Source organism: Hyperolius riggenbachi, chromosome 9 (genome assembly GCF_040937935.1).
Source record: "Hyperolius riggenbachi isolate aHypRig1 chromosome 9, aHypRig1.pri, whole genome shotgun sequence".
NCBI classification, from domain to species: domain Eukaryota; kingdom Metazoa; phylum Chordata; class Amphibia; order Anura; family Hyperoliidae; genus Hyperolius; species Hyperolius riggenbachi.
The window spans coordinates 211,682,437-212,835,869 of record NC_090654.1 but is presented as its reverse complement, the minus strand read 5'-3'; the positions used below and the strand labels follow the sequence as shown (position 1 = coordinate 212,835,869).

General features: G+C 43.7%; 4 protein-coding genes and 1 non-coding gene across 21 annotated transcripts; 3 read left to right on the top strand and 2 right to left on the bottom strand.

Moving 5' to 3' along the window:
• Positions 1 to 62,489: 62,489 nt before the first annotated feature.
• Positions 62,490 to 174,623, bottom strand: LOC137532938 (D-threitol dehydrogenase-like). Of its 2 annotated transcripts, XM_068253970.1 has the most exons (9): positions 174,327 to 174,623; positions 172,577 to 172,791; positions 149,819 to 150,046; positions 139,958 to 140,029; positions 138,111 to 138,327; positions 130,166 to 130,374; positions 108,017 to 108,089; positions 84,160 to 84,277; positions 62,490 to 63,296 (listed from the first exon to the last, which is right to left on the bottom strand). In XM_068253970.1, exons 1-9 carry the CDS (start codon positions 174,340 to 174,342, stop codon positions 63,101 to 63,103), a joined length of 1,344 nt encoding a protein of 447 aa, XP_068110071.1. In that variant the 5' UTR covers positions 174,343 to 174,623; the 3' UTR covers positions 62,490 to 63,100. The 2 variants fall into 2 exon arrangements, with proteins under 2 accessions (XP_068110071.1, XP_068110072.1); XM_068253971.1 differs by lacking the exon at positions 149,819 to 150,046.
• Positions 174,624 to 182,083: 7,460 nt separating this feature from the next.
• Positions 182,084 to 202,423, top strand: LOC137532937 (2-epi-5-epi-valiolone synthase-like). The gene is made up of 5 exons (XM_068253969.1): positions 182,084 to 182,366; positions 189,229 to 189,856; positions 193,536 to 193,769; positions 195,435 to 195,687; positions 199,558 to 202,423. Exons 1-5 carry the CDS (start codon positions 182,173 to 182,175, stop codon positions 199,629 to 199,631), a joined length of 1,383 nt encoding a protein of 460 aa, XP_068110070.1. The 5' UTR covers positions 182,084 to 182,172; the 3' UTR covers positions 199,632 to 202,423.
• A 21,017-nt stretch (positions 202,424 to 223,440) lies between these two features.
• Positions 223,441 to 869,112, bottom strand: MITF (melanocyte inducing transcription factor). Of its 13 annotated transcripts, none has more exons than XM_068253961.1 (16): positions 869,046 to 869,112; positions 863,860 to 863,962; positions 828,889 to 828,971; positions 769,087 to 769,111; positions 741,250 to 741,623; positions 642,658 to 642,748; positions 628,409 to 628,536; positions 584,189 to 584,326; positions 370,130 to 370,379; positions 257,879 to 258,100; positions 253,364 to 253,456; positions 250,124 to 250,241; positions 242,616 to 242,672; positions 233,297 to 233,372; positions 230,598 to 230,745; positions 223,441 to 225,650 (listed from the first exon to the last, which is right to left on the bottom strand). In XM_068253961.1, exons 9-16 carry the CDS (start codon positions 370,325 to 370,327, stop codon positions 225,255 to 225,257), a joined length of 1,308 nt encoding a protein of 435 aa, XP_068110062.1. In that variant the 5' UTR covers positions 370,328 to 370,379; positions 584,189 to 584,326; positions 628,409 to 628,536; positions 642,658 to 642,748; positions 741,250 to 741,623; positions 769,087 to 769,111; positions 828,889 to 828,971; positions 863,860 to 863,962; positions 869,046 to 869,112; the 3' UTR covers positions 223,441 to 225,254. The 13 variants fall into 13 exon arrangements, with proteins under 13 accessions (XP_068110062.1, XP_068110061.1, XP_068110063.1 ...); XM_068253960.1 differs by lacking the exon at positions 741,250 to 741,623 and adding an exon at positions 691,008 to 691,494; XM_068253962.1 differs by lacking the exon at positions 741,250 to 741,623 and adding an exon at positions 691,008 to 691,494 and having other exon boundaries at positions 868,912 to 869,073.
• FRMD4B (FERM domain containing 4B) lies at positions 763,364 to 1,124,988 on the top strand. Of its 4 annotated transcripts, none has more exons than XM_068253954.1 (23): positions 763,364 to 763,586; positions 888,892 to 888,957; positions 891,907 to 892,001; positions 897,777 to 897,869; positions 944,264 to 944,348; positions 965,726 to 965,782; positions 976,120 to 976,142; positions 1,016,528 to 1,016,611; positions 1,022,896 to 1,022,961; positions 1,026,367 to 1,026,424; positions 1,040,187 to 1,040,273; positions 1,097,030 to 1,097,106; positions 1,099,802 to 1,099,940; positions 1,102,870 to 1,103,005; positions 1,103,911 to 1,104,044; positions 1,104,526 to 1,104,645; positions 1,105,617 to 1,105,845; positions 1,106,497 to 1,106,553; positions 1,107,289 to 1,107,430; positions 1,110,172 to 1,110,297; positions 1,111,376 to 1,112,172; positions 1,119,475 to 1,119,607; positions 1,121,893 to 1,124,988. In XM_068253954.1, the coding sequence occupies exons 2-23, from the start codon at positions 888,892 to 888,894 to the stop codon at positions 1,122,017 to 1,122,019; spliced, it is 2,931 nt and encodes a 976-aa protein (XP_068110055.1). In that variant the 5' UTR covers positions 763,364 to 763,586; the 3' UTR covers positions 1,122,020 to 1,124,988. The 4 variants fall into 4 exon arrangements, with proteins under 4 accessions (XP_068110055.1, XP_068110053.1, XP_068110054.1 ...); XM_068253952.1 differs by lacking the exon at positions 763,364 to 763,586 and adding an exon at positions 860,573 to 861,033; XM_068253953.1 differs by lacking the exon at positions 763,364 to 763,586 and adding an exon at positions 869,137 to 869,205.
• TRNAR-CCG (transfer RNA arginine (anticodon CCG)) lies at positions 845,196 to 845,268 on the top strand. The gene has a single exon. It is a non-coding gene; the product is annotated as a tRNA-Arg (tRNA).
• Positions 1,124,989 to 1,153,433: the final 28,445 nt, after the last annotated feature.

Below are 1,153,433 nucleotides of genomic sequence, written 5' to 3'. Positions count from 1 at the left end.
CTACCTGCCTCCTTTGATGACTGGCAGTATAAAGAGCTATGTTTCCCAGAGTCCTTTGCTGGTCATTCCTTCAGGGTATGTTGAAACACTCCTCGAGTGTCAGCCATGCTATATCTTGTCAAAGTTATCTTAAAGTAATTCCTGGGACTGCACTAGGCAGCTTCCCTAGTGCAGTTAGAGTGTATATCTGTTTTGTTTGTCTGTTGCGATTGTCCTGTCCCAGCGGTGGTCGACAGGAAATCGTTCTGTTCGTCTGGGTGCTAACCGGGGCAGCGGTTGCTACCGGTAGCCCCTTCTGATCTGTCTTGCTTGGATCGCACTAGTCTTGCGCTAGTGCTGTGGATCCTTCTGTTCTGTTTTCTTGGAGTATAGCTGGAGCAGCGGTTGCTACCAGCTATCTCATTTTAGATCGCACTAGCCGCTAGCGTTAGCGGCTGTGGATCTTTCTGATCTGTGTTCCTGCTTGGATCACACTTGCTCTGGCGGAAGAGCGGTGGATCCTTTCTGCCTAGTTCCTGTTTCTCGTTTGTCTGTCTTGTCTGATACGGGCGCTTGCTGTAGGCTCGGTGAGGTAACCGTTAAGCAAGCGTTCACGTTCTTTGTTTCGTGTTTGTCTGTCGGTGGTTAGTTAGGCGTGCTTGTCTCTGTTGTGCTTAACACGCGGAGACCGCGCTATAAACGCGTTCGCTGTTGCAAATGACTGCGGTGTTCGCGTTTAGTTAGCGTTTGTTATTTTCTTTATCATTCTCATTGTATTATTTGCTGTGCCTTTGCTCCTCTTGTGTTCTGTTCTAGTCTGTCTTGTGTCACTTCTGGCGATCGCCTTTCTCGCGATCGCGTTCCTACTTTTGTTTCTGCTGATGTGTGTTCACCGTCGCAGGGTCGCTACTAGATTGGTGAACACACATTCGTCCTGTCCCTGTGCTCTTTCTCTTTATGGGCTGTTCAGCCCCGCACTGTCTTGATCTGTACAATCCCCATCTGGCATCTGTGGCTGTGCAGCGATTGTACTCGTCTGCACCCCACAGCGCCATCTGCCGGTGGGAATTGCCCTCTGCTGGTGCATTGCACCTAGCCTGGGTTCAACCAATTATACGCTTGTGGAAGGTTTTCGCTGTGTCAGTGCGCATCTCGTGAGCTGACTACGAAAACGATTCCACAAACGTTTCATAAATAATTTTAACATTGTTTTTTTGCCACAAATTAGGCTTTCTTTGAGTGGTACATTTTGCTAAGAATTATTTTATTTTAAACTAGCTGATGACCCGGCGTTGCCCGGGTAGGTATTTGGCTGGTGTTGGCTCCACCCACTTTTCCCAACCCTAACACACAATTACTCAATGACCAAGTTTGTAAACTTTGGCATCAATAATTTGTATATTCCCATAGAACTTAAACAAACCAGATTGGCTGTTTGTGACTCCACCCCTCTCCAGCATTTGAACCCGAGTCACCCAATGACCAACTGTGGCAGGTTTGAGGCATCTGCTATTAACAGTGTAAAAATGGCAGCAATTTTAATATTCCCCTTCAAAATCAACAGGTGAATTTTGATTGGCTATTATAGGCTCCACCCACTTCCCTGAATATTAATCTCAGCCACCCAGTGACCATCTGGGAAAAGTTTGAGAACCCTGCCATTAACAGTGTAAGAAGGCCTGCAGTTTATATTTTCGCAGTGAAATTTGTTTTTGGCTCTGCCCACTTTTTTTTAACCTTGACACACAGTAACTCAATGACCAAATTTGTGAGTTTTGTGGTTCTTGGCATCAATAATTTGTATTTTCCCAGTAAAAAAACAAAACAAATATGGGGCTTGATTCACAAAGCGGTGCTAACTGTTAGCACGCCTGTGAAAACCCCCTTAGCACGTCTAAACAAGCTTTTCACGCATAAAACTTTACGCGCGCAAAACTTTATGCGCGTACTGCACAGAGCACAGGGCGCACCGCGCGAAGTGCCCATTAAAGCCTATGGGACTTAGCGCGCATAAAACTTTGCGCGCGTAAAACTTTACGCGCGCAAAGTTAGCGCACGATCTGATTGAGAAATCCGGTGCTAACCTACTTAGCACCCTGGTTAGCGCGTCTAAAGACTTTAGACGCGCTAAGTAGGTTAGCACCGCTTTGTGAATCAAGCCCATGACTGGCTGTTTGTAGCTCTGCTCCATTTTCTGAATTTGAACCCCAGTGACGCAATAACCAACTGTACCAAGTGTGAGGCTTGTGCCAGTAGCAGTGCAAGAATGGCAGCAAATTAAATATTCCTCTTGAAAATCAACAGGCAAATTTTGATTGGCTTTTTAGGCTCCCCCCACTTTTCTGAATATTATTCCCGGTCACCCAGTGACCAACTGTGCAAAGTTTGAGAACCATGCCATTAACAGTGAAGAAGGGCTGCAGTTTACATTTTCCCAGGGAAATCTGTTTTTGATTCCACTCAGTTTTTGTAACCTTAACACAGTCACTCAACGACAAAGTTTGAAAGCTTTTGGGTTCCTGGCATCAAAATTATGTGAATGGAAGCAGTTTATCCAGCAAAGAAAACGTATTGGCTGTTTGTGGCTCCGCCCCTTTAGTGAATTTGAACCTCAGTCACTTAATGACCGACTGTAGCAGGTTTGAGGCCTCTGCCATTAACAGTGTAAAAATGGCAGCAGTTTCAATATTCGTCTTGAAAATCAATAGGTGAATTTTGATTGGCTGTTGTATGCTCCACCTGCTTTTATGAATTTTAATCCCAGGCAGTCACCCAGTGACCAACTGTGTCAAGTTTGAGAACCATGCCATTAATAGTGTAAGAATGGCTGCAGTTTATATTTTCTAAAAAGTTAGTTGTTTTTGGCTCCGCCCACTGTTTGTAACCTTGACATACAGTCACACAATGACCAAGTTTATAAGCTTTGGGGTCCTTGGCATCAATACGTTTTTTTTTTCATTTAAATTAAACTAATCTGATTGGCTATTTGTGGCCTGCCCCCTTTACAGAATGTAAACCCCAGTCTCCCAGTGACTGACTGTACCAGATTTGAGGCATCTGCCATTAAGAGTGTAAGAATGGCAGCAATGTAAATATTCCCCTTGAAAATCAATAGTTGAATTTTGATTGGCTGTTGTAGGCTCCACCCAGTTTCCTGAATATGAATCCCAGTCATCCAGTGTCCAACTGTGTCAAGTTTGAGAACTCTGCCAATAACAGAATGGCTGAAATCAATCTAACAAATCTGATTGGCTGTTTGTGGCCCGCCCTCTTTACAGAATGTAAACCCAAGTCTCCCAGTGACTGACTGTACCAGATTTGTGGCATCTGCCATTAACAGTGTAAGTATGATAGCAATGTAAATATTCCCTTTGAAAAATCAATAGGTGAATTTTGATTGGCTGGTGTAGGCTCCTCCCACTTTCTAAGTATTAATCACAGTCAGCCAGTGGCCAGCTGTGTAACATTTGGGAACCCTGCCTTTAACAGTGTAAGATAGGTTGCAGTTTATATTTTCCCATGTAAAAAAATGTAGTTGTTGGCGCCGCCCACTTTTTCTAACCTTGACATACAGTCACTCAATTATCAAGTTTATGAGCTTTGGGGTCCTTGATATCGATAATTTGTATATTCCCATTGAAATTAAGCAAATTTGATTGGCTGTTTGTGGCTCTGCCCCTTTCTGAATTTGAACCCCAGTCACCCAGTGACCAACTGTAGCAGGTTTGAGTCATCTGCTTTTAAAAGTGTAAGAATGGCAGCAAATTAAATATTCGCCATAAAAATCAACAGGTGCATTTTGATTGGCTTTTTAGGCTCCAACCATTTCCTGAATATTAATACCAGTCACCCAGTGACCAACTGTGCAAAGTTTTAGAACCCTGCCAATAACAGTGTAAGAATAGCTGCAGTTTATATTTGACCAGTGACATTTGGTTCTGGCTCTGCCCACTTTTTGTAACCTTGACACACAATCACTCAATGACCAAGTTTTTGAGCTTTCAGGTTCCTGGCATCAAAAATGTGTGAATGGAAGCAGTTTATCCAGCAAGGAAATCTGATTGTCTGTTTGTAGCCCGCCCCTTTTGGTGAATTTGAACCCCAGTCACCCAATGATTGACTGGTGCAAGTTTGAAGCCTCTGCCATAAACAGTGTAAGAATGACAGCAGTTTCAATATTCCCCTTGAAAATCAATAGGTGAATTTTGATTGGCTGTTGTAAGCTCCACCCACTTTTCTGAACCTTAATCTCATTCATCCAGTGACTAAGTGTGCCAAGTTTGAGACCCCTGCGATTAACAGTGTTAGAATGGCTGCAGTTTACATTTTCCCATTTATAGTGAATGGCTGAAATTTGATTGGCTGTTTTCTGCTCAACCCAATTTTCCTGGATGTGTAACCTCTGTCATCAAGTGACCAACTGTGCCAAGTGTGGGGACTCTGGCTTGATTACTGTGAGAATGGCAGCCTGGCCCTTTTACATTTTTTCCATAGACATGAATGTGTGGAATCTGATTGGCTGTTTTTAGCTCCATCCAGATGTGCAGGGGGGACACGAGACCCCCAGAACTTATCATCCCAGGTAGTAAGGGATCTGTATACCAAGTTTCGTTCAAATCGGTCAAACCGTTTTCGAGTGATCGCAGCACATACACACATACATACACACATACACACAATACATACATATATCCGATTTTATATATATAGATGCATTTTAAAATAAAGAAGAAGAAAAAAATCTGAAAAATTAAGAATTTCTTATGTTTCAGCTATTATAGTTTTTAAATATAACATACTACGATGGATAAAACCCAAACATTATATTTACCCATTTGTCCCAGTCATTACAGCATTTACGTTCTGTCCCTAGTACTATGTATAGCGACAATATTTTATTTGAAAGTAAAGGATTTTTTTTTGTTTTGTGCTATTTTATACCATATAAATGATTATAAACCCTTATTTGCAAAAATAATAGTAATATACCCTATTGAAATACATATTAAAAAAAAGCTGATTCCCTAAGGTAACTATTTATGTATTTTTAATAAATGATGTCACTTTTTTAATATTTTTTTAAATTATTTTGATAATAATGGGGAGGGGGGAATAAAGGGTTAAATAGTAATGGGGAATTTATTTATTTATGTAATTTACATGCAGTTTGTATATATTCTGTTTGTTTATTTTTTGTTAACTGTACTGAATAGAGCACAGGAAGTAATGTGTTTGATGTTTACTTTGATCACTGGCATCTCGCTGATGCTGGTGATTATTTGCCACAGGCACTTTGATCGGTGAATGGAAACACATGTTCCCATTTACCGATCGGTACCCTGCCATGGGGAGGGAAAAGGGGGGCTGCGGGCACAAGCGGGGGCTGCTTGTAAACAGAAGTTGCATGTATCTACCTCTGGGTTTTATGATAAAGTCCAGAGGAGCATAGATACACGATGTGGCGATGCAGAACTCAGGATGCAATTTTGCATTGGCTAGCGGGAATTCAGCCATCAATGGGAACGCACAATCATTTCCGATTGATTACTACTTTGATCACAAAAGATTGATCGCTGCAAACTTGTACCGTTAATGGCCACCCTGAAAGACTGGAAATACATTTTGGCACAATGTAACCACTTTTTTTTACTAAACAAATACATTTATTTAAAGTGTAAATGTCGCGGGCATAAAATCAAAAATCAATTCTTTATTTTTGTCTGGTAAACAAGTAATAAGGATGCTAACCAAGCAATCCAAAAGTTAAAATCACTATTACTTTTCTTGTTGATAAATGATCATTCCCCAGTTTACCCGACTCTCATTTTGTACACACAAAATTTGGTACACAAAAAGTAAGTTGCAGGGCATGTTGGGTTGTCCTTTTTTTCTTCTCTACATCCCTTCAGACTTAACCAATGCAGCCTGATTGGCTGAAGCGTCTTTTCCTCCTGTTTTCCCCTCACACTGTTCCTCTCTGATTGGCCAATATTTCTCATGCTAAGACAATGCACTTTATATAGTGAAGGGCAGACAAATCAGGCAGAGGAGAGTAAGGTAGGAAATTACATCAGGATTGGCTTCAAAATAGTAACAGTTAAAATGAGAAATGCTAAGAAGGATTTTCTCTTTTTTTACTGTAGAAAAATCACTAAAATCAAAATGTGGACAGTGCAATGCATATGTTATGTAAGTAGAGCAAGTATTTAACTACTTATATATATGTGGGGGGGGGGGGGGGGGGTTATGAGATAGTATGGCTGACAGCTCCTATTTAAAGAAGCTGTTAAGAGGAACACTGGAAGAAGAAAGAGAGACAATGACATTTGATTCCACAAGAAGGAGTGACTTTCCAAAACAGGGACAGTTGTGAGGTAGCAAGAACAAGAATTCAGTTACAAGCAGAAGAGTTCAGGCAGTAGAGTGGACATTTTAGCCAGTCAGGAACTGATGATGGGGAAAAATAACATATTCCAAGGGTTAAAGCAGCTCCAGGATAGTAAAGGTTGCATTATTTCTGGAGTGGAGGTTCATGTATTTACAGATGCATTCGGGGGTGACAGGTTTGCTTTAATGTCCCTCAGCATTGGTACTGTACAATCAATATGGAGCTAATGAATTACAAGTGCCCGTTTTGAAGACAGATGTTTCAGGTCACAAGTTCCTGCTTAAGTATTTATATAAAGTTTAACAGCCCAGACATAAATATGTCCCGGGAGTTTACATACAGTTTTCCACCAAAAAAAAGGTATTTTAATGTAAGACTTAAATTTTACCTTATAAGACAAGTCTCAGATCGATGTTGTTTATTTTACATTCACTTGATACTTTTAAGGAATGGCGAGCTTAGAGGTAGTCTGCGAATAATATAAATTGAAGTCAGGTGCTTATGTAAACTGGCGTTTGTTGAAAAGATAGGACATGTTTGGACATGTCAATAGCGACTAATGGACTCGAGGGGGTCAGGATCAGGAAGGAAAATTCTATCCAGATTTTTTTTTACCCTTTTCAGATTTATAGCAATTTCACATTTTACTATTTAAAGGAAAACTCTGGTCAAATCTTACATTGCAGCTATATTTTGTTTCTCATTTTAAGATGCGTTATAAACAGACTGGGACTGCTCTGGACCTGATTATGTGTTCCACTGCAGAAGTCTTCCTGACAGGAGGAACTGGAGAGTTGTAGAATTCAGTCATAATGGAAACATATGCATCCCCATACGTGTGTATTCTTATGCCCTGCAGAATAAATGGGCAGTACAACAAGAGACAAAATGGTGATGCATGGAACTTTATTCTTGCTTCTGGCTAAAGCAAAATCAAACACAGACAGATAGGAACGTTTAGGAAACCCTGAACACCAAACTGTATATGTTGCTATGGTTTCCCAAAAGTTTCCTCTAAATTTGTAACAGGTACTTCCATAGCTCCAGTCCTAAGTTTTGCTTCATTATATGCAATATAAGTTATGTGTGAAACTTTAGTTAGGTAAACCTGAACTAGACACAAACAAATACACACATTTGGTTCAGCTGCAATGACATTGGGACAGGGATACAGGTTGTATATGAAAGATGACTGCTTATCCGAGAAAGTTTGGAGAAGCCTATGGTTGATGTGTAAGTCTCTGATTGGTTGGTACCTACCCCTACTTGTTTTTGCCAGCAAATTAACCAAATGTAATCAAGTGACCACAAAGAGTTAAGAAGAAGCTTACAAATCTGTCATATAGTCACATGGACCACCAATTCTGTGGTTTATTTTACACTTTATCACTACATTCAACGCATGTTTCTGTGAGGCGGGAGTGAGCTCTGCTCCTGGACCAGGCATGCAGTGCTTTCCATACATGTTTATGGGTATATCCGTTTGATCACTTTACGTGTTTTTTATGTATGGTAATCTTTGGTATAACAATCATATACGGTAAGTCTTGTATCCTTGTGGAGCCACAGAAGAATGAGCCACAGAACAAGTGTACAGCAGTATACAAGAGTGCAGGATGAGACTGCACTCTCACAGAACATTGCTTTCATAATGATGGTAATCTGCTAATTACGATTATGTGAGTTTTGTGTACATTTTCACATAGTGATGCTCAAATACCCCTTTTCAAAATTCGAGTTAGGTCGAATTCGAATAGTAAATTATTCGAGGTCAGTCGAATATTCGAGTCGAATAATTTTTACTATTCGATTCGACCTCGGACTTCGAGCTCACTATTCGAGTCGGTATTCGAGCTCACTATTCGAGCTGACTATTCGAATTGGCCTTAAATAGCTTCCAACACTTGTTTTGAGGGTGAATGATGCAAGAAACATCTTTTTTTCCAAGTAACAACAGCAAGTGATTATGTGGGGATGTTCCTTTAAAAAAAAATGTGGAAAGAGAAGTTGTGTCCTTAATTTTGTTCAGTAGTGTTACTGTATATACTTGTTCTTCTTCTTCTTTATCTTTCTTCTTCTTCTTCTAGATCTCCTTCTTCTATATCTTCTTCTTCTTCTTCTATATTGTCTTCTTCTTCTTCTTCTTCTTCATCATCTTCTTCTTCTTCTTCATCATCTTCTTCTTCTTCTTCTTCATCATCTTCTTCTTCTTCTTCATCATCTTCTTCTTCATCTTCATCTTCTTCATCTTCTTCTTCATCTTCATCTTCTTCATCTTCTTCTTCTTCATCTTCTTCTTCTTCTTCATCTTCTTCTTCTTCTTCTTCATCTTCTTCTTCTTCTTCTTCATCTTCTTCTTCTTCTTCTTCTTCTTCTTCATCTTCTTCATCATCTTCTATATCTTCTTCTTCTTCTTCTTCATCTTCTTCTTCTTCATCTTCTTCTTCTTCATCTTCTTCATCTTCTTCATCTTCTTCTTCTTTTTCATCTTCTTCTTCATCATCTTCTTCATCTTCTTCTTCATCTTCTTCTTCATCTTCATCTTCTCCTTCTTTTTCAATATCGTCTTCTTCTTCTTCACGTATTTCTCTTTTCAATTTTTTTTTTAAAGAAATGCAGCTATTTTTGAGCGTAACAAATAGCTGGTGGGCGCACGCATGTTGGAAGCGCCATTGTATGTGCTCCCTGGCAGTGGAAACACAAAGACAGCAGGAGGTAAATTCAGCAGCAGGAGGAGGAGGATGAGTGTGTGGCAGCAGGCAGTCAATGAGGCAGGCAGCTCGCCGTGACATAATAGCCCTGGTACCTAGCGGTGATACCAGGGCTGTAAATAAACACAACAGGAGGTCCCAGACAGCGGTCGTGCAGCCCACATTGTGTCCAATACACAACTGGGACAACACAGTTTTCAACCCGGGCACCGCAGAAAAATTAAACCTTTTTTTTTTTTTAATGGTTTGTTTGGTTTTGGTTTTGCAACCAATATAGCTATTGTTTGACGTAATAGCTGGTGGCAGAGTGGCAGCAGAAGGTAATTCTGTGTACCCTGGCAGTGGGAAACACAGACAGACAGCAACAGCAGCAGGAGGAATGGAGGAGTAATGTGAGCAGCTATTGTTTGACGTAATAGCTGGTGGCAGAGTGGCAGCAGAAGGTAAATCATCTGTGTAGTGTACCCTGGCAGTGGGAAACACAGACAGACAGCAGCAGCAGCAGCAGGAGGAGGTATGGAGGAGTAGTGTGAGTGTGGCAGCAGGTAGGCAGCGTGACATAATAGCCCTGGTACCTAGCGGTGATACCAGGGCTGTAAATAAACACAACAGGAGGTCCCAGACAGCGGTCGTGCAGCCCACATTGTGTCCAATACACAACTGGGACAACACAGTTTTCAACCCGGGCACCTCAGAAAAATTAAACCTTTTTTTTTTTTAATGGTTTGTTTGGTTTTGGTTTTGCAACCAATATAGCTATTGTTTGACGTAATAGCTGGTGGCAGAGTGGCAGCAGAAGAAGGTAATTCTGTGTACCCTGGCAGTGGGAAACACAGACAGACAGCAGAAGGGCAGTACACAGCAGCCCACTGTAGGTGTAAAATGTGTGGCTGCAGGCGACGTAATAGTCAAAGTGAACCAGGCTGGCTTAGTGAGCAGGAGCCAGGAGGTGGTAAAGGGTGGTAAGGCACATTAACGATGGTTCCGGCAGCCAGTTCATGTCCCCCTCTCGCCGACAACAGGGGCCAGGAACTCGCCTTCCACCCACGCCTGGTTCATCTTGAGAAACGTCAGTCTGTCCACAGACTTGTGAGACAGACGTGAGCGTTTCTCGGTGACCACGCCACCAGCTGCACTGAAGCAGCGCTCGGACAGCACGCTGGAAGGGGGGCAGGACAGCACTTCCAGGGCGTACTGCGCCAGCTCGCTCCAGATCTCCATGCGCTTGACCCAATACTCCATGGGATCAACAGGGGCATCGCTGTCAAGCCCGCTGTACGACCCCATGTAGTCAGCCACCATGCGGGTCAGGCGCTGGCTGTGACCGGAGGAGGATGCTGCTGCATGCATCTCCTCTCTAGTCACTGCTGCCGGAGCCTCTACAGTCCTGTAGAGCTCGTGGCTGAGAGACAGCAGGTCTGTGGGGCGCTTGCTGCTGCTGGATGCAGGCACCTGCTGCTGCCTCTGTGCTGGCTGCTGGACAGTGGGGGTGGAAGGCTGGGGGAAGGCTTCCTCCAAGCGCTCAACAAGGGCCTGCTGCAAGCTCCTTATTTGTTGCGCTGGGTCTCCTCCTGCAGGCGGCAGGAACTGGCTCAACTTCCCCTTGAGGCGTGGGTCCAACATCATGCTGATCCAGATGTCCTCCCTCTGCTTCATCTGGATCACCCTGGGGTCCCTGCGCAGGCACGTCAGCATGTGCGCTGCCATTGGGAAGAGGCGGGCCACGTCTGCTGGCACATCGACGTCAGTGCTGTCCTCATCCTCCTCCTCTGCCGCCTCATCCTCTCTCCACCCCCGCACCAACTCAGCTGCGCTGTGCTGATCCCCCTCATCAGCAGCCAGGTCAGGGACCTCGACCAAGTCCTCCTCCTCCTCCCCCTCAGAGGTGGACTGCGCAGCTGGTTGCCGCTCCTGCTGGTCCAAGGCTGCCGCTCCCTGTTCCAGCAAAGCATCGAGGGCCCTGTTCAGCAGAGAAACCAGGGGCACCCACTCGCAGACCATAGCATGGTCCCTGCTCACCATGTTTGTGGCCTGCAGGAAGGGAGCCAGCACAAAGCACACCTGCTGCATGTGCCTCCAGTCATCATCGGGGACGATGGACGGGATGTTGCTGGTCTTGTCCCTTCTCTGAGCGGCGGAAACAGTGGCCAGGGCAAGGTACTGGTTGACAGCGTGCTTCTGTTCAACCAGACGCTCCAACATCGCCAGGGTGGAGTTCCAGCGAGTCGGAACGTCAAGGATCAGCCGATGGCGTGGCAGATCCAGCTCCTTTTGCACGTCTTCCAGGCTCGCACAGGCTGCAGCCGAGCGCCGGAAGTGACGCACAACATTCCTTGCCGTTTCCAGCAGTTCGCCCATCCCCTGGTAGGTGCGCAGGAACTTCTGCACCACCAGGTTCAGCACGTGGGCAAGACAGGGGATGTGGGTCAGGTTTCCCCTGTCTATTGCGGCAACCAGATTGGCCCCATTGTCGGCCACCACCTCTCCGACTCTGAGGCCTCTGGGGGTCAGCCAAATCCTCTCCTGCTCCTGGAGTTTGGCCAACACATGGGTTGCTGTCAGCTTGGTCTTCCCAAGGCTGACCAAGTGCAGCAGCGCTTGGCAGTGGCGGGCCTTCACGCTGCTGCTGAGGCGGGGGGTTTGGCCAGGTGTGCCGGAGGATGGCAGAGGATCGGAGGAACCTGCTGCAGTTCCCCTGACCCTGCGGGGTGGCACCACCCACTGTGTTGCTGCTGCTGCTGTGCCCGCTGCTGCTCTCCCATCCTCACCCCCTTCCACCAAGCTGACCCAGTGGACAGTGAAGGACAGGTAGCGGCCTGTCCCGAAGCGGCTGCTCCAGGAGTCCATGGTGACGTGGACCCTTTCACCAACTGCGTGCTCCAGCCCTCGCTCCACATTGGCCATCACAAAGCGGTGCAGTGCAGGAATGGCCTTGCGGGCAAAGAAGTGTCTGCTGGGGAGCTGCCAGTCTGGGGCTGCGCAAGCAAGCAGCGCACAAATGTCGCTCCCCTCCTGCACGAGCGTGTACGGCAGGAGTTGGGAGCACATGGCCCGTGCCAGCAAGCCGTTCAGCTGCCGCACGCGACGGCTGCTGGGAGGCAGAGCCCTAACCACCCCCTGGAAGGACTCGCTCAAAAGGCTCTGGCGTGGCCTTTTGCTGACACGGGAATCAGCAGACACAGCAGAGGAGGCCACTGAGGACTGGCTGCCAGAACAGGCCTCAGTGTCGGCGGCAGGAGTTGCAGAGGGGGGAGGAGCAGTGCGTTTCCGCACTCCTGCTGGTGCTGCTGGAGGAGCAGGAGGGCGGGTGGCTGCTGTTGCTGCTGCTGCTGCTGAAGGCTGTGCAGTGATGGGTGTGGTGCCACTGCCAGCACCAGATGCCTTCAGCCTCTGGAACTCCTCATGCTGGTGGAAATGTTTAGCCGCAAGGTGGTTGATGAGCGAGCTGGTGCAGAACTTTAAGGGGTCTGCACCTCTGCTCAACTTCCGCTGACAGTGGTTGCAAGTGGCGTACTTGCTGTACACAGTGGGCATGGTGAAATATCGCCAGATTGGTGACTTAAACATCCCCCTACGGCATGGAAGCGCTGCTGCCTGTCTCCCTGTGGTGGTTGGGGGGGGGCTTGGGGGGCTTGGGTGCGGCTGGTGGTGGTACTGGCAGATGCTGCTGCTGCTGCTGCTGAGCCTGAGACACCAGCAGGCTGTGGGACCTGCCTACTGCTGCTGCCAATGCTTGCAATGATGCGCCTCCTTGCAAGGCCCACAAGAGCATCCTCCTCCTCCTCCTCAGAGCTGCTGAGGACGACATCCCCTGGAGGTGGTGGCACCCAGTCTCTGTCTGTCACCGGGTCATCATCATCCTCCCCCTCCTGAAACATGTCCTGCTGGGATGAGGACCCCCCAAACTCCTCTCCTGATGCATGGATGGGCTGCTTGACTGTCGCCACAGTCTTGCTGTCCAATCCCTCATCCCCCAAAGTGCCCATCAGCATCTCCTCCTCAAAATCGCCAACAACAGCAGACAATTGACTCATGATGCCTGGGGTCAAAAGACTGCTGAATGACAGGTCGCCAACTGACGGTGAACTGGCCTCCTCCCCAGACCCTGCTGGGCGGCTGCTGCGAACAGGGGTGGTGGTGGTGGTGGTGGTGAGGGTGGAGGCCTCGGATGCAGAGCTGATGGCGGGCTGCTCATCCTCCATCATGAGTTGCACCACAGTGTCTGCATCCTTTTCCTCAATGGGACGTTTCCGACCCGGCTGGAGGAAAATGGGAGCAGGTGCTACACGCTGCTGCTGCTGTGTCTCTGCAGCGTGAGTTGCAGATGCTCCTGCTGGGCGGCGCCCAAGGCGTCCACGGCCAGTGGCTATGGGAGGAATGTTAGCCACTGACGCTGCTGCTGCTGCGGAACTGTGCATGGTGGCGCGCCCGCGGCCGCGGCTTGCCACAATGCTGCTCCCTCTCCTCCTGATTCCCTTGCTGCCCTTGCCCTTGCCCAAACCGCGCTGGCTGCCACTTCCAGACATCTTCAATGTTTTGGGCGTATAGACAAAAGTTTTTTAAAAGGGCGGGTGAAAAGTGGGGTACTTTAATGAGGTGAGTTGGTTGGTTGGTGAGGTGACTGAGTGAGTGTCCCCTAGTACAGTAAGTAAGTAGTAACAGTCAGGAAGTACAACTAGCAGTTACAATAATCAGTAGTAATCACAAGTAAATTTAGTGTGTGTACACTCAGACAGTGAGTGCACGCACGCAGGAGCTAGTAGCCTATGAACACAGTGACTGAGTGTCCTAGACTCCTAGTACAGTAAGAGTAAGTAGTAACAGTAAGTAGAACTAACTAATTACAATAATCAATCAGCGATCAGAAGGAAATGGAGTGTGGGTGTGTGTACACTCAGACAGTGAGTGAACGCACGCAGGAGCTAGTAGCCTATGAACACAGTGACTGAGTGTCCTAGACTCCTAGTACAGTAAGAGTAAGTAGTAACAGTAAGTAGAACTAACTAATTACGATAATCAATCAGCGATCAGAAGGAAATAGAGTGTGGGTGGTGTGTGTACACTCAGACAGTGAGTGCACGCACGCAGGAGCTAGTAGCCTATGGACAGTGACTGAGTGTCCTAGACTCCTAGTACAGTAAGAGTAAGTAGTAACAGTAAGTACAACTAACTAATTACGATAATCAATCAGCGATCAGAAGGAAATGGAGTGTGGGTGTGTGTACACTCAGACAGTGAGTGCACGCACGCAGGAGCTAGTAGCCTATGAACACAGTGACTGAGTGTCCTAGACTCCTAGTACAGTAAGAGTAAGTAGTAACACTAAGTAGAACTAACTAATTACAATAATCAATCAGCGATCAGAAGGAAATGGAGTGTGGGTGTGTGTACACTCAGACAGTGAGTGCACGCACGCAGGAGCTAGTAGCCTATGAACACAGTGACTGAGTGTCCTAGACTCCTAGTACAGTAAGAGTAATTAGTAACAGTAAGTAGAACTAACTAATTACAATAATCAATCAGCGATCAGAAGGAAATGGAGTGTGGGTGTGTGTACACTCAGACAGTGAGTGCACGCACGCAGGAGCTAGTAGCCTATGAACACAGTGACTGAGTGTCCTAGACTCCTAGTACAGTAAGAGTAAGTAGTAACAGTAAGTAGAACTAACTAATTACGATAATCAATCAGCGATCAGAAGGAAATAGAGTGTGGGTGGTGTGTGTACACTCAGACAGTGAGTGCACGCACGCAGGAGCTAGTAGCCTATGGACAGTGACTGAGTGTCCTAGACTCCTAGTACAGTAAGAGTAAGTAGTAACAGTAAGTACAACTAACTAATTACGATAATCAATCAGCGATCAGAAGGAAATGGAGTGTGGGTGTGTGTACACTCAGACAGTGAGTGCACGCACGCAGGAGCTAGTAGCCTATGAACACAGTGACTGAGTGCCCTAGACTCCTAGTACAGTAAGAGTAAGTAGTAACACTAAGTAGAACTAACTAATTACAATAATCAATCAGCGATCAGAAGGAAATGGAGTGTGGGTGTGTGTACACTCAGACAGTGAGTGCACGCACGCAGGAGCTAGTAGCCTATGAACACAGTGACTGAGTGTCCTAGACTCCTAGTACAGTAAGAGTAAGTAGTAACAGTAAGTAGAACTAACTAATTACGATAATCAATCAGCGATCAGAAGGAAATAGAGTGTGGGTGGTGTGTGTACACTCAGACAGTGAGTGCACGCACGCAGGAGCTAGTAGCCTATGGACAGTGACTGAGTGTCCTAGACTCCTAGTACAGTAAGAGTAAGTAGTAACAGTAAGTACAACTAACTAATTACGATAATCAATCAGCGATCAGAAGGAAATGGAGTGTGGGTGTGTGTACACTCAGACAGTGAGTGCACGCACGCAGGAGCTAGTAGCCTATGAACACAGTGACTGAGTGTCCTAGACTCCTAGTACAGTAAGAGTAAGTAGTAACACTAAGTAGAACTAACTAATTACAATAATCAATCAGCGATCAGAAGGAAATGGAGTGTGGGTGTGTGTACACTCAGACAGTGAGTGCACGCACGCAGGAGCTAGTAGCCTATGAACACAGTGACTGAGTGTCCTAGACTCCTAGTACAGTAAGAGTAAGTAGTAACAGTAAGTACAACTAACTAATTACGATAATCAATCAGCGATCAGAAGGAAATAGAGTGTGTGTTGTGTGTGTACACTCAGACAGTGAGTGCACGCACGCAGGAGCTAGTAGCCTATGAACAGTGACTGAGTGTCCTAGACTCCTAGTACAGCAAGAGTAATTAGTAACAGTAAGTAGAACTAACTAATTACAATAATCAATCAGCGATCAGAAGGAAATAGAGTGTGTGTTGTGTGTGTACACTCAGACAGTGAGTGCACGCACGCAGGAGCTAGTAGCCTATGAACACAGTGACTGAGTGTCCTAGACTCCTAGTACAGTAAGAGTAAGTAGTAACAGTAAGTAAGTAGAACTAACTAATTACGATAATCAATCAGCGATCAGAAGGAAATAGAGTGTGTGTTGTGTGTGTACACTCAGACAGTGAGTGCACGCACGCAGGAGCTAGTAGCCTATGGACAGTGACTGAGTGTCCTAGACTCCTAGTACAGTAAGAGTAAGTAGTAACAGTAAGTACAACTAACTAATTACGATAATCAATCAGCGATCAGAAGGAAATAGAGTGTGTGTTGTGTGTGTACACTCAGACAGTGAGTGCAGTGCGCACACGCAGGAGCTAGTAGCCTATATGAACAGTGACAGTGAGTGTCCCTACGGGTACAGTAAGAGTAAGTAGTAAGTAAGTACAACTAACTAACAATAATCTATCAGTAATCAGAAGGAAATAGAGTGTGTGTACACACAGACAGTGAGTGAGTGCACACACGCAGGAGCTAGCTAGTAGCCTATAAACAGTGACAGTCAGTGAGTGTCCTACTCCTAGTACAGTATAACTACAATACTATTAGTAAAGGACAGCAGAAATACTGGTATAGATGAGAGAAATAAACAGAGGACAGCTGCCCACAGAGGCAAGGCCCCCCTGAGGCCTAAACCTGTAAGCTTGCAGCAGCTGCCTGTCTCTAATGTAACACACAAGCTACTAACTAAAATACAATGTCTAAATAACTAACAACAATATAGGTGTGTATAGGAGGTGTATGTGAGCAAAAACGCTAGGTAAATGACCACAATAGAGCTCTTGCTAAGCCAAAGCACAAAGGAGCAACTCTCTCTCTGTACAAGTCTCAGGCAAGCACGGAGAAACGTAACATGGCGGCCGCTATTTATAGGGTAGGGGCTGGCCAGGGTCCCCCTCTGTGATTGGCTGCCGTCAGAGGGCCTGGGAGCCCTCTGATTGGCTCTAAGGACATCAATCTGGGCTATGACGCTATTCGAGCTCGGTACCGAGCTCGAATAGCGCCGGGTTGCTCGAATAGCTCGAATAGTGAATGGGCTATTCGAGTGTACTCGGATAGCCCATTCGAATAGCTCCAGCTATTCGGAGCTCGAATACCGAGCTCGAATAGCTGAAAAAGAGCTCGAATATTCGAGCTACTCGAATATTCGAGCTCTGCTGAGCACCACTGTTTTCACAATTACGGACATATTTAAAGGGGCACTATGGCGAAAATTATGCTATTTCATTATTCCATTCCATTCCAGCTAAGTAAATAAATAAATATGCGGGTAAGTAACTAATTAGAAGCCTGTTTATTTAGTTAGCTAGTTACATAGCGCAACTTTGTCTGTAGCATCTGAGCTGCCTGTGTTGTAAATCAGCTGTAGAGTGCCAGCAGCAGTTGAAGAGGAACTCCAGTGACAATAATGTAATAAAAAGTGCTTAACTTTTACAATAATTGTGTATAAATGATTTAATCAGTGTTTGCTCATTATAAAATCTTTCCTCTCCCTTATTTACATTCTGACATGGTGACGTTTTTACTGCTGACAAATTATGTCACTGAAAGAAGATGCTGCTTGCTTTTTTGGCAGTGGGGAAACAGGTGTTATTTCCCACAATGCAACAAGGTTCCCACAGTGTGATGTCAGGACCTCAAAGCTGTGAGGCGCTGACATCACACTGTGGGAGGGGTTTAACCACAAAATCAGCCATACAGAGCGCCCTGATGACCTGTTTGTGAAAAGGAATAGATTTCTCATGGGAAAGGGGGTATCAGCTACTGATTGGGATGAAGTTCAATTCTTGGTTATGGTTTCTCTTTAAGCAAAGAGCCAGTCCATCAGATTCTTATCACTGATGACACAGCTCAGATGTGTAGGGAGGTAGAGATGTAAAAATAAGAAAAAAAACACACATTTTATTTGCCCATTTGTCCTGGTTATTGCAACATTTATTTTTTTTCCCTAGTACAATGTATAGCACCAATAGTTTATTTGGAAATAAAGGTGCATTTTTTCAATTTTGCATCCATCCTTAATTACAAGCCCATAATTTATAAAGTAATGGTAATATACCTTCTTTACATAGATATTAAAAAAGTTCAGGGGGTATCAGCTACTGATTGGGATGAAGTTCAATTCTTGGTTATGGTTTCTCTTTAAGCTAAGAGCCCATCCATCAGATTCATATCACTAATGACACAGCTTAGATGTGTAGGGAGGTAGAGATGTGTTCAAAGTTGTTTTTTTTTTTAATACAAACTGTATGGTGAAAGTTATGCTGTCCATTTTAAATAAATTATGTGGGGATAATGGAGCAGCATAATTTCACCATAGTTCTCCTTTAATTACGATTTGGACGTTCAACTGATTTCATGTAAGCCATTCGTAATTTTGTTTAATTTTTACGTAATTTTGTGCTGAATTTAGAGCCTAATAGCAAAGCCTCCATACGTGATATTGTCACCAAAATTGCTACACGTCTTAAGAAGAAGGGTGGCACAGAACAAGGCAAAAAAAAAGACCTTATAGTTTTTTAAGAAAATCTGTTTTAAAAATGCAAAGGAAAAATGTTTTTAAACTCAGAAAAATGACAGTTTAAAAAATATTTTTCCTTTGCATTTTCAAAATCGATTTTCTCAAAAACCACAAGGTATTTTTAAGAAATTATTTTGTTTTGCTTTGTTCCCACTATCCCTTAATATACATAGCCATTTTGGTGATTGAATCATGTACGGGGGGTTTGCTATTAACTGTTACATTCTGCACAAAATTACACGAAAATTACGCTAAACTGCAAAATTACAGTTCCTGCTTACGTTTACATTTGAAAAAAATTACAATTTTAACCAAAATTTCACAATACGATTTTTCATCACAATTGCGAAACAATGCAAAATTACCATTGTGTGAAATTTGTGCTCATCACTACTCATAATATAGTGCAGTCTCAGTGAGTGGAAGCACAGGTTGCTACCAAATAAAACTGGCACAATAAATGCCCTGGAAAGCATGGCGCACCCCAGCAAAACTCTGATGCCCCCCCTTCTTGTTCACACCCTTTACCTTGCCACTTTCCTCACCCCTGAAGACCCTCACAGCCTGTGGGCCCATCTTGCAAGGGTCTTAAAACAAGTGTGGACATCATAATCCTCACACACATGACAAGTGTTGCCACAAAAACACCTGATCTGAATGATAGACGGTGGGAATTAAGTAATAGTTGGGACCCTCTTACTGATCTGGGTCCCCTGCAGTAACAGGGGTTGCTCCCCTGTAACTATGCCCCTGCTGGACAGTCACTGTTAAATGTTGTTTCACTTAACCACTTAACGACCAGCTAATGCTGATAGGCGGCGGCTGGTCATTTGTGTTTTCACATGGAAACGGCCCCATGTCAGTTCACGGAGGGTGTCTCCGATCATGGCTCGCAGGCGAAATGTAAACACGCGGGGAAGAAATCCCTACTGTTTACATCAATACAGCGCTGCTGCGTAGCAGCGCCGTAAAGGAGATCGGCGATCCCCGGCCTCTGATTGGCCGGGGATCGCCGGCATTTGATAGGCTGAAGCCTATCCTAGGCGGCGCAGGACGGATTTCCGTCCTGTGCAGCCCATAGGGAAAGGGAGAGTGCGGAAGAGGAAGGGAGGGCGGAAATCGCTGCGGAAGGGGGCTTTGAGGAACCCCCCCCGCTCGGCCACACGGAGCGGCGGCAATCGGACCCCCCTAGCAGGTCATCCCCCTAGTGGGGTAAAAAAGGGAGGAAGTCTGGTCACCCTGCGTGGTTCCCGATTTGTGCTGTGGGCTGGAGAGCCCACGCAGCACAGAATCAGCCACAATAGCCCCCCCCCCCGAGAACCAGAGATGAAGCACCCTCATATATTTAATTACATTTATCAAAGGGAACATGACAGTAAACACTTACCCTGCTTTTAGTTTCATTCTTCTCTGCTAAATCTGCCTGTAATCAGCTGTGATAAAAATCCCCGACTGAGCATTCAGTCTAGGTTTGACCTGGAATCATTATGGCTGAGTCAGTCTTCTGTGATGTCTTTTCAAGCCCAAGCCAGCCACCTCCTGGCTCAGCTTTCCTGATTTACATACTCAGAGACATCTGATGACTGGGAGGAGCTGCTGCTGCCGAGAAAGAATCTCTCAAACAACAGACAAGTGTGGCTGTGTGATCTGTATGCACTGACTGTGCAGTCATCATGCAGTTTCATTTTTATGATATGAGAGACACTTCCTACAGGCAGCTGCACAGCATACCAGAATAATAAAAGCACACAGATAAAATCCCGCAGCAGCCCTGCTTGTTTATAGTCTCATAGAGCCTAGACAGCACATCCAGAACAGCTCATAACCTGGAAGCAGAATGGGCATGAGCCGGCAGCCATATTGGATTTTTCCTGGAGCAATAATGGATAAAAAACACTCAAAAAGGCACACCAGAGCGGTGAAATTATCAGGAAGAGCATTTGTTCTTTACAAGCTATCGACTGATATGTTTATTTTGTGTGAAACATTCATCTCTGGTTCCCTTTAAAGGAACACTATCAATTTTTTAATACTCTATATTAGGGTACACACTAGTGTTGGGCGAACACCTAGATGTTCGGGTTCGCGAACGTTCGCCGAACATCGCCGCAATGTTCGGGTGTTCGCGCCGAACTCCGAACATAATGGAAGTCAATGGGGACCCGAACTTTCGTGCTTTTTAAAGCTTCCTTACATGCTACATACCCCAAATTAGCAGGGTATGTGCACATTGGGAGTGGGTACAAGAGGAAAAGAAATATTTGAAAAAGAGCTTATAGTTTTTGAGAAAATTGATTGTAAAGTTTCAAAGGAAAAACTGTCTTTTAAATGTGCAAAATGTCATGTTTCTTTGCATAGGTAACATGCTTTTTGTCGCCATGCAGTCATAAATGTAATACAGAGAAGAGGTTCCAGGAAAAGGGACCGGTAACGCTAACCCAGCAGCAGCAGCACACGTGATGGAACAGGAGCAGGAGGAGAAGGCCATGCTTTTTGAGACACAACAACCCAGGCCTTGCATGAGGACAAGAAGCGTGCGGATAGCATGCTTTTTACCGCCATGCAGTCATAAATGTAATAAAGATAAGAGGTTCAATAAACAGGGACCGGGCGTCAACGCTAACCCAGCAGCAGCAGACGTGATGGAACAGGAGGAGGCGCAGGAGGAGAAGGCCACGCTTTCAGGTGCAACTCAGGCCTTGCATGAGGACAAAAAAATGTGTGCGCAAAGCAATGCAATGAGTAGTTTTCAGGACACAATGGGCTATTCGGAGGAGCTATTCCCACCCCCACAATCTTCTACCTGGGAAAGGTCAATGGAACAGCCACAAATGTTGTGCCCGGATTCACAACCTTTTTCTGTGGAAAATGCACCTCGCACTGAAATGCAAGGCGAGGCCGAGGATGAACATGACGTCAACAACTCAACATGACGCAAAATGGGGGCGGAACAGAAAGCTGCTTTCAATGTTTTGAAGGCCTTAATTGCCTCCGGTGGCCAGTTAGATGCATCATTCATCACACCCAAATCCCAGAGCAATGTGTGCAGGAATTTGAATCTCAGGAGGTGTACCGAGATCATCTGGACAAGTGACCAAGTGACAAGTGACAAAGTGACCAGTGACAAAGTGACAAAGTGACAAAATGACAAAGTGACAAAATGACAGTGACAAGTGACAAAGTGACAAGTGACAAAATGACAAAGTGACAAAGTGAGAAGTGACAAGTGACAAAGTGACAAGTGACAAAGTGAGAAGTGACAAGTGACAAAGTGACAAGTGACAAAATGACAAAGTGACAAGTGACAAAGTGACCAGTGACAAAGTGACAACTGACAAAGTGACAAAATGACAAAGTGACAAAGTGACAAAGTGACTAGTGACAAAGTGACAACTGAGAGGTTGTTCTGGGGAGCTCCACTGCACTCAGTCGCATATGAGGAGAGGTCTCGTCGGGACTGCTGATCCTCCTCAGCTTGCTCAAAGCCTTGAGGGTTCCTGAAGATCCTCTGCTTGGAGTTCGCCGGGGTTCAGCTTGGTGTCGGGGTCGGCGGCGTCCTCCTCACTCCAACGTGGCAGATCTTCTGTTGAAGGAAAAAAAAAAAAAACATTGTTAAAAGTCCAGTACCGCTTCTGAAGGACTCACCAAGAGATGCAGGAGCGCTTCAATCTAGCGCACCATCGCTCGCTGGGTGATGTCCCTGCCTACGCGTTGGAATTCTACGCTGCACATGCTAGCACGCTTTTGCGCAGTGCCGAGGCGCATTCCAGCAGCTAGTAGCTACCAAGCTTCTGTGGATCTGATTGGGCCACCATGTTGGATCTCTGCCAAGTCCTCCAAAATTTTGAGCAATCCACGTTGCGTGACTGAGCAGTGACAACTCTACAGTCAGCATTACAATACCACTGCTGTGTTTACTGAAGAAATCAATGTTGAAGATGGAAACCGCTGGCATGATGCAAGTGGGGGATTCTGAAGATGAAAACGATCAGCGTGATGATACCAACATCAGGCAACCTGCCTCAGGAAACGCTGGTCCCAGCTATGACAAAGAACAGGACGAGGAACAGCTGGAGTTGGAGCAGGAATTGGATGCCCCCACTGCCGAGGGACAGAGCGGTGCACGTTGGACTTCCACAATTTAGCGGGAAAGGACAGCAGAAGAGGAAGAAAGTGATGCTGGTGACGAATATGGTGCATCACAACAATCACAATGCTTACAAGAACATGAAGACAGAGGAGTCTGGCAGGACTCTCTGGCACACATGGCTCAATTCATGCTAGACTGCATTGAACACGGCCCGCGCATTATTCACTATTCATTATTATTCATTATTCTGGAATCTGGACAACACAAATTACTGGGTTTATACCCAGTTTATACAAACACAATGTTAAAAAACTGATTGAAGAAAGTGTCAGACAGGTCAAAAATGGAACAATTCCAGCAGGCCCTTGAGGATGGAGACTTTAGAGAGGAGATTGACATCCTCCTCCTTCTCTAGCCAGTTGTACGCCGACAGACTGACTTCAGCAAACCCAGGAGGACCAGGAGGGCAGCAAAGAACACAAGCTGCTGCTAGTGCCGAAAAGGGAATGGTATTGGCAGTGTCCTTGGAGTGGGAACATTTTCTGACACCCATGCAGCAGCCCACAGAACAGCAATCGGGCAGTTCCACGTCCTCCAACACCAATCGCCTGGAGAAGATGGTCAAGGTCCAGGACTACATGTCAGATGGCGTAGCTGTGTTGAACAATCCATCTGCAGACAGACGGTGAGTGTGACAGGCAGCACCGAAGGACCATGGCAACTCACTCATAGTACCACAGTTTGATAGTGCTGCCCAAAAAATTATATGGATCCGTGGACCCGGGCACTGCGGGCAGTACTGGGAAGTGGGAACGCAGATTTTAGTACCTAAACACACGATACAACATGTTTTCCGGGGTCGGACTCTGAGGCACATACAGATGGTCCCGATCATCATCCTCATCATACAACTCTTCTCCTGAGTCTGACCCACCCACCACCTCTGCCACCCCAACATCCCCAGACACAGACCCCTCATCGTCCTCAACATTAACTTGGGATGCTGGCCTGAGCCAGACCTCCTCCTCCACATCAGGCCCCATCATCTCCTCAATGGCAGCCCTCATTAATCGTTCTGGCGACGGACCGATGGACACAACATTCTCCTCCGGAGAGGGCTGCTGCTGACCACTGGCTGCTGGGGTGGATGTTATAGCTTGCGTGGGGCGTTGGCTGTTGCTGTTGTTGGGAGTGCTGCTCACAGCGGAGGTCTCTGAGGAACTCATGGTGAGTCCAATCGCAATCTGTATTATATCTGCCCGCCTCTGGATTAACTGGTATATGTTTTTTTATATATATGGGGAGTCCTCTCCAGGTTAGAGGTCCATCACGCCTCAGCTGTCTGATCCAATGAAGAAAAAATTCCCGGCAGGACTCGACCCTTTAAAGTGCATATCAGTATTTATTGCATTATAATGGCAGCCGTACAACAGCAATGCAACAGCATGACGTTTCGGGCAAGAGCCCTTTATCAAATGCTGAAGTTCACATCCTTTTCACAAGCTTATATTACCATTCTAAATGACACACTCCCCTCTTGGGGGTGGGCACAATCCTTAAAGTTACACCCTATACAACATTCAAAATAACACACTCCCCTCTTGGGGGTGGGCTCAATCCTTAAAGTTACAAGTCCCTAATTTGGGTAACAAGAAGAAAGCGCAGCAACCCTATTGAATAAAATTACAAAAAACATCTGAGGCTAAAATCCTCGTTCAACCCCCCTGGTGTCTGAGTCCCCAGCCTGTCCATCCAGCAAGCCTCCCTTCTTAAAAGGGTATTCCTATGATCCATCCCTTCACGATTCTGCACCACCTCCAGCACCTGCCATCTTAACTGTGTCACTCTATGGCGCAATTCTATAAAATGGCGCGCCAGTGGGGATTCTTTTTTCGTTTGTAAATCACCTTTTTTCTCCTTGGGGGGGTTTTGTATGTTACTTTTATTTTATCACTACTTATGGGAGTGGATCTAGGTTTCTCCGGGAAGCAGTCCACAAGTTTTGGCCAGTTATAGAGAGTGACCCCCAGCTTGTCCATATCTGTAAGACTCCACCGAGATTCGTGTATAGACGTGGTAAATCAATAAAGGACCATCTAGTGCGGGCAGATATAGGCCGCACGGGTGGTAAAAAACAAAGATTTTTAGGACCAGAAAAAACAGGGACATATCCTTGTTTAGGATGCCAACATTGTAATAGTATCATAAAAGGTCCCGTTGTACACCATCCTAGCTCAGGGATTTCTATCCCACTTAAACATTATGCCACATGTGATACCAAGGGGGTGGTGTACCTTATTAAATGTCCATGTGGCCTGGCCTATGTGGGCCAGACCACACGTGAGATAAAAACTAGGCTCAATGAGCATAAAAGTAACATACAAAACCCCCCCAAGGAGAAAAAAGGTGATTTACAAACGAAAAAAGAATCCCCACTGGCGCGCCATTTTATAGAATTGCGCCATAGAGTGACACAGTTAAGATGGCAGGTGCTGGAGGTGGTGCAGAATCGTGAAGGGATGGATCATAGGAATACCCTTTTAAGAAGGGAGGCTTGCTGGATGGACAGGCTGGGGACTCAGACACCAGGGGGGTTGAACGAGGATTTTAGCCTCAGATGTTTTTTGTAATTTTATTCAATAGGGTTGCTGCGCTTTCTTCTTGTTACCCAAATTAGGGACTTGTAACTTTAAGGATTGAGCCCACCCCCAAGAGGGGAGTGTGTTATTTTGAATGTTGTATAGGGTGTAACTTTAAGGATTGTGCCCACCCCCAAGAGGGGAGTGTGTCATTTAGAATGGTAATATAAGCTTGTGAAAAGGATGTGAACTTCAGCATTTGATAAAGGGCTCTTGCCCGAAACGTCATGCTGTTGCATTGCTGTTGTACGGCTGCCATTATAATGCAATAAATACTGATATGCACTTTAAAGGGTCGAGTCCTGCCGGGAATTTTTTCTTCATTGAACTCATGGTGAGCTCATATAGTGGTTGGCGGTGAGTGGAGTATTACTGATCCCAGCAATATACACACTGACTGGCAGAGTACGCAATGCTATATAGTCTGGCTGAGCGGTGTACACAGAGTGGCAGTACACACAATGCTATATAGTCTGGCTGAGCGGTGTACACAGAGTGGCAGTACACACAATGCTATATAGTCTGGCTGAGCCGTGTACACAGAGTGGCAGTACACACAATGCTATATAGTCTGGCTGAGCCGTGTACACAGAGTGGCAGTACACACAATGCTATATAGTCTGGCTGAGCGGTGTACACAGAGTGGCAGTACACACAATGCTATATAGTCTGGCTGAGCCGTGTACACAGAGTGGCAGTACACACAATGCTATATAGTCTGGCTGAGCCGTGTACACAGAGTGTCAGTAAAAAATGCTATATATAGCGTGGCTGAGCGAGGTACACAGTGGCAGTACACACAATGCTATATAGTCTGGCTGAGCGGTGTACACAGAGTGGAAGTACACACAATGCTATATAGTCTGGCTGAGCGGTGTACACAGAGTGTCAGTAAACAATGCTATATATAGCGTGGCTGAGCGAGTTACACAGTGGCAGTACACACAATGCTATATAGTCAGGCTGAGCCGTGTACACAGAGTGTCAGTAAACAATGGTATATAGTCTGGCTGAGCGGTGTACACAGAGTGTCAGTAAACAATGGTATATAGTCTGGCTGAGCGGTGTACACAGAGTGGCAGTAAACACAATGCTATATATAGCGTGGCTGAGCGGGGTGCACAGTGGCAGTACACACAATGCTATATAGTCAGGCTAAGCCGTGTACACAGAGTGTCAGAAAACACAATGCTATATATAGCGTGGCTGAGCGAGGTGCACAGTGGCAGTACACACAATGCTATATAGTCTGGCTGAGCCGTGTACACAGAGTGGCAGTAAACACAATGCTATATATAGCGTGGCTGAGCGAGGTACACAGTGGCAGTACACACAATGCTATATAGTCAGGCTAAGCCGTGTACACAGAGTGTCAGAAAACACAATGCTATATATAGCGTGGCTGAGCGAGGTGCACAGTGGCAGTACACACAATGCTATATAGCCAGGCTAAGCCGTGTACACAGAGTGTCAGAAAACACAATGCTACATATAGCGTGGCTGAGCGAGGTACACAGTGGCAGTAAACAATGCTATATATAGTGTGGCTGAGCGAGCGGTGTACTACTGTTCCCAGCAGCGACACACAATGACTGGGGGGGACCCTGGCTAGCGTGGCTGGAGAGCGAACTACCCTGCCTGCCTACCCAAAGCTAAACCCACAGACAAATGGCGGAGATATGACGTGGTTCGGGTATTTATTTACCCGAACCACGTGACCGTTCGGCCAATCAGAGCGCGTTCGGGCCCGAACCACGTGACCCGTTCGGCCAATCACAGCGCTAGCCGAACGTTCGGGGAACGTTCGGCCATGCGCTCTTAGTTCGGCCATGTGGCCGAACGGTTTGGCCGAGCACCGTCAGGTGTTCGGCCGAACTCGAACATCACCCGAACAGGGTGATGTTCTGCAGAACCCGAACAGTGGCGAACACTGTTCGCCCAACACTAGTACACACCACTAGTGCTAGGGGAACTTTATTCACCCAGTTCTCTCTCCCTGCTTAAAAATCATCCTTCATTCTTCACACAGCTCACAAATATACTTCACTGTGTCACAGCATGCAGGAGACATGAGGAGGAGGCTGATCTGAAAAGGTAACCTGTAGCTAGATCTGCTGTAATATTGCTGTAACATAACTAGCAGGGTATACACTATTCCTGACTGACTGACTGACTGGTGACTGACTGACTGGCTTGCTTGTGACTCATCACTCCAGGCTGCATCTACTTTGTAGGCTGCTATGTGGTGCATTGCTGAGAGGGAGAGATGCTGTTTACAAAGGCATTCTTAGGATTTTTCAGTCTGAGAAGCAAAGATAATAAACACACATTGCTGGAATCTTTAAAGGGACTCCGAGCTCATCTAAGAAATAAAAGTTGTACTCACCCGGGGCTTTTTCCAGCCCAGTGCTGGTCGGGAGGTCCCACGACGGCGTCCTGGCTCCTCTCCTACTCCCCGCTCCGGAACGGTTGACCGGCCGCAGCCCGGGCGACACTCAGGCCGAGTGTCGGGCTGCTCTTTCCGCGTATGACGCGGCTGACGTCACACGCCGGCCGCCTCGCGTCATTATGGCGGCCGGCGTGAAAGTACTGCGCATACAACTAAAATATTTTTTAGATGAGCTCGGAGTCTCTTTAACCCCTTACCAACATCTGAATAAGATTCTTTCAGCAAGGTGATTATTAAAGAGCCCCACACCTTTGTATCTAAAACTGGTGGAGGATTTTACAGCAGAGAGGTAGAGCTGTGTGAGGAAGGAAATTGCTCCTTGTACTTGTTGTAATGTATGCCCTAGCATACTGCATTAAAAGAAGTTGTTTTAATTGATAGTATTCCTTTAAAGCTGGCAATAAACAGATCAGCTGCTTGGATCAGTAGAACAGGCAGATATAATCATCTTGATCTAATTTGCCTACACTCTTCTACTGGGACATTGCAGGAAAAAAAACATTTAGGGTCTAGCAATGGTTTCAATCTGCAACAGGCAGTACAATGTCATTGAAGTGTTGTTATCAAATCCTATACGACATTTCATAGGAATCAATAGAATCTGGTGGTTTGGGTCATCTACTCATATCCCCAAATCTGCATTAACTATGGTGTAACACCAGGGAAATGCATTGGATTTTTTTGACCCATCTATAACTAACTTGACATTTAAAACCTGATAGGTAGCTCTGACCAACTGCTCCTCTTTTATTCCAGATTATTATTATTTTTATTTTATTTTTTTGGGATCTGCCTTTATAAATCAGTTTTTGCCCATTGTAAAATCTTTCCTCACCCTGATTGACATTCTGATAAGTATAACAGGCGGCAACATCTTTAGTTCTGGCAGGTGCAGCGCTGTGGAGCGTTTGTTTACTGAGAATTCCAAATCCAGTTAAAATAATGCTTGGTGTCCCAGGATTATCTGAGAGAATTCTGCATAGATAAAAAGCCTAGGCTAAGCATCATTGGAAAGGCAGGGCTACATACTAATCTACTGCAATATTTAGATCACTATGAACGCTGCATCTGAGTAGCCATTCTGTTAATCCCTTCTGCCTACCCCAAATAAACTCCTTCAGGGGTCTCTGCAACCTTTCTCTTCACCCACGCATCTCCCTCTGTGCATGGCACACTACAACCCTTCAAGGCACCAATCACGGTGGGTGGGCGTGGCATTGTGTGGAGGGAGGGGCTGGAAAAGCTGTCAGCTGAGGTGATCAAGCACAGCACATTAGTCCAGCTGCTTTCTGTAACATCAGCACTGAAAGGAAGGGATGCCACTTCAAAATATTCAACTATTAAGTATTGTTTTTTTCTAGGTTTTATGTTTATTACCTATAGACACCATATTTACTTACATTTATTGGTGTACTATCTCTAAATTCTTCTTTCTTGCATAAAATGTTATGAGTTTATGTAACTAATCCTGGTTTGGTCTCTTCTCCCCCAGTTAAAGGATCTCTATCAAGAAAAATGGTAAAATGAATGTATACACGTACATATAATACATTTCTTCCAGAGTCAAATGCTCTATAAATTGATTTTACCCAATGTTATAGTAGGTAGCACAAATCTGACAGATCTGACATGACTTGAACTAGTCCATCTGCTCATGGGGGTTGCTCAGTATCGCCTTTATTCTTAACAAAATCACTCCCAGGAAAGGATCTATACAAGAATTTCAACCAGTCTCCCTACTGACTGCACACTATTTTGGCAGCTGGACTGAGCAACTGCCATTCAGTGAGTTCTTGTGCAAATAAAGACAATCCTGATATCTATGAAAAGTTGGACTAGTCCAAGACCAGTCAGATTTCTACTATCTGCTGTGACTGATAGCAACATAGGAGAAAATAAGTAATTTATAGTGCTTTTTACTCTGAGAAAAATGTACATCTTTTAGGTATATATTTAAAATTTTAGAATGTTTTGTGTTTTAAGAGACTGGTGAATAACACATAGAAAACATAGTCACTGAAATAAAACTTCCTGGTTACCACATTTATCTTATTGACCTACTTTACATGACCTGTAGAAAGTGAGATAAAGGTTATATACAGTAGACATTAGACTAAAACCATGAATACTGTTCCTTGTTGTGGTCAGGCTATTTTTGTACATACATAATGGGGTTACATTAATTATTTGTAACCACTCCACAATTTTTGAGAGTTTTTGAGAAAGGATGCAAACTAGGGCACTATTTCCAAATACAGGTGTATCTAGTATGTGTTAGCTTTCCCCAGGCATAACAGCATAAAACGAGGCTGGAAATTTGGGCGCCACTGTGAATTATGCCTATAGCACCGCTCATACAGTAATTACTTTAAAAAGAGCATAATTCGGCCTTAGTAGCTTCCCCTAGGTCCATGGCGGACTGCAGGGGGAATAGTAATTAAGCCATTTTTCGGCTTCACCCTGCGCCCAAATTTCCTGGCGCCATTTTTGTACGTACAACACCCTAGTTAGTAAAACAGGAGTAGTCCCATTCCTAAATTAAATCAATATGTGCCAAAATTATTAGGAGATGTAAATGCTCAACCTTATTCATTTCACTACACACTGGTTGGCTTTAGGACTACCGTATTTTTAGGCATATATGACGCAGTTTTTCTTCCCCCAAACAGGGGGGGGGGAAAGTGGGTGCGTCTTATTTGCCAAAGATACGGAAAAAATGTGTGCAAAGTGCGCAGGGAAGCTCTTACCCGTCCTGCCGCGGCGCTCCTTTCCCCCTTCTCTCCAGCTGCGATCCTCTTCTCCCTCTGGAAGTCAAGTTCGGTGAAGCTGCTGCCGCCGCTGGGTCCTCTGTTCCTCCTGTGATGAAAATAAAGATAGGTACATCAGCGGCACGTTCCCGATAGTTTATGCGCATCCGAAATCCCCTTCCATGCACCTCACGGAAAGCCCCCCCCTGCCGCTACAAGCTGGGTTCTTCTCACTGGCTGCCTCCTTCCCCGTCTTCACTGCACATGTGCCGCGTCATGCATGACGTCACGCATGACGCGGCGCACGTGCAGTGAAGACGGGGAAGGAAGTGGCCAGCGAGAAGGACCCAGCGTGTAGAGGCAGGGGGCGGCTTTCTGTGAGGTGCATGGAAGGGGATTGCGATGCGCATAAACTATCGGTAACGTGTCGCTGATGTACCTATCTTTATTTTCATCACAGGAGGAACAGAGGACCCAGAAGCGGCAGCAGCTTTACCGAACTTGACTTCCAGAGGGAGAAGAGGATCGCAGCTGGAGAGAAGGGGGAAAGGAGCGCCGTAGTGTTAGTATAGTGTAGTGAAGTGAATTGAAGTGGTGTGTTATGTTAGTGCAGGATAGTGTTGTGAAGTGTATTGAAGTGGTGTGTTGTGTTAGTGCAGGATAGTGTAGTGAAGTGTATTGAAGTGGTGTGTTGTTAGTGCAGGATAGTGTAGTGAAGTGTATTGAAGTGGTGTGTTGTGTTAGTGCAGGATAGTATAGTGAAGTGTGTTGAAGTGGTGTGTTGTGTTAGTACAGTAATAGTGTAGTGAAGCGTATTAAAGTGGTGTGGTGTGTTAGTGCAGGATAGTATAGTGAAGTGTACTGAAGTGGTGCGTTAGTGCAGTGTTGTGTAGTGAATTGCTATGTAGCTTAGTTTGGTAGGGCAGCAGGGGATAGTGTAGTGTAGATAGAGTAGGTTAGAGACAGTTTTAGGAGGTGAAAGGTCCATAAGATGCCCCTGCATTGCAGACGCACCTAGGTTTAGTTATTATTTTTTTCCTAATTTTTGCCCTCCAAACTTAGGTGCGTCTTATATGCCGGAGTGTCTTATATGCCGAAAAGTACGGTACTTTTCCTATTTTACTGATGTAATAGGGTTGCTAATGCCTAGTTGGCAGGTCTTTCTCAAAAATGTGGAGTGCATACAAAGAATTCATGTAATAACCACCTTATGTATGTAAAAAAATAGCTTGACTATAGCAAGAAACTTGCAATATTAAGGGTTTTGATGCAATGTCTACAGTGTTGTATGTGCTTATGGATTGTGACAAACTAATGAACTATCTTCTGGATTTTCTCCTACAAATATATAGCCACATACACCTTTATTAGAGAGAGAACCGTTGGACCCTATCAATCTATTAATATTCATTAATATTGTTTGCTTTATTGTTATGTATGAAAACCAGAGAGTGGGCCCCATCCACTTCACATTTTCTCCTACAAGTTTTCACCTACATGATATTTTCGCAACTTATAAATAAAGTGCCTTTTAAACCACCAGCAATCAAGAAAATACTCACAATAATTTTGACAGTTCTTTTTCACTTACATCTTGCTACTGTTTTCAGTTGTAGAGTGCTAAAACGTTATTTTAAACAGAATATGAAAAAATATATCTTAGGAGAAAACTTAGGAAAAAAAAGTGAATTGGATCGAGTCTAGTATCTCAAAAAATGTAGTGACAAAATGTAATGCCTGGTACTCACCATACAATTTTCTGTCAGATATACAAGTTGAATTGATTATTTCCGGCCTGTCCAGTCTGATTTCCGATCATTTTTATGATTGATTTTCCAATCACTTCTATAAAAACACAATTGGAAATCAAATCGGACCTGATGGAAATCATCGATTTGATCCATTTATCTGACAGGAAATTGCATGGTGTGTACCTACTAGACATAAGAAAAACATGTTGTAGCCATACTGTTTACTGTATGTGTAAAGTTAAGTTTAAGCTATTGAATTGATGTTATCTGATGATATTGGTGAAGCTCATTTAAAAAAAAGTCACACTTTGAAAACACAATTGATTGGTCCCCACTTTTCTAATCCTGATCTGAGGACAGATTTTGTTCTCTGGTACTCAGGTTTTCAAAATAGGTACCATAGGTAGTAATCTAAAGCTCTTGTTACTTTAAAGAAAACCTAAACCCACTGAAAAAAATGAGTTTAACTTACCTGGGGCTTTTAACAGCCCCCTGCAGCCATGCTGTGCCCTCGACGTCACTCCTGGATGGTCTGGCCCCCCGACGCCAGCTAGTTTCATTTTTGCCGACTATGCTGAAACACCTCATCTGCTGCATGCTTGTTCAGGGTCTATGGCTAAAAATATTAGAAGCAGTGGATCAGCAGGACAGGCAGGCAATATGCATTATTTAAAAGTAAATAAATATGCCAGCCTCCATATCCCACTCACCTCAGGTTCCCAGGTTGAGATAAATTTTTTTCAAAGTGTTACAGTGGACCAAATTAAATTAAGTAAAAAAAAAACCAGTGACTATTTAGGAATGAAAGAGTTATTTAATTATGCACGTGTAATGCATGCATTGCTATAATTGTCATAAACATGACTTTTAACAAATGTTTATTTTAAAATTGAATGGCAATTGTGTATTTGGAGGGGGTGTATGTAAAGGGCACAGATTGTAGGTTAATAACAAGTCTGCATAAGCTATAAAGGTCTGGAAGAAGGGAACAGATGCAGTAAGTAGGAACAGTCTATGGTACAGGCTGTGTTACATGTTATGCCAAGAGCTAGGGTGCCATGATCTCTATTACCATTGTAGCATTACCACTATGAAAAACATATTATATTACCAATGTATTCACTTTTCTCTTCTTTTTACAGTTAAAGGAAGACTGAACAATTAAGAATGCTGAAGCTCCCATGTTTATTACGTATTAGTTGTCTGGCTTACAATGCTGACCATTTGACTTGGGTAGTATCTGAGCCACATACCTGGAACAAACTCCAATATTATGCTGGGTTCAATGTTTTTCTTTCTTTCTTTTTTATCTTTTTTTTCAATATCGTTAAAGGTGGCCACACACCATACAATTTTTGAAATATCTGTTCAATTGAAGAATTGCATTCAATTTTTCTGACTGATTGTAACATTTAAAAAAAATCTGACCAATGTACCACACACATATGTTAAATTTTCCCCCAATTATGATAAAAATGATTGGAAACTATGACAACATTGCTAGGGTGTGTATATTAATAAATTGACAATCTACCACACACCATACAATCTTTAGAAAGATTGAAGAAAAATATCTGGCATTCCGAATCGATAAAAATCAAAGAAAACGGGAAATCCAATTTGATTTTTCAGTTGAATGAAAAAAAAAGGTTTCGATTTTTTCGGGAGAACTGATTGTTTTTATCGAATTGCCGTAAAATCGGATCATTTTATTGTATCGTGTATGGCCACCTTTACCTTTTGAGAACAATTTCATAAACAGAAAGACATACCAACTACAAGAAAAGAGCATTTGGTACTCCTAATGCGGGAATGAAATAGAGACGCAATGAAAAAAGGGTGCAGCATAAGGCCAAAATCATTGTTTTTCAGCAATGATGACATAAAATATTGTTTTACAAGTAAATATAGGTAAGGCCTCGTTCCCATTGCGTTGCGTTCGCGTTAGCGTTTTGTTATTTTTGACGCGATTCCTGATTATTTTTCTTTTTTAATTCACTCCCTTACGCAAGTCAGGAAGTGAACTCTTTGACCTGGAAAATAATAAATACAATAAGCTTGATTCAAAAAGCCGTGTTAACTCATAGCACGGCCACGCTATGCTTCGCAAAAAACTTTATGCGCGCTATAAAAAATGTTTGCGCACGTTCACAATGCGTACTTTTGCATTCGCTGTGCCACGTGAACGCGTACAATCATTTGTTATAGCGCGCATAAAGTTTTATGCGAAGCATAGCACGGCCATGCTATGAGTTAACATGGCTTTGTGAATCAAGCCCAATGTATTCTTTCTTAAAAAAATGTGGACATCAACGCACAAAGTAATTTTGTGAGCGTTTTGCGTTTTTCCTATACCCTCCAATGAGGCGTAATTGCCTCAAAAAAGGTACAGGCAGCGCTTTGCTGAGCACATTGTAAATGAACTGCTCAGATGTGAACTCTCTCATAAAGAATCATTGCACAAATTTTGAAAATCGCCAACGCTTAAAAAAAAAAATCACAAAAACGCCTCCAGTGTGAACAAGCCCTTAAAGTTAGCAATTGTTTCTGAAGTCATTTTTAATGGTTTTAAGTATTGCAAAGCCAAATATTTTAGGTTATTTTTATTGTTTCTTCATCTTTATCTGATATAAAATAATAAATATATTAAAATGACGGTGATAAAAAGGGGTGCCGGGTAAAACAGAAATCGCTAAATATAATATATAACATTAAAAATGAAAATATATTTACAGTCTTAATAAGCATAGTAAAACATTGGCAAATATTACTGATATAATAATAATATTGTTTTGAGGGGTGATCCGAAAAGGAAAAAGCAACCTTCTGTATGACATGGGGAAAGGAATGGGGTGGGTGGAAAGTGATGGATGAAGGAGGGAAGAGATTGTCCAACCAAGACTTGGTGTGACGGATTGCGGGGAAACCGCTGCGCGTTCTGACAGTGAGGCGGCGGAATCCGCGCACAGAGGGGCGGTTTTCCCGCAGCAACATGTTTCTGGTTTTTCTGGACCTAGTAGTGCACACAGATGGAGAGCTACGCGCACGCGCGCCGCAAGACAGGCTCTTTATGCCAATAGGAGAAGGGTCAGCTGATCGAGGCGGTCAGCTGATCCCAGCTCAGCAGTTGAGTGGTTGATGGGTGCTGGGCGGCGCTGTGGAGCGCTTTACTGTATATATCTCTTGCTGTTCAGATGCTAGTTGTCTGGCGTTTGAGAATACCTATGTGTTAGCACTCAGACCTTAGTCAGATCCTTCAGTGTGGTTGAACCAGGTGGACCTGGGAATCCACACTTAGCCAGTTTACTGTGTATCATCTGTGTTATTCTTTAGACCAGTTCCAGGGTGTAGAGACCACGGACCTCACACCCCAGACTAGGAATACTGTGTATCATCTGTGTTATTACTTAGACCAGTTCCAGGGTGTAGAGACCACGGACCTCACACCCAGACTAGGGAACCTGTGTTATCATTCTGTTATACATCAGACTAGTTCCAGGGTGTAGAGACCACGGACTTTACACCCAGACTAGGGAACTTGTGTTATCATTCTGTTATACATCAGACTAGTTCCAGGGTGTAGAGACCACGGACCTCATATCAAGACTAGGCATTGTTTGATATCTGTTATGACTTATTGCTTTCCTGACTTTCCCTCTGCTTTCTGATTCGGTACCTTGCATTTCTGATTACCTGTTGCCAAACCCTGCTTGCCTTGGATACCGAATCAGCTTCCTGTCTTTGTACTTTATCTGTCTGTGTGTTGCCGACCCGGCCTGCCCGACCTTTCTGGCTGTCACCCACCCCTTGGGTGCTCAGCCCTCCTGCAGGGGCCCCCTGCTCCTCAGAGGGGGAACTGCTGCAAAATCAGTCAGGGTCTCCTTCTCCTAGAGTCCTTGACTGCAGTAGAGTCTGTCTCTACTCATTGGACCACCTGCTACCCCGGTGGTCCAATTACTACTGTTACACCAAACACTTACACGCTTCTGGTGTCCAGAGGTTAGCAATATATCTGTATTATCGGTGATTCTGCAGATCATCAATAATCGGGTATATATCTGTATTCTTGGTGATACTGCAGATCACCAATAATCAGATTCTCTCTGCGTGCTAACACCAATCGTTACACTTGGCATCCTAGAGGTACAGCATAAGCTAATCCCTTTTTCTTATTTTTTTTAAGGGAAGGGAATGTACAAAAACTGTCTTCTTTAAATCCAGTTTTCCTCGAAATCAAACAAAAACAACATCACAGTGCAGACTGTTGTAACACGGATGCCCAACACACTTTCCAAAAATTACTAGCACACTCACCCTATAAAAGCTGCCCAGACTAACATACAGGAACTGCTTATAATCACCACCTGAACTCTCTCATGGCCATTTCTGACTTCATTTCCACCATGGATACCAAGGGCGTTCCTAGAGTCCTTGGAGATCGGGGATACCTGTGGGCACTAGGTGGGGGGTATACGCGCCGCAGCAAAAATGGGCATGGCCATGTGGTGAGTGGGCGTGGTCATGGGTGGGGCCAAATGTACATGAATTTAGCAGCGGTGTAAGCTACAGATAATGGGCCTGCCCATCGAAATATTGGATGGAGCCCCCTGTCCTTTATTTAGATAATTTACAATCAGTATAGGCATAGATCAAAGATGTATACGTACATACAATTTTGATTGGTCAATCACTGACAAATTTTACCACCCCCATGCAGTAAGTGGGCCAACAGACAACGAATTTGATGAACAGAGCTAAAATTGGCTAATCAAAATTGTATGTGTGTACCAGGCTTTACAGCTAATACTGTACATACTGAAACTAGCAGGGATCAGCATACAATACAGCTGGTTTATAATCAGTAAAGGCACAGAGTAACACCTTATACTGTACACACTGGAGGTAGATCAGCACACAGTGCAGGCACTATAGAACAGCTTATACTTTACATACTGTAGGCAGTAGAATTCATCACACTGCAGCTAGCGCGCCGAAAAATATGAGGGTTACGTTGTGCGGCACGTGTAGCCGAAAAATGGGTGGGCCATGAACCAGAATGTGGGTGTGGTAACGGGTGGAGACAAATTTGCATGAACTTAGCAATATTGGGATATTAGATTAGGACAGTGGTGGCGAACCTTTTGGAGGCCGAGTGCCCAAACCGCAACCCAAAAGTCACTTATCTATCGCAAAGTGGCAACAGCAATTTAAACTAAATACTGTACAAACGTTTTAACTCATACATGAACATTATGGAAAATCCAAGTTGAAAATAAACTGTGAAGATAAACAATTTCATCCAACCTACTACTGAAAAATGTATTCATTTTTTTAGAACCTCCCAGTTTTATTTTCTGTTTTAAAAAGATAAAAAAAGTAGGTTTAATGTAGTCTCGCAGTGAGCAAGCATGTGACCCCCAACAAGACAAATTCAGCAATCATGAGGCCCCCCATCAAGACAAATTCAGCAATCGTGAGGCCCCTATCAAGACACATTCGGCAATCATGAGGCAATCATGAGGCCCCCAACAAGACAAATTCAGCAATCATGAGGCCCCCAACATGACAAATTCAGCAATCGTGAGGCTCCCAATAAGACAAATTCCGCAATCATGAGGCCCCCAACAAATCATGAGGCGCGCATCAAATCATGAGGCTCCCAACAAGACAAATTCAGCAATCTTGAGGCCCCCAACAAATCGTGAGCCCCCCAACAAGACACATTCAGCAATCTTGAGGCTCCCAACAAATCATTAGGCCCCCAACAAGACAAATTCAGCAATCATGAGGCCCCCAACAAGACAAATTCAGCAGTCATGAGGCACATAAATAGACAGCATTTCACATAAATAGGCAGAATGCCCCCTTAATTTGGTAGACACCTCTCACCTGGCTTCTGAATTCTCCTCTACTGGCTGCTGTGCCTGGCAATACTGTTTTTGGCTGGATTGGGGATGATGTGTGGGCTGAAAGGCCTGGCAGTGATGCTGTGGCCTGGCTGGCGGTGATGCTGTGGCCGGGTTGGCTGGCGGTGATGCTGTGGCCGATGCTGTGGCTGGGTTGGCTGGCGGTGATGCTGTGACCTGACTGGCGGTAATGCTGGGCTGTGCTTGGCTGGTTGAAGTAAATGCTGGCCTGACTGGTGGTGATGCTGTGGTCTTTTTGACAGTGATTCTGGGCTGGTTGGCTGGTGGTGATGCTGGGATGGCTGGCTGGCCTGGATAGTTTAGGTAGTGACAGGTGCCCCCTAGTTAAGGTAGCACCAGGAGTCCCCCAGTTTAGGTAGTGACAGGCGCCCCCCAGGTTAGGTAGTGAATGACAGGGACCCCCCCAGGTTAGGTAGTGAGTGACAGGCGCCCCCCAGGTTAGGTAGTGAGTGACAGGCACCCCCCCCCAGGTTAGGTAGTGAGTGACAGGCACCCCCCAGGTTAGGTAGTGAGTGACAGGTGCCCCCCAGGTTAGGTAGTGACAGGGACCCCCAGTTAGGTAATGAGTGACAGGGACCCCCAGGTTAGGTAGTGAGTGACAGGGACCCCCAGGTTAGGTAGTGAGTGACAGGCGCCCCCCAGGTTAGGTAGTGAGTGACAGAGACCCCCAGGTTAGGTAGTGAGTGGCAGGTGCACCCCCAGGTTAGGTAGTGAGTGACAGGTGCCCCCTAGTTTAGGTAGTGAGTGACAGGCGCCCCCCAGGTAAGGTAATGAGTGACAGGCACCCCCCGGGTTAAGTAGTGAGTGACAGGAACTCCCAGGTTAGGTAGTGAGTGACAGGCACCCCCCAGGTTAGGTAGAGACAGGGACCCCCGTTAGGTAGAGACAGGTCCCCCTTACCTCCCAGCAGCAGAAGGCCAGCGTCAGACCTCAGTATCAGCCGGCGATTTAAGCAGTTAGAGCGGGCGCACAGACGAACCACGCTCTATATGCGGAAGTGATGTCCCTTCCGCATATCAGTGCGGTGTCCGCTAGGTCCTAGTGCCCACACTAGTGGTCGCCGGCTGATCGAGGTCTGATGCTGGCACTAACGGCTAGTGGGGGAGGCAGCGGCGGCCGGGGAGACAGCAGGGCACCCCAGTAAATAGATTGGCGGCACCCGCGGACATGTTAGGGGCATAGGCCGCCCTAAAATAGGGCTAGCGACGCCCATGATGCAAACCCTGAAAGCAGTTCAGAGATCATTGCGCAACATACCACCATCGGTATTGAGCAGACATGCATGGCCAGAGCAACACGCAGCATTTGCCGCCATCAAACAATAATGCCTGTCTGCTCACCCTTAGACACTGCTGTCCACTCTGACAGACAGATGTATGCTCTTTGGCACCTTCGTGCTTCTTCTTCGTCCTGGCTATGCACTTCCTGGATCAGCACGCCACTGTGCCACACTCCAGACTTTCACAACAGCCCCTCAGTTCTCCCCTCTGCTGACAACTCCAGGTTAACGCCTGCTGGTTTCCAACACACCTCTTAGCAGCAGCAAGTACACCCAGTAGGGACTAAGAAGCCTCAAATAGTGTAAAAACTTTCTTTATTTGCTAGAAAAAAACTACTGCTCACAAATGTAAAATGGTAAAAAGGACTTAGTAAAATCAAAGGATGCCTCCTCAGCACATCACACTGGTAACATCCTGTCTAGGCTCCACCCAATGCATTTTGTCACAGACTCACCAGCGGCCCCAGTGGACAGCAGTGTCTAAGGGTGAGTGGACAGGCACCTGTATTGTTTGATGGTGGCAGAATGCTGCATGTGTTAGTGTCGCTCTGGCCATGCATGTTTGCTCAATACCGATTGTGGTGTGTTACTCAATAATCTCTCTCTAAACTGCTTTGAGGGTATCCATGGTTTACATGGAGTGGGAGGAAGTTGTGAGCAGATGATGTCTGGGAGTCTGAGCAGCTATTATAAAAGGTGAGTGTGCAAGCGATTTTTGGAGAGTGTGTTTGGCTCTTTTTGCTAGATGAAGGCAGGGGACCCAATAACAATCAGTGGTGGTTAGTGGTTACACTGGGCAGTGGACATATCCTATGGGTTTTTGAGACTCACTGAGACTATCCTGTCCTTTGAGACCGATAGACAGGAAGAGTGCAGTCTTGCTTAGTCTTCTAGTACCTTAGGGCAATTTTTCTTACTTACAAGTTTAGAAATGCACTTCTAGTAACACCTCCTACAGATCATTGGATGCGTCATCGCCTCTCACCGTAATTACATATTTATTCAACATTAGGGGCTTTCTGTTAACTATTAAACTCCATGCTGTCAATATTTCCAATATTGTTAGGTAAATAACACTGCACTTAAAATTATGGAACTGATAAGTAAAAAAAAATCTAGATTATGCAAATGTCTGAAAATGACTGAATCTGGTAATCATTTAATTTTTTTCTTTTTGTTTAATTTAAAGCAATTTGGCTTGAAAAGATTATTACTTTAATTGACAATAAAAGCTGCTCTTTTAGAGTAAATGTACATCAAGCCCTGGGGTATGGGGCTATTATCTTTTTTTTTTTGGCATTGTGAGGAATTCGACATTAATGTTTGAAAAACTTATGGAAAAAGAATAAAATATCCTCCTAGTGACTTAGATACAATATCACCAAACTTCAGAAACTAAAACACAAAGCCCGGCAGTGACAGTACATTTACGGAGTGGGCAAAGGTCTCCCCCTAGAGGACATGTATAGAATTTCATCTTTTGTAAAACACATTTTAAAATGCAATGGAAATATACAGTGTTTTGTATCATATTTAATGTATTGTTTATCATTAACAATAAAATTTGAAAAACATATTTTTTTAGTTGGCAAGAAATGTTTCAGCTGTTCTGATGCTCTGCACCTCTGGTAATGTTTGGTCAGCAGAAGAGAGTGTCACTTCACAGTTATAGTAAAAAAAAAAACATCACAAGAGCAAAGGGTCCAGGCTTGGTGACATAACTAGCAACTATGTGGAGCAATGTGGAGGCTTTTCTTCTTGCAAAGATTGACAGTTTTGCCAACAGGCGGAGCCCTGAACAAGTATATCTATATCTATATATCTATATCTATATATATATATATATATATATATATATATATATATATATATATATATATATATATATATACATATATCTTTAGAAGTAAACCTAAAACATAAAACAAAAATGGTGAAGAAAACACTGAGCATCGATTTTAATCTGATGCACTGTTTCCAAACTTTTGCTAAATAATATTGCCGATCAGTTAATTTTCCAATGCACATATTTTGCTTTATTTTGAGGATTATTTGCGATCCACAAAACACAAGGGAGCTAGCAACAAATGTAAATTTCGTTTTTATAAGTGACTTAAATTTAGGACCGAGCAGAATTGTTCGTCTTGCAGCAATTTTCCAGCATTTGTACTTGTTTTACAAGGCCTCGAGAAAATCTCTAGCTAAGCATGGTGCTTTGTCATTTTCTTGAGATTATCGTGTTTATTAAAACAAATTTTTTACTAAAGAATCATAAAATAAAAACACTTTGGTGTAAGGAGAAAGAAATCACAATCACATTGCGCTTTAATAAATTAGCTATTCAATAAAATACTGAATAAATAAATTAACTCTATCACAGACTAGGGCCTCTCAATTGGTTTTTGAGTAAAATATTAATCTAACCTCAATCAGGAAAGGCTGTTCTTTTATTGACTGAACACAGGCCACAGGGTAGAGGAGCACATGGGTGAGTGATACTCAACTGATGGCTGCAAAAAATTGACTTTGTTTGTAAGATTGGCATCAAGTGAAATCCACTAAAACATGGATCAGATCTACCCTAATGATGTAGTGTGGGCCCCAAAGACAAAACAAAAAAAAACTTTATAAGGACTATTAAAGTTTGATGAGTGGTAGAAGAATAGATAGGTTGGAATAGTGGGCCCCTGGATCTGAGGTGCTCTATGGGGCCCTTAACCACTCGCTACAATGGCTCTTTATTGGTGTTGTAGTGGTAATAATTGCCTCTCTATGTACTTTGAATAGTGGTAATCATTAACAAACCATTCCTTTTCCAAATGGTTGTAATTGGACAAACATTTTCACTACTGACCATGGTTTTGTAGCTAAGACACTGGATGCAACTAAGTTTCAGATGCCTGGATTCTGGAAAACAGATGAAATACCCTTAATCAAAACTGACTTCAAAGTGTTAATAAGCTGAAATATGAAATATGCTGAGTTTCATTTTCTGGTGACTTAGGGCCCATTTCCACTTGTTGCTGCACGCGTCAGTGAGACGGGCGGCGGCACTTCCGGGTGTGCGGGATCGCAGGCGAATCCCAGAAACTGTGCCATGCATGGCTATGGGATTCGCAGCCTCCCACGCAAAATCTGTGGCCAGTGTCGGCCAAATTGCTAGGGTAAGCGATTCGGCCGGCGGCGCCATAGTTTCCTATGGCGGAGTTTCCCCGCGCTATTTGCCTGCGGGGAAACTCTGCGAATTCGGAGCGGTTCCTAAAGGTTAGAAAGTCACATGCTTACCTTGGTAATAGCAATCATACCTCCAGAGGCTTCCCACATCTTCCTCGAGACCACCAATCCAATGCTTTGCTTTGCGCCTGCCAGTAGCATGGTAAAGGCTGAGCCAAAGCGGCTTCATGCTACTGCACAAGCACAAGGCATCCCGCACCTTAACAGTGCGGCTGCGCTCATTCAAGGATGGGAGCATGGCTGCGTGCACCTCTCGACATGCCCTTGATTATTCAGAGGCTTCCTTTTACTGAGGTAAGTATCTAAATGGGGCCCTCGTTTTCCTTACCAGTACACTTTAAACATGACCAGTATGGGAAGTATTATATCAAATGAGCATTATGAATTCAAAGACTATGCAATATTAATAATACAATATAAATATTTTAACTATATTTCAGGATTTGGGACAGTTATTAGGTGATTATGATTATATTATGAGCTATTTGTGCTGCTGAAGCCTTAATCATCTCACAGTATGTATTATGTTTTTGTTACATTCTGAGCAAACCATAGAGAATATTGTGCATGAAAATACCCAGACATCAGCTGAAACTAAAATACACAAACAAGACTGCCTGACATTAAAAACCACGCATCAGTTGCCATAATGGAGATCGCAGCTTTCTTCTTTCTGATATGGGGCAACCTGCCACCCCAGATCTCCAGCATCTTAGCAAGGAAGAACATAGTGATGAGCGAATGACCTAATTACGATTATGCAAAATCTCACGTTATTCTCAAAATTACTATTAAGGCATTAATTGGAAACTTGGAATTTCTTGGAATTACGTGATATTTCACATAAACGCGAAATTTTGGAATTCCGATAGTTTTTCATGATTACGATTATTTCTGTAACAGAAACAAATCAGAATTTCGTGTTTAACAAGGAAATTCGTCCGTCCTCAAAATTGTGTTCCAGTCCTGAGCCTCCTGATACATTTAAATCAGTAATTGCAAATGAGTGACTTTCCTGAGTTAAGTAATTACTTAAAGGGAACTGTGGTTTGCTACTGAGAGATATTTACAAGTGACTGTACTCTAAAGACCATAGGGCCTGGCTATTCATTTTCTTTTGGTTGTATTTCTTTGGTCTGTAATGAATGGTGCCTTATTTTTTTCACCTTCTTACAAACCAACTGACATCCATTTGTGTTTCACAATATTCAAGACTAGGGTCGGTTTTCCATTTTTCACAGTCACATCAAAGACCCACCAGAACTTGGTTGTATTCTGTATCTTTAACCCAAGAGGCCAGTCATGCAAGTGTGACCTGTGCTGGCCTAGTTCAGTGATAGGCAAACTTGGCTCTTCAGTTGTAAAGGAACTACAAGTCCCACAATGCCTTTGTGAACCATGACTGTGGCTGTCCTGCAATGCATTGTGGGACTTATAGTTCCTTAAAGTCAATGGAAACCGTTTATATAAAAAAGGTAGATAGTTACCTATGGAGAGGGAAGACTCTGGGTCCTATAGAGCTTTCCCGCTCCTCTCCCGGTGCCCTTGGTGCATCACTGTCCCCGGGAGCAGTATTTAACTAATTTAGTCAAATACTGCTCTCTCCGCTGCTGAAGGAGGCTTTGGAAAGTCGTCGGGAGCCCGAGTGCATCCGAAGACAGTCCACTCCATACTGAGTGCGAGCGCCCTTGCTCCCGCACTCACGCGTGCACAGTATGGAGCCGTATGGAGCAGTAAGACTTACGAAGTTCCCCGCGGCGGCGGATTTGAACGGAGGAGCTGCCACCCAATGAGGTCACTGGGAGAGGAAAGGGAAGGCTCATTAGGACCCAGAGCGCATTCCTCCTCCTTAGGTGAGTAACTGTTTTTTTTTCTTTTACAATACAACTCCCATTAGCTTTAACAGCCGGAGAGCCAAGTTTGCCTATTACTGACAGTTTTGCCTATTTAATGACAGTGAAGTCGATCTAGCTAACAATTTACCTGTAAACAACCTCACAATTATGTATTTACTCCTCCTATGGTGTTAATAAGGAAAAGTGAAAGTTTTTTTTATCACTCTTAAACATTATCACATATTTACCATGAATGTGTTTTATATTGTTTTTAAGCATTTAAGCTCCCCTTCATAAACTGATCAGCATTGGCAGGGCTTACTTTGCATTCATAATCTCATATTAGTTAATGATATTCTGTCAAGGAATTAAATTCATACTGTATATTATTATATGACATGTATCACTCACTTTAGCATTATTACAATTTTAAGTCATCCTGGACTGGTGTTACCGTAATAATGACTACCACAGCAAATTAAAAAAAAACACACATAGCAATAACCATAGCATAAATCACATGTATTTAAAGTGACCCTTTCCCTGTTGCACAACTACTCTATTAACCACTTGCCGACCGCCCGCAGCCGATGGGCGGCGGCAAAGCCTGGGCCTAAACGACCGCAATACGCCCATCGGCGGAGGCGGCGGCAGGCGTGGTTAGGCAAAGATCGTGTCAGCAATGACGCGATCTACCTCCGGCATCTGGCCCCGCCCACTCTGCGCCGTAACCCACCGGCCAATTAGCAGCGCCGGCGGGTTTCAAACAGCGCGATCGGGCCAATAGGAGAGGTATAATACACTTTGTTATTGTAACAAAGTGTATCATACTGGCTGCCTCCTCCACTGATGGTCACTCGTCGTGCGACCATCAGAGAGGACAGGCAGCCCATAGATAAGTAAAAAAAACACACTTTGCCACACACAGACCTCCCGATCGCCCACCCCAGCCCTCAGAACCACACCCCCCCCCCCCCCCCGCTCACCCCAGCACACCACATTTTTCACCCAAGCACCCCCATAAAACCCATCAATCAACGCTATCCCCTTGGTTAGGTCCATAACTGCCCCCTTGGGTCCCCTGATCACCCCCCCCCACCCTCAGATCCACCCCAGACCCCCCCCCCCCTGTATACTGTATACAGCTGTATAGCTGCCTTACCCACTGATCACCTGTCTATCACCCATCTATCACCTGTCTATCACCCCTTGTCACCACCACCAATCAGAGCAGACCCTAAACTGTCCCTTGGGGGTACCTGATCACCCACCCAGACCCTCAGATTGCCCTCAGACCCCCCCTCCTGATAACCTCCCCAGTGCATTGTTTACATCTATTCTCCCTTGTAATCCCTCACTGATCTCCTATCATCACCCCCTGTGTCTGCCACCCACCAGATCAGGACCCAGTCTGCCCCATGTGGGCACCTAATAAACCCCCCAACCCCTTAGATCGCCCTCAGACCCCCCCATCCCCTTCCCGGTGCATTGTATTTGATTGTGCTGTAATTGTATTTGTGCTGACATTGTATTTGATTGTGCTGACATCATATTTGATTGTCCCGTGATCGGCTTTGATTGTCCCGTGATTGGCTGTGATTGTGCTGTGATTGCCCTGTGATTGCCCTGTGATTGCCCTTTGATTGCCCTGTGATTGCCATTTGATTGCTCTGTGATTGGCTTTGATTGGTCTGTGATTATCCCATGATCGACTTTGATTGTCCCGTGATCGGCTTTGATTTTCCCGTGATTGCCCTGTGATTGGCCTGTGATTGGCTTTGATTGTCCCGTGATCGGCTTTGATTGTCCCGTGATCGGCTTTGATTGTCCTGTGATTGGCTTTGATTGGCCTGTGATTGGCTTTGATTGTCCCGTGATTGGTTTTGATTGTCCCGTGAATTTAGTGCCCTGTGATTGGCCTGCGATTGCCCTGTGATTGCTTCTGATTGCCTCTGATTCCCCACTCGCCACCACCCCCCTGTCACTATCCTAGTGATCTAAAAACAGTGATCAGTGAAAACTGTCACTTTTTTAGTATCACTAGTGTTAGCCAGTTAGGCCAGTTAGCTAGGCCCCTTTGTAAGTGTCAGTTAGTGCTCAGCCCACTGCACCACAGTCACTAATTAGCGTCATCACTGTCGCTAATCAACATTGGTACTATATAGTATCTGTAAGTGATCATTACTGATCGCAGTCAGATCTATTAGGGTCACTAGGATCCACAAAAAAACGCAGTGTTTGCCCGATCAGGCCTGATCGTTCGCCTGCACTTGCGTTCAGCCCACCCCACCGCAGTGACAGAATTTTTTTTCTGATCATTGCAAAAAACACTGTACAATAGCTGTGGCACTGTAAACCTCAGTTTTGATTTTTGTTTTATCAAAACTCAGTGACCACAGCTTTCTACCTCTCAAATACTCCTTTGCTAGGTAGGTGCTCTTTTTTTCTGGGTAGTCTCAGAGGAATACCCCCTAAATTTAGCAGTCCACCATGGCAAGAAAGGGGTATTCCGATGATGAGGTTCTCAGGTACATGGCCCAGTCGGATGAGGACGATTGGGATGCCTCGTTTGACGAATCTTCCGGGTCAGAGTTTGAACCTGAATTGAGCAGTGGCTCACTGTCCAATAGTGATGACAAGGTTGAGGTCCCGGCTAGAGCCAGGCGTACCCCACCCCATGTTGTTGGACCGCAGGTGGCTCAGGATCGGCCTCAAGGGCAGCAGAGCGGTGTTCGTGCTGGTCTGAGATTTCATGGTGGGGCAGGCACCAGCAGCACAACATCTTCTGGACCTAGAACCAGTACTTCCGTAGACCCTGGTGAAGTGGCGAGCACCAGCATGGAAGTTGAAACTGGTTCGGTGGCACGTGCAGTAAGATCCCAGTCGCAGCCACCAAGAAGACGGGCTCGTACTACCCCTAGTTTACCAGAGGTGCTGGCAAACCCAAATTGGCAATCCCCTGATTCTGCCGCACCCATACTTCCCCCTTTCACCGCCCAGTCTGGAGTCCAGGTGGAGACAGATAATCTAGGATCGGCCCTAGACTTTTTCGATCTGTTCTTCACCCAGGATCTCTTAGACTTAATTGTGGCAGAGACCAACCGTAAGGCCACACAATATATAACCGCCAATCCGGAAACGTTCCTTGCCCAGCCTTTTCGGTGGAACCCAGTCCAAGTTTCCGAAATTAAATTTTTTTTGGGCCTTCTCCTTGACACGGGACTAGTAAAGTAGAATGTGTTGCGGTCTTATTGGTCTACGGACCCAGCATATCATGTTCCCCTGTACCCTGCTGCCATGTCCAGGACACGATTTGAGAACATCCTGCTCTTCCTGCACTTCAATAACAACGAAACCTGTCATCGAAGTGACCACCCTGCTTTTGACCGACCGACTCCACAAAATTCGACCCCTTATAGACCACCTGTCATCTAGATTTGCAGATGCTTATACCCCTGACCAGGACATCTGCGTAGACGAGTCCCTCATACGTTTTACCGGGCGCCTTCGCATCAAACAGTACATCCCAAGCAAGCACACCCGGTATGGGGTGAAACTGTATAAGCTCTGTGAAAGGGCCACAGGCTATACATCTTATTTTAGGGTCTATGAGGGAAAACACTCAAAATTGAAGCTGGTCGGATGCCCTGACTACCTGGGAAGCAGTGGAAAGGTTGTGTGGGACTTGGTGTCACCCTTGTTCCAGAAGGGGTACCATCTTTTTGTGGACAATTATTACACAAGTGTGGCCCTCTTTCAGCACTTAAAAAGAGAAAAAATCCGATGCTGTGGCACCGTGCGGCCTAGTCGCCGGGTCTTCCCCCAACGGCTCATTACCACCAGACTTGAACGGGGGCAGAGGGCCGCCTTGTGTGCTGATGACCTGCTCGCGGGGAAATGGATGGACAAGAGGGAGGTTTACTTCCTGCCCACCATTCACACAGACACGACAGTTGAAATTCAACGGCGAACTGAGGTCATTGAAAAACCCCTTGTCATCCACGAGTATAATAGTAACATGGGAGGGGTGGACTTCAATGACCAGAGGTTAGCGCCCTATTTAGTTGCCTGAAAAACCAGACGCTGGTATAAAATAGTGTCTTTTTACCTCATTCAATTGGCAATTTACAACAGCTTTGTTCTCTACAGTAAGGCTAGGAGAACTGGATCGTTTATTCAATTTCATAAACAGATCGTGATGGAACTCCTGTATCCAGGAGGTGCCGTGGCCCAACCCCAAGATGCAACTAGCCGGCTGCATGGAAGGCATTACGCCTATCCAATTCCGAGTACCCCAGGTCACAGAATCCGAAGAAAACGTTGTCGTGTCTGCAGCAGGGCTGGAATAAGGTGTGACACCACTGTTTATTGTCCCACCTGTCCTGACCAGCCTGGCCTATGCCTAGGGGAGTGTTTTGAGAGGTACCACGAGCAGGTACACTATTAGAGAGTAGGGAACTGCAGACACAGCGGTAGGCACACAAGGGTCTCTCAATGCTATTTCACACTGCTGCGATGCGTTAGGGCAAAATGCCTAGCGAAAGTCACACTTTGCGGTCCCCCCCTACGCCGGAAGTGCTTGACTTAACGCTAGTGCATGCCTACGTGGCTTCTGTGGCAATATCGATCGGCCCGGAAGTCATGTTAGTCTATGGCGACGCAGTTCATTACTAGGCCGAATGCTACTCTTGTGGTATTGCCTGAAGTTCTGTTTTGGACCCACCGGATATGTTAATATGCAGTGTGAAACCAAACATCGGGTTTCCAGAGACCCTAATACACAGGGCTGCCAGAAACCTCTCCTTTCACTTGGAACAAATTGCGTAATGTACTTCGCCACAACTCTGTGCGATTTGCATTTCGCACATTGTCCCATGGGGGAGGAGAGGTTTGTCCTTGGGAGGTAAGTTAAAAAAAAACAACAAAAAAAACAAAAAACAGGTAAGCAAAAAAGTTAATGTTTGGTTCGCAATGTTAAGGTTTTGATTACAAAAAGTTCAACGTTTATTAAATGATAATGAAGTAATTGCTTTGCTGCTTGCTTGTTTTTTGTTTTGTTTTTTGCATTTTTTTTTCTCTTTTTCCATCCATTAACCTTCCAGGTGGACCGAGCGAACGACTAACCAGCTGCAGCACTGATGGTGCATCCTGACAGAACATTGCGCGTCTGTCAGGTTACACAAAATCGTGCATGCAGCGCTGCAGGGCGAGATTTCTCCTCCGCAGTCAAAAAGATACGTTTGCCGAGGCATATGGGCCGAGGAGTGGTGTTGGTGTTCATACACTTTGGCAAGCACTTTGTATCAAAAAAGAACTCTGGCAATGATTTGTTCATCCACATCGATCGGTGTGAATGGATAAATCAGGTTTGCCAGGGCATACGAGCTGGTGGGTTTGGATTTTTGGGGCGGCAGCTCCTATGTCCTGGCAGACGCCTTCCCCTCCTTTTTGTATTGTTTTGTCTTTTTACTTCTCTCTTTTTTCTATCCAGACCGACCAATCAGCTGCAGCACTGATGGTGCATCCTGACAGACCATTGTGCGTCTGTCAGGTTACACAAAATCGATGCATGCAGTGCTGCAGGACGAGATTTCTCCTCCGCAGTTAAAAAGATACGTTTGCCGAGGCATATGGGCCGAGGAGTGGTGTTGGGGTTCATACGCTTTGGCAAGCACTTTGTATCAAAAAAGAACTCTGGCAATGATTTGTTCATCCACATCGATCGGTGTGAATGGATAAATCGGGTTTGCCAGGGCATACGAGCTGGTGGGTTTGGATTTTTGGGGCGGCAGCTCCTATGTCCTGGCAGACGCCTTCCCCTCTTTTTTTTTTTCAAATTTTTTTGACAGATATTTTTTCATCCACATTGATTGATTGTTTGATGTTCATTTTTCCTTTCAGCCCAGAGTGCATTACCCTTATGCCCAATATAAGGAGTATAGCAGAAACTCCTAATACTGGCCATACATGTAATGATTGCAGAGACCCTAAAATGCCAGGACAGACCCCACGAATGATGCCATTTTGGAAAGAGGACACCCCAAAGTATTCTGTTAGGTGCATGGTGAGTTCATAGAATATTTTATTTTTTGTCACAAGTTAGCAGAAATTGTGGTTTTGTTTTTGTTTTTTTTCACAAAATGTCATTTTCCGCTAACTTGTGACAAAAAATAAAATTTTCTATGAACTCACCATGGCCCTCATGGAATACCTTAGCGTGTATTCTTTCCAAAATGGGGTAATTTGTGGGGTTTGTTAACTGTCCTGGCAAGTGGGGGGGGGGTGCTAAATTGTAAGCACCCCTGTAAAGCCTGAAGGTGCTCATTGGACATTGGGCCCCTTAGCACAGTTAGGGTGCAAAAAAGTGCCACACATGTGGTATTGCTGTACTCAGTAGAAGTAGTATAATGTGTTTTGTGGTGCATTTTTACATATACCCATGCTGGGTGGGAGAAATATCTCTGTAAATGACAATTTTTTGTTTTTTTTACACACAATTGTCCATTTACAGAGATATTTCTCCCACCCAGCATGGGTATGTGTAAAAATACACCACAAAACACATTAAACTACTTCTCCCGAGTGCGGCGATACCACATGTGTGGCACTTTTTTGCACCCTAACTGCGCTAAGGGGCCCAAAGTCCAATGAGTACCTTTAGGATTTCACAGGTCATTTTGAGAAATTTCGTTTCAAGACTACTCCTCACGGTTTAGGGCCCCTAAAATGCCAGGACAGTATAGGAACCCCACAAATGACCCTATTTTAGAAAGAAGACACCCCAAGGTATTCCGTTAGGAGTACTGTGAGTTCATAGAAAATTTTATTTTTTTGTCACAAGTTAGCGGAAATTGATTTTTATTGTTTTTTTTCACACAATTGTGTGTAAAAGAAAACAAAAAATTTCATTTGCAGAGAGATTTCTCCCATCCAGCATGGGTATGTGTAAAAATACACCCCAAAACACATTATACTACTTCTCCCGAGTGCGGCGATACCCCATGTGTGGCACTTTTTTGCACCCTAACTGCGCTAAGGGGCCCAAAGTCCAATGAGTACCTTTAGAATTTCAATGGTCATTTTGAGACATTTGTTTTCAAGACTACTCCTCACGGTTTAGGGCCCCTAAAATGCCAGAACAGTATAGGAACCCCACAAATGACCCCATTTTAAAAAGAAGACACCCAAAGGTATTCCGTTAGGAGTACGGTGAGTTCATAGAAGATTTAATTTTGTGTCACAAGTTAGCGGAAATTGATTTGTATTGTTTTTTTTTTCACAAAGTGTCATTTTCTGCTAACTTGTGACAAAAAATAAAATCTTCTATGAACTCCCCATACTACTAATGGAATACCTTGGGGTGTCTTCTTTCTAAAATGGGGTCATTTGTTGGGTTCCTATACTGTCCTGGCATTTTAGGGGCCCTAAACCATGAGGAGTAGTCTTGAAACGAAATTTCTCAAAATGACCTGTGAAATCCTAAAGGTACTCATTGGACTTTGGGCCCCTTAGCGCAGTTAGGGTGCAAAAAAGTGCCACACATGTGGTATCGCCGTACTCAGGAGAAGTACTATAATGTGTTTTGGGGTGTATTTTTACACATACCCATGCTGGGTGGGAAAAATATCTCTGTAAATGGACAATTGTGTGTAAAAAAAACAAAAAATTGTCATTTGCAGAGAGATTTCTTCCACCCAGCATGGGTATGTGTAAAAATACACCCCAAAACACATTAAACTACTTCTCCCGAGTGCGGCGATACCACATGTGTGGCACTTTTTTGCACCCTAACTGCGCTAAGGGGCCCAAAGTCCAATGAGTACCTTTAGGATTTCACAGGTCATTTTGAGAAATTTCGTTTCAAGACTACTCCTCACGGTTTAGGGCCCCTAAAATGCCAGGACAGTATAGGAACCCCACAAATGACCCTATTTTAGAAAGAAGACACCCCAAGGTATTCCGTTAGGAGTACGGTGAGTTCATAGAAAATTTTATTTATTGTCACAAGTTAGTGGAAATTGATTTTTTATTGTTTTTTTTCACACAATTGTGTGTAAAAGAAAACAAAAAAATTCATTTGCAGAGAGATTTCTCCCATCCAGCATGGGTATGTGTAAAAATACACCCCAAAACACATTATACTACTTCTCCCGAGTGCGGCGATACCACATGTGTGGCACTTTTTTGCACCCTAACTGCGCTAAGGGGCCCAAAGTCCAATGAGTACCTTTAGAATTTCAATGGTCATTTTGAGACATTTGTTTTCAAGACTACTCCTCACGGTTTAGGGCCCCTAAAATGCCAGAACAGTATAGGAACCCCACAAATGACCCCATTTTAAAAAGAAGACACCCAAAGGTATTCCGTTAGGAGTACGGTGAGTTCATAGAAGATTTAAAGGGGAACTTCAGCCTAAACAAACATACTGTCATCTAGTTACATTAGTTATGTTAATTAGAATAGATAGGTAATATAATCTCTTACCCACCCTGTTTTAAAAGAACAGGCAAATGTTTGTGACTCATGGGGGCTGCCATCTTTGTCATGGGGGCAGCCATCTTTTTGGTTGAAAGGAGGTGACAAAGAGCAGGAGACACAGTTCCAACTGTCCTGTGTCCTGATCACCCCTCCCAGCTGCACACGCTAGGCTTCAAATTTTAAATTCAAAATGTAAAAAAAAAAAAATTGCCCAAAAACAGCAGAACGAAAACAACAAAATCAGAAATCCCATCATGCTTTGCACAGCATCAGGGGAAAAAAGCCCGGGCAGTTTACTTCTGTGCAGCTAAAAAGGAGGCTTGTATAAGAGAAACAAAGTTCTGATGCTGTGAAACTGTTAAAGAAACACCAAGCCTCTTCAGTGCTGCTGAGTAGATTTTTAGTCCGGAGGTTCACTTTAATTTTGTGTCACAAGTTAGCGGAAATTGATTTGTATTGTTTTTTTTTCACAAAGTGTCATTTTCTGCTAACTTGTGACAAAAAATAAAATCTTCTATGAACTCCCCATACTACTAATGGAATACCTTGGGGTGTCTTCTTTCTAAAATGGGGTCATTTGTTGGGTTCCTATACTGTCCTGGCATTTTAGGGGCCCTAAACCGTGAGGAGTAGTCTTGAAACGAAATTTCTCAAAATGACCTGTGAAATCCTAAAGGTACTCATTGGACTTTGGGCCCCTTAGCGCAGTTAGGGTGCAAAAAAGTGCCACACATGTGGTATCGCCGTACTCAGGAGAAGTACTATAATGTGTTTTGGGGTGTATTTTTACACATACCCATGCTGGGTGGGAAAAATATCTCTGTAAATGGACAATTGTGTGTAAAAAAAACAAAAAATTGTCATTTGCAGAGAGATTTCTTCCACCCAGCATGGGTATGTGTAAAAATACACCCCAGAACACATTAAACTACTTCTCCCGAGTGCGGCGATACCACATGTGTGGCACTTTTTTGCACCCTAACTGCGCTAAGGGGCCCAAAGTTTAATGAGTACCTTTAGGATTTCACAGGTCATTTTGAGAAATTTCGTTTCAAGACTACTCCTCACGGTTTAGGGCCCCTAAAATGCCAGGACAGTATAGGAACCCCACAAATGACCCCATTTTAGAAAGAAGTCACCCCAAGGTATTCCGTTAGGAGTACGGTGAGTTCATAGAAGATTTTATTTTTTGTCACAAGTTAGCGGAAATTGATTTTTATTGTTTTTTTTCACACAATTGTGTGTAAAAGAAAACAAAAAATTTCATTTGCAGAGAGATTTCTCCCATCCAGCATGGGTATGTGTAAAAATACACCCCAAAACACATTATACTACTTCTCCCGAGTGCGGCGATACCCCATGTGTGGCACTTTTTTGCACCCTAACTGCGCTACGGGGCCCAAAGTCCAATGAGTACCTTTAGAATTTCAATGGTCATTTTGAGACATTTGTTTTCAAGACTACTCCTCACGGTTTAGGGCCCCTAAAATGCCAGAACAGTATAGGAACCCCACAAATGACCCCATTTTAAAAAGAAGACACCCCAAGGTATTCCGTTAGGAGTACGGTGAGTTCATAGAAGATTTTATTTTTTCTCACAAGTTAGCGGAAAATGACACTTTGTGAAAAAAAAACAATAAAAATCAATTTCCGCTAACTTGTGACAAAAAATAAAATCTTCTATGAACTCACCGTACTCCTAACGGAATACCTTTGGGTGTCTCCTTTCTAAAATGGGGTCATTTGTGGGGTTCCTATACTGTCCTGGCATTTTAGGGGCCCTAAACCGTGAGGAGTAGTCTTGAAAACAAATGTCTCAAAATGACCGTTGAAATCCTAAAGGTACTCATTGGACTTTGGGCCCCTTAGCGCAGTTAGGGTGCAAAAAAGTGCCACACATGTGGTATTGCCGTACTCAGGGGAAGTAGTATAATGTGTTTTGGGGTGTATTTTTACACATACCCATGCTGGGTGGGAGAAATCTCTCTGTAAATGGACAATTTTGTGTAAAAAAAAAATCAAAAGATTGTCATTTACAGAGATATTTCTCCCACCCAGCATGGGTATGTGTAAAAATACACCCCAAAACACATTATACTACTTCTCCTGAGTAAGGCAATACCACATGTGTGACCACTTTTTGCAGCCTAGGTGCGCTAAGGGGCCCAACGTCCAATGAGCACCTTTAGGCTTTACAGGGGTGCTTACAATTTAGCACCCCCCAAAATGCCAGGACAGTAAATACACCCCACAAATGACACCATTTTGGAAAGTAGACACTTCAAGGTATTCAGAGAGGGCTATGGTGAGTCCGTGGCAGATTTCCTTTTTTTGTCACAAGTTAGCAGAAATGGATTTTTTTTTTGTCACAAAGTGTCATTTTCCGCTAACTTGTGACAAAAAATAAAATCTTCTATGAACTCACTGTGCCTCTCAGTGAATACTTTGGGATGTCTTCTTTCCAAAATGGGGTCATTTGGGGGGTATTTATACTATCCTGGAATTTTAGCACCTCATGAAACCTGACAGGTTTAGTGTAATGGTTAAGGGCTCTGCCTCTGGATAGTGTAATGGTTAAGGGCTCTGCCTCTGACACAGGAGACCTGGGTTCGAATCTCGGCTCTGCCTGTTCAGTAAGCCAGCACCTATTCAGTAGAAGACCTTGGGCAAGACTCCCTAACACCGCTACAGCCTATAGAGCGCATCCTAGTGGCTGCAGCTCTGGCGCTTTGAGTCCGCCAGGAGAAAAGCGCGATATAAATGTTCTGTGTTTGTCTGTGTTTGTTTGACAGGTGGTCAGAAAAGTCTGAGATGCTTTAAAATGGGAAAATTCACTTTTGGCACCATAGTTTGTAAACGCTATAACTTTTACCCAATCCAATAAATATACACTGAATGGGTTTTTTTTATCAAAGACATGTAGCAGAATAACTTTTGCGCTCAAATGTATAGGAAATTTTACTTTATTTGAAAAATGTCAGCACAGAAAGTTAAAAAAGTCATTTTTTTGACAAAATTCATGTCTTTTTTGATGAATATAATAAAAACTAAAACTCGCAGCAGCAATCAAATAGCACCAAAAGAAAGCTGTATTAGTGCCAAGAAAAGGAGGTAAAATTCATTTTGGTGGTAGGTTGTATGACCGAGCAACGAACCGTGAAAGCTGCAGTGGTCTGAATGGAAAAAAAGGCTCTGGTCCTTAAGGGGCGAAAAGACTGTGGTCCTCAAGTGGTTAAAGAGACACTGAAGCGAAAAACAAAATTATGATATAATTAATTGGTTGCGTAATACAGATAATTACTAGAACATTAGTAGCAAAGAAAATATTCTCATATTTTTATTCTTAGTTATATCGTTTTTTTGAGTTTTTTATAACATCGCATAATTCTCTAATATTTGCAGTTTACATACTACTCAGCATTCTAAATGATTTTATAGAGCAGGCTAGTGAACTTTTGAACTGTCCTCTGCAGAAACAAAAACAATACAGTGCCAGACACTGGAGATAATAAGCTTCAGAAGACAGAGCTCTCTGAGACTTTAAAAGTCGTGGAGCCCAATGGCTCTTTTGCATAGATAACAACTGGAATTTCTTAACCCTTCCTGTACTGGAAACAATATTAGACTTATGTCTCTGCTCCTGATGTTTTATTTCTTAGCTGTACTACACATACAAATCATTATAACATAATTTGTTTCCGCTTCAGTGTCTCTTTAAACTGAGATTAATCAGTCAGGACATTAGCTTGGTTTTGCCACACTACTAGCTGAAAAGCAATGTGTCACTGTTGGGGTATGGGCATTCTTTGATAAGCCAGAGCTAGACCTCCCAGTATTCACAGTGAAGGGACCCCAGCAAAACTTTGATGGGGCCCCCAAATGTTTACACTGCTTCCCTTGCCTCTCTTTGCCTGGGAACACATTTTGCAAGGTTCATAAAACAAGTGAGGCCATCATGAGCTTCACATCCATAAGTATAGCCCAAAAACCACATGATCGGGAGAATGGGTCCCTGTATCGGGAGTTGTTGGGGGCCACCACTGCTCTGGGCTCCCCTGTGGTCACAAGACCTGCTATCCCTGACCCTGGCAGCAGTCACATGTTTCTATTTACTGACAGGCAAAGGATAGGCAGTCAGGCCCTAAGAAGGCATTATTGCTACAGGAATCACATGATATGCAGGGACCACATGACTTCTGAGTAAACAGATTTAGGCAGCCAGTGGAAAGGAAGGAAGGTGAACAGGAAAAAGGCTGCGTACAAAGAGGAGCTGGCATCCTATGATTTGCTGCAGGAAATAATTTCAGTTTTAAAACTGCAAAAAATAAAACATCTCTAAATGTATTTAATGCCCATCCTCTATAATAAAACCCAAGTGTCTCTGCGTCCCATGTCCCTGTGTGTGTGTTTTGTTGTACTGCGCATGTACAGGAAGGGACGCAGAGACACTGAAGGGGAGGAAGGGGCGGACGTGTGTGTGAGTGCGTGGTGGACGTGCGTGCGACCGGCAGGTGTGCGCATGCGCGGGGCAAGCGCCCGGTGACAGACCTAGACCGTTTTTTAAACGGGCTAAGGTCAGTAGTTTCTTAATAATTGTACTTATATGAAATGCAAGTATTAAAACCAAAGGTTACTACAGTGTTAAGAAGTCCTCCTGACTTTTTTTTCATTCAACCTACTCCATTCAATAGCAATTGTCGAAGGTTCACAGCAGCAAATCGACAAGATGTCTTCTGGAGTGCTATTTCTCCCTCTCTGGGCTGACACCATGAAGGAGCAGCATGCTGAATATATGCCTGCCACATGCTGGTCCACACAGCAGAAGAGATGGCTTTAATGGAGGTGTGATTTTATTGGGCCTCTGCAACTGTTATCACAAACACAAAGAAGGAAAGAGGCCAATAGCTTCATCAGGCCAATAGCAGTGCCAAATAAAAAAATCCTTTTGCAGAGACTCCCTATGCTAAAGGATTTTTTCTATTTGGCACTGCTATTGGCCTGATGAAGTGGGCTGAGACCCGCGAAACGCGTTGCCTGTGCTAAATAAAAATCTTTTGTACAAATTACAGAGATTTTGTCATTGAGGTAGGATACCTCATATTATTTATCGTTTTAAGCTGATTTTAGATGATTTTATTATACCAGGGCGCCTCTTTCCTTCGTTGTGCTAAGTTTACCCCTGTGCAGACCCTGTCCAAGGGGTGGTGACATACCACTAGTGGAGCCACCACTAGAGGAGTCTCAATTCCTTTTTTTTACTAAGAGAGCGACCATTCCTCTGGTTCTGGATAGGACCGCCACGAGTGGAGTCGGGTTCATTGTCTCCACCTGCTTCCTGTGGTTGGTTGCTCCCAGCAGCCCCCCCTTGTGAGTAGTGCCTTTTACTTACTTACATCAATTGTATGTTTTTTGACATATTGCACTGCTGGGCTCCCGTTTTCTGTGTCCTGTGCCTTTTCCTACAGGGTGCTGAACCACCCCTACTATTACCGTTATCACAAACAGGCAGGAATTATAATTATACCACTGCCCAACCTCATTTCCAAGATTTATAAAGTGGCCCAGAAGTTAAACTAAGTAGAAAACTAGTTAAAAATGTGCAATACTTATCATTTGGATATAATTTAGCCTCTTGTTTATTAACATTCTTGTTTCAAAGCAGAGCTTTTTAGCACCTGCCGTGAAGCCACAAAGTGCTTAATCTTGGCACAGCTATAGCAGGAATGCCATAGTCTGTGCATGGTTAATTAGGGGATCAGGCGATTGCCGAACTCTGAATTACTTCTCCTTTCGAGTTGCGAGGACTAAGAGAGGGAATAATATTTAACAACTCCCCTGTGAGGATCCGCTCGGCTGCCTGCGCAGGCAGGCAGTTTTTTTACCACTGTTCAGGTCTGCATTCTGCAGGTCTCTGGAAGAGAGACCTTTTGTCAGTTTTGCAGCTTGCTGCTGAGGAATTTGCATACGTTTGTCATGCAGATTGCCTAGCCACATCCTTTGTAGGCTTGCTCTATATATACCATGTGATATCACAGACCTGGGCTGGTCATAAGGGTTAGTCCTGTGAAACACTCCTGGAGTGTCAGCCTTGCTCTTTGTTTGAAGATTAGCTTAGAGTATTTCCTGGGACTGCACTAGGCAGGTTCCCTAGTGCAGTTAGGATTGCATATCTGTTTTGTTTGTCTGTTGCGATTGTCCTGTCCCTGCGGGGGTCGACAGGAGATCGTTCTGATCTTTGTTCTTGGAGTATAGCTGGAGCAGTGGTTGCTACCAGCTATCTCATCTGCCTGTCTAGCTTGGATCGCACTCGCCTTGCGCTAGTGCTGTGGATACTTCTGTTCTGTCTTCCTGGATCGCACTAACCTCTTGCGCTGGTGCTGTGGATCCTATCTCTCACTTATCCCTGTTTTCGTGTATCTGTCTTGTCTGCTACGAACGCTTGCTGGAGGCTCGGTGAGGTAACCGTTAAGCAAGCGCTCACGTCCTCTGTTTCATGTTTGTCTGTCGGTGGTTAGTTAGGTGTGCTTGTCTCTGTTGTGCTTAACACGCGGAGACCGCGCATAAACGCGTGCACTGTTGCGAATGAGTGCGGTGTTTGCGTTTAGTTAGCGTTTGTTATTTTCCTTATCTCCTCATTGTAATTTTTGCTGTGCCTTTGCTACTCTCGTGCTCTTTCTTGCTGTAGCCTTGTGTCACCTCTGGCAATCGCCTTTCTCACGATTGTGTTCCTGCTTCGTATCTGCTGTTGTGTGTGCACTGTCACGGGTTGGCGACTAGATTGGTGCACACACATACCCTCTGTCGCTTTGCTCTCTCTCTTTCAGGGCTATCTTGCCCTGCGTTTCTTCCCTTCGTACAATTCCTGTCTTGCGTCTGTGGCAGGGCAGAGGAGCTGTTCCTCTGCACTCCACAGCTCCACCTGCCGACAGGAATTTCCCTCTACAGGTGCATTGCACCTTTTGCTGGGTTCCCGCAAATTATACGCTTGTGGAGGATTTCCGCCGTGTCAGCGCACGCCTTGTGTGCTCATCACGGAGAGAATTCCACAATCGTTACATCCCCCTTTCCTGAATTTGTGCGGCAGCAGGGTGAGCCGTCATTCAGCTCACCCTGCGCCTAAAAGCCCCACTGCCAAAATGCCATGTATGCTCTTATTCAGATAGACATACAATATATAAACTTGTGTCCACAAACAACTGATATACTGTAGATTGCCAAGAGAGCTGTTCTGGGCACAGGCCATCCAGGCAAAGGCCTAGGGTGCCCTCTAGTGTGTAAGGCACAACACTGCATGTTTCAGCTTTTCAGTTCACCAAAAATGTATTTCAGATTTTAAAGGTTCTCTGTAGTGTATTCCACCAAATTATTGTCTCCAGTGGTGTACTACTTGGATTATGCTGTTGTATTGTCCTCAACAGGGGGACTTCTGCTTGACCTCCCCTCTCCACACCACAAAATAAAAACCATGCCCTTGATCAATAGAAAAAACTGCCTTTCTCAATTTCAGTTTCAATGAGTATTTTATAAAGAAAAGTCAATCACTAGGGTCCAAGTTTTTGAATGATTTTTGATGATTTATACTGAATCAAACACCTGATTAAGAAAAACGTTATATAGTGTAGGGCTGCCTTTACTTTTCTAGACTGGATAAAATAAGGCATTATATTATTTGCAAATGCATTGCAATGAAACAAAAAACTAATGACAAACTTTGATAAGACAAAAATGAAAAAAATGCAATGCAAACATGCACGCCTTTATTAACATACAAAATTGAGTGCCCTCCTCAGCATTAGTGCGGTGATGCACAGCGGGTGCCCTGCCTGGCACAAGCATTGTGATACACAGCGGTGAACGTCTTCTCTCTGGCCCGTGCTGACTGGATTTAGACTACTTCTCCCTCGCAGTCTGGTTTCCATGGCGCCCTGTTATTACGTCATAGATAAGAGACTGTGGGGTAGAAGCAGGCTGAATCCTGTCAGCACGGGCCAGAGAGAAGCCGCGCACTGCTGTGTATCACGAAGCTAATGCCGGGAAGGGCACCCGCTTGATCAAAGGAAGCACAGACCACCGTGCATTGACCATGGGGGCATTCGGGTCAGGTAAAAAAAAATGTGGTTACCGTATGCTGTACATGGCTCTGCAATTCCTGGGGCACTTAGGCAGTGTTTGTGTAAGGGGAGGGCTATTTGATGTCATACTCAGGGCTGGCGCTACCATTAAGGCAAAGGAGGCAGCTGCCCCAGGGCCACAGAGCTTGTAGGGGCCCCCAGTGGCTACAAGAGGGAAAAAAAATTTCAAATCGGCCTTATAGTTTTTGAGAAAATCGATTTTAAAGTTTCAAAGGAAAAAAAAATACACATTTAAAAACCTGCCAACTTTAATGGTTAATAGCAAATCCACCTTAAATGCTAGAAACCCTAAATTTGCAGGATATGTTAAGGAGATCATTAGAAATAAGAGGAAAAAACAATTTTTCAAAAAGACCTTATAGTTTTTGAGAAAATCGATTTTAAAGTTTTGAAGGAAAAAAGTATACTTTTAAATGCGGTAAATGTCACTTTCAGTAGCAAACCTAACGGTAGTGTAATTTTACATGCATCAAACGAAAGCGCAATCAATTTCCTGACGGGGTTTCCAGGGGGTCTATACGCAGCCGCAGTGCTTTGGCCAGGGATCGCTATACAGCCGCAATATGGCTGTATGAAGATCCCTGGCATTTTTTCCTATTTTACAAATTTTTTTTTTATGTTTAGAGTGTGGGAATTAAAAAAAAAAAAAAAATGTGGGGCCCCCCTCCTGAAACTTTTTAACCCCTTGTCCCCCATGCAGGCTGGGATGGCCAGAATGTGGAGCTCCGACCGATTGGGACTTCACACCCTGACAATACCAGCTGCAAAAAAGGTCCCCTAATGCCGATTTTTGTTCCAGGGTATATGTTGGGGGGGGGGGGGGGGCAGGTTTATTTTGCCCTGGGGCCCCATTGTTGCTTAAACCGGCCCTGGTCATACTTGTATTATACATTTGGTGGGGGGCACAACATTTTGGTGACTCTCATAGAAGCCGACACCCACACTTTAAGTCCACTTTTCTGGATCCAAAAATTTGGCTTCTATGCGAGTAATATATTCTTCCTAAGAAGATTGCAGCCTAGTTGTGTAGCTAAGGAGCTACTATGGGCCCAGTGTGAGTTTTACATGGGGCCCCCCAGCTCAAGCACCCTCAAGAACAATTGATATTGAGCACCAAGGCCTGCCAAGGACAGCTGCAGTGTCAGAGACATGTAATCAGGGGAGAAGAACAGTTTGTTAATGATTACCACTAATCAAAGCACATGTAGAGGTGATAATTACAAATATAACACCAATGAAAGTCTAATACAGTAGCTGAAGAAGGGCCCCTCTGGTCCAGGGGCCCTAGTGCAGTCACAATCTCTGCACCCCCTTTTGCTATGCCACTGGCACAGATAGCCTCTGGTGCAGGAAGTGCCCAGTGTGTGAGTTAAGACCAGGTTCTTTTACAAGTGATTTATTTTATAACAGCTAAGCAAGGGGATGATATAAATGCCTACACAGATTTAAGAAAACATTTGAGCATGGAATGGGGCTGTGATTGGCATGCTTAATGATATCTTTATTTGTTTAAAATACTGGCTTTACTGTATGTAGGAATCAAGTTTAACAAAAACACATTTAAATGCCCAGTTTCTGCACAGGATTTAAGTTTACTAAGTGAGAAGTTTCTAACCAGTTCTGTTCAGTTTTTGGGGACAGCAGTGAACCAACAGACATGTTTAAAGGACCCTTGCTATCTCATGGGCCCATTTAAACATATCCACTTTAACATGTCTGACTTTGTTGGCCAGCGTTCAGCCAAGTCAACCCACCAAGCTGATCAGCTACAGAGGCACTGGGGAAAATCGGGGGTTGCTGTACATATGTTAGATTCTAGGCAGAGGTGGCCCCAACAGGCCACCTCAGTCGAGAACTGCCTGACGTGTGTACAAGGCTGTACAAATCTAGATCAATACATCCACATTTTATCCTGTTATGGTTGGTAGTGCTTGCCGTCCATTTCTGCTTCCCACAGTGAACATTATCCTTGCTTCTGCCTTTGCTGCCTTCTACCAAAGACTCTGGCCTCCATCAATAACTAAATTGTGGCCTGTCATGTAGTCGGATGCCTCAGATGCCAAGTATACCACGGCTGCTTGTAGATCTGTCACCTGAGCCAGACGCCCAGCTGGAATATCAGCCAACCAGCTTGTAACAAGGGGCTTCAGCGCATCCGAATGGATTAGAGGAGTGTCCACTATACCACTGCAAAGAGAGAACAATGCACGTTTATTTCACCTACTGTGAAAATTAGCTGAGAAACCATAGTTAAAAAAAAGAGAAATAACATGTCATGCTGTGAAACTGTTTTATGGACAAATAAAGATAATTCTTACTTTTCAGTGTTAATACAGGGCTAATGTGTTATGCAGCGAAGTGGATAGATCAGTTCAGTTCTGTGCCCTGCTTTGAAGGAGCTCACAATCTAATGTGTAGCTTTGGCTTTACAGTTTGGCACCCTTAGTCCTGGCACTGAAGCTAGCAGCACATTGCAGTGCTGTCAGTGGGGTAGTGTATCACTATAACAGCCATAGCAGCTACTATGGTGCATGTCTCCAAGGGGGGGGGGGTTGTCTTTGCCAGCAATAAGAGGGTCCAATGTGGCCCTCACAGGCCTCCTGTGGTCCAGGGTAAGTGAGCAGAGTGCTGGGCAGAAGTTACATACCTCTCTGGGCTCCACCAATGATCTACCTTCCTACTAGCATCCTCGTATCCACCATGACTACAGTGCCCTCTTTCATCAAGTGGGTTATGTGACTAGAGAGTGCACTGCAATCATAGACCTATGGGTGCAGGAAGAAGGTATACACATAAGTGGAGTCCAGAGAGGTATGTCACTTCTCTTTAGTGCTCTGCTCACAGCATAAGGGGGAGGGGAGATCCTGTACATAACTGTAGAGTTCCGGGCTACCTATACTGTGGGGCTAGTCTGGCTATATATACTGAATGGTATCTCTAGCTATCTATTCTGGGGGGATACCTGGGGCACAAAGGTAGCTTGTAATTGTTTTGTTTAGGGGGATGTCACTATAAAAATTTTGCTAGGGGGTTACACGATTTCTAGCTATTCTCCTGAGTACTGTGTATTATAGACAAAAGCTGACAAGAAGCATTGCCACCCAAACCCAGGCTATATCCCTCTCCTAACATAAAACACCATTTCCCTTTCATGGCCTAAACATCCGCTGCACAGCATTACCTTTCTCCACCCCTCCCCCCTTCCTAATGTGAAATACAATTACTACCACTTAATGTTCTAGCAACCTCCCAAACGTAACTCCACCCCAAATTCAAAGATCTATTTCTTCTATACAGTATGCCTCATTAAAGGTTGGTTGGTTTGCAGTAAAGGGTCTTGGAGCCTAGCAGATTACTGTCCATCTAGTGAGGTCATCACTGTGACTTGACAGAACTTGACGAAAAAAAAGCCGTGTTGACAACTCCTTCTCTGTCATCAAAATCTGTCTTCACCCATTGCTGTCAAGACCAGAGTGAGAACAAAACTGCTACACTCCTTTGCGCACGGAGAACAAAATCAATAAATAAAATAAAGTTACATGTGTGACCAGAACTTCCCCAGTGCTCACATGCTGCTTGTACTTTTGAGAGATAAGAGATAAGGATTGACAAATGAGCTAATAAAGAAATGTTCGCTATTGCTTAAAGGAAACCCGAGGTGAGAGTGACATGAAGGCTGCCATATTTATTGCCTTTTAGAAAATATCAGTTGCCCAACAGTCCTGTTGATCTCCTGGCTTCGGTAGTGTCTGAGTCACAACCCTGAAACAAGCATGCAACTAATCTAGTCAGACGAGTCAGAGCACATGATCTGCTGCGTGCTTGTTCAGGGTCTATGGTGAAAAGTATTAAGGTGGCCACTAACAATCCAATTTCTAGCGAAAAATCGTTCGAGCGATCAGATAATTCTGATCGGAAGAAAAATTGTTCGCTACACCATCAACCAACCAAAACCAATCTTTGCTTTCTATCTATCACAACCAACAATCCAATCGGAGGACTATATTTATAATCATTCGTAATCGATTGTGCCCATCAATAGAGATTATTTACAACCGATCCGATCAGAATTTCTGATCGCTCTAATGATTTTTCGCTAGAAATTGGATAGTTAGTGGCCAACTTAAGAGACACAGGATCAGGAGGACAGCCAGGCAATCTGCATTGTTTAACCCTCCTGGCGGTATAAAAAATTCCGCCAGGAGGCAGCGCAGCAGTTTTTTTTTTGTTTTTGTTTTTTTAAATCATGTAGCGAGCCCAGGGCTCGCTACATGATAGCCGCTCTCTTCCCTTCGGCGATCTCCGATCAGGAAATCCCGTTCAAAGAAAGGGATTTCCTAGAGGGCTTCCCCCGTCGCCATGGCGACGGGGCGGGATGACGTCACCGACGTCAGCGACGCCGTGACGTCATTGGGAGTCCCGGCCCACCCCTCAGCGCTGCCTGCCACTGATTGGCCAGGCAGCGCACGGGGTCTGGAGGGGGGGGTGGCACGGTTCGACGGATAGTGGCGATCGAGCGCGGGGCGGCGGCGATCGGTATGCTGACGCAGCTAGCAAAGTGCTAGCTGCGTCTAGCAAAAAAAAAATTACGCGAATCGGCCCAGCAGGGCCTGAGAAAACCTCCTGCGCGGCTTTACCGCCAGGAAGGTTAAAATGAGATAAATATGGCAGCCCCCATACCCTCTCAGCTCGGGTTCACTTAGGTGCTGGCTTATTGTATAGGTGCTGGCTTACTGAACAGGAAGAAGCCAAGATTTGAACCCTGGTCTCCTGTGTAAGAGGCAGGGCTCTTAACCATTACACTATTCAGCCTTGATAATGTGTGGACGCTGGAGGACTGATATAAGAGAGCAGTTGGTTAATCTTGCTGCCCGCCACCTGCTGCCCCTAATTCTTGCTGGAGGGGAGCGCTGAGGGGAAAGCCCGAGGTGAGGAGGGGGGACTGTCCCCCTTCCCTAACCATATAGGTGGCTAATGCTCTCCCCTCATGCTGCGACCCCTCCGGCTCCCCAAAACGGCCCTGAGCGAGCCCTAGAGGGCTGCATCCTCTATTGTTACGTCCCTACATAAAGCGCATCCTAGTGACTGCATCTCTTGTGCTTTGAGTCTCCCAGTAGTAAAGCGCAATATAAATGTTATTTGTCTTGTCATATGGCACAAGGGGCACCAATGTTCTATTGCAAATTGTATCCAGTAAAGTGGAGCAGAAAAAGAGAAACCATCTTGTACTGACCCGACAAGTGGGAGGAGCTTAGAAAAAAGGTAGTATCTGACTAGTAGGGATGGTCAATGAGATGCAAATAAATTCGAGTTGATGCAGCATTATGCAACTTTTGTATGCAAATGTATGCAGCTTGAAAATGAACCAATCAAATCCTGCTAAGGTAAAATCTGATTGGTCCATTTTCAAGCTGCATAAATTCACATAAAATTTGCATAATCCTGCGTCACCATTCCTACTACTAGCTGACTGCATGGCTTAGTGAGGAATAGTGACATGACTAACTGTGCAGCCACTAGGAAAATGTAATAAGGAATGGGGCAGGACCTTTACATATGGATGTCAGCTGCTGATATTAAAGATGTGCATCTACAGTATGTTGTAAGTGCATGCTAAGAAGGGCAGAGTTTTCTTTTTCTTTATTTGGGTGATGGTGAGTGGAGAAAGTGGCAGGCTCACAGTATTAATCCAAAATGGAATTACAGTACTTGTTCGATGCGGACTGGTCTTTGATGGGGAAAAAAAACTGTAATGACGTCCTTCCATCCAGACTTTACTCAACACCTAAAGAGCCTATGCCAAGCTCTATTTGCCCATTGACCAGAGATGCAGCCTGTAAGCCTTTCCCCTGCAGCCATCAGAAACTAATAATACGCAACCTCCTCCATCCATAGGAATTCACATCACATCTCTGAGCCACCAACCCCTGCAGCCTCGACAACCTCGATTAAAACAATGATTTTCCCATTAAAATGTACAAACAGCATTAGCATGCCGCCTTATTAATGAGCTCTGGACACAATAAACTCGAGCCTGTCCATTTTGTGATCACGCCTGGGATTTAACTGACAATGATTGGCGCTATCTCTCCTCCACGTCTTCTATTTTTTTTGTTGTTGTGTGTGACACATAATTTTTTTTTGTAGCCCCGGAACAAATACATTTACATATCGCCACTGCCGAAGAAATTACATTTAACTTCCTCATAGATGACAGTAGCTAAAATTCAAACTGCCAATTGTAGTTCATTAGCGTGGCAAGGACGCTCTCCAAATGTTAATAAAAATTCTAACATGCTGATGAATTAACGCTTCTAAGGAGCTTGTGACACCCCGGTTAACATATTCAACCTCAATTATAATTCCCTTCAGCACCCTGTTATCTGAAACTTTTGCTGGCAATCAGAGGTGCTGTTTTTCCCCGGCCAATTTTCCAGATAATGTAGCTTATCAACACAGTGGGTAAACTTGCCAATGAAATCAGGCACAAGCCTACCACACACTCGCTAATTGCAAGGCTTTTTTTATGCATATTTACAGCCTGTCATTTCAAAGAAATCAGTGGCCCATTGAGGCGCCCGGTTCGCTAGGAGACGTAACGCTTGCAAATGAAAATTAGCAAACAAACTGGCGACAAGTATGAAATGAACAAGTATATGGGGAGGGGGTCTCTCTCTCTCTCTCTCTCTCCTTTTCACTCTCTCTAGAAAATTATCTTCGAATTAATTTAGACCATCACCGTGGGGCTCTCAAACAAGACCCAGACAGTTCTTATGTATTTCAGCAGGCTGACAGATTTCACCTTGAAATTGCAAAAAGAGGGAGAGCATATAATGCACAGCTGGATGTGACGGCAGCCATTTTGTATGCTGCAGCTATAGATGAGGGAAGCCTATAAATAATATCAACATCACTAAAGATGGGGGCCTCGTGTGACAAAGCATTTGCTTTTTGGCCTGGACATTTGTTGTTTTAATGGACACCTGATGTGAGAATACTGAAGGCTGTCATATTTATTTCCTTTTAAACAATACCAGAGGAATGATCTTCATTAGTGTCTGAATCACACCAAGCATGCAGCTAATCTTTTTGTAAGAAACATCTAATCTGCATGCTTGTTCATGGTCTATGGCTTAGAAATTAGAGGTAGAGGATCACCAGGATCACCTGAAACAAGCATGGGTCTAATCTTGTTAGACTTCCGTCAGAAACATCTGATCTGTTTGCTTGTTCAGGGTCCGTGGCTAAAAGTATTAGAGGCAGAGGATCATCAGAACAGCCAGGCAATGTGCATTGTTTAAAAGGAAATACATATGGAAGCCTCCATATACCTCTCACTTCAGTTATTCTTTAATACCCAAATCCCAGACACTGTTCTAAAGAAACCATTGATCATTTAGAAGGCAGAGACTAGTGCCAAATTCTTACCCTTTTTGTGTGAGACAAGCAGGCCCAGATTCACTTCACTGGAGCCTGTAGGCACAGAAGTCCTGGCACTCAAGACTTCGCCCTCCATGAACCTACAAACCCCCACTGCAAGTGTGCTGGCTGGCCGAGCTGCCACTTCTCCCTTACTCCCCTTGCCCATCATAGGTAGCTACAGGTGTCCCTTTGCATTAGGTAGCCAGAGGTACATGCAGTATTAAGTAACTAGAAGTGCTGAAGACAGATCTAGTCAGTGGAATGACGAGAGTCGGATGAGTAACCTTTCAGTTACACTCTGTTTGGGACTCTGCATAGGGAAGGGGGGAGGCTCTTGGGGGGAGGGGAGTGAGCCACCTCTCTATCAACAGATGCCTATAGGCACGTGCCTACAGTGCCTTATGGTAAATCTAGCCCTGAAGACAACGCTGTTATAGCTAAAAATCCTAATTCAAAATTTAGTGAGGTAATCTAAAATGGCCTTGCTGCAAGAGTTAACAGCTGGCTGTGTGATGGGGTGGGGCAGTTGCTGTTGCATGGTTGTGTATGATCTTGCTAGTCAGGCTGCAAACTAGAGGAATACAGACAGAGCTGTCTGATATAATCACAGCCTTAAGCTCTGGATGCCTGTGCTATAGCAAATGGCTGATGAAAAGGCTTCCGACTTGGTACTTTAAAAGGGATTTATTTCATATTAGCTAACCAAGTCTGGCTCTAAATGCCCAAACAGAGCTAAAAGAAAATATTTCTACTAGGAGGTGGGAGTTAAATTCTGTACAATAGTAAATGCGTCTTTGTTGTTGCCAGAGCATCTTTATATATTACCTTATTCTTCGCCAACTCCTCTTTTAAAGCTCATGCTGCTCTCTTGTAATTTCGACAACATCCGTAAACAACATAGTGCTCTTTTAATCCTAAAATTGCCCTTTCGTAATTTGGCCTTCATCAGTAAACATCAATTTTTTCCATTTCTGTCCAAAAGTGCTAAGTAGGGCTGCTGCTGTTGCCTCGCAGGCACTGAATAATGCATCGTTCTGGCCAGGTAATGCCAGATAATTGCTTAGATGTGTTTCCTAGTAAAATGTGCTGAATGTAGTGTTGGCATGATCTAATGGTTTGCGATGTCCAAACAGTCTGCTTGATCAGTGAGCTTGAAATCTAAGGACGCCGGTGAAATACAGAAGTGCTTGACTCAAATTTAAAGTAAATCTGAAGTGAAAAGAAAATGGAGGCTGCCAATGATGATAATAATAATAACAATAATGCTAACATTTGTATAGCATTTTCTCTTGTCTAACTCAAAGTGCTTGAGAGCTGCAACCACTAAGAGCGAGCTCAATAGGCCACCCTGCAGACATACATGCAAAAACAGCAGTGGGAAATTGCAGGAGCAGGATGAAGCCGAGAAACAGCTCACCCTGCTCCTGCAATGGTCCCGGCGGCGTTAATTACTATTCCCCCTCCAGACCACCATGGACTAAGGAGGAAAGAATAATTTGGTTGCCAGCTATTTCCCGTGGCTGAATTACACTGTTTTTATAGTTATTTGGGCTTCATTTTTTGACGGTGTCCAAATTACTGCCTGAGCAACGCTATAACCGTAATTCACATTACGATCTATGGCGGCACACGATGCACTTAAATTTCCCCTGCACCATTTTGCGCTGTCTGGACCCTGCAGTGCTATGGACTATTGGGCATTTAAAAACAGTCTGGTCAATTGAAAGTAAATTGACTAGTGGTCCGCACACTGCAAGCAAGGTCCTGGAGATTCTCCTCCACTAATTGATCTAAACGATGTTTTGCCTCCATGCTCTGGAACTAAAAATCGATTCTGTGTGAGTCAAAATCATACGAACATCAGTCGATTCCCTTACAATCGACCGATATTTTCCATCCCTGTCGATCAAGTAAATTTGTTGATTCAGGCAGATATTGGTCAATTTTCATTTATCAAACAGAAAGGAACATATTGATACTCTGCTGATCCGATAATGTGATCAAATCAAACAGTCGATCGAACAGGTAAATCAAGTAATATATGGGCATCTTTAGGGAGTTTTGGCCAAGGACTGCTGAGTCCTTACTGAAGGTACTGACCACCTCAGCCAGTATTCGTACCCTGGTCTCCTATGTCAGAGGCAGTGCCCTTAAACAGTATATTATGCAGCCCATTAGGGATGGTCGGAAATGCCAATTTCCGACTCCGCGGTAAATCCGCATTCCGCCATTGCCAATTACTGATTCCGTTTTCCGCTACCAATTTCCGCATTCCAATGCAGAATTTCCGCCGGAAATCGCGGAAATTCTGCCCGACTTTAACATCGATTTTCTCAAAAACTATAAGGTCTTTTTGAAAACTTTTTTTTGCATCTTGTTCACAAGATTCAGTTTAATAAACCCTGAATGAATTTGGTGTTTCTAGGACTTACGGGGGCTTTGCTATTAACCGCTAAAGTTGGTGTATTTTTACTGTTATGTAAATGCAAAAAATAGGCAGATGCAGATTTCTGCATTTTACATTACAGTAAAAACGTCGACTTAAGTGGTTAATAGCAAAGCCCCCGTAAGTCCTAGAAACATCACATTTTCAGGGTTTATTAAAACAAGAGGCAAAAAAAATTTCAAAAAGACCTTATAGTTTTTGAGAAAATCAATGTTAAAGTCGGGCGGAATTTCCGCGATTTCCGGCGGAAATCCGCCTAACGCACTTGCATTACCAATTTCCGCATTCCGATGTGGAAATGCAATTTCCGATCGGAATTTCGGAAATTGCATTTCCGTTCAATCCGAATGAGCATCTCTACAGCCCATGTCTTTGTTTTAATTTTGCCAGTTGCCTGGCTGTTACACTATTGCTCCACTAATACTTTCTGCCACTGACACAGACAAGTATGCAGGTCAGGTGTTCTCTATGCTCCAACTCCATTGGCTGCATTCTTGTTCTAGGTGAGTGATTAATGCTGAAAACACTATAAGTCCTATTTAACTTTAAATAAAACAAATAACTGGGGTAATCATGACTAGTTAATCACTGCCCTCCTCTCTGGCCATTCCCCCTCCTCCACTCCCCTTGCCACCACCCTTACTTCCTATGTCCTATAGGAAGTAGGGGTGGTGGCAGGGGGAGTGGAGGAGGGGGAGTCCGCTGTATGCAGAATTCACCCTCTGACAGACACCTGATCCTCCTTCCCACTAGGATAACAGTATTTATGTTAGCTACATAGGCTAATGCTATATGCTGTGTATGCATGCATGCATGCATGCAGAGCTTGCTTGATAGCAAAAAGCTGAAATTAGAAAGTTCACAATCCTGGCAGTCATTCTCAATGGCGTAGCAATAGGGGTTGCAGAGGTTGTCACTGCATCAGGGCACTTGGACCATAGGGGCCCTGTGAGGCTCTCCCTCAACTGCAGCATTAGCTCTTTGTGCTTGTAATAATCACTTCTACAGATGCTTTGAATGGTAGTAATTATTCATAAACTGTTCCCAATCCCCTTCTTGCACCTCTGACACTGTGGTTGTCTTTGGTGTGCCGTATCAATTTTTATGTATAGAGTGCTTCAAAGGGCCCCATGTAAAACTTGCACTGGGGCCCAGAGCTCCACTGGTCATTCTTGATAAGTAACAAATAATCATATCTCCAGTATCATGTGATTATTCTCAAACCAATTCACACTTTAAGGACACCTGATGTAAGAGGGATATAAGGGAAGACATATTTATTTCCTTGCTAACAATGCACATTTCCTGGCCATTCTGCTGATCATCTGCTTCCAATACTATTTATAGGCCCTGAACAAGCATGAAGATCAGATGTTTGAATTTAGCTGGATTTGCACGTTTGTTTCAGTTTTCAGATAATACTAATGCATGAAAGATAAGCAGGGTGACAGGTAACTGGTATTGTTTAAAAGGAAATAAATGTGGCAGCCTACATATCTGAGAACCAAACTAAAAACAGAGTTTTTCTCAACAGGGCCAAGACATTCTGGAATGATATATGCCTTTACTAACAGCACAACTGCTAGTTCTCCACCTTTTCAGCAAATTCACTATCTTGTGATATGCATGACCTACGTGAGAATTGCAGACTTTCTCACCCAGCATATTTTGTCCAGTCTGAGTTTCTTGGATTGCTTCTGTTTTTTGGCATTTTCCAACCTGCTTAAGTGAAAAGGAAATTCCACAATTTCATTGTAGCAATGTACCCTTCAGAAGGCCTCCACAGTAGCTGTGAGAGCACCATCTACCCAAACACCTTCCTGATAAACTTTAGTGTAAGGCAAACCAAGTGGCCTAGGGATGGTCGGAAATGCCAATTTCCGTTTCTGCCGAAAATCCGCATTCTGCCATTGCCAATTGCCGCTACAGCGACCGATTCCACTTTCTGCATTCAGATGCGGATTTTCGCGGTCATTAATGCCGAATTTAACATCGATTTTCTCAAAAACTACAAAGTCTTTTTGAAATATTTTTTTCCTCTTGTTTGCATTTGTCTGCTTAACATTCTCTGAAAACTTGGTGCTTCTAGCTCTTATGGCGGCTTTGCTATTAACCTCTAAAGTCGGCATAATACCGCATATCGGTAATGAGAATTTTCTGCATTTTACATTACAGTCAACAGCGTCCAACTTTGCCGGTTAATAGCAAAGCCCCCAAATTTTCAGGGTATGTTAAAGGGGAACTCCAGCCTAAACAAACATACTGTCATTAGGTTACGTTAGTTATGTTAATTAAAATAGATAGATAGGTAATATAATCTCTTACCCACCCTGTTTTAAAAGAACAGGCAAATGTTTGATTTCATGATGGCAGCCATCTTTTTGGTTGAAAGGAGGTGACCGGGAGCATGAGACACAGTTCCAGCTTTCCTGTGTGCTGATCACCCCTCCCAGTTGCTAGGCAACGTGAATAACAACATAGGAAATCCCATCATGCTTTGCACAGCATCAGGGAAAAAAAGCCCAGGTTTTCTTTCTTTGATGGGTGGAGCTTAGCTAAAAATGCAGCTAAAAATGATGCTATGGTAAGAAAAACAAAGTTCTGATGCTGTGAAACTGTTAAAGAAACACCAAGCCTTTTCAGTTCTGCTGAGTAGATTTTTAGTCCCGAGGTTCACTTTAAGCAGAAAAGTGAAGACAAGAGGAAAAAAATATTTCAAAAAGACCTTGTGGTTTATGAGAAAATCCATGTTAAAATCGGCAGAAATTACAGAGAAAATCCACATTGGAACCGCTATGCGGTATGATGCTGACTTTAGAGGTTAGTAGCAAATCCCCGATAGGTGCTAGAAACACCAAATTTTCAGGGAATGTTAAGCAGAAAAGTAGGAACAAGAGGAAAAAAAAGTTTAAAAAATACCTTGTTCTTGAGAAAATTGATGTTAAAGTCGGCGGAAATTTCTGCGATTTCTGCGAAATTCCGCCTACCGCACTTCCATTACCGATTTCTGAATTTCGATCGGAAATTGCATTTCCACGGAATCCGAACGAGCATCAATAAAATGACTTAGCACCCACGCACCTGCATCGTTCTTCTGGCAATGGGGTGGGTGCAATGTGCACCACTTCTTAGGGCTGGATCTCTATGCTTAGTCATTTACATATAGATCTGTCCCCAGGGAGACAGTGGGATAAGGATGTAGGCCCAGTGCACACCGAGCGGTTTTTGGAGCGATCCGCCGGCCGCATCCGCCTCTAAAAACGCTTGTCTAATGTATTGCAATAGGATGGTGCACACCGGCGGTTTGCGTTTTTTGCCAAGCCGCAAACGCGCCTCCTGCTGCGCGTTTGCGGTTTTCGGAAGCGTTTCGTCCTCAATGTAAAGTATAGGAAAACCGCAAACCGCTCTGAAAAACGCTAGTTCAGAGCGGTTTGCCAGGCATTTTTGTTACAGTAGCTGTTCTGTAACAGCTTTTACTGTAACAATATGTGTAATCTGCTACACAAAAACGCACGCAAAACCGCTAGGTATGTTTAGAAAACCTCTCTAAACATACCTAGAATCGCTCTGAAATCTGCTCCCAAAACCGCTAGCGTATTGCGGATCTGCTAGCGGTTTTGGTGTGCACTGGGCCATACTGTGGTGTCTCTATTGCCGAGACTGCTGCAGGAACAAAGGTCTGGCTACATGAGTGTCTGGTCACTGGGAAGGCCTTGTGCCAAGCTTTTAGCAGCAGGACGACCAAGTAGTTCATGTTTTATAACTACCATGGAGGCTTTTAAGGGATCATTGTGTGTGCAAAGCAGTATTGCCATCACAGGCTTCCACTGGTGGTGGGTAGCGGAACGGCATCTACAAAAGGTTAGCTGCAATATAAGCAGGTTTCATCACTGGCGAATAAGCAGTCATGGACCAACAGCAGTAAGGCTACCAGGGCATAAAGTAGGATGTGGGTGGTGCCACACCTACAGTTAAAAGCGGCATATGCCCAATTACTGTCTTGCAATACGGCAGCTGGATCCAGGTTGTCATCCAATAAATCTGTTGGCTCCCTGCCTTGTGAGTTGGTGTTTGCACCAAAGGCTAGGCTTACATCCGGCAACTGTGGTAACATCAGGAAGGGCATCCGGTCATTTAAAACTTGTTACATATTCTTCAACATTGTTGCCAGTGAGATTTCCACTGAGAGTGGAAATTAACAGATGCTGACATAAAACTGTATCTTTAACCTGAGAACCCAGAGATCCTCTTTAACCTCCCTGGCGGTACACAGTTTCAGAGACTGCGTCCGCGGGAGGATTTTTTTCAATAAAATGTAATTTAAATGCTTTAGCTAGCACTTCGCTAGCTAACTATGCCTGCCAAGCCCCGCCACACCTCTCTCATCCCCCCGATCGCCGCCGGCAATATTTACCCCTCCGCGATCCCGCGAGAGCCGCAGCTTCAGCAATCAGCTTCACTCGTCGCTATGGTGACGATCGGACATGATGTCATGACATCATGTGCAGTCCCGATCCTCCCTATAGCAAAGCCTGGACGTAGGTCGGGCTTACCGCCAGGGAGGTTAAACAGGAACTGCTATGATCAATAGGGATGGCTCGAACCTCCGATTTTAGGTTCGCGAACCTCGAACGCAAACTTTCGCAAAAGTTCGGGCTCGCGCAAACTTTGCGAACCGCAATAGACTTTAATGGGGAGGCGAACTTTGTAAGTTACTAACATTTATTCTGGCCACAAAAGTGATGGAAAAGATGTTTCAAGGGGTCTAACACCTGGAGGGGGGCATGGTGAAGTGGGATACACGCCAAAAGTCCCAGGAAAAAATCCGGATTTGACGCACAGGAGCGTTTTAAGGGCAGAAATCACATTGCATGCTAAATTGGAGGCCTAAAGTGCTTTAAAACATCTTGCATGTGTATACATCAATCAGGTAGTGTAATTAGTGTACTGCTTCACACTGACAGACCAAACTCACTGTGTAACGCACCACAAACAGCTGTTTGTGTAGTGATGGCCTTGCTGGACTGGTGTGCACCATGGCCAGAGTGCAGGCGATATCGTTTTTCAAGCCCATATGGTTGCCGGGCTGAGGTAGCTCAATGACAGAACAACAGTTACATAGTTACATAGTTACATAGTTATTTTGGCTGAAAAAAGACATACGTCCATCGAGTTCAACCAGTACAAAGTACAACTCCAGCCCGTCCCCCACATACCCCTGTTGATCCAGAGGAAGGCGAAAAAACCCCCACCAGGCATGGTCCAATTAGCCCCAAATGGGAAAAATTCCTGCTTGACTCCAGATGGCAATCAGATAAAATCCCTGGATCAACATCATTAGGCATAACCTAGTAATTGTAGCCATGGATGTCTTTCAACGCAAGGAAAGCATCTAAGCCCCCTTTAAATGCAGGTATAGAGTTTGCCATAACGACTTCCTGTGGCAATGCATTCCACATCTTAACCACTCTTACTGTAAAGAACCCTTTCCTAAATAAATGGCTAAAACCTTTTTCCTCCATGCGCAGCTCATGTCCTCTAGTCCTTTGAGAAGGCCTAGGGACAAAAAGCTCATCCGCCAAGCTATTATATTGCCCTCTAATGTATTTATACATGTTAATTAGATCTCCTCTAAGGCGTCTTTTCTCTAGACTAAATAAACCCAGTTTATCTAACCTTTCTTGGTAAGCGAGACCTTCCATCCCACGTATCAATTTTGTAGCTCGTCTCTGCACCTGCTCTAAAACTGCAATATCTTTTTTGTAATGTGGTGCCCAGAACTGAATTCCATATTCCAGATGTGGCCTTACTAGAGAGTTAAACAGGGGCAATATTATGCTAGCATCTCGAGTTTTTATTTCCCTTTTAATGCATCCCAAAATTTTATTCGCTTTAGCTGCAGTGGCTTGGCATTGAGTACGATTATTTAACTTGTTGTCGATGAGTACTCCTAAGTCCTTAGTGACTGTCCAGCTGATCGAATTTGGTCTGTCCACAATGAAGCACCGACCTTATTATCTTGGGTTGCCCCCCCCCCCCCCCCCGCCCCCGCCCCCCTGAGACACTCATATAGCCGGTAGTCATTGCTTCATTGTGATACGCAAGCCCCTTCACCGCGGCAAGGTAATGATCATGAAGGGGAATTGGCACATGTACATGCCTTTTGTTTTGTTGTTGCAGCCGCAGTGCAGCCAGAAACATTAGGCAGGCATGTACACACACCAGAAAAATAACTATAGCAGCCGCTGCTAGCAGCGGCCCAAAAAATTCAAGAATCCGCCTGGAGTCCTGAACCCTGTTGGTGGTGGCAGAGAAGGCAGTCAAGCAGCCTTTAGGCAGAGATGCTGTGTGGGGACTGGGGACCAACTTAGTCTTGGGGCAGGCAGTCACACGGCGTGCAGGCAGAGATGCTGTGTGTGGGGCCTGACAGTCTTCGGACAGGCCTGACCGTGCTTTGCAGACAACGTGGACAGATGGACCCTTGACCCAACGTTGTGTGCCAGAGATGACACCACTTGCCTTTCAACATCACGCTGCAGTTTGGGTATCACCTTTTTTGAGAAATAATTGCGGCCTGGTATCTTCCACTGCGGTGTTTGGCTTTGCTTTTGTGTGCTGCTTTCCCTCAGGTGGTCATCCCATTGCAGTTTGTGCTTTGTCATCATGTGCCTTCGTAAGGAAGTTGTCCCTACGCGGGTCTTGGTCTTTCCACGGCTCAATTTTTGGTGGCAGAGATTACAGATGGCATTGCTCTCATCTAATGCAGACACACAAAAAAATTTCCACACCACTGAGCCCTGGGGTGATGGCACTTTGGTGGTGGCGGCCAACTGAGTGTTAAGTGGGGTGCCAGAATCAGAGCAGGAGGAGGAAGATATGTCACGGTTCCGTGCGGAAGATGAGAAAGATGAGGTGTTCTGTGTTAAATAGTCAACTACGTCCTGACAATCTTGGGGGTTGATGGCACACGCCTTCTGAACACTGTACTTTGGTCCAGGGCCGCACAAAATCACGATAGCATTACCTCGAACAGACCTGCTGGGTGGCCTGCCTCTGCCTGTTTTGCCCATATTGGGGGGATGGAGTGAAAGGTATACACTGACTTGACTAATACAATGTGCAGTCACACAGGTGCAGTGAACAGGTATGCAGTGACTGGTATCAATACAATGTGCAGCTGTAACACACACAGGTACCATGAACAGGTATGCAGTGACTGATATATAATATAACACTGCATGTGGTCACGTAGGTGCACTGAACAGGTATGCAGTGACTGGTATCAATACAATGTGCAGCTGTCACACACACAGGTACCGTGAACAGGTGCAGTGACTAGTATATAACACTGCATGCTTCTGTCAGGCAGGTGCAGTAAACATGAATAGGTATGCAGTGACTGGTATTACAAATGTGCAGCTGTCACACACACAGGTCCCGTGAACAGGTGCAGTGACTGGTATATAACACTGCGTGCTTCTGTCACGCAGGTGCAGTAAACATGAACAGGTATGCAGTGACTGATATTACAAATGTGCAGCTGTCACACACACACAGGTACCGTGAACATGTGCAGTGACTGGTATATAACACTGCGTCCTTCTGTCACGCAGGTGTAGTAAACATGAACAGGTATGCAGTGATTGGTATTACAAATGTGCAGCTGTCACACACGTGCAGTGAAAAGGTAGGCACTGAATGTGCTGGGCCTGGCGGTGGCACAGTAGGAATTAGCAAGGGGCCAAGGGCCAGTTGCGACTGACTGACAGGACTGTATATGCAAGTGTCAGTGGGACACACACAAATAAAAAAATAAATCACAAGAACAACATTAGCCCTCAAAACAGCTGTTGAGGGGTGCTTTTTAGCAATAAGTATCAGCAAGGACCAAGCTAACAAGCCTAACAAAAGCCTAACTAAGCTTTCCCTAATGTCTCTGCAGCAACCTCTCCCTTCTCTAAATACTGCAGACACAGGAGTGAGGGAAATGGACGACGCTGCCTGCCCTTTATAAGGGGGGGCGGGCTCCAGGAGGGAGTGTAGCCTGATTGGCTACAATGTGTCTGCTGACTGTGATGTAGAGGGTCAAAGTTGAGCCTAATTATGTAGTATAGGGGGCGGGTCAAACTCGCATATAGTTCACGGTTCACCGCAAACGCGACCCACCGAAGTTCACGCATTCGCTTTCGAATGCGAACACCGTTCGGGCCATCTCTAATGATCAATCAGCTCTTCCTCTTTCAAACTCGTACTAGACATTGCATCACATATATGAAATATAATGATTGCATTTAAATATTCTTAATTTTCCCTTTTTTTCCCTCTTTTCTGAACCTGAATCTTGCCAAATGTCAGTTTGAAAAATTCACATTCATTTTAATTTGCAAACCAATTTGAAGCTTAATAGGCCAAGGAGAATTTGGGGTCTCATCTGTAAATCATTTCAGCGGACCGGTAAGGAGTCGAAATACATTTCCCTTGTCAGCGATCATGCCTGCAATGTCGTGTGGCGGTAGTCAATGTCAATGGCAAGTAGGTGGAAAACTTTATTTTTGTGGTATAAGCAGTGGCCTGCAATGCCAACCATTGCACTGAAGCATTTGTTTTGGTGCACAAGATCTGGTGCTGTTACTTTTAGGAGCAGAGCTCCTAAACAGCAAAAACTAAAGAACCTCTCAGCTTCAGTGCCTTTGGGCTTGCATCAGAAGAGTAGTGCTAGGGTGCACACAGAAGAGCTTTATACATTCCCTTTTACACTTAAATCCATGCATGCTAACCATTGCACAGAATGTTGCATGCCAAAAACTAAATAACTGTGTTCCATGGGCTACACAAAAGTATCTACCAGCCAGGGACAACCCTATCTAACACATTTGCAAAAGCTCCCCCACCCGAGGAACATGGAAGGTGTACATTTAAATGCACTGCTTGTTGAATAAGTTGTGCTAAGTTGTTGTTGCTGATAGTAGAACATTGTATCACCTGTTCCCAATAGTAGTCCGTAATTTTACAGATATATTATACTTCCTATGCTCAGGCTAACCCACTTTAATCTATACTTAAAGGGAGACTTCAGTCCCTGAAAAAAATGACTTTAACTTACCTGGGGCCAAGTCCCTCTGGCCTGCAGCAGCGACCCCCACAAAGCTGGCCGGACACCGCCAGTCGGCGGCTACTGCGTATCACGTACCCTGATCATACTCCTGCAGCTAGGAGCACTGTGCACATGCGCAGTGGTGCAGAATACTTCCAACTACTGGAGCGCGATGAGGAGGCGCATGGACTGCCAGCTTTGCAGGGGTCACCACTGCTAGCCAGAGGGACTTGGACTGGCATTATGGGCACAGGAGGACTCCAGGGGGCTGCAAGTTAAAATCGTTTTTTTTGCATTTGGCTATAGATTTCCTTTAACACAAACCTACCTCTTATCTACTCCTAATACTTACCACCCCCTACCTATGCCTAATAGTAACCTACGTCCTACCGCCATTATCCACCGCCATTTACTGTAGTCACCACCGTTACACAGAGATCATCTGCAGAGTAGACTAGCTCCATTACTATATTCACCATTGGTACAGCTGCTATATAGAGTTCAGCTACACTGTACCCAATCTCCAGAGTTTCCTCCAAATTCACCGCCGCTACTTGGAGCTCGACTACAAACTAGTCAATCCACGGCGCTACTACCACATTCACCCCCTTCAGCGCCCTAATTATTTGACACAGCCACTGTTACAATGCTCTTACATTGGCGTCTATGAAAGAACCCATTTTATGTGGTGAGCATTGTGCCCAAATTAAATGTTTCAACGTTGCAGTCCTATGGCTACCTGCTGCTGTATTGCCATACCATAGACTGTAATGCATGGTCTGGCAATCTGGTAATGTGGGCCATGCTCCTTACAAAAATAAATTATACATACAAAATATATAAATTTAGTAAATATAATGAGATGAAAAAGAACTCTGACAAGCTAGCTTATGGTTAAAAAAATAAGAGTGTCCCAAGAAAAGATTTCAGCATGTTGGCAATTGTACGGCATTTTGACATTCGCAACTAGGAAGCAATAATAAGAAAGATATAATTGGCCAGTGAATCCGTGAAGAAATTCCTTGGTTGTATATTCTCCTCTTTGGAAAGACGCCATTGTGCATCTTTGTAAGCTAGACTCATTTGAACTCTTTCCAGGTTATCTTCTACGATTGCCAACGTACTAATGTGCTGGTGTATTGACTGTGCTGCGCTAACAACCTATTAGCGATGTCTTTCCCGTGCCAGAATTTCATTTAGAAAAAAAGGCCTTTCTTAGAAAAAAAATGAGGAACAACACACATTGCAATTCATTAGATTTATCTTGGGTTTTATCTACAGCAGTGGTTTGCAAAATGGAGTTCTCAGACCACTGAATGAAGCTGAGCAAGGAGTTTCACAGTATTACCTACAAGACGGGGTTTGGTTGATCTGCTATTCAGGTTTCAGTTTCAATGAGCTAGTAGGCCCCAGTGTAAGTTTTACTTTGGGCCCCCTGACTCTCTATTAAACAATTGAGATGGTGCACCAAAATTTGCCAGGGCCGGAGGCAGCATCAGAGAGGTGTACGAAGTGAAGGGAAATAGTTTGTTAATGACTGCTACTATTTAAGGCACAAATAGAGATGATTATTACCAGCATAGCACCAATGAAAACCGAATGTAGTGGTGAATTAGTGCCCCAGGTTGGCCCCTCTTGTCCAGGGGCCCTGGTGCAGTTGACACCTCTGCATCCCCTATTGTTTCACTCCTTGCTAAACCACCTTCTTCAGTTAAGGGTTAATGGGTTGGGTGCTCCACTCTGACCCTTTAGCTTTGCAGTTGAACTTTCAGGAAGATTACGGTAGATGAGCAGTGGATTGGGCACTAGAGCTTAGGTTGAAAGAATAAATGAGGATGACAAAATTTGATTGGCTATGTTAGATGTCCATTAGGAGGGATAAAGGATTCGGTATGGGATGTAAACTTTATTAGTTAAAGCGAAAGTCCACTTCTTCCAGGAAAAAGGCAATAATCCCTTAAATTCATCTCTATGATGGCAGTTGCCAAACTTTACTGCAGCTTGCTTACCTGTGAAACATGTGCGTGGAAAACAGAGTTATCCGCACATTTCATATCAGAGACTGTTTGTTGCCAGCCAATGGTTTGCTCCAGGCATGGAAAAGAAACTCCTACTCATTCAGCAAGATGAGAGATCCCCTGGCCCGTGGCAGAAAACTTGCAGCCTTCGCACTACAAGCTGACTTTCAGAGCCTGCTAAGCAACCCAGAATATACAGTATGTATATGTACACCGCTGGTGAGCTAGGCGCAGGGTGAGCCGAATGACAGCTCACCCTGCTGCCGTTCAAATCCCCAACAGTGTAAAAATACTATTCCCCCTCCGAGTCACCACAACTCAGAGGGAGATGTAATTTGGGGTCTAGCGATTGCCGGAACCCTGAATTACCATTACACTTCCCATTACTGCTACGGCGGTACCTAGTTTCAGCACTCAACGCTGAGGCCCGTGCACCGAAACCACGTGCTTCAAATATTTTACCCAGGAAAAAGAATTTCAGCATCAACACAGAATTTTTTTTTTTATTATTATTTTTACTATTTTTGGGAACATGCTGCTCTCCATCTTATAATTATGTGCTGCTCTTATTTCTTATAATGTTAAGTTATGTACATTTATTCATTCTGTAATATATGCAATATGTATTTTAAAAAAACAATGGGAAATGCATATTCTCCTTGCATCTGCCAGTTTTCTAAATGTTGTTGTTGTAGAGTTGTTGTTCAAATTTGGAACATTGTTCCGAATTCTATCAAACTCTACGCTTCAGCACCATTCAGCACTCAACCAGCAGATAGAGGCAGGAAGAGTTCACTTACTTGCGCCTCACAGTGCGTTTCCTGTGACTCAGACACTTCCTCCTTTCAGCTTTGGAAGGAGGAATTTTGGAATGTTCAAATGGCTGAGGAAACTGATAGAAACTGAAAGCAAAGTTTTGATGGTCGATTTTCCATGGAAATGGTCACATGATAGAATTAAAGGAAACTTCCACACAAATTCCTCCTTGATGTGAACATGCTTGTAATCTTCTTTGACAGATTGCCAAATGAAGCCCTTTTAGGCTTTGCACTGTGACCTGTCTTTGAAAGATGGTTTAGTACATGTGTCCTGCTACCACCCCAATTCTAAGAGCGGTAGCCAATATCCCCGAGCAAAAACCCACACATTCTTTTATCTCTAGTGTAATTTCTGTTATCTCTGTAACTGTCTTTATCGACATAATCTGTAAATAAAGAAATTGAATATACCAGTCTAGAGCAGTGTCGGACTGGGAGCTGGAAAAGCTGAGGAAATCCACTTGCTAGCCAAGCAGCAGTAATCAGCTGTTGCTGATCACAATGTAGATTTGCTGCAGGTTTCTATTGGGAGGAGGGGGATTTCCTGTTTTTCCACCTCCTAGTCTGACACTGGTCTAGAGCCTGGTAAAGCGCTTTACAAATGTTATTGTATTGTATTGTATTGTACACACTTTAAATTATGATTAGCCAATCACTGAACAATGTTACCTCCATGTAGTATGAGGGTTTGCTTATACAATCTGCTCATAGTATTCAATATCTGTTGACCCTCATACTACATGGAGGTGGTAAAATTGGTCAGTTTGCACCCAGTCATAATTGAAAGCGTGTACCATGCTTTATTCTAAGGGAACTAGACAGAGAGCTAATAGTTAAGCCTGGTACACACATTCAATTTTGATTGGCTAATGACTGACTGGTCAATTTTATCACTTCCATGTAGTATAAGGGCCAACAGATATTGAATTCTATGAACAGATTGTGCAGATAAGCTCTGATACTTCATGGTAGTGGTAACATTGGTCAATGACTGACCAGTTAAAATGTATGGTGTGTATCAGGCTTTAGACAGTATAGGGATGTTGCAGCTGTTAACATTTGAAGGAACAAACATTTCAAGAGGGTATGTATTCCATGCCTAGTCCAATGACATTTCACAGACTTTTTTAAGCCTCAGATAAGAGCTTACTGTGTCATTTTATAATCACAATTCTTGCTTCACAATATCGAAAACTGTCATTTACATAATAGTGAAATGAACCAGGACAGTGTAATCACGTCAGGCACTTACGGGGAGATACAGTTGACCCTCACTCCTCTATCAATCCATTCTGTTCCCAGCGTTTGCGTTAATTTTACCACACCAGCTTTTGTGGTGTTGTAGGCTAGCTGCTTCTGAGGATGGGGCACTGCAAGAAAATAGCAAGATATCTTATAAACAAGCTACAATACCTCCATTTGCACATTTTTGACTCAACAACAATCATAAAAGACACAAGTAAAGGCTGCCCCACATTTACCACTGGTGTTTGGGACTCAGCGTTGAACGCTCCCATTCAAGTGAATGTGAGCATTTGTACCAGGCTTTTACCAGCGTTTGCCCGAATGCGGCGCTCCAGCCCTTATTCTAGCTAAAAGATACCTGTGGGGGGGGGGGGGGGGGGAGTAGGGTGTAGCTAATTTGTGTCTTTCCACAATCATCTGACCATTTATACTAGGGTTGGTCAGAAGGGATGATCAGAGAGATGTAAATACTTCCACGTTTATGCACATTTTTATGCAAATATATGCAGTTTGAAAATGGACCAATTAATTTAAATCCAGATTTGAAGTGTCTGGTCCATTTTGAAGCTGCATATATTTGCATAAAAATGTCCATACATTTGTATCAACTTGGAAGTATTTGCATTATCATTATCATTATCATTGATCATCCTTATCGGTCAGAAATACCAAATTCAGATTCTGCAGAAATTCTGAATACTGATTCTGCTTATTCGGAATTTCAAATTACCGATTTCTGAGAAAAGGGTTTTTTGGGCATTTTTCTTAATAAAGTTATACAACTTTTTTTAAAAGTTGTTTTTGCGGAATATGCTATAATTTGCGGATGTTTGCTTTTATGCAGACATCCTCCATACGATAATGCTATGATTGGCCAAATACTTGGAAAGCATTGGACTAATTCCAGGATGCAGAATTTTTCCCTGGAAATCATAATACCATGGAAATTTTAGACCAATCACAAGACTCAGATACTACCGGTATGTGACTGGCCTAAAATGTCTGTGGTATTCCAATTGCCGTGTTAAACCTCCTCAAACACTGACTGGTCCAATACTACGTATTTCCGAATTCTGAGTCTTGTGATTGGCTTACAATCGGAAATGTCCTTAGGCCAATCACAAGACTCGGTAAAACTTGGCAAACTCTGTAATAGTTTCATTCGCACGCGTAAGAAGATTTAACTTGCACTGTTTCAGTGCAATATGGATAATGAATCAACCCCATAGTTACATAGTTTGGTTGAAAAAAGACATAGAGTGCAACCATAAAAACAATGATAATAAAAAACAAGCGAATAATAAAAAAAAAAAAAAAAAAAGACAATTGTAGTACACAACCGGTGGGCGGTGTGAGTGGAACACTGGTGCACTCAGGAATCACTCGGCGTCAGACATCACTAAAGAATCAGCATCCTGTTATGGAGGCTTCCATACACACGTGATAGATTCTAACCCAAGGCGATCTTTATCGGCCACCCCAGCTGCACTCCTGTCCATGTATGCGCGTGGCCACACTGCGCAGGTGCAAGTATGTCCCATGCCTAAGCACTAGCACAAAGCCATTTGTGCATGGAGGAAAAAGCAGTGTACGAGCAGCTCTGAGCGTTAGCCGTACTTGCACCTTTGTAGTGCAGCCGCGCTGGTACACTGACAGGAGCTCGGCCACGTGAACATATTCTACAAGTGTTGGACACTTTCAGAGGGTTTCAGCACTGGATCAGTGCATTGGAGGAGGGCGGTGGAAGGCTCTAGATTATCCAGACACTTCTACCTCATAAGAATAATTATAATTTTTTTTAATAATATATACTGTATTTGCAATGCATATTATGCAGCCACATTGGATGCATACTATAGCGACTATGCATTTCGGTAGTTGTCTTTGCCAAAAGCTGCCTTGAAAAAGTCAAAGTGATCAAGGGTGTCCTCCCCTGAAGAGTTTGAGAATCTCTCTATTAAGCCCCTTACACACGCTATGTGAAAAGCAAGCGAGCCAGCCACAAACAACCATCTCGGCTGATAATCTAGCATGTATATACTGACCAGAGAGAGCATTGTTTTCCTTGCTCACCCTTCCAGCATGACGTTACTCTCGCACCAATTCATTGCCCCCTAGCCGCATAGCAACAGAACACGTTGCTAGCCTAGTGGCTAATGATGTGTTTATTCAATGTCAGTCCTGCAATTTCATCCAATCTCTTGATAGCTTCCTTGGTAATAAACACTCATGCACTAAGTGCACTACTTATGCTCTATTTTGCAACAGTAACACTCCCTTGCTGTGACAAGTGAGAGATACACAAAATAAATTGCTTTTAACCTGGATGACCTATGTGACTACAAATACAGTATATGATAAACTAACTTGTGTAGTTTAATTCTTCCAAGGAAAAATCCATTTATCTAATTGTATTGGTTAGCAGTTTTCCCTCCGCTAATGGTCCAAGAGATTGTTTCCGATCCATCATAGCGATTGAATCGGACAATCGTTCATCCAGGTCGTTGTATTATTAATACCCACCTTTACTTGTGTGACAAGTGAAATTCTGTTGGGGGGAGCCAAAGGAAAATTTACACTGAAGCCTATGGCTTTATGGCTGTGCCACTAACAACAAACAACAACTGTACACACACAAAGTTATGTACTTTCATTTTTTTGTAACAGTAACAAAAAGTTGTATTGCAAATAGTAGTAAAATAAGCCCTACAGCTCAATGCAATGTTGATGTTGCTGATAAACAGTAAATGTAGTTTAGAAATATGATGTGCAGACAAGAAGCAGTGCTGCTTAATTCATGGCCTAAGGAAATGCACTAGGAAATATAGCAGTAAGCATACTGCATCTGTACAAATCAGTTAGCCCCCATTACTGATCAGTGCCGGATTTAGGCCAAGGCCACCTAGGGCACCACAGGAGCAAGGGCACCAAAGCAGCAAGCTAAACTTATAGAGCATTTGCAAGCTTGCAAATGCTGCAATGCAGGGAGATTAGGCAAGTGCCTGACCACGGTACTCTGCTGCCAGTGGCTTGGGCAGCGGCCGCCTTGCTCTCTGCGCACGTTTGCTTTGTGGTGGCTATGGACTTGGGCGGCATTGGAGACAGAGGGAAAGAGGAAGCTTCTGCACTGGAGACAAACAGAGAAATGAGTGACACTGATGGCTGCTGCGGTGTGAAGGTGAGCTGGCTACCTATACTGAAAGGAGGAGGAGTGGGAAAAGGAGGGATTAAGGGAGTCATCTGGCTACATATACTGGAGGGAAAGGGGGAGCAGTCATCTGGCTACATACAGTGGTTTGCAAAAGTATTCGGCCCCCTTGAAGTTTTCCACATTTTGTCATATTACTGCCACAAACATGAATACATTTTTATTGGAATTCCACGTGAAAGACCAATACAAAGTGGTGTACACGTGAGAAGTGGAAAGAAAATCATACATGATTCCAAATTTAAAAAAAAGCAAAAAACTGCAAAGTGGAGTGTGCGTGAAATATTCAGCCCCCTGAGTCAATACTTTGTAGAACCACCTTTTGCTGCAATTACAGCTGCCAGTCTTTTAGGGTATGTCTCTACCAGCTTTGCACATCTAGAGACTGAAATTCTTGCCTATTCTTCTTTGCAAAACAGCTCCAGCTCAGTCAGGTTAGGTGGACAGCGTTTGTGAACAGCAGTTTTCAGATCTTGCCACAGATTCTCGATTGGATTTAGATCTGGGCTTTGACTGGGCCATTCTAACACATAGATATGTTTTGTTTTAAACCATTCCATTGTTGCCCTGGCTTTATGTTTAGTGTCGTTGTCCTGCTGGAAGGTGAACCAGGCTACCTATACTAGAGGTAAGGGGGGAGGGGTCACCTGGCTACCTATACTGGAAGGGGGGGTCATCAGGTTACCTATACTAGAGGGAAGAGGTCATCTGGCTATCTATACTGAAGGGGGGCAGCTGGTGACCAGTGGTGCTCAGCAGAGCTCGAATATTCGAGTAGCTCGAATATTCGAGCTCTTTTCCAGCTATTCGAGCTCGGTATTCGAGCTCCGAATAGCTGTAGCTATTCGAATGGGCTATTCGAGTACACTCGAATAGCCCATTCACTATTCGAGCTATTCGAGCAAAACGGCGCTATTCGAGCTCGGTACCGAGCTCGAAAAGCGTCATAGCCCAGATTGATGTCCTTAGAGCCAATCAGAGGGCTCCCAGGCCCTCTGACGGCAGCCAATCACAGAGGGGGACCCTGGCCAGCCCCTACCCTATAAATAGCGGCCGCCATGTTAGGTTTCTCCGTGCTTGCCTGAGACTTGTACAGAGAGAGAGTTGCTCCTTTGTGCTTTGGCTTAGCAAGAGCTCTATTGTGGTCATTTACCTAGCGTTTTTGCTCACATACACCTCCTATACACACCTATATTGTTGTTAGTTAGTTAGTTAGACATTGTATTTTAGTTAGTAGCTTTTGTGTTACATAGAGACAGGCCAGCTGCTGCAGGCTTACAGCTTTAGGCCTCAGGGCCTTGCCTGTGTGGGCAGCTGTCCTCCTGTCCTCTGTTTATTTCTCTCTATTCTATACCAGTATTTCTGCTGTCCTTTACTACTGATTGTATTAGTATTGTAGTTATATACTGTAACTGTACTAGGACACTCACTGTCACTGTTCATAGGCTACTAGCTGCTCCTGCGTGTGTGCACTCACTTTCTGTGTACACACTACACACACTCTATTTCCTTCTGATAACTGATTGATTATTGTAATTGATTATTGTAATTAGTTAGTTGTACTTACTGTTACTACTTACTGTACTAGGAGTCTAGGACACTCAGTCACTGTTCATAGGCTACTAGCTCCTGCGTGTGTGCACTCACTGTCTGTGTACACACTACACACACTCTATTTCCTTCTGATAACTGATTGATTATTGTAATTAGTTAGTTGTACTTACTGTTACTACTTACTGTACTAGGAGTCTAGGACACTCAGTCACTGTTCATAGGCTACTAGCTCCTGCGTGTGTGCACTCACTGTCTGTGTACACACACTACACACACTCTATTTCCTTCTGATAACTGATTGATTATTGTAATTAGTTAGTTGTTTGTACTTACTGTTACTACTTACTCTTACTGTACTAGGAGTCTAGGACACTCAGTCACTGTTCATAGGCTACTAGCTCCTGCGTGTGTGCACTCACTGTCTGTGTACACACACTACACACACTCTATTTCCTTCTGATAACTGATTGATTATTGTAATTAGTTAGTTGTTTGTACTTACTGTTACTACTTACTCTTACTGTACTAGGAGTCTAGGACACTCAGTCACTGTTCATAGGCTACTAGCTCCTGCGTGTGTGCACTCACTGTCTGTGTACACACACTACACACACTCTATTTCCTTCTGATAACTGATTGATTATTGTAATTAGTTAGTTGTACTTACTGTTACTACTTACTCTTACTGTACTAGGAGTCTAGGACACTCAGTCACTGTTTATAGGCTACTAGCTCCTGCGTGTGTGCACTCACTGTCTGTGTACACACACTACACACACTCTATTTCCTTCTGATAACTGATTGCTTATTGTAATTCGTTAGTTGTACTTACTGTTACTACTTACTCTTACTGTACTAGGAGTCTAGGACACTCAGTCACTGTTCATAGGCTACTAGCTCCTGCGTGTGTGCACTCACTGTCTGTGTACACACACTACACACACTCTATTTCCTTCTGATAACTGATTGCTTATTGTAATTAGTTAGTTGTACTTACTGTTACTACTTACTCTTACTGTACTAGGAGTCTAGGACACTCAGTCACTGTTCATAGGCTACTAGCTCCTGCGTGTGTGCACTCACTGTCTGTGTACACACACTACACACACTCTATTTCCTTCTGATAACTGATTGCTTATTGTAATTAGTTAGTTGTACTTACTGTTACTACTTACTCTTACTGTACTAGGAGTCTAGGACACTCAGTCACTGTTCATAGGCTACTAGCTCCTGCGTGTGTGCACTCACTGTCTGTGTACACACACTACACACACTCTATTTCCTTCTGATAACTGATTGCTTATTGTAATTAGTTAGTTGTACTTACTGTTACTACTTACTCTTACTGTACTAGGAGTCTAGGACACTTAGTCACTGTTCATAGGCTACTAGCTCCTGCGTGTGTGCACTCACTGTCTGTGTACACACACTACACACACTCTATTTCCTTCTGATAACTGATTGATTATTGTAATTAGTTAGTTGTACTTACTGTTACTACTTACTCTTACTGTACTAGGAGTCTAGGACACTCAGTCACTGTTCATAGGCTACTAGCTCCTGCGTGTGTGCACTCACTGTCTGTGTACACACACTACACACACTCTATTTCCTTCTGATTACTGATTGATTATTGTAATTAGTTAGTTGTACTTACTGACTGTTACTACTTACTTACTTACTGTACTAGGGACACTCACTCAGTCACTGTTCATAGGCTAGCTCCTGCGCGTGTTTGCGCGTGCGTGCACTCACTGTCTGTAGTGTACACACACTAAATTTACTTGTGATTACTACTGATTATTGTAACTGCTAGTTGTACTTCCTGACTGTTACTACTTACTTACTGTACTAGGGACACTCACTCAGTCACCTCACCCACCAACCCACTCCATTAAAGTACCCCACTTTTCACCGGCCCTTTTAAAAAACTTTTGTCTATACGCCCAAAACATCGAAGATGTCTGGAAGTGGCAGCCAGCGCGGTTTGGGCAAGGGGAAGGGCAGCAAGGGAATCAGGAGGAGAGGGAGCAGCATTGTGGCAGGCCGCGGCCGCGCCACCATGCACAGTTCCGCAGCAGCAGCAGCAGCGTCAGTGGCTAACATTCCTCCCATAGCCACTGGCCGTGGACGCCTTGGGCGCCGCCCAGCAGGAGCATCTGCAACTCACGCTGCAGAGACACAGCAGCAGCAGCGTGTAGCACCTGCTCCGATTTTCCTCCAGCCGGGTCGGAAACGTCCCATTGAGGAAAAGCATGCAGACACTGTGGTGCAACTCATGACGGAGGATGAGCAGCCCGCCATCAGCTCTGCATCCGAGGCCTCCACCCTCACCACCACCACCACCACCCCTGTTCGCAGCAGCCGCCCAGCAGGGTCTGGGGAGGAGGCCAGTTCACCGTCACTCGCCGACCTGTCATTCAGCAGTCTTTTGACCCCAGGCATCATGAGTAAATTGTCTGCTGTTGTTGGCGATCTTGAGGAGGAGATGCTGATGGGCACTTTGGGGGATGAGGGATTGGACAGCAAGACTGTGGTGACAGTCAAGCAGCCCATCCATGCATCAGGAGAGGAGTTTGGGGGGGTCATCATCCCAGCAGGACATGTTTCAGGAGGGGGAGGATGATGATGACCCGGTGACAGACAGAGACTGGGTGCCACCACCTCCAGTGGATGTCGTCCTCAGCAGCTCTGAGGAGGAGGAGGAGGATGCGCTTGTGGGCCTTGCAAGGAGGCGCATCATTGCAAGCATTGGCAGCAGTAGGCAGGTCCCACAGCCTGCTGGTGTCTCAGGCTCAGCAGCAGCAGCAGCAGCAGCATCTGCCAGTACCACCACCAGCCGCACCCAAGCCCCCCCCCCAACCACCACAGGGAGACAGGCAGCAGCGCTTCCATGCCGTAGGGGGATGTTTCTGTCACCAATCTGGCGATATTTCACCATGCCCACTGTGTACAGCAAGTACGCCACTTGCAACCACTGTCAGCGGAAGTTGAGCAGAGGTGCAGACCCCTTAAAGTTCAGCACCAGCTCGCTCATCAACCACCTTGCTGCGAAACATTTCCACCAGCATGAGGAGTTCCAGAGGCTGAAGGCATCTGGTGCTGGCAGTGGCACCACACCCATCACTGCACAGCCTTCAGCAGCAGCAGCAGCAGCAACAGCAGCCACCCGCCCTCCTGCTCCTCCAGCAGCACCAGCAGGAGTGCGGAAACGCACTGCTCCTCCCCCCTCTGCAACTCCTGCCGCCGACACTGAGGCCTGTTCTGGCAGCCAGTCCTCAGTGGCCTCCTCCGCTGTGTCTGCTGATTCCCGTGCCAGCAAAAGGCCACGCCAGAGCCTTTTGAGCGAGTCCTTCCAGTGGGTGGTTAGGGCTCTGCCTCCCAGCAGCCGTCGCGTGCGGCAGCTGAACGGCTTGCTGGCACGGGCCATGTGCTCCCAACTCCTGCCGTACACGCTCGTGCAGGAGGGGAGCGACATTCGTGCGCTGCTTGCTTGCGCAGCCCCAGACTGGCAGCTCCCCAGCAGACACTTTTTCTCCCGCAAGGCCATTCCTGCACTGCACCGCTTTGTGATGGCCAATGTGGAGCGAGGGCTAGAGCACGCGGTTGGTGAAAGGGTCCACGTCACCATGGACTCCTGGAGCAGCCGCTTCGGGACAGGCCGCTACCTGTCCTTCACTGTCCACTGGGTCAGCTTGGTGGAAGGGGGTGAGGATGGGAGAGCAGCAGCGGGCACAGCAGCAGCAGCAACACAGTGGGTGGTGCCACCCCGCAGGGTCAGGGGAACTGCAGCAGGTTCCTCCGATCCTCTGCCATCCTCCGGCACACCTGGCCAAACCCCCCGCCTCAGCAGCAGCGTGAAGGCCCGCCACTGCCAAGCGCTGCTGCACTTGGTCAGCCTTGGGAAGACCAAGCTGACGGCAACCCATGTGTTGGCCAAACTCCAGGAGCAGGAGAGGATTTGGCTGACCCCCAGAGGCCTCAGAGTCGGAGAGGTGGTGGCCGACAATGGGGCCAATCTGGTTGCCGCAATAGACAGGGGAAACCTGACCCACATCCCCTGTCTTGCCCACGTGCTGAACCTGGTGGTGCAGAAGTTCTTGCGCACCTACCAGGGGATGGGCGAACTGCTGGAAATGGCAAGGAACGTTGTGCGTCACTTCCGGCGCTCGGCTGCAGCCTGTGCGAGCCTGGAAGACGTGCAAAAGGAGCTGGATCTGCCACGCCATCGGCTGATCCTTGACGTTCCGACTCGCTGGAACTCCACCCTGGCGATGTTGGAGCGTCTGGTTGAACAGAAGCGCGCTGTCAAACAGTACCTTGCCCTGGCCACTGTTTCCGCCGCTCAGAGAAGGGACAAGACCAGCAACATCCCGTCCATCGTCCCCGATGATGACTGGAGGCACATGCAGCAGGTGTGCTTAGTGCTGGCTCCCTTTCTGCAGGCCACTAACATGGTGAGCAGGGACCATGCTATGGTCTGCGAGTGGGTGCCCCTGGTTTGTCTGCTGAACAGGGCCCTCGATGCTTTGCTGGAACAGGGAGCGGCAGCCTTGGACCAGCAGGAGCGGCAAGCAGCTGCACAGTCCACCTCTGAGGGGGAGGAGGAGGAGGACTTGGTGGAGGTCCCTGACCTTGCTGGTGATGAGGGGGAGCAGCACAGTGCAGCTGAGTTGGTGCGGGGGTGGAGAGAGGATGAGGCTGACGAGGCAGAGGAGGAGGATGAGGACAGCAGCACTGCCGTCGATGTGCCAGCAGACGTGGCCCGCCTCTTCCCAATGGCAGCGCACATGCTGACGTGCCTGCGCAGAGACCCCAGGGTGATCCAGATGAAGCAGAGGGAGGACATCTGGATCAGCATGATGTTGGACCCACGCCTCAAGGGGAAGTTGAGCCAGTTCCTGCCGCCTGCAGGAGGAGACCCAGCGCAACAAATAAGGAGCTTGCAGCAGGCCCTTGTTGAGCGCTTGGAGGAAGCCTTCCCCCAGCCTTCCACCCCCACTGTCCAGCAGCCAGCACAGAGGCAGCAGCAGGTGCCTGCATCCAGCAGCAAGCGCCCCACAGACCTGCTGTCTCTCAGCCACGAGCTCTACAGGACTGTAGAGGCTCCGGCAGCAGTGACTAGAGAGGAGGTGCATGCAGCAGCATCCTCCACCAGTCACAGCCAGCGCCTGACCCGCATGGTGGCTGACTACATGGGGTCCTACAGCGGGCTTGACAGCGATGCCCCTGTTGATCCCATGGAGTATTGGGTCAAGCGCCTGGAGATCTGGAGCGAGCTGGCGCAGTACGCCCTGGAAGTGCTGTCCTGCCCCCCTTCCAGCGTGCTGTCCGAGCGCTGCTTCAGTGCAGCTGGTGGTGTGGTCACCGAGAAACGCTCACGTCTGTCTCACAAGTCTGTGGACAGACTGACGTTTCTCAAGATGAACCAGGCGTGGGTGGAAGGCGAGTTCCTGGCCCCTGTTGTCGGCGAGAGGGGGACATGAACTGGCTAAGAACCATCGTTAATGTGCCTTACAGAGCAGGGACAAGGTCCTCCAGCACCCAAGGCTGAGACACCAAAGTGCGCCCCTCCATCCCTCCCACCCCAGCCGTCACACACTGATTGCTATTACACTAAGAGGCGCCACAGGGCCCACAACCTCCCCAACACCTTAATATCTAGTTATATGGCTTGCAATCACTGCTATGTATCCCCTTTTCTTATTTATTTTTGCTTCATACACAATTAGGAATGACAACTGAATGAATTGTGCACCCCCTTCTACACTGCGCCCTGAGGCTGGAGCCTCTCCAGCCTATGCCTCGGCCCGGCCCTGGTGCCTTACCACCCTTTACCACCTCCTGGCTCCTGCTCACTAAGCCAGCCTGGTTCACTTTGACTATTACGTCGCCTGCAGCCACACATTTTACACCTACAGTGGGCTGCTGTGTACTGCCCTTCTGCTGTCTGTCTGTGTTTCCCACTGCCAGGGTACACAGATTTACCTTCTGCTGCCACTCTGCCACCAGCTATTACGTCAAAAAATAGCTATATCTGTGTAATTGGTTGTAAAACCAAAACTACAAAACCATTACAAAAAAAAAGGTTTAATTTTTCTGAGGTGCCCGGGTTGAAAACTGTGTTGTCCCAGTTGTGTATTGGACACGATGTGGGCTGCACGACCGCTGTCTGGGACCTCCTGTTGTGTTCATTTACGGCCTGGTATCACCGCTAGGTACCAGGGCTATTATGTCACGCTGCCTGCCTGCTGCCACACTCACACTACTCCTCCATTCCTCCTGCTGCTGCTGTCTGTCTGTGTTTCCCACTGCCAGGGTACACAGAATTACCTTCTGCTGCCAGTCTGCCACCAGCTATTACGTCAAACAATAGCTGCACACATAATTACTCCTCCATTCCTCCTGCTGCTGCTGCTGTCTGTCTGTCTGTGTTTCCCAACGCCAGGGTACACAGATTTACCTTCTGCTGCCACTCTGCCACCAGCTATTACGTCAAAAAATAGCTATATCTGTGTAATTGGTTGTAAAACCAAAACTACAAAACCATTACAAAAAAAAAGGTTTAATTTTTCTGAGGTGCCCGGGTTGAAAACTGTGTTGTCCCAGTTGTGTATTGGACACGATGTGGGCTGCACGACCGCTGTCTGGGACCTCCTGTTGTGTTCATTTACGGCCTGGTATCACCGCTAGGTACCAGGGCTATTATGTCACGCTGCCTACCTGCTGCCACACTCACACTACTCCTCCATTCCTCCTGCTGCTGCTGCTGTCTGTCTGTTTCCCACTGCCAGGGTACACAGAATTAGCTTCTGCTGCCACTCTGCCACCAGCTATTACGTCAAACAATAGCTGCTCACATTACTCCTCCATTCCTCCTCCTGCTGCTGCTGCTGTCTGTCTGTGATTCCCACTGCCAGGGTACACAGATTTACCTTCTGCTGCCACTCTGCCACCAGCTATTACGTCAAACAATAGCTGCACACATAATTACTCCTCCATTCCTCCTGCTGCTGCTGCTGTCTGTCTGTGTTTCCCACTGCCAGGGTACACAGATTTACCTTCTGCTGCCACTCTGCCACCAGCTATTACGTCAAAAAATAGCTATATCTGTGTAATTTGTTGTAAAAACAAAACAAACCCCCCCCCCCCCAAAAAAAAGGTTTAATTTTTCTGAGGTGCCCGGGTTGAAAACTGTGTTGTCCCAGTTGTGTATTGGACACAATGTGGGCTGCACGACCGCTGTCTGGGACCTCCTGCCTGCTGTGTTTATTTACAGCCCTGGTATCACCGCTAGGTACCAGGGCTATTATGTCACGCTGCCTGCCTCATTGACTGCCTGCTGCCACACACTCATCCTCCTCCTCCTGCTGCTGAATTTACCTCCTGCTGTCTGTGTGTTTCCACTGCCAGGGAGCACATACAATGGCGCTTCCAACATGCGTGCGCCACCAGCTATTTGTTACGCTCAAAAATAGCTGCATTTCTTTAAAAAAAAAATTTGAAAAGAGAAATAAGTGAAGAAGAAGACGATATAGAAGAAGATGAAGAAGATGAAGAAGAAGAAGATGAAGAAGAAGAAGAAGAAGAAGAAGAAGAAGAAGAAGAAGAAGAAGAAGATGAAGATGAAGAAGATGAAGAAGATGAAGAAGATGAAGATGAAGAAGATGAAGAAGATGAAGAAGAAGAAGATGAAGAAGAAGAAGATGAAGAAGAAGAAGATGAAGATGAAGAAGAAGAAGAAGATGAAGAAGATGAAGAAGATGAAGATGAAGAAGATGAAGAAGAAGAAGAAGAAGAAGAAGATGAAGAAGAAGAAGATGAAGATGAAGAAGAAGAAGAAGATGAAGAAGATGAAGAAGATGAAGAAGAAGATGAAGAAGATGAAGAAGAAGATGAAGAAGATGAAGAAGATGAAGAAGAAGATGAAGAAGATGAAGATGAAGAAGATGAAGAAGATGAAGAAGAAGAAGATGAAGAAGATGAAGAAGAAGAAGATGAAGAAGATGAAGAAGAAGATGAAGAAGATGAAGAAAAAGAAAATGAAGAAAAAGAAGATGATGATGAAGAAGATGAAGAAGAAGAAGAAGACAATATAAAAGAAGAAGAAGATATAGAAGAAGATATAGAAGAAGAAGATATAGAAGAAGAAGATATAGAAGAAGAAGAAGAAGAAGATATAGAAGATAAAGAAGAAGAAGAAGAAGTATATACAGTACTGAACAAATTTCTGGACACAACTTCTCTTTTCAACTTTTTTTTTTAAAGGAACATCCCCACATAATCACTTGCTGTTGTTACTTGGAAAAAAAGAGGTTTCTTGCATCATTCACCCTCAAAACAAGTGTTGGAAGCTATTTAAGGCCATTTCGAATAGTCAGCTCGAATAATGAGCTCGAATACCGACTCGAATAGTGAGCTCGAATTCCGAGGTCGAATCGAATAGTAAAAATTATTCGACTCGAATATTCGACTGACCTCGAATAATTTACTATTCGAATTCGACCTAACTCGAATTTTGAAAAGGGGTATTTGAGCACCACTACTGGTGACAGTGGCCTTGGGCGGTAAAGAGTACAAATCCAGCCCTATTACTGATCTAACAAGCTAGAACAGTTGAATCCAATTATCTCTTTCTAGAGAATTGAAGGTATAGTTATACTCATACTCCAGGAGTCTCAAAGCATTGAATAGGATGTTTGCCACCACAAACCTGGTTTCCAGAGCTCCCTGCAGCTCCGGCCCAGGGTGTTATAGTGTAGTTTACTGTAATTTCCCATGAGCATCGCTGTTGTTGCGTTTAAACATTCATGTGTCATCCAAACGCAGACAGCAGCACTACCAGAATCAGAATAATATTTATTTTGCCAAGCACAAAGGGGGGTTGTACCAGGAATTGGTTTTGGCTCATACAGGTCCTGGAAGGAGGTGGGAATAATGTCTGAAAGCCAAGGGCCAAGGCTGACATGCTACGGTGCCACCAGTCGCACTTTGCATCACCTATTATCCCTAAAGAGACATCGGGGGGGGGGGGGGGGGGGCAGGTACAGGGAAAGAGAGAGGTGAAGGTTCAGCAGTGATGACACGACCTGCACCAACGTCCCAGGCTACACAATGGACCACACTGTACACCTTCAGGTGGGAAAACAAGGTGAATTGGTAGGAAAAAGGGAAGAAAAACTAGAAAAGGCCAGAATCCTGTGGCCATGGCTGCCAATTAAGGTGCCATCTTCCTGAACAACAACATGTATAGCATACATACTCAAAGGAACACTATGCAGTAGAACAACTTTGCAGGGTCCTCCCTGACACTGAGCTTTCAGTTTCCTGTGCTTGTCATGTGACCTTTATCGCTCCTGCAAACTGCACAAAAGGAGCTCAGCCTAGCTAGGTTGGTATCCACTTGTTGCCCTACTTCATAGTTCTGAACGCAACATCCGGTATACAATATGAATCATGCACCAATAGCAGCTGTTATGGCTGAGAGAGCGATTGATGTGTTTTTTATTTTTGACCAGATTGACCAGAGAAAGTACAATAACAGTCTGTAGATCCTGCAGCAGCAAGTTGCCTTGCAAAAGACATTTTTTTTCAGATGAATATTCTGTAGTAAATTCATCCTTCCAATTCCTCCCTGTGGCAGTGAGCCGCTAAACACACATTTTATTAAGCGCAGAGCAGGCAGGAGCTCCCATGTAGCTCTTTCAGAAAACTCATTCAGTATTTCACGGGGCTCGTTTCATCCCTCGCAGAAGCTGTTATTGTGAACGATGGTTTAAAGAATAAAGTGAAAGCCTCTAGAGTAGAGTACAGAGAGGCTGCCAGCCTGTTAAAGGATTTTTACAAGGATGTGAGAAAAGCAGCGTATGTGTTGAAAGTGTATTCAGAAACTAACACTTCCTAAAGGTCAACTCCACCCTAAACTGATACAGTATATCACTGTATGCAGGCAGTATCTTCAGGGTGAATTAACCCCCTCTTTGAGAACAACATCCCTTTTTTTTCTTATTTGACAATCTCTTAAAACTGCTGTACAGATCTACAGTCATGACCGAAATTGTTGGCCATGAAAATCAAGTATTTTTCACAGAAATGTTTTGCAGTAACATATGTTTTGCTATATAAACATTTATTCCCTTTGTGTGTATTGAAACAAAACAAAAAAGGGAGCAAAAAAGCAAATTGGACATAATGTCACATAAAATTCCAAAAATGATCCGGACAAAATGATTTGCTTCCTATAACCATCAATAAGCTTCTCACACCTTTCACCCAGAATTTTGGACCACTCTTCCTTTGCAGACTGCTCCAGGTCTCTGTTATTGGAAGGGCACCTTTTCCCAAAAGCAATTTTAAAATCTCTCCACAGGTGTTCAATGGGATTTAGATCTGCTCTCATTGCTAGCCACTTGTGAACTCTCCAGTGCTTTGTTGCCATCCATTTCTGGGTGTTTTTTGACGTATGTTTGGGATCATTGTCCTGCTGGAAGACCCAAGATCTCAGATGCAAACCCATCTTTCTTAAACTGGGCTCTACAGTGTGACCTAAAATCCTTTGTTGATCCTCGGATTTCATGATGCCTTGCACACATTCAAGGCACCCAGTGCCAGAGGCAGCAAAACAACACCAAAACATCATTGAACCTCCCCCATATTTCACTGAAGGTACTGTGTTCTTTTCTTTGTAGACCTCATACTGTTTTCGGTAAACAGTAGAATGATTTGTCAAAAAGCTCTATCTTGGTCTCACCTATCCACAAGACGATTTCCCAGAAAGATTTTGGCTTACTCAAGTACATTTTGGCAAACTGTCGTCTTGCTTTTTTTATGTCTCCTGCCATAGTATTTCATTTCAAATGTCGACAGATAGTTTGCGTTGACAATGATGCTCCCTGAGCCTGTAGGACAGCTTAAATTTCTTTGGAACTTATTTGGGGCTGCTTATCCACAATCCCGACTATCCTGTGTTGCGACCTTTCATCAATTTTTCTCTTCCATCCATCCATTGCCCCAGGTGAGTTTAAAGGAGCACCACATGCTTGAAACAATCGTATTCACCCACAATTTTGAAAGGATGCCAATCATTTGGTCCAGCCAGTTTTGGGAGTTTTGTGTGGCATTATGTCCAATTTGCTTTTTTTCCTCTTTTTTTTTTTTTGTTCCAATACACACAAAGAGAATAAACATGTGTATAGCAAAACATGTGTTACTGTAATACTTTTCTGTGAGAATTACTTGATTTTCTGGAAAAATTTCTGGGATGCCAACAATTTCGTCAATGACTGTAGGTGACTTGAGGGATTTTTCTATAGAAATATGTTTCCTTGAAACTAAATTTTATTCCTATTTATTAAATGGATTTATTTCTTGTTTTCCAATATAAATATGAAGCAAAACGTATGAAAAAAAGGGCCGGCATGGTTTCAATAAGAAATTAAAAAAGTCTTTTTCTTATGAATTCTTTGTAGTATGTGTAAATAGGGGTGTGATTTGAGGTGTGGCGGGGGTGTATCTTAAAGTTAGCTTAAAGGACACCTGAACTAAGAGGAATATGCAGGCTGCCATGTTTCCTAGTGTCCTGCTAATCTTTCATGCATCGGTAGTGTCTGAATCAAACACCCGAAACAAGCACGCAGCAAATCCAGTCAAATTTCAGTCAAACAACTGATTCTTAAAATTCTGCCACTATTTAGTGGGAAAACTAGGACCAAACAAGTCCATTTTTGGTTGATTTCATTCTTCATGAATGGTGAAATTTACAGTAAGTGGACATCTTGACTGTTGATTTTGCAAGAACCTCTCAAAATAGAGATTATGTCGGATTTACGGGGAGAGTGAATGTGTAAATTTCACTTGCTCATCCCTAAACAGAAGTATGGAGGCTGCTATCTTCATTCCCTTAAAATAATCCCCTTGATTAATGGTCATGCTAATCTTTCAGCTTCAGTAAGTTGCAGGCAGCCAGAGGAGTCAGAGTGGAGGAATGCCAGAAAAAGCTTGGGGCCATTTAGCTTAGGGTTCTCAAAGGAAGGTGTTGGAGGGGGAACGGGGCTCAAGAGAAGCCAAGTGCTTTCTCAAGTGCTAGGGTCACCATAGCTGGAGAGGAGGAAGGGAGAACCCTTGTGGGGCCATTGCAAGGTCTGGGGCCCTATAGCAAATGTCCCCTTTACCTCTATGACAGCTCCAGCCATGCCCACATGTAACAGACAGCCCTGAAGCCAGACAATATTAAGTGGCCTAGACAAACTATTAAGTGGCCTAGGGACAGATGACCCTGCCCAGTTCTCCATGGGTTAGCAAATCTCCATGTCTTGGAGGCACAGGGCCAGGACAACAGTCTGCTAGGGAAGTAGCACATGGAAAGATACAAAGATGGCAGCCTCTCTTTATTTCTACCTACAAAAATGTCTCCAAAGCCATCTAGCCATCAAAGCCATCTAGAAAATTATGTATCTGTCAGTACAGGAAGTGAATAGATCCCTCCAACACAAACAGGAATATAAATAAAACCTTATCTTGCAAAGAGGGGAAGTGAGCAATGTTTTATTTCTTTTCCCTGTAACGATTGGTGTAGCAACACAGATGTCTGATTACGTGTGATCTGCAGAATCACCAATAATACAGACGTTATACCTGATTATGTGGTGATCTGCAGTATCACCAATAATACAAGTATAGCTGGCAGAATACAAAGTATGTAGTGCTTGGTGCAACAGTAACAGAATAGTTTAGCTAGACCTCCCCAGAGGAGCTGGTGGGTATTATTAGAACACCGTAACTGATTAGTTTGGCTTAACCTCACCGGAGGAGCTGGTGGGTACTATTAGAACACAGTAACTCATAGTTTGGCTTAACCTCACCAGAGAAGCTGGTGGGTACTATTAGAAGAGCACCTCACCAGTGACAAGGGCTCACTGGTGAGTAGAGAGGTCAGACAGGCTAGGATCAGTAATGAGCGAGCAGGTACAGTACAGGATCGGCAGGCAAGAGAGTAGTAAGATGTCAGGCAGGATACAGCAACAGAGTCAGATGGGCAAAAGTACAGGAACGATAAGCAAGAGCAGAGTCAGAGGGTAGCAAGAGTCATACACAGAATATCAATAACAGTATACAATATCCAAGTCTTGTGTGAAATCCCTGGTTTCCTCTCAGATCAAAGCACACCGGATACTATCTAAGGTCTGAGTGCTAGCACATAAGTATTCGCAACAGCAGACAAGTTGCGAGTGACCAGTGAAGGCTTGTGAAGCAGAGGAGACCTCACAGCCGCACCCACAACAATCAACCAATCTGGAGCACCGTGAGTCTCCTCTGACGTCAGCCGACCGGCTGGTCAGCTGACGCACCTCATCCCCGCATAAAGGTCCTGTCTCCGCGCGCGCCCGCACGATACGGCAACCCTATGTGCAAAAGGCAAACTCGTCCTCGGCGTACTAGATGCCAGAGGCACGGGTGAAGTCCCTGAACAGGAAGGCAAGGTGGCTGTCCGCAGACGCCATTACTGCGGATGTTACATTCCCCTTTTTTTCTCACATGGATAACCATGACTCATATTTAGCTACATGCAGGACCAGTCCCAAGGATCAGAGGTGAGGAAGAGTTTCACTAATGGGGACACCGAAAGTAGTAAGAATCCAAGAAGTTCTAAAAGCCTTCCATGATATCCAAAACTAAAATACATTTTTTCCCCTGGAATTGGTATTTAGCCTAACTCAATGGTGGATTTGTTTGAGTTAATTAATAACCAGCTTTTGTTTTACTAACCCTCCAAACCACATAATTATTTCCCCCTATAAATCTACCACAGGCCCTCTTAAATCATTAGCGCACACTTTCGCAAGAGTTCCGTCACCGCAGCTCATTTTACAGTCTTTGTCCTTAACCAAAGAGAGGAGGTATTAAACAAAAAAAAAGAAAAGAAAAAAATTCTGGTTTTAATTACAAATAGGACAGGTGGCGCAGACACTTAACCAAGGACTCGTAAGGCAATTATAAATGCATTTCTGAAGAAACATTTATAGTGGCAGCGCAATAAACAGGCAGTGAATGGCTCAGAATGTCACACTGGGCACTGTAAAAATAAATGGTATTCCCAAGGAAAAATAAAAAAAAAGGGCTGCATATTTATATAACATTCAGCAGATGGATGTAATATTAACTTAGTGGTTTTGTGTTGTCGTTTTATGGCTACTCTATTTTCTTCCCCTAACTTGGCAGCTTAGAGCGTCGTTTGAGTTTTGGATGTGGACAATACTGAAACAGATGTCCAGACCAATAAAATAAATTCCTGAAGGGCCTGGCTTAATTTGTGTAATTGATCAATTTTTGTTCCGTGGTCCTCGGATCACCAGAAAGTAACTGCCTTCCAGATTAGCTCAGCGGCCGGGATTTTTCACCATATGTTACGATGGTTTATTGGCTGGCGGACCCTCGCTGCTGATACAGCAGCCCTGGTCCAGGCACCTGTTGGCGACCGTAAAGAGGTTTAACAACTGGCGTTGCAGTCTGGAGACAGAGGGGAGGAGAGGGAGGGGCTAGACAAATATTACACATAATTCTCACTTATTGTGCCAGGACTATGAGTCGCTGGGACAGAGAGCCCGATAGGAGACCTTAGAGAAATGAGAAGTTTTGTCAATTATTAATCAGAGTTGTGCAGGTCATTATGACATTGAGGTGATCAATTTAAAACTAAAGTTCTTTTTTTCTTTTTTTCTTTCTTTCTTTCTTTCTTTCTTTCTTTCTTTCTTTCTTTCTTTCTTTCTTTCTTTCTTTCTTTCTTTCTTTCTTTCTTTCTTTCTTTCTCTTTCTCTTTGTGCTCTCTCTCTATCTCTCATTCATACATCTTTCTGGTTGTCTTCTGTGACGAGCACACATTCCATTAAACAAGTGATATCTCCCTAATTGGAAATCAATCAGGGATTGTTTTTCCTATTTGCACCACACCAGTTCAATCTGAGGAAATATGTTTCCAAAGCCAACTGAACTGCCCTGCTAGCTTAAGTTTAGAAAAAAAGCTATGTTGCCGTCTCTACCTTCTATACACGTCTGATATGAATGACCTCCTTTTATGATTGAGTTTTAATTAGTAGCACAATAATAAAAATCATGATCATCTGAGGCCCTAGTTTTTTGGTTGATACACTGTATTTATTTGATTTAACAGGTTCTACAGTTCCCGTAGAACTTATCACTCATGCCAGGGCAGTTTTTAGGCATAGGCAGACCGAAGCCTGTGGGTGATAACTGTAGGAAGGGGCACTACAGAGCAATTCTTCATGAACTGTGCTTTGAGCAAAACTTATTCACAACTCTGATACCATAAGGCCTCTTTTCCACGGACTGTTGATAGGCAGTGAAATGCCTCTCAAACTTTCAGAACTGCTTACTGCTGCCTGGTAACTTCTTGTTGCTGCCTGGTAACTGCTCACTGCTACCTGGTAACTGCTTGCTGAGTACACAGCTCAACAGTCTGTGTCAAAAAAGCGATCTAGTGGGTTCCAGGCCTTACAATTATATGGCAGGTGTTATTTCTGTGCAAATTAGACCATAATTGTCATAGATGTGGTCTGTATTGATTGGTGCAACTCTTCTGGATTCATGGTGCTACTATAGTCTGTCATGTAAAAACCGAGGCTTTACATAAACAATATAATGTTTTTAACATAGTGGTTACATCCCCCTCTTGACAATTATAAAAAGAGTTTATTATGTGGGTTCAGTGAGTTTGGGCTGGTGATGTTGTATATCTGGCCTGGTAATAATTTGTGTATTCATTATACAGTAGATTTATTTTGAGAAGGAACATCATTCCTCTATACAACCAATACATCACTTTATGTAAGCGGTGTTCTTCCTATTCTCAAGATTTGGGGAGTCAAAAGAAGCCTTGCAAGGAGCAGTATAGGGATGATCGTAATCAGCTACCGTAATTACGATTACACAAATTTTAGACAGAGGCGCCAGGCTATATACCGGACCGCATTGGTGATATGCTTCCATTTATTGCCTGAGGAAGTGGGATGTACCCGCGAAACGCGTTGCACCTTGTTCGGAGTATGTAAATAAACTGATTTTTGCTTAAAACAGCAATTTTTGTGTCTGTTTTGGAGGGGTAAGTCCACCGCTACCTACTTAATTTTATCCATTTTAAAGAAATATTGTTTTTACCCTGTTGGCGCCTCTGTACTACTTTTGCAGTTGTTTCCTCACCTGCCTTCATAGTGGTTACCTGGACGGTAACCCTTTTTTGTGAGTATAACCTACCTATACTTACCTTCCATACCCAATTTACAGTACATACTACACTATACTGGGCTCTCGGCGTCTTCCCTTATATTTTGACAAATTTTTGCGTACACTTTTGCAAGTTCGCCTATACGTAATTACGATTTATACATTTAATTGCTTTCGTATAGTCATTTATAATCTCTCATAAAATTTTGCATACTTCCACGTAATTTTGTGCCGACATGCTATTGACACCAAAATTGCTAGATATATTAAGGAGAATACTGGGTACAAGCAAAAAAAAGAATTTTACAAAAAGACCTTGTAGATTTTGAGAAAATCGATTTTAAAAATGCAAAGAAAAAATGGGTTTTAAACTCAGAAAAATGACAATTTAAAAACAATTTTTCTTTGCATTTTAATATCGATTTTCTCAAAAACTACAAAATCTTTTTTAAAAATGCTTTTTTTGACTTGTACCCACTATTCTCCTTAACCTATGTAGAAATTTTGTGTCAATAGCATGTATGAGTGCTTTGCTATTAACCACTAAAGTCGGCACAAAATTATGCAAAATTTCAACATTTAGGAAATATTACTATTAGATACGAAACTTATTACGATTTTACCTGAAATTTTGCATTACTATTACGATGTGTAATTGCGAATGTCGATGCAAAATTTCGGCCCACCACTGGCCAGGAATAGGGGTGATCAATGATGCAAATACTTCCAAATTGATGCAGGATTATGCAAATTATGTATGTACATTTGTGGCTTGAAAATGACCCAATCATATCCCACCAAGGCTCAATTTGGTCCATTGTCAAGCTGCATACACGTACATGCAGAATTTGCATAATCCTGCATCAGCTCGGAATGAATTGCTCTCACTGACCATGCCTAGCCAGCAGCACCAAAATGTCCAGAAATGGCCCTGACTCATACTCACCACTAACTTCAAGAAAGATAACATTTCTGCATTACTTGACATGCCTCAGAGCAGTTACAGGTGTTTCTATAATACAGCTTGTTAAAATACTTGCCGTGCATATAGAGGATTTTAATATTGTTTTTGTTTCCTTGGAGAATGTGGTTACAATTTAAAGAGAGGTCCACACACAGTCTTGATCAGGAACAGAACAAATCCTTTATTGTTCCAGTACACACTTTATGGCATCTGACTGTCCCAGCCGATGATCGTTTTGGGGCCATCTGGGTCCCCTTTGTCTGCCTTTTTGTCTGCCTTTGCCTTGACAAAGGGGACCCTGGTGGTCTCAGATGCCATAACCAGGCATGGGCTTTCGAGTAGTAATCTACTCTAATTCAAAATTCAAATGAAGTCTAATGACTTCACCAGTGACCGAGGGATAGAGGGTTAACTTATCCAGAAGTCCTCGGTTCCACCACTCACTTCTGCGCTTCCTCCTTCCGGCTTGAAAGAGGAATCCAGTGAGTAATGCAACGCGGCTTTCATTACACCTATCACGCATAATGGAATGCAGATGACCCGAAGACTTCTGGGCAAGTTAACCCCCTATTCCTTGCTCACAGGTGAAGTCATTAGACTTCATTGGAATTTTTATTTTGAGTAGATAACTACTCGAAAACCCATGCCTAGCCATAACGTGAATGCCTCCACTGGCTTCCTATCCAGTCTAGAATCAGATTCAAGGTACTGTGTCTGACTTACAAATCTGTCCACAAAACCTGTCCAACCTACATTTCCGATCTCACTCAGAGGTACACACCTAGCCGCTCACTCCGCTCCTCCAATGAACTTCGCCTAACCGCCCTCCGCATCACCCAGTCCCATGCAAGCCTCCAGGACTTCTCAAGAGCTGCACCAACACTATGAAACTTCCTACCTCCACCCATTAGGGCAGCCCCCTCCTTCAACATCTTCAAGAAGGCCCTCAAAACTCACCTTTTTACTCTGGCCTGCCACCCCTCACAAGTGCTCTAAACCCGCAGCTGAACTCTGGTCCGTACCTTTCATGTCCCTACCTCTCCCTCTAGATTGTAAGCCTTTGAGCAGGGTCCTGCTCCTTTTGTGTCCAACCTGATCATGCACCTCCAATACTGTGCACCCATGCTATGCATTTGAGTGAACTCAACTTGCCTAATCTCCATGCTCCCATCCAGTGACTGACTAAGCATTATCTTGTACTCATACTGTGCTGCGTGATCTGGTTTCTTGTTTTCCTGTATTGTCATATTGCTGTATGTCACCCTAAATATTGTCTGTAACCTAAACTAATGTCCAACGCTGCGTAATATGTTTGCAATTTATAAATACAATAAATAAATAGCGTGTGTGCTGGAATAATAAAGGATTTGTTCTGTTCCTGATCAAGACTGTGACCGGACCCCTCCTTTGATTGTCTGGATTACGTTGTTGTTGGGATCCTTCCCCAACATCCACTGCATACAGGTGTAGGATGCTTTTGATTGGACAAGTTAAAGAGAGACAGCTAAGGTAGTGAGAGGGGCAGGAGTAATTTGCTTTCCATAATAGGGTCTTTCGTAACAGACAGTTGAGAGCTATGGTTGCAAGGAATCAAACAACTGTACATAACCCCACAACCTATACGTTTACTGTAATCATAAGGGTGTAATAAAACCTTAACTTATGGAAACAAGGCATAATATTAATGAGCTCCTTCCTTCTCTGACTTGCGCACAGGTGTGCCACTCAGCGACAGGTTAAAGAGGCTGTTACTGTTCACTAATATGTCTCGTGACCTGATACACAGTGTCACGGATGTACTAGTTTCTGAATTCTGGTACATGCTTAATTAAATCAGATGGCATGATTACTACTAATTAAACGATGAATGTTAAATCCCGCCTGTCAGCTCTCATCACTCACCTATTAAACTCGCCATGGACGCCGTGTTAATTATCTTGCCGTAGCCTTGACTCAGCATTACGCGGCCTGCAGCCTACAGAAAGAATTAAAGACAAACTCGTGACCTCTCGTTAGTAGCGTAGCAATGGCTCAAATGATTGTTTTTTTTCATTCTTTCTTTTTTTTCTTCTTATTCTTCATTAACATTACAATATTTGCTGCTCCCTGCATACAAATAAAATAAAAAGCTAAGCAAGCCAAACCAGCACTTTTCTTTTTATAACAATTTCATGTTTATATATACAGTATACATACATATATATGTAGATATATATATACTTGTGGTTTCATTTGCAATGAGCAGTGGCAGTCATGTGACTTCTTCAGGGCACCTCCTCCCAGTCCTGCAGTTCTGAGGAAGGGTTTTGCATCACAGGATAGATGCTCCAATAAGCTCTGAGCCAGCTGGTTCACACGGACATCTGCCGAGCTCGGCGCCGCGTTCAAACGCTGGTGTTTAAACTGTTTAACCGCTAGGTTTTGAAGGCTTTTTGGAAGCCTTCAAGGCTAGCGGTTAGGGTCCCTAGCTTGGTTTGCGACATTAAACACCTTCCAGGAGCAACATGTTGCTTCTGAAACAAGACACGTCGCCGATATCTACCGGCAGGCTTTCAAAATAGCCTGCAAAAGCTGGATGTGAGCGCTTCCATTTACTTGAATGAGACATCACTCATTCCCAAAGTAACAAGAAGTAATCATCATATAACCTCTGAAATCAAACCCAGTGATCAATTAGTTGGCATCTGGTTAATCTGACCTGCATCTAGCTACTTTAATTGGCTGGATTTAAAGTGACACTGAAGCTAAAAAAAAAAAAAAATATAATGAATTGTATGTGTAGTACGGATAATTAATAAAACATTAGTAGCAAGGAAAATAGTCTCATAGTTTTATTTTCAGTTATATTGCCTTTTTTATCACATTGCATCATTCTTTCATATTTGCAATTACAAACCACATGCAGAGCTAATGACCCTTTGAACTTCCCTGCAGTTAAACCGTATCTGAAGCTGTCTTTCACTGTTTCAAAATAGGACTGTCTCAGACAGGGTCGGAGATCTGAGAAGCTCTTTTGCATAGTGCCGGAGCAGAATATAGAATTGCATTATGGACATTGGCCCCCGCTTTGTTCCAGCACATTACACATTTGGAATTTTACTTAACCTGATTTATGTGTATTCATAGAATCCCTAAAATAAGATTGCAAAAAGTCTCTAAAACCAGAAAAGTGATATCACACTTTTAAAGCATATAATCCAGAGAGTCCGCACACTCCAGTATAAACAGTTCCTTGCTTATTCAGCAGTCGTGAAAAAGATCCATTCACATAACCAACAAATCATTTTGGGTCCCCAAGGGGTAACAGCACAGAATGGTAACGTGTACGGACCCTCTGGACTATACGTTTGACTTATTTGGTCCTGCAGCTCAGGAATGGTGTGCAAGCAAGGAGCGGTAATCCCGAGCTACACACAGAGGGCATTTTAACTCACCTCCCGGGGGATCCCGACATCGGCCACCATTCCTTTCCTCTCCTCCGAGGCTCTGCAACCCCTAGTGAGATCGCCATCTGTCGTCATGATGACAGCCGGCAATCTCACTATAGGGTTACAGTGTCACCCATAGGACGGAGGGAAAACCGCTGGATCCCAGGGAGGTGAGTGAGTGCTGGGCTGCTGCAGAACTTCCTAGCAACATGATTTTTTTTTACAGGTTTTAGGATCTAAAAGCATGCGAAAAAAATTGCACTGCTTTTAGACCCTAAAATCCGGAAAGAATCATCACGTCAAGGGGGTTAACCCTCCTGGCGGTATAAAAAATTCCGCCAGGAGGCAGCGCAGCAGTTTTTTTTTGTTTGTTTTTTTCTTATATCATGTAGCGAGCCCAGGGCTCGCTACATGATAGCCGCTGCTCAGCGGCATCCCCCTGCCCACTTCGATCGCCTTCCTCGATCTCCAATCAGGAAATCCCGTTCAAAGAACGGGATTTCCTGGAGGGCTTCCCCTGTCGCCATGGCGACGGGGCGGGATGACGTCACCGACGTCATTGGGAGTCCCAAACCACCCCTCAGCGCTGCCTGGCACTGATTGGCCAGGCAGCGCACAGGATCTGGGGGGGGGGGGGGCGCGTGGCGCGACGGATAGTGGCGATCGAGCGCGGGGCGGCGGTGATCGGTGTGCTGACGCAGCCAGCAAAAAAAAAAATTAAACTAATCGGCCCAGCAGGGCCGGAGAAAACCTCCTGCGCGGCTTACCCCGAACTACGTTTGGGGTTACCGCCAAGGAGGTTCAAGAATACCTAAGGTGACATGTTGAGATTACATGAGTGACATATTTAAATGAGTGACATGTTACATGGCATGATGAGATAAACATACGGTATACCTAAACATTAACTATGACATCAACTATGACTGTCTGGTTTGGCTCATGCTCCATATGAAAAAAGGTAAGACTTCAGCGCATCAGCAGAAAGAATAATTGGCTGCAGGTTACCATCTCTGCAGGATCTTTACGCTAGCAGATGCAGGAAGGGAACAACCAAGATTGCCTCTGACCCCTCTCACCCTGCTCACTCCATCTTCCAGCTCATGCCTTCAGGAGTAAGATACCGTTCAGTGGCAAAAAAACTTCCAGGCATAGAAAGCTCCTTTCCTCAGGCGGTAGCCATGCTTAATGCGGCGGAACCAGGGCCGGATTTCTGGCAAGGCCACATAGGCCATGGCCTAGGGCACCAGAAATTTAGGGGCGGCTTGGTGAGGGGCAGTAAAGCTGTTCTATACAGCCATCCCTATCTACAAGGACAGCTTAAACCTTTGAACTCTCTGTCCTGTACTTGTGTCATCCCTGCAAGTCCAGTAAGCTCTATCCTGCAGGTACACATCAGCCTAACTCACGTGGAGACACAATGGGTCCATCATTAGTAACGAGCTGGCAAACATAACATAAAAGCTCTTAAGGAAAACATAACTTTTAATCTATACGCGTATTACTGAAATGGTTATTATCTGTAACATTCAATGAAAGTAAGTAAAATTCTCATTGGGGCACACAGAGATAACAACCATACAGACGGTATAGTTGGCCTTGGGCGGTAAAAAGTACAAATCCGGCCCTGGGCGGAACCACACTAAAACTGTTAGGACTGGAGAGCATTACAGCACAGAACCGAAAATGAACACTTCTCACCCTGCTTACAGCCCCTTATATACTGTCCTTGACTTGTAATATCTACGCTGCATGTCCTTGTATGTTTTTTGTCTGCGTCCGTTAAGCAACTGCCATGTCAACACATATAGTACTAGCCCTACTAAGAATTTATTTGAAGGCCCTTTCATTTTTCCAGTACTGTACAACAAGAGTTTAAAAAAAAAACTTGAGTTGTTATCTAGGCAAAATAGTTGTCGAACAGCTTGTCAAATTCAACCTCGTTTCCTGAAAAGTAAATAGCATCTAAATGTGTAATATGTTGGCACTTTATAAATACAATAAATAAATAATAAATCTAAAACAGATGAGAAGCAGTGAGACACAGCTTGAGATAAGGTTTTAGTGCTGAAAGGGTCAAAGCGTCATTATTTCTTCTTCTTTATCAGCTATAAAGGCAGAGTGAGGATTCTAAGCAGTAACTGTGACAGTCTGATGCAATTGTAAAAATAAAGCTATAAAACTGAAAATAAATATATAAGACTTTTAATCAATCATCTGTACTACACATACAATTCATTAACTCATAAGTTTATTTTCACTTCAGGTGCACTTTAAGGCTAAATCAGCAATGTAGCAAATAGTATCAGCAGTGGTGCTCAGCAGAGCTCGAATATTCGAGTAGCTCGAATATTCGAGCTCTTTTTCAGCTATTCGAGCTCGGTATTCGAGCTCCGAATAGCTGTAGCTATTCGAATGGGCTATTCGAGTACACTCGAATAGCCCATTCACTATTCGAGCTATTCGAGCAACCCGGCGCTATTCGAGCTCGGTACCGAGCTCGAATAGCGTCATAGCCCAGATTGATGTCCTTAGAGCCAATCAGAGGGCTTCCAGGCCCTCTGACGGCAGCCAATCACAGAGGGGGACCCTGGCCAGCCCCTACCCTATAAATAGCGGCCGCCATGTTCCGTTTCTCCATGCTTGCCTGAGACTTGTACAGAGAGAGAGTTGCTCCTTTGTGCTTTGGCTTAGCAAGTGCTCTATTGTGATCATTTACCTAGCGTTTTTGCTCACCTACACCTGCCATATACACCTATATTGTTGTTAGTTAGATAGACATTGTATTTTAGTTAGTAGCTTGTGTGTTACATTAGAGACAGGCAGCTGCTGCAAGCTTACAGGTTTAGGCCTCAGGGGGCCTTGCCTCTGTGGGCAGCTGTCCTCTGTTTATTTCTCTCATCTATACCAGTATTTCTGCTGTCCTTTACTAATAGTATTGTAGTTATACTGTACTAGGACTAGGACACTCACTGACTGTCACTGTTTATAGGCTACTAGCTAGCTCCTGCGTGTGTGCACTCACTCACTGTCTGTGTGTACACACACTCTATTTCCTTCTGATTACTGATAGATTATTGTTAGTTAGTTGTACTTACTTACTACTTACTCTTACTGTACCCGTAGGGACACTCACTGTCACTGTTCATATAGGCTACTAGCTCCTGCGTGTGCGCACTGCACTCACTGTCTGAGTGTACACACACAACACACACTCTATTTCCTTCTGATCGCTGATTGATTATCGTAATTAGTTAGTTCTACTTACTGTTACTACTTACTCTTACTGTACTAGGAGTCTAGGACACTCAGTCACTGTCCATAGGCTACTAGCTCCTGCGTGCGTGCACTCACTGTCTGAGTGTACACACACCCACACTCCATTTCCTTCTGATCGCTGATTGATTATCGTAATTAGTTAGTTCTACTTACTGTTACTACTTACTCTTACTGTACTAGGAGTCTAGGACACTCAGTCACTGTCCATAGGCTACTAGCTCCTGCGTGCGGTCACTCACTGTCTGAGTGTACACACACCACCCACACTCCATTTCCTTCTGATCGCTGATTGATTATTGTAATTAGTTAGTTCTACTTACTGTTACTACTTACTCTTACTGTACTAGGAGTCTAGGACACTCAGTCACTGTCCATAGGCTACTAGCTCCTGCGTGCGGTCACTCACTGTCTGAGTGTGCACACACCACCCATACTCCATTTCCTTCTGGTCGCTGATTGATTATTGTAATTAGTTAGTTCTACTTACTGTTACTACTTACTCTTACTGTACTAGGAGTCTACGACACTCAGTCACTGTCCATAGGCTACTAGCTCCTGCGTGCGGTCACTCACTGTCTGAGTGTACACACACCACCCACACTCCATTTCCTTCTGATCGCTGATTGATTATTGTAATTAGTTAGTTCTACTTACTGTTACTACTTACTCTTACTGTACTAGGAGTCTAGGACACTCAGTCACTGTGTTCATAGGCTACTAGCTCCTGCGTGCGTGCACTCACTGTCTGAGTGTACACACACCCACACTCCATTTCCTTCTGATCGCTGATTGATTATCGTAATTAGTTAGTTCTACTTACTGTTACTACTTACTCTTACTGTACTAGGAGTCTAGGACACTCAGTCACTGTGTTCATAGGCTACTAGCTCCTGCGTGCGGTCACTCACTGTCTGAGTGTACACACACCACCCACACTCCATTTCCTTCTGATCGCTGATTGATTATTGTAATTAGTTAGTTCTACTTACTGTTACTACTTACTCTTACTGTACTAGGAGTCTAGGACACTCAGTCACTGTCCATAGGCTACTAGCTCCTGCGTGCGGTCACTCACTGTCTGAGTGTACACACACCACCCACACTCCATTTCCTTCTGATCGCTGATTGATTATTGTAATTAGTTAGTTCTACTTACTGTTACTACTTACTCTTACTGTACTAGGAGTCTAGGACACTCAGTCACTGTGTTCATAGGCTACTAGCTCCTGCGTGCGTGCACTCACTGTCTGAGTGTACACACACCCACACTCCATTTCCTTCTGATCGCTGATTGATTATTGTAATTAGTTAGTTCTACTTACTGTTACTACTTACTCTTACTGTACTAGGAGTCTAGGACACTCAGTCACTGTGTTCATAGGCTACTAGCTCCTGCGTGCGTGCACTCACTGTCTGAGTGTACACACACCCACACTCCATTTCCTTCTGATCGCTGATTGATTATTGTAATTAGTTAGTTCTACTTACTGTTACTACTTACTCTTACTGTACTAGGAGTCTAGGACACTCAGTCACTGTGTTCATAGGCTACTAGCTCCTGCGTGCGTGCACTCACTGTCTGAGTGTACACACACCCACACTCCATTTCCTTCTGATCGCTGATTGATTATCGTAATTAGTTAGTTGTACTTACTGTTACTACTTACTCTTACTGTACTAGGAGTCTAGGACACTCAGTCACTGTGTTCATAGGCTACTAGCTCCTGCGTGCGGTCACTCACTGTCTGAGTGTACACACACCACCCACACTCTATTTCCTTCTGATCGCTGATTGATTATTGTAATTAGTTAGTTCTACTTACTGTTACTACTTACTCTTACTGTACTAGGAGTCTAGGACACTCAGTCACTGTGTTCATAGGCTACTAGCTCCTGCGTGCGTGCACTCACTGTCTGAGTGTACACACACCCACACTCCATTTCCTTCTGATCGCTGATTGATTATTGTAATTAGTTAGTTCTACTTACTGTTACTACTTACTCTTACTGTACTAGGAGTCTAGGACACTCAGTCACTGTGTTCATAGGCTACTAGCTCCTGCGTGCGTGCACTCACTGTCTGAGTGTACACACACCCACACTCCATTTCCTTCTGATCGCTGATTGATTATTGTAATTAGTTAGTTCTACTTACTGTTACTACTTACTCTTACTGTACTAGGAGTCTAGGACACTCAGTCACTGTGTTCATAGGCTACTAGCTCCTGCGTGCGTGCACTCACTGTCTGAGTGTACACACACCCACACTCCATTTCCTTCTGATCGCTGATTGATTATTGTAATTAGTTAGTTCTACTTACTGTTACTACTTACTCTTACTGTACTAGGAGTCTAGGACACTCAGTCACTGTGTTCATAGGCTACTAGCTCCTGCGTGCGTGCACTCACTGTCTGAGTGTACACACACTAAATTTACTTGTGATTACTACTGATTATTGTAACTGCTAGTTGTACTTCCTGACTGTTACTACTTACTTACTGTACTAGGGGACACTCACTCAGTCACCTCACCAACCAACCCACTCCATTAAAGTACCCCACTTTTAACCCGCCCTTTTACAAAACTTTTGTCTATACGCCCAAAACATTTAAGATGTCTGGAAGTGGCAGCCAGCGCGGTTTGGGCAAGGGGAAGGGCAGCAAGGGAATCAGGAGGAGAGGGAGCAGCATTGTGGCAAGCCGCGGCCGCGCCACCATGCACAGTTCCGCAGCAGCAGCAGCAGCGTCAGTGGCTAACATTCCTCCCATAGCCACTGGCCGTGGACGCCTTGGGCGCCGCCCAGCAGGAGCATCTGCAACTCACGCTGCAGAGACACAGCAGCAGCAGCGTGTAGCACCTGCTCCCATTTTCCTCCAGCCGGGTCGGAAACGTCCCATTGAGGAAAAGGATGCAGACACTGTGGTGCAACTCATGACGGAGGATGAGCAGCCCGCCATCAGCTCTGCATCCGAGGCCTCCACCCTCACCACCACCACCACCCCTGTTCGCAGCAGCCGCCCAGCAGGGTCTGGGGAGGAGGCCAGTTCACCGTCACTCGCCGACCTGTCATTCAGCAGTCTTTTGACCCCAGGCATCATGAGTAAATTGTCTGCTGTTGTTGGCGATCTTGATGAGGAGATGCTGATGGGCACTTTGGGGGATGAGGGATTGGACAGCAAGACTGTGGCGACAGTCAAGCAGCCCATCCATGCATCAGGAGAGGAGTTTGGGGGGTCCTCATCCCAGCAGGACATGTTTCAGGAGGGGGAGGATGATGATGACCCGGTGACAGACAGAGACTGGGTGCCACCACCTCCAGGGGATGTCGTCCTCAGCAGCTCTGAGGAGGAGGAGGAGGATGCGCTTGTGGGCCTTGCAAGGAGGCGCATCATTGCAAGCATTGGCAGCGTCCCACAGCCTGCTGGTGTCTCAGGCTCAGCAGCAGCAGCAGCAGCAGCAGCCAGTACCACCCCCAGCCGCACCCAAGCCCCCCCCCCAACCACCACAGGGAGACAGGCAGCAGCGCTTCCATGCCGTAGGGGGAAGTTTCTGTCACCAATCTGGCCGTTTTTCACCATGCCCACTGTGTACAGCAAGTACGCCACTTGCAACCACTGTCAGCGGAAGTTGAGCAGAGGTGCAGACCCCTTAAAGTTCAGCACCAGCTCGCTCATCAACCACCTTGCGGCTAAACATTTCCACCAGCATGAGGAGTTCCAGAGGCTGAAGGCATCTGCTGCTGGCAGTGGCACCACACCCATCACTGCACAGCCTTCAGCAGCAGCAGCAGCAACAGCAGCCACCCGCCCTCCTGCTCCTCCAGCAGCACCAGCAGGAGTGCGGAAACGCACTGCTCCTCCCCCCTCTGCAACTCCTGCCGCCGACACTGAGGCCTTTTCTGGCAGCCAGTCCTCAGTGGCCTCCTCTGCTGTGTCTGCTGATTCCCGTGTCAGCAAAAGGCCACGCCAGAGCCTTTTGAGCGAGTCCTTCCAGGGGGTGGTTAGGGCTCTGCCTCCCAGCAGCCGTCGCGTGCGGCAGCTGAACGGCTTGCTGGCACGGGCCATGTGCTCCCAACTCCTGCCGTACACGCTCGTGCAGGAGGGGAGCGACATTCGTGCGCTGCTTGCTTGCGCAGCCCCAGACTGGCAGCTCCCCAGCAGACACTTTTTCTCCCGCAAGGCCATTCCTGCACTGCACCGCTTTGTGATGGCCAATGTGGAGCGAGGGCTGGAGCACGCGGTTGGTGAAAGGGTCCACGTCACCATGGACTCCTGGAGCAGCCGCTTCGGGACAGGCCGCTACCTGTCCTTCACTGTCCACTGGGTCAGCTTGGTGGAAGGGGGTGAGGATGGGAGAGCAGCAGCGGGCACAGCAGCAGCAGCAACACAGTGGGTGGTGCCACCCCGCAGGCTCAGGGGAACTGCAGCAGGTTCCTCCGATCCTCTGCCATCCTCCGGCACACCTGGCCAAACCCCCCGCCTCAGCAGCAGCGTGAAGGCCCGCCACTGCCAAGCGCTGCTGCACTTGGTCAGCCTTGGGAAGACCAAGCTGACGGCAACCCATGTGTTGGCCAAACTCCAGGAGCAGGAGAGGATTTGGCTGACCCCCAGAGGCCTCAGAGTCGGAGAGGTGGTGGCCGACAATGGGGCCAATCTGGTTGCCGCAATACACAGGGGAAACCTGACCCACATCCCCTGTCTTGCCCACGTGCTGAACCTGGTGGTGCAGAAGTTCCTGCGCACCTACCAGGGGATGGGCGAACTGCTGGAAACGGCAAGGAATGTTGTGCGTCACTTCCGGCGCTCGGCTGCAGCCTGTGCGAGCCTGGAAGACGTGCAAAAGGAGCTGGATCTGCCACGCCATCGGCTGATCCTTGACGTTCCGACTCGCTGGAACTCCACCCTGGCGATGTTGGAGCGTCTGGTTGAACAGAGGCGCGCTGTCAAACAGTACCTTGCCCTGGCCACTGTTTCCGCAGCTCTGAGAAGGGACAAGACCAGCAACATCCCGTCCATCGTCCCCGATGATGACTGGAGGCACATGCAGCAGGTGTGCTTAGTGCTGGCTCCCTTCCTGCAGGCCACAAACATGGTGAGCAGGGACCATGCTATGGTCTGCGAGTGGGTGCCCCTGGTTTCTCTGCTGAACAGGGCCCTCGATGCTTTGCTGGAACAGGGAGCGGCAGCCTTGGACCAGCAGGAGCGGCAACCAGCTGCGCAGTCCACCTCTGAGGGGGAGGAGGAGGAGGACTTGGTGGAGGTCCCTGACCTGGCTGCTGATGAGGGGGATCAGCACAGCGCAGCTGAGTTGGTGCGGGGGTGGAGAGAGGATGAGGCGGCAGAGGAGGAGGATGAGGACAGCACTGACGTCGATGTGCCAGCAGACGTGGCCCGCCTCTTCCCAATGGCAGCGCACATGCTGACGTGCCTGCGCAGGGACCCCAGGGTGATCCAGATGAAGCAGAGGGAGGACATCTGGATCAGCATGATGTTGGACCCACGCCTCAAGGGGAAGTTGAGCCAGTTCCTGCCGCCTGCAGGAGGAGACCCAGCGCAACAAATAAGGAGCTTGCAGCAGGCCCTTGTTGAGCGCTTGGAGGAAGCCTTCCCCCAGCCTTCCACCCCCACTGTCCAGCAGCCAGCACAGAGGCAGCAGCAGGTGCCTGCATCCAGCAGCAGCAAGCGCCCCACAGACCTGCTGTCTCTCAGCCACGAGCTCTACAGGACTGTAGAGGCTCCGGCAGCAGTGACTAGAGAGGAGATGCATGCAGCAGCATCCTCCTCCGGTCACAGCCAGCGCCTGACCCGCATGGTGGCTGACTACATGGGGTCGTACAGCGGGCTTGACAGCGATGCCCCTGTTGATCCCATGGAGTATTGGGTCAAGCGCATGGAGATCTGGAGCGAGCTGGCGCAGTACGCCCTGGAAGTGCTGTCCTGCCCCCCTTCCAGCGTGCTGTCCGAGCGCTGCTTCAGTGCAGCTGGTGGCGTGGTCACCGAGAAACGCTCACGTCTGTCTCACAAGTCTGTGGACAGACTGACGTTTCTCAAGATGAACCAGGCGTGGGTGGAAGGCGAGTTCCTGGCCCCTGTTGTCGGCGAGAGGGGGACATGAACTGGCTGCCGGAACCATCGTTAATGTGCCTTACCACCCTTTACCACCTCCTGGCTCCTGCTCACTAAGCCAGCCTGGTTCACTTTGACTATTACGTCGCCTGCAGCCACACATTTTACACCTACAGTGGGCTGCTGTGTACTGCCCTTCTGCTGTCTGTCTGTGTTTCCCACTGCCAGCGTACACAGAATTACCTTCTTCTGCTGCCACTCTGCCACCAGCTATTACGTCAAACAATAGCTATATTGGTTGCAAAACCAAAAACCAAACAAACCATTAAAAAAAAAAAAAAGGTTTAATTTTTCTGAGGTGCCCGGGTTGAAAACTGTGTTGTCCCAGTTGTGTATTGGACACAATGTGGGCTGCACGACCGCTGTCTGGGACCTCCTGTTGTGTTTATTTACAGCCCTGGTATCACCGCTAGGTACCAGGGCTATTATGTCACGCTGCCTACCTGCTGCCACACTCACACTGCTCCTCCATACCTCCTCCTGCTGCTGCTGCTGCTGTCTGTCTGTGTTTCCCACTGCCAGGGTACACAGATGATTTACCTTCTGCTGCCACTCTGCCACCAGCTATTACGTCAAACAATAGCTGCTCGCCTACTCCTCCATTCCTCCTCCTGCTGCTGCTGTCTGTCTGTGTTTCCCACTGCCAGGGTACACAGAATTACCTTCTTCTGCTGCCACTCTGCCACCAGCTATTACGTCAAACAATAGCTATATTGGTTGCAAAACCAAAAACCAAAAAACCATAAAAAAAAAAAAAAGGTTTAATTTTTCTGAGGTGCCCGGGTTGAAAACTGTGTTGTCCCAGTTGTGTATTGGACACAATGTGGGCTGCACGACCGCTGTCTGGGACCTCCTGTTGTGTTTATTTACAGCCCTGGTATCACCGCTAGGTACCAGGGCTATTATGTCACGCTGCCTACCTGCTGCCACACTCACACTGCTCCTCCATACCTCCTCCTGCTGCTGCTGCTGCTGTCTGTCTGTGTTTCCCACTGCCAGGGTACACAGATGATTTACCTTCTGCTGCCACTCTGCCACCAGCTATTACGTCAAACAATAGCTATATTGGTTGCAAAACCTAAAAACCAAACAAACCATTAAAAAAAAAAAAAAAGGTTTAATTTTTCTGAGGTGCCCGGGTTGAAAACTGTGTTGTCCCAGTTGTGTATTGGACACAATGTGGGCTGCACGACCGCTGTCTGGGACCTCCTGTTGTGTTTATTTACAGCCCTGGTATCACCGCTAGGTACCAGGGCTATTATGTCACGCTGCCTACCTGCTGCCACACTCACACTGCTCCTCCATACCTCCTCCTGCTGCTGCTGCTGCTGTCTGTCTGTGTTTCCCACTGCCAGGGTACACAGATGATTTACCTTCTGCTGCCACTCTGCCACCAGCTATTACGTCAAACAGTAGCTGCTCGCCTACTCCTCCATTCCTCCTCCTGCTGCTGCTGTCTGTCTGTGTTTCCCACTGCCAGGGTACACAGATGATTTACCTTCTGCTGCCACTTTGCCACCAGCTATTACGTCAAACAATAGCTATATTGGTTGCTAAACCTAAAAACCAAACAAACCATTAAAAAAAAAAAAGGTTTAATTTTTCTGAGGTGCCCGGGTTGAAAACTGTGTTGTCCCAGTTGTGTATTGGACACAATGTGGGCTGCACGACCGCTGTCTGGGACCTCCTGTTGTGTTTATTTACAGCCCTGGTATCACCGCTAGGTACCAGGGCTATTATGTCACGCTGCCTACCTGCTGCCACACTCACACTGCTCCTCCATACCTCCTCCTGCTGCTGCTGCTGCTGTCTGTCTGTGTTTCCCACTGCCAGGGTACACAGATGATTTACCTTCTGCTGCCACTCTGCCACCAGCTATTACGTCAAACAGTAGCTGCTCGCCTACTCCTCCATTCCTCCTCCTGCTGCTGCTGTCTGTCTGTGTTTCCCACTGCCAGGGTACACAGATGATTTACCTTCTGCTGCCACTCTGCCACCAGCTATTACGTCAAACAATAGCTATATTGGTTGCAAAACCAAAAACCAAACAAACCATTAAAAAAAAAAAAAAGGTTTAATTTTTCTGAGGTGCCCGGGTTGAAAACTGTGTTGTCCCAGTTGTGTATTGGACACAATGTGGGCTGCACGACCGCTGTCTGGGACCTCCTGTTGTGTTTATTTACAGCCCTGGTATCACCGCTAGGTACCAGGGCTATTATGTCACGGCGAGCTGCCTGCCTCATTGACTGCCTGCTGCCACACACTCATCCTCCTCCTCCTGCTGCTGAATTTACCTCCTGCTGTCTTTGTGTTTCCACTGCCAGGGAGCACATACAATGGCGCTTCCAACATGCGTGCGCCCACCAGCTATTTGTTACGCTCAAAAATAGCTGCATTTCTTTAAAAAAAAAATTGAAAAGAGAAATACGTGAAGAAGAAGAAGACGATATTGAAAAGGAAGGAGAAGATGAAGATGAAGAAGAAGAAGAAGATGAAGAAGAAGATGAAGAAGATGATGAAGAAGAAGATGAAAAAGAAGAAGAAGATGAAGAAGATGAAGAAGAAGAAGATGAAGAAGAAGAAGAAGAAGATGAAGAAGATGATGAAGAAGATGAAGAAGATGAAGAAGAAGAAGAAGAAGAAGAAGATGATGATGATGATGAAGAAGAAGAAGAAGAAGAAGAAGAAGAAGAAGAAGAAGAAGATGAAGAAGAAGAAGAAGATGAAGAAGAAGAAGAAGAAGAAGAAGAAGAAGAAGAAGAAGAAGAAGAAGAAGAAGATGAAGAAGAAGAAGAAGAAGAAGAAGAAGACAATATAGAAGAAGAAGAAGAAGATATAGAAGAAGAAGAAGAAGATATAGAAGAAGAAGATCGAGAAGAAGAAGAAGAAAGATAAAGAAGAAGAAGAACAAGTATATACAGTAACACTACTGAACAAAATTAAGGACACAACTTCTCTTTCCACATTTTTTTTTAAAGGAACATCCCCACATAATCACTTGCTGTTGTTACTTGGAAAAAAAGAGGTTTCTTGCATCATTCACCCTCAAAACAAGTGTTGGAAGGCTATTTAAGGCCAATTCGAATAGTCAGCTCGAATAGTTAGCTCGAATACCGACTCGAATAGTGAGCTCGAAGTCCGAGGTCGAATCGAATAGTAAAAATTATTCGACTCGAATATTCGACTGACCTCGAATAATTTACTATTCGAATTCGACCAAACTCGAATTTTAAAAAGGGGTATTTGAGCATCACTAAGTATCAGTGCTTATCAGAGTTTGAAAGATGCTTTGAGGTCTTGTTCCATTTTAGAGCTCAAGTTTAAGCTTTGATCTTCTCAGATAGCCAGAACAGTACAGCAGCAGCCCAGCCTGCTGCTGACTCCTTCAGCAAGACTGTTTCAGGCCACATGGCTGTTTTTTAATACAAGATTTTTTAGCGGTAGAGGCTTTGAGTGACAAAAAAGGTAATATTTGGGTATTCTGCTCTCTAAGCTATCTCATCTGCTGCTATATGTAGGTCTGTGCTTGGAGTTAGGATTTAACATATATTAACAGCATAGTAAATTGCAACTTAGCTAATAAGAGCATCTCAAGTTCCTTTGAAATTGGTGGCAACCAATCCAGCACTATATATTTATCAATGAAAAAAAAAAACCTAAATCTTCAAATTAATTAGCAGTTTCAGTTGTTAATCCTTATTAATGATTAGACAACGGCACAGACGGGCCACACTTCAAAGTGTAGTTAAAGTATTAATTTACTTAGCGTTGGAGAGGCAATGAATTAGACCATTAATACTTCAGATGTGTGGCTTTTTCAAAGTGGACCCCACCCGATAACACTTAAAAGTTCAGTTATCAGTGCTACATTAATTAACTGAAGCCTTTCAGCAAATTATTCATTATTCATCGTGCCAATTATGCTGAGCACTGGATGCTTGAGGAAAACAAACCAATACTTCTCTCTGCATTAAAAACTATTGCCAAGCCTTGGCTGTGACAAGCACTTCTCCCAGAATCCTCTGCTGCACAATCAAGGCATAATAGATATGATTAGGCCATGCTGCAAGAAGGATACTAGAACGTAAGAGTACTTAAGCCCCATTTTTGGCAGCAATGTATTCCTGGTCCTGTGTTGATACTCAGTGTCAGAGCTTGCGTTTATCGAAGCAGCAGGTTCCGTATTATGTAGTGTATTTTCAAAAAAAAAACTAATGAGAATATTGTACAATTACATTGAGTTCACATTCAGTCTGACATAAGTTTGTATTCTTGCTATACTAGTGAAAGGGAAAAAAAGGTTGAAGGTGCCAACATGAATTGGAATTGTAGACACAATGATAAACTGACAACATGGAGCCACAGTTCATCCTCTTCTGAACTGCAGTCAAAATAATGATATACTGACATAATACTGAAGTCAAAGTTCTGTTTAAACTTTCCCTAAGTCCAAGTTCACACTTCAAACCGCAAGTGCTAAGCGCTTTTGTGACTGATTTTATTAAGCGTTTCCTGGCATTTTTACAGCCATTCACGCTTTTTGCAAGTGATTTTGTATGGATTCTCATTTTGTGATTTGCGATTTTGTGTGTGCAGACAAATAGGAAGTGCACTCTGACCCGGATCTTAATGTCTTTGAAAGCAAATTTACTTGAAAAACGCTCACCACATCGCTATTCAAAGCTCTTTTAAAGCGATCTGCGCTTTTTCCTTTACCTTGCAATGAAGCGCAATCGCCTACAAAATGGTGCAGCATTTGCAAATGGAAAGCTCATCGCTCACGTGAGAACACTAACACTGGATTTCATTCCACAAGTGCTTTTACAGTGCTTTTAAAAACGCTAGTAATTAAAAAAAAAAGCTCAAAATGCTCATAGTGTGGACCAGCCCTACAAGGACTTTGTTCAGGGGACATTACAAAAAGTAACACTTGGACATACTGATGGCTATATTTTTAGATAATGGGGTGTATTTGTTAAATATTTCATAAAAGTTTTGTACACAGTGCATGTAAATTTTACTGGACATTACACAAAATACTTAACATGTTTGCATGTTTTACATTATACTCAACGTACATACATATCTTGTATAATGAGTGCTACACTATTAGTATAATGCATGTTACACATGTAACTTATGTATTGAGTGTATAAATTGCATCTCATAATTTACCGCCTGGCAAAATTTAAATGCGCTGTGTGGGCAATGTACATTTTACCAACATTTAGTGAAAACACCTCATTGTGTTTACTGTAGATCTGTGCTGATGTTGGCCTATACATTTTTGAATAAGTATACTAATTTGTTCCCAGGATTAATTCCCACCCGAGGGATTAATCCTGATCTATTAATCCTGATCTCTGTCTGAGAATAGAGATGGCCCAGCCTTGGGGAACTCATGGAGAAGCACATGATCAGTTTGATCAGCTGATAGATTTGTAAGCCTCTGATTTGCTGTGATGACTTCCTGGTTAACACATGATTATGACCAGCAAATCAGAGCCTTACAAATCTATCAGCTGATCAAACTGATCATGTGCTTCTCCATGAGTTCCCCAAGGCTGGGCCATCTCTATCTGAGAATAGGAGTTGAAGGTATGTACCGTGTTTAGTGTGGGGCTTTTGGGTCAATTATCCAAAAACGGTGTAAAATTATGCAATATAACCTTTCTGTAGACACAAACTATATTTTAAATTCTTTAAAATATTTCCTGCACTTTCTAAGAAAAACATTGTATAAGTAAGGTTTTAATGATTTGGAGCATTTGAATGTGGGGGTTTTCCAGAAGGTCTATGGGAGGTAGCAATAATGTGAGATCATTACACTACTAGTGACTTAGCCCGTTTAAAAACGGGCTAGGTCTGTTGCTAATGCGCTGCACGCATTCGCGCCCCCACCGCGCACCCGTCACGCACGACGCACACATGCCCGCCCCTTCTGGCCCTGTCCTCCTCCGGCTCTCGCCAGTGTCTCTGCATCCCTGCACATACGCAGTGGGACGCAGCAACACTTGCCTTTTATTAGGTAGGATGCTCATCTCCACAACCTTGCAAGGGGTGGGATGTGACTTTAGTTAGGGTACATACAGTAACAGTTCTGAAATTAAAGTCTCCACGCTGATAGCAGCTCTGCTGACAACAGATCAATTTTCATAAATCCACAGCTACTGTGTGGTGGTAAAAATGCCAATTTTTTATGTTACAAATGACATTAAAAAGGTCAAAAGCATTTTTACCTGGAGTTTGCCTTTTTAGAAAGCCCTGCATGTCTCATTTTGCTGATAAGTATGTTTCTGTGATGATAATCTCGTTTCACTGATAAATGGCTTTTTTTCTTAATTTTGAATTAGTTTTAAAGTCATTTAAAAATCTAGTGGGACTGGCAGAACCAAATTCTGAACAACTTTTCAGCTATTTTCCTTCAAGTGGATAGGAGATAAACTTTTATATATTTCATAATTGTGCCCCTTGCATATATTTTATAGGGCATTCCTCAAGCCAAATACTTTTTGTTTGTTTTAATGCCCTAATTCCCTATAAACTAAACAAGCCGTGCTCACAGCTCCTGCAGTGCCAAGGCATTAGGAGTCCCATGTAGCAAGTGCTCATGGGAGCTCAGTCTGGATAAGATTTCCCGAAGGAGGAGGCATTACCAGCAGGGAACTGCTGAGATTTCAGAGGCAAGGGGGCGGAGAGGGAAGGAGAGAGGGGGGAGGGGAAAGGAGTTTTCACAGGCTGAGGGGTGGAGATACAGAGAAGCTTGCCTGTGTAATGATAACAAGCAGAATATGGCTGCTCTCATTTGATCACAGAAAGAAATAACCATATACTGTTGAAGCTGTTTGCAGCTAGATTTACTGTGTAAACCATCTAAACTTTAGATAAGATATATAGACAAGTCACTTGCTATAGTTAGTTTTTTTATCTCGGATCTGTGTTAAAAACATAAAGAATGCCAGTAAACTATGCCCTCCGTTGCCACACATATCTATGCCCCATAAAACTTCAGTTTACCTCACAGGACGTAGTGATGCAGGCTTCACATTGTGTGGAAGTGCAATAGAGAGTGTCGAGGATGATTGTTTGTCCAGGGCATACAGATGTGTTCACTGTTTTAAATCATTGCTGCTCACAATTGCGCATGTGCACATGCTCCCGTGTGTCCCATGCGCATGCACGCAAGCTCCCGTGCACATCAGATGTAACAGCATTTATTGGTGCAATAACAATGATTATTCTCCACTTAGGGCTCTGTCACAATGAAAATTGTCAAAAACATTTGCAATCGCTGGCGATTAGTGATTGCGATTTTTCAGCAAAATCACCAGGAAAAAAAATTGCACTAGGAGCTTAGCAATTGCAATTTTTCTGCAAAATCTCCAGAAAAATTTGCTGAAAAAATACAATCATTAAGCATTTAGCTAAATCAATCCCTCCAGTATGAAACAGCCCTTACAGCAATTGAAAGTGAGACTCATGTCCTCTTTTCTAACCTCTGGCCACACAAGGACACGAGTCTCGCATGTAGCTACGCCAGTGTGCACAATAGTGCAGGCATGTGTGCGCAATTGCATGTGCGATCCTTCACATGCACGTACTCTTGCGGGTGCTCATGTGTGCACATATGTCCTTGTCCACGTGTGCATGCTCACTCCGGATGACGCACAAGGCAGCACTGATTGGGGCAAGGGAACAGGTGTTCCCTGTGCAAATCTGTACCTGTTTTTGGCAAATAATCACTGTTACAGCCAATACAGTGATCATTCATAGGCTGGGACCACAATTGCATCATGGAAATCAGGTGCAGTTTTCTGTGGTTGATTTTGGGTATGTAGTGCACACTTTAAGGAGTACTTCAACCACCTTAGCCCTTCAGCATTTGCTGGCAGTCTATGATAATCACATGCGCTTTGGGATTTAATGCAGGGTGGGGGAGTTTTTAAATGTGTGAGTAACGCAAACAAAAATTGCATGGTTCGAAATAGAATGTGCACATTACTACTATAAATTTGTTCAGGTGGTACCTGCGCTGGAACAGCGATGCAAACAAGGGATTGTGCTGTAACAATTAGTGCAAAGAAATGGACATAAAAAAAGCCAAAGTCGCACCTTGAGAATAATGGAATGCTGTACATCTATTTTGTAATCACATAAGGAGTATGTGGCCTCTTTTTAATCATAAGGAGCTGTAAAAGAAATTTTAATGCGTATTACAGCTTGAACTCATGTCACATAACAAATTGGAAGGGGCAAACGCAATCCAACATAAAAATGTCATTTTCAAATTTATAATCAAATTTGAGGAAGTTTCAGCAAAACTACATGAGTTGGTAGCATTTAAAAAAAAATCAAAAATCAAAGAACCGTATATACTCGACTATATGTCTAGAAATTTAGATCTGACTTACTAAATAAAAGTATAAGGGTCAACTTCTAGACTACTCAGAACTAAATGTCTGACTCATAGCCAGGTGGGTGGGAGGTGCATCCCTCTCTCTCAAACTTTGCAGAGTTAGCCGTAGCAGACAGCTTGCTTTATAACCCCCTCCTACCACCACTGTTTGCTTTGAAAAACAATACTTTGTATAGCTTACTTTTGATATGAGAAGGCTTTAGAGGAATCCATTGCCTGTGACACACTGACATTTTTACCAACCAATGCCTGCAACACTGAGCACACTGAGTAATGTGTGTACTATTAACCTTTTGATTATATAATTTTCACTGTTTGAACATGCTTCACTATTTGATATGCTTCACTGTTAGACTAGTGGTTAGGTTCTCTCCCCTGGGGGCCCGTCCACCGCCATGGGAGAGTCTAGTAGGGATAATTTGTGCACAACTTAAGCTGAAACTAATGCACTCCTTTACTGTACCTGTTTTGAATGCAAGGTGTGTAATCTGCCTGTTATTCAAGCTCTGCATACTTGTGCAGGTAGTCAATTCAGGTGCAGCGTCTGTTTGGAAGCGCAGCCATTTCCTTCTGCTGTACAAAACTTAAGTATACTTCAGGCTAGCTGCCTCCATGGATGTCAGCTTGCATTCAAATTTTAGAATTTAAATTAGTGTTAGCACATAATTTGCATTTGATTTGTATACAAGGTGTGTATTTAGCCTCAAGGGGCTGGGCATATCTCTGGAGCTTTCACTTCACTTGCAGCCTGTAAGCGCTGCCCATTGCTTGCGTGTACTATTAGTGACACACCCATTTGCACCAATTTACTCAGTGGTAGGTGAAACTTTTTTGATAAAAGAAATGCCAAGAAAACACAGGTCTGAAAGTCCTGGCCACAACAATTAACAAGGAAAGGGCATGGGAAAAGATACTGGACCGCAGTGCTCACTAAGAAGGGGGTTAATTGCTGCACTTGGGGACGTGGAGGAGTTATTGTCTGCACCTAAGGCTGCAATACTTTATGCAATGCAGTCATTAACCCCTCCTGGTCCCCAAGTGCAGATGCAAATTCCTCCTGGTCCCCTAGTGCAGCCATTAACTTTGTTGGGTAGACTTATACTTGAATCAATTAAAAATTCCAGCTTAAAAAGGCCAAAAATTAGAGTCATCTTATACATAAAATCGACTTATATTTGATGATATATGGGTGGCTGGATAGTGTACTGGTTAAGGGCTCTGCCTCTGACACAGGCGACCAGGGTTCGAATCTCGGCTCTGCCTGTTCAGTAAGCAAGCACCTATTCAGCAGGAGACCTTAGGCAAGTCTCCCTAACACTGCTACTGCCTATAGAGCGCGTCCTAGTGGCTGCAGCTCTGGCGCTTTGAGTCTGCCAGGAGAAAAGCGCTATATAAGTGTGTGTCTTTGTCTTTAAAGAGAACCCGTGGTGGGTTTGAAGAATATTATCTGCATACAGAGGCTGGATCTGCCTATACAGCCCAGCCTCTGTTGCTATCCCAAACCCCCCTAAGGTCCCCCTGCACTCTGCAATCCCTCATAAATCACAGCCATGCTGCTGACAAACAGCTTGTCAGAGCTGGCTGTGTTTATCTCTATAGTGTCAGTCTGCTGCTCTCCCCGCCTCCTGCAGAACTCCAGTCCCCGCCTGCATCCCTTCCCTCCCTGCTGATTGGAGGTAAGGGACGGGGCAGGGACCGGAGCTATGCAGGAGGCGGGGGAGCAGCTGAGACTGACACTACAGATGTAAACACAGCCTCACAGCACGGCTGTGATTTATGAGGGATTGCAGAGTGCAGGGGGACCTTAGTGGGGTTTGGAATAGCAACAGAGGCTGGGCTGTATAGGCAGATCCAGCCTCTGTATGCAGATAACATTTTTTAAATACACCTCGGGTTCTCTTTAAGTTGTTTCTGATCAACTTTAACATTACTTTGCTACCCCTTTTTGTAGTATGTTTTTGCTTGCAGGATGCTTAAAAGGGGGATTTATGCAGTTACCAAATGTAAATGCAATTGCCATGTACTATTTTTACTGTGCAACTTGCCAACAAATTTAGCAAATGACGAACAAAACCATGAACACATATGTTATAGTACGCTACTCCATGCATTATTTCATTTGTTCATGAATTACCTAAGTAAATGCTTGCAGAACTAAAATTACATATGAGCATGATTCAGGCAGTACTGACCAAAAAGATAAGTAGGACTGCCAGGCAACTAGCATTGTTTAAGAGTAAATAAATATGGCAGCCTCCATAACATGCATTATGGATAGCGATGGGCAAGTAACACCGTGCATTACAATGGGCACGTTAACATGGTCACACCTGTGGCGCTAACCGGTCAAGGAGCAAGGCTCCAAAGGCTGTAGTACCAGTAAAATTGCTGTGTGCTCCCTGCACTTACTGCATTTGACCCATATACACGTAATAGGTGGAAAGTTAGAGTCCACATATCACCTACTATTATTAATGTACTGCTGAGACTTTGAACTTATTGGAAATAAGTTGCTAGGAGTTTATGTTTCATTGACGGCTGTTGTCCCGTACAATGTCCCAACACCTGAAAAGGAGTTTGACGGCTAATTCTTTTTTAAGACCACCTTAAACCAGAAAGGTACACTTTGGACGTACTTAAAAATTGTTTTCCCCTCGAACAAGGCAAAAGAACAAGATTTAAAAAAAAAAAAAAAATCAGTCCCCAAATCATATATTACTTTGATACCCTCTGGAAACAGTCTAATTGGGTCTGCAGATCCCATTTTACTATGTCTTAATAGGCATAGATACCATCACACACCTGACAACACATGAACAGGCCACGCAGGTTCACATTAAATGTTTTGTCCCATTCCTCCAGGGTGGTATCTTCACTCGCTGAATTCATGTTAATTCCCGCGTTATTACACGCAATGTCAATTCTCCCCCAATTAGCCACAATCTCGTCCACCACTCTCTTCACGTCTTTTTCTTGGCTAATGTCGGCTGCCATAGCAACAGTATTTATGCCTGCAAAATAATTCCACAAAGTAAATTAGTTGAGTTGGGGAAGTAAAAAAAATAGAAAGGTAATTAATAACAATAATTTATAAATATATAAGCCAAACCTTTTAGATTGGAACAGTTTCAATGCTACCACAATGAACATTTTGAGGACTGGGTCATATTTTGCTTGTTACAGACGGTTTAAGACGTACTCTTGGTAAGTGAGGATAGGGTGCCATCTAGTGTTTGTTTTAGAGACTACAAGCACTAAGATTTTCCTTTAAAGGAAAACCTTAGAAATTGCCATTAGTATGGGCATTCAATAGGAATTAATTTGTAATTTACACATTAAAAAAAAAAGAAGAACAATAACAACAAAAGGGTTACCTTTAAACATAAAAAGGTTCAGTTACAAATTATTTTCATAGACATATGAAGGAACATAGCTACATAGCTTTTTTTTGTTTGTGTAGATGGTCCTGTGGGTAGCTGATGCCAAACAAATCACTTTTTAAAGGGCAAATGAGGTGACATGTGACATGATGAGATAGACATGTGTATGTATAGTGCCAAGCACACAAATAACTAGGCAGTGTTCCTTTTTTTTCTTTCTCTGCCTTAAAGAGTTAAACATTAGTTATGCAAGTGACAGTTTCTGTCTGGGTCGGACTGGGTCAGACTAGAGCAGGGGTAAGGAACCTATGGCTCGGGAGCCAGATGTGGCTCTTTTGATGGCTACATCTGGCTCACAGACAAATCAGTAGGGGTTGATTCATTAAGCTACACTGCACAAGCAGCTTAGTGTGGCAGCGCAGTGAAGTGAAATGAAAGAAGCTACCCCCAAAACTAACGTCTACTCCATTTGCCTCACCCTGGATCCTGCCAGTTCAGTGACTTTGTTGGTCGAGATCCCCGCACTTTGATTGGCCCAATAGGCTGTCTCACTTGACAGGCAGCCTATTGGGCCAAAATGCGGGGATCTCATTCTACAAAGTGAATCAACCCCCAAGTCAGCAAGCTAATTGTACAAGCTGTTAGTCAGTATTTCTCCTGTCTGGCTCTCTGGGAAATTGCCGATGTTGCTGAAACCAAGAGAAGCTGAAGAAGTGTCTGACACTTCCGCTGCCCGATGGATCAACTGTATGCACATCACCATGGCAACAGGGAGGTGAGCCCTCTGCTGCACATGCACACTGTGCCAGTTTGAAACATATTGTATGGCTCTCACGGAAATACATTTTAAAATATGTGGCGTTTATGGCTCTCTCAGCCAACAAGGTTCCTGACTCCTGGACTATAGCATAACCCTCACTGATAAGTAATTACAGCCATAAAACACTTTCCTGTCAATAAATGGCTTCTGAGAGTCAGAATAGGGTTGAGAGATAAAAGGGTCAATAATTCACAATAATTAAGGCATCTTAATGACGTATTTATGCTTGAAAAAAATATCTGTTTTCCCTTTTGATGTTGCATGTATATAAGCTGTCTGTACCACCAGCTTGCAAACTAACAGGATGTAAACCTGACGAAGGCTGCAAGGCCGAAAGCTTGTTTATTCTTATTCATTTGTAGTTAGCCAATAAATGGTATCATCCTGATTTAAAACTTCTTGTATTCCAATCAATCATAGAATCGTTTCACATAGACTTCCTCCATACACTGTGTGGTTTTCTGTACAATGTGATTTTAAAAACCTAATCGAATGATCACATCTGAGAAAAATATTGTATCATTAATGGGCACCTTAAGAATATTTGAGGGGTTAGCCAATCAATGTTTTGTACATTTTGGAAATGTGGGAGGAAACTAGAGAGCCAGAGGAGACCCACGCAGGCACAAAGGGAAACATACAAACTCTGCGCAGTTAGTGTCCTGGACCAGATTCCAACTAATCAAGGTGAGAGCGCTATCTAGGAAGCCAACATGCAATCTAGACACAGGAGCAACTACACCCTCTGAGGCTAAATGTCGCTCGTTCCAGCCTGTTGCTTCTAGTCATGTGATCCAAATTTCAACTGGGCATTTTAGTTGCATAAACTTATTTTCACACTAAAAGTTATTAATGTAACATTTGATTGCTAAATCATGAAATTGTGCATTTAGATCAGTGCCTGCAGATGGTCTTTGACACGAAAGAAGGTGTAAAAAGTCAGATTTCACACTTCACTCTCAGGTTCCGCAGTGTTTTTAACAGTAGAAATACAGTTTTTAGCGGTCTTTCAAAGCACATTACAAACAAGAGGGGAAAGGCATTTAAAATGATAACAAGAAATTATGGAACTATAGGAATGATTTATTTAACACATCTTGAAATTCTCCTTTAAAGTGTAGCTCAAACCTCAAAAATAGGCCATTAATGATTCCCTTCGGCCAGAATAAAATTGAAGTCCTCTATAATTAGAATTGGTTTTTTTTATTATAACCTCAAATTGTGATGTACAGATATTGTATTAGTACTCTCTGTCTCTGTCCTACTTCCTACCTGATCTGCATTCTGAAACTGCCCCTCCTCCCCCACTGGGGGATCAGGTCATTTGGGCACAGTGATTAGCAGACATCTAATTAAACATCAATGCAAAGTATCAGTGATCAGGAACCCAGATGGTGAGTTGGGGGCCTGGTGCGGTACTAGTAGATGATCGGTTACAGTAGTAGTTGATCGGCTACTACATAGGGATGATTTAGAAGAGTTAATCCTCTATTTTGCAAACTATCAGCTACAAGTAGTGGTCATTTGGGCGCCGGTGGAAGAGGTTACTGTTAGGCACTAGGAGGGTTGTTTTAAGTGTTAGTGTGAAAATTAGGGCCAGGTAAGTTTATAGTAAAATATCAGTAATGCAGAGTACAGGTATTTTTACTACCCAGCGCCCAACTAACACTTTTGCGCCACAATATGTGCTCTCCACTAGCCCCTCAACTGCTGTTTTCCCTCATCAATTCACAAGTTCACAACAGCTGCTAGATTGGGATTAAAATAGCTAGCTCGCCTGGTTAAAACTGTGAGATCTCCTCTTTGGCTTTGCTGATGGAGAGTAGGACCCAGAGTGAGCAATACTGGAAATCGATGACACAAAAAGAAGACATGGTGGATATGTGGGGAACCAACAATTGGAACCAGGAGAGGTGACATCCTTCTCTAACATGCTAGACACACTGCATGCATACTCTGCATTATGGGGGGACTAGAGATGTCGCGAACCTCCGATTTTCGGTTCACGAACCGGGTTCGCGAACTTCCGCGGAAGGTTCGGTTCGCGGAAAAGTTCGCGAACCGCAATAGACTTCAATGAGGAGGCGAACTTTGAAAAATAGAAAAAATTATGCTGGCCACAAAAGTGATGGAAAAGATGTTTCAAGGGGTCTAACGCCTGGACAGGGGCATGGCGGAGTGGGATACATGCCAAAAGTCCCGGGGAAAAATCTGGTGTGACGCAAAGCAGCGTTTTAAGGGCAGAAATCACATTGAATGCTAAATTGCAGGCCTAACGTGCTTTAAAACATCTTGCATGTGTATACATCAATCAGGGAGTGTAATTAGAGTACTGCTTCACACTGACACACCAAACTCACTGTGTAACGCACCGCAAACAGCTGTTTGTGTAGTGACGGCCATGCTGGACTACTGCGCAACATGGCGAGATTGCTCTTCCTCACTCAGTGATTTAAGGTAATGTGTGACTTCCTTCTCAACTTTCCATGGCATTGTTAAAAAGCTTACGTTTTGTTTTTAAATTACATTTTCTACTTGCTGTGTACTTGTTCAGTACCGCTACAATGGGAATCCTGTGGAGGCGGGCAAGTCTGCCATTGTGACCCCGGGTAATGGCCGGGGAATGAGGGGTTTGAATCCGGTGTGGAGCCTGAGCAACGGCTACCACTACACATCCAAGGAGGGCAGCGGGCAGGCATGCACGCCCGCCTGCCCGGAGGTAGTGACCAAAAATAACAATACAGGAGGCGGACTTTCGAGGCCCTGCTGTGTATTTGAAATGAATGTACTTTAAATCCTTGAACGAGAACCAGTTATGGCGGGCAAAGACGACACCACATTCCTTTCATGAGAATCATATGGAGGTGGGCAAGTCTGCCATTTGTGACCCCGGGTAATGGCCGGGGAATGAGGGATGGAATCCGGTGTGGAGCCTGAGAAACGGCTACCACTACACATCCAAGGAGGGCAGCAGGCAGGCATGCACGCCCGCCCCGAGGTAGTGACCAAAAATAACAATACAGGAAGCGGACTTTCGAGGCCCTGCTGTGTATTTGAAATGAATTAACTTTAAATCCTTTAACGGGAATCCGTTATGGAGGGCAAGTCTGCCATTGTCACTGCGGGGAATGAAGGTTGGATTCCGGCCCGAAGTGGGAGCCTGCTGAGACCCATGCTGTAGCTGCCCTGACCGTGCTTTGCAGACCAGGCATCTGTGGTCAGATGGACCCTTGAGCCAGCGGAAGACAAACCAAGTCGAAAGCATTTGCCAAAAATGTTTTACGGAGGGCAAGTTTTGTTGGCATTTTTGTAAATTGTTTAAAAATGATAGATGGTTGTATTTTTAAATTGTTTGAAAGTTTAGATGGTTGTATTTTTAAATTGGTTGAAAGTTTAGATGGTTGTATTTTTAAATTGTTTAAGTGTAGCTATTCTTCCTCCCCCCAGCCACGAACAATACCATGGGAACGTGGAGCAGCAGAAGCCCCCTGTGACGGCTGCCGCGGTTATTCTCCGCGGCTTGTCTTTTGAGGGGTGCTGCTTTTCCTCAGGTGTTCTTGCCATAGCTGTTTGTGCCTTCTCTCCAGGTGCCTTCGTAAAGCACTTGTTACTACATGACAGTTGGCCTTTCCACGGCTCAATTTTTGCTGGCAGAGACACTAGATGGCTTTGCTCCGATCTGAGACACACGCGTTAAAAAATTTCAGGATGAGCTCTGACAAAAGCTAGGGTGCTATAAAGCAATAACAATCAGCCAAGGAGCAAACTAAGCAGCCAAGAACCTAACGAATCTGTCCCTAGAAGAACAAGTCTGCAGCAGCTGTCCCTTTCCTCTCACAAGCAGGCACAGGAGTGAGTGTAATGGCCGCCGGAGCCTGCCTTATATAAGGGGGGGTGGGGCTCCAGGGCTTACTGTAGCCTGAATGGCTACAATGTGCCTGCTGACTGTGATGCAGAGGGTCAAAGTTGACCCTCATAGTGCATTATGGGGCGAATCGAACTTCCGTAAAAGTTCGCCTGGCGCAGGCGAATGCGAACCACCAATGTTCGCCTGGAACCGTTCGCCGGCGAACCGTTCGCTACACCTCTAGGGGGGACCAGTGTAATGCACCCTGCCGCTTATTACAAAGGGAGATCATCAGCTTCGGAACTGGCAGTGAGGGGTCACTGCGATATACTCGGGATCTACACTGATGTCAACTGCGATTTTATCTAAAGCCATTTTTTATTTTTATATTTAATGGAATACTTAAGACAAAAAAAAGAATGATATTTACTCACCCGGGGTATCCCTCAGCCCCCTGAAGCTGGATGGTGCCCTAGCAGCCCCGCTCCGATCGTTCTGTCCCCGCTGGCGGCTACTTCCGGGTTCGGCGACAGCCACCGACAGGCTGGGAATGCGGCTGATTCTCCGCGTTCCCAGCCGCTATATCACCCTCTATGCTGCTATAGCGTATATATATATATACGCTATAGCAGCATAGAGGGTGATATAGTGGCTGGGAATGCGGAGAATCAGCCGCGCTCCCAGCCTGTCGGCGGCTGTTGCCGAACCCGGAAGTAGCCGCTGGCAGGGACAGGACGATCGGAGCGGGGCTGCGAGGGCACCATCCAGCTTCAGGGGGCTGAGGGATGCCCTGGGTGAGTAAATATAATTTATCATCTATTCCCTGTCTAAATTATACAGGCTCTTCTCAAAAAATTAGCATATTGTGATAAAGTTCATTATTTTCTGTAATGTACTGATAATGTACTGATAAACATTAGACTTTCATATATTTTAGATTCAAATACACACAACTGAAGTAGTTCAAGCCTTTTATTGTTTTAATATTGATGATTTTGGCATACAGCTCATGAAATCCCAAATTTCCTATCTCAAACAATTAGCATATTTCATCCGACCAATAAAAGAAAAGTGTTTTTAAAACAAAAAAAGTCAACCTTCAAATAATTATGTTCAGTTATGCACTCAATACTTAGTCGGGTATCCTTTTGCAGAAATGACTGCTTCAATGCGGCGTGGCATGGAGGCAATCAGCCTGTGGCACTGCTCAGGTGTTATGGAGGCCCAGGATTCTTCGATAGCGGCCTTAAGCTCATCCAGAGTGTTGGGTCTTGCGTCTCTCAACTTTCTCTTCACAATATCCCACAGATTCTCTATGGGGTTCAGGTCAGGAGAGTTGGCAGGCCAACTGAGGCAGTAATACCATGGTCAGTAAATCATGCTTTCATCTGCTGAAAAGCTTTATGGAGATGAAGATTTCATTTTTCAGCACAACCTGGCACCTGCTCACAGTGCCAAAACCACTGGTAAATGGTTTACTGACCATGGTATTACTGTGCTCAATTGGCCTGCCAACTCTCCTGACCTGAACCCCATAGAGAATCTGTGGGATATTGTGAAGAGAAAGTTTAGAGACGCAAGACCCAACACTCTGGATGAGCTTAAGGCCGCTATCGAAGCATCCTGGGCCTCCATAACACCTGAGCAGTGCCACAGGCTGATTGCCTCCATGCCACGCTGCACTGAAGCAGTCATTTCTGCAAAAGGATTCCCGACCAAGAATTGAGTGCATAACTGAACATAATTATTTGAAGGTTGACTTTTTTTGTTTTAAAAACACTTTTCTTTTATTGGTCGGATGAAATATGCTAATTTTTTGAGATAGGAAATTTGAGTTTTCATGAGCTGTATGCCAAAATCATCAATATTAAAACAATAAAAGGCTTGAACTACTTCAGTTGTGTGTATTTGAATCTAAAATATATGAAAGTCTAATGGTTACCAGTACATTACAGAAAATAATGAACTTTATCACAATATGCTAATTTTTTGAGAAGAGCCTGTATAATTAAGACAGGGAATAGATCTGTGATGAACCACAATAAAAATAGGGAGTAGGGGGAAAACTGGACTGAGCTCAGTATACTCCCAGTTTCAATTTAATTGAGTTGGGCTGGTTTTCATTGAGGTCATGAAAACATTTTTATTTTAGACTTGTTATATGCATTATTTTCCTAATACAGAGGGAGAGTGAATTAGAGATAGGAAAAATAGAAAACCCTCAGTACAGGTGGTGTAAATCCACTTTGTTAAAATGAATAAGATGTTACGTATAGCCATCGTGTAAATTAATGTTCTTGAAAATCCTCTTAAATTTCAGTTTGCTGCCAGCTATAATTATATAGACTTGCCAGAAAACAAATTATATTGCCTTCCAACAATCATTTCCATTTGATGGATAGAATTACCTTCAATGGTCACTGCTTGTGTGATTGGCTCAGGAAACAGGAAGTAAACGCATCACTTCCTGGGCCGAGAAGAGAAAGTGTTTGTAGACAATAGACAGTCTAGAGTCTCTTCGGAGGATACAAATCCAAAGGCAATTACAAAAACAGTCAGAAAAGAAGGCATATTTAAACAGCAGTGTTAAAGGCCATATTATAACTTCATGCAATCAATGTTTGTTTATCATCACATTTTTAAATCAGCGAAAAACATATTGTATTAAAAGCATTAAAGCTATTAAAGTGTCACTAATACCTTTCAGGTACAGTTCATGGGCTACTGCCTCCGCTTTTTCAAGCACCAGATCTATGATGGCAACTTTAGCACCAGCTTCTCCCAGAGCATGAGCGAAAGCACGTCCGATACCCTGACCTCCTCCCGTCACATAGGCAATCTTGCCGTCCAGTTGTAGGCGGTCCAATATGCCATGTCCTTTCAGTCCTTGGAAAACCCCATCTTCTACAACTCCTTTCTAAATAAAAAAAAATGTAAATGATAAAAATATTAGCACATTTCTACAGTATATTAACATATTAGTTTTTTTTCTATTTTTGATTTTTTTATGCAATATTATAAACTACACATTTAGACTACAAATCCCACAATCAAAGCTCTATGTCCCAACTTTTTGATAAAAGACAAAGGGACACCCCTTTGCCACACCCCCTCCACGCCTCTATATATGTATACTACAAAGCAAAAAAAAAAAGCATAAGCCAAATTTTGACTCAAAGCACAATTGCCCTTTCTATCTTCACTACTCTTCCTTGATTTTAGCACCTTGTTACTTATTTGTGCTATAACGGCTTTTCTTCAGATCCATTTTTTCTCCATTTGTCTTAACCGCTTCCGCACCACGATAATTGATATCTATGCCATGTTTGGAACCTATTATCCCTGCCAGGGCATAAATTTCAATTACCATGCCACATTCGACCCATCTCTCTTGTTGTTCACGCTACTCTCCCGCCGCTGCAGCCTACTCACTCTGCTGTAAATATGACAGCGGAGCTCCATGAGCCGGTCAGGAATTGATTTCATGGGCTCTGTCTTTGTGATCACTGTGATTGCCTTGGATTGGCTCACTGTGATAACTTGGTCAGTAGCCAATGAAATTGGCTCCTGACTAGCTAACTGAGCTCTGCTGTTATACCGACAGCAGAGCAAGTGGGCTGCAGCCACGGGAGAGCGGTGCAAACGATGAGAGAGATGGGTTCTGTGCGGCATGACGTCGGTAAGACCCAGGCTTTTTTTACCAAGAAGTCTCTGGTCCTAAAGGTGCGTGAAAGTTACCCACTGGAGTGGGTAACCGCTCTACTACTCTGTAGTATATAGAGGGAGTGTTGGGATGGTCATTTGCTGGGAGGGAGGGCTGGTACACTTTCCACACTTGCTAGGGAAGGGAGAAAGAAGAGGTATTTATGTTGAGCACACATTATTAGAGGGTGGAGTTTTACAGCCCACACTTGCTTTGGCAGGAGGGTGGGGGGGGGGGGGTTATGTTGGCCACACTTGCTATCGGTGATGGAATGGTCGCAGCAATTGTTTGTTACTCTGAGAGGGGAATAGTGGCTGTCTGTATGTGCTGTTTTGAGGGTTGAGCAGAGGCGGGAGTTGAGATGGTGACATATTTTGGGTGGGTAGGGTTTTGACCAAACATGTTTCAGGAAGGGGGCTTATGGGAGGGGCTGGATCAGGTTTTGCCTGTTAAAAAAAAAAATTAAAATATTCACACGCTTTATTCTCATTTATGTTACAGAGAATCAAATCAGATGAGGTCAGAAAAGTGTGTGGGAGATTGTCTTTGAAGACTCTTTGAAAAGAGATCTCCCCTCTTCAGAGGATAGTGCCTCCAGCTCACGCAAGCATCAAGCATGCTGGCCGAAATGATCAAAATGAATGTTTTGCCTGGCTAAATGAGGTTTCTTGGGACAATTTTTTTTGTTTTTTGTTTTTAGGTTTTTTTGTCCCTGAAAATTAAAACAAAAATGTATTTTAAACATATGTAAACAGTTTCTGTATATTTTCTCTTCTTGTACATTATATTTCACCTCAGTAACAACAAATATCTGGATATTGTAGGGAGCTTAGCAAAACCTTACTGTGCGGTCAGTAATCTGAGAGAGAGGTATCCGTCTTGCAACCAAAATTCCACAATCAATTGCCAATTCCACCTTTAAAATATAAGGGATGATATTGATTATCAAAACACAGTAACAAAGTCTAGAAGTCAAAAGAGTGTCAAAAATCCAATGCAAATACAGATAAAAAGTTCTAAATGCTTTGAAATACAGGTCAACAAGCAGTTATTCAGTGTCTCCAAAGTAGAACAACCAACTTTCAGCTAGAGATAGCGTGCTGAACTTAAGGGCTATTTGCATTCCATGGGCCACATCCATTAACCTCCCACTGTGGAAAATAGGTCCTTCACCATGTTCGATGGGTCAGATAAGATTTATGAGATGAGCCCCCAGGTCGTTTGTAGTTTCAGTAGGCCTCTAATATTATATGGTCCCCACTGCCTAAAAGTCCATACCCACCATACAGAGAATACCCATCTGACCATAGTGTATAGATAATAATATAATAATAATAATGGCAGTATTTGTATAGCGCCTTTCTCCTGTCGGACTCAAAGCGCTTGCGAGGCAGCCACTAGAGCGCACTCAGTAGGCAGTAGCAGTGTTAGGGAGTCTTGCCTAATGAACTCTTTACTGAATTACTGGCTTACTGAACAGGCAGAGCCGAGATTCGAACCCAGGTCTCCCATGTCAGAGGCAGAGCCCTTAACCAGTACACCATCCAGCCACAAAAGCATAGAAAACTGCAAGGATATCACTTTGCATATTTCTTACCTATGCATTTCATCATGAAATTACTCTTCAAGTGTTTTCACTAAGTACCCCATTAGGGACACTTTTGGAATGCTGACCGGGTGTGCAAGGTGTGGTCATTAGCTTGTGATCTTATCCCACACACGGATGTAAGTGCAACATTCTATCTAGCAATCTAGGGCTTTACGTTATCAGAGGTGCATGGATGTTTCTGAGGTGGCCAAATAACAATACAGTAGAGTTTCAGTTATGTAGAACTCAACTAACCAGCAGTCTCAACCAACCAGCACAAATGATTAACAGCTGCAGACACGCCCCCCATGACAAAAGGAAAAGACTACATTTCTGACTTTTATCTATACTATAAGGCTTGAGGCTGTGGGAGTGTAACACGACAATATATGTAAAGAACACTGTTCACAAAATTAATATTCTGAACTATTGCAAAAGAGTAGCATGGTGTGTTACAAACAAGCTATTTCAGAGGCACCTGATTAATAATTAGTTGGACGCCTCTGAAATAGCTTATTAGTGATCGTTACACCTCAGTTGGGAGGTTAAGGTATTTTAGCTTGCCCTAGATTACCTTTTAGGAGTGCAACCATCCAGTTCCCGTCTCACAATACCTGGAAAGTGCAAGCAGGGATGGGCATCTCCCTGCAAACGTACTTCACCACGGGCTCCTTGTTTTTAATTTTCCTTGTGAATCCTAGATCCATTGGAAACACAGGGAAAAAAAACTCCCTTACACTAGTATGGTAAGTGCACATAACCAAGCAGCACCTGACTTGTAATTGCTGCAGAAAAGCATTTCTGCAAATTTACATAGCATGTGCAAATTGCGCTCACAGTATCAGAATGTGCAAGAATGAAACCAGTTACACTGCCTTTTCCTCTCACTAAGAGGAGTTGGTCAATATAAGGGTGGCCACTAATGATCCAATCTTTTTCATCCAATCTTACCATTTCTATGTAATATAAGGTAACTGCCTGAAGTATCCACTCAGTATATTCACTCAATAATTTACCCTTATACTACATAGATTTGGTAAGATTGGATGAAAAATATTGGATCATTAGTGGCTACCATAAAAGTGTTTGCATATTAATGCCATGTGTAGGCCTCCTCATGCCCCCAGGAAAGGGGAGCAGCATAAGTAGTGCCCCAAGTACACTGGTTGCCCAAAAGGGCCACAACTGAACCCCGGGGGAAGAGCAGCTCAGACAGCCACCCATCTTGTGCATGGCCACCACCCAGGAGAGCTGTCCGAAATTGTCCCCCAAAGGAAAGAATCCCTACCTCTTGCGAACATTGTCCAGCTGCCAGGTGGTGGCAGCACTTGGAGGAGCATGATTTCCCTCCCCCCACCATGGTAAATTTTCGAGGGTGCCCTCGGGTAACAATGTGGTTTGGATGCTCCCTGCTATGTTCCCCTTTCCTGGTAGTGTCAAGTCACTTAGTTTGCATTTTTTGCAAGTTATTTTCCGTTCTGCTGGGAGAAAAATGAAATGTGTTCAGGCAGCAGTAACATCACCTGATTTTAGAACTCACCAGGGCTTATTGCTGGTGAGTTCTGCAATTGGATAAGGCCCACTTAGTAACAGTAAATGGTTTGGCGCATAACAAAGGAATAAATTGTTGTGCCAATGTTTGGGCAGCAGTGTTGTTTTAGAAAAACTGGCAAGCTTGAAAAACAATATTAAATATCCCACTTTGGCTATCATTCATAAAGCATGCGGAAATGCTAAAAACAGTTGAATTTACCGAGCACTTAGCGAAGTGTCTATTTATAAAAGCTGTTTCCGCACGAAAAGCTACAATTACCGAGCAGTGCGATAAATTACCACCATATGTCAATTCATAAAGATTAGAGCAAGCGGTGTCAGCACGGAAATTACCAATTCCTTGGCAGAGCCGATAAGCATGCGGAGAACAGCTAAGCTAATGAGACAGACCTCCTAGGCAGCAGCAGCAGTGAGAGTAGAGCAAAAAAAGGCATTCCGGAATACCAAGGCTGTGTTTTTTAACCCCTTGGGCACCTGTTCTCAGATTTATTTCACATCACAAAGCCTGCATGTGTAACATTTTTTTTGAAGTTCTTCTAAGCTGTGGCAATTAGATTGTTTAGAAAGACTAATAGACAGATTCAGCTCAGATTCAGGGCAAACAGAAGCAGTTTTAAAAAAATGCACATGTAAAGGGATGCCGGGGCTGCCTCTTCTATAGTAACGCTGTCTTTGGAGGAGAAAATGTATTAACTCGGCAGCTTCTAGTGTTTTTCGCAAGCCTACCGCCTGCCTAGAGCCAGCCTAGTTTGGGAAAATACCGCAGTGCTATCGAAACTGTAAACATTTTTATGAATGAGCACACAGAAGTCTAACAATACCGAATGCGGTATTTTCCCGCACAGATGCATACTACTGTTAGTTTAATATGGTTATCTCTGCACACACTTGTTTTCAGATGGTGGGAAATAGAGGCTGGATAGTGCTTTGGTTAAGGTCTCTGCCTCTGACACAGGAGAACAGGGTTCCAAACTCAGCTCTTCAGTAAGCCAGCACCTATTCACACAGCCGGATTTAGGCCAAGGCCACCTAGGCCATGGCCTAGGGCATCACAGGAGGAAGGGCACCGAAGCAGCAGGCTAAACTGGTGCAGCATTTGCAAGCTTGCAAATGCTGTAATGCAGGGAGATCACACTTAACCGTTGTACTCTGCTGCTAGCTCCCTGTGCAGCAGCCACCTTGCTCTATGTGCACATTTACATTGTGGCCGGCGGCTATGGACTTGGGCAGCATTGGAGACGAAAAGGAAGAGGAAGCTTCTGCACTGGAGACGAGCGGAGAAATGAGTGACACAGATGGCTGCTACGGTGTGAAGGCAAGCTTGCTACCTATACTGAAAGGGGGCAGTGGGAAAAGGAGGGATTAAGGGCGTCATCTGGCTACCTATACTGGAGGGAAAGGGGGTAGGAGTCATCTGGCTACATATACTAGAGGGAAGAGGGAAGGCGGATGGGGTCATCTGGCTACCTATACTGGACTATACTGGAGAGTAAGGGGGTGGAGTCATCTGGCTACCTATACGGGGAGTGGGGGTCATCAGACTACCTATACCACAGGAAAGGGGGGAGGGTTCATCTCGCTACCTATACTGAATGGGGGCGGCTGGTGACAGTGGCCTAGGGCGGTAAAGAGTACAAATCCGGCCCTGCCTATTCAGGGATGAGACCTTGGGCAAGATTACCTAACACTGCTACCGCATCTTGAAGGCACCCTAGTGGCTGCAGTTCTGACAGGAGAAAAGCATGATATAAATGTTATTTGTCTTGTCTTGAAAACAAGTGTGGATAGAGATGGCCATATTAAACTAAACTCAACTCAAAAAATTGAGTGGTGATATACGGTACATGACACACTCAGCAAGGCATAGGGGACAGCCAAATATTTAAAACTTTGAGGCCCCTTTTACACTTGCGTCACCTCGGGTTAACCTTCCCTGCCACATTCCATGCTAGTCAATGGGAACTTGCACACTTCCATATCCCTCAAAAACGCACATAATGAAAGTCAATGGAAATGCAATGGTATGCGTTTTTCATGCGTTTTACATGCATTTTGGAAAAAAAATTGTTTTGTGCTGTATTTCCACTTCCTGTTGCCTTCCTAGTTATTTGCATAAAATGTAATTGAAAAACGCAAGAAAAACGCATACAAAACACAGGGGCAGGCCACTGTACTGCCCCTGCTCAAGAAACCCTCCCTCGACCCCTCATTACCCTCCAACTACCGCCCGATCTCCCTCCTCCCCTTCGCCTCAAAACTCCTTGAGCGTCTGGCTCACAAACGCCTGACCCAGTACCTCAATGCCAACTCACTACTAGACCCACTGCAATCTGGATTTCAGCCTGCCCACTCAACCGAAATGGCTCTCACCAAAGTGGTCAATGACCTTGCCTTAGCTAAAGCTGAAGGTAAATACTCCATTCTCCTCCTCCTTGACCTTTCAGCAGCTTTTGGTACAGTAGATCATTACCTACTCCTCCAGTCCATCCAATCCATGGGCATTCACGATCTTGCCCTGACCTGGCTTTCATCCTAACTCTCCAACCGCTCCTTCACGACCTCCTTCAATGAGTCCTCGTCCACCCCCACTCCTTGGCCAACTACTGTTCTCACTATACACATCCTCCATTGGCAAGGTTATCTCCTCCATGGGTTTTAACTATCATCTGTATGCAGATGACACCCTAATCTACCTCCACACCCCTGATATATCCAGGCCACCACTACCATGGACAAGGTCTCCGCCTGCCTATCTGTCATCTCCTCCTGGATGTCCACTAGGTTCCTGAAACTAAATCTAGACAAAACAAAATTTATGATCTTCCCACCCCGGTCATCCCTGGACCTCCCAGATGTGCAGGTCACTGTTAACCACACTACCATTCGCCCTACCTCTCAAGCCCGCTGTCTGGGTGTCACCCTGGACTCCGCACTCTCCTTCACTCCCCACATCCAAAACCTCACAAAGTCCTGCAACTTCCACCTTCGTAACATCTGTAAGATTCGCCCTTTCCTGACCTCTGCCACCACCAAACTCCTCATCCATGCCCTCATAATTTCCCGCCTCAACTACTGCAATGCCCTTCTGTCTGGTCTCCCTATGACCCGAATAGCCCCACTGCAGTCCATCATGAATGCGGCAGCCAGAATAATTCACTACTCCCATCGCTCCACCAGGAAGGCTCCCCTCCGTGAATCCCTCCACTGGCTTCCTATCCAGTCCAGAATTAGATTCAAGATATTGTGTCTGACCTACAAATCCGTCCACAAAACCTGTCCAACCTACATTTCTGATCTTGCTCAGAGATACACACCAAGTCGCTCACTCCGTTCCTCCAATGAACTTCGCCTGACCGTCACCCGCATCACCCAGTCCCATGCACGCCTCCAAGACTTCTCAAGAGCCGCTCCAAAACTATGGAACTCCCTACCTCCACCCATTAGGGCAGCCCCCTCCTTCAACACCTTCAATAAGGCCCTCAAAACTCACCTTTTCACTCTGGCCTACCACCCCTCACAATTGCTCTAAACCCACAGCTGTACTCTGGTCCCCTACCTCTCGTGTCCCTACCCCACCCTCTAGATTGTAAGCCTTTGGGCAGGGTCCTCCTCCTTTTGTGTCCTACCTGATCATGCACCTCCATTACTGTGCACCCATGCTATGCATTTGAGTGAACCTAACTTGCCTAATCTCCATGCTCCCATCCAGTGACTGACTAAGCATTACCTGGTACTCATATTGTGCTGTGTGATCTGGTTTTCTTGTATTCCTGTATTGTCATATTGCTGTTTGTCATCCCTAAATATTGTCTGTAACCTAAATTAATGTTCAGTGCTGCGTAATATGTTGGCACTTTATAAATACAATAAATAATAATCATAATATATGCGAACCACAAATGCAATAAAACGCATGCTAAACACTTTAAAAGCGGTAAAAAAAAAAAACACGCCAAAAACGCACACACAACAAAAATCTGCACATGACTTAAAATGCAGCCTTTCATGTTGTGTTATGTGTGCACCCAGCCTCAATGGAATTTAAATTGTAAATTGAGATTAGGGTTTAGCACTAGATTTAAAAGATCTTCATTTTCTTCCTCAGTGTTGAGATCCTGCATCACAATGCTATAGTATTAAATCACATGTGCCAAGAGGCAGCGAGCCGCTTTAATCCTAGGCAACATTCACACTATGTGCATTGCACTGTGGTGGTAAATCAACATTTGTAACCTCATGGCAATGTTCTGCAATGACTCCGGGATTCAGCACATTCTCATTGTCGCTTAGGCTCTACATTACATTCCGTCATATTAACTTGCACTGAGTGTGTTACTGGACACTAGGGATGGCTCTGTTAAGAAGAACTCATGGAGGAGCATGTGATCAGGTTGATCAGCTGATAGATTTGTAAGGTCCTGATTTGCTGTGATGACTTCCTGGTTTAACACATGATCAGGACCAGCAAATCAGAACCTTACAAATCTATCAGCTGATCAAGCTGACCACATCCTTCTCCATGAGTTCTCCGAAGCAGGGCTATCCCTACTGCATACCACGCATGTTTTTCCCAGTTTAAATGGCTGGCGATGAGGTACCAGGTGCTGCAAGCAGCCAGTTTTGATATCTGTTGCATTGGATTCAGTGTGATACAGTGTGAAGCCTGAGGCCTCTTTCACAGTGGAACGTTGCGTTTGACGTTGCGTTTGACACGATGTTAAAGTCGCACAATGTGCCCCTAACGCACCGCATGTAGGTTATGAAATTGGATGTTATTTTGCACTGCGTTATGTGTCTCTTGGTGCGTTGTTTTCGTCGCATACTCATGGAACGAAAACGGCGCATGCGTTACATTAAAAAAAAAAACATTGATGAGCATATGCAACACACATAACGCAGCAGATACATTGCTAAACGCACAGCATGCAGCACTTTTTAATAACACTACACGTTACACACTACCGCAACTTGTGCACTGTGAATGTGGAACAGACTTTTCATTGCTGTGCGTTACTCTGCGTTAAAGTATTTTCTAACGTGCGACTTTAGCGTCGCACTGTGAAAGAGGCCTAAGTGGGGATGGGCTTCTGTAAATCTCACTCCACAATACAGTGCAGTATACAGTTAATGAAAAGTACTGTATACTGCACTGCTACTGCTAACGTGCATTTCGCTGTAAAGCACTGCGCACAGTACGTTACAATGACACGCACTGTTATACCACAATGCACTCACTGCACCAGGGGAGGACTGGAACCTTTTGGCCTGGGGGGACAACACAAACTAGAGGCCCGTTTCACGGCATCCCCAGCCCAAAGCCATATCTTTCTTGTGTGCAAATCTTCAAATTGTGATGACTAACAGCCCCAGCCACACACACACACACTATGTACCTGATGCCTAACCTTATTTCGCCGCACAATCTACCTGTCTGTGTCTGATGCCTAACCTTAAAGGAGTTATCAGGCTTTTTTTTTTATGAAAATAAGTGCTACTTACCCAGGGCTCGTCCAGCCCCAAGCTCCCAGCACGTCCCTTGCCGCAGCTCTGCAGTCAGCTGTTCGCTGCCTCCCAGCCCCCGGCGATGACGTCAGGCCGACTGCGCCTGTGCGAGCGGCGCTGTCAATCACTGCCACATGGACCAGAGCGTACTGTGCAGACGCAGAACTACTGCGCCTGCGCAGTACACTCCGGTCCACGTGGCGGTGATTGACAGTGCTGCTCGAACAGGCGCAGTACAGGCCGACATCCAGGTCGGACTGGTGCCATCGCCAGGGACTGGGAGGCAGCGGCAGCGAATGGCTGACTGCAGAGCTGCGGCGAGGGACATGCTGGGAGCTTGGGGCTGAACAAGCCCTGGGTAAGTAGCACTTATTTTCATTAAAAATGCCTGATAACTCCTTTAAACAACCCCCCCCCCCCACACACACACACACACACACAAACCTACCTACCTGGTGATGCCTAACCCCACTCCTGCCCATCCACCATACAAACTACTTGTCTGACACCCTCCAACTACCTGTTTGACAGTGCCTAACTGCCTGCCTCCCCCCTCCCCTGCCGCCAATCACACCACAAGAAGAAAAAACGTTCCCCCCCAGGCCAGGGTCAGAATGGGGATGATTATCACACAAAAAAAACAGAGGGCACTGGCCTGGGCAGAGAATTGAATTTGACAGCAGTAGCAGGCAGGCAGCAAAGTGTGAGTAACTCAGTGACAAGAAGGGAGAAGGAGTACAGAAACAAAATTTATAAAAACCACCTTCTCCTCTGGCAACCTGGACCCGTCCTCCTCTATCCTCCTGTCTCCTCAGTCCTACACCTCCTCCTCCACAGCAGCAAGCAGCTATAGGTGGCATCTCCGACTCCCAGCCCCCAGAATGTCCGACTCCTCCAGCCAGGACAGCCAGGCAGCCACTCGTAGCCGCAGCTCCAGGCCCCCAGCCCCCCAGCACAGAAAGCTGAAGAGTGAGACAGCTCACTCCGATGACACCTCAGGCACAGCAGCACAGGGGAGGACTGTGTCTGACTCCTCCAGCCAGCCACTCGTAGCCACAGCTCCAGGCCCCCAGCCCCCCCAGGACAGAAAGCTGAAGAGTGAGACAGCTCACTCCGATGACACCTCAGGCACAGCAGCACAGGGGAGGACTGTGTCTGACTCCTCCAGCCAGCCACTCGTAGCCACAGCTCCAGGCCCCCAGCCCCCCCCAGGACAGAAAGCTGAAGAGTGAGACAGCTCACTCCGATGACACCGCAGGCACAGCAGCACGTTGCGGGCGGCAATGGCTCCAGGCGGGGGGTGGAGTCAAGCAGGGTCAACCCACCGGGCCGGAGAGGACCTAAGCTATTTGTGTCCTTGTGCCGCTCACATCCACCGCAGGCGCAGCCACGCACAAGGGCACACCACAGCCTCAGCCCCTTCTCTGATTGGATACTTCAACTTGCCTGGTAATATTGCGCAAGGTTGCGATCCCCACTGCGAACCTGTCACCTGTGGTATGTCTGCGGCCGCTGCGTATAGCAGCGGCCGGCCCTAATTACTTAAGATTCGGGCAGCCCGGGGGGCAATTGCCCCCTGTCCCCCTGGGCCAGTCCTCCCCTGCACTGCACTGTGAATGTCACTACCAGTAGTGCCTTGACATGCGGCAAGCTGTGTTACATAATGGCCGTTCTGCTGCAACGCACCACTGTGAACGAAGCCTAAGGATCATTACTCTCTGTATCATCTTTAAAGCGATTTGTACACACATCATGTTCTAGTAAGGGGTGTCACCAGGTAAAGGTAGCGGAAGTAATTCAGAGGCACAGAGATAGATTCAGACACAGGTCTATGGTACTATCAAAAACCTAATGTAGAAGGTTTTGGGTAGAATATGACTTTAAATCCCAGAGCGTAATCTCACTGCAGAACATCCTGCTGTGCCCTAATACCAAAAGCAATAAAAGCTGACTGTCTGATCTAAGCTGAATTGGTAACGTTAAATATTCCCTACTGTTTGTTCAATTACCTAGCCAGACACCAACCCCCGAGATTGTGTATTCCGGCCTGACAGCACTAACCTGCTGCATTCTGGCGTCCGCCTTAATTACATCTGTCACTTTCCTGGACGTAAATCCCATCTCATCATCGATGCCTTCCTGACCGCTCGTAGAAGCATTTTGTAGGCAAATCACACCATTCATTCTTAGCATATTGCCGCTCATAATCAGGTTGTAATAGTTTATAGGATTCTCCTCCGTGGCGTCTATAAACACCATGTCGTATTGCTCGCCCAGAGCGGATAACTCCTACAAGACAACAAACAGAGGCAGAATACAGATGTACTCTGATTAAGTGTGAAAATGGAAACAGCCTGGTAGTAATAGAGAACACAGGGGCAGAAGGCAAAGCAGAACCAAAGCAAGGAAATTTACTTATCTCCTCTAGGAAAAGCATACATCATTTCTTTGCTGGCCTAAAGTGGCGTTAAATTATAGAATAGTGGAGACGCCATCAGGATAAAGAAGGTCACAGGGGTGAAATGCATATATGCAGTGGTTATTTATCGTTGGCAATTAACGGCAAAAATAATTACTTGCAGGACCATAATCATGTAATTGGAAGGCAGAGAGATTGTTCACCTGGTGAATAGAAAATAAAATAGATGTCCGTGGCCAGGAACTTTGTGACTGCAGGCAAATGTAATTAAAGGAGATAGAAACTCATAAATCCATGTCCTCCAAGTGGAAATAAGATAATAATTCATAATTTAGACTTACATTAAGCAGTTGTTCTGCAGTAAGCAGTTCACATATTTACATTAACCTCCCCAGCGGTATGGACAGAAATGTCCATCCATAAAAACATGTTATGAACAGTATAAACGTGCATACACATCAAAACTCTCCTGCACTGTATACTAGACCCTTGCTTGACACATTTTGGCAAGTTACAGGAAAAAAAAGTTTTAAAAATACATTTTATCACTTTTTGCAAAGAAATCCTGGGAAAATTGAACGCCGGGGAGGTTAAAAACTGTGGGCAATAGGTGGCCCCTTTCTAGTGAAGCGGTGAAGGGCGTCTTGATTCTGTTTTGACTTATAGGGGTTTAGTATTTTAATCTGGTCATATATGACCTCTGCAATAGTTATTTCAATGTTATAAAATAGTCCAGACAATAGTGGGTAACGTTTTTAAGACTGAAAAATAATGTCCTACGGCTGCCTTTATTAGAAGAATTAACTTGAGAGTTTAAAAAAATTGAAAATGTGATCTCCAAAACAAGTAATATTTTCATGCAATGCAACGACCAAAAGGTAACCAGAAGCACCAACAAGGAGGCTCCGAGCTTGTATATCAGGATTTACAGATACTTCCACATTTTTGCCTTATGAAACAGGTGTGTCCTACGAAACCTATCGCAAGTGGTGTTTTAATCAGGTTAAAGCTATTTTTTGAAATGGACTATCTGTGTCTTCTAACAAGAAGTAAGTCCAACACTACCTTCCTTTTTTATAATTTTTAGTGTATTTTTATTTTGTCATTGCATCTGGTTACATTTTGATCAATGCATTGTTTATCATCTGCTTTTAGTGTAGTGGTGCTTCCCCCGTTTTTCCCAAGTCTACAGAGAGTGACTTCTTGACCCGAGTGGGATCAGGTTTATTCTCCCGATATTCCTCCAAGACACTGCGCTCTCCCCTTCAGGAACTCCTTCCTCCAAATTTGTTGCTCAAAGAGAAAAGAAGAAAAAACGCACCATAGCATAATACTGTTTCAAATATATTGCCTCTTCCCACAACACCCAGTGCTGTAAATGGTACCCGTGTACATCCACCACTATACAGGGTCTCACAGGTCCTCACCATATACAGTGGCTGCCAAAACACAAACAGCTATAAACGCCTCCACACACAGCAAAAAGTGCACAGCTCCTTAGTGTATCCAGGTATCCCAGCAAGCATACGTGGCCTCCCACCTTCTCCGCTGCCGTCCAAATTATAAGACAGCAAATGCACTTGTTTGTCCCATCAGCATCATTTTCCCAGCAGATAGACCGTCCTAAGAGCAGCTTCCTCGTTTTGCCTAGTAACTGAAGAGCCTCTTATATGTAAAACCATAGGTTTATTTAAAATATATAATAAAATAGTGCACTCACATATTCCAAAGATAAACAAGCGTAATATAAAATCAACTGCTTCCACGCCAACTCTCCACGCCCGTAGCTCCTCCCTACGCGTTTCGTGCATGCGCACTCATCAGCCCCTCCACGCCTAACTTTAACTGCCCCCCCCCCCCCCACACACACACACACGACAACTGCCACCAATCTGCCGCTATTACGATCATGTTGGGCTGCCACTATAGATGCAATTGTAAATAGCAGCTGTAGTGTGAAATTTGCTATTTATCAGTCACCCTTAGTGTGAAATTTGCTATTTATCGGATGCCCAATTTTCACACTATAGCCGCTATTTATAATGGCACCCATGGCAGCGCACAAGTTTCTTACAATAGTGGGCACCTACATTTCTCACTTCTACTGGGACCAGGTGAAATGAATAGAAAAGCTAGCAAAGCAGAAGAGTGCAAGGACAATTAGGGCTATCTAAACACTATGGGGTCTATTCACTGACAGATGGTTACATTTATGTGCAAGGTCTATGCAAGTACATTTTATTGGCCATTAATAAATATGCCATGTCCACTGCTCTGCATTTTAATGCTCAGATAACTAATGCAGAATGGAAATGCAGAGATTTTTATAGGCTTACCTACAGGGCCGGAGCTACCATAGGAAAAAATGGGCAATTGCCCCAGGGCCCCAGAGCCTGTAGGGGCCCCCAAGGTGTCCCTCCCTCATCTTAACTGTTGCTCCCCAGGGACTCTGCAGAGTCTGTTAAGTTGGGAGGTGATTGGGGGAGGGTCAGCAGCCAGCTCAGGGGCCCAGAAGGGAAAATGTGGCTGTAACAAAGTGCCTCTAATGATGCTTTTCGGTTGGGGGGTGTCTGTTGGGGGGCCTCCAGGCTAATTTTGTCTTAGGGCCCAATTGTTACTTGAACCTGCCCTGCTTACCTATAATGCTAAATAAAAAAAATCAGTAATAGCTTTTAAGCTTATTATTGTTAATCTGCTATTGTTTTCTGACACATGGCACAACTAGGGTGTATATTTACTACATTGGATTTACCCCTAAAAGAAATATTTTTGTAATTATGCAAGTAAGAGGTTCCACAGGAGAACGCGTTAAGCCCACTTACAGCACTTTTGCAGCGCTTTGGAAGCACTGGTGATTACAAAAGGGTTAGGCTAATTTTAGCCAATGCAGGTGGTTCCACTGCTGCAATCACCTTTTCCTCAAATCACAATCTCGGATCATGCCACATGTTTGCAATTTTCCCAGAGCAATCCATAGCCGGTATTTAACGGCAAATAACAATGGCTTCAGGAAATCATGCTGAAAAACGTGGTACTTTGTGCTTTTAGAAATTGTGGTCATTTCTGAAAGCTCAATTGGGGGGTCCAGGTGCTCATTAACTTTATCATTTTTTGTGAACCATCAGATTTTGTGAAATTGTATTATATAAAAATAGAGAAGCTTGTGGGCATTCTATCCTGAATGATCACATTATCAATAGTTTCCCATAAAATAACTAGTTGAGCGCCGTAGTGGATCTTTTTCATAGCTACTATCACAACTGGCTTAGATACGATTGCAAGTTTGATTATTTAACCTCTTGAAGACTGTAGGCTTACACCCCCCTAGTGACCAGGCTATCTTTTACAATTCAGGTCACTGCAGCTTTAAGCGCTCACTGCAGGGCCATACAATTGGGCACACAAGCGATTCCCCCTCACTTTTCTGCCCACCAACAGAGCTTTCTGTTGTTGGGCTCTAATCGCTGCTGCCCTGTTTGTTTTTATTTTTTTATTTTTTAATAAATTCACATTTTTTTAAATGTATTTTTTATCCCACTTTCCGACTGTCGTCTGTCATAGGCATCAGCCTATGAGAGCTGATCACTCTTGCGCCTCCCCAGGGGACAGCCGATGAATCGCGACTCGGCCACAGTACCGGCTCGTCTAGCAGAAGACAGGAGCAGCCCAGGAGATGGCAAAGAAGTGAGTGACCTCAATGGGGCTGAACGAAGCCCTAGGTAAGTATAAAACCTGAGACCACTTTGGTCTCAGGTTTTGTTTAATGCTGTGGATTAATAATGTGATCTTTTCCTTTGATCTTAATGATCTTAAAAATATGATTGTTTTGCTAAAAATCACACTGTTAATGGGCACCTTCAGACTTCACTGAAGCAGAGTATAAAGCCAAAAGCTCCTGTGGGGAGATGTTGATACTCGTGATTCTGAGAAACAGTAGCCAGTGCACAATTTAACTCATCTGTGTCTGCTATGACCAAAATGATCAGCTTTTGATAAACTGCCCCTTTAAAGCCCGAAAGATGGAATACGAAGATGAAAAGGGAAAGCGCGACTATTATATTGTCCCCGGCATTGGCACTGATCTCAACTGACAAATCACAATCAACAGAACAGGAGACAATTTCTACACCCAGGAGAGAGATAATGGGAAGAATAATTATGTGGATAAAAGGTTCGTAACTAACGGCATTAGGGAAAGTGACACCATCATTTAATATCCTCTGAACGCAATTGATTCATTTTCTTGCTGTCGGAGACGGCCGAGCGGTTTCAGTGAGGTGCCTGGCACGGATGACTAATCACGGGGGAAAACACAGCATTCTGGTCCTGAGACAGAAGCTGATTTTAAGCTGTCAGCAGAGATGAACAAATATTAAAAATCCTCACTAGGAGGCGACGATCCTCTTGATGTGTTTTGCAATGCAAACCAGCGGCTTCATATCAGCCAATCTGCCCACGAACACCTCCATCTTGTTCTCAAGCTCCCGGTACGCAGTAGATACTGCCAGTGGCGTAACTAAAAAGACATGGGGCCCATAGCAACATTTTGGCTGGCCCCACCTAAAAACTGCTGCGCTGCCCCCTGGCGGAATTTTTCATACCGCCAGGGGGGTTAATATCTGGTTCTGTTTAAATATAAACATACATTTCGACAAACGTACCCTTCCAGTAATATTTTAGTATTTGACACAAACCGATTGACACACATAGAGTTAATAGTTGTGGTTTATATGAATAACTGTATTGGCACCTAGCACTTTGACATGTTTATTCTCCAAAAATGGCACTGTGATATACTTATCCTCTGCAAATGGCACTTTAATCACTGGCACTTTATAGGTATGTACATGTATATGTATTGTTGTGATAAAGGATCATGGTCACTCACCCTATAGCACTGAATACTTTTGATTGAGCAAACTATTGTAAATGGCACTTTTATATGCGATTGTGTGCACACATATTTGCGGTATGTGGATATGGTACAATTAAGGCCACGTTCACATCAGGGCCGTTTCTGTGTGCTTTTCACAGCGCACTGCCCTGTGCGTTTTGCAGGGTATTGATTTTCCCATGTAATTAAATGTAGCTGGTTCACATCTATGCGCTGCGCTGAGCAGCATTACAAAAATGTAGGGTTTCATGCATTTCTGTGCATTAAACTGTAAAGCGCACATCAATGCAAGTAAATGGGTGCGCTTTTTAAGCGCATAGAAACGTGTACAAGCGCATAAAAGCGCATGCGGTTTTTACCCCTATTTGGAAAAAAAATACATTTACATAGAAAAACAAAGCTTTATTGACAACTGCTACTGCTACATTAAGCAAAACGTGCCTTAAAGAAGCGCAGTGCAATGCACAGAAACGCGCACTAAAGCGCGCACAAGCACATGCGTTTTTTACCTTGCGCTTTCATACGTTTCTCAGCGCAGCAGATGTGAACGAGGCCTTATCTGTCCACATTTCCACAAACACTTGTGAGGACTATTATGTATAAAGCTTTATTTAAGGATTATTCACGTATACATTTCAGTCAATTCTTTTGGCTCCTTGACTGTTTTGGCAAGATAATATGTTTTATTCTCGTATTTTATGATTATGGGCTATTTATTACTTACCTGAATATAGACAGTCCTTGTTATGTAAATTGATTGTTAAACATTGTTTTACTATTTTATTTACAAAAAGCACAGAGCAATCTATGTTATATTTTTGTGGGCTAGCAGAACATATATTTATTATGTTTTTGTTAAAGGCACTTTATATTGATCTGAGGAAGCGGGCCAGTACCCATGAAACATGTTGTCTTATGTGCATCAATAAATAATATATCTACCTCATGTAGTTTGTTCCTTGAAGGAGGTAAAACCAAACTACTCCTATTTTTAAGTTGTAATTAGACTATACGTATCTTAGGGTGCCTACTACAGTTTTTCCTTAGACTAAGCACGTGGATAACTGGAATCATGCCCTGTGGTCTGATGAGACCGACATAAACTTATTTGGTTCAGATGGTGTCAAGCATGTGTGGTGGCAACCAGGGGAGGTGTACAAAGACAATGGCAGTATTCCAACATGATAACAACCCCAAACACACCGCCAAGATGACCACTGCTTTTCTAAATAAACTAAGGGGTAAAGGTATTGGGTTTGCCAAGCATTTCTCCAGACCTAAACCCTATTGAGCATCTGTGGGGCATCCTCAAACAGGAGGTGGAGGAGAACAAGTTCTCTAACATCCACCAGCTTTGTGATGTCGTTATGGAAGAGGATTCTAGCGGCAACCTCTGATGCCTATATACATAAGTGTCCCATCCCAAGCTTCTATATATAAGCTTGGCACCCCAAGCTTATATATATAAGCTTGGGGTTGAACATACTCATATTTCTGAGCTGAGCCTGAAGCATCGCTGTTATCAGTCTTAGTTCCTTTGTGTAAGATTTGATAACGTATGCTGATAGAAGAGGAGGGAACAGTGGAATCAGCAGGTTAGGGCTTGCAGGCACATAGCAGACATGCTATCTGCGGTCGAGACATTCTTCGGCCTGTTGCTGCAAGGTACAAACTGTCGTGAGTCAGGAAGTCAGAGCCGCACCTGCCTTCTGAGGTGAACTTCACTTCTAACATACAATTGAGATCAAAATGATTAGCCCACCAGGAATTATGGCACATTTTCCTAAACTTATTTTGAATATTTGCAGCATTGATGAAATATGATATAATCAAACATTCGCCAGTGCTGATTGGTAGCTTTTGGTACATGTTTTTTAATAGACAGTAAAATACATTTTTAGGCTTGCTTTATATCAAATATAATAAAAATGGGGTGGACAAAAAAATTAGCCATATGTGAATATTTGCTTTCAAAACAAACCTACAGTAATTAACCAATCAGCTTTGAAACCACACCTGTGCCAGAACAGTTTGCAATGGAACAATGGGCCAAAATCCCTCAGGCGACCTGTGCCAACCTAGTAAAGAACTACTCTAAGAGATTAAATAATAAAAAATGTACACTAACACTCGTAGACCACAAATTGTACATAAAAGTACACATATAAGTGCAATATGTATAGGTGAGCTGAGCAAACACCACTTCATATAGGTGGAGCGCTTTATTGCTAGTTGTGATTAGCTCAAAGAATTGTAGTAGAGTAGGATTCAAGCTTTTAACTTGCACTTCAGCATATGTACGGGTAAATGGCAAATCACAGTATCCCCCCCCCCCCCAATATGAAAAGACTAAACAGATGAATAGAGTTGGGCCGAACAGTTCGCCTGCGAACGGTTCCATGCGAACTTCAGTGGTTCGCGTTCGCGTCCCGCAGGCGAACCTTTGCGGAAGTTCGGTTCGCCCCATAATGCACATGGAGGGTCAACTTTGACCCTCTACATCACAGTCAGCAGGCCCAGTGTAGCCAATTAGGCTACACTAGCCCCTGGAGCCCCACCCCCCCTTATATAAGGCAGGCAGCGGCGGCCATTACGGCCACTCGTGTGCCTGCATTAGTCAGAGTAGGGCGAGCTGCTGCAGACTGTCTCTCAGGGAAAGATTAGTTAGGCTTAGCTTGTTCCTGTCTGGCTGCATACCTGTTCTGTGAACCCACCACTGCATACCTGTGCTGTGAACCCACCACTGCATACCTGTGCTGTGAACCCACCACTGCATACCTGTTCTGTTCAGTGGACCCGCCACTGTATACCTGTTCATTGAACCCACCACTGCATACCTGTGCTGTGAACCCACCACTGCATACCTGTGCTGTGAACCCACCACTGCATACCTGTGCTGTGAACCCACCACTGCATACCTGTTCTGTTCAGTGGACCCGCCACTGCATACCTGTTCTGTTTAGTGAACCGCCACTGTATACCTGTTCTGTTTAGTGAACCCGCCACTGCATACCTGTTCTGTTCAGTGAACCCACCGCATCAGTGCGCATACCTGTTCTGTTCAGTGGACCCGCCACTGCATACCTGTTCTGTTTAGTGAACCGCCACTGTATACCTGTTCTGTTTAGTGAACCGCCACTGTATACCTGTTCTGTTTAGTGAACCCGCCACTGCATACCTGTTCTGTTCAGTGGACCCGCCACTGCATACCTGTTCTGTTTAGTGAACCCGCCACTGCATACCTGTTCTGTTCAGTGGACCCGCCACTGTATACCTGTTCTGTTTAGTGAACCCGCCACTGCATACCTGTTCTGTTCAGTGGACCCACCGCATCAGTGCGCATACCTGTGCAGTTAAGTGAACCCGCCACTGCATACCTGTTCTGTTCAGTGGACCCGCCACTGCTTACCTGTTCTGTTTAGTGAACCGCCACTGTATACCTGTTCTGTTTAGTGAACCCGCCACTGCATACCTGTTCTGTTCAGTGAACCCACCGCATCAGTGCGCATACCTGTGCAGTTAAGTGAACCCGCCACTGCATACCTGTTCTGTTCAGTGAACCCACCGCATCAGTGCGCATACCTGTGCAGTTAAGTGAACCCGCCACTGCATACCTGTTCTGTTCAGTGAACCCACCGCATCAGTGCGCATACCTGTGCAGTTGTTCTGTTTAGTGAACCCGCCACTGCATACCTGTTCTGTTCAGTGAACCCACCGCATCAGTGCGCATACCTGTGCAGTTAAGTGAACCCGCCACTGCATACCTGTTCTGTTCAGTGGACCCGCCACTGCATACCTGTTCTGTTTAGTGAACCGCCACTGTATACCTGTTCTGTTTAGTGAACCCGCCACTGCATACCTGTTCTGTTCAGTGAACCCACCGCATCAGTGCGCATACCTGTGCAGTTAAGTGAACCCGCCACTGCATACCTGTTCTGTTCAGTGAACCCACCGCATCAGTGCGCATACCTGTGCAGTTAAGTGAACCCGCCACTGCATACCTGTTCTGTTCAGTGAACCCACCGCATCAGTGCGCATACCTGTTCTGTTTAGTGAACCCGCCACTGCATACCTGTTCTGTTCAGTGGACCCGCCACTGCATACCTGTTCTGTTTAGTGAACCGCCACTGTATACCTGTTCTGTTTAGTGAACCCGCCACTGCATACCTGTTCTGTTTAGTGAACCCGCCACTGCATACCTGTTCTGTTCAGTGGACCCGCCACTGCTTACCTGTTCTGTTTAGTGAACCGCCACTGTATACCTGTTCTGTTTAGTGAACCCGCCACTGCATACCTGTTCTGTTCAGTGAGCCCACCGCATCAGTGCGCATACCTGTGCAGTTAAGTGAACCCGCCACTGCATACCTGTTCTGTTCAGTGGACCCGCCACTGCATACCTGTTCTGTTTAGTGAACCGCCACTGTATACCTGTTCTGTTTAGTGAACCCGCCACTGCATACCTGTTCTGTTCAGTGGACCCGCCACTGCATACCTGTTCTGTGAACCCGCCACTGTATACCTGTTCTGTTCAGTGAACCCACCGCATCAGTGCGCATACCTGTGCAGTTAAGTGAACCCACCTACCTACGTGAGTGCACGCAGTGTGATATACCACTCCGTGCATACCCGATATGGACAAAACAGGTAGAGGAAGAGGTAGTGGCAGAGCCAGAGGAAGGCCACCCGGCAGGTCTGCGCGAGGTCGTGTAAATGTAATTTCGTGTGGACCTGGCCCACAGTACAGTGCTCGGAAGAAGGCACGTCCCATCACCTCCCAAGATTGTCAGGACGTGGTTGAGTATTTAGCGACACAGAACACCTCATCTTGCTCAGCCACCAGTGCTACTACTAGCACCACTTCCGCTGCATTTGACACTTCGCAAGAATTATTTAGTGGTGAAAACACTGATGCACAGCCATTGTTGTTACAGCCAGATGAATTTTCACCAGCTCATATGTCTGAGTTACGCGGCAACATTATGGATGTAACGTGTAAGGAGGATGAAGGACCTACTGATGTTGGTGCATGTTTGGATTTGTCTGAGGCAAGCGAAGCTGGGCAGGATGATTACGATGATGACGATGATAGGGATCCTCTGTATGCACCCAATAGAGGAGATGAAGAGGGGGACAGTTCAGAGGGGGAGTCAGAGAGTAGGAGGAGGAGAGAAGTTGCTGAAAGAAGCTGGGGCAGCTCTTCGTCAGAAACAGCTGGTGGCAGTGTCCGGCACCATGTATTGCCACCTATGTACAGCCAGCCAACTTGCCCTTCAGCATCAGCTGCTGAGGTCCCCATAGTGCCCACATCCCAGGGTGGCTCAGCGGTGTGGAAATTTTTTAATGTGTGTGCCTCAGATCGGACCAAAGCCATCTGCTCGCTCTGCCAACAAAAATTGAGCCGTGGAAAGGCCAACACTCACGTAGGGACAAGTGCCTTACGAAGGCACCTGGAGAAAAGGCACAAACAGCAATGGGATGGCCACCTGAGCAAAAGCAGCAGCAGCACACAAAAGCAAAGCCACCCTCCTTCTCCTCTTCCTCCTCCATCAGGTGCATTATCTGCTTCTGCCGCTTTCTCCCTTCCACCTTCACAGGCACCCTCCTCCACTCCGCCTCTGCCCTTGAGCGCTTCCTGCTCCTCTGCCCACAGCAGCAGTCAGGTGTCCGTGAAGGAAATGTTTGAGCGGAAGAAGCCAATTTCGGCCAGTCACCCCCTTGCCCGCCGTCTGACAGCTGGCGTGGCGGAACTGTTAGCTCGGCAGCTGTTACCATACCGGCTGGTGGACTCTGAGGCCTTCCGTAAATTTGTGGCCATCGGAACACCGCAGTGGAAGATGCCAGGCCGCACTTATTTTTCGAGAAAGGCCATACCCCAACTGCACCGTGAAGTTGAGAGGCAAGTGGTGTCATCTCTTGCGAAGAGCGTTGGGTCAAGGGTACACCTGACCACGGATGCCTGGTCTGCCAAGCACGGGCAGGGCCGCTACATTACCTACACAGCCCATTGGGTGAACCTGGTGGTGAACGATGGCAAGCAGGGCGCAGCGGACCAAATTGTGACACCTCCACGGCTTGCAGGCAGGCCTCCTGCCACCTCCTCTCCTCCTGCTACATGCTCTTCGCTGTCCTCCTCCTCCTTGGCTGAGTGGCAGTTCTCCTCTCCAGCTACACAGCCCCAGCTCCGCAGGGCCTATGCTGCATGCCAGGTACGACGGTGTCACGCCATCTTAGACATGGCTTGTCTCAAAGCGGAGAGTCACACTGGAGCAGCTCTCCTGGCTGCTCTTAAGAAACAGGTGGATGAGTGGCTGACCCCGCACCACCTGGAGATAGGCAACGTGGTGTGTGACAACGGCAGCAATCTGCTTGCCGCTTTGCATATGGGGAAGCTGACACACATACCCTGCATGGCACATGTCATGAATCTAGTGGTTCAAAGATTTGTGGCAAAGTACCCTGGCTTAGCGAATGTCCTGAAGCAGGCCAGGAAGTTCTGTGGGCATTTGAGGCGGTCTTACACAGCCATGGCACGCTTTGCGGAAATTCAGCGCAAAAACAACATGCCGGTGAGACGCCTCATTTGCGATAGCCCGACTCGCTGGAACTCGACCCTGCTCATGTTCTCCCGCCTGCTAGAACAGAAGAAAGCCGTGACCCACTACCTCTACACAGGCCCGCCATCAGGGGGGGACATCCGTGACTCCCGTCACGGGCCCGGGGCCTGCAGGGGGGCCCCATCCCCGCCGCGGCGCTGCGGGTGCCGCCCGGCCGCCGCTCAACCCCTCTGGCCGCTGCTCCCTCCCTCCATCCCTATAGCCGCCGCCGCCGCCTCCGCCGCGTCAGACCTCGATCAGGCGGCGACAATAGTGCGGGCGCTAGGACCCAGCGCCCGCACTGATATGCGGAAGTGACATCACTTCCGCATATAGAGCGGGTGCGTCCGGTGCCCGCTCTTACTGGTCGGGTCGCCGCTGATCTTGAGGTCTGACGCTGGGCTGCTGGCTGCAAGGTAGGGGAAGCGGCGGCGGCGGCGGGCGGCAGGGGGGGTTGCTCCCTGTCACTCACTCACTTGCTAAAGGGGCTCCCTGTCACTCACTCACTTGCTAAAGGGGCTCCCTGTCACTCACTCACTTGCTAAAGGGGCTCCCTGTCACTCACTCACTTGCTAAAGGGGCTCCCTGTCACTCACTCACTTGCTAAAGGGCCTCCCTGTCACTCACTCACTTGCTAAAGGGCCTCCCTGTCACTCACTCACTTGCTAAAGGGCCTCCCTGTCACTCACTCACTTGCTAAAGGGCCTCCCTGTCACTCACTCACTTGCTAAAGGGCCTCCCTGTCACTCACTCACTTGCTAAAGGTCCTCCCTGTCACTCACTCACTAGCTAAAGGGCCTCCCTGTCACTCACTCACTTGCTAAAGGGCCTCCCTGTCACTCACTCACTTGCTAAAGGGCCTCCCTGTCACTCACTCACTTGCTAAAGGGGCTCCCTGTCACTCACTCACTTGCTAAAGGGGCTCCCTGTCACTCACTCACTTGCTAAAGGGGCTCCCTGTCACTCACTCACTTGCTAAAGGGGCTCCCTGTCACTCACTCACTTGCTAAAGGGGCTCCCTGTCACTCACTCACTTGCTAAAGGGGCTCCCTGTCACTCACTCACTTGCTAAAGGGCCTCCCTGTCACTCACTCACTTGCTAAAGGGCCTCCCTGTCACTCACTCACTTGCTAAAGGGCCTCCCTGTCACTCACTCACTTGCTAAAGGTCCTCCCTGTCACTCACTCACTAGCTAAAGGGCCTCCCTGTCACTCACTCACTTGCTAAAGGGCCTCCCTGTCACTCACTCACTTGCTAAAGGGCCTCCCTGTCACTCACTCACTTGCTAAAGGGCCTCCCTGTCACTCACTCACTTGCTAAAGGGGCTCCCTGTCACTCACTCACTTGCTAAAGGGGCTCCCTGTCACTCACTCACTTGCTAAAGGGGCTCCCTGTCACTCACTCACTTGCTAAAGGGGCTCCCTGTCATCACTCACTTGCTAAAGGGCCTCCCTGTCACTCACTCACTTGCTAAAGGGGCTCCCTGTCACTCACTCACTTGCTAAAGGGGCTCCCTGTCACTCACTCACTTGCTAAAGGGGCTCCCTGTCACTCACTCACTTGCTAAAGGGGCTCCCTGTCATCACTCACTTGCTAAAGGGGCTCCCTGTCATCACTCACTTGCTAAAGGGGCTCCCTGGCACTCACTCACTACCTAAAGGGCCTCCCTGGCACTCACTCACTACCTAAAGGGGCTCCCTGGCACTCACTCACTACCTAAAGGGGCTCCCTGGCACTCACTCACTACCTAAAGGGGCTCCCTGGCACTCACTCACTACCTAAAGGGGCTCCCTGGCACTCACTCACTACCTAAAGGGGCTCCCTGGCACTCACTCACTACCTAAAGGGGCTCCCTGGCACTCACTCACTACCTAAAGGGGCTCCCTGGCACTCACTCACTACCTAAAGGGGCTCCCTGGCACTCACTCACTACCTAAAGGGGCTCCCTGGCACTCACTCACTACCTAAAGGGGCTCCCTGGCACTCACTCACTACCTAAAGGGGCTCCCTGTCACTCACTCACTACCTAAAAGGGCTCCCTGTCACTCACTGCCTAAAGGGCTCCATGTCACTCACTACCTAACCTGGGGGTCCCTGTCAGAATCCAGGTGAGAGGTGTCTACCATAAGGGGTCATTCTGCCTATTTATGTGAAATGCTGTCTATTTATGTGCCTCATGACTGCTGAATTTGTCTTGCTGGGGGCCTAATGATTGAATTTTTACTTGTTGGGGGCCTCATGATTTGTTGGGAGCCTCAAGATTACTGAATTTGTCTTGTTGGAGGCCTCATGATTTGTTGGGGGCCTCATGATTGCTGAATTTGTCTTGTTGGGGGCCTCATGATTGCTGAATTTGTCTTGTTGGGGGCCTCATGGTTTGTTGGGGGCCTCATGATTGCTGAATTTGTCTTGTTGGGGGTCACATGATTGCTAACTGCGAGACTATGGGAAAAGCTGAATCATTACCATATGAGACAATAGCATTAAACCTACTTTTTTTTAGCTTTTTTAAACAGAAAAGAAAACTGGGAGGTTCTAAAAAAATGATGGAGCACTTCCTCCTTCCGGCTTGAAGGAGGAAGTGCTCGATATCGAGGCTTGCAACGCGTCCATTCGGACACTTGCACCTCGTTGAAACGCTGGGCGGAGAGTGGCGTTCTGGGTAATTAACCCCGCCGCATCTAGCCGCTCAGCTGTGGCAATTGGAGCTAACTTGAATCACGAGTATCCACCGTGGTTATTCGTGATTAATTTGTGGACAGCAAGCCTCCAACTAGCTCTGCCAACATGTAATGGCTACGCACATTTCTCAGTTTGGGGGGGGGGGGGCCCGGACTGATGATTTGTGAGGGGCCCCAAAATTTCTGATGGCGGCCCTGCCTCTACAACTGGAGTAGAATGAAACAGTCTGGGAAGATGGGGATGTTCTGGCCCGACAACTGGACACTGATGGAGAATGCATGCAGGCTCATGCGGCCGTTTGAGGAGGTGACCAACCTGGTGAGCCGCAGTGAGGGCACCATCAGCGACTTAATTCCCTACGCTTACTTCTTGGAGCGTGCTGTGCGTAGAGTGGCGGATGAAGCTGCGAATGAGCGTGACCAGGAACCGTTACGGCAGGAACAGGCATGGGACCAATTTTCATCAGACCCAGCTGTTTCCTCAACACCTGCGGCAGCACAGAGGGGGGAGGAGGAGGAAGAAGAGAAGTCGTGTGCAGAAGACGAATCAGACTCAGAGGATGATGAGCAAGGTGTTTCTTTGGGGGAGGAGGAGGAGGAGGAGGGGACAGCGGCAGGAGAACAACCTCAGCAGGCATCGCAAGGGGCTTGTGCTGCTCAACCTTCCCGTGGTATTGTTCGCGGCTGGGGGGAGGAGGTTGACTTACCTGACGTCACTGAGGAAGAGCAAGAGGAGATGGAGGGTACTGGATCCGACTTTGTGCAGATGTCGTCTTTTATGCTGTCCTGCCTGTTGAGGGACCCCCGTATAAAAAACCTCAAGGGGAATGAGCTGTACTGGGTGGCCACACTACTAGACCCTCGGTACAGGCACAAAGTGGCGGACCTGTTACCAACTCACCGGAAGGTGGAAAGGATGCAGCACATGCAGAACCAGCTGTCAACTATGCTTTACAATGCCTTTAAGGGTGATGTGACGGCACAACGCCAGCAAGGTACCACTGCCACTAATCCTCCTCCCGTGTCCACGCAGTCAAAGACAGGACGCTCCAGCGATCTCATGGTGATGTCGGACATGCGGACGTTCTTTAGTCCAACGCCTCGCCGTAGCCCTTCCGGATCCACCCTCCACCAACGCCTGGAACGGCAGGTAGCCGACTACCTGGCCTTAAGTGTGGATGTAGACACTGCTGTGAACAGCGATGAGGAACCCTTGAACTACTGGGTGCGCAGGCTTGACCTGTGGCCAGAGCTGTCCCAATTTGCCATCCAACTTCTCTCCTGCCCTGCCGCAAGCGTCCTCTCAGAAAGGACCTTCAGCGCAGCTGGAGGCATTGTCACAGAGAAGAGAAGTCGCCTAAGTCACAAAAGTGTTAAGTACCTCACCTTTATCAAAATGAATGAGGCATGGATCCCGGAGGGCTGCTGCCCGCCCCAAGACTAAGTCAGTCCCCGCACATACAGCATCTCTGCCTGCACGCCGTGTGACTGGCTGCCTGGCCTGCCCCAAGAAGACTAAGTCGCTCCCAGTCCCTCCACACAGCATGTCTGCCTGCAGGCCGCTTGACTACCTTCTCCGCCACCACCAACAGGGTCCGGGACTCCAGGCGGATTGCTGAATTTTTTAGGCCGCTGCTAGCAGCGGCCGCTGTAATAATTTTTCGGGTGCGTGTACATGACTGCCTAATTTTTCTGGCTGCACTGCGGGCAGCTGCAACAACAAAAGAAAAGGCATGTACATGCGCCCATTCCCCTTCGTGATCATTACCTTGCCGTGGTGAAGGGGCTTGCGTATCACAATGGAGCAATGACCGGCGCCTAGATGAGTGTCTCGGGGGGCACACCCACGATAATAAGGTCGTTGCCTCATTGTGGTCAGACCAAATTTGATCAGCTGGACAGTCACTGTTCTGTCATTCAGCTACATCAGCCAGGTGACCATATGGGCTGTAAAGCCACCAAAACCTGCACTCTCGCCATGGTGCGCACCAGTAAAGCACGGCCGTCACTACACAAACAGCTGTTTGCGGTGCGTTACACGATGAGTTTGGTGTGTCAGTGTGAAGCAGTACCTTAATTACACTACCTGATTGATGTATACACATGCAAGATGTTTGAAAGCACTTTAGGCCTGTCATTTAGCATTCAATGTGATTTCTGCCCTTAAAACGCTGCTTTGCGTCAAATCCAGATTTTTCCCGGGGACTTTTGGCATGTATCCCAGTCCGCCATCCCCCCCTCCAGGTGTTAGACCCCTTGAAACATCTTTTCCATCACTTTTGTGGCCAGCATAATTATTTTTTTTTTTCAAAGTTCGCATCCCCATTGAAGTCTATTGCGGATCGCGAACTTTAACGCGAACCGAACCTTTCGCGAAAGTTCGCGAACCCGGTTCGCGAACCGAAAATCGGAGGTTCGGCCCAACTCTACAGATGAAACGGCCAAACGGGAACGACAATACCTCAGGGGTAGAGACCACCCCTCAGCCACACTGGTAACCTCTGCTCTGCTCTTGTTAATCCGGTCCAGGGAGGTCACCTCCAAAAAAGACGCTTCACATAGTGTAAAAGTGCAAGGGATAGCTCCTGCATTTATTAAATAAAAGTTCAAGTAAAAACAGTGTTTCTGCCTCTGAATCAGGGGCGTAACTAGAAATCACTGGGCCACCCTGTGAAACTTTGGATGGGGCCCCCTCACGCCAAACCCCCCAGGACACAGCACGCTGGGAGGGGTATAGAGGCTGGGAGTAGAGCAGTGCTGTACACAAGAGCCTGCTGAACACTGAATAGGGACTGTCTACAAATCTTTGTCTGCAAAACTTTGTATTTATCAGTGTCTGAGCAGATGCAGTCAATAGAACAACTGTACATAGAGCAGAAAGTTTTTTTCTCTCCTTGCCCTTGTCAGTCTCTCAGGACGGGCCCTCTGTGGCTTCTGGGCCCCCCCTGCAGCTGCATCCCTTGCAGGGTCTATTGTTACGCCCCTGCTCTGAATTTACCAGTATCACTTGCGCACCGGCTGTGAACAAGCACACTTGAACTGGGTATGCACACGTTTAAAACCCTGCATGCACAGGAAAGAAATCCCTTGTGCACATCTTTCTTTTGCTCTTTGGTGCGCAAGTCATACTCTTGAATTCAGAGGCGAAAACGCTGTTTTTTACTTGAACTTTTATTTAATAAATGCAGGAGCTATCCCTTGCACTTTTACGCTATGTGAAGCGTCTTTTTTGGAGGTGACGTCCCTGGACCAGATTAACAAGAGCCCAGCAGAGGTTGCCGGTGTGGCTGAGGGGTGGCCTATACCCCTGAGGCGTTGTCGGGCCCGTTTGGCCGTTTCTTCCGGTGAGTCTTTTCATATGGGGGGGGGGGATACTGTGGTTTCACCTCTCCACATGCTGAAGTGCAAGTTAAAAGCTTGGCTGCAGGAGGGACTGAACTTGAGCGCTGAATCCTACTCTACTTTAAGAGATTACATTATTAGAAGTACATTATTGACTAGGAGCTAATCATTTTCAATGTCTCCTGTTTGCCCTATTTTGTTTCAACTTAGTGTATCAATAAAATATCTTAATTAAATTAAAGGGGCACTACAGTGAAAAACTGTAAAATGTAAAATATGTGCAAACATATACAAATAAGAAGTACATTTTTTCCAGAGTAAAATGAGCCATAAATTACTTTTCTCTTATGTTGCTCTGTCGCTTACAGTAGGTTGTAGAAATCTGACAGAAGTGACAGGTTTTGGACTAGTCCATCTCTTTATAGGGGTTTCCCCTTTATAGGGGATTCTCAGGGATGTATTTATTTTCAAAAGCACTTAGTGAATGGCAGTTGCTCTGTCCAACTGCCAAAAAACTGTGTAATGAGCAGGGAAGCTGGCCAGCATCATTGTTTAAATCCTTTTTAGGGAATATCTTTATAAAGAATAAAAGCCTTGCAGAGAATCCCCTATGAAGAGATGGACTAGTCCAAAACCTATCACTTCTGTCAGATTTCTACTACCTACTGTAAGTGACAGCAACACAAGAGAAAATAAATGTATGGCTCATTTTACTCTGGAAGAAACATACTTCTTATTTGTATATGTTTGCAGATATTTTAAATTTTACAGTTTTTCGCTGTAGTGCCCCTTTAAGTGGACATTATTTTTTATAGTGTATTTGTTTTCAAAATAGTAATGGAAAATCAAGGGTGTTGTTTAATTTCATAAGGGAGCTAATAATGTTGGCCTAACTGTAGTGTTCACTTTGTAACTGTGTGAAATGGGTGTTGGGGCATCTGATCTCTTTTTCTGGACCAGCCCCAAGCAGACAGAACATGAGGGTTGTGTCTGTAGCTTTAGGAACTCTGGGCTTGATTTGTTTGGGATCACCCAGGGTAAAGACTGCTGGAGAACATGAGTGGTCTGGTAAACCTGGCCTGGATTTATAAAGAAAAATGATCGCTATTAAGTGCTGAAAACTTAAATTATGAGCCCTGCTTTCGGAAATGTGGAAGTAATTTGCTGTAGTTTCTATCTAATCCCTTTTGGAACTTCTAACTAACCTGATAAATATATACCATCTTAACCCCTCATACACACACACACAATCCCCTCCTGCTCACCTATGAGATTGAGGTGTCATGTGACCCCACCCTTCAAAGGTACCACCTAGGTTTTCCTAAACCAATGTACCAGCCTCCCCCACTTTGTAAGGTGCTTTAGCCATCTCCATCACCCACCTCTCATTGATTTGTAGACAGTTTTTAGCATACATGTAATAAGCATTAAAGCCCTTCCTAGAAGAAACAGCAGAAGGCCAGGCTTGAATGAAAAGGAAGACCTACTAACGGCAATTGTAGTTTTTCACCGGAGCACGGCGCTAAATGACCCTGGAAGCAACCTGTTGGTCATGAAGGTCGCTGCACTCGTTTTTTAAACACTGCTCATTCAAATGAATGTAGTATGGATACAGAGGCGCCAAAAGAATAAAACAATCTAAAACATTTAAAAATCAGAAGGTAGTGCAAAATTCTGTTCAATAAACATCTTTTTGTTTAAAAAAAAAAAAAAAATCAGAAGGTAGTGGTGGACTTACAGTACCTCCTCCGGGCAGACGCAAGAAAATGCAGATCAGTTTTCAGCAAAACAATTTATTTACATACTCCAGTAAAATACAACGGGTTTTGCGGGAGTGACCCGCTTCCTTAGGTAATAAGATGAAGCATATGCAAAACAGGTCTGATACTATGCCAAGTGTCTCTGTGTCGGCCCGGAGGAGGTAAGTCCACCACTACCTCCCCATTTTTAAACGTTTTAGATCTTTTTATCCTTCTAGCGCCTGCTGGAGTGCTGCGACCTTGTGAAAGCAACTGTGTGAACCAGCCCTTGAACACATCTCTGGAGAGGAAGGAACAAACAGACCTTGCAAGCAACCTAAGGAGGGAGACAAAACAATTTCTTGCAGCATTATGAATAGAGACTCCAATAGTTCTGTAATAATATCTTCACTATTACCAATAATAAAAGTTAATAAATTAGTAAACTTGTTAATAGTGGCAATTGTGTACTGATGTGCAACATTACCTGTGCATAACAAAATGAGAATACCTGTTTGAAATATCTCCCTCTCCTGATACTGTGGAGGAAAAGCCTGGCGGTGGGGGAACTGGGTGCTTAGTCTGCAGTGCTTTTCACATGCTCACCCCGCCCCACCCCCACTACAGACCCAACATTGGGGATGATTCACAAAGCTTTTCTGTTGAATTATCTCACTTTAATTATTAGCTCACAATATATATCTCCTTAAATGAATATGATTTATCTTTCTTTATCTAAGTTAAAGGGACACTGTAGGGGGGGGAAGGGGGTCTGGGAAAATGAGTTGAACTTACCCGGGGCTTCTAATGGTCCCCCGCAGACATCATGTGCCCGCGCAGCCACTCACTGATGTTCCGGCCCCGCCTCCGGTTCACTTCTGGAATTTCAGACTTTAAAGTCAGAAAACCACTGCGCCTGCGTTGCCGTGTCCTCGATCCCGCTGATGTCACCAGGAGCGTACTGCACAGGCCCAGTGTAGTCTGCGACTGCACAGTACGCTCCTGGTGACATCAGTGGGAGTGAGGACATGGCAACGCAGGCGCAGTGGTTTTCAGACTTTAAAGTCTGAAATTCCAGAAGTGAACCGGAGGCGGGACCGGAGCATCGGTGAGTGGCTGCGCGGGCACAGGATGTCTGCAGGGGACCATTAGAAGCCCCGGGTAAATTCAACTCATTTTTCCCCGGCCCCCTACAGTATTCCTTTAACTCATGATTTATCTCTCCTTAAAGAGGAACTCAGGTGAAAATAACATAATGAAAAAAGTGCTTGATTTTTATAATAATTATAAATCATTTAGTCTGTGTTTGCCCATTGTAAAATCTTTCCTCTCCCTGATTTACATTCTGAAATTTATCACATGGTGACATCTTTACTGCTGGCAGGTGATGTCTGTGGAAAGAGATGATGCATTTTTGGCAGTAGGAAACAGCTGTTATTTCTCACAATGCAACAAGGCTCCCACAGTGTGATGTGAGGGGTTTCACCACAATATCAGCCATACAGAGCCCCCTGATAATTTGTTTGAGAAAAAATCAAGATGTCTCATGGGGTATCAGCTACTGATTGGGATGAAGTTCAATCCTTGGTTACGGTTTCTCTTTAAGAGCCTGAGCCCACTAACGCAGCTGTGTCCGCTTCTGTCCACTTTTCAGCATCTGTAACATTGATGTGCAACTGAAAAGGAGACACAACTGCGTTAGTGGGCTCAGGCCCTAAATGACTTAACTCTTAGTTTATCTCTTCTTATTTGTCTTAACTCATGATTTATCTCTTCTTATCTGTTTATCTCCTGAATTATCTCTCCTTATTTGTTTATCTCATTAGCTCTCCTTACAGTTAAAGTGAAAAACAATTAAGCTTTGTGAATCAACCCCATTGTGCCATATAACTTCCTAATCAAGGGTCGCATAACACAGACGAAAAGGGCCTTAAAGGGTACCAGAGATGTACCCCAGCTAAAAAAATGAAAAAGAAGTTATACATACCTGGGGCTTCCTCCAGCCCCATACGCACTGATCGATCCCACGCCGCCATCCACCGCTGCCCTCACCTCCGAGGACCGGCTCCTGTCGCTGACGTCATCGGAGCCGGCCTACGCAGGAGAAGTGCGCCCTCTACGTATCTCTCCATACACTACTGCAGAGATACGCAAAGTGCGCACCTCTGCTACGCTTAGACTGGCTCCGACAGACGGATCAGCGCGGAGCCGGTTCTCGTAGCTGCGGGCAGAGGAGGAAGGTGGCGTGGGATCGATCAGCCCATACGGGGCTGGACGAAGCCTCAGGTATGTATAACTTCTTTTTTATTTCTGCTCTGGTTCCCTTTAATTATTATGAGCTTTTTATGAGATTTTGTGTTTTTTAAGCCTATCGTTTAATTCATGAGATAGGGCGTATAGTGTATGCCTACCTTTAGAAACATCTCTCCTTAGGTTAGATTTGGTTTCAAATCTTCGGCTTCATTTTTATATTTGCCCAGACATAATGTGGGCTTCCTTCCTGGGGTTTTCAATGTATAACACAGCTAAAACTCATTGGCCTCAATTCACTATGCTTATATCCTGTCTTTAATAACGTTTCTAGAGTTATCACCGTGTGGATAAGGCATGTAGTATTCAGGAAACATTTTACCTCAGGCAAACCTAAAGTTAACTCTACAATCCTTAAAATAACTCCAGAATTCTAAAGTTAAAGACAGGCTGTCAATTAACTGTGTGTGAAAATAACTACAGAGGAGGTAACTTAACTATAGAGGAGGTAACTTAACTACAGAGGAGGTAACTTAAGGAATGAAGAGATAAGATAACTCTCTCACTGTGTGGTGGGAAGTTTTATCTTGCCTTATTAGCTCCAGCATGATCTTAGTGAATTGAGGCCATTGTAATTCATTTCAGTGTACTTTGCCTTCTTAAACAGAAGGTATTTGCGATAATTCAGCTTTAAGTGAGAGACTGTGGTCTCCCACAATGCATCACTACTGAATATGCAAATTATCTCTCTGTGCCCTGAAGCCAGGCTTGCATCCAGAACTGCTGGTGTATAGCAAGCCTATAGCTAATACATTTTACAGAGCCACATCAACCCAACATGCAGACAGCGTGTTTTGGACTGTTGATCCTCATCAATGCATTTCAGATTTCTGATGATTACCTTCAGAATATCCTCTCTCCTTCCAGTCCGTGTATGTAATTTTGGGGTAGAATGTTCACATGGAGGATGTCTGTCAATGGGGTTACATACAAGTATGTGTCCACCATCAGGTAAGTAGTCACACAAGGCATGAACATTGTCAGTGCAGTGGTTGAAAAGTTGAAGAATGTTTTTAGGTCTTGTGAGCTGAACCACCATCCTGTAGACTTGGTTCTCTATTTAAGAAAATAAGAATGGAAGAACTGTACAGTATAAATGCAATAACAAACCCTTACATGATTAATTTCATATTTCATGGCTTGAGCAGGAAAATTTTTGGCCTTTTTTTGTACCTTAGACGAGACACATTAATTAGTTTAACTTTAATGACTCTAAAACAAATCTGAAACAAGTAGAAGCGGCGGTAGGTGGCATGAGGAAGTGCGGCGGCTCTATTTAAGAATAAACACTGTTTTTAAACAAAAATTATTCTCGGCGGACAAGAACGGATTGGCTTAGGGGACGTTTGTCCCCGGCAGTCAATCCCCCCTGTTGCCAGTAGCATCGCGATTGCGGGCATTTGCTCGCACGATCACGTGCACAGCACTGCAGGGACGTGACTAGCGCAGCTGCCGCTCCAGACGTGAGGCTCACGTCCCAGCGGCAGAAATAGTTAATAATAATGTTCATTACAGTGCTGGCAGGGGTTAAGGTGCCCAAGACAACACAGTGCTTCCAGAAAACACCCTCTTATACCCCACTGTTGGCAGACTTGCCTTTCCCCTTCTAAATAAATCCTGTAATTTCTCTAAATTATTTTTGTAGCTGAAGTTGAAGGGATCAACATCTGCTTATACAACAGAGAGAAGTGTGTGAACTGTCATTACTAACAGTTCATTCAAGCCAATTCAATGTCAGTTGGTGCCTTAGTGCTACAGCAGTTCCCACAGCTTATTTCTTTATAGGGAACCCGAAGTGAGAAGGAGATGGGGGCTGCCACATTAATTTTCTTGTAAACAATGCCAGTTGCTGGCAGTCCTGTTGATCTTCTGGCATCCGTAGTGTCTGCGTCAAAACCCCGGAACAAGCACATGGCTTATCCAGTAAAACCTGAGTCAGCTGAGTCAGAGTACCTGATCTGCATATGCTTGTTCAGGGTCCTTGGCTAAAAGCATTATAGACAAAGGATCAGGAGGACTGCCAGGCAACTGGTATTCTTAAAAAGGAAATAAATATGGCATCCTCCATATCACTCTCACCTCGGGTTTCCTTTAAAGTAAACCTGAACTCTTGCACAGGAAGGAACACATAAAGACATGCCCCTGTATGTATTTAGAGAGTTTAACTTTCTAATTCCCCCTTAATTGTGTCTAATCACCACAGTAAGTTGATCTCTCAGCTGTGTCAGCTGACTGCCAAGGCAGAGCAGCTAATTTGTAAACACAGGATGTTAACAATATGTCTGTTTCCATGAAAGCAAGAACTAGACTTGCTTCAGATTTATTGCTGGATTTGTAGCAGCTGTAACAAAGAAATGTTTTCCTTTAAAGGTTATAATGTTGTTGTGTATCTTTTAGAGCAGAGAGGAAGTTCTGAGTTCAGATCTGCTTTAGACAAAACAAGACAAATAACATTTATATTGCGGTTTTCTCCAGGCGGGCTTAAAGCGCTTGAGCTGGAGCCACTAGGGTGTACGCTCAGTAGCGTTAGGGAGGCTAGCCCAAGGACTCCTTACCACTTTAAGCATTTATGACACCGTTTCAAACCATACCTTTGCTTTGTTCCATTGTAGAACCACAGTCCGTCTTACTTGATTGCTAGAGAGTCGCACCTCGAGTAGGATGCTGAGAAAATTGAATCTGGGTTGAAACGTGCTGATACAAGCCTCAATCTCGCTTTCTCCTTTTGTGAATGTCTATTAATATATAGAATGATATGTATCTAAAGCTACAGCATAGAGAGTTGTGTGCGCAGGCACCCTTATATCCCTTGTTATGTAAAATCATGCAGCTTATGAAAGTCTGCAGACTGTCCCACCCAACTCTGCGTTACATATCATCTTTTTTCTACAGGGCAAATTTTCATAACGCAGCTGTAAATCTGAAAAAAGTGAATAAACACATCTGTGTGATCTTATGTAAAGAAGTTGCATAACCCCTGACATACAGGCAAATTCCAAACTTGTCTTTCAAATTAATTTCGTCAGCTTTAAAGAATCGTGTGAAATTAGATAAAGGAGTCATTTAATCGGTTGTGCAACACATTTTCTCCCTAATTTCAATTACAAAAAAAAAACCTTACTAAACTTTTTTTTTGACATTTCTATCCCTTAAAGGGTCTTCCCTTTTTTGGATGTGCTATGGTAACAAATGTATGAATTAATAATTTTATATCAAAATACTAGCTGAAGACCTGGCATTGCTCGAGTATGTGTTTGGTGGCAGTTGGGTCCGGCCACTTTTTCTAACCATGACGCACAGTCGGTCAATGACCAGGTTTGTGAGCTTTGGGGTCTTTGGCATCAATAATGTGAGAATAGAATCAGTTAAAATTTTTCGGATGCACAATTTTTACAGTAATTTTCCTTGTTTCAGCATCAGAATCACTGCCTATATTTATATATTGCTGTATATCTTCCTCCCAGATAATTCTGGGACAACAGGTATATTTTGTACTGGCTTCATAACTCTCAGTAGCCAAATATTCCGCAGAGATCACCTGACAGGACTAAAGACATTGCCACCAGTCAGGGCCGGCACTTCCATAAAGGCAAAGGGGGCAATTGCCCCAGGGCCCTAGAGCCTGTGGGGGCCCTCCAAGGTGCCCCTCTTCCCCTCCAGCTATGATGCTATGGTGACCCTGATGCTGTGTGTTTACTTTGTATAGGAAAAGGAGGATGTGAATAACGAGAACCCCAAAAATGTTTTTTAGGGGACATATAATGGACACCTAATGATATTGGGGACTTGTTTACTTTAGGGGACCCAGCAGGAAACCTCATAAGGAAATTCAGCTAATGCAAGTGGGTGGACAACACCATCTCTAAACTCCTAGGTTTCAGATAGGTTGTAGTAATCTACGCCCGCACTATGTGGCCAATCACAGTGCTTTGTGCTGTAGATTGTGCTGTCATTGGAGAACTAACTGTTCTCTACATGGTTTCCTACTGGTCCCCTAAAGTAGACTAGCGCCTGATATTGTGTGGTGGGGGGAGGGGCAGATTGGATCGGGCCTGGGGGTAATTGGTTGGAAGGGGAGAGTTAGGGGGCCCACAAGTTACTTATGCCCTGGGGCCCCATTGTAGCTAGAACCGGCCCTGCCACCAGTGATAAATGAATGTAAATCAGGGAGAGGAAAGACTTAGGGCCCGTTTCCACCACTGTGTAAATCGGGCCGAATCTGCAGAGTTTCCCTGCAGGCAAATCGCGTGGGGAAACTCTGCTATAGGGGATAATGCTGTCACCGTTTGCTTGCCATAGCGTTTTGGCCGACATTGCAGCATTTTTCCATGCGAGAGGCAGCGACTCCCATAGTTGTGCATGGCACGGCTTCCGGGATTCATCTGCGTATTCGCACACAAGGGCCGCGTGTCTCGTAGGATGCACAGTGGCTAGTGGAAACAGGCCCTTAACAAAGGGTAAACACTGACTAAATAATTTATAAATGAATATTGTAAACAAATAAGCAATCAGATGTTATTTTCACTATAGTTCCTCTTTAAAGTTCAACATACATTCCTGCATCCACATCTATGTAACTATTGCCTATGTAAACTTTTTTTTTTTGCTGACAATCAGATTTAAACATGTTTAATAACATGAACAAAGTTTTGTATTAAATTAGCAGATAATTGTGCACATAAATTAACACATTTCCATAATTAACATACACATTTACATTCTTTGAACTATTCTGTAATTTATGAAACTTTTACAGCTACTGCTAATGTTGTGCTAAAGGTGGCTATGTACTATTTAAAGTACAACTTAAGTGAGAGGCTGCCATATTTATTTCCTTTTAAACAATCCCAGTTGCCTGGAAGCCCAGCTGATCTATTTGGCTGCAGAAGTGTCTGAATAACACCAGAAACAAGCATGCAGCTAATCTTGTCAATCTTGACAGAAACACCTGATCTGCTGCATGCTTGTTCAGGGTCTGTGGCTAAAAATAATAGAGGCAGAGGATCAACAGGATAGCCAGACAGCCTCCATATCCTTCTCGCTACAGTTGTCCTTTAATTAGTGGTAGATCAGGTAATCTACCAGTGGGCGGGGCAAGGGGAGTGCGAGAAGATGTGGAGATGGATTTGAGTGGTGTAGTGAGTGGTAAATGTTCCGGTTTCCCTGCTGTTCTACCCCATGCTACACTGGGGACATGCCTACACTGGGGGTAGCACTCACTACCTAGACGGGTGGCTGCCTATGCTGCACCTCTCACTACCTAAACTGGGGAGCCGCCTATACTGGGTGCATCACTCACTATATAAACTGGGGTGTGCATACACTGGGGGTACCACTCACTGCCTAGACTATGGGTCTGCCTATGCTGGGGACACCTTTCACTACCTAAACTGGGGGGATTGCCTATACTGGGGGCATCACTCACTATATAAATTGGGGTGGCGTACACTGGGGGTACCACTCACTGCATAGACTGGGGGTCTGCCTATGCTGGGGACACCTTTCAATACCTAAACTGGGGGGGGGGCTTCCTACACTGGGGGGCACCACTCACTATTTAAACTGGGGGGGGAGGTGCCTACAATAGGGGCACCACTCACTACCTAGACTGGGTGGACTTCCTATGCTGGGGTCGGGTCACCTCTCACTACCTAAACTGGGAGTGGGGGTACTTATACTGGGGACATCTCTTGTTACTTAAACTGGGGGGGGGGGCAGGCTGCTTGTACTAGGGGACATCTCTCACTTCCTATATCGGGGGCTACTTATATGGGGGAAAACCTATTACATTCTATATGGGGGCTATTAATACTGGGGTACACCTTTTACCACCTCTGTTGAAGGGCCTAGGGCTATTATACTGGGTGGACACCTCTCAATACCTATGCTTGGGGAGGGAAGCAATCTAAACTGGGGGCAACCTTCTATATTGAGAAAGCTACTTTTGGATACTTATACTGGCTACCTATTAGTATTGGTGGGCCTGTATACCTAATACTTTTGTGCATACTTTTTTTTTTGTCAATCAAAAGTGTTTATTGGGATTTGCAAAACAGTACAATAATACGTATTCGAACGATTTCCACAGTGTACAATAAGTATTCAAGTATTAGCATATAGCATGTAATAACCTCAAGTATAGCCTAACACATCATATTGGAAAGGGTAAGAGGGAAATCAAGGAAAGAACAAATGGGTAAAGTGACATATCCATACAGATTAGGAGATACATCTGTCTATCCAGTGATCCCAGACTTTATTAAATATGCCCGGGCAGTTTCGATGAGCGTATATTAATTTTTTATAAGGAAGAACTTGTTTGACCTTGGTTTTCCAGGTTTCTATAGAAGGAGGAATGGGAGACAGCCATCTAAAGGTATCACATTGCTTGGCCACAAATAAGGTTTCAGTTAGTAACACTTTATCGAATTTGGGTGTATCTTCATCTAAGAGATTTAATAGGCAGGATTTTATGTCTAGAGAAACAGGGGATCCCATCAAATCATGCAAAAAATCAGTAACTTGTTTCCAAAAGTCAGCAACTGGGGGACATTGCCAGATTAGGTGTAAGAAGGATGGATTGAGAGCTAAACATTTAGGGCAAGATTTAGAAGCAGAGGGGGCGTACTTGGTTATGCGGGCTGGAGTAAGATAACTCTGATGTAGGGTGTATAATTGTGTTAGCCTGTCTTTCAGGCAGGGAGAAACACGTTTAGGGGATGATACACAGTCATCCCATTCCTCCTCGTCAAGTCGTACTCCAAGGTCTGTCCATTTTGCCATAGCTTTTTCAATTATAGGTGTGGTGTTTGGTTCTAACAAAATCTGATATATCAGACCTATGTGGTGTTTGCGAGGGCCATCCTTTAATTCTTCCATAATTGGAGAAATTCTGGTTAGGGGTAAACCATTTGGAAATTGAGCCTGCAAAGCGTGATACAGTTGAATATACATGAAGTGATGAATAGGTAACAATGAAAATTGATTTTTCAAAATGGAGAAAGGAAGGACACTGCAGTTGCGTAGAATTTGACCCAAATATATAATGCCTTTGTCAGACCACATATTAGTATTCTCAAGTTTTGCTAATTCAGGGAGAGAAGGATTATTCCAGAGAGGGGTGTGATATTCCAGAGAGGATTTAGGAAAGATCTTATTAATTGCTCGCCAAATCAAAGTGCCGGTTTTAAAATGGTATTGTTGTATAACTTAGAGAGTAGAGTACCTTTAAGAAGAGCAAAGGGCAAGTTATTTGACTTATCAAGCTCAGAGTGGCCTAGTAATTCTGGGGATTGGGAAGAGTTGGTAATGAACCAATGGGAGAGGTGTTCAAGCTGGGCAGCGAAATAGTAAAGACGTATAGCAGGAAGAGCTAGACCACCTGAGGCAGAGGGACATTGCAGTGTCTTATAATTAAGTTTGGAGCGTGATTTGGCCCATATAAGTGATATTAGCAAAGATTTAAGTTTCCTAAAGAAGTTCATCATGATATAGACAGGGGAATTGTGTATGATATATAGAATTTTGGGGAATAGAACCATCTTAATGAGGTTAACACGTCCGACTACTGATAGGGGCAACTTGGTCCATGAGGAAATTTTAGTTTGGACCATAGGTAATAACGGAAGCACATTATTAATATAGTACTGTGCCGGGTTAGCTGTAATAAAGACACCAAAATATTTAAATTTAGTCACAATTTGCAGAGGACAGGGTAAACTGGCAGAAGTAACTACAGGGTTGTCTAGTCCCATAATGGTCGACTTCCCCCAGTTCACAGAGAGACCTGAGTAACGGCCCATCTTACTAATGAGGTCAAAGGGTCTAGCAAGGGAAGTGTGTGGGTCAGCTAGGTATAATATAGTGTCATCAGCATATTGGCTGATTTTTTTCTCAATACCACCGACACAGAGGCCCATGATCTGAGGATCGGATCTAATTGTGCATGCTAGCGGTTCAGCTGAGAGAGCATAGAGTAGCGGGGAAAGTGGACACCCCTGCCTAGTACCCCGGTTGATTGAAAAGGAGGGTGACAGGGAGGAGTTTGTGCAGACTTTTGCCATTGGTTTGGTGTATAGTATTTGGACCCATTTGATGAAGTTGTCGCCAAATCCAAATCCGGCTAGTGTAGCTAATAAGAAGGGCCAACTTTTGTGCATACTTTTAGCTACCTAATACTATTTGAGAGGCACATCTGTCTACATAATAATGCTATATAGGGGACAACTTAAGGACAACTTAATACTGTTAATTGGGGGGACAGCTATGGCTACCTAATATCTAGGGGCAGTTTTGGCTACATAATAATGTTAAATAGGGGTACATTGCCACTTCATTCTGTAATCTGGGGAGCATGGCTAGTTAATTTCTGTATATAGGGCACACTTGGCTGCTTAATTATTTTATCTTGATGCACCTGGCTATTTCATTTGTTTCTCATGAGGCACCTGGCTACTTAAATATTTTATCTGGAGTTGTGTGACTACTTCATTTTATCTGGATGCTTGTGACTACCTACTGTGCGGCATGTGACTTGATTCTTTGATCTGGAGGCATGCAACTATTTGATTTTTTTTACCTGGAAGCATGTGGCTGTGTATTTCTTTAATTTTGAAGCACATGGCAACATCGCACAAAAAACAGAACAAATGATAACAAATGTACATGAGAAACTATGCTGTTTTTACAGGGGAAGAGGGCTATGACCGGGAAGCTGCTCCCCCTTACTGGCTGCTACCCCCTTTAGGCTACCTATACTGGGGGCAATTATACTACCTATGGGGGGGGGCGCCATCCTCACAAGTTTGCCTCAGGCAGCAAAAAGTCTAGAACTGGCCTTGGGAATTACCATATTTTTCAGACCATAAGACACACTTTTTCTTCCCCAAAAGTGTGTGTGTGTGGGTAGGGGGGACTGGTACGTCATATGATCCAAATAATACAATTCAGACTGCAGTACAGCGAAACTCTGCAGCGAACCTGGCATCAGCCACATGTCCCCCTCTGTTCTGCTGTGTCTGCCTCTGTAACCCGGTGTGTTCTCCTCAATTCCCCTGTGCCTGTGTCCCCATGTCCACCTCTGTCCTGCTGCATCTGTGTCCCCGTGTCCTCCACTGTCCCACTGTGCCTGTGTCCTCATGTCCGCCTGTGTCCCTGTCCACCTCTGTCATGCTGTGCCTGTGTCCCTGTATCTGCCTCTGTCCCGCTGTGTCTGTGTCCCCGTGTCTGCCTCTGTGCCGCTGTCCCTGTGTCCCTGTGCCTGTGTCCCCAAGTCCACCTCTGTCCTGCTGTGCCTGTGTCTCTGACTGTATCTGACACTGTCCCGTTGTGCCTGTGTCCCTGACTGTATCTGCCTCTGTCCTGCTGTGCCTGTGTCCCCGTGTCTGTTTCTGTGCCGCTGTGCCTGTGTCCCCGTGTTTGTGCATGGTTAGAGTGGAACTCACCGAATGAGGGGCACTTTGGTGCAGTTAGAGATGCTGAAGCGCATTCACTAAAGCTATGCTGTAAAGTTTGACTGCAGCCCCTTGTATGTGTATATTTTCTTATATAGAGATTGGGGAACTCCACTGCTGCATGCATACATTTTTTATAATTGTATGGTTTGTGTTGCTTACCCCCTTGCCTTTTTTATTACAATCCCCTGTGAGCATGCATAACCTCACCTGCCCCTAGCACAGTCACAGAATATAATTACGTATATCCAGATATACCAGTCAGTAACTTGTTGGAAGGTGAGAACTTTTTAATTTCAATTTCATTCACATTTTTTTGGCTCTTGGGCTTTTGGCACTGTGCCCATGAAAAAGATGCGAAGAGAAGTAGTATTTCTTGCATGGTTAGAGTAGGACTCACCTTAATGGTGGCCACTTTGGTGCAGTCGGAGGCATAAACACATTGCTATTTCTGAAAATCGTGACCAAGACCCCCTTCTATACTTTTTTTCAGTTGTGTACTGCAGCTTTTTGTGTATATACAGTATATAAATATGCATATTGTTTTGAAATAAAACAAAAATGATACATCATATGTAAACAAACCAGAATAAGTACCTAGTCAATTAAAATCTGAAAACATTTTTTGGAAAAGCATTTATTACACAATTATAGAGTACTTCAAGCAAATGTATATGTGTCACAGAGTTCGTGAAATGAGGTTAACCACAATAGGTATGTGTCTTAGATCAGTAACTTATTCTGATTTGTGAATAAATTGAATGATGCAGCTTAAATCCCTTACACAACCTGTCGCTTTGATTAAACTCTGTGTTTCACACCCTCTGAAAATTATACAACACAGATTGTATAAACTGCAAGCAGGTGAATGTCTGGCTGATGACCTCACCCTTCCAAATCCACTATAAGATGAGGCAAACTCTGCAGAAACTTGCAGAACTTTCAAAGTCTCTTTTGAAAGCCTGATCAACTTGATTCAGCCAAGATGTCAGCTAGTGAATTCTTCAAATTTACTCCAATCCGAGGTGGCACTAAATTGGAGGCTGCAGGAGGCAGGAGCAAGCTAAAGGAATACCAACTTGTGCAGGTGAAGAACACCTGGTGCAGGGTTGAAAGTGGTCATGACATTCCAAAAACCTGGGAAGAGGAGGACCAGGTTGTTATTTCCGAGGCTAAAATGTAAGTAGTTATGCCTCCAATACAAGGCCCCTGCTTTGTTGGATCTAAAGGCCATTTCCCAACAATTTTATTGATGCCGAATGTGAATATTGTACTGGTTTCCAATATTAGTTGAAGCTGGCAAGGTCCTCCAGAAAGCTGTCTCTCCATCCAATCACACAATACAATAGTCTTAGTGGTATATTTCATAGTCAAATTTCAAATACAAAATACTTGCATGAAAGTTGGACATTTTGAGGTTGAGTTACTAATTTAAAATGTAGCACAGCACTAAGTACACTAAAGGTGGCCATGCCCAATTCAACCAAAATTCGGATCGAAATGTCCTTATTTTTCAATCTATTACCCGCAGTGGAAAATTCTGTGTGCATTGAAAAATGTATGGTGGACTGATAATGATGTAAAGGAAAAAGTATATGGGGTATGGCCTCCTTTGCTCACTAGAAACTCTCATTCCTCTGCAGAAAAGTTCCCATTTCATTTGATCCCTTGATTGGATATTTGTTCTGACTGAGTATATTGTATGTCACTGAACATTTCTTTTTGTAATACACCAATCAAATCACGTTGTGGAGCTGACATATTTTTAGTGTTATAGTTTGAATAAGCTGCATACCCCAGTTCTGGGTTGCTGCTGATCTGCAGTCTTCAAAGGACTATAGTCACGTGAAGGTGACTGCCAGAGAAAGGAGCATAGAACTCAAGTACAGAAATGTTCATGGTGGAGTCCTAGAGAGCATTAACATTTTTTATGAGTGATTTCATTTGTTATTATCCTATACTAAGCCAAAATAGCAGATACCGTATATACTCGCATATAGGCCGAATTTTTCAGCACAAAAAACATGCTGAAAAGTTACCCCCTCGGCCTATATGCGAGACACCAACTTGATCTGACCTGATTCACATCGGATGCCTGCGGGGAGAGAACTGCGGGAGCGATGGGAAGCCTGCATAGAGAAGACCAGTAGCCGTCACATGCCTGGGGGGAGAGCAGAGCAGGAGAGATGGATGGCCAGATCACAGCAGGAGCGCTTCTCCGTGCACAATGATCTCGTGCTTTCTGCTGTGTCTGCAGCTTGTGAACCCATTGGCTATTTACCCTGCCTGCTCATACAGCCAGCCAATAAGAGATCTGACAGGCACAGCTCCTCCAGCGCGTCATTTGAAATGGCAGAAGGCATCCGAGATCTGTGTTTCTGCCTCTACCTGTTCAGCGCTGAGTTCTCTCTCCCAACTGTCTGCCTGTAGAAGATATACAGGGACACTGCGCAGATAACAGGCTACTCTGCTGGGTAAGACGACACCTCCTCCCCTCTCTTCATTTATCACTTCTGCCTTTTGCACTGGCCAGGAATGTTTACACTAGCCTGCATCTCTTCGCATCTCCAGTGTAACCCTTTCACTGCTGTTCTCTGATTCAGCTTGGCTTGCAGCACTGGGACTTTGTGGATAATATGCATATATGCACATTTTGCTTCCTCTTGTTGCTGCACAGTACTATGTTGACTACCCCTTGGATGTAACCCTTTCACTGCTGGTGTACACAGCTGGTACACAGCTGGTGTTAGCTGATTTAGCTTAGCTTGCAGCACTGGCGCTTTATGAGTAATATGCACAGTAATATGTTCCCTACACCCTGGATGCAACCCTTCCACTGCTGGTGTTAGCTGATTTAACTTGGCTTGCAGCACTGGCACTTTGTAGGTAACTGTCATGCATATATGCACATTTTTGCTTCCACTTTGTGCTGCACTCTTATTTGTTGACTACCTTTCTGAGACAAGCTTATGCACTTTGGATCCTATGTGAGAAAGGCTCTTTACAAATGTTCTGTTATTTGTTGTAATGATTACTGGTTAAATGGTGCAATCTGTTCAATATAGGGGTGATTTTTGATGCATTTCATATGGGGGTTATTGCTGGTGGGAGGGGAAGCCTCAGGAGCCGCTGCATCCCCTACCCTCGGCCTATATGCGAGTCAATCATTTTCCCCTAGTTTCTGAGGTAAATGTTGGGGGGTCGGCTTATATGCGAGTAAATACGGTACCTATGAAACCTGCATTTGTAAGCAACTCACTCTCCACTCTGAAACGGGTACCAGGGAGATTTATTAACCCAAAACTGGCCCATATGCAATTTATTTTTTTCTCCTAAATTATCTTTTAGGAGATCATTTTCATATTTTCTTCACAATAACTTTTAAACATTTTACAATTGAAAAAGTACCTAAGAGGTGATGAAAAAGTACTACTCAAATTATTTTAAGTATTTTCACACTTTTTGGCATTTTATGACAATGTGTAAAAATATCGCCTAGGAGAAAACTCAGGAGAAGACACGAATTGCACTGCCCCACTGGGAGTTTTCTCCTAGGAGATAATTTTCATATTCTATTTAAAATTACCTTTAAGCATTTTGCAATTACAAAAAGTACCCAAAAGTTGGTGAAAAAGTACTATCAAAATTATTTTGAGTATTTTCTTGCTTGCTGGTGGTATAAAGGGCCTTTTATGACGAGTTGTGAAAATATTACATAGGAGAAAACTCGGGAGAAAAATATATTGCATATGGCCCTTTGTTTTTAAGTATTTAGCTATTGTCAGACTCAGTGGCCCATATGCAATTTACTTTTTCTCCTGAGTTTTCTCCTAGGAGATAATTTTTCATCTTCTGTTTATAATAATTTTCATCACTTTGCAATTGAAAAGGTATTAAAAAAAAGTTGGTTAAAAAACACAGTTAAAATCGTTTTGTGTACTTTCTTGATTTCTGGTGGCTTAAAAGGCATTATATTGGCAAGGTGTGAAAATATCACCCAGGAGGAAACTTAGGAGAAAAAGTGTATTGTATATGGGCTGGCTTTTTGAAAATAAATTCTCTCCCTACTCACAATTGCCAGTCAGGAAAACCTTTAGCTTGTTTTTACCGACATGTCACATTTGAAATGTACTAACTTTATCAACTAACATGTTCAGGTAGATGATTAGGACTCCTCTGTACATGACACCCAGGGCCATATGCAATTCATGTTTTCACTTGCGTTTTCTTCTAGGAGATCATTTTTCATCCTCTATTTAGAATAACTTTTCAGCACTTTGCAATTGAAAAAGTACCAACAATTATGTGAAAAGGTACTATAAAAACTATTTTAAAGAGACACTGAAGCAAAAAAAAAATTATGATATTATTATTTGTATGTGTAGTACAGCTAAGAAATAAAACATTAAGATCAGATACATCAGTCTAATTGTTTCCAGTACAGGAAGAGTTAAGAAACTCCAGTTGTTATCTCTATGCAAACAAGCCATTAAGCTCTCCGACTAAGTTAGTCGTGGAGAGGGCTGTTATCTGACTTTTATTATCTCAACTGTAAGTGAACTGTTTACTTTTTCTCTGTCAGAGGAGAGGTCATTACTTCACAGACTGCTCTGAAAGACTCATTTTGAATGCTGAGTGTTGTGTAATCTGCACATATTATAGAATGATGCAATGTTAGAAAAAACACTATATACCTGAAAATAAAAGTATGAGAATATTTTCTTTGCTGCTCATCTTCTAGTAATTATTCATAGTACACAACCAATTCACTATATCATAATTTTTTTTTCGCTTCAGTGTCTCTTTAAGTATTTTCTTGCTTGATGGTTATTTAAAAGGCATTTTATTGACAAATTTGAAAACATCACTTAGGAGAAAACTCAGGAGAAAAAAGTTAATTGCATATGAGCCCCAGTGCCTTATCATGGTCCAAAAAAAAAAAGAAAGCAGTGGAAATTCAGATTCTTATAAATGTTATATGGTATTATACATTTTTAAGATACCCAATTCTTTTACAAGCCACACTTAAGCTACAGTGTTTAGAGTTTGTACAGCTGTCCCCTCATTGGCCTTTCTTGCAGTGATTTCCCTAGTTATTTTTTTATCTCTAAAGCATAATGTTCCCTGCTGAAGCATTAACGGAAGGTGCCGCTCACATATCTTCCCACTACCTCCCCTTGATTCATATGTGCTTCTCAGTTAGGATCAATCTAAAACCACTTTTCAGGCATCAGATCTTTATGTAGGTAGCACTAGGATGACTGAGTTTCTAGAAGCTAGTCCCAGCAACAAAATACTGATAAGAGCAGCTGGTTGTTGCAACTAGTTGTCAGTACTAGCTAGTAATTACCGTCCCATTAAAGGAATACTATCAATTAAAGTACTTTTTTACTCTATATTAGGGTACGCATTACCACTAGTGCTAGGGGCACTTTATTTTTTCACCCAGTTCTCTCTCCCTCTCTCCCTGCTTGAAAAATCATCCTTCATCCCTCACACATCTCACAAATATACTTCACTGTGTCACAGCATGCAGGAGAGCCTGTGGAGAAGGCTGATCTGAAGAGGTAACAGGTAGCTATATTGCTGTAAGATAACTAGCAGTCAGGGAGATATATATACACTCCTCCTGACTGGCTGTTTGTGATGTTACACTCCTGGCTGCATCTACTTCCTAGGCTGCTCTGTCTATGCTGGGAGGGAGAGACATGTTGATAAAAATCCTGATAATGCCTTTCTGAACCGTCATAGTAGTGAAGACAATAAACACACATTGCTCTAATCTTAAACCCTTACCACCATCTGAATTAGATTCTTTCAGCAATGTGATCACTAAACAATACACTAAGGAGTTGATAGCAACCCCCCTTTGCAGGAACATGATCTGTCTTTCAGAGCCCGATGGTTTTTGTATCTAAGACTGATGGAGAATATTACAGTAGAGAGGCAGAGCTGTGTAAAGAAAGAAATTGCTCCTAGTACTTGTGGTAATGTGTGCCCTCACATACAGCATTATAAAAAAGTAGTTTTAATTGATAGTGTTCCTTTAAACGTACTGACATCTAGTCACAGCTACTAGTTGTGGTGACTGAGCACAGTGTTGTCAACTCATCCCTTGAACTGCTGAAACTTATGAATGATAGAGGTCTTGAGGCTAGGTAGATGTAGTTTAGGAATTGATCATGTGTAAGAGTACAGAACCAGCATAATGTAGGTGTGTCAGTATTTAAAGGGATGATTTGGTCATCCTGACTGAGTCTCCTGTGTGACAACCTGATTGCACATGTTCTTTAATCAAGCTAAACATTTAAGGAAAACTGGAGTTAGGAAAAATGGCCAGAAACTTACCTACATAAAGAGAAGGCTCTGGATCCTATAAAGCCTACCCTGTCCCCTCCGTTGTTCTGGGTCCAGCACTGTCCCCCATTCGATTCTGCCACCTCTGAGGGTCGTTGGAAGGCTTTTAGAGCACTCGTGTCCCCAAATGCTCCCGAAAACGGGCGGCTCTGTACTGCGCATATATGGAGCCGCCCGTCTTCAGGAGCATTTGGGGACATGAGTGCTCTAAAAGCCTTCCAACGACTTTCAGTTCAGGTTGCAAATTTGAACGTGGGACAGTGCTGGAACCAGGACACTGGAGGGGAAAGGAAAGGCTTTATCGGATCCAGAGCCTTCCCTTTCCATAGATAAGTATCTAACTTTTTCCCATAGATTTAGTTTTGCTAAAAGAAGTCAATACAAGAGAAAAATCATTGTATACATAGGAAAAGAAAAATCATTTCATCACTATAGATAGTAACACAGATGTGCAAGTCTCACCTAAAGTATATGCATATGTGTATGAATGACATATAGAGTATTACATTATTATTATTATTATCACATACATGAGCTGTTGCTCATTAACACCCCTGCTCTATGTAAATTAATGTTCAGCGTTAGCTTCATGTCCTAAAGCCTTCTATGCCCTTTTTGTTCTAGTGCCAAGGAAGGAAACATGGTTGGGAAATGTGTGATTTTTAAAAGGCTCATAGTACTTCTGTATTTTTGCCGTTAAATCAAGAACAAACCTCAGTCAAGGGGCGAATGTTTTCCTATCCTTGGATAGGCACAGGTGTACATGAAGGGCGTTGCGTTAATTTGGGTGCCATAAATAACTGCTAGTAGAATATCGGTAAAATGACTGACATTCTGCTTTTATTTTGTATGTAATTATGATACTAAAGTATCAATAATTGTACTAATATTTTACTATCCCCTAACCTGACCTTATTCTTACTTGAACTCTCCCTCTATAGATGGCTAACAATAACTGCCTCCCCCAACAAATGCCTAACTCTAACCAATTCCTCAAACCTATGGTCCTAACAGACCCCCCAATCTATGCCTAACATTTAACAACCCTCTAACCTATAACCCTAACTGACCCTCTCCAAACTGATTCCTGGTAAACTGTGGCTACAAATAGGTAGCTTGGGCACTGCTTTGGGCCCACTATAAGTATAGTAGGTTTAAATAGTGGGCAGCCCAGGCGCCCACTGTTTTACCGGGGCAAATTAAAATGTATTTACTGTAATTGTGGTTATTTACATTAGCACCCATGCCACACCCAAATTACCTTGGCACCTTTAACGCCCAGATTAACTGCTTTGAGGCACAGAGCTTGCTTATCTTTGTGTAAAAGCTCCATGATTAGCTGATGCCAAGCTTCTTCCACAGCCTCCTCAACCAATGGAGTCAAATCTGAGCCCACCCGCAGCCCATGTCACAATTGTCTACTGTCGGGTAATGCCATAGCTTGTCAACCGATTATATGCATAGTGTTACAAATACTGTTATTCGGCTGCATTTTAATTGGACTCGAATGGCACTTGTGGGTGGCAGACGGGATGCTGAATGCCCAACAAGCGAGCAGTTCAGCCATCCATCTAAAAGAGGTCTAACTGATTTCCACTGCATCCAAAATTACACATGAACTTTAGTTGGAGTAATTATTATTACATTACCATTATTATTACTAACAACATTTCTCTTTGAACAGAGCTGAACAATTCACAGAGTCTGGCATTTCCTGGACCGTGAGGACCCCAATTTACTTCTGCTACAAAGTCATAGAATGTCAAAATCTTCTAGACCCCAGTAACATGACTTTTCTCTATGGTCACTTGTCTGACCCACAAGAATTAGAGACTTGCCAGAAGAAAATACAAAAACGCTTCGTTGTAATGGACAAAACTGTTGAGAAATTATACGGGTTCAAAGTCAGAAAGTATTTTGAAGCCCATAATGTAATTTACAAGATCCTCGCCCTGGATACCACAGAAGAAACAAAATCAATGGACCTAGTTCTGCACATTCTGGAGGAAGTCCACAGGTTTGGCCTTGATAGACGGACTGAGCCAATCATAGCCATTGGAGGAGGAGTATGTTTGGACACAGTGGGCCTGGCAGCCTCGCTCTACAGGCGCCGTACCCCATACATCCGTGTACCTACCACTCTTTTGTCCTATGTGGATGCCAGCGTAGGTGCAAAAAATGGAGTCAACTTCTCCAACTGTAAAAACAAATTAGGAAGCTACACTCCACCTGTGGCCACGTTCCTGGACAGGTCTTTTATTCAGACTATTCCACGACGCCAGATTTCCAATGGCCTTGGAGAAATTCTAAAGGTAATTTCTTGGAAGATAAATAAAAAATATAGTAGGGTTTCTGTTTTTGTCTTTACTTACTCATGATATGCATGTATTAAAATGTACAGTCATGAATTTAAGTACTGCTGTCAGTTCAGAACATACCCTGAAAATAAAAGTCCAGGCAAATTAAGGAAAACTCTAAGGCTAAGTACGTTGTGGTACGGTTTAACAGCCACATTGGGATGCATCACCTATGCAATGCATCACCTATGCAACATTCACAGTCAGTTTAACAATGTAAGGCATCCCAACACACTACATTCAGTGCATTGCCGCAAAATGCGCATGTTAACAGTGACAGTGAAGCATATGTTTCATTGACTGTATGATAAGCAACATGTTGAAAATGTGCGGCACAAGTTTACCATTACATTGAGTTTCCAAGGAACGCAACTGTGAACGTAGCCTTAACCTCCTTGCCGGTTTTCCCGACCTGAGCTCGGGGTAGAAAAAAGAAGCTGTTAGCGGTGATCCCGAGCTCAGGTCGGGGTAGGCATTGCAGAGCTTTACCTGTAGTTTTGGAGTCCCGCGCGCGATCTCGCTGCGCAGCGGGACTCCAGCCTCTCTCCCCGGCAGTGTGGGGTCTTTCCCTGGCCGCCGGGATCCCCTATTCTTCCGGGGACCCAGCAGCCAGTTGGAGCAGCGCAGCCGTGGTGGCAGCAGCAGAGCGGTGGTGGCAGCGTGACGTCATCGGGGGCGGGGCTAATATTGAAAACGAACTTCTCTATATTAGAGAAATATAGAGAAGTTCATTTATATGTATATTAGCGCCATCTTGTGGGCAAAGAGAAAACTGCAGCACAGGAGCCCAGGAAGGTACTTTTTTTTTTTGCTGCAGATCTCCCTGCCAGAATGATTTTTTTCAGGTTTTAGGGTCTGAAAGAGTGGAAAAAAAATTGCACCGCTTTTAGACCCTAAAATCTGGAAAGAATCAGACCGCCAAGGAGGTTAATGGAAGTGGAAGCAAGGGGTGCTCATCCATTGTCACACAGCCTCTCACCGGATGTTGTGTTATTGTGCAACACTTAAGTAGTGTGCCACAGCAGCAGGGCTGGCCTTTTGCCCTGAGCAGTTGCTCAGGGTGCACCTATATTCCTCTGGAATGGGGCACTGGGGAGGGTCACACAGTTCCATCCCCAAAACGCTGTGAAGGTCCACTCCAGACTCAGTGAAGCATTGCCCCAAACCCTGTAAAGTTTTGCCCCCACAGGCATTTGCCTGTGTGTAGTCTGTGAATCTCTCCCCAGCACAACAGGGAAGCAAGGGGAGAGGATAAAGATTCTGCACCAGATGAAGAACCATTCCAACAGACAAGCAGAGAGGAGGATCTGAGGGGAAAGTTACTGTTGCCACACTGTCTTCATTTATTCTGCCCCTTATTCTGCCAAACAACTGGCGGAAGCAACAGCAAAATTGCTGTGGGATTCCTAAACATGACAATGTTACAGCTATTTAGTGAATATCCCTATAGCTCATTTTTCATTCATTATTATTATTTCCAAGATTTGAGGGTCTTTTCAGCATGTTTCAGACCCTAAAATCAGGAAAAAACCATGCCACCAGAAAGCCAGCAGCAGCCCCTGCTCTCACTCACCTCCCTGGGCTCCAGCGCTGCAATTTTCCCTATGTCCTCTGGGTGGCACTGTAACTCTGTAGAGAGATCACTGATGGCGATCTCACCAGAGTGATTCAGAGCCTCCGAGGACAGGAAGGAGAACAGCTACCGACATCTGGATCCCCCAGGAGGTGAGTAAAAACACCCACTGCGCGCTACACTCTGCATTGAGCTCCTGGCAGCTACCCCGAGCGTAGCTTGGGATTACCGCCAGGGAGGTCAATGACCCAGTGTGAGAGTCATAATCGTGAGGGAGGGCACCAAAGTTTAGTTTCACTCAGGGTGTTGTGAAACCTAAGGCTGGCCCTGCACCCCAGCAAGGCCTTGTTCCCACTTACATAAAAAAAAATTAGCGTCCTTATAATCAGCAAAACGTGTGCACTCGTAAAGTTAGATTGCGTTTTGTGCAGAGGGGAAAAGGCAGAGAATAAAGACAATAAATAGCAAAGGAGAGGGAGTATTTAGCTGCAAAGGCGGCACTGATATTGGCGGAAATTGCAACCGGGGGTAAGTTAGTGTCAGACATCTGTAGAGGGAGGGTTAGTGTGAGAATAAGGTTCAGTTTTGATATTGGTGTTTTTTGGAAGTGGGAGGGGTTGGTTAGGGTTAGGCATCAGTGAGAGGGAGGGCATGTGTGAGAATAGGGTTAGGTTTATCGCAATTACCACTGCCCAATAGTAAAATATCAGTAATTGTATCCATATTTCACTAGCCGCTTTATCAGGCACTCAGATTACCACTGCACCCTTTTTAGATACATGCTCTTCCAGAACCAACTGAGGTTACAATTTTTCTCACCTAGTTTTATATATTTTTGTCCTCTTTACTAGTGAGGTTCCAATAAGATGAGTGAACCTGCCATCTTCCTTTGACTCCTGGAGCCCTGTGTGATCTGATCTTCAGTAGTTCCAGATACACCTCTTTTACCGACTTTTTATAACCAGACAGCATTATTCTCAGAGCTGTACAATCATGAATATTAGTTTAAGTGCATATAGCAGTCAAGGCCGGATTTATACTTTTTCTACCTAGGCCAAGTATGTTGTGCAGCAGCGCCCCTCCCATTCCATATTTAGCCCCCACTTCCGTGTGTATGATCCACGTACAGCAGCTCCTTTCTTTAAAGAAAACTTGTAATGAGAAAAAGTTCCTCTGGGAGGTACTCACCTCGGGTGGGGGAAGCCTCCAGGTTCCTATCGAGGCTTCCCCCTTCCTCCTGTGTCCCACAGCGGCAGCGAAAAAGCTCACGGAATGGCGAGGATGTACATATTTACCTTCCTGGCTCCAGCACAGGCGCAGTATCAGCTCTCCGCTTGGAGATAGGCGGAAATAGCTGATCGGGCTGCTCTACTGCACAGGCGCAAGTCTCCTGCACCTGCGTAGTAGAGCGGACCCGACAGAGATCGGTTATTTCCACCTATCTCCATGCTGAGTGCCTCAACATCACCCCCACTGGAGCCAGGGAAGGTAAATATATTAGCCTTCTCAGGCTTGTCGAGCCCGGATTGCGGGACACTTCGGGAGAGCCAGCTCTGGATTGCCTGCAGCTACAGCAGATGGAGAAGCCTCATTGGGACTCTGAGGCTTCGCCCTGCCGAGGTGAGGACCCCCCAGGGGGCGTTTTTTTTGTTACAAGTTCTCTTTAATGAACAGTTCCCTTGAGCATCAGTTTCCTTTTTCCATGTGTTTCTCCCCATTTTCAGCTTCCTCATTCATATGTAGAAGCGCTCTTTCATGTCCAGGTGCCCTGCTCTAGTTCTGCAGCCGCCCAAGGCCCGGCCTTTGTGGCCTTTCCAGAAATCCAGCTCTGACAGCACCATGCCATCCTATCCAAGTGATTTTTTTTTCATACCAGTTGATCAAGTTATGTATACACAGATAAAAACAAGCTCAGACACTGAGTTGTCACACAGGACTATGAAACAGTGATGCCTGCAGACAAGCTTTAGTATATTTGTAGCTTTAATTGGAGTTAAATATTAATTTGTTATCAACAATCTCTCGCTATTATCTTAAGTCTGTATTATTATACATTTTCAGATGGCTCTAATGAAGCACAAGGGGCTGTTTGAACTGTTGGAGCATCATGGAAAATACTTGTTAGACACAAAGTTCCAATCAAGACACAGCTATGCCTGCTGCAATGATGCTGCCATAATGACCATGAGGTTGGCAATCCAAACCATGCTTGAGGAGCTTGCACCAAATCTGTGGGAAGATGACTTGGACCGATTGGTAGACTTTGGACACATCCTAAGCCCAGAACTAGAAATGGTACACACATTCAAAACAATAATATTCAGTCCTTCTGAAAAACCAGTTTCAGCCATTGTTTGATTCCAATTAGCCATAGAGTTTGGGATGGCTTCTTATACTGCAATCAGTGCAGGTGCTTAAAGGACAACCGAAGCAAGTTTAAGCAATACTAGTTACTTGGCTATCCTGCTGATCCTCTGCATCTAATACTTTTAGCCATGGACCCTGAACAAGCATGCAGCAGATCAGGTGTTTCTGAGATTATTGTCAGATCTGACAAAATTAGCTGCATGCTTATTTCTGGTGTTACTCAGACACTACTGCAGCCAAATCGATCAGCAGAACTGCCAGGCAACTGGTAGTGTTTAAAAGGAAATAAAAATGGCATCCTCCATATTCTTCTCACTAGAGCTGTCCTTTAAAGCGGATCCAAGATGAAAAACTAACTATAACAAGTAACTTGTCTATATATCTTATCTAAAGTTTAGATAATTTACCCAGCAAATCTAGCTGCAAACAGCTTCAACAGTTTATGATTATTTATTCCTGTGATACAATGAGAGTGCCCATGTTCTATTTGTCACATTACACACAGGCAAGCTGATCTGTATCTCCAGCCCTCAGCCTGTGAAAACTTCACTCTCCTCCTCCCTCCTTCCCTCTGCCTCTGAAATCTCTGGCTAGTAACCTCCTCCTCCTCCTGCCCAGACTGAGCTCCCATGAGCCCTTGCTACTAAGGCTCAGAGTGCCAAGGTTCTCTGGAGAAGCTGTGGGCAAGGCTTGTTTAGTTTATAGGGAATTAGAGTATTAAAACAAAAAAAAGAGTATTTGGCTTAAGGAATGCCCTATAAACTATATGAAAGGAACATAATTATGCAATAAGTAAAAGTTTATCTCGGATCCACTTTAAGTGCCTCACAGAACTTCCGTTCCATGTCACACCTGAAGTGAATATACATTGTTGAGATAAAAAACAATTGTATCTACAGTATAGTCGTACTCCTGTATAGAACTTTCCAGGAAACCCAGAGCCCTTATTGTGTACTTCAAGTTTTGACAGTGTCAGGTACATGAGGGTAGATTTTAATTAATATTGTTATTATTTAGTATGTATATAACGCCAACATCTTCCGCAGCGTTGTACAGAGTATATATTGTCTTGTCACTAACTGTCCCTCGGAGGAGCTCACAATCTAATCCCTACCATAGTTATATGTCTATGTATGTATTGGGTAGTGTACCACGTGACCACTCCACAGTCCAAGTAGATCATTTAGTTGAGGGTGATCTGTGAACCCTGTTTTGGCTAAAACCTATTGTTCATCGTGATGGAGTAGAGTGGTGTGTGCACCCAGATAGACACCCAGCATAACAAGTTACAACTCTTTACTGAACATGCAGAGATAAATCATACACCACCATCAGGTAATGCAACTTACTTAGAACAGAGAAGAACACAGAGTGAATACAGGAAATCACAATGCCATAGAGATCATTGCATCATTTTACAGACAGTGACATCTTGTGGTTGTTTTGCTATACTGCAGCTTAGGTAATTCTGTTGATGCTGCCAACACATTGCTAGTTATTGCGCTACCCACAGTGATGTAGCAAGGAAGTGAAGCAAGGAAGTTGGAATAGCTTTTATAATCATATATTACATCTTGGTGTTTTATCCTGCAGAAAGTGCTGCCAGCTCTCATGCATGGAGAAGCAGTAAATATAGACATGGCGTTCATGACGTACCTTTCACATGAAATGGGCCTGATCACAGAGGAGGAGAAGAATCGGATAATTCTGTGTATGTGGAATCTGGAACTCCCAGTCTGGCACAGTGATTGCTCCTTCCAGCTTATAAAGAAAGCCATGGCAGAGAGATTTAAGCATTGTGGTGGCAAACTGCGACTGCCGCTCCCCACTGGCCTGGGAAATGCAGGTACGTAATAGTATAAGAGGCAGTAGAATTCATCATAAATTATAGCTAAGATAACTATATTACCTAACAATAAATAACACAGCTTTACATATAACTAAACAAAGCATCTCATAAAACATATAGCAAACCATAATGCCATAAAGTAAATCATAAAACACTGATACATAAAGTTGTGTGGTATTACCATCTTAAAACCGCTTCCAGACCGCGGTAATTGAAATCTATGCCCTGTTTAGGGCCTCTTATCCTTGCCAGAGTGTAGATTTCAATTACCGTGACGCACGCTCCCACCGATATCACTGATCACACGTTCTCCTGCTACTGCAGTTCACTAACCCTGCTGTCGATATGACAGAGCCACGTGATCACTGTGAGCCAATCTCATTGGCTTACATTGATTACAGGTGTCAGGAACCGGCCCGCGGCACGCCTGCCTATACGGTTCCCGACTGCGGGTTTGACCAGATCAAGCGGGGAGCAGCCTTATTTGAGCTACAAACAAGGCTGTGACCCCTCAAAAGCTCCTTACTGCCACCACTAGCAGTTTGCTAGACGCGTCCACTCGGCTGTAGGGTGCTCAGCACGCAATCCGCGTTTTCATATTCGGGTCAGCTTTGCGCTTTAGGCCGAATACGGGAACGCCACGCACACACACGCACAGTTGCAATCTTACACTGTAGTGAAGCAAAACCACTAACAGTCATTCCGAACGATACTGTTAGACTTTCCACTCGGCTGTCGAGCGCAGAAGTGCCCCATACACACAATGCAATTACAATTTCATATGGTAGTGTTGCTCAAGCATACAATTAGGCATGGATTTATGCACAGTTACACTGCAGTCTCTTCTAGGCTATGAGTGTTAGTTTAGTACAGCAGAAGTCAAGCTTATTAAATAATAATTTAATATTCCAGGGAAAAAAGTGGAACAATGCAGAACAGAATATATACAAAAGATTACAAAAAACAAAATAAAAAGTTACAAAATTAAGAGTTTACAAAGATACACACAAGGATATTTGCATAAAATAAAAATGGGATATAAACGTACCAGCGTATCGATCTGGGCGTTGTTGCGGGAGTACGCACGTTCTGGTCAGGAACCAGGTTAGTTCTAACCGTGTGCTATCTCCAAGAACTACAAGTTGTGGTTATCCTAGCTGCTGTTTTATACTGTGAGATACGCCTGGAGGCTGCAACTTCCTTGGGGAGGGGAGGAACTAGTTTTAATTAAATCTCAGACATAATTCAATTTCCAGAGATCTAACTTCCATGTATGAAAACTGTATTATAGCACATACATGAAAAGACTCCCCTAACCTCCCATTTCCCCAGGTAAAACTCTATACATCAAAAGATTGCATTTTGGTTACAGGTAGCAGTTTGCCTGTACACAGACACAGACAATCACATCCGAGATTGTCTGCTATTGTTTTCCCCTTGAGATGGCTGCTAATTAGCAGTACCCTGCTACCCCAGGAATACAAAGCAAACTTAGTTTCACAGACAACAACACCTGGGACAGCAGATCAAAGGGGGCTGCTGAGCGAGAGAATGGTGCGATTGTCGGTAGCGGCAGGTACGTGCAGCGTGACGTCAGTGAGCCCTGTTTTCGGACCAAGAATTCTCTGGTCCTTAAAGGGCTTGAGACTTTTGGTCTGGAAACGGTTCATATACAACAACTGCAGATTACCTCTTTCATATGTCCAAGCATGGGTCCACCCATTGTCCTGAAGAGATGTATTACTGTTCCACTTCTTGAACATGTGGAAGTGATAAACAGCTATTATTTTCGGTTTTAAGAAGTAAATACTCTACTTCATAGTGCTTTTTAAAGTACAGGGCTTTTAGATTCCTAGTGATCCATTCATTAAAAAAATGATGATTCGGGTTCTCCATAACATGACTGGAGCCAATAGTGCAAACTGTTAAAAATACGCATAGGATGTTTTGTGGGTTGCACTTGCAACAGATGGCAACCACTTTCAATGGGTAAGATTCCCACTTCCACTCGAGTTGGGGTTTCCACCCCTGGTGGTTGACCTCTAGATGATTATGTTCCTAAATGTTGGGAATACTTACAGTCAGACTCTCAAACAGGGGAGAAACAAAAAAATACAACCTTAAGGCTAAGATGTAAATTACAAAAGCTACTGGGAGAACTCACCCAAAATATTAAAATTGAGAGTGATAGGTTGGCCTACCTCTCTTAAAGGTGGCCACTAATGATCCAATAGTTTTATCCAATTTTACCAAATCTATGTAGTATAAGGGTAAACTGATTGAATATATTGAATGGCTAATGTAGGCAATTCCCTTATATTACTTAGAAATTGTAAGATTGGATGAAAAAGATTGGATCATTAGTAGCCACCATAAGAATGAGCCAATCGTACAATATATTAATTGCTCAATGATTACGTGTTTTGCAGGTTGGCACTGCTTCCTTAGGTCAGTAACGAGTTGTGTCGGCCGGGTGGCATAGATAAGACAGGAACAAGCTTCTCTATCATCATACAGCAAAAATGCAATACGAAAGCATTAAACACCAATGATGTTTAAATGGTATTCTCTCAAACATACCCTCTACAGTGTACCAAGCAAAGGCACAGCTTCATTTTCCCAATATGTCAAGAAAACTACAAACAGTACTTATATTGCAGACCTTATTCTTGCTATCTAAAAAGGTGCCCATACATGATACAATAACAATGTTCAATTTTCTTGTTTAATTGACCAAAACAATTGAATGAAAGTTTAAAATAATCTTTTTTTTCCGATCAAGAAAAAATAATTAATTCTCTTGTTTTTTCAATAAAAATCCGATTGAACATGTTGGAAAAATCTTTATATTTGATCTAATGGAGTAACCCCAAAAAATGATCTACTCAAACAAAAAATGAAAAAATTGTACCATTTATGGGCACCATTAGAAGCTTATTTTTCTATTGTTATTCGGGAAACCAGATTATTGAGTGAAGGAAACTAATAGCCTTCAATGGCCCAGTTTTCCACAAAGTTTTTGGCTTTTAAGATGAGCTATCCTAGTCACTATGCTAAATGACTTCTCCATCACTTCAGGGGAAATTTCAGTAGTGTGCAGTGCATGACAAAGCAGTATAATGTGTTCTTGGATTTTCCGGACAAAATGGTGGACTACCTATTTATTGCTTCACACAGGCAGCTGTGGGTGGTGCATTCGCTGCCTGTCAGCTGCACCCCGGCTCCAGACGGGTTCTTGCTAGCACTCAGCACAGGCAGTTTAGAGTTTTCTGTCACATGTAATCACATCTGAGCACGACCGCAACATGATTTGGCTTCTTGCTGCCAGGCAACCATACCTACTGCGCATGGCCTGACTTTGCTGGGAGCATTCTGTGCATGTATAGTTGCAAAAATGGGTGCCGAATCAGTAAGGAGAGCGAAATGGCAGCGCATGCCCAGTACTCAGCTGAGCCACATACTTTACCGGGCCAGACAGGGGTTCAACAAAGGGGACTGGGAGGACAACGAGGGACCTTCAAGATTATGGGGGGCTTGAAGAGGCCTCAGATAAATACAATCAAGCTGTCTTATTCCGCTTTATATATTATTTACGCTGCAGCAGGAGGGTCTCACGAATTCCAAAGTGTTAATATAAAATAAGTAAAATGTCTGTTGAGGCAAAATGCTTTAAAAATGGTGGTTTCAGACGGATGGAAAACTTTGGTGCAGATATCTCACCACTAGTTACCAAAGAAAAACGTTAGGAGAGAATTAACATTTGATTCAACTCTTTAGTCGGTGATGATTTGAGTGTTATTGCAATATGAACCATAATGCTCAGGGTTGTGGGCATCTAGTCTAAGCATCTGACCTTTTCTTTTTCAGAAATCTTCAATGAAGTGAGTGAAGAAACAGTTCAAAGAGCTTTTGCAATATGGCGTGAAGAATGCTCAACCTAGTAGCAGAACTGCCAAGGATCTGTCTTCTATTAACAGTTTTTAAAACAGGGATGTGTTGGGATGATTTTCAGAAGACTTTCCATCTTTTATCATAGTCACAGGGTGAGCAGAACTAGAGCCGGAAAAAAGGGTGCTCTGTGCGTATACAATGTGCAGTATAGGTATCTGCATGTCATTTTTTTACCCGCAAGCCTATGCAGAAAAAAAATGTCCCCTCTTGCTGCTAATCGGGCACCCAAATTGACATTTAAAGCTGCATATCACAGCTTTGCGGAAGAGGAGGGGTTAAGTTAAGGTGGGTGGGTTGAGCTTAGGTACAACCAGGGTGGTCTTAGGGTTAGGCTCCAACAGGGGGGGGGGGATATTAGGGCTAGCGGAGGATTCTGTGTGAGAGTTGGATTAGGTTTAGCGACAGTAAAATATTGGTACTTAATACCGATATTCTACTATGGAAATTTAGTAGTAGAATATCACTAATTTTTGCAAGATTTTACTACTGGCAAACCCGGCGCCCTTTTTTCTGCACGTCATTTTTTTCATGTATGCGAGCAGAACAAGCTGTTTGTGGAAGCAGTCATTTGGACTCTGGAACCTCAGATTAATGCATAATGGGCAATACATCAACATGCCAGCAAGCTTTTACCTGGAGCTACCTTATGCAATTCTGCATAGCAATGCATAAACGTGTGCAAAGAGCAGTGAGGCTAGGAACCCAATTAGACAGTAGCTTACCAAAGTCATTTCATAAATGACAATGCATGAATGAGATAGGCAAGTTCTCTACTAAGCCATCTCCAAGCATCTCCTGATGTACTAAGGCATCTCCAAGCATCTCTTGATTTAAGGTTCAAAGAAATAAGAGAACTGTAATTGTACATATTATTCACCTATCTAACCACTTCACCACTAAGGGGGTTTTGCCCTTTTCTCCTTATGGACCAGAGCAATTTTTACATTTTAGCTCTCTTCCCTTTCATTCGTCAATAACATTTTGCTAAGAATTATTTTATTCTAAATGCATTTAACAGGAATAATAAGAAAAAAATGGAAAAAAAATTTTTCTCAGTTTTTGACCATTATCATTTTAAAATAAAAGATGCTACTGTGAATATAATCCACACATTTTATTTGCGCATTTGTCCAGGTCATTACAACATTTAAAATATGTTTCTAGTACAATGTATGGCGCAAATATTTTATTTGGAAATAAAAGTGTGTTTTTTTGCGTTTTGCATCCGTTACTAATGAAAAGCCCATATTTGCAAAAATAAGAGTAATATACCCTAATGATATACATATTAAAAAAGTTGAGTCCCTAACAGGGGAGGACTGGCCCAGGGGACGGGGGGCAATTGCCCCCCGGGCCGCCCGAATCTTAAATAATTAGGGCCAGCCGCTGCTATACGCAGCGGCCGCAGACATACCACAGGTGACAGGTTCGCAGTGGGGATCGCAACCTCGCGCGATATTTCCCGGCAAGTTGAAGTATCCAATCAGAGAAGGGGCTGAGGCGGCCGGCCGTGGTGTGCCCTTGTCAGGGCCGGATTTCAGCAAAGGCCACCTAGGCCATGGCCTAGGGCACCACAGGAGGAAGGGCACCAAAGCAGCAGGCTAAACTGGTGCAGCGTTTGCAAGCTTGCAAATGCTGCAATATAAGGAGATCAGGCAAGAGCCTGACTTCGGTACTGTGCTGCTAGCTGTCTGTGCAGCAGCGACCTTGCTCTATGTGCACGTTTGCATTGTGGCCAGTGGCTATGGACTTGGGCAGCATTGGAGACTGAGTTATACAAAGGGCTGCTGCGGTGTGAAGGCGAGCTGGCTACCTATACTGAAGGGGGGGGGGAGGCATTAAGGGAGTCATCTGGCTACCTATAATGGAGGGAAAGGTGGGAGGAGTCATCTGGCTTCCTGTACTGTAGGGAAAGGGAAAGGAGTCATCTGGCTACCTATACTAGAGGGAAGGGGGGAGGTGTCATCTCACTACCTATACTGAAGGGGGGCGGCTGGTGACAGTGGCCTAGGGCTGTAAAGAGTACAAATCCGGCCCTGGCCCTTGTGCGTGGCTGCGCCTGCGGTGGATGTGAGCGGCACAAGGACACAAATAGCTTAGGTCCTCTCCGGCCCGGTGGGTTGACCCTGCTTGACTCCGCCCCCCGCCTGGAGCCATTGCCGCCCGCAACGTGCTGCTGTGCCTGCGGTGTCATCGGAGTGAGCTGTCTCACTCTTCAGCTTTCTGTGCTGGGGGGGCTGGGGGCCTGGAGCTGTGGCTACGAGTGGCTGGCTGGAGGAGTCGGACACAGTCCTCCCCTGTGCTGCTGTGCCTGAGGTGTCGTCGGAGTGAGCTGTCTCACTCTTCAGCTTTCTGTGCTGGGGGGGCTGGGGGCCTGGAGCTGCGGCTACGAGTGGCTGGCTGGCTGGAGGAGTCGGACACTCTGGGGGCTGGGAGTCGGAGATGCCACCTATAGCTGCTTGCTGCTGTGGAGGAGGAGGAGGTGTAGGACTGAGGAGACAGGAGGATAGAGGAGGTCGGGTCCAGGTTGCCAGAGGAAAAGGTGTTTTTTATAAATTTTGTTTCTGTAATTCTTCTCCCTTCTTGTCACTGAGTTACTCACACTTTGCTGACTACCTGCTACTGCTGTCAAATTCAATTCTCTGCCCAGGCTAGTGCCCTCTGAGTTTTTTTTTTGTGTGATGATCATCCCCATTCTGACCCTGGCCCTAGGGGGAACGTTTTTTTTTTCTTGTGGTGTGATTGGCGGCAGGGGAGGGGGGAGGCAGGCAGTTAGGCACTGTCAAACAGGTAGTTGGGGGGGGGGGGGGAGGTGGGTAGGTGTCAGACAAGCAGTTTGTATGGTGGGTGGGCAGGAGTGGGGTTAGGCATCACCAGGTAGGTAGGTTTGTGTGTGTGTGTGTGTGTGTGGGGGGGGGGGTTGTTTAAAGGAGTTATCAGGCATTTTTAATGAAATAAGTGCTACTTACCCGGGGCTTCCTCCAGCCCCACGCTCCCAGCATGTCCCTCGCCGCAGCTCTGTAGTCAGCCATTCGCTGCCGCTGCCTCCCAGTCCCCGGCGATGGCACCAGCCCAAACTGAATGTCGGCCTGTACTGCGCCTGTGCGAGCAGCACTATCAATCACCGCCACGTGGACCGGAGTGTACTGCGCAGGCGCAGTTCTGCATGCACAGTACGCTCTGGTCCATGTGGCGATGATTGACAGCGCCGCTCGCACAGGCGCAGTCGGCCTGATGTCATCGCCAGGGGCTGGGAGGCAGCGGCAGCGAACAGCTGACTGCAGAGCTGCGGCAAGGGACATGCTGGGAGCTTGGGGCTGGATGAGCCCTGGGTAAGTAGCACTTATTTTCATTAAAAAAAAAAAAGCCTGATTACTCCTTTAAGGTTAGGCATCAGACACAGACAGGTAGATTGTGCAGAGAAATGGGGTTAGGCATCAGGTACATAGTGTGTGTGTGTGTGTGTGTGTGTGTGTGTGTGTGTGTGTGTGTGTGTGTGTGTGTCTGGGGCTGTTAGTCATTAGTCATCACAATTTGAAGATTTGCACACAAGAAAGATATGGCTTTGGGCTGGGGATGCCGTGAAACGGGCCTCTAGTTTGTGTTGTCCCCCCAGGACAAAAGGTCCCAGTCCTCCCCTGGTCCCTAAGGTAACTATTTATATATATTTTTTCAAATGTCACTTTTTAATTTTTTTTTAAAAGTGTTTTATTTTGTTAACTATGGGAGGGGCGGTAAAGGGTGAATTAATGGGATATTGTATGTTTTTTTTATTGTAATGTATACATGTGTAATTTTACTATCTGGCCACCAGATGTCTCCCTACTTAAGTTTATTACACACTTTGCGGTATTCTTATGTACGCATGAGATTAGCTAGTTATGAGGGGCGTAACTAGAAGTAACCGGGCCCCCCTGCAAGAATTTGAGCACCCCCCACCCTGGGGCCCGCTCATGGCCGTTTTAGGGGGGCAGGAGGGGTCGCAGCATGAGGGAGAGCTTGGTAGCACGTCAGGCTCTCCCCTCTGCGCTCCCCCTCCTGCATCTATGTAAGTGTTAGCAGCGGAGGCGGCAGAAACTATAATTACCTCCATTCACCACCGGAGGTCGGCGATCTGCAAGGGCTTCACATTACTTTCACTAACAGGAAGTAATGTGAAGCCCTTGCAGATTGGCAACCTCCGTGGTGGATGGAGGTAATTATAGCTGCCGCCGCTGCTGCTGACGCTTACATAGAGGCTGGAGGGGAGCGCAGAGGGGAGAGCCCGAGGTGAGGAGGGGGGGGGGGGGGGGACCGTCCCAATGGAAGAGGAACTGTAATAAAAATAACTTAATGAATAAACTTGCTTATTTTTTACAAAATTCATTTATAAATTATTTAGTCAGTGTTTGCCTATTGTAAAAGCTTTCCCTCTCCTAATTTACATTTTGAACTGTTAAAAAATGGCGACATCTTTAGTTCTGCCAGGTGATCTGTATGGAATGTTAGTTACTGAGAGTTCTATGCACAGAGGGAGATATTTATTTGCTTGGCAGTTGGAAAAAGCCATATTTTCCCACAATGCAACAAGGTTCACAGACAGCAAACTGGCAGGACCATGGTCATGATATCACACTGCGGGAGGGGTTTCATCACAATATCAGCCATACAGATCCCCCCCCCCACATCCCCCCACCCCTCCCGATGATCCGTTTGAGGAAAGATAAAGATTTCTCATAGGAAAGGGGGTATCAGCTACTGACAGGACTGAAGTTCAATCCTTGGGTTTATATGAAAAGGGCGCCTGTAAAAAAGGGAGCCTGGTGGAGCCCATATATACCAATTTTGGCTACAAAAAAGGTGCCTGGTGTAGCCCATATAAACTTCGGCTACAAAAAAGGCGCCTGGTGTAGCCCATATAAACTTCGGCTACAAAAAAGGCGCCTGGTGTAGCCCATATAAACTTCGGCTACAAAAAAGGCGCCTGGTGTAGCCCATATAAACTTCGGCTACAGAAAAGGCGTCTGGTGTAGCCCATATAAACTTCGGCTACAAAAAAGCGTCTGGTGTAGTCCATATAAAAACTTCGGCTACAAATAAACTCCGGGATGTGTTAATTACTATTCCCCCTCCATGTCGCCATGGATAGTGGGGGAATGAAATAATTCGGCTTCCAGCGCTTGTAGCCCATATAAAAACTTCGGCTACAAAAAAACTCCGGGATGTGTTGATTACTATTCCCCCTCCATGCCGCCATGGATAGTGGGGGAATGAAATAATTCGGCTTCCATCACTTATAGCTCATATAAAAACTTCGGCTACAAAAAAAGGCGCCTGGTGTAGCCCATATAAACTTCGGCTACAAAAAAGGCGCCTGGTGTAGCCCATATAAACTTCGGCTACAAAAAAGGGGCCTGGTGTAACCCATATCAAAACTCGGGCGCCCTTTTCTACACCTTGTAACTCATATTTCCAGAAATAACATTGATATCTATGGCGGCGCCCTTTTCATACAGGCAGCTCAGGCGCCCTTTTCAACCGATACCTAATCCTTGGTTAAAGTTCCTCTTTAAGTTAGGCAGTTTTGGGTTTTATTTTATGGTTTAGAAATGTATACCTTTCATATTGATAAGACTTTGCTAAGACTTTGCAAAGTGGCACAGAGCAAGAGGCTTTGTTACAATTTTCAATACCTGAAAAGATTTCAACCCTCATATCTGTGCTACGAACACAGTGGAGACTGTCAAAAGGTAAGTTAACTACCAGTTTTGTGATTTCAGTGTCAAGAATGGTCACAGAAAGATGGTTGCATTGTTTTATCACTTAGCAAAAGATTTTTTTTATCTGGTCTACGTTTGCTCAAGCATTTTGAGCTGACATCCTAAATGGAGATGTTTGAAGATGTCCCGGTAAAACAGGCCCACAGTGAACTTGCCTATGTAAACCAGTCATATTTTTTTACTGAAATTACTTTAATAAGCTCAAGTCTGTTTGAGTTCCTAGCATCACTGCTCTTTACACATCTCTATGCGTTTCTGCACTTGGAGATGCCTTGGTCTTCAGAAGATGTTTGGAGTCTTCGTAACTCAGACCTAGTGTGTACTGCTATTTTCCTTAACGAGTAGACTTTTGCAGTATCGTGGTATATCCATAGAGTTAATTCTATGGAGATATCCATAAAACAGGTGGAAGATTGGTGTATTTTGATCCGATTTGAGTGGTGAGCATTTGTCTGTATTGGGCTGCTTAGCTCAATACTTATATGTGACATGAATGTTGAACCTCGGGTAGGTCAATAAGCACATAAACTTATTGCTAACACTAGTATTTGCAACAATTTCAGCTATATATATATATATTTATATATTTCAGCTAAAAGTACAGTATATATATATATATATATATATATATATATATATATATATATATATATATATATATATATATATATATATATATATGTATATACATACACCTACATACTGTATATCATAAAAGGATAACTTTTTTCACTGTGGTTTTGAAGGTGTAGTTGTATTATATTAAAAAGTATACATTTTATTTTCACATATAAACTAGTACAATTACAGGAAAGTCCATAAAACATGTAAAACATTGCATGAATCCTAAGGGCCTGTTACAATTAAGGCAAATTTGCTGCGTTTTCCCACATGCAAATTTGGATGGGTGAACGCAGCCTATTGAAATCAATTGCGTTTCGCATGCCAGCACACATTATAAATAGGTCCTATTACATAATGTCCTTGCCTACTGGGAATTACCTATATTAAGATTTTTAAAGACAGAGAGAACCAGTTCAACGTAAAACTGGGCAAAGCAAGATTTCACTTCCCACCAAGTAAGGTTTTTGGGAAAGGACAGTCTCAGTAAAAGAAAAACCAGGCCTATATCACTGTTAATTGCGTAAAAATTGTTACTAAAATACTGATGACATGAAATGAAGCAAACTTGATTACTGTGATAAGGATATAACATTCATGCATTTCTGTTTTGTGACATGTTGCAGTGTATGTGTGAATAAAGTTTTGTCTTTATAAAAACTGTATTCATTTTATAGTGTGTTTATTATTTACAGAGTTTAACTACCTTAATGAGTACTGGTACTATCATACCTTCATAATAATATTTTTTGTTTTGTTTTGGCTCCTCCCCCTGGTCTCTGAGTGCCAGTGCCATGGAAGTGCTGAGCCTGAAGTGCCTATACCTGCCTACTTATCTCCCATGACCATGCACTCACCCTATACATTGATGCAGATGTAGAGACAGAACTATACACTGCCTTCCAGTATGCTGGGTGATAAAGTCATATTGCAGTGAACATGCTAGAAGTCAGAGGGGCTTTTACAGTGCTATTAATACTGACGTTGTGTCATAGACTTTGTGATGGTGCTTTCATCTTTACTTCATTGATTTGCTGTAACTTAGCACTATCTAGGCCCGATTTTATTCACTGTTCTCCTAAGTGATAATGTTTTATCTTCTGTTTAATCTCTTGAGGACCAGAGGTTTATACCCCCCTAGTGATCAGGCAATTTTTTACAATTCCGCACTTCCCAGCTTTACTAGTTTATTGCTTAGCCATCCAAATGAATTCTACTTCCTATTCTTTCCACTAAAAGAGCTTTGTTTTGGTGGGCTCTGATTACAGCTTCAATTTTTTTTTATAATTATTAAAATAGTGTTTTGTTTTTTAAAAATAAGATCTATTTTTTATTTTATCCCCCCCCCCCCCCCAAATTAGCCCTGTACTACTTACATACACTACTCTGTACATACATAGGCATATGCCTATGATAGGGATTAGATTGTGAGCCTCTCTGAAGGACAGTTACACGACAGAACAGTTTCACCAGAAAATCGCAATGTGGGCAGCACTCACCAGAAAATCGCAATGTGGGCAGCTTTCAACAGAAAATCGTACAGTGGGCAGCAGTCACCAGAAAATTGTACAGCGGGCAGTAGTCACTAGACAATCATACAGTGGGCAGCAGTCACCAGAAAATCATACAGTGGGCAGCAGTTATTAAAATAAAATGCACCTGTAAAAAAAAACAAAAACAATGAACTCACCTGGCAGAAGTCTCCTCTCCCGGCATCTGGTGCGCAACTCCCCCAACGATCCTCCTGCAGCACATCTCCCGCGCTGACAGGCAGAGAGCAGGGCTATGGCAAGATGGCGCCCGAAGCCCTGTACTGGAGACACAAATAGTCTCCAGTGCGGGGCTTCGGCAGCCATCTTCCCGTAGCTCTGCTCTGCCTCCCGGGAGACTGCGGGCTGCGGGGAATGAACTGGCGCTGCATCTATTAGATGCCGTGGCCAGTTCAACACCTGGCTGGGGGGTCCCAGAATCAGGCGGGCAGCAGCGCTCCCCCCGCACACGGCTGGCGGGCCCTAGAGGGGCCCCGGGCCCCCCTGCGGCTGATGGGGTCGCATCCTGGTAGTTACGCTGGTGGTGATAACTCTTATCACGGTCGCGCTAGTGTTATAGCGCACGAAACATTTTTCACGCTCCAATCGAATTTGCAATATTATGTCTGGACCAGTAATTAAATGTGACATTTTGATGTCAGTCAAAGCTGTATCTCTAACATATTGTCATCCTTGAGGCCATTGGGAAAGCCATCAAACCCACAGTAATCATAATGCTTCTGGGATATGGCAGAAAGCAAATAAACGGTAATCTGAATTATTGTTGTCAAATATGCTCGTAGTATTTAGGAAAACAGCCATTGGGCTGCCAGAACACTTGAAGAACTACTCAGATACATGAAAATTAATGCAGTTGAAACCAGTGGCGCACCTAGGGAATTTGACACACGGTGCTGATTATTTACTGACCCCCCCCCCACCAAAAAAAAAGGGTTTATGGTTGGGGCGCTGAGCATGTCGCTGCAAAATTTGGGGATTTGGGGGGAAAAGGAGCTGTCAGGATGTGGACGGAGATAACTGTTATGAAACTTTGTACTCTATGCAGTGGTGCAGAAGATGTCAGTGCTATATAATTACACAATAATAATATGGTAGGACATTAGACTATGACTATTGTACAATTAGATTGTTAGCTCCTCTGAGGACAGTCAGAAAAGGTGACATACGAAAGAGGGGGGTGCATAGGAGGAGGGAGGATAAAGAGGTAGAGGCCCAGAGAGCCTGGGGGGAGAGGAGAAATGGAAGAAAGACCTCTCACCAGGACTGCAGACATCATCAGTGCTGTTTGGCAGGGACATGCTGTTAAAAGAAGCCACTAAAATCTAAAAAGAGGAAAGGCTCATGGGGAAGACAACACGGTGGGAGGGGGAACTGGGAAAAAGAGATAAGATTACCTGCAATCAAGCTAATCTAAATTGCCTGGAGCTTGCTTCTCTGCTCACTACAGAAGTCGACTGTATCACTGGCTTCTGCAACAGCAGACTGCCCTGCACTATTGATTAATTACTCTGATATGGATAAATAATCAACAGTCCTAGGCACTCTGGTATTACAGCAGCCAGTGCACATGGCTACTAATGAAATTAAACTTCTGAAGCACTAAACACATCCTGCCACCTCTCCCTGCTAATGTCCCAGCTGCAGCACAGTAATCATTCTCTCTACTCACCCTGTTGCCCTGCACAATTACTCACAGCAGGCGGTGTGTAGTGAGCGAGGAGACACATTGCCCACAGGACAGGAAGAGGTAGGGGTGCTACATCTAGTGCAGGAAGTAGTACAGTCCCCTGAACTGCCTGTAGCTATTTTCCACAATGTTGCCCAAACTATGAGAAAAGGTCCCAGGTGGAAGAACACAATGGCTAAGCACCACAGTAGCAGCCCTAGCCAAGGCTACACTCGGTGCTGTGAGCACCTGCAGCCCTATGGTCGGTATGCCACCGGTTAAAACAAAATGTACATTTATGCACCACCTGAAAGGCTTCAAAATTCCAAAATCAAGAAAGTAAATATGTGTATACCGGTATATCTCTGAGCTATAAGAGGTAGAACTGGGAGTATTGAAGGAATTAAATGAGAAAATAAAACAAGCAGGGCTGGTTACTGTAGAAAAGGTGCCTGGTATGCGTACATTTAAAAAGTTGCGGTCAAATTTGGGCGCGATTTATCGGCAAAATAAAAATATTGGTAATTTAGAATTATCGCTAAATGACAGTATTTGTAATGTAAAATCATTCATTCCGATTATTATTATTACCATTTTAAAACAGATGGGAGTTGAAAACGAAAATATAATAACGTTAAATATCGTAATGTAATTCAACAATACAGCTTAACCCAACCCTACTCTCACACAGAACCTTCCCTTGGTGGTGCCTAACCCTAACCACTCCCCTGGTGGTGCCTAACCCTAACCCCCCATGTTGGTGCCTAACCCTAACTATACCTAACCCTACTCTGACACAGAACCCTCCCTGTACCTAGTCCTAACCCCTAGACCCTCCCTGTACCTAGTCCTAACCCCTAGACCCCCCCTGGTGGTGCCTAACCCTAATACTGCCCTGGTGGTGCCTAACCCTAACCACTTCCCCTGCATGAACACCCTTTTACAAATAGAAAGGATAATTTTGTAATAACACATATTATCGTAAATAACTCATTACATATAATTCATATAACATATAATTATTACACTTTTTTTTAATCGTAATGTCACATACATCGATAAAATCCACATACATCAATATATTCGTGGCATTACATAATAAGTTCTAGATTACATAAAAATGACCTATTATCGTCATTACATCATTACATATATTTTTTTATTGTAATGTCACATATATCGATATAATCCACATATATCGATATATTAGTGAAATATCGTAAGAAACATACACAATATCAAAGAATGAAAGTCTAGATTTAGTTTCACAAACCTTTATTTATCAATCATACTTTATCATTGTAGATAAAATTTTGATATTTTGCAACGGCGCCCAAACATGTGCAAAGTTGAATGAAAAATTACAAAACCGATATTTAACATTGAAAAGATACCCGTGCCCAAATCTTTTAGTGCTATAATTAGCTGCTCCGCCTGGTATGTATGCTAGGTATACTGTAAAGTAGATCTACAGTATATCACTATACACTAAATACTTCTATATATATGGTATAAAGAGGTAACGGCTTACCTCTCTGGAAGATATGTCACCAGTGAGCAGGAAAAAATATTTTTTCACCACAAAAGATAAGACAATGCGTTTCATGGGTACTCGTCCGCTCCCGCAGGTCAATTAAAGAATTTGTGCCTGAGCGTATGTGAGCAGTGAGCGTGAGCGCCTCTAAAAACAAGCAGGGGTTTCTTCAAAACCATTAAAGTTGACTTTTGGGGTGAAAAATTAGATGCACAATTCAAGACTTTGAGATGCGGTTCTTGAGATAGGTCAATGGAAATACAAAAGAGGCTGGCTATGGAACTAGAGAATCGGGTGGAAATTAATAGTTGATGAGGAACACCAAGAATGGACAACTGTGCTGTTTGGGACATAAAGAATTGATGACATCTAAAAAGGGATGTGTACATTTCCAAAGGTTCCATTATTTTTGAAAGCACACCCTAAAAGTCAGAAAAACAGGTACACTGCCAGAATAGTGCTATGCAAGTAGGCAGGCTGGTTAGCATCCTTGTTTAGGTCTTTGCCAGGGAGTGTTTATAAAAGAAAAAAGCAAACCTTAAAGAGAACCCGAGGTGGGTTCTAAGAATCCAATTAGCATACAGAGGCTGGGTCTGCATATAATACCCAGCCTCTTTTGCTATACAGTTCCCCCCAGTCTCCCCCCTGCGCTCTGCTATGCCCCCATAAATCAATTGCCGTGCTGGTGACACGCAGCGTGTCGCAGCCGGCTGTTTACATGTGAAGTGTCAGTCTCTGCCGCTCCCCCACCTCCTCCATAGCGCCGGTCCTAGCCTGCGTCCCTTCCCTCCAATCAGTGGCGAGGGAAGGGACGCAGGCGGGGACCTGCGCTATGGAGGAGGCGGGGGAGCGGCAGAGACTGACACTTACAATTGCATAGTATAGGGTATATAACGTAGCAGGTGTAAGAAAATATAACAATAGATCCTCAGAATGTGAAAAACCAAAGTCTTTATTCAATCTATCAATAACATTAGTTTATCCGATACAATAACATTGCTCCATACCGTACAGAGATATGGATCACATACACATGTATGCTGCCAAAAGCAGCCAAGTGTGTACATCAATTACATGGTATAGTACAAAGCAAGAGGCATCCTGTCCACGTTGCCAAAACATTTCAATGTGTACATGCTAACAATTATTGTCTTCGTTCCAGTGCAGTTTGTGTGTAGAAATTGTAGTCTCTTTTTTGTGCTTCATATACATTATACATCATATACATTCTCAACATGTTCAGTGCCAAAGGAATAGCAAAACACGTCAGCTCCAAGGGGATGTCAAAATGCGTCAGAGCATTTCTTTCTTGGCAGTGGAAGGTGCAAAGAAAAAACCCCACTCAAATGCAGAAGCAAGGGTAATAGCTGGAGTTTGACTAGTTAAATAAAGCAGCTAAACCACATTTATTCAGATGACCCCATTCTGCATAAAATGACCTAAAAGAAACTGCAATTGCTATCGATCTCTTTAAAATAAAGAGAAACAACAAAATCTAACATTTCTTTAAGTCAGTTTCTGTCATTGTTAAATGTCTATCTTTTAGTGCTCCATTCCAAAGCTATGGAGGGAACACATCCAAGTCCAGCATGGGCAATCCTAGCAGAAGAACCAATAAAAAGGGTATTGTTAAGGTATCTTATTTAACTGCTTAAATTCCAGCTACAATTAAGAGTTCAGTTTGGGTGGAGCCATCTTTAAAAACTGCCATACCAGGCATCCAACCTTGATGGAGTCTTCTTAAAGGCACAATACAGAAAATAACTCTCAGTGGAATTATTGCTTAGTTACAGAGAAAAACACATGTAAATACATTCTTTATTATTTGTACAGATATAGATTTGGCAAAATGAGAAAAAATATTGGCATTTTAGATCATCACACTATCCTAGTCATTAAACAAAGACTCTATGTTTACAGTTCCTATCACCTGCTAAAAATCTTTATAATGTAATATTGCTAGTCTACTTTTATCTACCAGGATGAATAAACAACCATAGCACAAATTTAAATTCTGTTCGTTAGATTTGGGAGGTAATCTACCTTGGAATAGACAACAAATTACAATCCACTTGTTGCAAAACTAATTTGATATAGTTATTTAGATATGTCTGGCTATGCATATTTCAGTTATTACATTACAAAGTGCTGACAAAGGTATACAATCAAGATATATGAATTTGTATGAAACTAGAGCATAAAAGTATTTGGCTAAGTGTGCTTAGTATATGGATAGAATCCATATATTCATTTGATGTATACAATGGCTACAATCTAAAGTTGTACCTTACTTCCATGAGCCTGATCCACCCTTCATCCTGTCTATTGTGGCCTCATACCAAATTTTAAACTACCGTAACCACCAGCCACGTTTTCATCTTGTCAATTTTAGGTTGAAATTCAACCTAAAATTGACAAGAAGAAAACGTTTTCATAATTATGGGGTAATAATGAAAAAAGTTATCATTGTTTACATTATATGAGGGTCGATAGAGTTAAATCTGATTATTTTTTATTGCTGTCTGCACCCTTACTGGAGAGATTACATATTTTCAATTATAAAAACTAATAAAAATATATGGCTGAAATTCTACCTATTTTTCACCTAGAGTAAAGTTAAAAAAAAATAAATGATGTATGGTGTGAATTTAAACCCACTAAATTGCTTGAAAAATATTACTAGAATGTTCTTTTTACATTCAATGTGTGCAGGTGGAGAACAGCTTTTACAGATCATGTTAATATTGTCTTTTTCTATGATGTCTCGTAAAATGAATAGTTTTATATTGTTAATTTTAATTATTTAATTATGCTAAATATGTACTTTCTCATTTAGTCTAAAAACCTAGCTCACCGTAGTTTTTTAACTCGGATAAATGATAAGACTAAAATATGCGAACTCACTTTCAAATTGTAAACAAACTGGAGGGTACTTTTACTGTTATAGTGATTATAGGGAATTATGTATTCAAATATACTAAGAAAGAATCTAAAAACATATCACACCAACTTGAGTCAAACACTAATGGGATAGTCATACTAGGATTCCCTACTAAACTCAAAATGCCATTTTGAGGTGTCAATCTCCTCTACTTTTTAGGGGCAAAAAAAAATGTAATATATGTGTTACATAATTTCTAACAAAAGATGAACAGTGAATATCAATTTATTATACTACATCTCTATTTCATAATTATATAATAATTATTATTTAGATCTAAATGTTAAAATCTGTACAAGCATTTAGAAAAAAACACTTAGCTTAAGGTCTCCAAAATTGTTAAAAATAATTATATGTACATATAGTTACATGGTTAGTTGGATTGAAAAAGACACCCGTGCATCGAATTCAACCATAAAAACAGGAATTGCAACTGTGAAAGCAACACATGACTTTATGGGTGTGTACTATTAAGCATTTAGAAATCATCCCAATTATTTTAAATCTCAATTCTATATTTTCCCGTTTTTTTTTTTTTTACAGTGAAAATGAAGCCCAGGGCAGATATTTTATAAAATTTTGAGCATCCACACATGTAGGATAATTTGACATGATTGGACATTTAAAATAATACTTTACTGCTCTGTAATGAACATATTCTTTAGTAAATCACCCCTAAAGCACAACAGTAAACTAAGAGGAGCAAAGGCTCTGGATCCCTTAGAGTCTGCCTAATCCTCTCTGCCGCCCCTCGTCCACCACCGAGCCTCCATTTAAATCTCCCACCGGCTGTGTCTTTGGGTCTCGAGTACTTACAAAGACAAGCCCCTGGGCAGTATGGAGCCACTTGTCTTCAGAATTATTCTGAGACCTGAGCACTTCAATGAGGATACCTGAAGACTTCTTCCACATTAAAGTCAGTGGCTGGAACAGGGGGCTCAATGGTGGAACAAGGGGATGCAGAGAGGAACAGGAAGCCTCTAAAGGATCCAGAGCCTATCCTTTTAGGTGAGTATCTAACTTTTTTTTTCAAAGGTTACAGTTGACTTTTCAAGCGAAAATCACATGTTTAGTTCAGATCTATATATTTTAAGATTGAAGGTGCACAACATTTCAGTTAGCATTCTTTATTTTTACATACAGATAGCCATTTCACATTCTAACAGTAACTGGTAGATGGGAATGTCAAAGTTTGCTGCCAGTTAATGGATAAATGTAGTTGGTGAAAAGGAGTAACAACGGCTTTTGCTGTTTGCAGCTAATTATTCACGCAGCAATATGACAATCCATACTTCAAGACAAGTACCACTGCCATCGTTGCTAAGAAGTGTAATTTGAGCCGTCGTGAAAATTGAGAGTCTTGGAAATTTTTAGCTGGTTGCAAACTGAAATGGAGTGATAAACACCAATCACCCGGAGAAATTCTGTTATGTTAACCGAAATGGCAAGAAATATTTTTCATAACAGTGGATTATTTTGCGATTTTAAAGGAGAACTTGAGATAATGTAGCTATTTAACAATGCACGTCTAAGCTTTACACAGAAACCTGCATCTGCCCCCCCCCCCCCCCCCAGATTATGCCTAAAGACCATTTATTCATTTATTATAAAAGGGAGAAACAAACTACTGAAGGTTGGGACTGAATGTTATGGGTAAGTAATTGTGTAAATATAATTCATTGAATCAAGAAAGTGTTTGCTTTTCTCATTTTCAATTACATTTTGTAGATACCATCATTTACTGAATTATTAGTTTAAAACTGTCTACATTACCATGAATTGGCACAACATGCGTGTGCTTTAGGCATGAGAAACGACCCCGTCTGTTTTGCACACCCCAGTGTGTTGTAAGATTTAAGCATGAGAAGGTTTTCAAAAATATCTAGCACAAAAAAAAAATATGGAAGCACTAGTAACAAGTACATCTAAGTCACACCCAGCTTCCTGATTTTTTTTAACTACAAATTCCATAACGTATACTTCAGTCAGTGCTAGTCCAAACAATAAAGACTATCATTTAAGGCACTTCATTCTGAATGAGAGAATCTTTTTTTTTTCACTACAAGACAAGAGCTTGTTGTTACAGCAAACTATGATAATCTCATAACACACAACAGTCCTCTCTGACTGTTCATTTCATCAAATCACACTTGTGACTACTGTTATTGCATAGATCTACATAAATAATTAAAACATCAAATCTACCATGACAACTTTTCCGAATTATATATATATTAAAGTCAAATGTATCATTAAGCAACATTTATCTAAGGCTATACAAGTGTCTTTTAGAACACCCTATGATGAGACAGCAGTAAATTGCAAAAAATGCATTTAATATTTACATTTCCAAAAACTTAAACACAGGATTATTATAGACACCAAAATATCTTCAGATTTCATCCTCTAAAAATAAATAGTTCCATATTTTTTTTGCCATAAGATCTGAAAGTACTACTTCTGAGTATTCTCTCCAGTATTTCCATTCACTACTATACAAAATATTCCCTAATGCACCTGTCATTATTTTTAAAAACCCTTTCTTATGTACAGAACAAGAAAGCAAACTGAAAAAAATATAAATACTGCACTTTTAAAATGCATTATTTTCAACTGTATAGTATGAAAAGTGCATTTGGAGCCCCCAAAATTTGTCTAAGAAAAATCCTGGATATAATGTAAAAATATATATAACTTACAACATTTTCCCATCACTATGGTCGTCTGTATCATGGTTTATTTTCCTTCATAGGTAAAACATTAAATAGGATGCTTCATGACAAAATGACCTTCCTTAAAAAAAAATGTACTGAATAGTTTTTAAGCTGTCACTCTAAAAAGTAAAATATATTTTTTTAAGGATAGCTAATGCTTTCTTAAGATAGGTATTTATAAACGTTTTGCTTCACTAAGCAAGATGAAGTTAAGCTATGTACACGTTGCAAGAGAGACTCATGTGATACAACCAATAAATGACCGTTCCATGATATATCACTGAAGATATCTGCAGGATGTGATGTGGACAGTAGAAGACCACAAACAAAATGCTCAAAAGATCAGATCATTGAACGATGCTGGATCTAGCCGAATTGCCTTAGGTTTCATGGCCATATTGTTTAATAATTGTTCATAGCTCTGTATACATGGTTGACTATGAATGATTATCTGCTGAAGTGATCCATCATAAGGGTCATTTAAAATGCCCGAACATTGTCATGGATCGTTCGTTTAAGATTATTTTTGTGTCCTGAATTTTGAAAGGACATCTGAATGAGGGGTTGTTCCTTTCACATGATTGTTTTCTCCCCATGCGTACAAGCCTTAATGAATAGATTCTCATGAAAGTAATATTTTCTTAATTTCCTGGATTGTTACTAATCTATCATCATCTCGGTTATCTTTTTTAAACCCACCCAAGACTTTGAAACCTGCAGTTTTTTGTTGGTAACAGTCTCTTTTTATGCCTGGTACACACCAAGCAATTTGTCATCAGATAGACAGGTCAAATTGATTATTTTCGACAGGTCCGATCTGATTTCTGATCGATTTTCTGCTCAATTTAATACAAAATTGATCAGAAAAATTATCAGAAAGCAGATCAGACCTGTCAGAAAAAAAAAGTATTCGACCCATCTATCTGATGGGAAATTGCATGGTGTGTACCAGGAATTATACATTAAGGAGAATAGAGGTGCTGGGAGTCAGACTTCCTATTCTAGATAGCAGAAAACATTTAACATTTTCCAACAGTATCATCTGGTGGTTGGAGGGAACAGGAGTAGACTTCAGTTATCAAGGCTGCCAGCTGCAGCAGGCTCTTGAAGCTGAAAGTTATACACAGGTTTAGAAACAGTATACTAATAATTTACTTTTTACTACTGCAACCAAAAGCTACATCAAATCCATGTAGTGTACTTATTGTTCACTATATGCATTTGTCTTGTCTGTCTAGGATATAGAAAAAAAGTCAATTCAATACATCTTTACAAGGTAATTTTGAGAGAACCAGCCACCAACTTTGCAGTTTTTGATTTTTTTTAGTTTAAAAAACATTTTTCCTTTGCATATTTTAAAAGCAATTTTCTCAAAAACTTCACGGTCTTTTTGAAAAAATGTTTTTGACTAGTTCCCACTCTTTCTCCTTAACATACAGAGCAATTTTGGTGACAATGGCATGCTATTAACTGCTAAAGTCAGCACTAAATTACACAAAAATTACGGTTCCTGATTACGTTTTTAAACAAAATGAATTGCAATTTTTCCTGAAATGTTGTGTCATAATTGCAAATTATGATGTGAAATTACAATTATGCGAAATTTGTGCTCATCACTGCAGAGTACCTTAAATATAAATTCAGTCAGGAAAAGGTTTCTGCCCAAGATAACTAGCATTGCAAACTCTCATTGCAAAAATTAGTACATACACAGAGGGTGTCTGTAGGTTCTAGTTGTAATCACCCTTTTCCAATGATTTCTAAAATTTATGCCATAATTGTCTTTATATCTATTATAGTAAAGTTGGCTTTAAAGTAACCATATCTAAACCATACCTATAGTTAAAAAAATCTATGGCAACATTTAGAAAATGGCCCTTTGGCATTTTAAGTATCTATCATATCTAGGAATATCAAGTATCTATCATATCTAGGAATTAGTAAAATCTTACTTATGCTCACATACAAGAGAGTTCGGTTTGGTCAACATTCTTACAACCTTGGCTTCTTGCTAAGGGCTGTGTTTGGGGTTTAGGGGAATGGTACAATCAGTTTTCAGTACCAGGCCCTAGATGAGAGGCACAGCATCTAATCTTGTATGGAAGCCCAAAGGGGCTTGCATGGGGCCCACTGCATTTTTTTACATTCTGATGGTAGCTCTGTTCCCACTGTCCAGATGCCACCCCTATACCCCAAACCACACCTTCCTACATAGGAGAGGTTGAGTGGCAAGCCTAATTCTCCCACAACCCTTTAGTATAGCATCCCACAACTGATCACACTGCATCTCACAAGATCATGACATAGTCACATGTCCCGTACTTAGCTACAACACTCGAAAAACCATTGAACATGAGGGTGGCCAATGTAAAGATTTGTAAGGGGTGGAGGCAAGTGGGATATTCCCCAAATCCCCTTCAGTATGGTACTGAAAGATGTCTCACCCCATGTGACAACACTGATGGATTATCACTAGCAATTTGGTTGCTTTTAGGAGGAGAGAGACTCTCTACTGAATAGGAAGGGGGACTTTGGGGAAATGGCTAGGGGATCACATCTTGGAATCTACATAAAATGACTCAATCCAGTTGAATTTACGGTAATTGGCATTACTAAGCAATGAATGTGTCTACAAACAACCCAATGATTACATCTGGGTTGCACTGAATAAGCAGCTATTGGTTTCTGACAGGTTTACCAAAAATAGTAAGAAGTATTTCAAACGACTGAAAATGTTTTTAAAGGCAAAGTCGTATTTTGTAGCTTTTTGCCAATATTGTATGCTAGCAGGTGCAATCTTTCCTTTTACTTTTGAGAATAATGGAAAATCATTGTCACCAGGTACATTGCAATATCTAGTAGTTAGGCACCTATCGATACAAAATTAAGATATGTAGAACTTCCTGTGAGCAGATTGCGGGCTTGTAATTGCTCAACACATACTCCCTGCAAATTACAAATCTGCATCCTCATGCAAAGGACACATGAATTCTAAGTAAATCAGGGATTCTGGAAAATGTATCAATTGTTCTTACTACGTTGGGAGTCACTTGTTCACACCTCATTGACCTGGATATTCATTTAGATATGAAGTGAAGAAGAAAATAGCTGCAATAAACCTTGTGAAACTCATTTGGCTCATATACCAGGTATTCTGTCCACCACAATGAATCATTACACTACAGGTAGTCCCCGGTTAACGCACAAGAAAGGGACTGTAGGTTCGTTCTTAACCTGAATTTGTTCTAAAGTCAGAAAATTGTGCCATCTCTGCCCCCTGTACCTCCTCTGTGCCCCCCTGTGCCTGCAGTCCCCCTCTGTGTCACCTCCGCCCTCTGTACCTGCTTATACAAGTTTAAAAAAACCATTTTTTCTTAGAATTTTTTAAAATTGACTTTTTCAAAAACTACAAGTCCAATTGGAAATTATTTTTTTTACTTGTTCCCATGGAAAACACAGAAATCCATGCCATTCGTATCAGCGGGTCGTTCGTAAGTCGGGCGTTCGTAAGTCGGGGACCACCTGTATTTATAGTTATTTGTCAACCTGATTCCCTTTAGAATGTGTATTATACTGTTTTGAGTTTAGCCGAGCACTAACTTTTTGTTCTTTCACCATCAGGAGAAAAAACAAACTATAAAAAAATGTATTGTTACCTATCATTTTCTATACAATGCCACAAGAAACCTGACCTGTTTAATATGGGCAAAGAATTCTAGCATTATGGTAAATTAGGTTCACTGAATCTTGGCATGATATGATTCATTGGCAAGTTAAATGGGTAATCATGGCCCAGTGTTTATATAAACCAGACAAACATTGGGTGGAAACTGAGTGTCAGCTTAAGAAGTTAATGGCTGTCTTATTTGGTAAGTTTTCAGAGAATTCCTCTATTAGCAAGCGTACAGCCACACTGCACTGATATATATATATACATATATATATATATATATATATATATATATATATATATATATATATATATATATATATATATAGTCTCCTCCCAGAAGTTGTAAAATTATACTGCACAGTATACAATAGACACGGAATAAGAATTTCAGGTAATAGAAGATATATGGTGTCCTCCCAACAGTAATTCAAAGTACATAATCAGTGTGTACCAAGACTTGAATTTGGATAGAGTATGCAAAGTAACAATTTGGCACTATTGTCATTAATAGGGAATGTTAAATAAATACACAGCAACTTCACACTAAACTTCACCTAGAGTAAATCCCAGGAAACTACTGGTGGAGACACAACTGGAACATGACCATTTATAATTTTTAATCAAACTTTTTCCATATTACATTAAGGCAGTCATTTTGGCACTGATAAACTTGGACGAGCATTGATGTTGAAGAAAGTTCATTTAAGATGACTTTCAAAAGCTCAAGAAGAAATGCTGTCCAGAAAAGAACCCAATATTCTTGCTAGTTACTGCTTTCAAGAACTAAATATATTAAAAAATTCAGGCACTTCCAACTTCTCAACCTTTCATCAGTCGTAATTGTTTCAAATACCGTAAGGTGGCCATAAACTGGTCGATTTTTTACTTCATTCAATTATAACTAATAAATGAATCAAAAATCTAGTTGTCATTTTTATGTAGAATCGACTCTTTTCGGCCGATATTCAATCAAATGTTTCAATAGGTGGAATCAAGAATCAAGAGCTTTTTATTATGTATCAACCCTAGTATATGGGCAGAAAAATCAATTCATATTTGATCAATTCGTTTATTTTCGTTTATCTAAAAATTGATAGGTCAATCGACCTTTCTATAATCGACCAGTGTATGGCCAGCATTAGCCTTTCTGTATGTCCCATTTATATAGGAAACCATTAAGATTCAATGTTTAATTTGTTAAGAAAAAACAGTAATTAGGCTATATGCATAATAAAAAAAAACACGAAAACATTACTCATTTAAAAAGCATAAATAAATACAGCAAAGATTTAAAAACACACACACAAAAAACACAAAACTGTAGTGTGAATGGCAACAGCCAGATCAAAGTTCCCATAATATGCCACTATCCTTTTTAACAAGGCCTGCTATTCATTTTAGAGATCATTAGTTACATTTAAAAATTTTAAAAACCAAATTGGAGTTTGAGAAGGCCTTACTTTAGCCAAAATAGTATTTTAGTTCATCATGCGGTAGAAAAGGGCTAAAACCTCTATTCGATTTTAAAACTGTCTGTGACCAATCTAGGAGAATTTTCTTCCTTGTCCTGACATAAACCGGATTATATTCCTGACACCAATCAGGGACGGATCTAGACCAAGTTGCGCCTGGGGCAAGGTCAGGTTTTGGCACCTAAAGGTCAGGTTTTGGCGACTAAGCTGCCATTCCCCATCCAGTTTTGGCGCCTAAAGGGCAGGTTTTGGTGCCTAAAGATCAGGTTTTGGCGCCTAAACTGCCATTCCCCATCCAAATTTTGCCGCCTTTTTAAGAATTCAACAAACTGCGCCTGGGGCAAGAGACCCATCTGCCCCCCCCCCCTAGATCCGTCCCTGACACCAATTAAGTATGGTAACCCCCCTTTTTTTTGCAAAAGAGTTTGAACTTACTGTATCTAAAGTATTCATCCCTGTTCTGTCTCCAGGAATGCCAGGACCCACTTTAATGCCATGGTTGGTAGAGGAACAGGAAGAGAGGGAACATTTCTCTAATGGGTGCACAGACAGCAGGGGCAATGCAGAATTCAGAAGACACAAGGAGCCTGGTTTACAAACATTTAGTAGAATGTATGTGTGCACTCAATGCACATACATTTTATCAGTGTTTACCAAGCAATGTTGCACACAATTTACCAGTAGTGTGTGAATCAGACTCAATACCTGGAAGAAATATTAGGTTGAGTTATGGTGATGGGATATTGATGCTGCTCCCAATTTCACCCAAGATGAAGTAGTAATGCAAAGAGACAAGAAGAGAAGGAGCATATCTGAGGAAAATAACTAGAAGCAGAAAGCAAGTGCTTACCCTGTTCATTGACCGGTGAACTATACAGTGCTGACCCATCGGTTGCTGACTTTTGTTTCCCTCTTATGGGTTCCAAACCATTAGGTTTCCTATGCTGAAAGTTGTGTGGATCATCATTAGGTTCTTTCTACACTGTGAAATTCTCTCTGTTGACCTCCTCACACTTAAGATCATTCTCATGGGATGGATGTCAGATATTCACAATGCCAGTAGTACCAAATGGAGGATGTTGGTTACTACTGCCCAATCCCTGGTTATGCAAGCCTAATGGTCCTAGCACACTTTTGAAGATCTAACATCCATCCCAGCAGAGTGATCCAAGTGGTGTGGAGGCCAATGAGAAAAATGTCACAGAAGGTTATCTACATGCAATCCAGTGCTTGGTTCAGAAATCCTAATGGTCTAGAGCAGTGTTTCTCAACATTTTATTGGAATGTACCCCTGTTAAAACCCTGTACTCACCAAGTACCCCCTAGCATAGTAAACATTATCACAAGTACCCCTTGACAAATATATATTTAATCGTAGTACATGATGGTGGTTCTAAACAATTTCCAAGCATTGAGGGCTTGTTCACACCTAGGGGTGTTTTTGCTTTTTTTAAAGGATACCCGAGGTGACATGTGACATGATGAGATAGACATGTGTATGTACAGTGCCTAGCACACAAATAACTAGGCTGTGTTCCTTTTTTTCTTTCTCTGCCTAAAAGAGTTAAATATCAGGTATGTAAGTGGCTGACTCAGTCCTGACTCAGACAGGAAGAGACTACAGTGTGACCCTCACTGATAAGAAATTCCAACTATAAAACACTTTCCTAGCAGAAAATGGCTTCCGAGAGCAAGAAAGAGATAAAAAGGGGAATTTCTTATCAGTGAGGGTTACACTGTAGTCACTTCCTGTCTGAGTCAGGACTGAGTCAGCCACTTACATACCTGATATTTAACTCTTTCAGACAGAGTAAGAAAAAAAAGGAACACATCACATTTGTTTGTGTGCTAGGCACTGTACATACACAGGTCTGTCTCATCATGTCACATGTCACTTCGAGTATCCTTTAAAGGGGAACTGAAGTAAGAGGTATACAGAGGCTGCCATATTTATTTCCTTTTAATCAATACCAGTTGCCTGGCAGCCCTGCTGGTCTATTTCTCTGCAGTAGTATCTGAATAACACCAGAAACAAGCATGCAGCTAGTCTTGTCAGATCTGTATGAATACTAATTTGCTGTTGTTTAAATAAGATTTATAATTTTCTAAAAATCTAATATTGTTATTCTTGGTTAAGTATATCAAGCCCGAGTACCCCCTGGAATCATCAGAAGTACCACCTGGGGTACGCGTACCACACGTTGAGAACCTAGGGTCTAGAGATCAGAGAAGAAAAACTCTTCAGAAACATTCTTGATTTTCAACAGAATAGAAATTTGGCATTATATAGGTCACCAGCCAACAGAGCACCTCATTTTAGTTTCTACACCTAGTCATTTTCTTAAGAAGTTACCCATAGATACACAAATTTTTATCTCCTTGTGCATTCGAGACAACATAATAGAAGTTATAACCCTTAAGCTAGGTTTGCACTGGGGTGCCACGTCTGTTTCTGGGATGCATGCAGCACCTGTGATGATGTGAAATTGCATCTGAATCCAATAGCCATGCCAATGCACGGCTATGGGGATGTGAATGCAATGGCTGAAAAAATGCAGCAGACACTATTTTGTGCCCTGTATGTAAATCAGAAGCAGCCCATTGATTTCAATAGGCTGCAATTCAGCATCTGAATTTGCATGTGGGGAAATGCTGCAAATCAGCTACAGTGGAAACGTAGTCTTATCCATCCCATTCAATGCTCAACAAAAAGGTTTGATTTGACTTGGACTGCAGGAGAAATTACATTCCCTTCAGTATTAAGTGAAATTGTGATGTAGGTAAATTACTTTTGCCTGGTTTTAATTATTTGCCAATGCTCAAGGAGATACAGTAGGAAAAACAGCGACTAAGGTTTCACCAGTGACCTGCCAGGAAGCTTCCTTGGAACTTTCAAAAATGGTATGAGCTCTGATGAATAATCCTGTTAAAAGTTGAACCTGAATAAAATATTAAATCCTGAGATATTTCCATTGAGGAAGGAGGCTATCTGGAAAAAAATACCGGAGAAAATACGGCTACTGTTGTCAGAACTCTATAACATTGCCTAATTCCTTGTTACACTACTTTTTATGGATCCATTATAACACATGCCATACTTTGCCTTTCATGATCTCTCACAATCATATACACAGATTTCTAAACGATTCCTCTTGATGAATCTTTTCTTATGCAAACAAATATTTGGTTTCTTTACATTCATTGCCATATTATTTTACTTACATGGTGCATTGCAAAACATACAGGTACATTGCCTCTGAAACAGTTAGTGGTTAAAATGGAAAATTTTTTAGCTCTTGATCTCTTGATAAAAACCCAACTGCCAGCATGCTCTACCAGACTTTGTCCGGCAAAGCACAGTAGATCTTGGAGAACCCCAACACCTGCAGGTTTGTAAGATGCCCCATGTTTGTTTGAAATAGCGATGTCTTTACAATCCATTTTGTCCAAAATGTATGAAACTGTATTAATCGTGCACAATACTTTGGAGGCAAAGCAAGTAATGGTATAAACAACAACAACAACAAAAAACCTTTACAAAAATCAAAATAAAAACAAAGCATAAGTGCTGGTCTAAGGATGAAATGCAGCAGCACTTCTATGAAAATGAGCTATCTAGAAATCAATTGCTCAAAAATAGTACAGAGTATAAAAGTCAACAAGAAAGCTCAATTGAAGCACTGCTAACAGTGGTGGTCATTTTCTTCCATGCTGATGCTGCTTCTTCTGCTGTTTGTTTTGGAGGCCGCCGGAGATAACGAGTGAAGTGTGTCGTGTACTCTTGGGGAAAGGGTATCGTCCATGAATATGTCTTCCAGTTTGGAGCCCATCTTTGTGGGCATGCTATAGGCAGTGGGGGAATTAGTAATGTTTCTGATGTTGTTGCTAAAAGTGATAGTGCCATCTGTGAGATCTAGTGTGCTAGTTCCAGAGAGGTCGTGATGGTTCTGCATAACCTCTTGGTTGCAGCTGTCCAGCATTGGCTCCTGTTTAATGACGCGGTTGACCAAGTCAGAAGAACAGAGGCCTGAGGAAGGCATGATGGAAAGTCCATGGGCTCTGGCTTGCATCTCCAACTCCTGAAAGAAAAAAGGCATTCATTTAACAAATATCGCCCTTGTAAAACTTTTTATCTATTACTGTTAAAATGTAGTCACTGATATAGAACATCCAATTATAAATAAGAATGGTACAATATATAAAATCACATGCAAGTACCAACCCTGCAGAATTCATTAATAATAATAATAATTACAATATTTGTATAGTGCCTTTCTCCTGCTGGACTCAAAGCGCATGTGAGACAGTCCCTAGAGTGGACTCAGTAAGCAGTAGCAGTGTTAGTGAATAGGTGCTGGCTTACTGAATAGGAATAGTCAAGATTTAAACCCAGGTCTCATATGTCAGAGGCAGAGCCCTTAATCATTCTCAAATAACCGTTGCCGCTAGAGGGCTCATGGCAGCATCCTTACTAATCTTGGTAAGAAAGTGTGCTACAGGTAAATCCACCCTAAAAATGCATTGTTTTCTGTTATATAGTTTTTTTTTCAGGGGCCTAGCAACTGCTTTCATTGTATCTATCAATGGTAGACTCGCATCTATTTTTAGAATTAATTCACATAAATATGTAGCTACTAGTAAGCTCATAGTATAAGGAATGTACCTCGGCGACATTACAGTGAAAGTGTCGCCGAGACCAGGGCAGAATCAGTCACTTCCGGGTCTCGGTGCTTGTTGCCCGCTGCCGGCCCTGCCAGTGACTCACAGTCCACACATGCTGATAGGCGGAGGGCGCATTCGCAGTATGCCCTCCGCAAGAGTAAACAATAGTCAGCTAAACCACTCATCTGATAGGAGCGGGGTCAGCTGATCTCTTCCTGACAGGGCCTTGCTGTGTGATTGGTTGCATGGAAGGTGGCCGTAACTGATTGGAGAATGATTGATATTTAAATGTGCAGAGTGCTCCCAGTCATTGCCCGTGATAAGCATAGCTTTATTTGACTACCCTGTTGTGTTTAACCTCGGCTTGATTCCTGGATAACCCTTTGCTTGCTGCCTGGACCGACCTCTGCTAGTTACTGGACTTCCCTTGTTTGCTGCCTGGACCGACCTCTGCTAAGTTACTGGACATTGCTTTCTTGCCGCCTGGACCGACCTTGGACTGTTATTGGATAATCCCTGTATGCCACTAACTCTGGACGATAAGTATAAGGTCTACTCTCCTCATCAATTAGTTAACAGTGCGCATATACTCTCGCATAACTTGTCATATATCATCTGGGACTTCTGTTAACTGTTCACATAATCATCACATAATCTTGCATGCAGACTTAAGGAACTGTGCCATACTTACATCCATTATCATCCGTTGCTATCCTGCATGCAAGTCTGCTGGAACTGTTTCATAACTCTGATCAAATTGCTATTGCTGTTAAATAGTTTTACATGAAGATTATATACTTGGATTGCTCTGCCTGAACTGTGTATGTGATACTGCGGAACTGTGTTACTAGCCTCAGTAGTGGCCTCTGGTGGAATATCTGCCTTCTCCGTCAGCTTGTATGCCTTACTCGCTTAAGTCCTAATTGTGGGCCAGCTAGTGGTGTGCCAGGCAGGGATAGCTAGGTGAAGAGCAAGACCTATAGCCTAGGCATACACGCTTACTCCTCAAATTATATCACCAAGCCTTATACATAGTTATTCCTGTCCTGGCCAATTATCCTACTTTTGAATGCATTTTCCATCTATTTTTTGTTAACACTTTAATTAAAGCTGGCCATAAGCTATTCAATTATCACTGCATTTTGTATTTTCTATAGATAATACGATCACAATTACAAATTATATTATGATCAATTAATTTAAAAATGACTAAAGACTAGCATTGCAGATCTATCTTTTAATAATTTTTCTTCCTTCTTCCACCTAAGAAATATAGCGAAAATCAAACACCTTATCCCAGCTGAAGACCTACCTACCCTGGTTCAGAGGCACTTAACTTGAATCCTTGTGTAGTACTCCTCCCTATGTTGCCTGATGAAGCGGGGTTGAACCTGCGAAACGCGTTTGGAGTTCCTAATAATGTGTTTGACTGTCTGAATCGCAGTCATTGTCGTGTCTGCTTGAGGGAGGTAAGACCACCACTTCCTCCTTCAATTTTGCCATTTAAGTTGGTTTTTAAGCTAATTTCATCTAATCTTATACTTTTGGCGCCTCTGTTCATTGTATACAATTTTGAGTCCACCCTTGGTGGAGGGTTGCTACCCTTTCTTCCTGTCTACAGAGAGCGACTTCTTAATCCTGAGTGGGGTCAGGACAATCTCCCCACCTGCCTTTACAGTGGTTGCCTGCTGGTGACCCTGACTTGTGAGTATTTAGCAAAACAAACTTATTGCCACCTTGTCCAGTATGAATTACACTATTGGGGCTCTTGATGTTCCCTGTTTTTATCTACCCTGGTTCATGCATTTGTATCCTCCTGCCTAGACTACTGCAACGCCCTGTTCATCGGATCTACAGATAAGGTTCTGCGCCCGTTACAACTAGTACAGAATGCTGCAGCCAGACTCCTAGCCAATGCCCCCCGCAGCTCACACATCACCCAATACTGCAAACTATTCACTGGTTGCCAGAAAAATGGAGAATCAATTTTAAGATCTGCCTGCTGACATTCAAGGCTCTAAACCACATGGGACCCAAATACATCGCGGATCTATTGGAACTTTATGCCCCTCCCCGCACCCTCCACTCTGCCAACAAGATGAAGCTGGTTATTCCCAGGATACACTAAACGTTTGGTGCTTGGGCCTTTTCCTATGCAGCCCTTACTCTATGGAACTCACTTCCACAATCAGCATGAGAGACTCCTTCTCTGGACAGCTTTAAAAAAAGACTAAAAACTCACCTCTTTTCCCGAGCCTTTGAGTCTGCATAATGCAGGGTCACGGCGCTTTGAGTCCCCAGGGAGAAAAGCGCTATAAAAAGATTATTATTATAGTTGTTATTGTTAAAAAGCAAGAGAGGAGATTAGGCCTGTCCCCACTCAGGCTAAGAAGTCGCTCTCCGTAGAACAAGAAAGAAGGGTGTTCACACTCATCCACCAGGTGGATAATTATTACTTAGACAATACAATACAGAGGGGCCAACAGAGTAAAAGTGTCAAGTTAAACAGATATAAAATGAGGGGCAAGAGTGGACTTACCTCCCTGACAAAAACACAACCATTGTATAAGATCAAGAAAAACTGTATTTATTCTTACCCCCAAAACAGTTGCAAACTGCAACGCGTTTCACGGGTCTCAACCCGCTTCCTCAGGCAAAAATTCACAAGGAGCAACTTTCAAGTTGTGCACGCTACCCCTCCCCCCAAAAAAAGATCTATTTGAGAAAATGTAAAGATTTCTCGTGGGAAAGGGGGTATCGGCTACTGATTGAGATGAAATTGTTCAATCCTGAGTTAAAGTTCCTCTTTAAGTTATGGTCTTCGGGCCCCTGCAAATAGGAATCTATTCAAGAGACTGGTAACTGGAAGGTAAGTCAAATGCAATGATAGTATGGTTTGTACAGGCTCTTAAAGAGAAAGCTAATACAGTTAAGATTTTCCAAAACTAATATCGTTTGATAACCATTTGGTACTGTCATGGTAGATATCATATAAGCTACTATTACACAATAAGGCAGCCAGCTCCATTAGTTTTCCCTTTCTTCTATCTACAGAGAGTGACTTCTTAAACCTGAGTAGGGTCAGGTTCTAACTCCCCACCTGCCTTGATAGTGGTTGCCTGTGTGGTAACCCACATTTTTGAGTATATTTCCTATCAGCATACAATATTTGTTGTGTACTACAAAAATACTGCACTATGTTGAGCTCTCGGTTTTCCCTTCTTTTGTTTTTCCAAGAGCTACATTTGGCGGCATTCTTCTTTAAACATTTTGGTTGCATTGTTTTTCACCAATACTGACCAATTTCTAAAGCCATGTATATATTATACAATTTAAAATGTCAGTATAGTACTTATATAATGACTCTGGTGATGACTTTGGGTTTCCCCAACACGCATAGTACCAAACTGTCACCAGTGCAAATCAGGATCAAGTGCACTGGTGACAGATTAAGAGAAGCATTTTAGCGGCTGTGTGCACAATAATATTAGGCCAATGATGCGTGTCAGTGCGCATTACCAGTAAGCTAAAATTATCGTAGCATAACACTATTGCCCTGAGGCATCAGCAAATGCTATATCTATTTAGCTAAGATAATTACACCTTGAGCTCATTATCGAGGTGTCTAGTGATAGCTTAAAAAAGAAAAAAGAATCTGTTAAGTCGAGGAAGTAAAATAAATGTAAATGAGTATTAATTGGTCTAAGTTTAAAAAGCTCAAGACTGTGTCCCATAGGCAAACAGCTGAAGTATCAAGTTGAGCCCTCTAATCACAGAAGGTCCAAAGGGTCAGTGAAGAATGCGCAGGCACTGCCCAGTGACGCGGCCCTGGCCAAGAGTGCATTGCGTCTCGCATTATGTTACAACTAAGCTGGATGCTTCCGGCCTCCGCAGTCTTCACCGACCCTCCTGACCAAGAAATAGCTTTGGAGGGTCGGTGCATGAAAACGGAGGGCGACGGAGGTGACCGGCGGGAACGGTGAGCATGAGGAGAGCCCACCACACATGCCCCCATTTTGGTTTTCTTTTATGGGCTAAGGTATCCTTTAACGTTTCTGAATTAAAGTTCTAATGGTTTTAGGGGAGACAGGGTGGCCTAGTTCTGCAAATATCCAAATCACTGGCTACCAAAAGATCTGTTATTCCTCCATCTTTTAATCATGCGTGGATTGGATTAATAAAGCATTTCCTACAGCAAATGTTCTGCTTGTCTAATCAGGCCACCACTCAGACTGTCATGGTGATGGCATGATGTGGTAACAAATCAGTGATGTCCCTGACGGATTGCTAAATGGTTATTCCACCTGCTCATGTCCTTTTCTGAACCATCTCTGTACACCAGAAACGGACATGGAGACACCAACCTGTATTCTGAGCAACAGGTGTCTGTTGGCATGTTCTAATTTCTTCTGCTTGTTCTCCAGCTCCTTTGACCTCTGCTGCTCTCGCTGGAGTTTCCGTATATAGTCGACAGATGCCTTCAAAATGGTTCCCTTATTCCAGCGCATATCTCTGGAACACAGAACACAATCTATCATTTAATCATTGACTAATGGATAAATACAAACATTTCATCCTGATATATACTGTACATATTCATGCAAATGTTTAATCCTCTGATCATATAGGCAAAGTGAAATCCATAACATCACACAGACTTCAGGAACTTAAGATAATGTTCACAGAAAACTCCACAGTGGTTACAAATAATATTACTTCAGTGATTCTGAATGTAGCATCAGTTTTGGTGCCAGACAGGCTGATTTAAATATTTCTGTAAGGTACCTTGCAAACATGACAAAATTTGTGTGCGCATTGCGTTTTTGTGAATTTGGTTTGCTGAACATCTAATGCAAGTCAATGACATCACATTGGACATACGGTGCTGTACACATTTTTTGTAGAATGGCAAACTGCAATGGACTGCAAAGTTAATCGCATTGAAATGCATACCCTGCAGTCAATGTAAATGTGAATTTTTGCATTCTAAATGCTAGTATGCAGTTAATAATAATCCGACCGAACATCTGTATAATAAATGACATACAATGTCATGTAAATTAACTTCATTGGTATGCATGTAAAAATCATAATGGGAAAGTTTGCATAAAAATGCAAAAAAATGAATGAATCGCAAAACACAGAATCTAAAATATGAAAGAAAATACCATGGCCGGAAACCACAGAGATAAGTATGAAGGAACCTTAAATGTTGATCCCACAGCTGTGCAGCTGTCAAAACTGCTGAAATTGCATGATGTAATCATTTCAAAATGGAGATAAATCTCAAAGGAATGTTTCCAACACCATCCTCTTGTGTTAACCATACCGGCTGTTTTGAGGTAAAGCAAGACCCTACCCAATATGTATATAGTATAACGGGGTGCTTCATGGGTAAATATCATATGAATTGTTTCAATCTATCTGTAACAGAATGTGAAATGAAACAGTTAATTTTGGAGCATAGCCTGATTGGTAATTTGGGTAGCATCATAGACCACATTGTAAATTGGGGCTATGGTGGCACTGACTGCATAATTTGGGAACCAGAGGTGCTGCAGTGAACTTCGGCTAACATCGGAGGTCAGCAAGTGCCGGCACAAGGAGTTCGGCTATCATATAGCCAAACTCCTTATAACAGCTGAGCACTGTAAGCCCTGCCAGGGTTTCAATGATAATGTAGTCGAACCCTGGACATCGTCAGAGGGGGTCAGTGAACTCTGGATATTGGTAAGTTACCAGGTGCACAGAGCTCAGCTACTATAAAAATCGACTATGGGTTAGTGTAACATAGGTAGAGGGGAGGATAGTGTTAGAAGTAAATAAGAAGGGGGGATAGTGTTAAGCTTAGGTAAGACGATAGCAGAATATTGGTAACATTAATCGATATATACTATCGACATTATTTGTGATCAAATTACTGCTTTTTTTTTTAGATGTCCACTTGTGAAAAAGTACTGATGGCACCTAAAAATAATAAATGGGTAATTGTGGTTTAGCAATAATAATAATAATCGTTATGCTTGTTACCATTGAGAGCTTAAATTTTTGTGTTTATTTAGCCCTGACATCTCCTGTGGTGCTTTATAATGTAAACTGAATAATCAAATAATGAATGCAGCTAATTCCCATTCAAAGGCTCTTACAATCTATTTCCCCTGCCATAGCCATAGCCTAATATCTCAAATAGGAAGCCAGATAACCAAGCAGCATGCTTTTGCAGTGTGGAAAGAGACTGAAGAAAACACATGCAAACAACATACAAAGTTCACACAGATGGTGTCCTGACCTGTTCAAAGCTCCACAATGGTAGTAAAGTAGCATTCTGTTAATCTTTCTACTAGAACTATTACTATTTTTGTTGGTGTTGCCAGTAGTACTAACAGTAGTAACAGAATAAAATGATTAATATTATTCAAGCATGGCATAATTAATCTCTCTGTGACCGTCTAACACCGATTGGTGGCCACAGGGTGGCTCTGTTGTTCTTCTAGGATGCCATATGGCGTCATCTCGCGAGGAGTGAGATTAGATGGGAGGGGAGCTCCCGTCACTGTAAACAGACAGCCACAGAGATCAGCCTGCCAGTGGCTGTGTTTTGTATTTATTGAAAAAATAAATATTTGTATAGCGCTGACATCTAATGCAGCGCTGCACAGAGTTTTGCCTTGTCACTTAGCTGTCCCTCGGAGTGGTTCACAATCTCATCCCTGACACAGACATATGTCGATGTATGTGTAGTGTAGTGTATGTAACGTAGTGTAGGGTCAATTTAGGGGAGGTAAGGGGGGATAAGAAAAAACAAAATTTTCAAAATGTCACTTTTTTAAATTAATAAAAAACAAACAAACTAACAATCGCAGTAGCGATCAAATACCACCAAATAAAAACCCCTATTGGGGAGAAGAAAATGGTTAAAATTCATTTGTGTGCTAAGTTGTATGACCGAGCAATAAAATGTTAAAGTTGTGAAATGCTGTATTGTAAAAAGTGGCCTGGTCACTAGGGGGGTATAAACCTCTGGTCCTCAAGTGGTTAATATAATAACACATAATATACTCACGGATCATTTGACCTAGGTATTAGAGTTCCTAATTCCTTTATGCGATCATTGATGTTAAATCTTCTTCTTCGTTCAACTGACATAAAACAAAAAAGTTTTGATATTAGTATAGGACATGAGATCATTACAAGATCTGCAGAATATCATAGTAAGGCTAGGTTCACAGTGCTCAGTTGCGTTGCAAAAAAATTCTGCATGTCAACTCACTGCCCTTATAATTCTATGGGCCTGTTCACAGTAACTGGTCACGCTATTCTAACTTGCTGCATGCAGGCTTTGCATTAAAGTCTATGTCCAGTTTCCATTGCAGTTAACACACATTGTGTATTAACCACTGTGCCTTTCTCTCCACTGGTTACCCATTACCCAGAGGATCCAGTTCAAACTCCTGACTCTAACATACAAAGCCCTCCACGAGTTGTTTCCTCCATACATCTCCTCACTAATCTCAAGATATTGACCCTCCCGCAACCTTCGCTCCTCTCAAGAAATTCTCTTGGCCTCTAAGCTGATCACCTCCTCTCATGCTTGCATCCAGGACTTTACACGAGCATCATCCCTTATCTGGAACTCTCTTCCACAGCCTGTACGTCATGCTCCAAACCTGGACATCTTCAAACGCACTCTTAAAACACACCTTTTCAGACAAGCTTATAACATTCTATAGCCCTTATTTACTGTCACAATGTAATCAGAGGCAAAGGGTCACTGCCTCATCCATCCTCCACCCATTTACCTAGTGTGTCCCCCACTACCCATTAGATTGTAAGCTCGCAAGGGCAGGGTCATCCTCCTAATGTTTACTGTTTTGTAACAATATTTGTGCTGCTTGGAACTCTGCTGTACATTTGTTAGTTGTATCTATGTTCCCCTTGTCGTCTTATTGTGCTTTGTAAAGCGTTGCAAAATATGTTGGCGCTATATATAAAAAAAATAATAATAATAATTTTAACACGTACGTTATGCAACTGACCACAGTGAATCCAGCCTAACATGGTAGCACTCTAATACTTTAATGGCTTTATAACATGAGTAGTCAGCAGTAGACAGAACTCCACCATAAGGAAAGGTAAATAAAATTATACTTTTTTTTTGTTTTTACACTACACATAGTAAACTAAAGCTTCTTAACAGTTTACATAAAGAGAAACAGTAGAGTGTTGTACCGTGTTAGACATCAGTAAAAGCAAGGAGTTTTGAATCAGGATGATACCATGTATTGGCTAACTTATAGATGAATAAACAGTGAGCTTTTCGGCTTATAAAAAGCCTTTGTCAGACTTGGTTCCTGACAAAAACTGAAAAACACAACTTATATATACTGACATAGTATGTCAGATTTTGTCAGGTATAAAGAGAAACAAAACAGATTAGGCCAGAACTGTTCATAAATGGTCACTAGAGGGAGACATTACACTATAACATTAAAAAAAGTCCATACTTACAGACTTTACAATTGTTAGAGCATACTTGAAGCCGAACTGAAATGCTTCTTTAAAAAAAAGATTTTCCCTTACCTGGGCATTCTGCCAACCCCCTGCAGCCTCCCTATCCCACGCCGTCTCTGAATGTTTCTCCGGTCCCCAGCTGCGGCTCACTTTCACTTTGTCTATCTTTGAAGTCGACCCTGGCTGCGCGCATAGGAGAAAACCTCATACTGCGCCTGCACAGGACTCACTCGGCGAGGGAAACGGGAGCAAGACTGGACGCAGCCAGGGTCGACTTCAAAGACGGACAAAGTGAAAGTGAGCCAGGGAGGGGACAGGGAGGCTGCAAGGAGCTGGCAGAAGCCCCAGGTAAGTGAAATTTTTTTAAAAAAAAATGTCAGTTCCGCTTTAATTAGCGGTAACATATTGCATGGTAACATATTGCATGTGTCATGTGCCACTATTCTACCAGCTGTGTACCACCTGGAATTTGGTCTAGAAGGCTTTAAAGGTGAAATAATAAAACCTAAGTGACTTGAAGTACAGAGAATCAGTTACCACATCTTCAACTGCTAGAATAACAAAGTACTAGCTTCCCACCATGAGTGGTAGGCTGCAGTCTGTGCTCCAGTTAGAACACTATAAGTTAGAACACTACTATCCTTAGCAAATCTGCTAAACCAAGATCTGGAATTGGACATTCCAATCTGGAAGCATTTTGTTATGTAACCTTTCCTTGCTCTGTAGGCATCAGCTAGCTTCATTGTCAGATTTTCACTCAGTTGCTTAGAGAAACCTATGGTTTGGGCAAGAGCCCAGTGTTTCAAGTGTCAGAGAATGTATTAAACACAGCAACTATCAATAGGTGAAAACTCCTAAAAGCTATTAAAGAGGAACTGAGTTGATAGTAACGTTGTGAATAAGACTGCTATTTACTTACAATATTAATGTATAGATTATTTAGTCAGTGTTTGCCCATTATTTCCTCTTCCTGATTTATATTCTGAAATTTATCACAGGTGATGACATTTTTAGTCCTGCCAGGTGATCTCTGTGGAATATATGTTTACTGAGAGTTCTATGCACAGAGGGAGACACGGCTTGCTTGGTAGTTGGAAACAGCCGTTAGTTCCCACAATGCAAGGAGGTTCACAGACAGAGTACTGTCAGAGCCATTGCCCTGACATCACACTGTTGGAAGGTTTTCACCACAGTATCGGCCATATAGATGTCCCTGATGATCATTTTGAAAAAAAATAAAGATTTTGCGTGGGAAATAGGGTATCAACTACTGATTGGGATGAAGTTCAATCTTTAAGTTCGATTTAAGGTTTCTCTTTAACCACTTCCCGACCGCCCACTACACAGGGGCGGCGGGGAAGTGGAGCCCTGCAGGACGGCCTCACCCACAGAGGCGGCGGTCCATTTAAGGGCATGGGCGGAGCGATCGCGTCATCCGTGACGCGATCCTCCGCCGGCGCCTGTCACCGCTCGCTCGCCGCAACATCCCGCCGGCTATACGGAAGCGCCGGCGGGATGTTAACCCCGCGATCGCCGCATACAAAGTGTATAATACACTTTGTAATGTTTACAAAGTGTATTATACAGGCTGCCTCCTGCCCTGGTGGTCCCAGTGTCCGAGGGACCACCAGGGCAGGCTGCAGCCACCCTAGTCTGCACCAAGCACACTGATTTTCTCCCCCCCCCGCCCCAGATCGCCCACAGCACCCATCAGACCCCCCCCCTGCCCACCCCCCAGACCCCTGTTTGCACCCAATCACCCCCCTAATCACCCATCAATCACTCCCTGTCACTATCTGTCAACGCTATTTTTTTTTTTATCCCCCCCCCCTGCTCCCTGCCCCCTCCTGATCACCCCCCACCCCTCAGATTCTCCCCAGACCCCCCCCCCAGACCACCCCCCCCTGTTTACTGTATGCATCTATCCCCCTGATCACCTGTCAATCACCTGTCAATCACCTGTCAATCACCCGTCAATCACCCATCAATCACCCGTCAATCACCCCCTGTCACTGCCACCCATCAATCAGCCCCTAACCTGCCCCTTGCGGGCAATCTGATCACCCCCCCACACCAATAGATCGCCCACAGATCCGACATCAGATCACCTCCCAAATCCATTGTTTACATCTATTCTCTCCTCTAAACACCCACTAATTACCCATCAATCACCCATCAATCACCCCCTATCACCACTTGTCACTTTTACCTATCAGATCAGACCCTAATCTGCCCCTTGCGGGCACCCAATCACCCGCCCACACGCTCGGATTGCCCTCTGACCCCCCCTTATCAATTCACCAGTGCATTAATTACATCTGTTCTTCCCTGTAATAACCCACTGATCACCTGTCAATCACCTGCCAATCACCTATCACCCATCAATCACCCCCTGTCACTGCCACCCATCAATCAGCCCCTAACCTGCCCCTTGCGGGCAATCTGATCACCCACCCACACCATTAGATCGCCCGCAAACCCGCCGTCAGATTACCTCCCAAATGTATCGTTTACATCTGTTATCTTCTCTAAACACCCACTAATTACCCATCAATCACCCCCTATCACCACCTGTCACTGTTACCTATCAGATCAGACCCTAATCTGCCCCTTGCGGGCACCCAATCACCCGCCCACACGCTCAGATTGCCCTCTGACCCCCCCTTATCAATTCACCAGTGCATTAATTACATCTGTTCTTCCCTGTAATAACCCACTGATCACCTGTCAATCACCTGCCAATCACCTATCAATCACCCCCTGTCACTGCCACCCATCAATCAGCCCCTAACCTGCCCCTTGCGGGCAATCTGATCACCCACCCACACCATTAGATCGCCCGCAAACCCGCCGTCAGATTACCTCCCAAATGTATCGTTTACATCTGTTATCTTCTCTAAACACCCACTAATTACCCATCAATCACCCCCTATCACCACCTGTCACTGTTACCTATCAGATCAGACCCTAATCTGCCCCTTGCGGGCACCCAATCACCCGCCCACACGCTCAGATTGCCCTCAGACCCCCCCCCCCCTTATCAATTCGCCAGTGCATTAATTACATCTGTCCTTCCCTGTAATAACCCACTGATCACCTGTCAATCACCTGCCAATCACCTATCACCCATCAATCACCCCCTGTCACTGCCACCCAACAATCAGCCCCTAACCTGCCCCTTGCGGGCAATCTGATCACCCACCCACACCAATAGATCGCCCGCAGATCCGACATCAGATCACCACCCAAGCGCAGTGTTTCCATCTATTCTCTACCCTAAACACCCACTAATTACCCATCAATCACCCCCTGTCACTGCTACCTATCAGATTAGACCCCTATCTGCCCCTAGGGCACTCAATCACCCGCCCACACCCTCAGAATGCCCTCAGACCCCAGCCCTGATCACCTCGCCAGTGCATTGCTTGCATCCATTCCCCCCTCTAATCACACCTTGAGACACCCATCAATCACCTCCTGTCACCCCCTAGCACACCTACCCATCAGATCAGGCCCCAATTTGCCCCGTGTGGGCTCCTGATCACTCGGCCAAACCCTCAGACCCCCTTCCGATCACCTCCCCAGTGCATGGATTGCATCTATTTTCCCCTCTAACCACCCCCTGAGACACCCATCAATCACCTCCTGTGACCCCCCTAGCACTCCTATCCATCAGATCAGGCCCAATACAACCTGTCATCTAAAAGCCCACCCTGCTTATGACCGGTTCCACAAAATTCGCCCCCTCATAGACCACCTGTCATCAAAATTTGCAGATGCTTATACCCCTGAACAGTCATTTTGAGACATTTGGTTTCCAGACTACTCACGGTTTTGGGCCTGTAAAATGCCAGGGCGGTAAAGGAACCCCACAAGTGACCCCATTTTAGAAAAAAAAGACACCCCAAGGTATTATGTTAGGTGTATGACGAGTTCATAGAAGATTTAATTTTTTGTCAAAAGTTAGCGGAAATTAATTTTTATTAGTTTTTTTTCACAAAGTGTCATTTTTCACTAACTTGTGACAAAAAATAAAATCTTCTATGAACTTGCCATACACCTAACGGAATACCTTGGGGTGTCTTCTTTCTAAAATGGGGTCACTTGTGGGATTCCTATACTGCCCTGGCATTTTAGGGGCCCTAAACCGCGAGGAGTAGTCTAGAAAACAAATGCTTCAAAATGACCTGTGAATAGGACGTTGGGCCCCTTAGCGCACCTAGGCTGCAAAAAAGTGTCACACATGTGGTACCGCCGTACTCAGGAAAAGTAGTATAATGTGTTTTGGGGTGTATTTTTACACATACCCATGCTGGGTGGGAGAAATTTCTATGTAAATGGACAATTGTGTGTAAAAAAATCAAACAATTGTCATTTACAGAGATATTTCTCCCACTTAGCATGGGTATGTGTAAAAATACACCCCAAAACGCATTATACTACTTCTCCTGAGTACAGCGGTACCACATGTGTGGCACTTTTTTACACCCTAAGTACGCTAAGGGGCCCAAAGTCCAATGAGTACCTTTAGGATTTCACAGGTCATTTTGCGACATTTGGTTTCAAGACTACTCCTCACGGTTTAGGGCCCCTAAAATGCCAGGGCAGTATAGGAACCCCACAAATGACCCCATTCTAAAAAGAAGACACCCAAAGGTATTCCGTACGGAGTATGGTGAGTTCATAGAAGATTTTATTTTTTGTCACAAGTTAGCGGAAAATGACACTTTGTGAAAAAAAACTATTAAAATCAATTTCCGCTAACTTGTGACAAAAAAATAAAAACTTCTATGAACTCACCATACTCCTAACGGAATACCTTGGGGTGTCTTCTTTCTAAAATGGGGTCATTAGTGGGGTTCCTATACTGCCCTGGCATTTTAGGGGCCCTAAACCGTGAGGAGTAGTCTTGAAACAAAAATGACCTGTGAAATCCTAAAGGTACTCATTGGACTTTGGGCCCCTTAGCGTACTTAGGGTGTAAAAAAGTGCCACACATGTGGTACCGCCGTACTCAGGAGAAGTAGTATAATGCGTTTTGGGGTGTATTTTTACACATACCCATGCTAAGTGGGAGAAATATCTCTGTAAATGACAATTGTTTGATTTTTTTACACACAATTGTCCATTTACATAGAAATTTCTCCCACCCAGCATGGGTATGTGTAAAAATACACCCCAAAACACATTGTACTACTTCTCCCGAGTATGGCGATACCACATGTGTGGCACTTTTTTGCACCCTAAGTGCGCTAAAGGGCCCAAAGTCCAATGAGTACCTTTAGGATTTCACAGGTCATTTTGAGAAATTTCGTTTCAAGACTACTCCTCACGGTTTAGGGCCCCTAAAATGCCAGGGCAGTATAGGAACCCCACAAATGACCCCATTTTAGAAAGAAGACACCCCAAGGTATTCCGTTAGGAGTATGGTGAGTTCATAGAAGATTTTATTTTTTGTCAAAAGTTAGCGGAAATTGATTTTAATTGTGTTTTTTCACAAAGTGTCATTTTCCGCTAACTTGTGACAAAAAATAAAATCTTCTATGAACTCGCCATACTACTAACGGAATACCTTGGGGTGTCTTCTTTCTAAAATGGGGTCATTTGTGGGGTTCCTATACTGCCCTGGCATTTTAGGGGCCCTAAACCGTGAGGAGTAGTCTTGAAACGAAATTTCTCAAAATGACCTGTGAAATCCTAAAGGTACTCATTGGACTTTGGGCCCTTTAGCGCAGTTAGGGTGCAAAAAAGTGCCACACATGTGGTATCGCCGTACTCAGGAGAAGTAGTATAATGTGTTTTGTGGTGTATTTTTACACATACCCATGCTGAGTGGGAGAAATATCTCTGTAAATGGACAATTGTGTGTAAAAAAAATTAACAAATTGTCATTTACAGAGATATTTCTCCCACCCAGCATGGGTATGTGTAAAAATACACCTCAAAACACATTATACTACTTCTCCTGAGTACGGCAATACCACATGTGTGGCACTTTTTTGCAGCCTAACTGCGCTAAGGGGTCCAAAGTCCAATGAGCACCTTTAGGCTTTACAGGGGTGCTTACAATTTAGCACCCCCCAAAATGTCAGGACAGTAAACACACCCCACAAATGATCCCATTTTGGAAAGTAGACCCTTCAAGGTATTCAGAGAGGGGCATGGTGAGTCCGTGGCAGATTTCATTTTTTTTTGTCGCAAGTTAGAAGAAATGGAAACTTTTTTTTTTTTTTTTTTTCCTCACAAAGTGTCATTTTCCGCTTACTTGTGACAAAAAATAATATCTTCTATGAACTCACTATGCCTCTCAGTGAATACTTTGGGATGTCTTCTTTCCAAAATGGGGTCATTTGGGGGGTATTTATACTATCCTGGAATTCTAGCCCCTCATGAAACATGACAGGGGGTCAGAAAAGTCAGAGATGCTTGAAAATGGGAAAATTCACTTTTGGCACCATAGTTTGTAAACGCTATAACTTTTACCCAAACCAATAAATATACACTGAATGGGTTTTTTTTTATCAAAAACATGTTTGTCCACATTTTTCGCGCTGCATGTATACAGAAATTTTACTTTATTTGAAAAATGTCAGCACAGAAAGTTAAAAAAATCATTTTTTTGCCAAAATTCATGTCTTTTTTGATGAATATAATAAAAAGTAAAAATCGCAGGAGCAATCAAATAGCATCAAAAGAAAGCTTTATTAGTGACAAGAAAAGGAGCCAAAATTCATTTAGGTGGTAGGTTGTATGAGCGAGCAATAAACCGTGAAAGCTGCAGTGGTCTGAATGGAAAAAAAGTGGCCGGTCCTTAAGGGGTAGAAAGCCCTAGGTCCTCAAGTGGTTAAGTCCTAATGCGATTAATAAGTTCAGGAAGCTTGCAACTTCTGTCACGTTTTGTCTGTTGTCTGTGTTCCCACTGAGATGATGTCCCGCCACTCAATCCCTGGTACCTCTCCAGCCTTAATGGGAACACTGGAAATTCCACGTAACAAGAAATTAGGGACAGCTATAAATAGTATAGAGAGGAGTTAGGCCCTCTTTCAGAAAAAAATTAATAAAGTATGCGTTTTCTGCCTATTTCCATGCAAAAATAACTCCACTTCAAGCCAGGGGAGGAACTGAGGGAATTCTACCAGATGGAGACTTACCGGTAGTTGGCAACAAGAAATCTAGAGTTTGTAGCTTTATTTAGAAACTGAGATATAACTTTCAGTTGACATTTTTTAAATGGATTTTATAACTGAAATGAAGCATTCAGGAAGTGACATCAACCGGTGGTTTAAAGTGGTCTAACACCCAGCATTTCAACTTTGCTTTAAAAGATTGCTTACAGCTTATAAACTATTATGCCAGATTTTTTTTTTAGCAGAAATTCACTGAATGGATTAAACATGACATTTTAGTGCTGCATTTAGCTAGAAATTCTCCTCCAGTGCTTGCTTGTTTAGTTACAAATGTATCTATCTACAATGTAACAAACAAACACTGCTCTGAGAGAACAAAGAGGGCTTCCCCGGAAGGCTTTTCAAAGGTCTATTTGTATTCCAAATAAAGATACATTTGTAACTACAGATAAGAACGGATGCGGATTCCTAGTTAAATCCAACACTAAAATGTCATGTTTAACCCATTCAGTGAATTTCTGCTTAAAAAAAAATCTGGCATAATAGTTTGTAAGCTGTAAGCAATCTTTTAAAGCAAAGTTGTAATGCTGGGTGTTAAACCGCTTTAAGACGGAGTATCCATTTAGAAGATCACAAGTAAGGCTATTGCCCCAGGGCTTTCTTCTCAGCCAGCTACATGTATTGCTGCTACATCTCGACACACATACATGTTTTATGGACACACATGTACAAAGTTCAACCTACTGAGATTGTGATTGTCTTTCTTCTGTCTCTCCTTAGCCATTGCTCTTGCTTCTGATTCTGAAAGAAAGGAATTAAGCATTAAATAAACAGTCCACATACAACCTACATATGTCAAGGTTACAAAAAAAAATATTTTGACCATGCATTGTGTCAAATAAGAATATGAAAATCTTAAAAAGCATCACAGGACCACCATTTATTCAAGCATAAATAGTTAGTTACATGCCCCAGAATCAACAGATAAAACACAAAAATAAAAAACATTGTCTCAGCAAGTACGTGAAACAATAAAAAAACTTCAGCCATATTGTGCTTGGCTGCTGTCTGAATAGAAATACTATTGTGTGGGTCAACAGTCACATAGAGCAAATCTCATTCATAACTAAGAAAGGTCAGAGCTAAAAACCCAACCTAGGGAGCTAAAATGTATCTGCCTGAGCACAGATGTTCAGCATAGGAAGTACAAGGTAATAGGCCTATTAGCAGGTATGCTTTCATCCATTTTAGAAAACTTTGTCTATGTTTTAATAAAAATAAAATGTTTTTTATTGCATTTAAGCTTTCTAAAATGGCGATTGGTGATGTGATTTAAAATCTGGAAATCTTAGATTATGAAAATTAAGTTATTTATTGCAATACAATCAAAAGTTGAGATTTGTCATACAAATAGAAGAAACTTAAATAAGTGATCTGGAGAAGGTGTTATTGGCTCCATTGCTATTTAGAGTGAGCAGTGTTAAGAGTGAGCAGTAATAAGCTTGTCTCATGCTACGTCCATTTCATTCTTATTTATGTTCAACAGAACCTATAAATGTTTCCCATTGTGGGCTTGATTTACTGTGGTTTTCCCAATCTGCTGGTCATCAAAGAAAAAAAGTGATCCAGCAAGGTGGGTCTCCTGAACTAATTAAAAATGTCAGCTGTTAGTTGGAAGCTCTCAGTTGAGTATTCCTCCTAATTTTTTAAGGTAAGAAAGAGGAATTGCTTTAAACCGGTATTGTCACCATAAAAATCAAATTTCAACAGCTACTGGTCTGAGTGTATTAAATGATAAAGATGCTAATCCTGCATTCAAAACTTTTTCTGCTGTTATGGTTTGTAGTTATCACATACTTTAGGAGCACTGGCCCTAGTGCCAAACAGTTCCAAAAAGGTGAATGCTGGGAGTTCTTTTGAATGCTGGTAGTTCTTTTTATCTATAATATATTCCTCCTCTTCCATTTATTTCCCTGCCTAGCTGATCACTTGTGTTTACAAGCAAGGCTGAGATGACTCAGTGATTGGATGTGTAAATAAAAAAAGACTCTGGGAGGAGGGCAGCTAATAAATACACAATCAGCAAGAGAAGGGAGGGGGGAAAACAAGAGTCAGGGAGGATATGATGTCAGCATTAAGCTTGTCAAGATGGCCACTGCCTAGAGTAGGATTCTCTGCTTTTGCTTTATAAAATTCACAGGAATCATTATGTGGATAGCACAATACATCTGTTATGTAAGTAGAAGTAGTATTTATCTATTTATATATGTGTTTTTTATTTCTAGGTTAGCATGGGTGTCCCTTGTTCTTTAAGACACACTCCTGCCACGCGTACATGAAAAAGAGGTGCGTGGAAATTTGGGAGCCCAATTTTGTTAAGTAGTATACCAGTAAATTTACCGATATTCTACATTTTGAAAGTGGAAACTTTTATAGTAAGATGTCGGTAAATAATACTGATACTTTACTACACCTAAAATACCCATACAAAATATCAGTAAAATGATGAGATTTGGCCACTGACTGTGCCCGAGAAATAGTGGGCGCCAGCACTGCCTGAATTTCTATTATTACTAATTTAGCTTCATATTAAAACTTGAAAATAAGGTATCCATCAATTCAGAAGCAGATAAGAAAAGAGTTTGGAGTCACATAAAAAAAATGATAATAATAATTCCTTTTTTGTGTGTAGTGCTTTTCTCCTGTCTCCCTAACACTGCTACTGCCTATAGAGCGCGCCCTAGTGGCTGCAGCTCTGGCGCTTTAAATCTGCCAGGAGAAAAGCGCAATATAAATGTTCTGTGTTCTGTTCTGTTCCTGTCGGACTCAAAATGCTTGTGAGGCAGCCACTAGAACACACTCAGTAGGCAGTGGCAGTGTTAAGGAGCCTTGCCCAAAGAACTCCTTACTGAATAGGTGTTGGCTTACTGAATAGGAAGCGCTGAGCTTTGAACCCAGGTATCCTATGTCAGAGGCAGTGCCCTTAACCATTACACTATCCAGCCACCATGATAAGGACTGTCTTTACAAAACAAGGATAACTGGAGATTGCTGAAAAGTTTAATTGCAGTCATGACCATGAACCTGCACTGAAAACTTAAAAAAATGTATCCAGGATAGCTTGGTGAACTTTAGTGAATCAGCCTCTATACTCTCTGTTTAATAGTATGATCTGTGTGAAGGCTCTCATGAAATTCCAGCATAAGCAATTAAATGCTTGGCCACTAGATGGCAATCCAATTCCATTTTGGTAATCACATTCATCCTGCTAACTGTCAAGGTTAAAGCGGACCCAAACCAAACATTTTTTTAATTCAAAATATTTAGTTGCACCACTCTGACAAATACAAAGATAAATAAACACTCCTTCAAGCCCATGAGCATTTCAGTGCATAAATGTAAAATATTTTATATTTGTCATCATGCAGCTGAAAAAAGGCTGCTATTTATTATTATAATTTAGAAAATAGATTTTATTTCTGAAATCTTGTATTTTTAATTTGGGTCCACTTTAAGAAGGGGAATCCAGCAAGACTAGATTGGGGTCATTAGCCATGATTTGCTATTAAGTGCTTAGGATTTGCCCCTTTCACACTTGTTATATCAGATAAAAAATGTTTGCTACTAAGTAGTTTTAAAATCAGTGGCCGTGTAATTGCATTTCTGCAACATTTTATTTTAAGACTTAAAAAAATAAATAAAATAAAAATACTATCACTACATTTTTTCATGATCACCTAGGAGAAAAGTCAGGAAAAAAAAGTTAATAGCATATGGGCCCAGGGCACATATGCAATTCATCTTTTCTCCTGAGTTTTCTCCTAGGTCATAACTTTCTGCCCATTTCTATTGAAAAAGTACCAAAAAGTTGGTGTAAAAAAAACTATCAAATTATTTTGAGTAATTTCTTGTTTGCAGATGGTTTGAAAGGCATTTTATTGATAAGGTGTGAAAATATCACACTGGGGAAAATTCAAGAGAAAGCATTAATTGCATATGGGCCTAGGTCTCTTGTGTCATGGCTCAAAGTGAGACTTCTGTTTTGTTCTTGCATCTCAGTTTCATACACATTTTCATACTAGCTCATTCTCACATGTATGTGTGCTTATACATGTGCATACGCGCTGACACACCATTACCGCTGCCCTTCACTAATCTAAAACTCCTGGTGCAACCTAGTGTGTTGACTTCTAGGAAGGGAGGTGTGGCTGAGGTGCCCCTCATTCCCCACTCCCTTACCCCTTTCTCCCCACACAATGAGAATGTGGAATGGGGCTTGGAAAGCAGCATGCACTGAGTCTCCTTCCCATAGGAACCGAGATAGAGTTTGGACAGGGTAGTCCTATCATCTGTGTGCATTTTTAGACATTTATACCCATAGTTCTAGCTTGGCAGGAAAGGGGTGCACTTAATAGCGTAATAAAAAAGTGTTTTAAAAATAGCATTTAATTTAAAAAAGAAAAGGTGTTTCACAGGATAATCAACAAATAAGTGTGTCTGATTTCTTTACTTAGATTAGTAAATAACCTCCAATCAGGCTTTGAAAGGTCCGAGTGTCTGCGTATTATCACTTATCTCCAGACATCTATTTCATGGTTGCCAATTGGCCCTGATTTTCAGAGACAGTCTAGACCTTTAAAGCTTGATCTGTGAAGTGTTATGCCCCTGGATATATCCCTGAGTTTACAAAACTGACCAACTGTCCCCGTAAAATCTAATTTTCTGCATATTTAAAGCATGACACTAGGCAGACTGCTAAATCTCCAGCTGAAGTACATGCAGGCGTCTTGTTTCATCTGACAAAGGATCTGAAATTCTTTGCAGACATAAGCACTGCACAGCCCTTCTGCACTGAATGTAGACAAGTGATATCACAGATCTTGTCACTCTACCTCTGCAGCTTCTTATGTCATCTAACTACTCATTGGAGAGTAAAACATTACACTACTGATTCATTATCCAATAAGAAAACAGGTGACACCGGAAACTGGAAAACTGACATGAAAAACAGACATTCCTGACATTGCAGTGCAGCAGAGTTGTGCAATTGACAGGACTAGCCGAATAAAATGGGAAATCATTTCACAAGGAACCCCTTTTATATATTATGTTCTATTGTGTAACTTGCTGTTTGTCTGGAAGTTTGATGTACTTGGGATAATAGATTAATTTCCTGACTTTAAGATACTGAAAAATTTGCAATGAAAGCTCATGTCATCCAAATGAAATTTGCCATACAGCTATAATGTATTATATTGGAATAAAAAAAAAAACAACAACAACAACAAAACAAACAAACTGTACCCTAACATTTTGCTTAAGCTAAAACTGTGGAAGAAGCCAAAAATGCAGATAGTGGGAGGCAGGAGGTGCCACAAAAATAAAAATTCTAATATTCCCGGGGAAGCGGGGGAACACTCGTGAAGCGCATTGTCTCTTAAAGAGAACCAGAGATGAAGCACCCTCATGTATTTTATTACATTTATCAGTGGGAACATGACAGTAAACACCTACCCTGCTTTTAGTTTTATTCTTCTCAGTCTAATCTATCTGTTATCAACTGTGATAAGAATCCACCGACTATTCAGTCGAGGTTTGACCTGGAATCATTATAGCTGAGTCACTCTTCTGTGGAGTCTTTTCAAGCCCAAGCCTTCCCCCTCCTGGCTCAAATTTCATGCTTTACATACTGAGAGCTGTGATAACATGGGAGGGGCTGCTGCTGCAGGAAAAATCTCTGTCTAACAGACAAGTGTGGCTGTGTGATCTGTGTGCTCTGTCTGTGCAGCCTGTCATTATTATCTACTGTATGCAGTTTCATTACTATGAGAGACACTTCCTACAGGCAGCCACAAAGCATACCAGAATATGAAGTTGAAAGCACACAGATGAAAGCCTACAGCAGCCCTGCTTGTCTATAGTCTCATATAGCCTAGACAGCACATCCAGAACACCTTATAGCCTGGAAGCAGAAGGAATATGAGCCGGCGGCCATATTGGATATTTCCTGGAGCAATAATGGATAAAAAGCACTCAAAAAGGCACACCAGAGTGGCGAAATTATCGGGTAGAGCATTTATTCTTTACAAGCTATCAACTGATATGTTTATTTTGTGTGAATCGTTCATCTCTGGTTCCCTTTAAAGAGACTCTGAGGCAGGGGTCACACTTGTCTTTCAGTTTTCTACACTTTGCAGAAAACTGAAAGACAAGTGTGACCCCTGCCTTACAGCTGGTAATGTAATTTATAGAGAAAACCGACAAATTGCGCAAGATGTCAGTTTTTTTTCTGCATGCGAAATCTGCATTAAAGTGTGACCTTGCTTATTGGTTAACATGAGTTCTCAGTTGAAGTCAGTTTTTCTGTGCAGAAAACGCGTACGAAAGCCGGTAAGTGTGACCCCTGCCTGAAGTCTCCAAGAAATGAGGTTCTTACTTTAAAAACCTAACATAATTGCCTATCCTAAAACACCGAATCCCGCAGCTGAAAACTCCATAAATCACCCCAAACTCCTTGGGGCACATCGCTGGGCTCATTCCTCATAGAGGCAGAGCTTTGGGCTGCAGCTCTGCCTCTACACGCATCCATCAGCGTGGATCGCTGCCTCTCCCCGCCCCTCTAACTCTTCTTTCACTGAGAGGGGTGGAGGAAAGGCGGCAATCAGCACTGATTGACGCGCATGGAGGTACAGCTACAGCCCAAAGCTCTGCCTCCTTAGGGCAGCAAAATCCACAACTAAGAAAGTCGTGGATTTTACCGCGGGGTTAGGGGTGATTTATGGAGTTTTCAGCAGCTGGCATGCAGCGTTTTAGGAGGGGCAATTATGTTAAAGAGGTTTCTAAAGTAAAAACCTCATTTTTTGAAGACTTCAGAGTCTCTTTAAGTGTTCAATGAATTGGTTTTTGCCTTTTTGGTTCTCCTTTTTCAAGGTTAGTCACTCTGTATATATTAAAGTTATTAGAATTTTTATGTATTGGTGTACCTCCAACCTCCCACTACAGTTCATCTTCCTCCTTTAGGGAATATTTAGGATAGCCTCCATATATCCAGGATTTTTTTTGTTTTTTGGAGAGTGATCATCCACACCTGTAGGATATACTAAAACCCTAAGTGGAGACTGGTAGCAACCCAGTTTTGTGAGTATCTCTTTTTGTACTTTTTTTTATTCCTTTATTGCTCATACTACACTATACTGGTATGCCCATTTCTGTTTCCAGCTGGAAGCTTAGCCTTCAGTAAGTGTACCTTTAACAATGTGAATGCATTGTTAAACTGATTGTACTGCTCCAAAGGCAAGTAGGGAGTAGTAAACCCAACTCCACTCTGGTTAAGATGTTGCTCTCTGTAGAATGGAAGACAGGGGGTACACCCCTCCACCAAGGGTGGACAAGCTTGCAGATAAGTAGAACATAACATTATATATTATATCCAATATTGTGGAGTTTACAATAAAGTTTTTTGTCTGATGCAGACAATTCCAGTCTTCAATAGGGGGGTAAGTTCACAACTACCTCCCAGTTTTAATCTGTTTTTAGTGTATTTTACCCTGTTTGGATAACTCCTGGACTGACTCAACAATCAGTAAATAGTATACTAATAAAGTAATCTGAGTGATAAAATGCTACTGTATGTATCCCCCATTATACTACTTAGTGGGAGTTGTCTGGTGTGATTTTGATGCTAGCTTTGGCAAGGCAAAGGGCAAGGTCAAGAGTGTGGAGGATTTTTGGCAAAGCAGTAAACAAAGGGGCTGTGTTGCTGAAATATGACTCTAGACAAGGTAACAGCTCATGCTTTCCTTTCTCATTGGTCTTTTAGTATGGAAAAAAAAAAGTAAGGGATTCTAGAGAAGGTGGAAGCCAGTACTGGACAGCCATCAGGGCCTAGGCAGCAATTGGGGTTGTTTTACAAGTGCTCCAACTCTGCTTCTAGAACCAAAGCATTATTGAGCAGCCGCCACATTAAAACCTTTCTGAAAAAGAACTTTAAAAATATAAGTCCCCCCCTCGCAAAACCCCAATAGCGCACTGTAAAATTTTATTTTACCATTACGTAAACAATATTGCAAAATAGAGTCCCCTGTTTCCAACTGCAGTATCTTATGATGGGCATACACGGGTCGACACTACCTTATCAATCGAGCCGCCGGGTCGACTCGTGTATTCCCAGCATAACAGCCGGACTGTTTTTTGCAATAAAGATGCGCTGGATCCTGATATCTGTTTTCTCTCTAACATCAAAATCGATTTACCTGTAAACTCCCTTTTGATATTGGGAAGATTAGCAGGGCAAGAATTACTGATGTTTAACCCATGAGCAGGCATACCTTGATTTGCATATATGTCAATCAAATTTGCAGACACTGGCATCTGAAAGAAGCAGAAACACACAAGTATTAATAATAATAACTATGAGACACGTGTACAAAACAGCAACAAAAACACAATCACTATGGACTAAGTTGTTTAGGGGTTAAAAAGGCTACGTATATATACAGTCAATTTTTTACATGGTTAATAAAATCGATAAAACTCACATCCAGGAACACTGATCCGAGTTTCTTAATCTGAAAAAAATAGATCCTTAAACTGTTCTGATTTACAGAACTACAGAAACAAGTGTCAAGTGCAACAATAGTTGTTGTTTTTTTTCCTTTAAGAAGAAACTCCATCCAGCATATGTGCTTGCATGGGCATAGAGGACTTGAAATTTGCAGTTTTTGGCCTTCTCTTTTGCAACTTATGAACTACCAGGTTCTTTACATTATGAACTCATAGACAAACACTATGGGGTTGATTCACAAAGCTTACTTATTTTTCCCCCTAAATTTAAGGCTCTGATTCAATTCACCTTCTTCTCCTAAGTTTTCTCCTAGGAGATCTTTTTCATCTTCTGTTTAAAGCGGAATATAACCCTGCATTTCAACTTTGCTCTAAAACATTATTTACAGTATATTATATGCAACCAGCATTTTTTTTTTACTAGACCAGCATTGGAAGGGTTACACAGGGCTTTAAAGTCCCTGGAGATTTTTGCAGACGCATCCGAACTTGAGTTAGATACTTTTTGTTTACACAAATGTATCTAAGTGTTTATTGTGACTCAACTCTCTCACGGAGAAGGAGTTGGAGGGCAGCCAAAGAGTGTGTAACATTTCTAAATATATACATACAGTATAACTAAATAGAATGTAACTATCTGAACGTCTGCTCGGAACTTAAAACCTCTGTGTTTAACCCTTCCAATGCTGGTCTAGTAAAAAAAAAACTGCTTTTTGCATATAATATGCTGTAAATAATGTTTTAGAGCAAAGTTGAAATGCAGGGTTATATTCCGCTTTAAAATAACTTTTTAGCACTCTTCAAATGAAAAAGTACCAACAAGTAGGTGAAAAAGAACTGACATTTATTTCTTGCTTGATGGTGGCTTAAAATTAATTTTATCAATAAGGTGTGAAAAAATCACCTAGGTGAAAACGCAGGAGAAAAAAATTAATGCATATAAACAAGGAGAGATAAATCATGAGTTAAGTCAAATAAGAAGAGATAAACTATGAGTTAAGTCAGTTAAGGAGAGATACATCATGAATTAGATTAGATAAGAGAGATAAGTCATGACTGAGTTACCATAAGTCATTAGAGGAGAGATAAATTGTGAGTTAATACGTAAGGCGACATAATTCAACAGAAAAGCTTTGTGAATCAGCCCCAGTGAACATTTTTTACTATGGTTCTCTTAAGCTGGAGATGTTTGGATAAAATAGATAACCCTGCAAAACCTGGACCTGCAAATTTTCAAGTATATAATTGTATCTTACACAAATGCTCATTCACTAAGTTTTCAGCAACCATCATTATCAGGACCTGCTTATCCAGTGTCTAGAGTCTGGATTTGTGGATAACAGGACACAAATGATCGTTAAAACGATCATTCAAATTTTCAATAAAAATTCATTGACTTTAGCAAAATTTTAAATGACCGGTCCCTATGTGATCTGTCATGATGGCCGTTCAAAAGAAACAATCGTCATGGTTCATCATGCTGTGCCTAATCTTTTAGAGCAGAGAGGAAGTTCTGAGTTGCTGTTTTGCAGATGCAGTTTCTGACTTTTGTCTTATCTAACCACAAGAAAAGTTCAGTTTTAATTGACTACCAAGTAGCCAGAAGGTAGGGGTTGAAGAATAATAATGTGAAAATCAGTACAAGCAGGCCTGAGTGATCTGTAGTATTTTTTAATATAGCTGGATTATTCAAAAGAAAAGTATTTCATGTTAAGAAACATCATCTGTGCTTTTATTCTGGGATATAATGGATGGATGGATTCGCTACAGGGTCACATTAAATGACAATTATAGCATCAGATCCTAACACGTAAGGACTAATTCACATAGACTCCTGGACAGTGCAGTTACTGCATGGTTCAAATGCCCAGCAACCACTGACCTATCACACATGCCATTGCTGCACTCTCCCTCTGAATTTTGGCACATCCAGGTGATTGGAGTCAGTAGTTGCCAGAGAGTTAAATGTCTGACAGAAGGTTGTTGCTTGCCTAGACTTTATGAAATTGTTACAGTGCTGTGTAAGTACCATTAGACTGCCACCTCCAGCTGCTCAAATGTGATATACGATTGGGTGTAGCTGGCATTTTTTTTTTTGCTATACTTTACAGTCTGATTGACAAGTTTTAAAACTATATCAAATTCTTGTTTTACTGCCGTACATTATAGATAAGGCCATAGTACACTATAATAATTGCAGTATTTGTATAGCGCCTTACTCCTGTCGGACTCAAAGTGCTTGCGAGGCAGCCACTAGAGCGCACTCAGTAGGCAGTAGCAGTGTTAAGGAGACTTGCCCAAGAAACTCCTTACTGAAATAGGTGCTGGCTTACCATATTTATCAGTCACCAATGTATGAGACTGATTGACTAAATCAATAATGCAAGCCACTTTTCCGCTTACATTTTCCAGCCAAACCAGCAGGTGGAGATCATTTGTAATATTTTATACGTTTGTCATTAGAATTTTTTTAATCTATTTTCAGCGCTGTATAAGATAAATAAAATATGTTTAAAACTATGCATTATTTTTAAAATATAACAGCTTCATTTTGATTTTCATTAATCAACAGCTCCATCACCCAAGTAAAAAATATTCACTGCTTTCAATGAAAACTTCAAGCACACCTATGGCTATTTATGATTCTTCAGTGTTTCTGTCTATGCAGCTGCTGCAAAATCATTAGATCACAAGTGGCTAAATAAATCACACTCACTTCACTTAAATAAGTGTACACATTTTTAATTTTCAGTGTGATCAAAATTTGACAAAAAAAAGGAAAAAATAACACATCCTCTATATAGACAATCTAATGACGAGATTATAACTTCACCATAGGGACTCAAACAAAGACTTCTGTAACAAAAAGTCTTTGTTAAAAAACAAAAATTACAGAAACGGTTAGAAGGCACTGGTCAGATGTACCGTACCGTGTTTGCCATTTGCATAGCTGGATCCATCATAAGAATTTCCTCATTGTAACTAGATTCCAGGCTAATGATGTCATCGATTACATCGTCCATCTACAAAGAGAAAAAAAATGATTGTATTGGTATTGTATTATTTAATAAGAACCTTAGAGCCTACTCTTGGTGGTCTAATTTCCTAAAAACATAATTTTTGCACTAGGAATTTTTTTTTATTTTTGCACACAAATAATCAGATTAAAAATGTTTTTGTCTCCCTTTTAGATGTCTAAAGCAAAGACAAGGTTTGCCTAGTAAGTTAAATGTTAGCGGCCACATTAAGACATGGTAGTGTGGCGATTAGATCAGTTGTATATAATAATTGCATACAGAACAAATTGAACAGTGTAAATAAGGACAATTCAGTAAAATTGTCTCTTTCATGCACAAAAATGAAATTGCTAGAGTTGCAAGTATAAAAATAAAAACTACAGTGATTTTAAACGAAATCTAAAAGTGAACATTAAAGGACATATTTATGAAGGACATTTAGACATTAAAGATGACAGTCCATGAACGCACCACTATCTACCCGCTGTGTGAACCAGACCTCACTTGAGGCAGGCACTTCTGTTAAAGCCAACATGTCACAAGCTGGACAATAGAAAGTAAACACATAATTAGAAAAATACACCTCCGGTAAACGGGGAATGTCAACATGATCAATAGCTCCAGAAACATTTGTGCCTAAAGGCAATGCGAAAGTAAAAGGAGCTGAGATCTCAGACTCTACTTAATTAAGTCTTCCGTCACATAAATATGCCAAAAGGAAGACTTGTAAGGTAGTAGAGGGTGCATTCAAGCTAGACATTTCCAAGAAAAGCGGAAATCTATGCAGTCCATCAGTGGTTTTGTATCACTGGAACTACTAATCATTTTGCAATGCAGTTTATAGAAAGTAACTTCAGAAAGTGCTTTTTTATTAAGTGCTTAGTTTCTACTGAACAGATGTGTGATATGTTTGCTATACAACAGATATTAACTAGTTCACCCCACTGGCTATTTTAACCTTACCGCCAAGAGCCATTTTTTACTTTTCAGTGCTCCTCCCATTCATTTGGCTATAACATTATCACTGCTTATCACACCTAAATTATCGACATCTTGTTTCCCCCCCCCACAAATTATGCTTTTTTGTTGGCGATACTTGCTTTCAGTAATTATTTTCTATGCATTTTATAGGGAAAAACAAGGGGGAAATGAGAAAATACACAATTTCTCCAATTCCATCATTTATAGTTTTAATATAAACAATGCAACTATAGATAAAATCTGTATTATCCAATTAATAACACTAGAGTAAAGAATGCTATACACTATACATCACTTGCCACCTGCTGCGGAAAAACAAACAATTCCTCTTCTAGAAAGGAATAGATTCAGGAAATAATCGATTCCTACTACAAACTGCACATCAATTTTCCGATACATTCCAGCAGGGAATCTACTGATAACCTATCGAATTGCAGCACTGTACTATTCAATGCAATCTAACTCTATGTGCTATCGATATACCACCGCACCTGCCCTGCCCCCCAATTGGCAAAGCTCTTCCATCCGGTCCATTCGATATGTTTCATAGACTTTTGGTCGAAAAAGTCTATCGATCAGACATTTTGGTGGAATCAATGCCCTGAAGATTTATCAAATTTGCAGGGTATCAAATGGGAAAACTGGTAAATTTATGGGCACCTTTACATAATGTGTTTTTTTGTATTTTGCGAGAAGTTTGCAAAAATTGTTTTGTGTTGTAGTGTATTGTATATTACACAATACTATCACATTAATACTTTATTGCGTTCTGTAAAAAAAAATTAACAAAAATTCAAATAAAAAAAGAATAATTTTTACCATAGACTAAATATATCTTGTTCATTTATAATATCTATCTATCTATTTATCTATCTATCTATCTATCTATCTATCTATCTATCTATCTATCTATCTATCTATCTCGCTCTATCTATCTATCAGCTATCCAACAGCCTGTATTAACAATATAAATACATGTTATGAAACTTTTTTTTTATTGGGCCTCTTTTTTTCAAACCAAAGCTGTTACTGAATTATTTAAAGAACAAGCTATCTTTGGCAGTAACACCTCCACGAGGTAAACAGGATAGAGATCTGTCAAATATAGCTTTACTGTTCAATGTGTAACTAGCTCAATGGATAGCGTTGTTAAGAAAAAAAAATATTTTTTTATTTATATCCATATATACAGAGAGGATTTTTTTTTAGAACAGACAACAGTGATAATGTAGTTTTCTTCTAATAGGCAGTGAGATTTCAGTTCACTGCAGTATACAGAAGTTTCTTATTTTAGATTTCATAGATTTCATTTACACTGAATTAAAATAAATATATATGCTGTGTGATTTTCACAAGGTGGTGTACAGTAATATAGGTTTTACATATGTATATTATATTGGATACTGGAGAAGTGATCATGTGAAAACTATTGTGCATGTACACTGCTGTAAACTGTTTCAAAGTTAACAGAGTTTTTTTTTATCTCAAGAGATTTTTTTGAGATCTACCTAGAGATTCACTGTGGTGTAAATCCCCATCTACACCATCCAATTTTTTGTGCAATTCGATTCATTGATTCAATTCGATTCAATCCGACATGTCCGATCGGAATTCAATTCAAGTCGATTTGCTCTGCAATGGCAAAATAAATCGAATCAAATCGAATCCCGATTGGACATGTTGTATTGAATCGAATCAATGAATTGAATTGAATCGCACAAAAAATTGTATGGTGTAGATAGGGCTTTAGACTGATGCTGTTGTCAAACTGAAAGAAATTAGGTAATCTACTAAGATTTGGTATTTTAATGAAATCCGCTGAAATACGGTCCTTTGCGGAACTTTGCAGGAAATTTGTTACCCAAAAGGCTTGGTTGATTAAAGGACCACGATCGCAAATAAATAAATAAATAAATACAATTGTAAAATATAAAGTACATCTGTCCAAGACTGAATGCACTATAAATTGTGTTTTTCCTGTGTTGCCGTCACTTACAGTAGTTTGTAAAAAACAACAACAGATCTGACATGTTTTAGAGTAGTCCAACTCCTCACAGAGGATTTTCAGTGTTTTCTTATTTCAAAAAGCTCTTACTGAATGGTAGTTGCTCGGGCCAACTGTCATAATAGTATGCAAACAAATAGGGAGGCCAGCTGGCCTCCTTATATAGATCCTCTCCAGGGAGTGCTTTTGTAAAAAATAAAGAAAATAATGAGAATCCTCCATGATGAGATGAACTAGTCCATAACATATCAGATTTTTACTACCTACTGAAAGTGACAGCAACATAGGATAAAAGTACCGTAACTTTGGGGGGGGGGGGGGGGGGATATAATGTATTGTAAATATGTGTACACATGTATTTTAGATTTTATTTTTTCCCCGAAAGTGGTCTTAGGCACTCCCATGTGTAAATCTGACTCACCAACTAAGGCAATTTCCTGGCTAGGCTTTGTGCAGTAAAGCTATGAGTACAATTGTCCTGCAAGATCTTTTTTCCTTTAGTAAAGTTTACATACTATTTAACCTTAAGGCAGAAAGTTATGCCAAGCAATGTATATCATTCAGTACTGCCCCCAAACCACTTATGGTGAAGATGCTGTGTGATGTTGTGCAGCTCCATTCAATATAGCCAAGTTAAACAGCACAACCATTTTGATGAAATGCTGCTGGACTGACTTTTTTTTATTTCTTTTCATTTGCATGCTGCATTGCACTGAATAAGACTGGAGCACTGTCTGCAATAGAGAAGCCCAAGTGATGTGTATCCCTCAGCACTGTTTTCAGTCTCAACATTATACATAACCGTAACCTTAACCATTACATTAACCAGCATCCTTTTGCTACCTCATGCTAACCCTAACTAACTCATTAATGGTTCTACTACATTATCAGGATATCAGCATCAAAAGCTAATGATCTGATTGTTTGGTATACAGATAATGACAACGCAATATAATCAAGAAAACTGATCGTTTGATTCTTTGACCCTATGTAAAATTATAAGGTATTGAATATTGGGAAGAAAACTTCTAATATGGAGATTAATTTTAAATGTAACAGTTTTACAAAAGTAAAAAAAGAAAGAAAGGGAAGGAAGGAAGGTAGGAAGTAAGAAAGAACAGAGCTGGTGCTCACTAGCTCAGCACCACCTGGAACATTATTTCTGCTGATCATGTGTTCTTAGGTACAGTATGTGAAGCCTCTTTGCTGCGACCAGACAGTCATCTACCCTCACTGGTAAGACCGTCACTTTGATTGTCCAACCTACAGAAATCAACAACAGGAAGCAGTTACAGTTGTAGGCCAGTGCAGACCTAGTCAACACTAGACCTGCTTTTTTGTTTATTTTTATATTAGTGGTAAATATCTAAAACATTATTTTCTGTTGAAATAAAATGTACAAAATGGTAAAGTGCAAAAAAAAGGTTAAGTGGCTTTCTTACCTCTTTCTCACATGTTGTGCTCAGGGTCAGCATAGCCATGGGGCTGTTAGGGGCACTGCTGCCGGTTCCCGGTGGCATCATGTGGTCTCCTGGTTGGTTCGGACACGGCAAGCTTAGTGCTTTATTGGGGTGCTTGACAGTACTAGTGAGATATTGCTGTACCTGTTGTTTCTGAGCTTGCTGGATGTGGTACTTTGTAGGGTTTTCAAGGTGGGTCTGCACCTGCCAAATAACATCAGACATGGTCAGGTTGCCAGGTACATGCTGTAAGATATTTTTTTTTTTTCATTATTACAAATGACAACAGAAATGTAGGCAGTTGCGAACTTAAACGGTCACGCTTTATAAGTCTTTAAAAAATTCCTATACTGTACATAAATATATGAAAAATGAAAACCTGTAATGCATACAACAGAATGACTTCTCAAAGCTAGTAAACAACTAAATTAGTACTTCCCATTGTATGATGAATCGTCCACATCAGTTAAGGAGTCAAAAACTACCCTCCAGTACTAGAAAGTGTATATATAATGGAGGTGTGTTTTGTATAAGTGTTATACTGTGCTATTAAAGGCCTGTTTCCACTGGCACGGTTTCCGCGCCGAATCCGCAGAGTACCCCACAGGAAAATTGCGCGGGGAAACTCTGCCATAGGGTACAATAGTGCAGCCGGCAGAATCGCTTGTGCTAGCGATTCGGCCGACATTTCCATCTGGAGGCTGCGAATCCCAAAGCCATGCATGCCACGGGTGATGGGATTCATTTGCCTACCCGCACACCAGGAAGTGACGCCGCACGTCTTTCAGACGCGTGCGTCACAAGTGGAAACGGCCCTTACTGTAAGATCCATGTCTGAAATGTAAATACAGTGTACAATAACTATATCATTTTATAACTACATATTTTATCAAGCAAAAAAACAAAACATGGTGTGCTTGTCTTTTCAAGAAAAAAATCATCAATGCTGACGTCCATATTTTTCTTAATGCAGGTTTTGTTTTAGCAGGATGACGTTCCCGGTGATTTTGGCATTTAAATCTCTCCGTCATTCATATCTATATTTATGCATGTTTCAATACAGTTATTTGATACTTTAAAGGTCACTGATCAAGTGACAATTATTAATTATGGTTTTGTCAAAACAGTTACTAATAACATTCTTGCAGGTCCTAACATAAAATGAGGTAACAGAAATCACATAATTCAGTATATAGAGTTATAAAGTTTGATGTTATTATGGGAAACGTGTTCTCTTTTTAAACAGCCAAGCAGCACACAGTTTATTAAAAGGAGGTAACTTTTGTTTGCCTGTATGCGATACAGGTTCTCTTTGCCAAGGTCAAACTAATTCCTTTAAAACCCTACTCCAACCAAGAATTGTCATTTAGTTGTAGAATGAGTTGGTGAATGGTAATCTGTCACATTTTTACCACCTAATAAGGATAAATTCCCTTCTTTATGGCCCTGCTGACATGAGCCATTTGGACAGAAAGTGAGAGTAAATCTGTCCAGCAGGAACAGAGACATTAACCCCAAATAAACACACAGGGAAGATGATAGGATGAACGACAGATCATTTTCTGTCTGTATCTGTACTCTCCCTTGCTCACTCTGTGACACCCAGGGACAAGTCACCAATGAATAAGACTTAATTGGAATGTTTCCCTAGATGGACACAGACAGCAATAAAACCTGCCAGACAGCCCAACTTTTACCACTTTCTACAAAAGAAAAAACTAAAAAAAAAATGTGTATAGATAATTTGGGAGATTAACTTTACATTAGGTGAGAGATCTAGCTTATTCTGGTATACTATTCTCATAAACACCCCAGTAATGAAAAAAATTAAAGGGTTTTATCTTGAATTAGTCCTTATTTACAGATCTATTTATATAACTATTTTAGATTCCTTAACTGGTGAGATTCTGTGAGGATCAATGTCTCGCCTACAATAAACCATGCATAGAACCCGTGTAATTCAGTGCTTAAGTAATTAAACAGGTGAGTTGGCAACCATGGGAATGTGTCAAATTATTCCGTTAGTAAATGCATCAATTTCCCTTTCTGTCGTTGACATTTTCTTGCGTTCTCTTACAAGTGGCCTAATTTGCAGACGTTAAAACGTTCACTGCTAAACCTGGTGATCTATATTGGCTATTTTCACCTCAAATCATACCCATGCCCCGAAAATTGTAAAATATATTGAGTTCCCAAAAGTTAAATGACTAAATAAAGTAGTTTCAATATTCTTATTTAATATAAGATACACTCCATTTCAAATTATCTCTTCAATTTCACCAACCATTCCTCCTATCTACCCTAACCATCATTAACTGGTTAAGCAGTCACCCTGATCCTCACCAAACTCTCTGTCCTCAGAACCTGAAGTCTCCTGTGCTCTGCCCTACTTTTACATAGAAAGGGGTTAAGGGAGGGCCTACTTTTCCTCCTCTATCATAGTGTTAACTTGGAGTGCTTGGAAATTTCAAACAACCTGCTTAAGATTTTTTCACACTACATCAAAACATATTAGCCTTTTGCAAAAAAGAAAAAATATATATAATTTATTCTTAACTGGCTTTGTACATACTCTCCAGGTGTGGGTTTCCTTCAGTGGATCAGGTTTTCTTCTACAACCCCAACACACCGATATTTTAGATTAGATTGTGGCCCGTTTAAGTAACCCTAAATAATGTGAATAGTTCAAAGTACCCTGTAAGGTGCTATAGAAGTGTGTAAAATACCTACATAAATTCAAGTGCTAACAGTCATTTTCACACAGATATTTTATAAAATAATGCAGCAATTTGTACAGTATAATGTACAAAACTAAATGAAAATACAATTTTTGGAATGTGATATGATACACAAGATGCTTTCAAAATCCCCTCAAAACTTAATTTTAATGATAAGCTACCTTCAATGATATCCATCACTAAAAAGCCTTCCTGAGTGCATGAATTTCTGGATGAGTAGTATTTCCCGAAACTGGATGTATGCATGTGCAGTGTCTCATCAAGAAGAGTTTAGGCATACAATCATGTGATGTAAAAAAAAACAACTGTCCGTTTCCAACTATTATATCTTTAAACCAGATCTAATTTCCACTTCCATCAAAAAAATAATTAAATCAATTATTTCATATATAGATCCGTAATAGTATCAACATAATGTCAGGTGGACTTTTACAGTTCAGCTACATAATTAAAATATATCTGTGGCATGACAATTTTTTTTTAAATATTAAAGATATGATGCCTCAAATACAAGGTTTAGGAGAGTTTATATGCAGAAAACATTAATGTTTATTTACCTCCGTAAATCAGTAAATCATTGTATAAAAAATGTCAGGAATGAAGTAAACAAATAACAGTGTGGCTACTGTTTTGTTTTTAAAGAAAAGGTTTTAGATACTGTTTTATTTTTAAGGCTAGGTACACAGTAGCCGCAGTGCAATAAGAAGTCTAGGCAACGTTCACAGTGCGATGTTAGCATTGCATAGTAAAGTGTTGCGTTATGGTAACGACTGCTGCAGTGTGTTACCTCTAAAAGCACGCGTTACCAGCTACAGGAAAGCATACTTTTCATTGCCTGTATGCTTTACTATACCTGCTTAATGCGACAGTAACGCAGCTTTAATGTGCAATACCGCTTTTTGGTTGCGTTGTAATGTTGCGTTGCGACTTTACTGTCGCATCACAACACAGCATCCTACTGTGTACCTAGCCTCAATGAAGCCATCAGAAATGGAAATGATCAATGCTTGGAACATTCTGTATATATCTCGGTCTCTAGCGGACTCCTGCACACCACATGAACACTATGCATACTGTAAATAATTACAAAAAAAAAAAATACTATGTGCGTGCTAACTAATTTGTAATTAATAGCAAGATAATGTGCTGTACATCCATTCCACCATGGCAGGGCTTGGAGAAAAATAATACAGCACATCACATTATCTATTTGTACAATACCTAGGCGTGCAGACACATTTGTCAGTTCTTGACAGATATTGTTTAAATTGGAGAGGAACAGAGGGAAAGACATCTGGAGTGAGAAACATTTAGAAAAAGCCACTGCTAACAAAAATACTACTTTTCTGGCTGTTGCGCTGTTTTTCCACTTTTTATACGAGTATTTCCTGAGTAACTATCCTGGAATGAGTATGACTATCCGCTCTGCTGGCAATAAGCTTGTTACAGGTGTGTGATTCTGCCATCTTTCAAGCAGAAAGATCAGCGTGACAGCCAGGCAGTTGTTACTATATCTATTAATTGGGCATTGGCCTCCTTCATATTTCTGAAGTGAGAAGAATAAGGAGGATCCCATATCTATTTCCTTTTAAACAATACCAGTTGCCTGGCAGCCCTGCTGGTCTATTCGGCTGCAGCAGTGTTTGAATAACACCAAAAACAAGCATACGGCTTGAGATTAGATTGTGAGCCCCTGTGAGGGACAGTTGAGTGACAAGACAATATATATGCCGTACAGCACTGCAGAAGATGTCTGCACTATATAAATACTAGATAATAATAATAATAATGCGGCTAACCTAGTCAGACAATAATGTCAGAAACACCTGATCTGCTGCATGCTTGTTCGGGGGTTATTGCTAAAAGTATTAGATGAAGAGGTTCAGCAGGGCTGCCAGGCAACTGGTATTGTTTAAAAGTAAATAAATATGGCAGCCTCCATATCCCTCTCGTTACAGTTGTCCTTTGACAGCAATTTATTATTATTTATATTTCTACTCGATCTAAACATGATGCAGTGCCCTACATTAAAAACAGCTATGTAAAGGTACAGAATTAGGAGATATATGTTATGTCAAACAATTATACAAAGAATAGTCTATAAAGGATACTGTTATTTAATCAGCAGTACTACTGAAGCACAAAAAAGAAATAAATACGAATATTTACAACAGAAAAATATACGACATGATTATAAAAAAACAAACAAAAAACAAACCATAATCTCACCTGGTAATGATTATAGTCGAGCATTTCTAGCATAATAGTCCAATGGTTTTAGCCTAAAAATCGCCAAAATTGGGTTATCCTTGGCTCTCAAGCTGCTTGACTTTAAGACCACAGCCAAGTTTTGTAAACTTGCGCGTAAGAAACTTCATTAGAGACGTCCTGGGCTTATAATAAGCTAAGCTAATTAGTTACGCATGTAAAGAAACAAACAACTCATACAAGAGGCTTTTTGGAAACCAAGCAAGTGTAGCCATTTATCAGGATGCTATTTTTTTCTGTCCACTTTGACGTCATGCTATTTCATAAACATAAAAGGACCTCTTTAAGGGTCCATGTTATCAAAGTCAAATTGACAAAGCGCTCCAGGCGTTATGTCTATTCATCTTTTGTTCCAGTGCTGTGGACAGACAAGGCTATGTCTTTCTAATACATAAGGTTAAAAGTTGTGTGTTCTTTTAAAAAAAAAAAAGGAGACGCTACATTAAGATTGCTACGCCTGAGTCTCCCCTACACGTTTGTTACTTCCATGCATTACAGATGTCTCCTTGATGGCTCTATGCCATCTCTATCACGGCTGTAGATGGCATCACCACCTACTGTAAATATTCATTTGCCCCACTTAACGTGGACCGAAACTCAACAGTTATGGTGCATCACAGTACTAATTCAGCCTCCATCCTGCAGCTAAATGTCACTGAAGGACCTGAAAGGTTCACCCATATTTTTTTTTTCTGTGCAAAAAATAAGATTTCCATTTTTCTAGCATGCATTCACGTGATGTACTAACAAAGATGCGGTTCCTATCAGTGGTTAGCATTAAACTATACCTGAACTGAGCGGGATATGGAGGCTGTCATATTTATTTCCTATTGAACAATGCACATTGCCTGGCTGCTCAACTGATCCTATGCCTCCCATAATTTTAGCCATAGACCCTGAACAAGCATGCAAACAAGATGTTTCTGACTGAAGTCTGACTGGATTGGCCTCGCGCTCCTTTCAGGTGTGTAATTCAGACACTACTAATGCCATAGAGATCAGCAGGACTGCCAGGCATTTGGTATGGTTTAAAAGGAAATAAATATGGCAGCCTCCATATCCTTCTCAGTTCACATGTACTTTAAGGCCGTGCTGGATAGTACCCAACAATGAAAGAGTTGTCTACTGACTTAATTGCCCCACGATTCGTTGCTAGTACAAACTTTTAATTAAGATTGGTCAATCACTGACCAATTATACAACCTCCATGTAGTATAAGGATTTAACTACACAATCTGCTCATAGTAATCAATATATGTTGACCCCCCCTACTACATGTAGATGCTAAAAGTGGTCAGTGGTTGACCAATCATAAATTAAAGTGGGTACCAGGCTTTAGAGTGCACACACACACATCCAATTTTGATTGGCCAATCACTGACTAATTGTACTACCTCCATGTAGCATTAGGGCCAACAGATTTCGAGCACTATGAGCGATTGTGTATTTGAAGAGAACCTGAACTGAAAATTAAAAGTCAAGATAACCATACACAGGTCATACTTACATCCTGTGTAGTCTACTCCTCAATCTCTTTCTCTTTTCCTGCATCCCATTTGTCCACTGTGATCAATGGAATTTTCCGTCCTTCATTTTAAAAATGGCCATTACCCCATAACAGCTTCCTAGTCAGCACACTGTTAAACTGTAATATCGCCCACTTGAGCCATAGGGAAACATGGACATTACCTTGCGCATTCAGTTGTACCTGACATCTGCTGATATATAACTGACAGCAACTGGTATATTTCAGTTTTGACAAAATATTGTCAGAACTGGAAGGGAGCACTGTAACAAAAAAATGGTGAGGAACTGACGGTGAGGTAAGTATGTAATAATCATTTGCAACTACGTCATGTGTTTATTTTAAATCATTTTACTCACCTCAGGTTCCCTTTAAACTTTTATACTGTATGAAAGTGGAAAAATTGTCAAATTATTGGCCAATTAAAACTAGATGTGTGTACACATCCATAAGCCTGGTACATGCTTTCAATTATGATTGGCCAATCACTAACCAATTTTACAACCTCAATGTAGTATGAGGGTCAACAAATATGGAATACTATGAGCAGATTGTGTAGGTAAACCCACATAGTACCTGAAGGCTCTAGGGGAAACTGTAGGTAGAAGGCCAAACGCTATGAAACCCCACAGAAAAACTGCCCACCGATGCAGGATCAGGTCAGCCAAGCCATGAGCAACAACAGGTGAAGAAGGATCCGCAGACTCAGTGGGACAGTAAAAGCTGGTATTCTTTATTTGACAAGCCACGTAAAATGACACAAAAACAGCCACAGGAAGGACTAACGCGTATCGGGCTCAAGGTTCGCCCTTAATCATAGTCAATGATTGACTATGATTAAGAGCGAACCTTGAGCCCGATACGCGTTAGTCCTTCCTGTGGCTGTTTTTGTGTCATTTTACGTGGCTTGTCAAATAAAGAATACCAACTTTTACTGTCCCACTGAGTCTGCGGATCCTTCTTCACCTGTTGTTGCACTAGGAGAAACCATGGGTGTGATGTGGATAAAAACTCAACCAAATGATAACTCACCTGACATGTTAAACTCATCAATTTGAACATTACAGTGGCTTTAGGTAATGCAGGGGCAACTGTTACTGCTTCTGCTGAGATAACCTCCACACCACACATCCCTAATTGCCTCAGTGCTTAGCTGTCATTTTTTTAACCACTTCATGCCATGAGCCGAAGGGTTTAAATCTGCGATGGGGCATGCATGTATGCCCCTTGGGTGCATGTGTGCTTTAGTGAAATAGCAGGGTTTTTTGTAAATGGCCTATTTGCACTAAAGTTGCTCGAATAGGACGCTTATATAAGTCCATTTTTTTCAAGAAGTGGTTAAAAGAACATTGAAAAAAATAAAAATTTGCATAACCCCTGCCTTCCAAGCTTCTGTTAATCCCTCTTCCATATAGGTTGATATTGCCAGAACAGCTAAGCCAAAGTGCAGCCCCCCCAAATATACAATATTAGCCAGCATGGTCCATGACATGGGGCAGGCTGCAAGAGGAGGCAAAAATGTATAATTTCTCCCATCTTGCAAAGCTTCCTTGTCAATATAAAGGAAAATGGCCTCATCTACACCTCTAGAGCCCAGGAAGAAATGGTAGAAATGTACAGAGGCCGAACAGAGGTGCCAATAAACAGAGGCGGCAAAATAGGATAAAAACGTCTAAAAAACGTTTAAAAAGGGGGAAGTGGTGGACTTACCCCCTCAAAGAAGAACAGACAAGTGTTCGTTATTTTTATATCAAACAATAACATTTATTAGAAGCTCCACTTTGCAACGCGTTTCGCGGGTACAGTCCAGCTTCATCAGGCAAATGATTGGAGAAACTTATACGAGTCTGGAATGCAGCCAAGTGGACAGAGGCGCTTGGCTGCGTTCCAGACTCGTATAAGTTTCTCCAATCATTTGCCTGATGAAGCGGGACTGTACCCGCGAAACGCATTGCAAAGTCGAGCTTGTAATACATTTTTTTTTTATATATGAAAATAATAAACTCTTGTCTGTTCTTCCTTGAGGGAGGTTAGTCCACCACTTTCCCCTTTTTAAACATTTTTTTAGAGGTTTTTATCCTATTTTGCCGCCCCTGTTCAAACATCTAAACATTTTTTTCTTCTAGACTTCTGTTCTTCCTTCCGTCTACCTGTCTTTTTATTCTTCAATGCAGAGCTTCCCATCCAACAGCATAGACTTCCTCCATTAATGGAATATTGGTTTTGTTCTTAAACACTGCAGCACTTATTTTTGGAGCTACTGTATTTATAAGGAAATGTGATTTGGGCAGCATGATGACATAGTGGATAGCACTCTTCACTTGCAGCACGAGGAACCCAAATTCAACTCTTGTCCAGGATGTTATCTACACGAAGTTAGTATGCTCTTTCCATGTATGTGTGGGCTTCCCCTGGACACTCCAGTTTTCTCAGGCATCCCAAAAACATACAGATAAATTAGCTAATTCACCCTCACACCAACTCCCCAAAAATTGACCTTAGTCTACAATAAGGACATATGACTAAGGTAGGAATTATATTGAGACCTCCTCTAATGGGCAGTTAGTGAGAATACTATATACTTTGTAAAGCACTGAAGAAGATGCCAGTGGTATATACCGTAAATACACGATAATGATAGTCAGAGATGCAGATAAGCCACTTTTGTGTTTAACAGTTTTAAATATGAGATTGCCCCCTTTTTAGCTTATGTATTAAGAAGTAATCTGATTCTTTTACAGTGGCAATCGGTGCTTCGATCACCAACTGTAATGATCCTAAATCCACATCTCAATTTGCTTGAATTAAACTTTGGGTCCTATTTTGCAAATGGCCAAAGTACGGATCAACAGTTGCCTATTGCCCTCCATTGTTTGGTATATTCCTGACTAACATAGTGAATTTTGGCCTACTGGCAGCTTCAAAGCTGGGGCTCCTCATAGTTTTGAGACCCACAAGCAATACGCCACTGGCGAGGATCAGGTAGCAATTCATAAGGTGGTCAGTGGAAAGCAACAAGCAACCCAAGAAGAATTGTCATGAAACCTTATTCATTACTTGACACAGCTGCTACTAGAACCAATTTTTTGATTTGCAGCTAATGAAGCATATTTTTGTAAACAAAGTCTTTGTTTATGCACTCAGTAGACCAACTATTGGGGCCGTAAAATGTGATTCGTTTTACTCACTTGACTGAAACTATATCAAATACCCTTATCTGTGCAGTGTGAAAACTGAATGCAATCGCAGCCTACATCTCCTCTCTGCAAGTAACTCAACTGCCCAAGCTGTTTTTACTTAACAATATAATCTCTATGGCCCTTACAGTTAGTTATATAGAATACGCGTGAAATTATTTGAGTTACTAGAAAGTACAGACAGTCCAAGTAAATAAGCACATCTGTGAAAGAGAGGAGAATGGTCAAAAGGACTGGCACCAACGCTAACTAATTGAGTCTGACCTTAAATGAAAATTGTCTCAGTACCAGAGCTGAAAGGGATCGCTTATGCCTTGCAGTCTTTACACTTTAACCAACTTAATCATCTGTTCTGATAATCTCAGCTAACAGTGAGGAGGCAGCCTTGTGCCTGTTCATGCAAGGTTGACTAAGTCAAGCTATATTTATAGCCCTAGGGTGAGGGGCAACAAGGAGAAGCAATCAGTTGACTGCCACTACCATTTTTTTTATGGCCACAGAAGACAAGTAATGCCTGCACAAAAATTAAAGGGATGGACAAAATAATCATGAATGACTGATCCAGCTATACATTTTTATCTCTGTGTTCCCATTTGAAAAGTAAATGTTTAAATGTGGGAAGGCTTTAAAGAGAGTCTGAAGTCAAATCTAAAAGAAAAAAAAACTCACCTAAGGAGAAGTAAGGCTCAGGGGTCCTGTAGAGCCTTCCCGTTCTCCTACCGCATTCCCCCACAGGCTCCCCATTAGCAGTCCATAACCAATTTTGCTGTGGACTGCTTTCTTCCGGGTTGGGGATACTTTGGCAGTCTTCGGAAGCACTCAGGCTTCTAAAGACGGGCCGCACTGCACTGTGCACGCGCCCTCTCTCACGTACTATCGCATGCGCAGTACAGAGCCGCTGGTCTTCGGGAAACCCGAGCACTTTCAAAGACTGCCAAAGTCTCGCTCGATGGGAGATTTAAGCGGTGAAGCCTGTGGGGAAATGTGGACAGCGGTAGGAGAACGGTAAGGCTCTACAGGACCCAGAGCCTTTCCTCTACTTAGGTGAGTATCTGTTTTTTTCTTTTAGACTTCCGATTCCCTTCAAAGGTTACTTTAAAAAAATATTTTTTAAAAGGTGACTCTACAGTGTTATAGTGGGCAATATAATGCCCCAAACACCTCTAAAACTAATTTTATGGCTCAAATAGGGATCACATAACTACTCGGTCCACATCTTGCTGACTGTACACGAAGGGGAGCAAAGTCTGGAACTAAAAGAGGGTCCCAGGCATCGGTGATGGGGTCGAGGAGGGAATGGGAAGGCTCTGAACCATACAAACACTTCCCTCTTCTTAGGCAAGTATCTTTTTCTTTTCTTTTTTTTTTGCCGATACAGGTTTAATTTAACTCACTTCACAGGACATCAGATAATTTCTAGTAGGGTTAGTACTTTATGTACTTATGCTTACCTCATCATGGGCAGGTTGCACAAACTTGGTAAGACTGCAGTAGATTTCTTCAGGATTTGTATCAGCAAATAAATGGTTTTCTTTAAAGGTTATTATGCTGTTGCTTATCTTTTAGAGCCGAGAGGTTCTGAGTTTAGGCCCGCTTTAAGTTATATTTGAACGATGTTCCCTATAATTATATTTCAGCTGCCCTGGGACGTTTCTTGGGTGTGGCTATGTTAAATAGCAATAAGTGATACAATCAGGGCCATTGCAGATATTTTTGAAATGTATTTTTAATTTGTTACCATTGAAACACAATTGGTTATTTTTCAGCATAAAGACTCACCAAAATCACGGGGCATATAAATATATATAAAAAATCCAGAAAATAGAGGAAGCAGAAGACTGCAGTGTAACCTGGCTCCGTGAGAGGAGAAGAATCAGAAGTCAGATGCATCCGATATTAATTTACACTCATGTTGGTTGTCAGTTGTCACCCACCTCATTAATATTAATTAATATTAATTATCACTATCCTTAGGGGAGCATGGCTGAATTTCACAGCTGACTAACAGCAGGTAAAATATTGTAGTTCTAACAGCACTTTGTCAACAGGTTTAGGCTCCGGGTAACAGGAAGCTAAGGATTAGCTGCCATGTAAGTTATATATAAAAGTATAAAAAATATATATTATATACTAAACTAACTTACTAATATTGGATCCAAAGAACTGTGTAGGAACCTATAATTCAGCCATTCATTTCTAATTTTTGACTTTGGATGGGCTAGGGAGGGGCAGAGGAGAGGGCTCAGCACACAGCAGATCATGGGGGGGAGTAACGTCACCTGAGGAAGGCGTGGACTTACGTCGAAACCGGTAGTGACGTCAGACAGCAGTCACTGCACACCGTTTCCCGCAGAAGGATGCCCCTGTGTGATTCCATCCACACCTCCAGCCCTGGCCAGGCTGGATTAGACTGAGGCGACCAACCGACGGGCTATGCAAGGCGCAGTATTACTATATAAAGTGTAAGTGCATTAATTGTTGCGTGTGTAAAATACATATTTGTGGTAATGCACCATCGGAGCGCTCTCTGTCTCCCCTCACCCTTTTATTTATTTAACACCCTGGCCCATATGCAACTTACTTTAACTCCTGAGTTTTCTCCTAGATCAGGGGTAGGGAACCTATAGCTCAGGAGCCGTGGCTCTTTTGATGGCTACATCTGGCTCACAGACAAATCAGTAGGAGTTGATTCACTAAGCTACACAGCTCAAGCAGCGCAGCTCAGTGTGGCAGGACAAGTAAAATTTTCAGAGTAGGCAAGCTACTGCTGTAGCATGCGCTACTAACTTACTCGCACTCCTCCCAAAACTAACAGCTGCTCCAATTGTCCCACCCTGGATCCTGTCAGGTCCAGTGAATTTGTAGGACAAGTTCCCCGCATTTTGATTGGGCCAAAGTGTGAGGATCTCGTCCTAGAAAGTGAATCAACCCCCAATCAGCTAGCTAATTGTACAAGCTGTTAGTCAGTATGTCTCCTCTATTGCTCTTGGTGGAAATTGCTGATGTTGCTGAAACCCAAGAGAAGCTGAAGATGTGTCTGACACTTCAGCTGCCTGCTGGATGAACTGTATACACATCACCATGGCAACAGGGATGTGAGCTCTACTGTCCCAGTTTGAAACATTGTATGGCTCTTACAGAATTACATTGTAAAATATGCGGCGTTTTGGTTCTCTCAGCCAAAAAGGTTCCTGACCCCTGTCCTAGATGATCATTTTCATCTTTGGACAAAAAGTAGGGAAATATAAATTGCACCCTGCAGGAAGAAAACACAGAGACAACAGGAGCCCAAATGGTGCAGTATGTCACAGTACCAGAAGCATGTAAAATATGCGAATGTATTATACTCACAAAGGTGGGTTGCAGAAGGGCAACCGACCACTAGAAGCAGGTGGAGATGTATAACCCCGACTGCACTCGGGTGACCAGACAGAGCTGGTGATGGTCGCACTCTTGATAAAAAGCAAACCTCAAATGACCTAAACTGGTCAAAGAGGGTTGATCCCCCTCCAAAAGGAGGGTGAAGGCACAAGGTAAAGGGGGAAGAGGCGCCCAGAGCAGATAAAATACGTTAAAAACAAATAAAATGAAAAAAGTGAGGCGGCTTACCTCAATGAAGACAAATTCACGTATTAATAGAATTTTATTGCACTGGCAACGTGTTTCATGGGTGCATACCCACTTCCTCAGGCCAAATAGCAGTGCCTAATAGTGCTTGTAGCCACAAATAAGGCGCCTTATTTGTGGCTACAAGCACTATTAGGCACTGCTATTTGGCCTGAGGAAGTGGGTATGCACCCACGAAACGCGTTGCCAGTGCAATGAAATTCTATTAATACGTGAATTTGTCTTCATTGAGGTAAGCCACCTCACTTTTTTCATTTTATTTGTTTTTAACGTATTTTATCTGCTCTGGGCGCCTCTTCCCCCTTTACCTTATTTTCATCTTTGATTTAGAATAACTTTTCAGGACTTTGCAATGGAAAAAGTAGAATAGGTGAAAAAGTACTATCAAAATTGTTTTGATTATTTTTTGCTTACTGGTGGTTTAAATTGCCTTTTATTGACAATTTTGAGAATATCACCTAGAAGAACACTCAGGAGAAAAAAATAATTGCATGTGGGCCCCTATATCTTGTCTTCTGACCAAACTTGACATATTTTTCCTCTTTGTAATTAGCAACATGTTCCCTGGATATGTGGAGGGTCTCTAGTGCCTTTTTGTTGCATTTGATGGCTGTAGTTACAGCTGAGGCCAGTTTCACACCTAAGATTAGTGTTGTGATGCGGTTCAAGCACTGCAGAAACCAGCCTACATATGATCTTGCCCCACGGTGCGGCGGCATGGTCATATGCATAGCACCACCCCATTGGGTAGTGACATAATCCCTGCTGGGCAGGAAGTAAGTCACTGGTATTCCCGTTGCTCCGCGCATGCGCACCACATTGCACTGCACTCCCATTGTGCACACTTACTGCCTCACCCATTGACCTGCATTACTGCATAATCCATGCGCTAGGCATTGATCATAAGATAACACGCTCCAGACTTTGCTTTTGGATTGTAGCGATTTGGATACTTCTGGGTGAACTGTGCAAGTCATCATAGACTTGCCTGGCCCTTGTGGCGGGGATGCGGACACGGTGCAAGGGGCCTCACACAGTGTGCAAGGGGCCTCAGAGGTTAGGACAAGCCACCAGAAATGTTCCCAAATTAGTTATTTTTTATTTTTTTTAAATGTCCATACTCCCATTTGCTAAAATAGCTTTACTTTCCTTTGAAAACAATCAAAACTGATCAATAGTTCTTGTCATTGATGTGTTTATTTTCCTGACTCAAAAATGCCATTGAACATTTGCAGTTGAAATGAGTGAGACCAGCATTAGACACAGGCAGCTGAAAGCAGTAAATCCACCCCTGGGAAGTGCTCGATATGGGCACTTGGTAGGTGTCTATCTAATGCAGGCATTTATGAGCACAGCTGCAGGCACACTCAGACATGTGAGGTGCTTTTCTGCTGCCATGTCATAGCACTGCGAGTCAAACATTAACACGCATAAAGGGTTACAAACGGTTACCTGCAATTGCTCAGTGGCCGGAAGTTCAGCCATACATGTAAAAGAGCCCTTAACATACTGAACCACAGTTGTGTAGATCAACGCAGTTTTCTGATATAAGCATGTAGAGAAAGATTAATGTGATCCAAGTAACAACCTTTTAGAATGTGTGCAAAGAGAAAAAGGAGATTTTGTTTGAAACAATGCAACTGTTTGGTCTCCTTTAGTAAAGGTAAAGTGACAAGACATGATATTCTGTCCGCTAAAATAGGTGCCAACTACCACTACAAGTAGTGGGCAGCCCTGGCGCTCGCAACAGTATCGGGACATGATAATATGGTAGTCAGATCATCCACAAGGCAGCTAAGGTAGGTGCATAGGGCCTGGTAGGTGTCCAGGGGGAAGCAAGAAATTGGGGGACCAGAGTTTCCGCTTTGAGGGGGCTGGAGGAAGCCCTAGGTACCGTACGTATAAAACGTTTCTGAAGACAAGTAAATGATCTGCTCGACCAATCCATAAAAGCCCAACCTTTATTGAAAAATGTGCACAATGGACATAGCACAAAGTTTAGCTCACACGTATCAGAACTCCGATACGCATGAGCTAAACTTTGTGCTATGTCCATTGTGGACATTTTTCAATAAAGGTTGGACTTTTATGGATTGGTCGAGCGGATCTTTTCCTTCTCTTCAGATGTATAATGGATTATGGCTGCCTTGGCTGTGCTCCCAGTCCTAGCGGTGGTGTGGTGAGTGGTGTTCACACTTTTTATACACTGACTATACAACTTTTCTATTCACGCGTCTCAGGTTCCCTTTAAGGTTAGGCATGAGAGGGAGGTCTTTAAGGTTAGGCATAATCAAGGGGATGATTAGGGATAGGCATGGACGGGGGTGGTTCAGGTTGGATGTCGGTAGGGGAAGGGTTCTATGTGAGAATAGGGTTATGTTTAGTTGTAGTAAAAATATTTTACTATCGGAATTAATTCTGCAAAATAGTAAAATATTGGGAAATTTACAGATATTCACTTCTATTTCATCAGCTGTTATTTCTGGCAACCAAATTTCCAGGCCCCCTTTTTGGAGGTACGTGTCCAGGGGCCTGTCTGACACCTTTTCTCAACTTACCTCTTACCAATGAAGCCCATACAAATATGCTTTCTTACCTAGGGCACTATTTCATGTTAAAGGGACTCCGAGCATCTCTCATGGGTATGCCTAGAGACTCCGACCAGTACTGCAAAGTACTTAAAGATGCATACCTTTCTGTATCTTGTGCTCTCCTCTTTTATTTGATGTCTGAATCACCGTTCTACATCAAATAGTTTTCGTTCGATTTCAATTTAAAAATTGCAGCTGCCATCTTGGCTATGTTATAACTTCTGGGTCACCCCTGTCTTCTCTGTTAGAGAAGTGCATCACTAAATGAAGCAGGAAGAGGAGGTGACACGCATTGCCTTTGCGAGAGGCTCCTCCATAGGGGTCATAGCATGACTTTGTTGGAAGTCGTCTGGCTTAAAGGCATACCCATGAGAGGTGCTCAGTCCCTTTACCCCATCTCTGTATTCTGGTCAGCTAAAATGTCTCTTATTTCAGCCAGCAGCTGGCGGCAATGAAAATCGTTCATTATGAGAAAGAAAGCGTTTTCTCAGTCTGCCATCAGCCATAATAATGTTACTGAAATTTCATGAAATTCTCATTATCGACCCCATAAACTATGATTACGTATTACATAATTTCTTTTGGGTCATCATGTTATAGCAAACGTTGATGTATAAATACCCCGGGAAAGTTTATGATATTGAATAATGGAAGGGAGGCTGAGGGGGAGGAACATACCACAGATTTATGGAAGGCATTCATGAGGCTGCGGAACAAAATGGACATTTGTTCTTTCTGAATTGCCGTAGGTCTTTGAGTTTATCATTTAAAAATAAGTTATTTTTCCAGTCCCCTTTCCCAGCTGAATAGAAGGTTTTGTTTCCCAGAAGACTGCAATGTCATGGGATTTTGTAATAAATGTTAAAATATCTTCTCATTTCTGATGTATCCAACACATAAAACAATATAAGCTTCTTAAAGTGTACCTGAAGTGTGCTCAACAATAAAACTATAGTCTCCAACATTTAGTAATAATAGTATTTGTGAGGTAAAAAATAATAAAATCTAATTTACTCACCTGGTTGCCCCAAAATGTGGCAAAAGCTAACAACCCCGCCCCCTTCTTGTCGGAAATTGTGGAGAGATAGAATATCGCGCAATGCTCTTTAAGCCTCACACTCTGGATAATATAAATAGTGCCAGTGATGTAGTAATAGGGGATGCAGTAGTTGAAACTGCAACGTGGCCTCTGAACCAGACTGGGCCTGCGTTAGGCCCTCCTCCAATGCGTACATGTGTCTTGGTTCTGAAGTGGTATTTAACCTCCTTAGCGGTATGGACGAGCTCAGCTCGTCCATTACCGTCGGAGGGTGCCGCTCAGGCCCTGCTGGGCCGATTTGTTTCAAATAAAAAGGAGCACACGCAGCCGGCACTTTGTCAGCCACGTGTGCTATCTGATCGCCCGCCGCGAGCAGCGGCGAAAGAGGGTCCCCCCAGCCGCCCGAGCCCTGCGCAGCCGGACCAATCACTTCCGGCCAGCGCTAAGGGCCGGATCGGAGGCATCTGACGTCAGGACGTCGGCTGACGTCCATGACGTCACTCCGCTCGTCGCCATGGTGACGAGGAAAGCGGAACAATAAACGCCGCTTATCGAGGCATTTCTTGTTACTTCTGATCGCTGGAGGCGATCAGAAGTACGCATCAGGAGCGCCCTCTAGTGGGCTTTCATGCAGCCAACTTTCAGTTGGCTGCATGTAATACGTTTTTTTTTTAATTAAAACAAAACCCTCCCCCCGCAGCTGCCCTGACGATCTTAATAGAACGCCAGGGAGGTTAATGGGTGTAATCCTTAAAGTGGACCTGAACTCTTGCACAGGACAGAAGGAAAACATAGAGAAATGCACCCTGTATGTATTTAGAGAGTTTAACCTATCTCATTACCCCTCATCTGTGACTAAGCACAAGTTGTAAATTGATCCTTTAGCTGCGTCAGCCGACAGCTACTGCAGAGAGCTTCCATGAAAGCAGGAAGTAGACAAACTGCAGATTTATTGCAGGATTTGTATCAGCTGTAACAAAAACATGTTTTTATTTAAGGTTATAATGCTAGGGGATGCACCAAAAAATTGGACAAGATTTGGAAATTTTGGATATCTAATAAAGAAACTGCTACATAATTACAACAACTACCTGGGTTATCATATGTATCCTTGGTTACGGAATCAAACAGGATTGTCTGCTGCCTCATTATGTACTGTGGGAGGTGGGGAGTTTAGTGGGAGGGTGGGGGGATGGGGGGGTGGAGTATATGATGGGCTGAACTGTATGTCCACTGTTCTGTTTATTTGTTTTACAATCCTGCACCTGCGTGAGTCAGGATTGTTACCCGTTTCTTTGTTACTTGCAAAAATCAATAAAAAGGTGATTATGCTGTTGCTTATCTTTTAGAGCAGAGAGGGAGTTCTGAGTTCAGGTCTGCTTTAACAAAGCATTCCTTTCCCTCTCCTTACATCTCTCACAAAAGTGGTTTTCCTTGGAGAGGCATGGTCATCTGTATCATACGATTAATACACAGAGTGTAAAATATGCACTGGGGCCCATGGCTCAGTAACTAAGCCACTGCTGGGTGCTCTTCATATAAAAACTCCTGTGAGGTCCTCTTACTTCTCAACAAACCTCACTAGAGAAAGATTAAATAATATCAAAAGTGCTATGTGATGAATCAATAGAACAATAATTGAATTCTCCCCACTTTGGGATCTATAAGGCCAATATGCAAAACAAAGTGGGTTTCAATGACATTTACGGACTTTGGCCGGCCAGAATGCAAAATAATTGGACCTGGTTGGCCAAGTCCCAAAGAAAGGCAAATAGACAAGTTTCAGCAGTGGCATCCATATTCCCCGCTCCTCTCCCTGCCTCTTGCCCTGTGTCCTTCTCTCGCCTCTGTCTCCAGAAAAAAAATAAGTAAGCATGGCAACCTATCCAATGAACCTGCACTCTCTCACTCCCTGCTGTGTTGTGTGTTTTACTGCACCCTGCGTTGCTGGCATTCACTGCTGTAACTCAGGGCAGGCACGTGCAGGGGGGGATCTCTGGGTGCCCAAGCACCCCCCTTTTAAAATACCCAATTAAAGGGCCCTTTGGCTGCAAAAATCAAGCCCCACCCCATCTGTGGTAAGCTCCGTCCACAGCCTCGCACACCACTCACTGAAGCTCCTCCCCATCTGGAACACTTTGGAGTAAAGAGGTCCCATATAGGATTCCTAGTGTAACCATTCCTGCAGCTGTGTGGGAGCAGGTAAAATGGTGTCTCCCTGACAACAGTGACCTCTCCCTTAACCCAGCACCCACAGTGACTTCTCCCTTCCACTAGGACCTCTCCCTCCCCAGCATTAGCACTGTAGTGATCCTGCCTCCCATAGCACCCACAGTCACCTCTCCCTCCTCCAATGGCACCCTTCTTGTCCCCAGCATCACACATAGTGACCTCCCACAACACCTAAACTGACATCTCCAACCAATAACCCCTAGCCAGAAACAAGGAGGGGGAACATGCGGCCACTGTTGACAGCTCCGACTGACTCCGCACCATTGAATGCAGCCAGAGCTTCTATGACTGAATGTATGTGTCAAGTGAAAGGGGCTCGGGTATGGTTTGGTACAGTTTGAGAGCCAGGGGGATGAATTGACATTTCACTGAGGGGCAAGGGGGCAGGTCCCCCACCACTTGTATATACTACTGTGCATTTTTTTTTGCGTCCTTACATACGTAAAGGACAACTGAAGTGAGAGGGATATGGAGGCTATTTATTTCCTTTTAAACAATACCCGTATTCCTGGCAGCCCTGCTGGGCTGTTTGGCTGCAGTTGTGTCTGAATCACACCAGCAACATGCATTCAGCTAATCTAGTCAGATCTGACATTAATGTAAGAAACACTTGATCTTCTGCATGCTTGTTCAGGGTCTATGGCTAAAAGTATTAGAGGCAGGAGGAGTTGGAGCAATTTTGAGTACCTGGAGTCAGTGGTTTTATTACTGATGAGTTGGATCAGAATATTTTTGAACCAACTCCGCAGCCGTGGTAACTGGTAAGGACTAAGAAGCCGGAGTCTGAGTCAGTGGTTTCATAAACTGAGGAGGTGGATGATTTTGGTACCGATTCCATAGCTCTGGATTCAGCACATAGAACATTTGATGTTATTTATTCTATTGTAGGTGTTTTCTGAGTAAATTTTGCTAAGGCACCTTTCGTGGGGGAAATGATAACATAGCGCTAGGCAAGCATGATGTTTCGGACCTTGCACCCTTCACCAGACGCCTATATGACTGAAGTAACCTACATTCATACATAGTGTAGATACAATGCCCCCCAAAATTAGTCTCCATTTACTGCCTTTTAAAGGTATAACACCCTTTTAGCGTACCACTAGGTTAGTTTTCATTCCACTTGCACTAAAATTAACATCACCTTCAGATTATCCAACTGGATTGAGAGGATTAGTACAGATTCCCATATACAGGAACTCATCTGTAACAGTAGCAGAATCTGAGCACTGTTAATACAGCACAGGAGATAAGGGCGCAGCTGGCACCACCATGGCCGTAATAGGAATTAGCAGTGCACAGTGATGAACGAAGACGGAGTTTAAGTTACATTTAAAACCCTGTAATTGGCTGCCAGCAACAGCTGGCAGCCGAATTACATCATTCCCCACTATCCACGTGGACCTGCAGGGGGATAGTAATTAAGGCCACCGGGACTTGTGCAGCAGCTGGATAAGCCATATACCGGCTGTATCCTGCACCCAAGTCTCCCAGCAGCCGATTCATAGGTATGCGCAGAGTCCCCCACTTTAGACATGTTGAAGACGTCCCACTCTCTACACATCAATATATATCAACACTCTCCTGGACACATCGATTCTGCCATGCAATGTTACAAATGGTATTGGGGGTCATCTATGTCCCTACAGTGAGCAAACTCATGGGCTATACTGGTTTTCAAAAGCACAAGGAACTGTCAGAATGCCTGCCCTGTGCTTGTCCACCACCATCTTCTGCCACTGTAGAAGTCTCACCATGATACTCTGAGGGATCTCATGATATACAGTAGTCTAGATGTGGATGCCAGGAGACCTCCTTTTGCTGCTGCTCCATTATGCTGGCGGGGACTGACAGTCCCTTTCAATGCATGGGCACCTGAAAATGTGTAAACAACCATCTAGTTTATCAAAAGCAAAATATTAGCCTGGTACAATGTATGTTCACAACTTAACCAAGTCATTTCTCATCAGTGCCAAGAGTGGGGGACATCATCAGCCTACACTGCCTATGCATAGAATGGGATGCTCTGAAACTATTGCAGATAACTGCTTTGGAGAGTTCAACGTTTATCTGAGAAAGAGCTACAGTACTGTATACCGATCTTACAGGCGTATTTATGGATGGCGGCGTCTGCTTGGAGTACAGCTAGTCATTCTCTCCCTGGAATGTTAAGGGTAGTGTTGGGCGAACAGTGTTCGCCACTGTTCGGGTTCTGCAGAACATCACCCTGTTCGGGGGATGTTCGAGTTCGGCCGAACATCTGATGGTGTTCGGCCAAACTGTTCGGCCATATGGCCGAACTAAGAGCGCATGGCCGAACGTTCCCCGAACGTTCGGCTAGCGCTGTGATTGGCCGAACGGGTCACGTGTAGTGTTGGGCGAACATCTAGATGTTCGGGTTCGGGCCGAACATGGTCGCGATGTTCGGGTGTTCGAGCCTAACTCCGAACATAATAGAAGTCAATGGGGACCCGAACTTTCGTGCTTTGTAAAGCCTCCTTACATGCTACATACCCCAAATTTACAGGGTATGTGCACCTTGGGAGTGGGTACAAGAGGAAAAAAAATTTAGCAAAAAAAGCTTATAGTTTTTGAGAAAATCGATTTTAAAGTTTCAAAGGGAAAACTGTCTTTTAAAGAGACACTGAAGCGAAAAAAAAATTATGATATTATGATTTGTATGTGTAGTACAGCTAAGAAATAAAACATTAAGATCAGATACATCAGTCTAATTGTTTCCAGTACAGGAAGAGTTGAGAAACTCCAGTTGTTATCTCTATGCAAAAAAGCTATTAAGCTCTCCGACCAAGTTAGTCGTTTAGAGGGCTGTTATCTGACTTTTATTATCTCAACTGTAATTGAAATGTTTACTTTTCCTCTGCCAGAGGAGAGTTCATTACATCACAGACTGCTCTGAAAGACTCATTTTGAATGCTGAGTGTTGTGTAATCTGCACATATTATAGAATCATGCAATGTTAGAAAAAACACTATATACCTGAAAATAAAAGTATGAGAATATTTTCTTTGCTGCTAATCTTCTAGTAATTATTCATAGTACACAACCAATTCATTATATCATATTTTTTTTTTCGCTTCAGTGTCTCTTTAAATGCGGGAAATGTCTGTTTTCTTTGCACAGGTAACATGCTTTTTGTCGGCATGCAGTCATAAATGTAATACAGATAAGAGGTCCAGGAAAAGGGACCGGTACAGGAGGAGGGCGGCGCAGGAGGAGAAGGCCACGCTTTGAGACACAACAACCCAGGCCTTGCATGAGGACAAGAAGCGTGCAGATAGCAATTTGCATTTTGTCGCCATGCAGTCATAAATGTAATACAGATGAGAGGTTCAATAAACAGGGACCGGAAACGCTAACCCATCACAGATGTTCATTGTTCATGTTACTTGGTTGGGGTCCGGGAGTGTTGCGTAGTCGTTTCCAATCCAGGATTGATTCATTTTAATTTGAGTCAGACGGTCTGCATTTTCTGTGGAGAGGCGGATACGCCGATCTGTGACGATGCCTCCGGCAGCACTGAAACAGCGTTCCGACATAACGCTGGCTGCCGGGCAAGCCAGCACCTCTATTGCGTACATTGCCAGTTCATGCCAGGTGTCTAGCTTCGATACCCAATAGTTGAAGGGTGCAGATGGATTGTTCAACACAGCTATGCCATCTGACATGTAGTCCTTGACCATCTTCTCCAGGCGATCGGTGTTGGAGGTGGATCTGCACGCATGCTGTTCTGTGTGCTGCTGCATGGGTGTCAGAAAATTTTCCCACTCCAAGGACACTGCCGATACCATTCCCTTTTAGGCACTAGCTGCGGCTTGTGTTGTTTGCTGCCCTCCTGGTCGTCCTGGGTTTGCGGAAGTCAGTCTGTCGGCGTACAACTGGCTAGAGGAGGGGGAGGATGTCAATCTTATCTCTAAAGTCTCCACAAGGGCCTGCTAGTATTCTTCCATTTTGACCTGTCTGACTCTTTCTTCAAGCAGTTTTGGAACATTGTGTTTGTACCGTGGATCCAGAAGGGTTTAAACCCAGTAATTGGTGTTGTCCAGAATGCGCACAATGTGTGGGTCGCGTTCAATGCAGTCCTAGGCCGAAGAGGTCATAGCCTAGGGTCACAAAAACCTGTTTATTTGGGCAATTTCAATGGTAGTGATGCTGACGTACATAAATCTCAGCCATGGCCGTTAGCAACGTCTGAATTGCAGGTAGAAGACATATTGTTAGACTTGGATTCCAAAGATGGGGTCCCTACATCTCTGCAAACCAGAGTTACAGGGGTCCAAAATTGGTAAAATCCCCCATAGGCTTTCATTGCCTCCCTATTTCACTTTCCAAAATCTCACATCTTTTCAAAGGGCAATTGCTCAGCAGTGGCAAATTTTCTAGCATTGTAGGGACCCTTAGGGGGAACATGACTGGTGAGTTTTGGGCCCCTAGGCCGAAGAGGTCATAGCCTAGGTTCACAAAAACCTGTTTATTTGGGCAATTTCAATGGTGGCGAGTCTGACGTACATAAATCGCAGCAATGGCCGTTAGCAACGTCTGAATCTCACGAAATGTCTCATGCAGGTAGAAGACATATTGTTAGACTTGGGCTCCAAAGATGGGTTCCCTACATCTCTGCAAACCAGAGTTACAGGGCTCCAAATTTGGTAAAATCCCCTATAGGCTTTCATTGGGCCTCCTATTTACAGTTCTAAAATCTCACATCTTTTTAAAGGGCAATTGCTCAGCAGTGGCAAATTTTCTAGCATTGTAGGAACTGTTAGGGGGATTATAACTGGTGAGTTGCGGACCCCTAGGCCGAAGAGGTCATAGCCTAGGGTCACAAAAACCTGTTTATTTGGGCTATTTCAATGGTAGTGATGCTGACGTACATAAATCTCAGCCATGGCCGTTAGCAACGTCTGAATCTCACGAAATGTCTCATGCAGGTAGAAGAGGTCATAGCCTAGGTTAGACTTGGATTCCAAAGATGGGGTCCCTACATCTCTGCAAACCAGAGTTACAGGGGTGCAAAATTTGTAAAATCCCCCATAGGCTTTCATTGCCTCCCTATTTCACTTTCCAAAATCTCACATCTTTTCAAAGGGCAATGGCTCAGCAGTACCAAATTTTCTAGCATTGTAGGGACTCTTAGGGGGATCATGACTGGTGAGTTTTGCCACTGCTGAGCCATTGCCCTTTGAAATGGTGTGAGATTTTGGAACGGTAAATAGTAGGCCCAATGAAAGCCTATGGGGGATTTTACCAATTTTGGAGCCCTGTAACTCTGGTTTGCAGAGATGTAGAGACCCCATTTTTGGAATCCAAGTCTAACAATATGTCTTCTACCTGCATGAGACATTTCGTGAGATTCAGACATTGCTGCGATTTATGTACGTCAGACTCGCCACCATTGAAATTGCCTAAATAAACAGGTTTTTGTGACCCTAGGCTATGACCTCTTCCGAAAATCACCAGTCATGTTCCCTCTAAGGGTCCCTACAATGCTAGAAAATTTGCCACTGCTGAGCAATTGCCCTTTGAAAAGATGTGAGATTTTGGAAAGTGAAATAGGGAAGCAATGAAAGCCTATGGGGGATTTTACCAATTTTGCACCCCTGTAACTCTGGTTTGCAGAGATGTAGGGACCCCATCTTTGGAATCCAAGTCTAACAATATGTCTTCTACCTGCATGAGACATTTCGTGAAATTTAGACGTTGCTAACGGCCATGGCTGAGATTTATGTACGTCAGCATCACTACCATTGAAATTGCCCAAATAAACAGGTTTTTGTGACCCTAGGCTATGACCTCTTTGGCCTAGGGGCCCGAAACTCGCCAGTCATGTTCCCCCTAAGGGTCCCTACAATGCTAGAAAATTTGCCACTGCTGAGCAATTGCCCTTTGAAAAGATGTGAGATTTTGGAACTGTAAATAGGAGGCCCAATGAAAGCCTATGGGGGATTTTACCAAATTTGGAGCCCTGTAACTCTGGTTTGCAGAGATGTAGGGAACCCATCTTTGGAGCCCAAGTCTAACAATATGTCTTCTACCTGCATGAGACATTTCGTGAGATTCAGACGTTGCTAACGGCCATTGCTGCGATTTATGTACGTCAGACTCGCCACCATTGAAATTGCCCAAATAAACAGGTTTTTGTGACCCTAGGCTATGACCTCTTCGGCCTAGGACTGCATTGAACGCGACCCACGCATTGTGCGCATTCTGGACAACACCAATTACTGGGTTTTTACCCTTCTGGATCCACGGTACAAACACAATGTTCCAAAACTGCTTGAAGAAAGAGTCAGACAGGTCAAAATGGAAGAATACCAGCAGGCCCTTGTGGAGACTTTAGAGAGGAGATTGACATCCTCCCCCTCCTCTAGCCAGTTGTACGCCGACAGACTGACTTCCGCAAGCCCAGGACGACCAGGAGGGCAGCAAACAACACAAGCCGCAGCTAGTGCCCAAAAGGGAATGGTATCGGCAGTGTCCTTGGAGTGGGAAAATTTTCTGACACCCATGCAGCAGCACACAGAACAGCAAGCATGCAGATCCACCTCCAACACTGATCGCCTGGAGAAGATGGTCAAGGACTACATGTCAGATGGCATAGCTGTGTTGAACAATCCATCTGCACCCTTCAACTATTGGGTATCGAAGCTAGACACCTGGCATGAACTGGCAATGTACGCAATAGAGGTGCTGGCTTCCCCGGCAGCCAGCGTTATGTCGGAACGCTGTTTCAGTGCTGCCGGAGGCATCGTCACAGATCGGCGTATCCGCCTCTCCACAGAAAATGCAGACCGTCTGACTCAAATTAAAATGAATCAATCCTGGATTGGAAACAACTACGCAACACTCCCGGACCCCAACCAAGTAACATGAACAATGAACATCTGTGATGGGTTAGCGTTTCCGGTCCCTGTTTATTGAACCTCTCATCTGTATTACATTTATGACTGCATGGCGACAAAATGCAAATTGCTATCCGCACGCTTCTTGTCCTCATGCAAGGCCTGAGTTGTTGTGTCTCAAAGCGTGGCCTTCTCCTCCTGCGCCACCCTCCTCCTGTTCCATCACGTGTGCTGCTGCTGGGTTAGCGGTACCGGTCCCTTTTCCTGGAACCTCTTATCTGTATTACATTTATGACTGCATGCCGACAAAAAGCATGTTACCTGTGCAAAGAAAACAGACATTTCCCGCATTTAAAACACAGTTTTCCCTTTAAAACTTGTAAATCGATTTTCTCAAAAACTATAAGCTCTTTTTGCTAATTTTTTTTTCCTCTTGTACCCACTCCCAAGGTGCACATACCCTGTAAATTTGGGGTATGTAGCATGTAAGGAGGCTTTACAAAGCACGAAAGTTCGGGTCCCCATTGACTTCCATTATGTTCGGAGTTCGGCTCGAACACCCGAACATCGCGGCCATGTTCGGCCTGTTCGGCCCGAACCCGAACATCTAGATGTTCGCCCAACACTAGTTAAGGGGCTGTATATGCATTTACAGTAAATACAGTAAATCCCCAGTTATCCAGAACTCAGTTAACCAGAAGTCTCAATCAACCAGAAGAAAAATTCTGGACTCTACTTTTACACTTCGTTATACAGTAATAAACCTTTGTTACATTGCAGTTAAGTGTGTTCTTTGTCCTCATTTGTTTTTAATTATAGTATTTTAACATTAATACAGAGTTTATGGTAAGTATACAGTGCTGTAGTACTGTTTTTTTAGCTAGACCTATTTTTAACATTGAAGAGCGCTCTGAGATGAATGTAAAAAGACGGAACACTGTTTCGTCCAGGACAGATCTCATCTGTATCACGTGTGGCCGTCAGTATTGCTCAGCCAGTAACAGTGTGTGTCCCCTTCAGTACAGCCATTTAAAATGTGTTTTAGTGGATCTTCAGAGCTGCCTGATCGGATTGCCTGATCGCACCTGTTCTTTTATACCAATTCCAACACTGTATTTTTAATATTGACTCTACACTTATCCAGCATCAGCCAATCCCTATTTGTGCCAGATAATGGGGGGTTTTCCATGGGCACTATCCACAGACAAAATGTGTTTCAGCTAACTTACATATCTGCCACTACTGGCTTTGATAGACTTAATTCCTATCTGATCCTGATTCAGTGGATATTTTGAAAAAGTACAATTTCTCAGCAAACCACTTACTACTAAGATCTGCTTCCCACACAATGGGGGGTATTCATAAAAGGATTCTACAGTGTACGTTACATTCCGCTGACACCGCATGTAAAATGTAACAAGCGTGATGCAGCCTGTGTATCCTGGCTTACGCAAGTAGCAGACGTGTTGTATACACACACAACGTATACATTGCTCCTTTTATATGCATAGGAATGTAACTTATAACATATTCCTTAAAGGACCACTATCATAAAAGATTGTAAAATTTAAAATACATGTAAACACATACAAATAAGAAGTATGCTCTGTCCAGTGTAAATGAGCCATAAATTACTTTTCTCCTATGTTGCTGTCACTTAGGCCTTGTTCACATTATAAATTGCCAGCGCTATCGCAAGCGCTAAGCGATTTATTGAGAGTTCTGTCAGCGATTTATTTTCCCTGCGCTTTGCGCTTAGAAAAGTGATTTTCTACGCGCTTTTCTAAGCGCCTTTGCAGAGAGATTCGTTTTTTCACTTCCTGAAGTCGCTCAGGAAGTGAACTCTTTCACCCGTAAATGAATAAATACAATGTATTTATTCATAGAAGCGCTCGGGAAATCGCTATAGAAATCAATATTTCAAGCGCTTTGCGTATTTCCCTATATACCTTCCATTGAGCCAAAGTGCTCTAAAAATGGTACAGGCAGCGCTTTTGAAAGCGGATCGCAATCGAACCGCTCATATGTGAACACTCTCATAGGTAATCATTGCAAAAGTGTTTTTAGGGCGATTTCTAAAATCACCAGTGCTTAAAACAATATGCAAACACTCATAGTGTGAACGATCCCTTACAGTAAGTAGTAGAAAACTGAAAGAACTGAACTGATAGGCTTTTGACTAGCTCATCTCATCACGGGGGATTCTCAGTATTTCATTTATTCTTTACAAAAGCACTCCCAGGAAAGGATCTATAAAGATGCAGTCAAACCCACCCCCTCCCCCGGTTGCACACTATTCTGGCAGTTGGACTGAGTAACTGCCATTCAGTAAGTGCTTTTGAAAATAAAGAAAACCCTGAGAATACCCTTTGAGGAGATTGGCTAGTCCAAAGCCTGTCAGTTCTGTCAGATTTCTACAACCTACTGTAAGTGACAGCAACACAGGAGAAAAGTAATGTATGGCTCATTTTACTCTGGGAGAAATGTACTTTTAATTTATGTGTTTTCCTGTATTTTACAATTTTTCACAATAGTGGTCCTTTAAAGAGGAACTGTAGTGAAAATAAGGTAATAAACAAAATTGGTTATTTGTTTATGCGAGAAAGCAAAATTGTCCTTCTAATCTCTTCACTTCATCGGAACATATCAACAAACTGCAATTAGCCATGGTTGCAGTGATGGTTGCAAAACAGTTGTTTTTAACACACTTTAAAAAATACTTAGAACACAACAGTGAGAACTTTAGTATTTCCAGGAAAATGATTTAGCGTTTGGAACATAAAGATAGGCACGGGGCAGAAGAACAAATTGATCAATTTAAATGTCCAACATTCCGTTTTATTGTCAGACTAGTAGACCCAAGCCGTTTAATAAAACGGGCTCTAGGTCTGTTTTTTTGCATCTGCCGCAAACGCGCAAGCAACCCGCGTGCGGCGGGTTGCTTGCGCGTGTGCGGCGGGTGCACGTGCGCGCGCACCCGTCCACCCGCACACACATGCCCAGCTCTCTCTCCCACTCCTGCTGTCTCACCGGCTGTCTGGGTCCGTGCTGCGCACATGCGCAGTACCAAAAAGCACGGACCCAAGGACACAGAGACAAAGGCGGACGCAGGGATACTTGCATATTATTATATAGGATTTGTATAATTAATTTTTTGTGTTTTATGTATTTAAAAAAAAAAACAAGTTTAATGTATTTCTGCTTCCTGTTGACTTCCTAGTGATTTGCATAAAATGCATTAAAAAGACTCATACAAAACGCATAATGCAATTTATATATGCAAACCGCAAACACATTAAAAGGCAAGAAAAACACGTGGGAAAAAAAACCCAAATGCGAACGCACAGAAAACGCACTTAAAACGCACATGCTACAAAATGCAACCTTTCCTGCACTGCCCCCAGTGTTCCCAAACTCAAGGTAAGTGTTGGCGTTCAAATTCGGCATAGCAATTCGGAACACCTGAATACTACCGATTAGCGTTGTTGTTTGAATTTAGGTTCTTGAAATTCAGAAACCCGAATCCAAACGCCACCACACTTCAGCACCCACATATGTGGACAGGGTCTGGGGGAGTTCACTTATTTGCACTTGACACATGAACACTTGACCCTTGTCCACATTTCTGAGTGCTAAAGTGTGGTGACGAGTGCATTTGGGTCTCCGAATTTTAAGAACCTGAAGTCAGACACCAACACTACTTCCGATTACCACTGTTAAGCACCATTTCACAACTGAACAAGTGGACAGGGTCAGGGGGAGTTCACTCACTTGCATCTTACAACACGTTTCACATGATTCCAATGCTTCCTCTTTCAGAGTCATGTGAAACCTGGATAATGATGTCCAAATCATTTCAGCACCATTACAAGGAATGGTGCTGAAGTGCTTTGGGTGGCATTATCCGGGTTTCCGAATAAGGAAATCTGGATTCGAACAGCAATGCTAACCCTACTGTTAATCTGGCATCTAACCTATAAGCATGTCTTGCATGGTGTGCCTAACAATTACTTTGACCTCCACCATAAAAAACAAACTCTTACTCTAACCTATTTTAACCTATCCTGTCCTGAAACATTCACTTAACCTTAACCTGATACTAACATACCCTAAGGCCTGGTTTACAGATAAACTTGCACATTTCCGGTCCAGTACTGTCCAGTCCTATCAGCTTTGCATCAGTTTTCTATCAGGTTTACCTGACTGGACTGGAAATTTACACCTGTCATGTGTGAGCACAGTCATAGAAACACATGTAAAACTGATGCCAATTGTCAAAAACTGTCAGGACAGGACTGGACACATTTTTATGTGTGAACCAAGCTTAAAATCCTGACACTAACCCTACCATGAATTCTAAACTATTCTTCCCTTTCTAATCACCGACATGTCTATTATTTTCATATGAACAATGGGCCTGTCAACATCCATGACATCGTGCTGAAATGATGTGGTGGACAGTTCAATTGGTGCATGATGTACCAATCTGAATCATGCTGTCCCTTGTTTCTGATGCCTTGGTTCATAATAAAGGTTCTGATATTGAAGAAGGTAAGAAGGTACTAAGGCATGGAAGTAAGGGAGAATTTCCCTGTGGAAATACAAACAGAAGTCCCCGTGGCAATGCAAACAGAAGTGAAAACTCAATAAGAGTTTTATCCAATTTTCACTCCTTTCATAGCTAAAATAGTTTTCTTTTTTGACTGTCATGCAAGATAAGCATATTGGCTGACACGTGAACAACAAATAGCGATATTTATAGATGTAGTTTCGGAGCAAAACAAAAAAAGGTCCATTATTTTTAGCTCAGTTGACCCCTAAACCTCTTCCATCTAGTAGGGTTCACAATCCATCATTTTTAATTCATTTGAACTCACTCGTGTTTTCCATTAGCGTCTTCTCAATTGTTCAAGAAAAAAATATTAGTGGTTTCTTAGTGACTACACTGCAATGTAGTATGGGATAAAAATAATTAAAGGGTCAAAGGCTGCCATGCTTGGTATACATATACTTCTCCAGTAACAATACCGACCTTGTGAATATATGGACATATATTTTATTTTACTTTTTTGGTTAGTTTTTGCAGACAAAGAAACGTTGTCCTGCCAACAGAAGTCAGACCAATGTGAATAGTCATGTATGTTTCCTAAAGCAGAACCAGAACGTTTTTTCCCGTACACTTTCAGTGGGGGGCATACTACCCTTTTATTAATAAAGTTTGATTTCTGAAACTGTCAACCTCTTATATATTAAATGAATAGAGCACCCAGAATCAAGGCGGTGACCAGTGTATCTGCCATAGAGGGTGTGCGTCCCAGGTGCTTGAGGGCATACACCACATCCATGGCGGTAACCATCTTCTTCTTGGCGTGCTCGGTGTAGGTGACGGCGTCCCGGATGACGTTCTCCAGGAAAACATTCAGCACTCCGCGGGTCTCCTCACAGATGAGGCCAGAAATGCAATTGACACCCCCTCTATAGGCCAGGTGGCGGAAGTCGGGCTTAGTGATGCCCTGGATGTTATCCCAGAGCACCTCCCTGTGCCTCTTGGCACCTCCTTTCCCGAGTCCCTTCCCTGGGCCAGACATCATAGATATGCTGCTTCTTCTCCTCTCTCGAGACACTCTGTGGCTGAATAGTGTAGTGGTTAAGGGCTCTGCCTCTGGAACAGGTAACCAGGGCTCGAATCTCGGCTCTTCCTGTTCAGTAAGCCAGCACCTATTTAGTAGGAGTAAAATCTTCCAGGTAAGGCAAAGACAGGAGAAGAATCAACAAAAGGAGAAAGAGGTAGCAAGCAGGCACTCAGATTGGAACACGGCACCGGGCCTTCTATCAGCATATAGACAGTTCACTAGGGTGTGCTCAAAGCTGATGAAAAAACAGTTTTGTATAAATCGAGAAAGGAGAAAAGCAGCTTGGCACTACTCAGTGCTTCAAGAATTATATAGTACACAAACTGGCCATTGACACCTTCTCATCCTGTATCAATTATATATCTTTGTTGCACAATTCCTTGACAAACAAATTGCTCCTCTATTGAACCATAACACAGACAGCTATACAACCTATTTCTGCGCAGAAAACACAACGTTTAAAAACTAGGAGCCATCCCGCATATCCCCATTTTCAGTCCCTCCAGGCTTGTGTGTATGGAGTCTATCAACAGACCTTTAGCACCATGCATGCAAGCCCGCTCTGCCTAGCTGTAATTCACTTAGCATACGACTATACACACAGCTGCTTCCCTCTAGCAGGGATAAGTCCTTTGACAGTAGTACAGTGCTGCAGCAGGATACCATTGGCCGGCTTTGTTTAAGCAGTTCATTAAACTTGCTTAGTATTGAAATACATATCATACCACCATTCCTCCATGCCTTAAATAATATCTTGATATCAGTTATACTTGCGTGATTCCACTGCTGTGACGCTCCTCGTTCAGTTCAGCCTTTTCTCCATAATTCATAGATACTGGCGATGACTTCTCTGTTTGGGCTTGTCTGCCCCTTTATAGCAAGTGTCCAGGCTTTGCACAGCAAGTCCTTCTCCGTGCGTGCCTTTTTAATGTATAGCGAGCACATAGGGTTATCAGTGTTCACGCTGTTCGCCTGATTGGTGACAGATAACTGGCATACACTAGCGGGCATCAACGGATGCCCAGGATTGGCGGTGGTCACGCTGCTCGCCTCATTGGCGGTGGGGAGTTCGCATACAGCTGCCTGTATTAGCAGTACAAGCAGCGGGGACATATGGGTCTGTTACATGCAGCGGGTGGCTCCTCCCACCTACGCGTTTCGCGTCACGTGAAGCTTCTTCAGGGCGTGATTTTGTATAAATCGAGAAAGGAGAAAAGCAACTTGGCACTACTCAGTGTTTATTGGCCACATCATGATGTAGAAAAACATAACAGTTCATTGACAAAAAAAGAGATTGTACTTATGGTGGCTGATGTTGGTGCTGGGACATCAGTGGGTGCTGATGGTGCAGGGCCAGACGATTGTTTCGCTGTAAGTGCTTTTTCTAAGACTTAATGTTCACATTTAGCCTCAGAAGAAGCACTTTACAGCGAAACTGTTCTCAGGCTGTGCACCACTAGATATCACAGCACCCCATCTGCCACGATAAGTATAAGGCAAAGACAGGAAAGCAATAAAAATTCTAAAGCGGATCACACCTATTTACTTGCAAACTAACCATTTTTCCTGTGTTAGGTTCAAAAGAAAATGTCACCCTTCTTGCTTCAGTCCTCAGCTTGACACATCAGATACTGTCTTCGACAGTGGCAAAATTATTATCATTATTGATTTATAAAGTGGCAACATATTCCATGGGGTTGGAATGTCCCCAATCCTGCCTGCCTGCTCCCAAGCATATGTGATGTTCTGAGTGGCTGCTCAAACTGGTAAAGGTCTCCATATATTTATAGATGGCCACCAGATTCGACCACCAAATAGATCCCTGTCAGATCAAATAGGATTGGAGAGAGATCTAGTACTGCCATATGCTAGACATAGATTTATAAAAGATTTCAGCATGAACTTGATTAGAAACCTATCTAACCACAGCATTGTACTGTTCAATGCAGAGCAACACTATGGGCCGTTGATATCCCGCTGCTCCTGACCCGCCACAGATCAATATCTTCACTCCGGATCTATTGACCGTTCAATCAATTTCGGCCAAAATTTGAGTGCAGTGTTAGGGAGTCCTTGAACGCCTTACTGAATAGGTAATGTCCCTAGCAAGGATTTGAACACTGGTCTCCCACGTCAAAGGCCGTGCCCTTAACCAGTACACTATCCAGCCACACACATCATACGGCAGCTGTGCCCATCCTATTGCCTGTTGGCCATTTGTGGCCCACAAAGCTGACTTTTGTGGCCCGCGGAAGTGTCCTGAGGAGGATTGGGGATTGTGTCATACTATGTCATAGGTTTACAGAGCATACTCGCGTTCTCCGCAATAGCGCTGTGATAGTTAGAGACCCTCGTCCATTGGTTGCTGCAGGAACCACCCTCTAATAGGAATCAGCCTGGGTTGCTTTTTTTCACATGCCTTAGGCACCTGAATTAGAATTACACAGGTTAAACTCTCTAAATACTGTACATACAGGGTGCATTTCTCTCCGTTTTCCTTCTATCCAGTGCAAGAGTTCCGGTGTGCTCTAACCGGTGTCCCATAATTAGCCATATCGCCTGTGATATGTAAGCCTACACGTGTTTGTTTTTGTTTTTTTGCCTGGTACATATTTTGATTTTTTTTATTAACTTAGAGGAAGTATGGATTTAAGTGATCAGTAACAGTAATTATAGCATGGATATGTTCATGACGAATATCATTATAAAAAAAAGATAAGGTCACACTCTTGCTGCAGGGAAAGTTTAACAGCTTGGAAACACATATTTTTGTCCTGGAAGATTGATGGACAGAAAGACAGATAATGGCTAGGTAACTGAAATACAAAATGTATTGCTTTCAACTGATGTTTTTTTAAAAGCTGTCAGTTAAGAAAGTCTTCAGTTTCTCATTGACATGGAGCTGACAGTGAACTTTGAAATATGATTATTGTGCTAAATTAAAGCCATGTACAGTTATTAGTCTACGTTGTTTGTACTATTGCTTGTGATTATTTCCAAGCAAAATTCCAAGCAGCGTGTGACAGTCATGCACACTTGGATCGGCCAACCTTCATCGGATGTCCTACTGAAAGTGGAGGAGAAGAGGCAGGAGCGTACCTATGAAAGCGTCACATGTAGAAATGGGCTCCAAATAACGGCAATAGAATATCGGTAATTTTACTGATATTCTATTATACACTATAGTAGAATATCAATTTTTTTCTGTTATTTTACTATGTCCTAATCTAACCTATTCTGACACAGAACCCTCCCTCTTAACGCCTTACAGTAACCTTACCTTCCCACGCCAAAACCTTAACACCACCCCAACTCCTAACCCTTCAAAAGCGGAATGAAACTCAGCAATTCTTCTTTGCTCTAAAACATTATTTACAGCATATTATATACTACCAGTATTTTTTTTTACTAGAACAGCATTCAAAGTGTTAAACACAGGACAGAAAAGCTCTGGGAAAGCTGGCATCTGAACTGGAGATGATGTTATCTTGTATTTAATTGTATCAAGTGAGGAATGTAAACAAACACTTCTCTGACACTGCACACTCTCCTAAACACAGACAGACAGTCAGAAAGCATTTCTGCTTATATTTCAAGAAGAAAAAAAATGATCAAAATGCAATCAGCTCTCAGAGCAAAAAAGTGTACTTTGGAAACTTGTAATTCTATATGAAAAATAATACTTATGCACATAAGAAAATATGATAACCGTATGGCATATAAAAAGTAGGAAAACATGTTTTTTAGGGAATATTATGTCAGGGTTTTATACTGCTTTAGGACCCCCTCCTGCGTAACTCTTCTTAAGACCCCCCTCCCCACACCTAACCATTAAGATTCCCCCCAAGCCTAACCCTTAAGATACCCCCCACACCTGACCCTTAAGAACCACCCTCACCAAACCCTTAAGACCCCCCCCCCTTCATATTACCCAGTGAGGGGTAAGCACCTGCTATTTATTGGGCTCTGTTGCCGATATTTTAATGGGTGCAAGCCCATAACTGGAGCGATGCGCCCAAATGTAACCGTATGTGCCAGCGTTCTCAGTAAAGCAGCTAAATTACATTAGCGGCATACTAACGCCCAAATTTCGCTGCGGCTTAATTGCCATGACCAAGGCAGGAGGCTTCCCACTGCAGCCAGGAACCAAGCAGTTAGTCAATAAGAAGAATCAACTGCAACTCACCCAAAATATGACATAAACAGACGATGGAGGATGCTTGTACAAACGTGAGCAGGCTGAACTAATCCCAAGCAATAATTTCTAGGAATAAAAGTCCAGTGTCTGTATGAGTATTAACAAGCTCGGGCAGCTGATCAGAATATCTCAGAACATGACGCTCGGTGCCGAGTTTTACGCCATTCAGTGCCTCAAAGAAACAAAAAATGTGAATGATCCATTGTGCTCTGCTTAATAAAATGTCATTTCGATAACAATTTAAGAGCAAAGATCGCATCATTATTAACGTCCATTCATGATTTAATACGGGTCTTTTGAGCTGAAGAACATAAGAAAGACAGCAAACCAGAACTGGATTTTTTTTTTTACAATTGTCTGTTATTAGATGGCACATTTTGCAGTCATATCTAGGGAATCACAGTAAGAACTTTTTTTTTTGTTGATCCTTTTATTTATTATAGTTGATTCCTTGCTTTTGGTGAGTGCACAAGACTGCAATACCTCAAGCTGTAATATACTCATCTTTTATCAATCCAAGGGCCTGATGCACTTAAAGGATACCACAACTGACATGTAGCATAATGAGATAGACATGTGTATGTACAGTGCCTAGCACACTAATAACTATGCTGTGTTCCTTTTTTTCTTTCTCTGCCTGAAAGAGGTAAATATCAGGTATGTAAGTGGCTGACTCAGTCCTGACTCAGACAGGAAGTGTCTACAGTGTGACCCTCACTGATAAGAATTTCCCCCTTTTTTATCTCTTTCTTGCTCTCAGAAGCCATTTTCTTCTAGGAAAGTGTTTTATAGTTGGAATTTTTTATCAGTGAAGGTCACACTGTAGTCACTTCCTGTCTGAGTCAGGACTGAGTCAGCCACTTACATACCTGATATTTACCTCTTTCAGGCAGAGAAAGAAAAAAAGGAACACAGCATAGTTATTTGTGTGCTAGGCACTGTACATACCCATGTCTATCTCATTATGCCACATGTCAGTTGTGGTATCCTTTAAAGGACAACCAAGGTGACATTTGACATGTTGAGATAGACATGTGTATGTACAGTGCCAAGCACACAAATAACTAGGCTGTGTTCCTTTTTTTTTCTTTCACTGCCTGAAAGATTTCAACATCAGGTATGCAAATGACAGTTTCTGCCTGGGTCAGGACCAGGTCGGACTGGGTCAGACTATAGCATAACCCTCAATGATAAGTAATTACAGCCATAAAACATTTTCCTGTCAGTAAATGGCTTCTGAGAGCAGAAAAGAGATAAAAAGGGCCTATAGTTCATAGATTTGAGCTCTGGCATACTTCAATGAAGGTGTCATTGAGCAGAGACAATGTAAAGAGTAAAAACTTAAAAACTAAATTTAATTATAAAATAAAACAGTGGGATATCTTTAAAAAATCATTTTTAGGAAAAGGAGGATAGATACAATTGTTTTTCTCATAAGTTTATTTTCACCTCGGATGTCCTTTAAGTCTGGTGCAGTTACTGTGCGCAGAAAGCAACGCAATTTTACCATCACTAATGGGAGGGAACAATGCCAGTTAACCCTTAGCACCATGTGTCAACGCAGCAACATGCACTTTAAAGCAGATCTCCAGCCCAGAAGTTAAAATCCGGCAGTCTTCAGATAAAAGTTATAGTTATCTGCGTGGCCTTTTACCTCAAACCCGTCCTGAAGACCTATGAATAACCTGTCTTCTGGTGCATGGCTCTGCCTCCCCAAACAAAAACGCCAAGATACACTTTCCCGTGATACTGCTCTCAAATACCCGATTGTTCTTATTGATTTCAGGCTGCAGACTATTAAGAGACAATCCGACCAGATAGCTGCGCCAATCAGTCCAGCTCTTCGTAATCCACAAGCACCTTAAAAATAAAACAAAGCAGAGAGACATCCCCTCATAGCGAGTACCACCTCAGTAGTTCACCCTCGTGCAATAACACACTAGCGTGAGGTAGCCATCACCAAAGGATAGGGAGATGACACACCCTCCCCTTTCTCCACTGATCATCAGCTAGGTTCTTTATACCGTGCGTATCACAAATCCATATAGCAGCATCTAAAAAATGTAAACAGCTTTCCATAGCGTAAAAAAGTTTAATAAGGCAGCCAGCGGCCCGTAATAAAATTGCACGTACTTAAAAACCTCTTGTCACAAAGCACATCGCATAGCTTACACGTCTGGTAACCTCTCACGTGTCTCCGGCCGGTCTCCTCGTAGTAGCAAGTTGGCGTGCGTATCCCCCAAGCTCCACCCTACGCGTCTCGTCACAAATTGTGACTCATCAGGGGCTGGGTCACGCAAGCTCACCTTCGCAATATGTATGCGAGCCCCGCCCCTACCCTACCCTCCACGGCAAGCCGCTAGGGTGAAAGCATTACAGGCCCGGATGACGTAGGTGGTGGGCCGGCTCACACACTCGCTAAACAATACATGCCTATTGCGTACATGCTGCTACATTTAAAATTAAATAGAATAAAAATAGCACACATCTACTGTATATTCCCATGTGTAACATAGCATACTGCCTATCTATCTGAACATAGTCAGCTAACTATCTATCCATATACTACATATATCCCCCATTGATTACATCAATTGCCAGATTATGCAAACCTCAAATATACAGGATCTTCTCAAAAAATTAGCATATTGTGATAATGAAACCCCAAATTTCCTATCTCAAAAAATTAGCATATTTCATCCGACCAATAAAAGAAAAGTGTTTTTAAAACAAAAAAAGTCAACCTTCAAATAATTATGTTCAGTTATGCACTCAATACTTGGTCGGGAATCCTTTTACAGAAATGACTGCATCAATGCGGCGTGGCATGGAGGCAATCAGCCTGTGGCACTGCTCAGGTGTTATGGAGGCCCAGGATGCTTCGATAGCGGCCTTAAGCTCATCCAGAATGTTGGGTCTTGCGTCTCTCAACTTTCTCTTCACAATATCCCACAGATTATCTATGGGGTTCAGGTCAGGAGAGTTGGCAGGCCAATTGAGCACAGCAATACCATGGTCAGTAAACCATTTACCAGTGGTTTTGGCACTGTGAGCAGGTGCCAGGTAGTGCTGAAAAATGAAATCTTCATCTCCATAAAGCTTTTCAGCAGATGGAAGCATGAACCCACTTTTAAACCAGAAACAGCGGCAGAAGCGCCTGACCTGGGCTACAGAGAAGCAGCACTGGACTGTTGCTCAGTGGTCCAAAGTACTTTTTCCGGATGAAAGCAACTTTTACATGTCATTCGGAAATCAAGGTGCCAGAGTCTGGAGGAAGACTGGGGAGAGGGAAATGCCAAAATGCCTGAAGTCCAGTGTCAAGTACCCACAGTCAGTGATGGTCTGGGGTGCCATGTCAGCTGCTGGGGTTGGCCCACTGTGTTTTATCAAGGGCAGGGTCAATGCAGCTAGCTATCAGGAGATTTTGGAGCACTTCATGCTTCCATCTGCTGAAAAGCTTTATGGAGATGAAGATTTCATTTTTCAGCACGATCTGGCACCTCCATAACACCTGAGCAGTGCCACAGGCTGATTGCCTCCATGCCACACCGCATTGAAGCAGTCATTTCTGCAAAAGGATTCCCGACCAAGTATTGAGTGCATAACTGAACATAATTATTTGAAGGTTGACTTTTTTTGTTTAAATTTTTTTTTCTTTTATTGGTCGGATGAAATATGCTAATTTTTTGAGATAGGAAATTTGGGTTTTCATGAGCTGTATGCCAAAATCATCAATAAAAAAAACAATAAAGGGCTTGAACTACTTCAGTTGTGTGTAATGAATCTAAAATATATGAAAGTCTAATGTTTATCAGTACATTACAGAAAATAATGAACTTTATCACAATATACAAATTTTTTGAGAAGATCCTGTATAGCAATATTATCAGAGCGCCACATATACATAGCAGGATCAACATATTACTATACCCCTTTCATATTGCACCCCCTGAACTATACATCTCACCCCATAAATTGCACAGATTAGTCCATCGCTAGTACCCATATATTCCCATAGATGTTTCAATCATTAGATATAAAGCAGTTTATATCAATGTCGATATTTAAACCTTCAGAAGTTATACTATTTAAATTACAGATCCACCTAGTTTCCATTTTTGATAGTTTACGCAATCTATTGCATCTTCTCCAATTTGGATTAAATTTTTGAGCGCACAAAATTGCATGCGTGTAGGATCGCATGCATGAGGTTTTTTAAAATGTGCTGACACACTATGATTTGCATGTCCCTTTTTAACTTTATGTACATGTTCACCTATTCATTCTTTTAATTCTCTTGTGGTGCGTCCCACATATTGGTATCCACATCCACACCAAATCAGATATACCACATACTTCGTTGAACAGGTGATAAACGATCTAATCTTATACTCCTCTTTAGTTACATACGATACAAATTGATGTTTAACCCTCCTATTGTCTGGATTCAATTTACACCCCTGACATTTACCACAGGGATAAAACCCTGGTTTTGGCCACATATTATCCCAGTGTTTTTAGAGGGTTCAACACAGCTTGGTACCAACGTATCCCTCAGGCTGGGTGCCCTCTTATATGTGAAGGATGGTTTACTGGGTAAGGCTCTAGATAACATCTGGTCACACATCAGCACCTGCCAGTTTTTTTGTTTTTTTTAATTGCCACCTAGCTCAGGCATGGGCAAACTTGGCCCTCCAGCTGTTGAGGAACTTCAAGTCCCACAATGCATTGCAGGAGTCTGACAGCCACAGTCATGACTCAAAGGCAAATGCATTGTGGGATTTGTAGTTCCTTAACAGCTGGAGGGCCAAGTTGACCTAGCTGGTGAGCAGGGGAGAAAGGGGAGGGTGTGTCATCTCCCTATCCTTTGGTGATAGCTACCACATGCTAGTGTGTTATTGCACGAGGGTGAACTACTGAGGTGGTACTCGCTATGAGGGGATCCCTCTCAGCCTTGTTTTATTTTTAAGGTGCTTGTGGATTATGAAGAGCTGAACTGATTGGCGCAGCTATCTGGTCAGAAAAACGCCAAGAGGTAGAGAGGGGAGGGGGGGCTACGCAATGCAAGTCAGGTGATTTGGGGTCTTCAGGAGCGCTTTGCAGGACAAGGCAGCTCATGTAGCTATAACTTTCTTTTAGGGCTCGTTCACACTATGAGCGTTTCCGGGTTTTTTTAAGCGCTGGCAATTTTAGAAATCACCTCAAAAAGCGGTTCTGCAATGTTTTCCTGTGAGAGTGTTCACATGTGAGCGTTTAGATTTCTTTGAAATCACAAACGTGGTACATGTACCATTTTCTGAGCACTTTGGCTCAATGGAAGGTATAGGGAAATCGCAGTTTGTATAGCGATTTCCCGAGCGCTTTTATGACTAAATACATTGACGTCAGGAAGTGAAAAAACGAATAGCTCAACAAAAGTGCTTACGAAACGGGTATTTCTAACCACAAAGCGCAGGGAAGAGCGCTTAAAATAAAGCTCAATAAATCGCTCAGCGCTTGCAATAGTGCTGGTGATTTATAATGTGAACAAGGCCTTACAGGAAGACTGTCGGATTAGAAGTTGCGGGCTGGAGATCCGCTTTAACCTGGTAACATGTGTGGCGCTAAGGGCTAACAGCAGGTGCTCCCCCCTGCGTTAGAAACAGTAAAATTGCTGTGAACTCCCTGCGCATGGCAATGTTACCAGACTTTAGCACATCAAGCCTCACATTACTTTCTGATATGACTCAATAGCCTCAATGTGACTCCTCAAATATGACTCAATCTGACACAACCTCATAGCAGAAATGTAAAAAAAAAATCCAGTCCAAGTTTGTTGGATTTTATGCTCTGGTGTTCTTCATCTATGGAGAATTTTGGTAAGTCGATCATTGCAGAGTCTATATAAAGGATTTTCTTACAGCTGTCTTCCCATCATACTTACATTGAAGACAGTTTCCAATTCTGTGACCGAAAGGGAAAAGAAATAGCTAGCATTTGAGTCCTTTCTATGCCTGTCTGTGGTTGGACTGCTCATAGCCCTGCTGATCTGCTGTTCCCCATATCTCTTTTAGCAGCACAAAGTGTGCTGGAACATTTAGAGCCTATTATAGTACAGCCAGTAGATGAAGAAAAAAAAAAACATTTCCTTTCAAAGGCAATGCATGACATTTCAGATAACCGTACTTGTCTGTATATTGTCTGATGCAAATAGACTTCAAAAAAGCACATAGGAAAGGGGCATCCATCCATACAGCTCCCTAACAACTCTCTCACAGCTATTATTATTATTTATTATATTTATAAAGTGCTGACATTACACAGCGCTGGACAATAAATAGGGTTACAGACATCGATACATTGGTGCGGCAGGCAATACTAGATCATAATAAAATGCAAGAGAACAATACAAGATCACGCAGCACAGGAGAATGGTACTTGAGTATGAGGCAAAGCTCATAGTCAGTGGAGTGTTGTTCCTAGAGACCAGGGCCCATATGCAATTCACTTTTACTCCTGAGTTTTCTCCTAGGATGTAACGTATCTTCTCTTTAAAATAACTTTTCAGAACTTTTGTACTAAAAAAGTACCAAAAAGTAGGTGAAACCGAAAAATCAAAATGATTTTGTATTTTGCTGTAATTGTGTCTAGCATATTTCAGACAAGCACAAAACCTATCAAGCACACTTACATGCATTAGGCTGAGACTAACAGTCCCATTTATAGTCATCTCAGTGCCTGCACAGCACCGTATAGCACCTGACTTGGGCGCTACCATAATGTTAAAGAGGAACTGTCGTGAAAATTGTAAAACTTAAAACGCATACAAATAAGAAGTGGGTTTCTTCCAGAGTAAAATGGGCCATATATTACTTTTCTCCTATGTTGCTGTCACTTACAGTAGGTAGTAGAAATCTGACATTACCGACAGGTTTTGGGTTAGTCCATCTCTTTATGGGGGATTCTCAGCATGGCCTTTATGCTTTATAAAGACATTCCCTGAAAAATATTTATTCAAAGATGATGACCATCCTCCCTGCTCACCGTACACTTGGACAGAGCAACTGCCATTCACTAAGTGCTTTTAAAAATAAAAAAAATCACTGAGAACCCCCCATGAGAAGATGGGCTAGTCCAAAATCTGTCGATAATGTCCGATTTCTACTACTTACTGTAAGTGACAGCAACATAGGAGAAAAGTAATTTATGGCTTATTTTACTCAGGAAAAACATGTTTCATAATTGTATATGTTTACATGTATTTTAAATTTTAAGATTTTCGCAACATAGGTCCTTTAATTACGGCTATAGTGGTGCTGGGGGGATTTCTCATAAAATCACTGTAATTCGGGTGCCCCAATAGCCGAACCCCGAATTATGTGTCCGAAGGGACACAAAGGGACACATTAGGTTATCAGTAGAGTAATATATTTGTTATATCTCCCTATTTTGCCTAGGGCATGGGCAGCCATTTCTCAGCTTCTCCCTGCGCCCAGGTAACCATATCTAGGACCATACGTACGCGATGGAGTAAACCTAAAGTATACCTGAATGGACATGATGAGAAAAATATGAGTACATATACTTCCAGCCCTAGTGAGAACTTGCCTGTATTTTTCATTTTTGTTGACAAAACCAGAGTTTGATATCTGCAAACGAGCCAGCCCAATGCAGGGCCAGGCAGCTTTCCTAAAAGGTAAACTAAAGACAGCACAGTGGTCTGTGGCTGAACAACCGCTGCTTATAACAAGGTAGTCCTGAAAAGGCGAGCATGAAAAAGGGGCGCAAGGAAAAATGGGCACCCGTTTTTGTTAATAAAATGATCGTTGATCTACCAATATTTTTTGTTTTTAAAGTGTAAATAGTGTAAATTATTGTAATAATATATCGGTATATATTAACAATATTTTGCTGCAACTTAACCGATCCCTACTCTCACACAGGACCCTCCCTTTCTGACACCTAAAAACACCTAACACCTGACACCTAACCCTGAAAACCCCTAAAACACCTAATCCTAAAACCCCCTTTCCTGAGGCCTAACCCTAAAATGCCACTTTCTAACCTTATAACATAACAATCAAAAATGAAAACATTTATAAATACTAAACATTAAAAATGTCAAAAACTATAACGTTTTAATTTTTAAGACAATACAATTTAAAAAAAAAAAGTATAACGTTATAATTTTCAAAACGATAATCATTGCGTGCCCATTTTTCTGTTTCAGAATCAGAATCAATTTCTTTTTTCGCCAAGTAAGTTTGCACCTACAAGGAATTTGTCTTGGCAGTTGCTTAACCTCCTGAGCGATAATCCCGAGCTGAGCTCGGGGTATATCGCGCAGGAGGATTTCTCAGGCCCTGGTGGGCCGATTTGCATAATTTTTTTTGTTACACGCAGCTAGCAATTTGCTAGCTGCGTGTATCTTCCGATCGCCGCAGCTCGCCGCCGATCCGCCGCTGCTCGCCGTGCCGCGCAGCCCTCCCCCTCCCCGACCCCTTGTGCAGCCTGGCCAATCAGTGCCAGGCAGCGCTGAGGGGTGGATCGGGACTCCCTCTGACGTCACGAAGTCCATGACGTCGGTGACGTCATCCCGCCCCGTCGCCATGGCGACCGGGGAAGCTCAGCAGGAAATCCCGTTCTGAACGAGATTTCCTGCTTACTCTGATCGCCGAAGGCGATCGGAGTGGGTGGGGGGATGCCGCTGTGCTGCGGCTATCATGTAGCAAGCCCTGGGCTCGCTACATGATTTAAAAAATAAAAATTTTTAAAAAATAGTGCTGCGCCACCTCCTGGGCGATATAATTGTATCGCCCAGAGGGTAAACAAACACAAACAAAAACAATACAAGGACAGACAGTGTGAATATTACAAGTTAAGGACATTCAGGCGCTTTATAGCCAATATTTGCATTAGCACCTATGGGGTGCCCAAATTATCCATTAGCCGTGGGCGCCCAAACTTCATGCTCCGCTGAAAAGTTCTAAAACTAATTACAGTACTTTTCTTTTGTTAGAGTTGAATGAACCAGATTTTAGCCAGCATGGCTGCTGTTTACGCTTCAGACTTAAAATGTATCTGCTTTCAAATTGAAAATACTGTAAGAATAAGAAGACTGCAGGAAAGTCCTGTTTATCATTTTTACTTCACATGTAATTAATAATCTATAACTGTAATTTCAGTTCAGGTTTTCACTGTCCCAGCGCACGTGCAATACGCGCTTTAGCCAGGATCAGTGGCGGCATAGCAAGGGGGGTAAATACTTGTTAAACAATTACCAGCACTACCAGCATAAATGCTTCTTAATTTATTTATACTGTAATGCTTGATAATGTGGAAGCATATTTTCCTTGGTGTGCTTCCTGTGCAAATTAACAGTTAATTAAAAAGAAAATCTCCTTAGGAATTAATCTGAGTTAGTTGGTAGAACAATGTGAAATCCAGTTATACTCAGCTGGATGAGGGCCCAGTCTTTTAAAAACAACATGTTATATGTATGAGTTTTTTCCTATTGTATTACATTTTAGATGCCCAGTGCTTTTCTATTTTTTTGTTGTTGTTTTTCCTGAACATACATCAGGAAAACTGGCATTTTGTCATGTTTTTTGCTAAACAAAATCACGGCTAAATGGCCCGTTGTTTAGCTGCCATTTCGTAGTGTCAAGCGCCTTCCAATTGCAAAATATTGCAACTGAATGGGAGCATTAGTAACTGCCCGGCAAATAACGCAATATGTAGCGTCCAGGGCCGGCTACGGCAAGTGCTGGATGCTTTCAGTACTCTGCAAGTGCCCTGCACAAACACAGGAACTGCTGACTAACAGTTAGAGGACAACTGAAGTGAGGAGAATATGGAGGCTGCAATAATTATTTCCTTTTAAACAATACCAGTTGCCTGGCAGCCCTGCTGATCTCTTAGGCTGCAGTAGTGACTGAATTACACACCTGCAACAAGAATGCAGCTATCTTGTCAGATCTGACAATATTGTCAGAAACACCTGATCTGCAGCATGCTTGTTCAGGGTCTGTGGCTAAAAGTATTAGAGGCAGAGGATCAGCAGGATAGCCAGGCAACTGCTTTTGCTTAAATTGGAGCTAAACTCTTGCACGGGACAGTAGGAAAACATAGATAACTGCACTCTGTATGTATTTAAAGAGTTTAGCCTGTCTAATTCACCCTCATCTGTGATTAATCAGAAGTTGTAATTTAATCTGAGCTGTGTCAGCTGACTGCCATGGCAGGGAGCTGATTGCTAAACACAGGATGTTAACAATATGTCAGGAACTAGACACATTGCAGATTTATTGCAGGATTTGTATCAGCTGTAACAAAGAAATTAAAGGTTATTATGCTGTTACGTATCTTTTAGAGCAGAGAGGAAGTTCTAAGTTTAGGTCTGCTTTAAAAAGAAATAAATATAGCAGCCTCCATATCCAATTTATGCAAGTTATGGTCTTGCAAGCTGCCTGCAAGCATGTGTAAAATCTAAATAAAGCACTTTATTTTTCTTTTTTTTAAATGTTAACTTTAATGTTTGCTGCTATGGGTAGTAGTGCTGCCCATAGCTTTTTTATTTTTTTTAAACTTAGAATTTTTTATATTGGATTCAATAAAAAAAATGGAATCTGTTGGTTGGATTAATGACGCTGCATGCGCCAGACACAAGTAGCACACGCAGCATCACCAGAGGGACATGCCAGGGGACGCGATCACCGAGGGACAGGAAGCGGATGGATGAAGAAGAGATTGTCGCTACAAGGATGGGAATCCATGCACAGGAAAGCCGCGAGGCGAGGGATAGCGCACACCACCAGCGCTGCAGGAAAGTTAGTTGTCTGACTCGTCCTCACTGATAGTAGCTATATTTTTTAGGACGAGTTGGGCTCGTCCTTAACACTGGGGAGGTTAAAGCAAGTCTGAAGCTTAAATAAAAATAAAAACCAGATACTCACCTAAGGAGAGGGAAGGCTCTGGGTCCTATAGAGCTTTCCTGTCCTTCACGTTCCCTCGTAGGCTCCTCCGTTTGGATCTTCCACTGCGGGAGACTTCAGCAGTCTTTGGAAGCACTCAGGCTCCTGAAGACGGTAGGCTCTGTATTGCGCACGTGCGTGAGGGCCCTTGCGCATGCACAGTACGGATCGGCCCATCTTCCCGAAGCCCAAGTGCTTCCAAAGACTGCCAAAGCCCACCCAACAAGGAAGAGTGTAGTGCTAATGGGGGAGCCTGCGGGGGAATGAGCTACTGTACTGTACAGTAACAATACGGTACTTTTCAGTACAGTACTCTTATGGCCCATACTCACGAGGGACTTTTGTCGCCTCAACACGCGGCGCGCGCGTGTTGCGGCGACAGGTCGCCCGTGAGTATGGGCCGCGCGCACCCCGAACTGTCGCCCGCAATGGGCGTGCACCCTGAACTGTCGCCCGTCGCTGATGTCGCCAGGCGATTGAAAAGTTCAATCGCCTGGCGACAGTCGCCGCCGCAACTCCGCTGCAGCTGTCGCTAGTCCGCGTGAGTACGCGGACTAGCGACAGCAACCTCCATTGAGGTACACAGAGCTTCCGGCGGGGGGAGGAGGAACGTCGGCGACAGCTTCCGTCATGCCGCTGGTCCCTCTTCCGCATGTGTACACGGAGGGACCTGGCGAGGAGCTGTCGCCGGCCTGTCGCCCACACGCTCACGTGTGCTGGCGACAGGCAACATTTGCTGCCCGTGAGTATGGGCCATTACACTAAAAAGAGGAGGGAACAGACCTTTCTCAGAATTTATTTTTCTGATAGTTTTGACGTTTTTCTTTCAAGTGACATAAAGTGACCCTGCAGTGAGACCTGTGACTCTGCACGAGAGCGCATGCACGAGCATAAAAACCCACAGCAGCTCATGCATGCGCAGTATTGCCTGTCCATGCGCAAAGCCATGCATACACAGGCGCGATTGTGTGTACATGTCTGCGATTGTATGTCATGATTGTGTGTGCATGCTTGCGATTGTGTGTCATGATTGTGTGTGCAAAAACACTAACTGTTATTGAGAAAAAAGCTATATGTAACCATAAATTCTCATTAATGATTGTGTGTGCATGCTTGCGATTGTGCACAGTGGTAGCAAAACACAAGACTCACATGCAAGCGCGCAATAATGCACAGAAGCAGCGGAATAACAGGAACCATATAAACGTCTTGTTTGCAGGAAAGATAGACGAACAGGACATTTATATGTATCATGTTTGCTTTAAGTGGTTACCGGTAATATTATTTTTATTATTTGGATTTATATAGCACTAACATTTTCTGTGGTGCTGTAAAATAACGAATACGAACGCTAGTTATAAAACAATAGGATACAGATAATATATTGCACATAGAGGGGGAAAGTAAGTACCCACCTTACACAGCAATAACCATACATAAGGGAAAAGAGAGCCCTGGCCATAGGGGCTGACATTCTAAGGAGTTGAATACTGTAAAGGTTTGTATGATGGATACAGTAAATTGATGCATTCTCAGCAATGTTTAGATTGTTATGATAGACTGACTCTAGCTACAAGACTTTGTTGAGTTAACCCACTAGCAGCGTCAAACAAAATTTTTTGTTTGAAAGCTTCTGTGCAATGTAAACATGCATAGCTCATTTGGCTGTTTAGTGCAACCAAACAAGCGGATGGCAGGGAGCAGTTATAGTTACCTGTTCCGGACGGCTTCTTCTCTTCCTCCAGAAGAGCCGGTGGCTCTGAACTTCCGACAGGTCTTCTGGGTCCTGATAGCATCCAATCACATGATATGACATGTGACCAGGATCCAGTGTCAGCATAACACCGCCACCAGGTGGTAGAAGAGGGGTAATGGAAGAGTCTCTTCAATCACCCATCTTCCACCCCCAGGTGGCGTTGTAACATTGACATGGTGTCCTGAATCCTGATCACACGTCACATCATGTGATTGGAACCGAGAAGACACGTCGGGATTACATCGCCGCCACGGTGGAGGAAGAAGAAGCCAATACAGTGGTCCTGACAACTATAACTATAAAAGCTCCCTGTCGCCCACTCTGCATATGGTGCCAAGCTTGCCAGGATGGGGAGGGCACACTTCCTCAGCAGCAAGGAAACCCAAAAGCAAAACTTAATTTGGCTGGTAAAGAGTTAAAATGTTTAGATGAACACTATCATATCCAACAACAAAGGGTCAATTTGAGTTGAAGCTATTCCTGAATAAGCTATTGAAGATTGTGCACTCCACCAATAAACCGTGCATTGTACAGTAAATACCGTGTAATAACAAAGGGTGCAGTGTTGTATATATAAGCCTATTCTAGGTTAGTAGGGCTACTCAGAGTTTTAGTAAACTTAAAGAATTTTCTAAGATAACATTAATTAAACAATGCTGAATAACCACTAAACAAGAAATTAAGATCATTTATTTAGAACTTCATATGCTAAAATAAAAGGACATGATTGAAGTCCTCAATACAATCCATTTAAAGAGGAAATGTAGCCAAGAATTAAACTTCATCCCAATCAGTAGCTGATACCCCTTTTCCCATGAGAAATCTTTACATTTTCTCAAAAAGACAATTTGGCGGGGGGGTGTTAGGGCTGTATAGCTGATATTGTAATGAAGCCCCCCCCCACACACACACACACACGCGATGTACGTCAGGACCTAGGTCCTGACAACAGTTTCTTGTCTGTACAAATTATTGCCAGGCAACCAGTATCTCCGTCTGTGCATATGCATACGCACTGTATATCTATTAACACACATATATCTGAATGTTTTTTGATTTACATTTTGGAATCACTTCAGGTACTCTTTACGTATGGAAGAAGAGTTGTGCTGTCTTTATTTGAGTTTATTGAGGTGTTAAACTAAGTCTTTAGACTGCTAAGGGATGGTTAATTTCATGCCTGAAGCTGTCAGTGCATAGCGGTCTGTAGATTACCCCCCCCCCCACCCCCCCTTCTCATCCCAAATATGTTTACCCATGTTAGTCCTGGTTAACATTGTGACCCCCTTTACTGAGGCCAATCTCTAGCCCATTTCCTTGAATGTAACCATTTCCTGATGCCTAAACCTAAACTTCTAAACCTGAAATTAAAGCTAACCTGTTTCTACATTATCACCTTACACTCACTCAACTATCTAGTGTCTACTACTAAACCTCAATCAATACTCACCTTGTCCACTTTGGCATCAGAATCTCACAGCCTATAATGGAGTCACATGAACTAGTATCCATGAAACAGGAGCACAAACCAAGCACCACATAGCATGCCCAAACTTTAGTAAAGGAAGCAGAGTAATCCTCCTACTTTCCTAATATATGCTTAAAAAAACTGAAGTCTAAAAAAAACCCCACGTTTTTACTTAACTTACTTGATAAGCACTAATGCCCTACCTAAAACTGCTGAAATCACTATTAAACTCCCCAATTCCCAGTGCAAAAATCCACGACATTAAATGACTCTTAATGTTGTTGTTGATAAAAGAACATTCTCTAGTTTACCTGGCTCTTATTTGGTACATTGCCGAACAAAAAAAGTGGCAGGGCGTGCTGGATTGTCTTTTTTTTGCTTCTTTACTACCCACTCAGACTTAACTATGCAGCCTGATTGGCTGAAGCCTCTTTCCATCCTGTTTCCCCTCCCACACCTCTGTTCACCTCTGATTGGCCAATACTTCTCATGCTTCTCAAGCTACAGCGTCACACAATTACAATGCACTTTCTATTGCAGAGCTCGGTGGGAGTGTCTGAAGAATGTCTGTTCTTGCACTGGCAGCCCTCCTCCCAGACTAAGGGAGGAAATCACATCAGGATTGGCTTCAGATACAGGGATTCCAAAATGGCAAATGCCTGAAACAGTTTTCTATTTATTTACTATATAAAACTCACTGAAATCAAAACGTGGACAGTGCAATACATATTTTTTGTATGTAGAGCAAGTCTTTATCTACTTATATATGTGTTTTTGATAAAGTACGTCTGCCAGCTCCTCTATGAAGAAGTTGAAGCCTCTGAACCAAAATCAGCAGAGATGGGATTACCTGTCTTCACTTACCATCTGCTGTTCTCAGCTTAGCACTTCTTGGGTAATATTTTTGGTCAATAATGGTCATGCTGTATAAAAAACTGTGTTAAACTGCAGTAAATGTCAGCCAAAACATAAACGCTCTTCTCCCCATAATTCCCCATCTGACACAGCAATCGTATAAATAAGGCCTCTGTTCACTGATATCCTTCTTCTCAATAACATTTTCATTTTTCACAAAATTATAAAACGATTCTTAGAAGTTCATGTAAAGATTTTGCTTTCCTTCCCCCTTAAAAAAATGTTCAAAGAATAAAGTAAATTGATGTCCTAGTTGATTTTAAGTCATTATTTTCTTTTGTGCTATTCATAAAAGGCACAAAAGACCAACTGTGGAAGGACTCAGATGCCTCAAGGACGCAAGATCCACGCAAGGAATGCCAAATGCCACAGGAGCAAAGAAGGGCCAAAGAATGATGATTCTGTTATATCAGCGATGGACTGTGCCGTAAACATTGCCTTTGGCCACTAATGCTAGACGTCACAGACACTAAACAACAAATGTGGAATTTTAACCCAGTCGCCTTCTAGATATTTCGAGGATGAATAAGCTTCTTGAGATTTGGGAGAAGAGTGCAGCAATGTCTCTACTTAAGACTACAGGATTTTTTTAACCTACTGAAGTTTTTACAATGCATGCAAAATTGATAAATAGACAAGACCATAAACCTCTGTATTTATTACAGATTTAATCAAACTGATTAACGGTCTAAAGGATTTCATGTAATAGTTAACCACTGGCAAAGCTCCTTTTTTGAAATAATATTTCAGATGTGAGAATGAAGTGTATTTAACCTCCCTCCTTAAAGTGTTTCAAGAACCACCTGTGTGGTCACTTAATTTGGTTACAAGGGAGCATAAAAACCGCACCACCCAAGTAACAATAATAGATGAATGATTAGCAAATCTTGCCTAGAGAACAACGCTTTGCAACAAAAACAGAAAAAAATCACCAGAATATGTCCACTAGCTGCAATATCAAAACATCTTTATTGACCACATGCAAAAACAAACAAGTATAAAGGACTGAAGTGAGAGAGATATGAAGGCTGCCATATTTATTTTCTTTTAAACAATACCAGGTCCCTGGCAGCCCTGCTGGTCTATTTGGCTGCAGTAGTGTCTGAATAACATCAGAAACAAGCAAGCAGCTAATCTTGTCAGATCTGACAATAATGTCAGAAACACCTGATCTGCCTAGGCTTGTTCAGGGCCTATGGCTAAAAGTATAATGCTAGGTACACACGATGCCATTTTCTGTCAGATCGATTATTTCTAAGATGTTCGATCTGATTTCAGATCAATTTTTTTGAACAAGTTTTCATTGAAGTTAACGGAAAATGGTTGGAAAAATCGATCGGAAATCAGATTGGACATGTTGGAAATAATCGATCAGACTGTACATCTGTCAGAAAATTGCATCGTGTGTACCTAGCATTACAGGCAGAGGATTAGCAGGACTGCCAGGCAACTGGTATTGCTTAAAAAGAAATTAATATGGCAACCTCCATATCCCTCTCGCTTCAGTTGTCCATTAAAAGTCTGAGGCTAGGTGCACACTTAGCAGAAACGCAGGCGTTGCGGAAAGCACTGCATTTTTGTCGCTAATGGAAGTCCATGGGCCACAGGAAAAAATGCAGATCAAAAACGCATTTGCATTTTCACTGCCTGCATTTTTAAAAATGCTCGTTTTGTTGCATGAGCTTCAAGAACGAATCAAAAGCGCACATAATAAAAATCAATGGAAACGCAATGGTATGTGTTTTCCATGCAATTTTCTATGCGTTTTTGTGTTGTATTTCCGCTTCCTGTTGTCTTCCTAGTGATTTGCATAAAACGCAATAAAAAAATGCATGAAAAACGCATACAAAAAACATATGCGTTTTATATATGCGAACCGCAAATGCATTAAAACACACACAAAACTCTTGAAAAACGCATACGCGGAAAAAAAAACGCTAACACAAATGCAGCAAAAACGCACACAACATAAAATGAAACATAACATAAAACGCAGCATTTTCATGTTATGTTATGTGTTCACCTACCCTCAAAGCTGAGGTGGGCCAGTTCAAGGGGCTGTAAACAAATGTGGCTGGTTCTGAGCAAACAGATGTAACAATTGATAAGTATTGCAATGAGTGCAAAAAATATAAAAATCCAGGTGAACTTAGTAAAGCCTTTTTTGCACGAGCAGTTGATAGACAGGGAAATGCCTTTCAAACTCTCACAACTGCTTGCTGCTGCCTAGTAACTGTTTACGCATACCTCCCAACTTTTTGAGGTTGAGAAAAAGGGACACTTAAGCCACGCTCCTGCCACACCCCTGGCCACACCCTCATCACACCTCTAGTCACGCATACCATAAAGATTTAATAAGAAAACTATGTTGTTTTATAATTCAAACCAAATTGGTCCTTTCGATCCTGGTTCATTTTAAAATTAGTATTATATCAATTTAAAGGTTGGGAATAAAGTTTAGAGTCAATCAAACACATTTTTATTATAGAAATATATATATATATATATATATATATATATTTACATAGAAAGAGGGACAAAGTCCTGAAAGAGGGACAAATGAGGGTGAAAGAGGGACAGAGGGACAGGCCTCCCAAAAAGGGACTGTCCTTCCGAAAAAGGAACAGTTGGGAGCTGTGGTTTACGGCTGCCTGGAAACTGCTTACTGCGGCCTGGTAACTGCTTGCTGGGCACACGGTTTAAATGCCCGTGGAAAAGAGGCCTAAAGATAGCTGGCCACCTGATGGTATTCTGCCCCAACCATCTTTAGTAATATCACCTGTATTTTTTATACTTTTAGCACTCATTGCAGCACTTCCCAATTGTTACATTTATTTATATAAAAAGTTAAATACTGTGCTAATATACACTATATATAGTGTATACAACAACAACTAGTGGTGCGCCTCTATACAAATAAAAATACCAAAAAAGGTAATACAATTAAACTGCACACTTTGGGCTTGATTCACTAAACCGTGATAATTCAAATATCACACCTTATGAAAGATATCACACCTTAGCAAAGATATCACACCTTATCAAAGTTAACATGCCTTATCAGAGTAACATAGCGAACGCTACAAACGTATGCCTGCTAATTGGCAATGGCACTCGTCCTGCCCTGAGCCCCTGCGGGTTCGTACCGCTCTCTATGCTACTCTGATAAGGCGTGTTAACTTTGATAAAATGTCATATCTTTTGATATGGTGGGATATCTTAGGTAAGGTGTGATATCTTTGATAAGGTGTGATATTTGAGTTATCACGGTTTAGTGAATCAAGCCCTATGAGTTCATGAGTCCATATAACCGAGCATTGAAAGTGTACTTCAGTATCACCTCCACACTGACAAGGCTCCGTAGGAAGGGATGTCCTCTTTAAATGTAAAGTCATACCACCACCTCACCCTATAGGAAGGGGAACTCACCTTTTTTTCTAGACCCTCTGCAAGATGGGTCAACAGCACATTGGGGTCATCTAGGCTACCCCTGCCTTATCCAGAACTCTCTATCTGTGTGACTGCTTGTGTACCTCTCATAAGCCCAATACACCTCAAAATAAAAGACATATGTGTCACTATAGAGTAAAACCAATATAAAAGTTTATTAATATTAAAAGCGCACCCTCACATTAAACAGCAGAACATTGCACGCAAGGTTTTATTGAGCTCTACCTTATGTGTTGGGTGTCTGGCAGGCTTAGAGTTGCCTTGCTCCCTCTATCCTTCCTCTGCCAGTGTCAGTCGCCAATTTTAACGTCCTCAGCCAGAGTTTGACTAGTTTAGTCGCATCTGAAACTCTTCAGGAGCATATTTAATTGCACATAACCTGTCCTATGAAGGTTCATACTCGCAAAATAAGTATCACTCATCGGGATTGAGCTTGATCCTGTGGCCAGCACTTCAGGTAACAAGAGGTGTACAGATGCGTCACTGATATATCCACCTTCTGTAAGCTACTCCATCATCCCTCACACCATCATCCACCTTCCCTTCTCATAGTAACAATAAGCCTTGCTCTATCAAAGTGACATATACTGCTGCAATGGGAGGAGAGGAGGAACAATGATGTGGTGCAAGACAGAGCAGCTTCCGTGAGGCAGGGTAAGCAGAGTAAATAATTAATGTAAGCTGACAAATTAATATAAGTACAACACTGCAGCAGCACATGCGCTAATTCAATACCTTTTGTTAAGTTTGGTAATCTACCTGTTGACTGTCCCACTGAGGTGAGAGTGACCAACAATGCAGAGTCTAAGTGACCATGGGTCTTCAATAGAGTGCTCCACAAGAAACAATGGGCTTTGGTGCCTAGTGCCCACCAGGTCGCACTGACGGGAAACCTAACAGTGGTGGAGAGAACAGGCAAAACCACGTTTAGTAGAGTAATCGTAGTCTTAGGAGGTCTCAGTCAGAAGGTAGGCTGCAGGTATCATCAATGAGAAAAAGGGCAAGTCAGTCCAGGTAGCAATCATTCTTCAGCGAGAAGCAATCCGGGGGTGTAATGATCTTACCTTCCTACGTCGAGTCCCACAGCATCTCTAGCGGTAATCGTTGGCATCTCCGGATCAGCACGCGCGCGTGCGCAGTGCACTTAGTCGGACACGCGCGGGGCAGAGCAGCCTTTACAGGCTGAGGAGGCGTATCTGATGTTATGTCAGCTGTTAGGTCATCAGCTGACACTTTTTGGTAGGAGGTGCTGTCAATTCCAGGGGCGGGCTTATGCTCTGCATCTTGGATACTTAAGGCCAGAGAGTTCACCTGCTCTTTGGCCTTGATACTAATCAAAAACACAGGGTTGTAAAACTGCGCTAGATTTTTTTATATATCACAGTGCACACAGTCCTGATTCTGTATTTTGGTGGGGCGCTACAGTACAATACCTCCTCAGGTCACACAAGTCATATATTCCACCGTACTAGCGCTCAATGTCCAATGGCTACAACCATCCTTAGATACTTGAGTCTTTGGGCATGTATACACCTTTAATAAAAAACAATAAAAAAAGATCTCATAGTGCAGGATGTCTGTATACTGCTATCACACCTCTGTGCTTCCGCAGCCACACACTAAAAACACACGGGTAGTGCAGTAAGACACTTCCACCGGGGACTAGGGGCCACACTCCCCCTCAGGTTCCCCTCTCACCAGATGTTATCTTTATATTTGCTTGTCTCTCCATGTCGCCTGCCCCACGGGCTCAACAACACCAAGTATGAGGAACGTCTTAAGACTTTTAAGGAATTGTGTCTAGCCATCAGGCACCAGTGCAAGTGCGCCACGCAAGCTGGTTCTTGGCCCTTAGCAAGTGAGAGTTTGAGAGCTACATTTCATACATTGCGCATCAGCACGATATATATGTACTCTAGTCAGTCAGTATTGTATTATTTGTAGTATTGTATATTGATCTGTGTACCAATCTTTGCCTGACTATTGACCTCGTATCTGCCTAGCCCTTTGTATTACTGCCATCTGATATCCGTGTACCGACCTTTGCCTGTCTATTGACCTCATATCTGCCTAGCCCCTTTGTACTATTGCCATATGATTTCTGTGTATGACTCGCTACTGTTTGATCCTTCCAATACGACTGACATCTGACTTATGTGTATGACTCTGCCTGTTATTTGACTACGATTTTGCCTAGCCCTTCTGTACTTCAGTCATATCTGCTTACGTGTACGACCTCGGCCTGTCTCAGACTACGCTTTTCTCACTAGTACTGTGATTGTTACGTTAGATCTCTTCACGTATCAGCCTGATACCCGGTTGATGCAGGTGGCAGACAGGAACGCGATAACAGGCCGGGGTCAATAACAAGGGATAACAGATCGAGAGTAGTCAAACTAGCCAGGTCAATCAGAATAGCAAACACTGGTTCAGCAACAAAGACCAAAGCTGAGGAATCAGCACTAGTTTGTCTTTTAGAGGCAAAGGATAATTGGTTTGGAGCACAATCTTGTGCGCCACGCATGCGTGCACGCCAACCTATGCGCCTGCATAAACATAAACAATAGATGCATGTGCATGTATGAAACGCCACACAGCACCATTCCTGTGTGTCCCCGCCCCCATAAGGGCACATTAGAGTGGGCCAGATGGTGCATGCTATACCACGTGGCAGGACAGGCAGGAGCGAGGTAAGGTGAGACTAACACCTTTCAACAATCCTCGCTGTGACCTCATATGTCTCACCATGTTATCAGTCCATAGCAGATGAGCTTCCATTAAATCTAGGCCAATGCTTGACCACTTACTTCCTCCAATGATGTCCATCAGGCCTAATATCTCAAGCAGATATTTCCTGCATTTCCTGCAGTAACATGACCCCAAATAAACTGCAGAAAAGTTAAATGTTATGGTTAGTCTTGTCACCTTAGTTAGCCCTGTCTCGGTGTACTTGTTTTTTAACCATGAGCTTGTTCACTGATAGATCAAATAAAAGTACAACTGAATTATTTTGCCCCACCCTGTGCCCATCCAATCATATAACAGATCCCCTGGGGGCAAGACTGATTCCCAAAACAGAAAAGCATTCTCTGACATAGAAAAATAAGCTCTGAGACAAAATGAATATCTATTTTTAATTATACTTTTAAAGTAAATCTGAACTAGAAATAAACACAGAAGGTAATACATTATATTATTATTATTGATTTATAAAGCGCCAACATATTCTGTGGGGCTGTACAAGGTAAGAAACAAACATGGGGTACATAATACAGACAATGGTGTACACTAATATACAAGATACATAATTAGTTATAAAATACAAAAAATGATACAGCATACAGAATACAAAATACAGAAGTGGTAATGACAGTGATAAAAGTAACATGATGAATAAAATGTATAATGATTTCCAAGACACAAAAAGGGGAGAGAGTCCTGCCCTTGCGAGCTTACAATCTAAAGGGAATGGGGAGGGGGAAACAGGAGGAGGGGTAGTATGCAGCAAATATATAGAGGCTTTGTGTTTTAGGATACCTAGTAGGAGTGCAATTTGGTCTTAGGACAAAGGGAAGTGGCTTAAAGAGACACTAAAGCGAAAAAAAATATATGATATAATGAATTGGTTGTGTACTATGAATAATTACTAGAAGATTAGCAGCAAAGAAAATATTCTCATATTTTTATTTTCAGGTATATAGTGTTTTTTCTAACATTGCATCACTCTATAATATGTGCAGATTACACAACACTCAGCATTCAAAATGATTCTTTCAGAGCAGTCTGTGAACTAACGACCTCTCCTCTGCCAGAGGAAAAGTAAATAACAGTTGAGATAATAAAAGTCAGAAAACAGCCCTCTCCACGACTTTGAAAGTCGTAGAGATAATGGCTTTTTTGTATAGAGATAACAACTGGAGTTTCTTAACTCTTCCTGTACTGGAAACAATTAGACTGATGTATCTGATCTTAATGTTTTATTTCTTAGCTGTACTACACATACAAATCATAATATCATAGTTTTTTTTCGCTTCAGTGTCTCTTTAAGGTAGCGCATATGCTTGTCGGAACAAATACGTTTTTAGAGAGCGTTTAAAAGTAACAAAGGTTGGCGAGTGACGGATGTGTTGTGGGAGGGGATTCCAGAGAAGGGGTGAAGCGCGTGCAAAATCTTGTAAGCGGGAATGTGAGGAGGTGATTCTAGAGGAGGACAACAGAAGATCGTGTGCAGATCTGAGATTGCGATTGGGTTTGTATCTGGAAATGAGTGATGATATGTACCGGGGAGAGAGATTGTAAAGAGCTTTGTAGATTAGGGTTAGGAGTGTGAACTGGATCCTCTGGTTAATTGGCAGCCAGTGAAGAGCTTGACAGAGAGGGTCGGCAGAGGAAGATCGAGAAGAAAGATGAATGAGATGAGCAGCTGAGTTCAGTACCCACTGGAGCAGGGCCAGTTTGTTAGAAGGTAGTCCACAAAGTAGTACGTTGCAGTAGTCCAGACGAGACATTATAAGAGCATGTATTAACATTTTGGTTGTGTCTTGAGTGAGAAAGGGACGGATGCGAGATATATTTTTGAGTTGGAGATGGCAGCAGCTGGTTAGGGAGTTAGGATGAGGAATAAAAGAGAGAGAAGAGTAGTAATGGTAAAAGAACGTTCCTCAAGTCTCACATTCATATTTTCAATTTAAAGGGAACCTGAAGTAAGAGGGATATGGAGACTGATATATTTTGTTTCTTTTAGGCCGGTTTTACACTTGAAATGTCGCATGGCACTGCAACGCACAAAATGCCTAACATATGACCCTGCAGCAGAGTGCGCTAACAGGGTCATATGCAGAGCGCTGTCCCCCCCTACTGGACAGGAAGTACGTCACTCTGATTTTTGAGTTTCCCTGTCAAATTCCCGTCATTCTGCTAATGCGTGCCGCATCACTGCCAACATGTTTAAACTTGCGTTGCCCATAAACTTACATTACTTCTGCCACCGATCCGTCGCCACAAAAGTCCCACGGTAACATTGGCCACTTCCGACGCAGCATGACGCAGTAAGTGTGCTCGGCCTCACTGACTTGCCGTTGCGTAACCCTGCAGTAAAACAGGGTAGTGCAATGCAAGATTTCAGTGAAAGTGTTAAAGAGGCCTGAAACAATACAAACTGCATGGCAGTCCTGCTGATCCTCTGACTCAAATACTTGTAGCCATCGACCCTGAACAAGCATGTAACTCAGGTTCTCTGGCTAAAGTCTTACTGGATTATCTGTATGTTTGTTTCAGTTGTGTGATTCAGACACTACTGATGCCAGAATGACCAGCAGAAAGCCAGGCAACTGGTATTGTTTGAAAGGGAAATAAATATGTTAGCCTCCATATCCCTATGATTCTAATGTGAAGCATAAACAGCAGCCTCATCAGTGTGACACAAAATCTGGTTCATTCAGCTTACACACAGAACTAATTATATTTCAGCTTTCCAGCACTATCCTGCTATCAACGGTGTTTGTTCAGCCACATAAAAATTTAAAAACCCCTCCCCTTGTGCTTGAGAATGTTATTTGTAATGCTTTATTTAGCCTCCAGTATAGGTAGCCAGGTGTCCCCTTAGTATAAGCCAGGTATAGGTGCCCCTAGTATAGGCAGCCAGGTATAGGTTCCCCCAGTATAGACAGTTATAGGTAGCCCCAGTATAGATAGCCAGGTATAGGTGCCCCCAGTATAGGTAGCCAGGTATAGGTGCCTCCAGTATAGGTAGCCAGGTATAGGTGCCCCCAGTATAGGTAGCCAGGTATAGGTGCCTCCAGTATAGGTAGCCAGGTATAGGTGCCCCCAGTACAGGTAGTCAGGTATAGGTGCCCCAAATATAGGTATCCAGATATAGGTGCCACCCGATACCCGAAGTGAGGCAGGGCTTCTTGGGATGCATAGCCCGTGAGTTTGGTGTGGCTATAGCCCCAATGCAATTGCCGGACTCCAAATTACTTCTCCCTCAGAGTAGCGAGGTCCATGTGCCACATGGCTTCTCTATCTCCAGCGCCGCTCACACCTTCCGCCAGGCCTGGAGCTTTCTGAAGATCTACCCCCACCTGCTTGTTGCAGCCTGCCCTTAGCTTGGCAGCCACCAATTATGCCGTGGCTGCTTTGAGAGACATTAGAAAATAAATCACCAACGGCGGCCTTGCCGAGAAGTGGGGAGGAGATCCAGTCATTAATGAATTAAGGGCCAGTGGCTGAGTAATTATTCCTACAACTAGAGGATGCTTGTCCCACTCAAGTAATTAGCCTGTCCCCAACAAAGAGGATGTAGTGTAGTGGGGGTGTCTCAGCACCTTGCAGGGAAAAAAATATAGGAGACAAATACGGGAGCCCAATAGTGTAGTATATTAGTATGCAATTGAAAAAAGAAATTTCAATAAATTACTACTCACAAAAGGAGGTTGCAAGGGCAACCAACCGTAGGAAGCAGGTGGAGACCATAAACCCGACTCCACTCGGGGTAGTCCCAGCCGGGACCTGAATGTGGTCGCTCTCCTTGAAAAAGTAGGGACAGGTGTCCACTGTGGGGCACCCACAGGTGGTCTGTCACCACCCCTCAAACACAGATTGTTTGGGGGTATAGCTATGCACAATTGAAGGTAAAGAGGCGCCCTGGTTGAAATAAAAGCATCTAAAAACAGCTTAAAATCGAGGAAATAATATGAGGTGGCTTACCTCAATAACGAAATCCTTGTATATGACAAAAGATTTTTATTTAGCACAGGCAACGCGTTTCGCGGGTCCAAGCCCGCTTCATCAGGCCAATAAAAGTGCCTACAATAGTGAAAGAGCTCCTCAGTATAACTATATCGACAGCGTTATAGGTTAATACAATGAATACTTATGCATTATACATTTATATCCCAATAGTATACATACCACTGGGTTAAATGAAAACGATCGAATGATTCGATAGATCCATCAATCAGAAAAACGATTTTTCAAAAAAGTAAATTTAACCTAATTTAAGGATCTAGACTGCCGATCTAAAATGGGAGATGGTAAATATGCAAATGCAGTGTTCAGCTGCATTTGAAGGTATTTAACCCAGTGGTATGTATACTATTGGGATATAAATGTATAATGCATAAGTATTCATTGTATTAACCTATAACGCTGTCGATATAGTTATACTGAGGAGCTCTTTCACTATTGTAGGCACTTTTATTGGCCTGATGAAGCGGGCTTGGACCCGCGAAACGCGTTGCCTGTGCTAAATAAAAATCTTTTGTCATATACAAGGATTTCGTTATTGAGGTAAGCCACCTCATATTATTTCCTCGATTTTAAGCTGTTTTTAGATGCTTTTATTTCAACCAGGGCGCCTCTTTACCTTCAATTGTGTCCAACAAAGAGGAGAGAGAGAAGACAGGAAAAAGTTCTGCAACCTGCCAAAATGAATGAAACATTAGGGGGATAGCATCGGCGAGGCTGCCAGATGTGGCATCACAAGGCCGTTTCCTGATCAATTTCATCATGAAACTGATCGAGAATCGGTCTGTGGTGTATGAGCAGCCAACAGATCTCTCTCTAATCAGATTTGATTAGAGAGAGATTTGTCTCTTTCATCGAATCTGCCCATCATAGCTAGATGTATGTCTACCTTTAGTAAGTTTCACACAAGAAATCCAAGATTTGAACCCAGGTCTCCTGTGTGCGATGCATAAAGGACTGTTTGTGTGGCACCAGTGAAGTGAGTAGCAGGAGGGAAAGGCTCCTCCTATAGGCTGTCTGCTACTAACATTACATCTCATGGAGATTGTTAGCTAACAATAGCGTACAGCTGGAAGTACTGTAAATACCGAACACTTTTGCTTGATTAACCGAATGCTCTAATCTTTGTGAATTGCAATTTCTTGACATTTCTTGAATTATTTACCTCACTGGTCGGTAATTTTCCTTTTCAGTGTGGTAATAGCATTAGTGAATTGAACTTTGACATGTTCGGTAAAATCAGCTGTTTTGTGCATTACCGAATGCGGTAATACTTAGTGAATACTGCCTAAAGTTCACATAATATGCAGCGGTGTCTGGCCTGAACCTGCATATTTGTACAAGGCTATTAGGATAGTCAAAGAGTGTTTTGCTCAGCTGAACGGTCTTCCATCATTCCAGTCAACAGTTCTATCTTCAAGCATAATGAATTGTGCTCACAATCGTGTTCACCATTTGTGAAAGCGCAGATGGTTGTCCATCATTACTCATCATTTTCCAGTTAGGTTTTATTGCTTTTTGAACATAATAACAATACCCAAAAAACACAACAGCCCAAATGAGTTAAACCTTGCATATGCACCAAATACATTACAGAACAAGATCAACAAAGAAAATTATCAAAGAAGTTAGCTTGAGGTGACTCTCCTAATTGTATGGCTAACGTTAGCCGACTCCATAAGAAAAAACTAAATTGTGAATGGTCGATCAAGGCACAGATTGAAAAGTGGAGCAACTTCCTACAGCCCACCAATCAGGTCTCTGCTTCTCAATGAAGAAAAAACCTTGACCTCTGTTTAAAGCGGACCTGAACTTAGAACTTCCTCTCTGCGCTAAAAGATAAGTAATAGCATAATAGCCTTTAAGGAAAACCATCTCTTTGTTGCAGCTGATACAAATCCTGCAATAAATCTGCAGTGCGTCTACTTCCTGCTTTCATGTAAGCAGGCATAAGGTTAGCATCCTTTGTTTACAAATTAGCTGCTCTGTTAAGGCAGCCAGCTGACACAGCTAAGAAATCAAATAATACTGGGGATTAGTCAGATGGCGGGGAACCAGACAGGCTAAACTCTCTAAATACATACAGGGTCTATTTATCTCTGTTTTCCTTCTGTCCTGTGCAAGAGTTCAGGTCCTCTTAAAGTATCCTTTGCATCTGTCTTGATAAATCAACCTTGAGTGTAATAAGTATTTTGTTATACAGAACAACTGATTTTAATTTCTGATATCAGCAATTATTAAAGCCCTCCTGTACAGAAATCATTTTTTATTTATTTCAATAAGATATTGTCAGTGACAAGCTGTGATGAACAGTGGGAGCAAACAGTAGCCGCTGACACTGTTCTCCTCTCCAGAGCGAACTATGCTAAATATAAAATTAATGAGAGAAATAAAGTGTTACATTACATGTGAGAAGGCTCTGAATCATAGTATAACACCATTGTATAAAATCTGGATAGAAGTCAGCACATCACAAATAAGTCTCATTACCGGCCAAGGGCTGGGTTCATGATGATCTTGTACTTGTTACAAGACCGGAAGCGTGAGCTGATGCACGTTTCATATTCATTGCGGCTTCTGCAGCCTTTAATCTGACCTATGGTCAGGAGAGCATGTTTTAGAGATGCAAATGGTTTCACGATCAAAAGAAAATTTAGCTTTCTAAATAGCCACAATAGTTGAGCTTAAGAATTATTTAGGTTCTTGGCACATGGGTGGCAATTGGGTCACTAGTGTGTAATTTTCTGCTAAAAAAGGTAAAGGGCAACTACCCCTTAACTAAAAAAAAAATTGCTTTTGTCTCTCCTATAAAATTATTTTTTTAGTTAATTTATTCAAATAACCTTTTCATATCAATTAGCAGGCAACTATGCTTTTATAAATAGTCAGGAAGTTTAATGTGGAACCAAAGCAACAGACGTTTGGTATACAAAACACCCTCAAATTGCCATTTTTCTGCATGCGTAGTATGCTCTATAGAAACTTAATTCTTACCACCATTCTTAGATTTACTAATCATTGAGAATACCAAGTTGGTATGGCACATCTAAAGGGGATCCGGAAATGTGTTTATTTTGTCTTTAACCACTTGAGGACCACAGTGCTAAACCCCCCTAAAGACCAGGTGATTTTTACTGAAATGGGCCACTGCAGCTTTAAGGCCAAGCCACAGGGCCGCACAACATACCACACACGTGATTTCCCCCCCTCCTTTTCTCTCTCACTTTTTTTTTATAAATAAACCTATTTTTATTTTATTTTTCAAAACCTCCCAACCACCCTCCCTCCCCCGGCCAGCCTATCACAGCGATCGGCTGTGATAGGCTTCAGCCTATCACTGCAGATTGCTCTCTTGTGCCCCAGGGGGACAGCCGTGTCACACGGCTTTCCCCAGTACAGCGTTGCTGCAGATCCGGGCGATGTACCATGTTAAAAGAAATTAAATGGGGAAAATTGAGAGAATTTCAAGATACTAAGGAGTATGAAGATATGGTGGAGATGTAGGGGAGGGAGCCTCCTGTAATTATAATTTCTGTAATTTTTTAGTACTTTGGATGGTAAATGGTGGGGGGAGGGGGTTCTTTGAAGGAGAAATCCTAATGATGTTGAATTATTTGCAAGAGTGTTGATTGGAAGATTAGAGGGTAGTATTTCTTTCTTTTGTTTATTATGTATTTTATAATTTTGAAAATGGAAGAAGAGAATATGATGATATGTTGCTCATGGAATTGATATGAAAGATGGAAATATTCTTGCTTCTTCAATAAATTATATATATATATATATATATAAATCACGTCACATGTCACCTCGGGTACACTTTAAGTTCCCCTTTAAAGTGAACCAAACCCGCATGATAAAAAAAAAGTTTCCCATACCTGGAGCTTCTACCAGTCCCCTGCAGACATCTTGTGCCTGCGCCGTCAACCGACGATTCTCTAGTCCCCCACCACAGCTGAGTTTTTCAGCAACTAGCCAGTTGATGACCATTGCCCCATGCGGCCCTTGACGCACGGTCCTGTCGTCGGGAGCGCCCTGCGCAGGCGCAATATGAGGTTTTCTTCTACTGGGCAGGATGCTCCCTTGGACGGTGGCGTGATTGAGGATGCACGCAGCCTGGGACGCGAGGAGCAGTGGCCATCGACTGTCCAGTTGCTGAAAAACTAAACTTAGCCGCAACGGGGGACTGGAGGATCGATGATTGACGGTGCGGGCACAGGGTGGCAGCAGGGGGCTGATAGAAGCCCTAGGTAAGTGAAACTCTTTTTTTCCCCCATTCGGTTTAGGTTTCCTTTAAGCTTCCTCACCAAGATCACCAACATTGTATTGTCGCTCATGACCACAGACTGGATTACTCTAAATGATAAGGTTTGATGCATTTAATCTAGGCTTACATTAACCTCAGCAATGAAAAAATATGGTAGTCAATAGCAGCCAATAAGGTTCCTTTGCACTGCTCAACAACGTCATGAATGAGATTGACGCACTTGAGATAGAAGCAGTGAGGGAAAGACGGCATACAGCAAACATGGAGATGGCTTAAAGAGACACTGAAGCGAAAAAAAAAATTATGATATTATGATTTGTATGTGTAGTACAGCTAAGAAATAAAACATTAAGATCAGATACATCAGTCTAATTGTTTCCAATACAGGAAGAGTTAAGAAACTCCAGTTGTTATCTCTTTGCAAAAAAGCAATTAAGCTCTACGACTTTCAAAGTCCTGGAGAGGGCTGTTATCTGACTTTTATTATCTCAAGTGTTATTGAACTATTTACTTTTCCTCTGCCAGAGGAGAGGTCATTAGTTCACAGACTGCTCTGAAAGAATCATTTTGAATGCTGAGTGTTGTGTAATCTGCACATATTATAGAATGATGCAGTGTTAGAAAAAACACTATATACCTGAAAATAAAAATATGAGAATATTTTCTTTGCTGCTAAACTTCTAGTAATTATTCATAGTACACATCCAATTCATTATATCATATATTTTTTTCGCTTCAGTGTCTCTTTAAAGAAATAGAAAAGACCCATAATCCCTAGCACCAACTTTCACATCTGTTAACATAAGCAGAAATGCCATATGGCAATAGACGAGGAGGATTCACGGTTCCCAAGAAAGAACCTGAATCTGAGGCCCCCTACTGAGGCTTATTACACCATACTGTTACACGACTCAGCGACAGGCTATATTGAGATCTAGAAGTGCAAAGTCCTTTCTCACTCAGAAGTACAGACTCAGCAACAATACACTAACATTTTGACCTGCCCTACTTACGGAATACAATCAATGTGCATGTTGTCAGCCAACTGTAGTAGAGTGAGTGATAGTTAGAATCTCTAGCAGTGGTTTTTACTAACATTGTGCATATGCAATTAGCTTTTTCACCTGACTTCTCCTAGGAGATTATTTTCATCTTCTCTTTAAAAAGTATCAAAAAGTACCATCAAAATTACTTTGAGTATTTTCTTGCTTGCTGGGGGTTCAAAAAGCATTTTATTGGCAAGGTGGGAAAATATTACATAGGAGAAAACTCAGAAAAAAAAAACTAAATTGCATATGGACCTAAGTGTCTCCTCATAACAGGCTGCACGAGAAGTGCCAAAGAGCCATTCAACATAGAAGATTGTATAGCTCCAACCGAGGATAGTGCGGGAACGATGGGACAGAGTGAGGACCGGTAAGGCTCTATGGCCCAGGTGCCAAACTCCAGGCCTGGAGGGCCAGATCCAAGCCAGTGTTTAGGATGAACTGAAAAAGAGAGGAATGTGTTCTACCTGAGGGACCACACCTTTCCTGATTCAGACCCATCAATTAATTTGAGCTGTGTCAAAAATGTGTGAAGACCTCGGCCCTCGAAGGACCGGTTTGACATCCCTGCTCTATGGTATGCAGAACCTTCCCTCTACATAGTGTGGCAGAGAAGGAGAGTCTGGCAAAGTGATAAATGGGGTATATATATATATATATATATATATATATATATATATATATATATATATATATATATATATATATATATATATGAGATTTCTTTTATCTACACTGCCATGCTAAATCCACTCTGGGATTTTGAGTCCTCCCTAAGATAGAAGCCAGGTGAGGAAAAGAGATCAATACCAGTTTTTGCTGCTCTCCCCAGAGGAGGTGTGGTCAGGTGGAGAATATAAGGCAAATCAAGTCAGTCTGAAGGCAGCCTGATCTGATTAGCCTTATATTCTCCACCTGATCACACCTCCCTCAGGGAGAGCAGCAAAACTTGGTGTGGATCTCTTTACCTCACCGGGCTTTTGTCTGAGGGAGTACTCAAAATACCGGAGTGGATCTAGCATAGCAGTGCAGATGACACACACACACACAGTGGTGTACCGAGGAAATTTGACACCCGGTGCTGATTATTTACAGACACCCCCCAAAAACAACCAATGTTTTTGATGGGATGGTTGATGGGTTGGGGCACTGAGTCCGTCACTGCAAGTTTCGGGTGAGTTTTGGGGAAAAGGAGTCATCAGGATGTGGACGGAGTTAATCGTTATGAAACTCTGTACTCTATGCAGTGCTGCAGAAGATGTCAGTGCCACTGCCCTGCATTATTAACTACTCTGATCAGGATAAATAATCAATAGTCTAGGGAACTTCGGTATTACAGCAGCCAGTGCACATGGCTACTAATGACAGGCAACTTCTGAAGCACTAAACACATCCTACAAACAACCAACTTATGTAGGATATCAACCGCTTAGAAGTAATCAATAGCCGTCTCACCTATATAAACCACGATTAACATTCAAAAAAATATAGGGAGCACAAGGCAATTAATGCATATAATTTTAATTCCATCAATATCAAAAAATTCACCGTACAAACTACCATTAAAATCATCTAAAAATCTCGTAGATCATACAACCTGGACCTCGCCTCTAAAGTCCAAAAGGTCACCTATATAGAAAAGAATCGTATATTTCTTCAGGCCCCTTTAAAGAGACTCTGTAACAACATTTTCAGCCTTATTTCTTTTATCCTATAAGTTCCTATACCTGTTCTAATGTGGTCGTCTTTCTAACACAGACCAATATGGGTGCATGCAAAGTGCATGCTCACAGGAACACCTTCAGATTGAGATCACTATTAAGCCCATAGGGCTGCATAGCATTGCACTTATAAATCCATTGCGATTCTTTTCTTAATAATTGCTGGTCAAAGTCTCCCCTTCTGGGGCTAATATTAAGTTTTTATAAACACATAGCTTTCAAAAACCTAGGGTCTGAGTTGTGCATCTTTTAAAGTGCATAGCTACTGGACTTTTTTCTTCCTCATTTTTTAATATTGTTTACATGCTCCTGTATTCTTTCATGCAAAGGTCTATAAGTCTTCCCAATATAAATCAGGTTACAGGGGCAATGCAATTTATAGATAACACATTCAGTGGAGCAATCAATATAATCGCGGGTTTTGAAGGAGGTAGAGCGATCAAAGCAGTAGAAGGTATCTCCCTTGTACATGTAAGGGGACATAAGGCATCCACAACATCGAAACATCCCTTTTTTAACCCGTTTCACATACTGTGTTGTGTGCTTAAGCCCAAATTCACTCCTGACGAGCATGTCGGACAGATTCATGCACCTCCTTGTAGCTATGTGAGGGTAGTCATCAACAATATCTTAAATGAGGGGATCACGTCCCAAAAGGTGCCAATGTTTTGTGAGGATATCTTTCACCTCATTGTAATGGGCACCATATGTGGTGACTATCCTGACACATTCCTGATTGTTGTTTTGAGTAGGTGCATGGCTGTGACCGACAGTGAGCACATCAATTTGTCTTTTTGACAATGCCTTATAGTAGGCTTTATTCACAATATGCTCAGGGTACCCCCTTGCCAGCAGCCTAACCCTCGGCTCTTCAGATTCTTTTTTAAAGTCTTCTACATCGCTGCAATTCCTACGAAGACACATAAACTTCCCAGTGGGCACCGCCCATTTTTGGGATGGGAGGTGAGAGCTGGCTGCTGACAAGAGGGTATTACCTGCAGTTTCTTTCCTCTATGTGCTAGTAATCAGTTTGTTATCTACTTTCCAAAGAATTCGGAGATCCATAAAGGAGATCTCAGAGGGGCTAGCTGTATTGTTTTTAATAAGGTCACACAAAAAATTCATGTAACTTATTCTCTGTCCCCTTCCATATTACTAGTATGCCATCCACATACCTTATCCAGAGAGCGATGTGCTCCCGGTACCCACGTATGGACCTCACCACCACCTCCTCCCAAAATCCTAGATGAAGGCATACATAGGACGGGGAGCATGCCGCTCCCATAGTGACACCTCTTTTTTGATGGTAGATGTCACCCTTAAATTCAAAATAGTTATTTTCCAGGGTCAGTTTCATTAGGTCAAGGACGAATTCGAAGTGCCCCTGCTGGTCCCCATATTTTCTATCGAGATAAAACTCTAGTGCCTCCAATCCCTTCTCATTAGTGATGGAGGTGAATAGTAATTCAACATCCAAGCCCGTGAGTAGCCAATTCTCCTCAACCTGCATGCCCTCAACTCCTGCCAGAACTGCTTTGGTATCCATAACAAAAGATGGAAGCTTTTGGACGACATCCTTAATCTTCAGATTAACATACTGAGAGAGTTTTTCTAGAGGGCTATTATTTTTAGATGATTTTAATGGTAGTTTGTACAGTGAATTTTTTGATATTGATGAAATTATATGCACTAAACACATCATGCTACCTCTCCCTGCTAATGTCCCAGCTGCAGCACAGCAATCATTCTCTTTACTCACCCTGCTGCTCTGCACATTCACTCACTGAAGGCTGTATATAGAGAGCGAGGAGACACATTGCCCATGGGACAGAAAGGGGGAGGGGTGCTACATCTAGTGCAGGAAGTAGTACAGTCCCCTGCACTGCTTGCTGCTATTTTCCCAAATGTTGCCCAAACTATGAAAAAAGGTCCCAGGTGGAAGAACACAGTGGCTGAGCACCACAGCGGCACCCCTAGCCATAGCTGCACCCGGTGCTGTAAGCACCTGCAGCCTTATGGTAGGTATGCCACTGCACACACACACACATATATATATAAATATATATACCCACCCCATCTATCATTTTCCATGACTGTTTCACTGCAACAAAAGGTATGTATAGAAACTGTCTATATTTTTGGCTTCAGATTGCTTTTAACAGACACAGTAAAAGCAGGCTCTATACCAGAGTCTACACATAGAGCTGAAAGTCTTATTGACTTATAGTTGAGGTTGACTTTATCTGAAATGCAGTATTATCTCTTTATAATAAACTCTAATATTATAAACATTCGGATATAATAAATTATGTGTCCAGGTCCAGGCCAAGCCCCATTATAAGTATTTGGGAGTAACGCCTGGTTTGGTAAACCCTGATATAATAGAACTTCTCTTATAGTAAACCTGTTTTTTGGCCCCTTCGGGATTCTGTATCCAGCTATAGTGGAAAGTAGGTGGGCACATGCATCATAAGTTGGTGACGGAGACCCATGAGCTGTGGTCAGTGGCAGCCACTTGTAGCCTGAAAAGACATCTGCACATTACTCTGGGTCTTCCTGGATTATCTCAAAAGCACCAGCCAGTGAGATCTAAGCTTCCTGTGTAAGCTGCTGCCTGATTACTGAGGGAATTGTCTGTCATTTGGAACTTGCTTGTGCATGGCTGCAATACTACAGTATGATCAAGGCTGCAGACACATGGACACACTGTAAGTACTGTATCTCCATTAACTGGTGTGACCTATGTCTCCTGTGCAAGCTGATGCGTGATTATTGCATGCATATCTGCGTATATTGAGCACTGTGCAGTTGGATCTAGCATAGACAATGTCTGTGCTTGCTTGCTTGCTGAAGCATTGAAAAGAAAAAATGACTCCATATTATTGAGTGAATTAAGATCCAAAACTATAGTATAGTTTATGTGCTTGAGTATGACCATTTCTGTTATAGCAGGGGTCAGGAACCTTTTTGGCTGAGAGAGCCATAAACGCCACATATTTTAAAATGTATTTCAGTGAGAGCCATACAATATGTTTAAAACTGGGACAGTGCGCATGTGCAGCAGAGGGCTCACGTCCCTGTTGCCATGGTGATGTGTATACAGTTGATCCTCTGGGCAGCGGAAGTGTCAGACACGTCTTCATCTTCTCGTGGGTTTCAGCAACATTAGAAATTTCCCACGAGAGCCAGACAGGAGAAATACCGCCTAACAGCTTGTACAATTAGCTAGCTGACTTGGGGGTTGATTCATTTTGTAGGATGAGAATCCCTGCACTTTGGCCCAACAAGCCTATTAGGCCAATCAAAGTGCAGGGATCACGTCCTACAAAGTCACTGGACTTGACAGGGTCCAGAGTGGGACAATTGGGAGCGGCTGTTCGTTTTGGGGGAAGCGTGAGTAAGTTAGTAGTGCATGTTACAGCAGTAGCAAACCTATTTTGAAAATTGTACTTGTGCTGCTTAAGCGGTGTAGCTTCGTGAATCAACCCCTACTGATTTGTCTGTGAGCCAGATGCAGCCATCAAAAGAGCCACATCTGGCTCCCGAGCCATAGTTTCCCTACCCCTGTGTTATAGTAAACTTCTGATATAGTAAGCCACTTTGCCCGCCCCCTTGAAATTTACTATAAGGATATTCTACTGTATACACAAATGCAAGTCCCATTCATATTCGTAGCAGCACCTGAAGGGAAAACCTGAACGTGCGTACTTAACAGATCATAAGACTTCCGCTGCCACCTCCCGATCTGCATCTCCATAATGCCGTCAGTGTATTAGAAGCAGATTCACATGACTGTCCAAAAAATGTTGCTTCCTTTCCCTTTCAGAAAGAAAGAGTGAATCCCATACAGTGCTTGTGTTCTGTGCAAGATGGAATTACAAGCCTTAAGGCCCTCGCCATCATGTGTTCCTATGTTTAAAAATGAGCTGGTAGCTGCTAATGAATGTCATTAACCTTTGCAAAAGCATCCACTGTCTAGCTGACATCAAACCAAGAAAAAAAGATTCTCTGGCAGACTATTAAAGTACAAAAAAGGATTTAAAGTTAGATTGTACTTTCATTTGAAATTGCTCTAATCAGTACATCACTGCTATAGAATTCTTTTTTTTTCTGTTTAATTTTATTAAAAAATATTTTTCCATTTCAGTTCACAGCCAGCTATGAATTTCAGAACTGACACTAACCTCATTACATATTTCTGCACAGAGTACTGAACACCCACAAACTCCCATGTACCTGATGGAGCCGTTAGTTGCATATTACAGGAGCCTCTGTTGATGTTTTTGCCCCACCTGGACTCATGAAGTGATTGTGACCACTGTGACACTTCTATCTAGTACTATATCCTAAGAGCACTTCATAATGGAATGCAGAATCAGATCAAGGGTTCTGATTGGTCACTGAATGACTGCTATGTTTTTTCACTGTTTCTGCATCCAATTTTTCTTGCCCGGCTTTACTAAATCTACCCCTTAAAAAAGAATATGAACATGGCAGCCCTGCACAGCGCCTGCACGAGCGCCGCTGTCAATCAAGTCCATGTTGTCCGCGGTGTACTGCACAGGTGCAGTACAGTCCGGACAACGTGGACTTGATTGACAGCAGTGCTCGCGCAGGCACAGTAGTGGACGGCCTGGCAAGACACGGTCTGGGCCAGCGGCTGAAAGCGGAGGTGCGGCGTTGGCCATGTCAGCTGCAAGTAAGTAGAGGGGGAAAGTGTTTATTTGTTTGATGATTCCTTTAATCAGTTCTCTCAGTTATAACTGAAAGATAACTGATTTTCAAAGTAATGTCCATGTTTTCCCACTAATGGTGTTTTAACTGAAAGCTTTTTCACAATGCACCGCTATGGAAAGTAGTTTTTCAGTATAGTGTAAGAGGCCTCACAGTGTTATAACTGTAATGGAATTTCTTTAATGGAATCAGATTGGTTAGCAGCTTTTTTTCCGTTAATGGGCCCAAATGATAATTTCCAATCGATATTACGATCAAACCAGACAATCAACCATCCGGAGAATTGTATCATCAACGGCCACTTTTAAAGAGGAACACCAGTGAAAATAATGTAACAAAAAAGTGCTTCATTTTTACAATAATTATGTATAAATTATTAAGTCAGTGCCTGCCCACTGTAAAATCTTTCCTCTCCCTGATTTACATTCTGACATTTATCACATGGTGACATTTTTACTGCTGGCAGGTGATGTCAGTGTAAGGAGATGCTGCTTTCTTTTTTGACAATTGGAAACAGTTGTAAACACCTATTTCCCACAATGCAATGAGGTTCACAGACAGGAAACTGTCAGGACCATGGTCCTGACATCACACTGTGGAAGGGGTTTCACCAAAATATGAGCCATACAGACCCCCCTGATGATTCGTTTGAGAAAAGGAAACAATTTCTCATGGGAAAGGGAGTATCTGAGATGAAGTTTAATTTTTGGTTACAGTTTCTCTTTAACATAACGCAACACTGCAAAGCACCAAGTATCATTAGGCTGATAGTTGAATGGACACCACTGACATGCGCATTTAAACAACAATAAAACCTTACAACCAATCCTAACCATTCCTCTTTACACACCGTGCATAACTTAAAATACTATTGTAACTGAGAATCCACTTTCTGCAGCAGGTGCAGAGCCAAAATAAATAATGGTTCGGCAGACAAAATGGCTGACTTGAAATGTGTACGCGGCAGGTGCTGTATTGATTGATCTCTTCTCCTCCCCCTTCATACGGATTATTAATACAGAGCAGTTAAAAATGATAGCTTTCTCACACTGTATGCTGGGAGAGCTCCTGTGATAATTTTCACTTAGTAAGAAAGGTGTAATAATCCCACTGCGTGTACCACAGGATTTCACTGCCTGCCCTGAGCTCCATTTATTTTAAGACTGCCCAGGGAAGCAGAACACTAATACATTCCAATATTTCTAAAATATAACCAAACATTCATCTCATAACAAAGCAGTTTTAGTCAAGCAAAAATGATTTCCTAGTCCTGTGAGCGCAGTTCATAGCAAGAGAGATAACCTCCTTTAATAGTGGATGGATGGTGTACTGGTTAAGGGCTCTGCCTCCAACACAGGAGACCAGGGTTTAACTCTCAGCTCTTCCTGTTTAGTAAGCCAGCACCTATTCAGAAGGAGACCTTGGGCAACACTTCCTAATACTGCTACTGCCTATAGAGCGTCCAAGTGGCTGGTGCTTTGAGTTCACTGGGAGAAAAGTGCAATATAAATGTTTTTCTTCTTCTTTTATTCGCTGATAGGAATACAAAATATAAAGAAACTGATCAGGAGCCCCTTGACCAGTTCTTTCCTGCTGCGCACACTCCAGAGTCTGTGATTTTTTTCTGACAGCTTGGTCTGTGCCCTGCCCTCTTGTGGTCTAAAAGGCATGGACAAGCTGAGGTGAGCAGCAGCTCACTCACAGAGACGACTGTGCACTCATTCATTTATGCTACTTCAAGTCCCATGATCAGATTTTTGAAAGAGGAGTTTTCAGCTTTCAGCTAACAGAAAGATTACATATACAGTAGGCAGTCGGATGGCTAAGTTATGACACTGTATAACTATAAACATGCTAGGAGATAGGCTTTAATCCATTCTATTCATCTCTTTCATATGGCCTTTTAGGCAGATTTTACACTTATTTCTTGTGTTGCGGTGGGGATGCCATGCTCCTACTGCATCCCACCACAACGCAAAAATGACAAACATATCATCCATGCGGCAGAGTGTGCCAACACGGTTATATGCATTGCGCCGCCCCCTGCTCGGTGTTGTACTCCCTGCTGGACAGGAAGTATGTCACTAGGATTTCTGCTGGTCTACGCATGTGCACCACAACGCATGCATAGACTTACCTTACCCCAAAACACTGTGCGTTAAGCATGGTGCTTGGGGAAACACGCTTTTGCCCTTGTGTCGGATCGGATACTTCCGGCACACCGCAAAGGACTGCAGTAAGTTTGAGTCACCTTTTACGCTTAAGACACTTTTTTTTGGCATTGTGTTACCCTTTCCACAAGCAAGGTAACGCAACAGGCAAAGAAAGTGTAAGGGGCACACTATACTAACCGCGTTGCGCTGGAAGCTTCTGACCTGCCGCAAATTCAAAGTTACCATGTGACTTCCACGGTGACACAGTGGCAGAATGCATGGAAAACAATGGGCGACGCATACATTTTACATTTGTTGGTGACAGCTGTGCGGTAAATTTTTTGACTCGCCTCAAATATAAAACTGGCCTGAAAGTCTCCATAGACTTTTATTGCTTTTGCGGCCCCTTGTGGCAAAATAGGGTAACACAACACTGGTTTAACCTACATGTGTAAAAGGGGCCTAAAAGAAAACCTAATTTGACTTTCCCTTACTTCATCTCATCTTGGCCATGTTTTGCTTACCTAAATAGCATTGCTTTATTAGTGCACCCTCATGTCTAACATAGCTGGTCTGCTTTGAGGAGGCAGCCATCTTGTGTTATGCAAACTCTAAAAATGACATTACTTGCATCCGAGAGAGGGTACTCTCATTTAAACGGCACTTCATGGGCTGTAGCGCTAAAATGTAAGTAACAAAGTAAATAGCTAAGCCAATAATCTGGCATATGTACAGTTGCCCCCTACCATTGTTTAGTGATTCACCCCTCTGAATTGTTAAACAGTGAGCAATATACCAGCTCATAGTGCTCATACTACTACTACTCTCTTAACTGCCAACGCTTAGGAATTTTAAAAGACAACTGAAGTGAGAAGGATATGGAGACTGCCATATTTATTCCCTTTAGTCATAGGCTATAACTAGTTCTTGGTAAGAGTACTTGTAAAAGGTACAGACTGGAACAAAGAACATCTATCAGGCCTATGCAATGTAACTGTGGGTACATGTAAGAGTGATGTGCAGGTACTCTGCAGGGGAATAAGGAGATTCTTCCTCTATTACACATTCTTCATGCACAATCTGAACCAGGTTTATGGGTGATAGACAACACCTCTGTGTTCAATGTGCACAACATTCTCAGTGGATTCCCTGCAGCTCTGTGGAGAGTGCATCTGTAGAGTATAGTACTACTGTGTAACAAAGTAAACCTGATATAGATGAAAGTTTTATATATATATACCTGGGGCTTCCTCCAGCCCTCTTCTGGCTAATCAGTTCCTCGCTGTCCTCCTCCACCACCTGGATCTTCTGCTATGAGTCTAGGTACTTGAGCTAGTCTGGCGTAGTGCGCATGCACACACTCTGCCGCCGGGAGTGTACTACACCTGCGCAGCACTATTGTGCAGGTGCAGAATGCTCCTGGTTGTAGGAGCGGCACGTGGTCAGACTGCGCTGACTGGCTGAATTACCAGGACTTATAGCAGAAGATCCAGGTGGTGGAGGTGGACAGCGAGGGACTGATTAGCCTGAAGGGGGCTGGAAGAAGCCCCAGGTATGTTTAAAACTTTTCTTTTCATCCTTCTCAGGTACCATTTAATTCGTAGTCACCAAACCAAATTTTAACAACATATCAAATTATTTGATTTCATGAGCAAAGAGAGTGCGTACAGTTGCATAAATCAGAATCAACGCAGAATTATTTCCATCTCATTGACCATCTCTATTAGTGACACGGCTACACATCAGGCTTTATACTTACAGTATAGATGTTATTTAGTATATATGTTACGGCCAGAACCCGAAGTTTGGCCAGAACTAGAAGTGGCCGGCCACTTCGGGTTCTGGCCGGCCAATGTGCGAACTGGCCGCTGCGCTGCGGCCAATGTGAGAAATGCAACAATTCCTGTAAAGTTAATGGGATGTTGTGGCCGCAGCGCAGCGGGCAAATGTATCACACATCTTTACTTTATTCAATGACATTAAGCCGACCGGCTTTTTCCCCGCTTTCTCTCTTCCCCTCGCCTCTCTCTCCTCCCCTCGCCTCTCTCTCTTCCTTCTCTTATGGGCAGCCGGGCGGGGGACACGCGTGTCCAGGAGAGTCGTTCGTCGCGGCAGGAGAGCAGAGCGGGGAGGCTGCAGACATCGCTTCTGCCAGCACCCGCTCTGCAAGAACGGCAGGATTCCCCTGCCGCGACGAACGACTCCGGAGGGACACGCGTGTCCCCGCCCGGCTGCCCATAAGAGAAGAAGAGAGAGAGGCGGGGGGAGGAGAGAGAGGCGGGGGGGGGGGGGGGGGAGGAGAGAGGCAGAGAAAAAGCCGGTCGGCTTAATGTCATTGAATAAAGTAAAGATGTGTGATACATTTGCCCGCTGCGCTGCGGCCACAACATCCCATTAACCTTACAGGAATTGTTGCATTTCTCACATTGGCCGCAGCGCAACGGCCAGTTCGCACATTGGCCGGCCAGAACCCGAAGTGGCCGGCCACTTCTAGTTCTGGCCAAACTTCGGGTTCTGGCCGTAACATATATAAGAGATTCCTGTGTACACATCATATACTGTATACAGTCATAATCAGATGTGTAGATCTGACTTTAAAAAAACCGGGACTGCTTTATTGAAGCAGCACAAGTAACTAATTTTGATTGGTTTATTTCATTTTTGTGGACTAAGCACAGCTATTACTGTATTTATAAATTATTTATGATGACTATCATCTGAGAAATAGAACATTTTATCATATTTTCTATTTTAATTACAGTTTAAATTCATTAGGAGTCGGAGTCGGTACATTTTTTCCTAGACTAATTCACCAGCACTGAGGTTGCCATAGTTGAATTGATCCCCACTTTTCCCACACCAGTCAGCAAGCATCCCTGAGTGCTTCTAAAGATGTGCACATCCGTACTGCGCATACCCAAGCCCATCCTTGCACATGCGCCAAACCCATCCTGGCACATGCGCCGAGCCCATACTCGCACATGTGCCGAGCCCATACCCGAACATGCGCCGAGCCTATACTCGCACATGTGCCGAACCCATACTCGAACATGCCCCTAGCCCATACTCGCACATGCGCCAAGCCCATACTCTCGCATAAGCCGAGCCCATACTCGCACATACTCTGAGCTCATACTCGAACATGCGCCGAGCCCTTAATGGAACATGCGTCGAGCCCATACTCGGATACGCGCCGAGCCCATACTCGCACTTGCGTTGAGCCCATACTCGAACATGCGCCGATCCCATACTTGCACATGCGCCAAGCCCATACTCGAACATGCCCAGAGCCCATACTCGAACATGCCCGGAGCCCATACTCGCACATGCGCCGTGCCCTTACTCGAGCATGCGCCGAACCCATACTCGGATATGCGTCGAGCCCATACTCGCACTTGCGTCGAGCCCATACTCGAACATGCGCCGAGCCCAAACTCGAACATGCACCGAGCCCATACTCGAACAGCGCCGAGCCCATACTCGAACATGCGCCGCGCCCATACTTGAACATGCGCCGAGCCCATACTTGAACATGTGTCGAGCCCATACTTGAACATGTGCTGAGCCCATACTTGAACATGTGTCAAGCCCATACTTGAACATGTGCCAAGCCCATACTTGAACATGTGTCGAGCCCATACTCGCACATGTGGCGAGACCATACTCGAACATGTGCCGAGCCCATACTTGCACATGCACCCTGCTGATCCACTCATGTTTGGAAATACTCGGGGACACGAGTAATTCCATAGGCAGCCCAAGGGGGGCCAAAGGTGTATTCGACCTGGTGGTTGAATTATTTTACCAGGGGAACTCTGTGAGGGAACGAGGACACAGTGAAAGGACTGGGAAGGCTCTATGGGATCCAGACCCTTCTCTCTTCTTGGGTGAGTATCGGTTCTTTTTTTTATGGGTAGCATCAGAGTTGCTTGAAATAAATATGAAGTTATGTAAATAAATATTTAGTAGCTGGAGCCAGCAGATGGCTCTCTCCAGCAGAAAGTGATAGCCCACCAGGAACAGGTTCATGGCCAGCTGTGAGATGATATAATCTGGAAGAGCCTGGCTTAGCAGCAATGTTTACATGTTATCATGCCAAGAAAACATTTACTACTGATGAGCTAGATCACTGTGGATATCTCTAGCCCAAGTTCAGGCAGAACTAATATTTAGAATATGAAATGTTCTTGTTCTCTTGTTAAGGTGTTCCTGAAGTGTAATATATATATATATATATATATATATATATATATATATATATATATATATATATATATATATACATACACTACCCTAAAGGAGTATTAGGAACACCTGTTCAAATTCTCATTAATGCAATTATCTAATCAGCCAATCACATGGCAGTTGCTTCAATGCATTTAGGGGTGTGGTTCTGGTCAAGACAATCTCCTGAACTCCACACTGAATCTCAGAATGGGAAAGAAAGGTGATTTAAGCAATTTTGAGCGTGGCATGGTTGTTACTGCCAGACGGGACAGTCTGAGTATTTCATAATCTGCTCAGTTACTGGGATTTTCACGCACAACCATTTCTAGGGTTTACAATAATGTGAAAAGGGAAAAACATCCAGTATGTGGCAGTCCTGTGGGTGAAAATGCCTTTTTGATGCTAGAGGTCAGAAGAGAATGGGCCGACTGATTTAAGGTGATAGAAGAGCAATGTTGACTGAAATAACCACTTGTTACAACCAAGGCATGCATCAAAGCATTTGTGAAGCCACAACATGCACAACCTTGAGGCGGATGGGCTACAACAGCAGTAGACCCCACCGGGCACCACTCATCTCTACTACAAATAGGAAAAAGAGACTACAATTTGCACAAGCTCACCAAAATTGGGCAGTTGAAGACTGGAAAAATGTTGCCTGGTCTTATGAGTCTCGATAAGAGTCAGAATTTGGCATAAACAGAATGAGAACATGGATCCATCATGCCTTGTTACCACGGTGCAGGCTGGTGGTGGTGTGGGGGATGTTTTCTTGGCACACTTTAGGCCCCTTAGTGCCAACTGGGCATTGTTTAAATGCCACGGGCTACCTGAGCATTGTTTCTGACCATGTTCATCCCTTCATGACCACCATGTACCCATCCTATGATGGCTACTTCCAGCAGGATAATGCACCATGTCACAAAGCTCAAATCATTTCAAATTGGTTTCTAGAACATGATAATGAGTTCACTGTACTAAAATAGTTCCCACAGTCACCAAATCTCAACCCAATAGAGCATCTTTGGGATGTGAAGGAACAGGAGCTTCATGCCCTGGATGTGCATCCCACAAATCTCCATCAACTACAAGATGCTAGCCTATCAATATGGGCCAACATTTCTAAAGAATGCTTTCAGCACCTTGTTGAATCAATGCCACGTAGAATTAAGGCAGTTCTGAAGGTGAAAGGGGCTCAAAGTATTATTATTAGTATGGCGTTCCTAATAATCCTAATAATCCTTTAGGTGAGTGTGTGTATGTATATATATATATATATATATATATATATATATATACATGGTTGCTACACACAGCCATGTGGAAGAGAGTTCAGAGAGGGGTTTTGGATGGACAGCGCATGCGCCCTGGAGGTCCAACCAGAGCTCTGAGCAGAGCATACAGGACCAAAACGGGGGGGGGGGGGGACACAATAAGGAGCCTGGAGGGCTTGGATGATAATGGAGGAAAGTATGCTTTAACACTTTTCTCCCCCTTGGGTTACATTGTGTCGTGTTTGGCTTATACATAACTATAATGCTAAGAAATCTGACATCAGTAATTAATGCCTGCTCAATTTACTACAGCCATTTTAGACTTGCCATTTATACATTGCAAAGCATGATGGGAGCTGAGTATCTGGTGGGTAGTGGGTGGTTTCTCATGAGCTAGAGCTCAGCATCTTTGCTCAGATACCAGTGTTGTGATGTAAAGTACAGTCACCTATTAACAAAGGACTCAAGTTACAACAGTTCAGAGATACAAACAAAGTTGTCTTCATGTACAAAATATACAATACTCTTTTTATTTCCTATTTTTGTTATTAAATGTTATAGTATTGTATAAACTGTTAGTAGACTAAAACACTTTTGAAAACAACCAAAAAACATACTTTATACTATATGTCCAAGACTGAATCGTTTATCCATGTTTCACCATGTTCAACTTACAATGCTCTGGAACAGAATCAGTTTGTGAGTAGGGACCCATATATATACTGCTGTCTAAAAACCCCACTCCAATCCCTGTCTAAAAGATTGCCAGCTGCCTATTGCACATACAGTGCTTCCTGCGAGATGGTATTATCTTGATCAAGCTTGGTTCAATTTAGACATATGGTTCTAATTACAACTTATTACTGTCAACTAAAATATGGCGCTACCTCTCAAAGTACATAAAAACAACTTTCTCTACATGCCTGACCTTAGGCTTAAAGCACAGTTAGCTTGTTACCAGTGGTTAGAAGTATCTTTGAGGTAAGCAGAATATCCTATGTGTTTGAGAACAACCTTGTCACAACAGTGACATCTTCAGGTTTTTATAGGGTATTTCAATCAGTACACTAAATCAGAAACTTCATTTCCCTGACTCTTAAAGGAAAACTATAAATTAAAACAACTGTTTTAATGCTGTATGTTAGGGCACACATTATTTACCACAAGTACTTGGACCAATTTCCCTCCTCAAACGGGACGGTGGTGGTGGTGGTGGGGGGGGGGGGGGGGTTGTTATCAACTCCTAAGTGTGTAGCTTAATAATCACTTTGCTGAAAGAATCTATTTAGATGGTGGTAAGGGGTTAAAGATTCCAGCAATGTGTGTTCCGGGTATCTGTTCTCTGACTGATAAAGATCCTGATAATGCCTTTGTAAACAGTGTCTCTCTTTCAGCACAGAAACTACATAGCAGCCTCCTAGGAAGTAGATGCAGCCTGGAGTGTATCATCACAAGCAAGCCAGTCAGTCAGGAGTAGTGTATATACATCACCCCTGACTGTTAGTTATATTACAGCAATATCACAGCACATCTAGTTACCGGCTACCTCCTCAGATCAGTCTCCTCCTCCTCATGTCTCCTGCATGCTATGACACAGTAAGGTATATTTGTGTGCTGTGTGAGGACTGAAGGATGATTTTTAAGCAGGGAGAGAGAACTGGGTGAATAAAGAAAGCGCCCCTAGCACTAGTGGTAATATAGAGTATTTTAAGAAAGGTCGTTTTAATTGATAGTGTTCCTTTAAGTAAAGTTTGGGGCTTCCTCAACATACCTGACAGTCTCCATACTGGCCCATCATTATGATATGGAGTATCACTAAACAAATATGCAGGGCAGAAGGTGTAAAGCCAAAGTGAATTTAGAAACCTTACAGCCCAAACAGTTCTTTGTCCTTAGTACAGGACATAAAGAGAGTTCTCTGGAAAGACTACAACTTACACTCTCTGATCTGGGCACAATTATATGAGTGTCAAGCTCACATCACTAAATGTTTGTTAAAAAAAAAAAAAAAAAACCTATAGTCAAAGTTCACTTTTAAACAATGAGATCATTTTATCAAACTGATTTCTTCATTCTAGAATTGCATCTCAGCATAAATCAATTTTATTGTACTCTGTTTATGCAATTGATTTTAAAACAATCACAAGAAAGGTGAAAGATTAAAAAAAAAAATAGTGTGTAAAACTGAAAAAAGATTTTCTGTCAGTCCAAACTGAAAAAGTGAATTACATATGGCCCTAAGTGTGCAGTTTGACAACCACCTAAAAGCCATGCAGAATTCATATCTCTTTTTAGGGTTTAGTTTGCTTTTTCTTTGAATTTATGTGACTGATCTGAGTAGTTCTTATAGGATCAATTTTAGACAAAGGACAAGCAGTTGCCTTTGCTGCAGTGAATCCAGTCGTAAAAATCGAAAATCAGCAAAGCCATTCCGGCAAACACAACTGCTGCAATTAGATCCATCGTAACCTTCCCGTCCAGATGTCGGCAGAAATTTGCACGTAAGCTTTATATAAGGCACTGACAAATTAACATTTCACAGTCATTTATGCAACACGCAGTACCTAGGAAATCTGATTAAGTGAAAATGATTTGACATTTTCTACACTGTTTAATCTGGTAAACATTTTGCTTCCTGTAGCAGTTTTTTTATTTTTATATGCTTCATAAGCTGCTGTTTCCAGCTGCAAGGTGATTTATTACAGCTCTTCATGAAAAAGCGGAACTCCGCAACCACATCTATAGCTGCAAACTAGCTGATAACAGAACAATTTTCATTTGTTTTCCTCCACTTTTTTTTCTTTTTCTTTCTTGTCGTAATAATAATAAAAGAGTCAATCTGAAGTAAACCTACTTAAGAATCTGAACTTTCCCCCAGAAAAACCCTGTTCCACCCTCATTTTCTTATAATAGCATTTCACAGAAATGGATGTTTAAAATGAATGTCCAAAAGCACTTTGTTTTCGCAATATGGAAATCTAAAGCTATGGTTGTGGTGGATTACTGAGGGACATTTCTTCAACGTCCCTTTCACACCCCTCCTCTCACCTCATCTTTCTAACCAATGTAGTTTGTGAAGTCACGTAGCACATCCACCAAGATGCCCATGCAACTGTGTTCACCAGTTTAACCACTGACAAACAATAAACAGGCTTCCAGTTGAAAAAAGACATACGCCCATCGAGTTGGAAGCAGGAAATTTGGGCGCTGGAGACGCTGCCAGAGTTTGTGTGCCGCCATAGGCACCCATATAAATATCCACTACGGTGGGAAGTTTGGGCGCCCGAGTCACGGGGGGAAATTGGGAGTTTAAGGTTAGGCATCGGAGTTTTTTCTTTTTTAAGGTTAGGCATTGGCGGGGGAAAGTCGTGTTAGGGGTACATTGGGTTAAGCAATGGCATGTGGGGTGGTTAGGGTTGGGCAATGAAGGGTGGGGGTGGTTAGGGTTAGGCATCAAACGGTGGGTTAGTTAGGCATTGGTATAGGGAGGGTACTGTGTGACATTAGGGTTACGTTTGGCTTTAGTAAAAAATTGGTATTATTCACTGGTATTTTACTATCGTAATTAGAACTGAAAAATAGTAAAATATTGGTAAATTTAACGATCTTATACTAGCGGCTATCCCAAATCTCGAGGCACCCTTTTTGAATGTACTTCATCAAATTCAGTCGGAAAATATGGTACACCACTAGGCTGCACCCTTACTTTCCTCAGTTGATCCAGAGGAATTGTGTGATTGTTATAATTATTATTTAGTATTTATATAGCGCTGACATCTTCCACAGCGCTGTAGAGAGTATATTGTCACTTAACTGTCCCTCAGAGTGACTCACAATCTAATCCTTACACAGTATTTACTTGTCCCTTAACTATCCCTCAGAGTGACTCACAATCTAATCCCTACACAGTATTTTCATGCATGTTATTCACATACGTATGGTCAAGACATTACCACATCATCACCTGTACTCCTTCAAAAAAAAGGCTGTGTAGTTCAGATGGAAGGAAGGTTTTTCTTTTTTACAGCCCATAGAGCACATGTCGAACTCCAGGCCTGGAGGGCCAGATCCATGCCGGTGTTTAGGATGGACTGAGAAAGAAAGGAATGTGTTCTACCTGATGGACCACAGCTTTCCTGATTTAGACACATCAATCAATTTGAGCTGTATCAAAAATGTGTGAGGATCTCGGCCCTCGTAGGCCCGGTTTGACATACCCTCATTTACTAATGTTCTCCAAGGCTAGACATCATTGGAGAACAAAAGTGATAGGGAAAATATGGCCTTGATTTATTAAATATATTCTGCAAATAGGCTACGAAAAGGTTAGTGCATTAGCTATCACCCACTTATGCATGTGTTCGGGTTCCTATCTACCTAGTTTTAAAATCTGTGGGAATGTCTGAATGGTCAGAAACAGCAGAGGAGCTCGGGGTCAGAGTTCTGAAAACAGAGACTGGTCTAAAGCTGAATACTCACCTCGCGACGCAGGGAGATGGATCCCAGTGATGTCTCACGATGATGAGCGTTCCCCAATCCATCTTCCTGCTGGCGTATAAATGTGGTGGCACGCAATGGGAAGGAGTGTTCAAGTGATGATCTGTTCTGTCACGACGGTCATTATCGCTGCACGTCGCCAAAGGTTGTTTGTGTAATCGCAAGACCGCAGAAGATCACGGAAACGATTGCTCGTCGCTCAAAAAATTGCCGATCGCTGGAAAAATCGTGTGGTGGGTACGGGCCTATAGAATAGAGAAGGTCACAAGTCACTACACTAAGCAAAAAAGCAGGTCTATCCAATACAACATCCGGGAAGTCCCATACTAGTCAGTAGAGCCAGATCTTTCATTGTGCAGCCTAGGCAGATGCCTGACTGAAACCTCCACCCACCAACATCTCTCCATACTACAGAGACGTCATGATCCTGCAGTCATACCTGGATGGCGATTTTCGGGTTGTGTACAAATTCCTATGTACATGAGGACCAGGATCCTGGCATTTATCTACTTTACAATATTTTCCCCGCTCATGTGCCAGGGTGCAGCCTTAGGTACATCAGCGCATTCTATTTCGGTAGCCTGTTTTGCCACCAGCCATGACCTACTGCCGGATTCAAGATTGCTCTTGTTTGCTACAAACCTTAAACCTCTGAGTAAACCTAACCATGCTTAGTCTTTTCTCCATTGTCTCTCTTCGTAAGCCATGCAGTAGTCTCCTGCAGAATACTAGTTCCCTTAGCCATCAGTGGGGTGAACCCAGAAGCCACAACCTACCTACCACTAGTAATAAGAGGTCAAGCAGAGAGAGACTAAGCTGATATACTTTCCTAGGGCCCCATTTCACCAAAATGAATCTCTGCTAGTAAGAAGGGGTGGTCAGTGAGAGGCTAATAATTCTGGCTTGCTTGCAAATTTAATGTTAATTGGGCAGCACAGTGGCGTAGTGGTTAGCTCTCTCGCCTTGCAGCGCTGGGTCCCTGGTTCGAATCCCAGCCAGGGCACTATCTGCAAAGAGTTTGTATGTTCTCTCCGTATCTGCGTGGGTTTCCTCCGGGCACTCTGGTTTCCTCCCACATTCCAAAAACATACAAATAAGTTAATTGTCTCCCCCTAAAAAAAATTGGCCCTTGACGACAGTACTTACACTACATGATATAGACATATGGCAATGGTAGGGATTAGATTGTGAGCTCCTTTGAGGGACAGTTAGTGACAAGATATATATATATATATATATATATATATACACTGTACAGCGCTGCGTAATATGTCGGCGCTATATAAATACTAAATAATAATAATATGCAAATTGGAAATAGGCCAATCAGCAGCTCTCAATAAGACCTAGGCCCAACCATATCAAATCTGGAGTAATTTGAACTGTAGCTACACTTATACAGCAGAACTCTGGAGTTTAGACACACATTTACCTATTGGAAGAAAAATTCATACTTGTCTTCAGTAAATTTCTTTATGGTCCCTGCTCCTCCCCTTCATTATCCTGCAGGTATCTCATTTCCCCCCGCTACTGTGACATCAGTGGAGGTCGTATGGTGATGGCCCCCATGATTATTTATAGGGTGCTGCCAGTGCCCAAATTACTGCTTAGGCACCGGCATAGCCGCAATTAACATTGCAGTCTATGGGGTGCCCATTTTACCGCAGTGCCTCCGGTACCAAAATTACATGCTTCGGAATATCCACTGTCCAGAGAAATACGCAGCAGCGTGGCAGACTGATTTGTAATTACCTTAAGTAAACTGGTCAATGCGAAAGCACAGATCCGTTGTACATATCCCCTGCAAGTCCAAAGTCCGCTATGCTCCAATGCAGCAGATCAGATGCAGTGTGGATCGGCACTCACTTTCAGTACAAACATTACACTGAGGGGAAGAGACAGACTAAAGTTCAAGAGAAGATCTGGAAGCTATGGGGAAACATAGTAGATGGCTGAGTATAATGTTTTCTCCCTGCAGCCATTTTTTATTATTTGCCCCGAGATCTACTTTAATGACCAAACCCACGCTTTCAGATGACAGCAGGAGAAGGCAAAAGGTCAGAAAAAATGCAATGCAATCTTGCTTCCATGGACATGCAAAAGAATCCAAGGTGCTCTAATAAAATGCCTTGATTCTGTAAGTCACATTTACTTTCTTGCACTAGTTTCCCTTTTAAGATCTGAAATGTGTGTCACTTTTTTTTTTCGCAGGTACAAGACGTCAAACGGCAGCTCAGCTTCACAATGTCGGTTTTGTTGGAGATCCGAGCTGCAGACTACAAACTTGTTGATAATGAAGCATAAGGCATTACTGTAGAGGATCTCGAAATAAGCCAAGAAGGAGCCAGGCTAATTACCAGCATTCCTTGATGAATTACCAAACAGTGTGTGGCAAATCTGTGTGCATTTTTTTCTCCTTCTGATCCCCCAAATTCATCCTAGTCTTATTTCTTAAAAGGTCAAAGTTCCCTCAAGCGATTAGAGCTGCGTTCAGGCACCAGACGTGTGCGTTCGAGGTAAACTTCTTCTGCTTGCTGGATCTGGAGTTCAGCCTGGTACTTTTAATCTAATTTTGTCATGTTTATAGCGGAGCCGGGGGGGGGGGGGGGGGGAAAGGAAGAAAGAAGAGAAAAAATGAAGGGGGGCTAATCTTGTCGCCTGGGTGGACAGGTTAGATTTACCATGCAGTGCTGGGTAGAGGGCCGCATATTTGTAGATTGGCCAGAGAGAAATTCCTTAAGCTTCTTTTGTAAAAGCAGGAATGCCGCTGGCTTGTCGCTTCCAATTCGCTCGCTGCTTTGCGTTTTAACTTGTTAAGACATTGAAAAAGAAAGAGTTATACAACCACAACAAAGCAGGAAGATTGTAGTGCTGCCGACCGTGTAGTGTAATATTAAAGAGGAACTTTAACCAAAGGTTTGAACTCCATTCCAATCAGTAGCCGATATCCCCTTTCCCACTCCCACAGTGTGATGTCATGACCTTGGTCCTGACAGTTTGCTGTCTGTGAACCTCACCTCATTGCATTGTGGGAAATAACTGCTTTTTCCAACTGCCGAGCAAGCAGTATCTCCCTATGTGCATAGAACTCTCAGTAACGAACATTCCATACAGATCACCTGGCAGAACTAAAGATGTCACCGTCAGTGATACATTTTAGTATGTAAATCAGGGAGAGAAAAGATTTTACAATGGCCAAAGACTGACTAAATAATCTATAAATTAATATTGTAAACAATAAGCAAATGTATTCATTATGTTATTTTTACTACAGTTCCTCTTTAAACTGTGCTCGCAGGTGAATATTTAAAATGGCAGCTATAGCTTCTCTATAAGAAAAAAGTTTTACTTTTAGATAGTATAGAAAGAGTTTACTATCTCTTCTTGTATGTTTCTCGGTCAGCGATAACTTACTTCCTGTCCTGACAGGAAGAAGCTACATGCCTTCATCAGGGATAAAGACAGTTTATAAAAAAACCTTTTTTGCAGCATGGAGAAGAGTTATCAACTTATAAAGTTTTCATTGCTGCTCTTTATTTCCTATTCCTCGCTTTAAAGCTATGAAGTCACAGGGATGGGAAAAGCTCGCCAATGGGGACACAGATGGATGAAAATGTACAACAGAGAAGGGAATCCCTTTCTACGCTGTTCAAAACAAAAAAATATATATTTTTTGGAGCTGGACTTTCAATTCACAAAAGCAGAGTGTAGTTGTTTTTTCTACATATTTTTTATTGTACCAAGTTCAAAGCATTCATTTTTTTAGTCTATAACATCATTGGTCACAAGTAGAGAGATAACAATATTCCCGATAGAAGCAACGTCTGTTGTGTAAATGACACAAGTTGCGCTATGTGCACAAGACTATGCTATGCTACTTTTGTAGGCGCAGTGTTTATGGATATAGCTCTAAAAGCTCTACCACCCATTAGGGTTTTTAGAATACAAATTATGTGCGTTACACATAGCCTCCTCTAAGCACCACTATAAATGTTATTATTGTATTATATTACATTTAAGTAGAAGTGGCAGTCACAAGGTGAACATAGAAAAGGACATTAAGCAGCTTAGGAACATGGGGTCTTCCCCTGCTCCTGGGCCCTTTAGCAGCCACCACAGCGCCTATGGCTACTGCTACAATTCTGGTGGCAAAACAGCATGAAAGTGTCCCCGATCAACAATGTAATTACAATACTGGCAGCATCTAGTTTAAAACAGCAGGCTGTACACCATACACAGCAGGGCTGCTAAATTTCCTTGCCTTTCACTCTGCCCTGCAAACCTTCCACCACTGCATGTTTCATCATCATTTATAGATCTACAACTTGCTACCTGCATATAAAGTCTAATCTAGGCACAGGTAGATTATATAGATCACTGATCAGACTGACAAGCAGATTACAGATCACAGGAACATTAGTATTGCTGAGAAACATAGTGGAGTATGAAGGTCAGATATAAAGCAGGCTGATGGTCCAGTGAGAGTAGGGTTAGGTTTAGTTGTGGTATAATATTGGTTATATCTACCACTGTTTTACTATCGCCATTACCACTGTAAATATTTTTCAGTGTTCATTTGGCTTATTTGGCACTTATTTCAGCTTCACCCCACACCCTTTTAATACCGTTATTTTACCATATGTATTAGTCTAACGAAGATATTCATGAAAAAAAACATAGTTATAAACAATATTTTGACATTTTGGCTTTACCCTGCACCCTTTTAATACCGTTATTTTACATATGTATTATTCTAATGGAGTTCAAGAAACAATACATAAACATTGTTATGAACGATATTTTGAAATTTCGCCTTTACCCAAAGCCATTTTTTCTTCGCACCCTTATTTAAAGTGGATTTGCTCAACTTTGCTTCAGCATTGGAAGGGTTACACACAGAGCTTCAAAGTTCGTGGAGAGAACTGCCGAAGTTTAGATAGATACATTTAAGTAAACAAAATGTAGCAAGTGAGGAATGTTACACACTCTTTAACTGTCTTCCAGCTCCTGCACAGTCAGAGAGAGTGAGTCACATTCCACATTTTGTTTTGCTTAAATGTATCTATGTAAGCTTCAGATGGCAGCAGTTCTCTCCAGGAACTTTAAAGCTGTGTGTGTAACCCTTCCAATGCTGGTCTAGTAAAAAAAAAAAATGCTGGTTGCATATAATATGCTGTGAATAATGTTTTAGAGCAAAGTTGAAATGCAGGGTTATATTCCGCTTTAACGTACATGGGAAAGTGTCCTCAGATCCCTTTAGGGGAGCAAAATCCGTAATTCATTATAATAGCATTATTCATTAGGGGATAGTTTATTATGGATCTTGCATATTTATGTTGTACTCTCACTAATCTTTTGAAGCCGCATCCTCTTACGTGATGACCTCTACAGGTCCCTACCACTGGCCTTTAGCCACCAGTATGAATAGTTAGACAGATTTAGGTGTTTTGCGGCACAGCATTTTATGCACCTGTTTACAGAACACTTTGTGTTCCAGCACTAAACAGGAAAACCTGGGGAGAATTCTTAACAAAGCCCACACTGATTTATGGGAGTGCAAACTCTAGAGGTGTGCGCCACACAGCTGCAATAAATCAAAGAACAAAAGAAAATAAAAAAAGGCTCTATGTAAAGTAAGGACAAAAGTTGTGGACTTAAATGCAGTTAAAGAGATCAGAGGAAATGAAAAACGAGGACGAATATAAATTCCCAGTCACTCAAACAGGACAGTATTGTTTTCCATGTGGCCCAGGTGAAATTAGCCTATAATTCCAACCATTAACATCATATATTTTAAAACTTAGTTTTAAACTCTTTTCGACAGGAAGAGAGCGTCCTTTCACTTCCTGTCGACTACCCTCATTCCTGAGGGGAAGGGCATCATGGAGCAATGAGGAGCATTCATGAAGTAAAAAAAAAAAATATTCTAATATGCTAATTCTAAAAGAAGAGAAATTCTATTCAAATTAGTTTTTTTTAAATGTAATACAATTTATTCATAAATAATTTGAAGAAAAAGGCCCGGATCCAACGCCTCAGATAAAGGTACATTGTGGTGTTTGACTTTCTCTGGTTTAATTTTCAATGTGTGAAATGAAATCTATTCTTAAGCTGGGAGAATTTTCCAGTAATTAGGAAGCTGCATGTCCCTGTGGTGCCCTGAGCCTAACAAGCCCCTGCCGCTCCCCGTCTAATAAGGAATCAAAGCTTCTGTAACCAGCAACTTATCTCAGCCAGAGACAGACGTAGGATTACATGGAACAGCATAAAGCAGGATTCCAGGCTCATAAATACTCATATTGTTCTAACCCTACCACACTGACTGTTACTGTTCTCCACACAAAATGTACAATTACACACCACAAATACTTTCTCTTCTTACCTAAACTGATGGTCGTGTTCTTACTGACCTCCGTATAATCAAACACTGGTACAGAGGTCAGGGAGACACCACCAAGATGGCTTTGCAGAGATTAATAAAATGCTTGCGTATCACAATCAACCCAACACATGCAAGTAGAGTAATCAGGGCCGGGCCGAGGCATAGGCTGGAGAGGCTCCAGCCTCAGGGCGCAGTGTAGGAGGGGGCGCACAATTCATTCAGCTGTCATTCCTAATTGTGTTTTAAGCAGAAAGAAATAAGAAAAGGGGATACATAGCAGTGACTGCAAGCCAGATAACTAGAGATTAAGGTGTTGGGGAGGTTGTGGGCCCTGTGGCACCTCTTAGTCTAATAGCAATCAGTGTGTGACTGCTGGGGTGGGAGGGATGGAGGGGCGCACTTTGGTGTCTCAGCCTTGGGTGCTGGAGGACCTTGTCCCGCCTCTGAGAGTAATGCATGGTATGCTAGCATTGCGTGTCACGTACCTGGCGTAAGTATGGGTACAATTACCTGCACAAAAGAAACTTAAGCAAAGTTTAGTGAATCAACCCCTTTTCCGCTATCACTATAGGCTGCATGTAGCAGTCACACCAAACCTCTGAGATGTTGAGAAAAAAAAAAAAGAATCACCAGGTCACCAGCTGTCTCAGTGTTTTTGCAATTACAGTCAAAATGGTAATACTGTATATAACTATATAAATATATAACATACTGTTTGGTCCTGTCCTGGGACCTATAACCTCCTGTTGTCACTTTTTGGTATTATCTTCCCCAGAGATCTGTGCTCCACTTCGTTACATTTTATGCTGGGAACACACAATGCAATTTTCTGTCTGATCTGCGTGTATCTGGTGATCATTTCTGACATTTTTTCCGATTGAAAAGGGGACCTATTTTGCAAAGTTATCATTTGAAAATTGATCCTTTTATCATTGAACATGTACACACGCTACAACTTCCTGTCCGTGCACCCATCGATCGGACGGGAAATTGCATTGTGTAATGTGTGTTCCCAGCATTAGAGCATCATTGCTCAATGGATCCAAGAGAAGTCTGTTTTACTTGATAATGGTAGTAGCAAAGGAGTCTATTGTCAAAGCATGGAAGAAGCCATTATTCCCACATGACAGAGACAGAAAGAGAACATTTATATCGCGCTTTTCTCTTGGCAGACTCAAATCGCCAGAGCTGCAGCCACAAGGACGCGCTCTATAGACAGTAGCAGTGTTAGTAAGTCTTTCCCAAGGTCTCCTACTGAATAAGGTGCTGGTTTACTGAACAGGCAGAGCCAAGATTTGAACCCTGGGCGCCTGTGTCAGAGGCAGAGCCCTTAATCATCACACAGCCACTTGAGACATAAAGTTACCAATTTTATGGTATATGAGCGTATGTATCAACTTACAAGAAGATCGGATGCGTACATTTGATAGAACTTGGAAACCCTGGCTAGATAACCTGAATGTTCACAAATAGTGGTTGGAGGAGATTAGGGCTGATGGGGACCCAGGAGGTGGGTGCAGCAGAGCCCAAGCCACCTTTCTTTTCTTCCTTTATTGCTTTTGCTCTTCTCTCCTTTTTTATTTTGTTTTTCTCCTTTTCTTTTTCTTCGTTCCTGCCTTTTTTTGCTCTTTTTTATCTGCTTATTTTATACCTCTTAAAAAAAATTAAAAATTTCAATTTAGCTCTACGTTACCACAGTGTTTTCAGACCCGTATTTTCAAATGCAAGCAACGTGTCTCACTTTATCTAATATTTCTCTAATATTTAAAACACTTATTTGTATTGCCTTTGCCTTACGACAAGTTTTTTTTCTCTTGTCTCCTCTTGAATATAAATTGACATTTTTTGTTCCAACAGTGAATCTGAAAACTTACCGGTACTCTATGTTTATATTGCTGATACAATTTTCAACAGTGTGACCCAGAAAAAGGAACACTACAAGCAGGACAGACACTGTACATTCACTCCTTTATCTAAGCATGGGTTATAGTCACAAAAGAACACTAGACTTAAAGAGACACTGAAGCGAAAAAAAAAATGATGATATTATGATTTGTATGTGTAGTACAGCTAAGAAATAAAACATTAAGATCAGATATATCAGTCTAACTGTTTCCAGTACAAGAAGAGTTAAGAAACTCTAGTTGTTATCTTTATGCAAAAAAAGCAATTAAAGGGGAACTGAAGAGAGAGGTATATGGAGGCTGCCATGTTTATTTCCTTTTAATCAATACCAGTTGCCTGGCAGCCTTGCTGGTCTATTTCTCTGCAGTAGTATCTGAATAACACCAGAAACAAGCATGCAGCTAGTCTTGTCAGATCTGACTTTAAAGTCTGAAACACCTGATCTGCTGCATGCTTGTTCAGGGGCTATGGCTAATAGTATTAGAGGCAGAGGATCAGCTGGGGTGCCAGCCAACTGGTATTGCTTAAAAGGAAATAAACATAGCAGCCTCCATATACCTCTTTCTTCAGTTCCCCTTTAAGCTCTGCGACTTTCAAAGTCGTGGAGAGGGATGTTATCTGACTTTTATTATCTCAAGTGTTATTGAAATATTTAATTATTCTGTTCCAGAGGAGAGGTCATTAGTTCACAGACTGCTCTGAAAGAATCATTTTGAATGCTGAGTGTTGTGTAATCTGCACATATTATAGAATGATGCAATGTTAGAAAAAACACTATATACCTGAAAATAAAAATATGAGAATATTTTCTTTGCTGCTAAACTTCTAGTAATTATTCATAGTACACAACCAATTCATTATATCATATTTTTTTTCGCTTCAGTGTCTCTTTAAATGGCACTGTGGTGACATACAGTAGAATGCAGTCATTTTCCTTGTTTTAGCATCAAAAACATTTCTGTTATCTACTATACTGTACAGGTATATTGCTGTATATTGGTATAAAGCCCCGTCCTCCCAGTAATGCTTAGCCTAGGCGTTTTAGCCATGTAGAATTCATCTCCCAGAGCATTCTGGGAGAGCAGGCATTATTTTCACTGGCTTTGGAATTCTCAAAAACAAACATTCCACAGAGCTGCACCTGACAAGGCTAAAAATGTCGCCATCTGTGATAAATTTCAGAATGTAAATTAGGGAGAGGGAAGATTTTGCAATGGGTGAACACTGGCTAAATTATTTATCAATGAATACTGTAAAACAAATAAAATAAGCAATTTTATTCATTATGTTATTTTCACTACAGCCCCTTTTTTAATGTGTGCAGGCAATGCAAATCTACAGTCAACATACCTCATGCTTGCATAGGGAGTTACGCAATTTGCAAATTTGCACATCTTGCTATGTAAATTGCATAAATCCCGGTAAACTTAAAGGACACATCCGAGGACCTGTAAAAAAAAAAACAACTACTTACCCTGGGCTTCCTGCAGCCCCTTGCAGCCATCCTGTGCCCTTGTCGCAGCTCCGCTCCCCGCCGGTGGCCCGAGGTCCCCTCCAGTGCAATATGCCCACTGCGCCTGCGCGAGCAGCTCTCAGAGTCGCAATGACATCATCCGGACTGTACAGCACAGGCGCAGTAGTTCGGCACAGTAGTTCGGCGTCTGCGCTGTGCAGCCCAGATGATGTTAGTGCGACTCTGTGAGCAGCACACTGGAGTGCAGGAAGATGCTGACCTGGTGAGGTCGGCATCTGCACCGGAGGGGAACGGGTGCCACCGGAGATGCGGCAAGGGCACAGAACGGCTGAAAGGGGCTGAAGGAAGCACAAGGTAAGTAGCTTTTTTATTTTGAAATACCCTGGACCTTCCCTTTAACGTGTGCTACCTCCACACATTGGGTTTACCATTCTTTTGTGAATATACCTCCATATCACATTTCACTTTAGTACACTTGAATAATCCTTTACCTAAAGGGTTAATCTTTGTTACTGAGGCCTAACCCTAAATATGCAAAATTCACAGTTCAGCATCTTCCTGTGTTCAACAGAAACCCCAATTGCTGAGCACCTGTGTAGCAGCCCCTGTTCCAAATTAACCTGCTTTGGACATGGAGAGCAGTGCTCACTCAGACATACATCTACTAGAAGAGACCGACATTTGCTCATTTCAGTCCATTGTCCTGCAGCCAGGGCAGGATTTCTGGAACGGTCACAAAGGCCCGGGCCTTGGGCGGCTGCAGCCCAAGGGCGCACCTGGACATGAAAGAGGGGTTGCTACATATGAAAGGGGAAGCTAAAAATAGGGAGAAACACAGGAAAAAGGGAACTGATACACAAGGGAGCTCATCCATGAAGAGAGGGGCTGCATACATGGATGATACACTTGGAGGAGGGGCTGCCCATGGAATGGGAACCACAGCATACTTGGCCTAGGGGCACACAAAGTATAAATCTGGCCTTAACTGCAGCGCGTTGGGAATTATTATATGGAAATGAAGTGGCTGATGGTAGAAAAGCACGTAAATCTCGTACCCACCACAGACGAGCTTTAAGAATAAGGAAAGAATAAAAGATGCAGTGAGGTTTCCAGGATGAATAGTTTGGTGCAGCATTACCTGCTCTTTCTGGTTCTTGAAGTGAGACAACATTAATCATACTGTACAATAAAACCATCCGCAGAGACTGCAATGGTTCCAGCGTCCACGCAGGTAACTTCTCACAATGTAAATCATCTCTCAGTTTTTAAACCTTTAGCTCCCCGAACTCCCAGCAAATATACCAGAAACAACCTTCAGGTCACTTTGTATTCCTGGGAAAGGCATACGATAGGTTCTCAGAAGAGCCAGTGTAATTAAATTACCTGAACTGTGTTTTTATATTAAAGCAGAACTAAAAACTAGCTCTGCAATCAGACACCCCTTCACTTAGCATGAAAAGATTTCTACACTACTTTGACCCTTTCGCACTGTAATATTAGTCATGGAAGCAGGGACATAACTACAATGTATGCCCCTTTCCCTGCAAAAAGATAGCATGGGGCTCCCTGAGCCCATAGGCCCCTCATCCATCCTCCCCTTGCAAGTGCAGCCAACCAATACAGTGAAGCATATATGCAAAAATAGCTCATCCCCCCCCCCCCCACACACACACACACACATACATACACACACACAAACCAGATAGCCCCAGCGACCCATGCTAACAAATTATTTTTAAGGGTTGTTAAGTGTTGCAAGGGTTAAAAAAAACAGTGTTTTTATCTATGCAAATGAGACAGTAGAAAAGCAAAGATGAGGCTTTCCTAAAAAGTAAAAAGAAGCCAAAATGTGTCTCTTTGGCCACGTTAAGGCCTCTTTCACAGTGCCACGTTAAAGTCGCACGTTAGAAAATGTCTAAACGCAGACTAACGCACAGCAATACAAAGTCTGTGTGACATTCACAGTGCACACGTTGCGTTTGTGTGTAACGTGTAGCATTATTAGAAAGTGCTGCATGCTGTGCGTTATACACGTTATTAGCTGCGTTGGACTGTTTGCACATGCTCAGTAATAACTTGGAAGCATACTTTTCATTGCCTGTATGCTCTACTGTATGCAACGATAACGGGGCATGAAGTTGCGTTGTGAGTTTTTTAGGACGTTGCTTTGTTAGTTTGCGTTGTGACTTTAACGTCGCATCAAAACGCAACGTCCCCCTGTGAAAGCGGCCTAAAACATTTTCTAACGTGCAACTTTAACGTCGCACTGTGAAAGAGGCCTTAAACTTAAACTAAGAATATGAGACTTCAGGAATGTTCTATTTACCACTTACCAGTAGGACTGCTCATGCAATTAATTATCTCAATTATCACTTAAAGAGACTCCGTAACAAAAATTGCATCCTGTTTTTTATCATCCTACAAGTTCCAAAAGCTATTCCAATGTGTTCTGGCTTACTGCAGCACGTTCTACTATCACCATCTCTGTAATAAATCAACTTATCTCTCTCTTGTCAGACTTGTCAGCCTGTGTCTGGAAGGCTGCCAAGTTCTTCAGTGTTGTGGTTCTGTGATGCATCTCCCCCCTCCAGGCCCCTCTATGCACACTGCCTGTGTATTATTTAGATTAAGACAGCTTCTCTCTTCTCTCTTATTTTTTACAAGCTGGATAAATCCTTCTCTGAGCTGGCTGGGCTTTCACATACTGAGGAATTACATACAGGCAGAGCTGTCTGTACTCTGCAGGAAGAAACAGCCTGACACTTCAGTGGATGAGAGCTGAAGGGGGAAAGAAACACACAAATGATCTCTTGAGATTCAAAAGGAAGGCTGTATACAGCCTGCTTGTGTATGGATGCATTTTCTATGTGTGGACATACTGTACATCAACCTACTTCCTGTTTTGGTGGCCATTTTGTTTGTTTATAAACAAACTTTTTAAAACTGTTTTTAACCACTTTTAATGTGGCGAGGAGCGGCGAAATTGTGACAGAGGGTAATAGGAGATGTCCCCTAACGCACTGGTATGTTTACTTTTGTGCGATTTTAACAATACAGATTCTCTTTAAAGGGGTTCTGTGGGGGGTTGTGGAAGAGAAAAGCGGACACTTACTTTGGGCTTCTATCAGCCCGGTGCAGCGGTAATGTCCCACGCCGTCCTCCTCCCATCTGCGGTTCTCCGCCGCCAGCCGCCGGTCTAAGCGGCATGGGATCCAACTGCGGCTGCGCTAGAGTGGCCTCGCACCCGCTCGCTTCCGCCTGCGTCATCGGAAGCTTACTGCGCAAGCGCAGTACAATGCTCCGTTGTACTGCGCCTGCGCAGTAAGCCTCAGATGACGCGAGCGGAGGTACGGCAACGCGCATTATTCGTCTGTATGTCAGACGAATAATAGCCCGGTGCCGGCTGCGGGGAACGGCGGATGGGAGCAGGACGTCGTGGGACATTACCGCTGCATGGGGCTCATAGAAGCCCAAGGTAAGTGGCAGTTTTTCTCTTTAGAAACCCACACAGAACCCCTTTAAGGACCGGGCTGTGTTTTAGAGATCTGTGCTGCGTGGGCTCTGCAGCCCGCAGCACAGATCGTGAATACAGCAGGGCGATCAGACTTCCCCCCTTTTTTCCCCACTAGGGGGATGACCTGCTGGGGGGGTCTGATCGCCGCCGCTCTGTGTGGCCGAGCGGGGGGGGGGGGGGGCGTTTTCCATCCTCCCTACCTCTTCCTGCCTCTCGCTATGGCTCTGATGTGCGCAGGACGGATATTGTAGGATAGGCTTCAGCCTATCAAATGACGGCGATCCCCGGCCAAAAGCAGCAGCGCACACTAGATAATAATCAGTGATTGTTTTGGGCTGTCACAGCAAGGACTTCCAAGGCTATCGCCTTGATGACTGATTAATAAACGTTAGGGAAAAAGAAACTGAGGCCCATATGCAATTAAGTTTTTCTCCTACATTTTCTCCTAAGTGATATTTCCAAACTAGTCAAAATGCCTTTTATATTAACAGCAAGCAAAGAGACTTAAAATAGTTTTAAAACTACTTTTCCACCTACTTTTTGGTAAATTTTCAATTGCAAAGTGCTAAAAAGTTATTCTAAATAGAAGATGAAAAATGATCCCCTAGGAGAAAACACAGGAGGAAAAACTACTGTATTTTTTGGACTATAAGACTCACTTTTTCCCCCAAAAAAATGGGGAAAAATAGTCACTGCATCTTATAGTCCAAATGCAGGGAGTTCCTGATTTATGCACGGTTGCCAATACAAACCTCCAACCTGCTGCAATGCCGGGGACTCCTTGTACTGTGCCCATGCAGAGGAGGACACAAGGGGACAAACGGAGGACACAGGGGGACACAATGGGGCATAGAGGAGGACAAAAGGGGAACAAAAAGGGTTAAGAGGAAGAGACAAGGAGGACAGAGGCAGACACATGGGGGACACAGGGAGACAGAGGAGGACACAGAGACAAACGTGGTACAAGGGGGCATAATCCACAAGATGCCCCTTCACCATGGATGCACCAGGTTTAGTATATATATTTTTCCCCTGGTCTTTGTCCTCTAAACCTAGGTGCGTCTCATGGTAAGGAGCGTCTTATAGTCCGAAAAATATGGTAATTGCATATGGGCCAGAGTGTGATTATGCTCATTTACTCTCCATGTTGATAGAAGTAGGAGCTCACACACTTGGGTGATGCTAAAAATCACATTTCTTCCCTATAAGTGACATTGGGGTAGATTCACAAATTGTACTTATTTTTCACCTTAACTACATGAATGAAACAAAAAAGGAGATTTAAATCATGAGTTACGTCAAATAAGAAGAGATAACCCATGAGTTAAATTAGTTAAGGAGATACAAATTATCACTCAAGTTAGATAAACAGAGAGAAATCATGGGCTAAGTCATTAAAGGAGAGATATATTGGGGTTGATTAATTAAGCTGCGCTACTAAAGCCTAATGTGAGGAGTGCGAGTAGAGCGCACGCTACGCACAGTAGTGCAGCGTAGCGTGGGCTGGCAACTTACGCATGCTCCTTCCAAATGACGGCTGCTTCACTGAGCCCCGTTGAGTCCAGTGGCTTCATAGGACGTGATCCCGCACTCTGATTGGCCCAACAGGCTGCCTCGCTTGACAGGCAGCCTATTGGGCCAATCAACGTGCAGGGCTCATGTCCTATGAAGGCACTGGACCAAACAGGGCTCAGGGCAGGATGAGTGGCACGGCAGTGAAATGAATGGAGGGCGTATAAGTTACCAGCGCACGCTACGCTCCACTACCGTGTGTAGCATATGCAAAACTCGCACCCCTGATTAATGAATCCATTTCTATGTGAGTTAATTAGTAAGGTGAGAAAATTCAACAGAAAAGCATTGTGAATCAGCCCCTTAATCCTATTCTTTAATAAACATGGCTATGTAGCAAGAGCAATGCCCGGCAAGCACATTATGGAACGTATATGCACACAGGTCTTGCACACATGTATGGTGCTTAACAGTTAAGACAGAAATATCCAGGAAGGCTCAAGGCTGTTCTTGGATGCATACAAGCAGAGTAATATTAATTAATTGCAATTTTTTTTAATTTAAAACAGCTCTTAGGTTTCTAATTTACACATATGCACTGCAAGCAATAATGTATTAATAAGTGATATATATATATATATATATATATATATATATATATATATATATATATATATATATATAGTGATGGTTATTAAAAGAAACCCGAGGCAGGAGACCTATGAAAGCTGCCATATTTATTTCCTTTTTGACAATACCAGTTGCCTGGCAGTCCTGCTAATCTTTCTTGTCAGTAAGGTCTAAAGGGGCCCATACACTGGTCCATTTCAGCCATCGATCGGAAATTGATTCTTTCAAATCAGCTAATTAATCGATTTGCAGCCGATTTTGATCGATTTGATCTATCTAACAGGATGGAAAGTCTAGGTCGATCTGCTGCTGGCAGGAGATCCATGGCCCATAGAGTTGCTTTGGATCTAATGGTGCAACAATACATTTAGATCGATTTTCAATAGATTTCCAATTTGAAATCTGTTCCTAGTGTGTGGCGCACATCAGATACATTCCTGTCAGATTCGACTTGACAGGCATCTGACAGAAATCTATCTGATGGTCGAATCTGCTGCAAATCTATAAGTGTATGGCCACCTTTAATCACACATCTGAAACAATCAACTAATCTTTTTATATTTGTCATAGGCATCTGATCTGCATCCTTGTTCAGGGTCTATGGTATTAAGGTGGCCATATGCTTATAGATTTGCAGCAGATTCGACCGTCAAATAGATTTTTGTCAGATGCCTGTCAAGTTGAATCTGACAGGAATCTATCTGATGTGTGCCACACACTAGGAACAGATTTCCAATAGATTCAGTATGAAATCTATTGGAAATCTATCTATATGCATTATTGGACCATTAGATCCAATGCAAAGCTACGGGCCATGGATCTGCTACCAGCATAAGATGGACCTAGATCTTCCATCCTGTCAGATAGATCAAATCCATTTTGAAATTTGGCCACAAATCGATCAATAGATTTGAAAGAATCGATTTCTGATCGATCGATTCTATAGAACTGATCGATCAATGGCTGATATCAACCAGTGTATGGGCCCCTTTAGAGGCAGAGGATCCGCAGGACAGCCAGGCAATGTGCATTGTTTAAAAGGAAATAAGCATGTCAGCCTCCATATCCTTCTCACCTCGGGCTCCTTTTAAGATTTGGTAAGATTGTCCAATCAAGACTGTATCATTGATAGGCGCCTTTAAGGTGCCCACTGATGACATAATCTTGATTGTACAATCTTACCACTTCTACATAATATGAGGGACTACCCAAAATATCCATTCAAAGTATATTAACTCAGTTTAGGCTGGACTCACAGTGGTGAGTTGCATAACGCATGTGTTATAATGGAGACTGGACATAGACTTTAATACAAAGCCTGCATGCAGCAAGTTAGAGCAACCTGATCAGTTACAACGCAGTACTGTGAACCGGCCCATAGAATTGTATGGGCAGTGAGTTGACAAAATTATTCTGTAACACAATTGAGCTCTGTGAACTAGGCCCTACCCTTCTACTAGATAGATTTGGAAAAATTGTACATCATTGATGGGCACCTTGATGTCCTGTTCACAGTGCTCAGTTGCGTTGCAGAATAATTCTGCATGTCAACTCACTGCCCATACAATTCTATGGACCTGTTCACAGTAATGGATTGCGTTATTCAAACTCGCTGTATGCAAGCTTTTTATTAAAGTCTATGGCCAGTGTCCATCGCAGTTCTCAGTCATTATAATGTGTGAGTTATGCAACTGACCACTAGCCTCAGGATAGGTTCACAGTGGTCAGTTGCATAATGCACGCGTTAAAATGCATTATAATGACTGTGAACTGCAATGGAGACTGGCCATAGAGTTTGATACAAAACCTGCATGCAGCGAGTTTGAATAATGTGATCAGTTACAATGCAGTACTGTCTGTGAACAGGCCCTTAGAATTGTATGAGCAGTCAGTTGACATGCAGAATTATTCTGCAATGGAACTGACCACTGTGAACAGGGCCTCAGTGAAATTGCACAGTTCAATCACAGGCCAATGCACTGACATCTTTTCTTATAACTGTAATAATCCCAGTTTTGTGATTACCAAAGAATAGGATAGCTATTTCACAGCATTACTAAATCCTGCCCCGTGTGTTGTAATCCATCACTTATATCACTGTCATGTTTCAGAGTAGTGGACAGTGAAATCTGGTGGGCTGTTATTTGACTTGACATAGTTATCGCTCTTTGCATGAAATAACAGCAATCTGAATTCCTTCTCTTTCAGTACATTAGAAATTAAAGCATTAGGAGGGCCATAGACTGCTTGAGATTGGCTCAATGCTATTCTCAGTTGATATTGTGCAATTGGTATGCTGTCTGATACAGAAATATCGAGCAATGCATCACTCTGAACTACAGATTATACAGATCAAGTTTCTAACAGGAATTGATTGAAATCTATTGACAATACCTGCTACTTGCAGGATTGGAGCAATCAGCACACTGCAATTTAGTTTATTACCAACAAAAGGTAACAATTTGTTTTCTGCCACCTCTCTAATTCCCCCATTATAAAACACTTCTCAGGCCGGTTTCACACTGGAAACCGGCGGAGGTGGTGGGATCGGATAATCGCATTGCACCGCTAAAAACATAAAAACAGCCTTTGTGGATTTCTACATTGATATGTGGTAATTCCCCTACTGGCTGACAGCCAAACAGGAAGTGAGGCTCTCTAGCGCTCACTTCCTGTGGCGGAAATATGAAGTGCACGGAAGTGTATTGAAAAAATGCGCTTCGATGCATGCGTGTTGCAACGCAAAAACGTTTTTAAAAAACTTGCATTGCCTTAGACTTACATGTCTTCCGTTCAGACGCATGTTGTCGCACATGTTGCCCGTCAACGCACAGGTGCTCCTGCGCCAGATATGTCACTTCCTGTGCATTGCATTCAGTGTGAAAGGCCCCAAGGACTTTCAATAACCTAGCGTCTTTCTGCTGTAAAAAAATGGTAATGCAGCACAATGAAAATGTCCTAGTGTGAAAGGGGCCTCAATGTCTTAACTATCCCCAAACTTACAATCGTGCGAAAATTGCAATTCTAAGTTATTTCAGTAACTTATATGACCCACTTTAACTTCCAAATGCTGTTTAGCTCGATTTGGAATTCAGTCAGTAAGTGTTCTAAGGTACTAAATATTTGTGAAGTTACTGACTGAAAAGCCGGTGTTGAAGTGGACGCAAACCCTGTACTATTACTCCGTCTCCAAATGTGACATATGTAAAGCCTATCATACTGGGCACACTCATGTCCCTGACATGCCTCCAGCCACGCCCCAATTTTAGTGGTTCCCCATTCCCTACTATACTGAATTCCTTTGTAGTCTAATGGTCCTCCCTCCTCTATTCAGCATTCCCTAGTGGTCTAGTTATACCCCCTTCCCTATACAGTTGCCTGGTGTCTAGTGGTTCCCCCTCCCTCCCATATACAGTTCCCAGGTGTCTAGTGCCCCCTCCCTATAAAGCTCCCTGGTGTCTAGTGCCCCCCCCCCCCCAATAAAGCTCCCTGGTGTTTAGGGGTTCCCCCATCCTCCCCCCTATGTAGAGATCAGCGCAGGGAGCCAAGCTTAGGTAAGTAATGACTTACCAATCGCTACATTTCAGGGGCACTTTATTAACGCACGCTGAGCCAGCTGTGATGACAGCCCAGGTGATGTAGCATGATCTGAGCTGGGAAGGTTGGAAGGCGTGCATACTCAAACCTGTGCATTTTTTTCACTATTGCAATTGACTTAGAATTGAAATTAAAGGTTAATCTGTGCATTTTCTCACATTTTATCATTTATTTGCTCAAGACTGTAATCTACTATTCCCTCTCCATGCGCCAGCAATTTCCCTTCAACGTAACTTCTCCCAGTTCAAAAAAAACACACTACATCCTATCATACCTCCCTCTAACCCCAAAAGTATAAAAGGTTGCCACAATACCAACTCAAAGAGTCCATTCTCCAGCACTGAGAATACCTAATGTCAGTGCTAAAACCTCTTGACAGCAGAATGATTAGAGCTGCGATGACATGTCTGCTGTGTATTGATTCATGTTGCTTTGGTGCCAATATAGCTAAGTTATGGATCCGTCTGAATAGAAAGACGTGGAAGAGTGGAAACCACAGCAGCCTTTCTGCAGAGGCTTGTATCAAGTTTTCTATCCACAGTTTAGTAATCAGGTTTAAGTAAATCAACTTCTTTTGGCTCCGTTCTTTAGTGTGTGCTCTTCTAGGCACAGCGGCTGCTACAGTAGCAAAATGAACAGTCACCAGACCACACAAAGAGCCCAAGCTGCTTTGCGAAATTGCATTCTGAAAAGTGTCAGCACTAGTAAACTTAGTGCAGGATCATTTCACTGTGGCTCCCCATCTCCTCTGATGCAGCATCAAAGTGTAGACCTGTCTATGAAAATGTTGCTAGGCTATTTATTTAGGGTTAGGTATCAGAAAGTGAGATAGACACTAAGGGAGAGGTTTATGTTAGACATCAGTGAAAAAAGAAATAGGTACCAGCTGTGAAATTAGGTAGAAGGTGGAAAGGCTAGGATTAGGTATGAAGAAGGCATAAGGATCAGTCATCAAAAGGAGGGTTTGGTTAAGGACTTGGGGAGGTTAAGGTCATGCATCAGAAGATGGTGTGGGGTAGATACAGGTTTGAGGTTAGAATTAAGGGTCTGGGGGTGGTTGGTGTGAGTTACCAGAAAATACCACAGATAACCAGCAGGTACGGATTTTAGGGTTAAACTGAACATGAGGCAGAAAAAAAAGGTAGGTAGAGGAAAGTCCAGAGGCTTTACGTGTCCTCTTCAACCTCACTGTTGCCATTCAAAGACCCTCTGAACATATCTGATAAAAGCATGTCAGCTGTTCTCATGATTGCGCATGCACAGTAAGCTGAAGCCGCTCATCCACAAGTGTCTCTGTGGTATTGCGCAGGTGCTACCGTGCTCATGCAGATGTAGTACTACCGCACTGCATGCAGGGAAGTTGTGACCTAAAAGAGGGTCCCAGGCAGCAGAGGTGGTCTCAAAGAGGATGTGGAGAGCCTCTGGAGGATCCAAAGGCTTCCCCTTTTTGTAGGTAACTATCTAACTTTTTCATTTGTCTCAGGTGTCTTCTCTCCATTGCTGACTAGGCTGCTCCTCGCTTTCTCTTCTCCCAATTGCTTGTGTCCCGTGACAAATTCTAGAGGCCGAAAACTAGAGGTCCAATGTGTATGCGATCATGTAAGGTCCGTGCCTCTGTACCTCTAGGGTTTGGCCTCTGGTGATTGTCACTGAAAACAGTGGACGGAGAGAAGAAACAGGAAGGAGCACCCCAGGTGGCACTGGAAAGAAGACACACAAGCGGCAGACAACTGAGAAACCTTCTAATGTCTGTAGGTGATCTCCATGACTTCATATTCTCACTCCAAATGGCAGTATTATGCTTCTGGGTGTAGACATATTTGGAGGTGTACTTGCAATTTTAATAATGGTAATGGACCATTCACACTAAAGGGGCCCATTCACTCAGCTGATTTTCGGCCGACCGATCGATCGCAAATCGATTGCCCAAACGATCGATTTGCGTCCGATTTCGATTGATTTCAGTCGATCTGACATGCTGGAAAATCAAAATCGATCTGTTAAGATTGCTTATCAGTTTGCATTGACCCTAATGCAAATCTGATGGCAAAAAAATGCCATCAGATCGATTTTCAATAGATTTCATAGTTCATACTGAAATCTATTGGAAATCTGTTTCTAGTAAAAAATGTTCCTAAACACATCAGATAGATCAGAGATCTATCTGATGATCTATCTGCTGCTAATCTAACAAGTGTATGGCTACCTTAATTGTAGTTTTGAGCGATGCACACAGCTCAGCAACTCTGCTGTCCACCATAGTGTAAGGTAGCCTGTTAAACATGGTAAGGCTGGATTAAAGGTGGCCATAAACGTATTGATTTGCAGCAGATTCGACCATCAGATAGATTTCTGTCAGATGCCTGTTAAGTCAAATCTGACAGGAATCTATCTGATGTGTGCCACACACTAGGAACAGATTTCCAATAGATTTCAGAATTAAATCTATTGGAAATCTATCTAAATGCATTATTGGACCATTGGATCCAATGCAACTCTATAGGCCATGGATTTGCTACCAGCAGCAGATCGACCTAGATCTTCCATTCTGTCCATCCAGATAGATCAAATCCATAGAAATCAATCAAAATCGGCCACAAATCAATCGATCGATAGCTTTGAAAGAATCGATTTCTGATCGATCGATTCTATAGAATCGACCGATCGAATGATGGCTGAAATCGACCAGTGTATGGGCCCCTTTACATTTGTAGGGTTCCCACTATGACACAGTAGGCCCATTCCCACTAGAAGCATTGCCAGATTTTCCATAAGGCACTGTAGGCACATGCCTACAGGCGCCTTACATGGGAGAGGAGCACCCCTCATATCACAGACCTCAGGAGCGTACAGTCTAATCTAGTAATAGATAATCGAACTTGACTCAAATGGCTCAATCCTCAGTTGGGAGAGCAAGTGCCGGTGCAACTCCTCCAGGCAGGCACGCCACCCCTGCTTCACACAGTGATACACAGTATAGTAGAAGGAGGCACTCCACAGGCAGGAACTTGCGTTCAGTTTTATTACATGTCGATACACACCACATGGTTCGGGCTCCGCATACACCTGATGAAGGGTGGAGCCCGAAACATGTAGTGTGTATCGACATGTAATAAAACTGAACGCAAGTTCCTGCCTGAGGAGTGCCTCCCTCATATTAAGTACAGTCTAATCCAGGCATGGGCAAACTCGGCCCTCCAGCTGTTACGGAACTACAAGTCCCACAATGCATTTCCCTTTATGAGTCATGACTGTGGCTGTCAGACTCCTGCAATGCATTGTGGGACTTGTAGTTCCGTAACAGCTGGAGGGCTGAGTTTGCCCATGCCTGGTCTAATCACTGCCTCATATCACTAACCTCAGGCACTTACACCCTAATCTTTGTCTCATGTCACTAAGGATGATATGAGACAGTGATTAAAGTGTAAGATTCTAAGGACAGTTAGTAACATATGGAAGGGGTTAAAGTTCAAAATATTTTTACTTGGGGGTGGGGGTCTGTGTTCAGAGGCGGAGTTTAGGGCAGCAGAACACCTGTAACTATGGGCCTCTGAGTTGTAAATCCAGCCCTGACTAGCAGCAATGGCAAGTGATGCACACAACTCAGCACTGCTGCTGGTCACGTAGTAAGCAGTGGGCCATTGACACTAGCAGCAATGCAAAGTGATGAATACAGCTGTTGATCATAGAAGTGTGCAGTGTACCTATTTACAATATCAGCATGTAGAGTGATGCTCACAGCTCAGAGTCAGCACAACTGCTGGTCATGGTAGTGAGTGAATAGTGGGTCCATTTACCCCAGCAGGTGGCCATGGAAGTACATAATGTAATAGAAGGGAATGGGGTCTGTCTCTCCACTGCATCAGTATGTCTAGGATTTTCTTCCATGCCGGGCTGCACCACTTCCAGTATGAAAAAGAGTGTATGTCTGAAGAAGCTTAGGTCCGAAAGCAACACATAATAGTGTACACCGCTACATACCAAAGTTAATGTGAACAGGCTCTAAGAGGAGAATCGACTTGTTAGGTTTGGGTGGGTTGTGTGTGACACATGGCTTTGGGTGACGAGACGGAAGATGAATAAAATAGTTGCTGGCAAGTTCACAAGACTTCTTATCGTTACATGAGAATCTTGCCAATCAGTTTTGTGAAACTAGCATATTCGATTAGACAAAACAATCATAAATTGAATTAAAATTATCAAATTTGAAGCAAAGATATCCATAAATCACATCTTTCAATCAACATTGAGGGGTAAAGTCGATCGTGCTAAGGTCAATAAGGTAGAATTTACGATCGGTCACACAGAAGACCTTGTAAAACCTTATTCTCGCCCAACACAACCACATGTCAAAACTGGCTGCCGATTTTGCAAGCAATATTGGTGCCGATTCGCTAAGAGACTGAACTTGAAAATGTCATTGCTCATTCCTAGAAGTGACTCAGGTACTTGAAGTCTGAATCCACAACCATTGTGGTGTTCTGTATTTTGGAATCTCTACACCTCACCTGTCCTTACCATTGAACATTCTATCGTTTTATCTAACGGTGCATTTACATATGGCTGACTGGCTGTCAGATCAGTAAGGTTGGTTTCACAGTGGGACGTTACAGGCGCACCAGAGCTGGATTGAGGCTAAATGGGGCCCTAAGCAAAGTAACTGATTTGCCCCCCCCCCCCCCCCATCATGTCTTAATAGAATCAGAAGATGCAGCTGCACAGCAACATGCCACACACACCGGGGCAGCCGAGCTACTGGCTGCTATGGGCAACAGCCCGCTTTCCTCTGTGGGTGCACAATGCAGGGAATAGCAGCGGCAAAATACAGAGTGAGAGATGAATGGCTGGGACATTTGCACTCAGGGGCTGGGGCACCCCTGTGAAGAGGGCGCCAGATATCACAGCAGCAGCACTTTCCCCCTGCATCTCCAGCCTGGCAATAGCAGAAAGCTCTGGACACCGCCAAACCAGAAGCCGTTCCCCAGACAGAATTACATAACCACGCCCACCACCGAACAACCGATTTCCTCCCAAACTAGACAGCCACCATGCAGCCTCCATCCCAGTGAATATGATAGTCCAGCAGAGAAGACAGCCGCAGCGGGGGAGAATGACATGACCAGATGACTCACATTCACCTATTGCGATCCAAGCAATAAAGGTCCCGTCATCTGGAGCCCATCTATCTCCTCTAGAGTGCTGCCGCTCTGTTACTACTACTACTATTACTACTTCCTACTTCCTGTCTGATCTGAGAAAAAGGAAGTTCAGAGCAAGCGGTTGCACTGTAGAAGAGACAGATGAGTTTCAGATGACGGGATCTCTATCGCTTGGATCATGGATAGGTGAGTGAGCGTTTGCCATCTGCTGCTATCATTCTTGCTGCAGCTGTGGTTCTCTGTGGGAAGGAAGGGCGGAGTGGGCAGAGCGCACAGTAGCAGGAGGGGGACCTAGGAGGAGAGCCTGGCTCTGAAGACAATCAGCAGCACACGGCATCATTTGACAAGACAAGACAAATAACATTTATATCGCGCTTTTCTCCTGGCGGACTCAAAGCGCCAGAGCTGCAGCCACTAGGACGTGCCTTATAGGCAGTAGCAGTGTTAGAGAGACTTGCCTAAGTTCTCCTACTGAATAGGTGCTGGCTTACTGAACAGGCAGAGCCGAGATTCGAACCCTGGTCTCCTGTGTCAGAGGCAGAGCCCTTAAAGGGACTCCGAGCAGTGCCTGTGGGTATGCCTTTAAGCATACCCACAACTAATTAATTACATCCTCACACCTACCAGCATGATGTTTGTAATTATATCCCCCTGGGTTCCTTATATTTCATTGTATTGTGCTGAATCGAGCTGCCGACTTTGGAGAAAAGTCATCCTGTAGCCGCGATTTTGATCGCGAAAATAACAAAAACTAAAAGGCCTAGGGTGGCCGTTTCTATATCATTGGAAAGAGGAGAAAGAGAGCTTTAAAATGATATGCATCTTTCCATAATTACTGCACTGCTTAGAGTCCCTTTAACCATTATACCATCCAGCCACCGCTGACAGGATGGCGAGGGCTGGTTTATGTGCTGATGGGGCCCCTTTGACTCTGAATGGGGGCCCCAAGCGACTGCTTTTGTTGCCTGGTCGGTAATCCGGCCCTGAGAGCAGCCTGTAACGCACCCCAACGCACAGCAATGAAAAATCAATGGGCTGTTCACAGTGCCCACTGCATGCAGAACTTTACATGCGGCTAAGCTGCGTTAGATGGTTTGCTCATGCTCAGTAGGGTTTTTTCTTTCATTTTATGGGCGGAGAGGAGGCGGGGAGAGGCCGCTACATAGCCAGGCACATGGCTACTTATTATTCACTGCACTTGCAGTGTTTACATCCTGGAGCGGCCACGGATTGGCTGGCGGAACCACGTGATGCGGAGAGCTCCGCTCACGTGGTCTCCGCAGTGCCTCCGACAGAGCAGGCGTACCAAGAGCTGCTTGTAACGCGGCTCTTGGTAGCGTCCTGCTCCAACACCACCAGGCGTTGCGTTAGGGGCACGTTATGCGACCTTAACGTCCCCTCTAATGCAACGTCCTGGTGTGAAAGAGGCCATACAGCATTTCATCCAATCAACTAAAGATCAAACATTTCCCATATTATCAGTTTAATGCTATGTACGTTTCAATCAAAAGAAGAACAATTAAACCAGGTGGAACATTTACCACTGTCTCAATTAAAACTTCCATATTCATACATGTTTTTATTTGATGTTTACATGTAAAAAAATTGTAGCAATAGCTACCAGGTGTTGAAGCTCAAAAGCACTAAGCTCATAACCTTTAACAGCAACCCCAATTCCCTGACAGCAATAACTGTAATTATGTGCCTAGCCATAATCCTTTCTCTCCCAAATGCCTAATAGGCATTACCCCTGAAGCTACATACACACTTGCTAAAATTGTCACCTAAAATGATAGTTAGTGACTGCATCAGGTGACAGTTTAGAAACAATCACTGTGCAGACATGATGCTTGTTGCTCTGCTGAGCAGCTCATGCTGTTCTATGGACAGAAGAGTACTAGTTGGAGACACCAACACTATCGGGGCTACTATAACACAACGATTAGGCAAGGCACTGGGAGAATGAAGGGGAGATCACCCTGTACCCACACTAGACGGACCTCCAAGATGATCACCAGCAGTTGCTTGAGGCAAAAAATAAAATCTGGAGTGTGTATGAAGTTCAAACCTAACCTAAACCTTAACCCTTCCACGACAATAACCAATCTCTATTGTTCGTCAGGCTGTTAAATAAGCAGGCAAACCGTTAACTGTTTTAAAATAAATACTTCAGCTATCACTTCAAATAACTTGCTCGCAGGTAATACAACCAAACAAACTGGTTTTAAGGCCACCACACCTTAAAAAGTGGACTTGAGGAGAGAAGGATATGGTGGCTGTCATATTTGTTCCCTTTTAAACAATACTAGTTGCCTGGCAGCTCTGCTGATCTATTTGGCTGCACTAGTGTCTGAATTACACCAAAAACAAGCATGCAGCTAATTTTGTCAGTCCTGACAATATTGTCAGAAACACCTGATCTGTATATGCTTGTTCAGGGTCTATGGTTGGAAGTATTAGAGGCAGAGGATCAGCAGAGCAGCCAAACAACTGGTATTGCTTAAAAGGAAATAAATATGGCAGCCTTCATATCACTCTCACCTCAGGTTCACTTTAAATTATCATGCAGATAATTGCATGGTACACAAATCACAGCGGCCATATGTACAGCTCTTCCCAACATAGTGATGCAACTGTCAAGTAACTTACATTGATTGATTGGCAATGATACTTTGTTGCTTTTAACGTTTGTGATTGGTGGAAAAGTTATACCTGGTAGGTTACCATGGGATTGTGCACATCGCTGCTCCTTCAGTCTAATGATGGGTTGGTACACAGTGCACATTACACTGCTATTTGATCTGTCACACTGAACGAATCTGCATCACTGCTTTCTGCATTACCTTATCAAACAGACCGACTGTGTTATCCTGAAGGTGTTCTCTTACTAAACAAGCAGCATCAGAGAGCAGTGAGCGGATGAGAGTGAGAAACAGAACGACACATACCTTGAGAACTTCCATTGGTACCTGAGCAGCTGCGGGCAGGCTGGACGGGACGCTGACGTTGATAGCTGGTGTGTGGCTGGATGGCACCCTCTGCTGCATGTACTGAGCCGCTTGCTGCTTCTGCTGCTGCTCACGGCGCTCCTGTTCTTGCATCTGCTCACGCATCAGCTGCTGCCGTAGCAGAATCCGTGATGTCATACTGGAGGAGCTTAGAGGGGGCTTGGACGCTCCGGGATGCTCGGCTGAGCTGCTGTGAAAAGGCAAAGAGAGAGGTTCCTAATTAGTGGAGAGTCTCATTGCATGTTTCAGGGGCTCGGCGCTGCTTTTAAATCTAACCGTTAAGAATTAATGAACTACCGAAAGGTGCTTTCAGCTTTGCATACAATTACAAGGCTGAAAATGGCCAGTAGGAGGTTAAAGGGCTGAACATCATTATGGAAAAAAGTGCCATAAAGGCGAAAGATGTTTGCAATGCACAGTTGAGTTCTTGCAACATAAAACCAAAAACAAGAACTGCTAAGCTCCATTTGCAAGTTCATTTCTTCTGTAATGTAATACGACAGAACAGCAGGATACACAGAAGATGTTATTATTATTATTTATATAGCGCCAACATCTTCTGCAGCGCTGCACAGAATATATCGTCTTGTCACTAACTGTCCCTCAGAGGAGCTCACAATCTAATTCCCTGCTATAGTCCTATGTCTATATTGTGTAGTGTTGCAGTCTAGGGCCAATTTAGAGGGGAGCCAATTAACCTATCCGTATGTTTTTGGGATGTGGGAGGAAACCGGAGTGTCCAGAGGAATCCCACGCAGACACGGGGAGAACATATAAACTCCTTGCAGATGTTGACCTGGCTGGGATTCGAACCAGGGACCCAGCGCTACAAGGCGAAAGCGCTAACCACTACGCCACTGTGCTGCCCATGTTAAAGCAAAATTGACAGAAGGCTCTGCTGGGAGGAAACTTGCTGCCAGCTGTAGCTCTGAGTCACGTGACCAGCAGAGCAGCCAATGGAAACTCTGAGCTTTGATGGGGTAAAACCTCTACATCAGAAAGCAGAAGCTGATTTCATAGTAATTTACAGAAAAGAGATTACAGATAAATTACTCTGTACTAACATGGGTACTCACTGCTGATATTAAAATAATCTAAAATACCTAATAAGTATGCAATGCAGACCTTTCCTTAAGTTGGTGGAGGAAGTGGTTACACCCTATTCCTTGTTCACTTTAAACTGAAATTCTGGATTTATTTTTTTCCTAGCTCCAGATAGGCTGCAGTAGAGTTAAAATCTCTATTTCAGATTTTTTAAAGTCAGATTTGCAATTATTATAATGATAGGTTAGGGTTAAGATCAGGGCTAGGGCAAAGTGAAAGGGTATGGTTAGTGGTATGGCTCATCAGAGAATGGGTTGTTTGGCACACTGTTAGGATAAGGCTAAAAGTTCATACACACAATGACCATTTGAGACGCCTATCGTTACATGTGTACAGAAGCTGCTGATTAAAGACGATCGGTCGTCCAACGATCGTCGTCCCTCCGCCCCCTCCATTGCAACAAAATACATCGCTAGCCTCTAAGCTAGGAATTTGTCTAAACAGCATCAGTCCCTGAATTGTCACCCGAAGGATCATTTCCCGATCTCTGATGGGCAACAATTATCAGATATACTGTATGTACTTAGCTTTAGTCTTCAGGCAGGATTAAACCTTGGTGTTAGGTTAGTCTGTCTATTTAGCTGGTTAGGCGAGTAGGTTAGGCGAAGGAGCAATTTAGGGGATGTAAATTAACCCAGTATACTAAACCAAAATGGTATCAGACCAGTGCTGAGCTCCAAGTACTATTCCCACTATTTATTCTACAACTTCTGCTAACATTCACTCGATAATAGGCAACCTGGTGGGGTGGTGAACTGGATAACATTCTCGCTCTGCAATGTTAAGACTCAGGTTTGGATCCTGGCCAATACACTCTGGGGTTGATCCACTAAAAGCTACTAAAATTGCAGTGCATTGTCTGCTATTGCATGTTGCCCAATTAGCATAACTCGCTGTACCTGTGAAACCCGGGCATTGCTACTTCAACGTACATTACCATAGCAATCCTCACGCAACACCAGTATCACAGGCTACTATTATGTTGCACTATTATTATGTTGCGTAAATAGTGCAACAAGAGTTACTTTGCTGGCATAAGTACTAGTAAAATTTGCTGTAAGCTATCTGCTCACAGCAACTTCGCTAACTTTTACTGAATCATCCTCTATGTGTGTGTAGTATGCGTGTTCTCTCTGTTTGTGGAAGTTTTCTCTCCAGTGTCCTCCCACAACCCACTTTTTGATATGTTAATAAGTTCACCACAAGATGGGCCATAGACTAAAGCTACATACTCCCCTATCGAAGATATGCTGTATCTCTGTCGCCCAGAAGATCAGGTTACGATCCCTACAGAGCACTGTACATATGCCTCTGGCTGACGACATGTATCTTGCTATGTGGGGGGGGGGCGGGCAATGGAAGACGAGCATGTGCGACGGAGCAGCTTCCAGCGGGCGGGAGAATGGTGAAAACAATGGTTTTGTGCGGCCAACGTACCCACACTGGTCTGACAGCACCAATTCTCGGCCATGGCGGTTCTTATCGTCCACTATGGCCGAGATCAGACCAGCGTGGGTATGGTGGGCCTTAAGGGAGAGGTTCTCTTTTCCCATTATTGCAGTTTAAGGCTCGGTTTACACTTGAGCCTAAAAACAGTCTTAAGTTTAGGACCACAGCAGACGATGGACATGTCGATCCTACGTTGGACATAGAACCCGTTCATACCTGTACCAACATGTCCATTGTGCCCAGTGTCCATTGCATTAACGGAGCGCAAAGTCTCGGCATGCACACATTTTTCTGAACAATGGACAGAAGTCGGACAAGCTATAATAACGCTGTTATGATATATCTGATGCAACAGACACGTCTCCACGGTTTTTCCGTTTTGTAGATGGTGGCAGCATCTATGGCACTGAAACACTGGAGTGTGAACCAAGCCAGTCTGTGTTTATGGCAATGTATTAAACAAAACGGAATCTTTCCTAAATAGTGCATTTCCCCCCCTTTACTGATAATCATCGGCATAAAAAATGAATACAAGCATTTAAAAATAAGCAGAGAAATCATTCAAATGTACACACTAAGTGCAGTAAATATCTCATTTCATTGTCTATACTGAAAATCAAAAAATGACAAGTAAGAAAGAGAAAGAGGATCTTATTCAGCATGAGGGACTGTCCCTCCAAAGGAAGCACAGCAGGTGATTTTCATACATCAAGTTTATTAACTCCTTGTAAACAAATCAGTGGCTTGAAAATGAAACAAATGTCATTTCTTACTGTCAGTCCCAGTATTAGCCCCAGCCTTAATGTCATGAGTCATGTGTTATTTAACACGTGCCGTGGAACTTCAGTCACACAAATAGGATTGTATTGCTTTCCACGTGGCCAGGCTAAACTCATATAGTGATCTATTGGTCTGTTTTTATTAGCAATTCTTTTCATTCATTTCAGAACATTGCTGTGATACGTTTCCTCTTCTGTCCTTCCTGACCAAAAAGGGAAACCGAGGCGAGAAGAATATGGAGGCTGCCATATTTATTTCCTTTTAACCAATACCAGCTGCCTGGCTGTCCTGATCCTGTGTCTCTAATACTTTTAGTCATAAACCCTGTCCAAGCATATGTAGATCAGGTAGTCTGACTCCGCTACTGGATTAGCCATATGCTTGTTCCAGGGTTTTGACTCAGACACTACTTATGCCAGAAGATCAACAGGGCTGCCAGGCACTTGGCATTGTTTACATAGAAATTAATATGGAAGCTTTCATATCCCTCTCACCTTGGGTTCCCTTTAAGTACTTTTCTGTAGCCTGAACCGAGTAATACTATGTGCTGATACGCGTTTTTTCTCAATTGTTCATGAGCATCTCAGGTGAACATCTAATGGCAGTGCAGTTATCCCTCAACCTTGTTTAGCGCTTCACTGTGCCAGATCTCTAAGTAATCAATATTAACAAACACTACTGTTCGCCACCTCCAGCCACCATAGCGCGGAACAGGCTAATTGACTGAAGCTGAGCAGCACATCTGCACACCATTCTAAAATTTCACACAAAACGAATACCAACGATCATTCCAAATGGCAGTTACTAAAGACTGTAGAGTGTAAAGAGGAACTCCAGTGAAAATAATAGAAAAAAGTGCTTAATTTTTACTATAATTATGTATAAATGATTTAGTAAGTGTTTGACCATTGTAAAAGCTTTCCTCTCCCTGATTTACATTCTGACATTTATCACATGGTGACATTTTTACTGCTGGCAGTTGATGTCAGTGGAAGTAGCTGCTGCTTGCTTTTTTGGCAGTTGGAAATAGCTGTAAACAGCTACTTCCCACAATGCAACAAGGTTCACAGACAGGAAACTGTCAGGAACATGGTCCTCACAGTTTCCTGTGGGAGGGGTTTCACCACAATATCAGCCATACAGAGCCCCCTGATGATCCATTTGTGAAAAGGAATAGATTTCTCTTGTAAAAGGGGGTATCAGCTACTGATTGGGATGAAGTTCAATTCTTGGTTATGGTTTCTCTTTAAGTCACAGCAATGCATTTCTAGATTCCCCTATACAGGTGCCCATACACTTGTCGATTTTTCCTGTCGATTTGTACGCTATGATCAAATCTGAGAAAATTAGTGTACTAACATGCTAACAAAACCAATAATTTGATCGACTACGGACAAAAACAGAAAACATCGATTGATAGCCGTGGGTCAGGAGTGTTGTTAAATCGATGGCCAGAAAATGCTGCAGATTGATAGATTTTTCATAGATTTCATGCACAAATCTATTTAAAATGTATGTTGGAAGGATTTGACCACCTCTGATCAGATGCTGATCTGAGAAGGACCGATCTTTTAGCCACATCTGGTGCCCATCTCTTATGTCTCATCTAAACAACTCTTTTTCCGATTGCCCGCCACCGGTGATAAAGGTAAGAATGTACATTAGGGAGAGTGAAGATTTTACAATGGAAAAACTCAGACTAAATAATTAGTAAATTAATATGGTGAAAAATAAGCAATTTTATTCATCAAGTTATATTCAGTCCTGATCTATAAACTCAATGCACAGAATGGCAGCAAATATCTCCCCAAACCTCCTATTCCTTGTTTTAGCCTTGCACAGCTGGTTAAATCAGGAAGTTAGAGTTCTCATTCCCCACTTATATTCTCACCACAGTACATATATTTAGAACAGTTTTGCTAACAGCCTTCTCACCGCAGAACCAGAATTCTCATCATTCCCAAATAATTCCTTGTCGGTCGTCACGTTTTACTGCTAATTAGGAGCTGAGGGTGCCACTGCCTACACCAGTCAGCCTATTGCAGAGCGCCCATCACCGCTCGTTACCCGTGGAATTCCGTTAACGTCTGCATTGTTGTTCCGAAGCAGAGGGAAATGCTTGAAGGGGAGATCAAACAATGAATTTGTAGGGAGCCCAAGCCGATTTTGTGAGGTAGATTGTCTTGTTATTTGAGGCCTGTCAGGTCACAACATTCCCAAAGTGTCTGATCCTTTTGATAAAACAGGAGGAAAACCTTTGTTCAGAGAATAACGCAGCTGTGCAGTAATCGCACTAATTAGCTGCTCAAGTCACTGACTGTGATACTTGAAGAAAAAAAAAAGTGCAATTAACAATGGAGAGAAAGTGAGATTCAGCCATGCCCAAACTCCGGGCACAAATATTTTTTTAGCCCTGTGTGGGCAAGCAGCAGCAAAACTTTTCTGTGTGGAAGCACCTTGATGAATGGACTTCAAATAAGTAGGTTTAAAAGGGTAACTGGATTTACAAACACATGTATAGATGGAAACAGGAAAGGTGGGCGTCTGCGAGCCATGGAAGCTTAGGCACTGCCATTGGCACCCATATAAATAGCGGCTATGGGGGGAAATTTGGGCACCCGCAGCGCCTGATAAATAGTGGGCCCTAAATGCGGCTACAAATAGCAGGTTCTTGTGGTGCACTGGCGGTGGGAGGGTACAGTTACATGTGTGGGGAGTGGTTAAGGTTAGGCAGTGGTTAATTTGGCATGGGGGGACGGTTAAAGTTAGGCATCGAGGGGGTTAAAGTGAACCCGAGGTGAAAATAAACTGATGAGACAAACAATTATATTTATCCTCCTACTCCTAAAAATGACCCTTTTTAAGTATCTCATAGTTTTATTTTATATTTCAACATTTACAAAGTAGGTTGAATGATTTACTGTCTCTAATCAGTGGCAGCTTATTAAGTGTTCCAGAGTTAGACAAAGATCGATAATTCATGTATTTGAACTCTCCCTGCCCTCAGAAGTTGTATTCTGCCAGGAAAACTTTTATGGCTGTAACATGCTGTGAACAGTATTGACGTGAATACACGTCAATATTCTCCTGCACTGTATACTAGACCCTTGCGTGACACAATTTGGCAAGTTACAGGAAAAAAAGGTTATGAAATTTAATTGGATCACTTCTTGCACAGAAATCCTGGGGAAAATGAAAGCCAGGGAGGTTAAACAATACCAGTTGCCTGGCAGTCCTCCTAGTCCTGTGTCTTTAATACTTTTAGCCATAAACCCTGAACAAGCATGTAGCAGATCAGGTTCTCAGCTGACTCTTGATTTACTGGATTAGCAATATGCTTGTTCCAGGGTTTTGACTCAGACACTACTTATAACAGAAGATCAACAAGGCTTCCAGGTAACTGGTATTGTTTACAATGAAATAAATAGGGCAGCCTCCATATCCCTCCAGCCTCGGGTTCTCTTTAACCACTTGCCGACCGCGCACTCATACCGTGCGTCAGCAAAGTGGCAGCTGCAGGACCAGCGACTCAGTTCTGCGTCGCCGGCTGCAGGCTAATTAATCAGGAAGCAGCCGCTCGCGCGAGCGGCTGCTTCCTGTCAATTCACGGCGGAGGGCTCCATGAATAGCCTGCGGGCCGCCGATCGCGGCTCGCAGGCTAAATGTAAACACAAGCGGAAATAATCCGCTTTGTTTACATTTTTACAATGCTGCTAACAGTAGCAGCGTTGTACCAGATCAGTGATCCCCGGCCAATCAGTGTCCGGGAATAGCGGTCACATGACAGGCAGGAGCCTGTTAGAGGCTGCACAGGACAGATCCGTTCCTGTGCAGCCTCGGATCTCTGGGGAAGGGAGGGAGGAGAGGGAGGGGGGAATTTCGCCGCGGAGGGGGGCTTTGAGGTGCCCCCCCTCAACACCCAGGCAGGAGCGATCAGACCCCCCCAGCACATCATCCCCCTAGTGGGGAAAAAAGGGGGGCGATCTGGTCGCTCTGCCTGGTGTTTGATCTGTGCTGGGGGCTGCACAGCCCACCCAGCACAGATCAGCTAAAACAGCGCTGGTCCTTAAGGGGGGGGGGGGGGGGTAAAGGGTGGGTCCTCAAGTGGTTAAGGGCTATGCCTCTGACACAGGAGAACAGGGTCTCCAATAAGGAGGCCTTGGACTTGACTCCCTAACACTGCTACTGCCTACAGAGTGCACCCTAGTAGCTGCAGCTCTAGCGCTTTAAGTCTGCCAGGAGAAAGCACAATATAAATGGTGTATGTTACTTGTCTTTGTTCTCTAGTGTAATGACTACTGTGCTGATTCTTCCATTTCCACTGATGCAGAGTAAGCAGGCAGAGCAGCCTCCTGGCTGCATGCTTGTTCCAGGTGTGTGATTCAGTCACCACTGAAGCAAAAAAAGATCAGCATAAGAAACAGGCAACTGGCATGTTTTAAAAAGGAATAAATATGGCAGCTTCCATATAGTTTAAGGTTGGATTGGTTGTAACAATTAGATGCTCACAATTCAAGTGAAGAAGACCACACGGCACTGAGATATCAAATAATAAGCATACCGGTGGCCAAAGTGGCAATATTTCAATCAGTTAATGAGCGCTTTCAGAAGGAGGACAGCAATGGTAGTCTATATACATCTCTGATAACAAGCTTACATCAGGACAGCTCCCGCCTCTTGGCCCATTTTCTGCTGTCATTTCTCACACTCAGAATGGACAGTGCACCACCATGCAGCTACATCATTAGGCAATATCACTGCATATCCAGCCAGATGAACAGACTATATAGGAGGAGACGTATAAGCTCACTGCCAGGCTGCCATCCTTTTCTCACACAATGGCTGCTATTGAGACGTAAGACCTTGCTGTAATCCCCCAATCCCTTCTATGCAGCATTAAAGCCACCATGGTGAAAGACTCAGAAGCATGAAACCGCAGATAACATCACTGCGGATCTGTGAATAGGACAGAACCATCACAGGAACATTAGCAGGAAATCTTATATTAGTGCTGCGCTATGGCAGGGCCAAAACCGCATTACATTTAATGCTGTCTTTAATGTGGCCAAGTAGCATGGATTGGTTACAGCACAATTCTTCCACTATCACAAAATGTCAGACAATGCTGAAGCCCTTTGATTTCTCTAGCCTTCTTGGTTCTTTATGCAGTGGACTTGTCAAATTGATTACCAGACGTGTCTGAGGGCTAATTGCATCATGTAAGTACCGGATAGGACATGATATGAAGACGAGAGGAAGATGGGCTCCGCTATATCCGTCTATTGTCCCAGCACCAATGAAAACACCAATCAAAGCAGACAGTGGCGTAGCTAAGGAGCTCAGGGCCCCAATGCAAGTTTTACAATGGGGCCCCCCAAGCACTCTATACATAATAATTTATACGGTGCACCAAAACCTGCCAATGGCAACTACAGTGTCAGAGGTGCAAGAAAGGAATGGGGAACAGCTTGTTAACGATTACCACTAATCAAAGTATCTATAGAAGTGATTATTATGAGCACAGGACCAATAGAGAGCTAATACTGCAGTTGAGGAAGGGCCCCTTGGGGCCCATCTGGCCCAAGGCCTCCGATGCGGTCGCAACCTCTGCACCCCCTATTGCTAAGCCCCTAAAAGCAGAAATGACTGTGGCAGGCACGGTGCAATCAATCAGTACACAGGTAATATTATCTGAGACATGCTGAAACTGTGCTACAATCAAAGTCAATTATCAATCTGGACTTTATATATTCCATGCCAGCAAACCGTTCTCAGTTCTTCTCTGTGGGACTGAAGTCTTTGTCCTTTACATCTATACAATCTTCAGCCATATGCGTACTGGATAAAGGAGATTGTTTTGATTATTGGAGCCCACTATCTCATGTACTTACTAAGAACGTGAGATATCTACAGTGATGGGACATGAACTCTGACTATTGTGGTAATAGACTACCCCCAGTTACTATCACTAACCATCCACCCCACCCTTTACTGGACATTCTCCTCCAACCCTTCCCTGTGCTGTAACATTTACTTCCCTAACAGCCAGCACCTTCTCGCTCCTACGCCGTTAGCCACACTTTCTGCCTAAACTGCCCTGTTTCACCAACCAAGCCCTATCCCTGACTCCTCCTAAGACCAACCTAATAACCTTTAAAACAATCCCTATCACTAAATTATAAGCCTGAGGGCCATTTCCACTGGCCACTCTCCAATTTTTGGATCAAAACGCGCAGTGTAAAAAAAGAGAAACTTGCAATGGTAGAAAGTTTGCAGACATCAAACCAACAAACGTTGATTCCGATGATACATTTAATGACTGCTCATGGTTTATTGCAAACTTTCTAAACATTAATTTTCTTCTTCAGGCATTATACAGAACTGGATCAAAACAGATCCAGTTCTGAATAAAGCCTGTAGAAGAAATTTAGCATTTCAAAAGCTTGCAATAGAGTAGACCATGTGCAGTTAGTCATTAAAGGTACAACCTTTATCAGTGTTTATTGGTTTGATATCTGTATATCTGCTCCACGAGTATCACCGGCCCATACTTTACTTATGGTAGAAAATGTGCGATGCTGATTAAAATTTTTAGTGGGAAAGGGCTCTTAAGCAGCCCATACACTCAGCCGATTTTCTGGCCGACCGATCGATCCCGATCGATCGATCGATTGCAAATCGGTTGGCCAATCGACCGATCGACGGCCGATTTCGATCGATTTCGATGGACTTCCATCGAACTTGCAGGGTGGAAAATTTAAGTCGATCTGATGAGATTGCTTATCAGTTTGCATTGGCCTTAATGGAAATCTGATGGCAAAAAAATGCCATCAGATCGAATTTCAATAGATTTCAAACTGAAATCTATTGGAATTCTATCCTGGTAAAAAATGTTCTAAAAACGCATCAGATAGATCATCAGATGCATTTCTTATCTATCTGCTGCCAATCTGACGAGTGTATGGGCACCTTTAGTCTCCTCTAACCTACTCAGGCCTTCCTAATTCCTGAAACTGACATTTATCTGTAGGGATAGGGAGTCATTTCAATCACTGCTTAGTCTGAGATCCTGGCTGGGTGCTCATATAAACAGTTTCGGTAATGCAACATGGTTGATCCTCGGAGGTTACCTGCACACCATGAGGTATGAGGCTTCTAGTCCAGTTGGCAGCCTCAGAGAGGTTCTCTTAATTTTTTGTCCCATCTAGCTAACTGTCCCATTGAAGATGAATCCATTGTTTGTGTAGGAGAAATCTGCACTAGAGTGGGAACCCCAGAATGAAATAGACCTTGATGTAAACTCTGCTGTTTCCACTCATATCCATGGATATGTGGAACAGTATTTGCATCCATACTTAATGATGCAAGTTTGGGAACTAAGCTGGAATTAGTACTAGCAGCTCTAGGTGTCAGCTTTTAGGTTCTACTGTGTCAAAAACTATTGACTTTGTAACAGGTATAATTTATAGGGAAGGCCTGCTGATTTTCTTTTCTTTATGTGTCAGTAACCAGGTCTTTCTCCGGCTTAATTCACATTTGTCATTAGTTAAAGGACACCCGAAGCGAAAATAAACGAATGAAATAAACAATTGTATTTATCTTTCTTCTCCTAAATATGACTTTTTAAGATATTCCATAGTTTTATTTTATGTTTAAATCTACTTTTTAAGTTTTTACTGTTTTATTGTTTTTGCTCAATGACACATTCATTAAAGTAGGCTAGAGCTAAAATCTATGAACTATTGACCCCTTTTCTCTCTTTCGTGCACTCAGAAGAAATTTTCTGCTAGGAAAGTGTTTTATAGTTGGAATTTCTTATCAGTGAAGGTCAGACTGTAGTCACTTCCTGTCTGAGTCAGGACTGAGTCAGCCACTTACATACCTGATATTTAACTCTTTCAGGCAGAGAAAGAAAAAAGGAACACTGCATAGTCATTAGTGTGTGTGGCACTGTGTATACCCATGTCTATCTCATAAGGTCACACATCACTTCGGGTATCCTTTAATATGCATGTGTTTTTATGTGTGCGATGCATGTACCGCTTTTTTAAACCATGCTTTTTTTCCAGCCAACTTCAATACATCCTAATGAAGAAATCCACACTTAGCACAGACAAAAAGCAGCAGACTTTTCATTTTTTTATATCACAAATGCCTTATATGTGAATAAGCCCATTGATTAATATTAGCTGTCAGAGCTAATGAGCTTAACACAAAAAAATGCATATACAGCAAAGCCCCCATTATCCAGAACTCAGGCAACTGGAAGTCTCAACTAACCGGCATGCTTGAGGGGATAACAGGGACAGCTCTTTGGAGGGTTTCCAGGGCATTGTAGGGTAGAAAATACTGAGCCTCCAGGTGCCATCTTCTACCCTTCCTGCACGTCTTCTGAGGAGGAAAAGTAGAAGACAGCACCAGGAGGCACGGCAAGTATTTTCCGTTGCGGGGAGTGGTTGTGCTTTTGTGGCCAGCACACATATCCGGTATCTTGTGCCGGATACAGGGGACTTTGCTGTAGTTTGAATGGAGCTTTAAAGATTCCATATGTTCGTGAAAAGCCTGGGACTGCAGAACTCCAGAACTCAAAGTCCATATTCTGCACCTCAAGAACATAGACACGTACTATACTATGCTGAAAATTCTTGACCTGCGCTGCCTGACACAACTGATGTCACTCTCCAACACCACTTTGATAGCGACTCACCAAATTTGATTGATGAACCACCAGTGACAATGGTCTGTATGTGGATATGGGGAATTCCCAGGCTCCCCTCAACTCTCTGGCAATCTGAGCCCTGCAGCTAATATCCCGTGTCCAGCAGTGTCACCACTCACATGTAGATAAATGTTGCCTCAACGAAATTAAAATCTTTCATTCTGCAATATTTCCTAAAAGGTTTTAACATTTATTCAAATACAGCACTCACAGCTAGTTGCTTTTTACAAGGGTACAGAGTTTTTTCTGTGGGCTCCCCCCCGCTCGGTCTCCAGTGCTGACGGACTGTACTAGCGCCCTGCGCGTCCCTCTCCTTTGCACACTTCCTGTGTAGTTCAAAGTGCCACCTGTGACTCCTCCCAATCTATTATGTCACTATTCACAAGACTCATCAGGGGAAACTATCTTTAGACGTACTATGCTATACCTCAAGGTGGTTCCTATCATGTTAGTAAGAGGGCTAAACCAAAACGAAAAAATCCAGGAAGAGAGACAATTCAGTCCCTCCCCTCCTGTGCACCTCTATATCACACACTGTAAAAGTTATTTATACTCATTAGTGGGAAGTACCCATGCTCTGAGGCCTGGCAAAATAGCTTTTTATCACAGTGTTAGACAGTGTCAGGTGGAGGGATTTTCAACTCTAGTATGACATATTACGGGATTCAAATAGGATTCAGATGCTTATTATTGGCCAATGGCAAGGTAGGTCATTCTGAATGGGAGGGGCCTGAGCTCCTTGTAAACACATACAAGTACCATTGTCAGCTAGTGTAAAGCTATGTGTTCTCAGTATCAGCTCCACACACAGGTCTACAATGCATGCCAACGCATCAAATCTGCAGTACCTCCCAATCTATTTCTTTAAGGCTCACATCTAATCCAGAGCTCTAAAAGTCAACCAGAGAGAAAAGTGTCCACTGCGATGGTCCACTGAGGTCCCCTTGTAGTCTGGAGCAGTTGCATTGGCACCATATGTTTCTATGGGAAATGCACCCACTTGCCTGGATAGGGAGGGAGGACCAGAGAGGAAATTAACAGCCACAAAGCATTGAACGGCATCGGGCACTACAACACAAGTGGTTCAAGTGATTTTCAATTAGATATCTACTGAAATGTAATCAAATGGAGTGGACAAATTGCTAAAGTCAATCATGACAATCAAGCCAATCAATTTTTGATCAGGGGGAATTGCTTGATTTCTGTATTGGGCTGTTCTTGACTTATGTAAGTCTAGCATTACAGCTTCAGATTACAAGTTGTAGTACCTTTAGAAGTAAAAGAATTTGAGTAGTGAGTGTAGTAGGTGATATGTGGCCTGAGCGACAAAAAACAAAAACAAAGGACTACTGTATATTTGTTTGAAGATAACTTGTACTGAGAGAATAAGACGGCTGACTCATGTATCCCCTTATGCAAAATTCTACTTTCTTAGCACCCCTCTTCCTCTAGAGCTAAGTATATACTTAAAATTACGGTAGCCTGCAGAGATCAGGAATCAGTTCCTCTTGTGACAGTGTGGGGTAGAGTGCGTTACAGACACTATGCAGATCAGGTTTCAAGAAGTTTGAATTGGGTATCAAAAGAGTATGCAGATGATTTGACTGAACGGGACCTGGACCAAAGGGGCCCCTATTCAACTGCTTTGTTAGCTTTTCATTAGTGCTATACAGATAATTATGCCCTCTCTACTTTATATGTGCTTTGAATAGTGTTAAGCAGAAACAAACTGTTCCTCTCCCCTGCTTAAATTACTCTGACAAGAGGGAAGGGGGAGAGCGCTCCAATGGTGCGTTACCTTTGATGTAAATAAAAACACGCTATGTGTTTCACTTATTGTCAGCCCTGGCCAGGCTGTTACAGGACGAGGTACCCGCAGACGGCGGCTCTGATGCGCTTTTACTTACAATCTAAATAGTAAGTGCAAGTAAGTGTTTTTATTTGCATCAAAGGTAACGCACCTTTGGAGGGCTCTCCCCCTTCCCTCTTGTCTTTTCTATACAGCCACTGGCACCACCCAGTTGAGAGAGCAGCACCCAAGTGCAAAGGACTATATATTTTTTAAAGAGCCACACTGTTCAGCTGAGCGCAGGATTGTTTGCTATTTTCTTTTTAAATTACTCTGACACTGCAACTGTCCTTAGCAGTTGTGATGCTCATATCATTTGTTATGTATAGAATGCTGGAAGGGCCCTAGTGTAAGATTTGGGGCTCAAAGCTCCTTAGCTATGTCACTGGTGGCTATATGAACGTTTCACTGTTATATGCCCTGCGCACTACACAGCCACCCAGTTTTTGGTGTCTAGATGTGTTCCAGTCATTTTGGGATCCCACCAACAACACCCCTTCTGAAAAACCTTTAAAGGGATACTGTAGGGGGGTCGGGGGAAAATGAGCTGAACATACCCGGGGCTTCTAATGGTCCCCCGCAGACATCCTGTGCCCGCGCAGCCACTCCCCGATGCTCCGGCCCCGCCTCCGGTTCACTTCTGGAATTTCTGACTTTAAAGTCAGAAAACCACTCCGCCTGCATTGCCGTGTCCTCGACCCCGCTAATGGCACCAGGAGCGTACTGCGCAGGCCCAGTATGGTCTGTGTCTGCGCAGTACACTCCTGGTGACATCAGCGGGAACGAGGACACGGCAACGCAGGCGCAGTGGTTTTCTGACTTTAAAGTCAGAAATTCCAGAAGTGAACTGGAGGCGGGGCCGGAGCATCGGTGAGTGGCTGCGCCAACACAGGATGTCTGCGGGGGACCATTAGAAGCCCTGGGTAAGTTCAGCTCATTTTCCCCCGACCCCCCTACAGTATCCCTTTAAGAGGATAGCTCACATAACTGAAGAACATATGCCTGTGGTTATATTACCATTGTATCTGTATAACTTCACTTTTTATAATTAAACCTCAGATTGCCCTGTAATATATTAGTAGGCATGTGTGCGTTGCATAGCCTGGAACACCAAACTGGTCAGAAACTGAAACATCCCTTTAAATGTACATCTGCACCTCGACTCTTTGATTAGTGGTTTCAGTGAATGTGTGAAATTCCTGCCACCTGCTGGTGAGATGTTGCTTCTGCTTTCAGAAAAAGCAGCTTTCTAATGTTTGCACTCCTGGCCTAGTCCCGCTGTCAGAGATTATATTTACATTTCTTGGAAATTGTAAACTACACTCCAGCATGGCCTAGTGATTTCAGAACATACCGTCCTGCCTACTGATTATAATTTAGAGTGTTTATAAAAAGCAAACATTGACAGTGGCAACCTGGAGGTCAAATGTGAGAGATTTTTTTTTCATTATTGCCCAACTGTTTAGAGGCCACATATACGTCAGTTGTAGATCATAAAATTACATCATATCAAAACAGCTTTTAACTGATCCTGATCAGAGTCTCTGAAAATGTCCCTCACTTAGAAAACAAGTCATCAGTTAGCAGAGCGCTCTGTCAGAAAAGAGCCAAGCAGTCAAAGCTTGGCCTAGGCCCCTTCCTCTCGAGTGCTTTGGGAAATACCAGTGGCCATGCAACGCTCAGGACTTGTGTTACTATGCGATTTTCACTGATGTGATTACTTTTTATTATAATGGATGGGTATCGCAATGTGTTTGTGTATTTTCATTGGAAACTATGGTTTGTGATTCCGCAGTGAATCGCAACACATGAGTAGGGACATCAGGCAGTGCGTTCTATGCACTTCTGATGTTCTAGCAGATCATGTTTCTTAAATCATGTCCAAAAATGCAAGTGTGGAAAAGGGCCTTCAAGATCCTACCTCATAGTTCACTTTTGCATTCTTATGCTACATACGCATACTGGAATAGACTTGGCCTGGACAGCTGGCAAACACTGCCTCAGGAGGGAAACAAGAGTGTTTACAGGAGGACCGAATCTTTAGTGATGTCCAATGCTCGAGTGACTCCCAGTACTACCTGCGCAGATGCAGAATGCTCCCAGTGAAGTGAACGCGGCGGGCACGCATGGCCAGGCCATGTATGTGCAGAGGAGCCCAAGTGACACAACTGAAGGTGGATTACCGTGGCTGATAGCAGGCGAACAGAGGCACCAGGGAGGATGGCGAGGGAGGAAAAGGTGGTCATGGGACTGAGGGAGGGCAGTTTCTAGGCTAAATTGCACCCAGCACGATGGTGTAAAAATGTTGTGCCCCCGCCCCTCCCCCCCAGTATGAGTTAGATAGGCAGGTGCCCCCAGTATGGGTTAGATAGGTAGGTTCCCGTAGTATAGGTTAAATACGTAGGAGCCCCCAGTATATATTAGATAGGTAGGTGCCCGCATTATATGTTAGATAGGTAGGTGCTCACAGTATAGACTAGATAGGTAGGTGCCTGCAGTATAGGTTAGATAAGTAACAGCCCCCAGTATGTTAGATAGGTAGGTGCCTCCAGTATAGGTTAGATAGGTAGGTGCCCGCAGTACAGGTTAGATAGGTAGGTGCCCCCACTGTATGTTGGATAGGTAAGTGTCCACAGTATAAGTTAGATAGGTAGGTGTCCCAGTATAGGTTAGTTACCCGCAGTATAGGTTAGATAATTAGGTGCCTCCAGCATAGGTAGCCAAGCATAGGACCAGTGATGAGCGACAGCGGGCATTGTGCAGTTAAAACTCACCTTCCGCGATCCCTGCAGCCTCTATGTCCTTCCTCTCCCAGGCATACATCACGTTAATAACAGCGCCCCCTGTGATGACATGCGGTTACGTCATCATAGCGGCAGACGCCTGGGAGAGGAAGAGGCTTCAGGTTCTAGACAGAGGAATCAGATCATATCACTTGTTCTAATCTAGACAGAGAAGTCAGATCATATCACTTGTTCTAATCTAGACAGAGAAGTCAGAACATATCTCTGGTTCTAGACAGAGGAGTCAGATCATATCACGTGTTCTAATCTAGACAGAGAAGTCAGAGTATATCACTGGTTCAAAACACAGAAGTCAGAACATGTCACTGGTTCAAGACACAGAAGTCAGAATATGTCACTGGTTCAAGACAGAGACGTAAGAACATGTCACTGGTCCAAGACACAGAAGTCAGAACATATCCCCGGTCAGGGGTCTAGTTCTGGAAAAAGAGGTGAGTGGACTCACCCTAAAAACCCCTGCGCCACGCACAGTGTGGCGTGCCAAAAAATGGGCGTAGTCAAACAAATGTGGGCGTGATCATGGATGGGGCCAAATATACATGACCTTAGCAGTGATTTAAAAGGTCTGCCAGGGAAGTTTGAGCTCTGCCATAGTGTATCCCCCAAAAATAGATGTAATGTGACAGCATTTCACCAAAAAGACACACAATCTGGTAGAAGTTCCTCCAAAATACAGATAATACGGCAGTGGTTCCTCCAAAATAGACAATGTTGCAGCAGCAGTTCCCCCAACATACACATAATTTCCCCAAAATACACAAAACCTGGCAGTGATTCACCCAAAATACACGTAACACCCAAAATACATATAATCTGGCAGCAGTGGTCCCCCAAACATACACAATCTGGCAGCAGTTCCCCATAATACACATAATCTGGCAGCAGTGGTCCCCCAAACATACACAATCTGGCAGTAGTTCCCCAAAATACACATAATCTGGCAGCAGCCGTTCCCCTAACATACACATAATCTGGCAGCTGTTCCCCAAAATACATAACAGCGGTTCCACAAAAATGCAGATAATCTGACAGCAGTTCCCCCAAAATAGGTACCCCCAGTATAAGTAGCCATGAGTATAGTAGTCCCCAGTATATGTAGCCAGAGGTATAGTTGCCTAGTATATTTAGCAAGAGGTATATGTGCCCAGTATATGTAGTCAGGGGTTTAGTAGTCCCCAGTATATGTAGCCAGAGGTATAGGTGTCCAGTATATGTAGCCAGGGGTATAGGTGTCCAGTATATGTAGCCAGGGGTATAGGTGCCCAGTATATGTAGTCAGGAGCATAGTAGTCCCCAGTATATGTAGTCAGGGGTATATGTGCCCAGTATATGTAGTCAGGGGTATATGTCCCCAGTATATGTAGGCAGGGGTATATGTACCCAGTATATGTACTCAGGGGTATATGTGCCAGTATATGTAGTCAGGGGTATATGTGCCTAGTATATATAGCCAGAGGTATATGTCCCCAGTATATGTAGTCAGGGGTATATGTGCCTAGTATATGTAGTCAGGGGTATATGTCCCCAGTATATGTAGTCAGGGGTATATGTGCCCAGTATATGTAGTCAGGGGTATATGTCCCCAGTATATGTAGTCAGGGGTATATGTGCCCAGTATATGTAGCCAGAGGTATATGTCCCCAGTATATGTAGTCAGGGGTATATGTGCCCAGTATATGCAGCCAGGGGTATATGTCCCCAGTATATGTAGTCAGGCAGCACAGAGAGGAGGGATTGGTGGGCACAGCGGGGAATGTCTCCTCCCCCCCTCAGGGCTCCCCCTTCCCCCCTCTCCCCCTCCAGTCCAGAACTAAAATTTGTGGGAGCCTGACAGCAGCGTGACTTACCTCTTCCTTCCGGGTAAGCCGGGTAAGTAGTGATGTCCGGCTCATTTGAGCTGGTTCTTTCCTGTGAGTTGTGTGATCCGGCTCATCATACTGAACCGAATCAGTTCAGTGGAGGAGACAGGAACTGCAGCTGCAGTGTTCAGCTGCAGTTCCTATCTCATCCACTGAACTGATTCAGTTCAGTGTCATGAGCTGGATCACACAACTCACAGGAAAGAACCGGCTCAAATGAACCGGACATCACTACTTACTCAGCGTTTGGAACGAGAGTGAGGTAAGTTTCGACTCCCGTCCGCTGCCAGCCACCCGTACGTTAGTTTTGGAGGGGAGAGCGGGGGATGGAGAGCCCCAAGGTGAGGGAAGGAGGGGGGAGATGGCTCCCCTTCCCCACCGCTGCTCACAGCTCTCCTTCCACTGTGCTCTCTCCCTCCACAGATGCCAGGGTGGACGGCGTCCACTCTCTAAAAAAAGCAAGTGGACGTCGTCCACCTGCGTCCACGCCCCTCTCGACCTCTGTCCCCGGTTGAAGACAGAAAATAACTTGTATTACTTTTAGCCTAGAAAGCTTTTCTGAGATGCGGAATTCTCTTTGCCACATTCCTGTACTTAATTATTGATTGCAGCTTGTAATGGTACAAGTTGAAATATAAAAAAAAAATACTTGGCATCACATTAAATGTTTTTCCTGCCAAGGACACAGCCTTAAATACAATCATTTTACTATTGTCACAACAGCGAGGGGGAGTCACATTAATTCTCAGGTTAGGTCCACCTAGAGATAACTTAAAAAACACTAGGCCAAGAAACCTTAATATTTTAAATACTTATGTAAACAAATATAAGATGTAGTTTTAAGATGTACTGTAAATGATTTTTCCCACATAGCTGTCACTTGCAGTAGGTGTTATTAGACTGCTGGCTCTGAATCTCTTACCAGCAGGTTTTGAACTAGTGCCTCTTCTCATGGGAATTCAAAAATTAACCTCAATATCTTGGTAACTATTGAGGAGTGTGGGAGGTCAGGGGTTAATTTAATATGTAAAAATAAGTTAAAAATAGGTCCTTTATTGATTTTTTTTTTTACTTTTTGGCCACAAGATGTCTTTGCTGCTCACTTTCTGATGCGTAGTAATACTACGCATAGAGGAAGTGATGTGTGGACGTTTTTTGTGAATGACAGCGCCGTCTCATACGGCTGTAGTTATTCACACGGGGACTACGCCCCTGCCAGCAGTCATGGCATTTTGCAGGGACGTAGTTACTCGTCCCGGGGGAGGTGAAGTGGTTAAACAATACCAATTGTTTGACAGTCCTGCTGGTCTCTTTGGCTGCAGTAGTGGCTGACTCACACACCTGAAACAAACATGCAGCTAATCCAGTCTGACTTCAGTCAGAGCACCTGATCTGCATGCTTGTTGAGGGGCTGTGGCTAAAAGTATTAGAGACACAGGATCAGCAGAAAAGTTAGGTAACTGGTATTATTTGAAAAGGAAAAATCCATATCCTTCTCAGTTTAGGTTCCCTTCAAGCTGAATTCCCACCAGAAATTAAATCAGGGAACCTAAGGCAACATAACACGATGAATGAGCTTTTTTTGATCGATCTTGTATGGCAGGAACATGCTACAGCACACGATGGTCCCAGGGGCGTAGCAATAGGGGGTGCAGAGGTTGCGACCGCATCGGGGCCCTTGGGCCAGAGGGGCCCCGTAGGGCCCTCCCTGAACTGCAGTATTAGCTCTCTATTGGTCCTGTGCTAATAATAATTACTTTTATAGATACTTTGAATAGTGATAATCATTAACAAACTGTTCCCCATCCCCTTCTTGCACCTCTGACACTGTAGTTGCCATTGGCAAGTTTTGGCGCGCTGTATCAATTGTTATGTATAGAGTGCTTGGGGGGGCCCCATGTAAAACTTGCATCGGGGCCCAAAGCTCCTAAGCTACGCCACTGGATGATCCTGAACGATAGTTCAAATGATCACGGTACTTTGCACAGGCATTGTCGGGGATATTAAAGATACAGTGCGCCATGACGGTTGTGATCTCCACACGTCGCAAGAGAATCATGCAAACTTACTCACGGTCTAAAATCGCAGGAACGATCGTTAGAGGCAGAAAAAGTTCTATGTCGCAGAAAAACATCACCAAATCACCAATCACCAAAAAATTGTGTCTTGGGGACAGACCTTCAAAGTCACAAATATTGCACTTTTCCAACAATTTCTTCACCATTCTATCATTACACACATTTATAATTTTTCCCTTTTTCCTTCAACTTTTTTCTTAAAAATTACATCTATTACAATGATTGCATGCCTCCTTATTACCGTTTTGCTTTTGTTTTTTTAGCTTCAACTACTAATAGTTTCTTTCCTTTCAAATTGAACCATACATTTTTTTGGGTTAAATGATTTTCATACATCTGCTTGCACACCAAATTCGTGGACAAATTGATATGAACATTACTGATCAAAAATTCTCAAGAAAAATGGCAATTTAGATCACATTTCTGACTGACTCTGGACAAGGTGGGAGAGGATCTGTCACATCTGATTGGATTTCAGTGTTTTATGTATTGTGCTTTTATCCACCTATATATGGGTAGCTAAAAGAGACTCCGTAACAAAAATTGCATCCTGTTTTTTATCATCCTACAAGTTCAAAAAGCTATTCTAATGTGTTCTGGCTTACTGCAGCACGTTCTACTATCACCATCTCTGTAATAAATCAACTTATCTCTCTCTTGTCAGACTTGTCAGCCTTTGTCTGGAAGGCTGCCAAGTTCTTCAGTGTTGTGGTTCTGCTATGAACTCCTCCTTCCAGGCCCCTCTGTGCACACTGCCTGTGTGTTATTTAGGATTAGAGCAGCTTCTCTCTTCTCTCTTATCTTTTACAAGCTGGATAAATCGTTCTCTGAGCTGGCTGGGCTTTCACATACTGAGGAATTACAGACAAGGGCAAAGCTGTTTGCAGGAAGAAACAAGCAGCCTGAAACTTCAGTGCATGAGAACAGGGGGAAAGAAACACACAAATGATCTCTTGAGATTCAAAAGGAAGGCTGTATACAGCCTGCTTGTGTATGGATGTATTTTCTATGTGTGGACATACTGTACATCAACCTACTTCCTGTTTTGGTGGCCATTTTGTTTGTTTATAAACAAACTTTTTAAAACTGTTTTTAACCACTTTAATGCGGCGAGGAGCGGCGAAATTGTGACAGAGGGGAATAGGAGATGTCCCCTAACGCACTGGTATGTTTACTTTTGTGCGATTTTAACAATACAGATTCTCTTTAAGACACAATATAAATTCACACATTTTTGAGCAGAACAAAAAAAAGCCTATTCAATGAAATCAGGTTTATGTAAAATGATTTGCTCAGTACCAATGATACATATATTATTACAAAGGTTATAGTACTTTTCCATAGTTGTCCAGCCTCCTCAGTTAGATTAAGCACTTCCAAACCCAACATAACTTGATCATTATCTTTTAGTAAATGATTAATACAATGCAGAAGCAGCTCCTGTGGTACGCAGAGCTTAATTATACGACAGAGGATGATCTGCTCCAACGCTCAATACACACACTACAGGCAGTCCCCATACGTGTTTAAGTTCATTTCCACAAGAAACTAAGTAAAAACTCCATTCTATGAAAGTAAGGTAGACATGAAGAGGTAGATAATGGAATATGGCTGTATTTGTAACATTTTCTTTTACTACCAAGACTAGTAGAGGTGGTCAGGCAATCTTTGGGTCGTACATACACAAACACCATGGTTGTTGCCTAAAGGGATTGTGACACAATCAATCAAATCAACAATTTGTGAGTGGAGTGCTGTACAGACAGATGCTGCGTTTGAGACAGGTCATTTGGGAGCCACCATAGGCTGTAATGTGAGTTACATCTGTAGTATTGCTCATTGAGCAATTTGGGGGCTGGAAATAGCCGGAGCCCAAATACGGTGTAACTACGATTTTTAGAAAACAGGTAATCTGTAAGGGAATAGATTTGAAAAATAGGCAGGAGAATAGATAGAGCAGTGTTTTGGCTTCACCCTGCGCCCAAATTTCCCTGTGCAGTTTTTACATGTGCCTCCTTACAGCAAAAGGATGTGTACTGTTTCAGTGGATGAGGAAGGGGGGAGGGTGCAGCACATGATGGACCAGCTTCTGATAGGAGGGCTCGATTACGGGCAAGGTGGCTGATTTGTATAGCGCTTAAACTCAACTATAGAATAAATGGCAGATCAGGTATCTGATATCTACCTGATTCGGATTAGTTTCCTGGTCTCACACATTGTACCAGTAGACAGACCAGTTTACAGAAGAAATCCCATCTAATATGGCTTGTACTTTTGGATGCAGCAGCCATCCATTGCTTCAACTAACTCCTCCCCCTCTGCTGCTGAACATCGACCCTCTAAAATGATAAAACATGGATTGGGCGTGCCCTAGTTTTTTTTATCGATTTTAATCACATTCAGTGTTTTTATCAAATGTAATGTCTAACCCATTTTTAAAAAGTTGCACTGTGTATAAAGGTCAGCATATTGGTTGGCATGATGAACCTAGACATTAACATTTGGACTTTCACTCACAGCACATGTCTGAACCCCTTACCAGAGCTTTACATAATATAGGAGAGCCTAGTCATTATCTGTTTACCTTAAAGAGGAACTCCAGCCTAAACAAACATACTGTCATTAAGTTACATTAGTTATGTTAATTAAAATAGATAGGTAATATAATCTCTTATCCACACTGCTTTAAAAGAACAGGCAAATGTTTGATTTCATGAGGGCAGCCATCTTTTTGGTTGAAAGGAGGTGACAGGGAGCATGAGACACAGTTCCAACTGTCCTGTGTGCTGATCACCCCTCCCAGTTGCTAGGCAACGTGAATAACAACATAGGAAATCCCATCATGCTCTGCACAGCATCAGGGAAAAAAAGCCCAGGCTTTTTTTCTTTGATGGGTGGAGCTTAGCTAAAAATGAAGCTAAAAATCATTTATGCAGCTTGAAATTGGACTAATCAAACTTTACCTTTAGAAGGATTTGATTGGTTCATGTTCACGCTGCATAAATTTGAATACAACATTTACATAATGTTACATCAACTCAAAATTATTTGCATCTCATTTACCATCCATAGGACTAACAACTAAGGCCTCCTTTCCACGGACTGTTGAGCTGTGTGCTCAGCAAGCAGTTACCAGGCAGCAAAGAGCAGTTACCAGGCAGCAACAAGCAGTTTCCAGGCATCAGTGAGCAGTTATGAGAGTTTGAGAGGCATTTCACCGCTTATCAATAGTTTGTGGAAAAGAGGCCTAAAGCACTTCAATGTGGTTGCAACCTGGGATTGAAATTACAGAAATCAATTGATTTCATTTACACATTTGCAGTTTTTTCCTGAAAGTTCCAGAAACCAATCACACCCCCCTAATGTTCAAGGAGGGACCATTAATCTACCAGGATATTTCTGGAAGGAAACCAGAACATCAGATGAGGAGAATATAAAATTGGACACAGACAATGCTCTGGATGGAATTGGAACCTGTGTAAACTGCTTAGCCACTGTATCTATTTAGTGCAGAAAGACAAAAGTTTAAATACTGTATATTCTGACGTATAAGACTACTTTTTAACCCTTGAAAATCTTCTGAAAAGTCCCCCTGACGTCTTATACGCCGGATGTCATTGATGCCGGGTGATGCAAGCTATCCTGTTACCGACTCTCAGATCTCGCTGCTGAGGACTGTAGTGAAGCGGTGCAGGCGCACATGTGCGCGATCTGAGAGGCAGAGAAGGAGGTAAATAGGATACAAGAGTGAGCCAGAAGGGTGGAAGAGGCATGTTTTATGGGCACAGCACAATCTATTCTTCCATACCGCTCTGATAAACAGGGAGACAGGGAGAGCTGACCAATCCGCTTAGAGAGAGTTCACCAATCTAGCCAGTCAGTCGCCTGTATACTGTTATATACTGGGTACAACATACAGTATAACACCAGTATCTGTTCATACATAACACCAATATATGATGTTTCTTTTACATTTTTATTTGGTATGCGTTGGAAGAGGGGTATTCTTATACGGCGAGTATATCCCAAACTCTATATTTTAACTGGAAAAGTTGGGGGGTTGTCTTATACGGCCAGTCGTATTATACGCCAGAATATAGGGTACTTAAAAAATTTTTTTTTTATCTAGGAACACATGAAGTGTTGCATTATAAGATTGTCTCCATTTCCAGAGACAAATCTTCACAGCCTGGAACTCTCCCAGAACATCAGTGACAGTAATAAGTCACGCTTTGTGAAGAGGGAGAGGGGAATGGATGAGTAAGTGACACAGGAATGCAGAAAGTTATGCAGGACAGTGTCTGTCATGCATACAGAATTGTGACCATGAGACGTAAGTGGTAGGTGTGTGTCTGTGTCACATGAGGAAGGTGTGTGAGGGGTGTGCGGGTTCATTGTGCAAGACAGAGGCACGCGCCAAGCAATGTACTAGCACAAACCAGGTCCTGGTGGTTCTGTCTCCTCTGTTACCGTGAAGGGAGCCAGGGTGCGCACATGTGCCCACACCATTACTGTGTCAGCTGATTCCTCTGCAGAGTTAAGCATATCTTAAGTACACATGCCAGGTGGGCAAAACTGGTTCTCACATCTGCTTGTAATACATAAATGTCCAGGCTTACAGATTACTTGCTGGCACAATGCTTGTTTATATTGCAAGACATATATAGAAATGTGTGTGCTCCTGAAAGTAAAACAAACTGTATGTTGGTGTTCCAATCCTATGTAGCCACTCCAAAGCCAGCTTGTATCTGTATATAAGTCACATGATTAGCTAGCTTGTCTCTGTATATAAGTCACATGGTTAGCCAGCTTGTATCTGTATATAAGTCACATGATGGAAAATCAATTTTAAAGTATTTGGCCAAGAACTCCTTAGCCAGCAAAAACTTCTGGAGCTGCAGGCTGTGATCATCTTAGAAAGCTCTGTCTGTGCGTAACCTCCTTGCAGTCTGAGTAGCAGGATGATGCTGAAGCAAGGAGCAGCACTAGCCACACCCATAAGGACTGCTGTTAACACTTTCAGCTGCTTTCAATATATGACCTGATAATTTAAATTAATGGTAACATTTGTGCACTCTGTTTACTAAGCAGGCAGATGGTGCACTTAGATCTGTGTCAGTGTTTTTTCTTATGCAGCAAGGTAGTGTTTAGCAATCTCGCTTGGCAGCGCTGGGTCCCCGGTTCAAATCCCAGCCAGGGCACTTTCTGCATGTCGTATGTATGCTCTTATCGTGTCTGTGTGGGTTTCCTCTGGGCACTCAGGCTTCCCCCTAAATTGTCCCTAGACTACAATGGACATATGACCACTGCAGTTGCATTCGGTGGTTCCATATCCCCCATGGGGCTCAAAGAACTAGTGCCAGCTGCTTCTCTGCTCGGTTGCAGGAAAGCATTTACTGTTGACAAACTGCGCCACCCACAGAATCCCATGTGCAACGGTCCTATGAGTCACATGCGAATGCTAAAGTAAAAATGGAATTTCAATTTGTAGCATTTCCTATATTCTGGTTTAGAGGACAAAAATGAATCTGGCCATGTTGAAAATGAAGAAGAGCAGGAGTGGTCCACCCATGACTTGCATCAGGCGGCGTCATCCGAGCCGCGGCCACCTCCTCCAGGACAGTCCCAGTCCCCCCCTACTACCAGACCTCAGATCAGCGGCACCCCGCAGAACGACAGTGAAGGGAGAAGAGTGGCTCCTCTAGCGCAGCCCATATACAGGAAGTACTTACTTCTTGTATATGCGCCATTAACGGGGGAACCCCTCTCCTCCCTTCACTGCGACGCTGTGGTTTGCCGATGATCTGAGGTCTTGTAGTAGCAAGGCAAGGGGGGACTGGGACTATTATGGAGAAAGCTGCTGCTGCTGCTCAGAAGGTAAATGAGCGGCGGCTGGGGAGGGAGGGGGGCAGGGGACGGAGGGGTTGCAGGCTGGTTACCTTCCTTGGGGCACTTACCTGGCTAATCTATACTGTGGGCAACTATACTGGCTACCTATATTGGGGGCAACTATACTGGCTACCTAGACTAGGGCATCTATACTGGCTACCTATACTGTGGAAAGCTTTACTGGCCCCCTATACTGGGGGCAACTATACTGGCTAACCGATACTGTGGGCAACTATATTGGCTACCTATACTGGGACAGCTATATTGGCTACCTATACTGGGGGCAACTATCTGGTTACCTATACTGAAGGCAACTATATTGGCTAACCTATACTGGCTATCTATACTGTGGGTAACTATACTGGCTATCTATATTGGCTAACCTATACTGGCTATCTATACTGTGGGTAACTATACTGGCTACCTATATTGGTGGCAACTATACTGGCTACCTATACTGGGGTCAACTATACTGGCTACCTATACTGGGGCAACTATGCCTGGCCAACCAATTCCGGGGGCACCTGTGCCTGGCTACCTATATTGAGGGCAACTATACCTGGCTTCCTATACAGGGGGCACCGATACTTGGCTACCTACCTACCCATACTGAGGGTGTTTTTTGTTTGGGGTCGCACCACAGCAATAACATGTGATGCAAACTGTCAGGTGCTGTGCGATCACTCTAAATGGGGGGGGTCACACATCCTCTCAAGTTTGCCTCAGGCCGCAAAAAGTCTAGAACCGGCCCTAAAGTAAGTATTCTTGTTGGTCACTAGAAACAAAACGGACATTTGCTTTTTCAGATATTTTCATACAGGATGCGATGTTCACATGATTTTGATTAATACAGAATTGATTTTTGGTTTCAGAGCATGAAGGCAAAACATCATTTACATTGATTAGGGAAGGAGAATTGCCAGGATCTCACTAGCAATGTGTGGCCCATATGTCAATTTACTTTCTAATGACTACACTGATTTCAATCACCCAATATGCAATTAGGCATGCTCTGGAAAAGCGATGTGCAAAAATGTCAGCGCTATGTAAATACTAAATAATAATATGCATGTGCAGTACGCTAATCCTCCAATCAGAAATCACTACAGCTAGCCTCACACATAACACTTTGACATTTACATAAGATTGTACAGAAATCAGTCAGAAATCTGTAGGTGGCCACTAACAATGCAATTTGCTGAATAATCGTTTACAATGATTCTTCATATGAACGAACGAACGAACGAACATGATTGATTGTGACCACTAATGGACAAAAATCTCCTAACCAATCCAGTCAGATTAATGAAAACACTCCGATTTATCGATAGATCCCCTCAATCTGATTGGATTGGTTAGGAGATGTGTGTCTATTAGTGGTCCCAAACGATCATGTCCGATCATTCGTACGAAGAATCATTCATAAACGATTGTTTGGCTAATCCTGCAGTTAGTGGCAACCTTTTGTGTTGTCAGCTAATTTAAGCATAAAACTGTGCCAGATGTTTTCACGTCAGCAGGGCTGGATTTGTACTCTTTACCGCCCAAGGCCACTGTCAGCAGCCGCCCCCTTCCATATAGGTAGCCAGACAACCCTCCCCCCCAGTTTAGATTGATGACCCCGCCTTCCCTAAAGTATAGGTAGCCTGATGACCCCTCCCCCTTAACTCTAGTATAAGAAGACAGATGACCCTCCCCCTTTCATATAGATAACATGATTACCTCCTTCCTTCAGTATAAGCAGTCAGGTAACAATACCCTCCAGTATAGCCTGCCCCCCACCCGCCCTTGATCCTGTGGTGCCCTAGGCCATGGCCTATATGGCCTTGACTTAAATCCGGCCCTGAACGTCAGCAACACAGATTTCAAACATAGCCACATATTTTGCAGTCTCTTCTTTTCAGCGCATTTTCATTTCCATTTTAACCGTAAAGCATACACCTTACAATCTGGATTGTAGAGAGTAGTCTCACATCTATGAAGTAATAAGGTCCATGGATTTTATGTATTCTGAACAGATTGTCTGGGAAGGTCCTCAGAGAACAAAAACGTTGAACAAGATTGCATAATGTGTCGCCAGTTACAATCTGAGTAAACAATGTTCAGCTGATCTTGCCAAAATCAATGTTGCATGAGGATTACCAGATTGTAAATGTAATACATTATTTATGCAGGCTGATGCGTTACATATTCTGACAAAACTGCTCCAAGATTGTACAGTAATATTTTTAAGGTGTCCATTAACAGTACAATATTTTCCTCAGATGTGATCATTCGATCAAATTTGTGGAATAGTAAGAAATCAGAAGGTATTTATCGATTGTTCCATAAATGGGACAATAAGGGCACTTTCTTTCTTCAGATCGAATTTTAAAATCCAAACGTTCAGATCAACAAAATTCTGTATTCCAATCGACCATAATATCAATATCATGCAAGCAAGTGGTTAATCTTGTTAGACCATGAATGCAGATCAGATGTTTCTGACAAAAAATCTATGTCTATTAAGCCCTGTACACACTACAAATTATGATTGGCCAATCACAGACCAATTTAACCACCTCCATGTAGTATGGGGGTCATCAATTAAAATTGAAAGTGTGAACCAGGCTTTAGAGGCAGAGGATCAGCAGGAAATGTGTTTAAAGGTCAACTGAAGTGAGAAGAATATGGAAGCTGCCATATTTATTTCCTAATAAACAATACCAGTTGCCTGGCTATCCTGCTGATCTTTTTGGCTGCAGTAGTGTCTGAATAACACCAGAAACAAGCATGCAGCTTATCTTGTCAGAAACACCCGGAGCCATATGCAATTCACTTTTTCACCTGAGTTTTCTCCTTGGTGATATTTTCACAACTTAAAATAAAATGCTTTTTAAACCCCCAGCAAGCAAACAAATATTGAAAATAATTTTTAGCCATTTTTCAACCAGTTTTTGGTGCTTATTAATTATATAGTGCTAAAAAGTTAATTGAAACTGAAGATGAAAAAATATCTCCTAGGAGAAAACTCAGGAGAAAAAGTGAATTGCATATGGGCTCCGATCTGCATATGTTTGTTCAGGGTTTTAAGGTGCGTACACACATGCGACTATAGTCGTTTGAAACGATCGTTCCCCGATCATTTCACACGACGATCGTTTAAAAAAAAAGCAGCCAACGACCATTAAGTCTAACGACGGACGAGCTAGATCGTTGAAAACGAACGATCTATCTTGGCAAATTTTTTTCCATCGACGATCGTTTGCAAAAGTAGTGCATCGTTGGAAAACGGTCGGTCGTACTAGGCGTGACATGCGCTTTTTGCTATTTCTCCATGGAACTTTTCATTTTTATGCGCAAGCGCAATAGTTGTTTTGCGTGATGTAACGTTCGTTCTAACGATCAGATCGTCACATACTTCACTTAGGTAGTTCTTCAGTCAATTAAATGTTTGTTCGTCGTTCACAACGAACGATCGTTGTCGTATGTGTGTACGTAGCTTCAGGCTAAAGCCTGATGCACACTTTCAATTATGATTGGCCAATCACTGATCGATTTTACCACCTGCATGTAGTATGAAAGTTTCAATATCTGTTAACCCTCATAGTACATGGAGGTGGGAAAATTACTTGGTGATTGGCCAATCATAATTGAAAGTGTGTATAAGGCTTAGAAGTATTAGAGGCAGAGGATCAGCAGGACTGCCAGGCAACTTGTAATGCTTAAAAGGAAATAAATATGGCAGCCTCCATATCCCTCTCACTTCAGTTGTCCTTTAAAAAGAAATAAATCGATATGGCAGCCTCCATATCCCTCTCACTTTAGTGTGGCCAGGTGCATGCAATCTGATCCTATTTGTATTCATGTAAGAAAAAGATTGTTTAGCTAGACCAGTATACTTCAAGGAATTGGCAAGTGTGCATAAGGATTGTACAATCAAACTGATCAATCAAGTTGTGTGTAGCCATTTCATTCACTGTTCAAACTCAGCTGACCGCATATATTAAAACCAGATAATGCAATCCACAAATTTAGGCAACACAGATCAGCGATCAAAGTATTTGTGGGTTCAAGGATGTTATCTATTCGTACCTGCAAATAAAACGTTGTAGCAAATAGTGACTAAATACTGCAGATAGCTTTTTATCTAAGTTGCATAGATTGTCAGATGTTTTGCAATCTCTACTTTTAATCCAATTTTCATGCTGAAATGCCATTTTACCGTTTTTTTCAAAATGTTATGACTGCACACACAGATTGTAATGTGTGTAGCTACATTTAGGAACGTCAAAATGGAATGTATTGGTCACAGCTGAAAATAGAAACAAGCATTCCTTTAATCCTAGTGGTCTATTTGCTGCCCCCTACAATGAGCAGGAATAAAAATCAATGACATCTATCTAACAGGGACCCCCCATTGCAGCACAGTATTTATGTTGGCAGCAGGCTATGAAGCGTTGCCAGTACTCACCGATACAAGCAGGGCCGGAACATCTGCACCCCAATAGTCTCCATTCCCCTCATTCAATTGCTTGCTTCCTTTCAAAGGTGACTGTTCTACAAGGCCTTGGAGACCAGTGAAAGTCAAATCAAGTTGTGACTGTGCATATGTCACTGAGGGAGGGTCCTGATTACACCTTGGCAACTCCAATCCAGAGAGAGCTGAGCGTGTGTTCCTGGATGGTGCCCTGCTGTCCGTCTGCTACTACTACAGAATAGACCTGTTTAATCCAGCGCCTACCTGGGGCACTGAACAACCTTGTACACAGAGCACTGCCAAGGGCAGCAGCTGCTGCAGCTCCTGAATGGAAGCTAAGGCAGCTGTGCCGCAAACAGATAGTGAAAGCAAAAGTCTGCACCCGATGCAGAACCTCTTAGAAGATCAGCTGTTACAGCTAAACATTTCCTAGAGATGAGAACCGTCTCTAGCAAATAGAACCACAGGGAACAGGTGAGCTGCTACCTGCAGGCTGTAATAACTATCCATAAAGGGAAATAGTCAGTTTGGATGCTGCAGGATCTCGGAGGACTCGTGTATCAGGGCTGCTCATCCCGACAAGGAGTACCGCTAGCTGAAGGTCACGGGAGGATAGGGTTAACAGAGGTTACTGTGAGGGATCAGTTAATGTTATGCTAGCCACACACATTTTAACTGCAAGAATTTTGATGGCACTTTAAACCCAAATAAAAAGACGACTGAATTGACTGAGATTGTTTTATTTAAAGGACAATTAAATTGTAAAATGTAAAATACATACTTATAAAATGTAGATTTCTCCCAGAGTAAATTACCCTATAAAATATGTTTTCCTTTCTCACTGCCACAGTAGGTAGTGAAAATCTGACAGGTTTTGGACTAATTCATCTTCTCATGGGGGATTCTTAAGTTTTTATTCACCAAAGCACTAAACTGAACAAAAGTGGATTAGTCCAACTGGCAAAATAGCGTGCAAATGATTAGGGAGGCTGGCCAGCATCTTTGTATAGATTCTTGTCAGGGATTACTTTTGAGAAGCTTGAGGCCCCTTATACACTAAGGCACTTTTTATGCATTGCGTAACCCTTTCTGCATGTAGGTCAATGCAACAGCAAATAAAGTGTATGGGGCCTAACACACTAATCGCGGTGCCCCGGAAGTTTCTGACGACCCGACGCAAAGCCAACAGCGTGTTACCATTGGACATCTACGGCGACAGAATGCATGGAAGTCTATGGGAGACGCAGAAATGTTAAGTACGTTTGTGTTGGCAGTGCGGCACACATGTACGGAACAAGGCAAACACGAGGAAAATTTACAACTTTTATTAATAGCTGTCCTTTAAATGCAATTATTTTAACAACGGGGACACCCTGGAAATGTTTATCTAGCTGAATCTAATACGATTTTAAAACATTTAAAAATAGTTTTATTATTTAATTTAAAAAAATTGCATTACAATCTATACATAAGTAACAAGAATTAGTATCATGGCCACATACACATTTTTCATGTCTGCCCCTGAAATGAACTTTTGTGGATGGAAGTTTTGGTATGATCTCTGTCCAGTCATGCTGCTGATTTATACTGCTGTATGGAACTTGTAGAGCAAAATAGTGGAACTTAGTAAAGGCAATTGTAGTAAGAGAACAGATGTGCCAGCAGGATAAAAGGTAATAAAATCTTTAAAAAGTTGCTGGGAGGCAGTGGTGGACTTACCTCCGGAAAGCAGACACGAAAGACTGTCTGAATTTATACAAATAAATGTATTATCGGTACCCCAAAAGATGCAACACGTTTCACAGGCACAGCCCACTTGATCAGGCAATAAAGTAGGGGACAAACAGAATCTCGCCAAATTTACATATAGCACCTCTTTCATTGGTGCATTTGACGAGATTCTGTTTGTCCCCTACATTATTGCCTGATAAAGCGCGCTGTGCCTGTGAAACGCATTGCATCTTTTGGGGTACCGATAATAAATGTGTTTGTATAAATTCAGACAGTCTTTCGGGTCTGCTTTCCGGAGGTAAATCCACCACTACCTCCCAGCAACTTTTTAAAGATTTTATTACCTTTTATCCTGCTGGCGCCTCTGTTCTCTTACTACGATACTGTGCCCACCCTTGGTGGAGGGGTGATCTACCCCCTTCTGTCCGATCTACAGAGAGCGACATCTTATTCCTGAGTGAGGACAGGTCTAATCTCCTCACCTGCATATACAGTGGTTGCCTGAGTGGTAACCCATGTTTGTGAGTATTTACACCTCACACTTTAATCATTCACGTGTTTCAATACATACTACACTATATTGGGCTCTCGGTTTTTTCATTAGTAAAGGCAAGAACTGTCATAAGCCATACATTAATGTGAAGTGTAGGGCTTAATATGCTGCTTTTGCAGCACATTGGACCAGGCACTGAGCGGCACTGCTGCTTGTCTAAGCAGTATAGACTACATTTTACATTTCATTGTCACTTTTTTGTATTGTGGGGCTTTTGTTACTAAATTTGCAGAATGTCAGACAAGGCATGGAGCACCATTGGTGCATGGTTACAAAGTATAGCCACTTTGTAAACTGTGCATCTGTTTACTGCTGTGTACTATAGGGCATGGCCTATAACATTTACTGTACCATTAGAACAGGCAAGCATTTGGACTTTTAGATTTTACAGAGTTTGAGTTAGATTTTTGCTTCCATAACAATTTTATTACAGTTTTAACCCCCCTGGCAGTATAAAAAATTCCGCCAGGAGGCAGCGCAGCAGTTTTTTTTGTTTTTGCTTTTTTTATATCATGTAGCGAGCCCAGGGCTCGCTACATGATAGCTGCTGCTCAGCGGCATCCCCCCGCCCGCTTCGATCGCCTTCGGCGATCTCCGATCAGGAAATCCCGTTCAAAGAAGGGCTTCCCCCGTCGCCATGGCGACGGGGCGGGATGACGTCACCGACGTCATTGGGAGTCCCGAACCACCCCTCAGCGCTGCCTGGCAGCGCTACTTGCAGGCGAAAGTCTTATGCACCTGCGTAGTAAAGCGGACCCGACTGAGAACGGCTATTTCCGCCTATCTCTGGGCGGAGAGACGATTCTGCGCCCGCGCTGGAGCCAGGAAGGTAAATATTGCACAGCCTGAGAAATTGCCAGCTGTGCATTCCGTGGGCTGCAGCGAGACCGCCGTGGGACACAGGAGGACGGGGGATGCCTTGATAGGATCCAGAGGCTTCCCCCTACCGAGGTGAGTAAACCTAGGGGAACTTTTTTTCATTACAGAGTCTCCTTATTCAGTTCAGCTTTTCTCCTTATTTTATTTTCTTGGATATAATATTTCAACTTCTCTTTAAAATAAGTTTTCAGCACTTTGAAATTGAAAAAGTACCAAAAAGCAAGCAAAGAGATACTTATTATTTGAGTATTTTCTTGCCTGCTGGTGGCTTAAACGGCATTTTATTGGCAAAGTAAGAAAATGCCACCTTTGAGAAAACGTTAGCTGAATAGGGGCCACTGTGTAATAATGTTTATTGTGAATGAAAATCTATAAACAAATATACATGCAATTGATAGCACAGTGTAAATGCAATGTGCACAACAAATCCCACTGTACCTATCTATACCAACTAAATACACACCTTATTAAATATTAACAGATTTACACAGAGGCAGTACAGAAAGCGGCAGGCAAGGAGCAAGGTCAATGGAGAATACAGGGACTGGCAATGGGTAAGCAGGATACTGGAGAACAGACCAGGAATATCCAAAGACTCAGGACCCAGCAGCACAAAGTTCTGGCAATGCTGAGTCCTTGAAGCACCCTAGAAAGGTACCAACTGCTGCATGATGCAATCAGACAACCAACTCAACACACCGCCTGCAGGAGGACCAGAGAACCGTAAGGACTGTCTAGAGACAGGATGGGCCACCTGCTGTGGGCAACAGTCCAAGGCAGCTAAAGTAAATACTGCCACTAGTAGGCAGGAAGTTTCAGGACGTGGTTCGGATATGTTCTCATGACCGCACTCCCCGCACTAGGACCACACTTTAGGAGTGCGGCCCAACTGCGCCTGCACAAGTGTGGCCTTGTCTGCGCAATAAGTCAAAGCGACTTGTACACGAGTGTCTCTGTGCTACTGTAAAGGACCGGCCGTACTTGCACAAGCAATTGTTATAATTTTCAAAACTCCTATAGAAAAAGCATTGGAAAGTAAAGTAAAAGTTTCATTGAAACATAAGGTGAGGCCAAAAACGCCTGGAACATCTATTTGTATGTTGGGTGTGCATTAAACCTGCGTGTCTGGATGTACGCCTGGCATACAAGGGCACAAGGCAATGCTTTTCATATTCCATCCATTGTCCTTAAAAGGAACCTTAAAGTAAATCTGTGAGATCCTCAGGTCTATAATTAAGATACGGTACTTACCTTGGTAGAGGAAATCCTCCAGAGTCTTCCCACGTCCTCCTCTCGACTACTGATCCCACAGTGAGACCCATCACGGGGTGGAGGGGGACAGTGGAAGCCTCTCGACTACCGATCCAGCGCTGAGACCCATCATGGGGTGAAGGAGGACAGTGGAAGCCTCTTGACTACCGATCCAGCACTGAGACCCATTGCCGGGTGGAGAGGGACAGTGGAAGCCTCTGGACTACTGATCCAGCACTGAGACCCATCGCCGGGTGGTGAGGGACAGTGGAAGCCTCTGGACTACTGATCCAGTGCCGAGACCCATCGCCGGGTGGAGGGGGACATTGGAAGAGACGCTTTCCTGGCAGAGACCATGGCTTCTGAGTGCAGGGGATAGATAAAAAAGGTCAATAATTTTAGCTCTCAGGGACATGAGCTAAAAGGCATATATTTTAGCTCTCAGTGACATGGAAACACTGTGTCATTGAGCAGAAATAAAATAAAAAATCTACTTTATTAAGCTTTTACACCTGACATACCCAAATTATCGCAAATACTTTCTGTCTTAAGAAAGCAAACATTTGTTAAACCTAACATGAAACTGGGGAATTAAAAAAAAAAAAGTCATTTTGAGGAGTAGAAGGATAGATACAAGTGTTTATCTTACCAGTTTATTGCCTCTTAAAGTCCAATTAAAGTTATGCATTATTATTCTCACTTTTGTGGAGCCAAAACTTGCAAATACCTTCTAAGAATACTTTTATTGAATCAAGTCTTGAAGTATGCTTTTTTTTAACAAAAAGTATCCCATGTCTGCAATATTACAGCAGCAGCATGCGGAAAAACTAGAGAGCGATTTTCTTTCTACAGAATATTCGGCCTTCGGCGAATTGCACAGCTGCTTTACACACCTCTAAAAATAGCCAATAATCTCTGGCTATTGTTAGCTATATCCTCTGCACTTGGACGCTTGCTAGCGCTCTCTATTCAGAGGTATTTTAGGTACTGCTGGCACAGTGCCATCTACCAATTCATGTAAACACCATCTAGAGCCAGAGAATGCTCACGGACTGGGCAGCCTGTATGTGCCAGCGGTATAAAAACTGAAAGCAAGACTTACATAAATCATACAAACTCCGCAGCTAATCCCTTCCCAGCTGCCCTGCTGCCAGGGCCCACAGCATGTAATCCGGCTGGTTTAGAAACCCTAACCTTTTGAAAGTATCAAGCGTCTAATTTTATTTATACTATAGAACAAAATGTTACAGAGTGCTAGATTCTTCAGATCCTGATTAGGACCCTTGGCAGACTCAGCCTATTTTTAACTCTCATTAAAGAAACGGAGCTAACGATAGCAGCACTCTGCCCTCTGTGAACCAAGATAAAAACAGTTTGCCATCGGGGCAAGGATGAATATATTCATTTACTGGTAGTCTGGACTATGTATATACATAAAACTGAACCAGAACAAGGCAAGTGAAGTTGTTGCCTTAAAGAGAAACTTCGACCAAGAATTGAACTTTATCCCAATCAGTAGCTGATACCCCCTTTTTACATGACAAATCTATTGCATTTCACAAACAGACCATCAGGGGGCGTTGTATGGCTGATTTTGTGATGAAACCCCTCCCACAAGAAACTCTGGTACCCCGGTACTCTGGGCAAACTGCCACAATGTAACAATGTTCACAGACAGGAAATGGCTGTTTACAGCTGTCTGTAACAGCCAGAACAGCTAGAAACAGCTACATAACCTGCCCACAGTAACAATGTCACCATGTAATACATGTCAGAATGTGAATCTGGGAGAGGAAAGATTTTACAATGAGCAAACACTGACTAAATCATTTATACATAATTATTGTAAAAATGAAGCACTTTTTTTATTACATTATTTTCACTGGAGTTCCTCTTTAAGCCCTATGATTTTGAAGTACCTCCCTTTTGCCTCTTTTTATTTTTAATGATTTAAACATAGATTTTGACCTGGGTAAGAGTGCTGAGGGGGAGAGGGCACAGAGGGTGAAATGGGAAAAAAGGGCACAGGAGCCCCTACACAAAAAACGCGGCATTCATAGGCGTCTATTATAAATGCAGCGATTTGTGGCAAAAGACGGAAATTTGGATGCACAGCGGCGCCTGCATGTACCTTCTTTGCCGCAAATCCGGCAAGGAAGGTAAATTTCATTGCCCGGAGGTGCCGCTAATTGCACCGATATTCTACTAGTGGCAATCCCCTACGCCCTTTCCCCCAGGTGCCTTTTTTCATGTATGCCACAAAGGGATATGAGTTATTACAGGATAATGTTTGAAATCCAAGAGTCAAGGCTGCCATGCTACAGCGCCAACAGTCGCAGACTCCCCACAGCCTGCACCAGTGCCCCAGGCCACACTGCACACCTTCTGGGGGTAAAACAAGAGGAAAAGGGAAGAAAAACCAGAAAAAGCCAGAATCCTGTGGCCATGGCTGCCAATTAAGGCGCCATCTTCCTGAACATGCGGAAAGTTATTTTTTTTTTCAGACTACGCATGCTTCCTATTTTTTACATTACCTTATGTGGAAAACTAATGTTGTTTTTTTTTGCAGGTGAAAGCGGGTTGTGTCCAAAAATATGTGCATGCAATTGTGAGTCAGATCTGTGGAGTCGGTACAAAAATCATCCGACTCCAACTCTGTCTCCTCAGTTTATGAAACCATCAATTCCAGGTATCCAAAATTGCTTTGAGTGGGTCATCAGACTCTAACTGCTCAGTTTATGAAACCACCGACTCTGACTCCAGGTACCCACAGTTAAACTAATTCCTATAATCCGACTCCACAGCCCTGGTGGGAGCCCTGACAATGACTGCTACTTGTCTGCCCGATACTTATCTTTTAAAGGTTTGTTAACACTAGATGTGTGCTTTGTATTGCAGATTAACCCAATGTAAATGTCTTTTCTGTTATGGACCAGTGTACCACTCATAATTATGATAACTGTGCGCTCTTAGCTCTGTAGTAGTACTATATACAGGGCAAGCCAAGGCTATTCAGTCTACTACACTTCTTCCTTAGCTCTATTCAGTGAAATGTTGTTCACAATAAAGCCCACCTGAAGAGGGAGTGATATGGAGGTTGCCATATTTATTTTCTTTTAACCCTTTAGCAGCCAATTTATTTAGAGGCTTGCAAGCGTACTAGGTGAATTTAATTTAACACAGTTTTATTTCTTTGTTTCATTTTCTTGCTTCTCCTTGGTACTGCTGTAATGTATATTTATGGCCGCTTGTCACTAGGGGCAGTGTGAGACAATAACAGAGGACTTCCGCTTTAAGTTTAAATAATTTTCTGCTAGAGAGAGAAATTAAAGCATTCCAAGAATTTACAGCACAGTGAGTTCTGCTGACTGAGGTCAAAAGCAGAGCATGTATCTCAAACGAGATAACTCTATTGAAGCTGCTAATGGGTTAAACCTTTCACATTGCCTGGCTGTCATCTGCCTCTAATACTTTTTGCCATAGACCCTGGCCTGAACAAGTATGCAGATCAGATGGTTCTGAATAAAGTCTGATTAGATTAGAAGCATGCTTCTTTCAGGTGTGTGATTCAGACACTTCTGTTGCCAGGAAGATCAGCAGGATGCCAGACAACTGGTACTGTTTTAAAAAATGTCAGCCTTCAAACCCCTCTCACTTCAGGTATCATTTAAGGTAATCACAAAAGGCTCAAGAGCACCCCTTGAGGATGGAGGGGCAAAAAGTTTAATCTGCAGCAACAAAAAGGTATCTTCTCTGTGAAGGCTGTAAACTATGCATTATTCTCCCATCAGAACTGATTGTAGTGGATACAGTATACAACATTAACCTTCTTAGTACCAAAGTGATCTGACCCCAAGCACTTTTTTGAACCAGAGCACTTTTTTCAATTCTCTCCCAGGCTCAAAGTTATACCAGAGCGGTACATAGAACTCAGCTGTCTAATGACAACTGAGCTTGTGGTGGTGCATAAGCGTTATTGCAAAGACAGTGGGTGAAGCAGGTGTTCTTAAATCTACCCCTAAATGCGGGGTAGATTTAACTATGTGCGGTACAGAGGTGGTTATTAAAGATGGCCCAAACAGTTCGCCAGCAGACAGTATCCGTCAAACTTCCGCAGTTTGCGTTTTCCACGAACTGTGAACATATGGCGTGTTCTACCCGCCCCCTATACATCATCATGGAACCAAACTTTGACCCCTTACCTCACAGTCAGCAGAGACATGGCAGCCAATCAGCTAGCACCCCCTTCTGGACCCCCCACTCCCTATCAAAAAGCAGATGCAGTGGCCATATTGGATTCACTCTCTGCTGGCTGCTGACTGTTAGTGAGAGCAGGGTCAGACTTTCTGCAGATAGGTAGTGGAAGCATTAGCTAGACCTGTGTTGTTGTTCCTCACTTGCTGAAAGCACCCTAAACAGCCCTTTTGAGGGCTAGCACATCGGTCTCCTGTGGTTTTTTGTGTGTGTGATACTCCACTGACACCCAGAGCTGTGTGCACACACAATACTGCTATTGTTGTTGCCTCATTAAGTTGCACGCACAGTACCACCCCAGTGCATTATTATTTCACTGTATTTTCTGATAGTACTATTGCATTTCTTTGTGTGTGACACTCCACAGCCCACTGACACCCGGAGCTGTGTGCACTACTGCTGTTGCTATATTAACTTGCAGGCACAGTACCACTCCTGTGCATTATTATTTCACTTTATTCTGACAGTACTATTGCATTTATTTGTGTGTGACACTCCACAGCCCAATGACACCCAGAAATGTGATTTCTGCCCTTTAGGGATTTAAACTCGACTTTGCGTCAACTTCGTAATTTTTGGTGGGACTTTTGGCATGGATACCCCTCTGGCATGCCACAATCTAGGTGTTAGACCCCTTGAAATAACGTTTCCATCACTTTTGTGGCCAGAAACAGTCTTTGTAGTTTTTAAAATTCGCCTACCCATTGACGTCTATGGCGGTTCACGAACATTTGGGGAAGTTCGCGTTCACCAACGGAAAATTCTATGTTCACAACATCTCTAGGAGTTAAAGGGGAATTGAATGTTTTCTAAAAAAAAAGAACAAAATATAGAGCACTACCTACAGCTTCAATTTTAAACTGTGGGAAATTGATGCAGGGATATTGTTGCTGTTGCTGTTTAAAGTCATGAAGGATTTTTCCTCACACTTTCTGAGGCTGTTTTTACACTTGTCGGGTGTGATGCGTTGCAGTGCATACACCGCATCACACTGTGGCAACAGGGTTATATGCATAGGCCCACCCCCTGGCTAGTGACGTTCTTCCTGCTAGGCAGGAAGCACATCACTGAGATTCCCGTCGGTCCGCACATGTGTGCCGCGCTCCTGTCGTGCACACTGCCTGGGTCACCCATTGACTTGCAACACTGCATAATCTGTGAGGTAAGCACGGTTCATGCAGTAACAAGCTGCAGACTTTGTGTCAGATTGGATGCTTCCGGTGCATCGCACCGCACTGACTCAGCAAGGCTCCACTGACTTACATTGCACTAGCAGCACCTTGCAGTAAGAAAGAGTAAAGCCTCATACATACATATATGAGGCGCGCACCCCGAACCGCCGCTAGCGCCAGGCGATTGGCACGGCCAATCGTCGGCAACAGCTGTCGCCGCAACTGTTGCTAGTCCGCCGTGTTTATGCGGACTAGCGTCAGCAACTACATACACAATGTATGGAGCTTCCAGCGGGGGTAGGAACCTTCGGCGACAGCTTCCGCCGAATCTGTATCCCTCTGTGCACCGTGTGTACGGCTGTTGCACAGAGGGACCTGGCAAAGAGCTGTCGCTGCTTTTTTTTTTTATGGCTCGAGCCACCGCTGTGGCTCATGTGTATGAGCCATTACGCAACGCATGTTCACACTGCCAGTGTGCAAGGGGCCTGCGGTGGTGGTGGTGGGGGGGGGGGGGAGGCCTTTATCTGTATCTACTGGTGTTTCAAAGCCTGCAGGATTGATTTTTTTTTCTAAACTTTATGTTGAAATCTCTTAGCAACCAAAATTAAATTAAATGAAACGTGCAGCTATGTGTAAGAGTATCCACTGATCTCAGCTCTTTCAGGGCTCGTTCACATGCGTTTTTGTCATTTTTTAGACAATTTTAGAGAATTCATATCTAAGTGGTTGTTCCCGATCCATTCAGAAAAGCGGTGCATGGCCCATTTTTGAGGTGATTTTCCCTCAATGGAAGGTAAAGGAAAAACACAAACACTCACAAAATCAATTTGTGCAGCGATTGCATTCATTTTTTAAGAATAAATACATCGTATTTATTATTTTCCGGATCAAAGAGTTCACTTCCTGACGCAATCGCTCTGCAAAAGTGCTTCGAAAAACGATTTTACAAAAAAAAAAAAAAAACAGCGCACAGGTAATCGCCGGTAATCTGAAAGAAAAATTGCGTCAAAAAACTGCCAATGTGAATGGCCACGCGAGTGGAAAGCACTGTGAACGAGGCCTCATTGTTAACATCCTGTTGGAAAATCCTCATCTGACTGCTATTGTAATTCCCCCTGTTTGACCCCCTCTTTCCCTCTCCATAGTACAGAACAGGTAGCCTAGCAGTGCACCTGTAGGTGATCCTTACTAAAAGGCACAGAAAAAAGATTGTTACGATTGTTTTTGACAGTGAGCATCTAATGAGTATGTTGCCTTAACCTGGCAAAATTCATCTCACTGTATTTACTGAGCCAAACACTGTCCTTTCTGTGCTCACTGCAGCCCACTCATACACATATAGCACAAAAAGGAACTTTGTTTTGTCAAGTACCAATCTTTAAATAAAGCTGTAAAATGCAAAATAATGCTTTATTACCATTTCACAGAATATATAATATGGGCACATATTAGCAAGTTTTTCAGTAAAACATAACAAATACATATATAACTCATTTCTGGGCTGTAGTGTCATTACAGAGTAATCAGTATGCACATTTACAGTTAGATGTGGCAAGTCGTGACTGCAAACAAGAACTTAGTGAAGGAATCATGAGATGTTCTGTTGCTCCATCTAGTGGTGATTTTCATTTAATACATGGGAATGTACAGTTTAATGTTTTGCATATTTACGGTACTTTATTTAATGTTTTTAAAAAACAAAAAACAAAAAAAATACAAAGTTACAAAATATTGCAAATAAATGTTTCAAGTTTTGGCGTTTTACCTGCACATCCATCTCGTACTATTTTTGTGAGCATTTTACTGTTGCTGTAAACAAGTGCAAAGTCTCTAACTTGGTGACTGAGAACTAATCCTATTACGCTCTATGGAGCTATCTTATCCTTATTGTATATTTAACATAATGATGCTTTTCTAGTATTTAGAACACTAGCCATTGATACCAGCAACTCGAATGCTAAAGAAATGAAATTGAACATTTTCTGTACTTTTAAATAATCTTAAAAAATAATGTAAATTAAAAAAAATGACTAAATTAATTAATATACTTTTCAAAATTTAAGTCGAGTAGGTAGTCCCCTACATATGAACGACCCGCCGATAGGAACAAAATGATTCAGTGTTTCCATGGGAACAAGCCAAAAACATTTTCAAATTGGACTTGTAGTTTTTGAGAAAATCGATTTTAAAAAATTCAAAGAAAAAATGGCTTTTAAACTTGAATAAGTAGACACAAAGGGCAGAGGTGACACAGAGGGGAAGACTAGAGGCACAGGGGGGCACAGAGGAGGTACAGGGGACAGACATAGCACATTGTCCCGACTTAAGAACAGATTCAGGTTAAGAACAAACCTACAGTCCCTATCTCGTTCTTTAACCAGGGACTGCCTGTTTAATTTTTATTGCACAGTAGAGTCCCAGTTATCCAGAACTCAACTAACCAGAAGACTTATCCAACCGCCACAAATGTGCAGCAGTACTCACAGTGGTGAAGGCAAACTTCTTAAAGAGAACCTGTACTGAGTAAAAATATTTAAAATAAACACATGAGGTAACTTCAAATGAACATTACATAGTTACCTTGCCATCAGTTCCTCTCAGAAGCTCACCATTTTCTTCTGACAATAATCCCTTCCAGTTCTGACAATATTTTGTCAGATCTAAAATATATCAGTTGCTGTCAGTAAAATATCAGTTGCTGTCAGTTATAGCTGAGGGGAAAACTGATGTGGCAGGTAATGTCCATGTGTCCCTATGGCTCAAGTGGGCGATGTTACAGTTTAACTGTGTGCTGACAAGAAAGCTGTTATGGGTAATGGCCATTTTCAAAATGGAGGACGGAAAATTCCCTTGATCACAGTGGACAAACCGGATGCAGGAAAGGAGAAAGACACTGAGGAGTAGACTACATGGAAGGTAAGTATGACTTGTGTATGCTTATTTTGACTTTTAATTTTCAGTTCAGGTTTTCTTTAAGGCTCTTTACCACTAGCTAACATGTGCACAAACCCAATTTTGTGCTTGTATTACAACACATGGCATGTCTGTGGGAAGATGCTTTTTAGCGCCAATCAGCGGCGCTAGTACTAACTAACTCGATAGGAAGTCGATTGCACTGTGTGGTTAAATATTCCCAGAGGTGTTACATTGCAACGCACACTAACACATAGCTAGATGTGAAAGGTAAAATGAAGGTCTATGAACTTTAATCTTATCTTTGAAATCGCGCACGATACACATTGCGTCAAAGCGGGCATAATTATGCCTGGTGTGCAAGGGCCCTTATGATATAATAAATTGTATGTGCAGTACTCATATTAATAGAACATTAGTAGCAAAGACAATAGTAATTTATATATATATATATATATATATATATACAGGATCTTCTCAAAAAATTAGCATATTGTGATAAAGTTCATTATTTTCTGGAATGTACTGATAAACATTAGACTTTCATATATTTTAGATTCAGTACACACAACTGAAGTAGTTCCAAGCCTTTTATTGCTTTAATATTGATGATTTTGGTAAACAGCTCATGAAAACCCAAATTTCCTATCTCAAAAAATTAGCATATTTCATCCGACCAATAAAAGAAAAGTGTTTTTAAAACAAAAAAAGTCAACCTTCAAATAATTATGTTCAGTTATGCATTCAATACTTGGTCGGGAATTCTTTTGCAGAAATGACTGCTTCAATGCGGCGTGGCATGGAGGCAATCAGCCTGTGGCACTGCTCAGGTGTTATGGAGGCCCAGGATGCTTCGATAGCGGCCTTAACCTCCTTGGCGGTTAATTTTTTTTTGCAAATGGGCAAAAAAAATCGTTTTTTTTTATTTTATTTTTTTTGTTTCATGTAAAGCTACCAGAGTGGTAGCTACATGAAACACCACTAGAGGGCGCATGTGGCCCTCTAGTGCGATCGTCGCCGGCATCAATAGCAAACAGGGGAGCGCGTATATAACGCGTTCCCCTGTTTGGCTTCTCCTGTCGCCATGGCGACGATCGGCATGACGTCATGGACGTCAGCCGACGTCCTGACGTCATGCGCACTCGATCCAGCCTATAGCGCTGCCCGGAACTCATTGGTCCGGGCAGCGCAGGGCTCTGGCGGGGGGGGGCCCTCTTTCGCCGCTGCGTGCGGGCGATCGCCGCAGAGCGGCGGCGATCGAGCTGTGCGCGCGGCTAGCAAAGTGCTGGCTGCGCGCACAGCACTTTGATTGGGGCGAATCACCCAGCAGGCCCTGAGAAATCCTCCTGCGCGGCATAGCCCGAGCTCAGCTCGGGCTTACCGCCAGGGAGGTTAAGCTCATCCAAAGTGTTGGGTCTTGCGTCTCTCAACTTTCTCTTCACACTATCCCACAGATTCTCTATGGGGTTCAGGTCAGGAGAGTTGGCAGGCCAATTGAGCACAGTAATACCATGGTCAGTAAATCATTTACCAGTGGAATTGGCACTGTGAGCCGGTGCCAGGTCATGCTGAAAAATGAAATCTTCATCTCCATAAAGCTTTTCAACAGATGGAAGCATGAACCCACTTTTGAACCAGAAACAGCGGCAGAGGCGCCTGACCTGGGCTACAGAGAAGCAGCACTAGACTGTTGCTCAGTGGTCCAAAGTACTTTTTTTCGGATGAAAGCAACTTTTACACGTCATTCAGAAATCAAGGTGCCAGAGTCTGGAGGAAGACTGGGGAGAGGGAAATGCCAAAATGCCTGAAGTCCAGTGTCAAGTACCCAGAGTCAGTGATGGTCTGGGGTGCCATGGCAGCTGCTGGTGTTGGTCCACTGTGTTTTATCAAGGGCAGGGTCAATGTAGCTAGCTATCAGGAGATTTTGGAGCACTTCATGTTTCCATCTGCTGAAAAGCTTTATGGAGATGGAAGATTTCATTTTTCAGCATGACCTGGCACCTGCTCGCAGTGCTAAAATCATTGGTAAATGGTTTACTGACCATGGTATTACTGATTGCCTCAATGCCACGCCGCATTGAAGCAGTCATTTCTGCAAAAGGATTCCCGACCAAGTATTGAGTGCATAACTGAACATAATTATTTGAAGGTTGACTTTTTTTGTTTTAAAAACACTTTTCTTTTATTGGTCGGATGAAATATGCTAATTGTTTGAGATAGGAATTTTGGGTTTTCATGAGCTGTATGCCAAAATCATCAATATTAAAAAAATAAAAGGCTTGAACTACTTCAGTTGTGTGTGATGAATCTGAAATATATATTTATATATATATAATTTTATTTTCAGATATATAGCTTTTTTTGTAACATTGCATGATTCTGTCATATTTGCAATTGCGAGCCACACTCTGTATTTTAAACTATAAAACTAGCAGCGCTAATGATCCTTTAAACTTCCCTGTAGTAAATCTGTCTCTGTTTCTTTGATGTATAAGTGCTCCAGAAAACAGCACTGTAGCCAACCAAAGTTTGGTCTGTGAGCTCAGAGAATATTTTTTGCATGAATAACTGAAGTTTCTTAAGTCTTCCTGTACTAGAAACAATATTAGAATCGTTTCTTTGCTGCTAATGTTCTATTTCTTTGCTGTACTATATATACAATTCATTATAAGTTTATTTTTGCTTCAGTGTCACTTTAAAGACTGGATTCCATGGCTCTTCCAAGGTTAATTTACTTTCAGTTACTGTATTTTAATGTATATATTGTATATAATGTATGTATGCATATAGAGTGGGTTATATTACTGTATTAGCTGGGCCTATTTTTAACATTGAGTCTTAAAGAGGAACTGAATTGAAAATAATGTAATGAAAAAGTGCTTAATTTTTACAATAATAATTTATAAATGAACATTTATAAATAATTGGTGTTTTCCCATTGTAAAATCTTTCCTCTCCCTGATTTACATTTTGACATTTATCGCATCACGTTATTTTTACTGCTGGCAGGTGATGTTTGAGGAAAGAAATAATGTATTTTTGGCGGTTGAAAACAACTGTTATTTCCCACAATACAACAAGGCTCCCACAGCCATTGTGGAAGGGGTTTCACCACAATATCAGCCATACAGAGCCCCCTGAGGATCCGTTTGTGAAAAGGAAAAGATTTCGCATGGGAAAGGGGGTATCAGCTACTGATTGGGATGAAGTTCAATCCTTGGTTGGGTTTCTGTTTAAGCAACTAGAAAGCACACTTATTCAGAATCAGTTGATCCCTGTCTGTGCCGGATAACCAAGACTCTACTGTATATATAGTTACAGAGTTTTCTAGGTTGAAAACAAGACATGCGTCATCAAGTTCAACCTTTTTTAACCTCACTTTTTCCACACAGTCCCCTACTCACAAACAACTCGGGTTACAATTTTTCATATATACATACAAAAAGGTCTCCATTTACAAAATATACAGTACTGTTTTTGCTCTGATGTATTTCTGTTGTTCTGTTACAATCCTGTATAAACTGTTGTAAGTAGTTTAAAACAAAATGAAAAGCACTTTGAAAACAACCAAACATTGTTTATATTAAATGTCCAAATCCAGAGTTGTGTGAAAATAAATCATTTATACACATTTCACCATGTATACCACTGAACTCAACTTACAAGCAAATTTCAAGGACAACTGAAGTGAGAAGAATATGGAGGCTGCCCTATTTATTTCTTTTAAACAATACGAGTTACCTGGCAGACCTCCTGGTCTATGTGGCTGCAGTAGTGTATGAATAACAGCAGAAACAAGTATGCAAATAATCTTGTCCGATCTGACAATAATGTCAGAAACAACTGATCTGCTGCATGCTTGTTCAGGGTCTATAGCTAAAAGAATTAGAGGCAGAGGATCAGCAGGATAGCCAGGCAACTGGTAATGCTTGTAAGAAAAATAAATATGGCAGCCTCCAAGTACTGTATAGAATTTTCCATAACACATCACATCTTAAGCACCCTTACTGTGAAGAACCCATTTCTAAACGGGTGGTAACATCGCCTTACCTCCAGACATAATTTGTATCCCCCGTCCTTCAAACAGCCTTAAGGATTAAAAGTTTGTATATTCCCCTGGATGTATTCACCCGTGTTAATTAAAGCGGACCCGACCCAAACATTTTTTTAATTAAAAATATTTAGTTGCACCACTCTGACACATACAAAGATAAATAAACACTCCTTCAAACCTATCATCATTTCAGTGCATGCTTTTCACCCTTCTCTTTTTATAGCTAGGGTTATACTGGGGGCAGCCATTAGCAATTCCTCCATTGCCAGACACCATCTACTCCACCAGTTTGCCGGAAAAATTCCAGCAATTTTAAAGGAAGGGAGGGGTTCCTCCAATAAATGTAAAATATGTTATATTTGTCATCATGCAGCTGAAAAAAGACTGCTATTTATTAATATCATTTAGAAAATAGATTTTATTTCTGAAATCTTGTATTTTTAATTTGGGTCCACTTTAAGTCGTGTGTTTTCCAAGCCCAGTTTATGTGACCTTTCTTGGTGGCACTATCCATGCATTGATCAATTTAGTTGACCGTTTCTGTGTCTGTTGTAAAATGCCAATGTCCTTTCTATAGTGTGGTGCTTAAAACTGTATCCCATAAGCTACATGTGGCCTCACATTGATTTATACAGAGGAAATAGTAAACTAGCATGCCACACTTTTATTTCCTGCTTTATGAATCCCAGAATTTTATTTACTTTAGCTGCTGCTGCTTGGCATTGAATGCAGCTGTTTAAAGAGCACCTGAAGCGAGCTCAACAATCTATCTGAAGTGTTACATATTTAATATTAACAAAATTTCAGCAATTAAAAATTCATGTAACTTGCCTGCTTATCCATAATCTAGTGTAGTGTCAAGAGCCCCGCCAACTTGTCGGCAAAACCACCGTGGCAGTTTTGACTGAAGCCTCAGTGAATCAGCCCGCAGGTTTGTGGCCACGCCCAGCTCCATTGCTGCATCCCGCCTCCAGCTCACCCCCTAAATATGCATGTTTTGTCTGAAAAGCCCCCAGCTCACCCCCTAAATATGCATGTGTTGTCTGAAAAACTGCATATGAAAATATGTGCGCCGTTTCCACACATAGAAGTGTGAACATAGCCTAACAAATTTTACATTTTACTGTATATGCATTTATTTGAACATTATTTCAGATAAATTATGCATGAAAAAAAATTGTTTCACTCTTTGCAAAATACGCCCACCAGTTCATACCTCCTCAGCAATGTGAGATAGAACAAGCAAAGAAAGCATGCATCTGGAATAAAAAGAATGGGGTCTACCTCCTGGAACCCAACTGGCTCAGCTTTCTGCCCCTTGCTGCATTTTATCAGCTGTAAAAACTGTTTGGTTCACCTTTCAAGTTGTAAAGAGATGAGATGGTATGATTCAAAGATATTCAAAGCAGAGGAATGGTATGGCAGTTGGCTGATTAGAATTTTTAAAGGAACCCAGTAGTGGGAAAAATGTAAGGAGACTAAACCTAGCCCCACGTAGAGCACTGTCTATACTGACATGTCAGTGCTAGCTGGTTCCTGATCTGCCGTAGCATTGTGCAGTACACGCCCACGTCAGCCTCCATGCAAATCCCCAAGAACAATCATATGAAGCTTGACCTGGAGGAAAGGGTTAGCTCTCCCCACAGTGACATCACTCTACACCCACCCACCCCTCCCACCAACCTGTCCATTTGGTATCGCAACAGCAGCAAATTTGAGGTTAGAGCAGGAACCACGCATGCCAGGGAATACAGTTTTCTGAAACCAGCAAGACAGGCCGTGTATATTGTGCAGATACTGTCAATGTACATGCGCAATAGATGGCCAGATTGTGTTCACCATTGACATTGTACATTGCTATAGCAATGCTGACATCTTGCACAAACCAGACAATGCCTGTATCATTTGGCATATGGGACTGCAAAAACAGTTAAAACAGCATTTTTTGTAAAAAAGCGAGTAAGGAGGCTGGCTGGTATCATACTATTTTGGCAGGTAAACTGCCATTCAGGAAATGCTTTTGAAAACAAAGAAAACCCAGAGAATCCCCCATGAGGAGATGGACTAGTCCAAAACCTGTTGGTTCTGAAAGATTTCAACTGCTTTCTTTTTTGTGCTGGAGTGGTCCTTTAGAACAGGGTGCAGTATAACAATGACATTATCTCTAAACAAAAAATCTGACCACTTAGACATTTTAATAACATAGAAGTATAGGGTATGCTAGCAATTTAACCCCACTCCCCAACATGTCCATCAAGTCCACAAGGGCAGAATTTATCAAGAATACAATCCACAGCAAAGCTAGGATTGTAATTGTGTCTCTAGGTAACTGCTTTGCTCTTTCTCCAGTTTACTTTGCACCTATCTTACCGTCTAGGTACAAAGTTTCAAGACCGTCTCTTTTTTTTTTAACCCAGTTAAATGTAATTCAGAACACAGGGTTTTTTCCCTTGGTGTTGGGATTAAAGCACTAGGGATGTGTCAAGGGAAGGATTAAGGTTAGGTACAAACGTCCGACTTAGGCTATCACAGATTCTTGAAGGCAGTGAGGGAAGACTATTAGCATAAGGGCTAGTCAAGGATCAAGGTGTGTGGCTGTAAAAGAATGATAATTCATATCAGGTTAGTTTTATAAAAAAAAGCCACACACACACAATAACTGTTGGCTGAAACGACCGATAGTGACCGTTTCAGTAGTCGATTGAGTAGAATGGGCGACGATCAATATTGCCTGAGCATTGGGCATCGTTAAGGATCCGTCCTCTCGCAATGCTATTTTGAACCCCAGCGACCAATTGAAGCTACTGAATCGTCCACCAATCGTCATCCATCCGCTCTCCTCAAGGCTAGGAATGTGTCTGTACTCAATCGTTCCCCGAACCGTCGTCTGAGGGATCGTTTCCTGATCCCTGATAGGCGACAATTCTCACATGGGTGTACATAGTTCCAGTCGATTCCAGGTTATGTGGAATAGCCTTTTAATTTTAATAACTTGTGTCGAGATAATGTAGTACTAAAATATTGATGCTGCATATTATTTGGTGGCTTCCAGAAGGATCTTCCCTATGCCTTTCTCAAAGCATGGGACTGAAGGAAACGCATATCGCATAATAAAAAAACAACACCCTATAGACAGATACCCAAACCACCAAAAAAACCCCATTGATTTGAATTTCCTGTCATTTGAAATTTTCCAACTAGACAACCAGTATGAACGAGCCAGGAAAAGTAAAATAGTTGAGGTAAGTGCAATACTACGCTCAAAACCTACCTCTGCTGCCATTGTCCAAACAGCTGTCGTTCCAATGTCCAGAGTACCTGCATAGTCTCTGGCCGGAGCGGTGACTCAGCCATATGAGAAATAAATAGGCTGAACCTCCTTACTCTGACACTGCGGGTTATTAATATGAAGAAACCACCCAGATGAATTCTTCCAGCCTACACCTTCTAACTATAATACACAGGACACGTGAGAACATCAGACCTGAGGAGACAAACGCTTAAGCCATCAAAACCCAGAATAAGCCAGAGCTTCCACCTTTCTAAAAAGAATGTGATACTGTGCTAGGATGTCAGTTTCGAATTACTTCTGTATGAAAGGTTGTCATTCTGCAGTTCAAAAAAAAAAAAAAAAGCAAAAACTTACTTTGCTAAGTATTTTTATCAAGCGAGTTCTAAATTTAGCTCAAGAGAAAGAAAATAGGTTACATCTGCAAAAATGCTGGCTTAGTGGTTAGTCAGCACTTCTACACCTCTGTTACTCCATGAACGACAAAACCAATCTAAGTTACACAGGACAAAACAACCTGAGTCAACCATTCATGCTACTACTAGAGGTCTGCTCAAATCAAACGTAAGCATTTTTCACCTACAGTCACATTCCAGTTTTGTAAATGGAGATTAAAGGGCCATTGTCATGAAAATTATAACATTTAAAATACACATGTAGACATACTTTATAAGGCCTGGTGCACACCAAAACCCGCTAGCAGATCCGCAAAATGCTAGCAGATTTTGAAACGTTTTTTGTTATTTTTCTGTAGCGTTTCAGCTAGCATTTTGCGGTTTTGTGAAGCGTTTTTGGTGTAGTAGATTTCTGATATTGTTACAGTAAAGCTGTTACTGAACAGCTTCTGTAACAAAAACGCCTGCAAAACCGCTCTGAACTGAACGGCAAAACCGTTTTTCAGAGCGGTTTGCGTTTTTCCTATACTTAACATTGAGGCAGAAACGGATCCACAATCCAAAAAATGCCTCACCCCGGGAGTATGCGTTTCTGAAAAACGCCTCCCGCTCTGGTGTGAACACCCCCATTGAGATACATTGACCAATCGTATCCCCAGCCGCAAGGGGCTGCAGAAACGCTGAAAAAGCCGCTCGGTATGCACCAGCCCTGTGAAGTGATTTTCTCCCAGATAAAAAAATGCACTAAAAATTACTTTTCTCCAATGTCCGTGTAGTTTACAATAAGTAGTAAAAAGATATGACAAGTTGTGGACAATTCCATCTCCTCATAGAGGGGGTGCTCAAGGTTTTCTTTATTTTCAGAAACATGAGTTCTCACATAAATTGTCCCTTTCCAGTCCTGTCCTGTCAATTTTCATCTGTTTTCTATGGCTGGGTTCAGACACACAATGTGTACAGTTCCGTTCCAGTCAGGTTTTATCATTTTTGCATCAGTTTTCTATGGCTGGGTTCACACATGCAATGTGTACAGTTCCGTTTCAGTCAGGTTTTACATTTTTTTTATCGGTTTTCTATGGCTGGGTTCACGCATACAATGTAAAAAGTTCCGTTCCTGTCAGTTAAAGAGACTCCGTAACAAAAATTGCATCCTGTTTTTTATCATCCTACAAGTTCCAAAAGCTATTGTAATGTGTTCTGGCTAACTGCAGCACTTTCTACTAACACAGTCTCTGTAATAAATCAATGTATCTTTCCCCTGTCAGACTTGTCGGCCTGTGTCTGGAAGGCTGCCAAGTTCTTCAGTGTTGTGGTTCTGCTATGAACTCCCCTTTATGCACACTGCCTGTGTGTTATTTAGGATTAGAGCAGCTTCTCTCTTCTCTCTCTTATCTTTTACAAGCTGGATAAATCGTCCTCTGAGCTGGCTGGGCTTTCACATACTGAGGAATTACAAACAAGGGCAAAGCTGTTTGCAGGAAGAAAAGAGCAGCCTGAAACTTCAGTGCATGGGGGAAAGAAACACACAAATGATCTTTTGAGATTCAAAAGGAAGGCTGTATACAGCCTGCTTGTGTATGGATGTATTTTCTATGTGTGGACATACTGTACATCAACCTACTTCCTGTTTTGGTGGCCATTTTGTTTGTTTACAAACAAACTTTTAAAAACTGTTTTTAACCACTTTTAATGCGGCGAGGAGCAGCGAAATTGTGACAGAGGGTAATAGGAGATGTCCCCTAACGCACTGGTATGTTTACTTTTGAGCGATTTTAACAATACAGATTCTCTTTAAAACTGATGCAATCTGACAGTACAGAACTGGAAGGGAACTGTGCACATTTTACATGTGAACCCAGCCTTAGGGCCTGTTTCCACTGGTGAATGGGATCCGAAGAGATGCCATGTGGCTACGCATCACTTCCGCTCCCATTCGCATCACTCCGCTTCGAGAGATGGAAAGAGAATCTGCAGCGTTGGAGAATCTGCAGCGTACTGCAAATTGTTGGATCGCTCCGGATAACCAGAACGCAATGGAAACTGTTCCAGTGCCATGCATTGATTTTAGCTCTGTCACCTGGTGATGCGATAGCAGCATCGCACCGCGTGTAGTGGAAACAGGCCCTTACTGGATGGCAGTTGCTCAGTCTGCTGAAATAGTGTGCAAAAAAGTAAGCAGGTTGTACAACATCTTTGTATAGATCCTTTCCAGAGAATGCTTTTGTAAAGAATAAAGGAAATACTGAGAATCCCCCCATGATGAGATGGACTTATCTAAAACATGTCAGATCTTTAGTGCCTACTATATGCTGCAGCAACATAGGAAAACAGTAATTCATATAGTATTTACCAATTATTATTTTTTTTGCATTAGTGGTCCTTTAAGTTGTATAGTGTCATTGTTCTTGAAATAACCGATAAGACCTTATCAAGCCTGTGCTTTATCCCACAGAAGCTGTGCAATCCACTCAGACTAATATACTGGGAAAGTTCTCACTCAGTCGCCTAGTATGTGGGGCTGATTCTCCCCTTTTGATAAATGTATTATTATTATTTAGTATTTATATAGCGCTGACATCTTCTGCAGCGATGTACAGAGTATATAGGCCTCAATTCACTAAGCTTATGTCCTGTCTTTAATAACGTTTCTAGAGTGGTCACCATGGTGATGAGGCATGTCGTATTCAGGAAATATTTTACCACAGGCAAACCTAAAGTTAACTCTTCTGTCTTTAAAGAGAAACTCCAACCTAGAATTGAACTTTATGCCAATCAGTAGCTGATACCCCCTTTTACATGAGAAATATAATGATTTTCAAAAACAGACCATCAGGGGGCGCTGTATGACTGATTTTATGCTAAAACCCCTCCCACAACAAGCTCTGGGACCGCGGTACTCTGGGCAAACTGCCACAATGTAACAATGTTCACAGACAGGAAATGGCTGTTTACAGCTGTCTGCAACAGCCAAAACAGCTAGGAGCAGCTACATAACCTGCCCACAGTAAAAATGTCACCATGTAATAAATGTCAGAATGTAAATCGAGGAGAGGAAAGATTTTACAATGAGCAAACACTGACTAAATCATTTATACATAATTATGGTAAAAAATGAAGCACTTTTTTTACTACATTATTTTCACTGGAGTTCCTCTTTAAGTTAACTCTTCAATCCTTAAAATAACTCCACAGTTAAAGACAGACTGTTTATTAACTGCGTGTGAAAATAACTACAGAGGAGGTAAATTAACTACAGAGAAGGTAACTTAAAGTGAACCTCCGGACTAAAAATCTACTCAGCAGAACTGAAAAGGCTTGGTGTTTCTTTAACAGTTTCACAGCATCAGAACTTTGTTTTTCTTACCAAAGCATAATTTTTAGCTGCATTTTTAGCAAAGCTCCGCCCATCAGAGAAAAAAAGCCCAGGCTTTTTTTCCCTGATGCTGTGCCGAGCATGATGGGATTTCCTATTTTGTTATTCACGTTGCCTAGCAACTGGGAGAGGTGCTCAGGACACAGGACAGTTGGAACTGTGTCTCATGCTCCCTGTCACCTCCTTTCAACCAAAAAGATGGCTGCCATCATGAAATCAAACATTTGCCTGTTCTTTTAAAACAGAGTGGGTAAGAGATTATATTACCTATCTATTTTAATATATTCTTAATATAATAATATATAGTTATAAACATAACTAATGTAACTTAATGACAGTATGTTTGTTTAGGCTGGAGTTCCTCTTTAAGGAATGAAAAGATAAGATAGCTCTCTTACTGTGTGGAGGTACGTTTTCTCTTGCCTTATTATCTCCAGCATGACCTTAGTGAATTGAGGCCATAGTCTTGTCACTAACTGTCCCTCAGAGGAGCTCACAATATAGTCCCTACTATAGTCATAGGTCTATGTATGCATTGTGTAGTAGTATATGTATTGTACTCTAGGGCCAATTTTAGGGGGAAGCCAATTAACTTATCTGTATGTTTTTGGGATGTGGGAGGAAACCGGAGTGCTTAGAGGTAGCCCACACAGACACAGGGAGAACATACAAACTCCTTGCAGATGTTGAGGCTGGGATTCGAACCAGGTACCCAGCGTTGCAAGGCGAGAGCGCTAACCACTACGCCACCGTGCTGCCCCGCTGTAGGAGTGTTGTACAGTGTTAGCCATCAGTAAAAGCAAGGAGCTTAGAATCAGGATGACACCATTTATTTAGACAATAAATGGTATCATTCTGATTCAAAACTCCTTGATAAATGTTGTCACGGATCCATACACATGCTAGACGGCCCTCAGACAAGGTGGCTCTGTCAAGAATCTAGAACAGGCATGGGCAAACTTGGCCCTCCAGCTGTTGAGGAACTACAAGTCCCACAATGCATTGCAGGAGTCTGACAGCCACAGTCATGGCTCGTAAAGGCAAATGCATTGTGGGATTTGTAATTCCTTAATAGCTAGAGGGCCAAGTTTGCCCATGCCTGATCTAGAATGTCTGTACAGCCTGCTGAAGCAAATGGTAGCTAAAATCCTCTGCCTCTGATACTTTTAGCTATAGGCCCTGGACAAGAACGCAGATCAGATGTTTCTGACTGAAATCTGACTGGATTAGCTGCATGCTTGTTTCAAGTGTGTGAATAAGATACTACAGTACTGCAGCCAAAGAGATCAGAAGGACTACTAGGCAACTTGTATTATGAAAAAGGAAATAAATATGGCAGCCTCCACCTCTCACTCAGTCCAGGGGTACTTTTAAGGGCACTTAGCAACAAGGATATTTTTTTTTTAAAGATTCTTTATTTTATAGTTTTCAACAGAAAAACAAGACAACACAATGTGTCATAAGACTTAAGAAAAACACCAAAGGTTAGCCAGCAGTGCCAACCAAATTAAATTGCAACACAATTGTGAGGAAGAAATATAGAAAGATGAAAAACCAGGTAAATACACAAATATTCAGTAATAGGATATTGTCACCAAGAGTCTAATATTCACGTGTCTGCCCCCATGTAAGCTACTTATAGAACTTGCTACCTGTCTCTGAATAGGAGAATAACAGCATTTATGGGGGACCGGGGCCCAAAGGGATCATACACCCGGACACACCCAAGTATAACGAATAAATAAATCAAGATCTAGTGCAGTGTGGTGAGAGAAATGTATAACCTGGGTGAATTGGAGGTAGAGAAGAAGCCTCCAAGATAGAGTGGTAAAGAAGAGCAGGAAAAATAAGAGAAGAAGTAAAAAATATAGGGGCGAGATCTGGTTTACCATCTCAGTCTAATAGAGAAAAAGGTCGCACAATCTGTTTAGCTACTAGAGGGGGGGGAACTAGGATAATTTTTTTTTTTTTTTGCTAAATGAACCTCCGCATAAGGATAGGTTCATAATGTAGTGTTCCATGGGGAGGATGAGCATCACTACTTACCTATGGGGTACTGCTTCTCTTTGGTTTTCTGAACTCACCTGGGGCTTCCTGCAGACCCCCGTAGAACATGAGGTCCTTCGGTGTCTTCTGGGTCCCCTCAGTTGTGCTCCCATCGCTGGGTCTGTCCGCCAATGCGAGGTTCTCTCTGTTGATGGGAGCGCGATCTAGACAGGCGCGTGGATGGGCCATGCATGCGCAGTTGCGCACAATGCCTGTCCAGGTTGCACAGGTAATGGAGTTGGCAGCGGGAGAACTGAGGGGACCCAGAGGATACTGAGGGACCTCAAGGACTATGGGTGGTTGGAGGAAGCACCAGGTAAGTTCAGAAATGCGTTTTTATGTCACTTCAGGTTTACTTTAAGAGTGGGGATGAAAGGTGATGTGGACCTATGTGGATCTAGAGGCAGGTCTGCCACTGAGAGGTGGGTGAGCAGTAGCTCATCCACCCCGCATCTCTTACTAAGCTGCATCGCTGAAACAACTTACTTTGTAATCTGAGCACCAATCAGAAGTAATCCAGAGGGTCAGCACATTCATATAAATAAATAGTGGTATTTATTCTCTCATACACCTGATGTCCATTCAAAAAAACAATAGCCATTTTGGGGCCTCGACAGGTCTCCTTTGTCAAGACATACTATTCTGTAGTATTATATGGAAGGGTGAGCAAAGCACCCTAGAAAGAAAACAAAGACACAATGGGAGCCCAAATAGTGCAGCCCGTCACAAAGTATATATATAAATGAAAATTAGGCAAAATGAATACTCAGAAAGGGAAGTTGCATAAGGAGCAACCAACCATTGAAAACAGGTGGAGATGCTTAACCACTTAAAGACAAGCAGGCGTATTAAAACATCCTGCTGGAGCCTCTTAACGGCTCCAGGACGTTTTTATACAGCAGCGCTGCTGCCGCTGTGCATGTGCACACGTGCGTGCTCCCGCACACGTGAGATCAGTAAAACAAAAAACACAACATAGAAAAAATACACCTTTATTTCAAAATAATATATTGTCACCATATGTAATAGGGACATAATTCAAATCTTGTAATAACCAGGACAAATAGGGAGATAAAATGTGTGGGTTTTATGTACAGTAGCAGTGTTTATATTAACCACTTCACCACTGAGGGGTTTTACCCGCTGACCACCAGAGCAATTTTCACCTTTCAGCGCTCCTTCCATTCATTCGTCTATAACTTTATCATTACTTATCGCAATGACATGAACTATATCTTGTTTTTTCCGCCACCAATTAGGCTTTCTTTAGGTGGGACATTATGCCAAGAATTATTTTATTCTAAATGTGTTTTAATGGGAAAATAGGAAAAAATTGGGGAAAAAATGTATTATTTTTCAGTTTTCGGCCATTATAGTTTTTAAATAATGCATGCTACTGTAATTAAAACCCATGAAATGTATTTGCCCTTTTGTCCCGGTTATAAAACCGTTTAAATTATGTCCCTATCACAATGTTTGGCGCCAATATTTTATTTGGAAATAAAGGTGCATTTTTTTCAGTTTTGCATCCATCCCTAATTACAAGCCCATAGTTTATAAAGTAACAGTGTTGTACCCTCCTGACATAAATATTTAAAAGGTTCAGTCCCTAAGGTAACTATTTATGTATTTTTTTTTATTGTACATTTTTTAATTTTTTTTTAATTACAAAAAAAAAAAAAAATTGGGAGTGTAGGAGGTAATGAGTTAATTTTTTGTGTAAAAGTAATTTATTTGTATGTGAAAAATGTTTAGGGTGTAGTTTTACTATTTGGCCACAAGGAGGCACAATGATCGCGCTGCTCATCGGAGAGCAGCGGATCATTGCGGGGCTTAGATCAACGAACAGGAATGGATTTTCCCGTTCATTGATCTCCGGGCGAGCGGCGGGCGGCGTGTTTACGAGCGGCCGGCGGCGTGTTTACGAGCGGGAGCGCGGGCAGCAGCGGGAGTGCGCAAAGTACGGACTTCTCCGTCCCTGGGGGTTAAAGGATGGAAAAAGGGACGGAGAAATCCGTACGGGCGGGAGTAAAGTGGTTAAAACTTTAAGGGTCTAAATTGGAGAAATAGTGTATTTTTTCATTTTTTTTCCCTTTAAAATGATTAGAAAATATAGTAATCACTAGAAACAAATATCAACCCCAAAAAGCCTAAGTGGTGGTGAAAAAAACAAGGTATAGATTATTTCATTGTGATTAGTAGTGATTAAGCTATTGGCAAATTAAAGGGATGAGCACTGAATGGTGAAAATCACTTGTCCGTTAAGGTTAAAAACTCTTTGGGGTGAAGTGGTTAAACCCGACTCCACTCGGGTATCCAGGCCAGGTGGTGACCAGACTTAGCCCTCACAAGGAGGGAAACAAGCACAAAAGGGGTAGGAGGCCCTCAGGAGTGTATAAAACGAGGTTAAAAACAAATAAGTGACAAACAGTTTCAAACCCTTTGGCCTTTTATTTGGCCTGAGGAAGTGTGCAGAGACCCACAAAATGCTTTTGTCTGTGCTTATTAAAAATGATATATATATATATATATATATATATATATATATATATATAAAATTGTCATTATTGAAGTAAGCCACCTCCCCTTTTCCCTTGTATTTGTTTTTAACTCAGTTGTATACACTCCTGGGGGCCTCTTACTCTCTTTGTATTGTTGTATGCCCATGGTCCCCAAAACAGGTGTGTTGGTTTTTAGAATGGACATCAGGTGTATAAGAAAATAAATCTCACCATTTAACACACAAGTGTGTGGATTTTCTGGATTACTTCTGTATGTACAAACATACACACATATTCCCATTACTATGGATGAGTAAATAAATCCCAACCCTTTTCTTTTATAATGTCATGCCTGGTGCAGAACTCTGCAGCATTACTACACACAAGTAAATAATCTATTATTGAATGCAATGGAAAACCCAGAATTAACTAATTATTTCAGAGAAAAGAAAGCTCAATAAGCAACGCAGCAAACTTTAATCCTATGTGTACCAGCAGGCTCCGGCCCTTTAAGCACCAGAGACTGCTGGCACCACAATACGGTGCTTACTGACAAATCGCCGCACATAGCACATACCCGCCGCTCTCCCATTGCTGCAGCTCTGTGCGCCGGTCAGGAGCCGATTTCATTGGCTCCTGACCCTGTCCGTCAATGTAAAGCAATGGGATTGGCTCACAGTCATCACGCGGTCATGAAGCTCTGCGTTCATTAAGACGACAGGGTGAGTGAGCTGCGGCGGGTGGAAAGTGACACGATAGGTAGCGCGTAGCAGGAACGTTGAAATCTACGTCCTGTCAGAGCCACACAGCCATCTGCAGGATGTAGATTTCAACCAATGCGGTCTGGAAGCAGTTAGTTATTGGGTCTTGTGGATTAATCGGCACAGGTATAAAGAAAACTGGAGCAGAAATGGAGCTGTTGTCAAGAGCAACCAATCAGAATTCTCGGTTTTCCTTCACCTATTTAAATTAGAGTGTGTTTGCTCAATATCAGCCGCCATTTCCCCCTGTAATTTCTGAAAATGACTAACCTTACATCATTTGCAACATCACCCCTTTAAACCACCCAGTGACTGTCCAACAGATTGTGTGTAAAATCAGAGCTATATCAATCAAGCAAGCTTCCCTCTCTGCACAATTTGCTGCCAGGCTTTGCATAGCAGTTTAAACCTGAAACCTCAATATTTGCTCCAGTTTTCTTTCTACCACATTTGATAAATTAGCCTCAGATACACTGTTAGCTCTCTTGGGCAGCTGCTGTACATTCGCTCCAGTTTTCTGTGCAGCAGTCTTGGTAAATCTGCAGTTACCTGCAGAAGGGCATACTGGGTAACGGCATGCAAATTAGCTAGGGAGAGAGAGATATTAGAATAAGCATTTTCTAGCCGTTTTATTTCTGAGTACATTCCCATGCATTAGTCAAGGAGAGATCTGGCCTAGAGGTAGGGTACTTTTAGTAACACCAGCAGCTCAGATAGAGGCTATTTTTAGCTCTGTCTCTGAAGCGGTAACGTAAGCTATGCACCTTCAATAATATACATAGCAGGTGAGAACCGGAGGCCTGAGGAGGAGTCAGTAACCCAATGTAACAATATAACCAAAACTAGTAAACCTGTTCTTCCCTTTTCAAGGAAGAATGTACAACTGTCTCAAGTTGTCAGTTTCGATTTACTTTTTTTTTTGAACATGCAATTCTGCTGTACAGAAAACATGACAACTCACTATTCTACGTATTTAAACAAAGCCAGTTCTATATTTAGTTCAGGAAAAACAGGTTACGTTGCAGATTCTCTGGCTTAGTGCTTCAATGAAAAAAAATGCAGCTGGTTAGTCAGCAGCTTCGCTTCCACATCTCTGGTGGTCTGTAAAGGATGGATGGATCTATGTCACGCAGGATGTAGCAAAGCAGAAACTACCATGTCTTCCTATTACTGAGAGTTCACACAACCAAGCCAGGGGTATTTTAAACTTGAAGGAAATGTCTATATTTTTTCTTACTCTAATAGATACCCTGACCAGACGTCCCGGTTTACCTGAGACACAGGTTCGGGGTCCCCTGTCCCAGGCTGCAAGGTGTCCCAGGTTATGTCCCACTTTTGGCCGCATGGTGTCCCAGGCGTGAGACTCTGTGGCCGCATGATCTAATGTTTGCCTCATTTACCATTTGCGGAGTCGGAGTATTCGTTTTATGCTGCGTTTCATGTATCAGAAGTAAAGGTAGTTGCATTTCATTTGTCAGAGGTAACGATTATTGCAATTCATGTGTCAGAGGTAACAGTTGCTGCAGTTATTATTTGATGGCCATAGAGACGGCATTTGCTACTTTGGGGTTACTGTTGCAACATTTGGCATTTTGGGGGGCTCATGGTTAATAAATGATATGCTAATACTGTAGCATCAGCAGTTTCTGCAGATTTTACAGAAAATCTAATCCCACATAGTCTAATGTCCTACAATATTATTATGAATTTATATAGCACTGGCATCTAACGCAGCATTTTACAGAGAATGTAGTCATGTCCTTGGCGGATCTTAAAACATAATCCAGGCCATAGTAAAAGTCTAACGTCCTGCCATATTATTATATATTTATGTAGCACTTGCATCTTCTGCAGCACTTTACAGACTAAAGACTTTGGGAGGAAACTCTGGCCCACTGCCTCAGAGTTACATTACAGTTCGCTCCGCCCACACCATGTCATAGACATGCCCATTTTTCCACTGCGGTCATGGACACAGGTTGAGCCAAGAAAAATCTGGTCACTATATAATAGAGCATTGGGCTATATTCACAAAAGAACAGGAAACTTAATGGGCCATACATGTTGGCCCTTACATGACACCCCTGCCCTAGAGACAATACCTTGATGCATTGAATTTGTATACTGCCTTTGTGTTTATAGGCGCCTCCTCCCATAACCAACAGAGTAACCAAGCAGCTGGGGGTGACCTCAGTGGGAAAGGGAACTACAGTGCATACATTATTTAAAGGACAACTGTATCGAGAGGGATATGGAGGCTGCCATATTCATTTCTTTTTAAACAATACCAGTTTCCTGGCTATCTTGCTGATCCTTTGCCTCTAATACTTTTAGCCATAGACCCTGAACAAGCATGCAGCATATCAGTTGTTTCTGACATTACTGTTAGATCTGACAAGATTAGCTGCATGCTTGCTTCTGGTGTGATTCAGACACTACTGCAGCCAAATAGACCAGTAAGGCTGCCAGGCAACTGGTATTGTTTATGAGGAAATAAATATTGCAACCTCCACAGCCCTCACGTTACAGTTGTCCTTTATATCATTTTATAACATTACAGACAAGAACCTATATGAAAATAGAAACTGACATTAGCTATGTTTAAAAGAAAAAAAAGTCCCTTTTTTTATAATACAGAGTGGATGACAAATAAACATACAAGCAGAAAGCTGACCAAGAAGCAAAAAGCAAATATTTAAAAAAGCAGAGCAGGAGAAGTTGCTCAGCAAATGCAGCATAGGCAACACAGCACAAAGCAAGTGCTGAGCAGCACAGAACAACCGCTGACTTCATGGACTTGCCAGCAACAGCTCCATACAAAGGATGGACCGGAGCACAAAAAGGCTCTAGGCTTGAAGCCTTTCACCTTAATAGGATTTATCTATCTATATACACTGTGAGATTTGTATTCTTGGTGCATCACCTGTTAATTCTGCTCTCTCTCTTTTTTTTTTAAGTACATGAAGCGTTAAAGGAATCATCAGGCAAAAAAAAAAAAAAGTATCACTTACCTGGGGCTTCTACCACCCCAATGCAGCCATCCTGTGCCCTCATTGTCACTCACTGCTGCTCCAGTCCCCCTATGCCAGCTAGTTTCGTTTTTGCCGACCTCGGGGTCGGCGGGCCACATTGCGTACATTTTTACGCGTTGCATCACTAACGCATAAAGATGTATGCGTTAATGCTCCTGCACCAGCGGGAATGCGTAAAAATGTACGCAATGCGGCCCGCCGACCCCGAGGTCGGCAAAAACGAAACTAGCTGGCATAGGGGGACTGGAGCCGCAGTGAGTGACTACGAGGGCACAGGATGGCTGCATTTGGGTGGTAGAAGCCCCAGGTAAGTGAAACTTTTTTTTTTTTGCCTGATGATTCCTTTAAGAAACTTCAGTTGTTATCTATGCAAAAGAGCTTGACTTAACTCTCTGACCAAGCTTGGCCAGCTACAATGCTGTTTTGTGAAGCACTTATCTCAACCTGTCTCTCACTGTTTCTTCTTTGTTAAAGTTTTTTTTTTTCTGCCAGGAAGTTCAAAGGCTCATTAGCTCTGCTCTGTTTTATCATTTAATATACAGAGTGTAGTTTGTAAACTGCAAATATTAGAGACCGATGCAATTTTATTAAAAAAAACCTATATAACTAAAAAAGAAAATGAGACTCTTTTCTTTGCTACTAATGTTCTGTTAATTAGCCTTACTACACATACAATTCATTATATCATACGATTTTTTCGCTTCAGTGTCACTTTGGGCATCAATATGACCATCGCATCAAATGTTTTGAATAATAAAAGTTTTAGCAGTAAACATAATAAATTAAATAAACGTCATGAAATCATGTGCCTTGTGTTCACCAGTATTTTCCGTAACTCTCTTGCTATGGTTTCCTAATCCATTTTTACTGTAAAGTGATTTGTACAGATCTTCCTACATTGTCCCATATAACAATAGCTGACTGTAAATGATCACAAACCTTTCTGTTCATAGTAGGTACAGTATAAATAACAATTTCTGCGGGGGGGGCCCGGGGCTCTTAGTTACGCCCCTGTCTGCAATAACGCAAGGTGTGAGACCCGCCCTTATATCTTGTGCACAAACCAAATACACATACCAAACTCACAGTAATATCATCAAATACCAGATAAATTTTCCTGTGAGTCATCCAATGTTGTATATGTTATGGCCAAAACCAGAAATCGGCCAAAGTGGGAATTGGCCAGGCATTTCTGGAACTGGACGATTTGACGTCGGCCAAAGTCCAGAATGTTGGGGAATTTCTGACATTGGCTGGCCAGTTTGCAAAATGGCCAAAGTCAGTTGGCCAAAGTCCAAAATGCACAAATCCCAGAACATCCCATGTCCTGTCTGGCAGCATGAAAGGCACACAGAACTACCTCTCTGCTCTGATAGAGACGGGACAGCATAATAACCTTTAAAGAAAAACATTTATTTGTTACAGCTGATACAAATCCTGCAATAAATCTGCAGTTTGTCTACTTCCTGCTTTCAAGGAGGTAGACATATTGTTAACATCCTGTGCTTTCAAATTAGCTATTCTGCCGTGGTAGTCAGATGACACAGGAGAGATCAAATTACAATGGTGATTAGTCACAGATGAGGGGGAATTAGGCAGGCTAAACTCTCTAAATACATACAGGGTGCATTTTGTCCACTTTAAATGAGGCGGACAGGAGCGGTACACTGCTCGGGAAGAGGAGAAGATAGAGAGAAGACGGAAGGCAGCGGGGGAATTAACTGCAGCCGGCAGCATACAAGCCAGCCCCGGGTCCTTGCAGGAGAGGGGGCAGACTAAGGAGAAAAAATAGGCGGCAGCAGCAGGTTAACGGCACAGAGAGGAGGTAATTTGCGGCGGGGAACGGCACTTCGGGACTTGGCCGGCCACAATGCGTTCTGGCCGACTAGTCCGCAAAAACTCGCTGTTTTGCACACTGGCCGGATCAGCAGGTCACTTCTAGAATTGACTGGTCACAGTGTTGACTTCGGGTTCTGGCTGTAACATATACATGATATGCTGCAATAAATGTCGCTCAAGAGGAATCTATATAGGGGAAACAGGACAAAAACTACACACAAGAATGAACCATCAACGCTTTAAAATTAATGAGGGTAAAATGGACACACCGGTTAGCCAACACTTCTGTGAACCAGGACATAGCATGCAAGATCTCAAAGTACTTATTATTAAGGGTAACTTCAAAAATGAACAAGCAAGAAAGATTACGTGCAAATTTATGAAAATGTTTAAGACATTAACAGAAGGTTTAAATTGTGGAATGGAATTCATGACTCCTTATGTAACATGATTGACTTGGCTTCATGATCTTCAGAAACCTGCTAGATTTCATATGTGCTTGCATGAACTCACTGGTTTCAGCCTGCTGATCACCTGACATCTAACTGCTAAACAGTAACCAGCACAACTGCCATCTATGTGTTTAGCATTTACCTGCATCAGTGTTTTACTTCAGCTAACACCTAGAAATATGCCTGAAGAAGGGGACTAGACCCCAGAAAGCTTGCATAATTTAACTTTATCAGTTAGCTATTAAAAGGTATTATTTTTTACAAGCCCCCACCTAACAAACCCTCCAATGAGGAGGAAGAAACGACCTGCAGAGCAGAACTAAGATGGCCGACGGACCCGAAATTGCAGCCGTTCGGCGGTTCCTCTGCAGTCAGTTAAAAGTTTTTTTTTAACCGAAAACCGCAAAATACGTTAGAGGGCATACTTAGCTACCCGGGGATATAAGGCTTGCGGGGGTTTAAACAAGCAAACGGAAGAAAGTTGTTCCATTTTGCAGCACAGCTGAAAGTGTCTATGGGGATTTGCGGTGGGTCCCCTAAAGTAGACTAGCGCCAAAATAATTGCTGTGCGCAAAAATAAAGGAAAGCCTGAGAATCTTCTATTACATGTACTAGCCCAAACCTGTTGGTAAGGCTGCCCTTTGAATATGTGTATGTGTTTACACTGGATATATGTGCATGCGTATAGATGTATACATGTGTGTATGTACATGTATATCTGTATTTTTGCACTACGAAGCTTATGTATTATTGGATATAAATTGAATTGAGTTATGCATTGATGGATATAAACAATAGAGTATTTAACTTATGGATATTTTTAGTATTGGGCTTTTTTCTGCCCTGGTCTCATCTATGGCGATTTTTATCCCTATTTTATAATTGTAAGTTTTTGCTAGTGTTGGGCGAACATCTAGATGTTCGGGTTCGGGCCGAACAGGCCGAACATGGCCGCGATGTTCGGGTGTTCGACCCGAACTCCGAACATAATGGAAGTCAATGGGGACCCGAACTTTTGTGGTTTGTAAAGCCTCCTTACATGCTACATACCCCAAATTTACAGGGTATGTGAACCTTGGGAGTGGGTACAAGAGGAAAAAAAATAGCAAAAAGAGCTTATAGTTTTTGAGAAAATCGATTTTAAAGTTTCAAAGGGAAAACTGTCTTCTAAATGCGGGAAATGTCTGTTTTCTTTGCACAGGTAACATGTTTTTTGTCGGCATGCAGTCATAAATGTAATACATATAAGAGGTTCCAGGAAAAGGGACCGGTAACGCTAACCCAGCAGCAGCACACGTGATGGAACAGGAGGAGGCGCAGGAGGAGAAGGCCACGCTTTGTGAGACACAACAACCCCGGCCTTGCATGAGGGCAAGAAGCGTGCGGATAGCATGCTTTGTACCGCCATGCAGTCATAAATGTAATAAAGATAAGAGGTTCCATAAACAGGGACCGGCAACGCTAACCCAGCAGCAGCAGCAGCAGCACACGTGATGGAACAGGAGGAGGCGCAGGAGGAGAAGGCCACGCTTTGTGAGACACAACAACCCAGGCCTTGCATGAGGACAAAAAGCGTGCGGATAGCATGCTTTTTACCGCCATGCAGTCATAAATGTAATAAAGATAAGTGGTTCAATAAACAGGGACCACGCGGCAACGCTAACCCAGCAGCAGCAGACGTGATGGAACAGGAGGAGGCGCAGGAGGAGAAGGCCACGCTTTGTGAGACACAACAACCCAGGCCTTGCATGAGGGCAAGAAGCGTGCGGATAGCATGCTTTGTACCGCCATGCAGTCATAAATGTAATAAAGATAAGTGGTTCAATAAACAGGGACCACGCGGCAACGCTAACCCAGCAGCAGCAGACGTGATGGAACAGGAGCAGGCGCAGGAGGAGAAGGCCACGGTTTTTGAGACACAACAACCCAGGCCTTGCATGAGGACAAAAAGCGTGCGGATAGCATGCTTTGTACCGCCATGCAGTCATAAATGTAATAAAGATAAGTGGTTCAATAAACAGGGACCACGCGGCAACGCTAACCCAGCAGCAGCAGACGTGATGGAACAGGAGGAGGCGCAGGAGGAGAAGGCCACGCTTTGTGAGACACAACAACCCAGGCCTTGCATGAGGGCAAGAAGCGTGCGGATAGCATGCTTTGTACCGCCATGCAGTCATAAATGTAATAAAGATAAGTGGTTCAATAAACAGGGACCACGCGGCAACGCTAACCCAGCAGCAGCAGACGTGATGGAACAGGAGCAGGCGCAGGAGGAGAAGGCCACGGTTTTTGAGACACAACAACCCAGGCCTTGCATGAGGACAAAAAGCGTGCGGATATAGCAGCAATGCTTTTTGCCGCCATGCAGTCATAAATGTAATACAGATGAGAGGTTCAATAAACAGGGACCGGAAACGCTACACCATCCCAGATGTTCATTGGTCATGTTACTTGGTTGGGGTCCTGGAGTGTTGCGTAGTCATTTCCAATCCAGGATTGATTCATTTTAATTTGAGTCAGACGGTCTGCATTTTCTGTAGAGAGGCGGATACGCCGATCTGTGACGATGCCTCCGGCAGCACTGAAACAGCGTTCCGACATAACGCTGGCTGCCGGGCAAGCCAGCACCTCTATTGCGTACATTGCCAGTTCGTGCCAGGTGTCTAGCTTCGATACCCAATAGTTGAAGGGTGCAGATGGATTGTTCGACACAGCTACGTCATCTGACATGTAGTCCTTGACCATCTTCTCCAGGCGATCGGTGTTGGAGGTGGATCTGCACGCTTGCTGTTCAGTGGGCTGCTGCTGCATGGGTGTCAGAAAATTTTCCCACTCCAAGGACACTGCCGATACCGTTCCCTTTTGGGTACTAGCTGCGGCTTGCGTTGTTTGCTGCCCTCCTGGTCGTCCTGGGTTTGCGGAAGTCAGTCTGTCTGCGTACAACTGGCTAGAGGAGGGGGAGGATGTCAATCTCCTCTTTAAAGTCTCCACAAGGGCCTGCTGGTATTCTTCCATTTTGACCTGTCTGACTCTTTCTTCAAGCAGTTTTGGTACATTGTGTTTGTACCGTGGATCCAGAAGGGTATAAACCCAGTAATTGGTGTTGTCCAGAATGCGCACAATGCGTGGGTCACGTTCAATGCAGTCTAGCATGAATTGAGCCATGTGTGCCAGAGTCCTACCAGAATCCTCATCATCCTCTTGTGAGCGTTGTGATAGTTGTTGTGATGCATCATAGTCGTCACCTTCCTCCTGGTCTGCTTCTGCTGACCATTCGCGTTGAATTGTGGAAGTCCAACGTGCACCGCTCTGGCCCTCGTCAGTGGTGGCATGAAATTCCTGCTCCAACTCCAGCTGTTCCTCCTCCTCTTCTTCGTCATAGCTGCTGGGGCCAGCCTTCCCTGAGGCGGATGGCCTGATGTTGGTACCATCACGCTGATCGTTTTCTCCTTCAGATTCCCCCAGTTGCATCATGACAGCTGTTTCCTTGATTTTTAACATCGACCTCTTCAGTAAACACAGCAGTGGTATGGTAATGCTGACTGAAGAGTTGTCACTGCTCACAAGCAACGTGGATTGCTCAAAATTTTGGAGGACTTGGCAGAGGTCCAACATGTTGGCCCAATCGGATCCACAGAAGCTTGGCAGCTGGCCGGATGCGCCTCGGTACTGCGCCATCATGTACTGGACCACTGCACTCTTCTGCTCGCAAAAGTGGGCTAGCATGTGCAGCGTAGAATTCCAGCGCGTAGGGACATCACACAGCAAGCGATGGTGGGGGAGATTGAAGCGCTCCTGCATCTTGGCGAGTGCCCCCGAAGCAGTACTGGAATTTCTACAATGTTTGGCCACTCGACGCACCTTCAACAGAAGATCGGCCACGCCTGGGTATGTCCTCAGGAACCGCTGAACTACTAGGTTCATCACGTGCGCCAGGCAAGGGATGTGTGTCAGCTTAGCCAACCTTAAAGCGCGAATGAGATTACTCCCATTATCACACACAACCATGCCCGGTTTCAGGTCCAGCGGTGCCAGCCACAAATCCGTCTGTTCCTTTATTCCCCTCCAAATTTCCTCCCCTGTGTGCTGCTTATCCCCAAGGCAGATTAGCTTCAGCAACGCTTGCTGACGCATGCCAACAGCTGTGCTGCACTGCTTCCACGATCCTACTGCTGCTGGGTTAGCGTTTCCGGATGAGGTACAGCTTTGAGATGCGTTGGAGGAGAAGGAGTCAGAGAGGTAGGTGCTGCTGTTGTTATCCAGTGGGAGGGACGGCGGTGCAGCTGTTTGTGGCGTGGGCAACACCCGTGCCGTAGCAGGTGAGGAATCGCTGCCAGGCTCCACAAGGTTCACCCAGTGCGCGGTAAGGGAGATGTATCGACCCTGGCCGAACGCACTCGTCCAGGTGTCAGTGGTGAGGTGAACCTTGCAGGCAACGGCATTCTTCAAGCTTCGGGTTATTTTGCTGACCACGTGCTCATGCAACTCAGGCACTGCAGAGCGCGCAAAGTGGTAGCGGCTGGGAACCACGTAACGTGGGATGGCCACTGACATCATGCCCTTGAAGCTGTTTGTCTCCACCACTCGATATGGCAGCATTTCGCAGGCCAGAAGCTTGGCTATGCTGGCTGTTACTGCCACGGCCCGGGGGTCATTTGCTGGCAATTTCCTCTTGCGCTCAAACATCTCCGACACAGACAACTGAACCGTAGCGCTGCACACGGAAGGGCTGTTGGTTGTTGTGTTTGATGAACACTGGGAGACCTCAAGAGCACTACTCCGGAAAGTGACAGTGTCAGCGTCGTCTGATGTTTGTGAATGTTGTGAACCACGCAATGGCTGGGCTACTGCTGCTGCTGAGGCGGGTCTGGTGGTGAGTCTGGTGAACCCAAGGGAGGAAGTGTTGTTGCTGGTACCCTGTCCTGACGCGTTTGCCCACAGAGTGGGATGTTTGGATAGCATGTGACGGCTCATGCTGGTGGTGGAGAGGTTGTTAATACTTTTCCCCCTGCTCAGGCGGGTCTTGCACACCTTGCAAATCGCCATGGTAACATCCTCAGTGCAGTCTTCAAAGAAAGCCCAGACTTTGGAGCACCTGCCTCCTTGCTGGCGATTTCTCTTTTCCCTCTTTCACCGGATTTCTTCCTCATTTCACTTATCCTTACAGTACACGCTGACTGGCAGCAGTACAGTGGCAGTACAGAAATGCTATACAGTACCACTATTCCCAGCAGCGACACAGAGCACAATGCTATACAGTGACGGGTGAGCGGTGTACCACTATTCCCAGCAGCGACACAGAGCACAATGCTATACAGTGGCGGATGAGCGGTGTACTACTATTCCCAGCAGACACAGAACAGTAAACAGAATGCTATATAGTGTGGCTGAGCGAGCGGTGTACCACTATTCCCAGCAGACACAGAACAGTAAACAGAATGCTATATAGTGTGGCTGAGCGAGCGGTGTACCACTATTCCCAGCAGACACAGAACAGTAAACAGAATGCTATATAGTGTGGCTGAGCGAGCGGTGTACCACTATTCCCAGCAGACACAGAACAGTGAACAGAATGCTATATAATGTGGCTGAGCGAGGTACACAGAGTGGCAGTAAACAGAATGCTATATAGTGTGGCTGAGCGAGTGGTGTACCACTATTCCCAGCAGACACAGAACAGTAAACAGAATGCTATATAGTGTGGCTGAGCGAGCGGTGTACCACTATTCCCAGCAGACACAGAACAGTGAACAGAATGCTATATAATGTGGCTGAGCGAGGTACACAGAGTGGCAGTAAACAGAATGCTATATAGTGTGGCTGAGCGAGCGGTGTACTACTATTCCCAGCAGACACAGAACAGTAAACAGAATGCTATATAGTGTGGCTGAGCGAGCGGTGTACCACTATTCCCAGCAGACACAGAACAGTGAACAGAATGCTATATAATGTGGCTGAGCGAGGTACACAGAGTGGCAGTAAACAGAATGCTATATAGTGTGGCTGAGCGAGTGGTGTACCACTATTCCCAGCAGACACAGAACAGTAAACAGAATGCTATATAGTGTGGCTGAGCGAGCGGTGTACCACTATTCCCAGCAGACACAGAACAGTGAACAGAATGCTATATAATGTGGCTGAGCGAGGTACACAGAGTGGCAGTAAACAGAATGCTATATAGTGTGGCTGAGCGAGCGGTGTACTACTATTCCCAGCAGACACAGAACAGTAAACAGAATGCTATATAGTGTGGCTGAGCGAGCGGTGTACCACTATTCCCAGCAGACACAGAACAGTGAACAGAATGCTTTATAATGTGGCTGAGCGAGGTACACAGAGTGGCAGTAAACAGAATGCTATATAGTGTGGCTGAGCGAGCGGTGTACTACTATTCCCAGCAGACACAGAACAGTAAACAGAATGCTATATAGTGTGGCTGAGCGAGCGGTGTACCACTATTCCCAGCAGACACAGAACAGTAAACAGAATGCTATATAGTGTGGCTGAGCGAGCGGTGTACCACTATTCCCAGCAGACACAGAACAGTAAACAGAATGCTATATAGTGTGGCTGAGCGAGCGGTGTACCACTATTCCCAGCAGACACAGAACAGTAAACAGAATGCTATATAGTGTGGCTGAGCGAGCGGTGTACCACTATTCCCAGCAGACACAGAACAGTGAACAGAATGCTATATAATGTGGCTGAGCGAGGTACACAGAGTGGCAGTAAACAGAATGCTATATAGTGTGGCTGAGCGAGCGGTGTACTACTATTCCCAGCAGACACAGAACAGTAAACAGAATGCTATATAGTGTGGCTGAGCGAGCGGTGTACCACTATTCCCAGCAGACACAGAACAGTAAACAGAATGCTATATAGTGTGGCTGAGCGAGCGGTGTACCACTATTCCCAGCAGACACAGAACAGTGAACAGAATGCTATAAAGTGTGGCTGAGCGAGCGGTGTACCACTATTCCCAGCAGACACAGAACAGTAAACAGAATGCTATATAGTGTGGCTGAGCGAGCGGTGTACCACTATTCCCAGCAGACACAGAACAGTAAACAGAATGCTATATAGTGTGGCTGAGCGAGCGGTGTACCACTATTCCCAGCAGACACAGAACAGTGAACAGAATGCTATAAAGTGTGGCTGAGCGAGCGGTGTACCACTATTCCCAGCAGACACAGAACAGTGAACAGAATGCTATATAGTGTGGCTGAGCGAGCGGTGTACCACTATTCCCAGCAGACACAGAACAGTGAACAGAATGCTATATAATGTGGCTGAGCGAGGTACACAGAGTGGCAGTAAACAGAATGCTATATAGTGTGGCTGAGCGAGCGGTGTACTACTGTTCCCAGCAGCGACACAATGACAGGGGGGACCCTGGCTAGCGTGGCTGGAGCGCGAACTACCCTGCCTGCCTACCCAAAGCTAAACCCACAGACAAATGGCGGAGATATGACGTGGTTCGGGTATTTATTTACCCGAACCACGTGACAGTTCGGCCAATCAGAGCGCGTTTGGGTCCGAACCACGTGACCCGTTCGGCCAATCACAGCGCTAGCCGAACGTTCGGGGAACGTTCGGCCATGCGCTCTTAGTTCGGCCATGTGACCGAACGGTTTGGCCGAACACCATCAGGTGTTCGGCCGAACTCGAACATCACCCGAACAGGGTGATGTTCTGCAGAACCCGAACAGTGGCGAACACTGTTCGCCCAACACTAGTTTTTGCTCCCTTCTTGTTTTTTTTGTTTTTTTTTGTTCATGCCCTTTTTACATATGGATGTTCTTTTTTTTTATGTTTCAGCTACTCCTGTTTGTACTTATGCCTGAGGAAGCGGGCTTTGGACCCGCAAAATGCATTGCATACTGTGGTTTTTGGAGTACAACTTAAATTTGACTATATCATGCAAAATTGGTTGTGTCAATTGTTGGGTTAGCAAGTCCACCCTTGCCAACCACGTTTTTATTTGGTTTTAAGATTGTAGCTTTTTTTACCTTGCTGGCGCATCTGTATTTTTTCCTGTACTGTTGGTAAAGGTGCCCACTAACTGTACAATCTCTCAAACAGTAAAATTAAACCACGATTAAACCACGCATGCGCAGTACTGTCACACCGGCCGCCGTGATGACGCGAGGCGGCTGTTGTGGTGACGACAGCCGTGAAGTTTAAGGAAGAGGAGCCCGACACTCGGGCCCAGTGTCGCCAGATGCCACCGGGCAGCCATTTCTGGACAGGCCCAGGGAGAAGAGCAAAAATAACTGTCTCACTAAGTCTCATTCAACACTTCAAAATTTATTAAGTCTGCTTACAAAACCCCCCATAACCCCCATAAAAACGAGCCAAAGAGTATACCAGCCTAGCATACACAGCCGGCCGTGTCAATCACATAGCACAGTCATACAGCATCATTCAGCCCAGAACATTACTCCCGGGAGTTTCCAGTTAATAATAACTTTCTATGGTGTATGTTAATCGCCTTGGATCCATATTGTGACTATCAAACGCTTGGATTCTGGTGAAAAGTCCCAGTAACCTCCAGTAGCAATCTTCACTTGTAAGTGTAGTTAGTGACAGTCGCTGCGCTGCAATATGATGCAGCCTCACAAAAGGTATTGCAGGGGGAGTCAGGTTAGTATGCAAGTGTGTTAGTCCATATAGCGGGGGATCCCAGAGGCACTTCAACAATTGTTTAAAGCCAGCATTCAAACGTTATTTGAACCAGGAACACAAAGAGGGCAAAGCCCTACAGGCTCAGTGTTTACCGCTTTTCATACGTGCATAGACTATGCTGCTGTGCCCTGCGGGCTCTCACCACCTCCACAGGTGAGTCAGTCGTTTCTCATTCCTCTTCGGGTCCCCCTCCAGTCATCGCTTGCCTCCACCTTCTCTCAACCCCATGCAGCGCCAGCAAAGAGTTCACAAAACTTTGTATCCATGCGCCATAACGCGTGCAGCGTGTGACGTCACTCCAGCTCGTCCCCGTCCCCGTACGGGGACGAGCTGGAGTGACGTCACACGCTGCACGCGTTATGGCGCATGGATACAAAGTTTTGTGAACTCTTTGCTGGCGCTGCATGGGGTTGAGAGAAGGTGGAGGCAAGCGATGACTGGAGGGGGACCCGAAGAGGAATGAGAAACGACTGACTGACCTGTGGAGGTGGTGAGAGCCCGCAGGGCACAGCAGCATAGTCTATGCACGTATGAAAAGCGGTAAACACTGAGCCTGTAGGGCTTTGCCCTCTGTGTGTTCCTGGTTCAAATAACGTTTGAATGCTGGCTTTAAACAATTGTTGAAGTGCCTCTGGGATCCCCCGCTATATGGACTAACACACTTGCATACTAACCTGACTCCCCCTGCAATACCTTTTGTGAGGCTGCATCATATTGCAGCGCAGCGACTGTCACTAACTACACTTACAAGTGAAGATTGCTACTGGAGGTTACTGGGACTTTTCACCAGAATCCAAGCGTTTGATAGTCACAATATGGATCCAAGGCGATTAACATACACCATAGAAAGTTATTATTAACTGGAAACTCCCGGGAGTAATGTTCTGGGCTGAATGATGCTGTATGACTGTGCTATGTGATTGACACGGCCGGCTGTGTATGCTAGGCTGGTATACTCTTTGGCTCGTTTTTATGGGGGTTATGGGGGGTTTTGTAAGCAGACTTAATAAATTTTGAAGTGTTGAATGAGACTTAGTGAGACAGTTATTTTTGCAATTGACTACCTATATCACTCTATAGGCTCCTCCATGTATTGGAGTAGACACACATTTTGTATATATTGGTGAGCGCTGGATACTGTTTAAATTGTTGACCAGGGAGAAGAGCAAGATGGACGCCGTGGGACTTCCCGACCTACGGTGGGCTGCAGAAAGCCCCAGGTGAGTACCAATTTCGTTTTTATTCAGAGTTCGGAGTCCCTTTAAGAGCATTATAGCATTAATTAAAATAATTTTAACTTACAGTTATAGGCATTAATTAAAATAATTTTAACTTGCAGTTATAGGAGTATTATATTACTAAGAGTATTATAGTATTAAGAGGTTTGTTATTAGTTAGAAGCGTATTCATAGGTAAAAGGTTCAGAGCTGTCAAATTTATAATAATTGTAACTAACAGACCACTACAGAGGGAAAAAGTAATTTATAATGTACAGTAGTTACTCTAGGTCAAATGTACCTGCTATATACGGTATAAGTATGAATACATGAGTATTTTATGTCCCAAAAGCTTTTCAGATTTCCTCACAGCTCTAGCAGTGATGTCACACTAGGGTTTTTGGGTAGGAGGGTCTCTGCATCCTCATAGCAGCATGGCCTCAAGCTTGCTATTCTGGTAAAGAAATCTGCATATATGCTACTCATCCCACACATTGGTCATGTTTTCATCTGTTTCAACCCCCAATGACCCTCCAATGGAGTTCCATGGCAGGGGTGTGACCATAGGCAGCATGATTCAGCGTGCTGAGTGCTGCACTACAGAATGAGGCAACAGGGTTTGTGATGAGTGATGTAAGGGGTTGGGAGGAACAGATTCCCACACAGGAGTTCAAGAATGCATTGAGGGAGTGAGGGCTTCCTTCTTTAGAATGGTTTGGGTGAAGGCAGCAGAGAAAAAAAAATCTGGATTAGGGCATTAAGGTGGGACTGACTATTTGCACTGCATATCCAGGTCCAAATTGTGGCACTTGTTCTGCATTGTGACAATATTTACATTAAATACTGGATATTTACCTTCACATTACTGCTGCTGCAGAAGGGCCTGATCCTCTCTTGACAACTGGCACTGCCCACATCCCCATGTGAGTGGATCCAGCCAGCTTTACCACCTCTACCCATATCAGTCTAAGGGTAGTCTGATACACTAACCGCCTATAAGATTGCTGTGCGCGGCAATATTACCATTGCTACCACAGCAGTGACCCACGGTACACGGGTAATGTACAAGTAGAGTAGCGTGCGTTACCATAGCAATGTTCGTGTTACCCAGGTACTGCAGGTGGTACTAATTGCATAATGCATGCTACACTACTGGTGGTAGTAACTGTAATATTGCCATGCACTGCCTGCTCACAGCAATATTACCGGCATTTATTGCAACAATCCCCTGATACCTTATGCACAGGTAGAGATGGAAGGGCGGAACTGTCTTGTCAGTGTGGCCATTCTAGAGACTCCACCTGCATGCACCTCTGTGCATAGAGAAACACAAGCAGGAGGTGAGTGAGATGGGGTGCGGCAGGAACACATCAGCGAGGCTGCTGTAATGCAATCCTACAGCTGAAGTATTTTTTGGACAGGATGTAACTCCTTTTAAACATTTTTGGAAAATAAGACTGTTTACAACGAAGTGCAATAGGACTGGGCAATACAAACTGAACATATGGTGACTGTTCTTGAAAACTGCATGTCAAAATGATCAGTACTTCCAAAGAAATTGGAAAGCCGAGATCAAAAGCAAGAGGTGACTACATTTCAGAGCATCTCTGCTGTTAAGAGGAGCCATCCACAATAATAAAAGACCAACTGAGAAGCCTGAGGAGTTGTAGGCAGAGATGATCAATGAGATGCTAATAATTCCAGTTTGCATGCAAATGTAATGCAAGTTGTATGCAGATTAAGGAGAGCCCGAGGTAGGCTACTTTATCCGGGAGGCTAAGTGTATCAGGGACCGAAAAAACGCTGCTCCCAGCCGCTCCTGTGGGCCGCACTGGCCCACTTTCACTTTTGTGACCTATACCTCACGACGCTGCAAGGAGAGACTGTGTGTCTCTCGCAACGTGCAGGGAGGCGGGGGAGTGGCAGGGGGCATGGCCAGGGAGAGAGAGCTGCTCAGTGGCAGCTCTGGAAACCCTGCAGGAACACGCTTGGTGGGCGGTATGAACAGGGAATCCCTCTCCCTGTGTTTACCTCCGAGATAGCAACAAATATTGTTGCTAATCTCGGGGGGCTATAGCGCGGCGGTGGGGGGCAGAGAGCGGCGGTGTGGGGACACAGAGGCATGTCATGAGGCAGAGAACATGTCTCTGTGTCCCATCTGTCCCCTATTTGCCAACCTCAGGTTCTCTTTAAGGCTGGGCCAATCAAATGCACTTCGTGCAGATTTTGACTATCCCAGATCCATATAATCTACAGGAAGCCTGAATTATCAACACTGCGTTGGCCATTTTTAATTTTAGGGGTATTTTAATGGCATTAGTAAAAAAAAAAAAAAAGGACATTAGTTTGTATGACAGTGACTACTGAAAGTGACTGATAGCAACTTCTGATTATTGATTTGTTCATTATACACGCAGTTTATGCTGCCCAAGTTGTATGACAGATGCCTTAAAGGACGTCCGAGGTGAAAATAAACTGATGAGAAAAACAATTGTATCTATCCTAATTCTCCTAAAATTGACTTTTTTTTTAGATATCCCAGTTTTATTTTAGATTTAAATCTAGCTTTTAAGTTTTTACTGTTTCATTGTCTCTGCTCAATAACACCTTCATTAAAGTATGCCAGAGCTCAAATAAATGAATTATTGACCCTTTTTATCCTCTGATGTTTAACTCTTTCAAGCAGCGAAAGAAAAAAAAGGAACACAAACTAATTATTTGTGTGCTTGGCACTGTACATACACATGTCTATCTCATCATGTCACGTCACCTCGATTGTCCTTTAAGGTACCTTAATGGGGTACCAACTGTTTAAAACATTCTGTATGTTTGCTTTTGTAAGAAAAAAAGCCCAAGGTACTATGCAGATTCCCAAACCTGAGGAAATGCAAACAAAAGCAAACCTGGGAACAGGAAAACTGTTTAAACCCTTCCTCTTGTGGTTTTATGTTAGCTTTATGCATCATCCTATTAGTTTAATATTATGCTTGTATTACTAGCAGTAGTTGAGAATAGCAAATCGTAACTACTTGACAACTTGACAACAAACAGTTTTTCATTCATCCATTCCAAGTTTGCTGGATCATTTATGTCCCCACTGGAGATGCTTGGAGGTGTCTAGAGATGGACTAGGAGTTAATGCTGCCTGCACTGGAACACTTGCCTAGTATCTTGCCAACATAAAGAGTGACAGAATATATCTCATATGTACAGCTAGGACTATGGTGCTAATTTACTATGGAGTGATATTCATCCCACACTGTGTTCAGGTTCAGTAAAAACATAAATGCCTTCCATGGACCTGTTTGGAAGTTTAAGCTAGAAACAACGAAGAAAGACTTTTTTTTATTTTGAAATAACATTTGTAATTTATGCTGCTGTTAGGAGATAACAGCTTTTGAAAATTGTGCATGTCCTCAATGCACCCACCTCTGCATGAGTTTAACCACTATGACTTGGACAGCTTGATCGTGGGTGGGAAAATTGTTCAAAATAAACTACGTATACATCATATATTATTCAAAAATTAAGACACAAAAAACTGCTTTAATAAACGATCTGTGACGATGCTCGGTTATTTCAAACGACCAACATGACAGATCACTTTGTCAGATAATAATTTATAATCAGAAGTGTGTAGAACTGTAGTTATGAACAATTATTAAACAATCTGTCCGCAAAGTCTACAACAATTTGTCTTGAACCTGCATCATTTATCCTTTTGGTTGATGGTCATTTGAAATTTCGTATACTGTCTTATGCTGATGATCACAACACATTGTTATTAATCAAGTAATGATCATTCATTGGATGGCTCACTTGACTGTGTCTGGAGGTGTGTATGTAGCTTTAGTTTAGGCTATGTTACCGTAATTTATCTGGAAGGCTGCTGAAATGATTCAGAATTGGCTGGATCATCACAGATTTACATGCAATGCTTTTCTCAAGAAAATAAAACAGATTTTCTAAAGGAATTATAGCAATAATATGAAGTCAAGCCCACAGTATTCAACATTCTATGGGATTTTTCTGTGTAATAGGCTCAGGTGAAAATGTAACTGTATCAGTGAACTGAAAACAAATAGCAAAATAAGGGTGTCACTGTATTGATCCTTCACACAGTAACACCAGTGGCAGACACATTGTGAAAAGCATACATTTAATGCGGTAAAGGAAATTCTTAATCCTTCATCAAATAATAATCTGAACAAAATACAAATTGATGGTATGTAATGCTATTTATATGCAATGCAGGCTTGTCGCTGCTATCAAACATTTCTCATATATTGTGTGTCTGTGATTTGCGGGTTTATGTTTAAAAAATATAATTATAAACAATTAAAAAATTATTTTGAAAGGGCCAGCAACAAGATTGGATAAGAAAATAAAGGAAAGAATAAATACACAAATTGAGGAGCCCTAAAGCCATTAAATAATTCAAAATAATAACAACTATAATTATGGCAAAAGTTTTGGGAAAAAATCAAACACAGTTCAAAGCATCATGACAATGTAATAAGCTAAAATTCCGATTTAACAAGCCAAGTTTTCCCCAATGAAGTAATCAAGGCAAGAGAAACATGGGAAAAAATATATGTCATTTAATATTTCTTCATCAAAATATATTTGTGTGTGTGTGTGGATTATTTTTTTTACTGCTAACAAAATGTTAAATGGTTGAAGATTATACAATAATGAAATAAATATATTTGCGATGTATGAAATATCAAGTAGCTTAGCCATATAAAAGAAATATTTTGATGTATAGATTTTTAAGTAGGGCACAATAAAACAGAAAAAACAACACTGTATCTTGCATTAACTTGCCAATGAATCAATTACAAAAATGTAAAAAAAAAATGCAGATGCCCTAAAATACATAATAAAAATACAACTGTAGCAGTTAAAAAAATGAAAAAAACAAAACAAAAAAACCCTGCAGATTGCCTACTACAGAAGCTAATTTTGTAGAATACAAGAAGGATGAGCATAAACCTCTTCTTTTCTGCCACTATGTATATTAGTCAATAAGCTAAGAAACAAACCAAACACTGAAGTGTCACGAAAATATTAATTTACGAGCATAAAAATTATCATTATCGTTTCCAACATTAGTGCCTGGCAAAGTGAACGTACCTTGTTAGCAGGTCATATTTCATGTCTTGGCTCAGCAAGCAGCAGAGACTATACATGCTGCAGTCACCACAACAAAAGCCAGCGAGTACAAAAAGAAGTGTTTTCTAGTCACCGGCTTCCAGAAAGTTACTCCACACCGACACCCACGCACTGCACTGTCACATTAGTGTCCTGCTGTGTAATCCAACTCGCAACAAGCCTTCCAATAAATCAGCGTCAATGAGTAACGACTGATAAGTTAGGATTATTAAACTCTCTTCCTCCCATGTTTCACGTACGGTGAAAATGATTTGCTGATGCCACAGTACAGTAATTATTTACACTATGGCAACCTGTGACATTGCTATTATTTAATTAAGGACAACCAGCCACAATTATGCTTCTTTTATAGTCTAAATCTGAATCTCTACACTGGAATTGATTTATCTGGGAAGAATCTGCAACTTGTACTGCACTTTTCCTGTTAATTCATTGTTTTGTTTTTCAGGTTTTCAGCTACTTTCAGGAGCAAAGGACTACAATAAGGTGCTTTGCTGTGTAGCCTCAGCTCCGTTCTTATAAGTAATGTCTCCCTATTGTTAAATGTCAGTTCACAGAAGGAATTTGCTTGTTTTATACATATAACAGAAAAGCATTATTGGTCAGTTTGTGTATGTTTTATGATTGTTGGTTTTCGGTACAACTCAATAACCCCATCCGGCAAATAATCAGTTATTTGCCACCAGAAATCAGCCATGGAGTAGCAATCAAAATCAAATTAAAATTTACTACTCGACAGGAAGGGTCAATAGATCATCTACACATAAAATATCGACTAGCAACTCAAAGAAAAAAAGGAAATACATTTATAAACAAAAATAATAGGTTGGTAAAACTCTACCATAATAATATTGAGGATACAACTTTTTACAAATGTCCATTCAGAATGGAGTCTCCCTATTCAAGAACTTTTCTAAGTTCCTCTGAAACATTTTTTAAGCTTACAAAGAGCAAAAATATAACATAATTAAGGTAAGAAAAGTAATATTGAAATAAAGTTAATCAGTAACAACTTACTTTGAATGATTATTTTGCTTGTAAATGTGCTGAAAAATTAGCATATTTCATCCGACCAATAAAAGAAAAGTGTTTTTAAAACAAAAAAAGTCAACCTTCAAATAATTATGTTCAGTTATGCACTCAATACTTGAATGGGAATCCTTTTGCAGAAATGACTGCTTCAATGCGGCGTGGTATGGAGGCAATCAGCCTGTGGCACTGCTGAGGTGTTATGGAGGCCCAGGATGCTTCGATAGCGGCCTTAAAGAAAACCTGAATGGAAAATTAAAAGTCAAAATAAGCATACACAAGTCATACTTACCTTCCATGTAGTCTACTCCTCAGTGTCTTTCTCCTGCCCCACGTCCTGTTTGTTCCCTGTGATCAAGGGAATTTTTCGTCCTCCATTTTGAAAATGGCCATTACCCATAACAGCTTCCTGGTCAGCACACAGTTAAACTGTAACATCGCCCACTTGAGCCATAGGGAAACATGGACATTACCTGGTACATCAGTTTTCCTCTTAGCTATAACTGACAGCAACTGATATTTTACTGACAGCAACTGATATATTTCAGATCTGACAAAATGTTGTCAGAACTGGAAGGGATTATTGTCAGAAGAAAATGAAGAAAATGGTGAGCGTCTAAAAGGAACTGATGGCAAGGTAACTATGTAATGTTCATTTGAAGTTACCTCATGTGCTTATTTTAAATATTTTTACTCAGTACAGGTTCTCTTTAAGCTCATCCAGAGTGTTGGGTCTTGTGTCTCTCAACTTTCTCTTCACAATATCCCACAGATTTTCTATGGGGTTCAGGTCAGGAAAGTTGGCAGGCTAATTGAGCACAGTAATACCATGGTCAGTAAACCATTTACCAGTGGTTTTGGCACTGTGAGCAGGTGCCAGGTCGTGCCAAAAATGAAATCTTCATCTCCATAAAGCTTTTCAGCAGAACACTCTAGATGAGCTTAAGGCCGCAATCGAAGCATCCCGGGCCTCCATAACACCTGAGCAGTGCCACAGGCTGATTGCCTCCATGCCACGCCGCATTGAAGCAGTCATTTCTGCAAAAAGATTCCCAACCAAGTATTGAGTGCATAACTGAACATAATTATTTGAAGGTTGACTTTTTTTGTTTTAAAAACACTTTACTTTTAATGGTCGGATGAAATATGCTAATTTTTTGAGATAGGAATTTTGAATTTTCATGAGCTGTATGCCAAAATCATCAATATTAAAGCAATAAAAGGCTTGAACTTCAGTTGTGTGTAATGAATCTAAAATATATGAAAGCCTAATGTTTATCAGTACATTACAGTAAATAATGAACTTTATCACAATATGCTAATTTTTTGAGAAGATCCTGTATATATATATATATATATATATATATATATATATCTTTTTTCTCCCTTTGGGAGCTTAAAAATGTAACAAATAAGGAGAAAACAGACAAAAACAGGTGAAAAGCTTTGTGAATCATGCCATCATAGACAGTGGGGGCCCCTAATGCAGAACTGGAGTTAGAGTGTGCTGCAGCATGTATATACAACAGAGTCCCAGTTATCCGGAACTCAACTAACCAGAAGTCTCAACTAACCAGAAACAATTGCCAGCAGTACTCAAAGTGGTGAAAGTCAACGTCTTAGGAGGCTGTTTGTGGGCTATGCTGCACTTAAAGAGACTCTGTAACATTAAAAAGATCCCCTGGGGGGTACTCACCTCGGGTGGGGGAAGCCTCCGGATCCTAATGAGGCTTCCCACGCCGTCCTCTGTCCAACGGGGGTCTCGCCGCAGCCCTCCGAACAGCCGGCGACTGTGCCGACTGTCAGTTCAATATTTACCTTTGCTGGCTCCAGCGGGGGCGCTGTGGCGGCTTTCCGTTCCGAACTACACGGAAATACCCGATCTCATTCGGGTCCGCTCTACTGCGCAGGCGCAGGACACTTGCGCCTGCGCAGTAGAGCGGACCCGACGGCGATCGGGTATTTCCGTGTAGTTCGGAGCCGGCAGCCGTCAGAGCGCCTGCGCAGGAGCCAGGAAGGTAAATATTGACGTCACCGCTGCACGGACTCCACGGAGGGCTGCAGCGAGACCCCTGACGGATGGAGGACGGCGTGGGAAGCCTCATTAGGATCCGGAGGCTTCCCCCAACCGAGGTGAGTACCCCCCAGGGGATCTTTTCATGTTACAGTTCCTCTTTAAAGACTGGGTTCCATGGCTCCTCCAGCGTTATATAATTTCAACAACTGTATTTTAACATTTAATAGAGTTCATGGTATGTATATAGAGTGGGGTATAGAACTGTATTAGCGGGACCTATTTTAACATTAAGTCTCAAGCAACCAGAAAGCACATCACGCATCAGCTGATCCCATTCAGTGCCCGATAACCAAGACTCTACTGTATACCTGTCCTCGCTCCAGCTTGCTTCCATGTGTCTACCCGGCAACCTCTAAACTGGCTGGTAGACCTCCAAGCTCCCTGTGGACACATGACAATGAGCATGGAGCTCTAGTGGCCAGTTCAGACGTTGCCAGGGAGATTGAATAATAATAATGAATAAATGAATTGAATAAAATAATGAATACCTATTGAACCTCTTATCTGTTTGCTGCTGTCAGAATGTTTGCACAGCTACCAGACGTTTTTGACCAGTAATTACTTACCAGGGATAATTGTTTTGTATTTAAACCCAACTACGGATTATTGTTATTATTACTAATTCATTAAAATTAGAAAAACTGATTTAAACATCTGGGTTATTTGCCCTAAAGATGGACATACACTTGTCGATATCCGGTGAATTCGATCATTTGATCGAATCTGCTAGATATGGATGCCGCAAACAATTCAGGATCAATTCTTGTCCGAAATCATTTGATCACACCAGACAGAAGATAACGCTCGATTGGCGGCTGGTTCGAAGCAGGCCCAAATTCACATCACAGAAGCCTATAGACACAGATGACCTGGCACCCTAGACTTCACCCCCTGTGAACCTACAAGAGTACTGGCTGGCTCATCTGTCCCTTCTCCCTTAGTTTACTTGCCCAACATAGGTAACTACAGGTGCCCCCAAGTAGCTAGAGGTGCTCACAACTAAAGGAAGATCTGGTCAGTGGAATGCCGAGACCCGGGTGAGTCACCGCTTATTTACACTCCCTGCTCAGAGCTCTGCATAGGTAATGAGAGAGGGGTGGGGATTGAGCCACCTTTCCGTTATCAGGCATCTATAGGCACGTGCCTACAGTGCCTTATGGTAAACCCGTCCCTGAGTTCAAGACAATCGAGGCAGCAGCAGAGCTTACTTTCACCTTTTCGCCGTGACCTTCTGCCCTGTCTTCTCTCCCCCGCCGGATGCTCATCCCTGTCTCTTCTCTCCCTGGGCGCCAGTGTTACATGATAACCAAACACTACAGGCCTCTAGTGGTCACATAAGGTACATGTCACAGGGGGCCTAATGTTTGGCCTCTAGCACTTAGTCACAGGATACCGCCACCCCAAGAGAGAATAAACAAGAATCAGTGGAAAAAAGAAACAAGACTTATTCCAAATGACTGCTGATTATATAGCCAGAAAATTGACTTGCTTTACTGCAGTAGTCTCTGACAATGCAGAAGCCAAACATCCTGATTTGACAATTGAAAACTAAATATTATTATTTACAATGAACTAACCTTACAGCACACCAGTAAAATATTTTTAAATAAAATTTTTACAAACAAGCCAGCAAGTATATTCCAAAAGCACTGTGCTATATACAATCCATAAATAAAACAAAAATGCCCTTTTTCATTAGAAATAAAGTGTTTCTATATTTGTCCAGAGAGTAAAGCTTTTCAAAACTATAAAATAGTTGATTTTCAAAGAATTCCACAAGAAACTAAAAACCGCCCTAAATGTAACAGTGACGTGAGTCTAGATTCTAATTATAAGTAAGTTCCTACTTTTGTCATTCAGTACTAAGAATTTTGCCCGGCTGAGGTTGTGTCACACTTCTCAATTTCAGATTTGAGTTCTTGTTTATAACCTTTAAGCACTTTAATGCGCCTTCATTTTCACACAAGTCATTTCAACACAGTGGAAAGTATTTGAACTTTATATGCATAAGCCAGCAGCAGTGATTGTTTCCAGGAGTGTGAAAGCAATGTTTGAACCTCTAGGCTGGATATCTGACTATCTCTGCTATTCATGAGGTAAAAACAAAAAGTAGACCAAAGTCACAAAACAAAATCACATTGTATGGTGCCTTATTTTAAAAAAAAACAATACAATTTTAAGGAGAGCCTGAAGCCTATTTTTTTACCTTTTTTTATTGCGCCGTTATCTTCAGCATTAAGATACAAGATGATTTGCGCATCCCCGCGGCAGAACAAGGTAGTTATGCCCCTGAAATACCGGGGAAAAATTCTGCGATCCGCTTCCTGGAAGAGGCAGAGCTGTGCAGAGTAGCTCTGCCTCTTGTCAAGTCAATCTCAGCCCCTCTCAGTCTTCTTTCACTGAGAGGGGCGGAGATTGACTGGAGAGGAGGCAGAGCTACTGCGCACAACTCCCCCAGGCAGTAAAATCTGCAACTTGTAAAGTCGTGGAATTTTGCCCCGGGATTTCAGGGCTATAAATACCTTGTTCTGCCGTGGCGAATCAGCTTGTATCTTAAAGGGACACTGTAACATCAAAAAGTTCCCCTGGGGGGTACTCACCTTGGGAGGGGGAAGCCTCAGGGTCCCAATGAGGTTTCCCACGCCGTCCTCTGTCCCACGGGGGTCTCGCTGCAGCCCTCTGAACAGCGGCCCGACAGATCCGACAGCTTATTCAATATTTACCTTTTTCGAGGCTCCAGCGGGGGCACTGTAGATGTAAATACCTGATCTCAGTTGGGTCCGCTCTACTGCGCAGGCGCCGGAGACTTGCGCCTGCGCAGTAGAGCAGACCCAACGGAGATCGGGTATTTCCGCCTATTTCGGAGCTGAGAGCCGCCACAGCGCCTGCGCATCAGCCGGGAAGATAAATATTTATATTGCAGCTGTAGGGCTGCAGCAAGACCCCCGCGGGACGGAGGATGGCGTGGGAAGCCTCATTGGGACCCTGAGGCTTCCCCCTCCCGAGGTGAGAACCCCCAGGGGAACTTTTTGATGTTACAGGTTTTCTTTAATGTTGAAGATTACTGCGCCATAAAAAGTGGTAAAAAAAAAAAAAAAGTTCTGACTCTCTTTAAAGAAGAATGACTTTGTGGCTCTATGAGGACCAACAAGCAAGAGAAAACAGCATCTTTTCCAACAAATTCCTGTACTGAAATAAGTTGCAGGGAAAAGCACTTTCTGGGGCTTATATGAAGTGTCAGATCTCCTGCTTCTCTCAGTGCCGCTGTTACATATTTTAACCTTTATTAAAGGGAATCTGAACTAAGAGGAATTTGGAGGTTGCCATCTTCATTTATTAACAATAATTAATTAGTGAAGAAAATGCACAGAAAAACTGACAAGTGTGAACCCAGTCTAAGTGGCTGCAGTCCTGAAGCGTTTTAAGTCTGCCAGGAGAAAAGTGTAATATAAATGTTCTGTGCCTTGTCATCATGCATATGTAATGTTGTGCACGTTATAACATATGATTTATTTTATAGTAAACCTGAGACAATGTAAAATAAAAAAATGGATAATTAACTTAGGAGAGGGATCCTCCAAAGGCTTCTCCTGTCCTTCTTGGCCAGGTCGTTCCAGTTCTGAGACCCCCAAAGCTTGCGGGGGCACAGATCACACTGCGTCTGCACAGTACCTGCTTGGGCTTCAATTAAAAAGTCAAGCCTGATCGGGTCCACAATGCTACAGGTGGCTTGCACATGTGTAGTAGCATGGACCTGATCAGCAACTTCTTTCCCTACAGGTACACTTTAAAGCCTGGACAATGTCTATGCAGTGTGCACATAATCACACATATCCCAAAGCGCACTGCATACTGCGAGTTAGGATAATACGATCCATTACGATGCAGTGGCGTGATCATCCCCATAAATTGTATGGGCAGTGAGTCCACATCCAGTGTTATTGCGCAATGCAACATACACAGCTGGACCGCACCCAGACAGGTGGGAGCAGATTAAGCAGACTGCTAGCTGGGTGGACTTATAAAAAAAACCTTGAGATGATTTGACTAGTTCTTTTGAGTCATATAAACCACAGGCTGCAGTGCAAAAGTTTCAGCTTCCGAGGAAGACAGAGGTCAGGGGTGGGGATGGGAAGCAAACACTGAAGCGATGATCTCTCAAGAGTTAAAACCCCTCCGAGCTATCCAAGTATGTATACACCAATATCATCCTAAGAAACACATTTAATTAAAAGATTCACAAATATTCTTCCCGTCTGTTGATAATTAATGGCCTGAGCAGTTGACATAATCTGTTGGCATACCCCTGCAGCTTATTTAAGTGAAAAAAACATTTCCATGTAAATGACATTTTTCATTGCAGCTGACAAAAGACAGTTTGCAATGACAGCCAGCATGATAATGAAGGTGTAGATTCTAGAATTACTCGTTCCCTTCAGTGTTGGAATATTATGTAAAAATAACAATACCGCTTTCAGCGTAGCTAGACTGAAAGCACATGGCCTGTTAGTACATGTATCTGCTTCACTCGATTCAGCGGTTGTTGTCCAGAAACAGTTGTACACAACACGGTGTTAGGTAACCTGGCATTTGTTACTTCTTCTGTAACCTCGAATTATCCCTCTGGTTTCATTTACCTTGAAAGTGGTAGCTATCAAATAATTTCTTTCACTGTATTCAGCTCTATCATAGATTAAAGGACCACTATCGTGTAAAATTGTACAATGTAAAATCCATGTGTATGTACTCTATTTGTATAAAATGTACATTTGTTCCAGAGTTTAAATCTCCTTTTTCCTATGTTGCGGTCACTAACAGTAGGTTGTAAAAATCTGACAGGTTTTGAACTAGCCCATCTCCTCATGGGAAAGTTTCCTTTTTAAAAGCACTTACTGAACATTAGTCACTCAGTCCAACTGCCCAAATAGTGTTCAAGCATGTAGGGAGGATGGAGATCTTTGTATTATTAACATCTTTTCCATAGATTGCTTTTGTGAAGAATAACGGAGGTACTGAGTATCCCCTAATAGGAAATGAGCTTGTCCAAAACCTGTCAGGTCTGTTAGTTTTTAACTGCTTACTGTAAGCGACAGCAACATAGGAGAAAGTAATTTATAGTGCATCTTACTCTGGGAGAAATGTACTTCTTATAAATATATGTACGCATGTATTTTACAGTTTATCTTTTTTCCCAATAGTGGTCCTTTAACCACTTAACCCCCAAGGGGTTTTTACCCTAACGGACCAGGACAATTATCACCTATCAGCGCTCCTCCATTTTATTCTCCAATAACTTCGTAACTACTTGTCACAACAAACTGATCTATATATTGTTTTTTTCGTCACCAATTAGGCCTTGGGTAGTACATTTTGCTAAGAATTATTTTATTGTATATGCATTTTAACGGGAATATGAAAAAGAATGGGAAAAAATTAATTATTTCTCAGTTTTGAGCCATTATAGTTTGAATATAAAACATGCTACCATAATTAAAACACATATTATATTTGCCCATTTGTCCCGGTTATTACACCGTTTAAATTATGTCCCTATCACACTGTATGGTGACAATATTTTATTTGGAAGTATAGGTGTAATTTTTCTGTTTCTGTTTTTTGTGTCTGACCTATAATTACAAGCCCTTTTTCATTATAATGTATGGTGTGTGTGTAATTTTACTTGTTGTCACCAGATGGTGCTGCAAACACTATCCAGATTTAACAGAAGGTGTTCACTTTTTTTTCTACATGCTTCTATCACCTCCTTTTGTTATGAATGGACACGGTCCCTGATCAGGATCATGTCTATTCATTTCAGGCACAGCGAATGGTTAAAGGAATGGTTGTTCCCCTTCCCCAATCGCGGAAATCCTTGTCTAGATCGTATGAGCGTCGGGAAGAGGGGGGGGGGGGGGGTTGCATGTGCATGGTGGCGGCGAGTGACGCATTAAAATGTCCTTGAGCCGTTAAGAGGCTCCAACAGGACGTTTTAATGTGGCGGCTCGTCGCTAAGTGGTTAAAGGGCTGCTTAAAGAGACACATAAGCCAGAAAAACAAAATGAGTTTTACTCACCTGGGGCTTTTACCAGCCCCCTGCAGCAGTCCTGTGCCCTCGCAGCCACTCACTAATTCTCTGGTCCCTCGGTGCCAGCTAGTTTCGTTTTTGCCGACAGGCCCATCAGGACTGGCCACGCGTAGCCTTTTCCGCATTACTGACTGCAATTAGCGCTATTGCGGGCTGCAACGCGCACAAAAATACCTATGCGTGCGTAATGCGGCAACACGTATTTTTGTATGCGTTGCGGCCCGCAATAGCACTGATTGCAGTCAGGAATGCGGAAAAGGCTACGCGTGGCCAGTCCTGACGGGCCTGTCGGCAAAAACGAAACTAGCTGGCAGCGGGGGACCAGAGGATTAGTGAGTGGCTGCGAGGGCACAGGACTGCTGCAGGGGGCTGGTAGAAGCCCCAGGTCAGTAAAACTCATTTTTTTTCTGACTTAAGGGTCACTTTAAGCCTGAAAAAAAAAAAAAACAGTTGAATTTACCTGGGGCTTCTTGCAGCGCCCTGCAGTCAACCTGTGTCTGTACCGTCCTTCTGCGACCCTCCAGCAAGCATCGGCGACCCCCTGAAAGCTGGCCCGTCGTGGCCAGTTGCAGGGTACTGCGCATGCGTGGCCCTGAGCCACGTGTACCCTGATATCGTTCCCCCTGCCAGAAGCATTCTGTGCATGCGCAGTAGCAATTTTTCTTTATTGTGCATGAGCAGAACGCTGTCGTGCACGAGGACATGATGAGGAGTTGCGTCCGTGCTGGCCAGCATTCAGGGGCTCACCACTGCTGTCTCTGAGGTCTCGGAAAGATGGCTCGGGCTCAGGATAACTGCTGGGGGCTGCAAGAAGCCCCAGGCTGCAAGAAGCCCAAGGTAAATTAAACTGTTTTTTTTCTTGTTGTTTTTTTACTTTAGATTTCCTTTAGGCTACTTACACACAAAGACGTTGCGTTTTAGGGGACATTATGGTCGCATAACGTGCCCCTAACGCAACGTATGGTGGTCTTGAAGTTGGACGTCAGATTGAGCTGCGTTATGCAGCTCTCAAAGCAACCGCTCCAGGTTAGTCATAGGAAGTCTGGATCTTTTTAAGGATTCTGATCATTTGAATCGGATCATTGAAAAGATCCGGATCTTTGAACTGAATCATTTGAATCATTTTACTAGGGAAGCAGACTGGGGGTGAAATGACTAGCAGGACAGGACTTTCCCTGCACTGTACATTCTGTATGTTCCTGTTTCTTCCAGACAGACATCCACTGTGAACCGAATCTTTCATTGTGATGATCCGGATGATTCGACTCATAAAAAAGATCCGGATCAAATGAACGATTCGTTCATGATCCGGACAACACTACAGTCCCACCGCGAGTCTCTGCAGTGCAGTGAATATTAATTAACCATGTGGCTGGCCGCGGAGGAGGAGGGGAGACCTATTCCTCCAACATTACTGAGCATGTGAAAACAGTCTAACGTGGCTTAGCCCAGTATAACGTACAGCATGCAGCACTTTGTTTTTAACGTGCTGCGTTACAATGTAACGCAACGTGTTACTGTGAACAGCAACATTGATTTTACAGTGCTGTGAGTTAGGCTGCGTTATTGGCTGCTGTAACGTGGGACTTTAACGTCCCACTGGGAAACCAGCCTTAAAGCTAATGTAACCCCAGATTAAAAAAAAAGCCAGATACTCACCTAAGGAGAGGGAAGGCTCAGTCCTAATGAGCCTTCCCTCTCCTCTCCCGGTGCCCCCCGTGCTGCGCTGTCTCGCCCGTTCGCATCTGCAATCGCAGGGACTTCGGGAGTCCTCCCGAAGACAGGTGGCGCACACGCGACTGCGTCATAGAGGGCGTGCGCAGTGTAGAGCGACCCTTCTTTGGGAGCACTCGGGCTCCCGAAGCATTTCCGAAACCTCCCTTTGGCCGGGAGACAGCGGTATTTAACCGAAACGGTCGAATACCTCTACGGGGGAGCCAGGACAACAGCGGGCACTGAGAGAGGAGAGAGAATGCTCTATGTGACCCAGAGCCTCCCTCTCCTTAGGTGAGTATCTGACTTTTTAAAGAAAAAAAAACGGGTTCTCATTAGCTTTAAAGGACAACTGTAGTGAGAAGTATATGGAGGCTGCCATATTTATTTCCTTTTAAACAATACTAGTTGCCTGGCAACCCTGCTGTTCTATTTGGCTGCAGTAGTGTCTGAATAACACCAGAAACAAGCATGGAGATAATCTTGTCAAATTTAACAACAATGTCAGAAACACCTGAAGTGCTGTGTGCATGCGAAACAGCTGTCAACTGTAGGGTACCATCTACTCCCTTCCACCTACCTGCCTGGGCGCCTAGGACTTCACTGTCTTCATATTTTATATTTGAATAATCTGCCAACATTTGTGAAACACATCCTGTGAGATCCACGAATTAGCAAGAGGACTGCTCTGGTCTAAGGGCACCCACAATTCCCTGTGGTCCCGACATTGATGCATCTTGTTTGATGTTGTTCCGAAGTGGGCAGGAACAATACTGGATCTCCCACAATGCTCTGGGGCAGAAGGCTGTGTGACATTGCTAAGCAATGATAAGCTTGATAATGCCAAGGTACCAAGAAAGACCATGGTGACCTTAATCATTATCAACTTATATATGTTTTTTTTATCCCATGGGATAGTATGGCTGTCCATGCTGCTTAAAAATCAACCAACCTCTATTACACGTTTCCACTGTGGGCTTCCTATACCTTGTCCTTCTCCCTCCCCACAGAAAAGGTTGCAAACCAGTGTACCCGGAAAAAGCATTATTCATGGCATGATCTTTATTATTTAAATTATATGTCGACCTAGACTTGTTTATTGCAACAGTTAAGCAACACTTTATTTTGCTAACAAAATATTTGTGTTTGAAAAACATTCCTACTCATTAAAGGCAATACAGTAAGCAACCAGCACAGGACTTCAAAATGCAGAATAAAAGGATAGCTGTATTGTAAGAAAAGAAATGCAGCGCAAAGCATGTCAAGCACAACTAAAGTACGGTACATACTTACACCATGGCATATGGTACCATTCAGAATCCAAACTCTGCTTTAAAGGTCTCTCCAAAGTGCTTTACATTTGCTAATCCCACTTACTGCATAATTCTTATTTGGCATTGAAAACCTGATTGTATTTCATCCACACTACTGCTGACCAACTTAAAAGCACGTAATCAGAAGGCGAATTACTGTGCTTTGTAAATGTGGATTGGTAATTGTACCTAACTGCACACCTCCACTGTTGATCCCACTGTTACTTTTAGCTTTCATCAATGCTATCCTGTAACCAGTAACAATACTTGCATTGCTGAGTTTGGGATCCCATTGTTAGAGCAGCTGGTCAGGTTAACCTCTGGATTGTATAACAAGGGCAAGTGACATACAGCAAAGTCTAAAAATATATTGTATGAGCTACAGCACGACCAAGGCAAACACAAAACCTGGCAGAAAAGGCAGGAACTCTCCCTGATCTGTATCTTGGTTTATAATACGTAAACTGATGCAAGACAAATGGGTTCTTCCCAGGTGGTGCAGAAACATCTGTAGCTCAAAAATGCACAATAAGAGAGACATAAACTATGGCCAAGCGATTGCACTGCTGGAAACCCTAAGAGAAACAAAATGACAACAGATGGAAGAACCTACCAGAACCTACCTAACTGGTAGTTGTGGGTGGAGTAACCCTTCTAGTCATATAAACAGGGAGGGCACTGCAGCCAGTGGCAACTGTATACTGGGGCCAGGGAAGACAGTTGCCCCCCCCCCCCCCCCTCCCATTGATTGCTGTGTCACCCCGCGTGCCCTCCTTCGCGGCTCACAGCTGTTTCTAAGCCAGGAATGCTGCTCAGGACACAGCACAGTAGAAGGCATCAAGGTCGCCACTAATAATACAATTCAGCGAACTATAAGAAATTATCACTTGGGACCACAAATGGAAGAAAATCTAACCAACTCAATCAGATTAATAAAATTGATCCAATTTTTTGACCTATCCCGTCAATCTGATTGGATTGAATAGGAGATTGTCGTCATACAAATAATCGTTCATAAACAATCATTTAGTAAATTGTATAGTTGGTGGCCACCTTAAGATGTGCATGCAGCACACAGCACAGTGCTACTGTCTGCACTCTGAATGGCTGTGCTGCCACATCCCCTGAAGTGGTGAGTTTGAATGTGTGTTTCTCACACACTCTTCCCTGCTCAGTTTGAGCTCAGTAAGGCCTCTTGCACACTACATGCCATTTTGATTTTTTTATACATTCCGATTTTTTTATTCCGATTAAAAAACGTAGCAGCATGCAGTACTGTTTTTAATCAGAATAAAAAATCGGATCGTATAAAAAATGGAATCGCATGTAGTGTGCAAATTGGAATGAAAAAATAGGAACGTATAAAAAAATCGGAATCGCATGTAGTGTGCAAATTGGAATGAAAAAATTGGAACGTATAAAAAATCGGAATCGCATGTAGTGTGCAAATTAGAATGAAAAAATTGGAACGTATAAAAAATCAGAATCGCATGTAGTGTGCAAGAGGCCTCAGTCAGTTCAAACGATGGTAAAAGGATAAAAAAAGCAGCATTTGCGCAAATGACGGTAAACGGCAGGAAATAATGGAACCGGCACTGCCCATTCACTTGCACTTAAACGCCGAGCAGTGCGGCCGCCGTTGCAAGTGTCCGTGTGAACTGGCCCTAATTTTTTAATATTTCCATCACACTCTGTGTCTGTGCCTTCCCCTCTCTTCTGTGATGCCTTCTATCTCTCTTTTCCCCTAAAGATATTATGTATTTATGTAGTGTTGACATATCTCACACCATTTACAGAGTACATAGTCATGTCACTGACTGTCCTCAGAGGAGCTCACACTCTAATCCTACCATAGTCATAGTCTAATGTCCTACCATATTATTATTATGTATTTACATAGCACTGACTTTTTTAGTAGCACTTAACACACTATATAGTCATGTCACTGACTGTCATAGTCTAATGCCCTACCATATTATTATCATTGTAAATTTGTAACATTGACATGTTCAACTCCACTTTACAGAATACATACTATACTGGGGAAGGGTAACATCTACTCAACTGACTACCTCATATTATTTGGGGAACTCATCTGACTGCCTAATAAATACTATCTAGGGGCACACCTGGCTGCCTAATACTACTATTGGGGAGGGAGTCATACATGGCTTCCTAAGGGTGGCCATACATGGTACAATTTTTCATTTTTTTTCGATTAGATAATTTAGTTTGATTATTCAGTTAGATCAAATATAAAGATTTTTCCAGCATGTCCAATCTGATTTTTCTCGAAAAAACGGGATAATCGTTTGAATTTCTTGATCGAAATATATTTATTTAATATTTTCAACTTTTATTTGATTCAATCATTTAGATCGGATAAACGGGATAATCAAACAGTTTTATTGTACCATGTATGGCCACCATAATACTGGTATGTGGGGACTAACAGGGCTACCTAATACTCCTAAGCTTGAGGCTACCTAATACTCATATTTAGGGGCAAATAGCTACTTAATTATTTTATCTGGGGGGACATGGCTGCTTCTATTTTCTATCTAGAGGCACCGCATTACTGAATGTCTGTATATAGAAGAAGCACCTGGATACTTCTTTTATCGTCAGGCACATGGCTACTTCATTCTTTTATCTGGAGGCATGTAGCTATTTGATTATATTACTTGGAGGGATTCAACTACTTGATTATTAAATCTGGAGAAATGTGAATTCTTAATTTTATTATCTAGAGGCATATGATCACCTGATTCCTTTATCTGGGGTATGCGAGGATGTGATTATTTTATCTGCAGGCATGTGACTACTTAGTTTACATATCTGGAGGCAGTGTGACTGTAAGGCTTGGTGGTGTATTCTCCACAGTCAGCATGCAACGCATGAGCTGACGTGGAGGAGGTACACACACTAGCACAAGGAAACAGGCTATCCCTAGTATAGTGGAGGGGAGGACTGACTCCAATAGGAGATTGTGGCGCACAGAGCCGGTGCAGATCCGACAGCCACAAACAATACTTTCGCCATAACGTCTCAGCGCAAAGTAGCGCTGAGCGCATAAACCAGAACTGAGGAGATCAGGACAGGTAGACAGAATGAACGCTTGCTAGCTAGCCGCTACTTAGTGCCAGCAAGCGTCCACAACAAGACAGACTGGAATGAGGCAGCCAATGCGTTGCAGCGATGGCGTGCCTCACAAAGACAGGACAGGATAGTCAGGAAATAGCAGGATCAAGATAGATGAACGTAACACAGACAAATATACAATAAGTATGTTTTCCTAGCGTATTACAATTACAGCTATCAATGAAATTATTTGTAACGTCTGACTAACATATGTATATATCGGCAATGAACCGATATATGACATAAGCAGGAACACTGACTAGGACTGGAGTAATACAGGGAACAGAAGGATTCGCTATCTCTTCGCAGAGATGAACGCAATCCACAAACGGTAACAGAACAGGATTCAGAAGGATTCGTTATCTCTTCGCAGAGATGAACGCAATCCACAAACAGTAACAGAACAGGATTCAGAAGGATTCGTTATCTCTTTGCAGAGATGAACGCAATCCACAAACAGAACCAGGAGCAGGGTAACTAACTCAGCACGGGTGATCACGATACGCGCAACCTACCAAAACGTGCTGGAAAGCTGACTAACTGCACACAGGATATAAACAGTTCGTGTACGTATACATCAGCGACACTGATGTATCCACGTAACACGAATACAAGGAAAATAATAAACGTGCTGGTATGCATATATATTGGCAATGAACCAATATATGATGCAAAGACCAGCAAAGTATCTTTAGAACAAGAAACACGATCTGGGGCTGAAGCGACAGCAAGGCAGGCTTAAACTGAAGCTATGAAAACCCGAGGAGTCCTGCAGGAAGCAGATCTTTATACTGAGGTCATCCAATGGGAGCAGACATGCAGATTCCCACACAGGTGAATGATAATCAGTCACAAGCTGACAGCAGGGAAAGGCAGACAAAGCTATGTAGCTTGCATGGAAAGAGATCAGAACTGCCTGAGCTGCAGCACTACTACTTCCAGCAATACCTGCTGCAGCAGCGATCATGACAGTGACTTAAATGCTGGTATTTGGGGAGTCCAGCTGCCTGATTCTGGTATCTGGGAACCACAAGGCTGTCTGATAACACTGTTGTGGCTTGCAGATAAAATACAGAATGCCCCTATGGCAGTATAATAAACTGCGGTTTCCCATTGCCCCTGGACTGAGATTTCCAACTTACTTACCTGATAAACTGGGAGGCTGGAAATTCACTGCTCTCCATGGGGTCCTGTTCGGTCTTAATCTGCGCCAGTTCAAGTAACAATTGGGCCCTAGGGCAAAATTAGCCTGGGGGTCCCCCAACAGACACCCCCCCCCCCCAAAGCGTCATTAGAGGCCCTTTGTTGCAGCCAAATTTCCCTCCTGGGCCCCTGAGCTGGCTGCTGACCCTCCCCCAATCACCTCCCAACTTAACAGACTCTGCAGAGTCCCTGGGGAGCAACAGTTAAGATTGAGAGGGACAACTTGGGGGCCCCTACAGACTCTGGGGCCCTGGGGCAATTGCCCATTTTTTCCTATGGTAGCTCCGGCCCTGGCTGCACTGTGCCATCCCAGTCCATTAATTTCTGCCAAGCCCCCCCCCCCCCCCCCCGACATCAATGGGACTGGCTGCACACGTATGAAGTCAGCTATGCAGCTGACAATGCGTTTTATTTCTATGTGGGGAGGTAGAGGGATGACGGAGCGACGCATGTGTGACATATCACGCAGCAGGCGGGGAAGCGACGTGTACAAACGAATAGGCCAATGCTGAGTTGATCCACCAGGAGGATTGCCTTGCAAGTTGGAGGTTTCAGGGCCTCTTTACACACACCAAATTATTGGCTAAGGCAGTCGTTATCAGCCACCTCAGCTGACTTCATTCAAGCGTGTGTCTGAGGCTTAAAACACACACTTGCAATAAGCATGCAAAATAACTTAGACACAGGTCAGCACCATGATGTCAGAACAGCTGGTCTAACTATTCATTCTGGGTCTGTGGCTCAAAAACTATTAAAGGCAATAATCAGTTCATCAAACTGGAAAGCTGAATTTTTAGAACAAGGTTATCAATGGTAGCTGACATGATCTCTCCCTATAGGTCCAAAAAATTGGAATGTTCCTTGTTATTGCCAGCTCCTTGAATTCCAGGGCAGTCCCTTCTCGTCAACCTAACCCAGTTTCTTGTTATATATTTCCTCCACCCTACTACACACATGAATCAGAAGCGTTCCAAACCTACGACTACTGCTGGTTAAAACATAGGGGACATTTAGGGAAGATATATTTTGGACTGCTGGTCCCACACACTCCCAGAATAGAACATATAAACACAAAAATATGCAAGGTAAGAATTCTTGTCCATAAAATCCCTTACCAATGCATATAGCACAGATCTTTTGGCATAAGAACTAACGGAAAGCATTCTAGGTTACTAAAAGTAAAGGCTCATTCACACAAATGGCATGACAGCAGTGTGCATCAACCAAAAAGACAAGCAACAAATCATTTGCTACTGTAAGAAACAAGCCCATATACAGTCCTTACAGATATCTTTATAAGATATAGCGGTAATGTGTATTTAATGTTTGAACCGAGGCGCCAGAAGCAAAGTAAAATACTTAATATCAGTTTAAGAAGGGAGGCAGTGGTGGACTTACCTACCCAAATAGACCAAAAACAGTAAATTATCAGCAAAAATACTTTATTTGTAAAACCAGAATTTGCAACGCATTTCACAGGTCTAAGCCCACTTCCTCAGGCTATAACAGAAGCAACTGTTATTTGAATCTAAGCCAGCAAAAGCACCTCTGTACGGTGGCTCAGATTCAAATGACAGTTAAAAAGTGTGAAAGGAGCCTAGAAGAATGCTAAATAAACACCATGTGCATTCAGAAGACTTCTGCTGGCAATGGCTTTTATCACTTATGTGGCACTCAGTAGTCATGACTTAAACTCACGGAGAAGGATGTGATTTGTTTCATCAGCTGATAGATTTGCAATGCTCTAGTTTGCTGTGATCATATCCTGCTTTAGCACAGGATCATGACTAGCAAATCAGAGACTTGAATATCTATCACCTGACCAAACTGATCACATGCTTCTCCATGAATTCTCCTAGACATGACCATCACTAGCACCAGGGCTGTGGAGTCCATACAAAAATTATTCAACTCCGACGCCTCAGTTTATGAAACTACCGAGTCCAACTCTGACTCCAGGTACCAAAAGTGGTTAAGACTCTGACTCCTCATCTCAGACTCCTTAGTCTAATACTTACCAGGGCTGTAGATTTGGTACAAAAATCATCTGACTACGACTCCCGACTCCTCAGTTTATGAAACCACCGACTCCAACTTTAACTCTGACTCCAAAGTACCCAAAATTGCTCCAACTCCGACTCCACAGCTCTGACTGCACCCAGTATAGATAGCCAAAAGTAGCACCCCAGTATAGGTAGCCAGAGGCAATCCCCTATGTATAGGCAACCAGAAGGCCTCCCTGTATAGGTAACAAGAATTAGTCCCCCAAATATAGGTAGATAGACTTGGTTGTAGTGTGAATGTTACAATGAAAGACGATAGGTGGGTGGGGGGGGGGGGGGGGGGGGGTGTTACAGATTTTCTTTAAAGGACATTGTACACATGCGGGCAACTGGATAATATCTGTTCAACAGTTTTCTGAGCTGATACGCCGGATGGTTCGGGCAATATGCCTGATATTGGTCGCTTGTTGTTATCATTTGGTTACAATTTTTCACAGGTTTTTATCGGGCGTCTCAAATGACGTTTGTTGAGTGTGTATGTGTGCAAAGCTTTCAACAACATCTCCAGCATCTAAAGGTGGCCACTAACAGTCCAATTTCTAGCGAAAAATCGTTAGAGCGATCAGAAATTCTGATCGGATTGGTTGTAAATAATCTCAGTTGATGGGCACAATCAATAAAGAACGATTATAAAAACAATCGTCTGATTGAATTTTCGTCGAACCAAAATTTGGATTTTCTTGTTGGTCGTAATAGATAGGAAGCAATGATTGGTTAGTTGATGGTGTAGTGAACAATTTTTCATGTGATCAGATTTTCGGATCGATCGAACGATTTTTCACTAGAAATTGGACTGTTAGTGGCCACCTTAAATTCACTAACTAGATAAGAAAAGAAGGTTGGTATAATAAAAAGTTACTCGTGATGTTTATTTTCCTACAGCTGGGCAAGCTAATTAACACACTGTTTTCTTAATTGTATCCTGCAAATACATATCTTCGTGTGTTAGACAATTGCTAGCCTGCAACACTAGCAACTGTTGAAACAGAATAAGGGCCAGAACATCCATACGTGAAGACTTAAACACAGTGCCTCCAAAAACACACAGTAAACTATTTAAATGTTCTAGAATCAAAATAAACTTTCCCTACCATCAATTCCTCAGAAAGTCTGACTTTTACAAGCGAAATATTAAATTTCCCATGCTTAGATGCTTGAGGGCAACAAACACTAGAATAAAACATCAGTAAATGTTTACACTTGAAGAGCAAATTTGATAATACGTTTGTGCTAAGAATAAACACACTTTAAAGAGAACCCGAGGTGGGTTCTAAGAATGATGTCCGCACACAGAGGCTGGGCCTGCCTATACAGCAACACTACATAGCAACAGAGGCTGGGCTGTATAGGCAGACCCACCCTCTGTGTGTGGATATGATTCTTAGAACCCACCTCGGGTTCTCTTTAATATTAATCTTTTAAAATTCTTTATAAAACATATATGGGGAGTACTGGTGCATCTGGGGCTTTTAAAGAGAACCTGAAGGAGAAAAAAGTGCCCCAAATGTGTACTTACCTGTGCAGGTGCGACTTGTCCTGTACCCGCTTAGTGTAGCTGTGCTTGTTCAAGGATGGTAGCACGGCCACAAACTTCCATAAGGTCCTCGCACTCAAAGCAGGTTGTTTCGGTGCACGGTGCTCAGCGCTGAGTGCCGCAACTAGGCGCCGCTATACTAGTAATGTTATAGTGTGCAGGGCGCATAAGGATAATTTGGGGTTCCGGTGATTGGCGGACCCCAAATTACACCTCCAGTTGAGTTGCGACAACTCAGAGGAGGAATAGTATTTAACGCCGCCAGGGATGTGAGCGGTCAGCAGGATGAGCCGTTATTCCGCTCATCCTCCACCCACCTCATCAGCAGCGTCACAATATGTACGTCCCAGCACTGAATCATTGGTCAGGAGAAGGACATGGGAAGCCAATGGAAGATACAGGTCTTCCTGTACCGAGGTAAGTATTAAACTTTTGTTTTTTTTAATTATATGTTTACCAAAGACCAACTCCCATCACAGTTCTCAACATGCAGTGATAACTTAGTAAGCAGAGTGCCCAAATGGTGCCCGAGTATGTGAAATGAGGATCTGCAGACACTAACAGCAAGTTCTGTGGCTGGCAGGGGATAGTGCTGCAACTTACATCAACATCACCATGTTACGCAGGCTGCAAGGGGTGAGACACACACACAGATCTACTGTATCTGAAAGGTTTACAGTCTACAGCTCTGCAGTAAGCAGCTGTTGCAGGGGCTCCTGGCAGGGTATTTTAAAAGTCAATAATGTGCACACCAAGAGGGCTTCTGCACGCTTTTCAAATTGCTAGTGCTTCGAAAACTGCTAGGCAATATATTGGCATGGGCTTGTTCACACCAGAGCGATGTGATTTTTTTCCCAAACGCAACCGTGGATCAAGTATAGTAAAAGTGGAAAATTGCTCTAGAAAGCGTTGAACAAAGCGAATTTTCAAAGCGTTTTTCCCTAAAGCTGTTCACTTCCACATCAAAGTTTATAAGAACTACAAAATCACTACAACCAAACGCTCCAAAATTGCTAAGCATCAATAGGAAATCACTAGGCACATGCACAGAATCGCTACTGCAAACCACTAAGCGTTTGTGATTACGCCTAGCAATTTTTTTGGTGTGCACTAGACCTACAGTATATCAGGGAGCTTGTACACAGATAAACACAAGCTTACCTCAGCTACTGAATATATATACGGGATTAGGAAAAAATATCTTCCTGACAGGCTTTAAAGCTACATAAACATGAGATAAATCCCACCTAAAATTATCTGTTGTGTACTCTGCAAACTGCAAGTGCTGCTGCTTCTTCCACTGCATCCTGGATAACCTATTCTCAATCCTGGCTGTGCTACTCCATCTACCTAGCACTTACTGCCTGCCACTATTCTGCCTGTCACTTATTTACATAGCACTTGCCACAGGTTTTGATTGCGCCCCCTCCCAAAAAAAAGATAAAGGTTCTTTTGTGCCTTTAATTTTAGGTAGCCCTCCAGTAAGGGTAGCCAGAGATACCCCCAGTACTAAGTAACATCCCCCAGTATAGGTAGCCAAAAATAGTCCCCAGTATAGGTAGCCAGAGATGGCACCCAGCAAAGGAATTTCGAGGTAGCCCCCTCAGTATAGGTGGCCCGAGGGGCACCCCAGTATAGGTAGTCGGAGGTAGCCCTATTAGTATAGGTAGCCTGAGGGGCACTACAGTATAGGTAGCCCCCCCCTGCACTAGGCAGCAAAAACTGTAGACACATAATGTGCTATAGATTTGTTTCATTGCTAAAATGATGAACTGAAGATGGTCATGGTACACTGCCCTATTCTACACCAAACTAAAACTTCAATTTTGAAGGTGATCTCTTTCTAGAACAGGGTGCAGCACTGACTATGGAGGCTAAACTGGAGACACTTTTCTTTTACTCAGAAATGATATGCACATACTCTGCCACATTCTTTTTATTAATTCTACTTTTACTTTTTTATAAGTACCGGTACATGTAAAATTTGCCAAATTAAAACTGAATGTTATGCAAAAGCTTTTTAACTAAGAAATATGTCATACCTCTGTCATTGCTGCAGTTTTGCATAGAGCAGGATCCACCACTTGCAATGATTCTTTTTCTGTGAGACCGCTCTTGTAACAGGATTATTGTGGTCTCAGACATGCCCCCTGCGGGTGTGTGAAACTGAGCAGTGTGTTATGATTTGACCCTATGGCTTCTCTCTTAATTCTGAAAATCTTCCCTTTCACACATCAATAGAAATTCACTTTCACAGTACTTTTGATGCCTTTACAACACACATACTGATTTCTGAGAAGGCTCTTATTTATCCAGGTCATTAAATATTCAAAGTGATATAGGTTTTGGATCGCCGACAAATTTCTCTCGTTTTACCATTTTAGGTTTTCTAAGGATATCCCTTATAAAGAATTTCTAAGATGCTCTCAAATTGAGCATTTCCTTATATCTCGGTTCCCTTCCCCTCCTACCACCTCCCTTACAGAATTGGAGAAATTATTCTACAACTGTGGGCGACATAAGGGCTCGATCTCCCACATATACGATCTTTTGATTAATAGACACACTGACAGTAAGTTACCGTATATGAGGGCTTGGGAAGCGGACCTAGGAATGCCTATTTCCCCTAAAACTTGGGATTCGATTTGGGCCAATGTGGGATCGGTCACTCACTCTAATATCTTGAAGGATACTTCTGTTAAATTAATGTTACGATGGTATTATACACCTGCTAGACTCCACAAATTTTATTCTTCTGTCTCCCCATTGTGTTTTAGAAACTGTGGAGCAGTCGGAACATTATCTCATGTCTTTTGGGATTGTCCGGTAGCCCAAAATTTCTGGATAGACTGGATGACCATGGTCTCACAGATGTTTCACTTTCCGGTCTCTGTGACTAAAATGCAAGCACTACTATTTGCCCCCCACACTGGCATCTCGGGTCCGCTCTCCAGGCTTTACAGATTCTTACTATTGTCTGCCTTGTGGGTTATAGCATTTAACTGGAAAACTTCTTCACTTCCACTTTCCCAAATAAGACATAGAATGGACATGCTTCATTTATCAGATCGTATTTTTTACTCTAGCATAGATAACTTGACTAAGTTTAATGCTATTTGGGAAAGTTGGGTTTCATATTGTAATAAACTATAGTATTTTGTTGACGGTCTCTGTCCTCCTCTTGGTACATGTAATATATGCTTGAGCCCTGTACAAGATGGCAATTGGTAGATGTGCTATCTTTATATATCAGCCATATCCCCATGTGACTTTCATTCTTGTTATGATTTTCTTTATAGCTTATATTGTGCATTTTGTATTGTACACTGATCAGTCTATGTTATCATATTTGCACTGTTTTATTGTGACCTTTTTCAATAAACGTTTCAAATGTAAAAAAAAAAAAATATTCAAAGTGATTTTACCTGAATACCTTTTTACTAGAATACATTTCATCATTCCTCCACAGTAATGTGTTCAGTTGAAGAGAGTAATTAGAATGTTTTACAAGTACAGGTAATCCACTTAATTCAGCCAGCAAAATAGCTAATTGACAGTATTATTTAGACACAAAAGTGATAGAACTGTGTCTTTCAGTTGGAAAAGGAAAAAGACACCGGAGTCTTGTATTGCTTCCTCTAGCCTCTGGAAGCTACATCATGTTTATACTGTATAGTTTGTGGTATCGACTCTGATATTATTAAGTTGATTAATTTAACGCCTAGTTATGCACATAAATTAACAATTAGCATACTCCATACATAAATTAACCTTTTTTTTTTTTTTTTTTTTAATATTGCTAAGTGATTCATAAAATACTTTCAGCTGCCACTGATGGCTGGCATAGGGACTGCAGAGCTGACTACAACAAAAGTTAAAGCGGAACTGTAAACTTCTAAAAAACAAATAGCTATTAGCGCAGGACGCAATTGCGGGCTGGAATGCAGAGAAAGCTTTGTGTAGCGAGGGGCGCGCCGGCGCCGTCAACTTGCAAGACGACGGTAACAAAACTTACTGGCGGCAGCAGAACGGAGGATTGTGCAGGACCGGCGCGGGACAGGACGACTGCTGGGGGCTTGGGGAAGCCCCAGGTAAGTGAAACAGTTTGTTTACAGTTCCGCTTTAAAGGACACCTGACCAGAGACAAAGCCACCAAAGATAAGCACACTGGAATATGCTGGAGGCTGTACACCTCTGTTTTTTTTTTTTTTTTTTTCATTGTAGTTGCAGCCTGATTAGGAGCGCTGTCAATTTTTTTTGTTAAGGGTTAAATGATGTTTTAATTGATAGTTAGTGGTTAGGTCTCTTGTGTGAGGGCATGGGAACATTGTGGAGGAGTCTAGTAATGAACAATCTGCACACAAATTATTTTCACATTACATACCATACAATTTCCACATTGTTTTAATATACTGTACATGTACACATACTTTTTCATTATTCCATCTTTTGTTGTTCATACAAACAATAAATAGAGTTTGATATGTATTGAATGGTTTTAAATATTCAGGTTGATTACAATTTCACAATATCTCACACACCATACAATTTTTGGTAAAGTTGGTCTGAATTTTCCAAAATGTCCAAACTGAAAACTATTTAAAAAGAAGGAAACTTGAGCAGGTTTTTTGGGTCGAAATCCCCCCCCCCCCCCCCCCCCCCTCCAGTCAGAGCAGCAGTGCTTTTCAGCGCAGGTAGATTTGGGCGCAGCCGGCACCACCATAGACTGTAATAGGAATTACTGCTATAGCGGTGCTCAGTGACGGCGGCGGCGCCGTCAGAAGACGGTGCTGAAGTTGCTTTTAAAAACACAATAATTCGTCCTCCAGCAATAGCTGGAAGCCGAATTATATCATTCCCCACCATCCATGGCGGCCTGGAGGGGGAATAGTATTTAACGCGGCCCGGACTTGTGCAGAAGCAGGATCAGCCATATACCGCTTTATCCTGCGCCCAAGTCTACCGGCGCCGATTTCAAATGTATGCCCTCCAGTTCCCATCCAATGTAATATCCAACTGGTCAGTCGAATACACTATGTAGGAAGCAACCATGGCCATGCATGAGAACATTTAAACTGGGAAGGCATGAGTTGTGAACATTGCATACACGAAATAAAGAGGATGCACAAGCACCTTCTTTAACCACTTCACAACTGAGGGATTTTACCCCTTGAGCACCAGAGCAATTTTCACCTTTCAGCGCTCCTTCCATTCATTCATTTAAAACTTTATCATTACTTATCGCAATGAAATGAACTATATCTTGTTTTTTTCGCCACCAATTAGGCTTTCTTTAGGTGGGACATTATGCCAATAAATATTTTATTCTAAATGTGTTTAAATGGGAAATTAGGAAAAATGTGGGGACAAAAATCATTATTTTTCAGTTTTCAGCCATTATAGTTTTTAAATAATGCATGCTATTGTAATTAAATTCCATGAAATGTATTTGCCCATTTGTCCCGGTTATTACACTGTTTAAACAGTGTTATACCCTCTTGACATAAATATTTAAAGAGTTCAGTCCCTAAGGTAACTATTTATGTATTTTTTTTATTGTAATTTTTTTCTTCTTTTTAAAAAAAAAATAGAAAAAAATTGGGGAGTGTGGGAGGTAATAAGTTAATTTATAATATAAACCATGTATTTATATATGAAAAATGTTTTTGGGTGTAGTTTTACTATTTGGCCACAAGATGGCCACAGTAATTTTTTGTGCATGCGACCTGTAAGCGTAGGAAGTACGCTTACAGGACGTGTTATGAAGCTGGGAAACCTTTTTTTTTCACAATGATCGCGCTGCTTCTCATAGAAGCAGCCGATCATTGCTGGGGGCTTAGATCAATGAACGGGAACGGTTTTTCCCATTCATTGATCTCCGGGCGAGCGGGTGGCGGCATGCACGAGCGCAGGAGCATGCGCATGAGCGAGCGGGAGCGCGGATAGCGGCGGGGGGTGCGTGTATCTACGCCCCTGGTGGGGAAAGGGTGTTAAAAGGGGTGTAGATACACGCACCGCTGGTGGTAAAGTGGTTAAAGGGAAGGTCCGAGCTAGAAAAAAAAATGAAATCTACTTACCTGGGGCTTCCTCCAGCCCCTAGCAGCTGAACTGTCCCACACCTCAGCTCCACTCGCTGCCGCTATATCCCGGTGCTGAGGATGACCTTGCGAGGTCGTCCTCTACTGCACAGGCGCAAAAGCTTCTGTCAATCAAGTCCACGTGGCCGGATTGAACTGTGCAGGCACAGTAGTTCTGTGCCTACACAGCACACTCCGGACAACATGAATTTGATTGACAGCGGCACTCGTGCAGACGCAGTAGAAGACAGCATGGCAAGAGTGTGGAGCTGCGGTTTGGGAGAGATTAGCTGCTAGGGGCTGGAGGAAACAGTAAGTAGATTTCATTTATTTTTCTTGCCCGGATGTGTCCTTTAAGGGCTTGTTCACACCTAGGGCGTTTTGCTTTTTTTTTTTTTTTTAACGCTGGCAATTTTTAAAAACGCCCTGAAATCACTAGTGCAATGATTTCTTATGGGACAGTTCATATCAGCGCGTTTGTCTGTTTTCCGCTCAGTAAAGCGCTGCATGTACCATTTTCGTGGCGATATAGGAAAAGCGCAAAAAGCTCACAAATGCTTTATCCAGCGATTGCATTTGCGCTTTTATGAATAAATCCATTGGACTTGATTCACAAAGCCGTGATAACTGTTATTACGGGTGTGAAAAAGTGCTTTGCGTGCGTTTTAGTGCATTTTCGAGCGGAGACCGGTTATCGCATGCAAAAATTTGTGTCACGTTAATGCCCAAAAAGTCGCGTTATCACGCAAACACAAATCTTTGCGCGCGATAAACGTTTTCACGCTAAATTTTGCGCAAAGCACTTTTCACAGCGTGATAACAGTTATCACTGCTTTGTGAATCAAGCCCATTGTATTTATTTATTTCCGGGTGAAAGAGTTCACTTCCTGACTGATGTCAGGAGGCGAAAAAATGGAATCGCTCTGCAAAAGCGCTTACAAAAGTGCTTTGTACAAAATCGTAGTGCACAGTGGAGCGCTGGGAGGGGAAAAACACGCTCAAAAAAATAAAAAATCCTATAGAGCCTTCTCAGCCCTCCCACGCTGTCCTTGTTCCAGCACTGTCACCCCTGTTGATCGTATTCGGAAATCCACGGAAGGCTTCAGGAGCTCTCATGTCCCGGAGTGCTTTCAGATACAGGCTGCTTCATACTGCGCATGTGCAAGCACGCATACTCTTGCATTCACAGTACGTAACAACCAGTCTTTGGAAGCACTCAGGGACACGAGTCGACATGAGAGATGGAACACGGACACCGAGAGAAGACAGGGAAGTCTATTAGATTCAGAGCATTCCTTCTCCATAGGTAAGTATTTGACTTTTTTTTCAATTTAACTACAGATTTGCTTTAAGCTGTTGTTGTTGAGCAAATATGCTCAGCCAGCTGCAGCACATACGCACTGGTTTTCAAAAGAGGTAAACTTCACACTGTTCTTTCTTTAATTAGGCATGCAGTAAGCCGCTGGTAATACGCTTGCAGCTAACTGAAAGCTAAATCAACCCCAACATTTTTGAAACATCTAGCTACCATCCAAGAAGCCTTTAGCTTTAAAATCCAACTCAATCTTCTGAAGAATTTGTCAAGAAGGTCAGTGGATAATTTTAGGTACAGAACAGACTATGGTGTTCCATGATGTCACACCCCTGTTCACATACATATATATATATATATATATATATATGTATGTATATATACTGTGGAAACAAAGAAAGCTTGTTGGACTGAAATTAAAATTGAAAACACCTTGGACAGCCCCAAAAAACTTGTCCTTGTCAGATATCCGCCTAAATACTTCTTATTTTAAGTATAAGGATAAGCTCTACACACAAAAACATGGCTCTGCCATTAGACCACCAGTATTTCCCATTGTAGCAACTCTGTATATGGAGGAGTAGGAAGGGAGAATTCTGAACATATTCAAGGAAATAACTCCTAGTCACTAGGTCATGTATGTGGATATCACATGGGTCAAAATCAAAATACAAGATGTACAACCTTCCACCAGTGATACACAAATACACAAATTGTTTCTCCTGGACTGTATGCTACATGAGAAACAGGGAGGATACTCAGACATAGACGTCTACAGGAAAGTCACGCAGACCAGTTGTTACGAGTCTGCACATAAACTGACCACTATTTTCAGCAATACTGATGACTGGACAAACGAAATACAGTAAAATATAATGATTTATTAGAAATGTGTACTATTAACGAAGAGCACAGCAGTAAATAACCCACACCGCAGAAACCAATCCCAACATACACAGCAATCCTAACTAACAAGAAAGCAAACAGTATTTACAAAATACACAACCAGGCAAGGGGACAAGGAGACGAGTCAAGAACATAAGTCAGATAAAACCAGTAAATCAGAAGAGCAGGCAGGTACAGAGACAGGAAACAGGTAGAGGGGAAAGACCACGAGTTCAGCCACATAGTACTACAATATTCTGGCAACTGGATGGAGGAAAGGGCACTCCTTAAAGAGAATCTGTATTGTTGAAATCACACAAAAGTAAACATACCAGTGCGTTAGGGGACATCTCCTATTACCCTGTCACAATTTCGCCGCTCCCCGCCGCATTAAAAGTGGTTAAAAACAGTTTTACAAAGTTTGTTTATAAACAAACAAAATGGCCACCAAAGCAGGAAGTGGGTTGATGTACAGTATGTCAACACATAGAAAATACATCCATACACAAGCAGGCTGTATACAGCCTTCCTTTTGAATCTCAAGAGATCATTTGTGTGTTTCTTTCCCCCTGCATCTCTCATGCACTGAAGTTTCAGGCTGCTCTTTTCTTCCTGCAAACAGCTTTGCCCTTGTCTGTAATTCCTCACTATGCGAAAGCCCAGCCAGCTCAGAGGACGATTTATCCAGCTTGTAAAATATAAGAGAGAAGAGAGAAGCTGCTCTAATCTAAATAACACACAGGCAGTGTGCATAGAGGGGCCTGGAAGGGGGAGTTCATAGCAGAACCACAACACTGAAGAACTTGGCAGCCTTCCAGACACAGGCTGACAAGTCTGACAAGAGAGAGATAAGTTGATTTATTACAGAGACTGTGATAGTACAATGTGCTGCAGTAAGCCAGAACACATTAGAATAGCTTTTGGAACTTGTAGGATGATAAAAAACAGGATGCAATTTTTGTTACGGAGTCTCTTTAACTTTTCCTGGCGGTGACCCCGAGTCAGGCTTGGGGTGAGAAAAAAAAACAGGAATCCAGAGCCTGACTGAGGGTAGCCGCCGGGAGGTCTATGCAGAGCCTGCAGTGCAGTGGGCATTTCAACTCACCTCCCCCGGGATCCAGACGACAGCCATTCTTCTTCCAGTTCTCAGAGGCTCTGGATCCCTCGAGTGAGAGCACTGTTTGTCGTCATGACGACAGATGGCGATCTCACTACAGGGGTACAGTGCCACCCGGAGGACAGAGAGAGAATTGCAGTGCTGGATCCCAGGGAGGTACTGTGCTATGATTTTCTCCTGGTTTTAGGGTCTAAAAGCGTGTGAAAAATTTGCACTGCTTTTATATCCTAAAATCCAGAAATAATCATACTGTCAGGAAGGTAAATAGGCATAAAACAGGATTCAGCTGGTGGCATGCAATCTCCAAGAATACAGTTTTCTTGATGGGGGTCTCAATAAAGTAATTGAAAGGTCATCTGCAGGCAAGTCCAGGTACACACTGTCACCTGCAGGCAGAACTGGGAACTTCAGGAATCCTAACACCAGTACATCCCTTTCGACTTCCACCACTCACTGGAACACAAGCTGGGTAATATTAAAACTCTACATTTTTTTGGACATAGATTATAACTACCAGCATGCAGGTGAACTATAAGGAATACAAACACCCGAGAGAAGCTTTAAAGTGAACCCAAGCCTGAGGGAAGCCTCAGGAAACTTTTGAGGCTTCCCTCTCTTGTCGGCAGCCCCCCCCCCCCCCCCCTTCCACTTCCGTATCAATGACCAAGCTGTAGCCGCTCATGCGCAGTAGCACGGAGCTCCCGCACATACCGCACATACACAAGCTCAGTCGGCTGTTGCGCGGCCATGAAAATGGAAGAGGAGCTGCATGGCCTCAATCCGATTAGCGTCAATGCATTGTCACTAATCTTCTAGGGGGCTGCGCTCAGTGATGGGGGACATTGGAATAGAGAGGGAAGCCTCAATCATAAAGCTTCCCTCTCTTTAGGTAAGTATCTGATTTTGTGTATCCGAGCTTCAGCCTGGATACACTTTAAAGGTTTGTTGTTACCAAGACCAGAAAAAAAAAAGGGTCAGGTCAAGCAATAAATCATAAATCAGACAGCAACATAGTACTCCGATATAAAGGTGGAATGCTGAAGAAACTCAGGAGAATATTTAACAACACACGTCCCAGGCGTCTTTGCCAGCAACACACAGACAGCAACGTGCACATCATAAGGGGCTAAAACGTAATCATGTGCAAACCAACTTTACGTGTTCAGTATAGTTTACTGAGAATATTGGGGAGACCAGGCTAACCCTCAGTAGGCACAGAGCCCAAAATAAGAAGGCTAACTCTGATGATCAACAGTCTACCTACAGAAGAAGGAGAAATTAAGGTATTCAATTGTATGCACCAAGTTTTCGCTATTGGGGGAATCACCCATTGCTGACTCAGGTCTTTATTCCGGTGGTGTTGATGGTCCCTCTCCTGGCTGTAGGGGGTACTACAGTCCTAATAAGACTAAACACGTAAGGTTATATTATCTGTGGTAAGAAGTGCCATGGGGGCAGGGGTTATACATGAATTCATACATTAAAGAGGAGTGTAAGCAACTATCTACATTCTGGAATGAACAGCCAATATATTAAATTGGTCAAAGCTTTATTGGCCCAATAGACAACAGACAACTGGCACTGTACCTGATGATGAAGTAGTCATAAGCTCTTGTCTAGTATGCCACTAAAGTTTTGACAAATTTACTGTATTGGCCTCTCATTCCAGAAGGTAAGTAGCTTCTTACACTCATATTTGATGTTTTCATTATTTTAACCCGTTTCTGGGCTCTTCCTTTAACTGATCATATTATATGTAAAGACTAGGTCCCTGTTCATAATGATTGTTTGTGATCGTTTCGGGTGGCCTTTTACCTTAAAAACGCTGTTCAACTATGCATGATTTTCCAACGTGCTTGACCAGTAACCCTTTCCAATGCTGACAGTAAACCTCCCTCTCCAGCTCTCGTTATCAGACTATGCCCAACAAGGAGCAATACGGCTGCTGCTGGCCGACACCACACTGTGCCAGTGCAGCATGTAATATAAATATTATGTGAGCCTTTTTGGGCTTTCCCTGCCTGCATTGCCTTCGGGAATTCTGACCCGGATCGGGCGCCTCAGATTCAAGTTTTAGACTAATTTTTGTTGTGTTTAACTCAATTTTATCATACCTTGGGCGCCTCTCTATCCTTGGGCGCCTATCAGAGGAAAGATCCTCTGATGAATGGGTCACATTGTTGCCCTGGCACGAGAAGATAGGCACAGAACAGAGAGATCACCTACATCTCCCCACACAGTGGCTGAAAAACGTAAGTTCTCGGAAGGGACATGGATGATGTCCAAATTGATTTGAAAAGCAGGGAACCTGCATTCAAACTTTGAAAAGGTCCCCAAAATGATCCTGTAAAATCTTTTTGGATGATGTAAGTTGCAACTCTGTACATGCTGTAATTGAAAAAAATAAAAGAAGAATCTTGATGTCTCCCAAGACACAACAATAACAAAAAAGCCCCTACAAAAATGAAAACAAATACACTGATCTAATGAAAAAGTACACTTCACATTTAGCACCGAGATGACTCAGCCATCAGCAATGTGCTTACACACACATTAAGCAAAGATGCTTGTGGTTAGTGTGCTGCCCATCTGGCATTGTCATTCAAAACATTCAAAACACATTCAAGCTGGGCTGGAGGGAAACAGCAGAAGCCATGCTCCTAATCCCAGTGTCACACTGTCACAACAAAACAATCCAGTTTGTAAACACAAGGGGCTTGAATCACAAAGCGGTGCAAACTGTTTAGCACGGGTGTGCTAAACAGTTAGCACGTGAAGTGCTTTTCGCGGACCTTTGCGCATGCAAAGTGCCGCGATTCGCGCGATCGAGGACTTTTGCGCGCGCAATTTGCCGCAAATTGCACGCACAAAAGTCTGCGATCGCGCGAATCGTGGCACTTTGCGCGCGCAAAAGTCCGCAAAAAGCACTTCACGTACTAACTGTTTAGCACACCCGTGCTAAACAGTTTGCACCGCTTTGTGAATCAAGCCCATGGGGTGTTGAAAAAGTATTTTGCCTGACCCCACTCTTCAGTGTGCAGGCTGTGGCCAACATCACTCATTTATCACATTCACATCTGGAGCTCTGTAGAGCAGGTTATTTATCACTTAGTGGTCAGACTGTGTTAGGATTATGGATCCAATGTACTTATTTCTGGAGAACGTGAAGGACATTAGAGAAAATGACTGATTTTGCAGACCTGGACTGCATCAACTTGCACCCCTCATCTAGGTCATACCACAGTGAGGTTTGCATTCAATGATGGTGTGATTGCAGTTGCATGCATACTACCACAGCAAGAATATTTTATTAAACCTTGGACAGCCTTAATTTATATAAAAAAGTTCTCAATGCAGGAGGATGCACATGACCAGTAAGTCCAGGACAGGTTTGAAAGTTCACCTATGATCTCTCATTAGCAACATGCTGTAAAGTCAAGCCTGATTTTCCTGTCTAGCAAATCTTAAATAAGCCTGCAGGCTAGTGACGTGATCTGTTCCTATGTGAGGGGCACTGGGCAGGAGTGATGTGATGTGGACGTCACTCTGTCTAAGCAATCCACCAAGCAGATCGCTGGTCGAGCAGCCGAGAGGAGACGGGTGCTGCTGTACACACTCCGGATTCTCAGTAGAGGCGGTCATTATCGGCAGACTTGGCCTAGTTTCATCTAGTGTGTGTACAGAGCTTAAATGAGAGCTGAATAGCATTAAAGGACACCAGAAGTGAAAATAAACAAAAGCAATAAACAACTGTATCTCTCCTCCTCCTTAAAATGACTTTTTAAGATATTCCACAGTTTATTTTATATTTAAATCTACTTTTTAAGTTTTTACTGTTTTATTGTTTTTGCTCAATGACACGTTCATTGAAGTATCCCAGAGCTAAAATCTATGAACTATTGACCCTTTTTATCCCTTTCCTGCTCTCAAAAGCCATTTTCTGCTAGGAAAGTGTTTTATACAGTAGTTTGTAATTTCTTATCAGTGAGGGTCACACTGTAGTCTGGCCCAGTCCTGACTCAGACAGGAACTGCAACTTACATACTTGATGTTTAACTCTTTCAGGCAGAGAAAGAAAAAAAGGAACACAGCATAGTTATTTGTGTGCTAGGCACTGTACATACACGTCTATCTCATCATGTCACCTCGTGTATCCTTTAACGTTTTAACTGCCTCAAGTACATGAAGACATTTTTCAAACATAGATTTTAGCCTTTAAATACAAAACACAATGATGGGGTTCCACAAAATATCAAATAATAATTAGGACTGAAGTCACAATAGTTTATCTCATTAGTTTATTTTCACTTCAGATTTGCTTTAAGGGAGACAGGAAGAGAGTGTTTGCACCATTACATTGCTCTCTCCTCCACAGAGTGCATTTTGCTCGGGTAGTGGAAGCTGTTATCTTCATCTGTGCGGTGGCTGGAACTGAGGGAGATCAGATACAAATGCCCAGATTCTATTTCAGCTGCTCCTGAGCAGCCATAGGGTTACATAGGGTGGTGCATACATGTATGCTACCTTTAGATGCTTTTTTTTTCCAACAAAACCTTTAGATGCTTTTAGATATGCTTCAAAGATGCATACCTATAAAAGTGTCAAAGTCCAAACTTATGGCTCATTTTACTCTGGAAAAAAACGTACTTCTTATTTATATATGTTTGCACATATTTTAAATTTTAAAATGTTTTGCCATAGTGCCCCTTTAATTTTGCTAGCACAGCCCCCTGCAGTCTCAAAACTAGTGAACTGGCCCTTTGAATAACATGTTTGAGGAACCCTGCTCTTCAGTCTGTGATAGGAGGAAATATGACCCAGATTGTCAGTGAGCTGCTCCTCCTCTGGCATTATGGGATCTACAACAAGTCATGTGACTGTTTTTAGGGCCTGGACACACTGTCACATTGCTGAGTGGATTTCACCAGTGGGTATCAGAGTGCATAAACAGCACTGTCTGATGGGCACACTAATGCTCTGTGCAGAAGTGCATTCTGATTACATACGCAAGGAAATGCTGTCCCATTCAGTATAATTGAATGGGGTCAGCGCTGCAATGCAGGCATTTTGAATCTCCACTTGCCAATTTAAAATAACTTTTGCAGTAGTTAACAAATATAATTTTGCCACTTTTCTGGAATTCAACTTCTAAAAATACTTACTATGCCTTTGTTTTATGTCCAGATGGAATAATGTAGCTGATAACAGAAAACTGACATTCTTCTGATTATCTATTTAATCAGAATGTTGAAATTCTGTTGAGTTTGCCCCTTCAGCACACTACTCGCCTTGAGCTATGAGTAGGGAGAGATCCTTAAAGAACAATGACCATTATTATAATGTCAGCATACGAGATAAAGAATAAGAAGAAACGTTTATGAGCATATTTAACAGCGGCCAGTAACTGGAAAGGTTAGTAATATTTAGATGCAGTGAATACAGGCATGGTGTAATGCAGAAACCAAAATGTTGCTTAAGGCTGCATTTCCACTTGTGCGGTGCGAATCGCCGCGGTAAAAATTCGCATGCGGATGCGAATTTCGCATGCGGGTCTATACGAATTTTCATTGACGATGTATGCGAATTTAACCATGGCAGTGCTGGTGTGCTTTTCCATTGTTTCTATGCATGAAAATTCGCATGAAAATTCGCATGCCCAAACCTCATGCGAATTTCCTATTAAATACATTGTATGCGATTCGCATAGCGGTATGCGGTATGCGAATTCTGATGGCTCTGCCATGCAAATTTTTTCTGCACAGAAAAACGCAAAGGAATCCTGACAAGTGGAAACAGTCCCATTCACTTGTATTGCTATGCGAATTTGCATGCGAAAAACGCATGCGAATTCGCGATAGTGGAAATGAGCCCTAAAGCAGGATTGTCAGCCATAAAATTAACCATTTCAGCCCGTGGGGATTTTTCACCTTATGCATCAGAGCAATTTTCACCTCCCATTCATTCGCTTAGAACTTTATCACTACTTATCACAATTTATTTATCTATATCTTGTTTTTTTCGCCTCTAATTGGGCTTTCTTTGGGTGGTACATTTTGCTAAGAATTATTTTTTTATAAATGCATTTTAACAGGATTAATAAGAAAAGAATGGAAAAAATTCATGATTTCTCAGTTTTCGGCCATTATAGCTTTAAAATAATCCACGCTACCATAATTAAAACCTATGTATTTTATTTGCCCGTTTGTCTTGGTTATGACACCATTTAAATTTTGTTCCTATCACAATGTATATATTTTATTTGGAAATAAAGGTGCATTTTTTCCGTTTTGCGTCCATCACTATTTACAAGCTTATAATTTAAAAGATGTTTGTAGTATACCCCCTTCAAATGCATATTTAAAAAGTTCAGACCCTTAGATAACTATGTCTTTTTTTTTATTTTTTATTGTAATTTGTTTTTTTTTCCATTAAAAATTTTATTTGGGTAATATTTTGGTATGGGAGATAAACAGTTAATTTGTAATGTTATTATATGTGTAAATTGTAATGTAAAAAATATGTAGATGTAGTTTTACTATTTGGCCACAAGATGGCCACCTTGCATTTTTTTCCCCTCCTTGTGCTTCTCGCTAAGCGGAAACACAAGGGGGATGCGGAAATTTTGACGTGCAGAAAGACTGAAGCCTCTTGTAAGAGCGCTTCAGTTTTTCTGCTGGGGAGACGGATCGGTGATCGGGAATCATGTTCCTGTTCACTGATCCCAGGGCTACCGGGGGACACCAAGGGAGCACGGGGGCGCGCCCGCGATCATGCGTGGGAGCGCGGCACCGCAGCAGAGCAGCCGCCCGGACGTGAGCTTCACGTCCGGGCAGCAGAAATGGTTAAAATCTATTTACCCATTTAGAGCACGCCCGTGGCTGGGAGTGCACGCAGTGACGTCATACGCATGCACAGTGCGCTCCCAGCACACCTGGCCCACCGGAGGAGGTTCCTGGGGGGCTTTTAGGTGAGTTGGGGGGGCTGAGAGGAGAACAGGGGGAGCGGTAGGCATCAGCACAGGTAACAGTATATGCCTGCTACCCCCATTTCTGAAACAAATTTGAGCTCTGGTATCCTTAAATGTTGTTGCCGCTTAACCAATTATACTGTCTAGCAGAAACACTGTACTGTATATTACTGTCACTGCTGTACTTTGTGATTGTTGTAATATCTCTATTGCTGTTTCTATGCAGAGCTATGTAAATGCCAACCCCAATTCCGGGCACGACCCAGTCGTGCTTGGCAAATAAATGTTTTTTTTTACTTCTAATTCTGAACTGCCTAATCCAATCCGAATTAATGGAGTTAATGTTTTACTTCCAAATCCAACTAAGGGCTGGTGCACACCGAGCGGCTTTTTGGGCGTTTTCAGATCCGCTTGCGGCTGCGGATCTGCTTGGTCAATGTATCTCAATGGGGTGGTGCACACCAGAGCGGCAGGCGTTTTGCAGAAACGAAAAATGCCTGGCTGAGGCATTTTTTGGATTTCGGATGCGTTTCTGCCTCAATGTTAAGTATAGGAAAAACGCAAACCGCTCTGAAAAACGGCACTTCAGAGCGGTTTTGCAGGCGTTTTTGTTACAGAAGCTGTTCAGTAACAGCTTTACTGTAACAATATATGAAATCTACTATACTGAAAACCGCAGCAGCAATCCGCAAAACGCTAGCAAAACGCCTCATAAAAATAAAAAAAAGCGTTTAAAAATCTGCTAGCATTTTGCGGATCTGCTAGCGGGTTTTGGTGTGCACCAGCCCAAAATGTTTTATTTTAGCTTTTGGGTAGTTTGGAAAATGAGGTTGGGGTTTTTATTAAGGTCATTCTACTCATCTAAGAGACTCTCCACCACCTTCTGCCCTATCAGTAAGTTGGTAAAAGGTTCAAAAATAGGCACAGTCATTAGCAAATAAAACAGTTGTATTTATTTATTTACTGTACAATGAGGAAGAGAGCCTCTGTCATATTTCCTTTGCTGTTTCTCTCCTTCTGTCTCTGAAACTACCAGGATTCACATCAGAGCTAGGATAGAAGTTGGGGAGAACCACCTCACTGTAAACAGAGACCACAGGAATTACCACCCACTCTAACCACAAGAACTTGCTCAGGAATAGAAAACTGAACGGAAGAGCCCTTCTACACTTGTGTACATAGATTTGGCATTTGTATTATCGATTTACAGAAGGCTTGTTGTGTTATGTATCCTTCCAGGAGCTAATTATAGCTGTGCTACAGTGTATATCGAGCCACCACGACCTGGATAGACTTGCTCAGGCCTAGAACCCCCCTCTCCCCACTGATCACTTGCCCTGACTATTATAGAGAGGCTCCCCCCTTTCTTTCAAACCAGCCATTGCTTGCAGCCTTTTCACTCATTCGGTCGAGAGGTGCTCCTTTCCCTGATCACCCACACACAAACCCCATCCACTTATTAAGGTGTAAGTATGGACAGGCTGGTCCAGGACAGATGCTGCCTGTCAACCCCAGCTACTCATTCTGGTCAGCATACTGACACCTGGCAGTGGCGTAACTACAACTCATGGCGCCCCTCAGCAAAACTTTGATGGGGCCTCGTAGAGTTCACACCCCTTCTCTTGCCTCATTCACAGACATTCACAGCCTGGGGACCCATCTTACAAGGGTCATCAAACAAGTGTGGCCTTCACCATGTTCACACCCATAACAAGTATAGCCACAAAAACACCTGATCTGAAGGATGGTCCCTTGAATCGGAGGAAGGGAAGGTTAGTAGTAGGGTGTCCCCCCAGCTCTGGGCCCCCTGGTGTTTGCAGGAGCTGCTCCCCTATAGTTACTCCCCCGACAGTTGGGCTGTGCAGAACAGTGCGTGTCTCTGCTGTGCAACTGTTCCCAGCCATGGCGGAACTTATTGAGATGCACCCTTTCTCACTGCTGAACTCTAAGCTCTTGCCTCTGCCTCAGTCCAGTCTCAATTTTTCTTGATATTCTAAAAAACAGTGATCTCTATACTGGCCTAAATGTTTCCAGTCCATGGTGTCCTCTTTATAGGTTTGGAAACAAAGCGTGGAGTGGCTGTTCAGAACCTAAACCTCTCTTTATCAGCAACAACAAGATTCGAGCATTTTTAGCAGTTTCCTTCCTTGGGTACTGGCTGTCTTAATTGCTGTTCACACTCATCCCAAAATAATTCCCTTCAGACATATCCCCATGCACCTTCAGCCAGCACCACCTCTATATAGAAGCATATGCACATAGAGGCTAAGAAACAATACACAGCAGGCACAGCTATAATTAGCACCCATTGAAATAAATCTGAAGACTGCTGTCACCGAGAATCCAGGGGCTGCTGTTCACCTTCCATCTGCTCTTTAATTTCATTTGTTTTCCGAATTTTGATGAACATAGGGGGATTTAAAGGAATTGTGTACATCAAAAAGAGAAGTTCAGAAAAAAACCAAATCCAGAAAAATAAGCTTTAGGGAAATGTACTTTTTATCAGCATTACAAGCTCTATGAGATTTCAGAGTATGCTGGTCATTGGTCAGCATTAGCCATGGCAGAATCTCAGTCCTATAGCAAGAATCTCAGTTCAGTCAAGCAATTAAGGGGTTGTTTTTGTATTATTTACTTACTGCTGGATGCTGCCCAATATGTCCTGCCCCCCAAGCACTGTCTGGTGCCGTGGATCGCAGCTATCTGCCGGTAAATGTGGCTTGTCAACAGCTAATCAGAAAACATAAACAGGAAGGGGAGACATCAGATGCAATAGGGATACCCATTGCAAAACAGAAGCCCCCTCTTCACCTCTTACAGACACTCCGGTCTGCACACCACAAAAAACCATACTACTAAAAGCCGGATGTCTTCAGAACCCCATCTATCCTGTTTTTACCGCTCCTAGCTTCTTTTTTTGCTGATCAAAAATCAGTTTATAAATTGTATCTGGGGTTGTAGTCATCTTGGCAGAAAAAATCAAATTGTCTACATTCATTTTAGATAAGAAAAAAAGCAGTGGGAGCAGAAACGGGATAGAGGGGGTCCTGAAGATATCATGATTCTGGTAGTAGGGTTTTTTTTTTTTTTTTTTTTTTAGGTTTTTACAAACTTACAGGTTTGCTTTAAGGGTACCTTAACCACCCTGGCGTTCTGATTAAATCGCCAGGGTGGCTGCGGGAGGGTTTTTTTTAAATTAAAAAAAAACTATTTCATGCAGCCAACTGAAAGTTGGCTGCATGAAAGCCCACTAGAGGGCGCTCCGGAGGCGATCTTCCGATCGCCTCCGGCGGCAAGAAATAACACGGAAGGCCGCAATGAGCGGCCCTCCGTGTTTCGCTTCCCTCGTCGCCATGGCGACGAGCGGAGTGACGTCATGGACGTCAGCCGACGTCCTGACGTCAGCCGCCTCCGATCCAGCCCTTAGCGCTGGCCGGAACTGTTTGTTCCGGCTACGCTGGGCTCGGGCGGCTGGGGGGACCCTCTTTCACCGCTGCACGCGGCGGATCGCCGCGCTGCAGCGGCGATCAGGCAGCACACGCGGCTGGCAAAGTGCCGGCTGCGTGTGCTGCTTTTTATTTGGTGGAAATCGGCCCAGCAGGGCCTGAGCGGCAGCCTCTGGCGGTGTTGGACGAGCTGAGCTCGTCCAGACCGCTCAGCAGGTTAAGTAAGTATAAATATATAAGGTGTCCATACCTGGGGCTTCTTTAAAGGGGAACTTCAGCCTAAACAAACATACTGTCATTAAGTTACATTAGTTATGTTACCGTAATTAGAATAGATAGGTAATATAATTTTTTACCCACACTGTTTTAAAAGAACAGGCAAATGTTTGTGATTCATGGGGGCTGCCATCTTTGTCATGGGGGCAGCCATCTTTTTGGTTGAAAGGAGGTGACAAGGAGCAGGAGACACAGTTCCAACTGTCCTGTGTCCTGATAACCCCTCCCAGCTGCACACACTAGGCTTCAAATGTCAAATTCAAAATGTAAAAAAAAAAGAAAGAGAACAACAACATCAGAAATCCCATCATGCTTTGCACAGCATCAGAGGGAAAAAGCCCGGGCAGTTTTCTTCTGTGCAGCTAAAAATGAGGCTTGTGTAAGAGAAACAAAGTTCTGATGCTGTGAAACTGTTAAACACCAAGCCTTTTCAGTGCTGCTGAGTCGATTTTTAGTCCGGAGGTTCACTTTAAGGTCCCCATTAGCTCAATGGCCCCTTAGCTTTGCCAACCTCCTCTTGGTTTCAGGGCTATGTCCGCCTCATTCAAAACACTGGCTTAAATCTATCTAAGCAAGGGTGCATGCTCTGTCCTCCCCGCTTGTAGGCTGTGCACAGCAGCCACAGCCAAAAGCATACTGGGCTTGCATGGTTTAGAAACATTTGAAATCACACATGCCCATCCTGCCCAAGGCTCCAGCACACAGCCGCAGGGGCGTGCTCACGAAATGTGTGTGCAAGTGAACAGAGCATGCGTTCTTCAGGGAAGAATGGAAGGGCACAAAGCTCCAAAAAGGAGTGTAGGCCGGCAAAGCTATGTGACCACAGATTTTTTGGGTGCACTGAAGAACTCCCAGGTACGGTCACCTCGTATATTTTCTTTTCTGTTCAGGTGTGCTTTAAAAAATGATAAAATCATATATAAACAAACATGAATAACTTTTCGTACAAAGGCCTATAAAAATGTTTGAAACTATTAACAGTTGGGAGTACTCATATACCCCATATACTATATAACACATATATTCAGAAAGTAGTTACTTCAAAGGCGTTTTTGTGGGGAAACCCGAGTACCAGAGTACAAACATGGGGAGAACATTCCAACCCCATGCAGACGGTGTCTTGGTCAACATTCAGGCCTTTCCACTATAACATCTACACCCCATCTGAACTGAGGATGCCACTAGAGTAGCAGCAAAAGGTTGTCAAAAGTAAAAAAAATAAAAATAAATAAAAATAAACAATAAAAACATCCATTTAAAACTGACTTATTTTCTGTTTTATAAAACATGACCTGGATAAAAAAAGCCTTAACAGACAGTTGATAGTCCTATGATAAATAATCATGTGTTTTGTACGGCAAACAGAAAGGGGTTTGTTGAATTTCCCTACTACATACTACAGTACTGTGTGTCATGTTTTGGCTGTCTCGCTGGCAGTAGTAAAATGTTAGCTGGCACTGCAGCTACAGCCCTGGCAATAGAGCTATAAAATATCTATCAGCAGAATTTTAACAGATTTGCAAGAACTGCCAAAATTCAGCAAAACAAAGCTAATTAGATGTAATAACTGTGTGCACTCAAGGAAATTTAGAAATAATAAAAATAAGAAATGCTTTAGCAGCAAAAGAAGAAAACAGACTGTGCCTGCTAGGTTACTGCAGTTACAATTTATCCAGTGAGTACTGGCGTTTAATTATTCATGCCACAGAGGAACACTAGGTGATATTCACAAGCAACTTAAAGGGACTAGACAGTGGGGTAGCTATATTGTATGGGGCCCTATAGCATAACTTCCATGGGGCCAACAGATATAGGCATTCTTGAGCAATGCCACCTGCCCTTACCGTATGGATATGAGTTATTTGGGCAATTTACATTCTCATGCAGTCTACACTGTGTATAGTCTATGGACACTGAAACAAAGTCAGAGGGTGGAGAAACACATCTAGTACCACTTGGGCCCCCTCTGCTCCAGGGCCCCGTAGCAGCTGTTATGGCTATTGCTACGCCCTTGGGACTAGAGCGAACACTGGGACACTTGGAGGAAAAAATATGTAAAACATTCAAAAAATAATTATAAGTTATGCACACTAAATTAGCCTTCAGGGTGGTTTTACACTTGTTTTTTTTTTTTTGCGTTGCATTATGATACTCCTGCAAAAAACCTCATTCATATGACCTTGCAGCAGAGTGTCTCAACAGGGTTATATGCATAGTGCCGCCCCCAGCTCAGTGATGTACTCCCTACTGGACAGGAAGTACGTCACTGGGATTCCTGTCAGTCCACGCATGCGCATTGTGGCGCACAACACTCATTTACACCACGTGCGTCGTCCATAGACATCCATTACTCCAAGCACTGCGTGTTAAGCATGGTGCTGGCGGTAACGCAACGGACTGTAAAAAGTGCGAAAGTATCTATAGAATTTCATTACTTTTGCAGCCCCTTGCAGTAAATAGGGTAACCCAACACAGGAATTACCTGCAAGTGTAAAAGGGCCCTCAATTGCATACCCTTTGCAAGCAGTCTAAGAGAAACAAGATAGTCTGCACTTATCTATCATTAGACGTATGAATGTGCTAGGTATCAATATTATATACAGTATTGTAAGGAAATAAGAAAGAAAGTCTACCCCAGACAAACAGCATCACACAGAAAACTTAGGAGGGGTCCTTATGCAATTAACTTTCCTCCAAGGAGATACTTTCACACCTTACCTTATCAATAAAATGCCTTTTAACCACTTTGCATTCAGACCTTGGGCTTGATTCACTAACACTTAGCACGACAGTGATAAGCCGCTTTGCACGTGATATCATGCGCACAAAGGTTTGCGCGTGTAAAGGTATGACTTAGCGAGCGGCGTTACGCTTCGTGCGCAAAGTATTGTTTTCACGTGCTAAGTATCATCATCACGTGAAGTCACTGCAGATCACGCAAACAGTATGTAGATAATGAATTATTACTGTATACAGTACATTACACTGTTATGGCTATCTCTTTGTCTTTTTAAACAATAAAAAAGCTATATATTACTGACGTGGTGCTGTGGACTCTTCGTGTTGTACAGTACATTACACAACGCGCGTTAAACTTTGAGAAGGCTGTATTACATTAACTCACATTTTAATGTAAGCACCATTGCTGATTTCATTGCCAAACTGTATCTTTTGATTGCGTGAAGCACCATAGCTTTCAATAGCATTTCGCACTTAGCGCGCAAAGCGTAACTCCGTTTGCGCGATAAAACTTAACGCGCGAATGGTGGAAACTGTTAGTGCGCATAATGCTTTGCACGCTTGTTTGCGTGTGCAAAGCCTTTACGCTTTAGTGAATCAAGCCCCTTGTTTCACCCTAATGGACCAGAGCAGTTTTGACATTTAATCAGCGATAACTTTATCCCTACTTATGACACCTAAATGACATATATATTGGGTTTTTTTTCAAGACAAACTAGGCTTTCATTGTATGGCATTTTTTTCTCAACATATTTTGTTTTCTATGCATTTTTATGGAAAAAAGGAAAAAAAGTTAAAAAAACACTTTATTTCTTAGTTTTACCAAATCCAGCGCTACTGTAGATAAAAAAAACACATTTTGTTTGGCTATTTCTACCATCTATCACAAAACTTAGATTACATTTCTGTCACAATTTATGGTGAGGATATTTGATTCTGAAATAATTCTACAGTGTGTATTTTTCACTATGAACTGATCAAATAAAAGCATTTTTAATGGTAAAAATCAATCTTATTGGCTTAGGGAACATATATTCCCTTTCACCAATTAGGGCTGCAGCAGATAGTGCCGGAGGTGTGCACAGGAGCAAGCCCAATCGTGCACAGCTGGGCTGCAACATACAAAACATATATCTATGTCCTTGTGGCTTAGATGAAATCATAGAGGACGTGGATATACTGTAGTGGTGGATAAAGTGGTTAAGCTACCAGCAAGCAATAAAATACGCAGAATAATTCTGACAGTACATTTTCACTAATTTTTGATACTTTTTTATTTGAAGAGCTCTGAAAAGGTATTTTAAACAGAAGATGAAAAATTATCTCCTAGGAGAAAACTAAAAAGAAAGAAGTAATTGCGTATGGCCCCTGGTGTCTTTTGTCTCCCTGGATTTCACAAGTTGAAACCATTAAACCAGACACAACCGCACTCAGGAATCAGTGATCCATTTTCCTTTACCCCTATACCTAGAAAAAGTCCACAGTACAGGAATATAACAAAACAAAAGTGCAAATACAAGAAATTCCATATTGATAAGAGTTCATAATCCATACACTAAACCAAATTGACAGATATAAAAATTGTTTGTGGATATTTCTGGATGCATGGTGAAAAATGTAATGCATTTTTGAATATGCCTGCAAAAGATTATGCTAAATAAACTGATTGAATTTCTCAGTTTAGGCAACTTTCAGAGTCCAAGTAACATCAAGACTGTTCTGATAAAAAGCTTTGTCGTCAAGCTGCTTTGTAAGTGACTATGCTGTATAGTTTCAGTGTGTAATCTTCATTCTGCGTACCCTACCTATTGACGTTAATTACTGGCCCTCACAGACTACACACTCTGTATCTTTGTTCTTATCAGACAAAGGATTTCTTGTACTGCAGATAAATGTTGATTTTGTTTTGTGGACGCAACTGTAATCTACTGTCCGGGGCTGAGATAAATATCTGTTTTCATCAAGAATTTCTGCAGAGAGGAAAAAAAATTGAGTTTCACATCCATGTACCAGTGGTATTAAGTAAGATCTTGCATGAGTAATGGAAACTCAGCAAGAACCCTGGTTCATACAAGGTCGGAATGCCAGTGTCCATGGCTAGACTTTCAATAGTCAGGAGCCAAAAGCCTCATAATCATACTAGAGGGTTCTTGGCCGTAATGTCCGAATAGGCCACCTCTGCTAAGAATCTGGCTTCTGTACTGCTGCCCCAATGCATTGGCAAGAGATCCTGAGTGCACGTACATCTTAGCCAAGTGCTGACTAAGCGCAATGTCCCCCTCCTTACTCCTTCAACTAAAAGCCGCTCCTTTGTAAGCTGCATTATTGTTCCTACCCCATAGCAACAGAATGTGTCACTAGCCTGTAAGCTAGAAAAGCATCTGTTTAGCACTCTCCCCAAAACTGTGTGAGGGATTGAGTCTCGAACCTTGTAGGTGGAAGTATCTCAGCAGCACTTGAAGACATGAGGGAATTCCTTTGAGCTCTAGAATAAGGACAAGGTATGGTACACCCCTGACATTCGTAGAGTGTCTTCTGAAGAGTGAGGACTATCCTGTGCAAAGCCCAGTGGAGATAAACATGGCATGTTTACTTGCCCCAGAGCAATACTTAAAGAGAACCAGAGATGAAGCAACCTCATGTATTTTACCTTATAAATCAGTGGGAACATGACAGTAAACACCTAATCTGCTCTTTGTTACATTGTTCTCTGTTTAATTTGCCTGTTATCACCTCTAAGATAAGAATCCCGACTAAGCAGTCGGTCTGGCTTTGCTACAGAATAATTATAGCTGAGACTGTGTTCTTTGCTGTCTTCAAGTCCAAGCCTGCCCCCTGCTGGCTTTGCTCAGGAATCATTATAGCTGAGTCATTATAGCAAAGCCAGAATCAATGCTCAGTCCGGGATTCTTATCTCAGCTAGATAACAGACACTTTTAGCAGTGAGGATGGAACAGAGAGCATGGTAAATGTTTTCTCTAATGTTCCCACTGATTTCTATGGTAAAATACACAAGGGTGCTTCGTCTCTGGTTCACTTTAAAGCTGTTATTTTGATTCTCCATCCTTCCAGGTAAGTAGCACTAGTATTAGGGGCAATTAATGCCAAGGAAGGTTGTGGCTGCTGTTGTAAAGAGTTAGGCTACATTCACAGTGGGACGTTGCATTGGAATGTGACGTTAAAGTCACAACACAGCATTACAACACAACTCAAAAAAAAAGGTGGTAACTCCCATTAACGCTGCATTATCGTCGCATATTGTAGGTACAGTAAAGCATACAGGCAATGAAAAGTATGCTTTCCTGTACCCTGTTCGATAGAAATATTGCTCAGTCAGGAAAGCCCCTCTTTAATCGATTGATCACAGGCGTGAGCAGTGCACGATTTATGACCACACTGATTTGCACTGAATTGAGTGGTATAAAGTGTTCCAGTCCATAAAGATCAGTATTAGTGAGATGCCAATCATTTAAACAATGGAGTAGAAACCAAGTAGTCTATGGGGAAATTTGCAACAAACAGGAGATTCAAAACAGAGGCAGCAAAAATCTGGATTTCAGATTATTAATTTTACCCACATTCATTAGTATGTTGCAGCTACTTAAAGAGGAACTGTAGTGAAAAGGGGGGAAAAATCAATACATTGCAAAGTGAGAAGTTAAAAAATAGAAGACAGAGCAAGAAATGATTGATATTCGCCATGCAATTTGTTCATATTGTTTGATCCACAATCAGTTTCCACGTAATCATCTTTACTACTGGCAGACATGAAACATACAGACAGCACCTATTGCCAGTATCTATAACTACACCCTCTAACAATGCAATAGGCTAAAAGTTTTTTTGTTTTGTTTTTTTATAAAAATGCACAGAGAGCTTGGCAGTTGAAAATATCCGATATTTCCTACAATGCAACCACAACACAGTGTGATATCAGCACCCAGGCTTTCAGGCAGTATTGCGGGTGACAGGAGCCACCTGGGAGACAGCAACGGATAAGCGGCATCAAGGGGGCTTAAGGAAACCCCAGGTAAGTATGGTACCTGAGACAAGAAGCATTAAGCTTGGTTTCCATGAGCTTCTCTCTGTCCTGGTACAGAGCAGAGGAATCAGTTCAGTGTTGCACTATAGGTGGCTATGGGCAGCGCATTCACTCGGCCGAAAAAAAATGTAGCCAGTCTGGACTCTGCGTTGGGGAAAGCGGATCAGTTTTTTTTTTTTTTCATCTATGTGTATGTTGTGTGTATGTTGTGGCTTAACCTTTAGTGACTTAGAAATAATTCTGCAATGTTCCCCCGCTCTTTTCTTGTACACTCCTATATGTGCTATATGTTGAGTGTACTTAACTTGCTATGATTGATGCACTATAACACTATTTGCTTTGCACCTGGCAATGTTGTATGAAGTTATATATGCTCAATAAACCTTTTTCCGTTTAAAAAAAATCATTATTATGTTACAAAGTCCCGGTCAAGCAGTGTTTGAGACAGTCAAGAATAGGGGTTAATAATGAGTGGTTATTATTTTTCAACCTGTTAGAAAAAATTGAATTGTAGTGTAAATGTGTTCAGTATTCCATAGAAAGAAACAAAAAACTGTAGACCAACAAATTAAGCTCTTTCCAACTGTGAAGCATGGTGGAGTTATGTGGACTAATGCTTCCTCTATTTTATGCCCACTCTGCTTCCCTTTGGCCATACTTATATGCTGATCACAGATCACACTTTAAAGGGACTTCGAGCACCTCTCAAGGGCACGCCTTTAAGACAGACGACTTCCAACAAAGTCATGCTATGACCCCTCTGGGGGAGCCTCTTGCAATGGCCATGCGTGTCACTTCCTCTTCCTGCTTCATTCAGTGATGCACTTCTCTAACAGAGAAGACAGGAGTGACCCGGAAGTTATAATATATCCAAGATGAAAAAGAATTGTTAAATTAAAATCGGATAAAAACTATTTGGCATAGAACGGCGATTCAAGCATCAAATGAAAGAGGAGAGCACAAGCTACAGAAAGGTATGCATCTTTAAGTACTTTGCAATACTGGTCGGAGTCTTAAAGGCATGCCCATGAGAGGTGCTCAGAGTCCCTTTAAAAATCATTAATTTGGAAGTTCCTAGGAATTCAAACTTTTTTCCACATTTACTGTACAAGATCACCTGTATGTTATTAGGAATAGTTCCAAGTTAAAATGTACTAAACCTTGACAGTTGAAGTAAAGTTCCCAACAAGCTAAACAAACAAAGATGATATTCTCACACTGTGCAAAAGCTAATATTTCTCAACAATTGCTAGAGTCACCGAGGTGCATGGTGGGAACTTGGAGAGATAAATATTTGGTCATTTTGAAAATAAGATTAATTATATCAACCTGCAGTATTTACATTAAACTGATATAGAGCAGAAGCTGTCATTTTACTGTTATTTTTCTTCTCAACACCAAATATCATTAAATGCCTAAAGGGCACCCTCAGGTCTAATGTCAACATAAAACTTTATCTTGCCATCTGTATCTGTACTGACCTCATTGCTAAAGTTCAACTACAAGAAAAAAAAGTTTTAGATTAAGTAAAAAGGTATAAAGTCCCATACACTTTTGTTGTGAAACAAGTTGAAACACCTAAAAAAAGTATTTTGTTATTGTTCAAAGAGCTGATAAGACTGATCATAAGTCAATCCAAAGGCTCGTAGGACGTCAAATCGGCCGTGTGTACGGTCTGTCGTTCAGCTGAGAAGACTGGATTTGAACGATCCGCCAAGCGGATCGCTCAAGTCCAGTCTTATCAGCTGAATAACGGACTGTACACATGCCCGATTTGACGTCCAAATGCCCGGACATTCAAACAACGGGCCGTTTGCGAAAATCCGACGTGTGTATGTACCTCAACAGTTGGATTGACTTCTTATCATTATTATCAGCTTTTTGAACAATAGCAAAAGACTTTTTATTAGGTGTTCCAACTTGTTTCACAACAGCTGTGAAAGCATAAAAGACCGCTGTTGAGTGTGTGTATGGGGCTTTAGAACCTCTTTTCAGTTTCTTTTATCATGGTCCATGTCTCTATTCAAGAGGGTTTTCCTCGCTTGGGGGTGTTTTCCCTAAACTGCATTAAGCAGAATAATGTGCGTGAAGTCTTACTTAGAGAGTGTATTGCATTACATGTAATGTACTGCATTCTGCTCTATTCATCATGCAGTAAGACTTTGCGACACATTTAGGGTAGGAACACACTACGCAGAATCGCATATGCACTTTCCATAGCACATAGTGGAAAACGTATATGCGATTCTGCCTTGTGTGTGCCTACCCTTATACTGATTCCCGCAGTTTAGTGAATATGCCCATTGGTGGTGTATGTATGGTCTGGCCACTTGTGATTTGTGTGCAGAGAGAAGCCGAAAGACAGCTTTCTGTGCTAGGTAATCTCGAGGAATATATTAAGATCTTCCCCTATTGGTTACCTAATTACTTCCTCTGGAGGTGTAATTCAGGGTCTGGCTATTCTCAAATTACAGTAATTTCAATGTAAACTAGGCTGCGCGGCTATAAATGTAATTAACATTATGGTCTATGATGGCGCCCAAAGCAAGCGCTGCACGGGCGCCCGAGAACACCTGACTCACCCTTAGTGTCCAGGCAGGAAGTGGGGACATCTCTAGAGCAGGGGTAACTAGCAAACAAAAAAAAAACTTAGTAGAGTGGAGAAGAGTGGGAACATCTGTCATGTTTTTTTTAGTGTCCGTCATTTGCTGGCCATAGGGTTTACACTAAAGTCATGGAGATACAAGGAATAGCAAGTGAGGCAAATTTTACATAATACAAGCAAAGACAGCAGTATACACACGATATATGTTTGAACCCCTTTCCACAGAATTCACAAGTAAGAAAAGGGATGGCTTGACTTGTCATTTAAAGTACCCCTGAATTGAGAGTGGGTTTGATTAGACTAGGTGCCGTTGTGTGAATGGTGCTGTGACATATGTCACAGCACCATTTCCTTATTCCAGTGGCTCCAGGGGTACCTGTTTTAGTCATCCGAAATCTTCGACTCACTAGAACGTTGAATATGGGCGGGAAGGAAATGGCAGTTATCCTCCCTAGGAATGCCCACTTGCAACGCGATAAAGACTGTAATAACAAAAAACACCACCACATAACTTACCTTTTCCGGGTTCCCTGCACTGCCTTTTTTACCCTTTCAGCTCTCCCATTACCCCACCCCGTCCTCTCGTATCAGCCGCCATCTTCACCGCTATGGCGATGACTGGAAGTAACCCAGAAGTACTTCTGGGTCAGTGCCACAGCAGTGAAGATGAAGGCTGATACGAGAGGACACGGCGGGGGGGACACAAAACACCACCACATAACTTACCTTTTTCGGGTTCCATTCACTGCCTTTTCCACCCTGTCAGCTCTCCCATTTCCACGCCGTGTCCTCTCGTATTAGCCGGTATCTTCACCGCTATAGCGATGACCATCATTATATAAATAACCTGGAAGTACTTCCAGGTCAGTGCCATAGCGATGAAGATGCCGGCTAATACGAGAGGACATGGCGGAGGAACGGGAGAGCTGACAGGGTGGAAAAGGCAGCAAAGGGAATGAAAAGTACGTGAGTCATGTGGTGGTGGTTTTTTTTTACATGTCTTTAAACTATGGTACAGGAGTACTTTAAGCCAAACCCATTACAGTATGAGTGCAATACATAAAGGTAAGACATTCCTCTGACTATTATCATCTTCATGCTTTTTCAAAGTGTACAACTCAGAATGTACTATAGCCATAAGCCCAGCCTTACAGGCATGCTGCTAACTTTTTTAGACAGAGGTCTGCAATGGCAGTCTCTATGCTTCTATTTTATCTTACATTATCACTGCACAAGTCATTTTGTAACTACAAGTAAGTGCTCATAACTTATTTCTCAACTTCACTCTGCACCTCTTTTAGGTAACTTGCTGGAAACCATGGCAACAGGATATGGCTTGTTGTAAAAGAAACCCAGATCTTCTATTTCTTGAGTTGCTTTATTATTTCATAAGTCTGCACAAAGCAGGAAGCAAAATGACTGCATCCCTTTGCACTCCCCCCACCCCAAGCTTTGCTGTGTTCATGACCCAATGATGCATTCATTCTACAGGAAGGGATCAGAAATGTGTGCTAAGATTGTAATATGATGTCTGGTGTAGCTATATCACTACAGGTTACGGTACAATGATTGGTATTGATTAGATGCGTTACATTCAATATAAACATCAATCTACTAGAGATCTTTTTAAAAATCTGTTAAGAATTTTGCTATAAATATCACTAGGTATTGATGAAAAATATCACATGAGTGATGCCAGCACATTAGGATCTTGCTGTGGGCGGCATAAGCATATGCTGTTATAGCTTTGTATTTCATTGTACTGTGCAAAACTAGCAGAAGGTGGTAGTGTGATCAATATAAGGCACATATTTGGTCTGATCCAACACACTTTTCTCCTAAGTATTCCCTGAGTCCTAGATGATATTTTCAGTTTATAAATAATATGCCTTTTAGGCCGCCAGCAAGCAAGAAAACACTCACATTTTGACAGTACTTTTTCGCCTACTTTTTGCAGAGTGCTGAAAACGTATTAGAAAATAATTACCTGCTGAGAGAAAACTTAGGAGAAAAAGTGAATTGGATTGGGCTCACAGTCTACTGGTAGCCTAATGTCTACTCCTCAGGGTGGTAGAATAGGTTCTAAAAAAAACTATTAATATCGGGAAAATATTGATATTTTACATGATGCAACACACATTAGTAATAGACTGTGCCTTTGGGGGGCGTTGGTGATTGGCATTACATACCTACTGGCTTACCGAATACTGCTTTAAGTGCTAGAGTTATGGGGGTGCTTACCAAATCTCATGTGGTACCTTGGTCCTGCCACTAGCATCACATCATTCATAGCGGGGTGTGCACTGCAGATATAAGAATGCCAGAAACTCATGGAGGTTGCCAGAGAAAGCCAGAATTGGAAACCAGCCCTGCCACAGCCATCTGCAGGATACAAACAAACGCTACAGACACTGCTTATTCCTGAACATGCTTATAACCAGGCTGAAACCCAGGTCAGGCATTGTGCATGTTACTTCAGGTACCCTTTACTCCACATCATGCTGAGATGATACAAGTACAGACTTTCTAGAGTCTAGAAGAACACAGTCTTGTTTAATCGTTACAAAAAGAATCTATTTTTATCTGCTGGCACAATGCAGAGCTTTTAATCATAAAATTTTGCCAGTAGATTATATATTTATCACCGACCTGCAGTATACAGCCAAAGATCTGAATCAGTGCTGCTACCACAGCCGCACACTGGAGCGCACAGATAAATATGTCTTTTTTTTCCAGAGACTGATAATGAAATTTGAGAAATTCTTCTGTGTACAAGCGTAACAGAAGCCCAGACAAGATCTGTGAAGAAAACATAGTCAGCTGCTAAACATGATTCACCCTGTTAGCTGTATCCAGGGCAGAGGCCTCACAGGCAAGGGGTGCCCAGGCACATCCTTCTAGAACATGCTCAGTGCAACAACTATTCTCAGCATCTAAAACTTAACTCCACTGACAGATGTGCGCCAGTTCATCTTTCAGTGTGGCTGGACTGAAATTCAAGAGCCTACTTAATTATACTTGGAAATGGTTATTCAAAAACTGCGATACACAACCTATATGTTACGCTGTCTAACACCAATTACTGCTTTCACAGCTTTATATGAGCTAGTTAGAAGAATTCCATTTCATTGTGTTTAGATAATATTCTTGCGAAGAACTCTGTGCTTGTTTACACCTCCGCTCAGCCTGAAGCAATAATTTGGATGCCCTCTAGTGGTTACTAAATTGGGTGCTAGCTATTTAACTATCCTAGCAGGGCTTAAAGTGAACCTTAAGTGTCCCAAAAAAAATGAGTTTTACTCACCTGGGGCTTACCTCAGCCCCCTGCAGCTGATCGGTGCCCACGACGAGTCGCTCTGATGCTCCGGGTCCCGCTGGCGGCCACTTCCGGTTTCGCCGTCAGGACCCGTCAGGCTGGGGAACGCGGCTGATACTACGCGTTCCCAGCCAAAATAGCACCCCTATGCGGCCATATGTCCGCATAGGCACCCGTATGCGGACATATGGCCGCATAGGGGTGCTATTTTGGCTGGGAACGCGTAGTATCAGCCGCGTTCCCCAGCCTGACGGGTCCTGACGGCGAAACCGGAAGTGGCCGCCAGCGGGACCCGGAGCATCAGAGCGACTCGTCGTGGGCACCGATCAGCTGCATGGGGCTGAGGTAAGCCCCAGGTGAGTAAAACTCATTTTTTTTGGGACACTTAAGGTTCACTTTAAAGAGAAACCATGACCAAGAATTGAACTTCATCCCAATCAGTAGCTGATACCCCCTTTTACATGAGAAATCTATTCCTTTTCACAAACGGATCATCAGGGGGCTCTGTATGGCTGATATTGTGGTGAACCCCCTCCCACAAGAAACTCTAAGGACCATGGTACTCCTGGCAGTTTCCTGTCTGTGAACCTTTTTGCATTGTGGGAAATAGCTGTTTACAGCTGTTTCCAAATGCCAAAAAAGCATGCAGCAGCTGCATCACCTGCCAGCAGTAAAATGTCACCATGTGATAAATGTCAGAATGTAAATCAGGGATTTAAAATATTTTACAATGGGCAAACACTGACTAAATCATTTATACATAATTATTGTAAAAATGAAGCACTTTTTTATTACATTATTTTCACTGGAGTTCCTCTTTAACCATTTCAGCCCGCGGGGATTTTTCACCTTCTGCATCAGAGCAATTTTCACCTCCCATTCATTTGCTAATAACTTTATCACTACTTATCACAATTTATTGATCTATATCTTGTTTTTTCCGCCACTAATTAGGCTTTCTTTGGGTGGTACATTTTGGTAAGAGCCACTTTACTGTAAATGCATTTTCACAGGATTAATAAGAAAAAAATTGAAAAAACTCATTATTTCTCAGTTTTCGGCCATTATAGCTTTAAAATAATCCACGCTACCATAATTAAAACCTATGTATTTTATTTGCCCGTATGTCTCGGTTATTATACCATTTAAATTTTGTCCCTATCACAATGTATGGCACCAATATTTTATTTGGAAATAAAGGTGCATTGTTTCCGTTTTGCGTCCATCACTATTTACAAACTTATAATTTAAATTTTTTTTGTAGTATACCCCCTTCAAATGCATATTTAAAAAGTTCAGACCCTTAGGTAACTATTTATGTCTTTTTTTTTATTTTATTTTTTTATTGTAATTTTTATTTTTTTACCATTCAAAATTTTATTTGGGTAATATTTTGGTGTGGGACATAATTAATTTTTAATGTTGTAATGTGTGTAAATTGTAATGTAAAAAAATGTGCAGATGTAGTTTTACTATTTGGTCACAAGATGGCCACCTTCGTTTTTGGTTTCCCTCCTTGTTCTTCTTGCAAAGCGGAAGTACAAGGGGGATGCGGAAATTGATCCGGGCAGAAGAGGACTGAAGCCTCACGGGTGAGCGCTTCTGTTTTTCTGAGGGGGACAGGGATCGGTGATCGGGAACTATGTTCCCTTTCACTGATCCCAGGGCTACCGGGGACACAACGGGGGCGCGCCCACAATCACGCGCGGGAGAACGGGTGCGCAAGAGAGCAACCGCCCGGACGTAAGCTTCACGTCTGTGCAGTTGAAATGGTTAAAGTGAACCAGAGACAAAGCACCCTAAGGTATTTTACCATATATATCAGTGGGAACATTAATGAAAACACCTACTCTGCTTCATCCTTCATTGCTCAGCCTGCTTGTTTCCAGCCCTGATAAAATCCCCTACTGAGCATTCAGTCTGGCTTTGCTCAGGAATCATTATAGCTGAGTCTTGTCTTCTCTGATGTCTTTTCAAGCCCAACTCCGCCGCCTTCTGGCTCTGCTATAATGACTCAGCCATAATGATTCCTGAGCAAAGCCAGACTGTATGCTCAGTCAGGGATTTTATCAGGGCTGATAACAAGCAGGCTGAGCAGTGAAGAATTAAACAGAGCAGGGTAGGTGTTTTCTCTAATGTTCCCATTGATATACAGGATCTTCTCAAAAAATTAGCATATTGTGATAAAGTTCATTATTATCTGTAATGTACTGATAAACATTAGACTTTTCTTATATTTTAGATTCAAATACACACAACTGAAGTAGTTCAAGCCTTTTATTGTTTTAATATTGATAATTTTGGCATACAGCTCATGAAAACCCAAATTTCCTATCTCAAAAAATTAGCATATTTCATCTGACCAATAAAAGAAAAGTGTTTTTAAAACAAAAAAAGTCAACCTTCAAATAATTATGTTCAGTTATGCACTCAATACTTGGTTGGGAATCCTTTTGCAGAAATGACTGCTTCAATGCGGCGTGGCATGGAGGCAATCAGCCTGTGGCACTGCTCAGGTGTTATGGAGGCCCAGGATGCTTCGATAGCGGCCTTAAGCTCATCCAGCATGTTGGGTCTTGCGTCTCTCAACTTTCTCTTCAAAACATCCCACATATTCTCTATGGGGTTCAGGTCAGGAGAGTTGGCAGGCCAATTGAGCACAGTAATACCATGGTCAGTAAACCATTTACCAGTGGTTTTGGCACTGTGAGCAGGTGCCAGGTCGTGCTGAAAAATGAAATCTTCATCTCCATAAAGCTTCTCAGCAGATGGAAGCATGAAGTGCTCCAAATTCTCCTGATAGCTAGCTGCATTGACCCTGCCCTTGATAAAACACAGTGGACCAACACCAGCAGCTGACATGGCACCCCAGACCATCACTGACTGTGGGTACTTGACACTGGACTTCAGGCATTTTGGCATTTCCCTCTCCCCAGTCTTCCTCCAGACTCTGGTACCTTGATTTCCGAATGACATGTAAAAGTTGCTTTCATCCGAAAAAAGTACTTTGGACCACTGAGCAACAGTCCAGTGCTGCTTCTCTGTAGCCCAGGTCAGGCGCTTCTGCCGCTGTTTCTGGTTCAAAAGTGGGTTCATGCTTCCATCTGCTGAAAAGCTTTAAGGAGATGAAGATTTCATTTTTCAGCACAACCTGGCACCTGCTCACAGTGCCAAAAGCAGTGGTAAATGGTTTACTGACCATGGTATTACTGTGCTCAATTGGCCTATCAACTCTCCTGACCTGAACCCCATAGAGAATATGTGGGATGTTGTGAAGAGAAAGTTGAGAGACGCAAGACCCAACACGCTGGATGAGCTTAAAGAGACTCTGTAACAATTTTTTCAGCCTTAGTTCTTCTGTCCTATAAATTCCTATGCCTGTTCTAATCTGCTCTGGCTTACTGCAGTCTTTCCTAACTGCACTGTCTCTGTAATAAATCAATGTATCTTTCCTCTGTCCTGTTTGTCGGGCTAAAGCTTGATTGTGTGGAATGTGCAGGGCTGCTTGTGATTGGTAGAAGCGATACACACCCTCTGCAAGCCCCCTGCATACTCCGAATGACTCAATACACTATGCTTAGCTGAGCCTATTAGAAGCTGGTTAGTTTGTTTGTAAACACTGCCTAAAACTGTTAATTACAAGCCAGGATTGCAGCAGAGAGTGGCAGAAACAGCACAGAGGGGCACAGGAGAAAATAATGAATAGAATGGTATGCTTTTTATTGTAAGAATATTAGAGTACAGATTCTCTTTAAGGCCGCTATCGAAGCATCCTGGGCCACCATAACACCTGAGCTGTGCCACAGGCTGATTGCCTCCATGCCACGCCACATTGAAGCAGTCATTTCTGCAAAAGGATTCCAGACCAAGTAGTGAGTGCATAACTAAACATAATTATTTGAAGGTTGACTTTTTTTGTTTTAAAAACACTTTTCTTTCATTGGTCGGATGAAATATGCTAATTTTTTGAGATAGGAAATTTGGGTTTTCATGAGCTGTATGCCAAAATCATCAATATTAAAACAATAAAAGGCTTGAACTACTTCAGTTGTGTGTATTTGAATCTAAAATATATAAAAGTCTAATGTTTATCAGTACATTACAGAAAATAATGAACTTTATCACAATATGCTAATTTTTTGAGAAGATCCTGTACTGTATAATGTAAAATACATGAGGGTGCTTCGTCTCTGGTTCACTTTAACCATTTCAGCCGCCCAGACGTGAAGCTCACATCCGGGCGGTTGCTCTCCTGCGCACCCCCGTGCCCCCGTTGTGTCCCCCGGTAGCCCTGGGATCAGTGCAAGGGAACATGGTTCCCGATCACCGATCCCTGTCCCCCGCAGAAAAACCGAAGCGCTCACCCGTGAGGCTTCAGTTCTTCTGCCCGCATCAATTTCTGCATCCCCCTTGTACTTCCGTTTAGCGAGAAGAACAAGGAGTGAAACCAAAAACGAAGGTGGCCATCTTGTGGCCAAATAGTAAAACTACATCTGCACATTTTTTACATTACAATTTACACACATTACAACATTAAAAATTAATTATGTCCCACACCAAAATATTACCCAAATAAAATTTTGAATGGTAAAAAAATAATTAAAAAAATTACAATTAAAAAAAAAAAAAGACATAAATAGTTACCTAAGGGTCTGAACTTTTTAAATATGCATTTGAAGGGGGTATACTGTTCAGCCGCAGTGAGCCCCGGTAACAGGCTCGGTCGATGCCAACCAGGGTCTTCTGCGCATGCGTCACTAAGCCTGTTACTGGGGCTCACTGCAGCTGAACGGGAGACAGCAGGAGGTAAGTAAAAAAGGACCTTATGACTCATCTATGAGTCTCTTTAACTACAAGGGAGCGGCGCCTGTGTCTGCAGGGGGACCTAGAGGTGTGGGGGGTCCCAACTACTAACCTTCCCTATACTCCAGATCAGGTGTTTTTGTGGCTACACAGGTTATGGGTGTGAAGATCCTGGTGGTGGCCACACTTGTTTTATGACCCATGTAAGATGGGCTCCCAAGCTGTGAGGGTCACAGAGGGAAGAGCTGTAAATATTAAGGTTTGCTAGGGGGCCCCATGATTTGTAGGTCCGCCCCTGCATCTTAGTATTTGATTGGCATTTAAGATGGCCACTAACAATACAATTGCCTAACAATCGTTTACGATTGATTATTTGTATGAACAATAAGAAACGATCCTTTAGGTCCACTAACGAACACAAATCTCCTAATCAATCCAATCAGATTGATGGGATCAATGTGAAAATTGGATCGATTCCTAATCTGATTGAGAGATTTTCACCTGTTAGTGGTCCCAAACGATAATTTCTGATTGTTCATACAAATATTCGTTTGCAAACAATTGTCCAGCAAATTGTATTATTATTGGCCACCTTTTTTTAATGGGCAGCATACTTGGCTATTATATATATTATATAGCTGACCTTCGGATATCGGTTTAGAGGTAATTTTATAGGCATCGGGCCAAGGTTAGGCACCTTTAACACATGACAATATGTATATGTATATGTAGATCTAATGCAAGTTGATATCATCACATTTGACATGCGTCGTTGTGTGAATTTGGTTTTAGGAGTGTTACTGTTAGGGGATAGGTAAGGAAAGGGATACAGTTAATAGGAAAAGGAGGTTGGGGTTAGGCATCTAGGAAGGGGTTTTCTTGGGGGTTTAGAGTTGGGTATTCAGTAAGAAATTAGCATAAGGGGTTACCATGGGAAGGGGAGGGGGGATAGTAGGTTAGTGTATAAGGTTGCAAAATGGTAATGTGGCATAGAGGATTGAACGGAGTATTGCTATCTCAACATTACTGATATTCTACCTATCGGCATCACCGCCACCCAAATGAATATGCACCTTTATTAGATGTACACTACTGACCCACCCAAAAATGCCCAAGTAGCTGGTTAGCCGTGGAAGGGGATTCTCATGCTAGGCTGCATCCTGTAGCACCTTCCTGTGTGCTACCACAATTACATAACCCTCCCAGCAGCTGTTCAAACTGATTTTGAAAGCATGGACACAGGTCTCATGGCTGTGGTATAAGGGCATAAAAAGATATTTAAGGTTTAGTGATGATGATAATAATAACAATAACAAAATGTTTGTAGCAATTATGCACTTTCTATCTGGTCTGTGGGTGGATGGAACAGATGTGTAAATTATTCTGGAACCTGTCCATCCACTTCAGGTTTAGAGTTCAATCTTTAGGTGACAGCAGTAAATTCTTGTCAATAAAAGCAGAGATTCAGAAGTAAACTTGTTTCTAAAACTCAACCTAACCAAAACCCTACACTAACAATACCCTGACCCCAACACTGACCGAAACACTCCTGCTTACCTTCTCTAACTTCAAGCTTTATCATATCTGGATTGGTGAGTGTGAATGCCTCTAGCTAGATATAGAGGCGTTTAAGTTTAGCATAGCCACATAGCAAGGCACTTTAATCAGAATTGACCCGAGGAAGCAGGCAAGCACCTGCAAAACGTGTTGTTTTTTTTTTTTGCACTTGAATATAGCATTTTCCCAGTAACACTGGCCTTATTCTTCAGAAGAGGAAATACAAACACTGCCTCTCCTTTTTAATCTGCTTTCAAGAGTTTTCTAGATGCTGAGTGCCTCCGCCATTTGTTATTGTCAGTAAAAAAGAAGAGATCTCTTAACAGATCAACACATATTTATAAAGAGGGCCCTTAGTGAAAATTCATTTTCACCTGAAGCTGGCCCTAATGCATAAATCTTTTCTTAGATATCATGATGACATATAAAGCAAAAAGGTGACAAATGTGTCTGCTATGCTGACAAAAAGTGTCATAAGGTAAGGTGAGAAAAAGATAAAGTGACTATAGCTAAGGTAAGAAAAAGATAAAGTGACTCATGAAAAAGTTTTAGGAACTGGAGCCCATAGGAATCTGCATTAGGGCCAGCTCAGACGGACGTCTGAAACAGACTCTTGGCGTCTCGGCCAAATACTTTTTTGCAAGCATGCGGAAAAGAATTTGTCGGCTTTTGGCAGTGCTTCCTGGTGAATGTCATTTTTCACCCCCATATTGGGTCACAGGGCTGTGGCGCTAAACAACCTTGGAAAAAACAAATTGGTTTCAGGGTCAACTCAGACAACAGGAAAAATAGGGATCTTAATGCTGTGTTTGCGCAAACAATGGTGAAGGTCAGTAAATGATGATACCTGTGCTGCCCATTCATTTGAATAGTCAGCACTTAAACAAAATGTCGGGGGATTCAAAAAAATCTACTTACCCAGAGCTTCCTCCAGCCCCTGGCAGCCGTCCTGTGCCCTCACCACAGCTCCAGTGTTCTGGGTTCCACTCCGTTGGAGATTCCGTCAGGTCGGCATCTACTGCACCAGCATAAGCCCTGCTCGTGACCGCGCTCAGGTGGTATGGAGCGGTCTGCACAGGCGCAGAAGTACTGCGCCTGTGCAGAATGCTCCAGACTACGTGAGCGCGGTCACCAGCCTGACTCGCGCAGGCGCAGTAGATGCCGACCTGACGAGGTCAGCATCTCCAACGGAGGGGATCCCAGAACACTGGAGCTGCGGCGAGGGCACAGGACGGCTGCCAGGGGCTGGAGGAAGCCCCGGGTAAGTCGATTTTTTTTTTAATCCTTGGACATTCCCTTTTAAGATGAGCGTTGTGGCAGGTGGTAAACAATGTACAAGCGTTCGTGTGAACCAGCCTTATGTGTTTGGTTGTTTCATAAGATGTCACAATGCTCATCTGTAGTTGTGACTGAAGATTGTGTAATTTTTTAAGAAAAAAAGTTACGGTATGTTTGTTTTTGTATTTCCTAACTCCTGTATGTGATTAAACTTCTAAAATTACTAAACTAAAAATAAAACGGCCTCTGCAGACTATTGACTATTATTGTTTGATACAGAAACAATCCTGCTAATTGCTTACAGTTATGTCAGAGAAAGAAATGTTACAAAGTGTGGCTGAATTATAGATGTCATCCAGTCTTTCCCAGAATGCACTGCTGTTTACAAATCCAGCTCCAAGAGGTTACTACGGGTCAATTTTAAAGCAAATAGGCCAACAGTTATTACAGAATAGAAAACAAACATGTGGTACAGCATGTGTATTAGATGCCTTAATAAAACACAGGCTTCCCCCTTTCACCATCAATTTGTATGCTGAGCAATGAATAAAAACTGGTACAACTGCACTTGAAACAATTCTTCGGTGGGGAAGTTTTCAATTCCCTCCCTCAAATTATTTTTCATGATCATTGACATTGCTCTGAGTATGCTGCCAACGTTGGATTTATATTCCAGAAGGATCTAGGTACAAAACAATCCAGCATCTTAAACTCTACCCATCAGTACACATCAAGCCCCAAGCCAGGGCCTGTTACACAGTTATCTATTAAAACGCCCGAGCCTTATCTGCACATTTGTGGACATTGTGGACAACTGTAAATAACCTACACCAGTGAATTTTACAATATTCTACTCCAGCAAGTGCCCCTCCTATAGTGGTGTTCCTAGACACATGCCTACCGTGCCTAATGGAAAATCCTGCCCTGATCGTTGCCATAGTAATCGCTAGATGGGGCATCTTAACCACACTGCATGCTACCCAGGAAATGTCCCCCCAAAAATGTAATTTCTTGCTTTGTATGCCTATCACAAACCAGAATAGACCTTATGGTACCTATTATTGTGTAATAATATAGAGTTAATACGCATGAACCTTCCACAGCCCTCCTTAATAATTAATAATTCAAGAGGTCACTTAAAGCAATACACTGAAAGGAATACATTAAGTAAGGGCGCCAGGAAAAAAAAAGGGTGTGGGGTGAAACGGAATTTGTAAAATATCGTCATAACAATGTTTTTTATTGTTTCTTCATCTTTATCTCAGTTAGAAAAATATGTTAAAGGTATTAAAAAGGTGTGGGATGAAGCCGAATTTGCAAAATATAACAATAAAAATGAACAAACATCTACAGTCATAATAGGATAGTAAACCATTGGTAAATATTACTGATATTGAACTACAATTAAACCTGACCCTACTCTCACACAGAACTCTCCTCTACTGATGCCTAACCCTAACCCCCTGGTGGTGCCTAACCATACCCCCCGCTGGTAGTGTCTAACCCTAAGACCCTCCCCCCCCCGGTGGTGCCTAACCCTAAACCCCCCTTCCTGACACCTATCCCTAAACCCCCCTTCCTGATGCCTAACCCTAAAACCCCCCTTCCTGATGCCTAACTCTAAAGCCACCCTTACTGATGTCTAACCTTAACCACCACCCCCCTCACTGCCGCAAATTACGTAAAAAAAGAAGATACATTTCTAAGACAATACATTTCTAAATGATAATTTACAAAATAATAATTCTCAAAACCAATTTTCAAAACGATAATTTTCAAAAAAAAAATTCCAATGGACTGGCCCGGCACCTACACATGGTGGTACAAAAGCTCACCTATGGACAATTGTGCAGAGGTTTCCAATTCTGCCTGTGTAAGCCCCTTCCCCCTCCCCTGGAGGTGCCCGCATTAGTGGCTACAGTGCATCTGAACTGGACATGCATGTGCGGTAGAGAGCCATGGAACAGGGGGACCTAGGTGGAAATGGACACCTCTCCAATTTTGCAATCGAGAGAAATCTCACCAATGAACCACCCAGAGGGCTGTCTGGATAACCGTTCCATTCACACCCTAAAACCCCCAGTGTTATGGATAATTCAGCTCGACACATTTCGTGAATCAGAAGTCACTTTCTTAGGAACCAGACATGGGCTAACATGAAGGCATACCTTCTGAAAAATATCAACATAGAAACTGTTTATGGTGAGTAGACTGATGTTTAGGTATTACAAGACGACCTACAACAATCTCACCTGATGCTTCTCCAAGGCTGCAGAAGGCTTGACTAACCCAGAAGGCCAGACCCAAAGATGAGCATATGTATTTATCAGAGCAGAGCATATACAGTAGTATATTTATAACTTGCCTAAAGTTGATATTATGTGTATCAGTGTTTAAAGTGGTCTGAAACCCTGACAGAACAGTCAATAAAAATGTGTTTTCCTACTTTTTATTACTCACACAGTTATCATATTTGCTTTTGTGCATAAGTAATATTGTCTGTTTACAAATTACAAGTTTCCAAAGTGTAGTTTATCTTGCCCTGAAACCTGCCATTGCATTTTATTCAAACTGCTTTTTATGATATATTAACATCTTCTAATTAGCTGTTCTGAGCATGTGTGCTTGAAGCACAGAGAGCTTCACAGAGAGCTCCTATTCACTTGTTACACTGTGTTTACACACATGTATCAAAATTGGAATGCAAATAAAGATACTGTTATCTCCAGTTTGGATGCAGATTTGAAGCTGAATAGCAGGACAAAGTGCTTTGTTTAACCATTTCAGTGATGTTCTGCTAAACAATTCTGGGATAGTAGCTTTCAAGCTGTGAAGAATCTTTTAGCGCAAAGTAGAGATGCTGACTTTCAGACCACTTTGAACTTTTAAAGCATACCTTCAACTTTCTGCACATTTAACAACGTTGGTATTGTAAAGAAAAACACAAATAAATCAGACTTGCAAAATCTATTTGATACACTGTTTGCTTTGCTACATTTTTGTTTGCAATGGAAAAAATGTTGAATTGTTTTTATTTTTTTTTAGAAACTATGCCGTCTTTCTAGTTCAGTCATAAGTCAATCTAAAACTGATAGTGCCAAAAAAAAGAAACAACATTTCTAACATTCCATTTTTCACTGTAGTTAGCTGAATATTGCTGAATAAGTGTTGTTGCAGTATTTGTGACTGACGCTAGGTGGCACTCAATGTGTCTGTTATTCAGCTGTCAGCATTTTTAAAACTGCTGAGCCAACACAAATTTTGTATATTTTATTATAAATATTTATTGGAATGATATAGCGCCAACATATTACACAGTGCTGGACAAAAATAAGGTTACAAACAATGATAATAATAGGTTGACAGACAACAAAATACAGGTAATAAGCATTAAGACACACAATGCCAGATCATACATTGAAATAGTAGTCCAAGTAATTCAAGTTCATGTTGTTCTGTGAGCAGGATGCAGGACCAGGTAGGATACACAAGGAGGGAAGACCCTGCCAAAGGCTTACTATCTAAAGATGGGTCTAATCTTTATCATTCCACCCAGAGCCGGATTAAGGCTAAATGGGGCCCTAAGCAAAGTAACTGATTTGGGCCCCCCATCATGTCGTAATAGAATCAGAAGATGCAGCTGCACAGCAACATGTCGCACACACCGGGGCAGCTGAGCTACTGGTTGCTATGGGCAACAGCCCGCTTTCCTCTGTGGGTGCACAATGCATAGAATAGCAGCGGCAAAAGAGTGAGAGATGAATGGCTGGGACATTTGCACTCAGGGGCTGTTGCACCCCTGTGAAGAGGGTGCCAGATATCATAGCAGCAGCACTTTCCCCCTGCATCTCCAGCCTGGCAATAGCAGAAAGCTCTGGACACCGCCAAACCGGAAGTCGTTCCCCAGATAGAATTACCCCCACCACCGAACAACCGATTTCCTCCCAAACTAGACAGCCACCATGCAGCCTCCATCCCAGTGAATACAGCAGAGAAGGCAGCCGCAGCGGGGGAGAATGACAGCACCAGATGACTCACATTCACCTAGAAGTTCAGAGCGAGCGGCTGCACTGTAGAAGTTGTCTGATGGGTTTCAGATGACGGGATCTCTATCGCTTGGATCATGGATAGGTGAGTGAGTGTTTGCCATCTGCTACTATCATTCTTGCTGCAGCTGTGGTTCTCTGTGGGAAGGGAGGGCGGAGTGGGCAGCGGCAGAGCAGACAGTAGCAGGAGGGGGACCTAGGAGAGCCTGGCTCTGAAGAAAATCAGCAGCGCACGGCATCATTTGACAAGACAAATAACATTTATATCGCGCTTTTCTCCTGGCGGACTCAAAGCGCCGGAGCTGCAGCCACTAGGACGCGCCCTATAGGCAGTAGCAGTGTTAGAGATACTTGCCTAAGGTCTCCTACTGAATAGGTGCTGGCTTACTGAACAGGCAGAGCCGAGATTCGAACCCTGGTCTCCTGTGTCAGAGGCAGAGCCCTTAAAGGGACTCCGAGCAGTGCCTGTGAGTATGGCTTTAAGCATACCCACAACTAATTAATTATATCCTCACACCTACCAGCATGATGTTTGTAATTATATCCCCCTGGGTTCCTTATATTTCATTGCATTGTGCTGAATCGAGCTGCCGACTTTGGAGAAAAGTCGTCCTGTGGCCGTGATTTCGATCGCGAAAATAGCGAAAACTAAAAGGCGTAGGGCGGCCGTTTATATATAATTGGAAAGAGAAGAAAGAGAGCTTTAAAATGATATGCATCTTTTCATAGTTACTGCACTGCTCAGAGTCCCTTTAACCATTATACCATCCAGCCACCACTGAGAGGATGGCGAGGGCTGGTTTATGTGCTGATGGGGCCCCTTTGACTCTGAATGGGGGCCCCCAAGCGACTGCTTTGGTTGCCTGGTCGGTAATCCGGCCCTGATTCCACCTATTAGTTTACAAAAATCATTAGACTCTCAACTCCGACTCCTTAGTCTTATACTTACCAGGGCTGTGGTGTTGGAACAAAAATCATCCAACTCCGACTCCTCAGTTTATGAAACCCCGATTCCGAGTCCAGGTACCCAAATTGCTCCGACTTCTTGACTCTGACTCTACAGCCCTGGCTTAGACGCTAAGTGAAAGTCTCCCAAAAGTTTCTGGGGAGATCTGCTGGAAAATATACGTATTTACTAAAGTTCTTCTAAGAGCAAGGTGATGGCCTCAAAATGATAAATAGTTGAGTGTTCCATGAAAGTCACATACTGATACCTTGGACCCTAATGAATACAGGGGGATGAACCCAAGCTCAGATTACCATGTTGTACTATGCGCGGTTTAATCGCACATGCGCCGTACTGTCACGCCGGCCGTCGTGATGACGCGAGGCAGCCGGCGTGGTGACGACTGATGTCACCTTTCAGGAAGAGGAGCCCGACACTCGGGCCCAGTGTCGCCGGGAGCTGCCGGGGAGCCATTTCTGACCAGGCCCTGGGAGAAGAGCCAGATGGACAGCGAGGGACCTCCCGATCTACGGTGGGCTGGAGAAAGCCCCAGGTAAGTTCAGATTTTGATTTTAATTCGATCTCGGAGTCCCTTTAACGAGAACCCAAGGTGGCATATTATAATCCTAATAGGACCCAGAGGCATGTTGTGTGCACAATGACATGCCTCTGGGTCACTGTACCGCCACTGCCACTGCACCCCCCCCCCCCCCTGCACCTCCTTAAAAGATCACCAGCCTAGCTTGTCGCTAGCTGGCTTTATATATGTGAGGCTGTCAGTCAGCCTCGTAGCATTGTCCCCTCGATAACACGTTCTCCCTACCTCTCTCCGCCTCTATTTGCTTCTTCCAATAGGAAGCCGCGCCACGACCCAGGAAATACTCTTGGGTTGCGGCTTGGCTTCCTATTAAAGGAAGCAAACAGAGGCGGAGAGAGGCGGGTGTAGCACGTTATCAGGGGGAGATGCTACGAGGCTGACTGACATAAATAAAGCCAGCTAGCGACAAGCAGATTGTCGCTAGGTTGTCCATTTTTTAAGGGAGTGCAGCGTGGCGCAGGGGGGGGGGGGGGGGGGGGTCAGTGGCGGTACAGTGACCCAGAGGCATGTCATTGTGCACACAACATGCCTCTGGGTCCTATTAGGATTATAATATGCCACCTCAGGTTCTCTTTAAAGCATTGCAATTTTAATTTATCATTACGTTAGCAGGTTCGGCTGGGAGCTCACTAGTTAATGCAGAAAACCATGCGTTTTCTGCACTGGGTTTTTAAATTTTTGCAGTGTTTTTGTATGCGTTTTTAGTTTGCATTTTTATTATTTTTCTCAAATCAATGAGTAAAATACAGTATCATATTAAATAAATTTACAAAAAAAAGCATGTGAAACACATTGCTCTGCATCTCCACTGAGATACATTATGTGTATTTTACATGCATTTTTGAAAACTATATAGCAAGTTGTGCGTTTTCAAAAATGCACAATGTAAAATGCACATATATGCGTTTTTACATGCGTCCCATAGACTTTCACTAGCAGTAAAAATGCTAGCGTTTCTGCCTAGTGTGTTCCAAGGATTTAAGTAAACTTAAACTGATGTTAAAAATGTATTTCTGAACTTACTTGGTGCTTCCTCTAGCCCCCCATAGTCTGTGATGTCCCTCCGTATCCTCTGGGTCCCCTCTGGGTTCTCCATTACCTGTACGACCCGGCAGGGAGTTGTGCACGACAGAGTATGCCTGGCCCGTCTGCACACCAATGTTAATAGGGTTCTTGCCGCTGGGAGCGTTCTGCGCATGCGCGGTTCATACTTTCATGTACAGTGTCTGCACAGAATGCTCCTGGCGATGGTCTTATTTACACAAATTGTTTCCCAGAGTTTAAAGTCCTTAAAATGTTTCAGAGTGAAATCGCCATTCACAGCAATGTGCCAGAACACAAGATGCATTTTACAAGTTTACCCTTCTGAGTAAATTTAGTAAGATTGTGATGAACACCTTTAAAGTGAATGGGAACCGTCAGTAAAAAAAAAAAAGCCAGATACTTACCTACGGAGAGGGATGGCTCTGGGTCCTATAGAGCTTTTCCGCTCCTCTCCCGGTGTCATCGGTGCAGCGCTGTCCACGGGAGCAGTATTTTACTAATTTAGTCAAATACTGCTCGCTCCTCTGTTGAAGGAGGCTTCAGAAAGTCTTCAGGAGCCTGAATTCTCCCGAAGACAGGTTACTCCATACTGCACACGCGCAAGCACCCTCACTCACGCACTCGCACAGTATGGAGCCGCCTGTCTTCAGGACAACTCGGCTCCCGAAGCCTTCCGAAATCCCCCACGGTGGGGGATTCAAACACGGGAGCCAGTGCTGCACCGAGGGCATCGGGAGAGAAGAGGGAAGGCACATTAGGACCCAGAGTCTTCCCTCTCCTTAGGTAAGTATCCAGCTTTTTTTTTTTCTTCATTCATGACTCCCAATAGCTTTCAATGATTATGCCTAGTGGAGAACTATGTGTAGTACTTACTATCAAGCAGTGAACCTGGATTTCAGCTTTAAAGGTTACATGAGGTGAACTAAAAAAGACAATTTTACTCGCCTGTGGCTTCTTCCAGCCCCTAGAAGTCTGTCAGGTCCCACACCGAAGTTCTGTTGTGCTTTATGCCGAGGTTCAGAGGGGTCACTAGGGTTAGTGTTACCCGGTGTGAAAATTCATGATGTCACCCCTCTGTCACCCCATGAACTTCCAACCTAACCAGGGTAAACAAAACCAATAATACTGTTTTGTAGTAAAAAAAAAAAAATATATTCTAAATTTGCATAGCCTTTCCATTGCAATTTCTTTAAAGCCTGGAGCTTGGTGTCACCCCTCTGTTGGTGACACCTGGTGCGGTCCACACCTACTGCACCCCCATAATGACGCCACTGCCAAGGTTGACCCTTCCTTAAAGAGACTCCGTAACAAAAATTGCATCCTGTTTTTTATCATCCTACAAGTTCCAAAAGCTATTCTAATGTGTTCTGGCTTACTGCAGCACTTTGTACTATCACAGTCTCTGTAATAAATCAATGTATCTTTCCCTTGTCAGACTTGTCAGCCTGTGTCTGGAAGGCTGCCAAGTTCTTCAGTGTTGTGGTTCTGCTATGCACTCCCCCCTCAGGGGGGAAAGAAACACACAAATGATCTCTTGAGATTCAAAAGGAATGCTGTATACAGCCTGCTTGTGTATGGATGTATTTTCTATGTGTGGACATACTGTACATCAACCTACTTCCTGTTTTGGTGGCCATTTTGTTTGTTTATAAACAAACTTTTTAAAACTGTTTTTAACCACTTTTAATGCGGCGGGGAGCAGCGAAATTGTGACAGAGGGTAATAGGAGATGTCCCCTAACGCACTGGTATGTTTACTTTTGTGCGATTTTAACAATACAGATTCTCTTTAAGAAGCCTGATTCTCTGCGCATGAGCGCTCAAGCCACTTGGAAGTGCGCAAGCGCTGAGCACTCCCATCCGCGTGAGCATGATCACAAGAGGCCATGCAAAGATCCGGCTGCAATCAGAGGGGACAGTGGCAGCCTGGAGCAAAGTAGAGCTTCGGTGTGGGATCTGACAGACTTCTAGGGGCTGGAAGAAGCCCCAAGTGAGTAAAACTTTTCTTTTTTTGCTCGCCTCATGTACCCTTTAAACCCTTAATCAAGCCACACTACTTCCTCCTGCTGTCTGTGTTCCTATAGAGATTTTCCCTCACTTCCTGTCACTGCTTCTCCAGAGCTTCAAAGCCTCTTTCCAAGAGAGGAACACCTTCCCACACACAAAACCCAGCAGACCTAGAGGAGGTGCAGAAACTGATGCCTGTCAGATCAGCGTGCAAGCAAGCGAGATCTGAGGCCCAGAGCCAGTGTGCAATGTGTGGTGCCTGGTTTGCATTGTGCTACTGGCACAATAGGCTGCCACTGTTCCCATCTGCAGTAGAAGAGCCGCTGGTACTGTCAGAGCGGGGAGAGCTGGAGATGCTGCTGTTACATTCTATGAAAATTGCACAGATGATTTCCATTCCAGAGGCCATTAATACAGTCAGCGTTTTTTATTCTGCATGGCATTCTCTAAATACACATAATAAAGGGAAGAACAATACACAAGGGAACAGTGCAACTGCTGAGCCCATTACATTGTTGTTCTAACAGAACCGCAATTCATTTTGTGCAGGGAGGCATCACTGACAGCAGGCAGCAGCATACCTCTAGGAGCCGTCATGGAAAATGGTCGCAGAGTATCAGTTTGTGGTTACGGCTAAAACAGTAGCCATATCTAAACTCTGCACTGTCACCATCGTGATTCACAACATTCCTGGTACTCTGCAGTTCACTTTAAGGACAACTCCACCACAAACTGATAATGAAGTTTTACGTGGAGTATGATTGCAAACTGTCAAAAGCTGACAACTCCACTCCAATTGAGGCTGAAAATGTTATCTAAAGGTGCCCACTAATGATACAATCTTACCACTTTTCTGTAATAGAAGGGACTTCTTAAAGTGTACCCGAGGCAGAATGCGCTCAATGATTGGGACAGAGGGGCATGTTAGCCATTTCACCACATGCCTCAGTGTCTTTCATGCTCTTGCATGGGTCAACCCTGGCCGCTGCACTGACAGCTCTTCAGCAGCTTGTTGAGGGAAGGCGTGTTCCTTTCAAGGCTTAATTCACTAAGACAAAAAGCATGCCTTATCAGCGATAGCACGCCTTATCAAAGTTAATATGCCTTATCAGAGTAGCGTAGCAAACTTATGCCTGCTAATTGGCAATGACAAGAGCTCCACTCGTCCTGCCCTGAGCCCCTGCGGGTTCATAGCGCTCGCTATGCTACTCTGATAAGTCGTGTTAACTTTGATAAGGCGTGGTAACTTTGATAAGGCATGCTATTTATCTTAGTGAATCAAGCCCAGGAGAGAGGAATTCATTCAGAACACCCTCTCAGGTGACAAGAACAACCCTTCCCGCCTCTTTCTGCCCCTTGACTGGCTTTCCCCGCCTCTTAATTATGCCTCTACCACCTCTACCCCGCCCCTTCTCCTCCTCTGAGTTCTCAGTGACCCCGTGTTCATGGTAATTTTTTTTTTAAACCAAGACCACAGGATTGCATGAAATAAGAGCAGCCGGGAGCTGCGGTAAGGGTGTCTCTACCTGATACGGGTTTCCCCCCAGATAAGTTAGTATGTTTATTTTAGTTTATTTTAACCCGGATAAGGTAGTATGTATATTTTAATACTATTTAGTTGGCTCGGGTTTGCTTTAAACTATCTGTGCAAAGAATATTCACTCAGTTTACCCTTCTACTACACGGATTTGGTAAGACTGTATCATTAGTGGGAATTCCTGCACCACCAGAAGAAAGAATGGTTAAATCACAGCACTATCTGTTGGAAAGTCTTTCAGTAACAGCTTATTTAAAGTTATTTCAATCTTATAAAAACCATTTAAAAAACTGAAATAATAAACCTCCTCTTTGGTCATCCTTATCAAGATGTAAATATAAATATCTAAATATATATATCATATCCACGGTTCAATCAGAACCACTTCAATTATAGAACCCGGGTTCAAAGTGCATAAAATAAGAAGGTAGTGAAACCTATACAGCCAAAAATCTGCTTGGTGCAAACATTAAAAGAAAATTTGTGGAAAAGGGAAATCACCAAATACATAGAATCCTTAAAGAGACTCTGTAACAAAATGTTCAGCCTTATTTCTTCTATCCTTTAAGTTCCTATACCTGTTCTAATGTGGTCTGGATTACTGCAGCCTTTTCTAGTTGCACTGTCTCTGTAATATAACTAATCTTCTTTTCTTTGTCAAGCTTTGTCGACCCAGGGGGGAATGCACTGCCTCTGCTTTGATAGGGACAAGTTATACACGTCCCCTCCAGGCTCTGTGTGTGTGCTTTATTTATTCAGTTTCAGCTTGTCTGTGAATGATGCAGTTTGTGAGGCTGAGGGAGGAGGGAGCAGCTGCCTGTCGCAAGCTGAGAAACTGTGACTAATCCCAGACTGGAGTGCAGATAATTCACTATGTAATAAAAACTTGTAGTATACTGTAATCATTAAAAGCCAGGATCACGGCGAGGAGCGACAGAAATGGCAAAGAGGGACACAGGAGATCACAGTGACTTGATTGGCATGTTTTTTATTGTACAAATCGGGCAGTACAGCTTCTCTTTAAACATGCAACCTAAATCCACTAAAGTGCATATCTGATTGGAGCAACGTACAAATGTACTAGACAGTAGTGCAATGGAGTGTGAAAAACAGTGATACCAAACCGGGTCCATAGTAAAATGAATGCCAGGTTTGTAGCTAGCAGCCAGGAGGAAGTCCGGGAAACATCCAGAGGATTGCCCCACAAATATTGCGGGAGTCCACACCCACTTTCTCAAGGGTTCATATCTATACAAGCCCTTGAGAAAGCGCGTGTGGATCTATCTACATTCTACACTGATACGTGGCAGTGGCATATTCTGTGGCGTATATATAACACTGTTTCCCTTTAAAACGTATCTACAACATTACACAATTACATCACACTGGAGCTTTTTACTAGGGGCCCTTGTCCTCAATGATCCAGAGGCCTCCTGAGTCCTGTTGTTTTAAGTGCCACTGCCTTCTATCACACTGATTAAGCAATCAGCCTACTTACTTATATCAAGGTGCAAGAGGGTGTCGTTTTGGTCAGGGATGTGGTGGTGGGGTGGGTTTAGTGATGTGGGAGCCACACTGAGGTTCCCTGGATGCAGAAAGGGGAACATGAGTCAGCATAGATATGAGACAAAACTTCAGAGGTACTTCAGATCCATAAAATGTCCAGCCGTTAGGCATGGTAGGGATGGTAGAGGTAAAGAAAAAAAAAATTCAAGGATGGACTTGATACTCTTCAATATCAGTTTAAGAAAATCCACTAAAAATATTGGTGGCCAATTCCTGCATGCAAGTTTCAACCCAATGGACAATCATCCTTACAGAGCAGAGGTCAGTCAGCATGATAAAGTAAGAGGGGCAGAAACTCTGCGTACGGTGCTGAAGGTGCACAGTTCACAATTGGGCTTTCTACACAAGAAATACAAGAGTAAGAGGCATAAAAGCATTTTTTAATGAAAACTTTCCGTTTGTATTTATTAAACTCTAATAAACCTTCTTAACAAAAGGTTATTTAATACTGTATTTTGAACTGGGGCCGGTACGATTGCAACTGACTGCATGAACTGGTCATAAAGACTCCTCTGGTAAAACAACCGTATTTTTGCTTTGTATGAGAGTGTATCTTATTGCTCTAACTAATTAGCCAGTACAAGCTGAGGAGAGGCTAACCACAGTGTGCCTCTGTCTGATTACTAACAGGAAATTGGCGGCGTGTAGGAAAATGTTTTCTTCAGGGGCAAAAATGTATCTGAAATGTCTCCTCTTCTGATACACTCCTACAGCATTTATGTGTCTATATTTGTAAATGTAGTAAAAGAACAGGGATTGTTTGTTTTCTGTAAGAGTGACTCAAACTGTGGGTGACATAGCAAACCCTGATTAACTTTACTCAGCACTCCAAAAACATAACTGCAGCTTTTCAGCGTGCCCACAAAATGTTGTACTAAGGAAAATTCCACATTTCCTATAACTTTCTCATTAAAATAAACACAGATGTGATACAATTTTTAAAGAGGAACTGTAACCCACGATTGAACTTCATCCCAATTAGTAGCTGATAACCCTTTTCCCATGAGAATTCTTTACCGTTTCTCAACTAGAACATCGGGGGCTCTGTATGGCTGATATTTGGGGTGAAACCCCAGCCACAGTGTGATGTCAGGACCTATGTCCTGATAGTTTCCTGTCTGTGAGCCTTGTTGCATTGTGGGAAATAACGGCTGTTTCCAATTGCCAAGTATCTCTCTTTGTACATATGTTTATGTATAAAAAAGTAACCTTTTAGCCTATCCCATTGTTAGGGTGTGTGGTTATTGATAATGGCAGTTGATGTTTTTTTCCATGTCTACCAGTAGTAAAGATGATTATGTGCAGGTTGACTGTGGATCAAACTACTGCTGTTTACATTTACCGCCAGGTATTTAGGTGCATTTTTCTAACACAATTATACATAGCTAGTCTAGTGAGTGGGGAAGGAGGCAACACATGCACACACACTCACATATATAAAATGTCTTGTCCGATTTCCACGAAACTTGGTATACAGATACCTTACTACCTGAGAAGATATGTTTTGGGCGTCTCACCCCCCCCCCCTCACACCTGGGCGGGACCACAAACAGCCAATCAGATTTTATCCATTCACGTCAATGGGAAAATTTAACAGGCTGCCATTCTCACAGTACTAAAGCCAGAGTCCCCAAACTTGGCACAGTTGGTCATTTGGCGGCAGAGGATAAAAATTATGGTAAAGTGGGCGGAGCCTAAAACAGCCAATCAAGTTTTAGCCATTCATTTTAAATGGGAAAATGTAAACTGCAGCCATTCTTATACTGTTACTGGCAGGGTTCTCAAACTGTGCACAGATGGTCACTGAGTGACTGGGATTAATATTCAGGAAAGTGAATGGAGCCTTCAACAGCCAAACAAAATTAATTTATTGATTTTCAAGGGGAATATTTAAATTGCTGCCATACTTACATTGCTAATGGCAGAGGCCTCAAACCTGCAACATTCGGTCATTGGATGACTGGGGTTCCAGTTCAGAAAAGGGAGCATCAAACAGCCAATCCTGTCTCTGCTTTATGGATCTCATGAGCCCCTTAAAACTTTAGTATAAAATCAAAATGTAAACTCAGATGCTCCAACAGGTATATGTTATTTTTATCTGCACAATCTGTGTATGTGTGTTAAAGTGGATCTGAGATGAAAAACTAACCATAACAAGTAACTTGTCTATATATCTTATCTAAAGTTTAGCTTCAAATGGTTGATTATTTATTCCTGTGATACAATGAGAGCAGCCATGTTCTGTTTGTCACATTGTCACAGGATGAGGGCTGGAGATGCTATCAGCTTGCCTGTGTGTAAATTCAGTCCCCTCTCCTTCTCCCCTCTGCCTCTGAAATAAATGGCTAGTAACCTCCTCATCCTCCTGGCAAAACTGAGCTCTCATAAGCCCTTGCTAGTTGCTACAGTGCCAAGGCACAAAAGGGGCTGTGGGCGAGGCTTGTTTAGTTTATAGGGAATTAGAGTATTAAAACAAAACAAAAAAAGTATTTGGCTTGAGGAATGCCCTATAAACTATATGAACAGAACACAGTTATGCAATGAGTAAAAGTTTATTTCAGATCCACTTTAAAGCCATAAGGTGTCCTGAAGAGTTGCGTAAGCGACGAAACTAGTCAGGTGGTGTGTGGACATGGAGTGCAGAGGCGTGGCAGACCACGCACGGTGGAAGGCGGGCAGAATTGCAGCACATCCTCAGCCAGCCAGGTGGCCGCCTCTGGGGTAGAGACCATTAAAACTCTGTGCAATATATACCTGTTGAAGCATGTGAGTTTGCATTTTGATTTTATACAGTATTAAAGTTTTAAGACAGTTTTACACTATGGGAGCTCCTTTGTCCTTCATTTGAGGTGTGAGGGGCTCATGAGATCCGTATAGAGCAGAGACAGGAGATGGAGGGTGCTGAATAAGGCGGGGGCAGTATTTGAACATATTTTTAAATAATGTTTCACTAAATATGTCAGTGGCTGGATAGTGTACAAATTAAGGACTCTGACACAAGAACAGGGTTCGAATTTCAGCTCTTCCTGTTCAGTAAGCCAGCACCTCTACTGCCTACTGGGCGTGCCCTAGTGGCTTCAGCTCTGGTGCTTTGAGTCCACCAGAACAGAAGGGCAATATAAATATTCTGTATCTTGCCTTAATGTTTGATTTATAATATTGTTTGGCTAAATGCATATAAGAAGAATGTGCCTAAACTATATCTCTAATCTTTGAAATAGCTAGTTTAGGGTGGAGAAGAGGTGGGTTAATGGTCTGTTCCGTGTGGTTTTACTGTTTCTTGTGTACCCATTCCTGTCCCTAGGACCTCTATGTCTTTAGTGCCTGTGTCTGACCTCTATGTCAGACTGTAGGTCCCAGGAACATTAAATAACATACATGTAAAAAAGGTGCCTCGGAAAAAAAATCTGCGATATTCTACTACTGAATGTGTAATGTTTACCAATATTTTACTATGGCTAAACCTAACCATACTCTTGCACAGAGCCCTTTTTCTATGATACCTAACCCTAAGCCCCCCTGGTGGAGCCTAACCCTTAGACCCCACCTGGTGGTGTCTCACCATAAGAAACCCCCTCCGTCAGTGGAGCCTAACCTTAAGACCCTCCCTGTGCAGCGATGTGAGGCAAAAGTAGGTAATTTCGGCACCAGCAATGATTTGAAATGTCCAATAGAATCCGGCACTTGCAGAAATGCAAATAGCGGAATTGCATGGCAGGTGCAATGTCACTATTTACATTTCTGCAAGCCCTGGGGCCCGGGATTCTATCAAGCACCGATATTTCAAATCGTTGCCGGTAATTGTGCGCCCTGTCTCATTACCACTAAATTGACCTTGTTTGCGGCATATCATGTGATTTGCAGCACAAAAGGTACATTCTGGTGCTCAACAGCGGCTACTGCCGTGTGCCCAAATTTCTCTCCCTGCTGGAAAAATATACTTACAGTACTTCCTGTCCCGACAGGAAATGGGAAAAATGTACCAGATAGTGAAACAATCAGCAATAAAAAAACAAAGGAGTTTGAAATGGCTTCAAAGATTCTCTAGAACTAAAATATTTCTTCCTTTCACATAGCCAAACATGAGTAGCAGCTACAGAGAAGCTCACAGACTCCCCAAGCACCAATCAAAACCCCCCTGTCTGAAGGACTGCTGCTCTGTCAGACACAATAGATTCGTAATCTCTACAGAAGCACAGAATCGGCCATTGTCTCCTCTGACATATTTTGCATATGATGAATGGCTTCCAATATCCCACACTGCATGCTCCTATCTGACACTGCAACCCACTTATAACGATCTGGCAGCCAATTACTGAAATTAACCCACTTCAGCCAGCAGTATCCCTGTGCCAGGACTGCCATCATGCAAACCGCTTGCCCAGACTTTGAAATACATGAAATGAGCTACATAATAATCAGGACAATGACTATAGACAACAAAAACAGGCATGTGACAGCATTGCAAAATAAAACAGGAATTAAAGAGTAAGATCTAAAAATATGCTGTGGGTAGTTTATGTAATCCAGGAATTTTGCAACCAAGATCAGAAAGCCCCATCGGGTAACATTAGTTTAGGCTTTATATAATACGTTACAGACAGATTCAGCAAGAGGTTTTCTTTAATAAGCGTTTGCGCCTTTTGCTACATCACTCTGAGCAACTGACTGATGATCGATGCTATTGTTGGAAGTTAATTGTGATGCATTTGCTTAGCTGCACATCACAGCACTTTAATGCTTTTAACTGTTCATACATAATCATTGTTGCATTTTGTTTTGTGAGGCTTATTCTACTGTAATTTTAACTGCAGCATAGTAGATCTGGCATTGGGCAGCACTGTTGCTTATCTGTACAGTATAAACTATTAGTTCTTCATCTTAAGTATTGGCCTTATTCTACTACATTTGCAATACAACTTTATATTACCATTATTTAAATGACTCGGGACCACAGTAGTTAGAATCTACGACACATGTGCTGCACTCTAACTCCAATGTGCTGTAGATTCTACGCCGCAGAACCCAAGCCGACTCCTGCTTGCCATTGCCGCAGACTCGGCTGTCATAGCCGAGCTTTCTCTTATTACCCATAGGAGCCAGTTTCATTAGGACATGATGATGTATTTGTCAAGAGCTGAACAACTCCTGAGGAAGTATTGTCCTTAACGAAACGCATTGAGCAAAGTGCTCGGTCTCAATGTATTGTTCCTTACTGTACAATATTTGATAATTGTATGAAGTATTAATGTCTTTGGTCATTCAGATATTTAATAAATCCAACCAGATTAGTTGGTGACCTCTTGCATTGGATTTACACCATGTGGATATGAACTACATTTAATTGTCTATGTGTGTAACATTTTAGAGATGTTCAATAGACTCTTTGATCGTTTTTTCATTAGCTTCTTACCAGGTGATCACTGTGAGCCAAATACAGTGATCACGGTCGGTTAAATGAGAAAAGGCTCTGGTCCTTAAAGCAGCCAGAGCCTGCGGTCCTAAATGGGTTAAAGAAAAAAGGCCACAGTGAGGTGTGTGTGCAAACAATTGTTGCCATCCAGTTATCAAGGGGTCTGTTATTTCTTAAATTACTAAGTTACAAGTCTGAGTTAGCGTTGCAATAAAAAAAAAAGAAAACAAAACTAAACTACTCCACCTAGTGTCCATATATTTAAAGTCACACAGTCCATAAAGTTGTAAAGGGGATCTGTCATTTTTTCAGTGGTTCACATTCAGTTGTAATTGAAACACTGAAATTTCTTTAAAAAGTGTTTCTGGGCTGACACATAAGACACATGAGGTTGATGCATAAAACTGCCATAATATGGCTGTGCGCAGACCCTGCACAACAATATTACTGTTACTACTGGCAGCCGTTTACTGCGAGTTACACTATAAGTACAACCGCCTTAAAGAGGAACTACAGTGAAAATAATGTAATAAAAAAGTGCTTCATTTTTACAATAATTATGTATTAATGATTTAGTCAGTGTTTGCCATAGTAAAATCTTTCAAATCCCTGATTTACATTCTGACATTTATTACATGGTGACATTTTTACTGTTGGCAGGTGATGTAGCTGCTGCATGCTTTTTTGGCAGTTGGAAACAACTGTAAACAGCTATTTCCCACAATGCAGCAAGGTTCACAGACAGGAAACTGCCAGGAGTATGTACTCAAGAGTTTCTTGTGGGAGGGGTTTTACCACAATATCAGTCATACAGAGCCCCCTGATGGTCTGTTTGTGAAAAGGAATATATTTCTCATGTAAAAGGGGGTATCAGCTACTGATTGGGATAAAGTACAATTCTTGGTCGGAGTGTCTCTTTAAGTCACTTCTTTACACGAATCCTGGTTTCTCCTACCATACTTGTACAGCATTGCCCTTGCTGCTTTCATATGGTTGCTGCATACAGTGCGGCCGCAGACTCTTTGAGGCCCCCGACCATATGTGCCAACCGCAGATTCACCAGTCCGGATCGGAAGTTTCAGCACCCGGCGTATAAGATGACCCCCGACTTTTAAGAAGTGCAAAAGGAAACTCATGCTTGCACTCACAGTTCAGTGTGTGCTCAGAAGGTATTTTGTGTCCAGCTGGAGTCTGGAGCAGTTATGTTTGTACCATCGACTTTCTGTAGGAAACACATCCGCTGCCTGGAAAGGGTGTGCAGATTGGATATTTGCATTGTGTTAACTGGACAGGATCAAACGGATCCGTTCCAAACTGACGGTAGTATGGGATCTTTTCGACTGTCAGTTTTTCGGGTCTATTGCGATCTGGCAAAAACCGAGCCTAATACATTGTTTGGGAGAGTAAAATCTGTTCCCATGCTTATGTGCCTTTTACATGATGCACACAAATTATTATTTATTAAAAAGTAAATAATTATTTAGTTATGATTTTACACACTGATAGTCAATATTCCACTAAAAGGATCTTTAGCACCTAAATAAATCCCCAAACATATTAATTCTTAAAGGGACATTTATTTAAAAAGCAATATTTTAAGGCAGCATACACTGGTATACGATCAATATCTACTTACTTGGCACTGTCAATGAGATGCTAATAATTCAAAACTGATGCAAATAGTTATGCAAATAGCCACAATGTGAAAACAGACCAGATATCAGCAGAGATCTGATATTGTCACTACTACTATTACTGCTAGCATTGTACTGTTCCATGCAGTCATAGCTTGTATGGGGTAGAAGCCATGTGAAAACTACAGAAAATAAACATTGGCAGTAAAAGGGCAGTGCTGAATTAGTGAGCACTACGTACTTTTAGCATGGCTGTAAAGCATTATGTTTTGCTTTGCATATAGGGAAAGAAAATCCCAAGTGTTTTAGTAGAGCAAACTTTTTCCCTGCACATAAAAGCCAGATAGGTGTAATTTTATAGTCACGTTGTGTAGCTGTGTAATATTGTCTGAATGTGCAATTGCATAAGGTGAAAAGGGCACGACCAATAAAATCACTTTACAACCGTCTATCTAAGAAAGAATTTCCTTTTCACATGCTTTGATATGAGCCGAGGTCATGGCAGTTGAAGGCTGATTTTTTTTCCTTCCTTTCTCTTGACATTTATAGTATTGATAAAGAAATGAAATCACCAGTCAGCAGTTTTCCAACTGCCTTTTCATCCTTTCTTTTTTACCAATGTGTATTATTCATAGGTAATACAAAAACAATCTGAGATCTGAACTAGAGAGAAGTTTGCAAATGCGCACTACTTTGCAACTGATGGCTGTGGCTCCTCCCCCTTCCCCTCATCTACCCCAGGTGGCTGCAAATCAGAAACTAAGAAACAATGTGATGTGTCGGGGGTTACAAAAGCTGCAGTTCACTTGCACTCAACGGCAATAGGAAGGTGTCTGACAGCCGGCAGATAGGGGCGCTGAATTGTCCAACAAATGCACAGTTCAGCCTCCTGTGTGCAAACACTGTCACAAACTGCAATCACAATAGCAATTGTTATGTGATTTTTCTTTCAATTCTATTTAAACAAGTACTGTAGGGGGAAAAAAGAGTTGAACTTACCCGGGGCTTCTAATGGTCCCCCGCAGACGTCCTGTGCCCGTGCAGCCATTTACCGGTGCTCCGGTTCACCTCCGGAATTTGCTACTTTAAAGTCGGAAAACAACTGTGCTGTTCCCTCGCTCTCGCTGACGTCACCAGGAGCAGGCCCAGTACAGTCTGCGCCTGCACAGTGCGCTTCTTGTGACGTCAGCGGGAGCGAGGACACGGCCGCACAGGTGCAGTGGTTTTCCGACTCTAAAGTTGGAAATTCCAGAAGTGAACCGGAGGCGGGGCCGGAGCATCGGTGAGTGGCTGCGCAGGCACAGGACGTCTGCGGGGGACCATTAGAAGCCCTGGGTATAGTAGCAATGCCATTATAGAAGGACGGACACACAAGCAAGCTACACTTTCAAAGCCTGTACATAATATAGTCATCCTTTACTACAGCTAATCCCAATCTGAGTTTGCCAGAGTCCCAGGTCATTATCTGCATGAAGTTTGCATGTTCTCCCTGTGTGTTGGTGGGTTTACTCTTGGCACTCTGGTCTCCTCCAATTTCCAAAAAGAAGAAGTTTAATTGGATCCCCTGCAACAGGTCTTAAAACTCGTACACACATGAGGACTGTCGCTCGGCAGTGACTAGGACTTAATTCCTCAGGCTACAGATCAGGGCTGTACAGGCCCGTCGCCAACCTTCATGTTGTCAATGTGTTCTGTTGCTATGTAGGGGGGAGGAGGGTCAACAAGGAGGCCCAAGATGGAGCGGCACAGAGTGGACAGGGTGAGTGAGAGAGCAATGTCCTTGGCCTGCATTCAGCAAAGGCAAATTGCCAGGCAGATCACTTGCTGACACACAAAAGGGGATCAGGGCGAAGAAAGATATTTGGCCACCCACTATTGAAAAGAAACTTGGGCGCCACCATAGGCACCATTATAAATAACAGCTATAGTGTGAAATAAGGTACCCGATAAATAGTAAATTTCACACTATAGTTGCCATATAGTCGCTATCATTATCGTAATAGCGGCAGATTTGAGAGTTCGTTAAAGTTAGGCATGGGGGGAATGACGGTTAAGATTAGCTATCGGGTGGGGTGTTTATGAGTTGAGTGTGTATGGGGGGGGGGGGGGGTTAAAGTTAGGCATGGGGGGATATTTTTAAGGTTTAGGCATTGGTTTAGGCATGGGGGGGGGTGATGGTTAACTGTGGGGGGGTGTTTTTAAGTGTTTAAGTGTTAAGGGAGGGATCTGTGTGAGAGTAGTGTTAGATTAAGTTATATAGTAAAGTATCGGTATTATTTTCCAATATTTTACTACGATAATTTACACTTTTAAAATATAAAATATTGGTAAATTTTACCGATAATCTACTTGCTGAAATTGGGCGCCCCAATTTCCTTGCGCCCCCTTTTCATGCATGCGATCAAGGAACGCAGCACACATGCTAGATTGTTGGCAGAGGTTTTAGACTAAGTCCCTAAACTATGACTATAGTAAAAATGACATTATGAACACCTCTGAGGAACAGTTAGTGACATGACTATGTACTCTGACAATCACTGTGAAAGGTATCAGGATTATAAAAATGCTTAACAATACAGTTGTTCCTAAGTTCAAGCAGATGCAAGAAAGGAATGTCACATGACAGTGGATCTTTCACTCTGTTATGTGCGATGATGTCATAAAACGGAGCATACCACATGCTTTTTTCCAGATAGATAATCGCCATGATGCGTGCAGTAAGTCTGGACTGATAAGAGCACAACTGCTCAGGTGATGTCATACAAAGGAAGGGCAAGGTTAATATCATTCCAATTCTGACCCACTTTTCTACGCCACCGCACTATGCATTATGAAATAATTCGTTTATGCAATTATTGTATCTCATTTACTGCACACCCATACAGTCTGCTTCACTTTACAAAGTACATTCATACTAGAGTAGCATTCAAAGCAGTACTTAACCCATAAGAGCCTGCAATCATCTGACCATAATCTACTGTCCGATTCAGAAAGTTTCATAATTACCATATACAGTACAAACTCCCCCGACAGCACTGCACATAGGCCAATAATGGCCCAAATATAGCAAGTGATTGATACTTTCAATAAGAGATCAAATAGGTAGCGATCAATTCCATACTACATTGTCTGCTTTATCAATTTAATTTCAGCAGAAATCTAATGAAGAATTTGCCAAACCACTAGTCTAATGGCTATTTCACACCAAAAACCACTTTACAATTGCAATTTTGGAGCAATTTTTGGCAAGTGATTTTTACGTTGCCTTTGTATACTTTCTACAGAATTGAAATCCTTGAAAAAATGCTACATGCAGTGCTTTCGTGATTTTTAAAGTAAGAAATCACTCCAATGTGAAATAGCCATTTAAATAAATTGACCAAGTGCTTTTCAAAATGTTTTATTTTCATGCAACTTTCAAGCCAGTGGTTACCAATTTAAAAATAAAGAAGTCAGACACTCACCTAAGGAGAGGGAAGGCTCGGTCCTAATGAGCCTTCCCTCTCTTCTCCCGGTGCCCTCGGGGCTGCGCTGGCTCCCCCGTTCGCGTCCGCCGCCACAGGGACTTTGGAGGTCTTCGGGAGCACTCAGGCTTCCGAAGACGGGCCGCTCCATACTACGCACGCGTGAGTGCGTCATAGAGGGCGCTCGCGCAGGCTTCCGAAAGCTCCCTTCGGCTGCGGAAGTGGCAGTATTTGACCGAACTGGTCGAATACTGCTACGGGGGATCCTGCGCGGGACCGGGCACCGGGAGAGGAGAGGGAAGGCTCATTAGGACCGAACCTTTCCTCTCCTTAGGTGAGTATCTGACTTTTTTATTTTTAAATTGGTAAACATTCACTTTCAGACAGAGTGTGCCAATATCATCTTATCATAGGCAAACGCAGGGGGAGAATACAGTTGCCCAGGATCCCCCCTAAGACCAGGGCTGGTGCAGCGTCTGGGGAAAGGCACAAGCTGAGACACCAGAATATCTGCTGGTATCCTGCAGCTCACAGCAGTGCCCCCTTTTTTTCCCGGGTACAGTTTACTTTGGATGGAGGAGCAGCAGCAGCAGCATGTGTCCAAAGCATTGAGCAGCAGTGTGTGTACAGAGCATGGAGCAGCAGTGTGTGTACAGAGCATGGAGAAGCAGCGTGTGTACAGAGCATGGAGCAGCAGCATGTGTACAAAGCATTGAGCAGCAGCATGTGTACAAAGCATTGAGCAGCGATGTGTGTACAGAGCATGGAGCAGTAGTGTGTGTACAGAGCATGGAGCAGCAGCGTGTGTACAGAGCATGGAGCAGCAGCGTGTGTACAGAGCATGGAGCAGCAGCGTGTGTACAGAGCATGAAGCAGTAGCGTGTGTACAGAGCATGGAGCAGCAACGTGTGTACAGAGCATGGAGCAGCAGCGTGTGTACAGAGCATGGAGCAGCAGCGTGTGTACAGAGCATGGAGCAGCTGTAGAGAACTTAACAGAGCCAGGTATTGAGCATTGCCTTGTGCCCTGCTGTGTGAATGCTTCACTTTCCCCTTCATTAGCAATGACGGCTGTCCTCATTATTATCTGTATCCAAACTGCTCCTGATTTATCCCGTTGTCCATCGTCAGCAATGACAGTTCCGACCCTTTCTTACTGTCCTCATTCATCATGTACGCGCCTGACCACATGGTGGCACTATAGATTCCTTCTAGATAAAAGATGAAATATATTCTTCTTTTTTTAAAATCTCACTCATGAAAGCAACATATGCCCTCAGCCTTTCTCTTAAGTCTGTTTCCTCTTTCTTTGCAAGGCTGTTTAGCAGGACCATGTGATCAATTCTAAATAAAGGACATTTTCCACCGCTCCACAACTGGAACAACTGTAAACATTAACTCAAAGTGCCTTGCATAGCCGGGATGGGGTAAATCCCTTAAATGGCAGTGCGCAGACAAGGAAATGTATTCAGCACGGCATGAAGGCCCGCTCTGGAAGTCCAATGTAATCATCCTTCATTCGAATCATGCTGCAAAATTAATGAGTAAATTAGATCTTTGGCAGCCTGGAGTGAGTCTCCAGCCCTGCGTGGGTTAATGGTGAGAAGCGTGATGCTTATTTTATAGGATAGCACTTACTGTAATGCCAGGAACATCTCAAGCTCGTTCCAAGCCACTTGTAACTCTGCTATACTACAACTTCACTCAATACCATCAATGAGAGGCTAGTCTCCAGGTCAAAGTGCAGCCCCCCTGGCACTCATTACTACTAAAGAGCTAAGTAACCAGCAGAGGAGATGGCCAATTTATTTTACACATCCTATGCAGACTAAAACAGGAAGCAGATGTGAGTCCTGATCACATGATTGCAGCCAGCCAATCAGAGACTACTCAAATCAATCTTATACTACGCAGAATAAATAACTCGATTGAGTGGCACGTTTGAAAAAAAAAATGTGATTTAATTTCACATTCACAAAATCATTACAAAATCCAGGCTAAAATGTGAGATCAGCCAATGATTGATGAGGAACAGCAGTACCCCATTATGCGGGCATCCTTTTATTACCTAAAGTTGCTTTTCAAAATAAAAAAAACAAATATGAATGGCTACTCCATTTGTAAAAAGACACTAATTAGTAATACCTCATGACCAATTAGACTGTAGCAAATGGCCACAGCAGGGGCCAATCAGAAGCCTGATATACCTCTGAATGACTACTTCCAAGTCTAAATAGTAGTTGATTAATCAGGGGGCACTGATAAAGGGCTGCTGTAGTCATTCATTAGAGTGAACCCGAGGTGAGAGATATGGGGGCTTCCATATTTATTTCCTTTTAAACAGTAACAGTTGTCTGGCTGTCCTCCTGATGCTGTATCTCTAATACATTAAGCTATAGACCCTGAACAAGCATGCAACAGATCAAGTACTGAAGATTCAGGTTTTACTGGGTTAGCCATATGCATGTTCCAGGGTTTTGACTCAGACACTACTAATGCCAGAAGATCAACAGGGCTGGCAACTGGCATTGTTTACAAGGAAATAAATGTGGCAGCCTCCCTATCCCTCTCACCTTGGGATTCTTTTAACCCTGTTATAAATTGTTAATGGTCTTTTGTGAATTATAGCAGAACCCAAACGTTTGTTTTATAAATTATTTATAAGCAACTCTTGTCATAAATCTGATTTTAAAGCCAAGTTCCATGAAATATGTCATTTTAGGGTACTTCTGTATAGGCCAAATACAGCCCCTGTAATAGCTCAGCTTTGGTTTTGTGAGGAATCAGCTGCCTGACAGTAGACTTTTCTGAGGAGGAAATACAGAGCGGTCGTTGGTAGATTGCTTAATAATACGTAAGGACCCATTTTTGACCTCCATTGTGTAGAGAGAAGTCAGAACCTCTTTTTACCATTTTTATTACTATGCATCCCATCATTGGCCATCAAAGTTCTGTCATTTCCTGTACTTGTGACCTTCATGGATTTAAAATGAAGCCTGGTGGTTATGAAGAAAGAATATGAAAGACATTGATAAAAACTTGATACAGGTTCTAAGGGTGCCCATACATCACTTGATTTGTGCCATCGATATTCAGCCGATTCAACCATAATAATCTGGCAGAGAATGATGTAGCAACATGACCACCAGATTGTCATTTTGACTGTTTTCAAATGATCAATGCTGAAAAGATCTTGCTTAAACGGGATTGATCGGATGGGTGGTGGTAGCAGCGTTCGATTTCTCACCCCCTGTTCAATCTTCCCTATGTAAAATATGTACCCCCGTGGTGAGTGCTGCAGGATCACCTGTCTACTGGCATACCGCCTCCTGTGTCCTGCGCCTTTCTCCATGGCCGCTGGGGACACCTGTACCATGTGACACCTCCGCATGTACTGGCGTCAGTGGTTACAGGCTTCCCTGGCTGCCATGGAGAAAGACACGGATCACCGGAGGAGGTGTACCAGTGTACAGGTGAGCCTGCAACTCTCACTACAGGCCGGGCGGGGTACACATAGATATGATGTATGATGACAAACAGAACATGGCCGCTCTCATTGTATCACAGGAATAAATCATTATAAACTGTTGAAACTGTATGCAGCCAGATTTGCTGTATAAACTATCTAAGCTTTAGATAAGATATGTAGACAAGTTACTTGTTATAGTTAGTTTTTCATCTCGGATCCGCTTTAAAACGCAGATACAAACTCACATATCTTGTGACAAAACTCTTGTGGGGAATCGCCTGTGTTTCAAACAGACAAAAATGTTATCCCTGCCTAAATCTTCTCCTCTCTAGAACTAAAATGTTTTATTTCCTGCTGTTTCTGTCTTTGTTGAAGAGGTTTATGCATTTTCTGACAGGAAATTTGGTCATGTGACCTGAAGCTGCCCAATAGAAAAAGTAGCAGGCTTTCTGGACAGGGCTGTAGCTTCTGTCTTGCTTAGCATCATTATGCTTTTAAGATGAGATTGGAGTTGTTGTAGACAGCTGTCTGAGAAGATTGCAGCCTACAGCTACATGTGTCTGTGATACAGGCAATGGCTGATGAAGGGTCTCTCGACCAGGTACTTAAAGTGGTAAGAAACTTAGCATCTATTCTTTGTTCTAAATGATTATTTACAGCTTTAAACATACTACCACAAAAACATTGTAGTAGAACAGCATTCAAACAGTTAAACACAGCACTTTGTTCTTCAATGGAAAGCTCCTTGCTTCAATGAGCAACTTCTGGAAGCATCCCAAAAAGGTGATAACATTATCTTTTGTTTCCATTCCTTTGTCAGATACATTTAGTAAACATTAGCAACGTGCTGAAAACAGAGCTCTCTCTGCTTCTAGTATGTGTGCAGTTGAGAAGTGATCACTAGATAGAGTTAAATATATAAATACAGCAGCTATGCAATACAATGCAATGGCAGTTTCCAGAACAGGTAAACTGTACTTGGGACCTTGTCATTTGTAAACAGATGATATTACTTGTGCACAAAAAGCAAATATGGTAACTGTATGGGTAATAAAGCATAGGAAAACACATTTTTTACTGAATATTAAGTCAGAGTTTTATCCTACTTTAAAGAATTCATTTAGCATCAGCTTATAATAACCCAGTACAGCAACGAAAACATGCTCTGCACCTGGCGTCTGTGAAAAACTTGGAAATATTTGTTCCTTTTCTTACATATGCCCAGTATTAACTGGTTCTTTTTAATCAAAATCTAGATCATATAAGACCTTCAGAATGCACAATGACCACTATCTCTGCCCACCACATCTGCAGGCTAAACACTTCTGTTCTATGTAGCAATCACAATTAAGAATTTCAGACATCTCTCTTGTCAGCCTTTTATTTTGAGTTTGGTTTATCTTAGTCAAGTCCAGAACAGACAAAGTGTTCGCGCGAGGAAGAAAAAAAGCAGAAACAGATGGATGGCTTGGTGTTGCAATACCAACACAACACACACATCTGGATTCAAAGTCAGCACTCTATGCAGATCTTCCCGCTCTATGACAAGCTCCTCTCCCTTTCCTTCCCCGCCGCCATCATTGTCACTAGTGTGTAGACCAGCGCAGAAGGTTACAAGAAATTGAGCACTCTGCAGACCTATTTATAGGTAGCGATCTGGTTGAGTGCACTGAAAATCAGCAGTAAAAAAGCTGCGATATTAATCATTCTTTTTCTAGGAAGAGTTTTTTTTTTTCTTTTTTCCATTTCTCCGGCCTGCAGCTCCATTTGTGGAGGGAAAGTCGTGAAGAAGACACAAGTGCTCTGAACAGAATTAGTAACACCAGAGAGTATGTTCTAGATTGAGCTGGTTACAAGATTCTAAAAGCGTGTCATGAGGGGGAGGGCTGTAAATAAAACTAGTTCTCTCCTTGCAATCCAATATTACTAGGGGAATACTTAACCAAGTGTTTACACACAGAGGTTCCTAAGAACATGTCAGTCACACGGACCAAATGCCATTAGTCTGAAAAGGGCCATTCCCCAATATGCATTTGTAATGGTCCAAAGCTTCATTGACCTGACAGAAACATGCCTAAATTTTCTTTTTTTTTTAAAGAAAACTTTAGCTAAGGAAATATTTTAGGACCCAATCATGTAGTGAAAGGTAACGCTCAGCGAGTAGATTTTCCTGTCCCCGGGAGTATTCTGCACAAGCGGGGCTCATTCTTTTAAGAACTGCACATGCACAGAATTCTCCCGACGACTGGAACCTATTCGTAAAGCGCGGGTGGAGCGGGCCATGCATGCACAGAGGGGGCGTGACTGGATCTCCAGCCAGAGGGATTTTGTACCTGCCATTGGGAGAATGCAGGGGATCCAGAGGATAACCGACTACAGGGGGGCTGGAAGAAGCTCCAGGTACGTAAAAGTCACATTTTTCAGTCTGGATGAGGTGAGCTTTGAGGCATCAATATACTTCCATGTAGTCATTGTACCATTAGCCCATTAGCAGTTTCAATAGCGTTCTATTGTTTGAGATACCTGTAAGTGCCATGCTTTTGACCTCAGTCAGCAGAACTGCTGTAAATTCTTGGAATGCTTTGATCTCTCTCTAACAGAAAATATAGAAACTGAAAGTAGAAGCCCTCTCTTATTGTCTCACACTGCCCCCTAGTGACAAGTGGCCATAACTACACATTACAGCAGTACTAATTAGAAGCAAGTAAATGTAACAAATAACGTAATAAACAAATATGCTAAAATAGATTGACCTAGAGCACTTGTAAGCCTCTACATAAATTGACTGCTAAATGGGTTAATAATGAACAGTCTCCAAATTGTAAGATGTAGTCAAGCAAGTTTAAACAGATGCTGGGTACTTCAATGTTGTCTTGCTGCACATTGGCTTGAATTTGTCACCAGGATACCTTCTTACATATGCAGTACTATTATTTCTAGCAATGGAGAATGGGGATTCAACCTAAACTTTGCTATATACTCAGAATCTGTAAACAGAAGTAAGGCCCAGTGCACACCAAAAACCTCTAGCAGATGTACAAAAGGTTAGAGGTTTTTGAAGCAGATTTCAGAGCGATTCTAGGCATGTTTTCTAAACATGCCTAGCGTTTTTTGGAGCGTTTTTGTGTAGCAGATTACAAATATTGTTACAGTAAAGCTGTTACTGATCAGCTACTGTAACAAAAACGCGTGGAAAACCGCTCTGATCTAGCGTTTTTCAGAGGTTTTCCACTTTCCTATACTTTAACATTGAGGCAGAAACGCCTCAGAAATCTAAAAAATGCAGCAGCCCCCGAGTTTGTGTTTGTGGAAAAAATAAGCAGCTCTGGTGTGCACCATCCCATTCACTCTCATTAGCCAAGTGGTTTTCCCCCTGCACAAGTTTTAAAAAACGCTTCAGAACCACTCTGGTGTGCACCAGCCCAAAGATCTATCTTCCCTGTGGAATGAATGTGTCAGTAACCAACACAGACATAAGGTTGCAGAAAAGCAATACATTTTACTTCAAGGCTTGTGCAGACTATTCCATGAGTATGACAATCAGAAGGAGAGACAGTTTACACTAACATAAAGATACAAAGTTATAGCATCTGTAGACTGCAGTTGTAACAGAATATATAATGTGATGATTTACGGAATGACATGTTTAGTAATGATGTATTTCTTTTTAGATTTGTATCGGTGAGAATGGAATAACCCTTTAAACAGAAGTGCACTAACACTTTACAAGTATTAAAGTGGACCTGAACTCAAAACTTCCTCTTTGCTCTAAAAAATACACAACAGCACCAGGAGGCGAACGTTGGGTACTCTTTCTACATAGATGCATCCGAAGTTGAAAGAGTACCCAACGTTCGCCTCCTGGGCACAACAATCTCACACGACCTGAACTGGAAGGCGAACACTATCTTAACCCAAACGAAGGCCCAGCAGAGGCTGTTCTTCCTGCGTCAATTAAAGAAGTTCGGCATGGCCCAAGAACTTCTTAAGTCCTTCTACTCTGCCACTATCGAGTCGGTCCTCTGCTCCTCCATCCTCGTCTGGTACACTGGTGCCTCGGCCGGTGACAGATACAAACTACAGAGGGTCATCAGAACAGCGGAGAAAATAATTGGAAAGCCCCTCCCCCCACTGGAGCTCATTCACAACTCCAGGATGGGTTCCAGAGCAAAGAAGATTGCCAATGATCCATCACATCCAGGTCATCGTTTCTTTACATGGCTACCATCGGGCCGGAGGTGTCGTGCAATCCACACCAAAACAACGAGACACAGAGGCACTTTCTTCCCCACAGCAGTGAGACTCTTAAACTCCAACTAAGCCACCCCCCCCCCCCCCCCCCCAGGTTGAATCTTTCTCTCTGGCTGCTGAGCCCATGTTACTGAAAGTGTTATTTCTAATTTTATTTTAACTCTATGTAAAAGTCTGCTCTTTTTGTCCTTCATTGATACTCCTCTTTTTGTTTCTCTTTGCAGTGCTACTGTTACGGCTACCAAGGCAATGTCTGCCTGTATCTCGCACTGTCCTTTTCTCACTGTCTTTCTACTGCTGCAATTCAATGCTATTGCCAAATTTTTCTGTGCCTGTTTTGTTGCTAAAATCAATTCTGGGCATGACCCAGTCGTGCTTGGCGAAATAAAAGGATTCTGATTCTGAATAACGTTAACCTATTTTGGTTCCTGGACGTAGAAACTACGTCCAGGAACCATGCGCGCTACCACGCGCTCCCGCGGCCGATCACGCGCGTGCACGCGCACTCCCGGCCGCGGATTCGGTAGCCAGGGAATCAATGTATCGGGCTATGGTGCCCGATCACTGATTCCTCTCCCCCGCTGAAAAAGCGACAGCTTCTCTCGGAAGCTGCGCCTTTTCTGGCCGTTCCCTCCCCGATGCGTCACTCTAAGCGTGTGTTACGCTTAGAGTGACGTCATGTAAACAAACTCATGGCCGCCATCTTGTGGCCAAAAAGTAATACTACAACTGAAAATAAAAATAAATTAAAATGAACACACATTTATATTATAAATCTATTGTTTACCTCCCACCCTCCCAAAACTACCCAAATAAAATGTTTACTATATAAAAAAAAAACATTACAATAAAAAAACAAACAAACATGTAAATATTTACCTAAGGGTCTAAACTTTTTAAATATCAATGTAAAGATGAAATATTTCTATATTTTTTTTATTTTAAACTTGTTAATAGTGATAGATGCAAAATGGAAAAAATGCACCTTTATTTCCAAATAAAATATTGTCGCCATACATTGTGATAGGGACATAATTTTAACGGTGTAATAACCGGGACATATGGGCAAATACAATACGTGAGTTTTAATTATGGAGGCATGTATTATTTTAAAACTATAATGGCTGAAAACTGAGAAATAATGAATTTTTCCATTTTTTTCTTATTCTTCCTGTTAACCACTTGCCGACCGCCCACAGCCCATGGGCGGCGGCAAAGTGGATGCCTTAAGGACCGCAATATGCCTTAGGGCGTTGCGTCCTTTTCCTATGCCGGGGGAGCGATCGCGTCATTGATGACGCGCGCTTCCCCCGGCAACTGGCTCCGCCCACCCGCCGTAACATCCCGCCGGCCATACGGAAGCGCCGGCGGGATGTTAACCCCGCGATCGCCGCTACAAAGTGTATAATACACTTTGTAATGTATACAAAGTGTATTATACAGGCTGCCTCCTGCCCTGGTGGTCCCAGTGTTGGAGGGACCACCAGGGCAGGCTGCAGCCACCCTAGTCTGCACCCAAACACACTGATCTGCCCCCCCCCCCCGCCCACTGATCGCCCACAGCACCCCTCAGACCCCCCCCTGCCCACCCCCCAGACCCCTGTTTGCACCCAATCACCCCCCTAATAACCCATCAATCACTCCCTGTCACTATCTATCAACGCTATTTTTTTTTTATCTCCCCCCCTGCTCCCTGCCCCCTCCTGATCACCCCCCCCCCACCCCTCAGATTCTCCCCAGGACCCCCCCCAGACCCCCCCCCCCCTGTGTACTGTATGCATCTATCCCCCCTGATAACCTGTCAATCACCTGTCAATCACCCATCAATCACCAATCAATCACCCATCAATCACCCCCTGTCACTGCCACCCAACAATCAGCCCCTAACCTGCCCCTTGCGGGCAATCTGATCACCCACCCACACCAATAGATCGCCCGCAGATCCGACATCAGATCACCTCCCAAATCCATTGTTTACATCTATTCTCTCCTCTAAACACCCACTAATTACCCATCAATCACCCCCTATCACCACCTGTCACTTTTACCTATCAGATCAGACCCTAATCTGCCCCTTGCGGGCACCCAATCACCCGCCAACACGCTGAGATTGCCCTCTGACCCCCCCTTATCAATTCGCCAGTGCATTAATTACATCTGTTCTTCCCTGTAATAACCCACTGATCACCTGTCAATCACCTGCCAATCACTTATCACCCATCAATCACCCCCTGTCACCCCCTGTCACTGCCACCCATCAATCAGCCCCTAACCTGCCCCTTGCGGGCAATCTGATCACCCACCCACACCAATAGATCGCCCGCAGATCCGACATCAGATCACCTCCCAAATCCATTGTTTACATCTATTCTCTCCTGTAAACACCCACTAATTACCCATCAATCACCCCCTATCACCACCTGTCACTTTTACCTATCAGATCAGACCCTAATCTGCCCCTTGCGGGCACCCAATCACCCGCCAACACGCTCAGATTGCCCTCTGACCCCCCCTTATCAATTCGCCAGTGCATTAATTACATCTGTTCTTCCCTGTAATAACCCACTGATCACCTGTCAATCACCTGCCAATCACCTATCACCCATCAATCACCCCCTGTCACTGCCACCCATCAATCAGCCCCTAACCTGCCCCTTGCGGGCAATCTGATCACCCACCCACACCATCCGATCGCCTGTAGACCCGCAGTCAGATCACCTCCCAAGTGCATTGCATCTGTTCTCTCCTCTAAACACCCACTAATTACCCATCAATCACCCCCTGTCACTGCTACCCATCAGATTAGACCCCCATCTGCCCCTAGGGCACCCAATCACCCGCCCACACCCTCAGACCCCAGCCCTGATCACCTCGCCATTGCATTACTTGCATCTATTCCCCCCACTAATCACACCTTGAGACACCCATCAATCACCTCCTGTCACTACCTGTCACCCCCTAGCACACCTACCCATCAGATCAGGCCCTAATTTGCCCCGTGTGGGCTCCTGATCACTCGGCCAAACCCTCAGATCCCCCTCAGACCCCCTTCCGATCACCTCCCCAGTGCATTGAGTGCATCTATTTTCCCCTCTAATCACCCCCTGAGACATCCATCAATCACCTCCTGTCACCCCCCTAGCACTCCTATCCATCAGATCAGGCCCAATACAACCTGTCATCTAAAAGGCCACCCTGCTTATGACCGGTTCCACAAAATTCGGCCCCTCATAGACCACCTGTCATCAAAATTTGCAGATGCTTATACCCCTGAACAGTCATTTTGAGACATTTGGTTTCCAGACTACTCACGGTTTTGGGCCCGTAAAATGCCAGGGCGGTATAGGAACCCCACAAGTGACCCCATTTTAGAAAAAAGACACCCCAAGGTATTCTGTTAGGTGTATGACGAGTTCATAGAAGATTTTATTTTTTGTCAAAAGTTAGCGGAAATTGATTTTTATTGGTTTTTTTTCACAAAGTGTCATTTTTCACTAACTTGTGACAAAAAATACAATCTTCGATGACCTCGCCATACACCTAATGGAATACCTTGGGGTGTCTTCTTTCTAAAATGGGGTCACTTGTGGGGTTCCTATACTGCCCTGGCATTTTAGGGGCCCTAAACCGTGAGGAGTAGTCTAGAAAACAAATGCCTCAAAATGACCTGTGAATAGGACGTTGGGCCCCTTAGCGCACCTAGGCTGCAAAAAAAGTGTCACACATGTGGTATCGCCGTACTCAGGAGAAGTAGTATAATGTGTTTTGGGGTGTATTTTTACACATACCCATGCTGGGTGGGAGAAATCTCTCTGTAAATGGACAATTGTGTGTAAAAAAAATCAAACAATTGTCATGTACAGAGATATTTCTACCACCCAGCATGTGTAAAAATACACCACAAAACACATTATACTACTTCTCCTGAGTACGGCGGTACCACATGTGTGGCACTTTTTTACACCCTAAGTGCGCTAAGGGGCCCAAAGTCCAATGAGTACCTTTAGGATTTCACAGGTCATTTTGCGACATTTAGTTTCAAGACTACTCCTCGCGGTTTAGGGCCCCTAAAATGCCAGGGCAGTATAGGAACCCCACAAATGACCCCATTCTAGAAAGGAGACACCCAAAGGTATTCCGTTAGGAGTATGGTGAGTTCATAGAAGATTTTATTTTTTGTCACAAGTTAGCGGAATATGACACTTTGTGAAGAAAAACAATTCAAATCAATTTCCGCTAACTTGTGGCAAAAAATAAAATCTTCTATGAACTCACCATACTCCTAACGGAATACCTTGGGGTGTCTTCTTTGTAAAATGGGGTAATTAGTGGGGTTCCTATACTGCCCTGGCATTTTAGGGGCCCTAAACCGTGAGGAGTAGTCTTGAAACAAAAATGACCTGTGAAATCCTAAAGGTACTCATTGGACTTTGGGCCCTTTAGCGCAGTTAGGGTGCAAAAAAGTGCCACACATGTGGTATTGCCGTACTCGGGAGAAGTAGTATAATGTGTTTTGGGGTGTATTTTTACACATACCCATGCTGGGTGGGAGAAATACCTCTGTAAATGACAATCTTTTGATTTTTTTACACACAATTGTCCATTTACAGAGTTATTTCTCCCACCCAGCATGGGTATGTGTAAAAATACACCCCAAAACACATTGTACTACTTCTCCCGAGTACGGCGATACCACATGTGTGGCACTTTTTTGCACCCTAACTGCGCTAAAGGGCCCAAAGTCCAATGAGTACCTTTAGGATTTCACAGGTCATTTTGAGAAATTTCGTTTCAAGACTACTCCTCACGGTTTAGGTCCCCTTAAATGCCAGGACAGTATAGGAACCCCACAAATGACCCCATTTTAGAAAGAAGACACCCCAAGGTATTCCGTTAGTAGTATGGCGAGTTCATAGAAGATTTTATTTTTTGTCACAAGTTAGCGGAAATTGATTTTAATTGGGTTTTTTCACAAAGTGTCATTTTCCGCTAACTTTTGACAAAAAATAAAATCTTCTATGAATTCACCATACTCCTAACGGAATACCTTGGGGTGTCTTCTTTCTAAAATGGGGTCATTTGTGGGGTTCCTATACTGCCCTGGCATTTTAGGGGCCCTAAACCGTGAGGAGTAGTCTTGAAACGAAATTTCTCAAAATGACCTGCGAAATCCTAAAGGTACTCATTGGACTTTGGGCCCTTTAGCGCAGTTAGGGTGCAAAAAAGTGCCACACATGTGGTATTGCCGTACTCAGGAGAAGTAGTATAATGTGTTTTGTGGTGTATTTTTACACATACCCATGCTGAGTGGGAGAAAGATCTCTGTAAATGAACAATTGTGTGTAAAAAAAATTAACAAATTGTCATTTACAGAGATATTTCTCCCACCCAGCATGGGTATGTGTAAAAATACACCCCAAAACACATTATACTACTTCTCCTGAGTACGGCAATACCACATGTGTGGCACTTTTTTGCAGCCTAACTGCGCTAAGGGTTCCAAAGTCCAATGAGCACCTTTAGGCTTTACAGGGGTGCTTACAATTTAGCACCCCCCAAAATGTCAAGACAGTAAACACACCCCACAAATGACCCCATTTTGGAAAGTAGACCCTTCAAGGTATTCAGAGAGGGGCATGGTGAGTCCGTGGCAGATTTCATTTTTTTTTTGTCGCAAGTTAGAAGAAATGGAAACTTTTTTTTTTTTTTTTTTTCTCACAAAGTGTCATTTTCCGCTTACTTGTGACAAAAAATAATATCTTCTATGAACTCACTATGCCTCTCAGTGAATACTTTGGGATGTCTTCTTTCCAAAATGGGGTCATTTGGGGGGTATTTATACTATCCTGGAATTCTAGCCCCTCATGAAACATGACAGGGGGTCAGAAAAGTCAGAGATGCTTGAAAATGGGAAAATTCACTTTTTGCACCATAGTTTGTAAACGCTATAACTTTTACCCAAACCAATAAATATACACTGAATGGGTTTTTTTTATCAAAAACATGTTTGTCCACATTTTTCGCGCTGCATGTATACAGAAATTTTACTTTATTTGAAAAATGTCAGCACAGAAAGTTAAAAAAATCATTTTTTTGCCAAAATTCATGTCTTTTTTGATGAATATAATAAAAAGTAAAAATCGCAGGAGCAATCAAATAGCACCAAAAGAAAGCTTTATTAGTGTCAAGAAAAGGAGCCAAAATTCATTTAGGTGGTAGGTTGTATGAGCGAGCAATAAACCGTGAAAGCTGCAGTGGTCTGAATGGAAAAAAAGTGGCCGGTCCTTAAGGGGTAGAAAGCCCTAGGTCCTCAAGTGGTTAAAATGCGTTTACAGTAAAGTGGCTCTTAGCAAAATGTACCCCCCAAAAAAAGCCTAATTGGTGTCGGAAAAAAGAAGATATAGATCAGTTCATTGTGATAAGTAGCGATAAAGTTATAGGCTAATGAATGGGAGGTGAACATTTCTCACGTGAAAACCACGGAACCTGAATGGGTTAAAGAAAAACCTTTATTTGTTATAGCTGATACAAATCCTGCAATAAATCTGCAGTGTGTCTACTTTTTGCTTCCACGGAACATCCTGTGTACAAATTAGCTGCTCTGTTCTGGCAGAGAAGTTTCCTGACACAGCTGAGAGATCAAATTACGGTGGTGATTAGTCAGATGAGTGGGAATTAGACAGACTAAACTTTCTAAATACATACAGGGTGCATTTCATTACATTTTCCTTCTGTTCTGTGCAAGAATTCATGTCCACTTTAAATCATCTCCCTTTCATATTACAGTAAAACCTTAAATTGCTTGGTTTAACCACTTATGCTGTTCGCGGCAGTATATCTATGTCCCACTGGACTTCAGTTTCTGCCTCGGGGCATAGATATATGTCTATTGCTGCAAACGCTCCTGCGTGGGTACTCGTCGCCGCCCGTTAGAGGGGAGATCAATGAATGAGAATGCAGTTCCCATTCATTAATCTAAGTCCCTGTGTCAATGATCGCTGGCATCAATGAAATGCCGTGATCACTGAAACATAATGAAGTAACACATCCACGCATTACTTCCTGTTCACGTACTTATAGTACAATAACAGGAAAGAATGAGCAAGGACATCTGTAAAATTACACCTACATACATTTATTTTAATAAAAAGACCCACACATACATTTAAAATTAACCTCTTACCTCCCACACTCTCCCATAAATACCTAAATAATTTATCCTATACACTAAAATGCAAGTGTCCCTGCATCATCAACTGAATGGTTGTGTGTCCCTGGCTTTTTTTGTACTGAGCATGTGCGCAGCCAGGGCAGTTAGGACACAGGGCCGGATCTGACAGTTTGCTGTGTGTGGTTCACAGAGATTCTCATTGCATTGTGGGAAATAACAGCTTTTTCCAACTGCCAAGCAAGCAGCTCCCTGTGTGCATATACTTCAGACTGTGGTGGGGAACGAGCAAGCGGAACGCGTATGTGCGCGCATTGCGGGGGGTAGCGGCTGTGACCTAGCGCCCGATTTAACGGGCGGGCCTTTTTACTAGTATGCATATAAAAAAATTACAATTAACTAGACTATTAACTACAGTGAGTTATTGTCAATGTTCTTGACTGTTTTTCTTGGCCTGTTTAAAATTTAAAAATAAAATATTGATTAAAAAAAAAATGAAAATAAAAAAAAAAAAAGATATAAATAGTTACCTTAGGGGCTAAACTTTTTTAATGTGTATGTCAAAAGTGTATATTAACGTAATTTATGAAATTATGGGCTAGTAATTAGTGATGTATGCAAAATTGAAAAAATGCATCTTTATTTACAAATAAAATATTGGCCCCATACATTCTACTAGGGAAATATTTTAAACATTTTAATTACTGGGACAAATGGACAAATAAAATGTGTGGGTTTTAATTACGGTAGCATGTATTATTTTAAAACTATAATTCCCAAAACCTAAGAAATAATTAATTTTTCCCATTTTTTCTTCTTCTTTTTCCCAATAAAATGCATTTAGAATAAAACAATTCTTAGCAAAATGTACCACCCAAAGAAAGCCTAATTGGTGGCGAAAAAAAAACAAGATAGATAGATTGTTTCATTGTGATAAGTAGTAATTAAGTTATAGGTGAATGAATGGAAGGAGCGCTGAAAGGTAAAAATTGCTCTGGTATGGAAGGGGGAAAACCCCTCAGTAGTGAAGTGGTTAAGAGCGGTTTGCAAAACAAGCAAACCTTTTATGAAATTTTGACTTGATAAGCAAGCAACACCTCAACATACAAGCACAGAACATATATGTGTGTCAAGCCATCACAACTGAGCCAATGGTTCTTCTCCCAGGACAAATTATACTTAAAGTACCCCTGAACTGAATATTTTTAAACATACATTTAATCCTAACTTATGTGCGGTGCTGTGACATATGTGACATATGTCACAGCACGGTCCGCACCCTCCGGCGCCCCTGTGGCCCCAGCACTGCTCAGCCATAATCTCCAACTGAGCAGAACATCGAATATGGGCGGGAGTGGAAGTGGCATTTCCTATCTCCTAGCCTGGTAGTTCCTATCTCCCTAGGAACACCCCCTTCACTGATGGTTCATAGAAGATTTTATTTTTTGTCACAAGTTAGCGGAATATGACACTTTGTGAAGAAAAACAATTCAAATCAATTTCCGCTAACTTGTGGCAAAAAATAAAATCTTCTATGAACTCACCATACTCCTAACGGAATACCTTGGGGTGTCTTCTTTGTAAAATGGGGTAATTAGTGGGGTTCCTATACTGCCCTGGCATTTTAGGGGCCCTAAACCGTGAGGAGTAGTCTTGAAACAAAAATGACCTGTGAAATCCTAAAGGTACTCATTGGACTTTGGGCCCTTTAGCGCAGTTAGGGTGGGAGAAATACCTCTGTAAATGACAATCTTTTGATTTTTTTACACACAATTGTCCATTTACAGAGTTATTTCTCCCACCCAGCATGGGTATGTGTAAAAATACACCCCAAAACACATTGTACTACTTCTCCCGAGTACGGCGATACCACATGTGTGGCACTTTTTTGCACCCTAACTGCGCTAAAGGGCCCAAAGTCCAATGAGTACCTTTAGGATTTCACAGGTCATTTTGAGAAATTTCGTTTCAAGACTACTCCTCACGGTTTAGGTCCCCTTAAATGCCAGGACAGTATAGGAACCCCACAAATGACCCCATTTTAGAAAGAAGACACCCCAAGGTATTCCGTTAGTAGTATGGCGAGTTCATAGAAGATTTTATTTTTTGTCACAAGTTAGCGGAAATTGATTTTAATTGGGTTTTTTCACAAAGTGTCATTTTCCGCTAACTTTTGACAAAAAATAAAATCTTCTATGAATTCACCATACTCCTAACGGAATACCTTGGGGTGTCTTCTTTCTAAAATGGGGTCATTTGTGGGGTTCCTATACTGCCCTGGCATTTTAGGGGCCCTAAACCGTGAGGAGTAGTCTTGAAACGAAATTTCTCAAAATGACCTGCGAAATCCTAAAGGTACTCATTGGACTTTGGGCCCTTTAGCGCAGTTAGGGTGCAAAAAAGTGCCACACATGTGGTATTGCCGTACTCAGGAGAAGTAGTATAATGTGTTTTGTGGTGTATTTTTACACATACCCATGCTGAGTGGGAGAAAGATCTCTGTAAATGAACAATTGTGTGTAAAAAAAATTAACAAATTGTCATTTACAGAGATATTTCTCCCACCCAGCATGGGTATGTGTAAAAATACACCCCAAAACACATTATACTACTTCTCCTGAGTACGGCAATACCACATGTGTGGCACTTTTTTGCAGCCTAACTGCGCTAAGGGTTCCAAAGTCCAATGAGCACCTTTAGGCTTTACAGGGGTGCTTACAATTTAGCACCCCCCAAAATGTCAGGACAGTAAACACACCCCACAAATGACCCCATTTTGGAAAGTAGACCCTTCAAGGTATTCAGAGAGGGGCATGGTGAGTCCGTGGCAGATTTCATTTTTTTTTTGTCGCAAGTTAGAAGAAATGGAAACTTTTTTTTTTTTTTTTTTTCTCACAAAGTGTCATTTTCCGCTTACTTGTGACAAAAAATAATATCTTCTATGAACTCACTATGCCTCTCAGTGAATACTTTGGGATGTCTTCTTTCCAAAATGGGGTCATTTGGGGGGTATTTATACTATCCTGGAATTCTAGCCCCTCATGAAACATGACAGGGGGTCAGAAAAGTCAGAGATGCTTGAAAATGGGAAAATTCACTTTTTGCACCATAGTTTGTAAACGCTATAACTTTTACCCAAACCAATAAATATACACTGAATGGGTTTTTTTTATCAAAAACATGTTTGTCCACATTTTTCGCGCTGCATGTATACAGAAATTTTACTTTATTTGAAAAATGTCAGCACAGAAAGTTAAAAAAATCATTTTTTTGCCAAAATTCATGTCTTTTTTGATGAATATAATAAAAAGTAAAAATCGCAGGAGCAATCAAATAGCACCAAAAGAAAGCTTTATTAGTGTCAAGAAAAGGAGCCAAAATTCATTTAGGTGGTAGGTTGTATGAGCGAGCAATAAACCGTGAAAGCTGCAGTGGTCTGAATGGAAAAAAAGTGGCCGGTCCTTAAGGGGTAGAAAGCCCTAGGTCCTCAAGTGGTTAAAATGCGTTTACAGTAAAGTGGCTCTTAGCAAAATGTACCCCCCAAAAAAAGCCTAATTGGTGTCGGAAAAAAGAAGATATAGATCAGTTCATTGTGATAAGTAGCGATAAAGTTATAGGCTAATGAATGGGAGGTGAACATTTCTCACGTGAAAACCACGGAACCTGAATGGGTTAAAGAAAAACCTTTATTTGTTATAGCTGATACAAATCCTGCAATAAATCTGCAGTGTGTCTACTTTTTGCTTCCACGGAACATCCTGTGTACAAATTAGCTGCTCTGTTCTGGCAGAGAAGTTTCCTGACACAGCTGAGAGATCAAATTACGGTGGTGATTAGTCAGATGAGTGGGAATTAGACAGACTAAACTTTCTAAATACATACAGGGTGCATTTCATTACATTTTCCTTCTGTTCTGTGCAAGAATTCATGTCCACTTTAAATCATCTCCCTTTCATATTACAGTAAAACCTTAAATTGCTTGGTTTAACCACTTATGCTGTTCGCGGCAGTATATCTATGTCCCACTGGACTTCAGTTTCTGCCTCGGGGCATAGATATATGTCTATTGCTGCAAACGCTCCTGCGTGGGTACTCGTCGCCGCCCGTTAGAGGGGAGATCAATGAATGAGAATGCAGTTCCCATTCATTAATCTAAGTCCCTGTGTCAATGATCGCTGGCATCAATGAAATGCCGTGATCACTGAAACATAATGAAGTAACACATCCACGCATTACTTCCTGTTCACGTACTTATAGTACAATAACAGGAAAGAATGAGCAAGGACATCTGTAAAATTACACCTACATACATTTATTTTAATAAAAAGACCCACACATACATTTAAAATTAACCTCTTACCTCCCACACTCTCCCATAAATACCTAAATAATTTATCCTATACACTAAAATGCAAGTGTCCCTGCATCATCAACTGAATGGTTGTGTGTCCCTGGCTTTTTTTGTACTGAGCATGTGCGCAGCCAGGGCAGTTAGGACACAGGGCCGGATCTGACAGTTTGCTGTGTGTGGTTCACAGAGATTCTCATTGCATTGTGGGAAATAACAGCTTTTTCCAACTGCCAAGCAAGCAGCTCCCTGTGTGCATATACTTCAGACTGTGGTGGGGAACGAGCAAGCGGAACGCGTATGTGCGCGCATTGCGGGGGGTAGCGGCTGTGACCTAGCGCCCGATTTAACGGGCGGGCCTTTTTACTAGTATGCATATAAAAAAATTACAATTAACTAGACTATTAACTACAGTGAGTTATTGTCAATGTTCTTGACTGTTTTTCTTGGCCTGTTTAAAATTTAAAAATAAAATATTGATTAAAAAAAAAATGAAAATAAAAAAAAAAAAAGATATAAATAGTTACCTTAGGGGCTAAACTTTTTTAATGTGTATGTCAAAAGTGTATATTAACGTAATTTATGAAATTATGGGCTAGTAATTAGTGATGTATGCAAAATTGAAAAAATGCATCTTTATTTACAAATAAAATATTGGCCCCATACATTCTACTAGGGAAATATTTTAAACATTTTAATTACTGGGACAAATGGACAAATAAAATGTGTGGGTTTTAATTACGGTAGCATGTATTATTTTAAAACTATAATTCCCAAAACCTAAGAAATAATTAATTTTTCCCATTTTTTCTTCTTCTTTTTCCCAATAAAATGCATTTAGAATAAAACAATTCTTAGCAAAATGTACCACCCAAAGAAAGCCTAATTGGTGGCGAAAAAAAAACAAGATAGATAGATTGTTTCATTGTGATAAGTAGTAATTAAGTTATAGGTGAATGAATGGAAGGAGCGCTGAAAGGTAAAAATTGCTCTGGTATGGAAGGGGGAAAACCCCTCAGTAGTGAAGTGGTTAAGAGCGGTTTGCAAAACAAGCAAACCTTTTATGAAATTTTGACTTGATAAGCAAGCAACACCTCAACATACAAGCACAGAACATATATGTGTGTCAAGCCATCACAACTGAGCCAATGGTTCTTCTCCCAGGACAAATTATACTTAAAGTACCCCTGAACTGAATATTTTTAAACATACATTTAATCCTAACTTATGTGCGGTGCTGTGACATATGTGACATATGTCACAGCACGGTCCGCACCCTCCGGCGCCCCTGTGGCCCCAGCACTGCTCAGCCATAATCTCCAACTGAGCAGAACATCGAATATGGGCGGGAGTGGAAGTGGCATTTCCTATCTCCTAGCCTGGTAGTTCCTATCTCCCTAGGAACACCCCCTTCACTGATGGTTCTCTGTATCACTGTAATGGCACACAGTGCAGGAGAGCTGCAACTTGTGTGGGCTTGGGGAAACTAAGCTCGGAACAATAGTGTACTACTAGGTGTATCAGTGCAACTGTCATTGGATAAGTTCTTTGTTACAGCCACACAAAAAAAGGTTGGGGTGAGCCAACAGACAGCAATGATTTTGTTAGTTATAGTTAAAGTCATTTATTACATTTCTTACTTTATACAGTATTTTTATTAAAACATTTTCAATAACTGTTTTTGGATTGTGGAACAAATCATCTGAATTTCCATTACTCCTCATGGGGAAATATACGATATAAGAGTGCTTTGGATTACAATTTACAAGCATGCTCCTGGAACAAATTATCCTCGCAAACCAAGGCTCTACTGTACTGTAGTGCCGGTTACAAAATGAAAGGAAAACCTGACTACTGGCAGCACAGACACTGCAGCTTTCAGAGACACTAATAAATCAGGCATCTCTTTTCTGTAGTAAATGCATTCTAACAGAGTGAGGAAGACACTGGCACTGCGAGTAAAGCAGTGCAATACTACACCAGCAGCAATACTGACACTGCTGGAAGGCTTACAAAAGCTCTAAGTGTTTAATAAACAGACGTGGGCCGTGCTGTCACCATCTAACGTGGCGCAGTGAATAAGTATTTCTCACCCAGATAAGAACCCGTCAAACCCTCCGTCTTTCATCACATTATAGCATGATGGGAAATGAGAAGCTCATTCACACTCCCCTGATAAGATGAAGAATTTCAGTACAACATCCGGTGCAGAATCTAGAAGGCAAACCTGGCACATGATATTTTATCATTCAGTCACTTGTATCATACCATGGGCTTGATTCTCTAAGACAAATAGCACGCCTTATCAAAGTGAACACGCCTTATCAGAGTAGCATAGCGAGCGCTACGAACCCGCAGGGGCTCAGGGCAGGACGAGTGAAGCTCTTGTCATTGCCATAAGTTTCGTAGCGCTCGCTGTGCTACTCTGATAAGGCGTGTTAACTTTGATAAGGCGTGTTATCTCTGATAGGACATGCTATTTGTCTTAGTGAATCAAGCCCCATATCTGATGAATAGAACGGAATAAAAGAGATTAAAGAGAGAAATAAAAGAATATTATCCCCCTCTCTACATAATATTTTGGACAGCATCTAAATCATAGGGTTCTCCTCTTCAGTGCAGCTCAACACCATCATTCACCTCAGTGCAGGACCCAAGTCGTCTTGTGTGTTATGTGACTTTACATATGAGACAAGAGGACCAAGGACCAGCAAGGAGGAGAGTATCAGCAAGCTGCTGCACTGAAGAAGAGGACCTGATGCATGAGGAGATGCAATGGAGATCCCTGTATCAGAAGGAGTGTAAGTCAGTTTCTCTCCTCTAACTCCCACCCCCTTTACCTGGCCAAACAAAATGTCTTCTTGATACTTACACCACTGGTTTGGACTGCAAAACTGCAGGCACAGACATGGTTCTAAGGACCAATATCAAAGCTTAAAGGACTTCCGAGGCCAAATGTAGAAAAAAAAAAAGAAAAAAGTTATATACCTGCATCAGTTTGGAAGGCATGGAGGACGCCGTCCGCGCCCTCCGTGCTGTTTCGCCGGGTCCCCGCCGCTCAGTAGCTCCCCAAACGGCTCCCTACCTCACGGCCCGGGTCGGGCTCTCCTGCCTGTACAAAGATGGCAGCCGGAGCTGGCCGCGGCTGTGCAGTCCGCATAGCCGCGAGTGCGGCTGCGCAGCTCTAGGGCCAACCCCCCGATTCATGTAACAGGCTGTTTCCTGCAGCGTGGATTGGGGGGTTGGCCCTAGAGCTGTGCAGCTGCACTCGCGGCTATGCGGACTGCGCAGCCGCGGTCATCTCCAGCGGCCATCATGTGAGGCGTGGTGAGTAATCCGCACTCTCGCCTTGCAGCACTGGGTCCCTAGTTTGAATCCCAGCCAGAACACTATCTGCACTATCTGCATGGAGTTTGTATGTTCTCCCTCTAAATTGGCCCTAAACTAAAATGAACATAAGACTACAGTACGGATTAAATATATTCTGTAAAGCACTGCAGATGATGACAGCACTGTAAAAATAATAATATGAATATAGAAATCCACGTCATTCAGTTCTCACTGCAGATTTTCTCTAATTACAAATGGTTTCATCATATGCTCAGGTCAGCTTGCCCAAGTTTGTGACGTGTCTACTTTAAAAGAACTACATGGCTCTGTCACTTTGGAAAGGGGGAAGAGCACAAAGTAAATCTTTCAGCACCAAAAGCTCAACAAACAATATTAGGTATACGAAACTATACGGACTTGTTTACCCTGGCAGACTTGCCCAGACTACAGCTAGACAGACCCATTCTATATAACAAAATGGGGTCCGGGGTCTAGCACACCATGATACTGGACTTTTTTCTTTTATTTTGTGTACCACATTGCATATGGGCATAAAGGGCAATAACGGCAATCTAATAAGTGTTTCAACCAGGCATGACATCAAGTTCACTGCTTAAGACTCATGGACGATCATTTCATTTTGCTGTTCTCACGCAGTTCATGCCTGCACAGTTCTGAATTACCCAATGTTGAATTTGATGGGGGCAATCATGCAATGCCGTATTTTATGGGGGCATCCATTCAACCAAGGATGGGGAACGAGGGGGGGCTCAAGGACAATGAGCAGCATCTGGACACTCTTGAGGAGGTGTCCAAGCCCAACATGATCTTCATTAAAAAAAAAATTCCTATGATTCAGGAGTACATAAAGTCCATCACATCTGGTACAAACTCTTTTACCCAACCCCTTGCTTAGCTTATTTGCTGAACCTTCAACTATGGAGTTACAAGCAAACATTACTGAGTTTCTTCAAAAACTGAGTATGGTCCACAAAAAAGCAGCCTACTTTATATGGAGCAGTGGGAAAAAGACTTCAATAAAAATGTCCCTTCTTCAAAATGGGAAGCATGCCTGGAAACCCTAGCTACACTTACAGAGTACAGCAAAAGAAGTTTCCCTTAAACATCTTCACAAAACTTATTTTACTCCCATCAAACTCCAGAATACTGTATATACCCTAATAATTCTGCCATAAGCATTTAAAGCTGCCAAACCACAGGAACGCTTCTCTATATTTGGTTGCCTTGTCCTGAAAGTTTCCACGCTCTGAAACAAAATATTTCACCTGATAGCCAGAATTTTCAATACAATAAAACAGGCAGAACATACAGTGGGTTGCAAAAGTATTCGCCCCCCTTGAAGTTTTCCACATTTTGTCATATTAGTGCCACAAACATGAATCAATTTTATTGGAATTCCACATGAAAGACCAACACAAAGTGGTGTACACATGAGAAGTGGAACGAAAATCATACATGATTCCAAACATTTTTTACAAATAAATAACTGCAAAGTGGTGTGTGCATAATTATCCGGCCCCCTTTCATCTGAGTGCAGTCAGTTGCCTATAGACATTGCCTGATGAGTGCTAATGACTAAATAGAGTGCACCTGTGTGTAATCTAATGTCAGTACAAATACAGCTTCTCTTTGAGGGCCTCAGATGTTGTCTAAGAGAATATTGGGAGCAACAACACAGTGAATTCCAAAGAACACACAAGACAGGTCAGGGATCAAGTTATTGAGAAATTTAAAGCAGGCTTAGGTTACAAAAAGATTTCCAAAGCCTTGAAAATCTCACGGAGCACTGTTCAAGCAATCATTCAGAAATGGAAGGAGTATGGCACAACTGTACACCTACCAAGACAAGGCCATCCACCTAAACTCACAGGCCGAACAAGGAGAGCGCTGATCAGAAATGCAGTCAAGAGGCCCATGGTGACATTGGAAGAGCTGCAGATATCTACAGCTAAGGTGGGAGACTCTGTCCATAGGACAACTATTAGTCAAGCACTGTACAAAGTTGGCCTTTATGGAAGAGTGGCAAGAAGAAAGGCATTGTTAACAGAAAGCATAAGAAGTCCCGTTTGCAGTTTGCCACAAGCCATGTGGGGGACACAGTAAACATGTGGAAGAAGGTGCTCTGGTCATATAAGACCAAAATGGAACTTTTTGTCCAAAATGCAAAATGCTATGTGTGGCAGAAAACTAACACTGCACATCACTCTGAACACACCATCCCCACTGTCAAATATGGTGGTGGCAGCATCATGCTCGGGGGGTGCATCTCTTCAGCAGGGACAGGGAAGCTGGTCAGAGTTGATGGGAAGATGGATGGAGCCAAATACAGGGCAAACCTGGAAGAAAACCTCTTGGAGACTGCAAAAGACTTGAGACTGGGGCGGAAGTTCACCTTCCAGCAGGACAATGACCCTAAACATAAAGCCAGGGCAACAATGGAATGGTTTAAAACAAAACATATCCATGTGTTAGAAGGCCCATCCAAAGTCCAGATCTAAATCCAATCGAGAATCTGTGGCAAGATCTGAAAACTGCTGTTCACAAACGCTGTCCATCTAATCTGACTGAGCTGGAGCTGTTTTGCAAAGAAGAATGGGCAAGGATTTCAGTCTCGAGATGTGCAAAGCTGGTAGAGACATACCCTAAAAGACTGGCAGCTGTAATTGCAGCAAAAGGTGGTTCTACAAAGTATTGACTCAGGGGGCCGAATAATTACGCACACCCCACTTTGCAGTTATTGATTTGTAAAAAATGTTTGGAATGCTGTATGATTTTCGATCCACTTCTCACATGAACACCACTTTGTATTGGTCTTTCACATGGAATTCCAATAAAATTGATGCATGTTTGTGGCAGTAATGTGACAAAATGTGGAAAACTTCAAGGGGGCCGAATACTTTTGCAACCCACTGTAAGTTGACACAAGTTGCTAACTCAACCAAAATTCATAAAGCTGGCAAATGGCACAATAGTGTATTCTAAATATTAGATAAAATAAATATAACAATGTTATGCAAAAAAGACAATGCCAGAATCGAGGATAGAAACTACCTTTTCCCCCCAAAAAAGCAGCTTAGGTTAAATATTTGTGGAGGAGTAAGCATTAGAACTTTGGATACATGGATAAATGAATGCAACACATTCACAAAAGAGATTGTCCTATTAGTTAAGTTTAAAAATAATGTTTATTTAGTATACACTAAAAATCACTGAGTTTCTAATCTATCTATCTATCTATCTATAGAGCTACATACACAGAACACATAGATCGGACTAATGACTAATGGTGGTGATCAAAATGCAATGTGATACACTTCCTGCTATGGTCTCCACACACTGTGCTGGTTCTTTATGCTGTGTAACCGCTGTGTAGTATGGAAATAAATACAAGCATTGGATAAAGCATTCACTAATGGTTGAGTTCTGATTGGGAATTCATATGGACTGGAAGTTTAGAGGTGTGATGAGTCTCTGTGCAAACAGAACTCCTCACAGTACCATTTGAATGCTGAGGCCTGCAGACTACTTTTTGCTTGGTTTTGCGGTAGGCTTCAAACAACACAACTAATATTTACCATGTTTCGCCCTAAACAAAGGGATTCGTCAGAGGAACAACCATGTGCGGAAATGTAAATGAAACAAATAGCAATAACATTTCTTCACCAAAAGATATAGGGACTGTCACATAGTATATGGCTCCCGTCAGGGCTAACAGGTGCCACATACCATGTGACAGTCTCTGTCACTCCCTTTATACGGTCTTATTGGACAAAGTGAACTACTCCCATCCAGCTACATCAAAGTAGATGCCAAGGAAATTGCTATAATACCATTGCAATAGTCTCCAGTGAAAAGTTAATTATTTCTCACAAAAATTGGAGTTAAGACTACGATAGGGACATGCGACTATAACGATGTGCTCTGTAAAGATGTCAGCGTTATATAAATGGATATTAACAACAAATGTAATCTGTAAGTAATGACACAATTCCCTATTCACCTCTACAATGAAAAATCTAGGAGGGAGCCTTAGAGCTTTAAAGAAAACCTGAACTGAAAATTAAAAGTCAAAATAAGCATACACAAGTCATACTTACCTTCCATGTAGTCTTCTCCTCAGTGTCTTTCTCCTGCCCCGCGTCCTGTTTGTTCACTGTGATCAAGGGAATTTTCCATCCTCCATTTTGAAAATGGCCATTAACCATAACAGCTTTCTGGTCAGCATACAGTTAAACTGTAACATCGCCCACTTGAGCCATAGGGAAACATGGACATTACTTGGTACATCAGTTTTCCTCTCAGCTATAACTGACAGCAACTGATATTTTACTGACAGCAACTGATATATTTCAGATCTGACAAAATATTGTCAGAACTGGAAGGGATTATTGTCAGAAGAAAATGGTGAGCTTTTGAGAGGAACTGATGGCAAGGTAACTATGTAATGTTCATTTGAAGTTACCTCATGTGTTTATTTTAAATATTTTTACTCAGTACAGGTTCTCTTTAAATAAACTCGGTTGTTCACTGTGCTTACCATGTTTGTACACTGGAGCATCATCTTGTGTTAAACCCCATGCAAATGTGACCATCATGGACAGGCTGGCCAGGGGACAGCAGATGGGAAATGACAGCAATGTGGGCAGAGAAAGGCACAGGCATTTTCTTTTTGAGGTTTGCCCTTTTAATTAAGATGTTAACTACAGAAGGAAATGCTGCCATTTTGTTTTTGAGGATACAGGTATTAGACATGTGTATTCTAACATGTATCCCACCTGTAGCATTCCACCTATAGCAGTGATCCTGTGTGCAGAGAGAAATGCTGGAGAATATGAAGTTGTGTGGGATACATTGTTAGCTTAAAGAGAAACTCCGACCAAGAATTGAACTTTATCCCAATCAGTAGCTGATACCCACTTTTACATGAGAAAAATAATGATTTTCACAAACAGACCATCAGGGGGCGCTGTATGACTGATTTTGTGCTGAAACCCCTCCCACAAGAGGCTCTGGTACCGTACGGTACTCTGGGCAAACTGTCACAATGTAACAATGTTCAGACAGGAAATAGCTGTCTGTTAAAGCCAGACCAGCTAGAAACAGCTCCATAATCTGCCCACAGTAACAATGTCTCCATGTAATACAAGTCAGAATGTGAATCTGGGAGAGGAAAGATTTTACAATGAGCAAACACTGACTAAATCATGTATACATAATTATTGTAAAAATGAAGCACTTTTTTTATTACATTATTTTCACTGGAGTTCCTCTTTAAGAAGGCAGGCCTATAAAGCGGACCTGAACTCAGAACTTCCTCTCTGCTCTAAATGATACGCAACAGCATATTAACCTTTAGGGCTCTTTCACAGTGCAATGTTAAAGTCGCACGTTAGAACATGTAACGCACAATAACTTACAGCAATGAAAAATCAATGGGCTGTTCACAGTGCAGAGGTTGCGTTGGTGTCTAACGCTGCACATTAAATGAAAGTGCTGCATGCTATGCGCTATACACGTTTTTAGCTGCGTTGGACTGTTTGCACATGCTCAGTAATGTTTTCTTTTTTTTTTTTACGCATGCGCCGTTTTCGTTCTATCACTGTGAGACGAAAACAGTGCACCAAACGCAGGGTTAAATAACGTCCAAGTTATAGTCTTTCAATGCGTTGCATTAGGGGCACGTTATGCGACCTTAACGTCGCATTAAATGCAACGTCTTACTGTGTAAGAGGCCTTAAAGAAAAACATTTCTTTGTTACAGCTCATACAAATCCTGAAATAAATCTGCACTGTTTCTATTTCCTGCTTTTCATGGAAGCAGACATATTGTTAACATCCTGTGCTTTCAAATGAGCGTATCTGCCTCATCTGCCATGGCAGTCAGCTGACACAGGGGAGAGATCAAATTACAAATTGTGGTTAGACACAAATGAGGGGGAATTAGATAGAGTAAACTCTCGGAATACATACAGGGTGCATTTCTCTATGTTTTCCTTCTGTCTAGTTCAAGAGTTCAGGTCCACTTTAAGAAGGCTTCCCTCGTCCACACGGTGGATCTTGGCTGCTGGCTGTCATGTAATCTACTAATGACAATATGATTTGCTCTGCCGCGTCAACACATCCACTTCCTTATTCCACTAGACTGAACAAATGCCTGTCACAAATTCCGTCAACAGAAACCGAGCTGGAGATGACCCAGCACATAATCAGTGGCTGCCTTCACTGAAAACTGCCTGTTAAGGTGGCCACACACGATACAATAAAATGATCCGATTTTACAGCAATTCAATAAAAATGATCGTATCTCGAAAAAAATCGAAAGCTTTTTTAATTCGACTAAAAAACCTGATCGGATTTCCCGTTTTCCCGTTTCTCTTCAATTTTTTTAAAGATTGTGTGGTGTGTGTTAGATTGTCAATTTATTAATGTACACACTGTAACGATTGGTGTCAGCACACAGAGAGAATCTGATTGTTGATGATCTGCAGAATCATCAACAATACAGATGTATACTTGATTATGGATGATCTGCAGAATCACCAATAATACAAGTATGACTAACCTCTGGACACCTAATGAGTAAAGTGCTAGATGAACTAAAGGCTATCTCCCGAGGAGCGGGAAATGTAAATGGCTCGGCCATGAGCCACCTGAGGGGCAGGTGGCCCTGGGCAGTGCAGAAACTATATCCTTGATAGTGAGGACCTGGTAAACAGGGATAATGATATCAGATGGTAAACTGTACTGCAGCCAGGGTAAAAGACCACTGGCTGCTAACAGGCCGGACTCTCTGAGGAGCGGAAGTCCTGGTTGCAGCTGACACCTGGTGGAATGGTGTTACTGCTAGTACAGTTAGACTGAGCACTCAGGGAGAGTGACAGCTTGAGTGGTCGGGCAGGCCAGGTCGGCAACACACGAGTAGATCAGGTACAGAGAGAGAGAGAGAGACTGATTCGGCAACCGGGTACAGGCAGGGTCTGGTAACAGGTAGGCAGATATGCAGAGGTACCGAATCAGAAAGCAAGAGAAAGGTCGGCAGAGCAAATGGTCATAACATATAAGTATAACAAAGTCCTAGACTGGGGTGTGAGTTCCTTGGTCTCGACACCCTGGAACTAGTCTAGAGTATAACACAGAAATAGCACAGTGTTCCTAAGCTTGGGTGTGAGGTCCTTGGTCACAACACCCTGGAACTGGTCTAAATGATAACACAGCAATGACACAGTATCCCTAAGCTTGGGTGTAAAGTCCGTGGTCACAACACCCTGGAACTGGTCTAAATGATAACACAGCAATGACACAGTATCCCTAAGCTTGGGTGTGAGGTCCGTGGTCACAACACCCTGGAACTGGTCTAACATATAACACAAACGTAATCTGGCTAAGTGTGAATTCCCAGGTCCTCCTGGTTCTAACACACTGTGAGATCTGACTGGTCTGAGTGCTCACACGTTAGTATTCACAATGGCAGACCACCAGCAACTGACAGGCAAGAAGTATATATAGTGCAGCGCTCCTCAGCGCCGCCCAGTCCCACTCAGCCAATCACCCACTGTGCTGGGATCAGCTGATCGTCCTCATCAGCTGATCCCTCTCCTATTGGCATAAAGGTCCTGCCTCCTAGCGCGCGCGCGCGCGTAGCTCTCCATCTGTGTGCACTACTAGGCTCAGACAAACCAGACGCATGCTGCTGTGCAGAAACCGCTGGTCTGAACGCGGAGACAGCCGCCCCGCTGCCAGACCGCGCGGCGGTGTCTCCGCAAACCATTACACACACCCTAGCAATTTTCTCAGAGTTTCCAATCAGTTTTATCATAATTGGGGAAAAATTGAACATAGGTGTGTGGTACATTGGTCATATTTTTGAAATGTTACAATCAGTCAGAAAAATTGATTGCAATTCTTCAATTGAACAGATATTTAAAAAATTGTATGGTGTGTGGCCACCTTAGGAATGATCAGAAGCTCTAGAAGTGCAGATTACTAAAGTAATATGCCAAGCAGCACATGATGCCCTTCAACTATGAAATATCCTTAAAGTTTAGGAGGTATTTACAAACCAAAGAAGAAGCCTAGAGGCTGTTTTCCACCAAAAAGCCGTATGTTGTTAGTGACCCCAGTGTCTCCCATCTGTGTCCCCCCCCCCTTCTCCCCCCCCCCCCTTCTCCCCCCCCCCGTCACCTGTACCTGCTTAAGTTTAAAAGCCATTTTTCTTTGAATTTTACAGATCAATTTTCTCAAAAACTACAATTCCACTTTGTACATTTTTTCTTACTTGTTCCCACAGAGTCGCAGAATCCATGCCACTCGTATCGGCGGGTCGTTCATAAGTCGGGCATTTGTAAGTCCTGCACCTTCCACTGTTTCGTAATTGCTGCAAAAATGCTACATGCAGTGGTTTTGCAATAAAAAAAAAAAAAAAAATAACTCCAGTGTGGAATAGTCCATTTGATTAGATTAACCAAGTGTTTTCAGAACACTAGCGATAGGAAAAGCACTCTTGGGAAACAGCCCATAGAAACACATGCAAAACTGATGTCAACTGTCAAAAACTGACAGGACAGGACTGGACACCTTTTTATGTGTGAACCAATCCTTAGAGCCTAGTGAACTCACTTTACTCTTATACCAGTTTTACCACAGCAGTTTTTATCTCTGCAACTGCCGATTGTCAACGGTAATTTCCGCTTTGTCATGGGTAGATGTAAATAATCACATACACTGCAAAAAACTGAGAGCAAACAGGCACGGGTTTGCTACAATACTGTCTGAAAATATGTTATATGAGCAAATTATGGCACACACTATATATTTATAGAACCTATTTATAGGCCCAATTGTAAAGGTAGCGACTTTAATCATGCATCATGCATGTGTATGTAGCTTAACACTTTGAATCTTTTAACGTTAACCAATAAATGGTCTCATCCTGACAGACAACTTCTTGCCTTAAGATGTCATGTGATATTTTTAGATCTATGTCTGGAGTTGGGCTCCAAAAGTACGGCTGACATTTAGTGGTTCCCCACATGACATAATACCCAATAATAGCTAGTCAGCTTTTTAGCCCCCACACAAATTGAAATACAGTATCATAAGTCAAAGTGAGACTGATGAAAGCATATGTGAATCTTTGGCAATTCAGGCCCAATGTGTCCTTTTTCTATCAAAGGACTTATTTATGAAGGAGCTTTCAATTTGAATGTTTACTACTGAAAAATGCCAGTATCCTACTTATTAAGATAAGGCACTTCTGGTATTAGACCTTCTTGCAGGGTGCCTTTGTCACCATGTAGGTTGCAATGGTTTTTCAGTGTTTATGAGACTGCAGTTGAGCTTATGAACTGCAGTTTATAAAAAAGACGCTCCCACTTTGTGGGCTGACCCTAGGTCACCCCATGGCCACCAATCCCAATCATTTTTATTCTGAGATATCTCCCTGCTTCCTCACATTACTCATTTATGTGACCCTTAACCTCCTTGGCGGTATGTACGAGCTCAGCTCGTCCATGACCGTTGGAGGGCGCCGCTCAGGCCCCACTGGGCCGATTTTCACAATTTTTTTTTAAAACACGCAGCAAGCACTTTGCTTGCTGCGTGTTGGTCCCGATCGCCGCCGCTCATTGCTGATGCGCCGCGTAACCGCCACCCCCTGCCGAGACCCCTGCGCAGCTTGGCCAATCAGTGCCAGGCAGCGCTGAGGGGTGGATCGGGACTCCGTCTGACATCACAACGTCGATGACGTCATCGCAATCATCCGTCATGGCGACTGGGGAAGCCCTTAAGGAAATCGCGTTCAGAACAGGAATTCCGGCGGCGATTGAAGGTACGCGTCGGACTCCGCAGGGAGGGGGGTATCATGTAGCTAGCGCTAGGCTAGCTAAATGTTTAAAAAAAAAAAAATGGAACGCCAGGGTGGTTAAAGAGGCACCGCAATGATATAAAGTTAAATGTAATATATTATTCTGGATACACAGTTTTACATTAAATATCCTGGTTTCATCATCAGAAACACTTATTATGGGAATATATTGGTACGTGGCTGCACCTTTCCAGTTATGTTTTTGATTAGGCTATGATGTCACAGCATTCTGCCGCAGAGAATGCTGGGAGACAAGGTGTTGTTTCTGCTCTTTAGGCAACAAACATCCCACAGTGATGCACCTTGCCAACTGTGATGAATAAATATGAGGATGTAAATAACGGTGAAAAAGGTTTTACAATGGGCAAACACTGACTAATTTATAAAACAATACTGTAAAAATAAGCAATTTTATTCATTAAGTTTTTAAGCTAAAGATAAATTTTAACCCGGAACTGAACTTCAACCCAATCAGTGGCTGATTCCCCCTTTCCGACAAGAAACGTTTACCTTTTCTCAAATAGATGATCAGGGATGTCAGTGTGGCTGATATTGTGGTGAAACCCTTTCTACAGTGTGATGTCAGGGCTATGGCCATAACAGTTTCCTGTCTGTGAACCTTGTTGCATTGTGGGAAATAACGGCCGTTTCCAACTGCCAAGCAAGCAGTATCTCCCATATATAATAATCCTCCTGTCTCTGTGTCCTGCGTCCCTGCCAGGCGCATATGCGCAGCACACGGCTGGGCTTTTGGTGAGGGTCGTGGACGAACGCAGCCGTGGTTGTGGCCATAAGCAGGCGCGCACGTGGTACCCAGCTGTGGACGGCGTGTGTCAGTTCTCTAGTGCCCATTATTAAATTGGCTTTGAGACTAGCATATAATGATGACCTGCAGGCTCACGGTGGATCAGACAACATGAACAAATTACACGGCGTCGGCGAATATAAATAATTTTTTGATCTACCTTCTATTTTTCAACTTTTCACTTTGCAATGTACTTTCCCACTAAGGGGGGAAATGCCAAGGAACTCTTGCAGAGTACTCAAGGACCCCATGCAGAGTACTCATGGAACCCTGGTTAAAGGGGAACTTCAGCCTAAACAAACATACTGTCACCAAGTTACATTAGTTATGTTAATTAGAATAGATAGGTAATATAATCTCTTACCCACCCCGTTTTAAAAGAACAGGCAAATGTTTGTGATTCATGGGGGCTGCCATCTTTGTCATGGGGTTAGCCATCTTTTTGGTTGAAAGGAGGTGACAAGGAGCAGGAGACACAGTTCCAACTGTCCTGTGTCCTGATTACCCCTCCCAGCTGCACACCCTAGGCTTCAAATGTCAAATTCAAAATGTAAAAAAAAAATAAAAAAATTGCACCAAAACAGCAGAACGAGAACAACAACATCAGAAATCCTATTATGCTTTGCACAGCATTAGGGGAAAAATGCCCCGGCAGTTTTTTTCTGTGCAGCTAAAAATGAGGTTTGTATAAGAGAAAAAAGTTCTGATGCTGTGAAACAGTTAAAGAAACACCAGGCCTTTCCAGTGCTGCTAAGTCAATTTTTAGTCTGGAGGTTCACTTTAAGAAAGCCTGGTACAATATGTACATTGTTTTGAAGAATTGCTATGTAACATGCTTGTTATCGCACATTATCCAGAAATGCACTGTAGAATGTGCATCTGGATAATGTGGTCCTTTACATCGCCGAAATGTGAACATGCCCATACAATTGTATGAGGAGTGTGTACACATGCAGAAACGTCAGAAAATTAAAAAAAAGCAGTAAGCAGCCTTGCACTATTAGAGATACACCAAGTGTATTTTTACAAATTACTGTTACATAAAAAGCCATAATCTGTTGCTGCTTTATAAACAGGCTAGAAAGCCTTGGAAAGGGTAAGTGATTCAGAAAACCTGGTTGAGATGTATTAAAATCTGTCTGCTAGTTGGCAAAGGTTTGCAAACCTAGCCAGGGTCATATCAGATTACAATGAGGATTGCAAAAACTTCAGTGAAGTAGAAGTCATGTACTCCTATCTGCCGTCAGAACTTTTCACCATAAGTACTGTACAAGGCAGTGCAATTTCATTAAAGTTAACCTGAACCAAGTCAAAATATTTATAGTTAACACATGATGTACCTGCAAATGAATATTACATACTTATCAAGTCATTAGTTCCTCTCAGAAGCTCACCATATTCTTAAAACGATCCCTTCCAGTTCTGACAAAATGTTGTCGGAGGTGAAAGCCTTAGGGCCCGCTTCCACTGGATGCGAAATTCGTATGGATTTGCTGCACACAAATTTGCATAGTAATGCATTTCAACGGGCCTGTTCCCATTATATGCAAAACTCACATCCAGGAAAAATCTAAACAGAAGTGCTGTACATTTCTGGATGCAGCATGAGATTTTGCATCCGTTTTCCTGTTTTTTTTTTTAGTTTTTGCATTTTTGCCTTTTTTTCATTAATATCAATAGAAACAAAAGAAAAAAAGTAAAAAAAAAATACTGATTATGCATGTGAATTAGCATGTAAAAAATGGATATATACGTCTGCAAACTTGCGAATTTGCAATTTTGCGTCTGAATGATAGCATGCATTTTTCCACTATATTAGTTGCTGTTAGTTATAGCTGAAAGGATAAGTGGTGTGTCCTTGTCCTGGTATTTTCTTATGGCTCAAGTGGGTGATATTGCAGAGTGCTGACCAGAAAGCTGTTATGAGGTAATGGCCATTTTTAAAATGGAGGATGAATTTCATTGATTCCAGTGGACATACAGGACATGGGAGAGGAGAAAGAGATTGATGAGCAGACTATGCGGGAGGTAAGTATGACGTGTGTGTTTATTTTTCAGTTCAGGTTTGCTTTCAGCTTATCATCTTTGCTATGGTGTGCTATGACCCAGTTAAAGGTTGTAAACATTTGCTAGTTTTGCTGAATCACTTTTAGTCCTTCGGTAGTTAAGTTTCCTATTATTTCATTGCATATGATAGTGAATTTGCTTTCACTATTATATTAAATAAAATGAAATTCTAAGTCCTTATTGCCAGCTCAGTGGAAGTTCATTGCCCAGCACAGAGCAAATCACCAGACCCCACCCTCATTTGGGCTGCACCAGTATTACAAATTGTCCTTGCTCAATGTGTTGAAGCATTTAAAACTTCTAGGAGTTTCCCCAGTGTCTATAAAAGTCAAGTGTGCGGCATATAATAAGAAAGCACTTCTCACTTATCCTTTATATGACAGGTAGGGTATGGGAATAGCTAAATGCTACAAATATAGCAGGGTTAGAGTAATTAGACTTTGTGCTGCAGTTACAGTGCTGGCTACAAAGAGTTACACTCAGCAGCAAAGGGAGAAAATGGGTGGGGTTAGGTGATCTATGCAAATAGTGAAAGGTTTGCTGCTGCCCCTGTTCCAGCTACCTTCTGAACACCTCATATGAGTGATGGTGAGACAGGGAGAAGAGTTTTGAAAGCGGACTCTCCAATAAACTTTCGCTGTCATCTCAACAAGAAATTACCTAGAGCATTTAGATAACCAAGTAGTTCCAGTATAGATGGGCAATTCAAAGAACTTCGTGCATTTGCATTTTATGCAAGATCACTGTTGTATGCATAATAAATAGGAGGCTACACTAGGGCTTTAAATCACGCCCATTAGATACCATTACATTATATTGTCAACCACTGTTGGGAACTAATGATCCAGAACACTTGCAAGGTGACAGTGTAGGTCAGTGCTTCAGCCTACTTAACACAACTGCAGCACAGCAGCATATAAACCAGTACTGGATCCAAACGTTCATGCTAAACAGAGCTTGATGGAAGAAAGGGAATGATGCTTTCCAGTACTCTGGTGCATACCAGTCATGTTTCTAAGGACTAGAATGCCTGAAAGGCCACAGTGACATCACCACGCATTCCATCTCTTACATGAAATACCGGTCTGTGGAACAGATCAGTTTTTAAAAGGCATCAGTTTGTCATCCGTGACCCTCCATTCCGTTGTCAACGTGACGTATCCATCGATCCGTAAAAATCCTTCCCACCCCAAACTTGCAGTCTGTACAGCGGAACGGGATGAACAGATCTGTTCTAATGAAGCAATATGCACGGATCCTATTGATTAACATAGTAACAGTTGACATCCATTAGGACCATTTTTAATGCCAGTGTGAACCAGGCCTTATGCTAGGTACACACGATGAGATTTTCTGTTAGATTTCCTGCCAGACCTTTTATTTTCAACATGTCCGATCTGATCTCTGATCAATTTTCCGTTCACTTCTATGGAAAATTGATCGGAAAATCAATCGGAAATCAGATCAGACATGTTGGAAATAATCGATCTAGCAGGAAATCTGCCTGAAAATCTCATTGTGTGTGCTAGGCATTTGAGATGGCAAATTTTAAATACTATTGCCCTAATATACCATCAAATGAGATTTTAATTCACACCAATTAAATGTGCTAGGCTGATCCACAGGGCAAATCAATCCACTTTTCCAGTGTCCATGTTTCCCTATGGCCTTTTTCACCACACTATATGCTGAAAAACTGAAGCTTTTTCACAATGTACTGCTATGGAGAAAGAAAACGCATTAAAACGCAACGCAATGCATAGCAATGCAATAAAACGCATTAACTGTAAAAGGGCCCTTATACTGCGCTGGTAGATGCATACTCACACAAGTGCAATACAGCTGCACCTGTGCAGTAAGCCAAAGTCTTTCATTCACAAGCGGCTCTGTGCTGCTGCGCAGGTGTGGCCTTGCTCAAGCAGGTTCAGTACGGCCACACTTGTGCATGAAGGGGAGCGCAGCCATGCTCGTGCATGAAGGGGAGAGCAACTACACTTGTGCATAAAGGGGAGCGCAGCCACGCTCGTGCATGAAGGGGAGCGCAATCACGTTTGTGCATAAAGGGGAGCGCAGCCACGCTCGTGCATGAAGGGGAGAGCAACCACGCTTGTGCATAAGGGGGAGCGCAACTACGCTTGTGCATGAAGGGGAGTGCAATCACGCTCATGCATAAAGGGGAGCGCAGCCACACTCGTGCATTAAGGGGAGCGCAGCCACGCTTGTGCATGAAGGGGAGCGCAATCACGTTTGTGCAAAAAGGGAAGCGCAACCACGCACGTGCATGAAGGGGAGCGCAACCACGTTTGTGCATAAATGGGAGCGCAATCACGCTCGTGCATAAAGGGCAGCACAACTACGCTCGTGCATGAAGGGGAGCGCAGCCACGCTCGTGCATGAAGGGGAGCACAACTATGCTTGTGCATGAAGGGGAGCGCAACTACACTCGTGCATGAAGGGGAGCGCAGCCACGCTCATGCATAAAGGGGAGCGCAGCCACGCTCGTGCATAAAGGGGAGCGCAGCTACGTTCATGCATGAAGGGGAGCGCAGCCACGCTCGTGCATGAAGGGGAGCGCAGCCATGCTCGTGCATGAAGGGGAGCGCAGCCACGCTCGTGCATAAAAGGGAGCGCAGCCACGCTCGTGCATGAAGGGGAGCGCAGCCACGCTCGTGCATGAAGGGGAGCGCAGCCATGCTCGTGCATGAAGGGGAGCGCAGCCACGCTCTAAGTGTTACAGCAAAGAAAAATCTTGTCATTTATCTAAACTTTATGTCGCAAAATTTACAAATTCACTCAATAAAGCAGCAAAATTCAAAATAGATAAAAGTGTCATTCCACTTAAAAGTGATAGTCTGTCAAGTGTGGAGGAGCTTAGTAGCACTAATTATCCACTTATGAGATGAAAGAGGGTCCACAGATGTAAGGTATCCCTATTCCTAGCTCTGCTCTTGCCCTCCTGTGGAATATCCTCATCCTCTCTGCAGTGCGGACCCTCTTCCTTTTACATTCTCTTTAACATAAAACAATATCATAACCCAACAACAAGAATAAGATTCCCTTCTAATTACTGCCCCAAGTGTGCAAGTCTGGGAACTCAAGAGGAGGGATCTCCACCCTGCCAGTCCCGAGAGACATACAAAACTGGTGCATGCTTTAACCCACCAGTCTCTACAGAACTCTGAAATCTCATTTTTCAGTGGACTGGCCCTTTAAGTGGGTCCTACCATTCATGGGTTCAATAACGATGAAACAGCAACTAATCTGCAAGCTAACTTTAAAAACAAACTAGAATTCTGAACACAACTAGTTATTTCATAGCAGCAAAAGCATTCATTATCACTGTACACAGCAGAACATTCCATGTTGTAGTTAAAGTGAAAGAGACCAGAACCCCTCTAACCAGTAATACAATTCACTATCCCAAAGTTCCAGATCGCAGAGCAGCCTGGAACAATCCAGACCCACAGGAGTTAAAGTACCACCGAGCATAAACTGCAGGCCAACATAGGTCAAACTAGGTTTTAAAGTGACCCTGTGATGGCAAAAATATGAGCATTGCCATTGTTGTAATTGACAGTTACCTGTAGTTCATAACGTGGGGAGTCAGTGACTTGGCACAAGCATGCAGCCAGATGTGTAAGAAGCCAGACCTGCATCCTTGTGTCTGATTACTGACTCGCTGCTTTCTCTGGCTGTCATGCCGATCCCTTACACCAGAGGATGAGCATAGCAGCCAAAGAAATGTGAAAAGCTACCAAGGGCTGCTCACCTTATCACGACAGGTACACTTTAATAACAATCATTCAGGAAATGCAAATTTCCCAATCACAACATAGGATGCTTATGAAATTGCAATATGAAAGGGGGGTGTTAATATTTCTTACAACTCATTTCTTGTTTTCAATCTTACCAATTTTGTTACGTGACATTCAGGCACCCAGTTTCGCATAACATGGCGAATAGCAGTACATGTAAAAAGGTGTGAAATATCTCAATACCTCAGTTTCTAAAAATATCTCCAGATGTTTACATCTTTATCTCTGATCGTCATTTATATCTTTTTTTACATATGCAACTTTCCATTATCGCAATCCTTTAAATTTTTATTTTCCTTTTGAATGGAGAATAGCAAAGCCATCACAAGAAATGATGCATATCAATACAGTTATAGAGGTATAAGCAGTTGTTTCTTTTTCTTCTGACCTCCCGTTATCAGTTAGAGGTTAATCTAGAATATTACGATGCAAAGTCACCAGCTGCAATGCCAGGAAAGCTGCAGCAGATGCTACTGACCTGTAATTTAAAGGTTGACTTTTCAGCTCATAATACGTCTTTGGCTCTTCGTGAAAGTCTTCCCCCACCTCGAAATCCGCCACGATTCCTGATTCAGCTTGCATGGCTACAGCTGTCACAAGCTCTCGCAGGCAGGCGACTGTGAAACAGCAGGCTGCTGCTCGCTCTCCCAACTCTTTCCTGTCAGTGTCATACACACAGTGAACTCCCTTTCGTCCTTGCCTCCACTGTATACATACAGCACAGTTTTTCTCTCTCTCTCTTTGACTTATTGACAGTACTGATGCCGGATGTAGGCTCACCTCTGCCATCTACTGGATTTATTAAAATAGTCTTTGCCCTTTATTTTTTCTTTAGATTGCCAATACAGTAATGCTGGGAATACACGAGTCGATTCTGAGCTGGTTAGATAGATAATTTCCGACATGTCCGATCACTGCTCAATCATTTTTCTGGTCGATTTGTCATTGAAGTGAATTGAAAAAAGATAAGAAAAAACGAGCGGAAGATAATAGATTCGAGCGGGCAAAACGATCGGGCGCAGAATCGAGCGACAGAATCGAGACGTGTATTCCCAGCATAAGGGCTATGTCACGCGCACAGAGATTTGTAGCACCAATGTTTCACTCCCACAATCCAGTGGCGGAGCAAAAGGGTTTGCAGAGGTTGCAACCGCACTGGGGCTCTTGGGCCTGAGGGACCCATCCTCAACCACAGCATTAATTCTTTCTTGGTCCTGTACTGGTGATAATCACTTCTACAGATGCTTTGAATAGCAGCATTCATTAACAAACTGTTCCCCATCCCCTTCTTGCACCTATGACACTGTGGTTGGCCTGTCAATTGTTATGTATGCTTGGGTGGCCCTATGTAAAACTTACACTGGGGCCCAGAGTTCCTTAGCTAGGCCACTCCTAGAACCTCCAGCACAACAGTTACTAATGATATTCAGTGAAGTTGCTGCTATGTCACACTAGCGGCAACTTAAAAATCAAGATATGGGGGGGGCGTGGTTACCCGGCGAGCAAGATGGACGCATAAAGACAGAGCTCCGCTCCTGACTCCTCGTGTCTCCCAGAATACAGCTATCTTCCGCGATGTCGGGGAAAAATTCCAAGACGCACTCCACCCAGATAACCCAAGGAGACAGTGGGAACCTCCAAAACAAGCATATCCCGGCGATTTTCCGCCCAAAACAAGCCGACAAGACAGGCCCTGCACAAACCAACATGGCGCTGGCTTCCTCCCAGAACATGGTGGCGGATCAAAATGCGACACAAGCTGAACCTCCGGTAAGCACTTCTGATATGTTTAACTATATGAAGCAACTACCTACCATGGAAAATATGCAGTCATTCGCATTAGACATTAAGAACAGTCTTATGGGCGCTGTGCATGGCCTCAAAGAGGACATACAGGGATTGCAATATCGGGTGGAGGAGGCTGAGAGGGCGGGGGACAGACGAGATGCCGCCATAGAAGAGCTCCAGCAGGCTGCTGTGACACATAATATACATCTTATAAACATGAATCGTCATCTAGAAGACATGGATAACAGAGGCAGACGCCATAATATCCGAGTCAAAGGAGTCCCAGAATCGGTGTCTAGTGAAGATATACAATCTGCCCTTTCAGCCATCTTTAATGGCCTTTTGGAAAGGCCTAAAGAAAGCACCATTTTGTTTGAACGAGCGCATCGTGCTCTAAAACCAAGGGGAAGGGAGGGAGATTCTCCCCGTGATATTATATGCTGCTTAGTGGACTTTACACTTAAAGAGGACATCATGTCCAGAGCCAGATCACAGGACACTATATACTTCAACACCTTTGAGGTTAAACTCTTCCAGGATTTATCGGTGATCACTTTGAAAAATAGATGGGCCCTGAAGCCCCTTCTAACAGTTCTTAGAAACCACGATATCTCTTATAAATGGAAATTCCCCTTTGGTATCACTGCAACAAAAGGATCATTATCAGCTACGCTTCGTGTTCCGGATGAACTGAATCGTTTCTGTGACACCTTGCTCTTTCCCCTAGTTGATCTACCTGAGTGGTACAGTGAGTTTCGCCTTCCAGAAATTATGGGACACATGTACTCTGAGGGCGCTATCTGCCCGGTGGGAGAACAGTTTCCTCTTACTACTTCCAGAAAGAGAGGCAGACGCTTCCCCACTCGAAAACGTGGAATAGACCACAGAGGATTGCCATCCGATCGCGATAGATCATCCAGTAGGGAAGACATTAACTCTTCCCTAGACCCTCTGGACGTAACCGAGAACACACCAGGATAACTAAATGACCCATATACCCACCTGAGGAGTCTTCCTCTCCCTTTTTTCTTCCCCACCTTGTGCTGCTCGTGCTCTCTGCTTTTATTTTCCACTAGGTGATGCCTCCTTTTAAATCTGGGACTAAAATGTCTGCTCTGGCTGAATTGAGTATTTTCTCCTTTTCCACTGTTTAATATGACAGTTCATTACTGATATGTGTTTAATGCGTACACTTGCAATAACTGTGTGGTTGGGATCTGCTGTCCCCCGATCCATGATCTTCTATGCTCATTCCTTACCCTTATGCTTTCCCTAATTTTTCCCCCCTTTTACTTTTCTGGGACCCGAGGAGTCGGGCTGCTTTTTATGGTTTTATTACTTTTCCTAACTTACAATTGTTAACTCTGGTAATTGTTTGCTCTTTCTTGTCTGTTGGTCAGTCAACTCCCCCACCAGGGGCATAGGTGATTTTTTTGTTTATTTAGGCATTTGCCTATCTCTTTCTCACCTTCCCCACCTCAACCCCATATTTTCGGGGTATCTACTAGTATTGAGTGGATATCCAGGGGTATTAAAACTCAACGGCTCATTAATCTGAGGCACTTGCTTGTCCTAGGGGAGAGAGGACCGGTTTCCGCCTCTCCCTGGAGGAAGTAGGTTGCTATCAGCTGGAGCCTGGTTCTACTTAAGTTGCTCCAAACAGACCTATCTTTTGGTGTCTTTAACAGATTTTAGGGTGTCCTAGGGTGGTGACTGTGTATATACTGGGGCTAAATATAATAATGCCCTGTTGCGGGGTCTCTCTCTCTCTCTTGCTTTGCATAGTTTGGTTGATTGAATCGAGAATGGATTGGCTTCGTATCACCACATACAATGCAAAAGGTCTGAATAACCCTAACAAAAGGCACTCCATTCTCAGAGAATTGCACAAGATGGGCTCAGATATCGGTTTAATTCAGGAATCCCATTTTAGACGGGACTCCATCCCCGCCTGGAAAAACAAATATTACTCTCACATGTATCATGCCACATCTGAGATTAATAAATCAAAGGGAGTCTCAATAATTATGCACAAAAGACTGGCGTTTGAACTGATAGACTTGATACAAGACAGGGAAGGAAGATTTATTTTTGTTAAGGGGAAAATTTTAGGTGAACTGGTTACTATTGCCTCACTGTATGCCCCTAATACCAAACAACTTAAGTTTCTGCGGAAAGCTTTGTGGAAACTTAAAGGATTTTGCGAGGGTCTGTTGCTAATAGGTGGAGATTTAAATGTACCCCTAGAACCATCCCTAGATACTTCAGATGGCAAATCCTCCCTTCCATACCAAACTCTTAAAGAAATGAGGCAGCTCTTAGGCTCAATGCAATTGATAGATACGTGGCGAATGCTCAACCCATCTGGTAAAGACTTTTCATTTTATTCACCCCTTCACTCTAAATACTCAAGAATAGATTTTATTTTTATTATGCAACGAGATCTTCACAGGTTATCCAATACTGATATAGGTATCAGCTCAATCTCAGATCATGCGCCAGTCTCCGCTTCTCTTCGGGCAGGCACTAAAATGGATAAACAATGGATTTGGAGACTAAACCCTTCTCTACTCTCAGATGAGGCTAAATGCCATGAGGTTAAAAAAGACTTACTTGAATACTTTAGACTAAATGATGTAGACGAAGTAAAACCTATGCTTCTTTGGGAAGCACATAAGGCGTATATTAGAGGTACATTCGTTAGAATGGGAGCGCAGGCAAAGAGAGAGAGTGAGACCCTGATTGACAACCAAATCAAAATTATTAGAGCCCTGGAAATGGAACACAAGAGCTCTCCTTCCCTTTTTGATATTCAAAAATTAAAAGAGGCCAGAACAGTATTACTGGCATTACTAAATCGTAAAGCCCAAAGATCTTTCCTCTACAGGGAAAAATTGTTTTATCAAGAGGGGAATAAACCTGGAAGAATGTTAGCTAAAGCCTTAAGGCAAAGAAAGATGGAACTACAGGTAGCTGCAATCCGCAAAAGTGATAACAAATTGGTACACAAAACTAAAGAGATTGCTGAACAATTTAAAATGTTTTATCAAAAGCTTTATAATTTGATACCCTCGGGGGGTACTGCAGCTAGAGCTCAGAAGATCCAGGCCTTCTTGCAGGAGAATGGTCTGTCTAGATTAAATGATACTGACGTCTTAGAACTTGAGTCAGAAATTACAGCGAACGAGCTTTCAGAAGCTTTGAAACAATCAAAACCCGGGAAGAGTCCAGGCCCAGATGGCCTCATACTCTACTACTACAAATTGTTTCAATCTACCTTATCACCATATTTTTTGAAAGCCTTTAACGCTGTAACTCTTGATCAGGCGCACTCCAAAGAACTCCTGGAGGCACATATTACTGTGCTGTATAAAGAGGGGAAAGATAGGTGTTCGTGTACTGGATACAGGCCCATCTCCCTACTAAATAATGACCTTAAATTATTTTCAAAAATTATCGCAAACAGGCTGATTAAGCTCATACCACAACTCATCTCTACTGATCAGGTCGGGTTTGTCCCGGGCCGAGAAGCCCGGGACAACACCATCAAAACACTGGACATACAACACTGGCTTTCCCGGCGGTCGGTGGAGGGGTTTTTACTCTCCACCGACGCCGAGAAGGCCTTTGATCGAGTTGCTTGGGACTACCTTGATGCTACCTTGAGGGGGATGGGCCTGGGCCAGGCCATGATGAATTGGATTTCCCTACTATACAGTGACCCAACTGCCCGTGTTAAGGTTAACTGCACCCTTTCTGACAGCTTTCCTCTGCATAATGGCACCAGACAGGGGTGCCCCCTCTCTCCACTGATTTTTATCTTATCACTTGAACCCTTTCTTAACTTTGTTAGGAGATTGGAATCTATCCAGGGGGTGACCATTGGTTCTAAACATTGTAAAGTAGCTGCATTTGCAGATGATTTGATTTTTTATTTAACTCAACCCCTGATTTCCATTCCAAATCTTTTGAGGGCCTTTGAGATCTTTGGGGAACTATCCAATCTCAAGATAAACTATGGGAAATCCACGGCCATGGCCATATCTCTTCCAGATAATGTAATTAATACCTGCAAGGCTAATTTTCCCTTTCAATGGGCTGATGAAAAATTTACATATTTGGGCATACAAATCCCCCGAAATTTAAAGAACCTTTTCAATTACAATTTCCTACCCCTTATCTCTAATATAAGACGGGATGTGGATCGGTGGAGAGAGGGGACACTCTCCTGGTTTGGCAGAGTGGCTAGCTTAAAAATGAATGTTCTCCCTCGGATCTTATATATTTTCCAAACAGTCCCCATTTTCCTTAAGAGGGCCTGGATCAATGAGCTTCAGAAAGTCCTCACAGAATTTATTTGGAAAGATAAGCCCACTAGAATAAGAAGTTCAAAACTTGTGTACCCAAAGGAAAGAGGTGGTCTGGGCCTACCAGACTTACTCAGATACTACCAAGCGGCTCGCTTATCGAGAATTATAGATTGGCACTGTAATAGGAATAATAAAGATTGGGTCATTTTAGAGGAAGAAATGTATGGTCCATACCTGAAGTGGTCCCCTTGGTCTCTTACACCTAAAAGGGGTAATACACGCCTCCGTGAACTACATAGACACCCTCTAATTGGCCATTGTGTAAAGGGCTTTAAACAACTATGCCTTGACACCAAAATTTCCTCTATTCCTGGTCCTTTAACGTCGTTGAGAATATGCGAATCTTTCCCCCCGGGAGAAGATACCTCCTTTCTCAAAAATTACTCCAAATACCCAGATTTACTCCTGATGAATCTTATTACTAAGAACGATCCGCTGGTTATGAAACCTATGTCGGATCTAAACTCAGAGACAGTTTCACCAATTCCTTTTTGGGCTTATTTCCAAATCAGAAGTTTTCTCTCGACTTTAAAGGACCTTTCCTTTTCATCACGCCCAATTACTTTATTGGAACAAATATGCCTACAAAAGGTTCCTCAGAGACATGTCCTATCACACCTTTACAAGAATCTATTAACCCTCACTCACATCCCACAATTTCTGTTCAAGGCCCAGTGGGAACAAACCCTCTGCAAGGAATTTTCCACCCAAGAATGGTCTAGAGTATGTGAATTAATTCACAAAAGTTCCCTGAATGTCACCACCCAGGAATGTAACTATAAAGTGTTTTCATTCTGGTACAGAACCCCTTCACTTATCCATAAATTTGACGACACTGTCCCTGACGAATGTTGGAGATGTGGGGAAAGCCCTGGAGACTTAATACATATATGGTGGAGGTGCCCGAACCTCACAGAATTCTGGAAAAAAGTACAAACCCTAATTAAACAGATTGCAGATTTTGATGTTCCTTGGGAACCAGAAGCCTTCCTTCTCCATAGAATGGCACATACAGGCAAAAGATATGGGAAGTCTCTTCCCTGCCATCTTCTGAACGCGGCCAGGGCATGTATTCCTATCCTATGGCGATCCCAGACATCTCCAACAGTCAAAATGTGGCTAGATCGTGTACAGGCTATTGCTGAGGTTGAGGACCTTATCCATAACAAGGCTGAAGCTTCCCACAAGTTTGTAGTAAATTGGGCATTGTGGTTTGAGTTTAAGGACTCCAGTGAATACAAGTCTTTGATGCGCTGATGTTTACATCCTTGCCCCATGAACGGGCACCTCTGTCTTTTTTCTTAACCTTGGATATGCAAATATGCGCGCATGAGCATGACCTGGTTGCACCATTTTCAGGGTAACGTAATTCTCTAGTAGTCGCCACCCTGGATACTTTAGACATAAGGACACCCTAGACACCTAGGCACCTAATTACTTCAGTTCGAACCCTTTATATAGGGTTTCACTGACACCCATCATATGATAAGGCACACACCCCTACTGTTAGTAATATGATAACGCCACATGTAGCTGAAATACACCATGTCGTAGTGGCAGAGTTTCTGATTTTTGAATATGCGTTAATGAACCTCTTTTCTATCTTTGACTCACATAACAATGTGAGAGAAAAGCATATATAGTTCTGGAGTTTTGTGGACCAATCACTGTTACTAGTATTTCCATGTGAAGTTGTAATTTCGCAGTGTTACATGTGTGTTGTTGCCAATCTTGATGTACCTTTTATACTTACTAATGGTCTGATATTGAACCAAAGTTCGTCTTTTTGCATTTTTGTATGTACTTAATCCTTTTTCGAAATAAAAATTGTTACAAAAAAAAAAAAAAAAAAAAAAAAATCAAGATATGCAGCAGTCAGTGGCGTAGCTACGAACCTCTGGGCCCCGATGCGGAATCTGGATGTGGCCCCCCCCCCCCACCCCGGCAACAACCTCCCCCCCCCACCCCGGCAACAACCGCGCCCCCCCCCACAACACCCGACGCACACACATATCCGAATCCCTATAGCTGTGCATGGCATGGCTATATCAATTCAGCTTTGCAGCAGCATGGCTGCCACGTTCAATTTGCAGACATACGCAGCACCCAGAGGAAATAGGGCAATTAGTAGCGAGATGCCTTTAATTAGATAGATTACTATCAGTATAGGCATAGAATAAAGATGCATACACACATTCAATTTTGATTGGTCAATCACTGACCAATTTTACCACTGCATGTAGTATGAGGGCCAAGAGACTTTGAATACTGTGAACAGAGCTGGGCTCTCATAATACCTAGAAGTAGTAAAATTAGCTATTCAAAATTGTATGTGTGTACCAGGCTTTACAGCTAATACTGTACATACAATACAGCTGGTTTACAATCAGTAAAGGGACAGAGCAACACCTTATACTGTACATACTGGAGGTAGCAGGAATCAGCACACACTGCAGCTAGTTTACTGTCAGTACAGGCACAGAGCAACACCTTATACTATACATACAGGAGGTAACAGATCAGCAACCACTGCAGCTAGTTTACTATCAGTACAGGCACAGAGTAACAGCTTATACTGTACATGCTGGAGGCAGCAGAGATCACCACACACTGCAGTTAGTTTACCATCAGTACAGGCACAGAGTAACAGCTTATACTGTACATACTGGAGGTAGCAAGGATCAGCACACGCTGCAGCTAGTTTACTATCAGTACAGGCACAGAGTAACAGCTTATACTGTACATACTGGAGGTAGAAGAGATCAGTACACACTGCAGCTAGTTTACTATCAGTACAGGCACAGAATAACAGCGTATACTGTACACATTGAAAGTAGCAGAGATCAGCCCGAACCTAGTGCTGGGAATACACGGCTCGATTCTGAGCTGATAAGATGGCTCAATAGATAATTTCCGACACGTCCGATCGTTTTGCCGCTCGATTCTGCATTGGGGACTATGGAAATAGATAAGAAAAACAAGCGGAAAATAAGAGAATCGCCCACAGATTTGAGTGGCAAAAACGATTGGGCGCAGAATCGAGCCCCAGAATCAACCCGTGTATTCCCAGCATAAGGCCCGGCTCACACTTACGTTTAAAAACTTTGCTGCCAACACGCACATATATATATATACACACACACTGCTGCTGACTGACACACACGCACGCACGCACACACCTTAGCACTGGGTCACAAAGCTGACTGGTAATACCAATTTGTATTATACAAACATGCCTAATTAAACTTCACACTTAAATAGGATAATAATACAAGTGCTTAACCACTCCAGAATACTAAAAACACTGCAATAAAATGCTACATTATAAAGCATAAATTCCCTGGACAGATTATAGGACCAACACAACAAACATACCCAGGCAATCAGGGGTGAGCCTGGGGTGCCTGGCACCTGGGTGCAAGATTTTCTTTGGCGCCTATGGGAGTGTTTAAATTAACCGCGCCCAACCACATAACCACACCTATGTCCTGCCTAATCACACCCACACCTTCCACCTCTTTACGCATGCATGTGATACCCCATTCCTACCCCTCTTCCATTGGCTTACTCCTGGCTGGCTTTGGCTGCCTGCGAGTCTGCTAGTCTCTGGACTGACGCAGGCTGAGAGGTTCTGCGAGTGCGCCGCAGTCACACACTGCGTATTTATGGCTGCCTGCGGCCACCCTACTCTCGCTCGCTGTCGTCGGCTCCTCCCCCCGCCAAGCCCAAGCATGAGGTGGGCTGCCTGTATCTTTCCCATTGCGCTGCGCAGCCTGCCAGTGTTGCCAACCTTTCATGTTATTTTTTACTGACAAATACCTAAAAATTTACTGACAAATTATTTTTACTGACAAAATTTCCCCACTAAATGCACATAAGAGACACCGTTTCACCAGTAAATGCACGTAATGACAGACAGCCTTTCATCAGTAAATGCACATGAGAGACAGCTTTTCCCCAGTAAATGCACATAATAAGAGACCGCTTTTCACCAGTAAATGCACATAATAAGAAATCGCTTTTCACCAGCAAATGCACATAATAAGAGACAGCTTTTCCCCAGCAAATGCACATAATAAGAGACAGCTTTTCCCCAGTAAATGCACATAATGAGAGACAGCTTTTCACCAGTAAATGCACATAATAAGAGACAGCTTTTCACCAGTAAATGCACATAATAAGCCCTTTAGGCAGTGAGTGACAGGGAGCCCCTTTAGGTAGTGAGTGAGTGACAGGGAGCCCCTTTAGGCAGTGAGTGAAAGGGAGCCCCTTTAGGCAGTGAGTGACAGGGAGCCCCTTTAGGTAGTGAGTGAGTGACAGGGAGCCCCTTTAGCTAGTGAGTGACAGGGAGCCCCCCCAGCCGCTTCCCCCTTACCTTGCAGGCTGCGGCGTGTCAGACCTCAGGATCAGCGGCGACCCGACCAGTAAGAGCGGGCGCCGGACGCACCCGCTCTAAATGCGGAAGTGATGTCACTTCCGCATATCAGTGCGGTCGCTGGGTCCTAGCGCCCGCACTATTGGTCGCCACGGCGCTGCCTGATCGAGTTCTGACGGCTAGAGGGAGGGAGGGAGGGAGGGAGCGAGCGGTGACTAGAGTGGGGGGGGGGCCCAGGTCTTCCAACACACAGCCCCCGGGGCCCGGGTCCCTCCCCTGCCTCTTCAGGAGGCGGGCCCGGTCGCCACGGCGACCCCTGCGATCGCGGGCCCTAAGCCAGTGGCAGCAGTGGTGAAATTTGCAGTGCACCACTACGGGCCCGATCTAATTTATTTTTTCTCCCAAATTTTCTTCTGGGTGCTATTTTTACATTATAAATAAAATGCTTTTGAAGCCACCAGCAAGCAAAAAAATACTTAGAATAATTTTGACAATACTTTGTCACCTAGTTTTTGGTGCTTTTTTTAATTGCAGAGTGCAAAAGTTATTTTAAACAGAAGAATAAATATTATCTCACAGGAGAAAACTTCACAGAAAAAGTAAATTGGATCTGGCCCTATATGTTAAATGATAGTGGGTATGACTCTACCATGGCTCTACAATGGCTCATTGGAGATTTTACTCTCTTTATATGCCTGAAGAAGCAGCAACCTAGTCCTTAGAAACGTGTACAATCTATGAGAGTTTTGTTTATTTGCATGAAAAAAATTACAGTTGTTAACCTCGCCCTTTAGGTTTTTTTTTACCTGGGAGGAGGCCAGTTTACCTTTATCATCTCATGGAGCTTGTGAACCACATACACAACACTGGGTATAAACTACTGCTTTATATAAATAACAAGTACAACTACAGCCTACAAAGATAATTCCACACTTACCTTTGTTTTCATAGAACAAGTACCTTTATGGAGAAATGCCTTTCTTTTACTTCTGACTCTGTCCATGGGTCTCTGGAGTGTAGCTAGCACTTGTGCTGACTGCTAACTTCTAGTATAAAGAAATTTTTGTTCTTCTTGCTGCAGAAACAGAGCTAACCAATTAGTGTCTGTAATGCCTGTCATATCTTCATCAGTCAATCCTGTCTACAGTGAGAAATAAAATGAGAAAAAAACAAGATGCGTACAGCAGAGTCTGCAGCTCCGGTCACCAAGGAGATGTGACATTGTGCATTGGGAGCATAATATTATTTAGCTATGTAGACTAGGGCAGAGATGGAGTTCAGGTTTGCTTTAAAGGACACTTCTAATGTCTTTAAAGGATACCAGAGGTGACATGTGACTTGATGAGATAAGACATGTGTATGTACAGTGCCTAGCACACAAATAACTATGCTATGTTCCTTTTTTCTTTCTCTGCCTAAAAGAGTTAAATATCAGGTATGACTGTCCAGACTCAGACAGGAAGTGACTCTCACTGATAAGAAATTCCAACTATAAAACACTTTCCTAGCAGAAAATGGCATACTTCAATGAATGTGTCATTGCGTAAAAACAATTTAACAGTTAAAACTTAAAAAGTAGATTTAAACATAAAATAAAACTGGAATATCTTAAAATGTCATTTTTAGGAGAAGAAAGATACAGTGGGATGCAAAAGTTTGGGCAACCTTGTTAATGCTCATGATTTTTCTGTATAAATTGTTGGTTGTTACGATAAAAAATGTCAGTTAAATATATCCTATAGGAGACACACACAGTGATATTTGAGAAGTGGAATTAAGTTTATTGGATTTACAGAAAGTGTGCAATAATTGTATAAACAAAATTAGGCAGGTAAATAAATTTGGGCACTGTTGTCATTTTATTGATTCCAAAACCTTTAGAACTAATTATTGGAACTCAAATTGGCTTGGTAAGCCCACTGACCCCTGACCTACATACACAGGTGAATCCAATTATGAGAAAGAGTATTTAGGAGGGTCAATTGTAAGTTTCCCTCCTCTTTTAATTTTCTCTGAAGAGTAGCAACATGGGGGTCTCAAAACAACTCTCAATTGACCTGAAGACAATAATTGTTCCCCATTATGGTTTAGGGGAAGGATACAGAAAGCTGTCTCAGATATTTCAGCTGTCTGTTTCCACAGTTAGGAACATATTGAGGAAATGGAAGACCACAGGCTCAGTTCAAGTTAATGTTCGAAGTGGTAGACCAAGAAAAATCTTGGATAGATAGAAGTGACAAATGGTGAGAACAGTCAGAGTCAATCCAGACCAGCAACAAAGAAAAACAACACAGCATTCCAAGAAAAACACCTGCTACCTACATTAAAATATGGTGGTGTTTCCATCACGCTGTGGGGCTGTGTGGCCAGTGCCGGGACTGGGAATCCTGTCAAAGTTGAGGGACACATGGATTCCACTCAGTATCAGCAGATTCTGGAGACCAATGTCCGGGAATCAGTGACAAAGCTGAAGCTGTGCCGGGTCTGGATATTTCAACAAGACAACGACCCTAAACACTTCTCAAAATCCATGAAGGCATTCATGCAGAGGAACAAGTACAATGTTGTGGAATGGCCATCTCAGTCCCTAGACTTGAATATAATTGAAAATCTGAGGTATGAGATAAAGAGAGCTGTCCATGCTCGGAAGCCATCAAACCTGAATGAACTAGAGATGTTTTGTAAAGAGGAATGGTCTAAAATACCTTCAACCAGAATCCAGACTCTCATTGGAACCTACAGGAAGCATTTAGAGGCTGTAATTTGTGCAAAAGGAAGATCTACTAAATATATATATTTCTCATAATTGGATTCACCTGTGTATGTACGTCAGGGGTCACCGAGGTTACCAAGATAATTTGTGTTCCAATAATTAGTTCTAAAGGTTTTGGAATCAATAAGATGACAAAATGCCCAAATGTATGCACCTGCCTAATTTTATTTAAACAATTATTGTGCACTTTCTGTAAATCCAATAAACTTAATTTAACTTCTCAAATATCACTGTGTGTGTCTCCTATATGATATATTTAACTGACATTTTTTATCGTAACAACCAACGAACAGGAAAATCATAACGATTAACAAGGTTGCCCAAACTTTCGCATCCCACTGTAGATACAATCGTTTATTTCATTAGTTTATTTTTGCCTTGGGTGTCCTCTAAAAGAAGAGTTTAGCTTACCTGGGGCTTCTATCGGCCTACTGCAGACATCCTGTGCCCATGCTGGAACAAAACAATCCTCCGGTCCCCCACCGCGGCTCACTGTTGTTACAGCCAACTTACATGTCGTGGCCCTGGCTGCAGGCGTCCTCGCTCCTGCTCACATCGCCGGGACCGTCCTGCGCAGGCACAGTACAATAAAACCTCGTACTGCGCCTGCACAGGAGGCTCTCAGCAAAGTGAGCGAGGACACACGCGGCGCTGTGGCCCACCGACCGAGAAAACGGAAGTGAGCCGCGGCGGGGGACCGGAGGATCGTTTTGTCCCGCTGCAGGCACAGGAGGTCTGCAGGGGGCTGGCAGAAGTCCCAGGTAAGTTAAACTCTTTTTTTTTAAGATATTAAAGGTGTCCTTTAAGTATATTTATGAACAGGAGCATAATTATAGCTGTTGCAGCCACAGTCGCTCCTACATAGGCTTAAAGGTACAGAGTCCATTATTTGTACATGAAAATGGCAGCAAACGACTGAAAAAGACAACGATAGTCATTTTGGCTGATCTTCCTAGCAGATTGTTTCGGCTGACAGTCGTTCACAATCAAGAATGTGTACAGAAAATTGTAGATTACAAACAAAGCATCCGCAAAGCGCAGCTGCGTGAAAAGTGCACGTGCAAATTATCTAATGATGCATCGGTTTGTGTGAATGTGCACCACTGCTAACGATGCGCCACTCACAACTTGGTCTTCCATCATTCATTGTTTGTTTTGAACAACTTCTATCTGACGTGTGTACAAACCTTTAGGCCTCTTGCACACTGCATGCATTTCTGATTTAGATTCCGCTTTTTAATCTTTACTGCATGCTGCATTTTTTGATCCGTTTTTCTGTTGAATGTATTCAGGGAAAATCGGAATTGAAAATCGGAATCGGAATCAGAAAATGGATTTGCAGTGTGCAGGGAGTCTTAGAGTGAACGTACGATGCGATAAACACTTGAAGCCTCAAATGAAAAGCATCATTGTTCAGTTGTACATAGGGCTGTATGTGGCCTAGTGAAATTTTGGCTATGCTTTCCAGTGGTTTATAATTACACATCTAATCTGGTTTAAAAAAAAAATAAGTAAACACATACATTTAGAATAAAAAAAAATGAAGAAAAGTTTCAATGATGACATATAATGAAAACCATTTGACAGGGCCGTTTCTTGGGCAGTGCGGCAGGGTGACCGCCCTGGGTACAGACCGGCAAGTAGAAGAAGGGGGGCGCAGGCATAACCTCTAGGGAACTGGTGATGCACGGTGCAGCCAAATGGAAGAAGAATGAAGATTACCAGCGCAATCACTTTCCTTGACTCCTCCTGGGCTGCCTCCGTCAGATGTCAAGTCATCATCACATCACCACCTCGTGATGACCCCTTGGCCTCGATTCACTAACCGTTGCTAAATCAGTTAGCACGTCTTAAGGCTTTGGACGTGCAAACTAGAGAGCTAAGTAGTTTGCACGTCCAAAGTGGTTACTGATTGCGCGCTAAGTTTAGCGCTGCAATATGTCGCACCTGGTTCGCTGGAAACATCGCACCCGGTGCGCCGAAATCTCACACAGCTGCGATGTTTCGGGCGCGACGTTTCCAGCACACCGAATGCGACGTTTCCAGCGCACCACGCAGCGCCAAACTTAGCGTGCGCAAAGTTTTGCGCCCATATTAGCGCACCCAAAGTTAGTTTGCATGTCTTAACAGGCTTTTAGGCGTGCTGAGTTAGCACCCTTTAGTGAATCGAGCCCCTGATGTCCTGTAGTGGTACTGCAGTCAAAACCACAAATCCACTGCGCTTAATCAGGAAATAACTTCCACAGGGATAACGTAAAGCCTCTAATGACTGCTGCCCCTTTGTTACTTTGGGATAATGGTAACCGCTCTGTAGAAAGGAAAAAGAAAAAGGAGCGCTCTCTAGTGCATTACGTTTTTTAATTTTTCGCTTCTTTAAAAGTTAGAATAAAACTCACAATGTTTATAAAAGTACAAGGCATATCACACTGAAAAGTGTACATCACCGAAATCCCAGGTTGGTATCACCACCAAGGTCGCCTCTGCACTGTGGCCAGTAGTGAGGGAGAAACCGAAGGATCCAAAGCGCCAGCGGGTTCCAGGTTTCGGCTAATGAACTGCGCCTATTGCTTCATGACGCGTTTCGGCGTTCCACACCTTCGTCAGATATGACACTTTGTGAGTTTTACTCTAAATTTTAAAGAAGCGAAACATTAAAAAACGTAATTCACTAGAGAGCGCTCCTTTTTCTTTTTCCAGTCAGTGCGTGGTGCCCATGTAGGAGTCGGCTTTCCGGGCTCTCTCTTCACCTGTGTGTTTTCCTGGTCCCTGCTTCCTCCTGGATGAGCGGCTTGTCACTAGAAAGTAGGCAGATCTACTTGTCACCTGTGGCTGTGTGACTGTCCCTAAAGAGTAAGGGTTCGTGAGTCCACGGGGGTGGGGGGTGCAATTTTTACACCCTTGCCCTGGGTGCAAGTTAGCCTAGAAACTGCCCTGCCATTTGAAGACACAACCCTTTTTACTTTACATTAAAGGAATACTGTAGGGGGTCGGGGAAAAATGAGTTGAAGTTACCCAGGGCTTCTAATGGTCCCCCGCAGACATCCTGTGCCCGCGCAGCCTCTCACCGATGCTCCGGCCCTGCCTCCGTTTCACTTCTGGAATTTCAGACTTCAAAGTCTGAAAACCACTGCGCCTGCGTTGCTGTGTCCTCGCTCCCATACTGGGCCTGCGCAGTACGCTCCTGGTGTCATCAGCGGGCAGGCGGAGTGGTTTTCCGACTTCAAAGTCTGAAATTCCAGAAGTGAACCGGAGGCGGGGCCGGAGCATCAGTGAGTGGCTGTGCGGGCACAGGGTGTCTGCGGGGGACCATTAGAAGGCCCAGGTAAGTTCAACTCATTTTCCCCGACCCCCTACAGTATTCCTTTAAAGAGCCTATTCAGTCTGATATGGCCCTTTCATTTTATGGTCTGATCATGTTGTCATACAAAAGTTACTACCTGCCTGCTCTGTTCCTCCAAAAAACCTCCCAGAGCCACTAGCTTGCTATTTCTGACTGAATAGGCTCTTTAACTTGAAAGCTTTTATTTTGATCTGCCAATACTGTATATGACATGAGCTACATTTCTGTATGTCTTCAGGAAATAGCTGGGATAGTGACAGGCCAGTGACATGCAACAAAGGTCACTACTGTTAATGCTGAAATAATAACAACAATTCTGAAACATCAGGAAAAATCAGTGTGCATGTCCACCTGTTGGAATCTCCCCTTCATTTTTACTGTCAGTTTGATGGTGCAGAAAATACCTAGACGTTTTGCACTATAGACAGTCATATACTGAAGTATTTAGAGAACTCTGCAATCAGAGCGAGATAGATCTAGATTTTCCAAGTTTAGGCTCATTTTACAGCTAATGGGACTCGTTTTTTTAAAACTAACTTACCTAAGGTAAACTTTACTTACCTAAGGTGAAGGAAGGCTCTGGGTCCTAATGAGGCTTCCCTTTCCTCACCCAGTGCCCGCGGTGCAGTGCTGGCTCCAATGTACTCCTAAAGACAGGTGCCTCCATAGTACACACGCGCAAGTGAAGGCGCTCGCGCGTGCGCAGTATGGAGTGGCTCGTCTTCGGGAGCACTCGGGCTCCTGAAGACTGAAGTCACCTTCGCCAGCGGAACGAGCAGTATTTGACCAAATTAGTCAAATACTGCTCCCGGGGACAGCGCTGAACCTAGGGAACCAGGAGAGGAGAGGGAAGGCTTATTAGGACCCAGAGCCTTCCCTCTCCTTAGGTAAGTATCTGGCTTTTTTTAAATCAGTGGTTCCCATTTACTTTAATTCTTGTAGGCGACTTTATAGCTCTTAGGGCCTGGACGGAAACACGACCACATGAACCCATTCGACAAATCCTTGTTGAAGGTTCAGAGAGTCCCAGCACTTTTCGCTTCAGGTGCTCTGTAAACCCCACAGCTTATTGTTACATGTAAATGTCGTAATTGAATCCTCCTATGCTACTCTATGAAGAAACAAAGTTATCGAGCGCTTCACAAAAACTAGTCTGCTGCATCCACCCTTCAATGGTCTTACAGTGATTACAGCTATGTGCTATACATAGTGATAATCACTGATAAGCTCTCCCCCAAGCTGGGAGTCCCCATAGGAAAATTTGGTTGTGAGAACCCCACTATAAGAATCAGAATCTATTTATTTTGCCAAGTACAACATGAGTAGTAACTGGGATTGCTTTTGGCACAACAGGGTCGGTGATGGTACAGTAGATAGATATACAGTGGATACAGTTGATACATACAGTGCATACAGATACAACCAGTGGGTACATACACCCACAATGCAAATACAGAGCATAGAGTATAAGGCAGGGAAGAAGGATACGTAAAATATGGACCCTGGAGAAAGGACCAGGGGGAAATCCGCTGCCGTCTATAGCACTCAAAATGCTTCCGCAGCGATAAATTACATCAGATGCACCCAGTCTGTCCCAGGGAAGAGATAGATAGGAGAGTAAAAGGGATATAAGGAAAGCTAGAGAGAGAAGGTGAAAAAAAAAACAGAGAAAGTGAGACCCTTAGGATTGTGGTGTAACTGGTTAGTGTCCGTTTGGCTGGTTTGTGACTGCTGATCTAGCATCCTCTTAGAAAAGAAAGACCTATGATGCTAGTCCACGGAGCCAGCGAGAGATGCTGGAGTGTTGGCCAACCCTGTGAGGACCAGGATGAGGGTGGCTGACCCGCATTGGGGCTGGTGGCCGCACAGGGCTGTGCAGTGAAGCTGGTGGCCGCACAGGGTTGTGCATCTGGGCCAATTGGTGGAGCAGGAACCAGCAGCCTATGGCAAGGGCACGTCCTGGGGTGGTAGCATGTCTCCAGTAACAAGGCACCCACACAATGTGGATGGGATTTTGTCCAATTTCCAAGATCTATGACTGCAAGATTTTGATGAAAAAATTACAGTTTTCTGCAGATTTTTTTTTTTTTTACAGTTAACCGTTGCTGTTTATGTGTCTGGCAAAGCAAGCTCACTTTATGCAGCAGCCACTAAGCCCCTGCCCAGGCTTTGTCAAGGGCAGCTGCATCCAAAGGATAGTAATGATTCCGCTGTAGAGTCCATTGCCCTTGATATAGTGAGATGCGGTGGCTGAATAATGTAATGGTTAAGCGCTCTGACGCAGGTCTCACAGGAGACCTGGGCTCGAATCTTGGCTCTGCCTGTTCAGTAAACCAGCACCTATTCAGTAGGAGACCTTGGGTAAGTCACCATAACACTGCTACTGCCTATAGAGCGCGTCCTAGTGGCTGCAGCTCTGGTGCTTTGAGTCTGCCAGGAGAAAAGCGTGATATAAATGTTCTTTGTTTGCAATCTGCAACTGGTTACAGCTTATTTTGTGCTATTTTATTCCAAACATATTTTAAAAAAATCCTTTCCATACTGACCTCATTAACCTAAATAACATGTCAGTTAATGTTTACCATCTGGAGTTCATTGTGTTTACTCAATAAAGTAATGCGTGTCTAAAAAATGTACCACAGTGTACCTCAAGGAAATCTGATTACAAATGTATGTGTGACTGCTATGGAGGCTTCCATTGCTGACCTCCTGAAAATGTGCATTTCCTAAAAGTCACCCAGTGCTGACCAACTGGCAGCCTGCGGGCCACATTCGGCCCTGCGTAACTACAAATCATTGGCTTCCCCAATGTTTACACTCACGGGCGTAACTAGACTTAATAGGGCCCCCCTGCAAAAATGATATCATGGGGCCACTTTGGTCCATGAACCCTACATGATCGGGAGACGGCAAATGGCAGCAGAGAGTGTTCTGCTGTGAAGCAGCGCCTGGAAGCAGGAAAAATGTAACCACGCTCCTACACACGGATTTTGTGAGTGAATGGGGAGGTTTCTTTGCTAATTGGCTGCACTGGTGGTTGAGGAGAGGGAGGAGAAGGGGCTCTCAAAGCCTCTGCCCCCCCTCCCCTGCGATGGCAGGGGTCGCAGGGGTGATTGCTACACCCAGGTTTACACTGTTTCCCCTTACCTACCACTAGTGACTCTCACAGCCAGGCAGCCCATCTTGCAAAAGCCAGAAAACAATTGTGGACATCATAATCTTCACACCCATAACAAGTGTAGTAACAAAAACACCTGACCTAAAGGATGGAACCTTTTATCAATTTTAGCAAAGTATGAGGCTAGTTTCACACTGGGTGCAGGCATTGCATTATAATGTACATAGAACGCATCCAAAAACAAATTTTGTGGTGGCATGTGGCGCAATGCACACAAAGAAGCTACTGGTCAATGTGCATCTAAGATTGTACATGTCAATGTGTGCGATTCTAGCATTGTAACAAGGTGTGAACTGTTCATACATTTTGAATTGCACTGCGCTACAGAGTGCAAAACAATGCAATGTTCATTACAGCGCCGCCACTTAGTGTTGGTGTGAAAGTACCCTGAGCTCATGATAAACTCATGCAGAAAAAGTATTAGAAATTGTACTAGCCCCCCAAAAAAATGATATTTAGGCACATTACATCCCAAACTGTCAGATGTTATATTTTAAACTTAAAGAGTTAAGATGTATAGCCCTAGTTTACTCTGCTAAACGTTCATTATTAGTAAAAGTGAATATGGGACTATGCCAATACGCACACAATATGCATGGCTGATTGAGCAGTTCCAGAGACATTCCCTTTGGAAAAGCCAATTGTTCGACCAAATATACACCCAGAAAGAATGAGGGCTAAAGGAAGAGTGGGTGTTCCCAGTTAGAGAATAATTCTCACTCGGAAGCTCCTCCCTATGCTACTGAAACTCTTTGTGGCCAGGCTTACAGCTCAGAAAAGTATCATTATGAGATTAAGCTGTGCTTGCAGTGCTAGCCACAATGAGTTAATCTCTCAGCAGAGGAAGGGGAAAGGTAAGGTCAGGTGATCTGTGCTCAGAGGGGAAGTATGGCTGCTGTCCCGCCCCAGTTCTTCTCTGACTAGTTCATGAGTGAGGGATGATGGAATAAGGAGAGGAGTCTGGACAGATTTATTCCCCATAAAATTACTCTTGTCATTTCAACAGGAAATGAAGCTACAGAATGCAATCAGCCAGGTATTTTTAAATACATTTATCCGGTTTAGGCTGGCCATTCACTTAATAATATTTCCAGTCAATTTCAGGCCGATGTAATCATTTTGGTCAAATCTACCAGTCATCTATTGCCCTATCATATTCAATTGATTCGCTATTGAGCAGTTTATCGACTGAAAACCCGACCATATATATTGGAAAATCTTCACATGGGGGGGGGGGGAGGGGGGGCAAGGCAGGAGTAGTGAGGGATTATGGTACAATACTTGCGGTTCGATCAATACTCTACAGATTCCTGATGAAGTTTAATGAAAATGAGCGTGCTCTTTGGTGGAGGAATTGATCACTATCCAATGGAATTCTGGTTGGATAAGTATCAATCAATCAATCGGATAGGTATGTATGGCTAACTTTATAATGCACAGTGAGCAGAGACGTTCAGGTCTCCTGAACACATTAAATATGTATGGATGCACAATGTACGCATCACAAAACATGCATGGAAAAACGCACACAGGTTTATAGTGTGAGCGAGACCTAAATGTATTTATTTGAAAGGACCACTGTCGCAAAAATCTTCAAATGTAAAATATATGTAAACGTATACAAATAAGAAGTATGTTTCTTCCAGAGTAAAATGAGCCATAAATTACTTTTCTCCTATGTTGCTGTCACTTACAGTGAGTAGAAGAAATCTGACAGAACCGACAGGTTTTGGATTAGCCCACCTCCTCATGAGGAATTCTCATGGTTTCCTTTACACTTACTGAAAGGCGGTTGCTCCGTCCAACTGCCAAAAATGTGTGCGATGAGCAGGGTAGGAGTATCTTTATAAAGAATAAAGGCTATGCTGAAAATCCCATATGGAGAGTTGGGGTAGCCTAAAACCTGTCGGTAATGTCAGATTTCTACTAACTACTGTAAGTGACAGCAACATAGGAGAAAAGTAATTTATGACACTTACTTCTTACTCTGGAAGAAACAGGCTTCTTATTTGTATGTGTTTACATATATGTTAAATGTTAAGATTTCCGCAACAGTGGTCCTTTAACAAGGCAATGAAATACATTAAAGCATTATATGTATTTATCTTTCTGTTCATGCCAGAACAATCAGTAAAAAAAATTTCTCACTTTTTTTCCCAATATTTGGCGCGTTTTGCTGAGTCATATGCAAGCCATTTGTTCTCCGCGATCGCAGCTGTTATCTGTTTACATTGTATCTCCAACACTTAACTTATTTTCCAAAGACAAATGCACACTCTGTAGATTTAACTCTCTAGGTTTATGAAACTCTCAGCATGCCTTGAGCTACTCCACAGGGTGTAACTAGTCTGGCTCGGTGAGGACGGGGTTAAAATATGTTCAACAGGTGTAAAATCAGGCACTTTATCAGCCATGCATGACACGTGCTTTACTGTTTAACAATCCTCCTCTTTTCCTCCTTGTGAGCAGAAACTACATTTCAAGTAAAGCAACCCTTGCCTCTGTGCAGAATAGCCATCATTTCAGTGTTTGCAATTATTTGTATATATAGTGGTTGTAGTGGTTTGGCTGCCCTACACCTATGCATAAGAACTATACCCAAAATGGATTAGCTCTTCAGGACTATTTAACCATTTCAGCCGCACGGATGTAAGCCTCACCTCCGCGACTGGTGCTGCTATAGCTACAGGGATGAGGCTCATGTCTGCACAGTCTGCAGGGCTGTGTGTGCGATCGTGCAATGGTCCTAGCGACAAGTGGGATTGGTGGCAGGGGACAGAAGTCCCCTGAGCCAATCCATGCATGTCCGGCGAGAATGATCACTGATTACTCTGAAATGGTGCCGCTGCACTGCCTCCCGCTCGCTCATTTCCGCCGCTCCCACTGCTGATCGTTAGATTAATAAATGGGAACTTTGTTCCCATTCATTCATCTCCCTTCAGGCCCTGTGATCACTGGCATCAATGAGATGCCTGTGTTACTCCCGAAAATGTAACAGCCATGCATTACTTCCTATGTAGCGCACTTACTGTGCACGAATAGGAAATCATGCGCGAGGACATCTTGTGGCCAAATAGTAAAATTACACCTACATACATTAGGAACTAAAAAATGTTTTAATATGTATGTCAATAGGGTATATTATTATTAAATTATTTGCTTAAAATTAGTAATGGATGTAACACTGAAAAAATGCACCTTTATTTCCAAATAAAATATTGGCACCATACAATGGACTAGGGAAATTAGACATTAAACATTTTAATAACCGGGACAAATGAGTATATAAAATGTGTGGGTTTTAATCACTGTAGCATGTATTATTTTAAAACTATAATGGCCGAAAACTGAGAAATAATACATTTTTCCATTTTTTTCTTATTATTCCCATTAAAATTTATTTACAATAAAATAATAATACTTAGCATAATGTACCACCCAAAGAAAGCCTAATTGGTGGCGAAACAAAAAAGGTATAGATCATTTAGTTGTGATAAGTAGTGATAAAGTTATTGGAGAATGAAAGGGAGGAGTGCTGAAATGTGAAAATTCCTCTTGTCCATAAGGGGAAAACAACCCGCGGGCTGAAATGGTAAACACCCTTGTGCACATCCACAATGCACCATTACCTGGCCCATCCATTGTAGTTTTAAAGCCCACAATACAAAAATGCTTTTGTTATTGCTTTAAAGGACACCTGAAGTGACAGGGATATGGAGGTTGCCATATAAATTTCCTTTCCCTACTGATCCTATAACTCTAATACTTTTTTTTATTATTATTATTATTAGTTAGTATTTATACAGCACCGACATCTTCCACATTGCTGTGCAAGAGAGGCTCGCAATCTAATCCCTATCATAGTCTATGTATGCATTGTGTAGTGTATGTATCACAGTCAAGGGCCAATTTAGGAGGAAGCCAATTAACTTATTTGTATGTTTTTGGGATGTGGGAGGAAACTGGAGTGCCTCGCAGAAACCCATACAGATACAGGGAAAACAAACAAACTTCATGCAGATAGTGCCCTGGCTGGGATTTGAACTGGGGACCCAGCACTGCAAGGCGAGGATGATAACCACTATGCCACCATGTTGCCCACTACTTTTAGTCATAGCCCCTGAACAAGCATGTAGATCAGATGTTTTCAATGACGTTTGACTGGATTTGATGCATGCTTGTTTCATGTGAGTGATTCAGACACTACTGATGCATGAAAGATCAGGACGGCCAGGAAACTGTAATTATTTGAAAGGAAATAAACATGGCAGCCTGCATATTACTTTCACTTCAGTTGTTGTTTAAGCAGGTTTGAGAGAACACTGTCTACACAAGAAGGAAGGGGCATTGCTGAGAGTCGGCTACTGGAGTCACTTTTAGTCAATACATCAAAAAAGGCTATATGTACTTTAAAGTAACAGACCTGCTCCCCACAGGATACATCCATTGTGACTACCATAGTTAACTTGCAGTGCCTGTTTTTGTTTAGTTTTGTTGCCTATATGGACGCTGCCATCTTTCTGTTCATGTCAGCACTATTGGCAGCAACTCTGAATGATTAAGCCAATTTTCTCTCTTTCTTCGCATTAGAATACCCAAGCAGCTCATGGTAATCCAGAACCACTAGGAAAGTATATGAGATGAAAAGAGAAAGCCTGCCTACTAAAAAGCATTGCTCAGTGTAACTTGCCTTCTTAAAACAGAAGGTATTTGTGATAATTCAGCTATCCGTGAACAACTGTGGTTTCCCATGATGCATCACCCCCGAATATGCAGATTAACTCTTTTTGCCCCTGAAGCCAGGCTTACATCTGTATAGCAAGCCTGTAGCTTATACATTTTACAGCACCACATCAATCCATTGTCTCGTCTCATCCTGAACACTTCATGTAGCGTCCAGGATTGGCTGTGTTTGGCACTTACGTGTCCTCCTAGCAGGCTCAAAATGTGTCGACAAAACACTGGTAACTGATGCTAAAAGCTACTTTGCTCATTTGCATAAAAGCTTCTACCATCCACAGAACAAGATGCCGCCAGAAGCGTGTGTGAACTGCTCCCTAAAAACTAGACGTATGGAAACAGGTTCAGATGCATGACTTTTTATTCTTCTGACCTTATTTTCTCCTGATCCAATTAGTATTTCAGATGTGGGAGGCATTGTTTACAATGAAAAATGAGGGCAGGAGAGTGCTAAACCTACCACCTGCTCTACCCCAGGTGATAATAAAGCACTTTGCTAAGCTCACAATGATGCTTTATTGCAACGATATGTATTATCATCATTACAGGGGTCTTTACATTTTTATCAATTTATGTAATCAGCTTGCCTCCCCACCTTCCAGTTACTTCTTGTCCCCCATGCAGGTAAGAATTGGCAGAGCTAGTATTGATAGTGGTCCCTGTACTCTCTTCATATGATTTTCTAATAGAGAGGTACATTTAAAGGGGGCGTCATTGCGTTAGAAATATAAAGGAAAATTCTAAACACAATCAAACGTACACAAAAAAATGCCCACATTACAATTTCATACACTATTTTGGTGAGTAAATGACCTGTGATACTGAAGGCTGAGCCTACTGCAGATGGATCAGACTCCTATGTTCCCTAATAAGTGGAATCTTAAAGTGAACCCAAAATTACATTGAACTGAAGGCTACCATATTTACCAGTACAGCAGAGTCCCCATTATCCAGAAATAAGGCAACCGGAAGTCTCAGCTAACCGGCATGCCTGAAGGATAACGGGGACTATAGTATTGGGGACGTTTGGGGGTGTTTTAGTGCATCTTAAATAATTACCAAGCCTCCAGCGATGTCTGGCAGCCTCCCCAAACCTCCTTCCAGACTCCTAGCTCCTTTCCCACGCTGTGCACAACAGCCGGCGTGTAATGCAGCTCACATTACTATGATGGAACGTGTCGCACCACGGAGCCAATGTGATGATGTAAATGGGTCCATTGTGACCCTGCAATACGCATTGCGTACGCTATTAGCATCTCATTGGCCATACCCAGTTACCTGAAAACCCATGAGGTCTTGCAAAATGGATAACAGGGTAGGCACCCTCTCTTAAACATTACTTTATATAACATTTAAAAATAGTTTAATTTGTAAACATTAAAAATATAGACTATTAACTAAAAAGCTTTCTGTTCCTTTAAGAAGCTGATGCATGGATAAAGTAATAAGCACTGCTAAATGTACTGTATGATGAGGCGACATTGTTCTTCCAGTCTTTTTAGAGAAAAGCATGTGACACAAATCAGCAGAACTCTCTGCTTACCACAGTGCGCTTCTAATAAGAGGAAATTGGTCTCCTCGTGTTCTTCAAGAATTTGGTTATTATTCTGAAGATCATGACAAATTGACTGGAAACCAGTCAATACCTTGAGGGCTGCATACCTTAACCACTTAACGACCGCCCCCAGCCGATGGGCGGCGGCAAAGTCCGGGCCCAAACGACCGCAATACGCCCATCGGCGGGGGCGGCTGCGGGAGTGGCTATGCGGCGATCGCGTCATTCGTGACGCGATCAGCCGCCGGGGACTGGCTCCGCCCCCCGTTCGCCGTAACCCGCCGGCCGTTCGGAAGCGCCGGCGGGTTACTGGCATCCGGATCGCCGCTGCAACAGTGTATAATAGGCTTTGTAATGTATACAAAGCCTATTATACTGGCTGCCTCCTGCCCTGGTGGTCCCAGTGTCCGAGGGACCACCAGGGCAGGCTGCAGCCACCCTAGTCTGCACCAAACACACTGATTTCCCCCCCCCTGCCCCCTGATCGCCCACAGCACCCCTCAGACCCCCCCCTGCCCACCCCCCAGACCACTGTTTGCACCCAGTCACCCTCCTAATCACCCATCAATCACTCCCTGTCACTATCTGTCAACGCTATTTTTTTTTTAAGTCCCTAATCTGCCCCCTACTCCCTCCTGATCACCCCCCCACCCCTCAGATTCTCCCCAGACCCCCCCCCAGACCCCCCCCCCCCCGTGTACTGTATGCATCTATCCCCCCTGATCACCTGTCAATCACCTGTCAATCACCTGTCAATCACCCGTCAATCACCCCCTGTCACTGCCACCCATCAATCAGCCCCTGATCTGCCCCTTGCGGGCAATCTGATCACCCCCCCACACCAATAGATCGCCCGCAGATCCGACATCAGATCACCTCCCAAATCCATTGTTTACATCTATTCTCTCCTCTAAACACCCACTAATTACCCATCAATCACCCCCTATCACCACCTGTCACTGTTACCCATCAGATTAGACCCTAATCTGCCCCTTGCGGGCACCCAATCACCTGCCCACACGCTCAGATTGCCCTCAGACCCCCCCCTTATCAATTCGCCCGTGCAATATTTACATCTGTTATTCCGGGTAATAACCCACTGATCACCTGTCAATCACCCATCAATCACCCCCTGTCACTGCCACCCATCAATCACCCCCTGTCACTGCCACCCATCAATCAGCCCCTAACCTGCCCCTTGCGGGCAATCTGATCACCCCCCCACACCAATAGATCGCCCGCAGATCCGACATCAGATCACCTCCCAAATCCATTGTTTACATCTATTCTCTCCTCTAAACACCCACTAATTACCCATCAATCACCCCCTATCACCACCTGTCACTGTTACCCATCAGATTAGACCCTAATCTGCCCCTTGCGGGCACCCAATCACCTGCCCACACGCTCAGATTGCCCTCAGACCCCCCCCTTATCAATTCGCCCGTGCAATATTTACATCTGTTATTCCGGGTAATAACCCACTGATCACCTGTCAATCACCCATCAATCACCCCCTGTCACTGCCACCCATCAATCACCCCCAGTCACTGCCACCCATCAATCAGCCCCTAACCTGCCCCTTGCGGGCAATCTGATCACCCACCCACACCAATAGATCGCCCGCAGATCCGACATCAGATCACCTCCCAAATCCATTGTTTACATCTATTCTCTCCTCTAAACACCCACTAATTACCCATCAATCACCCCCTATCACCACCTGTCACTGTTACCCATCAGATTAGACCCTAATCTGCCCCTTGCGGGCACCCAATCACCCGCCCACACGCTCAGATTGCCCTCAGACCCCCCCCCCTTATCAATTTGCCCGTGCAATATTTACATCTGTTATTCCGGGTAATAACCCACTGATCACCTGTCAATCACCCATCAATCACCCCCTGTCACTGCCACCCATCAATCACCCCCTGTCACTGCCACCCATCAATCAGCCCCTAACCTGCCCCTTGCGGGCAATCTGATCACCCACCCACACCAATAGATCGCCCGCAGATCCGACATCAGATCACCTCCCAAATCCATTGTTTACATCTATTCTCTCCTCTAAACACCCACTAATTACCCATCAATCACCCCCTATCACCACCTGTCACTGTTACCCATCAGATTAGACCCTAATCTGCCCCTTGCGGGCACCCAATCACCCGCCCACACCTCAGAACGCCCTCAGACCCCAGCCCTGATCACCTCGCCAGTGCATTGCTTGCATCTATTTCCCCCCTCTAATCACACCTTGAGACACCCATCAATCACCTCCTGTCACCCCCTAGCACACCTACCCATCAGATCAGGCCCTAATTTGCCCCGTGTGGGCTCCTGATCACTCGGCCAAACCCTCAGATCCCCCTCAGACCCCCTTCCGATCACCTCCCCAGTGCATTGATTGCATCTATTTTCCCCTCTAACCGCCCCCTGAGACACCCATCAATCACCTCCTGTCACCCCCCTAGCACTCCTATCCATCAGATCAGGCCCAATACATCCTGTCATCTAAGAGGCCACCCTGCTTATGACCGATTCCACAAAATTTGCCCCCTCATAGACCACCTGTCATCAAAATTTGCAGATGCTTATACCCCTGAACAGTCATTTTGAGAAATTTGGTTTCCAGACTACTCACAGTTTTGGGCCCGTAAAATGCCAGGGCAGTATAGGAACCCCACAAGTGACCCCATTTTAGAAAGAAGACACCCCAAGGTATTCTGTTAGGTGTATGATGGGTTCATAGAATATTTTATTTTTTGTCAAAAGTTAGCGGAAATTGGATTGTTATTGTTTTTTTCACAAAGTGTCATTTTTCACTAACTTGTGAGAAAAAATAAAATCTTCTATGAACTCACCATACCCCTAACGGAATACCTTGGGGTGTCTTCTTTCTAAAATGGGGTCACTTGTGGGGTTCCTATACTGCCCTGGCATTTTAGGGGCCCTAAACCGTGAGGAGTAGTCTAGAAAACAAATGCCTCAAAATGACCTGTGAATAGGACGTTGGGCCCCTTAGCGCACCTAGGCTGCAAAAAAGTGTCACACATGTGGTATCGCCATATTCAGGAGAAGTAGTATAATGTGTTTTGTGGTGTATTTTTACACATACCCATGCTGGGTGGGAGAAATCTCTCTGTAAATGGACAATTGTGTGTAAAACAAATAAAAAAATGTGTCATTTACAGAGATATTTCTCCCACCCAGCATGGTTATATGTAAAAATACACCACAAAACACATTATACTACTTCTTCTGAGTACGGCGATACCACATGTGTGACACTTTTTTGCAGCCTAACTGTGCTAAGGGGCCCAAAGTCCAATGAGTACCTTTAGGATTTCACAGGTCATTTTGAGACATTTGGGTTCAAGACTACTCCTCACGGTTTAGGGCCCCTAAAATGCCAGGGCAGTATAGGAACCCCACAAGTGACCCCATTTTAGAAAGAAGACACCCCAAGGTATTCTTTTAGGTGTATGATGAGTTCATAGAAGATTTTATTTTTTGTCACAAGTTAGCGGAAATTGATATGTATTGTTTTTTTTTTCACAAAGTGTCATTTTCCGCTAACTTGTGACAAAAAAAAAATCTTCTATGAACTCACCATACTCCTAACAGAATACCTTGGGGTGTCTTCTTTCTAAAATGGGGTCACTTGTGGGGTTCCTATACTGCCCTGGCATTTTAGGGGCCCTAAACCGTGAGGAGTAGTCTAGAATCCAAATGCCTCAAAATGACCTGTGAATAGGACGTTAGGCCCCTTAGCGCACCTAGGTTGCAAAAAAGTGTCACACATGTGGTATCGCCGTACTCAGAAGAAGTAGTATAATGTGTTTTGGGGTGTATTTTTATACATACCCATGCTGGGTGGGAGAAATCTCTCTGTAAATGGACAATTGTGTGTAAAAAAAATCAAATAATTGTCATTTACAGAGATATTTCTCCCACCCAGCATGGGTATGTGTAAAAATACACCCCAAAACACATTATACTACTTCTCCTGAGTACGGCGGTACCACATGTGTGGCACTTTTTTGCACCCTAAGTGCGCTAAGGGGCCCAAAGTCCAATGAGTACCTTTAGGATTTCACAGGTCATTTTGCCACATTTGGTTTCAAGACTACTCCTCACGGTTTAGGGCCCCTAAAATACCAGGGCAGTATAGGAACCCCACAAATGACTCCATTTTAGAAAGAAGACACCCCAAGGTATTCCGTTAGGAGAATGGCGAGTTCATAGAAGATTTTATTTTTTGTCACAAGTTAGCGGAAAATGACACTTTGTGAAAAAAAACAATTAAAATCAATTTCCGCTAACTTGTGACAAAAAAAAAAAATCTTCTATGAACTCACCATACATCTAACGGAATACCTTGGGGTGTCTTCTTTCTAAAATGGGGTAATTTGTGGGGTTCCTATACTGTCCTGGCATTTTAGGGGCCCTAAACCGTGAGGAGTAGTCTTGAAACGAAATTTCTCAAAATGACCTGTGAAATCCTAAAGGTACTCATTGGACTTTGGGCCCCTTAGCGCAGTTAGGGTGCAAAAAAGTGCCACACATGTGGTATCGCCGTACTCAGGAGAAGTAGTATAATGTGTTTTGGGGTGTATTTTTCCACATACCCATGCTGAGTGGGAGAAATATCTCTATAAATAGACAATTGTGTGTAAAAAAAATAAAAAAATTGTCATTTACGGAGATATTTCTCCCACCCAGCATGTGTATGTGTAAAAATACACCCCAAAACACATTATACTACTTTTCCTGAGTACGGCAATACCACATGTGTGGCACTTTTTTGCGGCCTAACTGCGCTAAGGGGCCCAAAGTCCAATGAGCATCTTTAGGCTTTACAGGGGTGCTTACAATTAGGCACCCCCCAAATGCCAGGACAGTAAACACACCCCACAAATGACCCCATTCTGGAAAGTAGACACTTCAAGGTATTCAGAGAGGAGCATAGTGAGTCTGTGGCAGATTTCATTTTTTTTTGTCGCAAGTTAGAAGAAATGGAAACTTTTTTTTTTTTTTTTTTTTTTTCACAAACTGTCATTTTCCGCTAACTTGTGACAAAAAATAAAATCTTCTATGAACTCACCATGCCTCTCACTGAATACTTTGGGATGTCTTCTTTCCAAAATGGGGTCATTTGGGGGGTATTTGTACTATCCTGGAATTTTAGCCCCTCATGAAACATGACAGGTGCGCAGAAAAGTCAGAGATGCTTGAAAATGGGAAAATTCACTTTTGGCACCATAGTTTGTAAACGCTATAACTTTTACCCAATCCAATAAATATACACTGAATGTTTTTTTTTTTATCAAAGACATGTAGCAGAATAACTTTCGCGCTCAAATGTATAGGAAATTTTACTTTATTTGAAAAATCTCAGCACAGAAAGTTAAAAAAGTCATTTTTTTGACAAAATTCATGTCTTTTTTGATGAATATAATAAAAAGTAAAACTCGCAGCAGCAATCAAATAGCATCAAAAGAAAGCTGTATTAGTGACAAGAAAAGGAGGTAAAATTCATTTAGGTGGTAGGTTGTATGACCGAGCAATAAACCGTGAAAGCTGCAGTGGTCTGAATGGAGAAAAAGGCTCTGGTCCTTAAGGGGCGAAAAGACTGTGGTCCTGAAGTGGTTAAGGGCTTTTCACACTTACCGCGGTCTGTTGCGTCACGTCCTATGGGGCTATCACATTAAACGTTGTGTGACAGGCCCGTCGTGACGACACAAAAGTAACTGTGGGACTTGCGTGTTTCACCTGGAAACGAAGCATAGAGACAGTGGTGCACACCCTTGATATAAGCCAAAAGTTTTATAAGGGTTGTTCGGGCCAAATACCCAGAGTGCTTGATTTGCTCCTTAAGTACATAGGAAAAAAACAGAGAAGGCCGACATTCCCAACATAATGTTTAATTGCTGCAGATAGAAGCTGACGTTTGGGGATTCATATGTCCCTTCATCAGTTGGATAGGCAGGTTATGTCCTGATGAAGGGACATGTGAGACCCGAAACGTTGGCTTCTATCTGCAACAATTAAACCTTATACTGGGAATGCCAGCCTTCTTGTTATTTCCTATGGAAAAGATGCATACTTTCATTAGAAAGTATGTCTCAATGTGTGGTCACACAGCAGCAGTAACATGCGGTGTGACCTTTCAGGACAGTTGTTGTGCAATCATATAGCAATCACACCGCAACGGACTGCATCAAGTGTGAAAAAGGCCTTAAGGACACTTAAAGTGAAAGGAATAGGCTGCCATTGATAATTAAACTTTTATGTTCTTTTAGTTGGGAGTTTTGCTGGTACTTGGTCATTAGCGCTGCACAAATGTTCTAAATACTGTATTTCATCTCATGGCTTAGTAGGCAGAGATGTGCACTGCTCAGTAAAGACAGTGCAGGAGATATGGGCGCAGCCGGCGCCACCATAGGTTGTAATAGGAATTACGGCTATAGCTGCACTCAATGAGTGATTCGGGCACCGTCAGAAGACGGAATCCATATTACTATAAAAACACTGTAATTCGCCCGCCAGGAATAGCTGGAAGCTGAATTACATCTTACCACCACTATCCATGGTGGCCTGGAGGGGGAATAGTAATTAACGCCGCCGGGAGTTGTGCAAGAGCAGGGTAAGCCATTTACCGGCGTTACTCTGCGCCAAAATCTCCCGGCGGACGATTCACATGTACTCAGCAGAGAGCCCAAAAGGTACACATGCAATAAACATACTTTGTACAGTTACAAATGATGTTCTACAAATTACATTTGGTCATGTGATCAGAAGCTGTCCAGATGAAGGAGCCAACAGCCGGGCCTGTGGATAGGAGTGCTGCTGCTTTGCCCACATTACCATACTGTGATAACTAAAAGGGTGATTGGCAGAGCTGTCTGGGATGAGTCTGAGCTCTGGAAGTCTGTGCTACAGGAAGTGACTTGTGAAGGAAATCCTGTCCAGAGAAAATGATGTGTGTCATTTCCTGTTTAGAGATTTATTTAAACATAAGCTAAAAGAAGACCTTTGTTACATTTTTTGGGACTGGGCACTTAATAAGAATACTGACCTAACGGTAACCTGAGGTGAGAGGGATATGGAGGCTAACATGTATTTTTCCTTTTAAATAATGTACATTGCCTGTCTGCCCTGATGATCCACTAATACTTTAAGCCATACACCCTGAACAAGCATGCAGATCAGAAGTCTATGACAAATCTGACACGATAGCTGCATGCTGGTTTCAGGTGAATAATTTAGACCCTACTGACCAGAAAGACCAACAGGACTGCCTATTTTCTGATTAATGGCTTTTAATTTTTAAAGATTGAATCAGACTGTCACAGTTGCTGTTTAGAATCCACACTCTGCCTTGTTAAGAAAGAGAAAAAAGTAAACACCTTTTGAGCATTCCTGCACTAAACCCTCTGTATGTTTCTCACCTATTTTATCTTCTATTTACTTTTCAGGAAACTGGACTGAATTTGACAAGCTGTTTCACATAACATAACAACTGTTTTGCATAAACTCAAGTTTTTTTTTAACTCCTGCTGTACTTGCAAAACAAAAGTTCTGGAGGTGTAGTTAGCTTGCAGGGACAACAAATGATGATTTGCATATTCGGCACTGATGCATCGTGGGAGACATCATATGCTCGCTCCAATCTGAATAATCACAAACACCTTCTGTTTTAAGAAGGCAAACTTTGTTTAGCATAACATTTTAGTAACAGTGCTTTTTGGTTCTTTGTAGCCCCTTAGTCACTCCTAGGACTTCTCGCTTACCATGAGCTTGCTGGGTAATCTATAACTCTGCTGTACTTGAAAATAGAAAGTGGCTTAAAGGAAAAGGAAGACGGGGGCAAAAGTGGTATGAAAGCTGCAATATGTATTTTCTTTTAAACAATGCAAGTTGTCTGGCTGTCCCCTAATCCTGTATCTCTAATACTTTTAGCCATAGACCTTGAACAAGCATGTAGATCAGATGCTCTGATTCAAGTGTGGCTGGATAAGTCATGCATGCTTGTTTCATGGATGGGACTCAGACACTACCGATGCCAGAGGATCAACAGTACAGCCGACTGGTAGTGTTTAAAAGAAACCTGAGGTGTGAGACCTATGGAAGCTGCCATATTTGTTTCCTTTTAAACAATACCAGTTGCCTGGCAGTCCTAGTGATCTTTCTGGTCAGTAGGATCTAAATCACACAACTGAAACAAGCATGCAGCTAATCTTGTCAGATGTGGCATAGACATCTGCTTGCTTGCTCAGTGTCTATGGCTTAAAGGGAAGGTTCAGGGACTGTAAAAAAAAAAAAAAAAAAAAAAAATCCAAATCCACTTACCTGGGGCTTCCTCCAGCCCGTGGCAGGCAGGAGGTGCCCTCGGCGCCGCTCCGCAGGCTCCCGGTGGTCTCCGGTGGCGAGCCCGATCTGGCCAGGCCGGCCTTCTTCTGCGCTCCAAAGTGCGTGTCACTCGTGCGCGCTGACGTCCTCCGGGGTGTACTGCGCAGGCTCAGAACTACTGAGCCTGCGCAGTACAGCTCGGAGGACGTCCGATGACGTCAGCGCGCACGAGTGACACGCACTTTGAAGCGCAGAAGAAGCCCGACCTGGCAGCCGGCCTGGCCAGGTCGGGCTCGCCACCGGAGACCACCGTGAGCCTGCGGAGCGGCGCCGAGGGCACTTCCTGCCTGCCACGGGCTGGAGAAAGCCCCAGGTAAGTGGATTTGGATTTTTATTTTTTTATACACTCCCTTAACCTTCCATTTAAAGTATTAGAGGCAGAGGATCATCAGGACATCCAGACAATGGCCTCAATTCACTAAGGTCATGCTGAAGATAATAAGGCAAGAGATAACTTGCCACCACGCAGTGAGAGAGTTATCTTATCTCTTAATTCCTTAAGTTACCTCCTCTGTAGTTAAGTTACCTCCTCTGTAGTTAATTTACCTCCTCTGTAGTTAAGTTACCTCCTCTGTAGTTATTTTCACGCGCAGTTAATTAACAACCCGTCTTTAACTCTGGAGTTATTTTAAGGATTGAAGAGTTAACTTAAAGGCAGAAGAGTTAACTTTAGGTTTGCCTGAGGTAAAATGTTTCCTGAATACTACATGCCTCATCATGGTGAGAGGCATGTAGTAACTATAGAAATGTTATTAAAGACAGGAGATAAGCTTAGTGAATTGAGGCCAATGGCTTCAATTCACAGAGGAGGTAACTTAACTACAGAGGAGGTAAATTAACTACAGAGGAGGTAACTTAAGGAATGAAGAGATAAGATAACTCTCTCACTGTGTGGAGGTAAGTTTTCTCTTGCCTTATTATCTCCAGCATGATCTTAGTGAATTGAGGCCAATGTGCATTATTTAAAAAGAAATAAACATATCAGGCTCCATATCCCTTTCACCTCATGTTCCCTTTAAAAGGAAATAAATAAGACAGCCTCCATATCGCTCTCACCTGAGATTCACTTTAAAGAGAGTCTGAAGCCAAGCTAAAATCTGCTTTTTACCTTCTATCTATGTTAAGTATGGGTAGACCTAAAACGCCACATTCCCGTGGCAGAACGAGGGATTTAGCCCCCCCAAATCCCTGGACAAAAATAAACGACTTTCCTGGTGGTGGATTTTGCTGTCCGGGGAGGCAGAGCTTAACGCTGTAGCTCTGCCTCTACTGACTTCAATCTGCCCGCAGATCTCCGCCTCTCCCGGCCCCTCTCTGTGAAGGAAGACTGAGAGGGGCGGGGAGAGGCGTTGATCAGCGCAGACTGACTACAGTAGAGGCAGAGCTACAGCGCTAATCTCTGCCTCTACAAGGAAGAGCTGCCTTAATCTTGCCCCTAGGATTTGGGGGGTCTAAACCCCTCGTTCTGCCACAGGAATGCGGCATTTTAGGTCTACTGATACTTCTTAACATAGATAGAAGGTGCAAAGCAGATTTTAGATTGGCTTCAGAGTCTCGTTAATTTCTTAATAGGGCTAATCTTGTGAATGCATCAAAAAAGGGTGCCACTGTAATTTGGGTGACGGGGATAGACAATCGTAATTTCGGCCGATTTTTTTGTTACTATTGCCTAATCTGACCTCATTCTCACTTGATCCCTCCCTCTAACAATGCCTAACCCTACCCTACCCCTTGCATCACAATCTATGCTTCTATAAGCACCGCCTTTGCTACTAAAAACTCCCTCCCCGATATATGCATTGCCTAATTACTATACTTACGCTATGGGCACCGGCACAGCCGCAATTCACATTGCATTAGCGCCCATTTTAGGCAGCCGATGACACACGAATTACCTGTTTTGTAGTATTATATATATCTATGTTTATCACATCGTGTCACACGTCATTTCAGGTACACTTTAAGGATTCACTGAATACGAATGATATTCTTTTTTTATCTGCAGTTGTGACCTATTGCACACACAAGTAGAATTAGCTGCTGGCTCCACAACCTGGCACCTGTTAAAAAGACTTGCAGTGATACATGTCAGGAAATCATAAATGTATGATTGACTTGCAAAGCGATGTGTAACGTTTGCCTCCAGGCGGAAGCTGACACCTCTCGCCTGTATGCCAAGCTGCAAGAGATCAACCATTGTGCTGATGGTGCTTCATATGGGAAGTGTAGGTGTGTTGTCATGTCTGGTGTTGAAATTTAATTAACATCTAATCACATAACTGTAAACGTAACATACAAGTCATAAGTCAGCCTACATCTCCCTGGTTTATACTTTTAAGCCCTACAGAAAGAGTCTGGATGGAAGAAATGATTGTGATCCTTCTGCCTGACAGTCTGATGTGGGTACAGGCACCCCCCATCTACAGTGCCTATCACATCTCAGGGTAACAGCAGCTGTCCAGCCTGGATTTATTCATGGGATTGCTTTGTTCCTGATCTCAGTATAGGGGTGTACATACCACCAAGCGTGCATGACTGTCACAGGCTGCCAGTAAGTCCAGAGGTCTGGTGTAGCCTAGGATTGTGTCCAGGAGTCTGGTGCTTTGTCAAGTAGCCTGGTAATGTGTCTAGTGCTGTTACCAGGAGCCTAGTGCTGTGTCCAGTAGCCTGGTGCTGTGTTCAGTGCTGTGTCCGGATGCCTGGTACTGCCTCCGGAAACCTGGTGCTACATCCAGGAGCGTGGTGCTGCATCCGGGAGCATGGTGCTGTATCCGAGAGTCTGGTGCTGCGTCTGGGAGTCTAGCACTGTATCCGGGAGCCTGGTGCAGCATTTCGGAGTCTGGTGCTGTAGGCTGGAGCTTAGTGATGAATCTGGGAGTCTGGTAATGCATCTGGGGTCCTGGTGTTGCGTCCGGGAGCCTAGTGCTGTGTCCAGGAGTCTGGTGCTGTTTCAGGAGCCTGTTGATGCATCTAGGAGTATAGTGCTGTGTCCAGGAGTCTTGTGCTACCTCTGGTAGCCTTGTGCTGTGTCCTGGAGCCTTGTGCTGTGTCTGAGAGCCTAGTGTTGTGTCTGGGAGCCTGGCGCTTCGTTCTGGAGCCTAGGTGCTGTGTCCTGGAGTCTGTTGCTGTGTCCGAGAGCCTGGTGCTGAGTCCAAGAGTCTGGTGTTTTGTCCAGTGGCCTGGTGTAGTGTCCTGAAGCTGTGTTCAGTGCTGTGTCCAGGAGGCTGATGCTGGGTCTTGTAGCCAGGTACTGTGTCCGGGAGCCTGGGGCTGTGGCCTGGTGTTGTGCCCGGGAGTCTGGTGTGGTGTCTGGGAGGCTGATGCTGTGTCCTGTAGCCAGGTACTGTGTCTGGAAGTCTGGAGCAGAGGCCTGATGCTGCATCCCAGAGCCTGGCACTGTGTTCAGGAGGCTGGTGCTGTGTACAGTAGCCTGGTGCTTTGTTCGGGAGCTTGGGGCTGAGGCTTGGTGCTGTGTCCAGGAGCCTGGTACGTTGTCCAGGAGGCTGGTGCTTGTTAGGATGTTGAAATTCATATGTCTGCTCCTTCTACAGTGACATCCTCTCACCATGAGGCTGTGTTAACAGTGCTGTGTCGAGTAGCCTGGCACCGTGTTCGAGAGGCTGATGCTGTGTCTGGGAGTCGGGTGCTGTGTCCAGTAGCCTGGTGCTGTGTCTGGGAGCCTGATGCTATGTCCACAATTATACAGAGCGAAGGAGGGGGGATATACTCACACTGAAGGACTACATGTTGCGGCATGCATTGTGCAAGCCTGGAATGCACACCTTTCCGTGCACTTCAAACTGTGGCACCTGCGGGTCTAGTGGAAGAGAGGCGCTCATGCTTGCTACACAGCCATAGTAGTTAAAGGGGCACTATGGCAAAAACATTTAAATTTAAAATATGTGCAAACAGACAAATAAGAAGTACATTTTTTCCAGATTAAAATAATAAATAAATTACTTTTCTCCTATGTCTCCTATGTCACTTACAGTAGGTAGTAGAAATCTGACAGAAGTGACAGGTTTTGGACTAGTCCATCTCTTCATTGGGCATTCTCGGTAAGGCTTTTATTCTTTATAAAGATATTCCCTAAAGAGGATTTAAACAATGATGCTGGCCAGCTTCCCTGCTCGCTACACAGTTTTTTGGCAGTTAAACAGAGCAGCTGCCATTCACTAAGTGCTTTTGAAAAAAAATAAATCCCTGAGAATCCCCCCATGAAGAAATGGACTAGTCCAAAATCTGTTTCTACTACCTACTGTAAGTGACAGCAACATAGGAGAAAAGTAATTTATGGCTCATTTTACTCTGGGAAAAAACATACTGTTATTTGGCAAGTGTTTACACAGATTTTAAATTTTAAAATTTTTCGCTATAGTGCCCCTTTAAGGCACCTGTTTTTTCACTGACCTGAGGCAAGCACCCGCGAAATGCGTTGTCAATTTTATGTGCTTGAATAAAATACCTATTTTCAATAAACTGGTCCAAATTCTTTAACCTCCTGAGCGATAATCCCGAGCTGAGCTCGGGGTATGTCGCGCAGGAGGAGTTCTCAGGCCCTGGTGGGCCGATTTGCATAATTTTTTTTTTTGTTACACGCAGCTAGCACTTTGCTAGCTGCGTGTAACTTCCGATCGCAGCCGTTCGCCGCCGATCCGCCGCTACCCGCCGTGCCGCGCAGCCCCCCCCCTCCCCGACCCTTGCGCAGCCTGGCCAATCAGTGCCAAGCAGCGCTGAGGGATGGATCGGAACTCCCTCTGACGTCACGACGTCCATGACGTCGGTGACGTCATCCCACCCCATCGCCATGGCAACCGGGGAAGCCCAGCAGGAAATCCCGTTCTGAACAGGATTTCCTGCTTACTCTGATCGCCGAAGGCGATCGGAGTGGGTGGGGGGATGCCGCTGCGCTGCGGCTATCATGTAGCGAGCCCTGGGCTCGCTACATGATTTAAAAAATAAAATTTTTTTAAAAAAATAGTGCTGCGCCACCTCCTGGGCGATATAATTGTATCGCCCAGTGGGTTAAAGAGACTCTGTAACAACAAAAACCTCCCCTGAGGGGTACTCACCTCGGGTGGGGGAAGCCTCCGGATCCTAATGAGGCTTCCCACGCCGTCCTCTGTCCCACGGGGGTCTCGCCGCAGCCCTCCGAACAGCCGGCGACTGTGCCGACTGTCAGTTCAATATTTACCTTTGCTGGCTCCAGCGGGGGCGCTGTGGCGACTTTCGGCACGGAAATAGACGGAAATACCCGATCTCCGTCGGGTCCGCTCTACTGCGCAGGCGCCGGAAACTTGCGCCTGCGCAGTAGAGCAGACCCGACGGCGATCGGGTATTTCCGCCTACTTCGGCGCCGAGAGGCATCAGAGCGCCTGCGCAGGAGCCAGGAAGGTAAATATTGCGTCACGGCTGTACGGAGGGCTACAGCGAGACCCCCGAGGGACGCAGGACGGCGTGGGAAGCCTCATTAGGATCCTGAGGCTTCCCCCACCCGAGGTGAGTACCCCCCAGGGGCCGTTTTGTCGTTACAGTTCCTCTTTAAGGGAGGTAAGATTACCTCTCTGTTTATAAGATTAACAGCTTATTAGCCTATCTTTTGTAACGTTTGGTGTAGCAACACAGACGTCTGATTATTGTGTGATCTGCAGCGAATCACCAATAATACAGACTCTATACCTGATTATGTGGTGATCTGCAGTATCACCAATAATGCAAGTATAGAAAGCTGAGGTACTGTGGAAATAGTGTTTGGTGCAACAGTAGATGAAAGGGTAGATCTCACCAGAGGAGCTGGGGAGAGCTATCAGCGACAATGACAGATTAGTTTGACTAAACCTCACCAGAGGAACTGGTGGGCACTATCTGCAAATAGTTTGTGCTAGGCCCCACCAGAGGAGCTGGAGGGTACTAGCTGAAATAGTCTGTGCTAGGCCCCACCAGTGGAGCTGGAGGGTACTAGCTGAATTAGTAACTGAGTAGCTAAGAGCCCACACCAGAGGGGCTGGTGAGTGCTATCAGCAATAGTAATCAGATAGTTTAACTAGACCTCACCAGAGGAGCTGGTGGGTACTATCAGAGCACCTCTCCAGTGGCAAAGGCTCACTGGAGAGTAGAAGGGTCAGACAGGCAAGGTTCAGCAACAGAGAGGCAGGTATAGTACAAAATCAGAAGGCAAGAGAATAGTAAAGATTCAGGCAGAGGTTCGGCTACTAGATCAGATGGGCAGAAGTACAGAAACGTTAAGCAAAAGCAGAGTCAGAGATAAGCCCGAGTCATACACAGAATATCAATAATACAATAAAGCAATAATCCTAGTCTTGTGTGAAATCCCTGGTTTCCTCCCAGGTCAAAGCACACCGGATACTAGTCTAAGGTCTGAGCGCTAACACTGACGTATTCGCAACAGCAGACAGTTTGCAAGTGAGCGGAGAAAGCTTTTGAAGCAGCGAGGAGAGCCCACAGCCACGCCCATGCCCAAGCAGCCAATCCGGGCGCTGTGAGTCTCTCCTGACGTCAGCCGACCGGCAGGTCAGCTGACACGCCTTCTTCCAGCATAAAGGTTCTGTCTCCGCCTGCGCCCGCGCGAGACAGCGACCCTATGAGCAACAGACAGTCCCGTCCCTGGCGTGCTAGACGCCGGCAGAACGGATGAGGCCTCAGAACAGGGAACAAAGGCGCTGCAGAGACATCCTGCGTACCCGCAGCCGCCATTACAGGGGATGTTACATCTTTTATGCATTGGGCACCTCCACCCCTGTTTTAAGTGTCTCTCTCTAAGGGACAGTTACTGTAACTTGATTGCTGTACTATGGGAAGCACTCTCAAAGAAGCCAGAACTTCATAAATACATATTAATAATAATATTTACAACAGATCATTTTATGTGTGTATCAAACACCAAGTTAAAACCTGACAAATCTGACTTTGCAAATTTGGCCTAGTTGGCTAATTATGAGACATTGTAAAACAAAAGGAGGAGACCAAGAGCCCGATATAGTGTAGTAGTTGAAATGCTAATGAGCAAAGTAAACCAATAGTGTATATACTCACAAGTATGGGTTACCAGTTAGGTAACCACCTCAGTTGCAGGTGGGGAGAATTATAACCTGACCCCACTCAGGTCTAAGAAGTCGCTCTCTGTAGATAGGAGAAATGGGGATGCAACCCCTCCACCAGGGGTGGACTAGACTAGATACCAATTGTTTAAACAGAGGCGCCAAAGTAGAATAAAAACGTCTAAAAACAGTTTAAAAATGGGGAAGTTGCTGGACTTACCTCCCTCAAAGGCAAAATCCCACTTCATCAGGCAATCAATGGAGAAAAGGAACTGGGGGAGAAAGGGATCCGAGGACAGAGGGCTAAGAATACATGGACAGACTCTAGTTATACAAAACAATTTTTTCTTTCCATATCATACATCATGTCAAATCATAAGGAGACATTATCAAGTTTGTTCAAAAACTATAAATACCCGGCTTATAAAAGCGGTGTTGCTTGTAATAATGCTATAATGCTTTTCCTTTGTGGGAGGTAAGTCCACCAACTTCCGACTTTTTAGACGTTTTTATTCTACGTTGGTGCCTCTCTTTAAACAATTGGTATCTAATCATGAGACATTGCTCATGCAAATATGCATGCGTGAAAGCCAGCTCTGAGCTCCAAAGCTTGGGGTGGCCCATGCTTCACTCCTTTCTCATGTGTTCCTCCCAAGTCATGCTCATGTAGCAGAAAGCAATGGACGTTAAGGTAAGTGCCATACTGGGGGGAGGAGGTCGTCTGCACCTCCCAGCCTCCCCCTCCGGGGTGCCACTGTGTGGTTTCCGAGCAGTGAGCGGTTGTATGGGGGCATTGGGGAGCCTCCCCGTGGCGCTCCTGGATAGTGCTAATGTAGCATGAACTAATCACCGCAGGGCAACCGCTTTGCGGTATTAGTTTTACACCCTGCATATTTTGGCATGCGAAAGCAAATGCATATTTGCATGAACAATGTCTCGTGATTAGCCAATCAGGCCAAATTTGCAAAGCCAGATTTGTCAGGTTTAACTTGGTGTTTGATGCACACATAAAATTCTCTGCTGTAGTGTAATAATAATATTTGTCAGTATACATTAAGAAGCCAGAGTGTGGGAAACGACAAGAAGAATTTATTGTTATGACAAGCTTGCTTTCAATTCATTTTATGTGTAATTTTTTTTCCTCCTAAGGCCTGGTTCACACATAAATCTGTACATTTGTTTTCTGATCCAGTACTGTCCTGTCAGTTTTTCATCAGTTTTCTATAAGTTTTACCTGACCGGACTGGAAATGTACACCTTTTATGTGTGAACACATCCATAGAAACACATACAAAACTGATGCCAACCGTCAAAAACTGTCAGGACAGGAATGAACAGTTTTTATAAGTGAACCAAGCCTAAAGCAGACCTTTATAGCTATACCCAGCCTTAGATTTTGATCTTTTATCATCTCTTTTGGATATGAGACATTTCCTCTTATGCTGTTGTCACGCAAACACAAACCCTGCAAGTTTACAAATAAGGTCATGAGACATTAGCTTCCATCTCCTCTGGATATTGTGGAGGCTCAGATCTTAGAAGAGGGAAAAATTCAAGCGCTCTTTCTATCAAAACCAGGCACTGAGAAGCACAGAAGAGTAATACTAAGGCACATTGTGCTGTTTACGGCCTTCATTATATGATCTATTTTTAAGACCAACTCCAGACGTGTATGTGTGTAAGTGTGTGTGTGTGTGGGGGGGGGGGGGGGGTGTAAGTACAGCAGGAAATCTTTACTCTTGAATTATTTTTTTGTAGTGGCTCAATCCAACTGTGACCACAGCTGTTTAGCTGTACAAGCTTTGTGTAACACTTAGGGCTGGTTCAGACAGGCGGTAATTGCAGCATTTTTGGCGGGCGACAGAAACGTTGTTTGAAAGTGATGAACCGACGTTGCATTTAAATGTATGGAAGCATATGACTCTATGCAGTTATTGTTCTTATGGGCACCATACACATACTAGCTAGGATTTTATCCTTCCATATACCCTTGCTTAAATATAAACAAGTGATATGATTGGCTGTTGTGGTACATGCTTTACTGAACCTTCATGTTTCCTTCACACCTATATGTTAATTCTTTTATGTTCTTTGGTTTTGTTTATTTTGATTGTGGTAGCAACAGAATACACAAGCAGCTCGAGGGGACCTAAAACCATTTGGAAAGTATAGGGAACCAGGGATGCTCATCCAAGTAGCTACCTACTCGGAATAATTACAGCAGCTGTGGGGGTGGGAGAGGGCGGGTTAACTTACCCATGCTGCCATCTGTTCCAAAGCAAATAGTCTATTATTTTTATTTGCAGTTATATACAGTAGCTTTATTTATAACATTACACCATTCTGTCCTATTTGGAGTTTACAAACCACACCCTGTCTTTTAACCACTTACTTTATATACTCGCGTATAAGCCTAATTTTTCAGCACAAAAATGTGCTAAAAAGTTACCCCCTCGGCTTATATGCGAGTCAGTGGAGTGGAACAGATGGTGGAGCAGGTTTTGTTACTGGCATTGGAGCGTAAGGATTGTGCACTAGTGACCCTGTTCTTGTCATCTGGCTCCCTGCTCTGTCTGTGTCCCCCTTCCCCTCAACATGGTGTGCAGAGTGCGCTGCTCAAGACTACCTCTGCCCCCCGTTATGTGGAGTAGAGCATGCCAGCAACCAGTGCAATGATTGGGAATTCTTCCTGTGTGGCGTCTTGAGACACAGCTGTATCATCCTTGGGGCACATCTGGCTATGGGGAGGGGGTTGACTTGTACTGGGGGTACATCTAGCTTCTGTGGAGGGAGCTATACTGGGGAGGGGGCTTATATGCGAGTCAATCACTTTTCCCTGTTTTCTTTGGGAAAATGGGGTACCTTGGCTTATACATGGGTCGGCTTATATGCAAGTGCTCGATTACAGTATATCTACGCCCCATCAGACTTCATCTCAGCACCTGGGACGTAGATCTCCACATGTCCACTGCGGCCACCACTGTGCGAACTCCCACTTGCTCTTTCGCGTCACTGCCCGTTAGTAGGGAGATCAGTGAATGGGAATCGGAGTCTCTGTGTCAATGCTCGCCGGCATCAATTAGATGCTGCGATCACTGTGAAAAAACAAAGTTACACGTCCACGCAATACTTCCTGTTGGCGACACTAACAGGAAAATAATGAGTGAGGACATCATGTGGACTAATAGTACTATTACACCTACAAACATGTATTTTAATAAAAAGACTCATAAATTTTAAATTAACACCTTACCTCCCACACTTTCCCATCTTTACCCAAATAAAACTTTTGCATTAAAAAAGAATGACAAATTAAAAAAATTACCTTAGGGACTGGACCTTTTTATATGTATGTCTAGAGGGTATATTACTGTTATTTTTTGAAAACATGGGTTTTAATTAGTGATGGATGCAAAATTAAAAAAAAATGCACCTTTATTTCCAAATAAAATATTGGAGCCATACATTATACTAGGGAATAGAGATGTAGCGAACGGTTCGCCGGCGAACGGTTCCAGGCGAACTTAGGGGGTTCGCGTTCGCCTGCACCAGGCGAACTTTTGCGGAAGTTCGATTCGCCCCATAATGCACTATGAGGGTCAACTTTGACCCTCTGCATCACAGTCAGCAGGCACATTGTAGCCATTCAGGCTACACTAAGCCCTGGAGCCCCACCCCCCCTTATATAAGGCAGGGTCCGGCGGCCATTAGCCTCACTCGTGTGCCTGCTAGTGAGAGGAAAGGGACAGCTGCTGCAGACTTTTTCTCCTAGGGACAGATTAGTTAGGTTCTAGGCTGCTTTGCTTGCTCCTGACTGATTATTATTGCTTTTAAAGCACCCAGCAACAGCTCTTTTCAGAGCTCATCCTGTACATTTTTTTTTCTGTGTGTCAAACTGACACTTTTGTTGCATGCACAGCCTTGCTAATTGATATTGTGTGTGCCACTGCCAGCAGCCCAGCACATTCAGTGACTACCTGTGTGTGTGACAGGGAGCTGCACATTGTACTACCCAGTACTGCATATACCCCAGTACCTGTTGTGTTTACTTAACCCACCTCATCACTGCATATACCTAGCTTTGTGTTGAGTGAACCCAGCTCACTGCATCTAACTACCCAGTACCTGTTGTGTTTACTTAACCCACCTCATCACTGCATATACCTAGCGTTGTGTTGAGTGAACCCAGCTCACTGCATCTAACTACCTGTTGTGTTGAGTGTGAACCCACCTGGCCACCTCACTGCATCTAACTACCTGTTGTGTTGAGTGAGAACCCACCTCACTGCATCTTAAGTACCTTTACTGTTCAGTGAACCCAGCTCACTGCATCTAACTACCCAGTACCTGTTGTGTTTACTTAACCCACCTCATCACTGCATATACCTAGCGTTGTGTTGAGTGAACCCAGCTCACTGCATCTAACTACCTGTTGTGTTGAGTGAAAACCCACCTGGCCACTTCACTGCATCTAACTACCTGTTGTGTTGAGTGAGAACCCACCTCACTGCATCTTAAGTACCTTTACTGTTCAGTGAACCCAGCTCACTGCATCTAACTACCCAGTACCTGTTGTGTTTGCTTAACCCACCTCATCACTGCATATACCTAGCGTTGAGTTGAGTGAACCCAGCTCACTCTATCTAACTACCTGTTGTGTTGAGTGAGAACCCACCTGGCCACCTCACTGCATCTAACTACCTGTTGTGTTGAGTGAGAACCCACCTCACTGCATCTTAAGTACCTTTACTGTTCAGTGAACCCAGCTCACTGCATCTAACTACCTGTTGTGTTGAGTGAGAACCCACCTCACTGCATATAGCTAGCATACCCCTGAGATGGACAAAATGGACAAACCAGGTAGAGGAAGAGGTAGACCCAGAGGAAGGCCACCAGGCACCGGCAGGTCTGTGGCTGTGCGAGGTGGTTGGTGTTGTTGTGATTTCGTGCGGACCTGCCCCAAAATACAGTGCTCAGAAGAAGGCACGTGCCATCACTTCCCAAAATCGTAAGGAGGTGATTGAGTATTTAACACAGAACACCTCATCTCCCGCAGCCACCAGCGCTACAACAAGCACCACATCCGCTGCATTTGACACTTAGCAGGAGTTATTTGGTGGTGAAATCACTGATTCCCAGCCACTACTGCAACAACAACAAGAAGGCGCAGGTACACCACCTCATACGTCTGAGTTAGGTGGCGATAGTATGGACGTAACGTGTGTGGATGGGGATGATGGTGGACCACCTGAAGTTGGTGCACTTGAGGAGGTGTCTGAGGAAAGCGCAGCTGGCCAGGAGGATTATGATGACGATTATACGGATACCACATATGTTCCCGGTAGAGGAGATGACCAGGGGGACAGTTCAGAGGAGGAGTCAGAGAGGACTAGGAGGAGACAACTCCATGATAGAAGCAGAGGGAGCTCGTCCTCAGAAACAGCTGGGGGCTGTGTCCGGCGCCATGTATCACCAGCTATGGCCAGCCAGCCAACATGCCCATCAACGTCAGCTGCTGATGCCACCCTAGCGCCATCACCCCAGGGGGGGTTCAGCGGTTTGGAAATGTTTTCACGTGTGTGTCTCAGATCGGAGCAAAGCCATCTGTTGTCTCTGCCAGCAAAAATTGAGCCGTGGAAAGGCCAAATGTCACGTAGGGACAAGTGCTTTACGAAGGCACCTGGAGAGAAGGCACAAACAGCTATGGCAAGAACACCTGAGGAAAAGCAGCACCCCTCAAAAGACAAGCCGCGGAGAACAACCGCGGCAGCCGTCACAGGGGGCTTCTGCTGCTCCACGTTCCCATGATATTGTTCGTGGCTGGGGGGAGGAAGAATGGATACACTTTTAAACAATTTAAAAATACAACCATCTAAACTTTCAAACAATTTAAAAATACAACCATCTAAACTTTCAAACAATTTAAAAATACAACCATCTAAACTTTCAAACAATTTAAAAATACAACCATCTATCATTTTCAAAAAATTTAAAAAAAGGGCAAAAAAACTTGCCCTTTGTAAAACATTCTTGGCAAATGCTTTCGACTTGGTTTGTCTTCCGCTGGCTCAAGGGTCCATCTGACCACAGATGCCTGGTCTGCAAAGCACGGTCAGGGCAGCTACAGCATGGGTCTCAGCAGGCTCCCACTTCGGGCCGGAATCCAACCTTCATTCTCCGCGATGACAATGGCAGACTTGCCCTCCATAACGGATTCCCGTTACAGGATTTAAAGTTAATTCATTTCAAATACACAGCAGGGCCTCGAAAGTCCGCCTCCTGTATTGTTATTTTTGGTCACTACCTCGGGGCGGGCGTGCATGCCTGCCTGCTGCCCTCCTTGGATGTGTAGTGGTAGCCATTTCTCAGGCTCCACACTGGATTCCATCCCCCATTCCCCGGCCATTACCCGGGGTCACAAATGGCAGACTTGCCCGCCTCCATATGATTCTCGTGAAAGGAATGTGGTGTCATCTTTGCCCGCCATAACTGGTAATCGTTAAAGGATTTAAAGTACATTCATTTCAAATACACAGCAGGGCCTCAAAAGTCCTCCTCCTGTATTGTTATTTTTGGTCACTACCTCGGGGCGGGCGTGCATGCCTGCCTGCTGCCCTCCTTGGATGTGTAGTGGTAGCCATTTCTCAGGCTCCACACTGGATTCCATCCCCCATTCCCCGGCCATTACCCGGGGTCACAAATGGCAGACTTGCCCGCCTCCATATGATTCTCGTGAAAGGAATGTGGTGTCATCTTTGCCCGCCATAACTGGTAATCGTTAAAGGATTTAAAGTACATTCATTTCAAATACACAGCAGGGCCTCAAAAGTCCTCCTCCTGTATTGTTATTTTTGGTCACTACCTCGGGGCGGGCGGGCGTGCATGCCTGCCCGCTGCCCTCCTTGGATGTGTAGTGGTAGCCATTGCTCAGGCTCCACACCGGATTCAAACCCCTCATTCCCCGGCCATTACTCGGGGTCACAATGGCAGACTTGCCCGCCTCCACAGGATTCTCATTGTAGCGGTACTGAACAAGTACACAGCAAGTAGAAAATGTAATTTAAAAACAAAACGTAAGCTTTTTAACAATGCCATGGGAAGTTGAGAAGGAAGTCACACATTACCTGACATCACTGAGTGAGGAAGAGCAATCTCGCCATGTTGCGCAGTAGTCCAGCATGGCCGTCACTACACAAACAGCTGTTTGCGGTGCGTTACACAGTGAGTTTGGTGTGTCAGTGTGAAGCAGTACTCTAATTACACTCCCTGATTGATGCATACACATGCAAGATGTTTGAAAGCACGTTAGGCCTGCAATTTAGCATTCAATGTGATTTCTGCCCTTAAAACGCTGCTTTGCGTCACATCCAGACTTTTCCCCGGGACTTTTGGCATGTATCCCACTCCGCCATGCCCCCCTCCAGGTGTTGGACCCCTTGAAACATCTTTTCCATCACTTTTGTGGCCAGCATAATTTTTTCTATTTTTCAAAGTTCGCCTCCCCATTGAAGTCTATTGCGGTTCGCGAACTTTTCCGCGAACTGAACCTTCCACGGCAGTTCGCGAACCCGGTTCGCGAACCGAAAATCGGAGGTTCGCGACATCTCTACTAGGGAAATATTTTGAATGTTACAATAATAGGATACATGGGCAAATAAAATGTGTGGGTTTTATCCAAAGTAGAGCATCTTATTTTACAACTATAATGGCCGAAAACTAAGAAATAATGATTTTTTTTTCATATTATTTCCGTTAAAATGCAATTAGAATAAAATAATTCTTAGCATCATGTACCACCCAAAGAAAGCCTAATTGTTGGTGGAAAAAAAACAAGATATAGATCATTTGTTGTGATTAGTAGTGATAAAGTTATTGGCAAATTAATGGGAGGAGTGCTAAAAGGTGAAAAATGCTCTGGTGCTCGAGGGGGAAATTCCCTCAGTGTTGAAGTGGTTAAACCAGGGCTTCCCTCCCTGTCAAATCAGCTCTGCAGAGACACTATTTGCCTCACCTGTGAATGTTTGTGGTCTTCTGCAAAGCATGCACTGTTTGTGGTACTTGAGGATAGAGATGTCCCATCTGCGCAGTATTGAGGAAGCTTGTGAACTCGGAAGTGACCCCGAGGTCATTCCCTATGTAATGTTCACAAGCGAACAGTTCAGGCCATGTCTACTTGAGGACAGGATTGGGAAGCCCTGTTTTAAACTATAAGGCTAGGTTCACAGTGGTCAGCTGCATAACGCACACAATAAAGCATTGTAATGACTGTGAACTGCAATGGAGACTGGACATAGACTTTAATACAAAGCCTGCATACAGCGAGTTAGACAAATGTAATCAGTTACAGTGCAGTACTGTGAACAGGCCCATAGAATTGTATGAGCAGTGAGTTGACATGCAAAATGATTCTGCAACGTAACCGATCACTGTGAACAGGTCCTACAACAGAGCAGAGCTAATGAAGCTTTGAACTTTCCTGAAGTAAAACCTTATCTCAACCTGTCTCTCTCTGTTTCTTGGCTGTTTACGTTCTTCAGAAAACAGGACTTTATTCAACCCAGTGGGTCGAAGAGCTCAGAGAAGCTCTTTTGCATAGATAACAACTGAGGTTTCTTAAAGAGAACTCAAGGTGGATCTTCGGGGGGCAGATGGGACACAGAGCCATGTCCTCTGCCTAATGACATGGCTGTGTCCCCCAACCGCCGCGCACTCTGCCCCCCCCCCCCCCCACCACTGCTGTAGGTAAACAGAGGGGTGAGGAATTCCCTGTTTAAAACGCCCACCAGGGGAGTTCCTGCAGGGTTTCCTGAGCTGCCATTGGCAGCTCTCTCCACTGGCCGCACCCCCTGCTGCTCCCCCGCCTCCCTGCATGCTGCGAGAGACAACACAGTCTCTCAGCGCAGCTACGTGACCCAGAGGTCACCAAAGTGAAAGTGGGCTACTGCAGCCCACGGAAGCGGCGGGGAGAGGCGGTTTTTGTGGCTACCTGTCCCTTGGATCAGGTAGCATGGGTTTTTTTGAGCCCACCTCGGCTTCTCTTTAACTCTTCCTGTATTGGAAAAAATAGGAGACTCTTTCTTTGCTACTAATGCTCTGATTCTTAACATACAATTCCTTATCTCATAAGTTTATTTTAGCTTCAGGTTTGCTTTAAGACATTACGTGGACATCAAATAAATTATTTTCTTAGCATGTCAATTTGAGTACAATCTGCTACCCCACTTGGCTGATTATTTCAGATACGTGTAGACGTTATTAACATTCTCATTACTGTATTTGCTTTCCTATGGGAAAAGACTGGGATAGTGTGATGTGTTTTATTGTCACAACTAAGCTGTGAATAGGTGACACAACAATTTAATTAATGTTTCCCAGGTACAGATTTATTAGGTTTCAGCAGGAAACCAGCCATCTCCAGGATCAGTTTGGATAATCATATTGTGTGTGGAGATAATGAATGGTAATTAATGTGTTTTCAAAGAGAAACAGTTATCATAAACAGGCAATCAGTGTTGATGACAACAGAAAATCAACTGAGTTATGCACAAGCACAAGATCAATCGTTCATTATCTCTGGAAAAAACTGAAGGTTGTTACTGATTTGTCATGTTGGATCACTTATGGGCAACAGCATCGACCAACATATCTGTAATGCTGGGACTACACAATGAGTTTTTTTGGCAGATAGATGGTTCAACAGATAATTTCCGACATGTCCGATCTGATTGTGAATGGAAATCCATTGTGAATGGAAATCGATTAGAAAACCAATTGGTAACCAATCGAAAAATCGTTCTGACAGTAAATCTGCTGAAAAATCTCATTGTGTATTCCCAGCATAAAGCAATTGTTTCAGATTTTCACCTAAATTTATCACTAATGATCATTTCATAAGACAGAAATTAAAAGTGTGTGTGGAAGGAGGGAATAAAGTAGGTTTCTATGGAAACCAGGCTCAAGTTAAGATATAACTTCCACACAAAAAATGAGATTACTGATTCCACATATCCACATACATGTTGATAGTAAGTCCTTCATCGACAGCAAAGCCCCCTCAATGAGATTGGCATTGCCGCTGAATGAGGGGCTTACCCATATATCTGTGGATATGTGGAGCTAACAATGGCCACAATTCACTAAACGTGCAGTGGGTTGCAAGAGTATTCGGCCCCCTTGAAGTTTTCCACATTTTGTCACCTTACTGCCACAAACATGCATCAATTTTATTGGAATTCCACATGAAAAATAACTGCAAAGTGGTGTGTGCATAATTATTCGGCCCCCTTTGGTCTGAGCACAGTCAGTTGCCCATAGACATTGCCTGATGAGTGCTAATGACTAAATAGAGTGCACCTGTGTGTAATCTAATGTCAGTACAAATACAGCTGCTCTGTAAGGGCCTCAGAGGTTGTCTAAGAGAATATTGGGAGCAACAACACCGTGAAGTCCAAAGAACACACCAGACAGGTCAGGGATAAAGTTGAGAAATTTAAAGCAGGCTTAGGCTACAAAAATATTTCCAAAGCCTTGAACATCTCAAGGCGCACTGTTCAAGCGATCATTCAGAAATGGAAGGAGTATGGCACAACTGTAAACCTACCAAGACAAGGCCATGCACCTAAACTCACAGGCCGAACAAGGAGAGCGCTGATCAGAAATGCACATCACTCTGAACACACCATCCCCACTGTCAAATATGGTGGTTGCAGCATCATGCTCTGGGGGTGCTTCTCTTCAGCAGGGACAGGGAAGCTGGTCAGAGTTGATGGGAAGATGGATGGAGCCAAATACAGGAGAATCTTAGAAGAAAACCTCTTGGAGTCTGCAAAAGACTTGAGAAGGGGCAGAGGTTCACCTTCCAGCGATCATTCAGAAATGGAAGGAGTATGGCACAACTGTAAACCTACCAAGACAAGGCCATCCACCTAAACTCACAGGCCGAACAAGGAGAGCGCTGATCAGAAATGCAATCAAGAGGCCCATGGTGACTCTGGACGAGCTGCAGAGATCTACAGCTCAGGTGGGAGACTCTGTCCATAGGACAACTATTAGTCGTGCACTGTACAAAGCAAGGAAATGAGCAGCGCTACTTAAAAACAGACTAGTGCCTACCTGCAAAAGAGTGCAAGCCCCACTTGTGGGGTCGAATACACACCGAGCATACACATGACCTGTCTACCACTGGAGGATGTTAGTTTCCTGTAACAGCTTGCATGCAACCTATTAAGTACTCGTCCCTCCCACTGTGAATAAGTCAATCCTCCATGGGAGGGGCCTAACACTAACTAAATCCTAACCTATGTATATGCATAGCCTGGGTGCGCTACCAATTAAAATTGAAAAATCGAAAATTGCGCAAAAGGTGGATCAGCGCAACACCAGGGCGCCTCCGAATGGCCTCCAATCAGAGATGCGCTGAGCCCCCCCAGGAACTACAAATGCACCTTGAACCCAAACAGAAGCTCTGCATATACACCAAAAGCATGGCTGTTAAGTGGGAGCAGCTGACCAAAAACGAATTAAATTAGTGCATAGCAAGGAAATGAGCAGCGTTACTTAAAAACAGACTAGTGCCTTCCTGCAAAAAAGTGCAAGACCCACTTGTGGGGTCGAATACACACCGAGCATACACATGACCTGTCTACCACTGGAGGATGTTAGTTTCCTGTAACAGCTTGCATGCAACCTATTAAGTACTCGTCCCTCCCACTGCGAAAAAGTCAATCCTCCATGGGAGGGGCCTAACACTAACTAAATCCTAACCTATGTATATGCACAGCCTGGGTGCGCTACCAATTAAAATTGAAAAATCGAAAATTGCGCAAAAGGTGGATCAGCGCAACACCAGGCCGCCTCCGAATGGCCTCCAATCAGAGATGCGCTGAGCCCCCCCAGGAACTATAAACGCACCTTGAACCCAAAAAGAAGCTCTGCATATACACCAAAAGCATGGCTGTTAAGTGGGAGCAACTGACCAAAAACAAATTAAATTAGTACGTAGCAAGGAAATGAGCAGCGCTACTTAAAAGGTAGGCACTTGTCTGTTTTTAAGTAGCGCTGCTCATTTCCTTTTTCGATTTTTCGATTTTTCAATTTTACTTGGTAGCGCACCCAGGCTATGCATATACATAGGTTAGGATTTAGTTAGTGTTAGGCCCCTCCCATGGAGGATTGACTTCTTCGCAGTGGGAGGGACGAGTACTTAATAGGCTGCATGCAAGCTATTACAGGAAACCAACATCCTCCAGTGGTAGACAGGTCATGTGTATGCTCGGTGTGTATTCGACCCCACAAGTGGGGCTTGCACTCTTTTGCAGGTAGGCACTTGTCTGTTTTTAAGTAGCGCTGCTCATTTCCTTGCTATGTACTAATTTAATTCGTTTTTGGTCAGCTGCTCCCACTTAACAGCCATGCTTTTGGTGTATATGCAGATCTTCTGTTTGGGTTTAAGGTGCGTTTGTAGTTCCTGGGGGGCTCAGCGCACCTCTGATTGGAGGCCATTCGGAGGCGGCCTGGTGTTGCGCTGATCCACCTTTTGCGCAATTTTCGATTTTTCAATCTTACTTGGTAGCGCACCCAGGCTATGCATATACATAGGTTAGGATTTAGTTAGTGTTAGGCCCCTCCCATGGAGGATTGACTTCTTCGCAGTGGACGGGACGAGTACTTAATAGGTTGCATGCAAGCTGTTATAGGAAACCAACATCCTCCAGTGGTAGACAGGTCATGTGTATGCTCGGTGTGTATTCGACCCCACAAGTGGGGCTTGCACTCTTTTGCAGGTAGGCACTTGTCTGTTTTTAAGTAGTGCTGCTCATTTCCTTGCTATATACTAATTTAATTTGTTTTTGGTCAGCTGCTCCCACTTAACAGCCATGCTTTTGGTGTATATGCAGAGCTTCTGATTGGGTTCAAGGTGCGTTTGTAGTTCCTGGGGGGGCTCAGCGCACCTCTGATTGGAGGCCATTCGGAGGCGGCCTGGTGTTGCGCTGATCCACCTTTGAGCAAATTTTCGCTTTATGGAAGAGTGGCAAGAAGAAAGGCATTGTTAACAGAAAGCATAATAAGTCCTGTTTGCAGTTTGCCACAAGCCATGTAGGGGACACAGCAACCATGTGGAAGAAGGTGCTCTGGTCAGATGAGACCAAAATAGAACTTTTTGGCCAAAATGAAAAACGCTATGTGTGGTGGAAAACTAACACTGCACATCACTCTGAACACACCATCCCCACTGTCAAAGAAAACCTCTTGGAGACTGCAAAAGACTTGAGACTGGGGCGGAGATTTACCTTTCAGCAGGACAATGACCCTAAACATAAAGCCAGGGCAACACTGGAATGGTTTAAAACAAAACATATCTATGTGTTAGAATGGCCCAGTCAAAGTCCATATCTAAATCCAATCGAGAATCTGTGACAAGATCTGAAAACTGCAGTTCACAAACGCTGTCCATCTAATCTGACTGAGCTGGAACTGTTTTGCAAAGAAGAATGGGCAAGGATTTCAGTCTCTAGATGTGCAAAGCTGGTAGAGACATACCCTAAAAGACTGGCAGCTGTAATTGCAGCAAAAGGTCGTTCTACAAAGGATTGACCCAGGAGGCCGAATAATTACGCACACCCCACTTTGCGGTTATTTATTTGTAAAAAATGTTTGGAATGATGTATGATTTTCGATCCACTTCTCACATGTACACCACTTTGTATTGGTTTTGCACGTGGAATTCCAATAAAATTGATGCATGTTTGTGGCAGTAATGTGACAAAATGTGGAAAACTTCAAGGGGGCCGAATACTTTTGCAACCCACTGTATCTCTTGTCTTTAGTAATGTTTCAGAGCTGTTCCTATTATTGCAGTATTCACTAAGCAATTTACCTCATGCAGTCCCAAAGTTAAGGATTATGTTTTCAATTTAAGGATTGATTCTTAAAGCCTCGTACACACACATGATTAAAGTCGGCTGAGGCGGACGATAAAGTCCACCTCAACTGATAATCAAACTTGTGTACAGACACCAGGTCCCCGACCAAAACCCGGAAGAGATCGGCCCAGCAGATCAACTCACCCCCCAGCGAGGGCTGATACTATTGTACTCACCGCTCCTTTGCCCCCCTCGTGACATCCCGTATGCTTTGCTCCATCACCCCTCTACAATCCTCAACGGGTGACATCCATCAAAGCTGTCCTTTCATTTATTGATTGAATCCTTGAATTACGACTGAATCCTAAACATAAAGACAGGATGTTAATTCCCATAGAGGAATGCAAGTGATAACAACAGTAAAGTGTGTGAGGAATTATCACTTTGCCTGAGCTGTCGTTAAAGGGACACTTAAGTCAAACAAAAAAAATGAGTTTTACTCACCTGGGGCTTCCAATAGCCCCCTGCAGCTGTCTGGTGCCCTCGCTGTCTCCCTCCGATCCTCCTGGCCCCGCCGGCAGCCACTTCCTGTTTCGGTGACAGGAGCTGACAGGCTGGGGACGCAAGTGATTCTTCGCATTCCCAGACACATTAGCACCCTTTATGCTGCTATATGGTATATGATATATGCTATAGTAGCATAGATGGCGCTATTGTGGCCAGGAACGCAAAGAATCACTTGCGTCCCCAGCCTGTCAGCTCCTGTCACCGAAACAGGAAGTGGCTGCCAGCGGGGCCAGGAGGATCGGAGGGAGACGACGAGGGCACCGGACAGCTGCAGGGGGCTATTGGAAGCCCCAGGTGAGTAAAACTCATTTTTTTTGTTTGACTTAAGTGTCCCTTTAAGTGAAGTGTTACTAGAGGCTGCAATGTAAAGTAAAGGATTCTGAGCTGTCTGCTTTATTTTTTAGTATGTTACGGAGAAGAGAACATTTGGGGCACCGCTATAGCCCGTAATATGAATTACAGCTATAGTGGTGCTCCGTGAGTAATTTGGGCCTTGGCAAAAGACGGAGCCCAAATTACGAAAAGAAAAGCGCAGCAAAATCTACCTGCAATGAATACTGCAGGTAAAAAACAAAATAAAAACAATTTCAGTAGTTCCAAAGACTGGAGTAGATATAAGGCAAAGTCAATAATATGAGCAGAGTTTCACTGTTGGTCATTGAAGGACCAATGAAAGGACCAATAGGCAGGTCTAAAAAGCCAAAGGGGAAGGATTCGTATTTAATTTATTTATGTATTTATATAGCACCGACATATTACACAGCACTGTACAGAGTATATTGTCTTGTCACTAACTGTCCCTCAGAGGGGCTCACAATCTAGTCCCTACCACAGTCATATGTCTATGTATGTATCGTGTAGTGCATGTATCATAGTCTAGGGCCAATTTTAGGGGGAGCCAATTAACTTATCTTTATATTTTTGGGATGTAGGGGGAAACCGGAGGAAACCCACGCAGACACGGGGAGAGCATACAAACGCCTTGCAGATGTTGACCTTGCTGGGATGCAAACCAGGACCCAGCGCTGCAAGGCGAGAGAACTAACCACTACGCCAGCACTACGATTCCCCCGATACCCTTAACCCCAGTAATAATAGGAATATTATTATCCTGGGTGTAGCTCTGAAAGAAAAAAATATTGTTTGTCCTTCTGTTTTTATTACAAGTAACTTGTAATTGCTTCATGATCACATGCTCTGCGTATATTGCTGAAGTTTCTCTTCAGTGAGATGGAAGATGTACATCTGTGCCTGGAGTTACTTTTCGGGGAGTGGGCAGCCTATTGCCTTATTAGGCACATACTATACTCTTTAGGTGGTCAGTTTATGTAGTGTGCTGCAGATATTAGCAGTGATAAACAGAAATGTTGTTTCCGTGCTTTGGCAACGGGCAGAGTGGAAGTGAAAACAATGTAGCCCACTGTCCTTGTTGTCTCCAGCTCTAATAAGTAGAAAAAACAAAAATTACATAATAAAGAGATCATGAGATTGACACGATGTTGGAAGTTCCCTCTTGACGTCAAGTCAGGTGATCAGTGAGTTAGTCCTCTAAGAAGGAAGAAGTGATATACTAACTTGAAGTCCCACAAAGGTTGTAAGGGGAATATGTAACCATATTCAACTATTCACATGGCTTTTTACTGTGATATAGGGAAATGGAAGACATGCAAAAGTACTTAAAGGACACCTGAAGTGAAAGTGATACGGAGACTGCCATATTATTTTCCTTTTAAAGAAAACTAGTTGCCTAGCATCCTGCTAATCTTCTGGCATTAGTAGTGTCTGAATCATACACCTGAAACAAGCATGTGGCTAATCCAGTTATACAGTTTATTTGCATAAGGGGAGGGTCAAGTGACCTTTAAAAAAAAACAAAAAATCACAAGAATAGGGCTGGAGCCCAATATAATATAATATGCCTTGCACTTGGGGGAGTGATAAGAAAATTAAACGGGGAACTCACAAACCATTATTGCTGACCCGTGCACCCACCCCGCATTTAGGTAGTAGAATGTAAAATCCAGAAGTTCCGCATACTCTACAACAGAATAGTAAATTATGTAAATGTTATATACCTTGACAAAGAGGACCTGCTGCAGCAAACCAGATGTCCAGTCAGTTATTGGTGACTGACTGGAAATCTGGTTCATGTAGTGAAAAATAAACACCACAATTTCTTCAAAGTGAGTGTGGGAACCTTCTGGATTTGACATTGGCTTACACTTTGATCCAACACATTGGAGGTTTATATGGTGTCCAACTTCACCCTAGTACCGTGTGTAGTAGAATGGTCTCTCTAGGGATGGTCTCTCTCTCTCTGAAAACAAGTCGGAACCGAAGGCTCGTCCCTCCCAGGGAGGGTCACACAGTGGTAAATAACAGGATTAGAGGTGCCCAAAATAATAAAAAACGAATGTGAATATCACAAATTTGAAAATGTAAGAGGTGTCTTACCTCAAGAAAGGTGTCTAGACGTGTGTTCACAAAACATTTATTTATTTGCACAATTACAGACAACGCGTTTTTGAGCTTAACGCTCACTTCCCAGGGTCAGTTTTGAGCCAAATTAGCTGGCAAGTGGAGCCCAAATTTGGCAGCTAATCAGTGTTTTTTGAACACTAGTCTAGACACCTTTCTTGAGGTAAGACACCTCTTAAATTTTCAAATCTGTGATATATTCACATTGGTGTTTTATTATTTGGGTGCCTCGCATCATTTTATTTACCAGCTGATTTGCATGCTTGTTCAAGGTCTGTGGCTAAGAGTATTAGAGACAGAGGATCATCAGCTCAGCTCAGCTCAGCCAGGCAATTTGCATTGCTGAAAAGGAAATAAATATGGCAGTCTCTAGATCTCCCTCACTTCAGGCATCTTTTAACATTCATTTAATGTTATTCCAGAAATTCAGCAAGATCTTCTCATCTCAACCAAGGGTGTAACAATAGCCCGAGCGATCCTTGGGTGCGCATGAGGGCTAAGGGGGATGCAGCACAAGCATCATACATTACCTGTTTTCAGCAGATCTAAACGTCCTTCTCATTCCTCTCTTCAGCCAAGTTGTACTGTCTTTCTCCTTGCGGTTCCCGTCCCTGCACGTCATGTGACCTGCATAAGGCACCACAAGGAGATAGACTGTAGAGCGCAGATGAAGATAGAAGTAAGAAGGATGTGTAGCTCTGCTGAAAACAGGTAATGTATGATGGTTCTGCTGCCATACTCTATGTGAGAATCCGCTCAGCTGCCTGCGCAGGCAGGCAGCCTTTTGACCATTGTTTAGGTTTGCATGCTGCAGGACTCTGGAACAGAGACCTGTCTTTCCATTGCAAGTTCTGGTCTGTTCTCTTGCTGGGGAATTTGCATACATTCGTTATGCAAATCCCCTACCTGCCTTCTTTGATGACTGTCACTATAAGAGCTTTATGTTTCCCAGAAGGCTTGGCTGGTCATTTCCCTTCCATGGTCTGTTCCTGATGGACACTGCTGGAGTGTCAGCCATTGCTATCTAGTATAGTTAATTCCTGGGGGTTGCTTTAGGCTCCCCTTCTAGCTCAGTCAGGTTGTATTATCTGTATTGCCTGTTCTGTCTTGTCTTGCCTGTTGCCATTGTCCTGTCCCTATGGTGGTCGACAGGAAATGGTTCTGATCTCTGTTCTTGGAGTGTAGCTGGTGCAGCGGTTGCTACCAGCTATCTCTTCTGTTCTGTCTCCTGGGATCGCGCTAGCTACTTTTCGCTAGCGCTGGGGATCCTTCTGTTCTGTCTTCTGGGATCGCGCTAACTACTTTTCGCTAGCGCTGGGGATCCTTCTGTTCTGTCTTCTGGGATCGCGCTAGCTACTTTTCGCTAGCGCTGGGGATCCTTCTGTTCTGCTACTCTGTACCTGGATCGCGCTAGCCACTTTTCGCTAGTGCTGTGGATCTTATCTCTCGCTTGTCCCTGTTTTCGTGTGTCTGTCTCGTCTGCTACGCTTGCTGGAGGCTCGGTGGGGTAACCATTAAACAAGCGCTCGTGTCCTCTGTTTCATGTTTGTCTGTTAATGGTTAGTTAGGCGTGCTTGTCTCTATTGTGCTTATCATGTGGAGATCGCGCATAACCGCGTGCACTGTTGCGAATGAGTGCGGTGTTCGCGGTTAGCTAGCGTTTGTTATTTTCCGTATCTCCTTATTGTATTATTTGCTGTGCCTTTGCTACCCTCGTATTCTATTCTGTTCTGCCTTGTGTCACGTCTGGCGATCGCACCTCTCGCGATCGCGTTCCTATTTCGTATCTGCTGTTGTGTGTGCGCGGTCGCGGGGTGGCGACTGGATTGGCTCACACACATACAACCTGTCCCTTTGCTCAATCTCATTCGCAATCGCCTCTCTTGCGATTGCGTTCTGCGCTTCGTACAATTCCTGTCTGGCACTTGTGGAGGTGCAGAGGATTGGTTCCTCTGCACTCCCCAGCGCCATCTGCCGACAGGAATTTCCCTCTACAGGTGCGTAGCACCTTTTGCTGGGTGCCTGCAAATATACGCTTGTGGAGGATTTCCGCCGTGTCAGCGCACACGTTGTGCGCTGATCACGGAGAAAGTTTCACAATCGTTACACTCTACTATAATGGCGTGAGGAGGGGTATTGTTCATAGGGCGCCAGCCAAAATGTTGATCCTGGGAGGGAGAGTGCTCATGGGGCCCAGCTGGCTTAGTTTTGCCATGTTCTCGGTATGCCCCTGATCTGACCCCATTTAGGGGAGAAGATAGTATACTCACCTCCTCCCTGGCAATCTTCATTCTATTCACTTCACAGATGTGCCTGCTAGCATAGTTTATATGCAAATCACACTGCAGGTTCCAGCTACAGCCTCATTCTGCATTAAATGTCCAGAAACAGAAGCTGCAGCCACAATATTTACATTGGAGATCACAGCTGTCTGCATTGTGGGAAAGAGCATTGAGCAATCAATAGTATGAAGACTGCCAGGGCCATCAGTAGGATGCATATAGCTAGAGAAGAAGTAGTTGTACACTTTGATGGAAATCATGGCAAAGTTACCAGTCACAACAGTCACAACCGTGTACACTGAAAAAGGGTGACAGGGGAAGCCGCTAATAGAATATGAGGAAAAATTACCCATATTCTGCTATTGGGCATTGGCTAAAACCAACAGTAAAATATCTATTATTTTACTGATATTCTATTACTTTACCAAACCCTCTTCTCACCTTCTACCTACTACTAAAACTAGAATACCACCCCCTCCCATATACACTCTACCCCTGCTGATATCTGCAGTGCAATCTCTACCTGCCTGCTGTTATAAGTTGTCAGGAAATATCGTCACTATCGCAAAACCAAAGTCCAAAGCCCAAATTATACACAGGGTGCTGCTCTAGCTGTAATTAATACTGAGGTCTATGCGGCAACCATTTTTCCAGGTGACTGCCAGTGCCCCAATTACCATATTTTTCAAAATATAGGATAGCATTAAGACCCCCCCCCCCCCAAGTGGAGAGAAAAAGTCACTACATCTTATATTCCAAATACAGGAAGTCCCTGACTTATGAACGCCGACCAATACGAACAGTTGCGATGTTGAGGACTCCCTGAACGGTGTCCTCCTTCGTCCCCCGTGACCTTCTCCATTTCGTACAGTGTACATTTAGCAGCGGGTAGCAGCGGCACCTCTTCACCTTATCCGAGGGTGCCCACGGCAATCAGCAGCTTCTCCTCTCCCTCGTTGTTACTCTAGTGTCAGCTTTTCCTGAATGCATCATTACAAATGACTAGCACTAGTGAAACACTGAGAGAGAGGAGAGGTCTCTTATCATTGTGGGTACCCTCGGATCAGGTGAGAGACGCGATTGGCCTCTGCAGCTATTTACTTAGCTTTTGGGGGGGCGCGACCGAGGAAGGCGAAGGACACGGGGGCAAAAAACGTGAACACGGGGGACAAAAAATTGTGGACACGGGTACAAAAACGTGGACACAGGGGGTCAAAAATGTGGACAGAGGTGGTCAAAAACGTGGACACAAAGGGACAAATGTGGACACAGGGTGATAAAAGCATGGGCACAGGGGGGTAAATGAGGACAAAGAGGGACAAAGGGACACAGAGATAAAAAGGAGGACATAGGGGACAAAAAGGAGTACATTGGGAAAATGAGGATAAAAAGGGGCATGAAGAAGGACACGAGGGGGACAATAGAGGACACAGAAGAACACAAAAGGGCATGGAGGAGGACACAAAGGGGTACAGTAAGGGGCACGGAGGAGGACACAAGGGGTATAGAGGAGGACACAAGGGGGACACAAGAGGAAACAAAGGGGACAGAGGTGGATAAAAGGGGGACAGAGGTGGACACATGGGGGGCACACGGGGAAAGAGGAAGACACAGAGGGACACAAGAAGTAAAAGGGGTACACAAGATGTACAAGGGGGACACAGTAACTTGGGAGAGAACATCCATAAGATGCCCCTGCACCATGGACATACCAGGTTTATTTTTTTTCCCCTTTGTTTTTTTTTCTTCTAAACCTAGGTGCATCTTATAGTCTGGAGTGTCTTATATTCCGAAAAGTATGGCACCTGCTTCGCTCGCAGCCCCTCCCAAGCAGGATGTGTGAGGAAGTGTGACAGTGTTGTTTCTGATACGCTCCCTGGCTTCTCCCTTATGTTGGGGCAAATGAAGGAGGTTTGCAGGACAACAATCCTGTCAGTCAGAGCTTCTCCCCTTAACTTCAAAAATTCAAACATTACCAGAATTGCCAAAGATAAGATGCTGCATCTAAAAAACTCTGTTGCTGCTGTCTCAGTGGGAACGGGTGGGAACGAACCTGTTGATTAATTTTAGTTTAGTGCTAGAAGTTCTCCTTTTGGCCCCTTTTACACTGTGGCATCGCAGCCAGTAAGCCATTTTACTGCAAGAGGCCACTAAGTCAATGAAAGTCTATGGATACTTCCATACTTCTGCAATGCGCCAGAAGTAGTAAATTTGCTGCATACACGCCGCAAAGCAATCCGTGGATTACCGCTTTCCAAAATAACCTTGTGTGCAGGGATTTCTGGGAGTACAGTAAGTAGTGTACAGTCCTAGACACATTAGGCTAACTACCCAGGAGGCAGTCTCTAAAGCTGGAGGACCAAGGAGCAGGAGAACCTGCTTTTTTCTCTTCCTCCTACACACAAGCCTCCCTTCAGTGCTCTCCCAGTAGCCACCTTGATCCCCTCATGTACAAAGTAGACCAAGGAAAGTCACTCTTTTCCTACTTGCTAGCTGACTTCAGGTCACAGGTCATGCTGGGCATTATGGGAAAGATGTTCACCACTGGTGAACAATGCTGAGGAGAACTGCCATCTCTATACCTGAGTGTTTCTGTGAGTCACATGATGTCCTTCTTGTTATAAAGGGAGAATGGGGGAGGGTTAAAATTGAAACATAGTAGGTAGGTCCCCATTAGAGTTTTGCTGGGTGGCCTCATGTTTATATCCCTACTTGGTGGCCATTTTTGTTGGGTGTGTTAAGGTCTGCCAGTCAGGCCATAAAGGCAGGATTAGGACAAATAGGAAAGAAAAAGGGCTAGATATGGAATCAGAAGTTGCCACAGAGAACATTGTATTGGTCTAAGTAGGATCTCTGCACTGCTGCCTGAATCAACTTCTGCATTGTAAAGCGATGATGAGGCAGAAGGAATTATGAGGCTGCTGGGAAAAGGGTCAAACCACACACTAAAAGTGAACAAAAATGCTCAAGAAGCATCCATAACTAACCTGCACTACGTTCAATGTAAGCTGTGAGCTGCCTCTCCATGAGTTTCCTGTCACATACCTCCCAACTTTTTGAGATGAGAAAGAGGGACACTTAAGCCCCTGCCACACCCCTGATTGTGCCACCAACACACCCCTGGTCATGAATACCATGAAGATTTCATAAGAAAATCTGTTGTTTTTATTACTCAAAACGACACTGGTCCCTTCTATCCTGGTTTATTTTCCTTCATATTAACATTTGATAATTAGAAATAGATCAATTTAAAGGATGTGAATAAAGTTTACAGTCAATAAAACACATTTTTCAGTAGAGAAATACAAATATTCACATAGAAAGAGGACTAAAGTCCTGATGAAAGAGGGACAAATGAGAAGGAAAGAGGGACAGAGGGACAAGGCTCCCAAAGAGGGACTGTCCTTCCAAAAGAGCAACAGTTGGGAGCTATAGCTCCTGTGGCAACTCAAAACGCATTGTTTTCACTAAATGAAAGTCTGCAGCCACGTCAGATAAAAAACATTGATTTTATTGATTAGGTAAAGCGTCTGACGCATCTCAGACCATTCGTTAGCTACTTAATTAATCATTTCTGCAGACTTTCACAATTCTAAACCGAGTCACCCCAAAACTTCTTTCATGTATACTGACACATTGACTGGCATGGAGATTTCACATGAGTGGTAGGGAGCCTCAAAAATTAAACGTTTTAATGCAGGGAAGTCCTCCATTCAAAAAGTGTCTGAAAATAATGTATAGGACTTAAAGGACACCTGAAGTGAGAGGGATATGGAGGCCAGTGGCGTACCTAGGGCATTTGGCACCCGGTGCTGGGTATTAAAAGACACACACCCCCCCTAAAAAAATGGGCGTGGCCACAACCTGCGGCGTGCTTCGTGGCAAAAAATGGGCGTGGTCATGACCGGACGAGGGCGGAGCTAACTGTAATTTAAAGTATTAGCTAGTATAGTTGCCCCAGTATAGCTAGTAGTTTCCCCCAGTATAGTTGCCCCCAGTGAAGCTAGTATAGTTGCCCCCAGTGAAGCTAGTATAGTTGCCCCCAGTATAGCTAGTATAGTTGCCCCCAGTATAGCTGGTTTAGTTGCCCCAGTATAGCTGGTTTAGTTGCCCCAGTATAGCTAGTTTAGTTGCCCCCAGTATAGCTAGTATAGTTGCCCCCAGTATAGCTGCCCCCAGTATAGCTAGTATACCTGCCCCCAGTATAGCTAGTTTAGTTGCCCCAGTATAGCTAGTTTAGTTGCCCCCAGTATAGCTGCCCCCAGTATAGCTAGTATACCTGCCCCCAGTATAGCTGCCCCCAGTATAGCTAGTGTACCTGCCCCCAGTATAGCTAGTTTAGTTGCCCCCAGTATAGCTAGTTTAGTTGCCCCCAGTATAGGTAGTATATTTGCCCCCAGTATAGCTGGTATAGTTGCCCCCAGTATAGCTGGTATAGTTGCCCCCAGTATAGCTAGTATAGTTGCCCCCAGTATAGCTGGTATAGTTGCCCCCAGTATAGCTGGTATAGTTGCCCCCAGTATAGCTGGTATAATTGCCCCCAGTATAGCTGGTATAGTTGCCCCCAGTATAGATGGTATAGTTGCCCCCAGTATAGCTAGTTTAGTTGCCCCCAGTATAGCTAGTTTAGTTGCCCCCAGTATAGCTAGTATAGTTGCCCCCCTGTATAGCTAGTTTAGTTGCCCCCCCAGTATAGCTAGTTTAGTTGCCCCCAGTATAGCTGCCCCCAGTATAGCTAGTATACCTGGGTATTAAAAGACACCCCCCCCTAAAAAATGGGCGTGGCCACAACCTGCGGCGTGCTTCGTGGCAAAAATGGGCGTGGTCATGACCGGATGAGGGCGGAGCTAACTGTAATTTAAAGTATTAGCTAGTATAGTTGCCCCAGTATAGCTAGTAGTTTCCCCCAGTATAGTTGCCCCCAGTGAAGCTAGTATAGTTGCCCCCAGTGAAACTAGTTGCCCCCAGTATAGCTAGTATAGTTGCCCCCAGTATAGCTGGTTTAGTTGCCCCAGTATAGCTGGTTTAGTTGCCCCAGTATAGCTAGTTTAGTTGCCCCCAGTATAGCTAGTATAGTTGCCCCCAGTATAGCTGCCCCCAGTATAGCTAGTATACCTGCCCCCAGTATAGCTAGTTTAGTTGCCCCCCAGTATAGCTAGTTTAGTTGCCCCCAGTATAGCTAGTTTAGTTGCCCCCAGTATAGCTGCCCCCAGTATAGCTAGTATACCTGCCCCCAGTATAGCTGCCCCCAGTATAGCTAGTATACCTGCCCCCAGTATAGCTAGTTTAGTTGCCCCCAGAATAGCTAGTTTAGTTGCCCCCAGTATAGGTAGTATAGTTGCCCCCAGTATAGCTGGTATAGTTGCCCCCAGTATAGCTGGTATAGTTGCCCCCAGTATAGCTAGTTTAGTTGCCCCCAGTATAGCTAGTTTAGTTGCCCCCAGTATAGCTAGTATAGTTGCCCCCCTGTATAGCTAGTTTAGTTGCCCCCCCCAGTATAGCTAGTTTAGTTGCCCCCAGTATAGCTGCCCCCAGTATAGCTAGTATACCTGCCCCCAGTATAGCTGCCCCCAGTATAGCTAGTATACCTGCCCCCAGTATAGCTAGTTTAGTTGCCCCCAGTATAGCTAGTTTAGTTGCCCCCAGTATAGCTGCCCCCAGTATAGCTGGTATAGTTGCCCCCAGTATAGCTAGTATAGTTGCCCCCAGTATAGCTGGTATAGTTGCCCCCAGTATAGCTGGTATAGTTGCCCCCAGTATAGCTGGTATAGTTGCCCCCAGTATAGCTGGTATAGTTGCCCCCAGTATAGCTAGTTTAGTTGCCCCCAGTATAGCTAGTATAGTTGCCCCCCAGTATAGCTAGTTTAGTTGCCCCCCCCCCAGTATAGCTAGTTTAGTTGCCCCCAGTATAGCTGCCCCCAGTATAGCTAGTATAGTTGCCCCCACTATAGCTGGTATAGTTGCCCCCACTATAGCTAGTATAGTTGCCCCCAGTATAGCTGGTATAGTTGCCCCCAGTATAGCTAGTTTAGTTGCCCCTAGTATAGCTGCCCCCAGTATAGCTGGTATAGTTGCCCCCAGTATAGCTAGTTTAGTTGCCCCCAGTATAGCTGGTATAGTTGCCCCCAGTATAGCTAGTTTAGTTGCCCCTAGTATAGCTGCCCCCAGTATAGCTGCCCCCAGTATAGCTGGTATAGTTGCCCCCAGTATAGCTGGTATAGTTGCCCCCAGTATAGCTGCCCCCAGTATAGCTGCCTCCAGTATAGCTAGTACAGTTCCCCCCCCCCCAGTAAAGATGCCCAGGAGGGGGGGAAGCAGCGCTAGAAGAAGGGGCAGTGGGGGCAGCGGTGGGGAGGGGGGAAATATCCCCCCCCCTCCCTCACCTGGGACCCCTCCTTCTGCCTCTCTCTCCCCCTCCAGAATAGCTGCGACAAGTGCGGGGCGGCCGGAGGCGTATAGACAATTACTCACCTAATCTCCACGTTCCCAGCGTCATGACGTTACAGGTCTCCGCCTCCAATGCCGCCCACTGTGCTTCCACTAATCAGGAAGCACAGTGGGCGGCATTGAAGACAGAGACCTGTGACGTCATCACGCTGCGCTCCACGCTTGGAACGCGGAAATCAGGTGAGTAATTGTTCATACGCCTCCGGCTATTCTGGAGGGGGAGAGAGGCAGAAGGAGGGGTCCCAGGAGAGGGAGGGGGGGGGATATTTCCCCCTCCCCACCGCTGCCCCCACTGCCCCTCCTTCTAGCCCTGCTTCTCCCTCCTGCAGTGCTGCTGTGGGGGGTCGTGGTGACACCCTACTGGGTGTCTGACACCCGGTACGCCCCGCCCCCTGCGCACTATGGTAGGGACGCCACTGATGGAGGCTTCCATATTTACTTCCTTTTAAAGCATACCAAAACTCAGAACTTCCTCTCTGCTCTTAGGTTGCTTTCACAGTGGGATGTTAATGTCCCACGTTACAGCAGCCTGTAACGCAGCCCAACTCACAGCAATGTAAAATCAATGGGCTGTTCACAGTGCCCACGTTGCGTTGGAGTATAACGCAGCACATTAAATGAAAGTGCAGCATGCTGTGCGTTATACTCGTACTTGGCTGTGTTGGACTGTTTGCATATGCTCAGTAATGTTGTTGTTTTTTTGTTTTTTTTTAAATGTGCCGCATACGCCGTTTTCGTTCGATCCGTATGCGTCAAAAAGTACGCATCGCGTACGCATCAAGAGATGCATAGCGCAGTGCAATGTAACGTCCAACTTCAAAGCTAACATGCGTTGCGTTAGGGGCACGTTATGTCGCATCAAACGCAACGTCCAAGTGTGAAAGAGCCCTAAAAGATAAGCAGCAGCATAATAACCTTTAAAGAAAAAAAAACATTTCTTTGCTGCAGCTGATACAAATCCTGCAATAAATCTGCAGTATGTCTACTTCCTACTTTCATGGAAGCAGGCATAGGCTTAATATCTTGTGTTTACAAATTAGCTGCTCTGTTGAGGCAGACAGCTGAGAGATCAAATTACAGTTGTGATAAGTCACAGATGAGGGGGAATTAGACAGGCTAAACTCTCTGAATACTTCCAGGGTGCATTTCACTCTGTTTTCCCTTTGTCCCGTCAGCAGGGCAGTTTCTAGGCTAAATTGCACCCAGGGCGAGGCTGAAAAAATTGCGCCCCCTTTTCCCCCACCCCTGTGGACTCGCAAACCCTTACTCTTTAGGGACAGTCACACAGCCACAGGTCACAAGTAGATCTGCCTACTTACTAGTGACAGCCTGCAGTACTGCTACAGGACATCAGGTGTAATCACGTGGTGGTGACGTGATGATGACTTGACGTCGGACACATAAACAAGTAGGACCGGCACCACTCCAGAAGACTAGTATTTAATGCTCTTTTATTCAATCAAAGCATGGCTCAGCAATAACAGACGCTGTTTCGGGCTATGCCCTTTCTTAAATTGCAACAGCCTGTTGCAATTTGAGAAAGGGCATAGCCAGAAACAGCGTCTGTTATTGCTGAGCCATGCTTTGATTGAATAAAAGCATTAAATACTAGTCTTCTGGAGTGGTGCCGGTCCTACTTGTGGATGCATTGCTGTGGGTCTCTATGGGCACTGAGACCTTGACCGAGGCACACTCAAAATCTGCTGATCTTTGGTGCTTCTCCTAAAACATTGCTTACTTGACGTCGGACGCAGGCAGCCCAGGAGGAGTCAAGGAAGGTGATCGCGCTGGTAATCTTCTTACTTCTTCCATTTGGCTGCACCGTGCATCACCAGTTCCCTAGCGTCCTTCTGCCTGCGCCCCTCTTCTTCTACTTGCCGGTTTGTGCCCAGGGCGGTCGCCCTGTCCGCACTGCCCAAGACACAGCCCTGGTCCTGTGCAAGAGTTCAGGTCCACTTAAAATAATATCAGTTACATGCATCAGTAGTGTGTGAATCACACACCTGAATCAAGAATGCTGCAAATTCAGTCAAACATAATTCAAACATCTGATCTGCACGCTTGTTCAGGGTCTAAGGCTACAAGGATTAGAGGCAGAGGATCAGCAGGACAGTCAGGCAACATGTATTGTTTAAAAGGAAATAAATATTGCAGCCTCCATATCCCTCTCATTTCGCGTGTCCTTTCAGCCTCTACACAGATAAAAAAAAAAAGTTATGACTGCACAGGTGTAGGAACATATTTGGGTCTGGAGTTGAGCTTTAACCTAGCTTACAAGCACATATGTCACGGCTGTCATGCGATACATGTCACCTCACTACTCTGCAAATCAAAGATTATTTTACATGAATGACATCACTAATCTTCAGGGAAAGAGAGGAGGTACAAACTTAAAAATAGAACTATAAATAAAGTACATTATATTTTCTGTGCTTTCAAATGCTAGTAATATCCCCATGATGCAATATTTCTGTTCTATAAAAAGCTTCTCTTCTAAAATAAGTAACTGTGTAATCAATATTCGCTTACATCACCGCTTACATATTTTCCTACATGTAATCCTTTCTGCCTTCAAGGAAAAAAAACCTGGTGTGGCTGTATGCATTTATCTTGCATTCACACACCCTTTTGTGTAATGACCTTATAAACTTCCCTCTTCATTCTTTCAGGGTCAGAAAACTGAGGGTGTGACAAATATGCATTACACCTACCTGCAAGGCTTTTGTCTGATACGCCAACTGATAGCACAAGGTGCTGTTCTGCCATCTAGTGGACATGCTTCTTACTGCTCACTGAATCATGCTGTAGAAAAGAAACAATATTACTACTACTACTACTACTGCAGAGACAAGCAAAGCAGAATTCAGGTCAAAGCATGTGCTATTGATTTGTCAGAGAATTAAAAAATGTTAAAGCTGAATGAGTTGAGATGCAATTTGGCTCCCGGTCCTCACAACCCAGTACTCTTCTCTTTTCTTTCCTCTATTCTCTCATTTCTTTTCTTCTCACTCTTCTAGAGTAGTACAGAGCTGTGCTCATTTTTATCTATAACATGCTTATATGGCATGATCTTAAATTGAGTATAGGAGTGGTCCTCTACCCCCTGGTCTCTGATAATTACACATGTTCAGTCTATGATCAAGTTCAGTTTTCGCTGGAAAATGGACCTCATACGCACTTAGAAATTTTCCAGAGAGGATGTCCCTACCCAACCACGTGTGGTTCAGTAAGGGCCCGTTTCCACTGCAGCCGCACGCGTCTGCGAGACGTGTGCCGGCACTTCCTGACCTGCGGTTACTCTGACGAATTCCATGAGCTGTGCCATGCACGGCTATGGGATTCGCACAGATTCGGATGGAAATGCCGGCCGAATCGGTAATGCAAGCGATTCGGCCGGCGGTGCCATTGTTCTCTATGGCAAAGTTTCCCAGCGCGATTTGACTGCGGGGAAACTCTGCGGATTCGGCCCGGTTTCCATTCAAGTGGAAACGGCCCTACATGGGTAGTCGAACTTTTGCGAGTTATGTTCTCTACCCTTTATTTCTCTTAGCCACTCCTGTTAGATGTAGTGGTTGATTGGAGCAACATGTTATACGGAATGTATTTGAAATCCCTCTCATTATTGCTCTAGTCTTTTACATGTGTTTTATTGTATATGTATGCAGATTACTTGGTTATAATATGTTTTATATCAGTTTGAATATTGTACTATCTTGTGCATTTATACTTTATGATTTCTTATCTGTACTACTTGTTGAAAATGTAATAAAAACTATTGAACATAAAATGTTTTCAAAGGATACCCGAGGTGACATGTGACATGAGATAGACATGTGTATGTACAAGTGCCTAGCACACAACTAACTATGATGTGTTCCTTTTGTTTTCTCTGCCTGAAAGAGTTAAATATCAAGTATGTAAGGCCCGGTTCACACTTGCGGTGGCCCTCCGGAATCGCCGTGCCGGAGCCGCACCGCTTGCAGAACGGACAGAACGGACGCACGGCATAGCAATGAAAGCCTATGCGTCCGTTCACATGCGTCCGTTCTGCCGAACCGGAGCCGGACCGGATCCGGGCCGGATCCGGACTCCGGCCTCCGTTCCAACATGCGCTATTTTTTCATCCGGCTCCTCCGGCAGCCGTATCCGGGGCGGAGCCGGACTGCACCATCCGGCCAATACAAACCAATGGGAACCGGAGAGCGCACAACACACTGGCTGAGAAATCTGGATGTTCTACCCCACTTCCTATGGGGATTGTTGCGGCGATATTGGATGGGGACACATGGGCAAGCATTTTGGAGTAGAGCAGCACAGCTGGATCCGGATCCGGAGATGTTGGCAGCATGTCGCAGGTGGAGGTGAGTGCTAAACAGCAGAGGGCCTGATTCCACAGGTCCCCCTTCTGCTGACCTCCCAGACCCCAACATTTTTTTTGTTTTTAACGTTACTTTTGCCAAACGGATCCGGATCGCATCCTGAAGGACACCTGATGCAACCTGACCGGATCCGGATCGGATCCGGATCAGAACCGTACGGTTCCGATCCGGATCCGGTCCGGATCCGGTCAGGTCATCCGGTCCGTTTGGCAAACAACCGCAAGTGTGAACGGGGCCTTAGCGGCAGTTCCTGTTTGAGTCAGAACTGGGCCAGACTACAATGTGAACCTCACTGATAAGAAATTACAACTATAAAACACTGTCCTAGTAGAAAATGGCTTCTGAGAGCAGGAAAGAGATAAAAATGGTCAATAGTTCATATATTTTGGCTCTGCCATACTTCAATGAATGTGTAATTGAGCAAAAACAATAAAACAGTACAAACTTAAAAAGTATATATATATATATATATATATATATATATATATATATATATATTATACAGTGGAATATCGTAACCACTTAAAGTGGTACTGAATATTCCTAAAAAAAAAAAGCAAGTTTCGTTACCGTCGACTTGTAAGTCGATGGCAACTGCACTTGCGCGCCCTAGGCTATGCGAATCATTCTTCGCCACCCTGCCCGCTATAGCGTCCTGCACTATTAGCAGTCTAATGCTTACCACGGCAATGGATTTGGTACAAATATCATCCCACTCCAACTCCCAAGTCCAAATCCTCAGTTTATAAAACCACCGACTCTAACTCCCACTCCAGGTACCCAAAATTGCTCCAACTCTGGCTCCTTGACTCCGACTCCACAGCCCTGACCCAAAAACTGGCTACTCTCTGCACCACTGACTCTGTTATAAGCTGCAATGTTCTCAGAGAAGTACAGTCTATGCATTCCCCTGTGCAGCCTGAGAAGCAGGATAATGTAATCAGAGGCATACAGTATCTAGGGTATGGCAGGCATGGCATGCACTGGGTTTCAGATGACTGGGGGCACACAGCAAATGTCATGCACTGCCATAACCCAGATTAGCAGCTACATCAGGGTGGCTTTTAAGGGGAAGGGGGAGCTGTCAGTGGCTGATGCAGGGTGACAGCACTGAGGCTGCATTTCCACTTGTGCGGTGCGAATCGCCGTGGTAAAAATGTGCATGCGGATGCGAATTTCGCGAATTCGCATGGATGACTATGTATGCGAATTTACCCATGGCAGTGCTGGTGTGCTTTTTCGTTATTTCTATACGAATTTGCATGCGAATTCGCATGAAAATTCGCATACCCAAACCTCATGCGAATTTCCTATTAAATACATTATCCACAAGAATCCAGGAGCACACAACCGGCTGCAAAAGAAATGGTGTGCCCAGGTCCTCACCCCGGTACCAAGGGGTCACAATATAACATCCACAGCAAAGGACCGGCACCACACGATATGATTATAGCTCTTTGTATTTATTTATGGCAGCATAATAGCAACAGCATGAAAGCAACAACAGACCGCTGTTTCGGCCTTCCTAGGCCTTTATCAAGTTGCCTTGTGATCATGTCAGGGAGTCGCAGCTTTATTTCCTTGATATGTAGTCACATCTGTGTACATGCATACATATAATTAAGCCGCCAGGAAATTTGGGTGCAGGGTAAAGCCGAAAAACATCTCACTCTGCTCCTCCAAAAGTCCCAGCTGCGTTAATTACTATTTCCCCTCCAGGCCACCATGGACACAGAGGGTAAGATGTAAATTGGCTGCCAGCTACTGCTGGCGGACTAATTACGCTGTTTTTATAGTAATTTGGGCTACGTCTTTTGCTGGCGCCGAAATTACTTCCTAAACGCTGCTTTCCTATTGTGGTGCTGTTTTTCTTTGCTTCGCTGTACAAAAGGTATTACATCTGTTGATTCAACCCCTGGCTGATTTTATTTAACTTTTACAAACTAGTTTATCTGTTTGTCAAGTTTCCCTCCATACCGGGGGTACATATGGCTAGTAAACACAATGAATCAGTGTGGTGCAACCATTTGGTAGGAATGCATTCATAAATGAAGAAATGTATACAATTTGTCTCCCACACAGAGGGATTGTGGACTCTTGGGGAAAACTCTTTAGACGGGTTCCAGCACTTCTCCGGAATTAAGACTTAGAAGGTCACAACATCTCCTCATCCACCACAGTAGTGGATGTTGTCACCTGAATCTTCAGGAATATCATTACTGCAGACTAGACATGACACGTAATGATTGCCAGGGTTCATTCTTTTGTAGATTAGTGGACCACCAAACTATTCTGTAATTGATTCACTGCCTAACAAAGCTCAGAGGAACAGACCTCTGGCCACTACTGGGTGGCAAATAAATCATCACAGCCGGACTTCCGGTGTGTTGATGTAAGTTATATGATGAAAACAGCATACTGTACACAGAGAACTTTATTGTGGCTACGGTTCCCCAGGCCTGTGATCAAACCTAAACTGGGTTTACACGAAAATGTACTTCTATTCTTTTAAAGCAGGATTGTCAGCTATAAAATCAAATTCCATTTACCCACTGCTCTGTGTTAATGATGTAGTCTACATGCAGTTTGCATTGCAAGCATTCCAATATAATCATAAATGTTTCTGATTTAATGAATCTTATCTCAGTTAGCCTGGCTCTATTCTGGTACATTGTACGGGGAGAGGGAAGCTTGTTATCTCCCATCCCACATTCCTGCTTCTCACTGACTGGCTGAGGGCAGTTCAGTGTAACAGGAGGCTGAGAAGGGAAATACACCCCACCTCTCTGCAGAAGCTGCTGAAATATGATCTTTGCTGTGCTTACATGCGTTTACAAAGAAAGCTAGATATGACTTTCTAGGAGAAAAACAAGAGTAAGGGGGGAAATTACCGTATTTTTCGCCGTATAAGACGCACTTTTTCTCCCCAAAAAATGGGGAGAAAAAGTCCCTGCGTTTTATACGGCAAAGGCAGGGAATCCCCAACTGATGATCGCCCGCCGATGCAAACCGCCGACCCGCCGCAACATTGGGGATTCCGTGCATAGTCCCAGCCACATGTCTCTGCTCTGGCCATCCCCCTTGTCTATGTCTCTGCTCTCTGCAATGTGTCCCCCTTCTTCTGACCACTGATTGTCTGCTGTGTCCCGCCCGCTGGTCTGTGTCTCCGCTCCCCTGAATGTTGAAGGTTGTGGCAGCCAGCGTCTTACCGAATCCATGCTGCCTGGGATCGTGGATGTCCTGGCTTCCCCCTCTAGTGATCTGCGCTTGTGAAGATCGCCGCTCGGTCCCGCCCACTTGTCCGTGTCTCCGTTCCTCTGCCCCGTTGAATGTTGTGGCAGCCAGCGTGTACCGAATCCATGCCGCCTGGGATCGTGGATGTCCTGGCTTCCCCCTCTAGTGATCCGCGCTTGTGAAGATGGCCGCTCGTTCCCACCCACTTGTCCGTGTCTCCATTCTTCTGCCCCGTTAAATGTTGTGGCAGCCAGCGTGTACCGAATCCATGCCGCCTGGGATCGCCGATGTCCTGATTTCCCCTCTAGTGACCGGCGCTTGTGTGACGTCACACAAGCGCGGGTCACTAGAGGGGGAAGCCAGGACATCGGCGACACTTCATTTCACATTCAGAGGAACGGAGACACGGACACGTGGGCGGGACCGAGCGGCCATCTTCACAAGCGTGGGTCACTAGAGGGGGAAGCCAGGACATCGGTGATCCCAGGCAGCATGGATTCGGTAAGACGCTGGCTGCCACAACCTTCAACATTCAGGGGAGCGGAGACACAGACCAACGGGTGGGACACAGCAGACACTCAGTGGTCAGATGGAGGGGGAGGGGGACACTTAATGCTGTAGACATAGGCAAGGGGGTAAGACAGAGCAGCCATACAGGTCACAAGGGGGGGGGACACTTAATGCACCAGAGCAGAGACACAGGCTAGGAGGCTGGGCAGAGCAGCCACACAAGGGGACACACACCTAATACAAAGGGAAAGGAGACAAGCTAAGGGGCTGGGCAGAGCGACTACACAGAGGACAGAACAGGGACACCTGGCAACAGAAGAAGACACCTGGGGATAAACAGGGGACAGGAGGAGACATCTGGGGACACACAAGAGACAAAAGAGAGGACAGAAGAGGACACCAGTTGGGGGAGAACATTATAAGACGCTCTTGGAATATGGGCACACCAGGTTTAGTATATACTTTTTTTTCCCTGATTTTTCCCCTCTAAACCTAGGTGCGTCTTATATTCCGGAGCGTCTTATACGGCAGCAAATACAGTACATCAGAACTAAGCCCCATTCAGTCACCGCATTGCTCTGCAATACCTGCTCTATAAACAATAGAGTTGGGCCGAACGGTTCGCCTGCGAACGGTTCCATGCGAACTTCAGTGGTTCGCGTTCGCGTCCCGCAGGCGAACCTTTGCGGAAGTTCGGTTCGCCCCATAATGCACATGGAGGGTCAACTTTGACCCTCTACATCACAGTCAGCAGGCCCAGTGTAGCCAATTAGGCTACACTAGCCCCTGGAGCCCCCCCCCCTTATATAAGGCAGGCAGCGGCGGCCATTACGGTCACTCGTGTGCTGCCTGCGTTAGTGAGAGTAGGGCGAGCTGCTGCAGACTGTCTCTCAGGGAAAGATTAGTTAGGCTTAACTTGTTCCTGCCTGGCTGCATACCTGTTCTGTGAACCCACCACTGCATACCTGTGCTGTGAACCCACCACTGCATACCTGTGCTGTGAACCCACCACTGCATACCTGTGCTGTGAACCCACCACTGCATACCTGTGCTGTGAACCCACCACTGCATACCTGTGCTGTGAACCCACCACTGCATACCTGTTCAGTGAACCTGCCACTGCATACCTGTTCTGTTCAGTGGACCCGCCACTGTATACCTGTTCATTGAACCCACCACTGCATACCTGTGCTGTGAACCCACCACTGCATACCTGTTCTGTGAACCCACCACTGCATACCTGTTCAGTGAACCCGCCACTGCATACCTGTTCAGTGAACCCGCCACTGCATACCTGTTCAGTGAACCCGCCACTGCATACCTGTTCAGTGAACCCGCCACTGCATACCTGTTCTGTTCAGTGGACCCGCCACTGTATACCTGTTCAGTGAACCCACCACTGCATACCTGTGCTGTGAACCCACCACTGCATACCTGTTCTGTGAACCCACCACTGCATACCTGTTCAGTGAACCCGCCACTGCATACTTGTTCTGTTCAGTGGACCCGCCACTGTATACCTGTTCAGTGAACCCGCCACTGCATACCTGTTCTGTTCAGTGGACCCGCCACTGTATACCTGTTCAGTGAACCCGCCACTGCATACCTGTTGTGTTCAGTGAACCTGCCACTGCATACCTGTTCTGTGAACCCGCCACTGTATACCTGTTCTGTTTAGTGAACCCGCCACTGTATACCTGTTCTGTTTAGTGAACCCGCCACTGCATACCTGTTCTGTTCAGTGGACCCGCCACTGTATACCTGTTCAGTGAACCCGCCACTGCATACCTGTTGTGTTCAGTGAACCTGCCACTGCATGCCTGTTCTGTGAACCCGCCACTGTATACCTGTTCTGTTTAGTGAACCCGCCACTGTATACCTGTTCTGTTTAGTGAACCCGCCACTGCATACCTGTTCTGTTTAGTGCATCAGCTACATCAGCCAGGCGACCATATGGGCTGTAAAGCCACCAAAACCTGCACTCTCGCCATGGTGCGCACCAGTCCAGCACGGCCGTCACTACACAAACAGCTGTTTGCGCTGCGTTACACGGTGAGTTTGGTGTGTCAGTGTGAAGCAGTACCTTAATTACACTACCTGATTGATGTATACACATGCAAAACTGCCAACCTGGATTTTACAAATCTGCTCCACAGTCAAATGGACCCCAACACTCTAGTAACCCAGTACAACAACATGATATATGAAACACTTGACAGTATTGCCCCATGGTGCACCAAATCAGCAACCAAAAAGCAGAAAGCTAATTGGTTTGACAAACCCATCATGGATCTAAAAAAGAAAGGGCGCAGACTAGAAAGACAGTGGTGTAAATCAGGGTCTGAGGAGCACAAAACTAGCCTAGTTCAAAACCTCAGACAATACCAACAAGCAATAACCAAGAAAAAAATCAGACATTATCTCGCACAAAATATCTACAACCAACAACAGAGCTGCTCAACTCTTCCACACAGTGGAATCACTCTGCAATCCTTCCTACCTAAAAGCCCAAACCACATTCTCCAGGGAAAGGTGTGAAGAATTCTCTGTCTTCTTCACAAACAAGGTGTCTGCCATCCGTGCCAGCATTACACCAACAACATCAATTGACCACTGGACTTTGCATATGCCTACTACCGTACCACCATGGCAAGTCTTTGACACTCTGAGTGAAGAAAATTGTAAACTGAACAGAGGCGCCAAAAGGATAAAAGCAGTATTTAAAAGAGTATTTGGCGCCTCTGTTCAGTTTACAATATAGCACATATCCACCCTTGGTGGAGGGGGATACCCCTTTCTTTCCACGTCTACAGAGAGCGACTTTTTAATCCTGAGTGGGGACAGGTCAATTTCCTCACCTGCTTATACAGTGGTTGCCTGGAGGTAACCCTGGTTTGTGAGTATATAATTTACTCTTTTTCATTATACCAATTGCCTTAACTTACTACACTATATTGGGCTCTCGGTTCTCCTTTTTATATATGAGTGAAGAAAATGTTGGAATTCTCATTCAAAGTCTCCGCCCCACTACCTGTGACCTGGATCCTGGCCAAACTGGATCCTTAATGCAGTGCCCAGAGCTGATCAGGCCAGCACTTCACAAAATCACTCAGTGCTTCTTGCAAAGTTGACTTTTCCCAGAAGAACTAAAGAAATCAATCATAAAACCCCTCTTGAAGAAACCATCACTAGATCCTGATTCTGTGACCAACTACAGATCTGTGGCGAACTTACCATTCCTAAAGTTATCGAGAAAGCAGTCGCCAACCAGCTAGAAGCCAGGCTTACAGATAACATCTTTGATACTTTTCAGTCAGGATTCAGGAAAAGGCACAGCACTGAAACGACATTAGTCCGAGTAATGAATGATCTACTTACTGCAAGGGACAAGGGTGATTGATCAATTCTGATTCTTCTTGACTTGTCTGCAGCATTTGATACAGTGGATCATGAAATACTAATCCAGCGACTGAAGAATTACTGTGGCCTAAGGGGTACTGTTCTTAGCTGGTTTCAGACCTTCCTATCTGGCAAGACACATCAAGTATGTCTTGGCACACACTACTCTAATCTAGTGCCACTTGCCTATGGAGTTCCACAGGGTTCTGTACTATCACCATTACTCTTTGCAGTCTACATGCTCCCACTGGGCAAAATAATCCAGAACTCTGGCCTAGGATACCATTGTTATGCAGATGACACACAACTGTATCTGTCCTTCAAGCCTGACACCCAAGACCCATCAGCATCCATAAATGCGTGTCTAGTGGATTTACAAAATTGGATGAACACCAGCTGGTTGAGGCTGAACTCTGCCAAAACAGAGGTGTTGGTGATAGGTGGTCCACACATGATGGATAAAGTTCAAAACGCTCACCACCTCAAACTAGCAATTGGGGGAGATACTGTACAGTATAAAGACTCTGTGCGAAACCTTGGGGTGATCCTGGATGGAAATCTAAAACTCAGACAGCAGGTATCAGCTGTCGTCAAGTCTTCCTTCTTCCATCTAAGAAATATAGCGAAAATTAAACACCTTATCCCAGCTGAAGACCTACCTGCCCTGGTTCATGCATTTGTATCCTCCCGCCTGGACTACTGCAACGCCCTGTTCATCGGATCTACGGATAAGGTTCTGCGCCCCTTAAAACTAGTACAGAATGCTGCAGCCAGACTCCTAGCCAATGCCCCCCGCAGCTCACACATCACCCCAGTACTGCAAACTTTTCACCGGTTGCCAGTAAAATGGAAAATCAATTTTAAGATCTGTCTGCTGACATTCAAGGCTCTAAGCCACATGGGACCCAAATACAATCGCGGATCTATTGGAACTTTATGCCCCTCCACGCACCCTCCGCTCTGCCAACAAGATGAAGCTGGTTATTGCCAGGATACACTTAACATTTGGTGCTTGGGCCTTTTCCTATGCAGCCCCTACTCTATGGAACTCACTTCCACAATCAGTACGAGAGGCTCCTTCTCTGGACAGCTTTAAAAAAAGGCTAAAAACTCACCTCTTTTCCCTAGCCTTTGAGACTGCATAATGCAGGGTCACAGCGCTTTGAATCCCCAAGGAGAAAAGCACTATAAAAATGTTATTGTTAGAACTAGCTTCAGTCAGAGGCAGAAAGGCTGGAAAATGCCTGGAATTGGTTTCTCTTCATCTATTACTATATAAAATTCACTGAACATATATATAGTGTGTGTGTGTGTGTGTGTGTGTGTGTGTGTGTGTGTGTGTGTGTGTGTGTGTGTGTGTGTGTGTGTGTGTGTGTGTGTGTGTGTGTGTGTGTGTGTGTGTCTGTGTGTGTGTGTGTGTGTGTGTGTGTGTGTGTGTGTGTGTGTGTGTGTGTGTGTGTGTGTGTGTGTGTGTGTGTGCGCGTGTGTGTGTGTTTTCCCTGTGATAGTATGGCTGTCCCTGCTGCTTTAAGAGTTTGCAGCCCTTACCTGGGTGCACTTTTTATCAAAACAAAAGTTGTTCTGGATTATTTACATAAAACACTCACTGCAAGTGCTGCATGTAGCTACTCCAACAGTCACATCCAGACACGTAATAACAAACCACGGGGGCCACAACCACTTCCTGCCCACAAGTGCTGCTTCCCTGCCCCCCCCTCCCAAAACACACACACATACCACCACCACCAGCAGCATAACAAGTGTGGGCTGTAAAACCCCTAGCAACTGTGACTGGTGTAGGCTCCCACCCAGGGCCGGCCTTAGGTTTCACAGCGCCATGAGCGTAACCAGATTTTGGTGCCCCCCCCCCATTCATCTTCTTTGCACGCGCACACACACACACACCCATGTGCAAGATCCCCTTTGTATATAGGCAGATTCCCCCCTTTAGTGTATAAGTGTATATAGGCAAATCCCTCCCCCTGCCGTTTGGTGTATATAGGCAGACCCCCCCTTAAGTGTATATAGGCAGATTACACCCCCCCCCCTTTAGTGTATTATAGACAGACCCCCCCCCCCCTTTAGTTTATATAAACAGATCCCCCTTTAAGTGTATATAGCTAAGCAGATAAATAGTGCATAGTATACAAGCAGATCCCCCTTTAGTGTATATAGAAGCCCCCCCCCCCCCCCTCCCTCCACTTCCCCAACCGGGAGGCAGTTGGGGAATCTTACTTTTCTGCTTGTAGCTGGGGACAGAAGATGGCCAGGAGTCAGGAGTGACAGGCAGGTCTGATTAGTGTGCAGCACAGACATCGCCTGTGAGTGAGGGGCGGTGCTACTGGCACGCACGGCTCACACAGACTCAGCAAGAGGCAGCAGCAGGTTCCTGGAGTCTTTGGCCCCATCACACCTAGCGGCACCAGGGGGCGGAGCTACCACTCGCAACAGCCACAGACGGGCCTGCAGGTAGAAATGAGGCGAGGGCTAGTTGAATGCACATCACGTGCGCCCCCCTGGAAGCCGGCGCCCTGAGCGACCGCTCCGGTCGCTCAGTTCAAAGGCCGGCCATGCTCCCACCCCATAGCAAGTGGTGCATATATAAATGTGTGACTAGTATAGCAGTCCACTCAGGGATGTGCCTATCACCCCTGCGGATAACAAAGGAGCACATGGGAGCCACAGCATTCAGTCTGCTAACATTCTGCATCACTAGCAATACTGAAATGGAACAGAAGTTAGTAGGTTAGTCAGCACTTATCAGTGGATCTTTACTTTACATACTAGTGAGATCTTTGCCTGTGTCTCTATCAGTATATTACTGATAGAGAATAGTAAACTTTATTTTCCAGTGAGTCACTGTCATTACAGTAATGACATTTATCTGTCATGACTAAACCACAGGTCAGCACGTGAGGGAATTATTTCCACTTGTGTGGAGGTGTGTGCTTATGCAATGCAGCAGATTAGAACATGACAGCATTTGGAAACCAGGCATACTGTATACTGTAAATGTCATAAGTCATGCAGAGCAATTCTTTTACTTCTAAAGTGCAGAGACTCCACTCTAGTAGAGGTGAGTTGCTCACAGATACATGGAGATAAGCCTGTGGGCATAAGCCACTTCTGCTGTGCAATGGTAAAGGGCCAACTCCACACAGATATGCATTACCGGTATATGGCTATACCCAAATGAGATCTGTTTTGTGTAGGTGAAGGCTTCTGCTAGGTCAAAGCTTCTGCAGATAATAATCTTATTCTAAAAATGTCACATGTCCTGAAGCATCCCAACTGGATAAGTTCTCTGCTGCGCATACATGAAAAACGGTGCCTGGAAAAAGGAGCAGGGGATTGCTGCTAGTAGAATATTGCTAAAATTAGCCATATTCTACTGCTGGATTTCGATAGTAAAATATCGATAATGTTTACTGATATTTTACTATGGCTAAACCTAAAGATCACTGGACAGTGCAGCGATTTCTCCGCGATCGAGTTTAGCGCTTCTATAGCACTGAAACACGATTGTCAGGAAATCGCCTGGAAATGGTGCAGACTACGCGTTTGCGTTTCGCAATTTTGGGCGATTTGCGCAAATCACCCAAGTAAGAACGGGCCCATAGGGTTTTATTACACTAGCACCTTCAAAAGCGCTAGCGTTTGAGCATTTTGCCGAAGTCGTCGACAAAACGCTCAAGTGTGAATGGGGCCTCATATTTTTATTTTCGATTATATAGCTTTTTTTATAACATTGTTCCATACTGTCATATTTGCAGTTTACAAGCCCCACTCTGTATTTCAATCTATAAAACAGAGCAGGCTAATGACCCTTTAACTTCTTTAGAACCAGAGTGTTAAACCCCCCTAAAGACTAGGCCATTTTATGTAAAATAGGCCACTGCAGCTTTAAGGCCTCGCTGCAGGGCCGCATAACTCAGCACACGAGTGATTCCCCCCCCCCCCATCTTACTCCCCACCAACAGAGCTTCTTGTTGGTGGGGTCTGATCTCTCCCCCAGTGTTAATTTTTTTTAAATAAATATTTATGTTATTTTTTTTTATAATACATTTTACTATTTATTTAATATTTTTATTTTTCAAATCCCTCCCTCTCCCCAGCCAGCCAATCACGGCGATTGGCTGTCAAAGCAGAGATGCGCGCGCAGCAGCGTGCGCGATCTCCTGCAAAAGCGAGCCCCAGGACTTTACGCCGATTGGTATTAGGCAGTCCTGGGGCTGCCGCCGCGGCCACGCCAGTCCACGTGATGCGGTCGGCAATAGGTTAAACCTTCCTGCAATAAAGCTGTCTCTCACTGTTTCTTGGCTGTTTAAATGCTTCAGAAAACAGGAATATATTGTGCCCACATTGGGTCAAACAACTCAGGGAAGCTCTTTGACATAGATAACAACTGAAGTTTTTTTTAACTCTACTGGAAAACCATGAGACTCTTTTCTTTGCTGTCTGTTTCTTAGCTGTACTACACATACAATTCATCTCATCAGTTTATTTTTGCTACAGGTTTGCTTTGAAGACATAAAGCATTTTAGCTGGCAAAACCTGATTTACTATAAACACTGCTGGGAGCAAATCCTAGTAGCAGTTTGGCTGCGAGGGTTGAGGTAGGCCTTGACTCTGCTTGTTTTAGCTGACACTGGCTCAACAATATATCTAATAAATGAGTGTAGAAGTCTGAATGAATCTAGAATAGAATGATTATAAAATAAACCTGTGAGGTAGAAGAATGGGAGAATGTGGCACTGGGCTGGGTTATGCAATCGTAGGAGTGAGAATGACCTATACAAGGCCTCTGTGCTGCTAGGTAAATAGTAAGTGAGGTCATTAAGTTTGCTCTGGAACAGTTTAATGTATACAGAGTTGTCTTTGTGTTATTATATAACAGGTGTGTGAATATGTAACCCTCACTCCTCTTATCTAATCACTCTCCTTTATTGCCCGTCAGTAAACGGTTCCTTCCCCAGCTATTTATACTTATCGCAAGTTCGCAACCTCTTAAAGGAGACTTGCCACTGAAACAGCTTCAGGCCAGAAACCCACTAGGATCGCTTTTCTGAGCGTTTTGCTATTTGAAAACTCTTGCTAATGTAATGCTGTGGGTGTGATCCCACTTGAGCGATTTGATTTTATAAAAAATCCCCCATAGCATTGCATTAGCAAGAGCTTTTTTTAAATCGCTAGCGATTAGAAATCGCTCCTAGTGGGTTTTGGGCCTCATACTGGTCAGATCAAAAAACTGATCCATTTTAAGTTGCCCATTAAAGAGAACCCGAGGTGGGAATAAAATAGGGCCTAACCATAAAGCAGGCCCTACATGGGTCTGGGGCTATCAAGCATAACTGCTCATGCATAAACATTTGTTAGGGCCTAGTATTGTCTGTCAGGAAGATAGCATTAAGCTATTTGTGAGGTAAAGTCTCTCCTGATTGGCCAAGTTTTGGTGCAGTGTAAAAAAAAAAAAAAAAAAAAAAAAATGACAAGGTGATGTCAGTCAAGTGTGATTGGTCGGCTGACAGGTGAAGGTATGGTGGTCAGATGTTGCTGGGGGCTAAGGTAGTTTTGGCCGACCAATCAGGTGTGAGTTAGGACTATATAAGTAGGTCCGTTTCAGCTATCAGTTGCCTTTGTAATACCGGCTCACCTTGCCACGATGGAGGTCCTGAGGCAGTTGGCGGCGAGAGCGGAAGAGCCCGGCGGAATGGAGGTCCTGGAGCGGTGCCTTAGACTGGCGGAAGAAGAGCAAGGAGGTCGGGTGGAAGTTGCAGGCAGAAGCGGAGAAGCAGGAGTTTCCAGCCGGCAATCCCAGAGGAAGAAGGCGGCGAAGCGTGCCTACTCTCCTGGAGAGCCCAGCGGTGCCGCCCGGCGCGGATCGTCATCGGATCAGCAGCGGGCCAGAAGCGGCGCACCCCATGGGAAGTCTGGCGGCAGTGGAGGCGGAGATCGCTCTTCCAAGAAGAAGGGAAGCGGAGCCAAGGGTTCCGGAGCGGCGGCGCATCCTGTCCCGGCCAGTCGGGCCTTTCCGGCAGCAACAGGAGCAAGCGCGGCCTTTCGGGCCGCCGGTGAGGTGGCTTCAGCGTGTGCAGCCAGTCGGGCTGCGGAGGAGGCGGCTTCGGTGTGCGCAGCCAGTCGGGCTGAGGGGGAGGCGGCATCCACGAGCGCAGCCAATCCAGCTGAGGCGGCTGCTACAGATTTAAATTCAGCCAGTCGGGCTGTCCTGGAGGCGGTGCTGGGCGGGAGCCTGGTAGCGGCGACCAGTCGGGTAGCCGCGCTGGAAAGTGGGCGGAGCGGAGTTCCAGCGTCAGCGGTGGTAACCCAGCCCGGGCTTCAAGAAGATGGCGGAGGTCCGGCATCCAGGTCGACTCCTTCCGGAGCAGCAAGCAACAGTGTCGGGGGGCGTGTCCTCGCCCCTGCAACATCGGGAGAAGCAGCGGTTATGCGGCTAGAAGAGCGCAGTGACCCGGGCGGTGGGGGCAGGCGCACGCACACAGTGGCTGCAGCGGGAGCATTTCTTGAGCTTGGTGCCCCTCATGCTGCGGCTGCTAGTGGTGCAGCGCTGCCTCATGCCCTGGGTCCTGTTGAAGATATGACTCGTCTGGGTCAGCCTCCGGGTCCAGGATATCCACAACCTGCAGGAGCCGGTGAGCATGCTAATATAGCACCTTTGTTGCAGGCTTTTTTGCAGGTGTTACAGCAGCAGACTAGCATTAATGTGGGCAGCAGTGGGGCTAATGTGGTGTGGGGTAGTCAGGTGAACGGGCAAGGGGCACAGCATAGCTTATTACAAAGTGCTGTTTCAATGATTCCGCCCCCTCCTCCCCCGCCCACCCCCCCTCCTCCCCCGCCCACTTCCCCTCCCACTCCTATCATTGACTCTATTCCTGTAAATAGACCAGGTGTGGACGAGTCAGCATATAAGGAACACCTTCCTTGTGACTTGTCCCCCCTGGGTTTTCATTTATCAACAAGCACTAAAGAGAAAATTTGGAAAGGGGATTACATTGACATTCTGTCATTATTACCCCTTTCCAAAGACTTTGTAAAGAAAGAAAAAACGGACGATAAAGGTGATATCGATAGGAGAAGACCAGTGAGTAGGTCATTTAACAACTGGTTGCAATCATTTTGTATTTACGCCAGTGTATTAGGCGAAAAGTACCCAGAAAAATGCCCTCAAATGTTTCAGTATTTAGATATAATTCATGGAGCATACAAAGCCTTTGGTGGTTTAGCGTGGTTTAACTACGATGAGGCTTTCCGCCAAAGAATCTCGGTGTACCCTCAAATGAAATGGAATACCAAGGATGTCGGGCTATGGCTTGAGCTAATGATGCCACAGAGGGTATCTACTTTTAAGCAGCAATCTTCTAACGCTACTTCCTCCACAGGTTACAAAAAAGGTGTATGTTATGCATTTAACGACACTCAGTGCAGATGGCCGGGGACTTGTAAGTACCGCCATGAGTGTGGTTTCTGTGCCGGATCGCATCCAATTGCAAAATGTTTTAAAAAATTGAATTCAGGTTCAACTAGCTCAAAAGAGCTTTTTCTCAAAAGCAGCCACTCCAGTGAGGCTGCAAAACATGTTGCCATGGCTACAAGTTTATCCAAACAGGGAGAGGGCCCAGCTGCTAACTGAGGGTTTTAGGGAGGGTTTTCGTTTGCCTGTATTTTCTGGTTCAGGATGCTCATGGTCAGCTAATTTAAAATCTGTAGATGCTATGATAGATGTGGTACAAGAAAAACTTGACAAAGAACTTAAGGAGGGTAGAATAGCAGGTCCTTTTCCTCTCCCTCCTTTTAAGAATTTTAGGATTTCTCCACTTGGTATTGTCCCTAAAAAAGAGCCAGGCTCATACAGGTTGATACATCATCTGTCTTACCCAACAGGCCAGTCTTTAAATGACGAAATATCCAGTGACCTGTCCTCAGTTTGTTATGCATCTTTTGATGATGCTTTGCAAATTTTGAGGTCTTTAGGTCAGGGAGCGTTATTGTCAAAAGCAGACGTCAAATCGGCCTTTCGTTTACTTCCAATTCATCCAACTGCATTTAATTCACTAGGGTTTTATTTTCGGAATGCTTATTATTTTGATCGTTGCCTGCCTATGGGCTGTGCATTATCGTGCAACTATTTTGAAAGCTTTTCGTGTTTTTTAGAATGGGTGGTTTCTGCCCTTACGGATCAATTTTCATTAATTCATTATTTGGATGATTTTTTGTTTATGGGCCCGAGGGATTCTGAAATCTGCAAAAGGCTTTTAATTACTTTTTCGGTCATTTGCAATCATTTCGGGGTTCCTCTAGCTGATGAAAAAACAGTGGGTCCTTGTACCTGTCTTGAATTTTTAGGTATCATTATTGATACTGTTCAGATGGAATTCAGGCTGCCAGCGGCCAAGTTAGAAAAAATTGAGCGTTTAATCGGAAATTTTTTGCGGCGCAAAAAAGTTCTTTTGAAGGAGATGCAATCATTGCTAGGAAACTTAGCCTTTGCTACAAGAATTATGCCCATGGGCAGAATTTTTTCCAGGCGTTTGGCAACATCAATGAGAGGATTGAAATCCCCTTTTTCTCATATTAGAGTGAATTCGGATTTAAAGGCTGATCTACTGGTATGGGCGGAGTTCCTTTCCTCCTATAACGGTAGGTCAATTTGGCAGAGTGAATTTGTATCCAGTACTGAACTAAATTTTTTCACAGATGCAGCCGGCAGCGTGGGCTGCGGTGCATTTTGGTCCAATAAATGGTTTTGTGCTCAATGGCCAGCAGAATGGTGTCAGCCAGAGATTACAGGCAACATCGTGTTATTAGAACTATTCCCTGTGGTGGCAGCTTTATTCATATGGGGGGAGGCTTTTGAAGGGAAACGTATTATAATTCACACTGATAATAAAGGAGTTGTGTACGCAATAAATTGCCTCACTTCCAAATCCCCGCTAGTAGTTAATCTATTGAGAGTGTTAGTGTTGTATGCATTGAAGTTCAATGTATGGATTAAAGCTCAGCATATACCGGGTGCAAAGAACGACATTGCTGATTCCTTGTCACGGTTGCAGATGCACAGATTTTGGGTATTGGCTCCAGCTGCGCAGCCCAGAGGGGAAGAAATCCCGTCGTTCCTGTGGAATCTGATTTGGAACTGATATGTTTAGGGATTCAGCAGTCTGTATCCATGGCGACCTGGCAAGCGTATTCCGTCGCATGGAAAGAATGGAAGGCATTCATGAACAGCATAAACAGTAATGAATGGAATATATCCGAAGAAACCGCATTAAAGTTTGTGGCGTGTAATATGCAAAAAGGTTACTCACACTCTCATATTTCAAAAAGTCTGTCGGGTATTTCGTTTTTTCTAAAGCTTCGTAACCTCCCTGCGTGCAATTCGTATTTTTCGGTTAGGCAGTTGCTAAAAGGTTTCAAACGAAAATCTTCTCACCCAGACACGAGAAGGCCAATTACGGTCAGCGTGCTGTCCTTGTTATGGGATAGTTTGGAAGCGGTATGCTCCTCTAGTTTTGAGGTCTTGCTTTTTAGATGTGCTTTTTCTTTAATGTTTTTTGCGGCATTGCGAATTTCGGAGCTTGTGTCCCAGAGCTCTCAGATTTCGTCTGGTTTGAAATATGAGGATGTGAGTGGATCTACTTCAAGTTTGAGGTTATGCATCAAAAAATCTAAGACAGACCAGTTAGGTAAAGGTTTGTCAGTACACTTAAATTCTTGGCCTGAGAGTAAGTTATGTCCTGTAAAAAATGTGAACAATTACCTTCTGGTAAGGGGTACCTCGTTGGGCCCTTTGCTTAAGCATGAGACAGGTCTACCTTTGACGAAATTTCAGTTTAACGCTGTTTTGAAACTTTGTGCGTCTAACGCAGGATTTCAAAAAGAAAAATTAACTTCACATTCTTTTCGCATAGGCGCAGCTACAGAAGCAGCCAAGTTAGGTTTAGACGATAGCGTAATCCAAAGGATAGGCCGTTGGAAGTCTGCAGCGTTTAGATTGTATGTTCGTACTTGACTTAGAGCTTTATTTTGCAGGAAAGAAAATAATAGTCTGGATCGTAGGACATTCTTTCGTATTTTGGGCATATGAGAGGGCCAGCAACAGATCATACTCCTCTAACTTGAACATGGATCGCAGCAAGTATGCAATTTACTGGTATGGAATTAGGGGAATGTTATGGTCACAGCTAATATCAGAACTGTTTCAATTGTTAAACGTGTTCCCTCTGCCAGACATCTTGATTGTTCATTTGGGTGGCAATGACATTGGGAAAAAGAAAACCCTTGAATTATTCTTTAATATTCGAGATGATCTGAGTACCTTTCAGGCATTTGCAAAAAATACAGCTATTGTATTCTCAGAAATAGTGCCACGTTTAAAATGGTTGTCATCTCCAGGGCTGTTTCCTTGTGAGAAAATCCGAAAGCGTATTAACCACCAGCTGTCAAAATGTCTGCAAAAACTTGGATTCTTTACTTTTAGGCATGTTGATTTGGAAGGAGGCCTTACAGGCCTTTACAGGGAGGATGGTGTACACCTTAGCGATATAGGTCTAGACATTTTCAACTGGGACCTCCAAAGCTGCATTGAAATGGTCGTGGGTGGGGTGCCAGCCTAGGAGTCTGGCCGGTGGGGTCTGGAGTTCATATGGTTTAACATATCTGGACTGTAGTAGTCAGATATGCATCTGAGTTATGTTATCACTATTTGAATTTACGTTTATATATTTATATATCTATTGGTTAATAAAGTTATTTATAGACCTCAATTTACTTATTTATTTACTTACTTATTTATTTGTTTAAATTGACAAATAAAGATGGCCACGGCCTTTAAAATGCCAGCTTGGAGTGTCTTGTGTCTTCAATTTAGTGGTTAAGTATATTAAATTTATGCGGTATTGCCTCCAGTCCCATAAAATAGGGCCTAACCATAAAGCAGGCCCTACATGGGTCTGGGGCTATCAAGCATAACTGCTCATGCATAAACATTTGTTAGGGCCTAGTATTGTCTGTCAGGAAGATAGCATTAAGCTATTTGTGAGGTAAAGTCTCTCCTGATTGGCCAAGTTTTGGTGCAGTGTAAAAAAAAAAAAAAAAAAAAAAAATGACAAGGTGATGTCAGTCAAGTGTGATTGGTCGGCTGACAGGTGAAGGTATGGTGGTCAGATGTTGCTGGGGGCTAAGGTAGTTTTGGCCGACCAATCAGGTGTGAGTTAGGACTATATAAGTAGGTCCGTTTCAGCTATCAGTTGCCTGTCACCTCTGTGGCATAAGGTGAGCTCCCCGCCCACCGCACCCTACTGGTTCCAGAAGACGTCGTGGTCATTCTTTATGAAGTCAGGTCTTGCCTAAGGCATGATTAGGTGAAATTGGGGTCTGGAGTTCATATGGTTTAACATATCTGGACTGTAGTAGTCAGATATGCATCTGAGTTATGTTATCACTATTTGAATTTACGTTTATATATTTATATATCTATTGGTTAATAAAGTTATTTATAGACCTCAATTTACTTATTTATTTACTTACTTATTTATTTGTTTAAATTGACAAATAAAGATGGCCACGGCCTTTAAAATGCCAGCTTGGAGTGTCTTGTGTCTTCAATTTAGTGGTTAAGTATATTAAATTTATGCGGTATTGCCTCCAGTCCCATTACTAATACTATTGGGGCACAGAGGCTGGTTGCGCACACTAAGACCAGCCTCTGTTGCCCCATCGTATGCCTCCATGTCCCCCCTGCTCGCCGCTATAGACCCCGCAGTGCTGGCGACACGCAGCGCGTCGCCAGCACAATGTTTACCTAAGCGCTGTCAGTCAGCGCCGCTCCCCCGCCTCCTCCGCATTGCCGCTACCCGCCCGCGTCACTTCCCTCCTATCAGCGGGAGGGAAGGGACACGGGCGGGTGCGCCGATGCGGAGGAGGCGGGGGAGCGGCGCTGACAGACAGCGCTAAGGTAAACATTGTGCTGGCGACACGCTGCGTGTCGCCAGCACTGCGGGGTCTATAGCGGCGAGCAGGGGGGACATGGAGGCATACGATGGGGCAACAGAGGCTGGTCTTAGTGTGCGCAACCAGCCTCTGTGCCCCAATAGTATTAGTAATTCCCACCTCGGGTTCTCTTTAAGGCCCCGTTCACACTGCACGCGTTTCCAGCCGCGTTTTGGAAACGCGTGCAGGTGGCCGACACGCACGACATCAGACATTGCATAGAGTGCAATGTCTGATGTTCACACTGCATGCGTTCCGGACCTGTGCGGTCCGGGAACGCATGCTGCATGCATTTTTTGTAAAAACGCATGGCTGTCCCATTCACTTTTCAGTGATGGGATCAGCCACGCAACGCACACAAACGCGGATGGCGTGCGTTCGTACGCGTTGCGGTCCGCACGCGTTCCGCACGCATGGCCATCCGCGTTTATGATGTGAACGGGGCCTTACGGTACAATTCTTTCACTAAATACAATCTTTTGATGCGATTTTTATGATCGAATTGTATAGAAAATTTGCTATTTATGAAGGCAATCAATACGGAAGGATTGTTTGGTCGATTGCTAAATAGGATAAAATTGATCCGAAAGTTGGATTTTATGATCAATTCGATAATTGCCTTCCATTTAGTTACGATCTTTCAAATCGCATCAAAAGATCGCATTTAGTGAAAAATTGTACCACTAATGGGCATTAAAAACTGATCCATGAAACAGATTAGTTTTTATTCGGCATCAGTTTTTGATCAGTTCTGTTAGCAAGTGGTCAATGCAACACATCTGTTGCTCAGGAATTAACGCAGCATCTCCAAACTTGCGGTTTTGTTCTAATGGAGCAATGTGAAGGGATCCAAATGTTAATATTGGATCCGTTGGCATCTGTTAGGATTCTGGTATGGTCTGCTAAAAGTGCCATTTTAGCTGCTAATGAGAACCTGGCCTTACTCAGATGAATCAATAGCACCCATGTCATAACATAATCCAAATCACAAAAAAATGTTAATTTAAAAAACTTAAAGAGGCAATGTAGTGGCATATAGTAAAATGTGGTAAATTATTCAGGATACTGAAATTTAAGGTAATCAACCTTGTTTCAGCATCAGCAACCCCTACTATATCTGTATATTGCTGTATGTTGGTATGTATCCCTGCCCTCCCAGTAATATCACAGCGTAGGCTGTTTAGAGATAAGGAATTCTCTTCCCAGAGCATTCTGGAAGACTGGGTATTATTTTCACTGACTTCGGAACTCAAAAAAAAAAAACATTCCACAGTGATGTACCTGGCAACACTAAACATGTTGCCACCTGTAATAAATTTCAGTATGTAAATCTGGGTAAGGAAAGATTTCACAATGGGCTGAATAATTTATAAATTAATTGTAAAAAAAATAAGCTATTTTATTCACTATAGTTCCTCTTTAGCTATAGTTCATCTATAACACTATAGTTCATCTTTAACACTATAGTGCCTCTTTAACTTTTATTGTGATGTGATTAGAAAAAAATATAATTTTCAGCGTGTGGCTAGCTAGTAGACAAATGATGCTCCCCTGAAACCAAGGCAACATTACGCTGTTTGGGGGGACTGATCTACTCTGGGTTGTAACTACAAATCATGGGGGAAATGTTTGCACTCCTTTCACTGCCTTCTCTGGTGACTACCACAGCCAGGAGTCATACAAGTGTGGCCATCGTGACCCAACCCATAACAAGTGTGGCCACAACAATACCTGAATTGGAGGATGGTCTCGTTTGGAAGACGGGAGGTCTCCTTACATACTCTGCGCCCCCTCTGGGGTGGGCGGTACAGGCGGGGTCTTAAGCAGGGCTGTGGAATCGGTACAAAAATCCACCGACTCCGACTCCTCAAGTTAGGATTCCACTGACTTCAACACCCCGACTCCGACTTCTCTCATTTGCATATTACAATCTTGTTGATTGAAAGTATGTAAGATAAAATGCATCTCTTAAGTGCCATGGCTTAGGAAACTTAAAAGACAACTTAAGTGAGAGGTATATGGAGGCTGCCATATTTATTCCCTTCTAAACAATACCAGTTACCTGGATATCCGACAGATCTTCTGCCTCTAATACTTTTAGTAATAGACTAAAACTAGTCCTTGGTAAGAGCATAGCCGGCCTTTGACTTGAGCGACCGGAGCGGTCACTCAGGGCGCCGGCTTCCAAGGGGGCGCCTATAGCTAGTTACCTAGACTGAGTGTACCTACACCTGATTTACTATATTGGGGGCACCTATAGCTGGCTACCTTTACTGAGGGCACCAACACCTGGCTACCTATACTGGAGGCTCCTACGCCTGGCTACATATGGGGGGGATGGAGCCCCCCCCCCCCATTGCACAGGTGCAGAATGCTCCTTGCTGTGGGAGTGGCACACTGACTGACTGAATTACCAGGACTCATAGCAGAAGATCCAGGTGAGGGAGGAGGACAGTGAGGGACTGATTAGCCTGAAGGATGCTGGAGGAAGCCCCAGGTATGTATAAAACTTTTCTTTTCATCCGTCTCAGGTACCCTTTAATTCATATTCATCAAACCAAGTTTTAACCACATATCAAATTATTTGATTTCATGAGTAAAGGGAGTGCATAAATTTGCATAGCCCAGCATCAGCGCAGAATTATTTCCATCTCACTAACCATCTCTATTAGCGACACAGCTACACATCAGGCTTTATTCTTACAGCATAGATGTTATTTAGTATATATATAAAGATTCCTGTGTACACACCATATATACTGTACAGGAACAATCAGATATGTATATCTGACTTTAAAAATACAGGGATTGCTTTATTGAAGAAGCACAAGTAACTATTTTTTGATTGGTTTATTTCATTTTTGTGGACTAAGCACAGCTATTACTGTATGTATAAATTATTTATGACTATTATCTGAGAAATAGAACATTTTATCATATTTTCTATTTTAATTACAGTTTAAATTCATTAGGAGTCGGAGTCAGTGCATTTTTTCCTGACTCCGACTCCAGGTACCCAAAAATTGCTCCGACTCCGGCTCCCCGATTCTGACTTCACACAGCCCTGGTTGTAAGTCCTCACATCGCTTGGGACCACCACCCACAAGATACACCTCGAAAATACAGGTGCTGCTTAGTGGTGATCACCTGCCATTCTTTACGTATGTATTTTGAGGAGTAGTTGTGAGTGGTTTCCAAGGTAGTGAGGGCACTGCTTGTACTGCTTCCACCCCCTGTTTGAAAGCTGAGAGCATCCCACAGGTACTGTAATTCCCAAGTAGTTAGGAGGATGCAAGAAACAGGTTTCACGCGCAAGTCTGAGGCCTTGTTTACATTATAAATCGCAAGCGCTGAGTGATTTGTTGAGCTTTTTTCAAAGTGCTTTTCCCTGCGGTTTGAGCTTAGAAAAGTGCTTGTTAGTGCTTTTCTAAGCGCTTTTGTTAGCGCTTTTGCTGAGCGATTGAGATTTTTACTTCCTGACATAAGTCAGGAAGTGAACTCTTTGACCTTGTCAATCATGCTCCTGCGCAGTGCCGCCTCCATTACAGATTCCCCCCACCTCTTCCTGCTTCTGCTACTGTAGCTTCCTCCAGTCAGAAGCCAAGCTTGGAGGAAGCTAGCAGAGGCCGGGGGAGCCGGTAATGGAGGCGGCAATGCGCAGGAGCATGATTGACAAGCCTCCATGGTGTAAACACTGCATGGGTGTGCAGAAACTGTGTGATGCTATTTAACCTCCTTAGCGGTAACCCCGTGTGTGACACGGGGTAAGCCGCCGGAGGGTGCCGCTCAGGCCCTGCTGGGCCGATTTACATAATTTTTTTTTTTGCTGGACGCAGCTAGCACTTTGCTAGCTGCGCCAGCACCCCGATCACCGCCGCCGCGCGCCCGATCGCCGCTATCCGGTGCGGCGCACGCCCCACCCCCCCAGACCCCTGCGCTGCCTGGCCAATCAGTGCCAGGCAGCGCCAAGGGGTGGATCGGGTCTCCCAATGACGTCCCGACGTCGCTGACGTCAGTGACGTCATCCCGCGTCATCCAGTGACGTCATCATGGCGACGGGGGAAGCCCTCCAGGAAATCCCGTTCTTTGAACGGGATTTCCTGATCGCCTATCGCCGGAGGCGATCGGCGGGGCTGGGGGGATGCCGCTGAGCAGCGGCTATCATGTAGCGAGCCCTGGGCTCGCTACATGATTTAAAAAAAAACAAAAAAAACTGCTGCGCTGCCCCCTGGCGGTATTTTTCATACCGCCAAGGGGGTTAATAGAATAACATAACCCCAAAGCAGCAAACAGCCAACTATGACCATTAAATAATAAATGCAGCAACAGTTACCCGAGACACCAGAAAATAAACGCAAAGGGCAACATGTCAGCACAAAATAAACTCAATGTGGGCAACATGTCAGCACAAAATAAACGCAATGTAAGCAACATGTCAGCACAAAATAAACTCAATGTGAGCAACATGTCAGCACAAAATAAACGCAATGTGAGAAACATGTCAGCACAAAATAAACGCAATGTAAGAAACATGTCAGCACAAAATAAACGCAATGTGAGAAACATGTCAGCACAAAATAAATGCAATGTGAGCAACATTTCAGCACAAAATAAATGCAATGTGAGCAACATTTCAGCACAAAATAAACGCAATGTGAGAAACATGTCAGCACAAAATAAACGCAATGTGAGAAACATGTCAGCACAAAATAAACGCAATGTGAGAAACATGTCAGCACAAAATAAACGCAATGTGAGAAACATGTCAGCACAAAATAAATGTAATGTGAGCAACATTTCAGCACAAAATAAACGCAATGTGAGAAACATGTCAGCACAAAATAAACGCAATGTGAGAAACATGTCAGCACAAAATAAACGCAATTTGGGCAGCATTTCACCTGGACAAAAAAGCATTTACTCACCCGGCAGAAATCTCCTCTCGCTCCTGAGGGCCTCTGGCGCGCTGCTCCCGGGACCATCTTCCTCCTCCTGGAGTCTCCCACGCTGACAGGCAGAGCAGGGCTACGGCAAGATGGCGCCCGAAGCCCTGTACTGGAGACACAAATTGTCTCCAGTACAGGGCTTCAGCAGCCATCTTCCCGTAGCCCTGCTCTGCCTGCCGGAGACTATGCAGGCTGGAGCGGGGCTGCGGGCAATGAACTGGCACGGCGTCTATAGATGCTGCAGCCAGTTCATACAGATAGTCAGTGACGTCATCCCGCGTCATCCAGTGACGTCATCATGGCGACGGGGGAAGCCCTCCAGGAAATCCCGTTCTTTGAACGGGATTTCCTGATCGCCTATCGCCGGAGGCGATCGGCGGGGCTGGGGGGATGCCGCTGAGCAGCGGCTATCATGTAGCGAGCCCTGGGCTCGCTACATGATTTAAAAAAAAACAAAAAAAACTGCTGCGCTGCCCCCTGGCGGTATTTTTCATACCGCCAAGGGGGTTAATAGAATAACATAACCCCAAAGCAGCAAACAGCCAACTATGACCATTAAATAATAAATGCAGCAACAGTTACCCGAGACACCAGAAAATAAACGCAAAGGGCAACATGTCAGCACAAAATAAACTCAATGTGGGCAACATGTCAGCACAAAATAAACGCAATGTAAGCAACATGTCAGCACAAAATAAACTCAATGTGAGCAACATGTCAGCACAAAATAAACGCAATGTGAGAAACATGTCAGCACAAAATAAACGCAATGTAAGAAACATGTCAGCACAAAATAAACGCAATGTGAGAAACATGTCAGCACAAAATAAATGCAATGTGAGCAACATTTCAGCACAAAATAAATGCAATGTGAGCAACATTTCAGCACAAAATAAACGCAATGTGAGAAACATGTCAGCACAAAATAAACGCAATGTGAGAAACATGTCAGCACAAAATAAACGCAATGTGAGAAACATGTCAGCACAAAATAAACGCAATGTGAGAAACATGTCAGCACAAAATAAATGTAATGTGAGCAACATTTCAGCACAAAATAAACGCAATGTGAGAAACATGTCAGCACAAAATAAACGCAATGTGAGAAACATGTCAGCACAAAATAAACGCAATTTGGGCAGCATTTCACCTGGACAAAAAAGCATTTACTCACCCGGCAGAAATCTCCTCTCGCTCCTGAGGGCCTCTGGCGCGCTGCTCCCGGGACCATCTTCCTCCTCCTGGAGTCTCCCACGCTGACAGGCAGAGCAGGGCTACGGCAAGATGGCGCCCGAAGCCCTGTACTGGAGACACAAATTGTCTCCAGTACAGGGCTTCAGCAGCCATCTTCCCGTAGCCCTGCTCTGCCTGCCGGAGACTATGCAGGCTGGAGCGGGGCTGCGGGCAATGAACTGGCACGGCGTCTATAGATGCTGCAGCCAGTTCATACAGATAGTCAGTGACGTCATCCCGCGTCATCCAGTGACGTCATCATGGCGACGGGGGAAGCCCTCCAGGAAATCCCGTTCTTTGAACGGGATTTCCTGATCGCCTATCGCCGGAGGCGATCGGCGGGGCTGGGGGGATGCCGCTGAGCAGCGGCTATCATGTAGCGAGCCCTGGGCTCGCTACATGATTTAAAAAAAAACAAAAAAAACTGCTGCGCTGCCCCCTGGCGGTATTTTTCATACCGCCAAGGGGGTTAATAGAATAACATAACCCCAAAGCAGCAAACAGCCAACTATGACCATTAAATAATAAATGCAGCAACAGTTACCCGAGACACCAGAAAATAAACGCAAAGGGCAACATGTCAGCACAAAATAAACTCAATGTGGGCAACATGTCAGCACAAAATAAACGCAATGTAAGCAACATGTCAGCACAAAATAAACTCAATGTGAGCAACATGTCAGCACAAAATAAACGCAATGTGAGAAACATGTCAGCACAAAATAAACGCAATGTAAGAAACATGTCAGCACAAAATAAACGCAATGTGAGAAACATGTCAGCACAAAATAAATGCAATGTGAGCAACATTTCAGCACAAAATAAATGCAATGTGAGCAACATTTCAGCACAAAATAAACGCAATGTGAGAAACATGTCAGCACAAAATAAACGCAATGTGAGAAACATGTCAGCACAAAATAAACGCAATGTGAGAAACATGTCAGCACAAAATAAACGCAATGTGAGAAACATGTCAGCACAAAATAAATGTAATGTGAGCAACATTTCAGCACAAAATAAACGCAATGTGAGAAACATGTCAGCACAAAATAAACGCAATGTGAGAAACATGTCAGCACAAAATAAACGCAATTTGGGCAGCATTTCACCTGGACAAAAAAGCATTTACTCACCCGGCAGAAATCTCCTCTCGCTCCTGAGGGCCTCTGGCGCGCTGCTCCCGGGACCATCTTCCTCCTCCTGGAGTCTCCCACGCTGACAGGCAGAGCAGGGCTACGGCAAGATGGCGCCCGAAGCCCTGTACTGGAGACACAAATTGTCTCCAGTACAGGGCTTCAGCAGCCATCTTCCCGTAGCCCTGCTCTGCCTGCCGGAGACTATGCAGGCTGGAGCGGGGCTGCGGGCAATGAACTGGCACGGCGTCTATAGATGCTGCAGCCAGTTCATACAGATACCATGGCCAGAGTCCCGAGGCCGGGACGTCCCGTTGCTAAAAGCGGGACGTTTCCCGGGACCTCATGCAGCCTGGGACAGCGCCCCAGGAAGGCGGGACCTGTCCCGAGTAAAGCGGGACGTATGGTCACCGTACTTACAGTGCAAAAAAGGAAAAAAGAAACAAAGGCTAGTTCTTAATAGGATTGGGACTGTACACCCACATTGCATGTGTAACAGGGAACATAGATATTCCATACATAATGAAAATAATCGGGTTACGTAATTTGCAGTACTCCCAGTAAACGTAACATGAATATACCCCCATGCTACATGTAGGGCTGTGGATTCGATACAAAAATCATTATGAAACCATTGACTCCGACTCCAGGTACCCAAAAATTGCTCCGCCTCCTCGACTCCACAGCCCTAGTTACATGTCCCTTCAGGATCACTTTAGCATAACATTAGAATTTGGGTTAGTTTTAGGGTATGTTAAAGGGTGGAGGTTAGGTGAAAGATCAGGCTCAGAGTTAAGGTGGCCATACACTGGTCGATTTGCCATCAGATTTGACCAACAGATAAATCCCTCTCTGATCGAATCTGATCAGAGAGGGATCGTATGGCCACCTTTACTGCAAACAGATTGTGAATCGATTTCAGCCTGAAACCGATCACAATCTGTGGAGCTGCCGCTGCTGCCGACCCCCCCCCCCCCCCCTGCATGCATTACCTGTTCCAGCCAGCGCGAGTCCCCTGGTTTTCTACTCCGCTCCGGGCTCCAGACCGTTCGTGCAGCTACTGAACTTCCTGTCCAGGGGAAGTTTAGACAGTAGAGGGCGCTCTACTGTTTAAACTTCCTGCCGGGACAGGAAGTTCTGTGTAGCTGCAGGAACGGTCTGGAGCCCGGAGCGGAGAAGAAGACAGCGGACCAGGGGACTCACGCCGGCCAGAACAGGTAATGTATACCTGCTGTATTGCGTCGGTCGTCGGGCATTCGAACGCCGATATCAACAGACTCCCGACCCGCCGGCGATCGAGAAAAATCTTCCGCACGGATGGATCGACGGGAACGATCGATTTCGGAAGGAATTTCACAGCCGATTTGATCACTGTGATCGAAACGGCCGTGTATCGGCGAGAAAATCGTTAGGTGTATGGGCCCCTTAAGATAGTACGAAGTGAAAAGATTAACATTAGGCAAGAGATTGAAGTCAGATCTATCAGAAGGATATTAGATCAAAACCGATTAATGGTGCTCTTTGTTACCAGAGAAGCGGGAAGGTTAGAGACACCTGTAAGGGAAATAAAGTATAAAAAATACTTACCTAAGTAGTGGGAAGCCTCTGGATGCTCCAGAGGCTTCCCATATCGTCCTTGACCCCACTTCTGCTGCCCAGGACCCTTTTCTTCACAGTCACACTCCTGTCCCTGTATGAACGCAGCTGTACTACGCATGCAGGAGTAGTGTTCGCACCTGTGCAGTAGCATGAAGCCGTAGCATGGCTTTCTCCTCTGTGCATGAGTAGCTTTATGCTAATGACTTGGGCATGCCCAGTATGACCACACTAGTACATGGATGGGAGCACGTGCATGAGAACATATCCAACAACTTCTCGTTGTCTATGTTCAGAGAGACCCTGCACAGGAACAGCGGGCTCGGGGATAATCTGGAAAGCTTCTCAATTATCCAAAGGCTTACCTCTACTGACTTAGAAATCTATAACATAAGTGATATATTTCATGCAGTCGTTCCAGAGAAATTCATTTTGGGAGTCGTGATCCAGAGATCCCTCCATCAACATTCAGCCGCCAGCAGAGGGAGTGTTTCCAGCTACAAAGCTCATATCTGAGAGAATCTGCTGTACATTTACAACTGGCCTCAAAGATCTAATTCTCTACCAGCAGGAGGAGTGGGTGGGAAGTGGTTGGGCCAGATTCAATTTGCATTCAATATGCGTGAAATCCAGAATCATATCTCATAGATTATCTCTGTGGATCACAAAAGCTTCACTATCATTCAGATGAAAGTCTCTGCAATTGACAGATTTTGAGTAAATATACCTATCAGTCATAATAGATCCGTCTTCAACACATGCAGGCGCACTAAGCTTAACAGGAAAGCTGCAAGACAAACTATTGACTAAGGGCTAGTTCACACTTGCATTAAAAACGTATCCATAGCTACGTTTTTTGTCCCAGACAAAAAACTGAGCCACGAATACCAATGTTAAAAATAGGAACAGTACACACTCAAGTTAAAAACGTATCCGCGCGCGATCCGCGGAATACGTTTTTAAACCCGGAACGCAGAGTCCGGACTTGCAGCATTTTTCACGGACCCGTATACACGTACGGGTAGTGAAAATCAATTGAGAAACGGGCCTCCCTCTTCACTGACATTTTGGGACACTGGAAACGGATCAGTTTCCAGTGTCCCTTGGTGAAGGATGGGGCCGCCATGCTGGAGGGGGTAGCAGCCAGGACGGGGGGCTGCGGGCAAAGCGGCGGCCAGGGGGGTCACACACCCCCCTTGCTCACCTGGGTGCCCCCTGTCCCCGCTCCCCCATAATGTAATAAATTGTACCTAAGGAGGTTTGGCGAGCCGGGCACTTCCGCCCACACCGCTCGAGTCACTTCCTGCGATGCCGCCCACTGAAATACAGAGGGCGGCATTGCAGGAAGTGACTCGAGCGGTGTGGGCGAAAGTGCCCGGCTCGCCGAACTTCCTTAGGTACAATTTATTACATTATGTGCGAGCTGGAGGGGGAGCGGGGACGGGGGGCACCCAGGTGAGCAAGGGGGGGTGACCCCATGGTCGCCGCTTTGCCCGCAGCCCCCTATTGTGGCTACTACCCCCTCTAGCAAAAAAAAAAAAAAAACACGCAAACGGATCCAGAACGTGTGCTGCAAAAAAAGCAGCACGGATCCGTTTGCGTTCCGGTTTTTGACAATCGGAGCCCGGACCGCGGATGCGTCCCGCACCCGGAGCTAGTGTGGCCCTAGCCTTAAACAATCATCAATGATCATTTCATCTGACAAATACTAATGTTTGTGTGGAACGTAAAGTGAACCCGAGGTGAGAGTGATATGGAGGCTGCCATGTTTATTTCCGTTAAACAATACCAGTTGCCTGGCAGTCCTGTTGATCTTCTTGCATCAGTAGTGTCACTACCCTGAAACAAGCATGCGGCTAATCCAGTCAGACTTAAGTCAGAGCATCTGATCTGCATGCTTGTTCAGAGTCTATGGCTAAAAGTGTAAGAGATACGCAGGATCAGGTTTCAATAAACTGAGAAGTCAGATGGATGATTTTGTACCAGCTCCACAGCCTTGATAAGACTTAGACTAAAGAGTTGGAGCAATTTTGGGTACCAAGAGTCACGGAGTTGGTGGTTTCTTAAACTGAGGAGTCGGAGTTGGATGATTTTTGTACCCACTCCATAGCCGCTGCTTCAGTGGACGCTTCTGCTGCTTCCGGCGACAAGCACTGCAATACCGATGAGAGCCTGGCAAAAGAATAATAAACAGCTGGATCTTTGCATTGGGTTGAAACCAACCAATTGGAATCCTTTTTGTTCAGAGAGGATTCTCATTGGTCCACTGAGTGAAAAGCTGGCAAGAAATCCTGACTGTGTTTTGGGGGGAGGTAATTAGAGTAGAAGTTCATTACCAGAGTGGAGATTACATTTTGGGCAGTATTTCAAGATTAGTTTGGAATCACATGAAAGGTCAGCAATGCAGAGAGCCATCTACATTAATTCATTAGGGTAGAGAGGGCTTTTGCCACCATTTATCTTCAATACACCATGCTGTTTTATCATACTTAAGCTTGCCATACAATATTAATAAAAAAAATAGATTAGCTATTAAATTTGACAAGAAGACAACAATGTTAATGAAAACCTGTGAAAAATGAGGGGCCTGTAAATGAATTTTCATGCACTTCCTCTGCATAGCTGTCTGGGTATTTGTTCCTCTTTTAATTTGTGCTACAGAAGTTGCTTGTGGCGGCAGCAAAATGTCGTCTATAAAACAAACCGATGTTTCAATGAAACTACTACTTTTTTCTGGACATGAATTGAAATGGATAAATACTAACATTGCATTATTTTACCACAGGAGGGCAGCAAAATGCAGCAATTAAAGCAACCTCAACAATCACAGAATTGAGGTAAGCTGGGTGTTTGATTAGGGGCACCTATAGCCATTTTGTCACTTCAGGCAAGAAAACCTGTGCCGCCCCGCCCACCCATGAAAATAATTATATTTTGGCAATGTTTCACCATAAAATAATCGTAATGCGGCAATGTTACACCAGAAAATATTCGTAATGCAGCAATGTTTCACCATAAAATAATTGTAATGTGGCAATATTTCACTAGAAAAGAATTTAATGCAGCAATGCTTCACTAGAAAATAATCGTAATGTGGGCAGCATTTCACCATAAAATAATGATAATGTGGCAATCTTTCTCCAGAAAATTGTAATGCAGCAAAGTTTCACCATAAAATAATCGTAATTCAGCAATCTTTCACCAGAAAATAATTGTAACGCAGCAATGTTTCACCATAGCGCCTATCAGATGCCACGGCCAGTTCACGACGGGGGTTTCACAACCTGGGGAAGGTGGGCATCACACCCCCCCCTCCCCCCATGGCGCACCAGGCAATTGCATACTATCAAATACTGATACTTACCTTAGTAGAGGGAAGGTTCTGGATAGCATAGAGCCTTCCTGTTTTTTTGGTCGGCCGGTTGTTGCGCCATTGTCCTCTGGTAAAGCTAATAGTTCAAAGGACGATTGCATTCCTACTGCTCAAGTGCAAGTCTGGCCTCGCGTATGCTCAGTAGCGACGCATTAAAACGTCCTGGAGCGGTTAAAAGGCTCCAACAGGATGTTTTAATGTGGCAGCTCATCCTGTAGTGGTTAAACTTATATATGTTACGGCCAGAACCCGAAGTTTGGCCAGAACTAGAAGTGGCCGGCCACTTCGGGTTCTGGCCGGCCAATGTGCGAACTGGCCGCTGCGCTGCGGCCAATGTGAGAAATGCAACAATTCCTGTAAGGTTAATGTTATGTTGTGGCCGCAGCGCAGCGGGCAAATGTATCACATCTTACTTTATTCAATGACATTAAGCCGCCCGGCTTTTTCTCTGCCTCTCTCCTCCCCTGCCTCTCTCTCCTTCTCTTATGGCCAGCCGGAGGGGACACGCGTGTCCCCGAGAGTCGTTCCTCGCGGCAGGAGAGCAGAGCGGGGAGGCTGCAGACATTGCTTCTGCCAGCACCCGCTCTGCAAGAACGTCAGGATTCCCCTGCCGCGACGAACGACTCTGGAGGGGACACGCGTGTCCCCGCCCGGCTGCCCATAGGAGAGCGAGAGAGGCGGGGGGGAGGAGGAGAGAGAGGCGGGGGGAGGAGAGAGAGGCAGAGAAAAAGCCGGGCGGCTTAATTTCATTGAATAAAGTAAGATGTCATACATTTGCCCGCTGCGCTGCGGCCACAACATAACATTAACCTTACAGGAATTGTTACAGGAATTGTTGCATTTCTCACATTGGCCGCAGCGCAGCGGCCAGTTCGCACATTGGCCGGCCAGAACCCGAAGTGGCCGGCCACTTCTAGTTCTGGCCAAACTTCGGGTTCTGGCCGTAACATATATAAAGAAAAAAAATTTTGACTCCTCAATCATATTTTTTTTTATTTTATGTTAAATAAAACCATAAATAATTATATATTAATTTATATTACACAAACAAAATTAACCATCTATGCCACGCAGACATGAGCTTCATGTTTGCAGCGGCAGCTGCTAGAGCCGCAGGGACGCGCTAGTCACGCAGCAGGGGAGATTGGCTGCAGGGGACAAAAGTCCCCTGTGCCAATCTGTACATTACCACCGAGAATATACACTGTTTTTGTTCAAAAACAGTGTTCATTCTTAAATAGAGCCGCCACACTATCTCCCGCCGACAATTTCTGCCGTTTTCTTCCGACGTTCGTTAGATTTATGAATGGGAACAAAGTTCCCATTTATTTATCTCCCTGCAGGCACTGTGATCGCAGGCTTCCATTGAAACCTTGCATCACTTCCCTAGTTACAATGTAGCAATACATTATATTCTATGTAGCGTACAAAGGGCTTGTTTCACGAAACCGTAATAACTCATATCACTGCCGTTTTCGCGCGCGTTTTCATGATTGTGCACAAAGCAAATTTTCAGAAAATTCGTGATTGTGCACGCAAATTTGCAATCGCGCGCAAACACGAAAACAAGCTTGAAAACGGCGGTGATATGAGTTATCACGATTTAGTGAATCAAGCCCCAAGTACGCTAATAGGATTTTGAGCAGGGACATCTTGTGGCCAAATAGTAAAATTACACCTACTGACTTTAGGGAATAAAAAAAAAATGTATATCTATGTCAAGAGGGCATATAATTAATAAATAATGGGCTAAAAATTTGTGATAAATGTAAAACTGAAAAAATGCACCTTTGTTTCCAAATAAAATATTGACACCATACATTATATTAGGGATATAATTTTAACGTTGCAATAACCGGGACAAATGGCCAAATAAAATGTGCGGGTTTTAATTATGGTAGCATGAATTACTTTAAAACTATAATGGCTGAAAACTGAAAAATAATGATTTTTTTCCATTTTTTTCTTATTATTACCATTATAATGCATTTAGAATAAAATAATTCTTAGCATAATGTACCACCCAAAGAAAGCCTAATTGGTGGTGGAAAAAAACAAGATATAGATAATTTTGTTGTGATAAGTACTGATAAAGTTATTGGGGAATGAGTGGGAGGAGCACTAAAATGTGAAAATTCCTCTCGTTCATAAGGTGAAAAATACCCGTGGGCTGAAATGGTTAAGGGATTAAGGTTAGCAACCTCCAGGGGCAGTTAAGTTAGGCACCACAAGGGGGGTCCTAATCACACACAGGGCCGCCATCAGAAATTTTGGGGCCACTCACAAATCATCAGTCCGGGCCCCCCTCCCCACCAAAAACTGAGAAATGTGCGTAGCCATTACATGTTGGCAGAGCTAGTTGGAGGCTTGCTGTCCACAAATTAATCACGAATAACCACGGTGGATACTCGTGATTCAAGTTAGCTCTAATTGCCACAGCTGAGCGGCTAGATGCGGCGGGGTTAATTACCCAGGACGCCGCTCTCCGCCCAGCGTTTCAACGAGGTGCAAGTGTCCGAATGGACGCGTTGCAAGCCTCGATATCGAGCACTTCCTCCTTCAAGCCAGAAGGAGGAAGTGCTCCATCATTTTTTTAGAACCTCCCAGTTTTATTTTCTGTTTAAAAAAGCTAAAAAAGTAGGTTTAATGCTATTGTCCCATATGGTAATGATTCAGCTTTTCCCATAGTCTCGCAGTTAGCAATCATGTGACCCCCAACAAGACAAATTCAGCAATCATGAGGCCCCCAACAAGACAAATTCAGCAATCATGAGGCCCCAACAAATCATGAGGCCCCCAACAAATCATGAGCCCCCCAACAAGACAAATTCATCAATCTTGAGGCTCCCAACAAATCATGAGGCCCCCAACAAGTAAAAATTCAATCATTAGGCCCCCAACAAGACAAATTCAGCAGTCATGAGGCACATAAATAGACAGCATTTGACATAAATAGGCAGAATGCCCCCTTATTATGGTAGACACCTCTCACCTGGATTCTGACAGGGACCCCCAGGTTAGGTAGTGAGTGACATGGAGCCCTTTTAGGTAGTGAGTGAGTGACAGGGAGCCCCTTTAGGTAGTGAGTGAGTGACAGGGAGCCCCTTTAGGGAGTGAGTGAGTGACAGGGAGCCCCTTTAGGGAGTGATTGAGTGACAGGGAGCCCCTTTAGGGAGTGAGTGAGTGAGTGACAGGGAGCCCCTTTAGCTAGTGAGTGAGTGACAGGGAGCCCCTTTAGCTAGTGAGTGAGTGACAGGGAGCCCCTTTAGCAGGTGAGTGAGTGACAGGGAGGCCCTTTAGGGAGTGAGTGAGTGACAGGGAGGCCCTTTAGCTAGTGAGTGAGTGACAGGGAGGCCCCCCCCAGCCGCCGCCGCTGCTTCCCCTACCTTGCCAGCATCGTCAGACCTCAAGATCAGCGGCGACCCGATCAGTAAGAGCGGGCGCTGGACGCACCCGCTCTATATGAGGAAGTGACGTCACTTCCGCATATCAGTGCGGGCGCTGGGTCCTAGCGTCCGCACTATTGTCGCCGCCTGATCGGGGTCTGAAGCGGCGGCGGAGGCGGCGGCGGCTAGAGGGATGGAGGGAGGGAGCAGCGGCCGGGCGGCACCCTCTAGGGCCGCGGCGGGGATGGGGCCCCCCTGCAGGCCCGGGCCCGTGACGGGAGTCACGGATGTCCCCCCCCCTGATGGCGGGTCTGATCACACATACTATCAAATACTGATACTTACCTAAGTAGAGGGAAGGTTCAGGATAGCATAGAGCCTTCCTGTTTTTTTGTCTGGCCCGTTATTCCGCCATTGTCCTCTAGTAAAGCTAATAGTTCAGAAGACGATTGCATTCCTACTGCTCAAGTGCAAATCTGGCGTCACGCATTCTCAGTAGTGGTGCAATTGGCTTCAGAACTACTCAGGTACACAAGTACTTCGGAAAAGCTATTCCACGAAGTAGCTTTACCAGTGGACAGCGCTAAAATTATCTGCCAGACACAGGAACAGGAAGGCTCTGTGCTATCCAGAACCTTCCCTCTACTAAGGTGAGCATTAAACTTGAATTGAACGTACTCCCCTTAGGTATATATATACTACATGTATACTGTATATACACATATTGCAGCTACTTCATATAAAAGAGCACAATTAAAACCGTCTCTGAATAAAGTTGTATGAAGTATTACAAAATAAAACACAGGCATAACTAATAAATGAATACCTGTTTTGTGATTGGGAATTGCCACAAACAAGACTGCAGAATAGATACCAAAAAGCAGAACAAACATCACGTGCAAGTTGTGTAAGGGATTAAAATAGCTGGACAGTCAGGAGTGATGTGTGTGTGCGTGTGGGTGTTTGTGGGAGTGACATACTTATCACAGCTGTGCCCATGGAGCAGCTGATGTGTGTGGAAAGTGGAGAATGCTTGGGAGTAGTAAAGCAAACCTGACAACAGACTGCTGGAAAGTCACATGATCAGCTCAGCAGAGATTGCAGACATACAGTAACCTTCTGCCCAGCTGAGAAGCAGATTTGCAGTACTGAGCCATTAAAGGAGTACTATCGATTGAAACGACTTTTTTTTTTAATACTGTATATTAGTGTACACATTACCACTAGTGCTAGGGGCACTTTATTTATTCACCCAGGTCTCTCTCTTGCTATCCCTGCTTAAAAATTCATTTCTCACACAGCTCACAGTAGTTTGGATCACCCTGAGCTGCTTGGTTACTCTGTCACACAGCTCACAAATATATTTCACTGTGTCACTCACAGCATGCAGGAGACATGAGGAGAAATAGGCTGATCTGAGGTGGTAACAGGTAACTAAATGAGCTGGAATATTGCTGGAATATAACTAGCTATAAACAATAGTCTGTGTTTACACTCAGTCTGGCTGCCTGCTTGTGGTGATTCACTCCAGGCTGCATCCACTTTACAAGCTGCTGAGAGGGGCAGACCACTGTTTACAATTAGCATTATTAGTATCTTTAGCAGTCAAGAGAAGCAAAGATAATAAACACACATTGCTAGAATCTTTAACCCCCTATCAATAAGATTCTTTCAGCAAGGTGATAAACTATAAACTGAGGAGTTGATAGCAACTCCCCTGTGCAGACATGGGCTTAGCCCTCTGGGAGCCCTCAGCATATAGATACATTTGTATCAAGCACTGACGGCCAAAACTGACGGAGGATTTTACAGCTGAGAGGAACAGCTGTGTGAGGAATCAAATTGCTCCTAGTACTTGTCCTAATGTGTGCTACAACATACAGCATTTAAAAATAAATGCATACATCGATAGTATTCCTTTAAGTTTTACTTCCTAGGAGGAGGGACTACAATGAACTACAGGATGGCTCATTAGCGTGCTGCTGTTCTTCAGCACTACCAATGGCCACTACGCAGAAAGCAATGTTGGCATGGAGAAATAGGTGTGCAACCTATGAGACAATTGTAAAGGTAAAGAAATCGCCATTTCCAGGTTCCCCTGGACCTAAAAGCCCAATCACAAGCTTTGATCTAAATACATTATTACATAGATAAGTAAGTATAGTGCCCAGATGTTCTGAAGCTAAAAATCATGTTTTACATCATTGGTTATGGTGACAAATGTAAGAGCAGGCTCCATGTGAGGATGATAAGGTGGCTTGGTGGAACTGTCTGAGAAGACTACAGCTGCTCCCTGCAGGAAACAACTAGCAAGGCAAGGTAAAGCAGTTTCTGGCCACATACTGGAAATTTTTTGATATAAGCACATTTAGGTGCTTTTACAGAGGTAAAAACAAGCTCCACCACTGATTGTCTACATAAGGCTAGGAAAACACTGATGCCTGATCTTCAAAACTTTCTAGAGTTGCAATTTTCCTCATTACCGAGCTAGAGACTCCTGTTAGAGGACTGAATGGGGCAGGTAGGAGGTGGAAATGGGAGGGTGGTAGGAGGGAACCTTGGGTCAAGTAGGGCCCCTTTATCTCTAAAAATGTGACTTTATCCAAAAGTCAGATTTTTCAAGGAATGATTACCAGGACCAATGTGAGGAATGGATAAAGGACAGAGGTATGTGGATCCAGCATGAGACCTACACTTCCAATCCAAAGAAAATGCCACCCCCCTGGATTTAACAAAGCAAATCAGTACGAGCCTACCATTGTATAATTACTGCATAAATGATTACGGTTTCCAAAGAATGACTGACTACCTCAATATACTGAATGACCAGGTTATTCTATCAGTGTATTTCTTCTTCCAGATGACATGGGCATATTCCAAGTTGACAATGCCTTGATTCCTTGGGCTCAAATTGTGAAATTGAGGTTCAGGAAGCATGAGACTGTAGGAAGTATCAACAGGACTTGCTTAAGCTGCAGCTGTAAAGCAACCACAAGATGTCACTGTGTATGTAAAGTGCTGCAATGTTCTCTATGGTATTGTGCTTTACTGCATTCATTCTGTGCTTCTCTCTGTTTTCAGAAAGCTGCATTACCTAATGGTGGTGTATGATGCATGTACCGACCACTCTGCTCCTTCAGAGACATCATGTTAACACATGGATTGGCCCCACCTCCCATAGGGAATCTTTGGGATGTGCTAGAGAAGAATTTGCACAGTGGTCTGACTCTCCCATCATTTCTACAAGATCTTGGCAAAAAATGAATGCAACTCTGGACAGTAATAAATGTTGTGACATACAAAAACTCATCAAAACAATGCCACGGCAAATGAGTGACGAGGGTCCAACAAACTATTAAGAGTGTGTGATCTTTTTTTTGGAGAGGCAGAGAATATGCAATTTCATATAAGTATCCAAAATTTCTATCTTCAACCCTTCCGAAAAAATCTTGATGTCTGGTAACAGAAATACTGCTCTGTTACTGCTATGCCCTCCGAACCATGTAAAAATGTCCTCCTCCTCACTATTAAAGCGGAATATAACCCTGCATTTCAACTTTGCTCTAAAACATTATTTACAGCATATTATATGCAAAAGGCATTTTTTTTACTAGACCAGCATTGGAAGGGTTAAACACAGAGGTTTTAAGTTCCATGCAGACGTTCAGATAGTTACATTCTATTTAGTTATATGTATATATTTAGAAATGTTACACACTCTTTGGCTGTCCTCCAACTGAGAGAGATGAGTCACAATAAACACTTAGATACATATTTGTAAACAAAAAGTATCTAACTCAACTTCAGATGTGTCTGCAGAAATCTCTAGGGACTTTAAAGCCCTGTGTAACCCTTCCAATGCTGGTCTAGTAAAAAAAAAATGCTGGTTGCATATAATATACTGTAAATAATGTTTTAGAGCAAAGTTGAAATGCAGGGTTATATTCCGCTTTAAGCAATTTTTACAGTATGGAAATAGGAATAGATGGAGCAAGATCTAGAGTAGATGGTCTATGCACCCTGGAGTCTTTTAAACACCTATCCTCTTTCCAGCATTAAGAGAAGGTACTCCTCCATGTCACAATTAGCCAAGCTCCGCAAAGCAGATACTCCCAATAATGTGCAGAGAACCAGGATAGATTTGATCATGGCTGTAGAATTGGAGTCAAGGAGTCGGAGTAATTTTAGAATACCTGTAGTCGGAGTCGGTGGTTTAATCAACAGAGGACTCGGAGTTGGATGATTATTGTATCAAGTCCACAGGCCTGGATATTTTGGGGCAATTTATTTACAGTGAATATAAACAGGACGTCCAATCCAAGCATGTGTAAATACAGTTTAACCTCCTTAGCGGTATGCCCGACACAGTGTCGGGAATACCGCCGGCTGTCCCCAGGAGTTCCCAATAATTTAATAATGTGCCAAATGGCTGTAAATCCTTTAGCTAGCACTAGGCTAGCTAGTTCTAGTGTCGGGCACCCGCCGCTCTTCTGCGATCCCCCCCCCCGATCCCCCAGTTTATACATTACCCCCCCTGGATCCAGCGATCGCGCAGCCTCCCGGCACAGCTCCGGTCTCTCTATGGGGAGGATCGGGTTTGCGCCTGACGTCATGACGTCGGCGACGTCATGACGTCATCTGCGATCCTCCCCATAGTAAAGACCGGAGCTGTCCGGGGAGGCTGCGCCGATAGCTGGATCCAGGCTGAGTAATGTATAAACGGGGGAGCGGCGGGGATTGGGGGGTGCCGGAGACTTCTTCTAGCTAGCCTAGTGCTAGCTAGAGGGTTTACAGCCATTTGGCACATTTATTTAAAAATCGGGCTAAAAGTAACAAAACCTCCTGAGCGACATAACGCTCAGGAGGTTAATGCAGATTTCTTGAGCAGTGCAGTGATTGCCGACTAGATATCCAGGAATAGGATTCAACACAGGATATGCAGCATTTCAGATTTGCATAACTCATGCAACAGGATTTACAAGACACAGAATCCGATAGGACATGCAGGACTCATGCAAGACAAGGCAAGGCCTGACACAGGATTCAGAATGCATGCAACCAGGCTCGAACAAGGCACTGGAATCATAGAGATGGCGACAGTGGAGGAAGGTAGATCACTTATGGAGCCTGGAGAGGTGAGTTTTTCTCACCTCCTCTCACTACTCTGCATGGGGCTTCAGGCTACCTATCCTGGGGGCCCCTCTGGTTATCTATACTGGGGGGGGGGGTGCTACCTACACTGGGGGCCTCTCTGACTATTAAAGACTATTAAAGAGGAACCGTAACCAAAATAACAGAGCAAATTAAATTGTTAATTTTTTTTACAATATTAAATTATAAATGATTTAGTTAGCGTTTGCCCATTGTAAAATCTGTCCTCTCCCTGATTTACTGTCTGAAATTTATCACAAGCGGCAACATCTTTAGCACCGACAGGTGAACTCTGAGGAATGTTCGTTACTGAGGGTTCTAAAGCCAGTACAAAAGAAAGCTAGTCTCCCAGAATGCCCTGAGGAGATAATTCCATATAATAAACAGCCTAGGATAAGCCTCAGTGGAAGGGTGGGACTACATACCAATATATAGCAATATATAGATATAGGAAGTGTTTCTGTTTATGCTGAAATCAAGTAACGTAAAAGTAGGTATCCTGAATAAATGACTGCATTCTGCTACATGCCGTTACAGTTTCTCTTTCAATAGAAACAATGAATTTTACAGTTGTTTTTTAAATCAATCCATTGCTGCCTATAGATTTGTATTTTTATCATACTATGCTCAGTAAGGTAAATATATGGTTTTGTTGCCCGTGAGCTGTACTATTGCATTCAGTCAGATGTCATTTTTTTTATATTTAGTGAGCTTTGTTTAATCACATATAGTATATACCTATTTTTATGCAGCGAGCAGTATTGCTGTCAGTATAGCATTGACACGCTGCACAATTGGGTGTGATATATATTATTTGCAGCGTGGTTGAGTAGTTGCAAGTAAATTTCTTTTGCACAATAACTCCAGCTGTAGCCATATTGCTTTAATATCAGCAGTGAAGTAAGAGCCTCTCCACACTGTGTTCCTGCTAGCCGTGGCTGCCATTGATTGCTCTGCCTTATCACCATCTGTCTGAGGCAGTGACTGAGTGCAGCCAAGGGTATCGGTAAAATCACTGTGTGAAGAATTTAATATTCTTTCTGAGATAGTGGATCCCAATGAGCGGAAAATAGAATAGAAAGTGAATTTTAACCCCGCTGGAACTGAAGGAAAGGTAACCAGAAAACAGGTGAAATTAAAGGAACACTCCAGTCAAAATCGAAAGTCTAACTATAACAGATGTTATTAAAAATTGCTATGACACATTTTAAAGAGACTCTGTAACAACATTTTCAGCCTTATTTCTTCTATCCTATAAGTTCCTATACCTGTTCTAATGTGGTCTGGATTATTGCAGCCTTTTCTAGTTGCACTGTCTCTGTAATATATCTAATCCTCTTTTCTTTGTCAAGCTTTGTCGATCCAGGGAGGAACCTCTGTTGTAATGAATACAAGTTATGCACGCCCCCTGCAGGCTCTGTGTGCTTTGGTTACTTCTCACTCTCTGCTCTCAGTTTTACTTATAACACTTCTATGTATATATTATATATATATATATATATATATATATATATATATATATATATATATATACACACACACACAAACAACACTTCCTGGTTAGCGGCCATGTTTTTTTGTTTGTAAACACTGCCTAAAACTGGCGATAAAAAGCCAGGATCGTAGCGGGGAGCGATGGAAACGGCAAAGAGGGATCCAGGCGATCACAGTGACTCGATTGGTATGTCTTTTATTGTACAAATACAGGACAGTACAGATTCTCTTTAAGTACTTGGTAATTTTATCTAATTCTAAAGGCTTATACATGCCATGCGATCTTCCCATCAAATCGACTGATCTATCGATAATTTCCAGCATGTCCGATCAACTTCCGATCGAGACAGGGATCGATTTTGTGCATCAGTACGTGCATTGAGATAAGTACGATCTTAAAATTGAATCCTTTCTCAATCGGAAGAAGATCGGACATGCTGGAAATTATCCACCGATCAGTCAATTTGACTGGAAAATTACATGGTGTATAAGTCTTTAACACAAACCTGAAGTGGTCAATTAATGTTATGTGTTTTATTGGTGGTAAATAGAACAAGGCTCATATTTGTACTTTCAGTGTAAGGGCTTCTTATGAGAGTTTATTCTAAACAGCAGCCATGAAAGTCTGATGCAAGATCTGCTTTGTTGAGCTGAAAAACAAACAGAGGCAGTGACCCTTTGAACTTTTTAGCAATAGAACCTTATCAGCAGTGTTTTCTCAGACAGATAAAACTGTTTTTCCTTCTTCTTTCTAGGTATTTACTTTTCAGGAAACAGCTGAGTTCGGCAAGCTGTTTGACAAGCTATATCAATCCAACTCAATTTCTTAGTAGGGCTAGTACAATATGTACCCGTGTTTATCTCATCATATCACTTCAGGTATGCTTTAAAGTAAAATTGGCCAATCAAAATTGCATGTGTGTATGCAGCCTTAATTGCCCAAAAGGGGTAAATATCGGGGGAAGTTTTGGTAAGAGATCAAGAAGAAGTTGATAATGTGGGAAAGTAAGCTAGTTTTGTATTGACATGATCGTTTACTGTTAGATGGGTGACTAGGGAGATAACATGTAAAGAAACACTAGTAAAAAGTAGAGTTATGAAAACTGTAATTGCTTTGGTGACACTTTGTTTATCAGCAGCCAGCACTGAAACTGACCACATGAAATCAGCATGTGCCCTTTCTTACGGTAGCTAGGACTGCAGTGACAGTCCTAGAGGACAGCGGCACAGCTAGGGAGGAGGTGAGTATGAACCATTCTCCATCTTTCTCCCCCAGAGTTCTGCTTTAAAAAGATTATGGTTCCGCTGGAAATCTAAAATTCAGTGAGATTATCTTTCTACAATACCTTTTGGGGAGATTCAGCTCATCAGTCACAAAGATACGGGGAGAAGATGACAAGACAATATAATCTAATCCTGGCAGGCCCATACAGAGAAAGAGATATGAACTGAAACAAATGTGTATCATTCTTCAGGGAGCCAGCACTGTAATGTATGCCAGGACTATATACTGTAGATTGATGTGCGCATCACAGGAAGTGGGACCATGGGATCATATAGGCAGGTTTTTACTTTCTGTTTCTTAAAGAGGAACTGTACCCATTGTAAAATCTTTCCTCTCTCTGATTTAGGGCTTGTTCACATAAGCGATTTCCCTTATTTTTAAGTGCTGGCGATTCTAAAAATCGCCTTAAAAGCGCTTGTGCAATGAGTGTTCTCACTTAAGCGATGAGCTTTCTATCCAATCGCAAATGCGGCTCCTGCCCCATTTCCAGAGCATTTGTGATTCAATAGAGAGTATAGGAAAATCGCTAAGCGCTAAACATTTTGAAAAGCGATTTACTGAGCGCTTTAATTAGTAAATACATTGTATTTATTCATTTCCAGGTCAAAGAGTTCACTTCCTGGTTGACGTCAGGAAGTGAACAAAACATTGCTACACAAAAGCGCTTAGAAAAGCACTTTTCTAAGCGAAAATTGCTCTGAAAGCTCTTGGAAAATCGCTTACAAAATCGCTCAATGCTTGTGTTTGTGCTGGCGATTTATAATGTGAACAAGGCCTCACTGTGATTTATCACAGGTGGCAACAACTTTAGTACTGGCAAGTGATCTCATGCGGAATGTTTGTTAGTGAGAGTTCTAAAGCCAGTACAAAAACATAGCTGGTCTACCAAAATGCTCTGCAAAGGAGAATTTTGAATAATAAACAGCCTAGGATAAGCCTCAGTGGGAGACCGGGGCCAATATACACCAATGTATGGCTATAGGAAGCGTTTCTGATACTGACACCAGGATATTTAACATAAAAGTGGGTACTCTGAATAATTTACTGTATTCTGCTGTGTTGTTACAGTTTAAATTATTAAAGAGTTGTCTCAGATTCAGAATATATATACATTTTTTATTTCCCTATATAGCCAGCTACGGTTTCCTACAACTGAAAATGGAAAGGGTGACTTTATTTACACGTTCACACTGTTTTTTTTTTTTTTCTTCGCGCTGATAAGATTTTACAATGCTAAAAATCATACACTGGTGCCAAAAATGCTTGTTTTGTAGTTTAGTGTCATTAAAAATTATCTTTCCATTTCAGTTTGAATTATCTTTCCATTTCAATTTGAAGGCCAGCTATGAATTTTCAAAACTGACAATAAACTCAAATTGCTGTTTATAGCACCCATGACAATTGCTTGTAATACCGCCTAATTGCTGCGTATGTGGTGAGCTACAGAAAGTAGGAACTCTTCCCGCTCTCTTTGCACACTAAGGCCTGGAGCACACTAGAGCGCTTTTTTGAGCGATTTTGGCGTTTTGAGAATCGCCACCGCTTTTAAAACCGCTTAGGTAATAAAAGTGTATGGAGTAAGCGCATTAGAGTGATTGCGGTTTTGAAAATCGCAATCGCAGGACATACAGCATTTTGTGAGTGCTTTCACTTCAACTATAGGAGGGTGGGCAAAGTGCGCAAAAATCGTAAATGTAAGTGATATGCATGTGATTTGAAAGCACTGGAACTACCCAGAGGCATAGTGTATTTGAATCCACCAATCAAATTAAGAATCGCTAATCCCAAACACTATGAAATCGCTGACACACTTTACAAATTCCTACCTTAATCACCGGCAATCACAGTTGCAATAGCCTGCAAAGCGCTTACACAAAACGCCAGCGATAGCTTGTTGCGATTCCTAGTGTATCCCAGCCCTTATACTACTTAAAGCGGAATTGAAGAACTTCAAAAAACAGAGCTTCAGTTACCTGGGGGCTTCTGCCAGGCCCTTGCAGCCTTCCTGTCCCGCGCTGGTCCTCCACGATCCTCCCTTCTCCTGCCGCCAGCTAGTTTCATTATAGTTACAGCAACTGTGTCTGCGCGTCCCGAGCCACGCTTATCTTTAATGGTGTCCTGCGCGAGTAGCTAATAGCGCAAGACACTATTGTGGGCGGAATGCAAAGAAAGATACTCGTGGCCCCAGGCGCACAGGTGCAGTTGCCGTCAACTTACAAGTCAACGGTAACAAAACTAGCTGCCGGCAGGAGAAAGGAGGATCGTGGAGGACCAGCGCGGGACAGGAAGACTGCAAGGGGCTGGCAGAAGCCCCAGGTAAGTACAGTATTTCTACATGTAAAGTGTTAAAGCTGACTGAAAATTAAAAGTCAAAACGAACATACACACATCGTATTTACCTCCCTGTATGCTACTCATCAATCTCTTTCTCCTCTCCACGTCCTGCTTGTCCACTGTGATCAATGGAATTCTCCATCATCCATTTTAAAAAATGGCCATTATCCCATAACAACTTCCTGGTCAGCACACTGTTAAGCTGTAATATCATCCACTTGAGCCATAGGGAAACATGGACATTACCTTGCTCATCAGTTGTCCTTTCAGCTGTAACTGACTGCAACTGATATATAAGTGACAGCAACTGATATATTTCAGTTCTGCCAAAATTTTGTCAGAACTGGAAGGAATCATTGTTAGAAGAAAATGGTGAGCTTCTGAGAAGGAACTGATAGCGAGGTAAGTATGTCATATTCTTTTGCAGGTACCTTGTGTTTATTTTAAATAATTTTACACTTTGCGGCATGGCCACTGTGATTAGCTCACAGTGATCACAGAGTCGAGCTCCTGATCGCTGCATGGAACTCGGGTGTCTTTAGACAGCTAAGGTTAGCTGCGGTTTGTGTGGACATGCGAGCCAATGTAGTAAAGTATATGGAGTGTCAAGCTTTGGTTTTCTTTGTTATCAACAGCATTTCCTGAACAGCAGTTGCAAAGTCTAACTGACAAAATAGCATGCAAGTGAGTAGGGAGGCTGGCATCTTACTATTTTGGCAGTTAAACTGCTGTTCAGGAAATGCTGTTCGAAACAATGAAAACCCTGAGAATCCCCCATGAGGAGATGAACTGGCCCAAAACCTGCCGGTTCTGTCAGATTTGAACTGCCTACTTTGTGATAGTGGTCCTTTAAAGAGGAACTCCAGTGAAAATAATGTAATAAAAAAGTGCTTCATTTTTACAATAATTATGTATAAATGATTTAGTCATTGTTTGCCCATTGTAAAATCTTTTAAATTCCTGATTTACATTCTGACATTTATTACATGGTGACATTTTTACTGCTGGCAGTGGCAGGTGATGTAGCTGCTGCTTGCTTTTTGGGCAGTTGGAAACAGCTGTAAACAGCTATTTCCCATAATGCAGCAATGCAGCAATTCAGACAGGAAACTGCCAGGAGTACGTACTCAGAGTTTCTTGTGGGCGGGGTTTCACCACAATATCAGTCATACAGCACCCCTTGATGGTCTGTTTGTGTAAGGAATAGATTTTTCATGTAAAAGGGGGTATCAGCTACTGGCTACTGATTGGGATAAAGTTCAATTCTTGGTCGGAGTTTCTCTTTAAACACACTGGGTAAAAACAAATGTTTCTAGCCAGCAAAATCTACTTTGGTGATGGCGACCTGAGGGGATATGGGGAAACGGAACAGAACCAACAGGACGGGAACAGACCCGTCTGAACGTAAATCGGATCAGTTTTTATGGATGTTTACCAGATAAGTGCCATTGTGAACCTGCCCTAACAAAGCAGCAGAATGGCAGACTACCGGTATATAGCCAAGTAGTCCTGACTTACACCTTTCCAGAGATAACTGCAAGGGAAATGGTATGATAAACAAACAGGTCAATGGTCTTTGACTGAAAAAATAAGGCCTACCGTCAGGTGCAGGGGCCAGTCCCCTGTAATCGGTCACACTGTGGATGCAGAAACCGCAGGCCAGTGTTTCTGAGAAGGGAGAATTAAATTCACAACCTTTATAATTCAGCAGAAATAGTCCTCCAGAGTTCTGCTTGATTTGTACAGCCTCCAAAAACTTCTCAGATGCCCCTTTCCAGGAGCTGTATTCATCCACCATTGTGATACAACAGCTCAGGGTGCTCAATCTGTGTCCCAGGGTCATTCCTCAATCCTACAAACTGGATGTTAGCTCATCACCACAATAGCTTAGAGAATGAGGCCTAATTTATCAGTTCCCATACTCTGCAGGCACTCTCTCTATGTGGCTCAATCCTCATGGCCTCCTCACAGTTCCTCCAGCCTCTTGTAGCTCCGCCCTTTCTTCCAGAGTTTTCTGCAGTCAGCAACTACGCCCTCTAAAGGCAGCAATATGTACCACAGCATTCCATGGCAAGGTTTCAGTTGGCTGAAAAAAAAAAATCATGTAGGTCAGGTTTATACATTGTGTAAATCATAGCTCACAACTGTCCTTCTTTTGGCGGGACAGTCCCTCTTTGGGAGCTCTGTCCCTCTGTCCTCCTCATTTGTCCCTCTCTCTATGTAAATATATGTATTTCTCTACAAAAAAAAATGTGTTTGATTCACTATTCCCATCCTTTAAATTGATATTTTCTAGATTGTCAGCTCGCAAGGGCAGGGACCTCCTCCTAGTGTTTCTCATACTGCTGTAATTTTAACATATGCACATGTACCAACTACACATCAACTATGTATGTATTTGTATTTCTACTATTCAATGTCATGACTGTACAGTGTCTTGTAGTTCTTATGTATATTTGTTCCCCATTATTTGTTTGTACTATGTACAGCTCTACGGAAGATGTTGGCGCTATATAAATAGAATAATAATAATATATTACTAATTTTAAAATGTTAATATGAAGCAACATGAACCAGGATAGAAAGGACCAGTGTGGTTTGAATTATAAAACCACATATTTTTCTTATGAAATCTCTATGGGATGCATGACTGGGGGGTTGTGATGGGGGCATGATCAGGGGTGTGGCAGGGGTGTGGCTTAAGTGTCCCTCTTTCTCATCTCAAAAAGTTGGGAGGTATGTATGGGAAATGCAACGGGCAAACTTGAACATAATGGAAACAGACTTGACATTTAACCCATAAGCAGCTTTAAACTAAATTTTTCGTTTGAAAGCTACTGGTGCATGCTAATCTTCTGTCAGCATATCTCGTCTGGCTGCCTAGTGCAGCCAAACGAGCGCATACCTCCCAACTTTTTAGCATGAGAAAGAGGGACACTTAAGCCACGCCCCTGCCTCACCCCTGATCACGCCCCCATCACACCCCTAGTCACACATACCATAAAGATTTAATAAGCAAAATATGTTGTTTTACAATTCTAATCACACTGGTCCTTTCTATCCTGGTTCATTTTTCTTCATATTAACATTTTAAAATTAGTAATATATCAATTTAAAGAAAACCTGTAATGAGAAAAAGTTCCACTGGGGGGGTACTCACCTCAGGCGGGGGAAGCCCCCGGATCCTATGGAGGCTTCCCCTGTCCTCCTGTGTCCCACGGCGGTCTTGCTGTGCCCCTCCAAACAGCGGGGATGTAAATATTTACCTTCCCGGCTCCAGCGCAGGTGCAGTATTGGCTCTCCGCTCGGAGATAGGCGGACATAGCCGATCGCTGTCGGTCCACTCTACTGCGCAGGCGCAAGTCTCCTATGTCTGCGTAGTAGAGTGGATCCGACAGAGATCGGCTATTTCCGTCTATCTCCGTGCTGAGAAGTGTCTCATGCATGAGCAGCTCTGTGCTACTGTGAATGTACAGCCATCCGTGCAGCAGCACAGTGTGGCCATGCTCATGCAGGGAGGATAGTGCAGCTGCGAAGAGGAAGAGAGTCCCTGCAGGTTGGGGACATCAGGGAAAGCCTCTGGAGCATTGGTTAAGCCTCTGGCTGTGAAGAAGAAGGAGGTCCCGGTGAGCAGAAGTGGGCTCAAAAAGGATAATAGAAGCTTCTGGAGCATCAGGGTCATGTCCATTCATTACAGGCACTGCGATTGATTAGGGGAAGTCTTGGTTCCTTTCCCGAATTGCTGACACGGAAATACACGCTCCTAGTAGCGGTCACACGCACATGCGCGTGCACCGCCGCTTAAACACTGGACTTGACTACTCATCCAATTTGCCTTTAGCAACACCTATCTTATCCAAATAGGCTTAAGTGGTTAAGTAATATATGTTTTTTTAATCCTATATAATAATCCCTGTGTTTCTGCGTCCTCTTGTGTCCCTGTGTCCGTGCGTTTTGCCCAGCGTGCATACGCGGCATGCGGACGGACTTGGGACAGCAGAGGAGGCCCAGTGCAGGGGACAGGCGTATCCGCGGGCGGGCTTATATCTAGTATTTTATCATTTTTCGACAATAGAGACATCCAGTTTTAAACCATACCAGCCGTCTGTGTGTTCTTCTTACCTCAATTGGTAAGCAATACCCTTATCATATTCTATCTTGGTTCCAAAAGAAAATGGAAAGGGAGTTTGCAATAGTTGTATCAGAAATGTGTTTTAGAAATTCTTTCTGCTTATAAGGCTGCATTACTTTGACTTGCCTGTTTACTTTTCGGCATTTTTGTTTCCTGAGCTTACTTTTGTTTCTAAAGGCAGCCTTATCCTGCAAATGCCGTATACAGGAACTTAGTTTCTTCCTGTTTGCCTTTTTACTCCAGCGTGTTAAACTCAGCACCCCCTACACAGTGGGAACTGCAGATAGGACTTAACTAAATACAGATTACAGATGCTTGTCAGATGTGTTAATCATGATTCCTTATAGTAGACCTACAGTATACATGCATACTCCATCCACCAAGCCAAGCTCATATGTGTACTGTATCTTTGGATTGGGGTACAGATAGTGAAGATGATACAGCACCCTTATCATGGGGGCAACCTATAGTGACCATACTAAAACATAAAACTTATGACAGCCTTCAGGATATATGTATTGTTTGAAGTCTGGCATTGTTTTTACCATATATCCTTGGCTATTAGTCGAGAAATTTATGTCTGACTCGTTCAAGGCCATTTTTAGGCATAGACAAACCAGGCAAATGTCTGGAGAGTCTGGAGTAACACTTGCAGCAGGGGGCACCACATAGCTATTTTTAGCACACTATGCTTCATAGGATTTTTATAGACAACTGCCTGTTCCATTAAAAATGGATGGATGGTCATTTTAACACCTTAATGCAGGGGTCTCAAACTCAATTTACCTGGGGGCCGCAGGAGGCAAAGTCAGGATGAGGCTGGGCCGCATAAGGGATTTCACGAAAAAAGTCAATCAGCAGCTTCGCACCGCCCCCCCAGTCCCTTGCGTTGATTTTTATTTCAAAATCAAATTCACACTGAAGCGAAATGTTTTGCATATTTTACCTTATAGTTCGCCTCTCCCCGGCCCTCTCTGTGAAGGAAGAGTGAGGGGCGGGCAGAGGCGGCGATGCGCCGCGATTGACGTCAGGAGGGACAGAGCTGATGCTGAAAGCTCTGCCCCTTCCAGGAAATGCCGGCGGATTGCCCCCACGGGCGATTTGGGGGCTCTGCAGCCCTCGTTTAGCGGCGGGGATGCGGCGGATTACTTGGGAGCACTGAAGCAAACTATAAGGAAGCTTTTGCCACAAAATATTGTATCGAGGGCCGCAAATGGCCCGCGGGCCGCGAGTTTAAGACCCCGACCTTAATGGGAACTGCTATTAGCATGTAACAAATGAAGCCTAAATAGCATAACAGTTATATAATTATAATTAGCGGTATTTCCAATCCTATTATGAGATAATCGCCTTCCCCCCCAGCTCCGCCAGCACTTACTTTTCCATCAACTGTGTGGCGGGGCGGGGTGGGTGTTGCGGGCATGGGTGATCTTTCCATGCTGTGTGTGTGGGGGGGGAGGGGATCTCTACCTTTTTACAGTGTGAACAGGCAACCCATCCATGCAAGGTGGTCGTCACTCCACCCCACAATCTACTCACGCTGGCGTGATACTGTACTTTGCGGCACAACATGGTGCAGAGGGGGGGGGGGGGGGGGATCAGCCCAGAAAGAATCTGCATGTTTCCTTTATAGACTTTTTTTGAGAAACAGTGAATGATTCACGATCTCTGCGACCAATTGACACTTATATTAGCTGCAGATTAAAGAGACAAGGGTAGCCTCTCAATTGTCAAGAAAGTAAATGATAAGCAGTTTTTATTAATCTGCACTTCAACCTCAATAGTTATAGTAATAATTCAATACAAATCTTTGCATATGAACAAATGAACATTTATTAAAATAGCATAAAAACATACTTTCCCTGGTGCTGTATATACAACATCTGTAAGGCGCTGCAGCGTCGTCACACCCAGCTTACAAATCTCATGCACACAAAAACATACATACAGAAAAAGGGGATAAGGTTGTGTCCAAAAATAAAAATGAGAATATAAAAGGTAAATGGCAAAATAAGACTCAAAAATAATTGAAGGTTTCAACGTTTCCTTAGTATAGATGCTATAGTTGGGTGCAATATAATTGCAAACTTCTTCGGTGCAAACACATTTTTTAGTAGAGAAATATATATATTATCATAGAAAGAGGGACAAAGTCCTGAAAGAGAGACAAATGAGGAGAAAAGAGGCACAGGGCTCCCAAAGAGGGACTGTCCCTCCAAAAGAAGGACAGTTGGGAGCTATGTAGTTGTCCCACCGCAACGCAAAAAATGACAAACATATGACCAATGCCGCAGAGTGCACCGATAGGCTCATATGCATAGTGCCAACCCCGCTCAGTGACGTACTTCCTTGCTGGACAGGAAGTATGTCACTGGGATTCCCGCCGAGACACACTCCGTCATTTACACTACGTGTGTCGCCCTTAGACTCACATTTCCCCCAAAACTGTGCGTTTAGCATGGTGCTTGCAGTAACACTCTGTTGCCCTTGTGTCAGATCGGATACTTTCCGAGTGCTCCCAAACACGGGCCACTCCATACTGCGCACGCGCAAGCGTCACCTATCATGCACTCTCGCGTGCGCAGTATGGAGCCGCCTGTCTTCGGGAGGACTCGGCTCCCAAAGACTTCCGAAGTCTGCCGCAGCAGGGGGTTTGAATGGAGGAGCTGCCGCCTGAATAAGAGCACCAGGAGATGAGAGGGAAAGCTCATTTGGACCGAGAGCCTTCCGACACCTTAGGCAAGTATCTGGTTTCTTTTTTTTTTAAATGAGTCCCATTTACTTTAATGAAAATATGAACTATGGTAAGTGAATACTAAAAATACCATCTGATAGCTTAATAAATAAATTCCAAATGTTGCACTCTGTGCCAGATGAGGCTTCTGCTGCTTAAACATTTTCCAAATAATAATCATGTCTTTGATTCCTGCTGATCAGTGCCCATCTGAGACTTGGATAATGTGTGGGGCTGGAGCTGGACTTTGATCAGTCCTGAAAAAGCCCTTTGCCTTTACAAATAGGCTTCCCCTACGTAGAAGAAAACTTCCTGCTTCCAGGCCACAGTTTCCTGACTGTTTACACACTGCCTTTCCGTATTTTGCCTTTCTAAGGAAATTTGGAATAGTAAAAACAAACATCAGGCATACTGCACTGTCCAGATTCATAAATACACAGAACCCATTTATGAAATAGGATCCATTGCACAGATTCAGCTGATTTTTAGTTTTGACCAATTTCTTTACATATACGCGAAGGGCATATCAGAATCAGATTAATTTTGCCAAGTACAACAGAGTTATATCCAGAATTGGGTTTGGCACATGCAGGGCCAGTGATGGTATAGTAAAAACAAGATAGGTCCAGTAGAATACATATAGGGTAGGCATAGACACAGTGTAAGAATAATGCAACATAAACAAATAAAAGGAACAGAGGCAAAAAGATAGGGAGCCAGAAGGCTGCAGCTGCCATACTTCAGTGTCACTGGCAGCACCTGGCGTTGTGTCGGGCCAATGTCCAGGGCACACCCAGCCTGTCAACCATGGCATCCGATAGGCTTCTTAGTTTCCATCTGGTGGTGTATAGTGGGCCTATGTGCATAGTGGCCTTTAGTCAGAGGGTGGGAGGGCCATGTGGTTGCGTCTAGAAGTTCTGTTCAGCGTCTGGTGTCCCAGTGGTTCTGGCACTTGGTGGCTCTGGCTGTCCCCCATTTCTGTGGATCCTAGCTGGCTTTTGGGGCTGATGGAAGCCACGGTGACCTGCGGCAGGAGTGTGGGCGACCCACCTTGCCGAGAGGAATTGCATATGGAGGCTGCATTGCTCAGCCAGCCATGATGTTCTGTGACTGGATGAGTAGACCACCAGTGATTGCTGTGGGCCAAAGTGGTGTGGGTTCCATTTGGGGCTGGTGGCTGCCGCGGTTAACTGGGGTGGCACAGCTGCTTCTAATTGAATCCCTAACTTGTGGCCTAGCACGGGGCGGCATGGGGGATCAGCTAGAGATGTCCCGATCTGTGGTGGCATACTAGGTCTGTCTGGGCCGCATTGGTGGGCAAGCGTGGAGGTTTCCAGGTCCGTGAGCCCCTGCGGCTGGTGTGTGGTTCGCAGGCCAGACCACGTGTCTCATCGCTAAGGTCAGCCAACAGTCTGGCCCACGTGTTTCTCGCCAAACCCCTGGCTAGTGACGCACTCCCTGCTGGGCAGGACATACATCACTGGGATTCCCCTTGGTCCATGCATGCGCGCCGACTTGCATCTCGCTCCGGCCATGCGCACTGCCTGCCTCACCCATTGACTTGCACTACTTCATAATCTGTGCAGTAGGCACGGATCATGCGGTCATGCGCTGCAGCTTTTGCTTTGGCATTGCAGCAATTTGGATACTTCCGGTGCATTGCTTCACATGCCCTTGCGGCAGGGAAGGTCTTCATTGTATGTGTGTGTATTTGCAGTGACATAGCAATAGGGGGTGCAGAGGTTGCAATCGCATTGGGGCCCTTGGGCCAGAGGGTCCCTGAGGGTCCGCCCTCAATTACAGTATTAGCTCTTTATTGGTACTGTGCTGATAAAAATCACTTCTACTGATGCTTTGAATAGTGGTAATCATTAACAGACTGTTTCTTAACCCCTTCTTGCATCTCTGACATTGTGGTTGTCCTTGATTGGTTTTGATGTGCCGTATCAATTGTTATGTATAGAGTGCTTGCATACCTCCCAACTTATTGAGATGAGAAAGAGGGACACGTAAGCCACACCCCTGTGACACCCCTAATCATGCTCCCTGTCACACCCCTTGTCAGGCATACCATAAAGATTTCATAAGAAAAATATGTTGTTTAATAATTCAAAACACACTGGTCCTTTCTATCCTGGTTTATTTTCCTTCATATTAACATTTTAAAATTAGTAATATATCAATTGAAAGGATGGGAATAAGTTTAGAGTCAATCAAACACATTTTTAGTAGAGAAATATATATATTTACAAAGAAAGCGGGACAAAGTCCTGAAAGAGGGACAAATGAGGAGGAAAGAGGGACAGAGGGACAGGGCTCCCAAAGAGGGACAGAGGGACAGGGCTCCCAAAGAGGGACTGTCCCTCCGGAAGAGGGACAGTTGGGAGCTATGTGCTTAGGGGGGCCCCAATGTAAAACTTGCACTGGGGCCCACAGCTTCTTAAAGAGAATCTGTATTGTTAAAATCGCACAAAAGTAAACATACCAGTGCGTTAGGGGACATCTCCTATTCCCCTCTGTCACAATTTCGCCGCTCCCCGCCGCATTAAAAGTGGTTAAAAACAGCTTTAAAAAGTTTGTTTATAAACAAACAAAATGGCCACCAAAACAGGAAGTAGGTTGATGTACAGTATGTCCACACATAGAAAATACATCCATACACAAGCAGGCTGTATACAGCCTTCCTTTTGAATCTCAAGAGATCATTTGTGTGTTTCTTTCCCCCCTGAGGGGGGAGTGCATAGCAGAACCACAACGCTGAAGAACTTGGCAGCCTTCCAGACACAAGCCGACAAGTCTGACAGGGGAAAGATACATTGATTTATTACAGAGACTGTGATAGCAGAAAGTGCTGCAGTAAGCCAGAACACATTAGAATAGCTTTTGGAACTTGTAGGATGATAAAAAACAGGATGCAATTTTTGTTACGGAGTCTCTTTAACTACGCCACTGTGTATTTGATTTGTTTTTTTGTTTTTGTTTTTTTGCATGACTGCCAGTTGATAGTGAACTGCTAGCAATGTATTTTATGTAGAATATGAGAATGTGGCCTTATGTCTTGGTGCAAACATTGTCAGTTTAATGTGGCAGGGAGCTAGAGAATAATGTGAGCACAGAACCCTTTTTAGGGATTTTTTTATTTATGTGGTCCCATCAAAAATTGGGATGTGGGGTCTGTATAGCTATATCCCTGCTTGCAGAGAGGCAGGCATTGTCAGGATGCATTGAGTGGTCAGGAAATGACTTCTGGCTTGTGTGAGACTTGTGAACATCCCTACACTGACCTCAGCACAAAGCTCTCCCACGCTTTCCCTTCACCCTCATACAATGATAGGAAAACGCCACACAGCCTGTGAAACAGCACAGAGAAGGATGGATATCGTCATAGCTGGTCCGTGATATATTCTGAACAGAATCCTATATGTGTAGGAGACATAGGGGCATTTATTCTCTAATCTAAGCAAGAGTGAATCTGGCCTGTGTTTGTGGAAAACGCCAAATGTTCTAGATGTACGACAGCAGTTCAGCAGGAAGTTTGAAAAGTCCTGCTGATGCTAGTTTACTTTCTTTTTGCAGCAAGTGCATCTTTCACAGATTTTGCCAGTTTTCCACAGGCAGCAAAAAGTCTAGGACCGGCCCTGGATACACTGTATCTGTGGTGTAGTTTACATTGGGGGTCCCCCAAGCACTTTTTACATAACAATTGACACAAACAAACCTGCCAAGCCCCCAGACCTGCCAAGGACAATCAAAGTGTCAGAGGTGCAAGAAGGGGATGGGGAACAGTTTGTTAATGGAAACTAAAATTCAAAACATCTATAGAAGTGATTATTACCAGCACAGGATCTATAGAGAGCTAATACTTTGGTTGGGTGAGGGCCCTTCTGGCCCAAAGGCCCCAGTACGGCCGCAGCCTCTGCACTCCCTATTGCTACGCCACTGTCCTGTATATAAATTCCTCCACTGAAAAACACATGTATAATTATATTCCACAACCCTACCAGAATGAGCTCGCCCTGTTACCCAGAAGAGTAGACATTCCTCCCAGAGGTTAAAGGACAACTGTAGTGAGAGGTATGTGGAGGCCGCCATATATATATATATATTTTTTCACAATAGCAGTTGCCTAGCAGCCCTGCTGATCGATTTGGCTGCAGTAAGGTACTCATAAAATCTAGCACTGATGGGCAGATTCAACCAAGAGACAAATCTCTCTCTGATCCAATCTGTTTAGACAGAGATCTGCCAGCTACCTATAAACCGCAGGCTGATTCCCGAACAATTCCATGCTGAAATCGATCAGGAATTGGCACTGTGACGCTGCATACGCTGCCTCCCCGACCAAACGCTGTCCATCCAACGCTGTCCCCCCTGGTGCCCAGTGCACTCTATACATTACCTGTCCGCGGCCTCTGCTTGTCCTCCGCTTGCTCCGGGTTTCCTCCACCATCCATACACAGGCGTGACATCACACGCGCGCCCTTACTAGGCAACCACGTGGGCCGTGTGTATGGATGACGGAGGGAACCCAAAGCAAGCAGAGGACAGGTGGAGGCCGGGGACAGCTAATGAATAGAGTGCACTGGGGAGCACATGAAATATTAGGGTGGACAACATCAGGGTTTTTGTCGCATTGGAAGCAGACATTGGGTTAACATCCTGTGTTTACAAATTAACTGCTCTGCCCAGTAAGCCAGCTGACATACCTGAGAGATCAAATTACAGATGTGGGGAAATTAGACAGGCTAACCTCTCTAAATACATACAGGGTGCATTTATCTATGTTTTCCTTCTGTCCTGTGCAAGCGCTCAGGTCCACATTAAGTATGAATTCACTCGCAAATTTAATTACAGTCAATCCTTCTACAGTTGCATGTTTGGAGGTCATCCAGAGTTCCACTTTAATGCATTTCATTCTTCCCGTAATGACTTAAAGTAATATGACAAACGATCCTCATAAAGTTTATCAACAGCCGTATAATGCAAAATAAATATTTTTACTAGGGAATGAAATTTACACAGCGTTGCAGGAAGTGTCAGGGGGATGTAAGTGCCTGGTGAATATTCATAAACACCGCCGCTAAATAAACAGAGCATCATTTATAAAAAGATGATGGATGACAGGAAAATAACAATGTCGCTGGTGGTAGCCAATAGCATTGCAGCTGTAATTTTATCATCATCTGAAGATGAATCTTTTAAAGGAACCTGTCATGAAAAACAAAGAACCTGCCTGAGAATTCTCTAGGTGGACTTGGATATCAAAAAGCGCATACATGAAATTAAGGCACCTGGAAAAAAAGGGCGCAGGGGATTGCCGCTAGTAGAATATCTCTGCAATTAGCGATATTTTACTGCTGGATTCCATAGTAAAATATCGGTAATGTTTACCGATATTTTACTATAGCTAAGCCTAACCATATTCTCACATACAACCCCTCCCACTACTGATGCCAAACCCTAAGACCGCCCTGGTGGTGGCTAAACCTAAGACCTTCCCCAGGTGGTGACTAACCCTAATCCCCCTGTGGTACCTAACCCCCCGTGGTAACTAACCCTATCCCCTCTCCTAACCTAACTTAAAGAGAACCTGAGGTGTGTTTAAAGAATGTTATCTGCATACAGAGGCTGGATCTGCCTATACAGCCCACCCTCTGTTGCTATCCCAAACCCCCCTAAGGTCCCCCTGCACTCTGCAATCCCTCATAAATCACAGCCATGCTGTGAGGCTGTGTTTACATCTGTAGTGTCAGTCTCAGCTGCTCCCCCACCTCCTGCATAGCTCCGGTCCCTGCCCCCGTCCCTTCCCTCCAATCAGCAGGGAGGGAAGGGATGCAGGCGGGGACCGGAGTTCTGCAGGAGGCGGGGAGAGCAGCAGACTGACACTATAGAGATAAACACAGCCAGCTCTGACAAGCTGTTTGTCAGCAGCGTGGCTGTGATTTATGAGGGATTGCAGAGTGCAGGGGGACCTTAGGGGGGTTTGGGATAGCAACAGAGGCTGGGCTGTATAAGCAGATCCAGCCTCTGTATGCAGATAATATTCTTCAAACCCACCTCGGGTTCTCTTTAAAGTCGCAATATTGCGATGCAGCTAAAATGTTACATTTGGGTGCCAGGAAATGTTCAATACTTGCAGCTAATTGGATGCCAGGACAAAAGTAGAAGCACCGGGTGGAGCCAGATAGTCGCCGCCACCACGCACCCAAATTTCCCTTTTCTAATCGCGGTTTTTATTATAGGCGCCTATGGTGGCTTCCTTTCTTCCGTAAGGGCTCTTACGCCCTTTTTACCTGATTCATCAAAAAGCTCCAGGTTCATCTGCTAAGCTTGTGTCTATGAGCCCTTATCCTGCATCCTCCACTCTGCTGAAATAAAATCACACTGCACAGTAAGCAGCGATACAGGAAATTCACAATGCAGATTTTAACCACTGCTGCTAAATGAGGTGGAGGCCTGAATTAGGAGATGCTGCTAAGTAGGGCATTGATTTATTGTAGGGTCACAGCATGTTGCTAAATCAATATCTGTGACTGTCACGTTTCCCATTAGTTGTAAAGCTCCACTTTCATCTCCCTTTAGGACAGCTGTTGTGTGTTCACCCAAATCTAATGCTGGGAATACACGTTAAGTTTTTACTTTAGATAGATGGGTTCGATAGATAAATTCCAACCTGTTGGATCTGGTCGATTCTACTTTCGTTTCGATTCTCCTCATTCAAGTGAATGTAATTGATAAGAAAAGATAAGGAATCGAGAGGGGAATCGAGCAGTGAATCGAGAGTAGAATCGATCGAAAGCGAAAACGACGGCAAAAACGAACGCAAAAACGCATCGTGTATTCCCAGCATAAAGCAGTTTTCATTTCTCTTCCACTCTACCAGAGTCTGTTATAGCCAAGAGCTTAAAGGGACTCCGAGCAGTGCAGAAACTATGGAAAGATGCATATCATTTTCAATCGCGAATATAGAGAAAACTAAAAGGCGTAGAACGACGATTTAGGTGTCGCCAGAGAGAGGAGAAAGAGAGCTTTAAAATGATACCCATCTTTCCATAGTTACATTGTATTACACAGGGCGACTTTTTCTGCTGAATGGAGCTGCTGACTTTGAGAAAAAAGTCGCCCTGTGTAATACAATGTAACTATGGAAAGATGGGTATCATTTTAAAGCTCTCTTTCTCCTCTTTCTGGCGACACCTAAATCGTCGTTCTACGCCTTTTAGTTTTCTCTATATTCGCGATCGAAATCGCAGCCGCGGCAATTTCAATCGCGAAAATAGCGAAAACTAAAAGGCGTAGGGCGGTGGTTTATATATCATTGGAAAGAGGAGAAAGAGAGCTTTAAAATGATATGCATCTTTCCATAGTTTCTGCACTGCTCGGTGTCCCTTTAAAGTGCATCTTTGGTCACAGGAATGAGATTACGGCTTTTTGTACGGCTACCCTGAAATTCAATAGTTTATTATCCAATGTAATTATTTTAATGAAAGTGAATGTGAGCTGAAAGTTGCAAAAAAAAAATATAGAAATACTTACTTAAGAAGGGGGAAGCCTCTGGATCCTCCAAAGGCCTCCTGTGTCCTCCTCGCCTCTACCACTACCAGCGATAAAAGATTGCTGCTGTGCTCATCTTCATGCACAGGTATGGCTGCAACTGGGAAGTAGCAAGAAGACGGTAATACATGGCAGGAGCGCCCCATACACTTCTTTCCCCTGTGATGCCCTATTGGCGGCCAAATCCCCACCGTTCCCAAGCTCGGCAAATTGGTGCTTGGCTACCCTTACTGAGGTGGGGTGAAGGGTTGCTTTTCAAAAACACATCAATAAATGATTAAAAGAGGACACAAAGGTGTTTGTGTGATCTTGTCAGCATCTACTGCGCCTGCGCGAGAACCACTCGTGGTTGCGCTGACGTCATCTGGAGTGCACTGCGCAGAGGACCCCCGGGCCACCGGCTGGGAGCTGCAGCGAGGGTACAGGACAGCTGCCAGGGGCTGGAGGAAGGCCCCAGTAAGTAGATTTTGTTTTTTTACACTACCTTAAACATTCCCTTTAAGGAAAACCAAAGTGACTATGAGGGAAAAAAGTCTGATACTCCATGGAGAGGGAAGGCTCTAGATCTCATAGAGCCATCCCAGTGTCCTCGTTCAGGCATGGCCACCCCCCTTGAAGTTATTCGACCAATTGGTTGAATATACCTTCAAAGATCCTCGGAAGGCTTCCGAAGCTCTGTCCACCGCTGGTTCCAAAGATGTGTGGCTCCATACTGCACATGCATATGCGCGCACTCACACAGTACGGAGCTGCCAGGGCTCCTGGAGGTGGCAAATTTGAACAAAGGACAGTGCTGGGACAAGGACCCCAAGAGAGGGACGGGAAGGCTCAATAGGATCTAGAGCCTTCTCCATAGGAGAGTATCTCTGACTTTTCTTTTTTACAATAGCTTCAGTTTTGCTTTAAAGAGACACTGAAGCGAAAAAAAATATATGATATAATGAATTGGTTGTGTACTATGAATAATTACTAGAACATTAGCAGCAAAGAAAATATTCTCATATTTTTATTTTCAGGTTTATGGTGTTTTTTCTAACACTGCATCACTCTATAATATGTGCAGATTACACAACACTCAGCATTCAAAATGAGTCTTTCAGAGCAGTCTGTGAAGTAATGAACTCTCCTCTGGCAGAGGAAAAGTAAACAGTTCACTTACAGTTGAGATAATAAAAGTCAGATAACAGCCCTCTCCATGACTAAGTTAGTTGGAGAGCTTAACAGCTTTTTTGCATAGAGATAACAACTGGAGTTTCTCAACTCTTCCTGCACTGGAAACAATTACACTGATGTATCTGATCTTAATGTTTTTTTTCTTAGCTGTACTACACATACAAATCATAATATCATCATTTTTTTTTCACTTCAGTGTCTCTTTAACACCTTTAATTTTGCTTTAACGCTTTAATGTGTGCTCCTTCAGGTCATATTTCTTCATGTACTATCTTACTGTACTAATACTCACAGAATAACAATACTCAAATACAATAAAACAATGTGTTCGGCAAAACCCTCGTTCTATGGACAATACACATTTTCTTCACTTGAGAGAATTGCTCTTCAGCTTCCGGAGAGCTGGAGTGATACAAGTAATTATACAGTGACCTAGAAGATTTCTTCCAGAGGACAACCGTTACCCTCGCTCGTTTTTTTATACACTTTGTTCTCGGTGTACCCCACTAATTTATTTATGAAAAGAAAAAAGCACAAGGAACAACATTTTGACGCTTGAAAAATAAATTGTTTTTGTTCTTTTGAAGAGTTGTTTGAGAAACCCTCAAGTCAAAGGAGTAGGCTTTAACATTTGGAAATAAAACTCTTTTCAGTACTGGAAATTAGGTGTTGTGAGTCATGACTGTTTTCAGATGCCTTAACACTAACTAACCAACAATCTGTGCCTGATCCAACCTTGTTGCATTGCCTAATTCTAAACATTTCCCTCCTACAGTACACGCCTTAAAGAGACTATGTAACAAAATTGTCAGCCTTATTTCTTCTATCCTATAAGTTCCTATACATGTTCTAATGTGGTCTGTCTTACTGCAGCCTTTCCTAGTTGCACAGTGGCTGTATTATCTCTGTTATATGATCTAATCTTCTTTCCTCTGACGGCTTTGTCTGACTCAGGCACTCAGGCGGGGATGTGCTGCTCTACTTGTGATAGGCTAGAAGCTATACACACCCTCTCCACGCCCCCTGCAGGCTCTGTGTAAGTCACAGACTGAGCTTCTCTCAGCCTATCACGTGCCATGTCTTTTGTTTGTAAACACTGCCTAAAACTGGCAATTACAAGGATTGCAGCAGGGAGTGGCAGAAACAGCACAGAGGGGCCCAAGAGAACATAATGAATAGAATGGTATGCTTTTTATTGTAAGAATTTTACAGTACAGATTCTCTTTAAAGGAATTCCAAGGTGAAAATGCATATACAGGTATTGCACATACCTGTACCCCTCATGCTATCCTAATGCCAACTGTATCCAGTGCAGTACAGATCAGTGAACAGAAACACAGTTCCCATTCACTGATCTAAGGGCCCATTCACACTTGTGTGCTTTACAAGCGATTTCAGCATCACTGAAAATCGCTAGCATTTTGAAAAACGCTTGTACAATGAAATGTATATGGAAGTGTTCTCATCTAAGCGATTTGCAACTTGCTTAAATGCAAACGCATTGCCTGCAGCATTTTCTGAGCGATTAGCATTTCAATGTTAAGTATAGGAGCGCTGGTAAATCACTCTGGAAGCGCTGGCCTGTTCACACTCAACAGAGTTTTTCCAGTGATTTTACCCATCAAACCTTGCAGTTTACACACAAAACACCTCTTTTTTTCCTGCGCAGATGTCATTTCCTGTTTATGGAAGACAGACACAGCTTATTGAACTAGAAATCGCAAAACGCTAATCGCTGAAAAAACTTTTTCTGTACAGTGACAAATCGCTGGAAAATCTCTAGTAAAAAACGCTGGAAAACTCTAGAAAATCGCTCAGCATTTGCATTTAGCGATTTCTAGTGTGAATGGGCCCTAAGTGCCCAATATCAATGAATACCAGGGTCACCTCCCCTCCCACAGTTACCAAAATAAAAAACATTGATTACAAAAGAAAGGGGAAATAAAATAATCACATAAATAGTTAACTTAGGGACTAAACATTTTTAATATGTATGTCAAGAGTGTATATTTTGGGGGGAAGGGGGGGGGGCGGGGATTTTGGAAACAGGGTTTGTAAAAAGTGATGGATGCAAAAGTAAAAAAATACACCATTATTTGCAAATAAAATATTGTCACCATACATTGTGATAGGGACATAATTTAAACGCTGTAATAACCAGGACAAATAGGCAAATAAAATATGTAGGTTTTCATTACGGTAGCATATAATTTTAAAACTATAACGGCTGAAAATGGAGAAAAAAATAAATGTTTCCATTTTTTTCTTATTTTTCCTATTACAATGCATTCAGAAAAAAATAATTCTTAGCATAATGTACCATCCAAAGAAAGCCTAATTGGTGATGAAATAAACAAGGTATAGATCATTTTGTTGCGATTAGTAGTGATAAAGTTATTGGCGAATGTACACTGAAAGGTGAAAATTGCTCTGGTTCTAAAGGGGAAAAAACCCTTAGCTGTTAACTAGTTAAAGCGGAATATAACCCTGCATTTCAACTTTGCTCTAAAACATTATTTACAGCATATTATATGCAACCAGCATTTTTTTTTTTACTAGACCAGCATTGGAAGGGTTAAACACAGGTTTAAAGTTCCGTGGAGAGATATGCAGAAGTTCAGAAAGATACATTTAACTACATAGAATGTAACAAGTGATAAATGTTACACACTCTTTGGCTGTCCTCCAGCTCCTTCTCAGTCAGAGAGAGTGAGTCACATTCCACACTTAGATACATTTATGTAAACAAAATGTATCTATTTCAGCTTCGGATGCGTCTGCAGAAATCTAAAGGAACTTTAAAGCCCTGTGTAACCCTTCCAATGCTGGTCTAGTAAAAAAAAAATGCTGGTTGCATATAATATACTGTAAATAATGTTTTAGAGCAAAGTTGAAATGCAGGGTTATATTCCGCTTTAATATCGAAATGAATGAAATTACCAAATCTATATTTTAGAAGGGTAAACAGAATGAATATAATTTGAATTCATACTTTGAAAAGTCCCTCCTATTACATAAAAGTGGTAAGATGGTACAATAAAGGTTGTATCAATTTTAAAGCAATGCAATAATAGCAATTGATTGTGCAAAAAAAATGTTTTTTTTTAATTCGTTTCGAAATCTGATCATATTTCCTGTTTTTTTTCTATAAAAGTAGATCAAGAGCGGCATATTTTTCTGTCAATGTTTTTGTTAAATTGAAAGATATAGGATAGATTGTCAATTTCTTGATTTATAGAAGCAAGAAGTTTTGAATCAGGATGATACAAATTGGCTAACTTAGAGGTTAATAAAAAGTAAGCTGGCAGCTAATACCACTTCTTTGGACTGAGCTGATGAATAATAAAAGTTTTTTACATACCTAGGACTCCATCCCCATGCGCACAGATCGCTCCCACGCTGCCATCCTCAGCCTTCTCCTCCTCCAGTACCGAGTCCCGTAACTTCAGCCAGTCGCAGCCAGTCTGACACAAGAGAAGTGCACTCTTTACTTGAGATGGCCCGAACGGTTCGACCGCGAACCGATTTGCGCGAACATCGCTGGTTCGCGTTCGCAGTGAACCGTGAATTATATGCGATTTCGACCCGCCTCCTATACTACATCATTAGGCTCAACTTTGACCCTCTACAATTATCACAGTCACCAGACCCAGGGCAGCCAATCAGGCTACACTCCCTCCTGGAGCCCACCCCCCTTATATAAGGCAGCTCCGTCGGCCATTTCCCTCACTCGGTCTGGCTGCAGTAATTAGAGAAGGGAGAGGAACCTGCTGTAGACATAGGGAAAGCTTAGTTAGGCTCTTGTTAGGCTTGTTAGCTTGCTCCTTGCTGATTCTTATTGCTAAAAAGCACCCCTCAACAGCTCTTTTGAGAGCTAATGTTCTTTTGATGTGTTTTTTTTTTTTGTGTGGCCCACTGACACTTGCATATACAGCCCTGCTGTCAGTCGCAGCTGGCCCATGCTAATTGATACTGAGCAAGGCCCAGCACATTCAGTGACTACACTTTCACTGCACCTGTGTGGGACAGCTGCATATTTGTAATACCAGTCACTGCATACCTGTTCAGGGTACCTGTGTGTGACAGGCAGCTGCACATTGTATTGATACCAGTCACTGCATACCTGTTCAGTGCACCTGCATGACAGCACGCAGTGTTATATTATATACCAGTCACTGCATACCTGTTCACGGTACCTGTGTGTGTGACAGCTGCACATTTGTAATAATAATCACTGCATACCTGTTCACGGTATCTGTGTGTGTGACAGCTGCACATTATATTGATACCAGTCACTGCATACCTGTTCACGGTACCTGTGTAACCACACATAGTTGTACCAGCAGTCACTGCAACCTTTTCACTGCACCTCACATCGTATTAGTCAAGTCAGTGCATACCTTTTCACTTCATACCCCCCAATATGGACAAAACAAGAAGCAAAGCCAGAGGAAGGCAACCCGGCAGGTCTGTTCGAGATGGCGCTGTCGTGATTTCGTGCGGCTGTCGTCGACCAAAGTACAGTGTTCAGAAGAAGGCACGTGCCATCAACCCCCAATATTGTCAGGACGTAGTTGACTATTTAACACAGAACACCTCATCTCCCTCCGCTTCCGCATGGAAGCGTGACATATCTTCCTCCTCCTGCTCTGATTCTGGCACCCCACTTAACACTCCGTTGGGAGCCATCACCAAAGTGCCATCATCCCATGGCTCAGCAGTGTGGAAATTTTTTTGTGTGTCTGTTTCAGATGAGAGCAATGCCATCTGTACTCTCTGCCACCGTGGAAAGACCAAGACCCGCGTAGGGACAACTACCTTATGAAGGCACATGATTACAAAGCATAAACTGCAATGGGATGACCACCTGAGGAAAAGCAGCACACAAAAGCAAAGCCACACACCGCAGTGTAAGATACCATCACACAATTATTTCTCAAAAAAGGCGATACCCAAACTGTACCAAGATGTTGAAAGGCAAGTGGTGTCATCTCTGGCACACAGCGTTGGGTCAAGGGTCCATCTGACCATGGATGCCTGGTCTGCAAAGCACGATCAGGCCTGCCCGAAGACAGTCCCCACACACAGCATCTCTACCTGCACACCGTGTGACTGTCTGTACCAAGACTAAGTTGGTCCCCACACCGCATCTCTGCCTGCAGCTTGACTGTCTTCTCCGCCACCACCAACAGGGTCCAGGACTCCAGGTGGATCCCTGAATTTTTAAGGCCACTGCTAACAGCGGCCGCTATAATAATTTTTCTGGTGCGTGTACATGCCTGCCTAATTTTTCTGGCTGCACTGTGGCTGCAACAACAAAACAAAAGGCATATACATGTGTCAATTCCCCTTCGTGATCGTTACCTTGCAGCGGTAAATTGGCTTGCGTATCACAATGAAGCAATGACCGCCGGCCATATGAGTGTCTCGGGGGGGGGGGGGAGCACACCCAAGATAACAAGGTCATTGCTTCATTGTGGACAGACCAAATTTGATCAGCTGGACACTCAGTCACTGTTGTTGCTTGAAAACCAACATCGCCTGCACTCTGGCCATGGTGCGCAGCATGGCCGTCACTACACAAACAGCTGTTTGCGGTGTGTTACACAGTGAGTTTGGTCTGTCAGTGTGAAGCATTACACTAATTACACTACCTGATTGATGTATACACATGCAAGATGTTTTAAAGCACTTTAGGCCTCCAATTTACCATGCAATGTGTTTTCTGCCCTTAAAGGGAAGGTCCAAGCTAAAAAAAAAAATGAGTTTCACTTACCTGGGGCTTCTACCAGCCCCATGTAGCCATCCTGTGCCCTCGTAGTCACTCACTGCTGCTCCAGTCCCCCACTGGCAGCTTTCTGACCTCGGAGGTCAGGGCCACATTGCATACATTTTTACGCATTCCAGCTAGTGCAGGAACAAAAATGTACGCGTTGCACCACTAACGCGTAAAAATGTATGTGTTAATGTTCCTGCACTAGCGGAAATGTGTAAAAATGTACGCAATTCGGCCCTGACCTCCGAGGTCAGAAAGCTGCCAGCGGGGGACTGGAGCAGCAGTGAGTGACTACCAGGGCACAGGATGGCTGCATGGGGCTGGTAGAAGCCCCAGGTAAGTGAAACTCATTTTTTTTTTTTTGCTTGGACCTTCCCTTTAAAACGCTGCTGTACGTCAAATCCGGATTTTTCCCATGGACTTTTGGCGTCTATCCCACTCCGCCATGCCCCCCTCCAGGTGTTAAGACCCCTTGAAACATCTTTTCCATCCCTTTTGTGGCCAGCATAAATGTTTGTAGTTTTCAAAGTTCGCCTCCCCATTGAAGTCTATTAGCGGTTCGAAAGTTTACGCAAACCCGAACTTTTTCGGACGTTCACGTTCGAGGTTCGCAAACCTAAAATCGGAGGTTTAAGCCATCTCTACTCTTTACGTATCTCTTCAGCAGTCGTCAGAGAGATAAGTAGAGGGCGCACTTCTCTTGTGCAGACTGGCCGTGACTGGCTGAAGTTACGGGACCCAGTACCGATGCAGGAGGAGGCTGAGGACAGCGGCGTGGGAGCGATCTGTGTGGATGGGACTGGAGGAAGCCTTAGGCATGTATAAAACTTTTATTATTGGTCAGCTCTGGTTTCCTTTAAAGAGAATCTGTAATAAAAGAAATCCCTCTGGGGATACTTACCCTGGGAGAGGACAGCCTCTGGATCCTAACGAAGCTTTCCCCCTCCGTTCAAGTGCCAGGGTCCTCCGAAGTGTGGTGAGGTAAATATCTACCACAATCCTGCACAGGTGCACTAGCCCCTCTTCATTCGGGTTAAGCCGGATATAGCCGAACCTGATCGATCCACTCTACTGGCAGGCGTGAGTCCAATCGGGCTAGGCTATTTCCGCCTAGCCTGAACGAAGAACCTCTACTGCACTGGATCCCGGAGAGGTAAATAAATCAAGCCTTGTCAAGCTTGTCGGGGGCGGATCCGGGGGAGCCAGCAGTGGCGTAGGGCCCGCGGTCGCAACGGTCGCCTTGCGCGCTATTGGGAGGGGGAGCCGCAGCCGCGGGGAGGGCAGCCCGACCTCTCCCTCCCTTCCTTTCCCCGGGGCCCCCCCTCAGATGCAGAGTGAGCACGCACGGAAGCGCTGTAGGCAGAACTCACCTCCCTGTGTTCCAATCGCCGCTGATCTCCTCTCTGCATAGAAGCTGATACACACACTGCTTCTAGCTAAACAGGAAGCAGTGTGTGTATCAGCATCTGTACAGAGCGGGAGGAGATCAGCGGCGATTGGAACCAGGGACGGAGGTGAGTTCTGCCTACAGCGCTTCCGTGTGTGCTCACTCTGCATCTGAGAGTGGGGGGCCCAGAGGAGAGGAAGGGAGGGAGAGGTCGGGCTGCCCTCCCCGTGGCTGCAGCTCCCCCCTCCATTATGGGGGGGGGCACCTACCTACCTACCCTATCCTGGGGGTAGCTACCTACCTAATCTATCCTGGGGGGCAGCTACCTACCTAACCTATCCTGGGAGGGGGGGGGGCAGCTACCGAATCTATCCTGGGGGGGGGGGGGGGGCAGCTACCTACCTAACCTATCCTGGGGGGACAGCTACCTACCTAACCTATCCTGGGGGGGCAGCTACCTACCTAACCTATCCTGGGGGAGGGGGGCAGCTACCTAATCTAACCTATCCTGGGGGGCAGCTACCTAATCTAACCTATCCTGGGGGGGCAGCTACCTAATCTATCCTGGGGGGGCAGCTACCTAATCTATCCTGGGGGGCAGCTACATAATCTATCCTGGGGGGCAGCTACCTAACCTATCCTGGGGGGCAGCTACCTACCTAACCTATCCTGGGGGGCAGCTACCTACCTAATCTATCCTGGGGGGCAGCTACCTAATCTATCCTGGGGGTCAGCTACCTACCTAACCTATCCTGGGGGGGGGGCAGCTACCTACCTAACCTATCCTGGGGTGGGGGGGGCAGCTACCTAATCTAGCCTATCCAGGGGGGCAGCTACCTAATCTATCCTGGGGGGCAGCTACCTAACCTATCCTGGGGGGCAACTACCTAACCTATCCTGGAGGGCAGCTACCTACTCTAACCTATCCTGGGGGGCAGCTGCCTACTCTAACCTATCCTGGGGGGCAGCTACCTACTTTAACCTATCCTGGGGGGCAGCTACCTAATCTATCCTGGGGGGCAGCTACCTAATCTATCCTGGGGGCAGCTACCTAATCTAACCTATCCTGGGGGGTACCTACCTAATCTAACCTATACTGGAGGGCACCTACCTAATCTAACCTATACTGGGGGGCACCTACCTAATTTAACCTATACTGGGGGGCACCTACCTAATCTAACCTTATACTGGGGGGCAGCTACCTAATCTATCCTGGGGGGCAGCTACCTAATCTAACCTATACTGGGGGGCACCTACCTAATCTAACCTATAATGGGGGGCACCTACCTAATCTAACCTATACTGGGGGGGGGGGCACCTACCTAATATAACCTATACTGGGGGGCACCTACCTATACTGGGAGGCAGCTACCTAATCTAACCTATACTGGGGGGGGGGGGGCACCTACCTCATCTAACCTTATACTGGGGGGCACCTACCTCATCTAACCTTATACTGGGGGGCACCTACCTCATCTAACCTATACTGGGGGGCAGCTACCTTATCTAACCTATACTGGGGGGCACCTACCTATCTAACCTATACTGGGAGCACTTACTTATCTAACCTGTATTCGGGGCACCTAGCTAGCCTATACAGGTGGCAACTATACTGGCTACCTATATTGGAGGTACCTACCTAACTAACCTATACTGGGGGCACCTACCTATCTAACCTATGCTGGGGGCAACTATTCTGGCTACCTATATTAGAGGCACCCACCTAGCTAACCTGTACTGGGGGCACCTATCTATCTAACTTATACTGGTGGTGCCTGCCTATCTAACCTATACTGGGGGCAACTATACTGGCTACCTATGCTGGAGGCACCTACCTGGCTAACCTATACAGGGGGCAACTATATTGGCTTACCTATGCCTGGCTACCTATACTGGGGGGACCTATAGCTGGCTATAGGGATTCGGATACTGTATGTGTGTGCGTCGGGTGTTGCTGGGGGAGGGGGGGCTGTTGTTGCCGGGGGGCCCACATCCAGATTCCGCATCGGGGCCCAGAGGTTTGTAGCTACGCCACTGGGAGACAGCGCTGGATTCCCTGAAGTTACACAGGAGGAGGAAGCCTCATTGGGACCCTGGGGCTTCCCTTTCCCGAGCTAAGTACCCCCCGAGGGTTTTTTTTCTTTACAGAGTCATTTTAAGTCCGATCTTCTGACTTAAATAGGAACTGAAGTAAAAATTGCATGGTCTGTCTCAGGCTTTAGATTATGACTATGGTTGGATTCTGAGCTCCTCTGAAGGACAGTTAGTGACATAAACGTAGTTAGTGTTGGGCGAACATCTAGATGTTCGGGTTCGGGTCGAACAGGCCGAACATGGCCGCGATGTTCGGGTGTTCGACCCGAACTCCGAACATAATGGAAGTCAATGGGGACCCGAACTTTTGTGCTTTGTAAAGCCTCCTTACATGCTACATACCCCAAATTTACAGGGTATGTGCACCTTGGGAGTGGGTACAAGAGGAAAAAAATTTTAGCAAAAAGAGCTTATAGTTTTTGAGAAAATCGATTTTAAAGTTTCAAAGGGAAAACTGTCTTTTAAATGCGGGAAATGTCTGTTTCCTTTGCACAGGTAACATGCTTTTTGTCGGCATGCAGTCATAAATGTAATACATATAAGAGGTTCCAGGAAAAGGGACCGGTAACGCTAACCCAGCAGCAGCACACGTGATGGAACAGGAGGAGGGTGGCGCAGGAGGAGAAGGCCACGCTTTGAGACACAACAACCCAGGCCTTGCATGAGGACAAGAAGCGTGCGGATAGCAATTTGCATTTTGTCGCCATGCAGTCATAAATGTAATACAGATGAGAGGTTCAATAAACAGGGACCTGGAAACGCTAACCCATCACAGATGTTCATTGTTCATGTTACTTGGTTGGGGTCCGGGAGTGTTGCGTAGTCGTTTCCAATCCAGGATTGATTCATTTTAATTTGAGTCAGACGGTCTGCATTTTCTGTGGAGAGGCGGATACGCCGCCGATCTGTGACGATGCCTCCGGCAGCACTGAAACAGCGTTCCGACATAACGCTGGCTGCCGGGCAAGCCAGCACCTCTATTGCGTACATTGCCAGTTTGTGCCAGGTGTCTAGCTTCGATACCCAATAGTTGAAGGGTGCAGATGGATTGTTCAACACAGCTACGCCATCTGACATGTAGTCCTTGACCATCTTCTCCAGGCGATCGGTGTTGGAGGTGGATCTGCACGCTTGCTGTTCTGTGTGCTGCTGCATGGGTGTCAGAAAATTTTCCCACTCCAAGGACACTGCCGATACCATTCCCTTTTGAGCACTAGCTGCGGCTTGTGTTGTTTGCTGCCCTCCTGGTCGTCCTGGGTTTGCGGAAGTCAGTCTGTCGGCGTACAACTGGCTAGAGGAGGGGGAGGATGTCAATCTCCTCTCTAAAGTCTCCACAAGGGCCTGCTGGTATTCTTCCATTTTGACCTGTCTGGCTCTTTCTTCAAGCAGTTTTGGAACATTGTGTTTGTACCGTGGATCCAGAAGGGTATAAACCCAGTAATTGGTGTTGTCCAGAATGCGCACAATGCGTGGGTCACGTTCAATGCAGTCCTAGGCCGAAGAGGTCATAGCCTAGGGTCACAAAACCTGTTTATTTGGGCAATTTCAATGGTGGCGAGTCTGACGTACATAAATCGCAGCAATGGCCGTTAGCAACGTCTGAATCTCACGAAATGTCTCATGCAGGTAGAAGACATTTTGTTAGACTTGGGCTCCAAAGATGGGTTCCCTACATCTCTGCAAACCAGAGTTACAGGGCTCCAAATTTGGTAAAATCACCCATAGGCTTTCATTGGGCCTCCTATTTACAGTTCCAAAATCTCACATCTTTTCAAAGGGCAATTACTCAGCAGTGGCAAATTTTCTAGCATTGTAGGGACCCTTAGGGGGAACATGACTGGTGAGTTTCGGGCCCCTAGGCCAAAGAGGTCATAGCCTAGGGTCACAAAAACCTGTTTATTTGGGCTATTTCAATGGTAGTGATGGTGACGTACATAAATCGCAGCAATGGCCGTTAGCAAAGTCTGAATCTCACGAAATGTCTCATGCAGGTAGAAGACATATTGTTAGACTTGGATTCCAAAGATGGGGTCCCTACATCTCTGCAAACCAGAGTTACAGGGGTCCAAAATTGGTAAAATCCCCCATAGGATTTCATTGCCTCCCTATTTCACTTTCCAAAATCTCACATCTTTTCAAAGGGCAATGGCTCAGCAGTACCAAATTTTCTAGCATTGTAGGGACCCTTAGGGGGAACATGACTGGTGAGTTTCGGGCCCCTAGGCCGATGAGGTCATAGCCTAGGGTCACAAAAACCTGTTTATTTGGGCTATTTCAATGGTAGTAGTGATGGTGGCGTACATAAATCTCAGCCATGGCCGTTAGCAAAGTCTGAATCTCACGAAATGTCTCATGCAGGTAGAAGACATATTGTTAGACTTGGATTCCAAAGATGGGGTCCCTACATCTCTGCAAACCAGAGTTACAGGGGTCCAAAATTGGTAAAATCCCCCATAGGATTTCATTGCCTCCTATTTCCTTTTCCAAAATCTCACATCTTTTCAAAGGGCAATGGCTCAGCAGTACCAAATTTTCTAGCATTGTAGGGACCCTTAGGGGGAACATGACTGGTGAGTTTCGGGCCCCTAGGCCGAAGAGGTCATAGCCTAGGGTCACAAAAACCTGTTTATTTGGGCTATTTCAATGGTAGTGATGGTGGCGTACATAAATCTCAGCCATGGCCGTTAGCAAAGTCTGAATCTCACGAAATGTCTCATGCAGGTAGAAGACATATTGTTAGACTTGGATTCCAAAGATGGGGTCCCTACATCTCTGCAAACCAGAGTTACAGGGGTCCAAAATTGGTAAAATCCCCCATAGGCTTTCATTGGGCCTCCTATTTACCGTTCCAAAATCTCACACCATTTCAAAGGGCAATGGCTCAGCAGTGGCAAAACTCACCAGTCATGATCCCCCTAAGGGTCCCTACAATGCTAGAAAATTTGGTACTGCTGAGCCATTGTCCTTTGAAAAGATGTGAGATTTTGGAAAGTGAAATAGGGAGGCAATGAAATCCTATGGGGGATTTTACCAATTTTGGACCCCTGTAACTCTGGTTTGCAGAGATGTAGGGACCCCATCTTTGGAATCCAAGTCTAACAATATGTCTTCTACCTGCATGAGACATTTCGTGAGATTCAGACGTTGCTAACGGCCATTGCTGCGATTTATGTACGTCACCATCACTACCATTGAAATAGCCCAAATAAACAGGTTTTTGTGACCCTAGGCTATGACCTCTTCAGCCTAGGGGCCCGAAACTCACCAGTCATGTTCCCCCTAAGGGTCCCTACAATGCTAGAAAATTTGGTACTGCTGAGCCATTGCCCTTTGAAAAGATGTGAGATTTTGGAAAGTGAAATAGGGAGGCAATGAAATCCTATGGGGGATTTTACCAATTTTGGACCCCTGTAACTCTGGTTTGCAGAGATGTAGGGACCCCATCTTTGGAATCCAAGTCTAACAATATGTCTTCTACCTGCATGAGACATTTCGTGAGATTCAGACGTTGCTAACGGCCATTGCTGCGATTTATGTACGTCACCATCACTACCATTTAAATAGCCCAAATAAACAGGTTTTTGTGACCCTAGGCTATGACCTCTTCGGCCTAGGGGCCCGAAACTCACCAGTCATGTTCCCCCTAAGGGTCCCTACAATGCTAGAAAATTTGGTACTGCTAAGCCATTGCCCTTTGAAAAGATGTGAGATTTTGGAAAGTGAAATAGGGAGGCAATGAAATCCTATGGGGGATTTTACCAATTTTGGACCCCTGTAACTCTGGTTTGCAGAGATGTAGGGACCCCATCTTTGGAATCCAAGTCTAACAATATGTCTTCTACCTGCATGAGACATTTCGTGAGATTCAGACTTTGCTAACGGCCATTGCTGCGATTTATGTACGTCACCATCACTACCATTGAAATAGCCCAAATAAACAGGTTTTTGTGACCCTAGGCTATGACCTCTTTGGCCTAGGGGCCCGAAACTCACCAGTCATGTTCCCCCTAAGGGTCCCTACAATGCTAGAAAATTTGGTACTGCTGAGTAATTGCCCTTTGAAAAGATGTGAGATTTTGGAACTGTAAATAGGAGGCCCAATGAAAGCCTATGGGTGATTTTACCAAATTTGGAGCCCTGTAACTCTGGTTTGCAGAGATGTAGGGAACCCATGTTTGGAGCCCAAGTCTAACAATATGTCTTCTACCTGCATGAGACATTTCGTGAGATTCAGACGTTGCTAACGGCCATTGCTGCGATTTATGTACGTCAGACTCGCCACCATTGAAATTGCCCAAATAAACAGGTTTTGTGACCCTAGGCTATGACCTCTTCGGCCTAGGACTGCATTGAACGCGACCCACGCATTGTGCGCATTCTGGACAACACCAATTACTGGGTTTATACCCTTCTGGATCCACGGTACAAACACAATGTTCCAAAACTGCTTGAAGAAAGAGCCAGACAGGTCAAAATGGAAGAATACCAGCAGGCCCTTGTGGAGACTTTAGAGAGGAGATTGACATCCTCCCCCTCCTCTAGCCAGTTGTACGCCGACAGACTGACTTCCGCAAACCCAGGACGACCAGGAGGGCAGCAAACAACACAAGCCGCAGCTAGTGCCCAAAAGGGAATGGTATCGGCAGTGTCCTTGGAGTGGGAAAATTTTCTGACACCCATGCAGCAGCACACAGAACAGCAAGCGTGCAGATCCACCTCCAACACCGATCGCCTGGAGAAGATGGTCAAGGACTACATGTCAGATGGCGTAGCTGTGTTGAACAATCCATCTGCACCCTTCAACTATTGGGTATCGAAGCTAGACACCTGGCACAAACTGGCAATGTACGCAATAGAAGAAGAAGAAGAAGAAAATCTTTATTGTCATTGTAACAACCGAAATTGTACAACGAAATTCTTAAGTGCAATTTTCCAGCAAAAGCAAAGACAGCATAACATTCCATTCTTACATACATTGCATTGCACACACCCCTTATCAACATGGCCACTTAGCAGCATTTAACATAGAAATGGCTGAAGGATAAAAACTGTTCTTTAGTCTATTTGTCTTTTTGTGCTTTTTCTGTGCTACTGTGCAGCTTGAAAACCACGCACAGAGACAGTAGACTAGGACACTCTCCACTGTACTGCGGTAAAAAGACACCAACAATTTCTCAGGAATATTATTCTTCCTAAGCACCCTCAAAAAATATAGCCTCTTCTGTGCCTTTTTCACTACTTCAGCAATATGTGACCCCCAAGTCAGGTCCTCTTTAATAGTAACTCCTAAAAACCGAAAGTCTGTGACCCTTTCTACAATATTTCCATTTATAATAAGTGGCTGAATGTCATCTGCCTTCTTCCTAAAATCCACTATAAGCTCCTTGGTTTTAGCTACATTTAGGAGCAGATTATTGTCTCTACACCACATTTCCAGCCTTTCTACCTCATCCCTATAGGCAGACTCATCCCCCCCTGATATGAGCCCTACCACTGTAGTGTCATCAGCAAACTTAACGATGGTGTTACTATGGTGGGCAGGAACACAATCATGAGTGTAGAGGGTATAGAGCAGGGGGCTCAGCACACAGCCCTGAGGAGAGCCAGTGCTGAGACTGATAGATGAGGAAAAATTTGTACCCACTCTAACCCTCTGAGGACGATCGCTCAAAAAGTTCTTAATCCAGAGGCAAGTTGAGTATGGAAGCCCTATGTCTGACAATTTGGTCACCAGTCTATAGGGTATAATAGTATTAAAAGCAGAACTAAAATCAATAAAAAGCAATCGTGCATAACTCCCTTGCTGCTCTAAATGGGACAGTACAACATGGAGGACAGTAGCCACCGCATCCTCTGTGGACCTATTTGATCTATAGGCAAACTGATGTTGATCAAACATGGGAGGAATAAAAGACAATATATAGTTTCTGATGAGCTTCTCAAAACACTTCATAATCACAGGTGTCAATGCGACTGGCCTGTAATCATTAAGGCTAGTGATGGTCTGTTTTTTGGCCAGAGGAACTATAACAGAGGATTTTAAACAAGTTGGTACAATTGATTGAGACAGGGACTGATTAAAAATCCTAGTGAAGACCCCAGCTAGTTGGTCTGCACATTCTTTTAAAACACGTCCGCAATAGAGGTGCTGGCTTGCCCGGCAGCCAGCGTTATGTCGGAACGCTGTTTCAGTGCTGCCGGAGGCATCGTCACAGATCGGCGGCGTATCCGCCTCTCCACAGAAAATGCAGACCGTCTGACTCAAATTAAAATGAATCAATCCTGGATTGGAAACGACTACGCAACACTCCCGGACCCCAACCAAGTAACATGAACAATGAACATCTGTGATGGGTTAGCGTTTCCAGGTCCCTGTTTATTGAACCTCTCATCTGTATTACATTTATGACTGCATGGCGACAAAATGCAAATTGCTATCCGCACGCTTCTTGTCCTCATGCAAGGCCTGGGTTGTTGTGTCTCAAAGCGTGGCCTTCTCCTCCTGCGCCACCCTCCTCCTGTTCCATCACGTGTGCTGCTGCTGGGTTAGCGTTACCGGTCCCTTTTCCTGGAACCTCTTATATGTATTACATTTATGACTGCATGCCGACAAAAAGCATGTTACCTGTGCAAAGGAAACAGACATTTCCCGCATTTAAAAGACAGTTTTCCCTTTGAAACTTTAAAATCGATTTTCTCAAAAACTATAAGCTCTTTTTGCTAAAAAAATTTTTCCTCTTGTACCCACTCCCAAGGTGCACATACCCTGTAAATTTGGGGTATGTAGCATATAAGGAGGCTTTACAAAGCACGAAAGTTCGGGTCCCCATTGACTTCCATTATGTTCGGAGTTCGGCCATGTTCGGCCCGAACCCGAACATCTAGATGTTCGCCCAACACTACACGTGACCCGTTCGGCCAATCACAGCGCTAGCCGAACGTTCGGGTAACGTTCGGCCATGCGCTCTTAGTTCGGCCGAACACCATCAGGTGTTCGGCCGAACCCGAACATCACCCGAACAGGGTGATGTTCTGCAGAACCCGAACAGTGGCGAACACTGTTCGCCCAACACTAAACGTAGTAGAAGTATTAGCAGTATGTGAACTACTTAAAAAAAATATTAGTGCTACATAAATTCACGTTAACCAGTTCACCACTGAGAAGTTTTTCCCCTTATGGACCAGAGAAATGTTCAACTTTCAACGTTCCTCCCTTTCATTCGCCAATAACTTTATCAATACTATCACAACGAAATGATCTATATCTTGTTTTGCCACCAATTAGGCTTTCTTTGGGGTGGTACATATTGCTAAGAATTATTTTTTTCTAAATTCATTTTAACAGGAATAATACGAAAAAATGGGAAAACATTTTTTTCTCAGATTTCAGCCATTATAGTTTTAAAATAATACATAATTAAAACCCACGTATTGTATTTGCCCATTTGTCCCGGTTATTACACCATTTAAATTATGTCCCTATCACAATGTATAGCGGCAATATTTTATTTGGACATACTGGACAGGAAGTACGTCAGCGGGAATTTTTTGCAACGGGATTGCGGAGATTTGACTACTTCCGGAGCAGCATGACGCATCGCATAAGCATGAAAGTCCCCATAGACTTTCCTTGCCATTACAACGGGGGAACGTATTGTACGGGATGTGTGAATGGGCCCTAAATCTTCTCTGTGTACTTTAGAGGCTACTAATTGCCATTCTCCATGCATACAGTTATTTACTTTTAACACAGTGGAATGAAATAATTATCCACGTTTACTTTTTATAATGGTTTTTGCATTATGTATTTTACCCAATTTCTCAGAAGCTGCTAATTTGGCTTTTTAAGGTAATGAGCTGTTGGAAGCTTATCAGCCAAGCAGAGAAATGAGAAGACTGCGGAAGAGTCCCTTGGGGAGGAACCTGTGTGGGGCAATGCAGAGCGCGCTGGAGAAATATTATCACGCAATACTAAAGGAACTGGCTAGGCCTCCATCCATGATGCTATAATCAAACAGGAACTGCTCGATATACAATACGCATGCATTCCCCAGCTCACCCCCTGCTATTCGTGGCATTCTCTGGCATTTCAGTCTACAAAGGTAAACAACTGAGACATTTAGATTTCATTAAGAGGCAAATGAAGCTAAAATGTATGCATTCTAGACCTCTTCTCAACTAAGCTTTTAATGGTCCACATTGTTTGTTTTTGTTATTTAGTTATAAAATAACACTGAATGCGCACTTGCAGCTTTGACTATTATGAACCTGTTTTCACTACCATAAAGGCTTTCATTATTTTGAAAAAAAAATATTTAAATGCGTAGACGAACTTGGACCGCATGGCACACAGTGAAATGTCTTTACTCCACATATAGTTGCTGAAGAATTCACTTCTGTGTTCTGTGTTGCAAAGATTATGATCAAAGTGTCTAATTAGCTCTTACCAGCAACTGTGAATAGACTGCAGGAGAGTTCAGCCAAGGCATCTCTGGCAGTAAACACTGAGGCTGGTTTCACATTTTTAAATTGGCATTAGCAATGTGGTGCGTCGCACCCGCCCACATCCGCATCGCCAAAAACAAGCCTTCAGGGAACACTGCGTTAGTACATGGTGTTCCCTGTCTGGCATTTGGCCAAGCAGGAAGTGACACACGATTGCGGTCACTTCCCACTTCGGGTATGCGGAAGTGAACAGAAGCGTATTGTAAAAATACGCATCCGCTCATGCACGCCGCAACATTGCAACGCTAAGGTTTTAAAAAGCCCTGCATCACCACAGACTAACATGACTTCCAGTCCGATGCAGGTTGCCGCAGGTTACCAAAGGAGCAGCGCAGTAATGTAGGTATGCGCTAGCGTGCGTGGGATGTATGACCCTCCCCATAGGCTTTCATCAGCCTGCGGCAGCAGTGCGCCAATTTACCACAACGCACAGCGCCAGTGTGAAAGGGCTTTGAGGCTTAACCCCTTCAGTGCCTTCTGCAAAAGATAAACGTAGTAAAACTTATTTTTTTTTTTTAGGACTTCTATAAATTGTAAAGAGCATTTCCCAAATATGTAAAATATTACCTATTACATTTTTATGTGTACGCTATGCTAGCAGTTAATACAAATGATGACTTTAGAGCATTTTCTGAATTTATGGCTTGAAGTCAGACCAGATATGTTTACACTAAAAGACTGTTGCGTCATTCCACACAACACATCAATGGACAAACTAAAGTGATTCAGAACAATCAGCATAGTCCGTATCAAAGTCACAACAGCAACAATTTTTTGTCTCACCTTTTAGCCACTTTAGTATCAGCCATATGCTGTACTGTATACAGCCACCAGCCATTACAACGTGTATATGGAATATGGCAGTTGAACTGCTTATAATATTAATATTGTAGGTAACATGGAAAAATGCCTTTTCCCAATATTGTGGTTTTCTTGTGCTTTTCTTTTCAGGTTAAATATTTTGTATTGGAAAAAATCTCTGTACTTTTACTAAAACAAAAATGCCAAGACTGTATGTAGTATATACTATGTAAGAGCCCAACTAAACCCAAAGTGGAACAAAACAAACTCTCAAAGCAGTCATGTTAATTACTGCACATCATAAGTTTTGTCTTTGAAACTGGAAGCACATAGCGTAGCTCTATGTGCCTGCAGCTATGTACCATAATGTCAGGTTCATTTCCGCTTCATAGATTGAGGTCTAAAGCCGCATCTACATATGCGGCCGCGATGTTCCTTATCAATCAAGCCGCTGATGCGGCTCGATTGATAAGATCCAACAGGACGGATCTTGCTTCCGCCGATTCCCTGCTCGCTCCCCGCTAGGGGACAATGGCAGGGAATTGAGCGGAAGATAAGCGGCGCCGGCGGGGACGAGCGGGGAATCGAATGCGGCGCGCGCGCGGCAAGCGGGGACGCGGCGGGCATGCGCGGGGACGCAGAAGAGGCGATCGCAGCCTCATCTACGCGTGTAGATGAGGCTTTACAGTAGCTCACTGTCTACCTCTTAAGAGTTTAACTTACTTATTATGTTGTTTGGTGAGACATACTGCCTAATTATGTTGTTTGGAGTATGTGCTACCTATGTTGTTTAGGGGGACACTCTGCATAATTATGCTTCTTTTGATAGGAAAAGGGGAGGTACAATTACTATTTACACGTCTGTTATACATTTCCTTCAATTTCATAAGAAACCATGAGCAAAATTAACCTAACATAGGTAAGATTGCCATGCTGCTACCCTAGCAATGTGAGTGTTACCCGCATGCACTATTCGGTTGAATCGACTTGAGTACCGTTTTTAGTGAATTTTGCCCCATGTGTCTAACAGATGATGGAACTTTGCAGTTTTGAGGAACTATGGGCAAGACCCAATCTATCCTAACAGGAGATAGCAAGCTCTACAGTAGAGGTCTTATATCTGTATGGAGAGGTGCACATCTGCCAGCATGCAGAACACCTTCACAAGGGATTAGTTAATTTAAAAATTTCTCAAAGGTAATACTTAAAGGACAACTGAAGTGAGAGGGATATGGAGGCTGCCATATTTATTTCATTTTAAACAATACCAGTTGCCTAGAAGCCCTGCTGATCTATTTAGCTGCTGTAGTTTCTGAATAACATCAGAAACAAGCATACAGCTAATCTTGTCAGATCTGACAACAATGTCAGAAACAGCTGATCTGCTGCATGCTTGTTCAGAGTCTATGGCTAAAAGTATTAGAGGCAGACAATCAGCAGGACAGCCTGGAAACAGGTATTGCTTAAAGAGATGTTGAAGCAAAACTATTTTTTTTATATAATGATTTGTATGTGTAGTACAGCTAAGAAATAAAACATTAGGTGCAGAGATATAATATTGTTTCCAGCACAGAAAGAGTTAAGAAACCCCAGTTGTTTTCTATGCAAAAGAGCCATTGAGCTCCACGACTTTCAAAGTCGCAGAGTTCTGTCTTCTGAAGCTTCTCATCTCAAGTGTCTGGCACTGTATTTTTTTTTCTGCAGAGAACAGTTTGAAAGTTCACTAGTCTGCTTTGTGAAATCATTTAGAATGCTGAGTAGTGAGTAAACTGTAAATATTAGAGAGTGATGCAATGTTATAAAAAAAAACTATATAACTGAAAATAAATATATGAGAATATTTTCTTTGCAACTAATGTTCTAGTAATTATCCATACTACACAACCAATTCATTACATCATAATTTTTTTTACGCTTCAGTGTCTCTTTAAAAGGAAGAGCCTTCATATCCCTATCATTACATCGTTACAGTTATCCTTTAATAATTTACACTAATAAACATGAAATGTACTTGTTCTATTTTGGAATCCATTTCCTATTGTTTATAGGGCATTCCTCAAGCCAAATACTTTTCTTTTTGTTTTAATACTCTAATTCCCTATAAACCAAAAAAGCCTCGCCCACAGTTTTTCAGAGAGCCTTAGCAGTAGCAAGGGCTCATGGGAGCTCAGTCTGGGCAGGAGGAGGGGGAGGTATTACTAGCCAGAGATTTCAGAGGCAGAGGGGGGATTCGTTTTTTTTTCATAGAAGATGTAGATAAGCTTGCCTGTTTGTAATGATTACAAACAACATGGCTGCTGTCATTGTATCACAGGAAGAAATAAGCATTTTCTATTGAAGATGTTTGCAGCTAGATTTGCTGTGTAAACTATCTAAACTTTAGATAAGATATATAGACAAGTTACTTGTTACAGTTAGTTTTTCATCTCGGATCCGCTTTAAGCAAAACTGGCTAAAATTCATTATACTCTTCAAGCAGCATCTTGAAAAAATTCAGCCCTTCATTGTATGAATTTCTGCATTTAGTAATGAATGGGATAGTGATTCTTAAATGAAGAGAAAATAATCCAGAAAGAGGAATTTGCATACCTTATCTTAAAAAGCTGCGTATCTTTCCCTAAATGATCCCCACAAATCCCACCATTGTTCCGCGAAAGCCTGGCACAACACAATATCAGTCTCTCGGTTGCAGTAGGTCGACTCAGATATCCTCAAACATATTTTACCTCTATTGTCTCAGAATGTTTTAATTCTTCCCATTGCAAGTATGCCTGCATTGTGTGTTCAAACACTGGCAAGAACTGACAGCAGATTTATAATGTAATGCTGGGGATTATGGAAATCTATGGAACTGCTCAAGATTCTGTTGTGTCAGATGCAGAAGAACCAATTACGGTATTAAAGTGGAACAACACAAAAACAAATTGTCACAGCCTGATGTAAAACTTGACTGGCACAAATTTGCAGTGCCAACGTTTCAGTGTCTCCCAGTGGCGTAGTAAAGGCGCTATGGGCCCGGTGCAACTTTTACATTGCCCCCCCCCCCCCAAGCACTCTACACATAGCAATTGATACACCTGATCAAAACCTGCCACGGACAACTACAGTGTCAGAGGTGCAAGAAAGGGATGGGAAACCGTTTGTTAATGATTATTATCATTCAAAACATCTACAAAGGTGATTATTACCAGCACAGGACCAATAAAGAGCTAATACTGTGGTTGAGGGAGGGCTCCTTGGGGCCCCGATGCAGTTGCAACCTTTGCACCCCCTATTGCTATGCCACGGTGTCTCCAGTAGCGTCTTGCAGCTATCTGATGCCCATTATACTCTGTTACACATTTTTAGTTCTCCCTACATTGTGTCACTGCGATTCTCAGGGCTCCCCATATCTATCTATCTTGGTGGAAATAGTGGTTACTACTACTGTATATGAGCACTACTGGAAGCTAACCCTAAGCCCTACTGATCTGTGCAGACTTGCTGGAGTAAATGAGTGGCCAAGGTGCAGCTCACCACACTTCTTATTAGCACAGTGAACAGGAGCAAGATTGGACTCCCCCTCAACCTTCTGCTCATAGGGGTTCCATGAAGGAGGCTGCTTTGCATGTAACTTTAAGCAACATTAGGCCCTTTTGTTTCTGACCCCCCCCCCCTCGCATTCCCCTGGCGCCCCACATCCAGCCAGCAGACCCCCTAAGTCTCCCACCCATTGAGTGTATAGTGGAACCCTGCAGAGTATTCAGCAGCGCAGCAAGCTCTCCAGGCTGGCCGGTGCGCTGCTCCGCCAATCTTCATGTTTACATCTTTATTGCCGCCAGCGCTTCTTCATAGTTATCCCAGCACATATAGCACACATAACATGCCTCTGGGACATTTTTGAAGGTGCAGTCAATGGGGATGAAGATAGAGAGCACATAGACTGATGGAGGAGCGAGCTAGCCGGTCAGGTGAGTTGGCTCCACTCTGCCGCAGGCCCAGGGACCACTATACACTTAGGGGGAGACCTGGACAGACAGACAATTTCAATACAGAGGTAAGTCCACCACTACCTCCCACTTTTAAACTGTTTAGTGTCGCCTTCGTTTCTACTAATTCACATCTGAATTCGATAAAGCTTTTTAAGTTTGCCAAGAGCTGAGCTCTAAAGAGTCTCTGTCACAAATAAGATCTTAGAGGAATCTACAGTAAATCGCAACCTTTAAAGTAAACCTGAGATGGGCTATACTTATGAGCACCCATGTGTCGCTTGCCATACTACTGAGTGCTTCCGTTCGTCTGGTATCAGTCCCGGTAATCTAATCTGGCGTGGTAATCTGCATGCACAAAAGAGCCGACTGGCACGACTGAGCCAGATTACCAGGACCGATACCATCCAAAGGGAGGCACTCGGGAGGACGGCTAGGGACGAATTGGTGCTCATGGGGCTGGAGGAAGCCCCTGGTAAGTATAACATCTTTTAGTGTTCCCATCTCAAGTACACTTTAAAATGTTATCTCTGCAGTTTTGACTGTAAGGCTGCGTCCACACTAGGTCCGGAAACGTATCCGTGGCTGCGTTTTTCAAACCTGATGAAAAACGGAGTCCCGGATACTAATGTTTAAAATAGCAGCCAGCCTCACCCAAGTAAAAAACGGATCCGTCTGCGTTTGCGGGGATCTGTTTTCAAAACCTGAACGGAAGGTCCGGACTTGCTGCATTTTCACGCAACGGATCAGGACCACGGATACACGCAGGGGTAGTGAAAGCAATGAGAAAACGCATCTCCAGCTCCACAGGCAAAAAACGGATGTGAAAACGGATAGCCTGAGCTTTATGATTGGCCCAAAAAATCCTCCCACTCCTTCCTAATGATAGAGACGTTTTCTGTCAGGGAAAAACCTGAACGGAAACTGATGCAAAACTGATGCACTTTCATCAGTTTGCAGTACGGTGGGTACTTCCCCTGATCCGGACTGCAGTGTCCGTCCTGCAACCGGGTCTAGTGTGGACCCAGCCTAAAGGCTGTTTCCCATGTTTAGTTATATTTTCTTTCTACTAGTAGGCACTGAATGTCATGACAATATACTGTATTATGCTGAGTTATGCTGAGAGCTGTCTTAAAGGACTTACGAGGCCAGATTTGTAAAAAATACATAAAAAAAGTTAGATACCTGTGTGTGTTTGCAAGGCACGGAGGACGCCGTCCGCGCCCTCCGTGTCATTCCGCCTGGACCCCGCTGCTTAATATGCCCCCAAACGACCCCCGACCACACGGCCCGGGTCGGGCTCTCCAGCCTTCACAAAGATGGCCGCAGAGCTGGCCGCGGCTGCGCAGTCCGCATAGCCGCGAGTGCGGCTGCGCAGCTCTAAGGCCAACTCCCCGATCCACGCTACTGTTACGTGGATCGGGGGGTTGGCCTTAGAGCTGCGTAGCCGCACTCGCGGCTATGCGGACTGCGCAGCCGCGGCCAGCTCTGGCGGCCATCTTGGTACAGGCTGGGGAGCACGACCCGGGCCGCGCGGTCGGGGACCGTTCGGGGGCATATTAAGCAGCGGGGACCAGGCGGAACGGCACGGAGGGCGCGGGCGGCGTTCTCCGTGCCTTGCAAACACACACAGGTATCTAACTTTTTTAATGTATTTTTTTACAAATCTGGCCTCGTAAGTCCTTTAACCACTTAAGCCTAACTGGACGAATATATTTGTCCAGTGTAGTTGTGGAGACTGCACCACCAGTTTGTTACTAAATGAGGCAGACGTGGTATCATTTTAACCGTGAAGAGTTGTAGAATACATTTTGGTGTGTCTTAAAGCTTGAACCAAAATGTATAATCAAACTTGGGAAAGTCTTAGCAAAACTACAAGAGACATATGTGGTAACATTTTAACCCTGCTAAGTTGTAGAATGGAGTTTAGAGAGATTTCGGGTTGAGGCCCATGTCTTGTGTATTCTTTTTAGTCACAAAATGAATCAAAAGCAAATAAATTTTCGCATATTCTGTTTGAAAATAAAATACTTGTAAAATGAAAACAGAGTGACAGAATATAAGAGAAAAAAACATGTACTGTTACCTAAGGAACTTGGCTTTTTAAATATGTATGCCATGAGGGTATATTAGAATCAGAATCAGAATCAGAATCATTTATTTCGCCAAGCATGACAGGATCATGCCTGGAATTGGGTTTGGCACATACAGAGCTCAACATCTACAAGGACATGAGAAATAGTGCACTAAACAAGAGACATACATGATAAAGCATTTAACAAGATACAACAGATAGCATTTAGCATGATACAACAGAAAGTGGAGGCAGGCTATGAGGGCTCGGCCCGTAAGTCCCAAGTACGTCTGCGCACCTAAGAAGGATGGGGTGGTGGTGGGACGTGGGTGGAGTTCAGGAGATTGACTGCTGAAGGGAAAAATGAGTTCCTATGCCTCGTGGTCCTGGTGGGGATAACCCGGAATCTTCGCCCTGAACGCAGGCGACTGAAGTAGCAGTGGCCCGGATGTGAGGGGTCCATGGCTATTACTATTATTTTTGCAAATAAGGTCTCATAATCATCAATAGTGTACAAGGAGAAAGCAAAAAACTGAAAAAAAGACACCTTTATTTCCAAATACAATATTGTCACCGTACATTGTGCTAGGAACATAATCTAAATGTTGTAATAACCAGGATGTATAGGCAAATAAAATGTGTGGGTTTGACTTATACTTAGCACTGTTTACTGTAAAGCTACAGTATACTGGATCTTAATGGAGAAATAGTGTGGTTTTTTTCAATTTTTTTACCTTAATTTCCCTTTAAAATGCATAGAAAATAAGGTAATTACTAAACAAAATTTTCACACACTAAAAGCCTAATTTGTCTTGAAAAAAAAAATGCATAGATAATTTAGGTGTGATTAGTAATAATAAAGTTATTGACGAATGAATGGGAGCAGTGCTGATATGTGAAAATTGCTCTCGTCCTGAAGTGGTTAAAGGACCACTATCACAAAATTGTAAAATCTTGAATACCTTTGTATTACCATAGTTGTCCATTTGTCCCTGAGTAAAATGCAATTTAAATTATTTTTTCCTATGTTCCTGTCACTTCCAGTAGGCAGTGGAAATGTGATTCAACTGACAGATTTTGGCTGGATCCATCTCCTCACGGGATTCTCAGAAATTCCTTTATTTTCAAAAGCACTCCCTGGATGGCAGTAACATGCTCCAACTGCCAGAATGTATGCAAAGGAGGACTCTGGCTGTCTAGGGCAGCACTAGGCAGAGCCGGGACAAGGTCCTCCAGCACCCAAGGCCGAGACAGCAAAGTGCGCCCCTCCATCCTTCCCACTCCAGCTGTCACACACTGATTGCTATTAGACTAAGAAGCGCCACAGGGCCCACAACCTCCCCAACACCTTAATATCTAGCTATCTGGCTTGCAGTCACTGCTATGTATCACCTTTTCTTATTTCTTTCTGCTTCAAACACAATTAGGAATGACAGCTGAATGAATTCTGCGCCCCCTCCTACACTGCGCCCTGAGGCTGGAGCCTCTCCAGCCTATGCCTCGGCCCGGCCCTGGCACTAGGCAAACAACGGCCCACGGATTGGGCCGCTTGCGCTTTTACTCCAGCCCACCAACAGGCAGCTAGATTCATCTCCTTGGCCTCCCCTCCTGCAGAGTCGAAAGTGGGCGATAACTTGTGGAGACTTGGTCTAGCACCATTGTAAAGGTCCTTTCCAGGAAGCGGTGGACGGCGAAGTAACGACAGACCTAGCCTGTTTTTAAACGGGCTAAGGTCACTAGTCTAACTATAATTTGATCTTTTAGCTGTGTCAGCTCAGGAATCTCCTCTACCACAGCAGAGCAGCTAATCTATAAACACAGGATATTAACCCGATGTCTGCTTCCATTAAAACAGGATGTAGACACACAACAGATTTATTGCAGGATTTATATCAACAGTAACAAATACATGTTTTTCTTTAAAGGTTATTATGCTGTTGTTTATCTTTCAGAGCAGAGAGTAAGTTCTGGTCCGCTTTAAGAGAAGTACTAACAACAGACAGCTTTACTGGGTTCCTCTCGGCCAGACAGAAGCCAACAATAAGCCAGCATTATTCACCTTGAATTCTTATTTTATATTTTCCCAGAGACATTTATAGCGGAAGCTGTAAAGTTAGGCTATCTGATTCTATAATATAAGGCTCTATTGATATCGTACACTCAGAGGTCTGCTTGTCTATAAATCAGGATGATACCATTTATTGGCTAACTTAAAAAGAAAAAAGAGCAAGCTTTCAGCTATTAAACTTCATTCACTCTCACAGTTTATATACACTTGTACATCAGAAGAAGTACATAGATTTTTATTTTTTTGTAAATATAAATAAATGTCATTCAGTTGCATTTATTACAACAGGATATCTAGAGCCACCAGGCTAGACATTATAATGCTGATTGTAGATCTGTGTTGTTATCTGATCCATCATTTATCAAGCAGACCACGCTTGTGCAAGTCACATGAGAAATAAGGGATCACATGTCTGCTTATGATTATATTCTGGCTCTAATGGTTTACATGGCAAGTAAGAGTCTGCAAACAGATGGGCAACACTTGTTCCAGGCTATGCCCTGTTTCAAAGGCGAATGAAGCCTAATGACCAATTAAAAGGATCTGTTTTGCTTCACGTCTAGAGATAACTGCTTTTCATTTGTTACCAAGGGGTTCCTTATTTGTGCTTCACTACAGAAAGAATTAAAGGGAAAGAGGAAAAAGACAATATACATGAAAGTACATTTACACAAGAGCTTTCAATTACTCATTAACCTTCCAAACACATTATTGCAGGCCATTATACCTACAGGAAAGGTGTACTTATCATATAAATATAGAGCATCCAATCAATAATGCATTACTGATTTTGTTTCACCGCATAGATCTGCTTATATTTTACAATCTCTTTCCCTTCATATTGGCCAGCATTGTGTCTAAACTGTATAGCCAAGGCCAGATTTATACTTCGTCCGCCTCTAGGCCAAGTATGAAGGGTTTCTCCTTCCATGTGCATCAGCGCCCATCCCATTCCATATGCAGCCCCCTCTTCCATGTGTAACATCCCTGTACTAAAGACTTTCTCTTGCATGTACAGCTCCCTCGGGCATCAGCTTCCCTTTTTCATGTGTTGCTCCCCATTTGAAGTTTTCTCTAATGTAGCAACCCCATTTCACACACAGGTGCCCTCTTGGGCTGCAGCGCCCCAAGGCCCCGGCCTGTGTGGCCCTTCCAGAAATCTGGCCCTTTCTATAGCAGCTCTAATATCTCTGAGCTTTTGGGCCTGAATTACTATGCCACTGGGTCAAGGGAAGTGCAAAGAATTCCTGTGTTCACCAGTAGGGGGCTCATTGCTTTGTTAGGGGGGGAAAGGTTTGCTGTTCCCCCTGCAAGGTATCCTGTACTGCTGGAAAGCAAAGAGAGTTGGCATCTAGATACCTGAGGTTGGGGGTAGTATAGATTAGCTGGAAACCCCTACACTGTTTGTTTTTAACCAGTTTAGAGTGGGTAGGCTCTGGCCCCTTTTAATGTGTGATCACTGTGATTGGCTCATAGTGATCACAGGATCAGGAGTCAATCAAATTGGCTCCTGACCGACACATGAAACTCAGCAGTCCTAAAGCCTCATCTACACACGATTAGCGATTAGCCGCCGGATCGCCTCTTCCGCGTACCCGCGCGTGCCCGCCGCGTCCCCGCTCGCCACGCGTGCGCCGCATTCGATTCCCCGCTCGTCCCCGCCGGCGCCGCTTATCTTCCGCTCGATTCCCTGCCATTGTCCCCTCGCGGGGAGTGAGCAGGGAATCAGCGGAAGCAAGATCCGTCCTGTTGGATCTTATCAATCAAGCCGCATTAGCGGCTCGATTGATAAAGAGCATCGCGGCCGCATCTACGTGTGTAGATGCGGCTTTAGAGTTTAGCGGCAATGGAAGCACAATCACAACTGTAGCGTGCAGAGCTGGGCTGTTGAAATCTATATCCTTGCAAAGATAAGCGGCTCCAAACAGTATGTAAATTTGCACAATATGAAACTGGACAGGTTAAAAATATACTAAGATACTTTATGTTCTTGCTACACCAGTGTTTTATAAACATTTACTATGAATAAATCTATTTTCACACTGCAGCACTATCAGCTATTTGCTGACTAACACTGAAACCCTCACCTGGAGCTGAGGGCTGGGATTCTTAAAACGAGCTTGTAACGATCAGTGTCAGTACACAGAGAGTATCTGATTATTGGTGATCTGCAGTATCACCAACAATACAGATGTATACCTGATTATGGGTGATCTGCAGAATCACCAATAATACAAGTATGACTAACCTCTGGACACCTAATGAGTGTAAGTGCTTGGTGCAACTGTAAGGCTATCTCCCGTGGAGCGAGAGACACAGATACTACTGCAGCCAGTGACCACCTGAGGGGCAGGTGGCCTCTGACTGTGCAGGGACTATCTCTTTAAGCAGAGGAGATAGAGATAATCTTGCAGCCAGTGATTCCCTGATGGACTGGAAATCAGACTGTACTGCAGCCAAGGATTCCCAGATGGATTGGGAATCAGACTGTACGGCAGCCAGTGGACTCCTATGGGGTAGAGGCCACCGGCTGGGCTGCAGGAAGGACTCTCTGAGGAGCTGGAGGTCCTTGCAGCTAACTGACACCTGGTGGATTGGAGTCACGGGTAGTACAGGCAGACTGATCACTCGAGGAATGAGTGACAGTCAGAAGGGTCAGACAGGCCAGGTTGGCAACACACGAGCAGATAAGGTACAGAGACAGAAGGCTGATTCGGTAACAGGGTACAGGCAAGGTTAGCAACTAGGAGACAGATAGGCAGAGGTACCGAATCAGAAAGCAAGAGCGAGGTCAACAGAGCCAGAGGTCATAACAGATATCGAGCACAATCCTAGTCTGAGGTGTGAGGTCCTTGGTCTCGACACCCGGGAACTAGTCTAAAGAATAACACAGTATTGTGATGATCTGCTCAGCTGCCTGTGCGGGCAGGCAGCTTTTTGACCATTGTTTGGGTTTGCATGCTGCAGGACTCTGGAAGGAAGAGCTTCTGTCAGTTTTGCAGCTTGTGCTTGCAGAGGAATTTGCATACGTTGTCATGCAAATTGCCTGGCCACATTCATTGGAGGCGTGTACTATAAGTACTATGTCTTTCCCACAATGCTTGGCTGTTCATAAGGAGTCTTCCTGTGAAACACTCTGGAGAGTGTCAGCCATGCTCTTTGTTTGAAGATCAACTTAGAGTAATTCCTGGAAACTGTGCTAGGCAGGTTCCCTAGTGCAGTTAGGATTGTTTATCTGTTTTGTTTGTCTGTTGCTATTGTCCTGTCCCAGCGGTGGGCGACATGAAATGGTTCTGATCTCTGTTCTTGGAGTATAGCTGGTGCAGCGGTTGCTACCAGCTATCTCTTCTGTTCTGTCTCCTTGGATCGCGCTAGCCACTTTTCGCTAGCGCTGTGGATCCTTCTGTTCTGTCTCCTGGGATCGCGCTAGCCACTTTTCGCTAGCGCTGTGGATCCTTCTGTTCTGTCTCCTGGGATTGCGCTAGCCACTTTTCGCTAGCGCTGTGGATCCTTCTGTTCTGTCTCCTGGGATCGCGCTAGCCACTTTTCGCTAGCGCTGTGGATCCTTCTGTTCTGCTACTCTGTACCTGGATCGCGCTAGCCACTTTCGCTAGTGCTGTGGATCCTATCTCTCGCTTGTTCCTGTTTTCGTGTGTCTGTCTTGTCTGCTACGAGCGCTTGCTGGAGGCTCGGTGAGGTAACCGTTAAGCAAGCGCTCGCGTCCTCTGTTACATGTTTGTCTTGTTTTGGTTAGTTAGGCGTGCTTGTCTCTATTGTGCTTATCATGTGGAGACCGCGCATAACCGAGTGCACTGTCGCGAATGAATTATTTTCCGCATCTCCTCATTGTATGATTTGCTGTGCCTTTGCTATCCTCGTATTCTGTTCTGATCTGCCTTGTGTCACTTCTGGCAATCGCCTTTCTTGCGGTTGCGTTTCTGTTTCGTATCTGCTGTTGTGTGTGCACTGTCGCGGGGTGGAGACTAGGTAGGCGCACACACATACAACCTGTCCCTTTGCTCGTCTCATTCGCAATCGCCTCTCTTGCAATTGCGTTCTGCGCTTCGTACAATTCCTGTCTGGCATTTGTGGAGGTACAGAGGACTGGTTCCTCTGCACTCCCCAGCGCCATCTGCCGACAGGAATTTTCCCTCTACGGGTGCGTAGCACCTTTTGCTGGGTGCCTGCAATTATACGCTTGTGGAGGATTTCCGCCGTGTCAGCGCACGCGTTGTGCGCTGCTCACGGAGAAAGTTCCACAATCGTTACAAGTATCCTATGCTTGGGTGTGAGGTCCTTGGTTTCAACACCCTGGAACTGGTCTAAAGTATAACACAGTAATGACACAGTAATCCTATGCTTGGGTGTGAGGTCCTTGGTCTCAACACCCTGGAACTGGTCTAAAGTATAACACAGTGATGACAAAGTAAACATCAAGAGCGGAATCTGCCTAAGTGTGAATTCCCAGTTCCAACTGGTTCTAACACACTGTAGGATCTGACTGAGGTCTGAGTGCTCACACGTAAGTATTCGCAACGGCAGACAACCAGCAACTGACAAGATCTATATATACTACAGCGCTCCGCAGCGCCGCCCCCAGCCAATCAGGAGTTCTGCTGGGATCAGCTGATACCTCTCCTGCTGGCATAAAGGTCCTGTCTTCTGGCACGTGCGCGCGTAGCTCTCCATCTATGTGCACTAGAAGGCCCAGGCAAACCAGACACACGCTGCTGTGCGGAAACCGCCAGTCTGAACGCGGAGACAGCCGCCCTGCCGCCAGACCGCGCAGCGGCATCTCCGCCATTCATTACAGAGCTTAGCAAGGGCTGCCGACAATTGCCAATTAATGCACTGTTCCGAAATCAGGCCCTTTGCTGGACACCTCCACAGTGCGTATACACTATGTGTGATGTGTTCCTGTATGTATACGCATTCCCCATACAACTGGAAGGGCGTGTTCACGTTATCCAAATGCACTTTCTACAGTGGGGTTCTGGATAACATGTGCATTAGCAAGCACTGAGGAAAAAAGCTATGCAAAAGTGGCTTTGTTCTGTTGAGAATGAGCAGACCTTACTTGCAAATGTCCATTTCAACTGCACTCATCCAAGGTACCTCAAGAAACCTATTTGGCTGGCGCAAGTTGAATAGTTATTCAGGGATCCTGTGATGGAACGGTGGGTTGCAGGTGGGTCCAAGAAGCCCCTGGACCATCCTGAGATTTTCCACTACTACTAAGGAAAGTATGTAACTCTTTTTGTTATTCAGGTGTCCTTTAAACTCCTGAGCGTTATGACGCTCAGGAAGTTTTTCTCATTTGTGTTCCCAGCTTAATGAATATGATCTATTAGCTGCAAATCCTTTAGCTAGCACTAGGCTAGCTAGTACACATGTCCGGCACCCCCGATCCCCACCGCTCCACCGTTTATACATTACCCAGCCTGGATCCAGCGATCGGCGCAGCCTCCCTGCACAGCACCGGTCTTCACTATGGGGAGGATCGAACATGACGTCATGACGTCACCGATGTCATGCCCAGACCCAATCCTCCCCATAGACTCTCTATGGCATAGAGAGACCGGAGCTGTGCAGGGAGGCTGCGCCGATCACTGGAGCCAGGGGGGTAATGTATTAACTGGCTGGATGGGGGGATCGCGGGCAATCGGGGGGTGCCAAACACGTGTACTAGCTAGCCTAATGCTAGCTAAAGGATTTGCAGCCAATAGATCATATTAATTAAGCATGGGGTACTCCTGGGGCCAGCGAGGGGTATGCCCGACACAGTGTCGGGCATACCGCTAAGGAGGCTAAAGCCCTAGTTCACCCTATTAGATTTGTTTTTATTGTTAGTAAAGTTGAATAGGGGAATATATCTTTACTCCCACAATTTTTCACATTTGATGCAGCTGTTCCAGAGAAAGTCCCTTGAAATATTTAATCATGTGCACCAGAGATCCTGCCAATAAGCAAAGAGCTTGCAGCAGAGTGGGAGTTCCCAGCTTTCTCTCCAGTGAAGTAGCACTGTCTTCTCAACAGGAGATGGAGCTACAGGATGTGCAGGATGCAGCCAGCCAGGTCATTTCATTATTTATTTATTCTTTAGCGTTCAGCCATGCAATTCTTTTCTGTTCTGAATGTTACGAATAGTGGAAATCCCTTTCAGTGGTGACTACACCCAGCCAGTGACCTGTAACTTGGACAATGCTTTATGAATAGGCTGCTTTACATTTTTTTTCATTGAACTGTTTCTGGAAACTCTGACACGTTTTCTAGTAACACTACAGGAGAAACCTGTTCATAATCAGTAGTTGTGCTGTACTACGACCAGGAAAGCTATTCATGACTTGTCAATGACTGCGGGCCTCAGTAAAGATTTATGTTTACAGCTACTTTAATCCTCATAGGTCACAATGTCCTAAAGGCTATAACACATAAGCATTTATGAAGACTCTCTAAATTAGTAGACAATTTGGCCGCACTCTAATTATATTTATGAGAGAAGTCTATATTTACCATGAGAATAACGTAGACACACACCTCTGACAGTGACAACAATGTGGAATGGTCCAGCAGACATATTGTTATGTTAGTGAACTGAATGGTTGGGTTTTTTTGTTTTGTTTTTTTGCTTCTTGTAATTTTGTCATTACTAGAATATTTTTCCACATATTTGCTTCACCCAGCTGTGATCTGCCTCAACATCATATTAAAGCCCTCACAGATATTGGATGATAGTCACTTACAGCAACTATGATGGCTATTCAGGAGTGTATCTGGGTAATATAGAGCCTATGGCGAGCACTAAAATTGCACATACACCCTCCCCCCAGTCAGAGCCCCCTCTAAAAAGCCCCCCACCTATTAGAGCCCCACCCTCTAAAACCCGCATCCTTTTTCTGCCTACATATTTTATGGTTTTGGTGTTCTTTGGCTCTGGATATTGCTGAAGTTACTTTTATGGAAATATTTCTCTTCCCTCTCTGTCCACTTTTCTAACACTATGCCAAGTGCGCCCTACATACATAAATTAAGTAGCCATGTTCCCCAGATAACAAAAGTAATCTTATCTCAGGTCTGAGTGACAGGGAGGCAAGCATGGTGGCATGGCACAGAGGAAGGCATGGGGGGGGGGGGGGGGGGCAACACAAGAGCAAGCTTGGCGCCAATGGTGCTGTGGCACCCATGCCTGCACACCTCTAGATACACCTCTGTGGCTATTGCATTAGTATCTCTACTTACAATACGTCAGTGAACAGAGCTATGAGAAACACCAGACACAGCATGGGAAAACAGATTGGACTGAGATTGGGTGACTACCTGCTTAAACAGTACCCAAGGTGGATACTAACAAAAAAGATGCTTACCTATGAAGAGGAAAGTGTCTGGATCCTCCAGAGACTTCCTCTGTCCTCCTTGACCCCATCGTTGCCATGCACAGGCCCCCGGAACATATTCAACAAGAGCGTGTCAGATATGTTATCTTGGCCACACTCTTTGCTGTGTACGAGCTAAGCCGTATTAACACATGCACATGTTTACACACGCCTGCGGAGTAAGCCAGAGCCGCTTGGCCACGAGTGGCTCCATGCTACTGAGGAGGCATGGCCATACTTGAGTAAGTGCAGTTCGTTCGCACTCAAGTAGGAAGAGGAGCATGGCCGTGAACTTCCAGAGAGGGCACTGTTCCATACAGTGCAACACTATGGGCCAATGGTCTACTACCTCTTCCCTGCCATGTCCATTCAACCAATATTTTTGTTACAACCCTGAATGGGAGAAAAGGGAATGACCACAGTTTTCAGTAATACAGACACTGAGTCAAGGAAATATTATGCAATAAGGTATATTGGAAAGCAATAATGTGCAACAAAGTGCATACGAGATTGCTAATGCAAACTAAATGCAACCATATGCACACCATGTTATATGCAGAAGTCAGCAACAGATTTCCAGATATAAGCAAGGTACAAAAGGAACAGACGAGTAGCAAAATCAGTATGGGCTAACAGGTTTGGCAACATGTAACAGGTACCGGAACGTCTGGATAACTCAGGTCTGGAAACAACAAAGTTCTGGAAACTGGCTGGTGGAAAGGTATTTCTTATATAGGCCATGCATAATTAACAACATGATGCAGCTGGTGGTGTGATCCTGCTGAAAGTTCTCTTGGAGATATCCACAGACCAGACAGAGAACTACAAGTCCTTGCAAGGACAGTGAAGGGTCACCTGCTGGTGGATGGTGGTAGTCCAGGGCTGCCAGAAACAGGATACAGCCACCTGCTTGTGGATAGTGGAAGTCTAGGGCAATCCAAGTTAATACAATGTTGATTGATTTTTTCCCCAAATCGATCGAAATTATGATCAATGCTACACATAGCGCTATAGATTTCTTGCAGATTCACTCATAGTAATCAAATCTGCTGGGTAACATTGATTTGTGTATGGCCTGCTTGATTCTAATTTTAGGTATGCGAGGCAATGATAAATTAGTGGCTTACATACTTTTGTCCACATAGGAAATACGCTTTTGAGTCTAAATTGCACAACGAGCTACTTTAAATTGTGCATATCGCTTATATTATAACACCATTTCCTATCAATATTAAAACCAGATCTCAAGGTGACTTTTCCCCACATCTTCTCCTTGATCCAGCCTCAGCTTTTGACACCACTGATCATCCTTTGCATCTGCAATACCGCTATACTATTAGCATGTAAGACACGTCCCTTTCATGGTTCTCTTCATTCTTACATAAACAGTCTTTCAAGGTTATGTTCAATGGTACCTTAGAGCCTACTTACAACAAATTCTAATTGGAGCTCAGTCTAATTCTTACCATTGGCATAGCCTAATGTCCTTATCAAATGCCAATTTTGTCAGGAACCAGTAATTATCTGTTGGATTTTGGGAAGTAGGAGGAATCAGAAAAGTATGTCACATCGGACATTTCCATGTTAGCAAAAGTGAAGATGAAGGTCTAGAGCAGCCTTTCTCAACCATTTTACCCTGGAGGAACCCTGCAAATAACTTTTGGATCTCAAGAAACCCCTGCAATTACCTTTTTTAGCTCAAGGAACCCCTGCATTTATTTTGCAGGAGGCAAGGCAACATGCAAAAAGGGCATCAGGAAAAAAGGGCACCTGGTGTAAATGTTAATCTGAAATATCGTTTATAAAAAAATTATATTTTAACCACTTTACCACCAGTGGTGCTGATATCTCCATCCCTTTTTCCACCCTGTCAACACCAGGGACGGAGATATCCGCACCTCCCGCCGCCGCCCGTTCGGAGATCAATGAATGGGAAAAACCGTTCCCGTTCGTTGATCTAAGCCCCCGCAATGATCGGCTGCTTCTATGAGAAGCAGCACGATCATTGTGAAAAAAAAAAGTTTCCCAGCCTCATAACACTTCCTGCAAGCGTACTTCCTACGCTTGCAGGTCGCATAAACAAAAAGTTACTGTGGCCATCTTGTGGCCAAATAGTAAAACTACACCCTAAAGCATTCTTCATATACAAATACATTAGTTCATACAAGAGAGAAAAAAGACTGAGCGGAGCACCGCACTCACCCCTAATGTAGACAATAGACCCGTGCTCTACTTCTGCGTTGCAGCGGTATCGGGAGCTTTTCCTCCTCGGTGGATTCGCCATGGCTCCAGGGCGCTGTCTCCTATGCTTGCCCTCAATCCGGCCGTGGCGTCTCAGCGTACTTCCGTGTGTCGGCTTCTCCGCCCACATGCAGCGTCACTTGCCGGCCGCCCGCCTATCCCCACACCAACCAGTGGGAACGAGGCTCGATGCGCAACTCCACCAATCTCTATGCGCTCTGTCAGGAAGTTCAGCTCACGCTGTGCTGTTTACCACGCTGTCCTCCGAGAATTTCAACCCAACACGGGGCTCCACCACGGTGCCAGGAGTCCAGATGCCAAGAAGTCCATGCAATCTGAAATAAAGAAAAGCGGACTCCGGCACTCCAATGCAGAGGTAGTTTATTCAAGCACGGTATGTAAGAACAACAGGTTACAGAATGCCTGTGCCAACAGCTGTTTCGCGTGTAGTCACGCCTCCTCAGGACACCGAGCGCTTTTCTTTATTTCAGATTACAAATACATTAGTTTTACACTAAAAATTAACTCATTACCTCCCACACTCCCCAATTATTATTTTTTTTTTGAAACTTAAAAAAAAAAAAATTACAATAAAAAAAAATACATAAATAGTTACCTTAGGGACTGAACTTTTTAAATATTTATGTCAAGAGGGTATAACACTGTTACTTTATAAACTATGGGCTTGTAATTAGGGATGGACGCAAAACTGAAAAAAAATGCACCTTTATTTCCAAATAAAATATTGGCGCCAAACATTGTGATAGGGACATAATTTAAATGGTTTTATAACCGGGACAAATGGGCAAATACATTTCATGGGTTTTAATTACAGTAGCATGCATTATTTAAAAACTATAATGACCGAAAACTGAAAAATAATGAATTTTTTCCCACATTTTTTCCTATTTTCCCATTAAAACATATTTAGAATAAAATAATTCTTGGCATAATGTCCCACCTAAAGAAAGCCTAATTGGTGGCGAAAAAAACAAGATATAGTTCATTTCATTGTGATAAGTAATGATAAATTATAGACGAATGAATGGAAGGAGCGCTGAAAGCTTTGAGTCCACCAGAAGAAAAGCGCAATATAAATGTTATTTGTCTTGTCTTGTAAGGTGAAAATTGCTCTGGTGCTCAAGGGGTAAAACCCCTCAGTTGTGAAGTGGTTAATATTTTGTTTACAATAATGTTGTACAAATTCAAATCATTAAATAATGTGTATGAAATGTTGTATTGGTAACGCTATTCTCTGTAATTATAGACGGAAACTTACAATAATGTTTGTATATTCACAATGATGATTGTAATTATTATGATTTAAAACTGATTTTACATAGACGATGTTTAAGTACTGTTTGTTGATTATTATTTTTAATGAATTAACCAGATCAGGATCCAAAAACATATTTTTACGTTTTATACTACTATAAAGTTTCTAAATGATATTTTGTAACAATTGTTATCATAAAATTGATAAACCTTTAAAGAGACTCTGTAACAAAATGTTCAACCTTATTTCTTCTATCCTATAAGTTCCTATGCCTGTTCTAATGTGCTCTGTCTTACTGCAGCCTTTCCTAGTTGCACAGTGGCTGTATTATCTCTGTTATATAATCTAATATTCTTTCCTCTGACTGCTTTGTCGGGCTCAGGCAGGAATGTGCTGCTCTTCTGTGATAGGTAGAAGTTATACACACCCTCTCCACACCCACTGCAGGCTCTGTGTGAGTCACAGACTGAGCTCCTCTCAGCCTATCACAAGCTGGTTAGCAGCCATGTCTTTTGTTTGTAAACACTGCCTAAAACTGGCAATTACAAGCCAGGATTGCAGCAGGGAGTGGCAGAAACAGCACAGAGAGGCCCAGGAGAGCATAATGAATAGAATGGTATGCTTTTTATTGTAAGAATTTTAGAGTACAGATTCTCTTTAAAAAGTCATTTAGTAAAGATTAAAACTTAATTCACATATTTCAAAAAATCAAATCATTAAAAATATAAGTACCGTATAAACTCGCAAAAATGTGAGTCTTGGGTGGTGGGTGGTGGTCCGCGCCCCCCACCCACCCCCTCCGCAGCCACCGATGCTATTAACTGTTCAGCCGGCGGCCGCTTCCTCTTAACCGGGTGCCCCTCTCGCTCTGATCTCCATCATGCGTATCAGTGTATGACAGCAGCGCGCCCGGCGCTGCTGCTGTGACGAGGCAGGAGAGAGCGGTTCCCCTGGTAACGGCGATGTGTATTGCCCTTACCAGGGGAACCGCTCTCTCCTGCCTCGTCACAGCAGCAGCGCCGGGTGTGCTGCTGTGATACACTGATACGCATGATGGAGAGCAGAGCGAGAGGGGCACCCGGATTAGAGGAAGAGGCTGCCGGCTGAACAGGTAATAGCAGCAGCAGCGGCGGCCGCGGGGGGGGGGTCGCAATACTGGGCACTATACTGGGCACTATACTGGCTATACTGGGCACTTTACTGGCTATTCTGGGCACTTTACTGGCTAAACTGGGCACTATACTTGCTATACTGGGCATTATACTTGCTATACTGGGCACTACACTTGCTATACTGGGCACTATACTGGCTTTACTGGGCACTATACTGGGCACTATACTGGCTATACTGGGCACTTTACTGGCTATACTGGGCACTTTACTAGCTATACTGGGCACTATACTAGCTATACTGTGCACTTTACTAGCTCTACTGGGGCACTACCTACCAATATTGGGTCACTATACTAGCTATACTGGGCACTTTACTGGCTATACTGGGCACTTTATTGGCTATACTGGGCACTTTACTAGCTATACTGGGCACTATACTAGCTATACTGTGCACTTTATTAGCTCTACTGGGGCACTACCTACCAATACTGGGGCACTATACTAGCTATACTGGGCACTATACTAGCTATACTGGGGCACTACCTACCCAGACTGGGGCACTACCTACCCAGACTGGGCACTATACTAGCTATACTGGGCACTATACTAGCTATACTGGGCACTATACTAGCTATACTGGGGCACTACCTACCCATACTGGGCACTATACTAGCTATACTGAGGCACTACCTACCCATACTGGGCACTATACTAGGTATACTGGGACACACTGGGGGGATCAGCATTTCCTACCCCCGGCTTATATGGGGGTCAATCATTTTTCCCTGTTTTTTTAGGTAAAAGTTGGGGGGTCGGCTTATATGCGGGTCGGCTTATATGCGAGTATAAACGGTATGTTTATAATAACTGTAGTAAAACATTAGTAAATATTACTAACATTTTACTACAACTAAACCTAACCCTACTCTCACACAGAACCCTCCCTCTACCTATCCCTAACCCTTAGACCCCTCTGGTGGTGCCTAACCCTAAGACCCCCCTGGTGGTGCATAACCATAAGACCCCCCTGGTGGTGCCTAACCCTAAATCCCCCCTGGTGGTGCCTAACCCTAAATCCCCCCTGGTGGTGCCTAACCCTAAATCCCCCCTGGTGGTGCCTAACCCTAAATCCCCCGTTAGTGAATGCTTTATTGTGTGAATAATAATGTTTTACAAAGAGTAAGTGATAACATTTTAAATAAAGTTTTAGTTGAATACGATAGATATGTTTAGTATGTTTGTAAACATTAATGGTCAGATTTAGCTATTTATTTATCAAATGGATATAGTGTTATTAAGTGTGAAAAACGATATATTATGATTTTGTCGTTGCGCAGTTTATTTGGTGGATAATAATGTTTTACAGAGCGTTAATAAAAAAAAATTATTACAATTTATTTGTTGACTGCTTTATGTGTTGAAAATAATGATTTATGAAAAGTTATTATTTAAATATTACATTAGGATTTAGCTAAAAAGTATTAAGGAGTATTATTTTATGTGTAAACGTTAATGGTCGCCGGCGAAGTTGGGAAACATAAATTATCACGGATGAAATTTGAAAATGTAAATTATCACGGGCGCCCTTTTTTCCTGTTCGGCGCCCGTCAAAAGATATTTAATATGGGAGTCAATGGTGGCGCCCTTTTTGTCCACCTGCCTCATGCGCCCAAATTTCCTGTCACCAATTGCCACTACCCACTACACTGCTACTCATTATACTGTCTCCTTATACTAGAGCTTTTTATTAATGTGCTCATTATTATACTTTCCCCACAATGGGGGAAAATGCCATGGAACCCCTGCAGAGTACTCAAGGAACCCTGGTTGAGAAAGCCTGGTCTAGAGCCTAAGAGAAAAGATTTTGGCAATATGCATTCTTTATGTAAACATTGCCCCCACTCCTTTCCTCTGTCCCAATGCCCAATTCTGCAGTTAAATACTTAGCTATGTTCAATTCCAAAATTAAGTGTTTTTAAATGTTCCTCTATTGCCTAACCTTACGCTAACAAGGTAATGTTCGTATACATGTAAAAAGGGCACCAAGAAATCTGGGCAAAGGTGAAGCCGAAAAAGGGCTCACCCTGCTATTGCAAATTTCCCAGTGGCATAGATTACTATTCCCCCTTCAGGCCGCTATGGTCTCAGGGGTAAGATGCAATTCAGCTGTCAACTATTGCTGATGCCTAAATTACACTGTTTTGTTTTGTTTTTTGCAATTTAGACTTCGTCTTTTGTTGGCACCAAAATTACCCTCTGAGCACCTCTATAGCCGTAATTACAGTTTATGGCGCTAGAATGACTGGCCCTCTTTTTACTATCTCGGTAATGTTTTTCTCTTTCATATGTTTTCACATGGTGCTTTCTTTTTGTATGCTGTGTTCCTTCCACCACCTCTTAGATTGTAAGCCTGATGTAGCTTCTCCTTCTGTGTCATGTTTTAATAATGATCTCAAGTAGAAGAGAACCACTTCAATGGGGTTACTTTATTTTTGTATGACTATCTATAATGCTTAGTGAGGTTCTCTTGTGACATCTGTTAAAGGTGGGATTTCTGCTTCCTTTTCAGAAATTTCCTCTAACTCTCTTTTGGTTCCCTCCTGGGCAAGAATTGAATGGAACACTGTCTAAAGGCATACAGACAGCAAGTAAAATGTAACAGAAGCTAAATAATATCCTACCTTCTCTGTTACAGGGTAAATTAAAGATTTAAATTGACCTCTTTGTAATATTATTATTCATTTAACTAAATAAGCTAACACGAGTCACGGCATTCATTGTGGATCTGTTAATTTACCATCGCCTCCAATCAGGATGGGTTGGGGGGGGGGGGGGAAGACATTCAGCCTGCCAGCTAAATCCAGCAGGTACCTCTTGAGTAGGTATCTATAGAAGACGGGGCAGTGTGGCCATCAGCAGATGGGGCAGTTTGGACACCAGGCAATTGTGGTCTTGAGTTTGGATGGGGCATACATGCAAAAAGGGCACCGGGGAAATTTCTGCGCTGAAATAGCTGCTAGCAGAATATCAGGAAAATTACCAATATTGTACTATTGTACAGTGGTAATTCCAATAGTAAAATATCTGTTATTGATATTTTGCTATCGCTAAACCTAACCCTATTCTCACATTGAACCCTCCTTCTACCAATACCTAACCATCCACCCACCGATGCCTAAACCTAACTGACCTATCCGACCCTATCCAATCCCTCCCCCCATGATGCCTAACCCTAACCAATCCCCCACCAATGCCTAACCCTTAACTGTCCCCCTCAACAATACCTAACCCTAACCAATCCCCCTACCACAATGCCTAACCCTAACCAATCCCCCACCAATGCCTAACCCTTACCGACGCACCCAATGATGCCTAACCCTAACTGTCCCCCTCAACAATAACTAACCCTACCCAATCCCCCTACCACAATACCTAACCCTAAACGATCCCCCAACCAATGCCTAACCCTCACCAACCCACCCAAAGATGCCTAGCCCTAACTGTCCCCCTCAACAATAACTAACCCTAACCAATCCCCCTACCACAATGCCTAAGGCCTCGTTCACATCTGCTGCGCTGAAAAACGTGTTAAAGCGCATGGTAAAAAACGCATGCGCTTGTGCGCGCTTTAGTCCGCGTTTCTGTGCGTTGCGCTGCGCTTCTTTAAAGCACGTTTTGTTTACTGTAGCAGCAGCAGTTGTCAATAAAACTTTGTTTTTGTATGTAAATGTATTTTTTTCTCCAATTAGGGGTAAAAAACGCATGCGCTTCTATGCGCTTGTACGCGATTCTATGCACTAAAAAAGCGGACCCATTCACTTGCATTGCTGTGCGCTTTACAGCTCAACGCACAGAAATGCCTGCAACACTACGTTTCTGTAACGCCGCTCAGCGCAGCGCATAGATGTGAACCAGCTACATTTAGTTACATGGAAAAATCAATACCTTGCTGAACGCACAGGGCAGTGCGCTGTGGAAAGCGCACAGAAACGGCCCTGATGTGAACGAGGCCTAACCCTAACCAATCTCCTCACTGATGCCTAAACCTAACCTACCCCCCACGATGCCTAACACAGCTCGCACACACACACCATGCTAGTATTGGTAAATGATGGAAATTTAGGTGCCTGCGGCATCTGATAGAATATTTTGGCGATCCTAGCACACAATATTTTATCGGGCACCCCAGGCACCCAAATTTCCATTATTTACCAATACTTAACAACCCTATATAAACTTTAGTGGCACCACTGCTGCTCAAATTTCCTGAGTCCTCGGATGGGAAGATCTTGTATTCTGCAAACAGGAGCCTCATTGAGGGACAACACGATCAGCGGTGGTCATGTGACCACAAATACTTGCACTGAGGGGTTTGTTTAGAAAATATAAAAAAGAAGCTGAACAGGGGATTTAAAGGAGAAATTAGCAGAAAGTTTTCTAGCTAATGGATATTTTTAATCATCTTTAATGTTTTACTCAGAGAATAATGCATTTACTAATGTAGATGAACAGCTTAATTTAAACTCTAAAAAATGTGGTGAATGTGGCTGATCTGATCCTTTTGGGCAAAGTGCACATGAATATGCACATGCAGATTAGTCAATCCTTGGAGAGGAGAGCAGAGAATTGCATAATTCACAAATCCATGTAAACTCAATCACTTATCTCTACTCAGCAACTTTCTGTAAACATGTCTTTTAAGAGTGGAAGTATTCATGGTAGTAAAACCCTTCAGCTGAGTTTCTGCCTGCACTAACTCATAACATCTCTGATTCCCAGGGCTACTGGTGTGACTGCACAGATCCCTACAAGAAGGTCAACCCTACCCGTTACCCCTACAATGCTCCCAAGTCCGAATGCTTAGTCAAAGAACTGTCATGAGAAAAGGACAGTAAAGATTTTTGTTTGACCAGGTTAAAATTCAAGGCTTTGAATGAAGCCAGTAAAAGGTATTCCCTGTTGCCAGATCTCATCAGATATGTGCACCAAGGGTGGATCTATTAATAGTAATAATAATAGGCGCTGTAGACATGCTTCTGTAGGTACCACTCCATAGCTCCTAACTGTCTGTTTTTTAGAGGGACAGTCCCTCTTTGGAAACCAAATTCCTTTGTCCCTCTTTATTCAATTATGGACTCTCATTCGTGCCCGTCGCGTGACGTTGTGTGTTCCCGCAGGCAGGAAGATGGATTGGGAACCCTCCTTCGCTTGGAGATGTCGTTGTGTGGTTCCGTTCCATCGGCAGGTGAGAATTCAGATTTAGATACTGTGGCCTGATTCACAAAGCAGTGCTAACCTAGTTAGCACGCCTAAAGACTTTGGGCATGCTAACTGGGGTGCTAAGTGCTTAGCACACACCAAAGTAAATCAGATCGCGCGCAAAGTACCTATAACGGCGCATTGGATGCGCCCTAAACGTCGCATTAGTGACGCGATGTTTCGCACGCACTGGCCTTTGCGCGCGATACTTTGCATGCGAGCGCTAATTAGCGCGCACAAAGGATTTTTAGGCGTGATAAGGGGGTTTTCACAAGCGTGCTAACAGTTAGCAACGCTTTGTGAATCAAGCCCTAAATCTGCTATCTTCCGACCTAGAGCTTTGCATGGTAAACAGGAGCTCAGCACTCTGTAGGCAAACTAAAGCTGGCCATACACTTATAGATTTCTACCCAATGTTCCAAAACGATCGATTCTTTTCTAAAAGGAACTGATTCAGAAGGAATAGATTCCTATCATACACTGCACATCAATTTCCAATAGATTCCAGAAGGGATTTTTATTGAAAATCGATCAATCCGTAGAGTTACACTGTTCGATGCAGTGCAAAGCTATGGGATATCAATCTTATTATGTCCTTGCCCCGTCCCCGATCTATCTAAATTTTCCATCCTGTCTGATAGATACTTTTCATTAATTCTCTGTCAAAATAGATCAAAATACGATAGATCTGACAATTTGGGGAATCGATTCCCAGCAGATGAATCAAAACTGCAGGGAACTGAATAGAAAAATCGATGAGTGTATGGGCACCTTAATTCCCTTCTTTTTACTTGGGTGCCAAAAAAAAAAATTGCTGCTTGGGGGAAAAGGAGAGGGCATGAGATTAATGAAATGCTGCCCAGGGGACAGATGTAATGAAATGTTGCTAGATAAGGGTGAGGGGGGTTAATGGATTGATGCTGGTCATAGGAGAAAGGAGGGAGGGGATAATGAATTGTTGCTCGGAACAGAGGTGTGTGTGTGTGTGTGTGTGTGTGTGTGTGTGTGTGTGTGTGTGTGTGTGTGTGTGTGTGTGTGTAAGGGGGGGCCATTTATAAACTATAAACTGTTGCCTGGGAAACTGGAGTAGGGGTTAATGAACTGCTGCTTGTAGAGGAAAAATGACTGAACTTCTGCCTGGGGTAAGGGGTTTACTGACTGATGGCTGTTTGTAAGAAGAGGAACGGAAGTAAAGTATTGCTGCTAAGGGGCGGGAATATTTGGTTTGTTAACTTTCAGGATACACATTGGTTGAATGTAAGGCTTGGTGGTGTATTCTCCACAGTCAGCATGCAACGCATGAGCTGGCGTGGAGGAGGTACACACACCAGCACAAGGAAACAGGCTATCCCTAGTATAGTGGAGGGGAGGACTGACTCCAATAGGAGATTGTGGCGCACAGAGCCGGTGCAGATCTGACAGCCACAAACAATGCTTTCGTTATAACGTCTCAGCGCAAAGTAGCGCTGAGCGCATAAACCAGAACTGAGGAGATCAGGACAGGTAGACAGAATGAACGCTTGCTAGCTAGCGGCTACTTAGCGACAGCAAGCGTCCAAAACAAGACAGACTGGAATGAGGCAGCCAATGCGATTGCAGCGATGGCGTGCCTCACAAAGACAGGACAGGATAGTCAGGAAATAGCAGGATCAAGATAGATGAACGTAACACAGACAAATATCCAATAAGTATGTTTTCCTAGCGTATTACAATTACAGCTATCAATGAAACTATTTGTAACGTCTGACTAACATATGTATATATCGGCAATGAACCGATATATGACATAAGCAGGAACGCTGACTAGGACTGGAGTAATACAGGGAACAGGACTCAGAAGGATTTGCTATCTCTTCGCAGAGATGAACGCAATCCACAAACGGTAACAGAACAGGATTCAGAAGGATTCGTTATCTCTTCGCAGAGATGAACGCAATCCACAAACAGTAACAGAACAGGATTCAGAAGGATTCGTTATCTCTTCGCAGAGATGAACGCAATCCACAAACGGTAACAGGACAGGATTCAGAAGGATTCGTTATCTCCTCGCAGAGATGAACGCAATCCACAAACGGTAACAGAACAGGATTCAGAAGGATTCGTTATCTCTTCGCAGAGATGAACGCAATCCACAAACAGAACCAGGAGCAGGGTAACTACCTCAGCACGGGTGGTCACGGTACGCGCAACCTACCAAAACGTGCTGGAAAGCTGACTAACTGCACACAGGATATAAACAGTTCGTGTACGTATACATCAGCGACACTGATGTATCAACGTAACACAAATACAAGGAAACTAATAAACGTGCTGGTATGCATATATATTGGCAATGAACCAATATATGATGCAAAGACCAGCAAAGTATCTTTAGAACAAGAAACACGATCGAGGGCTGAAGCGACAGCAAGACAGGCTTAAACTGAAGCTATGAAAACCCAAGGAAACCCTGCAGGAAGCAGATCTTTATACTGAGGTCATCCAATGGGAGCAGACATGCAGATTCCCACACAGGTGAATGATAATCAGTCACAAGATGACAGCAGGGAAAGACAGACAAAGCTATGCAGCTTGCATGGAAAGACATCAGAACTGCCTGAGCTGCAGCACTACTACTTCCAGCAACACCTGCTGCAGCAGCGATCATTACAGTACCCCCGCCCTTAAAAGCGGATTCCAGACGCTTTTCAAAACTGAAATTCCCAACAAAACAGTCTGACTGATAATTCATGATGACCGGGACAGCCCGGCAAGACCGAATTCCAGAATCAGTCCCCACAAGACTGGACCCATCAGAACCAGAACCTACAGAACCATGCCCATCAGTACTACAAGCCCCAGTGTGACACCCATCAGAACCATGATTTCCAGAAGAAAGCCCTCCGAAACTCCCTGAGCGATACCCACCGCCTTCCAGGAACCGTTCAGAAACGCCAAAGCCTTTGCAATGCCCACCGGGACTGTCTTTACCAACACAAAACCCACTGTTGAACCAGTCCAAGGCACCAGGACAAGTTTTCTCAGAGACCTCCCAGAACACCTTGAAGCTCCAAAGAGATCCCCATAGGTCAGAACGCCCCTTAGGCTCACATGGAGAACTATCAAGAACCCCTATGGAACCTAGGGCAATTCCCGAGTCAGGGCCACAAGGACAAACATCAAGATCAGGGCTTTCAGGGACCAGAACCATCTCTGGGCATGCAGGCAGACTGGCAACATCAGAACATGTTCCCACTAAGGAAGCATCAGAGCACGCTAACACCTTAGACACACTTGGGCATTCTGGCACACAAAGAACATCTGGGCACACTGGCACAAGAGAAACCTCTGGGCATGTCAAGGAACTGTGAGCCTCAGGGTCAGCCAAGACAGGACCAAAACCAGGACTGGCCAAAAAAAAATCATCATGACTAGACTTCGCAACTACTGGACTTTTACACGAGAATGCAGGATCAGACTTAGATGTCGCTGATTCCAGCAAAGTCAGTAACAAATCAGATTCAGGGGCACTAACAAGACAGGACAAATCTTCTGATGTATGCACTGAACCAGATAGGGACTCCACAACTACCTCTGGACTGGACAGAGACTCATCTAATACACTGGATTGGAGCTCATGAGGCGCTGCAGAACAAGTCAGTATTGCAGCAGCCCCCACTGGACTAGGCAAAACTGAGGAATTCCCTGGACAGGAAGGGGACTCTGGAACCTCTGCCACAGCGGCCAGAGAACCAGAATCTTTCAGGATACAGGGCTGGGTTTCAGGAACACTCATCAGACCGGACTGAAATTCTGAGATTTCTATTATTTTGACCAGAGAATCAGAATTATCCATGTTACAGGGCAAGACTTCTGAAACATTCAGAGGACAGGGCTGGAGTTCCTCGGCTGTTACAACACTGGAGAGGGACTCAACAACATTGGTTAAATCAGACTGTATACAGGGCAAGGTATCTAACACACTTGCTGACGAGGACAGTATTTCAATGGCTTCTGCTTTGCTGGGCAGAAATTCATCAAGTTTTATTAGAGCAGACTGTAATTCCAAAACAGCTGCTAGACAAGTGAATATTACTGCAACACCAACTGAGGTAAGCAGTGCCTCAGACTCCTCTGCTAGAGGGTTTGAAGTATCCAAAGTACTGGGTGAAGCATAAGACTCTGCGACCACAGCTTCACTGGACAGGATCACTGAACAGTCCATATTGCAGGGCAAAACCATGGAAGCACCTGCTGGACAGCATAATGATTCTGTGACCTGAGTTTCATTTGAGAGATCTACTGCACAATTCATGGTACAGGGCAAATTTACTGGAACATTTTCTGAACAAGGTAATAATTCTGCGATTTCAGGTTCACATAGCAGATGCTCTGAGCTATTCACGAAACTAGAGCGAGGTGTAGAAACAGGAAGATCAAGACACAATGTTTGCGCATCTGAATCACCATTCATTTGTAAAATTGGAAAATTCAGATGCTGGGGTTCTGAGGTTTCTAGACAGGATTGCTGGGACTCGGAAACTGATGTAGTGCATCTATTGGCATCTGCTGGATCAGACAGGAGTTGAACTTTATTAACACAGGTAATTTCTGCAGAAGTGTTTGCAGAGGCAGGCAAGATTTTTCTGGTGTCTGTTTCACTGAACAAAGAGTCATGAGTACTGGCTAGGCTGGACTCGGAAGTCAGCAGGACCTCTGGATTCTCTGCTGAGAAATTTGCGCAGGGCAAGGTTAAGAATGTATCAGTGGCTTCTGTTTTACTGGTAAGTAACACTGAGTTATCCATGGTACAGGGTGGAATTGCAGGAACTTCAATTTCACACAAAAAGAGCTCCGAATCACCTGCTGAATCAGCCAAAGGTGCTGAAGCAGGCGGGTCAGAACGCCAAATTTGCGAATTCGGAGTCACATAAAAATCATCCAAAATCAGTTCCCACACATCAATCAATGGAGCCACAAAGTCATACCCACACACACCAGTTTTTATTAGGTTATAGGCAGACTTAATGCATGCATTCAATACTAATTCACTTTTTGCACTGTAAAATTGACAAAATGAACTTGAATCATTCTTCCATTCATTGACCAGAGCTTCCATCTCTCCTTTCTCAAATGGAGGATTCCAAGCATACTTAACAGGCAGATCATGGTTTGCAGATATGATTGTAGCAGGGACATATATTGGGTTAATTAGCAGGTGATTGGCAGATTCCTTATTCCTAAGAATCTCCAATACCTGTAGCAAGTGCTGAACTGTAGTGTATGCAAACTTTCCTTGCTTCACAAATAAGTTGATTTGTTCAATACTCTGTAATATCTCCTCATAATCATACTCAGATAATTCTTTTAAACAAAAATCTTTATTTTCCCTAGCCAGGGAGGAAAGTTCATTAGTAGTTTCATAAGTCCATTTAACTCCCCTGAAAGACAATTGCATTTCATTATCTGTTAATGGCAGAATCTCATTATAGGTCTCAGTCGCTAAGGATAACGACTCTGCAGATCGGACACGTTTCTTAGAACGTTTGCGTTTTGCCTTAGACCCTGCTGTTTTTGGTGATTTATTCAAGGCTGCAGGAAAATTATCAGTAACACTTTCTGCTTGCTGAACATTTTTGCAAGCAATTGAAGGAGTAGCTGATTGGCCTGCTGCCAGGAGTTCATTAAGAGGAAAAGGCAATGGATCTATGCGCAACCAGTTATGGATCACAAACGCTAGAAATTCCAGCGGTCTCTCTTTCAAATCGGAATGATTGAGAACATCAAATGCCCACTGGAATAATTCCCCTTTAAACAAAATATAACTTAGTTGGAGTGCCCAGGTTGAAACAGGAGTCGCTTGGAGATCAGGATTGGCCAGGAACCTGGCACATTCAGAGAAAAACTCATTTTCTGTTTCAGAGCTAAGTTCTTCAAATTTCTTAAAGGAACAGGAACCATAATTAACAGTGTCATACGTTCTGGGAATCCCCCCCACAATGGGGATTGGTAATGGGGTTTTCATAATGTAAGGCTTGGTGGTGTATTCTCCACAGTCAGCATGCAACGCATGAGCTGGCGTGGAGGAGGTACACACACCAGCACAAGGAAACAGGCTATCCCTAGTATAGTGGAGGGGAGGACTGACTCCAATAGGAGATTGTGGCGCACAGAGCCGGTGCAGATCTGACAGCCACAAACAATGCTTTCGTTATAACGTCTCAGCGCAAAGTAGCGCTGAGCGCATAAACCAGAACTGAGGAGATCAGGACAGGTAGACAGAATGAACGCTTGCTAGCTAGCGGCTACTTAGCGACAGCAAGCGTCCAAAACAAGACAGACTGGAATGAGGCAGCCAATGCGATTGCAGCGATGGCGTGCCTCACAAAGACAGGACAGGATAGTCAGGAAATAGCAGGATCAAGATAGATGAACGTAACACAGACAAATATACAATAAGTATGTTTTCCTAGCGTATTACAATTACAGCTATCAATGAAACTATTTGTAACGTCTGACTAACATATGTATATATCGGCAATGAACCGATATATGACATAAGCAGGAACGCTGACTAGGACTGGAGTAATACAGGGAACAGGACTCAGAAGGATTCGCTATCTCTTCGCAGAGATGAACGCAATCCACAAACGGTAACAGAACAGGATTCAGAAGGATTCGTTATCTCTTCGCAGAGATGAACGCAATCCACAAACAGTAACAGAACAGGATTCAGAAGGATTCGTTATCTCTTCGCAGAGATGAACGCAATCCACAAACGGTAACAGGACAGGATTCAGAAGGATTCGTTATCTCCTCGCAGAGATGAACGCAATCCACAAACGGTAACAGAACAGGATTCAGAAGGATTCGTTATCTCTTCGCAGAGATGAACGCAATCCACAAACAGAACCAGGAGCAGGGTAACTACCTCAGCACGGGTGGTCACGGTACGCGCAACCTACCAAAACGTGCTGGAAAGCTGACTAACTGCACACAGGATATAAACAGTTCGTGTACGTATACATCAGCGACACTGATGTATCAACGTAACACAAATACAAGGAAAATAATAAACGTGCTGGTATGCATATATATTGGCAATGAACCAATATATGATGCAAAGACTAGCAAAGTATCTTTAGAACAAGAAACACGATCGAGGGCTGAAGCGACAGCAAGACAGGCTTAAACTGAAGCTATGAAAACCCAAGGAAACCCTGCAGGAAGCAGATCTTTATACTGAGGTCATCCAATGGGAGCAGACATGCAGATTCCCACACAGGTGAATGATAATCAGTCACAAGATGACAGCAGGGAAAGACAGACAAAGCTATGCAGCTTGCATGGAAAGACATCAGAACTGCCTGAGCTGCAGCACTACTACTTCCAGCAACACCTGCTGCAGCAGCGATCATTACATTGAAGAGGGTGAGTATTACACCACACAGCCATGATACGGAGCTATGGAGGGAGCCTTATGAGATTTAGAAATTGTGTCTTGGGCCTTTTTAATCAGTTTCCCACTGGTATGTTTTGCTCCTGTAGCTGCCCTTCAATAAACAACAGTGCCCCTTATTCTATATGCAGCCACCCATTCCGTGTGTACTATGCATTTATAGCAGCCTTTCTGTTTCAAGTACAGCTCATTTGGGAATCAGCGCCTCTCTTCCATGTGTTGCTCCCCATTTTCATTCTCTTTTTTCCATTTGCAGTCTCTTATTCCATATGCAGCAACATGTCGAGCCGCCCCCCCGAGCTGCAGCCACCCAAGGCCCAGGCCTTTGTGGCCTTACCAGAAATCTGGCTCTGGGTATCTGCAAAGGCCTGTTTGTGTAATTTAAAGCATTTGTTTTGCAGATTACCAAGTGATCCAGCAAAAGTCCATAAATATGGATGTGGGAACTTATTATTATTATTATAATTTAGCATTTATATAGCGCCAACATCTTCCGCAGCTTTGTACAGAGTATATTGTCTTGTGATTTAATTGTCCTTCAGAGGGGTTCACAATCTATTATATGAATTCAATCTTAAAGAGACTCTGTAACAAAATTTTCAGCCTTTTTTCTACTATCCTACAAGTTCCTATATCTATTATAAAGTGCTCTGGCTTACTGCAGCCTTTTTTAGTTGCTCCATTGCTGTAATAAATCAAATTTACTCTCCTTTGTCAGGTGTGACGGCCCAATGAGGAAGTGGCTGTATTGTTTACAGACAGGAAAAGATTACACTCAGGGCCGGCCCTAGACTTTTTGCCGCCTGAGGCAAATTTAGAGAAAATCCCCTCCCCCCCCCCCCGATCTGCAGCGCACTTGCCTCTCCAGCTTTAAATAGTTAAGAAGCAGCCGATAGTAAGAGGCACGGGTGGGGATCACTGACCTCTACCGCGTTCCAGCGTGCGCTCCACTGACGTCACTTCCTGCAAAACCGCCCACTGTATTGTAAGTGGACGGCGTTGCAGGAAGTGACGTCAGTGGAGCGCACGCTGGAACGCGGAAGAGGTGAGTCCTCCCCGCCCGTGCCTCTTACTATCGGCTGCTTCTTAACTATTTAAAGCTGGAGGGGAGCGCAGATCGGGGGACCCGCCGCTAGGCCCAATTCCCCTCCAGCCCGGCGGCCGCCCCCTCCCCCCCGCACCCACGGACGGCCGGGTGCCGCCCCTAGAAGTATGCCACCTGGGGCAAATGTTTCACCCCGCCTCATGAGCAGGCCGGCCCTGGTTGCACTGATAGCCCTGCTCTGAGTCTCTTCGAGTCTTTCACACACTGAAATATGTGAAAAGCAGAGCTCACACATTCCCTGCTCTCAGTAACTCAGTATCATCTACTGATAAAAGCTGATAATTGTGAGCAGCATAGCTCATAGACTATTGCAGAATGCAGACACGGACCTGCTATCAGTAATCACTACTAAAGATTGCAGCATTCTCTAAAGGCTGAATTTATTGTTCAATAATATAACCTTCCATGGAAACTGTAATGCAGTTTACAGGAACATGCAATATTATGATGAACTTCTTGTTTGGCAGCCATATTTTTTGTTTACAAGAACAGTTTATAAAACTGCTTTTTTGGGCCAGAATCCTGGTGGGGAGCAGCGAAAATGTGGCAGAGGGGGACAGGAGATGAAAACCTATAGGCTGGTATGTTTATTTATATGAGGTTTTAGGTTACAGATTCTCTTTAAGAGGTGTGTGTAGTAATTGACAGCTCCGCTAATGAGCACGGTTAAATGCCCTAGTTAATATGTGCCTGTTAGGGATGATCAATGAGATGCAAATACTTCCGAAATTATGCACACTTTTATGCAAATATTTGCAGCTTGAAAAAAGGACCAATCAGTTTAAACCTGGGTTTAAATTGATTGGTCCATTTTCAAGCTGCACATATTTGCATATAAATTTGAAAGCAATTGCTTATCTGTGATCATCCCTAGTGTCTGTAGACTGTTTTGATGTAAATCCATCCCTGGTGTTGCTGCTGCCATGGCAGTGCCTGATACTCTCTGCTGCTAAACTCTACCACTTCCCCCCACATGACTCACTTCCAGCAGACCACCTTGCCTTCCCTGGATACTGCGGCTGAAGGCGTGGCAGAAGTACATCCTGCAAGTAACAGACCATTCCCATGTGTGCCATACATACACGGTGATGCCCTGGGACAACAATGCAGACCAAAGGACTAACCATGAGGAGGTAAGGGAGGTGAGAAGTGCGCACGGGACAGGCTCGGTTCCTGATTTACTGGCGCGTTTTTTATCTGGGTGGGGTGTCACTTTTTCCCCAATTTGAAAATTGAGGTGAGATGGGTGCAGGGTGAGCTGAATGACAGCTTACCCTGCTGCTGCTCAAATCCCCAGCGGTGCTAAATACTAGTTTGTAGCAACTCAAAGGGAGGTGCAATTTGGGGACTGGTGATCGCCGCATCCCCGTATCACTCTTGTGTGGGGCGTGCAGCATAGCACTAGCACTCAGGTGACATTGCCGGGCTGAGGTTGTACAGACACATTGGATCACACTTATGCCTGGACAATGCAGTGGCGCTCGCACACAGAGGGAAGTGCGGCCGCGAGCAATATTTAACATTAATGGCAAAGCACAGGAATGTGGGCATAGGGAGACTGGGGAATCCTCTGGACTATCCAGAGGCTTTGCTCTACTGAGGTAGGTATCTAACTTTTGTTTTTTCTGGCTACAGGTACCCTTTAATGCAGTCGCATACAGCATTTGTAACCATACATATGTCAGTAGTTTGCCCGCTCAATTATACATACAAGGGAGAGGTGCTACAAGGGGTGTAACTAGAAAACACTGGGATCCCCTGCAAAACTTTGGGTGCCCCCCCCCCCTCCCAATGTTATTCAATTGGCTAGTGCACACTTTAATATCAGCATATGAAGGAAAATACAGCACTGCAAGCAATTCGGTTTAATCCACAACTAAAGTGCAACAGCAAAATTGTACCAGTGCAAGCTTGTGCAGCAGTTCAAAAAATAGGTGCACATACTGGTCCTGGTGGGCAGTCAGTGGGTGGTGAGTGCGGGGTACAACTGCATGGCACCTCTTTGGAGGCTGAGCACCTATTTTTTTAACTGCTGCACAAGTTTGCACTGTTACAATTTTGCTGTTGCACTTTAGTCATGGGTTAAGCCGAATTGCAGGGCCGTTTCTTGGGCAGGGCAGACCGGCAAGTAGATGAAGGGGGAGCAGGCAGAAGGACATAACCACTAGGGAGTTGGTGACGCGCGGTGCAGCCAAATGGAAGAAGAAAGAAGATTACCAGCGCAATCACCTTCCTTGACTCCTCCTGGACTGCCTGATGTTCAACATCAAGTCATCATCGCGTCACCACTGTGTGATGACACCTGATGTCCAGTAGTGGTACTGCAGGCTGTCAGTGCTCGGCGCCCATGGAGGAGTCGGCTTTCCGGGCTCTCTTCGCCTGTGTGTTTTCCTGGTCCCTGCTTCCTCCTGGATGAGCGGCTTGTCACTAGTAAGTAGGCAGATCTTCTTGTGACCTGTGGCTGTGTGACTGTCCCTAAAGAGTAAGGGTTCGCAAGTCCACGGGGTGGAGTGCAATTTTTACACCCTTGCCCTGGGTACAATTTAGCCTAGAAACTGCCTGCCAGATTGTTTGCAGTGCCGACTTCTGTTTTTTCCTTCATATGCTGACACTGAACTCCTTATGCCTGAGCATGCAAGGCATGGTGGATTGGTAAGCTAGCCGGCCCTGGATGATACAGTTGCAACCCTCCACTATTTGCTGCAGTGCCAACGCTTTTTTCCACTTACTTACCTTCACTTGAATGTGTTTTCCCCATGCACATAAAAACAAACAGCAGTCAAGCAATGGAGGCATTTTCTCTATCAAGTACATTAGCTTCTGTTATAAATGTGCATGTTTTCACACATACAGACACACGTGGTGTGCAGAAATCGTACACAGAAAAAAAAACATACAGAAAACTGACAGACGAGTATGCTCCCAGCTTCAGCTTATTACACTCACTTTGTCCATCTCTGATGGAGCAGAACTGGCTCTGAAGACTTCTCCAGCATCACTACATTAGAGAAGCATGTGGGGAGGGGTAAAGAGGTTGGGGGCTGAGCGCTGTACAAAAGAGCCTGCTGCACACTGAATAGATTTGTCTTCAAATCTTTGTCTACAAAACTTAGTATGATTCCTTATTAGTGGCTGAGCAGATTCAGTCTTTAGAACAATTGTGCAGAGAGCAGAAAGCTTTTTCTCTACATGCCCTTAGTTGTCAGTCTCTCAGGACAGGGAAAATAAACTTCATCCCCCACGGGACACCCTGAAGCTTACGGGACCCCCTTTCGGCTGTATCCCTTGCAGGGTCTATTGTTACGCCCCTGGGTGCTACCCCACAACCTACACGGAATGCTTGCAGGCAAGCAATTGACTGGCAGTAAACACATCACTGCGTACCACTCCTGTGAAAGAGCCTTCTTCTTAGCATTTCCCATTTTAAGTGTGGCTATTTTGAAGCCAATCCTGATGTAATTTCCTCCCTTACTGTCCTCTGCCTGATTGTGTATGCTTCCTCTATAGAAAGTGCATTGTCTCAGCATGAGAAATACTGGCCAATCAGAGAGGAATAGAGGTGTGGGAGGGGAAAACAGGAGGGAAAGAGGCTTCAGCCAACCAGGCTGCATTAGTTAAGTCTGAGGGGGAAGTAGAGTAGCAAAAAAGGACAACCCAGCATGCCCTGCAACTTCCTTTTTGCGTACCAAATTTTGTGTGTACCAAATAAGAGTCAGGTAAACAGGGGAATAATCTTTTATCAACAAGAAAAGTAATAGTGATTTTAACTTTTGGATCACGTTTAGCATCCTCATTACTTGTTTACCAGATAAAAATAAAGAATCGATTTATGATTTTATGCCCGACAGTTACACTTTAAGAGCAAGTTTCATTAGCGGGTGAGAAATTGTCTGGATGAGACTACTGATATTGCCCATATACCACGAAAAAAGGACCGGAGGGTTCAAATAGTACAGTTCCACATTGAGCCAGATCTTACCAGGGTCATTATTACGCCATTTAACACTTAACACTAGTGAGGTGTATACTTTTATAATACTGGGTAATATCTGGCATGGCAAAGCCACCTACCCTTTTAGACCTTGTGGTCAGGTTATACACTAATTTTCGTCTGGATCTAGCCCAAATAAAATCTTGGAAGATTTTGTGCCATTCCCATCTAAAGTTATTGGTAAGCATTGCATTTTGCAAATAATTTTGGGCAGGACCATCCTCTTGACGATCTCAACCCTAACCATAGTATTGAAATAAGGATGGTCTCATTTGTTAAGGAATTGTTTACATTTTGGTATTAGCCCCTTGAAGTTTAAATGAAAGAGCTCTTCACAAATACCGAGATATTCTGAGATATTTAAAAAAAGATTTTTTAGCCCATGAAAAAGCACATCAATTCTCTACATCTACAATTCTAACAGTGTCGGCTGAACAAACTATACCTAAAATGGATGTTGTTTTTTTTTTTATTGATATTAAAATTTGTGTATTCACTACATTTGCTAGAATTGTTAATGTTTCTCCAATGGATCCAATTGGTTTTGTTAATGCCAACAAAATGTCATTCGCACAAGCGAGAATCTTAATATCAGAGTTTCTGAAGATCAAAAGTTATATAGTAATGGAGAGAGCGGGCAGCCTTGTCTTATGCCCTTATTCATTGCAAGATCATTTGTTGTATGACCATTCATTTTTACATATGCTGTCTGGTTCGAATAGAGCCCGTAAAGCTTTTTCATCATTGATCATCAATGCCATAACAATCTAGTGCCTTAAACATAAAGCTTCTGGTATGCCTGCCAAAGGCTTTTTCCGCATCTACTGCCTTTCTCCACACCTACAACCATGTATGAAGTTGACAGCAGAGTGTATATTGTCCTGAATATGCCTATTTTTCCTAAAACCCATTTGCCGTTTGCCTAAAACAACATCAGTTAGTTTTTCCAGTCTATTTTAGAATATATTTTCATGTCTGTGTTAATTATAGAGATCGGCCGGTAGTTAGAGCAGTCGTGGCTGCTTTTTCCTTCTTTGGGAATTACTGTCATTATAGCTTTATTGGTGAATTTAGAAAAAAAAACTTCCTGGTTGTCAGAAGCATTTGCCAAAGTGCGGGGGCAAGGTCATCAATAAATTCTTGGTAAATTCTTCTTCCACCGACGTCAAACTGACAATGAGCGTTCCACGATCCATCTTCCAGCCAGCGTGTATGCACGACATCACACGACGGCCGCGAACGGAAAGTTACGCTATTGTGGTTCTTTGCGTGGAGTCGTCCGGGATTTTACAGATCTGATCCATGGTGCCAGTCGTTACCGCCACATCGTTAAACGTCGTTCGTGTGATCGTTCGCTGGACCCATAATGTTTTTTGAGCTTGCGCTGTTGTATTACACCCATTATGCCCTAATGTATTATACATTTAATGCATTACTGATAAAGATGCAGTGTTAGATTGCTTTAGAATACTTATGTTATAATTTTGCTTAACTATTACATTCTACATGCGGGTTGATTTATAACATAGCATTATGTGGGAAGGTAAGTCAATATCATTTTTACCAGCAAATGCTGTTCCAAGCCTTGCAGTGCAGCGATCTTGATATATTGCACAGGCTCTGCAGCAATGATTTGAACTGACCATTCAATGCAGCGTACAGACTGCAGCAGTGATCAGCAGTCTGGGATCAATGTGGGATTCTCTAAGTGGGAGGAGAGGAAGGTCTGTCTACAAGCAAGGGGGCATCCCTCTCATGAACACACACACAGGCGGGCAGGGATTGTATTGCAGTCAGGGACACAGAAGCTGGTGTGACAGGCAGCTCTCCCCATGCAGCAGCTGAGAGGGGAGGAGAGAGAAGTGTGGCTTTGTGTAGACAGCATTTCAGGGAATAATAAGCTTGGTGCTGGCTGACAGAGGCGTGGTGCACTGTAGTGTAGAGTGTGTGAGCTAAGGATATATACACACCAGGACCACAACTACTGAGTGCACCCTACAAGCACCAGCCCTGCAAGCACCCACATGGGCAGCAGCAGAGCTCCCACTGACCAAACACGTGAAGGAAAGCACCCCAGTCACTGAGGATCACCAGAGGAGCTGCTCCACAACAAAGAGGTAGGGTCCCCCTTTTATGTTGAGCTTGCATTTATTCCAGCCTGTAATCACAGTATGTGCACCCATGTGTTTAATAGACAGGGTTCAGCGGACATAGCATATAAGTTACACACTGCATGCAATATGACAGCAAAGACTGGTATGGATGGATAGATAGATAGATAGATAGATAGATAGATAGATAGATAGATAGATAGATAGAATAGCAAATGGAAAATCATTTACATGCATTTGTGTGTTTCTCCAATATTAATACAATATTAATAATTACAGTAATAGGACAATAAATAGTGCATATGGGAATATTTAACATCAGCTGTTCATGTTTCTAATTTACATTTTGTTCAATAGCTTTTCAATGTATTGCTATAGTAGTGCTTAGCATGTGTATATGCGTATCATTTACATGCACATGTAGCGTCTAGGGATAATATATATATATGTATATATATATGTGTATATATATATATATATATATATATATATATATATATATATATATATATATATATTGTGTGTGTATATTGGTGTACACCATTGTCTGTATTATTTTGTACCCATGCTTGTTTCCTACTTTGTACAGCGCCACGGAATATGTTGGCGCTTTATAAATCTATAATGATAATAATAAAAAAAAAATTATATATATATATATATATATATATATATATATATATATATATATATGTAGATAGATAGACATCATACACAGTATATATGTATATCTGATCACCTTGCCAAGCACTATGCAGCTGTACAGTACATTAGCTATAGCGCTGAGTTATTGTGTCTATTATGTGTTGTTGTTTATCCTGCAGTATAATATATGCATGGTGATGTACATATCTGACTTATTACAAGTGGCTTTTTGTGGATAGTGTTACTTGCTTGTGCGGCTGTTGCTGGACAGGGAAGGGTGCCGCTGTGCCCTGAATTGTAGTTACATTCTGGTTGATGGATGTGTCGCTGAGGATAAGCCCTGTATTATGATCAGCATGGGATGGCTATGGGGTCACAGAGGAGCACTCAAGGGATGCCCATTGTTCAGCAGCAAGCAGGCAGCCCCCAGGCTCTGGTGCGCATCCTGCTCACTCACTGGCACTGCAGCCTGTAAAACATGACAAGGCAGAAGAGTGTGGAGCGTATTGTATGCCTGTAGGCAGCCTGTCTGCCTAATCACTGTCATTAATGGGCACAGTAGCCCAGCATCCCCAGCACTCCCTGCCTGAGACACAATGAAACAAACACAGGATGTTACACTGGGACACGACCTCGCTTCCCTTACAAACATGTCCCATATATCAATGTGCTGCTGGAATAGAAGCCAAGGGATTGTGTATGAATGTATTATGCTAATTTACAGTAATAAAAGCTGGCTGTAGGGTTCATGGTGCGTGCCCTGTACAAAGTATTAGTATGGCACCCCCTTTTTGGACCCTTGTTCATTTCCAGCCATAATAATGCAAAGTTTGTGGGGATAACTAATGTTAATATCATGAGAAACAGAGGAAGTGGATTTTGTGCATTGAATAATACCATGTATTTGGACAGTCTGTTAGAAGCAAAAAATCGATCGGAAAAACGATTGGAAATCAGATGGAATTAATTCGACCATCAATCTGACGTAAAATTGCATTGTGTGTACCAGCCATTAAGCCCCATCTACACTATACAATTTTTTGTGCGATTCGATTCAATTCGATTCAATTCATTGATTCGATGCGATTCAAACCGACATGTCCGATAGGGATTCGATTCAATTGGATTCATTTTGTCATTGTTCTGCAATGGCAAAATGAATCGAATCGAATCCCAATCAGACATGTCGGATTGAATCAAATCGAATCGATGCATCGAATGGCACAAAAAAATTGTATGGTGTAGATGGGGCTTTAGATTGTAATGACCCATACTCACAGGCTACTTTTTGTCCTGTCGCTAGCACACGGGAGCGTGTGCGCGACAGGTTCGGCGACAGCTCCTCGCCAGGTCCCTCCGCGTGCACACGCGGAAGAGGGATTACTGAAGCGACGGAAGCTGTCGCCGACGTTCCTCCCCCTCGCCCGAAGCGCCGTACATTATCTATTATGTTGCTGTCGCTAGTCCGCATACACACGCGGACTAGCGACAGTTGTGGCGAAGTTGCGGCGGCAACTGTCGCCAGACGATTGACCGCCACCAATCGCCTGGCGGCAGCAGTGCCGAGCGACGGTTTGGGGTGCACGCCTCATACTCACGGGCGACCTGTCGCCGCAACACGCACACGCCATGTGGTTGCGGCGACATTTGTAGCCCTTGAGTATGGGCCATTAGCCTCTGGCAGAGTCATCCCCCTAGTGTATGCAACATGATCTAGCACCACCTCCATCGTAGTCTTCCTGCAGACTAACTTGAACTTGAACTCTGTGGTCTCTAAGACTGCTAAATATGTTGGCGCTTTATAAATACAATAAATAATAATTGACTATATACTCATGAGGTTGTGTAAAGGTGCACATTAATGATTCAATTTCCTGAGCGATCGATACAAATGATTGAAAATGATCGTTTGGGCCCATCAATGGAGGTTAAAATGATAAGCAATCTGATGGCAAATTGATCAGCACCATTAACTGTACCTGACCTGATCTAATCGATTGAGCGGTCAATCGTTCGTGGGATTGTACCATTAAGGGGCACTTTTAAGCTGCCCACTAATGATACAATCTTGATTGAACAATTTTACCAACTCTATGTGCTTGATTTACAAAAGGGTGCTAACTTAGTTAGCACACCTAAAAGCCCTTTAGTACGCCTCAAGCCCTTTAGGCCGCGCAAAGTTTTGCGCAGTGCACGCAAAACGTTGCACTAGGTGCGACTAAACCGTCACACTGGGTGCGCCTAAATCGTCGCACCGGGTGCACCATTTTAGGGGTGCCCGGTGCGACGTTTTAGTTGCACCAGGTGCGACGTTTCACACGCATCGCTGAACTTTGCGATCGATCAATTAAATCTTTGGCCGAGCTAACTGCTTAGCACCCTAGTTAGCACGCCCAATGTTATTAGGCGTGCTAACTGAGTTAGCACCCTTTTGTGAATCCAGCCCTATGTAATAGAAGGGTAAATTGAATGAATATACTTTAAATGGATATTTTAGGTAGTCTCTCATATTACATAGAAATAAGATTGTACGAAATAGATTGGATCATTAATGGGCATCTTTGGAAGGATCCCATTATAAATTGACCAGAGTACAGACAGCAGCCTTGTTGCTCTGCCCATTGTGTCTCATTGGGGGGCAGATGAAGGCTTGTGTGAATATACTTAGGGGGGCTGGTGCCCTCACTTTGGCACCAGGAGTTGTGCGCATCAAAGGCCAGTCTTGAGACTTGAGTACAAATATTAATAGAGAATTCATTTTTATAGGTTCAAGATGCTGTTCAGACACGGTTTTTATATGCAATTAGTAGAACATTACTTCAAATTAATTATTCATTAAAAGCTTAGCAGAAAATAAAGTTGTAGTTTTTTATAAAGTATAAAAGAGAAATATCTATGGCATTTAGTGAACTATTCATAGATCCTCAGCAATTGACGTCTGCTTGCTCGTACCCAGTCAGTCTTAACCCTATAGGGCTTGTTCCAACTCTAGATTGCATTTGCAGCATACACTGCAATGCACTTGCACTTTTTTATGCGCTTCCATTGACTATACTGGAGGAAAACATATCAAGATGTAGTAGGTTAGGTGCATGCATATCAGAAACAAAATGTGACATGTAAGTAAGAACATTACAATGAGCTTCTATTGGAAAATGCATGTGTTTTTCCGAAACATGAAAAAAAAGTGCTGATGGAAATAAGCCCTTATGGCCCATACTCACGGGCTACAAAAGTGGCCTGTCGCCAGCACACGTGAGTGTGTGTGCGATAGGCCGGCGACAGCTCGTCGCCAGGTCCCTCCGAGTACACACGCGGAAGAGGGACCAGCGGTGCGACGGAAGCTGTCGCCGACGTTCCTCCTCCCCCCGCCGGAAGCTCAATGTTGTTTATTGAGGTTGCTGTCGCTAGTCCGCATACTCACGTGGACTAGCGACAGTTGCGGCAGAAACTGTCGCCAGGCGATTGACCGCGCCAATCGCCTGGCGACAGCAGCGACAAGCGATGGTTCGGGGTGCGCACCCGTGCAACGCTTCATACACACGGGCGACCTGTCGGCGCAACACGCGCGCGCCGCGTGTTGCGGCGACAATTGTAGCCCGTGAGTATGGGCCATTAGTCACATGGGTATGAAGCGGGAGAGTGAGCGCTCTTTTTTTTTATTACTCAGATTAGTCACCTGCTCAACTAGAAGAAAACATAGCTTCATTGCCGTGCTCCTGTGTTGAGCTGTACTATCATCATTGTTTATTTGTGAGAGAGAGAGCGCTCTATCAGCAGAAGCCCCACCTCCCTGCTACCTTATATCATGGCAGTCTCATGGCAGTCAGCCTCTAATAGTGAGGTGTGGCGTCAGACTAATTGAAGGTAGGAGAGAAAGTGAGCAGGCACCTGTGTGTTGATGGGGTGGATTTGAGGACCTATGAAATAGTGCAGCAGGTATTTTTCATCCTGCAGTAAAACCTCTACCTTTACAAAACTTTCTAGAGGGTATGTAATATCATCAGATTCTGTTTAGCTCTAAAATCATGCAACAGGAATATCTTAAGGTAGTCAGAAACAATCCATACCCATGGCCCGTTGATTGTTTGGCTATTGATGGCCGCGGCAATCAATCCTATATAATAAAACCGCAGGTGTCCCTGCGTCATCACTGTTTTTGTGTGTATGTGTATTTGTACTGCGCGTTTTTAAACAGGCTAAGGACACTAGTCGTCAATAATTGTGTCCATTAACAGCCAAATTCCTGCTAACCAATTTGATCAGTGTAATGGAATCGATCCATTTTTCGGATCGGCCCCATTCATTTGATCGAATTAGTTAGCAGAAACGATTGATTGGGGGTTGTACATCCCTGTAGACAACCTATTCATAATATTCAATATTTGTTGACTCTCACACTACATGGAAGTGGTGAGAATGGTCAATCAAAACTGTGTAAAAGGAAATAAATATGGCAGCCTCCATATCCCTCTCACTTCAGTTGTCCTTTAAATTATAACTGGCCAATCACTGAACAATTTTACCACCTCCGTGCAGTATGAGGGTCATACTATATGAAGGTGGTAAAATTGGTTGTTGATTGGCCAATCAAAATTGAAGGTCTGTACCAGGCTTTACAGTCACTTCCAGCACTTCGCAGCAAATTCACTTTTGAAATGCTGCAGTGATCCTCAAGCTAGTATTGCAGTTGCTATACAGTAGTTCTGGATGTATGCCTGGCTTACCAGGGCATAATCTATTGATATGCATGATTCATCCAAACTCCTGTAGTGATGCATTATGGGTGTTTCCTCTCTCACATGTGTAGGTGAAACTTTTAAATATCTTGTTTTTTAAGATGGTAAAAATTGCACGTTACCTTGCTTATATTCTCTCTTCAAAACCTGTAAAGAGAGGAAGTTGTTTAACGCTGTATTCAACATTTTACACACGTATCATTGTTGCTGTTTATAGACAATATTCCACTATAAAGAGTCCTCATAGAGCACATATGTTTACTGGGTTATTTTCGTCTCTTTTCCCCTGTGGTTACTGGGCTGTAGTTCTGTGAAAGGGACATAATTAGAGACTGTGAGGTCTGCTTGCAAACTAGTAGCATGTAGTCAGTGTACAGGAGGGCTTGTGTGTGGTTTCTGCAGCATTTATTAGGCGTAGGCTATCAGGATGAAACAAGTTAACATGATATTTGTATTTTTTGTAGTCCCCATTTCTGACCCTCAACCTAGTGTGTAGCCTAACCCTATCCTCATCCCCTATCCTATGACTAACCCTATCCTCATCCCCTATCCTATGCCTAGCCCTATCCTCATCCCCTATCCTATGCCTAACCCTATCCTCATCCCCTATCCTATGCCTACCCCTATCCTCCTCCCTTATCCGATGCCTAATTCTATCCTCATCCCCTATCCTATGCCTAACCCTATCCTCATCCCCTATCCTATGCCTAAGTCTATCCTCATCCCCTATCCCATGCCTAACCCTATCCTTATCCCCTAGCATATGCCTAACCCTGCCTAACACTATCCTCATCCCCTATCCTAACCCTAACCCTATCCTCATCCCCTATCCTTTGCCTACCCCTATCCTGATCCCATACCCTATGCCTAACCCTATCCTCATCCCCTATCCTATGCCTAACCCTATCCTCATCCCCTATCATATGCCTAACCCTGCCTAACCATATCCTCATCCCCTATCCTAACCCTAACCCTATCCTCATCCCCTATCCCATGCCTAACCCTATCCTCATCCCCTATCCTATGCCTAACCCTATCCTCATCCCCTATCCTATGCTTAACCCTATCCTCATCCCCTATCCTATGCTTAACCCTATCCTCATCCCATACCCTATGCCTAACCCTATCCTGATCTCATCCCCTATCCTATGCCTAACCCTATTCTCATCCCCTATAATATGCCTAACCCTATCCTCATCCCCTATCCTATGCCTAACCCTATCCTCATCCCCTATCCTAACCCTAACCCTATCCTCATCCCCTATCCCATGCCTAACCCTATCCTCATCCCCTATCCTATGCCTAACCCTATCCTCATCCCCTATCCTATGCTTAACCCTATCCTCATCCCCTATCCTATGCTTAACCCTATCCTCATCCCATACCCTATGCCCACCCCTATCCTGATCTCATCCCCTATCCTATGCCTAACCCTATTCTCATCCCCTATAATATGCCTAACCCTATCCTCATCCTCTATCCTATGCCTAACCCTATCCTCATCCCCTATCCTATGCTTAACCCTATCCTCATCCTCTATCCTATGCCTAACCCTATCCTCATCCCCTATCCTATGCCCACCCCTATCCTGATCTCATACCCTATGCCTAACCCTATCCTCATCCCCTATCATATGCCTAACCCTATCCTTATCCCCTATCCTATGCCTAACCCTATCCTCATCCCCTTTCCTATGCCTAACCCTATCCTCATCCCCTATCCTATGCCTAACCCTATCCTCATCCCCTATCCTATGCCTAGCCCTATCCTGATCCCATACCCTATGCCTAACCTTAACCATTCTTCCTCGGTAATTTCAGTCACCTTTTTTAGTCATTATCTACCCAATAGTTTTATTAGTAAATCCCTTTATCGTTGATCATACCAACTGAATACCCACAATCTTTTTGCCTCCCCAATGTGTAATGCTGGGCACACACCATGCAATTTCCCGCCCGATCGATAGGTGATTGGACGGGAAGTTGCATTGTGTGTACATTTTCAAAGTGCACCCAATCAATAAAGCAATAAATTTTCCAATTATAAGTGCGCAAAATCGATCACTTTTTCGATCGGGAGCCGATCGACATGCCGGAAATAATCACCCAATTCCCGCCTGTCTGCGGGGGGAAATTGCATTGTATGTACCAAGCATAACACTAATCTAATGTTGCTCCTAAGCCTAAAGCCTTGTACAATGACTAGATGGTTCTCGGTCAAAGTGGCCAACAATGCTTCATCTGCTGAGAGTCTAAAGTTAGCCATACATCTAGCGATGATGGGCAGATTCAACCAAGAGACAATTTTCTCTCCAATCGAATCTGATTAGAGAGAGATCTGTCAGCTGTCCACACGCTGAAGGCCAATTCACAATCGATTTCATGCTGAAATCGATCAGGATTTGGCCTTGTGACGCCACATCCACCACCTTGCTGGCCAGACGCTGTCCCCCCTTATGTTAAATATGGTGCCCGAGGCACTATACTTTACCTGTCTGTGTCCGCCGCTGGCTCCGGGCTCCATCCATACACATACCCCACATGGTTGCCAGAGTAACGTGGGCGCATAAGTGACATCACACACGGGCCCACATGTGTAGTGGCACATCTGTACAAAACTCAACCACAAACTGTTGTCAAACAGATGAAGCCCCAACCCCTGCAGGGGACAGTAATTGTGAGTCTGTACACACCCTACCCTAACCTAAATCTTTTGAACGATCTCTAGTCTTAATCTATCTTCTAAACTTTTGTAAACCCATACTCTCCCCTAGCCATAACCATAAACCATTTCACAACTCTAGTCTGACCATAACCCTGACCAAAAGAAACCCGAGGTGGGAGGGATATGGAGGCTGACATGTTTATTTCCTTTTAAATAATGTACATTGCCTGGCTGTCCTGCTGATGCTCTGCCTCTAATACTTTCAGCCATAGACCCTGAACAAGCATGCAGATCAGATGTCTATGACAAATCGGACAAGATTAGCTGCATGCTTGTTTCAGGTGTGTGATTTAGATCCTACTGCCAAGGACTGCCAAGAAACTGGTATTATTCAAAAGAAAATAAAGATGGCAGCTTCCATAGGTCTCACACCTCTGGTTCCTTTTAAGGTGCCCAAATACAAACATAATATTAGATGCTATATCAGTCTCCTATCTACTTATGCAAAGTGGTATCCCAAGTAAATAATCAATATCAGGACAGGAAGACATTGATTACGTGATATACCACAGCCCATATAGAGTATGCCTAGCATAACTCATCTAACATTACTGACTCCTGATTCTATTATTAACTACCTATTGGGATAGAGAGTCACAAGGTAAAGTGCAGCCTGCATCCGTAGGGACAGGTCTGCCTGCTATAGATGAACAATGTACAATAAAAAGCACTGGATGTCACAGGTGAAACTGATCGGTAGCAGCACATGTAGTAATGTCTCACTATAATAGCAGCATATGTATTCATACCGCTGGACAAAAGACCAGTCTGAGCTCTGGGTAAATACACAGCTGAAATACAGTATGGAGGAAATGTCTAATCTAGCAGTACAAAACCAGTAATACACCAATATCCCAATAACGAACAAACAAGCAATAAACAAAAAACAGGTGGGCTATTTATGGTGCAGTAAGAGAAATATATAAACTCATATTGTACTGTTTAAGCTACAATTAAAAAAACAACAACAATAATTTGTTGCAATAAAAATCTTTTTACTAATTTTACATTAATAGCCTCATAAAAATATTTAATATAAACACTCCTAGTATAATGTTTAATAAAATAATACAAGCAATTGTTTCCAAGCCAAATCATGTATCATAACATACTTTTTCGCGGAATACTGACCGCTTCTTCAGAGGGAAGTTATATCCTCACTGCAATTGGTATATTAATGGCAAAAAATGTCTTATCGGCCAAAAGATTTTCATTTATGTCCCTCCAGTTCTGTGATTCAGCTAACCACCATGACTCTGATGTCATAAAGAGAGAGCAAGTCATATTGCCTTTTTTTAATTTAAATACCCAGTCAGGATCAAGAGAACTAAAACAAATACAGTAAATACATACATACAAATACAAGTTAACACAGGCAAACGTTTTATCTCTTAAGCCTTAAAGGTGCATACACACGCACTACGGCCGCCAACGACGGGTCCATCAGACCCTCCCACTGGGCGGACTTTTAGCCGACAGTAGCGCATGTGTCGGCAGTAGAGATGGGCCGAACGGTTCGCCGGCGAACGGTTCCACGCGAACTTCGGTGGTTCGCGTTCGCGTCCCGCTGGCGAACCTTTGCGGGAGTTCGGTTCGCCCCATAATGCACCTTGAGGGTCAACTTTGACCCTCTACATCACAGTCAGCAGGCCCAGTGTAGCCAATTAGGCTACACTAGCCCCTGGAGCCCCACCCCCCCCCTTATATAAGGCAGGCAGCGGCGGCCATTACGGTCACTCGTGTGCTGCCTGCGTTAGTGAGAGTAGGGCGAGCTGCTGCAGACTGTCTCTCAGGGAAAGATTAGTTAGGCTTAACTTGTTCCTGGCTGGCTGCATACCTGTTCTGTGAACCCACCACTGCATACTTGTACTGTGAACCCACCACTGCATACCTGTTCAGTGAACCTGCCACTGCATACCTGTGCTGTGAACCCACCACTGCATACCTGTTCTGTGAACCCACCACTGCATACCTGTGCTGTGAACCCATCACTGCATACCTGTTCAGTGAACCTGCCACTGCATACCTGTGCTGTGAACCCATCACGGCATACCTGTTCAGTGTACCTGCCACTGCATACCTGTGCTGTGAACCCACCACTGCATACCTGTTCTGTGAACCCACCACTGCATACCTGTGCTGTGAACCCACCACTGCATACCTGTTTTGTGAACCCACTACTGCATACCTGTTCTGTGAACCCACCACTGCATAACTGTTCAGTGAACCCACCACTGCATACCTGTTGTGTTCAGTGAACCCGCCACTGCATACCTGTTCTGTTCAGTGGACCCGCCACTGTATACCTGTTTAGTGAACCCGCCACTGCATACCTGGTGTGTTCAGTGAACCTGCCACTGCATACCTGTTCTGTGAACCCGCCACTGTATACCTGTTCTGTTCAGTGAATCCGCCACTGTATACCTGTTCAGTGAACCCGCCACTGCATACCTGTTGTGTTCAGTGAACCCGCCACTGTATACCTGTACTGTTCAGTGAACCCGCCACTGCATACCTGTTCAGTGAACCCGCCACTGCATACCTGTTGTGTTCAGTGAACCCGCCACTGCATACCTGTTGTGTTCAGTGAACCCGCCACTGCATACCTGTTGTGTTCAGTGAACCTGCCACTGTATACCGGTACTGTTCAGTGAACCCGCCATTGCATACCTGTTCTGTTCAGTGAACCTGCCACTGTATACCTGTACTGTTCAGTGAACCCGCCACTGCATACCTGTTGTGTTCAGTGAACCCACCACTGCATACCTGTTCAGTGAACCCACCACTGCATACCTGTTGTGTTCAGTGAACCCGCCCGTGGTGAAGGGGCTTGCGTATCACAATGAAGCAATGACCGGCCCCTAGATGAGTGTCTCGGGGGGCACACAAAAGATAATAAGGTCGTTGCTTCATTGTGGTCAGACCAAATTTGCTGCATACCTGTTCAGTGAACCTACCACTGCATACCTGTGCTGTGAACCCACCACTGCATACCTGTTCTGTGAACCCACCACTGCATACCTGTGCTGTGAACCCACCACTGCATACCTGTTCTGTGAACCCACCACTGCATACCTGTTCTGTGAACCCACCACTGCATACCTGTTCAGTGAACCCACCACTGCATACCTGTTGTGTTCAGTGAACCCGCCACTGCATACCTGTTCTGTTCAGTGGACCCGCCACTGTATACCTGTTTAGTGAACCCGCCACTGCATACCTGTTGTGTTCAGTGAACCTGCCACTGTATACCTGTGCTGTGAACCCACCACTGCATACCTGTTCTGTGAACCCACCACTGCATACCTGTGCTGTGAACCCACCACTGCATACCTGTTCTGTGAACCCACCACTGCATACCTGTTCTGTGAACCCACCACTGCATACCTGTTCAGTGAACCCACCACTGCATACCTGTTGTGTTCAGTGAACCCGCCACTGCATACCTGTTCTGTTCAGTGGACCCGCCACTGTATACCTGTTTAGTGAACCCGCCACTGCATACCTGTTGTGTTCAGTGAACCTGCCACTGCATACCTGTTCTGTGAACCCGCCACTGTATACCTGTTCTGTTCAGTGAACCCGCCACTGCATACCTGTTGTGTTCAGTGAACCCGCCACTGTATACCTGTACTGTTCAGTGAACCCGCCACTGCATACCTGTTCAGTGAACCCGCCACTGCATACCTGTTGTGTTCAGTGAACCCGCCACTGCATACCTGTTGTGTTCAGTGAACCCGCCACTGCATACCTGTTGTGTTCAGTGAACCTGCCACTGTATAGTACTGTTCAGTGAACCCGCCACTGCATACCTGTTCTGTTCAGTGAACCTGCCACTGTATACCTGTACTGTTCAGTGAACCCGCCACTGCATACCTGTTGTGTTCAGTGAACCCATCACTGCATACCTGTTCAGTGAACCCACCACTGCATACCTGTTGTGTTCAGTGAACCCGCCCGTGGTGAAGGGGCTTGCGTATCACAATGAAGCAATGACCGGCCCCTAGATGAGTGTCTCGGGGGGCACACAAAAGATAATAAGGTCGTTGCTTCATTGTGGTCAGACCAAATTTGATCAGCTGGACAGTCACTGTTCTGTCATTCAGCTACATCAGCCAGGCGACCATATGGGCTGTAAAGCCACCAAAACCTGCACTCTCGCCATGGTGCGCACCAGTCCAGCATGGCCATCACTACACAAACAGCTGTTTGCGGTGCGTTACACGGTGAGTTTGGTGTGTCAGTGTGAAGCAGTACCTTAATTACACTACCTGATTGATGTATACACATGCAAGATGTTTTAAAGCACTTTAGGCCTGTCATTTAGCATTCAATGTGATTTCTGCCCTTAAAACGCTGCTTTGCGTCAAATCCAGATTTTTCCCCGGGACTTTTGGCATGTATCCCACTCCGCCATGCCCCCCTCCAGGTGTTAGACCCCTTGAAACATCTTTTCCATCAGTTTTGTGGCCAGCATAATTATTTTTTTTTCAAAGTTCGCATCCCCATTGAAGTCTATTGCGGTTCGCGAACTTTAACGCGAACCGAACGTTACGTGAAAGTTCGCGAACCCGGTTCGCGAACCTAAAATCGGAGGCTCGGCCCATCTCTAGTCGGCAGACTGATAAGGCTGTTTCTGAACGATCCGCTCAGCACACTACTATGCAGTAGTATAAGGCTTTTTTCCTCCATGCACAGGTGGCTTTGTGATGTTGTGCAGGCATGGACCGTACACATGCATACACAGCATGGTCACACCCATAAACGGAGGGGAGCACAGCTGCAACGCAACCATGAAGGGGTTACCGGTCATAAGCAGTGGGGTCAAGGAGGACATGCCTATGGAGCATCTAGAATTTTCCCTTCTCTTAGGCAAGTACAGAATCTAACTTTTTCTTTTTTTAAAGTCACATATTTGATTTATAGAAAGGGCCCAAACTGGAACTCACCAACTACTTGTGGTTCAAAATGTGGCCTGCAATGTGGCTTTTGACAAGACGATAGCTAGAAAATTGGAGAAATTCACTGAAGCAGTTTGGGGTGATTATAAGTGGGGGTTTTGTTAAAGTTGTGGTACAGAAGACTACATTTTCTCTTTAAGGATTCTTACAGAATGCTGTGAGCATTATGTACATCAGCCATTTGTTGACTACAAATAAGCATATAATAGTATTATGGTAAGAAGATATCATGAAGAAACTGGGCACCACCCCATTAAGGCACATTTCCACGGTGCTGCCGAGTCTGTTTCTGAACGTGGCACCCGTGCTTTGCGAGTCTGCAGCCAAATCGCTTAGCCATGCCTGGCATGGCTATTGGGAGTTGAATGTGTGCTGCGGAAAACTGAAGCATGCATCTTTCCCCCCTCCTATGTTTCGGATGCGGCCTATGATTCCGAATTCGTGTGCGGTAAAAGGGCAGCGATTCACGGAAATAGGCTAAGCTGGTCAGACTCATCAGAATGACTACACAATTCCAGACGTAAGGTAGAGGTGCAGAATGAAGTTGTCCCATGAATTGAAGATGAATTTGGGACTGAGACAAGGTGACTCCCTGTACTGTATGCTTTTTAAACCCGATGTTGATTGTTGAATAGAGTAATTAAAAAGAACGGTAAAAACCCAGCTGGGACATTACTAAATACTAGAACATAATCACATCTGGCTTGTGCTGATAATATAGACCTGCTAAACAGGACCTCTGGAGCATTCATTGAACACCTTTCATCAATTGGAGGAAGCTTCCTGTCACACCGGGAAACTAAGTAGCTGGATAATGACACGATGCAGTGACACACGAGAACCTCATGTTGTTAATAATGAAGAGTAAGAAAGACCTGCAAGCTTGAAATACTTGAGATCTATTTTCACCGAACTAAGTAAGGTTAGCAAACTGATATAAGCTCTGGTGGGAAAACGTATTTGAGCCTACAACACTGTTTGCGATCACATCTCCTGTCAAGTAGTAAAAAGTTACAAAACTATAACACTTTTTACGTACCTGAGTTGGTGAAAAGAAAGATGAAGCAAACGATAAGGCACAGTTGAAAACAGCAAAATGTTGAATTGCAAATTCAAACTAATGTCAGGCGATACTGCCTGTAGTCCTCTAACCCCCAATATCTCTGAGGTCGAGAGTGGATGGTTACATGGAATTGGTCACTTGAAGTGCTTGCCATTGAATTGGTCACATGGAATGCTTGCCTAAAGTGAGGGCAGTTGCAAAAATCTGCCCATCAAAAAAAACGAAGCTCTCTGGCCCACCAGGCAAGAGATGGATTGGTGATGTGTAGGAAGACTTGCATAGGCTTCAGTTGCAAAATTAGGGGTGGCAAGCCTGACATGGAGAGGTATGGCGATTCTTAGTGGAGTAGAGAAGAGCTTTTCTAGGGCCGTAGTGCCATGGAGTAGCACTGCCTTGGAATATTTTTGGTGAGGCAGGGCTTCCCGACGCACACCACACGCCACGTAGTGTATGAGTATGGCGTAGCTATAGCACCAATGCTATTGTCCATGCTCTGCGTATGTGTAATTTGTGGATTCAGCGATTGCAGGAATTACTTCCACCTCCGAGTTGCTACTCCGCCACCTGGAATTTCAGTGGCAGCAGGGTGAGCCATCATTTGTCTCACCCTGCACGACAAAGACAGGGCGGCGAGATCAAATGTACGCTATTTTTGGGGTGTAAGCGGTATTCCTAACCTGTACATTGCCATGAAGCAGAAGTAGTAGTTTAAGTACTATAGTACTAGCAGGGCAGTGGGGCAATGAATTTTGATCTGAGCAGAAATCTCGTCAGTGATGAAATGATGCAATTAAATGCAGTAGCATCAGAACGCAACGCATGTAATCACCGTTCGATTAGGGTCTCACTGATCATTATTTGGGTCATGCTATTTACTTGACATCAGGTAATCAAGGAGTTTCTAAACACATACAGAAAAAGCTCTGCTACCAAGGACTAGGAAAAGCGCTAAGGAATAATTTGTGACTGCAGTGGCGTTTTTATAGTATGGTAATGTGGCTGCTTCTGAAAGCACAGGTAGAACTTGCATACACACCTTACAGAGTTCATTCCTTGCCTCTGTAATGGTTTGTGCTGTTTGTTAGCAGAATTGAATAAATCACACTTATTTCATTTAGTGCAAAATGCTTTGTCGGCAACTCAGCGCAGCCTAATCAGTCACTGTGTCTGGGTGGCAGAAAATCAGTTTGCATTGTTTTGGTATAGTGTTGCTGTTGCTTCTTGTAGCTGGTTACATTAATCATTTCATCTCACATAAAACCTTTATAATCAGTTGTGAAGTTGGAACATTAACAGCTGGTTGCACTACCTCAAAGCAAACCTCACCCCAGATTATCCTGTGAGAAAAAATTACTGACTGAAGTGGCTCTGCATAGAGTCACATGATCAGCTGAACAGCCAATGGTAAGACCGAGGGAGAGAGAATGGAATCTGTGCCTCAGAAAACAGAAGCTGATTCATTAGTCATTTTCAAATCTAATTTAATGAACAGGGTATATATTCATAAATATCCAAGCAAGGGCTGCTGAAATAAAAATAGGTGTAACTTTTTAGTTTAGCTCCCAAAGACTTCTGAAGCCTCGTTCGGCAGCAGATAGAGCAGTATTTGGTCAGATACTGCTACCAGCAGCCAGCACTGAAATGCGGGGACCAGTAAAGGGATTGGGAATGCTCAATAGGACCCAGAGCCTTCCCTCTCCGTAGGTGTAAGCATCTGGCTGATGTTTTCTTTTAAGTTCCCAGCCACTTTAAGCCCCTCCCGATCGCCTAATGCCAATTGGCATCAAGTCCTGGGGCGGTGTTTTGCAGGAGATTGCGCGTGCCGATATGCGCGCATCACTCGGCTGACCCCTGGGGAGGCTCAGAGAGCGATCAGCTATCATAGGCTGATGTCTATGAGAGCTGATCGCTGTGATTGGCTGGCGGGGGATGGATCGGGGTTATAGAACTAATAATAAAATCGTTATTTTTATTACAAAAAACCCCCACACAATTAAATTAATTTAAAAAAAAACTAGAGCTGCAGCAGAGATCAGAGCCCACCAACAGAAAGCTCTGTTGGTAGGCAGAAAAGGATGTGTGTGTGCTCGGTTGCGTGACTCTGCAGCAAGCCAGTAAAGCTGCAGAGCCCTAATTTGTAAAAAATTGGCTGGTCACGGGGGGGGGGGGGGGGGGGTAAAGCCTGTGGTCCTTAAGTGGTTGAAGTGACCCTGAAGTGAAAATAAACATATGAGATAAATTGCTTGTCCAGAAGAGATGATAAATAGAGCATTAGTAGTATAGAAAAGAGTCTCATATTTTTACAGTGGGATGCGAAAGTTTAGGCAACCTTGTTAATCGTCATTATTTTCCTGTATAAATCGTTGGTTGTTACGATAAAAATTATCAGTTAAATATATCATATAGGAGACTCACATAGTGATAGTTGAGAAGTGAAATTATGTTTATTGGGTTTACAGAAAGTGTGCAAGAATTGTTTAAACAAAATTAGGCAGGTGCATAAATTTGGGCACCACAAAAAATAAGTGAAATCAATATTTAGTAGTTCCTCTTTTTGCAGTAGTTCCTCTTTTTTTGGTTCCAATAATAGTCTGGATTCTGGTTGAAGGTATTTTGGACCATTCCTCTTTACAAAACATCTCTAGTTCAATCAGGTTTGATGGCTTCCGAGCATGAACAGCTCCCTTTAACCACACCACAGATTTTCAATTATATTCAGGTCTGGGGACTGAGATGGCCATTACAGAATGTTGAATTGCTTCCTCTGCATGAATGCCTTAGTGGATTTTAAGCAGTGTTGAGGATCGTTGTGTTGTTGAAAGATCCAGCCCCGGTGCAGTTTCAGCTTTGTCACTGATTCCTGGACATTGGTCTCCAGACTCTGCCGATACTGAGTGGAATCCATGCGTCCCTCAACTTTGAAAACATTTACAGTCCCTGCACTGGCCACACAGCAAGATGGAACCACCACCACAATTCACTGTAGGTAGCAGGTGTTTTTCTTGGAATGCTGTGTTGTTTTTCCTCTATGCATAATGCCCCTTGTTATGCCCAAATAACTCAATTTTAGTTTCATCAATCCACAGCACCTTATTCCAAAATGAAGCTGGCTTGTCTAAATGTGCTTTAGCATACCTCAAGCGCCTCTGTTTGTGCTGTGGGTGGAGAAAAGGCTTCCTCTGCATCTCTCTTGCATACAGCATCTCCTTGTGTAAAGTGCGCCAAATGGTTGAACGATGCACAGTGACTCCATCTGCAGCAAGATGATGTTGTAGGTCTTTGATACTGGTCGGTGGGTTGACTCTGACTGTTCTCACCATTCGTCTCTTTTGTTTATCCGAGATTTTCTTGGTCTACCACTTCAAGCCTTAACTTGAACTGACTCTGCGGTTTTCCATTTCCTCAATATGTTACTAACTGTGGAAACAGACAGCTGAAATCTCTGAGACAGCTTTCTGTATCCTTCCCCTAAACCATGGTGGTGAACAATCTTTGTCTTCGGGTCATTTGAGGGTTGTTTTGAAACCCCCATGTTGCTACTCTTTAGAGAAAATTAAAAAAGGAGGGAAACTTACAATTGACCCCCTTAAATACTCTTTCTTATAATTGGATTCACCTGTGTATGTAGGTCAGGGGTTACTGAGCTTACCAAGCCAATCTGAGTTCCAAAAATTAGTTCTAAAGGTTTTGGAATTAATAAAATGACAACAGTTCCCAAATGTATGCACCTGCCTAATTTTATTTAAACAATTATTGCACACTTTCACTTAATTTCACTTCTCAAATATTACTGTGTGTGTGTCTCCTATATGATATATTTAACTGACATTTTTTATTGTAACAACCAATGATTTATACAGGAAAATCATGATGATTAACAAGGTTGCCCAAACTTTTGCATCCCATTGTATTTTCAGTTTTAAAGCTTTATTTTTAAGATTGCATCAGACTGTCACAGTTGCAGTTTAGAATCCACACTCTGCTTTTTATGCTGAAAAAGATACAGAAGTCAAACCAGCAGTGGTGTAACTAAGAAGCTTGGGGCCCTGGTGTGAGTTTTACATAGGGACCCAAGCACTCTATTGAAATTGAGCGAACACATACCTACCAAGAACAGTTGCAGTGTCACAGAGGTGTCATCAGAGTAAGAAAATAACGTGTTAAGGAATACCACTATTCAATGCACATACAGAGGTGTTAGTATCAGCATAGCACCAATAAAAAGCTAATAAAATGGATGAAGGAGGGCCCATAGAAGGGCCCCGGTGCGGTCACAACCTCTGCATCCCCTATTGCTACCCCACTGCAAAACAAGGTAAAAAGAATTATCCTGCGCTGCTACTGAGTGTGCAGGCGATATATATTATGTTGTGCTAATGTTCCTTGGTAGTAATGCACTTTGTTGCAGCTTTCCTGCTGGGTGGTTCCAAGTGTGGAGTGAGGGGGACAGGCAAAGCCTCTGGGTTATCCAGAGACTTCCCTCTACTCAGTCTACTTAGGTAAGTACCCATTTGGGTCAATTCTTTCCCTTCAGATACACTTTAATTTGTTGAAGTCAAAGGAATCACTTAATGTAACTCTTTTTGGTTGCCAGTTCCCAACATCTTTTTCAGAAGACTGCAGTCTGCTCAGAGAGTTCAGTTTGTGCCCCACCCACTTGCAAACTTGAAGCATAATGATGTAAGGCAAACAACACCTTCCACAGGGTCTGCTGTCAACTCTCGCTTCTCAAAAGCTCCAGGTTAAATGACCAGCTTTTTAGAACAAAATCATTATCCGTTAAACAGCTGGAAAGCCGGTGCTAAAAGCCACAGCCATTGATAGGTTAATGCACTTGCACCGTTGTACGCTGGACCCGCCCTGCAGGGCAGCATTGGGAATTGAGAGCATTGCTTTGTATTCCCAGGTCGCCTGTGAGCTATTACTAATTCATGCCCATTGTCTGTGTGCATTAATCAAGCAGTTTATCTTTCCAGACCTGTTAAAATATACGGCACAGATTACATCTCTGCGGTAATGGGCATTACAGGGGGGCCTATTCGGCTGTGTTTATGAAGAAAGGAAAATACATTCTTTTTTAAATGTAATTATGATATTTGACATTCAAGCAATTTTAGTCTTTTCTTTTAGCAGCTGCTTGGATTGCAAATTAATTGTATATATGAGAGAAAAAGAAAGAGCACATGCTTGTTGGGCACTAGATGGCGGTTATAAAAATACACTCTTCCTATGTGTAATGACAGAGTAGGAGACAGGACTTAGGTAACAGTAAGGTTTAAGTGTGCCAAGTCGGCAACAGACAGGAAGCACTTCCCTTTGAAACTATTTTAGATCTCGTTTTTTTCTTCTATGTACCACTTGTGCCTGACATTTTAAAGGGAAACACATTTTAATGTCCAGAGACTTAAAAGGGAGTATATTGCCAAAAACTGGCCTTCAGGTTAAGTGGGTCCGAGATAAAAAACTAAGAAGTAACTTGTCTATATATCTTATCTAAAGTTTAGATAGTTTACACAGCAAATCTAGCTGCAAACAGCTTCAAAAGTGTACGATTATTTATTCCTGTGATACAATGAGAGCGGCCATGTTCTGTTTGTCACATTGTCACAGGCTGAGGGCTGGAGATGCTATCAGCTTGCCTGTGTGTAAATTCAGTCCCCTCTCCTCCTCCCCTCTGCCTCTGAAATCAATGGCTAGTAACCTCCTCCTCCTACTGCCCAGACTGAGCTCCCATAAGCCCTTGCTACAGTGCCAAGGCACAAAAGGAGCTGTGTGCGAGGCTTGTTTACTTTATAGGGAATTAGAGTATTAAAACAAGACAAAACAAGTATTTGGCTTGAGGAATGCCTTATAAACTATATGAAAAGAACACAATTATGCAACGAGTAAAAGTTTATCTCGGATCCACTTTAAGCTACATACTGTATGCACGCTAGATGGAACATGGCGGAGCCGCTCATTTTTGGCATTCTCAGCCAAGAAGCCAGCATGCATACAAGTGTCCCCTGAGGTCATTTAAAGTAAACCCGAGGTGAAAGACTGATGAGATAAACAATTATATTTATCCTCCTACGCCTAGAAATGACTTTTTAAAGTATACCATGGTTTTTATTTTATATTTAAACATTTACAAAGTAGGTTGAATGCTTTACTGTCTTTAATCAGTGGCAGTCTAAAAAGTGTCCCAGAGTTAGAAAAAGGTCAATAGTTCATGTATTTTATTTCTCCCTGCCCTCAGAAGTTGTATTCTGCCAGGAAAACTTTTATGGCTGTAATAAGCTTATCAGTGATAAGTACTATATTCCCGACAAGACAGAAGCTGTCACTTTCATGCATAGAAATTAACTCTTTCAGGCAGCAAAGTAAAACAGCCCGGTTATTAATATGTTTTATACTGTACATACACGTTTATCTCATCATGTCACATGTCGTCTCGGGTACACTTTAAAGCTCCGGCATGGATGTTTCAATGACAGTGATCCTAAAGGTGGCCATACACTACTCGATCTGGAGGCCAATCAACCATCCGATTTGCTAATTATTATCGAATCAGATGAAACTTGGTGCCACCAAGAGCATGCCTGATTGACAAGGCGATCAATTTTGGGCCAAAATTGATCGCATGTATCGATCAGACATGCTGCATGATGTCGGGCCATCATGGTCGATCATGGTGCGCAATATTGGGACAAGCAACGAAACCCCTGGCGCTGTTCCCCTAGTGTATAAATATGCTCACCGTGTGTGCATTTACATATTACCTGTCCTATGTTGCCCACTGCGCGGTGCCTGTCCGTCTTTGAAATCCCGTTCCTCCATTTGCGCTATACACACCGCGGTGTATAGCATGTGGCGCGTGTGTTATGCAATGCACCACTGTGAATCCAGCCTTAGGCTGAAAAGGAGGAACAACTCTGGAACGCTTTGCATTAGAATTCTAGTTTAGGGGTCACCTTTGTTTTGATTGGTCGTTCCGCACCTCTGAAACTGAACTGGGTTTTAAGAAACGCTGTGGTGATAGTCCATGCGGCTCTAACATTCTGCACAAAAACGACACAGTGGGATCTAATTAACACTTTTATTTGTAAGGAAAAGAATGTATGTATTGTGAAGTCTTTCATGCAGTGCCGGATTAAAATAGCTGTTCTTTAGCAGGTAGTGCTGTATAATTTTTCCCTGGTGCAATCAAAATTGTAAATGTAACTTTTTGTTAACTCTGTGTGATGGAGACAGTTGGTGGCTGGACATTTCTAGGGCTTGTGTTCCCATCAGTGCATGTTTTTGTGTTAATAATGCAAACTTTATTGCCAAGTTGTGCAGGCACGGCCAGGCTTTCAGCACAGATGTCGCCTCCAGACTAGGAAGGGCAGTCACAGGCGCAGGATCCAACGGGCCACAGTTAGGGCTTTCTGAATGCAAAGTGACACATACAGCTAAGCATCTGTATTCATGCCTATGGATCGGAGGAGACAGAATCAGTGAACAAGCAGCAGCCTCCTATCTCTGGTGGTGGGGAGGTGGAGTGGTGGGGAGTGGAGCTGGGCTCTCTAGGCATTGCTTTCTTATTTTCAGGATGGCTTATTCTTTAGAAATAGTCATTCTCTTTAGCCATTTTTCATGTTCAGAAAACATGTATATTACATAGTGTTATTTTTTTGTGGTGTGAACATGGAGGGAGCAATAGGAGTAAATACAGGAGGGGTAGACCACACAGCAGCATTGGGGCCCTACGACAGAGGGGACTTATCAGCCAAAATCACCTGCAAGGGATGTGTGCAGAGAGCTGGGCAAACCTAGGCAGTTGCCTAGGGCCTGGAGAGAGTCTAGGGGCCTGGCGGATGCTAGCCCCCCACCAAATCTTACGGAAAAAAAAGCCAGGTGACCATCAGTGGTGGACAAAAGCTGCTATCTGAAATAAAAAAAAAATAAAACTTGGCAGCCGATCAAGCATCCGATTCAATATTTCTTTTTGAATTGGATAAAAATCTGTGCTGCCAAGAGCATGACCAATTCCGGGCTGAAATTTGTCTGAAGTATCGATCAGACATGCTGCAAGATGTTGGGCCGTCATGATTGATTGGGTGCGCAGTGGTAACGGCGAGCGATATCGGGTCGAGTGATGAAACCCCTGGTGGTGTCCTCCCTAATGTAAAATGTGGTTCCCTGGTGCCCGGACCAGTATACTTTACCTGTCCATGTCCACTGCTGGCTCCAGGCTCCGTGACGTCACACGCGCATCCACGCTTACACCTGCAACCACGTGGGAAGCGTGTATGCGGATTGGGGGTGGAGCACGGAACCAGCGGCGGACACGGACGGGTAAAGTATACTGCACTGAGCCAGAGGCGTAGCTATGGGGGGGCAAGGGAGGACATGAGTCCCCAGGCACAGCACTGTAGGGGTGCTCAGCATGACCATGCACCCCCATGTTCGTAAGAGGCAACTGCCTGGCAGCCCGAAGTGCCCCCGCTTCTCTCTCCCTCTGTAGAGCAGTCCAGAACTGTTAATAACAACAGAAGTCTCACCGACTTCGATATTCCAGCGATTATGTCGTCTCTCCTCTGTAGCGTGCCTTGCGTCCTCTCCTTGGTAACAGGGGTGTCTCTTATGAATGGGGCACACTTGGCTATCTATGTGGGGAAGGGGCATATCTGGCTATCAAAACAGCATTTCTACATTTTGCTCCACACATGACCACTCCCACATTCATGTTGCATGGCCATGTATTGCAGAACTATCCAGAGAGGGGGCGCAAGAGCTGTCTTTGCCCCCTAGCTACGCCTCTCCACTGAGCACATTTTACATTCGAGGAGACAGTGCAAAGGGTGGCAGATGCGGTGTCACAAGGCTGATTCCCAAGAGATTTCATGCAGAAATCGATTTGGGAATCGGCCTAAGGTGTCTGGACAGCCAACAGATCCCTCTCCAATCAGATTCGATCAGAGAGAGATCTTTATCTTGGTCAATCTACCCATACATTGTCTGATGTATGGGCACCTTTAGCAGATCTGTATGATTTTAATGCTGTCTGTATCCACCACACAGAGAAGATTCTCCTCACTTCCTGTGCAGTTATGTGGTCACTGAGAACAAAAGTGAGAGGAATTCAATCAGGCATATGAATAGCAAAAAAGAACTGGCAGATGTTCTAAGCATTCCCCTTTCCATCCAGAATTAAGACATTTTAACTGGAGTTACCGTACATTGCTCAAACAGATGCCACAATACAAAGCTATTTCAGGAATGGAAATAGCTCTTTAATAAGTATTTAAAGTAATAACCATAACTAGAATAACTTGTAAAAATTGCATTTAATTAATTGAGCTACTCTTTAATGCACAATTACTGACTGAAAATATATCCCCTCTGAAGCAATAGGATATAGTGGCGGGCCGAGGCATAATCTTAAAAGGCACCAGCTTCTGGACGCAGAGCCGTGAGGATGCAATCCTCTCTCCCAGCCCATCCCACCACCCCAGGGCCACCATCAGGGCAGAAAAATAGGTTCTGCCGTGTGGGGCCCTGGCCAGGCTGGCAGTGCAGGGAAAGCAGGGACAGGGCCCCAGCTTCTTCCCTCCCTCCTTCTCCTCGAGCCCCTCCTCCTGTGGTGTCTCTAAATGTAGAGTTTACAATACTCACCTCCTCCAGGCTTCGCATACTAGAGGTCCTGTCTGTTGTCTGAAGCGCCGCATTTTCTCTGCCTCTTTCATCTAGGAATCAGGAAGTAGAGAGTGGTGAGTGCTGCAGAAGAGAGACAATACCTCTAGCGACTGGACCCCGGAGGAGGTGAGTCCCTATTGTAAACTCTGCCTGCTGTGCATAAACCTGCATATAGGGTTAGAGCACCAGCCAGATTACTATGGGAAGACCACCACCAGGGAATATTGTGGGGGATAGTTAGACCACTAGGGAATACTGTGGGGGATGGGGAACCACTAGACTACCATAGAAATCTATATGGGGATAGGGGAGGGCTACTTTAGCAGTAGGGAATATTGTGGGAGATGAGGGACCACTAGACCACCAGGTAGTGTTGTGGGGAGATCAGGGAGACCAGTAGACTACAAGGGGATGCTGTGGTTGATGAGGGAACCACTAGACCACCAGAAAATACTCCGGGGTGTGTGGGTCCTACCAGGTAATACTGTGGGGGTATAAGGGGATCACTAGACTACCAGAGAATACTGTAGGAGGCACAGTTTGAAATCTCTGCCTCTGGAGAATCTTGTCCCGGCCCTGATAAGATACTTCTGTAACAATTCTCTGATCAAGACGGTTAACACTTACATCTTTCACCTTCATATGAAGTGTTTTTTTCTTTATAGACTCTAGACTACTTTTCAACTTATGTCAGAAATGACAGGTCCTGTGGTGTTAGTCACAGTTTAAATATGGAGAATCACATAATTACCCACATGCCAGTGAAATCAATATTTCATCTCAGTAATAGCTTCTTAGTTTCCCTCTTGCATGATACATGACTCCGTGTAACTCTGTTTTAGCAATGATCTCACAGCAAAGCGATGACACCGAGAACACTTGTAATCGGGTCTGGTCTCTCGGCTGTGCCGCGTGTCTGATAACGATTTGTTCTGTGCTATTGATTGCAGCTGGTGCAGCCACACAGGAAGTGTGCAGTTTCATGAAGGATTCAGGCCTCAGCTCCCATTATTATCCTTTATTTATGAAACACAAACAAAGCTTACGGGATAGATTTACATATTATATTAATATGCAAAAATCAACCCCCGAATTGATCGCAAATTAATAATGCAATTACAATTAGAGATAGGCAAACTTTTCATGGTGCAGTTCACCAGTGAACCTGATGGGCGACTAACCGGTACACCTGCAAACCCAGCGGGTACGCCCGCCGGCTGGCACCCTAAGTGATCCCTCTCACTCATGCAGCCTGTTCCACCTGGCGTTCCCTGACTGACTCATCACCTCTCTCCCATGTGGTGGTCAGTGCAGGCTTGGCCAATCAGAGCTGCTTCTGCCGAGAATATAGCATGTGTAGATGCACAACTACAAATCATGGGCCACCCAACAGTCACACCCTTTCCCTTACCTACCCTCGTAGCCTAGGAGCCCATCTTGCAAGGGTCATAAAACAAGTGTGGACATTCATATCAAATGTAGCCACAAAAACACCTGATCTGAAGGCTGGACCCCTTTACTAGATGGAGTGAAGTAGTAGTAGGAGCTCCCTTACAGCTCTGCCCGTAATCCCCCCCCCCCCCCCCCACTCCGCCTCCCATGCAGGGGCTGCTCTCCTCTAGTTGTGTCCCCTGACTTAGAGATTTGGAGTGCCAGATAGTCTTGGCAGAACATAGGCCAAGAGCGCTATTCTCCCCCTTTCTCCTACCACTCTACTGTATGCTGCACCATCTCCCCCTTAGCCTCACTCCATATCAACAGAAAGCACTGCTAACCTATAGGCTAGTGACATTTCTGTACAGCACTCTGCCTTGAACGTGAACATAACTACGTGTAAGGTTGCACAAAACACAGACGGTTAACACAACAACCAGGCAAGTTGGAAAGATATTTGCCAGCCTCTATTGCGTTCTACCTATGGGTTTTCCATAAAGAATATCTGAGGCAAGAGAATGAAGCTCAGTTTAACTTACCTAGGGCTTCTTCCAGCCCCCCGCAGTCTATCAGGTCCCTCACTGTGGTTCCGATCCACTCCAGTGTTCTGCTGCACCCTTCAAAGGTTTTACAAGTCGTGGTAAGTCGCGCGTGTGTGACCCCAGCCACCCGCCTCCTCAATTAAGTTTCCGATGGCAGGAGGATGTTGTGCATGCGCAGTTTAAGTCTTTACAAACTGTGCATGAGCAGAACACTCCTGGTCACTGCAGTGCAATCAAGGAGTCATGTAGCCAGGACCATGCTTGTGCACCTTGAGGATCTTTCAGAAGGAGCAGCGGTGCACTTGAGTGGATCGGAACCATAGGAAGGTACTTGACAGACTGCAGGGTGCTGGAAAAAGTGAATTTCTTTCCTTTGCCTTGGGTGTACTTGAGGACAGTTTTACACTTTTTTTTTGCATTGCCATGGGCATGCGATGCCGCACAGCATCCTGCCAGATCCCTCCGCTACGCAAAAAATGACAAAGATATGACCCTGCGGCAGAGTGCGCTGACAGGGTCATATGCATAGCGCCACCCCCTGCTCAGTGACATACTCCGTGACATACTCCCTGCTGGGCAGGAAGTACATCACTGGGATTCTCTGGGATGCACGTCGGTCTGCGTATGCGCCCTGCAACACACCGTGATCCTTCGTTTACACTACATGCATCACCCATAGACTTTCATTACCTCAAGCACTGTGCTTGCGGTAATGTACTGTTGCCCTTGTGTCAGATCGGATACTTCCGGCACACCTTAATGAGAACCTGAACTGAAAATAAAAAGTCAAAATAACCATACACAGGTCATACTTACCTCCTGTGTAGTCTACTCCTCAATCTCTTTCTCCTCTCCTGCGTCCCATTTGTCCACTGTGATCAATGGAATTCTCTGTCCTCCATTTTAAAAATGGCCATTACCCCCTAACAGCTTCCTGGTCAGCACTAGAGATGGCCTGAACTGTTCGCAGGCGAATCTCTATGTGCCTGTACTACTGCCAGGTCGCTATGACCTGGAGTAGTACGACTGCGCTGGCCCGGCGGTGCGCGATCTCACTCATGACATCACGCCCGGCAACAGGAGCGTGATCTAGGACACGCACCGCCGGGCCAGCGCAGCCATACTACTCCAGGTCATAGTGACCCGGCAGTAGTACAGGGTGAGGTGTTCACCGGGAACCGTTCGCCGACATCTCTAGTCAGCACATTGTTAAACTGTAATATCACCCACTTGAGCCTTCGGGAAACATGGACATTGTCTTGCACATTCAGTTGTAACTGACAGCTGCTAATATCTAACTGACAGCAACTGGTATTTTTCAGTCCTGACAAAATATTGTCAGAACTAAAAGGGAGCACTGTAAGAAGAAAATGGAGAGAGGAACTGATGGTGAGGTTACATAGTTACATATGTAACCTCACCATCAGTTCCTCTCACCATTTTCTGATGGTGAGGTTAGTATGTAATATTCATTTGCAGCTACATCATGTGTTTATTTTAAATAAATTGACTCACTTCAGGTTCCCTTTAAGGCACCACAATAAGTATGAAAGTCTCCACAGTAACGCCTTGCGACAAAATAGGGTAACACAACACAGGAATTGCTTGCATGTGTAAAATAGGTTTCAAACTTCAGTACAAGAAATACAATATATAGAGCCAGATAACATTTTCTTCTCCCACAGTGGAATTAACGAATAAATGTATCGCTTTGGACTGGCAGCTGCTTTCTAATAAGCCAGTTACGATTTTGCGTTAGAGTAGCCAAACAGACTCCCTTGAAACTCATCAATCAATCTTAAGCGCCACTGTGTACCAGGAAGATGCTTTGATCTGTTATCTGCTGATGCAGTGATAGACTGGTCTGACTGCTGTGAGCAGAGCAAACAGCAGACCAATAAGCAGCTTCAAACACCCCACAATGCACTGTCTTCTGAATCCCAAGGAAGATCTGCTGTTCCTTGCTGAAGAAGACAAGCAACACTGACACATGGCGGAGCAGAGAACAAGATTCACAAATCCGCTTTTTGAAGTTGGGCAATTATACTCTGATCAGCCAAAATATTAAAACCATCTGCCTAATACTGTGTAGACAGGTCCAGATTTCTAGAAAGGCTACAAAGCCCCGGGCCTTAGGCCATATCTCCCAACTGTCCCTTTTTAGGATCTGATCAGAGAGGGATCTATAATGGTTGATCTGGTAGCACAGCGAGCAACGTATGGCCACCTTAAAAGTGTCCTATGATGCAGCAGGATCTAAGCAGCAGATTTTTTTAAGTCCTGTAAGTTGTGAAGAAGAGGCCTCCATGGATAACACTTGATTTTCCAGCACCTGGCTCCCACAGACACTTGATCCCATTAAGATCGTAGGATTAAAGAGGCCAAGTAAAACATGATTCCTCAGACCAGGCCACCTTCTTCCAATGCTCTTCTGTTGGTACCTTTGATAGGGGACTTGGGTCAGAATGGGCACTCTGGCTGGTCTGTTAGCCTAAAGATACATAGCTGCTGCACACTCCGTGCTCTGACACCAATCTCCCCTTGCCCCATTAAGTTTTTCATAAATTAGTACTACAGAAATTCTACTGTGGAATCAGAGATGAGCTACATGCCTTAGAGACCCATTGCCAAGTCAGCAGCTCACTGGTTCCCTTTGCTTGTACCATCTTGGTAGGTACTAATCAGTGCTCCTCTGCTGCAAACCACAGGAACTGGCATATTGCAGCACTGACTCAGTCCTACAGCCATCTCAATTTGGCCCTAGTCAAATCTACTCAGATCCTGACATTTTCCTGCTAGAAGCATATCACCTTCAAGAACGGACCATGAATTTGCTGCATAATATATTCTAATTCTAAATATGTGCCATAGGAATGATAAACATTGTTACTCATTTTAACTTTCAGTGGCTTTTAGTTGTGGTTGACTGGTGTATACTTTCCACATGACAAACTATTTTCAGAAACTCTATTATAAGGTGTGATAGATAATAGAGTGAAAACAAACAAGGGAATTGGAAGGTTTCACAGAGAAGGGAGCATCTGGGCAATAGGGACGGCAATGCTTAAGAGAAAACTCATGGAGAAGCATGTGATCAGTTTGATCAGCTGATAGATTTGTAAGGTTCTGATTTACTGGTCATGATCATGCCTTATGCTGGGAATACACGATTCGTTTTTGCCTTCGTTTAAACCTTCGTTTCGATTGTGCCTTTTGTCCTTCTCGATCCCGAAATAATCGATCATACAGTTAATATCACCACCCACGGTTTCGTTTTTTTTTCCGATTCTGATGGTTTCGTTTTTCCAATGATCGAAGGCTGCAAAGAAACGAAACGAAAATCCCTTTTTACAGGGACGGACTAACATAAACGAATATATAATCGATCTGAACAGCCATCAAGCCTACCAATGGCTCGATTAGATGGATAAAGAGAGATAATATCAAACATGTTCGATCACTAGTCGTTCGTTTTTGGGGTCTATTAATCGAAACTATAATGAGATTATGACTATTTTCACATACGTTTTTAACACTCGATTCGTTTACCGAACGAATCGAAGGCTAAAACGAAGGGAAAAACGAAACGTGTATTCCCAGCATTAGGTCTTTACAGCAAATCAAAACTTTACAAATATATTAGCTGATCAAACTGATCACATGCTGCTCCATGAGTTCTCCTAAGCATTGCCATCCCTACTGGGGAATGTCAGATATGAAACCGATTTGAAGCAGTGCTTGTTTCTGTACTGTGGTGGAATTGCACAGGCTGCAGTTAATAGGGAATGATTGAAAACAACAGGCAAGCAGCGGATTCCGAGATCTCTTCAGGTGAGCAAAATTAAAAATGGATTATGCTTACTTTATAAATCAGAAGGAAATTTGGACTGGGCTTACATTGTGTAAAACAACATTTATTGGTTAACTAAAACTATCAAATCAGTTAAGTAAAAGGAGAAATGAGAACTCCCGTTTCACTGGATTGGACTGGAGTAGAATTTAATTTGTAATTTGTACTTTATAATTTTTTTGACTTTCTCTTTTGTCAGTCTTACTCAAGGTCCGAAAGATAACTAGAATTACTCTTGCATCGGCTCCAAGAATAATAGAGTTATCTTGAAAGACCAGGAGTCTCGTTATGTCCAGAAGAAATCAGTCCGGGCACAGATAGCTACAGTTTCTGGAAATTATTACCTGGCGATCTATTTCTCATCTTTCTGAGTCATTCAGACACCATGATGTCTCAAGAACGATAAAATCTTTGCAGTGGAGTGAGATCCAGGTGAAGGTAGATATTAGAATTCTATAAGTTAGAAGGGTAAGGTTAGTTTGACAGTGGACAAAATTGTAGTTTACACAGATGGTTGAGCTACAAGGCAGCAGGAGAGTAATCACTATTTGAGTGCTATGTGATGCAAACTAAAGAGGTTGTTCACACCTGTGGTTCGGACCATAAGTTGGTAGGCAGTAAACAACTGCTTAGTTACGATGTGGTTGACAGTTGTCACGTGTAACATCTGGTAATCAGTCAACTCCCACTCAGATGCTTCTTTATTGAGGTTGGCTCTATTAAAGTGCCATAAGAATACCCCCCTTAAATGCCTCCAGCAGTCATCATCAAGCGCCTCTCCTGTAACAGCTACGGCCAGCAGACTGCAGTCTATCAGGAAGGGAAGGGTACCAAGTAGTGAAGCGCTGGCCTAGAGGGAAAGATATGCATCTGTATGTGGGTTGTCAAATGTCTCAGTGAGAGGGGCGCAAACATGTAGGAGTAACGTGGTGGCTCCTATGATGCAACATCAGCAGGTGTGGAGCAGGGAGGAGTTGAGACAGCTCTTTTGGCTGTTGAAGGGCCTTGCAGCTGGGTATAGGTGGTTTAGAGTGGCCCACAGTTAGGTTAGTTGGGAGGAGTGAGGTAATCGTTTAAATGAATCCTGTGATTTGATTTTAAGCATGAATGTCAGCATTAGGGCAGGACAGTAAGTAATGGGTTAACTTAAGTTATGTCTCCGAGCAATTCTTTCTGCACTACACTCATACTGTGCCAGGAATCTTGCACTAAAAGCCATTCTGACATATAAACTGTATAAGTACTGTAATAGGGTAATATAAATAACAATACTAATAATAATAATAACAATAATACTAATAACAACAACAGCAACAATGATAATCTCATTGAACCAGAAGCACTAGAAGCAGTCATTCTTGGCTTATGATGAAAGGCAACTCCATTCTTGCTAAGCCTCTGAACTCCTATTCATTGATTACAGCTGTGCACAACAGACAATAATTGCCATTCAACTATTTTAATTGCACACAGCATTGCTGCAGCTGCTGAGATTAGCAGAAAGATCCAGCGCTGCATAATGTCTATAGTCAAATATTCTTCAAACTTCTTTCTTGATGACTCTGGATCTCTGCTTCTCATTTAAAGGGGCAACGTGGTTAGAGGGATGTGAAAGAAAGTCCAGGCTGCCCTTGTGTCTCTGATACTTTCAGCTTCAGACCCCAAACAAGTATGCTTGTAATTAAAGACTGGCCATAGTATCTGCATGCTTGTTTCAGGTATGCAATTCAGACACTGCTGCCAAAGAAATCGGCAGGACTGCCAGGTAATTGGCATTGTTTAAAAGTAAATAAATATGGCTGCCTCTATATTCCTCTCCCTACAGTGGCCCTTTAAGAGCCTATTTCCACTGAATACGAATCTGCAGAATTTCCCCCGCTTGCAAGCTGCATTGGGGAACGCTGTAGTAGTGGCTTGCAGTCCAGATCGCACTTCAGTGCGCTTCACTGTAGCTGACGCAACCCATAATGTGCGGCATGACAGTTCTGATCCACTGCTTTGCGTTCCTGCCGTCATAGCGAATGCAACATAACACCATCTGTGAACATGGTCTGAGTGTCAAGTACTGGTAATTTTCAATGTAGCTCTTAGCCTGCAGACTCCAAAGTGATGTAACCTGTTATATGCTTTCTGTAACATGCTCTAAGAAAGATTGCTGGCATTATATAAACGTATAAATTGGCAGGATAGTGTACTGCCTTTGACAGAGGAGACCTGGGTTCGATTCTTGGCTGTTCATGTTCAGTAAGTCAGCTGCTATTCAGTAAGGAGTCCATGGACAAGACTCCCTAACACTGCTACCCAGGGCCGGGCCGAGGCGAGAGAGGCTCCAGCCTCAGGGCGCAGTGTAGGAGGGGGTGCACAACTCACTCAGCTATCATTCCACTATTGTGTTTGAAGCAGAAAGAAATAAGAAAAGGGGATACGTGGCAGCAACTGCTAACCAGATAACTAGAGATTAAGGTGTTGGGAAGGGGGTTGGGGGCCCTGGGACACCTCTTAGTCTAATAACAATCAGTGTGTGACGGCTGGAGTGAGAGGGATGGAGGGGCGCACTTTGGTGTCTGAGCCTTGGGTGCTGGAGGACCTTGTCTCGGCTCTGCTGCTACCGCCTATAGAGCAATGGCTGTAGCTCTGGCGCCTTGAGTTTGCCAGGAGAAAAGCGCGATATAGATGTTATGTGTCCTGTCAAATAAAAATGATATTGACTGTGGAAGTACATGCCCCTCCTCCAATCCTAGCAGTGTAAACCAGAAGGATGTCCGTTTTACTTTGCTATATTTGGAGTACATACCAACCAAGCTGGTTTTCTTTATTTTATTATGCAGGCCAAATATGACACAAGCAACTTGTATTGTTAGTTAACTTTGAAAACAATGGTTTTCTGTAAATGGTTACTAAAACAACTTCCATTATAGTACAGCTTAAAATACATTTTCATGTCAATCAAATTTGCAAGTTCAAAGGTTTACAGCATTTGCTGTTTGAGAAAACGTGTATATAGTACCTTAAAGGCAAACTCAACACATAACTGACACTCATAGCTGACGGGCATGCTAATGTCTAATCACAGTGCCTCAAGTGACAGTCTCTTATCCATTAGCAGCCCCCCTAGTGCACCAAGGGGCTTTATCACATGCATGATTGGCCACCTTTGAGCTCACGTCTGTTCCATGGAACAAGTGACACGTGTAAAGTAGGTCAGTATTTTCAGATGACTCCCTTATTTGTCAGGGGTAGTCCACGCTCTGCTTACATCTTCTTTTGTCTGCTGCACTGCAGGATGATCCCAAGTATTTGTTCACATTTTTCCCTAGTGCGGTGAGGGCACTCAGGTGTAGAGCTTATTTTTATATCTGCCGAAGCTCCAGTAGCTCATGTTAATCAAATCAGAAGTGATTTCACCAGCCGTTTCCTGCAGAAAGCAGACTTTCAGTGCAGGATTATGCAAATTGTTAATGCCAATTTATGCAACTTTAAAATAGATGAATGTAATTCCACCTTGGCAGGATAACGCATAAAGCTGCATAAATTGGCATTGAAAATGTGCATAATCCTGCATCAGCTCAAAGCTATTAGCATATCATTAGCCATCCCTAGGTATGACCTGCTCAGATAGCCATTTTATGATCCAACCCTTGCAGTCTGTACAGCAGGAACCTGAGCCAAGCACCACACCCATTGAGCCTGCATTTCATGGGATCTTAGCAGCTAGTGGTTTCAAATAGCTGAAAGGGCTGCTATGTTTGAGAAGTTAATCCCCCTGTGCCCTTTTTACTGCCATTATCCAAGGTTGGTGTGAATTTCAATTGTGACTTATTTTATCTGTTTGAAGCACAGTGTCCACCCTCCTCCCCCTCCCTAATGTTGAATGGGTTTGTTTGATCTCAGCTTCTGGACCATTATGTCCAGTGGTGTAACAATAGTGGGTGCAGAGGTTGCGACCGCATCGGGGCCCTTGGGCTAGAGGGGCCCCAAGAGGCCCTCCCTCAACCACATTATTCACGCTTTATTGGTCCTGTGTTGATAATATTCACTTCTATAGATGCTTTAAAAAGAAGTGATCATTAGCACACAGTTTCTCATCCCCTTCTTGCACCTCTGGCACTGTGGTTGTCCTTGATTAGTTTTGGTGCGCCGTACCAATTGTTATGTATATAGTGCTTGGGGGGGCCCCAAATGTAAAACTTGCACCGGGGCCCACAGCTTCTTAGCTACACCACTGATTAAGTCTAATTAGAAGAATCCTTGTCTGCCTCCCATTTTCTGCTGCTTACAGACTGAGGAAGTAGAAGAAGAATACTGCCTGTAATTAACCCTTAGGCCTGGAACCCACAAGGAGCACTTTTCTAAGCGCTTGGGATTTGAAAAGCTCTTGCTAATGTAATGCTATGGGTGTGATGCCACTTGAGCAATGTGATTTTATAAAAATCACCCCTGGCGTTATATTAGCAAGCGCTTTTCAAATCACACTTAGAAAATGCTGCTAGTGGGTTTGAGCCCTTAAAAATGTAAAAAGATGAGGTAAAATGAAAGTTTTTTTTATTAATGAACCACAATTTACCAAGTATTTTTAATGTTCTATTAAGCTGCCCTGGGAGTTAAAAATTATGCTTGGTTACCTTTAATACCTTCATCAGGCCCTGTGACAAGATTTTCTAATAAATGTAGAGCCCATTACTACTTGTCCTTGCGAAAAAAAAAGCAGGTGATTTTCCTCATGCATGATTCTCTGTTTGCAATTTTGTACTTTTCTTTCTTGTACAAACATTTGTGCACTTTTTTTGCGATTTTTATATTCATTTGTATACAAAATTTCAATTTCACATTGTGATTTTGCGAATTTCATTGAAATTAATTCACATGAGAAACCACTGAATTAACTTTAAAGTTGCATGCAAATTTCCATGCAAACTTGTTTATTGCATATGAAAAAAAAAGCAGATCTGTGTCTGAATTTTAAATACAGAAAATTTGCAAATGCAGACGTCGCACAAAATCGCTAATGGGGCTCGTTCACACTTTTTTCAAGGGCAAGCGATTTTCAAAATCGCCCCCAAAACGCTTGTGCAATGAATCTCTATGAGAAGGTTCATATCAGTGCGGTTTGTGCGCAGTGCGTTCAGCAAAGCGGTGCCTGGACCAGTTTTGGGGCAATTTTACTATAATGGAAGGTGTAGGAAGAGCGCTAAACGCTCACAAAATCACTTTGTGGGGCGATTGCGTTCGTGTTTTAAAGAATAAATACATTGTATTTATTATTTTCCGGGTCAAAGAGTTCACTTCCCGACTTGTGTCAGGGAGTGAATTAAACATTACGCACGGGAAAAGCGCTTAGAAAAGCACTTTTCACGAAAAAAAGGAACACCCACCCAAGCGCCTGGAATCTAAAAAAAAAAAATCGCGACCAAAGTACCCCAACGTGAACGCGAGTTGCTAACCCGGAGGCAGCTTCTTACGAGAGAATGGAGGGGGCATGAGGACTGCTCCCTATACATGCCTGCTCCCCCGTTCTAACATTCTTCTTTGCCTCGGTTATCCTTTAATGCAATGGACCACTATGAATCCAGCCTATAAGATTATGCAAAGAATTCAAGTCAATGACAGGATTTTTTTTTTCAACTCAGGATAGGTTCACAGTGCTCAGTTGCACTATAGACTCTAATACAAATCATGCATGCAGTGAGTTAGAATAACGCGATCAGTTACAGTGCAGTACTGTCAACAGCCCCACAGCATTGTGTGGGCAGTGAGCTGACATGCAGAATGATTCTGTAACACAACAGAGCACTGAATGAGCCCTGTACACTAACCTATTAACCAAGCTATCAGTGTCTGTAATCGATCCCCTACCTTTCTGAATTACTGGCGATACTGCAGCTGGTAACCCCAGTACTCTATTCCTCCTTTGCACCAACCTGCTAAACGTGAGGATTGTTTGTTTTGTGTTGAGGGCCACATTAATGATTATCCTGTATAACCTCCCAGATTGTAATGAGGGAATGCTGGTGGAGGCCCAGGTTATGGAATGTACATATTCCATCCTCCTACTCAGTCCTACACTTCCAAATATTCACAATTAGCTGGAGATAAGGTCTGAAAGATGGTTTCCATTTTCCAGCCCAGTCACTGATCCGTATTACTGCTGAAGCGTCTGCAGTTAGTTAGAATTCCTGGCATGAGCCATTTACACTCCCTAAACCCAACCCATGTTTCATCATGTGTAAAACATATCTCTGCTCTACCCATCATGCTTCTGGAATATGCTCTTGTAGACACATACTGTATATTCATCTACTGAATTAAAGAGCTGCTCTCATCAGAGCATCGTCTTTTACTTTTAGAGTGAATAATGAAGAGGAGAGAGTAGTTTCTGCTTTATCCCAGTCTATGTAAAGGTAAAGCTGTAGTAAATGGAAAGTCTGCTACAAACCACCCCAGGCACCAAGAGCAGAGAATACAGGTGCCAGTAGACATCAGTAGGGGAAAAACGTCCAATCTTTATTGATCAAACAGCGTACAAACATAACTTGATAGCTGATATGCATTGAAGTGAGTGTGGCTAAATGACTAAGGAGCCACACTTGCTCCGATACGCATGAGCTATCATGTGCTGATTGTTGTGCTCACTTCTAAAGGTAAAGCTGTTCTCATTGGCTGGAAGTGAAAGGGAAGGGAGCAGTTGCTGGCTTTTACCAAGAAATTGATTAAAATTAAATGGGGCCATGGGCAAGATAGCAATTCTTGAACAACGCTGACTGTCGACTGGCTTTTTTTCTTTTAGAAGATTTGGTGGGGGTTAGCATCCACCAGGCCCATGGTCTCTCTCCAGGCCCTAGGCTACTGCCTAGATTTGTCTTGTGGATAATCTGGCTCTTCTTTTACCAGTTAGAATGAGAGGGCAACCCCAGATCTGGCACGCCCCTATTCAGCTTCCATATATAGAGTAATGCAATTGTAATAATTTGCCGAATGGGAGAGTAAGGAGTTTCACATTGGATTGCATCAAATCAATTGTTAATTAAGGTAATTGAGTGATCATTTTACATTTTTGTACAACAGGAGATATTGGCAGTGCTTCCAAATACAGGCTGCACCCCAGTTGACAAGCTGCATAGATGTGCAGAGCCGCAACAGCAGTGGCTGATGCAATTTGAAAAAGGGCATGCTGCCCGAAACAGCGTCTGTTATTGCTGCTGTATTTCAAATGAATAAAAGAGCATAAAATACTGAAGCTGAAGTGGTACCGATCCATTTGTCTGCTAGATGCGCAGAGCCCACACACAGGCAGATTACACAACTCGCATTCAAAACAGATGCAGCAAAGGAGGACGTTGGATTCAAGGACTTCCTGTGCACAGATTGTTCAATACTAGACTCTTCCACGATGATGACGTGCCCTCTCGGAAGAGACCTGCCCTCTCTGAAGAGATCATTTTACATGTTTTGCTCATTTTGTGGTAACGCTTGTTTTGTGCTTGCGGTAACGCTTGTTTTTTCACTTGCATTGTCAGGAATATATTGGGGTGCTTATGATGTAAGGATAATATTTTCATTTTTCTGTCTACTGGGTAAAACCTCAGATGTGTATTGGGCTTGGGTGTAATTGGTCACCTGGCCAGAGTAAACTAAAATCTAATGTAATTCGGTATGTAGATGTCCATTACCTCTGCCCCATTGTCCAGCAGGGGAAACTGTGTCTACTGCTAATTAGCTGCCAATTGAGGAAGAATAGGCTGGTCGGCATGGCTTTTGAGTCTGGTGTCAGCCATTGTCCCATTGTACAAGGCAAGCCTGCTACAGTCTTGGGGGCAGGGGGAAGCTGACACCTGAATGTTTGAAATGTATTTGACAGCCTACGGGAAATTATGGAAGGGGTGAAGTCCTTTTGATACCATTTTCTACCTGTGGAAATTGAATTATTGGTGGAGGTGCAACCTCCTTATCTTTGATCAGCTAGGAAGTACTGTCAACAATGGGGTTGTCACCTGTAACTTGGACTAGGGAAATCTTTTCATGTATGTGGATCTCTGGAAATCCCATTTATGTCTGAGAACTGAGACAGGAAAAAGCCGTAATCAAGTTTTCACCTGGAGTTGAAAGGCTCACTTCACAATCTTTGATGTATGGACTTTTACCTGGAAATGGAATATGTCTGAGATTTAATTAAAACCTAGTTCCTCCCCTCCCCAAGGAAGTTGCAGCCTACAGGCGTAGCTCAGAGTATAAAAAGCAGAGGCGGATGCCTAGTGACTGTCTTCTCTCGGAGGTAGCGAATAGCTAGGGAGGATCGCGACTCCTGGTCGAAACGGCGTCCTCCCGTCAAACAACGTTCTAACCTAAGCTGGTAACGTTCTTTTTTCCCCCGTTTATTTTTACGCAAATATCCGTGTGTGTTATCTTTGTAACCTGTTATCTTTGTAACTTTTATCTTGTAACTATTTTTACTTTGTTTTTTATAATCTTTTTGTATATTTTAAGTTCTGCACTGTTCTATGTTTTTCTAGAATATTAAATTATTATTTAATAAGTTTGACTTCTGCCGTACTAAACTAACACTCATAGCCTAGAAGAGACTGAAGTGTAACCGTGTATAAGTTCATGCCTAATTGTACGCTTGAGCAACACTACCGTATGAAATTGTAATTGCATTGTGCGTGGGGGCGTTTGTCATACGTTGGCCTAAGCGCGCAGCTGACCCAACGTACGAACAACGCCAGTGCGAGTAGCGACAGCAGAGTGGCTAACAGTATCGTTCGGAACGACTGTTAGTGGGTCTTTGCTTCACGACAGTGTAAGATTGCAACTGTGTGTGTGTGTGGGTGCGTGGCGTTCCCGTATTTGGCCTAAGCGCAAAGCTGACCCAAATACGAAAACGCAGATTGCGTATTGAGCACTCGATAGCTGAGTGAACGTGTCTAGCAACGCTAGTGGTGGCAGTGGGAAGTGTTTGAGGGGTTCCAGCCTTGGTTGTAGCTTAAATAAGGCTGTTCCCCGCTTAATCTGGTCAAACCCGCAGTCGGGAACCGTATACGCAGGCGTGCCGCGGGCCGGTTCCTGACATAATTGGTGGCAGTGGTGGGATCGTTTAGTACATTAGTACGCAGTTTAGCTCGCTATTCTGAGTACTAAAGGCTGGAAGCTTGCTAGAAGCAACTAGCCTACAGAAGTCTACTCAGTGCAGAATCTATATACGTTTTTTTTTTTTTTGTTCAAAGATACACACTTGGTATTTGCTTTCCCTTCCCCCCTTTTTTCTTTTTCTTTTTTGCAACACGATGGCTCAGAAAGCATCCAGCTATGCAAGGCAAAATAAAGAGATGCTACTCCACCTGTGTGAGCACAAAGGCATCGAGACGGTGAGCGGCCAGACTAAGGAGCAGTTGGTTCGTGCCCTCGAGGAGCATGATGAGGCAGAGCAAGCCCGTGCTTCAACGTCAGCGGATGCAGCTCACGACATGCCAGAGGAGGAATCGCTCCCGCTACAGGATGCGAGTGGAGACGATGTCCTGGATGATCCACCGAACACGGAGATGACATCTCTGGAAGCTGATCTACAGCTACTGAACTCGGCTGATCCTGAACTGCGCCTAAAGCTGATCCTACTGCACCGACAGGCAGAGAAGGAACAAGCGGCACAGCGACTCCAGGCCGAGAGGGAACAAGCTGCACAGCGACACCAGGCCGAGAGGGAAAGTGCTGAACGGCAACACCAGCTGGAGCTGGCTAAACTTCAGCAGCAGAACCGGTCTGCTGGACCCGCAGAACGCGAAGGTGAGCGAGTCCACAGAATCCCCCTGGATAAGTTCCCCGCTATGGACAAGGACTCTGACATAGACACTTTCCTACAGGGGTTTGAAAGGACTTGTCGGCAGTATGGGGTGCCCCGTGAGCAGTGGGCAAGATACCTCACACCAGGGCTGAGAGGCAAGGCCCTGGAGGCGTTTGTGAGTCTCCCCCAGGAGGAAGAAACAGACTTTGAGGCGATTAAGAAAGCCATTATTGCGCGATACCACCTCACGCCAGAGGTGTATCGCAAACGTTTCAGGACAGTGCAGCGAGGTCCTAATGACAGCTACCTGGATCATGCTTGCAACCTGCGCACTGCCTTCCAGCAGTGGTTAAAAGGACTGTCGGTTGAAACCTTTGATGCCCTGCAGGAACTGATAATAAAAGACCAGTTCCTCCACACTTGTCCTGTTGAGGTCCGGCAGTTTGTACGGGACCGAGAGCCGAAGACCGTGGATGAGGCCGCAAAAGTTGCTGATGCCTACACGTCCAATCGAGCATCTGACTTTCGAAGGACTACGGCGCCCAGCTGGAAGGGAGAAAAGCCTGCGAGACCTTCTCCTCTGAGCACCCAGCGAAGCCAAGTCCCGCAGCCGCCTGGAGGTAGAACAGCCACCGTTGACACTCGGAGATGTTTTGCCTGTAACAAACCGGGTCACATCAGTGCTACGTGCCCAGAAAAGAAGAAGGAAGCCCCAAACTCTGGCGGGGCCCGGAATGCGTTGTGTGCCACCAGGAATGCAGGTAGCTATGCAGAGAATCTGCAACTTGTCACGGTTGGGGATATGGTTACCACCGGTCTAAGAGACACTGGAGCAGAGGTGACTCTAGTGCACCCCCAGCTTGTGAACCCTGAGGAGTACATTCCTGGCAAGACTATGGCTGTCAAAGGAGTTGGGGGTGTCACCCCCGCCATACCCACCGCCTTGGTCCACCTGGATTGGGGGGCCGGCAGTGGACTGAAAGAAGTTGGGGTAACTGACAAAATCCCCACCAACGTTTTGCTGGGTACTGACCTGGGACGGTTAGTGGCCCGGTATGAGCCTACCCCAAACCCTGTGGGGCCTGCACCCCCAGCAGAAGTTCAGGACTCTTGCAAGGTACTGTCTGATAATGCTGTGCAAATGGGGAGTGCTGGTGAGGCCCCAGGGGCTATGGACTGTGTGCTAGGAGCCAGCCCTAGTGAGTCTCCAGTGCCTAGGCCTGGAGTGGAACCTGTTGATACCAAGAATGCAGAAACTGATGAGGTCATATATGACGCACGGACTATCGAGGCGATCGAGGCAGGAACTGTTATTGCTACTTGTGAAGTGCTGAGTAGCAATGTGTGTAAAGATACAGATAATGTTGATGTTTTATGTGATGTCCCAAATGACAATATATGTAGGGCTGATAATGCTGTGTGTCATGTGGACACTCCGTCAGCTGCAGGAGGAACCAGCGGCGCTCGCTGGGCTGCAGCAGGTGGACTGTCCACTGAAGGGGCAGATGGCACCAGGCCAGATCCTTCCCCTTCAGATGGTTTCAAGACCAAAGGTGATGTGGTTTATGATATGTGTAAGGTGGGCGCTCCCTCGGCTGCCGTGGTAACCCGCAGCGCTAGCGAGTCTACAGCAGAGGGACTGTCCACCGAAGTGGCAAATGTTGCTGGGTCAGCCACATCCACTTCGGAACCTGGCTCTGAGGACCCAGGAGCCTCTCCGTCTGCAGCCTTCCTGGAATGTGTGACAGGCAGCACTGAGCTCTCTGGGGCTGTTCGATTTGACAGCAGCCTGGAAGAGCTCAGGGGGCTAGCCAGCAGGTCACCAGCTGGGAGGGGCGGGCTGAGAGGGTTCTGGGAAGTTATTCCCTCGGAGCTGTCCGAAGTGGAGGAGGCAGCCCGGCAGAGAATCGTTCCCCAAAGGGACAGAGAGATAGCTCCTGCCACTATAGAGAAAGTGCGTGTAGCGACGGTTGGAACCCTCCCCCAGCTGCAGCACTGTCTCTATGGTCGCGAATTCACGGTTGTCACTGACCCTCATTCCCCTGGTTGGTTACGTCAGGTTGTCAGGGGCAATGACACATTGCAGCAACCTGACCTAGCTTTCCAGTCCTGTAGCTTGGAGCTAAGGAATTACCCCCCCAGGCCCGGCCGTCAGTGTCGGCTTTGGCAGGACGATTCGTTAGAATCATTTCCTGGCGCCGTCTGGAAGAGGGGGCGTGTCAGGAATATATTGGGGTGCTTATGATGTAAGGATAATATTTTCATTTTTCTGTCTACTGGGTAAAACCTCAGATGTGTATTGGGCTTGGGTGTAATTGGTCACCTGGCCAGAGTAAACTAAAATCTAATGTAATTCGGTATGTAGATGTCCATTACCTCTGCCCCATTGTCCAGCAGGGGAAACTGTGTCTACTGCTAATTAGCTGCCAATTGAGGAAGAATAGGCTGGTCGGCATGGCTTTTGAGTCTGGTGTCAGCCATTGTCCCATTGTACAAGGCAAGCCTGCTAGAGTCTTGGGGGCAGGGGGAAGCTGACACCTGAATGTTTGAAATGTATTTGACAGCCTACGGGGAAATTATGGAAGGGGTGAAGTCCTTTTGATACCATTTTCTACCTGTGGAAATTGAATTATTGGTGGAGGTGCAACCTCCTTATCTTTGATCAGCTAGGAAGTACTGTCAACAATGGGGTTGTCACCTGTAACTTGGACTAGGGAAATCTTTTCATGTATGTGGATCTCTGGAAATCCCATTTATGTCTGAGAACTGAGACAGGAAAAAGCCGTAATCAAGTTTTCACCTGGAGTTGAAAGGCTCACTTCACAATCTTTGATGTATGGACTTTTACCTGGAAATGGAATATGTCTGAGATTTAATTAAAACCTAGTTCCTCCCCTCCCCAAGGAAGTTGCAGCCTACAGGCGTAGCTCAGAGTATAAAAAGCAGAGGCGGATGCCTAGTGACTGTCTTCTCTCGGAGGTAGCGAATAGCTAGGGAGGATCGCGACTCCTGGTCGAAACGGCGTCCTCCCGTCAAACAACGTTCTAACCTAAGCTGGTAACGTTCTTTTTTCCCCCGTTTATTTTTACGCAAATATCCGTGTGTGTTATCTTTGTAACCTGTTATCTTTGTAACTTTTATCTTGTAACTATTTTTACTTTGTTTTTTATAATCTTTTTGTATATTTTAAGTTCTGCACTGTTCTATGTTTTTCTAGAATATTAAATTATTATTTAATAAGTTTGACTTCTGCCGTACTAAACTAACACTCATAGCCTAGAAGAGACTGAAGTGTAACCGTGTATAAGTTCATGCCTAATTGTACGCTTGAGCAACACTACCGTATGAAATTGTAATTGCATTGTGTGTGGGGGCGTTTGTCATACGTTGGCCTAAGCGCGCAGCTGACCCAACGTACGAACAACGCCAGTGCGAGTAGCGACAGCAGAGTGGCTAACAGTATCGTTCGGAACGACTGTTAGTGGGTCTTTGCTTCACGACAGTGTAAGATTGCAACTGTGTGTGTGTGTGGGTGCGTGGCGTTCCCGTATTTGGCCTAAGCGCAAAGCTGACCCAAATACGAAAACGCAGATTGCGTATTGAGCACTCGATAGCTGAGTGAACGTGTCTAGCAACGCTAGTGGTGGCAGTGGGAAGTGTTTGAGGGGTTCCAGCCTTGGTTGTAGCTTAAATAAGGCTGTTCCCCGCTTAATCTGGTCAAACCCGCAGTCGGGAACCGTATACGCAGGCGTGCCGCGGGCCGGTTCCTGACAGCATATACATTACCATACTGCATGCTGATGTACTGCAACACACTTGCTGCACTGTGAACGTCACTATAGGTGGTACATTATATGGTGTTATTGTTCATCAGAGGCTGTATTTAATTGTATTATTTAATTTTAAGATCTGCTAAGGGATTTTCTTTATTGTTTTGATACGGAAAACTTTCTTATTCTTAAAACTGTATGTTATCGTTTTTCAGCTCTGAAAGACCTCAGTAAATTAGACCCCTGGTTTAGAGGGACATAATAATATGCACATTCCTCTGCATATAAAGCAGCTCCCATGTAGTTTTAGTAACAGTAGTTATCCTAAGGCATGCATATACCCCACAGGGCTTTTTTCCCCACACATTGGCTGTACACCATTTTGTGAGATAGTAACACAAATAAGCGTCAGTAAAATACAGCTCACGTGTGATAAATGCAGACAGGAGAATCTAGGTTCTCTTGCAGGAGACTGTAAAACACTAGAAAAACAAATGCTCTGCAGCCAGCAGTGAGAAGAGTCTTTGGGTTATTTGCATAGTCGCTGTTCACAGATCAGAGGTGCTATATCAAGTAATGTGCAGGCAGGAAGACTGGTAAAATTCTCAAATTTATGGAGTGAAGATTTCTATCTGCTTGTCTTTACTGTTTATAGGCAAAACAATAACATTGATCAATCAGATTGTATTATTATTTAGTATTTATACAGCACCAACATCTTCCACAGCACTGTACAGAGTCTATTTGTCTTGTCACTTAACTGTCCCTCAGAGGGGCTCACAATGCTATCCCTACCATAGTCACATAGCTATATCGTGTAGTGTATGTATCTTAGTCTATTGGCCATTTACGTGGAAACCAATCAACTGTCTGTATGTTTTTGTTGGGATGTGGGAGGAAGCCAGAGTGCCCAGAGAAAACCCACGCAGACATGGGGAGAACATACAACAGATAGTACCCCAGCAGGGCTTCTAACCACGGATCCAACCCTGCAAGGCGTGAGAGCTAACCATTATGCCACCGTGCTCAGATGTTATTTAAATGTTTACAGGGCTCAAACATACCATTTATAGGGGTAAATAATAATAGGTGCTAAAAATGCTAACTATAAAGCAAACCTGAACTGAAAAATATAAGTCAAAATAAACACACACAAAATAAACAAACACACAAAATAAACAAACACACAAAATAAACAAACACACAAAATAAACAAACACACAAAATAAACATACACACAAAATAAACATACACACAAAATAAACAAACACACAAAATAAACATACACACCTCATAATTACCTCCCGTGTAGTCTACTCATTAATCTTTTTCTCCTCTCCCGCATCCTGTTTGTTCACTGTGTGATCAATGGAATTCTCCATCCTCCATTTTAAATATGTTGAAGACCCCTTAACAGCTTCTGGGTCAGCACACTGTTAAATTGGAATATCGCCCACTTGAGCCTTAGAGAAGCATGGACATTACCTTGCACATCAGTTGTCCTTTCAGTTGTAACTGACAGCAACTGATATATAATTGACAGCAACTGATATATTTAAGTTCTGACAAATTGTAGTCAGAACTGGAAGGATTGATTGTCAGGAGAAAATGGTGAGCTTGTTAGAGAAACTGATGGCAGGGTAAATGTTCATTTGCAGGCGCATCGAGTGCTTATTTTACATGTTTTTACTCTGTTCAGGTTGACTTTACGTTTTGCACATTTTGCACTAAACAATATTTGCTTTGTGTTTATAAAGCTGGAATGATGCTCATCACATCACTCCTCAAGAATAGCTTCACCTAAAAGGAGATCTGAGATCTGCTAACCTCCATATTGAATCACCTGTTCACTGTGATCACCACTTTTGCCCTGAACTGTCAGTGAGAAATTATACACCCCATGTTTACAGTACAAAGCGGTGAACAGCACTGAATAGTGTTTGCCACTCTGAAAGCAGAGAAAGTTGTTGGCTTTTACAGAACATAGCAGATAATGGTGTTTTCTTGCTGACATTTTAAAAGTGGCAAAGCACAGCTACAGTTCAAATCAGCTCCAGGCACTGATCTAGAAATATCATCTAAATAACAGCAAACAGCCTCTTAATCAGAGTGCTCATATGTTAGCTTTTTTGTTTGAAATGAGGATGTTGCAATTGAAAGATCCATCTTGAACATTTATCACATGACCAGAAGCCCCGATTTCAGCCAATCAGTTTTCAGGCTCTGTGGGTGGATTTGCTGCTTATTTATACCTTGATTGCATCATCTCTACTTTTAGAACTGCAAAGGTGTAAGGCACAGACTGAATCGTCGCAAGAAGATTGCAGACTATAGTTCAGTTCAGGTACACTTCAGGCTATGTACACACATTAGGTTTTCATCACCCAAAACAATTATTTATGATTGTGTTGGGGAAAATCTTGATTGAGTATATTATTCCCCTGATATTCCTGAATATAAGCAATTTTAGGATCTTAAACCTGTACATTCTTTTACGTGGAGGACCGGCACGGGACAGGATGGCTGCTGGGGGCTTGCAGAAGCCCCAGGTAAGTGAAAAAGTGTGTTTAAAATGTATCTATACTTCCTCTTTCATTTTAAAAAATGCAGATTACCTGCCTATCCTGCTGGTCCTCTGCCTCTAATATTTTTAGCCACAGACCCTGAATAAGCATGCAGGAGATCAGATGTTTTTGACAAAAATCTGATAAGATTGTCTGCATTCTTGTTTCAGGTGTGTGATTCAGAAATTACTGAAGCTAGAATGATCAGCAGAACTGCCAGGAAACTGGTATTGTTTAAAAGGAAATAAGTATGACAGTTTTCATTATACATCTCGCTTCAGGTTCCCTTTAACTATAATGGGCTTGTAGTTAGAGCATACATGTCAAACTCTGTCCCTTGGGCCAAATCTGGCCTTTGGAGCCATCAGATTTGGTCCTCAGGTGGTTTCCCCACTTTGTATTATGTTTGGCCCACTTAGGACCACCAGAAAAGCTATATTGGAGGGTAAGCCCTAGATCACCAGGGAAGCCATATGGGGAGGGAGAAAGCACTAGGTGCCAGGAAACTGTATAGGGGAGGGAGGGTGCCACTAGACACCAGGGAACTGTACAGGGGAAGGAGGAGGGCACTAGACACCAGGAATCCGTATAGGGGAGGGAGGATCACTAAACACCAGGGAACTGTACGGGGGAAGAAGGGAGGCACTAGAAACCAGGAATCCATATAGGGGAAGGAGGGAGGACCACTAAACACCAGGGAACTGTACGGGGAAAGAAGGGAGGCACTAGACACCAGGAATCCATATAGGGGAGGGAGGGAGGATCACTAAACACCAGGGAACTGTACAGGGGAAGAAGGGAGGCACGGGACTCCAAGGAACTGTATAGAGAAGGGGGGCTATTAGACACCAGGAAACTTTATAAGCGAGAGAGGTGGCCACTATACATTGAAGTTGGCCCACGACTTGGTCCAAGAAGCTCAATTTACGGCCCACTTTGTATTTGAGTTTGACACCCCTGAGTTAGGCCCGGTTCACATTAGCGTTCGCTGTCCGGATTCGCCTGATCCGATCTGGACCGTATACTGTATAAACGGAATGTACGTTCCGCATAGCAATGTAAAGTCTATGCGGACGTTCACACGTGTCCGTTCCGTACAGAACGGAGCCGGATTGGATCCGGACACTTTTCCAACATGCGCTATTTTTCAGGTCCGGTCATCCGTCCCACGCACCCGGGCCGGATCCTGACCCGAACATTCGGCCATGCTGTGCAATGAGAAACGGATGTTTCTCATCACACTGGCAATAGGACCGGATGCTTCCAGCACCGGTCCTATGCCACTTGGGGGGCCCGGACTACACACCGGTATCCCCCATGCTTGCAGTGCCTTTCCGGCACTGCAATGTATCTAGTTCCGGCTACCTTATTGTAGCCGGAACTGATACATTCCGGATCCGCAACTGGTGGCAACTTGTGGCCACCGCAGAGACCCGTACGGTCTCTTTGCGCCCCCGGACCCCCAGACACTAGTGGACTCGAACCGCAAGTGTGAACGAGGTCTAAGAGAGACAACAGATCATCAATACACTGGAAAAATGTCAACTAAAGTAATCAGGAAAGACTGTTTCAGGTGAGGTTTATACTTTCTATTCATGCAGCTAAAGGCAATGTTCAGACTGGGTGTTGTGTTGCGTTCCTTGTAACAGCAGGGACATGACGCAACAGAACAGGAAAGCAGTGCAGCACATTATCTGACTGTTGCATCACATACAGTGTCATTGCTAACGCAGGTGTTTTGTAGTAACACACTGTATGCAGTGCTTTGGGATGCCGCACACCGTTATTCCACAATGCACCTGAAGCACTGAGAACGTCATATAGGTGGTGCATTGCAGTGCAAAAAAACGTGTTCATATAGGTCTTTATGCTGTACTGTGTATCTAGCCTCAGGTAGGGGTCATATTTACTATATACCTGTATATCAGGTAAATGTTCTCTACACTCCTCTACTCTGAGGGCTCAAACCCACTAGAGCGATTTTGTGAGCGTTTAGGGAGCGATTCAAAACGTTAGTGATTTCCCTAAACGCTCAGCTAATGTTAATGGTTGGGCCAAATTCCACTGGAGCTATTGCGATTACCAAAATCGAAAAAACAAGGGCCATGCAGCATTTTTAGCGTTTAGCATTAGCATTTCTGCAATATAAAGTAAATAAACGCTGGCCTAATCGCTCATCTAAACCTACACTGAGCGATTTTGGTAGCGTTTTTACATTACTGCACACTATAAAAAAATTAAAATTAATTGAAAGGACCAATCAGAATTAAAAACGCTAATCTCTAATCGCTACACAATCGCTGGAAAAAAGCTGACACTTTTTTAAAAATACTACCACAATCGCTCATGAAATCGCTTACAAACTGTTCATAAAAACGCTAGCCATTGCGATTAGCGATAGCGTTTTATAGTGGGTTCCAGGCCTAAAACTACATTCTGAGTTACAGGTCCAGTTTACCAACATGCTTTTCTGGTTTTAAGCTAAATACTTACCACCTGATGGAGAAGATGGATCCAGCGACGAGTGCTTCCCGATCCATTTTCCGGCCGGCGGGTATGCGTGATGTCACTCGACTTTATGCAACGGGCGCAAAGTCAAGCAATCACGGTACTTTGTGCAGAGTTGTCAAGAATCTTAAAGATCCGATCCACTGTGACGTTGTTATCGCCGTGCGACGCTAAATGACACTCGCGTGATTGCGCACCTGTACCCACGTTCTAAGATTGCGGAAACAATCGCTCGGTGCTCAAACTATTGGCGGTGGTCAGGAATATCGTGTTGTGGGTATGTGCCTTTATGCTAACAGCAGAACATGCTCTGATATCACCAGTATGTAAGGAGTGTACAGTATAATATTCCTGCAGACAGGCAGATGTGTGCTATCTTTCCTGCTGACTCTGCACAGGCTTGTGTGGGTTTTTCTATGGTCATTGTGTTGGTGTCTGGTGTTATGTTATTATTTTCAGTCAGTTAGCCTCATTGGGCCCCCTGTAGCAAGTTGCTCACTGCTTCACCTCAAAGAACTGTTTTGTCAGTGAGGCAGAAGTAATGTCTCCAACCAGAAACAGCTGCTCACATCATACATCTGTAGAGGCTCTGTCTCCTGTGGTCACACCACCCCTGGAGTAATCCCTCATCTGCTGCACTGCGGGGGCATCGCCCATACACTTCACTGATGTAACTGATGGATTATTTACATTTTTCAATTTCTTCAAGGATCAAGGTGTTCAAAAGCTTTTGTTCTGTACAGTAAAGTCTCTCTTCAGGCTAACAAAGACTAACTGCTCCCTCCTAAGAATACAAAAAACATGAGTGCTAAGAGAGTGAGGAGATATCATTGCTCTGTATGCAGGACTGTAAAACAGCAATGTGCAGGGGCTAATCAGAAACCCGAGCTACTGGTTAATTAGCCGACAACCGGTGAATCTATTCTATTTTAAGGCAAAACTCAGTAACCTTCATGTGGGTCATATCAGGTCATAGTGGGGGGTGCTAAACAATCAGTACATAAGCAGTTGTGTGATTGTAGCCATGGGGATGCACCGGAAGAGAGACCTATTCTTTTACTAAAGTCTATTCTGTGTGTATTGAAAATAATCTTGCGTTTATGCAACTACAGATACTCTGATTAAAGCGGACTTGAACTCAGAACTTCATCTTAGGTCTAAAAGATAAGTAGCAGCATACTAAAATTTAAAGGAAAACATTTCTTAGTTACAGCTGATGCAAATCCTGCAATAAATCTGCAGTTTGTCTATTTCCTGCTTTCATGGAAGCAGACATATTGTTAACACCCTGTGTTTACAAATGAGCTCTCTGCTATGGCAGTCAGCTGACACAGCTAAGGGATCACATTCCAACTTGAGAGTTCACATCCACTTTAATTATCCTTTCAGTAATCTGATTTCCTGGTTGTTTTGGCCAGAAATCTCAAGTCTTTACATGTGTCCCCTGACATTGCTGTTCTCCCCCACAGAGGATTGTTGTCCCCTATGTTAAAGCCTTGTTCACACCTTCAATGGTTCTTGGCCGAGGTGGTTCAGGCGCCTTCTGCCGAGAATGTAGTGTGTGTACAACGGTCCCCGACCCTCCCTGATGCTTCCATGAAAGATCCAGGCTGCCGGATTATCTCGCCCGAGCCTTGCCCAAATCCATTGCTCTTCCTACTTACCCCTCCCACTCCATGCCTCTCCATCATGCACCGCACATCACCCCTCCTCCCCCAGGAGGCTAGCGACATGTCTGTACAACATCAGACTGAATGTGTGCATCTAGCAAAAAGCTGTGTTCAGGCTGGCACTAAAGATGTTAGATCGGAACGATTGGTCCATTCCGATAAGTGGAACACAACTTTAGGTCCTGCACAACATTTCGGGATCGGCTGGAGGAAGGAGATGGCGACGGAGACCCATGTAATCCATCATATCTGCTAGCCTATGAGAATGGGTGTTTATTCTAACTTGGCTGCTTGGCATGTACGTTTTGTGAAATGCTCACCTGGTGCCATCTAATCAAGTCCTCTGCCGCTGCCATCCATTCGGGTCCCTGCACACAAGAAATGCCAATATTTCGTTCACAGAGCCCCCTTAGAATCATAATACCAAGACACAGAACATTTACATAAGGCTTTTCTCCTGGTGGACTCAAAGCGCCAGAGCTGCAGCCACTAGGGCAGTGATGGCTAACCTTGGCACCCCAGCTGTTACAAAACGACAAATCCCATCATGCCTCTGCTTACCCGAGTTATGCTTAGAGCTGTCTGAGTATTGCAATGCCTCATGGGACTTGTAGTTCCACCACAGCTGGAGTGCCAGGGTTAGCCATCACTGCACTAGGGCATGCTAAGTAGGCAGTAGCAGTGTTAGGTATTCTTGCCCAAGGTCTCCTTACTGAATAGGTGCTGGCTTACTGAACAGGGAGAGCCGAGATTCAAACCCTGTTCTCTCGTGTCTCACAGGCAGATAAAGGAATGGACCAGAGGGCTGGAAGAAGCCCCCTAGGCTAGGTGCAACAGCACGGGGGTCCAAAGTTGTAAAAGACTCCCCAACTGCCACTTTACTACCTTCGATAAAGGTATTCATCCTTAAAGAGACTCTGTAACACCTCGGGAGGGGGAAGCCTCAGGGTCCCAATGAGGCTTCCCCCTCCCCTGTAGCTGCAGGCAATCCAGCGCTGGCTCCCTCGAAGTCTCTGGCAATCCTGGCTCGACAAGCCTGACAAGCTACATTTATTTACCTTCCCTGGCTCCAGCGGGGGCGCTGTTGCAGCTCTCAGCATGTAGATAGGCGGAAATAGCCGATCTCCGTCGGGTCCGCTCTACTACGCAGGCGCAGGAGACTTGCGCCTGCGCTAAAGCCGGGAAGGTAAATAATTACAACCCCGCCGTTTTGGGAGCTTTCTCGCCGCCGCCATGGGACACAGGAGGACGGGGAAGTCTCGATAGGATCCGTAGGCTTCCCCTACCTGAGGTGAGTATCCCCCAGGGAACTTTTTCTCATTACAGGTTTTCTTTAAGATTAGAGTCCATATGCAATTCACTTTTTCTCCCGAGTTATCTCCTAGGAGGTAATTTTCATATACTCTTTAAAATAACTTTTAAGCATTCTACAATTGAAAAACTACCTAAAAGTTTGTGAAGAAGTACTATCAAAATTATTTTGAGTATTTTCTTGCTTGCTGGGGGTATAAAAGGCATTTTATGACAAAGTGTGAAAATATCACCAAGGAGAAAAGTCAGGAGAAAAAGTGAATTGCATATGGGCCCAGGTGTTTTTGATGTCCACCAGGGCTGGGCCGAGGCAGGGGCTGGAGAGACTCCAGCCTCAGGGCGCAGTGTAGGAGGGGGCGCATAATTTATTCAGCTGTCATTCCCAATTGTGTTTGAAGCAGAAAGAAATAAGAAAAGGGGATACATAGCAGTGACTGCAAGCCAGATAACTAGAGATTAAGGTGTTGGGGAGGTTGGGAGCCCTGGGGCACCTATTAGTCTAATAGCAATTAGTGTGTGACGGCTGGGGTGGGAGAGATGGAGGGGCGCACTTTGCTGTCTCAGCCTTGGGTGCTGGAGGACCTTGTCCCGGCTCTGATGTCCACACTTGTTTTATGACCTTTGCAAGGTGGGCACCCAGGCTGTGAGAGTCACCAGAATTAGGCAAAGGAAATAGGAAAATGGAGTGAACACTGGGAGGGGGCGCATGATTCGTAGTTACACCCTTGCTACAAGCATTGAGATACAGATACCAGCATTCTGTGCTTTGTTCATTAGTCTCTGTTAGTAGAAATCTATGCCTTCTGTCTACACAGTATAAAGCGACTCGCATTTGTATCAGACTGACATTCTATGAAGTGTTGCTGTACAAAGCGGCACCAGCGTTATCCTCTTCAGATCCCGGAGAGCTTTTATTCTGCTGCTCCCTCCCTTTGTTGTACATGTAGCTGGCAGCAATTCCAATGTACGCAGCAACCCTCACCGCCGATCTCTCAGCAAAGAGTGCGGCCGTCTTCAAGAATCCGATTGATTGTTTAAGATGAGCTTTTGTGACAGCAGCTGTCGGCCGCTTCTATTTTTTTTTCTTTCACCCCCTCCTGTGTATTATTTTTTCTTGTTCTCTAATGTAAGAAGCCATTATACCTATTAAGGGGCTGACACAGACTGGCTGTGAGTCACAGCAGGTACCTGTCACTCATCCAACAATCAGCCTAATGTATCTCCACAGAATAATGGCTTTTGTCTGCTGGGAAGCACAGCTTTAGCTCATTAGTGTGAGTTATGGCTAAAAGTCAGCTCTGGATCTGCTTTGGGCTGCTGAACTAGGCTAAAACTATCTACCAAGCAAAGCGTCAGGGTGGATTCAGCATCTGATAAAGCTGGCACATCTGGCTGTTCTGGAGCCTCTGTCCCACCCTCTGTACCAATGCATGAGCAGGGAAGTAATTGTGTTATTGCTGAACGCAGGCCAGCTGCCCACCAATTAAAGGGAACCTAAACTGAGAGGGATATGGATGTTTCCTTTTAACTACTTTAGGACCACGCTAGTTGAAATCTACGCCCTGTTTTGATGGCTATCTGGCTGCTTTCAACTCACCGCCGCTGCGCACATCCGCCATTTTCGTCGTTCCCGACAGTCTCGCCACTGAATCCCTGCCGTCTCTCGCCGCAGCTCACTCGCTCTGCCGGTCTCTATGACAGCAGAGCCCTGTGAGTGGGTCAGGAGCCGCTTTCATTGGCTCCTGGCCCTGTCTTTCAATGTAAGCAACTCCCATTGGCTTACATTGATAGACAGGGTCAGGAGCCAATGGAAGCAGCTCCTGACCGGCTCACAGGAACTCTGCCGTCATAGAGACGGCAGAGTGGGTGGCCCAGGTTCCCGACGTGCGGCGGTGATGGTGGTTGCAGCGGGTATGTGCAGTGATTTGTCGGGATTCCGGTGTTTCTGTACCAGAGGTCTCTGGTCCTTAAAGGGGCAGAGACCACTGGTACTTAAAGTGACCCAGAGATGGATTTTTTTTTTACTTACCCAGGGCTTCCTCCAGCCCCATAAGTATGCATACATCCCTCGCCGTCCTCCCGCAGTCCTCCTGGAATCCTCCATGCGGCCGCAATCAAACCCCCATACGCGGCTCAGTCAGACTCAGTCTGAGTGACATCAGGCACATGTGCAGAAGGTCCGCGCATGCGCAGATGGTCTGCCGCTGACGTCACTGAGCCGCTTACTGGGGCTCACCGCGGCTGAACGGGACATCGTTGGAGGACTGGAGGACGGCGAGGGACGCAGCCATGCTTATGGGGCTGGATGATGCCCTGAGTAAGTAAACAATGGCAGCTTTATTCATCTCTGGGTCACTTTAAGTGGTTAAACAATACCATTTGTTTGGCAGTCCTGCTGATCTCTTTGGCTGCAGTAGTGGCTAAATCACACACCTGAAACAAGCATGCAGCTAATCCAGTCTGAGAGCACCTGATCTGCATGCTTGTTCAGGGGCTGTGGCTAAAGTATTAAAGACATAGGATGAGCAGGAGAGTCAGAAAACTATCATTTTAAAATGAAATATCCATATCCTTCTCAGTTTAGGTTCCCTTTAAAAGTGGTTAAGGGCTCTCCCTCTGGGATAGGAGACTTGGGTTCAAATCATGGCTCATCCTATTTCAATAAGCCAACACCTATTCAGTAAGGAGTTCTTGGGCGAGACTCCCTAACACTGCTACTACCTATTGAGTGCGCTTCAGTGGTTTCCTCCCAAATGCTTTGAATCTGACTGGAGAAAAGCACTATACAAATATTGTAATTATTATTAAAATGAGTAGTGACAGAGCATGGAGCTGCAGGGACAAAACAGGCATTTCTGTGGCAACTAGTGATGTTAGTTACGAGTATGCAGCTACTCGTAGAAGAAATTTAAATTAGATATTGCTGCTCACGGTAGAGCGGTGGTTAACTTACTCATGCTGCTGCCTATAGCCAATGCGGTCCATGTAACTCCACTACTTCCTCCTTCAAACCTGAAAGGAGGAAGTAGTGGTGTTACATAGAATGCAGTGGCACTTCTCCACTGTGAGCCTAGCCTAAACATACCATTTCAGTAAGCAGACTGTCAAAATGTTCTTTTTTGTATGTAAAGTGCTTTTATGGCTAAAAATTCTGTATCAAAATGTGGTTATGTAAACTGAAGTAAATCAGGCGAAGAAACAAATAGCAGGTTCTATGAACAAAACTGGTCCTTGGCTGACCATCAATCTGTTCCTGACATAACCTTTCTATCTATGCCATATAGCAACGTATTTGGACCACAAGACTCAATCTAAAATAGTTCACAAACAAGAATTTCTTCACAGACCAGATCCTGGCAAACAGGCTTGCGAGATGGTGGGACAGATATTAAATTATACCTCCATCTCTAAGTACTATAATTACTGTAATATTTCTCATAATTGTTCTCCTGTCATAATGAATGAGAATGACTCTTTACCTCTGCACCGGAGACGGCTCCTGACGTATAATTCCCCGTGTTTGTTACTCAGGAAATCCTGTGAGATTGCTATTTCTGTGGAGATTTTAAATGATTCAGTTGTTATTGGAGTAAGTTGTGCTTCTAATCCCGCCTCAGTCCTGGGAATTGCGCGTTGCTCTGAACATATGAATAAAACATACGTGGCATATGGTATGAACATATGGATCGTCTGAGCTGGTTGGGCCGCAGTGCTGCCTCACACGCGCCAGTAACACATGGCAGGGGTCAGCTCTGCCAACACCATGGCAGGCTGCTAACATGCACTTTACTCTGCTGAAAATGCAACTTTACCTTTGTTAGAAAAATGATTTTGCACATGTCCTTGGTACACAAAACTTTATGTTATTTAATAATATTAAAATTGTATTTCCAGTGCATCCTTGTCTAAACATGTTGAGTTGAGCTTCCTAGCAGTTATGGCAGTAGTCCACTATTTACTGGACGGAGCAGTCACATTGTTTTTCCTTTTGCAGTGAGTGTTTCAGTAATGTGCATAGCATTCAGATGAATAGCGGAATTCCAAATTTCTTTTCAAAGCCGATAGCTGTGTATGCACTTAAAGGGATACTTAAAGTGAAAATGAAACAAGAAGCGTCTCAGGTACCATACTTACCCGGGGCTTCCTTAAGCACCCTGTGGGACGCTCGTCCCTCAATGTTTCCTTGGGTGACTCCTGCCACCCGTAATTGTCCCCGAAAGACTGGCCGAGTCGCACTCCGTTGTGCATGCACAACCCGGCCAGGCATGCTACCCTGCCCCAGGAGAAGACTTAGAAGAGAAATTCAGGATACTGTCCTTTAAATGTGTAAAGGATCAAAACACAGTCCTTTTTCAGGGCAGTCCACCTTGCCCCGTAACACTTGTTTATATATCTTTAAAAGGACTATAGCAACTAGTGCAATCTCAAAAAGGCAACAGAAAAAATCTCTGAAAAAACTTTATTCACACGAGTAAAAAACATCCAAAAACATGGTTCTTCAATATCACAATGGTAGGTCTTGGGAGTACAATAAATTAATTTTAAATCAGTTAATGGTTATAGCTTTGCGGGTATAAACTTCAAGGCAACGACACATGTTCGTTTCGGGCTTTTTATGTAGAGTAAAGTATGCCCTTCATCAGGCCGTAATACCCAGCTCTATAAATAAAAACAATATATAACAGCATATTAAAATCAAGTTCATATAATTCCATCAGAGATGCGACAAAGAAATTGTCGCAACGAAAAGAACCCAATACCAAGTAGGGTATATGGCATGTACACCAGGTTCAATCCAAGAACCTACATGTCAAAATAACCCCAGAAAAAGGCTAAGTGAAGGATCAAACCAGAGATTGAATGTGTTTGAATTGGAGAAGATATATAGAAAAGACCAAAATCCAAGGGAGAATAGTAGAGGAGAATAGGATGTGAACCACCTCCTAAGGACTAGTAAATATCAGTCCTCTTGTTCACACATTATTTCCAAGATGAAAACAAGAAATATATAGATACATATATATACAAGGAAAAAAAAAAAAAAAAAAAAAAAAAAGACGCACACAACCTAAAAATTCACAGGTACAAAAACAGCCTATCAAAAAAATGGCAAACAGTGTCAAGGCATGTAGCATAGCTAACCATCTCCCACAGGGCAATCCAAAGAGAATCCCTATAATCCGGGGATACCCAAACATATGCCCCCCATAAAACAATAGAGGGGGTACCCTGCAGAGTGTAAAACTAAATACTATTGTCCCCCCAGGATGTCCCACCCATAAGCATCCATAGAAACCCATATATACACACATGCACCAGACAAGAAGAAAACCCCACACACATATATATATGTGTGCAAAGCATAGAATTCTGTAGTCTGGTGCATATCTGCAAACACAGGCATCCCCACGGAAAAAACCAAGGCATATAACACAACAAGGACGGTGAAAAACAAGGCTGCATGCAAGAGCATACTCAGCACAAATGACCAAAAAACGCCATACAAATGACATAAAAACGAATGCCCACATTTAAGGTATCGACAGAGACTGACCTGATAAATATAAAATATATCAAGCAAGTGGACTTACTTTCCAACGGCAGGAGGCAGGTGCTGCAAAAGGAAACCCAATCAAGGACGGCGTGCAGCGCTGTTTAAATATTACCTCCAGTGCTGATATCCTGTGAGGATCAGCCAATCCGAGGCCCCACCTAATACAGAGCCACGCTGGGACGCACGCACGGACATGACGTCCGCGTATAGGAAGCCGCTCTCTCCCCTCACGGAGAGTACTCGGAGAGGAGTCGTCCCCTCCCACCAGGAATGACGTCAGCCGCCCTTAACACCAATGAGAGGCGACACCACTCGTAATGGCACTATAGCCCAAGAGAGGGTGTGTGTCTAAAGAAAGCACCAATGGGGATAAATTAAGAAGGCAAGACCACGCTGGAGCGCAAGGGAAAATATGTGTAGTTTAAAATACACTGCGCTCAGTATAAGAAAAATAAATGAAAAAATAGCTACAAGGACAGAAATTGGGCACATTTAAATAAAAATGAGCAGGTGTACACAATTCCTTATAGAGATCACCACTGAGATGGGCCATAGCGATTTAAAGGGGCATAGCAGAGGTTACTACAGTTAAACAGACAGACGCCTCAAAAGAGACTAGATCAGATTGCCATGGGAGAGACAGTCCCGGGGGAAATACAACACTTAGATAATATATAATATACGTTGCATTACATGCCCGAACACCACATAAAAACCAAAAAATACCAGAATTCCCGATTATTGGTATGGACCACGCAGTAGCCAAAAATGGAAGTCGGTCGATAGATCCACCATCTACATTCACCTCTGAAAAGAAAAGAAGAAGAAAAAAAGAGATAAACAACCAAAAAGAGATGAACAATGGGAAACAAGTCATGTGGTTCGGAACATATAAAAATACAAAGCCAGCTTTACAATGTAGCAAATGTATCAAAAAGACACCATTGTCTACAACGGCCTGTACTCGGCGTTTAGTCCAGCTGGAGTTAGTGTCTGTAAAAATCTAATCCAGCGGGCCTCTTTATGCAGTAAAGTTGTTTCTCTATTGCCACCCCTTCTTGGGGGAGGAACTATATCAAGGACACAGAATCTTAACTGGTTTGCTGAATGGCCCATTAAAACAAAATGTTGGGCCACTGGAGAGTCAATTTGAGACGGGTCAAGATTGCGCCTCAAGGCTACATTAATCTTAGACCTATGTTCAATAATGCGCTCCTTAACAGCTCTAGTGGTTTCCCCCACATACATCTTGCCACATGGACACTTAATGCAGTAAACCACATATTCAGTGTCACACGTGGCATAATGAGAGAGTTTGACTGGAAATCCCTTCATGGGGTGATCAATACTCTTGCCCTTAAGGACTAGTTGGCAGCATGAGCAATGTAAGCACGGAAACGTGCCCTTGCGCACAGGTGCCAAATGTCTCTGGGCCTCAATTCTACAAGATCCCACATCAGCCCTAATCAAATGGTCCCTTATAGACTGTGCTCTCTTGTAGGCCATCATTGGTGCCTGTCTGAATGCTGGTATCTCTGTACTAATTGATCGCAAGATAGGCCAATGTCGTCTGACCACACCTGCAACCCTGGACGAAAGTGTATTAAAGGACGTGGCCAAAATCATACGTTCCTGTCTATTAGTTTCCATGCTTTTTGGGGATTTTTTTAGCAAGTCACCTCGCTCACGTTTCATTACATCTCTTTTAATGCGTTCAACCAGTTTTTTAGGATAATGTCTATCAATAAACCTGGATGTCATCCCAGACATCCGTCTTTCCACTTGCTGTTCATCACTAACAATTCGACGCACCCGCATGAGCTGAGACTTAGGTAATGACTCCCGCAGAGGTCTGGGGTGAAAGCTATGGAAATCAAGAAGAGTGTTACGGTCCGTGGGTTTAGAGAACAGGTCAAACGACAATAGCCGACCTCGCCTACATACATTGACATCTAAGAATGCAATTTGGGACATATCTACATTAAAAGTAAACTTCAATGCAGTGGAGGCACCCTGGAGCTCCTCGTAGAAGAGGTCAAAGGAGGACCGGGGCCCCGCCCAGACCAAAAATATGTCATCAATATATCTACGCCAAGTGCAAGCGTAATTTTTAAAAAGGTCGTTGCGGTACACCCAGTCCTCCTCGAACCTCTCCACGAATAAGTTGGCATACACAGGGGCCACATTAGAGCCCATCGAAGATCCCCTTCGTTGCAGGTAAAAAGTGTCCTGAAAGAGGAAGAAATTCCTCTCCAACACCAATTCTAGGAGGGACATGATGAACTCAACCTGTAGTCCACTCACGGTAAGATCGCCCAATAAGGATTGCCGTACAGCTGCCTTTCCCTCACTATGTGGAATGCACGTATAGAGTGACTCTATGTCTAGTGTAATAAGTAGGCAATCCTCATGGGGCAAGATCAGCTCACTCATTTGGTTAATAAAGTCAGATGTGTCCCTAATGTATGATCTCTGGCTGAGCATGTACTTTCTAAGTACCTTATCCAGAAAGATAGCGGTGTGACTAAATACTGAATCACACCCAGCCACAATAGGTCTCCCAGGTGGCTGATCAAGTCTCTTGTGGATTTTGGGCAGACAATAGATGACCGGTGTAACTGGTTTATCATTATAGAGAAATTCAAAAAGTTTTTGGTCAATAATATTGCTGTCCAAAGCATCACACAAGATAACTTTGAGCTCACCCAGAAATACACATGTCGGGTCGACATCCAGCTTCCTATAAACCCCTTCATCACTGAGTTGCCGTAAAATTTCTGATACATAATCATCCTTATTCAATATCACAACAGCTCCACCCTTATCGGCTGGTTTTACTACTATCGATGAGTTTTTCTTAAGATTGTATAAAGCCTCCTTTTCGGCTCGACTCAGATTATGTTTCACATAAGGCAACCCCCCTCTTTTAGATTCTAATTCCAACTTAGCGATGTCACGTTTCACTGATTTAATATACGCCTCTACATGTTCATTACCTTCTGGTGCTCTATTACCTGTGGGGGAAAAAAGGTTAAGTTCCTTTGCATCATATAGAGCCAGGTCGGGTGTCTTTTTTGGAACAATGGGTTGCCTAGAGAAAAAACTTTTCCATCTTAGTTGATTAAAGAATTTTTCAAGCTCAATGTCCAAAGAGAAAAAGTCAGGAGTAGCTGTCGGACTGAAGGATAGTCCCTTAGATAACACTGATAATTCATCAGCCGATAATTGATAGGTGGAGATATTGATCACAGGTGAAAGGTCAGATTTTTTGACTAGTGGCTCAGAGGCTACGTACGATCTCGGAAGTAGTATTCCCGTCTCGGCATCTGTTTTTGCTGTCGTCTCTTGGGGGGTCGGGCTGATGAAGACCCCGTGACCCCTAAAAAAGAGGATGATTCCGACATAGAGGAGCCAGTGGAGGGCGCTGGGGAATTTGGGGGCTCTGATCCCTGTCTGGGGAATCTGCGTCTCGGTTTTCGTGGGCCCCTTCCTCCTCCTGGAGTTGTCGGGGCATTTTTTTGTTGCCATCTGTAAACGTAGCCTAATGTATAGTCCCGGCAATCTCTCTGGAACTTCTCTTTTTTATTTTGTAAAGCTTCCTTTTTATACTTCTCTAGGGCATCCTCTAATAATGCAATTTGAAATTCAAAAGCTTCTCTGTTAGCCTTCTCAGAAAGTTTACTCCGGATTTCCTTTGCCTCTGATTTAAAGCCAGGAAGTTTCTTATAGATCCACTCCACATACAGTAGGAGAATATCAAATGATGATTTGTTCAGTATACCCTCGAACCGGCACAGGAACTCACGATCGTCTGTAAACAGATTAGGGCGAATATGCGATCTAACACCCCTCGGGATTTTTTTGTTTTTATAGTACTCAGCTAGCGTCTGTCCATGAAGTTCCAAATCTATGATATATTTCTCAATTCTTTCGAGATCTTTCCAGTCAACAGATGTACTGTCAATCTCGCCTAGGATTTTGCAACAACCATCAACATTACTCAAGATGCGTTTGATATCTTCATCCAAATAGGAAAAAATAGAGATATTGCCAGATTGCAAATTGTCCTCAGTAAGAGGAGACAGCCCATTTGTTGACATTTATGTTCCTCTCAAAGGATGGGCTAAAGAGATAATTCTTAGATTACAGCAAAGCTAAGGAATCCCAGGTGGATTATTCGGCTTAGAAGAGAAATTCAGGATACTGTCCTTTAAATGTGTAAAGGATCAAAACACAGTCCTTTTTCAGGGCAGTCCACCTTGCCCCGTAACACTTGTTTATATATCTTTAAAAGGACTATAGCAACTAGTGCAATCTCAAAAAGGCAACAGAAAAAATCTCTGAAAAAACTTTATTCACACGAGTAAAAAACATCCAAAAACATGGTTCTTCAATATCACAATGGTAGGTCTTGGGAGTACAATAAATTAATTTTAAATCAGGAGAAGACTTAACAGGACTTAAGGAATCCCCAGGTAAGTATTGTACTAGAGACGCTTCTCGTCTCTGGTACACTTTAAGCCTACAAAAAAAACAGTTGAACTTATGTGTGGCTTCTTGCAGCCCCTTGCAGTCATCCTGTGCCTGGGCTGTCCTTCCACAACCCTCCAGTGAGCAGTGGCGACCCCCTAAAAGCTGGCCGTTCTGAGGCTACTGTGCATGTGCAGCTTCCAAGCTGCGCGCACCCTGATCAAGCTCCCGTCATTGGGAGTGTACTGCACATGTGCAGAATGCTCCCTTGTGCAGGGAAGCCACATGGCTGGCCACCTTTGAGGGGGTCGCCGCTGGTCGTTGGAGGGGCTCAGTAGGACGGCGCAGGCACAGGATGACTGCAGGAGGTCGCAAGAAGGCTTTAGATTTCATTTAAATAAAAAAATTTGTAACAAACCTCCCCAGTTTGGAAACAAATGTTGCACAGACACGCTGTTTGACTATCTGCCCAGCAGCCTATTAAGATGTGTAGAGTGATAATAGGGCAGAACGTGGTGGGAGGGTGAGTGGGAGGCGCCCCACTGTGGGCACAAAATGGTGTTAGCCCAGGGTTTTAATGAATGAGAGAACACTGATGTTGGAAAGAACAATCATCTTTTTGGACAATGGAAATCTAAATGGGCTGGATGTGATGCAAGTTACAGAAAGTTGTATATCACAACAGAAGCTGCTTTCAGAAGTCAACATTAGGTAAAAAAATGACAGATTCTGATACTATTAATAGATTAAATATTAAGGCCGACTTCACGCACCGCCAAAAACAGGCCTTCAGGGATTACTGGATTAGTACGCGGTAATCCCTGACTGGCATTCAGCCAACAGGAAGTGACGCTCGGTCAGGAGCTGATTTCACTGGCTCCTGACCCTGTCATCAATGTAAGCAACTCACATTGGCTTACACTGATCACATGGTCAGGAGCAAATGAAAATGGCTCCTGACCAGCTCACAGAGCTCTGCCATTATAGAGATGGCAGAGTGGGTGGCCTGAGGTTCTGGGTGACCATTGGGAGTGGCAGGTATGTGCGACGATTTGTCAGTTTCTGGTACCAGCGTTCTGTGGTCCTTAAAGGATTCTCGAGGTGAAATGTGACATGATGAGGTAGACGTGTCTGTACAGTGCCAAGCACACTAATAACTATGCTGAGTTGCTTTTTTTCTTTCTCTGCCTGAAAGGTTTAAAATCATTTATGAAAGTGACAGTTTGTCTACAGCATAACCCTCACTGATAAGGGAATACAGCCATAAAACACTTTCCTAGCAGAAACGGCTTCTGGGAGCAGAAAAGAGATAATAGGGGTCAATAGTTCATAGATTTGAGTGTCACTGAGCAGAAACAAACAGTAAAAAAACTTTAAAAGTAGATTTAAATATAAAATAAATCTGTTGGATATCTAAAAAAGTCATTTCTAGAAGGAAGATAGATGCAATTGTTTATCACATGAGTTACCGTATATTCCGGCGTATAAGACGACTGGGCGTATAAGACGACCCCCCAACTTTTCCAGTTAAAATAAAGAGTTTGGGATATAATCGCCGTATAAGACTACCCCTCTTCCAACGCACGCCAAATTAAAATTAAAAAATCATGTACTGGTGCTGTGTATGAACAGATACTGGTGCTGTACTGTATGTGTTACCCAGTATATAACAGTATATAGTCAATTGACTTGTTGCATTGGTCAACTCTCCTTAAGTAGACTGGTCTGCTCTCCTTGTCTACCTGTTTATCAGAGCGGTATGGAAGAATAGATTGCGCTCCCTCAGCAGGGAGATCTGAGACGCGGTAACAGGATAGGGCGTATCACCCGGCATCAATGACACCCGGCGTATAAGACGACCCCCAACTTTTCAGAAGATTTTCAAGGGTTAAAAAGTAGTCTTATACGCAGGAATATACAGTAATTTTTACCTCTAGTGTCCTTTAAGGGGGCAGAGACCGCTGGTACATAAGTAGTTAAGTGAGTACCTAGTGCCTTGCAATCTGACAACTATCCGAATTACATTGTAAAACTCTGCTAGTGTAAAACAGCCATCAGGGACATTTGAGGACATAGAAATGATAAAAATTACAATAATTGTACAGAAGAGCTTTAACATTTTCATCCCTGTTCTGATGACCTGTCCTCTGTAGTCTGCACTAGCTGTAGGTTGACATTCAGTGAGAATCGCTTTGCATAATTCCTGAGGATGTGGAGAGCAGTAAATGGATTGAACATAGAAATAAATCAGTCTCTCCCCAGGTCTCTGCAGACTGTGCTGATGGCTTGGCGACTCCCAGGAGTTTGCGTAACTCAGCCGACCAGCTGTCTCCACCAGACAGTCACCCTACAGCTGTGATTAAGTGACTGCCAAGCCAACCAGTCTGCAGCCCAGCAGAGGGTGTGTATGATGTATCTCGCATGACTGGATGCTGGGATTTCTATTTTACAGGAACGGATGACAACAGCGTACTTTAATGCTTGTCAGTCGATCCTGCTTCTGTGCAGGGCGTTTTCACCTGGCAACAAGCGTCAAGCACTTGTGGTGACCACTGCCTGTGCATCCGACCCGGCGGAAGGTGGCCCTGGATGCTACATGCTGTGTTTGGGGGTAACTGCATTGTGAGTCAACCGCTGACACACTTGTGGTTACTAATGATCCCATTCGGTTGCATTATTTAGCAACCAGTGGACCCTTGACCTTGGTAATCGGCGGCTAAAGCACTTCATCTAAGGCCTCTTTCACATCTGTCAACACGTGCAGGAGCCGTTTCCTGCACGCGTTATATATCCTGCGGCGTGTCGTCGGGAATCTGCGGTGCAAAGCAATCAGCGGCGGTAGCTATTAACTGAACTCGATGGAAAACGCTGGCTCCCGGCGATTGACGCTCCTGGGTGCATTCGAACCACAACACACAGAACCGCCGCGTCGGGTGTGAAAGGTAAAATGAAAGTCTATGGACTTTTATTTTACCTTGGTTAGCGCAAAGAACTGATGTGAAAGAGCCCTAAAAGAGGCCTTAGTGGTGCTTTACAGCTCTAAGCAAATGCTGGGACAATGTAAACCTCGTTATTGTCAATGAGGCCGGTGCACACATTCCAAGCCTGATGCTGCCTTCTGCAAACATCATACTTGGTGGTACTGACCAGTGACTTAACCTCCAAAGGAGTCAATGGAAAATGCCTTTCAAGGGAATCTGAACTAAGAGGGATAGGAGAAACTCATGTGGACTCATGCCGGTTGGGGAAGATCTAGTGAGTGAGTCGGAGGGTGGGGGATTCAGCAGGCCAGCGCTGAGCAGCCATGTCATGTGGAGTGGAGGTTTGGGTGGAGGTCTCTTGCTGTCCTCACAACCAGTGTTTTCTTGTATGCCTGTGGTAGACATACCGGTACATGGATATTGCATTTTTTTTATCAATTCTTTTTTTTACATCAGATTCAGCTACTATGCACCTTCTAGAAGCACCAGTCAGAACCTGTCAGCATCAGTCTGCACCTGATAAAAGTGCGAGTCAGCACCACTAAAAAGCACCAGTCAGCATCCGTCATCATCAGTCAAAACCTGCTGAAGCACCAGTCGGCACCTAGTGAAACTGCCAGTCAGCATGGCTAAAAGTGCCAGTCAGGGTTTGCTAACAGTGCCAGTCCACATTGGCTAAAACCATCTGTCAGCAATAGCCAGCGTCTCCCAAAAGTGCCTGTCAGGACCTGCTAAAAGCATCAGTCAGTGCCAAACCATTCCAGTAAAAGCACCAGTTTAAAAAACAGCTTTCTTCATTGTGAAGGAACCCTTGCAATTATAGGTATTCACATGCAGATCTCTCATTTCTATAGCTGATATGAATAATTCAGTGACAATATTTCTAAAGATGCTTAAGGCTTCACAATATAGCCATACATTTGTAATATGGTAATCAAAACCTGCAAACAATTCTTAATCCTTTGTAGGCACTCAGTGGCTGAGCTTGTATTTCAGTGGTCTATAAATGCCTTGATAAGCTGATGTCAAGTAAATTACTTTTAAAGCGAACTTGAACTTTTGTTCTCAGTCAAGTCACAATTACACATACCTGCCCTTAGTTTTCTGCTGTGATGTTTAATTCTTGAGATAGCCTTACTTCCTCCAGTGTCTTCTTCCAGCAAGTCTGACTTCCTGCATGAGACAGTTTTTGAAATTATGCATTTTTACAGCACTGGCACTTTTTCCGAACATTACACCATTCTTCTCAAGAAGTTATTCCTTGGAGGAGTTCACAATCCACTCTCCCTGCCACAGGCCAAGGCCTGACTGGAAGAGGAGGAGCTCACAATCCACTCTGCCTGTCATAGGACAAGGCCTGACTGGAAGGGGAGGGGCTCACAAACTTCGTGCTTGTCAGCCAGTTCAGTGTCCTGTCCACTGCCCATGAGCACCATTTGGGTGCAATTAAAGCGCAGCCAAATGGCAGCATTTGTAGTACAACGCATGACAGCGCTTGACACGTGGTTGCGTTACCTGGTGGAGCTCAGACGTGATTCCATGGATGGGGGGGGGCAAATCTGTCCAGCGCCGTGGCCGAGTGCTAACAAGCGCCCGGCCAATGCACCAGAGAAGCTGACAGGTGGTGAATTCACTAAATTCAGTCCTAAAGAGGCCTAACTATACAAAAAAACAAACACCTAATAAATACAGTTAACCAACTGCTACCACCACTGCCAAACTTTTAATAATATCTCAGGTTCTAAGATATGGAAGGAAATGGAGTATCCAGAGGAAACCCATGCAAAGACAAAGATAATGTATATGTCATGTAGACAGCATCATTGCTCAAGATGTAAACCTGTGATCTTGACATTAAAAATAACAGTGCTATCCACTTCACCAGCTTGTGCACCAAGAGATCATGCTTAACTGTGAGCTACATGTACAATAAAATGGGTCAGATTATCTGAGATCCCATTTCTTGCACAATTGAGACCCTGCCTATGTCTTTACCAAATGAAAGAGAGTTCTGCATTGCACATTGCTTGCATTTTAATACCTGCAGTCAGTGTTTAATTTGTAGAAGAATCATTTGTCTGCTATGTCATTTTTTAAATTACTCATCAGTCATCTTCTAAATGATTTCTAAGGTTCCCCCTTAGGCTAGGTGCACACGTAGCAGAAACACTAGCGTTGCGTAAAATGCTGTGTGTTATGCACCGATGTTACTCAATGGCTACATAAAAACCGCCTGGGTATGCATTTGTACTTTGGCGTTTTTTAAATTGCTAGTTTTGTTGCATATTATGCATGAATGCATTAAAAGCGCACATAATAAAAGTCAATGGAATCACGTTTTGTATGCGTTTTTGAAGCTTTTTTATGCATTTTTTTTAAAATAAAGATTTCTGATGTATTTCCGCTTCCTGTTGTCTTCCTAGTGATTTGCATAAATATAAATATAAAAACGCATGCAAAACGCGTATGCGTTTTATATATGTGAACCGCAAACGCATTAAAACGCATCCATGCTTGAAAATTGCATCTGCATTAAAAAACCGCAAATGCACCAAAAACTCACAAAAACGCACACAACATTAACATAAAATATGACATAAAACGCAGCTTTTCATGTTATGTTATGTGTGCACCTAGCCTCAGTGTCTCCAATAGCGGCTCAGCCAGGGCTGGATTTACCGTAAGGCACTATAGGCACGTGCCTACAGGCGCCTGATGATGGAAGGGCGGCTCACTCCACTCCCCGAGTGCCTCCCTCTTTCCCTATGCAGGGTCCCAACAGAATGTAAATGAGAGGTTACTCACTAACTCTCGGCATTGCACTGATGAGATCTACCTTCAACTGGGGGCACCTCTAGGTACCTAATACTGAGGGTATCTCTGGCTACCTAATATGAAATGGCACCTGTAGCTACATACACCAGGCAAGGGAAGTAAGGGAGAAATGACAGCTGGGCCAGCCAGCACACTTGCGGTGCGATTTGGCTTGGGTTTGTAGATTTATGAAGGGTGAAGTGTAGGGTGTTGAAGCGCAGGCAATTTTACGCAAATTGCACTACAAAATGAAAATGATGTATTCCTAGCGTTTGCCTGTGTTCACACACAGGCAATTGTTACAGTAACTAATGATTTGCAATAGCAAACCAAATGCAGCAGGCAGTAAAGTAGTGAATAAAAATTGCAACCGCAAAACGCAGGGTGTTACTGAAATCCCAGTAGGCCCGAAGAAAACATTATGCGCTTTTTTGGCATATGATTTTGCATTGCGGCAAAATGCACACGATTTTCACAAGCGTGACCCCTGCCTCACAGCAGTCTCTTCTGTCAGATTGTCTGCTGCGTGTGGGAATTGTTGTGTTATGGCTTTCCATCATAGCTACATTTTCTGCACTTTTGGTTATTTTCTGTTATACCTTCAGGAAAGAGACGCACAGAAGCACAAAGGGGCCCTTTCTGAAAGGAAAATGTTACATTTGATGAGCATAAAATAACTCTGAGAGTTTCTCAATTTGTGCTTCATTCCATGTTAAAGAACTGTATGGTACTTGCATAGTAACTATATTCCACTCTACAGGGAATGCCAATAATGACAGCTAGATGGCAGCGTTTCTCTGTGTGGAAATTACATGAATCCGTACCTTTTTAACTGAGTTTGCTTTAGTTTAGGGAATCCAAGGTTAGCAACATAAGGGACCATATGCAATTAAAGTTAAATTAAAGTCTTAGTTTTCTCAAAGTTGATATTTTTACAGCTTGTCAATAAAATACCTTTAAGTCACCAGGAAGCAAGAAAACACCATGAATCATTTTGACAGTACTTTCCCCCTCTATTTTTGGCATTTTTTTAAATTGCAAAGTGCTGAAAAGTTATTTTAAACAGGATATTAAAAATGATCTCCTAGGAGAAAACTTAAGAGAAAAAAGTGAATTGCATATAAGGCTGACATATTTATTGCCTTTTAAACAATACACATTGCCCAGTTGCAATGCTGATCATCTGCCTCTTATACTTTTGGCCATAGATCCTGAACAAGCATGCAGATCAAATGTGTCTGACTCAGGTCTGCTTGGAGCAGCATTCTTGTTTCAGGTGTGTGATTTAGAGACACTACTACAACCAACGAGATCGGAAGGACTGCCAAGCAACTGGTATTGTTTAAAAGGAATTAAATATGGCAGTCTCCATATGTCTCTCATCTTGGATTCCTTTGAAGGGGCCTTTTGATATATAAGTGGCTGTCTGATAACAAATATCTACTTCTTTGTTCACCTTTTAAAAGAAAATCAGCTAACTCCTTCCGGATCACTGCATTTATAAAGATACAATCTAATTAGTTCCAGTGGTGACCAGTGCTTGGATTTCCTACAGTAGTTACCCTAAAGGTCCGTACACACGCCGGACTTTAGGCAACGACGGGTCCGTCGTTGCCTCCCGCTGGGTGGGCGTGCCAGCGACAGTCCGGCGTGTGTACGCTCTGTCGTCAGACTGATACGGCTGTTTCTGAGCGATCCGCCCGGCGGATCGCTCAGAAACAGCCGTATCAGTCTGACGACAGAGCGTACACACGCCGGACTGTCGCTGGCACGCCCACCCAGCGGGAGGCAACGACGGACCCGTCGTTGCCTAAAGTCCGGCGTGTGTACGGACCTTAACACAATGTTTCTCAACTCAGTCCTCAGGTACCCCCAACAGGGCATATTTTGCATAAAACCACAAATGTTCACAGGTGAGGTAATTAGTGTCTCAGCAGAACTCATTAACAACCTCTGTGGTTTTCTGCCAAACATGCACTGTTGGGGGTACTTGATGACTGAGTTTGGAAACACTGCCCTAACATGCCAACCTGCTGCTTCAATTACTTGAACAGATCGTTGAATTTCATTAGGGCCCTAGGGATGACTTGTGGCCTAGTTGTTGCTACAAAGCTGGGGACCTGATTAGTTTTGCCACCTGAAAGTGATGCCCTCCAGTGAAAAGCGGACCACGCACTTTTTAAAATGGCCATCCACTCAGGGCATCCACTTCAAACATAGTAAACAGGTGTGAAAAAGTGGCAAGTTCTATTTGGTGATCTGCTAGTCCTTACTGTGTCATATCAATATTTTAATGTTAAAACTGAATGCAGCCAAACATGGCACTGTAAGATTCAATACAATTTAAATTAGTGTAACACGGGAGAAAGGACAGGCCTTGCCTTCTAGGACAGACACAAAAAAATTCACAAAAACCTTGCCTCTAAATGGGTGACAAACTACAACTGTCTACCGAGAGCAAACCTAATGTTGGTCCCAAAACAAAACAACCGAAATCACAAGTACATCTACTTACAGCACAAAACTCAAAAACCTTGTGGTTTCCAGAGTAGGAAAGCTTTGGACTTAGTTAATCAGCATTTGAATCTCACCTGAGCTCCTCCATTGGGGAGTACACAAAATCCTGAAGTGGATTTGTTAAAATGGCAGTGCCAAGGAGAGAAATCTGGGACCTATATAATCACCATTTTGAAATTGAACTTCTCTTGATTTTTGGATAATACACTATTGTTCTGTTTTGCTTCCTGAAATTCTCCTTTAAATGTAAATCTGTATTGTTTGAAAACAGCATAGCTTGACCTAATTTCAGAAGATTAGTAACGCTATATATCAATAACCATTTAGTCATAACTGTAAAATAGAACCATCCATAATCCAGTATCCCTGCACAAGATAATGCCAGGTCTAGTGGAGAGGGATGTGGTGACATCATCACAATCAGCTCAGCGCTAGAACTGGACAATAGGCATGGCTGTGACCAGGCTTGAGACACTTACATGCCCCCCAAAGCTACAGCAGTCTCCCGGCTGATAGTGATGGTCATGCCTAGGAGAACTTAAGGAGAAGCATGTGATTAGTTCGGTGAGGTGATAGATATGCAAGTCTCCGATCTGCTAGTCATGTGCTAAAGCAGGATGCGATCACAGCAAATCACAGCTTTGCAAATGTATCAGCTGATCAAACAAATCACATGCTTCTCCATTAGTTCTCCGAGACATGACCATCACTACCGGCTGACTGAAACACTCCTGACAAAAAATTCCAACACTACACATAGGTTATGCAAAACTTAATCTTAGAATAAAAATAAAGTAAACTTAGGAATAAGCTTGTCCTTTTATAATAAAGCAACATTAAAGTAAATGTAAAGGCGGTATAAAACAAAAAGTCAAATACTTATCTATGGACTCTGGATTCTATAGAGCAGCCTTTCTCAACCTTTTTACCCTGGAGGAACACTGCAAATCATTTTTGGATCTGGTGGAACCCCTGCATTTATTTTGCAGGAGGCATGGTCTTTAAAAATAGGTGTGGCTGTTTATTTCACTACCCCTTATTACACTGCCCCTCATTATACTGTCTCCTTATTTGTCTGCTTTTTATTAATGTGCTCATTATTATTATTATGACCCCCAACTTAGTGCTTCTTTTTAGAGTACCCCCCCCACAATTAGGGGAAATGCTGAGGAACCCCTGCAGAGTACTAAAGGAACTCTGGGGTTGTGCCACTAGTTCTAGTGCCTCACCGTCACCCCGGTTTAATTTGCCACCTGGGGAGGCTCCAGAAGCACTCGTGTACGAAGACAGACGGCTCCATACTGCACATGCGCAGGTACGTGCTCAAGCACACTCGCGCTCGCAAAATACGGAGCCACACATCTTCAAAAGCACTTGGGGACACGAACTCTTCCGAAACCTGCCAGGGGGTTACAGGCATGTATTCGGCCAATTGGCCGAGTACACACAATGGCGCGTGACAATGCTGGAACAAGAAGAGCAAGAGAGAACAGGGAAGACTCAGAGTGTTCTCCTGTCCTCAAGGCCCACCAACAGTGCATGGTTTGTGAAAATCCACAGAGGTAATTAATCAACTCTGCTAAGACACTAATTACCTCACCTGTGCATGTTTGTGGTTTCCTGCAAAATATGTAAGGTTGGTGGGCCCTAAGGACAGCGATGGGGAACTCTGCTCCATAGGATCCAGAAGCTTCCCTATCCATAGGTAAGTATCTGATTTTTTTTCATATTGTCTTTACATTTACTTTAAAAATATCAAATATTATCTATGCCTTGAGTTACTTTTTAACAGTCTGCAATCCAGAGGATCAAGCTTCCTTAATAGAGATAGTTTCGTATCCATGAATTCTCTTGTTATTAGGTTGCTCTGTGCCGAGTACGCACTGCTTGCTTGTGGGGCTACAAGCTATTGAAGTTTCGTTTGTATTAAGTGCTTTGTGTACTGTAGAATATGTTCTCATTATGATTCAAGGACAGCGTTTTGTATTCTGGAGAGGGTGCATATGCAGATTGGTAGTGCATTCTGGGCATGTCGGCTGTACGCCAGCCCATTACACAGACTTCAAACAGGCCAGCCAGGGTGATTCTACCTGTAATTCTGCATTTCTAGATCTGTTTATTCTCACTGCACAGCAAGGCCCTTGTTTATTCTTAGGCATCTCCTGTCATTTCTCAGTCTCCCCAGATGGAATATTATGAATGATTCCAAAAAACTGTAATGAATTACTCAAAAATGGTCTGCTGTTAAAGGGACCCTTTAACAGCAGACCATTGGAAAATGGAATAAACTTACCTGGGGCTTCCCCCAGCCCCCCCCCCCCCCCCCCCTGTAGCCCATGAGGTCCATCCGAGTCTTGTGGATCCCCTCTGTTCTCCCACTGGTGGCGCTGTTAGCTGCAGGACCCGTTTGTGTGCCTGTCTCAATCACGCCCCCATCTGTGTGAGCGTTCTGTGCATGTGCAGTTCTTGAAAAAAATAAACCATGCAAGTGCAGATGGTAACGGGCGCGTAATCGAGATGGGCGTGTGGACGCAGTTGCACAGTTGCTAATGGATCTGCCAACAGGAGAATGTAGGGGACCCAGAAGATGCCGAGGGACCTCACAGGCTACGGGAGGCTGGTAGAAGCCCCAGATAAGTTCAATATTCTATTTTTGAGGTCTGTTCAGAGTTCCTTTTAAGGGAGTCTTTAGCCTTTTTTTTTTTTAAAGTTTTACTTACCTGGGGCTTCTACTGGCCCCCTGCAGACGTCCTGACCCACGCCGGTCCTCAAGGATCCTCTGTTCCTCTGCCGCGGCTCACTTCCCATGTTTTCGCTAACGAGACAAACGCCACTGCGCCTACACGGCCGTGCACAACCTCGCTCTGACTCGCGTCGGCGGGAGCGTCCTGCGCAGGTGCAGTAGGAAGTTTTCTCGCACTGCACCTACGCAGGACGCTCCCAGCGATGCAAGCGGGTGCAGTGGCATTCAACTCAGATGGAAAAATGGGATGTGAGCCGCTCTGGGATCCAGGAGGATCCTTGAGGACCAGCGTAAGTTTCACTTACCTGGGGCCAGTAGAAGCCCCAGGTAAGTGAAACTTTTTTTTTTTTTAAAGGTTAAAGACTCCCTTTAAAGGAAACCTGTAAGAGTTTAAAAAAAAAAAAGAGTTTAACTTACCTGCCCCCTCTACTGGCAGATGTCCTGTGCCCACGCCGGGACAAATCAATCCTGGTTTTGGCCGGCAGTGGCCGTTGACAGGCTTGGCCGCCAAAAACGAAACTGAGCCACAGCGGGGGACCAGAGGATCGTTTTGTCCCGGCGTGAGCATAGGACGTCTGTGGAGGGCCAGTAAAAGCCACAGGTAATTTAAACTCTTTTTTTAAGTTGTTAGGACTTGCCAGTGCCACCCTCACCTGGGACATATCAGATCATCGCAAGGGCTGCTGAATGGCTAGTGAAATAACAGTGGTGTGACTGCAGCTGCATGCAGCTTCCATGCATACCTATCAAATCGCCGCCAGGAGACTTGGGCACAGGATATAGCCGCTAACCCTGCTCCTGAACAAGTCCCGGCGGCGTTAATTACTGTTCCCCCTCCAGGTCCACGTCGGTAGTGGGAAATTACATAATTCGGCTTCCAGCTATTGCTGGCGGACAAATTAAAGTGTTTTAAAAGCAACTTCAGCTCCGTCTTCTGACGGCGCCGAAGTTACTCACTGTGCGCCGCTATATCCATAATACCTATTACGATCTAATGTGGCACCGGCTGCGCCCAAATCTCCTGCGCTGTTATTACGGCGCTCGGCATCCACAGCCTGGGGTTATTTAAATATTAGTTTGCACCGTGGGCACCTGTATGAGACTACAAGTATCACCTTGTCCTAAGTGAGGGTTGCAAACTTTTACCACCTAGAGGAGATTTAAAAAAAAAAGTAATAAAGTACAAGTTTGCTGGATTACTTGTGGTACCTCCCCTGGCGATTACTGGGGATGCCGGATATGTCACATAGCTGATCTGTCCTACTTTCCAAGCTAATACGGTCACATTCACGGTGGGACGTTGCGGAGTTGCATCATAAAGTCTTATAACGCAGCTTACCGCACTGCAATGCTAACCCTATGGGACGTTCACAGTGCCACGTTAGCATCGTATTGGCGTTGCCTCTAAATGCACACGTTACCGGGTAGAGGAAAGCATACTTTTCATTGCCTGAATGCTTTCCTGTAGCTACTGCATGCAACGTTAATGTGCGTTACCACCTTTTTTTATGCGTTGTGTTGTAATGCTGCGTTGTGACTTTAACCTTCAACGTTGTGACTTTGCACTCCCACTGACTTAACTCGAACACAATGAGAAACAACTGCGCTTTGAGAAAAATGGAATCATATAACAGTGACAACAAAATCAGATCAGAAGGCATGGAGTGGAGAAGGGCCCTTAAAGAAAACCTGAACTGAAAATTAAAAGTCAAAATAAGCATACACAAGTCATACTTACCTTCCATGTAGTCTACTCCTCAGTGTCTTTCTCCTGTCCCGCGTCCTGTTTGTTCACTGTGATCAAGGGAATTTTCCGTCCTTCATTTTGAAAATGGCAAATGGCAAATGGAATTGAAAACTCATAACAGCTTTCTGGTCAGCACACAGTTAAACTGTAACATCGCCCACTTGAGCCATAGGGAAACATGGACATTACTTGGTACATCAGTTTTTCTCTCAGCTATAAGGGCTCGTTTCCACTGTTGCGGTGCGGAATCGCCTGGATTCCACCGCAGAAGAAATCGAATGCGGCTGCATTTCCGCATGCGGATTTAGCCGCGATTTCGCATGCGATTTCGCATGGCAAGGAGCCAGGCAAATTTAACCATGTCACTGCCTGAGTAAAGCTCCATAGCAAACCATGCGAAATCGCACGCGAAATCGCGGGGAAATCCGCATGACAAAGCCGCATGCGATTTCCCTATTAAATGCATTAGTGGCGATTCGCCCGCATTCCTCCCGCACGCGAAATCTGACGGCTCTGCCGTGCAGATTTCTGCCGCACCGAAAAACGCTCCCACCGCCGCACAAGTGGAAACAGCCCCATCCACTTACATTGACTATGCGAATCCGCATGCAGTGCCCGCATGCGGATTCGCTGTAGTGGAAACGAGCCCTAACTGACAGCAACTGATATTTTACTGACAGCAACTGATATATTTCAGATCTGGCAAAATATTGTCAGAACTGGAAGGGATTATTGTCAGAAGAAAATGGTGAGCTTCTGAGAGGAACTGATGGCAAGGTAACTATGTAATGTTCATTTGAAGTTACCTCATGTGTTTATTTTAAATATTTTTACTCAGTACAGGTTCTCTTTAATGCTCTTAAAGGGGTTCTTTCGCAAATGAGGAAAAAAATAAAAAGTGGTTTATGCATAAACTATTAAACATCCTTCTAAAATAGTGTAAAACGTTGTTTTTTTTAAATGAATGGTTTCATCAATACAACATGTAATGTAAACAGTGAGGCATGACGGACTGGGAAGCTAATCCATTTGTTAGGGGTGGGTTTTTTTTACTTTCATTTCACAACCATAACTCCTGCCTACCTAGTTTTCAGTGGTATAATCCACTGCTGGCAGGAATCGCCGTTACAGCTGTAACAGCTGAACTCCACTGAGCTCCTCAGTATGTGTTTACATTGTTCCTAGGCAACCAGACTCCCATCTGTGCAGAGACTGGTTTGTAAAAGAGTCATAAGCTGCTGGGAGAATCAGCCAGAATCAGTCCCATCTACACCCTATGATTCTTTGTCAGATTCGATTCAATTTGATTCAATTCATTGATTCGATTTGATTCAATCTGACATGTCTGATTCATGATTCGATTCAATTTGAATCGAATTGAATTTTGAATTGGACATGTCAGATTGAATCAAATCGAATCAATGAATCGAATCAAGTTGAATCGAATCTGATAAAGAATCATATGTTTAGGCGTTAGGTAGTCCTGGGGCTGCCACCTTGGGACCGCCAATTGCCGTTAGGTGGTCGCAAGGAGGTTTAAGAATGCCAGAGCTGAAACAGGGGGAGCAGGCATTTATAGGAAGCAAGCCTCATGTCCATCATCCCTCCCCCCCCCCCCCCCCCCCCCCGGAGCTCGAATTGCCCCCACAGCTACTTCCAGGTCAGCGAGTCAGGCAGTAGTGCACAGGCGCTAGGCCCAGCTATGCACATCCATGATCGTGCGGCCAGAAGTGCTTTGCACATGCGCAATACACAGTTGTGATGCTATGCTCATGCACAGAGCACTCCTGGCTATATACGGTATGTTGCCATATTTAACATGAATTTATAAGATGTAATTACTAAATGCACAAGTCACAGAAAGAAGTTAAAATTGAATCAATACAAAATTTTGAAAAATTCTCCCCCCAAAAATAAGCCACTCCCGATGCCCTCGGTCATGTCCATCCTTACATGCACACTCTCATGTTCTGCGATTATCCACACAACATTATTACACAGAGATACAATTCCATCAGAACTCATATACACATGCAAAAAATAGTTTAAAGAACAACAGACGTGAGAGGGATATGGAGGCTGCCATATTTATTGCCTTTTAAGCAATACCAGTTACTGGGCAGTCCTGCTGATCCTCTACCTCTAATATTTTTAGCTTGTTTCCAGTGTGATTTAGACACTACTGCAGCCAAATAGATCAGCATGGCTGCCAGGCAACTGGTATTGCTGAAAAGGAAATAAATATGGCAGCCTCCATATACCTCTGACTACAGTTGTCCTTGAGAGTAGGAACCCACTAGGGAGTTTTTGGCAGTTTCACCTGCGATTCCCAAAAACGCGTTGCCAATGAAAGTGAGGGGGAACCCATTACTGCGATTGCGATTAGGGGTAATCGTAATCGCAGGACATGCAGCATTCTGAGCACGTTTGCACTCGATGCAAAGTATATAAGCGCTGCATAAATCGCTAATCAAAGCGATTATTCAGTACTTTGGGGGCCTGAGTGATTAGCTTTAAATAAAACTTAACAGATCTCTGTATTTCCTTCCCCTGTCCATAGCCCCACCCCCTAAAGGAATAGATCACAGGCGCTTATCTGATTAGTCATAGAGAAGCACCTATGATCTCTTCCTTTAGGGGGAGGGGTCATAGACAGAAGACGGATGCCTGGTAAGTATACGTTTTATTTTTTTTTTAAAACAAGAAAATCGGAAGCGCTGTACATGGGGTAATCGCCTTTACAAACGTCCTAGGAATCTCTGCACACATCACTGCGGCAATTTTAAAGCAATGCAGCCATTCCTAGTGGGTCCCAGGCCTAAGGGCTGGTGCACACCGAGTGGGCTTTCTCGCGTTTTTACAGCCGCTTGTGGCTGTAGATACGCTAGGGTAATGTATTTCAATGGGGTGGTTCACACCAGAGCAGGAGGCGTTTTGCTGAAACGCATACTCCCGGGCTGAGGCATTTTTTGGATTGCGGAGGCGTTTCTGCCTCCAATGTTAAGTATAGGAAAAACGCAAACCACTCTGAAAAACGCCAGTTCAGAGCGGTTTTGCAGGCGTTTTTGTTACAGAAGCTGTTCAGTAACACTTTTACTATAACAATATACGAAATCTACTACACCAAAAACGCTACCCAAAAACGCAAAACGTTAGGTGAAACGCTTCATAAAAATAAGAAAAAGTGTTTCAAAAACCGCTAGCGTTTTGCGGATCTGCTAGCGGTTTTTGGTGTGCACCGGGCCTGAAAGGGATTGTAGGGCCATAGTTTTAGAATAATATTAAAGAGAACCCAAGGTGGGGTTCTGAGAACGTAATCCCCATACAGAGACTGGGTCTGCCTATAGAGCCCAGCCTCTGTTGCTAGTCAGATTCCCCCTAAGCCCCTCCGGCGCTCTGCGAGACCCCATTAATCACAGCCGCGCTGTTGACACGCAGCGTGTCGCAGCGGGCTGTGTTTACCTCTCTAATGCCAGTCTCACCGCTCCCCGCCTCCTGCATCTCTCCAGTCCCTGCCCACGTCCCTTCCCTCGCCGCTGATTGGAGGGAAGGGACGTGGGCGGGGACCGGAGCGATGCAGAAGGCAGGGGAGAGCGGAGACTGACATTAGAGAGGTAAACACAGCCCGCACAGCGCGGCTGTGATTAATGGGGTCTCGCAGAGCGCAGGAGGGGCTTAGGGGGAATCTGATTAGCAACAGAGGCTGGGCTCTATAGGCAGACCCGGCCTCTGTATGGGGATTTAGTTGTTAGAACCCCGCCTCGGGTTCTCTTTAAACTGGGGGTTTGTCAAGTCTTTAGCTTCAAAGCAAACATGTTTCTGGGAGAGATCGTTTCGTTTGTAAGTTGTAATTGTTTGTAAGCCAAGTCCTGTGTTAAACATGGTGAAACATGGGTAAATGATTTACTTTTGGACAAGTCTGGATTTGGACATATACTATGAACTATGTTTCTTGGTTGTTTACAATATGTTATTAAAGTGTTTTTAACTATTTGTAACAGTTTATACAATACTGTAACAAAAACGTTATAAAAAAACAGTACTGTGTACATCAAGACAACTTTGTACCTCTGAAATCTTGTAACTCGCATTGTTTGTAAGTAGGGGACTGTCTATATCAGGTATGTCAAACCGGTCCTACGAGGGCTGAGATCCTCACACATTTTTGATACAGCTCAAAATAATTGATGGGTCTGAATCAGGAAAGGTGTGGTCAATCAGGTAGAACACATTCCTTTCTTTCTCTGTCCATGCTAAACACTTGCATGGATCTGGCCCTCCAGGCCTGGAGTTCGACACATGTGGTCTATATATACACTATACATAGTTTAAATACAGGGCAATACAATACACAGAGCAACACATTTGCTTCCAGAATTTGTCTGCTTGAATTTTGGAGTCAGTTGGGCTTTGTAGAAGATATAGACACTGAGGGGGTTTATTTAAAAGGACACTTACGAGGGAATGTAGGGCATACATGCTCAGAGTAACCAGTCAGGTCTGCGCCGTTAATTGATACAAGGAAGTTGATGTAACAAGACAATTTCAAAGAACATCAGTACAAAAGTAGGACAGTTGCCCTCGGCAACCTATCAGGTTTTAGCTTTATGTGATAAGAGGAAAACACATTGGCATGCATAGGGAGGTATGTTTGTGCTGCCTTTGCCCATTCCTGTGACACTACTGAAAGTTAAACAGATCTCTGCAGAAACCTGCAGCTGCTGTGCAAGTTGTGCTGCAGGTATGAAGGTACCTAGGCACAAAACAGCTTATGCATTCTTTACACTTGGCTATGTAGCTGTTGTAAATGGGATTAATTCTTGCTTTCCTTTTCCTGTGCCAGTGCTGACACCCAATGAGCTATCGGGCAGAGCCCAGACAGGAAAAGGATGGGTGGAGGATGGTGGAGAGTGGAGTTGGTTTGGCTGATCAAGTGCAGCTGTTGCATTTGTGTATGTTACTAGATCATTATGTTGGATTAAAAGTAACCTTCTCTTGAGAGACATCTGGATGCTGCAATCATTGATCTGATTGTGAGGGTAGGAACGCACTAGGCAGAATCACATATGTGTGTTCTGCTCTCTGTGCTATGGAAAACGCATATGCAATTCTGCCTAGTGTGTTCCTACCCTAAGGGCGCGTTTCCACTGGCATTTTAGATGCGAGGTGATCTCCGCATCGCCTCGCATCCCTCCGCAAGTACTTCCAGTTGTCTTCCGTACAACCGGAAGCGGCGTCATGCGACTTCCCGTCGGCGGCTATCCATTATTTTCCCTGCGTCGCATCGCGCTGGATCACGTAGGTAAATTCACGTCAATGGAAACTACTCCACTGACGTGAATTGGATGCAGTTTCCTTGCATTGCGATGCGGAGCAGTTTCCACATAGCAACGCGTCTAGTGGAAGCGGGCCCTAAAGGGTCTCTAAATGCAATGCATTTCCTTACACTTTAGCGCTGGTTCACACTTGGAACGCAAATCACCCCTGACCCCCAATACTGCGAGTGTTCCGACCGGCAGATCTACTCACCTCCAGTGACACCAATCCCCATGTTTGCGCCACTCCGCCGCATGCCCCTCCCCCGCATAGCAACATAGCGCACCATCAGCTACACAGCTGACTCGCGTCTGTGCAGCTCAGCCATGTCGCCCAAGGGGATCAGGTCCTGATCCCTAACAGGCGACATTCTTCAAAGGTGTGTACTCACCTTTACTGAACATGTAAAGTGACACTATCTGAGGATTCCAAGATTTGAAAAATACTGAATAAATTGTTGGGAGTCTGTAAAATAGGATTCCTGTGTCAATATATGTCACCCCTCCAGCTCATCCCTTTAAATACTGACACATCTAAGTTATGCAGGTTCTGGGGCTTCTCACACATAATCAGTGCCTAAACTGCATCTAACTAGCCACAAGACATGTATAATTCATAAACGGGACCGGCTGCCTACCCCCCCCCCCCCCCTTAAGGACCAGGCATTTTACATGCGGGGGGAAGCGTTTGGGGGGGTCAGGCAGACAGATCCCTGCTGGGGTTTGCTGGGCTGTGTGTCCCCCCTGCCTCCAGATGTCCCCCCTTTCACCAGCAGCCTTAACTCACCACCCAGGCTACAGCGAACAGCAGTTGTGGAACCTCCACTGTCGCTGGCTTCCCCGCTGTACTGATGCTAAGTTTCGGGTCACGGCTTGATGACGCCATCAAGCCTGGACCCGGCAATTAGCGTCAATACAGCAGGGATGCAGACCAGAGCGGAGAGCACCAATCGTCAGGGGAATGGCAGGAAGGTGAGTGGATCCTCTTCTTTCCCCGCCTACCGCCGCAGCTCCGTAAGTGATCACTATGATCCACCGGCAATCATTGTGATCACGTGATCAGAAGCCATACGCGATGGCTTCTGATCACTGAGGGGAGATGTCAGCTGTCATATAACAGCTTAATCTCCCCTCTCCGGTGAGCACGATCTCGTCGGGGTAGTTCGTTATCGTGGACGTTGAATCTACGTCCAGTCAAGGCGGCAGCACCACCTGCTGGATGTAGATTCACACTACGTCGGTCCTCAAAAAGTGAAAGGAATGAGTTGGCAACACTACCTCCAAGCTAGCCAGTCCTGCAGAATTCAGCACTGGAGTGTACTATATAGAATTTACCTACTCAGGTGCCTACCCTCTCAGCTGCGGACTTCTTGGATGGGTATTTTGTGTACAGTACCAAAATTACCAAAAACTGTCCTATTGCGGCATAAAGCATTACTGATTTGTGTTCTTTACATGGACACTATTTTGGCACAAGGGGTTTGGCACAAGTGCTGAATATTGGCAATACAGTTGCTTATCCTTGTGTACTTGGGTAGGTATGTGAAGCAGTTTTTAAGAAGTGTTATAGTTGCTTTTTCCCTGTCAATGTCCTTAGTGAAAAGCACTTAGTCCCAATCCTTTCTCCGAATCACTCACACCCCCTCCCAGCACACTGGGAAAAAAAATAGGGGCTGGCAAGACGTGTGCGATCTGGAAAAAGCAAAATACTGTAATGTACGGTAAGTACCGCAGCACAACTGATGAGGTGTGAACTGTCCATTGACTTTGAATGCGCAAAACAGTAGCGTCTGTTACAACTCAACGCAGTGCGTCAGTATGAAAATATTACTGTGATAGTATTGATACTATGCACAGGTACTAAGTTGCAAAGCAGCTGCTACTACTGTTATTCAACTTAGTGGCTAACAACTACGGCTCATGCTAGCAACTAGTTGCTGCAGCTCTGATTTGCCATAGGCTTAGAAGCAGCACGTGATTACAATCGTAGCTGCTGCTAAGCATCTTCGGAGCTCTCATATGACAGGGTACTAACAATGAAAACATACTCTAACTAGCCATAAAACGTACTCAAGTTTGTTATTTATTGATCCCCAGAGGTGTTCCTTTCAGGAATGATAGGCAATTATAGGAGTTTTGTCTTGCTGGACTACTGCAGCCTCCTTGTGTAATTGTAATGCAAATAAAGGGAAGAACAATAGAGGAGTGTGCTGAATAAGAATGCCAGCCTGTTGTATACTGTCTGTACAACCTCAAGCAGTGGCCCAGTGGCCTAATGGATAAGGCGTCAGCCTCCGGAGCTGAAGATTGTGGGTTCAAGTCCCATCTGGGTCGAGGTATATATTATATTGAATTTAATATTAATTTACTATAGACCCTAATGTTCCCTGACATAACCTAATTTAGCAACACATAAAGATGGGAAAAGAGATGCAAATTGCAGCAGCAGCTACATATGATTGGTGCATTCTTATGCTGGGAATACACCATGAGATGTTTTTGGCAGATAGATGGTTCGATAGATAATTTTCCGACAGGTATGATCTTATTTTCCATTGATTTTCTGATCGATTTCTCATAGAAGTGAATGGAAAACGATTAGAAAAACGATTGGAGGATCGATTGGACAGTGAATCTGCTAAAAAATCTCATTGTGTATTCCCAGCATTACTCTACAAACTTTTTTTCAAATATATGTAGGCGCTATATAAATCTAATAAATAATAATAACTATGTTTGACATCGGAGCTGGAGGGGAATAATTCATGGTCGGACCAGGTCCAACAGTTGATCAGAAGGGGTTAAGCACATTAGAAAGTTTAGCTGTATTGATTTTTAGCCACCACATGACAATAAAGGATTGTATTTCCTTGAAAGCAATCAGAGTGTAACTGGATGGGTTTCCCTCAGTTCTGGTGTTTGATATAGTTTTTTTCTTCAGGGCTGGAGAAGTAATCTTCTTTTACAGTTACTATAGAAGCAGCAATTACATTCTTCATGCCTGAGCCTGCTTGAAGTCAGACTCAGCACAGATTAATAGACCTCAATCCTGCTCATTTGTAAAGTGATTTATCATGGGCTGTCCCAGATTCCATTTTCTGCATAATAGTTATTGAGTGAGTTCGGAGGAATGTATTGTGTCAGTGGTTTCTTCAACATAGCAGATCCCTGTGACCCAACGATCTGCTGGGTTTCACATTAAATATACGGCAGCAAACATGTAAACAATCATTAACCCTCTGCACTCAAAAACTCAATGCAAGCTGGAACACTAGTAACAACAAAAACAGCTAGGTTGCAAACTTGGTTGCAATAATGGAGGATATTGGCTTCCAAAATGGATTGTATGTAACCAGGGCAGTTTCTAGGCTAAAATGCACCCAGGGCGAGGGTGTTAAAATTGCGCCCCCCCCCCCCCGCGGAGCCAGGTATACATGCCCGCAGTATAGGTTATCCAGGTTTAGTTGCACTCAGTATAGGTAGCCAGCTATAGGTCTCCCCAATATAGGTAGCCAGGCATAGTATAGGTAGCCAGGCATAGGTGCCCCAGTATAGTTGCCTCCAGTATAGGTTAGCCAGGTAGGTGCCTCCAGTATAGGTAGCCGGTATAGTTGCCCCCAGTATAGGTTAGATAGGCAGGTGCCCCCGGTATAGGTTAGATAGGTAGGTGCCCCCAGTACAGGTTAGCTAGGTGGGTGCCTCTAATATAGGGAGTCAGAATAGTTGCCCCCAGCATAGGTTAGATAGGTAGGTGCCCCCAGTATAGGTTAGTTAGGTAGGTGCCTCCAATATAGGTAGCCAGTATAGTTGCCACCAGTATAGGCTAGGTAGGTAGGTGCCCCCAATACAGGTTAGATAGGTAGGAGCCCTCCAGTATAGGTTAGATTAGGTAGGTGCCCCCCAGTGTGGTTAGATTAGGTAGGTGCCTCCCAGTGTGGTTAGATTAGGTAGGTGCCCCCCAGTATAGGTTAGATTAGGTAGGTGCCCCCAGTATAGGTTAGATTAGGTAGGTGCCCCCCAGTGTGGTTAGATTAGGTCGGTGCCCCCCAGTGTGGTTAGATTAGGTAGGTGCCCCTCAGTATAGGTTAGATTAGGTAGGTGCCCCCCAGTGTGGTTAGATTAGGTAGGTGCCCCCCAGTGTCCTTAGATTTGGTAGGTGCTCCCCAGTATAGATTAGACTGCCCCCAGTATAGGTAGGTGCCCCCCCCCCCCCCCCAGTGTGGTTAGATTAGGTAGGTGCCCCCCAGTGTGGTTAGATTAGGTAGGTGCCCCCCAGTATAGGTTAGATAGGTAGCTGCCCCCCAGTATGGAGGGAGGAGTCAGCCGCGGGGAGGGCAGCCCGACCTCTCCCTCCCTTCCTCTCCGCGGGCAGCCCTCTGTGCTCCCCCCTCCGAGTGTGACTGCAGGGAAGCGCTGTGTACAGGGCGCAACTCACCTCCCTGGTTCCAATCGCCGCCGGTCTCCTCTTCTGTCTTCTCCTCATAGCCGCTGATACACACACTGCTTCCGGCTAAACAGGAAGCAGCGTGTGTATCAGCGGCTATGAAGAGAAGAGGAGACCGGCGGCGATTGGAACCAGGGAGGTGAGTTGCGCTCTCTACACAGCGCTTCCCTGCAGTCACACTCGGAGGGGGGTGCACGGAGGGCGGCCCGCGGAGAGGAAGGGAGGGAGAGGTCGGGCTGCCCTCCCCGCGGCTGACTCCCCCCTCCATTACAGCGCCCACACTCCTTCAGCACCCAGGGCGCCCGATGGGCCGCACGGCCCTAGAAACGGGCCTGTATGTAATAACATTCTGTACTGGACCCTTGCACCAGCATTGAGGTTCCCTCTGTAGAAAGGGTCCCTACTCTACCCACACCAGTCAGCAATCAAGCAAGCACACATTTCATGCTTATGAGCCTGGGATTCACACTGAGGCCTGTCAGATTCTACCTATGAAGGGAACATATGCATGCGCATAAATTAGTCCAAAATCTCCAGTACTACTCTCACCATTAAATATGTGGGCTCTTCTGGCATTTATTGATTTTATTTTGTTTTATAATAATTACAAGTGTGCAAACCAAAACTTTTTCAAGGTATTTATGTATTGTTTTTTTTTGCACCTTCTTTTAAAGCCATTCTCCCAAAATATTTTTTTACTGCCTCTTCCCCTTTATATGCCATATGGCCCTTATTCAAGTCACCCTTTTCTCCTACGTTTTCTATTACTGATAGTAGAGATCATTTTCCATTTTCTGTTTAAAATAACTTTTCATCATTCTGTAATTGAAATAGTACAAAAAAAAGTAGGTGAAAAGGTACTTTCAAAAGTATTTTCTTGCTGGCTGGTGGCTTAAAATGCATTTTATTGATAAGATGAGAAAATATCACCTAGGAGAGAACTTAGGAGAAAAAGTGAATTGAACAAGGGCCTCGGGCTATGAATTTTAAGGCCTCTTTCACACCAAGATGTTGTGTTTTAGGGGACGTTAAGGTCGCATAATAAGCCCCTAACGCAATGCATGGTGGTGTTGAAGTTGGACGTCAGATTGAGCCGCGTTATGAGGCTCTTGGTGCTATCCTGGGAAGTCCGGATCTTTTCAATGATTCAGATGATTAGAATCGGATCATTGAAAAGATCCGGATCTTTGAACCGAATCTTTGAATCATTTTACTAGGGAAGCGAGAAGCTGGAAGCAGGGGTGCAGCAGAGTGAGAGGTGCAGGAGAATGAAGGCACATTGAGGGAGCTAATGGGGAAGGGAGAGATGCAGCAGGAAGATTGTGCTTGTGCACAGAAGCTGCAGTTCCTGTTTCTTCCAGACATCCACTGTGACCTGAATCCTTCATTGTGATGATCCGGATGATTCGACTCACAAAAAAGATCCGGATCAAAGATCCGAATTGTTCATGATCTGGACAACACTACAGTGCAGTGAATATTAATTAGCCATGCATCTAGGAACAATAGCGGACTCTCCCCTTACTGAGCATGTGCAAACAGTCTAACGCAGCTAAAACCACCTATAACGCACAGCATGCTGCACTTTCATTGAACGTCCAGCGTTACACTGTTACGCAACGTGGGCACTGTGAACAGCCCATTGATTTTTCAGTACTGTGAGTTGGGCTGCGTTACAGGCTGCTCTAACGTGCGCCTGTAACGTCACACCGTGAAAGCAGCCTAAAGGGACCCTGAGCAGAGCTTTAAAAGGAAAATCTGCACTTACCTGGGGCTTCCTCCTGTAGCCTGCGAGGTCCTTCGGCATCCTCTGGGTCCCCTCGGTGGTCTTGCTGGTGGCCCCATTAGCTTGGCAACTTCTGCCAAAATCGGGTGCAACTGCGCATGCATGACCCATCTGCCCACCCGGCTCGATCACACACATCTCGCCGTAGCCTCCTGCACATGCGCAGTTCTGGAAAGACTGAACTGCGCATGTGCAATAGGCTTATGGCGACATGATCGAGCCGGGTGCGCGGACTGGCAGCACTTGTGCAGTTGTTCACAATATCGGTTGAAGTCGCCAGGCTAACGGGGCCGCCAGAAGGACCGCGGAGGGGACCCAGAGGGACCTCATGGGCTACGGGGGGCTGGAGGAAGCCCCAGGTAAGTGCAGATTTTCTGCTCTGCTCAGAGTCCCTTTAAATGCTGGCAAATTCCTCTACATTTGCCAGTTCAGTATGGTAACATGTTGTGGTTCAGTCCCCTTTCTGCTCTCCTTTGTAACAAGAGGATCACGATTATATTGTTAGACGCAACGCCCGGTGTGAACGTAGCTTTTCTCTCGTGAGGCAATGTGCTATGTCATTGCTGTGCATTGTTTTATGGGAAGCATTATAGCCATGCTGTCAGTCCTACCACTGTGTCCTGCAGTGCTGTGGAGTTGGTACAAAAATCATCCGACTCCTCAGTTTATGAAACCACCGACTCCAACTCCAGGAACCCTAAATGGCTCTGACTCCTTGACTCCGACTCCTTAGTCTAATGTTTACAAAGGCTATGGATTTGGTTCAAAAATCATCCAACTCCTCAGTTTATTGAAACCACCAACTCTGACTCCAAGTACCCAAAATTGCTCCGACTCCACAGCCCTGGTGTCCTGTGAAAGAAAGTTGGGCATTACATGGGCTTCTATTTTCCCTCCTGCACTGGTCAAGGTGGGGCTTTAGGGAAAGGTTAGACTATCACCCAACATACTATTGTATCCTTTAAAACTCCCTTTCTCACTGTCTCATCCCATTGTGGCCTACAGTGGATGTGTGCTATTTAGAGAAGGGCAGGTGCACAGCAGTTAATGTGTGCCTGATGAGATGAATGTGTACATCTAGTACTAAATCTACTTAGAACATGCCTGTGTTCATTTTTATTTTCTTGCGCTGTAGGGGTAAGTAAGTATTGATCTTTGCTTGTCTCACAAAACACATAAAGGAAAGTGTTGCTTTTACTAACTCTTTAATAAAATATTTAAGCCATATCCTTAATGGCAAAACTGGTGATCTAATGAGAAAAGGTCTACAAACTATATACTGTAGCATAGATTGTTATATACTGAGTGGTATGCAGTTTTTTACCTGATTAAATAAGTATACACTGTCTTGAAACAGGCCTACTAGGGCTGAGAATGCCAACCCACCCACACTGTGCTGTATATAATGTCTATCTGTTACTACTGTACTCTAACAAGTTCCTGGAACAGTAGTTAATAGGTGATATAATTTCCTGTCTTGGAGGAACTGACATTTACACATCACAGTTGCCAGGGTGGGGTTATGGACCAGCTTTTCACTGCCAAGCAAAGCAAAAAAGTTAAAATTTGTACTAACTACAGAGACTTAAAGAATACATAGCAACAGGTATTAAACTAGAACTCTGGTTAGATATAAAAGATGTTGCTTTATGGCTGCTATAAAGAGCTATAATATGCACTTTTTGTTGCACATTAATGATTTCACCTGCTATTATTAACATTAAAATGCATGATTTTTTATGTAAAAAAAATAAAGTAGCCATGCTTTAAAAAAATGCAAACATGCAAGTGTGAAACCTAATATGACGTCTGTTTGGAAAACGACATGCAGTGCACTCTTAAAATAGCATTAGTGTTTTGAAATGTACAGAGTATGAAAGAGCCCTAATATTGTAAATTGCCCTTGTGCCATCAAGATATGTCTGGCCTATTAACCTTCCTGGCGGTAACCCCGAATGTAGTTTGGGGTAAGCCACGCAGGAGGTTTTCTCAGGCCCTGCTGGGCCGATTTGCGTAATTTTTTTTTTTTTGCTGCACGCAGCTAGCACTTTGCTAGCTGCGGGAGCACACCGATTGCCACCACCCCGCGCCGATTTGCCGCTATCCGCGTTGCTGCAGAGCCCCCCCCCCCTAGACCCCTGCGCTGCCTGGCCTATTAGCGCCAGGCAGCGCTGAGGGGTGGATCGGGACTCCCTTAGACGTCACGACGTCCATGACGTCGGTGACATCATCCCGCCCCGTCGCCTCCAGGAAATCTCGTTCTTTGAACGGGATTTCCTGATCGCCGATCGCCTGATGCGATCGAAGAGGGTAGGGGGATGCCGCTGCACAGCGGCTATCATGTAGCGAGCCCTAGGCTCACTACATGATTTAATAAAAACAAAACAAAAAAACGGCTGCGGTGCCCCCTGGCGGTTTTTAATAGACCGCCAGGAGGGTTAAGACATGGACTCTACACGGCCTTCAAGAGTATCCTGTGGTATGTTAGCAACAGATCTTTTAGGTTCTCTATGGGCCTCCACGGATCAGTCTTTTTCTAGTACTTCCCAAGTGTTCAGTTGAGCATCTGAGGAGGAATCTGGAGGCCAAAGAAAATGTGATTCCTTATGCTAGCCCATTTTCTTCTATTGCTCCATGGTCCAGTGCTGACGCTCATGTACCCAATGTAGGCACTTTCCCCCGAGCGTCAGGTTTGAGCATGAGCACTTCATGAAAGGCCACACAATCCTATTATTATTATTTCGTATTTATATAGTGCCGACATCTTACGCAGCGCTGTACAGAGAATATAGTCTTGTCACTTAACTGTCCCTCAGAGGAGCTCACAATCTAATCCCTACCATAGTCATATGTCTATGTATGTATCATGTAGTGCATGTATCATAATCCTATATGCAGCAACCTTTAATGCAGGGGTCTCAAATTCAATTTACCTGGGGGCTGCAGGAGGCAAAGTCAGGATGAGGCTGGGCCGCATAAGGGATTTCACAAAATCAGCAGCTCCAACTCCCGCCAATCGCGGCGCATCGCCGCCTCTCCCCGCCCCTCTCTGTGAAGGAAGAGTGAGAGGGGCGGCAGAGGCGGCGATGCGCCGCGATTGACGTCAGGAGGGGGAGAGCTGAAGCTGAAAGCTCTGCCCCTTCCAGGAAATGCTGGCGGATTGCCCCTGGGCGATTTGGGGGCTCTGCAGCTATCGTTTAGTGGCGGGATGCGGCAGATTACTTGGGAGCACTGAAGTGAACTATAAGGAAGCTTTTGCCGGTGCAGGCCACAAAATATTGTATCGAGGGCCGCAAATGGCCCGCGGGCCGCGAGTTTGAGACCCCTGCTTTAATGCACTCTGTGTCTTGACACCTTTCCCTCCATTTTTAGCAGCTTGTGATGCAGAATGTTTTCTGTGGCATTGGTTGTCCTTCCTTGTGGGTGTTCCCAGCATGCACTGGTGGTACTTACCATTTTGGAGATGTTCTGACCCACTCATTTAACAATCAAAGTATGGGCCTTATAAAAGTCACTCAGATCCTTTAGGGTTAAAGCAAAGCAGAAGTGAGGAAACTCACTTCAAGTTAGATACATAAGTAGAGGGAAGGCTCTGGATATCATAGAGCCTTCCTGATCCTTGGCCCGTCCCGTTAATCCAGCGCTATGGGCTGGTGCACACCAAAACCCGCTAGCAGATCCGCAAAATGCTAGCAGATTTTTAAACGCTTTTTTTTATTTTTATGAGGCGTTTTGCTAGCGTTTTGCGGATTGCTGCTGCGGTTTTCAGTATAGTAGATTTCATATATTGTTACAGTAAAGCTGTTACTGAACAGCTTCTGTAACAAAAACGCCTGCAAAACCGCTCTGAACAGGCGTTTTTCAGAGCGGTTTGCGTTTTTCCTATACTTAACATTGAGGCAGAAACGCATCCACAATCCAAAAAATGCCTCACCCAGGCATTTTTCGTTTCTGCAAAACGCCGCCTGCTCCGGTGTGCACCACCCCATTGAGATACATTGACCAAGCAGATCCGCAGCCGCAAGCGGATCTGAAAACGCCCAAAAAGCCGCTCGGTGTGCACCAGCCCTATCTTCCGTTGAAGTTCTGTGAATTGCTGTGTTTTCGGTACTCCTCTGGCATCCTTTCAGTACTAATTCCATCTCCAAGTAGTTCCGAAGATGAGGCATCAATACTGTTCATTCAGGATCCCAGACCTGCGCATGCAGTGTACAGATGCGATTGTCTTTGGAACTACACAGGGATGCGAGTAATTCTAAAGGTTATCCAAGGAACACCAAAGAACTTCAAGAGGGAACAGCGCTGCAATGACATGAGAGACCAAGAACCGGAAAGGATCTATGGTATCCAGAACCTTCCCACTACTTAAGCTTGTATTTAACCCAGAATGAGGACATTAACCACTTTGGATCCATACCTTGTTTCTCCCTTATTGACCAGAGCAGTTTTGACATTTTAGCTATGTCCCTATTTAATCATTAATGACATTATCCCTACTTATGAAGCCTAAATGAAATATTGTTCATATCGTTTTTTTTCAAGACTAACTAGGCTTTTATTGTACAGCATTTTTTCTCTCAAATAATTTTGTTTTCTATGCATTTTAATAGTAAAAAGAGTAAAAGAAAATAGAAAACACACTTTTTTATCTGTTTTACCAATTCCAGTTTAAAAATAAAAAGCACGATTGTAGATAAAAAAAATACAAATTTTGTTTGGCTATTTTTACTGTTTATCACAAAACTTAAGTTATGTTCCTGTCACAATTTATGGTGAAGATATTTCATTCTGAAATAATGCTACAGTGTGTATTTTTCACTATGAACTGACAAAATAAAAGTATTTTTAATGGTAAAAATCACTCTTATTGGCTCAGGAAACATATATTCGCTTTCACCAATTAGTGCTGCAGCAGATAGTGCCGGAGGTGTGCACAGGAGCAAGCCCAATCATGCACAGCCGTGCCTCAGCTACAAGACGTATATCTACGTCCTCGTGGCTTAGATGAAGTCACAGAGGTCGTTGATATACTGTAGTGGTGGAAAAAGTGATTAAAGGTGCCCATACACTCGTCAGATTGGCAGCAGATAGATAAGAAATGCATCTGATGATCTATCTGATGCGTTTTTAGAACATTTTTTACCAGGATAGAATTCCAATAGATTTCAGTTTGAAATCTATTGAAATTCGATCTGATGGCATTTTTTTGCCATCAGATTTCCATTAAGGCCAATGCAAACTGATAAGCAATCTCATCAGATCGACCTAAATTTTCCACCCTGCAAGTTCGATGGAAATCGATCGAAATCGATCGAAATCGGCCGTCGATCGGTCGATTGGCCAACCGATTTGCAATCGATCGATCGATCGATCGATCGGGATCGATCGGTCGGCCAGAAAATCGGCTGAGTGTATGGGCTGCTTAAGGCTAGTGTTAGGTGTAGGCTGAAGCAGGGGCGTAACCAGAGGGGAGCAGCCAGGGGAACCCAGAGCTGTCAAGTGACCCCAACTACTAACCTTCCCTCCCTCCGATACAGGGGACTATATTTCAGTTCAGGTGTTTTTGTGGTTACACTTGTTATGGGTGTTATGGCCACCCTTGTTTTATGACCCTTGTGAGATGGGCCTTAAGGCCATGAAGGGCACCAAGGGGAGGCAAGGGAACATTGGGTGGCCGCATCAAAGTTTTGCAGGGGGGCTCCATGAATCGTAGTTACCCCACTGGGCTGAAGGGAAGGGTACTATTACAGATATGTTAGCTATTAAGGTTGGTGCTAGGGATATACAGGGGGAGGTCACAGTCACAGACACATCAGAGTTAAGGTTAATGTTAGGCATAAATGAATGGAAAGGTTATTATTAGAGAAATACCAGGAGCTGAGGTACGTGTTTTTGGTCACTGCTTCAAAAGGTAACTCAAGGGATTAATTTAACTATTACCGATGTTCATTTTTAAAACTATTACTTCTGAGACAACATTTGAACATGCCACTGAATATCTGTGTACACCTTTATTAGGTAATATAAAATGGTGTCCACACTACATGTTTTAGGTGTGAAAAGCTCAGCTGCAAAAGGTCTAAAAACATATTGGCCAGCATTTCTCAATGTGCTGATCTAGTACTTTTCTTTTACATTTAATGTTTCCTTAATGAAGTCCATGCTTTTTACAGCTTCCCCTGCTCGGAGGGTTGTGACATCCTGTTTGAGAACTTGGCTGCTAGCAGATGTTTTACTGATATAAAAATAATGGTATCAGCAGAATGTAGGTCTGGAAATGCCACAGCATCAGCCAGGCAGGTGGAATAAGGCACAAGTTATCTGTAGTGCAATAAAACAAGATCTGAGGTGATACAAATAGACCCCCTCGCTGAGGCAGAGAGAGCTGTATTAGTATCCATATTAACCAATCACTATTCTTTGTTTGTAATGATTGCTATAAAAACGGATAAATGGTGAAAACTGACTGATCGCTATAGAATATTGGCACTTTGAAAACATCAACAGTATTAGTGAAAAAATAGGGGCATCCTCAAGCTTTTAGGGTATGTTTACATTACGTGAATTGGGTATAACGTCATCATCACAAAGCAACACACTGCAATGATCAGACAATGTGAACAGTCACAAATGAGCGTTGTCACAGCAGCGTGTCGGATTCCATTGTAATAACAAACCGCATGCGCTTCGTTCCTGCCCACAGAGCCGCAATTTGGGAGGTGCACATGGCTGGGACCACAAAACCACAGTGGATTGTGACTTAGCACGACTGCAGAATTTACCAGAGAAGACTGCAGGAAAGCCAAATGGCCCAGGAGGCCAGAGAGGAAGCCCTTGGTCTATAGGGGGCTGGAGGAAGCCCCAGGTAAGTATAAGTGCTTATTCTTCTATCGTTTCAGGTACAATTTAAAATATTTACACACACATAGATAGGTGCTGCAGGAATGGTGTGACATGCAATGGCTTCTGCCTCCATGCAGGCAGTTTTAGCATAGATGTTGTGTATAAACTAGTTTTTGGCATAAATGCCTTTATGGTGCTTTAGCAAATCATGCTCCTCATGTATACAGTGGAGGAAATAATTATTTGACCCCTCACTGATTTTGTAAGTTTGTCCAATGACAAAGAAATGAAAAGTCTCAGAACAGTATCATTTCAATGGTAGGTTTATTTTAACAGTGGCAGATAGCACATCAAAAGGAAAATCGAAAAAATAACCTTAAATAAAAGATAGCAACTGATTTGCATTTCATTGAAATAAGTTTTTGAACCCTCTAACAATAAAAGACTTAATACTTAGTGGAAAAACCCTTGTTTGCAAGCACAGAGGTCAAACGTTTCTTGTAATTGATGACCAAGTTTGCACACATTTTAGGAGGAATGTTGATCCACTCCTCTTTGCAGATCATCTCTAAATCCCTAAGGTTTCGAGGCTGTCTCTGTGCAACTCTGAGCTTGAGCTCCCTCCATAGATTTTCTATTGGATTAAGGTCCGGAGACTGACTAGGCCACTCCATGACCTTAATGTGCTTCTTCTTGAGCCACTCCTTTGTTGCCTTTGCTGTATGTTTTGGGTCATTGTCGTGCTGGAACACCCATCCATGACTCATTTTCAAATATGAAAAAGAGAAGAACCGAGAGCCCAATATGGTGTAGTATGTCAAGTTAATTGGATAATTAGAAAGAGTATGAATTGAATACTCACAAACCAGGGTTACCTCCAGGCAACCACTGTATAGGCAGCAGAGCCGGGACAAGGTTCTTCAGCACCCAAGGCTGAGACAGCAAAGTGCGCCCCTCCATCCCTCCCACCACAGCCTTCACACACTGATTGCTATTAGACTAATAGGTGCACTTGGGCCCTCAACCTCCCCAACACCTTAATCTCTAGTTATCTGGCTTGCAGTCACTGTCATGTACCCCCTTTTCTCATTTCTTTCTGCTTCAAACACAATTGGGAATGACAGCTGAATGAATTTTGCACCCCCTCCTACACTGCGCCCTGAGGCTGGAGCCTCTCCAGCCTCTGCCTCGGCCCGGCCCTGATAGGCAGGTGAGGAGATTAGCCTGTCCCCACTCAGGATTAAGAAGTCGCTCTCTGTAGGCTTGAAAACAAGAAGGGGTATCCCCCTCCACCAAAGGTGGATACAATCAGTGTTATAGTAGAGAACAGAGGCGCCAAAAGGATAAAAACAATATTTAAAAGTTTTAAAAAATTGCTTAGGAGGCAGTGGTGGACTTACCTCCCACAGGCAGACACAACAAACTCTGTATTCACAAAAGGGATATTTATTGGTGTACTCCAAAAAAGATCTTTTTTGGAGTATACCAATAAATATCCCATTTGTGAATACACAGTTTGTTGTGTCTGCCTGTGGGAGGTAAGTCCACCACTGCCTCCTAAGCAATTTTTTAAAACTTTTAAATATTGTTTTTATCCTTTTGGCGCCTCTGTTCTCTACTATAACAATGACCCATTTTCAGTTTCCTGGCAGAGGGAAGGAGGTTGTCATTCAGGATTTCACGATACATGGCTCCGTCCATTTTCCAGTTAATGCGATTAAGTTGTCCTGTGCCCTTAGCAGAAAAACACCCCCAAAGCAAAATGTTTCCACCCCCATGCTTGACGGTGGGGACGGTGTTTTGGGGGTCATAGGCAGCATGTTTCTTCCTCCAAACACAGCGAGTTGAGTTAATGCCAAAGAGCTCTATTTTGGTCTCATCAGACCACAGCACCTTCTCCCAGTCACTCACAGAATCATTCAGGTGTTCATTGGCAAACTTCAGACGGGCCTGCACATGTGCCTTCTTGAGCAGGGGGACCTTGCGAGCCCTGCAGGATTTTAATCCATTGCGGTGTAATGTGTTTCCAATGGTTTTCTTGGTGACTGTGGTCCCTGCTAATTTGAGGTCATTCACTAACTCCTCCCGTGTAGTTCTAGGATGCTTTTTCACCTTTCTCAGAACCATTGACACCCCACGAGGTGAGATCTTGCGTGGAGCCCCAGAGCGAGGTCGATTGATGGTCATTTTGTGCTCCTTCCATTTTCGAACAATCGCACCAACAGTTGTCCCCTTCTCTCCCAGCTTCTTGCTAATGGTTTTGTAGCCCATTCCAGCCTTGTGCAGGTCTACAATTTTGTCTCTGACATCCTTGGACAGCTCTTTGGTCTTTCCCATGTTGGAGAGTTTGGAGTCTGCTTGATTGATTGATTCTGTGGACAGGTGTCTTTTATACAGGTGACTAGTTAAGACAGGTGTCCTTAATGAGGGTGACTAATTGAGTAGAAGTGTCTAACCACTCTGTGGGAGCCAGAACTCTTAATGGTTGGTAGGGGTTCAAAAACTTATTTCACTCAATGAAATGCAAATCAGTTGCTATCTTTTATTTAAGGTTATTTTTTCGATTTTCCTTTTGATGTGCTATCTGCCACTGTTAAAATAAACCTACCATTGAAATGATACTGTTCTGAGACTTTTCATTTCTTTGTCATTGGACAAACTTACAAAATCAGTGAGGGGTCAAATAATTATTTCCTCCACTGTAAGCCCCTTGATGGGCAGAAGTCAAATAAATTACATTTAAAATATCCGCTCAGGATCCATAAAATGTGCTCAGGATGCATTTTACCAGATTTTTCCTGTAGCACAGATATCCAGAGCTACAAGCCGTGCAGCACAGCTATGTACCCACATCACGATTTTTCAAGCGATTTTCCCCATGACTGGTAATTTTTGTGTGATGAGGGATCGTTTCCGCAATTTCGCAACGTGGGTACGTGAATGCAATTAGGCAAATAATATTGTGCGACGTGCATCGATTACTCTGTCACAGTGGATCGGATCTTTAAGATTTTCGAGGACTCCCACATAAAGTACTGCAATCGTTTGAACTCTCGTTTGCGCCCCTCGTGTGTTCCCGGCAGGAGGTTGGATCAGGGAACGCTCATGCTTCGAGTCGCATCACTGAGGGTTCCCCAATCCCTCGTCAAGTGAGTACGGGCCTTTAGAATGCTCTGCCTATGGCTCACTCCCTTACGGATTTAACAACTTGAAGCTGCTGAACCAAGCTGCAGCCCTGCCCAGGAGTCGGCTATAAACCCCTTCAAGTGGACTGCATCGGGTTATGTGATCAGCTTCATTTGAAACAAAAATAAAGGTAGCCTTACATTGCTTGATTTTCCATCGAGCGATTAACCAATCAATTTTATTGAGTGATAGTGTGGTTGGCTGAAAGCTGATCAACTAGTGTGGTGTAGTAACGTATGGGAACCTTTACATTTGGGCCCACTACTTACTGACCTATCAGATGACATATTTAGATTCTAAATAATGGGTGTAGATTACAAACTTCAGAAGAACCATCAAAAAAGTCTTGACAGTCTGGGGAAAGGAGCGCTGTTGTGCTTTGAATGAATTATGTACGGTATAACTCCTGTAAATTCCCAACACAGTAAAATGGAAAAATCAAGGTTCCTCCCTGAGAGCGTCTGAACAAGTGATGTGTTTTCAAGTAGCGACGTTACTGTTTGCCCTCTGCAATCTTGCCGTTATCAGCGGGAGATTCGTATAATAAGCTTCTTTGCTGTGTTCAAGAGATTTAGGAAATAACCGTCCTTAGAGGCACCTTAGAATATCATTCCGAGAGGACGTCACCTTTCCATCTCGCCCCCTAGCTGTCCCTCCAGCGGCCTAGCACTGATAAAAACACTGTGTCATGAACTCTCGGGGTCCTCGGGGACCCTTTGCCTAGCCTCCCTTTTACCATAACTACCCAGGCTCCTTTCAAGCTATCCTCCTGTGGCCTATTATGCAAGTGTTTACCACTCTGTGTGATTCATCTCCGAGATGCTGCAAGTGATCTGTTCTTTAATACCATTATGCGACTTTATCACTGGACCAGATTGCTGTGCCTTGATGAAGCAGAGTCATCTTCCACTGCTCTTGTGTACTCAATGACTGCTGGACCGGTCCACCTCTCTCTGGTCCTGTTTTCCAACAGCATCAATGGCCCCTTACAGCAATATTTTCCATGAACAGGACCAAAGCAGGGACAAAGGGGCCTATTTGTTCTTAAGATTTTATTCTCAAGTTTATCTTATTTTTCTTTAAAATGAATCTTTTTTTGCACTTTTCGGCCACTCAGATTTATCTTGTTATATTTCCTGTTTGAGGAGGACGCGGCTAAAGTTTTGTCGCCGGTCACCCGTGCTGTAGTTTGGGATTCAGGCACAAAAGGCTGTTACAATTTAATGATGTCACCACTTCCAGATGGGAGTATTGGAAAGATCAGAATTTTTCCACTGAAAAAAAAACTTTTTTCATTTTCCTTCATTTTTTTTTAATTTCTTTTTATATTTAGAAACGCAAGCTTAAGTTTTAATTAGAGAAGGTTACTTTTGCTCCTGTAGCTTAGCAGCTTGCAGTAAGCTGCTTGGGACAGACCTGGATGCACCAGCCGAGGGATCAGCCGTTAGAAGTGTTGGCCAGGATTCAAGCAGCAGTTGGAAACTGCCCAGGAAGCAGGCTGAAAGACAAGCTTGTTTAATTGACCCAGGCCTTTTTCGTTTTTCTTTTTTTGCTACGCTCTACTCTTTTTTTTTTTCCTTTCGCTGTGCATGGAAGAAAGCTGCTGTCGCGTCTGCTGCCAACACTAGTTGTGCATCAGGCAGCGACAGAGGTCTGGTGAATGGGAAGCTGCTGAACTATGGCTTCGGTGTTCATGTGTGGAGTGGAAGACATGCTGTGCAATGGGAGCCGCTTTGTGTGGAACCTGACTGTGTCTGCGCTACGGAGGTGGTACATGCACAGAGCAAGGGCATGTCAGCTGATGCTCAGGACATGGTGTGGCCTCAGGGAAGTCTATCAGGTAAATATGTTTTACAATATGACTGCTTCAGGGCCTGTCTGTGAGGAGCATAAAGTAGCTTGTTCTACACTTTTCATAATGTATCCACCAGTTCTTTCCACCATATTTATAAAAGAATGCACAGGTACTATGAATAAAAGGGCGAGAGAACACTACAGCAACATCTTTGGGGACCAGGAGTGGAAGGAGGGATAGTGGAGGCTTGTTTAAAACTTGTTTGCCATGCTTTTAATTTGTTTGTATTTCTCCATTATTTAAGTACCAGTTTCTTGTACTTAGATCCATCTATGTAAGTTGGGGATATCAGATACATACAGTGAGGATGGGAGTATTACTATTTAGTATTTATATAATGCTGACATCTTTCACAGCGCTGTACAGATTATATTGTCTTGTCACATAACTGTCCCTTAGAGGGGCTCACAATCTAATCCCTACCATAGTCATATGTCTATGTATGCATCGTGTAGTGTATGTATCGTAGTCTAGGGCCAATTTAGGGGGAATCCACTTAACTTGTCTGTATGTTTTTGGGATGTGGGAGGTAACTGGAGTGCCCAGAGTAAACCTACGCAGACACTGGGAGAACATACAAACTCTGTGCAGATAGTGCCCTGGCTGGGATAATCAGATGCATACAGTGATGATGGGGGTATCAGACGAATACAGTGATGAATGTAGTGATGATTGGGGTATCAGATGCATAGTGTGGATGGAGGTATCAGATGCATACAGTGAGGATGGGGGTATCAGATGCATACAGTGAGGATGGGGGTATCAGATGCATACAGTGAGAATGGGGGTATCAGATGCATACAGTGAGGATGGGGGTATCGGATCCATACAGTGAGGATGGGGGTATCAGATGCATAGTGAGGATGGAGGTATCAGATGCATACAGTGAGGATGGGGGTATCAGATACATACAGTGATGATGGAGGTATCGGATGCATACAGTGAGGATGGGGGTATCGGATGCATACAGTGAGGATGGGGGTATCAGATGCATACAGTGAGGATGGGGGTATCGGATACATAAAGTGATGATGGAGTATCAGATGCATACAGTGAGGATGGGGGTATCGGATACATACAGTGATGATGGAGGTATCAGATGTATACAGTGAGGATGAAGGTATCAGATGCATACAGTGAGGATGGGGGTATCAGATGCATACAGTGAGGATAGGGCTATCAGATGCATGCAATGAGGATGGGGGTATCAGATGCATACAGTGAGGATGGGCGATATTAGGTGCATACAGTGAGGATGGGCATGTTAGATGCATACAGTGAGGATGGCGATATTAGGTGCATACAGTGAGGATACTGCATGCTGCAGGTAGCTCTCCTGAACACAGTGGTTAGTATAGTGGAGGACTATGGGTTTTTTTCAACAGTGTAGATGGGAGACATGCTAGTTATAGTTATTTATAGTTGTAGTATGTGCTCTGTATGTGTGTAGTTGTGAGCAAACTATGACTCTGCGCCCATGCACTGTATGCTGTATATGAATGTACATTGCCTCATGTACGGGTGTCCTGTGATGTGACTGCCCTCTTTAGTGTTGGTCCGAATGGTGGGATCACTGTTTCGCATGGGCAGCTGCACCCGTCAGGCATTCCCTAGTGTTGGTCTCATCAAGCAAGGAGGATCCGCAGTCACAGCGAAGTGGTAAAAGCTGATATTCTTTATAGAAAAAAGCCACAAAAATGACACAAATGAGGCCACAAAATGACTGACGCGTATCGGGCTCAAAGTTCGCCCTTAATCATAGTGTTGGTCTGTGTTGGTCTGTTGCACTCGCCGTATGCCAGGAGGCACTTAGTACGGACAGTTGGGAGGTGACAGTCTCGTGCAGTCACATCTGAGTGCAGCCATAGCCACACTCAGACGCATCATGAGGCAGTTTTGTGCGGTTAGGTTAAGGCACTGGTGGGGTTACAAGCACTGCCGTTTGGCAATGACTATGACTAAAAGTATAGGGCCTCTTTTCCACGGACAGTTGATAGGCAGTGAAATGCCTCTCAAACTCTCACAACTGCTTGCTACTGCCCGGTAACTGCTCACTGCTGCCTGGTAATTGCTTGCTGACACACAGTTCAACTGCCATGGACAAGAGGCCTTAGAGGCAGAGGATCAGCAGAAAATCCAGGCACGCTATGCACAGTAGTGCTGCGTAGCAAGCGCTGGTAACTTACGCGCGCTCCTTTTAAATAATGGTCACTCTGTTAATCCCACCCTGAGCCTCGTTGGGTCCTGTAGCTTTTTAGGACGTGATCCCCGCACTTTGATTGGCCCAATAGGACAGTAGATAGGCAGTGAAATGTCTCTCAAACTCTCACGACTGCTTGCTGCTGACTGATAACTGCTCACTGCTGCCTGGTAACTGCTTGCTGCTGACTGGTAACTGCTCACTGCTGCCTGGTAACTGCTTGCTGCTGACTGGTAACTGCTCACTGCTGCCTGGTAACTGCTTGCTGCTAATTGGTAACTGCTCACTGCTGCCTGATAACTGCTTGCTGCTGACTGTTAACTGCTCACTGCTGCCTGGTAACTGCTTGCTGAGCAACAAGTTCAACAGTTCGTGGAAAAGAAGGCTTACTTTACAGCTCACACTATGTATTCAATTCGAAAAATTGCAACTCTTTCAGTTTACCCCTGTACACTACAGGGATTTCTGATTTCAGTAAGCATCTAAAACATACGCTTGTAAAGAGCACTTATTCCACAGGGTTCTTACGAAAATGGAAGCGTACATGTTTTGCTGCTAGTCAAGGGTTTGCAAATGAGTAACAAGTTCCTACTGTACAGCAAATTACTCACAAGTTGGGAAGTGTCTAGGCAGTCTGAGCTCCACATAGAGGATCACCAAGAAGAGCACTTTCAGCTTTCACTCAGTTTTGGAAACTGATGGACTGGCTGCAAACTGCAAAGGAAAGAACAAGTCTTTTGGAGTCTTGTGGATTTTTGTATCAATTTGCAATGAAAGTTACTTTACACAATGCAAAGTGCTTCAGAAATGCAGATGAGATGCAAAACAACTAATGTTCACTTACACAGGACCTTAAAGAGAACCTGAACTGAAAATAAAAAGTCAAAATAACCATGCACAGGTCATACTTGCCTCCTGTGTAGTCTACTACTCAATCTCTTTCTCGTCTCCTGTGTCCCATTTGTCCACTGTGATCATTGGTATTCTCCATCCTCCATTTTGAAAATGACCATTACCCCATAATAGCTTCCGCGTCAGCACACTGTTAAACTGTAATATCACCCACTTGAGCCATAGGGAAACATGGACATTACCTTACATATTCAGTTGTAACTAACAGCAGTTGATATATAACTGACAGCAACTGGTATATTTCAGTTCTGACAAAATATTGTCAGAACTGGAAGGGATCACTGTAAGAAGAAAATGCAGAGCTTCTGAAAGGAACTGATGGTGAGGTAAGTATGTAATATTCATTTGCAGCTACATCATGTGTTTATATTAAATAATTTTACTCGCTTCAGGTTCCCTTTAAGATAACTAGGTAGAGGGAAGCCACTGGATCCTGAGGCTTCCTACGTGCTCCTGGAGAGCACCGCTACTGCCTGAGACTTTCTTAAGGCCCCTTTTCCACGAGCAGTTGAACTGTGTGCTCACCAAGCAGGTACAAGGCAGTAGTAAGCAGTTACCAGGCAGCCGTAAACAGTTGACAGGCAGCAGCAAACAGCTGTGAGAGATTGAGAGGCATTTCACTGCTTATCAACAGCCCATGGAAAAGATGGTGACCACACTCCCCTTCATGCACGAGTGTGGCCTTCACAAGTACGGCCCTGCCTGAGCAGTTACTTGTATGAGCGGCTTCAGCATACTGTACAGGCACAGCTGTACTCACACAGACAGAGTAAGGCCACACTTGTACATGACAGGGAAACTCCCCACAAGCTCCTGTAAGTTATGTACCAGGGGTCCATGCATGGCAGTGGTGGTCTCCTGGAGGACGTGGGAAGCCTCTGAAGGATCTGTACACTTCCCTCTTTCTAGGTATCTAATGTTTTTACTTTAATTTGGCTTGGGTACACTTTAAACAATTCTAAAACCGTCACAGAAGAAATCAGAGCATGATCCAAGCAAACTATTTCTGCATTCTGTTCAAAGTTTGATTTTTTTTTTTACATATGCAGAAATGACTTTGCTGAGCCGAGCCATCACAATCCTAACATGTGTGGCCAGTATTGGGGTACTTTCACTCCAACACATATTGTGTAGTAACAGACAATGTTTATGAACATATCTCATCAGTTACAATGTGATGTAAAGCTAAATACTCACCTGAAGATAGATTGGGGAACTTTACAACTATGCCACCCGACCAACGAGGTCAAACGATTGCAGCACTTTGCATGGGAGTCATTGGGGATCTTAAAGATCCAATCTGCCATGATGTTCATAATCGCAAAACGTAGCTCAGTTAATTTAGTGCACATACCCACATTGTGAGATTGTGGGAAAGGTCGCTTGGCACGCAAAAATCACCAGTCGTCGGAAAAATGATGCAAAAAGTCACTATGTGAGTACGAGTCTTAAACAATACAAAACATGCAGTGTACTCACTGTTATAATCTCACTGTTAGAAGAAGCACAATGATCAGTTGCTTCTTTGCGTGCACTACATCACATGCCACTGCAAATATTGTTTTTAACTGCACTATATGTACATTATAACATAACACAATCTATCACTAACAACACAACAGAGTCAAAAAGTCACACCACATGTTAGCCATGCGGTGCGACTATACAGTGAAGCATACAGTACAATGGAAGTATGCTTCACAGCCACTGTAAACACACGTTGCCCGGTAAATGCACTGCATGCTGTGTGTAACTTTACCGGAATCTGCTGCACCGCACCTGATGTGAATGTAACATAGGAATATCATCAAAGTGGTATAACACTCTGACATAACATTGCTTTTGCGCACAAGTAAGATTGTCTGTTTACAAATTACAAGTTCCCAAAGTACAGTTTATCTGCTCTGAAAGCTGCCATTGCATTTTATTCATAGATTTTAATATATAAATACAGCAGCTATCTAGTGGTAATTTCTCATCTGTCTCTGCTTGTCAGCTCTGTACAGTTCCGTTTCAGCACGTGGCTGGCTGTAGCTAATGGTAGCAATGGGGGAATGTAAACAAAACATAATGTTATCGCCTCTTGGATGCAGATCATAAGCTGAAGGAGCTTTCCATTGCAGAACAAAGTGCTCTGTTTAACTGTTTGAATGCTGTTCTCTGTGTTCTGCTGCAACTTCTTTTGTAGAAGCGGGTTTAAGGCTGTAAATAATCTTTTAGAACAAAGAGGAAGTGCTGACTTTCAGACCACTTTAATGTTTTCTGTGTGATCAAAAACGTGTTTGTAGAATTATATTGTTAATTACAATATCCAGTAGCAATGTGTTAACATGTAAGCAGTGTGCAGCATAGAATGTTGATTGTGCTCTTTTTGTGAAAGGGAAACGCTCAGGTCGGGGTTTCCAGCTTATCTTTGTTCCCCTGGATATAATGAATAGTGTGCTGTGAACCGATACTTTGCACAAAAATACCATTTTTTATTCTGAGTCTCTGTGGACCGTGCTCGGTTTAATTGCTTGTAGCTTGGATGGTGAGCTTGCACTTTGACAGTTGGAATTAATATACGGTAAACGAGAGTGATTATTGAGGTCTCTTTAACCCTCATTCTCAATGATCACATGAGACAATTAATCTAGTGACTGTCCATGCATACCCAGCTCCGCATTGTGCTTAATAGATCATCTTCAGCCGGCTTATCAGGGTGGAATGTTACTAATTGTACCAGCATAATAAAGGGTCACAAGTATACAGCGTCTGACATGCAAGATAAAACTCTGGCTACACAAATGTAGGTAAAATACACTGTTCACCCGGCATTGGGTCCAAATTCTAAAGTTTTTACACAATCACATGGGCTGCTTGGTACCAGTGGACCCAAAGGTCTGTCTACCAAATATACTGTCTTGACACGTTAATGGGAAACACAAAAAAAAGTCTCCTTAAAATCCCCTGGGGATATGGAGGCTAACATTTTGCTTCACTTTTAAAGAATACAAATTTCCTGGCTGTTCTGCTGATCCTCTGCCTCTAATACTATTAGCCATAGACCCTGAACAAGCACGCAGATCAGATGTTTGACTGTTGCATCGTATATGCCTAGCTGAAATCTCCTCTGACCAAACCATCATTGTTTCTCAAACATCTGTTAGGCCTGGAACCCACTAGAAGAGCTTGGAACCCACTAGAAGTGCTTTGTGATTTGAAAAGCTCTAGCTAATGTAATGCTATGGATGTGATCCCACTTGAGCGATGTGATTTTATAAAAATCCCCCATTGCATTGCATTAGCAAGAGCTTTTTCAAATCACTAGCATGTAGAAAAGGCTGCTAGTGGGTTTGAGCCCTAAGCTTACTATGGGCTCGTACACACACAATGGATGCTGTCCGTCAGGGATCAGGACCTTATTCTCTTGGGTGACATTGCTGGGCCGGGCTACACACACGTGTGTAAGCTGTGTAGTTGATGATACACAGTGTTGCTATGGGGGCGGGGGGGAGGGGCGTCGAGCAGATAGTGTGTGACATCACGTGGCTAGGGCCGCAAACAATTGGATCACTGGGCTGTGAGAAGGTAAATCCTAATCCGTCCACCATGAGTCATGCCATGTGATAGTGCAGCTGATTAATCTGTACAGAGAATTACCTGAAGCTGTGTGTAACAAGTGGTCGGACGTATCACTGTTTGTGACCATGTCCATACCATGTTGAGCACTTTTGACTGATCTCTAAACAAGAAATCAATGGCAATGATCAACTGCATGAATGGAATAATGTGTACACTAGGACCAGTCAATGGCCTTGCTAATCGTCCCGAGTTCATACAGGATTATGTAAGTTTTGTATGCTAATTCATGCGGCTTGAAAATAAACCAATCGAAAGCTTCCTTGCTCGGATTGGATTGGTCCATTTTCAGCTGCATAAATTGCATACAAAATTTGCATAATCCAGTATATACGCAAAACGATTCATATCTCATTGACCATCCCTACTTTACACATGCCATAAAAGCAAGTTCTGCTGCTACTACTACTACTACTACTACTACAGTGAAATAGAAATGGCACGATAAACAGATTATCCATCCAGAAATATCCAGGCACTGACTACTATTCGAATATGTTTCACATCTACAGTACATAATGCAGACCTTTTGTTATGTGGGTGAAGACAGGGCTGTGGAGTCGGAGTTGGAGTCGAAGCAATTTTGGGTACCTGGAGTTGGAGTTGGTGGTTTCATAAACTGGGGAGTCGGAGTTGGATGATTTTTGTACCAAATCCATTGCCCTGGTAAGTATTAGACTAAGGAGTATGAGTCGAGGAGTCAGAGCCATTTTGTGTACCTGGAGTTGGAGGATTAAAACTGAGGAGGATAAACTGAGGAGTTGTAGTCAGATGATTTTTGTACCGACTCCACAGCCCTGGGTGAAGGAGGTGGCAGGGTTACTTAAAAAACAATAATAATAACAATAATTACGGCATTTATAAAGATATAAATCTGAAGATCACCAGAAAGATGCTGTTATTTCTGCACTTTTCAGATTGCCATATTCATAATTGTGTACTACTTCTAGAAGCAATGGGTGTTTCATTGTTATTTTCAAGTGAATGGATCTGAAAATCGATTTGGTTAATTGTGATCAGGTAAATAAGCAGTGACCAAAATATGATCTTCATTTTACAGATATGGCATTATAAATAATAAAATGGAAAACAAAGAATTCAGATCACTACACTCTAAATAGGCCACTTACTTCATTACCAACTCTTCTTCCACAGAGATTGTGAGAACCCCCTGGCTGCCTGTTGTTTATATACACTCCTGCATCACAGCCACCTGTATACCAGCTCTGACATCTCTGTATCCTTGTCTGCAGGCTTTACTCACTTGTATGGCAGGTCTCATCATTGATTTGTCCTGTTCTTTCTCTTCCTGAACATTTCCTGTGTCAGCCCCTCCTTCTTTCTGGGCACAGACAGGAACAGGAAGTGATATGCTGAGAGAAATGTTGAGAAGGCTTCATTCCAATCATTTATACAGAAGATGTGTGAGTAAAGTTATACACACAGAAATGGGTAGCATTGGGGGACAGGGTGGGGCCTTCAGAGGGGGGCATGAGCAGCCTCTCAGAGTGCAGGTGCAGTGTACCCCATAGCAACTGCAGTGGAGAAGTGTTTGTAAGCAACAGTTGCTCTCTACATCTCTTCACAAAAGATTGAGACTGGTGAGGGTTATAATTTATTTTATAAATGTACTTATCCTTTAGCCAGTATGGTTTAACTTTTTATTGGACTACTGTCTCCCTCCCAATCCCTTCAATCATGCAGATGAGCCATTTGCCACTGTAAATTGCTGTGACTGATCACGATTTGCAGTACTTTCCAAAACCAAGTTCTTGTACGTTGCAACATGATTTTTTGTGCGATCCTCGTTATGTCTGTGGCTGGATGGTGTAATGGTTTAGGGCTCTACCTCTGAGGCATGGACCTGGGTTCAAATCTTGGCTCTTCACATTCAGTAAGCCTGCACCTGTTCAGTAAGGAGTCCTTGGGCAAGAATCCCTAACACTGCTTCTGCCGGCTGCAGCTCTGGCGCTTTGAGTCCGCCAGGAGAAAAGCACAATATAAATATTATTTGTCTTCTCATGTATGGTGAATATGCGACTTTTGGGAGATTAATGGTGGGGCTTTATGCTGCATAGCTGAATTGCACAAAAATCACATAGTACCACGTTTACTGTGAGATTTTCATGCGCACGCATAGACTACAACCTAAATGCAATCAAAGGAAAACTTCTTCCCTCCAACCCCCCCTCGCCTCACACACGCAGAACAACAGATGTTGGGGGCAGCACGGTGGCGTAGTGGTTATCGCTCTTGCCTTGCAGCGCTGGGTCCCCGGTTCGAATCCCAGCCAGGGCACTATCTGCAAGGAGTTTGTATGTTCTCCCCGTGTCTGCGTGGGTTTCCTCCAGGCACCCTGGTTTCCTCCCACATCCCAAAAACATAGAGATAAGTTAATTGGCTTCCCCCTGAACTTGGCCCTAGACTACAATAAATACACTACACGATACATACATAGACATATGACTATGGTAGGGATTCGATTGTGAGCCCCTCAGAGGGACAGTTAGGGACAAGACTATATTCTCAGTACAGCGCTGCGTAAGATGTTGGCACTATATAAATACTAAATAATAATAATGTTGACAACCACTATGTACAGTGTCTTGGCTTCTCTGTTGCCTGGCAGTAATTGGTGGCTGAGCATTTCAGGATGTCAGTAGGTTAGTATGTAGCAACTGTAAGTAAAAGGATATGGAAGCTGTCATGTTGCCTTTTAAGCAATACCAGTTACCTGTCTTTCAGGCTGATCCTCTGCCTCTAATACTTTTAGCCATAGACCCTGAACAAGCATGCAGCAGATCAGGTGTTTCTGACATTATTGTCAGATCTGTCAAGATTAGCTGCATGCTTGTTTCCGGTCTGATTCAAATACTACTGCAGGCAAATAGATCAGCAGGACTGCCAGGCAACTGGTATTGTTTAGAAGGAAAGAAATATAGCAGCGTCTACATCCCTCTCGCTACAGTTCTCCATTACGTCTAATAAAAGTTACACAGGACGAGGGCTGTAAGCCCATCAGCAGTGGAAATATCAAGCCGAGAGCATGTGATGGAAGACAGGTGCTCAGTTTCAATCGTGCTACTTTCCTCCCAATTTTTTTGTTTGTTAAACAATCAGAGAATTGGCCTATCCCATCAGAAATATTGCTGCTCATTTCCTTACTGGCCCCCTTGCCAAATGCTAACAGAGGATTCTATTCAAACAACGCAGAGCTCCGCTTCCAGGCCTCAGTCACTGAGACGTGCAGGAGATGCCAGCAATCTCTCTCTATTGTTTTAACACTAGATTAGTTACTGCTAGAGTCTGCCAATACAATTACTAGACTGAACGCTGAGTGTTCTATGACCGGATGTCCTCAGCAATTCCATCCCGACTATTATTCCTTTATATTACCGAGTACTTCTTCCGCTAATATTTTCAGTGGCAAGAAGACCAAACTTTCCTAAATAAAGTTTAATAGGCATAACTTTAACTTCACTTTTCTTGAGGGAGCAAGAAATGTTCTCCATGTTAGCTCTATACATTACAACAGGGGTCTCAAACTCGCGGCATGCGGGCCATTTGCGGCCCTCGATACAATATTTTGTGGCCCTCGCCAGCAAAAGCTTCCTTATAGTTCGCTTCAGTGCTCCCAAGTAATCCGCCGCATCCCCGCCGCTTAACAAGGGCTGCAGAGCCCCCAAAGCGCCCGGGGGGCAATCCGCCGGTATTTCCTGGAAGGGGCAGAGCTTTCAGCTTCAGCTCTGTCCCTCCTGACGTCAATCGCCGCACGGATCGCCGCCTCTCCCCGCCCCTCTCTGTGAAGGAAGAGTGAGAGGGGCGGGCAGAGCTGGCGATGCGCCGCGATTGTGAAATTCCTTATGCGGCCCAGCCTCATCCTGACTTTGCCTCCTGCGGGCCCCCAGGTAAATTGAGTTTGAGACCCCTGCATTACAAGAATTTACACAGACATTATTCCAAGTCTATAGCTTGACATACAGTATACAGCAAAGTCCCCAGGATCCGGCACAGGCAGGGACTGTCTGATGTGTGTGCTTGCCGGTTGCTTGAATCTAAAATAGCACTAAACTCCACACCGCCCCGCCAAAACTGTTTCTAAACATCACCTCTATATAGATTTGATGTCACAGCTCAGAGCCCTGTCTCAGACTTGATTACAATGTATAAAGCAATGGAGGCCATGACCACATAAAGGTAGGGAGCAGTGCAGTTGAGGCAGTTAGAAAAACACTTTAAGCAGTATTCAGGTTGCAGAAACCACCCTCATCTGCTGCATGTTCATAAGTCGGGTGGATGCTAATTCCCCCTTTTTTTCTCTTTAGGCCCCATTTCCACTAGCTGCTACGCACGGCTGCAAGATGCGCGACGGCACTTCCTGGTCTGCGTGTACGCAGACGAATTTCAGAAGCCCTGCCGACCCGTGCACAGCTATGGGTTTTCGCTGCCTCCTGCACAAAAACTGATGGCAATGTTGGCCAAATTGCTAGGGCAAGCGATTCGGCAGGTTTATTTCCTGTGGCAGAGTTTCCCCGCGCAATTTGCCTGCGGGAAAACTCTGCAGATTCAGCCTGGTTTCCGCGCTAGTGGAAACAATTCCTTAAAGATGTAACTACTGAAACAACTCACAAGCACATAAAGGGGGCTGTGGGCTTCAGCAACCAGTCAATGATCAATATTATATTTCTAGTGCAAAAGCAAGCATTGGCTATATGGTGCTTTCTGTAGTTTCTGGAAATCATTATATAGCTGTAGGGCTGCCAGGCTGTACAGAGGAAGCACAGGGAATCTTTTGACCATCAATTACCCTTTAGCTGACATTCTGCTCTTTCCTTGCCTGGAGAGTGACCCTTTGCTAAATAGCCGCTACTGTAGACAGAGATTTGGCCTGTCGCTGTTCACCAATTGCCTCATGTTCATGTCAACAGGCAACTTATCTGGAGCAGTAATGTCAAATGTTGCCTTGCCCTCGCTAATGGTTATGCCACTGTGCTAGACGACAGTGTTCAGTAAATCTCGGAGGATGAAGCTTCCCTCCAGAATCAGCCAATTAAAGAACTGGTATTTCCTTATGAATTTGACTTTACTGTAAAGGTCCATATCCACGGAACGACGGCATTAGCAGTAAGGAGCGGCAAACGACCTGTTTATAGAGAACAGCCTGTCTACTTCTCCCTAATCTGCAATTAATGAGCCAGTGTAATTTGAACTGTCAGCTGTCTGCCAAGTTGTGAGCTAATATATAAACATAGAGGTTAACCCTTTCTGTGCTCCCAACAAACCAGGAATAAATACATTACATCATCTCTGTAGGAGATCTATAAGCTGTAACAAGGAAATTTTTTTTCTTTAAAAGCTGTTATGCTGTTGCTTATCTTTTAGAGCAGAGAGGAAATTCTGAATTCAGGTCCCCTTGAAATTAAAAATGACAAGAGGTCATCTTTGGTTCTGTGAAGAGCTAAACAGTACACACAAACACCCTCAACATACACAACAAAACAAAAACACACATACATTGTACTGGCAAACAAAAGCTCTGCTTTGAGCAACACAGAAAGCCTTTGTTTGGGAGCCTGTAATCTGGCTGAGAAAGATGGTTGTCATTTCCTTGAGATTGCATGGTAACGGAAGGGGCCGGAGGCTGCTCCAATCCCTGTATTTCCACCATGTAGTATTTATAGTTAAGTGCTTATTACACTGGCGTTCCCTGCAATGAGCCACAATCTGATGGCCCCTTGGTGTGAGTCTGTGAGCATAATTGTACAGTAAGTTACTTTTTATACATTGCATTTAACTGCTGACGCTATTAGGGTCTGAAGCTGGATTAAATTTAGGCATAGTCATAACAGTGTCTTTTTGGTCTGTTTCAGGATGAATATATATTGTCTGGTCAGACCTACAATTTATCTGTAGGTCCTCCGTTTTAAATGACATGTTCTTACTTTATCTTTTTGCTGTCATGCTGGTGGCTTAAAAGAGTACCGGTCAAGCATTTGGCATTGCAGTTTATATTGTTTAGGGCCCTTTTACAGTTCATTGGGTGCTGCAATGGATGTGTTACAACACTGAGAACACTGTACCACTGAGAATGAGAATTTGTTGACGCAGCTCATTCACTATAAACCTCATATATACATACACCTACCAACAATCTGTTCAACTATCTCCCAAACTTGTCTGTTGGAAGATAAGTTGGGTGTGTGTACAGCTGACCAACAACCAGATGACCAACTGATAACAGGTTGTTTGCCAGATCCAACCGGTGGATCAATCTGACCACCTATCAGGCAGGTTGGAGTTTGTGTACAAGTCTTTTAAACAGTTTTTAAATGCAGACATGTTTATTTATTTAAAGAGAACCTGAACTGAAAGTAAAAAAGTCAAAATAAGCATACCCAGTCATACTTACCTCCTGTGCAGTTTACTACTCAATGTCTTTCTCCTCTCGTGCATCCCATTTGTCCGCTGTGATCAATGGAATTCTGCGTCCTCCATTTTAAAAATGGCCATTACCCCCTAACAGCTTCCTGGTCAGCACACTGTTAAGAAAATGGTGAGCTTCTGAGAGGGACTGACAGCAAGGTAAGTATGTAATATTCTTTTGCAGCTACATCATATAAGTATTTTTACTTTAGATCCTTACCTTAATACAGGAAGTCTGCAGATACAAGTGAAATCAATTAAGGCCCCTTTCTATCGGGAGTGGCTGTTTCCCACTTCCAGTTCAAGCTGCACTTTGGGGTAGTTACAGTAAGCAATCATCACACTGATTGCCACCATGATTGCCACCATAACAAAAGAAAATCTCTCCTTTATGAATATGCAAATTCCAAAGAGGCAATAAAGTAAAAAAAATAAAAAATGAACAAAGGTGTGGTGCTTTATTAACAGATACCCATTTATTTACAAATGGCCCTAGTATTCTACAGATGCCGATAGCCCTGGCAGTTCATGGTCATTGTAATGTATTAAATTAGGAATTATACAAACCCCTTTGTTTGTATAATTCCTAATTATATATGCATAATTAGGGACAGCCCTTTTTCTTGACTATATAATAGATAATGGGGTGAGACACTGGGAATCTGCACACAGCCACCTAGCAGTAGTACTGCCACATTTCCACATAAAATTAAAAATGAAATGTGACTGGGTGCAATTTAGTTGCTATGGCAACTTCTCATGTGGCTATGACAACTTCCCGGCTTCTCTTCTCATTTTTTCATTTAACCAGTTCACCCCCAAGGGTTTTTATCCTAACGGACCAGAGCAATTTTCAGTTGTCAGCGCTCCTCCCTTTTATTCCCTAATAACTTTATTACTACTTATCACAAGAAAATGATCTATACCTCGTTTTTTTCGCCACCAATTAGGCTTTCTGTGGATAGTACATTTTGCTAAGAATTTTTTTATTCTAAATGCATTTTAATGAGAAAAACAGAAAAAAAAAGAAAAAAAATCATTATTTCTCAGTGTTCAGCCTTTATAGTTTTAAAATTAAACATTCTCCTGTGGATAAAACAAACACGTTTTATTTGCCCAGTGGTCCCGATAATTAAACCGTTTAGATTATGTCCCTACCACAATGTATGGCGACAGTATATTATTTTGAAATATAAGTGGTTATTTTTCTGTTTGTTCTGGCCATAATTACAAGCCCCTATGTAATAAATTAAAATTAATTTTCCCCCATAAAATATAGAATAAAAAAAGCTGAGTCCCTAAGGCAACTATTTTTTTTTTTTTTTAAGCTGATTTTTTTTTTTTACAAGTGTTTTATTTGGGGGGGAGGGTTGGAAGTGTAATTTTATTAATGATGTGTATATACTTGAAAATGTATGTATTTTGTAAGTGTAATATACTTTTTGGCCACAAGATGGCGCTGGTGAACACTCATAGGACGTGTTCACTTTTTTTTTTTTTTTTTTTTTACACACTTTATTAAACTGTTACATTTCCTGTTTATGTGAATGGACGTAGCCGCTGTTCGCGGTCACGTCCATTCACTCCAGGCACTGCGATTGGGTAGAGGACTGTTCAGTCCTCTTCCCCAATCGCCCAGCACGGGATCCCGACGGTAATGGCGGCGGTAGCGGCGGACACACGGCGGTAGCAGCGGCGGGAATGCGCGACGTATTAAAACGTCATGTTGCTGTTAATAGCGGTAAGCATGACGTTTTAATACGTTAGGATGGCGGTAAATGGTTAAGGGATAATTCTTTATCTAATTACTACTTCTCTTATGTCAAGCAGATATTACATATCTGATTGAAGACAATAGACTTGCTGTACTACCTGAATTTTCTAACAATGGGGTGCATTCACTAACCTACAGTAAAGTTGTCATGCGGAGGCAATTTTATTAGTAACCCTGACAGTGAGGTAGCGTGAATTGCGCAATAATCGCAACCCAGGTTACCAAGGTAATAAGTATGTTACCAGGCTGCAACATGCATAGCGTGATACCCTGGTAATGTAAACATTACCTAGGTAACACTATTCATGCAATTTTTAACATGCGCTACCTTCCTGTCAGGGTAATTTGTAAAATTGCTGTGTGCTCCTTACACAAGGCAACTTTACTGTAGGTTAGCAAATACACCCCTCTCCCCCGCACACACACACAAACAGGATTCTGGGAGACAAGGTATATTTTGTACTAGCTTCAGAACGCTTAGTAACCAAGAGATCACCTGGCAGGACTTAAGATGTCGCCACCTGTGATAAATTTCAGAATGTAAATCGGGTTGAGAAAAGATTTTACAATGAGCAAACACTGACTACATTTATAAATAAATATTGTAAAAACATAAGCAATTGTATTCATTACATTATTTTCACTACAGTTCCTCTTTGAGGGCTGGTGCACACCAGAGCGGTTCTGGAGCGTTTTTTTAAACGCTTGCAGGGGAAAAACCGCTTGACTAATGAGAGTGAATGGGCTGGTGAACACCAGAGCGGGTCGTTTTTTTCCACAAACGCAAACTCGGGGTCTGCAGCATTTTTTAGATTTCTGAGGTGTTTCTACCTCAATGTTAAAGTATAGGAAGTTGGAAAACAGCTCTGAAAAACGCTAGATCAGAGCGGTTTTCCAGGAGTTTTTGTTACAGAAGCTGTTCAGTAACAGCTTTACTGTAACAATATATGAAATTTGCTACACAAAAACGCTCCAAAAAACGCTAGGCATGTTTTGAAAACCTCTCTAAACATGCCTAGAATCACTCTGAAATCTGCTTCAAAACCCTCTAGCGTTTTGCAGATCTGCTAGAGGTTTTTGGTGTGCACTGGGCCTAAGCCCATGGCTATAGGTACAAATGTCTATGGCATGCTTATAACCAGGTTCATGGCAGCATTAGGGAAGAGTGATAATATGGAACCCATGAGGAGAAGACCAATTCCATCAATTTTTCCATGCCTTATTCTGCCCAGGTGCCTCATGTGAAAAATGTATAGGCCTGGCATCTTAGCTAAAGATCTTGAATTAAAACAGTCCTTCCAGCCTCTCTACAATATGTATAGTGTCATAATAAATAGATAAGGGACTTAGTTACCAAGAGTTATAACAAACAACAGATAAAGTCATTACTGAATGGGAAAAAACGGTCTGCACAACATTTATTATTATTTGGTATTGATATAGCACTGACATCTTCCGCAGCGCTGTACAGTCTTGGTACTAACTTTCCCTCACGGACTCACAATCTAATCCCTGCAATAATCCTACGTCCAATACAAAATTGAAGTCACAGCAACAGGCACTACAATTGCTAGTGCTCTGTAGAGAAATTATAGATATAGAGTTGCTGAAGGTAGAATCGGGTGGTCTATCACAAGGTGGGCGTGCTCAAACCCCGAGAAATGCACATCATGATATTAAGTTCATAGAAGAAAACATGTTGGCACTTGCAGCTCCTTGTATAGTAACACAGCCTTATTTGATCTGGCTATACAAGATTAGCATACTTCAATAAAAGTTCCTAAACGATCTGACGGTCGGTGGGGTGAAGGGGGAGCGGTGGAAGGCAATCCACCGCTCCCATCGGGTAGGAACTTTTTTTGAAGTTTGCTAATCTTGTATAGCCAGATCAAATAAAGCTGTGTTACTATACAAGGAGCTGCAAGTGCCAACCTGTTTTCTTCTATGAACTTTATAGGCCTATGTCCATTATGGTCTAGGGCCAGTTTTGAGGGAAGCCAACTGACTTATTAATATGTTTGCCGGAATGTTGGGGGGAAACCCACGCAGCCACGGGAAGAACATATAAACTCAGTGCAGATAATGCCCGGGCTGGGATTCAGGGTGCTAACCACTATGCCACCGTGCTGCTCACAACATACTGTTGCTTGTGACACGATTGGAATGGTTTATCTCATAGCATTTATATGCTCATCATTTATGTTGGCAAGACTCAACAGCAGTTCAAAAGAAGAATATATAAGAGTCTTCCTGACGTTGGCTAAAGGAACATGGATGCCCCACTTACTAGCTATACATGTGAGAAGCTCTATGCTGTGCTGTATGCTACAGTGTTTCATTATTCTTCGTGTACTGAGCAATATAATGTGATTCCTCTGTGTCCTGAGATGGCCTTGCAGATATTCCGTTCAGTCTTGTCCCTGGTTTATGTAGACGCAATACTGCCTGATATATGGGGCTGCCATGTTTAGTTTGCCACAGGATGAATGACTCATTTCTACACAGTTCCTGCCGCTTTTACATGACGAGGAGCCACAATTTATGATATTATGCCTATTTTCAGACTATAAGATGCCCCTGACCATAAATCGTGCACCAGGGTTTAGAGGACAAAAAACAGGGGAAAAAATATATACTAAACCTGGTGCATCCATGGTGAAGGGGCATCTTGTGGATTATTCCCCCTTTTACCTCATGCCCCCTTGTACCTCTTGTGTCTCCCTGTGTCCGTCTCTGCCCCCCCTTGTGTCCCTCTGTGTCCCCCATGTGTCCGCCTCTGTCCTCCTTGTGTCCTGCTCTATGCCCCTTTGTGTCCCCCTGTGCAGTGGCGTAGCAATAGGGGGTGCAGAGGTAGCGACAGCATCGTGGCCCTTGGGCTAGAGGGGCCCGAAGGGACCAACTCTCAACAACAGAATTAGCTCTTTGGCCTAGTGCACACCGGAGCGTTTCCGCTGCGGTTTGCGATCTGCTTGCGGGTGCGGATCTGCTAGGGTAATGCATTTCAATGGGGTGGTGCACACCAGAGCGGGAGGCGTTTTGCAGAAACGCATACTCCCGGGCTGCAGCAGATTTTGGATTGCGGATGCGTTTCTGCCTCAATGTTAAGTATAGGAAAAACGCAAACCGCTCTGAAAAACGGCACTTCAGAGCGGTTTGCCAGGCGTTTTTTGTTACAGTAGCTGTTCAGTAACAGCTTTACTGTAACAATACATGAAATCTACTACACCAAAAACGCTACACAAAACCGCAAAACGCTAGCTGAAACGCTGCAGAAAAATAAGAAAAAGCGTTTCAAAATCTGCTAGCATTTTGCGGATCTGCTAGCGGTTTTTGGTGTGCACCAGGCCTTAATTAGTCCTGTGCTGATAATATTCACATTAACACACTGTTTCCCATCCCCTTCTTGCACCTCTGACACTGTGGTTGTCCTTGATTGGTTTTGGTGTTGCGTATCAAGATGTTATGTATAGAGAGCTTGGGGGGCCCCAATGCAAACCTTGCACTGGGGCCCACTGCTTCTTAGCTACGCCACTGCCCATGTGTCCTCCATTTGTCCCCCTGTGCCCTCCTCTGCATGGGCACAGTACAGGGAGTCCCCAATATTGCGGCAGCTTGTTGGTTTGTATTGGCAGGCATTCACAAGTCAGGAACTCCCTGCATTTGGACTATAAGACACAGTGACCTTTTTCCCCACTTTTACAGTCTTATAGTCCAAAAAATACAGTACGTAATTTTTATAAAACTCTGTTTTGATATAAAAAATATACTATAGAAGTGATTTTTACTGCATTGCAGGCATAGTGTGGGTGTAGTTGCCCGATATCAATATGACATACTATTTTATTACAAATTACTGTTACTACTACTCAACTGGCTGAACTGCTGGCTGAAGTAAATGTACTTACCTGTTCTTAAAAAATGGGGGGAAAAATGGGGTTCTTAAAAAATGCCTTGGAATTTCCCTAACTCTTTAGAACTGTAGAAACTACTCGGTGGGAGTGATGAAACGTCTTCTAAAATAGAAAAATGCGTCAATACTTTTTTTTTCCTTTTTTGAATTTACCATGGCCTGGATAGATCTTCACAGAATATGTTTCGATCATGTTCTACTGTTTTTTTCCCCCTCAAGATGGTGCTGACAGTATGTGTGACACCACCAGGGCTCAGTGTAAGCTACATGCCTCCAGCTGCCTTTATTAGGACAGTCTACTGGGCAAGTTTGCATTATCCTTGAGGGCTGGAACCCACAAGAGCGGTTTTGTGAGCATTTCTGGAGCGATTCAAAACGCTAGCATTTTGCCAAAATGCTCAGCTAATGTTAATGGTTGGGGCAACTTCCACTGGAGCGATTGCGGTTCCTGAAATCGCAAGCGCAGGACATGCAGCATTTTGGTAGCGTTAGCGCTTCAATGTTAAGTATATATATGCTAGCGTTTTAACACTCCTGGCGATCTATTAAAAACCGCCAGGGGGCAGAGCAGCAGTTTTTTTTTTTTTTTTGGCCTAGGGCTCGCTACATGACAGCCGCTGTGCAGCGGCATCCCCCCACCCTCTTTGATCGCCTCCGGCGATAAAGCCCGTCCGGACATCCCGTTCTGAACGGGATTTCTATTAGGGCTTCCCCTGTTACCATGGCGATGGGAGGGATGACGTCACCGACGTCATGACGTCAAAGGGAGTCCCGATCCACCCCTCAGCGCTGCCTGGCACTGATTGGTAGCCCAGGTCAGGCGCTTCTGCTGCTGTTTCTGGTTCAAAAGTGGGTTCATGCTTCCATCTGCTGAAAAGCTTTATGGAGATGAAGATTTCATTTTTCAGCACGACCTGGCACCTGCTCACAGTGCCAAAACCACTGGTAAATGGTTTACTGACCATGGTATTACTGTGCTCGATTATCCTGCCAACTCTCCTGACCTGAACCCCATAGAGAATCTGTGGGATATTGTGAAGAGAAAGTTGAGAGACGCAAGACCCAACACTCTGGATGAGCTTAAGGCCGCTATCGAAGCATCCTGGGCCTCCATAACACCTGAGCAGTGCCACAGGCTGATTGCCTCCATGCCACGCCGCATTGAAGCAGTCATTTCTGCAAAAGGATTCCCGACCAAGTATTGAGTGCATAACTGAACATAATTATTTGAAGGTTGACTTTTTTTTGTTTTAAAAACACTTTTCTTTTATTGGTCGGATGAAATATGCTAATTTTTTGAGATAGGAATTTTGGGTTTTCATGAACTGTATGCCAAAATCATCAATATTAAAACAATAAAAGGCTTGAACTACTTCAGTTGTGTGTATTTGAATCTAAAATATATGAAAGTCTAATGTTTATTAGTACATTACAGAAAATTTTGAACTTTATCACAATATGCTAATTTTTTTTAGAAGATCCTGTATATTACATGCTATTGTTGAACTTTGTTGTGTACTCTCTCTGCTGGGGTTGGCAGCCTCCCTTCTGCTTTGTATTCTTTATGATAATTTGGACAGTGCTTACCCTGCTTTCAGATGGTGTGTTTAGATCTGTGTCTGCAGTTCAGCTTTAACAGCTTTGACAGAATGAAATGAGATGGTGTTCCAGCAGCCACAGAAGTGTGCTTCCTGACTAATAGCAGCAGGACCCTCCATTCTTTACCTTAACCCTCCAGCAGACTTGGCACCATGCCTGTCACCCCAGGAGGCCATTTACAAGTGCCTAGAAAAGACTCTTTGATCAGGAGCCTTGCTGGAAACTGCAGTCTGCCAAAATCCATCTCATTGACTAGCAAACAATGGTGGTGTAATGAGACAGGTGACACAGTAAATAAACTTGCCACCTCCTCCTTGATCTAGTGTGGGGGAGGGGGAAGGTTGCAAATGTTAAACTTTTTTGTTTTAAGGGCTCAATTACACTAGAGGTGATGTGCAGTGTTTCCCAAAACACAAACTGGAGGCGGGACTGCAGCCTTTTTGAAATCAATAGGCTGCTTACGATTTGTATGCTGGGTTACAAAAAAAATAGAACTTGCTGCATGGGAACACCGCACTGCACAAATCCGTAATTCATATGACCCTGCGGTAGAGTTTGTCATCAGGTCATATGCATAAGCCCGCCCTCCTCCCTCCCCCATTCAGTGACATACTTCCTGCGAGGCAGGGAGTACATCACTCCGTTGTTTACAGTTGCTGCGTCACCATAGACTTGCATTACTGCATAATCTGTGCAGTAGGCACGGATCATATGGTAACGCATGGATGAGTTTGTGAAAGGACTATGATGCAATTTCACTACTATAACACATCGCGTTAGTATGAAAGTCTCCATAGACTTTCATACTTAGGGCTCGTTTCCACATGCAGCACAGGAGCCATGCGGCAGCATGTGATTTCCCTGGGGGGGGGTGGGGGGGAGGGGCGCTTGCAATGCCATTCATTATAATGAATGGGATCGCAGGCGCAATCGCCCCCAATTGCATGCAGTCTATGCAGTCTAAAAGCACACATATAGGGAAACGAGTCCTTGGGCATACAGCACACCGATGTAATGTAGTATATGAATGGTGTATGAATCAAATACTACTGGAGCCAAAGAGATCAGCAGGAATGCTGGGTAACTGGTATTGTTTAAAAGGAAATAAATATGGCAGCCTCCATATCCCTCCCAGTTCAGGTGTACTCTAAGGTTCGCCAAGCTTATGTATACCTTCTGTACCCTAGAGAGGTTACGTGGCTGCTGACATAGGAGATTATAAGCTTAGCACATCTAATATTTTATTACAGGCATTATAAGGGGGTTTTTACCCCAAATCTTTTCCAGTTTGTTTAAGTATTGGGTTAGAACGTCTGTCAGGATTACCACTGTCTGTTTTGCCTCTCTGAAATGTCCCTGTACTGTCATCAGCCACTGCACTCTCTATGATAATGAAACACAGTGGTGTGCAAGCTGCAGTGTGTGGAAAGTCTTGGCGTAGGGAGGGTTAATCGTCTGAAGAGCACTCTGCCAGTGACTAGCGGTAATGAATAGCTGGATATGACAGCGGATCAATGTTGTTAGTCATTGATTTCCATGACACTCTTACAAGGCCAGCCCTGACAGCTGAGCAGCGCAGGCCGCCCGGAGATAACTAATTGTACTCCACACACACTGGCCTTTTTTCTCCTACTCCACAGGGATGGACACGAACAAAGATCCTTCTAAAAATGTAACCCGGCCTGCCATCTAGAATTTCTATATATGATCTGAGGTAAAAGCAGTGATACTTTTGTAGCTGCAGCACACCAAAATCTCTAAAAGGGCCCATACACCTAACGATTTTCCGCCGATATACAGCAGAGATGATCACTGTGATCGAATCTGCTGTGAGATCGTTGCGCAAACATTGATTTCCGACCATAATCGATCGTTCCCGTCAATTCCCGTCGTTCCTGTCTGTGCGGAAGATTTTGCTCGATCGCCGGCGGGTCAGGAGGCTTCACTTCTTTCCTAATGGAATTCGATCGGAAAATGCTCGGAAATCGATCGGAAAGCAAATCGGACATGTTGGAAATAATCGATCTGACAGCAAATCGACCATAAAATCTCATAGTGTGTACCCAGCATAAGACAAGCATGCAGCTAATCCAGTCTGGACTTCAGTCAGAGCACCTGATCTATCTGCATGCTTGTTGAGGGGCTGTGGTTAAAAGTATTAGAGACACAGGATCAGCAGGAGAGTCAGGCAACTGGTATTATTTTAAAAGGAAAAATCCATATCCTTCTCAGTTTAGGTGCTGTGTATCTTTTAGAGCAGTGTTTCTCATAATTTTATTGGTATGCACCCCTTTTAAAACCCTGTACTCATCAAGTACCCCCTAGCATAGTAAACATTATCACAAGTAACCCTTATCATAGTACATGATAATTGGTTCTAAACAATTTCCAAGCATTTACTATTGATTTAATTAGCTAAAATTCTAATTTGGTGTTGCTTAAATAAGATTTATAAATTTCTAAAACTCTAAATTTGTTATTCTTGGTTAAGTATATCAAGCCCGAGTACCCACTGGAACTATCAGAAGTACCTCCTGGGGTACGCGTACCACATTAAGAACCTAGGTTTTAGAGCACAGAGGAAGTTCTGAGCTCGGGTCTACTTTAAGCTTAAAGAGAAACCGTGAACAAGAATTGAACTTCATCCCAATCAGTAGCCGATGCCCCCTTTCCCATGAGAAATCTATTCCTTTTCACAAATGGATCATCAGAGGGCTCTGTATGGCTGATATTGTGGTGAAACCCCTCCCACAGTGTGATGTCTGGTCCTCACAGTTTGCTGTCTATGAACCTCATTGCATTGTGGGAAATAACAGCTGTTTACAGCTGGGTCCAACTGCCAAAAAAGCAAGCAGCATCTCCTTCCACAGACATCACCTGCCAGCAGTAAAAATGTCACCATGTGGTAAATGTCAGAATGTAACTCAGGGAGAGGAAAGATCTCATACAAAATTATTGTAAAAATGAAGCACACATTTATTACATTATTTTCACTGGAGTTCCTCTTTAAAGCAGACCCAAACTAAACATTTTTTTTAATTCAAAAAATTTAGTTGCACCACTCTGACACATACAAAGATAAATAAACACTCCTTCAAGCCTATGGGCTTGATTCACAAAGCGGTGCTAACCTACTTAGCACGTCTAAAGTCTTTAAACGTGCTAACCAGGGTGCTAAGTAGGTTAGCACCGAATTTCTGAATCAGATAATTCGGTGCTAACCTACTTAGCACCCTGGTTAGCACGTCTAAAGACTTTAGACGTGCTAAGTAGGTTAGCACCGCTTTGTGAATCAAGCCCTATGAGTATTTCAGTGCATGCTTTTCACCCTTCTCTTTTCATAACTAGGGTTATACAGGTGGCAGCCATTAGCAATTCCTCCTTTGCCAGACACCAGCTATTTCACCAGTTTGCAGGTGTCTGTCCCGGCAATATGAAAGGAAGGGAGGGGTTCCTCTATTAAATGTAAAATATTTTATATTTGTCATCATGCAGCTGAAAAAAGGCTGTTATTTATTATTATAATTTAGAAAATAGATTTTATTTCTGAAATCTTGTATTTTTAATTTGGGTCCACTTTAAGCAAGGCTCTCTGTGAGGAAGGCTCAATCTCCACAGTGTAAAGAGCATCTTTAGCCTCCGGTTGGTAATGATAAATAATTTAGGTGTCGTGAAGGGTATGGCAGCCTGGGTGCCATCACTATTCCTCAGACATGAGCTATAATATCCTCCTGTCAGGTTTTCAGCTATAAGATGTGACAGCCTAGATACAAGTACTATTATGAATGATGTTACGGTCTCTGTCTGTTATGTCTTAAAAACACTGGTATATACTAGTGTCTGTGTCATCCTGCTTCAATGGATAAGGCAACTTGTAAAATAAAGATTTGAGATCAATCCCAAATTGCCACTTCATAAATAATACATCTATAATCCATTAAAAATATTCTTCCTGTGATGTGATTCAAGAAGTTCACATTGGGGCGATTCTTCTGCGCTTTGCGAATCGCTGGCGATCAGCAAAGCGCAGCTACAATGTATCCCTATGGATACATTCACACTGCAGCGATTGCCATTTCGACCAATCGCAAACATGCTGCATGCAGCGTTTTGGGGGCGATTACTCTGTGATTCCCGTACTATTGAACGGGAATCACAAGTGCAAATCGCGTTAAATCGCAAGATTTTGCCCGCAGATCGCGGAGCCGAACGCGATTGCGTGCAAAGCGCCGAGTGTGAACCGCTCCTCACTGTTTATTATTAGGCTACTTGTGTATATTTGTGATCTATTATCTCCACGGCTAGTCTGATAACCTGTACTCCACTCTCTTCCTGCTTATGCCAGATCATACATCACCAGATTTTATGTGAAGACAACAGATGACACAGTAATGTGTGAGTTATCTTGTCTCCACATAGGCAGTAGTGGAAGATTTTTAACCATTTCAGCCCGCTGGGATTTTTCACCTTATGCTTCAGAGCAATTTTCACCTCCCATTCATTCGCTAATAACTATATCACTACTTATCACAATTTATTGATCTATATCTTGTTTTTCCACCACTAATTAGGCTTTCTTTGGGTGGTACATTTTGCTAAGAATTCTTTTTTTATAAATGCATTTTAACAGGATTAATAAGAATAAAATGGAAAAAATTCATTATTTCTCAGTTTTTGGCCATTATAGCTTTAAAATAATCCACGGTACCATAATTAAAACCTATGTATTTTATTTGCCTGTTTGTCTCGGTTATGACACCATTTAAATTTTGTCCCTATCACAATGTATGGTGCCAATATTTTATTTGGAAATAAAGGTGCATTTTTTCCGTTTTGTGTCCATCACTAATTACAAGCTTATAATTAAAAAAAAATGTTCGTAGTATACCCCCTTCAAGTGCATATTTAAAAAGTTCAGACCCTTAGGTAACTATTTATGTCTTTTTTTATTATTGTAAAAAAAAATTTCCATTAAAAATTTTGTTTGGGTAATATTTTGGTGTGGGAAATAAACAATTAATTTTTAATGTTATTATATGTGTAAATTGTAATGTAAAAAATATGTAGATGTAGTTTTACTATTAGGCCACAAGATGGCCACCTTGAGTTTTTTTTATTTTCCTCCTTGTGCTTCTCGCTAAGCGGAAGCACAAGAGAGACGCAGAAAATTTTACGTGCAGAAAGACTGAAGCCTCTAGTAAGAGCGCTTCGGTTTTTCTGCTGGGGACACGGATCGGTGTTTGGGAACCATGTTCCCGTTCACTGATCCCAGGGCTACTGGGGGACAGCAATGGGCGCAATCGTGTGCGGCAGCGCGCCGAAGTGCGGCACTGCAGCAGAGCAGCCGCCCGGACATGATCTTCACGTCCGGGCGGCAGAAATGGTTAACGGATACCCAAAGTGACATGTGACATAATGAGATAGACATGTGTATGTACAGTGCCTAGCACACAAATAACTATGCTGTGTTCCTTTTTTCTTTATCTGTCTGAAAGAGTTAAATATCAGGTATGTAAGTGGCTGACTCAGTCCTGACTCACACAGGAAATGACTACAGTGTGACCCTCACTGAAAAGAAATTTCCCTTTTTATCTCTTTCTTGTCCTCAAAAGCCATTTTCTGCTAGGAAAGTGTTTTATAGTTGGAATTTCTTATCAGTGAGGGTCACACTGTAGTCACTTCCTGTCTGAGTCAGGACTGAGTCAGCCACTTACATACCTGGTATTTAACTCTTTTGGACAGAAAAAGAAAAAAAAACACAGCATAGTTATTTGTGTGCTAGGCACTGTACATACACATGTCTATGTTGTTGTTGTTGTTATCTCATCATGTCACATGTCACTTCGGTTATCCTTTAAGAAGCAGGGAGAGATGTTGAAAACTGCCAGATCAGCAGGAAGACCCACAGCAGTGCTGACACATAGGGCTATACAGTACATACAACTTGTTTTTATTCAAAATGGTGGTCACATGGTCTGTGACTAGATTACCAAACCGATTGTAATGCCTGGTACACACCATGCAATTTTCCTGTCAGGAAATTTCCTGTCCTTCAATAATTTCCATCAAGTCTGATCTGCTTCCAATTGAGAAAGGGATCAATTTTGCACAGTACTGATCTCAAAATTGATCCCTTTCTTTGATAGGAAACAGATCGGACATGCTGGAAGTTATCGAACAACAAGACATTTCCCATTGATCTGATAAGAAAATGTATGTTGTGTACCAGCCCTTATTGGATAGTGTCCTCATTTGTAGTAGCATACAGTCTATATGCCCATTACTCCAGATATACATTGAATTCAGCCTTGCATGCAAATTCAGTCTACCTATGTAGCCATTTCTGTGTGGAGAAGAAGGAAAACACCTCTCCACAGGGGAATTATCTATTCTATGCATAATATTACGATCTTAAGACTTGTACACACATCCCACAAAGTGGATGACCAACACAACAACAAACTGTTGACAGGCCTTGCATTTTCCGCGCACTAACCAACAATATGACCAACTCAATTAACATTCTGTCCGCGCAAGTGAAACGACAAACTGCACTACACGGTCTTTGGGCCTTTAAGCTACATACACATATCCAACTAATGCACAAAATGCACACGACCACCTGCACGACCCGATGAACCGCACGACTTGACGTACCGCACAACCTCTATGTCCACACGTCCAGACGACCAACTCATTTACATACTGTGCACACAAGCGGAATGACGGATTACACATTCACAACAAGTACAAGTCGTTTACAAGTCATTCAAACGACTTGTACACACGCATCAACTGCACGATATGAGACCAACATTTGTGTGAGTAGATCTGACAGTTGAAACGAGCAAACCACCTTTTATCAGTTGCTCGTCAAGTCGTTTGCACGTGTACACATGCCTGATTGTTGTCCAACAGACTAAAGTCAAAGAAAAACTATCAGGCGGTTTGGTTGTGCTTGTGTATGGGCCTTTAGGTATAGCTAACGGGATGTTCCACAACCGGTTACATTCAGAAACAGTAGTCAGGTCCAGACAGCTTTCTCAGTTTTTGGACAACAGCAGGATCTAATAAAAACAATAAAACATAATGACACTCTATTGTTCTTGTAATTGTAAATACAATTGAAATATGTGTGCTCAAAGTCCAATTAATATGAGTCTGTCTGCCTTCACAGAGATAACTGCACTTTAAATTGACTACTTTATCAAAATGGTTATCAACTCATTTCAGGGTGACAATCATATAAGCATCTGGTTGGATTATACATTTCAAGTGAAATTCTGTTAAACAAAAACATTTCTTTGTTAGGAGTTGAAAGGCAGGTTGTACTGCAAAGTTCCGTATGCATAGATTTTTCATTCATGCCATTTACAAGGGATTTTCTGTTGCTTGTCTCTGCAGATGGCAGAAGGGCGACACTGCAAGGTGCACCTGCTGGATGACCGCAAGCTGGAGCTCCTAGTGCAGGTGAGAGTTTATCATAATTTCTGCCAGGCCGGCATAAGCTGTTTCAAAAATTAGGTTCACAGTGGATGTTGCGCTGCATTCCTTGCATTCCTTGTAGCAGCAGGAACGCAATGGAAGAACGTTGCTGCACATTATACTTCGCATACAGTGAAGCATACAGTCAATGAAAAGTATGTTTCACTATTACTGTTAACGTGCCAGTTTTGTGGCAACACACTGCACATAAATACATTTTAAATAAATCAACACACACAAACTGGCCTAGTACTCATAACCAGCTTATCAGGTGATCACATAAATTACCAAAGGATTAGCTGTGTGTTTAAAGTGAACCTAAACTGAGAAGGGTATTGATTTTTCCTATTAAACAATACCAGTTGCCTGGCAGCCCTGCTGATCTCTTTAGGTGCAGTAGTGGCTGAATCACACACCTGAAACAAGCATGCAGCTAATCCAGTCTGACTTCAGTCAGAGCACCTGATCTGCATGCTTGTTGAGGGGCTGTGGCTGAAAGTTTTAGGGCCCGTTTCCACTTGTGCGGTGGGAATCGCTGCGGGTAAAAATTTGCATGCGGATGAAATTTCACATGCGGTTATATGCGAATTTTCATGCCAATTCGCATACGATTTCGCATGGATGACGATGTACGCGAATTTAACCTTTGCAGTGCCTGTGTGCTGTGAACATTTGCATACCAATACCGCATGCGAATTCCCTATTAAATACATTGTATGCGATTCGCATAGCAGTATGCAAATTCTGATGGCTCTGCCCTGCAGATTTTTTCTGCACAGAAAACCGCAAAGGAATCCTGACAAGTGGAAACAGTCCCATCCACTTGTATTGGCTATGCGAATTTGCATGCGTAAAACACATGCGAATTTGCGATAGTGGAAACGGGCCCTTAGAGACACAGGATCAGCAGGAGAGTCAGGCAACTGGTATTATTTTAAAAGGAAAAATCCATATCCTTCTCAGTTTAGGTTCCCTTTAAAGAGGAACCGTAATGACATACACTAGAATGAAGTAAATTATTCAGTATACTCCTGTTAAATATCCTGGTTCCAGGTTGGCCAAGTTGTGCTTCGTCGCCCATGTGCAGCTTGGGGAGACGGCGAGGGAAGAGCAGCTTAAAGGGGGCTTAAAGAGAACATAAACTGTGAAGGATATGGATTTTTCCTTTTAAAATAATACCAGTTGCCTGACTTTCCTTCTGATCCTGTGTCTAATACTTTTAGCCACAGCCCCTGAGCAAGCATGCAGATCAGGAGCTCTGACTGAAGTCAGACTGGATTAGCTGCATGCTTGTTTCAGGTGCGCGATTCAGCCACTACTGCAGCCAAAGAGATCAGCAGGATTGACAAGCAACTGGTAATGTTTAAAAGTAAACATCCATATCCCTCTCAGTTTAGGTTCCCTTTAAAGCGGATCCGAGATGAAAAACAAACTATAACAAGTAACTTGTCTATATATCCTATATAAAGTTTCCATAGTTTACACAGCATATCTAGCTGCAAACAGCTTCAATAGTTTAATTTATTCCTGTGATACGAGGGCAGCCACGTTCTGTTTGTCACATTGTCACAGGCTGAGGACTGGAGATGCTATCAGCTGGCCTGTGTGTAAATTCAGTCCCCATACTCCTCCCTCCTCCTCTCTGCCTCTGAAATCTCTGGCTAGTAACCACCTCCTCATCCTGCCTAGACTGAGCTCCCATAAGCTCTTGCTACAGTGCCAAGGCACTGTGAAAAGCTGTGGGCGAGGCTTGTTTAGTTTATAGGGAATTAGCGTATTAAAACAAAACAAAAAAAAAGTATTTGGCTTGAGGAATGCCCTATAAACTATATGAAAGTGTGGACTTTATTCTGCTGCTATTACATAAAACGCTATAGGAGTAGAAGAGAGATAAAACATTTTTCTATACAGGTAGTCCCCAGTTAACGAACGAGAAAAGGACTCTAGGTTTGTTCTTAACCTGAATATGTTTTTAAAGGGAAGGTCCAAGCAAAATAAAAAAATGAGTTTCACTTACCTGGGGCTTCTCCCAGCCCCATGCAGCCATCCTGTGCCCTCGCAGTCACTCACTGCTGCTCCAGTCCCCCGCTGGCAGCTTGCCGACCTCGGAGGTTGGCGGGATGCATTGCGTACATTTTTACGCATTCCCGCTAGTGCAGGAACATTAACACATACATTTTACGCATTACTAGTTCAATGCGTAAATTTTTACGCATTAAACCAGTATTGCGTAAAAATGTATGTGTTAATGGTCGGCAAGCAGCCAGCGGGGGACTGGAGCAGCAGTGAGTGACTACGAGGGCACAGGATGGCTGCATGGGGCTGGGAGAAGCCCCAGGTAAGTGAAACTCTTTTTTTATTTTGCTTGAACCTTCCCTTTAAGTTGGAACACTGTGCCATCTCTGTCCCTTGTAGCTTCTCCATTCCCCTCCTGTGACTATAATGTCCCCCTGTGTGTGTGTGTTCCCCTCTGCCCTCCGTATCACCTCTGTCCCTGTTCCCTCAGTGTCTCCATCTGTGCCAGCCACTTCCCTCTGTGTCTCCCCTTTGTCTCTCTGTTCCACCTCTAACCCTTTCCCACTTTGTGCCTCCTTCTGTCCCCCTTTATCCAGGGCTGGATCACAGGTTTGCTTTAAAAGGTGTAAAATGTTTATGCAGAACTTTGAACTCTCTACATAATATAGTTTACCACAGAAAAAAAGCCATTTTTCTAAGTTTATAAACCATTTTTCTTTGAATTTTTTAAATCAATTTTCTCAAAAACTCTAGGCCTATCTGAATTTTTTTTTTTACTTGTCCCCATTGTTATGCCATTTGTAAAGTCGGCGTTCATCATTTGGGGACCTGTAGTGGTACTTTTAAATTTTCCACATGGAAGCAGCTCACTAACAGACTTGTCACATGAATAATTATATCCGTTTGTTTCTGTAACAGCCCAAACTCCTGTCCCGAGAATTGCTGGATCTTGTGGCTTCACACTTCAGCCTGAAAGAGAAGGAATATTTTGGTATCTCGTTCCTGGATGACACGTAAGTAAAAATATTTTAATCCCCACGTGTTATTAGATATATCAGTTACAGGATAGGCCTCCTCTGTTTCACTCCCCTTGTTGCATTTACCAGGGTGGATTTGTTCTTCCCAGACAGCAATCCAAATCACACACACAGGAAGCCTGAAATGAGAGGCATGTGGTGGCAGCCATATTTGTTTCCTTTCAAACAATACCAGTTGCTTGGCAGTCCTGCTGATGTCTTTGGTTGCAGTAGTGTCTGAATCACACACCTGAAACAAGCATGCAACTAATCTGGTTGGACTTCAGTCAGAACACCTGATCTGCATGCTTGTTCAGGGTCTATAGGATAGTATAGTAAAGTATTAGAAGCAGCTGATCTGGAACTTTACTGATTGTAACTTAATGACTAAAATTGCTTGTATTTTTCAACGTTGATTTATAAATGATTTGGTCAATGATTATGATTATGCCTGGTAAGTGCAGAGCTGTATTTGGGGATAAGGTTGTTTTGCTGGGAATCATTAATTCAGTGCACTTCTTCACTTCCTCCTGCCTACAATAAAGCAAAGCCTCTATCGAGTGAATGTCACCGACATAATCTGAGCATATGTTTCCATTCCTTGTGCTGTCTGGCTGAAATTCATGAAACTTATTGAAGGTAATTAGGCTGTAAGAGCTCGCTGAGTGAGTCGTGCTGTACAAGATGGCCCGTTCCATTTAGTCCGCTAATATTGAACAAGATGGGCTCTTGAGCGAGGAAGACGAATTCCCTCGTCTGTGACCTCACTCCAGACCTTGGAAATGAATAACCGCTCATGCCCATAATGATATTCCATCCCCACTTCTCAGCCCTGTCTTCTGCTGCAAGCTGGGCCGTCTGTGGCCACGGAGCGGCTGAGCTATCAGTCCTGGGCTGATCTGCCACAATGTGAACAGATAAGAAGCAGTGGCTTAGCAATAGGGGATGCAGAGGTTGCAACTGCAGCAGGGCCTTTGGACCAGCAGGGCCCACTGGGAGCCCTCCCTTAACTACAGTATAAACTCTTCAATGATGCTATGGTAATGATCTTCTATATATGTTTTGAATAGTGCTAATCATTAACAAACTGTTCCCCTAGCAATTCTGAGATAGATTGCTGGCAGACTGAATCAAAATAATGAAATCTGAGCTGATGCAGTAAACACTGCCTGAGATCACAGGTTCTTAATCAGTGATGTCATGTGTACTCACAAGCAGGGGCGTTGCTAGTATCCTAAAGGGGCCCATACACCTAACGATTTTCCTGCCGATATACAGCAGATTCGATCACTGTGATCGAATCTGCTGTAAAATCATCGCGCAAACGCTGACAGAACGATCGATTTCCGTCCGAAATCAATCGTTCCCATCGATCTGTCCGTGCGGAAGATTTTTCTAGATCGCCGGCGGGTCGGGAGTGCGTCGATAGCGGCGTTCGAATGCCCGACGACCGACACAATACAGCGGCAATACATTACCTGTTCCAGCCAGCGCGACTCCCCTGGTCTCCGCTGTCTTCTTCTCTGCTCCGGGCTCCAGGGCTTCAGCTTCACTGAACTTCCTGTCCCTGCAGGAAGTTTAAACAGTAGAGCGCCCGACTGTTTAAACTTCCCCTGGACAGGAAGTTCAGTGAAGCCAGCCGGTCCGGAAGCCAGCCGGTCCGGAACCCAGCGCGGAGAAGAAGACAACGGAGACCAGGGGAGTCACGCTGGCCAGATCAGGTAATGTATAGCTGGCAGGGGGGGAGGGGGGGGGGGCGGCCCCAGTGGCAGCTTCACAGATTGTGATCGGTTTCATGCTGAAATCGATTCACAATCTGTTTGCAGTAAAGGCAGCCATACGATCCCTCTCTGATCAGATTCGATCAGAGAGGGATCTATCTGTTGGTAGATCTGATGGCAAATCGACCAGTGTATGCCCACCTTATGAGATCCGGGGCACTTTTGGGCACTCCAGCCAAAAAACTGGTGTGGTCATGGGTGGAGCCAAATTTACAGTAGCAGTCTAAGTAGGCCTGCCCAGCAAAATGTTGGATGAAGCCCCGCTCCAATAATACAAAAAAATGCAGCATATCACATAAACAGGCAGTGCCACTAAAATATAACTAGGCACAGTTAGGCATGGTGCACACCAGAGGAGTTTTTCTGAGCGTTTTGAGTTTTTAAATCTGCTGCTAATGTTATCCTATGTGTCTGTGCACACTGGAGCAATAAGGTTTTGTAAAAAAAAAACCTATAGCATTACATTGGGAAAAGCTTTTGAAACCTCCAGCGTTTGAGCGATTCAATTTGAATTAAATTGAATCGAATCATGAATTGGACAGGTCGGATTGAATCGAATTGATGAATTGAATCAAATTGCATCAAATTAGACAAAGAATCGTATGGTGTAGATAGGGCTGATTCTGGCTGATTCTCCCAGCAGCTGATAACAGATGACTCTCTGCACAGAACGACTCTCTGCACAGACCGGGAGTCTGGTTGCCAGGCAACAATGTAAACACATACGGAGGAGCTCAGTGGAGCTCAGCCATTATGCTATAAGGGTGTCATGCTTGGTATAACATATACACAGAGGATCAGATAATCGTAGTCAATCGTAAGCTAGGGTCATACACGAGAGATCAGAAGGCAGCGGTACAAAAGGTTGAGACAAAGGCTAGGTCGTTAAACAAGCTGAGGTCATACACGGAATATCAGATGGCTATGGTACAATAGGCTGAGGCAAAAGGCTTGGTCGTTAACAGGCAGGGGTCATACACAAGTGGTCAGAAGGGTTGAGACAGAATCGAGGTCAAGGAGTAGCAAAAGTCATACGCAATAATCAAAATACTGGACTAGCTGGAGTATATATATATTGGCAGTGTCTGCATATATATATATATATATATATATATATATATATATATATCTCAATAAGCTAACTAGACTAAGCATCAAGCAATAATATAACAGAGACAGAGTGCCCAGCACCAGCGCACTGATTGCTATCACGGGCAGTGAATGAGAGCGAGGCAGGGGTTTAAATCCTACAAACCCCGCGCAGTACCGGCCTAACCCAGAGCAACCAGTTGGAGTGTCAGCTGACAACATGTAAGCTGACACTAAATCCTCGGACGTCGGAGGGTATAAGAGCGGATCCGAGCCGCGCGCACCCGCCCAGGGACACAGGGGAGGCGCGCACTGCCGTTCACCGCCGCAGGGGTGCCGGGGATGCCGCCAGATGAGGACGATCACGGCCATGCTCCGCTCACTGAGCCGCTGAGACTGGAACCGCTGACAGGTGAGTTCCTTACAAAGGGTGATTCCTGACAGCAATGGATTACACCACTGAAAACTAGGTAGGCAGGAGTTATGTTTGTGAAATGAAAGTAAAAAAAAAAACACCCCTAACAAATGGATTAGCCTCCCAGTCCCTCATCCGTCAGTGTTTACATACACTGAGGATTACATGTTGCTTTGATGAAACCATTAATTTTTTTTAAAAAACAGTTTACACTATTTTAGAAGGATGTTTAATAGTTTATGCATAAACCACTTTTTATTTTTTTCCGCATTCGCGAAAGAGGTCCTTTAACTTCCCTCCTGCAGTCAGGTCAGAACAGGAATTTTATGATTTATTTACAGCAATAGAAGTATGGAAAGTTTCAATTATTCAGAAAATAATCCATTTTAAAACTTGGTCACCCAACTTACTGGTCAGAGTGAATTAATCATTACCTTCCCATCTTTAAGCTCTAAGCTGTAATGCTGACATAGAAAAATCATTAACGAGACAAGCTAATTACATGACAAGGGTAAGAACATAGTTAATGAGAATTTAATTTTAACATCAGAAGAAATTATTCATAAATGTTATCTTGTAGAATGAATGTTGCCATGTCCCCATCTTAGCTAACTACAGACATCGCACATGAAACTCGCCCGTATGTTATCAATATTTAACGAGCTTGACATTCTGTTCTCTGTGAAACGAACCGCTATCACCAATCAATTAGCAGCGGATCATATGTAAAATAACGCTCCCATAATTACTTCTTTGAATAATTTACCAGATATGAATGAGGGCTGGGTGTTGGAATCTTGGGGCATTGTGATGCCATGTTCTTCCTGCATTGTACCAGCCATTTCCTGCCATTGATATAGTTACAGTAGCAGTTGAAAAAATAGTAAATTGTCTAACGCTCTAAAGCTTTATCTCTCACACACAGGACACAGCAATATTGTTAAGGGAGAGATTTTGTGCTCTTGATAAAATGAGAGTCTAAGTGATTGTATGCATCTGGGGGCAATTTGTACAAGCAGCTCATATGTTACTAAGAGGTTTTCCAAGACCAAAATACCAAGAATAGTATGTGCTGGAAGGAAGAGGACTGACTACTGAACTCTTAGGGCTGGTGCACACCGAGCGGCTTTTTGGGCGTTTTCAGATCCGCTTGCGGCTGCGGATCTGCTTGGTCAATGTATCTCAATGGGGTGGTGCACACCAGAGCGGCAGGCGTTTTGCAGAAACGAAAAATGCCTGGGTGAGGCATTTTTTGGATTTCGGATGCGTTTCTGCCTCAATGTTAAGTATAGGAAAAACGCAAACCGCTCTGAAAAACGCCTGTTCAGAGCGGTTTTGCAGGCGTTTTTGTTACAGAAGCTGTTCAGTAACAGCTTTACTGTAACAATATATGAAATCTACTATACTGAAAACCGCAGCAGCAATCCGCAAAACGCTAGCAAAACGCCTCATAAAAATAAAAAAAAGCGTTTAAAAATCTGCTAGCATTTTGCGGATCTGCTAGCGGGTTTTGGTGTGCACCAGCCCTTAAAGTGGAACTGAACTCAGAACTTCATCTGTGCTCTAAAAGATTAGCCACAGCATGATGTCCTTTATGGGAAAAAAAAATCTTCAATACATATGTAAATCCTAAAAAACGCAAACGTTTTTATCTTGGTTTTACTTCTGCAGGGAGCACTGAAAGGGTTAAGTGCCATTGATTACTATATGGAGAGCTGCCTTGGCAGAGTTCTCGTGCAGTCTATTCACAGTGGTTGATAAAAACTAATTAGACAGTTTGATCTGATAAACAAACAGAAAACACAGAGAATTTAATTTCCCCAGCAATTATGTGGAATAAAGGCCTCATTCACACTGGGGCACTTTCAGACTGCATTTTGCTCTTTACTGATCGCTGCAGCACAAGTAATCCTATGGGATTATTCAAACTGTGGTCAAATCGCAGAAAATAGCAATGCAAAATTGCAATCACCATTACTAGGCAATTGCGAACGCATTTTGCGGTTTCAAGTCAGAACGGGTCCAAAGACTTTACATTGTGTGCCTTAAAAAGGTTTTGATTGGGGTAGAGGTTGCATTTTTTTTTATTTATTTACTATGTTTTTTATTTTTAAAACATATACAGTATAAATATTATTAAATATTACAAACCTACATCTCATTTTTTTAGCACCGCCTATTAATTTTACATGTTAATTTTTGTAAGCTTAAAATGATCTCATTTTACTGTTATTTGTTGTGTGAAACTATCCACTCATCGGTCGCCCTCATCTCACCCCGTTAGTTCGGCAGGTTCTCTCTTCCCTATCGAGTTATGTTTGATGTGTCTATTGGAAAGGCCCTGGTTCTCATTCACTTTAATGTTTTTACTGACTGAAAATTTAATTTGTTAAAACCATGTAATATATAAACGTGCCAAGCACTTGCCTGATATAATATTACTGAATTTATGTGTATAACCCAATGTTATCTTTATTTCTCTGACAGAGGGCAGTTCGCCTGGCTACAGCTAGAGCAGAGAGTGCTGGACCACAACTTGCCAAAGAAACCGGGCCCGGTAACACTTTACTTTGTGGTAAGGTATGTCACTTCCCAGCAGTTTCTGTGACCAAACGCTTCTTTTCACAGCTAATCTCCTAAACCCAAGTGAGTGCTCTTATAAAATGTAGGAGGTCTCTGCTCCCCCTGTTGCTGATTACAGAATGCAGTTCAAATAAGACTCCTATTATCACTTAGATTTTAATAGCTCCCAACTGTCCCTCTTTTGGAGGGACAGTCCCTCTTTGGGAACTTTGCCCCTCTGTCCCTCTTTCTTCCTCATTTGTCCCTCTTTCAGGATTGATGTACAGATCTGTGTAAATATATGTATTTTTCTGAAGAATTGACCAAGCCCTATTTCATGCAGCCTTATCAATCCCTGCCATGTACTGATGAGGACCAAAAGTCCGAAACAGGCTGTCTACATGTGGGTTTGATATGGCTGTGTAAAACTTAAAGCTATAGGCTTGCTATAAACCAGCGGTTCTGGATGCTTGCTTGGCTTAACAAGGGCGGAAAGGGATAATTTGCATATTTAGTAGGTGTGCATTGTGGGTAACCACAAATGTTCGTTTATAACTGAATTATTGCAAATTTCCTTCTGTTTTAAGAAGGCAATTACACCAAGCTCTGCAGAATTGAAGCTAAATTTGATTCCAATGTTTTAAATTGACATATTTCCTTAATATGAAGATATAATATAATATAATATGAAGGAAAATGAACAAGGATAGAAAGGACCAGTGTGGTTTGAATTATTAACATATTTTTCTTATGAAATCTTTATGGTATGTGTGACTAGGGGTATGTCGGGGAACGTGATCGGGGTGTGGCTCTCTTTCTCATCTCAGAAAGTTGGGCGGCCGCGGTATGATTTTATGCCTAAAAAAAGGTGGGGGTGATAATGTACTACATGTACACGAATTGGGGTGTATACACTAAACCGTGTTAAGTAGAATTCATTGCATTAAGTCTTACACACGATGAGCAGAGTGGATTGCATTGCATGGTATGTACTGCATTCTGCTCCAATCATCATGCGGTATGACTTTTTACACATTGTTCTGCTTAAAGGAAATCTTAAGGTGAAATATAATGTGGCCAGCTACCTGGGGCATCTTCCAGCCTCCTGAAGTCCCTCGCTATCATTCTGCGCTGCTCCGTTCCTCTGCCGTCTCTCCGAACGGTTTATACGCGGCGCAGTGCCTCCTCTATTGCGAACTGTTGGCCGGGAGCATTCTGGGCTTGCACAAGGAGCAGACATTGCTTTTAAAGGGGGGCAGTAGAGGAACAGAGCAGTGCAGAGTGATGGCCAAGTACCAAAAGGACTTCAGGGGACTGGAAAAAGCCCCAGGTAGGTAACTAGCTACACTATACAGCATTTAATTTAACATTCCCTTTAAACTGAACTTAGCATCAGGCAATAATATGTTTAAAATGCGCCATTTTCTCCGAGGACTGACCGAAGCTGTACTGAATTTTCAACTTCCTGGCCAAGTGTGACATGCGTTGCCTGCTGCAATGCACACCAGGAGAATTAGTCCAGGGATGCAAGAATACCTCTGTACTCGCATCCACTGAAGAAATGCATTGCTACCACAAAGACTCTCCTGCACATCTGCGAGAAGGAGGAGGAAGAAGGTATGTGTGCAGTGATCACATTCTCCAGCAACATTCGTATATACTTATTTTACAGCATAATCCAAGCAGAGGAGCAGATGGGGGTTCACAGTTTTAAAAAATGGTAGTAAAACAACAGCCAGATTTTTCTTGTGCAGGGTTAAAAAGTACAAACAATTTCCACTTTCGCTGAGAAAAATTGCCAAGTGATGCAGCAGGCTCTGCTAACAGATGAGGAGCTGCATACTAAATATCTTGAAGAGTTTGTTCTATTACATGAATGACTACATAAGTATTGGAATGTCAACATTTTGCTGTAGTAGTTGTCAGAGTGGATTGTTTGAGAAATTATTATAGGCAGAGGATTAGCATCACCAGCCAGGTAAATGACATTTTTCAGAAGAGGACAATTGACAGCCTGCATATCCGATGATAGGTTTCCAAAAAGTCAGCCTGCGCTATAACCAAAGCTTTGTGCGCCCGCACCACAAGGTGGCAGTAAGCACCTTTAGTTTTCTACAATAAGCAGTTTTACAGACTGTCCCGAATGTTATACCAGGGACATACATAAGTCTTTTAACTCAGTTTACCGCACTGCAATGTTAAGGCTATGCGTCGTTAGCGTCGCGTTGTAAATGTGCTATGGTAACGCACTGCTGCAGTGCGTTACTTTTAAAAGCAGACATTAACAGATACAAGTAAGCATACTTTTCATTGCCTGTATGTTTCACTGTATCTACTGTTTGCGACGGTTGCGCATCCTTATTGAACGCTGCAACTTTTTGGGTGCATTGCTTTTTAATTTTGCATTGCGACATTAATGTCCCATCACAACGCAACATCCCACTGTGAACCTAACCTTAAAGTAGACCCAAACCAAAACATTTTTTTAATTCAAAATATTTATTTGTACCACTCTGACACATACAAAGATAAATAAACACTCCTTCAAGCCTATGAGCATTTCAGTGCCTGCTTTTCACCCTTATCTTTGCATAACTAGGGTTATACAGGTGGCAGCCATTAGCAATTCCTCCATTGCTGGACACCATCTACTCCACCAGTTTGCCGGATTCTGTCCCGGCAATATGAAAGGAAGGGGAGGGGTTCCTCCAATAAATGTAAAATATTTTATATTTGTCATCATGCAGCTGAAAAAAGGCTGCTATTTATTATTATAATTTAGAAAATAGATTTTATTTCTGAAATCTTGTATTTTTAATTTGGGTCCACTTTAAGCCACATACACACACTCCACAAAAGTCTTTGACTATAAACAACTTTACAAACAACTACGATTAAATAAGTTGGAAAGATACGTCTTGGCATGCAAACAACTATTATACACACAGAACGACTTGACAAACAACTACAAATTTACATATTGTTACTCAACTGGTAAACGACTAATATGTTCTAGTTAGTAACGCAAGTCATTAAAAAGTCATAGCAGACTTCTGTACACATTGCCATGTTGGACACAACTTCTCTCAGTTGTTCATCAAGTCAATCCAACAGTTGGATTGACTTGAGCTGCGTCTTATCGGTTGTTAGTCGCCTCTTATCAGTGATAACGCCTTGACAAAAGTTGTCCAACTTCTTCAAGTTGTTTGATAATTGTGCATGTAAAAGACTTTTGTTGAGCCTGTGTATGAGCCTTTAGACGTATCTGGATTATGTGGCCACTGATGCTCGCTACAACCAGTTGTGACAAACATACCGCATTGTTGTCTGGGAAATGATGAGCTCATCCTCAGTATTTTGTTGTAGCTGATCAGTTTCAACATATGTGGTGTCCCAGCTGGTGTTCGCGAGGTTGCCGGCTTACCACCCCTTTTCCCCTTCTCTGCTTCCTTGCCAACTACAAAACCTGACATTTAGCTGAAAACAGTTGTTCATTTCGGGGCACCACTGGCGTAACAATAGGCCCTGCAGCCCCTGCCCCCGCTCGGGGCCGTTTTGGGGGGCTGGAGAGGTCGCAGCATGAGGGGAAAGCTATGCTGCAGTTCGGCGGGGAGGGGGGACGGTCCCCCCCCCCCCCCCCTCACCTTGGGCTCTCCCCTCTGCGCTCCCCTCCAGCTTCAATAAGTGTCCGTGAGCAGCGGTGGCAGATACATACCTTCCGTGCGCTCCAGCATGGACGCTCCTTTCTCTACTCTCTGACGCGACTTCCTGTATAAACAGGAAGTCGCGTCAGAGACTATAGGGAGGAACTTCCACGCTGGAGCGCACGGAAGGTATGTATCTGCCGCCGCTGCCTGCCGCTGCTCACGGACACTTATTGAAACTGTAGGGGAGCGCAGAGTGTAGACCCCGAGGTGAGGGAGGGGGGGGGACCACCCCCCTCCCCGCCGAACTGCAGTATAGCTTTCCCCTCATGCTGCGACCCCTCCAGCCCCCCAAAACGGCCCCGAGCGGGCCCATGGGGGCACATAATTTTTGCAGGGGGGCCGGTGGGATCTAGTTACGCCCCTGCGGGGCACCAGCACAGCATACAGCCATTAAACACTTTACACTATCACCCTCCTTCACTTCTCACAGGAACCGTGTGGCCAGCTTCTCACTGTGATAATCATTCCGAGTCTAAACCATTTGTGTTTGACCCTTGTAGACTCATGTCAAAGGCTTTGGGAACCTACCCAAGGCACTATCCAGTCACATGCAACATATTGGCAATGGCAAACATCTGTAGGGATAATTTATGAAGACAGGTGTAAGGAAAACTGGAGAAAAAGTCATAAACCTTGCTTGATGTGTGTGCTGAGCACCCCCAAAGACTGGTTTTATCAGATAATGCAGGTGTTGCTGCAAAGATAGCAATAGTACATCAACTTCCAGGGGGACTAAATGGAATGGGCTGAAGTGTGAAGTAAAGCTAAAGTGACGCTGAAGCAAAAAAAAAACCCTTATGATATAATGAATCGTGTAATACGGATAATTAATAGAACATTAGTAGCAAAGAAAAGAGTTTCATATTTTTATTTTCAGTTACTGTATATAGCTTTTTTTTATAAAATTGCATCATTCTCTAATATTTGCAGTTTACAAACTACACTCTGTATTTTAAACTATGAAACAGAACAGAGCTAATGACCCTTGGAACTACCCTGCAATAAAACCTTATCTGAAGTTGCCTTTCACTGTTTCTTTGATGTATAAGTGCTTCAGAAAAAAGCACAATGGCCGACCCAAGTTGGGTCTGAGAGCTCAGAGAGGCTCTTCTACATAGATAACAACTGAAGTTTCTTAACTCTATCTGTACTGGAAACAATATGAGACATATTTTTGCTACTACAGTAATGTTATATTTCTTATGTGTACTACCCATACATTTCCTTATATCATAAGTTTATTTTCACTTCAGATTCCCTTTAAAGGGACTCTGAGCAGTCCCCTAAAATAAAAAATGTCACTTACCTGGGGCTTCCTCCAGCCCACCGTAGGCCGCAAGGTGCCCCGGCGTTCCCCTGGATCCGGCGACACTCGGGCCGGGTGTCGGGCCGACTCTTCCTGGTTTCTGACGCTCCTCATCATCACGCCGGCCGCGATGCGTCATCACGCCGGCTGGCTGACAGTCCTGTGCATGCGCGGTTTTCTAAATCTAAACCGCGCATGCGCAGGACTGTCACTCCGGCCGCCGTGATGACGCATAGCGGCCGGCGTGATGACAAGGAAACCAGTAAGAGGCAGCACGACACCCGGCTCGAGTGTCGCCGGTAACGGGAGCCGCCAGAGGGACAGGAGCCAGGATGACACCTCGTGGCCCATAGTGGGCTGGAGAAAGCCCCTGGTAACTGACATTTTTTATTTTAGGGGACTGCTCAGGGTCCCTTTAAGTGCCTTGAGAATAATTAGCCACATATAGCAGGTGAGTGAAAATAATTTCTGTAATCCTGACTGACCCTCACTCAGGCCACGTTCACATTATCAAACACAGATAGCCGTGTGATCAGAACGCAAAGCGTACGAATGCATGCCGTCTGCGTTTGCGTGTGTTGCGTGGCTGATCCCACTCACTATACTGAATGGGTCAGCCACACATTTTGTTAAAAAATGTATGCAACATGCGTTCGCCGACCGCACTGGTCCAGAACGCATGCAGTGTGAACATCAGACAGTGCAGTCTATGCACTTCTGATGTCAAACGTTTCTGCCTCCCGCACGTGTTGCCGAAACATGAACAGCTAAGGGGTGCTACAAATTTATAGAGCAGTTTATGCTGGCTGCTTTTGTAATAGAATGCTGTTTTTACTGCTTGTTTTTGTGTCGGGTTTGTTTCAGGCAACAAATCATCTTGTTGTCTCTCATGGGCAGTACAGAAATCATTCATTTTCTTAATACAGTGATGTGTGCTCCCATTTCTCACCAGGCCAATAAAATTTTCAGCTTGTGTAAACTTTATCAAATGGCTGTTTTCTGCCCAGTCACAGATATTGTACCCTAAGGACTGCTTATGGATGGAATTATGTCACCCTTTACAAACAGAGAGACATATCTATCTGACATACAGTATATAGAATGTGCTATTCTATGAAACTACAACAACCCCACTCCCCAAATATCACAAAATCATGTAACCATGCAAATATCAAGCTCAGTGGCGTAACTAAGGAGCTTGAGGCCCCAGTGCGAGTTTTCCATGGGCCCCAATCACTGTATTGATATGGTGCCCCAAAACCAACCAAGGACAGCTGCAACTGATTTCAGCATTAGTAATGAGGAATGCTTCCATCCTAAATAAATAGAAAATATGCATAGAAAAGTCTGCATTCATTGCAATACAGGCAAAAGTCATGCATACACTTACATAGGCCTAGTGCACACCAGAGCGATTCAGCTGCGGTTTGCGATCCGCTTGCGGGTGCGGATCCGCTAGGGTAATGTATTTCAATGGGCTGGTGCACACCAGAGCGAGAGACGTTTTGCAGAAACGCATACTCCCAGGCTGCTGCAGATTTTGGATTGCGGATGCGTTTCTGCCTCAATGTTAAATATAGGAAAAAACGCAAACCGCTCTGAAAAACGGCACTTCAGAGCGGTTTGCCATGCGTTTTTTGTTACAGTAGCTGTTCAGTAACAGCTTTACTGTAACAATACATGAAATCTACTACACCAAAAACGCTTCCCAAAACCGTAAAATGCTAGCTGAAACGCTACAGAAAAATAAGAAAAAGCGTTTTAAAATCTGCTAGCATTTTGCGGATCTGCTAGCGTTTTTTGGTGTGCACCAGGCCACAAACGCCACCAGCGCCTCCCGCTCTGGTGTGCACCAGCCCATTGAAATACATTACCCTAGCGGATCCGCACCCGCAAGCGGATCGCAAACCGCAGCCGAATCGCTCTGGTGTGCACTAGGCCTTCGAGCAATTTCATTTTTTATTTTTAGCGCTGGAGATTTTAAAAATCACCTTAAAAGCGGTAGTGCAATGTTGCTCTATGGCCTGGTGCACACCAAAAAACGCTAGCAGATCCGCAAAATGCTAGCAGATTTTGAAACGCTTTTTCTTCTTTTTCTGTAGCGTTTCAGCTAGCATTTTGCGGTTTTGTGAAGCGTTTTTGGTGTAGTAGATTTCATGTATTGTTACAGTAAAGCTGTTACTGAACAGCTACTGTAACAAAAAATGCCTGGCAAACCACTCTGAAGTGCCGTTTTTCAGAGCGGTTTGCGTTTTTCCTATACTTAACATTGAGGCAGAAACGCATCCATAATCCAAAATCTGCAGCAGCCCGGGAGTATGCGTTTCTGCAAAACGCCTCCCGCTCTGGTGTGCACCAGCCCATTGAAATACATTACCCTAGCGTATCCGCACCCGCAAGCGGATCGCAAACCGCAGCAGAACCGCTCTGGTGTGCACTAGGCCTATGTGTGAATAAGCCCTAAAAGTAGAGCAGAGACCACAGACCTTGGTACAGCTTATCTTTTCAGTAAGGTTCAAAGCTTGACAACTGTAATGATAGGGGTACTATGAACATTTGCAGACTCTGACACCTGACAGTACATCACAGTCCAGTGGCTACAGGATGTCAGGAACAAACTAGTAGGTTTAGAAGAATCTCTGGTAAGCAGAAACCATGACAAAAAATTGTACTTTATTAAGTTTTTATTAAACCTTATATAGCCTTAAACCAAAATGACAGGTGCACTTTAAGAGAGCATAAAGGCTTTGACAAAGTATTATTAAAGCAAGCTGATCACTGAACTACAGCTGCTTGAAGCACCTGACTCACCGACTGTTGCTTGCGGCTTGGCGCTGTTAATCACTGCAGCGACTTCTGTAGCGATCAGCAGCTAATAACGAGAACGCAGCGGCATCTGTGATTAATCAACACAACTGCAGTTGCATAATGAATCATGGAAGATGGAAGCCGTACGTGATGGTGCAGTGATCACTTTGGCTGTGAGTTAATGCAATTAGTAGGGAACGATTTTCAAATTGTCTAAGCATAAAACTGCTGTAGAATGTATTAGGAAGCAAATTAAGCTGAGCACACACATTAGCTAATAATCATCCATGCAAAGCTTATTAATTTTTGTCCATCATCCCCTGTAGAGACATCCACATGGAGCTTTGCTGAGTGCCAAGTTCTGCCCATTAGAGAAGGTAGGGGACAGAGTAAAAGGAGTTCTCCGCTTGTAGAGGAATGAGGGGGAATCGGCCCAAATGATCGAATCTGGCTGATTGCTGTTCCACAGTATTCCTTATACAGATATGATGTAGCCAGCAGAATCAGTCTACCTAACCTGCACCCTCATTGTGTGCCAGTGATTCAGCAAATACTAAACAATATTTACCATTTGCTTATTACTGAATCACATGAATTTAGGCCTTTATTGCTCCTATATCAAGAATGACATAATTGATATTGCACTGTAGAGGTTTTACTGGCATCACATTGAAGATCATACTATTGTGACCTGTCTAATGCAATGACATATCTGAACAGGTGTTCCGTTCCATGAGTGGTGACAGCATATGTGCTGTCACTGTGCTGCCACCATCCACAGCACTGAACCCTGCAGTGTAAACCCAGCCTTAACTGGAATTCAACAATGTCACAGGGTACAAAACTCTCTGACTAACTAGCAGGGTACACAACACAACTCTCTGGCTAACCAGCAGGATACGCAACTCTCTAACTAACCAATGGGTACACAACTCTCTGATTAACCAGCTGGACACACAAATCTCTGACTAACCAATGGGTACATAACTCTCTGACTAACCAGCAAGTTACACAACTCTCTAAATAACCAGCGGGGTACACAACTCTTTGGCTGACCAACTGGGTCCACAACTCCCTGACTAATCAGCTGGGTACATAACTCTCTGACTAACCAGCTAGTTACACAACTCTCTAAATAATCAGCTGAGTACACAACTCTGACTGACCAGCTGGGTACACTACTCTGACTGACCAGCTGGGTACACAACTCCCTGACTAATCAGCTGGGTATACAACTCTCTGACTAACCAGCAGGGTTCGCAACTCTCTGACTTATTAGCTGGGTACACAACTCTAACCATACAGCAGAGTACGCAACTCTGACTAACCAACAGGGAACAAACCCCTCTGTCTAAAGAGCAGGGTAAACAACTCTAATTAACTAGCAGGTACGCGACTTACTGGCAGAGTACACAACTCTCTGATTAACCAGATGGGCACCCAATTTTTGTTTAATCTGCAGGGTACACAACTCTCTGAATAACCAGTAGGGTACATAACTCTCTGACTAACCAGGTGGGTACACAATTTTGATGAATCGGCAGGTTAGACAACTCTCTGACTAACCAGCAGGGTGCGATAGACACTTGTCAAGAGGAAATCCACTCTGTCTCTGTTTAATTGTCTCTTGTTGCACAGCTTGCAATGGGTGTTATCCATCTGTGGCAGGCCTGTGATGATATTCTTAGTCATTAAGATGAGCAAGTAACCTCTCTGACCCAGTTCACAGGGATAAGGATTAGTTAACCCTCCTGGCGGTTTGCAAAAAAATCGCCAGGGGGCAGCAAATCTTTTTTTTTTTAATTTTTTTTTTTTTTTCATCTCGCTACATGATAGCCGCTGCTCAGCGGCATCCCCCCAGCCCCTCCGATCGCCGCCGGCGATCGGAGATCCGGAGATCCCGTTCAAAGAACGGGATCTCCCGGAGGGCTTCCCCCGTCGCCATGGCGACGGGGCGGGATGACGTCACCGACGTCATCGACGTCGTGACGTCAAAGGGGATTCCGATCCACCCCATAGAGCTGCCTGGCACTGATTGGCCAGGCAGCGCACGGGGTCTGGGGGGGGGGGGGCGGCTGCGGCGCGACGGATAGCGGCGGATCGGCGGGTAGCGGCGGCGATCGGGCACTGCACGCAGCTAGCAAAGTGCTAGCTGCGTGCAGCAAAAACAAAATTATGCAAATCGGCCCAGCGGGGCCTGAGCGGTGCCTTCCGGCGGCTTACCCCGAGCTCAGCTCGGGCTTACCGCCAGGAAGGCAAAAGAAGATGTTGCAAAGGTCTAACAGGATGCAATCCGCGTGTAGCTGTCTTGTAAAATGTCTTCTTTACCAGTCACTTCTTCATCAAGATAAATATTTCCTGAACTTTGATATTTTTATTTACAGTATATATCGCCCACATCTTCTGTAGCGCTCTACATAGTACAAATCAACTATTAGGGAGCATAGATACATGAGAAGTTCTAAACTCTGTACAATCAGGACATCCAGCAATACAAATACATACACAGTTGTGTGGTTAAAGACATCACCAATACTGGTACATGTTCAAATGGTAATCAGATTAAAAAACACTAGGAGGTGGTTCCTGCCCTTTGCAAGCTTACAATCTATTAGAGGGAACTTGCAGCACTTCAGTCTTGTCTCTCTTTGCCCATTGCTGATTTTATTCTTACAGAGTGCTAGTTACCTGGCTGAAATGCTGATCATCTGGCTATAATAATTTCAGGCTAGCTATAAAAATGGAGGGTACAAAACTCTTTTTTTGTTTGTCCTCCATTTGTTAAAACTTGTTCACCACTGTTATAATGCTAAACCTATGAAAGGATAATAAGATTAAACCTCCCACCTGAGGAAAGATTGTTTCATTACCCAAGTTTACCGATTGTATACTACATTGGGGTACCTACTCTCATTTTGTGTACTTATTTTAAAAGAACACCTACCCATTAACGTGTACCTGAGATGGATAATAAAATACATACCTGGAGCTTCCTCTAGTCCCCTTCACGCTGATCTGTCCCTCGTTCCTCTGCAATCTGGCCTGGCAATTCAGTCAGTTAGGGCCAGTCGGCGCAGAACTCTCCCGGCGACGGGGGCATGAGCGGCGCGGCTGGGCTTCGCATATGCAGTAAGTCCCGACTTCCGAAGTTACTGGGCCAGCTTCCTGTCAGGTTTACTTTAACCTCCTGAGGACCACAGGCTTACAGCCCCCTAGAGACCAGGCTATTTTTTACAATTCAGCACTCTGCAGCTTTAACAGCTTATAGCACGGCCATACAACTTAGCAGCCAAATGAATCTTGCCTCCTTTTCTGCCCATCAACAGAGCTTTCTGTTGGTGGAATCTGATTGCTTCTGCAGTTTTTATTTTTATTAATTTTACTGATTTTTTTTTTATATAAAAATGGCTTTTAAAAAAAAAAAAAAATTATCCCTCCCCCCCGAAATCCAATAACTGCAATCACCTCTCATTGGGATCGCGTTGTGAGCTACTCCAAGGGACAGCCAAGTGACAGAGCTGTCCCCAGTACAGCGCTGCACTAGATCGCAGTGCTGTACAAAAGAAAATGGACAGGTTTTTCCTCCCTGGCAGCCTGCCAGCTCAGATTGCGGCTGGCAGGCTGTTTACAGAGGGGAGCTCTGTAACTCATAGGGATCGCCTGTGTGATCTACACCTACAGGGCCTAACGCCATAATCCCTGCTAATCTCCGCCTAGAGGAACTATTGCCGCGATCCCTGCTAATCACTGCCTATAGGACCTAACGGCGCAATCCCCACTAATCTCCACCTACAGGACGTAACGCCAATCGGTGTTAGGCGGTCCTGTACCTGCCACCCTCCCACTACCAATGGTCATTAGGCGGTCGAGAAGGCGTTAACTAAGGTCTTTAGCTTGTACTAATAAGGGAGAAAATTCTGCTTTGTGTTTTCTTATAGTAGACATACTGGACAGTCTAGACTGGAGCCCCTTCTGAGGATCTCATGACTTCTTTACACATACAGGCTGTAAGTGGTAGAAGCATAGAACAGCTTATTATCCACGCCACTGAAAAATACTTTATTAATCAAAAGGAAATAAAGTCACCCAGCTGTTATTTTCCATTGCCAGGCCCTGAGTATGATCTGTTTTTCGGGAAGTATTGTTAGCACTGCAGAGAAAACAGAACATAATGAAGACATTGTTATTACTCTTCACAAGACCTGGAACGGTGAATGCTTCTCTTTTATGAGCTCTTTCGCTGCTCATCACTGGTGAAAAGGCTTCAGAACACATTTCTTTCCCTCATGCCTCGTCCTTCATTGTCTTTGATGATGAGTTTTATTAACCTTTTATGGTTTACTACCAAGAGCGTGCTCCTACACTGATCAGAGGAGATGAAACACTGTGGTGTCCCAACATGACAGCCAGCCAGGAGATACCACTGACAGAGTACATCACTATAATAACACACATGCCAGTGTGCATGCATCAATATGACATAACATGGAACGTGCAGATATAAACAGTATAGAAAAGCATTAAAGGGAACCTAATACGAGAGGGATAGGGAGGCTGCTGTATTTATTTCCTTTTAAACAATGCATATTGCCTGGCTGTCCTGCTGAGCCTCTGCCTTTAATGCTTTTAGACATAGACCCTGAATAAGCATGCAGCTCAGGTGCTCTGACTGAAGTCTGACTGGATTAGCTGCATTCTTGTTTCAGGTGTGTGATTCAGACACTACTGCAGTCAAAGAGATCAGCAGGATAGCCAGTCAACTGGTATTGCATAAAAGGAAATTAATATGGAAACCTTGCTTTATACTAGGTACACATGATAGAATTTTATGGCAGATTTACCTACCAGACAGATTTTTTTGCAACATGTCCGATCTGAATTTCGATCAATTTTCCAATCGATTTCTGTTCACTTTTATGGAAATTGATCATAAAATCGATCGAAATTCCGATCGATCTGGCAGTTAAATCTGCCAGAAAATTGTATCGTGCGTACCTAGCATTAGGTTCCCTTTAAGATGAAATGGAGCCCTAGACAAGTTTTTGACTACCGCTGATGATCGCCTGGCTTTTTTAAATAAGATTTGCTGGGGGATAGCATCTGCCAGGCCTCTAGACTCTCTCCAGGCCCTAGGCAGCTGCCTAGGTTTTCCTTGTGGGTGATCCGGCTCTGACTGTGAGAAAAGCGGTATATTGTGGAATAAATGATAGAAAGGGAAGAGGTACAGATTATACCGAAGACTGATGAGTCACAGAGAGAGTTGAGATATACTGAGGTCTGAGACACACAGCAAACTGAGACATCATGAGACACAGAAGGGAAGGATACAATGAAGAGTTTGGTATAGTTAGTCATAAGGTACAGACAGGGTTTAAGCACAAAGTGGTATAAGGCACAGGACGAGATAAACTATAAGCGGAGATGGATTAATTGATTAAAGGGAACCCGAGGTGAGAGCGATATAGAGCAGTGGTCCTCAAACTAAGGCCCGCGGGCCGAATGCAGCCCCCTGAGCCTTTTTTACCGGCCCCCATACACAAAATGTATTACTTATAGAGCTACATCTTTAAATATTGGTGGTCCACAAATAGAATAGCAGTGCTGGCACCACCCATCCACATGGAAGCCAGAATGCAGTAATTCGCTGGTTTCCAATCAAATTCCACTTCAGGTGACACTGCTGTCCAATTGGACTTCGGTTGTCATCTGGGTATGCTTCACTTTCTGGCCCGAAAAGACATAATTTTATGTATACTCCGGCCCCCCAGCAGTCTGAAGTATGTTGACCCGGCCCCCGACCCAAAATGTTTGGGGACCCCTGATATAGAGACTGCCATAATGATTTCCTTGTAAACAATGCAAGTTGCCTGGCTGTCCCTCTGATCAGGGGCGTAGCAATAGCCATAGCAACCATAGCAGCTGCTACGGGGCCCTGGAGCATAGGGGGCCCCAGGTGGTACTAATTTATTCTTGTGTTTATCCACCCTCTGACTATGGCCTCAATTCACTAAGCTTTATCAAACACTTTAGCGAACGTTTGATAATTTACCTCATGAGTAAAATCTAATTTTGAATTCACTAAGGTGTTATAGAATTATTGAACGTTTTATCGATAAAACATTCGATAAATCTATAACAGTTTAGTGAATTCAAAATTAGATTTTACTCATGAGGTAAATTATCAAACGTTCGATAAAGGGTTGGATAAAGCTTAGTGAATTGAGGCCTTTGTCTCAGTGCCCATGAATTATATGCAGTATAGATTGCATAAGAATGTAAATTGCTCGATTAACTCATATCCATTGGGTAGGGGCAGGTGGCATTGGCTACATCTGAGGGCTCCATGAAAGTTCTGCTATGGGGCCCCATGATTTCTAGCTATGCCACTGCCTCTGATCATGTCTCTCTAATACTTTTAGCAATAGACCCTGATCAAGTCTGACTGGATTAGCCACATGCTTGTTTCAGGGTTGTGACTGACACTTCTGATGCCAGAATAGCAGCAGGCCTGCCAGGCATTCTCACCTCGGGTTCACTTTAAAACAGGGATGTCAGACCGATCCTTCAAGGGCAGAGGTCCTCACAAATTTTAGACACAGGTCAAATTCATTGAAGGGTTTGAATCAGGAAAGGTGTGGTCCATCAGGTAGAACACATTCCTCTCTTTCTCAGTCCATCCTAAACACTGGCGTTGATCTGGCCCTCCAGGCCTGGAGTTCGACACCTGTATACCGGACCCTTATGATGTAGCAGTGTAGACTATCCCTTTTTGCACTTGGCTTTTTTGGTAACGTAAGGTTGGGGCGGGTTCAAAGGAGATGGACACCCATCAGCATACCTCACAACTTTTTGAGATGAGAAAGGACACTTAAGCCACACCCCTGCCACACCCCTAATCACGCCCCCGACACGGCCTAGTCATGCATACCATAAAGATTTCATAAGAAAAATATGTTGTTTTATAATTCAAACCAAACTGGTCCTTTCTATCCTGGTTCATTTTCCTTCATATGAACATTTTAAAATTAGTAATATATCAACTGAAAGGTTGAGTCAATCAAACACATTTTTTAGTAGAGAAATATATATATATTTACATAGAAAGAGGGACAAAGTCCTGAAAGAGGGACAAATGAGGAGGGACAGAGGGACAGGGCTCCCAAAGAGGGACTGTCCCTCCAAAAGAGGGACAGTTGGGAGCTATGCCATCAGTCTCTGGGTACCCACGACATAGTTTTTCAAAGTTCACCATCACTGTGGCATTGTTGCTGTTCAAATAACTAAAAACTGCTGTTAAACCCTATCCATCTTCTTTTCTACTGCATTAAACTGACAGAGAGTGGGAATGTTAAAATGACAATGTGCTTGTAATAGACACTTCTACTCACAGTGCTCCTAAAGGCCAGTCTTATATGAGGGAAAAAATACTTGCATCTAAGATAGCTTTGATTATGATTACTTCATGTCAGGCTGTTGAACAATAGAAGCTGTGGTTGATTACCATGGGAACCTGAACAGATGAAGCTTCTGTGCCCGCGTAGTGTACATATTGCATAAGCTTTTTTTAAATGTCATGTATGATTTGAAGACCATAAGGTGCCTGCAACTGACTTGGGTTTACTGTATGCCAAATCCTTTTCTGTGTGTCGAGGGAGCTTTTCCTAATGTCAGGTATTCCCTGAGCAGAGGTCTTGGTTTCTTCAAGAGGACTTTTTGGTCATTTGTAACCCCTTACACACTCCTAGGAATTCTGGTTCACCACGAGCTTGCTGGGTAGTCCGTAACTCTGGGTGTTTCCAGTCCTAATCCATAGAGCCACATTAACCCATGCCATGCACTAATGAGGATCAACCAATCCTAAACAGTCTGTATGCACGTGGGATTATTGTGGCTCTGTACAACAAGTGGACACATCCTTGCATTCCAGCGGTTCTGGGGGTGTGGGTAGCTTACAGGGATACCTTCTGTTTTAAGAAGCAAAATTTTTGTTTTTCCTCAAACACAAATTCTAAATGTTTTGCTATGCAGAAGAAGTGTTTAGGTTAATGATGTTTGGTTTACTTTGCAGGACACCTGAACTGAGAAGGATATGGTGTCTGCCACCTTTATTTCCTTTTAAATTATATCAGTTGCCTGGCAGTCCTGATGATCCCTTTGGATGTAGCAGTGTCTGAATCACAAACCTGAACCAAGCAAGTGGCTAATCCAGTCAGACTTCAGTCAGAAACACCTGATCTGCATGCTTGTTCAGAGTCTTTGGTTAAGGGTGCATACACACATTCAATTTTGATTGGCCAATCACTGACCAGTTTTAACACCTCCATGTAGTATGAAGACTAACAGATTTTGAATACTATGAACAAATTGTGTAGGTAAGCTCTCATACTACATGGATGTGGTAAAAGTGGTCAGTCATTGGCCAATCAAAATTGGATGTGTGTACCAGGCTTAAGAGTATTATGCTTTGTACACACTTTCAATTATGGTTGGCCAATCACTGACCAATTACACCACCTCTATGCAGTATGAAGGTTTAACTATACAATCTGCTCTTAGTATTCAATATCTGTTGGCCTTCATACTACATGGAGGTGGTAAAATTGGTCTGTGATTGGTCAGGACAGCCAAGCAATGTGTATTGTTTCAAACAGAATAAATCCACTGCGCTCCCGTTCCAAACTGATAAACCTATCAAGAAACAAGCACACCATACATAGCGTAATACTGATTTCACAAGTCCACACTTCAAAACCCGTGCAGTGTGAGCAACCAATGTATCCACTCGTGTCACCACCATCCGTAATCGGAGAGGCTCACCAGATTCCTGCCACCTCGTTTTTCAGGTGGATATCTCGCTTTGTGTTTTATGCCTCACCCCAGCACATCAGTAAGGCATACCCGTTGGTAGAGTTAAGATATTTAATTTCTTCATAAAAAATCACTAAAATATAAATAAAAGCTCATTGCGCAGTATGTTCAAACATTTGGTACATAGCCGCGCTTCTCACGCCAATTAAAAACTCACAAGCTCCAAGGTAGAGATAAGCATATCAGACCGGTGCTCCTGAGGCCCTTGTAGGCGAGAAGGTATCTGCCGTGCGGCGTCCCGCTATCCGCAGTCCTCCATGCCACTCCGAGCTTCCTCTCTCCACACACCGCTGAGCTATGGGCGTGTCTGCGTCAGGCGTACTGGCTCCGCCCTACGCGTTTCGTCATCAATACAGACTCATCATAGTATTACGCTATGTATGGTGTGCTTGTTTCTCCATAGGTTTATCAGTTTGGAACGGGAGCGCAGTGGATTTATTCTGTTTGATACTTTCACCATTGGACAATCCCACAACGAACCCGGTGGATCTAGGACTGAGTAGTTGATGCAATTAGATTATAGAATTGGCGCTGCTGATTGTTATATATACATAATGTGTATTGTTTAAAAGGAAGTGAATATATCAGCCTCTGGATCCTTCTCAATTCAGGTATTACCCTTGGCTCTGATGTTGGCAGGCAGCAGCCATTCTGCTACAGGGAACTGTATGAGACGGTCAGTGAGCTTGCTTATATAAGAAGTAGAGGAAAGGGTACCTTGCTTAGACAAGCAGACTGGTTTTTCTGGTTGGGTCAGTGTAACAGTGAGTTTGATGTATCGTAATTTACGGTTTGGGATTAATCTATAAAGCAGGATTGAGTCAAGCCGGGTGAGAGGAGCTGGAAAAAACATGGAACAGGAGGATCATATTGGATCTTTTTAGGGCAATATAATAGGTAACTTTTGGAATAACTGTACTGTGGTGTTTGATTTTGGAACTGCAATCATATTTTGTCATGGCTCTTTGGGCTGGAGTTTAAAGTAATAATGTGTGGCTTAATTGCTGACACCTAATTCTAATATTAAACCATCACCCTAATATTTACAGCACATGAAAATGTGCATTTTTCATGCCAAAACTCCTACCATTTTCAAGATTCTTAAAGAGAACCTGAAGATACCAGTTTTATTTACCTGGGGCTTCTGCCAGCCCCCTGCACCCGTGTTTGCCCGTGCTGTCCTGGAATGATCCTCTGGTCCTCCGCCGCAGCTCACTTTCTCTTTCACCGACTTACACGTTGACTTTCACTGCGCCTGCACAGCACTGCCCTCGCGTGTTCTTGTTCGCGCTACCGTCGCCTCCTCACCGGGAGGATCCTGCGCAAGTGCAGTATGAGAAAATTTCTACTGCATCTGCATAGGATGCTACCAGTGACGGGAGTGCGAACACAGTGGACGATGACCGGCGAAAAAGAAAGTGAGCTGCGGTGGGGGACTGGAGGATTGTTTCAGGTATGCTTGGGCTCAGTACGGCTGCAGGGGGCTGGCAAAAGCCCCAGGTAAGTGAAATTCTTTTTTTTTTTTTTGTTATTTTTGTTTTAGGTATTGTCAGGTTACCTTTAATTGATCTCCTTTCAAAGGCCTGCAGAAAACATTATTCTTGAGACCAATTTTTCTTATCCAAGGGGCTGATTTCTGGATGTGTATCTTTCCCACATTTTATAATGGGAAGGCGAGATATTGTCACGCCCTCTCACTGACCAGTCAATATCAGATATTACTATTCATCATGTGATCTGAACTGGCCAATAACAGAGCAGAATAGGTTCTTTTACAAATGACACTTTACTCCACATTGCACAAATGTTTCTTGTAAAGAGCAGCAATGGACAGCAAATAGAGGGAACGTGCCATAATGTTTTTTCACCAAAAGTAACTGTGACGCCGGGCGACGCCCAGTCGTCCGAGGATTCGCGGCCGATTGTCCGATCGCAACCGTGATCGGAAAACTGACATTCTTTATTTTTAAAATAGAAGTTTTTCCTTCCTGCCTTCCCCCCCCTTTTGCCATGAGGGCTGAATGGGCCTGCGTTAGCATATGGCTAAAGCAACCTGGTTTAGCAAGAAATCCTGTTAAGGCTCCCGGAAAAGCTCTGGTGACACTAATGTGCTAATTGGGCAGAGCTGAAATACCAACAGAGTCTATTCAACAGGGGAAGCTAGCACAGCATGAGGTCTATTGACACCTACATTCCTCCCAGTCTTGACGGCACCGACTAAACTGAGTATGGAATGCATGGTGTTGATAACTTTGTCACATTTTGCAAATACCATCCATGGGAGGAATATGAAAATTACATAATTTTGTTTCCCTAATTCTGTAGAATATGGTGATACTAGACATAGCCAGGTAACCCGAGCAGGGGCTGAGATATGAATAATGGGGTCCCCGTGCGCCCCAAATATTGCAAGTTTGATGTCCTATGAACGTGTATTCTCAGCCCAATCTGAATATGAAATCGGTTTGCATGTGCGACAAAACCCCGGCGGGGTATGAAATTGGACATATTTTGTGGATGGCTGGAAGTTCCTCCCCTGAGAACTCACTGCCTGACACGCCCCTGGGCTGAGCTTGAGACTCCGCCCAGAAATGTCAGTGCTCAAAACTGATTGCATGAGGACCCTCAGCCAATTCCCCCACTTTCCATCATACCGAAAAGACTGCCACTGCTTGGGGAAATAGCAGTGGCCATCTTGCAGGCGGAGCAACGGCCATGTGGTTCGGCCATATTGCGAACTAACTGCAACAAAGGAACTTTGTCTTTTCCCGAACGGACTTTCCACAGAATCATAAGTATTCGTTCTTTTTATCCCTTTTTCTTTTATGTACTGTGTTATCACTGTCTCTCATCGTTTAATTGTTCACGATTGTCTGTATATATTAATTATTTATATTGTAACAAATAAAGGCTTTTTAAAAGGTCTTTACCTCTCAGTAAAACCTTCTATTCAGTATACACAGACGAGACCTAAACTTCCGAAGGGACGCTACTGTTTTGATAGATAGATAGGAATTGCACAGTTTTAACCGGTTGTTTGTTTCACAGGTCTATAGCCAGTTAGCAGTTTTCTCTGGGCTGATAGAAAACAGAGATGGTGGCAAATCTACCCCTGGGTTGGAGTAAAAGTGTATTTTCGTAACCTCACAGGCTCCCTACTGCGTCGTGACGCTCAAACTCCGCCAATTCTACGCAGATTGCGTCCATAGCTCTCAATCTGTGTGCTAGAATCGGATCGGACGGTTTTGCGTGTTCACGGCCAGTGGGGCTCCTGTGACAGTGGTCGGCAGCGTTTGGGATCTGTGTGTGCTGATAGTATCTCAGGTAGGGCTATCGAATTAGCCCTATCGAGAAACGAACTAATTCGTTGGTAGTGACTGAGTGCAATATATTTTTCATATATACAGAGAGACTGTGTAACCAGTACCCCTCCCCTAAGTTTTCTTTTATTTGGCATGGAAATGTCCGGGAATTACAAGGTCATGGTCCTATCCGACCTGCAGAGTCTGTGCGAGGCGAGAGGCATGGACATCCGCGGCAAGAAACAGCAGGACCTGATAACGGACTTGTACCGATGGGATAGCCAGAATCTGCGGACGCTGGAGGTGTCCACTGTGGAGGACACCGGCTCATCTAACGCAAGTCGAGGGGAACCAGAGACTGAAGATCCTGTGCGTACCGAGGTTGAGCAACCCGCGGGCAATGCGGCAACAGATACGCAGGAGGCTGTCAGTGTGATCCCCGACCCCAGAACCCCTGAAAGTACTCGCCTGGAACCGGCCAGTACTGGACTGTCCAGTTATGTTGATCCAGTAATGCAGCAGGCATTGCAAAAGCTGATGGAAACTGATGTGGACAAGTACCTGCAGTACATGGCGGAGCAAAAGCGAGAGGAACGCCAATCTGCAGAGGCGCGGGAGAGACGACAGCATGAGCTGAACATGGCGAAAGTGCAGCAAGCCAGCCGGAGTTCAACGCCCAGCCTCCCTGCTGAAGGGACTGCCGCTCCAGTAAGTGCAAAATTTAAATTTGCTATTATCGAAAAAGACACTGACATTGACTTGTTTTTGAGGTCTTTTGAAAAGGCCTGCCGTCAGTATCGTCTGTCCCAAGACCAGTGGGCCAGACATCTGACACCCTTGCTGCGCTACAAAGCGCTTGATGCTTTCTCAGAGCTGCCTGTGGAAAAGGACAATGATTATACCGCTATAAAGGAGGCTATAATCACTAAGTACCAGCTGACGCCAGAAGCCTACCGGAAAAGGTTCAGGTCCTGGCAGAAAAAATCTACTGATTCTTATCAAGATGTGGTCAGCAGTCTGCTCACCACACTCCGCCAGTGGACGCTAGGCCTCACTAAAGGGTCTTACGGTGTCCTGGAGGACTTAATCGTCCTGGAGCAGTTTCTGAACATTTGCCCGGCTGATGTACGCCAGTTTGTGCTGGAGCGCCGACCGGCGTCAGCGACGGTCGCTGCAGACCTCGCTGAGACCTTTGCAACGACCAGGGTGCCGGAGACCCGCAGGACTGCCCCATCTAGCTGGAGAGGAGGTCAGTCCCACAATTTTGCAGACTCTCCTACCTCTGTGAGCCGTGCGCCCCAGAGGCCCTCCAGCGCAGCTGCTGCGTCCAGGCCTGCAGTAACAGAGGGCATCACCTGTCACTTTTGCCGCAAGCCCGGACACATGAAGTTTAACTGCCCGGAGCGGAGGCAGACAGCGCCAGCTCCTGCACCACCTACACCTCGCCCACGGCAACTGCCGCCAGCCAGCGCACCCCAGCCGGGAGCACCCAACAACGTCATGTTCGCAGGTGGGAGAGGGATCCACTCCGCTACGAGCAACCACCAGCTGGTTACAGTGAACGACCAGCTTGTTACCGGTTTCCGCGACACTGGAGCGGATGTCACCCTGGTGCGTGCGCACCTGGTCCCGACGGAAAATATCCTCCCTGACAAATACCTTACCCTCACTGGAGTGGGGGGCACTCTTTCTCGCATTCCCCAGGCTCGGGTGTCCATCGATTGGGGGGTGGGGGTTCAAGAGAAGGTTGTTGGGGTCCTGGACCAACTGCCGGTCCCAGTTTTGTTGGGGACCGACCTGGGCAAGCTTGTGTCCTATTATGAACCTGCCCCAAGCCCCTCAGACTGCCAGGAGGGAGACGGACTCTCCGCCCACACTAAGGTACTTTGCACCAAGGGGCAAGAACAGGGGGGAGGTGGGTTGAATGTGCCCAGTCCAGGGGTACCGAGTCCAATAGTACCTGTGTCACAGGTACCTGTGTTTGATATACCGATTGTTTGTGATGAAAATGTTGTTGTACCTGTCACTGTAATTCATGCATGCAGCCAGGATGTGAGTAATGCCAGTATGTGCCAGTCTGAAGGTGTACCTGTACTGGCAGTAACACGCAGCCGCGCTGCTCAGAACCTGGGCTCAGAGCAGGTGGAAGAGGTTCCGGCCTCCTCCCCCTCCTCTGACCACAGGGATGGTAGCCTTCAGCCACTAACTGCATATGCCACGGGCCAGCTGGCTGAGAGCGAGAGTGCTGCATTTGTGCAAGCACTCCAGACTGACCCTAGCCTCGAGGCACTCAGAAGGCAGGCTTCGGAGCCCCTCACGAATGAAGATACCTTCAAGGTATATTGGGAAGGTGGTAAGCTGTACAGCGAGCCTGTACAGCCCACCGAAGGTGAAACAAGTGTGGGTACCAAGTTGCTTGTGGTACCCAGTGCCTTCCGGGGGCATGTGCTGAAGTCCGCACATGACATTCCCCTGGCAGGGCACTTGGGAATCCACAAGACACTTGACCGTATCCAGGGTCATTTCTACTGGCCCAGGATGCGGATCGATGTGACCAACTATTGCCGCTCATGTACTGTTTGCCAAAAGGTAAAACGGGCTGGGAACCCCCGCAAGGCTCCCTTGTGTCCACTGCCAATCATAGGTGAGCCCTTTCACAGAGTGGCAGTCGACATAATTGGACCATTGCCCACTCCCAGCAGCAGTGGCAAAAGGTACATCCTGACGGTGGTGGATTACGCCACCCGCTATCCTGAGGCCATGGCGCTTTCCTCCCTGAGGGCGGACAAGGTAGCAGACGCGCTACTTAACATTTTCTCCCGAGTCGGGTTCCCTGCGGAGATGCTCTCCGATCAGGGATCCCAGTTTATGTCCGAACTCATGGAGGCCCTGTGCAAAAAGATACACATGACGCACATTGTCTCCAGTCCCTACCACCCGCAGACCAATGGACTGTGTGAACGGTTCAACGGGACGCTGAAGCAAATGCTGACCACGTTTGTTGAGTCGCAAGGTGGGGACTGGGAACGATACCTGCCTCATCTGTTGTTTGCGTACAGGGAGGTGCCGCAGGAGTCAACCGGGTTTTCCCCGTTTGAACTCCTGTATGGGAGGAATGTCCGAGGACCCTTACAATTGATGCGGGAGACATGGGAGGGCAAGGGCGACCCCACTGATGTCTCCGTGGTCGATTACGTCCTCAAGTTCAGGGACAAAATGGAGTCCCTGTCCGCAGTAGTGACCAACAACCTGGCCCAGGCTCAGGCCAAACAAAAAGCATGGTACGACCGCACTGCTGGAGAGCGGTCATTTGATGTGGGTGACAAGGTATATGCCCTTCTTCCCGTGAGGCAGAACAAGCTGCAAGCAGCCTGGGAGGGGCCTTTTACTGTAGTGCAGCGGTTAAACCCTCTGACGTATCTAGTGAACATGGGGGGCAGGAAGCAGAAGAGCTTTCATGTAAACATGCTGAAGGCCCACCATGACAGGACCCAGTATGCGCTGCCAGTGTGCAGCCGGTTAGAGCAGGGAGAGGCAGACCCCCTGTTAGACCTGCTGGCTGACGTACGAGATGTGGACGGCGACCTAAACGTCAATCCACAGCTCGCCTCAGCCCAGCAAGAGCAGTTACAGAAGGTGCTGGGCCAGTACCAGCACACCTTCTCCGGTATCCCGGGGCGGACCAGTATGGCGGTGCATGGGGTAGATACAGGTACCCATCCCCCCATCAGGCAATCCGCTTACCGTGTCTCTCCCGAGGTACAGGCGGACATGCAGAAGGAGGTGAGGGAGATGCTGGAGTTAGGGGTGGTTCAAAAGTCCAGTAGTGCCTGGGCAGCCCCTGTTGTCCTGGTCCCCAAGAAGGACCAGACAACTCGGTTCTGCGTAGACTACCGGAAACTGAACGCCATCACCACTACAGACTCCTACCCCATGCCTCGCATTGATGAGCTGCTAGATACACTGGCATCAGCCAGGTACCTATCAATCATGGATCTGAGCCGGGGGTATTGGCAGATACCACTTGCACCTGACGCGAGGCAAAAGTCGGCCTTCATCACCCCTTTCGGCCTCTTCGAGTTCACGATGATGCCCTTTGGGATAAAGAACGCCCCCGCCACGTTTCAGCGGGCCGTGAACGACCTGCTAGAGGGAATGCAAGGGTTCGCTGTAGCGTATCTGGATGACATTGCGGTGTTCAGCCCCACCTGGGAAGAACACCTCAAACACCTGTCCCAGGTACTAGAGAGGCTGGCCATGGCCAATCTGACGGTTAAACCGAGTAAGTGTCAGATTGGCATGACCGAGGTGCAGTACTTAGGTCACCGGGTGGGGGGTAACACCCTGAAACCTGACACGGGAAAGGTGGACGCCATCCTGGCATGGCCTCGACCTATCACGAAAAAGCAGGTCCAGGCGTTCCTGGGGACCGCCGGCTACTATAGGAAATTTGTTCCCGCCTATAGTACACTGGCGAAGCCCCTGACCGATGCCACTAGCAAGAAGCACCCCAAGGTTAGCTGGACCCCCGCTTGCGAGAATGCCTTCCAGGCCTTGAAGCAGGCCCTCGCAAGCGCCCCTGTGCTTCAGGCCCCAGACTTCAGTCGTCGGTTTGTGGTGCAAACCGATGCCTCTGACTACGGTCTCGGCGCAGTCCTCAGCCAGGTGGATGGAAAGGGGGATGAACACCCTATCCTCTACCTGAGCCGGAAGCTCCTGCCCCGAGAGGTAGCCTACTCCACAACTGAAAAGGAGTGCCTGGCGATCGTGTGGGCCCTACAGAAACTGCAGTCGTATCTGTACGGCCGCTCCTTCACGATCGTCACTGATCACAATCCCCTGAGTTGGCTAAACCGTACTGCTGGAACCAACGGCAAGCTCCTACGGTGGAGCCTGTCATTGCAGCAGTACGACTTTACGATCCAACACAAAGCAGGCAGCCGACACCAAAACGCTGATGGGCTGTCGCGGTGTCAGGGGGAACCCGACCCAACAGCGCCAATAGCTGCTACGGAAGGCGTCCTGTTGACACCTCCCTGAGCAGAGCTCGGGAAGGGGGAGGTGTGACGCCGGGCGACGCCCAGTCGTCCGAGGATTCGCGGCCGATTGTCCGATCGCAACCGTGATCGGAAAACTGACATTCTTTATTTTTAAAATAGAAGTTTTTCCTTCCTGCCTTCCCCCCCCTTTTGCCATGAGGGCTGAATGGGCCTGCGTTAGCATATGGCTAAAGCAACCTGGTTTAGCAAGAAATCCTGTTAAGGCTCCCGGAAAAGCTCTGGTGACACTAATGTGCTAATTGGGCAGAGCTGAAATACCAACAGAGTCTATTCAACAGGGGAAGCTAGCACAGCATGAGGTCTATTGACACCTACATTCCTCCCAGTCTTGACGGCACCGACTAAACTGAGTATGGAATGCATGGTGTTGATAACTTTGTCACATTTTGCAAATACCATCCATGGGAGGAATATGAAAATTACATAATTTTGTTTCCCTAATTCTGTAGAATATGGTGATACTAGACATAGCCAGGTAACCCGAGCAGGGGCTGAGATATGAATAATGGGGTCCCCGTGCGCCCCAAATATTGCAAGTTTGATGTCCTATGAACGTGTATTCTCAGCCCAATCTGAATATGAAATCGGTTTGCATGTGCGACAAAACCCCGGCGGGGTATGAAATTGGACATATTTTGTGGATGGCTGGAAGTTCCTCCCCTGAGAACTCACTGCCTGACACACCCCTGGGCTGAGCTTGAGACTCCGCCCAGAAATGTCAGTGCTCAAAACTGATTGCATGAGGACCCCCAGCCAATTCCCCCACTTTCCATCATACCGAAAAGACTGCCACTGCTTGGGGAAATAGCAGTGGCCATCTTGCAGGCGGAGCAACGGCCATGTGGTTCGGCCATATTGCGAACTAACTGCAACAAAGGAACTTTGTCTTTTCCCGAACGGACTTTCCACAGAATCATAAGTATTCGTTCTTTTTATCCCTTTTTCTTTTATGTACTGTGTTATCACTGTCTCTCATCGTTTAATTGTTCACGATTGTCTGTATATATTAATTATTTATATTGTAACAAATAAAGGCTTTTTAAAAGGTCTTTACCTCTCAGTAAAACCTTCTATTCAGTATACACAGACGAGACCTAAACTTCCGAAGGGACGCTACTGTTTTGATAGATAGATAGGAATTGCACAGTTTTAACCGGTTGTTTGTTTCACAGGTCTATAGCCAGTTAGCAGTTTTCTCTGGGCTGATAGAAAACAGAGATGGTGGCAAATCTACCCCTGGGTTGGAGTAAAAGTGTATTTTCGTAACCTCACAGGCTCCCTACTGCGTCGTGACGCTCAAACTCCGCCAATTCTACGCAGATTGCGTCCATAGCTCTCAATCTGTGTGCTAGAATCGGATCGGACGGTTTTGCGTGTTCACGGCCAGTGGGGCTCTTGTGACAGTAACCCCCTAAACGTCTGAATTGGGATTGTCTGTTACGTTCCCAGCTCAACAGCTTGTGAGAGAAGGGAGACCGGAAGCAGGAGAATAGCCACACCACTGTCCATGGTAAGAAATGCCCAAAACTGGTATCAGATCAGCTCATTGTGAAGAAGGAAAAAAACCCAAACTATTGTCCATGGTAATTCCATGTGAGAAATAGACTAAGACCATACTATTGTCCATGCTAGCTCCTTATGAGAAATATAGAAAGCACAGAGCACTGTCTGTGATAACCCCTTGTAAGAAATGGAAGAAGACCATATCACTGCCCATGAAAACCCCTTATGAGAAATGAAATACTCCATTTCACTGTCCATAAAACCCTGTATGAGAAATGGTGGAAACCCATACCACTCTGCATGTCAGCCCCTTGTGAGAAGTGGAGGAAGCCAAATCCACTGTCCATGTCAACCTCATGTGAGAAATAGAGGGTCCCCATAATGTTGGCAGCTCCAATACCACTGTCCTGCATTTCAGGAGGGAGTTAACAGACAGTGATGACAATCTATATTTGTCCTGAAGTTCGGCAGAGTCAGTGTAAGGATCAGTAGATTTACCAACCTTATATCAGTCCGTATGCCCCAATCTTACTCCGCTAGCTTCACCCTGTGTGGCGTGTCCCTCTTTGTACAGGAGACAAGTACGGTCTGCCCGACTTTGTATATGCCTAGGCATTTATGCACAAGGTATAGGAACTAATGGCCATAAGACAACGGTACCACCAGTTGCCACTAAGCAATGATACAGGCAAATAATGTAGTCAAACAGTTCCAGGTAATGCACAGGTTTCAGAAGACTGTCAACATAGCTCCCAACTGTTCTACTTTTGGAGGGACAGTCCCTCTTTGGAAACCCAATCCCTCTGTCCCTCTTTCTTCCTTATTTGTCCCTCTTTCAGGACACATGTACAGATCTGTGTAAATATATGTATTTTTCTACCAAAAAAATGTGGTAGGAATGTGTCAATCACAATCGTAAACAATCTCGTTGTCAGAAAGCCAAAAGTCATACTCATAAGATAAGACAGATACAGTAGAATGGGCAGGCAGGCAAGAGGCGGTCAAGGCAGCAGACAATAGGATAGTCAGTATACAGGCAAAGGTTCAGACAAGGTATTAGACAGGCAATAGGAAGCTTAAAGAAAACCTGAACTGAAAATTAAAAGTCAAAATAAGCATACACAAGTCATACTTACCTTCCATGTAGTCTACTTCTCAGTGTCTTTCTCCTGTCCCGCGTCCTGGTTGTTCACTGTGATCAAGGGAATTTTCCGTCCTCCATTTTGAAAATGGCCATTACCCATAACAGCTTTCTGGTCAGCACACAGTTAAACTGTAACATCGCCCACTTGAGCCATAGGGAAACATGGACATTACCTGGTACATCAGTTTTCCTCTCAGCTATAACCGACAGCAACTGATATTTTACTGACAGCAACTGATATATTTCAGATCTGACAAAATATTGTCAGAACTGGAAGGGATTATCGTCAGAAGAAAATTGTGAGCTTCTGAAAGGAACTGATAGCAAGGTAACTATGTAATGTTCATTTGAAGTTACCTCATGTGTTTATTTTAAATATTTTTACTCAGTACAGGTTCTCTTTAAGCAAAGATTGCCCAGCAGCTAACTCTCGTGACTTAAAGAGAAACTCCAGTGAAAATATTGTAATAAAAAAGTGCTTTATTTTTACAATAATTATTTATAAATGATTTAGTCAGTGTTTGCCCATATATTTCCTCTCCCTGATTTACATTCTGACATTTATCATATGGTGGCATTTTTACTGCTGGCAGGTGATGTCAGTGGAAGGAGATGCTGTTTGCTTTTTTTGGCTATTGGAAACAGCTGTAAACATCTGTTATTTCCCACAATGCAACAAGGCTCCCATAATGTGATGTCAGAACCATGGTACTGACATCACACTATGGGCGGGGTTTCACCACAATATCAGCCATACAGAGCCCCCTGATGATCCATTTGAGAAAAGGAAAACATTTATCATGGGAAAGGGGGTATCAGCTATTGATTGTGATGAAGTTCAATTCTTGGTTATGGTTTCTCTTTAACACTATCACAGGTCGTAAGCTACTGCAACATCCAACCTCTAATACTGCAGGCCTCCAACCAGGAGGCCTCAGTGCAGTTGCCAGCCAATGGACACTAGACCTGCCTACAGTGACTGACTCAGGATAATCAGTCACTTCCTGGTTTATGGGTGATGCTAGGGAGCATGCGCCAATCGTCCCTGTTGCCTGGCAACCACAGCAGAGATCCAGCTGTGGGAGCCTGTGGAAGAGATGCTACTGGCCTGCCGCAAGCCGCTTGTCCATCTGCGCTGGCTCCTGGAAGCAGCATAACTCGCCGCTGGAATCGGGATGAGGTGAAATTGTGATGGGCAGGGTTAAAGTGAACCTGACCCGAGAAAATGTATTTAAATAAACACATGATGTACGTGTAAATGAATATTACTTACTTACCTCACCCTAAATTCCTCTCAGAAGCTCACCATTTTCTTATAACCTTGACTCCTTCCAGTTCTGACAAGATCAGAAAGCTGAAAGCCTTAGGGCCTTTTTCCACTAAAAGGACAACTGATGTGCAAGGTGATGTCCATGTTTCCCTATGGCTCATGCAATATTAAGGGTTAATGGAGTGTGGATCCGGAAGCTGTTACAGGGTCATTGCCATTTTTAAAAAGGAGGATAGAGAATACCATCAATGTCAGTGGACAAATAGGACATTGTCTTAGCAGATGGAGAGTGGAAAGAAGTCATTGAACTTTCCACAGAAGAGTACTTCTGTGGAAGAGGAGGTCCTTAATCAGGAAGAGGAGGTTCTTAATCAGGAAGAGGAGGTCCTTAATCAGGGAGAGGAGGTCCTTGATCAGGAAGAGGAGGTCCTTAATTAGCGAGAGGAGGTCCTTAATCAGATAAAATGGGGATCATAGCTACATACTTAGCACTGGATTTGCATTGCTAAATATGGACTATGTATTAATTTTTCTTTGATCGTAGGTTAAAAAGTCCTGTTATTATCCAAAATCAGACCTCAGCACTTCATATGATAATGGAACGATCTGGGTACTGTATATCTCTGAGCTTGCATTACTCAGCCACGTATAAGTTTGCTCCATAAGCCACAAATACTTCTCAGTTTTGAGTTTTATCTCCAGTATGTCTGCAAGGATCGAGTTTTAAACGAGCAACAAGAATGTGCCTGTTTGGTGCCCTGAAGTCTTCTCTGAACATGAAATTGACACCGCGATGACCTTCACAATCCAACCGCAGACAATAAAGGCGACTGTTCATTATTCTGTACGCTTCACATCTTTACACTTTTCCACTGGTTAAATGATAACAGCAGATCCTGGGGGGAGACAGCTCCAGTTTCTTCTTCATATAACCGCAGGGTCTCTCAGAGATTGAATTTATCAACACACACAAACAGGAGACAATGAGCACCATTCCAGGCTCCGAACAATAAAAACAAACAATTCTTTCTGCCAAGTGATAATGGAGAATCATTCAGGCAATCAAGTCTACATTTTTTCCATACAGACAAAGCTAAGGATATTTTTTGCTAATTTAAAGCAGAACTGAGAATACAGTATATGGGGGGAAACAGACCTAATAGAAAGACTGCATGTGAAGTGTAAGTCTGCATTGCTGCCTTAACTGTCGCCGACGTTCCTCCCTCCAGCCAGAAACTAGTGCACTGTCTATTAGGTCGCTGTCGCTAGTCCGCATACACACGCGGACTAGCGACAGTTGCGGCGAAGTTGCGGCGGCAACTGTCGCCATGCGATTGACCGCCGCCAATCGCCTGGCGACAGCAGCGACGGTTCGGAGTGCGCGCCTCATACTCACGGGCGACCTGTCGCCGCAACACGCGTGTGCCACGTGGTTGCGGCGACAATTGTAGCCCGTGAGTATGGGCCATTACACACAGCACAGGATGCCACTCCCCTTTGCACTGCCCACTGTCCCTCCTCCTTGCTCCACTAAGCAGTACATGCTTCTTGGCTACAGCTGCACAGTATGTCTGCATGAGTAACAACTGTTAGAGCCCTTTTCCACTAGCAATCGATCCAGCAAAAGTTAAAAATTACCCGGCGATTTCCCAACGTTTGCGATCGCGATTTTGCCTTGCTGTGCACGTTCCGCGGCGCGATCGCGATTTAGTAAAAAAACAAATCGCGGTAGTGGAAATGACCTACCACGATTCCTATGTTAAAAACAGACCATAGCGATTTGAAAATCACTAGCACAGAGGCGCCAAAAGGATAAAAAGGGTTTTAAAGGAGCTTAAAAGCCAAAAACTTGGTAATTAGAGGAGGCAGTGGTGGACTTACCCCCTCCAAGCAGACACAACACGACTGTACATTCAGTCTATTTATTAACGAACTCCAGATAAAACAAAGCAACGCGTTTCACGGGTCAGCGCCCGCTTCCTCAGGCAATAGAAAAAGGAGTTACAGCATCTAGCAAAACAAACGACACTCAGCGCCTAGGCAGAGGCGCTGAGTGTCGTTTGTTTTGCTAGATGCTGTAACTCGGAGTCGGACAGGAGAAAGGCGCTATACAAATACTGCAATTATTATTATCTGGGCAAAGTTTAATAACCCTGCCATTAACAGTGTAAGAATGGCTGCAGTTTATATTTTCCCAGTGAAATTTGGTTTTGGTTCCGCCCACTTTTTGTAACCTGGACACACAGTCACTCAATGACCAATTTTGTGAGCTTTGGGGTCCTTGACATTGATAATTTGTACTTTCCCATGAAATGAAACAAATCTGATTGACTGTTTGTGGCTCTGTCCCCTTTTCTGAATTTGAACCCCAGTGACCCAATAACCAACTGTACCAGGTTTGAGGCTTGTGCCATTAACAGTGCAAGAATGGTAGCAATTTTAATATTCTCCTTTTGATTGGCATTTTTAGGCTCCACCCACTTTTCTGAATATTAATCCCAGTCACCCAGTAAGCATCTGTGCAAAGTTTGAGAACCCTGCCATTAACAGTGAAGAAAGGCTGCAGTTTACAATTTCCCAGAAAAATCTGTTTTTGACTCCATCCAGTTTTTGTAACATTGACACACAGTCACTCAGTGATCAAGTTTGTGAGCTTTTGGGTTCCTGGCATCAAAATTCTGCTAATGGAAGCAGTTTATGCAGCAAAAAAATCTGATTGGCTGTGTTTGGCACCGCCCCTTTACTGAATTTGAACCCCAGACACTTAACAAATGACTGTAGCAGGTTTGATGCCTGTGCCATTAACAGTGTAGGAATGGCTGCAGTCTCAATATTCCCCTTGAAAATCAGTAGCTGAATTTTGATTGGCTCTTGTAGGCTCCACCTACTTTTTTGAATATTAATCCCAGTCACCCAGTGATCAACTGGGAAGTTTGAGAACCCTGCCATTAACAGTGTAAGAAAAGCTGCAGTTTATATTTTCCAATGTAAAAAGTTAGTTGTTTTTGGCTCCGCCCACTATTTCTAACCTTAACATACAGTCACTTAATGACTAAGTTTATGAGCTTTGGGGTCCTTGGCATAAATAAGTTGCATTTTACCATTGAAATTAAACAAATCTGATTGGCTGTGTTTGGCCCGCTCCCTTCAGAATTTAAACCCCAGTCTCCCAGTAACTGACTGTACCAGATTTGAGGCCTCTGCCATTAAAGGTGCCCATACACTCGTCAGATTGGCAGCAGATAGATAAGAAATGCATCTGATGATCTATCTGATGCGTTTCTAGAACATTTTTTACCAGGATAGAATTCCAATAGATTTCAGTTTGAAATCTATTGAAATTCGATCTGATGGCATTTTTTTGCCATCAGATTTCCATTAAGGCCAATGCAAACTGATAAGCAATCTCACCAGATCGACCTAAATTTTCCACCCTGCCAGTTCGATGGAAATCCATCGAAATCGATCGAAATCGGCAGGGACGGATCTAGGGGGGAGCAAGCGGGTCTCTTGCCCCAGGCGCAGTTTGTTGAATTCTTAAAAAGGCGGAAAAATTTGGATGGGGAATGGCAGTTTAGGCGCCAAAACCTGACCTTGCCCCAGGCGCAACTTGGGGCAACTTGCTCTAGATCCGTCCCTGGAAATCGGCCATCGATCGGTCGATTGGCCAACCGATTTGCAAACGATCGTTCGATCGATCGCGATCGATCAGTCGGCCAGAAAATCGGTTGAGTGTATGGGCCCCTTAAGAGTGTATGAATGGCGCCAATGTAAATATTCCCCTTGAAAATCAAAAGGTAAATTTTGATTGGCTGCTGTAGGCTCCACCCACTTTCCTGAATATTAGTCCCAGTCACCCAGTGGCCAACTGTGTCACGTTTGAGAAACCTGCCAATAAGCGAACGGCTGAAATCAATCTAAGAAATCTGATTGGCTGTTTGTGGCTCCACCCCTTTAGTGAATTTGGACCCCAGTCACCCAATAACTGACTGTATCAGGTTTGAGGCCTCTGCCATTAACAGTGTAAGAATGGTAGCAATGTAAATATTCCCCTTAAAAATCAATAGGTCAATTTTGATTGGCTGTTGTAGGCTCCACCCACATTTCTGAATATTCATCCCAGTCACCCAGTGGCCAATTGTGTCAATTTTGGGAAACCTGCCATGTTAAAAATGTAGTTGTTGGCACCGGCCACTTTTTCTAACCTTGACATACAGTCACTCAATTATCAAGTTTATCAGCTTTGGGGTCCTTGTTATCAATACTTTGTATATTCCCATTGAAAAATGAACAAATATGGCTGTTTGTGGCTCCGCCCCCTTTCTGAATTTGAACCCTAGTCACCCAGTGACCAACTGTACTAGGTTTGAGGCATTTGCTATTAACAGTATAAGAATGGTAGCAGTTTAAATATTCCCTTTGAAAATCAAAAGGTGAATTTTTATTGGCTTTTGTAGGCTCCACCCACCTTCCAAAATTTTAATCTGATTCACCCAGTGACCAACTGTGCAAAGTTTGAGGACCCTGCCATTAACGGTGTAAGAATGGCTGCAGTTTATATTTTCCAGTGAAATTTGTTTTTAGCTCCGCCCACTTTTTGTAACCTTGACACACAGTCACCCAGTGACCAAGTTTGTGAGTTTTCAGGTTCCTGGCATCAAAAATGTGTGAATGGAAGCAGTTTATCCACCAAGGAAATCTGATTGGCTGTAGGTGGCCCCGCCCCTTTAGTGAATTTGGACCCCAGTCACCCAAAGACCGACTGTAGCAAGTTTGAAGTTTCTGCCATTAACAGTGTAAGAATGGCAGCAGTTTAAATATTCCCCTTGAAAATCAATAGGTGAATTTTGATTGGCTGTTGTAGGCTCCACCCACTTTCTTGAATCTTAATCGCATTCACCCAGTGACCAAGGGTGGCAAGTTTGAGAACCCTGCAATTAACAGTCTAAGAATAGTTGCAGTTTACATTTTCCCATTTAAATGAATGGCTGAAATTTGATTGGCTGTTTTATGCTCCTCCCACTTTTCCTGGATTCGTAACCTCTGTCACCAAGTGACCAACTGTGCCAAGTGTGGGGACTGTGGCTTGATTACTGTGAGAATGGCAGTCTTTTACATTTTTCCATTGACTTGAATGGGTAAAACCTGATTTGCTGTTTGTAGCTCCGCCCAGGTGTGCAGGGGGGACGCGAGACCCCCAGAACATATCATCCCAGGTAGTAAGGGATCTGTATACCAAGTTTCGTTCAAATCGGTCAAGCCGTTTTCGAGTGATCGCGGCACATACATACACACACACACACACACACATCCGATTTTATATATTTAGATTGTATCCACCCTTGGTGGAGGGTTGCGACCCTTTCTACTATCTACAGAGAGCGACTTCTTATTCCTGAGTGGGGTCAGGATAATCTCCCCACCTGCCTTTACAGTGGTTGCCTATTGGTGACCCATGTTTGTGAGTATAACACCTATTACTCTTTGTCATTACCCCCTTTGTCAATACATACTACACTATTGGGGCTCTTGGTGTTCCTCTGTTTATCTCGTTTGAAAATCACTAGCGGTTTGCAATTTTGCGGTTCAGCAATCGCAAGCGCTATAGTGGAAAACTAGTGCGGAAACCGGGCCGAATCCGCAAAGTTTCCTCGCAGGTAAATCGCGCTGGGAATCTGTGCTATAGGGAATAATTGCACCACCGGCCGAATCGCTTGCGCTAGCGCTTCGGCCGCCATTTCCATCCAAAGTTGTGCGGAAGGCTGCGAATCCCATAGCCGTGCATGGCGTACCCGCAGACCCGGAAGTGCTGCCGCGCGTCTCGCAGACGCATGCAGCACAAGTGGAAACGGGTCCTTAAGGGTTACATCTATTTAGTGTATGTATGGGGCTTAAAGGGATACTGTAGGGGGGTCGGGGGAAAATGAGCTAAACTTACCCGGGGCTCCTAATGGTCCCCCGCAGACATCCTGTGCCCGCGCAGCCGCTCACCGATGCTCCGGCCCCGCCTCCGGTTCACTTCTGGAATTTCTGACTTTAAAGTCAGAAAACCACTGCGCCTGCGTTGCCGTGTCCTCGCTCCCGCTGATGTCACCAGGAGTGTACTGCGCAGACACAGACCATACTGGGCCTGCGCTGTGCGCTCTTGATGACATCAGCGGGATCGAGGACACGGCAACGCAGGCGCAGTGGTTTTCTGACTTTAAAGTCAGAAATTCCAGAAGTGAACCGGAGGCTGGGCCGGAGCATTGGGGAGTGGCTGCGCCAACACAGGATGTCTGCGGGGGACCATTAGAAGCCCAGGGTAAGTTCAGCTCATTTTCCCCCGACCCCCCCCTACAGTATCCCTTTAAGACTACTGTGTTTTCTCTCGGCCTAAAAGACCATCACAAGTTTTGGACTGTGCTAGGGACTAGATATGATGGGATGTCCTTGGTCATGTGATGTAACCCAAATGCAGCTGGAACTGAACTCTCAGGAGAAACAAATCTGGGCAAACACAGTGGCATTCATACAGTCAAGAGCCAACCCTTATTGTTTTATTGGTTGAATCTGGTGGGGTCTTTTGAGGGCGATTCTTTAGGGGATGTTTGCTTTCCTATGTGATGGGTCTATCTGTAATGATGCATTCTATTGTCAATTGATTCTACTTTTTTACTTGTGTGCCGTAACTGCCTGGACACTATTTCCATTTACTTTTTTTTATGAACTGCATCTAGGATTTATTTTTGGAGAAGGCCTTTTATTTTGGGCTTATATTTTGAGCATCCTAAAAAAATCTACAAAAAAACATGATAGGGTTTATTTTTGGGGTAGGTCTTATTTTCGAGGAAACAGGGTAAATTCTGCAGGCTGCGACCAAATCCCTCAGTTTTCAAAATTTCTATTCCCTCCCTATACCCTCAGCTCCCCTGTTGCTAAAGTTTAACACCACCTACCCCATGAGAGTGGAGCGTCTTTTACACTAAGATGAATAAACACTAAGACCTTGTTCACATTGCGTTCCAATTGCGTTAACGTTCACATTGGATGTTTTTGACACTTTTTTCGCGATTCCCGGCGCTTGGGTGTTTTTGTTAAAAACTCTTTTCTAAGCGCATTTCCAGAGCGTTTTTTGAATTCACTCCCTGAACGCAAGTCAGGAAGTAAACTCTTTGACGCGGAAAAGAATAAATACAATGTATTTATTCTTAAAAACGCAATCGCTACACAAATCGATTTTGTGAGCGTTTGCGTCTTTCCTATACCTTCCATTGAGGCAAAATCGCCTCAAAAATGGTAAAGGCAGCGCTTTGCTGAGCGGATAGGAAACAAACCACTCAGATGTGAACTCTCTCATAGGGAATCATTGTACAAGCGTTTTCAGGGCGATTTTGAAAATCGCCTGTGCTTGAAAAAAAGGGGCAAAAACGCCTTTAGTGTGAACGAGCCATAAGGGATGAGTTGGTTGGAGCAAACCAAACGTGAGGTTTCCTTTCAGGTTTTCAACCAACCCAAGGAAAGCTCAGTTAAGGTATCTATTAAAGGTACAATCTTGATTGAACAATCTTACCACTTCTATGTATTATGAGGGACTTCCAAAAGTATCCATTCAATGTATATTAACTCAGTTTACCCTAGTGGGTGTTATGCTAGGTACACACTAAGAGATTTTCTGGCAGATCGATTATTTCCAACATGTCCCATCTGATTTCCGATTGGTTTCCTAGTATTAGGGGCACAACTGCCACCACTTTCTCTGGCTCTTCTCCCATCTCAGATTACAAATGGATCTTAAGGGGAGCCAAAGCTACTCACTTAGCTAGGGCCCCAGTTCATCTTACTCCATCTCTGTGCAAAGCCTTGGCCCTGCAATGTCGCCCGAGGGATTCGGTCCTGATCCCTGTTAAGGTGGCCATACATCAGGCGACTTAGCGGGCGATCGACCATCCGATTTGATTATAATAATCGCATTCAATGAAAATTGGTGTTGCCAAGTGCATGCCCGAACGACAATGCGACCAATTATGGGATGAAATTTGGTTGCATTGTCGCTGCAAGATGTTGGGCTGACTTGCTCGATCAGGGGCGTGGCAGGAATGGTGTGCAATTTTGCGATGATCGATGAACATGGCCAGGGGTGTAACTAGAAGTCCCCAGGCCCCCCTGCAAGAATTTGAGTGGGCCCAACGCCTCCCCACCATCCTGGGGCCCGCTCATGGCCGTTTTGGGGGGTCAGGAGGGGTCGCAGCATGAGGGGTGAGCTTGGTAGCACGTTGGTGGGGTGGGTCGGTCCCCCCCCCCTCCCTCACCTCAGGCGGTCCCCCCCCTCCCTCACCTCGGGCTCTCTCCTCTACGCTCCCCTCCTGCCTCTATATAAGCGTCAGCAGCGGCAGCTATAATTACCTCCATTCACCACCGGAGGTCGCCGATCTGCAAGGGCGTCACATTACTTTCCCATTTCTTCCTGTTTTAACAGGAAGTAATGTGAAGCCCTTGCAGATCGGCAACCAATCCTGATGGATGGAGGTAATTATAGCTGCCGCCGCTGCTGCTGACGCTTACATAGGGGCAGGAGGCAGGAGGGGAGAGCCCAAGGTGAGGGAGGGGGGGGGGACCGTCCCCCCTCCCCACCAACATGCCACCAAGCTCTCCCCTCATGCTGCAACTCCTCCTGCCCCTCCAAAACGAGGGGGCATGGGCTGCTTCCCCTATTGTTAAGCCAGTGAACGCGGCGAAACCCCCGGTGCTGTCCCCCTAATGATAAAAGTTCCCCCTAGTGCACAGTGTAAGGCATACATTACCTGTCTGCAGCCTCCACTTCTCCCTCCGCTGCTCCGGGCGCACTTCGCTGACGTCCCACGCACGCCCTTACAAGGAAACCATGTAGGGCATGTGTGTATGCAGAGGAAAATTCCTGGAAACAGCGGAGGGACGAGCAGAGGCCACGGACAGGTGATGTATAGCTTGCACGGGGGGGGGCACAGTTATCATTGGGGACAGCATCGGGGCGGCGAGGCGGATTCAGATCAATTTTAGCCTGTGGTGTATGGACAGCTGGCAGATCTCTCTCTTATCAGATTCGATTAGAGAGAAATTTGTCTCTTGGTCGAATCGGCCCATCATCGCTAGATGTATGTATACCTTTAGGTGACATCAATTGAATGAGTTTACAGGCCTCAATACTACATAGAATTGGTAAGATTGTACAATCAAGATTGTATCATGGATGGGCACCTTAAGTGTTAGCCATGGCACCGCTATGGAAACCAGTCAGGGTGCAGAATGTTTACAAGGTTCTGCTACAGGATTGCCGTAAATATTTTATTATAAATAAATCAGTAAAGATGGATGTATTAAAACATAATGGAAAGTAACTAAGATACTAGTTAAATATTCATTTATACAGTATATATTGCTCCGATGTCGGTGATAAATGTTATACTGGCGTGCTTCGTCCCTTTGCGGCACCCAAGAGCGAGCTGAACATCAACATTGATAAGTGTATCCGCATGCCACAGCTCTCGAACGCAACAGAAAACATTTTATTGCTGAATAGATTTCTGTCTGCCACAGAGCAGGAGAGGCTCAATTTACATGTCGTACACGACTCTCTAAGAAGTGATTCTTAAATTAGGCGTTTTCGTTTCCACTGAAATCAAATTGTTTTCTGACAACACTGACGTATTAAATCAGTATCTTGCTGCGTTATGACCTATAATTTTAATATCTTGCACTCGGGGGATTTACTGTTTGTAAAAAAAGGCAATTGTAGTCTTAGAAAATGTTTTTAAAGCCCTGTCCATTTTTTTTCTTTGTTTAACAAACTCTACCCCTCCTCCTAGACACATAAGCTAACATTATAAATCATTAAATAATTAAAATTTAAAAGTAAATGCCTTAAGCTACGTTGTCTGAAACGGCCGACAGCGACCATTTCAAACAACGATCATTACATGTGTACAGTGGCCGTCAATCGATAATACTCGGGTATCGTTACAGTTCTGTCCCGTTGGATTTTTAACGACCCCTGTTGCCTTAGCATGACCATTCACAATGCTTTTTACTGGCCCCACCAACCGATTAAAGCCACTCCTTCATCCTCCAATCATCGTCTCTTTGCCACCCCTACATAGCACCAGAGCACTGGCCTCAAGGCTAGGGATGTGTCTGCACAGCATCGTTCTGCGAATTGTCACCCGAGAGATCGTTTCTCAATGGGTGACAATTACCGCATGTGTGCCGCAATAGCAGCATAGGGGGCGATACACAGGCTGGGAACGCGAACAATCACTCGCGTTCCCATGCCTGTCGGCCGGTGACGGCCAAACCGGAAGTGTTCGCCGGCGGGTCCTGGACCATCGGAGCGGGGCTGCGAGGGCACCGATCAGCTGCAGAGGGCTGAGGGAAGCCCCAGGTGAGTTAATCTCATTTTTTTTACTTGCCTTTAGGTTCACTTTAACGTCGCATCAAATGCAAAGTCCCAATGTGAAAGAGGCCTAAATGAAACAAAAGGGTTTCTTTTAAGGCATATTTACCTCTTCTAGTGGCTCCAGGCTACGAAACACGTTGCTATTTGTCTTTATCATTAAAATGTCCCAATTTGACAGCTGTCATCATTGAAGGTAAGCAAAGGTACATACCGGTAACCTCTTTTAAAAAAGTTTTTAATTGTTTTATATTTTGGGGCAAGATCATCACTAATGGGAAAGAAGAAAAAAGGTGCTGATACATCAGGCAGTGTATGGACAGATCAACCAAAAGATAGATGTCTCTCTGAGCCAATGTGATTAGAGAAAGATCTGTTGCCTGCCCATACATCACTGGCCAATTCCTGATCGATTTCAGCATGAACTCTCTCGGGAATCAGCCTTGTGATTCGCTGTCTCGCCACTCCACCTTCCCCCGAGCTGTCCCCGCAATGTAAAATGTACCCCCCGTTGCAGTATACTATACTTGTTCCTGTCCGACACGGGGCAACGTACTCCGGCAACCACATGGGGCGCGTGTATGCAGATTGCGGACAGAACCCGGAGGCAGCGGCAGACATGGACAGGTAAAGTATACTGCACTGGGCACTAGAGGCACATTTTACATTCGGGGGGACAGTGGCATGGGTTTCATCAATTGTCCCAATATCACTCGCCGTTACCGCAACACACACGATCGACCACGACGGCCCGACATCTAGCAGCATGTCCGATCGATACATCTGCCCAATTTCGGCCTGATATTGGTCACATCGTTGATCAGGCATGCTCTTGGCGGCAGCAATTTTCATCCCATTCAATAATAATTATCAAATCAGATGGTCGATTGGCTGTCAAGTCGATAGCTATATGGCCACTTTTAGGCTCTGTATTTGCTAGTCATGATCATGTGCTAAAGCAGGATGTGATTCAAGCAAATCAGTGCTTTGCAAATCTATCAGCTGATCAAACAAATCACATGCTTCTCCTAGACAAGACCATCACTAATGGGGAGCATGAAAAAGGCTCTTCTTAAAAATGCAGTGGAGGAAAACATGACAATATGCTGAATTGCTGAATCATCTGTTCACAGATTTATAAATAGGCCCCAATAAAGAGATACTTGTTTGATATCGGTAACAACCAATGCATTATATGAATGTAAAAGGCAACATCTGATATTGGCAATGCTGATAGTTTCCCTTGGCCCCCTTTACATACGTGATCCATATAATGTCAGTATCTTACCAATTTAAATAACAATTACATATTCTAAATTCTTTCAGCTGTCTTCATTAGCATGACTTTAGATCAGCAGTGTTATTCTTATCTAAACATGCCATATGGGGATTCTGCCACTAGTTTTGTTTTAATTAATCCATTCGGCCACAAATGTTGTAACTGATTATAGTCTTGCGGTTATCTCTATAGTACACATGGGCCTACTGCTGTCACTTCCAGCTGTGATGTAGCATTGTTATCTCGGAGAACTGTACTTACTCACTGCAAAACACACAGCTTTACTGATGAGCTGTACTTTTTGTATTAATAAATCTATAAATAAAGACATTGCTTAAAGCCTGTGCGTAATTACAAATGATGGAGAACCTAGAAAAACTTCAGTAGGGTCTCTTCCAGCCTAGGGCATTTGTTCTACCCCCTCCAGCACAGGACATTTGTATTACAGCCTCCAGCCCAGAGCATTTCCATCACCCCCTCCCACCCAGGACACTTATATCCAAACCTCTAGCCCAGGGCATTTGTATAACCCTCTCCAGCCGAGGGCACTTCAATCACCTCCTCCAGCCGAGGACATTTCCATCACCCCCTCCAGCCCAGGACATTTCCTCCATCACCTCCTCCAGCCCAGGACATTTTTACTACCTCCTCCAGCCCAAGACATTTCCATCACCTCCTCCAGCCCAGGGTGTTTGTGTTACCCCCCCCCCCCCTCCCCAAGCTCAGGACAATTCCATCACCTCCTCCAGCCCAGGGCATTTGTACTACCTCCTCCAGCCCAGGACATTTCCATCGCCTCCTCCAGCCCAGAGCATTTGTACTACCTCCTCCAGCTCAGGACATTTCTATCACCTCCTCCAGCCTAGGGCACTTGTATTACCACCTCTAGCCCAGGGCATTTGTACAACCCTCTCCAGCCCAGGGCACTTCCATCACCTCCTCCAGCCCAGGACATTTCCATCACCTCCTCCAGCCCAGAGCATTTCCATCACCTCCTCCAGCCCAGAGCTTCTTCATTACCCCCCTCAGGCTACTACATTCTAGCAGACCTACTGTGCATTGGCAAGAATGTAGCTGATGGTAGGTGGTAGAAGATGTGGTGCAATCTGCAGGTGAATCCATAGCTAATAGCAAAAGGTGTGATCCAACTGCCTGAATTCAGAGTGATCATACGAGCACAGGCCTAAAACCTATTAAAAGTTGCAATGGTATGTAAAATGTACAGTCAATAAAACACGAAGTATGTAATTTTATTCTGATGTCTCCTTCTGGACCCCTGTCTCCGTCAGCAGCCTTGAGTGCAGTATGGCTCCTGTCGTGTTGCTTTTCTTCATGTTGCCTGTTTTGTTTGCTTTTTGCTTTTGTTCTATCTTGCTTGAAGAGCTTGTGGAGGTGACACATCCTCTTTAAAGGATACCCGAGGTGACATGTGACATGAAGAGATAGACATGCGTATTTACAGTGCCTAGCACACAAATAACTTTGCTGTGTTCCTTTTATCTTACTCTGCCTGAAAGAGTTAAATATCAGGTATGTAAGTGGCTGACTCAGTCATGACTTCAAACTCCTAAACAAAGGACTGTGTTTTCAAATCCATGCTGTCCATCCATACATCTCTGTGTAAGGACAATTCAGACTATACAGGCCCTTTGATCTCTGCAGGATACCAGCCACAGCTGTGAAAGTTCACACCTTGACTTCAAATAGGGCCTTTCTTAGCAGGAGCCCTGAGCTGTCTCTTGTCCATCCTAATGTGTAAACATCAATATTCAGCACAGACACTTCTAGCTGTATACCAACCAAGAAATATATATCCAATTGACAAATCAACAATAATTCTACTTAAGTCTGTTGGAATCTACAGAAAGACAAAGAGAGGATCCAGGGGACGTGGGAAAAGACGTTATTCACTGCAGAACCAAAATAACTCTGTGACAAAATCTACAGAGTACACCCAGCCAACAACCCTAATAGCTCCAGCACAATCCAGCAGAGATGACAGCCACACATCTGGAGACTGTTCCCTCCTGGAGTCCTCAAACTCAGACCTCAGCTCCCAGGGTAGCCCCATCAAGGCTGTCCTCTGCAACGTCAGATCAATAAACAACAAAACAGCAATCATACATGATCTAATAGAGTCTTCTGATCTGGCCTGCCTGACTGAAACCTGGCTTTCTGAACCTGTTGGCCTCACCCTGGAGGCAACTGTGCCAACAAACTATTCCGTGATATACTGCAACAGGAAAGAACGCAGGGGAGGAGGGGTTGCACTTTGCTTTAGATCAGCTTTGAAAATCAGACCACTTACTGTAGGTCCTACCAACTCGTTTGAATGCTTGGGGGTGCAACTTTCAGCTGAGGAAAACATTAACATATTGCTGATCTACCGCCCACCAGAAAAATACTCAGACTTCCTTGAGGAACTTGTAGACCTCCTATGCAACCTAACACTGGAACACCCCAGATGGATTGTTCTTGGAGATTTCAATACATGGGTGGACGACTCCTCTTCACAATTTGGAAAAGAGCTACCTCGTGCCTTACATGAACTGGGCTTCCTCCAATCAATCAGCTCTGCTACTCACAGGAAAGGTCATACTCTGGACCTTATATTCCATACTGGGCTGTCAATAGCCAATGTGGAAATTAATCATGTTGCCTGGTCAGACCATCACACTATCCACTTCTCCCTCTCAATACCAGCCGTCAAACACCAGGTCAAGAATCAAATAAAATATCGCCGCTTAAAAGGGCTAACACCTCAACATATCCGAGATAACCTTAGCTTTGATGAATTGACTGACTCCAGCTTGGACCCTGATACTCTGGTGTTTAAATACAACAAATGTGTGTCCTCCACCTTTGAGACCATTGCTCCTCTGCGCACCAAATATCTTACTCCACACCATCATGCACAGTGGTTTGATAACGCTATAAAAGAGCTGAAAAGACAAGGCCGAAAACTTGAGAGGCTGTGGCGCAAATCTCAGTCCCCAGAAGACAAACATGCCTTAATCTTCCACTTGAAGAGCTACCAAAAGGTAATCACGGGAAAAAAATCATCCTTTCTATCACAAGAGATTGCAAATGCAGTTAACAAACCAGCCCAACTGTTCCGCACAGTGGAAAAACTCTGCAACCCAGCATGTCAAAAACTTAATATCGAGTCTTCAAAGGACCTCTGTGACCAATTTGCCCATTTCTTCACAGACAAAGTCTCCGCTATAAGGTCCGCCATCCAACTTACAGCATCTGAGCCTAATATAGCGCCGAAGACCATTAGCAGAGACAACGTAACACCTTGGTCAAACTTCAAAGAAATTGATGAAGAAGTCACATCAAGCATCCTCCTTCACGTCCGCCTAACTACCTTTGACCTGGATCCTGGCCCAACACAGTTCATGTTGAACTGCCCCGACCTGTTCGTACCGGTATTCCTCAAAATTGTTAACTGTTCCTTACAATCAGGGATATTTCCTGCTTTACTGAAGGAAGCAATCATCAGGCCTCTCCTCAAAAAACCCTCCCTGGACCCAGATGCAATGACCAGCTACAGACCTGTCTCTAACCTCCCCTTTCTGGGCAAGCTAATTGAAAAAGCTGTATACCTCCAGCTAGAAGCCAGAATCCTACAAAATAACAGTTATGACCCATTCCAGTCTGGCTTCAGGAAACACCACAGCACTGAAACTGCCCTCATCCAAATATGCAACCACCTGCTCATGGCAAGAGACAGAGGAGAGTGCTCGATCCTCATACTGCTAGACCTTTCTGCAGCCTTTGACACAGTTGACCATGACATCTTGATAAACAGGCTACAGGAATACTGCGGCATTGATGGCATAGTACTTCAGTGGTTCCAATCCTTCTTGAGTGGCAGAACCCACAAAGTGTCTATGGGGCCCTTCCTGTCCACCCCTGTAACACTTAAGTATGGGGTGCCCCAGGGCTCAATCCTCTCCCCCCTGCTTTTCACGATTTACATGCTACTGTTGGGAAAACTAATCCAAAAACATGGCCTGACATACCACTGCTACGCAGACGACACCCAACTATATCTTTCCTTCAAGCCTGGTGTGACAGACCCAACTCTAACTATAAACGCCTGCTTACGTGAACTACAGCAATGGATGAATGACAACTGGCTGAAACTAAATGCAGACAAAACTGAAGTCCTTCTGATTGGAGGGCAGAGCATGATAACAAAACAACTTAACTTGCAGTCTTCACCACTGGGAATAGGAGGCACGGATCTACGCAGCTCTGATCATGTGCGTAGCCTGGGAGTTCTAATTGATGGGGATTTAAACTTCAGAACTCAAATCTCTGCGGTGGTGAAATCATCCTATTTTCACCTGAAGAACATTGCAAAAATCAAGCACCTCATACCCCCAGAAGATCTGCCAACCTTAGTCCACGCCTTCATCACATCCCGACTGGACTACTGCAATGCTCTCTACACTGGCCTTCCAAAAAAGGTCTTGTACCGCCTACAGCTGATACAGAATACTGCTGCCAGACTGCTAACCAACCAACCCCGTCACTGCCACATAATGCCAGTCCTGCATTCCCTTCACTGGCTACCTATAGAATGGAGGGTCCTATTCAAGATCGGCCTACTGACATTTAAATCCCTGAATAATCTAGGCCCTGGATACTTGAAAGATATGTTACAGCTGCGTAGCAATCCCCGCATTCTCAGATCCACAGGTTCTAATAATCTAGTCATACCCAGAGTCCACTTGGAAACTTTTGGTCCCAGAGCCTTCTGTCATGCTGCCCCTATGTTTTGGAACTCCTTACCTCAACAGATCAGGACAGCCCCATCCCTGGATGTGTTTAAATCCAGACTGAAAACCCACCTGTTCAGTCTAGCATTTGCAGAAATATAACTTTTGTTGTGTGAATACTTCATCCTACTAACTACTGAATCTGAGAGAGCCTAAGCGCTTTGAGTCCTATGGGAGAAAAGCGCTATAGAAATGTTATTGTATTGTATTGTATTGTATGACTCAGACAGAAAGTGGCTACAGTGTGACCCTCACTGATAAGAAATTCCAACTATAAAACACTTTCCTAGCAGAAAATGGCTTCTGAGAGCAGGAAAGAGATAAAAAGGTTCAATAGGTTATAGATTTTAGCTTTGGCATACTTCAATGAATGTGTCATTGAGCAAAAACAATAAAACAGTTAAAACTTAAAAAGTAGATTTAAACATAAAATAAAACTTGAATATCTTAAAAAGTTATTTTTAGAAGAAGGAAGATATATAAAATCGTTTATTTAATTAGTTTATTTTCGTCTCGGGTGTGCTTTAAGCGCTTCTGTTCTACTGACAGGCCGCCACCAGCTTCTCCACAATTTACAAACTTGGCTGGGTGGTGTAGTGGGGAGATGAAGCCTAGACTATAAACACGGAAGGATCAGACAGGAGCGTGTAAGTGGAGCAGAAACGTTCAAAATGGGACTTTTTAAAGGGAAGCTATTTTAAAAAATGACCTTAATTTTGGACTGCAAGGGGGCCTGTTTTATATGTTGAATGCACTACAAAAATACTACTGAATATACCGTAGCATTACTGATTTTGCTCCTATAATAAGACATGATAACACAACAGAGACCATCTGGAAACCTAATAGACCTCTTGTTTCTTTTACCCTGATAGCTCATATTATTTCCTTGACACCATCTTCACTTGTGAATAGGAGTACTGTACACACATTTTTCTCATGACTTTTTATATTTTTTGTCTTCCAGGTTCTACATAGAAAGTATAACTTTTCTGAAGGACGTTACAACGGTGGAATTATTCTTCTTGAATGCCAAGGCCTCTTTATTCAAGGTAATCTGTTCACTGACTATGACCAATGTGAGATGAACTGTTAAACCTAAAAGTACCGATGTATTTCTGGAAAATGGGAGGAAATCAGAGTACTCATTGGGAATCCATACAAATACAGGGAGAACATTCAAACTCCATGCAGATACTGTCCTGGTTAAACCCAGAACTGTAGAGATACTAACCAGTTAGTCAGTATGATGTACAGTACATGTCACCTTCAGATGTATTCACGGCCCTGAAGGTATAGAATATAGTGTGATTGAGTGTTTCTATAATAAAACATAGAACCAGGAAGTTTATTAAAGAGAATCTGTATTGTTAAAATCGCACAAAAGTAAACATACCAGTGCGTTAAGGGACATCTCCTATTACCCTCTGTCACAATTTCGCCGCTCCCCGCCGCATTAAAAGTGGTTAAAAACAGTTTTAAAAAGTTTGTTTATAAACAAACAAAATGGCCACCAAAACAGGAAGTAGGTTGATGTACAGTATGTCCACACATAGAAAAGACATCCATACACAAGCAGGCTGTATACAGCATTCCTTTTGAATCTCAAGAGATCATTTGTGTGTTTCTTTCCCCCCTGAGGGGGGAGTGCATAGCAGAACCACAACACTGAAGAACTTGGCAGCCTTCCAGACACAGGCTGACAAGTCTGACAAGGGAAAGATACATTGATTTATTACAGAGACTGTGATAGTACAAAGTGCTGCAGTAAGCCAGAACACATTAGAATAGCTTTTGGAACTTGTAGGATGATAAAAAACAGGATGCAATTTTTGTTACGGAGTCTCTTTAAAGATACCAGGATCCACTGTGTTGTGTGTATGCCACCTGCACAACAACTGTTGTTTTAAGTCACATTTGCATCACACTTCACTTCTTGTCTTCCAGTCTAGGAAAGAGTCATGTGCTTACATTGTTTTTATGTGCATACAGGTGAAACTCGAAAAATTATAATATCATGCAAAAGTTCATTTTTGTCAGTAATTCAACTTAAAGTGTACCTGAGGCGGGTTTTTAAAGGTTGAAAAGGGACACAGAGGCATGATCCCATCTGCAGGACATGCCTCTGTTTGCTGTCCTTACGGCTCTCGGTCCCCCCTGCACCGACATAATTAATGGGGAAGGAGTGTCTTTTGCAGGAGAGGAATGCCCCTTCCCTGCCTATTAGAGCCTTATCACTGGCTCTCCACCACGTGCTCTCCGCCTCTCTCCGCCCCTTCCATTCCAATTACCTCTCTCCTCCGCACAGAACTGCTTCTGTAGTATCGTGACCCCAGAGGTCACAAAAGTGAAAGCGGAGGAGAGCTGCACGTGGGAGCGTCGGTAATAGACACTGCCTGATCCAGCTAACCAAACACACACACACCCGATCGGGTGGTGTGCTTTTTCTTAAATTTAAAAACCACTTCAGGATCTTTTTAAAATGTGGAACTAATATATGAAATAGACCTATTACATGCAAAGCAAGATATTTCAAGCCTTTATTTGTTATAATTTTGATGATTATGGCTTACAGTTTATGTAAACCCCCAAATCTCAGAAAGTTAAAATATAGTGAGAAGGTTCCATATTTTATGCTCAAAGTGTCATACTTTAATCAGCTAACTAATCCATAACACCTGCAAAGGCTTTCTGAGCCTTCAGCATTCATTTATACTGAACGTACAGCTACTTCGTTAAATTTCACTTTGAGAAAGGAGAGTAATTCAGATCAGGAACCTCCCATCATCAGTGGGTTGGTCCCACGTGGCACCGCTACAATCGGAACCCAGTGTTTTTTCCATAAGAGAGTTACCTCTTCCATCACTTCCTGGATACCCGAGTGGAGACAGGGTTGGAAATCTCCACCTACCTTATGTGGTCGGTTGCCCCCTAGTGCAACTCACCTTTGTGAGTACTACGATTTCTACTTTTCTGTGTAATTCTCGTGTTGGTGGCATATTGTGCTATTTGGACTCTCGTTGTCTCTGTGCTTCATTTTTCAAGGTGTACAGCCACTTCTTCATTCATAATCAGGAATTTATCAGTGAGTAGCCCCATATTGCATATTTTGGCAGATGGAGATACATAAAAGAGACATAAAAACTTCTCACAGTATTCATGAACAGGGCTGCCAGCTGAAATCTGGTCATCACCATCTGGAGATATCTCTAGTCGACCTTGTTGAACACCTTCTCCAAGTCAACCAACAGTAAGAGGGAAGGCATCTGACAGGATCTAACCCAGTATGCCAGTTTCTCCTCACATTATCGGCCCTTTGCCTACCTAGCACAAAGCCTGCTTGGTCTGTGTGTATTCTACGCTTAAAGGGGAACTGAAGTAAGAGGTATACGGAGGCTGCCATATTTATTTCCTTTTAATCAATACCAGTTGCCTGGCAGCCATGCTGGTCTATTTCTCTGCAGTAGTATCTGAATAACACCAGAAACAAGCATGCAGCTAGTCTTGTCAGATCTGACTTTAAAGTCTGAAACACCTGATCTGCTGCATGCTTGTTCAGGGGCTATGGCTAATAGTATTAGCGGCAGAGGATCAGCAGGGCTGCCAGGCAACTGGTATTGCTTAAAAGAAATAAACATGGCAGCCTCCATATACCTCTCTCTTCAGTTCCCCTTTAAGCATGGGATTGAGATCGAGATAAGAATAGTGTAAATTTACCTTAAATGGATTGACCTTTAAATGAAGTTGGATCATGAGTGAATTCTATAACAGATCCATAGCTGCCCATCTTTCCCTATTGTAACCATACCTGGAAGTCAGTTTACAGAATCCACAAAGACTTCATCCTGACATAGGATAACTATTCATTACACACATCCTGCAGAAGAGCCAGGGACCTAGGAACAGTGACAGTATTGTCATGAATAGAGACTGCAGCCAGCAAATCAGAAGAAGGAGATTGTGTTTCTACTTGTTGTTGGGATGTTTGTTCTCAGATTAGGCCTGAGCTGTTCAAAAGACTCTCCTGTGTGTTTGATGTTTACCTATTAAAAGTTCAGGTTGTATAGTAAACCTCAGTCACTTCCACTTTCCGCTAATCTTCAACAGCCCCTCACCTTTTTGGCAAGTCTATTATTAAGCGCATTTGTGACAAGTTTACTTTAAAGGGTACCGGAGCTGAACTAACTATGAGAAATGGCTAGGAGAAGAGGCTGCCGGTGGGGGGGGGGGGGGGGGGGGGGACAGAGGAGAACGGGGGGGAGCGGTGGGCATCAGGACAGCTTGCAGTACATGTCTACTCCCCCCGTTTCTCCTAGTTTGTTCAGCTCTGGTATCCCTTAACCATCTGGGGACCTTGCAGCATAAATCCTACGCCGCACTTGTGGCTGCCTAACTCTGATGCAATGTAGGATTTACGCCACCTGCCATTTCCTCTCCCGACGTGATCGTACGCACCCGAGAGGGGAGATTAAGCTGTCATATGACAGGTGACATATCCCCTCAGTGATCAGGAGCCATCGCGATTGGCTCCTGATCACATGATCACTACGATCGCTGGTCGATCATAGTGATCCCTATTGGCAGCGGCGGTCTGAGGGGAAGAAGAACACGGGACTCACCTTCCTGACGTTCCCCCGGCGATCGTTGCTCCCCTCTGCTCTGGCCATCATCCCCGCTCGCTCTTCCTTAAGTGTCGGGTCCTGGCTTGATGATATCATCAAGCTGCGACACGGAACTTAGCAGCAGTGCGAGCGAGGATGCCAGCTAGAGCTGCTCATCGCTGGTGCCTGGAAGGTGAGTGAAGGCTTCTGGCAATACGGGGGACACCTGGCTACGCTGGGGACACCATGCTTAGCTAACGATACTAGGGATCCAGCTGCCTGACCCCCCAGAACGCCCCCGCATGTAAAATGGCCTGGTCCTTAAAGAACAAGCGACACCCATGCTAACCTAGAAATAAAAAACACATATATAAGTAGATAAATAATACTTCTACTTACATAACAGATGTATTGTGCTATCCACGTAATGATTCCTTTGAATTTTACAAAGGAAAAGCAGAAAATCTTATTCTAGGCAGTGGCCATCTTGCCAAGCTAATGCTGACATCATATCCTCCCTGACTCTTGTTTTCCCCCCTCCCTTCTCTTGCTCATTGTGTATTCATTAGCTGCCCTCCTCCCAGAGTCTTTTTTTTTATTTACATATCCAATCACTGAGTCACCTCAGCCTTGCTTGTAAACACAAGTGATCAGCTAGGCAGGGAAATAAATGGAAAAGGAGGAATATATTATAAATAAAAAGAACTTCCAGCATTCAAAAGAACTCCCAGCATTCACCTTTTTGGCACTGTTTGGCACTAAGGCAAGTGCTCCTAAAGTATGTGATAACTCCAAACCATAACAGCAGAAAAAGTTTTGAATGCGGGATTAGCATCTTTATCACTTAATACACTCAGACCAGTTGCTGTTGAAATTTAATTTTTATGGTGACAATACCGCTTTAAGGGGGGTTAGGCAGCTGTTCCCCAGAGGGTTAAAGATTAATTCATCTTTAACAGGAATTATTTAGTACAGCAAAAGGCTTATACACACGCCTGACTATAGTCCGCTGAGGTGGCTGATAACAACCGCTGATAACAACCATTTTTTAAATGTTACAATTATTTGCCATAGTGCCCCTTTAACCATCCTTAGGGCAACAGAAGTGTGTTTGAGGCTTAACGTAGTTCATTTATAATAATTAGGGCCGGTTCACACGGATGCTTGGCAGAGTGGGAGCATTTGTATCAAGTGGCGTGTAATGTTTACCGGCATTTGCGGAATTCGGTGTTCCCATCCCGATTTTCCCCGTCATTCCTGGTGACCCAGGACGCTACATGCGGCATCCAGGGTCAATTACCGCTGTGTCTTCATGTCCCCCTGCGGGGATGAAAAAACGCGGATCGCAACAGGAAGCCGCCGAAAGCCACAAAACAAGATGTCGCCGAACGGGCGCTCTTTGAAGCCGGGCAGAAGACTGTGTGAACCGGCCCTCTGCCTGATGGCATATATCTCTGCTGCTTACGGAAAAACCCTTTATGCATAGATCTCGTCATCTACCAGGAAATTCACCACACTGATCTTGATGGACTTGTCCCTCTTTTCAACCGTGCAGCTCTGTAATTCTGAATGACTTTCCGTAAACACAATAGGTACTGGCCTTGGCATCCTGACAGCTCGGGCTGTTTAGAGAAGCTGAGCAGCTTTTTGCAGGTGTGGACTGAACTGGGCTGCAAGTGACACTGTCAGTCCAGCATTTCAAGATTTAAAAGATGCAGCAGCTGAGCGTGCAAGGGTCACTTCTAACTGACAAGAATTTGCGCTCGCTGAATGAGCTGTTTTTGATTCAGCTCCTTTTATAGACACTGCAGTTCCGGGACAGTGATAGAACTCAGAGCTGTTTCTCTATAGCTCTGATAGAACCATAATAGCAACATCAGAAGATAATTATGCTTAGAAATCAAAGCCTTGAAAGAAAGTTGGCTTCTAAGTTCTTCTTTTAGAGAACAGTACTGTTTTCTTAAAGTGGAGCAGTACAGGTATTATTCAAAGAGCTCAGAAAGTCTAGGACACTGAAGGACAACGCTAACAGAAAACTAAAATCCTTTTATAGAGGCAACTCCACTTTATTTTTGCTGTTCAAAATTGGCCCCACACAAACCTCTGTCACTGTAAGCCAGCCTTTTTAGAGTCTAGGAACCCCTGCAAAATCTTATAGATCCCGGGAAGCCCTACATATAAATTACAGTAAAATAAAATGAATAAAAATTGTGCCATTTTTATAAATCCCCCCCCCCCCCACACACTATTACTATCATATACCTTTTGGTTAATAATAGTACTACAAGTGTAGCAACCCCAGCCCCCCCCCCCCCCCCCCCCCCTTGCACACACTCACACACTCACACACACACAGATATGAAATATGTAAAATACGCCACATTCACCCCACATATTAGAAGCAATTACCCCCACATATTTGAAAATGCAGCAATAACATTAACATATTTGGAAGTGCAGCAATTAACCCTGTATATAAAAAGTAGCAATTAACCCCACATATATGAAAAACATTAATCACCTCCACATATGAAAAGCAGCAATCACCCCCACATACTGTATATTAAAATCAGCAATTACCCCCACATATATGAAATGCAGCAATCACTACCACATACAGTGGGTTGCAAAAGTATTCGGCCCCCTTGAAGTTTTCCACATTTTGTCATATTACTGCCACAAACATGAATCAATTTTATTGGAATTCCACATGAAAGACCAACACAAACTGTTGTATACATGAGAAGTGGAACGAAAATCATACATGATTCCAAACATTTTTTTACAAATAAATAACTGCAAAGTGGTGTGTGCATAATTATTCAGCCCCCTTTGATCTGAGTGCAGTCAGTTGCCTATAGACATTGCCTGATGAGTGCTAATGACTAAATAGAGTGCTCCTGTGTGTAATCTAATGTCAGTACAAATACAGCTGCTCTGTGAGGGCCTCAGAGGTTGTCTAAGAGAATATTGGGAGCAACAACACCATGAAGTCCAAATAACACACAAGACAGGTCCAAGACAGGTCAGGGATCAAGTTATTGAGAAATTTAAAGCAGGCTTAGGCTACAAAAAGATTTCCAAAGCCTTGAACATCCCACGGAGCACCGCTCAAGCGATCATTTAGAAATGGAAGGAGTATGGCACAACTGTACACCTACCAAGACAAGGCCATCCACCTAAACTCACAGGACGAACAAGGAGAGCGCTGATCAGAAATGCAGTCAAGAGGCCCATGGTGACTCTGGACGAGCTGCAGAGATCTACAGCTCAGGTGGGAGACTCTGTCCACAGGACAACTATTAGTCATGCACTGTACAAAGTTGGCCTTTATGGAAGAGTGGCAAGAAGAAAGGCATTGTTAACAGAAAGCATAAGAAGTCCCGTTTGCAGTTTGCCACAAGCCATGTGGGGGACACAGCAACCATGTGGAACAAGGTGCTCTGGTCAGATGAGACCAAAATGGAACTTTTTGGCCAAAATGCAAAACGCTATGTGTGGCAGAAAACTAACACTGCACATCACTCTGAACACACCATCCCCACTGTCAAATATGGTGGTGGCAGCATCATGCTCTGGGGGGTGCATCTCTTCAGCAGGGACAGGGAAGCTGGTCAGAGTTGATGGGAAGATGGATGGAGCCAAATACAGGGCAAACTTGTAAGAAAACATCTTGGAGACTGCAAAAGACTTTAGACTGGGGCGGAGGATCACCTTCCAGCAGGACAATGACCCTCAAAACTCACCTTTTTACTCTGGCCTACTACCCGTCACAAGTGCTCTAAACCCACAGCTGAACTCTGGTCTCCTACCTCTCGTGTCCCTACCTCTCCCTTTAGATTGTAAGCCTTTGGGCAGGGTCGTCCTCCTTTTGTGTCCAACCTGATCATGCACCTCCATTACTGTACACCCATGCTATGCATCTGAGTGAACCTAACTTGCCTAATCTCCATGCTCCCCTCCAGTGACTGACTAAGCATTACCTTATACTCATACTGTGCTGCGTGATCTGGTCTTTCTTGTATTCAGGTATTGTCATTTTGCTGTATGTCACCCCTAAATATTGTCTGTAACCTAAATTAATGTACAGCGCTGCGTAATATGTTGGCGCTTTATAAATACAATAAATAAATAATAAATAAATAAATAAACATAAAGCCAGGGCAACAATGGAATGGTTTAAAACAAAACATATCTATGTGTTAGAATGGCCCGGTCAAGGTCCAGATCTGAATCCAATCGAGAATCTGTGGCAAGATCTGAAAACTGCTGTTCACAAACGCTGTCCATCTAATCTGACTGAGCTGGAGCTGTTTTGCTAAGAAGAATGGGCAAGGATTTCAGTCTCTAGATGTGCAAAGCTGGTAGAGACATACCCTAAAAGACTGGCAGCTGTAATTGCAGCAAAAGGTGGTTCTACAAAGTATTGACTAAGGGGGCCGAATAATTACACACACCGCACTTTGCAGTTATTTATTTGTAAAAAATGTTTGGAATCATGTATGCTTTTCTTTCCACTTCTCACGTGTACACCACTTTGTATTGGTCTTTCACGTGGAATTCCAATAAAATTGATGCATGTTTGTTGCAGTAATGTGACAAAATGTGGAAAACTTCAAGGGGGCCGAATACTTTTGCAACCCACTGTATATGAAATGCAGCAAATTACTCCAACATTGGGAATTGCATTACTAATGCCCCCCACATTGCCATCAGTTTTCTCTGTACACCACTACCTGACCCACAACTTTGTTCAAATCATTGTACATACACAAACTGCCTCCCAATTGCAATGGGGCTCAGTGGGGTGGGGATAAACATACTCACCATCCTCTGGATTTTCCTCTGTCTTCCCCTCTGCCCTATTCATCTTCACCTCTCCTTCTCTTGGGCCTCTGTGCTGCCTCTGTTCTGCTGCCTCATCATCTTCTCCTCTTGCATGCTCCCACTCTCGTTGTTGCTCTTTTTGTACCCTGCTGTGTGAATGGGCTCTTAATCTGCTTATAGACACAGCAAACACAATCCCACCATCTTTAGGCAAAAGTGAACCTGTCACAGCTACTGTTTAGAATCCACACTCTTTGTTTTATGCTGAAATAGAAGCAATGATCCATTGAACTTTCCTGCAGTAAAATATCATTAGAATCCTAATCTCACAATTTCTCAGGTGGTTTAGCTTCGATCTACTTTTCAGGAAACCAGGCGGAATTCGACAACCTATTTTGCATAGATAACAACTCAAGTTTTTAAACTATTGCTGTACTGGAAAACAGAAAGGGACTTCAGATAATGTGTTAGTAGAGCTAGTACTATATATGTATGTGTTTAGCTCCTCATGTCACATGTCACTTCAGGTACGCTTTAAATCTGACAGAGGTCTGGAAAACCTGAGATCTTCCAGAAAGAAGGAAATTGCACAGGAGAGACCAGGATCCCCTTATGGAGTTGTATGCTATGCAAATAGTATAAACAAGACCAATAAAAGTGGTAATCACAAACTCGGGTTGTAGAACTGCAACCAGGGTAAATAAACTTTGGGTATAATGTATCCAATCACACTTGTGGATGTACTTGTCTTGAAATGGTTAGGTTGCTCTCCAGAAAAAATGTAATTTGGGTCACCAAGGGGGAAGACAATTAGTGGCCCTAACTGATAACCACCTCGTAGGCGGTCATAACATAACTTAGGAAGAAGGGAGTCACCCCAAAAAGCTAAAAAAAAGGAAAAGAGTTTAAAAGGTAAGAGGAACTTACCTCAGGATGATACATATTTTAGGGTAAAAAATAGAGTTTATTTATAAAAAATAAAAAAAAACACTAGACAACGCATTTCACGGGTGTCATCCCGCTTCCTCGGGTCAGTAAATAGCGTCTTAGGGCAAGTATTGCATAGCGTGGCATGTGCCACCAAAACTAGCTGTGTGTGAGAGAGGTGTAAGCAGAGGGAAGGGGATGACTTATTTATCATTATGTTTCAATGGTTTTTATTGAACAGTTTTTGTTATTTATGATTATCACTATTCAAAACCTATATACCGTAAATGAGATAATTTCCGCTACAGCACCAATAAAGAGCTAATGCAGCAACTGGTGGAGGGCCCGGGTGCGATAGCAGCCTAATGAATCCCCTGTTGTTACACCACTGCTATTAATCTTTCACAGAGTATAACAGTTTAACCAGAAAAAATGAGTACTGTACTTTGCTTGGAGAATCCTGACAGCAGATCTCAGAAGTCGTAGGTCTTCATGAAAATGGCTTTGAGCTAGTTCAGATATAAATGAAATTTAGAAAATCAGGGGTTGACCTTAACATGATCTCCATGGTGTGTACTGCATAGATAATTTCATTCTAGTGCAAGTGAGACTAAAGGCGGCTATTGGATGACTATAAAGCACAGCATTTTCTACAATAGAAGCCTTTGAGTACCTGCTTTGATGCCTATTGCAGCCAGGCAGGTTAGTCTAACTTCCTAACCTTCACTAGAAAACATGCAGCAGGAATCTGATTACTATGGCAACGCAGACCCTTCCTAATTTTCCTCCGTTATTCATAACTCATATCCCATGTTTGCTAGATCAGCCCTCATTGTGATTTTAAGTAAAGATAGACAAGTCATTTCCGCAGTTACCCAGCAGCTTGGAGATGTCAGGAGATCTCAGCAGAGAAGGAAATGTAAACAGTGCTGTCTTCTTCCTGGTACACGGACATAATATCCCTCACTTTATAACACTGAAACATTCCTTACTGTTCTAGTCCTGTCTGTCCTCTCTGAAAACTAGTGAAACATTGCAGTGAACCCATCATTACATATACTGTATACAGTTCACCAGGGCAGCACGGTGGTATAGTGGTTAGCACTCTCGCCTTGCAGTGCTGTGTCCTTGGTTCAAATCCCACTATCTGCATGGAGTTTGTGTGTTCTCCCCATGTCTATGTGGGTTTCCTTTGAGCACTCCGGTTTCCTCCTACATCCAAAAAACATGCAGATAAGTTTATTGTCTTCCACAAAAAAAATGGCTCATGACTAAGATAGATAGAAAGATAGATAGATAGATATATAGATAGTCTGGACATATGGCTATGGTAGGGATTACCATAGATTATGAGCTCCTCTGAGGGCTCGTTTCCACTATCGCGAATCTGCATGCGTCCAACGCATGCAGATTCGCACATGTAATGCAAGTGAATGGACCTGTTTCCACTGTAGCGTTTGCGTGGTGCGTTTTTATGAGCGGTGAAAAAACGCACAAAAGAGCCAACGAATTCGCCTGCTAGTGGAATGCATGCGAATCGCCGCTAATGTATTTAATAGGGAAATTGCATGCGTTTTTTTACGCGTTATTTTACGCGATTACGCATGCGATTCCGCATAGGAACCAATGTAAATTAACACAGGCAGTGACATGGTTAAAAACGCACATAGCCTAACCTATGCGAAATCGCATGCGTAATCGCGTAAAATAACGCGTAAAAAACCGCACGTGCATGCGATTTCTTCTGCGGTGGAATTCAGGCGATTTCGCACCGCTACAGTGGAAACGAGCCCTGAGGGACAGTTAGTAACAAGATTATATACTCTGTAAAAGTGCTGCAGAAAATATTGGTGCTATATAAATACTAAATAGTAATAATAAAATACAGTTCAAGCTGGCATGAGATGGCACACTAATGATACCACTGGTGCCTCAGGATTTGTCCACAGCTTGTCTAATGTTGGCTATCCACTAGTCAATAGGATTCCGATTCTGCAAGCAATCAATCCTCCACAAATATAAACCATATAAAATATAAACTGTTGATGAAGGAACAAGCCCCATTGCACTTTTTCCTACTTGGCTGTCGGAAGCCGCTTGCTTGTGCGCTGGTCCGTTGCCCCTCCTCCCTTCTCCACTGACAGGTAGCTCATTTCTAGTGTTGTGGAGTATTTGCATTGGCAGCAGTGAAGTGGCTATTGTATTTCACTATTGCTGTACATTACCTCACCATTCCTGCAGTGCATCTCCTGCTGAGTGTGCTGTATGTTTGGGTAATTTCTGTATTGCACGGTTGCAACACGTAATGGTGTGTTTACATAATTTTTATCTCTGTAATTGTAAAGGGACGTGGAAAATTGGATTATACAAAACGAATTACTACTACTACTACTACTGCTACCAATAATAAAAAGAAGTTGTGCCAACATCCTCTTACCCGGCGGCATAGCTACAGAGCACCATAATGGGCTCTGTTCACAAAGGGCAGGTCGGAAAAATAATTGTCTTTGGTAAAATACCTCATGTGGTATTTTACACTTTTCTTTTTTCAAATTCACTAAAGTTTTCCCGGATGAGGCAGAAGGTCGGTAATTTACATGCCTCAATTTACTAATCCCTGCTCGGTAAATGTGACTTACCAGCATGTAGCAGGTCAGCGGACAGGCAGGGGAGCTGTGTGTAGGACTCAGAGGTTTTCCCTACAATGCAACCCTCTTATCCCTTTAGATGTGCTGCAGCCACCGGGGGGGAAGTGGGCTCTTCTGTATGCTACAATACAAATAAGCACATCTAAAGGGATGCTGGGATGCCTTTTGAAAATTTCCTTCCTCTGCTTTGCTAAACTGAAATTTCCACCCGATTACCCTTCGCTTCAAATCAGCGTGAGAAGTAGGACTGTGTGGCTCTCCCTATTGGCGGCCTGGCTCTCCCCAAAGGCTGTCTGTCAAATCTACCGCACAAAGACAGCATGGCGAAAGCAGGTTATCGGCTGCTGTGACCTGGAGAAAATTTCCAAACACTTTTTGCCGGTAAACTTTAAGCGGAAATCTTTGTGAATTGACATTTCTTGACATTTCGTGAGGCAATTACCTCACAAGACGGTAATTTACCTCACTAGTCGGTGATGTTTATTTTCTGTGCGGTGATGGGTTTAGTGAATTGGAATGTGGGAAGGGGATCTGTAAAGTCATCTGTTTTCAGCATGCGAATGCAGTAATGCTTTGTGAATAGAGCCCAATGTGCTCTCATAGAATAGCCACAGCATGAGAAAGGTTGTAGTTATTAATTACTATTAATCAAAACATATATCAAGGTAATCATTTCACTACAGCACCAGTGAGCAGCTGACAGATGGCCCAGGTTTAGCCTCTGCCGCTGCATCCCATATTACTACTCCTCTCGCTGTATCCCTCTACTAGAGGGCCCTTTCACATCATATTACAGCTAGGGCAATATTAGTCTATGGGGCCTTTCATATCGACGCGGTGCGGCATCAAGCGACGGAAGTGACATTTTCGCTGCATCCCCAATGCAAGTGCATACCTATGTTATCGTGCGGCTTGTGCAGCGACGTGCATGTAAGTCATGTAAGTCTATGGCAACGCATATTTTTTTAAAGTTTTATGCGTTGCGCATGTGCGGAAGCGTATTTTAGCAATGTGCTTCCATTCATGTTATCGCTTCGGCCACAGGACGTGAGCGTCACTTCCTACTTGGCTGGCTGCCAGATGGTGATCACCACGCACTAACGCAGTAATCACCGAAGGCCTGTTTTTATACAGTGTATATAGTGTAAAACCGGCCTAAAGTATACCTGACCCATGGCAAAGCTATCTAAGCTAAGTACAGAGACGTGCTCATGCTGCGTTCATCTGTGCATTGTCCATTCTTCTTATTCCCCAGACCCCTGTAAATCACTCCTGGAAAAATCTGACTTGTGACTGAAGTCAAATTTTCAGACAGGAAGAGGCAGGCTTTTAAAGGAAACTTAAGATAAAAGGGCTTCCTCCAGCTACAGGGGGTAGTTCATCTGCTTGATCGATGTTGTTCTGATCCCCTCTGTTCTCCCGTAGCAGACTCCACGACCCAGCCCACCCATGCCCCACTGTGCATGTGCAGTCCCCGCCGCACGTGCTCCTGATTGCGCTCCCGTGGCTTGGAGCATTTTGCGCAAGTGTAAATATAGTCTTAAAGGACAACCGAGGTGACATGTGACATGATGAGATAGACATGTGTATGTACAGTGCCAAACACACACATAACTAGGCTGTGTTCTTTTTTTTCTTTCTCTGCCTGAAAGAGTTAAACATCAGGTATGCAAGTGACTCTTTCTGTCCTGGTTAGGACTGGGTCGGACTTGGTCAGACTAGAACATAACCCTCACTGATAACTGATAAGTAATTACAGCCATAAAACACTTTCCTTTCAGTAAATGGCTTCTGAGAGCAGAGAAGAGATAAAAAGGGTCAATAATTCATAGATTTTAGCTCTGACATACTTCAATGCACATGTAATTGAGCAGAGACAATGAAAGCTTAAAAACAAAATTTAAATATAAAATAAAACTGTGGGATGTCTAAAAAAGTCATTTTTAGGAGACTGAGGATCGATACAATTGTTAATCTCATCAGTTTATTTTCACCTTGGATGTCCTTTAACAAACTGCACATGTGCAGAATGCTCCAGGCAAGAAGCATGCCCATGCAAAGCCAGGACTGCACAAGGGCAGTGGAGTGCAACTGAGCCACTAGTGAAGTTTACTGGGCCACACTGTGGGAGAACAGAGGGAGATAAGTATAAATCACTATGCTTACCTGATCTCAAGTTCACTTTAAGGGGAGTGAATTGGGTGGGAAACATAGAACAGAGCTCTGAGTGGAACAATCTGTCTATACAATGATTGTTCTACAACTGCCTCTCAAAACAATTTCTAAAGGCTCGTTCACAAATCGCACGACCAGCCCAACGACATTACCGACAGCACGACCAAGTGATTGCACGACTTGTATTTTCTACACACCAACCAACTGAATGACCAACTAATTTGCATACTGCGCATACAAGCGGAACGACGGACTGCACGACCTGGCCAATGTGGCCAAGACAAGTACAAGTCTTTCAAATGACTTGTACACACATGGCCAACTGCACGATATCAGCCCATCAGTCATGTGAGGTGATCCACCGGTTGGATTGGGCAAACCGCCTGTTATCAGTTGCTCGTCTAGTCATTTGTCATGCGCTCACACACCCAATTATCGTCCAACATACCAAGTATGGATAATAAGTGGGAGGAAAAAATGCACTTGTGTTTGAGCCTTTAAGATCATTTCAGGCAACACGATGTTACAGTAGGTAAGTAGCTTTACTGCTCTGTTTATTTACCCTTTGGTTGATTTATTATGCCTTTGGAAAATGTCAGTCAGTGTTTCCTGCTGGCTCCTGCATGCATTAGATCATCCCCAGACTAAAGCAAACATGGTCAGATCAGGTGACTATTATCTCATGTCTATGGGTACTTAGCTCTAGTGTAATATCACAATTTCCGCTTGTACAAAGGTTAATGGTTTAATGGAAAAAGGAGGGCATCATAAATAGCTGAATACTGATTCTTACTTGCCCCGTGCTGCTGTGCAATTAATGTCACCCCGTGGGGATAAACACATTAAGGAGCGCCTTCTCTCCGCACCCAGCTTCAGCCACAGATTCTGTAATTAATGTCCCAACACAGTAATGACTTCCTTTCTGATTTTCTCATTTAAACACATTGTCATTTAGCTGTAATCCTAGTCTCCCTTTTCTTATTCACAAATCAATAAATTGAAAACAGCCATCCGTGACTGGGCTATTTAAAAGATAGAATTATAGTTCTTCCTTTCTTTCACCAAGTTACGTGCCAGTAGTTGCCAACATTTTCACAATGGGGTCTGCAGTGACTCCTTCCATATTCATTTCACTTCATGTGTACTGTATCGCACATCTCTTGGTACAGATCTAAATACCACCTGCTAGTTTGGTAAATAGTCTCCCTACATGTAATATATTGCCAGCTTTGAAATTTGGGGCTTCTGCAGTTTAAAATCCTGGTTATTGTTTGAGGGGAGGGGGGTGCAGCAAGGATAAGCATAAAAACAATCAAGGTACTCATGAACATTAAAAGATGATAGTAGTACTCAGCTATAATGCATACATGTCAAACTCCAGCCTGAGGGCCAAATCTGGCACGCAGAGCCATTTAATTTGTCCCTCAAGTGGTTTCCCCACTTTGCATTATGTTTGGCCAACTCTAGACCACCAGGGAAGCTAAATTGGAGGTGAAGCCTTAGAACACCAGGGAAGCCATATGGGGGAGGAAGGGGGAAAGCACTAAACACTAGGGAACTGTATAGGGTAGGGTGGGGGCCTCTAGACACCAGGGAACTGTACAAGGGAGGGTGGGGGCCCACTTTGTATTTGAGTTTGACACACCTAATCTAAAGTATAAGGAGCAATGATCAATGACAGCTTCATGGAGAGAAAAAAGATTGAATATGGTTGAAAATGAAGATGTTGTTCTGTCCTGACATAAGCAGTGTCAGTAGAGTAACATCTGCCTACCGCACCGGTTATGCTCTCACCCTTCTCCGTGAACATAAGCATGAATGCTTGGTCAGGCTGAGTGAGCATGTCAATGTACAGGACTGTTAGTGGTATCCCCTGAGGTCATTCAGGTCAGTCCTGCATGTTCAGCCACCCTCTGTATACCTATAGGGTGTGCGTGTGTGCGTGCGTGCGTGTGTGTGTGTGTGTGTGATTGACGGGAGTACGGGAATCTGACAATTATTTCCGACTTGTCCGATCTGCTGTCGTTTAACGGGAACAATTTTTGCAACGTTATCTTGGAAAAATTGATCCTGTTATCAGTCGGGAGCAGTTTGGACATGTACATGATACCACTTCCCGTAGATCGGACGGGAAATTGAATCGTGTGTACTTAGCATTACTGCATGGTGTAGTCTATAACAAGGCTTATTCAACCATTAACACTATTGATAAGTTTATTTACATTACGGGTTATACAGATGCACACAAAGCCTACATTATCTTGAAGGGGGTAATGATGGGATTATCAGCACTTGTAACTGACATGTTATGTTTATGTTAGAAGATGAATTGCTTTGTCAGTGTAACCCTGATTAGCCAAGTCACCAAACCAGGTCAGTTATTCCTCAAGCCTCCTGTCATAATCTGTATTTTGCATTTTTTTTCCTGTGTAACCTCATCCTACCACACAGGTATAGAGGGGGAGCAGTGTACAACTTCTGCAACTCTTGCAGGTCACACAGTAGACCTAACACACCCTATAATAATTCCCCATTGTTTTCTGGGTGTGGTAAACTTCACATGAACTCCTGTTGTTAGGAAGAATAGGAGAGGATACCGGAGATTAATATCCCCTTAACCTCTTGTGGACCAGCGCAGGGAATTATATTGTACTGCCGAGGTGAAATAAGAAAAACATCAGACAGTTGCGGTCATGTATGGAAATATGTTTGTAAAGTCACACCCCCTTTATACTTTGCTTAGCATTGTTGCCCAGGAAACTTTAGTTTATTTATTGAGATATTGTTTACACTGCAAAATATTCAGTGCTGCAATATGCAGTGAAGTGCATCCTCCAATCACAGGTCAGGGATCCAGCACTCTCTAATTAGGTACTGTGCATTAGTGTCTGTTTCCAGTACTACTTGTTGACAAACATCACGTTACAGTCATTATAATAGGAGGATGCCAGGTAACCTGAGGTTACCCTGTGTCAGAGAGACAGATATGCTTTGCCTGCACATGGGGGAATTGTGAAATACTGACACGTGCAGCGTATATTTCATTAAGTAGTGCTAGTTCCAGTAGCATCTCCCAACTGCTCGCATCATCATCATCATCATCACTGCTTCTACTATCCTTTAAATTTGTTCTAGTGTCCCCAAACAGTGTAAGGCTGGGGACCCACTACAAGTGCTTTGCATAATCATAAAGCGCCCATGCTTTTCTAAATCAAGTGCCATGATTTCCCAGAGTGATTGCAATTTGACTGCTGTAGCCACTGATGTAATCACTCCAAGATCACTACCAAACTGCTGCAAGCAGCGTTTTGCGATTGCGGACCATTCCCATTGGGATCCACTGAAAAGCTCTTTGCCAGTTTCCAGGGATCCACTGGCAGTCAATCGAGAAACGTTGCCAAAGCACAGCTAGTGGATCCCAGCCCTTAGTCATTTTTAGGGGAAGCCAATTGACCTACTAGTATAATGTTGTGTCTTAGTAGCCAACAACAGCCTAAAAGACACACAAACAAGAGTCCAACAGAACACTCAAACTAGAAGTATAAGTGACTGTGGGGTTGATGCATCAAACGGCAGTAATACTGCGGTGCACACATAGTGCATGGCAGTATTACCTTCACTTCTGCCTGCAGCACTGCAAGTTATGCCATTATTGCGACTCACGGTACTAGAAAAGCGCAACCATTGCTCACACTACTCTAGTGTTAGTAACTCACACTACTCTAGTATCGCTAGTCACGCTAATGGCGTAACGGTGCTGCAGGTGGAAGTGAAGGTAATATTGCTGTGCACTATGTGTGCATCACAGTATTACTGGCGTTTGATGCATCAACCCCCATCTACCATGCGGCTTTATGACGGGAAGTTCTCATAATCTCCTTGGATAAAATGATGCTGCAGGACTGTGCATAAGAACCTGTAGGTACGTCTTCCTACTGGAACAGTGTGACATACTGAAACCACTTTCCCTGTAATTCACTTTCCCTATTTATCCTGGTTCTAACACTATCTGTGGCCTTCTAACAGCCCTTATTATAATATTAACTAGCCTTGACACTCTTACCCCTTAAAGGACAGGTGCACGTGCATGTCTATCGAAAATGCCTCCACAACTCCCCTACATCCCCTGAAGACCCTCAGTACCTGCACCCTTACATGGTACAGCTTAGTATAAAGTAGATGATATCTGCATTCATTTCAGTCTGTGGTTGGGAGGTAAAAAATATGGGGGCTAAAGATTGCTACAGACTACAATTTTTTTTTAATTTTGAATTGATTCCACCAATCTAATTTTTCAGTTCATCAGAAGTATTGAAGAAATTGTTATGTTCAAAAGACACCTATATTTCGCTTGGGGCCACAAAAACCTTAGCAGCAACCCTGTACTGCTTATTACACTGATTAAAGCCAGGGAGATCAGTGAGGTGTAGTGAGGCCTGCCCTGGGTAGAATCATCCTGATGCTAGCAATAGACACTCCTTTGCAGATGATAGGACAGCTGGTGACCAAAGGCTTTTTGTTGCTTACCATCTGCAAAGTAGACTGCAAACAATACTGGTTCTGGATTCAACTAAAGAATCCAAGTCCTTGGGCATCTAATGGCCCATACTCACGAGGGACTTTTGTCGCCTCAACACGCGGCGCGCGCGTGTTGCGGCGACAGGTCGCCCGTGAGTATGGGCCATCGCACGCGCGCGCGCCCCCGAACTGTCGCCCGTCGCTATGTCGCCATGCGATTGAAACTTTCAATCGCATGGCGACAGTCGCCGCTGCCCCCCCGCCGCAACTGTCGCTAGTCCGCGTGAGTACGCGGACTAGCGACAGCAACCTCCATTGAGGTTCACAGACCTTCCGGTGAGCTTCCGGCGGGGGGAGGAGGAACGTCAGCGACAGCTTCCGCCTTGCCGCTGGTCCCTCTTCCGCATGTGTACGCGGAGGGACCTGGCGAGAAGCTGTCGCCGGCCTGTCGCCCACACGCTCACGTGTGCTGGCGACAGGCGAGTTTTGCAGCCCGTGAGTACTAGTGTTGTCCGGATCATGAACGATTCGGATCTTTGATCCGAATCTATTTTATGAGTCGATCATCCGAATCATCAAAATGAACGATTCGGATCGCAAAAGGGGCGGGGCCAGGAGCGACACGCCCCCTCTTAGCGGGCAGCTGGGTCCTGGAAGCAGGGATCGCTCTGTTGGATGGGAGGCAGCCTTGCAGGGAGACAGGTAGATGAGAGAGAGGGGACATCGGTGCCACTGCCAGATATGTGTAGAGCACACATACTGGCTGCAATGTGCTGCTCATTATAGGCTGTCTGTTCCGTAGTTGTGCACAGTGAACACATTGGAAGCTTTTGGCTCAGCACAGCTCAGTAACTTTGCAGACACTGTGATTGAAAGGCAATATAATCCTCCTGCACTCGGCACTAAACAGCTGCACTTATCTTCTGGGAATGCTTTCTTTCACTGTGCGACCTTTTCTTTCAAAGTGTACAGATGAACATATAGGTGAAATATATGTAAAGCATATGATTGCAGCATGTGGGTATTACGTGCAAACATTTCTGCTCTCTGCTCGTCCCTCCTCCCTTCTCTGTCCACTCCCTGCCCTCTGTCCATCTTCTCCCCTTCTCTGTGTGTCCACCCCCCTCTCCTTCTCCTGTCCACAGACCTGTCCTGCTGTTCATTTCACCCCCGAATGCTTCCAGTAGTAAAATGATCCGAGATTCGGATCAAAGATCCGGATCTCTTCAATGATCCGATTCGAATCATCCGGATCATTGAAAAGATCCGAACTTCCCATCTCTAGTGAGTACGGGCCATAAGTAGATTTCCAGGAAAAACAACTTTCACCCCTTCTCTGCTACCCCTCCCATCCCCACCAAACATTCCTGCATGGATAGTTTAGACTTTTTTATTACTCTCTGAAAGCCTGAATACTTATCTTTACCCAGCAATCAGGTGACAGGCACAGATCACTTATTCAGACCCTATTAGGGTCTGTTCACACCAAAAATCCACAAATTGGATCGGGAACGTTGTTGGTGTGAAATAGCCCTTAGGCCCGGTTCACATTAGCGTTCCAGGTCCGGCTTCCCCGGACCCAGAACGCTCCGTACACAGCGGATGGTGAATGGATACATTGTTAATCAATGTATCCATTCACACTCGTGCGCCGTCCGGATCCTGACCCGAACATGCGGCCCATGCTGTGCAATGAGAAACGGATGTTTCTCATCACACTGGCAATAGGACCGGATGCTTCCAGCACCGGTCCTATGCCACTTGGGGGGCCCGGACTACACGCCGGTATCCCCCATGCTTGCGGTGCCTTTCTGGCACTGCAATGTATCTACTTTATTGTAGCCGGAACTGATACATTCCGGATCCGCAACTTGTGCCGCCTTGTGGCCACCGCAGAGACGTACGGTCTCTTTGCGGGACCCGGACCCCCGGACACTTGCGGACTCGAACCGCAAGTGTGAATGGGGCCTTAGGATGGGAAAATGGCCAGAGCTGCCACTTACCTACCATAAATAACACAATTTAGGAAGTGGGCATGTTCCGGACCACCATACTCTCTAGAATTGCAGGACAAAGCGTGGTGGTCTGCCCTTATGTAACCAGGCATATTTTCTAGTCAACTATGTAAATATCAGGCCAAGAATATTTGTAACATGGAATTAGGTCATTGCCCCTTGAAGGATTGTAATTGTATAACATTTGCTAAACAATAGTGTAATAGTTTTAAGTACAGTTGGAAAAGGTTTTCACATATTATCCAGCTGTAATTAATATTATTATGCTGTAACAACAAGAAAAAGAAAAAAGAAAAAAAAAACGTAACACATGAGAAAACACATGAAAACAAGCCTTGACTTTGTGTTCCTGTGCACTTGTCTGTGCAGTGGAACCTTATCTCTGGGCATCAGACTGCACCATTCTCAGCCAGGGGGAGCCATATATGAAATCATTTGTCTATAATCAGCTGTTGCATTACGCTCCAGCTGCACACTCACATTCACATAGGACACTGTACGTTGCTTCTTTCTCTATTTATTGTGAGTTTACTTTCTCTGCAAAAGTTTATTGGTAATAGAAGCAGCCACACCTTTGCATGTAGCCAAAACTTTCAAGACTGCTTTGCAAAGTGGTGCAGTCTGTTGTTGTAACTAAACCTGGAGTTGTGCAGCAGTGACAGGCATGTATGAGTGTAGTGATCTCAGCCTGTGCTCACTATCTTCCTTATTTTAACAGGGTCAGATTGAAGTGGACAGTGAGACCGTCTTCAAATTGGCAGCGCTGATCCTGCAGGTAAGATTTATTGCATGAAATCTACTTGAAACCCTGTTTTGGAAAAGTTCTTGAGCTCTGTACACAAAGCTTTGCATGTCTGCCCTCTGCAAGTGTAGCTGCTTTCCTTGGAACTTGGCCGTAGCTAATACACCTGTGTGGCACATGAAACATCTTATGTGCAGTATAAAATGTTTGCTGTTTGTTCTTTTATAGTAACTGGCAACAATAAAAGTAAAAAGTATAAACAAGTAAATGATTGTATCTGTTTGTTGATTGAAGATATGTTTTTTTAGGGTGTCTCAGAACAAACAACCTTATCTAGCATCTTGAGCTTTATTATTAAACTTGATTTTGTTTTAAGCATTTGATTAAAGTTTTTGACTTTTAGGCCCGGTTCACATTAGCGGTTGTTTGCCAAACGGACCGGATGACCTGACCGGATCCGGACCGGATCCGGATCGGAACCATACGGTTCTGATCCGGATCCGATCCGGATCCGGTCAGGTTGCATCAGGTGGTAATCAGGATGCGATCCGGATCCGTTTGGCAAAGTTAACGTAAAAAAAAAAAAAATGTTGGGGTCTGGGAGGTCAGCTGAAGGGGGACCTGTGGAATCAGGCCCTCTGCTGTTTAGCACTCACCTCCACCTCCGACATGCTGCCAACATCCTGCCAACACCTCCAGCTCGTGCTGCTCCACTCCAAAATGCTTGCCCATGTGTCCCCAGCCAATATCGCCGCAAAAATCCGCATAGGAAGTGGGGTAGAACATCCGGATTTCTCAGCCAGTGTGTTGTGCGGCCTCCGGTTCCCATTTGTTTGTATTGGCCGGATGGTGTAGTCCGGCTCCGCCCCGGATACGGCTGCCGGAGGGGCCGGATGAAAAAATAGCGCATGTTGGAACGGAGGCCGGAGTCCGGATCCGGCCCGGATCCGGTCCGGCTCCGGTTCTGCAGAACGGACCCATGTGAACGGACGCATAGGCTTTAATTGCTATGCCGTGCGTCCGTTCCGTCCGTTCTGCAGGCGGTGCGGCTCCGGCACGGCGATTCCGGAGGGCCACCGCAAGTGTGAACCGGGCCTAATTTACGTAAAACAAACTGAACACAGCAATAAAATGAATTACACTGTGCTGCTGTCTCTGGCTTTGGACTGAACTGTTGGGCAAATGGAAGGTCTAATTTAGGGGACCCAGAAACCTCATAGGGACAGTTCTCTAATCACAGCACCCAAAGCATTGTGATAGGCAGAATCATGTGGGTGTAGTTTACTACAACCTATTTGAAACCTAGCAGTTTTAGGTGTCGCTGGTCACCCAATCATGTTCATGGAATTTCACTATGAGATTTCCTGAGTCCCCTAAAGTAGACTAGTGCCAGGTGTTCTAAAATACTGAACAGTCCAGCATTATTTTGCATTGGAACTGAGCAAAAGAGTTTATTTGTGGCATCAATTGGCACCGTCACATGAACAGTTAGACCATACTGGAGTTTGCGCTGAGGTTAAGCAGCTTCAGAGGAATTCTGGGGCCAATGAAATGTGCTTATAAAGCATGCGCCAATGCCAGACTCTGCAAGAGAGAGTGGCTGGAGAGTGGGGCACTGGACATTTCCATATTATTAAAGCCTAGTACACACATTCAATCACTGACCAATCTTACCACCTGCGTGTAGCATGAGGGCCAACAGTTTTTTAATGCTATGCACAGATTGTGTAAGTAAGCTGTCATACTACATGGAAGTGGTAAAAGTGGCCAATCAAAACTGGATATGTGTACCAGGCTTAAGTCTTGGTCAGGGTGATTGTGGCTACAAGAGGCCAAGCCAGGTATTTAGCCATTTCCTAAAGTCTGGTACACACCTTTAACTTTGATTGGCCAATGACTGACCTATTTTACACCTCCTTGTAGTATGAGAGCTAACCTACACAATCTGATTATAGTACTACAGTTGTGCAGTAATACAACCCACCATTCCCTTATACACATGTGATGCACTCTTGGCCCACCACCTTCCCCCAGGTGATCAGGGACTCACCTCTTGCAAAATTCCTGGCAGTCCTAGGATGACCCTCCATGTGCTATGTGTGCATGTGAGAGGCTGTAGAGAGCGCCACCATGGGATAAAGGGGAGCGGTGGGTGGAGGGGACAGCTTCAGTACATTCATACTTTTTATCTACAGTCCCTTATTGTGTATCCTTGCCAAGGCTTATTATTATTATTATTTAGTATTTATATAGTGCCAACATCTTACGCAGCGCTGCACAGTATATATATTGTCTTGTCACTAACTGTCCCTCAAAGGAGCTCACAATCTAGTCCCTACCATTGTCATATGTCTATGTATATATCATGTATGTATTGTAGACTAGGGCCAATTTTAGGGGGGCGCCAATTAACTTATCTGTATGTTTTTGGGGTGTGGGAGGAAACCGGAGTGCCCGGAGGAAACCCACACAGACACGGGGAGAACATACAAACTCCTTGCAGATAGTGCCCTGGCTGAGATTCGAACCGGGGACCCAGCGCTGCAAGGCAAGAACGCTAACCACTACGCCACCGTGCTGCTATACAGTATATAGAAGTTCCAGGGACCAGAAGAGAAGGAGAATCCTCAAAGTGGACATGGGAAATCGGGATCATCAATGAGGTGCAAATATTTCTGAGTTCATGCAGACTTATGCAAATTTTTATGCAAACATATGCAGCTTGAAAATGGACCAATCAAGTCCCACCCAGGTTTAAATTGATTGGTCCGGTTTACAAGCTGCGAATATTTGCATAAAAATGAGCATACATCTACATGAACATGGAAATATTTGCACCTCATTGATCATCCCTAGTGGGAAACAGAGAGTGTAAATGAATTATTTTCTTTGAGGTGGACTTTAAACCTGACTGTAAGATATTATCAGCAGTGCGATAACCAGCGCTCACTACACAAACTATGAACACAGTAGAGGGTGAAGCTTCCCACTGAAGGGGAATGCAATAATGATTTTGCTCAGATCAATATATCACAAACTTAATGCTGGGAACACACAATGCAATTTTCCATTGATCGACGGGTGATTGGACAGGAAGTTGTATTGTGTGTACATGTCCAAACTGTTCCCGATCAATAAAGAGATCAATTTTCCAATTATAACGTCACAAAATGTATCTCTTTATCGACAGGTTGGAAATAATCATCCAATTGCTGTCGATTCGACTAGAACATGCTTTGTGTGCTCCCAGCATAAGCCTCACATCATCAAACGCGGATGGCCGTGCGATCGGAACGCAACGCGTACGAACACACACCATCTGTGTTTGTATGCATTGAGTGGCTGATCCCATTGACTGAAAGTGAATGGGTCAGCCACAGCGTTTTGTTAAAAAAATGCATGCAGCATGCGTTCCCGGACCGCACTGGTCCGGAACGCATGCAGTGTAAACATCAGACAGTGCAGTGCAGTGTGTACGGGGCCTCAGACTGCAGATGAGGCTTATACAACCTATAATTGTTGTCTAACCTGGCCATAAGTCAGACTGACAGTCCGTCGTGTAATGTCTGGGTGGGGATTTACATCATCAGTCGTGTGTCCACAATGAGGAATACATGAAATTACCAGCCCAGATTTACTTTTAGTAACATTCACCAGATGAATGTAAGTAATGAATAACTCAGAGTTGTATGTTGCTAGGCTATGAGTGAACAAGCATTACTCATACCCAGCGTTCTATAGTTCTTCTTACTACACCAGTGATGCATGAAGATAATCCATTACAAGGGTAATCATTAAATACTATTCTACATTCGTTACTGCTTTTATCTGTAAAAATAAAAATAAAAGTAGGCTTGCCCAGTCAGGTAATGCAACTTTATCTCAAGTCCAGTCAGTAATTCTTTGCCAAGTCCCATCAGTTCAGTGGCAGAGCTTGTTTTTATCGGTGTTATCATCTTGATTACCGCTCTATAGGCAGTAGCAGTGTTAGGGAGTCTTGCCCAAGATCTCCTCACTGAATAGGTGCAGCTTACTGAACAGCTAGAGCCGAGATTTGAGCCAGTACACTATCCAGGCACAGTACTAAAGCAAAGTTGTTACCTCCACAATTGTTGACTTGGTGGGGCCCCTAATGGGACTGTGGCCCTAAGCAATTGCCTTGGTAACCGATGTAAAACACTCATACCAATATGCAATTCACTTTTTCTTCAGAGTTTTCTCCTAGGTGATATTTTCAGACTTGTCAATAAAATGCCTTTTTAAACCACAAACAAGCAAAAAAATAGTCACAATAATTTTGGTAGTGCTTTTTCACCACATTTTTTGTTTTTTTACCATTGCAAAGTGCTTAAAATAATTTCTAGATTGAAGATGTGAAATAAGATCCTGGCTTTTAACTGGGCTGTAGGGATAAAAGTGGTGGTGCCTGAATGAGTGAATCTGTGGATGCATTTGTTTGAACATTTGCATGCAAGTGTGCAAGGGTTAATTGTTCTTTTCTAAATTGAAGATGAAAATGTATCTCCTAGGAGAAAACTCAGGATAAAAAGTGAATTGCACATGGGCCCCTGTGTGGTGTTTGAGCCACACACCTGCACCAAGCATGCAGCCATTTGAGTGAGAAAAGGGTCTGAACACCTGGAGTGATTTCTCGTTCTCATAAGTATTTGAATCAGAGAGTATTAATGGAAAACAACCAACACACTATCCAGGCAAGTAGAATTGGCAAAAGGAAGGCGGCTACCATCTTCAGTTCTGCTGCTTCAGGTCATATGGTCAAATTTTGAAAAACAAATAATAAAAAAAAAACTACAATTTAGGATTTGTGCTTACTGGGCTATCAAATGTTATGTTTCATTCTCTTCTTGGATTTGTTTTAATGCTCATTCAGACCATGGCACTTTCCTAAGATTTTAGCACACAGGAAGATAGCCATTACTTCATCCTAATTGATGTACAAATCCTAATTCTGTGGAATGTTTGGATAGTCCCCCATAAGTAGCCTAACAGACGTCTCCCTTCTTAAAACGGAAGGTATTTGTGATTATTCAGGTTGGAGTGAGCTTTGAGGTGTCCCACAATGCATGACTGCTGAATATGCAAATCATCCTTGGTTGTCCCTGTAAGCTAAACACACCTCCAGAGCTATTGGAATGCAATGGTGTGTCAGCTTATTAATATTACAGAGCCAAGCTAATCCAGCATGCATACAGACTGTTTCGGATTGCTTGACTCTCATCAGTGAATGCAGGGCCGGATTTACCATAAGGCGTTGTAGGCATGTGCTTACAGGCGCCTAATGATGGAAAGGCGAGTCGCTCCCCACCCCAAGCGCATTCCTCTCTCTTTCCCTATGCAGAGTCCTGTTACTCACCCTGCTCTCGGCATTCTACTAACGGGATCTCCCTTCAGTCAGGGACTCCTCTAGCTACTTAATATTGAGGGTATGCAGTGCAGTTTGGTGGGGGTTTGTAGGTTCATGGAGGGTGAATTCTAAGGTGCCAGGACATCTGTGCCTATAGGCTCTTGTGATTAAATCCAGGCTTGAGTGCATGTTTTGCATAGCATTTTAGTAAGGAGGGCGTTTTAATCTCTTTCAGCCCTTTACACACTCCTAGGAGTTCTGCTTCACCATGAGCTTGCTAGGCAATCTGTACCATTAGTAGCATAATGAAGTCATAAGCTATTTCTTTTCCTTCTGTTGCTTTGTAGACTTCTTTAGTGGCAAGCATAGATGGAGTTTTGTTTTGTGTTGTTGTTTGAACCCCTTGTGATCTAATGTTCAAACACGTCCCACAATGCTTTGAGATAACGCCCCTCTCATTTCAGGCCCTGGTGGGTGTTTTGAGAGATGCAGCAAGTTGTAGATAAGATTCTCTTTGTCACCCGGATCTGGTGACATATTTACCATTCCTGAGTTTTCAGATCACCTAAGACTGATGAAGTACGCACTCTGTATTGGCGTACGCTGACTGGTCCTCCTCCGGCAAGCTCATGAATTTTTAAATTCTACATAGTGCACAGGTTGTGAGTCAGCCCAGGGCTATAAATATTTCATAGAGCTCTCCGAGTTTGTCTGGAAGATACAGACCAGCCTTGACGGATGTCAGCAACAATTACTAACATCTACTGCAAACTAATTAAAATGTTTGTTAGAAGACATACTGTAACCTTACCTAAGGATTATCATACATTTGGAGATTTCTGTAGTTTGGGATATGGCCTGAGTTCAAGATATCTGCCCTGTATGGATGTTGTCGTGAAACTCTCATACTAGAAGAAGGTAAAACAAACCACATTGAGGCCGCTGCTAATTTATCCTCACAGTGGGGAATTATCTATATTCTAATGTCGTCAAAGAAAGTTAGATTAATTCCACTGGATCGCCCACTGCTAATTTTAGCTAAAGGTACCATTTTTATTAACAAACACTTGCAAAGAAGGATATTAAAGAGACACTATAGTGACATACAGTAGAATGCAGTAAATTATTCAGAATACCCCTTTTCGTTCGTTTTCCTGGTTTCAGAATGGGAAACACTTCTTGCACAACACACACACACACACACACACAAAGCTGTCACTGCTCACTTACTAAATTAGGCCAGTATGGACCATATTATGTCTCGCTTAAAGTGGATCCAAGATGAAAAACTAACTATAGCAAGTAACTTGTCGATATATATCTTATCTAAAGTTTAGATAATTTACACAGCAAATCTAGCTGCAAACAGCTTCAACGGTAGATGATTATTTCTTCCTGTGATACAATGAGACTAGCCATGTTCTGTTTGTGATAATTACACACAGGCAAGGTGCTCTGCATCTCCAGCCCTCAGCCTGTGAAAACTTCACTCCCCTCTCCCCCTCCCTCCTCCCCTCTGCCTCTGAAATCTCTGGCTAGTAACCTTCTCCTCCTCCTGCCCAGACTAAGCTCCCATAAGCCCTTGCTACATGGGTCTCAGATCTACAGCTCAGGTGTGGGAATCTGTCCATAGGATAACTATTAGTTGTGCACTGCACAAAGTTGGCCTTTATGGAAGAGTGGCAAGAAGAAAGCCATTGTTAACAGAAAAGCATAAGAAGTCCCGTTTACAGTTTGCCACAAGCCATGTGGAGGACACAGCAAACATGTGAAAGAAGGTGCTCTGGTCAGATGAGACCAAAATAGAACTTCTTGGCCAAAATGCAAAACGCTATGTGTGGCGGAAAACTAACACTGCACATCACTCTGAACACACCATCCCCACTGTCAAATATGGTGGTGGTAGCATCATGCTCTGGGGGTGCTGCTCTTCAGCAGGGGTAGGGAAGCTGGTCAGAGTTGATGGGAAGATGGATGGAGCCAAATACAGGGCAATTTTGGAAGAAAACCTCTTGGAGTCTGCAAAAGACTTGAGACTGGGGTGGAGGTTCACCTTCCAGCAGGACAACGACCCTAAACATAAAGCCAGGGCAACAATGGAATGGTTTAAAATAAAACATATCCATGTGTTAGAATGGCCCAGTCAAAGTCCAGATCTAAATCCAATCGAGAATCTGTGGCATGATCTGAAAACGGCTGTTCACAATTGCTGTCCATCTAATCTGACTGAACTGGAGCTGTTTTGCAAAGAAGAATGGGCAAGGATTTCAGTCTCTAGATGTGCATAGCTGGTAGAGACATACCATAAAAGACTGGCAGCTGTAATTGCAGCAAAAGATGGTTCTACAAAGTATTGACTGATAATTACGCACACCCCACTTTACAGTTTTTTTTTTTTTAATGTTTGGAATTATGTATTATTTTTGTTCCACTTCTCATGTGTACACCACTTTGTATTGGTCTTTCACGTGGAATTCCAATAAAATTGATTCATGTTTGTGGCAGTAATATGACAAAATGTGAAAAAGTCAAGGGGGCCGAATACTTTTGCGAACCACTGTAGGGTATTAAAACAAAAAAAAGTATTTGGCTTGAGAAATGCCCTATAAACTATATGTAAGGAACACAATTATGCAATGAGTAAAAGTTTATCTCGGTTCTACTTTTAGGCTACTTACACACTAAGACGTTGCGTTAGGTGCTACGTTAAGGTTGCATAACGTGCACCTAACGCAACGTATGGTGGTGCGGGAGAGGACGGTAGAGTGAGCCGCGTTAGGCGGCTCTACCCGCATAAGGTCTCCCAGAGTGGAGCTGATTGGCCGGTGGGACCACGTGATGCGAGCGAGACACTCCGCATCACGTGGTCCCGCCGGCCAATCAGCGGCCGCCAGTGCAGTGCATATTAAGTAGCCATGTGCGCGGCTACTGTAGCTGCATCTCCCCGCTCCTCTCCGCCCCCCACTGAGCATGTGCAAACAGTCTAACGCGGCTAAAGCCGCTAGAACGCACAGCATGCTGCAGTTTCGCTACAACGTGCCGCGTTACATGTAACGCAACGTGGGCAGTGTGAACAGCCCACTTGTGTTACATTGCTGTGCGTTGGGGGAGCCTTACAGGCTGCGCTAACGTGCGCCTGTAACGTCCCTGTGTGGAAGCAGCCTAAAGCTCAGCTATCTGTGAATATGAGAAACAGACAGCAAGGATAGTGCTGACTATTGCATCTGCACTGTCCTGCATGTCTTGCTAGCTAGACAAGTGTAGTGGTGTGCAGCTTTCTCCTCCTCGGGCATCTTGTCTCTTACTGCTACTCCTCTAATCTCTAAACTGCCATTTACTACTACTAGGCATGCACAACCTAGTGTTAGCTTTAGCTTATGAGGAGTTCTGACTGACCAGAAACAACTCAAGAGGCGATCAAAACTAGGCTCATTTCGCTATTGGCTCAGAGTATTGTCCTGATGAAGTTAGTCTTGCGAAACGCGTCGCTACAAGTGTCATTAAAAACTTTCTCAGATTAACTGATTCTGTCATCCTTGAGGAAAACCACCCCTTTCCTTTACACTTTTATTGGTTATAAACAATTATATCTACTCTGCACCCCCCCACACACACACACACACACACACACACACACTTTTGCATTGTTTTAGTTGTTATGAGGCGGCGATCCGGCGGCTCGATTAGCCGCCGGATCACCTCTTCCGCGTCCCCGCGCGTGCACCGGAATCAAAACCCGCTCGATTCCCGCTCGTCGCCGCGCATCTTCTGCTTGATTCCCTGCCATTGTCCCCTCGCGGTGAGCGAGCAGGGAATCAGCGGTGGGGAGATCCGTCTTGTCGGATCTTATCAATCGAGCCGCATCAGCGGCTCGATTGATAAGGAACATCGCGGCCGCATCTACGCGTGTAGATGCGGCTTTAGTTTGACTTTTAGGTCACACATTTATAGTCATTAGTTGAGTTGTGTAGACATTGACCGACTTTCCACGGGCTTCTGTAAGCACCTGAATCTGTGAGATCTTTGACCAATCTGACCAGAAACCAAACACTGCTTTCAACTCATGGCTGCCATATAAGTTGATAACCTATAAGCAGGTTCTGTGTTTACCCTGGTGGTTTCCATCAACTAATCTTGTTTAATTGTACTAGGTGCCAAAAATCAAACTTTACTTGAATCAGTAAAGTCCATGTGATTATTACAAAACCCTATTATTGTTATTTTGAGCAAAAAAATGCTCTTCCTGTTTGCTATATGTTTTCTCTGAGTAGGAAACAGTGATCCTATATTTCTACTTCATGTTCTTTTTCCATACCTGTGGAAGAGGAAGTAAAAGCTTGAAAGCAACGAGAGTTTGTTTGTTATCCTAAGAGACACACATAGAGAAAGTATTGTTTTAAATTATATAAACTGTGTGATTGAAATAGTAGGATAATCAAACATGGCTCCTCCCACAGTGACTGTGGCTAAGGATACTAGTGTGGTACAAAAAATGGTTTATTTCAATGTAGACAAGGGTTTCTGAATTCTACAATAGGTAAAGGGTGTTTATTGATAGGTTCTGTGTTCTTTCTGTGCTTGCCAAGATTTATGGGAAGCTCTGCTCAGTCCCAGAACCCAAGCTTCAGTATAGAACATGGCCTTCTCATAAATGGTTCAGATATAGACTGATAGCAGAGCTGAAGCACTCTACTAGTCCACATGAAGACTGGATAATGAGCTGGATGGATCAAGATAACAGAGCAAATCTAGTCAGACGGCCCCACACCAAACAGGGTTTTCAACTTTACACAGTCAGTTAATCGAGAGCTTATAGACAGTGTATCTGATTCATATATCAGAAACATTATGTGGATACACCAGCCATAGACTTGACTCATTGCAATGCATGCTGGGAGTGGTAGTTTTGGAGCAGGCAGAGAGTCAATTATTGTCCTAGTATGCTCTTACAAAGTTCATTGCTGAGACACTTGTAACTTTTTTTTCTGCTTTGTTTTCATTGCAGGAGGCACGAGGAGACTACAGCAGGTAATTAATCACTGTCTGTTTTCTCTTGTACGTTCTTGTTCTCTTCTCCTTTCTCAATGGTAGGCATAGATGCCAGAGTATACTTCCAACAGCGAGTCTACCTCCAGGGCACTCGATGCTTGCAGAATAGAGGGGAAAAGAGAGGGCGGCAGACAGGGAGGGGGAGGCTGGGGAAAACTGCTCTGTCAGTCCAAAAATAGTCTTGGATAAGATCTCCTAGGTTTCAGCCCAAATACACCAGCTCAGCCAGACAGTGACTGCTTAGCCTTTCCAGCTGTCTGTCATCTTTGGGCTTAATTAATTCTCTCCTTACTCATTAAGTCTTGTCTTGTGGTGAAGGAAAATCCACCATTCTAATCGTGGAGGAGAGTTTAGGTGTTTTTTTATTGAGACACATTCACAAAATCTGACTGTACTTTTATTGAGCAGACAATAAACCCAAATGACTGCTTTCTTCACACAAGAAAACACTTGTTATATACGAATATAAAAACAAAATATATTTAGGAACATATTGTTTTTTAAATACATCAACTGCTACATTTCATGCTTGCAGCATTGTACTATGCAGGCTAGACAATAGATTGCACTGTGTATTTGATGTTATTAGTGTTTAGCCTCACTGTTACATAGCTTGTATTTTGCTTGTTTTTGTTCCTCTCTGTGTATTCCTATGCTGTGTTCAAAAAATATACATGACTGAACGTATAACAGCTAATAGCTGGTGTAGCGTGTGTGTACCAGAACTTACGTAGAAGCATGTGACCAGGTGATATATTTGTAAGGCTCCGAATTGCTGATCACATGAGCAACTCTAGTTTAGATTAAAGCAAACTTAAAGAGACTCTGTAACAACATTTTCAGCCTTATTTCTTCTTTCCTATACCTGTTCTAATGTGGTCTGTCTTACTGCAGCCTTTCCTAGTTGCACAGTGGCTGTATTATCACTGTTATACAGGGAGTGCAGAATTATTAGGCAAGTTGTATTTTTGAGGAATAATTTTATTATTGAACAACAACCATGTTCTCAATGAACCCAAAAAAACTCATTAATATCAAAGCTGAATATTTTGGAAAGTAGTTTTTAGTTAGTTTTAGCTATTTTAGGGGGATATCTGTGTGTGCAGGTGACTATTACTGTGCATAATTATTAGGCAACTTAACAAAAAACAAATATATACCCATTTCAATTATTTATTTTTACCAGTGAAACCAATATAACATCTCAACATTCACAAATATACATTTCTGACATTCAAAAACAAAACAAAAACAAATCAGTGACCAATATAGCCACCTTTCTTTGCAAGGACACTCAAAAGCCTGCCATCCATGGATTCTGTCAGTGTTTTGATCTGTTCACCATCAACATTACGTGCAGCAGCAACCACAGCCTCCCAGACACTGTTCAGAGTAGTGTACTGTTTTACCTGGTTCGCACCTGGATGCAAAGTTATTGTTGGGCCTGAAGAAAGGAACAAGCTTCATATTTACATGCATGCAAAAGGACTATATAGGAGTGCACTCCGGTCTCACGCAGTAGTCATAGCCCCATAGCTGCTCCAGGGATTGTTTTTAAGGGAGGGTATATGTTGGTTTGTTTTGTATGTCCATAGGCCATAAGAGGTTGCAATAAACTTTTGATATCTTACTATTACACCAGCTCTGAGCTCCCTATATTATTCTTCTTTTTGCCGACATTTATACATGGGTGAGATGAGCCAATTAGAGGTGATATCCCGTACCCTCACACATTTTTTTGCCTAGTGTACTGTTTTCCCTCCTTGTAAATCTCACATTTTATGATGGACCACAGGTTCTCAATGGGGTTCAGATCAGGTGAACAAGGAGGCCATGTCATTAGTTTTTCTTCTTTTATACCCTTTCTTGCCAGCCACGCTGTGGCGTACTTGGACGCGTGTGATGGAGCATTGTCCTGCATGAAAATCATGTTTTTCTTGAAGGATGCAGACTTCTTCCTGTACCACTGCTTGGAAAAGGTGTCTTCCAGAAACTGGCAGTAGGACTGGGAGTTGAGCTTGACTCCATCCTCAACCCGAAAAGGCCCCACAAGCTCATCTTTGATGATACCAGCCCAAACCAGTACTCCACCTCCACCTTGCTGGCGTCTGAGTCGGACTGAAGCTCTCTGCCCTTTACCAATCCAGCCACGGGCCCATCCATCTGGCCCATCAAGACTCACTCTCATTTCATCAGTCCATAAAACATTAGAAAAATCAGTCTTGAGATATTTCTTGTCCCAGTCTTAACGTTTTAGCTTGTGTGTCTTGTTCAGTGGTGGTCGTCTTTCAGCCTTTCTTACCTTGGCCATGTCTCTGAGTATTGCACACCTTGTGCTTTTGGGCACTCCAGTGATGTTGCAGCTCTGAAATATGGCCAAACTGGTGGCAAGTGGCATCTTGGCAGCTGCACGCTTGACTTTTCTCAGTTCATGGGCAGTTATTTTGCGCCTTGGTTTTTCCACACGCTTCTTGCGACCCTGTTGACTATTTTGAATGAAATGCTTGATTGTTCGATGATCACGCTTCAGAAGCTTTGCCATTTTAAGACTGCTGCATCCCTCTGCAAGAAATCTCACTATTTTTGACTTTTCTGAGCCTGTCAAGTCCTTCTTTTGACCCATTTTGCCAAAGGAAAGGAAGTTGCCTAATAATTATGCACACCTGATATAGGGTGTTGATGTCATTAGACCACACCCCTTCTCATTACAGAGATGCACATCACCTAATATGCTTAATTGGTAGTAGACTTTCGAGCCTATACAGCTTGGAGTAAGACAACATGCATAAAGAGGATGATGTGGTCAAAATACTCATTTGCCTAATAATTCTGCACTCCCTGTATAATCTAATCTTCTTTCCTCTGACGGCTTTGTCATGCTCAGGCAGGAATGTGCTGCTCTGCTGTGATAGGATAGAAGCTATACACACCCTCTCCAGGCCCCCTGCAGGCTCTGTATGAGTCACAGACTGAGCTCCTCTCAGCCTGTGACACTCTGGTTAGCAGCCATGTCTTTAGTTTGTAAACACTGCCTAAAACTGGCAATTGCAAGCCAGGATTGCAGCAGGGAGTGGCAGAAACAGCAAAGAGGGGCCCAGAAGAACATAATGAATAGAATGGTATGCTTTTTATTGTAAGAATTTTAGAGTACAGATTAAAAACAGTGACTCAGCATATAGGAACGTTAGAGTAGTAACACTGTTGAAAATCATTCCTTTTAGAATGACACCATTTTGAGACATAGCTAATAAAGTTGGTGTGCAGCATGCCTATCATAGCCATTGTTTACAGCTTTGTGTGTTTTAAGCTAAGTGAGCGCATTCTTTTATTTGTTGCCCAAAACTTTTGTTGTTGATTATTTTAGAGGTGAGTGCTGCTCTGTGCAGGAAGAAGGGGGGAAGACTAGGAAGCAGCACTCCATAGTGCCTCCTCTATAACTTCCTGAAGAAAAGTAGCAGTGATCTGTGCATATTAGCCTGCGGTAGAGTGTGCCGACAGGGTAATATTCGTAGCACCAACCGCCGCTCAGTCGATTACTCCTTGCTGGACAGGAAGTACACCACTAAGATTTTGTCTCTATGCGAGTGCATGCTGCAACAGCGATCAGGGATTCACTCTTACCGCGTCACCATAGACATGCATTGTTGCATAATCTGTGTGGTAAGCATGGATCCTGTGGCAACGGCCTTGCATTGATTTTGCTACTGCCATCGCACCGCAGCGCGTCACCATTGTGTGTAAGTCTCCATAGACTTACATTGCCCTCACAGTGAACTGCGGCAGGGAAAGTACCGTGACCCTACGAAATGTGGTAAGTGTGAGAGTAGTCTTGAAGGACTACTGAAATGAGAGGGATAATGGCGGCTGCCATATTTATTTACTTTCAAGCAACACCAGTTGTCTGGCAGTCTAATTCTTCTAGCCATAGACCCTGAACAAGCATGCAGCAGATAAGGTGTTTCTGACATTATTGTCAGAACTGACCAGATTAGCTGCATGCTTGTTTCTGGTATTATTCAGACACAACTGCAGCCAAATAGATCAGCAGGGCTGCCAGGCAACTGGTATTCTTTAAAAGGAAATAATTATGGCAGCCTCCTTATACCTCTCACTTCAGTTTTCCTATGTTTCCTATAATAGAAGAACAGCAGTTTCACCTAGAAAGTTTCAGTTTAAAATGCAGCACCTGGCCTCTTATGCTAGGAACACACGATGCGTTTTTTCAGTCGAATTTCCGTTCGATCGATTTTTGATTTGTTTTCTGTTCGATTCTCTTTTCTTATCAATTTCCATTCACCTCTATGAGAAATTTACCAGGAAAACGATCAAAAATAATATCGGACATGACGGAAATTATCTATCGAACCATCTATCTAACACAAAATTGTATGGTGTGTTCCTAGCATTACATTTCAGTTTGGCTACATATTGCTTCAGGTATTATTTAAACTTAATTTTAAACACTGCTGGCTCCTAAAAATTGTTCTATTGTGTTTTTAGTTTCAAAGATTTATATTGAACAAGGTAGAATAGCATTAACTTTCAATTGTAAAAGTACTAGAGTTTCATGGTGCCGAGGGATATATGAAACAGAAAAACTGGTATGTGTAATTTCAATTTCTTAGATGACTTAAACATTCTTAGATGTCTCTCATATTTCGGACATGGCTCAGATTTTTTATAGATTTTCATTTGACTTAACGAAGCCAAATGCTTACTGTTTATTTTTATTAGGATGAAGCTGCAGGAATCTCTGTAGTGTGGTAAAGCTGTGTAATTCAGTTGCAGTCACTTGGTACACAAAACAGTTCATGCTTTTATGAATTTCAGTTGTGTATCTACATATTTGGCTGGAGGTCTGATTCAGGTTACCTGCAACACACCATAAAAGTTGTCCTTCAACTTTGTGTCTGTGGCCACGCCCTCCACGCTCTCCTGACTGCCTTGTAATGGTTGGCACGAGGCACAGCCATTTCTCGTTTACACAGAGCTTTTTGGCTCTGTTTACCCTGTAATTCACTTTCTCCCTCACAAACACGGACGTCTTCAGGAACTAAAGTCTTGGAGAAAACGATTTCTAGCTGAGGTGGAGGGAGCCATTAAGCACAGCTCACTGAACAAATATGGACCATAAAGGTCAGTCAGGGGCCTATTAATGATTTATCGTGTCCCCCTGTCATTGCCAAGGTAAAGCGCTGATAACAGAAGGGAAAGTCCTGCTGCCCTCACATGGTCACTGGCCTGGTAGATTAATAAGTTGTAACCATCTAAACTTGAGCATGTCCAGCTTAATTTAGCTTCCTGTCATCAGGTAAACATTTAGTATATCCTGGCATTCTTTTTGATCTTGTGCAGTGTGCCCAAACTTTGTGCATGGCAGGGACAAAGCCTATATACCCATGGCTGGGGTTTTTGTAAGCCCTCTTTGCAAACTCTTTAGCTGCTGCCAGTAGTGCAGTATGTAAACAGAGCTACAGTAAGAGATAGCAGGTGGTAAATCAGTGACCACAACAACTCTGTCTAAAGGTGGCCATACACTTATAGATTTGCAGCAGATTCGACCATCAGATATATTTCTGTCATATGCTTGTCAAGTCGAATCTGACATCAATCTATCTGATGTGGAACAGATTTCCAATAGATTTCAGAATTAAATCTATTGGAAATCTATCTAAATGCATTATTGGGCCATTAGATCCAATGCAACTCTATGAGCCATGGAACTGGTAGCAGCAGCAGATCGACCTAGATCTTCCATCCTGTCAGATAGATCAAATCCATCGAAATCGGCCACAAATCCATAGATTGATAGATTTGAAAGAATCAATTTCTGATCGATTCTATAGAATCGACCGATCGATGGCTGAAATCGACCAGTGTATGGGCCCCTTTACAAACAGAATGCATTAATGTCTGGAAGTTTCCAATGGACAATGTCTTCAAAACAATGTCCTTTTAAAATTCCTTTTAAGTCCTCGGAATGCAACAAAACTCAAATTATTGTTGATAGTATCTTTTCATCTACTGGTACTTTTTGGTACATTTTAAATTCCAAAGTGCTGAAAAGTTATTTTAATAGAATTTTTAGGAGAAAATTCCTAGGAGAAAAGTTACTGCAATTGCATATGGGCCATGGAGTCTCAATTCTGCACACACCTCACCATCTACTGTACTAAAGAGCATGCCATGTAGGTGTGTCACTTCGGAAGTGACTTTCACATTTGTCTCTATTATCTCTGAAAGCAGATTAAATGCTATTGATTTATAGAGATCAGTCATTAAATGACAGTGTTGGTTTGTAGTCCTGGTCATTAATGGTTCAGCCATCACTGAATGAAGGTGTCCAGCTTAACTCTATAGGTTCCTCGAGAGTTTGGATAATCATCGTCTTTCTGAAACAACTACTATGGCTGACTCGAGAGAGGTGTTTCAGCTAGTGTTGTCTTGTCATGATAGAAATGGGCTGCCATTGTCGGCTGTCTTAAAGGACAACTGAAGGGAAAGGAATATGGAGGTTGCCATGTTTATTTTCTCTTCAAGTGTATCTAAGATGAAGTTTTATTCAATGCATAATTGTGTTCCTTACATATAGTTTATAGGGCATTTCTCAAGCCAAATATTTTTTTTTTGTTCTAATACTCTATTTTCCTAAAAACTAAAAACAAGCCTCGCCCACAGCTTCTCCAAAACGTAGCAAGGGCTTATGGGAGCTCTGTCTGGGCAGGAGGAGGAGGTTACTAGCCAGAGATTTCAGAGGCAGAGGGGAGGGGGGAGTGAATTTTTCACAGGCTGAGGGATGGAGATGCAGTTGCAGATTACCTGTGTATTCTAATGCTGGTAGCCAAATATTCTATTCCCGATCCCCATCTATGTCCTAGCAATTTCCCCTCTAAACTAACCCTACTCCCTAAATTAACCCCCTTCCTATAGTGGAAAGCTATTGTAAAAGACAACAGCATAGCTCCCAACTGTCCCTTTTTGAAGGAGAACTAATGATGATAGAGAGGAGCAGTGTGGTCTTTGCTTCTGAATTATTTGTGGTATCGGTGACTAGGATTGTGGTAAGTGTCCCTTTAGCATGACCTTCTTTATCTTAAAAAGTTGGGAGGTATGCAACAGCAACAACAGAAAACTATTCCTCCTCCATGTATTACCAATCACCCTTGAGCCAGACCCTACCTCCCCAACACAGTCGCCACTACTGTACTACCTTCCCCACCACCACCAAAAGTCTAATTTTTTACCTTATGATGTGGCTATCGCTCAAGCGCTGCACTGAAACAAAGAGGTTGGAGGAAACATTGCTGTATACCAGTGTTTCTCAAACCTGTCCTCGTGACTCCCCAACAGTGCATGTTTTGTAGGCAACAATGCACAGGTGGGGTAATTAGTGTCTCAGCTACATGGAATTTACCAAACTGAGACACTAATTACCTCACCTGTACATAGGTGAGGTTGCCTGCAAAACATGCACCGTTGGGGAGTCACGAGAACAGGTCTGAGAAACACTGCTGTATACTCTTGGTGCCCTAGCAGCTGAAGTCGGGGTATTATTGTTTAGTATTTACATAGTGCCGACATCTTTTGCAGCGCTGTACAGAGTATATAGTCTTGTCACTAACTGTCCCTCAGAGGAGCTCACAATCTAATCCCTACCATAGTCCTATGTCTATGTATGTATTGTGTAGTGTATGTATTGTGGTCTAGGGTCATTTTTTTGAGGGGGGGGGGGCAATTAACTTATCTGTATGTTTTTGGGAGTAGTGAAGTAGTAGCATTTTTAGATTGGCTGTTGTGTTTGGCACCCCATTCAAGTTAATAAAGTGCCCATGTCAACGGATCAGCAATGGTTTGATCTTCTTCGTCATGCTTGTTCTTGTTTTGCCCCTCCCCCCTCCTCAGTCCCATATGCAGCTTCCCCACAGGCCATTGGCTTTGCTGCATTTGCAACTATATTAGATGGCAAAGATCCACAAACCTTGCTTGGTGTGTAATTTGTATTGACTGTATTGAGGGATGATGAAAGGTCAATGAATTAGAGACTGTGAAGTGAATGCAGTCACTATCATGCATCTGCATCAGTAACATCCTCTCCCCTATACATAACAAAGCATGCCTACTATCAGGTGAGTGGATAGTCCCCCTCCACCATCACAGTTAGATATAATTTAAATCTGTGGAAGGCACAGTGGTTGTAATTTCTGTAATCAGGCCTTGGGAAATAAATGTATTTGTATTTAGAAGATAACATTGTAAAAGAAAGTTAATATTTAAAGAATAGTGTTTTGTTATGAAGTCTGATCCAAGATTAACAAAAGATCCATTCAGAACATTTTATTGTAAGACTAGGACATCAATACTTGTCAAGGTTTAGTGCTGTCCAGCTACGTGTATAATAATCTGATCATACACATTTTAAACCCAGGTGACTGTCAAGGTCATCTGCCCTTGGTAAAATGCGTGAGAACGTGTGTTGGTTTTAAATCTTTCTCAGATGGACGGTGTGAGGTCATTTTCCGATCCACTGCTATTTTTTACAACCATGTCCTTATGAGTATTTCGAAACTGTCTGTAGAGTTTGTATTGACTCGAGTCTAGACCAACTTGCCACATTAAAGGAATACTGTAGAGGGGTAGGGGGAAAAAAGAGTTGAACTTACCCGGAGCTTCTAATGGTCTTCCGTAGATGTCCTGTGCCAGCGCAGCCAGTCACCGATGCTCTGTCCCGCCTCCGGTTCGCTCCTGGAATTTCCAACTTTAAAGTGCCACTGCCACTGGTTCTTATCAATCGAGCCATCAGCGGCTCGATTGATAAGAATTATCTGACCGTGTATGCCCAGCATTAGTCATTAATTAAGGCTACTTTTCATGGAACTTCAGACCGTGTAAAAAGAATTTAATGACATCGCTGTGTAAAAACATCTAGATGTATGATGTAGCCACCCTGGTATGTACCACAACACTCTTTCAGACACACTCGAGGGAGGTATGACCTGTCTGGTCCTCTGATATACTGCTGTATTATCAGCTGGACAAGAGCCAACCTTCCCTGTATAGAGCTCAGCTATTTTAGGAGGGTCTACATCCTTGCCACTTCCACCAGCAAAACATTGGCACCAACCCAATCCACAGCACAACATTAGTAAGCCACATGAATGACTTTATAGGAGACACAGCACTTAAAATCTGTAAAGTCAGCAGCATGGATATGCGTAATTCATGGCACGTCATGTGTTTTCATTCGCTATAATCTTATAATTGGAGGCTTCTCATGTATATATTGCTTTGGAAATGAAAAGCAGAAATTATTTACCGGTATATATGGCTTTAACATAGCTATATGTACCATTAGGTCACTGTTTTCCTTACTTTCCAATGTAAGAGTTATATCTTTTCAACTAAGCCTGCAAATAGTATAACCCTGATTAAAGGACACCTGAAGGGAGAGGGATATAGAGGCTGTTATATGTCTTTTCTTTTAAACAATGCAGATTAAATAACTGTATTGCTGATCCTCTGTCTCTAGACTCTGAACAAGCATGCAAATCAGATATTGGACTGAAGTTTGACTGGATTTGCTGCGTACTTGTTTCTGGTGTGTGGTTTTGACACTACCGATGCATGACGGATCGGCAGGATGCCAGGCAACTGGTATTATTTAAAAGAAAATAAATATGGCAGCCTCCACTTCACCTCCATCTCAACTCCCACCGCAGTCTCAGTTTATATTATTGTTTCTGTAAAGTGCTGCCGCCCTAGTGGCTTTGATTCCGCCAGGAGAAATCACAATATAACTGTTCTGTGTCTTGTTTGCCATTTCTCCTGTTGATATTGCCCAATGTCTTACTCTATGTTTTTCCAGCGTGGGTGGGGTCCACGTTGGGAATTTGTGGTAAAACCTGATGGCGCAAAATGGCAGCTTTCGTGGAAGCAAGACATATTGATAATATTCTGTGCTTTCACATGAGCTTATCTGCCATCGCAGTCAGCTGACACAGCTGAGGGATCAAATTACAACTTTGAATAGTCACAGATGAGGGGGAATCAGACAGGCTAAACTCTCTAAATACACACAGGGTGCATTTCTCTATGTTCTGTCATGTGCAAGAGTTCAGGTCCACTTTAATGTAGTCTGCAAAGTATGGGACTGTATCTTCCCAATGGTGTGCCATCTGCAGGGACTGTAACCCTGCCAATGGTAGATAAAGAGAGCATACCTATGACTATCTTAGTTTTGTGTTGCTTTATTATGTCATTTTGCTTCTACAAATAAACTGTGGTTGAGAACAAAACTCCAGGCAAAGATATTGTAATGGCCACTCAATACACAGATAATGTCCCTGTTCAGTACTAAACCCTTGTAGATAATGTGAACAATTAGGCTGGTATGCTAAGTGGTTTGTCATTGTGAACTATCTAGACATGAATGGATTGCTGTTATTGTCAGATAGTACATGACCTTGGGGTTACAGCGTACAACATCCTTCTGACTATGAAGCATTACCAAGTCATTTTGTAACCCTTGTGACCTCATGTGTCTTCCTGGGACATAACCTGGCATAAGAAATGACTGCCCATTCTGGGGTTTGCATGTGTTGTGCAACTACAGATAGATGCCTTCCTGTGACACCATAATCCGTATGATAAATTCATTATGGTTCAGGGTCTTGGAGTGATGTCATATTCTCACTAGATTAACCTGGAGACCTAAACACACAGAAACTAATCATTCTAATTGTTTTCTTTAGAATGAAAGAATTCCAGTTGCACTTCTTGTCTGTCCAAATAGATCTTGTCATTAGTTGATGGAGATGTAGCAACTTCTTACAAATGATGTCAGGTTTTTAGAAGTTAGGTTAATGGAAAAAGAATGTGCCAATGTTCCTGTACTTCCCGTGAAGGATGCCCCTGCCTGAGCTGAGTAGTTTAGAACAGCGCGCTGAGTTTCTGCCCCACCCCCTTCAGTGTAGACAATGAGCTATGCTCAAGCTAACAATCCAACACAATGGCAAGATATCATCCAGCTCTCTACATACCTTCACTAAAATGGGCATGGTTCCCAATACATTCAAGCTCAATAACACCAAATCGATTCAATGCTCGATCAGGAACTGTCACTACTGTAAGAGGATCTCTCCAATGCGCCTGTGCAGCTCCATTAGTTAGGGTATGCAGGCAATCTAAATGAGAGAAGGAGTGTTCTATGATGCATGAATCCAAAGTTTAATGAACATACAAAAGTAATGCACTTAGAGAATGTCAAACAGATCAGATCTGACGAAGGCATGACCATGCTGAAACGGGTAATGATGTTGGAGGCATGTAGGAGCTAAGACTTGCCCACCCTGCTGAAACCTGGAAGTACATTCCCCCCAGACAGCGGTGCTGCTGGCCACAGTGCTGAGAGAGGGGGAGGGGGGGAGTAGGGCACAGCTTATTGGAACGGAGTCCGCTCCACAAAGACCTGTTTAACAAGTGATTTATCTTCTGACATTCTGTGAGGGCTCAGACACAATTAGTGCTTTACTGAGTGCTATTTGGCCCTCAGAGCTTTCTGAGAGCTTTTTAAAATACGCTCCCATTGACTTACATTAAAATCGCGGTTAAATTGTGAGATTTTACCTCGATTTTGCTGCAATTTCTAATGTAAGTCAATGGAAGCATTTTTTTTAAAAAGCTCTCAGAAAGCTCTGCGGGTAAAAAAGTGCTCAGAAAAGCACTGATAGTGTGTCTGAGCCCTAAGTGCATTACTTTAAGTTCATTAAACTTTGGATCCATGGACCACAGAGCACTCCTTCTCTTGTTTACTTTGCATTCATGCTGCATAGCAATGCCATATTAAAAAATTAGACCTTTTTTTTCGCTGACTTTATTTCTTCTTTAGTAAGACAATAGAGCATGTGATAGGATGGCCAATTTTTTTCTCCATTGCTGGTTTTCATTGTCTCCAGCCAGGCTTTTTGGTCCCTTTCATCCCCTTACACACTCCTAGGACTTCTGGCTCACCATGAGCTTGCCTGACAATCTGTAACCCCAGCCTCTTATCAGAATGAAAATAACCAGTACTAAATCTTTAGGAGTCTCACAGAGGGAATTCTGCTGAGGAAAGAGAAGCAGAGAGCCACATGCCTCACAATGAGAATGGCTGACACGCCACATTTTTAGTCCTCCCTTTGTTTTTTAGATAAACACTGGTCCACACAACATAATATGGAGGAAGTTCTGCATTAATCATGGAAACTAGACAGGAGGTCCATTTTTAGGTTAAACTGCAGCTTGGGTACAGATGTCATCTGTGCATTTTATTATTAGTAATTTATTACTTTTAACTCTCATTCTTATTATTATGCATTTATATAGTGTTGACATTTTCTGCAGAGTTGAACAAATCACATCACTTATTTTCCCACAAAGGTGTTCACAATCTAATGTATCAGCCTAAAGCATATTTTTTGAAGAGGAAGTTATGAACTAATCAGTATTTTCTTAGGATATGGAGGAAATTATTTAGAGGAAAATGGAGTGCAGGGCAAAACCCCACATTGTCCTGCCCAAGCTTCCAACTCAGGTCTCTAGCATTTAGATTTTAGAGGCATGTATGCAAATCAATATGCTATTCAAAAACCGCCTCTCAGCCTCCTGAACAGTATTTTCCTAGACACCTAGTACCTGCTCCCACCTCAAACCCCCCCCCCCTACCCCCATCATATGGAGGTGACATTGGAACTGGTATCTGGGATGTTGCACTGAGTAGACCTTGGTTGGGGCATTTATGGTGACATCCAGTCACAGATGTTCAAGAACTTCCTCCTCTGCCTGTGGTCCCTACAGTGACATAAAGTCACGTGACCACTTCATGTATTGGGGGTAGGATGTGATTCAATTCAATTCACTTTATTGTCATTGTGTAACACAACAAAATTACTTTTCATGACAACCCCACGGTGCATATAGGGAACATAGTGATAGTAACAAGGAAGAGAAGAAATTATACAAGTATGCCAGGTATTACAGATGTTTAAACAATTTGTACACAGTGTTAATTATTTCAGAGAGGAGTCAGAGTTCATCAAGTTTATGGCGGATGGGAAAAAGCTGTCTTTCAGTCTGTTTGTGTGTGTGCGGATTGATCTAAAACGTCTACCTGATGGAAGTAGCTCAAACAGGGCATTTCCAGGGTGAGTGTTGTCCTTGATAATGTTTTTGGCCCTTCTCATGCTGCGAGTATTATACAAAAGTTCCAGTGATGGTAGTTCAGTGCCAATATAGGCTTCTGCTGTTTTAACAACTCGCTTACAGGGCTTCTCTAGTAGCCTTGGTGCAGCTGTTGTACCAGGCCGTCATGCAATTGGTCAGAACGCTTTCTATAGTGCATCTGTAGAAATTAACCAGCAGCTCCTAGAGAACAGCCTCTCATTACATGACTGGCATGAACAGAGCCCAGGTCTTAACACTTTAGATTGTAAGCTCGTAAGGGCAGGACTTTTATGTCTCGGAATCTGCTGTACGTTTTGTTCATAATGCTTCATTTGCCACTGTAATTGCTATGGTTACCAATTCTGTATACTGTATACCACTGTCTATATTTTGTGTATACCACTGTCTGTATTATTATGTAACCCATGTTTGTTTCTTACTCTGTACAGCGCCATGGAATATGTTGGTGCTTTATAAAAAAATCACTGATAATAGTAATAACCCCATCAAACACCTTCAAACAATGTGTCTGGCCAAACTAACACTATTAAACTAGGTAACAACGGAAATACAGATCCGGTTATCTGTGCCAGGGAATTCCCCGATCTGTCTTTTTTGCTTGTCGAATTATTGCAGAATGCGAAAACGAATGATGAGTGGCGAACAATTGTTTAAACGATTGCTCAATTTTTCACTTATGCCCATTGACTTAATGATCGTCTGCGATGTGATCCATCAAGATGAACGATTTCCTTGGGTAATCAGCCCTCTTTCAACATCGCTAACGAATTTTCATGAAACGTTGCCAATGTCGCGACAAACGATCATTCGTTGCAAAAAGTCTTCTTATGCGTATGGACCTTTATATGTAATCAGAGCAAATCTCTGCAGTTATGTTTAAAGATCTAGTGAAAAGCTTTCCCATAATAGTGATGGCTTTTATACCAGGGCTGTGGAGTCGGTACAAAAATCTTCTGACTCCAACTCCGACTCCTCAATTTATGAAACCCCAACTCCGGGCACCTAAAATGGCTCCGACTCCTCGAACTCCGACTCCTTAGTCTAATACTTAACAGGGCTGTGGATTTTGTACAAAAATCATCCGACTTCGTGCCCAACTCCGACTCCTCAGTTTATAAAATCAACGACTCAAACTCCGACTCCGGGTGACCAAAATTGCCTCAACTCCGAATCCAACTCCGACTCCACAGCCCTGTTTTATACTGAGACGCGGGGACAAAAAATGCCCTCTGGTTGTGCTAGGTACACACTATGAGATTTTATGGCAGATTTACTGTCAGATCAATTATTTCTAACATGTCCGATCCGATTTCCGATCTATTTCCAATCGTTTTCCGATATAAATAAATGGAAAACTGTTGCCAATCGATCAGAAAATAATCAAATCAGATCGGACATGTTGGAAATAATCCATCTGACAGTAAATCTGCCAGAAAATCTCCTAGTGTGTACCTAGCATAAGTGTTCAGCTAGCACCTATGGGTGTGGTGTTCATGTGCCCACATACTTCTGGCTGTGTAGTGTAAATGGTATTGACTATGACTGTATCATACAGTCATAGTCAATACCATTTGTATCGCTTAACTCCTGTATGGTATCCAGGAGAATTGCTGTCAATCATTTCTATTCTGTCTCAGGGGAAGGGCAGCTTGTCAGTCAGGCTATACCCACGGCATTGAAACCTGTTCATATGAAAAGCCAAGAGCCACCCGGTCATATAATGTGACCTGCCCTTTTCCTGGATTGTGTCTCAGCTGTACCTGTTGTTCAGCTTTCTCTATGTGTGTCTGAGGTGTATTTACCTTCTGAGTCATTGTGTACTCTACCTTCACACTGTGACTCTTCAAACAGAGATCTAACTAACCTAGCTGAAAATAAGGCTGTCACTACAGTATGGTCCTATTTAGGAATATACACCACTTAGCCCTATGAGATCAAATATTCCACCTAGAAAGACGATAGGCAGCTTGATTCTGGTGTTGTGGTGTGCACCGTTTCCTCTGTCTGCCATCAAGAATTGGAACACTTTTGTGGTTTAAACCAGGGTTCCCACCCCCAGGCCACAGACTATGATGGAGCAGTTTGGCGTGTATGGCGCACACAGTAAATAGTTCTAAGGTTAAAAACACAAGTATGCAGCTGTTCATCCCTAGAGTACCACAATATAGCTGGAAAACTGTAAAAAAGATAAGACGGAAGCACTCCTTGTATAAAATAGATCCTCGCCTCTCGATGCAGAGAGCAGCTAACCTTATTAGATGGCTCAAAATGCCAATATTGACAGTTCAGCATACAAGCTTCTTAATGGATAAACCACTGTTGATCTGTCCTTGATCATCCTGTCTTTTTCATGTCATACATAGATTCAAAATGGTGTTGGAAACATTCCTCTGTGATTTTGGTCCATATTGACATTACAGCGTCATGCACTTGCTACACATCCATGATGCGAATGGCCCGTTCCACCACATCCCAGAGGTGCTCTATTTGTGACCGTGGAGACCGTTGGAGTTCAATGTACTCTTCGTCATACTCATGAAGGCAGTTTAAGATGACGTGAGCTTTGTCTTATGGGGCATTATCTTACTGCAAGTTGCCATCAAAAGATGGGTACACTCTGGGCACAAAGCTGTAAAGGGGCCCAATTACTACTTCACTGCCTCCGATAAAGGGCTCCATCCTTCAGATCAGGTGTTTTTGTGGCTACACTTGTTATAGGTGTAAAATTTATGATTTCCACACTTGTTTTATGGCCTTTGCTAGATGCGTCTCCAAGGCTGTGAGAGCCATCAAAGGGAGACAAGGGAAGAGTGTGAACATTGGAAGGGGGAGGAGCCCATTAAAGTTTTGCTGGGGGCCTCATGATTTGTAGTTACACCACGGGATAGACATGGTCAGCAACAATACTGAGATAGGCTGTGGTGTTCAAATGATGCTCAGTTAGTACTATGGTTGCATCTCTGCTACACTTTAAAGAGAAACCGTGACCAAGAATTGACCTTCATCCCAATCAGTGGCTGATACCCCCTTTTACATGAGAAATCTATTTCTGTTCACAAACGGATCATCAGGGGGCTCTGTATGGCTGATATTGTGGTGAAACCCCTCCCACAAGAAACTCTGAGGACCATGGTCCTGGCAGTTTCCTGTTTGTGAACCTTGTTGCATTGTGGGAAATAACTGTTTACAGCTGTTTCGAACTGCCAAAAAAGCAAGTAGCAACTACATCACCTGCCAGCAGTAAAAATGTCACCATGTGATAAATGTCAGAATGTAAATCAGGAAGAAGAAAGATTTTACAATGAGCAAACACTGACTAAATCATTTATACATAATTATGTTAAAAATGAAGCATTTTTTATTACATTATTTTCACTGGAGTTCCTCTTTAAGTACTATATCTCATTTTTAAACTGAAGTTCAGTTTGTTTTTGTAGGGAATACAATAATAATAACAGAATTGTTTCTCTAAGTGGTGTCTTTACTGTTATTAAAGCTTTAATCTAGCAGAATCTGCCAAACGAGAGTGGTTGTAATAAGTGCGTAGTAGTGCTACCTGTTGGGACAGATGCGCTGAGCATTACAAAAACAGATGTCTGCTGAGATGTAAACAAAAGCCTTGTTGATACGCGTGTATCTCGCGGCTGCGATTGACTTAAAGGGGTGTAATTATACCCAAACACAGACAGGAGCTACAGCTGCAGCATTAACCCCTTATTTGTGTTCTGCATTCTTTCCCTTGTGTATTTACAGGGAGTTAGTTTACCTGGATAGCTGAGGATACACTTTTTATGCAGGTGTTTTTAGCGATGAGTGTTAAATGGTGTTATGGTTTTTTCTTTTAGCTCTATACAGACAAATCAAAAACCTTGGTTGACAAAACAATTATTCATGTCATGGCTGTGTCCCCGGCAATCTCTGCAGACAACCCCTCTTGATTTTATGTCGCCCATCAAAGATCGGGACTCAATCCCCTAGGGTGACATCAGTGGCCGGCCTGTACAGACGCATGTAAGCTGTGTAGCTGATAACGCGTTTTGTTGTTATGCGGGGGGCAGAGGGACGACCAGGCGTGGGAGCAGCACATTGTGACCACCGTAGTGGGGGTGAGTTGATCTGCCAGGTTGACTGTCAGCTCAGGCGGTTGTGATCATCCAACGTAGTCAGGCGTGTGTACGGCGTTTAATTTGAAAAGTTGGACATCGAATCTGATCACTTGTTATCCCCAGAGAGCTAATAAAAACGTGCTCAGTCTGGAGCACGGTGGTAGCAGCGTTCAATGTACTGACATTACATACATGCGGACGCACATGGTGGGGTCATGGGGTACAGGCTATGCTGGAGGCTGCCATGGAGAAAGACACAGATGAAGCGCAGCAGAAGACAAATGAGCATGTAAAACTGCACGGGGGGAGGGGGGGGTGCATATTTCATGGGGGGAGACCTGGGAGGCCAGGCAGGAGAAGGTGGTTGCACAGATTTCCAATATATGCTGAAATCTATTGGAAATCTGTTTGTACAACAATGGGAGCAATAGATTCTTCCCTGATCATATTCGATTTGAGAGGGATCTGTCTGATAGTCAAACCTGCTGATCACTTGCCAGTGTATGGCCACCTTAACTGCAAACAGTCTCTTGTTTTGTAAAGAATGTATCGCTAAATTTTGCCCACATTTGATCAGTTTGTTCCCTAGAACCTTCAGTTTTAAGAATGCAAACTCTTGTTTCCCTAGAACTCAAACTGTTTGGTTTCACGGTAAAATGGAGTAACAAACCATCGATGACAAATTGTATTTCTGATATATCACACAGTGCAAGAGCATCCAGAACATCCTGTTTCCACAGAAATATGATGATAATTACGGTTATATACCTTCCTTACAAGGTTGCATTATATTCACAGACTGTGCTGCACACAAGGCCACAGAAGCTGCTCAGGGATAATAGCTGAAAGCAATAGAAGGCCAGAGATATCAATATTTCCTATTTGCTTGACGCAGGGCCATTTTTGACCTATCACTGTAGTTGTTTCAGGCACAGAAAGTAATGCCAAAGGGTGTTTGGGACATATTCATGACAAATTTAAGTGGTAAATATGGACAATATGTGCATGATGCTTGCCTGAGCATATTTACTAATGTGCATAGAGGCACTTGCAACGAGTTCACTACTACAAAATGTTTCTACTGGCTTCAAGCTGGAGAAGTCAAGGACAGCAGCTAATTTTTCTTGACCGAATAAAACAGTCTGTCTTGGTTTTCTGCTGGCATCCATTGGACATTGTAAAAGGCTCTCATCCTCCCTGAGGTTCAGGAGGTGCATTTAGCACATGATTTCGGACTCTGTTGCTGCATGCTCTTCCATATTCTGACATGGGTGGGGTATCCCTTAGACACATTGGTTGCATCATTGGTTACAGTACATAATATAATGCTGAGAACCCAGAAATCGGAAGTGTTATGCAATTAGTTATTTTGTCTCTCTACCACATGGCGCAAGACAATCTTTGGTCCTTCCTGGATGGATTGAAACTTGCTGAGAGAATTAGGAAATCAAAAGTTCATGATGCATAGAACCTTATAAAGGTAGTGCTTGGTTAAACAAACGAGATGGGGCTGTAGGTTAATTCTTAACTTGAATCTCTCTATAGGCCAAAACACTGTGCTATGTCAGTCCCCTGTACCTCCTCTATGCCCCCCTGTGCCTCGAGTGTTCCCCCGTGTCTTTAGTGCCCCCCTCTGTGCCACCTCTGTCCCCCTGTGCCCTCAGTGTACCGCAGCAAAATGTAATTTTATCCGTTTAAAAAACATTTTTCTTAGAATCTTTTTAAAAACATTTTTGACTTGTTCCCACAGAACCAAATTTCATATTTCTACTAGGAGAAAACTTAGGAGAAAAAGTGATTTGTATTTAGGGCCAAGATGTTTTCCTGGAGATGGAGGTCACCGAGGCAGTGAGATAGGCAGGGTGTTGTAAATCTTATAAATGGACGACTTTACTTTGTGGAAAGTGCATTTTTAGTATAAGGTATATTTCAATCCGCTGATGAGTCTAAGGAATTTTAAGCACTGTTTTTCTAGACTATCTTGTTTTAGTCTCTGGTAGTGGTTTATTAAATCAATTCTTGGAATACGTACATAACATTAACGTCTCATGAGATCTTTGAAGTAGGATTTATGTTAGATTTCCATATTAGAATTAAATCAGTATGTTGGAGGATTTGGTCCATTGTAGTATTTAATCCTCTCAGTGTGGCCACGTAAAGAATGCTGACCATTGTTAAGACCCTGCTGACTTAAAATATAGCTAGCTACACAGATATAATCAAGTCTAATAGCATACTCTTATATGGCATAAACAGTATTATTCACTTTTGTTTTGTAACATGGCAGCATGTCTGGCGGGCGTTGCAGTTCACTGGTCTATTTCAAAGTGTAGGGATAGTTTTATGTAATAGTAACTTCCTCCCCCATAACTTCTCGCATTGTGCATAGGCGCTAGTCTACTTTATGGGACCCAGCAGGAAACTTCATAGGGAATAGTTCTCCAATCACTGTATATTTGCCGAAAGTAATAAAGCCTAAGATTGTGGTCACATGACCTGTGGTCACATGACTGGTGCTCAGCTTTCTTAAAGAACTCCAGCCTAAACAAACATACTGTTATTAAATTACATTAGTTATGTTAATTAAAATAGATAGGTAATATAATCTCTCACCCACCCTGTTTTAAAAGAACAGGCAAATGTTTGATTTCATAAGGGCAGCCATCTTTTTGGTTGTAAGGAGGTGACAGTGAGCGTGAGACACAGTTCCAACTGTCCTGTGTGCTGATCACCCCTCCCAGTTGCTAGGCAACGTGAATAACAACATAGGAAATCCCATCATGCTTTGCACAGCATCAGGGAAAAAAACGCCCGGTTTGATGGGTGGAGCTTAGCTAAAAATGCAGCTAAAAATGATGCTTTGGTAAGAAAGACAAAGTTCTGATGCTGTGAAACTTAGAGAAACACCAAGCCTTTTCAGTTCTGCTGAGTAGATTTTTAGTCCGGAGGTTCACTTTAAATGAATGTAAACCACTGTTGAAGGAGTGTTCCAATTACAGTAGCGCACAGGGTGATGCTTATGAATGTCCCCTCTCCTCCACCTGTCCTTTTTCTCCCAAATCAGTCCGCCAATGTGAGCATTCCTGGGCAGATCAAACAAATGAAAGCACCTCTTCACTGGGGGCGGGGCTTACTTGAAGTGGATGTAGAGTGTCTTTTAGCATTTTCATTATATATTTATTGTGTTTAGCACAAAAAATGTACTGTATATTGTTTTTGAGCAGTAAAGAAGTCTCTAATATTTCAACAGCAAAGTCTCCAGAATTGAGGACTGATAACCAAGCCCACAACCTAGAAGTAGGCACACAAATAGTCCTAGACTTTCAGGAGGACCAATGTCCGTGCCTTGGTGTCAGTCAGCCTACCCCTACTGCTGGTAACCGAGAGGATATGCCACTATCCTTGCTGCACTAATTACATGCCAGGGCTGCTTGTTTAGCCCATCTCTGGCAGAACCTTTAATACAAGTTGACATTCACTTTTGTGCTTTCTCAGTCAGCCCCTGAAACCCAGACATTGTTGTGTTATTGCAGGCTCCGTGTTTTCCTTAATTAAAACAGCACTCAGTAATAACAGGCTGGGCTGGACCCTGCACAGTACAGGGAGGGACAAAGGGAGCCACACTGATATAGCTAAGCTGCCCTTTGTATTCACAGGAAGGAGCAGGAGTTGTAGCAATAATAGTCTGTTCACGCTTTCCACTACATATCAAGTTGACCGTGAGTAATCTTGGCTTTGCTCACGGTAAATCCCAGGAAGAAAAATCAAACCAGACTTTGCGTTTGGCTGCTTATCAGACTGAGAGTGGGTGAGGTACACCCAGCAGAACAGTCAGGCTCACCATGTTAACTGAAATCACCATGGGGAGCGTCTAAAGCTAAAAGCAGGGACGGATCAAGACCAAGTTGCGCCTGGGGCAAGGTCAGGTTTTGGCGCCTAAAGGTCAGGTTTTGGCGCCTAAACTGCCATTCATTTTGACGCCTTTTTAAGAATTCAACAAACTGCGCCTGGGGCAAGATACCCGCTTGCCCCCCCCTAGATCCGTCCCTGGCTAAAAGAATAATAAAATGCAAGTACAACTTTCAATTGTTAGTATAATCCTATAAATGCTGCATTACCGAAAAGATAAACACCTTAGACACTTGCACCTGTAGCATGGCAGCTTTCAGGCCTCTTGCATACTACTGTACTTGCAATTCCGATTCCAATTTGCCATTTTGACACAATTTTACATGGGATAGCGATTTTTAAGCGTTACTGCATGCTGCGTTTTTTTTGCGTTTTTCTTTTATAGCATCCAGGGAAAATCGGAATTGCAAATCGGAATCGCAAATCGGATTTGCAGTGTGCAGGGGGCCTCAATGTGGTATTCCAAAAGCGAACCTAAAAATAGCGTATAACATCTTCTGGTCCAATCACAGCTCTTCTGTGAGAAAAACTTGCTGATTGTTGTAGTTTTGTGAAGAGTCACATGAACATTGGTTGAAGTGGACCTGAACTCTTGCACAGCACAGCAGGAAAACATATAGAAATGCACCCTGTATGTATTTAGAGAGTTTAGCCTGTCTAATTCCCCCTCATCTGTGACTAATCACTCGTTGTAATTTGATCCCTCAGCTGTGGCAGCCTCCTGCCATGGCAGAGAGCTAATTGGTAAACACAGGATGGTAACCCTATGTCTGCTGCCTCTGCTTGTTCAGTAAGCCAGCACCTATTCAGTAGGAGACCTTAGGCAAGTCTCCCTAACACTGCTGCTGCCTATAGAGGACGCCCTAGTGGCTGCTGCTCTGGCGCTTTGAGTCCGCCAGGAGAAAAGTGCAATATAAGTTTTTGTCTTTGTCTTTTGCTTCCTTGAAAGCAGGAAATGGACAGGCAGCAAATTTATTGCAGGATTTGTATCAGCTGTAACAAAGAAATGTTGTTTTTCTTTAAATGTTATTATGCTGTTGCTTATCTTTTAGAGCAGAGAGGAAGTGTGTGAGTTCAGGTCTGCTTCATACACAAGCTAGATTACTTGGCAAAGGGTGTGAATAGTGACCCCAATGCCTGGGCCAGCGATCAGCCAGGCAAATTGAGTTGACCAATAATCAGCCTGCTACTTTGTTCTCCCCACTCACCCTACCCGCGGTGTGACATCTCAACTGCGCCGTTATCGGCCTTCTGGGACTCCTCCCACATAGCAACACAACTTGACGCTGAGGGCCAACTCTGCACAGATGCATGCATTGTGACATTGCTTGTCAGGGGCGCCTTTACCGGCTGTCACTACAAGCGGGTGCCTGAGGCGGCATGAAGAGAGGGAGGCGCCGGGCACGCTGCTGCGGAGGGTGGTTTGACTGTGTGCGGCTGATCGCCGCTATTAAAATCAGCTGCTTGTCGGCGGCGATCGTGGTTTATTTACACCACGTGGTCGTGGTGCTCTGCCGCTTATATGCACGCCCCCCTCCCCACCCGCCCAGGCCCAGCCAATAGAGTAGCTGGAAAGTCTCGGTGGATAGTCCCGCCCACTCCACCTCCTCCAAATCGCCTTGCCCGCCCACCACCCCTCTCCCTAGCAGCAGCCGCAGTTTGTTTACTGTGTGTGTGTGTGCGATGCCACCTCTAACTCCGCCCCCTGCCTGAAGGCAGCGTGACTCTCCTGGCTGGCGCCGCATGGATGGGAGGACAGGAAGATTGCACGGCTACTGTGTCTGTGCCCCCTGCTGAGCCCCCCCTTGGCCGGCCCGGCCTTGCATGTGTACTGCTCTCTCTCTCCCCCTCCCGGACCCCCCAAACAAGTGGCTGCATTAGGAGTGCTGTGCTGAGGCAGCTTAAGGTAAGCCCATGCCCATAGTAGGCTAAAGTTGTGATCACTTCTTGCTGCTGCATTAATAAAAAAAAAAAAGTGGACCTGAACTCTTGCACAGGACAGAAGGAAAACTTGGAGAGATGCACCCTGTATGTATTTAGATTTAGCCTGTTTCATGCCCCCTCATTTATTACTAATCGCAAGTTGTAATTTGACCCTCCCTGTGTCACCTGACTGCCATGCCATGGCAGATAAGCTCATTAGAAAGCACAGGATGTTAACAATATGTATGCTTCCATGAAAGCAGGAAGTAGAAAAAGTGATGATTTATTTTAAGATTTGTATCAGCTGTAACAAAGAAATGTTTTTTTTAAAGTGTACCAGAGACGAGCAGCGTCTTTGGTACAATACTTACAGTAGGCTTCCTTAAACACGTTAGGGCTGCTCGTCCCTTGCCATTTCCCTGGGTGACTCCAGTCACCCATAATTGTCCCCGAAAGCCTGGCCGAGTTGCGCTCAGTCACACATGTGCGGCCCTTCCAGGTGCGCTCCTGTCCCTGGGCGGGATCGGTGCTTGCGCAGTACAAGTACAGGGACGGGAGCACGCCTGGCCGAGCCACACATGCACGATGGAGTGCAGCCAGGCTTTCGGGGACAACTGCAGGTGACAGGAGTCACCCAGTGAGATGGCGAGGGACGAGCAGCCCTAACGGAGCTTAAAGGAGTTATCCGGCCAAAAAAAAGAAAATAAACGCTACTTACCGGGGGCTTCCTCCAGCCCCAAGCTCCCAGCATTCCCTCGCCGCAGCTCTGTCCCGGTCCCCAGCGATGACGTCAGGCCGGCCTCCAGGTTGGCCTGTACTGCACCTGCGCGAGCGGCGCTGTCAATCACTGCCACGTGGAGCGGACTGCGCAGGCACAGAACTACTGCGCCGTCCGCTCCGGGCCACGTGGCGGTGATTGACAGCGACGTTTGCGCAGGCGAGCGGCTGCGGGCAGAGCTGCGGCGAGGGACATGCTGGGCGCTTGGGGCTGGAGGAAGCCCCCGGTAAGTAGCGTTTATTTTCTTATTTTTGCCCGGATAACTCCTTTAAGGAATCCCCAGGTAAGTATGGAACGCTTCTCATCTCAGGTTCAATGTAAAAATTATTATGCTGTTGCCTATCTTTAAGAGCAGAGAGGACATTCTGAGTTCAGGTCCACTTTAAAGTGTACCAGAGATCACGGTTTATAAAGTTTTTTTTTTTTACTTACCCTGGGTTTCCTCCACCCCCATAAGCACGGTTCTTCCCTCGCCATCCTCCCGCAGTCCTCTGTTTTAGCGATAATCAGCTCCGGCATTTGGCTCAGTGATGTCTGCCGGGGTCTTCTGCGCATACACAGAAGGTCAGCACTGATTACCGCTGAACAGAGGGCAATGGGAGGATGACGAGGGATTCATCCATGCTTATGGGGCTGGAGGAAGCCCCAGGTAAGTAAAAAATGTTGTAATTCGTGATCTCTGGGGTCACTTTAAAGGAGAACTGTAGTGAGAGGTATATAGAGGCTGCCATATTACGGTAATTTCCTTTTAAGCAATACCAGTTGCCTGGTTATCCTGCTGATCATCTACGTCTAATACTTTTTGCCCTAGACCCTGAACAAGCATGCAGCAAATCAGGTGTTTCTGACATTTTTGTCAGATCTGACACGATTAGCTGCATGCTTGTTTCTGGTGTGATTTTGCAGGCAGATAGCTTAGCAGGGCTGCCAGGTAACTGGTGTTGCTTAAACAGAAATCAATATGGCAGCCTCCATATACCTCTCACTACAGTTCTCCTTTAAATGCTATTGTAAACAAACAGTCCCAGGATGTGTGATGCTGGGAATACACAATAAGATTTTTCAGATTTACTGTCCGATCGATTTCCATTCACTTCTATGAGAAATCGATCAAAAAAACGATTGAAAATATAGTATAATATTGTGTGTGTGTGTGTGTGTGTGTGGGGGGGGGGGGGGTGTTTCATGTGGCTGAAGACTGGGGGGGGGGGCGCCACAGGTTTTCTCGCCTGGAGTGACAAAATGGCTAGAGGCGCCCCTGTTGCTTGTACCTGTGTATGAGGCATTAGTCATATCATTGCTTAGTCATTTCAAAAGTACCATGGACAGATTAGCCCTCTACATATATCTGCTGAAATAAGAGCATCTGTACCATGTAGTACAGATTAGAGGCACATTTACCTTACCATCTGAAGGTGTTTGTGTATTTTACAGCATTGCTAGTTATTCATTTTACATCATAGAAACAAATTACTTGCTTGTAATGTGTAGTTAGCACTGATGAGATAAAAGGTAATTGCTGATTGGTTGCCATGGTTTTAGAGCAAATTATTAGCTAAGTACAGAGTCACTAAATAGCCCCCCTGCAGAGAGACGCAGTCATCTCAGACATATAGGATAGTGCTTTATACCCAAAACATCAGTAAATTCTATCACTGGGAATCAAAGTGTTTAGTGCTAATTGAATTCCATCCACATTGCCTACCATTTCCTGAGACTTCCATCCACAATGATGTATAATTAGCTGACACTAAGTAGCTAAAAGTTTCTAAATGAGACCATTAAGTTATAATGTAAGGTGGCCAGATCATTTGCAGCTACTGCAGTATCAGCCTAGTCTCTGAGGCACTCACACAAGAGGCCTCATTTATAAGTTCTGTTAAATCAGAATCAGAATCAGAATTTATTATCGCCAAGTACAACGGTGAATTGTACCCGGAATTGGTTTTGGCACATACAGGGTCGTTGGTGAAGAAACAAGAAATAGCAAACAGTTAAGCATGGCACATACATAGACATGAGACAAGCATACATAGGACAACATTACAGCTTGTGCGTACAATTAAGCAGAGTGCAGCATCACATACAGGTAAGCATGGTACATACATATAAACAATAAAAGCAAAGATAAAAAACAAACAGAGAGCATTACAGCATACACGTACAGTTAACGTAATACAAGCATAGCAAAGCATACACTGATAGCAGGAACAGAAAAGAGTGGGACTGGAGGAGCAGCCTGAGAGCTGATATGAGCGCTGCCATCTTCGGCACTGGACGCTACACAGCGACACGCTCCCAACAAGACAGGTGCACCGATTTGTCCACGAAAGTAGAGAGAAAGAAACTGAGAAAGCCGAGAGGCATCATGATGGGGGCGGACAGCAGAGTTCACTCGGACCAGGTTGCCCGCTCCTGATTACAAGTCTGCACGGCTGGGTAATGAGGGTGCAGACACAGCGGGGGCCCTGTGGGGCCAGGGGGCACCTTTGGTGGGCAGCAGTGGTGGGTGTGGGGCCGGGGCCACCCCGGCTGGGCAGCAGTGGTGGACAGGCCAGGGGCGTTTGCCTTTGGTGGTGGCAGGATGCCCAGATGCAGCAGCCAGCTCCACTGGGAGGGGGGAAGCATCATCTCCTCTGTGGCTGCATGGTAGCCTACCTACAGCAGGTAGAACTGCCATTCCGGGACAGCGGCAGTGGACAGTCCCTGGCTGAGGCTTTTCTCTGTGCAGCATCTGGGTCTCCATGGCTGAGGCTCCCCGTGGCCTTGGTCGGCTGTGCGTCAGAGGAACAGCCGTGTTTCCCTCAATAGGCACGACCTGGTCCCTGGCAAGGCCCCAGACAGCCCAGAGCGCTGATCCGCTGATTGGCAGTACAACAGCGGCGGCCTGGACCTTGGCGAGCAGCCACCGATCAGCCGGGAGCAGTGCCGGAGGAGCAGCTGACTTCTTCCACCGTGTGGCCTCCCTGGCAGCAGCCGAGATGGAGTGTGGTTGGCGTGGAGGCAGCATGGGCAGCGAGCGATGTCTTGGCTGCACGTCTCCCCCGGCCGCAGCGATCCATCACTGCCGCGGAGCAAAGCAGAGCACATGGGCTGGAAGCGTCTGACCTCCCGATCCGCCAGCTGATGCGCACCCGAGGTCCCCGCCGCCATCACCGCCGCGTGGCATCATCCATCACCGCCGCGGAGCAGAACACGTGGGCTGGAAGCGTCCGACCTCTGATCCGCCAGCCGATGCGCACCCGAGGTCCCCGCATCCTCCCCAGGTGGGTCTAGGAGGGCGGGTGGGTGCATGGCGAGGGGTTAGGCAAGAAAAAAAGAAAAAGGCCGGAGCCCTGTGGCCGAGGCGACCGAACACGGCGCCATCTTGTTGTACATTAAAGGGGAATTCTGTAAAGTTTCATTGGATTGCTCTGTGTAAGAATAACATTTGTAATTGTTATCTTTTTTACACTTGCTTCTTTCAATTTTTCATTTTTATTTTTCGTCTTTAAAGTGATCCTTAAGTCAAAAACAAAAAATGAGTTTTACTCACCTGGGGCTTCCAGCAGCCCCCTGCAGCTGTCCGGTGCCCTCGCCGTGTCCCGCCGACCCTCCTGTCCCTGCCGGCAGCCACTTCCGATTTCGGCGACAGCCGCCGACAGGCTGGGAACGCGAGTGATTCTTCGCATTCCCAGCCACAATAGCGCCCTCTATGCTGCTATATGCTTCATGCTATATGCTATAGCAGCATAGAGGGCGATATTGTGGCTGGGAACGCGAAGAATCACTCGCGTTCCCAGCCTGTCGGCGGCTGTCGCCGAAACCGGAAGTGGCTGCCGGCGGGGACAGGAGGATCGGAGGGACACGGCGAGGGCACCGGACAGCTGCAGGGGGCTATTGGAAGCCCCAGGTGAGTAAAACTCATTTTTTGTTTTTGACTTAAGGATCACTTTAAACTATACTGTATGTCTAGTCAGCTCTCTAAAGCCACACACCCACATTGTGGTTTTTTTTTCGACCCACTTCTCCCATGACCTGTGCGTTTATTTTTTTTGCGCGACAAGCCATTGTTTCCACGATTTTGCGATGTGGGTACTTATGCGTAATTAGGTAAGCAGTTTTTTGGTGTGCTGCCATTATGACCATCACGGCGGCTCTGATCTTTAAGAAGGTTGCACTCTGTCATAGAAGGTTAGTGAAGATATACCCCTCCACCAGGGGTGGACAATATAATATATTGAGACTGATGATACAGAGGCACCAATCAGAATACAAGATTTAAAAACATGTTTAAAAATGGAGATAGTGGGGGACCTACCTCCAGAAGAAGTGCAAATTCAAAAACGGCTGTTTATTTATTTAAAAAATACAGCCACAATTACTCCACATGCAACGCATTTCCTGGCCTTCCTTGGGCAATAACATGGAGCATCTGTTTGTGCAGACCAATAAGCCTGGCACCTCCGTCTAGCAGTGAGTAGGGGGCTTAAGTAGTTTGCAAGGAATGAGCTCGGCCTGTTCAATACATCGTTGACAGATCCAGATATAGAGTCAGCTATAGTAGTATGGTTGACATAGCGGGAAAGATTTCTTCCATGATGGCTGTATTGCCTCTGGGGAGGGCTGGTTTCTGAGCTTCCAAAATTTGATAACTCACTTAGAAGCTAGGAAAGTATTTTCAAACGAAGGACAGAAATGGATAATTTCTTGTTCATTTCAGCTCAGATTTCTATTCATTTGAAAACTTTAAAGGAACTCTGAGCACTTCTCATGGGTATGCCTTTAAGCCAGACAACTTCCAACAAAGTCGTGCTATGACCCCTCTGGAGGAGCCTATTTCAATGGCCGTGCATGTCACTTCCTCTTCCTGCTTCATTCACTGATGCACTTCTCTAACAGAGAAGACAGGGGTGACTCCGAAGTTATAACATAGCCAAGATGGCTGCTGCGATTTTTAAATTGAAATTGAACGAAAACTATTCGATGTAGAACGGCGATTCAGGCATGAAATGAAAGAGGAGAGCCCAAGCTACAGAAAGGTATGCATCTTCAAGTACTTTGCAATACTGGTCGGAGTCTTAAAGGCATACCCATGAGAGGTGCTTGGAGTCCCTTTACAAATGAATTAACTTTAAGGCTGCTTTCACAGTGAGACGTTACAGGCGCACGTTAGTGCAGCCTGTAACGCAGCCCCACCGCACAGTAATGAAAAATCAATGGGCTGTTCACAGTGCCCACATTGCGTTACATTGTAACGCAGCACATCCGTTGAGAGTGCTGCATGCTGTGCGTTATGCGAGGCTAATTAATATTCACTGCACGGTGTGACGTGCAGTGGTTACTTCGTGGAGTGGCCGCTCTGTGCGGCAATTGGACGGGCGGGACCACGTGATGCCGCATGCGTCCAAGAGTACGCATCACGGACGCCAGAGTGAGCTGCACAACGCGGCTCACTCTGACGTCCACATCAGAGAGCACCAAGCGTTGAGTTAGGGGCACTTTATGTGCCCTATAACGTCCCCTAAATGCAACGTCCTGGTGTGTAAGTAGCCTAAGAGCATTTAATAAACATATCCAAACTCTTTTCTGTAAAACCTCGTACACACACTAGGGTATTGGACAGCTCCCGCTGGAGGCTACTGTGTCATGCACTTCACCATCTCTCCTTCCCCTCCATAGTAACAGAATACGTTGTAAGGCTTTGAGCACTCACTCCCAGGGCCGGCGCTACCATAGAAGCAAAGGAGGCAGCTGCCCCAGGGCCCCAGAGCTTGTAGGGGCCCCCAGTGGCTACAAGAGGAAAAAAATTTTTCAAATCGACCCTATAGTTTTTGAGAAAATCGATTTTAAAGTTTCAAAGGAAAAAAAATACACGTTTAAAAACCAGACGACTTTAATGGTTAATAGCAAATCCCCCTTAAATTCTAGAAACCCTAAATTTGCAGGATATGTTAAGGAGATCATTGGGAATAAGAGGAAAAAACAATTTTTTCAAAAAGACCTTATAGTTTTTGAGAAAATGGATTTTAAAGTTTCGGAGGAAAAAAGTTTCCAGGGGGTCCATACGCAGCCGCAGTGCTTTGGCCAGGGATCGCTATACAGCCGCAATATGGTTGTATGAAGATCCCTGGCATTTTTTTCCTATTTTCCCAATTTTTTTTTATGTTGAGTGTGGGATTTTTTTTTTTTTAAATTATGTGGGGTCCCCCCTCCTGAAACTTTTTAACCCCTTGTCCCCCATGCAGGCTGGGGTAGCCAGAATGTGGAGCTCGGACCGATTGGGGCTTCAAACCCTGACTATACCAGCTGCAAAAAAGGTCCCTTAATGCCAATTTTTGCTCCGGGGTATCTGTTGGGGGGGGGGGGGGGCAGGTTTATTTTGCCCTGGGGCCCCATTGTTGCTTAAACCGGCCCTGCTCACTCCAAACTATGGTCCGAGAGATTAAATCCCAATCCATGCAGGCGATGTTCCTTGTGCATCTACACACATCTTTAAAGCAAGCCTGAAACGAAAATAAACTTATGAGATAATGAATTGTAAGACATGACGCTAATAGAACATTAGTAGTAAAGAAAAGAGTCTCATATTGTTTTCTAGTACAGGAAAAGTTTAACCCCCCTGGTGGTCTATTAAAAACCGCCAGGGGGCAGCACAGCAGTTTTGGTTTTTTTTGGTTTTTTTTTAAATCATGTAGCGAACCCAGGGCTCGCTACATGATAGCCGCTCATCCCCCCACCCGCTTCGATCAGGAAATCCCATTCAAAGAACGGGATTTCCTGGAGGGCTTCCCCTGTAGCCATGGCGACGGGCGGGATGACGTCACCAACGTCATCGACGTCGTGACGTCATTGGGAGTCCCGATCCACCCCTCAGCGCTGCCTGGCACTTATTGGCCAGGCAGCGCACGGGGTCTGGGGGGCGGCGAGCGGCGGCTAATCGGCCCGGAGCGGCGGCGATCGGAGTGCACACGCAGCTAGCAAAGCTAGCTGTAACAACATCTGTATCTGCTACACAAAAAAACGCTACATAAAACCGCAAAACGCTAACAAAACGCTTCATAATAATAAGAAAAACGCTTCAAAAACCGCTATTGTTTTACGGATCTGCTAGCGGTTTTTGGTGTGCACTAGGCCTAAAAAGGCTGTGTCATTCAGCGCAGATAATGAAAACATACTAGCTTTTAAACACAAAATAAAGCTGTAGGGTTCTAAAAAGGTCATATTAGGAGCAGTGTTCTCCTCAGGCTCTTTTAGCTGGATGCTTCACCCGGCTAATTTTGGTGGACACCCGGCTGTCATCGGTTTGTCTCCTAATCCTCCTCCTATGCTGTAAGCAGAGAAGCGCTGGCCCTGCATTCCCTCGGTTGCACCCCACCCGGCTAATTTTTCATGCCACCCAGATGGAAAAAAAAATTCTGGGGAGAACACTGAGGAGGATAGATGCAATTGTTTATCTCTACAGTTTAATTTCACATCAGGATTGCTTCAAGGAATTAAAGTTGCAAAATAAATTTTAAAAGGTGTATAATTACAAATGCTTGTATTCGGTGCCTATGAAATTCCATACAGTTCTTTAATTACAATCGATTTATCACAGTTGCCTACTGTTGCTGTAATTGCTTCGGTTTATACAGCATCCTGTTAGATTGTGTATAGTATTCCGCAGCCAAGACGCTGTGCATTGTAATGCGCTCACATATATCCTTTGCCAAGATGGATAATGGCTTATTTGAGAGGTGTGGCCTGTGTGTACTATACTAATATTGACATGTCCTCAGGTTAGAGCATGCCCTGTTATGGCTTCATTGTACCACATATTAAAGAGCCCTCAGCATTGTTACAGTGCCAGGTACTAAGTGACTGAGTTCTCCTCACACAGCCAGGTGATAATTATTATTTCTACACCTATAGTTCTGACATTTTTCTGCAGCCATTTCAAGAGATCATTGAATTTTTTTTATTGCATGTCCTTCAAGGAGTTTCAAAACAAATCTATTTTTCGCTGTGAGGTAAAGAACCCACTTGTATAATTTAAAGGTGCCCATTAACGGTACAATTTTTTCACCAAATGTCATCTTTCAATGCGATGTTTACGATCGTATTGTATAAAATATTTGCAGTTTATGAAGGCAATTGATAAGGAACGATTCTTTGGTCGATTGCTAAACAGAATAAAATTGATCAGAAAATTGGATTTTATGATCGATTTGAAGAAAGAATAGTTCAGTAAATGTGAACATTCGATAATTGTCTTCCGATAAGTTACGATCATTCAAATTGCATCGAAATATTGCATTTAGTGAAAAATTGTACCGGTAATGGGCACCTTTAGGTTGTGACAGGAAACTGGAGCATCAAACAGACATTTTCTGCTTTATTATGCATTTTCTGTGTAGAGTAGAAGTAAAATTTCACTGTGGACTGAAAAATGTGCATTTAATGCACTCAGGCCCAAAGGATTATATTATGTGTCCTTTATGTGTCGATTTCTGCATTGCAATTCTTACTTTTATACAATAAAAAAAAAAAAAAACCTACAGTAACAACCTGCACTACTTTCTCACTTACTGCGTATGAATCAGGATGTTTATTTATTTTTTTATACATTTTTTTTTTTTACAATAAATATTACTATTTTTTTTTCTATCAGCCCCTGCCTCCTTCCCCCCACCAGCCAACCACAGTGATCGGCTGTCATAGGCATTAGCCTATGACAGCCGATCGCCTTTGTGCCTCCAGAGGGGACAGCCGTGTCACACAGCTGTCCCCACCACAGCGCTGCCTTATTCGCAGCGCTGTACATTGTAAATAGGTGATCCGAAGAAGAATCGCACACCACTGTGGAGGTGCAGGACCAAAGTAACAGTCAATAGTAAATCCAGAAGATCCGCACACTCACATGTAGGCCAGGTCTGCTTTTTTATTCAAGAGACGTGACACAATTCCATTCCATAACCAACGATTCGTTTCGGGGCCCCAAGGGGTCCCCTTTGTCAAGGTAAGAACACAGAATGGTTCTTCTGTGTTGTGAGTGTGCGGATCTTCAAAGATGTACATTGTAAATAGACGGCGGTTTCACGATCTAACAGTTTCCTAGTGGCGATCGCTGCTTGGAGACTGATTATGCATCGGCGAGCGCAATCTCCTGCATATCCTCGCCCCAGGACTTGACGCCAATTGGCGTTAGGCGGTTCTGGGGCTGCCACCGCGTTCACGCTAATCGGCGTGATGCGGTCGTGAAGAAGTTAATACTTTATCATATGCATTTTTATGTCAATTATGTCTGGCGATTTGTTTCCTGTTCCTGTACTTTGTCTCATAAATGTAGATGGAAAAAAACCCACACAAATGCACAGGCATAAACAGGCATGCTTTTTCGCAGATGGAAGTGTGAACCTTCCCTTTGTGCATCATCCATAAAGTTACATGAAGTGTGTTGTATATATAATGCTCTAAAAATGTTCACCCCAGTGTGGTAACACAGCAGTTAGAGTGTGAACAATAATATGAAAGTCTACAGACTATAGATCTAACACAGATCAGCCACCCTGAGCACTGCATTACAACTCTCAACACTGAACATATTAGTGTGTGTGAGCTCTCTGAATTAGCTTGTGGTAACTTCAGATCTGTGCCTGGAGCTGTTACACAAAATATTTAATTCTTTCCTATTTTGGCTGTGTATCAGTTGATCTGTGCCTGTACTTTCCTTTCCATCACCATAAATTACCTCAGGGCATCACATTAATCTGATGTCCATTGCTCCAGGCAGAAGGAAGATTTGGTGGCCTGGTGACAAATGCTTCTTAATTAGGCCCTCTCTGTGGTGTCAGCACATGCCAGCCTGGCAGGGGAGTGTTGTTCTGGGTAACCAACAGGCTGTGAAGCTTCAGTCTGGCTCCTGTGTGGACAAGACAAACATAGTAAATCACAAGGTCCCCAACAAAAATAGCACAGGGAAACCAGCCTGACAATAGGCAGTCTTGTTTCCCCTCAGAACATGTGTTAGAATTTGTCACTTGCATAGAAGACCCAGTAGAATAAACACAGGCTGGTGTCTCTTTCTAGGAATCCTTGTTGATACTGTAGCCTGATCCCTGGAGTGAGGGAAATGGACAATGACCAGTCTCCACTTTTTAATACATATCAATTATCCTTGACTAAAATGTAAACAAAGATGGGGGAGTGGACCAATCACAGGTCTGGTATAACGGCACCATTCCCAGAAATTACATTTTTGGAAGCCTGCACTAAATGCAGTTATATCTGGAAAACATTTTTGTATTGCTGAAAAAGTCACTTCCTTATAGTTTTTTTCATAGATGACAATGCATCAAAACAGTAAGTAACTAAGCCAACAGCAGAGGCCAGAATGTGGAGGAAAAAAATATCACCACAGGGAATACAGATTCAATTGAGGCTCAAGCTGGCCAAGTACACATTTTAGGTGGTTGTGGTACATTTACAGTGACATTCAATAGTTACAATTATAGTTGAACATTAAGTAAGTGTTCTTGTACATATATCCTGACCTATACCTTTCTATTAAAGCAAGCATGTACAGTACAGATAGGTGATAAGAGATTTGTCTGCTCTGTTTTCTTATTTGTGATTATGCACTTCCTGTTTTCTGTCTCTCATAGGGGAAGGAAACATAAGGACTCTTTTCCGCTAGCAGCGTTCTGCAAACCAATTCCAACCGTTTGTGGATCGCAAAATGCTAGGTTCTTGAAGCCTAATGGAAATTGTGGCAAATGTTTACGAGTATGGCATGGTGTGTAGTGTATATAACTCTCATCTTGCAGCTCTGGGACCCCGGTTTAAATCCCAGCCAGGGCACTATCTGCACTATCTGCACAGAGTTTGTATGTTTCCTCTGGACATTCCAGTTTCCTCCCACATTCCAAAAAAAGACAGATAAGTGAATTGGCCTCCCCTCTAAAATTGGCCCTACAGTATGATTGATATATGATTACAGTGGGGATTAGATTGTGAGCCCCTCTGAGGCACAGATTGACATGACAATATACTCTGTAAAGCTCTGTGGAAGATGTTGGCGCTATATAAATACTAAATAATAATTTATACAATGCATTTGTGACTCATTTTTCCTTATCGCAACTGTTGAGCCTACTTCATTTTTTGTGCACTTAAACTCCTGTACAAAGTAGAATACATGACTAGTTACTATGGGCAACAAGTACACTTGCTTCCCACAGATGAGGCCCTGAAATAATTGAATTTTAGTTTTTTTTATCCGGATCTTTAGTTCTGAAAAAGACATTGAGTAATCTATAGGTAAAGTGGACTTTTGGAGTTACCAAAAGTAACTCTGAAGGAGCTTACCAATACTGCAATCTTTCTCTACATGTCTAATATTTTCAGTCCCATCCTCAGTTATTTAATCCCCTGACTGGCAGCAGGGTAGTGCTTGGCTGAAGGGGGAGATTTATTAGGTTGCACCCTCTGTAGGAGAGTGATCTGTAGCATTCCACAAATTCCACAGTTAAAGATCTGATTACAGAACTTTTATAAATTGCCTGTCAAATCAAATCCAACTGAAATAAGCTGATCTAACTACATTCAGTGTGTATTAATAGACAAGGAGGATATTCTTCCGCTCACTAGAGAAATTACCATTGTAAAACCAGGTTTACACGTGTTTTCTGATACAGGTTTAGAAGGAAGATCCCCATGTCTGGTAACAGGGAAGTATGTTGTAGCTGTGCAGGTGGTGTTTTGTGTTTTGGGAATTTGCTGTAAAGGAAGTTAGCATTTTTAATTAGTAATGGTGTCACAGGAGAAATGGACAATTGCCCCAGGTCCCTCTTGTTTTGAACAATAAGGGTCATCAATAATACTGGTTATCACAGTAAAGAGACAACATTATAATGGGCATTTTAGAAATCAGAATACTAAAATCTTTATGACTGTGAAGTTTTAACAGTTGGGACACAGCTGTTTCCTCTGCTTATTTTCATTCTCTTATCCATTGAATGCCATGACATTCTGCAGTCCTTTAAAGCACACCTGAACTGAGAGGGATATGGAGGCTGACATATTTATTTCCTGTTAACCACTTTGCATCCAGACCTTGTTTTCAACTTATTGACCAGAGCAGTTTTGACAGTTTAGGTATGTCCCTATTTAATCAGAAATAACTTTATCCCTACTTATGACACAGAAATGAAATATATATTGTTTTTTCAAGACAAACTAGGCTTTCATTGTATGCCATTTTTCTTCTCAAACAATTTAGTTTTCTATGAATTTTAATGGGAAAACAAAGAAAAAAATAGGAAACATGTTTTTCTCAGTTTTACCAATTCCAGTTTAAAAATAAAAAGTGCTACTGTAGATAAAAAAACACAAATTTTGTTTGGCTATTCTTACTGCTTATCACAAAACTTAGATTATGTTCCAGTCACAATTTATGGTGAAGATATTTGATTCTGAAATAATGTTACAGAGTGTGTTTTTCACTATGAACTGAGAAAATAAAAGTTTTTTTAATAGGGCAGCACAGTGGTGTAGTGGTTAGCTCTCTCGCCTTGCAGTGCTGGGTCTCTGGTTCGAATCCCAGCCAGGGCACTATCTGCAAAGAGTTTGTATGTTCTCTCCGTGTCTGCGTGGGTTTCCTCCGGGCACTCTGTTTTCCTCCCACATTCCAAAAACATACAGATAAGTTAATTGGCTCCCCCTAAAAATTGGCCGTAGACTATAGTACTTACACTACATAATATAGACATATGGCAATGGTAGGGATTAGATTGTGAGCTCCTTTGAAGGACAGTTAGTGACGATATATATATATACACTGTACAGCGCTGCGTAATATGTCGGCGCCAGGGCCGGGCTGAGGCATAGGCTGAGAGGCTCCAGCCTCAGGGCGCAGTGTAGGAGGGGGCGCAGAATTCATTCAGCTGTCATTCCTAATTGTGTTTGAAGCAGAAAGAAATAAGAAAAGGGGATACATAGCAGTGACTGCAAGCCAGATAACTAGATATTAAGGTGTTGGGGAGGTTGTGGGCCCTGTGGCGCCTCTTAGTCTAATAGCAATCAGTGTGTGACAGCTGGGATGGAGGGGCGCATTTTGGTGTCTCAGCCTTGGGTGCTGGAGGACCTTGTCCCAGCTCTGGTCGGCGCTATATAAAATACTAAATAATAATAGTAAAAATCAATCTCAGTAGCTCAGGAAACATATATTCCCATTCACCAATTAGTCCTGCATCAGATAATGCCAGAAATGTGCACAGGAGCTAGCCCAATCCTGCACAGCACTGCTTCTGGACAGGTCAGTAGATCTACTGACCTGTGGCTTAGATGAAGTCCCAGAGAATCTATATCTACTGACCTGTGGACGAAGTGGTTAAACAATGCAAATTGCCTGGCTGTCCTGCTGATTCTCTGCCTCTAATACGTTTAGCCATAGACCCTGAAAAATCATGCAGCTCAGATGTTTCTGACTGAAGTCTGAGTGGATTAGCTGCATGCTTGTTTCAGGTGTGTGATTCAGACCGGTGGCGTAGCTAAGAAGCCGTGGGCCCTGATGCAAGTTTTACATTGGGGCCCCCTAAGCACTCTATACATAACAACTAATACGGTGCACCAAAACCTGCCAATGGCAACTACAGTGTCAGAGGTGCAAGAAGGGTGTAGGGAACAGTTTGTTAACCAAACCACTATTACCACTAATCAAAGTATCTGTAGAGGTGATTATTATGAGCACAGGACCATTAAAGAGCTAATACTGTAGTTGAGGGAAGGTCCTTCAGGGGGCCCTCTGGCCCAAGGGCCCTGATGCAGTCGCTACCTCTGCAACCCCTATTGCTACGCCCCTGATTCAGACACTACAGTTGCCAAAGATCAGCAGAACTGCTGGGCAACTGGTATCCCTCTCACTTCAGTTGTTCTTTAATCAACTGCCTGAGCTTGTTTCATTCAAATAACTATCACAGTTCAAATGTGCTTGTTATACTACATACAGACAATGTGTTGTCCATCAGGCTCAACCATGATCCTTTCGGAGACTCTCCAGTGTACAATGCTGCAGAGAGAAAGGAAACAATGCGGTCACATGTCACTGTGGCAAAGTTGCTAAATAGGCAAATTCAATGGGACGCCTGCATGAATTTTTGGCCAAGATGGTCCTAAGTGGGTGTCTCAGCCAAGAATTGTTTAACATGTGTACTTAGCTTTAGTTATTTATGGCAAACAAGCCAAATCTTTTATAACTGACAGTTCATAAGCACCACTATAGCTAAAGCTTTGACATTCTGCAAGCTCAATAGTAATACATGTATTAGCAACAGAATAAGATTCTAAATGCTCAGAAATGGCACTTTGCAATATTTAACATCAGGGGCAGTTCTTTCATGAAGCAATGTGAATTATATGTTTCAGGGCAGCAACAAATAGAGGGCGGCAAGAGGCGGCTCCCCTCCCCAAATGTCCTCCTCCTCACACTCCCAGTCTCCCCCTCCCTACATGTTCAGCGCTGCTTCACTCACCTGCTCTCAGCATTCCAGCAATGGGATCTCCATCCGCTTGTAAAGCGTCTTGTATCCATGGTTACAGCGGTGCCTCATGTAACCTGTTACGTGCTACCGGGTCACATGAGGTGCTGCTGTAGTCTGAGATGAAGCAGGACTTCATGTGTGGCTGGCGATCCCATCAGTGATCTGCTGAAATTAGGTGAGCACATACCCATCATCCTGGGGCAGGGGCGTAACAATAGACCCTGCAAGGGATGCATCCGCAGGGGGGCCCAGAAGCCACAGGGGGCCCCATCCTGAGAGACTGATAACTACAGGTACAGAGAGTAAAACTTTTCCATTCTCTGCACAACTGTTCTAATGACTGCATCTGCTCAGCTACTGATAACAAATCATACAAAGTGTTGTAGACAGAGATTTGTAGACAGTCCCTATTCAGTGTGCAGCTGGCTCCTCTGCACAGCCCCAGCCCAAAACCTCTCTACCCCTCCCCAAATGTTGTGTACTGTAGTGATGCTGGAGGAGTCTGCAGAGCCAGTTCTGTTCCATCAGAGATGGACAGAGTGAGTGTAATAAGCTGTGGCTGGGAGCACACCCGTCTGTCAGTTTTCCGTATGCGTTTTCTGTACACCATGTGTGTCTGTATGATTGAAAACATGCACATTGTATCACAACTATTGTAATTGATAGAGAAAATTCCTGCAATGCTTTACTGCTGTCAGTTTTTATCTGCATGGGCAAAACATGCTCTAGCCAATTGAATAACATTGGTTCTCAGTTTATTGTGCAGAAAGCGGGAGGGGGACCCATCCAAAGTTATGCAGGGGAGTCCAGCGATTTCTAGTTACGCCCCTGTCCTGGGGATCAGATTCTGCTGGCCAACAGGGAGGAGATGCTGGCTTGGTGGAAGCAGAGGGAGGGAAGCGTAGTGCCAGTGCCTGCAATGCACAGTCTGATGTGCTTCTCCTCTCCAGTCCGGCTCTGCACACTTACGTTATTCATGTCCTTCATCAGAAATTTTGCTCCATATTGCATTTGTCTGCTGTATGATGCAAATCTCCTGTTCCATCATATCTTGAGTCACTCACCATCACCGGGTAATTGGTATTATTTTACACCTGACTGTTCTCAAATGTGGTCTTTCCTGGACATAGTTGTCATTTTTTGTGCTCCAATGTTCCTTTTTTGGGAATACACCCCTCACAGTACTTTCGTTTTGGTTACTTTATATATTTATATTAGTTTACATCAATGCTTTTTCTTTCTGCTCTTAGTTCGGCTTCTCAGTCAAATTTTAAGAACCCAATGTGGCCCACCAGTCAAAAAGTTTGCCCCCCCCCCCCTGTGCTTGCTCCTTTCTGCTCCATTCCAAACTAAAGCTGAATTTGCCCTGTAGTTGGGTGTAAAATTACAGAAATACACATCGGTAAAGTGTCCCTGTCTGATGAGTTTCAGAGTGGACAATCAGGCTATTATAAATGCATAGTTGTGACTATGGTTCCTTTTAAGTGGTTAGTTCTCTTGCCTTGAACTGCTGGGCTTGTATCCCACAAAGAAGCAGAACACTCCTGGTTAATAGCAGCTTTAGATATGACCATGGAAAAACAGGTCATCCCAGCCCTGCAGGCAAGAAACCCTAAAACGACCTACAGTTCACTGCATACCCATCCACTGGTTCCCTTTGAATGATAATGTGTTTGTCTGCATTCCCAAATACAGGGTTAAACTTTTTTTCATGAAAGTTATTACGGTTTGTAGCCTGTAGTGTGTGCGTTTTAACAGCCAGAGGTGTACATAACCCAGTTTTCATTGTATCTGGTGTCACTTGAGATCAGCCTACCTTGAAATGTGAGCGCACGGTATAAAGCTGGACAATACTACGTGCTGTTAAGTAATCCATCCCCCACCAGTAACAACTAACAATGCCTTTTTCTTTCCTTTTATTTCTCACAGCGATGAAAATGCACGTAAAGATCTGAAGGCCTTGCCAGCTCTCCCTACCAGAACCCTCCAGGAACATCCCTCGCTTTCCTACTGGTATGCATTTAAGATGCAAGAATTTGATTTTTATCCAAGTACATACATATTCTGCAGGATAACATCATGCATGAATTCGCTAAGACAATGTACAGGCAGACGTCTTGCCGAAAGCTAAGGATGGGGAGGTATCTTGGGGTTCTTGGAGCCAACATGAACCCTGGGGCAGACATTTCTGGGCCCAGCTCCACCCCTCCCTCCTGAATTTCATGAAACTTGGTTTAAAGAGGAACTTTAACTAAGGATTGAACTTCATTTAAATCAGTAGCTGAAATAAATAATAATAATTCCCCCTTTCCCATGAGAAATATTTCCCTGAAATAGATCATCTGTGTTAGAAAATAGCTGATATTGTGGTGAAACCCCACCCACAGTGTGATGTCATGACCAAGGTCCTGACAGTTTGCTGAATGTGAACCTCGTTGCATCGTGGGAAATAATAGCTTTTTCCAACTGCCAAGCAAGCAATATCTCCATTTGTGCATAGAACTCACTGTAACACAAACATTCTGTACAGATCACCTTGCAGAACTAAAGATGTCACCACCAGTGATACATTTCAGAGTTTAAATCAGAGAGGGGGAAGATTTTACAATGGGTAAACACTGGCTAAACTATTCATTATGCTATTTTCACTACAGTTCCTCTTTAACACGTAACTGGTATAACAAAATGCAGTTTCACTAATCTATTTCAGATCCCCTCCTCATCTACAGAGATGATCAAACAACTTGTTGAATATGCAAATGCCTGTTTACTAGAAAGTGACATTTGCAGGGGCTGAATCAAAAATAATTTGATTTGGGTGCCAAGAATAAATTATCCGGAAGATGGTATATTTATCAAGCTGCCGAGGAATGAATTGCTATCTCCTGCTTCTGATTATCCCCTGAAAAAAATCGCCTGCTGCAAAAACTAGTTCCTGTCCAACTGGAATTTACATATTCAATTAAATATTTTCTCAACTCTGCTCATCAATAATGCAGTTTTGCTGCTTAGTTGATTTTGCCTTTGAAACTGGATATGATAGTACATCACCTTCCATTGTTTACGTGGCAACAGGTTGCGCAGACGACACCTCATTTCTGCACACCAGCAATTTGCCACTCGGCTATTGTTGCCTTGCATCAATCTGATTCTGCAGAACGCTCCATGGTATACTTGAAATGCTTTGATTAAAGAAAGGGCAACCAGGTTTTGGTAAAGCCTCAGCAGTTAAATTGCTGCCAGGGTTACTTCTTATAGCTGTGTATAGTAGTAACAATTCTCCCAGCATGCAAATTTTCCCTGACCCAGAGAGAGAAACTACCCTACTAAAGCCAGCAACTGCTAATTGTTTAGCTGGCAGCTGGTTAATTAGCCAACAGCTAGAGGCTCTACTTGGCTCAATTTATTACAGGTGAGATTATATACAACTGCAGATGGCAAGCCCTGTCATCAGTTTTGCTGCTACTGTTTATTGGACCCTTAAGTGACAGCTTTGCTGAGAGGGAAGAGCATCATTTACTTAAGTGAAGGTAATGATATATGCAAAGAAACGTAAACGTGGTTAAACAGGACACTTTTGTGTGTTCTACAGTGTTTCTCAACTCGGTCCTCAAGTACCCCCAACAGTGCATGTTTTGCAGAAAACCACAAACATTCACTGGTGAGGTTATTAGTGTCTCAGCAGAGCTGATTAACTAGCTCTTTGGTTTTCTGCAAAACATGCACTGTTGGGGGTACTTGAGGACCGAGTTGAGAAACACTGTTCTAGAAGATGTTTCATCACACCTACAGAAGACATTAATTGTATACTGCCCATAGAAAGGCTTCTTCTATTGAGATCACTTGAGGAGATTTCAGGACATTCTATTGAAATGAATGATGGAGAATCCTGGACATCTTATAAGTACAGGTGATCCACCTACTTCAGCCAGCAGTCTAGAGAATTGATAGTGTGGCAGATGTCTGAAATAAGTGGATGGCCTGTACTTGTCCAGGAATCTCCGTCACAGATTAGTGCTGAAGAAGTCACTCTGTAGGAGTTATGAAACATCTCCTGGACCTGAAAAGGATGTCCAGTTGACGCAACCTTATTTTAATTTGGTAAAGAGTCCGTTACCAGCATAGACTTCCAGCGCCACATTCAAATAAATTCTCCTCGCTGAGAAGCATGTGATCAGTCTGATTAAGGGGATTACTAAACTCTGTCCTTGGTGGACCCTAAACCTGAAAAAAACCCTATTACAATATTATATTACCGTACAAGAAAGGACTTAAATGGCCACTTTATCAAGTTCTAAATAGAGTAAACAAATGACAAATTCATTATAAAATAATCACAATTGTATTAGAACATCTGAAAATTGGCACACGGTGCTTACGTTTAATTCCAGAATCAATGCTGTATCAACATATCAAAGTTCACCATGAGGCTTAACTGCTGTGTATGTATGTATGTATATACAGTGGCTTGCAAAAGTATTCGGCCCCCTTGACGTTTTCCACATTTTGTCACATTACTGCCACAAACATGAATCAATTTTATTGGAATTTCATGTGAAAGACCAATACAAAGTGGTGTACACGTGAGAAGTGGAACAAAAATCATACATGATTCCAAACATTTTTTACAAATCAATAACTGCAAAGTGGGTTGTGCATAATTATTCGGCCCCTTTTGGTCTGAGTGCAGTCAGTTGCCCATAGACATTGCCTGATGAGTGCTAATGACTAAATAGAGTGCACCTATGTGTAATCTACTGTCAGTACAAATACAGCTGCTCTGTGATGGCCTCAGAGGTTGTCTAAGAGAATCTTGGGAGCAACAACACCATGAAGTCCAAAGAAGACACCAGACAAGTCAGGGATAAAGGTATTGAGAAATTTAAAGCAGGCTTAGGCTACAAAAAGATTTCCAAAGCCTTGAACATCCCACGGAGCACTGTTCAAGCGATTATTCAGAAATGGAAGGCGTATGGCACAACTGTAAACCTACAAAGACAACGCCGTCCACCTAAACTCACAGGCCGACCAAGGAAAGCGCTGATCAGAAATGCAGTCAAGAGGCCCATGGTGACTCTGGACGAACTGCAGAGATCTACAGCTCAGGTGGGGGAATCTCACCATAGGACAACTATTAGTTGTGCACTGCACAAAGTTGGCTCTTATGGAAGAGTGACAAGAAGAAAGCCATTGTTAACAGAAAAGCATAAGAAGTCCCATTTGCAGTTTGCCACAAGCCATGTGGGGGACACAGCAAACATGTGGAAGAAGGTGCTCTGGTCGGATGAGACCAAAATGGAACTTTTTGGCCAAAATGCAAAACGCTATGTGTGGCAGAAAACTAACACTGCAGATCACTCAGAACACACCATCCCCACTGTCAAATATGGTGGTGGCAGCATCATGCTCTGGGGTTACTTCTCTTCAGCAGGGACAGGGAAGCTGGTCAAAGTTGATAGGAAGATGGATGGAGCCAAATACAGGGCAATCTTGGAAGTAAACCTCTTGGAGTCTGCAAAAGACTTGAGACTGGGGCGGAGGTTCACCCTCCAGTAGGACAACAACTCTAAACATGAAGCCAGGGCAACAATGGAATGGCTTAAAACAAAACATATCCATGTGTTAGAATGGCCCAGTCAAAGTCCAGATCTAAATCCAATCGAGAATCTGTGGCAAGATCTGAAAACTGCTGTTCACAAACACTGTCCATCTAATCTGACTGAGCTGGAGCTGTTTGGCAAAGAAGAATGGGCAAGGATTCCAGTCTCTAGATGTGCAAAGCTGGTAGAGACATACCCTAAAAGACTGGCAGCTGTAATTGCAGCAAAAGGTGGTTCTACAAAGTATTGCCTCAGGGGGCTGAATAATTACGCACACCCCACTTTGCAGTTATTGATTTGTAAAAAAATGTTTGGAATAATGTATGATTTTCGTTCCACTTCCCATGTGTACACCACTTTGTATTGGTCTTTAATGTGGAATTCCAATAATATTGAATCATGTTTGTGGCAGTGACAATGTGACAAAATGTGGAAAACTTCAAGGGGGCCGAATACTTTTGCAAGCCACTATATATATATATATATATATATATATATATATATATATATATATATATATACATACAGTTGTGTTCAAAATTATTCAACCCCCACTGAAATTTAGTGTTTTGGCCAGTTTGACATTGATTTTGATCATTTCAGTCATCTTGTGTAATATTTGAGAACAGAGGCGCCAATAGCATAAAAACAGTATTTAAAAGTTTTAAAATTGCTTAGGAGGCAGTGGTGGACTTACCTCCTACAAGCAGGCACAACAAGCTGTGTATTCAAAAGGGTACATTTATTGGTAAACTCCAAAGGTAGCGATCTACCTTTTGGAGTTTACCAATAAATGTACCCTTTTGAATACACAGCTTGTTGTGCCTGCTTGTAGGAGGTAAGTCCACCACTGCCTCCTAAGCAATTTTAAAACTTTTAAATACTGTTTTTATTCTTTTGGCACCTCTGTTCTCAAATATTACACGTCTAATATCCACCCTTGGGGGAGGGGGATACCCCTTTTTCTTCAAGTCTACAGAGAGCGACTTCTTAATCCTGAGTGGGGACAGGTTAATCTCCTCACCTGCCTATACATTGGTTGCCTGGAGGCAACCCTGGTTTGTGAGTATCTAATTTATACTCGTTCTATTTACCCTCCTGCCTATACATGCTACACTATATTGGGCTCTCGGTTCTTCTTTTTCTCATTTCAGTCATCTTGTTTACAATTAAATCAAAGAGGCACTTGTAAGTCAGACAAATATAACATAAATTGTATAATGAAATAACCGCAAATGTCTTTTCTGTGCTCACATCATTATCAGTTTTATTCAACCCCCAAGTGACATTCATCCTTAGTACAACATCCTTTTCCAGTTATAACAGCTTTTAAATGTGAAGCATAGCTTGACACAAGAGTCCTGCAGTGGTCTACGGGTATCTTAGCCCAAAATTAAAACTGTTTGGGCCTTGCCTACTGTGATGCATGGCGAGGGGTCAATCATGCTTTGGGGCTGTTTTGCTTCTGCAGGTACAGGGAAGCTTCAGCGTGTGCAGGGTACCATGAATTCTCTTCAGTACCAGGAAATATTGGAAGAAAATGTGATGCAGTCCGTCACAAACCTGAGGCTTGGGAGACGTTGGACTATTCAACAGGACAATGATCCCAAGCATACCTCCAAGACCACTAGAGCATGGTTGCATATTAAAGGCTGGAACATTTTGGAGCGGCCATGGCAGTCACCAGACTTAAATCCGATTGAGAACCTGTGATGGGACTTAAAGAAAGCAGTTGCAGCGCGCAAGCCTAAAAATGTGACTGAACTGGAGGCTTTTACCCATGAAGAATGGGCTAAGATACCCGTAGATCGCTGCAAGACTCTTGTGTCAAGCTATGCTTCACGTTTAAAAGCTGTTATAACTGGAAAAGGATGTTGTACTAAGTACTAAGGATGAATGTCACTTGGGGGTTGAATAAAACTGATAATGATGTGAGCACAGAAAAGACATTTGCGGTTATTTCATTATAAATGTTATGTTACATTTGTCTGACTTACAAGTGCCTCTTTGATTTAATTGTAAACAAGATGACTGAAATGATCAAAATCAATGCTAAGCTGGCCAAAACACTAAATTTCAGTGGGGGTTGAATAATTTTGAACACTATATATATATATATATATATATATATATATATATATATATAATTTTTTTTATTATTATTATTTTTAATATACTGTTTCCAACCAAGGTAAGGTCACAAAAAGAAAACTGGGAGGACTGATATGTCAATTGTACTTGCAGTGTAACCATCACCACCAGAAGGACCATAGGTGGTAGCTGTGTTTTAATCAGTTCATCAAAACCACTTTCTCAACCACGTGAACTGTTAACAGTACCCACTGTATTGGAATGCTATGTTTGGTAAAGATTGAAGCAATCTCACCCATTTCCATGAGTAAATATGATGACTCTGATGGTCAGGGGACTGATTTGTGCATCTCTGGCTAATTGCAGTCATGTGATTACGGTATATCTGAAACCTCTTGTGTAGGCTAAAACGGGAGGAGGAAGTGAGAAATGATTATTGTAATTTATGTACAATGAAGAATAATCATCTCTGTATTAGACCATTTCACTGGGGGGCTCCCATCTTCATTCATATTGCTACTAGAGCCTATTGTATCTCATTTTCTTTCAGCTAGCTAGACGTACCGCGTGAACAACATTTGGTTTTCTTATTTTTATTTTTTTCAGTGAAGATCGTGTGATTGAACATTTCAAAAAGCTTAAAGGAGTCACCAGAGGACAAGCCATAGTCCGGTAAGACATATTCTTTTTCATTTTGTTGGAATTTTTTGTGGTTTGCTGGCATTGTTGATATGTTAGAATATTACTTCAGTGGAGATTTTATCAGGGCTGTGAAGTAGGAGTCGAGGAGTTTTTTGGGGTACCTGGAGTTTAAGTCAGAGACGCTGGTTTAATAAACTGAGGTGTCAGAGTTGTAGTCGGATGATTTTTGTACCCACTCCTTAGCCCTGCAATGGCTGTGGAGTCGGAGTGGAGGTGTCAGATCAATTTTGGGTACCTGGAGTTGTAGTCGGTGGTTTCATAAACTTTGGAGGTGGAGTTTGGAGTACTGACTCCACTTTACTGTGCATGAGGCTGCATTTGATTTGTACTGCGTTAGCTTTGTACTGCATCAGACAGGGCAACACTAGAGGCAGTGTGAGCAATACTGGAGCAGGCTTCTGCCAAGATCCATGATAAGCATACTTTGCACACGAAGTGGCTGATTTTTGCACGCGAACTGAACGTATTGCGCAGCGCCGTTCGCGCGCACCGCGTTATGCGGTTTGCATGATAAAATAGCACGCCAAAAGTAACAGCTTTGCAGTGCAAACTACTTAGCACCCTAGTTTGCACGTGCAAAGCTTTTAGGCGTGCTAACTGTGTTAGCACCCTTTTGTGAATCAAGCCAAATAACTTACTCATAGGCAAGCTAGGATGGAGATGGACTGAGCTCTTCCCCTCTCTATTTGCTACCTCATCAGACAATGCATTGCACAGACCTGCTGTAGAAATGCTGTTTTGCATTGTGAATTTTGAGTCTGCTGACTTCCATTGTCCTTTTAAACTCAGTTGAATGGGTCCTTTAAATATCCTATAATAAAACATCAGATTTCTACATGCCTTTAGTATAAATATAGCTATTGTAAATGACAATGTACTTGGAAGTATCTATGCATGGTTGTATACAGTCACTGCAGTCCACATGACCCTTTGGCCAGTCCATAAATTTTTTCACCCATTACCCTACATTAAAAGGCACCAGAGGTGTGGGATCTATGGAAGCTGCTGTATTTGTTTTCTTTTAAACAATACCAGTTGCCTGGCAGTCCTGCTGCTCTTTCTGTCAGTAGGGTCTAAGTCATACACCTGAAACAAGCATGCAGCTAATCTTGTCAGATTTGTCATAGGCATCTGGTCTGCATGCTTGTTCAGGGTCTATGGCTTAGCCTTAAAGTATAATGCTGGGAATACACAATGATTTTTTTTTTTTGCATATTTACTGGCTGATCGATATTCCGATCGATTTCCATTCACTTCTATGAGAAAATCGTTCAGAAAATGATTGAAATCAGATCGGGCATGTCGGAAATGATGTATTGAAACCATCTATGTGCCAAAAATATCATAGTGTGTTCAGAGCATTAGAGGAAGAGGAACAGCTGGACAGCCAGGCAATGTGCATTGTTTAAAAGAAAATAAACATGTCAGCCTCCATATCCCTCTTACCTCGGGTTTCCCTTTAAGTAGAATATCTGTTTCTGATTTCCCAGTATAGTCCAACACATGATCCTATTTTCATCATGTGCTGCAGCAAAGGCTATTTATAGAGCGGGTGGGAAGCAGATGAGAAAGACTGTTTTATTTCTGACAAGTAAGTTGGGATTTTTATTTTGACTCATGAAATAGCACCGTTGAAAGAGGAAACTAAACGCTACAGAAACCTTCCTTGCTTTGTATAGTTTAGTTTCCACCATCAATCTGTTATGCTGGTTTTGGCCAAATGAACAGCACAGTGAACCATTGTGGACATTTTAGGCAATGACCTAAGCTATCAGAACCTTTCCAGCAACCTACTGGTTTCAACATTTGTCCCAACTTACATGCTAATTTATTGCAAATTATATGCGCCTTGGAAATGTCAGTCATATGCTCAGATCTGTACAGCAGGAGACATTGGCAGCGCTTCCAAACAGACGCTGCACCCGAATTGACTACCTGCAATAGATGTGCAGAGCTCCACAATTGTGGACTAAAATACACAACATGCATTCAAAACAGGTACAGCAAAGAATGACGTTAGCTTCAGTATAAATAATATATGTACAAATTATTCCCTACTAGACTTCCCCACGCCGGTGACGGGTCCTCTCGGTAAGGTCCTCTCTATTTCATGAGCTAGCTGCATCCATGTGCATCAATTTGCAATCAAATTATAGATTAGGACTAGTACATGATTTGCATCTGATTTGCATTCAAGGCATGTATTTAGCCCTATGGGGCTCTGCATGCCTCTGTTAGTCTACAATTCAGTTGCAGCCTATGAGCGCTGTCATTTGTTTGATATATGCTCAGATCTGCCGATCTGGATTGGTCCATTTCCAGGCTTCATACAATCTGCATTTAATTTGCAAGCAAGACAGAGGTTTTAGCATCCTATTAAAGGGAACCAAGCACCAATTTTGTTTCCTGGTTTCTAATAGATATAGGAGCTGCTACCCCCCCCCCCCCTCCACTTCTAGCTGCCCATTATTTATCTAGGAGAAGCTGTGAAGATAACATCTGTGACTTCTGTAAACTCTTTGAAGTACAGTGTCCAATCTACCCACCCCTTCTGCTGATCATTTTTTTGTTTGCTTTTTGCTAATGTGTGCAATTACATCAGTCCTTATCTGCCTGAAACATCTGTAGTCGGGCAGATCTCAGAAACAGGAGAAAGCAAGCTAAAAAAACCTCTGCTAAACTTTTCAATGTAAAAAGAAGAGGTACAATTTACTTTTTTTTTATTAATTAGCTACATTGTTGGCATGCATATTAAATGTGCTATTGAGATGCTCTGGGTGCTAAAAATGGTGCTTGGTTCACTTTAACCATCTCTAGACACCGTGAGTTGACTAAAGTTAAGCTACATACACATGCTCGATAACCTTCATTCGAAAATGAACGATCCTCTATGAAGGATTGGCGTCTAATGACAACATGACACATTTTAAGTCGACGACGGCATAACGATGGTCTGCCAATCAATCATTAGCCGAAGTTCAAAACTGAGGATCCCGAAGTATGTAGTTTTGAATGGAATGATCAGTCATCATTGCCTGATACCTGTGCTTTCTACAGATTGCCACCAATTATCTTCCGACTGGATACATCAGGATGGATAGATCTATTGGACGATAATTGTTGTCTCTTGGGGCCGTTCAGTGCTAATTTTGCAATGAGATTTCAACGTTTATCGTTTGATGATCATCATTCATTTTTGAATGATTTACCATAAATATAGCCTGTGTATGAAGCTCTATTGTCTATATTTATTTACTGTTACTTTTTATTGGTAAACCATGATGTCATGCTTTTGATGATACTGCAATACATGTTAATCCTGGCCTCTGTTGTGTGGCTTTTGGTTTTATGTTCTTGTTGTTCCCTCTCTGGCAGGTACATGAAAATAGTGGAAGCTCTACCCACATATGGTGTTCATTACTACAAAGTAAAGGTCAGTGCTCGCTATCCGCTAGCTCTATAAACACGTCCATAAAACTGATATTTTCTTGTTCAGAGACTTTATTAGTAAAGCAGGAAAGCCATGCCTACAAAGGGCAGTGGGGGAGGGAATTCTCCATCGTTTTGATCTTTTTATGGAAGATTTTCGGCTACCCCGTGAAACATTGAATGTTTTTCTAATGCTTTCATTTCCTCTGTGCATTGTTTGGAGAGTTCAGCAGCGAGCTGCGTAGCCTGTGGCTGGCTGGATTCCTGTGCACGTTCCCTGCGTCACTCTATTGTACAGTAGGTTGTACTGGGTGACACAGGAGATGCGGTACTGTAATATGTTACTTATTCCCTGCACAAGGTGGATGGGACACAGCTAGAGTGGAAGGGACTGTTCATGCTTAAAGAGACACTGAAGCGAAAACAAAATTATGATATAATGATTTGTATGTGTAGTACAGCTAAGAAATAAAACATTAGGAGCAGATATATGAGTCTAATACTGTTTCCAGTACAGGAAGAGTTAAGAAACACCAGTTGTTATCTATGCAAAAGAGCCGTTGAGCTCCACGACTTTCAAAGTCGCAGAGAGCTCTGTCTTCTGAAGCTTATTATCTCAAGTGTCTGGCACTGTATTGTTTTTTTTTCTGCAGAGGACAGGTCAAAAGTTCACACGACTGCTCTATAAAATCATTTTGAATGCTGAGTAGTGTGTAAACTGCAAATATTAGAGAATGATGCAATGTTATAAAAAAAACAACTACCGGTATATAACTAAAAAATAAAAATATGAGAATATTTTCTTTGCTACTAATGTTTTAGTAATTATCCATACTACACAACCAATTCATTATATCATAATTTTTTTTTCAGTGTCTCTTTAACACTTCAAGAGTCATTTCATGGATCTAAAGTGTATAAATATTTGGCATTTAGGAACTGTTCATGTTTTAACACTAATAACATATTTGGCGTTCATGATTCTACATGCATTTGAAACACCTTATAAGCCTAAGGCTACAGTCACAGTGTGATGTTACCCTGTAATGCAGGAACGCTATGCAACAGAGTGTAAAAGTTGTACTGCTTGTTATCCACGCATTGCGTTCCATATAGTGAAGCATGTGGTTGATGAAACGTATGCTTAAGGGCCTATTTCTACTAGACGCTTTGCTATGCGGAAACGGCTCCGCATCACAACGCAAGAAAACTGCAACCAACTCATGTCAATGGAGTGATTTCCATTGACGCGAATTTATCTACGCGATCCGGCATGATGCGACGCGGGAGGAAATTATGGATAGCATGCTACAGTTTTCTGCGGCACACATCTGAGTCCCCATAGCCACCGACGGGAATCCGCATGACGCCACATCTGGTTGTATGGAAGACAACCGGAAGTACTTGCAGAGCGATGCGGCGATTGCCTCACATCCTGAACACCAGGGGAAACGGGCCCTTAGTGTAACATGCACGTTTTGTGGAAACACGCTGCATTGTGGTGCTTGGACAACATTTTTATGATCTAAAGGAATTGGAAGGTGATTGTCGATTAGGGCATTTTCTCTCTGTTGAACGTAAAATCCAACATTCAGATTGATTACATTTTCTTTTCCAGTCGACCATAGAATCATTTTACATCGATTTTCGCAACACACTGCGCAGTTTTTTGTACAATTTGATGTAAAAAACGAGTCGAAATATCGCATCTGATGAAAAAAATTGTACCATTAATGGGCACCTTTACAGAATAACTATTTCTGTAATCAAGTGAAAGAAAGTATGTACTGGTTATCGACTTAAGTCAGCCCACAAGCAATCTCCCTGCAGCTGTCAATAGTTAAAATTCCCTGGCTGAAGGTGTGTATTGTGTTTAAAAGCTCTATAACCTCGATAACTTTATCGAATCTGAAGGGAATTGGTGCCGCAACATGGCCACAATTGGTCTAATTAAACATTTGGCAATGGTGGAAAATTATCGATCGCAAGGGCTCAATCAGGTGCGCAGTAGTAATGGTGTTCGATATTGCAACGACTGACAGACCCCTGACCATCACCCTTGTGCAGTATAAACTCTCACCTCTCCATCTGCATGACTGCTGGCTCTCACCCAGTAGTGTCACAGTTAAGCTGTTTAGCTTTGCAGAATTCTCCTCCTAGAGCATTCTGGGAGACTAGGTATTATTTCTACTAGCTTTGGAACACAGCGTAATTACGCATCCTGCAGAGATGTACCTGACAGCGCTAAAGATTTTGCCACCTGGGATAAACTTCAGAATGTAGATCAGAAGTGGAAAAATTTTACACTTAAAAAACTCCAAGAAAATCATTTATGAGGTAATATTGTGAAATGTAAGCATTTTTATTCATTATGCTATTTTCCATATAGTTCCTCTTTAAATATCCGTGGATTAGTAATTATTTACTCAGACCGGTTGATCATAGCATATCCTGTTTCCGAAAGTGAAAGTAGCTGGTACACGACATGAGCTTAGCATAAACTGAGTCCAGATGTGCCTTGAGGAATCCGCATTCCATTTTTACTAGTCCTGCAATTTGTACTTGGCTCCGATGAGTGCGGCTGGTGGTGATTTCACCTTATGGCGTCCAGAAGGGGTCTTGTAAGCATTGTACAGCTTTTATTTGTGGTTGATGGGAACAGTAGGAGTAGTAGCAGTTTTGGTTCTTTTCCAGTTGCCATTTGCTGGTAGGAATCATTGCCTGCTGTTCCATCCTGTTTAAAAGTGTACCCAAGGCGAAGAAAATGAAAAAAAAAAACAAGATACTTACCTCATTCTCCAGTCCTCCACCATTGCTGTGTGCAGACCCCAGAAAAAAATCCGACAAGAGCTTGCTGAATTTCTGATCGCGATCCCGCTCTTTTTCATGCACGAGCTCGGTTGTACTCGCTTGGATGCAGCAGGGCTGCGCAGAGAGGAGCACAGTCTTGATCTTCAGGAGGGTCCCGGGCAGCGGCGCTAGGGGTGTGGAGAGCACAGGAAGCCCCTGGAGGATCCAGAGGATACCTTCTACCTAAGTATTTGGGTTTTTTTGGGGGGAGGGGGGGGGGACGAGGTTCGCCTCAGGTTTACTTTATGGGAGGGTTTCTAAATAGGTACAGTAGGCTCATACCTACAGGCAGTACTATTGGAGTTAGGCACAATTATTGGTAGTAAAACTATCCCTCTCCCCCCAACTGACATTCATAATACACCTGCTCAGTCCAGCCAGACTAGACTATTACATGCTAGATGTAGCATGTAATCAAGCTTTTGTACCTATAGGGTACATTTTGCTCTGCTTGAATTAAAATCACCTGTTATCCAATGACATATAGTTCCAGCCCATTAAATAGTTCCAGTCCTATTAAATGATGATCAAATATGGGTTGCAATCTTTTACCATCTAACAAGGGCAATTGTTAATAAATTCAGTCTAGGACAGTGCTGGGCAATTTATGGCCCACTCGCGCTGTTACTTCCGCTCCAACAGGCGGCCGGATCCCTCTCCTTCCCCCCTCCCTCCCTGCAGAGTCGCGAGCAGGGAGTAACGGGGGAGACCGAAAACTCACCTGACGTGCCATCCAGCATCATGTCTCCATGGCAATAGAGTGTCACATGACCTGACGTCACGATGAGCCAGCGTATTACAGGAAAGTGGCCCGCGGTCTGCAGCATGCGGCCTAGGCCGCTCAAAGTTTGCCCAGCCCTGGTCTAGGATCTGAGTGTGGGGTGTATTCAATAAATATCAATAAAATGTACATGCAGAACAAATAATATAACACTTCTTTAGTCCCCAAAACAGCTTCTGTGCATTTGTTAAAGTGGTATTACACTCAAACTTATAATTTTGCTTTAAAACTTTAAACACAATAAAAAAAAAGAATATGAAATACTATGAGACTGGCCTGGTGTGCATTGAATGCATATTTATACCTCAGTAAAACTAATTGATATCATTGCCAGCTGCAGGACAAATCATTTGATGAACTTGTAATTAAATAATTAGTAAGCAAACAAAGAAGAGAAAGTTCTCTGCTTCCTCCCTGGATACAACAGAAACGTATCTGCCTTGCTCACACAGCTTTGTACACTTCCAGCACAATCTAACAATACTGGCCTGCAATGGCAAACTTATAATTTAGCAGCTAAATGAAGTGAAAAGCTTTAATGTTAACCCTTCCGGTACCTTGGAAACCACTCAAATAGTTTTAGCTGTTCATTTTATGCTATGTTTAATGCTTTAGATCATAGATCCAATTTGAGTGTAATTCAATAACAGTGTATTTATATGCACAGAGCCACTACAGGGTCACTTTATTAGTTTAACACCTCTAATGTGGCAAGCTTTCTACATCAGTAAAGCAAGACTCTTTTCGGATTACAAAATTTGCCGTCAAACCAGCAGGTAGAGCTCCAAAAAATGAAACGTTCATGCAGTCCCGACCTTATGTCCTAATTTTAAAAATACATTTGTACAGCTAAGTGCTAAAAATATGAAAATAGAAGTGGTGTTTTATGTCTCCAAAAGAGGCAGGCTTCTGCCATTGCCAGCGTTCTACAATAGCAAGCTGAAACAGGGGAAACAAGTAGTTTGCCTGTTTGTAACTCAGTGGAATGTACCAAGCTCTTCACTGAGATAAAAGCTACAAATAATAGCGGCCCTATGCTGATCGTTATGGATGATAACAATCACAGCAATTAATCTTGCAGAAGCGAGTTAATGTTTTTCTTTTTACTTCTATTTCTTGCTTTTATATTTCTGAAGACAACATTTTGCTCTATCATTGAACCATTAAGAGGCGGTGAAATAATTCTGGGAACTTGATGTGCCTTCCTTCTACAGTACATATTTGTAACTTTTAACACTTTTAAGAGGCCACTGAACGCAAATACTAAGGTTGAACTTCGGCTAACCAATACTGTATACTGTTAATATATTTTGCTGCGCTCTGCGATGAAAGTAGCCTTTCCTCTTGGACCAACCTCATCCAATACGTCCGGTGAACCATATAAAACAAAACAGAAATGCTTCACATAGGGTGTAATGCTGGGCATACACAGTGCAATTGTGCAGCGGCATTGAGCTGCTGGCTCGATGCTGGCGCATGCCCGCTCGTCCCCACGGGCGCGTGGATCGATTCCCGCTCGTCCCCGCGGGCACTTCCTTATCTCCACTTCGTTTCTTCCATTATCCGCCAGCGGGGATCGAGCACGGTATCGATCCGGCGCGGTGATCGGACACGTCGGATATTATCAATCGAGCCATCAGCGGCTCGATTGATAATAAAAAACGAGCCTTGTATGCCCAGCATAACGTACGCACACAATACACCCAGTGTATACACACTCTGAATACTTGTGATGCCATCACCTTAAGGATAAGATAAGGAAGCCTGCACGCCCCCTAAAGGTGCGTACACACGCACTACGGCCACCACCCGTCAGACCCTCCTGCTGGGCGGACCTTCAGCCGACAGTAGCGCTGTGTACACGCAGTCGGCTGACTGATAAGGCTGTTTCTGAACGATCTGCTGAGCGGAACACACAGTGTGCCAACACTGCACACTGATTGTGTGTACCCTCTGTGCCAACACTGCATACTGATTGTGTGTACTCTCTGTGCCAACACTGTATACTGATTCCGTGTATCCTCTGTGCCAACACTACACACTGATTATGTGTACCCTCTGTGCCAACATTGCACACTTATTGTGTGTACCCTCTTTGCCAACACTGCACACTGATTGTGTGTACCCTCTCTGTGCCAACACTGCACACTGATTATGTGTACCCTCTGCGCCAACATTGAACACTTATTGTGTGTACCCTCTGTGCCAATACTGCCTACTGATGGTGTGTACCCTCTGTGCCAACACGGAATACTGATGGTGTGTACCCTCTTTGCCAACACTGCACACTGATTGTGTGTACCATCTGTGCCAACACTACACACTGATTGTGTGTACCCTCTGTGCCAACACTGCATAATGATTGTGTGTACCCTCTGTGCCAACACTGCATACTGATGGTGTGTACCCTCTGTGCCAACACTGCATACTGATGGTGTGTACCCTCTGTGTCAACACTGCACAATGATTGTGTGTACCCTCAGTGCCAACACTGCACACTGATTGTGTGTACCCTCTGTGCCAACACTGCACAATGATTGTGTGTACCCTCTGTGCCAACACTGCATACTGATTATGTGTACCCTCTGCGCCAACATTGAACACTTATTGTGTGTACCCTCTGTGCCAATACTGCCTACTGATGGTGTGTACCCTCTGTGCCAACACGGAATACTGATGGTGTGTACCCTCTTTGCCAACACTGCACACTGATTGTGTGTACCATCTGTGCCAACACTACACACTGATTGTGTGTACCCTCTGTGCCTACACTGCATAATGATTGTGTGTACCCTCTGTGCCAACACTGCATACTGATGGTGTGTACCCTCTGTGCCAACACTGCATACTGATGGTGTGTACCCTCTGTGTCAACACTGCACAATGATTGTGTGTACCCTCAGTGCCAACACTGCACACTGATTGTGTGTACCCTCTGTGCCAACACTGCACAATGATTGTGTGTACCCTCTGTGCCAACACTGCATACTGATGGTGTGTACCCTCAGTGCCAACACTGCACACTGATTGTGTGTACCCTCAGTGCCAACACTGCACACTGATTGTGTGTACCTTCTGTGCCAAAACTGCATACTGATGGTGTGTACCCTCTGTGCCAACACTGCACAATGATTGTGTGTACCCTATATGTCAACACTGCATACTGATTGTGTGTACCCTATATGTCAACACTGCACAATGATTGTGTGTAACCTCTGTGCCAACACTGCACACTGATTGTCTATAAACTGTCTGTACAAACACTGCACACTGATTGTGTGTACCCTCTGTGCCAACACTGTATACGGATTGTGTGTACCCTCTGTGCCAACACTGCATACTGATTGTGTGTACCCTCTGTGCCAACACTGAATACAGATTGTGTGTACCCTTTGTGCCAACACTACACACTGATTGTGTGTACCCTCTGTGCCAACATTGCACACTTATTGTGTGTACCCTCTTTGCCAACACTGCACACTGATTGTGTGTACCCTCTGTGCCAACACTGATTGTGTGTACCCTCTTTGACAACACTGCACAATGATTGTGTGTACCCTCTGTGCCAACACTGCATACTGATGGTGTGCACCCTCTGTGCCAACACTGCATACTGATGGTGTGTACCCTCTGTGCCAACACTGCACAGTGATTGTGTGTACCCTATATGTCAACACTGCACACTGATTGTGTGTACCCTCAGTGCCAACACTGCACACTGATTGTGTGTACCCTCTGTGCCAACACTGCACACTGATTGTGTGTATCCTCAGTGCCAACACTGCACACTGATTTTGTGTACCCTTTGTGCCAACACTGCATACTGATGGTGTGTACCCTCAGTGCCAACACTGCACACTGATTGTGTGTACCCTATATGTCAACACTGCACAATGATTGTGTGTAACCTTTGTGCCAACACTGCACACTGATTGTCTATAAACCATAAACCGTCTGTGCCAACACTGTAAACTGATTGTGTGTACCCTCTGTGCCAACACTGCATACTAATTGTGTGTACCCTCTGTGCCAACACTGCACACTGATTGTGTGTACCCTCTGGGCCAACACTGCATACTGATGGTGTGTACCCTCTGTGCCAACACTACACAATGATTGTGTGTACCCTATATGTCAACACTGCACACTGATTGTGTGTACCCTATATGTCAACACTGCACACTGATTGTGTGTACCCTCAGTACCAACACTGCACAATGATTGTGTGTAACCTCTGTGCCAACACTGCACACTGTCTATAAACCGTCTGTGCAAACACTGTACACTGATTGTGTGTACCCTCTGTGCCAACATTGCACTCTGATTGTGTTTAAGCTCATAACTGGCAGATCTCATTGCAGAGAATCCAGACCTATGTTCGTTTTTCTGTATCTTCTGACGGTTTTTTCCAAGATGGTATGGTCTAATGGTGACCATAAATGGTACAATTTTGTGTGACTGGTCGACGCATTCGATCGCAATTTAATTGAATTGGAGAACATAATTTGATCATTGGCGGTCATGATAAAAGATCGTAAAAGTTGCAGATGTAAAAATCGATTGATATGGTTTTTAAAAGAATAAAAAAAATTGTACCATTTATGTGCCTGATCAGTGCATTTGAACTTTTTTAGATTGATCACTTGAAATTGTACCGTTAATGGCCACAGTTTGAAACACTGTGAGATGATGGATCATAACACAAGAGTTATAGGGAAACCTATTACTACACACACACATACATTTTAGCACAAATGTCTTAAATTTTGATTGCAAAAAAAAAATGTTTTTTTGAAAAATGTAAGGGCTCGTCTCCACCAGTGCGGCGTGCGTCTCGCAGACGCACGCCGCACTGAGCCGGTGGGCGGGATCGCAGGCGAATCCCATGAGCCGTGCCATGCACGGCTATGGGATTCACAGCCTCCGCTGCGGGGGGGCCAGGACGAATCGCTCCCGCAAGCGATTCCGCCGCGGTGCCGTCATCCCCTATGGCAGAGTTTCCCCGTGCGAATCATGTGCGGGGAAACTCTGCAGAATCGCCGGCGAAACCGCCCTAGTGGAAACAGGCCCTAAAGCAATCATTTTGATTTATGATCAAAACTTTCTGGCCCATTAAAAAAAAATATTTCTGATTGGAAGAAAAAAGATAGACCCGCAGAAGATAACTAAACTGACCAATTGAGGGCAAGTGGTGCGTAAGCCGTGCCTCCAGATAAACAGATTCAATGTGGCAACTGAAAAGGAGAACAGAATGCGGGGACCAGCTTAAGTCCAAACATCACCTCTATTTCATCAATGGCAGCACGGTGGCGTAGTGGTTAGCGCTCTCACCTTGCAGCGCTGGGTCCCTGGTTCGAATCCCAGCCAGGTCAACATCTGCAAGGAGTTTGTATGGTCTCCCCTTGTCTGAGGGGTCTACATGAAAAGGGCGCCGGTAAAAAAGGGCGCCTGGTGGAGCCCATATATACCAACTTCGGCTACAAAAAAGGCGCCTGGTATAGCCCATATAAACTTCGGCTACAAAAAAGACGCTTGGTGTAACCCATATAAAAACTTCGGCTACAAAAAAAAGGCGCCTGGTGTAGCCCATATAAAAACTTCGGCTACAAAAAAACTCTGGGATGTGTTAATTACTATTCCCCCTCCAGGCCGCCATGGATAGTGGGGGAATGAAATAATTCGGCTTACAGTGCTTGTAGCCCATATAAAAACTTCGGCTACAAAAATACTCCGGGATGTGTTAATTACTATTCCCCCTCCAGGCCGCCATGGATAGTGGGGGAATGAAATAATTCGGCTTCCAGCACTTGTAGCCCATATAAAAACTTAGGCTAGAAAAAAAGGCAATAATATGGGCTACAAAGGGGCACCTTACTGTAGCGAAAACCTTGTAGCCGAAAAAAATACGGGCTACAAAGGGGAGCCCGCTTGTAGCCTATATCAAAACTCGGGCGCCCTTTTCTACACCTTGTAGCCCATATTTCCAGAAATAACATTGATGTCTATGGCGGCGCCCTTTTCATACAGGCAGCTCGGGCGCCCTTTTCAACCGATACCTGTCTGAGTGGGTTTTTTCTGGCACTTTGGTTTCCTCTCACATCCCAAAAACATACAGATAAGTTGATTGGCTTCCCCCTAAAAATTGGCCCTAGACTACGATACATGCACTACGTGATATAGACATACAACTGTTGTAGGGAATAGATTGTGAGCCCCTCTGAGGGACAGTTAGTGACAAGACAATATACTCTGTACAGCGCTGCGTAATATGTTGGTGCTATATAAATTCATAAATAAATAAATAGACAGCAGTTGCATAAATGTATGGCAGGACATATTTACGTCTTTTCTCTGATGAAGCAGATCTTCGAAACGGGCTGGCAGGCCATACATTTATGCAGCTGCTGTCTATTTATTCAGGATGAGATAAAAGTGATGTTTGGACTTTAGCTGGTGCCCAGATCCTTTTTTCCTCTTCTGTTGTTAAAAACTATTTCATTTAATTGAAAAAGACCACAATTAACATATGAGTCCAGTATTGCATGGTTGCTAACCTTTTATGGGATCTAATTGAAGAATCAGACAGAATATGTGTGCGGTCACATGACACTAGTGCAGGCCTAATGGGATTCTCTGGTCAGACAGGATTACAGGCCTGGACATGAAGGCAGGATGATCTGACCCCAGCCTCAGGCATCAACACCTGCTGATGAACTGCTTCCCTCTGACATCAGTGGCTTCAGGAATTGTGTGTACATAGTGGCTATTCTAGCCTGACTCATAGGGGTGACCAACACATGACAGAAGGTCACACCACTTAGGATCCACGGTCCTGCTGGTTCTACAGGTTGTTCAAGAGCTCCACAAATCATTTTTAGGCTTCAAAAGGGAAGCTGTGCTGGTATTTATTTGTATGTGATGTTACAAACTGCTGCTTATTGCTTTCATTGTTTGTATTGATACATTGACAAATATTTAATACAAGGTGTAGCTGGGAGCATTTCTAAGGGCTTGTTCACACTATGTGCAGTGCTGTCAGTTATGACGCACCACACATTGGGCTTGATTCACTATGCGGTGCTACCCTACTTAGCACGTGTAAAGTCTTTAGGCGCGCTAACCAGGGTGCTAAGTAGGTTAGCACCGGTTTTCTCAATCAGATCGCGCTCTAAGTACCGCGCGCAAAGTCCTATGCGCGTGCTAAGTCCCATAGGCTTTAATGGGCACTTTGCGCGGAGCGCTCTGTGCAGTGCGCACGTAAAGTTTTACGCGAATAAAGTTTAGCGCGCGTAAAGTTTTGTGCGCGAAAAGCTCGTTTAGACGTACTAAGGGGGTTTTCACAGGCGTGCTAACAGTTAGCACCGCTTTGTGAATCAAGCCCATTGTGTGCGACCTGCATGGTAACATAAAAGGCCACATGCTTCCAAGTTACCATTTTCAGTACAGTGCGCGTTTCGGTGCTGTGCAATGTAACACATCCAGGAACATTTTAGCAGAAAAAGCATGCACAAAATCATATTCGTACATGCCTTGTATGGTGTGAACGGGTTTTAACTCCCACAACTAATGGGGGGGGGGGTCCACTGCAGAGAGCAGGAGAAGCTTGCTTATCTCTGGCTAATTGGCAAATGTAATCATTGCCAGCTGAAGCTCTCTAAAGGTGCGTACACACACACTACCGCCGGCAACAACGGGTCGGCCGGACCCTCCCGCTGGGCGGACGTTCAGCTGACAGTAGCACGTGTGTACGCGCTGTCGGCGGACTGATAAGGCTGTTTCTGTACGATCCGCTCAGCGGTGCGTACACACGCGCTACTGTTGGCTGAAAGTCCACCCAGCGGGAGGGTCTGACGGACCCGTTGTTGCCGGCCGTAGTGCGTGTGTACGCACCTTTAAGGAATGCGTGTTCATTCTGCTCCCCTCCCTCTGCTGAATAGACACATCACCCTGGCAACAGTCACATCAGCAGAGAAGGAGGGGGGTAGAGTGAAGACACATGCCTCAGAAAGCTTCAGCTGGCCATGAGTACATTTGCCAATCAGCCAGAGATAAGCAATTTTCTCCTGTTCTCTGCAGTGAAAAGAGAGGTTTTTACACACAGGGAATGTATAGGAATGCGTTAAAATATTCTTTTATGTAAATAAGAGCAGTTACTGAAAATTTTGCAAGCAATCAGCCTGGCGGATCATCTCTGTCTAGCGAAGGCCAAGGGCATTGTTCTCCAACTCACCATGCCCATGTCAGTAGCCCTCTTCCCTACTCCATAGCAACAGTATGCATTGCTAACCTGCAGGCAGTACAGAAATCTGCCTTGAACTGTTGCTTGAGGGCATAAAGCCCCAATCCCTGCAACAGGAATTGAACATTTGTACGCACCTTAACACACAACTTGTATGCTTGTAGAGCTGAGCACATGTCAGCACATCAACCTTCCATTGGCATTCTGAGAAAAACTTTTATTTATATGCACGGCTGAAGGCAGATTCACTTTCACAGTGTTTTTGAAACAGCAGAGTTGTGATTTTAACATTTTAAATATAGATGCTGTCTAAACAGGGGTTGTTAGATAGCAAGTTTGAACCTGTGAACCACGCGTCTCACTCTAGTGCTGAGTGAAGATGGGCACTGGAAGGAGCACATAGCTAACTCCAGAGTTGTTTGTGAAGGTTTTAGAGGCAACTGAGACTGCACAGAATCATTTGAAACTGGATCACACCCCAAACAGCTGAATGGTGCTGGACCTTTTCGTAACCACCACTTAGTTCAAATATAAGTATAATTTCTACAGAAACATGGCTGTACTCAGGGCAGTTTCAAGGCTAAGCAGCTCTCAGGGCAAGGGGGTAACCCCCACCCCCCAGACTTGTGCACTCTGTTACATTACTGTAGTCTGAGGTGCCCCCTAGTATTAGGTTGTTCCTAGTATAGGTGGCCAGAAGTACCCCCTCAGTATGAGTAGCCAGATGTACCCCCTAGTATTGGGTAGCCAAAAATACTCCCCTGTATTCGGTAGACAAAGGTAGCCTGCCAATTACAGGTAGCCAGAGGTGGCATCGGTATTAGTTTGCCAGATGTAGCCCCAGTATAGATAGCCAGATGTGACCAACAGTAAAATAAAGCCAGAGGTGCCAGGTGTGACCCCTTGAATAGGTAACTAAAGGTCCCCCCCCCACACACACACACACACAAGCACACACACAGTATTCGATAGCCAGAGGTTGACGTCCAGTATAGGTAATCTGAGATGCCCTCAATATTAGGTAGCCCTTAGTATAGGTATATAGAAATAGCCCCAGTATAGGCAGCCAGAAGTAGCACCTTAATACTTTGTAGCCAGAGGTAACACCCCAATATAGGTATCCAGATGTAACCCTCTCATTGTAGATAACCTGAGGTCCCTCATCAGTGTTAGGAAGCCCCAGTATAGCTAGCCAGAGGATCCCCCAGTATTAGGCAACGCACCCCCATCCGGATCATGCAGAGTGAGGAACGGAGAGGTAAAGTGGCTTACCTCTAGGATCCACTTATGGACACACACAATCCACCTTCCTAGTCATCCTGGTCTCTATGACTGTAGGAGCTTCTGTCATCGTGTTACACGGCGTTACGTGCCGGCGGGATACTTAATGACAGACGCTGCTAGAGCCACGAAGACCAGGGCACCAAGGAGGAAGATGGAATGTGTGTGTGTGTCTATCACTGGATCATAGAGAGAGGAGTAACTTTACCCCTCCACTCGCCACTCTGCATGGACCCGTTTCTCCCTACTCTGCCTCTTCAACCTGAGCAGTGACCGCCTCGTCAGCCTCTAAAAGCGTGCCTGGCTGCGTTTGCAACACGGTATCCATCCAGCTGTAGCTTAGCAGCTCAGTGGACTGCAGAATATCTGTCTGCTTAATAATCAAATGTTACAATGTATTTTCTAGTCAGTACAATTAAAGCACTAGCTTCATAAATCACCCAATTACAATCTTTTCCCAAATGGGTTAGCTTTTTTCTGGGGAGCAATGCATGTAGCCTGCTGTCTGTGCCCCTCCTCCCAGCTAATGATTCAGGGAGACTGTATTGTAATTTTGCCACCTTTAAAAATAATCCTACATTGTGACTAACCAAGATGTGTGTATTCCTCTTTCAGGACAAGCAGGGAATCCCCTGGTGGCTGGGAATTAGTTTCAAGGGAATTGGACAGTATGATATCCAAGACAAAATAAAGCCCAGAAAGGTAAGAGTTTTCACCATGCTTCACTATCACACACAGACATCGGCTAATGCCTTGTACAGACACCAGCTTTGTGCATCAAAACAGTTATTAAAGTTGATCTGAACTCTTGCACAGGACAAGAAGGAAAACATAGAGAAATGCACCTTGTATGTATGTAGAGAGTTTAGCCTAATTGCCTTTGATCTATTCAGCTATGTCAGCTCAGGAATCTCATCTGCCATGGCAGATCTGCTCATTTATAAACACAGGATGTTAACCCTATGTCTGCTTCCGTGAAAGCAGTACATAGACACACTGCAAATTTATTACAGGATTTGTAACAAAGACGTGTTTCTTTAAATGGTTTTTATGCTGTTGTGTATCTTTTAGAGCAGAGAGTATGTTCTGAGTTCAGGTCCGCTTTAGGATTCCATTTAAGGGTGTTCAAAATCTAATATTTTTATTCTAAAACCACACCATCTAAAAGTAGGAGGCATGGTTTACCGGCATACTGTATGTTTATTAGCATGCCCAGAGTATGAATCAAGCTATTAAAACTGTACATACACCAGATCATAGTCAGGTTGTGAAAAGCATTATCTGACTATTAATGGAAGTATGCCTAGCAATCTCCATACAGACATTCACACTGCCCTTGGCTGAGCTCCATGTAAAATTCCGTGGAGAGGGAGGGCACCATACATGGCCCCGGCATTACACTGTGGGAGGGGTTCCCCCACAATATCAGCCATACAGATGTCCCCTGATGAGCTATTTGAGAAAAGGTCAAGATTTCTTGTGGAAAAGGGGATATCCGCTATTGATTGGGAAGTTTAATCCTGGGTTAAAGTTCCTTTTTATGAGAGTTTAAACTGCATTTGATAAAACCTGAGCACTCTTTGTATTTAAAAAATAAAGAAAAGTTTACTCACCTGGGGCTTTCACCAGCCTCTAAAAATCCATCAGTGACCAAACCACAGTTTTGTTCTTTTCCCGGCCACCTCTACGTCTTTCGTAAGATTGAGACCCGTGGCTGAGTCTGGATCCTCTGCGCATGCATGCCTCTAGCGATCACCCTCCCGTAGTCGGGAACGTGTTAGCGCAGAGCTTGGGTGCGCGGTCATGAGAGGCGCGCATGCACAGAGGATCCATTCCATACCCAGTTGCTGGTTGGGATCTTACAGAGGGTGTAGCGGTGGCCCAGAGAAGAGAGGAACTGCTCCTTGAGCACTGATGGACTTCTAGGGGCTGGAAGGAGCCCCAGGTGAGTAAAACTTTTCTTTATTTTCTTGCAAATCCTGGGAATTGTTAAGTTAGATCTTATTGGAGTGGAAGATGCTTGTAGTTATGTGCAGTTTTACAAGCCAGAAGCCTAAGCTAATATCCTCTACAGTCTACAGCCACTTGCCTACAACAGAAACAGTTGTACTATAACAAAAGTTTTACCAGTGAGTAATCATTGCTTTGTCAAAACTGCTGTTCTACAACTACAGTAAAGGTGGCCATACACTGGCCCGATTTGCGGCAGTTTCGACAGCAGATTCGATCACTGGGATCGAATCTGCTGCCAATCGTTCGCGCAACACGCACCCGCCGATCCGATTTCCTCCCGAAATCGGATCGGTCCGTCGATCGCGCCGTGCGGGAAATTACCCTCGATCGCCCGCGGGTAGGGAGCGCGTCGCTAGCGGCGGCCGATCCGATCAGGTATACATTACCTGAGGCTGGCTCCCGGGCATCCCGTCCGTCACTGCTCCTGTCATGGCGCCTCCGGCATCCTCGCATAACTTCCGCTGTCATGCCAGTGACAGCGGAAGTACAACTAGAGGGCGCTCTATTTGAACTTCCGCTGTCACTGGTGTGATAGCTTAAGTTCTATGCGGATGCCGGAGCCGGAGGTGCCACATGACGGGGACATCACGCCCGGGAGCCAGCCTCAGGTAATGTATACCGGCGGGGGGAGCGGCGGTAGCACCACCACAACAGATTGTGATCGGTTTCAGGCTGAAATCGATTCACAATCTGTTTGCAGGAAAGGCAGCCATACGATCCCTCTCTGATCAGATTCGATCAGATAGGGATCTGTCAGCTGGTCGATCTGATGGCACATCGACCAGTGTATGGCTGCCTTAAGGGCCCTTTTCCACTAGCAATAACTAGCGTTCGTGCTAAATGCTAGCAATTGCGATTCAGCAAAGTCCTAAAATTTCCCGGTGATTGCATTTGCAATTTTGCTATTATTATTATTATTTAGTATTTATATAGCGCTGACATCTTCCGCAGTGCTGTACAGAGTAAATTGTCTTGTCACTTAACTGTCCCTCTCAGGGGCTCGCAATCTAATCATAGTCTAGGGCCAATTTCGGGGGAAGCCAGTTAACTTATCTGCTAGTGGAAAAGGGCCCATAGTGATTGCAGCAGGGTCTCTCAGTCCCTGAACTTCAATGACAGGGGTCAGTGCTGTAGATGTCCAGAACACACTTCTCTGCAGAGATAAATTGTGCACTGTGTCACTAGATAGGTACAGAGACCTCTAACACCAGAGCAATGAGAGGTCCATGAAGATACAATGTTCAATACAATGTTCACATGACTTCATTTCTCTGATCTGTATATTTCTCCCAGAAGGCTTTCCATGAGGAGAGTCAGGATTACAGCCAGGAAATCGGCATTTTGTTTAGAAACATGTCAAGATGGCAACCTCTATAGCTCTCTCATGTTAGGTGTAATTAAAAAACCGTTAAAGAAATAATTGTTTAGTCTGAATTCACAGCTGATAAAAGCAGGATGCATTTTACTGGCATGCCTGGAATTCCACTTTACGTCTACCTGGCTGCCAATGCTAATTATTTCTGGGGATCTGAATATACACATCATCACCTGTAACTGGCAGCAGAAGGTGCTGGCTCTGTGTCACACATACCTAGACATGAATTTTATTGCAGAAAAATGGATACACGCAAAAGGCGCTTGAGGCGCCTCTGCATGACAGAACAATGATTGGCCGGAATGGGGCTGCTCAGATACAGGCTGGGCTCCTCCTCCTGGAACTAAATGTCTTTCCTGCAGTTTGGAATAAATTGGCATGACGTATAGTAGAGTGATGATTTGACACGCAGCACATGTGCAATTACTGGATGTGAGTCACTTATCTTGTATTTATGACATTTTTGTGCGAGTTGATTTTTCTTTTCTTTTTTTTATAGAAGATACTATTTAAACTGTTGAGCAAATACAAGCTTCTGTAAAATAGCCCAATAATTGTAAGTGTGTCACAATCTCACCTCCAGCTGGCTTCGCCGAGGGATCGGTGGCCTCCGTGGCTCGGCGCATGAGTGCGCAAACCTCCACGTGTGTTTGGCATCTCTGCAGCTCACATAAGCTAGCGCGGACAAACTCCCTCTGGCGTTGCCGGGTGATGGGGATGCTCAGCGCACGCTCTCTGGCGCCACCTCTGAACCAGGAAGTGGTTGACTGGTCCTGAGTCAATCACTAGAGGCATGCTTGGGGTTCATTGCCTGGCCAATGTGGGGAGATCTCCCGATTGGGGCAGTGTAGTATTAAAGTCTAATTGGCACAGTTAGTTACCTGTGATAGCGTTAAGTTGCTAGAGCTAGCTGCTGGGCATTCCTTGCTATAGCTTACTCTTTGTCTGAATCCTTGCCTGAACCTTTGCTATTGCCTGCTGCCTGGACCGACTCTTGCCTGTTTGACGACTCTCCTGTCTAATTCCTGTACCTGACTGACATGTGTATGTCCTTTGGCTTGCTGACTTCAAAATTGCTTACGGTTAGGATTGACTGCTATATAATATATGTATATGACCCCTGGCTTCCTGACTACGAGATTGTATATAATTGTGATCTGTCATCTGCAACTTGCCTGTATCATAGCCTTGTGGGTACTGGTGGTACTGTTGCCTTAAAGGCCTTCAGTCCCTATACCTTGCACAGTAAAGGCCCAGGTGTAATGGTAGTTGGGCAGACCATACTTGTCTCCCTTTCAAGTGGGGACACGCCACACAAGGTGAAGTTTGGGTCATAGGGACTGATATTGAGGTGGGGGATCTACTGGTCCTTACGAAGGTGTAATAAGAAACTGCAGAGGAAGTCCAGGCTATGATGATGTATGCACCTGGTGTACTTGTGTGGGGTTCCCAATAGTACTTCTGTTTTTTCTCTTATTTGCATGTTGCCACATTCCCTACACTTCTGCATTGCAATCAAATGAAAGTAGTATGTGGGTATCTTCAAGTAGTATCCAGCATTATTACCGCAGCAGTATTGGTTGTTCTACAAACATGGCTCTACTAAGCCCCAAGGATTCCCCGAAGGTACTACTACAACTGCTATTTCCCTTCAGTGATAACTGTCTAGTCTCAGTGTGGGTGTAAAGGCCAGGCAGCAATGCCACCAGTGGGCTAGGAGGAGACATCGGAAGGTTGTGATAAAGGCAGGCAGTGGATGTGCTGAGGTGTTGCTGGAGCAGGAGAGGCATGACTACACCTACTTGTTGGTTTCTGTCAAATGTATGGAGACAGTTCATGAGAGGCAAACTTTTCTTATTAGTATGTAAATGTTATGCAAATTGTGTGCAGTTTGGATCTAGGCCTAAGAAATGTACTTCTAGATGTTTTTGATTGGCCTTAAAGAGAAACTCCAACCTAGAATTGAACTTTTTCCCAATCAGTAGCTGATACCCCCGTTTACATGAGAAATATAATGATTTTCACAAACAGACCATTTTGTGCTGAAACCCCTCTGACTGATTTTGTGCTGAAACCCCTCCCACAAGAAGCTCTGAGTTCCGCGGTACTCTGGGCAAACTGCCACAATGTAACAATGTTCACAGACAGGAATTAGCTATTTACAGCTGTCTCTAACAGCCAAAACAGCTAGGAGCAGCTACATAACCTGCCCACAGTAAAAATGTCACCATGTAATAAATGTCAGAATGTAAATCGGGGAGAGGAAATATTTTACAATGAGCAAACACTGACTAAATCATTTATACATAATTATGGTAAAAAATGAAGCACTTTTTTTACTACATTATTTTCACTGGAGTTCCTCTTTAGGTCCGTACACACGCCAGACTGGAGGCAACGACGGGTCCGTCGTCACCTCCCGCTGGGTGGGCGTTCCAATGACAGTCCGGCGTGTGTACGCACTGTCGGCGGACTGATACGGCTGTTTCTGAGCAATCCGCCGGGCGGATCGCTCAGAAACAGCCGTATCAGTCTGCAGACAGACTGTACACAGTACACGCCTGACTGTCGCTGGAACGCCCACCCAGCGGGAGGTGACGACGGACCCATCGTTGCCTCCAGTCCGGCGTGTGTACGGACCTTAATTCCGAGCTGCTAAAAGCTTCCATTAAATTGGTTGGAATCATTTGCATCTCACTGACCATCGTTAACCATGTAGTACAGTTAAATGTCATTACTTTCCAAGGCTCAACAGCCACCCCTTACTAAGAACAGCCAGTGCTGCTGAGGTGGCAAAACTGTATAGTATACAGCTACCTGCCAATGACCCACCACAGGGCCACGTTAAGATTCAGGATTAACTCAGCATTTCTAAGAACAATATATAATTCTGTAGAACATAACTGATCTTGCAAGACTGCCTGGCAAAAGTTTACAATCCTCACCTGAGCATAGCAAGTATTGTCGAAAGGCTTTTTGGAAGTTTCAGTCATGCATTATCATGCACACAGCTGCAGGGAAAACTTAGTGTAATCAATCCAGGACAATGGAAATGTATCATTAGAAGAAGTTTGCACTGCAGATGTGTACTACAGTCACATGGCTGCTAACCTTATCATCCACCCTCCTATGGCTTGCTGTGACCCATATGAGGGTTATATATTTTTGCCACCTACAAGGTTTTGTTTTTTTTATAGATTCTGGCCAGTTTTGCTGAAACACTAACAATCTCCATTGTTTTCCAAAACCTAAAAGTTCTCTATCCATCTACGTGTCTGCACTGCAGTCTGTTGCCAGCACAGCTGGGTATGAAAAATACCACAGGAGATTTATGTTTTTTTTCTGGATGATATAGATATTCTGTGGAGGAGCGGTTAAAGGACCAGGCAATATTTATCATTTTATTAAGATCATCTCTTTATGGAAGTATTTCTAATTGAAGTAGATACATTTTTATATTTACATTTTTTTTTAATCCACTAAAAAATGTAAGTTCACACATCATGAAGAAATACATGTTAAGTATATAAATAGTTTGATCTGGTATTGCAATACCTTAAACATGTTTATTTTGCTACACACCAGCAGAAAACTGAAATTGGGCTTGAAGAGGGAGTGTATGTTGAGCAAGTTTGTGGATGGGCTGGACCTGTACTTTAGGCATTTATTACTATACGGTATTTAGGTACAAGCACCTCGTTTTCAGTTATAGGAGATTGTTCTAATAAGAAAGTAGCAGTAGTATTGAGAGTTTAAGCAGCATAGGGTAAAGGAAGGTTAGTGTTAAAGGTTCTGGTTAGTGTAAGGGACAGACTCTAGTTAGTGTAGAGTTAAAGCACACAACCAAGAAACATAGAATATTACAAAATCTGTTCAAAGGAAAAATACCCAACATTCAGTCTATCAATGAGTCATATTCTTACGCCCCGCCCCCTGTTTGAACAAACAATAGAAATGCTTTATTCAGTGGCCGCGGGTTATCACTTTGTTTATATGTTTACAAAATATATTATTTGCACTTATTGTGTATATTTTTTATATGGTGTATGTCATTACAATGTTTACAGTTTCTGTTTTGAAAAAATTCAATAAAAAATGATTGAAAACAAAGAAAAATTCATGTATTCCAGTTCTAACTCCCAATATTCTTGTCATGGCCTCATTTTTTAGTCTAGGATTTCTGGCAGGTCCTTCACTGCTTAGGACCATGTTTATCTGGGCCATGTTATGGGAGAGGGATAGGTTAGGGTTATGGTAGACTGATAGTTTTCCATTGCATAGTGAGTGCTAACCTATGGGTCTAGGGTTAGAGCACAAAATAGGGTTAGGGTAAGCAGGGGAGCTAGGACCAACCCAGGACAGATGGGACAATGACGTGTTGAGTTTCAATTCTACAGTGACCTCAAATGACACAACATTAAAGAAATAAGTTTTACTTTGGTGGTGGATGAGAGGGGGGGGGGGGCTAGCTAGGCGGTGTGCATTCAGTATGTAAAAGCAGGATCAGAAAAGGGTTGTCTGGCTTCTATGCATGTATGTAAATGGGATTCAGCTGTTTAGCTATTTCTGTCCATTTACCTCCTTGGGAGGACTTTTGCACACTGATGTTTATCCGTGGGTTGGACTCAGGGAGAAGACGTTTCATTCAGCCCTGAAAGTGTCTATTCCTCCACCTGTTCTATAAATAGTGTGCCCACTCCCCAGTGCCTCTGCTGCTGGTACTGCTGGATTCACAGGGTGGAGCTGCAGCCATCGGAAGCCATGTGAATAGGGAGAGCGGCCATCTCCATTGCTTCATAACTTTCCCACGCTGCTTATGCGGACTAAAGTGGCACCTTACTAAATTCCTAATTGCCTCAGCACATTATTATTCAGTGACACAGCTGTGGCTATTGTTTGTGACAGCAGGTGAGCTGGATATAGCAACAATTAATATTCCATATAATCTGGTTCCTGTTATGCTTGTCTTTATGCCTAAACACTGTCTCCACCTTCACGGAAGTTTTCACTGCCAAATAGGCCCGTATGATTGTCTCCCTCATCCTTGTCCAGTTCCTTCTGCTGCTCTTCTTAATTAATGTCAGACAGGTTTCCCAGGTTTTCTGTCATCTGTAAACCATGTCAACACAAGTCCTCTCCCCCTATCTACCACCTCTACCACATCACAGCTTGTCTTTAAATACACTGAGAATATGGAGACTGACACCTTTATGTCCCTTTCTACAAAACACCACTTGTTTACAAAGCTGATCTTCTGGCTTCAGAGTGTTCAAGTCACAAAACTGGAAGAAGCATGGAACTACCGGTGTCGGAGCACCTGATATGAATACTTGACTTCAACGTGGTAAAGTGGCCATACACAAAACAATCTAAATAAACCAGGAAACCCCTGACTCTCAAATTGTCCGCTCAGTACGCATACAACAGCTGCACTAACCCGCTGGCACACTAAGCCACCACAAACAACTACGCTACCCACACTAAGCCGCCACTTTAATAAGCTGTTACTTACACTAAGCCACCGCCCACAACTCCACCAACCACGCTAAGCTGCACAGGACCTTCCAGGCCATATTTACAACCTCCGGTTAGCATATAGAATTCCTGGCAGATCAGCTGTTGAATGTTCAGTTGCTGCTTGCTAACTGCACACTTTCTACTGGCCGCACTCTGTCCACAACGTTGCATAATTACATCCTTTGTTTAGTATATAGGATAAGCAATTTAATTGGTGTATTAAATAGTACCGATACAGATCAAAATAATAGCACTAGTCCATTCTGCTCAATCTAAATTTTCTGGTATAGCTAGATAAGAAGTTGGCTTTGATGCTTCAAAAAGTGTTTCATCATTCAGTTTGTACCGATTCTATTTAACCGATCTTTCAACTTTATTAGACATCTAGATTGTGCCATTATAGCCACCATTAGAGGCAGTGGCTTAGCTGCGCCAATACCAAGTCAGCAATGGCACCTTCAAAACAGAAAGCAGTTTATTTCGGCTTAATCATTCAGCTATATAATCTTCTAGATACTGAATGTTGGGCACCAACGTTCAACTATTCTGTGGCCAAAGCACCAAGACTTTGTCCCCGGTGTTTGGATTTGGCCCTTAATGGCTAGGATTACAAAGTGGTTTTAAGAAAAAGGTTAGGAAGAGATGTGTCAAGAATGAGTTAACATTGGGGGAAATTAGGGTAGGGCTTTAAGGGCGTTTTTGCTAAGAATAGCAGCAAGAATTAGGCGATTAAGGGATGAGAGGTGATGGTAACACTGGCAAAAACCACATTACATATCCAAAGTATTGCCAGTAGTTTGTAGTAGTACATGCACCAGCCTTGAATACATTTGTTGCTTATTCTATACACTTCTCACTTCACATTAGCATGCAGATACCAGACCTTGGGCCTTATGCAGTCAATGTTTTTTCCTGAGTTTTCTTCTAAGAGAGATTCAAATGCTATCAAATTTGTAGTATTTTCTTGCTTGCTGGTGGGCTGAGAGGCATTTTACTGCAAGCATATCACCTAGGAGAAAACTCAGGAGAAAAAGTTAAGTGCATATGGGCCCATTTCTGAAACAGCGTTCTAAATAATATATGAATCACAGTTTTAGAATTGCTTTGTCCGTTAGGAGGAATGTTCCATTACATTTCCTGAAAGCAGCCAATTATAGTGTGTGTTATAGTCTAGCCCCCTCTCAGTAATTGCAAAAGACATAGTTGGCATGGCTTGCCCCATACTTTGTGCAATTTGTAATAGCTCAGGTACATTATATATGCCGGTATATTTATCTGATTTTGATCATTCACCCAGTCTCAGCTAAAATCTAGTCTAATATCAGTCATACTGACATAGCATGCACTGTAATCCCGTTACTGTCATGGTTATTAGCCATTAGAAATCGTCACCAAATATGTTCAGTTTTTTCTAGGTGTTTGGGGAGGGACTGAACATTCTCACTGGGTAGTGTGAGGTATTAGTGTGAGGAACAGCTGCTGCTCAAGGCTCCATATTGTTTGTTTCCCAGCAGTTGGATAGCTGAAGGAATAATAACAAGATTGTGCATTACAGCAGTATTATTTGTTTATTCAGTGCCTTGAGCTAGGTACATACCTACCAGGAGTTTGTAATCCCAAACAATCCTTCCAGATGATTTTGGCCTTCAGTTTAGAGCTGATTGCTGCACAGACAGGCTGGCGTGCTTTCTTTGGGAAGCCAACGGCGTCTACGCATTTCCAGTCAGGCAGTATTCACACTTATCCATCGCATGTATGATTCTGCATTTTGCCATTTTTCGTCTTATTTTTTCCTCTGTGGTTTTTGTGCCTTTTAATGTGATTCTTCTGATTTTTTTTTCTGTGCATACAAATAAAGTTAATTGACAGGAGAATGCATCTAAGTAACGTCAAAATCGGATGCTATTTGCCCCCCCCCCCCAATAAATTAACTTTTTCTGCATTTTTATTGAATGCAATTTGCACATCATACACATAAAAACAAAGAAGCAACCCTGTTATGTAATTTTAAAAAGCAGAAAAACTCCAAGACAGAAAAACGCAGGACAAATGTGATGCTAATGAAATACATTAGATGTACGACAAAGGTGGAATCACAGTAACACGTGCGAATTCTGGTTAGTGTGAACAGGGCCTAACTGTTGATCAGTCCTGCACATCGGCTTGGAGGAATTTTAGCTCGTTCAGCCTTGCAGGCCAGCTTCATCGGGGGTTGTGGTGAGCTTCGCAGCATGGACTGGCTTCTTCAGGTCTTTCCACAGCATTTTTTTTAGAGTTAAGGTCATACTGCATGAATCAGTAAATGCGTACTGGTTCATTATGCACGTTATTTTCTGTCTTCCTGTAGTACTTGCGTAGATATGAACACTCTGCCATAGTTACTCAACAGGCTTGTTTACAGTTTCATGCGTTTTTGCATCACCTTTTTTGACCACACAGCTCGATGCATTTTTCTGTTTACTGCATGCATCTCAGTTTATCATAGGCATCCCTTTAACTGCATAAAAACACAATGTAAGACATACGTCATAATGCCTGTGTTTTGCAATGTGCATCATGGGAATTTTTTAGGGGTTTTAAAAATAGAGATATAGTTCTGTATTGTGCTTTGGGTCCTATAGGAGAAAAGCGCTTTACAAATGTTTTGTTGTTATATTTACTGGGCTTCCTTTAAGCCTATGTACACATGTACGACTACTGTTGCTCACAGGGATCGGGATTTGATCCTTTGGGCGGTGCTTCGGTTTGGTTAGCGATGTGTCTGTAGTAGGGGAATAACTACTGGGGAGCAGCTCCTGCAACCGCAGGGGGGCCCAAAGCTGCGAGGGGGCTCCAACTACTAACCTTCCCTTCCTCCAATAAAGGTGTCCATCCTTCAGATCAGGTGTTTTTGTGGCTAGACTTGTTATGGTGAAGATCAGGATGGCCAAACTTGTTTTATGACTCTTCACCAAGGGTAGGCAAGGAAAAGGGTATTGGGGAGACCCCATCAAAATGTTGTTAGGGGGCCCATGATTTGTAGTTGCACCCCTGGTCTGTAGATACAGAGGGGGGAGAAGGGGCAGCATGCACTGCACGACAGAGCCACTTCTTATGGGGTAAGGAAGAGAACATTGAACTAGGCTGGACTTTGCCAAAGATCTGGCATGCCGGATCTTTAAAGTGAGCCCGAGATGGGCTAAAAAAAAATAAAGAAAAAGTAGGCTACCTGATCTGCAGGGCTGAGAGGATCAGGTAGCCGCAAAAAACGCAGCTCCTGTAGGCCACAATGGCCCACTTTCACTTGCGTGACCCCTGGGTCACGATGCTGCGCTGAGAGACTTTGTTGTCTCTCACAGCGTGCAGGGAGCCCAGGGGGTGCGGCCAGGAGAGAGAGCTGCCCAATGGCAGCTTAGGAAACCCTGTAAGAACACTCCTGGTGGGCGTTTTAAACAGGGAATTCCTTTCCTCTCTTTTTAGCTCCAAGTTAGCAACAAATGTTGTTGCTAAACTTGGGGTGCTGTAGCGCGGCGGTGGGGGGACACAGAGCCACATCATTAGGCAGAGAACATGGCTCTGTGTCCCATCTGCCCCCCGCAGATCCACCTTGGGTTGAAGGGGGGGGGGGGTCTTGTACACATGCTACATTCTCAGCAGAGATTGTCCTTAAAGACCGCCTCAACCAGCTTAAAACTTTAATTGAACTAGATGAATGTTTGTACATGTAGTAGATACACTGGCCAGGCTAGTAGTGTATTTTGTGTTTGCATACTGAACCATGTACTGCGGCAGGCAATAGCAAGCAGGGACAACTGACTTGCATTTACATCACGCAGCCCTAGGAGAGCATTAATACTCTCAGAAGATTTCTTCAGTACAGTCTGTATTTTTTGTCCTTGATGTTATCGTGACTGTACTCTATATGTTGAGTTTAATAACATTAAACCAGATTAAACATCAGCAATTTGTGGAGCTTAATCCTCTAATTTTAAGTATTAATACAAGTTTACCATAACAGCCATCTATTAACGTCAGACACACAGTTGGTGCTCAATCACCACCGCACATTTTCACTGTAATAAGCAATTATGTCGACAATGCTGGTCTGCAGACTAATGATGAATCAACTCAGTTGTCTGCATTTAGGATAATTGTGCTGTACTTCTCTCTTCTTCTAATGCCTTGTGGGGGAATCAACTGTTGCTATGGAACTTCCATAGGGCTAGGGCCATCTCACACGGGTGACTCAGTCATTAGCAACTAGCCACTAATCATAGTTAGTTGCTGCAACTAGTTGATATTGCTAAGGACTAGCTGCTTTTGCTGACAACTCCATTAGGCTAGTTTTAGCTACTCATCATCCCATTGTTCGACAATGACCGCCTCAGCCGACAATCGGGCATGCATTCAGCACCCGACAACCCCCGACGGCCAACCTGTGAGTGATCTTCCAGATGGATCTACCCAACTCCAGCGACACCGATCTTCCCGCCAATCCCGTTGTTCGCACCACTCCCCTGTCCACTACGTGACATCACACATGCGCCACTCATCGTCCCATTGTTCGATAACGACCGCCTCAGCTGAAATCGGGCATGTATACGGCACCCGACAATGCCCAATTCGTGAGTGATCTGCCAGATGGATCTACCCAACCCCAGCAATGCCGATCTTCCCGCCAATGCCATTGTTTGTGCCGCTCCTCTGTCCCCAACTTGACGTCACGCATGCACAGCTCATGGCCCCTCCGTCGTCGTCGTCCCCCCCCCCCCCCCCGCATAGCAACACAGCGCATCGTCAGCTACACAGCTGACACGTGTGTGTGCATTCCAGCCTAGCAATGTTGCCAAAGGGGATCATCTCCCTTAGTTGTTTGTACCAAATTATAACAAACTAAAGTACTCACATGTGCCAAATTTTGCACCTCCGGGTCCTTGTATTGGTTCTTCTGCTATCGATCCAATCAGCGGGCTGTCATTGTGGCGGCTCTGAATTCAAATCTGCGTTGATGTTGTTCGTTGTTTGCAAACCATTGGGGATCACTCAGGTTTTTTTAGACAAAGCTGGGACAAATATAGACAGATCACTGTCCCCTGATGTCTGTGGTCATGCCCGGACGCCACTCACTTCTCTGCTTAATGATCATTCCAGGTGACAGTAATTAAAAGGTTGATCCTAACTTAGGCATAAAACTGGGCTAAAGATATCACTGCTGGAACTTATTTGACCCTCATTGCTTGTGTTTCTACTTAATGACTTTATTACAATGCAGATATGTCTACAGCAGTTATGTACAGTGATATATATATAGCAGCCTATGACATACCTGTTTAGCTTTCTAACTTGAAAGCTGAATCCTGATTGGCTGCTGCTGTTACCTCAAGACAGCTATCCTAAATTGGTTTTTTTTTTGTTTTTTTTTTATGTGGGCATTGCCATAAGCCTAGGTTCTTAAAGGACAACTGAAGAGAGAGGTATATGGAGGCTGCCATGTTTATTTCCTTTTAAGCAATACCAGTTGCCTGGCTGCCCTGCTGATATTCTGCCTCTAATACTATTAGCCATAGCCCCTGAACAAGCATGCAGCAGATCAGGTGTTTCAGACTTTAAAGACTGCTCTGACAAAACTAGCTGCATGCTTGTTTCTGGTGTTATTCAGATACTACTACAGATAAATAGACCAGCAGGGCTGCCAGGCAACTGGTATTGATTAAAAGGAAATAAATATGGCAGCCTCTGTATACCTCTTACTTCAGTTCCCCTTTAATTCTCACTCGTTCCTCATTAGACTCGGTCATTGGCTTCTTGGCACGGTTGATGTATAAGTGTCTAGGTGTGTTTGGGAGAAAATAGCATCTGTCAAATTAATTATTAAGCAGATTTGTCTGACTGTAACTTTTTAACTAGACAGCTATTAGCAGTGGCTGTGCCCTAGATTTAAACATCTACGGTACTTTGAGGGCTAGATCATTTTTGTTTTCTCTTTAGATTAAACCTGACCTATATTGGAAAACAAAATCATATATGCAGTACATTATCTTTTATGATCCTCTGAGAGTGCAGTTGATTTCATAAAGGCTTGTAAAATGATCAGATTTTCCATTTATCAAGAGTAAATACTTCCGTCGACCTATCAGAAATGACTGAGAGACAACCAGACATACAGGTAAATTGCCCAGGCCCACACTGTGTGTTGTGCAGGACCAATTGATACTTGGATATGTAGGCAGAAGACAGCTGCTAATTGAGGAGATGTGTGGAATTACAGAAGTCCTGGGAGCATTCAGTACACTCCCAGACTGAGTTTAGCTGAGTTTTTTTGCGCTCATGACATAGTTACTGGAAATAATGTTAAATGGGGTTTTAATCTAAAATATGCCCTCTTTACCTTCTGCTGGAGGTGAGCTGCTAATTACATTGAGGGCTACGGTGGCTTTTTCACCTACAGCTACATCACACGTCCTATAGCTACAGCACACAGCAAGTCTGCAATAACAGCTCCCATATTTCTTGTCATCACAGGTCTTTTGGTTACAAGTGTGTTGATTATATTTAAGCAAGCAACTCCCTAATTTATAGCGTCTAAATATATCATGTGCAGAAAGTAAAGGAAGAAGTTTCAGTCCCTCCACCTGACAGGAGACAAAGAAAGGCTCTTTGTGTGGTGGAATGTACATGTATCAGCTGTGTGCGATGCAGCAGCAGGGCCGGCCTTAGGCTTCACAGCGCCCTGAGCGTAACCAGATTTTGGTGCCCCCCCCCCCTCCCAAATTCATCCTCTTCGCGTGTGAGCATGTTGTCACTCAGGATAATGTCACAGGGTTGAGTGGCACACGTGCTGCGCGCTTCTCTGCAGCAGCCTGAGGCTCAGCGTGCCTCCGACCATCCTGATTCCTGACCTATAGCTATAAGTCCCCCCCCCCAGTATAGGTAGCCAGGCATAGGTGACCCAGTAAAGGTAGCCAGCTATAGATTCCCCCCCAGTATAGGTTAGCCAGGTAGATGCCCCCTGTATAGGTAGCCAGTATACTTGCCCCAGTATAGGTTAGGTAGGCATTTGTCCCAGCTATAGATTAGATAGGTAGGTACCTGCAATATAGGTTAGATAGGTAGCTGCCCCAGTAAAGATTAGATAGGTAGCTGCCACCAGTATAGGTTAGATAGGTAGCTGCCCCAGTATAGGTTAGATAGGTAGCTGCCCCCAGTATAGGTTAGATAGGTAGCTGCACCCAGTATAAGTTAGATAGCTGCACCCCAGTATAGGTTAGATAGGTAGCTGCCCCCAGTATAGGTTAGATAGGTAGCTGCCCCCCCAGTATAGGTTAGATAGGTAGCTGCCCCCCAGTATAGGTTAGATAGGTAGCTGCCCCCAGTATAGGTTAAATAGGTAGCTGCCCCCAGTATAGGTTAGATAGGTAGCTGCCCCCCAGTATAGGTTAGATAGGTAGCTGCCCCCAGTATAGGTTAGATAGGTAGCTGCCCCAGTATAAGTTAGATAGGTAGCTGTCCCCAGTATAGGTTAGATAGGTAGCTGCCCCCAGTATAGGTTAGATAGGTAGCTGCCCCCCAGTATAGGTTAGATAGGTAGCTGCCCCCAGTATAGGTTAGATAGGTAGCTGCCCCCAGTATAGATTAGATAGGTAGCTGCCCCCAGTATAGGTTAGATAGGTAGGTGCCCCCCAGTATAGGTTAGATAGGTAGCTGCCCCCAGTATAGGTTAGATAGGTAGCTGCCCCCAGTATAGGTTAGATAGGTAGCTGCCCCCAGTATAGGTTAGATAGGTAGCTGCCCCCCAGTATAGGTTAGATAGGTAGCTGGCCCCCGTATAGGTTAGATAGGTAGCTGCCCCCCAGTATAGGTTAGATAGGTAGCTGCCCCCCAGTATTGGTTAGATAGATAGCTGCCCCCCGTATAGGTTAGATAGGTAGCTGCCCCCAAGTATAGGTTAGATAGGTAGCTGCCCCCCAGTATAGGTTAGATAGGTAGCTGCCCCAGTATAGGTTAGATAGGTAGCTGCCCCCAGTATAGGTTAGATAGGTAGGTGCCCCCCAGTATAGGTTAGATAGGTAGCTGCCCCCAGTATAGGTTAGATAGGTAGCTGCCCCCAGTATAGGTTAGATAGGTAGCTGCCCCGCAGTATAGGTAGGTGCCCCCAGTATTGGCTAGATAGATAGCCGCCCCCAGTATAGGTTAGATAGGTAGCTGCCCCCCAGTATAGGTTAGATAGGTAAGTGCCCCCAGTATAGAGTAGGTAGGTAGGTAGGTAGGTAGGTGCCCTCCTCCACCCCTCAGGGGGAGCCGCGGGGAGGGCAGCCCGACCTCTCCCTCCCTTCCTCTCCGGGCCACCCTCCGTGCTCCCCCCTCCGATCCGATGCAGACTGCAGCAGGGATAACAACTCACCTCCCTGGTTCCGATCGCCGGCGCCTCTCACTTGCCGCTGGTCTACTCTCTTCTACATAGTTACTGATACACAGTGTATCAGTGACTATGTATGTAGAAGAGACCAGCGGCAAGTGAGAGGCGCCGGCGATCGGAACCAGGGAGGTGAGTTGTTATCCCTGGACCCTGCTGCAGTCTGCATCGGATCGGAGGGGGGAGCACGGAGGGTGGCCCGGAGAGGAAGGGAGGGAGAGGTCGGGCTGCCCTCCCCACGCTGCGGCTCCCCCCTCCATCACGGACATGTTTGGCACCAGGGGGCGGAGCGAGAGGACCCAGCCGGGGCCCGCAGCGGCAGCCTCATAAGTCCATATTAAAACATGCGGCCAGGGGACAGGAGCGCCCCCCTGGAAGCCGGCGCCCTGAGCGATCGCACCGGTCGCTCAGGTCAAAGGCCGGCCCTGTGCAGCAGAGTCCCCACATACCATCTCCTGTGGGTGGCAGGGAGTGCAGTGTGATTGTGTAAGCACTACACAGGAAGTGTCATCCTCTGACAGCTTCTACAGAATGAAAAATCTTTCAACGTACAACAAGAATATTTTAGAGGAAAAAAAAGATTTAATATTCTATTAAAACATTATAGAAATTACTATTTCTATTAAACCATTATAGAAATAACCTAAGGACCCTTTCACAATGGGGCGGTGCAGTATTTTTACCGCAGCCCATTGAAAGTCTATGGGGTAGTTAGTTCCCTATATAGCGCAAACGCAGGCGGATCCGTTTTTTTCTTGGGTGAAGACGGCTGCTATTTTTAACATTAGTATCCGCGGCTCCGTTTTTAATCAGGGCTGAAAAACAGAGCCACGGATAAGTTTCCAGACCTGGTGTTGACTAGGCCTAACTGCATTTTTTAGCTGCAGAATCCTCATTTGACACAAAAATTGAAACATTTAGTCAACCTAGTCATTAAATTATCAAACGGTATACTTTAGGTGTGTGCAAGGAAATGGACTTTAAATAAATAAGTACTCATGTCATGAATGCTCTTGTTACATGACATTGAACTTACTAACCAATGATAGTTGCAATGAAAACGAACACATGAGGTCATCTGTCTGGTCATGTCTTATAAAGCAAATGTAGTAGAGTAATAGGATGAGAAGTCTATAAAACATACATATCAATGGCAGGCTTTATGCTCAATCCTTTATATAAAGTATTTCTATTTGTATTATACTCTCCTTAAACTTGACTCATAGTGAACCTGTGTTTACAGTTTCTGTAAACTGTTTACACATCATGTCTGTCACCCGCCCACACTCAGTCAATATTACTTTTTAATTAAGAAGAATACAGCCCAGGCACCTTTTTTAACCCAAAATAATAGTCGCATGACCTGTGCCCGTAGACTAAAGAGGAGTCTGAACCAGAGATAGATTAGCAGCTTGGCGGTATGGACGAGCTCAGCTCGTCCATGACTGCCGCATTGGCTTGATCTGGCCCTGGTGGGCCGATTTTCATAATTTTTTTTTTCTTAAACATGCAGCTAGCACTTTGCTAGCTGCGTGTTGGGGACGATCGCCGCTGATGCGCCACTACCCGCCGCGTAACAGGGCCCCCCCGAGACCCTGTGCGCAGCCTGGCCAATCAGTGCCAGGCAGCGCTGAGGGGTGGATCGGGACTCCCTCTGGTGTCACGACGTCGATGACGTCATCACGATCATCGCCATGGCGACGAGGGAAGCCAAACAGGAAATCCCGTCCTGAACGGGATTTCCTGTTTGCTCTGATCGCCGGAGTCGATCGGAAGGGGTGGGGGGATGCCGCTGCTCAGCGGCTATCATGTAGCTAGCGCTAGGCTAGCTACATGATTTAAAAAAAAATCAATAGAACGCCAGGGTGGTTAAGATGTAACTGAGCCCTAGCCAGGTAAGTAGATTTGGGCCCCTCTGTGGTCCTTTTGGTTAGCTGAAGTGAAGAAAGGTCAAAGAAGGTGGCTGGTGGACCCCATGACACCCACTAGGTCCCAGGCACTTGCCTAGTTTGCCTGGTGGATGATCCTGCCCTGAACTGCAGTTGGGTAGTGTCCTTATTGCATGTCCACCTGTGGTGAAGTCACTTCATTTATGTGGGTTTTCTTGGAGAGCCATAGGTGGTATAGGCTACTCATGTTTTAGAAAGGGATTAGGTAAACTAACTCCGATGGAATCTCAAGTAAAGCTAAGATGTTCCTGCTTTATTCCGAGGTTATGCAGTATATGCTGCAATTAAGGATTAGAGGGTATACAACAGATAGTTTGCACAGCAGTTTACAGGCAAATCATTTGAGGTCCAATGAACAGTTTTAATTAAAGCCTTAGCAAGAATTAATGTACCCCTGAACTGAGAGGGATATGGATGCTGCCATATTTATTTCCTTTTTAAACAATACAAGTTGCCTGGCTGCCCTTCTGATATTCCTTGCTTCAGTAGTATGTGAATTACAAACCTGAAACAAGCATGTGGCTAATCCAGGCAGACTTCAGTCAGAAATGCCTGATCTGCATGCTTGTTCAGGGTCTATGGCTAAAAGTATTAGAAGCAGATGACCAGCAGGACAGCCAGGCAACTGGTATTGTTTAACCACTTGAGAACTGGCGTGGAAACCTTTTTTTAGGTGCCGCCAGTATAGATAGTCAGGCATGGGTGTGACCAGTATAGATAGTCAGGCATGGGCGTCCCCAGTATAGATAGGTGTCCCAAGTATAGACAGCCTTCATTACTCACCTTCCTGGGTCCAGAGATTAGCGGTTTTCCCCGCCCTCTCTCTTGCCGCCATCCAGCCGCGGACTGCTGGGTCCCGTAACTTAGCTGCAGAGTGAAGAAGGATGCCGGGCACAGCGGACGGGAAGCGACTGATTTTAGTGTGGTGTGAAGAAAACACAATCACAGCTTTATGATGAGAGGTCATCTTAATATTACTGCAGCCTTTTACTGGAAGTGACATCATAGTGAGTCTTGTATATATTGGCAGGGTTTTCATCCGCTGTACAAACAGCCTGTCAGGTTTTTACCAAACATTTGTTGACAGCCAGGACGTTGTCCTGAACAGGCCTCTGTGTAAAGAATATAAATTACATCAGATTTTGAAGGTCATCTGCAGTTATCCTCAAACCTGCCAGAGATTTAGTGTTCACCTACTACAGCCAACAAGTGAAAAGTGAGGGGTAAAAATGTATTGCTCATAAGCTCCTACCCTGGCAAACTCTGTTTCATCAAGACCAGTGCAAAGAAAAATGAAGCAGTAGGGGGAGGAGCTGGCCACATCAACCAGTTATAATCCTTGTTTTATTTCATTGCTGAAACCTGATTGGTTGCTCTTATCATCTGCTCCATGTTTGCTACATTTTTATTTGCACTAGTCTAGCTAAATCTGACTCAAACTTGAGGCCAGTTTTACATCTATTTTTTGCGTTGCAGTGAGGATTTGATGCTCCAGTTGTAGAGTGTGCCTACAGGGTCATATGCATAGCGCCACCCCCCACTCAGTGAGGTACTCCCAGATGGGCAGTAAGTACGTCACTGGGATTCTCTACAGTCTGAGCGCCGTCATTTAAACTTACTACGTCACCCATAGACTTCTTTTACTTGTGGTAACGCGCAGTTACCTTTGTGTTGGATCAGATACTTCCAGCCCACCGCAATGGACCGCAATAAGTGTGAAAATCTCCATAGACTTTCATTGATTTTGCAGCCCCTTGCAGCAAAATAGGGTAATGCAATGCAGGTTTACCCTGCAAGTGTAAAAGGGGCCTGAGGTGAAGTCCAGTATATTTCAGTTGTCATAGGAACAGGAGTTGGGGAAAATCTCCCTCCAAATGGTGACTAGCAAGCTGGTGCTGTGCAATGTGAAGTGTGGAACAATCCCCCAGCAAGTCCACAAACAGCAGAAAAAGCCTGACATAGAATCCAATACCTTTCTAATCTGTGCATAAGATAAGGCCTCTTTTCCATGCGCGGCAAAACTGCTCTTTGTTGGGCAGTTCAGTCCTCTGGTTGCCGGCCAGAAGCGCAGTTCAGCTGCAATGTTTGGTAACACCATGCATGTTTGACACATGGTGGCACTACCTGGCGGCCAAAAGTCCTAGGTATCATCTGAGCATTGCCGTGCTCCACTGCAAGTCCATGGGGCAGGGGCGCCTCTCTACTGCAAGTGCCAAGTGCTAGCAGGCACCCAGCTGGTGGGCTGAAGCAGCTGACAGGCAGTGCAAAAGAAGCCTTATTTAAGCAATATTGCATTGACATTCTCTTTATTTTCTACTTTGATTCTTTTATATTTCCATATGAATGATCTAAATACACACAAAAGAAATCAGTGAAGTGGAACAGTTTGAAAATGATGTTATGTCATTGCTTTGGCAGGTGTATGCATTTAAAGGAGAATATAATAGTTTTACAGCTATGGTGTTATTTCCAGTTTGCTGATCTATAAAACATATGTAGAGTGTTTATTGTGAAAACAGTGCAGGGCAGCCTATACACCATAACCTGCTGCCCTCTGCCACTGTAATGAAACACATAAACATAATATACCTCAGAATGACCTACAAACATCTGACTCGTGTGTGGCCAGCATCCACAGGTATGTTATACAGGTGAAACTCGAAAAATAAGATTATTGTGCAAATGTTCATTTATGTCAGTAATTCAACTTAAAGAGACTCTGAAGCGAAAATAACTCTTGCTTCAGACCTCATAGTTAGCAGGGGCATGTGTGCCCCTGCTAAACCGCCGCTATCCCGCGTCTAAACGGGGGTCCCTTACCCCCCGAAATCCCCTCCATGCAGCCGGGGATCTCTTCATGGTTGAGGCAGGGCTAACCGCCGCAGCCCTGCCCCACGCGCGTCTGTCAGCGCGTATCTCCGCCTCTCCCCCGCCCCTCTCAGTCTTCCTTCACTGAGAGGGGCGGGGGAGAGGCGGCGCTGCGCCGCTGATAGACGGCGCTGAGAGGCAGGGCTGCAGCAGTTAGCCCTGCCTGAAGAGCAGCAAAATCTACGTCCAATTTGGTCGTTGATTTTGCGGGGGGGGGGGGGGGGTGAAGGGACCCCAGTTTAGCCGCGGGATAGCGGCGTTTTAGCAGGGGCACACGTGCCCCTGCTAACTATGAGCTCTGAAGCGAGAATTATTCTCGCTTCAGTGTCTCTTCAAAAAGAGGCTGAAACAGTGCATTCCCTTGGCAGAATGATGTCTTTATACATCCCAAATCGCCGGGGCAAAATTCAGGGCTCCTTCCTGGTAGAGGCAGAGCTTTGCGCTGTAGCTCTGCCTCTGCTCCAGTCAATCTCCGCCTCTCCCCGCCTCTCTTAGTCTTCTTTCACTGAGAGGGGCAGGGAGAGGCGGATATTGACTGGACTGAGCGTAAAGCTCTGCCTCCCCTAGGCAGCAAAATCCACGACCTTGAAAGTCGTGGAATTTTCCCCTGGGATTTGGGGGGTATAAAGACATTGTTCTGCCACGGGAATGCAGCGTTTTTAAGCTATGATCTTATTGCTGAAGATAAATGGCCAGTAAAAAGAGTTTTTTTTTATGGCTTCAGACTCTCTTTAAAAGGTGAAACTAATATATGAAATATACGAATTACATGCAAAGTGAGATATCTCAAGCCTTTATTTATTATAATTTTGATGATTATGGCTTGCAGCTTATGAAAACCCCAAAATAAAAATCTCAGAAAATTAGAGTATTGTGAAAAGGTTCAATATTCTAGGCTCACAGTGTCAGACTCTAATCAGCTAATTAATTCAAAACACCTGCAAAGGCTTCCTGAGCCTTTAAATGGTCTCTCGGTCTGGTTCATCAGAACGAGTGCAAAGAAAAATGAAGCAGTAGGGGGAGGAGCTGGCCACAGCAACCAGTTATAATCTTTGTTTTATTTCATTGCTGAAACCTTATTGGTTGCTGTTATCATCTGCTCTGTTTGCTCCATTTTTATTTGCACTAGTCTAACTAAATCTAACTCAAACTTAAGGCTGGTTTTAAATCTATTTTTTGCATTGCAGTGAGGATGTGATGCTCCTGCTTCATCCCAGTGCAACGCAAAAAATGATATCTCCCATGCGGCAGAATGCGCCCACAGGGTCATATGCATAGCACCACCCCCCGCTCGGTGACGTACTCCCTGATGGGCAGTAAGTACGTCACTAAATCTAAATTACAATTCTCTACAATTCTCCCAATTCTGGCTATAATGGGAAGAGGATAAGTGGTGGCATTTACCTTTAGGGCCGGTTTTACCCTTGTGTTTTGCGGTGCACCACAGAAACCAGCCTTCATATGACCCTGCACCACCGTGCTGTGACAGGGTCACGTGCATAGCACCGCCCCCCTCTCAGTGACGTACTCCTTGCTGAGCAGGAAGTATGCCACTGGGATTCCCGTTGGTCCACGACGTATGTGCGCTGCATCGCATTGCGGTCCCGTTGTTTACACTGCGTTGAACTATGCAAATGATTATAATAATTGTGTTTTGTTATGACAGCCATTTGTGTGAAAAAGCTAAATGTACCATTATTAGCAGAACAACTTCTCTTCCTCCTTCTTTCCTTCCAATACTTTTAAAATATGGAGGTGACAGAGATAGGTTCTCTTATCACAGAAGCAAATTTCTGTACAACTGGACACAGATGTGTACCATACAGCACTCAATTCTTTCACCTCTGAAGCAAGGCCTGAACACAAACACCTCAGTGAGGGCTGAGGTGTTTGTGTTCAGGCTTCAGACACAGACCTGTTAAGAGAGGTAAATTGGGCTGTTGGTTCAGTCACAATGGCCTTCCCAGCAGGGTGAGGTGACAGTGGCTGGTCCCCTTCATCTCATGTGTGCTTTTCTCACAGATAGCCAGCCACTGATTAGGCCTGTGATTCCATCAGCAGCAAATGGCCGCCAATTACACTGTGCAATTAAGTGCACAGATGGGATATTACACAGGTGCCAATTGCTATTGGTATAAAAGTTGAGAAAACCTCTCCATTGTAATATATCATTAGACTTTTATTATAGTGATAATATTGACTTTCTTATACCCCACTGTATACATGTAACAGTAGCAGAATAAAACCATATATGTCAGCTACTGCAGGGACGTAGTAACCGTTACAAGTTATGTCAAGTGAAAGAGACCAAATTAAAAAGGGGTGTCTCTGCTCCTTTTCTATGGAAGGCTGAAGGTGAATTTACCATCTCTCAGCTGCTCCTGTGCACTGGCCACCCATGGACATGGGTGTTGGAAAGGCGACCCCCTATGGAATCATATCTGAGTACAGCCATCAGGTAACACTGTGCGTGTCATTGTTTGACAGGGGTGGTGCATTGGGCTGCATTACACAGAACATTTATATCACACTTTTCTCCTAGCAGACTCAAACTGCCAGAGCTGCAGCCACTTGGGCATGCTCTATAGGCAGTAAAAGTGTTAGGGAGTTTTGCCCAAGATCTCCTCACTTATTAGGTGCTGGCTTTCTGAACAGTAAAAGCCGAGACTCGAATCCAGGTGTCCTGTCCCAGAGGCAAAGCCCTTAACCAGTACAGTATCCAGCCACCAGTACACTATCCAGCATGAAATTGCAGCCAAAAGTCACTCGTGACCAGTAGCCAGTAAGCTGATAAGCTCGCAGTTCAGCCATCAGTGGAAACGGGACCTTAATACGTACCCACATCACGATTTTTCAAACAATTTTTCTCATGACTGGCATTTTTTTGCGCGACGAGCAATCGTTTCTGAGATCTTTCGCCTTAGGTATGTGTGAACGATTACATGAATGAAGTTTTGCCATGCGTGGCAATTACGATTGTCACGGTGGATCGTTTCTTTAAGATCCCAGATGACTCCCCCACAAAGTGCCACGGTCATTTGGACTCTTGTTCACACCCATCATGTGCCATCCCATAACGCTGTGCGTTGCTGTGAGTAGGAAAATGGATCGAGCAACGCTCGTTGGTTGGGTCGCTTTGCTGTGCGTTCCCGATCTCCAGGTTAGTACGGGCCTTTATAGATTGTCAATGATACGAATATAATTCTGGTTTGCATGTCCATTTAATTCCAGTCAGCAGGAAATGACTGTGGCTCTTTGATCCTTGTCTTCCATGGAGGTAAGCCAACACTTACCTCCATTTTTGTTTTGACTTATTTTATCTCGTACTGGACAACTCCTACCCACCACTAATCTAGTTACCCCTGTTGGGGGTTGATTACTAATCTAGTTAACCCTGTTGGGGTTAACTAGATTTATTTATTTAGGTTTTTTATTGTTCTATCTTGTTCATAAAATATCTTTGTCTGGAGAACGATCACTGTGATCCATGAAGACCTGTCAAGGCCGAGTGGGGATGGTACATCTCCATGTGTACATTTAGTGGCTGCTTTTCTGTGCAACCCTGATTTGTGAGTACCCATTCCTTCATCTTATACATTTCATACCTACTTGCTGACTATACATACTATACTACTGTATATTGGGCTCCTATTATTCCTGTTTTCTTTTTCTCTTATTTATCCCTTAATAAGATGTCTTTAGTAGATTAGATGTTGTTAAATACCACATAAACCCTAAGGACATGTTCATCATCGATATTCAGTTGTCTTAATGATGAAACATGGACATGTCTATTCCTTACCCGGTTGCGAGTGGCAGGAATGTGGGCAGAGAGATTGGAGTGACATAAGTGCAGGCAGTAGCAGTACACAGGCGAGGTTCCCATGGCTTTTACTGCATTTAGCATTACAAAGCCAGCAGCGTAATTCGTAGTGCAAAGTGCTAGAGGGATAAATGAATGATATTGATTATTACCTCATTTATCGCACATTGCATGGTGTGTGGCCAGCATTACAGCCTGAACAGACTCAGGGTTCTTTACCACTGTGAAATTTCACTTTTTCCCACTACTGATACTGTGTTTACAACATGATTTTCGTACAATCTGACGGGTGTATGGTGCAATTGTGGTGCATTTGTGACAGGAGGAAAAAAGGGTGATAGTTTTGAATTGTTGGATTGCTATGCAATTTTACTGCTCTCCTAAATTTTGTACAGAATCTTAATGCACAAAAAATGCAGCAGAGCCGTCGTTCGGTAAACAATTACGGTGCAAATGTATCACAGTAATGAAAATGTTCCCACACAATTTCCATCAGTTTTAAAAGAACATAGCCTTTTGCAATCTGCAGGTCAGAATAGAATCGCAAAACATTGTTAGTAGAAAGGGGCCCTTTATTTGCACTATGAACATTTCACTTGATATTTTTTTGTTGTTCATAAGCTGAAAATGGTCTTTTCCCAGTGCTGGCTGTCTGCATGAGCATAAACAGAGAGACAGTATGCATTGTTCAGGGCTGCTATGCCTGACCTGCACTTGTGCCAGTGAAGCTGAGCTGTGAAGCCTTCACATTGGCTGCATCAAGTTATGAATCACAGTCACACTGCAGAACAACTGACAGCTTTATGATCCCCGCAGGAGGTTACTGCTCTGAGTCCCTGGGAGCCAGTGACATGCTTGCATTGAGGCCTGTGCATCTTCCTTAAATGCTCTTTGCAATAGACCTATAATGACGATTTTTTTTTCTTTTTTACGCTAAATCTATAGATTACAAAACAGTTAAACTAAAAATAACACGTGATTTCCAAATCTCAGCAAGAAAAGAATACCGTATGTGATGTTCTGCTGATGTAAAGCAAAACTACCATTACTTCTGTTTTTTTTGCTAGCACCAATCAGAGAGCAGCTGCTTACGCCACTCTGCTGCTGTCACGCAAGTGCCCTGACATAAGCTGCTAGGCTCTGTTATGACAGAGTTGCAGAAACTGGTGTTTTATATTTGCAGTCTGCTGATCACTACTCTGGGAAATGCTGCTGGTAACAGATGTAAGATGACCAATGCCTAATTTAGCTGTTTTTGCACAGATGGGGTGGCCGTCTCATTGCACATCATTGGTCCTACAGATTAGCTTCCTGCATACCATTCTGAGCGACCATAAATGTGTGCTATACAAGTCTGCTCCCTTTTTAATTGTATTATTACTTATACTGTATATTCAGAGCAGGGACAACGTCCTCCAGCACCCAAGGCTGAGACACCAAAGTGCGCCCCTCTACCCCTCCCGCCCCACCCGTCAACCAAAGATTGCTATTAGACTAAGAGGGCCACAGGGCCCCCAACCTCCCCAACACCTTAATATCTAGTTATCTGGCTTGTAGTCACTGCTATGTATCCCCTTTTCTTATTTCTTTCTGCTTCATACACAATTAGGAATGACAGCTGAATGAATTCTGCGTCCCCTCCTACTCTGCGCCCTGAGGCTGGAGCCTCTCCAGCCTATGCCTCGGCCTGGCCCTGTGTATATTGCATAGATTTAAAGAGAAACTCAGAGCTTCAAGACAAGACAAATAACATTTATATTGCATTTTCTCCTGGCGGACTCAGAGTGCTTGAGCTACAGCCACAAGGGAGTAGCAGTAGGCTTTGAACAGGAGGAGCCAAGATTTGAACCCAGATTGGCTGTGTCAGAGACAGAGCCCCTAATTATTATATTATCCAGCCACAGCACTAATCATTACACTATCCAGCACTATCCAGCCACTGCACTAACCATTACACTATCCAGCACTATCCAGCCACTGCACTAACCATTACACTATCCAGCACTATCCAGCCACTGCACTAGCCATTACACTATCCAGCTTGTAGAAATGTTTACACTCTGTAAAAGGTTTTCTGTATTGCAATGTCCTGAATGGAGAGATTTCTCCATGGACATTTTTACAGCTGTAGACAAAGACAGTAGTAATACCCTAAAGACATTCTTTTTATCTTTTCCACTGCAGCTTGTATGGTCTACTATACACCATGTAGCTGCATGCAGTGCAGTAATCACAGTCTAACTTCAGACACAGTTCAGCTTTCAATGTGGACAGGCTGAACTCCAACAGTCCTTTGCTACATGTGCTTACATAAGATCTGCAAATGTTGTCCAGAAACGACTGTATACAAGTTTTGTGTTTTACTGCTACTACTCATTCCATAGCTTCTGAATCCAGTAGGTAAAAGGAAGGTATTGTCTTGCAGGAAATGAAGGGACACATCCTGCAGTGCTCCCTTGCAGAAGCTTATGTTTGCTTTTTTAAAGTTGGGCAGAGATCACATGGCCATTATTTTGACTTGAAAAATGGATATTTGGGCTTCAGTAATGTGGATTCTTGTGTGCCATTTTATCTTTATCTCTAGTGGGAGAAAAGGCAGATCTTCAAGTAATTTTGGAAACAGTCCATACATTAGCGTGTATCTAAACTCTGGACTACCATAGAAACAAAAGCTAAGTTTTTGTCAAAACTTGATTCAACACTTATCTGGCACATTCCTTGCTTTAAAAAAAAAATTCACTTTGGAGTCTCTTAGTGAGTCTCCATGTAATTGACAGTAGTGTCTGAATGTTGGACTTTGCTGTACCCTTCCGGTGTACAGAGACTTCCGACAGAGGCTGACATAAACCTTTAGGATCTGTAGAAGCTGTCAGATATCATAAGGAACATTAGATCTACAGGAAAGCCAGTTTCCAGAATTTCCAAAAAGCAATATGGCAGCCACTATGCAAAAGCAGGGTTTACAGCTCTGGTACAGTTTAATGACCCAGTGTGAAATATTGGTTGACACTTCAGTATGGCTGCCTATAAAACACTGGTTCATATCCCGGAGCTACAGGCGCAGGAGAGTCGGCGTGGAGGGACTTTTAATGTTATACGCTTATTTACTTTGGAAGCATGTGAGTGCACTTTTTATAAAGTTTTTTAATAAATGTACGGTTTTACGCTATGGTGAGCTTTTTAGTCACTAGATTGGAATAAGATTGCTGCTCTTCTGGGGATCCAACTGCTGAGATATATGCTGGGAGAGAAAAAACGAATGAGCTGTCTTATAATTTGGACAGCAAAAGCATAAGGTGAGAGGCCACGTGTGATTGTGATCGGTGCACAGGGGAGAGTGCGGGATTCCTGTGTTTGGAGTGTTTCATTGCTGTCTGTGACCTGGGAGCTACACTATATGCTGAGGACCTGTAATACCTATGTTGGTGGTGCAGGCATAAATATCATTTCTGGCACTGGTGATATGGGAAGATGGCATTGTGTTACTACAGTATCACGCTATGGTCTTGTTTATTTTTCTTTGAGTGTCATCGCTGCAAGGAGAGTGCCTCTGGAGTATATGTGAGCACAGTGTCTGGATACTATACAGAGACTACATCATATGCTTGGTGATTTGATGCTGCGATCCATGGACTAATAGCTAAGTGGATGGACTTAAGTTATGAACTTTTGATCACTGCTTGAAAAGTTATATTGATTGATTGTTTAATTCTTGGGAGCGCACATATACATAGGTTTTCTCATATCCAAGAAAAGCTGCCCCCGCTATGTAATGCTTTGTGGCAGTCACATTTTTAGAGCTAAACATAGTTTTCCCCTTCCATAGAAAGCGTCACACTTCCTCTCTCCCTATCTCCTGGGCTCACTATAAGTCTAGTGACCGCCATGTTGCTCTTATTAGACACAGAGCGTACATGGCCAAGGTTTCCGGGCAGATAACAGCTGTGTTTTGCAATGATGCACTTGCAGGCTTCAGTTGAGTAACATGTGAAGATGAGATATGTTCCGTGCGCCTCCTCACCATGTACGTACTCTCCATGTTATCAGTGCGCCAGGGGGAAGAGTGACTAATTATATCCAGCTGCCAAGACTCATTATCTGCCTCTATGCCAGTGTCTCATTTCCTTCTCCATCCTGACCCATAACCACAGCTCTTGTTTTTCTTCACTAAAGTTCACAGAAGAATTAGGACTATGCAGGTAAAGGAGAATTCATGTCTCACTGGATTAGAATAACATTAGGATTTTATATACCTTTTTACAGGTTCTGTCTACTAGAATTATTAGGTACAAAAGTTTTTTTAATATTCTGTAAGCTGACCCTGTTGTCTACTTCCCTGTGAACCAGAATATGTTAGTATACTTTGACAGTTCAAGAGACAACAGAGATGACAGAATGGGCAGGTACTGACCGGGGCCGGGCCGAGGCAGAGGCGAGAGACGCTCCAGCCTCAGGGCACAGCAGTGTAGAAGGGGGCGCACAATTTACTCAGCTATCATTCCCCTATTGTGTTTGAAGCTGAGAGTAATAAGAAAAGGGGATAAATGGCAGTGACTGCAAGCCAGATAACTAGAGATTAGGGTGTTGGGAGGGGGGGGAGGTTGGGGTCTCTGGGGCGCCTTTTAGTCTAATAGCAATCAGTGTGTGACGGCTGGAGTGGGAGAGATAGGGGCGTGCTTTGGTGTCTCAGCCTTGGGTGCTGGAGGACCTTGTCCCGCCTCTGGTTCTGGAAGAAATTGCTTATCAATAATGTATCATTGTTTACACAGCTGTAGTAGGCAGGACAAAGCTGTTCCAAACATGCAGGAACTACATAGATACCAAGACCAAAATTGAGGCATCCTGTCATAGCAGGTTGTTAATCTACTGTAATGTAAACATTTCAGGGTTTTTTTTAAATGTTAACGCACAACTCCAGCCAACATTTATTTTTTTTATTTTTGGGGGGAGATACAGCACAGAGGATTTAGAATCTCTTCTACTGCAACCTAGCCTAGGGCTCATGAAGCTATCCGTTCATGTACCCAAAACTTAAAGGACAGCTGAAGTGAGAGGTATATGGAGGCTACCCTATTTATTTCCTTATAAACAATACCAGTTGCCTGGCATCCTGCTGATCCTCTGCCACGAATACTTTTACCCATAGACCCTGAAAAAGCATGCAACATATCAGGTGTTTCTGATATTATTGTCAGATCTGACAAGATTAGCTGCATGCTTGTTTGTGGTGTGATTCAGACACTACTGCAGCCAAACAAATCAGCAGAGTTGCCAGGGAACTGGTATTGGTTAAGAGGAAATAAATATGGCAGCCTCCATATTCTTCTCACTACAGTTGTTATTTAATAAAGGTTAAAAAACGGTTTTATTACCGTCAGTGAAACTATTGAAAAGATTTGCACAACTGCTGTTCGCCAACAGCAAGAGGAAGCAAAACAAATATTTATAATGAGAACACTGACTACTGTAAAATACATTTTCTGGAGGCTTTAAAGGGGAGCAATGGCAAAAAATTGTAAAATTTAAAATATGTTCAAACATAAACACATAAGAAGTACTTTTTTCCAAAATGAGCCATAAATTACTTTTCTCCTATGTTGCTGTCACTTACAGTAGGCAGTAGAAATCTGACAGAAGCAACAGGTTTTGGAATAGTCCATCTCTTCGTGGGGGGAGGGGTTTATTTTGAAAAGCACTTAGTGAATCGCAGTTGCTCTGTCTACAGGACCGGTTCAAGTAACAATGGGGCCCTAGGGCAAGATTAGCCTGGGGGCCCCCCAACAGATACCCCCCGACCAAAAAGCGTCATTAGAGGCCCTTTGTTGAAGCTAAATTTCCCTCCTGGGCCCCTGAGCTGGCTGCTGACCCTCCCCCAATCACCTCCTAACTTAACAGACTCTGCAGAGTCCCTGGGGAGCAACAGTTAAGATGGGGAGGGACAACTTGGGGGCCCCTACAGGCTCTGGGGCCCTGGGGCAGTTGCCTATTTTTTTCTATGGTAGCTCCGGCCCTGTCTGTCTAACTGCCAAAAAAACTGTGTAGTGAGCAGGGAAGTTGGCCAGCATCATTGTTTAAATCCTTTTTAGGGAATATCCTTATAAAGAAATAAAAGCCTTGCTGAGAATCCGCTATGAAGAGATGGGCTAGTCCAAAACCTGTCACTTCTGTCAGATTTCTACTACCTACTGTGACAGCAACATAGGAGAAAAGTAATTTATTACTTCTTATTTGTCTATGCTTGCACATATTTTAAATTTTAAAATGTTTCGCCATAGTGCCCCTTTAACTGTTCAGCATGCTTTAAAAAAAAAATGTCTGGGACTTCTACCTTAAATCAGTACAGAGCGTAGATCAGTCCACAAGAGCTCACCAATGGCACCAATGGCAGCACCCATGTATGTATCACAAGAGACTTGCTTTGATGTAAACCTACCAGACTGTGCTGTGACTAAAACTTGATGACTGCCGTAGCTCGGAGAAAAATGACCCGGTCAGCATTCACTGAAGACATGGGAGGGGTTCCACAGAAAGCAGCAGCTGTTTGGTTAGTCATTTTCCATAATTAAACAGATTCTAGATTTACACAGAAGATTGCATGCTGAAATGAGTTACACAACCCTGTTATGAAAGTGATTGTATCTATAAATCAGTAGTATTACCTGCAGCGGACGTTGATCTCTGTTCTGGGCCTCCAGCCATTAGATAATAATAATCCTAACATTTGCATAGCGATTTTCTCCTGTCGGACTCAAAGCGCTTGAGAGCTGCAGCCACTAAATGCACGCTCAACGGGCCACCCTGCAGTGTTAAGGAGTTTTGCCCAAATACTGCTTACTGAATAGCTACTGACCTTAGCCAAGTTTGTAACCCTGGTCTCCTACGTAAAAGGCAGAGACAGTATTAGATACATCTAATATCATTGCATGCAGCTTCCTGTTTCCTGACAGGTCACCAAGGAACACAGCTACAAATACCTGGACACTGGCTGCTGATGTGAAAATGAGAAGCAAAATCTATAGCATACAGTGAATGTCTGTTTTGCCGACCTTTGTTTATTTTGGTGAAGGAAATGACAATTTCACTTTAATGACATCGTTCAGAAAGGCCTGCAGGTGGTCTCAGAAATCCTTCTGGCATGTGCCATAATGGCCAGTCCTGGACTGTACAGGGACCAATAATCATACATATAAATGTAGCCACCCACAGCATTCTCTGCAGAGTCAGGGCCACCTGAACTCCTCTTTTGTGCAAACATTGGTGCCAACAGCCTTTTAGGAAACGCAAAGATGAACTTTGCCCAGTTAAAAGGCCACATGGGAAAACGTGTTTTACTGTTTACATGTAAAACATCAGCCTTGTAGGAGCACCACACAGACTGTGGATTGTATTACATGCTGGTGGAATGAACAGTTGTGCAAACCTTTTGGCACATCTGGGTTTTCCTGTTCCTGGGCCTGTGAACTGGGATGTTTTCCTGCCTGGATGCAGCAACAGTACATAAATGAGAGAATCACATGTTCATTTCTCATTTGTTGGTTCAATAAGGAATGTTCCTCAATGAGCCGTTTACCAGATTGTATATAGTGCACCTTGCAGTAGATGAGAGCTCACCAGTTTGCAGCTCTACAAAATAATACTCTAATCAAATTGAGAAGTACTGAGTTCTGTGATATACAATCTTCTTTGATTTCAAGCAGAATTCAGATCTAAATATACCATTAGTTCAGTGCCCTCTAGAATGGTCAATAAGATGGGATTCATTTTGAGCTTCTGCGATTTTATGCAAGTCTAAGAAGCCTGGCTGTGGGCCTGTGAAATGCCTCAGCCACTGTATTTGATACATCCATTTTCAAGCTGCATAAATAAATAATGCTTGTTAAACACTCCAAAATAAGGGAAGAAAACACTGAATCTTTACAGGCATGTACTAAACACTAAAGACCTTTACAGGGAGTCTGAAGTGAAAATAAAAACAAACAAACAGATAATCACCTAAGGAGAGGGAAGGTTCTGAGTCCTATAAAGCTTTCTCGGTCACCTCACGGTTCCTGTGTTCCCCCACAGGCTCCCCTGTTAGCAGTCGACAACCCATGGGTCTCTTCCACGTTGGGTAGGCTTCTGCTGGAGTCTTCGGGAAACCCGAGTACCGCTCCATACTGTGCACATGCGAGCGCAGTACAGAGCCGCCTGTCTTCAGGGGAGCCCAAGTGCTGCCGATGATTTCTGGAGTCTCCCGTGGTGGGAGATTTGAAAGGTAAAGCCTGCAGGGTAATGGGGGGGGGGGGGGGGAGGGAGGGGGGACTGTGAGGAGAACCAGCAGGCTCTATAGGACCCAGAGCCTTCCCTCTCCTTAGGCAAGTATCTGTTTTGTTTTTTTCTCTTCAGACTTGTGTTAAGGATGGGACACTAAAAAGAAAGAGGTGTTATTTTCTCCATCCAGGCCTGCAAGGGGTGGGGGCTGGGTCGGGGTGGACAGGTGTGAGCTTACAACCTTTACATTACTGCCCTGTGATATTTAAATGAGGTTGGACTGAATAATAAAGTCAGGTGAAAAGAAAGCTGGAGCCATGTCCTTTAGGGCTTGTTCACACCTAGGGCGTTTTCGCCCTTTTTTAAGTGCTGTCGATTTGCTAAATCACCCTAAAAGCTCTTGTGCAATGATTCCCTATGAGAGTGTTCACATCTGAGCGGTTCGATTCTGATTCGCTCACCAAAGCGCGCCTGTACCATTTTGGGGGCGATTTGCCTCAATGAAAGGTATAGGGAAATCGCAAAGCGCTTGAAAAAGCACTTTGTATAGCGATTTCCCCAGCACTTTCATGACGTTAGGAGGGAAAAAACAGAATCGCTCTGCAAAAGTGCTTAGAAAAGCACTTTATAAAAAATTGCAACGCTCAGGTAAGCGCCAGGAGGTGCTAAAAAACATTGCACAAAAAAAATCTAACAACGGCCGCAATAGCAGCATAGGGGGCGATATACAGGCTGGGAACGCGAACAATCACTCGCGTTCCCATGCCTGTCGGCAAGTGACGGCCAAACCGGAAGTGCTCGCCGGCGGGTCCTGGAGCCTCAGAGCGGGGCTGCGAGGGCACCGATCGGCTGCAGGGGGCTGAGGGAAGCCCCAGGTGAGTTAATCTCATTTTTTTCCCCCGGCTTTAGGTTCACTTTAAAGGCACCACCTTTGACATGGGAGACCAGGGTTTGTATCCTGGCTAGGGTCAGTACCTATTCAGTAAGGAGTTCAAGGCAAGACTCCCTAACACTGCAGTGTGGCCTCTTGAGTGCGTCCCAGTGGCTGCAGCTCTTGAGCGCTTTGAGTCCAACAGGAGAAAAGCGCTATACAAATGTTCAGATTATTATTATAAGATGAGGTCACATGAATAAAAAACAATCAAGGTTACTTTTGTGATTGTAATGCAATTTTGCTGTGTCTTGTTCCCTGAATACACAGCAAAATTGCATTACAGCCAGTGGTGTGCCGTCTCTTTTGTCCTTTTGGAGTTGTCCGAAGCCGTTTGAACAGTCCGGTTTGAGTACACCTGATCAACTGCATTCTTGGCAACACACATTGTATCGCATACTTTTGTGATTGACCTGAAGAAGTGGAGTGTACTCTACGAAACGTGTATTCCTGCACCAATAGATGTTATTTGACTTGATCTATTGGTCTGGTATTTTTAGAGTTAGTTAACTTTAAACATATGTGTTATCCTTTGGCGCCTACTGACAAACCTTATGCATTCTGATTGGTGGTGCTGGCTTACTGCTTTGCTTTTGCTCTGACTTTCTTTGCACTTGTCTTGATAAACCTGCTTCTGGGCCTGTACACATTGTGTGAGGTGCTGTGTGCCATACTGCAGCAAACAGTGGACACACAATGGACGAAGTAGGTGGTTTCGGCACTCATCTCCGGGCGCCGAAACCAGGCGTCCCATAGCAGCATTGTAATTGTGCGTGGGGCGGGTGACAGTAATTCGGGGATCTGTCGGTTGCCAAACCTCCAATTACAGCTCCCTCCGAGTTTTGCAGCAGCAGGGAGAGCAACCATTCGGCTCTCCCGGCGCTGAATTCACAGACGGCCGTCCATTACGTACGCACAAAGGACATGTGGGACAGGTCCAAACTTGCACACATGTGCCCACTGCAGATCTGTGCACCGCACTACAACGCACTTCTGCACATCTGGATAGTGGATAGTATTGCCAGATGACTGGCATGCTTCGCACCAGATACATGTATTTATTATACTGAATGGATATGTCAGTGCAATACATACAGTATATGAAAATAAGCCCTCAAAGAATCAGCATTAGGTCTGGAACCCACTAGCAGTTCATTACTAAGCCATTTCTAAGCGCTTGTGATTTGAAAAGCTCTTGGTAATGTAATGCTATGGGTGTGATCCCACTAGAGCGATGTGATTTTAGAGAGAGATTAGAGAGAGATTTTCAAATTACTAGAGCTTAAAAAAGGCTGCTAGTGGGTTTAAACCCTTAGAGATAGCAATAAAATTCTAGTAAGTCAGGCGTACATCTCAATTGTATGCAGCTTGGAGATGGCCCAATCAGTGTGAACAGGAAGTTCATAATTGGCCAATTCCATGCTGCATATAGTTTCCATTAAGTTTGAGATGCTCATAATCTAGGCTTGCATGCAATGACCCTAACAATTTAGCATTCTAAACAGGCAGCTAGTATTTTAATGAGGGAAACCAGTACTGTGGTTTACTTTAAGCCTTGTACACACACACCCTAATGTTTGTTAATTGATACTTAGGAAAACTGTTTAGGGAATTAGTGCTGTACAGACATGCTGCTTGGCAATGCTATACTATGGTGGCTATAGAAGGAGGAGGAATGGATGAATGGCAAGCCAACAAGTGTCAGCATGGGTTAAAAAGGATGATAATGGCCTCAATTCTGGTAGTGTTTTCAAATTACCTCATGTATGGTAATTTACCTCATGAGGTAATGACATTTAGAAATTCTGGTAAGTTTTAGTTACCTCATGAGGTAATTTGCACTCATTTTACCAAAAATAGCTATTCTCATGAAAATGAGGGGGCATGTTAGTACATAATTTACCAATCAGTTTAAAGGCTCATACACACATCAGACCATAGTCTTTTGAAAATGAAAGATCACAGACCAATCTTACTACCCTTCATGTAGTATGAGAGCCATACCTACACAGTCTATTCTATGGAGCTGAACTCCCCATCAGACAGAAATCTTTGCAAGATGCTGCACACAAAGATGCTGTAGACATTCAAAAGATCAGTATCTGCAAAAGATCTGTTCCTGCCAAAGATCCGTTCCTGCAAATTGCATTCATAGTCTATGAGATCTGCAGATCATCATACACACCTTGTTTAACAGACATTCGTCTGCAGATCAGATCCTCCAGGATGGATTTTCAGATCTGCAGATGATTGTCTGATCTGCAGATGAATGTCAGTTAAACAAGGTGTGTATGATGATCTGCAGATCTCATAGACTATGAATGCAATTTGCAGGAACGGATCTTTGGCAGGAACAGATCTTTTGCAGATACTGATCTTTTGTGTCTGTACAGCATCTGTGTGTGCAGCATCTTGCAAAGATTTTTTTCTGATGGGGAGTTTAGCTCCATAGAATAGACTGTGTAGAGTATGGCTCTCATACTACATGGAAGGGGGTAAAATTGGTCTGTGATCTTTCATTTTCAAAAGACTATGGTCTGATGTGTGTATGTGGCGTAAGACCTGCCTGTGCCTGGAGGTAAAGTCAATTTGAATGCATTTTGCCGTTTTTAGTGGCGTTCCCATTGCTGTTTTAGGGCTGGATCCCACTAGAGCGATTTTATGAGCGTTTAGGGAGCAATTCAAACCGCTAGCGATCTCCCTAAACGCTCAGCAAATGTTAATGGATGGGCCAAATTCCACTGGAGCGATTCCGATTACCAAATCGAAAACGCAGGAAATGTAACATTTTTGGCATTTAGCATTATCGTTTTTGCAACGTAAAGTATATAAACGCTGGCGAAATCGCTCATCAAAACCTGCACAGAGCGATTTTGCTAGCGTTTTGAAGTTACTGCACACTATAACAAAATTAAAATTAATTGAAAGGACCAATCAGAATTAAAACGCTAATCACTACACAACTGCTGGCATAATGAATACACTTTTTCAAATCGCTCCTGAAAACGCTCATGAAATCGCTTGCAAACCGCTCATACACAACGCAAGATATTGCGATTAGCGATAGCATTTTGTAGTGGGTTCCAGGCAGTGGAGTTAATATTCATGCTGTGTAATTTAAAATAGGAATAGAAATAAAACTCCAAATATTTATTGTATTTTTTTTCTTTATAGGGGATGCCTATAATGCCTATAAAATTACTTTTCATAGGTTTCTACATAATCAAATACCCCCCCCCCCCCCCCCCAAAAAAAAAAAACTATTATTACTGCGTGCTTACCGTTGAAATACTGCACATTTTACCGCACTTTATGCATTTACTGCATGTTTTACTACATGTTCGGAGATATAGAAAAACATTTCAGGCAGGGAACACACTTGACTGTTTTCGTATGCGTTTTCTGCACAGAAAAACTGAGAACGCATGTTAATCAATGGGCTAGTTCACACTTCATATGTTTTTCGTGTGCCGAAAAAAAAAATAACATTCTGAATAATGACTGCACATTTTGTCAGTTTCCTCTATCAATGTGAAAAAATGTGCATGTTTTCCTGCATAAAAACACACCTGGGGCTTGATTCACTATGCAGTGCTAACCTACTTGGCACGTCTAAAGTCTTTAGGCGTGCTAACCAGGGTGCTAAGTAGGTTAGCGCCGGTTTTCTCAATCAGATTGCGCCCATGTACCGCGCGCAAAACTTTGCGCAAAGTCCTATACGCGCACTAAGTCCCATGGGCTTTAACCGGCAATTCGCGCGGAGCGCCCTGCGCAGTGCATGCGTAAAGTTTTGCGCGCATAACTTTGCACACGATGCGGTTTGCGCGCAAATTACCGCGTGAAAAGCTTGTTTAGACGTGCTAAGGGGGTTTTCACAGGCGTGCTAACAGTTAGCACCGCTTTGTGAATCAAGCCCCTGGTGTGCAGAAAAAGTACACAGAAAACTGATGTGTGTGTTTTGTGTCTCAATATTGCTAACAAAAGAGGAAAAGTGTGTGTGTGTGTGTGTGTGTGTGTGTGTTTTGTTGTTGTTTACAGATCTGCAATAGCAGATCACTAAGCGCTCTTTCACACTAGAGGCAGCGGTAGAAAAGGCTAAAACGCTGCCTTTTGCTGTCAGCGTTTTGGTGCTTTTTCAAGACGTTTTAACGCCAATACATGACTATCAATTGAAATGAGAATTGCCACGGTCGGCACTGAAAAAGCGCCAGGGAGCTTCAAAACGCAGCGCTCAAAAACGCGGCGTTGTGTGAAAGGTAAAATGAAAGTCTATGGACTTTCATTTTACCATGGAAAACGCTAACTATGGCCGTGGCGGTAAAACGCCGAAAAAGGCCTCTAGAGTAAAAGAGCCCTAAACATCATGATGGGGCAGCTAGATTTTTGGATGAGCCCAAAACGGTTTGTTGCTGAGGATTACCTAGTGTGTGGGAGGCTTATTTTGAAAGTTTACTTTCACTTTAAAAATATTAGGACTCGTTGAAGTGTGCTGTTACCTGTACAAATGCAGGAGGAATAGTTAGCCGGTGTCACTCTTGATATAAGAAATGTTGTATTTTGAGACAGCAGTCCTGTGATCTCTTGTGTCATCCCAGGCGATCTGTCTCAGTTGTGGTAGTGGATGATGACATCACTAGTGAGGTCACAAGGCCAGAGGGGAAACTGAATCATGCCTTCTTACACAGGAGGAAGTGTGGTTTAAGAAAGTCGATATTCCTTCTAACACGAGTTACCCCCTAGAGCAGCACATGGAGTCCAGATCCTCACTATCTGGTTAATCAGGCCCAGATGAGGGACATTGTGGAGCGACAGCGGTTTAGTCACTGTCAGTGAGCCGTGGAGAAGACTGTGAGGATGAAACCTGCGTCTATCTAGTGAAAAGGACATTTCTCATAGTATGGAATGCAGAACTGATTACTCACACTGTGATACACTAATGACACAAACACAACAAGGCTAGGTGTGGCTTTAACACATGTACTCCTCCTTAATTCTCAATGTTAATGACTGACTAGCTCAGGCTCAGGTTAGTGAGCTTTTTACTCATTAACAACATTTCTCATCTGAGAACTTTGTGAAACATAAGTCCTTAAAGGGAAACGGTCACAAAATAGGCATTTGTAATAGGTTTCACTCTACTCTTAAAGGACAACTGAAGTGAGAGGGATATGGAGGCTGCCATGTTTATTTCCTTTTAAGCAATACCAGTTGACTGGCTACCCTGATGATCCGTTGTATGATTGTTGCATCGCATACAATGAAGCATACAGTCAATGAAAAGTATGCTCCACTGTCACCGTTAATGCACATGTTACGCGGTATATAAAGGTATGTAGCATACTGTATGGTGCTCCCCATTTGATCGCGCTGCACCATTCCGCGGTACAAGGTGGACGATACATTGCACTGCAATGCACCACTGTGAACGGGGCCTATGTGTGACCCTTGTTGTGTCCAATTGGGGCTTCTGCACCTTGGCTTATTGGTATATGAAAATTGCTCATTTGACTTTAATCAGCCCAGCTGAAAGTATTAACAGCAGGCTGTGTGGCTGCAGCTGCTCTGTACAGGTGAAATTCAAAAAATTAGAATATCGTGCAAATTTTCATTTATTTCAGTAATTCAACTGAAAAGGTGCATGCACTATGTTACTGCAAAATGTGCACATTGACAGTAAAGCATTCCTTTCACTGACTGTATGTGCTGCAACTTTCCTGTTCCCTTGCTTTTCTGCTTTTACAGGGAACACTAGCCTCCTAGTGTCCACTACTAACACTAACCTCTTTCCCCACACCTAACACTAACTTTCCTCTCCATGCCTAACATTAACCTCCCACTCTCCACTTCTAACACTAACCTCTCTTCCCACACCTAACACTAACTTCCCTATCCATGCCTAACATTAACCTCCCACTCTCCACTTCTAACACTAACCTCTCTTCCCACACCTAACACTAACTTCCCTATCCATGCCTAACACCAACCTCCCCCTCTCCACATCTAACACTAACCTCCCTATCCATGCCGAACACTAACATCCCCCTCTCCACTTCTAACACTAACCTCTCTTCCCACACCTAACACTAACTTCCCTATCCATGCCTAACACTAACATCCCCCTCTCCACTTCTAACACTAACCTCTCTCCCCACACCTAACACTAACCTCCCTATACATGCCTAACACTAACCTAAACCCTCTCCACTTCTAACACTAACCTCCCCCTATCCACTTCTAACACTAACCTCTCTCCCCACACATCTAACACTAACCTCCCTATCCATGCCGAACACTAACATCCCCCTCTCCACTTCTAACACTAACCTCTCTTCCCACACCTAACACTAACTTCCCTATCCATGCCTAACACTAACCTCCCCCTCTCCACTTCTAACACTAGCCTCCCACTCTCCACTACTAACACTAGCCTCTCTCCCCACATTTAACACTAACCTCCCCCTCTCCATTTCTAACACTAACCTCTTTCCCCATACGTAACACTAACCTCCCTATCCTGCCTAACACTAACCTTCCCCTCTCCACTTCTAACACTAACCTCCCTATCTATGCCTAACACTAGCCTCCCCCTATCCACTTCTAACACTAACCTCCCTCCACACATCTAACACTAACCTCCCTATCTATGCCGAACACTAATAATAATAATTCCTTTTTTTGTATAGCGCCTTTCTCCTGTCGGACTCAAAGCGCTTGCGGGGCAGCCACAAAAGCACACTCAGTAGGCAGTAGCAGTGTTAGTGAGTCTTGCCCAATGAACTCCTTGCTGAATAGGTGCTGGCTTACCAAGTAGGAAGAGCCAGGATTTGAACCCAGGACTCCTTCATCAGAGGCAGAGCCCTTAAAGCTAATGTAACCCCAGTGTAAAAAAAAAAAAAAGTCAGATACTCACCTAAGGAGAGGGAAGGCTCAGAGTCCTAATGAGCCTACCCTCTCCTCTCCCGGTGCCTGGTGGATCCTCCGTGCAAATCCGCCGCCGCGGGGACTTCGGAAGTCTTTGGGAGCACTCGGGCTTCAGAAGGCCGGCGGCTCCATACTGCGCACACGCGAGTGCGTCATAGACACGCACGAGCGCGTCATAGAGGGCAATCGCGCATGCGCAGTATGCAGCGGCCCGTCTTCGGGAGCCCGAGTGCTCCCAAAGAGTTCCGAAACCTCCCTTCGGAGGCGGAAGTGGCAGTATTTGACCAAAACGGTCGAATACTGCTACGGGGGATCCTGCGTGGGACCAGGCACCGGGAGAGGAGAGGGAAGGCTCATTAGGACCGAGCCTTCCCTCTCCTTAGGTGAGTATCTGACTTTTTATTTTTTTTACCCCGGTTCCCATTAGCTTTAACCATTACACTCCACTTCTAACACTAACCTCTCTCCCCACACCTAAAACTAACCTCCCCCTCTCCACTTCTAACACTAACCTCCCCCTCTCCACTTCTAACACTAACCTCCCCCTTTTCACTTCTAACACTAACCTCCCCCTATCCACTTCTAACACTAACCTCTCTCCCCACACATCTAACAGTAACCTCCCTATCCATGCCGAACACTAACAAACCCCTCTCCACTTCTAACACTAACCTCTCTCCCCACACCTAAAACTAACCTCCCCCTCTCCACTTCTAACACTAACCTCCCCCTCTCCACTTCTAACACTAACCCCTCTCCCCACACCTAACAATAACCTCCCTATCCATACCTAACACTCTCCCTACACCTAACAATAACCTCCCTATCCATGCCTAACACTAAACTCTCTCCCCACACCTAACAATAACCTCCCTATCCATGCCTAACACTAACCTTCCCCTCTCCACTTCTAACACTAACCTCTCTCCCCACACCTAACACTAACTTCCCTATCCATGCCTAACATTAACCTTCCCCTCTCCACTTCTAACACTAACCTCTCTCCCCACACCTAACACTAACTTCCCTATCCATGCCTAACATTAACCTTCCCCTCTCCACTTCTAACACTAACCTCTCTCCCCACACCTAAAACTAACCTCCTCTTCTCCACTTCTAATGCTGGGAAGACGCAATTTCCCATCTGATTGGACTGGAAGTTGTACCATGTGTACATGTCTAAACTGCTCCAGATATATAAAACAATTGATTTTCCAATGATAACTTCACAAAATCGATTCTTTCTCGATCCGCAACGGATCAAACATGTCAGAAATAAGCGGCCGATTCCTGTCAATCGGACGGGATATTGCTTCGTGTGTTCACAGCATAGCACTAACCTCCCTGCCCACACCTAACACTAACTTCCCTTCCTGCCACCTTTCTGCTTAGGGCTGTTTTACACCTAACGCTTTCTTAATTTTTTGGTGTGAAACAAGCCTAACACTACGGCTATGTACACAGTGCCGATTGTGTTGTGCTTCCTGTCAAAGCAGCAATGCAGCACAATGGATCAAGAAAGCGGTGCTGCATGCAGGGCTGTGGAGTCGGTACAAAGATCATCTGACTCCGACTCATCAGTTTATGAAACCTCCGACTACAGGTACCCAAAATTGCTCTGACTCCTCGACTTCTTAGTCTAATTCCTACCAAAGCTATGGATTTGGTAAAAAAAAACATCTGACTCAGACTCCTCAGGTTATCAAGCTAACAACTCCAACTCCAGGTACTCAAAATTGCTCTGACTCCTCGACTCCTTAGTCTAATTTTTACCAAGGCTTTGGATTAGGTACAAAAATCACCCGACTCCGAGGCCTGGAACCCACTGAAAACCGCAAACGCAAAACGCAACCGCTAGCGTTTTGTCTGAGCGGTTTGCAAGCGGATTCATGCGCGTTTTTGGTCGTGTTTTGCAACATTGTATTTTTTTCCCCAGCGGGTGCCTAGCGTTTTGCGTTTTGCGTTTTTATCCTGATTGGTCCTGTGAATTATTTTTCATTTTGTTACAGTGTGCTGAACCGCAAAACGCTAGCAAAACCGCTCAGTTTAGGTTTTGTTGAGCATTTCCGCTAGCGGTTCAATACTTTACATTGAAGCGATAACGCTCCCAAAATGCTGCACGTCCTGCGTTTGCGTTTCTGAGAAACGCAAACGCTCCTGTGGAAGTTGCCCCATCCATTAACATTAGCCCAGCGTTTTGGCAAACTGCTAGCGTATCGCAGTGCTGCCAAAACGTTGCCAAAAGCGCCCCTGTGGGTTCCAGCCCCTATTCCACAGTTTATTGCAGCCTCTGACTCTGGGTGCCCAAATTACTCTGACTCCGACTCCACAGCCCTGGCTGCACGTTATACGCACATTGCGTTGCATACAGTGAAGCATACAGTCAATGAAAAGTATGCTTCACTGTAACCGTTAACGCACTGCATGTAGTGCCTTACCATACTGCAACCGTTATATCGCAACGCACCCACCACACTGTGAACGTCACATAGGTGGGGCATTGCAGTGTTACAACGCACCGCAGGCAGTGTTGCCAACTCATCCCTTTAATTACTGACACATATAAGTTATACAGGTTCTGGGGCTACTTAGACATAATCAATGCCTTAACTGCGTCTACCTAGCCACAAAACCTGTATAATTCATATGTGTCAGTAATTAAAGGGATGAGTTGGCAACACTGACCGCAGGGATGGCAAACGCAGGGCCGTCCCTACCACTAAATGGGTTTAGCTACAATGGGCTCTATTCACAAAACCATGTGCGGTAATATTTTTTTGGTCGTAAACTTACCGCCTGCGGAAAACACCGAAAAATGTACACATTCACTTAAAATGTTCCGCATGTTTCCCGCATGCGAGAACAATGCGTAAAAAAATTTGGGAAACAAGCGTAATTACATAGTAAACATGCGGAAACCATGCAGAAAAAAAGTTGCATAAAAAAACTTGTCCAAAAAAAAAAATTAAAGTCCACCAAACACAGCACTCAAGGCTCCAGACTCCATTTAAGTCAATGGGAAGCGAAATATATCACCAAGTACTAGTAGGTGATAAAAATTCGGTAGTTAAGTCAGAAATAAGGCGCCTCTTTTTTTTGGTGAATTTTGATTTTTTTTTGCGGAAACTCCCGACTTTTGCGGACTTTTACCGCATTCTTTACGCATGCGGGTAATTAATGCGTAAAATTTTACGCATGCGGTAAATTTCATGCGTAAACATTTGTGAATGTCTAGATGTTTTGTTTTCAGTCGGGAATTTACGCAAGTGCATTTCCGCATGCGGAAAATCATTGAGAATAGAGCCCATTGTGGCTGAACTCAACTGTTCCGTGCACTCAAACTAACTCCCAACGCCCTATATCGGCACTGTATACACTATAGCCAAACTCATAACCGACCAAGGCACCGTCCCTACTGCTATGCGTTCGGCTAGAGTGTAGCTTGTTGCGTATACCACTGAAACACAAACAAACATTTGTGCCTTAAGGCCTTGTTTCCACTTAGTGAGCTTCTATTCGCTTCTGTCCGCTTTTTATTAGCACATCAATGTTACAGATTGATACATGTTGCTGAAAAGCGGACAGAAGCGGACAGATGGAAACGAGGCCTTACAGGAAAATAAAAAATATTTGTTCCTGGAAAGCACTTGCATAAAATATTGATAAAAAAAAACCTGCATGACTGATTCCTAAGAAGAAACAAAATAATCAGTTCATGCCATTTGCCTGACATGTAGATACCTGTGCATGAGGGTTACATAACCAGGCCAGCAGCACTGTTTTACCTTAAATATTTCTATAAACATGAATTATTCATAAGGAGGTTGCTGACTTCCTGATAGCTGTGTAGTTAGTAACTAGCATAAACAAATAAAAGAACAGAGTGTAACTTTTTTTTCTGTAACCTGTTCCCAAAAACTAGTGAGGTCTGCCTGAGGTAGGGGGAGGAGCCCTTCCTTCCAGTAATAGCATGTGTGTGTGAAGGCAGTATCAGCTAGGAGTCAGTGTGTCCTGACACAAGCAGTGATGTCACAAGTGGGATGGTCAGGGCTGGGAAACTGGAGTTTCACCTTGTGCAGTATCTCAGTACTGAGAAGCTGAGTCAGGAAGTGCCAGGCAGACAAGAGGCAGGAGCAGTGCTTAGCTCAGCCAGAGCCCCTCTGTGGATTACTCTCACTGTGGATTTACTTGCATGGCATACAATGGGGACTTAATATTTCAGGAGGGAGCACAATAGGTAAGACATGAATGAATGAATGACACACAGTGTGTTGGCTGTACTGACACTGGCCATTTGGTGTTCAGCTGCTGGGGTTTTGCAACATTTCATTGTGTGCAGTTGCTAACACAGCTTTGAGGGATGAGTGTTGGACATATGTCATTTTTTTTTAATTTCATTCTCTCTTGTATATTCTTAAGTAATTGCATTTTGCCAGAGTGATCACTATTGTTGACTTTTAATCCCAGTTATTTGTTTGCAACAAACCACCTCAGCGTCTTGTTTGATCTCCCCATAGGTGCTTGGGATTCTTCCTACCTCCTAAAAACATGCTGCTATGGCTATTCACTTCTACCTCCCCCCCCCCCCCCCCCCCCCCCCTCTCCAATTTACTGTCTTGGAGTTAATTAGGCACATTAGAATGCGAGTTGCTCTGAGAGGTGTGATTAGCTTTGTGTAGTCTGTGAAGTGCTGCATATGTTAATGCTGTACACATACTACCAATAAGTTTGGTAAGGGGAAGGAGATCTTGATTGCTTGATATCATATATGCAGTTATCTGCTACTGAGCATTTTTTCATCTGTATAGGCGTATAGTTCATTCTATTTCTAGGACTTCCTCAGTGCATACAGACAGGGCACACCTGTGCTTGAGTCATACAAGCTGATCCAGCAATATGCAATGACAGTATAAAGTGGTTTACATTAGATATTCATGTCACTGGCTGTCCCTCCTCAGCAGAGCTCACGTTTTATTGTCTCTGCCAGTTAGTCCTAATAGTAGTGGAACACACAGAGGAAACTCGGGCAAGCATGCACCAATCAGCCACAACATTAAAACCACTGACAGATTGAGTAACTTCATCCCTTTCCAATGGCACCTGTCAAGAGGTGGGATATGTATTGGACAGTAATGCTGGGTACACACATTGCAACTTCCTGTCTGACCCAACAGTATTGAATCGATTATTTCTGACATGTTGGATCCACTCGCAATAGATTTTGCAAAGTGATTAAAAATCTATCTCATCGGGAGCGTTTGGACATGTACACATGATACAACTACCCATCAGATTACCCGTCAATTGGATGGGAAATTGCATTGTGTGTACCCAGCATAAGTGAACAGTCAGTTCCTGAAAGTTATGTACTAGAAGCAGGGAAAATGGGCAGGCTTAATAAGAGTCATGAGCAGCTATTGCTGGGTACACACAATGCAACTTCCTGTCCAATTGTTCAAAGCTATTATTTCTGACATGTATGATCTGCTCCCGATCGATAACTGAATTGATTTTTTGACGTAATGATCGGAAAATAGATCGCATTAACAATCAGGAGCAGTTTGAACATGTACACACCATACATACCAGTCCATACCAGTGCTTTGATTGCACGGACTGGAAGTCCCTAGAAACGCCAGACCTGGATGAATGGGCAGATAACGTCGCTTCATACATCAGTTTCTGCGAGGACTCTTGCGTACCAACAAAATCGTTCAAGGTGTACCCGAACAACAAGCCATGGTTCACTAACAAGCTTCGCCGACTGCGGAAAAGCAAGGAAGCTGCACACAAGTCCGGCAACCAGGAGGACTACAGGAGAGCGAGAAATGACCTCAACCGGGAGCTGAGGGCAGCCAAAAAGGAGTACGCCGAAAAAGTGGAACAACACCTGCGATCTATGGACTCTAGGGCTGTTTGGAAGGGGCTGAAGGCTGTCACTAATTACAAGCCCCAACCTAAACATGCAGCACCCAGCCTAAAACTCGCAGAAGAACTTAGCAGTTTCTACTGCAGGTTTGAGAACCAGGCACGGGAAGGGCGTCTGATACCAACCACCCCCGCTCTAGGCCCTGTGAGCAACATCCCGAACCAGTTGGCAGTGAGCGAGGCCGACGTCCTGCGACTCCTATCAACGCTAAACGCCAGGAAAGCCTCCGGCCCCGACGGCGTATCTCCAGCCTGCCTGAAAACCTGTGCCCAACAACTTGCTCCTACCCTCTGCGACATCTTCACCAAGTCACTGCAGGAAAGCAAGGTTCCCACCTGCTTCAAGTTGTCAACCATCGTACCTGTTCCAAAAAAGCAGGGGGTCGCGGACCTCAACAATTTCAGGCCTGTGGCCCTGACGTCTGTCATTATGAAAACCCTGGAGCGGGTGGTCCTAGCCTACCTCAAGCTCTCCACCTCGCCCCTACTCGACCCCTTCCAGTTCGCCTACAGAGCAAACAGGTCTACCGATGACGCAATCAATATCTGCTTGGAGCTCATCAATGACCACCTCGACAGGCCAAACACTTATGTCAGAATCCTTCTCCTAGACTTTAGCTCGGCTTTCAATACCATCTGCCCACGCATACTTCAAGAAGACCTAGCTGCACTTGGTGTTCACTCTAGTCTACGCCTGTGGATCACGGACTTTCTCACCAACAGGTCCCAAGTGGTCAGGCTGAGCAACATCCGCTCCCAAGTAGTGACAACGAACACAGGGGCTCCTCAAGGCTGCGTGCTGTCTCCGCTACTGTTCTCCCTCTACACAAACAATTGCAGATCGGAGGCAGACTCAGTCAAGGTCATCAAGTTTGCAGATGACACTACCATTGTCGGCCTTGTCACTAAGGATAACATCCAGGAGTACTGTCAGCAGGTGGAGAGAATTTGCAACTGGTGCAAGGATAACAGGCTGGTGCTGAACACAGCAAAGACCGTCGAGCTAATCATTGACTTCAGGAGGTCTGCTCCCTCCCCACCTCCAATCTATATTGATGGCACCGAGGTGGCCAGAGTGCCCTGCGCCCGCCTTCTGGGCACTACTATCTCCAACGACCTCAGTTGGAAGTCCAATATCACTGTCATCCAACGGAAAGCACAGCAGAGACTTTATTTCCTACGGCAGCTGAGGAAGGTTGGCATGACCCAAGAGATTCTGACCAGCTTCTACTCCGCCACCATCGAGTCAATCCTCTGCTCTTCCATCCTGGTCTGGTATGCTGGCGCCACCGCCAGTGACAAGCTCAAACTACAGAGGGTCATCAGGTCGGCGGAGAGGATCATCGGGTGCCCCCTCCACTCACTTGAACTACTGCACAACAAGAGACTGAAATCCAGGGCATTGAGGATTGCCAGTGATCCCTCGCACCCAGGCCACTGTTACTTCAGTGTGCTCCCCCTGGGCCGAAGACTTCGGGCCATCCCCACAAAGACTGCGAGACATAGGAACTCCTTCTTCCCATCGGCTGTCAGCCACTTGAACTCACTCCACATACTCCCATCTGTGCAAGACCAACAAGCGGGGGGCGGGCTGCGACACTCCCGTTCGGTCAACTGAAGCAACAACCTCACAAGGCCAACAAGGCTAACCGCTGGTCAGCCCAAGGCCACAAATGAACTGTGATGTATGTAATTTTTCTGGTCAGCTCAAGGCCACAAATGAACGGTGATGTATGTAATTTTTTCTGACGCAAATTGGATGCAAATGTAATGTAATCTATCCCTGCTGCTATGCACTCTTCTCTGTTTTCTTCCTGAGCTATATGTATGTGCCAAAAATAATTCCGGGCATGGTTGCTCATGCTTGGCGAAATAAATGATTCTGATTCTGATTCTGATTCATACAACTTCCCATCAAGATTACCCATCAATCGGAAGGGATATTGACTGTGTGTACTCAGCATAAAGGCCCATACACACGTCTGATTTTCGCAAATGACCCGGCGGGCGTGTGTACAGTGGTTCAGCTGATAAGACTGGACTTGAGCAATCCGATTGGCTCATTGATGCATATGGGTAGGATTGGCTAGCCAAAAGTGCCTGCAGTAGCCATGGTAGCATTAGAACAGTACCATGGAGAAATCAAAGAAGGTGGCTTGGTCTGATCTTAGGTCAACATTTCTCAGATCCCCCGTCTGATTGTGCATGTGTAGTACATGCTATCCAAGTGAGTCTAATCCATGCATGCTCCACCTTACAATTGAAAGGACTTTCAGGATCTGCTGCCAAAGTGTTGTTGCCGGGTAGCACAGGACACTTTGTGAGGTCTTTTGGACTCTGTGCCATGACAGGTGAGGGCTCGTTTCCACTGTTGCGGTGCGGAATCGCCTGGATTCCACCACGGACGAAATCGCATGCGGATGCGTTTCCGCATGCTGTCTTCCCCATGATTTCGCATGGCTAGGAAGCAGGCGAATTTAACCATGTCACTGCCTGTGTAAAGTTCCATAGCCTTACATGCGAAATCGCGGGGAAAACCGCATGACAAAGCCGCATGCGATTTCCCTATTAAAAGCATTGCGGGCGATTCGCCCGCATTCCTGCCGCACGCGAAATCTGACTGCTCTGCCATGCAGATTTTCCCCGCACACCAAAACGCACCCGCACGACGCAGAAGTGGAAACAATCCCATCCACTTGTATTGCCTATGCGAATCCGCATGCAGTGCCTGCATGCGGATTCGCTACAGTGGAAACGAGCCCTCAATGTTTTTGCTGATCAGTGTCCAAACTTCATACAGATGGTGAAATCAGCCCCAGAGCTTCAGAGCTGAAAGACAGTGCTAACCACCTGGCTTCCGTACTGTCATTCCTAAAGGTAGTGAAAGAAATGCCACTTGTTACATCTGGGCAGGTTGGTTGGTGATCTCACACCACCAGTCTAGGTCTGTTGTCCTTGCCCTTCTGCAAATGTTTCCACCCTGATAAGCAGGCGTGGGCAGTGTCTGCCTCTGGCTCCCCTCTAGAGAAACAGAGACACTTGTCCATAGCACAGAAGTCATTTGTTCCACACTTGCACATCCAGCTGCCATCATATCTCTGTGGCTAGCTTAGTACTGGCAGCCCTTACTATAAATTAGAGTCTTGCCATCCCAAGTGAAATAGTTCACCGGCTGCTTGCCGTGTTGCCTAATGACAGGCTTGGGGTGGAGATAGCTGGTGTTTGCTGTTCTGACCAGGCAGAATTGCCTCCTCTCCATGGCTGACTGTTGAACTTGATTTAAATGAATGGAAATACAAGCTTCCTCTGATAAAAGAGCATGCAAAACGAAGTGTGTAGAGGATCTCGTCTGTGGCTTCTGTGTGTATTTATGACATCCTAGAACAACATGGATTTGGTTCTCATGTATCATGTTGTTAAACCTGCTCATAGCTTGTGGTCATTGATACTGTACTGTAATGGTAATACCTTGGATATGTGACACCCAGGGCTGCCTGAGTGCTGATCTCTGCAGTCTGTTAGTAGTATTTACATACTATAGTAGAGTCCCGGTTATCCTGAACTTAACTAACCTCTCAACCAACCAGCACAAACTTCCGGCAGTACTCGGTTGTGAAGGCCAACTTCTTATGCTACATACACACTTGAGAGATTAATGAAAGATATCAGACCAATTTTACCCCCTTCCATGTAGTATGAGAGCCATACTCTACACAGTCTATTCTATTGAGCTGAACTCACCATCAGATAAAAATATTTGCAAGATCCTGCACACAAAGATGCTGTACACATTCAAAGATCAGTATCTGCAAAAGATCTGTTCCTGCAAAAGATCCGTTCCTGCAAAATGAATTCATAGTCTATGATATCTGCAGATCCTCATACACACCTTGTTTAACAGACATTCATCTGCAGATCTGAAGATCCATCCTGATGGATCTGATCTTCAGATGAATGTCTGTTATGCTGGGCATACACGGCGTCGAGGGAGGCTTATCAATCGAGCCTGATGGCTCGATTGATAATATCCGACGTGTCCGATCACCGCGGGGATCGATTCCGTGCTCTATACCCGCGGGCGGACAATAGTGGCGAATCGAGCAGAAGATAAGAAGCGCTGGTGGGGACAAGCGGGAATCGATCCGGGTGGACGCTGCGGGAGTTATTCCGGCGGCTAATCGGCCACTGGATCGACCCGTGTATGCCCAGCATTAAACAAGGTGTGTATGAGGATCTGCAGATCTCATAGACTATGAATGCATTTTGTAGGAACAGATCTTTTGCAGATACTGATCTTTTGAATGTGTAAAGGCTCGTACACACGCTGTACTAAAGGCAACGACGGGTCCGTCGTCACCTCCCGCCGGGCGGGTTTTCAGCAGACAGTACAGCGTGTGTACAGTCTGTCGGCGGACTGATAAGGCTGTTTCTGAACGATCGGATTGTTCAGGAACAGCCTTATCAGTCCGCCGACAGACTGTACACGCTGTACTGTCTGCTGAAAACCCGCCCAGCGGGAGGTGACGACGGACCCGTCGTTGCCTTCAGTCAGACGTGTGTACGAGCCTTACAGCATCTTTGTGTGCAGAATCTTGAAAAGATTTTTATCTGATGAGGAGTTCAGCTCAATAGAATAGACTGTGTAAAGTATGGCTCTCATACTACATGGAAGGGGGTAAAATTGGTCTGATATCTTTCATTAATCTTTCAAGTGTGTATGTAGCATTATACTGTTTGTGGACTCTGCTGTGCTTAAAAGGAACATGAAGAGAAGGGGATGTGGAGTCTACCATATTTATTCCTTTTAAACAATACCCGTTGCCTGGTAGCCCTGCTGACCCTGCTGATGTTTGGCTGCAGTAGTTTCTGGATCACACCCGAAACAAGCATTCAGCTAATCTTGTCAGATCTGACAATAATGTCAGAGACATCTGATCTGCTGCATGCTTGTTCATGGGCTATGGCTAAATGTATTAGAGTCAGAGGATCAGCAGGATAGCCAGGCAACTGGTATTGCTTAAAGGAAAAAAAATATGCAAACTTACATTTCTCTTTCGGTTCAGACTGGGTTCCACTGCTCCCTCAAGAAGCTCATGGTACGTACCGTATATAGAGTGGGGTGTAGTACTATATTAGACAGGCTTATTTTTAACATTGAGTCTCAAGAAACCAAAAAGCATGGTTATCTGGCATCAGCCAATCCCCGTTGGTGCTGTGTAAGGGCCCGTTCAGATCACAAATGCGGATGGCCATGCGTGCGGAACGCGTGCGGACCGCAACGCGTACGAACGCATGGCCATCCGCGTTTGTGTGCGTTGCGTGGCTGATCCCATCACTGAAAAGTGAATGGGACAGCCACGCGTTTTAGCAAAATCTGCGTGCAGCATGCGTTCCCGGACCGCACAGGTCCGGAACGCATGCAGTGTGAACATCAGACAGTGCACTCTATGCAATGTCTGATGTTGTGCGTATCGGCCACCTGCACGCGTTTCCAAAACGCGGCTGGAAACGCGTGCAGTGTGAACGGGCCCTAACTGTGTGTGTGTGTGTGTGTTTCATTTTGTTACTTGGTCTTCACTGTAGTTTAGGGTTTCCCACCAAACCTGTCCTTCTGGCTGTGCATGTTTGGTAGACATCCACCGCACGCATAGGATTACTTGCAAGAGGGACTTCACAAAAGCCTTGCCACAGGCTGTACAGTAGACATATGCTTGTAAATAACAGCTATTAGACTGCAGTCTCTTTTGGCCCGGCTCTACTCTGCTCCTCCTGTTAAATTGAGGCTTACAGTCAACAAGCCGCATTTATAATCACAATCAAATATAAGTTACTGACTGTCCACTGTATGTATAATAGACTAGAAAAGAGAAAGATAGACATACTCCTTTGCTGATGTTTCTTCCCTGATAAGCAAATGCAAGAGATCTCTTGTTTTCTGCTTCCTTCGCCACAGGATTAGCAGGAAGCCATGTGCTTGTGTTAAAGGACCACTATCCCGAAAATTGTAAAATGTAAAATACACGTGTACATGTACAAATAAGAAGTACATTTCTTCCAGAGTAAAATAAGCCATAAATGACTTTTCTCCTATGTTGCTGTCACTTACAGCAAGTAGTAGAAATCTGACATTACCAACAGATTTTGGACTAGCCCATCTTCTCATGGGGGGTTCTCAGCATGGCCTTTATTCTTTATAAGGGGAATACATGGCTCGATTTTGAACCATTTAGATGGCTCGATTGATAATATCCGACATGTCTGATCTCCTGCCGATCGATTCCGCGCTCGATTTTGCATAGGGAACAATGGGAAAAGATAAGAAAAACGAATGGAAGAAAAGAAAATCGCCCGCATAATCGAGCGCGGAAAACGATCGGGCGCGAAATCATGCAGCAAAATCGACCCGTGTATTCCCAGCATATAAAGACACTCCCTGAAAATGATTCATACAAAGATGCGGGCCTGCCTCCCTGCTCACTGCACACAGATTTGGCAGTTGGACAGATCAACTGCCATTCATAAAATGCTTTTCAAAATAAAGAAAACCTTTAGAATCCCCCATAAAGAGATGGACTAGTCCAAAACCTGCCAGTTCTGTCAGATTTCTACTTATTGTAAGCGACAGCAACATATAAGAAGAGTAACGTATGGCTCATTTTACTCTGGGAGAAATGTACTTCTTATTTGCACGTGTACACATGTATTTTACATTTTAAGATTTTCGCGATAGTGGCCCTTTAATGACCACAAACTTTAGTCTGCAGATGGTAGACCAGCAAGTGCCCACTGGTTATCTGCAGACCAGCCCCCTAGACACTGCAGAACAAAGTCTGTGCAACCAAAGCATATTGGCTCTGTTTTAGTGAACAAACTAATTCCGCCAGTCACTGCTAGGAAGGTTGCCATGGTTATACAATGCTCTACAGATGCTCGGCGAACAGTCTGTCAAAGGGGGATTAGGTTTTGGTGTGAAAAAATCTGATAATGAAGGAACTTTTTTGCTGCAGATGGTTGGCCAAAAAGACTGATTTTAACCAACCAAAGGACCATAAATAGGATAAAATCTATCTGAAAGTTGGATATTTTTTTTTTTTATCGAATTTATAGAAAGAAGCGTTCAGTAAATGTAAACAATCGATAATTACCTTTCGATTTTTTATGATCGTAAAAAATCACATTGGAAGATCACATTTGGTGAAAAAATTGTACCGTTGATGGGCACCTTACCAAAGATGTGATCTTTACAGTAATCATTCAAAAACTGTAACCACAAACAATTGTATAAGACCATTTTTGGTGAGAAAATGTGTACATAGGTTTGGTAGTTTGAGGGCTCGTTTCCACTATTGCGGTGCAGAATCGCCTGGATTCCACCGCTGATGAAATCGCATGCGGATGCGATTCCGCATGCGTTTTTTGCCGCGAATTCGCATGCGAATTCGCCTAGGTGAGGGTATATGCGATTTTAACCATGTCACTGCCTGTGTGAATTTACATTGGTACCTATGCGAATTCGCATGCGAATTCGCGGCAAAAAACGCATGGGGAAAACGCATGCGATTTCCCTATTAAATACATTGTGTGCGATTCGCCTGCATTCCACACGCAGGCGAATTCTGCAGGGTGTTCCGTGCAGATTTTCTCTGCACAATAAAACGCTCCCGCAGACGCATAAGTGGAAACAGGCCCATTCACTTATATTGTCTATGCGAATCTGCATACGCAAGACGCATGCGGATTCGCGATAGTGGAAACGGGGCCTAACAGCAAAGCTGATCATGCAGAATAGTAGGTATACCCCGTGAATGTAAAGGATAGTTGATGCAGACGATACTGAAAAATGTATATAAATGCAACACACCAGTGTACTTGAAGACAAAATTATCCGTTAAACAGACGTAAGTGTCGCCGCTATCCAGGTGTGCCAGTTTTCAGTTCCCATCATCTCTGGTATTTTATGGTGTCTTTCAAGTTGACAGTAGTAATAATGATACCATGTTAGCCATTGTGCTCACATGTGCAATTCAGGTTACAGACAGGTAAGCAATACTGTCGCACATTGGAAAAAGTCAACAGTGAGGGGTGTTAAAGGACAACCGATGTGACATGATGAGGTAGACATGAGTATGTACAGTGCCTAGCATACAAATAACTATGCTGTGCTCCTTTGTTATTTTTTTTTTCTCTGCCTGAAAGAGTTAAACATAAGGTATGGAAGTGACAGTTTCTGTCCGGGTTGTGACCGGGTCGGACTGCGTTAGACTATAACCCTTGCTGATAAGTAATTACAGCCATAAAACGCTTTCCTGTCAGTAAATGGTTTCAAAAGGCAGAATAGAGCTAAAAAGGTCAACAATTCATAGATTTGAGCTCTAGCATACTTCAATGAAGGTGTCATTGAGCAGAAACAATGAACAGTATAGACTTAAAAACTAGATTTAAATAGAAGATAAAACTGTGGGATAGCTTTAAAAAAGTCATTTTTAGTAAGAGGATAGATATATTTGTTTTTCTCATCAGTACGGTGGCGTAGTGGTTAGCTCTCTCGCCTTGCAGCGCTGGGTCCCTGGTTCGAATCCCAGCCAGGGCACTATCTGCAAAGAGTTTGTATGTTCTCTCCGTGTCTGCGTGGGTTTCCTCCGGGCACTCAGGTTTCCTCCCAAAAACATACAGATAAGTTAATTGGCTCCCCTTAAAAAAAAAAAAAAAAAAAAAAAAAAAAAATTGGCCCTAGACTACAGTACTTACACTACATAATATAGACATATGGCAATGGTAGGGATTAGATTGTGAGCTCCTTTTAGGGACAGTTAGTGACAAGACAATATATATATACATTGTACAGCGCTGCGTAATATGTCGGCGCTATATAAATACTAAATAATAATAATAATAATAATTTTCGCCTCAGATGTCCTTTAAGCGATCACGGAAAGACAAGCAAGCAGCACAAAGTAGTATTTGGTGTATGAGTACAGATTGCTGGTAATGGGAAGCGCATGTGAAGAATAGGCAGCCAAGTGGTTCTCCTATCTCTTCAGTGTAGTAAATATGAGTAATGCATTATTGATCAGTGAGCAGTTTGCGATTCATTTAGGATATTTGTTAGGAGTGCACTTATCCTTTAAAGCAAGAGCAGGAAGCTTCTCCCTCTTATCTATTGCCTGATGCACAGCTGCAACACCTACACTGGAATCCAATTTGCAGCAAATGTAATTTCTGATTCTTGGGGGGGGGGGGGGGGGGAGGACTGCTTGTGCTCTTGTCTGCTGTTTTCTATAGTACAGTCTGTGCCATGTTTATACTGCGTATTTCAAGGCGTTTATTTTCACCGTAAATAACACCAGCAGCAGTTCCAACATGATTTAGACGTCCAATAGCTGTGCACTGAGGCTCCCCACAGCTCTAATACATTCCACCATGAAGCGTGCTGCACATTAAATGGATAATCATCAAGTTATTTATAGTCTTTTTCTCTTTCTCTCTTGTAGCTATTTCAGTGGAAGCAGCTGGAGAATCTGTATTTCCGAGAGAAGAAATTTGCAGTGGAAGTGCACGATCCCCGCAGGTAAGGAAATCGTCTTTTGTTTCCTGAAATTTCAACCCATCAAACGGACACAGGGTCTTTTGCATATCAAATGTTCTGTTTTACAGCCTTAAAGCAAACCTGAAGTGGAAATAAACTAATTCGATAATGAATTGTATGTGTAATACAGCTAATAAATAGAACATTGGTAGCAAAGAAAAGAGTCTTATAATATTTTCCAGTACAGGAAGAGTTAAAAAAAGGGCTTTTTTATTGTTTATGCAAACGAGATCCTCTGAGCTATTGATCCACTGGGTAGAGTACAGTCCTGTCTTCTGAAGAACATACAACAGCCAAGAAACAGTGAGAGGCAGCTTTTGATGAGGTTTTACTGCAGGACAGTTCAAATGGTCATTACTTCTGCTTTGTTTTATAGCTTAAAGACAGAGTTTAATTTTAAAACTGCAACTGTGACAGTCTGATGCAATGTTATAAAAAAAGAAAGCTATATAACTGAAAATAAAAATATGAAACTATTTTCTTTGCTACTAATGTTCTATTCCTTATCCGTACTACACATACCATTTACTATATCAATTCAATATATCATAAGTTTGCTTTTTTGTTTTTGCTTCAGGTTTGCTATAAATTGGAATTGTGATTTATTTATTTACCTTGAGATAAAATGTAGGTAGGGCTAGAATTTAATTTCTGCCAGGTTACTTATTGCTGTCTATGTCCCTGTTGAGGTGTTTCCTCCTAAGCTTCATATCCTAGTGACATTAAGACTTTGGCTGTAAACTTACAGCATACATACATACTCTTTACCATCTCTGTAGTACATTTTCACATAGTTCTATGAGATGCCTGAAATAAGAGGAATAGTGAGGCTGCCATAATACCATCACATCAGAAATGTGCCTAGCTGCGATGACTCTCTTCTAGTAAATGCTGCTGTGCTGGCATCTACCTCTAGGCATTCTAGTCTGAACTAGAGTAAATATGCCGATCAGAGTTCGGACTCCACTAACCACATGCTTGTTTCAGGGGTGTGATTCTCGCTACTAAGGCCACTAGCATTTTTCATGCAGGATTAGCGATGACCGCTTTTGCATTGCAACCTATACGGGTTTCCTTTAAAGGGGGCAATTTCACTGCAATTACATTTTTTTTTTTCAATTTGAAATAGCCTTGGAACAGATGAAATGCAGGGTATGTGAAACAATTTGCCTACTAGAACAACAAAGATCAGACTGTGTATCCTGTTGTAACTCTGCAGGTGAACCAACATGGCATGAGCAAGTCGCCTCCCCTGGCCCCCTGATAGGACAGGTCAGAAGATCACTGACTTGTAATCCTGTCCTTCCTGCAATCCATCTAGACTAGTGATACTGAGAAATCATGTAATCATGTAGAGCCTGATTGGCTAATACTGCAGCCCTCTACCTGCCAGACTATCCTAGCAACTACCTTAGCTAACTGTGTTCCACCGTGTGCATTTCATGAGCTAATGCTAGAAGAAAATTGGGTACTTTTATTGGCTGTAAATAAATTGTATATAATTCTTTTATTGAGTAAATTACTGAATATTTTTTTAATATACTTAGTTTTTATATTTACCCAGACTTCCACTCGAATTTGGAGGATTTTCATTCTTATTGTATGTGATGAATACATTTTCCTGTCTGCATACATGAACATTTATCTCACTTTCCATCTTTCTGGGAAACAAAGCACCTATAAAGTCTTTACTATCCACCATTTCATGTTCCTGAGACCACCAGGGTTCATTTTACAATTATAGAGATATATGCAGGTCTCAGGTACAGGAAGTAAGAGTAAATATTCCCAGTGAAACAGACAGCAATAAAATAAGTTAAACACAAATGCAGTTCAAATGCAACTTCCTTTCACTTTATTCAAAAACTGAAATATTTGTGCCATAGTTGTGAGTTTCAGATTGGCAGATAACTATGTTAAGAGTAAAAAATGTCACTGAGTGGTATGATTTATGTAAGGAATGTTAGTAAGACATATGTTATTTACGAGCAACAAAATTGATACGTGGGATGGAAGGTCTCGCTTACCTAGAAAGGCTAGATAAACTGGGTTTATTTAGTCTAGAGAAAAGACGCCTTAGAGGAGATCTAATTAACATGTATAAATACATCAGAGGGCAATATAATTCTTGGCGGACGAGCTTTTTGTCCCTAGGCCTTCTCAAAGGACTAGAGGACATGAGCTGCGCATGGAGGAAAAACGTTTTAGCCATTTATTTAGGAAAGAGTTCTTTACAGTAAGAGTGATTAAGATGTGGAATGCATTGTCACAGGAAGTAGTTATGGCAAACTCTATACCTGCATTTAATGGGGGCTTAGATGCTTTCCTTGCGTTGAAAGACATCCATGGCGACAATTACTAGGTTATGCCTAATGATGTTGATCCAGGGATTTAATCTGATTGCCATCTGGAGTCGGGAAGGAATTTTTCCCTTTTGGGGCTAATTGGACCATGCCTTGTAAGGGTTTTTTCCCCTTCCTCTGGATCAACAGGGATATGTGAGGGAGCAGGCTGGAGTTGTACTTTGTACTGGTTGAACTCGATGGACGTATGTCTTTTTTTAAACCAAAATAACTATGTAACTGTCTGTCACAGGGCATGGTAGCGCTTGCATTGAAGTGTCACTCTTATCTTCTCCATTCATCACACTAAGTTTTTCTTCTCCTTCCACCTACAGAATAACTGCATCCAGGCGAACCTTTGGACAGAGTGCTTTTGTAGTGCAGACCTGGTATGCCAGCCATTCTCTGATCAAGTCCATATGGGTGATGGCAATTAGTCAACATCAATTCTATCTGGACAGAAAGCAGAGCAAAGTGAGTCAACTTTATCAAGCACATCCCCACCTCTTGTCTGATGCTTGCTGTGGTCTCCCTTCTTAATATTTACCTGATTCCTGGCATTGCTATCTAATTAACTGCAATTAGAGTTAAAGTGTTAAGCTATTTCCACTGAGGTAAAAATGATCCGTACTAAAACTTCACATCTTGCAAGGGTTTTATTCATCTTGGTTGAACCATTTTAGGCTATCTACGCACAGATTTTTGTCACCTAAAATGATCATTTGGGGTGGCCAATTAGCATGTCAACAATGGTCAGTGATGTCTTCTTCAGTGATCAACTGCATCAAAAACCTTAGTCAATTACTTTTGTGGACCTTGCAGCTAGCATCCTTCTATTCTTCCCCTCCCTGTTCCACAGGACAGGAATCTTGAGAATTGCTGGTAAACTGACACCTGAAATGATCAGGAATGATTATTTTGGGTGGCAACCATTTATTACTGTGTTCCCATCCGTACCTGCTTCTGCTCTATCACTCTTGCTGTGTCCCCAAATCCTATTGTTTTATGCATTACAAAGGAAAAGTAGATGTGGGCTCACCAAGCAGAACCTGACTCATTCTCATTGCAAATTTAGCCTCCTCGGCTCAATTAAGGGCACATCTTTTGCAAATTTGCTTTCGCTTACCAGAATAAGCAGGGGTCACTCATTGTCCTGAATCTGCCTGGAATATATTCCAGTACAGACTGGGCAGAAATAAACAGCAATGTATTAATACTGATAATGTGTTGCTGTTGCTGTGAGCTGCACTGTGCGTGGCTTGCTATGACAAGTGAGTTAGCTTTCCGTATGCTCAGAAAGCTTTGCTGGAGAAAAAACTGTGTGTATGATTTATAGCTGCAAAACCAGCAGAACCTGAAAACTTGGGAGGGGCAGTAAGACAAGAAAGGAAGGCAGATATAACTGAAGGAAAACACATACAGTACATGTGTAGCCAGCAGAAAATACGTGAAGGTTTATTCTGGCCTGTAAGGGGGTCATCCATATCTCAGCCAACAGTGATAATCCAGGTATAGGTAGAGTGGCTGTAGGGTAAAGCTACATACATCAAAAGAGTGTTTGCTTTAATGTTGAGCAAACATCCTAAATTTGCATTAGCATCATTAATGCTTTTCAACTGACCTTGCTACAGGGAATAGCAATAATTTTCCTATTTTATTATATAGGGGCATTAAAAGTAACCAGTAGTGCTGTTGGTTTCTACAAGGGTTTGTTTCTTTTATGAATAGGCAAGTATTTTTCCTGCCTACCCTGAAATAACTCTTCAGGTGTATCTGAGGTGAAGATCCCACCCCTTTCCCCTCAGTGGCTACAGACCCCACCCCTTTCCCCTCAGTGGCTACAATGGCTGCTCGGGTGGCCATGTGACATTTCAGCAGTCAGCGGTTTTCATCCACAGCACTCTCAGGATTACTTCAGTATCCATTAAAAGGAACCAGAGGTTTGAGACCTATGGAAGCTGCCATATTTATTTCCTTTGAAACAATACCAGTTGTCTGGCAGCCCTGCTGCTCTTTCTGGTCAGTAGGGTCAAAATTTCACACCTAAAACAAGCATGCAGCTCATCTTGTCAGATTTGTCATAGGCATATAGACATCTGATCTGCATGCTTGTTCAGGGTCTATAACTTAAAGTATTAGAGGTAGAGGATCAGCAGGACAGCCAGGCAATGTGCATCGTTTAAAAGGAAATAAACACGGCCTCCATTAGTGATGAGCTCACGAGTAATGAGTAGCTAGCTGCTTGAATTCGTGATTCTAATGAGGCGTAATTGGGTCAGGTGCGCGGCTGGGACAGAGGGGGTTAATTACTCAGCTGCTGCCGTTTCTATGCGTATCGCACGCATACAATGGGACGTGTACCACGACTCAGTACTGCGCACTTCCTATTTCCGGCCGAAGGAGGAAGTGCATGGTACTGAGTCGTGGAACGAGACTGTGTGATACGCACAGAAGCGGCAGCAGCTGGGTAATTAACCCCCTCTGTCCCAGCCACACACCTGACCCAATTACGCCTCAGTAGAATCACAAATTCGAGTAGCTAGCTACTCATTATTACTGGTGAGCTCATCATTAGCCTTCATATCCCTCTCACCTCAGGTTCCCTTAAAAAAAAAAAAAACACTTTTGGGGCGCCTTGCGTTCAATTATTGAACATTGTGAATCCATAAATTTGCACTGCTGTATGGGGGAGGGTCATTTGTGAGATGCATGATGATTATAGTAGTAAAAATGTTTCCGTACCGTGTTAGCCAAACAAATTATGTAGGTAGAAAAAAACAAGTCTTCTTATTTTTACAACAGAGTAACCAAGCAGCTCAGGGTGACCCAAACTACTAGGAATGTGTAGGGGGATAAAAGGGACCAAAAAGCCCTCTTACTAAAAAAGCAAAGCTTGGTGTAATTGCCTTCTTAAAACAGAAGGAAATTTGCAATAATTCAGTTATAAATGAACATTTGTGGTTACCCACAATGCACTACTACTAAATATGCAAATTATTTTTACAAGACTTGTTTTTTTTCCTACCTACATGATGATTATCAAACTGCACTTTACAATTTTAATTTCTAATAGCAAAATACTTTTTTCAGGTGTTTCAACTTGTTTCACAACAAACGTTGTGAAAGCATAAAAGACCTCTGTTGAGCGTGTGTATGGGGCTTAATACTGTAGGAAGATGCAATGCTAATGGGCTTATCTGTAGAATTCCTGTACTGAAATCCCTGCATTGGGGTTTGAGCGACTGATTTCATACTAAATACCAAATGGCAGGCCTAGCTCAGTGTGTTTGCTGATGTGCTGCAGACGCAATGATTTCATTGACACACGGTGAAGAGCAGTTCCAGGTTCTTTTCTGATGCTGGGGATGGTCTGTCATTCTGAATTATCTCTGATCTTCCACAGGCTAAAATACCAACTTCCCGCAGCCTGGACGATCTTGCTATGGAACTGACTGAACACAGCACAAGCAGGATTACCAAGATGGTGGACGGGAAGAACCCAGTAATCATGGCAAGCAGTGGCAGCTTAATCTCCTCCGGTAAGTGTGCTCTTCTGCATTATCTGTTATGATTAAACTGAGCTGTTTTTTCTTCTTACCTTCCACTCCGCAATTATATGCATAATAATATTCACAGAACTAAATTCCTTAGTTAGCTAAAGCTGAATATCTATCGTCAGATGCGGCCATATGGATCAGGGATCTCCACCGACAAATGATTGTTTCTGCAAGCATCGTTTGCGGCATTGGAAACTAACTATCGTGTAAACGATCACAGCAAAATCCGTGGAAGTTAATGAGGATCGGAGCGATACTCAATAATTCAATCAGATATGTTGGTCATTCAAAAATGAATCATTGCCGCAGGTAGCCTGCGTCATTAAACATAATTTAATGAATTTTCCATTAAACGATGTTGTGCGTTATCGTGAGAAAAATCGGTAGTCGCAAAGATTGCTTAGTGGGTGTGGGCAGTTAGGTTTAGCATAGTTTATTAGAGAGAGACATCTGGTTGCCATGTAGATCTCATTGCAGACACGGATGAGGGCTCATTCTGTACAGAACGAACAAATTGTAATATCACAACAAAGAACTTTGAATTCTTGGCATAGCCATAAAATATTTAGCTAGATCTTCCAATTTTTTTGTGAGCTTGTTCCCACCTGGCCAAAAAGAACAGCCTCCAACTGTAGATTAAACAGAGAACACTCATTTGCACCCACTTGTAAATATAGATGAGGAGGCTGGGCGACATAAAGTGCCTCATGGTTTACTGCCAACTCTAGTTTGGTCTCCTCTATTTTTGTTGCCTGTGAACGCAAGGACAGCTGTTTATGTGATTTGATCAATGGATAAGTCAGGTTTTCATCTACTTACACCGGTGTGATGTTTCTTGTTTCATTTTTATTGTCTCCCGAGACGTGACCAATTAATTTATTTCCCAGGTTCCATTGACTCAGAAGTTAGCGAGGAACAAAAAGCAGAGAAAATTCAAGAGTTAAAGAAGAAAGAAAAAGATCTTCAAGAAGTTCTTCTGAAAAAAATTGAAGAGCTGAAGAAAATTTGCATGCGAGAAGCAGTAAGTAGCATACATGGAACCCTGGTACATCTCTAAAGGTGCCCAAACATAGCTTGAGTTTCCATCAAGCAATTAAAGAGGTACTTTAACCCAAGATTGAACTTCATCCTAATCAGCAGCCGATACCCCCATTATCATTAACACACAATACTGTCCAACATCAGTGCCAAAACCATTGCATTGATGTGTGACGCCAAGTGCTGCTGCCAAACCACTGACCATTAATCCAACAATCACACTGCAGGGAACTGTGGCATCAGTCTTGCGGAGAATGTAGCGGTAGCAGAATGTAGTTTCCTGCCTCTGAAATACACTTAATGCATAATATGGCACTGTGGCATCCCTGAACTGTAATCTGTACTAAGTTGCTTGACTCGGTGACGTGTTTGTGCTTTGGTCACCTTTTAAGAACTCTCATTTTTATTATTTGTGTGTGAAAGTAAAAGCCTAAAACAAAAATAAATAACAATTGTTTTCATAGGAATTGACTGGGACACTGCCAATGGAATACCCACTGAATCCTGGTGAGAAGCCCCCCAATGTCCGAAGAAGAATGGGTACAACCTTTAAACTGGATGACAACATCCTTCACAATGAAGAGGTAGCTACATATGTATATTCTAAGTGTTCTTATTTCCTCTTGGAGTAATAGCCACTGATACATCACTGGTGATATCCAGTAAATGTAACTCTCTCTTGATGTGTCATACAGACATTCTATTATGATCACCTGAAACCCGTAATCGTTTCAGGTGATTGTTTAGAAGACATTGTAGACACGTTTGTGCAGTCTGGTCTGTTCTATGGAGGGACAATTTGGCAGGTTGCTGAAGGGGAGGCTAACAATGTTGGAGAACATCTAGTCTTGTGCTGGATTGAGTAATGAAAATATAGCAGATTATATAGGGTTTTTATGCTGTGTACAGTTCTGTCAACAGATACTTGCAGCACTGAAAACATTATAAAGAAGGAAAGCGAAGTCTACATGTCAGGAAATTTTATTGACCCTCTTTCATCAATGCCTGTATGTATCTTTGGTTATGTCGATAAAGCTTATTCTGACCACAGGGACACCAGGGCTCATATTAAAGGCATGGAGGACATAGGTGCTGGAAGTGAGGGAAGAGATCCTAACTTTGTGGTTACTAGAATCGGTAAAAGCCCAAAACCAAACCTAACACCTTTCGACACTGTTCAGAAGATCTAAAAACATTATACCTAGTGTTGGTATTTAACTGAGATTCACATTCCAGCCAAGAGCGATAGTTAATACTACACTTCTGAAGGACGCCGACATTTGTGCTGATGTGAATACGCATCGGAATGGGGATTTGGAAGTGTCATCCGAAAACTGTTTTTTCCCCCGCAAGCAAATATAGGCTACGATTTCCAATCTGAATTCACATACCGGGAAACGAGCCCTTACAGATTAGGCAGCTGTGAGAGACACATTTACATGTCCTATGTGAACCTGAAAACTTCTTGTTGGTCCAGTTGCCCATCCTGCTGTGTCAAGCATTGTATTTTTTTTCTCCTGCACTTTGTAAGGTTCTTCTTCTGTTCTTAATTTAGGAGTCTGATTTAAAGAATCTTGAGCACAAATTCCTCATACAGCAGCAGATGGTGGAAGCTACAAAGAAGCTGTTGATGGAGCCTGACCTAAGCAAGAATGTCAAGAAGAAGAGGAAGCAAGACTATGGTGATTCCATAAAGAGACTGCAGGACATAGAGAGCGCAATTAATGAGTACCGAGTCAAGAGTGGGAAGGATCCAACAAAGAGGGCCTCTCTGCTTATACAAGGTATTATTTAAATAGCGCTGACATATTTTGCAGTGCTGTGCAGAGTATATAGTCTTGTCACTTAACTGTCCCTTAGAGGGGCTCACAACTGTACCATAGTCTAGGGCCAATTTTAAGAGGAAGCCAATGAACTTACCTGTATGTATTTGGGAGGAAACCAGAGTGCCTGGAGGAAACCCACACGGACAAGGGAAGAACATACAAACTCAGTGCAGGTAGTGCCCTGGCAAGATGCGTCAGGATCCTTATAACTGGAGTTTATGAAAGAACTATGTTCAAATTGCAATACAGCCGGCCCGGCATTTTCTCTTTATAGACGTGTGTGATTATCACAACGATGCTAATATCAGACTTAAAATAACGTCTGATCAATGATACAATTGTAAGGAATTGGTATTTTGCCTCCCTGAAGAGATTGGGACACCTTCGGGCTGCCTTATATTTTCTTGTCCTATGATAGCACCACAATGCCTCTCCCCAGCAAAGTAGCTATGTGGTACTTGTAATCAATCACCAATAGAGCTCTCAGATATTTTGGAGTGTAAAATCCATAATTACTTTATAATCTTTAGTCCTTCCCTGCTATATGTTAAGAGTATTGCTCTTTTTTTTGTTTTTACTAAACTTTTTTTTTTTCACAAAACTTTCTAGATGATATCATCCCATCAGAAAGCAGCTCCTTATCTGATACAACCACATTCGATGATGGTAAGCATCTTGTGAACTTTTAACACACTTATTGAGCAATAGAACGTTAATCTGCTGATCCCAGTTTCGTAGTTTCTGAGAAAGGTGATCGGAATGTAACATTTATGAAGAATACTGTCTAATGCAAACACTTGTGAATCAGGCATAGTCTGTGCACACAACACCCCCTACTGGTAGCTTTTAAGTAAGGAATTGGATTGCTGTGAACTTTTAGGTCAATAGAGAAACCTGAGGTGAAAGAAATATGGGTGGGGCCATTATGGACTCCTTTGGGGTATGCTACCTGCCTGATGGCTGTGGATCACTGATGCAGATCATGCAGATCAGGTGCTGTTGCCTCTAGTAGCTGCATGCTTGTCATGGATGTGTTAATAAGCCATTACTGTAGGAAGAATATCTGCATGCCAGCCAGGTAATTGGGTTTTGAAAAGGAAATCATGATTGGAGCTTCCATATTCCTTTCACTTTAGGTACCCTAAGAAAATACTGCTTTTTGTTGCAAGCAAAAAAAAAAATACAATCCATTCATTCAACTTTTTTTATTGCAAAGCTTGGCAAACACTATTTGTTTGCTTGCTCTGTGCTTATGTGCATGTATGTTCCAGCAGGGATCATTTTTAATAAGAAATTACAAAATGTGTGCAGCACAAATCCATGTCTAGTAATATAATAACAAAGATTTTTCTTAGGGAAAGAGAGCGTTACATTAACTGCATTGTGCTTTCTTCCTATCAGATGAAGCTCTTTACCTACAAGGACAGAGGTCCTGCTCTCTGCAGAATTCTCCCAAAATCCGCCCTCCCAAGTCCATGGGAGACAGAAGCTTGTCCAGAAAGTCTTCCCTCAATGAGCAGTTTTCTGATATGCGGCTGTCAAGGTAGAGTCAATATCTGATGTCCTGGTGTGTGTATACTGTATAGGATGCAGAGCTTCTATGCAATATTGCCTTCAGATTAGTTTCATAATACTGTATACCTCATATAAGGGGCTTGATTCACAAAGCCGTGCTAACTGTTTAGCATGGGTGTGCTAAACAGTTAGCACGTGAAGTGCCGTTCGCGGAATTTTGCGCGCGCAAAGTGCCGTGAATCGCTGCAATTTGCGCGCGCAAAAGTCAGCGAACGGCACTTCAAGTGCTAACTGTTTAGCACACCCGTACTAAACAGTTATCACGGCTTTGTGAATCAAGCTCAAGGTGTTAAGACACCACTTTGTACAGAAGGTATAAATAAAGTCTGGCTCTGCTTTTCATAAAACAAAAAGTATCCAGGAATCTGCATTTTATTTTTGTACTTCCTGTGTGGGAAACCAGTGTCCTGACTCCCTGCTGAGTAGTTTCAGCATTGTAGCTAAAGGCTCGTAAGCACGCTGGATTTTTTTAAACTACGGGCCATCAGACCCGCCTGCGGGGCGGTCGTTCTGACGACAGTTTGCATGTGAGTACAGGCTGTCGTCAGACTGATAAAGTTAGTTTTGACTGATCCGCTCCGCGGCCTGTACTCACATGCAAACTGTCGTCAGAACGATAGCCCCGCGGTCGGGTCTGACGGCCCATAGTTTAAAAAAATCCAACGTGTGTACGCACCTTAAGATTCTTATTACTAATTGTACTTAATTAACTCTGTTTAGAATGGAGATTCATCCAGATAGTCAAAACTATTCATTCAGTAGGCAGCCACCAAAGTACATTGGACCCAAATTTCAAATAGTATTTTGAGCCAGCAAAATTATATTTTGAAGCTTAATGCCCAGCTAAACCCAAAATTCAATGAGGCAGATTCTGAAAGCAATCATGTTAATTAGTGAAAATTATCAGTATTGCCTCAGAAACCAAACAGTAGCTCGCTACTAAAGCCGAATTCACACATCCAATTTTGATTAGCCAATTTTGCCACTTTACCATGTAGTATGAGAGCTTACCTTCACAATCTATTCATAGTATTGAAAATCTGTTGGCCCCCAAGCTACATTGAGGTGGTAAAATTGGCCAGTCTTTGGCCAATCAAAATTGGATGTGTGTACCAGGCTTTACTTCTTGTGAGCTAAAAGTCCATCTTCTCATAAAGACACATGGTTTCTACTGTAATGCAGGAATGTTGGGAAATACCGTCTTGCTGTTTCATTGGGTGTCACGTGGTTACACCTGATTTACCCACACAGAAGCTGAGTCCAGAGGGGAGAATAAGACACCTGTAATGCAATTTCATGCACGTTTGGCCTATGAAAAGGGTATTCTGTCGGACACTTTGTTTTTAATCACTATACATGTTCACTTATCTTCCCGGATGCTATTAGAAGTTACCTTGTTTAGTTGGGCTTTAAACCCTGCATCTGCTTGTGAAAGTTGAAATCAGTCTTGCAGTGGGAAGTCTATAGGACAGTTGCACTGATTTTGCAGAATTTAGACTTTTGGAAAGTGATGTTGTTGTTATTTTCTTGTTTTTTACATGGCACAGTAATCCATTACTTTACAAAACATAAAACACTTATGTGTTTCTTAGTTACTTTCAGCTGCTTAGCTGGAGCTGCTGACCATTATATTCAAAGTAGCAAGTGGGGTTTTCAGCTGGTTGGATCAGACCTCCTGTTTCCTTTTCTAGTCTTTTTACATAGTAATGTTTTGGTGCTTTATCTGAGACCATGTGTCGCAGCATGACTGGAAAGAGGTGATTCTGGTCTGCACTTGCCTGTGTCTGGCTGGCACGGTCTGGATACACACTCAGCTAGGTCTGCTGGCAGCACATGTACAGGAATATCAGGATCAGCCAGTGTTGTGACATCAATTGTGTTGCTGACAAGACAGGATAGTAAAGGACATCTCTAGGGCAGCAGATGCAGTATAAGTGCTATACAATCAATGCTAATTCATGTAGCCATATGCGTCATAAAAGGGAAAATTTAATAAAGGATTCATGATACATGCTATAGATTTGTGCAGCATGCATGATTCCTGCATATCCTAAATGATATCCTACGGTTTACTGGCAACTAGTAAAAAAAAAAAAAAATCCAATAAACCATTGCTTACCACTTGGCACTTGCTAATTTATGGATGTGAATATTTGCATTTAGTTTAGCTTTAGGCTCCCCTGTGGTTCAGAGGGGTCCAGCCTCCCCTGTGATCCAGTGCTCTGACCTATCTCCTGGCAAATCAAGTAAATGCAGCTAGGTCAGGACACACTGATTGGACTGTGCAGAGAGGCGGCACACTGATGAGACATTCTAGCAGCCACTAAAAATGTCATTCACCTGTTCAATTTTCCTAGTTTCAGAATCTTCAGGCTCATAGTTCTGGGATTTTCTGAGGCTTAGATGAGCACAATGACATACAACATGGTGTCCCCGGTTTAATCTGAACTAAAGACCCCAGACAGAGTCACAGAGCAATAGTGTAACCCAGCTAGCCACTATATTGACACACTTACATGGAGGGCAGAGCAGGCTTCCCAGTAGCTCCTAGTGGGAACCTTTTATGAGCCAAACGTTTCCATCTTGTTTTTATAATTAATGGAGTCCACAGTCATGTATACAGTGAAACGGTTTTCTGTATTTGTGTAGTTTGTTCGTGGTAATGGCACAATGCACAGCTTACTTATTATTTTATATTCCCTTATATAGTAACAGAGAGCCTACATCTACCCACAGCAGCCCATACAAGACTGCAGAGCGGAAGCCTTATGGGGGAAGGAGCGTGCCTTCCACGCCTGTACTGACACGAAATGCCTACAGCAGCAACCACCTTCAGTAAGTCTCTACAAGGCTTCCAACACCGGGAATGTAGTATATTTGTAACGCTCCATAGCAAATTTGACTGTATTCATGTTCTGTAATACACACAGATTTTTGCAAACCTTTTGACAGTCCCACCCAATTGTAATCCCAACCTTTGTAGCCATTTGTGCAAACTTAATTACCAATACATGGATATTCACAGTCTTAGGGCAAGTACCCACACATGCTCATGTTTTAGCCTTGTAATGTAATGTAGTAAAATAACCTAATGAGGAATACTGTCAAAGTGCAGAACTTTATTGTGCTGATGGGTACCTGTAGTAATCTTCATACTGATGTTTGTGTGTCTGATTGGTTCCGGAGGTACTCAGTAGCGTAGTAGTAGTCTTGACTTTTCAGGGGAAGGCTATAACCCACCATTTCCAGCAGTACACATTAATTTCCAGCCATTGGTTAGAGTAATATGTCGGTCCTAAACTGCATTGCTTGCCGATAACCACTATTTTCACAATTTGCTTTCTTTCCATGAATAATAGTTATCTATTAGCTTGCATGTTATCCTAGGGTACAGTGATTTCTGGTTTAACCGGAGAAGAGATTCTTCAAATAAAATGTATTTCTTAAACCATTTAATTCCAGCACTTTTGGAGGAATTGTTGCAAGCAGCAATCGCCATCTGTGCTGTAACATATTCTGCACTGCAGGATGTTACTTCTTGGGAGCAGAATTTTGTTGCTTGCCATTTACACTTTTTACCGTAATCGTAAAACTTCTATATATTTAGGATTGTTAAAGTATATGTGTGCATGTGCAGTTTCTCAGTGCTGCACTTCTCCTTGTCTAAAGTATTGAATATTATTGCTACAACTACTTCCACTAGATCATTAAGCAGCACTACATAAGGGGGGGGAGGGGGGCAAATACCTACTGCAGTTTTACCATAATGCCAAGGTGAAGAGAACTCATAAGCATTGTTTAGTTTGTTTTGTTTTTTACAAAATCCCTTATATGGTGCTTGTAGCCTTATGGCAGCCTAGAAGACGTTATACAAAATTCTGATGTTTTCATGTGAATGTTTTCTTTTCCTTAGAAATGAGGGGTTGAACTACCAAAGCATACAGCGCCGTGGCAGCTTGGAATCTCACACGCCTCTGATTGATTCCATTGACGGAAGTACAACGTTCTCCATCTCAAAGAGTCAGAGAAGTAACAGCACGGAAGTCCTCGATGACGGTTCCTCTTACACCAGCCAGTCCAGCTCGGAATATTACAGCACACCGCCTAAACAGAACGTTTGTTACACAACTCAAACCCTGGACACCCGCTCCCGGGACAGGAGGCGGCACAAGAAGCAGAACTTCTCAACAGCAAACACGGGTAGCATGCCAAATCTGGCACATAAAGACGCACGGAACAGTGTTTACCAAATAAACCAGAACCAGCCATCCTCAAACTACTACATCCCAGGATATTCTACCTACGCAGATATGGATCCCTATTACAACGGAGGATACATTTATGAAAATGATACAGAGGGACAGTACAGCGTTAACCCATCGTATCGCTCTTCTGCACACTATGGATATGATCATTATAGGGACATGAGGTATGATGGGGACCAGATTATGCCTCAACACCCGTACGCAACACTCAGGCTGCCCAGGAAAAAGGCTGCCGCAAAGACTTCAGAACAAATCACAAAGAACATTAATAAGGCTATTGTGGCTGAGCATCTGAGGGGCTGGTACCAGCGGGCAGCCTGCCAAAAGGACCCAATACAAGGACTGAAAGGAATGGAGTCTGAACGGGGCTCACAGAGGAGCCTGTGCTATGCTACTATGCAAGTGCCCTCGTCTCCAAGCCTCCGCACCCCATCCTGCTCTTCTGGTAAGATCTAATTCTGCTCTCATGTTGGAGATGCTGCTTGCAGTGCTCTGAAATATGACTGAAATATCTCCCAGCTCTCGTGGGGGATCTCTGTGTTAAAGGAGATCTCTGTGAAGCTTGTGTGCATTGTATGGGAATATTTGCGATATATTTATTTGTTTACTTTGTACTTCAGAGATTGTATGCTTCAACCGTTGGACAGCTCTTGTGAGCTGTCCAACTCATTCTATTTGAATGAGTCTGAGTGATAAGAGCTTGAAAGAGACTAGTGAAGACAAAAAAGGTGTGTTTGCCTGGGGCAATTGTTTATATACCAGGGCATCTGAAACACCTTCTGAAAACTTGCTGTATTTAAGTTCATTTTAGCAATATTTCAATGCAAATTGTAAGCTAGGGAGAAAAAAAAAATCAGAAACTGATGTAATTAGGAGGATAATTTTAACTCATTCTGCTTTAAACTGGCATAAAAAGATGTGATCATTCTAGCAAGCTCAGCTTAAAAATAAAGAAAATATATATAATTCATTGGCTAACTGGTTCATTTATTTGTGAGAAGTTACCGGTACACTTTGATTTTGTGTAAAAGGCAATGTAGTTAGGGATCCTTACCTTTACTGCAGATGTATTGTGGAAATGACTAACTCTACTGACAACCTGGTGAATTATGTGAAAGGATTATTTTGTATTGGCACTGTGAGTGATCGTGGCCAAATCATTAGGTCAGGATGAGACTTTGGTTAATTAAATGACCTGGCAGGCAATATTGTCTCCTGTGTCCTTTTAACCAGGGCTGTGGAGTCGGTCCAAAAATCCACAGACTCCGACTCCTCAGTTTAGGATTCCACCGACTCCGACTCCACGACTCCGACTCCTCTAATTTGCATATTACAATTTTGTTGATTAAAAGTATGTAACATGAAATTCGTCTCTTAACTGCCAACGCTTAGGAATTTTACAAGACAACTGAAGTGAGAAGGATATGTAGACTACTATATTTATTCCCTTTAGACTAAAACTAGTCCTTGGTAAGAGTACTTGTAAAAGGTGCAAACCGGAACAAAGAACATCTATCAGGCCCTAGGCAATGTAAGTGTGGGTACATGTAAGAATGATGTGTAGGGACTGTGCAGGAGAATGAGGAGATTGTAAACAGACAACACCTCTGTGTTCAATGTGCACAGCATTCTCAGTGGATTCCCTGCAGCTCTGTGGGGAGTGCATATGTAGAGTATAGTACTACTGTGTAACAAAGTAAACCTGAAACAGATGAAATTAAAGTTTTATACATACCTCAGGCTTCCTCCAGCTGCCTTCAGAATAATCAGTGCCTCGTTGTCCTCCTCCATCACCTGGATCTTCTGCTATGAGTCCAGGTACTTGAGCCAGTCAGGCGTAGTGCGCATGCACACACTCCGCCGCCAGGAGCATACTACACCTGTGCAGCACTATTGCGCTGGTGCAGAATGTTCCTGGCTGTGGGAGCGGCATGCGGCCGGACAGCGCTGACTGGCTGAATTACCAGGACTCATAGCAGAAGATCCGGGTGGTGGAGGACAGTGAGGGACTGATTAGCCTAAAGGGGGCTGGAGGAAGCCCCAGGTATGTATAAAACTTTACTTTTCATCCGTCTCAGTTACCCTTTAATTTGTAGTCACCAAACCAAATTTTAATAACATATCAAATTTCATCAGCAAAGGGATTGCATACATTTGCATAAATCAGCATCAATGCAGAATTATTTCCATCTCGTTGACCATCTCTATTAGTGACACAGCTACACATCAGGCTTTATTCTTACAGCATAGATGTTATTTAGTATATATGAGATTCCTGTGTACACATCATATATACAGTCACAATCAGATATGTATATCTGACCTTAAAAATACGGGGACTGCTTTATTGAAGCAGCACAAGTAACTAATTTTGATTGGTTTATTTCATTTTTGTGGACTAAGCACAGCTATTACTGTATACATACATTATTTTTAATGACTATTATCTGAGAAATAGAAAATTTTATCATATTTTCTATTTTAATTACAGTTACAAATTCATTAGGAGTCGGAGTCGGTGCATTTTTTCCCGACTCCGACTCCAGGCACCCAAAATTGCCCGACTCCACGACTCCGACTCCACGACTCCGACTCCACAGCCCTGCTTTTAACCATGCTTTCCTCTTTGGATAACATGGAAGTATCCATAGCTAGTGTAGTTAGACTCGGGGCGTAACTACAGGAGAGCAGCCCCTGCGGCCACAGGGGTCCCCGAGTTGGGGGGTCCTAACTATTACTTCACTTTCTCCGATATAGGGGTCCATCCTTCAGATCAGGTGTTTTTATGGCTGCAGTGACGTATATGATGTCCACACTTTTTTTATGACCCTTGCAAGATGGGCCCCCCAGGCTGTGAGGGTCAGAATGGGTTGGCAAAGGAAAAGGTGTGAACACTGGGGGTGGGGGGGGGGCTCATGATTTGTAGTTATATCCCCAGTTACACCCAGCATATTCTGGTACTGCGGATGCAATATGCACATATTGTGCCTTGCCGAAAGGCGAACCTGTAGCCATTATAAGTCAGGTGCTGCTGGGTCATGAGCACACACCATGCTCCTTTGTAACTACAGTCAGCATGGCCCACCAAATAAATGAGTGTGGTGAAAAGGTAAACATAGCTTTTTTTTTTTTTTTTTTTTTTTTTTTTTTTGTATGTTTTATTTTATGTGGTGAGGCGGCCACTTTCACCAGCCTGTCTATCACCATCTTGTTCCCATTGTCCCCAAAAGATGTTAATTAGGTGTTACAGCAGCTTGGCTAAATCCATATAACAGTGTTTCTCAAACCTGTCCTCGTGACCTCCCAATGGTGCATGTTTTGCAGGCAACCTAGCCTATGCACAGGAGGGGTAATTGGTGTCTCATCTAGGTGGATTCCATGTAGCTGAGACACTAATTACCCCACCTGTACATAGGTGAGGTTGCCTGCAAAACATGCACTGTTGGGGAGTCACGAGGACAGGTTTGAGAAACAATGCCATAGAATGATCCTTGTATCTGAAGACAAATAATGGGGCTATGTGCATAAACAGATTTTTTTATTTTAATGCATTTAAGTGGTTATTACCTGCGGAGCGTGTGGAAATCTGGCTAGTAAATACAGGTGTACATCCTCCTCCTCCTCCTCCTCCTCCTCTCTAGCACGACTAAAGTCTGATACACACATCTCATTTTGATTGCCCATTTTTACTACTTCCATGTAGTAATGAGGGTTTACCTTTACAATCTCTTCACAGTATTCACAATCTTTTGACCTGCCTACTATACTGAGGTGGTACAGTCGGTCAGTGGTTGGCCAATTAAGATTGGATTTCTGTATGCACCCTTCGGTATTGCCGTGGTTAGCAAGACAGTGGTTGCTTGATTCATATATAAATGATCAAATCAGATGATGATTACCATGTGCTTATCTGCATTATCTGTCATATGGATAAGTGATTTAATCTCAGAGAAAGGATCATCAATGAGATGCAAATAATTCTGGGCTAATGCAAATTTTTATCTTGATTCTGCAAATATATGAAGCTTGAAAATGGACCAATCAAAAGCCACATCACCAGTATTTGATTGGTCCATTTACAAGCTGTGTATATTTGAATAAAACTGGTATAAAATGTACATCAACTTCTTATGGTTTAGAAACGCCTACAGCATCCAAGGATAGGTCAGAATGGACAGGAAGATAACTCCAATCAGTCTTGTGCTACGGGGACGATTACAAGTATAATTGTACCTTTTTTATAGTTGTGTTCCATAGGTGGTCATGGGATTTGGATTATAAGTAGAAGTATCTGATCAAGTACTCTTAGCTTTGATTGAATGTAAAAAAAAAAACAGCCCTCACGTGGAAGGATTTGTCCTGTAATGTCTAAGGCTGGGTTTATAGTTCATACTATGCCAGATCATTACCAAATCTATTTTTAAGGGATGTGTTTTTAGTCTTTTGGTTTCCATTTTGGTCTTCTTTCTTCATCTGATATCTGTATTAGGGTGGCCTTGTCTTATAACTCTTGCCCCTAATTATTAGCTTTTTGAATGATAAAATTGACCATTGGCCATTTTTAAGAAATCCTACCTGGTACGCCATCCTCTCTCTTTCTCTTCCCCTGTGAAGGGCATCCATGATGGTGTGGAAAGGGAAGTTCCTGACAGGAACATTGTCTGCACTTCCATCTAAATGGATACAAAAACTGAACGATTAATTGTAAACTGGCCAACAGAAAATCATTGCCGTCTTCGCCGGGTCCATCAAAATCTGTGTACACAGTGTGAATAGGACCTAAACAAGTAAAATACACAAACAAAAAGTAAAATGGTTTCCTACATTGTTCCATGGTAATGTGCTTTACTTGAGCCACATACACACAATGAAGCTTTGTGGCCCACAATGGGATATAGTCCCTAAACTGAGGTGAGCAGAATAACGTGCATTAAAGGGAACCTAAACTGAGAAGAATATGGATTTTTCCTTTTAAAAGAATGCCAGTTGCCTGATTCTCTTGCTGATCCTGTGTCTCTAATACTTTTAGCCACAGCCCCTCAACAAGCATGCAGATCATGTGCTCTGACTGAAGTCAGACTGGATTAGCTGCATGCTTGTTTCAGGTGTGTGATTCAGCCACTACCGCAGCCAAAGAGATCAGCAGGACTGCCAGGCAACTGGTATTGTTTATAAGGAAACTTCCATATCCCTCTGTTAAGGTTCCCTTTAAGTCCTACTGCACAATGAGTAGAGCGTAATACGGTACATTGAATTCAGTGCAACACATTCTTATGGTGCGTCTTATGCTCATCATGCATAAGATGTTAGGCAGATTATTCCGCAGTTTTTAGCAGGACATACAGAAGTTTTGTAGTTGGCCAAGTGTTCTAGAACTTGACAGTTGAAGAGGAAGGAACTAATATCAGGGGACTCCTGCGCACTAGATTGTTGCCCAAAAAAAATGCTTTGATTTTTGGTAAACAAAATTCTGGAGAGTATACAACTTAATGTTTTGGTTAATAGAGCACTTTCATGTTAGTACTTGAAGCAATTGTGTACTTGGAGCAATTACAGCAGTTATGAGCCCTTCATAACTCTCTGTGCCACCATTGCTAATGTTTTCCTCTTAAGTCACCAAGATAAGGAAGGGAGGACAGAAACAGAATTCTGTCAAAGGGAACACAGACAGCAGGTCTTAAGGTGCCCATACACTCGTCAGATTGGTAGCAGATAGATAAGAAATGCATCTGATGATCTATCTGATGCGTTTTTAGAACATTTTTTACCAGGATAGAATTCCAATAGATTTCAGTTTGAAATCTATTGAAATTCGATCTGATGGCATTTTTTTGCCATCAGATTTCCATTAAGGCCAATGCAAACTGATAAGCAATCTCATCAGATCGACCTAAATTTTCCACCCTGCAAGTTCGAAGGAAATCCATCGAAATCGATCGAAATCGGCCGTCGATCGGTCGATTGGCCAACCGATTTGCAATCAATTGATGGATCGATCGGTCGGCCAGAAAATCGGCTGAGTGTATGGGCTGCTTTAGATTTGGCCCATACCTATTCACAGAGCTCAGAAAAAAATTCTAGGCTTGTCCATCTCATTTCAGACGGATCATTTCAGTCATTGGTGAGCAATGTTCAGGGCATAAAGTGTCCCGTATATTCCACACAAACAAAATTGGTGGACTTGTCCTTTTAAAATTCCCCCACATTCCACCTGGTTTGGGACCTTTTGGATGTGTCTGATTGGGAGGGGGGAGACCTGGAGGGACAAGACTTCTTCTGTACTATTTCTTCCCTTTTTTCCCTTTGTGTCTCTATTTTTCCTCTTCTCTCTTGAGTACTGTACTCAATCATTAATACTGTGTTCTCTATATCAACAGATACGGTAATAAAATCACAATTAATCTCTCTGTTATGGTTAGGCATGAGGGGTCCCTTATTTGAGAGACCTTCCATCCCACTTGCGTTAAAACTGGCAAGGAAAAATTCCCATTCAGAACTATTTCATTTGCCATGTTGTTTTTTTTTTTTTTTTTTGCTATTGGTACTGTTGTGGGAATTACTGTCTGGCCATAAAATTGGTTTTGATAATTTTTATGCATATGATGGCTAATGTAACACACTGTAATGCTTACGGAACATTGATACATTTGTATGTTATGTTTTCTTCTCTGAAAATCTTAATAAAAAAGTTTTTTTAATACCACAAATCCTCCACATTCCAAAGGTGGTGTCTTCATGGTACATGGAGGTTTCATTACAAAAGTGTTTGGTGTAAATGAGTCTCTGAGATGCCAGAATAAAATTTAGAGGAGGCTTGAAGTGAGAGCAAGTCTGAACATGGCTGTCATGCTCATCCTTTGCCTCAAATACATTTTGAATCAATGATTCAGAATGAATAAACAGACCAGGTATTCTGACTCCCTGATTGTAGTTCTTCCAGGTTTGACTCAACCTATTGAACATGGCTGTGGAGTCGGTACAAAAATCATCCAACTCCGACTCCTCTAAGTTTATGAAACTACCTTGCAGGGTTATGGCGTGGGTACACAAATCATCTGACTCAGATCTGACTCAGTTTTTTGAAACCTCCATCTCCACAGCCTTTCTATTGAAGCTAAAAGATTAGCATAACCGCTTGCAAAATTTATAATCTTGTAAGATGCCACCTCTGTGTCTATATTCCTCTAAGTTCATGGTTCTATGAAACCTCTACTACCCAAACTTCCTGTAAAGCCTTCTTCCGCAACATTATATTCACTTCTGAATTACAGGTACACATTAAAGGACATATGAGATGAAAATAAACTGATGAGAAAAACAATTGTATCTATCCTTCTCCAAAGCCCCAATTTTTTATTTTATATTTAAATCTAGTTTTTAAGGTTACTGTTTCATTGTCTCTGCTCAATGACACCTTCATTGAAGTATGCCAGAGCTCAAGACTGAATTATTGACCCTTTTTATCTCTTTTCTGCTTTCAGAAGCCATTTACTAACCGGAAAGTGTTTAATGGCTGTAACTACTTATCAGTGAGGGTTATGCTATAGTCTGACCCAGACAGAAACTGTCACTTGTGTACCTGATGATTAACTCTTTCAGGCAGAGAAAGGAAAAAAGGAACACAACCTAGTTATGTGTGTGCTTGGCACTGTACATGCACATGTCTATCTCATCATGTCACGTGTCACCTCATTTTTCCTTTAAGTGATTGTCTGTGTATTCACCAGTCTCCTTTGTTTCATTACAGTGTCTTCCACAAGCACAGCAGGAAGCCGCTGGGCACACAGCAGCACGATGATTTACCCCGACTACAACACTGTGCCTCACTCTCCGTACACCGGATACTCCACAGCGTACAGCAGCATTCCTTTGCCCAACAGGTGAGCACAGATGGTGGTCAGACCTGATCAGCCGCTGCATTCCAGCATTCCACAGCCCCAGAACCTGATGAAAAGTCTCTAAAAACACCACTTACTGCAATCATTCTGCTATTGTCTAGTGCTTGTTTACAAGGCATGAGAAGACAGCAGAGACCACAACATGCTTCTCATTCCACTCTTCTGAGATTTGTAGCCTACGCAAGTCCTAAAATGGTGAATTAACCCCTTCAAGAGCAACGAATTAGGTGCCCTCATAAGCACATTGATGCTGGCAATTAGTGAAACAACCTTTGATTTAGGTCAGCATGTCTGCACTTCTTGAACTGGACATTGTTCTGCATGTCCATATATTATATGTAAGCCCAGCATCTGCTTATGGCAAGACACACAAATAGGTTACCGTCCGATTTAAACTTAAGTCTGCAATGACGGTTTTCTCCACTGCAAACTCAGGGGTCTCCCCTGTTCTTGCCTTGTCTGGAAAAACTTACATATTAGGTGTCCCAACACTTTGATGGATGCATGCTTGTTTAGAATATCACTAATTAAATACCACAGTATTGAAAGTTTTCTCTGCAGATGGAAGGCCAGCAAATATCTACAGGCAGTTTACAATCTTTAGACTTGCCCATGCAGACCAACATTTTCAGAAAGCCAGACAAGGTTTCCAGAAACAGGCCTTGGTCTAGTTTCAAAAAAAGGTCCACTAAAATGTAAGTGGATGCAGTCAATTTATCGTCAGTTATGGTTCCAGAGATACATAATGAAAAGCAGATACAGAAGCGGAATAATCTGTCTTGATATCAAGACATGACAAATAAGATTTATATTGCGCTTTTCTCTTGGAGGACTCAACGTCCTTGAGCTGCAGCCACTACGGTGCACTCAGTAGGCAATAGCAGTGTAAGGGAGTCTAGCCCAATGACTCCTTACTGAATAGATTTCGGCTTACTGAACAGGACGAGCCGAGATTTGAACCCAGGTCTGCTGTGTCGGAGGCAGAGCCCTTAAAGCAGGAGGATCAGCCATACTATGCCAGGGGGAAAAAAACATATATAAGTAGATAAATACTTGATCCTCTTACATAACACATGTATTGTTCTGTCCACGTTCTGATTTCAGTGAATTTTATATAGTAAATGAAGAGAATTCTGTTCCTGGTGGGAACCATGTCTTTTGCCCACAGTTTAGGCTAAATACTGATGTCATTTCTGCCCTTTACGTTTTTTTTCCTTTCTCCTCCAATTGCTAAGTCACCTCAGCCTTGCTTGTAAACACAAGTGAGCAGGGGATCGTGTTTCAGATAAGCAGCTAGGCAGGGAAATAAATGGAAGAGGAGGAATATATTCAAGATAAAAAGAACCCCCAGCATGCAACTGTTTGGCACTGACTACTAAAGGGCCAGTGCTCCTAAAGTATGTGATAACTCCAAATCATAACAGCAGAAAAAGTTTTGAATGCAGGATTAACATCTGTATCACTTAATACACTCAGACCAATTGCTGTTGAAATTTGATTTTTATGGTGACAATCCGCTTTAACCAGTACACTATCCAGTCACTATCAGGTTTTTGGCAAAGAATTTAGTTTATGAATTTTTTTGGGGGGGGGACAATGAGGTATCATTTTTATTTCAGCAGATGGATTCAGCAATCGTAGGGATCACTACAACTTGCTATATTACTGTTCTCTGGTTGAACTTTGTTCTCTGGTTGAACTCGATGGACGTATGTCTTTTTTCAACCAAAATAACTATGTAACTATGAAAGACATCCATGGCTACAATTACTAGGTAATGCCCAATGATGTTGATCCAGGGATTTTATCTGATTGCCATCTGGAGTCGGGAAGGAATTTTTTTCCCTTTTGGGGCTAATTGGACCATGCCTTGTAAGGGTTTTTTCGCCTTTCTCTGGATCAACAGGGATATGTGAGGGAGTAGGCTGGTGTTGTACTTTGTACTGGTTGAACTCGATGGACGTTTGTCTTTTTTCAACCAAAATAACTATGCAACTAAGAAGGTTGGAACATCAGAAAGGCACCCACATTTGATGTTACCCCACCTTCCTCACCTAGAGTAATAAAACTGGAGTGAACAAAAGGCCACAATGAAGACTATTTAAACATTCATGTGGCTTGTCATCATTCCTCATTGTCTGGAATTCACTTTGTTGACCATCTTAATATTGAAAAATGCAGTGTTTGTTTTTTACTATTGTCATATCACACCAAAATGTTGTCTGTACATGCTTTTAAACAATTGAATTTCCATTTTTGTTTTCTAGAACTTTTGTCACATATCCCTCACAGTTGGAAAACCCACCAGACATCTCCCCACTAGCCAACGACCCCCTGGCAGCTGAGCAGGATATCTTGTGGCACGAGGACTCCAAACCGGGCACATTAGTCTGAAGTGACCAATTCTCAAGGCATTAGCCCCACAGTTCATTGCTCACCTCACGTGCCTTGCTACACCTACCATCTTGTGACCTCCATCAAGGTTTCCCTGGTGGAACAGTCGAGTGGCACAGGTTTGCCACAAAGACCTGGCAACTTTCTACTAAATACTGGCATGGCACAGTCTACTGGCTCACTAAAACAAGCACTTGGATGGTATCATCAAACTTGAAAAGCACTTTGCAGAAACTGTGAAAAAGGAGAACATTTGAAAGCTATGTACTGCAGAATCTGGTTGCTCAAAAGGGAGCTCTGTGGGTTCTCGTTGCAGTGGAATCACAAAAAGTCACAATTTGGAGCAACAGTAATGGACAAAAAAAATTTCTGGTATCTCCTCAGTGGATGAAAACAAGGAATGAAACAGAACAAGTCAGTATTGGTTCACTCCTATGAAGGATTTTAACTAGAAGGCCAAGAAGACACATTTTATAAGCCACAGTTTTGTATCAACCAATCCAATGCTTCCATTTAACAAAGAATAAGATAATTTTGGTGGAAACTACCCCACATTGTATATAATAGAAATGTACATATGTTGTTTCTCTTTTTGGCTACTTTTTGATCACAATGTACAGTATGTTTGTTTTGGTTCTGTTTTTTTTATATAATAAGACCATAACCCACATGCAAGGCAAATCACAAGCCAGCTTCTTGTATATCTTGTTGACTCTGGTGGTAAAAATAATATCCCATCCAATCTAAGTTGCTGTTAAAATCTGCCGTCTTGTTTATTTAAAAAAAAAATGTAATATAACCTATATTGCAATTTAATGATTAAAAGCCCAGTGGCAAACACATGTCCGGAGCTGCAGGTTTCAATCTTCTTTCAGAGCTCTGTGTGCCTTTTTCTAAAGTAGATGAGGGTGCTCAGCCAGTTGGCAACATTTGGTACAGAGTACCCCCATGTTACCATCTTCTAGTAGGTATGACTGGCTGCACAAAGCAGAAAAAAAGATTTAAAGGGAACCTAAACTGAGAGGCATATGGAGGTTTCCTTATAAACAAGACCAGTTGCCTGGCATTCCTGCTGATGTCTTTGGCTGGAGTAGTGGGTGAATCAAAGACCTGAAACAAGCATACAGCTAATCCAGTCTGACTTCAGTCAGAGCACTTGATCTGCATGCTTGTGAGATATAGGATCGGCAGGAGTCAGGCAACTGGTATTATTTTAAAAGAAAAAATCCACATCCTTCTCAGTTTAGGTTCCCTTTAAAGGGACTCCGAGCAGTGCAGAAACTATGGAAAGATGCATATCATTTTAAAGCTCTCTGTCTCCTCTTTCCAATGATATATAAACCACCGCCCTACGCCTTTTAGTTTTCGCTATTTTCACGATTGAAATTGGCGCGGCCGCGATTTCAATCGCGAAAATAAAGAAAACTAAAAGGCAACGATTTAGGTGTCGCCAGAAAGAGGAGAAAGAGAGCTTTAAAATGATATCCATCTTTCCATAGTTATATTGTATTACACAGGGCGACTTTTTCTGCTGAATGGAGCTGCTGACACTGGGGAAAGTGTCGTTCTGTGTAATACAAGTAACTATGGAAAGATGGGTATCATTTTAAAGCTCTCTTTCTGGCGACACCTAAATCGTCGCTCTACGCCTTTTAGTTTTCTTTATTTTCGCGATTGAAATCGCGGTCACGGCAATTTCAATCGCGAAAATAGCGAAAACTAAAAGGCGTAGGGCAGCGGTTTATATATCATTGGAAAGAGGAGAAAGAGAGCTTTAAAATGATATGCATCTTTCCATAGTTTCTGCACTGCTCGGAGTCCCTTTAAGTATTCTCACTTAAATGCTATTCTTTCATATATTTTTTCTCTGGGACTGATCACTTGATCATTGCATTGAGCAAGTCCAATTAGTAAATCTTTTCAGTGGCTTATACAGTGTTCCCCAACCCTGTCCTCAAGGCCCACCAACCGTGCATGTTTTGTGAAAATCCACAGAGGTAGTAAGTCAGCTCTGCTGAGACACTGATCACCTCACCTGTGCATGTTTGTGATTTTCTGAAAAACGTGAATTGTTGGTGGGCCTTGAGGACAGGGTTGGGGGAACTCTTGTTTATAGAATATGCACAACAAAACAAGGCTAGTTGGCTAAATTAGAACACGATCTGCATGGAGCTTTATGTCCTTCCAGTGTTTGGGTGATTTCTCTACCACAACCAAATAACATTTTGGTAAATTGCGCCTACACTGGCGCATGTGATTTTGCTAGTGAAATGACTTGTTCAATGTATGCTTGAAAGGACTGCAGAAAGTGTGTTAGCTGTATACAAATGCATAGTTAGTATGTGCTGTTAGGTTTGCAATATATGGAGCTGACTAAGCCAGCTGTTTTCCACTGTCATCAAAATTGCAGTTTCACTTTCATAGGTGTGGCCATGACAGTGGCTAATAATAGTTTTGTGTTCCCTGCTGGACTCTGTAAAATATACAATGAACATATCACGGGGAGATGAGAGCCAAGAAAGCAATATCTTCAGTTTTGCCTTGTGGGGAGGGTTAGAGAGGCAAGGAGATCTCACCACCATTGTCTCCAAGACACATGAGAAGCTGACCCATGATTCAAGACATCAATACCCACCCAAAATTGAAATGATTTTGGATTGAGGTGGCCCTTAAAACATTATTTCATGGTACAGCTTAACTTTTTTATACAAGATCACCAAAGCTCTTTTATATATATATATATGAAGTGGTTATAATCTGCTGGTCAGGTATCAAGAATATCTTTTTAATATTTGTGTTAAAACAGTTTTTGGAACAGGCATTCCTTGCATGGAAGGTACGGGTGGAGAGTGTGTGTCAGAGGGTTGGAACGCTGTCTTGTGTCCTTTTTTTTTTTTTTTTTTTTTATTTCCTGCTGATGTACACAAAACGGTCTGATTAATATTAAATATTCTCTTTTTTTTCCAGCATGTTCTGTGTCTTGTTTGTGCTCATTTATTGCTGGATATAGTCTGTCGGCATATCCAGATTTTTATAAAAGTAGGCAAAGTTGGAGAGTGGATGCCAAGGTGTGCGAGAAGTGGGTGATGATGTGTGCGTGGAGTGGATGCTGAGGTGTTCAGGGAGTGGATGTCAATGTGTCTGGGGAGAGAATGCTGAGGGGTATGGGAAGTGGATGCCGAGGAGGGTGCCGAGATGTGTGGGGAGTGGATGCTGAGGTGTGTGGGGAGTGGATGCTGAGGTGTGTGGGGAGTGGATGCTGAGGTGTGTGGGGAGTGGATGCTGAGGTGTGTGGGGAGTGGTTGCCATGGTGTGTGGGGAGTGGATGCCATGGTGTGTGGGGAGTGGATGCCATGGTGTGTGGGGAGTGGATGCCATGGTGTGTGGGGAGTGGATGCCATGGTGTGTGGGGAGTGGATGCCATGGTGTGTGGGGAGTGGTTGCCATGGTGTGTGGGGAGTGGATGCCATGGTGTGTGGGGAGTGGTTGCCATGGTGTGTGGGGAGTGGATGCCATGGTGTGTGGGGAGTGGATGCCATGGTGTGTGGGGAGTGGATGCCATGGTGTGTGGGGAGTGGATGCCATGGTGTGTGGGGAGTGGATGCCATGGTGTGTGGGGAGTGGATGCCATGGTGTGTGGGGAGTGGTTGCCATGGTGTGTGGGGAGTGGATGCCATGGTGTGTGGGGAGTGGATGCCATGGTGTGTGGGGAGTGGATGCCATGGTGTGTGGGGAGTGGATGCCGAGGTGTGTGGGGAGTGGATGCCGAGGTGTGTGGGGAGTGGATGCCATGGTGTGTGGGGAGTGGATGCCGAGGTGTGTGGGGAGTGGTTGCCATGGTGTGTGGGGAGTGGATGCCGAGGTGTTTGGGGAGTGGATGCCGAGGTGTTTGGGGAGTGGATGCCGAGGTGTTTGGGGAGTGGATGCCAATGTGTGCATTGGTTAATGCGGATCACATTAGTGTTCAGTCTTTTTCATAAAAATTCTTGTCTTGTAGTTGAATAAGCTCATTTGGGCATCAACACTCAGCTACAACCTGGCCACTGCAGGTGCCTGAGAGAGGGAAGGGAGATTATGAGCAATAGCTAGCCGTTTCAGCCATGAAGGATTTATTTGGACAATGGTGAATGGCTGATACATAGCTGAGGCTTCAGTTGACAAGATTTCAACCCCAGGGGGGAAATGACAGACATTTCCAGTATTGGTTACGGTTAGTATTGGGGTATAGCGGACCGAATGGTTGCCTTTAGTTGGGGTTAGCAAGTTAGTTATGTATTGGGAAGGAATTAACATTGGGGAGGGGGAAATGTTGGCATTAGGCATCGGGAAGAAGTTTGGAGGGAGGTGATGGTTAGATGTCAGGAAGGTTTGTGTTAATGTTGGGTGGGAGTTATGATGGGCTGTTTGGGTTCATGTGGGGAGGTGGGACAAGGATAAGGTTGGGCATTTGGAACGTTTTATTGCATAAGGTTGTCAAAAATACTCTTGCGTAGCAAAACTGGTGTTTAAACCAAGATTAGATGTTCCCGTGGCATGAACACCTTTATCAAAAGCCCCACATCACTGTGCTCTGTAGTGACTGAGTTTCCAATAGGTCAGCAGATCTGTAGGTTCAAAAGTAGAAAGGTGTTTTGTTTTTTGTTGTTGTTTTTTGTTTTTGTTTTTTATATTGCCACAACTGTTCTAGGCTAAGCACGTTCACTTTTCTCAAGATCCTGTTCGGCAGGGTGTTGTAACATCATTCTCACCTTGCATCGCTGTGTCCCTGGTTTCAATCTGGGCCAGGGCACTGTCTGCATGGAGTTTGTATGTTCTCCCTGTGTGGATTTTCTCCAGGTGCTCTGGTTTCCTCCCACATCCCAAATACGTGCACGAAAGTCTAATTTTATATGACTATAGTAGGGTATAGATTGTGAGCCCTCTGAGAGACAGTGACAAGACTATATACCCTGTACAGCACGGCAGGAGATGTCAGTGTTATATAACTGAAAAGTGTTTGACAGCATGGCCACAATACAAGGGATTTTTGCTGAGAAATGTGGAACGATTTAAGCTTCAGAACATAACCGATCTTTTGGGACCTTTCTTGCTATAGTAGTGGCGCCATCTGCTGTGGTGTTATGCACCCTGAGAACTCCTTGTTTCATGTATCGTTCCCTACCATTATCACTCTGCACTGTAGATCTCACACAGATCCTGATCATGTCTGTTAGAAATCTATCAGACATTTCACAGATTTCCTGGGAATGCAGAAGATTACAGAGAGATTTCATCCCACCTCCCAGCATTAGAAAATGATTGGAAACGACCAGGATCCAAAAAACGCGGCAACAGTGCCCATTTCTCTGACCAGTTGATGCAGGCAACATTTTACCTATTATAATAATACTAATCCTATCTTAACATTTGTATACCTCTATATAGATGCACATTATTTACATACACAGATGCTATACCATGTTCCAAAGCAAGTCTACAGTTTCCCAGAAATATCTCGCCCCTCCTTCCATCAGTGGCATTTCACGGAAGGGTTTGGGGGAGTAATAATGGATTGGCCTTGGGTGCTGTTTTTAAGGAAGGTGAGCTGCCGAAACTGTTTTGACATGACAGTATATGGTGGTAGAGCAGTTGGTGCTTTACTAATTGGTATACACTAGACCAGAATGTGACATGGCAGGGCAGTCTTTAATACTCAGGTGAGATATTTGGGAATCTCACAGCCTGAAGTTCTGATGGTCTGTGCTACAGAAAATAGCTGTAAATGGGCTGCCAGGTGCTTAAAGTGATTTATTTGAGATTGGCAATTCAGGAAGCTTACACATAAGCTAATACAAGCTCTGTACACAGTGAATGCACAGATCTAGGTAAACATTTGTGCCTGCTGTTGGACATTAAAGTGGCCCTGAACTCAAAATTTCCTCTCTGCTCTAAAAAAGATGCCCAACAGCATAAAAACCTTTAATGAAAAACATTTGTTTGTTACAGCTGATACAAATCCTGCAATAAATCTTCACTGTTTCTACTTCCTGCTTTCATGGAAGCAGGCATTTTATTAACATCCTGTGCTTTTAAATGAGCTTATCTGCCTTATCTTCCATGGCAGTCAGCTGACACAGAAGAGGTTGAATTAGACAGGCTAAACTTTCTAAATATATACAGGGTGCATTTCTCTAATCCTTCCTTCTGCCCTGTGCAAGAGTTCAGGTCCACTTTAAACAATTAGGGGCTTTAGTGCAGGTGCTGAAGGTTTTTCCTTTCTCTTGGCTGCTTAGCAGCAAAGGTCAGGCATGTTCTTTTTAATATCCCACATACTGTAAGTCCTAGTGTTCTTTGTCTTATGCTGGGCATACATGGAACGATCCGGCGACTCGATTAGCCGCCGGATTGACTCCCGCCGCGTCCCCGCGGCTGCCCGGATCAATTCCCGCTCGTCCCCGCGGGCGCTTCCTTATCTTCCGCTCAATTCCCCGCTATTGTCCGCCCGCGGGGATCGAGCAGGGAGTCGATCCGGCGGGTCATCGGAACTGTCGGAAATGATCAATCGAGCCATCAGCGGCTCGATTGATAAGGGGAAAAAGCCCTGTATGCCCAGCATTATGCCTAGTACACACCATACAATTTTCTGTTAAGCCTCATCTACACGTGTAGATGAGGCTCCGATGTGTATGATCAATCGAGCCACTGATGCGGCTCGATTGATAAGATCCGACAGGTCGGATCTCGCCACCGCTGATTCCCTGCTCGTTCCCCACGAGGGGACAATGGCAGGGAATCGAGCGGAAGATAAGCGGGGACGAACGGGGGATCGAATCCGACGCGGCGGGTACGCAGGGTGTTGCGGCTGAGGCGATCCGATGGCTAATCGAGCCGCCGGATCACCTCGTTTAGCCACTGGATCACCTCGTGTAGATGAGGCTTAAAGAGACTCTGTAACAAAATTTTGAGCCTTATTTTTTCTATTCTATAAGTTCCTATACCTGTTCTGATGTGGTCTGTCTTACTGCAGCCTTTCCTACTTGCACTGTCTCTGTAATAAATCTTATCTTCTTTCCTCTGTCGGACAGAGGCTGGAATGTGCAGCACTGCTTGTCATTGGCAGAAGCTTTACACACACCCTCCAAGCTCTGCATGAATCACACAGTAAGCTAGTTCTCAGCCTATGATACTCTGGTTAGAAGCCAGTCATTTGTTTGTAAACACTGCCTAAAACTGTTAATTACAAGTCAGGAGTGGCAGAAACAGCACAGAGGGGCACAGGGGAACATAAGGAATAGAATGGTATGCTTTTTATTGTATGAATATTAGAGTACAGATTCTCTTTAAGATTTACCAGCCAGATAGATAATTTCCAACATGTCTATCTGCCTAGCAATTAGGCATTGTTCTGCTCAGCAGGAGATAACCAGAAGACAATGCACCAGAGATAATGACCAGTCTCTACCAGTACTTTACAGAAAATAATCTAATTTCAGAAAATCTGATGGTGGGCATACACGGGTCGATCCAGCGGCCGATTAGCCGCTGGATCGACCCCCGCCGTGTCCCGCGGATCGATTCGTGCTCGTCCCCGCCGGCGGTCCTTATCAGCCGCTCGATTCCCTGCCATTGTCCGCCGGCGGGAATGGAGCGGGCGCGGGTCGAGCAGCATGATCGGGCCAGCTGAATATTATCAGCTGGCCGGATCAGCTGGTCGATGCACGGTACAGAAACGTACCATGTATCCCCAGCATAACAGAAACATCTAACATACAATTGTATGGTGTGTACTAGGCATTAAATAAGCAAGCGAGTCGGCGCGAGTTGAGCAGCTTGATCGGGCCAGCGGAATATTATCAGCTGGCCGATACACGATACAGAAACGTACCGTGTATCCCCAGCATAACACCATCATGTACTGCAGAATGAGGCATGCTTAAGGCTGGTTTCACCGTGGGACGTTGCGTTTTAGGGGACGTTATGGTCGCATAACGTGCCCCTAACACAACGCCTGGTGGTGTTGGAGCAGGACGCTACCAAGAGCCGCGTTACAAGCAGCTCTTGGTGCGCCTGCTCTGTCGGAGGCACTGCGAAGACCATGTGAGCGGAGCTCTCCGCATCACGTGGTCCCGCCAGCCAATCCGCGGCCGCTCCAGGATGTAAACACTGCAAGTGCAGTGAATAATAAGTAGCCATGTGCCTGGCTACATAGCGGCCTCTCCCCGCCTCCTCTCCGCCCATAAAATAAAATAAAAACCTACTGAGCATGTGCAAACCGTCTAACACGGCTTAGCCGCATGTAAAGTACTGCGTGCAGTACGTTATGTAGACGTGCTGCATTACAACGTAACGCAACGTGGGCACTGTGAACAGCCCCGTGATTTTTCATTGCTGTGCGTTGGGGTGCATTACAGGCTGCTCTAACGTGCGCCTGTAACGTCCCACTGTGAAACCAGCCTAAACCTGTGACTCATTTCACCTCATCTCTGCTCCAGGCATCTTACTGGGATAAATGGATTTCTTACTAGGTCAGTCCAGGATCGGTCTCTAACCAATATGTAGTGCTTCAGAACGTATCATTTTTAAAGCAAAAATTTTGTTTTTGTAAAAAAAAAAATTGTTTTTTTTTTAATTTAAAAGTTTAACCTCCCTGGCATTCAATTTCTACTGGTTTTCTGTGCAAAAAGTGGTTGTTAATTTTCATGAAATTTTTGGCCTGTTGGTCAAGCAAGAATCTAGCACACATTTTGAGTATAAAAAACACAAAATAATGTCAAAAAATACGTTTAACTTCATTTTCTGACAGGTCACACATGTCTCACTCTTCAGCTTTTTGGTAGAAACCGTGCAGGGAACAAAGCATGACAGCAAGTACACAATACATACTCCTTGTACAAGTAAGGCCCGGTTCACATTAGCGTTCGCTATCCGGATTTTCCGGATCTGATCCGGACCGCATACTGTACAAACGGCAATGTAAAGTCTATGCGGACGTTCACACGCGTCCGTTCCGTACGTGCCGGATCGGGACTCTTTTCCAACATGCGCTATTTTTTGGGTCCGGATCTCCGGCCCACGCACCCGGACCGGAGCCGGACCTGAGCCTGACAGCACCATCCGGAACACAGAAACCAATGGGAAACGGAAGGCACAGAACACACTGCCTACAAAAACCTGACGTTCTACCCCACTTCCTATGCGTATCCAAGCGGCCATTTCGGATGGGGACACATGGGCCAAGCATGTCTGGAGTGGAGCAGCAGTGACAGACGTGCTGGAGCTGTTTGGCAGAATGTCGGAGGTGGAGGTGAGGCCTACAGCGGAGGACCTGATTCTACAGGTGCACCTTCTGCTGACCCCAACATTTTTTTCTTAAAATTTCGCTATTTTTTGCCCACGGATCCGGATGGCAGCCTGATGCATGCCTGATGCAAACGGACCGGATCTGGATTGGATCCGGTTCCAATTCCAGATCAGATCCTGATCCGATCAGGATCCGGTCCGTTTGCATGGCAAAACGCAAGTGTGAACGGGGCCTAAATCTTTTAGTTTTTCTGAATGGGAGTTATGGTACAATGGCAAGTATATCCCTTCCCTTCAAATAGAATTTTAAAGGACAGCTGAAGAGAGAGGGCTATAGAGGCTGCCATATTTATTTCCTTTTAGGCGTTCCCTGGCCATCCAGCTGATTCTCTGCCTCTAATACTTTTAGCCATGGACCCTGAACAAGCATATGCAAATCAGGTGTTTCTGACATTATCGTCAGGTCTGTGAAAATTAGCCGCATGCTTGTTTCTGGTGTGATTCAGACACTACTTCAGCCAAATAGATTACTGGTATTGTTTAGCAGGAAATAGCAACTGGTATTGTTTAGAAGGAAATAAATATGGCAACCTAAACTTTTTCACCCCCAGCCGATGCCTAACCTTGACCACCCCTCCTCCAATGCCTAAATATGTTAGCCTCCATATCCCTCTCAGTTCAGGGGTACTATAAAGTTCTCTCAACTTTTTTTTTTTTTTTTTTACAAGCAAGGTAAATGTGGGAAAAAATTGAAGTGATAGCACTCTGTATTTGGGACAAATTGTTTTGAGATCTTTTTGCTTGCAATGCTCTGAAAAATGAGGTGAGGAACAGGTAATTGCATCAGAGACAATATTGCTACTGTTAGTTCTTGCCCTGTTCTGTAAATTGAATTAGTCATAAAGCAAATATACAGTGGTGTGAAAAACTATTTGCCCCCTTCCTGATTTCTTATTCTTTTGCATGTTTGTCACACTTAAATGTTTCTGCTCATCAAAAACCGTTAACCATTAGTTAAAGATAACATAATTGAACACAAAATGCAGTTTTAAATGATGGTTTTTATTATTTAGTGAGAAAAAAAACTCAAAACCTACATGGCCCTGTGTAAAAAAGAAATTGCCCCCTGAACCTAATAACTGGTTGGGCCACCCTTAGCAGCAATAACTGCAATCAAGTCTTTTACAGCGCTCTGGAGGAATTTTGGCCCACTCATCTTTGCAGAGTTGTTGTAATTCAGCTTTATTTCAGGGTTTTCTAGCATGAACTGCCTTTTTAAGGTCATGCCACAACATCTCAAAAGGATTCAGGTCAGGGCTTTGACTGGGCCACTCCAAAGTCTTCATTTTGTTTTTCTTCAGCCATTCAGAGGTGGATTTCCTGGTGTCTTTTGGGTCATTGTCCTGCTGCAGCACCCAAGATCGCTTCAGCTTGAGTTGACGAACAGATGGCCGGACATTCTCCTTCAGGATTTTTTGGTAGACAGTAGAATTCATGGTTCCATCTATCACAGCAAGCCTTCCAGGTCCTGAAGCAGCAAAACAACCCCAGACCATCACACTACCACCACCATATTTTACTGTTGGTATGATGTTCTTTTGCTGAAATGCTGTGTTACTTCTACGACAGATTTAACAGGACACGCACCTTCCAAAAAGTTCAACTTTTGTCTCGGCGGTCCACAAGGTATTTTCCCACAAGTCTTGGCAATCATTGAGATGTTTTTTTTAGCAAAGTTGAGACGAGCCTTAATGTTCTTTTTGCTTAAAAGTGGTTTGCGCCTTGGATATCTGCCATACAGGCCGTTTTTGCCCAGTCTCTTTCTTATGGTGGAGTTGTGAACACTGACCTTAATTGAGGCAAGTGAGGCCTGCAGTTCTTTAGATGCTGTCCTGGGGTCTTTTGTGGCCTCTCGGATGAGTTTTCTCTGCGCTCTTGGGGTAATTTTGGTCGGCCAGCCACTCCTGGGAAGGTTCATTACTGTTCCATGTTTTTGCCATTTGTGGATAATGGCTCTCACTGTGGTTCGCTGGAGTCCCAAAGCTTTAAAAATAGCTTTATAACCTTTACCAGATTGATAGATCTCAATCACAGTACTTTTGTTCTCATTTGTTCCTGAATTTCTTTGGATCTTGGCATGATGTCTAGCTTTTGAGGTGCTTTTGGTCTACTTCTCTGTGTCAGATAGCTCCTATTTAAGTGATTTCTTGATTGAAACAGGTGTGGCAGTAATCAGGCCTGGGGGTGACAACAGAAATTGAACTCAGGTGTGATAAACCACAGTTAAGTTATTTTTTAACAAGGGGTGCAATCACTTTTTCACACAGGGCCATGTAGGTTTTGAGTTTTTTTCCTCACTAAATAATAAAAACCATCATTTAAAACTGCATTTTGTGTTCAATTATGTTATCTTTGACTAATAGTTAACGGTTTTTGATGAGCAGAAACATTTAAGTGTGACAAACATGCAAAAGAATAAGAAATCAGGAAGGGGGCAAATAGTTTTTCACACCACTGTATTTGTTATATCAAGATATCTTTCTATAACACTATTCTACCACCAAAATAATGCCTTAGGGCCCTTTTCCACTAGCAATCGCTAGCGTTCACGCTGAACGCTAGCGATTGCTGAATCGCAATTAGCGGCGATTCCCCGACGTTCGCGGCCGCGATTTTGCTATGCTATGCACTGCATAGCAAAATCGCGGCAAATATCGCTCCGCCGCGCGTTCGCGTTCCCGACAAAAACGAATCGCGGTAGTGGAAATGACCTACCGCGATTCCTATGTTAAAAAGCAAACCGTAGCGATTGTAAAATCGCTGGCGGTTTGCGTTTTTGCGATTCAGCCAGCGCAAACGCGCTGGTGGAAAAGGGCCCTTACTGATGCCTGACCCCAAAACTTCCCACCCCCTTTCCGCAGCATTCATGCCCTTATAACCTTCCTGTACCCTGTTCCTGTATGCTAACACACCTACGGTAACTGATAATTATTAGGTTCTTGAAAATTTGCCTTAACTGATCGCCCTAACTGATACTGAACGTCTATAATCAAATTCCGTTTAAGTGTCCCAGTAGTTCTGCTACACAGATGGCTAATAATTTCCTTATCAAATGCACAATCCATGCGCCATATACTGAAACATTTGACCTTTCCCTGTATGACCGTGTTACACTGTTTCTTAATTTCCTATTGTCTGATGATCATTCTGCTCCAGTACTTCTGACCATTCTCCAGCCTGTTTCTGACATTGGCTTGTCTAGCCTTCCTATTGCCACTGCTCTAACTTCCTCACCACTGCTGACACCAGCCTGATTCTTCTTCTGTCATCACTACCTGTCCTTTGTCCAACCCTACATTGGCTTCTGTCCAGAGTTGTACCTGCTTCCATTTCAGTGCATCAAAAACTCCAGCAGTCCAGGCACCAGTGCCAATCCAGTCTGCAGTCCTGTCTTTAGATTTTACTCTATCAATTTCCATTCAAGGAGTAATCATTCAATTGCCAGATCTGGCCACCGTTGGATAGTGAATGTTGGACTTTAGTTCAGTGCAGAAAGGATACATGAAAACAGGCAGCTTCCCTCTTGTGAAGTCCTTCCCTAGGCCTAGAGCAAGCTGCTGGTGGTGAGCATTCAGCTCCTTCGGTCTGGTCCCTGCCTCCTTAACACTTACAATATTAAAGTGACATTCTTTTATAATTAATATATAGTTAGTATCTGATAAGATTTGAGAGTCATAAATAATGATGCCGTTTACTCATACAGTACTGAGATTTGGTGAGTTTAGATAAGTTTCAGTGCGTGGGTGGGTAAACTAGAACCGTGGCACATAATCAGGTCCTCCTGACACTAGTTCCAGTGGCTGGCACCATAAACTTTGAACAAGGGGTGAACCCGATCGGGTGTCAGTTGGCAGATATTCTGATCCTGTTAGAGGTGTGAGTAGGAGCTGTGCTATTCCTGGATGGACACATGGCAATCCTTGCTGGCCACATGGGGTCACAGCTACAAAGCTTTGAGAAACGCACCGGCAGTACACGGGAGACCTGCACACATCCATATGATTATCAGAAGAGCGGATGCTGTTTGCCAGTTTGATCAATGATATGTCAGACAAGTTAAAAAGCGTTTTACACGACTTCATAAATGTGACAAAATAAGTTCTCACCCGCTTAAGGTATTTTTTGTGCCCTGTAGGCTTTTGGTGGTAGTTTTAGGTGCTATAAATGCAGTAGTTAAGGTTAGTATGAAATACCAGGGGTTGACCACTAGATGTGACGCCATCCCCAACACCCTTATGCTGGGTACACACAGTGCGTTCCCGCACTCGATGCCCCACTCAATTCCTGGCCGCTCGATTATTTCCGAGCATTTCCGATCACGTTTTGATGATTGTTAGGTCGATTCTCATGTAAAGTATGCCAAATCGACCTAACGATCCATCGAAACGCAAATCGGACATGTCGGAAATTATTGAGTGGCCGGGAATTGACGGGAATCGAGCGGGGCATCGAGTGCGGGAACGCACCGTGTGTACCCAGCATAACACCAGACCTGAAGAAGAAATCTGATCTATTTCCAAAGTCTGATGTCTTGATCTAGTCACCTAGTAAAGGATGTCATCTAACTCTGAACCGTCTGCTTCTTTACCTGGTTAATGCAGTACAACACTTTTACTGAATATATTAAAGCTTAAAGAGGAACTTTACCCTTGGATTGAACTTCATCCCAATAGCTGATGCCTCTTTCCCATGAGAAATCTTTACCTTGTCCTCAAACAGATCATCAGGGGGTCTGTACGGCTGATATTGTGGTGAAGCCCCTCCTACAATGTGATGTCATGACCGTGGTCTTGACCGTTTTCTGTTTGTGAACCTCATTGCATTACAAACACACAATTACCCTATGAAAGAGAACTAAAATAAAACTTAGCTTTTAACCTCCCCGGCGTTCTATTGAGATCGCCAGGGAGGCTGCGGGAGGGTTTTTTTTTTAGTGAAAGCCCACTAGAGGGCGCTCCGGAGGCGTTCTTCTGATCGCCTCCGGCAAGCATAAGTAACAAGGAAGGCTGCAATGAGCAGCCTTCCTTGTTTGGCTTTCCTCGACGAGCGGAGTGACGTCATGGACGTCAGCCGACGTCCTGACGTCAGCCGCCTCCGATCCAGCCCTTAGCGCTGGCCGGAACTGATTGGTCCGGCTGCGCAGGGCTCGGGCGGCTGGGGGGACCCTCTTTCGCCGCTGCTCGCGGCGGATCGCCGCAGAGCGGCGGCGATCAGGCAGCACACGCGGCTGGCAAAGTGCCGGCTGCGTGTGCTGCTTTTTATTTGAGGAAAATCGGCCCAGCAGGGCCTGAGCGGCAGCCTCCGGCGGTGATGGACGAGCTGAGCTCGTCCATACCGTTTAGGAGGTTAATGGTAAGTATTCTAAAAGAGACCTAATTTGCTAATTATTAGAGTAGGATGTGATACATGGGTGGGAGGTAAGTATCACGGTCAAAAGGCCACCCTCCACTTCCCCACTGATAACTTTATAACTCTACACAAAACTCGACATGTTTCATTTCCTCAATTGGAAACTTCGTCAGGAGTGATAAGTGCCCAGTGCTAGAGTGTCATAGTGCTAAAATACAATTACATTATATACATCACATAACTAGTACAATAAATTAGCAAAACAACAGAGTACCGGCCGCACTCCTGCAGCCTGCCCAGCAGGCCGATACTCTGTTATTTTGCTAATTTATTGTACTAGTTGTACAAATGTTGTGTTTAATTTAGAATCAGGTGTGTTTTTTTAACCTCATTGCATTGTGGGAAATAGTTTCCAACTGCCAAGCATAAAAATTAATATTGTAAAAAAAAATATTTTATATGTTCCATTATTTTCACTATACATGTAGTTCCTCTTTAAATTAGTCATTTCATTAGTCAGGAAACATTCCATGCTACAGCGATGCAGAAGGAACCAAAGTAGATGGTACGTTTCCATGGAAATTGTTCACACTTGATTGCTGAGGCGTACCGTTGTTGGACACGATTGTAAAAGGCCACTTATTATAATGTCAAGTGTGAATGACACACAAACTATAGTGTGGTTCCTTTTTTCAGACATGAAAGTAATATGGAGGAGGTAGGAAGGGGTGGCTTCAGGGGCGTAGCAATCCTTATAGCAACCATAGAGGTTGCTATAGGGCCCGCGGCAGCCCTACGTCACAGGGGGCCCGTAGCTCGGCACAGAACATTTTTTTTATAATGCGGGCTGGTCCGCCCTCCCCCCCCCCCCCCCGATAAGCGGGTGTCCCGCTGTCTCCCCTGGCCGCCGCCCCCCCCCCCTCCCTGCTGGCCGCCGCCACTGCCAGCATCAGACCGCTAGGACCCAGCACACCACACTGATATGCATATAGAGCGTGGTGCGTCCGTGCGCCCGCTCTAACTGGTCGGGTTGCCCGCTGATCGAGGTCTGACGCTGCTGCTGCTGCTGGGAGGTGAGGGGGGTCCCTGTCGCTCACTATCTAAAGGGGGGGCGCTTGTCACTCACCATCCAACCTGGGGTCTCTGTCACTCACTACCTAACAGGGAGGCGCCTGTCGCTCACTAACTGGGGGTCCCTGTCACTCACTAACTGGGGGTCCCTGTCACTCACTACCTAACGGGGGGGGGGCGCCTGTCACTCACTAACTGGGGGTCCCTGTCACTCACTACCTAATGGGGGGCGCCTGTCACTATCTAACTGGGGGTCCCTGTCACTCGCTACCTAATGGGGGGGCGCGCCTGTCACTTACTACCTAATGGGGTGGGCGCGCCTGTCACTCACTATCTAACTGGGGGACCCTGTCCCTCACTACCTAACGGGGGGTGCCTGTCACTCACTACCTAACCTGGGGTCCCTGTCACTCACTACCTAACCTGGGGGTCCCTGTCACTCATTACCTAACCTGGGGGGCGCCTGTCACTCACTATCTAACCTGGGGGGCTTCTGTCACCACCTAAACTGGGGGACTCCTGGTGCTACCTTAGCTAGGGGGCACCTGTCACTACCTAAACTATCCAGGCCAGCCAGCCCAGCATCACCACCAGCCAACCAGCCCAGAATCACTGTCAAAAAGGCCACAGCATCACCACCAGTCAGCAGTCAGGCCAGCACTTACTTCAACCAGCCAAGCACAGCCCAGCATCACCACCAGCCAGGTCACAGCATCACCGCCAGCCAACCCGGCCACAGCATCACTGCCAGGCCTTTCAGCCCACACATCATCCCCAATTCAGCCAAAAACAGTATTGCTAGGCACAGCAGCCAGTAGAGGAGAATTCAGAAGCCAGGTGAGAGGTGTCTACCATATTAAGGGGGCATTCTGCCTATTTATGTGAAATGATGTCTTTTTATGTGCCTCATGACTGCTGAATTTGTCTTGTTGGGGGCGTCATGACTGCTGAATTTGTCTTGTTGGGGGCCTCATGATTGCTGAATTTGTCTTGTTGGGGGCCTCATGATTTATTGGGGGCCTCATGATTGCTGAAGTTGTCTTGTTGGGGGCCTCATGACTGCTGAATTTGTCTTGTTGGGGGCCTCATGATTACTGAATTTGTCTTGTTGGGGGCCTCAAGATTTGTTGGGGGCCTCATGATTGCTGAAGTTGTCTTGTTGGGGGTCTCATGATTTGTTGGGAGGCCTCAAGATTGCTGAATTTGTCTTGTTGGGGGCCTCATGATTTGTTGGGGGCCTCATGATTGCTGAATTTGTCTTGTTGGGGGCCTCATGATGAGTACATTTAAAATCGGCGCTGGTAGACTTGGGCGCAGGATACTGTTATGGCTGTTATGGCTGATCCTGCTTCTGCACAAGTCCGGGCCGTTTTAATTACTATTCCCCCTCCAGGCCGTCATGGATAGTGGGGGAATGAAATAATTTGGTTTCCAGCGATTGCTGGAGGTCGAATTATTGTGTTTTTTAAGTAACCTCGGCTCCGTCCTCTGACTATGGCGGCACTGGCTGAGCCCAAATCTAGCAGCGCCGAAAAGCACTGCTTCGGCCATGATTTGTTGGGAGGCCTCAAGATTGCTGAATTTGTCTTGTTGGGGGCCTCATGATTTGTTGGGGGCCTCACGATTGCTGAATTTGTCATGTTGGGGGCCTCATGATTGCTGAATTTGTCTTGTTGGGGGCCTCATGATTGCTGAATTTGTCTTGTTGGGGGTCACACGATTGCTAACTGCGAGACTATGGGAAAAGCTGAATCATCATCATATGAGACAATAGCATTAAATCTACTTTTTTAGCCTTTTAAAACAGAAAATAAAACTGGGAGGTTCTAAAAAAAAAAGAATACATTTTTTTCAGGAATAGGATGGGATTGGGCGGGTGGGGGCCCATAACATTTTGTTGCTAAGGGGCCCAGTCATTTCTAGCTACGCCCCTGGGTGGCTTTTCAAAATGTAGTGAACAGTAGTCAATAGAATGGGACCAGAAGATACAAGGCACCTCTGGACAGGGCCGGCCTTAGGTTTCACAGCGCCCTGAGCGAAACCTGATTTTTGTGCCCCCTCTTCATCCTCTTCCCGCATGCGCGCGCACACACACACACAGGCCCATATGCAATTCACCTTTTCTCCTGAGATATCTCCTAGGACAGTGGCTCCTAACCTTTTTAATGTCGTGACACGTCACACCAAATGCTCAGATCTCTGTGACACGTCACATATGTATAATAGAAAAAATACCATTAATAACTACGAATGGATAGAAAGAGTGCATTAGGCCTCTTGCACACTGCAAGCAAATCAGATTCAGATTCAGATTTTTAATCTGTTTTTACATCCGATTCCGATTCAGATTTTTAATCTTAACTGCATGCTGCGTTTTTTGATCCGTTTTTCTGTTGAATGTATTCAAGGAAAATCGGAAACGGAATCGGAATCGGAATCGGAAACGGAATCGGAATCGGAAAACGGATTTGCAGTGTGCAGGGAGCCTTATCCTGGATATACTTAAAAATGAAGGCTAGAACCTTTCAGGAATATTAATAAAAACAATCAGTGGGACAGTTATTAGCCCCCCCCCCCCCTTTTAGAATGATAGCACAGCACCGACAATTTGCACCACGCATTATAGCCACAGTGCGCGCGCCCCCCCCCCCCCAAAAAAAAAACGCCCTCAGACTCAGTATAAGTAGGTAGCCAGGTATTGGTGCCCCCAGTATAGGATCTCATGTGTAGGTGCCCTCAATATAGGCTGCCAAGCATAGGTGCCCCCAGTATAGGAAGTCAGTTGAAGGTCTCCATCGCCCCCATAGGTAGCCAGTCGTAGGTGCCCTCAGTATAGGTAACCAGCTATAGGCGCCCCCTTGGAAGCCGGCACCCTGAGCGACCGCTCCGGTCGCTCAGGTCAAAGGCCGGCTATGCCTCTGGATACCAAAGGCGTGAGGGATATGCTGCATACCTTGTGTACCACAGCAGTGGGTGTGGACATGATATTGTGGGCAGGGCCAGATAACACACATAATGTAAAAGTACCTGCATCAAGGTTGCATGCATGCTACAGGCATGATTTGATATGCTACACTTTTTACCCATACATTATGCCTAATATATTATGGTATTTGTTTGCTCTACCAAAACAAATACCACTGCTGCTCCAAGCAAACATAACAGCTCTTTATTACTAAGGAAAAAGATGTATACTAGTAAAAAATGTAAACAAAAAAAACACACAAAAATAGGTAACTTTAAAGAGACATTAAAGCGAAAAAAAATGATGATATTATGATTTGTATGTGTAGCACAGCTAAGAAATAAAACATTAAAGGTGGCCATACATTGGTCGATTTGCCATCAGATTCGACCAACAGACAGATCCCTATCTGATCGAATCTGATCAGAGAGGGATCGTATGGCTACCTTTACAGCAAACAGATTGTGAACCGATTTCAGCCTGAAACTGTTCACAATCTGTTGTGGTGGTGCTGCTGCTGCTGCCCCCGCCCGCCCGCATACATTACCTGCTCCGCCGGCGCGACTCCAGTCTCCCGGTCACCGCTGCTCTGTCTGCGCTCTGGTCTCCAGGTCCGGCATGCCTCACTTCTTCTAGCCCGGCAGGAAGTTTAAACAGTAGAGGGCGCTCTAGAGTCACGCCGGCGGAGCAGGTAATGTATGCGGGCTCTATTGCGTCGGTCGTCGGGCACTCGAACGCCCCTAGCGATGCGTTCTATACCCGCGGGCGATCGACGGTTATTTTCCGCACTGCGCGATCGACGGGATCGGACGAAATAGATCGAAATTCGGCGTGTAGCGTGAACGATTGGCAGCAGATTCGATCCCAGTGATCGAATCTGCTGTCGAAACGGGCCCCCGTATACATTACCTGATGCTGGCTCCCGGGCATCTTCTCCGCGCTGCACGGCTCTGTTCCGGCTCCATCCCGGCGCTTCCTGTGTCACTCCGTGACCAGGAAGTTCAAATAAAGCGCCCTCTATTTGAACTTCCTGGTCACGGAGTGACACAGGAAGCGCCGGGATGGAGCCGGAACAGAGCCGTGCAGCGCGGAGAAGATGCCCGGGAGCCAGCTTCAGGTAATGTATACCTGATCGGATCAACTGTTCCTGGACTATTTACTTTTCCTCTGCTAGAGGAGAGGTCATTACTTCACAGACTGCTCTGAAAGACTCATTTTGAATGCTGAGTGTTGTGTAATCTGCACATATTATAGAATGATGCAATGTTAGAAAAAACACTATATACCTGAAAATAAAAGTATGAGAATATTTTCTTTGCTGCTAATCTTCTAGTAATTATTCATAGTACACAACCAATTCACTATATCATATATTTTTTTTCGCTTCAGTGTCTCTTTAAGCACTGTTTTACATACATTGAAAATACTGTAGTACTGATTGTTACCAAACTTTTAGCAAACTTAAGTGGTATGCAGATAATAAATGACAGGTACACAGCAATGACATGCAGATATTCCCAATGACATGCAAGTTATGATGATGTGAATATTACCAACAAGAATGCACATTTCAATTATATGCGAATATCACCAACACTAAAATATCAATGGCAGAATAAAACAAAAAACAGTAAAATTATTAACTGAAATAACGCATAACGTGCAGCTCTTATGTCTTCCCCTAAAAATAACTGTATACTGCCTAATAAAATCCAGGAATCTGCATCCATGGGCTGCGTCCGTGTCAGGCGCAGAGTGCCCAGGCGCGGTGCTATGGCCGTTGCTTTTCGTACATGGGCAGCCGCATGCGCTGTCTGTCACCTAGTGCTCGTTTTGACTGGTTGACTAGCGCCCTAAAGCCCATCATGATAGCCAGGCAACTGGCATTGTTTATAAGGGAATGAAGATGGCCGCCTCTATATTCCTCTCACTCCAGGCTCCCTTTCAGAAGGGCCACCTCTGTAAAACTCTATAAACCTGAAGGTCTGACTATCCAGGGCTGAGACAGATTATCTAATGGAGGGAGTGGCTCCTGAAAGTCAGTGGCGTAGCTAAGGAGCTGTGGGCCCTGATGCAAGTTTTACAACGGGGCCCCCCAAGCACTCTATACATACCGTAACAATTGATACGGCGCACCAAAACCTACTAATGGCAACTACAGTGTCAGAGGTGCAAGAAGGGGATGGGGAGCAGTTTGTTAATGATTATCACTATTCAAAGTATCTATAGAAGTGATTATTATGCGCACAGGACCAATAGAGAGCTAATACTGCAGTTGAGGGAGGGCCCTATGGGGCCCCTCTGGCCCAAGGGCCCCGATGCGGTCGCAACCTCTGCAACCCCTATTGCTACGCCCCTGCTGAAAGTCATTCCTATAACAATTTATGCAAATAGAACGATTATCTTATGCAGTACAAAAACTTTTCTTTTCTTCTAGAAGAGGATTATCAAGGCTACAAGCACGTTATATATGAAACATAATGGAGAAATACTGCCATCTAGTGTTAACAGATTATATATTAATACTATATAACAAATGCCTGCAATATCAGTCATCTTCTCCACTTTATCACATACTGCAGTACTGACTTCATGAGGTGCATAAAACTTACCAATTCAACCATGCTAATCATTATTTTATGCCCTTGTAAGCCAGGTGTAAACCCAGGACTGCTTCCAGTTTTATGAAGACAACCCCAACATGCAGACAGTTACTCCAGGCTTCCATCAGTAACAGGAAACTTGGACACTGGAGGCTCCACAGGGATTTGGGCACTTCTGTGGCACCTGATATTTAGCATACAGTACATAGCGGCAAAGGTGGCGAGGTTATAAGCACGTTTGGGGCAGTTAGATTAGGCATGGGTGGTGGGTCGGTTATGGTTATACATCGGTGTGGAAGGGGGTTGGTTGGGCATCAATGGGGTCAATTAGTGTGAGGCATTGGCGTAGGGCAGTGATGGCTAACCTTGGCACTCCAGCTGTGGTGGAACTACAAGTCCCATGAGGCATTGCAATACTCTAACAGCTCTAAGCATATCTCGGGGAGGCAGAGGCATGATGGGATTTGTAGTTTTGTTACAGCTGGAGTGCCAAGGTTAGCCATCACTGGTGTAGGGGGATCAGTTATGGTTAGACATCATAGAGGAAGGGCTCCTGAATAATATTGATAAAATGTACTATTATTTTACTATTAGAATTACTACTATCCAATAGACTACCAGGATTTTTACTTCTATTCTATTGGCGGCTATTTTCAGCGCACACATTTCCGTGGCAGCCACTTTGCAGGTACACATCTCCATCAGTCTGAAACTGTTTTTGCTTGCGGGATGAACCATACAAGGCTACCCAGTTTAGCTGTGAAAATAAACAGGATTTTTGCAGTGGTCCATTAGGAATGTGTTTCAGGAGGTATCTATCTATCTAGGAAGTTATCATTTTCAGTTCATTCAGTGTGAAAAAGAGAGCATAGAGAAGAATTGCAAACCGTAAGGAAGATTTATGGTGAGATAATCTGAACACCTGAACCCTGCAGAACAGGCAGCTCTAACTTCTAAAATAATAATTGAAGAGGAGGGAGGGTGGATACATCTAATGGTGGAAAAAAATATTATTATATATGGCAACATATTACACAGTGATGTACACAAGGTTAGCACAGTTACTGGGAACACCACAAACGGGGAGAAAACACAAGACATATGCATCTGTTATTTCCATGCTCCCCCCCTCTTCCTATGTCACCACCCTTTCTGCAGTCATTTTAGGAATCATAGTATCCTTTCTAGTTTTATTGTCCTACTCATTAGCTGTCCATAAAAACCCTGCAGGTCAAGCATTTCTGTTCCGGTGACACAATGGACACACCTGGATCCAGTGAAAATTAATTTGGTGAACAGGTCCACAGGAAAGCATGAGGTCTGTTCTGCATATCCATTGGCTTACTGTCACATGCTCTAGGGACCAAGTGTGGACGACTTTTAACTCATTTGGGCCTAAAAGGCTCTGGCCCTTTAAGGATTTTGCACTTCCTGATCACTGTGATTGGCTTACAGTGATCAGTGATTCAGGAGCCAATGAAATCAGCTCCTGACCAAGGTACGGAGCTCAGCTGTCTTTAGACAGCTGATCTTTGTGCAGATGGGGACCTACTATCGCATCCCACTTAGGGACGGCGCTACCATAGAGGCAAAGGAGGCAGCTGCCCCAGGGCCCCAGAGCTTGTAGGGGCCTCCAGTGGCTACAAGAGGGAAAAAAATTCAAATCATCCTTATAGTTTTTGAGAAAACTGATTTTAAAGTTTCAAAGGAAAAAAATACACATTTAAAAACCCGCCGACTTTAATGGTTACTAGCAAATCCACCTTAAATGCTAGAAAACCCTAAATTTGCAGGGTATGTTAAGGAGATCATTGGGAATAAGAGGAAAAAACAATTTTTCAAAAAGACCTTATAGTTTTTGACAAAATCAATTTCAAAGTTTCGAAGGAAAAAAGTATACTTTTAAATGCGGTAAATGTCACTTTTAGTACCAAACAGTAGTGTCATTTTACATGTATCAAAAGAAAGAGCAATAAATTTCCTGACGGGGTTTCCAGGGGGTCCATACGCAGCGGCAGCGCTTTGGCCAGGGATCGCTATACAGCCGCAATATGGCTGTATGAAGATCCCTGGCATTTTTTTCCTGTTTTCCCAATTTTTTTTTTCTATGTTTAGAGTGCGGGAATTTTTTCTTTAAAAATTATGTGGGGTCCCCCCTCCTGAAACTTTTTAACCCCTTGTCCCCTATGCAGGCTGGGGTAGCCAGAATGTGGAGCTCCGACCGATTGGGGCTTCAAACCCTGACTATACCAGCTGCAAAAAAGGTCCCTTAATGCCAATTTTTGCTCTGGGGTATCTGTTGGGGGGGCCCCCCAGGTTTATTTTGCCCTGGGGCCCCATTGTTGCTTAAACCGGCCCTGCACTTAGTGCGGCGCAGTTTTAATTACGACCAGTCCCAAAGCGGCAAATATATATATTATAACCTGAGCCTACAGCCTGCCAGTCTATGTGGCAGCAGAAACCTCATACTTTCTCTCTTAGATTCCACTGTAACTCATTCACGCATACTGAAGCACAAGAAAAATTCTGTTTGACTTGGCATCATGTGAGTAAAGCCCAAAGTCCTGCCCAGTAGCACTGTGAGAAGCCTGCTGAATATTCCAAAATGTGAGCCTACACAATGTCAGCCAAGTGTTTCTTGTGGTTCTAACACCACCTCCTTTCTGAACCTACCATAGCTCATTCACACATACTGGAGCATGATATGTAGGCTGCTTGACATGGCATCATATGACAAGAGGTGGCAGTCATACCCAGTGACCCTATCTAGAACCTGCTGATTCTAGCTACCATGGATACAGAAGTAAACTGGGCTGCAGTGTTTTGTTGATAGTATTAGCACTTCAGAGATGGATTTCAGTTGTTGGCTGAAGATACCTTTTTAAGAGGCTGTTATGAATTATGTCCATGTGATTTATCATCAATTTCTCTATCCATAGACCAAGAGGCTGAGGTATAAAGCTTAGTGTATCCCTGATCCGTGACTGATGCTGAAAAGGACCGTCTGCCTCCTCCTTGTAATCCAGACATATCGCTGTATATGGTCTTCAACATCATTTGTTTACATGCCTCGTTCCTACAATACAACACGCCAGGCTGAGGTTTCTATGTGCCTCTAAGTTCCTTGTAAAATGGGAAACATGTGACACAAGACATCTCCAAAATAAATCTTATGACCGTCTTATCAGTGGCATAGCCACAAAGACAAAGGCCTCAGTATGAATCTCACACTAGATATGTATTACAATTGCATGACACAGATCTCGAAACCCCGCTTCCAAGAACAGTCATAAGTGTGAGTAAGAGGTGTAAGCAGATGAAAGGAACAATTTGCTAATAATTTCCACCACTCAAAACACATACCGTATATCATTACACTTATAGGGCCAATTGAGAACTAATGTAGTGGCTGAAGGAGGGCTCTAATAGGTCCTGCTGCAGATGCAACCTCCACATACACTATTGCTATACCACTGTTTCTTATCATGGCATATAAGTAAGTGCTTGGCCTTCTATAGTTTTTTTAGTAACTCTGAAGAACTGTGCTCGGTAGCATATGTAGTTTTCTATGGCACTGCTTGAAGCATGTTGTGTTGGATCTGCACCATAATTAGTACCACAGTAGCTCAAAGTTGGGTCACCTAAAGCCAATACCCATTGCTTTTTAACCTATAATTTACCTACCTCCCTAATAACTGTGAGTTCTAGAAAGCTAAATTGAGCGCAGTGCCGCAGGTGGGATTTGGGCACCACCATAGGCCACAATATGAATCATGGCTATAGTGGCGCTCACTGACTAATTTTGGTGCTGGCAATAGCCGAAACCCATATTATGAATAAAAAACTGCGTACTTTGGCTGCCAGCAATATCCAGAACCCAAATTACGTGGGCAGATACAAAATTAGGTAGTCAGTAGCGGAATATGTTGGAAGTGTGAGCCACCTTTCCACTTCAACCTGGGCCCACATTTGCCCACATCCTTCTTGAATGTATGCCTGTGAGGCCCCCTTATAACCGAGACAAATAAACAGCAGAGTTCCCCTTAACTTAGACTGTCACCAGACAACAGTTCTCTAGCATTAGCACTTTATTGTATCCATTTAGATAGAGTCTCAGAAAGCAGGCATCCCTCCATCATTGTAGACCAGAGCTCACTCAAATCCCACAAAGGATGCGTACATTTCAAGGGTTTCTACCCCATTGTAGCCAAGATCTGAGCTAAGGGATGCAAATGATGTTATGGCTTGTACACATAGGTGGGGCCACCTCTACTGAGAATCCAGCATTTGTTCCTCCTTGGCACGTCGGCAAGTAATCCGCCAAGTGGAAAAACTCAGCCAAGCGCAATCTTAGCCAAGCGCAATCTTACCACAATGCAACATGTACAGTATGAAAGGACCCTAAAACTTGGATATACAGGAACAGCTGTATTGGAGCCGCCCAGATACTATTTAATATCATAAGATGTAAGCCTTGCATAGAGGTGCTCATACCAGTGTAAGATTGTAGCCACATTGGCACAATACCAGAAGAAGTGGGCCAGACCCACTAAATACATTGTACTTTACCAAAGATTTTTTCCAATCAGACTTTAGTTAGACCATGTTTGGAGACACTTACCTCTTATTATGGTATATTTTATACAGTTCTATCTGGGCGCCTCCAATATTGCTGATCCTTTTGGCCTGAATGGTTTCACATTTTGCACAAGAAAGACGATATATAACAGAATAATAAATAGAGATAAAGCAAACTTTTAGCCAGCTTCTGTCAGCTGAATATATATACAGTGTATATATATATATATATATATATATATATATATATATATATATATATATATATATATATATATATATATATATATATATATATATATATATATATAAAATTATATTTTTGAGTGCAAGTCCACCCCTGAACCCCCTGGCTCCACTCACAGTTTCTCTACTACCTTTCATTGCTCCAAACACATACCCCAATACTTCAAGGCCTGGTTGTGAGCAACGTCTAAGGATATCTAGTCTAGTCAGCTAGGAGCTAAATAAAAAAAATTATATTTTTAATATGTAAATAATGGAAGGGTACAGTTAGTCCAGGTGAACTCTACTCAAATTTCTGATTTTAAACATCGAAATTACAGATCTATGCAATGCTGTATACCCAAGGACTTCAAGGTTACAGTCTCTCATGAACACAACAGAGCAGACTAGTCAAGTTTACTTTCTGCACAAATGGTAAGACTAGTAGAGCTTCATGATCCAAATTACATTTTTGCAGGGTGAGGTCGTAAGGGGAATTTTTCACACCTTCACCCTCCAAAATCTTCCCATACCAACCTTCATAGGTCTTTAACTTCAGGGTAACGACTTCACCATTAAGGGCTCTTACACAGTGGGACGTAAGGGCTCTTACACAGTGGGACGTTGCGTTGCAGGGGACGTTAAGGTCGCATAACGTTCCCCTAACGCAACGCACGGTTAGGTGGACGCAACATAGAGCCACGTTATGCGGCTCTTGGTGCACCGTTTTCATTTGATAGAAGCGGCAATGATTCATATGAATCATTGCTAGCAGGCAGAGAACCAAGAATGATTCATATGAATCATTGCTAGCAGGCAGAGAACCGAGAATGATTCATATGAATCATTGCTAGCAGGCAGAGAATGATTCATATGAATCATTGCTAGCATGCAGAGAATGATTCATATGAATCATTGCTAGCAGTAAGAGAACCGGCATTGCAGTGCAGTGAATATTAATTAGCCATGTAACGCAACGTGGGCACTGTGAACAGCCCATTGATTTTTCATTACTGTGAGTTGGGCTGCGTTACAGGCTGCTCTAACATGCGCATGTAACGTCCCACTGTGAAAGCAGCCTAAGGGATTGCCATGTTGTGCCGAAATGCCTCTAACAGACATCTTGCCATGTAGTGGACAACTAGTTAATTTTGTACACATCCAAGCATACCACAACTGGGATCCATTACTCCTGTTACAACAGCTTAGTTCACTTTGGGAGGCTACAAATTGCTTGATAAACATGTTGTTGGAATGGAATGTTATTTGCTTCTGAAGAAGCAGATGTAATTTCCATGAAACATACGTCAGGCTTCAAAGATAGGAAGTGAACTATTTATGGGCAATGATCAAATGTGATTTTACCTTATGCTTGTTGGATTCTTTTTGTATTGGGTGAGCATTTATTAGGGGTATTTGGCAGCTACACCGATCATACGGTTTAAGGTGTGCTACTGTATATTAACAAATGTGCTGAAATTTGTAAAGCTCATCATTTTTTTTGCCTCCCCCCCACACTTTTAAGTTTTTCACCAATTTTGAGAATATCTCAAACAGACCTGTTCACAAAAAAAATCAGAGATCTTCTGTTCATCACTTTGATAGTGGATAAACAATATAAAAAAGATGTACCCTAAGGTATATAACTCTCTAAAACAGTTTAAAAAAGGAGTGCAAGTGTTAGTCTTTCTTTCAAGATGAATAACACAAAATAATTTATTAGAACTTGATACATCTTGTTTCATGAAATATATACTCATCTGTTACCTACCTCGGGTGTAGGATACCAATGGGCTGAGAGCAGCAACCCTTGTGGCTTGTCAACTGTTTATCCTGTGGTTGGAAAAGGGATTTCCAGCAAACAAGGGGCAGGAGTATAAATAATTAAAAAAAAAAAACCATGCGCTGCCTTACAGTCCACTAGAATGCAACCATATGCAGGTTTTCAATCCAGGTCTTCCACTTCAATGCACCTCAAAAAAAATCACCACATTGGGTGTAATGCTTCAAGAATCTTCCACCATATATCGCCCGTGTGTTGTACTACAACTTCACCGCCTGTGCATTCTCCACCACCACTAGGGACCTCTCTCACCTTTTGGTATGGTTGCCCAGACCCAAAGACAGCTCACCCAGCGTAATAATCACAAAACTGACTTCCCGACTCCTTAAGCCTTGAGATGATCCTCACAAACATGCAATAAAAATTGAGATAAAAATCATAGTATAGACTGTCTTCCATTCCTATGAGGGACACCCAGAGCCGGCCTTAGACTACGCGGGGCCTGGGGCGAGTGCCATATGCGGGGCCTAGAGCCATAAGTGTAGGCCATGTACCGTACCACCACAGTCACGGGCTTGTCCACCTCTAAAACAGTATGCCTTATTGTTGTTTAAAAACTTGTTAAAGGCCCCTAAGCCAACCAATACAGGAACAATTACAATACATAATGTAATCAAACTGTACCTATTCCCTAGCTCCCCAGCCAGCCTCTACCTATCCCTAGCTCTCCATGAAACCTAGCACCTATCACTAGCCAGTCTAGAAGCTCCAGCCCAAGCCCCCTCTAGCTCCAGTCCATGCTTGACTGACCTAAATGCCCCTGGGGCCCTCAGGCTGAGGCTCTTGCACGTTACCTTAATCTGACATTTAGCAAGCTTCATGTCAGTGCAGAAATTCATTACAAAAATGGCATAGTACAGTAAGGCATGCTGAAGACGAAAACCTAAGCAATAAGGGGGGGCGTAAAATATAAGGTGTGTAAAACAAAATAGGAACATCTGAGTATTTGTAAATGACACACTGCTCAGAACACAAACAGCTAGACTTCTGTAGACCTTTCCATCACCACACCCAAAATGAGCATGCTATGGCGGGCATGACATGCGGGGCCCTCTTCATGTGCGGGGCCTGGGGCGATCGCCCCACTTGCCACCCACAAAGGCCGCCTCTGGGGACACCACTGCCAAGTATGTCACTGTGTGTATTGATTAGTGGGGGCCACCTCAAAAGTGCACTATGCACCCAGCACATCCAGGAACTGTCTCACCTATGATATCTGCTGCCCAAGCCACAGACAGCATCAAACACATGTGTGCACAGTCCTGTTATTATTATTATTGATGGTCCCCCTCTCAGCGTCCTGCAGTTCCTCACCACAAAGCGTAACGAGCCAACTGCAACTGGTTATAGCTTCTATAGTGTAAAACCTTTTTATTAAGATCAACAATAAAAGTAGAGCTACTCACAAGCATCAAAGTTTTCAAGCATATAAAACAGAATCCAAGGACGTCTCCTCCATGTACTGCAACACTTCCTGCCCTTTAGCTATGCCCTACGCGTTTCGTCGTACGACTCATCAGGGGCTCTGGACAGGATTGGTGTGCAGTGCTTAAAATACCCCGACCCTCATGCATATTCAAATGACCAAGTCCATTAATATAGCCCTTCCCCACATTACTACATACATATTTTGCATATCCATACAGCACTCGAACGCTGCGCGCATCCCTTTGCCACCCAGATGTATTCCCCACCCAGATGTATTCCCCACTTACTCTTGATTTTGATCTATCGCCGCCGCCAATTCTAATTTTTGAACTTTCGTCCACTCCATGCATGCCACCTCGTGGTCCTCGTAAACAACTTTCACATCCCCTCCCGAGTATCGCGGGATTCCAACAGTCACATTAGTTTGGCGGTAACCGCGGCCACCCTCATCCCTTGTCAAGTCTTGCGGGAATTCTGAGACTCTGGTTGATTCACTCGTAGCCACGGCAACCTGCTTTGTACTACTGCACTTTGCAAAACCAGCAGAGGGGGCGCATAAACCACATCTGTCCCGGCTATAAATACGCCTTGTGTGGATACGTACAGCTCTTCCTGCGCCGTTTACAATCTTACAACCACTTCAACCAATCAAATCCCTCCCCTTACTAGTATAGCAATATATTATAACCACAAACCCTCCCTCCAACCCTTGGACGCATCCCCATACACATATCAATCTACATCCAATAATCTTTACACTACATCAATGCTTTAAGGTGCACCTATGCTTCATACATAATAATACATAGTTAACTTATTGTTCACTCCAATACCATAATATTATACTGTTTATGCACAGTTTTACCCCATCTGTGTACATCAAAAGTGTCCCCAACATATCGCAGTGGCAATTCCTCACCTACTATACTAATAACCCAAAATCTATATACATAAGTGCCTAATATCACGTACTATCAAATGCCCAACCTAATTTCAACTATATACTGTGTTTATATATTCATTTATGATGACTTTCCATAACAAGTTTAATTCCTATACTCCAAGTCACTTATATCCAGAGCCGGGCCGAGGCATAGGCTGGAGAGGCGCAGTGTAGGAGGGGGCGCACAATTCATTCAGCTGTCATTCCTAATTGTGTATGAAGCAGAAAGAAATAAGAAAAGGGGATACATAGCAGTGACTGCAGGCCAGAGAACTAAATATTAAGGTGTTGGGGAGGTTGTGGGCCCTGTGGCCCTCTTAGTCTAATAGCAATCAGTGTTCGACAGCTGGGGTGTGAGGGATGGAGGGGCGCACTGGTTTCTCAGCCTTGGGTGCTGGAGGACCTTTTCCCTGCTCTGCGTATATCCACACCGTGCCATATAATGACCCACCATATCATGTACAGTATAGTTCCTATCCTTCAATGCACATATATAACACACCGTGCCTAAAAAGTGCAAATACTGCTATGACCTTACCATACTCCTTATGGATAAAGCCTTATCGTATCACAACCTATATAGGCCTGTGCACCCTGTGCCTATTTTACTGAATTCCTGTTTTACTATATTCCAAATGAATAAGTGCCCACCACTCAAAATGTGGCCCAACGTCATTGCACCTCATACTATCCTTGTGCATATACACAGCGCATGTTACCTCTAGTCTCATACCATATATAAAAAACAAAATACCCCCTATAACATCCCACTCCAACCAAGACTGCAAAATATAACCCCAAACTTAATGTATCCTCCCCCCAACAAACCCACACAACAGGCCGCCTGCCCCTCAATCATTGGATATGAAGCAATTTATGGCAATCTTCATGTTCAGGCCCAAAGGTTGTAGTGTTTTCATCCTATAAATCCATTGACTTTTTAGTTTTGAAATCTCCCGGGTCTTGTGACACCCCCGCCACTTCAGAGGCAATGTAATGCCGTAAACTGCAACAAAGTGGGATCCCTATTATGATATAAACTAAAATGCTTAGACAAACTGTGACCCTCC

Bases quoted from the DNA above. Each gene is read 5' to 3' on its own strand.
- LOC137532937 (XM_068253969.1), top strand. From the start codon at position 182,173: ATGTCAGCTAGTGAATTCTTCAAATTTACTCCAATCCGAGGTGGCACT. The intron at 189,857-193,535 runs GTAATTTCTTGG...ATACATTTTCAG, and splicing joins GCCTTGGAGAAATTCTAAAG to ATGGCTCTAATGAAGCACAA. The intron at 193,770-195,434 runs GTACACACATTC...TTTATCCTGCAG, and splicing joins TAAGCCCAGAACTAGAAATG to AAAGTGCTGCCAGCTCTCAT.
- MITF (XM_068253956.1), bottom strand. From the start codon at position 573,300: ATGCAAGCTGAATCAGGAATCGTGGCGGATTTCGAGGTGGGGGAAGAC. The intron at 258,101-370,129 runs GTATGTGTCGTT...GTTATTTGGCAG, and splicing joins TACCAATGGAAGTTCTCAAG to GTGCAGACCCACCTTGAAAA. The intron at 242,673-250,123 runs GTAAATCGATTT...CCTTTCTTTCAG, and splicing joins TATCAAAAGGGAGTTTACAG to AATCAGAAGCAAGAGCAATG.
- LOC137532938 (XM_068253970.1), bottom strand. The intron at 84,278-108,016 runs GTGAGTGATGAG...ATTTTCTTGCAG, and splicing joins GTCCATGGCGAGTTTAATAG to TGCCCCATCCTCAGAAGCAG. The intron at 63,297-84,159 runs GTAAGTGCCTGA...CTCTCTTTGCAG, and splicing joins AGGGTCAACTGTATCTCCCC to TGGTATAGTGGACACTCCTC.
- FRMD4B (XM_068253952.1), top strand. From the start codon at position 860,872: ATGGCTTCGGTGTTCATGTGTGGAGTGGAAGACATGCTGTGCAATGGG. The intron at 892,002-897,776 runs GTAAGTAAAAAT...TTTCTCTGACAG, and splicing joins ATCTCGTTCCTGGATGACAC to AGGGCAGTTCGCCTGGCTAC. The intron at 1,026,425-1,040,186 runs GTCAGTGCTCGC...TTCCTCTTTCAG, and splicing joins TTCATTACTACAAAGTAAAG to GACAAGCAGGGAATCCCCTG.